Consider the following 974016-nt stretch of genomic DNA (forward strand, 5'->3'; position numbering starts at 1 on the left):
AACCCCTTCCTATCAATTCCCCAGTCACCAGAGCTAGAGCCAACCAGGTCTCAGACATCCCCCTGAGTTTATCCACATGCTCTTTCTGTGAGTTATTTTACCTGAGCTCTGTCGGGAGTCCTCCTCCGTGCCGTGCTCTGCCCTATGTGCAGGGTGTTTGTTGATCCCTCCGCTGCTGTGTGCCTCCCAGACCCAGCTGAATACAAACCAAGTCCTGTCCACAGTGTTCTCTGGTGCCTGGTTGTTTGGCGCAGGGTTTTGAATGGTGTCCTTGACTCTCTCTGTTAGTCCCTAGCCCTTGGAATTGTATGTTGAGAGATTCAGCTGCTATTATTCTAGGTGGACCTGTGTTCTCCTATCATTCTTTTTCAAATCTCAAATTTGAATAGTACACAAAATAGACACAACAGAACCCTCCCATCTTTGTCAAGCATGGTCTACAATTACCAGCTTATACTGTCTTACTACAATCCATGCACTTACCTTTTCCTGTCTTTTTAAAAGGAAATCTCAGACATCATGTTTCATCTATAATTATGTCTGCGTGTTTCCCCTAAATGAGAACTCTTTTTGAAAGTATATCATCACGGCATTATAATCATAAATTAATTCAAAATCTTTAATATCATGAAAGACTATTCAAATGTTCCATTGTCTACCATGCAGCATTTTTTCAGCTTATTTGATCACATAGGTTTTTTTTTTTAAATTTCTTTCTTTCTTTATGGCCGCCCTGGGTCTTCGTAGCGTGGCGCAGGGTTTGTCTAGCTGTGGAGAGGGGGAGCCACTCTCTTGTTGTGGTTTGCCGGTTTCTTGGGCTTCAGGAGTTGCTGCCCATGTGCTCAGTTGTTGCGGCTTGTGGGCTTCGTTGCCCCACAGCATGTGGGATCTTCCTGGACCAGGGATCAAACCCGTGTCCTCCGCACTGCTAGGCAAATTCTTAACCAGGGAAGCCCCCCTCCTCCATTATTGTTTCTACGTTAGTATTCTTTTTTGGAGGCAAATAAAGTCCACAAAGTATAATCACTAAGATAAAGCATTTAAGTCTCTTACATGTATGCTTACCTTCAATTTCTTCTTTCCTTCCTCCCTTCCTTGCTCTCTCTCTCACTCACTCTCCATCTCTCTTGGTCTATTGCTGTCCTGATTTCCGCTTTAACTCATTCATTTGTTGAAGAAACGGACTTGGTTTTTCTGTAGCATTCCCACAGTCTAAATTGTATACTAGGTACTTTAATAAATGTTTCTCTCCTTCATTCTTCCTTTTTGGTGGTAGAATATAGAGCAGTGCTGTAATGTAACAAAGATGCAAGTCACACACGTAGTTTAAAATTTTCTAGCAACCACATTGACAACTAAAAAGTATAAGAACACAATAATGGAAAAATAATCTCCTACATAGCTGAGAATGCTATATATACTTTAAAGGAAATATGGGGCTTCCCAAGAACTCGCCTACCAATGCCGGAGACACAAGAAACGCAGATTCAATCCCTGGGTCACGAAGATCCTCTGGAATAGAAAATGGCAACCCACTCCAGTATTCTAGCCTGGGACATCCCATGGACAGAGGAGCCTGGCGAGATATGATCCATGGGCCCAAAACAGTTGGATAAGACTGAGCGACTGAGCGCACACACAAAGGAAATACAATTCTACCAATGTTTTCAAGTTGTGTTTAATAGAAAAATATTGTGCATGTCTCCAACTTTTAAGGTTACACTCACATGAATTATAAATTAAAATCCAGGTCCTCCGTCCTACTCCTTTGTAACTATTTGACAGCCATATGTCTAGTGGTCCCTAGTTTGGACCTGTAGATGCAGAGACTGATGAGATTCACACTTGCAGTCCTAGCAAGACTTCTTCAGAAGTGGTGTGCACTCTCTGAGGAGGAGGCCCATCAAGTTCTGTGTGTTTCTTCAAATAGTATTACCAGTCCTTTCAGTTCAAGACTTCTCAATCCATTAACTGATTATGTGGCACTAAGTGGTGATATTCCATCATCATGTAGTATTTAACTGGAATACTTGCATGAAAAGAAACTTCTCCTAAAGACCAAATACTATGTAGTTACTTAGTGGTAGCTTCTGTGAAGAAAACTGCAGCTTAATGAGCATTTCCCCAAGAATCCTCTGTGGTCACCGATTCCTTTATTTCTTTTTTACCCCTGTGTGCTAATATGAATTCAAACTTGCAAACACCGTGAAGTAGTTCAATTCATTGCAATATAGCTCTTACCAATACTCAAATTATCTCTCTTTTGGCAGTGAACGTGACTTTAAGCTGGCTCCTCAATTCTTTTGAAAAGTTTCTAATAGTATTTGAGACCTTTCTTGATAACAGTATGAAGAGGTGCTTCTCTTTTATCCTGAAGATTTTCTGCTCCTCACCTGGACTCAGTCATTTTTCTAAGAATCTCTGGTTTCTGTTTGTGCAAAATGTTATTCCCAAATCCAATTGTAACCTTAAGATGCTTACTGGATTTGGTTGATTTCTAGGCGTTTGCAGTGGACAGAGCTAGGAAATACATACTCATCTTTGTATGAATGTACATACTCAAATTCAGAACGTCAGGCTTTACTGAATGTTTATCTTTCATCTGACTCTTTTCCATATACCAGTGTTTTTGTGTTTAAGGGCACTGGGAGTAAAGGAAATACAAGATTTCATACCATCTCCTTTGCTTATCCCCACATCATTTGGAATAAGAAAAATGTATAAAAAAAAAAAAAGAATAAATACCAACAATGCCAATAATAACACAATTAAGGAAAGAGTTTGTTTTTGAAATTTTGTAACTGTTCCAGGGTACGTATAAATTATTGTTTTATAGTTCTCATCCATATGGTTGTTCCACAAAAGTTACATCGTGTTTCCAATGTCTAGAAGTGACATTTAAAACATCAATTTTATAATGATAGAAAGTGAATGCTGTTTCCAACTCAAATCTAACTAAATAGTCTGTATTCACTATTCTAGCCCTATAAGGTCTGCAAATGTCTCAAAGGCCTGGGTGGAACTGGGTGAGCGACCCCTGATCTCAGACGCTGGAATACACTGCCCAGACTCTTCTTCCTGGCTGAGTTTGGGATGAAAGGCCAAGATTTCCTGGAGTCAAGGTTCAAGTCTTAGCCTAACAGCGGTTTTTCCTGTCCAAAGGAGACTTAAGAGCGAGAAGTTCTGGAACAGGATCAATCAAAACTGCGAATAATAGGGTACCTGAATAAAATATAGTACTTCCCATTCAGGTCTGGAACCCCGCCCAGAAAGCTGTCACCCTGGCTGGTCCATGACATCACAGCCCCCGGACCATTATTCACAGGGCCAAGACGTGCGGTCCGAAGCCCCCTCGTGGGGCAGGACTCAGTGGGCGCAGCTTCTGCCTTTTACCCTAAGACCCAGGGTGACCCGACAGGGGGTGGCAGTGGTTCGGTCGCCGCGCCCTCTGTTGGCGGGGCCGGGCCTCCGAGGACCATTGACCGGCAGAGCCGCAGGGTCCTGCGGGGACGCCAGGGGCTGGTCCCCCGCCCCGCCCCCTCCATTGTCCACAGGTCTGCGCCTCTCAGAGCAGCAGGTCTCAGATCTCGACTGCTGAGGGGGAGGTGGCAGATCACGGGGGTCCAGGGCCTCCTTCGCGGGACCTAGGCGTTCTGGTCCCGAGAGCAGAACGAGTTGGGCGCTGGGGCGGAAGAGTAGGTCCACTCAGCGCGCATCTGCTGCGCCAGTAAAAGACTCTGCGTGCGGCCTAAAGAGAAAGGTCCCAGCGAGACGCGAACTCGGATCGCTGGAGTCAGAGTCCAAAGTGCTGACCACTACACCGTGGAAACACGACCTTCTCGCTCTCCCGCCGCTGAGCCGTGTGGCTCTCAGCCGCGCGGTCCCAGGACCTCCTCCCTCCCGGCGCTCTCGTCACTCCGCCGCCTGCCGCTTCCTCCACGACGCCAGGGGGCGCCTGACTCGCCGGCCGGCGGCCGTCTCTACAGCTTTGGACATGGTGGAATGGGAGGAGACCCATTCCGGGTGAGCGACGGGGAGGGGCTTTTAGGCCTCCCCCAAATGCATCTGCTCTGCCGGCATTTCTAGAGTTTTCTGCCCTGAGGTAAAATTCCCGCCAGGAAAAAAGAAAGTCCCTTCCCTCTTTGCAAGTGTCCTCTTCCCGCTGCCCTGAGAACTCTGCACGTCCTCAGAAGAGCCTTTGAGGCTTCGTGGGATGTCCCATGCCTGGTACCCCAGGTCCAAGGGTAGACTCGCGGGCCACCACCGGCTTTGTGAGGAGACATGACCTTTGCTCTGGTCGGAACCAGACCAGAAGCCAGGGATCCGCCTTCCCAAACCGTTGCACCATGCCGGTGGAGGAACTGCGAGCCCAAATGAGTTAGGCACAAAGAACGGTTTACAGCAGTAACAGGACTGTTCAAATGTGCCAAATTCTGTAAGCGTTGAGCGGTGCAAAGTATGGGTCTGTTTTGTTGTTCAGCCGCTCTGTCGTGTCCGACTCATTTCGACCCCACGGACTGCAGAACGCCAGGCTTCCCCGCCCTTCACCACCTCCCAGACCTTACTCAAACTTATGTCCACTGAATTGGTAATGCCATCCAACCCTCTCATCCTCTGTTGTCCTCTTCTCCTCTTGCCTTCAACCTTTCCCAGCACCAGGGTCTTTTCTAGTGAGTTGGCCCTTCGCACCAGGTAGCCAAATTATTGGAGATTCAGCTTCAGCATCAGTCCTTCTAATGAATATTCAGGACTGATTTCCTTTAGGATTGACTGGTTTGATCTTGCAGTCCAAGAGTCTCCTCCAACACTCCAGTTCAAAAGCATGAATTCTTTGCGCTCAGCCTTCTTTGGGCTTCCCTGGTGGCTCAGAGGGTAAAGCATCTGCCTGCAATGCAGGAGACCTGGGTTTGATCCCCAAGTCGGGAAGATCCCCTGGAGAAGGAAATGGCAACCCATTCCAGTACTCTCGCTTCAGAGGAGCCTGGTAGGCTACAGCCTGTGGAATGGCAGAGTCGCACAGGAGTGAGCAACTTCATTTCTTCTTCTTTATGATTCAACTCACATCCATCCATGACCACTGGAAAAACTATAGCTTCGACTAGAGGGACGTTTCTTGGCAAATTAATGTCTCTGCTTTCTAATACACTGTCTAGGTTTGCAGTAGCTTTTCTTCCAAGGAGCTAGCGTCTTTTAATTTCATGGCTGCAGTCACCCTCTGCAGTGACTTTGGAGCCTAAGTAAAGAAGTCTGTCACTGTTTCCCTCGTTTCCTCCACCTGTCACCAACTGATCTGAAAAGACCCTGATGCTGGGAAAGATTGAGGGCAGGAGGAGCAGGGGACGACAGAGGATGAGATGCTTGGATGGCATCACCGAATCTATGGACATGGGTTTGGGTGGACTCTGGGAGTTGGTGGTGGACAGGGCGGCTTGGCGTTCACGGGGTCGCAAAGAGTTGGACACCACTGAGCGAATGAACTGAACTGAACTGATGGGACCAGATATCGTGATGTTTGTCTTTTGCATGTTGAGGTTTAAGCCAACTGTTTTCACTCTCGCTTTTTCTGCTTTCTGCCATAAGGATGGTGTCATCCGCATACCCAGTCTTGTCCTTTATATGATGTACTCTGCACATAAATAGGCTGACAAGATACAACCTTTGAGGTACCTCCTGGACTCATTGCAAAGGACCCTGATGCTTGGAAGGAAGGTTATGACCAACCTAGATAGCATATTGAAAAGCAGAGACATTACTCTTCCAACAAAGGTCCGTCTAGTCAAGGCTATGGTTTTTCCAGTGGTCACGTATGGATGTGAGAGTTGGACGGTGAAGAAAGCTGAGCGCCGCAGAATTGATGCTTGTGAACTGTGGTGTTGGAGAAGACTCTTGAGAGTCCCTTGGACTGCAAGAAGATCCACCCAGTCCATCCTAAAGATCAGTCCTGGGTGTTCATTGGAAGGACTGATGTTGAAGCCGAAAATCCAATACTTTGGTCACCTCGTGCGACGAGTTGACTCATTGGAAAAGAGCCTAACGCTGGGAAGGATTGGGCGCAGGAGAAGAAGGGGACGAGAGAGAATGAGAGGGTTGGATGGCATCAGCGACTCGATGGACACGGGTTTGGGTAAACTCCGGGAGTTGGTAAGGGAAGGGAGGCCTGGCGTGCTGCAATTCATGAGGTCCCAAAGAGTCGGACACGACTGAGTGACTGAACTGAACTGATGCTGGGAAAAACTGAAGGTGGAAAGAAGAGAACGACGGAAGCTGCGATGGTTCGAGACCCTCACACACACAAGAACTAAATTAAGCTGGAATCGAGACCATCAGACACAGAAGAACTACATTAAGCTGGAGGGAAGAGTGCCTGCACTGCTCAGCTGAACACTGCCACCTCGCGGACTGTAGTCTGCCAGGCTCTCCCTTCCGTTCTTGAGCTTTCCCAAAGTACGGCATTGGAGCGAAATGCCATTTTTTATCCTAGAAAAATCTTTCCGAGGGTCTTCTGTATTACCGAGAGCTGGTTTCTATCGCCTGAGCCCCGAAAAAAACACGCTCAAGTAGAAATCAATTCTATCGTTAAGACCGCAGTTACCAAGAGAAAGCGCGCACGCAGTCCCCCACTACCACAAATCACGCAGTCGAGTTTCCCCCTTTCGCGGAAATCGCAGAGGTCAACACACTCGCCGTGCAAGGGGTGAGTCTCGCTCTGGGAGAACCACCCTCGCGACCGTGCTATCTTCTCTGCCGGCTAAGTATGGAAAGGCTTGGCCGGCCGCCCGTACAGCCTCACACCCGTACACTTCGCACACGCTCACTTTGCTATTGCCGCCATCTCTTCCGCCACCCTCCGCACCCCATCGTTTCTCGCGCCTCTCAGGCACTCCTAACAACTCTTCTAATAAAATTCAAGAGTATCTCGGAAAAACTTCCCACAACCGGCAAAATGGCAGGCCGGGAACTGTACCGCTTCCGCTGCAAATTTACATAAGCCCACCCCATTCAGGACCTGTAAGGCGGTTCCTCTCCTCCAACCCACGCCCTGTCCCAGGCCCCTCATCTCCCCTCCCACCCCTGCTGAGAGGACCAATGGGCAGGCCGGCTGCTGAAGGAGAAGGGACGTCGTGATTCCCCACAGCTTAGGGAGCCCAGAAATCAGTGGAAACAGACCCTTTCTTCTTTAGTTGAGATGGAGGGGAATTTAGCCAGCCTCTTTGTATTCTTAACCTTTGTTCTGGGTGACACGCTGAGAATAGTAATTCTGTGGCCCTCTGTTATGCTGATCCAATTTTGTTTTAAGAAATAATAAGTTGTAAAACAATGGATGTAAATATATATTTGTAGGAACAAAATAAAGCGTGAGTATGTGTTATGTGTGTAGGCATATAGAGTCAGGGTGCTAACTTTCAAAAATGCACAGCGTGAGAGTTGTGAGTTCAAGTATTATTGGAGGCAAAATGAGGAGCTCAGGAGACAGCATCTCAGATAGCTCTGAGAACTTGCTCCACAAAGGCAGGGGCGAAGGTCAGTGTATGTGTGATCTTGGTGAAGGGAGAGGACATGCATTCAAGTGCAGATTTTTTGCAGAAGGTTACTGCTAGTCGTGAGGATCGCATGTCACCGTGAAGGATTTTTGTGCTTTTCTAGGTACTAGGAGATATTTGGGTCATAAAATCGGCTCCTGAAAATACATCACTATCTGAAGACTTGTTCTGCCAGTTTTTCCCACAGCACAGAGTGGGCTCCTTTCGGCTCTCCACCCTGAACTCCTTTCAGGGGGTGTTGAAAATCAACAGCTGCAGCATTAAACCTTGTAAAGGTAGATGGCAAGTGGCAGTTTGTAGCTGCCAAGAGTTAGATCTCAAAGTTCTACTTGGTGCGTTTTCTGTGCACCTTCTGACTTCATCCTCATGGTCTCCCAGGGGCCATGTTTTTCCTTTTCTCACCATACAGAATACAAAAGTGGAAGATTCTGAAAAAGAAGCTGATGACCCAAATAAGGGATAGAAAGATGACGTGTTTGCTTAAAGAATGAGGTTTGTTTGTTTTCTCTTACTGGGTAAGAGTGGGTTAGACCTGAGGGCAGGGAGTGGGAAGGCTGGAGAAGGCAACCAGCTTGCCTTTCAGACCAGAGACCAAGGAGTGGAGGAACTTGATCCTTGAAGTGCATTTGGCTTCAGGGGGAAGGGGACTAGCCTGGAGGGAGAATCTTGAACTCGGCACCCAGGTCACTTGCAGGAAGAACTGGCCTTTCTTTGAACAGCTGACACGACTCGTCCTGCACACTGACTTTAAGTATTCTTTACCCACCGCTGTCCACTGTAGGAGTTTCCCATTGCTACTTGATATGTTCCTACACACTTAGCGGCTTAAAACAACACACATTCATTATTTTCTGACTCTGGAGATCAGAAATCCAAGATGCATCTCCCTGGGCAGAAATCAAAGTGACAGTTGGGTTGTGGTGATTCTTCCTGGAGAATCTTTCTTTGCCTTGTCCAGCCTCTAGAAGATGCCTACATTCTACTCTCCTAGGCCCCTTTGATCTTCAAAGCTAATTACAGCTGATCACGTTCTTCTCACAACACATTATTCTGACACCAAGTCTCCTTCTTTTGTCTATATGAACCTTTGTGTTTCCATGGAGCCCCCATCTCAAGATGCTTAATTTAATCACACCAACAAAGTCTCTTTTGCCATGTCAAGTAACATAATCACAAACTCCAGGGGCCCAGTTGTGGACATCTTTGGGGAAGCATTAGTCTACCACCACAGCCAGGCTCCAGAGTGAACACATTTCTGCAAGCATATCAGTCAGTGGTGGCTGCTCCATTCTGAAAGTGATCCAGGTGAAAGCAAGTCAGTCCACTGTTTCTGAGGGTCAGCAGTCAACAGCTGGGCCCTGTACTGAGGCATGTGAGTCAGAGAGAGAGAAGGAACATGTCTGTGGGGAGAGGAATCTGAGGACCCAGTGCCTGGGCAGTTCCCAGGGATCAGAGCTGAGAGCTGCAAATGCCTTCATGGGGGGAGGAGGCTGGGGAGGGTGTTAGGAGCTGAGTATATGTGTTTCCCTCCCCTCACCCCCCACACATTCATATCTTGGACACTAATCCCCAGTGAAGCTGTATCTAGGGAAGGAACTTTGAAGGATGTAATGAAATTTAAATGAGATCATAGCTTTGGGGCCCTGATCTGATAGGATGTACCCTTAAATGAAGTGATAGCAGAGAGCTTGGGCCCCTGCCCTACCCCAGCTCAAGCAACAAGGAAAGACCTTGTGAGGACCCAGCCAGGCCAGGACTATCTGCAAGCCAGGAAGGGAGCTTGCACCAGAAACTGAATTGCTGAGAAGTTCCAACCATGATCTTGGACTTCTCAGAACTGTGAGAAAACAGATTTCGGGTCAAGCCACCCAATCCATAGCATTTTTTCTTGAAGCCCAAGCTGACTAATATAGGAGGTCAATTAGTCATTGACCTAAGCAGCTTCTCCTACCTAGCCCTTTTTGGGATCTGCCCCAGTCTTGTTGATTCCCAGTAATTAGCACTCACCACCTGCTTTGCCTTTTAAAGCCTTATCCATGAGTTTCAAACAAGCAGTCATCACCCGGTTTGAGATTTCATAGCATATTTGGACATGACTGAGCACCTAAGCACAGCACGCAGCACAGCATAATTTGCTACATGCAGCAATGGCCTGCAACAAGGATCTTGGAGTTTCTTTTGAATGAGTTTGACATCTTCAAAAATAACAACCCAGAATGGCCTGGGACAGCTGGTCATTCTGCGGGGTGACCCAATACCCCATGTGGCCTGCATTTCCTCTTCTACCGGATGATTTCTATGCTCTGGACTCTCCACAACCGTAGACAAGGGTTTGGGTGCTGATGAAGAATCTGTGCCTAATTCTGCGGAGGCTCGGGGAAAAAGGAAAGAACTCCCAGAATCTGGGGGTGGGAGGGGGCGGGGGCTGAGAGGCTGCTCTTCTGTGAATAAAGAAGATTGGAGGATGTGAGAGCAGCTGGGGTGTGTGCGTGTGTGTGTGTGTGTGTGTGTGTGTGTGTGGATGCCCACTGTGTGTGTCCAGGATAAACTCAAGGGAAGTTCAAGAGAGGGCAGCTGCCATTCTGGGACCAGAGACTAGAGCACCTTGGCATTCAAGCTCTGCTCATCCTCCTCCTTATTCTGCCTCTGTTTTCCCTTCTCCTCCCTGTCCTCACTAGCACCTCACCAGTGTTTTATTGTTCTCACTCCTCCTCCCTCTTGCTGCTCCTCTTGGATCACTCCCACTACCATATCCCCCTCCCACTCCCACACAAAGCAGGCCAGCAAAGGAGAGGGCTGAGCAGTCTGAGAGGAAGATGAGGGAATCTTTTCCACCAGGCCGAGAAGCACAAATACATTTCTTTCTGGTTAGATTCTTGTCTGGAGGGGACGGAGTAAGATGGCTCCACCTCCCCAGGCAACTAAGGCAGCACAGGCCTTAGGTCAACCCCAGGGATAGGTGACCAAAAGTCAGGAGCTCTGGACGTGGATGGAGCACGTCTGGTTCTCAAGATCCCAGACAACTTAAAATGTTGGTGCCACCTTCTTTATGAGGCAAGTTCCACGGAAGGACCACATTTACCATCCTGGCTTTGTTTATGTAAGGGTGCATAGGTGCGTGTTCCTGTCTGACTCTTTTCTACCCCATGGACTGTAGCCCGCCAGGCTCGTTTGTCCATAGGACTCTCCAGGCAAGAATATGGGATTGGTTTGTTATTTCTTCCTCCAGGGGATCTTCCCAACCCAGGTATTGAACCTGTGCCTCCTACCCTGCATTGGCAGAAACCTGAGAATGTTCATAGTCCTCGTGTTCCTCCCTTTCCTGGATCTTTACCACTGAGCCACCAGGGAAGCCCTGGTAGTTTAGTAGTTCTGCCTTTTCCCTTTTCTATGGGTTTGTTATCTTCCCAAGCAGTGACCTTTCCTCTCACGCCTCTTGCTTGAGGAGGCTAATTTAGAAATATCTCTTTGGTGTCTTTTTCCTTTTCCATAAACATTCTTTCATTCTGGACTTAATCCTTTTGAACCATATTCTGAATCTTCTATGATTATTCAGTAAGTATTTGTAAATAAAAATTGTTAATGTTGATCTATTGACTCAACCAATCAACACTTAGGTTGGATCCAAACCCCACTCCATCCGCACAGGAAATGAGGCTCAGCAGTGGGTGCCCTGTGGACAGTCTTGGGGAAACTGAAGGAAATTTTGCTGGCACCTCCAGACAAAATTGTAAGGTCAAGTCATTCAAAATGACCGTTCTCTTGCTATCTATTCATTCTCCTTCACCAGCCATTCCTTCACCCACATGACTATCCAATCCCCTTAATTATCAGTTCAATTCAGTCCAGTTGCTCAGGTATGCGTGACTCTTTGTGACCTCATTGACTATAGCACGCCAGGCCTCCCTGCCATCACCAACTCCTGGAGTTTACTCAAACTCATGTCCATTGAGATGGTGATGCCATCCAACCATCTCATCCTCCAAAATCCCCTGCTCCTCCCACCTTCAATCTTTCAAACATCAGGATTTTTTCAAATGAGCTAGTTCTTCAAATCAGGCGGCCAAAGTATTGAAGTTTCGGCTTCAGCATCACTCCTTCCAATGAATATTCAGGACTGACGTACGTTAGGATGGACTGGTTGGAACTCCTTGCAGTCCAAGGGACACTCAAGAGTCCTCTCCAAAAGCACAGTTCAAAACCATAAATTCCTTACCACTCATCTCTCTTTATAGTCCAAGTCTCACATGCATACATGACTACTGGAAAAACCATAGCTTTGACTAGATGGACCTTTGTGGGCAAAGTAATGTCTCTGTTTTATACTATGCGGCCTAGGTTGGTCATAACTTTTCTTCCAAGGAGCAAGTGTCTTTTAATTTCATGGCTGCAGTCACCATCTGCAGTGATTTGGAGCCCTAAAACTAAAGTCTGTCACTCTTTCCATGGTTTTCCCATCTATTTGCCATGAAGTGATGGGACCAGATGCCATGACCTTAGTTTTCTGAAGAGTGAGTTTTAAGCCACCTTTTCCACTCTCCTCTTTCACTTTCATCAAAAGGCTCTTTAGTTCTTCTTTGCTTTCTGCCATAAGGGTGGTGTCATCTGCATATCTGAGGTTATTGACATTTCTCCTGGCAATCTTAATTCCAGCTTGTGATTCATCCAGCCCAGCATTTCTCATGATGTACTCTGCAAATAAGTTAAATAAGCAGGGTGACAATATACAGGCTTGCCATACTGCTTTCCCGATTTGTAGCCCCTTAATTATACGGCTTAGTCAGTAACCAACTATGCGGTTGCCCCGACCCCAGCCTCTGGTTTCCCTGGTGACTGGTGAGCCAATCAGACATCGATGGTCCCTATACGTTGTAGTCTCCCCTCAATTCCGCCCTCGGCCCCAGCAGTGAAGATCGCTGCCTTGTTCTGCCAGCTGTTTGCTGAATACTGGGGCATGTCACTCTAGGACCCTTTGTTTAGGAATTATAAGATTCTCTATCCACTGAATGGTTGTTGTCTCTGTCACTGTCTATGGGCTGTGTTTCTTTGGTGTTGCACCTGGGCAATTACAGGCTTGCAGGCCTGCATAGTAGGCCTCACTCTACAAGTAGGAAGGAGGTGAGTGAGGAGATATGGAGCCAGCATTTCAGCATGGGAGGGACACAGGGAGCTTCAGCAAGTTCTGGAGAAACCTGAGAAGGTATGTCGGCCTCATGGTCTCCCTTTCCTGGGTGGAAACTAGCTGTGACTTGTGGTCAGGTAGGACAAGCACTGAATGGTGTCCAACTTGATAGCTAATGACTGAATATCTGCAAGTGGGTTGCACAGAAGTGGTGGATTTCCTAAAGCTTCTCCTCCCTGAAGCCTAGGAGTCTGAGGGTCCTTGGTTGGGGATTGTCAGGCAATAGCCCTTTCTAGAGTGAGAAAAGCTATGGGAGTTCTGGTTGGTGGGCTGAGTAGCTCTGTTCTCTCCACCTTCTCTCTTGGCTTCTCTAGTTGGTGATTGGTGTGGCCAGGGAGGAAAGGGATCTAGGAGTGCCCTCCTACCCCTGGAAATATGACTGGGCTGAGGCTGAAGCCTCTGGTTTTCTTCCCTAAGGACTCCGTTCTCATTGCAGAGCTGAGTTGTGGATTTCAGGCCTGGACTGTAGACGTTAGAGGCGAAGCCTGACCCGGGATGTGCAAGCAGGTAAGTGACCCATTCGGGCAACAGAGGCTCTCTGTTGGCTCATTCTCTGTCTCCAAAGACACTGTCCCAAACCAGCAGAAAACCCTGAGGACTCACCTCCTGGCCATAAAGCTTGGTAAGCCAAATACCTGGCTTTCCTGTGGCTCCTCCGCCTGGGTTCTTTGCACATGTTTCTCGTGCCCTGGGTGAGCTGTTCGGGAGGCTTTATTCCTAAATCGCAGCAGCTGCTGCTGCGGTGTTGGGAAGATAAGGGCATGTGAACGTTCTGGCCTCCAAATGTTAGCAGCCTGGGAGAGAGTGTGGGCAGGAAGGCCACCTCGGTGAGTGGTTGGGGGTGGCCCTGCAGACCTGGCTCCACCACGTGCCAATCACAGGACCAGGACACAGAAGTCAGTTCAGTTCAGTCGCTCAGTCGTGTCCGACCCTCTGCGACCCCATGAATTGCAGCACGCCAGGCCTCTCTGTCCATCACCAGCTCCCGGAGTCTACCCAAACCCATGTCCATCGAGTCGGTGATGCCATCCAACCATCTCATCCTCTGTCGTCCTCTTCTCCTCCTGCCCCCAATCCTACCCAGCATTAGGGTCTTCTCCAATGAGTCAACTCTTCGCATGAGGTGGCCAAAGTATTGGAGTTCCAGCTTCAACATCAGTCCTTCCAATGAACACCCAGGACTGATCTCCTTTAGGATGGATTGATTGGATCTCCTTGCAGTCCAAGGGACTCTCAAGAGTCTTCTCCAACACCACAGTTCAAAAGCATCAATTCTGCGGCGCTCAGCTTTCTTCACCGTCCAACTCTCACATCCATACTTGACCACTGGAAAAACCATGGCCTTGACTAGAGGGACCTTTGTTGGCAAAGTAATGTCTCTGCTTTTAAATACGCTATCTAGGTTGGCCACAACCTTCCTTCCAAGGAGTAAGCGTCTTTTAATTTCATGGCTGCGATCACCATCAGCAGTGATTTTGGAGCCCCCCAAAATAAAGTCTGACACTGTTTCCACTGTTTCCCCATCTATTTCCCATGAAGTGATGGGACCAGATGCCATGATCTTAGCTTTCTGAACGTTGAGCTTGAAGCCAACGTTTTCATTCTCCTCTTTCACTTTCATCAAGAGGCTCTTTGGTTCTTCTTCGCTTTCTTCCATAAGGGTGGTGTCATCTGCATATCTGAGGTTATTGATATTCCTCCCAGCAATCTTGATTCCAGCTTGTGTTTCTTCCAGCCCAGCGTTTCTCATGACGTACTCTGCACAGAAGTTAAATAAGCAGGGTGACAATATGCAGCCTTGACGTACTCCATTTCCTATTTGGAACCAGTCTGTGGTGCCATGTTCATTTCTAACTGTTGCTTCCTGACCTGCATACAGGTTTCTCAAGAGACAGATCAGATGGTCTGGTATTCCCATCTCTTTCAGAGTTTTCCACAGTTTCTTGTGATCCACACAGTCAAAGGCTTTGGCATAGTCAAGAAAGCAGAAATAGATGTTCTTCTGGAACTCTCTTGCTTTTTCGATGATCCAGCGGATGTTGGCAATTTGATGTCTGGTTCCTCTGCCTTTTCTAAAACCAGCTTGAACATCTGGAAGTTCACGGTTCATGTATTGCTGAAGCCTGGCTTGGAGAATTTTGAGCATTACTTTACTAGCATGTGAGATGAGTGCAATTGTGCGGTAGTTTGAGCATTCTTTGGCATTGCCTTTCTTTGGGATTGGAACGAAAACTGACCTTTTCCAGTCCTGTGGCCACTGCTGAGTTTTCCAAATTTGCTGGCATATCCAGTGCAGCACTTTCACAGCATCATCTTTCAGGATTTGAAACAGCTCAACTGGAATTCCATCACCTCCACTAGCTTTGTTCGTAGTGATGCTTTGTAAGGCCCACTTGACTTCACATTCTAGGATGTCTGGCTCTAGGTGAGTGATCACACCATCGTGATTATCTGGGTCGTGAAGATCTTTTTTGTACAGTTCTTCTGTGTATTCTTGCCACCTCTTCTTAAGATCTTCTGCTTCTCTTAGGTCCATACCATTTCTGTCCTTTATCGAGCCCATCTTTGCATGAAGTGTTCCTTTGGTATCTCTAATTTTCTCGAAGAGATCTCTAGCCTTTCCCAATCTGTTGTTTTCCTCTATTTCTTTGCACTGGTTGCTGAGGAAGGCTTTCTTCTCTCTCCTTGCTATTCTTTGGAACTCTGAATTCAGATGGGAATATCTTTCCTTTTCTCCTTTGCTTTTCGCTTCTCTTCTCTTCCCAGCTATCTGTAAGGCCTCCTCAGACAGCCCTTTTGCTTTTTTGCATGTCTTTTCCATGGGGATGGTCTTGATCCCTGTCTCCTGTACAATGTCACGAACCTCTGTCCATAGTTCATCAGGCATTCTGTCTATCAGATCTAGTCCCTTAAATCTATTTGTCGCTTCTAGTGTATACTCATAAGGGATTTGATCTAGGTCATACCTGAATGGACTAGTGGTTTTCCCTACTTGCTTCAATTTAAGTCTGAAGCGAGGCGGCTGCGTCGGACGGCTCTGCGCAGAAGCGAGGCGCTGCGTCGGACGGCTGGGCGCGGAAGCGAGGCGCTGCGTCGGACGGCTGGGCGCGGAAGCGGGGCGGCTGCGACGGACGGCTCGGCGCGGAAGCGGGGCGGCAGCGACGGACGGCTCGGCGCGGAAGCGTGGCCGAGAGGAGCTAGGCCGGGCCGAGGGCCGGGAGCCGGGGCGGCGGCCGACGGGGACGGGGGCGGGGCCGGGGGCCGGGGGCTGCGGCCGACAGGGGCTAGGCCGGGCCGGGGGCCGGGGGCGGCGGCCGACAAGGGCTAGGCCGCGCCGGGGCCTGGGGGCGGCGGCCGACAGGCGCTAGGCCGGGCCAGGGGCCGGGGGCCGGGGGCCGGGGCGGCGGCCGACAGGGGCTAGGCCGGGCCGGGGGCCAGGGGCGGCGGCCGACAAGGGCTAGGCCGGGCCGGGGCCTGGGGGCGGCGGCCGACAGGCGCTAGGCCGGGCCGGGGGCCGGGGGCCGGGGGCCGGGGGCCGGGGGCGGCGGCCGACAGGGGCTAGGCCGGGCCGGGGGCCGGGGGCGGCGGTCGACTGGGGCTAGGCCGGGCCGGGGGCCGGGGGCGGCGGTCGACTGGGGCTAGGCCGGGCCGGGGGCTGCGGCGAGAGGAGTTAACCCAGGCCCAAGGGGCAGGGGCTGCGAGGGCACAAGAGGGCCGAGAGGAGTTACTCCACATTCCAGGTCAGGAGGGGCCGTTGTGAGTAGATACCCCTTGTCCAAGGCTGCTGATTACAGAGTTGCAAAAAAAACACCCCTAAGAAAAGAAAAAAAGATGCAGAAAAGAGCAGTGGGGAGAGGGTGCTAATGACTGGCCACATCAACTGCCTGATTTTGCCTTGCATGCGTGCTAAGTCGCTTCAGTCGTATCCGACTGTTTGCGACCTGATGGACTCTAGCCTGGCAGCCGCCTCTGTCCATGGGATTCTCCAGGTAAGAATACTGGAGTGGGTTGCTGTTTCCTCCTCGAGGGATCTTCCTGACCCAGGAACTGAACCCGAGTCTCCTGCTGCTCCTGCATTGCAGGTGGATTCTATACCACTGAGCCATCAGGGAAGTCCTACATACATATTTTTAACAATGACTGTGATGTTTTTAATAGTCATAGCTTCCTCAGTCCAGATGTGAGAGTCAAGATGGAACACAGTGTATAAATATGGACTATTGAACAGATAAACATTTTTTTCTGAGAAATGTCCTTCAACTATCATTGTTTTAAGAGTGGAAATGTGTATGTTTAACAAATGTCCCCTGCATTTCAACCATGGGTTCCTGGTGTTTTTAGATACAAAAGCTTGTGGCCAAGGTTTGCCCGGTGGGTGTATAGCAGCAACGGGTGTGGGAATTTAGGGATAATCTCCACCTGTTTAGGCCTCGGTTTCCTCATCAGTAAGATAAGGTTATTCAAATTTTCCAAATTGCATTCCTGCTAAGTTTTTTTTCTGAGGGCATGAGAGACTGAGCTTCATGTGAAATGTGTGTTGGAACATGCAGCCAAGACCTGAACTTGGTCCCTTCTCTGTGTGTCCCCTGCAGGAGCCTCAACTGAGCCACACACTGAAAACACAGAACTCAGAGAGGAGGTGGAAGAAAGGAAGTCAACGGTTTGGGAGGATGAGAAAACCCAAAGAAAAACAAGGTAATGGTGGAGGAGCTGGTTGCCAAGGGAGGTGAGGATAAGGACAAGTTGAGCTCAGAAAATTCAAGAGGAAGTGAGGAATGCACAGTATCATCCAAGTCCTCACGGAGCAGCCTGAGCTGAGCAGGAAGGACCGGGAGAGTAACAGTCCACAGTGAACTTATGCACCTGCTGAGGAGATCCACACAATGGCTCAGTGTTAGTTTATACTGCTGCGAGCACCATGGTAGGGGGACAATGGGATCTTGAGGCTTTGCCCTCGATCCCCAGCCTCAGCCTTGGAAGTGGCCACACAGCAGATGTCCTCCAAGTAAGTGTGCAGTAATGTGGATAAATGATGTTTGGAGAAGAATTAGAGATATGTATTCATACCAGGGGCCAGATTAATGGGACCCTCGTTTCTGAAGTAGAGATAGTAACAATATTCTTCTGCATTTACACTTTGGAGGCTTTACACATAACATCTCTTAACTACATATTGCTTAATTTGCCTTATGCTATGTTACCAACTTGGAGTTCAGATATCAGTAATATATCCATGAGGAATTTAAACAGCGAGAGGACGAATACAAGTGCATCGTGGCAATTACACGTGGTGGCTCTCCTCAGGTGGGATATCATGGCCACCAGAGGATGGGAGGATATGCCAAGGACATCTCTTCCTAATGGCAGTGTGAACCTGCTAGGGGAATCCCTGAGGACAGCCATGTCTTCATCAGAGTCAGCTCAGGTGAGTGTCAGGCAGTGTCAGGCAGGCTCCTCTCTAAGGAAGGGGATTGCTGCTTCCTGGGAGAAAGAGCATCCCTGACCAGACGGTTGTCTAGGAGCGTAGTTGAGCTAAGTGGAGTCTTGTAACCATGTTTCTGCAATTAGTGAACGGATGTTGCCGAGAGCCTCCTCAGTACTTGACTCAATGCCAGGAGTCATGCACGCAGAGATGAATGAAATATTATCCCCAATTTCATGGAGTTCTCCATCTAGTAAAAACAAAATCATGAGAGGTATAGTGGTGGTAGGTTCATTGGAGGAGATGGTCAGTGCTGGCTACCATGACATCAAGGGTGATCTGTCCCCCCCCTTTTTTTTTTCCCAACAGATATATGTCTCTTCTGGCCCCCAAATCCTGCTTCTCACCCAGATGTGAGCCTCTCAGGGTACAGCTTGCACTTGGGCTCCATGTTGGCTCAAAGCAGTCAACTCTGCCACCGTCTCCAGAGAAAACTGCTTATATCAGTAGCTACTGTTTCTTGGCCAGCTGAAGAGAGAAGGAGGCAAGTTTGATTTGTCTTATAGGTTGATGGCTGTCATAATGATTCGTGATTAATGGTTTCCTCTCGTATGAGTTACATACTTTCCTGACATCACGATTCTTCATGTCAAAAATAATTTATATATTTATCTTATTCTCACAATTGTAGAACTTGGTGTTCTAGCTGTAAATTTGGAGCAAATAACTAAAGTATAAAAGGGGGAAAGCAAATTCCTAGTTTACATTGAGATAATAGGATGCCCTTTTCATACTTTCCATGGGGTTCTCCTTTGAACCATGGTGCTGGAAGAGCCTCTTGAGAGTCAAGGAGATCAAAGCCGTCAATCCTAAAGGAAATCAACCCTGAATATTCATTGGGAGGAGTGATGCTGAAGCTCCAATAATTTGGCCACCTGATTCAAAGAGCTGAATCATTGGAAAAGACCTTGATGCTGGGGAAGATTGAGGGTAGAAGGAGAAGAGGGTAACAAAGGATGAGATGGTTGGAAAGCACCACCAACTCTATGGACACGAGTTCAAGCAAACTCCAGAAGATAGTGAAGGACAGGGAAGCCTGGCACACTGCACTCTATGGGGTACAAAGAGTCTGACACAATTTAGTGACTGAATAACAACAGTTAAGACACTATAGCACTCGTGTAAGTAGACAAAACACAAATATATGAATGTGAAAGTATAGAGAAGAGCTGCTACCTGGGTGTGGCTCTAGCACTTACAGCAAGGGGGTCTTGGCCCATTCGAGACCCTCTCTGTGCCTCAGTTTCTTCATGTGCAAAGCAGCAGAGAGTTATGTTTTTGGCACCAGTCAATTTTGAACACTGGAAGTACCACAAATGAAATAATCATCCCCTAGAATCATGAGGGAGGTCAGTGAAATCAGTGGGTAAAACTAAGTGCACACCTGAGTACCTTTAACAAATAGATTCCAGATCCCAGCTCAACTCACTGAAGCACAGTTGCTACAGGTGAGGACTGTGCACTTGTTTGGGTACTAACTCTCCCAGGTGATTCTTCCAGTGATCAGCTTGGGGACAGAACACACTGAAGTGTATACCTTTTACCCCAAACACAGAAGTAGGACAGAGCAGAAGAGCGAGGGTGTTTCCAATCCAGTGACTAAAGCAGAGAACTCTTGGAAGACTCTAGAATTGAAGGACTAGGCCCACCTGACCCCATTTTACTCTTGTCCCGTTTACAGCAGAGACACAAGTCCTTGGGGACACATGCCTGTGGCACATGACTATCCACCTTGAGGAAAGTGAGAGGCCTAGTTTTATTTTATTTTATTTTATTTTAAGTACATTTATTTATTTTAGTTGGGGGCTAATTACTTTTATTGTAGTGGTTTTTGCCATACATTGACATGAATCAGCCATGGGTTTACATGTGTTCCCCATCCTGAAGCCCCCTCCCACCTCCCTCCCCATCCCATCCCTCTGGGTCATCGCATTGCCCCAGCCCTGAGCGTTTGTCTCATGCATCGAACCTGGAATGGTGTTCTGTGTCACATATGATAATATACGTGTTTCAGTGCTATTCTCTCAGAACGTCCCACCCTCACCTTCTCCCTCCGAGTCCATAAGACTGTTCTATGCATCTGTGTCTCTTATTCTGTCTCACATACAGGGTTATCGTTACCATCTTTCAAATTCCATATATATGCATTAGTATACTGTATTGGTGTTTTTCTTTCTGGCTTACTTCACTCTGTATACTGGGCTCCAGTTCCATCCATCTCAATAGAACTGATTCAAATGTATTCTTTTTAATGGCTGAGTAATATTCCATTGTGTATATGTACCACGGCTTCCTTATCCATTCGTCTGCTGATGGACATCTAGGTTGCTTCCATGTCCTGGCTATTGTAAACAGTGCTGCGATGAACACTGGGGTACACGCGACTCGTTCCATTCTGGTTTCCTCGGTGTGTATGCCCAGCAGTGGGATTGCTGGGTCATATGGCAGTTCTATTCCCAGTTTTTTAAGGAATCTCCACACTGTTCTCCATAGTGGCTGTACTAGTTTGCATTCCCACCAACTGTGTAAGAGGGTTCCCTTTTCTCCACACCCTCTCCAGCATTGATTGCTTGTCGACTTTTGGATAGCCATTCTGACTGGTGTGAAATGGTACCTCATTGTGGTTTTGATTTGCATTTCTCTGAAAATGAGTGATGTTGAGCATCTTTTCATGTGTTTGTTAGCCATCTGTATGTCTTCTTTGGAGAAATGTCTGTTGGGTTCTTTGGCCCATTTTTTGATTGGGTCGTATATTTTTCTGGAACTGAGCTGCAGGAGTTGCTTGTATATTTTTGAGATTCATTGTTTGTCTGTTGCTTCGTTTGCTGTTATTTTCTCCCATTCTGAAGGCTGTCTTTTCACCCTTTTTATAGTTTCCCTGGTGGTGCAAAAGCTTTTAATTTTCATTAGGTCCCATTTGTTTATTTTTGCTTTTATTTCCAATATTCTGGGAGGTGGGTCGTGGAGGATCCTGCTGTGATTTACGTCGGAGAGTGTTTTGCCTATGTTTTCCTCTAGGAGTTTTATAGTTTCTGGTCTTACGTTTAGATCTGTAATCCGTTTTGAGTTTATTTTTGTGTATGGTGTTAGAAAGTGTTCTAGTTTCATTCTTTTACAAGTGGTTGACCAGTTTTCCCAGCACCACTTGTTAAAGAGATTATCTTTTCTCCATTGTATATTCTTGCCTCCTTTGTCGACGATAAGGTGTCCATAGGTGCATGGATGTATCTCTGGGCTTTCTATTTTGTTCCACTGATCTATATTTCTATCTTTGTGCCAGTACCATACTGTCTTGATGACTGTGGCTTTGTAGTAGAGCCTGAAGTCAGGCATGTTGATTCCTCCAGTTCCATTCTTCTTTCTCAAGATTGCTTTGGCTATTCGAGGTTTCTTATATTTCCATACCAATTGTGAAATGATTTGTTCTAGCTCTGTGAAAAATACCGTTGGTAGCTTGATAAGGATTGCGTTGAATCTATAGATTGCTTTGGGTCGTATACTCATTGTCACTCTATTAATTCTTCCAATCCATGAACATGGTATATTTCTCCATCTGTTTGTGTCCTCTTTGATTTCTTTCATCAGTGTTTTATAGTGTTCTATATATAAGTCTTTTGTTTCTTTAGGTAGATATATTCCTAAGTATTTTATTCTTTTTGTTGCCATGGTGAATGGTATTGTTGCCTTCATTTCTCTTTCTGTTTTCTCATTATCGGTGTATAGGAATGCAAGGGATTTCTGTGTGTTAATTTTATATCCTGCAACTTTACTATATTCATTGATTGCTGCTGCTGCTGCTGCTGCTAAGTCGCTTCAGTCGTGGCCGACTCTGTGCGACCCCATAGACGGAAGCCCACCAGGCTCCCCCGTCCCTGGGATTCTCCAGGCAAGAACACTGGAGTGGGTTGCCATTTCCTTCTCCGATGCATGAAAGTGAAAAGGGAAAGTGAAGTCGCTCAGCCGTGTCCGACTCTCAGCGACCCCATGGACTGCAGCCTACCAGGCTCCTCTGTCCGTGGGATTCTCCAGGCAAGAGTACTGGAGTGGGGTGCCATTGCCTTCTCCGATTCATTGATTAGCTCTAGTAATTTTCTGGTAGAATCTTTCGGGTTTTCTATGTATAGAGGATCATGTCATCTGCAAACAGTGAGAGTTTTACTTCTTCTTTTCCTATCTGGATTCCTTTTATTTCTTTTTCAGCTCTGATTGCTGTGGCCAAAACTTCCAAAACTATGTTGAATAGTAGTGGTGAAAGTGGGTACCCTTGCCTTGTTCCTGACTTGAGGGGAAATGCTTTCAATTTTTCACCATTGAGGATAATGTTTGCTGTGGGTTTGTCATATATAGCTTTTATTATGTTGAGGTGTGTTCCTTGTATTCCTGCTTTCTGGAGGGTTTTTATCATAAATGGATGTTGGATTTTGTCAAAGGCGTTTTCTGCATCTATTGAGATAATCGTATGATTTTTATCTTTCAATTTGTTAATGTGGTGTATTGCATTGATTGATTTGCGGGTATTAAAGAAACCTTGCATTCCTGGGATAAAGCCCACTTGGTCATGATGTATGATCTTTTTAATATGATGTTGGATTCTGTTTGCTAGAATTTTATTAAGGATTTTTGCCTCTATGTTCATCGGTGATATTGGCCTGCAGTTTTCCTTTTTTGTGGCATCTTTGTCTGGTTTTGGAATTAGGGTGATGGTGGGGCCTAATTTTAAATTCAGTCTGGTTTTGAGTGAAAGCTAAATTCACCCTTGTTTGCTCATTGATGGGACCAATCTACTCCAGGCTGCCACTTTCTAAAAAATAAATCCTATTGCTATAAATGCAAACTTCAACGAAGATGTTTGTTAGAAGAAATTGATAAATACTCTAGACACCTAACAAGAAACCAGAAAGTTAGCAAGAGCATTCACTTTCAGGAGAGTTCGGGCCAATAGAGCAGTCACTGAGAGAAAAGATTCTTGAGTTGAAGGGAAGTGATCCCTTTGTGTCCTGGGATATGCTGCTAACTCAATGGGGTGGGAAAGCAGCTGCCCACTCTTAACGGACGGGATTCTCAGGTGGGGCTAGTGGTAAAGAACCTGCCTGCTAATGTAGGACAGGCAAGAGACACAGTTTTGATCCCTGGGTCAGGAAGATTCCCTGGAGGAAGAAATGGCAACCCACTCCAGTATTCTTGCCTGGGAAATTCCAGGAACAGAGGAGGCTGGAGGGCTACAGTCCATAGGATCACAAAGAGTCAGACACGACTGAAACAACTTAGCACAGCACACATTCTAACAGACAGGCTGCTCTTGCCTCCAGATGGTGTCTGGTGTCCTGAAACACATAAGCACTCAGGGAGCCTTTAGAAGGGCCCAGCCATCACTTCTGCTATTGTTCAGTGCATAGAGATGGTTTTGTTGAAAAAAGGTAGGACTCTAGGAATAAAGTCAGGTCACAGAGAAAAAGAGGAGTATGCAATGGGACAATGGCAGGATAAAAACAATAGGTTTCTCCTACCTACAAAATGCAAAGCAATAGCTTACTTGCCTTGATAAAGCGTTGTTGTTGTTTTTTTTAATTTTAACTTTGGTCCAGTAATTTTTTTGAATGTACCTCTTCTACAGGGATGTTACCTTGAATGATTACGATGAAAGAAAGTATCATAATATGTGTGAAATGCCTGGCACAGTATTAGTCAGTGAACTGTACCTGTTATATACTTCTGTTAGCATGGCAAAATTCATCCCTGACCTCAAGGCAGTTACGTTTTGTGAGATTTTTTGGTTTCATCATATTTAAAATGAAGAAATTTGACACATTTCTATTTCCCCCACAGAATGTCAGGCCCCACAGCAACCAGAAAATAGATTTCCTTAAAGCCTTTGCTGAATCTCACACACCAAGTATCATTAAGCACTGTAGTTTGAGGATTGTGTGGGGGTGTGGGGAAGATACGCTTTCATAAGTAGCTGTTCCTGTTTTGTATCTTTTATCTTAACATGAACAGATGCTCAGTGGCTTGTTGTCACACCCATTTGACCCTCCACCCAGGTAGGACCAAGAGCTAAACTGAAGAGATGGATGCTACAGGGGTTCCCCAAGTCTCAGACTCACAAGACCCGGGTAGGAAGAGATGCTGAGGAAGTGAGGAGTTGGTTCAGGCCATCACTACCTGAGGGCCTGCCTGTCTCTCTTTCCTCAAGCTCAGCGTCTGTGTCACTGAACACAATGCTTATGTTCACTGGGGATCATCATGATCCCTGACCTATGACCTTGAACTTAAGCATGCTCTGTTTTCGGAATACAACCACAGGTCAATGGCACGAGGAAAACTCAAAGGGATGGATCAAACAGTGTGCCACAAACACTGCTCTGGAAACCTGGCCTGTTCAATATGTGGCTGAACTGAATGGACACAGAACGAGAGCACAAGGCTGTCAAATCTTTCCTGAACAGAGAGGCAGCCCGTGTATTCAGTGGCTCAGTGGGAAAGAATCAGCCTGCAATGCAAGAGACACAGGAGATGCGGGTTTGATCCCTGGATCAGGAAGATCCTCTGGAAGAGGGCATGGCAGCCCATTCCGGTATTCTTGCCTGGAGAATCCCCATAGACAGAGGAGCCTGACGGGCTACAGTCCTGGGATCGCAAAGAGTCAGACAAGAATGACGTGACTGAGCACAAGCACACCATGTTTTCAAGGAGATACACATAAACTCTTTTAGTCATTTTGACAGCTTGGAAAGAGCGCTTGTGAGGCTACAATGAAATACATTGGTGAAAGTATGAAATGTAGTGTTTAGTAACATTTTAAAGAAAGAATCAAATAGAACAACCCAGACCCAGAGGAAGAATTTAGAAGGTAGGGATGTCAACCTTACGTTTATTCTGAAACCAACATGCTGCCCAGTAAAGAGAAGAAATTGACATAACAACAGGATGCAGCAAAAGCATACTGAGTTGGGAGAGAAAATATTTTTAAAAATTATTTCTTCACTTAGTATTGTAGTCTGATTTGTATCCTACAGTTTTTAGGACACAGACTAAACTGGAAAAGACGCAGAGAAGAAGTTCATGACAGTCTACAAGTTTGACGTCCTTCACCTGGGGACAAGCCTTAAGATCTGTTTAAAGAGACGATGAGGTGATATGGTTTTTCCAGTAGTCATGTGTGCATGTGACAGTTGGACTATAAAGAAAGCGAGTGCCAAAGAATTGATGGTTTTGAACTGTGGTGTTGGAGAAGACTCTTGAGAGTCCCTTGGACTTCAAGGAGATCCAACCAGTCCATCCTAAAGGAAATCAGTCCTGAATATTCACTGGAAGGACTGATGCTGAAGCTGAAACTCCAATACTTTGGCCACCTGCTGGAAAGAACTGACTCATTTGAAAAGACCCTGATGCTGGGAAAGATTGAAGGCGGGAGGAGGAGGGGACGACAGAGCATGAGATGGTTGGATGTCATCGCCGACCCAGTGGACGTGAGTTTGAGTGAACTCCAGGAGTTGGTGATGGACAGGGAGGACTGGTGTGCTACAGTCCATGGGGTTGCAAAGAGTCAGACATGACTGAGCGACTGAAATGAACTGAACTGAGGTGACTTTATGACAGCCCAACAGATATGAAGACCTGCTGGCAAAGTATTTCTCCCATGAATATTTTTGTGCACAGAAGAATGAACAGTGGGAACTCAGCTTAGACAGTTTTTGGATAAGATAGGTCAGTGGTATCGGTACGTGTGTAGACAACCTAAGAGTGGCTGCTGAGGGCTTGGGTGCTGTCAGTGGTGGTGTTACAAACGGTCATGGCCTAGGCACCTGGAAGGCAGGGGCCGCCAAGATTCCGTGAACCCCTCCCCCTACCAGTTCTGTTATGGCAACTCCGGATGGTTACCTAGCACGCTGGGTACCCCCCCCCTTCACTCCTGTCTGGGTCTCAGCCCCGCACAGGACCTTTGGCTCTGAGCTCTGGCATCTTCATCTTCTTTTTGCGGTTGAGAACCCTCTAGTTGTTCTCAACAGTAAGTTAGGAATTCCAGTTTTTGTCATCCCTCAGTGCTGATTAAGCCTATGTGATCTTATTTGTCTTTAACCCCCCCATATATTGGGTGTCTCCTTCCCACCTTGGCTTCTACCCGTTCTACCACATGTCACCATGGCAGTATGTGTTCCCCCTTTATCTGATGTGAGGGCAGAACGTACCCTCACGGAAGTCAACCAGGAGCTTCGGTTGCAGCTGGCAAAGTGCAAGCAGGACTTCAGAGACCTCACAGAGAAATTCCTCGTATCCGAAGCTACTGCTTACTCCCTGGCCAACCAGCTGCAGAAATACAGTAAGTCCTCGGGGTCATGGTCACCAAAGCAATGAATGATCACGGCCTTCCCTCTAAGAAAGTATAAGTCTCCAGGATTGGTCTCCTTTTCCCTTTGTCATTTTGAATTCCATTCTGACCACAATCCAGGAAAGGTAGGAGTGGCTCTTTTGCCTTCAGTTCCCTGAGGCTGGGAAAACTGAGGCACAAGGAGTGGAGGCACTTTTCCAAGTTTGCAGTGATGTCTAGGGTGAGATTGGAGTGAAAATACCAGACAGTGATTCCTGGTGCAGGCACAGGAGTGCCTGTGTGTCTCAGAAGCAAACTAAGCTGTGTTGACTGGAATCTTTTCTGTTCCGTATCTGACCCTGCATGCCTCTTGGCTAAACCCCTGCAACTAATGATCTCCATCCGTTCAAGGTTCCCTGATGCTCCACTGGCAACGCCCTGGGCTAGGTACACTGGGGTAAGGTGTGGTTAGACATTGTGAGAAGAGGGGGGATATGATTTAAAGGAGATTAAGGATGAGTCGGCTTCTCATTGAAACCATGGTCTGTGTGATGCCGTCAAGACAGAGACTCCCTGGTGAGAAGGAAGCCATGCTTTCTGAGTGTACAAGTTCTCCTTCTGAGTCCAAGAAAGCCATGTGACCCTCTGGCAAGAATGAAGGTGTTTCTGGTGAAATCAGACAATCTGCACTTTCCCCTCTCTCCCCACTTGAGCTGGTGCAACTTTGGTGATGCAGGTTGACCAGGAGTCCGGGGGACCCTGAGTGTGTGCTATAAGCTGTGTGACCAACATGAGGATGATGGTAAGTGGGGGGAGATCACCAGCCACAGTAAAAACCCAGGCAGAGTGTGAGGAGGCCCTCTGCACCCACAGTCAGCCTGGCAATGGGAATCATTTTTGCCTGTTCAGTAAGAGGGGCCTGGAGTAAGGAAAAGAAGTCATGTCCAGGGTACATGCACAACAAGGGGATGAGAGGAATCTTGACAACTTGTGTCTGTGTCACTTTACTACAATCATTTTCAATGAAGCAATGAGGGAGTTAATGAAAAATGATTGACACAGAGACAAGAAAGAAGGAAAGCCTACTATTTAAGAAAGTGAAATGATGAGCTTTGGGCAAAGGACAAACTCAGTATTATTTATACCGCTCCTTATGATAGTCACAAAATTCTAAGAAAGAAATTGTGAGGCTGGTGAAGAAGAGATGTCTCACCAGGACCCTGGTGTGGAGGTCACCACAGCACAGTGTGAAAGACATGGACTCTGGGCCAGGTTTCCTGGGCTCACATCCCTGTTGGGAACCTTTCTGTGTCTCTGGTTCCTCCTCTGTGTGTGTGGTGTTGTAATAGTAACTAGGGTTTTCGTTGTAGTGCATACTGAGTAAATCTGACAAAGCCCTGACAATAGTGCCTACTCAGTGTAAATACACGTAGTTCATAGTTCTACTGTTCCTAATAACACAGACTTTCTCAGTGTTTGGGCATATCTCTTTCACGTCCTTATGATTTCATGTATTCTATTTCACACAAGTATGTCCAGGTGAGTTTTACACCTTGAGACACGTGTTCATTATTGAAATCCCAGCAGAAGGGAACCATCAGTCCTATAGTCCTAGGAGCCTTCCCAACCACACAGGGATCGCCAGCCCAGGCCCCTGCTCAGTGTCTCACCTCAGAGGCTGCAGGTCTTGGTTCAGTGGCCCAGGATTCAGGGTCATTCTCAGGGGATGTGAATTCTGACTTTGTCAAATGGCAGTTCATCTTGTCTAGTTACTTTCTGTGTCTTGGAGCTTCTCTTTCTTCAGCTCTAAAATGGGGAGTCACCTCGGTTCAGATGCTAAGGAATCAGATGTGGCAATCTCTCCATAGAGACTGGAAAAAGAGTTACCTCCACCACTAAGGTGGTCTGTCCTCCTCCCTTGAAGACAGTGACCACAGCAGCAAGGCCAGCTTTCCCTGAGGCTGTGTCTCTCTTTCCTCAGAGTGTGGAGCATATAACGACATTGTTGAATCCGTGCTGGGGGAGAAGCTGCCATTTGAGGTGCCGAGGCCGGCAGAGAAGCCAACACTTGATGAAAGGCTGAGGTAAGGAGGGCAGGAATGTTCATGGCAGGCACAGGGCACAGTCTTATCAAATAGGTGGAGAATACCAGTTGGTGAATTATGGACTCCAGTTGTTATTCAGGAAGGAATTTACTTTGCTTTTCAATCAACTATTGCCTTGAATCTCATCATGAAATTCACTACATTCAAGTGAACCAGTGGCACTTGGCTCATTCACAGCGTTGTGCCATCGGTACCCTATTTGCCTTTAAACCACACCCCCCTCCTGCCTGACTCCATCCTGGAATGCTTTCTTCACCCTGTCATGCTTCTGTTCTTTCCAACTCACCCCGGATATACTTGTCCACACTCTATATCTGGCTGTGTGTCATTCACTGGACAGTACTTTGTGTTGCCAGATTAAAAATACAGAAACTACTTTGTGTATTTTTTAATGCAAATGGGCATGGCCGAGTGAGGAACTGGAGAGACATCGTCGTGATGCAGATTTAGGAAGACATTGATGCATGCATGTGCACTCAGTAGTGACTCTTTATGACCCATGGACTGTAGCCCACCAGGCTCCTCTGTCCATGAAGTTTCCAGGCAAGAATATTGGAGTGGATTGCCATTTCCTTCTCCAGGGAATGTTCCTGACTTAGGGATCAAACCTGCACCTCTTGTGTTTCCTGAATTGTCAGTCAGGTTCTTTAGCAGCTGAGCCACCAGGGAAGACAGTAGGATATCTTTACAGAAGGACAAGATGAATGGAATGTCACGGAATCTTACAGGAGTACTTTCTGATAGAGAAGAAACCTTTGTTTACCTTCTTTCTCTTTGACATAGGCCAGTCATCAGATATGGAGTAGGAAATGGCAACCCACTCCAGTATTCTTGCCAGGATAATGCAATGGGCAGAGGAGACTGGTACACTATAGGGGTCGCAAGAGTCGGACACGACTGAGTGCCTGAGCCAGTCGTCAGATATGTGCCAGAATTCGGTTTAAAGGTCTCCTTGGGGTTGTTCTCACAGAAATCCCTAAGTGTCTTTCATCTAACTTTTTGCCTTTTACAACTGTGTCTTCTGTTCCACCTAGGACTTGTGAGATCCTAATTCGAAGTCAGGCACGAGAGCTGACCCAGTTACGGCAGACACTACAGGATGGGAAAGATGACTCTGTCCTGCTCAGGCAGCACCTCAAGGACCTCCTCACCCACAATGACCTGGACAAGCACCAGGGGCAGGGCTTCCGAGAGAGCCTGTCTGAGGGATACCGCCTGGCAGAGCGCCTTGCCTGCAAGCTCAGCCCAGGTGAGGGGGCCACAGACCCTGAGAGCACTGATCCTTTCCTAGGTCCCCAGTTGATGAGATGAACAGCTCCAGTACGAATGTTGATCAGCTTTCCTGGTTCGTGTCCTCTTTGGGGCTTTGTAGGAGCAGGATTGTCTAAGTAAGAGGACAATGGAGAAATGCACAGGGTGGAGGTCATTATATCCCACTTGTCGGCTTCCTCCCTGATGGACCATGGCCACTGAGGCAGGAGGAAACATCCAGCCAGCATTAAAGCACAAAAAGATGGAGGTGACAGGAGACAGCTTGTTAGAGTGAATAGAGCCCTAGAGGAAGCTTGGAAGTTCCCAGGTTCCAGGCTGAGTGCTGTGTTTATCAATATGTGAGAACGATTGCTTTTCCTTATGTTAGTAACTCTTCTCATCTGTAAACTGGGTGAAATAATCTATTGCTAGTAGCTATAGTGATGAAATTTGGGAATATTTACAAATACACTGCAGAAAAAAGAAAGCCCTTCACTTTGTGGTGTTGGATAAGGTACGTGATGGAGTTGGTCTTGGTGTTGGGCAGATGGAGCACTTTCCATAGAGAGGCTTTCCCAGATAATACACAAAAGCCACCTTGAAGAGCCAGGATGTTGCCAGATGGAGGGCTGTGGGACATGGTTGTTCTCCTTAGAGAAAGGAGGGCATCTTGTGAGACCTGAGAAGGTCTATAGACGCTGTGTCTTTGGCAGAATTTGTGTCAGGATGGATGATACATTTGTAGAAGTGGAGATGGAAGGTGGACAATGTGAGGTGATACCAGGAAGAAAAGACCATTTAAATGATTGCCCAATTTCAAGCAGAAGGTGTCCTGAGGATGATCTACCAGTTTAGAAACACACTGCCTGTTGGATCAGAAGTCCATGCTTGGGCAGTTGTTTAAAGACAATGCATTAAAACTTCCATACAGTACTAATTCGTACATAGATATTTATGACTCTGTGACCATATGAGTCCCTGTGTTTGTGATGGGGGAAGTGACTAGAAGCTGACTGGATATTTCTGATTTTGTTTGCAGAAATTTGTGAAGACGAAGAGGCTGAACAAGCACAAGAAACACTAACCCCCAGGTAACAATTAACTATCAGTCCAGTTCAGCCACTCAGTCATGTCCGACTCTTTGTGATCTCATGGACTGAGCACACCAGGCCTCCCTGTCCATCACCAACTCCTCGAGTTTACTCAAATTCATGTCCGTTGAGTTGGTGATACCATCCAACCCTCTCACCCTCTGTCATCCCCTTCTCTTTCTGCCTTCAATCTTTCCCAGCATCAAGGTCTATTCAAATGAGTCAGATCTTTGCATCATGTGGCCAAAATATTGGCGTTTCAGCTTCAAAATCAGTCCTCCCAATGAATATTCAGGACTGATTTCCTTTGGGATGGACTGGTTGGATCTCCTTGCCGGCCAAGGGACTCTCAAGCGTCTTCTGCACCACCACCGTTCAACAGCATCAATTCTTCGGCACTCAGCTCTCTTTATAATCCAACTCTCACATCCATACATGACTACTGGAAAAACCATAGCCTCGAGTAGATGGACCTTTGTTGGCAAAGTCATGTCTCTGCTTTTTAATATGCTATCTAGGTTGGTCATAACTTTTCTTCCAAGGAGTAAGCGCCTTTTAATTTCATGGCTGCAGTCACCATCTGCACTGATTTTAGAGCCCCAAATCTAAGTCTGCCCCTGGTGCCACTGTCTCCCCATCTATTTGCCATGAAGTGATGGGACCATACGCCTTCGTCTTAGCTTTCTGAATGTTGAGTTTTAGCCAACTTACTCACTCTCCTCTTTCACTTTCATCAAGAGGCACTTCAGTTCTTCTTCACTTTCTGCCATAAGGGTGGTGTCTTCTGCATATCTGAGGTTATTGATATTTCTCCTGGCAATCTTCATTCCAGCTTGTGCTTCAACCAGCCCAGCATTTCTCATGACGTACTCTGCATATAAGTTAAATAAGCAGGGTGACAATATACAGCCTTGATGTACTCCTTTTCCTGTTTGGAACCAGTCCGTTGTTCCATGTCCAGTTCTAACTGTTGCTTCCTGACCTGCATACAGATTTCTGAAGAGGCCTGTCAGGTGGTCTGGCATTCCCATCTCTTTCAAAATTTTCCACAGTTTGTGGTGAGGCACACAGTCAAAGACTTTGGCATAGTTAATAAAGCATAGGTAGATATTTTCCTGGCACTCTCTGCTTTTTCGATGATCCAACAAACTTTGGCAATTTGGTTTCTGGTTCCTCTGCCTTTTCTAAAACCAGCTTGAACATCTAGAAGTTCACGGTTCATGTATTCTTGCAGCCTGACTACGAGAATTTTGAGCATTACTTTACTAGCGTGTGAGATGAGTGCGATTGTGCAGTAGTTTGAGCATTCTTTGGCATTGCCTTTCTTTGGGATTGGAATCAGACCTGACCTTTTCCGGTCCTGTGGCCACTGCTGAGTTTTCCAAATTTGCTGGCATATTGAGTGCAGCACTTTGACAGCATTATCTTTTAGAATTTGAAATAGCTCACCTGGAATTCCATCACCTCCACCAGCTTTGTTTGTAGTGATGCTTCCTGAGGCCCACTTGACGTCACATTCCAGGATGTCTGGCTCTAGGTGAGTGATCACACCATCTTGGTTATCTGGATCATGAAAATTTTTTTGTATAATTCTTCCGTGTATTATTGCCACCTCTTCTTAATATCTTCTGCTCTGTGAGGTCAATACAATTTCTGCCCTTTATTGAGCCCATCTTTGCATGAAAGATTCCCTTGCTACCTCTCATTTTCTTGAAGAGATCTCTGGCCTTTGCCATTCTATTGTTTTCCTCTCTTTCTTTGCACTGTTCATTGAGAAAAGTGTTCTTATCACCCCTTGCTATTCTCGGGAACTCTGCATTCAAATGGGAATATCTTTCCTGTTCTCTTTTGCTTTTTGATTCTCTTCTTTTCACAGCTATTTGTAATGCCTCCTCAGACAGCCATTTGGGTTTTTTACATTTCTTTTTCTTGGGGATGGTCTTGATCCCTGTCTCCTGTACAATGTCGCAAACCTCTGTCCATAGTTCATCAGGCACTCTATCAGATCTAGTCCCTTAAACCTCTTTCTCACCTCCACTGTATAATCATAAGGGAGTTGATTTAGGTCATATCTGAATGGTCTAATGGTTTTCCCTACTTGCTTCAATTTAAGTCTGAATTTGGCAATAAGGAGTTCATGATCTGAGCCACAGTCAGCTCCCGATCTTCTTTTTGCTGACTCTATAGAACTTCTCCACCTTTGGCTACAAAGAATATCAGTTCAGTTCAGTTCAGTTGCTCAGTAGTGTCCGACTCTTTGGGACCCCATGAACCGCAGCACGCCAGGCTTCCCTGTCCATCACCAACTCCCAGAGTCTGATTTTGGTGTTGCCCATCTGGTGATGTCCATGTGTAGAGTGTTCTCTTGCGTTGTTGGAAGAGGGTGTTGCTATAACCAGTGTGTTCCCTTGGCAAAACTCGATTAGCCTTTGCCCTGCTTCATTCTGTACTCCAAGGCTAAATTTGCCTGTTAACTGCACGTGTTTCTTGACTTCCTACTTTTGCATTCCCGTCCCCTGTAATGGAAAGAACATCTTTTATGGGTATTAGTTCTAGAAGGTCTTGTAGGTCTTCATAGAACCTTTCAATTTCAGCTTCTTCAGCATTACTGGTCGGGGCATAGACTTGGATAACAGTGATATTTAATGATTTGCCTTGGATAGGAACAGAGATCATTCTGTCGTTTTTGAGATTGCATCCAAGTACTAGCTTTTGGACTCTTTTGTTAACTATGATGGCTACTCCACTTCTTCTAAGGGATTCGTGCCCACAGTAGTACATATAATAGTCATCTGAGTTAAATTCACCCATTCTAGTCCATTTTAGGACGCTGATTCCTAAAATGTTGGCGTTCACTCTTGGCATCTCCTGTTTGACCGCTTCCAATTTGCCTTGAAACACGGACCTAACATTCCAGGTTCCTATGCAATATTCTTCTTACAGCATCAGACCTTGCTTCCCATCACCAGTCACATCCACAACTGGGTGTTGTTTTTGCATTGACTCCATCTCTTCATTCTTTCGGAACTTATTTCTCCACTGATCTCCAGGAGCATATAGGGCACCTACCCACCTGGGGAATTCATCTTCCAGTGTCCTATCTTTTTGCCTTTTCATAGTGTTCATGGGGTTCTCAAGGCAAAAATACTGAAGTGGTTTACCATTCCCTTCTCCAGTGGAGCGCATTTTGTCAGAACTCTCCACCCTGACCCTACACGGCATGGCTCATAGTTTCATTGAGTTAGACAAGACTGTAGTCCATGTGGTTAGATTGGTTAGTTTTCTGTGATTGTGGTTTTCAGTCTTTCTATCAGGAGCTGGTAACGTGTAGGGAAAATGTGGACAGGGTCACAAAAGAACAATAAGTACCTCAAGAGAGTCACATGCCAGATGTAAGTATAAGCACAACTGCAGCTGGGATTCATTTACTTCGCTCCACCCACATGGAAATGTCCCTGTAACTTGGTTGTCTGCTGTCTCTGTGCTACGTGTATGTATGACCCAAGGTGAATGCAGCACCCTTAGGATTTCCTTTCCACACAGAGAGTATCTGTTCTCTTCTAAAGGAAGGCCAAGTGAGATAAATATCTATTTCTACACAGGTGTTTTAGAGCCTTGCAAGGAAGGTAACTAGCAACAGAATTAGTAGAGAAGCAATTAGAAAAATGAAACCGCAGGACAACTGTGCAAAACAAAATTGGTTTTCCTTGACAATAGTAAGTGAAAGCGGCCTTGCAGGCCTTTGTGTTCCTAAAGAGAAGGTAGAACATCTCCGAGAGTCTATCAGGCTTTAATATCTGTATTCGGTTCACTGTGCATGCTCAGTTGCTCAGTTGTCTCTGAATGTTTGTGACCCCACGGCCTGGAGCATGCCAGGCTCCTCTGTCCATTGCTTTTTCCCATGGAGAAGACTGGAGTGGGTTGCCATTTCCTTCTCCAAGGGATATTCCTGGCCCAGGGTTCGAAGCCGCATCTCTGCATTGGCAGGCCTCTTTACCACTGAGCCACCGGGGAAGCCCTTATTCACTTGACTGCTGCTGCTGCTGCTAAGTCGCTTCAGTCGTGCCCGACTCTGTGCGACCCCATAGACGGCAGGCCACCAGGCTCCGCCGTTCCTGGGATTCTCCAGGCAAGAACACTGGAGTGGGTTGCCATTTCCTTCTCCAGTGCATGAAAGGGAAAAGTGAAAGTGAAGTCGCTCAGTCGTGTCCGACTCTTAGCGACCCCATAGACTGTAGCCAACCAGGCCCCTCCGTCCATGAGATTTTCCAGGCAAGGAAGGGTACTGGAGTGGGGTGCCATTGCCTTCTCCGATTCACTTGACTACTTCACCTTATATTCAACATGGATTAGGACCCGGGGGAAGCACTTGGTGCGAAGTTCGTTTGTGCTTCCTGTTCCTGAAAGTCCCATCCTGGGATGGTTGAATCTCCTTCCTCATCAGAGGTTTGTGGCCGGAATGTAGGGTACCTGCTTGTCTCCCTCTGCCATCCCCAGACTGACACACTCCACTTCATATGAGAGAGGACAGCTCCTTCTGTCTGTAAGGGGCCTGCTCTTTTACTCTCTGTGACCACTCCCCATGCCTCCTGTCAAAAGCAGCCAGAATGGCTTGGGGTCAGATCTTCTCCATTTAATTTTCTCTCATTCCTTTCCCATCTGGCACAGCATGGAGCTGCAGGAGGCTGAAAAGAAGGAAGTGCCTGAAGAATCCAAGGATGAATGTGCCTTGATGCCTTCAATTTTCCAAGGAAGTTCTGACAGCCCCCAGCCTCGCAGTGATGATACATTGAAATTTAATGAACTGGAAGTAGACCTTGGTCCAGATGGAGCCGCTGGTTGCTCTCATGCTAAAGAAGATGAAATTCCAAGCAATATCTCAGGTAGCCCCCATATTATTTCTCCTCACAAGCCGAGTAGACCAAGGAAGGTCATCTCTAAGGACAGGTTGTATAGACACATCTTAGCTGAAACCAGGGAAACGGGACTATTATGGAACACAGACATCTGGTGGGTCAGGGAGCTCTCATTCATTTTTTGGCTCCGGGCTTGTCTCTGTCACCCTGACCCCAGTATCAGGCATTTGACACAAAGCGCTTGTGACAACTCTCAACCACCTCAGCTGGAAATCCACAGGAGGTGTCTGTCAGAACTCGTTTGGAGCCAGTGTGTTGTTCCCCGCAATGAGTTAAAATTTTGTCAATGTTCGTGGCCTCTCCAGAAGTGATGACAGACTTGCCTCTTTATAAGGAGAGGTGATTTCCATCATGTGTTTTACTGCGCTCAGCCCCAGTCTCCCTTTTCTCGATGTTGGCAGGTCTTAGCTAAGATGGTATCTGACACCAAGACAGACACAACTGTCCCATTGCCTTGCTTGGATGTTTCCATGAAGTAAGGCTGGGCTCTGGCAGTTCCTCCAGCTTCAAATGGTCATGGTTTCTGTGTAGCACCAAAGATTCTTTTTGATTTGAAGGTTAATAGATTTCACTGGGCTTCCCTGGTGGCTCAGATGGTAAAGAATCTGCCCGCAATGCAGGAGACCCAGGTTCAATCCCTGTATCATGAAGATCCTCTGGACAAGAGAATGGCACCCACTCTAGTATTCTTGGGTGGAGAATTCAATGGACAGAGAGGAGCCTGGTGGGCTATAGTCCATGCGGTCACAAAGAGACCGCCACTACTGAGCGGCTAACGCTTTCACAATTCACCCATCACTCTAGTCTCAAGTATAAATTCCTCTAAACCATCAACAACCACATAGTCTGATGGGACCAAGCAGCACTATAGAAATAATTCTAGAAAATAACTCAGCTCATTTTCTAGCATCTCTGTGGAAAATACATTTTTAAGTGCTTCTACAGACTCAGAACGAAGGCTGTTGGGAGAGATACCAGATCAAGCAGCAAATTTCCTCGATGGGTCTGGAAGCAGTCCAGTCTAATTCTCATACGACTTAAGTGTCCTAGAATATCTTTGCTAAAGAATTATGTTCTTGCAATTAGAATATTAAGGTCCCTGTTGTATATGTGTTTCCTGAGTAGATATGTGTGAGATCTGATTTGCTTCTCATGACCTGCTGTCTCTGAATTTCCTACTAGACAATGAAAACGATCACAAGCAAGTGAGTGGACAAGAGCTCTCATTTCCCAGGTAATTTGAAGATCTGTGGGCTGTGAATGTCAGTGGTGACAGCAGGAGACCTCAGATCCAGAGAAAAATAGAAAGTACTCTATGTAACTCTTTCATCTATTCATGCAGCAGCAAGTATCTCTTTAGTAGTGTTGTCTATTTATGTTTCACAAGTTTGTGCGTTTCAGTTTTTCAATCCTTCAAGTTTAGTAATGTACAGTGAGTTGTCCCAGGTGAAATAACTAAACCTGGGAGTTCCTGTATTCGTGTGTTTTCTCCTGAGTGGTTAAAGTAGGGTGAGAGACTATGGGTCTTACACTGGTTTGGCATCAGCATGTTGGTAAATATTTGATTTCAAGGGAGGAAAATCGAACGATATTCATATTACAACAAAATATTGAAAAAAATAGTTCTTGAAGGCAGAATATCTAGTCTATACCTCCTTTTTCTCCAACTCTGAAAAACTGATCTTGAAGCTATATTTGTGCCAAGAAATATTTTAAAATTGAATGGAATAGAGTCCAAACTCAAACACATCTTTAACTTCTTAAAAGCTGTGTTCACTTGGACACAGGATATCCAGATCAATACAATCTGTGCAGAAAAGTCTGAACCACTGTCCCTGCCTTCTGTGTGTGCTGGGGGTGGTGACGTTAGCATGTAGGGAAAATTCCATCTCCTCCTTCAACCGCTGGTTGTGTGCCCAGTGCCCAGAGAACCTGCTGTCTCTCTCCTACCCCATGGCACCCACACTCCACTCCACATCAGGAGGAGTTACTTCCCTCCTTAAGGGGACTGCCCTTTTGCTTTCTGTGAGCAAACTCAATGCCTGTCATGAAAACCAGCCAGATAGCTTGGGGTCGAATCCTCTTAATTTTCTGTCATCCCTTCTCCACCTGACACAGCGTGAACTTGCTGGATGTTGAAAAGCAGGTGGTGTTCCAGCAATCCCAAGATGAATGTGTTTCAGTACCTTCCACTCTCCAGGAAGGTTCTGCCTGCAACCAGCCTTCCAGTGATGGAAAATTTGCATTTGATGAAGAGAATGTGGAGTCTGCCATGGATGGAGCCTGTGGTTGCTCTCATGCTGAAGAGGATGAAATTTCGACTGGTCTCCCAGGTAGTCTTCGATATATCTGTTAGTCTACTCTGGGAGAATGATCCCGTTTGATAGACCCTATGCTTCCATACTGAAGCCTGATTTGAACCAGACTCTATAGTTGCATTTAAAATGAGACATTCTATGAATGAACTTTTCTAAGTTCCCTGTCATGGTTGTCCCTGGGGTAAACCACTCTACCCAAGGTGGTCCAGCCAGACTCACCTGAACCTTAGCAATTGTGGCACAGGAGGTACAAAGGCTTCCTAATTTTGAATGAACCTCTTATCTCACAGGAAATGCTTTAATTGTCATTTCTGGGTAATGTCCCTGCATTCCTACACCTGTCCAAGGCTTTTTGCAGTCTTGTTTATTTCTTTGGAGATGTCACGACTTTCGTTCACGTCTATCAACCCATAGCCTCTCTCTTTTCCTTGGACTTATCTTGTTCGAAGTTTCTGATAGCAGAAGGTAATGCGCACTGTCAGTTTTTGGTATGTTTCTCTGAGGTAACGGAAAAGGCAATGGGAACCCACTCCAGTACTCTTGCCTGGAAAATCCCATGGATGGAGTAGCCTGGTAGGCTCCATGGGGTCGCGAAGTCCATGGGGACACGACTGTGCGACTTCACTTTCACTTTTCACTTTCATGCATTGAGAAGGAAATGGCAACCCCCTCCAGTGTCTTGCCTGGAGAATCCCAGCGACGGGGGATCCTGGTGGTCTGCCGTCTATGAGGTCGCACAGACGGACACGACTGAAGCGACTTAGCAGCAGCAGCAGCAGCTCTGAGGGAAGACAGGGCGCTGGAACTTCCCAACCTGATGAATGGCCTCTGTTTGCAGCTTTGAGATTCATTTGACTTGATGGTGTGTGGATTCCACTCCCAGTTAATCTCAGTGTGAAATCACTTATCCCATTAATAAACAACATTTCAGATGAAAAAAGCCTGAGTATTATAGCAGGCTGAGGATATAATTAAGTTGTTCCCCAGGAACTGTGGGGAAAAGGATATATTTAGCTGTTTGCACAGACTGGGGATCAGGATACTCTGCCGATGACATATCATCTCAAGGAAATTTGTCCAACGGCTCAAGAAGGAAACCCAGTGCCTTCTTCTGAGGCTCATTCTAGGGCCTCCTGGATTATTTCTGTCTCAATAGCCTGTTACCACATTCTGAAGATAGGCACAGGATTGGGCGTTTTGGAAAGGCATTTGCCTGACATAACTCTTCTGTTAATTTCTTTGCAGAAAACCAGAATGGTCACGATGACCTGAAAGGAGCAGCGGTTGTGGCCCCGAGGTAATTTTGAATATCTGTGGGCTCCTGTACAGTGATAACCTCTGCAGACCTCTGATCCGGGGAAAGACAGAAAGTGCTGAATGTATTGTGTCGTCAGTTTTGCCCACCACTATTATTCTTTTTCATAATGTTCTCTGCTTTCACTGTGGTACTTATATTGTTTCCAATTTCTTATTTACTGGTCAAGTTTCAAACCCAAGTCAGTCGACCCAGGTGAACTAAGTCAGAGTGATTTTTTTGCACTCAATTTTTATATCAGGTGTGGTTTCTAGAGTGAGATGCATATCTGCTATATGTTTGGTGTTAGCATGCTGGCATGTGTGGCATAGTAATGTCAATGCCATGTAAGTGGAAGTGTGAAAGCCACTACTCCGTGTCCCTGTATGTGAGGCGTGACTGTACCATCACAGAGAAATCTGTCTGTTCATCAGCCTGTTATTTGGTCAGACCACTGAGCACCTACTGCTTTTTCCCTCTTCTGCCCCTGTGAAACCACGCTGTGTCTCACACACAAAACAGAGTTTTCTCCCTGTCATGGATCAGACCCTTGGCTTCACCACTCAAACATTCCATCAAAACCAGATAGGACTGTACAGTTTCTGATAAGTCTTGGCTTAATCTTTTGCCGTCCCTCCCCACCAGGTTCAACAGACAGCTGCCACAGATGATAGAGAATGGAGTCCCACAGGACTCTCTAGATGAACACTACCTGACTTACTCAGTTCTTCCTGACCTGTCAGACTCCTTCTGGCCTTATCGGAGCAATGCCATCTTCTCACCTGAGGACGTGGATGTGTCTTATGCTCGAGATGTAACCAGTGAGTATTTTCTTGTGATAGAACTCCACCTATATGCCCAGGTAGACTCTGTACGCTTCGTACTCCCCACCTCTGGGGTGCTGAGGTTTGTCATCCCTGTTGGAAGCGCTGTAGACAGTGATTTGGATGAGACTCTGTGGTAGAGTTTTAAGTACAGACATCAGGTGGGTCAGGGAGCTCTCATTCATTTTTTGGCTCCGGGCTTGTCTCTGTCACCCTGACCCCAGTATCAGGCATTTGACACAAAGCGTTTGTGACAACTCTCAACCACCTCAGCTGGAAATCCACAGGAGGTGTCTGTCAGAACTCGTTTGGAGCCAGTGTGTTGTTCCCCGCAATGAGTTAAATTTTTGTCAATGTTCGTGGCCTCTCCAGAAGTGATGACAGACTTGCCTCTTTATAAGGAGAGGTGATTTCCATCATGTGTTTTACTGTGCTCAGCCCCAGTCTCCCTTTTCTCGATGTTGGCAGGTCTTAGCTAAGATGGTATCTGACCCCAAGACAGACACAACTGTCCCATTGCCTTGCTTGGATGTTTCCATGAAGTAAGGCTGGGCTCTGGCAGTTCCTCCAGCTTCAAATGGTCATGGTTTCTGTGTAGCACCAAAGATTCTTTTTGATTTGAAGGTTAATAGATTTCACTGGGCTTCCCTGGTGGCTCAGATGGTAAAGAATCTGCCGGCAATGCAGGAGACCCAGGTTCAATCCCTGTATCATGAAGATCCTCTGGACAAGAGAATGGCACCCACTCTAGTATTCTTGGGTGGAGAATTCAATGGACAGAGAGGAGCCTGGTGGGCTATAGTCCATGCGGTCACAAAGAGACCGCCACTACTGAGCGGCTAACGCTTTCACAATTCACCCATCACTCTAGTCTCAAGTATAAATTCCTCTAAACCATCAACAACCACATAGTCTGATGGGACCAAGCAGCACTATAGAGATAATTCTAGAAAATAACTCAGCTCATTTTCTAGCATCTCTGTGGAAAATACATTTTTAAGTGCTTCTACAGACTCAGAACGAAGGCTGTTGGGAGAGATACCAGATCAAGCAGCAAATTTTCTCGATGGGTCTGGAAGCAGTCCAGTCTAATTCTCATACGACTTAAGTGTCCTAGAATATCTTTGCTAAAGAATTATGTTCTTGCAATTAGAATATTAAGGTCCCTGTTGTATATGTGTTTCCTGAGTAGATATGTGTGAGATCTGATTTGCTTCTCATGACCTGCTGTCTCTGAATTTCCTACTAGACAATGAAAACGATCACAAGCAAGTGAGTGGACAAGAGCTCTCATTTCCCAGGTAATTTGAAGATCTGTGGGCTGTGAATGTCAGTGGTGACAGCAGGAGACCTCAGATCCAGAGAAAAATAGAAAGTACTCTATGTAACTCTTTCATCTATTCATGCAGCAGCAAGTATCTCTTTAGTAGTGTTGTCTATTTATGTTTCACAAGTTTGTGCGTTTCAGTTTTTCAATCCTTCAAGTTTAGTAATGTACAGTGAGTTGTCCCAGGTGAAATAACTAAACCTGGGAGTTCCTGTATTCGTGTGTTTTCTCCTGAGTGGTTAAAGTAGGGTGAGAGCCTATGGGTCTTACACTGGTTTGGCATCAGCATGTTGGTAAATATTTGATTTCAAGGGAGGAAAATCGAACGATATTCATATTACAACAAAATATTGAAAAAAATAGTTCTTGAAGGCAGAATATCTAGTCTATACCTCCTTTTTCTCCAACTCTGAAAAACTGATCTTGAAGCTATATTTGTGCCAAGAAATATTTTAAAATTGAATGGAATAGAGTCCAAACTCAAACACATCTTTAACTTCTTAAAAGCTGTGTTCACTTGGACACAGGATATCCAGATCAATACAATCTGTGCAGAAAAGTCTGAACCACTGTCCCTGCCTTCTGTGTGTGCTGGGGGTGGTGACGTTAGCATGTAGGGAAAATTCCATCTCCTCCTTCAACCGCTGGTTGTGTGCCCAGTGCCCAGAGAACCTGCTGTCTCTCTCCTACCCCATGGCACCCACACTCCACTCCACATCAGGAGGAGTTACTTCCCTCCTTAAGGGGACTGCCCTTTTGCTTTCTGTGAGCAAACTCAATGCCTGTCATGAAAACCAGCCAGATAGCTTGGGGTCGAATCCTCTTAATTTTCTGTCATCCCTTCTCCCCCTGACACAGCGTGAACTTGCTGGATGTTGAAAAGCAGGTGGTGTTCCAGCAATCCCAAGATGAATGTGTTTCAGTACCTTCCACTCTCCAGGAAGATTCTGCCTGCAACCAGCCTTCCAGTGATGGAAAATTTGCATTTGATGAAGAGAATGTGGAGTCTGCCATGGATGGAGCCTGTGGTTGCTCTCATGCTGAAGAGGATGAAATTTCGACTGGTCTCCCAGGTAGTCTTCGATATATCTGTTAGTCTACTCTGGGAGAATGATCCCGTTTGATAGACCCTATGCTTCCATACTGAAGCCTGATTTGAACCAGACTCTATAGTTGCATTTAAAATGAGACATTCTATGAATGAACTTTTCTAAGTTCCCTGTCATGGTTGTCCCTGGGGTAAACCACTCTACCCAAGGTGGTCCAGCCAGACTCACCTGAACCTTAGCAATTGTGGCACAGGAGGTACAAAGGCTTCCTAATTTTGAATGAACCTCTTATCTCACAGGAAATGCTTTAATTGTCATTTCTGGGTAATGTCCCTGCGTTCCTACACCTGTCCAAGGCTTTTTGCAGTCTTGTTTATTTCTTTGGAGATGTCACGACTTTCGTTCACGTCTATCAACCCATAGCCTCTCTCTTTTCCTTGGACTTATCTTGTTCGAAGTTTCTGATAGCAGAAGGTAATGCGCACTGTCAGTTTTTGGTATGTTTCTCTGAGGTAACGGAAAAGGCAATGGGAACCCACTCCAGTACTCTTGCCTGGAAAATCCCATGGATGGAGTAGCCTGGTAGGCTCCATGGGGTCGCGAAGTCCATGGGGACACGACTGTGCGACTTCTCTTTCACTTTTCACTTTCATGCATTGAGAAGGAAATGGCAACCCCCTCCAGTGTCTTGCCTGGAGAATCCCAGCGACGGGGGATCCTGGTGGTCTGCCGTCTATGAGGTCGCACAGACGGACACGACTGAAGCGACTTAGCAGCAGCAGCAGCAGCTCTGAGGGAAGACAGGGCCCTGGAACTTCCCAACCTGATGAATGGCCTCTGTTTGCAGCTTTGAGATTCATTTGACTTGATGGTGTGTGGATTCCACTCCCATTTAATCTCAGTGTGAAATCACTTATCCCATTAATAAACAACATTTCAGATGAAAAAAGCCTGAGTATTATAGCAGGCTGAGGATATAATTAAGTTGTTCCCCAGGAACTGTGGGGAAAAGGATATATTTAGCTGTTTGCACAGACTGGGGATCAGGATACTCTGCCGATGACATATCATCTCAAGGAAATTTGTCCAACGGCTCAAGAAGGAAACCCAGTGCCTTCTTCTGAGGCTCATTCTAGGGCCTCCTGGATTATTTCTGTCTCAATAGCCTGTTACCACATTCTGAAGATAGGCACAGGATTGGGCGTTTTGGAAAGGCATTTGCCTGACATAACTCTTCTGTTAATTTCTTTGCAGAAAACCAGAATGGTCACGATGACCTGAAAGGAGCAGCGGTTGTGGCCCCGAGGTAATTTTGAATATCTGTGGGCTCCTGTACAGTGATAACCTCTGCAGACCTCTGATCCGGGGAAAGACAGAAAGTGCTGAATGTATTGTGTCGTCAGTTTTGCCCACCACTATTATTCTTTTTCATAATGTTCTCTGCTTTCACTGTGGTACTTATATTGTTTCCAATTTCTTATTTACTGGTCAAGTTTCAAACCCAAGTCAGTCGACCCAGGTGAACTAAGTCAGAGTGATTTTTTTGCACTCAATTTTTATATCAGGTGTGGTTTCTAGAGTGAGATGCATATCTGCTATATGTTTGGTGTTAGCATGCTGGCATGTGTGGCATAGTAATGTCAATGCCATGTAAGTGGAAGTGTGAAAGCCACTACTCCGTGTCCCTGTATGTGAGGCGTGACTGTACCATCACAGAGAAATCTGTCTGTTCATCAGCCTGTTATTTGGTCAGACCACTGAGCACCTACTGCTTTTTCCCTCTTCTGCCCCTGTGAAACCACGCTGTGTCTCACACACAAAACAGAGTTTTCTCCCTGTCATGGATCAGACCCTTGGCTTCACCACTCAAACATTCCATCAAAACCAGATAGGACTGTACAGTTTCTGATAAGTCTTGGCTTAATCTTTTGCCGTCCCTCCCCACCAGGTTCAACAGACAGCTGCCACAGATGATAGAGAATGGAGTCCCACAGGACTCTCTAGATGAACACTACCTGACTTACTCAGTTCTTCCTGACCTGTCAGACTCCTTCTGGCCTTACCGGAGCAATGCCATCTTCTCACCTGAGGACGTGGATGTGTCTTATGCTCGAGATGTAACCAGTGAGTATTTTCTTGTGATAGAACTCCACCTATATGCCCAGGTAGACTCTGTACGCTTCGTACTCCCCACCTCTGGGGTGCTGAGGTTTGTCATCCCTGTTGGAAGCGCTGTAGACAGTGATTTGGATGAGACTCTGTGGTAGAGTTTTAAGTACAGACATCAGGTGGGTCAGGGAGCTCTCATTCATTTTTTGGCTCCGGGCTTGTCTCTGTCACCCTGACCCCAGTATCAGGCATTTGACACAAAGCACTTGTGACAACTGTCAACCACCTCAGCTGGAAATCCACAGGAGGTGTCTGTCAGAACTCGTTTGGAGCCAGTGTGTTGTTCCCTGCAATGAGTTAAATTTTTGTCAATGTTCGTGGCCTCTCCAGAAGTGATGACAGACTTGCCTCTTTATAAGGAGAGGTGATTTCCATCATGTGTTTTACTGCGCTCAGCCCCAGTCTCCCTTTTCTCGATGTTGGCAGGTCTTAGCTAAGATGGTATCTGACCCCAAGACAGACACAACTGTCCCATTGCCTTGCTTGGATGTTTCCATGAAGTAAGGCTGGGCTCTGGCAGTTCCTCCAGCTTCAAATGCTCATGGTTTCTGTGTAGCACCAAAGATTCTTTTTGATTTGAAGGTTAACAGATTTCACTGGGCTTCCCTGGTGGCTCAGATGGTAAAGAATCTGCCCGCAATGCAGGAGACCCAGGTTCAATCCCTGTATCATGAAGATCCTCTGGACAAGAGAATGGCACCCACTCTAGTATTCTTGGGTGGAGAATTCAATGGACAGAGAGGAGCCTGGTGGGCTATAGTCCATGCGGTCACAAAGAGACCGCCACTACTGAGCGGCTAACGCTTTCACAATTCACCCATCACTCTAGTCTCAAGTATAAATTCCTCTAAACCATCAACAACCACATAATCTGATGGGACCAAGCAGCACTATAGAAATAATTCTAGAAAATAACTCGGCTCATTTTCTAGCATCTCTGTGGAAAATACATTTTTAAGTGCTTCTACAGACTCAGAACAAAGGCTGTTGGGAGAGATACCAGATCAAGCAGCAAATTTCCTCGATGGGTCTGGAAGCAGTCCAGCCTAATTCTCATACGACTTAAGTGTCCTAGAATATCTTTGCTAAAGAATTATGTTCTTACAATTAGAATATTAAGGTCCCTGTTGTATATGTGTTTCCTGAGTAGATATGTGTGAGATCTGATTTGCTTCTTATGACCTGCTGTCTCTGAATTTCCTACTAGACAATGAAAACGATCACAAGCAAATGAGTGGACAAGAGCTCTCATTTCCCAGGTAATTTGAAAATCTGTGGGCTGTGAATGTCAGTGGTGACAGCAGGAGACCTCAGATCCAGAGAAAAATAGAAAGTACTCTATGTAACTCTTTCATCTATTCATTCAACAGCAATTATCTCTTTAATAGTGTTGTCTATTTATGTTTCACAAGTTTGTGCGTTTCAGTTTTTGAATCCTTCAAGTTTAGTAATGTACAGTGGGTTGACCCTGGTCAAATAACTAAACCTTGGAGTTGCTGTATTCGTGTGTTTTCTCCTGAGTGGTTAAAGTAGGGTGAGAGCCTATGGGTCTTCCACTGGTTTGGCATCAGCATGTTGGTAAATATTGGATTTCAAGGGAGGAAAAGAGAACGATATTCATATTACAACAAAATGTTGAAACAAATTGTTCTTGAAGACAGAATATCTATTCTATACCTCCTTTTTCTCCAACTCTGAAAAACTGATTTTGAAGCTATATTTGTGCCAATAAAAAATTTTAAATTGAATGGCATACAGTCCAAACTCAAGCACTTCTTTAACTTCTTAAAAGCTGTGTTCACTTGGACTCAGGATATCCAGATCAATACAATCTGTGCAGAAAAAAACTTTGAACCACTGTCCCTGTCTTCCGGGTGTGCTGGCGGTGGTGACGTTAGCATGTAGGGAAAATTCCATCTCCTCCTTCAACCGCTGGTTGTGTGCCCAGTGCCCAGAGAACCTGCTGTCTCTCTCCCACCCCATGGCACCCACACTCCACTCCACATCAGGAGGAGTTACTTCCCTCCTTAAGGGGACTGCCCTTTTGCTTTCTGTGAGCAAACTCAATGCCTGTCATGAAAACCAGCCAGATAGCTTGGGGTCGAATCCTCTTAATTTTCTGTCATCCCTTCTCCATCTGACACAGCGTGAACTTGCTGGATGTTGAAAAGAAGGTGGTGTTCCAGCAATCCCAAGATGAATGTGTTTCAGTACCTTCCACCCTCCAGGAAGGTTCTGCCTGCAACCAGCCTTCCAGTGATGGAAAATTTGCATTTGATGAAGAGAATGGGGAGTCTGCCATGGATGGAGCCTGTGGTTGCTCTCATGCTGAAGAGGATGAAATTCCGACTGGTCTCCCAGGTAGTCTTCGATATATCTGTTAGTCTACACTTGGAGAATGATCCCGTTTGATAGACCCTGCATTTAAAATGAGACATTCTACGAATGAGCTTTTCTAAGTTCCCTGTCATGGTTGTCCCTGGGGTAAACCACTCTACCCAAGGTGGTCCAGCCAGACTCACATGAACCTTAGCAATTGTGGCACAGGAGGTACAAAGGCTTCCTAATTTAGAATGAACCTCTTATCTCACAGGAAATGCTTTAATTGTCATTTCTGGGTAATGTCCCTGAGTTCCTACACCTGTCCAAGGCTTTTTGCAGTCTTGTTTATTTCCTTGGAGATGTCACAACTTTCGTTCACGTCTATCAATCCATAGCCTCTCTCTTTTCCTTTGACTTATCTTGTTCGAAGTTTCTGATAGCAGAAGGTAATGCGCACTGTCATTTTTTGGTATGTTTCTCTGAGGTAACGGAAAAGGCAATGGGAACCCACTCCAGTACTCTTGCCTGGAAAATCCCATGGATGGAGTAGCCTGGTAGGCTCCATGGGGTCGCGAAGTCCATGGGGACACGACTGTGCGACTTCACTTTCACTTTTCACTTTCATGCATTGAGAAGGAAATGGCAACCCCCTCCAGTGTCTTGCCTGGAGAATCCCAGCGACGGGGGATCCTGGTGGTCTGCCGTCTATGAGGTCGCACAGACGGACACGACTGAAGCGACTTAGCAGCAGCAGCAGCAGCTCTGAGGGAAGACAGGGCCCTGGAACTTCCCAACCTGATGAATGGCCTCTGTTTGCAGCTTTGAGATTCATTTGACTTGATGGTGTGTGGATTCCACTCCCATTTAATCTCAGTGTGAAATCACTTATCCCATTAATAAACAACATTTCAGATGAAAAAAGCCTGAGTATTATAGCAGGCTGAGGATATAATTAAGTTGTTCCCCAGGAACTGTGGGGAAAAGGATATATTTAGCTGTTTGCACAGACTGGGGATCAGGATACTCTGCTGATGACATATCATCTCAAGGAAATTTGTCCAATGGCTCAAGAAGGAAACCCAGTGCCTTCTTCTGAGGCTCATTCTAGGGCCTCCTGGATTATTTCTGTCTCAATAGCCTGTTACCACATGCTGAAGATAGGCACAGGATTGGGCGTTTTGGAAAGGCATTTGCCTGACATAACTCTTCTGTTAATTTCTTTGCAGAAAACCAGAATGGTCACGATGACCTGAAAGGAGCAGCGGTTGTGGCCCCGAGGTAATTTTGAATATCTGTGGGCTCCTGTACAGTGATAACCTCTGCAGACCTCTGATCCGGGGAAAGACAGAAAGTGCTGAATGTATTGTGTCGTCAGTTTTGCCCACCACTATTATTCTTTTTCATAATGTTCTCTGCTTTCACTGTGGTACTTGTATTGTTTCCAATTTCTTATTTACTGGTCAAGTTTCAACCCCAAGTCAGTCGACCCAGGTGAACTAAGTCAGAGTGATTTTTTTGCACTCAATTTTTCTATCAGGTGTGGTTTCTAGAGTGAGATGCATATCTGCTATATGTTTGGTGTTAGCATGCTGGCATGTGTGTCATAGTAATGTCAATGCCATGTAAGTGGAAGTGTGAAAGCCACTACTCCGTGTCCCTGTATGTGAGGCGTGACTGTACCATCACAGAGAAATCTGTCTGTTCATCAGCCTGTTATTTGGTCAGACCACTGAGCACCTACTGCTTTTTCTCTCTTCTGCCCCTGTGAAACCACGCTGTGTCTCACACACAAAACAGAGTTTTCTCCCTGTCATGGATCAGACCCTTGGCTTCACCACTCAAACATTCCATCAAAACCAGATAGGACTGTACAGTTTCTGATAAGTCTTGGCTTAATCTTTTGCCGTCCCTCCCCACCAGGTTCAACAGACAGCTGCCACAGATGATAGAGAATGGAGTCCCACAGGACTCTCTAGATGAACACTACCTGACTTACTCGGTTCTTCCTGACCTGTCAGACTCCTTCTGGCCTTATCGGAGCAATGCCATCTTCTCACCTGAGGACGTGGATGTGTCTTATGCTCGGGATGTAACCAGTGAGTATTTTCTTGTGATAGAACTCCACCTATATGCCCAGGTAGACTCTGTACGCTTCGTACTCCCCACCTCTGGGGTGCTGAGGTTTGTCATCCCTGTTGGAAGCGCTGTAGACAGTGATTTGGATGAGACTCTGTGGTAGAGTTTTAAGTACAGACATCAGGTGGGTCTGGGAGCTATGCTGTCTTCTTCATTCAGGTGGAGCCTACGGGTCCGGCCCCAAGTTAGGTCATGGACTCAAGGCTGGTGTGACACGCTCACTCACTTGTATGTGTGCAGGTGTCCGGAGATGACTGTTTTTTCCTGACTCCAATGCAATGTCTCTTCTTGCCCACAATGCTCCCATCTCCATACCCAAGTGTCCCTGGAATTTCTGTGCCTTTCCAGAGGCGCTAACAGCCTTAATGATTTGTTGCTTCCCTGGTGTCACTGCTGTCATCCCCGGTGTCTGTCTCCTCTAAATTGCTAGTCTTAGCAAACCAAGCATCTGGACCCCAGGATGCAAAGAGCCCTCCCATCACCTTGCTTGTAGGTTTCTGCAAAGCACGGCATAGCCCTGGCATATTCCCACCCCATGAATGACTGAAGGTTCCGTGTAACAACTAGGATTCATGTGATTCTAGGTTTTGTTCATTCCACTCATCGTTCTGCTAAAGTAGTCAGCTTATGATGAGAAAGGCCTGAGTATGACAATATTCTGCTCGATTGCTGTGGGCTATTCCCCAGACTCTGTGGGGAAGATGAATCTTGAACTTTTTACTCAGACTTGGAAGAGGATACTGTGGTGAGAATCTACCAGGGAAGGGAGATCTGGCCTGATGGCTCTGAAAAGCAAGCCAAGGAGAGTCTGAGAGATCCAACTGGAGGCATCTGGCATATCCTCCTTAAATAGCCTGTCATCGCAGTGCTGATATTGTCGTCCCCATGGCAGTATTGGACAGTGGATTATTAATTTACACAATGAGATCTGCTAAGTGTTTCTCAACTTGTCTGAATTTATCCACAGAAAATCTTGCTGATCTGGAGGACAAGGAAGATCAAGACATCATCTGTTCTAGGTAACTATGGAGAAACATGGGTCTGACATCAGTGGTGACATTTGGTCATCTCACATGCAGGGGAATCAGAAAGCGCTGAACATGCCTATTTCTTCCATTCAGACAACCACAAATTGTCCCTGGAACAAGGTTGTCTGTTTTCACCCTTCATGAATCCCTCTCAATGATAGTAACTTGCAATCAGTTGAAGCAGGGCTACTGATCAGCCACAGGATTTCTTGGACTCCTCTGTTCTCTCCTTCTTATGAAAACCAGCATGCGATACTTATCTGCCTCTGTCTTTAGTGTTATGACCTTGGCAGGTATTTCATGGCAAGGTAGTATCTAGGAAAAAAAAATTCATGTCACATTGCAGTATTAAAAATACTGGTCTTGGAGACAAGATTTCCAGGAGTCCATTATGATGCCAGAGCTGGTATTCATTTGGATGCAGCATGTAAATTTCAACAAAACTTATGGTGTATTTGAAGTCACCTTTATGTTCTGAGGACGTGTGTGACATGACTGTGTGTCCTGGGGTGGCTCATTTTCCTCCTGAGCTCATTTCTTCTCTGTGCTCAGAGCATCTCATGCTCACTCTCCCTCACTCTCTCTCCCTTTCCCTTTGCAAGCGCCTTCAGACCCCAGATGGGAGTTGTGGGTGGGGGGGATTGTTATACCTCCTTTAAGGGGACTCCCCATTTGTTTTCTGCAACCTCTCCCTTAACCCTCCCACCAAAACCAGCTGTGGCTCTAGGTTGACTAATCCCTCTTGTTTAACCATCTGCTCTCCCAACCCCTCAAATCTCAGTATGGATCAGCTCGTGGTAGAAGAGAATGAAGTCCAGCCGGACTCACTGGATGAATGTTATCTGGCTGCTTCTAGTGGCCATCATCTGACAGGTTCCTGTCATCCTTATAGAAGTGCCTCCTTCCCAACAGAGACAAGAGAAGATTTCTTGGATCTAGGTGTAAACGGTGAGTACTCCCAGACAGGTTCCTAGGCTCAGGTTGATTAGAACTGTGTTCTCAGTTTCAATTTTTAAAAGGCATCTCGAGCCTTTGCATTCTTCTTGCCCCAGGCTGCCCTCTGTCACCTGAACTTATCTCATCAGCACAGGCTTCTGGTATCACGTCAGACCAGAGAGGGCAAGTGGAGGGATCAGGGCAGAATCTCAGCTACCACTGTCTCACCTGCAGGAATTTGTGTAACAGAGCTCTTTTGATCAAGATAAGAATCCTTGTAGTCATGACATTTTGTTGCGAATTTTATTTCTTGAAGTTTCTGGCAAGTTCTCTGGCTTTTCATTCATGATTGCAATCTGCTCCATATTTGTAGCATGTTCTATTGTTCCCCAGCTCTAGATTCTTACCCCTGGGCTGCCAACCTCCCTCTGAAGCATTTAGATACTAGCTCCTGAACATCAAATCTGCCTATGCCCTGTCATTTCCATGAAGCCAAGTATCTGTCTCTGTTGTTCCATCCTCTAGAGACACCCTTGTGTTTCATCCTTTGTGCAGCCAAAAGGAGTCTTCCACGTGCGGGTTATAGTTTCAATGTTTTATGCAATCTCAGTGGCATAACCGCATGGAAACTATCCATAACCTGTGTATCTGATAGGGGTATTGAGCTAATTTATGAGCCAGGTCCCCTTGGGTAGCAGTTCGTAGGGTATGGAAATGAAAACCTAGTATGAAATCCTTCTTGAGCTATTTTTTGACTTTTTCTTTAGGAGAAGTATTTTTATTGTTAGGACTTTGATTCATAAGATCATCTTGATTTCTTATTTCTCATTCTTCCCTGAGGAGCAGAGAAGCAAAGGCTTTCTCAGGATCACAGTAGTTCGCAAACCCGAAAGGGAACACACAGTTATTGTGCCCCTGTTGCCTGCCATGCTCCTTACTAAGTGAGCTCCAAGCGCACTACACCCCATTCAGCCCTCCCAGGCACCCTCTCAGGTGCCTGTGGTGTCTCATAGCGGAGCCGAGGGCGCTGAGGATCAGCAAGGTCCCTTCACTTGGCCCAGACTCCTGGCCACTGGCGGGTGGGACACTGACCTCTCCTGGGCCTGACTCCCTGGCTCAGGCTGTGTCCTCTCCTCTCAGTAGTTGGACCATCCGTGACTAAGAGAGGATGTTGCTCACCTTTTCCTCTTTGCCCCGACCAAATGATTTGCAGCTATGTTAATCTTCAACATAAAGTTGCCAGAGGGCTGCAGAGAACCCCTGTGGTCCCTCACTCAGACCTGCCAGCTCCCTATCCCTCTGTGCACTCTGTCCTGAGAGCAGAGCCAGCGGCTCCTCCAGCCCCTCCAGGTGGAGCCACAGCTCCACGGGGCTCTCTGGAGAATCAGCCAGGGTGAGAGTCCACACCTGTCCCCACCTCCTGCCCCCAGGTCACCTGCTGTCACGATGGGTCCAGGGACACCTTGAATTTGGCTGTGCTGAAGCCATTAAAAAACTGTGGAGCTCTATCTCAGAAACACTGACAGCCGGGTGTGGGTTCCTGTGAAGGGGATGAGTGAGGCTCAGACATGTGTCTCAGAAGTGAGATGTCAGTGATACGGCCCAGTCCTGCGAGTCCATTGTACACAGTGGGCCGGGAAAGGCCAAATCCCCACAGATGGATTGAGATGGATGAATGGAATATCTAAACTATACAGGGATCCATCCTGTGTCTTGAGTTTCATGATAACCTGAGTCCAGTGTGGATAGCTGTTATGCAGCCATGTGGGTACAAGTAGTCAGGTCTACCCCATCCTCTCTGTACAAGGAGAAACCCTGCAGAAACAACACAAACACCTGATTTTTAAATTACAACTTGATCTTCTATTGGAGGACTTTCCCCACACTAGCAATATTGGGCAGAATTGTTGATGTTGGATAAAATGTTCGGTTATTTTATATTCTGTCAGTGGAAAGAATACTCAAAGCATAGGTCTAATAAAACCCATTCTCAAGAAAAGACAAAGAAAATTAGATGATGAAGTTACACAACGATAATTAAAAACAATCCTAGACATTGATTCAAAATAACATTGGAGAATGAGGGGATATGTAGTTTTGACAGTTCTTTCAAACACCAAATTTTATACGAGGATTTACCCTTTACCCAATATGAATTATCCTAAAATCTGATCAAGTGTCCTAAAATAGGAGGATGAATGATTAATGAACTTGGCCTGATGGAAATATGAAGGGCACACCAGACTGAGAGAAGTGCTTTTGGAAAAAGCCCCGGAAGCTCGCAGAGGCTCCTGGTGCAGGGCTGGGGTCAGAAAGGGGCCAGCCTGAGTCCTGGGAGGATTTGCAGAGGGAGTTGTGGGCAGTGATGTTGCAGAAGAAAGAGGGACTAGAAGACAGGAGCACTGGAAAGGCGAGTGAGGAGGTTAGATCTGTGGAGCAGAGAAGGGAGGATGAATTTCCATCAACTGAGGAACATGTGATAAAACAGGATTGGGGGGTGATAAGACAGGTGACCTTTGAGAGCGTGGAGAGGACTGAATCAGAGAAAACAGTTAGAAGGAGGTTGGATGAATCTTTGAGGAGAGTCAGGCACAGATGCTGTCTGGAAGACTAAGAGATATGAGATCCATGAGAGACAGTTAAACAAACCTTGTTGAGGGTGCAGATGCATCAGCAGGAGGTGAGAGGAGAGCCCCACAGCAATGTAGAGCAGGCCCTGGCGGCTGTGACCTCACATGAGCCTGACCTGGACCTGAGGAGGGTACTTGATATCTTTGGTTAGCCCACGTTCTGAGACTATGTCCTCATTTCACAGTAGAAATAGAAACAGATTTCATTAGGAGCACTGTCCAGGCACCAGTGGAGGAACATGTATTGAAGGAGTATACATTGTGTCTCTCTCTAAAGAGACACAGGCGTGTTTCCAAGAGGGTCTCAGACCTCTTCTCCACTAGTCCTAGCTGCTAATACCATGCACCCCCCAGTCTGCTCCATGTGGAATAGATTTTCTTCTATATATACATGTATGGTTGAGTGAAAGCATAGGCAAAAATTTCAAGCAAGGAAGTTCAAAAGGGTCTGGCGTGTACTCGTATCTTTCAGCTCAAATTCTAGTAGTACCTGAAGCCTTCAGGCCATATGTCTCTCCCTGTTCTTTTATTCCTGTGGGCAGATATCAACAACTCTTTCTCCCCCCATGCCTAGAGGCTTGTCTAGATCCTTTTCTCTAGGTTACAAGACTGAGGCTAAGAACAGAATACGAGGCTTGACCTCCTGTGTCACCCAAACCCTCTAGACTCAAGTGTCTGATTTCTCATTTCAAGAAATTGCAGCCTGGCACCTGCCTTCTCACCACCCCAGTCACAGCCAGAAATATGGCATCTTCTTCACATCGATGTCTGCCTTTGTTGTCTGGGTTTCTGGGTGGTTTCACTCATGGGCAAGGACGGTAGAAATGGGTGTCCAGAGAGGACTTAGCAAGGAAAAGCTTCCACTGGTCCTGAACCCTCCTTTCTTTTCAGGTGACCCCTGGGTGGACTGTCACCAGGGGCCTGTGAGTTTCCCAGGGTCAGAGGTGCAAACTCCACAAGCACAGCTTCAGGAAAGCACCCACGTGACCAATTGTCTGCAGCGGCAGCTGGACCAGCACTTTGACTGTGGTGACAGCAAAGCCATGCTTGGTCTTTCTTCCACCACCCAGGGCTTTCCCACCAACCCTGATTCTGGAAACCAAGGACCACTCTTTCTGGGTAAGAAAGAAAAGGGGATTCGAAAGCTCTGGTCCATGTACTGGTCCTCACACAGCTGTGGGTGAAGGAGGCAGAGGGCCTCTCCCATGCCCGCTGTCGGCCCAGTTGAAACCTGTGACCCTCTACCAGAATGAGGTGAGCAAGAACCTGGGCCTCAGGAGCAGCTCAGCCTCAGGCCCTGGTTCTGCATATTCCTGCTTGTTTAACTGAGCCACGTTGTTTATCTTCCTAGGTATTTACCTCTCTCGTCCCTCATCTGAACACTTGAAAAATTCTCTCCTTTGCATGATTGTTGGGAATTGTAAACAACATAATGTCCAGAGTGTCTGATTCACTAAAATTTGTTTGATAACCACTATGAATATAGAATATCTAAGCGTTGTGTCTTTCTGGTGCTTTAACACTTACAAAATCATTGCACAATGGTTGTTTCCTCTATGGTAGCATAGGCTTTATGGTCTACCCTTTCTCTAGACCCCATCTTCCCTTGCTTTCTCAGAAAGGTAGCTTGGCAATGTTTTCCTCTTCGTTCAACATGTGTCATCAAGGCGATTTACTCCTGTTGGGTGCTCTCAGTAACAGTGTATTAGCAACATTCAGTAGGAGTGTAAACACTGGCCCTGCAACTCAGTCCCATGTTTGCTTTTCATATCCAATTGATTTTCCTCATTGTACCTTCATTTTAAAATAAAGGGCTACCCTCATTTCTGAAGTGCACCCACCTGTCCCTTTTACGATACTCCATTTAAGTCCTTCTCTCCACTCATCTCCATGTCCGTCTCCTAGTTTTCCTCTCCTCTGGGTCCACATCTGTTCAAATTTCCTTAAAAGAGCTTTCAGACCCTCACATCCATTTCATCTGGGACGTATTCATCCTTACCCTCCATTGCTCTCCACATCGTCCCCTGGACCCTGACTCGACCTGGTGCTCATCCCTCAGGCTGTGGCCTCATCTGAGGAATAAGGAGAGACCCATGTCCTCAGGTAGAGGTGAGATAAGAAGGAGACGCCTTGTGGCAGCATGGAGAGTCTCAAGGAAAGTGCCCAGGGAGGGCCGGGATGCAGAGCCTGACAAGAGCCACTAGGTCTTGCGGTGTTTCTTGTCTTCTCTTCCCTCTCGTGTCTCCTTTTCTTGTGCTTGGCCTCCCACATTCTCAGCCAAGACTGAACCTCACTGGCTCGGTCACTCTGTTTCCTGCTCACCTCCCACGGAGTCCTGAGCATAAACCCAGGCTTCACAGCAGATTTTGCAGCAAAGGGTAGTTTTAATGCCCTTTACTTTCACACCCCTCCACACTGTGGCTCCCACCCACTGCTCATATCTCCTAGTTCCTGTCACCAAACAGAGCTTCTTGCTCCTTCTTCTTATTTTTCTATTTTGTTTTCCAAGTTCAACTTATCAGGAAGCCAATAGAATGACCCATTCAATAGCTCCAATCCTTCACTCATTTATTCCATCACAAACACACTCACTTGTGAGTCTTCTTCCATTTTTATCATATCGTCTATGTCTTATTTAAATTATATATACATATCATATGTAGTGTGTTTACATATATATGAAGTCTATATTCATGCACATTAAAAATCCTTCCAATTTACACTTCCCCACTTCTTTTCTCTCATGAGGTTTTCCTTCAATTTTGACTTTGCTTCATCTCTTCCCAGCCAACAGTACAAACTGCATCCTGTAGGAGTTTCTTGCCTTTGTCTTTTCTACCTAGGAATTTCTGTTGTCATCCGTTTTATTCTTCTTGGCTCATTTTTGGCATCCGGAAGCATGTTTGCCCTGTGGCACACTTAACAATCCTGGGTAGTATAAGGAAGATCAGCAAAAAAGAAAATATAAAACTATCCCCATTGTCTTCACCTACCCATGGGCTTTCAGATGGCCTTTCTTGTTCCTGGACACTTTCTGTACCTGATGTCCTCCTTGGGTGAAGGAGTAAGTCTTCGTAAATCATGATTAACAATGGATCCTGTTGGTTGTGGTTTTATCTTCAGAGCTGGATGCTTCCATCAGAATGAAGAACCCTCCCAAGCTGGAAGGTGAGGGCGCCGCAGCAGGCGCACACGTGCATCCAGTGTGCAGCAAGATGAAGTGCTTAAGTGTCCTGAAGGAGAAGATTATCAAAAGAAAACTGCTGTTTGGCAAGTGGAGACTGGCATGCAGATTCCCTGGCCTTCAAGCTTAGGGAACAATGGTAATTCCATGTACTTCTACCTTATGCTCATTATCTGTTGTGGCTAAATCTCCCACTAATTGTTCTCTTCCTCATTTGTTCACTCAACAGCTGACACTACCTCTGTGTGGTCTTTCCTCTCTTTTCCATGGGGGCTGCCACCCTGCAGTGCCCTTCCATCTCAATCTCCTCTTTCCACTCGGACCTCTACTGTTTTCCCACTGCTGCCATCCTCATATTCCCTCTGACCTTTCCTATTAGCCACAAGGAAGCCCAGATCCGTGGTCCTCCTCATCAGAATAGCAGCATTTAAGCCACTGAAAACATTGGCCTTAAATCACACACATTCTTGGTTTCTTCACCTTACTTTCCCTGCCCCTGCCTCCAAGTCCACTGCCTCTTTCTTTCAGGATCGTGTCTTAAGGAATCACTCGCATGTGAGTTGGCTTCTGGAGGAAAGTAGCTAGGACAGCCCTTAACCCTCAGCTTTTGCACCTGAATAAGAAACACTGGAACTGAAGGAAAAGGCCTTCATTACTAAAATAAGATAAGACCCTGGGTCATAGGTAGGAGTGCTGCACTCACCTGAGTCATGACTCCCCACAGCCTCTGATAGGCAGAACTTTGCTAATGTGCAGGGGACTTGCAGGAACTCCCTGGAGCTGGCATTAGGTGGAGGACAGTAAATGGCTCCCTAAAGGGACTTTGGGGGAAAGGAGATACAGAAGCCAGGTTTTCAAAATACATAGGGCATGAGATGGACAGGTATTCAGACCTCTCCAGTTTACTCACATGATTCCTTCTCCATATTAGTAAAAGCCCAGAAAAATGAGCTGAGTTGAAATCTGAGGCCAGGGAATGTAGGACAGCATTGTACTGAATTAACTTTGGGCCACGTTTATGAAGACCCAGGGAGATACATGCGAATAAAGATAATCATTGCTTCAGACAATGCAATTGAGAAAGCCAGTTATTTATATGCGAGTAACAGAGAAAGACCAAAACATCTTTAGGGCCAGTGGAGAGAAGTCCATGTTGGATTAGAAGGAGAAAATAAAAAGACTGGTGTGAAATAGTGTAGGTGGTCTAGTGTGTAGTTCTAAATCATGCTGTTGTAAAATGAAAACGGGTTGAGTTTTGAGGTAACAAGGATGCCTACACCCAATCCATTGAAATTCTGATTTTAAAGTTCTGGGGATGAGCTTTGGATATCAAAGCTCTGCTAATATGCCTCAAGGATTAGAAGGACTGTGGATCTGATAGGATACAAGGAACCAATATGGCAGTGGCCTATGAGTGGCTGCTTCCTCAAAAAGCTGAATAGTAACAAGTAAGGGAATTTGCATTTTTCTCTCAACAGAACTGTTTTGTAGAGCCTGGAGAAGAGAAAAGAGAAAAAAAGAGATGTAGATAGTTAAGTTAGATATATAATCTCTCTGTTTGGATTCAAGTTTCTCACAATTTTTATAGTAAAAGATACAATAAAACAAAGAAAAAAACATTACATAGACCCCAAAGTATAAAATCAACCCCCACCTTGCCACAAGAATAAAATTTAGTGTTTCCTTTTCTACTGTTAAAATGCCACATGCAGTTAGCTATTCACTAAACTTGTTTCACAGACTACTAACTGGCTCAGAACAGCAGATTCGACAAGTTATTTTTCATGGAATCTATTCTTTATGCAAAAGCCCCGTAATGAATATTAGGCCTTATCCTGCTATATTGATCCTTTGACATGCCCTTCTGTCAGTTCAGTTAAGTTGCTCAGTTCTGTCCAAATCTTTGCCACCCCATGGACTGCAGCATGCCAGGCTTCACTGTTCATCACCAACACCCAGAACTTGCTCACATTCGTGTCCATGGAGTCGATGATGCCATCCAACCATCTCTTCCTCTCTTGTCCCGTTCTCCTCCTGCCTTCAGTCTTTCCCAGCATCAGGGTCTTTTCTAAGGAGTCAACTCTTCACATCAGGTGGCCAAAGTATTGAAGCTTCGGCATCCGCATCAGTCCTTCCAATGAATATTCAGGACTGATCTCCTTTAGGATGGACTGGTTGGATCTGCTTACAGTCCAAGGGACTCTCAAGAGTCTTCTCCAACACCATAGTTGAAAAGCATTAATTCTTCAGCACTCAGCTTTCTTTATGGTCCAACTCTCGTATCCATACATGACTACTGGAAAAACCGTAGCTTTGGCTAGATGGACCTTTGTTGGCAAAGTCATGTCTCTGCTTTTTAATATGCTGTCTCAGTTTCTCATAACTTTTCTACCAAGGAGTAAGCGTCTTTTAATTTCGTGGCTGCAGTCACCATCTGCCGTGATTTTGGAGCCCAAGAAAATTACATCTGTCTCTGTTTCCATTGTTTCCCCATGTCTTTGCCATGAAGTGATGGGACCAGATGCCATGATCTTCTTTTTCTTGAATGCATAGTTTTAAGCCACCCTTTTCACTCTTCACTCACTTTCATCAAGAGGCTCTGTAGTTCCTCTTCGCTCTCTGCTAAAAGGGTGGTGTCATCTGCATATCTCAGGTTATTGATATTTCTCGCGGCAGTCTTGATTCCAGCTGTGCTTCATCCAGCCCAGCATTTCGCATGGTGCACTCTGGGTATAAGTTAAATAATCAAGGTGACAATATACAGCCTTGACATACTCCTTTCTCAGTTTGGAATCAGTCCATGTTCCATGTCCCGTTCTAGTGATGCTTCTTGACCTGCATACGGGTTTCTCAGGAGGCAGGTAACGTGGTCTGGTATTCTCATCTCTTTACGAATTTTCCATAGTTTGTTGTGATCCACACAGTCAAAGGCTTTGGCCTAGTCGATAAAGCAGAAGTAGATGTTTTCCTGGATGTTTTTCTATACACCAGCATAAAATACTAGTAGAGACTCTTTCTTTGAGAAAAGTTTGAGGAAAAGTTGATGAGAATTTAGGATAACTAAACTGAACCCTCTTTCACTTCAGAGTTTTATTTGTGTAGATGTCAAGGATATTCCTAGAAATGCCTTAAGGAAGATCCAGCATGAAATCACCTCCATAGCATTTTGGTGTCCATGGGATGCAAATGGGTTGAGACACAGTGACACTCCCTGCTCTCTTTTCGCTAATTTTATTTTGAGTTTCCCCTTTCCATTCATTCATTCCTCAGTCATTCCTTTCCATTCATTCCTCAGTCTCTTTGGAGCTGGATTTCCCTGGAAAGCCTTATTCCTGCCCAGGAGGATGACCAAACAGCCTCTATTAACTGTTGACTCCTCCAGATTGGAGCTTTTCCCCTTCTCCTCTCCCTTCCCGCAAATATATAGGAAGGGCCTGTGGCCTGGGTTGTCAGTAACAAGTCATGTGGTTTTGGATAGTCCTTAGACCCTTGAAAACCTAGCTCCTCCTCTGTAAATTATGAAACTGGACTTGGATACATTCTGAGGTCCCTATTGGTGCTCACATTCCAGGACTCTCCGGTAGCCTGCTTCTCCTCCTCAGAAGGCGGGGCTGCAGAGGTAAGAAGAGGGTGTCTTTCTCAATTGAGGATCCTCTGCTCCCATAGCAGTCTGTTTCTAATTGTGTTTGAGGGATGCTCAGCACATCCATCCCTGAACGTGTGGGAAAGCATACAGATGAAGGGGATTCAAGAGTGAAATGACCGTTGAGTATTGAGTGGTAGGGATCCAGATGAGGCTCTGAAGAAGCTCTGAGCTGAGATATCCCCAAGCACAGGTGGGGTGAGGACAAGGGTCCTTAGATGCTGCACCACAGGCTAGGTGAAAGTTTAGGGAGGTATTCCTTCGAAATCATGGACCTCACTTTCCTCTCCAGCCAGCCTGTGGCTCTCCCTTCAGCTCGTCCTGTCAACAGGAGCTCTGTCTGCCCCTGGCCCCAGTCACCATGTTGCCATCCCTCCAGGCTCAGCAGGATCTAACAAAGACTCACATTTCTTCTCTCTGTCTGTCTTTCACAGATACCAATTACGTTAGGAACTAAGAAAAGATATCGTCAATTTGAGAAACCACACTATAATATGTACCTTTTCCATTTGATGAAAAAAAAACTCAACCACAGCAACTCAATTTCAACCTCAGCAACGCCAGAGGGATCCTTTCCTGAGAACGAACGTCCCAACCAACGACCACTCTCCACACTCCAAGGGACAGAATTGATGGGAGTAATCCCAGTCATCAGCCTCCGCATGTAATCCTCAGTAAGGTGATCGATGCTTTGATGGACACACAGTTTGGAAAGACCTTAACTCTTGCTCTTCTAAATATTCATCCTCCACACACCAGCATGGGAACAATTAGAAGAAGACAACATATCAACCCGGTCATTCTTTGCCACCGGATGGACTGTGCTCAAAGCAGACAGCATTTACTATACATTGTTCTTGCTTCAAGTGTTTATCCTGTGTTTAATATTGAGGTAGATACCAGATAACTGCAGAATTTAGACTTTGAACCAGACAACTGGCCTGTCTTTTTTCAAACAGTCGATGTTTGCCCCAAAAAGACAACCACAAAAAGGAGATGAGATGTTGTAGGTTCCAAAGGACTAAAAAGATTGTGTTCCTGTATTTCTTTAGTCCTTTGGAACCTCAAACATCTCCTCACCTTTTTGTAGTTGTCCTTGATGGTCGTGACATTGACTTGTTTGCAGAGGATTGGTCAGTTGTCTACTCAAAGGTCTACCTTTTGCAGTTGTCTGATCATTTCCTCATGATTAAATTCAGGTAAACCCTGTTTGCCAAGAACACATCTAGCACATGCTGTGTGCTTCCTAGCGCAGCCTGTTTGGAGGTTAAGAGTGTCCACTTTACCTGTCTCCACGATTATTATTTTAACATTGAACACTGTTATGCAGAGGCTGATAAGATCTGTTCATTGAAAAGGCAGATTTTGTGTCTGTAATGAGTAATTTGATTAGTGGGCTTTTGAGAGTGTATGAATATCGTATTCTATGGTGCTCCTTCTGTAAAAAGTTTACCATCCTTTATTGGTCCCTGATGTGTGTCAATTTCATATCTGTGGTATAGCCAGCATTGTGCTATGGAAAAGACAATCCCTACCCCTAACATATTATTAAAAATATTTTTGAGTTTCAACTTAAGCTCATGCTTTTTTAAAATTCAGTGTTATAATCCATTATTTTCTTAAATGTATTCTTAATTGGAGGCTAACTGCTTTAGAATGTTGCGTTGGTTTCTGCCATACAACAATGGGAATCAAACATAAGTATAAATATGTCCCCTCCTTCTTGAACCTCCTTCCCACCCCTCTCCCATCCACAGTCCACTATTAACATGATTGATTTTATTCATATAAATACTCTTGTTTCTCATGTGCCGTGCTGTGCTTAGTTACTCAGTTGTGTGCGACTCTTTGCAACCCCACGGACTGTAGCCCGCCAGGTTCCTGTGTCTATGGGGATTCTCCAGGCAAGAATACTGGAGTGGGTTGCCATGCTCTACTTCAGGGGATCTTTCCAACCCAGGGATCGAACCCAGGTGTCCACCATTTCAGGCAGATTCCACCAGGAAAGCCCAAGACTACTGGAGTGGGTATCCTGTCCTTTCTCCAGGGAATCCTACAAAACCAGGAATCGATCCGGGGTCTCCTGAATCGCAGGCAGATTCTTTACCAGCTGAGCTACTACCAGGGAAGCCCCTCTGTTTCTCCCTATTCAGTTTTGTATCTTAAACACCTCTCGCATCTTTTAATCTATGTTTACCATTTGTAGTAGATTGTATCTTCTGTGTTTCTTTCTCTGTTATTTTATTTTATTTGTGTATGCATATTTGTTTGTGTCTGTGTGTTTTGCTTGGGATTTGGAAGGCCTGGTAGCTAGTTAGTGCACTAAAATTTCTGACACGTTAGTCCTTTAGTATTTTGTCTCATTTCTAATATTTAAAACATTTTAAATGTTATCTATCAACATCAACTTTTTACTACTGTGAAGATCAAGGACATTGTTCTGCTTTTTCCTTCTGTCTTACCCTTTATATACTGTATTTTTCCTAGCTTTTTTTTTTTTTAATGTGCTAATTGGTAGGATAGAGGTAGGAGCTGGAGGAGGGGCCCACTGGGTCCTTTCGACCCCCTGGTGGCACAAGATGGCTGTCCCACTCTGGGAGTACTAGCAGCCTCCCTGCAGAAGTTTGAGGGTGTACCTAGGCTGCGCCCAGGGCAGGGCCCACGACACAGTGGCTTAAATCTACAATCACATATATTCAGTGATGACCAGATGTACAAAACCCATAGTTTCCTGTCAATTCTTGATGAGCAGAGTTTGTCTTTAAAGATTTCTCATGATGGACTGAGGATTCCTTAAGTTTGATATGTTTAATACTTGTTTTCTGTTGCTTTAATACAGCACAGACAGCTTGGCTAAATATAAAGAACTTGTCCACAATGAGTTCTATTGACTTTTTTAAAAAAATAATGTTTACTTTATAAGTTCTGCTGAGATGCAGAATGTAAATTGATTTTTCTTCACTGAGGGCAAAGGGTGGTCTGGAGCTTCAGGACCATTTTTCTTTTTCAAAAAAAGTCTCTCAGCTCTACTAGGATAGGTCTTAGAACTGACCGTTCCAGGTCTATTTCCCCTAGGTCTCTATGACTTTCTCTCTGATCCTTTCTCACTATCTTTTGTTCATTTCTATTCTGTTTGATGCTTTCATTTTTCATGCAGTGTCCCTGATACGTTTCGATAAATATGTTCTCTATGTACCTTGTCATTTAGCCTTTTTTTTCAAAGGATTTTCTTTACCTTCAATTTTTTAAATCTCTGCCAGTTCCAATTTCTCATTTCTTCTTTCCTGCGCACTTGTATCTCACGTTCTGTGTTTCTTACATAAAATATTGAAGTTTTTTCCATGTGTATGTATCTTTGAATGCTTTGTTCAGATCAATTCAAAATATGGATGCCATTTTACATTTTCCAATGTGTTTTGATTGATTTTGAGGCAATCTTTTCATTTGCTGAAATTTTTGACTCTCATTTTACACTTTTTTCTTCTGTCACCTTGGAAGAAATGTCTGCTCTATAGTTTTCATTTTCACATGACTAGGTTACCTGAATGAGAAACAGTTGTTCCAGGTCAGAAGGGGTTAGTGCTGTGAGTGGCTTAGCTGATTTCTTTGTTCTAGGTCTGTCTTGTGCAATTACTCTAGCAGAGTTAAGGCTTGGGGGAAAGGCATGGTGTGTCTCTTGATTTGGGGATTCTGTTTCTTCCAGTAGGACCTTTAATTTCTGCCAGTTGCACCATTCTTTTTTCATCACCACGAGTGTCCAAAGGATGCTCCCTTCAGCTTGGTCTCACACCTGATCCCAGTAATTGTGCCTCCTCAAGATTGTCACCCTCTGGTTCTCTGCACTGTTGAACCCCTTCCTATCAATTCCCCAGTCACCAGAGCTAGAGCCAACCAGGTCTCAGACATCCCCCTGAGTTTATCCACATGCTCTTTCTGTGAGTTATTTTACCTGAGCTCTGTCGGGAGTCCTCCTCCGTGCCGTGCTCTGCCCTATGTGCAGGGTGTTTGTTGATCTCTCCGCTGCTGTGTGCCTCCCAGACCCAGCTGAATACAAACCAAGTCCTGTCCACAGTGTTCTCTGGTCCCTGGTTGTTTGGCGCAGGGTTTTGAATGGTGTCCTTGACTCTCTCTGTTAGTCCCTAGCCCTTGGAATTGTATGTTGAGAGATTCAGCTGCTATTATTCTAGGTGGACCTGTGTTCTCCTATCATTCTTTTTCAAATCTCAAATTTGAATAGTACACAAAATAGACACAACAGAACCCTCCCATCTTTGTCAAGCATGGTCTACAATTACCAGCTTATACTGTCTTACTACAATCCATGCACTTACCTTTTCCTGTCTTTTTAAAAGGAAATCTCAGACATCATGTTTCATCTATAATTATGTCTGCGTGTTTCCCCTAAATGAGAACTCTTTTTGAAAGTATATCATCACGGCATTATAATCATAAATTAATTCAAAATCTTTAATATCATGAAAGACTATTCAAATGTTCCATTGTCTACCATGCAGCATTTTTTCAGCTTATTTGATCACATAGGTTTTTTTTTTTTAATTTCTTTCTTTCTTTATGGCCGCCCTGGGTCTTCATAGCGTGGCGCAGGGTTTGTCTAGCTGTGGAGAGGGGGAGCCACTCTCTTGTTGTGGTTTGCCGGTTTCTTGGGCTTCAGGAGTTGCTGCCCATGTGCTCAGTTGTTGCGGCTTGTGGGCTTCGTTGCCCCACAGCATGTGGGATCTTCCTGGACCAGGGATCAAACCCGTGTCCTCCGCACTGCTAGGCAAATTCTTAACCAGGGAAGCCCCCCTCCTCCATTATTGTTTCTACGTTAGTATTCTTTTTTGGAGGCAAATAAAGTCCACAAAGTATAATCACTAAGATAAAGCATTTAAGTCTCTTACATGTATGCTTACCTTCAATTTCTTCTTTCCTTCCTCCCTTCCTTGCTCTCTCTCTCACTCACTCTCCATCTCTCTTGGTCTATTGCTGTCCTGATTTCCGCTTTAACTCATTCATTTGTTGAAGAAACGGACTTGGTTTTTCTGTAGCATTCCCACAGTCTAAATTGTATACTAGGTACTTTAATAAATGTTTCTCTCCTTCATTCTTCCTTTTTGGTGGTAGAATATAGAGCAGTGCTGTAATGTAACAAAGATGCAAGTCACACACGTAGTTTAAAATTTTCTAGCAACCACATTGACAACTAAAAAGTATAAGAACACAATAATGGAAAAATAATCTCCTACATAGCTGAGAATGCTATATATACTTTAAAGGAAATATGGGGCTTCCCAAGAACTCGCCTACCAATGCCGGAGACACAAGAAACGCAGATTCAATCCCTGGGTCACGAAGATCCTCTGGAATAGAAAATGGCAACCCACTCCAGTATTCTAGCCTGGGACATCCCATGGACAGAGGAGCCTGGCGAGATATGATCCATGGGCCCAAAACAGTTGGATAAGACTGAGCGACTGAGCGCACACACAAAGGAAATACAATTCTACCAATGTTTTCAAGTTGTGTTTAATAGAAAAATATTGTGCATGTCTCCAACTTTTAAGGTTACACTCACATGAATTATAAATTAAAATCCAGGTCCTCCGTCCTACTCCTTTGTAACTATTTGACAGCCATATGTCTAGTGGTCCCTAGTTTGGACCTGTAGATGCAGAGACTGATGAGATTCACACTTGCAGTCCTAGCAAGACTTCTTCAGAAGTGGTGTGCACTCTCTGAGGAGGAGGCCCATCAAGTTCTGTGTGTTTCTTCAAATAGTATTACCAGTCCTTTCAGTTCAAGACTTCTCAATCCATTAACTGATTATGTGGCACTAAGTGGTGATATTGCATCATCATGTAGTATTTAACTGGAATACTTGCATGAAAAGAAACTTCTCCTAAAGACCAAATACTATGTAGTTACTTAGTGGTAGCTTCTGTAAAGAAAACTGCAGCTTAATGAGCATTTCCCCAAGAATCCTCTGTGGTCACCGATTCCTTTATTTCTTTTTTACCCCTGTGTGCTAATATGAATTCAAACTTGCAAACACCGTGAAGTAGTTCAATTCATTGCAATATAGCTCTTACCAATACTCCAATTATCTCTCTTTTGGCAGTGAACGTGACTTTAAGCTGGCTCCTCAATTCTTTTGAAAAGTTTCTAATAGTATTTGAGACCTTTCTTGATAACAGTATGAAGAGGTGCTTCTCTTTTATCCTGAAGATTTTCTGCTCCTCACCTGGACTCAGTCATTTTTCTAAGAATCTCTGGTTTCTGTTTGTGCAAAATGTTATTCCCAAATCCAATTGTAACCTTAAGATGCTTACTGGATTTGGTTGATTTCTAGGCGTTTGCAGTGGACAGAGCTAGGAAATACATACTCATCTTTGTATGAATGTACATACTCAAATTCAGAACGTCAGGCTTTACTGAATGTTTATCTTTCATCTGACTCTTTTCCATATACCAGTGTTTTTGTGTTTAAGGGCACTGGGAGTAAAGGAAATACAAGATTTCATACCATCTCCTTTGCTTATCCCCACATCATTTGGAATAAGAAAAATGTATAAAAAAAAAAAAGAATAAATACCAACAATGCCAATAATAACACAATTAAGGAAAGAGTTTGTTTTTGAAATTTTGTAACTGTTCCAGGGTACGTATAAATTATTGTTTTATAGTTCTCATCCATATGGTTGTTCCACAAAAGTTACATCGTGTTTCCAATGTCTAGAAGTGACATTTAAAACATCAATTTTATAATGATAGAAAGTGAATGCTGTTTCCAACTCAAATCTAACTAAATAGTCTGTATTCACTATTCTAGCCCTATAAGGTCTGCAAATGTCTCAAAGGCCTGGGTGGAACTGGGTGAGCGACCCCTGATCTCAGACGCTGGAATACACTGCCCAGACTCTTCTTCCTGGCTGAGTTTGGGATGAAAGGCCAAGATTTCCTGGAGTCAAGGTTCAAGTCTTAGCCTAACAGCGGTTTTTCCTGTCCAAAGGAGACTTAAGAGCGAGAAGTTCTGGAACAGGATCAATCAAAACTGCGAATAATAGGGTACCTGAATAAAATATAGTACTTCCCATTCAGGTCTGGAACCCCGCCCAGAAAGCTGTCACCCTGGCTGGTCCATGACATCACAGCCCCCGGACCATTATTCACAGGGCCAAGACGTGCGGTCCGAAGCCCCCTCGTGGGGCAGGACTCAGTGGGCGCAGCTTCTGCCTTTTACCCTAAGACCCAGGGTGACCCGACAGGGGGTGGCAGTGGTTCGGTCGCCGCGCCCTCTGTTGGCGGGGCCGGGCCTCCGAGGACCATTGACCGGCAGAGCCGCAGGGTCCTGCGGGGACGCCAGGGGCTGGTCCCCCGCCCCGCCCCCTCCATTGTCCACAGGTCTGCGCCTCTCAGAGCAGCAGGTCTCAGATCTCGACTGCTGAGGGGGAGGTGGCAGATCACGGGGGTCCAGGGCCTCCTTCGCGGGACCTAGGCGTTCTGGTCCCGAGAGCAGAACGAGTTGGGCGCTGGGGCGGAAGAGTAGGTCCACTCAGCGCGCATCTGCTGCGCCAGTAAAAGACTCTGCGTGCGGCCTAAAGAGAAAGGTCCCAGCGAGACTCGAACTCGGATCGCTGGAGTCAGAGTCCAAAGTGCTGACCACTACACCGTGGAAACACGACCTTCTCGCTCTCCCGCCGCTGAGCCGTGTGGCTCTCAGCCGCGCGGTCCCAGGACCTCCTCCCTCCCGGCGCTCTCGTCACTCCGCCGCCTGCCGCTTCCTCCACGACGCCAGGGGGCGCCTGACTCGCCGGCCGGCGGCCGTCTCTACAGCTTTGGACATGGTGGAATGGGAGGAGACCCATTCCGGGTGAGCGACGGGGAGGGGCTTTTAGGCCTCCCCCAAATGCATCTGCTCTGCCGGCATTTCTAGAGTTTTCTGCCCTGAGGTAAAATTCCCGCCAGGAAAAAAGAAAGTCCCTTCCCTCTTTGCAAGTGTCCTCTTCCCGCTGCCCTGAGAACTCTGCACGTCCTCAGAAGAGCCTTTGAGGCTTCGTGGGATGTCCCATGCCTGGTACCCCAGGTCCAAGGGTAGACTCGCGGGCCACCACCGGCTTTGTGAGGAGACATGACCTTTGCTCTGGTCGGAACCAGACCAGAAGCCAGGGATCCGCCTTCCCAAACCGTTGCACCATGCCGGTGGAGGAACTGCGAGCCCAAATGAGTTAGGCACAAAGAACGGTTTACAGCAGTAACAGGACTGTTCAAATGTGCCAAATTCTGTAAGCGTTGAGCGGTGCAAAGTATGGGTCTGTTTTGTTGTTCAGCCGCTCTGTCGTGTCCGACTCATTTCGACCCCACGGACTGCAGAACGCCAGGCTTCCCCGCCCTTCACCACCTCCCAGACCTTACTCAAACTTATGTCCACTGAATTGGTAATGCCATCCAACCCTCTCATCCTCTGTTGTCCTCTTCTCCTCTTGCCTTCAACCTTTCCCAGCACCAGGGTCTTTTCTAGTGAGTTGGCCCTTCGCACCAGGTAGCCAAATTATTGGAGATTCAGCTTCAGCATCAGTCCTTCTAATGAATATTCAGGACTGATTTCCTTTAGGATTGACTGGTTTGATCTTGCAGTCCAAGAGTCTCCTCCAACACTCCAGTTCAAAAGCATGAATTCTTTGCGCTCAGCCTTCTTTGGGCTTCCCTGGTGGCTCAGAGGGTAAAGCATCTGCCTGCAATGCAGGAGACCTGGGTTTGATCCCCAAGTCGGGAAGATCCCCTGGAGAAGGAAATGGCAACCCATTCCAGTACTCTCGCTTCAGAGGAGCCTGGTAGGCTACAGCCTGTGGAATGGCAGAGTCGCACAGGAGTGAGCAACTTCATTTCTTCTTCTTTATGATTCAACTCACATCCATCCATGACCACTGGAAAAACTATAGCTTCGACTAGAGGGACGTTTCTTGGCAAATTAATGTCTCTGCTTTCTAATACACTGTCTAGGTTTGCAGTAGCTTTTCTTCCAAGGAGCTAGCGTCTTTTAATTTCATGGCTGCAGTCACCCTCTGCAGTGACTTTGGAGCCTAAGTAAAGAAGTCTGTCACTGTTTCCCTCGTTTCCTCCACCTGTCACCAACTGATCTGAAAAGACCCTGATGCTGGGAAAGATTGAGGGCAGGAGGAGCAGGGGACGACAGAGGATGAGATGCTTGGATGGCATCACCGAATCTATGGACATGGGTTTGGGTGGACTCTGGGAGTTGGTGGTGGACAGGGCGGCTTGGCGTTCACGGGGTCGCAAAGAGTTGGACACCACTGAGCGAACGAACTGAACTGAACTGATGGGACCAGATATCGTGATGTTTGTCTTTTGCATGTTGAGGTTTAAGCCAACTGTTTTCACTCTCGCTTTTTCTGCTTTCTGCCATAAGGATGGTGTCATCCGCATACCCAGTCTTGTCCTTTATATGATGTACTCTGCACATAAATAGGCTGACAAGATACAACCTTTGAGGTACCTCCTGGACTCATTGCAAAGGACCCTGATGCTTGGAAGGAAGGTTATGACCAACCTAGATAGCATATTGAAAAGCAGAGACATTACTCTTCCAACAAAGGTCCGTCTAGTCAAGGCTATGGTTTTTCCAGTGGTCACGTATGGATGTGAGAGTTGGACGGTGAAGAAAGCTGAGCGCCGCAGAATTGATGCTTGTGAACTGTGGTGTTGGAGAAGACTCTTGAGAGTCCCTTGGACTGCAAGAAGATCCACCCAGTCCATCCTAAAGATCAGTCCTGGGTGTTCATTGGAAGGACTGATGTTGAAGCCGAAAATCCAATACTTTGGTCACCTCGTGCGACGAGTTGACTCATTGGAAAAGAGCCTAACGCTGGGAAGGATTGGGCGCAGGAGAAGAAGGGGACGAGAGAGAATGAGAGGGTTGGATGGCATCAGCGACTCGATGGACACGGGTTTGGGTAAACTCCGGGAGTTGGTAAGGGAAGGGAGGCCTGGCGTGCTGCAATTCATGAGGTCCCAAAGAGTCGGACACGACTGAGTGACTGAACTGAACTGATGCTGGGAAAAACTGAAGGTGGAAAGAAGAGAACGACGGAAGCTGCGATGGTTCGAGACCCTCACACACACAAGAACTAAATTAAGCTGGAATCGAGACCATCAGACACAGAAGAACTACATTAAGCTGGAGGGAAGAGTGCCTGCACTGCTCAGCTGAACACTGCCACCTCGCGGACTGTAGTCTGCCAGGCTCTCCTTTCCGTTCTTGAGCTTTCCCAAAGTACGGCATTGGAGCGAAATGCCATTTTTTATCCTAGAAAAATCTTTCCGAGGGTCTTCTGTATTACCGAGAGCTGGTTTCTATCGCCTGAGCCCCGAAAAAAACACGCTGAAGTAGAAATCAATTCTATCGTTAAGACCGCAGTTACCAAGAGAAAGCGCGCACGCAGTCCCCCACTACCACAAATCACGCAGTCGAGTTTCCCCCTTTCGCGGAAATCGCAGAGGTCAACACACTCGCCGTGCAAGGGGTGAGTCTCGCTCTGGGAGAACCACCCTCGCGACCGTGCTATCTTCTCTGCCGGCTAAGTATGGAAAGGCTTGGCCGGCCGCCCGTACAGCCTCACACCCGTACACTTTCGCACACGCTCACTTTGCTATTGCCGCCATCTCTTCCGCCACCCTCCGCACCCCATCGTTTCTCGCGCCTCTCAGGCACTCCTAACAACTCTTCTAATAAAATTCAAGAGTATCTCGGAAAAACTTCCCACAACCGGCAAAATGGCAGGCCGGGAACTGTACCGCTTCCGCTGCAAATTTACATAAGCCCACCCCATTCAGGACCTGTAAGGCGGTTCCTCTCCTCCAACCCACGCCCTGTCCCAGGCCCCTCATCTCCCCTCCCACCCCTGCTGAGAGGACCAATGGGCAGGCCGGCTGCTGAAGGAGAAGGGACGTCGTGATTCCCCACAGCTTAGGGAGCCCAGAAATCAGTGGAAACAGACCCTTTCTTCTTTAGTTGAGATGGAGGGGAATTTAGCCAGCCTCTTTGTATTCTTAACCTTTGTTCTGGGTGACACGCTGAGAATAGTAATTCTGTGGCCCTCTGTTATGCTGATCCAATTTTGTTTTAAGAAATAATAAGTTGTAAAACAATGGATGTAAATATATATTTGTAGGAACAAAATAAAGCGTGAGTATGTGTTATGTGTGTAGGCATATAGAGTCAGGGTGCTAACTTTCAAAAATGCACAGCGTGAGAGTTGTGAGTTCAAGTATTATTGGAGGCAAAATGAGGAGCTCAGGAGACAGCATCTCAGATAGCTCTGAGAACTTGCTCCACAAAGGCAGGGGCGAAGGTCAGTGTATGTGTGATCTTGGTGAAGGGAGAGGACATGCATTCAAGTGCAGATTTTTTGCAGAAGGTTACTGCTAGTCGTGAGGATCGCATGTCACCGTGAAGGATTTTTGTGCTTTTCTAGGTACTAGGAGATATTTGGGTCATAAAATCGGCTCCTGAAAATACATCACTATCTGAAGACTTGTTCTGCCAGTTTTTCCCACAGCACAGAGTGGGCTCCTTTCGGCTCTCCACCCTGAACTCCTTTCAGGGGGTGTTGAAAATCAACAGCTGCAGCATTAAACCTTGTAAAGGTAGATGGCAAGTGGCAGTTTGTAGCTGCCAAGAGTTAGATCTCAAAGTTCTACTTGGTGCGTTTTCTGTGCACCTTCTGACTTCATCCTCATGGTCTCCCAGGGGCCATGTTTTTCCTTTTCTCACCATACAGAATACAAAAGTGGAAGATTCTGAAAAAGAAGCTGATGACCCAAATAAGGGATAGAAAGATGACGTGTTTGCTTAAAGAATGAGGTTTGTTTGTTTTCTCTTACTGGGTAAGAGTGGGTTAGACCTGAGGGCAGGGAGTGGGAAGGCTGGAGAAGGCAACCAGCTTGCCTTTCAGACCAGAGACCAAGGAGTGGAGGAACTTGATCCTTGAAGTGCATTTGGCTTCAGGGGGAAGGGGACTAGCCTGGAGGGAGAATCTTGAACTCGGCACCCAGGTCACTTGCAGGAAGAACTGGCCTTTCTTTGAACAGCTGACACGACTCGTCCTGCACACTGACTTTAAGTATTCTTTACCCACCGCTGTCCACTGTAGGAGTTTCCCATTGCTACTTGATATGTTCCTACACACTTAGCGGCTTAAAACAACACACATTCATTATTTTCTGACTCTGGAGATCAGAAATCCAAGATGCATCTCCCTGGGCAGAAATCAAAGTGACAGTTGGGTTGTGGTGATTCTTCCTGGAGAATCTTTCTTTGCCTTGTCCAGCCTCTAGAAGATGCCTACATTCTACTCTCCTAGGCCCCTTTGATCTTCAAAGCTAATTACAGCTGATCACGTTCTTCTCACAACACATTATTCTGACACCAAGTCTCCTTCTTTTGTCTATATGAACCTTTGTGTTTCCATGGAGCCCCCATCTCAAGATGCTTAATTTAATCACACCAACAAAGTCTCTTTTGCCATGTCAAGTAACATAATCACAAACTCCAGGGGCCCAGTTGTGGACATCTTTGGGGAAGCATTAGTCTACCACCACAGCCAGGCTCCAGAGTGAACACATTTCTGCAAGCATATCAGTCAGTGGTGGCTGCTCCATTCTGAAAGTGATCCAGGTGAAAGCAAGTCAGTCCACTGTTTCTGAGGGTCAGCAGTCAACAGCTGGGCCCTGTACTGAGGCATGTGAGTCAGAGAGAGAGAAGGAACATGTCTGTGGGGAGAGGAATCTGAGGACCCAGTGCCTGGGCAGTTCCCAGGGATCAGAGCTGAGAGCTGCAAATGCCTTCATGGGGGGAGGAGGCTGGGGAGGGTGTTAGGAGCTGAGTATATGTGTTTCCCTCCCCTCACCCCCCACACATTCATATCTTGGACACTAATCCCCAGTGAAGCTGTATCTAGGGAAGGAACTTTGAAGGATGTAATGAAATTTAAATGAGATCATAGCTTTGGGGCCCTGATCTGATAGGATGTACCCTTAAATGAAGTGATAGCAGAGAGCTTGGGCCCCTGCCCTACCCCAGCTCAAGCAACAAGGAAAGACCTTGTGAGGACCCAGCCAGGCCAGGACTATCTGCAAGCCAGGAAGGGAGCTTGCACCAGAAACTGAATTGCTGAGAAGTTCCAACCATGATCTTGGACTTCTCAGAACTGTGAGAAAACAGATTTCGGGTCAAGCCACCCAATCCATAGCATTTTTTCTTGAAGCCCAAGCTGACTAATATAGGAGGTCAATTAGTCATTGACCTAAGCAGCTTCTCCTACCTAGCCCTTTTTGGGATCTGCCCCAGTCTTGTTGATTCCCAGTAATTAGCACTCACCACCTGCTTTGCCTTTTAAAGCCTTATCCATGAGTTTCAAACAAGCAGTCATCACCCGGTTTGAGATTTCATAGCATATTTGGACATGACTGAGCACCTAAGCACAGCACGCAGCACAGCATAATTTGCTACATGCAGCAATGGCCTGCAACAAGGATCTTGGAGTTTCTTTTGAATGAGTTTGACATCTTCAAAAATAACAACCCAGAATGGCCTGGGACAGCTGGTCATTCTGCGGGGTGACCCAATACCCCATGTGGCCTGCATTTCCTCTTCTACCGGATGATTTCTATGCTCTGGACTCTCCACAACCGTAGACAAGGGTTTGGGTGCTGATGAAGAATCTGTGCCTAATTCTGCGGAGGCTCGGGGAAAAAGGAAAGAACTCCCAGAATCTGGGGGTGGGAGGGGGCGGGGGCTGAGAGGCTGCTCTTCTGTGAATAAAGAAGATTGGAGGATGTGAGAGCAGCTGGGGTGTGTGCGTGTGTGTGTGTGTGTGTGTGTGTGTGTGTGGATGCCCACTGTGTGTGTCCAGGATAAACTCAAGGGAAGTTCAAGAGAGGGCAGCTGCCATTCTGGGACCAGAGACTAGAGCACCTTGGCATTCAAGCTCTGCTCATCCTCCTCCTTATTCTGCCTCTGTTTTCCCTTCTCCTCCCTGTCCTCACTAGCACCTCACCAGTGTTTTATTGTTCTCACTCCTCCTCCCTCTTGCTGCTCCTCTTGGATCACTCCCACTACCATATCCCCCTCCCACTCCCACACAAAGCAGGCCAGCAAAGGAGAGGGCTGAGCAGTCTGAGAGGAAGATGAGGGAATCTTTTTCACCAGGCCGAGAAGCACAAATACATTTCTTTCTGGTTAGATTCTTGTCTGGAGGGGACGGAGTAAGATGGCTCCACCTCCCCAGGCAACTAAGGCAGCACAGGCCTTAGGTCAACCCCAGGGATAGGTGACCAAAAGTCAGGAGCTCTGGACGTGGATGGAGCACGTCTGGTTCTCAAGATCCCAGACAACTTAAAATGTTGGTGCCACCTTCTTTATGAGGCAAGTTCCACGGAAGGACCACATTTACCATCCTGGCTTTGTTTATGTAAGGGTGCATAGGTGCGTGTTCCTGTCTGACTCTTTTCTACCCCATGGACTGTAGCCCGCCAGGCTCGTTTGTCCATAGGACTCTCCAGGCAAGAATATGGGATTGGTTTGTTATTTCTTCCTCCAGGGGATCTTCCCAACCCAGGTATTGAACCTGTGCCTCCTACCCTGCATTGGCAGAAACCTGAGAATGTTCATAGTCCTCGTGTTCCTCCCTTTCCTGGATCTTTACCACTGAGCCACCAGGGAAGCCCTGGTAGTTTAGTAGTTCTGCCTTTTCCCTTTTCTATGGGTTTGTTATCTTCCCAAGCAGTGACCTTTCCTCTCACGCCTCTTGCTTGAGGAGGCTAATTTAGAAATATCTCTTTGGTGTCTTTTTCCTTTTCCATAAACATTCTTTCATTCTGGACTTAATCCTTTTGAACCATATTCTGAATCTTCTATGATTATTCAGTAAGTATTTGTAAATAAAAATTGTTAATGTTGATCTATTGACTCAACCAATCAACACTTAGGTTGGATCCAAACCCCACTCCATCCGCACAGGAAATGAGGCTCAGCAGTGGGTGCCCTGTGGACAGTCTTGGGGAAACTGAAGGAAATTTTGCTGGCACCTCCAGACAAAATTGTAAGGTCAAGTCATTCAAAATGACCGTTCTCTTGCTATCTATTCATTCTCCTTCACCAGCCATTCCTTCACCCACATGACTATCCAATCCCCTTAATTATCAGTTCAATTCAGTCCAGTTGCTCAGGTATGCGTGACTCTTTGTGACCTCATTGACTATAGCACGCCAGGCCTCCCTGCCATCACCAACTCCTGGAGTTTACTCAAACTCATGTCCATTGAGATGGTGATGCCATCCAACCATCTCATCCTCCAAAATCCCCTGCTCCTCCCACCTTCAATCTTTCAAACATCAGGATTTTTTCAAATGAGCTAGTTCTTCAAATCAGGCGGCCAAAGTATTGAAGTTTCGGCTTCAGCATCACTCCTTCCAATGAATATTCAGGACTGACGTACGTTAGGATGGACTGGTTGGAACTCCTTGCAGTCCAAGGGACACTCAAGAGTCCTCTCCAAAAGCACAGTTCAAAACCATAAATTCCTTACCACTCATCTCTCTTTATAGTCCAAGTCTCACATGCATACATGACTACTGGAAAAACCATAGCTTTGACTAGATGGACCTTTGTGGGCAAAGTAATGTCTCTGTTTTATACTATGCGGCCTAGGTTGGTCATAACTTTTCTTCCAAGGAGCAAGTGTCTTTTAATTTCATGGCTGCAGTCACCATCTGCAGTGATTTGGAGCCCTAAAACTAAAGTCTGTCACTCTTTCCATGGTTTTCCCATCTATTTGCCATGAAGTGATGGGACCAGATGCCATGACCTTAGTTTTCTGAAGAGTGAGTTTTAAGCCACCTTTTCCACTCTCCTCTTTCACTTTCATCAAAAGGCTCTTTAGTTCTTCTTTGCTTTCTGCCATAAGGGTGGTGTCATCTGCATATCTGAGGTTATTGACATTTCTCCTGGCAATCTTAATTCCAGCTTGTGATTCATCCAGCCCAGCATTTCTCATGATGTACTCTGCAAATAAGTTAAATAAGCAGGGTGACAATATACAGGCTTGCCATACTGCTTTCCCGATTTGTAGCCCCTTAATTATACGGCTTAGTCAGTAACCAACTATGCGGTTGCCCCGACCCCAGCCTCTGGTTTCCCTGGTGACTGGTGAGCCAATCAGACATCGATGGTCCCTATACGTTGTAGTCTCCCCTCAATTCCGCCCTCGGCCCCAGCAGTGAAGATCGCTGCCTTGTTCTGCCAGCTGTTTGCTGAATACTGGGGCATGTCACTCTAGGACCCTTTGTTTAGGAATTATAAGATTCTCTATCCACTGAATGGTTGTTGTCTCTGTCACTGTCTATGGGCTGTGTTTCTTTGGTGTTGCACCTGGGCAATTACAGGCTTGCAGGCCTGCATAGTAGGCCTCACTCTACAAGTAGGAAGGAGGTGAGTGAGGAGATATGGAGCCAGCATTTCAGCATGGGAGGGACACAGGGAGCTTCAGCAAGTTCTGGAGAAACCTGAGAAGGTATGTCGGCCTCATGGTCTCCCTTTCCTGGGTGGAAACTAGCTGTGACTTGTGGTCAGGTAGGACAAGCACTGAATGGTGTCCAACTTGATAGCTAATGACTGAATATCTGCAAGTGGGTTGCACAGAAGTGGTGGATTTCCTAAAGCTTCTCCTCCCTGAAGCCTAGGAGTCTGAGGGTCCTTGGTTGGGGATTGTCAGGCAATAGCCCTTTCTAGAGTGAGAAAAGCTATGGGAGTTCTGGTTGGTGGGCTGAGTAGCTCTGTTCTCTCCACCTTCTCTCTTGGCTTCTCTAGTTGGTGATTGGTGTGGCCAGGGAGGAAAGGGATCTAGGAGTGCCCTCCTACCCCTGGAAATATGACTGGGCTGAGGCTGAAGCCTCTGGTTTTCTTCCCTAAGGACTCCGTTCTCATTGCAGAGCTGAGTTGTGGATTTCAGGCCTGGACTGTAGACGTTAGAGGCGAAGCCTGACCCGGGATGTGCAAGCAGGTAAGTGACCCATTCGGGCAACAGAGGCTCTCTGTTGGCTCATTCTCTGTCTCCAAAGACACTGTCCCAAACCAGCAGAAAACCCTGAGGACTCACCTCCTGGCCATAAAGCTTGGTAAGCCAAATACCTGGCTTTCCTGTGGCTCCTCCGCCTGGGTTCTTTGCACATGTTTCTCGTGCCCTGGGTGAGCTGTTCGGGAGGCTTTATTCCTAAATCGCAGCAGCTGCTGCTGCGGTGTTGGGAAGATAAGGGCATGTGAACGTTCTGGCCTCCAAATGTTAGCAGCCTGGGAGAGAGTGTGGGCAGGAAGGCCACCTCGGTGAGTGGTTGGGGGTGGCCCTGCAGACCTGGCTCCACCACGTGCCAATCACAGGACCAGGACACAGAAGTCAGTTCAGTTCAGTCGCTCAGTCGTGTCCGACCCTCTGCGACCCCATGAATTGCAGCACGCCAGGCCTCTCTGTCCATCACCAGCTCCCGGAGTCTACCCAAACCCATGTCCATCGAGTCGGTGATGCCATCCAACCATCTCATCCTCTGTCGTCCTCTTCTCCTCCTGCCCCCAATCCTACCCAGCATTAGGGTCTTCTCCAATGAGTCAACTCTTCGCATGAGGTGGCCAAAGTATTGGAGTTCCAGCTTCAACATCAGTCCTTCCAATGAACACCCAGGACTGATCTCCTTTAGGATGGATTGATTGGATCTCCTTGCAGTCCAAGGGACTCTCAAGAGTCTTCTCCAACACCACAGTTCAAAAGCATCAATTCTGCGGCGCTCAGCTTTCTTCACCGTCCAACTCTCACATCCATACTTGACCACTGGAAAAACCATGGCCTTGACTAGAGGGACCTTTGTTGGCAAAGTAATGTCTCTGCTTTTAAATACGCTATCTAGGTTGGCCACAACCTTCCTTCCAAGGAGTAAGCGTCTTTTAATTTCATGGCTGCGATCACCATCAGCAGTGATTTTGGAGCCCCCCAAAATAAAGTCTGACACTGTTTCCACTGTTTCCCCATCTATTTCCCATGAAGTGATGGGACCAGATGCCATGATCTTAGCTTTCTGAACGTTGAGCTTGAAGCCAACGTTTTCATTCTCCTCTTTCACTTTCATCAAGAGGCTCTTTGGTTCTTCTTCGCTTTCTTCCATAAGGGTGGTGTCATCTGCATATCTGAGGTTATTGATATTCCTCCCAGCAATCTTGATTCCAGCTTGTGTTTCTTCCAGCCCAGCGTTTCTCATGACGTACTCTGCACAGAAGTTAAATAAGCAGGGTGACAATATGCAGCCTTGACGTACTCCATTTCCTATTTGGAACCAGTCTGTGGTGCCATGTTCATTTCTAACTGTTGCTTCCTGACCTGCATACAGGTTTCTCAAGAGACAGATCAGATGGTCTGGTATTCCCATCTCTTTCAGAGTTTTCCACAGTTTCTTGTGATCCACACAGTCAAAGGCTTTGGCATAGTCAAGAAAGCAGAAATAGATGTTCTTCTGGAACTCTCTTGCTTTTTCGATGATCCAGCGGATGTTGGCAATTTGATGTCTGGTTCCTCTGCCTTTTCTAAAACCAGCTTGAACATCTGGAAGTTCACGGTTCATGTATTGCTGAAGCCTGGCTTGGAGAATTTTGAGCATTACTTTACTAGCATGTGAGATGAGTGCAATTGTGCGGTAGTTTGAGCATTCTTTGGCATTGCCTTTCTTTGGGATTGGAACGAAAACTGACCTTTTCCAGTCCTGTGGCCACTGCTGAGTTTTCCAAATTTGCTGGCATATCCAGTGCAGCACTTTCACAGCATCATCTTTCAGGATTTGAAACAGCTCAACTGGAATTCCATCACCTCCACTAGCTTTGTTCGTAGTGATGCTTTGTAAGGCCCACTTGACTTCACATTCCAGGATGTCTGGCTCTAGGTGAGTGATCACACCATCGTGATTATCTGGGTCGTGAAGATCTTTTTTGTACAGTTCTTCTGTGTATTCTTGCCACCTCTTCTTAAGATCTTCTGCTTCTCTTAGGTCCATACCATTTCTGTCCTTTATCGAGCCCATCTTTGCATGAAGTGTTCCTTTGGTATCTCTAATTTTCTCGAAGAGATCTCTAGCCTTTCCCAATCTGTTGTTTTCCTCTATTTCTTTGCACTGGTTGCTGAGGAAGGCTTTCTTCTCTCTCCTTGCTATTCTTTGGAACTCTGAATTCAGATGGGAATATCTTTCCTTTTCTCCTTTGCTTTTCGCTTCTCTTCTCTTCCCAGCTATCTGTAAGGCCTCCTCAGACAGCCCTTTTGCTTTTTTGCATGTCTTTTCCATGGGGATGGTCTTGATCCCTGTCTCCTGTACAATGTCACGAACCTCTGTCCATAGTTCATCAGGCATTCTGTCTATCAGATCTAGTCCCTTAAATCTATTTGTCGCTTCTAGTGTATACTCATAAGGGATTTGATCTAGGTCATACCTGAATGGACTAGTGGTTTTCCCTACTTGCTTCAATTTAAGTCTGAAGCGAGGCGGCTGCGTCGGACGGCTCTGCGCAGAAGCGAGGCGCTGCGTCGGACGGCTGGGCGCGGAAGCGAGGCGCTGCGTCGGACGGCTGGGCGCGGAAGCGGGGCGGCTGCGACGGACGGCTCGGCGCGGAAGCGGGGCGGCAGCGACGGACGGCTCGGCGCGGAAGCGTGGCCGAGAGGAGCTAGGCCGGGCCGAGGGCCGGGAGCCGGGGCGGCGGCCGACGGGGCCGGGGGCGGGGCCGGGGGCCGGGGGCTGCGGCCGACAGGGGCTAGGCCGGGCCGGGGGCCGGGGGCGGCGGCCGACAAGGGCTAGGCCGCGCCGGGGCCTGGGGGCGGCGGCCGACAGGCGCTAGGCCGGGCCAGGGGCCGGGGGCCGGGGGCCGGGGCGGCGGCCGACAGGGGCTAGGCCGGGCCGGGGGCCAGGGGCGGCGGCCGACAAGGGCTAGGCCGGGCCGGGGCCTGGGGGCGGCGGCCGACAGGCGCTAGGCAGGGCCGGGGGCCGGGGGCCGGGGGCCGGGGGCCGGGGGCCGGGGGCGGCGGCCGACAGGGGCTAGGCCGGGCCGGGGGCCGGGGGCGGCGGTCGACTGGGGCTAGGCCGGGCCGGGGGCCGGGGGCGGCGGTCGACTGGGGCTAGGCCGGGCCGGGGGCTGCGGCGAGAGGAGTTAACCCAGGCCCAAGGGGCAGGGGCTGCGAGGGCACAAGAGGGCCGAGAGGAGTTACTCCACATTCCAGGTCAGGAGGGGCCGTTGTGAGTAGATACCCCTTGTCCAAGGCTGCTGATTACAGAGTTGCAAAAAAAACACCCCTAAGAAAAGAAAAAAAGATGCAGAAAAGAGCAGTGGGGAGAGGGTGCTAATGACTGGCCACATCAACTGCCTGATTTTGCCTTGCATGCGTGCTAAGTCGCTTCAGTCGTATCCGACTGTTTGCGACCTGATGGACTCTAGCCTGGCAGCCGCCTCTGTCCATGGGATTCTCCAGGTAAGAATACTGGAGTGGGTTGCTGTTTCCTCCTCGAGGGATCTTCCTGACCCAGGAACTGAACCCGAGTCTCCTGCTGCTCCTGCATTGCAGGTGGATTCTATACCACTGAGCCATCAGGGAAGTCCTACATACATATTTTTAACAATGACTGTGATGTTTTTAATAGTCATAGCTTCCTCAGTCCAGATGTGAGAGTCAAGATGGAACACAGTGTATAAATATGGACTATTGAACAGATAAACATTTTTTTCTGAGAAATGTCCTTCAACTATCATTGTTTTAAGAGTGGAAATGTGTATGTTTAACAAATGTCCCCTGCATTTCAACCATGGGTTCCTGGTGTTTTTAGATACAAAAGCTTGTGGCCAAGGTTTGCCCGGTGGGTGTATAGCAGCAACGGGTGTGGGAATTTAGGGATAATCTCCACCTGTTTAGGCCTCGGTTTCCTCATCAGTAAGATAAGGTTATTCAAATTTTCCAAATTGCATTCCTGCTAAGTTTTTTTTCTGAGGGCATGAGAGACTGAGCTTCATGTGAAATGTGTGTTGGAACATGCAGCCAAGACCTGAACTTGGTCCCTTCTCTGTGTGTCCCCTGCAGGAGCCTCAACTGAGCCACACACTGAAAACACAGAACTCAGAGAGGAGGTGGAAGAAAGGAAGTCAACGGTTTGGGAGGATGAGAAAACCCAAAGAAAAACAAGGTAATGGTGGAGGAGCTGGTTGCCAAGGGAGGTGAGGATAAGGACAAGTTGAGCTCAGAAAATTCAAGAGGAAGTGAGGAATGCACAGTATCATCCAAGTCCTCACGGAGCAGCCTGAGCTGAGCAGGAAGGACCGGGAGAGTAACAGTCCACAGTGAACTTATGCACCTGCTGAGGAGATCCACACAATGGCTCAGTGTTAGTTTATACTGCTGCGAGCACCATGGTAGGGGGACAATGGGATCTTGAGGCTTTGCCCTCGATCCCCAGCCTCAGCCTTGGAAGTGGCCACACAGCAGATGTCCTCCAAGTAAGTGTGCAGTAATGTGGATAAATGATGTTTGGAGAAGAATTAGAGATATGTATTCATACCAGGGGCCAGATTAATGGGACCCTCGTTTCTGAAGTAGAGATAGTAACAATATTCTTCTGCATTTACACTTTGGAGGCTTTACACATAACATCTCTTAACTACATATTGCTTAATTTGCCTTATGCTATGTTACCAACTTGGAGTTCAGATATCAGTAATATATCCATGAGGAATTTAAACAGCGAGAGGACGAATACAAGTGCATCGTGGCAATTACACGTGGTGGCTCTCCTCAGGTGGGATATCATGGCCACCAGAGGATGGGAGGATATGCCAAGGACATCTCTTCCTAATGGCAGTGTGAACCTGCTAGGGGAATCCCTGAGGACAGCCATGTCTTCATCAGAGTCAGCTCAGGTGAGTGTCAGGCAGTGTCAGGCAGGCTCCTCTCTAAGGAAGGGGATTGCTGCTTCCTGGGAGAAAGAGCATCCCTGACCAGACGGTTGTCTAGGAGCGTAGTTGAGCTAAGTGGAGTCTTGTAACCATGTTTCTGCAATTAGTGAACGGATGTTGCCGAGAGCCTCCTCAGTACTTGACTCAATGCCAGGAGTCATGCACGCAGAGATGAATGAAATATTATCCCCAATTTCATGGAGTTCTCCATCTAGTAAAAACAAAATCATGAGAGGTATAGTGGTGGTAGGTTCATTGGAGGAGATGGTCAGTGCTGGCTACCATGACATCAAGGGTGATCTGTCCCCCCCCTTTTTTTTTCCCAACAGATATATGTCTCTTCTGGCCCCCAAATCCTGCTTCTCACCCAGATGTGAGCCTCTCAGGGTACAGCTTGCACTTGGGCTCCATGTTGGCTCAAAGCAGTCAACTCTGCCACCGTCTCCAGAGAAAACTGCTTATATCAGTAGCTACTGTTTCTTGGCCAGCTGAAGAGAGAAGGAGGCAAGTTTGATTTGTCTTATAGGTTGATGGCTGTCATAATGATTCGTGATTAATGGTTTCCTCTCGTATGAGTTACATACTTTCCTGACATCACGATTCTTCATGTCAAAAATAATTTATATATTTATCTTATTCTCACAATTGTAGAACTTGGTGTTCTAGCTGTAAATTTGGAGCAAATAACTAAAGTATAAAAGGGGGAAAGCAAATTCCTAGTTTACATTGAGATAATAGGATGCCCTTTTCATACTTTCCATGGGGTTCTCCTTTGAACCATGGTGCTGGAAGAGCCTCTTGAGAGTCAAGGAGATCAAAGCCGTCAATCCTAAAGGAAATCAACCCTGAATATTCATTGGGAGGAGTGATGCTGAAGCTCCAATAATTTGGCCACCTGATTCAAAGAGCTGAATCATTGGAAAAGACCTTGATGCTGGGGAAGATTGAGGGTAGAAGGAGAAGAGGGTAACAAAGGATGAGATGGTTGGAAAGCACCACCAACTCTATGGACACGAGTTCAAGCAAACTCCAGAAGATAGTGAAGGACAGGGAAGCCTGGCACACTGCACTCTATGGGGTACAAAGAGTCTGACACAATTTAGTGACTGAATAACAACAGTTAAGACACTATAGCACTCGTGTAAGTAGACAAAACACAAATATATGAATGTGAAAGTATAGAGAAGAGCTGCTACCTGGGTGTGGCTCTAGCACTTACAGCAAGGGGGTCTTGGCCCATTCGAGACCCTCTCTGTGCCTCAGTTTCTTCATGTGCAAAGCAGCAGAGAGTTATGTTTTTGGCACCAGTCAATTTTGAACACTGGAAGTACCATAAATGAAATAATCATCCCCTAGAATCATGAGGGAGGTCAGTGAAATCAGTGGGTAAAACTAAGTGCACACCTGAGTACCTTTAACAAATAGATTCCAGATCCCAGCTCAACCCACTGAAGCACAGTTGCTACAGGTGAGGACTGTGCACTTGTTTGGGTACTAACTCTCCCAGGTGATTCTTCCAGTGATCAGCTTGGGGACAGAACACACTGAAGTGTATACCTTTTACCCCAAACACAGAAGTAGGACAGAGCAGAAGAGCGAGGGTGTTTCCAATCCAGTGACTAAAGCAGAGAACTCTTGGAAGACTCTAGAATTGAAGGACTAGGCCCACCTGACCCCATTTTACTCTTGTCCCGTTTACAGCAGAGACACAAGTCCTTGGGGACACATGCCTGTGGCACATGACTATCCACCTTGAGGAAAGTGAGAGGCCTAGTTTTATTTTATTTTATTTTATTTTAAGTACATTTATTTATTTTAGTTGGGGGCTAATTACTTTTATTGTAGTGGTTTTTGCCATACATTGACATGAATCAGCCATGGGTTTACATGTGTTCCCCATCCTGAAGCCCCCTCCCACCTCCCTCCCCATCCCATCCCTCTGGGTCATCGCATTGCCCCAGCCCTGAGCGTTTGTCTCATGCATCGAACCTGGAATGGTGTTCTGTGTCACATATGATAATATACGTGTTTCAGTGCTATTCTCTCAGAACGTCCCACCCTCACCTTCTCCCTCCGAGTCCATAAGACTGTTCTATGCATCTGTGTCTCTTATTCTGTCTCACATACAGGGTTATCGTTACCATCTTTCAAATTCCATATATATGCATTAGTATACTGTATTGGTGTTTTTCTTTCTGGCTTACTTCACTCTGTATACTGGGCTCCAGTTCCATCCATCTCAATAGAACTGATTCAAATGTATTCTTTTTAATGGCTGAGTAATATTCCATTGTGTATATGTACCACGGCTTCCTTATCCATTCGTCTGCTGATGGACATCTAGGTTGCTTCCATGTCCTGGCTATTGTAAACAGTGCTGCGATGAACACTGGGGTACACGCGACTCGTTCCATTCTGGTTTCCTCGGTGTGTATGCCCAGCAGTGGGATTGCTGGGTCATATGGCAGTTCTATTCCCAGTTTTTTAAGGAATCTCCACACTGTTCTCCATAGTGGCTGTACTAGTTTGCATTCCCACCAACTGTGTAAGAGGGTTCCCTTTTCTCCACACCCTCTCCAGCATTGATTGCTTGTCGACTTTTGGATAGCCATTCTGACTGGTGTGAAATGGTACCTCATTGTGGTTTTGATTTGCATTTCTCTGAAAATGAGTGATGTTGAGCATCTTTTCATGTGTTTGTTAGCCATCTGTATGTCTTCTTTGGAGAAATGTCTGTTGGGTTCTTTGGCCCATTTTTTGATTGGGTCGTATATTTTTCTGGAACTGAGCTGCAGGAGTTGCTTGTATATTTTTGAGATTCATTGTTTGTCTGTTGCTTCGTTTGCTGTTATTTTCTCCCATTCTGAAGGCTGTCTTTTCACCCTTTTTATAGTTTCCCTGGTGGTGCAAAAGCTTTTAATTTTCATTAGGTCCCATTTGTTTATTTTTGCTTTTATTTCCAATATTCTGGGAGGTGGGTCGTGGAGGATCCTGCTGTGATTTACGTCGGAGAGTGTTTTGCCTATGTTTTCCTCTAGGAGTTTTATAGTTTCTGGTCTTACGTTTAGATCTGTAATCCGTTTTGAGTTTATTTTTGTGTATGGTGTTAGAAAGTGTTCTAGTTTCATTCTTTTACAAGTGGTTGACCAGTTTTCCCAGCACCACTTGTTAAAGAGATTATCTTTTCTCCATTGTATATTCTTGCCTCCTTTGTCGACGATAAGGTGTCCATAGGTGCATGGATGTATCTCTGGGCTTTCTATTTTGTTCCACTGATCTATATTTCTATCTTTGTGCCAGTACCATACTGTCTTGATGACTGTGGCTTTGTAGTAGAGCCTGAAGTCAGGCATGTTGATTCCTCCAGTTCCATTCTTCTTTCTCAAGATTGCTTTGGCTATTCGAGGTTTCTTATATTTCCATACCAATTGTGAAATGATTTGTTCTAGCTCTGTGAAAAATACCGTTGGTAGCTTGATAAGGATTGCGTTGAATCTATAGATTGCTTTGGGTCGTATACTCATTGTCACTCTATTAATTCTTCCAATCCATGAACATGGTATATTTCTCCATCTGTTTGTGTCCTCTTTGATTTCTTTCATCAGTGTTTTATAGTGTTCTATATATAAGTCTTTTGTTTCTTTAGGTAGATATATTCCTAAGTATTTTATTCTTTTTGTTGCCATGGTGAATGGTATTGTTTCCTTCATTTCTCTTTCTGTTTTCTCATTATCGGTGTATAGGAATGCAAGGGATTTCTGTGTGTTAATTTTATATCCTGCAACTTTACTATATTCATTGATTGCTGCTGCTGCTGCTGCTGCTAAGTCGCTTCAGTCGTGGCCGACTCTGTGCGACCCCATAGACGGAAGCCCACCAGGCTCCCCCGTCCCTGGGATTCTCCAGGCAAGAACACTGGAGTGGGTTGCCATTTCCTTCTCCGATGCATGAAAGTGAAAAGGGAAAGTGAAGTCGCTCAGTCGTGTCCGACTCTCAGCGACCCCATGGACTGCAGCCTACCAGGCTCCTCTGTCCGTGGGATTCTCCAGGCAAGAGTACTGGAGTGGGGTGCCATTGCCTTCTCCGATTCATTGATTAGCTCTAGTAATTTTCTGGTAGAATCTTTCGGGTTTTCTATGTATAGAGGATCATGTCATCTGCAAACAGTGAGAGTTTTACTTCTTCTTTTCCTATCTGGATTCCTTTTATTTCTTTTTCAGCTCTGATTGCTGTGGCCAAAACTTCCAAAACTATGTTGAATAGTAGTGGTGAAAGTGGGTACCCTTGCCTTGTTCCTGACTTGAGGGGAAATGCTTTCAATTTTTCACCATTGAGGATAATGTTTGCTGTGGGTTTGTCATATATAGCTTTTATTATGTTGAGGTGTGTTCCTTGTATTCCTGCTTTCTGGAGGGTTTTTATCATAAATGGATGTTGGATTTTGTCAAAGGCGTTTTCTGCATCTATTGAGATAATCGTATGATTTTTATCTTTCAATTTGTTAATGTGGTGTATTGCATTGATTGATTTGCGGGTATTAAAGAAACCTTGCATTCCTGGGATAAAGCCCACTTGGTCATGATGTATGATCTTTTTAATATGATGTTGGATTCTGTTTGCTAGAATTTTATTAAGGATTTTTGCCTCTATGTTCATCGGTGATATTGGCCTGCAGTTTTCCTTTTTTGTGGCATCTTTGTCTGGTTTTGGAATTAGGGTGATGGTGGGGCCTAATTTTAAATTCAGTCTGGTTTTGAGTGAAAGCTAAATTCACCCTTGTTTGCTCATTGATGGGACCAATCTACTCCAGGCTGCCACTTTCTAAAAAATAAATCCTATTGCTATAAATGCAAACTTCAACGAAGATGTTTGTTAGAAGAAATTGATAAATACTCTAGACACCTAACAAGAAACCAGAAAGTTAGCAAGAGCATTCACTTTCAGGAGAGTTTGGGCCAATAGAGCAGTCACTGAGAGAAAAGATTCTTGAGTTGAAGGGAAGTGATCCCTTTGTGTCCTGGGATATGCTGCTAACTCAATGGGGTGGGAAAGCAGCTGCCCACTCTTAACGGACGGGATTCTCAGGTGGGGCTAGTGGTAAAGAACCTGCCTGCTAATGTAGGACAGGCAAGAGACACAGTTTTGATCCCTGGGTCAGGAAGATTCCCTGGAGGAAGAAATGGCAACCCACTCCAGTATTCTTGCCTGGGAAATTCCAGGAACAGAGGAGGCTGGAGGGCTACAGTCCATAGGATCACAAAGAGTCAGACACGACTGAAACAACTTAGCACAGCACACATTCTAACAGACAGGCTGCTCTTGCCTCCAGATGGTGTCTGGTGTCCTGAAACACATAAGCACTCAGGGAGCCTTTAGAAGGGCCCAGCCATCACTTCTGCTATTGCTCAGTGCATAGAAATGGTTTTGTTGAAAAAAGGTAGGACTCTAGGAATAAAGTCAGGTCACAGAGAAAAAGAGGAGTATGCAATGGGACAATGGCAGGATAAAAACAATAGGTTTCTCCTACCTACAAAATGCAAAGCAATAGCTTACTTGCCTTGATAAAGCGTTGTTGTTTTTTTTTTTAATTTTAACTTTGGTCCAGTAATTTTTTTGAATGTACCTCTTCTACAGGGATGTTACCTTGAATGATTACGATGAAAGGAAGTATCATAATATGTGTGAAATGCCTGGCACAGTATTAGTCAGTGAACTGTACCTGTTATATACTTCTGTTAGCATGGCAAAATTCATCCCTGACCTCAAGGCAGTTACGTTTTGTGAGATTTTTTGGTTTCATCATATTTAAAATGAAGAAATTTGACACATTTCTATTTCCCCCACAGAATGTCAGGCCCCACAGCAACCAGAAAATAGATTTCCTTAAAGCCTTTGCTGAATCTCACACACCAAGTATCATTAAGCACTGTAGTTTGAGGATTGTGTGGGGGTGTGGGGAAGATACGCTTTCATAAGTAGCTGTTCCTGTTTTGTATCTTTTATCTTAACATGAACAGATGCTCAGTGGCTTGTTGTCACACCCATTTGACCCTCCACCCAGGTAGGACCAAGAGCTAAACTGAAGAGATGGATGCTACAGGGGTTCCCCAAGTCTCAGACTCACAAGACCCGGGTAGGAAGAGATGCTGAGGAAGTGAGGAGTTGGTTCAGGCCATCACTACCTGAGGGCCTGCCTGTCTCTCTTTCCTCAAGCTCAGCGTCTGTGTCACTGAACACAATGCTTATGTTCACTGGGGATCATCATGATCCCTGACCTATGACCTTGAACTTAAGCATGCTCTGTTTTCGGAATACAACCACAGGTCAATGGCACGAGGAAAACTCAAAGGGATGGATCAAACAGTGTGCCACAAACACTGCTCTGGAAACCTGGCCTGTTCAATATGTGGCTGAACTGAATGGACACAGAACGAGAGCACAAGGCTGTCAAATCTTTCCTGAACAGAGAGGCAGCCCGTGTATTCAGTGGCTCAGTGGGAAAGAATCAGCCTGCAATGCAAGAGACACAGGAGATGCGGGTTTGATCCCTGGATCAGGAAGATCCTCTGGAAGAGGGCATGGCAGCCCATTCCGGTATTCTTGCCTGGAGAATCCCCATAGACAGAGGAGCCTGACGGGCTACAGTCCTGGGATCGCAAAGAGTCAGACAAGAATGACGTGACTGAGCACAAGCACACCATGTTTTCAAGGAGATACACATAAACTCTTTTAGTCATTTTGACAGCTTGGAAAGAGCGCTTGTGAGGCTACAATGAAATACATTGGTGAAAGTATGAAATGTAGTGTTTAGTAACATTTTAAAGAAAGAATCAAATAGAACAACCCAGACCCAGAGGAAGAATTTAGAAGGTAGGGATGTCAACCTTACGTTTATTCTGAAACCAACATGCTGCCCAGTAAAGAGAAGAAATTGACATAACAACAGGATGCAGCAAAAGCATACTGAGTTGGGAGAGAAAATATTTTTAAAAATTATTTCTTCACTTAGTATTGTAGTCTGATTTGTATCCTACAGTTTTTAGGACACAGACTAAACTGGAAAAGACGCAGAGAAGAAGTTCATGACAGTCTACAAGTTTGACGTCCTTCACCTGGGGACAAGCCTTAAGATCTGTTTAAAGAGACGATGAGGTGATATGGTTTTTCCAGTAGTCATGTGTGCATGTGACAGTTGGACTATAAAGAAAGCGAGTGCCAAAGAATTGATGGTTTTGAACTGTGGTGTTGGAGAAGACTCTTGAGAGTCCCTTGGACTTCAAGGAGATCCAACCAGTCCATCCTAAAGGAAATCAGTCCTGAATATTCACTGGAAGGACTGATGCTGAAGCTGAAACTCCAATACTTTGGCCACCTGCTGGAAAGAACTGACTCATTTGAAAAGACCCTGATGCTGGGAAAGATTGAAGGCGGGAGGAGGAGGGGACGACAGAGCATGAGATGGTTGGATGTCATCGCCGACCCAGTGGACGTGAGTTTGAGTGAACTCCAGGAGTTGGTGATGGACAGGGAGGACTGGTGTGCTACAGTCCATGGGGTTGCAAAGAGTCAGACATGACTGAGCGACTGAAATGAACTGAACTGAGGTGACTTTATGACAGCCCAACAGATAGGAAGACCTGCTGGCAAAGTATTTCTCCCATGAATATTTTTGTGCACAGAAGAATGAACAGTGGGAACTCAGCTTAGACAGTTTTTGGATAAGATAGGTCAGTGGTATCGGTACGTGTGTAGACAACCTAAGAGTGGCTGCTGAGGGCTTGGGTGCTGTCAGTGGTGGTGTTACAAACGGTCATGGCCTAGGCACCTGGAAGGCAGGGGCCGCCAAGATTCCGTGAACCCCTCCCCCTACCAGTTCTGTTATGGCAACTCCGGATGGTTACCTAGCACGCTGGGTACCCCCCCCCCTTCACTCCTGTCTGGGTCTCAGCCCCGCACAGGACCTTTGGCTCTGAGCTCTGGCATCTTCATCTTCTTTTTGCGGTTGAGAACCCTCTAGTTGTTCTCAACAGTAAGTTAGGAATTCCAGTTTTTGTCATCCCTCAGTGCTGATTAAGCCTATGTGATCTTATTTGTCTTTAACCCCCCCATATATTGGGTGTCTCCTTCCCACCTTGGCTTCTACCCGTTCTACCACATGTCACCATGGCAGTATGTGTTCCCCCTTTATCTGATGTGAGGGCAGAACGTACCCTCACGGAAGTCAACCAGGAGCTTCGGTTGCAGCTGGCAAAGTGCAAGCAGGACTTCAGAGACCTCACAGAGAAATTCCTCGTATCCGAAGCTACTGCTTACTCCCTGGCCAACCAGCTGCAGAAATACAGTAAGTCCTCGGGGTCATGGTCACCAAAGCAATGAATGATCACGGCCTTCCCTCTAAGAAAGTATAAGTCTCCAGGATTGGTCTCCTTTTCCCTTTGTCATTTTGAATTCCATTCTGACCACAATCCAGGAAAGGTAGGAGTGGCTCTTTTGCCTTCAGTTCCCTGAGGCTGGGAAAACTGAGGCACAAGGAGTGGAGGCACTTTTCCAAGTTTGCAGTGATGTCTAGGGTGAGATTGGAGTGAAAATACCAGACAGTGATTCCTGGTGCAGGCACAGGAGTGCCTGTGTGTCTCAGAAGCAAACTAAGCTGTGTTGACTGGAATCTTTTCTGTTCCGTATCTGACCCTGCATGCCTCTTGGCTAAACCCCTGCAACTAATGATCTCCATCCGTTCAAGGTTCCCTGATGCTCCACTGGCAACGCCCTGGGCTAGGTACACTGGGGTAAGGTGTGGTTAGACATTGTGAGAAGAGGGGGGATATGATTTAAAGGAGATTAAGGATGAGTCGGCTTCTCATTGAAACCATGGTCTGTGTGATGCCGTCAAGACAGAGACTCCCTGGTGAGAAGGAAGCCATGCTTTCTGAGTGTACAAGTTCTCCTTCTGAGTCCAAGAAAGCCATGTGACCCTCTGGCAAGAATGAAGGTGTTTCTGGTGAAATCAGACAATCTGCACTTTCCCCTCTCTCCCCACTTGAGCTGGTGCAACTTTGGTGATGCAGGTTGACCAGGAGTCCGGGGGACCCTGAGTGTGTGCTATAAGCTGTGTGACCAACATGAGGATGATGGTAAGTGGGGGGAGATCACCAGCCACAGTAAAAACCCAGGCAGAGTGTGAGGAGGCCCTCTGCACCCACAGTCAGCCTGGCAATGGGAATCATTTTTGCCTGTTCAGTAAGAGGGGCCTGGAGTAAGGAAAAGAAGTCATGTCCAGGGTACATGCACAACAAGGGGATGAGAGGAATCTTGACAACTTGTGTCTGTGTCACTTTACTACAATCATTTTCAATGAAGCAATGAGGGAGTTAATGAAAAATGATTGACACAGAGACAAGAAAGAAGGAAAGCCTACTATTTAAGAAAGTGAAATGATGAGCTTTGGGCAAAGGACAAACTCAGTATTATTTATACCGCTCCTTATGATAGTCACAAAATTCTAAGAAAGAAATTGTGAGGCTGGTGAAGAAGAGATGTCTCACCAGGACCCTGGTGTGGAGGTCACCACAGCACAGTGTGAAAGACATGGACTCTGGGCCAGGTTTCCTGGGCTCACATCCCTGTTGGGAACCTTTCTGTGTCTCTGGTTCCTCCTCTGTGTGTGTGGTGTTGTAATAGTAACTAGGGTTTTCGTTGTAGTGCGTACTGAGTAAATCTGACAAAGCCCTGACAATAGTGCCTACTCAGTGTAAATACACGTAGTTCATAGTTCTACTGTTCCTAATAACACAGACTTTCTCAGTGTTTGGGCATATCTCTTTCACGTCCTTATGATTTCATGTATTCTATTTCACACAAGTATGTCCAGGTGAGTTTTACACCTTGAGACACGTGTTCATTATTGAAATCCCAGCAGAAGGGAACCATCAGTCCTATAGTCCTAGGAGCCTTCCCAACCACACAGGGATCGCCAGCCCAGGCCCCTGCTCAGTGTCTCACCTCAGAGGCTGCAGGTCTTGGTTCAGTGGCCCAGGATTCAGGGTCATTCTCAGGGGATGTGAATTCTGACTTTGTCAAATGGCAGTTCATCTTGTCTAGTTACTTTCTGTGTCTTGGAGCTTCTCTTTCTTCAGCTCTAAAATGGGGAGTCACCTCGGTTCAGATGCTAAGGAATCAGATGTGGCAATCTCTCCATAGAGACTGGAAAAAGAGTTACCTCCACCACTAAGGTGGTCTGTCCTCCTCCCTTGAAGACAGTGACCACAGCAGCAAGGCCAGCTTTCCCTGAGGCTGTGTCTCTCTTTCCTCAGAGTGTGGAGCATATAACGACATTGTTGAATCCGTGCTGGGGGAGAAGCTGCCATTTGAGGTGCCGAGGCCGGCAGAGAAGCCAACACTTGATGAAAGGCTGAGGTAAGGAGGGCAGGAATGTTCATGGCAGGCACAGGGCACAGTCTTATCAAATAGGTGGAGAATACCAGTTGGTGAATTATGGACTCCAGTTGTTATTCAGGAAGGAATTTACTTTGCTTTTCAATCAACTATTGCCTTGAATCTCATCATGAAATTCACTACATTCAAGTGAACCAGTGGCACTTGGCTCATTCACAGCGTTGTGCCATCGGTACCCTATTTGCCTTTAAACCACACCCCCCTCCTGCCTGACTCCATCCTGGAATGCTTTCTTCACCCTGTCATGCTTCTGTTCTTTCCAACTCACCCCGGATATACTTGTCCACACTCTATATCTGGCTGTGTGTCATTCACTGGACAGTACTTTGTGTTGCCAGATTAAAAATACAGAAACTACTTTGTGTATTTTTTAATGCAAATGGGCATGGCCGAGTGAGGAACTGGAGAGACATCGTCGTGATGCAGATTTAGGAAGACATTGATGCATGCATGTGCACTCAGTAGTGACTCTTTATGACCCATGGACTGTAGCCCACCAGGCTCCTCTGTCCATGAAGTTTCCAGGCAAGAATATTGGAGTGGATTGCCATTTCCTTCTCCAGGGAATGTTCCTGACTTAGGGATCAAACCTGCACCTCTTGTGTTTCCTGAATTGTCAGTCAGGTTCTTTAGCAGCTGAGCCACCAGGGAAGACAGTAGGATATCTTTACAGAAGGACAAGATGAATGGAATGTCACGGAATCTTACAGGAGTACTTTCTGATAGAGAAGAAACCTTTGTTTACCTTCTTTCTCTTTGACATAGGCCAGTCATCAGATATGGAGTAGGAAATGGCAACCCACTCCAGTATTCTTGCCAGGATAATGCAATGGGCAGAGGAGACTGGTACACTATAGGGGTCGCAAGAGTCGGACACGACTGAGTGCCTGAGCCAGTCGTCAGATATGTGCCAGAATTCGGTTTAAAGGTCTCCTTGGGGTTGTTCTCACAGAAATCCCTAAGTGTCTTTCATCTAACTTTTTGCCTTTTACAACTGTGTCTTCTGTTCCACCTAGGACTTGTGAGATCCTAATTCGAAGTCAGGCACGAGAGCTGACCCAGTTACGGCAGACACTACAGGATGGGAAAGATGACTCTGTCCTGCTCAGGCAGCACCTCAAGGACCTCCTCACCCACAATGACCTGGACAAGCACCAGGGGCAGGGCTTCCGAGAGAGCCTGTCTGAGGGATACCGCCTGGCAGAGCGCCTTGCCTGCAAGCTCAGCCCAGGTGAGGGGGCCACAGACCCTGAGAGCACTGATCCTTTCCTAGGTCCCCAGTTGATGAGATGAACAGCTCCAGTACGAATGTTGATCAGCTTTCCTGGTTCGTGTCCTCTTTGGGGCTTTGTAGGAGCAGGATTGTCTAAGTAAGAGGACAATGGAGAAATGCACAGGGTGGAGGTCATTATATCCCACTTGTCGGCTTCCTCCCTGATGGACCATGGCCACTGAGGCAGGAGGAAACATCCAGCCAGCATTAAAGCACAAAAAGATGGAGGTGACAGGAGACAGCTTGTTAGAGTGAATAGAGCCCTAGAGGAAGCTTGGAAGTTCCCAGGTTCCAGGCTGAGTGCTGTGTTTATCAATATGTGAGAACGATTGCTTTTCCTTATGTTAGTAACTCTTCTCATCTGTAAACTGGGTGAAATAATCTATTGCTAGTAGCTATAGTGATGAAATTTGGGAATATTTACAAATACACTGCAGAAAAAAGAAAGCCCTTCACTTTGTGGTGTTGGATAAGGTACGTGATGGAGTTGGTCTTGGTGTTGGGCAGATGGAGCACTTTCCATAGAGAGGCTTTCCCAGATAATACACAAAAGCCACCTTGAAGAGCCAGGATGTTGCCAGATGGAGGGCTGTGGGACATGGTTGTTCTCCTTAGAGAAAGGAGGGCATCTTGTGAGACCTGAGAAGGTCTATAGACGCTGTGTCTTTGGCAGAATTTGTGTCAGGATGGATGATACATTTGTAGAAGTGGAGATGGAAGGTGGACAATGTGAGGTGATACCAGGAAGAAAAGACCATTTAAATGATTGCCCAATTTCAAGCAGAAGGTGTCCTGAGGATGATCTACCAGTTTAGAAACACACTGCCTGTTGGATCAGAAGTCCATGCTTGGGCAGTTGTTTAAAGACAATGCATTAAAACTTCCATACAGTACTAATTCGTACATAGATATTTATGACTCTGTGACCATATGAGTCCCTGTGTTTGTGATGGGGGAAGTGACTAGAAGCTGACTGGATATTTCTGATTTTGTTTGCAGAAATTTGTGAAGACGAAGAGGCTGAACAAGCACAAGAAACACTAACCCCCAGGTAACAATTAACTATCAGTCCAGTTCAGCCACTCAGTCATGTCCGACTCTTTGTGATCTCATGGACTGAGCACACCAGGCCTCCCTGTCCATCACCAACTCCTCGAGTTTACTCAAATTCATGTCCACTGAGTTGGTGATACCATCCAACCCTCTCACCCTCTGTCATCCCCTTCTCTTTCTGCCTTCAATCTTTCCCAGCATCAAGGTCTATTCAAATGAGTCAGATCTTTGCATCATGTGGCCAAAATATTGGCGTTTCAGCTTCAAAATCAGTCCTCCCAATGAATATTCAGGACTGATTTCCTTTGGGATGGACTGGTTGGATCTCCTTGCCGGCCAAGGGACTCTCAAGCGTCTTCTGCACCACCACCGTTCAACAGCATCAATTCTTCGGCACTCAGCTCTCTTTATAATCCAACTCTCACATCCATACATGACTACTGGAAAAACCATAGCCTCGAGTAGATGGACCTTTGTTGGCAAAGTCATGTCTCTGCTTTTTAATATGCTATCTAGGTTGGTCATAACTTTTCTTCCAAGGAGTAAGCGCCTTTTAATTTCATGGCTGCAGTCACCATCTGCACTGATTTTAGAGCCCCAAATCTAAGTCTGCCCCTGGTGCCACTGTCTCCCCATCTATTTGCCATGAAGTGATGGGACCATACGCCTTCGTCTTAGCTTTCTGAATGTTGAGTTTTAGCCAACTTACTCACTCTCCTCTTTCACTTTCATCAAGAGGCACTTCAGTTCTTCTTCACTTTCTGCCATAAGGGTGGTGTCTTCTGCATATCTGAGGTTATTGATATTTCTCCTGGCAATCTTCATTCCAGCTTGTGCTTCAACCAGCCCAGCATTTCTCATGACGTACTCTGCATATAAGTTAAATAAGCAGGGTGACAATATACAGCCTTGATGTACTCCTTTTCCTGTTTGGAACCAGTCCGTTGTTCCATGTCCAGTTCTAACTGTTGCTTCCTGACCTGCATACAGATTTCTGAAGAGGCCTGTCAGGTGGTCTGGTATTCCCATCTCTTTCAAAATTTTCCACAGTTTGTGGTGAGGCACACAGTCAAAGACTTTGGCATAGTTAATAAAGCATAGGTAGATATTTTCCTGGCACTCTCTGCTTTTTCGATGATCCAACAAACTTTGGCAATTTGGTTTCTGGTTCCTCTGCCTTTTCTAAAACCAGCTTGAACATCTAGAAGTTCACGGTTCATGTATTCTTGCAGCCTGACTACGAGAATTTTGAGCATTACTTTACTAGCGTGTGAGATGAGTGCGATTGTGCAGTAGTTTGAGCATTCTTTGGCATTGCCTTTCTTTGGGATTGGAATCAGACCTGACCTTTTCCGGTCCTGTGGCCACTGCTGAGTTTTCCAAATTTGCTGGCCTATTGAGTGCAGCACTTTGACAGCATTATCTTTTAGAATTTGAAATAGCTCACCTGGAATTCCATCACCTCCACCAGCTTTGTTTGTAGTGATGCTTCCTGAGGCCCACTTGACGTCACATTCCAGGATGTCTGGCTCTAGGTGAGTGATCACACCATCTTGGTTATCTGGATCATGAAAATTTTTTTGTATAATTCTTCCGTGTATTATTGCCACCTCTTCTTAATATCTTCTGCTCTGTGAGGTCAATACAATTTCTGCCCTTTATTGAGCCCATCTTTGCATGAAAGATTCCCTTGCTACCTCTCATTTTCTTGAAGAGATCTCTGGCCTTTGCCATTCTATTGTTTTCCTCTCTTTCTTTGCACTGTTCATTGAGAAAAGTGTTCTTATCACCCCTTGCTATTCTCGGGAACTCTGCATTCAAATGGGAATATCTTTCCTGTTCTCTTTTGCTTTTTGATTCTCTTCTTTTCACAGCTATTTGTAATGCCTCCTCAGACAGCCATTTGGGTTTTTTACATTTCTTTTTCTTGGGGATGGTCTTGATCCCTGTCTCCTGTACAATGTCACAAACCTCTGTCCATAGTTCATCAGGCACTCTATCAGATCTAGTCCCTTAAACCTCTTTCTCACCTCCACTGTATAATCATAAGGGAGTTGATTTAGGTCATAGCTGAATGGTCTAATGGTTTTCCCTACTTGCTTCAATTTAAGTCTGAATTTGGCAATAAGGAGTTCATGATCTGAGCCACAGTCAGCTCCCGATCTTCTTTTTGCTGACTCGATAGAACTTCTCCACCTTTGGCTACAAAGAATATCAGTTCAGTTCAGTTCAGTTGCTCAGTAGTGTCCGACTCTTTGGGACCCCATGAACCGCAGCACGCCAGGCTTCCCTGTCCATCACCAACTCCCAGAGTCTGATTTTGGTGTTGCCCATCTGGTGATGTCCATGTGTAGAGTGTTCTCTTGCGTTGTTGGAAGAGGGTGTTGCTATAACCAGTGTGTTCCCTTGGCAAAACTCGATTAGCCTTTGCCCTGCTTCATTCTGTACTCCAAGGCTAAATTTGCCTGTTAACTGCACGTGTTTCTTGACTTCCTACTTTTGCATTCCCGTCCCCTGTAATGGAAAGAACATCTTTTATGGGTATTAGTTCTAGAAGGTCTTGTAGGTCTTCATAGAACCTTTCAATTTCAGCTTCTTCAGCATTACTGGTCGGGGCATAGACTTGGATAACAGTGATATTTAATGATTTGCCTCGGATAGGAACAGAGATCATTCTGTCGTTTTTGAGATTGCATCCAAGTACTAGCTTCTGGACTCTTTTGTTAACTATGATGGCTACTCCACTTCTTCTAAGGGATTCGTGCCCACAGTAGTACATATAATAGTCATCTGAGTTAAATTCACCCATTCTAGTCCATTTTAGGACGCTGATTCCTAAAATGTTGGCATTCACTCTTGGCATCTCCTGTTTGACCACTTCCAATTTGCCTTGAAACACGGACCTAACATTCCAGGTTCCTATGCAATATTCTTCTTACAGCATCAGACCTTGCTTCCCATCACCAGTCACATCCACAACTGGGTGTTGTTTTTGCATTGACTCCATCTCTTCATTCTTTCGGAACTTATTTCTCCACTGATCTCCAGGAGCATATAGGGCACCTACCCACCTGGGGAATTCATCTTCCAGTGTCCTATCTTTTTGCCTTTTCATAGTGTTCATGGGGTTCTCAAGGCAAAAATACTGAAGTGGTTTACCATTCCCTTCTCCAGTGGAGCGCATTTTGTCAGAACTCTCCACCCTGACCCTACACGGCATGGCTCATAGTTTCATTGAGTTAGACAAGACTGTAGTCCATGTGGTTAGATTGGTTAGTTTTCTGTGATTGTGGTTTTCAGTCTTTCTATCAGGAGCTGGTAACGTGTAGGGAAAATGTGGACAGGGTCACAAAAGAACAATAAGTACCTCAAGAGAGTCACATGCCAGATGTAAGTATAAGCACAACTGCAGCTGGGATTCATTTACTTCGCTCCACCCACATGGAAATGTCCCTGTAACTTGGTTGTCTGCTGTCTCTGTGCTACGTGTATGTATGACCCAAGGTGAATGCAGCACCCTTAGGATTTCCTTTCCACACAGAGAGTATCTGTTCTCTTCTAAAGGAAGGCCAAGTGAGATAAATATCTATTTCTACACAGGTGTTTTAGAGCCTTGCAAGGAAGGTAACTAGCAACAGAATTAGTAGAGAAGCAATTAGAAAAATGAAACCGCAGGACAACTGTGCAAAACAAAATTGGTTTTCCTTGACAATAGTAAGTGAAAGCGGCCTTGCAGGCCTTTGTGTTCCTAAAGAGAAGGTAGAACATCTCCGAGAGTCTATCAGGCTTTAATATCTGTATTCGGTTCACTGTGCATGCTCAGTTGCTCAGTTGTCTCTGAATGTTTGTGACCCCACGGCCTGGAGCATGCCAGGCTCCTCTGTCCATTGCTTTTTCCCATGGAGAAGACTGGAGTGGGTTGCCATTTCCTTCTCCAAGGGATATTCCTGGCCCAGGGTTCGAAGCCGCATCTCTGCATTGGCAGGCCTCTTTACCACTGAGCCACCGGGGAAGCCCTTATTCACTTGACTGCTGCTGCTGCTGCTAAGTCGCTTCAGTCGTGCCCGACTCTGTGCGACCCCATAGACGGCAGGCCACCAGGCTCCGCCGTTCCTGGGATTCTCCAGGCAAGAACACTGGAGTGGGTTGCCATTTCCTTCTCCAGTGCATGAAAGGGAAAAGTGAAAGTGAAGTCGCTCAGTCGTGTCCGACTCTTAGCGACCCCATAGACTGTAGCCAACCAGGCCCCTCCGTCCATGAGATTTTCCAGGCAAGGGTACTGGAGTGGGGTGCCATTGCCTTCTCCGATTCACTTGACTACTTCACCTTATATTCAACATGGATTAGGACCCGGGGGAAGCACTTGGTGCGAAGTTCGTTTGTGCTTCCTGTTCCTGAAAGTCCCATCCTGGGATGGTTGAATCTCCTTCCTCATCAGAGGTTTGTGGCCGGAATGTAGGGTACCTGCTTGTCTCCCTCTGCCATCCCCAGACTGACACACTCCACTTCATATGAGAGAGGACAGCTCCTTCTGTCTGTAAGGGGCCTGCTCTTTTACTCTCTGTGACCACTCCCCATGCCTCCTGTCAAAAGCAGCCAGAATGGCTTGGGGTCAGATCTTCTCCATTTAATTTTCTCTCATTCCTTTCCCATCTGGCACAGCATGGAGCTGCAGGAGGCTGAAAAGAAGGAAGTGCCTGAAGAATCCAAGGATGAATGTGCCTTGATGCCTTCAATTTTCCAAGGAAGTTCTGACAGCCCCCAGCCTCGCAGTGATGATACATTGAAATTTAATGAACTGGAAGTAGACCTTGGTCCAGATGGAGCCGCTGGTTGCTCTCATGCTAAAGAAGATGAAATTCCAAGCAATATCTCAGGTAGCCCCCATATTATTTCTCCTCACAAGCCGAGTAGACCAAGGAAGGTCATCTCTAAGGACAGGTTGTATAGACACATCTTAGCTGAAACCAGGGAAACGGGACTATTATGGAACACAGACATCTGGTGGGTCAGGGAGCTCTCATTCATTTTTTGGCTCCGGGCTTGTCTCTGTCACCCTGACCCCAGTATCAGGCATTTGACACAAAGCGCTTGTGACAACTCTCAACCACCTCAGCTGGAAATCCACAGGAGGTGTCTGTCAGAACTCGTTTGGAGCCAGTGTGTTGTTCCCCGCAATGAGTTAAAATTTTGTCAATGTTCGTGGCCTCTCCAGAAGTGATGACAGACTTGCCTCTTTATAAGGAGAGGTGATTTCCATCATGTGTTTTACTGCGCTCAGCCCCAGTCTCCCTTTTCTCGATGTTGGCAGGTCTTAGCTAAGATGGTATCTGACACCAAGACAGACACAACTGTCCCATTGCCTTGCTTGGATGTTTCCATGAAGTAAGGCTGGGCTCTGGCAGTTCCTCCAGCTTCAAATGGTCATGGTTTCTGTGTAGCACCAAAGATTCTTTTTGATTTGAAGGTTAATAGATTTCACTGGGCTTCCCTGGTGGCTCAGATGGTAAAGAATCTGCCCGCAATGCAGGAGACCCAGGTTCAATCCCTGTATCATGAAGATCCTCTGGACAAGAGAATGGCACCCACTCTAGTATTCTTGGGTGGAGAATTCAATGGACAGAGAGGAGCCTGGTGGGCTATAGTCCATGCGGTCACAAAGAGACCGCCACTACTGAGCGGCTAACGCTTTCACAATTCACCCATCACTCTAGTCTCAAGTATAAATTCCTCTAAACCATCAACAACCACATAGTCTGATGGGACCAAGCAGCACTATAGAAATAATTCTAGAAAATAACTCAGCTCATTTTCTAGCATCTCTGTGGAAAATACATTTTTAAGTGCTTCTACAGACTCAGAACGAAGGCTGTTGGGAGAGATACCAGATCAAGCAGCAAATTTCCTCGATGGGTCTGGAAGCAGTCCAGTCTAATTCTCATACGACTTAAGTGTCCTAGAATATCTTTGCTAAAGAATTATGTTCTTGCAATTAGAATATTAAGGTCCCTGTTGTATATGTGTTTCCTGAGTAGATATGTGTGAGATCTGATTTGCTTCTCATGACCTGCTGTCTCTGAATTTCCTACTAGACAATGAAAACGATCACAAGCAAGTGAGTGGACAAGAGCTCTCATTTCCCAGGTAATTTGAAGATCTGTGGGCTGTGAATGTCAGTGGTGACAGCAGGAGACCTCAGATCCAGAGAAAAATAGAAAGTACTCTATGTAACTCTTTCATCTATTCATGCAGCAGCAAGTATCTCTTTAGTAGTGTTGTCTATTTATGTTTCACAAGTTTGTGCGTTTCAGTTTTTCAATCCTTCAAGTTTAGTAATGTACAGTGAGTTGTCCCAGGTGAAATAACTAAACCTGGGAGTTCCTGTATTCGTGTGTTTTCTCCTGAGTGGTTAAAGTAGGGTGAGAGCCTATGGGTCTTACACTGGTTTGGCATCAGCATGTTGGTAAATATTTGATTTCAAGGGAGGAAAATCGAACGATATTCATATTACAACAAAATATTGAAAAAAATAGTTCTTGAAGGCAGAATATCTAGTCTATACCTCCTTTTTCTCCAACTCTGAAAAACTGATCTTGAAGCTATATTTGTGCCAAGAAATATTTTAAAATTGAATGGAATAGAGTCCAAACTCAAACACATCTTTAACTTCTTAAAAGCTGTGTTCACTTGGACACAGGATATCCAGATCAATACAATCTGTGCAGAAAAGTCTGAACCACTGTCCCTGCCTTCTGTGTGTGCTGGGGGTGGTGACGTTAGCATGTAGGGAAAATTCCATCTCCTCCTTCAACCGCTGGTTGTGTGCCCAGTGCCCAGAGAACCTGCTGTCTCTCTCCTACCCCATGGCACCCACACTCCACTCCACATCAGGAGGAGTTACTTCCCTCCTTAAGGGGACTGCCCTTTTGCTTTCTGTGAGCAAACTCAATGCCTGTCATGAAAACCAGCCAGATAGCTTGGGGTCGAATCCTCTTAATTTTCTGTCATCCCTTCTCCACCTGACACAGCGTGAACTTGCTGGATGTTGAAAAGCAGGTGGTGTTCCAGCAATCCCAAGATGAATGTGTTTCAGTACCTTCCACTCTCCAGGAAGGTTCTGCCTGCAACCAGCCTTCCAGTGATGGAAAATTTGCATTTGATGAAGAGAATGTGGAGTCTGCCATGGATGGAGCCTGTGGTTGCTCTCATGCTGAAGAGGATGAAATTTCGACTGGTCTCCCAGGTAGTCTTCGATATATCTGTTAGTCTACTCTGGGAGAATGATCCCGTTTGATAGACCCTATGCTTCCATACTGAAGCCTGATTTGAACCAGACTCTATAGTTGCATTTAAAATGAGACATTCTATGAATGAACTTTTCTAAGTTCCCTGTCATGGTTGTCCCTGGGGTAAACCACTCTACCCAAGGTGGTCCAGCCAGACTCACCTGAACCTTAGCAATTGTGGCACAGGAGGTACAAAGGCTTCCTAATTTTGAATGAACCTCTTATCTCACAGGAAATGCTTTAATTGTCATTTCTGGGTAATGTCCCTGCGTTCCTACACCTGTCCAAGGCTTTTTGCAGTCTTGTTTATTTCTTTGGAGATGTCACGACTTTCGTTCACGTCTATCAACCCATAGCCTCTCTCTTTTCCTTGGACTTATCTTGTTCGAAGTTTCTGATAGCAGAAGGTAATGCGCACTGTCAGTTTTTGGTATGTTTCTCTGAGGTAACGGAAAAGGCAATGGGAACCCACTCCAGTACTCTTGCCTGGAAAATCCCATGGATGGAGTAGCCTGGTAGGCTCCATGGGGTCGCGAAGTCCATGGGGACACGACTGTGCGACTTCACTTTCACTTTTCACTTTCATGCATTGAGAAGGAAATGGCAACCCCCTCCAGTGTCTTGCCTGGAGAATCCCAGCGACGGGGGATCCTGGTGGTCTGCCGTCTATGAGGTCGCACAGACGGACACGACTGAAGCGACTTAGCAGCAGCAGCAGCAGCTCTGAGGGAAGACAGGGCCCTGGAACTTCCCAACCTGATGAATGGCCTCTGTTTGCAGCTTTGAGATTCATTTGACTTGATGGTGTGTGGATTCCACTCCCAGTTAATCTCAGTGTGAAATCACTTATCCCATTAATAAACAACATTTCAGATGAAAAAAGCCTGAGTATTATAGCAGGCTGAGGATATAATTAAGTTGTTCCCCAGGAACTGTGGGGAAAAGGATATATTTAGCTGTTTGCACAGACTGGGGATCAGGATACTCTGCCGATGACATATCATCTCAAGGAAATTTGTCCAACGGCTCAAGAAGGAAACCCAGTGCCTTCTTCTGAGGCTCATTCTAGGGCCTCCTGGATTATTTCTGTCTCAATAGCCTGTTACCACATTCTGAAGATAGGCACAGGATTGGGCGTTTTGGAAAGGCATTTGCCTGACATAACTCTTCTGTTAATTTCTTTGCAGAAAACCAGAATGGTCACGATGACCTGAAAGGAGCAGCGGTTGTGGCCCCGAGGTAATTTTGAATATCTGTGGGCTCCTGTACAGTGATAACCTCTGCAGACCTCTGATCCGGGGAAAGACAGAAAGTGCTGAATGTATTGTGTCGTCAGTTTTGCCCACCACTATTATTCTTTTTCATAATGTTCTCTGCTTTCACTGTGGTACTTATATTGTTTCCAATTTCTTATTTACTGGTCAAGTTTCAAACCCAAGTCAGTCGACCCAGGTGAACTAAGTCAGAGTGATTTTTTTGCACTCAATTTTTATATCAGGTGTGGTTTCTAGAGTGAGATGCATATCTGCTATATGTTTGGTGTTAGCATGCTGGCATGTGTGGCATAGTAATGTCAATGCCATGTAAGTGGAAGTGTGAAAGCCACTACTCCGTGTCCCTGTATGTGAGGCGTGACTGTACCATCACAGAGAAATCTGTCTGTTCATCAGCCTGTTATTTGGTCAGACCACTGAGCACCTACTGCTTTTTCCCTCTTCTGCCCCTGTGAAACCACGCTGTGTCTCACACACAAAACAGAGTTTTCTCCCTGTCATGGATCAGACCCTTGGCTTCACCACTCAAACATTCCATCAAAACCAGATAGGACTGTACAGTTTCTGATAAGTCTTGGCTTAATCTTTTGCCGTCCCTCCCCACCAGGTTCAACAGACAGCTGCCACAGATGATAGAGAATGGAGTCCCACAGGACTCTCTAGATGAACACTACCTGACTTACTCAGTTCTTCCTGACCTGTCAGACTCCTTCTGGCCTTATCGGAGCAATGCCATCTTCTCACCTGAGGACGTGGATGTGTCTTATGCTCGAGATGTAACCAGTGAGTATTTTCTTGTGATAGAACTCCACCTATATGCCCAGGTAGACTCTGTACGCTTCGTACTCCCCACCTCTGGGGTGCTGAGGTTTGTCATCCCTGTTGGAAGCGCTGTAGACAGTGATTTGGATGAGACTCTGTGGTAGAGTTTTAAGTACAGACATCAGGTGGGTCAGGGAGCTCTCATTCATTTTTTGGCTCCGGGCTTGTCTCTGTCACCCTGACCCCAGTATCAGGCATTTGACACAAAGCGTTTGTGACAACTCTCAACCACCTCAGCTGGAAATCCACAGGAGGTGTCTGTCAGAACTCGTTTGGAGCCAGTGTGTTGTTCCCCGCAATGAGTTAAATTTTTGTCAATGTTCGTGGCCTCTCCAGAAGTGATGACAGACTTGCCTCTTTATAAGGAGAGGTGATTTCCATCATGTGTTTTACTGTGCTCAGCCCCAGTCTCCCTTTTCTCGATGTTGGCAGGTCTTAGCTAAGATGGTATCTGACCCCAAGACAGACACAACTGTCCCATTGCCTTGCTTGGATGTTTCCATGAAGTAAGGCTGGGCTCTGGCAGTTCCTCCAGCTTCAAATGGTCATGGTTTCTGTGTAGCACCAAAGATTCTTTTTGATTTGAAGGTTAATAGATTTCACTGGGCTTCCCTGGTGGCTCAGATGGTAAAGAATCTGCCGGCAATGCAGGAGACCCAGGTTCAATCCCTGTATCATGAAGATCCTCTGGACAAGAGAATGGCACCCACTCTAGTATTCTTGGGTGGAGAATTCAATGGACAGAGAGGAGCCTGGTGGGCTATAGTCCATGCGGTCACAAAGAGACCGCCACTACTGAGCGGCTAACGCTTTCACAATTCACCCATCACTCTAGTCTCAAGTATAAATTCCTCTAAACCATCAACAACCACATAGTCTGATGGGACCAAGCAGCACTATAGAGATAATTCTAGAAAATAACTCAGCTCATTTTCTAGCATCTCTGTGGAAAATACATTTTTAAGTGCTTCTACAGACTCAGAACGAAGGCTGTTGGGAGAGATACCAGATCAAGCAGCAAATTTTCTCGATGGGTCTGGAAGCAGTCCAGTCTAATTCTCATACGACTTAAGTGTCCTAGAATATCTTTGCTAAAGAATTATGTTCTTGCAATTAGAATATTAAGGTCCCTGTTGTATATGTGTTTCCTGAGTAGATATGTGTGAGATCTGATTTGCTTCTCATGACCTGCTGTCTCTGAATTTCCTACTAGACAATGAAAACGATCACAAGCAAGTGAGTGGACAAGAGCTCTCATTTCCCAGGTAATTTGAAGATCTGTGGGCTGTGAATGTCAGTGGTGACAGCAGGAGACCTCAGATCCAGAGAAAAATAGAAAGTACTCTATGTAACTCTTTCATCTATTCATGCAGCAGCAAGTATCTCTTTAGTAGTGTTGTCTATTTATGTTTCACAAGTTTGTGCGTTTCAGTTTTTCAATCCTTCAAGTTTAGTAATGTACAGTGAGTTGTCCCAGGTGAAATAACTAAACCTGGGAGTTCCTGTATTCGTGTGTTTTCTCCTGAGTGGTTAAAGTAGGGTGAGAGCCTATGGGTCTTACACTGGTTTGGCATCAGCATGTTGGTAAATATTTGATTTCAAGGGAGGAAAATCGAACGATATTCATATTACAACAAAATATTGAAAAAAATAGTTCTTGAAGGCAGAATATCTAGTCTATACCTCCTTTTTCTCCAACTCTGAAAAACTGATCTTGAAGCTATATTTGTGCCAAGAAATATTTTAAAATTGAATGGAATAGAGTCCAAACTCAAACACATCTTTAACTTCTTAAAAGCTGTGTTCACTTGGACACAGGATATCCAGATCAATACAATCTGTGCAGAAAAGTCTGAACCACTGTCCCTGCCTTCTGTGTGTGCTGGGGGTGGTGACGTTAGCATGTAGGGAAAATTCCATCTCCTCCTTCAACCGCTGGTTGTGTGCCCAGTGCCCAGAGAACCTGCTGTCTCTCTCCTACCCCATGGCACCCACACTCCACTCCACATCAGGAGGAGTTACTTCCCTCCTTAAGGGGACTGCCCTTTTGCTTTCTGTGAGCAAACTCAATGCCTGTCATGAAAACCAGCCAGATAGCTTGGGGTCGAATCCTCTTAATTTTCTGTCATCCCTTCTCCACCTGACACAGCGTGAACTTGCTGGATGTTGAAAAGCAGGTGGTGTTCCAGCAATCCCAAGATGAATGTGTTTCAGTACCTTCCACTCTCCAGGAAGGTTCTGCCTGCAACCAGCCTTCCAGTGATGGAAAATTTGCATTTGATGAAGAGAATGTGGAGTCTGCCATGGATGGAGCCTGTGGTTGCTCTCATGCTGAAGAGGATGAAATTTCGACTGGTCTCCCAGGTAGTCTTCGATATATCTGTTAGTCTACTCTGGGAGAATGATCCCGTTTGATAGACCCTATGCTTCCATACTGAAGCCTGATTTGAACCAGACTCTATAGTTGCATTTAAAATGAGACATTCTATGAATGAACTTTTCTAAGTTCCCTGTCATGGTTGTCCCTGGGGTAAACCACTCTACCCAAGGTGGTCCAGCCAGACTCACCTGAACCTTAGCAATTGTGGCACAGGAGGTACAAAGGCTTCCTAATTTTGAATGAACCTCTTATCTCACAGGAAATGCTTTAATTGTCATTTCTGGGTAATGTCCCTGCGTTCCTACACCTGTCCAAGGCTTTTTGCAGTCTTGTTTATTTCTTTGGAGATGTCACGACTTTCGTTCACGTCTATCAACCCATAGCCTCTCTCTTTTCCTTGGACTTATCTTGTTCGAAGTTTCTGATAGCAGAAGGTAATGCGCACTGTCAGTTTTTGGTATGTTTCTCTGAGGTAACGGAAAAGGCAATGGGAACCCACTCCAGTACTCTTGCCTGGAAAATCCCATGGATGGAGTAGCCTGGTAGGCTCCATGGGGTCGCGAAGTCCATGGGGACACGACTGTGCGACTTCTCTTTCACTTTTCACTTTCATGCATTGAGAAGGAAATGGCAACCCCCTCCAGTGTCTTGCCTGGAGAATCCCAGCGACGGGGGATCCTGGTGGTCTGCCGTCTATGAGGTCGCACAGACGGACACGACTGAAGCGACTTAGCAGCAGCAGCAGCAGCTCTGAGGGAAGACAGGGCCCTGGAACTTCCCAACCTGATGAATGGCCTCTGTTTGCAGCTTTGAGATTCATTTGACTTGATGGTGTGTGGATTCCACTCCCAGTTAATCTCAGTGTGAAATCACTTATCCCATTAATAAACAACATTTCAGATGAAAAAAGCCTGAGTATTATAGCAGGCTGAGGATATAATTAAGTTGTTCCCCAGGAACTGTGGGGAAAAGGATATATTTAGCTGTTTGCACAGACTGGGGATCAGGATACTCTGCCGATGACATATCATCTCAAGGAAATTTGTCCAACGGCTCAAGAAGGAAACCCAGTGCCTTCTTCTGAGGCTCATTCTAGGGCCTCCTGGATTATTTCTGTCTCAATAGCCTGTTACCACATTCTGAAGATAGGCACAGGATTGGGCGTTTTGGAAAGGCATTTGCCTGACATAACTCTTCTGTTAATTTCTTTGCAGAAAACCAGAATGGTCACGATGACCTGAAAGGAGCAGCGGTTGTGGCCCCGAGGTAATTTTGAATATCTGTGGGCTCCTGTACAGTGATAACCTCTGCAGACCTCTGATCCGGGGAAAGACAGAAAGTGCTGAATGTATTGTGTCGTCAGTTTTGCCCACCACTATTATTCTTTTTCATAATGTTCTCTGCTTTCACTGTGGTACTTATATTGTTTCCAATTTCTTATTTACTGGTCAAGTTTCAAACCCAAGTCAGTCGACCCAGGTGAACTAAGTCAGAGTGATTTTTTTGCACTCAATTTTTCTATCAGGTGTGGTTTCTAGAGTGAGATGCATATCTGCTATATGTTTGGTGTTAGCATGCTGGCATGTGTGGCATAGTAATGTCAATGCCATGTAAGTGGAAGTGTGAAAGCCACTACTCCGTGTCCCTGTATGTGAGGCGTGACTGTACCATCACAGAGAAATCTGTCTGTTCATCAGCCTGTTATTTGGTCAGACCACTGAGCACCTACTGCTTTTTCCCTCTTCTGCCCCTGTGAAACCACGCTGTGTCTCACACACAAAACAGAGTTTTCTCCCTGTCATGGATCAGACCCTTGGCTTCACCACTCAAACATTCCATCAAAACCAGATAGGACTGTACAGTTTCTGATAAGTCTTGGCTTAATCTTTTGCCGTCCCTCCCCACCAGGTTCAACAGACAGCTGCCACAGATGATAGAGAATGGAGTCCCACAGGACTCTCTAGATGAACACTACCTGACTTACTCAGTTCTTCCTGACCTGTCAGACTCCTTCTGGCCTTATCGGAGCAATGCCATCTTCTCACCTGAGGACGTGGATGTGTCTTATGCTCGAGATGTAACCAGTGAGTATTTTCTTGTGATAGAACTCCACCTATATGCCCAGGTAGACTCTGTACGCTTCGTACTCCCCACCTCTGGGGTGCTGAGGTTTGTCATCCCTGTTGGAAGCGCTGTAGACAGTGATTTGGATGAGACTCTGTGGTAGAGTTTTAAGTACAGACATCAGGTGGGTCAGGGAGCTCTCATTCATTTTTTGGCTCCGGGCTCGTCTCTGTCACCCTGACCCCAGTATCAGGCATTTGACACAAAGCACTTGTGACAACTGTCAACCACCTCAGCTGGAAATCCACAGGAGGTGTCTGTCAGAACTCGTTTGGAGCCAGTGTGTTGTTCCCTGCAATGAGTTAAATTTTTGTCAATGTTCGTGGCCTCTCCAGAAGTGATGACAGACTTGCCTCTTTATAAGGAGAGGTGATTTCCATCATGTGTTTTACTGCGCTCAGCCCCAGTCTCCCTTTTCTCGATGTTGGCAGGTCTTAGCTAAGATGGTATCTGACCCCAAGACAGACACAACTGTCCCATTGCCTTGCTTGGATGTTTCCATGAAGTAAGGCTGGGCTCTGGCAGTTCCTCCAGCTTCAAATGCTCATGGTTTCTGTGTAGCACCAAAGATTCTTTTTGATTTGAAGGTTAACAGATTTCACTGGGCTTCCCTGGTGGCTCAGATGGTAAAGAATCTGCCCGCAATGCAGGAGACCCAGGTTCAATCCCTGTATCATGAAGATCCTCTGGACAAGAGAATGGCACCCACTCTAGTATTCTTGGGTGGAGAATTCAATGGACAGAGAGGAGCCTGGTGGGCTATAGTCCATGCGGTCACAAAGAGACCGCCACTACTGAGCGGCTAACGCTTTCACAATTCACCCATCACTCTAGTCTCAAGTATAAATTCCTCTAAACCATCAACAACCACATAATCTGATGGGACCAAGCAGCACTATAGAAATAATTCTAGAAAATAACTCGGCTCATTTTCTAGCATCTCTGTGGAAAATACATTTTTAAGTGCTTCTACAGACTCAGAACAAAGGCTGTTGGGAGAGATACCAGATCAAGCAGCAAATTTCCTCGATGGGTCTGGAAGCAGTCCAGCCTAATTCTCATACGACTTAAGTGTCCTAGAATATCTTTGCTAAAGAATTATGTTCTTACAATTAGAATATTAAGGTCCCTGTTGTATATGTGTTTCCTGAGTAGATATGTGTGAGATCTGATTTGCTTCTTATGACCTGCTGTCTCTGAATTTCCTACTAGACAATGAAAACGATCACAAGCAAATGAGTGGACAAGAGCTCTCATTTCCCAGGTAATTTGAAAATCTGTGGGCTGTGAATGTCAGTGGTGACAGCAGGAGACCTCAGATCCAGAGAAAAATAGAAAGTACTCTATGTAACTCTTTCATCTATTCATTCAACAGCAATTATCTCTTTAATAGTGTTGTCTATTTATGTTTCACAAGTTTGTGCGTTTCAGTTTTTGAATCCTTCAAGTTTAGTAATGTACAGTGGGTTGACCCTGGTCAAATAACTAAACCTTGGAGTTGCTGTATTCGTGTGTTTTCTCCTGAGTGGTTAAAGTAGGGTGAGAGCCTATGGGTCTTCCACTGGTTTGGCATCAGCATGTTGGTAAATATTGGATTTCAAGGGAGGAAAAGAGAACGATATTCATATTACAACAAAATGTTGAAACAAATTGTTCTTGAAGACAGAATATCTATTCTATACCTCCTTTTTCTCCAACTCTGAAAAACTGATTTTGAAGCTATATTTGTGCCAATAAAAAATTTTAAATTGAATGGCATACAGTCCAAACTCAAGCACTTCTTTAACTTCTTAAAAGCTGTGTTCACTTGGACTCAGGATATCCAGATCAATACAATCTGTGCAGAAAAAAACTTTGAACCACTGTCCCTGTCTTCCGGGTGTGCTGGCGGTGGTGACGTTAGCATGTAGGGAAAATTCCATCTCCTCCTTCAACCGCTGGTTGTGTGCCCAGTGCCCAGAGAACCTGCTGTCTCTCTCCCACCCCATGGCACCCACACTCCACTCCACATCAGGAGGAGTTACTTCCCTCCTTAAGGGGACTGCCCTTTTGCTTTCTGTGAGCAAACTCAATGCCTGTCATGAAAACCAGCCAGATAGCTTGGGGTCGAATCCTCTTAATTTTCTGTCATCCCTTCTCCATCTGACACAGCGTGAACTTGCTGGATGTTGAAAAGAAGGTGGTGTTCCAGCAATCCCAAGATGAATGTGTTTCAGTACCTTCCACCCTCCAGGAAGGTTCTGCCTGCAACCAGCCTTCCAGTGATGGAAAATTTGCATTTGATGAAGAGAATGGGGAGTCTGCCATGGATGGAGCCTGTGGTTGCTCTCATGCTGAAGAGGATGAAATTCCGACTGGTCTCCCAGGTAGTCTTCGATATATCTGTTAGTCTACACTTGGAGAATGATCCCGTTTGATAGACCCTGCATTTAAAATGAGACATTCTACGAATGAGCTTTTCTAAGTTCCCTGTCATGGTTGTCCCTCGGGTAAACCACTCTACCCAAGGTGGTCCAGCCAGACTCACATGAACCTTAGCAATTGTGGCACAGGAGGTACAAAGGCTTCCTAATTTAGAATGAACCTCTTATCTCACAGGAAATGCTTTAATTGTCATTTCTGGGTAATGTCCCTGAGTTCCTACACCTGTCCAAGGCTTTTTGCAGTCTTGTTTATTTCCTTGGAGATGTCACAACTTTCGTTCACGTCTATCAATCCATAGCCTCTCTCTTTTCCTTTGACTTATCTTGTTCGAAGTTTCTGATAGCAGAAGGTAATGCGCACTGTCATTTTTTGGTATGTTTCTCTGAGGTAACGGAAAAGGCAATGGGAACCCACTCCAGTACTCTTGCCTGGAAAATCCCATGGATGGAGTAGCCTGGTAGGCTCCATGGGGTCGCGAAGTCCATGGGGACACGACTGTGCGACTTCACTTTCACTTTTCACTTTCATGCATTGAGAAGGAAATGGCAACCCCCTCCAGTGTCTTGCCTGGAGAATCCCAGCGACGGGGGATCCTGGTGGTCTGCCGTCTATGAGGTCGCACAGACGGACACGACTGAAGCGACTTAGCAGCAGCAGCAGCAGCTCTGAGGGAAGACAGGGCCCTGGAACTTCCCAACCTGATGAATGGCCTCTGTTTGCAGCTTTGAGATTCATTTGACTTGATGGTGTGTGGATTCCACTCCCATTTAATCTCAGTGTGAAATCACTTATCCCATTAATAAACAACATTTCAGATGAAAAAAGCCTGAGTATTATAGCAGGCTGAGGATATAATTAAGTTGTTCCCCAGGAACTGTGGGGAAAAGGATATATTTAGCTGTTTGCACAGACTGGGGATCAGGATACTCTGCTGATGACATATCATCTCAAGGAAATTTGTCCAATGGCTCAAGAAGGAAACCCAGTGCCTTCTTCTGAGGCTCATTCTAGGGCCTCCTGGATTATTTCTGTCTCAATAGCCTGTTACCACATGCTGAAGATAGGCACAGGATTGGGCGTTTTGGAAAGGCATTTGCCTGACATAACTCTTCTGTTAATTTCTTTGCAGAAAACCAGAATGGTCACGATGACCTGAAAGGAGCAGCGGTTGTGGCCCCGAGGTAATTTTGAATATCTGTGGGCTCCTGTACAGTGATAACCTCTGCAGACCTCTGATCCGGGGAAAGACAGAAAGTGCTGAATGTATTGTGTCGTCAGTTTTGCCCACCACTATTATTCTTTTTCATAATGTTCTCTGCTTTCACTGTGGTACTTGTATTGTTTCCAATTTCTTATTTACTGGTCAAGTTTCAACCCCAAGTCAGTCGACCCAGGTGAACTAAGTCAGAGTGATTTTTTTGCACTCAATTTTTCTATCAGGTGTGGTTTCTAGAGTGAGATGCATATCTGCTATATGTTTGGTGTTAGCATGCTGGCATGTGTGTCATAGTAATGTCAATGCCATGTAAGTGGAAGTGTGAAAGCCACTACTCCGTGTCCCTGTATGTGAGGCGTGACTGTACCATCACAGAGAAATCTGTCTGTTCATCAGCCTGTTATTTGGTCAGACCACTGAGCACCTACTGCTTTTTCTCTCTTCTGCCCCTGTAAAACCACGCTGTGTCTCACACACAAAACAGAGTTTTCTCCCTGTCATGGATCAGACCCTTGGCTTCACCACTCAAACATTCCATCAAAACCAGATAGGACTGTACAGTTTCTGATAAGTCTTGGCTTAATCTTTTGCCGTCCCTCCCCACCAGGTTCAACAGACAGCTGCCACAGATGATAGAGAATGGAGTCCCACAGGACTCTCTAGATGAACACTACCTGACTTACTCGGTTCTTCCTGACCTGTCAGACTCCTTCTGGCCTTATCGGAGCAATGCCATCTTCTCACCTGAGGACGTGGATGTGTCTTATGCTCGGGATGTAACCAGTGAGTATTTTCTTGTGATAGAACTCCACCTATATGCCCAGGTAGACTCTGTACGCTTCGTACTCCCCACCTCTGGGGTGCTGAGGTTTGTCATCCCTGTTGGAAGCGCTGTAGACAGTGATTTGGATGAGACTCTGTGGTAGAGTTTTAAGTACAGACATCAGGTGGGTCTGGGAGCTATGCTGTCTTCTTCATTCAGGTGGAGCCTACGGGTCCGGCCCCAAGTTAGGTCATGGACTCAAGGCTGGTGTGACACGCTCACTCACTTGTATGTGTGCAGGTGTCCGGAGATGACTGTTTTTTCCTGACTCCAATGCAATGTCTCTTCTTGCCCACAATGCTCCCATCTCCATACCCAAGTGTCCCTGGAATTTCTGTGCCTTTCCAGAGGCGCTAACAGCCTTAATGATTTGTTGCTTCCCTGGTGTCACTGCTGTCATCCCCGGTGTCTGTCTCCTCTAAATTGCTAGTCTTAGCAAACCAAGCATCTGGACCCCAGGATGCAAAGAGCCCTCCCATCACCTTGCTTGTAGGTTTCTGCAAAGCACGGCATAGCCCTGGCATATTCCCACCCCATGAATGACTGAAGGTTCCGTGTAACAACTAGGATTCATGTGATTCTAGGTTTTGTTCATTCCACTCATCGTTCTGCTAAAGTAGTCAGCTTATGATGAGAAAGGCCTGAGTATGACAATATTCTGCTCGATTGCTGTGGGCTATTCCCCAGACTCTGTGGGGAAGATGAATCTTGAACTTTTTACTCAGACTTGGAAGAGGATACTGTGGTGAGAATCTACCAGGGAAGGGAGATCTGGCCTGATGGCTCTGAAAAGCAAGCCAAGGAGAGTCTGAGAGATCCAACTGGAGGCATCTGGCATATCCTCCTTAAATAGCCTGTCATCGCAGTGCTGATATTGTCGTCCCCATGGCAGTATTGGACAGTGGATTATTAATTTACACAATGAGATCTGCTAAGTGTTTCTCAACTTGTCTGAATTTATCCACAGAAAATCTTGCTGATCTGGAGGACAAGGAAGATCAAGACATCATCTGTTCTAGGTAACTATGGAGAAACATGGGTCTGACATCAGTGGTGACATTTGGTCATCTCACATGCAGGGGAATCAGAAAGCGCTGAACATGCCTATTTCTTCCATTCAGACAACCACAAATTGTCCCTGGAACAAGGTTGTCTGTTTTCACCCTTCATGAATCCCTCTCAATGATAGTAACTTGCAATCAGTTGAAGCAGGGCTACTGATCAGCCACAGGATTTCTTGGACTCCTCTGTTCTCTCCTTCTTATGAAAACCAGCATGCGATACTTATCTGCCTCTGTCTTTAGTGTTATGACCTTGGCAGGTATTTCATGGCAAGGTAGTATCTAGGAAAAAAAAATTCATGTCACATTGCAGTATTAAAAATACTGGTCTTGGAGACAAGATTTCCAGGAGTCCATTATGATGCCAGAGCTGGTATTCATTTGGATGCAGCATGTAAATTTCAACAAAACTTATGGTGTATTTGAAGTCACCTTTATGTTCTGAGGACGTGTGTGACATGACTGTGTGTCCTGGGGTGGCTCATTTTCCTCCTGAGCTCATTTCTTCTCTGTGCTCAGAGCATCTCATGCTCACTCTCCCTCACTCTCTCTCCCTTTCCCTTTGCAAGCGCCTTCAGACCCCAGATGGGAGTTGTGGGTGGGGGGGATTGTTATACCTCCTTTAAGGGGACTCCCCATTTGTTTTCTGCAACCTCTCCCTTAACCCTCCCACCAAAACCAGCTGTGGCTCTAGGTTGACTAATCCCTCTTGTTTAACCATCTGCTCTCCCAACCCCTCAAATCTCAGTATGGATCAGCTCGTGGTAGAAGAGAATGAAGTCCAGCCGGACTCACTGGATGAATGTTATCTGGCTGCTTCTAGTGGCCATCATCTGACAGGTTCCTGTCATCCTTATAGAAGTGCCTCCTTCCCAACAGAGACAAGAGAAGATTTCTTGGATCTAGGTGTAAACGGTGAGTACTCCCAGACAGGTTCCTAGGCTCAGGTTGATTAGAACTGTGTTCTCAGTTTCAATTTTTAAAAGGCATCTCGAGCCTTTGCATTCTTCTTGCCCCAGGCTGCCCTCTGTCACCTGAACTTATCTCATCAGCACAGGCTTCTGGTATCACGTCAGACCAGAGAGGGCAAGTGGAGGGATCAGGGCAGAATCTCAGCTACCACTGTCTCACCTGCAGGAATTTGTGTAACAGAGCTCTTTTGATCAAGATAAGAATCCTTGTAGTCATGACATTTTGTTGCGAATTTTATTTCTTGAAGTTTCTGGCAAGTTCTCTGGCTTTTCATTCATGATTGCAATCTGCTCCATATTTGTAGCATGTTCTATTGTTCCCCAGCTCTAGATTCTTACCCCTGGGCTGCCAACCTCCCTCTGAAGCATTTAGATACTAGCTCCTGAACATCAAATCTGCCTATGCCCTGTCATTTCCATGAAGCCAAGTATCTGTCTCTGTTGTTCCATCCTCTAGAGACACCCTTGTGTTTCATCCTTTGTGCAGCCAAAAGGAGTCTTCCACGTGCGGGTTATAGTTTCAATGTTTTATGCAATCTCAGTGGCATAACCGCATGGAAACTATCCATAACCTGTGTATCTGATAGGGGTATTGAGCTAATTTATGAGCCAGGTCCCCTTGGGTAGCAGTTCGTAGGGTATGGAAATGAAAACCTAGTATGAAATCCTTCTTGAGCTATTTTTTGACTTTTTCTTTAGGAGAAGTATTTTTATTGTTAGGACTTTGATTCATAAGATCATCTTGATTTCTTATTTCTCATTCTTCCCTGAGGAGCAGAGAAGCAAAGGCTTTCTCAGGATCACAGTAGTTCGCAAACCCGAAAGGGAACACACAGTTATTGTGCCCCTGTTGCCTGCCATGCTCCTTACTAAGTGAGCTCCAAGCGCACTACACCCCATTCAGCCCTCCCAGGCACCCTCTCAGGTGCCTGTGGTGTCTCATAGCGGAGCCGAGGGCGCTGAGGATCAGCAAGGTCCCTTCACTTGCCCCAGACTCCTGGCCACTGGCGGGTGGGACACTGACCTCTCCTGGGCCTGACTCCCTGGCTCAGGCTGTGTCCTCTCCTCTCAGTAGTTGGACCATCCGTGACTAAGAGAGGATGTTGCTCACCTTTTCCTCTTTGCCCCGACCAAATGATTTGCAGCTATGTTAATCTTCAACATCAAGTTGCCAGAGGGCTGCAGAGAACCCCTGTGGTCCCTCACTCAGACCTGCCAGCTCCCTATCCCTCTGTGCACTCTGTCCTGAGAGCAGAGCCAGCGGCTCCTCCAGCCCCTCCAGGTGGAGCCACAGCTCCACGGGGCTCTCTGGAGAATCAGCCAGGGTGAGAGTCCACACCTGTCCCCACCTCCTGCCCCCAGGTCACCTGCTGTCACGATGGGTCCAGGGACACCTTGAATTTGGCTGTGCTGAAGCCATTAAAAAACTGTGGAGCTCTATCTCAGAAACACTGACAGCCGGGTGTGGGTTCCTGTGAAGGGGATGAGTGAGGCTCAGACATGTGTCTCAGAAGTGAGATGTCAGTGATACGGCCCAGTCCTGCGAGTCCATTGTACACAGTGGGCCGGGAAAGGCCAAATCCCCACAGATGGATTGAGATGGATGAATGGAATATCTAAACTATACAGGGATCCATCCTGTGTCTTGAGTTTCATGATAACCTGAGTCCAGTGTGGATAGCTGTTATGCAGCCATGTGGGTACAAGTAGTCAGGTCTACCCCATCCTCTCTGTACAAGGAGAAACCCTGCAGAAACAACACAAACACCTGATTTTTAAATTACAACTTGATCTTCTATTGGAGGACTTTCCCCACACTAGCAATATTGGGCAGAATTGTTGATGTTGGATAAAATGTTCGGTTATTTTATATTCTGTCAGTGGAAAGAATACTCAAAGCATAGGTCTAATAAAACCCATTCTCAAGAAAAGACAAAGAAAATTAGATGATGAAGTTACACAACGATAATTAAAAACAATCCTAGACATTGATTCAAAATAACATTGGAGAATGAGGGGATATGTAGTTTTGACAGTTCTTTCAAACACCAAATTTTATACGAGGATTTACCCTTTACCCAATATGAATTATCCTAAAATCTGATCAAGTGTCCTAAAATAGGAGGATGAATGATTAATGAACTTGGCCTGATGGAAATATGAAGGGCACACCAGACTGAGAGAAGTGCTTTTGGAAAAAGCCCCGGAAGCTCGCAGAGGCTCCTGGTGCAGGGCTGGGGTCAGAAAGGGGCCAGCCTGAGTCCTGGGAGGATTTGCAGAGGGAGTTGTGGGCAGTGATGTTGCAGAAGAAAGAGGGACTAGAAGACAGGAGCACTGGAAAGGCGAGTGAGGAGGTTAGATCTGTGGAGCAGAGAAGGGAGGATGAATTTCCATCAACTGAGGAACATGTGATAAAACAGGATTGGGGGGTGATAAGACAGGTGACCTTTGAGAGCGTGGAGAGGACTGAATCAGAGAAAACAGTTAGAAGGAGGTTGGATGAATCTTTGAGGAGAGTCAGGCACAGATGCTGTCTGGAAGACTAAGAGATATGAGATCCATGAGAGACAGTTAAACAAACCTTGTTGAGGGTGCAGATGCATCAGCAGGAGGTGAGAGGAGAGCCCCACAGCAATGTAGAGCAGGCCCTGGCGGCTGTGACCTCACATGAGCCTGACCTGGACCTGAGGAGGGTACTTGATATCTTTGGTTAGCCCACGTTCTGAGACTATGTCCTCATTTCACAGTAGAAATAGAAACAGATTTCATTAGGAGCACTGTCCAGGCACCAGTGGAGGAACATGTATTGAAGGAGTATACATTGTGTCTCTCTCTAAAGAGACACAGGCGTGTTTCCAAGAGGGTCTCAGACCTCTTCTCCACTAGTCCTAGCTGCTAATACCATGCACCCCCCAGTCTGCTCCATGTGGAATAGATTTTCTTCTATATATACATGTATGGTTGAGTGAAAGCATAGGCAAAAATTTCAAGCAAGGAAGTTCAAAAGGGTCTGGCGTGTACTCGTATCTTTCAGCTCAAATTCTAGTAGTACCTGAAGCCTTCAGGCCATATGTCTCTCCCTGTTCTTTTATTCCTGTGGGCAGATATCAACAACTCTTTCTCCCCCCATGCCTAGAGGCTTGTCTAGATCCTTTTCTCTAGGTTACAAGACTGAGGCTAAGAACAGAATACGAGGCTTGACCTCCTGTGTCACCCAAACCCTCTAGACTCAAGTGTCTGATTTCTCATTTCAAGAAATTGCAGCCTGGCACCTGCCTTCTCACCACCCCAGTCACAGCCAGAAATATGGCATCTTCTTCACATCGATGTCTGCCTTTGTTGTCTGGGTTTCTGGGTGGTTTCACTCATGGGCAAGGACGGTAGAAATGGGTGTCCAGAGAGGACTTAGCAAGGAAAAGCTTCCACTGGTCCTGAACCCTCCTTTCTTTTCAGGTGACCCCTGGGTGGACTGTCACCAGGGGCCTGTGAGTTTCCCAGGGTCAGAGGTGCAAACTCCACAAGCACAGCTTCAGGAAAGCACCCACGTGACCAATTGTCTGCAGCGGCAGCTGGACCAGCACTTTGACTGTGGTGACAGCAAAGCCATGCTTGGTCTTTCTTCCACCACCCAGGGCTTTCCCACCAACCCTGATTCTGGAAACCAAGGACCACTCTTTCTGGGTAAGAAAGAAAAGGGGATTCGAAAGCTCTGGTCCATGTACTGGTCCTCACACAGCTGTGGGTGAAGGAGGCAGAGGGCCTCTCCCATGCCCGCTGTCGGCCCAGTTGAAACCTGTGACCCTCTACCAGAATGAGGTGAGCAAGAACCTGGGCCTCAGGAGCAGCTCAGCCTCAGGCCCTGGTTCTGCATATTCCTGCTTGTTTAACTGAGCCACGTTGTTTATCTTCCTAGGTATTTACCTCTCTCGTCCCTCATCTGAACACTTGAAAAATTCTCTCCTTTGCATGATTGTTGGGAATTGTAAACAACATAATGTCCAGAGTGTCTGATTCACTAAAATTTGTTTGATAACCACTATGAATATAGAATATCTAAGCGTTGTGTCTTTCTGGTGCTTTAACACTTACAAAATCATTGCACAATGGTTGTTTCCTCTATGGTAGCATAGGCTTTATGGTCTACCCTTTCTCTAGACCCCATCTTCCCTTGCTTTCTCAGAAAGGTAGCTTGGCAATGTTTTCCTCTTCGTTCAACATGTGTCATCAAGGCGATTTACTCCTGTTGGGTGCTCTCAGTAACAGTGTATTAGCAACATTCAGTAGGAGTGTAAACACTGGCCCTGCAACTCAGTCCCATGTTTGCTTTTCATATCCAATTGATTTTCCTCATTGTACCTTCATTTTAAAATAAAGGGCTACCCTCATTTCTGAAGTGCACCCACCTGTCCCTTTTACGATACTCCATTTAAGTCCTTCTCTCCACTCATCTCCATGTCCGTCTCCTAGTTTTCCTCTCCTCTGGGTCCACATCTGTTCAAATTTCCTTAAAAGAGCTTTCAGACCCTCACATCCATTTCATCTGGGACGTATTCATCCTTACCCTCCATTGCTCTCCACATCGTCCCCTGGACCCTGACTCGACCTGGTGCTCATCCCTCAGGCTGTGGCCTCATCTGAGGAATAAGGAGAGACCCATGTCCTCAGGTAGAGGTGAGATAAGAAGGAGATGCCTTGTGGCAGCATGGAGAGTCTCAAGGAAAGTGCCCAGGGAGGGCCGGGATGCAGAGCCTGACAAGAGCCACTAGGTCTTGCGGTGTTTCTTGTCTTCTCTTCCCTCTCGTGTCTCCTTTTCTTGTGCTTGGCCTCCCACATTCTCAGCCAAGACTGAACCTCACTGGCTCGGTCACTCTGTTTCCTGCTCACCTCCCACGGAGTCCTGAGCATAAACCCAGGCTTCACAGCAGATTTTGCAGCAAAGGGTAGTTTTAATGCCCTTTACTTTCACACCCCTCCACACTGTGGCTCCCACCCACTGCTCATATCTCCTAGTTCCTGTCACCAAACAGAGCTTCTTGCTCCTTCTTCTTATTTTTCTATTTTGTTTTCCAAGTTCAACTTATCAGGAAGCCAATAGAATGACCCATTCAATAGCTCCAATCCTTCACTCATTTATTCCATCACAAACACACTCACTTGTGAGTCTTCTTCCATTTTTATCATATCGTCTATGTCTTATTTAAATTATATATACATATCATATGTAGTGTGTTTACATATATATGAAGTCTATATTCATGCACATTAAAAATCCTTCCAATTTACACTTCCCCACTTCTTTTCTCTCATGAGGTTTTCCTTCAATTTTGACTTTGCTTCATCTCTTCCCAGCCAACAGTACAAACTGCATCCTGTAGGAGTTTCTTGCCTTTGTCTTTTCTACCTAGGAATTTCTGTTGTCATCCGTTTTATTCTTCTTGGCTCATTTTTGGCATCCGGAAGCATGTTTGCCCTGTGGCACACTTAACAATCCTGGGTAGTATAAGGAAGATCAGCAAAAAAGAAAATATAAAACTATCCCCATTGTCTTCACCTACCCATGGGCTTTCAGATGGCCTTTCTTGTTCCTGGACACTTTCTGTACCTGATGTCCTCCTTGGGTGAAGGAGTAAGTCTTCGTAAATCATGATTAACAATGGATCCTGTTGGTTGTGGTTTTATCTTCAGAGCTGGATGCTTCCATCAGAATGAAGAACCCTCCCAAGCTGGAAGGTGAGGGCGCCGCAGCAGGCGCACACGTGCATCCAGTGTGCAGCAAGATGAAGTGCTTAAGTGTCCTGAAGGAGAAGATTATCAAAAGAAAACTGCTGTTTGGCAAGTGGAGACTGGCATGCAGATTCCCTGGCCTTCAAGCTTAGGGAACAATGGTAATTCCATGTACTTCTACCTTATGCTCATTATCTGTTGTGGCTAAATCTCCCACTAATTGTTCTCTTCCTCATTTGTTCACTCAACAGCTGACACTACCTCTGTGTGGTCTTTCCTCTCTTTTCCATGGGGGCTGCCACCCTGCAGTGCCCTTCCATCTCAATCTCCTCTTTCCACTCGGACCTCTACTGTTTTCCCACTGCTGCCATCCTCATATTCCCTCTGACCTTTCCTATTAGCCACAAGGAAGCCCAGATCCGTGGTCCTCCTCATCAGAATAGCAGCATTTAAGCCACTGAAAACATTGGCCTTAAATCACACACATTCTTGGTTTCTTCACCTTACTTTCCCTGCCCCTGCCTCCAAGTCCACTGCCTCTTTCTTTCAGGATCGTGTCTTAAGGAATCACTCGCATGTGAGTTGGCTTCTGGAGGAAAGTAGCTAGGACAGCCCTTAACCCTCAGCTTTTGCACCTGAATAAGAAACACTGGAACTGAAGGAAAAGGCCTTCATTACTAAAATAAGATAAGACCCTGGGTCATAGGTAGGAGTGCTGCACTCACCTGAGTCATGACTCCCCACAGCCTCTGATAGGCAGAACTTTGCTAATGTGCAGGGGACTTGCAGGAACTCCCTGGAGCTGGCATTAGGTGGAGGACAGTAAATGGCTCCCTAAAGGGACTTTGGGGGAAAGGAGATACAGAAGCCAGGTTTTCAAAATACATAGGGCATGAGATGGACAGGTATTCAGACCTCTCCAGTTTACTCACATGATTCCTTCTCCATATTAGTAAAAGCCCAGAAAAATGAGCTGAGTTGAAATCTGAGGCCAGGGAATGTAGGACAGCATTGTACTGAATTAACTTTGGGCCACGTTTATGAAGACCCAGGGAGATACATGCGAATAAAGATAATCATTGCTTCAGACAATGCAATTGAGAAAGCCAGTTATTTATATGCGAGTAACAGAGAAAGACCAAAACATCTTTAGGGCCAGTGGAGAGAAGTCCATGTTGGATTAGAAGGAGAAAATAAAAAGACTGGTGTGAAATAGTGTAGGTGGTCTAGTGTGTAGTTCTAAATCATGCTGTTGTAAAATGAAAACGGGTTGAGTTTTGAGGTAACAAGGATGCCTACACCCAATCCATTGAAATTCTGATTTTAAAGTTCTGGGGATGAGCTTTGGATATCAAAGCTCTGCTAATATGCCTCAAGGATTAGAAGGACTGTGGATCTGATAGGATACAAGGAACCAATATGGCAGTGGCCTATGAGTGGCTGCTTCCTCAAAAAGCTGAATAGTAACAAGTAAGGGAATTTGCATTTTTCTCTCAACAGAACTGTTTTGTAGAGCCTGGAGAAGAGAAAAGAGAAAAAAAGAGATGTAGATAGTTAAGTTAGATATATAATCTCTCTGTTTGGATTCAAGTTTCTCACAATTTTTATAGTAAAAGATACAATAAAACAAAGAAAAAAACATTACATAGACCCCAAAGTATAAAATCAACCCCCACCTTGCCACAAGAATAAAATTTAGTGTTTCCTTTTCTACTGTTAAAATGCCACATGCAGTTAGCTATTCACTAAACTTGTTTCACAGACTACTAACTGGCTCAGAACAGCAGATTCGACAAGTTATTTTTCATGGAATCTATTCTTTATGCAAAAGCCCCGTAATGAATATTAGGCCTTATCCTGCTATATTGATCCTTTGACATGCCCTTCTGTCAGTTCAGTTAAGTTGCTCAGTTCTGTCCAAATCTTTGCCACCCCATGGACTGCAGCATGCCAGGCTTCACTGTTCATCACCAACACCCAGAACTTGCTCACATTCGTGTCCATGGAGTCGATGATGCCATCCAACCATCTCTTCCTCTCTTGTCCCGTTCTCCTCCTGCCTTCAGTCTTTCCCAGCATCAGGGTCTTTTCTAAGGAGTCAACTCTTCACATCAGGTGGCCAAAGTATTGAAGCTTCGGCATCCGCATCAGTCCTTCCAATGAATATTCAGGACTGATCTCCTTTAGGATGGACTGGTTGGATCTGCTTACAGTCCAAGGGACTCTCAAGAGTCTTCTCCAACACCATAGTTGAAAAGCATTAATTCTTCAGCACTCAGCTTTCTTTATGGTCCAACTCTCGTATCCATACATGACTACTGGAAAAACCGTAGCTTTGGCTAGATGGACCTTTGTTGGCAAAGTCATGTCTCTGCTTTTTAATATGCTGTCTCAGTTTCTCATAACTTTTCTACCAAGGAGTAAGCGTCTTTTAATTTCGTGGCTGCAGTCACCATCTGCCGTGATTTTGGAGCCCAAGAAAATTACATCTGTCTCTGTTTCCATTGTTTCCCCATGTCTTTGCCATGAAGTGATGGGACCAGATGCCATGATCTTCTTTTTCTTGAATGCATAGTTTTAAGCCACCCTTTTCACTCTTCACTCACTTTCATCAAGAGGCTCTGTAGTTCCTCTTCGCTCTCTGCTAAAAGGGTGGTGTCATCTGCATATCTCAGGTTATTGATATTTCTCGCGGCAGTCTTGATTCCAGCTGTGCTTCATCCAGCCCAGCATTTCGCATGGTGCACTCTGGGTATAAGTTAAATAATCAAGGTGACAATATACAGCCTTGACATACTCCTTTCTCAGTTTGGAATCAGTCCATGTTCCATGTCCCGTTCTAGTGATGCTTCTTGACCTGCATACGGGTTTCTCAGGAGGCAGGTAACGTGGTCTGGTATTCTCATCTCTTTACGAATTTTCCATAGTTTGTTGTGATCCACACAGTCAAAGGCTTTGGCCTAGTCGATAAAGCAGAAGTAGATGTTTTCCTGGATGTTTTTCTATACACCAGCATAAAATACTAGTAGAGACTCTTTCTTTGAGAAAAGTTTGAGGAAAAGTTGATGAGAATTTAGGATAACTAAACTGAACCCTCTTTCACTTCAGAGTTTTATTTGTGTAGATGTCAAGGATATTCCTAGAAATGCCTTAAGGAAGATCCAGCATGAAATCACCTCCATAGCATTTTGGTGTCCATGGGATGCAAATGGGTTGAGACACAGTGACACTCCCTGCTCTCTTTTCGCTAATTTTATTTTGAGTTTCCCCTTTCCATTCATTCATTCCTCAGTCATTCCTTTCCATTCATTCCTCAGTCTCTTTGGAGCTGGATTTCCCTGGAAAGCCTTATTCCTGCCCAGGAGGATGACCAAACAGCCTCTATTAACTGTTGACTCCTCCAGATTGGAGCTTTTCCCCTTCTCCTCTCCCTTCCCGCAAATATATAGGAAGGGCCTGTGGCCTGGGTTGTCAGTAACAAGTCATGTGGTTTTGGATAGTCCTTAGACCCTTGAAAACCTAGCTCCTCCTCTGTAAATTATGAAACTGGACTTGGATACATTCTGAGGTCCCTATTGGTGCTCACATTCCAGGACTCTCCGGTAGCCTGCTTCTCCTCCTCAGAAGGCGGGGCTGCAGAGGTAAGAAGAGGGTGTCTTTCTCAATTGAGGATCCTCTGCTCCCATAGCAGTCTGTTTCTAATTGTGTTTGAGGGATGCTCAGCACATCCATCCCTGAACGTGTGGGAAAGCATACAGATGAAGGGGATTCAAGAGTGAAATGACCGTTGAGTATTGAGTGGTAGGGATCCAGATGAGGCTCTGAAGAAGCTCTGAGCTGAGATATCCCCAAGCACAGGTGGGGTGAGGACAAGGGTCCTTAGATGCTGCACCACAGGCTAGGTGAAAGTTTAGGGAGGTATTCCTTCGAAATCATGGACCTCACTTTCCTCTCCAGCCAGCCTGTGGCTCTCCCTTCAGCTCGTCCTGTCAACAGGAGCTCTGTCTGCCCCTGGCCCCAGTCACCATGTTGCCATCCCTCCAGGCTCAGCAGGATCTAACAAAGACTCACATTTCTTCTCTCTGTCTGTCTTTCACAGATACCAATTACGTTAGGAACTAAGAAAAGATATCGTCAATTTGAGAAACCACACTATAATATGTACCTTTTCCATTTGATGAAAAAAAAACTCAACCACAGCAACTCAATTTCAACCTCAGCAACGCCAGAGGGATCCTTTCCTGAGAACGAACGTCCCAACCAACGACCACTCTCCACACTCCAAGGGACAGAATTGATGGGAGTAATCCCAGTCATCAGCCTCCGCATGTAATCCTCAGTAAGGTGATCGATGCTTTGATGGACACACAGTTTGGAAAGACCTTAACTCTTGCTCTTCTAAATATTCATCCTCCACACACCAGCATGGGAACAATTAGAAGAAGACAACATATCAACCCGGTCATTCTTTGCCACCGGATGGACTGTGCTCAAAGCAGACAGCATTTACTATACATTGTTCTTGCTTCAAGTGTTTATCCTGTGTTTAATATTGAGGTAGATACCAGATAACTGCAGAATTTAGACTTTGAACCAGACAACTGGCCTGTCTTTTTTCAAACAGTCGATGTTTGCCCCAAAAAGACAACCACAAAAAGGAGATGAGATGTTGTAGGTTCCAAAGGACTAAAAAGATTGTGTTCCTGTATTTCTTTAGTCCTTTGGAACCTCAAACATCTCCTCACCTTTTTGTAGTTGTCCTTGATGGTCGTGACATTGACTTGTTTGCAGAGGATTGGTCAGTTGTCTACTCAAAGGTCTACCTTTTGCAGTTGTCTGATCATTTCCTCATGATTAAATTCAGGTAAACCCTGTTTGCCAAGAACACATCTAGCACATGCTGTGTGCTTCCTAGCGCAGCCTGTTTGGAGGTTAAGAGTGTCCACTTTACCTGTCTCCACGATTATTATTTTAACATTGAACACTGTTATGCAGAGGCTGATAAGATCTGTTCATTGAAAAGGCAGATTTTGTGTCTGTAATGAGTAATTTGATTAGTGGGCTTTTGAGAGTGTATGAATATCGTATTCTATGGTGCTCCTTCTGTAAAAAGTTTACCATCCTTTATTGGTCCCTGATGTGTGTCAATTTCATATCTGTGGTATAGCCAGCATTGTGCTATGGAAAAGACAATCCCTACCCCTAACATATTATTAAAAATATTTTTGAGTTTCAACTTAAGCTCATGCTTTTTTAAAATTCAGTGTTATAATCCATTATTTTCTTAAATGTATTCTTAATTGGAGGCTAACTGCTTTAGAATGTTGCGTTGGTTTCTGCCATACAACAATGGGAATCAAACATAAGTATAAATATGTCCCCTCCTTCTTGAACCTCCTTCCCACCCCTCTCCCATCCACAGTCCACTATTAACATGATTGATTTTATTCATATAAATACTCTTGTTTCTCATGTGCCGTGCTGTGCTTAGTTACTCAGTTGTGTGCGACTCTTTGCAACCCCACGGACTGTAGCCCGCCAGGTTCCTGTGTCTATGGGGATTCTCCAGGCAAGAATACTGGAGTGGGTTGCCATGCTCTACTTCAGGGGATCTTTCCAACCCAGGGATCGAACCCAGGTGTCCACCATTTCAGGCAGATTCCACCAGGAAAGCCCAAGACTACTGGAGTGGGTATCCTGTCCTTTCTCCAGGGAATCCTACAAAACCAGGAATCGATCCGGGGTCTCCTGAATCGCAGGCAGATTCTTTACCAGCTGAGCTACTACCAGGGAAGCCCCTCTGTTTCTCCCTATTCAGTTTTGTATCTTAAACACCTCTCGCATCTTTTAATCTATGTTTACCATTTGTAGTAGATTGTATCTTCTGTGTTTCTTTCTCTGTTATTTTATTTTATTTGTGTATGCATATTTGTTTGTGTCTGTGTGTTTTGCTTGGGATTTGGAAGGCCTGGTAGCTAGTTAGTGCACTAAAATTTCTGACACGTTAGTCCTTTAGTATTTTGTCTCATTTCTAATATTTAAAACATTTTAAATGTTATCTATCAACATCAACTTTTTACTACTGTGAAGATCAAGGACATTGTTCTGCTTTTTCCTTCTGTCTTACCCTTTATATACTGTATTTTTCCTAGCTTTTTTTTTTTTTAATGTGCTAATTGGTAGGATAGAGGTAGGAGCTGGAGGAGGGGCCCACTGGGTCCTTTCGACCCCCTGGTGGCACAAGATGGCTGTCCCACTCTGGGAGTACTAGCAGCCTCCCTGCAGAAGTTTGAGGGTGTACCTAGGCTGCGCCCAGGGCAGGGCCCACGACACAGTGGCTTAAATCTACAATCACATATATTCAGTGATGACCAGATGTACAAAACCCATAGTTTCCTGTCAATTCTTGATGAGCAGAGTTTGTCTTTAAAGATTTCTCATGATGGACTGAGGATTCCTTAAGTTTGATATGTTTAATACTTGTTTTCTGTTGCTTTAATACAGCACAGACAGCTTGGCTAAATATAAAGAACTTGTCCACAATGAGTTCTATTGACTTTTTTAAAAAAATAATGTTTACTTTATAAGTTCTGCTGAGATGCAGAATGTAAATTGATTTTTCTTCACTGAGGGCAAAGGGTGGTCTGGAGCTTCAGGACCATTTTTCTTTTTCAAAAAAAGTCTCTCAGCTCTACTAGGATAGGTCTTAGAACTGACCGTTCCAGGTCTATTTCCCCTAGGTCTCTATGACTTTCTCTCTGATCCTTTCTCACTATCTTTTGTTCATTTCTATTCTGTTTGATGCTTTCATTTTTCATGCAGTGTCCCTGATACGTTTCGATAAATATGTTCTCTATGTACCTTGTCATTTAGCCTTTTTTTTCAAAGGATTTTCTTTACCTTCAATTTTTTAAATCTCTGCCAGTTCCAATTTCTCATTTCTTCTTTCCTGCGCACTTGTATCTCACGTTCTGTGTTTCTTACATAAAATATTGAAGTTTTTTCCATGTGTATGTATCTTTGAATGCTTTGTTCAGATCAATTCAAAATATGGATGCCATTTTACATTTTCCAATGTGTTTTGATTGATTTTGAGGCAATCTTTTCATTTGCTGAAATTTTTGACTCTCATTTTACACTTTTTTCTTCTGTCACCTTGGAAGAAATGTCTGCTCTATAGTTTTCATTTTCACATGACTAGGTTACCTGAATGAGAAACAGTTGTTCCAGGTCAGAAGGGGTTAGTGCTGTGAGTGGCTTAGCTGATTTCTTTGTTCTAGGTCTGTCTTGTGCAATTACTCTAGCAGAGTTAAGGCTTGGGGGAAAGGCATGGTGTGTCTCTTGATTTGGGGATTCTGTTTCTTCCAGTAGGACCTTTAATTTCTGCCAGTTGCACCATTCTTTTTTCATCACCACGAGTGTCCAAAGGATGCTCCCTTCAGCTTGGTCTCACACCTGATCCCAGTAATTGTGCCTCCTCAAGATTGTCACCCTCTGGTTCTCTGCACTGTTGAACCCCTTCCTATCAATTCCCCAGTCACCAGAGCTAGAGCCAACCAGGTCTCAGACATCCCCCTGAGTTTATCCACATGCTCTTTCTGTGAGTTATTTTACCTGAGCTCTGTCGGGAGTCCTCCTCCGTGCCGTGCTCTGCCCTATGTGCAGGGTGTTTGTTGATCTCTCCGCTGCTGTGTGCCTCCCAGACCCAGCTGAATACAAACCAAGTCCTGTCCACAGTGTTCTCTGGTCCCTGGTTGTTTGGCGCAGGGTTTTGAATGGTGTCCTTGACTCTCTCTGTTAGTCCCTAGCCCTTGGAATTGTATGTTGAGAGATTCAGCTGCTATTATTCTAGGTGGACCTGTGTTCTCCTATCATTCTTTTTCAAATCTCAAATTTGAATAGTACACAAAATAGACACAACAGAACCCTCCCATCTTTGTCAAGCATGGTCTACAATTACCAGCTTATACTGTCGTACTACAATCCATGCACTTACCTTTTCCTGTCTTTTTAAAAGGAAATCTCAGACATCATGTTTCATCTATAATTATGTCTGCGTGTTTCCCCTAAATGAGAACTCTTTTTGAAAGTATATCATCACGGCATTATAATCATAAATTAATTCAAAATCTTTAATATCATGAAAGACTATTCAAATGTTCCATTGTCTACCATGCAGCATTTTTTCAGCTTATTTGATCACATAGGTTTTTTTTTTTTAATTTCTTTCTTTCTTTATGGCCGCCCTGGGTCTTCATAGCGTGGCGCAGGGTTTGTCTAGCTGTGGAGAGGGGGAGCCACTCTCTTGTTGTGGTTTGCCGGTTTCTTGGGCTTCAGGAGTTGCTGCCCATGTGCTCAGTTGTTGCGGCTTGTGGGCTTCGTTGCCCCACAGCATGTGGGATCTTCCTGGACCAGGGATCAAACCCGTGTCCTCCGCACTGCTAGGCAAATTCTTAACCAGGGAAGCCCCCCTCCTCCATTATTGTTTCTACGTTAGTATTCTTTTTTGGAGGCAAATAAAGTCCACAAAGTATAATCACTAAGATAAAGCATTTAAGTCTCTTACATGTATGCTTACCTTCAATTTCTTCTTTCCTTCCTCCCTTCCTTGCTCTCTCTCTCACTCACTCTCCATCTCTCTTGGTCTATTGCTGTCCTGATTTCCGCTTTAACTCATTCATTTGTTGAAGAAACGGACTTGGTTTTTCTGTAGCATTCCCACAGTCTAAATTGTATACTAGGTACTTTAATAAATGTTTCTCTCCTTCATTCTTCCTTTTTGGTGGTAGAATATAGAGCAGTGCTGTAATGTAACAAAGATGCAAGTCACACACGTAGTTTAAAATTTTCTAGCAACCACATTGACAACTAAAAAGTATAAGAACACAATAATGGAAAAATAATCTCCTACATAGCTGATAATGCTATATATACTTTAAAGGAAATATGGGGCTTCCCAAGAACTCGCCTACCAATGCCGGAGACACAAGAAACGCAGATTCAATCCCTGGGTCACGAAGATCCTCTGGAATAGAAAATGGCAACCCACTCCAGTATTCTAGCCTGGGACATCCCATGGACAGAGGAGCCTGGCGAGATATGATCCATGGGCCCAAAACAGTTGGATAAGACTGAGCGACTGAGCGCACACACAAAGGAAATACAATTCTACCAATGTTTTCAAGTTGTGTTTAATAGAAAAATATTGTGCATGTCTCCAACTTTTAAGGTTACACTCACATGAATTATAAATTAAAATCCAGGTCCTCCGTCCTACTCCTTTGTAACTATTTGACAGCCATATGTCTAGTGGTCCCTAGTTTGGACCTGTAGATGCAGAGACTGATGAGATTCACACTTGCAGTCCTAGCAAGACTTCTTCAGAAGTGGTGTGCACTCTCTGAGGAGGAGGCCCATCAAGTTCTGTGTGTTTCTTCAAATAGTATTACCAGTCCTTTCAGTTCAAGACTTCTCAATCCATTAACTGATTATGTGGCACTAAGTGGTGATATTGCATCATCATGTAGTATTTAACTGGAATACTTGCATGAAAAGAAACTTCTCCTAAAGACCAAATACTATGTAGTTACTTAGTGGTAGCTTCTGTAAAGAAAACTGCAGCTTAATGAGCATTTCCCCAAGAATCCTCTGTGGTCACCGATTCCTTTATTTCTTTTTTACCCCTGTGTGCTAATATGAATTCAAACTTGCAAACACCGTGAAGTAGTTCAATTCATTGCAATATAGCTCTTACCAATACTCCAATTATCTCTCTTTTGGCAGTGAACGTGACTTTAAGCTGGCTCCTCAATTCTTTTGAAAAGTTTCTAATAGTATTTGAGACCTTTCTTGATAACAGTATGAAGAGGTGCTTCTCTTTTATCCTGAAGATTTTCTGCTCCTCACCTGGACTCAGTCATTTTTCTAAGAATCTCTGGTTTCTGTTTGTGCAAAATGTTATTCCCAAATCCAATTGTAACCTTAAGATGCTTACTGGATTTGGTTGATTTCTAGGCGTTTGCAGTGGACAGAGCTAGGAAATACATACTCATCTTTGTATGAATGTACATACTCAAATTCAGAACGTCAGGCTTTACTGAATGTTTATCTTTCATCTGACTCTTTTCCATACACCAGTGTTTTTGTGTTTAAGGGCACTGGGAGTAAAGGAAATACAAGATTTCATACCATCTCCTTTGCTTATCCCCACATCATTTGGAATAAGAAAAATTTATAAAAAAAAAAAAAAGAATAAATACCAACAATGCCAATAATAACACAATTAAGGAAAGAGTTTGTTTTTGAAATTTTGTAACTGTTCCAGGGTACGTATAAATTATTGTTTTATAGTTCTCATCCATATGGTTGTTCCACAAAAGTTACATCGTGTTTCCAATGTCTAGAAGTGACATTTAAAACATCAATTTTATAATGATAGAAAGTGAATGCTGTTTCCAACTCAAATCTAACTAAATAGTCTGTATTCACTATTCTAGCCCTATAAGGTCTGCAAATGTCTCAAAGGCCTGGGTGGAACTGGGTGAGCGACCCCTGATCTCAGACGCTGGAATACACTGCCCAGACTCTTCTTCCTGGCTGAGTTTGGGATGAAAGGCCAAGATTTCCTGGAGTCAAGGTTCAAGTCTTAGCCTAACAGCGGTTTTTCCTGTCCAAAGGAGACTTAAGAGCGAGAAGTTCTGGAACAGGATCAATCAAAACTGCGAATAATAGGGTACCTGAATAAAATATAGTACTTCCCATTCAGGTCTGGAACCCCGCCCAGAAAGCTGTCACCCTGGCTGGTCAATGACATCACAGCCCCCGGACCATTATTCACAGGGCCAAGACGTGCGGTCCGAAGCCCCCTCGTGGGGCAGGACTCAGTGGGCGCAGCTTCTGCCTTTTACCCTAAGACCCAGGGTGACCCGACAGGGGGTGGCAGTGGTTCGGTCGCCGCGCCCTCTGTTGGCGGGGCCGGGCCTCCGAGGACCATTGACCGGCAGAGCCGCAGGGTCCTGCGGGGACGCCAGGGGCTGGTCCCCCGCCCCGCCCCCTCCATTGTCCACAGGTCTGCGCCTCTCAGAGCAGCAGGTCTCAGATCTCGACTGCTGAGGGGGAGGTGGCAGATCACGGGGGCCCAGGGCCTCCTTCGCGGGACCTAGGCGTTCTGGTCCCGAGAGCAGAACGAGTTGGGAGAGGGCGGGGGCCGGGCCTCCGAGGACCATTGAGCGGCAGAGCCGCAGGGTCCTGCGGGGACGCCAGGGGCTGGTCCCCCGCCCCGCCCCCTCCATTGTCCACAGGTCTGCGCCTCTCAGAGCAGCAGGTCTCAGATCTCGACTGCTGAGGGGGAGGTGGCAGATCACGGGGGCCCAGGGCCTCCTTCGCGGGACCTAGGCGTCCTGGTCCCGAGAGCAGAACGAGTTGGGCGCTGGGGCGGAAGAGTAGGTCCACTCAGCGCGCATCTGAAGCGCGAGTTCGCTTTCAGGGGGAGACTGAGTTCCGGCTGCGCCAGTAAAAGACTCTGCGTGCGGCCTAAAGAGAAAGGTCCCAGCGAGACTCGAACTCGGATCGCTGGAGTCAGAGTCCAAAGTGCTGACCACTACACCGTGGAAACACGACCTTCTCGCTCTCCCGCCGCTGAGCCGTGTGGCTCTCAGCCGCGCGGTCCCAGGACCTCCTCCCTCCCGGCGCTCTCGTCACTCCGCCGCCTGCCGCTTCCTCCACGACGCCAGGGGGCGCCTGACTCGCCGGCCGGCGGCCGTCTCTACAGCTTTGGACATGGTGGAATGGGAGGAGACCCATTCCGGGTGAGCGACGGGGAGGGGCTTTTAGGCCTCCCCCAAATGCATCTGCTCTGCCGGCATTTCTAGAGTTTTCTGCCCTGAGGTAAAATTCCCGCCAGGAAAAAAAAAAGTCCCTTCCCTCTTTGCAAGTGTCCTCTTCCCGCTGCCCTGAGAACTCTGCACGTCCTCAGAAGAGCCTTTGAGGTTTCGTGGGATGTCCCATGCCTGGTACCCCAGGTCCAAGGGTAGACTCGCGGGCCACCACCGGCTTTGTGAGGAGACATGACCTTTGCTCTGGTCGGAACCAGACCAGAAGCCAGGGATCCGCCTTCCCAAACCGTTGCACCATGCCGGTGGAGGAACTGCGAGCCCAAATGAGTTAGGCACAAAGAACGGTTTACAGCAGTAACAGGACTGTTCAAATGTGCCAAATTCTGTAAGCGTTGAGCGGTGCAAAGTATGGGTCTGTTTTGTTGTTCAGCCGCTCTGTCGTGTCCGACTCATTTCGACCCCACGGACTGCAGAACGCCAGGCTTCCCCGCCCTTCACCACCTCCCAGACCTTACTCAAACTTATGTCCACTGAATTGGTAATGCCATCCAACCCTCTCATCCTCTGTTGTCCTCTTCTCCTCTTGCCTTCAACCTTTCCCAGCACCAGGGTCTTTTCTAGTGAGTTGGCCCTTCGCACCAGGTAGCCAAATTATTGGAGATTCAGCTTCAGCATCAGTCCTTCTAATGAATATTCAGGACTGATTTCCTTTAGGATTGACTGGTTTGATCTTGCAGTCCAAGAGTCTCCTCCAACACTCCAGTTCAAAAGCATGAATTCTTTGCGCTCAGCCTTCTTTGGGCTTCCCTGGTGGCTCAGAGGGTAAAGCATCTGCCTGCAATGCAGGAGACCTGGGTTTGATCCCCAAGTCGGGAAGATCCCCTGGAGAAGGAAATGGCAACCCATTCCAGTACTCTTGCTTCAGAGGAGCCTGGTAGGCTACAGCCTGTGGAATGGCAGAGTCGCACAGGAGTGAGCAACTTCATTTCTTCTTCTTTATGATTCAACTCACATCCATCCATGACCACTGGAAAAACTATAGCTTCGACTAGAGGGACGTTTCTTGGCAAATTAATGTCTCTGCTTTCTAATACACTGTCTAGGTTTGCAGTAGCTTTTCTTCCAAGGAGCTAGCGTCTTTTAATTTCATGGCTGCAGTCACCCTCTGCAGTGACTTTGGAGCCTAAGTAAAGAAGTCTGTCACTGTTTCCCTCGTTTCCTCCACCTGTCACCAACTGATTTGAAAAGACCCTGATGCAGGGAAAGATTGAGGGCAGGAGGAGCAGGGGACGACAGAGGATGAGATGCTTGGATGGCATCACCGAATCTATGGACATGGGTTTGGGTGGACTCTGGGAGTTGGTGGTGGACAGGGCGGCTTGGCGTTCACGGGGTCGCAAAGAGTTGGACACCACTGAGCGAATGAACTGAACTGAACTGATGGGACCAGATATCGTGATTTTTGTCTTTTGCATGTTGAGGTTTAAGCCAACTGTTTTCACTCTCGCTTTTTCTGCTTTCTGCCATAAGGATGGTGTCATCCGCATACCCAGTCTTGTACTTTATATGATGTACTCTGCACGTAAATAGGCTGACAAGATACAACCTTTGAGGTACCTCCTGGACTCATTGGAAAGGACCCTGATGCTTGGAAGGAAGGTTATGACCAACCTAGATAGCATATTGAAAAGCAGAGACATTACTCTTCCAACAAAGGTCCGTCTAGTCAAGGCTATGGTTTTTCCAGTGGTCACGTATGGATGTGAGAGTTGGACGGTGAAGAAAGCTGAGCGCCGCAGAATTGATGCTTGTGAACTGTGGTGTTGGAGAAGACTCTTGAGAGTCCCTTGGACTGCAAGAAGATCCGCCCAGTCCATCCTAAAGATCAGTCCTGGGTGTTCATTGGAAGGACTGATGTTGAAGCCGAAAATCCAATACTTTGGTCACCTCGTGCGACGAGTTGACTCATTGGAAAAGAGCCTAACGCTGGGAAGGATTGGGCGCAGGAGAAGAAGGGGACGAGAGAGAATGAGATGGTTGGATGGCATCAGCGACTCGGTGGACACGGGTTTGGGTAAACTCCGGGAGCTGGTGAGGGAAGGGAGGCCTGGCGTGCTGCAATTCATGAGGTCCCAAAGAGTCGGACACGACTGAGTGACTGAACTGAACTGATGCTGGGAAACATTGAAGGTGGAAAGAAGAGAACGACGGAAGCTGGGATGGTTCGAGACCCTCAGACACACAAGAACTAAATTAAGCTGGAATCGAGACCATCAGACACAGAAGAACTAAATTAAGCTGGAGGGAAGAGTGCCTGCACTGCTCAGCTGAACACTGCCACCTCGCGGACTGTAGCCTACAAGGCTCTCCCTTCCGTTCTTGAGCTTTCCCAAAGTACGGCATTGGAGCGAAATGCCATTTTTTATTCTAGAAAAATTTTTCCGAGGGTCTTCTGTATTACCGAGAGATGGTTTACTATCGCCTGAGCCCCGAAAAAAACACGCTCAAGTAGAAATCACTTCTATCGTTAAGACCGCAGTTACCAAGAGAAGGCGCGCACGCAGTCCCCCACTACCACAAATTACGCAGTCGCCTTTCCCCCCATTCGGGGAAATCGCAGAGGTCAACACACCCGCCGTAGAATGGGTGACTCTCGCTCTGGGAGAACCACCTTCGCGATCGTGCTATCTTCTCTGCCAGCTAAGTACGGAAAGTCTTGGCCGGCCGCCCGTACAGCCTCACACCCGTACACTTTCGCACACGCTCACTTTGCTATTGCCGCCATCTCTTCCGCCACCCTCCGCACCCCATCGTTTCTCGCGCCTCTCAGGCACTCCTAACAACTCTTCTAATAAAATTCAAGAGTATCTCGGAAAAACTTCCCACAACCGGCAAAATGGCAGGCCGGGAACTGTACCGCTTCCGCTGCAAATTTACATAAGCCCACCCCATTCAGGACCTGTAAGGCGGTTCCTCTCCTCCAACCCACGCCCTGTCCCAGGCCCCTCATCTCCCCTCCCACCCCTGCTGAGAGGACCAATGGGCAAGCCGGCTGCTGAAGGAGAAGGGACGTCATGATTCCCCACAGCTTAGGGAGCCCAGAAATCAGTGGAAACAGACCCTTTCTTCTTTAGTTGAGATGGAGGGGAATTTAGCCAGCCTCTTTGTATTCTTAACCTTTGTTCTGGGTGACACGCTGAGAATAGTAATTCTGTGGCCCTCTGTTATGCTGATCCAATTTTGTTTTAAGAAATAATAAGTTGTAAAACAATGGATGTAAATATATATTTGTAGGAACAAAATAAAGCGTGAGTATGTGTTATGTGTGTAGGCATATAGAGTCAGGGTGCTAACTTTCAAAAATGCACAGCGTGAGAGTTGTGAGTTCAAGTATTATTGGGGGCAAAATGAGGAGCTCAGGAGGCAGCATCTCAGATAGCTCTGAGAACTTGCTCCACAAAGGCAGGGGCGAAGGTCAGTGTATGTGTGATCTTGGTGAAGGGAGAGGACATGCATTCAAGTGCAGATGTTTTGCAGAAGGTTACTGCTAGTCGTGAGGATCGCATGTCACCGTGAAGGATTTTTGTGCTTTTCTAGGTACTAGGAGATATTTGGGTCATAAAATCGGCTCCTGAAAATACATCACTATCTGAAGACTTGTTCTGCCAGTTTTTCCCACAGCACAGAGTGGGCTCCTTTCGGCTCTCCACCCTGAACTCCTTTCAGGGGGTGTTGAAAATCAACAGCTGCAGCATTAAACCTTGTAAAGGTAGATGGCAAGTGGCAGTTTGTAGCTGCCAAGAGTTAGATCTCAAAGTTCTACTTGGTGCATTTTCTGTGCACCTTCTGACTTCATCCTCATGGTCTCCCAGGGGCCATGTTTTTCCTTTTCTCACCATACAGAATACAAAAGTGGAAGATTCTGAAAAAGAAGCTGATGACCCAAATAAGGGATAGAAAGATGACGTGTTTGCTTAAAGAATGAGGTTTGTTTGTTTTCTCTTACTGGGTAAGAGTGGGTTAGACCTGAGGGCAGGGAGTGGGAAGGCTGGAGAAGGCAACCAGCTTGCCTTTCAGACCAGAGACCAAGGAGTGGAGGAACTTGATCCTTGAAGTGCATTTGGCTTCAGGGGGAAGGGGACTAGCCTGGAGGGAGAATCTTGAACTCGGCACCCAGGTCACTTGCAGGAAGAACTGGCCTTTCTTTGAACAGCTGACACGACTCGTCCTGCACACTGACTTTAAGTATTCTTTACCCACCGCTGTCCACTGTAGGAGTTTCCTATTGCTACTTAATATGTTCCTACACACTTAGCGGCTTAAAACAACACACATTCATTATTTTCTGACTCTGGAGATCAGAAATCCAAGATGCATCTCCCTGGGCAGAAATCAAAGTGACAGTTGGGTTGTGGTGATTCTTCCTGGAGAATCTTTCTTTGCCTTGTCCAGCCTCTAGAAGATGCCTACATTCTACTCTCCTAGGCCCCTTTGATCTTCAAAGCTAATTACAGCTGATCACGTTCTTCTCACAACACATTATTCTGACACCAAGTCTCCTTCTTTTGTCTATATGAACCTTTGTGTTTCCATGGAGCCCCCATCTCAAGATGCTTAATTTAATCACACCAACAAAGTCTCTTTTGCCATGTCAAGTAACATAATCACAAACTCCAGGGGCCCAGTTGTGGACATCTTTGGGGAAGCATTAGTCTACCACCACAGCCAGGCTCCAGAGTGAACACATTTCTGCAAGCATATCAGTCAGTGGTGGCTGCTCCATTCTGAAAGTGATCCAGGTGAAAGCAAGTCAGTCCACTGTTTCTGAGGGTCAGCAGTCAACAGCTGGGCCCTGTACTGAGGCATGTGAGTCAGAGAGAGAGAAGGAACATGTCTGTGGGGAGAGGAATCTGAGGACCCAGTGCCTGGGCAGTTCCCAGGGATCAGAGCTGAGAGCTGCAAATGCCTTCATGGGGGGAGGAGGCTGGGGAGGGTGTTAGGAGCTGAGTATATGTGTTTCCCTCCCCTCACCCCCCACACATTCATATCTTGGACACTAATCCCCAGTGAAGCTGTATCTAGGGAAGGAACTTTGAAGGATGTAATGAAATTTAAATGAGATCATAGCTTTGGGGCCCTGATCTGATAGGATGTATCCTTAAATGAAGTGATAGCAGAGAGCTTGGGCCCCTGCCCTACCCCAGCTCAAGCAACAAGGAAAGACCTTGTGAGGACCCAGCCAGGCCAGGACTATCTGCAAGCCAGGAAGGGAGCTTGCACCAGAAACTGAATTGCTGAGAAGTTCCAACCATGATCTTGGACTTCTCAGAACTGTGAGAAAACAGATTTCGGGTCAAGCCACCCAATCCATAGCATTTTTTCTTGAAGCCCAAGCTGACTAATATAGGAGGTCAATTAGTCATTGACCTAAGCAGCTTCTCCTACCTAGCCCTTTTTGGGATCTGCCCCAGTCTTGTTGATTCCCAGTAATTAGCACTCACCACCTGCTTTGCCTTTTAAAGCCTTATCCATGAGTTTCAAACAAGCAGTCATCACCCGGTTTGAGATTTCATAGCATATTTGGACATGACTGAGCACCTAAGCACAGCACGCAGCACAGCATAATTTGCTACATGCAGCAATGGCCTGCAACAAGGATCTTGGAGTTTCTTTTGAATGAGTTTGACATCTTCAAAAATAACAACCCAGAATGGCCTGGGACAGCTGGTCATTCTGCGGGGTGACCCAATACCCCATGTGGCCTGCATTTCCTCTTCTACCGGATGATTTCTATGCTCTGGACTCTCCACAACCGTAGACAAGGGTTTGGGTGCTGATGAAGAATCTGTGCCTAATTCTGCAGAGGCTCGGGGAAAAAGGAAAGAACTCCCAGAATCTGGGGGTGGGAGGGGGCGGGGGCTGAGAGGCTGCTCTTCTGTGAATAAAGAAGATTGGAGGATGTGAGAGCAGCTGGGGTGTGTGCGTGTGTGTGTGTGTGTGTGTGTGTGTGTGTGTGTGTGTGTGGATGCCCACTGTGTGTGTCCAGGATAAACTCAAGGGAAGTTCAAGAGAGGGCAGCTGCCATTCTGGGACCAGAGACTAGAGCACCTTGGCATTCAAGCTCTGCTCATCCTCCTCCTTATTCTGCCTCTGTTTTCCCTTCTCCTCCCTGTCCTCACTAGCACCTCACCAGTGTTTTATTGTTCTCACTCCTCCTCCCTCTTGCTGCTCCTCTTGGATCACTCCCACTACCATATCCCCCTCCCACTCCCACACAAAGCAGGCCAGCAAAGGAGAGGGCTGAGCAGTCTGAGAGGAAGATGAGGGAATCTTTTCCACCAGGCCGAGAAGCACAAATACATTTCTTTCTGGTTAGATTCTTGTCTGGAGTGGACGGAGTAAGATGGCTCCACCTCCCCAGGCAACTAAGGCAGCACAGGCCTTAGGTCAACCCCAGGGATAGGTGACCAAAAGTCAGGAGCTCTGGACGTGGATGGAGCACGTCTGGTTCTCAAGATCCCAGACAACTTAAAATGTTGGTGCCACCTTCTTTATAAGGCAAGTTCCACGGAAGGACCACATTTACCATCCTGGCTTTGTTTATGTAAGGGTGCATAGGTGCGTGTTCCTGTCTGACTCTTTTCTACCCCATGGACTGTAGCCCGCCAGGCTCGTTTGTCCATAGGACTCTCCAGGCAAGAATATGGGATTGGTTTGTTATTTCTTCCTCCAGGGGATCTTCCCAACCCAGGTATTGAACCTGTGCCTCCTACCCTGCATTGGCAGAAACCTGAGAATGTTCATAGTCCTCGTGTTCCTCCCTTTCCTGGATCTTTACCACTGAGCCACCAGGGAAGCCCTGGTAGTTTAGTAGTTCTGCCTTCTCCCTTTTCTATGGGTTTGTTATCTTCCCAAGCAGTGACCTTTCCTCTCACATCTCTTGCTTGAGGAGGCTAATTTAGAAATATCTCTTTGGTGTCTTTTTCCTTTTCCATAAACATTCTTTCATTCTGGACTTAATCCTTTTGAACCATATTCTGAATCTTCTATGATTATTCAGTAAGTATTTGTAAATAAAAATTGTTAATGTTGATCTGTTGACTCAACCAATCAACACTTAGGTTGGATCCAAACCCCACTCCATCCGCACAGGAAATGAGGCTCAGCAGTGGGTGCCCTGTGGACAGTCTTGGGGAAACTGAAGGAAATTTTGCTGGCACCTCCAGACAAAATTGTAAGGTCAAGTCATTCAAAATGACCGTTCTCTTGCTATCTATTCATTCTCCTTCACCAGCCATTCCTTCACCCACATGACTATCCAATCCCCTTAATTATCAGTTCAATTCAGTCCAGTTGCTCAGGTATGCGTGACTCTTTGTGACCTCATTGACTATAGCACGCCAGGCCTCCCTGCCATCACCAACTCCTGGAGTTTACTCAAACTCATGTCCATTGAGATGGTGATGCCATCCAACCATCTCATCCTCCAAAATCCCCTGCTCCTCCCACCTTCAATCTTTCAAACATCAGGATTTTTTCAAATGAGCTAGTTCTTCAAATCAGGCGGCCAAAGTATTGAAGTTTCGGCTTCAGCATCACTCCTTCCAATGAATATTCAGGACTGACGTACGTTAGGATGGACTGGTTGGAACTCCTTGCAGTCCAAGGGACACTCAAGAGTCCTCTCCAAAAGCACAGTTCAAAACCATAAATTCCTTACCACTCATCTCTCTTTATAGTCCAAGTCTCACATGCATACATGACTACTGGAAAAACCATAGCTTTGACTAGATGGACCTTTGTGGGCAAAGTAATGTCTCTGTTTTATACTATGCGGCCTAGGTTGGTCATAACTTTTCTTCCAAGGAGCAAGTGTCTTTTAATTTCATGGCTGCAGTCACCATCTGCAGTGATTTGGAGCCCTAAAACTAAAGTCTGTCACTCTTTCCATGGTTTTCCCATCTATTTGCCATGAAGCGATGGGACCAGATGCCATGACCTTAGTTTTCTGAAGAGTGAGTTTTAAGCCACCTTTTCCACTCTCCTCTTTCACTTTCATCAAAAGGCTCTTTAGTTCTTCTTTGCTTTCTGCCATAAGGGTGGTGTCATCTGCATATCTGAGGTTATTGACATTTCTCCTGGCAATCTTAATTCCAGCTTGTGATTCATCCAGCCCAGCATTTCTCATGATGTACTCTGCAAATAAGTTAAATAAGCAGGGTGACAATATACAGGCTTGCCATACTGCTTTCCCGATTTGTAGCCCCTTAATTATACGGCTTAGTCAGTAACCAACTATGCGGTTGCCCCGACCCCAGCCTCTGGTTTCCCTGGTGACTGGTGAGCCAATCAGACATCGATGGTCCCTATACGTTGTAGTCTCCCCTCAATTCTGCCCTCGGCCCCAGCAGTGAAGATCGCTGCCTTGTTCTGTCAGCTGTTTGCTGAATACTGGGGCATGTCACTCTAGGACCCTTTGTTTAGGAATTATAAGATTCTCTATCCACTGAATGGTTGTTGTCTCTGTCACTGTCTATGGGCTGTGTTTCTTTGGTGTTGCACCTGGGCAATTACAGGCTTGCAGGCCTGCATAGTAGGCCTCACTCTACAAGTAGGAAGGAGGTGAGTGAGGAGATATGGAGCCAGCATTTCAGCATGGGAGGGACACAGGGAGCTTCAGCAAGTTCTGGAGAAACCTGAGAAGGTATGTCGGCCTCATGTTCTCCCTTTCCTGGGTGGAAACTAGCTGTGACTTGTGGTCAGGTAGGACAAGCACTGAATGGTGTCCAACTTGATAGCTAATGACTGAATATCTGCAAGTGGGTTGCACAGAAGTGGTGGATTTCCTAAAGCTTCTCCTCCCTGAAGCCTAGGAGTCTGAGGGTCCTTGGTTGGGGATTGTCAGGCAATAGCCCTTTCTAGAGTGAGAAAAGCTATGGGAGTTCTGGTTGGTGGGCTGAGTAGCTCTGTTCTCTCCACCTTCTCTCTTGGCTTCTCTAGTTGGTGATTGGTGTGGCCAGGGAGGAAAGGGATCTAGGAGTGCCCTCCTACCCCTGGAAATATGACTGGGCTGAGGCTGAAGCCTCTGGTTTTCTTCCCTAAGGACTCCGTTCTCATTGCAGAGCTGAGTTGTGGATTTCAGGCCTGGACTGTAGACGTTAGAGGCGAAGCCTGACCCGGGATGTGCAAGCAGGTAAGTGACCCATTTGGGCAACAGAGGCTCTCTGTTGGCTCATTCTCTGTCTCCAAAGACACTGTCCCAAACCAGCAGAAAACCCTGAGGACTCACCTCCTGGCCATAAAGCTTGGTAAGCCAAATACCTGGCTTTCCTGTGGCTCCTCCGCCTGGGTTCTTTGCATATGTTTCTCGTGCCCTGGGTGAGCTGTTCAGGAGGCTTTATTCCTAAATCGCAGCAGCTGCTGCTGCGGTGTTGGGAAGATAAGGGCATGTGAACGTTCTGGCCTCCAAATGTTAGCAGCCTGGGAGAGAGTGTGGGCAGGAAGGCCACCTCGGTGAGTGGTTGGGGGTGGCCCTGCAGACCTGGCTCCACCACGTGCCAATCACAGGACCAGGACACAGAAGTCAGTTCAGTTCAGTCGCTCAGTCGTGTCCGACTCTCTGCGACCCCATGAATTGCAGCACGCCAGGCCTCTCTGTCCATCACCAGCTCCCGGAGTCTACCCAAACCCATGTCCATCGAGTCGGTGATGCCATCCAACCATCTCATCCTCTGTCGTCCTCTTCTCCTCCTGCCCCCAATCCTACCCAGCATTAGGGTCTTCTCCAATGAGTCAACTCTTCGCATGAGGTGGCCAAAGTATTGGAGTTCCAGCTTCAACATCAGTCCTTCCAATGAACACCCAGGACTGATCTCCTTTAGGATGGATTGATTGGATCTCCTTGCAGTCCAAGGGACTCTCAAGAGTCTTCTCCAACACCACAGTTCAAAAGCATCAATTCTGCGGCGCTCAGCTTTCTTCACCGTCCAACTCTCACATCCATACTTGACCACTGGAAAAACCATAGCCTTGACGAGAGGGACCTTTGTTGGCAAAGTAATGTCTCTGCTTTTAAATACGCTATCTAGGTTGGCCACAACCTTCCTTCCAAGGAGTAAGCGTCTTTTAATTTCATGGCTGCGATCACCATCAGCAGTGATTTTGGAGCCCCCCAAAATAAAGTCTGACACTGTTTCCACTGTTTCCCCATCTATTTCCCATGAAGTGATGGGACCAGATGCCATGATCTTAGCTTTCTGAACGTTGAGCTTGAAGCCAACGTTTTCATTCTCCTCTTTCACTTTCATCAAGAGGCTCTTTGGTTCTTCTTCGCTTTCTTCCATAAGGGTGGTGTCATCTGCATATCTGAGGTTATTGATATTCCTCCCAGCAATCTTGATTCCAGCTTGTGTTTCTTCCAGCCCAGCGTTTCTCATGACGTACTCTGCACAGAAGTTAAATAAGCAGGGTGACAATATGCAGCCTTGACGTACTCCATTTCCTATTTGGAACCAGTCTGTGGTGCCATGTTCATTTCTAACTGTTGCTTCCTGACCTGCATACAGGTTTCTCAAGAGACAGATCAGATGGTCTGGTATTCCCATCTCTTTCAGAGTTTTCCACAGTTTCTTGTGATCCACACAGTCAAAGGCTTTGGCATAGTCAAGAAAGCAGAAATAGATGTTCTTCTGGAACTCTCTTGCTTTTTCGATGATCCAGCGGATGTTGGCAATTTGATGTCTGGTTCCTCTGCCTTTTCTAAAACCAGCTTGAACATCTGGAAGTTCACGGTTCATGTATTGCTGAAGCCTGGCTTGGAGAATTTTGAGCATTACTTTACTAGCATGTGAGATGAGTGCAATTGTGCGGTAGTTTGAGCATTCTTTGGCACTGCCTTTCTTTGGGATTGGAACGAAAACTGACCTTTTCCAGTCCTGTGGCCACTGCTGAGTTTTCCAAATTTGCTGGCATATCCAGTGCAGCACTTTCACAGCATCATCTTTCAGGATTTGAAACAGCTCAACTGGAATTCCATCACCTCCACTAGCTTTGTTCGTAGTGATGCTTTGTAAGGCCCACTTGACTTCACATTCCAGGATGTCTGGCTCTAGGTGAGTGATCACACCATCGTGATTATCTGGGTCGTGAAGATCTTTTTTGTACAGTTCTTCTGTGTATTCTTGCCACCTCTTCTTAAGATCTTCTGCTTCTCTTAGGTCCATACCATTTCTGTCCTTTATCGAGCCCATCTTTGCATGAAATGTTCCTTTGGTATCTCTAATTTTCTCGAAGAGATCTCTAGCCTTTCCCAATCTGTTGTTTTCCTCTATTTCTTTGCACTGGTTGCTGAGGAAGGCTTTCTTCTCTCTCCTTGCTATTCTTTGGAACTCTGAATTCAGATGGGAATATCTTTCCTTTTCTCCTTTGCTTTTCGCTTCTCTTCTCTTCCCAGCTATCTGTAAGGCCTCCTCAGACAGCCCTTTTGCTTTTTTGCATGTCTTTTCCATGGGGATGGTCTTGATCCCTGTCTCCTGTACAATGTCACGAACCTCTGTCCATAGTTCATCAGGCATTCTGTCTATCAGATCTAGTCCCTTAAATCTATTTGTCGCTTCTAGTGTATACTCATAAGGGATTTGATCTAGGTCATACCTGAATGGACTAGTGGTTTTCCCTACTTGCTTCAATTTAAGTCTGAAGCGAGGCGGCTGCGTCGGACGGCTCTGCGCAGAAGCGAGGCGCTGCGTCGGACGGCTGGGCGCGGAAGCGAGGCGCTGCGTCGGACGGCTGGGCGCGGAAGCGGGGCGGCTGCGACGGACGGCTGGGCGCGGAAGCGGGGAGGCAGCGACGGACGGCTCGGCGCGGAAGCGTGGCCGAGAGGAGCTAGGCCGGGCCGAGGGCCGGGAGCCGGGGCGGCGGCCGACGGGGGCGGGGCCGGGGGCCGGGGGCTGCGGCCGACAGGGGCTAGGCCGGGCCGGGCCGGGGGCCGGGGGCGGCGGCCGACGAGGGCTAGGCCGCGCCGGGGCCTGGGGGCGGCGGCCGACAGGCGCTAGGCCGGGCCGGGGGCCGGGGGCGGCGGCCGACAGGGGCTAGGCCGGGCCGGGGGCCGGGGGCGGCGCCCGACTGGGGCTAGGCCGGGCCGGGGGCCGGGGGCGGCGGTCGACTGGGGCTAGGCCGGGCCGGGGGCTGCGGCGAGAGGAGTTAACCCAGGCCCAAGGGGCAGGGGCTGCGAGGGCACAGGAGGGCCGAGAGGAGTTACTCCACATTCCAGGTCAGGAGGGGCCGTTGTGAGTAGATACCCCTTGTCCAAGGCTGCTGATTACAGAGTTGCAAAAAAAACACCCCTAAGAAAAGAAAAAAAGATGCAGAAAAGAGCAGTGGGGAGAGGGTGCTAATGACTGGCCACATCAACTGCCTGATTTTGCCTTGCATGCGTGCTAAGTCGCTTCAGTCGTATCCGACTGTTTGCGACCTGATGGACTCTAGCCTGGCAGCCGCCTCTGTCCATGGGATTCTCCAGGTAAGAATACTGGAGTGGGTTGCTGTTTCCTCCTCGAGGGATCTTCCTGACCCAGGAACTGAACCCGAGTCTCCTGCTGCTCCTGCATTGCAGGTGGATTCTATACCACTGAGCCATCAGGGAAGTCCTACATACATATTTTTAACAATGACTGTGATGTTTTTAATAGTCATAGCTTCCTCAGTCCAGATGTGAGAGTCAAGATGGAACACAGTGTATAAATATGGACTATTGAACAGATAAACATTTTTTTCTGAGAAATGTCCTTCAACTATCATTGTTTTAAGAGTGGAAATGTGTATGTTTAACAAATGTCCCCTGCATTTCAACCATGGGTTCCTGGTGTTTTTAGATACAAAAGCTTGTGGCCAGGGTTTGCCCGGTGGGTGTATAGCAGCAACGGGTGTGGGAATTTAGGGATAATCTCCACCTATTTAGGCCTCGGTTTCCTCATCAGTAAGATAAGGTTATTCAAATTTTCCAAATTGCATTCCTGCTAAGTTTTTTTTCTGAGTGCATGAGAGACTGAGCTTCATGTGAAATGTGTGTTGGAACATGCAGCCAAGACCTGAACTTGGTCCCTTCTCTGTGTGTCCCCTGCAGGAGCCTCAACTGAGCCACACACTGAAAACACAGAACTCAGAGAGGAGGTGGAAGAAAGGAAGTCAACGGTTTGGGAGGATGAGAAAACCCAAAGAAAAACAAGGTAATGGTGGAGGAGCTGGTTGCCAAGGGAGGTGAGGATAAGGACAGGTTGAGCTCAGAAAATTCAAGAGGAAGTGAGGAATGCACAGTATCATCCAAGTCCTCACGGAGCAGCCTGAGCTGAGCAGGAAGGACCGGGAGAGTAACAGTCCACAGTGAACTTATGCACCTGCTGAGGAGATCCACACAATGGCTCAGTGTTAGTTTATACTGCTGCGAGCACCATGGTAGGGGGACAATGGGATCTTGAGGCTTTGCCCTCGATCCCCAGCCTCAGCCTTGGAAGTGGCCACACAGCAGATGTCCTCCAAGTAAGTGTGCAGTAATGTGGATAAATGATGTTTGGAGAAGAATTAGAGATATGTATTCATACCAGGGGCCAGATTAATGGGACCCTCGTTTCTGAAGTAGAGATAGTAACAATATTCTTCTGCATTTACACTTTGGAGGCTTTACACATAACATCTCTTAACTACATATTGCTTAATTTGCCTTATGCTATGTTACCAACTTGGAGTTCAGATATCAGTAATATATCCATGAGGAATTTAAACAGCGAGAGGACGAATACAAGTGCATCGTGGCAATTACACGTGGTGGCTCTCCTCAGGTGGGATATCATGGCCACCAGAGGATGGGAGGATATGCCAAGGACATCTCTTCCTAATGGCAGTGTGAACCTGCTAGGGGAATCCCTGAGGACAGCCATGTCTTCATCAGAGTCAGCTCAGGTGAGTGTCAGGCAGTGTCAGGCAGTGTCAGGCAGGCTCCTCTCTAAGGAAGGGGATTGCTGCTTCCTGGGAGAAAGAGCATCCCTGACCAGACGGTTGTCTAGGAGCGTAGTTGAGCTAAGTGGAGTCTTGTAACCATGTTTCTGCAATTAGTGAACGGATGTTGCCGAGAGCCTCCTCAGTGCTTGACTCAATGCCAGGAGTCATGCACGCAGAGATGAATGAAATATTATCCCCAATTTCATGGAGTTCTCCATCTAGTAAAAACAAAATCATGAGAGGTATAGTGGTGGTAGGTTCATTGGAGGAGATGGTCAGTGCTGGCTACCATGACATCAAGGGTGATCTGTCCCCCCCCCTTTTTTTTCCCAACAGATATATGTCTCTTCTGGCCCCCAAATCCTGCTTCTCACCCAGATGTGAGCCTCTCAGGGTACAGCTTGCACTTGGGCTCCATGTTGGCTCAAAGCAGTCAACTCTGCCACCGTCTCCAGAGAAAACTGCTTATATCAGTAGCTACTGTTTCTTGGCCAGCTGAAGAGAGAAGGAGGCAAGTTTGATTTGTCTTATAGGTTGATGGCTGTCATAATGATTCGTGATTAATGGTTTCCTCTCGTATGAGTTACATACTTTCCTGACATCACGATTCTTCATGTCAAAAATAATTTATATATTTATCTTATTCTCACAATTGTAGAACTTGGTGTTCTAGCTGTAAATTTGGAGCAAATAACTAAAGTATAAAAGGGGGAAAGCAAATTCCTAGTTTACATTGAGATAATAGGATGCCCTTTTCATACTTTCCATGGGGTTCTCCTTTGAACCATGGTGCTGGAAGAGCCTCTTGAGAGTCAAGGAGATCAAAGCCGTCAATCCTAAAGGAAATCAACCCTGAATATTCATTGGGAGGAGTGATGCTGAAGCTCCAATAATTTGGCCACCTGATTCAAAGAGCTGAATCATTGGAAAAGACCTTGATGCTGGGGAAGATTGAGGGTAGAAGGAGAAGAGGGTAACAAAGGATGAGATGGTTGGAAAGCACCACCAACTCTATGGACACGAGTTCAAGCAAACTCCAGAAGATAGTGAAGGACAGGGAAGCCTGGCACACTGCACTCTATGGGGTACAAAGAGTCTGACACAATTTAGTGACTGAATAACAACAGTTAAGACACTATAGCACTCGTGTAAGTAGACAAAACACAAATATATGAATGTGAAAGTATAGAGAAGAGCTGCTACCTGGGTGTGGCTCTAGCACTTACAGCAAGGGGGTCTTGGCCCATTCGAGACCCTCTCTGTGCCTCAGTTTCTTCATGTGCAAAGCAGCAGAGAGTTATGTTTTTGGCACCAGTCAATTTTGAACACTGGAAGTACCATAAATGAAATAATCATCCCCTAGAATCATGAGGGAGGTCAGTGAAATCAGTGGGTAAAACTAAGTGCACACCTGAGTACCTTTAACAAATAGATTCCAGATCCCAGCTCAACTCACTGAAGCACAGTTGCTACAGGTGAGGACTGTGCACTTGTTTGGGTACTAACTCTCCCAGGTGATTCTTCCAGTGATCAGCTTGGGGACAGAACACACTGAAGTGTATACCTTTTACCCCAAACACAGAAGTAGGACAGAGCAGAAGAGCGAGGGTGTTTCCAATCCAGTGACTAAAGCAGAGAACTCTTGGAAGACTCTAGAATTGAAGGACTAGGCCCACCTGACCCCATTTTACTCTTGTCCCGTTTACAGCAGAGACACAAGTCCTTGGGGACACATGCCTGTGGCACATGAGTATCCACCTTGAGGAAAGTGAGAGGCCTAGTTTTATTTTATTTTAAGTAAATTTATTTATTTTAGTTGGGGGCTAATTACTTTACAATATTGTAGTGTTTTTGCCATACATTGACATGAATCAGCCATGGGTTTACATGTGTTCCCCATCCTGAAGCCCCCTCCCACCTCCCTCCCCATCCCATCCCTCTGGGTCATCGCATTGCCCCAGCCCTGAGCGTTTGTCTCATGCATCGAACCTGGAATGGTGTTCTGTGTCACATATGATAATATACGTGTTTCAGTGCTATTCTCTCAGAACGTCCCACCCTCACCTTCTCCCTCCGAGTCCATAAGACTGTTCTATGCATCTGTGTCTCTTATTCTGTCTTGCATACAGGGTTATCGTTACCATCTTTCAAATTCCATATATATGCATTAGTATACTGTATTGGTGTTTTTCTTTCTGGCTTACTTCACTCTGTATACTGGGCTCCAGTTCCATCCATCTCAATAGAACTGATTCAAATGTATTCTTTTTAATGGCTGAGTAATATTCCATTGTGTATATGTACCACGGCTTCCTTATCCATTCGTCTGCTGATGGACATCTAGGTTGCTTCCATGTCCTGGCTATTGTAAACAGTGCTGCGATGAACACTGGGGTACACGCGACTCGTTCCATTCTGGTTTCCTCGGTGTGTATGCCCAGCAGTGGGATTGCTGGGTCATATGGCAGTTCTATTCCCAGTTTTTTAAGGAATCTCCACACTGTTCTCCATAGTGGCTGTACTAGTTTGCATTCCCACCAACTGTGTAAGAGGGTTCCCTTTTCTCCACACCCTCTCCAGCATTGATTGCTTGTAGACTTTTGGATAGCCATTCTGACTGGTGTGAAATGGTACCTCATTGTGGTTTTGATTTGCATTTCTCTGAAAATGAGTGATGTTGAGCATCTTTTCATGTGTTTGTTAGCCATCTGTATGTCTTCTTTGGAGAAATGTCTGTTGGGTTCTTTGGCCCATTTTTTGATTGGGTCGTATATTTTTCTGGAACTGAGCTGCAGGAGTTGCTTGTATATTTTTGAGATTCATTGTTTGTCTGTTGCTTCGTTTGCTGTTATTTTCTCCCATTCTGAAGGCTGTCTTTTCACCCTTTTTATAGTTTCCCTGGTGGTGCAAAAGCTTTTAATTTTCATTAGGTCCCATTTGTTTATTTTTGCTTTTATTTCCAATATTCTGGGAGGTGGGTCGTGGAGGATCCTGCTGTGATTTACGTCGGAGAGTGTTTTGCCTATGTTTTCCTCTAGGAGTTTTATAGTTTCTGGTCTTACGTTTAGATCTGTAATCCGTTTTGAGTTTATTTTTGTGTATGGTGTTAGAAAGTGTTCTAGTTTCATTCTTTTACAAGTGGTTGACCAGTTTTCCCAGCACCACTTGTTAAAGAGATTATCTTTTCTCCATTGTATATTCTTGCCTCCTTTGTCGACGATAAGGTGTCCATAGGTGCATGGATGTATCTCTGGGCTTTCTATTTTGTTCCACTGATCTATATTTCTATCTTTGTGCCAGTACCATACTGTCTTGATGACTGTGGCTTTGTAGTAGAGCCTGAAGTCAGGCATGTTGATTCCTCCAGTTCCATTCTTCTTTCTCAAGATTGCTTTGGCTATTCGAGGTTTCTTATATTTCCATACCAATTGTGAAATGATTTGTTCTAGTTCTGTGGAAAATACCGTTGGTAGCTTGATAAGGATTGCATTGAATCTATAGATTGCTTTGGGTCGTATACTCATTGTCACTCTATTAATTCTTCCAATCCGTGAACATGGTATATTTCTCCATCTGTTTGTGTCCTCTTTGATTTCTTTCATCAGTGTTTTATAGTGTTCTATATATAAGTCTTTTGTTTCTTTAGGTAGATATATTCCTAAGTATTTTATTCTTTTTGTTGCCATGGTGAATGGTATTGTTTCCTTCATTTCTCTTTCTGTTTTCTCATTATCGGTGTATAGGAATGCAAGGGATTTCTGTGTGTTAATTTTATATCCTGCAACTTTACTATATTCATTGATTGCTGCTGCTGCTGCTGCTGCTGCTAAGTCGCTTCAGTCGTGGCCGACTCTGTGCGACCCCATAGACGGAAGCCCACCAGGCTCCCCCGTCCCTGGGATTCTCCAGGCAAGAACACTGGAGTGGGTTGCCATTTCCTTCTCCGATGCATGAAAGTGAAAAGGGAAAGTGAAGTCGCTCAGTCGTGTCCGACTCTCAGCGACCCCATGGACTGCAGCCTACCAGGCTCCTCTGTCCGTGGGATTCTCCAGGCAAGAGTACTGGAGTGGGGTGCCATTGCCTTCTCCGATTCATTGATTAGCTCTAGTAATTTTCTGGTAGAATCTTTCGGGTTTTCTATGTATAGAGGATCATGTCATCTGCAAACAGTGAGAGTTTTACTTCTTCTTTTCCTATCTGGATTCCTTTTATTTCTTTTTCAGCTCTGATTGCTGTGGCCAAAACTTCCAAAACTATGTTGAATAGTAGTGGTGAAAGTGGGTACCCTTGCCTTGTTCCTGACTTGAGGGGAAATGCTTTCAATTTTTCACCATTGAGGATAATGTTTGCTGTGGGTTTGTCATATATAGCTTTTATTATGTTGAGGTGTGTTCCTTGTATTCCTGCTTTCTGGAGGGTTTTTATCATAAATGGATGTTGGATTTTGTCAAAGGCGTTTTCTGCATCTATTGAGATAATCGTATGATTTTTATCTTTCAATTTGTTAATGTGGTGTATTGCATTGATTGATTTGCGGGTATTAAAGAAACCTTGCATTCCTGGGATAAAGCCCACTTGGTCATGATGTATGATCTTTTTAATATGATGTTGGATTCTGTTTGCTAGAATTTTATTAAGGATTTTTGCCTCTATGTTCATCGGTGATATTGGCCTGCAGTTTTCCTTTTTTGTGGCATCTTTGTCTGGTTTTGGAATTAGGGTGATGGTGGGGCCTAATTTTAAATTCAGTCTGGTTTTGAGTGAAAGCTAAATTCACCCTTGTTTGCTCATTGATGGGACCAATCTACTCCAGGCTGCCACTTTCTAAAAAATAAATCCTATTGCTATAAATGCAAACTTCAACGAAGATGTTTGTTAGAAGAAATTGATAAATACTCTAGACACCTAACAAGAAACCAGAAAGTTAGCAAGAGCATTCACTTTCAGGAGAGTTCGGGCCAATAGAGCAGTCACTGAGAGAAAAGATTCTTGAGTTGAAGGGAAGTGATCCCTTTGTGTCCTGGGATATGCTGCTAACTCAGTGGGGTGGGAAAGCAGCTGCCCACTCTTAACAGACGGGATTCTCAGGTGGGGCTAGTGGTAAAGAACCTGCCTGCTAATGTAGGACAGGCAAGAGACACGGTTTTGATCCCTGGGTCAGGAAGATTCCCTGGAGGAAGAAATGGCAACCCACTCCAGTATTCTTGCCTGGGAAATTCCAGGAACAGAGGAGGCTGGAGGGCTACAGTCCATAGGATCACAAAGAGTCAGACACGACTGAAACAACTTAGCACAGCACACATTCTAACAGACAGGCTGCTCTTGCCTCCAGATGGTGTCTGGTGTCCTGAAACACATAAGCACTCAGGGAGCCTTTAGAAGGGCCCAGCCATCACTTCTGCTATTGCTCAGTGCATAGAAATGGTTTTGTTGAAAAAAGGTAGGACTCTAGGAATAAAGTCAGGTCACAGAGAAAAAGAGGAGTATGCAATGGGACAATGGCAGGATAAAAACAATAGGTTTCTCCTACCTACAAAATGCAAAGCAATAGCTTACTTGCCTTGATAAAGCGTTGTTGTTTTTTTTTTTTAATTTTAACTTTGGTCCAATAATTTTTTTGAATGTACCTCTTCTACAGGGATGTTACCTTGAATGATTACGATGAAAGAAAGTATCATAATATGTGTGAAATGCCTGGCACAGTATTAGTCAGTGAACTGTACCTGTTATATACTTCTGTTAGCATGGCAAAATTCATCCCTGACCTCAAGGCAGTTACGTTTTGTGAGATTTTTTGGTTTCATCATATTTAAAATGAAGGAATTTGACACATTTCTATTTCCCCCACAGAATGTCAGGCCCCACAGCAACCAGAAAATAGATTTCCTTAAAGCCTTTGCTGAATCTCACACACCAAGTATCATTAAGCACTGTAGTTTGAGGATTGTGTGGGGGTGTGGGGAAGATACGCTTTCATAAGTAGCTGTTCCTGTTTTGTATCTTTTATCTTAACATGAACAGATGCTCAGTGGCTTGTTGTCACACCCATTTGACCCTCCACCCAGGTAGGACCAAGAGCTAAACTGAAGAGATGGATGCTACAGGGGTTCCCCAAGTCTCAGACTCACAAGACCCGGGTAGGAAGAGATGCTGAGGAAGTGAGGAGTTGGTTCAGGCCATCACTACCTGAGGGCCTGCCTGTCTCTCTTTCCTCAAGCTCAGCGTCTATGTCACTGAACACAATGCTTATGTTCACTGGGGATCATCATGATCCCTGACCTATGACCTTGAACTTAAGCATGCTCTGTTTTCGGAATACAACCACAGGTCAATGGCACGAGGAAAACTCAAAGGGATGGATCAAACAGTGTGCCACAAACACTGCTCTGGAAACCTGGCCTGTTCAATATGTGGCTGAACTGAATGGACACAGAACGAGAGCACAAGGCTGTCAAATCTTTCCTGAACAGAGAGGCAGCCCGTGTATTCAGTGGCTCAGTGGGAAAGAATCAGCCTGCAATGCAAGAGACACAGGAGATGCGGGTTTGATCCCTGGATCAGGAAGATCCTCTGGAAGAGGGCATGGCAGCCCATTCTGGTATTCTTGCCTGGAGAATCCCCATAGACAGAGGAGCCTGACGGGCTACAGTCCTGGGATCGCAAAGAGTCAGACAAGAATGACGTGACTGAGCACAAGCACACCATGTTTTCAAGGAGATACACATAAACTCTTTTAGTCATTTTGACAGCTTGGAAAGAGCGCTTGTGAGGCTACAATGAAATACATTGGTGAAAGTATGAAATGTAGTGTTTAGTAACATTTTAAAGAAAGAATCAAATAGAACAACCCAGACCCAGAGGAAGAATTTAGAAGGTAGGGATGTCAACCTTAAGTTTATTCTGAAACCAACATGCTGCCCAGTAAAGAGAAGAAATTGACATAACAACAGGATGCAGCAAAAGCATACTGAGTTGGGAGAGAAAATATTTTTAAAAATTATTTCTTCACTTAGTATTGTAGTCTGATTTGTATCCTACAGTTTTTAGGACACAGACTAAACTGGAAAAGACGCAGAGAAGAAGTTCATGACAGTCTACAGGTTTGACGTCCTTCACCTGGGGACAAGCCTTAAGATCTGTTTAAAGAGACGATGAGGTGATATGGTTTTTCCAGTAGTCATGTGTGCATGTGACAGTTGGACTATAAAGAAAGCGAGTGCCAAAGAATTGATGGTTTTGAACTGTGGTGTTGGAGAAGACTCTTGAGAGTCCCTTGGACTTCAAGGAGATCCAACCAGTCCATCCTAAAGGAAATCAGTCCTGAATATTCACTGGAAGGACTGATGCTGAAGCTGAAACTCCAATACTTTGGCCACCTGCTGGAAAGAACTGACTCATTTGAAAAGACCCTGATGCTGGGAAAGATTGAAGGCGGGAGGAGGAGGGGACGACAGAGCATGAGATGGTTGGATGTCATCGCCGACCCAGTGGACGTGAGTTTGAGTGAACTCCAGGAGTTGGTGATGGACAGGGAGGACTGGTGTGCTACAGTCCATGGGGTTGCAAAGAGTCAGACATGACTGAGCGACTGAAATGAACTGAACTGAGGTGACTTTATGACAGCCCAACAGATATGAAGACCTGCTGGCAAAGTATTTCTCCCATGAATATTTTTGTGCACAGAAGAATGAACAGTGGGAACTCAGCTTAGACAGTTTTTGGATAAGATAGGTCAGTGGTATCGGTACGTGTGTAGACAACCTAAGAGTGGCTGCTGAGGGCTTGGGTGCTGTCAGTGGTGGTGTTACAAACGGTCATGGCCTAGGCACCTGGAAGGCAGGGGCCGCCAAGATTCCGTGAACCCCTCCCCCTACCAGTTCTGTTATGGCAACTCCGGATGGTTACCTAGCACGCTGGGTACCCCCCCCCCCCTTCACTCCTGTCTGGGTCTCAGCCCCGCACAGGACCTTTGGCTCTGAGCTCTGGCATCTTCATCTTCTTTTTGCGGTTGAGAACCCTCTAGTTGTTCTCAACAGTAAGTTAGGAATTCCAGTTTTTGTCATCCCTCAGTGCTGATTAAGCCTATGTGATCTTATTTGTCTTTAACCCCCCCATATATTGGGTGTCTCCTTCCCACCTTGGCTTCTACCCGTTCTACCACATGTCACCATGGCAGTATGTGTTCCCCCTTTATCTGATGTGAGGGCAGAACGTACCCTCACGGAAGTCAACCAGGAGCTTCGGTTGCAGCTGGCAAAGTGCAAGCAGGACTTCAGAGACCTCACAGAGAAATTCCTCGTATCCGAAGCTACTGCTTACTCCCTGGCCAACCAGCTGCAGAAATACAGTAAGTCCTCGGGGTCATGGTCACCAAAGCAATGAATGATCACGGCCTTCCCTCTAAGAAAGTATAAGTCTCCAGGATTGGTCTCCTTTTCCCTTTGTCATTTTGAATTCCATTCTGACCACAATCCAGGAAAGGTAGGAGTGGCTCTTTTGCCTTCAGTTCCCTGAGGCTGGGAAAACTGAGGCACAAGGAGTGGAGGCACTTTTCCAAGTTTGCAGTGATGTCTAGGGTGAGATTGGAGTGAAAATACCAGACAGTGATTCCTGGTGCAGGCACAGGAGTGCCTGTGTGTCTCAGAAGCAAACTAAGCTGTGTTGACTGGAATCTTTTCTGTTCCGTATCTGACCCTGCATGCCTCTTGGCTAAACCCCTGCAACTAATGATCTCCATCCGTTCAAGGTTCCCTGATGCTCCACTGGCAACGCCCTGGGCTAGGTACACTGGGGTAAGGTGTGGTTAGACATTGTGAGAAGAGGGGGGATATGATTTAAAGGAGATTAAGGATGAGTCGGCTTCTCATTGAAACCATGGTCTGTGTGATGCCGTCAAGACAGAGACTCCCTGGTGAGAAGGAAGCCATGCTTTCTGAGTGTACAAGTTCTCCTTCTGAGTCCAAGAAAGCCATGTGACCCTCTGGCAAGAATGAAGGTGTTTCTGGTGAAATCAGACAATCTGTACTTTCCCCTCTGTCCCCACTTGAGCTGGTGCAACTTTGGTGATGCAGGTTGACCAGGAGTCCGGGGGACCCTGAGTGTGTGCTATAAGCTGTGACCAACATGAGGATGATGGTAAGTGGGGGGAGATCACCAGCCACAGTAAAAACCCAGGCAGAGTGTGAGGAGGCCCTCTGCACCCACAGTCAGCCTGGCAATGGGAATCATTTTTGCCTGTTCAGTAAGAGGGGCCTGGAGTAAGGAAAAGAAGTCATGTCCAGGGTACATGCACAACAAGGGGATGAGAGGAATCTTGACAACTTGTGTCTGTGTCACTTTACTACAATCATTTTCAATGAAGCAATGAGGGAGTTAATGAAAAATGATTGACACAGAGACAAGAAAGAAGGAAAGCCTACTATTTAAGAAAGTGAAATGATGAGCTTTGGGCAAAGGACAAACTCAGTATTATTTATACCGCTCCTTATGATAGTCACAAAATTCTAAGAAAGAAATTGTGAGGCTGGTGAAGAAGAGATGTCTCACCAGGACCCTGGTGTGGAGGTCACCACAGCACAGTGTGAAAGACATGGACTCTGGGCCAGGTTTCCTGGGCTCACATCCCTGTTGGGAACCTTTCTGTGTCTCTGGTTCCTCCTCTGTGTGTGTGGTGTTGTAATAGTAACTAGGGTTTTCGTTGTAGTGCATACTGAGTAAATCTGACAAAGCCCTGACAATAGTGCCTACTCAGTGTAAATACACGTAGTTCATAGTTCTACTGTTCCTAATAACACAGACTTTCTCACTGTTTGGGCATATCTCTTTCACGTCCTTATGATTTCATGTATTCTATTTCACACAAGTATGTCCAGGTGAGTTTTACACCTTGAGACACGTGTTCATTATTGAAATCCCAGCAGAAGGGAACCATCAGTCCTATAGTCCTAGGAGCCTTCCCAACCACACAGGGATCACCAGCCCAGGCCCCTGCTCAGTGTCTCACCTCAGAGGCTGCAGGTCTTGGTTCAGTGGCCCAGGATTCAGGGTCATTCTCAGGGGATGTGAATTCTGACTTTGTCAAATGGCAGTTCATCTTGTCTAGTTACTTTCTGTGTCTTGGAGCTTCTCTTTCTTCAGCTCTAAAATGGGGAGTCACCTCGGTTCAGATGCTAAGGAATCAGATGTGGCAATCTCTCCATAGAGACTGGAAAAAGAGTTACCTCCACCACTAAGGTGGTCTGTCCTCCTCCCTTGAAGACAGTGACCACAGCAGCAAGGCCAGCTTTCCCTGAGGCTGTGTCTCTCTTTCCTCAGAGTGTGGAGCATATAACGACATTGTTGAATCCGTGCTGGGGGAGAAGCTGCCATTTGAGGTGCCGAGGCCGGCAGAGAAGCCAACACTTGATGAAAGGCTGAGGTAAGGAGGGCAGGAATGTTCATGGCAGGCACAGGGCACAGTCTTATCAAATAGGTGGAGAATACCAGTTGGTGAATTATGGACTCCAGTTGTTATTCAGGAAGGAATTTACTTTGCTTTTCAATCAACTATTGCCTTGAATCTCATCATGAAATTCACTACATTCAAGTGAACCAGTGGCACTTGGCTCATTCACAATGTTGTGCCATCGGTACCCTATTTGCCTTTAAACCACACCCCCCTCCTGCCTGACTCCATCCTGGAATGCTTTCTTCACCCTGTCATGCTTCTGTTCTTTCCAACTCACCCCGGATATACTTGTCCACACTCTATATCTGGCTGTGTGTCATTCACTGGACAGTACTTTGTGTTGCCAGATTAAAAATACAGAAACTACTTTGTGTATTTTTTAATGCAAATGGGCATGGCCGAGTGAGGAACTGGAGAGACATCGTCATGATGCAGATTTAGGAAGACATTGATGCATGCATGTGCACTCAGTAGTGACTCTTTATGACCCATGGACTGTAGCCCACCAGGCTCCTCTGTCCATGAAGTTTCCAGGCAAGAATATTGGAGTGGATTGCCATTTCCTTCTCCAGGGAATGTTCCTGACTTAGGGACCAAAGCTGCACCTCTTGTGTTTCCTGAATTGTCAGTCAGGTTCTTTAGCAGCTGAGCCACCAGGGAAGACAGTAGGATATCTTTACAGAAGGACAAGATGAATGGAATGTCACGGAATCTTACAGGAGTACTTTCTGATAGAGAAGAAACCTTTGTTTACCTTCTTTCTCTTTGACATAGGCCAGTCATCAGATATGGAGTAGGAAATGGCAACCCACTCCAGTATTCTTGCCAGGATAATGCAATGGGCAGAGGAGACTGGTACACTATAGGGGTCGCAAGAGTCGGACACGACTGAGTGCCTGAGCCAGTCATCAGATATGTGCCAGAATTCGGTTTAAAGGTCTCCTTGGGGTTGTTCTCACAGAAATCCCTAAGTGTCTTTCATCTAACTTTTTGCCTTTTACAACTGTGTCTTCTGTTCCACCTAGGACTTGTGAGATCCTAATTCGAAGTCAGGCACGAGAGCTGACCCAGTTACGGCAGACACTACAGGATGGGAAAGATGACTCCGTCCTGCTCAGGCAGCACCTCAAGGACCTCCTCACCCACAATGACCTGGACAAGCACCAGGGGCAGGGCTTCCGAGAGAGCCTGTCTGAGGGATACCGCCTGGCAGAGCGCCTTGCCTGCAAGCTCAGCCCAGGTGAGGGGGCCACAGACCCTGAGAGCACTGATCCTTTCCTAGGTCCCCAGTTGGTGAGATGAACAGCTCCAGTACGAATGTTGATCAGCTTTCCTGGTTCGTGTCCTCTTTGGGGCTTTGTAGGAGCAGGATTGTCTAAGTAAGAGGACAATGGAGAAATGCACAGGGTGGAGGTCATTATATCCCACTTGTCGGCTTCCTCCCTGATGGACCATGGCCACTGAGGCAGGAGGAAACATCCAGCCAGCATTAAAGCACAAAAAGATGGAGGTGACAGGAGACAGCTTGTTAGAGTGAATAGAGCCCTAGAGGAAGCTTGGAAGTTCCCAGGTTCCAGGCTGAGTGCTGTGTTTATCAATATGTGAGAACGATTGCTTTTCCTTATGTTAGTAACTCTTCTCATCTGTAAACTGGGTGAAATAATCTATTGCTAGTAGCTATAGTGATGAAATTTGGGAATATTTACAAATACACTGCAGAAAAAAGAAAGCCCTTCACTTTGTGGTGTTGGATAAGGTACGTGATGGAGTTGGTCTTGGTGTTGGGCAGATGGAGCACTTTCCATAGAGAGGCTTTCCCAGATAATACACAAAAGCCACCTTGAAGAGCCAGGATGTTCCCAGATGGAGGGCTGTGGGACATGGTTGTTCTCCTTAGAGAAAGGAGGGCATCTTGTGAGACCTGAGAAGGTCTATAGACGCCGTGTCTTTGGCAGAATTTGTGTCAGGATGGATGATACATTTGTAGAAGTGGAGATGGAAGGTGGACAATGTGAGGTGATATCAGGAAGAAAAGACCATTTAAATGATTGCCCAATTTCAAGCAGAAGGTGTCCTGAGGATGATCTACCAGTTTAGAAACACACTGCCTGTTGGATCAGAAGTCCATGCTTGGGCAGTTGTTTAAAGACAATGCATTAAAACTTCCATACAGTACTAATTCGTACATAGATATTTATGACTCTGTGACCATATGAGTCCCTGTGTTTGTGATGGGGGAAGTGACTAGAAGCTGACTGGATATTTCTGATTTTGTTTGCAGAAATTTGTGAAGACGAAGAGGCTGAACAAGCACAAGAAACACTAACCCCCAGGTAACAATTAACTATCAGTCCAGTTCAGCCACTCAGTCATGTCCGACTCTTTGTGATCTCATGGACTGAGCACACCAGGCCTCCCTGTCCATCACCAACTCCTCGAGTTTACTCAAATTCATGTCCACTGAGTTGGTGATACCATCCAACCCTCTCACCCTCTGTCATCCCCTTCTCTTTCTGCCTTCAATCTTTCCCAGCATCAAGGTCTATTCAAATGAGTCAGATCTTTGCATCATGTGGCCAAAATATTGGCGTTTCAGCTTCAAAATCAGTCCTCCCAATGAATATTCAGGACTGATTTCCTTTGGGATGGACTGGTTGGATCTCCTTGCCGGCCAAGGGACTCTCAAGCGTCTTCTGCACCACCACCGTTCAACAGCATCAATTCTTCGGCACTCAGCTCTCTTTATAATCCAACTCTCACATCCATACATGACTACTGGAAAAACCATAGCCTCGAGTAGATGGACCTTTGTTGGCAAAGTCATGTCTCTGCTTTTTAATATGCTATCTAGGTTGGTCATAACTTTTCTTCCAAGGAGTAAGCGCCTTTTAATTTCATGGCTGCAGTCACCATCTGCACTGATTTTAGAGCCCCAAATCTAAGTCTGCCCCTGGTGCCACTGTCTCCCCATCTATTTGCCATGAAGTGATGGGACCATACGCCTTCGTCTTAGCTTTCTGAATGTTGAGTTTTAGCCAACTTACTCACTCTCCTCTTTCACTTTCATCAAGAGGCACTTCAGTTCTTCTTCACTTTCTGCCATAAGGGTGGTGTCTTCTGCATATCTGAGGTTATTGATATTTCTCCTGGCAATCTTCATTCCAGCTTGTGCTTCAACCAGCCCAGCATTTCTCATGACGTACTCTGCATATAAGTTAAATAAGCAGGGTGACAATATACAGCCTTGATGTACTCCTTTTCCTGTTTGGAACCAGTCCGTTGTTCCATGTCCAGTTCTAACTGTTGCTTCCTGACCTGCATACAGATTTCTGAAGAGGCCTGTCAGGTGGTCTGGTATTCCCATCTCTTTCAAAATTTTCCACAGTTTGTGGTGAGGCACACAGTCAAAGACTTTGGCATAGTTAATAAAGCATAGGTAGATATTTTCCTGGCACTCTCTGCTTTTTCGATGATCCAACAAACTTTGGCAATTTGGTTTCTGGTTCCTCTGCCTTTTCTAAAACCAGCTTGAACATCTAGAAGTTCACGGTTCATGTATTCTTGCAGCCTGACTACGAGAATTTTGAGCATTACTTTACTAGCGTGTGAGATGAGTGCGATTGTGCAGTAGTTTGAGCATTCTTTGGCATTGCCTTTCTTTGGGATTGGAATCAGACCTGACCTTTTCCGGTCCTGTGGCCACTGCTGAGTTTTCCAAATTTGCTGGCCTATTGAGTGCAGCACTTTGACAGCATTATCTTTTAGAATTTGAAATAGCTCACCTGGAATTCCATCACCTCCACCAGCTTTGTTTGTAGTGATGCTTCCTGAGGCCCACTTGACGTCACATTCCAGGATGTCTGGCTCTAGGTGAGTGATCACACCATCTTGGTTATCTGGATCATGAAAATTTTTTTGTATAATTCTTCCGTGTATTATTGCCACCTCTTCTTAATATCTTCTGCTCTGTGAGGTCAATACAATTTCTGCCCTTTATTGAGCCCATCTTTGCATGAAAGATTCCCTTGCTACCTCTCATTTTCTTGAAGAGATCTCTGGCCTTTGCCATTCTATTGTTTTCCTCTCTTTCTTTGCACTGTTCATTGAGAAAAGTGTTCTTATCACCCCTTGCTATTCTCGGGAACTCTGCATTCAAATGGGAATATCTTTCCTGTTCTCTTTTGCTTTTTGATTCTCTTCTTTTCACAGCTATTTGTAATGCCTCCTCAGACAGCCATTTGGGTTTTTTACATTTCTTTTTCTTGGGGATGGTCTTGATCCCTGTCTCCTGTACAATGTCACAAACCTCTGTCCATAGTTCATCAGGCACTCTATCAGATCTAGTCCCTTAAACCTCTTTCTCACCTCCACTGTATAATCATAAGGGAGTTGATTTAGGTCATAGCTGAATGGTCTAATGGTTTTCCCTACTTGCTTCAATTTAAGTCTGAATTTGGCAATAAGGAGTTCATGATCTGAGCCACAGTCAGCTCCCGATCTTCTTTTTGCTGACTCGATAGAACTTCTCCACCTTTGGCTACAAAGAATATCAGTTCAGTTCAGTTCAGTTGCTCAGTAGTGTCCGACTCTTTGGGACCCCATGAACCGCAGCACGCCAGGCTTCCCTGTCCATCACCAACTCCCAGAGTCTGATTTTGGTGTTGCCCATCTGGTGATGTCCATGTGTAGAGTGTTCTCTTGCGTTGTTGGAAGAGGGTGTTGCTATAACCAGTGTGTTCCCTTGGCAAAACTCGATTAGCCTTTGCCCTGCTTCATTCTGTACTCCAAGGCTAAATTTGCCTGTTAACTGCACGTGTTTCTTGACTTCCTACTTTTGCATTCCCGTCCCCTGTAATGGAAAGAACATCTTTTATGGGTATTAGTTCTAGAAGGTCTTGTAGGTCTTCATAGAACCTTTCAATTTCAGCTTCTTCAGCATTACTGGTCGGGGCATAGACTTGGATAACAGTGATATTTAATGATTTGCCTCGGATAGGAACAGAGATCATTCTGTCGTTTTTGAGATTGCATCCAAGTACTAGCTTCTGGACTCTTTTGTTAACTATGATGGCTACTCCACTTCTTCTAAGGGATTCGTGCCCACAGTAGTACATATAATAGTCATCTGAGTTAAATTCACCCATTCTAGTCCATTTTAGGACGCTGATTCCTAAAATGTTGGCATTCACTCTTGGCATCTCCTGTTTGACCACTTCCAATTTGCCTTGAAACACGGACCTAACATTCCAGGTTCCTATGCAATATTCTTCTTACAGCATCAGACCTTGCTTCCCATCACCAGTCACATCCACAACTGGGTGTTGTTTTTGCATTGACTCCATCTCTTCATTCTTTCGGAACTTATTTCTCCACTGATCTCCAGGAGCATATAGGGCACCTACCCACCTGGGGAATTCATCTTCCAGTGTCCTATCTTTTTGCCTTTTCATAGTGTTCATGGGGTTCTCAAGGCAAAAATACTGAAGTGGTTTACCATTCCCTTCTCCAGTGGAGCGCATTTTGTCAGAACTCTCCACCCTGACCCTACACGGCATGGCTCATAGTTTCATTGAGTTAGACAAGACTGTAGTCCATGTGGTTAGATTGGTTAGTTTTCTGTGATTGTGGTTTTCAGTCTTTCTATCAGGAGCTGGTAACGTGTAGGGAAAATGTGGACAGGGTCACAAAAGAACAATAAGTACCTCAAGAGAGTCACATGCCAGATGTAAGTATAAGCACAACTGCAGCTGGGATTCATTTACTTCGCTCCACCCACATGGAAATGTCCCTGTAACTTGGTTGTCTGCTGTCTCTGTGCTACGTGTATGTATGACCCAAGGTGAATGCAGCACCCTTAGGATTTCCTTTCCACACAGAGAGTATCTGTTCTCTTCTAAAGGAAGGCCAAGTGAGATAAATATCTATTTCTACACAGGTGTTTTAGAGCCTTGCAAGGAAGGTAACTAGCAACAGAATTAGTAGAGAAGCAATTAGAAAAATGAAACCGCAGGACAACTGTGCAAAACAAAATTGGTTTTCCTTGACAATAGTAAGTGAAAGCGGCCTTGCAGGCCTTTGTGTTCCTAAAGAGAAGGTAGAACATCTCCGAGAGTCTATCAGGCTTTAATATCTGTATTCGGTTCACTGTGCATGCTCAGTTGCTCAGTTGTCTCTGAATGTTTGTGACCCCACGGCCTGGAGCATGCCAGGCTCCTCTGTCCATTGCTTTTTCCCATGGAGAAGACTGGAGTGGGTTGCCATTTCCTTCTCCAAGGGATATTCCTGGCCCAGGGTTCGAAGCCGCATCTCTGCATTGGCAGGCCTCTTTACCACTGAGCCACCGGGGAAGCCCTTATTCACTTGACTGCTGCTGCTGCTGCTAAGTCGCTTCAGTCGTGCCCGACTCTGTGCGACCCCATAGACGGCAGGCCACCAGGCTCCGCCGTTCCTGGGATTCTCCAGGCAAGAACACTGGAGTGGGTTGCCATTTCCTTCTCCAGTGCATGAAAGGGAAAAGTGAAAGTGAAGTCGCTCAGTCGTGTCCGACTCTTAGCGACCCCATAGACTGTAGCCAACCAGGCCCCTCCGTCCATGAGATTTTCCAGGCAAGGGTACTGGAGTGGGGTGCCATTGCCTTCTCCGATTCACTTGACTACTTCACCTTATATTCAACATGGATTAGGACCCGGGGGAAGCACTTGGTGCGAAGTTCGTTTGTGCTTCCTGTTCCTGAAAGTCCCATCCTGGGATGGTTGAATCTCCTTCCTCATCAGAGGTTTGTGGCCGGAATGTAGGGTACCTGCTTGTCTCCCTCTGCCATCCCCAGACTGACACACTCCACTTCATATGAGAGAGGACAGCTCCTTCTGTCTGTAAGGGGCCTGCTCTTTTACTCTCTGTGACCACTCCCCATGCCTCCTGTCAAAAGCAGCCAGAATGGCTTGGGGTCAGATCTTCTCCATTTAATTTTCTCTCATTCCTTTCCCATCTGGCACAGCATGGAGCTGCAGGAGGCTGAAAAGAAGGAAGTGCCTGAAGAATCCAAGGATGAATGTGCCTTGATGCCTTCAATTTTCCAAGGAAGTTCTGACAGCCCCCAGCCTCGCAGTGATGATACATTGAAATTTAATGAACTGGAAGTAGACCTTGGTCCAGATGGAGCCGCTGGTTGCTCTCATGCTAAAGAAGATGAAATTCCAAGCAATATCTCAGGTAGCCCCCATATTATTTCTCCTCACAAGCCGAGTAGACCAAGGAAGGTCATCTCTAAGGACAGGTTGTATAGACACATCTTAGCTGAAACCAGGGAAACGGGACTATTATGGAACACAGACATCAGGTGGGTCAGGGAGCTCGCATTCATTTTTTGGCTCCGGGCTTGTCTCTGTCACCCTGACCCCAGTATCAGGCATTTGACACAAAGCGCTTGTGACAACTCTCAACCACCTCAGCTGGAAATCCACAGGAGGTGTCTGTCAGAACTCGTTTGGAGCCAGTGTGTTGTTCCCCGCAATGAGTTAAATTTTTGTCAATGTTCGTGGCCTCTCCAGAAGTGATGACAGACTTGCCTCTTTATAAGGAGAGGTGATTTCCATCATGTGTTTTACTGCGCTCAGCCCCAGTCTCCCTTTTCTCGATGTTGGCAGGTCTTAGCTAAGATGGTATCTGACACCAAGACAGACACAACTGTCCCATTGCCTTGCTTGGATGTTTCCATGAAGTAAGGCTGGGCTCTGGCAGTTCCTGCAGCTTCAAATGGTCATGGTTTCTGTGTAGCACCAAAGATTCTTTTTGATTTGAAGGTTAATAGATTTCACTGGGCTTCCCTGGTGGCTCAGATGGTAAAGAATCTGCCCGCAATGCAGGAGACCCAGGTTCAATCCCTGTATCATGAAGATCCTCTGGACAAGAGAATGGCACCCACTCTAGTATTCTTGGGTGGAGAATTCAATGGACAGAGAGGAGCCTGGTGGGCTATAGTCCATGCGGTCACAAAGAGACCGCCACTACTGAGCGGCTAACGCTTTCACAATTCACCCATCACTCTAGTCTCAAGTATAAATTCCTCTAAACCATCAACAACCACATAGTCTGATGGGACCAAGCAGCACTATAGAAATAATTCTAGAAAATAACTCAGCTCATTTTCTAGCATCTCTGTGGAAAATACATTTTTAAGTGCTTCTACAGACTCAGAACGAAGGCTGTTGGGAGAGATACCAGATCAATCAGCAAATTTCCTCGATGGGTCTGGAAGCAGTCCAGTCTAATTCTCATACGACTTAAGTGTCCTAGAATATCTTTGCTAAAGAATTATGTTCTTACAATTAGAATATTAAGGTCCCTGTTGTATATGTGTTTCCTGAGTAGATATGTGTGAGATCTGATTTGCTTCTTATGACCTGCTGTCTCTGAATTTCCTACTAGACAATGAAAACGATCACAAGCAAGTGAGTGGACAAGAGCTCTCATTTCCCAGGTAATTTGAAAATCTGTGGGCTGTGAATGTCAGTGGTGACAGCAGGAGACCTCAGATCCAGAGAAAAATAGAAAGTACTCTATGTAACTCTTTCATCTATTCATGCAGCAGCAAGTATCTCTTTAGTAGTGTTGTCTATTTATGTTTCACAAGTTTGTGCGTTTCAGTTTTTCAATCCTTCAAGTTTAGTAATGTACAGTGAGTTGTCCCAGGTGAAATAACTAAACCTGGGAGTTCCTGTATTCGTGTGTTTTCTCCTGAGTGGGTAAAGTAGGGTGAGAGCCTATGGGTCTTACACTGGTTTGGCATCAGCATGTTGGTAAATATTTGATTTCAAGGGAGGAAAATCGAACGATATTCATATTACAACAAAATATTGAAAAAAATAGTTCTTGAAGGCAGAATATCTAGTCTATACCTCCTTTTTCTCCAACTCTGAAAAACTGATCTTGAAGCTATATTTGTGCCAAGAAATATTTTAAAATTGAATGGAATAGAGTCCAAACTCAAACACATCTTTAACTTCTTAAAAGCTGTGTTCACTTGGACACAGGATATCCAGATCAATACAATCTGTGCAGAAAAGTCTGAACCACTGTCCCTGCCTTCTGTGTGTGCTGGGGGTGGTGACGTTAGCATGTAGGGAAAATTCCATCTCCTCCTTCAACCGCTGGTTGTGTGCCCAGTGCCCAGAGAACCTGCTGTCTCTCTCCTACCCCATGGCACCCACACTCCACTCCACATCAGGAGGAGTTACTTCCCTCCTTAAGGCGACTGCTCTTTTGCTTTCTGTGAGCAAACTCAATGCCTGTCATGAAAACCAGCCAGATAGCTTGGGGTCGAATCCTCTTAATTTTCTGTCATCCCTTCTCCACCTGACACAGCGTGAACTTGCTGGATGTTGAAAAGAAGGTGGTGTTCCAGCAATCCCAAGATGAATGTGTTTCAGTACCTTCCACTCTCCAGGAAGGTTCTGCCTGCAACCAGCCTTCCAGTGATGGAAAATTTGCATTTGATGAAGAGAATGTGGAGTCTGCCATGGATGGAGCCTGTGGTTGCTCTCATGCTGAAGAGGATGAAATTTCGACTGGTCTCCCAGGTAGTCTTCGATATATCTGTTAGTCTACTCTGGGAGAATGATCCCGTTTGATAGACCCTATGCTTCCATACTGAAGCCTGATTTGAACCAGACTCTATAGTTGCATTTAAAATGAGACATTCTATGAATGAACTTTTCTAAGTTCCCTGTCATGGTTGTCCCTGGGGTAAACCACTCTACCCAAGGTGGTCCAGCCAGACTCACATGAACCTTAGCAATTGTGGCACAGGAGGTACAAAGGCTTCCTAATTTTGAATGAACCTCTTATCTCACAGGAAATGCTTTAATTGTCATTTCTGGGTAATGTCCCTGCGTTCCTACACCTGTCCAAGGCTTTTTGCAGTCTTGTTTATTTCTTTGGAGGTGTCACGACTTTCGTTCACGTCTGTCAACCCATAGCCTCTCTCTTTTCCTTGGACTTATCTTGTTCGAAGTTTCTGATAGCAGAAGGTAATGCGCACTGTCATTTTTTGGTATGTTTCTCTGAGGTAACGGAAAAGGCAATGGGAACCCACTCCAGTACTCTTGCCTGGAAAATCCCATGGATGGAGTAGCCTGGTAGGCTCCATGGGGTCGCGAAGTCCATGGGGACACGACTGTGCGACTTCACTTTCACTTTTCACTTTCATGCATTGAGAAGGAAATGGCAACCCCCTCCAGTGTCTTGCCTGGAGAATCCCAGCGACGGGGGATCCTGGTGGTCTGCCGTCTATGAGGTCGCACAGACGGACACGACTGAAGCGACTTAGCAGCAGCAGCAGCAGCTCTGAGGGAAGACAGGGCCCTGGAACTTCCCAACCTGATGAATGGCCTCTGTTTGCAGCTTTGAGATTCATTTGACTTGATGGTGTGTGGATTCCACTCCCATTTAATCTCAGTGTGAAATCACTTATCCCATTAATAAACAACATTTCAGATGAAAAAAGCCTGAGTATTATAGCAGGCTGAGGATATAATTAAGTTGTTCCCCAGGAACTGTGGGGAAAAGGATATATTTAGCTGTTTGCACAGACTGGGGATCAGGATACTCTGCCGATGACATATCATATCAAGGAAATTTGTCCAATGGCTCAAGAAGGAAACCCAGTGCCTTCTTCTGAGGCTCATTCTAGGGCCTCCTGGATTATTTCTGTCTCAATAGCCTGTTACCACATTCTGAAGATAGGCACAGGATTGGGCGTTTTGGAAAGGCATTTGCCTGACATAACTCTTCTGTTAATTTCTTTGCAGAAAACCAGAATGGTCACGATGACCTGAAAGGAGCAGCGGTTGTGGCCCCGAGGTAATTTTGAATATCTGTGGGCTCCTGTACAGTGATAACCTCTGCAGACCTCTGATGCGGGGAAAGACAGAAAGTGCTGAATATATTGTGTCGTCAGTTTTGCCCACCACTATTATTCTTTTTCATAATGTTCTCTGCTTTCACTGTGGTACTTATATTGTTTCCAATTTCTTATTTACTGGTCAAGTTTCAAACCCAAGTCAGTCGACCCAGGTGAACTAAGTCAGAGTGATTTTTTTGCACTCAATTTTTATATCAGGTGTGGTTTCTAGAGTGAGATGCATATCTGCTATATGTTTGGTGTTAGCATGCTGGCATGTGTGTCATAGTAATGTCAATGCCATGTAAGTGGAAGTGTGAAAGCCACTACTCCGTGTCCCTGTATGTGAGGCGTGACTGTACCATCACAGAGAAATCTGTCTGTTCATCAGCCTGTTATTTGGTCAGACCACTGAGCACCTACTGCTTTTTCTCTCTTCTGCCCCTGTAAAACCACGCTGTGTCTCACACACAAAACAGAGTTTTCTCCCTGTCATGGATCAGACCCTTGGCTTCACCACTCAAACATTCCATCAAAACCAGATAGGACTGTACAGTTTCTGATAAGTCTTGGCTTAGTCTTTTGCCGTCCCTCCCCACCAGGTTCAACAGACAGCTGCCACAGATGATAGAGAATGGAGTCCCACAGGACTCTCTAGATGAACACTACCTGACTTACTCAGTTCTTCCTGACCTGTCAGACTCCTTCTGGCCTTATCGGAGCAATGCCATCTTCTCACCTGAGGACGTGGATGTGTCTTATGCTCGGGATGTAACCAGTGAGTATTTTCTTGTGATAGAACTCCACCTATATGCCCAGGTAGACTCTGTACGCTTCGTACTCCCCACCTCTGCGGTGCTGAGGTTTGTCATCCCTGTTGGAAGCGCTGTAGACAGTGATTTGGATGAGACTCTGTGGTAGAGTTTTAAGTACAGACATCAGGTGGGTCAGGGAGCTCTCATTCATTTTTTGGCTCCGGGCTTGTCTCTGTCACCCTGACCCCAGTATCAGGCATTTGACACAAAGCACTTGTGACAACTCTCAACCACCTCAGCTGGAAATCCACAGGAGGTGTCTGTCAGAACTCGTTTGGAGCCAGTGTGTTGTTCCCCGCAATGAGTTAAATTTTTGTCAATGTTCGTGGCCTCTCCAGAAGTGATGACAGACTTGCCTCTTTATAAGGAGAGGTGATTTCCATCATGTGTTTTACTGCGCTCAGCCCCAGTCTCCCTTTTCTCGATGTTGGCAGGTCTTAGCTAAGATGGTATCTGACACCAAGACAGACACAACTGTCCCATTGCCTTGCTTGGATGTTTCCATGAAGTAAGGCTGGGCTCTGGCAGTTCCTCCAGCTTCAAATGGTCATGGTTTCTGTGTAGCACCAAAGATTCTTTTTGATTTGAAGGTTAATAGATTTCACTGGGCTTCCCTGGTGGCTCAGATGGTAAAGAATCTGCCCGCAATGCAGGAGACCCAGGTTCAATCCCTGTATCATGAAGATCCTCTGGACAAGAGAATGGCACCCACTCTAGTATTCTTGGGTGGAGAATTCAATGGACAGAGAGGAGCCTGGTGGGCTATAGTCCATGCGGTCACAAAGAGACCGCCACTACTGAGCGGCTAACGCTTTCACAATTCACCCATCACTCTAGTCTCAAGTATAAATTCCTCTAAACCATCAACAACCACATAGTCTGATGGGACCAAGCAGCACTATAGAAATAATTCTAGAAAATAACTCAGCTCATTTTCTAGCATCTCTGTGGAAAATACATTTTTAAGTGCTTCTACAGACTCAGAACGAAGGCTGTTGGGAGAGATACCAGATCAATCAGCAAATTTCCTCGATGGGTCTGGAAGCAGTCCAGTCTAATTCTCATACGACTTAAGTGTCCTAGAATATCTTTGCTAAAGAATTATGTTCTTACAATTAGAATATTAAGGTCCCTGTTGTATATGTGTTTCCTGAGTAGATATGTGTGAGATCTGATTTGCTTCTTATGACCTGCTGTCTCTGAATTTCCTACTAGACAATGAAAACGATCACAAGCAAGTGAGTGGACAAGAGCTCTCATTTCCCAGGTAATTTGAAAATCTGTGGGCTGTGAATGTCAGTGGTGACAGCAGGAGACCTCAGATCCAGAGAAAAATAGAAAGTACTCTATGTAACTCTTTCATCTATTCATGCAGCAGCAAGTATCTCTTTAGTAGTGTTGTCTATTTATGTTTCACAAGTTTGTGCGTTTCAGTTTTTCAATCCTTCAAGTTTAGTAATGTACAGTGAGTTGTCCCAGGTGAAATAACTAAACCTGGGAGTTCCTGTATTCGTGTGTTTTCTCCTGAGTGGGTAAAGTAGGGTGAGAGCCTATGGGTCTTACACTGGTTTGGCATCAGCATGTTGGTAAATATTTGATTTCAAGGGAGGAAAATCGAACGATATTCATATTACAACAAAATATTGAAAAAAATAGTTCTTGAAGGCAGAATATCTAGTCTATACCTCCTTTTTCTCCAACTCTGAAAAACTGATCTTGAAGCTATATTTGTGCCAAGAAATATTTTAAAATTGAATGGAATAGAGTCCAAACTCAAACACATCTTTAACTTCTTAAAAGCTGTGTTCACTTGGACACAGGATATCCAGATCAATACAATCTGTGCAGAAAAGTCTGAACCACTGTCCCTGCCTTCTGTGTGTGCTGGGGGTGGTGACGTTAGCATGTAGGGAAAATTCCATCTCCTCCTTCAACCGCTGGTTGTGTGCCCAGTGCCCAGAGAACCTGCTGTCTCTCTCCTACCCCATGGCACCCACACTCCACTCCACATCAGGAGGAGTTACTTCCCTCCTTAAGGCGACTGCTCTTTTGCTTTCTGTGAGCAAACTCAATGCCTGTCATGAAAACCAGCCAGATAGCTTGGGGTCGAATCCTCTTAATTTTCTGTCATCCCTTCTCCACCTGACACAGCGTGAACTTGCTGGATGTTGAAAAGAAGGTGGTGTTCCAGCAATCCCAAGATGAATGTGTTTCAGTACCTTCCACTCTCCAGGAAGGTTCTGCCTGCAACCAGCCTTCCAGTGATGGAAAATTTGCATTTGATGAAGAGAATGTGGAGTCTGCCATGGATGGAGCCTGTGGTTGCTCTCATGCTGAAGAGGATGAAATTTCGACTGGTCTCCCAGGTAGTCTTCGATATATCTGTTAGTCTACTCTGGGAGAATGATCCCGTTTGATAGACCCTATGCTTCCATACTGAAGCCTGATTTGAACCAGACTCTATAGTTGCATTTAAAATGAGACATTCTATGAATGAACTTTTCTAAGTTCCCTGTCATGGTTGTCCCTGGGGTAAACCACTCTACCCAAGGTGGTCCAGCCAGACTCACATGAACCTTAGCAATTGTGGCACAGGAGGTACAAAGGCTTCCTAATTTTGAATGAACCTCTTATCTCACAGGAAATGCTTTAATTGTCATTTCTGGGTAATGTCCCTGCGTTCCTACACCTGTCCAAGGCTTTTTGCAGTCTTGTTTATTTCTTTGGAGGTGTCACGACTTTCGTTCACGTCTGTCAACCCATAGCCTCTCTCTTTTCCTTGGACTTATCTTGTTCGAAGTTTCTGATAGCAGAAGGTAATGCGCACTGTCATTTTTTGGTATGTTTCTCTGAGGTAACGGAAAAGGCAATGGGAACCCACTCCAGTACTCTTGCCTGGAAAATCCCATGGATGGAGTAGCCTGGTAGGCTCCATGGGGTCGCGAAGTCCATGGGGACACGACTGTGCGACTTCACTTTCACTTTTCACTTTCATGCATTGAGAAGGAAATGGCAACCCCCTCCAGTGTCTTGCCTGGAGAATCCCAGCGACGGGGGATCCTGGTGGTCTGCCGTCTATGAGGTCGCACAGACGGACACGACTGAAGCGACTTAGCAGCAGCAGCAGCAGCTCTGAGGGAAGACAGGGCCCTGGAACTTCCCAACCTGATGAATGGCCTCTGTTTGCAGCTTTGAGATTCATTTGACTTGATGGTGTGTGGATTCCACTCCCATTTAATCTCAGTGTGAAATCACTTATCCCATTAATAAACAACATTTCAGATGAAAAAAGCCTGAGTATTATAGCAGGCTGAGGATATAATTAAGTTGTTCCCCAGGAACTGTGGGGAAAAGGATATATTTAGCTGTTTGCACAGACTGGGGATCAGGATACTCTGCCGATGACATATCATATCAAGGAAATTTGTCCAATGGCTCAAGAAGGAAACCCAGTGCCTTCTTCTGAGGCTCATTCTAGGGCCTCCTGGATTATTTCTGTCTCAATAGCCTGTTACCACATTCTGAAGATAGGCACAGGATTGGGCGTTTTGGAAAGGCATTTGCCTGACATAACTCTTCTGTTAATTTCTTTGCAGAAAACCAGAATGGTCACGATGACCTGAAAGGAGCAGCGGTTGTGGCCCCGAGGTAATTTTGAATATCTGTGGGCTCCTGTACAGTGATAACCTCTGCAGACCTCTGATGCGGGGAAAGACAGAAAGTGCTGAATATATTGTGTCGTCAGTTTTGCCCACCACTATTATTCTTTTTCATAATGTTCTCTGCTTTCACTGTGGTACTTATATTGTTTCCAATTTCTTATTTACTGGTCAAGTTTCAAACCCAAGTCAGTCGACCCAGGTGAACTAAGTCAGAGTGATTTTTTTGCACTCAATTTTTATATCAGGTGTGGTTTCTAGAGTGAGATGCATATCTGCTATATGTTTGGTGTTAGCATGCTGGCATGTGTGTCATAGTAATGTCAATGCCATGTAAGTGGAAGTGTGAAAGCCACTACTCCGTGTCCCTGTATGTGAGGCGTGACTGTACCATCACAGAGAAATCTGTCTGTTCATCAGCCTGTTATTTGGTCAGACCACTGAGCACCTACTGCTTTTTCTCTCTTCTGCCCCTGTAAAACCACGCTGTGTCTCACACACAAAACAGAGTTTTCTCCCTGTCATGGATCAGACCCTTGGCTTCACCACTCAAACATTCCATCAAAACCAGATAGGACTGTACAGTTTCTGATAAGTCTTGGCTTAGTCTTTTGCCGTCCCTCCCCACCAGGTTCAACAGACAGCTGCCACAGATGATAGAGAATGGAGTCCCACAGGACTCTCTAGATGAACACTACCTGACTTACTCAGTTCTTCCTGACCTGTCAGACTCCTTCTGGCCTTATCGGAGCAATGCCATCTTCTCACCTGAGGACGTGGATGTGTCTTATGCTCGGGATGTAACCAGTGAGTATTTTCTTGTGATAGAACTCCACCTATATGCCCAGGTAGACTCTGTACGCTTCGTACTCCCCACCTCTGCGGTGCTGAGGTTTGTCATCCCTGTTGGAAGCGCTGTAGACAGTGATTTGGATGAGACTCTGTGGTAGAGTTTTAAGTACAGACATCAGGTGGGTCAGGGAGCTCTCATTCATTTTTTGGCTCCGGGCTTGTCTCTGTCACCCTGACCCCAGTATCAGGCATTTGACACAAAGCACTTGTGACAACTCTCAACCACCTCAGCTGGAAATCCACAGGAGGTGTCTGTCAGAACTCGTTTGGAGCCAGTGTGTTGTTCCCCGCAATGAGTTAAATTTTTGTCAATGTTCGTGGCCTCTCCAGAAGTGATGACAGACTTGCCTCTTTATAAGGAGAGGTGATTTCCATCATGTGTTTTACTGCGCTCAGCCCCAGTCTCCCTTTTCTCGATGTTGGCAGGTCTTAGCTAAGATGGTATCTGACACCAAGACAGACACAACTGTCCCATTGCCTTGCTTGGATGTTTCCATGAAGTAAGGCTGGGCTCTGGCAGTTCCTCCAGCTTCAAATGGTCATGGTTTCTGTGTAGCACCAAAGATTCTTTTTGATTTGAAGGTTAATAGATTTCACTGGGCTTCCCTGGTGGCTCAGATGGTAAAGAATCTGCCCGCAATGCAGGAGACCCAGGTTCAATCCCTGTATCATGAAGATCCTCTGGACAAGAGAATGGCACCCACTCTAGTATTCTTGGGTGGAGAATTCAATGGACAGAGAGGAGCCTGGTGGGCTATAGTCCATGCGGTCACAAAGAGACCGCCACTACTGAGCGGCTAACGCTTTCACAATTCACCCATCACTCTAGTCTCAAGTATAAATTCCTCTAAACCATCAACAACCACATAGTCTGATGGGACCAAGCAGCACTATAGAAATAATTCTAGAAAATAACTCAGCTCATTTTCTAGCATCTCTGTGGAAAATACATTTTTAAGTGCTTCTACAGACTCAGAACGAAGGCTGTTGGGAGAGATACCAGATCAATCAGCAAATTTCCTCGATGGGTCTGGAAGCAGTCCAGTCTAATTCTCATACGACTTAAGTGTCCTAGAATATCTTTGCTAAAGAATTATGTTCTTACAATTAGAATATTAAGGTCCCTGTTGTATATGTGTTTCCTGAGTAGATATGTGTGAGATCTGATTTGCTTCTTATGACCTGCTGTCTCTGAATTTCCTACTAGACAATGAAAACGATCACAAGCAAGTGAGTGGACAAGAGCTCTCATTTCCCAGGTAATTTGAAAATCTGTGGGCTGTGAATGTCAGTGGTGACAGCAGGAGACCTCAGATCCAGAGAAAAATAGAAAGTACTCTATGTAACTCTTTCATCTATTCATGCAGCAGCAAGTATCTCTTTAGTAGTGTTGTCTATTTATGTTTCACAAGTTTGTGCGTTTCAGTTTTTCAATCCTTCAAGTTTAGTAATGTACAGTGAGTTGTCCCAGGTGAAATAACTAAACCTGGGAGTTCCTGTATTCGTGTGTTTTCTCCTGAGTGGGTAAAGTAGGGTGAGAGCCTATGGGTCTTACACTGGTTTGGCATCAGCATGTTGGTAAATATTTGATTTCAAGGGAGGAAAATCGAACGATATTCATATTACAACAAAATATTGAAAAAAATAGTTCTTGAAGGCAGAATATCTAGTCTATACCTCCTTTTTCTCCAACTCTGAAAAACTGATCTTGAAGCTATATTTGTGCCAAGAAATATTTTAAAATTGAATGGAATAGAGTCCAAACTCAAACACATCTTTAACTTCTTAAAAGCTGTGTTCACTTGGACACAGGATATCCAGATCAATACAATCTGTGCAGAAAAGTCTGAACCACTGTCCCTGCCTTCTGTGTGTGCTGGGGGTGGTGACGTTAGCATGTAGGGAAAATTCCATCTCCTCCTTCAACCGCTGGTTGTGTGCCCAGTGCCCAGAGAACCTGCTGTCTCTCTCCTACCCCATGGCACCCACACTCCACTCCACATCAGGAGGAGTTACTTCCCTCCTTAAGGGGACTGCTCTTTTGCTTTCTGTGAGCAAACTCAATGCCTGTCATGAAAACCAGCCAGATAGCTTGGGGTCGAATCCTCTTAATTTTCTGTCATCCCTTCTCCACCTGACACAGCGTGAACTTGCTGGATGTTGAAAAGAAGGTGGTGTTCCAGCAATCCCAAGATGAATGTGTTTCAGTACCTTCCACTCTCCAGGAAGGTTCTGCCTGCAACCAGCCTTCCAGTGATGGAAAATTTGCATTTGATGAAGAGAATGTGGAGTCTGCCATGGATGGAGCCTGTGGTTGCTCTCATGCTGAAGAGGATGAAATTTCGACTGGTCTCCCAGGTAGTCTTCGATATATCTGTTAGTCTACTCTGGGAGAATGATCCCGTTTGATAGACCCTATGCTTCCATACTGAAGCCTGATTTGAACCAGACTCTATAGTTGCATTTAAAATGAGACATTCTATGAATGAACTTTTCTAAGTTCCCTGTCATGGTTGTCCCTGGGGTAAACCACTCTACCCAAGGTGGTCCAGCCAGACTCACATGAACCTTAGCAATTGTGGCACAGGAGGTACAAAGGCTTCCTAATTTTGAATGAACCTCTTATCTCACAGGAAATGCTTTAATTGTCATTTCTGGGTAATGTCCCTGCGTTCCTACACCTGTCCAAGGCTTTTTGCAGTCTTGTTTATTTCTTTGGAGGTGTCACGACTTTCGTTCACGTCTGTCAACCCATAGCCTCTCTCTTTTCCTTGGACTTATCTTGTTCGAAGTTTCTGATAGCAGAAGGTAATGCGCACTGTCATTTTTTGGTATGTTTCTCTGAGGTAACGGAAAAGGCAATGGGAACCCACTCCAGTACTCTTGCCTGGAAAATCCCATGGATGGAGTAGCCTGGTAGGCTCCATGGGGTCGCGAAGTCCATGGGGACACGACTGTGCGACTTCACTTTCACTTTTCACTTTCATGCGTTGAGAAGGAAATGGCAACCCCCTCCAGTGTCTTGCCTGGAGAATCCCAGCGACGGGGGATCCTGGTGGTCTGCCGTCTATGAGGTCGCACAGACGGACACGACTGAAGCGACTTAGCAGCAGCAGCAGCAGCTCTGAGGGAAGACAGGGCCCTGGAACTTCCCAACCTGATGAATGGCCTCTGTTTGCAGCTTTGAGATTCATTTGACTTGATGGTGTGTGGATTCCACTCCCATTTAATCTCAGTGTGAAATCACTTATCCCATTAATAAACAACATTTCAGATGAAAAAAGCCTGAGTATTATAGCAGGCTGAGGATATAATTAAGTTGTTCCCCAGGAACTGTGGGGAAAAGGATATATTTAGCTGTTTGCACAGACTGGGGATCAGGATACTCTGCCGATGACATATCATATCAAGGAAATTTGTCCAATGGCTCAAGAAGGAAACCCAGTGCCTTCTTCTGAGGCTCATTCTAGGGCCTCCTGGATTATTTCTGTCTCAATAGCCTGTTACCACATTCTGAAGATAGGCACAGGATTGGGCGTTTTGGAAAGGCATTTGCCTGACATAACTCTTCTGTTAATTTCTTTGCAGAAAACCAGAATGGTCACGATGACCTGAAAGGAGCAGCGGTTGTGGCCCCGAGGTAATTTTGAATATCTGTGGGCTCCTGTACAGTGATAACCTCTGCAGACCTCTGATGCGGGGAAAGACAGAAAGTGCTGAATATATTGTGTCGTCAGTTTTGCCCACCACTATTATTCTTTTTCATAATGTTCTCTGCTTTCACTGTGGTACTTATATTGTTTCCAATTTCTTATTTACTGGTCAAGTTTCAAACCCAAGTCAGTCGACCCAGGTGAACTAAGTCAGAGTGATTTTTTTGCACTCAATTTTTATATCAGGTGTGGTTTCTAGAGTGAGATGCATATCTGCTATATGTTTGGTGTTAGCATGCTGGCATGTGTGTCATAGTAATGTCAATGCCATGTAAGTGGAAGTGTGAAAGCCACTACTCCGTGTCCCTGTATGTGAGGCGTGACTGTACCATCACAGAGAAATCTGTCTGTTCATCAGCCTGTTATTTGGTCAGACCACTGAGCACCTACTGCTTTTTCTCTCTTCTGCCCCTGTAAAACCACGCTGTGTCTCACACACAAAACAGAGTTTTCTCCCTGTCATGGATCAGACCCTTGGCTTCACCACTCAAACATTCCATCAAAACCAGATAGGACTGTACAGTTTCTGATAAGTCTTGGCTTAGTCTTTTGCCATCCCTCCCCACCAGGTTCAACAGACAGCTGCCACAGATGATAGAGAATGGAGTCCCACAGGACTCTCTAGATGAACACTACCTGACTTACTCAGTTCTTCCTGACCTGTCAGACTCCTTCTGGCCTTATCGGAGCAATGCCATCTTCTCACCTGAGGACGTGGATGTGTCTTATGCTCGGGATGTAACCAGTGAGTATTTTCTTGTGATAGAACTCCACCTATATGCCCAGGTAGACTCTGTACGCTTCGTACTCCCCACCTCTGCGGTGCTGAGGTTTGTCATCCCTGTTGGAAGCGCTGTAGACAGTGATTTGGATGAGACTCTGTGGTAGAGTTTTAAGTACAGACATCAGGTGGGTCAGGGAGCTCTCATTCATTTTTTGGCTCCGGGCTTGTCTCTGTCACCCTGACCCCAGTATCAGGCATTTGACACAAAGCACTTGTGACAACTCTCAACCACCTCAGCTGGAAATCCACAGGAGGTGTCTGTCAGAACTCGTTTGGAGCCAGTGTGTTGTTCCCCGCAATGAGTTAAATTTTTGTCAATGTTCGTGGCCTCTCCAGAAGTGATGACAGACTTGCCTCTTTATAAGGAGAGGTGATTTCCATCATGTGTTTTACTGCGCTCAGCCCCAGTCTCCCTTTTCTCGATGTTGGCAGGTCTTAGCTAAGATGGTATCTGACACCAAGACAGACACAACTGTCCCATTGCCTTGCTTGGATGTTTCCATGAAGTAAGGCTGGGCTCTGGCAGTTCCTCCAGCTTCAAATGGTCATGGTTTCTGTGTAGCACCAAAGATTCTTTTTGATTTGAAGGTTAATAGATTTCACTGGGCTTCCCTGGTGGCTCAGATGGTAAAGAATCTGCCCGCAATGCAGGAGACCCAGGTTCAATCCCTGTATCATGAAGATCCTCTGGACAAGAGAATGGCACCCACTCTAGTATTCTTGGGTGGAGAATTCAATGGACAGAGAGGAGCCTGGTGGGCTATAGTCCATGCGGTCACAAAGAGACCGCCACTACTGAGCGGCTAACGCTTTCACAATTCACCCATCACTCTAGTCTCAAGTATAAATTCCTCTAAACCATCAACAACCACATAGTCTGATGGGACCAAGCAGCACTATAGAAATAATTCTAGAAAATAACTCAGCTCATTTTCTAGCATCTCTGTGGAAAATACATTTTTAAGTGCTTCTACAGACTCAGAACGAAGGCTGTTGGGAGAGATACCAGATCAATCAGCAAATTTCCTCGATGGGTCTGGAAGCAGTCCAGTCTAATTCTCATACGACTTAAGTGTCCTAGAATATCTTTGCTAAAGAATTATGTTCTTACAATTAGAATATTAAGGTCCCTGTTGTATATGTGTTTCCTGAGTAGATATGTGTGAGATCTGATTTGCTTCTTATGACCTGCTGTCTCTGAATTTCCTACTAGACAATGAAAACGATCACAAGCAAGTGAGTGGACAAGAGCTCTCATTTCCCAGGTAATTTGAAAATCTGTGGGCTGTGAATGTCAGTGGTGACAGCAGGAGACCTCAGATCCAGAGAAAAATAGAAAGTACTCTATGTAACTCTTTCATCTATTCATGCAGCAGCAAGTATCTCTTTAGTAGTGTTGTCTATTTATGTTTCACAAGTTTGTGCGTTTCAGTTTTTCAATCCTTCAAGTTTAGTAATGTACAGTGAGTTGTCCCAGGTGAAATAACTAAACCTGGGAGTTCCTGTATTCGTGTGTTTTCTCCTGAGTGGGTAAAGTAGGGTGAGAGCCTATGGGTCTTACACTGGTTTGGCATCAGCATGTTGGTAAATATTTGATTTCAAGGGAGGAAAATCGAACGATATTCATATTACAACAAAATATTGAAAAAAATAGTTCTTGAAGGCAGAATATCTAGTCTATACCTCCTTTTTCTCCAACTCTGAAAAACTGATCTTGAAGCTATATTTGTGCCAAGAAATATTTTAAAATTGAATGGAATAGAGTCCAAACTCAAACACATCTTTAACTTCTTAAAAGCTGTGTTCACTTGGACACAGGATATCCAGATCAATACAATCTGTGCAGAAAAGTCTGAACCACTGTCCCTGCCTTCTGTGTGTGCTGGGGGTGGTGACGTTAGCATGTAGGGAAAATTCCATCTCCTCCTTCAACCGCTGGTTGTGTGCCCAGTGCCCAGAGAACCTGCTGTCTCTCTCCTACCCCATGGCACCCACACTCCACTCCACATCAGGAGGAGTTACTTCCCTCCTTAAGGGGACTGCTCTTTTGCTTTCTGTGAGCAAACTCAATGCCTGTCATGAAAACCAGCCAGATAGCTTGGGGTCGAATCCTCTTAATTTTCTGTCATCCCTTCTCCACCTGACACAGCGTGAACTTGCTGGATGTTGAAAAGAAGGTGGTGTTCCAGCAATCCCAAGATGAATGTGTTTCAGTACCTTCCACTCTCCAGGAAGGTTCTGCCTGCAACCAGCCTTCCAGTGATGGAAAATTTGCATTTGATGAAGAGAATGTGGAGTCTGCCATGGATGGAGCCTGTGGTTGCTCTCATGCTGAAGAGGATGAAATTTCGACTGGTCTCCCAGGTAGTCTTCGATATATCTGTTAGTCTACTCTGGGAGAATGATCCCGTTTGATAGACCCTATGCTTCCATACTGAAGCCTGATTTGAACCAGACTCTATAGTTGCATTTAAAATGAGACATTCTATGAATGAACTTTTCTAAGTTCCCTGTCATGGTTGTCCCTGGGGTAAACCACTCTACCCAAGGTGGTCCAGCCAGACTCACATGAACCTTAGCAATTGTGGCACAGGAGGTACAAAGGCTTCCTAATTTTGAATGAACCTCTTATCTCACAGGAAATGCTTTAATTGTCATTTCTGGGTAATGTCCCTGCGTTCCTACACCTGTCCAAGGCTTTTTGCAGTCTTGTTTATTTCTTTGGAGGTGTCACGACTTTCGTTCACGTCTGTCAACCCATAGCCTCTCTCTTTTCCTTGGACTTATCTTGTTCGAAGTTTCTGATAGCAGAAGGTAATGCGCACTGTCAGTTTTTGGTATGTTTCTCTGAGGTAACGGAAAAGGCAATGGGAACCCACTCCAGTACTCTTGCCTGGAAAATCCCATGGATGGAGTAGCCTGGTAGGCTCCATGGGGTCGCGAAGTCCATGGGGACACGACTGTGCGACTTCACTTTCACTTTTCACTTTCATGCGTTGAGAAGGAAATGGCAACCCCCTCCAGTGTCTTGCCTGGAGAATCCCAGCGACGGGGGATCCTGGTGGTCTGCCGTCTATGAGGTCGCACAGACGGACACGACTGAAGCGACTTAGCAGCAGCAGCAGCAGCTCTGAGGGAAGACAGGGCCCTGGAACTTCCCAACCTGATGAATGGCCTCTGTTTGCAGCTTTGAGATTCATTTGACTTGATGGTGTGTGGATTCCACTCCCATTTAATCTCAGTGTGAAATCACTTATCCCATTAATAAACAACATTTCAGATGAAAAAAGCCTGAGTATTATAGCAGGCTGAGGATATAATTAAGTTGTTCCCCAGGAACTGTGGGGAAAAGGATATATTTAGCTGTTTGCACAGACTGGGGATCAGGATACTCTGCCGATGACATATCATATCAAGGAAATTTGTCCAATGGCTCAAGAAGGAAACCCAGTGCCTTCTTCTGAGGCTCATTCTAGGGCCTCCTGGATTATTTCTGTCTCAATAGCCTGTTACCACATTCTGAAGATAGGCACAGGATTGGGCGTTTTGGAAAGGCATTTGCCTGACATAACTCTTCTGTTAATTTCTTTGCAGAAAACCAGAATGGTCACGATGACCTGAAAGGAGCAGCGGTTGGGGCCCCGAGGTAATTTTGAATATCTGTGGGCTCCTGTACAGTGATAACCTCTGCAGACCTCTGATGCGGGGAAAGACAGAAAGTGCTGAATATATTGTGTCGTCAGTTTTGCCCACCACTATTATTCTTTTTCATAATGTTCTCTGCTTTCACTGTGGTACTTGTATTGTTTCCAATTTCTTATTTACTGGTCAAGTTTCAAACCCAAGTCAGTCGACCCAGGTGAACTAAGTCAGAGTGATTTTTTTGCACTCAATTTTTATATCAGGTGTGGTTTCTAGAGTGAGATGCATATCTGCTATATGTTTGGTGTTAGCATGCTGGCATGTGTGTCATAGTAATGTCAATGCCATGTAAGTGGAAGTGTGAAAGCCACTACTCCGTGTCCCTGTATGTGAGGCGTGACTGTACCATCACAGAGAAATCTGTCTGTTCATCAGCCTGTTATTTGGTCAGACCACTGAGCACCTACTGCTTTTTCTCTCTTCTGCCCCTGTAAAACCACGCTGTGTCTCACACACAAAACAGAGTTTTCTCCCTGTCATGGATCAGACCCTTGGCTTCACCACTCAAACATTCCATCAAAACCAGATAGGACTGTACAGTTTCTGATAAGTCTTGGCTTAGTCTTTTGCCGTCCCTCCCCACCAGGTTCAACAGACAGCTGCCACAGATGATAGAGAATGGAGTCCCACAGGACTCTCTAGATGAACACTACCTGACTTACTCAGTTCTTCCTGACCTGTCAGACTCCTTCTGGCCTTATCGGAGCAATGCCATCTTCTCACCTGAGGACGTGGATGTGTCTTATGCTCGGGATGTAACCAGTGAGTATTTTCTTGTGATAGAACTCCACCTATATGCCCAGGTAGACTCTGTACGCTTCGTACTCCCCACCTCTGCGGTGCTGAGGTTTGTCATCCCTGTTGGAAGCGCTGTAGACAGTGATTTGGATGAGACTCTGTGGTAGAGTTTTAAGTACAGACATCAGGTGGGTCAGGGAGCTCTCATTCATTTTTTGGCTCCGGGCTTGTCTCTGTCACCCTGACCCCAGTATCAGGCATTTGACACAAAGCACTTGTGACAACTCTCAACCACCTCAGCTGGAAATCCACAGGAGGTGTCTGTCAGAACTCGTTTGGAGCCAGTGTGTTGTTCCCCGCAATGAGTTAAATTTTTGTCAATGTTCGTGGCCTCTCCAGAAGTGATGACAGACTTGCCTCTTTATAAGGAGAGGTGATTTCCATCATGTGTTTTACTGCGCTCAGCCCCAGTCTCCCTTTTCTCGATGTTGGCAGGTCTTAGCTAAGATGGTATCTGACACCAAGACAGACACAACTGTCCCATTGCCTTGCTTGGATGTTTCCATGAAGTAAGGCTGGGCTCTGGCAGTTCCTCCAGCTTCAAATGGTCATGGTTTCTGTGTAGCACCAAAGATTCTTTTTGATTTGAAGGTTAATAGATTTCACTGGGCTTCCCTGGTGGCTCAGATGGTAAAGAATCTGCCCGCAATGCAGGAGACCCAGGTTCAATCCCTGTATCATGAAGATCCTCTGGACAAGAGAATGGCACCCACTCTAGTATTCTTGGGTGGAGAATTCAATGGACAGAGAGGAGCCTGGTGGGCTATAGTCCATGCGGTCACAAAGAGACCGCCACTACTGAGCGGCTAACGCTTTCACAATTCACCCATCACTCTAGTCTCAAGTATAAATTCCTCTAAACCATCAACAACCACATAGTCTGATGGGACCAAGCAGCACTATAGAAATAATTCTAGAAAATAACTCAGCTCATTTTCTAGCATCTCTGTGGAAAATACATTTTTAAGTGCTTCTACAGACTCAGAACGAAGGCTGTTGGGAGAGATACCAGATCAATCAGCAAATTTCCTCGATGGGTCTGGAAGCAGTCCAGTCTAATTCTCATACGACTTAAGTGTCCTAGAATATCTTTGCTAAAGAATTATGTTCTTACAATTAGAATATTAAGGTCCCTGTTGTATATGTGTTTCCTGAGTAGATATGTGTGAGATCTGATTTGCTTCTTATGACCTGCTGTCTCTGAATTTCCTACTAGACAATGAAAACGATCACAAGCAAGTGAGTGGACAAGAGCTCTCATTTCCCAGGTAATTTGAAAATCTGTGGGCTGTGAATGTCAGTGGTGACAGCAGGAGACCTCAGATCCAGAGAAAAATAGAAAGTACTCTATATAACTCTTTCATCTATTCATGCAGCAGCAAGTATCTCTTTAGTAGTGTTGTCTATTTATGTTTCACAAGTTTGTGCGTTTCAGTTTTTCAATCCTTCAAGTTTAGTAATGTACAGTGAGTTGTCCCAGGTGAAATAACTAAACCTGGGAGTTCCTGTATTCGTGTGTTTTCTCCTGAGTGGGTAAAGTAGGGTGAGAGCCTATGGGTCTTACACTGGTTTGGCATCAGCATGTTGGTAAATATTTGATTTCAAGGGAGGAAAATCGAACGATATTCATATTACAACAAAATATTGAAAAAAATAGTTCTTGAAGGCAGAATATCTAGTCTATACCTCCTTTTTCTCCAACTCTGAAAAACTGATCTTGAAGCTATATTTGTGCCAAGAAATATTTTAAAATTGAATGGAATAGAGTCCAAACTCAAACACATCTTTAACTTCTTAAAAGCTGTGTTCACTTGGACACAGGATATCCAGATCAATACAATCTGTGCAGAAAAGTCTGAACCACTGTCCCTGCCTTCTGTGTGTGCTGGGGGTGGTGACGTTAGCATGTAGGGAAAATTCCATCTCCTCCTTCAACCGCTGGTTGTGTGCCCAGTGCCCAGAGAACCTGCTGTCTCTCTCCTACCCCATGGCACCCACACTCCACTCCACATCAGGAGGAGTTACTTCCCTCCTTAAGGGGACTGCTCTTTTGCTTTCTGTGAGCAAACTCAATGCCTGTCATGAAAACCAGCCAGATAGCTTGGGGTCGAATCCTCTTAATTTTCTGTCATCCCTTCTCCACCTGACACAGCGTGAACTTGCTGGATGTTGAAAAGAAGGTGGTGTTCCAGCAATCCCAAGATGAATGTGTTTCAGTACCTTCCACTCTCCAGGAAGGTTCTGCCTGCAACCAGCCTTCCAGTGATGGAAAATTTGCATTTGATGAAGAGAATGTGGAGTCTGCCATGGATGGAGCCTGTGGTTGCTCTCATGCTGAAGAGGATGAAATTTCGACTGGTCTCCCAGGTAGTCTTCGATATATCTGTTAGTCTACTCTGGGAGAATGATCCCGTTTGATAGACCCTATGCTTCCATACTGAAGCCTGATTTGAACCAGACTCTATAGTTGCATTTAAAATGAGACATTCTATGAATGAACTTTTCTAAGTTCCCTGTCATGGTTGTCCCTGGGGTAAACCACTCTACCCAAGGTGGTCCAGCCAGACTCACATGAACCTTAGCAATTGTGGCACAGGAGGTACAAAGGCTTCCTAATTTTGAATGAACCTCTTATCTCACAGGAAATGCTTTAATTGTCATTTCTGGGTAATGTCCCTGCGTTCCTACACCTGTCCAAGGCTTTTTGCAGTCTTGTTTATTTCTTTGGAGGTGTCACGACTTTCGTTCACGTCTGTCAACCCATAGCCTCTCTCTTTTCCTTGGACTTATCTTGTTCGAAGTTTCTGATAGCAGAAGGTAATGCGCACTGTCAGTTTTTGGTATGTTTCTCTGAGGTAACGGAAAAGGCAATGGGAACCCACTCCAGTACTCTTGCCTGGAAAATCCCATGGATGGAGTAGCCTGGTAGGCTCCATGGGGTCGCGAAGTCCATGGGGACACGACTGTGCGACTTCACTTTCACTTTTCACTTTCATGCGTTGAGAAGGAAATGGCAACCCCCTCCAGTGTCTTGCCTGGAGAATCCCAGCGACGGGGGATCCTGGTGGTCTGCCGTCTATGAGGTCGCACAGACGGACACGACTGAAGCGACTTAGCAGCAGCAGCAGCAGCTCTGAGGGAAGACAGGGCCCTGGAACTTCCCAACCTGATGAATGGCCTCTGTTTGCAGCTTTGAGATTCATTTGACTTGATGGTGTGTGGATTCCACTCCCATTTAATCTCAGTGTGAAATCACTTATCCCATTAATAAACAACATTTCAGATGAAAAAAGCCTGAGTATTATAGCAGGCTGAGGATATAATTAAGTTGTTCCCCAGGAACTGTGGGGAAAAGGATATATTTAGCTGTTTGCACAGACTGGGGATCAGGATACTCTGCCGATGACATATCATATCAAGGAAATTTGTCCAATGGCTCAAGAAGGAAACCCAGTGCCTTCTTCTGAGGCTCATTCTAGGGCCTCCTGGATTATTTCTGTCTCAATAGCCTGTTACCACATTCTGAAGATAGGCACAGGATTGGGCGTTTTGGAAAGGCATTTGCCTGACATAACTCTTCTGTTAATTTCTTTGCAGAAAACCAGAATGGTCACGATGACCTGAAAGGAGCAGCGGTTGGGGCCCCGAGGTAATTTTGAATATCTGTGGGCTCCTGTACAGTGATAACCTCTGCAGACCTCTGATGCGGGGAAAGACAGAAAGTGCTGAATATATTGTGTCGTCAGTTTTGCCCACCACTATTATTCTTTTTCATAATGTTCTCTGCTTTCACTGTGGTACTTGTATTGTTTCCAATTTCTTATTTACTGGTCAAGTTTCAAACCCAAGTCAGTCGACCCAGGTGAACTAAGTCAGAGTGATTTTTTTGCACTCAATTTTTATATCAGGTGTGGTTTCTAGAGTGAGATGCATATCTGCTATATGTTTGGTGTTAGCATGCTGGCATGTGTGTCATAGTAATGTCAATGCCATGTAAGTGGAAGTGTGAAAGCCACTACTCCGTGTCCCTGTATGTGAGGCGTGACTGTACCATCACAGAGAAATCTGTCTGTTCATCAGCCTGTTATTTGGTCAGACCACTGAGCACCTACTGCTTTTTCTCTCTTCTGCCCCTGTAAAACCACGCTGTGTCTCACACACAAAACAGAGTTTTCTCCCTGTCATGGATCAGACCCTTGGCTTCACCACTCAAACATTCCATCAAAACCAGATAGGACTGTACAGTTTCTGATAAGTCTTGGCTTAGTCTTTTGCCGTCCCTCCCCACCAGGTTCAACAGACAGCTGCCACAGATGATAGAGAATGGAGTCCCACAGGACTCTCTAGATGAACACTACCTGACTTACTCAGTTCTTCCTGACCTGTCAGACTCCTTCTGGCCTTATCGGAGCAATGCCATCTTCTCACCTGAGGACGTGGATGTGTCTTATGCTCGGGATGTAACCAGTGAGTATTTTCTTGTGATAGAACTCCACCTATATGCCCAGGTAGACTCTGTACGCTTCGTACTCCCCACCTCTGCGGTGCTGAGGTTTGTCATCCCTGTTGGAAGCGCTGTAGACAGTGATTTGGATGAGACTCTGTGGTAGAGTTTTAAGTACAGACATCAGGTGGGTCAGGGAGCTCTCATTCATTTTTTGGCTCCGGGCTTGTCTCTGTCACCCTGACCCCAGTATCAGGCATTTGACACAAAGCACTTGTGACAACTCTCAACCACCTCAGCTGGAAATCCACAGGAGGTGTCTGTCAGAACTCGTTTGGAGCCAGTGTGTTGTTCCCCGCAATGAGTTAAATTTTTGTCAATGTTCGTGGCCTCTCCAGAAGTGATGACAGACTTGCCTCTTTATAAGGAGAGGTGATTTCCATCATGTGTTTTACTGCGCTCAGCCCCAGTCTCCCTTTTCTCGATGTTGGCAGGTCTTAGCTAAGATGGTATCTGACACCAAGACAGACACAACTGTCCCATTGCCTTGCTTGGATGTTTCCATGAAGTAAGGCTGGGCTCTGGCAGTTCCTCCAGCTTCAAATGGTCATGGTTTCTGTGTAGCACCAAAGATTCTTTTTGATTTGAAGGTTAATAGATTTCACTGGGCTTCCCTGGTGGCTCAGATGGTAAAGAATCTGCCCGCAATGCAGGAGACCCAGGTTCAATCCCTGTATCATGAAGATCCTCTGGACAAGAGAATGGCACCCACTCTAGTATTCTTGGGTGGAGAATTCAATGGACAGAGAGGAGCCTGGTGGGCTATAGTCCATGCGGTCACAAAGAGACCGCCACTACTGAGCGGCTAACGCTTTCACAATTCACCCATCACTCTAGTCTCAAGTATAAATTCCTCTAAACCATCAACAACCACATAGTCTGATGGGACCAAGCAGCACTATAGAAATAATTCTAGAAAATAACTCAGCTCATTTTCTAGCATCTCTGTGGAAAATACATTTTTAAGTGCTTCTACAGACTCAGAACGAAGGCTGTTGGGAGAGATACCAGATCAATCAGCAAATTTCCTCGATGGGTCTGGAAGCAGTCCAGTCTAATTCTCATACGACTTAAGTGTCCTAGAATATCTTTGCTAAAGAATTATGTTCTTACAATTAGAATATTAAGGTCCCTGTTGTATATGTGTTTCCTGAGTAGATATGTGTGAGATCTGATTTGCTTCTTATGACCTGCTGTCTCTGAATTTCCTACTAGACAATGAAAACGATCACAAGCAAGTGAGTGGACAAGAGCTCTCATTTCCCAGGTAATTTGAAAATCTGTGGGCTGTGAATGTCAGTGGTGACAGCAGGAGACCTCAGATCCAGAGAAAAATAGAAAGTACTCTATATAACTCTTTCATCTATTCATGCAGCAGCAAGTATCTCTTTAGTAGTGTTGTCTATTTATGTTTCACAAGTTTGTGCGTTTCAGTTTTTCAATCCTTCAAGTTTAGTAATGTACAGTGAGTTGTCCCAGGTGAAATAACTAAACCTGGGAGTTCCTGTATTCGTGTGTTTTCTCCTGAGTGGGTAAAGTAGGGTGAGAGCCTATGGGTCTTACACTGGTTTGGCATCAGCATGTTGGTAAATATTTGATTTCAAGGGAGGAAAATCGAACGATATTCATATTACAACAAAATATTGAAAAAAATAGTTCTTGAAGGCAGAATATCTAGTCTATACCTCCTTTTTCTCCAACTCTGAAAAACTGATCTTGAAGCTATATTTGTGCCAAGAAATATTTTAAAATTGAATGGAATAGAGTCCAAACTCAAACACATCTTTAACTTCTTAAAAGCTGTGTTCACTTGGACACAGGATATCCAGATCAATACAATCTGTGCAGAAAAGTCTGAACCACTGTCCCTGCCTTCTGTGTGTGCTGGGGGTGGTGACGTTAGCATGTAGGGAAAATTCCATCTCCTCCTTCAACCGCTGGTTGTGTGCCCAGTGCCCAGAGAACCTGCTGTCTCTCTCCTACCCCATGGCACCCACACTCCACTCCACATCAGGAGGAGTTACTTCCCTCCTTAAGGGGACTGCTCTTTTGCTTTCTGTGAGCAAACTCAATGCCTGTCATGAAAACCAGCCAGATAGCTTGGGGTCGAATCCTCTTAATTTTCTGTCATCCCTTCTCCACCTGACACAGCGTGAACTTGCTGGATGTTGAAAAGAAGGTGGTGTTCCAGCAATCCCAAGATGAATGTGTTTCAGTACCTTCCACTCTCCAGGAAGGTTCTGCCTGCAACCAGCCTTCCAGTGATGGAAAATTTGCATTTGATGAAGAGAATGTGGAGTCTGCCATGGATGGAGCCTGTGGTTGCTCTCATGCTGAAGAGGATGAAATTTCGACTGGTCTCCCAGGTAGTCTTCGATATATCTGTTAGTCTACTCTGGGAGAATGATCCCGTTTGATAGACCCTATGCTTCCATACTGAAGCCTGATTTGAACCAGACTCTATAGTTGCATTTAAAATGAGACATTCTATGAATGAACTTTTCTAAGTTCCCTGTCATGGTTGTCCCTGGGGTAAACCGCTCTACCCAAGGTGGTCCAGCCAGACTCACATGAACCTTAGCAATTGTGGCACAGGAGGTACAAAGGCTTCCTAATTTTGAATGAACCTCTTATCTCACAGGAAATGCTTTAATTGTCATTTCTGGGTAATGTCCCTGCGTTCCTACACCTGTCCAAGGCTTTTTGCAGTCTTGTTTATTTCTTTGGAGGTGTCACGACTTTCGTTCACGTCTGTCAACCCATAGCCTCTCTCTTTTCCTTGGACTTATCTTGTTCGAAGTTTCTGATAGCAGAAGGTAATGCGCACTGTCATTTTTTGGTATGTTTCTCTGAGGTAACGGAAAAGGCAATGGGAACCCACTCCAGTACTCTTGCCTGGAAAATCCCATGGATGGAGTAGCCTGGTAGGCTCCATGGGGTCGCGAAGTCCATGGGGACACGACTGTGCGACTTCACTTTCACTTTTCACTTTCATGCGTTGAGAAGGAAATGGCAACCCCCTCCAGTGTCTTGCCTGGAGAATCCCAGCGACGGGGGATCCTGGTGGTCTGCCGTCTATGAGGTCGCACAGACGGACACGACTGAAGCGACTTAGCAGCAGCAGCAGCAGCTCTGAGGGAAGACAGGGCCCTGGAACTTCCCAACCTGATGAATGGCCTCTGTTTGCAGCTTTGAGATTCATTTGACTTGATGGTGTGTGGATTCCACTCCCATTTAATCTCAGTGTGAAATCACTTATCCCATTAATAAACAACATTTCAGATGAAAAAAGCCTGAGTATTATAGCAGGCTGAGGATATAATTAAGTTGTTCCCCAGGAACTGTGGGGAAAAGGATATATTTAGCTGTTTGCACAGACTGGGGATCAGGATACTCTGCCGATGACATATCATATCAAGGAAATTTGTCCAATGGCTCAAGAAGGAAACCCAGTGCCTTCTTCTGAGGCTCATTCTAGGGCCTCCTGGATTATTTCTGTCTCAATAGCCTGTTACCACATTCTGAAGATAGGCACAGGATTGGGCATTTTGGAAAGGCATTTGCCTGACATAACTCTTCTGTTAATTTCTTTGCAGAAAACCAGAATGGTCACGATGACCTGAAAGGAGCAGCGGTTGGGGCCCCGAGGTAATTTTGAATATCTGTGGGCTCCTGTACAGTGATAACCTCTGCAGACCTCTGATGCGGGGAAAGACAGAAAGTGCTGAATATATTGTGTCGTCAGTTTTGCCCACCACTATTATTCTTTTTCATAATGTTCTCTGCTTTCACTGTGGTACTTGTATTGTTTCCAATTTCTTATTTACTGGTCAAGTTTCAAACCCAAGTCAGTCGACCCAGGTGAACTAAGTCAGAGTGATTTTTTTGCACTCAATTTTTATATCAGGTGTGGTTTCTAGAGTGAGATGCATATCTGCTATATGTTTGGTGTTAGCATGCTGGCATGTGTGTCATAGTAATGTCAATGCCATGTAAGTGGAAGTGTGAAAGCCACTACTCCGTGTCCCTGTATGTGAGGCGTGACTGTACCATCACAGAGAAATCTGTCTGTTCATCAGCCTGTTATTTGGTCAGACCACTGAGCACCTACTGCTTTTTCTCTCTTCTGCCCCTGTAAAACCACGCTGTGTCTCACACACAAAACAGAGTTTTCTCCCTGTCATGGATCAGACCCTTGGCTTCACCACTCAAACATTCCATCAAAACCAGATAGGACTGTACAGTTTCTGATAAGTCTTGGCTTAGTCTTTTGCCGTCCCTCCCCACCAGGTTCAACAGACAGCTGCCACAGATGATAGAGAATGGAGTCCCACAGGACTCTCTAGATGAACACTACCTGACTTACTCAGTTCTTCCTGACCTGTCAGACTCCTTCTGGCCTTATCGGAGCAATGCCATCTTCTCACCTGAGGACGTGGATGTGTCTTATGCTCGGGATGTAACCAGTGAGTATTTTCTTGTGATAGAACTCCACCTATATGCCCAGGTAGACTCTGTACGCTTCGTACTCCCCACCTCTGCGGTGCTGAGGTTTGTCATCCCTGTTGGAAGCGCTGTAGACAGTGATTTGGATGAGACTCTGTGGTAGAGTTTTAAGTACAGACATCAGGTGGGTCAGGGAGCTCTCATTCATTTTTTGGCTCCGGGCTTGTCTCTGTCACCCTGACCCCAGTATCAGGCATTTGACACAAAGCACTTGTGACAACTCTCAACCACCTCAGCTGGAAATCCACAGGAGGTGTCTGTCAGAACTCGTTTGGAGCCAGTGTGTTGTTCCCCGCAATGAGTTAAATTTTTGTCAATGTTCGTGGCCTCTCCAGAAGTGATGACAGACTTGCCTCTTTATAAGGAGAGGTGATTTCCATCATGTGTTTTACTGCGCTCAGCCCCAGTCTCCCTTTTCTCGATGTTGGCAGGTCTTAGCTAAGATGGTATCTGACACCAAGACAGACACAACTGTCCCATTGCCTTGCTTGGATGTTTCCATGAAGTAAGGCTGGGCTCTGGCAGTTCCTCCAGCTTCAAATGGTCATGGTTTCTGTGTAGCACCAAAGATTCTTTTTGATTTGAAGGTTAATAGATTTCACTGGGCTTCCCTGGTGGCTCAGATGGTAAAGAATCTGCCCGCAATGCAGGAGACCCAGGTTCAATCCCTGTATCATGAAGATCCTCTGGACAAGAGAATGGCACCCACTCTAGTATTCTTGGGTGGAGAATTCAATGGACAGAGAGGAGCCTGGTGGGCTATAGTCCATGCGGTCACAAAGAGACCGCCACTACTGAGCGGCTAACGCTTTCACAATTCACCCATCACTCTAGTCTCAAGTATAAATTCCTCTAAACCATCAACAACCACATAGTCTGATGGGACCAAGCAGCACTATAGAAATAATTCTAGAAAATAACTCAGCTCATTTTCTAGCATCTCTGTGGAAAATACATTTTTAAGTGCTTCTACAGACTCAGAACGAAGGCTGTTGGGAGAGATACCAGATCAATCAGCAAATTTCCTCGATGGGTCTGGAAGCAGTCCAGTCTAATTCTCATACGACTTAAGTGTCCTAGAATATCTTTGCTAAAGAATTATGTTCTTACAATTAGAATATTAAGGTCCCTGTTGTATATGTGTTTCCTGAGTAGATATGTGTGAGATCTGATTTGCTTCTTATGACCTGCTGTCTCTGAATTTCCTACTAGACAATGAAAACGATCACAAGCAAGTGAGTGGACAAGAGCTCTCATTTCCCAGGTAATTTGAAAATCTGTGGGCTGTGAATGTCAGTGGTGACAGCAGGAGACCTCAGATCCAGAGAAAAATAGAAAGTACTCTATATAACTCTTTCATCTATTCATGCAGCAGCAAGTATCTCTTTAGTAGTGTTGTCTATTTATGTTTCACAAGTTTGTGCGTTTCAGTTTTTCAATCCTTCAAGTTTAGTAATGTACAGTGAGTTGTCCCAGGTGAAATAACTAAACCTGGGAGTTCCTGTATTCGTGTGTTTTCTCCTGAGTGGGTAAAGTAGGGTGAGAGCCTATGGGTCTTACACTGGTTTGGCATCAGCATGTTGGTAAATATTTGATTTCAAGGGAGGAAAATCGAACGATATTCATATTACAACAAAATATTGAAAAAAATAGTTCTTGAAGGCAGAATATCTAGTCTATACCTCCTTTTTCTCCAACTCTGAAAAACTGATCTTGAAGCTATATTTGTGCCAAGAAATATTTTAAAATTGAATGGAATAGAGTCCAAACTCAAACACATCTTTAACTTCTTAAAAGCTGTGTTCACTTGGACACAGGATATCCAGATCAATACAATCTGTGCAGAAAAGTCTGAACCACTGTCCCTGCCTTCTGTGTGTGCTGGGGGTGGTGACGTTAGCATGTAGGGAAAATTCCATCTCCTCCTTCAACCGCTGGTTGTGTGCCCAGTGCCCAGAGAACCTGCTGTCTCTCTCCTACCCCATGGCACCCACACTCCACTCCACATCAGGAGGAGTTACTTCCCTCCTTAAGGGGACTGCTCTTTTGCTTTCTGTGAGCAAACTCAATGCCTGTCATGAAAACCAGCCAGATAGCTTGGGGTCGAATCCTCTTAATTTTCTGTCATCCCTTCTCCACCTGACACAGCGTGAACTTGCTGGATGTTGAAAAGAAGGTGGTGTTCCAGCAATCCCAAGATGAATGTGTTTCAGTACCTTCCACTCTCCAGGAAGGTTCTGCCTGCAACCAGCCTTCCAGTGATGGAAAATTTGCATTTGATGAAGAGAATGTGGAGTCTGCCATGGATGGAGCCTGTGGTTGCTCTCATGCTGAAGAGGATGAAATTTCGACTGGTCTCCCAGGTAGTCTTCGATATATCTGTTAGTCTACTCTGGGAGAATGATCCCGTTTGATAGACCCTATGCTTCCATACTGAAGCCTGATTTGAACCAGACTCTATAGTTGCATTTAAAATGAGACATTCTATGAATGAACTTTTCTAAGTTCCCTGTCATGGTTGTCCCTGGGGTAAACCGCTCTACCCAAGGTGGTCCAGCCAGACTCACATGAACCTTAGCAATTGTGGCACAGGAGGTACAAAGGCTTCCTAATTTTGAATGAACCTCTTATCTCACAGGAAATGCTTTAATTGTCATTTCTGGGTAATGTCCCTGCGTTCCTACACCTGTCCAAGGCTTTTTGCAGTCTTGTTTATTTCTTTGGAGGTGTCACGACTTTCGTTCACGTCTGTCAACCCATAGCCTCTCTCTTTTCCTTGGACTTATCTTGTTCGAAGTTTCTGATAGCAGAAGGTAATGCGCACTGTCAGTTTTTGGTATGTTTCTCTGAGGTAACGGAAAAGGCAATGGGAACCCACTCCAGTACTCTTGCCTGGAAAATCCCATGGATGGAGTAGCCTGGTAGGCTCCATGGGGTCGCGAAGTCCATGGGGACACGACTGTGCGACTTCACTTTCACTTTTCACTTTCATGCATTGAGAAGGAAATGGCAACCCCCTCCAGTGTCTTGCCTGGAGAATCCCAGCGACGGGGGATCCTGGTGGTCTGCCGTCTATGAGGTCGCACAGACGGACACGACTGAAGCGACTTAGCAGCAGCAGCAGCAGCTCTGAGGGAAGACAGGGCCCTGGAACTTCCCAACCTGATGAATGGCCTCTGTTTGCAGCTTTGAGATTCATTTGACTTGATGGTGTGTGGATTCCACTCCCATTTAATCTCAGTGTGAAATCACTTATCCCATTAATAAACAACATTTCAGATGAAAAAAGCCTGAGTATTATAGCAGGCTGAGGATATAATTAAGTTGTTCCCCAGGAACTGTGGGGAAAAGGATATATTTAGCTGTTTGCACAGACTGGGGATCAGGATACTCTGCCGATGACATATCATATCAAGGAAATTTGTCCAATGGCTCAAGAAGGAAACCCAGTGCCTTCTTCTGAGGCTCATTCTAGGGCCTCCTGGATTATTTCTGTCTCAATAGCCTGTTACCACATTCTGAAGATAGGCACAGGATTGGGCGTTTTGGAAAGGCATTTGCCTGACATAACTCTTCTGTTAATTTCTTTGCAGAAAACCAGAATGGTCTCGATGACCTGAAAGGAGCAGCGGTTGGGGCCCCGAGGTAATTTTGAATATCTGTGGGCTCCTGTACAGTGATAACCTCTGCAGACCTCTGATGCGGGGAAAAACAGAAAGTGCTGAATATATTGTGTCGTCAGTTTTGCCCACCACTATTATTCTTTTTCATAATGTTCTCTGCTTTCACTGTGGTACTTGTATTGTTTCCAATTTCTTATTTACTGGTCAAGTTTCAACCCCAAGTCAGTCGACCCAGGTGAACTAAGTCAGAGTGATGTTTTTGCACTCAATTTTTATATCAGGTGTGGTTTCTAGAGTGAGATGCATATCTGCTATATGTTTGGTGTTAGCATGCTGGCATGTGTGTCATAGTAATGTCAATGCCATGTAAGTGGAAGTGTGAAAGCCACTACTCCGTGTCCCTGTATGTGAGGCGTGACTGTACCATCACAGAGAAATCTGTCTGTTCATCAGCCTGTTATTTGGTCAGACCACTGAGCACCTACTGCTTTTTCTCTCTTCCGCCCCTGTAAAACCACGCTGTGTCTCACACACAAAACAGAGTTTTCTCCCTGTCATGGATCAGAACCTTGGCTTCACCACTCAAACATTCCATCAAAACCAGATAGGACTGTACAGTTTCTGATAAGTCTTGGCTTAATCTTTTGCCGTCCCTCCCCACCAGGTTCAACAGACAGCTGCCACAGATGATAGAGAATGGAGTCCCACAGGACTCTCTAGATGAACACTACCTGACTTACTCAGTTCTTCCTGACCTGTCAGACTCCTTCTGGCCTTATCGGAGCAATGCCATCTTCTCACCTGAGGACGTGGATGTGTCTTATGCTCGGGATGTAACCAGTGAGTATTTTCTTGTGATAGAACTCCACCTATATGCCCAGGTAGACTCTGTACGCTTCGTAGTCCCCACCTCTGGGGTGCTGAGGTTTGTCATCCCTGTTGGAAGCGCTGTAGACAGTGATTTGGATGAGACTCTGTGGTAGAGTTTTAAGTACAGACATCAGGTGGGTCTGGGAGCTATGCTGTCTTCTTCATTCAGGTGGAGCCTACGGGTCCGGCCCCAAGTTAGGTCATGGCTCAAGGCTATTGTGACACACTCACTCACTTGTATGTGTGCAGGTGTCCGGAGATGACTGTTTTTTCCTGACTCCAATGCAATGTCTCTTCTTGCCCACAATGCTCCCATCTCCATACCCAAGTGTCCCTGGAATTTCTGTGCCTTTCCAGAGGCGCTAACAGCCTTAATGATTTGTTGCTTCCCTGGTGTCACTGCTGTCATCCCCGGTGTCTGTCTCCTCTAAATTGCTTGTCTTAGCAAACCAAGCATCTGGACCCCAGGATGCAAAGAGCCCTCCCATCACCTTGCTTGTATGTTTCTGCAAAGCACGGCAGAGCCCTGGCATTTTCCCACCCCATGAATGACTGAAGGTTCCGTGTAACAACTAGGATTCATGTGATTCTAGGTTTTGTTCATTCCACTCATCATTCTGCTAAAGTAGTCAGCTTATGATGAGAAAGGCCTGAGTATGACAATATTCTGCTCGATTGCTGTGGGCTATTCCCCAGACTCTGTGGGGAAGATGAATCTTGAACTTTTTACTCAGACTTGGAAGAGGATACTGTGGTGAGAATCTACCAGGGAAGGGAGATCTGGCCTGATGGCTCTGAAAAGCAAGCCAAGGAGAGTCTGAGAGATCCAACTTGAGGCATCTGGCATATCCTCCTTAAATAGCCTGTCATCGCAGTGCTGATATTGTCGTCCCCATGGCAGTATTGGACAGTGGATTATTAATTTACACAATGAGATCTGCTAAGTGTTTCTCAACTTGTCTGAATTTATCCACAGAAAATCTTGCTGATCTGGAGGACAAGGAAGATCAAGACATCATCTGTTCTAGGTAACTATGGAGAAACATGGGTCTGACATCAGTGGTGACATTTGGTCATCTCACATGCAGGGGAATCAGAAAGCGCTGAACATGCCTATTTCTTCCATTCAGACAACCACAAATTGTCCCTGGAACAAGGTTGTCTGTTTTCACCCTTCATGAATCCCTCTCAATGATAGTAACTTGCAATCAGTTGAAGCAGGGCTACTGATCAGCCACAGGATTTCTTGGACTCCTCTGTTCTCTCCTTCTTATGAAAACCAGCATGCGATACTTATCTGCCTCTGTCTTTAGTGTTATGACCTTGGCAGGTATTTCATGACAAGGTAGTATCTAGGAAACAAAAATTCATGTCACATTGCAGTATTAAAAATATTGGTCTTGGAGACAAGATTTCCAGGAGTCCATTATGATGCCAGAGCTGGTATTCATTTGGATGCAGCATGTAAATTTCAACAAAACTTATGGTGTATTTGAAGTCACCTTTATGTTCTGAGGACGTGTGTGACATGACTGTGTGTCCTGGGGTGGCTCATTTTCCTCCTGAGCTCATTTCTTCTCTGTGCTCAGAGCATCTCATGCTCACTCTCCTTCACTCTCTCTCCCTTTCCCTTTGCAAGCGCCTTCAGACCCCAGATGGGAGTTGTGGGTGGGGGGGATTGTTATACCTCCTTTAAGGGGACTCCCCATTTGTTTTCTGCAACCTCTCCCTTAACCCTCCCACCAAAACCAGCTGTGGCTCTAGGTTGACTAATCCCTCTTGTTTAACCATCTGCTCTCCCAACCCCTCAAATCTCAGTATGGATCAGCTCGTGGTAGAAGAGAATGAAGTCCAGCCGGACTCACTGGATGAATGTTACCTGGCTGCTTCTAGTGGCCATCATCTGACAGGTTCCTGTCATCCTTATAGAAGTGCCTCCTTCCCAACAGAGACAAGAGAAGATTTCTTGGATCTAGGTGTAAACGGTGAGTACTCCCAGACAGGTTCCTAGGCTCAGGTTGATTAGAACTGTGTTCTCAGTTTCAATTTTTAAAAGGCATCTCGAGCCTTTGCATTCTTCTTGCCCCAGGCTGCCCTCTGTCACCTGAACTTATCTCATCAGCACAGGCTTCTGGTATCACGTCAGACCAGAGAGGGCAAGTGGAGGGATCAGGGCAGAATCTCAGCTACCACTGTCTCACCTGCAGGAATTTGTGTAACAGAGCTCTTTTGATCAAGATAAGAATCCTTGTAGTCATGACATTTTGTTGCGAATTTTATTTCTTGAAGTTTCTGGCAAGTTCTCTGGCTTTTCATTCATGATTGCAATCTGCTCCATATTTGTAGCATGTTCTATTGTTCCCCAGCTCTAGATTCTTACCCCTGGGCTGCCAAGCTCCCTCTGAAGCATTTAGATACTAGCTCCTGAACATCAAATCTGCCTATGCCCTGTCATTTCCATGAAGCCAAGTATCTGTCTCTGTTGTTCCATCCTCAAGAGACACCCTTGTGTTTCATCCTTTGTGCAGCCAAAAGGAGTCTTCCACGTGCGGGTTATAGTTTCAATGTTTTATGCAATCTCAGTGGCATAACCGCATGGAAACTATCCATAACCTGTGTATCTGATAGGGGTATTGAGCTAATTTATGAGCCAGGTCCCCTTGGGTAGCAGTTCGTAGGGTATGGAAATGAAAACCTAGTATGAAATCCTTCTTGAGCTATTTTTTGACTTTTTCTTTAGGAGAAGTATTTTTATTGTTAGGACTTTGATTCATAAGATCATCTTGATTTCTTATTTCTCATTCTTCCCTGAGGAGCAGAGAAGCAAAGGCTTTCTCAGGATCACAGTAGTTCGCAAACCCGAAAGGGAACACACAGTTATTGTGCCCCTGTTGCCTGCCATGCTCCTTACTAAGTGAGCTCCAAGCGCACTACACCCCATTCAGCCCTCCCAGGCACCCTCTCAGGTGCCTGTGGTGTCTCATAGCGGAGCCGAGGGCGCTGAGGATCAGCAAGGTCCCTTCACTTGCCCCAGACTCCTGGCCACTGGCGGGTGGGACACTGACCTCTCCTGGGCCTGACTCCCTGGCTCAGGCTGTGTCCTCTCCTCTCAGTAGTTGGACCATCCGTGACTAAGAGAGGATGTTGCTCACCTTTTCCTCTTTGCCCCGACCAAATGATTTGCAGCTATGTTAATCTTCAACATCAAGTTGCCAGAGGGCTGCAGAGAACCCCTGTGGTCCCTCACTCAGACCTGCCAGCTCCCTATCCCTCTGTGCACTCTGTCCTGAGAGCAGAGCCAGCGGCTCCTCCAGCCCCTCCAGGTGGAGCCACAGCTCCACGGGGCTCTCTGGAGAATCAGCCAGGGTGAGAGTCCACACCTGTCCCCACCTCCTGCCCCCAGGTCACCTGCTGTCACGATGGGTCCAGGGACACCTTGAATTTGGCTGTGCTGAAGCCATTAAAAAACTGTGGAGCTCTATCTCAGAAACACTGACAGCCGGGTGTGGGTTCCTGTGAAGGGGATGAGTGAGGCTCAGACATGTGTCTCAGAAGTGAGATGTCAGTGATACGGCCCAGTCCTGCGAGTCCATTGTACACAGTGGGCCGGGAAAGGCCAAATCCCCACAGATGGATTGAGATGGATGAATGGAATATCTAAACTATACAGGGATCCATCCTGTGTCTTGAGTTTCATGATAACCTGAGTCCAGTGTGGATAGCTATTATGCAGCCATGTGGGTACAAGTAGTCAGGTCTACCCCATCCTCTCTGTACAAGGAGAAACCCTGCAGAAACAACACAAACACCTGATTTTTAAATTACAACTTGATCTTCTATTGGAGGACTTTCCCCACACTAACAATATTGGGCAGAATTGTTGATGTTGGATAAAATGTTCGGTTATTTTATATTCTGTCAATGGAAAGAATACTCAAAGCATAGGTCTAATAAAACCCATTCTCAAGAAAAGACAAAGAAAATTAGATGATGAAGTTACACAACGATAATTAAAAACAATCCTAGACATTGATTCAAAATAACATTGGAGAATGAGGGGATATGTAGTTTTGACAGTTCTTTCAAACACCAAATTTTATACGAGGATTTACCCTTTACCCAATATGAATTATCCTAAAATCTGATCAAGTGTCCTAAAATAGGAGGATGAATGATTAATGAACTTTGCCTGATGGAAATATGAAGGGCACACCAGACTGAGAGAAGTGCTTTTGGAAAAAGCCCCGGAAGCTCGCAGAGGCTCCTGGTGCAGGGCTGGGGTCAGAAAGGGGCCAGCCTGAGTCCTGGGAGGATTTGCAGAGGGAGTTGTGGGCAGTGATGTTGCAGAAGAAAGAGGGACTAGAAGACAGGAGCACTGGAAAGGCGAGTGAGGAGGTTAGATCTGTGGAGCAGAGAAGGGAGGATGAATTTCCATCAACTGAGGAACATGTGATAAAACAGGATTGGGGGGTGATAAGACAGGTGACCTTTGAGAGCGTGGAGAGGACTGAATCAGAGAAAACAGTTAGAAGGAGGTTGGATGAATCTTTGAGGAGAGTCAGACACAGATGCTGTCTGGAAGACTTAAGAGATAAGAGATCCATGAGAGACAGTTAAACAAACCTTGTTGAGGGTGCAGATGCATCAGCAGGAGGTGAGAGGAGAGCCCCACAGCAATGTAGAGCAGGCCCTGGCGGCTGTGACCTCACATGAGCCTGACCTGGACCTGAGGAGGGTACTTGATATCTTTGGTTAGCCCGCGTTCTGAGACTATGTCCTCATTTCACAGTAGAAATAGAAACAGATTTCATTAGGAGCACTGTCCAGGCACCAGTGGAGGAACGTGTATTGAAGGAGTATACATTGTGTCTCTCTCTAAAGAGACACAGGCGTGTTTCCAAGAGGGTCTCAGACCTCTTCTCCACTAGTCCTAGCTGCTAATACCATGCACCCCCCAGTCTGCTCCATGTGGAATAGATTTTCTTCTATATATACATGTATGGTTGAGTGAAAGCAGAGGCAAAAATTTCAAGCAAGGAAGTTCAAAAGGGTCTGGCGTGTACTCTCTCTTTCAGCTCAAATTCTAGTAGTACCTGAAGCCTTCAGGCCATATGTCTCTCCCTGTTCTTTTATTCCTGTGGGCAGATATCAACAACTCTTTCTCCCCCCATGCCTAGAGGCTTGTCTAGATCCTTTTCTCTAGGTTACAAGACGGAGGCTAAGAACAGAATACGAGGCTTGACCTCCTGTGTCACCCAAACCCTCTAGACTCAAGTGTCTGATTTCTCATTTCAAGAAATTGCAGCCTGGCACCTGCCTTCTCACCACCCCAGTCACAGCCAGAAATATGGCATCTTCTTCACATCGATGTCTGCCTTTGTTGTCTGGGTTTCTGGGTGGTTTCACTCATGGGCAAGGACGGTAGAAATGGGTGTCCAGAGAGGACTTAGCAAGGAAAAGCTTCCACTGGTCCTGAACCCTCCTTTCTTTTCAGGTGACCCCTGGGTGGACTGTCACCAGGGGCCTGTGAGTTTCCCAGGGTCAGAGGTGCAAACTCCACAAGCACAGCTTCAGGAAAGCACCCACGTGACCAATTGTCTGCAGCGGCAGCTGGACCAGCACTTTGACTGTGGTGACAGCAAAGCCATGCTTGGTCTTTCTTCCACCACCCAGGGCTTTCCCACCAACCCTGATTCTGGAAACCAAGGACCACTCTTTCTGGGTAAGAAAGAAAAGGGGATTCGAAAGCTCTGGTCCATGTACTGGTCATCACACAGCTGTGGGTGAAGGAGGCAGAGGGCCTCTCCCATGCCCGCTGTCGGCCCAGTTGAAACCTGTGACCCTCTACCAGAATGAGGTGAGCAAGAACCTGGGCCTCAGGAGCAGCTCAGCCTCAGGCCCTGGTTCTGCATATTCCTGCTTGTTTAACTGAGCCACGTTGTTTATCTTCCTAGGTATTTACCTCTCTCGTCCCTCATCTGAACACTTGAAAAATTCTCTCCTTTGCATGATTGTTGGGAATTGTAAACAGCATAATGTCCAGAGTGTCTGATTCACTAAAATTTGTTTGATAACCACTATGAATATAGAATATCTAAGCGTTGTGTCTTTCTGGTGCTTTAACACTTACAAAATCATTGCACAATGGTTGTTTCCTCTATGGTAGCATAGGCTTTATGGTCTACCCTTTCTCTAGACCCCATCTTCCCTTGCTTTCTCAGAAAGGTAGCTTGGCAATGTTTTCCTCTTCGTTCAACATGTGTCATCAAGGCGATTTACTCCTGTTGGGTGCTCTCAGTAACAGTGTATTAGCAACATTCAGTAGGAGTGTAAACACTGGCCCTGCAACTCAGTCCCATGTTTGCTTTTCATATCCAATTGATTTTCCTCATTGTACCTTCATTTTAGAATAAAGGGCTACCCTCATTTCTGAAGTGCACCCACCTGTCCCTTTTACGATACTCCATTTAAGTCCTTCTCTCCACTCATCTCCATGTCCGTCTCCTAGTTTTCCTCTCCTCTGGGTCCACATCTGTTCAAATTTCCTTAAAAGAGCTTTCAGACCCTCACATCCATTTCATCTGGGACGTATTCATCCTTACCCTCCATTGCTCTCCACATCGTCCCCTGGACCCTGACTCGACCTGGTGCTCATCCCTCAGGCTGTGGCCTCATCTGAGGAATAAGGAGAGACCCATGTCCTCAGGTAGAGGTGAGATAAGAAGGAGACGCCTTGTGGCAGCATGGAGAGTCTCAAGGAAAGTGCCCAGGGAGGGCCGGGATGCAGAGCCTGACAAGAGCCACTAGGTCTTGCGGTGTTTCTTGTCTTCTCTTCCCTCTCGTGTCTCCTTTTCTTGTGCTTGGCCTCCCACATTCTCAGCCAAGACTGAACCTCACTGGCTCGGTCACTCTGTTTCCTGCTCACCTCCCACGGAGTCCTGAGCATAAACCCAGGCTTCACAGCAGATTTTGCAGCAAAGGGTAGTTTTAATGCCCTTTACTTTCACACCCCTCCACACTGTGGCTCCCACCCACTGCTCATATCTCCTAGTTCCTGTCACCAAACAGAGCTTCTTGCTCCTTCTTCTTATTTTTCTATTTTGTTTTCCAAGTTCAACTTATCAGGAAGCCAATAGAATGACCCATTCAATAGCTCCAATCCTTCACTCATTTATTCCATCACAAACACACTCACTTGTGAGTCTTCTTCCATTTTTATCATATCGTCTATGTCTTATTTAAATTATATATACATATCATATGTAGTGTGTTTACATATATATGAAGTCTATATTCATGCACATTAAAAATCCTTCCAATTTACACTTCCCCACTTCTTTTCTCTCATGAGGTTTTCCTTCAATTTTGACTTTGCTTCATCTCTTCCCAGCCAACAGTGCAAACTGCATCCTGTAGGAGTTTCTTGCCTTTGTCTTTTCTACCTAGGAATTTCTGTTGTCATCCGTTTTATTCTTCTTGGCTCATTTTTGGCATCCGGAAGCATGTTTGCCCTGTGGCACACTTAACAATCCTGGGTAGTATAAGGAAGATCAGCAAAAAAGAAAATATAAAACTATCCCCATTGTCTTCACCTACCCATGGGCTTTCAGATGGCCTTTCTTGTTCCTGGACACTTTCTGTACCTGATGTCCTCCTTGGGTGAAGGAGTAAGTCTTCGTAAATCATGATTAACAATGGATCCTGTTGGTTGTGGTTTTATCTTCAGAGCTGGATGCTTCCATCAGAATGAAGAACCCTCCCAAGCTGGAAGGTGAGGGCGCCGCAGCAGGCGCACACGTGCATCCAGTGTGTAGCAAGATGAAGTGCTTAAGTGTCCTGAAGGAGAAGATTATCAAAAGAAAACTGCTGTTTGGCAAGTGGAGACTGGCATGCAGATTCCCTGGCCTTCAAGCTTAGGGAACAATGGTAATTCCATGTACTTCTACCTTATGCTCATTATCTGTTGTGGCTAAATCTCCCACTAATTGTTCTCTTCCTCATTTGTTCACTCAACAGCTGACACTACCTCTGTGTGGTCTTTCCTCTCTTTTCCATGGGGGCTGCCACCCTGCAGTGCCCTTCCATCTCAATCTCCTCTTTCCACTCGGACCTCTACTGTTTTCCCACTGCTGCCATCCTCATATTCCCTCTGACCTTTCCTATTAGCCACAAGGAAGCCCAGATCCGTGGTCCTCCTCATCAGAATAGCAGCATTTAAGCCACTGAAAACATTGGCCTTAAATCACACACATGCTTGGTTTCTTCACCTTACTTTCCCTGCCCCTGCCTCCAAGTCCACTGCCTCTTTCTTTCAGGATCGTGTCTTAAGGAATCACTCGCATGTGAGTTGGCTTCTGGAGGAAAGTAGCTAGGACAGCCCTTAACCCTCAGCTTTTGCACCTGAATAAGAAACACTGGAACTGAAGGAAAAGGCCTTCATTACTAAAATAAGATAAGACCCTGGGTCATAGGTAGGAGTGCTGCACTCACCTGAGTCATGACTCCCCACAGCCTCTGATAGGCAGAACTTTGCTAATGTGCAGGGGACTTGCAGGAACTCCCTGGAGCTGGCATTAGGTGGAGGACAGTAAATGGCTCCCTAAAGGGACTTTGGGGGAAAGGAGATACAGAAGCCAGGTTTTCAAAATACATAGGGCATGAGATGGACAGGTATTCAGACCTCTCCAGTTTACTCACATGATTCCTTCTCCATATTAGTAAAAGCCCAGAAAAATGAGCTGAGTTGAAATCTGAGGCCAGGGAATGTAGGACAGCATTGTACTGAATTAACTTTGGGCCACGTTTATGAAGACCCAGGGAGATACATGCGAATAAAGATAATCATTGCTTCAGACAATGCAATTGAGAAAGCCAATTATTTATATGCGAGTAACAGAGAAAGACCAAAACATCTTTAGGGCCAGTGGAGAGAAGTCCATGTTGGATTAGAAGGAGAAAATAAAAAGACTGGTGTGAAATAGTGTAGGTGGTCTAGTGTGTAGTTCTAAATCATGCTGTTGTAAAATGAAAACGGGTTGAGTTTTGAGGTAACATGGATGCCTACACCCAATCCATTGAAATTCTGATTTTAAAGTTCTGGGGATGAGCTTTGGATATCAAAGCTCTGCTAATATGCCTCAAGGATTAGAAGGACTGTGGATCTGATAGGATATAAGGAACCAATATGGCAGTGGCCTATGAGTGGCTGCTTCCTCAAAAAGCTGAATAGTAACAAGTAAGGGAATTTGCATTTTTCTCTCAACAGAACTGTTTTGTAGAGCCTGGAGAAGAGAAAAGAGAAAAAAAGAGACGTAGATAGTTAAGTTAGATATATAATCTCTCTGTTTGGATTCAAGTTTCTCACAATTTTTATAGTAAAAGATACAATAAAACAAAGAAAAAAACATTACATAGACCCCAAAGTATAAAATCAACCCCCACCTTGCCACAAGAATAAAATTTAGTGTTTCCTTTTCTACTGTTAAAATGCCACATGCAGTTAGCTATTCACTAAACTTGTTTCACAGACTACTAACTGGCTCAGAACAGCAGATTCGACAAGTTATTTTTCATGGAATCTATCCTTTATGCAAAAGCCCCATAATGAATATTAGGCCTTATCCTGCTATATTGATCCTTTGACATGCCCTTCTGTCAGTTCAGTTAAGTTGCTCAGTTCTGTCCAAATCTTTGCCACCCCATGGACTGCAGCATGCCAGGCTTCACTGTTCATCACCAACACCCAGAACTTGCTCACATTCGTGTCCATGGAGTCGATGATGCCATCCAACCATCTCTTCCTCTCTTGTCCCGTTCTCCTCCTGCCTTCAGTCTTTCCCAGCATCAGGGTCTTTTCTAAGGAGTCAACTCTTCACATCAGGTGGCCAAAGTATTGAAGCTTCGGCATCCGCATCAGTCCTTCCAATGAATATTCAGGACTGATCTCCTTTAGGATGGACTGGTTGGATCTGCTTACAGTCCAAGGGACTCTCAAGAGTCTTCTCCAACACCATAGTTGAAAAGCATTAATTCTTCAGCACTCAGCTTTCTTTATGGTCCAACTCTCGCATCCATACATGACTACTGGAAAAACCGTAGCTTTGGCTAGATGGACCTTTGTTGGCAAAGTCATGTCTCTGCTTTTTAATATGCTGTCTCAGTTTCTCATAACTTTTCTACCAAGGAGTAAGCGTCTTTTAATTTCGTGGCTGCAGTCACCATCTGCCGTGATTTTGGAGCCCAAGAAAATTACATCTGTCTCTGTTTCCATTGTTTCCCCATGTCTTTGCCATGAAGTGATGGGACCAGATGCCATGATCTTCTTTTTCTTGAATGCATAGTTTTAAGCCACCCTTTTCACTCTTCACTCACTTTCATCAAGAGGCTCTGTAGTTCCTCTTCGCTCTCTGCTAAAAGGGTGGTGTCATCTGCATATCCCAGGTTATTGATATTTCTCGCGGCAGTCTTGATTCCAGCTGTGCTTCATCCAGCCCAGCATTTCGCATGGTGCACTCTGGGTATAAGTTAAATAATCAAGGTGACAATATACAGCCTTGACATACTCCTTTCTCAGTTTGGAATCAGTCCATGTTCCATGTCCCGTTCTAGTGATGCTTCTTGACCTGCATACGGGTTTCTCAGGAGGCAGGTAACGTGGTCTGGTATTCTCATCTCTTTACGAATTTTCCATAGTTTGTTGTGATCCACACAGTCAAAGGCTTTGGCCTAGTCGATAAAGCAGAAGTAGATGTTTTCCTGGATGTTTTTCTATACACCAGCATAAAATACTAGTAGAGACTCTTTCTTTGAGAAAAGTTTGAGGAAAAGTTGATGAGAATTTAGGATAACTAAACTGAACCCTCTTTCACTTCAGAGTTTTATTTGTGTAGATGTCAAGGATATTCCTAGAAATGCCTTAAGGAAGATCCAGCATGAAATCACCTCCATAGCATTTTGGTGTCCATGGGATGCAAATGGGTTGAGACACAGTGACACTCCCTGCTCTCTTTTCGCTAATTTTATTTTGAGTTTCCCCTTTCCATTCATTCATTCCTCAGTCATTCCTTTCCATTCATTCCTCAGTCTCTTTGGAGCTGGATTTCCCTGGAAAGCCTTATTCCTGCCCAGGAGGATGACCAAACAGCCTCTATTAACTGTTGACTCCTCCAGATGGGAGCTTTTCCCCTTCTCCTCTCCCTTCCCGCAAATATATAGGAAGGGCCTGTGGCCTGGGTTGTCAGTAACAAGTCATGTGGTTTTGGATAGTCCTTAGACCCTTGAAAACCTAGCTCCTCCTCTGTAAATTATGAAACTGGACTTGGATACATTCTGAGGTCCCTATTGGTGCTCACATTCCAGGAGTCTCCGGTAGCCTGCTTCTCCTCCTCAGAAGGCGGGGCTGCAGAGGTAAGAAGAGGGTGTCTTTCTCAATTGAGGATCCTCTGCTCCCATAGCAGTCTGTTTCTAATTGTGTTTGAGGGATGCTCAGCACATCCATCCCTGAACGTGTGGGAAAGCATACAGATGAAGGGGATTCAAGAGTGAAATGACCGTTGAGTATTGAGTGGTAGGGATCCAGATGAGGCTCTGAAGAAGCTCTGAGCTGAGATATCCCCAAGCACAGGTGGGGTGAGGACAAGGGTCCTTAGATGCTGCACCACAGGCTAGGTGAAAGTTCAGGGAGGTATTCCTTCGAAATCATGGACCTCACTTTCCTCTCCAGCCAGCCTGTGGCTCTCCCTTCAGCTCGTCCTGTCAACAGGAGCTCTGTCTGCCCCTGGCCCCAGTCACCATGTTGCCATCCCTCCAGGCTCAGCAGGATCTAACAAAGACTCACATTTCTTCTCTCTGTCTGTCTTTCACAGATACCAATTACGTTAGGAACTAAGAAAAGATATCGTCAATTTGAGAAACCACACTATAATATGTACCTTTTCCATTTGATGAAAAAAAAACTCAACCACAGCAACTCAATTTCAACCTCAGCAACGCCAGAGGGATCCTTTCCTGAGAACGAACGTCCCAACCAACGACCACTCTCCACACTCCAAGGGACAGAATTGATGGGAGTAATCCCAGTCATCAGCCTCCGCATGTAATCCTCAGTAAGGTGATCGATGCTTTGATGGACACACAGTTTGGAAAGACCTTAACTCTTGCTCTTCTAAATATTCATCCTCCACACACCAGCATGGGAACAATTAGAAGAAGACAACATATCAACCCGGTCATTCTTTGCCACCGGATGGACTGTGCTCAAAGCAGACAGCATTTACTATACATTGTTCTTGCTTCAAGTGTTTATCCTGTGTTTAATATTGAGGTAGATACCAGATAACTGCAGAATTTAGACTTTGAACCAGACAACTGGCCTGTCTTTTTTCAAACAGTCGATGTTTGCCCCAAAAAGACAACCACAAAAAGGAGACGAGATGTTGTAGGTTCCAAAGGACTGAAAAGATTGTGTTCCTGTATTTCTTTAGTCCTTTGGAACCTCAAACATCTCCTCACCTTTTTGTAGTTGTCCTTGATGGTCGTGACATTGACTTGTTTGCAGAGGATTGGTCAGTTGTCTACTCAAAGGTCTACCTTTTGCAGTTGTCTGATCATTTCCTCATGATTAAATTCAGGTAAACCCTGTTTGCCAAGAACACATCTAGCACATGCTGTGTGCTTCCTAGCGCAGCCTGTTTGGAGGTTAAGAGTGTCCACTTTACCTGTCTCCACGATTATTATTTTAACATTGAACACTGTTATGCAGAGGCTGATAAGATCTGTTCATTGAAAAGGCAGATTTTGTGTCTGTAATGAGTAATTTGATTAGTGGGCTTTTGAGAGTGTATGAATATCGTATTCTATGGTGCTCCTTCTGTAAAAAGTTTACCATCCTTTATTGGTCCCTGATGTGTGTCAATTTCATATCTGTGGTATAGCCAGCATTGTGCTATGGAAAAGACAATCCCTACCCCTAACATATTATTAAAAATATTTTTGAGTTTCAACTTAAGCTCATGCTTTTTTAAAATTCAGTGTTATAATCCATTATTTTCTTAAATGTATTCTTAATTGGAGGCTAACTGCTTTAGAATGTTGCGTTGGTTTCTGCCATACAACAATGGGAATCAAACATAAGTATAAATATGTCCCCTCCTTCTTGAACCTCCTTCCCACCCCTCTCCCATCCACAGTCCACTATTAACATGATTGATTTTATTCATATAAATACTCTTGTTTCTCATGTGCCGTGCTGTGCTTAGTTACTCAGTTGTGTGCGACTCTTTGCAACCCCACGGACTGTAGCCCGCCAGGTTCCTGTGTCTATGGGGATTCTCCAGGCAAGAATACTGGAGTGGGTTGCCATGCTCTACTTCAGGGGATCTTTCCAACCCAGGGATCGAACCCAGGTGTCCACCATTTCAGGCAGATTCCACCAGGAAAGCCCAAGACTACTGGAGTGGGTATCCTGTCCTTTCTCCAGGGAATCCTACAAAACCAGGAATCGATCCGGGGTCTCCTGAATCGCAGGCAGATTCTTTACCAGCTGAGCTACCAGGGAAGCCCCTCTGTTTCTCCCTATTCAGTTTTGTATCTTAAACACCTCTCGCATCTTTTAATCTATGTTTACCATTTGTAGTAGATTGTATCTTCTGTGTTTCTTTCTCTGTTATTTTATTTTATTTGTGTATGCATATTTGTTTGTGTCTGTGTGTTTTGCTTGGGATTTGGAAGGCCTGGTAGCTAGTTAGTGCACTAAAATTTCTGACACGTTAGTCCTTTAGTATTTTGTCTCATTTCTAATATTTAAAACATTTTAAATGTTATCTATCAACATCAACTTTTTACTACCGTGAAGATCAAGGACATTGTTCTGCTTTTTCCTTCTGTCTTACCCTTTATATACTGTATTTTTCCTAGCTTTTTTTTTTTTAATGTGCTAATTGGTAGGATAGAGGTAGGAGCTGGAGGAGGGGCCCACTGGGTCCTTTCGACCCCCTGGTGGCACAAGATGGCTGTCCCACTCTGGGAGTACTAGCAGCCTCCCTGCAGAAGTTTGAGGGTGTACCTAGGCTGCGCCCAGGGCAGGGCCCACGACACAGTGGCTTAAATCTACAATCACATATATTCAGTGATGACCAGATGTACAAAACCCATAGTTTCCTGTCAATTCTTGATGAGCAGAGTTTGTCTTTAAAGATTTCTCATGATGGACTGAGGATTCCTTAAGTTTGATATGTTTAATACTTGTTTTCTGTTGCTTTAATACAGCACAGACAGCTTGGCTAAATATAAAGAACTTGTCCACAATGAGTTCTATTGACTTTTTTAAAAAAATAATGTTTACTTTATAAGTTCTGCTGAGATGCAGAATGTAAATTGATTTTTCTTCACTGAGGGCAAAGGGTGGTCTGGAGCTTCAGGACCATTTTTCTTTTTCAAAAAAAGTCTCTCAGCTCTACTAGGATAGGTCTTAGAACTGACCGTTCCAGGTCTATTTCCCCTAGGTCTCTATGACTTTCTCTCTGATCCTTTCTCACTATCTTTTGTTCATTTCTATTCTGTTTGATGCTTTCATTTTTCATGCAGTGTCCCTGATATGTTTCGATAAATATGTTCTCTATGTACCTTGTCATTTAGCCTTTTTTTTTCAAAGGATTTTCTTTACCTTCAATTTTTTAAATCTCTGCCAGTTCCAATTTCTCATTTCTTCTTTCCTGCGCACTTGTATCTCACGTTCTGTGTTTCTTACATAAAATACTGAAGTTTTTTCCATGTGTATGTATCTTTGAATGCTTTGTTCAGATCAATTCAAAATATGGATGCCATTTTACATTTTCCAATGTGTTTTGATTGATTTTGAGGCAATCTTTTCATTTGCTGAAATTTTTGACTCTCATTTTACACTTTTTTCTTCTGTCACCTTGGAAGAAATGTCTGCTCTATAGTTTTCATTTTCACATGACTAGGTTACCTGAATGAGAAACAGTTGTTCCAGGTCAGAAGGGATTAGTGCTGTGAGTGGCTTAGCTGATTTCTTTGTTCTAGGTCTGTCTTGTGCAATTACTCTAGCAGAGTTAAGGCTTGGGGGAAAGGCATGGTGTGTCTCTTGATTTGGGGATTCTGTTTCTTCCAGTAGGACCTTTAATTTCTGCCAGTTGCACCATTCTTTTTTCATCACCACGAGTGTCCAAAGGATGCTCCCTTCAGCTTGGTCTCACACCTGATCCCAGTAATTGTGCCTCCTCAAGATTGTCACCCTCTGGTTCTCTGCACTGTTGAACCCCTTCCTATCAATTCCCCAGTCACCAGAGCTAGAGCCAACCAGGTCTCAGACATCCCCCTGAGTTTATCCACATGCTCTTTCTGTGAGTTATTTTACCTGAGCTCTGTCGGGAGTCCTCCTCCGTGCCGTGCTCTGCCCTATGTGCAGGGTGTTTGTTGATCCCTCCGCTGCTGTGTGCCTCCCAGACCCAGCTGAATACAAACCAAGTCCTGTCCACAGTGTTCTCTGGTCCCTGGTTGTTTGGCGCAGGGTTTTGAATGGTGTCCTTGACTCTCTCTGTTAGTCCCTAGCCCTTGGAATTGTATGTTGAGAGATTCAGCTGCTATTATTCTAGGTGGACCTGTGTTCTCCTATCATTCTTTTTCAAATCTCAAATTTGAATAGTACACAAAATAGACACAACAGAACCCTCCCATCTTTGTCAAGCATGGTCTACAATTACCAGCTTATACTGTCGTACTACAATCCATGCACTTACCTTTTCCTGTCTTTTTAAAAGGAAATCTCAGACATCATGTTTCATCTATAATTATGTCTGCGTGTTTCCCCTAAATGAGAACTCTTTTTGAAAGTATATCATCACGGCATTATAATCATAAATTAATTCAAAATCTTTAATATCATGAAAGACTATTCAAATGTTCCATTGTCTACCATGCAGCATTTTTTCAGCTTATTTGATCACATAGGTTTTTTTTTTTTTTAATTTCTTTCTTTCTTTATGGCCGCCCTGGGTCTTCATAGCGTGGCGCAGGGTTTGTCTAGCTGTGGAGAGGGGGAGCCACTCTCTTGTTGTGGTTTGCCGGTTTCTTGGGCTTCAGGAGTTGCTGCCCATGTGCTCAGTTGTTGCGGCTTGTGGGCTTCGTTGCCCCACAGCATGTGGGATCTTCCTGGACCAGGGATCAAACCCGTGTCCTCCGCACTGCTAGGCAAATTCTTAACCAGGGAAGCCCCCCTCCTCCATTATTGTTTCTACGTTAGTATTCTTTTTTGGAGGCAAATAAAGTCCACAAAGTATAATCACTAAGATAAAGCATTTAAGTCTCTTACATGTATGCTTACCTTCAATTTCTTCTTTCCTTCCTCCCTTCCTTGCTCTCTCTCTCACTCACTCTCCATCTCTCTTGGTCTATTGCTGTCCTCATTTCCGCTTTAACTCATTCATTTGTTGAAGAAACGGACTTGGTTTTTCTGTAGCATTCCCACAGTCTAAATTGTATACTAGGTACTTTAATAAATGTTTCTCTCCTTCATTCTTCCTTTTTGGTGGTAGAATATAGAGCAGTGCTGTAATGTAACAAAGATGCAAGTCACACACGTAGTTTAAAATTTTCTAGCAACCACATTGACAACTAAAAAGTATAAGAACACAATAATGGAAAAATAATCTCCTACATAGCTGATAATGCTATATATACTTTAAAGGAAATATGGGGCTTCCCAAGAACTCGCCTACCAATGCCGGAGACACAAGAAACGCAGATTCAATCCCTGGGTCACGAAGATCCTCTGGAATAGAAAATGGCAACCCACTCCAGTATTCTAGCCTGGGACATCCCATGGACAGAGGAGCCTGGCGAGATATGATCCATGGGCCCAAAACAGTTGGATAAGACTGAGCGACTGAGCGCACACACAAAGGAAATACAATTCTACCAATGTTTTCAAGTTGTGTTTAATAGAAAAATATTGTGCATGTCTCCAACTTTTAAGGTTACACTCACATGAATTATAAATTAAAATCCAGGTCCTCCGTCCTACTCCTTTGTAACTATTTGACAGCCATATGTCTAGTGGTCCCTAGTTTGGACCTGTAGATGCAGAGACTGATGAGATTCACACTTGCAGTCCTAGCAAGACTTCTTCAGAAGTGGTGTGCACTCTCTGAGGAGGAGGCCCATCAAGTTCTGTGTGTTTCTTCAAATAGTATTACCAGTCCTTTCAGTTCAAGACTTCTCAATCCATTAACTGATTATGTGGCACTAAGTGGTGATATTGCATCATCATGTAGTATTTAACTGGAATACTTGCATGAAAAGAAACTTCTCCTAAAGACCAAATACTATGTAGTTACTTAGTGGTAGCTTCTGTAAAGAAAACTGCAGCTTAATGAGCATTTCCCCAAGAATCCTCTGTGGTCACCGATTCCTTTATTTCTTTTTTACCCCTGTGTGCTAATATGAATTCAAACTTGCAAACACCGTGAAGTAGTTCAATTCATTGCAATATAGCTCTTACCAATACTCCAATTATCTCTCTTTTGGCAGTGAACGTGACTTTAAGCTGGCTCCTCAATTCTTTTGAAAAGTTTCTAATAGTATTTGAGACCTTTCTTGATAACAGTATGAAGAGGTGCTTCTCTTTTATCCTGAAGATTTTCTGCTCCTCACCTGGACTCAGTCATTTTTCTAAGAATCTCTGGTTTCTGTTTGTGCAAAATGTTATTCCCAAATCCAATTGTAACCTTAAGATGCTTACTGGATTTGGTTGATTTCTAGGCGTTTGCAGTGGACAGAGCTAGGAAATACATACTCATCTTTGTATGAATGTACATACTCAAATTCAGAACGTCAGGCTTTACTGAATGTTTATCTTTCATCTGACTCTTTTCCATACACCAGTGTTTTTGTGTTTAAGGGCACTGGGAGTAAAGGAAATACAAGATTTCATACCATCTCCTTTGCTTATCCCCACATCATTTGGAATAAGAAAAATTTATAAAAAAAAAAAAAAGAATAAATACCAACAATGCCAATAATAACACAATTAAGGAAAGAGTTTGTTTTTGAAATTTTGTAACTGTTCCAGGGTACGTATAAATTATTGTTTTATAGTTCTCATCCATATGGTTGTTCCACAAAAGTTACATCGTGTTTCCAATGTCTAGAAGTGACATTTAAAACATCAATTTTATAATGATAGAAAGTGAATGCTGTTTCCAACTCAAATCTAACTAAATAGTCTGTATTCACTATTCTAGCCCTATAAGGTCTGCAAATGTCTCAAAGGCCTGGGTGGAACTGGGTGAGCGACCCCTGATCTCAGACGCTGGAATACACTGCCCAGACTCTTCTTCCTGGCTGAGTTTGGGATGAAAGGCCAAGATTTCCTGGAGTCAAGGTTCAAGTCTTAGCCTAACAGCGGTTTTTCCTGTCCAAAGGAGACTTAAGAGCGAGAAGTTCTGGAACAGGATCAATCAAAACTGCGAATAATAGGGTACCTGAATAAAATATAGTACTTCCCATTCAGGTCTGGAACCCCGCCCAGAAAGCTGTCACCCTGGCTGGTCAATGACATCACAGCCCCCGGACCATTATTCACAGGGCCAAGACGTGCGGTCCGAAGCCCCCTCGTGGGGCAGGACTCAGTGGGCGCAGCTTCTGCCTTTTACCCTAAGACCCAGGGTGACCCGACAGGGGGTGGCAGTGGTTCGGTCGCCGCGCCCTCTGTTGGCGGGGCCGGGCCTCCGAGGACCATTGACCGGCAGAGCCGCAGGGTCCTGCGGGGACGCCAGGGGCTGGTCCCCCGCCCCGCCCCCTCCATTGTCCACAGGTCTGCGCCTCTCAGAGCAGCAGGTCTCAGATCTCGACTGCTGAGGGGGAGGTGGCAGATCACGGGGGCCCAGGGCCTCCTTCGCGGGACCTAGGCGTTCTGGTCCCGAGAGCAGAACGAGTTGGGAGAGGGCGGGGGCCGGGCCTCCGAGGACCATTGAGCGGCAGAGCCGCAGGGTCCTGCGGGGACGCCAGGGGCTGGTCCCCCGCCCCGCCCCCTCCATTGTCCACAGGTCTGCGCCTCTCAGAGCAGCAGGTCTCAGATCTCGACTGCTGAGGGGGAGGTGGCAGATCACGGGGGCCCAGGGCCTCCTTCGCGGGACCTAGGCGTCCTGGTCCCGAGAGCAGAACGAGTTGGGCGCTGGGGCGGAAGAGTAGGTCCACTCAGCGCGCATCTGAAGCGCGAGTTCGCTTTCAGGGGGAGACTGAGTTCCGGCTGCGCCAGTAAAAGACTCTGCGTGCGGCCTAAAGAGAAAGGTCCCAGCGAGACTCGAACTCGGATCGCTGGAGTCAGAGTCCAAAGTGCTGACCACTACACCGTGGAAACACGACCTTCTCGCTCTCCCGCCGCTGAGCCGTGTGGCTCTCAGCCGCGCGGTCCCAGGACCTCCTCCCTCCCGGCGCTCTCGTCACTCCGCCGCCTGCCGCTTCCTCCACGACGCCAGGGGGCGCCTGACTCGCCGGCCGGCGGCCGTCTCTACAGCTTTGGACATGGTGGAATGGGAGGAGACCCATTCCGGGTGAGCGACGGGGAGGGGCTTTTAGGCCTCCCCCAAATGCATCTGCTCTGCCGGCATTTCTAGAGTTTTCTGCCCTGAGGTAAAATTCCCGCCAGGAAAAAAAAAAGTCCCTTCCCTCTTTGCAAGTGTCCTCTTCCCGCTGCCCTGAGAACTCTGCACGTCCTCAGAAGAGCCTTTGAGGTTTCGTGGGATGTCCCATGCCTGGTACCCCAGGTCCAAGGGTAGACTCGCGGGCCACCACCGGCTTTGTGAGGAGACATGACCTTTGCTCTGGTCGGAACCAGACCAGAAGCCAGGGATCCGCCTTCCCAAACCGTTGCACCATGCCGGTGGAGGAACTGCGAGCCCAAATGAGTTAGGCACAAAGAACGGTTTACAGCAGTAACAGGACTGTTCAAATGTGCCAAATTCTGTAAGCGTTGAGCGGTGCAAAGTATGGGTCTGTTTTGTTGTTCAGCCGCTCTGTCGTGTCCGACTCATTTCGACCCCACGGACTGCAGAACGCCAGGCTTCCCCGCCCTTCACCACCTCCCAGACCTTACTCAAACTTATGTCCACTGAATTGGTAATGCCATCCAACCCTCTCATCCTCTGTTGTCCTCTTCTCCTCTTGCCTTCAACCTTTCCCAGCACCAGGGTCTTTTCTAGTGAGTTGGCCCTTCGCACCAGGTAGCCAAATTATTGGAGATTCAGCTTCAGCATCAGTCCTTCTAATGAATATTCAGGACTGATTTCCTTTAGGATTGACTGGTTTGATCTTGCAGTCCAAGAGTCTCCTCCAACACTCCAGTTCAAAAGCATGAATTCTTTGCGCTCAGCCTTCTTTGGGCTTCCCTGGTGGCTCAGAGGGTAAAGCATCTGCCTGCAATGCAGGAGACCTGGGTTTGATCCCCAAGTCGGGAAGATCCCCTGGAGAAGGAAATGGCAACCCATTCCAGTACTCTTGCTTCAGAGGAGCCTGGTAGGCTACAGCCTGTGGAATGGCAGAGTCGCACAGGAGTGAGCAACTTCATTTCTTCTTCTTTATGATTCAACTCACATCCATCCATGACCACTGGAAAAACTATAGCTTCGACTAGAGGGACGTTTCTTGGCAAATTAATGTCTCTGCTTTCTAATACACTGTCTAGGTTTGCAGTAGCTTTTCTTCCAAGGAGCTAGCGTCTTTTAATTTCATGGCTGCAGTCACCCTCTGCAGTGACTTTGGAGCCTAAGTAAAGAAGTCTGTCACTGTTTCCCTCGTTTCCTCCACCTGTCACCAACTGATTTGAAAAGACCCTGATGCAGGGAAAGATTGAGGGCAGGAGGAGCAGGGGACGACAGAGGATGAGATGCTTGGATGGCATCACCGAATCTATGGACATGGGTTTGGGTGGACTCTGGGAGTTGGTGGTGGACAGGGCGGCTTGGCGTTCACGGGGTCGCAAAGAGTTGGACACCACTGAGCGAATGAACTGAACTGAACTGATGGGACCAGATATCGTGATTTTTGTCTTTTGCATGTTGAGGTTTAAGCCAACTGTTTTCACTCTCGCTTTTTCTGCTTTCTGCCATAAGGATGGTGTCATCCGCATACCCAGTCTTGTACTTTATATGATGTACTCTGCACGTAAATAGGCTGACAAGATACAACCTTTGAGGTACCTCCTGGACTCATTGGAAAGGACCCTGATGCTTGGAAGGAAGGTTATGACCAACCTAGATAGCATATTGAAAAGCAGAGACATTACTCTTCCAACAAAGGTCCGTCTAGTCAAGGCTATGGTTTTTCCAGTGGTCACGTATGGATGTGAGAGTTGGACGGTGAAGAAAGCTGAGCGCCGCAGAATTGATGCTTGTGAACTGTGGTGTTGGAGAAGACTCTTGAGAGTCCCTTGGACTGCAAGAAGATCCGCCCAGTCCATCCTAAAGATCAGTCCTGGGTGTTCATTGGAAGGACTGATGTTGAAGCCGAAAATCCAATACTTTGGTCACCTCGTGCGACGAGTTGACTCATTGGAAAAGAGCCTAACGCTGGGAAGGATTGGGCGCAGGAGAAGAAGGGGACGAGAGAGAATGAGATGGTTGGATGGCATCAGCGACTCGGTGGACACGGGTTTGGGTAAACTCCGGGAGCTGGTGAGGGAAGGGAGGCCTGGCGTGCTGCAATTCATGAGGTCCCAAAGAGTCGGACACGACTGAGTGACTGAACTGAACTGATGCTGGGAAACATTGAAGGTGGAAAGAAGAGAACGACGGAAGCTGGGATGGTTCGAGACCCTCAGACACACAAGAACTAAATTAAGCTGGAATCGAGACCATCAGACACAGAAGAACTAAATTAAGCTGGAGGGAAGAGTGCCTGCACTGCTCAGCTGAACACTGCCACCTCGCGGACTGTAGCCTACAAGGCTCTCCCTTCCGTTCTTGAGCTTTCCCAAAGTACGGCATTGGAGCGAAATGCCATTTTTTATTCTAGAAAAATTTTTCCGAGGGTCTTCTGTATTACCGAGAGATGGTTTACTATCGCCTGAGCCCCGAAAAAAACACGCTCAAGTAGAAATCACTTCTATCGTTAAGACCGCAGTTACCAAGAGAAGGCGCGCACGCAGTCCCCCACTACCACAAATTACGCAGTCGCCTTTCCCCCCATTCGGGGAAATCGCAGAGGTCAACACACCCGCCGTAGAATGGGTGACTCTCGCTCTGGGAGAACCACCTTCGCGATCGTGCTATCTTCTCTGCCAGCTAAGTATAGAAAGTCTTGGCCGGCCGCCCGTACAGCCTCACACCCGTACACTTTCGCACACGCTCACTTTGCTATTGCCGCCATCTCTTCCGCCACCCTCCGCACCCCATCGTTTCTCGCGCCTCTCAGGCACTCCTAACAACTCTTCTAATAAAATTCAAGAGTATCTCGGAAAAACTTCCCACAACCGGCAAAATGGCAGGCCGGGAACTGTACCGCTTCCGCTGCAAATTTACATAAGCCCACCCCATTCAGGACCTGTAAGGCGGTTCCTCTCCTCCAACCCACGCCCTGTCCCAGGCCCCTCATCTCCCCTCCCACCCCTGCTGAGAGGACCAATGGGCAAGCCGGCTGCTGAAGGAGAAGGGACGTCATGATTCCCCACAGCTTAGGGAGCCCAGAAATCAGTGGAAACAGACCCTTTCTTCTTTAGTTGAGATGGAGGGGAATTTAGCCAGCCTCTTTGTATTCTTAACCTTTGTTCTGGGTGACACGCTGAGAATAGTAATTCTGTGGCCCTCTGTTATGCTGATCCAATTTTGTTTTAAGAAATAATAAGTTGTAAAACAATGGATGTAAATATATATTTGTAGGAACAAAATAAAGCGTGAGTATGTGTTATGTGTGTAGGCATATAGAGTCAGGGTGCTAACTTTCAAAAATGCACAGCGTGAGAGTTGTGAGTTCAAGTATTATTGGGGGCAAAATGAGGAGCTCAGGAGGCAGCATCTCAGATAGCTCTGAGAACTTGCTCCACAAAGGCAGGGGCGAAGGTCAGTGTATGTGTGATCTTGGTGAAGGGAGAGGACATGCATTCAAGTGCAGATGTTTTGCAGAAGGTTACTGCTAGTCGTGAGGATCGCATGTCACCGTGAAGGATTTTTGTGCTTTTCTAGGTACTAGGAGATATTTGGGTCATAAAATCGGCTCCTGAAAATACATCACTATCTGAAGACTTGTTCTGCCAGTTTTTCCCACAGCACAGAGTGGGCTCCTTTCGGCTCTCCACCCTGAACTCCTTTCAGGGGGTGTTGAAAATCAACAGCTGCAGCATTAAACCTTGTAAAGGTAGATGGCAAGTGGCAGTTTGTAGCTGCCAAGAGTTAGATCTCAAAGTTCTACTTGGTGCATTTTCTGTGCACCTTCTGACTTCATCCTCATGGTCTCCCAGGGGCCATGTTTTTCCTTTTCTCACCATACAGAATACAAAAGTGGAAGATTCTGAAAAAGAAGCTGATGACCCAAATAAGGGATAGAAAGATGACGTGTTTGCTTAAAGAATGAGGTTTGTTTGTTTTCTCTTACTGGGTAAGAGTGGGTTAGACCTGAGGGCAGGGAGTGGGAAGGCTGGAGAAGGCAACCAGCTTGCCTTTCAGACCAGAGACCAAGGAGTGGAGGAACTTGATCCTTGAAGTGCATTTGGCTTCAGGGGGAAGGGGACTAGCCTGGAGGGAGAATCTTGAACTCGGCACCCAGGTCACTTGCAGGAAGAACTGGCCTTTCTTTGAACAGCTGACACGACTCGTCCTGCACACTGACTTTAAGTATTCTTTACCCACCGCTGTCCACTGTAGGAGTTTCCTATTGCTACTTAATATGTTCCTACACACTTAGCGGCTTAAAACAACACACATTCATTATTTTCTGACTCTGGAGATCAGAAATCCAAGATGCATCTCCCTGGGCAGAAATCAAAGTGACAGTTGGGTTGTGGTGATTCTTCCTGGAGAATCTTTCTTTGCCTTGTCCAGCCTCTAGAAGATGCCTACATTCTACTCTCCTAGGCCCCTTTGATCTTCAAAGCTAGTTACAGCTGATCACGTTCTTCTCACAACACATTATTCTGACACCAAGTCTCCTTCTTTTGTCTATATGAACCTTTGTGTTTCCATGGAGCCCCCATCTCAAGATGCTTAATTTAATCACACCAACAAAGTCTCTTTTGCCATGTCAAGTAACATAATCACAAACTCCAGGGGCCCAGTTGTGGACATCTTTGGGGAAGCATTAGTCTACCACCACAGCCAGGCTCCAGAGTGAACACATTTCTGCAAGCATATCAGTCAGTGGTGGCTGCTCCATTCTGAAAGTGATCCAGGTGAAAGCAAGTCAGTCCACTGTTTCTGAGGGTCAGCAGTCAACAGCTGGGCCCTGTACTGAGGCATGTGAGTCAGAGAGAGAGAAGGAACATGTCTGTGGGGAGAGGAATCTGAGGACCCAGTGCCTGGGCAGTTCCCAGGGATCAGAGCTGAGAGCTGCAAATGCCTTCATGGGGGGAGGAGGCTGGGGAGGGTGTTAGGAGCTGAGTATATGTGTTTCCCTCCCCTCACCCCCCACACATTCATATCTTGGACACTAATCCCCAGTGAAGCTGTATCTAGGGAAGGAACTTTGAAGGATGTAATGAAATTTAAATGAGATCATAGCTTTGGGGCCCTGATCTGATAGGATGTATCCTTAAATGAAGTGATAGCAGAGAGCTTGGGCCCCTGCCCTACCCCAGCTCAAGCAACAAGGAAAGACCTTGTGAGGACCCAGCCAGGCCAGGACTATCTGCAAGCCAGGAAGGGAGCTTGCACCAGAAACTGAATTGCTGAGAAGTTCCAACCATGATCTTGGACTTCTCAGAACTGTGAGAAAACAGATTTCGGGTCAAGCCACCCAATCCATAGCATTTTTTCTTGAAGCCCAAGCTGACTAATATAGGAGGTCAATTAGTCATTGACCTAAGCAGCTTCTCCTACCTAGCCCTTTTTGGGATCTGCCCCAGTCTTGTTGATTCCCAGTAATTAGCACTCACCACCTGCTTTGCCTTTTAAAGCCTTATCCATGAGTTTCAAACAAGCAGTCATCACCCGGTTTGAGATTTCATAGCATATTTGGACATGACTGAGCACCTAAGCACAGCACGCAGCACAGCATAATTTGCTACATGCAGCAATGGCCTGCAACAAGGATCTTGGAGTTTCTTTTGAATGAGTTTGACATCTTCAAAAATAACAACCCAGAATGGCCTGGGACAGCTGGTCATTCTGCGGGGTGACCCAATACCCCATGTGGCCTGCATTTCCTCTTCTACCGGATGATTTCTATGCTCTGGACTCTCCACAACCGTAGACAAGGGTTTGGGTGCTGATGAAGAATCTGTGCCTAATTCTGCAGAGGCTCGGGGAAAAAGGAAAGAACTCCCAGAATCTGGGGGTGGGAGGGGGCGGGGGCTGAGAGGCTGCTCTTCTGTGAATAAAGAAGATTGGAGGATGTGAGAGCAGCTGGGGTGTGTGCGTGTGTGTGTGTGTGTGTGTGTGTGTGTGTGTGTGTGTGTGTGTGTGTGTGTGTGTGTGTGTGTGGATGCCCACTGTGTGTGTCCAGGATAAACTCAAGGGAAGTTCAAGAGAGGGCAGCTGCCATTCTGGGACCAGAGACTAGAGCACCTTGGCATTCAAGCTCTGCTCATCCTCCTCCTTATTCTGCCTCTGTTTTCCCTTCTCCTCCCTGTCCTCACTAGCACCTCACCAGTGTTTTATTGTTCTCACTCCTCCTCCCTCTTGCTGCTCCTCTTGGATCACTCCCACTACCATATCCCCCTCCCACTCCCACACAAAGCAGGCCAGCAAAGGAGAGGGCTGAGCAGTCTGAGAGGAAGATGAGGGAATCTTTTCCACCAGGCCGAGAAGCACAAATACATTTCTTTCTGGTTAGATTCTTGTCTGGAGGGGACGGAGTAAGATGGCTCCACCTCCCCAGGCAACTAAGGCAGCACAGGCCTTAGGTCAACCCCAGGGATAGGTGACCAAAAGTCAGGAGCTCTGGACGTGGATGGAGCACGTCTGGTTCTCAAGATCCCAGACAACTTAAAATGTTGGTGCCACCTTCTTTATAAGGCAAGTTCCACGGAAGGACCACATTTACCATCCTGGCTTTGTTTATGTAAGGGTGCATAGGTGCGTGTTCCTGTCTGACTCTTTTCTACCCCATGGACTGTAGCCCGCCAGGCTCGTTTGTCCATAGGACTCTCCAGGCAAGAATATGGGATTGGTTTGTTATTTCTTCCTCCAGGGGATCTTCCCAACCCAGGTATTGAACCTGTGCCTCCTACCCTGCATTGGCAGAAACCTGAGAATGTTCATAGTCCTCGTGTTCCTCCCTTTCCTGGATCTTTACCACTGAGCCACCAGGGAAGCCCTGGTAGTTTAGTAGTTCTGCCTTCTCCCTTTTCTATGGGTTTGTTATCTTCCCAAGCAGTGACCTTTCCTCTCACATCTCTTGCTTGAGGAGGCTAATTTAGAAATATCTCTTTGGTGTCTTTTTCCTTTTCCATAAACATTCTTTCATTCTGGACTTAATCCTTTTGAACCATATTCTGAATCTTCTATGATTATTCAGTAAGTATTTGTAAATAAAAATTGTTAATGTTGATCTGTTGACTCAACCAATCAACACTTAGGTTGGATCCAAACCCCACTCCATCCGCACAGGAAATGAGGCTCAGCAGTGGGTGCCCTGTGGACAGTCTTGGGGAAACTGAAGGAAATTTTGCTGGCACCTCCAGACAAAATTGTAAGGTCAAGTCATTCAAAATGACCGTTCTCTTGCTATCTATTCATTCTCCTTCACCAGCCATTCCTTCACCCACATGACTATCCAATCCCCTTAATTATCAGTTCAATTCAGTCCAGTTGCTCAGGTATGCGTGACTCTTTGTGACCTCATTGACTATAGCACGCCAGGCCTCCCTGCCATCACCAACTCCTGGAGTTTACTCAAACTCATGTCCATTGAGATGGTGATGCCATCCAACCATCTCATCCTCCAAAATCCCCTGCTCCTCCCACCTTCAATCTTTCAAACATCAGGATTTTTTCAAATGAGCTAGTTCTTCAAATCAGGCGGCCAAAGTATTGAAGTTTCGGCTTCAGCATCACTCCTTCCAATGAATATTCAGGACTGACGTACGTTAGGATGGACTGGTTGGAACTCCTTGCAGTCCAAGGGACACTCAAGAGTCCTCTCCAAAAGCACAGTTCAAAACCATAAATTCCTTACCACTCATCTCTCTTTATAGTCCAAGTCTCACATGCATACATGACTACTGGAAAAACCATAGCTTTGACTAGATGGACCTTTGTGGGCAAAGTAATGTCTCTGTTTTATACTATGCGGCCTAGGTTGGTCATAACTTTTCTTCCAAGGAGCAAGTGTCTTTTAATTTCATGGCTGCAGTCACCATCTGCAGTGATTTGGAGCCCTAAAACTAAAGTCTGTCACTCTTTCCATGGTTTTCCCATCTATTTGCCATGAAGCGATGGGACCAGATGCCATGACCTTAGTTTTCTGAAGAGTGAGTTTTAAGCCACCTTTTCCACTCTCCTCTTTCACTTTCATCAAAAGGCTCTTTAGTTCTTCTTTGCTTTCTGCCATAAGGGTGGTGTCATCTGCATATCTGAGGTTATTGACATTTCTCCTGGCAATCTTAATTCCAGCTTGTGATTCATCCAGCCCAGCATTTCTCATGATGTACTCTGCAAATAAGTTAAATAAGCAGGGTGACAATATACAGGCTTGCCATACTGCTTTCCCGATTTGTAGCCCCTTAATTATACGGCTTAGTCAGTAACCAACTATGCGGTTGCCCCGACCCCAGCCTCTGGTTTCCCTGGTGACTGGTGAGCCAATCAGACATCGATGGTCCCTATACGTTGTAGTCTCCCCTCAATTCCGCCCTCGGCCCCAGCAGTGAAGATCGCTGCCTTGTTCTGTCAGCTGTTTGCTGAATACTGGGGCATGTCACTCTAGGACCCTTTGTTTAGGAATTATAAGATTCTCTATCCACTGAATGGTTGTTGTCTCTGTCACTGTCTATGGGCTGTGTTTCTTTGGTGTTGCACCTGGGCAATTACAGGCTTGCAGGCCTGCATAGTAGGCCTCACTCTACAAGTAGGAAGGAGGTGAGTGAGGAGATATGGAGCCAGCATTTCAGCATGGGAGGGACACAGGGAGCTTCAGCAAGTTCTGGAGAAACCTGAGAAGGTATGTCGGCCTCATGTTCTCCCTTTCCTGGGTGGAAACTAGCTGTGACTTGTGGTCAGGTAGGACAAGCACTGAATGGTGTCCAACTTGATAGCTAATGACTGAATATCTGCAAGTGGGTTGCACAGAAGTGGTGGATTTCCTAAAGCTTCTCCTCCCTGAAGCCTAGGAGTCTGAGGGTCCTTGGTTGGGGATTGTCAGGCAATAGCCCTTTCTAGAGTGAGAAAAGCTATGGGAGTTCTGGTTGGTGGGCTGAGTAGCTCTGTTCTCTCCACCTTCTCTCTTGGCTTCTCTAGTTGGTGATTGGTGTGGCCAGGGAGGAAAGGGATCTAGGAGTGCCCTCCTACCCCTGGAAATATGACTGGGCTGAGGCTGAAGCCTCTGGTTTTCTTCCCTAAGGACTCCGTTCTCATTGCAGAGCTGAGTTGTGGATTTCAGGCCTGGACTGTAGACGTTAGAGGCGAAGCCTGACCCGGGATGTGCAAGCAGGTAAGTGACCCATTTGGGCAACAGAGGCTCTCTGTTGGCTCATTCTCTGTCTCCAAAGACACTGTCCCAAACCAGCAGAAAACCCTGAGGACTCACCTCCTGGCCATAAAGCTTGGTAAGCCAAATACCTGGCTTTCCTGTGGCTCCTCTGCCTGGGTTCTTTGCATATGTTTCTCGTGCCCTGGGTGAGCTGTTCAGGAGGCTTTATTCCTAAATCGCAGCAGCTGCTGCTGCGGTGTTGGGAAGATAAGGGCATGTGAACGTTCTGGCCTCCAAATGTTAGCAGCCTGGGAGAGAGTGTGGGCAGGAAGGCCACCTCGGTGAGTGGTTGGGGGTGGCCCTGCAGACCTGGCTCCACCACGTGCCAATCACAGGACCAGGACACAGAAGTCAGTTCAGTTCAGTCGCTCAGTCGTGTCCGACTCTCTGCGACCCCATGAATTGCAGCACGCCAGGCCTCTCTGTCCATCACCAGCTCCCGGAGTCTACCCAAACCCATGTCCATCGAGTCGGTGATGCCATCCAACCATCTCATCCTCTGTCGTCCTCTTCTCCTCCTGCCCCCAATCCTACCCAGCATTAGGGTCTTCTCCAATGAGTCAACTCTTCGCATGAGGTGGCCAAAGTATTGGAGTTCCAGCTTCAACATCAGTCCTTCCAATGAACACCCAGGACTGATCTCCTTTAGGATGGATTGATTGGATCTCCTTGCAGTCCAAGGGACTCTCAAGAGTCTTCTCCAACACCACAGTTCAAAAGCATCAATTCTGCGGCGCTCAGCTTTCTTCACCGTCCAACTCTCACATCCATACTTGACCACTGGAAAAACCATAGCCTTGACGAGAGGGACCTTTGTTGGCAAAGTAATGTCTCTGCTTTTAAATACGCTATCTAGGTTGGCCACAACCTTCCTTCCAAGGAGTAAGCGTCTTTTAATTTCATGGCTGCGATCACCATCAGCAGTGATTTTGGAGCCCCCCAAAATAAAGTCTGACACTGTTTCCACTGTTTCCCCATCTATTTCCCATGAAGTGATGGGACCAGATGCCATGATCTTAGCTTTCTGAACGTTGAGCTTGAAGCCAACGTTTTCATTCTCCTCTTTCACTTTCATCAAGAGGCTCTTTGGTTCTTCTTCGCTTTCTTCCATAAGGGTGGTGTCATCTGCATATCTGAGGTTATTGATATTCCTCCCAGCAATCTTGATTCCAGCTTGTGTTTCTTCCAGCCCAGCGTTTCTCATGACGTACTCTGCACAGAAGTTAAATAAGCAGGGTGACAATATGCAGCCTTGACGTACTCCATTTCCTATTTGGAACCAGTCTGTGGTGCCATGTTCATTTCTAACTGTTGCTTCCTGACCTGCATACAGGTTTCTCAAGAGACAGATCAGATGGTCTGGTATTCCCATCTCTTTCAGAGTTTTCCACAGTTTCTTGTGATCCACACAGTCAAAGGCTTTGGCATAGTCAAGAAAGCAGAAATAGATGTTCTTCTGGAACTCTCTTGCTTTTTCGATGATCCAGCGGATGTTGGCAATTTGATGTCTGGTTCCTCTGCCTTTTCTAAAACCAGCTTGAACATCTGGAAGTTCACGGTTCATGTATTGCTGAAGCCTGGCTTGGAGAATTTTGAGCATTACTTTACTAGCATGTGAGATGAGTGCAATTGTGCGGTAGTTTGAGCATTCTTTGGCACTGCCTTTCTTTGGGATTGGAACGAAAACTGACCTTTTCCAGTCCTGTGGCCACTGCTGAGTTTTCCAAATTTGCTGGCATATCCAGTGCAGCACTTTCACAGCATCATCTTTCAGGATTTGAAACAGCTCAACTGGAATTCCATCACCTCCACTAGCTTTGTTCGTAGTGATGCTTTGTAAGGCCCACTTGACTTCACATTCCAGGATGTCTGGCTCTAGGTGAGTGATCACACCATCGTGATTATCTGGGTCGTGAAGATCTTTTTTGTACAGTTCTTCTGTGTATTCTTGCCACCTCTTCTTAAGATCTTCTGCTTCTCTTAGGTCCATACCATTTCTGTCCTTTATCGAGCCCATCTTTGCATGAAATGTTCCTTTGGTATCTCTAATTTTCTCGAAGAGATCTCTAGCCTTTCCCAATCTGTTGTTTTCCTCTATTTCTTTGCACTGGTTGCTGAGGAAGGCTTTCTTCTCTCTCCTTGCTATTCTTTGGAACTCTGAATTCAGATGGGAATATCTTTCCTTTTCTCCTTTGCTTTTCGCTTCTCTTCTCTTCCCAGCTATCTGTAAGGCCTCCTCAGACAGCCCTTTTGCTTTTTTGCATGTCTTTTCCATGGGGATGGTCTTGATCCCTGTCTCCTGTACAATGTCACGAACCTCTGTCCATAGTTCATCAGGCATTCTGTCTATCAGATCTAGTCCCTTAAATCTATTTGTCGCTTCTAGTGTATACTCATAAGGGATTTGATCTAGGTCATACCTGAATGGACTAGTGGTTTTCCCTACTTGCTTCAATTTAAGTCTGAAGCGAGGCGGCTGCGTCGGACGGCTCTGCGCAGAAGCGAGGCGCTGCGTCGGACGGCTGGGCGCGGAAGCGAGGCGCTGCGTCGGACGGCTGGGCGCGGAAGCGGGGCGGCTGCGACGGACGGCTGGGCGCGGAAGCGGGGAGGCAGCGACGGACGGCTCGGCGCGGAAGCGTGGCCGAGAGGAGCTAGGCCGGGCCGAGGGCCGGGAGCCGGGGCGGCGGCCGACGGGGGCGGGGCCGGGGGCCGGGGGCTGCGGCCGACAGGGGCTAGGCCGGGCCGGGCCGGGGGCCGGGGGCGGCGGCCGACGAGGGCTAGGCCGCGCCGGGGCCTGGGGGCGGCGGCCGACAGGCGCTAGGCCGGGCCGGGGGCCGGGGGCGGCGGCCGACAGGGGCTAGGCCGGGCCGGGGGCCGGGGGCGGCGCCCGACTGGGGCTAGGCCGGGCCGGGGGCCGGGGGCGGCGGTCGACTGGGGCTAGGCCGGGCCGGGGGCTGCGGCGAGAGGAGTTAACCCAGGCCCAAGGGGCAGGGGCTGCGAGGGCACAGGAGGGCCGAGAGGAGTTACTCCACATTCCAGGTCAGGAGGGGCCGTTGTGAGTAGATACCCCTTGTCCAAGGCTGCTGATTACAGAGTTGCAAAAAAAACACCCCTAAGAAAAGAAAAAAAGATGCAGAAAAGAGCAGTGGGGAGAGGGTGCTAATGACTGGCCACATCAACTGCCTGATTTTGCCTTGCATGCGTGCTAAGTCGCTTCAGTCGTATCCGACTGTTTGCGACCTGATGGACTCTAGCCTGGCAGCCGCCTCTGTCCATGGGATTCTCCAGGTAAGAATACTGGAGTGGGTTGCTGTTTCCTCCTCGAGGGATCTTCCTGACCCAGGAACTGAACCCGAGTCTCCTGCTGCTCCTGCATTGCAGGTGGATTCTATACCACTGAGCCATCAGGGAAGTCCTACATACATATTTTTAACAATGACTGTGATGTTTTTAATAGTCATAGCTTCCTCAGTCCAGATGTGAGAGTCAAGATGGAACACAGTGTATAAATATGGACTATTGAACAGATAAACATTTTTTTCTGAGAAATGTCCTTCAACTATCATTGTTTTAAGAGTGGAAATGTGTATGTTTAACAAATGTCCCCTGCATTTCAACCATGGGTTCCTGGTGTTTTTAGATACAAAAGCTTGTGGCCAGGGTTTGCCCGGTGGGTGTATAGCAGCAACGGGTGTGGGAATTTAGGGATAATCTCCACCTATTTAGGCCTCGGTTTCCTCATCAGTAAGATAAGGTTATTCAAATTTTCCAAATTGCATTCCTGCTAAGTTTTTTTTCTGAGTGCATGAGAGACTGAGCTTCATGTGAAATGTGTGTTGGAACATGCAGCCAAGACCTGAACTTGGTCCCTTCTCTGTGTGTCCCCTGCAGGAGCCTCAACTGAGCCACACACTGAAAACACAGAACTCAGAGAGGAGGTGGAAGAAAGGAAGTCAACGGTTTGGGAGGATGAGAAAACCCAAAGAAAAACAAGGTAATGGTGGAGGAGCTGGTTGCCAAGGGAGGTGAGGATAAGGACAGGTTGAGCTCAGAAAATTCAAGAGGAAGTGAGGAATGCACAGTATCATCCAAGTCCTCACGGAGCAGCCTGAGCTGAGCAGGAAGGACCGGGAGAGTAACAGTCCACAGTGAACTTATGCACCTGCTGAGGAGATCCACACAATGGCTCAGTGTTAGTTTATACTGCTGCGAGCACCATGGTAGGGGGACAATGGGATCTTGAGGCTTTGCCCTCGATCCCCAGCCTCAGCCTTGGAAGTGGCCACACAGCAGATGTCCTCCAAGTAAGTGTGCAGTAATGTGGATAAATGATGTTTGGAGAAGAATTAGAGATATGTATTCATACCAGGGGCCAGATTAATGGGACCCTCGTTTCTGAAGTAGAGATAGTAACAATATTCTTCTGCATTTACACTTTGGAGGCTTTACACATAACATCTCTTAACTACATATTGCTTAATTTGCCTTATGCTATGTTACCAACTTGGAGTTCAGATATCAGTAATATATCCATGAGGAATTTAAACAGCGAGAGGACGAATACAAGTGCATCGTGGCAATTACACGTGGTGGCTCTCCTCAGGTGGGATATCATGGCCACCAGAGGATGGGAGGATATGCCAAGGACATCTCTTCCTAATGGCAGTGTGAACCTGCTAGGGGAATCCCTGAGGACAGCCATGTCTTCATCAGAGTCAGCTCAGGTGAGTGTCAGGCAGTGTCAGGCAGTGTCAGGCAGGCTCCTCTCTAAGGAAGGGGATTGCTGCTTCCTGGGAGAAAGAGCATCCCTGACCAGACGGTTGTCTAGGAGCGTAGTTGAGCTAAGTGGAGTCTTGTAACCATGTTTCTGCAATTAGTGAACGGATGTTGCCGAGAGCCTCCTCAGTGCTTGACTCAATGCCAGGAGTCATGCACGCAGAGATGAATGAAATATTATCCCCAATTTCATGGAGTTCTCCATCTAGTAAAAACAAAATCATGAGAGGTATAGTGGTGGTAGGTTCATTGGAGGAGATGGTCAGTGCTGGCTACCATGACATCAAGGGTGATCTGTCCCCCCCCCTTTTTTTTCCCAACAGATATATGTCTCTTCTGGCCCCCAAATCCTGCTTCTCACCCAGATGTGAGCCTCTCAGGGTACAGCTTGCACTTGGGCTCCATGTTGGCTCAAAGCAGTCAACTCTGCCACCGTCTCCAGAGAAAACTGCTTATATCAGTAGCTACTGTTTCTTGGCCAGCTGAAGAGAGAAGGAGGCAAGTTTGATTTGTCTTATAGGTTGATGGCTGTCATAATGATTCGTGATTAATGGTTTCCTCTCGTATGAGTTACATACTTTCCTGACATCACGATTCTTCATGTCAAAAATAATTTATATATTTATCTTATTCTCACAATTGTAGAACTTGGTGTTCTAGCTGTAAATTTGGAGCAAATAACTAAAGTATAAAAGGGGGAAAGCAAATTCCTAGTTTACATTGAGATAATAGGATGCCCTTTTCATACTTTCCATGGGGTTCTCCTTTGAACCATGGTGCTGGAAGAGCCTCTTGAGAGTCAAGGAGATCAAAGCCGTCAATCCTAAAGGAAATCAACCCTGAATATTCATTGGGAGGAGTGATGCTGAAGCTCCAATAATTTGGCCACCTGATTCAAAGAGCTGAATCATTGGAAAAGACCTTGATGCTGGGGAAGATTGAGGGTAGAAGGAGAAGAGGGTAACAAAGGATGAGATGGTTGGAAAGCACCACCAACTCTATGGACACGAGTTCAAGCAAACTCCAGAAGATAGTGAAGGACAGGGAAGCCTGGCACACTGCACTCTATGGGGTACAAAGAGTCTGACACAATTTAGTGACTGAATAACAACAGTTAAGACACTATAGCACTCGTGTAAGTAGACAAAACACAAATATATGAATGTGAAAGTATAGAGAAGAGCTGCTACCTGGGTGTGGCTCTAGCACTTACAGCAAGGGGGTCTTGGCCCATTCGAGACCCTCTCTGTGCCTCAGTTTCTTCATGTGCAAAGCAGCAGAGAGTTATGTTTTTGGCACCAGTCAATTTTGAACACTGGAAGTACCATAAATGAAATAATCATCCCCTAGAATCATGAGGGAGGTCAGTGAAATCAGTGGGTAAAACTAAGTGCACACCTGAGTACCTTTAACAAATAGATTCCAGATCCCAGCTCAACTCACTGAAGCACAGTTGCTACAGGTGAGGACTGTGCACTTGTTTGGGTACTAACTCTCCCAGGTGATTCTTCCAGTGATCAGCTTGGGGACAGAACACACTGAAGTGTATACCTTTTACCCCAAACACAGAAGTAGGACAGAGCAGAAGAGCGAGGGTGTTTCCAATCCAGTGACTAAAGCAGAGAACTCTTGGAAGACTCTAGAATTGAAGGACTAGGCCCACCTGACCCCATTTTACTCTTGTCCCGTTTACAGCAGAGACACAAGTCCTTGGGGACACATGCCTGTGGCACATGACTATCCACCTTGAGGAAAGTGAGAGGCCTAGTTTTATTTTATTTTAAGTAAATTTATTTATTTTAGTTGGGGGCTAATTACTTTACAATATTGTAGTGTTTTTTGCCATACATTGACATGAATCAGCCATGGGTTTACATGTGTTCCCCATCCTGAAGCCCCCTCCCACCTCCCTCCCCATCCCATCCCTCTGGGTCATCGCATTGCCCCAGCCCTGAGCGTTTGTCTCATGCATCGAACCTGGAATGGTGTTCTGTGTCACATATGATAATATACGTGTTTCAGTGCTATTCTCTCAGAACGTCCCACCCTCACCTTCTCCCTCCGAGTCCATAAGACTGTTCTATGCATCTGTGTCTCTTATTCTGTCTTGCATACAGGGTTATCGTTACCATCTTTCAAATTCCATATATATGCATTAGTATACTGTATTGGTGTTTTTCTTTCTGGCTTACTTCACTCTGTATACTGGGCTCCAGTTCCATCCATCTCAATAGAACTGATTCAAATGTATTCTTTTTAATGGCTGAGTAATATTCCATTGTGTATATGTACCACGGCTTCCTTATCCATTCGTCTGCTGATGGACATCTAGGTTGCTTCCATGTCCTGGCTATTGTAAACAGTGCTGCGATGAACACTGGGGTACACGCGACTCGTTCCATTCTGGTTTCCTCGGTGTGTATGCCCAGCAGTGGGATTGCTGGGTCATATGGCAGTTCTATTCCCAGTTTTTTAAGGAATCTCCACACTGTTCTCCATAGTGGCTGTACTAGTTTGCATTCCCACCAACTGTGTAAGAGGGTTCCCTTTTCTCCACACCCTCTCCAGCATTGATTGCTTGTAGACTTTTGGATAGCCATTCTGACTGGTGTGAAATGGTACCTCATTGTGGTTTTGATTTGCATTTCTCTGAAAATGAGTGATGTTGAGCATCTTTTCATGTGTTTGTTAGCCATCTGTATGTCTTCTTTGGAGAAATGTCTGTTGGGTTCTTTGGCCCATTTTTTGATTGGGTCGTATATTTTTCTGGAACTGAGCTGCAGGAGTTGCTTGTATATTTTTGAGATTCATTGTTTGTCTGTTGCTTCGTTTGCTGTTATTTTCTCCCATTCTGAAGGCTGTCTTTTCACCCTTTTTATAGTTTCCCTGGTGGTGCAAAAGCTTTTAATTTTCATTAGGTCCCATTTGTTTATTTTTGCTTTTATTTCCAATATTCTGGGAGGTGGGTCGTGGAGGATCCTGCTGTGATTTACGTCGGAGAGTGTTTTGCCTATGTTTTCCTCTAGGAGTTTTATAGTTTCTGGTCTTACGTTTAGATCTGTAATCCGTTTTGAGTTTATTTTTGTGTATGGTGTTAGAAAGTGTTCTAGTTTCATTCTTTTACAAGTGGTTGACCAGTTTTCCCAGCACCACTTGTTAAAGAGATTATCTTTTCTCCATTGTATATTCTTGCCTCCTTTGTCGACGATAAGGTGTCCATAGGTGCATGGATGTATCTCTGGGCTTTCTATTTTGTTCCACTGATCTATATTTCTATCTTTGTGCCAGTACCATACTGTCTTGATGACTGTGGCTTTGTAGTAGAGCCTGAAGTCAGGCATGTTGATTCCTCCAGTTCCATTCTTCTTTCTCAAGATTGCTTTGGCTATTCGAGGTTTCTTATATTTCCATACCAATTGTGAAATGATTTGTTCTAGTTCTGTGGAAAATACCGTTGGTAGCTTGATAAGGATTGCATTGAATCTATAGATTGCTTTGGGTCGTATACTCATTGTCACTCTATTAATTCTTCCAATCCGTGAACATGGTATATTTCTCCATCTGTTTGTGTCCTCTTTGATTTCTTTCATCAGTGTTTTATAGTGTTCTATATATAAGTCTTTTGTTTCTTTAGGTAGATATATTCCTAAGTATTTTATTCTTTTTGTTGCCATGGTGAATGGTATTGTTTCCTTCATTTCTCTTTCTGTTTTCTCATTATCGGTGTATAGGAATGCAAGGGATTTCTGTGTGTTAATTTTATATCCTGCAACTTTACTATATTCATTGATTGCTGCTGCTGCTGCTGCTGCTGCTAAGTCGCTTCAGTCGTGGCCGACTCTGTGCGACCCCATAGACGGAAGCCCACCAGGCTCCCCCGTCCCTGGGATTCTCCAGGCAAGAACACTGGAGTGGGTTGCCATTTCCTTCTCCGATGCATGAAAGTGAAAAGGGAAAGTGAAGTCGCTCAGTCGTGTCCGACTCTCAGCGACCCCATGGACTGCAGCCTACCAGGCTCCTCTGTCCGTGGGATTCTCCAGGCAAGAGTACTGGAGTGGGGTGCCATTGCCTTCTCCGATTCATTGATTAGCTCTAGTAATTTTCTGGTAGAATCTTTCGGGTTTTCTATGTATAGAGGATCATGTCATCTGCAAACAGTGAGAGTTTTACTTCTTCTTTTCCTATCTGGATTCCTTTTATTTCTTTTTCAGCTCTGATTGCTGTGGCCAAAACTTCCAAAACTATGTTGAATAGTAGTGGTGAAAGTGGGTACCCTTGCCTTGTTCCTGACTTGAGGGGAAATGCTTTCAATTTTTCACCATTGAGGATAATGTTTGCTGTGGGTTTGTCATATATAGCTTTTATTATGTTGAGGTGTGTTCCTTGTATTCCTGCTTTCTGGAGGGTTTTTATCATAAATGGATGTTGGATTTTGTCAAAGGCGTTTTCTGCATCTATTGAGATAATCGTATGATTTTTATCTTTCAATTTGTTAATGTGGTGTATTGCATTGATTGATTTGCGGGTATTAAAGAAACCTTGCATTCCTGGGATAAAGCCCACTTGGTCATGATGTATGATCTTTTTAATATGATGTTGGATTCTGTTTGCTAGAATTTTATTAAGGATTTTTGCCTCTATGTTCATCGGTGATATTGGCCTGCAGTTTTCCTTTTTTGTGGCATCTTTGTCTGGTTTTGGAATTAGGGTGATGGTGGGGCCTAATTTTAAATTCAGTCTGGTTTTGAGTGAAAGCTAAATTCACCCTTGTTTGCTCATTGATGGGACCAATCTACTCCAGGCTGCCACTTTCTAAAAAATAAATCCTATTGCTATAAATGCAAACTTCAATGAAGATGTTTGTTAGAAGAAATTGATAAATACTCTAGACACCTAACAAGAAACCAGAAAGTTAGCAAGAGCATTCACTTTCAGGAGAGTTCGGGCCAATAGAGCAGTCACTGAGAGAAAAGATTCTTGAGTTGAAGGGAAGTGATCCCTTTGTGTCCTGGGATATGCTGCTAACTCAGTGGGGTGGGAAAGCAGCTGCCCACTCTTAACAGACGGGATTCTCAGGTGGGGCTAGTGGTAAAGAACCTGCCTGCTAATGTAGGACAGGCAAGAGACACGGTTTTGATCCCTGGGTCAGGAAGATTCCCTGGAGGAAGAAATGGCAACCCACTCCAGTATTCTTGCCTGGGAAATTCCAGGAACAGAGGAGGCTGGAGGGCTACAGTCCATAGGATCACAAAGAGTCAGACACGACTGAAACAACTTAGCACAGCACACATTCTAACAGACAGGCTGCTCTTGCCTCCAGATGGTGTCTGGTGTCCTGAAACACATAAGCACTCAGGGAGCCTTTAGAAGGGCCCAGCCATCACTTCTGCTATTGCTCAGTGCATAGAAATGGTTTTGTTGAAAAAAGGTAGGACTCTAGGAATAAAGTCAGGTCACAGAGAAAAAGAGGAGTATGCAATGGGACAATGGCAGGATAAAAACAATAGGTTTCTCCTACCTACAAAATGCAAAGCAATAGCTTACTTGCCTTGATAAAGCGTTGTTGTTTTTTTTTTTTAATTTTAACTTTGGTCCAATAATTTTTTTGAATGTACCTCTTCTACAGGGATGTTACCTTGAATGATTACGATGAAAGAAAGTATCATAATATGTGTGAAATGCCTGGCACAGTATTAGTCAGTGAACTGTACCTGTTATATACTTCTGTTAGCATGGCAAAATTCATCCCTGACCTCAAGGCAGTTACGTTTTGTGAGATTTTTTGGTTTCATCATATTTAAAATGAAGGAATTTGACACATTTCTATTTCCCCCACAGAATGTCAGGCCCCACAGCAACCAGAAAATAGATTTCCTTAAAGCCTTTGCTGAATCTCACACACCAAGTATCATTAAGCACTGTAGTTTGAGGATTGTGTGGGGGTGTGGGGAAGATACGCTTTCATAAGTAGCTGTTCCTGTTTTGTATCTTTTATCTTAACATGAACAGATGCTCAGTGGCTTGTTGTCACACCCATTTGACCCTCCACCCAGGTAGGACCAAGAGCTAAACTGAAGAGATGGATGCTACAGGGGTTCCCCAAGTCTCAGACTCACAAGACCCGGGTAGGAAGAGATGCTGAGGAAGTGAGGAGTTGGTTCAGGCCATCACTACCTGAGGGCCTGCCTGTCTCTCTTTCCTCAAGCTCAGCGTCTATGTCACTGAACACAATGCTTATGTTCACTGGGGATCATCATGATCCCTGACCTATGACCTTGAACTTAAGCATGCTCTGTTTTCGGAATACAACCACAGGTCAATGGCACGAGGAAAACTCAAAGGGATGGATCAAACAGTGTGCCACAAACACTGCTCTGGAAACCTGGCCTGTTCAATATGTGGCTGAACTGAATGGACACAGAACGAGAGCACAAGGCTGTCAAATCTTTCCTGAACAGAGAGGCAGCCCGTGTATTCAGTGGCTCAGTGGGAAAGAATCAGCCTGCAATGCAAGAGACACAGGAGATGCGGGTTTGATCCCTGGATCAGGAAGATCCTCTGGAAGAGGGCATGGCAGCCCATTCTGGTATTCTTGCCTGGAGAATCCCCATAGACAGAGGAGCCTGACGGGCTACAGTCCTGGGATCGCAAAGAGTCAGACAAGAATGACGTGACTGAGCACAAGCACACCATGTTTTCAAGGAGATACACATAAACTCTTTTAGTCATTTTGACAGCTTGGAAAGAGCGCTTGTGAGGCTACAATGAAATACATTGGTGAAAGTATGAAATGTAGTGTTTAGTAACATTTTAAAGAAAGAATCAAATAGAACAACCCAGACCCAGAGGAAGAATTTAGAAGGTAGGGATGTCAACCTTAAGTTTATTCTGAAACCAACATGCTGCCCAGTAAAGAGAAGAAATTGACATAACAACAGGATGCAGCAAAAGCATACTGAGTTGGGAGAGAAAATATTTTTAAAAATTATTTCTTCACTTAGTATTGTAGTCTGATTTGTATCCTACAGTTTTTAGGACACAGACTAAACTGGAAAAGACGCAGAGAAGAAGTTCATGACAGTCTACAGGTTTGACGTCCTTCACCTGGGGACAAGCCTTAAGATCTGTTTAAAGAGACGATGAGGTGATATGGTTTTTCCAGTAGTCATGTGTGCATGTGACAGTTGGACTATAAAGAAAGCGAGTGCCAAAGAATTGATGGTTTTGAACTGTGGTGTTGGAGAAGACTCTTGAGAGTCCCTTGGACTTCAAGGAGATCCAACCAGTCCATCCTAAAGGAAATCAGTCCTGAATATTCACTGGAAGGACTGATGCTGAAGCTGAAACTCCAATACTTTGGCCACCTGCTGGAAAGAACTGACTCATTTGAAAAGACCCTGATGCTGGGAAAGATTGAAGGCGGGAGGAGGAGGGGACGACAGAGCATGAGATGGTTGGATGTCATCGCCGACCCAGTGGACGTGAGTTTGAGTGAACTCCAGGAGTTGGTGATGGACAGGGAGGACTGGTGTGCTACAGTCCATGGGGTTGCAAAGAGTCAGACATGACTGAGCGACTGAAATGAACTGAACTGAGGTGACTTTATGACAGCCCAACAGATATGAAGACCTGCTGGCAAAGTATTTCTCCCATGAATATTTTTGTGCACAGAAGAATGAACAGTGGGAACTCAGCTTAGACAGTTTTTGGATAAGATAGGTCAGTGGTATCGGTACGTGTGTAGACAACCTAAGAGTGGCTGCTGAGGGCTTGGGTGCTGTCAGTGGTGGTGTTACAAACGGTCATGGCCTAGGCACCTGGAAGGCAGGGGCCGCCAAGATTCCGTGAACCCCTCCCCCTACCAGTTCTGTTATGGCAACTCCGGATGGTTACCTAGCACGCTGGGTACCCCCCCCCCCCTTCACTCCTGTCTGGGTCTCAGCCCCGCACAGGACCTTTGGCTCTGAGCTCTGGCATCTTCATCTTCTTTTTGCGGTTGAGAACCCTCTAGTTGTTCTCAACAGTAAGTTAGGAATTCCAGTTTTTGTCATCCCTCAGTGCTGATTAAGCCTATGTGATCTTATTTGTCTTTAACCCCCCCATATATTGGGTGTCTCCTTCCCACCTTGGCTTCTACCCGTTCTACCACATGTCACCATGGCAGTATGTGTTCCCCCTTTATCTGATGTGAGGGCAGAACGTACCCTCACGGAAGTCAACCAGGAGCTTCGGTTGCAGCTGGCAAAGTGCAAGCAGGACTTCAGAGACCTCACAGAGAAATTCCTCGTATCCGAAGCTACTGCTTACTCCCTGGCCAACCAGCTGCAGAAATACAGTAAGTCCTCGGGGTCATGGTCACCAAAGCAATGAATGATCACGGCCTTCCCTCTAAGAAAGTATAAGTCTCCAGGATTGGTCTCCTTTTCCCTTTGTCATTTTGAATTCCATTCTGACCACAATCCAGGAAAGGTAGGAGTGGCTCTTTTGCCTTCAGTTCCCTGAGGCTGGGAAAACTGAGGCACAAGGAGTGGAGGCACTTTTCCAAGTTTGCAGTGATGTCTAGGGTGAGATTGGAGTGAAAATACCAGACAGTGATTCCTGGTGCAGGCACAGGAGTGCCTGTGTGTCTCAGAAGCAAACTAAGCTGTGTTGACTGGAATCTTTTCTGTTCCGTATCTGACCCTGCATGCCTCTTGGCTAAACCCCTGCAACTAATGATCTCCATCCGTTCAAGGTTCCCTGATGCTCCACTGGCAACGCCCTGGGCTAGGTACACTGGGGTAAGGTGTGGTTAGACATTGTGAGAAGAGGGGGGATATGATTTAAAGGAGATTAAGGATGAGTCGGCTTCTCATTGAAACCATGGTCTGTGTGATGCCGTCAAGACAGAGACTCCCTGGTGAGAAGGAAGCCATGCTTTCTGAGTGTACAAGTTCTCCTTCTGAGTCCAAGAAAGCCATGTGACCCTCTGGCAAGAATGAAGGTGTTTCTGGTGAAATCAGACAATCTGTACTTTCCCCTCTGTCCCCACTTGAGCTGGTGCAACTTTGGTGATGCAGGTTGACCAGGAGTCCGGGGGACCCTGAGTGTGTGCTATAAGCTGTGACCAACATGAGGATGATGGTAAGTGGGGGGAGATCACCAGCCACAGTAAAAACCCAGGCAGAGTGTGAGGAGGCCCTCTGCACCCACAGTCAGCCTGGCAATGGGAATCATTTTTGCCTGTTCAGTAAGAGGGGCCTGGAGTAAGGAAAAGAAGTCATGTCCAGGGTACATGCACAACAAGGGGATGAGAGGAATCTTGACAACTTGTGTCTGTGTCACTTTACTACAATCATTTTCAATGAAGCAATGAGGGAGTTAATGAAAAATGATTGACACAGAGACAAGAAAGAAGGAAAGCCTACTATTTAAGAAAGTGAAATGATGAGCTTTGGGCAAAGGACAAACTCAGTATTATTTATACCGCTCCTTATGATAGTCACAAAATTCTAAGAAAGAAATTGTGAGGCTGGTGAAGAAGAGATGTCTCACCAGGACCCTGGTGTGGAGGTCACCACAGCACAGTGTGAAAGACATGGACTCTGGGCCAGGTTTCCTGGGCTCACATCCCTGTTGGGAACCTTTCTGTGTCTCTGGTTCCTCCTCTGTGTGTGTGGTGTTGTAATAGTAACTAGGGTTTTCGTTGTAGTGCATACTGAGTAAATCTGACAAAGCCCTGACAATAGTGCCTACTCAGTGTAAATACACGTAGTTCATAGTTCTACTGTTCCTAATAACACAGACTTTCTCAGTGTTTGGGCATATCTCTTTCACGTCCTTATGATTTCATGTATTCTATTTCACACAAGTATGTCCAGGTGAGTTTTACACCTTGAGACGCGTGTTCATTATTGAAATCCCAGCAGAAGGGAACCATCAGTCCTATAGTCCTAGGAGCCTTCCCAACCACACAGGGATCGCCAGCCCAGGCCCCTGCTCAGTGTCTCACCTCAGAGGCTGCAGGTCTTGGTTCAGTGGCCCAGGATTCAGGGTCATTCTCAGGGGATGTGAATTCTGACTTTGTCAAATGGCAGTTCATCTTGTCTAGTTACTTTCTGTGTCTTGGAGCTTCTCTTTCTTCAGCTCTAAAATGGGGAGTCACCTCGGTTCAGATGCTAAGGAATCAGATGTGGCAATCTCTCCATAGAGACTGGAAAAAGAGTTACCTCCACCACTAAGGTGGTCTGTCCTCCTCCCTTGAAGACAGTGACCACAGCAGCAAGGCCAGCTTTCCCTGAGGCTGTGTCTCTCTTTCCTCAGAGTGTGGAGCATATAACGACATTGTTGAATCCGTGCTGGGGGAGAAGCTGCCATTTGAGGTGCCGAGGCCGGCAGAGAAGCCAACACTTGATGAAAGGCTGAGGTAAGGAGGGCAGGAATGTTCATGGCAGGCACAGGGCACAGTCTTATCAAATAGGTGGAGAATACCAGTTGGTGAATTATGGACTCCAGTTGTTATTCAGGAAGGAATTTACTTTGCTTTTCAATCAACTATTGCCTTGAATCTCATCATGAAATTCACTACATTCAAGTGAACCAGTGGCACTTGGCTCATTCACAATGTTGTGCCATCGGTACCCTATTTGCCTTTAAACCACACCCCCCTCCTGCCTGACTCCATCCTGGAATGCTTTCTTCACCCTGTCATGCTTCTGTTCTTTCCAACTCACCCCGGATATACTTGTCCACACTCTATATCTGGCTGTGTGTCATTCACTGGACAGTACTTTGTGTTGCCAGATTAAAAATACAGAAACTACTTTGTGTATTTTTTAATGCAAATGGGCATGGCCGAGTGAGGAACTGGAGAGACATCGTCATGATGCAGATTTAGGAAGACATTGATGCATGCATGTGCACTCAGTAGTGACTCTTTATGACCCATGGACTGTAGCCCACCAGGCTCCTCTGTCCATGAAGTTTCCAGGCAAGAATATTGGAGTGGATTGCCATTTCCTTCTCCAGGGAATGTTCCTGACTTAGGGACCAAAGCTGCACCTCTTGTGTTTCCTGAATTGTCAGTCAGGTTCTTTAGCAGCTGAGCCACCAGGGAAGACAGTAGGATATCTTTACAGAAGGACAAGATGAATGGAATGTCACGGAATCTTACAGGAGTACTTTCTGATAGAGAAGAAACCTTTGTTTACCTTCTTTCTCTTTGACATAGGCCAGTCATCAGATATGGAGTAGGAAATGGCAACCCACTCCAGTATTCTTGCCAGGATAATGCAATGGGCAGAGGAGACTGGTACACTATAGGGGTCGCAAGAGTCGGACACGACTGAGTGCCTGAGCCAGTCATCAGATATGTGCCAGAATTCGGTTTAAAGGTCTCCTTGGGGTTGTTCTCACAGAAATCCCTAAGTGTCTTTCATCTAACTTTTTGCCTTTTACAACTGTGTCTTCTGTTCCACCTAGGACTTGTGAGATCCTAATTCGAAGTCAGGCACGAGAGCTGACCCAGTTACGGCAGACACTACAGGATGGGAAAGATGACTCCGTCCTGCTCAGGCAGCACCTCAAGGACCTCCTCACCCACAATGACCTGGACAAGCACCAGGGGCAGGGCTTCCGAGAGAGCCTGTCTGAGGGATACCGCCTGGCAGAGCGCCTTGCCTGCAAGCTCAGCCCAGGTGAGGGGGCCACAGACCCTGAGAGCACTGATCCTTTCCTAGGTCCCCAGTTGGTGAGATGAACAGCTCCAGTACGAATGTTGATCAGCTTTCCTGGTTCGTGTCCTCTTTGGGGCTTTGTAGGAGCAGGATTGTCTAAGTAAGAGGACAATGGAGAAATGCACAGGGTGGAGGTCATTATATCCCACTTGTCGGCTTCCTCCCTGATGGACCATGGCCACTGAGGCAGGAGGAAACATCCAGCCAGCATTAAAGCACAAAAAGATGGAGGTGACAGGAGACAGCTTGTTAGAGTGAATAGAGCCCTAGAGGAAGCTTGGAAGTTCCCAGGTTCCAGGCTGAGTGCTGTGTTTATCAATATGTGAGAACGATTGCTTTTCCTTATGTTAGTAACTCTTCTCATCTGTAAACTGGGTGAAATAATCTATTGCTAGTAGCTATAGTGATGAAATTTGGGAATATTTACAAATACACTGCAGAAAAAAGAAAGCCCTTCACTTTGTGGTGTTGGATAAGGTACGTGATGGAGTTGGTCTTGGTGTTGGGCAGATGGAGCACTTTCCATAGAGAGGCTTTCCCAGATAATACACAAAAGCCACCTTGAAGAGCCAGGATGTTCCCAGATGGAGGGCTGTGGGACATGGTTGTTCTCCTTAGAGAAAGGAGGGCATCTTGTGAGACCTGAGAAGGTCTATAGACGCCGTGTCTTTGGCAGAATTTGTGTCAGGATGGATGATACATTTGTAGAAGTGGAGATGGAAGGTGGACAATGTGAGGTGATATCAGGAAGAAAAGACCATTTAAATGATTGCCCAATTTCAAGCAGAAGGTGTCCTGAGGATGATCTACCAGTTTAGAAACACACTGCCTGTTGGATCAGAAGTCCATGCTTGGGCAGTTGTTTAAAGACAATGCATTAAAACTTCCATACAGTACTAATTCGTACATAGATATTTATGACTCTGTGACCATATGAGTCCCTGTGTTTGTGATGGGGGAAGTGACTAGAAGCTGACTGGATATTTCTGATTTTGTTTGCAGAAATTTGTGAAGACGAAGAGGCTGAACAAGCACAAGAAACACTAACCCCCAGGTAACAATTAACTATCAGTCCAGTTCAGCCACTCAGTCATGTCCGACTCTTTGTGATCTCATGGACTGAGCACACCAGGCCTCCCTGTCCATCACCAACTCCTCGAGTTTACTCAAATTCATGTCCACTGAGTTGGTGATACCATCCAACCCTCTCACCCTCTGTCATCCCCTTCTCTTTCTGCCTTCAATCTTTCCCAGCATCAAGGTCTATTCAAATGAGTCAGATCTTTGCATCATGTGGCCAAAATATTGGCGTTTCAGCTTCAAAATCAGTCCTCCCAATGAATATTCAGGACTGATTTCCTTTGGGATGGACTGGTTGGATCTCCTTGCCGGCCAAGGGACTCTCAAGCGTCTTCTGCACCACCACCGTTCAACAGCATCAATTCTTCGGCACTCAGCTCTCTTTATAATCCAACTCTCACATCCATACATGACTACTGGAAAAACCATAGCCTCGAGTAGATGGACCTTTGTTGGCAAAGTCATGTCTCTGCTTTTTAATATGCTATCTAGGTTGGTCATAACTTTTCTTCCAAGGAGTAAGCGCCTTTTAATTTCATGGCTGCAGTCACCATCTGCACTGATTTTAGAGCCCCAAATCTAAGTCTGCCCCTGGTGCCACTGTCTCCCCATCTATTTGCCATGAAGTGATGGGACCATACGCCTTCGTCTTAGCTTTCTGAATGTTGAGTTTTAGCCAACTTACTCACTCTCCTCTTTCACTTTCATCAAGAGGCACTTCAGTTCTTCTTCACTTTCTGCCATAAGGGTGGTGTCTTCTGCATATCTGAGGTTATTGATATTTCTCCTGGCAATCTTCATTCCAGCTTGTGCTTCAACCAGCCCAGCATTTCTCATGACGTACTCTGCATATAAGTTAAATAAGCAGGGTGACAATATACAGCCTTGATGTACTCCTTTTCCTGTTTGGAACCAGTCCGTTGTTCCATGTCCAGTTCTAACTGTTGCTTCCTGACCTGCATACAGATTTCTGAAGAGGCCTGTCAGGTGGTCTGGTATTCCCATCTCTTTCAAAATTTTCCACAGTTTGTGGTGAGGCACACAGTCAAAGACTTTGGCATAGTTAATAAAGCATAGGTAGATATTTTCCTGGCACTCTCTGCTTTTTCGATGATCCAACAAACTTTGGCAATTTGGTTTCTGGTTCCTCTGCCTTTTCTAAAACCAGCTTGAACATCTAGAAGTTCACGGTTCATGTATTCTTGCAGCCTGACTACGAGAATTTTGAGCATTACTTTACTAGCGTGTGAGATGAGTGCGATTGTGCAGTAGTTTGAGCATTCTTTGGCATTGCCTTTCTTTGGGATTGGAATCAGACCTGACCTTTTCCGGTCCTGTGGCCACTGCTGAGTTTTCCAAATTTGCTGGCCTATTGAGTGCAGCACTTTGACAGCATTATCTTTTAGAATTTGAAATAGCTCACCTGGAATTCCATCACCTCCACCAGCTTTGTTTGTAGTGATGCTTCCTGAGGCCCACTTGACGTCACATTCCAGGATGTCTGGCTCTAGGTGAGTGATCACACCATCTTGGTTATCTGGATCATGAAAATTTTTTTGTATAATTCTTCCGTGTATTATTGCCACCTCTTCTTAATATCTTCTGCTCTGTGAGGTCAATACAATTTCTGCCCTTTATTGAGCCCATCTTTGCATGAAAGATTCCCTTGCTACCTCTCATTTTCTTGAAGAGATCTCTGGCCTTTGCCATTCTATTGTTTTCCTCTCTTTCTTTGCACTGTTCATTGAGAAAAGTGTTCTTATCACCCCTTGCTATTCTCGGGAACTCTGCATTCAAATGGGAATATCTTTCCTGTTCTCTTTTGCTTTTTGATTCTCTTCTTTTCACAGCTATTTGTAATGCCTCCTCAGACAGCCATTTGGGTTTTTTACATTTCTTTTTCTTGGGGATGGTCTTGATCCCTGTCTCCTGTACAATGTCACAAACCTCTGTCCATAGTTCATCAGGCACTCTATCAGATCTAGTCCCTTAAACCTCTTTCTCACCTCCACTGTATAATCATAAGGGAGTTGATTTAGGTCATAGCTGAATGGTCTAATGGTTTTCCCTACTTGCTTCAATTTAAGTCTGAATTTGGCAATAAGGAGTTCATGATCTGAGCCACAGTCAGCTCCCGATCTTCTTTTTGCTGACTCGATAGAACTTCTCCACCTTTGGCTACAAAGAATATCAGTTCAGTTCAGTTCAGTTGCTCAGTAGTGTCCGACTCTTTGGGACCCCATGAACCGCAGCACGCCAGGCTTCCCTGTCCATCACCAACTCCCAGAGTCTGATTTTGGTGTTGCCCATCTGGTGATGTCCATGTGTAGAGTGTTCTCTTGCGTTGTTGGAAGAGGGTGTTGCTATAACCAGTGTGTTCCCTTGGCAAAACTCGATTAGCCTTTGCCCTGCTTCATTCTGTACTCCAAGGCTAAATTTGCCTGTTAACTGCACGTGTTTCTTGACTTCCTACTTTTGCATTCCCGTCCCCTGTAATGGAAAGAACATCTTTTATGGGTATTAGTTCTAGAAGGTCTTGTAGGTCTTCATAGAACCTTTCAATTTCAGCTTCTTCAGCATTACTGGTCGGGGCATAGACTTGGATAACAGTGATATTTAATGATTTGCCTCGGATAGGAACAGAGATCATTCTGTCGTTTTTGAGATTGCATCCAAGTACTAGCTTCTGGACTCTTTTGTTAACTATGATGGCTACTCCACTTCTTCTAAGGGATTCGTGCCCACAGTAGTACATATAATAGTCATCTGAGTTAAATTCACCCATTCTAGTCCATTTTAGGACGCTGATTCCTAAAATGTTGGCATTCACTCTTGGCATCTCCTGTTTGACCACTTCCAATTTGCCTTGAAACACGGACCTAACATTCCAGGTTCCTATGCAATATTCTTCTTACAGCATCAGACCTTGCTTCCCATCACCAGTCACATCCACAACTGGGTGTTGTTTTTGCATTGACTCCATCTCTTCATTCTTTCGGAACTTATTTCTCCACTGATCTCCAGGAGCATATAGGGCACCTACCCACCTGGGGAATTCATCTTCCAGTGTCCTATCTTTTTGCCTTTTCATAGTGTTCATGGGGTTCTCAAGGCAAAAATACTGAAGTGGTTTACCATTCCCTTCTCCAGTGGAGCGCATTTTGTCAGAACTCTCCACCCTGACCCTACACGGCATGGCTCATAGTTTCATTGAGTTAGACAAGACTGTAGTCCATGTGGTTAGATTGGTTAGTTTTCTGTGATTGTGGTTTTCAGTCTTTCTATCAGGAGCTGGTAACGTGTAGGGAAAATGTGGACAGGGTCACAAAAGAACAATAAGTACCTCAAGAGAGTCACATGCCAGATGTAAGTATAAGCACAACTGCAGCTGGGATTCATTTACTTCGCTCCACCCACATGGAAATGTCCCTGTAACTTGGTTGTCTGCTGTCTCTGTGCTACGTGTATGTATGACCCAAGGTGAATGCAGCACCCTTAGGATTTCCTTTCCACACAGAGAGTATCTGTTCTCTTCTAAAGGAAGGCCAAGTGAGATAAATATCTATTTCTACACAGGTGTTTTAGAGCCTTGCAAGGAAGGTAACTAGCAACAGAATTAGTAGAGAAGCAATTAGAAAAATGAAACCGCAGGACAACTGTGCAAAACAAAATTGGTTTTCCTTGACAATAGTAAGTGAAAGCGGCCTTGCAGGCCTTTGTGTTCCTAAAGAGAAGGTAGAACATCTCCGAGAGTCTATCAGGCTTTAATATCTGTATTCGGTTCACTGTGCATGCTCAGTTGCTCAGTTGTCTCTGAATGTTTGTGACCCCACGGCCTGGAGCATGCCAGGCTCCTCTGTCCATTGCTTTTTCCCATGGAGAAGACTGGAGTGGGTTGCCATTTCCTTCTCCAAGGGATATTCCTGGCCCAGGGTTCGAAGCCGCATCTCTGCATTGGCAGGCCTCTTTACCACTGAGCCACCGGGGAAGCCCTTATTCACTTGACTGCTGCTGCTGCTGCTAAGTCGCTTCAGTCGTGCCCGACTCTGTGCGACCCCATAGACGGCAGGCCACCAGGCTCCGCCGTTCCTGGGATTCTCCAGGCAAGAACACTGGAGTGGGTTGCCATTTCCTTCTCCAGTGCATGAAAGGGAAAAGTGAAAGTGAAGTCGCTCAGTCGTGTCCGACTCTTAGCGACCCCATAGACTGTAGCCAACCAGGCCCCTCCGTCCATGAGATTTTCCAGGCAAGGGTACTGGAGTGGGGTGCCATTGCCTTCTCCGATTCACTTGACTACTTCACCTTATATTCAACATGGATTAGGACCCGGGGGAAGCACTTGGTGCGAAGTTCGTTTGTGCTTCCTGTTCCTGAAAGTCCCATCCTGGGATGGTTGAATCTCCTTCCTCATCAGAGGTTTGTGGCCGGAATGTAGGGTACCTGCTTGTCTCCCTCTGCCATCCCCAGACTGACACACTCCACTTCATATGAGAGAGGACAGCTCCTTCTGTCTGTAAGGGGCCTGCTCTTTTACTCTCTGTGACCACTCCCCATGCCTCCTGTCAAAAGCAGCCAGAATGGCTTGGGGTCAGATCTTCTCCATTTAATTTTCTCTCATTCCTTTCCCATCTGGCACAGCATGGAGCTGCAGGAGGCTGAAAAGAAGGAAGTGCCTGAAGAATCCAAGGATGAATGTGCCTTGATGCCTTCAATTTTCCAAGGAAGTTCTGACAGCCCCCAGCCTCGCAGTGATGATACATTGAAATTTAATGAACTAGAAGTAGACCTTGGTCCAGATGGAGCCGCTGGTTGCTCTCATGCTAAAGAAGATGAAATTCCAAGCAATATCTCAGGTAGCCCCCATATTATTTCTCCTCACAAGCCGAGTAGACCAAGGAAGGTCATCTCTAAGGACAGGTTGTATAGACACATCTTAGCTGAAACCAGGGAAACGGGACTATTATGCAACACAGACATCTGGTGGGTCAGGGAGCTCTCATTCATTTTTTGGCTCCGGGCTTGTCTCTGTCACCCTGACCCCAGTATCAGGCATTTGACACAAAGCGCTTGTGACAACTCTCAACCACCTCAGCTGGAAATCCACAGGAGGTGTCTGTCAGAACTCGTTTGGAGCCAGTGTGTTGTTCCCCGCAATGAGTTAAAATTTTGTCAATGTTCTTGGCCTCTCCAGAAGTGATGACAGACTTGCCTCTTTATAAGGAGAGGTGATTTCCATCATGTGTTTTACTGCGCTCAGCCCCAGTCTCCCTTTTCTCGATGTTGGCAGGTCTTAGCTAAGATGGTATCTGACACCAAGACAGACACAACTGTCCCATTGCCTTGCTTGGATGTTTCCATGAAGTAAGGCTGGGCTCTGGCAGTTCCTCCAGCTTCAAATGGTCATGGTTTCTGTGTAGCACCAAAGATTCTTTTTGATTTGAAGGTTAATAGATTTCACTGGGCTTCCCTGGTGGCTCAGATGGTAAAGAATCTGCCCGCAATGCAGGAGACCCAGGTTCAATCCCTGTATCATGAAGATCCTCTGGACAAGAGAATGGCACCCACTCTAGTATTCTTGGGTGGAGAATTCAATGGACAGAGAGGAGCCTGGTGGGCTATAGTCCATGCGGTCACAAAGAGACCGCCACTACTGAGCGGCTAACGCTTTCACAATTCACCCATCACTCTAGTCTCAAGTATAAATTCCTCTAAACCATCAACAACCACATAGTCTGATGGGACCAAGCAGCACTATAGAAATAATTCTAGAAAATAACTCAGCTCATTTTCTAGCATCTCTGTGGAAAATACATTTTTAAGTGCTTCTACAGACTCAGAACGAAGGCTGTTGGGAGAGATACCAGATCAAGCAGCAAATTTCCTCGATGGGTCTGGAAGCAGTCCAGTCTAATTCTCATACGACTTAAGTGTCCTAGAATATCTTTGCTAAAGAATTATGTTCTTGCAATTAGAATATTAAGGTCCCTGTTGTATATGTGTTTCCTGAGTAGATATGTGTGAGATCTGATTTGCTTCTCATGACCTGCTGTCTCTGAATTTCCTACTAGACAATGAAAACGATCACAAGCAAGTGAGTGGACAAGAGCTCTCATTTCCCAGGTAATTTGAAAATCTGTGGGCTGTGAATGTCAGTGGTGACAGCAGGAGACCTCAGATCCAGAGAAAAATAGAAAGTACTCTATGTAACTCTCTCATCTATTCATGCAGCAGCAAGTGTCTCTTTAGTAGTGTTGTCTATTTATGTTTCACAAGTTTGTGCGTTTCAGTTTTTCAATCCTTCAAGTTTAGTAATGTACAGTGAGTTGTCCCAGGTGAAATAACTAAACCTGGGAATTCCTGTATTCGTGTGTTTTCTCCTGAGTGGTTAAAGTAGGGTGAGAGCCTATGGGTCTTACACTGGTTTGGCATCAGCATGTTGGTAAATATTTGATTTCAAGGGAGGAAAATCGAACGATATTCATATTACAACAAAATATTGAAAAAAATAGTTCTTGAAGGCAGAATATCTAGTCTATACCTCCTTTTTCTCCAACTCTGAAAAACTGATCTTGAAGCTATATTTGTGCCAAGAAATATTTTAAAATTGAATGGAATAGAGTCCAAACTCAAACACATCTTTAACTTCTTAAAAGCTGTGTTCACTTGGACACAGGATATCCAGATCAATACAATCTGTGCAGAAAAGTCTGAACCACTGTCCCTGCCTTCTGTGTGTGCTGGGGGTGGTGACGTTAGCATGTAGGGAAAATTCCATCTCCTCCTTCAACCGCTGGTTGTGTGCCCAGTGCCCAGAGAACCTGCTGTCTCTCTCCTACCCCATGGCACCCACACTCCACTCCACATCAGGAGGAGTTACTTCCCTCCTTAAGGGGACTGCCCTTTTGCTTTCTGTGAGCAAACTCAATGCCTGTCATGAAAACCAGCCAGATAGCTTGGGGTCGAATCCTCTTAATTTTCTGTCATCCCTTCTCCACCTGACACAGCGTGAACTTGCTGGATGTTGAAAAGAAGGTGGTGTTCCAGCAATCCCAAGATGAATGTGTTTCAGTACCTTCCACTCTCCAGGAAGGTTCTGCCTGCAACCAGCCTTCCAGTGATGGAAAATTTGCATTTGATGAAGAGAATGTGGAGTCTGCCATGGATGGAGCCTGTGGTTGCTCTCATGCTGAAGAGGATGAAATTTCGACTGGTCTCCCAGGTAGTCTTCGATATATCTGTTAGTCTACTCTGGGAGAATGATCCCGTTTGATAGACCCTATGCTTCCATACTGAAGCCTGATTTGAACCAGACTCTATAGTTGCATTTAAAATGAGACATTCTATGAATGAACTTTTCTAAGTTCCCTGTCATGGTTGTCCCTGGGGTAAACCACTCTACCCAAGGTGGTCCAGCCAGACTCACATGAACCTTAGCAATTGTGGCACAGGAGGTACAAAGGCTTCCTAATTTTGAATGAACCTCTTATCTCACAGGAAATGCTTTAATTGTCATTTCTGGGTAATGTCCCTGCGTTCCTACACCTGTCCAAGGCTTTTTGCAGTCTTGTTTATTTCTTTGGAGATGTCACGACTTTCGTTCACGTCTGTCAACCCATAGCCTCTCTCTTTTCCTTGGACTTATCTTGTTCGAAGTTTCTGATAGCAGAAGGTAATGCGCACTGTCATTTTTTGGTATGTTTCTCTGAGGTAACGGAAAAGGCAATGGGAACCCACTCCAGTACTCTTGCCTGGAAAATCCCATGGATGGAGTAGCCTGGTAGGCTCCATGGGGTCGCGAAGTCCATGGGGACACGACTGTGCGACTTCACTTTCACTTTTCACTTTCATGCATTGAGAAGGAAATGGCAACCCCCTCCAGTGTCTTGCCTGGAGAATCCCAGCGACGGGGGATCCTGGTGGTCTGCCGTCTATGAGGTCGCACAGACGGACACGACTGAAGCGACTTAGCAGCAGCAGCAGCAGCTCTGAGGGAAGACAGGGCCCTGGAACTTCCCAACCTGATGAATGGCCTCTGTTTGCAGCTTTGAGATTCATTTGACTTGATGGTGTGTGGATTCCACTCCCATTTAATCTCAGTGTGAAATCACTTATCCCATTAATAAACAACATTTCAGATGAAAAAAGCCTGAGTATTATAGCAGGCTGAGGATATAATTAAGTTGTTCCCCAGGAACTGTGGGGAAAAGGATATATTTAGCTGTTTGCACAGACTGGGGATCAGGATACTCTGCCGATGACATATCATATCAAGGAAATTTGTCCAATGGCTCAAGAAGGAAACCCAGTGCCTTCTTCTGAGGCTCATTCTAGGGCCTCCTGGATTATTTCTGTCTCAATAGCCTGTTACCACATTCTGAAGATAGGCACAGGATTGGGCGTTTTGGAAAGGCATTTGCCTGACATAACTCTTCTGTTAATTTCTTTGCAGAAAACCAGAATGGTCACGATGACCTGAAAGGAGCAGCGGTTGTGGCCCCGAGGTAATTTTGAATATCTGTGGGCTCCTGTACAGTGATAACCTCTGCAGACCTCTGATGCGGGGAAAGACAGAAAGTGCTGAATATATTGTGTCGTCAGTTTTGCCCACCACTATTATTCTTTTTCATAATGTTCTCTGCTTTCACTGTGGTACTTATATTGTTTCCAATTTCTTATTTACTGGTCAAGTTTCAAACCCAAGTCAGTCGACCCAGGTGAACTAAGTCAGAGTGATTTTTTTGCACTCAATTTTTATATCAGGTGTGGTTTCTAGAGTGAGATGCATATCTGCTATATGTTTGGTGTTAGCATGCTGGCATGTGTGTCATAGTAATGTCAATGCCATGTAAGTGGAAGTGTGAAAGCCACTACTCCGTGTCCCTGTATGTGAGGCGTGACTGTACCATCACAGAGAAATCTGTCTGTTCATCAGCCTGTTATTTGGTCAGACCACTGAGCACCTACTGCTTTTTCTCTCTTCTGCCCCTGTAAAACCACGCTGTGTCTCACACACAAAACAGAGTTTTCTCCCTGTCATGGATCAGACCCTTGGCTTCACCACTCAAACATTCCATCAAAACCAGATAGGACTGTACAGTTTCTGATAAGTCTTGGCTTAGTCTTTTGCCGTCCCTCCCCACCAGGTTCAACAGACAGCTGCCACAGATGATAGAGAATGGAGTCCCACAGGACTCTCTAGATGAACACTACCTGACTTACTCAGTTCTTCCTGACCTGTCAGACTCCTTCTGGCCTTATCGGAGCAATGCCATCTTCTCACCTGAGGACGTGGATGTGTCTTATGCTCGGGATGTAACCAGTGAGTATTTTCTTGTGATAGAACTCCACCTATATGCCCAGGTAGACTCTGTACGCTTCGTACTCCCCACCTCTGCGGTGCTGAGGTTTGTCATCCCTGTTGGAAGCGCTGTAGACAGTGATTTGGATGAGACTCTGTGGTAGAGTTTTAAGTACAGACATCAGGTGGGTCAGGGAGCTCTCATTCATTTTTTGGCTCCGGGCTTGTCTCTGTCACCCTGACCCCAGTATCAGGCATTTGACACAAAGCACTTGTGACAACTCTCAACCACCTCAGCTGGAAATCCACAGGAGGTGTCTGTCAGAACTCGTTTGGAGCCAGTGTGTTGTTCCCCGCAATGAGTTAAATTTTTGTCAATGTTCGTGGCCTCTCCAGAAGTGATGACAGACTTGCCTCTTTATAAGGAGAGGTGATTTCCATCATGTGTTTTACTGCGCTCAGCCCCAGTCTCCCTTTTCTCGATGTTGGCAGGTCTTAGCTAAGATGGTATCTGACACCAAGACAGACACAACTGTCCCATTGCCTTGCTTGGATGTTTCCATGAAGTAAGGCTGGGCTCTGGCAGTTCCTCCAGCTTCAAATGGTCATGGTTTCTGTGTAGCACCAAAGATTCTTTTTGATTTGAAGGTTAATAGATTTCACTGGGCTTCCCTGGTGGCTCAGATGGTAAAGAATCTGCCCGCAATGCAGGAGACCCAGGTTCAATCCCTGTATCATGAAGATCCTCTGGACAAGAGAATGGCACCCACTCTAGTATTCTTGGGTGGAGAATTCAATGGACAGAGAGGAGCCTGGTGGGCTATAGTCCATGCGGTCACAAAGAGACCGCCACTACTGAGCGGCTAACGCTTTCACAATTCACCCATCACTCTAGTCTCAAGTATAAATTCCTCTAAACCATCAACAACCACATAGTCTGATGGGACCAAGCAGCACTATAGAAATAATTCTAGAAAATAACTCAGCTCATTTTCTAGCATCTCTGTGGAAAATACATTTTTAAGTGCTTCTACAGACTCAGAACGAAGGCTGTTGGGAGAGATACCAGATCAATCAGCAAATTTCCTCGATGGGTCTGGAAGCAGTCCAGTCTAATTCTCATACGACTTAAGTGTCCTAGAATATCTTTGCTAAAGAATTATGTTCTTACAATTAGAATATTAAGGTCCCTGTTGTATATGTGTTTCCTGAGTAGATATGTGTGAGATCTGATTTGCTTCTTATGACCTGCTGTCTCTGAATTTCCTACTAGACATTGAAAACGATCACAAGCAAGTGAGTGGACAAGAGCTCTCATTTCCCAGGTAATTTGAAAATCTGTGGGCTGTGAATGTCAGTGGTGACAGCAGGAGACCTCAGATCCAGAGAAAAATAGAAAGTACTCTATGTAACTCTTTCATCTATTCATGCAGCAGCAAGTATCTCTTTAGTAGTGTTGTCTATTTATGTTTCACAAGTTTGTGCGTTTCAGTTTTTCAATCCTTCAAGTTTAGTAATGTACAGTGAGTTGTCCCAGGTGAAATAACTAAACCTGGGAGTTCCTGTATTCGTGTGTTTTCTCCTGAGTGGGTAAAGTAGGGTGAGAGCCTATGGGTCTTACACTGGTTTGGCATCAGCATGTTGGTAAATATTTGATTTCAAGGGAGGAAAATCGAACGATATTCATATTACAACAAAATATTGAAAAAAATAGTTCTTGAAGGCAGAATATCTAGTCTATACCTCCTTTTTCTCCAACTCTGAAAAACTGATCTTGAAGCTATATTTGTGCCAAGAAATATTTTAAAATTGAATGGAATAGAGTCCAAACTCAAACACATCTTTAACTTCTTAAAAGCTGTGTTCACTTGGACACAGGATATCCAGATCAATACAATCTGTGCAGAAAAGTCTGAACCACTGTCCCTGCCTTCTGTGTGTGCTGGGGGTGGTGACGTTAGCATGTAGGGAAAATTCCATCTCCTCCTTCAACCGCTGGTTGTGTGCCCAGTGCCCAGAGAACCTGCTGTCTCTCTCCTACCCCATGGCACCCACACTCCACTCCACATCAGGAGGAGTTACTTCCCTCCTTAAGGGGACTGCTCTTTTGCTTTCTGTGAGCAAACTCAATGCCTGTCATGAAAACCAGCCAGATAGCTTGGGGTCGAATCCTCTTAATTTTCTGTCATCCCTTCTCCACCTGACACAGCGTGAACTTGCTGGATGTTGAAAAGAAGGTGGTGTTCCAGCAATCCCAAGATGAATGTGTTTCAGTACCTTCCACTCTCCAGGAAGGTTCTGCCTGCAACCAGCCTTCCAGTGATGGAAAATTTGCATTTGATGAAGAGAATGTGGAGTCTGCCATGGATGGAGCCTGTGGTTGCTCTCATGCTGAAGAGGATGAAATTTCGACTGGTCTCCCAGGTAGTCTTCGATATATCTGTTAGTCTACTCTGGGAGAATGATCCCGTTTGATAGACCCTATGCTTCCATACTGAAGCCTGATTTGAACCAGACTCTATAGTTGCATTTAAAATGAGACATTCTATGAATGAACTTTTCTAAGTTCCCTGTCATGGTTGTCCCTGGGGTAAACCACTCTACCCAAGGTGGTCCAGCCAGACTCACATGAACCTTAGCAATTGTGGCACAGGAGGTACAAAGGCTTCCTAATTTTGAATGAACCTCTTATCTCACAGGAAATGCTTTAATTGTCATTTCTGGGTAATGTCCCTGCGTTCCTACACCTGTCCAAGGCTTTTTGCAGTCTTGTTTATTTCTTTGGAGGTGTCACGACTTTCGTTCACGTCTGTCAACCCATAGCCTCTCTCTTTTCCTTGGACTTATCTTGTTCGAAGTTTCTGATAGCAGAAGGTAATGCGCACTGTCAGTTTTTGGTATGTTTCTCTGAGGTAACGGAAAAGGCAATGGGAACCCACTCCAGTACTCTTGCCTGGAAAATCCCATGGATGGAGTAGCCTGGTAGGCTCCATGGGGTCGCGAAGTCCATGGGGACACGACTGTGCGACTTCACTTTCACTTTTCACTTTCATGCATTGAGAAGGAAATGGCAACCCCCTCCAGTGTCTTGCCTGGAGAATCCCAGCGACGGGGGATCCTGGTGGTCTGCCGTCTATGAGGTCGCACAGACGGACACGACTGAAGCGACTTAGCAGCAGCAGCAGCAGCTCTGAGGGAAGACAGGGCCCTGGAACTTCCCAACCTGATGAATGGCCTCTGTTTGCAGCTTTGAGATTCATTTGACTTGATGGTGTGTGGATTCCACTCCCATTTAATCTCAGTGTGAAATCACTTATCCCATTAATAAACAACATTTCAGATGAAAAAAGCCTGAGTATTATAGCAGGCTGAGGATATAATTAAGTTGTTCCCCAGGAACTGTGGGGAAAAGGATATATTTAGCTGTTTGCACAGACTGGGGATCAGGATACTCTGCCGATGACATATCATATCAAGGAAATTTGTCCAATGGCTCAAGAAGGAAACCCAGTGCCTTCTTCTGAGGCTCATTCTAGGGCCTCCTGGATTATTTCTGTCTCAATAGCCTGTTACCACATTCTGAAGATAGGCACAGGATTGGGCGTTTTGGAAAGGCATTTGCCTGACATAACTCTTCTGTTAATTTCTTTGCAGAAAACCAGAATGGTCACGATGACCTGAAAGGAGCAGCGGTTGTGGCCCCGAGGTAATTTTGAATATCTGTGGGCTCCTGTACAGTGATAACCTCTGCAGACCTCTGATGCGGGGAAAGACAGAAAGTGCTGAATATATTGTGTCGTCAGTTTTGCCCACCACTATTATTCTTTTTCATAATGTTCTCTGCTTTCACTGTGGTACTTATATTGTTTCCAATTTCTTATTTACTGGTCAAGTTTCAAACCCAAGTCAGTCGACCCAGGTGAACTAAGTCAGAGTGATTTTTTTGCACTCAATTTTTATATCAGGTGTGGTTTCTAGAGTGAGATGCATATCTGCTATATGTTTGGTGTTAGCATGCTGGCATGTGTGTCATAGTAATGTCAATGCCATGTAAGTGGAAGTGTGAAAGCCACTACTCCGTGTCCCTGTATGTGAGGCGTGACTGTACCATCACAGAGAAATCTGTCTGTTCATCAGCCTGTTATTTGGTCAGACCACTGAGCACCTACTGCTTTTTCTCTCTTCTGCCCCTGTAAAACCACGCTGTGTCTCACACACAAAACAGAGTTTTCTCCCTGTCATGGATCAGACCCTTGGCTTCACCACTCAAACATTCCATCAAAACCAGATAGGACTGTACAGTTTCTGATAAGTCTTGGCTTAGTCTTTTGCCGTCCCTCCCCACCAGGTTCAACAGACAGCTGCCACAGATGATAGAGAATGGAGTCCCACAGGACTCTCTAGATGAACACTACCTGACTTACTCAGTTCTTCCTGACCTGTCAGACTCCTTCTGGCCTTATCGGAGCAATGCCATCTTCTCACCTGAGGACGTGGATGTGTCTTATGCTCGGGATGTAACCAGTGAGTATTTTCTTGTGATAGAACTCCACCTATATGCCCAGGTAGACTCTGTACGCTTCGTACTCCCCACCTCTGCGGTGCTGAGGTTTGTCATCCCTGTTGGAAGCGCTGTAGACAGTGATTTGGATGAGACTCTGTGGTAGAGTTTTAAGTACAGACATCAGGTGGGTCAGGGAGCTCTCATTCATTTTTTGGCTCCGGGCTTGTCTCTGTCACCCTGACCCCAGTATCAGGCATTTGACACAAAGCACTTGTGACAACTCTCAACCACCTCAGCTGGAAATCCACAGGAGGTGTCTGTCAGAACTCGTTTGGAGCCAGTGTGTTGTTCCCCGCAATGAGTTAAATTTTTGTCAATGTTCGTGGCCTCTCCAGAAGTGATGACAGACTTGCCTCTTTATAAGGAGAGGTGATTTCCATCATGTGTTTTACTGCGCTCAGCCCCAGTCTCCCTTTTCTCGATGTTGGCAGGTCTTAGCTAAGATGGTATCTGACACCAAGACAGACACAACTGTCCCATTGCCTTGCTTGGATGTTTCCATGAAGTAAGGCTGGGCTCTGGCAGTTCCTCCAGCTTCAAATGGTCATGGTTTCTGTGTAGCACCAAAGATTCTTTTTGATTTGAAGGTTAATAGATTTCACTGGGCTTCCCTGGTGGCTCAGATGGTAAAGAATCTGCCCGCAATGCAGGAGACCCAGGTTCAATCCCTGTATCATGAAGATCCTCTGGACAAGAGAATGGCACCCACTCTAGTATTCTTGGGTGGAGAATTCAATGGACAGAGAGGAGCCTGGTGGGCTATAGTCCATGCGGTCACAAAGAGACCGCCACTACTGAGCGGCTAACGCTTTCACAATTCACCCATCACTCTAGTCTCAAGTATAAATTCCTCTAAACCATCAACAACCACATAGTCTGATGGGACCAAGCAGCACTATAGAAATAATTCTAGAAAATAACTCAGCTCATTTTCTAGCATCTCTGTGGAAAATACATTTTTAAGTGCTTCTACAGACTCAGAACGAAGGCTGTTGGGAGAGATACCAGATCAATCAGCAAATTTCCTCGATGGGTCTGGAAGCAGTCCAGTCTAATTCTCATACGACTTAAGTGTCCTAGAATATCTTTGCTAAAGAATTATGTTCTTACAATTAGAATATTAAGGTCCCTGTTGTATATGTGTTTCCTGAGTAGATATGTGTGAGATCTGATTTGCTTCTTATGACCTGCTGTCTCTGAATTTCCTACTAGACAATGAAAACGATCACAAGCAAGTGAGTGGACAAGAGCTCTCATTTCCCAGGTAATTTGAAAATCTGTGGGCTGTGAATGTCAGTGGTGACAGCAGGAGACCTCAGATCCAGAGAAAAATAGAAAGTACTCTATGTAACTCTTTCATCTATTCATGCAGCAGCAAGTATCTCTTTAGTAGTGTTGTCTATTTATGTTTCACAAGTTTGTGCGTTTCAGTTTTTCAATCCTTCAAGTTTAGTAATGTACAGTGAGTTGTCCCAGGTGAAATAACTAAACCTGGGAGTTCCTGTATTCGTGTGTTTTCTCCTGAGTGGGTAAAGTAGGGTGAGAGCCTATGGGTCTTACACTGGTTTGGCATCAGCATGTTGGTAAATATTTGATTTCAAGGGAGGAAAATCGAACGATATTCATATTACAACAAAATATTGAAAAAAATAGTTCTTGAAGGCAGAATATCTAGTCTATACCTCCTTTTTCTCCAACTCTGAAAAACTGATCTTGAAGCTATATTTGTGCCAAGAAATATTTTAAAATTGAATGGAATAGAGTCCAAACTCAAACACATCTTTAACTTCTTAAAAGCTGTGTTCACTTGGACACAGGATATCCAGATCAATACAATCTGTGCAGAAAAGTCTGAACCACTGTCCCTGCCTTCTGTGTGTGCTGGGGGTGGTGACGTTAGCATGTAGGGAAAATTCCATCTCCTCCTTCAACCGCTGGTTGTGTGCCCAGTGCCCAGAGAACCTGCTGTCTCTCTCCTACCCCATGGCACCCACACTCCACTCCACATCAGGAGGAGTTACTTCCCTCCTTAAGGGGACTGCTCTTTTGCTTTCTGTGAGCAAACTCAATGCCTGTCATGAAAACCAGCCAGATAGCTTGGGGTCGAATCCTCTTAATTTTCTGTCATCCCTTCTCCACCTGACACAGCGTGAACTTGCTGGATGTTGAAAAGAAGGTGGTGTTCCAGCAATCCCAAGATGAATGTGTTTCAGTACCTTCCACTCTCCAGGAAGGTTCTGCCTGCAACCAGCCTTCCAGTGATGGAAAATTTGCATTTGATGAAGAGAATGTGGAGTCTGCCATGGATGGAGCCTGTGGTTGCTCTCATGCTGAAGAGGATGAAATTTCGACTGGTCTCCCAGGTAGTCTTCGATATATCTGTTAGTCTACTCTGGGAGAATGATCCCGTTTGATAGACCCTATGCTTCCATACTGAAGCCTGATTTGAACCAGACTCTATAGTTGCATTTAAAATGAGACATTCTATGAATGAACTTTTCTAAGTTCCCTGTCATGGTTGTCCCTGGGGTAAACCACTCTACCCAAGGTGGTCCAGCCAGACTCACATGAACCTTAGCAATTGTGGCACAGGAGGTACAAAGGCTTCCTAATTTTGAATGAACCTCTTATCTCACAGGAAATGCTTTAATTGTCATTTCTGGGTAATGTCCCTGCGTTCCTACACCTGTCCAAGGCTTTTTGCAGTCTTGTTTATTTCTTTGGAGGTGTCACGACTTTCGTTCACGTCTGTCAACCCATAGCCTCTCTCTTTTCCTTGGACTTATCTTGTTCGAAGTTTCTGATAGCAGAAGGTAATGCGCACTGTCAGTTTTTGGTATGTTTCTCTGAGGTAACGGAAAAGGCAATGGGAACCCACTCCAGTACTCTTGCCTGGAAAATCCCATGGATGGAGTAGCCTGGTAGGCTCCATGGGGTCGCGAAGTCCATGGGGACACGACTGTGCGACTTCACTTTCACTTTTCACTTTCATGCATTGAGAAGGAAATGGCAACCCCCTCCAGTGTCTTGCCTGGAGAATCCCAGCGACGGGGGATCCTGGTGGTCTGCCGTCTATGAGGTCGCACAGACGGACACGACTGAAGCGACTTAGCAGCAGCAGCAGCAGCTCTGAGGGAAGACAGGGCCCTGGAACTTCCCAACCTGATGAATGGCCTCTGTTTGCAGCTTTGAGATTCATTTGACTTGATGGTGTGTGGATTCCACTCCCATTTAATCTCAGTGTGAAATCACTTATCCCATTAATAAACAACATTTCAGATGAAAAAAGCCTGAGTATTATAGCAGGCTGAGGATATAATTAAGTTGTTCCCCAGGAACTGTGGGGAAAAGGATATATTTAGCTGTTTGCACAGACTGGGGATCAGGATACTCTGCCGATGACATATCATATCAAGGAAATTTGTCCAATGGCTCAAGAAGGAAACCCAGTGCCTTCTTCTGAGGCTCATTCTAGGGCCTCCTGGATTATTTCTGTCTCAATAGCCTGTTACCACATTCTGAAGATAGGCACAGGATTGGGCGTTTTGGAAAGGCATTTGCCTGACATAACTCTTCTGTTAATTTCTTTGCAGAAAACCAGAATGGTCACGATGACCTGAAAGGAGCAGCGGTTGTGGCCCCGAGGTAATTTTGAATATCTGTGGGCTCCTGTACAGTGATAACCTCTGCAGACCTCTGATGCGGGGAAAGACAGAAAGTGCTGAATATATTGTGTCGTCAGTTTTGCCCACCACTATTATTCTTTTTCATAATGTTCTCTGCTTTCACTGTGGTACTTGTATTGTTTCCAATTTCTTATTTACTGGTCAAGTTTCAAACCCAAGTCAGTCGACCCAGGTGAACTAAGTCAGAGTGATTTTTTTGCACTCAATTTTTATATCAGGTGTGGTTTCTAGAGTGAGATGCATATCTGCTATATGTTTGGTGTTAGCATGCTGGCATGTGTGTCATAGTAATGTCAATGCCATGTAAGTGGAAGTGTGAAAGCCACTACTCCGTGTCCCTGTATGTGAGGCGTGACTGTACCATCACAGAGAAATCTGTCTGTTCATCAGCCTGTTATTTGGTCAGACCACTGAGCACCTACTGCTTTTTCTCTCTTCTGCCCCTGTAAAACCACGCTGTGTCTCACACACAAAACAGAGTTTTCTCCCTGTCATGGATCAGACCCTTGGCTTCACCACTCAAACATTCCATCAAAACCAGATAGGACTGTACAGTTTCTGATAAGTCTTGGCTTAGTCTTTTGCCGTCCCTCCCCACCAGGTTCAACAGACAGCTGCCACAGATGATAGAGAATGGAGTCCCACAGGACTCTCTAGATGAACACTACCTGACTTACTCAGTTCTTGCTGACCTGTCAGACTCCTTCTGGCCTTATCGGAGCAATGCCATCTTCTCACCTGAGGACGTGGATGTGTCTTATGCTCGGGATGTAACCAGTGAGTATTTTCTTGTGATAGAACTCCACCTATATGCCCAGGTAGACTCTGTACGCTTCGTACTCCCCACCTCTGCGGTGCTGAGGTTTGTCATCCCTGTTGGAAGCGCTGTAGACAGTGATTTGGATGAGACTCTGTGGTAGAGTTTTAAGTACAGACATCAGGTGGGTCAGGGAGCTCTCATTCATTTTTTGGCTCCGGGCTTGTCTCTGTCACCCTGACCCCAGTATCAGGCATTTGACACAAAGCACTTGTGACAACTCTCAACCACCTCAGCTGGAAATCCACAGGAGGTGTCTGTCAGAACTCGTTTGGAGCCAGTGTGTTGTTCCCCGCAATGAGTTAAATTTTTGTCAATGTTCGTGGCCTCTCCAGAAGTGATGACAGACTTGCCTCTTTATAAGGAGAGGTGATTTCCATCATGTGTTTTACTGCGCTCAGCCCCAGTCTCCCTTTTCTCGATGTTGGCAGGTCTTAGCTAAGATGGTATCTGACACCAAGACAGACACAACTGTCCCATTGCCTTGCTTGGATGTTTCCATGAAGTAAGGCTGGGCTCTGGCAGTTCCTCCAGCTTCAAATGGTCATGGTTTCTGTGTAGCACCAAAGATTCTTTTTGATTTGAAGGTTAATAGATTTCACTGGGCTTCCCTGGTGGCTCAGATGGTAAAGAATCTGCCCGCAATGCAGGAGACCCAGGTTCAATCCCTGTATCATGAAGATCCTCTGGACAAGAGAATGGCACCCACTCTAGTATTCTTGGGTGGAGAATTCAATGGACAGAGAGGAGCCTGGTGGGCTATAGTCCATGCGGTCACAAAGAGACCGCCACTACTGAGCGGCTAACGCTTTCACAATTCACCCATCACTCTAGTCTCAAGTATAAATTCCTCTAAACCATCAACAACCACATAGTCTGATGGGACCAAGCAGCACTATAGAAATAATTCTAGAAAATAACTCAGCTCATTTTCTAGCATCTCTGTGGAAAATACATTTTTAAGTGCTTCTACAGACTCAGAACGAAGGCTGTTGGGAGAGATACCAGATCAATCAGCAAATTTCCTCGATGGGTCTGGAAGCAGTCCAGTCTAATTCTCATACGACTTAAGTGTCCTAGAATATCTTTGCTAAAGAATTATGTTCTTACAATTAGAATATTAAGGTCCCTGTTGTATATGTGTTTCCTGAGTAGATATGTGTGAGATCTGATTTGCTTCTTATGACCTGCTGTCTCTGAATTTCCTACTAGACAATGAAAACGATCACAAGCAAGTGAGTGGACAAGAGCTCTCATTTCCCAGGTAATTTGAAAATCTGTGGGCTGTGAATGTCAGTGGTGACAGCAGGAGACCTCAGATCCAGAGAAAAATAGAAAGTACTCTATGTAACTCTTTCATCTATTCATGCAGCAGCAAGTATCTCTTTAGTAGTGTTGTCTATTTATGTTTCACAAGTTTGTGCGTTTCAGTTTTTCAATCCTTCAAGTTTAGTAATGTACAGTGAGTTGTCCCAGGTGAAATAACTAAACCTGGGAGTTCCTGTATTCGTGTGTTTTCTCCTGAGTGGGTAAAGTAGGGTGAGAGCCTATGGGTCTTACACTGGTTTGGCATCAGCATGTTGGTAAATATTTGATTTCAAGGGAGGAAAATCGAACGATATTCATATTACAACAAAATATTGAAAAAAATAGTTCTTGAAGGCAGAATATCTAGTCTATACCTCCTTTTTCTCCAACTCTGAAAAACTGATCTTGAAGCTATATTTGTGCCAAGAAATATTTTAAAATTGAATGGAATAGAGTCCAAACTCAAACACATCTTTAACTTCTTAAAAGCTGTGTTCACTTGGACACAGGATATCCAGATCAATACAATCTGTGCAGAAAAGTCTGAACCACTGTCCCTGCCTTCTGTGTGTGCTGGGGGTGGTGACGTTAGCATGTAGGGAAAATTCCATCTCCTCCTTCAACCGCTGGTTGTGTGCCCAGTGCCCAGAGAACCTGCTGTCTCTCTCCTACCCCATGGCACCCACACTCCACTCCACATCAGGAGGAGTTACTTCCCTCCTTAAGGGGACTGCTCTTTTGCTTTCTGTGAGCAAACTCAATGCCTGTCATGAAAACCAGCCAGATAGCTTGGGGTCGAATCCTCTTAATTTTCTGTCATCCCTTCTCCACCTGACACAGCGTGAACTTGCTGGATGTTGAAAAGAAGGTGGTGTTCCAGCAATCCCAAGATGAATGTGTTTCAGTACCTTCCACTCTCCAGGAAGGTTCTGCCTGCAACCAGCCTTCCAGTGATGGAAAATTTGCATTTGATGAAGAGAATGTGGAGTCTGCCATGGATGGAGCCTGTGGTTGCTCTCATGCTGAAGAGGATGAAATTTCGACTGGTCTCCCAGGTAGTCTTCGATATATCTGTTAGTCTACTCTGGGAGAATGATCCCGTTTGATAGACCCTATGCTTCCATACTGAAGCCTGATTTGAACCAGACTCTATAGTTGCATTTAAAATGAGACATTCTATGAATGAACTTTTCTAAGTTCCCTGTCATGGTTGTCCCTGGGGTAAACCACTCTACCCAAGGTGGTCCAGCCAGACTCACATGAACCTTAGCAATTGTGGCACAGGAGGTACAAAGGCTTCCTAATTTTGAATGAACCTCTTATCTCACAGGAAATGCTTTAATTGTCATTTCTGGGTAATGTCCCTGCGTTCCTACACCTGTCCAAGGCTTTTTGCAGTCTTGTTTATTTCTTTGGAGGTGTCACGACTTTCGTTCACGTCTGTCAACCCATAGCCTCTCTCTTTTCCTTGGACTTATCTTGTTCGAAGTTTCTGATAGCAGAAGGTAATGCGCACTGTCAGTTTTTGGTATGTTTCTCTGAGGTAACGGAAAAGGCAATGGGAACCCACTCCAGTACTCTTGCCTGGAAAATCCCATGGATGGAGTAGCCTGGTAGGCTCCATGGGGTCGCGAAGTCCATGGGGACACGACTGTGCGACTTCACTTTCACTTTTCACTTTCATGCATTGAGAAGGAAATGGCAACCCCCTCCAGTGTCTTGCCTGGAGAATCCCAGCGACGGGGGATCCTGGTGGTCTGCCGTCTATGAGGTCGCACAGACGGACACGACTGAAGCGACTTAGCAGCAGCAGCAGCAGCTCTGAGGGAAGACAGGGCCCTGGAACTTCCCAACCTGATGAATGGCCTCTGTTTGCAGCTTTGAGATTCATTTGACTTGATGGTGTGTGGATTCCACTCCCATTTAATCTCAGTGTGAAATCACTTATCCCATTAATAAACAACATTTCAGATGAAAAAAGCCTGAGTATTATAGCAGGCTGAGGATATAATTAAGTTGTTCCCCAGGAACTGTGGGGAAAAGGATATATTTAGCTGTTTGCACAGACTGGGGATCAGGATACTCTGCCGATGACATATCATATCAAGGAAATTTGTCCAATGGCTCAAGAAGGAAACCCAGTGCCTTCTTCTGAGGCTCATTCTAGGGCCTCCTGGATTATTTCTGTCTCAATAGCCTGTTACCACATTCTGAAGATAGGCACAGGATTGGGCGTTTTGGAAAGGCATTTGCCTGACATAACTCTTCTGTTAATTTCTTTGCAGAAAACCAGAATGGTCACGATGACCTGAAAGGAGCAGCGGTTGGGGCCCCGAGGTAATTTTGAATATCTGTGGGCTCCTGTACAGTGATAACCTCTGCAGACCTCTGATGCGGGGAAAGACAGAAAGTGCTGAATATATTGTGTCGTCAGTTTTGCCCACCACTATTATTCTTTTTCATAATGTTCTCTGCTTTCACTGTGGTACTTGTATTGTTTCCAATTTCTTATTTACTGGTCAAGTTTCAAACCCAAGTCAGTCGACCCAGGTGAACTAAGTCAGAGTGATTTTTTTGCACTCAATTTTTATATCAGGTGTGGTTTCTAGAGTGAGATGCATATCTGCTATATGTTTGGTGTTAGCATGCTGGCATGTGTGTCATAGTAATGTCAATGCCATGTAAGTGGAAGTGTGAAAGCCACTACTCCGTGTCCCTGTATGTGAGGCGTGACTGTACCATCACAGAGAAATCTGTCTGTTCATCAGCCTGTTATTTGGTCAGACCACTGAGCACCTACTGCTTTTTCTCTCTTCTGCCCCTGTAAAACCACGCTGTGTCTCACACACAAAACAGAGTTTTCTCCCTGTCATGGATCAGACCCTTGGCTTCACCACTCAAACATTCCATCAAAACCAGATAGGACTGTACAGTTTCTGATAAGTCTTGGCTTAGTCTTTTGCCGTCCCTCCCCACCAGGTTCAACAGACAGCTGCCACAGATGATAGAGAATGGAGTCCCACAGGACTCTCTAGATGAACACTACCTGACTTACTCAGTTCTTCCTGACCTGTCAGACTCCTTCTGGCCTTATCGGAGCAATGCCATCTTCTCACCTGAGGACGTGGATGTGTCTTATGCTCGGGATGTAACCAGTGAGTATTTTCTTGTGATAGAACTCCACCTATATGCCCAGGTAGACTCTGTACGCTTCGTACTCCCCACCTCTGCGGTGCTGAGGTTTGTCATCCCTGTTGGAAGCGCTGTAGACAGTGATTTGGATGAGACTCTGTGGTAGAGTTTTAAGTACAGACATCAGGTGGGTCAGGGAGCTCTCATTCATTTTTTGGCTCCGGGCTTGTCTCTGTCACCCTGACCCCAGTAGCAGGCATTTGACACAAAGCACTTGTGACAACTCTCAACCACCTCAGCTGGAAATCCACAGGAGGTGTCTGTCAGAACTCGTTTGGAGCCAGTGTGTTGTTCCCCGCAATGAGTTAAATTTTTGTCAATGTTCGTGGCCTCTCCAGAAGTGATGACAGACTTGCCTCTTTATAAGGAGAGGTGATTTCCATCATGTGTTTTACTGCGCTCAGCCCCAGTCTCCCTTTTCTCGATGTTGGCAGGTCTTAGCTAAGATGGTATCTGACACCAAGACAGACACAACTGTCCCATTGCCTTGCTTGGATGTTTCCATGAAGTAAGGCTGGGCTCTGGCAGTTCCTCCAGCTTCAAATGGTCATGGTTTCTGTGTAGCACCAAAGATTCTTTTTGATTTGAAGGTTAATAGATTTCACTGGGCTTCCCTGGTGGCTCAGATGGTAAAGAATCTGCCCGCAATGCAGGAGACCCAGGTTCAATCCCTGTATCATGAAGATCCTCTGGACAAGAGAATGGCACCCACTCTAGTATTCTTGGGTGGAGAATTCAATGGACAGAGAGGAGCCTGGTGGGCTATAGTCCATGCGGTCACAAAGAGACCGCCACTACTGAGCGGCTAACGCTTTCACAATTCACCCATCACTCTAGTCTCAAGTATAAATTCCTCTAAACCATCAACAACCACATAGTCTGATGGGACCAAGCAGCACTATAGAAATAATTCTAGAAAATAACTCAGCTCATTTTCTAGCATCTCTGTGGAAAATACATTTTTAAGTGCTTCTACAGACTCAGAACGAAGGCTGTTGGGAGAGATACCAGATCAATCAGCAAATTTCCTCGATGGGTCTGGAAGCAGTCCAGTCTAATTCTCATACGACTTAAGTGTCCTAGAATATCTTTGCTAAAGAATTATGTTCTTACAATTAGAATATTAAGGTCCCTGTTGTATATGTGTTTCCTGAGTAGATATGTGTGAGATCTGATTTGCTTCTTATGACCTGCTGTCTCTGAATTTCCTACTAGACAATGAAAACGATCACAAGCAAGTGAGTGGACAAGAGCTCTCATTTCCCAGGTAATTTGAAAATCTGTGGGCTGTGAATGTCAGTGGTGACAGCAGGAGACCTCAGATCCAGAGAAAAATAGAAAGTACTCTATATAACTCTTTCATCTATTCATGCAGCAGCAAGTATCTCTTTAGTAGTGTTGTCTATTTATGTTTCACAAGTTTGTGCGTTTCAGTTTTTCAATCCTTCAAGTTTAGTAATGTACAGTGAGTTGTCCCAGGTGAAATAACTAAACCTGGGAGTTCCTGTATTCGTGTGTTTTCTCCTGAGTGGGTAAAGTAGGGTGAGAGCCTATGGGTCTTACACTGGTTTGGCATCAGCATGTTGGTAAATATTTGATTTCAAGGGAGGAAAATCGAACGATATTCATATTACAACAAAATATTGAAAAAAATAGTTCTTGAAGGCAGAATATCTAGTCTATACCTCCTTTTTCTCCAACTCTGAAAAACTGATCTTGAAGCTATATTTGTGCCAAGAAATATTTTAAAATTGAATGGAATAGAGTCCAAACTCAAACACATCTTTAACTTCTTAAAAGCTGTGTTCACTTGGACACAGGATATCCAGATCAATACAATCTGTGCAGAAAAGTCTGAACCACTGTCCCTGCCTTCTGTGTGTGCTGGGGGTGGTGACGTTAGCATGTAGGGAAAATTCCATCTCCTCCTTCAACCGCTGGTTGTGTGCCCAGTGCCCAGAGAACCTGCTGTCTCTCTCCTACCCCATGGCACCCACACTCCACTCCACATCAGGAGGAGTTACTTCCCTCCTTAAGGGGACTGCTCTTTTGCTTTCTGTGAGCAAACTCAATGCCTGTCATGAAAACCAGCCAGATAGCTTGGGGTCGAATCCTCTTAATTTTCTGTCATCCCTTCTCCACCTGACACAGCGTGAACTTGCTGGATGTTGAAAAGAAGGTGGTGTTCCAGCAATCCCAAGATGAATGTGTTTCAGTACCTTCCACTCTCCAGGAAGGTTCTGCCTGCAACCAGCCTTCCAGTGATGGAAAATTTGCATTTGATGAAGAGAATGTGGAGTCTGCCATGGATGGAGCCTGTGGTTGCTCTCATGCTGAAGAGGATGAAATTTCGACTGGTCTCCCAGGTAGTCTTCGATATATCTGTTAGTCTACTCTGGGAGAATGATCCCGTTTGATAGACCCTATGCTTCCATACTGAAGCCTGATTTGAACCAGACTCTATAGTTGCATTTAAAATGAGACATTCTATGAATGAACTTTTCTAAGTTCCCTGTCATGGTTGTCCCTGGGGTAAACCGCTCTACCCAAGGTGGTCCAGCCAGACTCACATGAACCTTAGCAATTGTGGCACAGGAGGTACAAAGGCTTCCTAATTTTGAATGAACCTCTTATCTCACAGGAAATGCTTTAATTGTCATTTCTGGGTAATGTCCCTGCGTTCCTACACCTGTCCAAGGCTTTTTGCAGTCTTGTTTATTTCTTTGGAGGTGTCACGACTTTCGTTCACGTCTGTCAACCCATAGCCTCTCTCTTTTCCTTGGACTTATCTTGTTCGAAGTTTCTGATAGCAGAAGGTAATGCGCACTGTCATTTTTTGGTATGTTTCTCTGAGGTAACGGAAAAGGCAATGGGAACCCACTCCAGTACTCTTGCCTGGAAAATCCCATGGATGGAGTAGCCTGGTAGGCTCCATGGGGTCGCGAAGTCCATGGGGACACGACTGTGCGACTTCACTTTCACTTTTCACTTTCATGCGTTGAGAAGGAAATGGCAACCCCCTCCAGTGTCTTGCCTGGAGAATCCCAGCGACGGGGGATCCTGGTGGTCTGCCGTCTATGAGGTCGCACAGACGGACACGACTGAAGCGACTTAGCAGCAGCAGCAGCAGCTCTGAGGGAAGACAGGGCCCTGGAACTTCCCAACCTGATGAATGGCCTCTGTTTGCAGCTTTGAGATTCATTTGACTTGATGGTGTGTGGATTCCACTCCCATTTAATCTCAGTGTGAAATCACTTATCCCATTAATAAACAACATTTCAGATGAAAAAAGCCTGAGTATTATAGCAGGCTGAGGATATAATTAAGTTGTTCCCCAGGAACTGTGGGGAAAAGGATATATTTAGCTGTTTGCACAGACTGGGGATCAGGATACTCTGCCGATGACATATCATATCAAGGAAATTTGTCCAATGGCTCAAGAAGGAAACCCAGTGCCTTCTTCTGAGGCTCATTCTAGGGCCTCCTGGATTATTTCTGTCTCAATAGCCTGTTACCACATTCTGAAGATAGGCACAGGATTGGGCATTTTGGAAAGGCATTTGCCTGACATAACTCTTCTGTTAATTTCTTTGCAGAAAACCAGAATGGTCACGATGACCTGAAAGGAGCAGCGGTTGTGGCCCCGAGGTAATTTTGAATATCTGTGGGCTCCTGTACAGTGATAACCTCTGCAGACCTCTGATGCGGGGAAAGACAGAAAGTGCTGAATATATTGTGTCGTCAGTTTTGCCCACCACTATTATTCTTTTTCATAATGTTCTCTGCTTTCACTGTGGTACTTGTATTGTTTCCAATTTCTTATTTACTGGTCAAGTTTCAAACCCAAGTCAGTCGACCCAGGTGAACTAAGTCAGAGTGATTTTTTTGCACTCAATTTTTATATCAGGTGTGGTTTCTAGAGTGAGATGCATATCTGCTATATGTTTGGTGTTAGCATGCTGGCATGTGTGTCATAGTAATGTCAATGCCATGTAAGTGGAAGTGTGAAAGCCACTACTCCGTGTCCCTGTATGTGAGGCGTGACTGTACCATCACAGAGAAATCTGTCTGTTCATCAGCCTGTTATTTGGTCAGACCACTGAGCACCTACTGCTTTTTCTCTCTTCTGCCCCTGTAAAACCACGCTGTGTCTCACACACAAAACAGAGTTTTCTCCCTGTCATGGATCAGACCCTTGGCTTCACCACTCAAACATTCCATCAAAACCAGATAGGACTGTACAGTTTCTGATAAGTCTTGGCTTAGTCTTTTGCCGTCCCTCCCCACCAGGTTCAACAGACAGCTGCCACAGATGATAGAGAATGGAGTCCCACAGGACTCTCTAGATGAACACTACCTGACTTACTCAGTTCTTCCTGACCTGTCAGACTCCTTCTGGCCTTATCGGAGCAATGCCATCTTCTCACCTGAGGACGTGGATGTGTCTTATGCTCGGGATGTAACCAGTGAGTATTTTCTTGTGATAGAACTCCACCTATATGCCCAGGTAGACTCTGTACGCTTCGTACTCCCCACCTCTGCGGTGCTGAGGTTTGTCATCCCTGTTGGAAGCGCTGTAGACAGTGATTTGGATGAGACTCTGTGGTAGAGTTTTAAGTACAGACATCAGGTGGGTCAGGGAGCTCTCATTCATTTTTTGGCTCCGGGCTTGTCTCTGTCACCCTGACCCCAGTATCAGGCATTTGACACAAAGCACTTGTGACAACTCTCAACCACCTCAGCTGGAAATCCACAGGAGGTGTCTGTCAGAACTCGTTTGGAGCCAGTGTGTTGTTCCCCGCAATGAGTTAAATTTTTGTCAATGTTCGTGGCCTCTCCAGAAGTGATGACAGACTTGCCTCTTTATAAGGAGAGGTGATTTCCATCATGTGTTTTACTGCGCTCAGCCCCAGTCTCCCTTTTCTCGATGTTGGCAGGTCTTAGCTAAGATGGTATCTGACACCAAGACAGACACAACTGTCCCATTGCCTTGCTTGGATGTTTCCATGAAGTAAGGCTGGGCTCTGGCAGTTCCTCCAGCTTCAAATGGTCATGGTTTCTGTGTAGCACCAAAGATTCTTTTTGATTTGAAGGTTAATAGATTTCACTGGGCTTCCCTGGTGGCTCAGATGGTAAAGAATCTGCCCGCAATGCAGGAGACCCAGGTTCAATCCCTGTATCATGAAGATCCTCTGGACAAGAGAATGGCACCCACTCTAGTATTCTTGGGTGGAGAATTCAATGGACAGAGAGGAGCCTGGTGGGCTATAGTCCATGCGGTCACAAAGAGACCGCCACCATTGAGCGGCTAACGCTTTCACAATTCACCCATCACTCTAGTCTCAAGCATAAATTCCTCTGAACCATCAACAACCACATAGTCTGATGGGACCAAGCAGCACTATAGAAATAATTCTAGAAAATAACTCAGCTCATTTTCTAGCATCTCTGTGGAAAATACATTTTTAAGTGCTTCTACAGACTCAGAACGAAGGCTGTTGGGAGAGATACCAGATCAATCAGCAAATTTCCTCGATGGGTCTGGAAGCAGTCCAGTCTAATTCTCATACGACTTAAGTGTCCTAGAATATCTTTGCTAAAGAATTATGTTCTTGCAATTAGAATATTAAGGTCCCTGTTGTATATGTGTTTCCTGAGTAGATATGTGTGAGATCTGATTTGCTTCTTATGACCTGCTGTCTCTGAATTTCCTACTAGACAATGAAAACGATCACAAGCAAGTGAGTGGACAAGAGCTCTCATTTCCCAGGTAATTTGAAAATCTGTGGGCTGTGAATGTCAGTGGTGACAGCAGGAGACCTCAGATCCAGAGAAAAATAGAAAGTACTCTATATAACTCTTTCATCTATTCATGCAGCAGCAAGTATCTCTTTAGTAGTGTTGTCTATTTATGTTTCACAAGTTTGTGCGTTTCAGTTTTTCAATCCTTCAAGTTTAGTAATGTACAGTGAGTTGTCCCAGGTGAAATAACTAAACCTGGGAGTTCCTGTATTCGTGTGTTTTCTCCTGAGTGGGTAAAGTAGGGTGAGAGCCTATGGGTCTTACACTGGTTTGGCATCAGCATGTTGGTAAATATTTGATTTCAAGGGAGGAAAATCGAACGATATTCATATTACAACAAAATATTGAAAAAAATAGTTCTTGAAGGCAGAATATCTAGTCTATACCTCCTTTTTCTCCAACTCTGAAAAACTGATCTTGAAGCTATATTTGTGCCAAGAAATATTTTAAAATTGAATGGAATAGAGTCCAAACTCAAACACATCTTTAACTTCTTAAAAGCTGTGTTCACTTGGACACAGGATATCCAGATCAATACAATCTGTGCAGAAAAGTCTGAACCACTGTCCCTGCCTTCTGTGTGTGCTGGGGGTGGTGACGTTAGCATGTAGGGAAAATTCCATCTCCTCCTTCAACCGCTGGTTGTGTGCCCAGTGCCCAGAGAACCTGCTGTCTCTCTCCTACCCCATGGCACCCACACTCCACTCCACATCAGGAGGAGTTACTTCCCTCCTTAAGGGGACTGCTCTTTTGCTTTCTGTGAGCAAACTCAATGCCTGTCATGAAAACCAGCCAGATAGCTTGGGGTCGAATCCTCTTAATTTTCTGTCATCCCTTCTCCACCTGACACAGCGTGAACTTGCTGGATGTTGAAAAGAAGGTGGTGTTCCAGCAATCCCAAGATGAATGTGTTTCAGTACCTTCCACTCTCCAGGAAGGTTCTGCCTGCAACCAGCCTTCCAGTGATGGAAAATTTGCATTTGATGAAGAGAATGTGGAGTCTGCCATGGATGGAGCCTGTGGTTGCTCTCATGCTGAAGAGGATGAAATTTCGACTGGTCTCCCAGGTAGTCTTCGATATATCTGTTAGTCTACTCTGGGAGAATGATCCCGTTTGATAGACCCTATGCTTCCATACTGAAGCCTGATTTGAACCAGACTCTATAGTTGCATTTAAAATGAGACATTCTATGAATGAACTTTTCTAAGTTCCCTGTCATGGTTGTCCCTGGGGTAAACCGCTCTACCCAAGGTGGTCCAGCCAGACTCACATGAACCTTAGCAATTGTGGCACAGGAGGTACAAAGGCTTCCTAATTTTGAATGAACCTCTTATCTCACAGGAAATGCTTTAATTGTCATTTCTGGGTAATGTCCCTGCGTTCCTACACCTGTCCAAGGCTTTTTGCAGTCTTGTTTATTTCTTTGGAGGTGTCACGACTTTCGTTCACGTCTGTCAACCCATAGCCTCTCTCTTTTCCTTGGACTTATCTTGTTCGAAGTTTCTGATAGCAGAAGGTAATGCGCACTGTCATTTTTTGGTATGTTTCTCTGAGGTAACGGAAAAGGCAATGGGAACCCACTCCAGTACTCTTGCCTGGAAAATCCCATGGATGGAGTAGCCTGGTAGGCTCCATGGGGTCGCGAAGTCCATGGGGACACGACTGTGCGACTTCACTTTCACTTTTCACTTTCATGCGTTGAGAAGGAAATGGCAACCCCCTCCAGTGTCTTGCCTGGAGAATCCCAGCGACGGGGGATCCTGGTGGTCTGCCGTCTATGAGGTCGCACAGACGGACACGACTGAAGCGACTTAGCAGCAGCAGCAGCAGCTCTGAGGGAAGACAGGGCCCTGGAACTTCCCAACCTGATGAATGGCCTCTGTTTGCAGCTTTGAGATTCATTTGACTTGATGGTGTGTGGATTCCACTCCCATTTAATCTCAGTGTGAAATCACTTATCCCATTAATAAACAACATTTCAGATGAAAAAAGCCTGAGTATTATAGCAGGCTGAGGATATAATTAAGTTGTTCCCCAGGAACTGTGGGGAAAAGGATATATTTAGCTGTTTGCACAGACTGGGGATCAGGATACTCTGCCGATGACATATCATATCAAGGAAATTTGTCCAATGGCTCAAGAAGGAAACCCAGTGCCTTCTTCTGAGGCTCATTCTAGGGCCTCCTGGATTATTTCTGTCTCAATAGCCTGTTACCACATTCTGAAGATAGGCACAGGATTGGGCGTTTTGGAAAGGCATTTGCCTGACATAACTCTTCTGTTAATTTCTTTGCAGAAAACCAGAATGGTCTCGATGACCTGAAAGGAGCAGCGGTTGGGGCCCCGAGGTAATTTTGAATATCTGTGGGCTCCTGTACAGTGATAACCTCTGCAGACCTCTGATGCGGGGAAAAACAGAAAGTGCTGAATATATTGTGTCGTCAGTTTTGCCCACCACTATTATTCTTTTTCATAATGTTCTCTGCTTTCACTGTGGTACTTGTATTGTTTCCAATTTCTTATTTACTGGTCAAGTTTCAACCCAAGTCAGTCGACCCAGGTGAACTAAGTCAGAGTGATGTTTTTGCACTCAATTTTTATATCAGGTGTGGTTTCTAGAGTGAGATGCATATCTGCTATATGTTTGGTGTTAGCATGCTGGCATGTGTGTCATAGTAATGTCAATGCCATGTAAGTGGAAGTGTGAAAGCCACTACTCCGTGTCCCTGTATGTGAGGCGTGACTGTACCATCACAGAGAAATCTGTCTGTTCATCAGCCTGTTATTTGGTCAGACCACTGAGCACCTACTGCTTTTTCTCTCTTCCGCCCCTGTAAAACCACGCTGTGTCTCACACACAAAACAGAGTTTTCTCCCTGTCATGGATCAGAACCTTGGCTTCACCACTCAAACATTCCATCAAAACCAGATAGGACTGTACAGTTTCTGATAAGTCTTGGCTTAATCTTTTGCCGTCCCTCCCCACCAGGTTCAACAGACAGCTGCCACAGATGATAGAGAATGGAGTCCCACAGGACTCTCTAGATGAACACTACCTGACTTACTCAGTTCTTCCTGACCTGTCAGACTCCTTCTGGCCTTATCGGAGCAATGCCATCTTCTCACCTGAGGACGTGGATGTGTCTTATGCTCGGGATGTAACCAGTGAGTATTTTCTTGTGATAGAACTCCACCTATATGCCCAGGTAGACTCTGTACGCTTCGTAGTCCCCACCTCTGGGGTGCTGAGGTTTGTCATCCCTGTTGGAAGCGCTGTAGACAGTGATTTGGATGAGACTCTGTGGTAGAGTTTTAAGTACAGACATCAGGTGGGTCTGGGAGCTATGCTGTCTTCTTCATTCAGGTGGAGCCTACGGGTCCGGCCCCAAGTTAGGTCATGGCTCAAGGCTATTGTGACACACTCACTCACTTGTATGTGTGCAGGTGTCCGGAGATGACTGTTTTTTCCTGACTCCAATGCAATGTCTCTTCTTGCCCACAATGCTCCCATCTCCATACCCACGTGTCCCTGGAATTTCTGTGCCTTTCCAGAGGCGCTAACAGCCTTAATGATTTGTTGCTTCCCTGGTGTCACTGCTGTCATCCCCGGTGTCTGTCTCCTCTAAATTGCTTGTCTTAGCAAACCAAGCATCTGGACCCCAGGATGCAAAGAGCCCTCCCATCACCTTGCTTGTATGTTTCTGCAAAGCACGGCAGAGCCCTGGCATTTTCCCACCCCATGAATGACTGAAGGTTCCGTGTAACAACTAGGATTCATGTGATTCTAGGTTTTGTTCATTCCACTCATCATTCTGCTAAAGTAGTCAGCTTATGATGAGAAAGGCCTGAGTATGACAATATTCTGCTCGATTGCTGTGGGCTATTCCCCAGACTCTGTGGGGAAGATGAATCTTGAACTTTTTACTCAGACTTGGAAGAGGATACTGTGGTGAGAATCTACCAGGGAAGGGAGATCTGGCCTGATGGCTCTGAAAAGCAAGCCAAGGAGAGTCTGAGAGATCCAACTTGAGGCATCTGGCATATCCTCCTTAAATAGCCTGTCATCGCAGTGCTGATATTGTCGTCCCCATGGCAGTATTGGACAGTGGATTATTAATTTACACAATGAGATCTGCTAAGTGTTTCTCAACTTGTCTGAATTTATCCACAGAAAATCTTGCTGATCTGGAGGACAAGGAAGATCAAGACATCATCTGTTCTAGGTAACTATGGAGAAACATGGGTCTGACATCAGTGGTGACATTTGGTCATCTCACATGCAGGGGAATCAGAAAGCGCTGAACATGCCTATTTCTTCCATTCAGACAACCACAAATTGTCCCTGGAACAAGGTTGTCTGTTTTCACCCTTCATGAATCCCTCTCAATGATAGTAACTTGCAATCAGTTGAAGCAGGGCTACTGATCAGCCACAGGATTTCTTGGACTCCTCTGTTCTCTCCTTCTTATGAAAACCAGCATGCGATACTTATCTGCCTCTGTCTTTAGTGTTATGACCTTGGCAGGTATTTCATGACAAGGTAGTATCTAGGAAACAAAAATTCATGTCACATTGCAGTATTAAAAATATTGGTCTTGGAGACAAGATTTCCAGGAGTCCATTATGATGCCAGAGCTGGTATTCATTTGGATGCAGCATGTAAATTTCAACAAAACTTATGGTGTATTTGAAGTCACCTTTATGTTCTGAGGACGTGTGTGACATGACTGTGTGTCCTGGGGTGGCTCATTTTCCTCCTGAGCTCATTTCTTCTCTGTGCTCAGAGCATCTCATGCTCACTCTCCTTCACTCTCTCTCCCTTTCCCTTTGCAAGCGCCTTCAGACCCCAGATGGGAGTTGTGGGTGGGGGGGATTGTTATACCTCCTTTAAGGGGACTCCCCATTTGTTTTCTGCAACCTCTCCCTTAACCCTCCCACCAAAACCAGCTGTGGCTCTAGGTTGACTAATCCCTCTTGTTTAACCATCTGCTCTCCCAACCCCTCAAATCTCAGTATGGATCAGCTCGTGGTAGAAGAGAATGAAGTCCAGCCGGACTCACTGGATGAATGTTACCTGGCTGCTTCTAGTGGCCATCATCTGACAGGTTCCTGTCATCCTTATAGAAGTGCCTCCTTCCCAACAGAGACAAGAGAAGATTTCTTGGATCTAGGTGTAAACGGTGAGTACTCCCAGACAGGTTCCTAGGCTCAGGTTGATTAGAACTGTGTTCTCAGTTTCAATTTTTAAAAGGCATCTCGAGCCTTTGCATTCTTCTTGCCCCAGGCTGCCGTCTGTCACCTGAACTTATCTCATCAGCACAGGCTTCTGGTATCACGTCAGACCAGAGAGGGCAAGTGGAGGGATCAGGGCAGAATCTCAGCTACCACTGTCTCACCTGCAGGAATTTGTGTAACAGAGCTCTTTTGATCAAGATAAGAATCCTTGTAGTCATGACATTTTGTTGCGAATTTTATTTCTTGAAGTTTCTGGCAAGTTCTCTGGCTTTTCATTCATGATTGCAATCTGCTCCATATTTGTAGCATGTTCTATTGTTCCCCAGCTCTAGATTCTTACCCCTGGGCTGCCAAGCTCCCTCTGAAGCATTTAGATACTAGCTCCTGAACATCAAATCTGCCTATGCCCTGTCATTTCCATGAAGCCAAGTATCTGTCTCTGTTGTTCCATCCTCAAGAGACACCCTTGTGTTTCATCCTTTGTGCAGCCAAAAGGAGTCTTCCACGTGCGGGTTATAGTTTCAATGTTTTATGCAATCTCAGTGGCATAACCGCATGGAAACTATCCATAACCTGTGTATCTGATAGGGGTATTGAGCTAATTTATGAGCCAGGTCCCCTTGGGTAGCAGTTCGTAGGGTATGGAAATGAAAACCTAGTATGAAATCCTTCTTGAGCTATTTTTTGACTTTTTCTTTAGGAGAAGTATTTTTATTGTTAGGACTTTGATTCATAAGATCATCTTGATTTCTTATTTCTCATTCTTCCCTGAGGAGCAGAGAAGCAAAGGCTTTCTCAGGATCACAGTAGTTCGCAAACCCGAAAGGGAACACACAGTTATTGTGCCCCTGTTGCCTGCCATGCTCCTTACTAAGTGAGCTCCAAGCGCACTACACCCCATTCAGCCCTCCCAGGCACCCTCTCAGGTGCCTGTGGTGTCTCATAGCGGAGCCGAGGGCGCTGAGGATCAGCAAGGTCCCTTCACTTGCCCCAGACTCCTGGCCACTGGCGGGTGGGACACTGACCTCTCCTGGGCCTGACTCCCTGGCTCAGGCTGTGTCCTCTCCTCTCAGTAGTTGGACCATCCGTGACTAAGAGAGGATGTTGCTCACCTTTTCCTCTTTGCCCCGACCAAATGATTTGCAGCTATGTTAATCTTCAACATCAAGTTGCCAGAGGGCTGCAGAGAACCCCTGTGGTCCCTCACTCAGACCTGCCAGCTCCCTATCCCTCTGTGCACTCTGTCCTGAGAGCAGAGCCAGCGGCTCCTCCAGCCCCTCCAGGTGGAGCCACAGCTCCACGGGGCTCTCTGGAGAATCAGCCAGGGTGAGAGTCCACACCTGTCCCCACCTCCTGCCCCCAGGTCACCTGCTGTCACGATGGGTCCAGGGACACCTTGAATTTGGCTGTGCTGAAGCCATTAAAAAACTGTGGAGCTCTATCTCAGAAACACTGACAGCCGGGTGTGGGTTCCTGTGAAGGGGATGAGTGAGGCTCAGACATGTGTCTCAGAAGTGAGATGTCAGTGATACGGCCCAGTCCTGCGAGTCCATTGTACACAGTGGGCCGGGAAAGGCCAAATCCCCACAGATGGATTGAGATGGATGAATGGAATATCTAAACTATACAGGGATCCATCCTGTGTCTTGAGTTTCATGATAACCTGAGTCCAGTGTGGATAGCTATTATGCAGCCATGTGGGTACAAGTAGTCAGGTCTACCCCATCCTCTCTGTACAAGGAGAAACCCTGCAGAAACAACACAAACACCTGATTTTTAAATTACAACTTGATCTTCTATTGGAGGACTTTCCCCACACTAACAATATTGGGCAGAATTGTTGATGTTGGATAAAATGTTCGGTTATTTTATATTCTGTCAATGGAAAGAATACTCAAAGCATAGGTCTAATAAAACCCATTCTCAAGAAAAGACAAAGAAAATTAGATGATGAAGTTACACAACGATAATTAAAAACAATCCTAGACATTGATTCAAAATAACATTGGAGAATGAGGGGATATGTAGTTTTGACAGTTCTTTCAAACACCAAATTTTATACGAGGATTTACCCTTTACCCAATATGAATTATCCTAAAATCTGATCAAGTGTCCTAAAATAGGAGGATGAATGATTAATGAACTTTGCCTGATGGAAATATGAAGGGCACACCAGACTGAGAGAAGTGCTTTTGGAAAAAGCCCCGGAAGCTCGCAGAGGCTCCTGGTGCAGGGCTGGGGTCAGAAAGGGGCCAGCCTGAGTCCTGGGAGGATTTGCAGAGGGAGTTGTGGGCAGTGATGTTGCAGAAGAAAGAGGGACTAGAAGACAGGAGCACTGGAAAGGCGAGTGAGGAGGTTAGATCTGTGGAGCAGAGAAGGGAGGATGAATTTCCATCAACTGAGGAACATGTGATAAAACAGGATTGGGGGGTGATAAGACAGGTGACCTTTGAGAGCGTGGAGAGGACTGAATCAGAGAAAACAGTTAGAAGGAGGTTGGATGAATCTTTGAGGAGAGTCAGACACAGATGCTGTCTGGAAGACTTAAGAGATAAGAGATCCATGAGAGACAGTTAAACAAACCTTGTTGAGGGTGCAGATGCATCAGCAGGAGGTGAGAGGAGAGCCCCACAGCAATGTAGAGCAGGCCCTGGCGGCTGTGACCTCACATGAGCCTGACCTGGACCTGAGGAGGGTACTTGATATCTTTGGTTAGCCCGCGTTCTGAGACTATGTCCTCATTTCACAGTAGAAATAGAAACAGATTTCATTAGGAGCACTGTCCAGGCACCAGTGGAGGAACGTGTATTGAAGGAGTATACATTGTGTCTCTCTCTAAAGAGACACAGGCGTGTTTCCAAGAGGGTCTCAGACCTCTTCTCCACTAGTCCTAGCTGCTAATACCATGCACCCCCCAGTCTGCTCCATGTGGAATAGATTTTCTTCTATATATACATGTATGGTTGAGTGAAAGCAGAGGCAAAAATTTCAAGCAAGGAAGTTCAAAAGGGTCTGGCGTGTACTCTCTCTTTCAGCTCAAATTCTAGTAGTACCTGAAGCCTTCAGGCCATATGTCTCTCCCTGTTCTTTTATTCCTGTGGGCAGATATCAACAACTCTTTCTCCCCCCATGCCTAGAGGCTTGTCTAGATCCTTTTCTCTAGGTTACAAGACGGAGGCTAAGAACAGAATACGAGGCTTGACCTCCTGTGTCACCCAAACCCTCTAGACTCAAGTGTCTGATTTCTCATTTCAAGAAATTGCAGCCTGGCACCTGCCTTCTCACCACCCCAGTCACAGCCAGAAATATGGCATCTTCTTCACATCGATGTCTGCCTTTGTTGTCTGGGTTTCTGGGTGGTTTCACTCATGGGCAAGGACGGTAGAAATGGGTGTCCAGAGAGGACTTAGCAAGGAAAAGCTTCCACTGGTCCTGAACCCTCCTTTCTTTTCAGGTGACCCCTGGGTGGACTGTCACCAGGGGCCTGTGAGTTTCCCAGGGTCAGAGGTGCAAACTCCACAAGCACAGCTTCAGGAAAGCACCCACGTGACCAATTGTCTGCAGCGGCAGCTGGACCAGCACTTTGACTGTGGTGACAGCAAAGCCATGCTTGGTCTTTCTTCCACCACCCAGGGCTTTCCCACCAACCCTGATTCTGGAAACCAAGGACCACTCTTTCTGGGTAAGAAAGAAAAGGGGATTCGAAAGCTCTGGTCCATGTACTGGTCATCACACAGCTGTGGGTGAAGGAGGCAGAGGGCCTCTCCCATGCCCGCTGTCGGCCCAGTTGAAACCTGTGACCCTCTACCAGAATGAGGTGAGCAAGAACCTGGGCCTCAGGAGCAGCTCAGCCTCAGGCCCTGGTTCTGCATATTCCTGCTTGTTTAACTGAGCCACGTTGTTTATCTTCCTAGGTATTTACCTCTCTCGTCCCTCATCTGAACACTTGAAAAATTCTCTCCTTTGCATGATTGTTGGGAATTGTAAACAGCATAATGTCCAGAGTGTCTGATTCACTAAAATTTGTTTGATAACCACTATGAATATAGAATATCTAAGCGTTGTGTCTTTCTGGTGCTTTAACACTTACAAAATCATTGCACAATGGTTGTTTCCTCTATGGTAGCATAGGCTTTATGGTCTACCCTTTCTCTAGACCCCATCTTCCCTTGCTTTCTCAGAAAGGTAGCTTGGCAATGTTTTCCTCTTCGTTCAACATGTGTCATCAAGGCGATTTACTCCTGTTGGGTGCTCTCAGTAACAGTGTATTAGCAACATTCAGTAGGAGTGTAAACACTGGCCCTGCAACTCAGTCCCATGTTTGCTTTTCATATCCAATTGATTTTCCTCATTGTACCTTCATTTTAGAATAAAGGGCTACCCTCATTTCTGAAGTGCACCCACCTGTCCCTTTTACGATACTCCATTTAAGTCCTTCTCTCCACTCATCTCCATGTCCGTCTCCTAGTTTTCCTCTCCTCTGGGTCCACATCTGTTCAAATTTCCTTAAAAGAGCTTTCAGACCCTCACATCCATTTCATCTGGGACGTATTCATCCTTACCCTCCATTGCTCTCCACATCGTCCCCTGGACCCTGACTCGACCTGGTGCTCATCCCTCAGGCTGTGGCCTCATCTGAGGAATAAGGAGAGACCCATGTCCTCAGGTAGAGGTGAGATAAGAAGGAGACGCCTTGTGGCAGCATGGAGAGTCTCAAGGAAAGTGCCCAGGGAGGGCCGGGATGCAGAGCCTGACAAGAGCCACTAGGTCTTGCGGTGTTTCTTGTCTTCTCTTCCCTCTCGTGTCTCCTTTTCTTGTGCTTGGCCTCCCACATTCTCAGCCAAGACTGAACCTCACTGGCTCGGTCACTCTGTTTCCTGCTCACCTCCCACGGAGTCCTGAGCATAAACCCAGGCTTCACAGCAGATTTTGCAGCAAAGGGTAGTTTTAATGCCCTTTACTTTCACACCCCTCCACACTGTGGCTCCCACCCACTGCTCATATCTCCTAGTTCCTGTCACCAAACAGAGCTTCTTGCTCCTTCTTCTTATTTTTCTATTTTGTTTTCCAAGTTCAACTTATCAGGAAGCCAATAGAATGACCCATTCAATAGCTCCAATCCTTCACTCATTTATTCCATCACAAACACACTCACTTGTGAGTCTTCTTCCATTTTTATCATATCGTCTATGTCTTATTTAAATTATATATACATATCATATGTAGTGTGTTTACATATATATGAAGTCTATATTCATGCACATTAAAAATCCTTCCAATTTACACTTCCCCACTTCTTTTCTCTCATGAGGTTTTCCTTCAATTTTGACTTTGCTTCATCTCTTCCCAGCCAACAGTGCAAACTGCATCCTGTAGGAGTTTCTTGCCTTTGTCTTTTCTACCTAGGAATTTCTGTTGTCATCCGTTTTATTCTTCTTGGCTCATTTTTGGCATCCGGAAGCATGTTTGCCCTGTGGCACACTTAACAATCCTGGGTAGTATAAGGAAGATCAGCAAAAAAGAAAATATAAAACTATCCCCATTGTCTTCACCTACCCATGGGCTTTCAGATGGCCTTTCTTGTTCCTGGACACTTTCTGTACCTGATGTCCTCCTTGGGTGAAGGAGTAAGTCTTCGTAAATCATGATTAACAATGGATCCTGTTGGTTGTGGTTTTATCTTCAGAGCTGGATGCTTCCATCAGAATGAAGAACCCTCCCAAGCTGGAAGGTGAGGGCGCCGCAGCAGGCGCACACGTGCATCCAGTGTGTAGCAAGATGAAGTGCTTAAGTGTCCTGAAGGAGAAGATTATCAAAAGAAAACTGCTGTTTGGCAAGTGGAGACTGGCATGCAGATTCCCTGGCCTTCAAGCTTAGGGAACAATGGTAATTCCATGTACTTCTACCTTATGCTCATTATCTGTTGTGGCTAAATCTCCCACTAATTGTTCTCTTCCTCATTTGTTCACTCAACAGCTGACACTACCTCTGTGTGGTCTTTCCTCTCTTTTCCATGGGGGCTGCCACCCTGCAGTGCCCTTCCATCTCAATCTCCTCTTTCCACTCGGACCTCTACTGTTTTCCCACTGCTGCCATCCTCATATTCCCTCTGACCTTTCCTATTAGCCACAAGGAAGCCCAGATCCGTGGTCCTCCTCATCAGAATAGCAGCATTTAAGCCACTGAAAACATTGGCCTTAAATCACACACATGCTTGGTTTCTTCACCTTACTTTCCCTGCCCCTGCCTCCAAGTCCACTGCCTCTTTCTTTCAGGATCGTGTCTTAAGGAATCACTCGCATGTGAGTTGGCTTCTGGAGGAAAGTAGCTAGGACAGCCCTTAACCCTCAGCTTTTGCACCTGAATAAGAAACACTGGAACTGAAGGAAAAGGCCTTCATTACTAAAATAAGATAAGACCCTGGGTCATAGGTAGGAGTGCTGCACTCACCTGAGTCATGACTCCCCACAGCCTCTGATAGGCAGAACTTTGCTAATGTGCAGGGGACTTGCAGGAACTCCCTGGAGCTGGCATTAGGTGGAGGACAGTAAATGGCTCCCTAAAGGGACTTTGGGGGAAAGGAGATACAGAAGCCAGGTTTTCAAAATACATAGGGCATGAGATGGACAGGTATTCAGACCTCTCCAGTTTACTCACATGATTCCTTCTCCATATTAGTAAAAGCCCAGAAAAATGAGCTGAGTTGAAATCTGAGGCCAGGGAATGTAGGACAGCATTGTACTGAATTAACTTTGGGCCACGTTTATGAAGACCCAGGGAGATACATGCGAATAAAGATAATCATTGCTTCAGACAATGCAATTGAGAAAGCCAATTATTTATATGCGAGTAACAGAGAAAGACCAAAACATCTTTAGGGCCAGTGGAGAGAAGTCCATGTTGGATTAGAAGGAGAAAATAAAAAGACTGGTGTGAAATAGTGTAGGTGGTCTAGTGTGTAGTTCTAAATCATGCTGTTGTAAAATGAAAACGGGTTGAGTTTTGAGGTAACATGGATGCCTACACCCAATCCATTGAAATTCTGATTTTAAAGTTCTGGGGATGAGCTTTGGATATCAAAGCTCTGCTAATATGCCTCAAGGATTAGAAGGACTGTGGATCTGATAGGATATAAGGAACCAATATGGCAGTGGCCTATGAGTGGCTGCTTCCTCAAAAAGCTGAATAGTAACAAGTAAGGGAATTTGCATTTTTCTCTCAACAGAACTGTTTTGTAGAGCCTGGAGAAGAGAAAAGAGAAAAAAAGAGACGTAGATAGTTAAGTTAGATATATAATCTCTCTGTTTGGATTCAAGTTTCTCACAATTTTTATAGTAAAAGATACAATAAAACAAAGAAAAAAACATTACATAGACCCCAAAGTATAAAATCAACCCCCACCTTGCCACAAGAATAAAATTTAGTGTTTCCTTTTCTACTGTTAAAATGCCACATGCAGTTAGCTATTCACTAAACTTGTTTCACAGACTACTAACTGGCTCAGAACAGCAGATTCGACAAGTTATTTTTCATGGAATCTATCCTTTATGCAAAAGCCCCATAATGAATATTAGGCCTTATCCTGCTATATTGATCCTTTGACATGCCCTTCTGTCAGTTCAGTTAAGTTGCTCAGTTCTGTCCAAATCTTTGCCACCCCATGGACTGCAGCATGCCAGGCTTCACTGTTCATCACCAACACCCAGAACTTGCTCACATTCGTGTCCATGGAGTCGATGATGCCATCCAACCATCTCTTCCTCTCTTGTCCCGTTCTCCTCCTGCCTTCAGTCTTTCCCAGCATCAGGGTCTTTTCTAAGGAGTCAACTCTTCACATCAGGTGGCCAAAGTATTGAAGCTTCGGCATCCGCATCAGTCCTTCCAATGAATATTCAGGACTGATCTCCTTTAGGATGGACTGGTTGGATCTGCTTACAGTCCAAGGGACTCTCAAGAGTCTTCTCCAACACCATAGTTGAAAAGCATTAATTCTTCAGCACTCAGCTTTCTTTATGGTCCAACTCTCGCATCCATACATGACTACTGGAAAAACCGTAGCTTTGGCTAGATGGACCTTTGTTGGCAAAGTCATGTCTCTGCTTTTTAATATGCTGTCTCAGTTTCTCATAACTTTTCTACCAAGGAGTAAGCGTCTTTTAATTTCGTGGCTGCAGTCACCATCTGCCGTGATTTTGGAGCCCAAGAAAATTACATCTGTCTCTGTTTCCATTGTTTCCCCATGTCTTTGCCATGAAGTGATGGGACCAGATGCCATGATCTTCTTTTTCTTGAATGCATAGTTTTAAGCCACCCTTTTCACTCTTCACTCACTTTCATCAAGAGGCTCTGTAGTTCCTCTTCGCTCTCTGCTAAAAGGGTGGTGTCATCTGCATATCCCAGGTTATTGATATTTCTCGCGGCAGTCTTGATTCCAGCTGTGCTTCATCCAGCCCAGCATTTCGCATGGTGCACTCTGGGTATAAGTTAAATAATCAAGGTGACAATATACAGCCTTGACATACTCCTTTCTCAGTTTGGAATCAGTCCATGTTCCATGTCCCGTTCTAGTGATGCTTCTTGACCTGCATACGGGTTTCTCAGGAGGCAGGTAACGTGGTCTGGTATTCTCATCTCTTTACGAATTTTCCATAGTTTGTTGTGATCCACACAGTCAAAGGCTTTGGCCTAGTCGATAAAGCAGAAGTAGATGTTTTCCTGGATGTTTTTCTATACACCAGCATAAAATACTAGTAGAGACTCTTTCTTTGAGAAAAGTTTGAGGAAAAGTTGATGAGAATTTAGGATAACTAAACTGAACCCTCTTTCACTTCAGAGTTTTATTTGTGTAGATGTCAAGGATATTCCTAGAAATGCCTTAAGGAAGATCCAGCATGAAATCACCTCCATAGCATTTTGGTGTCCATGGGATGCAAATGGGTTGAGACACAGTGACACTCCCTGCTCTCTTTTCGCTAATTTTATTTTGAGTTTCCCCTTTCCATTCATTCATTCCTCAGTCATTCCTTTCCATTCATTCCTCAGTCTCTTTGGAGCTGGATTTCCCTGGAAAGCCTTATTCCTGCCCAGGAGGATGACCAAACAGCCTCTATTAACTGTTGACTCCTCCAGATGGGAGCTTTTCCCCTTCTCCTCTCCCTTCCCGCAAATATATAGGAAGGGCCTGTGGCCTGGGTTGTCAGTAACAAGTCATGTGGTTTTGGATAGTCCTTAGACCCTTGAAAACCTAGCTCCTCCTCTGTAAATTATGAAACTGGACTTGGATACATTCTGAGGTCCCTATTGGTGCTCACATTCCAGGAGTCTCCGGTAGCCTGCTTCTCCTCCTCAGAAGGCGGGGCTGCAGAGGTAAGAAGAGGGTGTCTTTCTCAATTGAGGATCCTCTGCTCCCATAGCAGTCTGTTTCTAATTGTGTTTGAGGGATGCTCAGCACATCCATCCCTGAACGTGTGGGAAAGCATACAGATGAAGGGGATTCAAGAGTGAAATGACCGTTGAGTATTGAGTGGTAGGGATCCAGATGAGGCTCTGAAGAAGCTCTGAGCTGAGATATCCCCAAGCACAGGTGGGGTGAGGACAAGGGTCCTTAGATGCTGCACCACAGGCTAGGTGAAAGTTCAGGGAGGTATTCCTTCGAAATCATGGACCTCACTTTCCTCTCCAGCCAGCCTGTGGCTCTCCCTTCAGCTCGTCCTGTCAACAGGAGCTCTGTCTGCCCCTGGCCCCAGTCACCATGTTGCCATCCCTCCAGGCTCAGCAGGATCTAACAAAGACTCACATTTCTTCTCTCTGTCTGTCTTTCACAGATACCAATTACGTTAGGAACTAAGAAAAGATATCGTCAATTTGAGAAACCACACTATAATATGTACCTTTTCCATTTGATGAAAAAAAAACTCAACCACAGCAACTCAATTTCAACCTCAGCAACGCCAGAGGGATCCTTTCCTGAGAACGAACGTCCCAACCAACGACCACTCTCCACACTCCAAGGGACAGAATTGATGGGAGTAATCCCAGTCATCAGCCTCCGCATGTAATCCTCAGTAAGGTGATCGATGCTTTGATGGACACACAGTTTGGAAAGACCTTAACTCTTGCTCTTCTAAATATTCATCCTCCACACACCAGCATGGGAACAATTAGAAGAAGACAACATATCAACCCGGTCATTCTTTGCCACCGGATGGACTGTGTTCAAAGCAGACAGCATTTACTATACATTGTTCTTGCTTCAAGTGTTTATCCTGTGTTTAATATTGAGGTAGATACCAGATAACTGCAGAATTTAGACTTTGAACCAGACAACTGGCCTGTCTTTTTTCAAACAAGTCGATGTTTGCCCCAAAAAGACAACCACAAAAAGGAGACGAGATGTTGTAGGTTCCAAAGGACTGAAAAGATTGTGTTCCTGTATTTCTTTAGTCCTTTGGAACCTCAAACATCTCCTCACCTTTTTGTAGTTGTCCTTGATGGTCGTGACATTGACTTGTTTGCAGAGGATTGGTCAGTTGTCTACTCAAAGGTCTACCTTTTGCAGTTGTCTGATCATTTCCTCATGATTAAATTCAGGTAAACCCTGTTTGCCAAGAACACATCTAGCACATGCTGTGTGCTTCCTAGCGCAGCCTGTTTGGAGGTTAAGAGTGTCCACTTTACCTGTCTCCACGATTATTATTTTAACATTGAACACTGTTATGCAGAGGCTGATAAGATCTGTTCATTGAAAAGGCAGATTTTGTGTCTGTAATGAGTAATTTGATTAGTGGGCTTTTGAGAGTGTATGAATATCGTATTCTATGGTGCTCCTTCTGTAAAAAGTTTACCATCCTTTATTGGTCCCTGATGTGTGTCAATTTCATATCTGTGGTATAGCCAGCATTGTGCTATGGAAAAGACAATCCCTACCCCTAACATATTATTAAAAATATTTTTGAGTTTCAACTTAAGCTCATGCTTTTTTAAAATTCAGTGTTATAATCCATTATTTTCTTAAATGTATTCTTAATTGGAGGCTAACTGCTTTAGAATGTTGCGTTGGTTTCTGCCATACAACAATGGGAATCAAACATAAGTATAAATATGTCCCCTCCTTCTTGAACCTCCTTCCCACCCCTCTCCCATCCACAGTCCACTATTAACATGATTGATTTTATTCATATAAATACTCTTGTTTCTCATGTGCCGTGCTGTGCTTAGTTACTCAGTTGTGTGCGACTCTTTGCAACCCCACGGACTGTAGCCCGCCAGGTTCCTGTGTCTATGGGGATTCTCCAGGCAAGAATACTGGAGTGGGTTGCCATGCTCTACTTCAGGGGATCTTTCCAACCCAGGGATCGAACCCAGGTGTCCACCATTTCAGGCAGATTCCACCAGGAAAGCCCAAGACTACTGGAGTGGGTATCCTGTCCTTTCTCCAGGGAATCCTACAAAACCAGGAATCGATCCGGGGTCTCCTGAATCGCAGGCAGATTCTTTACCAGCTGAGCTACCAGGGAAGCCCCTCTGTTTCTCCCTATTCAGTTTTGTATCTTAAACACCTCTCGCATCTTTTAATCTATGTTTACCATTTGTAGTAGATTGTATCTTCTGTGTTTCTTTCTCTGTTATTTTATTTTATTTGTGTATGCATATTTGTTTGTGTCTGTGTGTTTTGCTTGGGATTTGGAAGGCCTGGTAGCTAGTTAGTGCACTAAAATTTCTGACACGTTAGTCCTTTAGTATTTTGTCTCATTTCTAATATTTAAAACATTTTAAATGTTATCTATCAACATCAACTTTTTACTACCGTGAAGATCAAGGACATTGTTCTGCTTTTTCCTTCTGTCTTACCCTTTATATACTGTATTTTTCCTAGCTTTTTTTTTTTTTAATGTGCTAATTGGTAGGATAGAGGTAGGAGCTGGAGGAGGGGCCCACTGGGTCCTTTCGACCCCCTGGTGGCACAAGATGGCTGTCCCACTCTGGGAGTACTAGCAGCCTCCCTGCAGAAGTTTGAGGGTGTACCTAGGCTGCCCCCAGGGCAGGGCCCACGACACAGTGGCTTAAATCTACAATCACATATATTCAGTGATGACCAGATGTACAAAACCCATAGTTTCCTGTCAATTCTTGATGAGCAGAGTTTGTCTTTAAAGATTTCTCATGATGGACTGAGGATTCCTTAAGTTTGATATGTTTAATACTTGTTTTCTGTTGCTTTAATACAGCACAGACAGCTTGGCTAAATATAAAGAACTTGTCCACAATGAGTTCTATTGACTTTTTTAAAAAAATAATGTTTACTTTATAAGTTCTGCTGAGATGCAGAATGTAAATTGATTTTTCTTCACTGAGGGCAAAGGGTGGTCTGGAGCTTCAGGACCATTTTTCTTTTTCAAAAAAAGTCTCTCAGCTCTACTAGGATAGGTCTTAGAACTGACCGTTCCAGGTCTATTTCCCCTAGGTCTCTATGACTTTCTCTCTGATCCTTTCTCACTATCTTTTGTTCATTTCTATTCTGTTTGATGCTTTCATTTTTCATGCAGTGTCCCTGATATGTTTCGATAAATATGTTCTCTATGTACCTTGTCATTTAGCCTTTTTTTTTCAAAGGATTTTCTTTACCTTCAATTTTTTAAATCTCTGCCAGTTCCAATTTCTCATTTCTTCTTTCCTGCGCACTTGTATCTCACGTTCTGTGTTTCTTACATAAAATACTGAAGTTTTTTCCATGTGTATGTATCTTTGAATGCTTTGTTCAGATCAATTCAAAATATGGATGCCATTTTACATTTTCCAATGTGTTTTGATTGATTTTGAGGCAATCTTTTCATTTGCTGAAATTTTTGACTCTCATTTTACACTTTTTTCTTCTGTCACCTTGGAAGAAATGTCTGCTCTATAGTTTTCATTTTCACATGACTAGGTTACCTGAATGAGAAACAGTTGTTCCAGGTCAGAAGGGATTAGTGCTGTGAGTGGCTTAGCTGATTTCTTTGTTCTAGGTCTGTCTTGTGCAATTACTCTAGCAGAGTTAAGGCTTGGGGGAAAGGCATGGTGTGTCTCTTGATTTGGGGATTCTGTTTCTTCCAGTAGGACCTTTAATTTCTGCCAGTTGCACCATTCTTTTTTCATCACCACGAGTGTCCAAAGGATGCTCCCTTCAGCTTGGTCTCACACCTGATCCCAGTAATTGTGCCTCCTCAAGATTGTCACCCTCTGGTTCTCTGCACTGTTGAACCCCTTCCTATCAATTCCCCAGTCACCAGAGCTAGAGCCAACCAGGTCTCAGACATCCCCCTGAGTTTATCCACATGCTCTTTCTGTGAGTTATTTTACCTGAGCTCTGTCGGGAGTCCTCCTCCGTGCCGTGCTCTGCCCTATGTGCAGGGTGTTTGTTGATCCCTCCGCTGCTGTGTGCCTCCCAGACCCAGCTGAATACAAACCAAGTCCTGTCCACAGTGTTCTCTGGTCCCTGGTTGTTTGGCGCAGGGTTTTGAATGGTGTCCTTGACTCTCTCTGTTAGTCCCTAGCCCTTGGAATTGTATGTTGAGAGATTCAGCTGCTATTATTCTAGGTGGACCTGTGTTCTCCTATCATTCTTTTTCAAATCTCAAATTTGAATAGTACACAAAATAGACACAACAGAACCCTCCCATCTTTGTCAAGCATGGTCTACAATTACCAGCTTATACTGTCGTACTACAATCCATGCACTTACCTTTTCCTGTCTTTTTAAAAGGAAATCTCAGACATCATGTTTCATCTATAATTATGTCTGCGTGTTTCCCCTAAATGAGAACTCTTTTTGAAAGTATATCATCACGGCATTATAATCATAAATTAATTCAAAATCTTTAATATCATGAAAGACTATTCAAATGTTCCATTGTCTACCATGCAGCATTTTTTCAGCTTATTTGATCACATAGGTTTTTTTTTTTTTAATTTCTTTCTTTCTTTATGGCCGCCCTGGGTCTTCATAGCGTGGCGCAGGGTTTGTCTAGCTGTGGAGAGGGGGAGCCACTCTCTTGTTGTGGTTTGCCGGTTTCTTGGGCTTCAGGAGTTGCTGCCCATGTGCTCAGTTGTTGCGGCTTGTGGGCTTCGTTGCCCCACAGCATGTGGGATCTTCCTGGACCAGGGATCAAACCCGTGTCCTCCGCACTCCTAGGCAAATTCTTAACCAGGGAAGCCCCCCTCCTCCATTATTGTTTCTACGTTAGTATTCTTTTTTGGAGGCAAATAAAGTCCACAAAGTATAATCACTAAGATAAAGCATTTAAGTCTCTTACATGTATGCTTACCTTCAATTTCTTCTTTCCTTCCTCCCTTCCTTGCTCTCTCTCTCACTCACTCTCCATCTCTCTTGGTCTATTGCTGTCCTGATTTCCGCTTTAACTCATTCATTTGTTGAAGAAACGGACTTGGTTTTTCTGTAGCATTCCCACAGTCTAAATTGTATACTAGGTACTTTAATAAATGTTTCTCTCCTTCATTCTTCCTTTTTGGTGGTAGAATATAGAGCAGTGCTGTAATGTAACAAAGATGCAAGTCACACACGTAGTTTAAAATTTTCTAGCAACCACATTGACAACTAAAAAGTATAAGAACACAATAATGGAAAAATAATCTCCTACATAGCTGAGAATGCTATATATACTTTAAAGGAAATATGGGGCTTCCCAAGAACTCGCCTACCAATGCCGGAGACACAAGAAACGCAGATTCAATCCCTGGGTCACGAAGATCCTCTGGAATAGAAAATGGCAACCCACTCCAGTATTCTAGCCTGGGACATCCCATGGACAGAGGAGCCTGGCGAGATATGATCCATGGGCCCAAAACAGTTGGATAAGACTGAGCGACTGAGCGCACACACAAAGGAAATACAATTCTACCAATGTTTTCAAGTTGTGTTTAATAGAAAAATATTGTGCATGTCTCCAACTTTTAAGGTTACACTCACATGAATTATAAATTAAAATCCAGGTCCTCCGTCCTACTCCTTTGTAACTATTTGACAGCCATATGTCTAGTGGTCCCTAGTTTGGACCTGTAGATGCAGAGACTGATGAGATTCACACTTGCAGTCCTAGCAAGACTTCTTCAGAAGTGGTGTGCACTCTCTGAGGAGGAGGCCCATCAAGTTCTGTGTGTTTCTTCAAATAGTATTACCAGTCCTTTCAGTTCAAGACTTCTCAATCCATTAACTGATTATGTGGCACTAAGTGGTGATATTGCATCATCATGTAGTATTTAACTGGAATACTTGCATGAAAAGAAACTTCTCCTAAAGACCAAATACTATGTAGTTACTTAGTGGTAGCTTCTGTAAAGAAAACTGCAGCTTAATGAGCATTTCCCCAAGAATCCTCTGTGGTCACCGATTCCTTTATTTCTTTTTTACCCCTGTGTGCTAATATGAATTCAAACTTGCAAACACCGTGAAGTAGTTCAATTCATTGCAATATAGCTCTTACCAATACTCCAATTATCTCTCTTTTGGCAGTGAACGTGACTTTAAGCTGGCTCCTCAATTCTTTTGAAAAGTTTCTAATAGTATTTGAGACCTTTCTTGATAACAGTATGAAGAGGTGCTTCTCTTTTATCCTGAAGATTTTCTGCTCCTCACCTGGACTCAGTCATTTTTCTAAGAATCTCTGGTTTCTGTTTGTGCAAAATGTTATTCCCAAATCCAATTGTAACCTTAAGATGCTTACTGGATTTGGTTGATTTCTAGGCGTTTGCAGTGGACAGAGCTAGGAAATACATACTCATCTTTGTATGAATGTACATACTCAAATTCAGAACGTCAGGCTTTACTGAATGTTTATCTTTCATCTGACTCTTTTCCATACACCAGTGTTTTTGTGTTTAAGGGCACTGGGAGTAAAGGAAATACAAGATTTCATACCATCTCCTTTGCTTATCCCCACATCATTTGGAATAAGAAAAATTTATAAAAAAAAAAAAAAGAATAAATACCAACAATGCCAATAATAACACAATTAAGGAAAGAGTTTGTTTTTGAAATTTTGTAACTGTTCCAGGGTACGTATAAATTATTGTTTTATAGTTCTCATCCATATGGTTGTTCCACAAAAGTTACATCGTGTTTCCAATGTCTAGAAGTGACATTTAAAACATCAATTTTATAATGATAGAAAGTGAATGCTGTTTCCAACTCAAATCTAACTAAATAGTCTGTATTCACTATTCTAGCCCTATAAGGTCTGCAAATGTCTCAAAGGCCTGGGTGGAACTGGGTGAGCGACCCCTGATCTCAGACGCTGGAATACACTGCCCAGACTCTTCTTCCTGGCTGAGTTTGGGATGAAAGGCCAAGATTTCCTGGAGTCAAGGTTCAAGTCTTAGCCTAACAGCGGTTTTTCCTGTCCAAAGGAGACTTAAGAGCGAGAAGTTCTGGAACAGGATCAATCAAAACTGCGAATAATAGGGTACCTGAATAAAATATAGTACTTCCCATTCAGGTCTGGAACCCCGCCCAGAAAGCTGTCACCCTGGCTGGTCAATGACATCACAGCCCCCGGACCATTATTCACAGGGCCAAGACGTGCGGTCCGAAGCCCCCTCGTGGGGCAGGACTCAGTGGGCGCAGCTTCTGCCTTTTACCCTAAGACCCAGGGTGACCCGACAGGGGGTGGCAGTGGTTCGGTCGCCGCGCCCTCTGTTGGCGGGGCCGGGCCTCCGAGGACCATTGAGCGGCAGAGCCGCAGGGTCCTGCGGGGACGCCAGGGGCTGGTCCCCCGCCCCGCCCCCTCCATTGTCCACAGGTCTGCGCCTCTCAGAGCAGCAGGTCTCAGATCTCGACTGCTGAGGGGGAGGTGGCAGATCACGGGGGCCCAGGGCCTCCTTCGCGGGACCTAGGCGTTCTGGTCCCGAGAGCAGAACGAGTTGGGAGAGGGCGGGGGCCGGGCCTCCGAGGACCATTGAGCGGCAGAGCCGCAGGGTCCTGCGGGGACGCCAGGGGCTGGTCCCCCGCCCCGCCCCCTCCATTGTCCACAGGTCTGCGCCTCTCAGAGCAGCAGGTCTCAGATCTCGACTGCTGAGGGGGAGGTGGCAGATCACGGGGGCCCAGGGCCTCCTTCGCGGGACCTAGGCGTCCTGGTCCCGAGAGCAGAACGAGTTGGGCGCTGGGGCGGAAGAGTAGGTCCACTCAGCGCGCATCTGAAGCGCGAGTTCGCTTTCAGGGGGAGACTGAGTTCCGGCTGCGCCAGTAAAAGACTCTGCGTGCGGCCTAAAGAGAAAGGTCCCAGCGAGACTCGAACTCGGATCGCTGGAGTCAGAGTCCAAAGTGCTGACCACTACACCGTGGAAACACGACCTTCTCGCTCTCCCGCCGCTGAGCCGTGTGGCTCTCAGCCGCGCGGTCCCAGGACCTCCTCCCTCCCGGCGCTCTCGTCACTCCGCCGCCTGCCGCTTCCTCCACGACGCCAGGGGGCGCCTGACTCGCCGGCCGGCGGCCGTCTCTACAGCTTTGGACATGGTGGAATGGGAGGAGACCCATTCCGGGTGAGCGACGGGGAGGGGCTTTTAGGCCTCCCCCAAATGCATCTGCTCTGCCGGCATTTCTAGAGTTTTCTGCCCTGAGGTAAAATTCCCGCCAGGAAATAAGAAAGTCCCTTCCCTCTTTGCAAGTGTCCTCTTCCCGCTGCCCTGAGAACTCTGCACGTCCTCAGAAGAGCCTTTGAGGCTTCGTGGGATGTCCCATGCCTGGTACCCCAGGTCCAAGGGTAGACTCGCGGGCCACCACCGGCTTTGTGAGGAGACATGACCTTTGCTCTGGTCGGAACCAGACCAGAAGCCAGGGATCCGCCTTCCCAAACCGTTGCACCATGCCGGTGGAGGAACTGCGAGCCCAAATGAGTTAGGCACAAAGAACGGTTTACAGCAGTAACAGGACTGTTCAAATGTGCCAAATTCTGTAAGCGTTGAGCGGTGCAAAGTATGGGTCTGTTTTGTTGTTCAGCCGCTCTGTCGTGTCCGACTCATTTCGACCCCACGGACTGCAGAACGCCAGGCTTCCCCGCCCTTCACCACCTCCCAGACCTTACTCAAACTTATGTCCACTGAATTGGTAATGCCATCCAACCCTCTCATCCTCTGTTGTCCTCTTCTCCTCTTGCCTTCAACCTTTCCCAGCACCAGGGTCTTTTCTAGTGAGTTGGCCCTTCGCACCAGGTAGCCAAATTATTGGAGATTCAGCTTCAGCATCAGTCCTTCTAATGAATATTCAGGACTGATTTCCTTTAGGATTGACTGGTTTGATCTTGCAGTCCAAGAGTCTCCTCCAACACTCCAGTTCAAAAGCATGAATTCTTTGCGCTCAGCCTTCTTTGCACCAGCCTTCCCTGGTGGCTCAGAGGGTAAAGCATCTGCCTGCAATGCAGGAGACCTGGGTTTGATCCCCAAGTCGGGAAGATCCCCTGGAGAAGGAAATGGCAACCCATTCCAGTACTCTTGCTTCAGAGGAGCCTGGTAGGCTACAGCCTGTGGAATGGCAGAGTCGCACAGGAGTGAGCAACTTCATTTCTTCTTCTTTATGATTCAACTCACATCCATCCATGACCACTGGAAAAACTATAGCTTCGACTAGAGGGACGTTTCTTGGCAAATTAATGTCTCTGCTTTCTAATACACTGTCTAGGTTTGCAGTAGCTTTTCTTCCAAGGAGCTAGCGTCTTTTAATTTCATGGCTGCAGTCACCCTCTGCAGTGACTTTGGAGCCTAAGTAAAGAAGTCTGTCACTGTTTCCCTCGTTTCCTCCACCTGTCACCAACTGATTTGAAAAGACCCTGATGCAGGGAAAGATTGAGGGCAGGAGGAGCAGGGGACGACAGAGGATGAGATGCTTGGATGGCATCACCGAATCTATGGACATGGGTTTGGGTGGACTCTGGGAGTTGGTGGTGGACAGGGCGGCTTGGCGTTCACGGGGTCGCAAAGAGTTGGACACCACTGAGCGAATGAACTGAACTGAACTGATGGGACCAGATATCGTGATTTTTGTCTTTTGCATGTTGAGGTTTAAGCCAACTGTTTTCACTCTCGCTTTTTCTGCTTTCTGCCATAAGGATGATGTCATCCGCATACCCAGTCTTGTACTTTATATGATGTACTCTGCACGTAAATAGGCTGACAAGATACAACCTTTGAGGTACCTCCTGGACTCATTGGAAAGGACCCTGATGCTTGGAAGGAAGGTTATGACCAACCTAGATAGCATATTGAAAAGCAGAGACATTACTCTTCCAACAAAGGTCCGTCTAGTCAAGGCTATGGTTTTTCCAGTGGTCACGTATGGATGTGAGAGTTGGACGGTGAAGAAAGCTGAGCGCCGCAGAATTGATGCTTGTGAACTGTGGTGTTGGAGAAGACTCTTGAGAGTCCCTTGGACTGCAAGAAGATCCGCCCAGTCCATCCTAAAGATCAGTCCTGGGTGTTCATTGGAAGGACTGATGTTGAAGCCGAAAATCCAATACTTTGGTCACCTCGTGCGACGAGTTGACTCATTGGAAAAGAGCCTAACGCTGGGAAGGATTGGGCGCAGGAGAAGAAGGGGACGAGAGAGAATGAGATGGTTGGATGGCATCAGCGACTCGGTGGACACGGGTTTGGGTAAACTCCGGGAGCTGGTGAGGGAAGGGAGGCCTGGCGTGCTGCAATTCATGAGGTCCCAAAGAGTCGGACACGACTGAGTGACTGAACTGAACTGATGCTGGGAAACATTGAAGGTGGAAAGAAGAGAACGACGGAAGCTGGGATGGTTCGAGACCCTCAGACACACAAGAACTAAATTAAGCTGGAATCGAGACCATCAGACACAGAAGAACTAAATTAAGCTGGAGGGAAGAGTGCCTGCACTGCTCAGCTGAACACTGCCACCTCGCGGACTGTAGCCTACAAGGCTCTCCCTTCCGTTCTTGAGCTTTCCCAAAGTACGGCATTGGAGCGAAATGCCATTTTTTATTCTAGAAAAATTTTTCCGAGGGTCTTCTGTATTACCGAGAGATGGTTTACTATCGCCTGAGCCCCGAAAAAAACACGCTCAAGTAGAAATCACTTCTATCGTTAAGACCGCAGTTACCAAGAGAAGGCGCGCACGCAGTCCCCCACTACCACAAATTACGCAGTCGCCTTTCCCCCCATTCGGGGAAATCGCAGAGGTCAACACACCCGCCGTAGAATGGGTGACTCTCGCTCTGGGAGAACCACCTTCGCGATCGTGCTATCTTCTCTGCCAGCTAAGTACGGAAAGTCTTGGCCGGCCGCCCGTACAGCCTCACACCCGTACACTTTCGCACACGCTCACTTTGCTATTGCCGCCATCTCTTCCGCCACCCTCCGCACCCCATCGTTTCTCGCGCCTCTCAGGCACTCCTAACAACTCTTCTAATAAAATTCAAGAGTATCTCGGAAAAACTTCCCACAACCGGCAAAATGGCAGGCCGGGAACTGTACCGCTTCCGCTGCAAATTTACATAAGCCCACCCCATTCAGGACCTGTAAGGCGGTTCCTCTCCTCCAACCCACGCCCTGTCCCAGGCCCCTCATCTCCCCTCCCACCCCTGCTGAGAGGACCAATGGGCAAGCCGGCTGCTGAAGGAGAAGGGACGTCATGATTCCCCACAGCTTAGGGAGCCCAGAAATCAGTGGAAACAGACCCTTTCTTCTTTAGTTGAGATGGAGGGGAATTTAGCCAGCCTCTTTGTATTCTTAACCTTTGTTCTGGGTGACACGCTGAGAATAGTAATTCTGTGGCCCTCTGTTATGCTGATCCAATTTTGTTTTAAGAAATAATAAGTTGTAAAACAATGGATGTAAATATATATTTGTAGGAACAAAATAAAGCGTGAGTATGTGTTATGTGTGTAGGCATATAGAGTCAGGGTGCTAACTTTCAAAAATGCACAGCGTGAGAGTTGTGAGTTCAAGTATTATTGGGGGCAAAATGAGGAGCTCAGGAGGCAGCATCTCAGATAGCTCTGAGAACTTGCTCCACAAAGGCAGGGGCGAAGGTCAGTGTATGTGTGATCTTGGTGAAGGGAGAGGACATGCATTCAAGTGCAGATGTTTTGCAGAAGGTTACTGCTAGTCGTGAGGATCGCATGTCACCGTGAAGGATTTTTGTGCTTTTCTAGGTACTAGGAGATATTTGGGTCATAAAATCGGCTCCTGAAAATACATCACTATCTGAAGACTTGTTCTGCCAGTTTTTCCCACAGCACAGAGTGGGCTCCTTTCGGCTCTCCACCCTGAACTCCTTTCAGGGGGTGTTGAAAATCAACAGCTGCAGCATTAAACCTTGTAAAGGTAGATGGCAAGTGGCAGTTTGTAGCTGCCAAGAGTTAGATCTCAAAGTTCTACTTGGTGCATTTTCTGTGCACCTTCTGACTTCATCCTCATGGTCTCCCAGGGGCCATGTTTTTCCTTTTCTCACCATACAGAATACAAAAGTGGAAGATTCTGAAAAAGAAGCTGATGACCCAAATAAGGGATAGAAAGATGACGTGTTTGCTTAAAGAATGAGGTTTGTTTGTTTTCTCTTACTGGGTAAGAGTGGGTTAGACCTGAGGGCAGGGAGTGGGAAGGCTGGAGAAGGCAACCAGCTTGCCTTTCAGACCAGAGACCAAGGAGTGGAGGAACTTGATCCTTGAAGTGCATTTGGCTTCAGGGGGAAGGGGACTAGCCTGGAGGGAGAATCTTGAACTCGGCACCCAGGTCACTTGCAGGAAGAACTGGCCTTTCTTTGAACAGCTGACACGACTCGTCCTGCACACTGACTTTAAGTATTCTTTACCCACCGCTGTCCACTGTAGGAGTTTCCTATTGCTACTTAATATGTTCCTACACACTTAGCGGCTTAAAACAACACACATTCATTATTTTCTGACTCTGGAGATCAGAAATCCAAGATGCATCTCCCTGGGCAGAAATCAAAGTGACAGTTGGGTTGTGGTGATTCTTCCTGGAGAATCTTTCTTTGCCTTGTCCAGCCTCTAGAAGATGCCTACATTCTACTCTCCTAGGCCCCTTTGATCTTCAAAGCTAGTTACAGCTGATCACGTTCTTCTCACAACACATTATTCTGACACCAAGTCTCCTTCTTTTGTCTATATGAACCTTTGTGTTTCCATGGAGCCCCCATCTCAAGATGCTTAATTTAATCACACCAACAAAGTCTCTTTTGCCATGTCAAGTAACATAATCACAAACTCCAGGGGCCCAGTTGTGGACATCTTTGGGGAAGCATTAGTCTACCACCACAGCCAGGCTCCAGAGTGAACACATTTCTGCAAGCATATCAGTCAGTGGTGGCTGCTCCATTCTGAAAGTGATCCAGGTGAAAGCAAGTCAGTCCACTGTTTCTGAGGGTCAGCAGTCAACAGCTGGGCCCTGTACTGAGGCATGTGAGTCAGAGAGAGAGAAGGAACATGTCTGTGGGGAGAGGAATCTGAGGACCCAGTGCCTGGGCAGTTCCCAGGGATCAGAGCTGAGAGCTGCAAATGCCTTCATGGGGGGAGGAGGCTGGGGAGGGTGTTAGGAGCTGAGTATATGTGTTTCCCTCCCCTCACCCCCCACACATTCATATCTTGGACACTAATCCCCAGTGAAGCTGTATCTAGGGAAGGAACTTTGAAGGATGTAATGAAATTTAAATGAGATCATAGCTTTGGGGCCCTGATCTGATAGGATGTATCCTTAAATGAAGTGATAGCAGAGAGCTTGGGCCCCTGCCCTACCCCAGCTCAAGCAACAAGGAAAGACCTTGTGAGGACCCAGCCAGGCCAGGACTATCTGCAAGCCAGGAAGGGAGCTTGCACCAGAAACTGAATTGCTGAGAAGTTCCAACCATGATCTTGGACTTCTCAGAACTGTGAGAAAACAGATTTCGGGTCAAGCCACCCAATCCATAGCATTTTTTCTTGAAGCCCAAGCTGACTAATATAGGAGGTCAATTAGTCATTGACCTAAGCAGCTTCTCCTACCTAGCCCTTTTTGGGATCTGCCCCAGTCTTGTTGATTCCCAGTAATTAGCACTCACCACCTGCTTTGCCTTTTAAAGCCTTATCCATGAGTTTCAAACAAGCAGTCATCACCCGGTTTGAGATTTCATAGCATATTTGGACATGACTGAGCACCTAAGCACAGCACGCAGCACAGCATAATTTGCTACATGCAGCAATGGCCTGCAACAAGGATCTTGGAGTTTCTTTTGAATGAGTTTGACATCTTCAAAAATAACAACCCAGAATGGCCTGGGACAGCTGGTCATTCTGCGGGGTGACCCAATACCCCATGTGGCCTGCATTTCCTCTTCTACCGGATGATTTCTATGCTCTGGACTCTCCACAACCGTAGACAAGGGTTTGGGTGCTGATGAAGAATCTGTGCCTAATTCTGCAGAGGCTCGGGGAAAAAGGAAAGAACTCCCAGAATCTGGGGGTGGGAGGGGGCGGGGGCTGAGAGGCTGCTCTTCTGTGAATAAAGAAGATTGGAGGATGTGAGAGCAGCTGGGGTGTGTGCGTGTGTGTGTGTGTGTGTGTGTGTGTGTGTGTGTGTGTGTGTGTGTGGATGCCCACTGTGTGTGTCCAGGATAAACTCAAGGGAAGTTCAAGAGAGGGCAGCTGCCATTCTGGGACCAGAGACTAGAGCACCTTGGCATTCAAGCTCTGCTCATCCTCCTCCTTATTCTGCCTCTGTTTTCCCTTCTCCTCCCTGTCCTCACTAGCACCTCACCAGTGTTTTATTGTTCTCACTCCTCCTCCCTCTTGCTGCTCCTCTTGGATCACTCCCACTACCATATCCCCCTCCCACTCCCACACAAAGCAGGCCAGCAAAGGAGAGGGCTGAGCAGTCTGAGAGGAAGATGAGGGAATCTTTTCCACCAGGCCGAGAAGCACAAATACATTTCTTTCTGGTTAGATTCTTGTCTGGAGGGGACGGAGTAAGATGGCTCCACCTCCCCAGGCAACTAAGGCAGCACAGGCCTTAGGTCAACCCCAGGGATAGGTGACCAAAAGTCAGGAGCTCTGGACGTGGATGGAGCACGTCTGGTTCTCAAGATCCCAGACAACTTAAAATGTTGGTGCCACCTTCTTTATAAGGCAAGTTCCACGGAAGGACCACATTTACCATCCTGGCTTTGTTTATGTAAGGGTGCATAGGTGCGTGTTCCTGTCTGACTCTTTTCTACCCCATGGACTGTAGCCCGCCAGGCTCGTTTGTCCATAGGACTCTCCAGGCAAGAATATGGGATTGGTTTGTTATTTCTTCCTCCAGGGGATCTTCCCAACCCAGGTATTGAACCTGTGCCTCCTACCCTGCATTGGCAGAAACCTGAGAATGTTCATAGTCCTCGTGTTCCTCCCTTTCCTGGATCTTTACCACTGAGCCACCAGGGAAGCCCTGGTAGTTTAGTAGTTCTGCCTTCTCCCTTTTCTATGGGTTTGTTATCTTCCCAAGCAGTGACCTTTCCTCTCACATCTCTTGCTTGAGGAGGCTAATTTAGAAATATCTCTTTGGTGTCTTTTTCCTTTTCCATAAACATTCTTTCATTCTGGACTTAATCCTTTTGAACCATATTCTGAATCTTCTATGATTATTCAGTAAGTATTTGTAAATAAAAATTGTTAATGTTGATCTGTTGACTCAACCAATCAACACTTAGGTTGGATCCAAACCCCACTCCATCCGCACAGGAAATGAGGCTCAGCAGTGGGTGCCCTGTGGACAGTCTTGGGGAAACTGAAGGAAATTTTGCTGGCACCTCCAGACAAAATTGTAAGGTCAAGTCATTCAAAATGACCGTTCTCTTGCTATCTATTCATTCTCCTTCACCAGCCATTCCTTCACCCACATGACTATCCAATCCCCTTAATTATCAGTTCAATTCAGTCCAGTTGCTCAGGTATGCGTGACTCTTTGTGACCTCATTGACTATAGCACGCCAGGCCTCCCTGCCATCACCAACTCCTGGAGTTTACTCAAACTCATGTCCATTGAGATGGTGATGCCATCCAACCATCTCATCCTCCAAAATCCCCTGCTCCTCCCACCTTCAATCTTTCAAACATCAGGATTTTTTCAAATGAGCTAGTTCTTCAAATCAGGCGGCCAAAGTATTGAAGTTTCGGCTTCAGCATCACTCCTTCCAATGAATATTCAGGACTGACGTACGTTAGGATGGACTGGTTGGAACTCCTTGCAGTCCAAGGGACACTCAAGAGTCCTCTCCAAAAGCACAGTTCAAAACCATAAATTCCTTACCACTCATCTCTCTTTATAGTCCAAGTCTCACATGCATACATGACTACTGGAAAAACCATAGCTTTGACTAGATGGACCTTTGTGGGCAAAGTAATGTCTCTGTTTTATACTATGCGGCCTAGGTTGGTCATAACTTTTCTTCCAAGGAGCAAGTGTCTTTTAATTTCATGGCTGCAGTCACCATCTGCAGTGATTTGGAGCCCTAAAACTAAAGTCTGTCACTCTTTCCATGGTTTTCCCATCTATTTGCCATGAAGCGATGGGACCAGATGCCATGACCTTAGTTTTCTGAAGAGTGAGTTTTAAGCCACCTTTTCCACTCTCCTCTTTCACTTTCATCAAAAGGCTCTTTAGTTCTTCTTTGCTTTCTGCCATAAGGGTGGTGTCATCTGCATATCTGAGGTTATTGACATTTCTCCTGGCAATCTTAATTCCAGCTTGTGATTCATCCAGCCCAGCATTTCTCATGATGTACTCTGCAAATAAGTTAAATAAGCAGGGTGACAATATACAGGCTTGCCATACTGCTTTCCCGATTTGTAGCCCCTTAATTATACGGCTTAGTCAGTAACCAACTATGCGGTTGCCCCGACCCCAGCCTCTGGTTTCCCTGGTGACTGGTGAGCCAATCAGACATCGATGGTCCCTATACGTTGTAGTCTCCCCTCAATTCCGCCCTCGGCCCCAGCAGTGAAGATCGCTGCCTTGTTCTGTCAGCTGTTTGCTGAATACTGGGGCATGTCACTCTAGGACCCTTTGTTTAGGAATTATAAGATTCTCTATCCACTGAATGGTTGTTGTCTCTGTCACTGTCTATGGGCTGTGTTTCTTTGGTGTTGCACCTGGGCAATTACAGGCTTGCAGGCCTGCATAGTAGGCCTCACTCTACAAGTAGGAAGGAGGTGAGTGAGGAGATATGGAGCCAGCATTTCAGCATGGGAGGGACACAGGGAGCTTCAGCAAGTTCTGGAGAAACCTGAGAAGGTATGTCGGCCTCATGTTCTCCCTTTCCTGGGTGGAAACTAGCTGTGACTTGTGGTCAGGTAGGACAAGCACTGAATGGTGTCCAACTTGATAGCTAATGACTGAATATCTGCAAGTGGGTTGCACAGAAGTGGTGGATTTCCTAAAGCTTCTCCTCCCTGAAGCCTAGGAGTCTGAGGGTCCTTGGTTGGGGATTGTCAGGCAATAGCCCTTTCTAGAGTGAGAAAAGCTATGGGAGTTCTGGTTGGTGGGCTGAGTAGCTCTGTTCTCTCCACCTTCTCTCTTGGCTTCTCTAGTTGGTGATTGGTGTGGCCAGGGAGGAAAGGGATCTAGGAGTGCCCTCCTACCCCTGGAAATATGACTGGGCTGAGGCTGAAGCCTCTGGTTTTCTTCCCTAAGGACTCCGTTCTCATTGCAGAGCTGAGTTGTGGATTTCAGGCCTGGACTGTAGACGTTAGAGGCGAAGCCTGACCCGGGATGTGCAAGCAGGTAAGTGACCCATTTGGGCAACAGAGGCTCTCTGTTGGCTCATTCTCTGTCTCCAAAGACACTGTCCCAAACCAGCAGAAAACCCTGAGGACTCACCTCCTGGCCATAAAGCTTGGTAAGCCAAATACCTGGCTTTCCTGTGGCTCCTCCGCCTGGGTTCTTTGCATATGTTTCTCGTGCCCTGGGTGAGCTGTTCAGGAGGCTTTATTCCTAAATCGCAGCAGCTGCTGCTGCGGTGTTGGGAAGATAAGGGCATGTGAACGTTCTGGCCTCCAAATGTTAGCAGCCTGGGAGAGAGTGTGGGCAGGAAGGCCACCTCGGTGAGTGGTTGGGGGTGGCCCTGCAGACCTGGCTCCACCACGTGCCAATCACAGGACCAGGACACAGAAGTCAGTTCAGTTCAGTCGCTCAGTCGTGTCCGACTCTCTGCGACCCCATGAATTGCAGCACGCCAGGCCTCTCTGTCCATCACCAGCTCCCGGAGTCTACCCAAACCCATGTCCATCGAGTCGGTGATGCCATCCAACCATCTCATCCTCTGTCGTCCTCTTCTCCTCCTGCCCCCAATCCTACCCAGCATTAGGGTCTTCTCCAATGAGTCAACTCTTCGCATGAGGTGGCCAAAGTATTGGAGTTCCAGCTTCAACATCAGTCCTTCCAATGAACACCCAGGACTGATCTCCTTTAGGATGGATTGATTGGATCTCCTTGCAGTCCAAGGGACTCTCAAGAGTCTTCTCCAACACCACAGTTCAAAAGCATCAATTCTGCGGCGCTCAGCTTTCTTCACCGTCCAACTCTCACATCCATACTTGACCACTGGAAAAACCATAGCCTTGACGAGAGGGACCTTTGTTGGCAAAGTAATGTCTCTGCTTTTAAATACGCTATCTAGGTTGGCCACAACCTTCCTTCCAAGGAGTAAGCGTCTTTTAATTTCATGGCTGCGATCACCATCAGCAGTGATTTTGGAGCCCCCCAAAATAAAGTCTGACACTGTTTCCACTGTTTCCCCATCTATTTCCCATGAAGTGATGGGACCAGATGCCATGATCTTAGCTTTCTGAACGTTGAGCTTGAAGCCAACGTTTTCATTCTCCTCTTTCACTTTCATCAAGAGGCTCTTTGGTTCTTCTTCGCTTTCTTCCATAAGGGTGGTGTCATCTGCATATCTGAGGTTATTGATATTCCTCCCAGCAATCTTGATTCCAGCTTGTGTTTCTTCCAGCCCAGCGTTTCTCATGACGTACTCTGCACAGAAGTTAAATAAGCAGGGTGACAATATGCAGCCTTGACGTACTCCATTTCCTATTTGGAACCAGTCTGTGGTGCCATGTTCATTTCTAACTGTTGCTTCCTGACCTGCATACAGGTTTCTCAAGAGACAGATCAGATGGTCTGGTATTCCCATCTCTTTCAGAGTTTTCCACAGTTTCTTGTGATCCACACAGTCAAAGGCTTTGGCATAGTCAAGAAAGCAGAAATAGATGTTCTTCTGGAACTCTCTTGCTTTTTCGATGATCCAGCGGATGTTGGCAATTTGATGTCTGGTTCCTCTGCCTTTTCTAAAACCAGCTTGAACATCTGGAAGTTCACGGTTCATGTATTGCTGAAGCCTGGCTTGGAGAATTTTGAGCATTACTTTACTAGCATGTGAGATGAGTGCAATTGTGCGGTAGTTTGAGCATTCTTTGGCACTGCCTTTCTTTGGGATTGGAACGAAAACTGACCTTTTCCAGTCCTGTGGCCACTGCTGAGTTTTCCAAATTTGCTGGCATATCCAGTGCAGCACTTTCACAGCATCATCTTTCAGGATTTGAAACAGCTCAACTGGAATTCCATCACCTCCACTAGCTTTGTTCGTAGTGATGCTTTGTAAGGCCCACTTGACTTCACATTCCAGGATGTCTGGCTCTAGGTGAGTGATCACACCATCGTGATTATCTGGGTCGTGAAGATCTTTTTTGTACAGTTCTTCTGTGTATTCTTGCCACCTCTTCTTAAGATCTTCTGCTTCTCTTAGGTCCATACCATTTCTGTCCTTTATCGAGCCCATCTTTGCATGAAATGTTCCTTTGGTATCTCTAATTTTCTCGAAGAGATCTCTAGCCTTTCCCAATCTGTTGTTTTCCTCTATTTCTTTGCACTGGTTGCTGAGGAAGGCTTTCTTCTCTCTCCTTGCTATTCTTTGGAACTCTGAATTCAGATGGGAATATCTTTCCTTTTCTCCTTTGCTTTTCGCTTCTCTTCTCTTCCCAGCTATCTGTAAGGCCTCCTCAGACAGCCCTTTTGCTTTTTTGCATGTCTTTTCCATGGGGATGGTCTTGATCCCTGTCTCCTGTACAATGTCACGAACCTCTGTCCATAGTTCATCAGGCATTCTGTCTATCAGATCTAGTCCCTTAAATCTATTTGTCGCTTCTAGTGTATACTCATAAGGGATTTGATCTAGGTCATACCTGAATGGACTAGTGGTTTTCCCTACTTGCTTCAATTTAAGTCTGAAGCGAGGCGGCTGCGTCGGACGGCTCTGCGCAGAAGCGAGGCGCTGCGTCGGACGGCTCGGCGCGGAAGCGAGGCGCTGCGTCGGACGGCTGGGCGCGGAAGCGGGGCGGCTGCGACGGACGGCTGGGCGCGGAAGCGGGGAGGCAGCGACGGACGGCTCGGCGCGGAAGCGTGGCCGAGAGGAGCTAGGCCGGGCCGAGGGCCGGGAGCCGGGGCGGCGGCCGACGGGGGCGGGGCCGGGGGCCGGGGGCTGCGGCCGACAGGGGCTAGGCCGGGCCGGGCCGGGGGCCGGGGGCGGCGGCCGACGAGGGCTAGGCCGCGCCGGGGCCTGGGGGCGGCGGCCGACAGGCGCTAGGCCGGGCCGGGGGCCGGGGGCGGCGGCCGACAGGGGCTAGGCCGGGCCGGGGGCCGGGGGCGGCGCCCGACTGGGGCTAGGCCGGGCCGGGGGCCGGGGGCGGCGGTCGACTGGGGCTAGGCCGGGCCGGGGGCTGCGGCGAGAGGAGTTAACCCAGGCCCAAGGGGCAGGGGCTGCGAGGGCACAGGAGGGCCGAGAGGAGTTACTCCACATTCCAGGTCAGGAGGGGCCGTTGTGAGTAGATACCCCTTGTCCAAGGCTGCTGATTACAGAGTTGCAAAAAAAACACCCCTAAGAAAAGAAAAAAAGATGCAGAAAAGAGCAGTGGGGAGAGGGTGCTAATGACTGGCCACATCAACTGCCTGATTTTGCCTTGCATGCGTGCTAAGTCGCTTCAGTCGTATCCGACTGTTTGCGACCTGATGGACTCTAGCCTGGCAGCCGCCTCTGTCCATGGGATTCTCCAGGTAAGAATACTGGAGTGGGTTGCTGTTTCCTCCTCGAGGGATCTTCCTGACCCAGGAACTGAACCCGAGTCTCCTGCTGCTCCTGCATTGCAGGTGGATTCTATACCACTGAGCCATCAGGGAAGTCCTACATACATATTTTTAACAATGACTGTGATGTTTTTAATAGTCATAGCTTCCTCAGTCCAGATGTGAGAGTCAAGATGGAACACAGTGTATAAATATGGACTATTGAACAGATAAACATTTTTTTCTGAGAAATGTCCTTCAACTATCATTGTTTTAAGAGTGGAAATGTGTATGTTTAACAAATGTCCCCTGCATTTCAACCATGGGTTCCTGGTGTTTTTAGATACAAAAGCTTGTGGCCAGGGTTTGCCCGGTGGGTGTATAGCAGCAACGGGTGTGGGAATTTAGGGATAATCTCCACCTATTTAGGCCTCGGTTTCCTCATCAGTAAGATAAGGTTATTCAAATTTTCCAAATTGCATTCCTGCTAAGTTTTTTTTCTGAGTGCATGAGAGACTGAGCTTCATGTGAAATGTGTGTTGGAACATGCAGCCAAGACCTGAACTTGGTCCCTTCTCTGTGTGTCCCCTGCAGGAGCCTCAACTGAGCCACACACTGAAAACACAGAACTCAGAGAGGAGGTGGAAGAAAGGAAGTCAACGGTTTGGGAGGATGAGAAAACCCAAAGAAAAACAAGGTAATGGTGGAGGAGCTGGTTGCCAAGGGAGGTGAGGATAAGGACAGGTTGAGCTCAGAAAATTCAAGAGGAAGTGAGGAATGCACAGTATCATCCAAGTCCTCACGGAGCAGCCTGAGCTGAGCAGGAAGGACCGGGAGAGTAACAGTCCACAGTGAACTTATGCACCTGCTGAGGAGATCCACACAATGGCTCAGTGTTAGTTTATACTGCTGCGAGCACCATGGTAGGGGGACAATGGGATCTTGAGGCTTTGCCCTCGATCCCCAGCCTCAGCCTTGGAAGTGGCCACACAGCAGATGTCCTCCAAGTAAGTGTGCAGTAATGTGGATAAATGATGTTTGGAGAAGAATTAGAGATATGTATTCATACCAGGGGCCAGATTAATGGGACCCTCGTTTCTGAAGTAGAGATAGTAACAATATTCTTCTGCATTTACACTTTGGAGGCTTTACACATAACATCTCTTAACTACATATTGCTTAATTTGCCTTATGCTATGTTACCAACTTGGAGTTCAGATATCAGTAATATATCCATGAGGAATTTAAACAGCGAGAGGACGAATACAAGTGCATCGTGGCAATTACACGTGGTGGCTCTCCTCAGGTGGGATATCATGGCCACCAGAGGATGGGAGGATATGCCAAGGACATCTCTTCCTAATGGCAGTGTGAACCTGCTAGGGGAATCCCTGAGGACAGCCATGTCTTCATCAGAGTCAGCTCAGGTGAGTGTCAGGCAGTGTCAGGCAGTGTCAGGCAGGCTCCTCTCTAAGGAAGGGGATTGCTGCTTCCTGGGAGAAAGAGCATCCCTGACCAGACGGTTGTCTAGGAGCGTAGTTGAGCTAAGTGGAGTCTTGTAACCATGTTTCTGCAATTAGTGAACGGATGTTGCCGAGAGCCTCCTCAGTGCTTGACTCAATGCCAGGAGTCATGCACGCAGAGATGAATGAAATATTATCCCCAATTTCATGGAGTTCTCCATCTAGTAAAAACAAAATCATGAGAGGTATAGTGGTGGTAGGTTCATTGGAGGAGATGGTCAGTGCTGGCTACCATGACATCAAGGGTGATCTGTCCCCCCCCCTTTTTTTTCCCAACAGATATATGTCTCTTCTGGCCCCCAAATCCTGCTTCTCACCCAGATGTGAGCCTCTCAGGGTACAGCTTGCACTTGGGCTCCATGTTGGCTCAAAGCAGTCAACTCTGCCACCGTCTCCAGAGAAAACTGCTTATATCAGTAGCTACTGTTTCTTGGCCAGCTGAAGAGAGAAGGAGGCAAGTTTGATTTGTCTTATAGGTTGATGGCTGTCATAATGATTCGTGATTAATGGTTTCCTCTCGTATGAGTTACATACTTTCCTGACATCACGATTCTTCATGTCAAAAATAATTTATATATTTATCTTATTCTCACAATTGTAGAACTTGGTGTTCTAGCTGTAAATTTGGAGCAAATAACTAAAGTATAAAAGGGGGAAAGCAAATTCCTAGTTTACATTGAGATAATAGGATGCCCTTTTCATACTTTCCACGGGGTTCTCCTTTGAACCATGGTGCTGGAAGAGCCTCTTGAGAGTCAAGGAGATCAAAGCCGTCAATCCTAAAGGAAATCAACCCTGAATATTCATTGGGAGGAGTGATGCTGAAGCTCCAATAATTTGGCCACCTGATTCAAAGAGCTGAATCATTGGAAAAGACCTTGATGCTGGGGAAGATTGAGGGTAGAAGGAGAAGAGGGTAACAAAGGATGAGATGGTTGGAAAGCACCACCAACTCTATGGACACGAGTTCAAGCAAACTCCAGAAGATAGTGAAGGACAGGGAAGCCTGGCACACTGCACTCTATGGGGTACAAAGAGTCTGACACAATTTAGTGACTGAATAACAACAGTTAAGACACTATAGCACTCGTGTAAGTAGACAAAACACAAATATATGAATGTGAAAGTATAGAGAAGAGCTGCTACCTGGGTGTGGCTCTAGCACTTACAGCAAGGGGGTCTTGGCCCATTCGAGACCCTCTCTGTGCCTCAGTTTCTTCATGTGCAAAGCAGCAGAGAGTTATGTTTTTGGCACCAGTCAATTTTGAACACTGGAAGTACCATAAATGAAATAATCATCCCCTAGAATCATGAGGGAGGTCAGTGAAATCAGTGGGTAAAACTAAGTGCACACCTGAGTACCTTTAACAAATAGATTCCAGATCCCAGCTCAACTCACTGAAGCACAGTTGCTACAGGTGAGGACTGTGCACTTGTTTGGGTACTAACTCTCCCAGGTGATTCTTCCAGTGATCAGCTTGGGGACAGAACACACTGAAGTGTATACCTTTTACCCCAAACACAGAAGTAGGACAGAGCAGAAGAGCGAGGGTGTTTCCAATCCAGTGACTAAAGCAGAGAACTCTTGGAAGACTCTAGAATTGAAGGACTAGGCCCACCTGACCCCATTTTACTCTTGTCCCGTTTACAGCAGAGACACAAGTCCTTGGGGACACATGCCTGTGGCACATGAGTATCCACCTTGAGGAAAGTGAGAGGCCTAGTTTTATTTTATTTTAAGTAAATTTATTTATTTTAGTTGGGGGCTAATTACTTTACAATATTGTAGTGTTTTTTGCCATACATTGACATGAATCAGCCATGGGTTTACATGTGTTCCCCATCCTGAAGCCCCCTCCCACCTCCCTCCCCATCCCATCCCTCTGGGTCATCGCATTGCCCCAGCCCTGAGCGTTTGTCTCATGCATCGAACCTGGAATGGTGTTCTGTGTCACATATGATAATATACGTGTTTCAGTGCTATTCTCTCAGAACGTCCCACCCTCACCTTCTCCCTCCGAGTCCATAAGACTGTTCTATGCATCTGTGTCTCTTATTCTGTCTTGCATACAGGGTTATCGTTACCATCTTTCAAATTCCATATATATGCATTAGTATACTGTATTGGTGTTTTTCTTTCTGGCTTACTTCACTCTGTATACTGGGCTCCAGTTCCATCCATCTCAATAGAACTGATTCAAATGTATTCTTTTTAATGGCTGAGTAATATTCCATTGTGTATATGTACCACGGCTTCCTTATCCATTCGTCTGCTGATGGACATCTAGGTTGCTTCCATGTCCTGGCTATTGTAAACAGTGCTGCGATGAACACTGGGGTACACGCGACTCGTTCCATTCTGGTTTCCTCGGTGTGTATGCCCAGCAGTGGGATTGCTGGGTCATATGGCAGTTCTATTCCCAGTTTTTTAAGGAATCTCCACACTGTTCTCCATAGTGGCTGTACTAGTTTGCATTCCCACCAACTGTGTAAGAGGGTTCCCTTTTCTCCACACCCTCTCCAGCATTGATTGCTTGTAGACTTTTGGATAGCCATTCTGACTGGTGTGAAATGGTACCTCATTGTGGTTTTGATTTGCATTTCTCTGAAAATGAGTGATGTTGAGCATCTTTTCATGTGTTTGTTAGCCATCTGTATGTCTTCTTTGGAGAAATGTCTGTTGGGTTCTTTGGCCCATTTTTTGATTGGGTCGTATATTTTTCTGGAACTGAGCTGCAGGAGTTGCTTGTATATTTTTGAGATTCATTGTTTGTCTGTTGCTTCGTTTGCTGTTATTTTCTCCCATTCTGAAGGCTGTCTTTTCACCCTTTTTATAGTTTCCCTGGTGGTGCAAAAGCTTTTAATTTTCATTAGGTCCCATTTGTTTATTTTTGCTTTTATTTCCAATATTCTGGGAGGTGGGTCGTGGAGGATCCTGCTGTGATTTACGTCGGAGAGTGTTTTGCCTATGTTTTCCTCTAGGAGTTTTATAGTTTCTGGTCTTACGTTTAGATCTGTAATCCGTTTTGAGTTTATTTTTGTGTATGGTGTTAGAAAGTGTTCTAGTTTCATTCTTTTACAAGTGGTTGACCAGTTTTCCCAGCACCACTTGTTAAAGAGATTATCTTTTCTCCATTGTATATTCTTGCCTCCTTTGTCGACGATAAGGTGTCCATAGGTGCATGGATGTATCTCTGGGCTTTCTATTTTGTTCCACTGATCTATATTTCTATCTTTGTGCCAGTACCATACTGTCTTGATGACTGTGGCTTTGTAGTAGAGCCTGAAGTCAGGCATGTTGATTCCTCCAGTTCCATTCTTCTTTCTCAAGATTGCTTTGGCTATTCGAGGTTTCTTATATTTCCATACCAATTGTGAAATGATTTGTTCTAGTTCTGTGGAAAATACCGTTGGTAGCTTGATAAGGATTGCATTGAATCTATAGATTGCTTTGGGTCGTATACTCATTGTCACTCTATTAATTCTTCCAATCCGTGAACATGGTATATTTCTCCATCTGTTTGTGTCCTCTTTGATTTCTTTCATCAGTGTTTTATAGTGTTCTATATATAAGTCTTTTGTTTCTTTAGGTAGATATATTCCTAAGTATTTTATTCTTTTTGTTGCCATGGTGAATGGTATTGTTTCCTTCATTTCTCTTTCTGTTTTCTCATTATCGGTGTATAGGAATGCAAGGGATTTCTGTGTGTTAATTTTATATCCTGCAACTTTACTATATTCATTGATTGCTGCTGCTGCTGCTGCTGCTAAGTCGCTTCAGTCGTGGCCGACTCTGTGCGACCCCATAGACGGAAGCCCACCAGGCTCCCCCGTCCCTGGGATTCTCCAGGCAAGAACACTGGAGTGGGTTGCCATTTCCTTCTCCGATGCATGAAAGTGAAAAGGGAAAGTGAAGTCGCTCAGTCGTGTCCGACTCTCAGCGACCCCATGGACTGCAGCCTACCAGGCTCCTCTGTCCGTGGGATTCTCCAGGCAAGAGTACTGGAGTGGGGTGCCATTGCCTTCTCCGATTCATTGATTAGCTCTAGTAATTTTCTGGTAGAATCTTTCGGGTTTTCTATGTATAGAGGATCATGTCATCTGCAAACAGTGAGAGTTTTACTTCTTCTTTTCCTATCTGGATTCCTTTTATTTCTTTTTCAGCTCTGATTGCTGTGGCCAAAACTTCCAAAACTATGTTGAATAGTAGTGGTGAAAGTGGGTACCCTTGCCTTGTTCCTGACTTGAGGGGAAATGCTTTCAATTTTTCACCATTGAGGATAATGTTTGCTGTGGGTTTGTCATATATAGCTTTTATTATGTTGAGGTGTGTTCCTTGTATTCCTGCTTTCTGGAGGGTTTTTATCATAAATGGATGTTGGATTTTGTCAAAGGCGTTTTCTGCATCTATTGAGATAATCGTATGATTTTTATCTTTCAATTTGTTAATGTGGTGTATTGCATTGATTGATTTGCGGGTATTAAAGAAACCTTGCATTCCTGGGATAAAGCCCACTTGGTCATGATGTATGATCTTTTTAATATGATGTTGGATTCTGTTTGCTAGAATTTTATTAAGGATTTTTGCCTCTATGTTCATCGGTGATATTGGCCTGCAGTTTTCCTTTTTTGTGGCATCTTTGTCTGGTTTTGGAATTAGGGTGATGGTGGGGCCTAATTTTAAATTCAGTCTGGTTTTGAGTGAAAGCTAAATTCACCCTTGTTTGCTCATTGATGGGACCAATCTACTCCAGGCTGCCACTTCCTAAAAAATAAATCCTATTGCTATAAATGCAAACTTCAACGAAGATGTTTGTTAGAAGAAATTGATAAATACTCTAGACACCTAACAAGAAACCAGAAAGTTAGCAAGAGCATTCACTTTCAGGAGAGTTCGGGCCAATAGAGCAGTCACTGAGAGAAAAGATTCTTGAGTTGAAGGGAAGTGATCCCTTTGTGTCCTGGGATATGCTGCTAACTCAGTGGGGTGGGAAAGCAGCTGCCCACTCTTAACAGACGGGATTCTCAGGTGGGGCTAGTGGTAAAGAACCTGCCTGCTAATGTAGGACAGGCAAGAGACACGGTTTTGATCCCTGGGTCAGGAAGATTCCCTGGAGGAAGAAATGGCAACCCACTCCAGTATTCTTGCCTGGGAAATTCCAGGAACAGAGGAGGCTGGAGGGCTACAGTCCATAGGATCACAAAGAGTCAGACACGACTGAAACAACTTAGCACAGCACACATTCTAACAGACAGGCTGCTCTTGCCTCCAGATGGTGTCTGGTGTCCTGAAACACATAAGCACTCAGGGAGCCTTTAGAAGGGCCCAGCCATCACTTCTGCTATTGCTCAGTGCATAGAAATGGTTTTGTTGAAAAAAGGTAGGACTCTAGGAATAAAGTCAGGTCACAGAGAAAAAGAGGAGTATGCAATGGGACAATGGCAGGATAAAAACAATAGGTTTCTCCTACCTACAAAATGCAAAGCAATAGCTTACTTGCCTTGATAAAGCGTTGTTGTTTTTTTTTTTTAATTTTAACTTTGGTCCAATAATTTTTTTGAATGTACCTCTTCTACAGGGATGTTACCTTGAATGATTACGATGAAAGAAAGTATCATAATATGTGTGAAATGCCTGGCACAGTATTAGTCAGTGAACTGTACCTGTTATATACTTCTGTTAGCATGGCAAAATTCATCCCTGACCTCAAGGCAGTTACGTTTTGTGAGATTTTTTGGTTTCATCATATTTAAAATGAAGGAATTTGACACATTTCTATTTCCCCCACAGAATGTCAGGCCCCACAGCAACCAGAAAATAGATTTCCTTAAAGCCTTTGCTGAATCTCACACACCAAGTATCATTAAGCACTGTAGTTTGAGGATTGTGTGGGGGTGTGGGGAAGATACGCTTTCATAAGTAGCTGTTCCTGTTTTGTATCTTTTATCTTAACATGAACAGATGCTCAGTGGCTTGTTGTCACACCCATTTGACCCTCCACCCAGGTAGGACCAAGAGCTAAACTGAAGAGATGGATGCTACAGGGGTTCCCCAAGTCTCAGACTCACAAGACCCGGGTAGGAAGAGATGCTGAGGAAGTGAGGAGTTGGTTCAGGCCATCACTACCTGAGGGCCTGCCTGTCTCTCTTTCCTCAAGCTCAGCGTCTATGTCACTGAACACAATGCTTATGTTCACTGGGGATCATCATGATCCCTGACCTATGACCTTGAACTTAAGCATGCTCTGTTTTCGGAATACAACCACAGGTCAATGGCACGAGGAAAACTCAAAGGGATGGATCAAACAGTGTGCCACAAACACTGCTCTGGAAACCTGGCCTGTTCAATATGTGGCTGAACTGAATGGACACAGAACGAGAGCACAAGGCTGTCAAATCTTTCCTGAACAGAGAGGCAGCCCGTGTATTCAGTGGCTCAGTGGGAAAGAATCAGCCTGCAATGCAAGAGACACAGGAGATGCGGGTTTGATCCCTGGATCAGGAAGATCCTCTGGAAGAGGGCATGGCAGCCCATTCTGGTATTCTTGCCTGGAGAATCCCCATAGACAGAGGAGCCTGACGGGCTACAGTCCTGGGATCGCAAAGAGTCAGACAAGAATGACGTGACTGAGCACAAGCACACCATGTTTTCAAGGAGATACACATAAACTCTTTTAGTCATTTTGACAGCTTGGAAAGAGCGCTTGTGAGGCTACAATGAAATACATTGGTGAAAGTATGAAATGTAGTGTTTAGTAACATTTTAAAGAAAGAATCAAATAGAACAACCCAGACCCAGAGGAAGAATTTAGAAGGTAGGGATGTCAACCTTAAGTTTATTCTGAAACCAACATGCTGCCCAGTAAAGAGAAGAAATTGACATAACAACAGGATGCAGCAAAAGCATACTGAGTTGGGAGAGAAAATATTTTTAAAAATTATTTCTTCACTTAGTATTGTAGTCTGATTTGTATCCTACAGTTTTTAGGACACAGACTAAACTGGAAAAGACGCAGAGAAGAAGTTCATGACAGTCTACAGGTTTGACGTCCTTCACCTGGGGACAAGCCTTAAGATCTGTTTAAAGAGACGATGAGGTGATATGGTTTTTCCAGTAGTCATGTGTGCATGTGACAGTTGGACTATAAAGAAAGCGAGTGCCAAAGAATTGATGGTTTTGAACTGTGGTGTTGGAGAAGACTCTTGAGAGTCCCTTGGACTTCAAGGAGATCCAACCAGTCCATCCTAAAGGAAATCAGTCCTGAATATTCACTGGAAGGACTGATGCTGAAGCTGAAACTCCAATACTTTGGCCACCTGCTGGAAAGAACTGACTCATTTGAAAAGACCCTGATGCTGGGAAAGATTGAAGGCGGGAGGAGGAGGGGACGACAGAGCATGAGATGGTTGGATGTCATCGCCGACCCAGTGGACGTGAGTTTGAGTGAACTCCAGGAGTTGGTGATGGACAGGGAGGACTGGTGTGCTACAGTCCATGGGGTTGCAAAGAGTCAGACATGACTGAGCGACTGAAATGAACTGAACTGAGGTGACTTTATGACAGCCCAACAGATATGAAGACCTGCTGGCAAAGTATTTCTCCCATGAATATTTTTGTGCACAGAAGAATGAACAGTGGGAACTCAGCTTAGACAGTTTTTGGATAAGATAGGTCAGTGGTATCGGTACGTGTGTAGACAACCTAAGAGTGGCTGCTGAGGGCTTGGGTGCTGTCAGTGGTGGTGTTACAAACGGTCATGGCCTAGGCACCTGGAAGGCAGGGGCCGCCAAGATTCCGTGAACCCCTCCCCCTACCAGTTCTGTTATGGCAACTCCGGATGGTTACCTAGCATGCTGGGTACCCCCCCCCCCTTCACTCCTGTCTGGGTCTCAGCCCCGCACAGGACCTTTGGCTCTGAGCTCTGGCATCTTCATCTTCTTTTTGCGGTTGAGAACCCTCTAGTTGTTCTCAACAGTAAGTTAGGAATTCCAGTTTTTGTCATCCCTCAGTGCTGATTAAGCCTATGTGATCTTATTTGTCTTTAACCCCCCCATATATTGGGTGTCTCCTTCCCACCTTGGCTTCTACCCGTTCTACCACATGTCACCATGGCAGTATGTGTTCCCCCTTTATCTGATGTGAGGGCAGAACGTACCCTCACGGAAGTCAACCAGGAGCTTCGGTTGCAGCTGGCAAAGTGCAAGCAGGACTTCAGAGACCTCACAGAGAAATTCCTCGTATCCGAAGCTACTGCTTACTCCCTGGCCAACCAGCTGCAGAAATACAGTAAGTCCTCGGGGTCATGGTCACCAAAGCAATGAATGATCACGGCCTTCCCTCTAAGAAAGTATAAGTCTCCAGGATTGGTCTCCTTTTCCCTTTGTCATTTTGAATTCCATTCTGACCACAATCCAGGAAAGGTAGGAGTGGCTCTTTTGCCTTCAGTTCCCTGAGGCTGGGAAAACTGAGGCACAAGGAGTGGAGGCACTTTTCCAAGTTTGCAGTGATGTCTAGGGTGAGATTGGAGTGAAAATACCAGACAGTGATTCCTGGTGCAGGCACAGGAGTGCCTGTGTGTCTCAGAAGCAAACTAAGCTGTGTTGACTGGAATCTTTTCTGTTCCGTATCTGACCCTGCATGCCTCTTGGCTAAACCCCTGCAACTAATGATCTCCATCCGTTCAAGGTTCCCTGATGCTCCACTGGCAACGCCCTGGGCTAGGTACACTGGGGTAAGGTGTGGTTAGACATTGTGAGAAGAGGGGGGATATGATTTAAAGGAGATTAAGGATGAGTCGGCTTCTCATTGAAACCATGGTCTGTGTGATGCCGTCAAGACAGAGACTCCCTGGTGAGAAGGAAGCCATGCTTTCTGAGTGTACAAGTTCTCCTTCTGAGTCCAAGAAAGCCATGTGACCCTCTGGCAAGAATGAAGGTGTTTCTGGTGAAATCAGACAATCTGTACTTTCCCCTCTGTCCCCACTTGAGCTGGTGCAACTTTGGTGATGCAGGTTGACCAGGAGTCCGGGGGACCCTGAGTGTGTGCTATAAGCTGTGACCAACATGAGGATGATGGTAAGTGGGGGGAGATCACCAGCCACAGTAAAAACCCAGGCAGAGTGTGAGGAGGCCCTCTGCACCCACAGTCAGCCTGGCAATGGGAATCATTTTTGCCTGTTCAGTAAGAGGGGCCTGGAGTAAGGAAAAGAAGTCATGTCCAGGGTACATGCACAACAAGGGGATGAGAGGAATCTTGACAACTTGTGTCTGTGTCACTTTACTACAATCATTTTCAATGAAGCAATGAGGGAGTTAATGAAAAATGATTGACACAGAGACAAGAAAGAAGGAAAGCCTACTATTTAAGAAAGTGAAATGATGAGCTTTGGGCAAAGGACAAACTCAGTATTATTTATACCGCTCCTTATGATAGTCACAAAATTCTAAGAAAGAAATTGTGAGGCTGGTGAAGAAGAGATGTCTCACCAGGACCCTGGTGTGGAGGTCACCACAGCACAGTGTGAAAGACATGGACTCTGGGCCAGGTTTCCTGGGCTCACATCCCTGTTGGGAACCTTTCTGTGTCTCTGGTTCCTCCTCTGTGTGTGTGGTGTTGTAATAGTAACTAGGGTTTTCGTTGTAGTGCATACTGAGTAAATCTGACAAAGCCCTGACAATAGTGCCTACTCAGTGTAAATACACGTAGTTCATAGTTCTACTGTTCCTAATAACACAGACTTTCTCAGTGTTTGGGCATATCTCTTTCACGTCCTTATGATTTCATGTATTCTATTTCACACAAGTATGTCCAGGTGAGTTTTACACCTTGAGACACGTGTTCATTATTGAAATCCCAGCAGAAGGGAACCATCAGTCCTATAGTCCTAGGAGCCTTCCCAACCACACAGGGATCGCCAGCCCAGGCCCCTGCTCAGTGTCTCACCTCAGAGGCTGCAGGTCTTGGTTCAGTGGCCCAGGATTCAGGGTCATTCTCAGGGGATGTGAATTCTGACTTTGTCAAATGGCAGTTCATCTTGTCTAGTTACTTTCTGTGTCTTGGAGCTTCTCTTTCTTCAGCTCTAAAATGGGGAGTCACCTCGGTTCAGATGCTAAGGAATCAGATGTGGCAATCTCTCCATAGAGACTGGAAAAAGAGTTACCTCCACCACTAAGGTGGTCTGTCCTCCTCCCTTGAAGACAGTGACCACAGCAGCAAGGCCAGCTTTCCCTGAGGCTGTGTCTCTCTTTCCTCAGAGTGTGGAGCATATAACGACATTGTTGAATCCGTGCTGGGGGAGAAGCTGCCATTTGAGGTGCCGAGGCCGGCAGAGAAGCCAACACTTGATGAAAGGCTGAGGTAAGGAGGGCAGGAATGTTCATGGCAGGCACAGGGCACAGTCTTATCAAATAGGTGGAGAATACCAGTTGGTGAATTATGGACTCCAGTTGTTATTCAGGAAGGAATTTACTTTGCTTTTCAATCAACTATTGCCTTGAATCTCATCATGAAATTCACTACATTCAAGTGAACCAGTGGCACTTGGCTCATTCACAATGTTGTGCCATCGGTACCCTATTTGCCTTTAAACCACACCCCCCTCCTGCCTGACTCCATCCTGGAATGCTTTCTTCACCCTGTCATGCTTCTGTTCTTTCCAACTCACCCCGGATATACTTGTCCACACTCTATATCTGGCTGTGTGTCATTCACTGGACAGTACTTTGTGTTGCCAGATTAAAAATACAGAAACTACTTTGTGTATTTTTTAATGCAAATGGGCATGGCCGAGTGAGGAACTGGAGAGACATCGTCATGATGCAGATTTAGGAAGACATTGATGCATGCATGTGCACTCAGTAGTGACTCTTTATGACCCATGGACTGTAGCCCACCAGGCTCCTCTGTCCATGAAGTTTCCAGGCAAGAATATTGGAGTGGATTGCCATTTCCTTCTCCAGGGAATGTTCCTGACTTAGGGACCAAAGCTGCACCTCTTGTGTTTCCTGAATTGTCAGTCAGGTTCTTTAGCAGCTGAGCCACCAGGGAAGACAGTAGGATATCTTTACAGAAGGACAAGATGAATGGAATGTCACGGAATCTTACAGGAGTACTTTCTGATAGAGAAGAAACCTTTGTTTACCTTCTTTCTCTTTGACATAGGCCAGTCATCAGATATGGAGTAGGAAATGGCAACCCACTCCAGTATTCTTGCCAGGATAATGCAATGGGCAGAGGAGACTGGTACACTATAGGGGTCGCAAGAGTCGGACACGACTGAGTGCCTGAGCCAGTCATCAGATATGTGCCAGAATTCGGTTTAAAGGTCTCCTTGGGGTTGTTCTCACAGAAATCCCTAAGTGTCTTTCATCTAACTTTTTGCCTTTTACAACTGTGTCTTCTGTTCCACCTAGGACTTGTGAGATCCTAATTCGAAGTCAGGCACGAGAGCTGACCCAGTTACGGCAGACACTACAGGATGGGAAAGATGACTCCGTCCTGCTCAGGCAGCACCTCAAGGACCTCCTCACCCACAATGACCTGGACAAGCACCAGGGGCAGGGCTTCCGAGAGAGCCTGTCTGAGGGATACCGCCTGGCAGAGCGCCTTGCCTGCAAGCTCAGCCCAGGTGAGGGGGCCACAGACCCTGAGAGCACTGATCCTTTCCTAGGTCCCCAGTTGGTGAGATGAACAGCTCCAGTACGAATGTTGATCAGCTTTCCTGGTTCGTGTCCTCTTTGGGGCTTTGTAGGAGCAGGATTGTCTAAGTAAGAGGACAATGGAGAAATGCACAGGGTGGAGGTCATTATATCCCACTTGTCGGCTTCCTCCCTGATGGACCATGGCCACTGAGGCAGGAGGAAACATCCAGCCAGCATTAAAGCACAAAAAGATGGAGGTGACAGGAGACAGCTTGTTAGAGTGAATAGAGCCCTAGAGGAAGCTTGGAAGTTCCCAGGTTCCAGGCTGAGTGCTGTGTTTATCAATATGTGAGAACGATTGCTTTTCCTTATGTTAGTAACTCTTCTCATCTGTAAACTGGGTGAAATAATCTATTGCTAGTAGCTATAGTGATGAAATTTGGGAATATTTACAAATACACTGCAGAAAAAAGAAAGCCCTTCACTTTGTGGTGTTGGATAAGGTACGTGATGGAGTTGGTCTTGGTGTTGGGCAGATGGAGCACTTTCCATAGAGAGGCTTTCCCAGATAATACACAAAAGCCACCTTGAAGAGCCAGGATGTTCCCAGATGGAGGGCTGTGGGACATGGTTGTTCTCCTTAGAGAAAGGAGGGCATCTTGTGAGACCTGAGAAGGTCTATAGACGCCGTGTCTTTGGCAGAATTTGTGTCAGGATGGATGATACATTTGTAGAAGTGGAGATGGAAGGTGGACAATGTGAGGTGATATCAGGAAGAAAAGACCATTTAAATGATTGCCCAATTTCAAGCAGAAGGTGTCCTGAGGATGATCTACCAGTTTAGAAACACACTGCCTGTTGGATCAGAAGTCCATGCTTGGGCAGTTGTTTAAAGACAATGCATTAAAACTTCCATACAGTACTAATTCGTACATAGATATTTATGACTCTGTGACCATATGAGTCCCTGTGTTTGTGATGGGGGAAGTGACTAGAAGCTGACTGGATATTTCTGATTTTGTTTGCAGAAATTTGTGAAGACGAAGAGGCTGAACAAGCACAAGAAACACTAACCCCCAGGTAACAATTAACTATCAGTCCAGTTCAGCCACTCAGTCATGTCCGACTCTTTGTGATCTCATGGACTGAGCACACCAGGCCTCCCTGTCCATCACCAACTCCTCGAGTTTACTCAAATTCATGTCCACTGAGTTGGTGATACCATCCAACCCTCTCACCCTCTGTCATCCCCTTCTCTTTCTGCCTTCAATCTTTCCCAGCATCAAGGTCTATTCAAATGAGTCAGATCTTTGCATCATGTGGCCAAAATATTGGCGTTTCAGCTTCAAAATCAGTCCTCCCAATGAATATTCAGGACTGATTTCCTTTGGGATGGACTGGTTGGATCTCCTTGCCGGCCAAGGGACTCTCAAGCGTCTTCTGCACCACCACCGTTCAACAGCATCAATTCTTCGGCACTCAGCTCTCTTTATAATCCAACTCTCACATCCATACATGACTACTGGAAAAACCATAGCCTCGAGTAGATGGACCTTTGTTGGCAAAGTCATGTCTCTGCTTTTTAATATGCTATCTAGGTTGGTCATAACTTTTCTTCCAAGGAGTAAGCGCCTTTTAATTTCATGGCTGCAGTCACCATCTGCACTGATTTTAGAGCCCCAAATCTAAGTCTGCCCCTGGTGCCACTGTCTCCCCATCTATTTGCCATGAAGTGATGGGACCATACGCCTTCGTCTTAGCTTTCTGAATGTTGAGTTTTAGCCAACTTACTCACTCTCCTCTTTCACTTTCATCAAGAGGCACTTCAGTTCTTCTTCACTTTCTGCCATAAGGGTGGTGTCTTCTGCATATCTGAGGTTATTGATATTTCTCCTGGCAATCTTCATTCCAGCTTGTGCTTCAACCAGCCCAGCATTTCTCATGACGTACTCTGCATATAAGTTAAATAAGCAGGGTGACAATATACAGCCTTGATGTACTCCTTTTCCTGTTTGGAACCAGTCCGTTGTTCCATGTCCAGTTCTAACTGTTGCTTCCTGACCTGCATACAGATTTCTGAAGAGGCCTGTCAGGTGGTCTGGTATTCCCATCTCTTTCAAAATTTTCCACAGTTTGTGGTGAGGCACACAGTCAAAGACTTTGGCATAGTTAATAAAGCATAGGTAGATATTTTCCTGGCACTCTCTGCTTTTTCGATGATCCAACAAACTTTGGCAATTTGGTTTCTGGTTCCTCTGCCTTTTCTAAAACCAGCTTGAACATCTAGAAGTTCACGGTTCATGTATTCTTGCAGCCTGACTACGAGAATTTTGAGCATTACTTTACTAGCGTGTGAGATGAGTGCGATTGTGCAGTAGTTTGAGCATTCTTTGGCATTGCCTTTCTTTGGGATTGGAATCAGACCTGACCTTTTCCGGTCCTGTGGCCACTGCTGAGTTTTCCAAATTTGCTGGCCTATTGAGTGCAGCACTTTGACAGCATTATCTTTTAGAATTTGAAATAGCTCACCTGGAATTCCATCACCTCCACCAGCTTTGTTTGTAGTGATGCTTCCTGAGGCCCACTTGACGTCACATTCCAGGATGTCTGGCTCTAGGTGAGTGATCACACCATCTTGGTTATCTGGATCATGAAAATTTTTTTGTATAATTCTTCCGTGTATTATTGCCACCTCTTCTTAATATCTTCTGCTCTGTGAGGTCAATACAATTTCTGCCCTTTATTGAGCCCATCTTTGCATGAAAGATTCCCTTGCTACCTCTCATTTTCTTGAAGAGATCTCTGGCCTTTGCCATTCTATTGTTTTCCTCTCTTTCTTTGCACTGTTCATTGAGAAAAGTGTTCTTATCACCCCTTGCTATTCTCGGGAACTCTGCATTCAAATGGGAATATCTTTCCTGTTCTCTTTTGCTTTTTGATTCTCTTCTTTTCACAGCTATTTGTAATGCCTCCTCAGACAGCCATTTGGGTTTTTTACATTTCTTTTTCTTGGGGATGGTCTTGATCCCTGTCTCCTGTACAATGTCACAAACCTCTGTCCATAGTTCATCAGGCACTCTATCAGATCTAGTCCCTTAAACCTCTTTCTCACCTCCACTGTATAATCATAAGGGAGTTGATTTAGGTCATAGCTGAATGGTCTAATGGTTTTCCCTACTTGCTTCAATTTAAGTCTGAATTTGGCAATAAGGAGTTCATGATCTGAGCCACAGTCAGCTCCCGATCTTCTTTTTGCTGACTCGATAGAACTTCTCCACCTTTGGCTACAAAGAATATCAGTTCAGTTCAGTTCAGTTGCTCAGTAGTGTCCGACTCTTTGGGACCCCATGAACCGCAGCACGCCAGGCTTCCCTGTCCATCACCAACTCCCAGAGTCTGATTTTGGTGTTGCCCATCTGGTGATGTCCATGTGTAGAGTGTTCTCTTGCGTTGTTGGAAGAGGGTGTTGCTATAACCAGTGTGTTCCCTTGGCAAAACTCGATTAGCCTTTGCCCTGCTTCATTCTGTACTCCAAGGCTAAATTTGCCTGTTAACTGCACGTGTTTCTTGACTTCCTACTTTTGCATTCCCGTCCCCTGTAATGGAAAGAACATCTTTTATGGGTATTAGTTCTAGAAGGTCTTGTAGGTCTTCATAGAACCTTTCAATTTCAGCTTCTTCAGCATTACTGGTCGGGGCATAGACTTGGATAACAGTGATATTTAATGATTTGCCTCGGATAGGAACAGAGATCATTCTGTCGTTTTTGAGATTGCATCCAAGTACTAGCTTCTGGACTCTTTTGTTAACTATGATGGCTACTCCACTTCTTCTAAGGGATTCGTGCCCACAGTAGTACATATAATAGTCATCTGAGTTAAATTCACCCATTCTAGTCCATTTTAGGACGCTGATTCCTAAAATGTTGGCATTCACTCTTGGCATCTCCTGTTTGACCACTTCCAATTTGCCTTGAAACACGGACCTAACATTCCAGGTTCCTATGCAATATTCTTCTTACAGCATCAGACCTTGCTTCCCATCACCAGTCACATCCACAACTGGGTGTTGTTTTTGCATTGACTCCATCTCTTCATTCTTTCGGAACTTATTTCTCCACTGATCTCCAGGAGCATATAGGGCACCTACCCACCTGGGGAATTCATCTTCCAGTGTCCTATCTTTTTGCCTTTTCATAGTGTTCATGGGGTTCTCAAGGCAAAAATACTGAAGTGGTTTACCATTCCCTTCTCCAGTGGAGCGCATTTTGTCAGAACTCTCCACCCTGACCCTACACGGCATGGCTCATAGTTTCATTGAGTTAGACAAGACTGTAGTCCATGTGGTTAGATTGGTTAGTTTTCTGTGATTGTGGTTTTCAGTCTTTCTATCAGGAGCTGGTAACGTGTAGGGAAAATGTGGACAGGGTCACAAAAGAACAATAAGTACCTCAAGAGAGTCACATGCCAGATGTAAGTATAAGCACAACTGCAGCTGGGATTCATTTACTTCGCTCCACCCACATGGAAATGTCCCTGTAACTTGGTTGTCTGCTGTCTCTGTGCTACGTGTATGTATGACCCAAGGTGAATGCAGCACCCTTAGGATTTCCTTTCCACACAGAGAGTATCTGTTCTCTTCTAAAGGAAGGCCAAGTGAGATAAATATCTATTTCTACACAGGTGTTTTAGAGCCTTGCAAGGAAGGTAACTAGCAACAGAATTAGTAGAGAAGCAATTAGAAAAATGAAACCGCAGGACAACTGTGCAAAACAAAATTGGTTTTCCTTGACAATAGTAAGTGAAAGCGGCCTTGCAGGCCTTTGTGTTCCTAAAGAGAAGGTAGAACATCTCCGAGAGTCTATCAGGCTTTAATATCTGTATTCGGTTCACTGTGCATGCTCAGTTGCTCAGTTGTCTCTGAATGTTTGTGACCCCACGGCCTGGAGCATGCCAGGCTCCTCTGTCCATTGCTTTTTCCCATGGAGAAGACTGGAGTGGGTTGCCATTTCCTTCTCCAAGGGATATTCCTGGCCCAGGGTTCGAAGCCGCATCTCTGCATTGGCAGGCCTCTTTACCACTGAGCCACCGGGGAAGCCCTTATTCACTTGACTGCTGCTGCTGCTGCTAAGTCGCTTCAGTCGTGCCCGACTCTGTGCGACCCCATAGACGGCAGGCCACCAGGCTCCGCCGTTCCTGGGATTCTCCAGGCAAGAACACTGGAGTGGGTTGCCATTTCCTTCTCCAGTGCATGAAAGGGAAAAGTGAAAGTGAAGTCGCTCAGTCGTGTCCGACTCTTAGCGACCCCATAGACTGTAGCCAACCAGGCCCCTCCGTCCATGAGATTTTCCAGGCAAGGGTACTGGAGTGGGGTGCCATTGCCTTCTCCGATTCACTTGACTACTTCACCTTATATTCAACATGGATTAGGACCCGGGGGAAGCACTTGGTGCGAAGTTCGTTTGTGCTTCCTGTTCCTGAAAGTCCCATCCTGGGATGGTTGAATCTCCTTCCTCATCAGAGGTTTGTGGCCGGAATGTAGGGTACCTGCTTGTCTCCCTCTGCCATCCCCAGACTGACACACTCCACTTCATATGAGAGAGGACAGCTCCTTCTGTCTGTAAGGGGCCTGCTCTTTTACTCTCTGTGACCACTCCCCATGCCTCCTGTCAAAAGCAGCCAGAATGGCTTGGGGTCAGATCTTCTCCATTTAATTTTCTCTCATTCCTTTCCCATCTGGCACAGCATGGAGCTGCAGGAGGCTGAAAAGAAGGAAGTGCCTGAAGAATCCAAGGATGAATGTGCCTTGATGCCTTCAATTTTCCAAGGAAGTTCTGACAGCCCCCAGCCTCGCAGTGATGATACATTGAAATTTAATGAACTAGAAGTAGACCTTGGTCCAGATGGAGCCGCTGGTTGCTCTCATGCTAAAGAAGATGAAATTCCAAGCAATATCTCAGGTAGCCCCCATATTATTTCTCCTCACAAGCCGAGTAGACCAAGGAAGGTCATCTCTAAGGACAGGTTGTATAGACACATCTTAGCTGAAACCAGGGAAATGGGACTATTATGCAACACAGACATCTGGTGGGTCAGGGAGCTCTCATTCATTTTTTGGCTCCGGGCTTGTCTCTGTCACCCTGACCCCAGTATCAGGCATTTGACACAAAGCGCTTGTGACAACTCTCAACCACCTCAGCTGGAAATCCACAGGAGGTGTCTGTCAGAACTCGTTTGGAGCCAGTGTGTTGTTCCCCGCAATGAGTTAAAATTTTGTCAATGTTCTTGGCCTCTCCAGAAGTGATGACAGACTTGCCTCTTTATAAGGAGAGGTGATTTCCATCATGTGTTTTACTGCGCTCAGCCCCAGTCTCCCTTTTCTCGATGTTGGCAGGTCTTAGCTAAGATGGTATCTGACACCAAGACAGACACAACTGTCCCATTGCCTTGCTTGGATGTTTCCATGAAGTAAGGCTGGGCTCTGGCAGTTCCTCCAGCTTCAAATGGTCATGGTTTCTGTGTAGCACCAAAGATTCTTTTTGATTTGAAGGTTAATAGATTTCACTGGGCTTCCCTGGTGGCTCAGATGGTAAAGAATCTGCCCGCAATGCAGGAGACCCAGGTTCAATCCCTGTATCATGAAGATCCTCTGGACAAGAGAATGGCACCCACTCTAGTATTCTTGGGTGGAGAATTCAATGGACAGAGAGGAGCCTGGTGGGCTATAGTCCATGCGGTCACAAAGAGACCGCCACTACTGAGCGGCTAACGCTTTCACAATTCACCCATCACTCTAGTCTCAAGTATAAATTCCTCTAAACCATCAACAACCACATAGTCTGATGGGACCAAGCAGCACTATAGAAATAATTCTAGAAAATAACTCAGCTCATTTTCTAGCATCTCTGTGGAAAATACATTTTTAAGTGCTTCTACAGACTCAGAACGAAGGCTGTTGGGAGAGATACCAGATCAAGCAGCAAATTTCCTCGATGGGTCTGGAAGCAGTCCAGTCTAATTCTCATACGACTTAAGTGTCCTAGAATATCTTTGCTAAAGAATTATGTTCTTGCAATTAGAATATTAAGGTCCCTGTTGTATATGTGTTTCCTGAGTAGATATGTGTGAGATCTGATTTGCTTCTCATGACCTGCTGTCTCTGAATTTCCTACTAGACAATGAAAACGATCACAAGCAAGTGAGTGGACAAGAGCTCTCATTTCCCAGGTAATTTGAAAATCTGTGGGCTGTGAATGTCAGTGGTGACAGCAGGAGACCTCAGATCCAGAGAAAAATAGAAAGTACTCTATGTAACTCTCTCATCTATTCATGCAGCAGCAAGTGTCTCTTTAGTAGTGTTGTCTATTTATGTTTCACAAGTTTGTGCGTTTCAGTTTTTCAATCCTTCAAGTTTAGTAATGTACAGTGAGTTGTCCCAGGTGAAATAACTAAACCTGGGAGTTCCTGTATTCGTGTGTTTTCTCCTGAGTGGTTAAAGTAGGGTGAGAGCCTATGGGTCTTACACTGGTTTGGCATCAGCATGTTGGTAAATATTTGATTTCAAGGGAGGAAAATCGAACGATATTCATATTACAACAAAATATTGAAAAAAATAGTTCTTGAAGGCAGAATATCTAGTCTATACCTCCTTTTTCTCCAACTCTGAAAAACTGATCTTGAAGCTATATTTGTGCCAAGAAATATTTTAAAATTGAATGGAATAGAGTCCAAACTCAAACACATCTTTAACTTCTTAAAAGCTGTGTTCACTTGGACACAGGATATCCAGATCAATACAATCTGTGCAGAAAAGTCTGAACCACTGTCCCTGCCTTCTGTGTGTGCTGGGGGTGGTGACGTTAGCATGTAGGGAAAATTCCATCTCCTCCTTCAACCGCTGGTTGTGTGCCCAGTGCCCAGAGAACCTGCTGTCTCTCTCCTACCCCATGGCACCCACACTCCACTCCACATCAGGAGGAGTTACTTCCCTCCTTAAGGGGACTGCTCTTTTGCTTTCTGTGAGCAAACTCAATGCCTGTCATGAAAACCAGCCAGATAGCTTGGGGTCGAATCCTCTTAATTTTCTGTCATCCCTTCTCCACCTGACACAGCGTGAACTTGCTGGATGTTGAAAAGAAGGTGGTGTTCCAGCAATCCCAAGATGAATGTGTTTCAGTACCTTCCACTCTCCAGGAAGGTTCTGCCTGCAACCAGCCTTCCAGTGATGGAAAATTTGCATTTGATGAAGAGAATGTGGAGTCTGCCATGGATGGAGCCTGTGGTTGCTCTCATGCTGAAGAGGATGAAATTTCGACTGGTCTCCCAGGTAGTCTTCGATATATCTGTTAGTCTACTCTGGGAGAATGATCCCGTTTGATAGACCCTATGCTTCCATACTGAAGCCTGATTTGAACCAGACTCTATAGTTGCATTTAAAATGAGACATTCTATGAATGAACTTTTCTAAGTTCCCTGTCATGGTTGTCCCTGGGGTAAACCACTCTACCCAAGGTGGTCCAGCCAGACTCACATGAACCTTAGCAATTGTGGCACAGGAGGTACAAAGGCTTCCTAATTTTGAATGAACCTCTTATCTCACAGGAAATGCTTTAATTGTCATTTCTGGGTAATGTCCCTGCGTTCCTACACCTGTCCAAGGCTTTTTGCAGTCTTGTTTATTTCTTTGGAGATGTCACGACTTTCGTTCACGTCTGTCAACCCATAGCCTCTCTCTTTTCCTTGGACTTATCTTGTTCGAAGTTTCTGATAGCAGAAGGTAATGCGCACTGTCAGTTTTTGGTATGTTTCTCTGAGGTAACGGAAAAGGCAATGGGAACCCACTCCAGTACTCTTGCCTGGAAAATCCCATGGATGGAGTAGCCTGGTAGGCTCCATGGGGTCGCGAAGTCCATGGGGACACGACTGTGCGACTTCACTTTCACTTTTCACTTTCATGCATTGAGAAGGAAATGGCAACCCCCTCCAGTGTCTTGCCTGGAGAATCCCAGCGACGGGGGATCCTGGTGGTCTGCCGTCTATGAGGTCGCACAGACGGACACGACTGAAGCGACTTAGCAGCAGCAGCAGCAGCTCTGAGGGAAGACAGGGCCCTGGAACTTCCCAACCTGATGAATGGCCTCTGTTTGCAGCTTTGAGATTCATTTGACTTGATGGTGTGTGGATTCCACTCCCATTTAATCTCAGTGTGAAATCACTTATCCCATTAATAAACAACATTTCAGATGAAAAAAGCCTGAGTATTATAGCAGGCTGAGGATATAATTAAGTTGTTCCCCAGGAACTGTGGGGAAAAGGATATATTTAGCTGTTTGCACAGACTGGGGATCAGGATACTCTGCCGATGACATATCATATCAAGGAAATTTGTCCAATGGCTCAAGAAGGAAACCCAGTGCCTTCTTCTGAGGCTCATTCTAGGGCCTCCTGGATTATTTCTGTCTCAATAGCCTGTTACCACATTCTGAAGATAGGCACAGGATTGGGCGTTTTGGAAAGGCATTTGCCTGACATAACTCTTCTGTTAATTTCTTTGCAGAAAACCAGAATGGTCACGATGACCTGAAAGGAGCAGCGGTTGTGGCCCCGAGGTAATTTTGAATATCTGTGGGCTCCTGTACAGTGATAACCTCTGCAGACCTCTGATGCGGGGAAAGACAGAAAGTGCTGAATATATTGTGTCGTCAGTTTTGCCCACCACTATTATTCTTTTTCATAATGTTCTCTGCTTTCACTGTGGTACTTATATTGTTTCCAATTTCTTATTTACTGGTCAAGTTTCAAACCCAAGTCAGTCGACCCAGGTGAACTAAGTCAGAGTGATTTTTTTGCACTCAATTTTTATATCAGGTGTGGTTTCTAGAGTGAGATGCATATCTGCTATATGTTTGGTGTTAGCATGCTGGCATGTGTGTCATAGTAATGTCAATGCCATGTAAGTGGAAGTGTGAAAGCCACTACTCCGTGTCCCTGTATGTGAGGCGTGACTGTACCATCACAGAGAAATCTGTCTGTTCATCAGCCTGTTATTTGGTCAGACCACTGAGCACCTACTGCTTTTTCTCTCTTCTGCCCCTGTAAAACCACGCTGTGTCTCACACACAAAACAGAGTTTTCTCCCTGTCATGGATCAGACCCTTGGCTTCACCACTCAAACATTCCATCAAAACCAGATAGGACTGTACAGTTTCTGATAAGTCTTGGCTTAGTCTTTTGCCGTCCCTCCCCACCAGGTTCAACAGACAGCTGCCACAGATGATAGAGAATGGAGTCCCACAGGACTCTCTAGATGAACACTACCTGACTTACTCAGTTCTTCCTGACCTGTCAGACTCCTTCTGGCCTTATCGGAGCAATGCCATCTTCTCACCTGAGGACGTGGATGTGTCTTATGCTCGGGATGTAACCAGTGAGTATTTTCTTGTGATAGAACTCCACCTATATGCCCAGGTAGACTCTGTACGCTTCGTACTCCCCACCTCTGCGGTGCTGAGGTTTGTCATCCCTGTTGGAAGCGCTGTAGACAGTGATTTGGATGAGACTCTGTGGTAGAGTTTTAAGTACAGACATCAGGTGGGTCAGGGAGCTCTCATTCATTTTTTGGCTCCGGGCTTGTCTCTGTCACCCTGACCCCAGTATCAGGCATTTGACACAAAGCACTTGTGACAACTCTCAACCACCTCAGCTGGAAATCCACAGGAGGTGTCTGTCAGAACTCGTTTGGAGCCAGTGTGTTGTTCCCCGCAATGAGTTAAATTTTTGTCAATGTTCGTGGCCTCTCCAGAAGTGATGACAGACTTGCCTCTTTATAAGGAGAGGTGATTTCCATCATGTGTTTTACTGCGCTCAGCCCCAGTCTCCCTTTTCTCGATGTTGGCAGGTCTTAGCTAAGATGGTATCTGACACCAAGACAGACACAACTGTCCCATTGCCTTGCTTGGATGTTTCCATGAAGTAAGGCTGGGCTCTGGCAGTTCCTGCAGCTTCAAATGGTCATGGTTTCTGTGTAGCACCAAAGATTCTTTTTGATTTGAAGGTTAATAGATTTCACTGGGCTTCCCTGGTGGCTCAGATGGTAAAGAATCTGCCCGCAATGCAGGAGACCCAGGTTCAATCCCTGTATCATGAAGATCCTCTGGACAAGAGAATGGCACCCACTCTAGTATTCTTGGGTGGAGAATTCAATGGACAGAGAGGAGCCTGGTGGGCTATAGTCCATGCGGTCACAAAGAGACCGCCACTACTGAGCGGCTAACGCTTTCACAATTCACCCATCACTCTAGTCTCAAGTATAAATTCCTCTAAACCATCAACAACCACATAGTCTGATGGGACCAAGCAGCACTATAGAAATAATTCTAGAAAATAACTCAGCTCATTTTCTAGCATCTCTGTGGAAAATACATTTTTAAGTGCTTCTACAGACTCAGAACGAAGGCTGTTGGGAGAGATACCAGATCAATCAGCAAATTTCCTCGATGGGTCTGGAAGCAGTCCAGTCTAATTCTCATACGACTTAAGTGTCCTAGAATATCTTTGCTAAAGAATTATGTTCTTACAATTAGAATATTAAGGTCCCTGTTGTATATGTGTTTCCTGAGTAGATATGTGTGAGATCTGATTTGCTTCTTATGACCTGCTGTCTCTGAATTTCCTACTAGACAATGAAAACGATCACAAGCAAGTGAGTGGACAAGAGCTCTCATTTCCCAGGTAATTTGAAAATCTGTGGGCTGTGAATGTCAGTGGTGACAGCAGGAGACCTCAGATCCAGAGAAAAATAGAAAGTACTCTATATAACTCTTTCATCTATTCATGCAGCAGCACGTATCTCTTTAGTAGTGTTGTCTATTTATGTTTCACAAGTTTGTGCGTTTCAGTTTTTCAATCCTTCAAGTTTAGTAATGTACAGTGAGTTGTCCCAGGTGAAATAACTAAACCTGGGAGTTCCTGTATTCGTGTGTTTTCTCCTGAGTGGGTAAAGTAGGGTGAGAGCCTATGGGTCTTACACTGGTTTGGCATCAGCATGTTGGTAAATATTTGATTTCAAGGGAGGAAAATCGAACGATATTCATATTACAACAAAATATTGAAAAAAATAGTTCTTGAAGGCAGAATATCTAGTCTATACCTCCTTTTTCTCCAACTCTGAAAAACTGATCTTGAAGCTATATTTGTGCCAAGAAATATTTTAAAATTGAATGGAATAGAGTCCAAACTCAAACACATCTTTAACTTCTTAAAAGCTGTGTTCACTTGGACACAGGATATCCAGATCAATACAATCTGTGCAGAAAAGTCTGAACCACTGTCCCTGCCTTCTGTGTGTGCTGGGGGTGGTGACGTTAGCATGTAGGGAAAATTCCATCTCCTCCTTCAACCGCTGGTTGTGTGCCCAGTGCCCAGAGAACCTGCTGTCTCTCTCCTACCCCATGGCACCCACACTCCACTCCACATCAGGAGGAGTTACTTCCCTCCTTAAGGCGACTGCTCTTTTGCTTTCTGTGAGCAAACTCAATGCCTGTCATGAAAACCAGCCAGATAGCTTGGGGTCGAATCCTCTTAATTTTCTGTCATCCCTTCTCCACCTGACACAGCGTGAACTTGCTGGATGTTGAAAAGAAGGTGGTGTTCCAGCAATCCCAAGATGAATGTGTTTCAGTACCTTCCACTCTCCAGGAAGGTTCTGCCTGCAACCAGCCTTCCAGTGATGGAAAATTTGCATTTGATGAAGAGAATGTGGAGTCTGCCATGGATGGAGCCTGTGGTTGCTCTCATGCTGAAGAGGATGAAATTTCGACTGGTCTCCCAGGTAGTCTTCGATATATCTGTTAGTCTACTCTGGGAGAATGATCCCGTTTGATAGACCCTATGCTTCCATACTGAAGCCTGATTTGAACCAGACTCTATAGTTGCATTTAAAATGAGACATTCTATGAATGAACTTTTCTAAGTTCCCTGTCATGGTTGTCCCTGGGGTAAACCACTCTACCCAAGGTGGTCCAGCCAGACTCACATGAACCTTAGCAATTGTGGCACAGGAGGTACAAAGGCTTCCTAATTTTGAATGAACCTCTTATCTCACAGGAAATGCTTTAATTGTCATTTCTGGGTAATGTCCCTGCGTTCCTACACCTGTCCAAGGCTTTTTGCAGTCTTGTTTATTTCTTTGGAGGTGTCACGACTTTCGTTCACGTCTGTCAACCCATAGCCTCTCTCTTTTCCTTGGACTTATCTTGTTCGAAGTTTCTGATAGCAGAAGGTAATGCGCACTGTCATTTTTTGGTATGTTTCTCTGAGGTAACGGAAAAGGCAATGGGAACCCACTCCAGTACTCTTGCCTGGAAAATCCCATGGATGGAGTAGCCTGGTAGGCTCCATGGGGTCGCGAAGTCCATGGGGACACGACTGTGCGACTTCACTTTCACTTTTCACTTTCATGCATTGAGAAGGAAATGGCAACCCCCTCCAGTGTCTTGCCTGGACAATCCCAGCGACGGGGGATCCTGGTGGTCTGCCGTCTATGAGGTCGCACAGACGGACACGACTGAAGCGACTTAGCAGCAGCAGCAGCAGCTCTGAGGGAAGACAGGGCCCTGGAACTTCCCAACCTGATGAATGGCCTCTGTTTGCAGCTTTGAGATTCATTTGACTTGATGGTGTGTGGATTCCACTCCCATTTAATCTCAGTGTGAAATCACTTATCCCATTAATAAACAACATTTCAGATGAAAAAAGCCTGAGTATTATAGCAGGCTGAGGATATAATTAAGTTGTTCCCCAGGAACTGTGGGGAAAAGGATATATTTAGCTGTTTGCACAGACTGGGGATCAGGATACTCTGCCGATGACATATCATATCAAGGAAATTTGTCCAATGGCTCAAGAAGGAAACCCAGTGCCTTCTTCTGAGGCTCATTCTAGGGCCTCCTGGATTATTTCTGTCTCAATAGCCTGTTACCACATTCTGAAGATAGGCACAGGATTGGGCGTTTTGGAAAGGCATTTGCCTGACATAACTCTTCTGTTAATTTCTTTGCAGAAAACCAGAATGGTCACGATGACCTGAAAGGAGCAGCGGTTGTGGCCCCGAGGTAATTTTGAATATCTGTGGGCTCCTGTACAGTGATAACCTCTGCAGACCTCTGATGCGGGGAAAGACAGAAAGTGCTGAATATATTGTGTCGTCAGTTTTGCCCACCACTATTATTCTTTTTCATAATGTTCTCTGCTTTCACTGTGGTACTTATATTGTTTCCAATTTCTTATTTACTGGTCAAGTTTCAAACCCAAGTCAGTCGACCCAGGTGAACTAAGTCAGAGTGATTTTTTTGCACTCAATTTTTATATCAGGTGTGGTTTCTAGAGTGAGATGCATATCTGCTATATGTTTGGTGTTAGCATGCTGGCATGTGTGTCATAGTAATGTCAATGCCATGTAAGTGGAAGTGTGAAAGCCACTACTCCGTGTCCCTGTATGTGAGGCGTGACTGTACCATCACAGAGAAATCTGTCTGTTCATCAGCCTGTTATTTGGTCAGACCACTGAGCACCTACTGCTTTTTCTCTCTTCTGCCCCTGTAAAACCACGCTGTGTCTCACACACAAAACAGAGTTTTCTCCCTGTCATGGATCAGACCCTTGGCTTCACCACTCAAACATTCCATCAAAACCAGATAGGACTGTACAGTTTCTGATAAGTCTTGGCTTAGTCTTTTGCCGTCCCTCCCCACCAGGTTCAACAGACAGCTGCCACAGATGATAGAGAATGGAGTCCCACAGGACTCTCTAGATGAACACTACCTGACTTACTCAGTTCTTCCTGACCTGTCAGACTCCTTCTGGCCTTATCGGAGCAATGCCATCTTCTCACCTGAGGACGTGGATGTGTCTTATGCTCGGGATGTAACCAGTGAGTATTTTCTTGTGATAGAACTCCACCTATATGCCCAGGTAGACTCTGTACGCTTCGTACTCCCCACCTCTGCGGTGCTGAGGTTTGTCATCCCTGTTGGAAGCGCTGTAGACAGTGATTTGGATGAGACTCTGTGGTAGAGTTTTAAGTACAGACATCAGGTGGGTCAGGGAGCTCTCATTCATTTTTTGGCTCCGGGCTTGTCTCTGTCACCCTGACCCCAGTATCAGGCATTTGACACAAAGCACTTGTGACAACTCTCAACCACCTCAGCTGGAAATCCACAGGAGGTGTCTGTCAGAACTCGTTTGGAGCCAGTGTGTTGTTCCCCGCAATGAGTTAAATTTTTGTCAATGTTCGTGGCCTCTCCAGAAGTGATGACAGACTTGCCTCTTTATAAGGAGAGGTGATTTCCATCATGTGTTTTACTGCGCTCAGCCCCAGTCTCCCTTTTCTCGATGTTGGCAGGTCTTAGCTAAGATGGTATCTGACACCAAGACAGACACAACTGTCCCATTGCCTTGCTTGGATGTTTCCATGAAGTAAGGCTGGGCTCTGGCAGTTCCTCCAGCTTCAAATGGTCATGGTTTCTGTGTAGCACCAAAGATTCTTTTTGATTTGAAGGTTAATAGATTTCACTGGGCTTCCCTGGTGGCTCAGATGGTAAAGAATCTGCCCGCAATGCAGGAGACCCAGGTTCAATCCCTGTATCATGAAGATCCTCTGGACAAGAGAATGGCACCCACTCTAGTATTCTTGGGTGGAGAATTCAATGGACAGAGAGGAGCCTGGTGGGCTATAGTCCATGCGGTCACAAAGAGACCGCCACTACTGAGCGGCTAACGCTTTCACAATTCACCCATCACTCTAGTCTCAAGTATAAATTCCTCTAAACCATCAACAACCACATAGTCTGATGGGACCAAGCAGCACTATAGAAATAATTCTAGAAAATAACTCAGCTCATTTTCTAGCATCTCTGTGGAAAATACATTTTTAAGTGCTTCTACAGACTCAGAACGAAGGCTGTTGGGAGAGATACCAGATCAATCAGCAAATTTCCTCGATGGGTCTGGAAGCAGTCCAGTCTAATTCTCATACGACTTAAGTGTCCTAGAATATCTTTGCTAAAGAATTATGTTCTTGCAATTAGAATATTAAGGTCCCTGTTGTATATGTGTTTCCTGAGTAGATATGTGTGAGATCTGATTTGCTTCTCATGACCTGCTGTCTCTGAATTTCCTACTAGACAATGAAAACGATCACAAGCAAGTGAGTGGACAAGAGCTCTCATTTCCCAGGTAATTTGAAAATCTGTGGGCTGTGAATGTCAGTGGTGACAGCAGGAGACCTCAGATCCAGAGAAAAATAGAAAGTACTCTATGTAACTCTCTCATCTATTCATGCAGCAGCAAGTGTCTCTTTAGTAGTGTTGTCTATTTATGTTTCACAAGTTTGTGCGTTTCAGTTTTTCAATCCTTCAAGTTTAGTAATGTACAGTGAGTTGTCCCAGGTGAAATAACTAAACCTGGGAGTTCCTGTATTCGTGTGTTTTCTCCTGAGTGGGTAAAGTAGGGTGAGAGCCTATGGGTCTTACACTGGTTTGGCATCAGCATGTTGGTAAATATTTGATTTCAAGGGAGGAAAATCGAACGATATTCATATTACAACAAAATATTGAAAAAAATAGTTCTTGAAGGCAGAATATCTAGTCTATACCTCCTTTTTCTCCAACTCTGAAAAACTGATCTTGAAGCTATATTTGTGCCAAGAAATATTTTAAAATTGAATGGAATAGAGTCCAAACTCAAACACATCTTTAACTTCTTAAAAGCTGTGTTCACTTGGACACAGGATATCCAGATCAATACAATCTGTGCAGAAAAGTCTGAACCACTGTCCCTGCCTTCTGTGTGTGCTGGGGGTGGTGACGTTAGCATGTAGGGAAAATTCCATCTCCTCCTTCAACCGCTGGTTGTGTGCCCAGTGCCCAGAGAACCTGCTGTCTCTCTCCTACCCCATGGCACCCACACTCCACTCCACATCAGGAGGAGTTACTTCCCTCCTTAAGGGGACTGCTCTTTTGCTTTCTGTGAGCAAACTCAATGCCTGTCATGAAAACCAGCCAGATAGCTTGGGGTCGAATCCTCTTAATTTTCTGTCATCCCTTCTCCACCTGACACAGCGTGAACTTGCTGGATGTTGAAAAGAAGGTGGTGTTCCAGCAATCCCAAGATGAATGTGTTTCAGTACCTTCCACTCTCCAGGAAGGTTCTGCCTGCAACCAGCCTTCCAGTGATGGAAAATTTGCATTTGATGAAGAGAATGTGGAGTCTGCCATGGATGGAGCCTGTGGTTGCTCTCATGCTGAAGAGGATGAAATTTCGACTGGTCTCCCAGGTAGTCTTCGATATATCTGTTAGTCTACTCTGGGAGAATGATCCCGTTTGATAGACCCTATGCTTCCATACTGAAGCCTGATTTGAACCAGACTCTATAGTTGCATTTAAAATGAGACATTCTATGAATGAACTTTTCTAAGTTCCCTGTCATGGTTGTCCCTGGGGTAAACCGCTCTACCCAAGGTGGTCCAGCCAGACTCACATGAACCTTAGCAATTGTGGCACAGGAGGTACAAAGGCTTCCTAATTTTGAATGAACCTCTTATCTCACAGGAAATGCTTTAATTGTCATTTCTGGGTAATGTCCCTGCGTTCCTACACCTGTCCAAGGCTTTTTGCAGTCTTGTTTATTTCTTTGGAGGTGTCACGACTTTCGTTCACGTCTGTCAACCCATAGCCTCTCTCTTTTCCTTGGACTTATCTTGTTCGAAGTTTCTGATAGCAGAAGGTAATGCGCACTGTCAGTTTTTGGTATGTTTCTCTGAGGTAACGGAAAAGGCAATGGGAACCCACTGCAGTACTCTTGCCTGGAAAATCCCATGGATGGAGTAGCCTGGTAGGCTCCATGGGGTCGCGAAGTCCATGGGGACACGACTGTGCGACTTCACTTTCACTTTTCACTTTCATGCATTGAGAAGGAAATGGCAACCCCCTCCAGTGTCTTGCCTGGAGAATCCCAGCGACGGGGGATCCTGGTGGTCTGCCGTCTATGAGGTCGCACAGACGGACACGACTGAAGCGACTTAGCAGCAGCAGCAGCAGCTCTGAGGGAAGACAGGGCCCTGGAACTTCCCAACCTGATGAATGGCCTCTGTTTGCAGCTTTGAGATTCATTTGACTTGATGGTGTGTGGATTCCACTCCCATTTAATCTCAGTGTGAAATCACTTATCCCATTAATAAACAACATTTCAGATGAAAAAAGCCTGAGTATTATAGCAGGCTGAGGATATAATTAAGTTGTTCCCCAGGAACTGTGGGGAAAAGGATATATTTAGCTGTTTGCACAGACTGGGGATCAGGATACTCTGCCGATGACATATCATATCAAGGAAATTTGTCCAATGGCTCAAGAAGGAAACCCAGTGCCTTCTTCTGAGGCTCATTCTAGGGCCTCCTGGATTATTTCTGTCTCAATAGCCTGTTACCACATTCTGAAGATAGGCACAGGATTGGGCGTTTTGGAAAGGCATTTGCCTGACATAACTCTTCTGTTAATTTCTTTGCAGAAAACCAGAATGGTCACGATGACCTGAAAGGAGCAGCGGTTGTGGCCCCGAGGTAATTTTGAATATCTGTGGGCTCCTGTACAGTGATAACCTCTGCAGACCTCTGATGCGGGGAAAGACAGAAAGTGCTGAATATATTGTGTCGTCAGTTTTGCCCACCACTATTATTCTTTTTCATAATGTTCTCTGCTTTCACTGTGGTACTTATATTGTTTCCAATTTCTTATTTACTGGTCAAGTTTCAAACCCAAGTCAGTCGACCCAGGTGAACTAAGTCAGAGTGATTTTTTTGCACTCAATTTTTATATCAGGTGTGGTTTCTAGAGTGAGATGCATATCTGCTATATGTTTGGTGTTAGCATGCTGGCATGTGTGTCATAGTAATGTCAATGCCATGTAAGTGGAAGTGTGAAAGCCACTACTCCGTGTCCCTGTATGTGAGGCGTGACTGTACCATCACAGAGAAATCTGTCTGTTCATCAGCCTGTTATTTGGTCAGACCACTGAGCACCTACTGCTTTTTCTCTCTTCTGCCCCTGTAAAACCACGCTGTGTCTCACACACAAAACAGAGTTTTCTCCCTGTCATGGATCAGACCCTTGGCTTCACCACTCAAACATTCCATCAAAACCAGATAGGACTGTACAGTTTCTGATAAGTCTTGGCTTAGTCTTTTGCCGTCCCTCCCCACCAGGTTCAACAGACAGCTGCCACAGATGATAGAGAATGGAGTCCCACAGGACTCTCTAGATGAACACTACCTGACTTACTCAGTTCTTCCTGACCTGTCAGACTCCTTCTGGCCTTATCGGAGCAATGCCATCTTCTCACCTGAGGACGTGGATGTGTCTTATGCTCGGGATGTAACCAGTGAGTATTTTCTTGTGATAGAACTCCACCTATATGCCCAGGTAGACTCTGTACGCTTCGTACTCCCCACCTCTGCGGTGCTGAGGTTTGTCATCCCTGTTGGAAGCGCTGTAGACAGTGATTTGGATGAGACTCTGTGGTAGAGTTTTAAGTACAGACATCAGGTGGGTCAGGGAGCTCTCATTCATTTTTTGGCTCCGGGCTTGTCTCTGTCACCCTGACCCCAGTATCAGGCATTTGACACAAAGCACTTGTGACAACTCTCAACCACCTCAGCTGGAAATCCACAGGAGGTGTCTGTCAGAACTCGTTTGGAGCCAGTGTGTTGTTCCCCGCAATGAGTTAAATTTTTGTCAATGTTCGTGGCCTCTCCAGAAGTGATGACAGACTTGCCTCTTTATAAGGAGAGGTGATTTCCATCATGTGTTTTACTGCGCTCAGCCCCAGTCTCCCTTTTCTCGATGTTGGCAGGTCTTAGCTAAGATGGTATCTGACACCAAGACAGACACAACTGTCCCATTGCCTTGCTTGGATGTTTCCATGAAGTAAGGCTGGGCTCTGGCAGTTCCTCCAGCTTCAAATGGTCATGGTTTCTGTGTAGCACCAAAGATTCTTTTTGATTTGAAGGTTAATAGATTTCACTGGGCTTCCCTGGTGGCTCAGATGGTAAAGAATCTGCCCGCAATGCAGGAGACCCAGGTTCAATCCCTGTATCATGAAGATCCTCTGGACAAGAGAATGGCACCCACTCTAGTATTCTTGGGTGGAGAATTCAATGGACAGAGAGGAGCCTGGTGGGCTATAGTCCATGCGGTCACAAAGAGACCGCCACCATTGAGCGGCTAACGCTTTCACAATTCACCCATCACTCTAGTCTCAAGCATAAATTCCTCTGAACCATCAACAACCACATAGTCTGATGGGACCAAGCAGCACTATAGAAATAATTCTAGAAAATAACTCAGCTCATTTTCTAGCATCTCTGTGGAAAATACATTTTTAAGTGCTTCTACAGACTTCGAACGAAGGCTGTTGGGAGAGATACCAGATCAATCAGCAAATTTCCTCGATGGGTCTGGAAGCAGTCCAGTCTAATTCTCATACGACTTAAGTGTCCTAGAATATCTTTGCTAAAGAATTATGTTCTTGCAATTAGAATATTAAGGTCCCTGTTGTATATGTGTTTCCTGAGTAGATATGTGTGAGATCTGATTTGCTTCTTATGACCTGCTGTCTCTGAATTTCCTACTAGACAATGAAAACGATCACAAGCAAGTGAGTGGACAAGAGCTCTCATTTCCCAGGTAATTTGAAAATCTGTGGGCTGTGAATGTCAGTGGTGACAGCAGGAGACCTCAGATCCAGAGAAAAATAGAAAGTACTCTATATAACTCTTTCATCTATTCATGCAGCAGCAAGTATCTCTTTAGTAGTGTTGTCTATTTATGTTTCACAAGTTTGTGCGTTTCAGTTTTTCAATCCTTCAAGTTTAGTAATGTACAGTGAGTTGTCCCAGGTGAAATAACTAAACCTGGGAGTTCCTGTATTCGTGTGTTTTCTCCTGAGTGGGTAAAGTAGGGTGAGAGCCTATGGGTCTTACACTGGTTTGGCATCAGCATGTTGGTAAATATTTGATTTCAAGGGAGGAAAATCGAACGATATTCATATTACAACAAAATATTGAAAAAAATAGTTCTTGAAGGCAGAATATCTAGTCTATACCTCCTTTTTCTCCAACTCTGAAAAACTGATCTTGAAGCTATATTTGTGCCAAGAAATATTTTAAAATTGAATGGAATAGAGTCCAAACTCAAACACATCTTTAACTTCTTAAAGGCTGTGTTCACTTGGACACAGGATATCCAGATCAATACAATCTGTGCAGAAAAGTCTGAACCACTGTCCCTGCCTTCTGTGTGTGCTGGGGGTGGTGACGTTAGCATGTAGGGAAAATTCCATCTCCTCCTTCAACCGCTGGTTGTGTGCCCAGTGCCCAGAGAACCTGCTGTCTCTCTCCTACCCCATGGCACCCACACTCCACTCCACATCAGGAGGAGTTACTTCCCTCCTTAAGGGGACTGCTCTTTTGCTTTCTGTGAGCAAACTCAATGCCTGTCATGAAAACCAGCCAGATAGCTTGGGGTCGAATCCTCTTAATTTTCTGTCATCCCTTCTCCACCTGACACAGCGTGAACTTGCTGGATGTTGAAAAGAAGGTGGTGTTCCAGCAATCCCAAGATGAATGTGTTTCAGTACCTTCCACTCTCCAGGAAGGTTCTGCCTGCAACCAGCCTTCCAGTGATGGAAAATTTGCATTTGATGAAGAGAATGTGGAGTCTGCCATGGATGGAGCCTGTGGTTGCTCTCATGCTGAAGAGGATGAAATTTCGACTGGTCTCCCAGGTAGTCTTCGATATATCTGTTAGTCTACTCTGGGAGAATGATCCCGTTTGATAGACCCTATGCTTCCATACTGAAGCCTGATTTGAACCAGACTCTATAGTTGCATTTAAAATGAGACATTCTATGAATGAACTTTTCTAAGTTCCCTGTCATGGTTGTCCCTGGGGTAAACCGCTCTACCCAAGGTGGTCCAGCCAGACTCACATGAACCTTAGCAATTGTGGCACAGGAGGTACAAAGGCTTCCTAATTTTGAATGAACCTCTTATCTCACAGGAAATGCTTTAATTGTCATTTCTGGGTAATGTCCCTGCGTTCCTACACCTGTCCAAGGCTTTTTGCAGTCTTGTTTATTTCTTTGGAGGTGTCACGACTTTCGTTCACGTCTGTCAACCCATAGCCTCTCTCTTTTCCTTGGACTTATCTTGTTCGAAGTTTCTGATAGCAGAAGGTAATGCGCACTGTCATTTTTTGGTATGTTTCTCTGAGGTAACGGAAAAGGCAATGGGAACCCACTCCAGTACTCTTGCCTGGAAAATCCCATGGATGGAGTAGCCTGGTAGGCTCCATGGGGTCGCGAAGTCCATGGGGACACGACTGTGCGACTTCACTTTCACTTTTCACTTTCATGCATTGAGAAGGAAATGGCAACCCCCTCCAGTGTCTTGCCTGGAGAATCCCAGCGACGGGGGATCCTGGTGGTCTGCCGTCTATGAGGTCGCACAGACGGACACGACTGAAGCGACTTAGCAGCAGCAGCAGCAGCTCTGAGGGAAGACAGGGCCCTGGAACTTCCCAACCTGATGAATGGCCTCTGTTTGCAGCTTTGAGATTCATTTGACTTGATGGTGTGTGGATTCCACTCCCATTTAATCTCAGTGTGAAATCACTTATCCCATTAATAAACAACATTTCAGATGAAAAAAGCCTGAGTATTATAGCAGGCTGAGGATATAATTAAGTTGTTCCCCAGGAACTGTGGGGAAAAGGATATATTTAGCTGTTTGCACAGACTGGGGATCAGGATACTCTGCCGATGACATATCATATCAAGGAAATTTGTCCAATGGCTCAAGAAGGAAACCCAGTGCCTTCTTCTGAGGCTCATTCTAGGGCCTCCTGGATTATTTCTGTCTCAATAGCCTGTTACCACATTCTGAAGATAGGCACAGGATTGGGCATTTTGGAAAGGCATTTGCCTGACATAACTCTTCTGTTAATTTCTTTGCAGAAAACCAGAATGGTCACGATGACCTGAAAGGAGCAGCGGTTGGGGCCCCGAGGTAATTTTGAATATCTGTGGGCTCCTGTACAGTGATAACCTCTGCAGACCTCTGATGCGGGGAAAGACAGAAAGTGCTGAATATATTGTGTCGTCAGTTTTGCCCACCACTATTATTCTTTTTCATAATGTTCTCTGCTTTCACTGTGGTACTTGTATTGTTTCCAATTTCTTATTTACTGGTCAAGTTTCAAACCCAAGTCAGTCGACCTAGGTGAACTAAGTCAGAGTGATTTTTTTGCACTCAATTTTTATATCAGGTGTGGTTTCTAGAGTGAGATGCATATCTGCTATATGTTTGGTGTTAGCATGCTGGCATGTGTGTCATAGTAATGTCAATGCCATGTAAGTGGAAGTGTGAAAGCCACTACTCCGTGTCCCTGTATGTGAGGCGTGACTGTACCATCACAGAGAAATCTGTCTGTTCATCAGCCTGTTATTTGGTCAGACCACTGAGCACCTACTGCTTTTTCTCTCTTCTGCCCCTGTAAAACCACGCTGTGTCTCACACACAAAACAGAGTTTTCTCCCTGTCATGGATCAGACCCTTGGCTTCACCACTCAAACATTCCATCAAAACCAGATAGGACTGTACAGTTTCTGATAAGTCTTGGCTTAGTCTTTTGCCGTCCCTCCCCACCAGGTTCAACAGACAGCTGCCACAGATGATAGAGAATGGAGTCCCACAGGACTCTCTAGATGAACACTACCTGACTTACTCAGTTCTTCCTGACCTGTCAGACTCCTTCTGGCCTTATCGGAGCAATGCCATCTTCTCACCTGAGGACGTGGATGTGTCTTATGCTCGGGATGTAACCAGTGAGTATTTTCTTGTGATAGAACTCCACCTATATGCCCAGGTAGACTCTGTACGCTTCGTACTCCCCACCTCTGCGGTGCTGAGGTTTGTCATCCCTGTTGGAAGCGCTGTAGACAGTGATTTGGATGAGATTCTGTGGTAGAGTTTTAAGTACAGACATCAGGTGGGTCAGGGAGCTCTCATTCATTTTTTGGCTCCGGGCTTGTCTCTGTCACCCTGACCCCAGTATCAGGCATTTGACACAAAGCACTTGTGACAACTCTCAACCACCTCAGCTGGAAATCCACAGGAGGTGTCTGTCAGAACTCGTTTGGAGCCAGTGTGTTGTTCCCCGCAATGAGTTAAATTTTTGTCAATGTTCGTGGCCTCTCCAGAAGTGATGACAGACTTGCCTCTTTATAAGGAGAGGTGATTTCCATCATGTGTTTTACTGCGCTCAGCCCCAGTCTCCCTTTTCTCGATGTTGGCAGGTCTTAGCTAAGATGGTATCTGACACCAAGACAGACACAACTGTCCCATTGCCTTGCTTGGATGTTTCCATGAAGTAAGGCTGGGCTCTGGCAGTTCCTCCAGCTTCAAATGGTCATGGTTTCTGTGTAGCACCAAAGATTCTTTTTGATTTGAAGGTTAATAGATTTCACTGGGCTTCCCTGGTGGCTCAGATGGTAAAGAATCTGCCCGCAATGCAGGAGACCCAGGTTCAATCCCTGTATCATGAAGATCCTCTGGACAAGAGAATGGCACCCACTCTAGTATTCTTGGGTGGAGAATTCAATGGACAGAGAGGAGCCTGGTGGGCTATAGTCCATGCGGTCACAAAGAGACCGCCACCATTGAGCGGCTAACGCTTTCACAATTCACCCATCACTCTAGTCTCAAGCATAAATTCCTCTGAACCATCAACAACCACATAGTCTGATGGGACCAAGCAGCACTATAGAAATAATTCTAGAAAATAACTCAGCTCATTTTCTAGCATCTCTGTGGAAAATACATTTTTAAGTGCTTCTACAGACTTAGAACGAAGGCTGTTGGGAGAGATACCAGATCAATCAGCAAATTTCCTCGATGGGTCTGGAAGCAGTCCAGTCTAATTCTCATACGACTTAAGTGTCCTAGAATATCTTTGCTAAAGAATTATGTTCTTGCAATTAGAATATTAAGGTCCCTGTTGTATATGTGTTTCCTGAGTAGATATGTGTGAGATCTGATTTGCTTCTTATGACCTGCTGTCTCTGAATTTCCTACTAGACAATGAAAACGATCACAAGCAAGTGAGTGGACAAGAGCTCTCATTTCCCAGGTAATTTGAAAATCTGTGGGCTGTGAATGTCAGTGGTGACAGCAGGAGACCTCAGATCCAGAGAAAAATAGAAAGTACTCTATATAACTCTTTCATCTATTCATGCAGCAGCAAGTATCTCTTTAGTAGTGTTGTCTATTTATGTTTCACAAGTTTGTGCGTTTCAGTTTTTCAATCCTTCAAGTTTAGTAATGTACAGTGAGTTGTCCCAGGTGAAATAACTAAACCTGGGAGTTCCTGTATTCGTGTGTTTTCTCCTGAGTGGGTAAAGTAGGGTGAGAGCCTATGGGTCTTACACTGGTTTGGCATCAGCATGTTGGTAAATATTTGATTTCAAGGGAGGAAAATCGAACGATATTCATATTACAACAAAATATTGAAAAAAATAGTTCTTGAAGGCAGAATATCTAGTCTATACCTCCTTTTTCTCCAACTCTGAAAAACTGATCTTGAAGCTATATTTGTGCCAAGAAATATTTTAAAATTGAATGGAATAGAGTCCAAACTCAAACACATCTTTAACTTCTTAAAAGCTGTGTTCACTTGGACACAGGATATCCAGATCAATACAATCTGTGCAGAAAAGTCTGAACCACTGTCCCTGCCTTCTGTGTGTGCTGGGGGTGGTGACGTTAGCATGTAGGGAAAATTCCATCTCCTCCTTCAACCGCTGGTTGTGTGCCCAGTGCCCAGAGAACCTGCTGTCTCTCTCCTACCCCATGGCACCCACACTCCACTCCACATCAGGAGGAGTTACTTCCCTCCTTAAGGGGACTGCTCTTTTGCTTTCTGTGAGCAAACTCAATGCCTGTCATGAAAACCAGCCAGATAGCTTGGGGTCGAATCCTCTTAATTTTCTGTCATCCCTTCTCCACCTGACACAGCGTGAACTTGCTGGATGTTGAAAAGAAGGTGGTGTTCCAGCAATCCCAAGATGAATGTGTTTCAGTACCTTCCACTCTCCAGGAAGGTTCTGCCTGCAACCAGCCTTCCAGTGATGGAAAATTTGCATTTGATGAAGAGAATGTGGAGTCTGCCATGGATGGAGCCTGTGGTTGCTCTCATGCTGAAGAGGATGAAATTTCGACTGGTCTCCCAGGTAGTCTTCGATATATCTGTTAGTCTACTCTGGGAGAATGATCCCGTTTGATAGACCCTATGCTTCCATACTGAAGCCTGATTTGAACCAGACTCTATAGTTGCATTTAAAATGAGACATTCTATGAATGAACTTTTCTAAGTTCCCTGTCATGGTTGTCCCTGGGGTAAACCGCTCTACCCAAGGTGGTCCAGCCAGACTCACATGAACCTTAGCAATTGTGGCACAGGAGGTACAAAGGCTTCCTAATTTTGAATGAACCTCTTATCTCACAGGAAATGCTTTAATTGTCATTTCTGGGTAATGTCCCTGCGTTCCTACACCTGTCCAAGGCTTTTTGCAGTCTTGTTTATTTCTTTGGAGGTGTCACGACTTTCGTTCACGTCTGTCAACCCATAGCCTCTCTCTTTTCCTTGGACTTATCTTGTTCGAAGTTTCTGATAGCAGAAGGTAATGCGCACTGTCAGTTTTTGGTATGTTTCTCTGAGGTAACGGAAAAGGCAATGGGAACCCACTCCAGTACTCTTGCCTGGAAAATCCCATGGATGGAGTAGCCTGGTAGGCTCCATGGGGTCGCGAAGTCCATGGGGACACGACTGTGCGACTTCACTTTCACTTTTCACTTTCATGCGTTGAGAAGGAAATGGCAACCCCCTCCAGTGTCTTGCCTGGAGAATCCCAGCGACGGGGGATCCTGGTGGTCTGCCGTCTATGAGGTCGCACAGACGGACACGACTGAAGCGACTTAGCAGCAGCAGCAGCAGCTCTGAGGGAAGACAGGGCCCTGGAACTTCCCAACCTGATGAATGGCCTCTGTTTGCAGCTTTGAGATTCATTTGACTTGATGGTGTGTGGATTCCACTCCCATTTAATCTCAGTGTGAAATCACTTATCCCATTAATAAACAACATTTCAGATGAAAAAAGCCTGAGTATTATAGCAGGCTGAGGATATAATTAAGTTGTTCCCCAGGAACTGTGGGGAAAAGGATATATTTAGCTGTTTGCACAGACTGGGGATCAGGATACTCTGCCGATGACATATCATATCAAGGAAATTTGTCCAATGGCTCAAGAAGGAAACCCAGTGCCTTCTTCTGAGGCTCATTCTAGGGCCTCCTGGATTATTTCTGTCTCAATAGCCTGTTACCACATTCTGAAGATAGGCACAGGATTGGGCGTTTTGGAAAGGCATTTGCCTGACATAACTCTTCTGTTAATTTCTTTGCAGAAAACCAGAATGGTCTCGATGACCTGAAAGGAGCAGCGGTTGGGGCCCCGAGGTAATTTTGAATATCTGTGGGCTCCTGTACAGTGATAACCTCTGCAGACCTCTGATGCGGGGAAAAACAGAAAGTGCTGAATATATTGTGTCGTCAGTTTTGCCCACCACTATTATTCTTTTTCATAATGTTCTCTGCTTTCACTGTGGTACTTGTATTGTTTCCAATTTCTTATTTACTGGTCAAGTTTCAACCCCAAGTCAGTCGACCCAGGTGAACTAAGTCAGAGTGATGTTTTTGCACTCAATTTTTATATCAGGTGTGGTTTCTAGAGTGAGATGCATATCTGCTATATGTTTGGTGTTAGCATGCTGGCATGTGTGTCATAGTAATGTCAATGCCATGTAAGTGGAAGTGTGAAAGCCACTACTCCGTGTCCCTGTATGTGAGGCGTGACTGTACCATCACAGAGAAATCTGTCTGTTCATCAGCCTGTTATTTGGTCAGACCACTGAGCACCTACTGCTTTTTCTCTCTTCCGCCCCTGTAAAACCACGCTGTGTCTCACACACAAAACAGAGTTTTCTCCCTGTCATGGATCAGAACCTTGGCTTCACCACTCAAACATTCCATCAAAACCAGATAGGACTGTACAGTTTCTGATAAGTCTTGGCTTAATCTTTTGCCGTCCCTCCCCACCAGGTTCAACAGACAGCTGCCACAGATGATAGAGAATGGAGTCCCACAGGACTCTCTAGATGAACACTACCTGACTTACTCAGTTCTTCCTGACCTGTCAGACTCCTTCTGGCCTTATCGGAGCAATGCCATCTTCTCACCTGAGGACGTGGATGTGTCTTATGCTCGGGATGTAACCAGTGAGTATTTTCTTGTGATAGAACTCCACCTATATGCCCAGGTAGACTCTGTACGCTTCGTAGTCCCCACCTCTGGGGTGCTGAGGTTTGTCATCCCTGTTGGAAGCGCTGTAGACAGTGATTTGGATGAGACTCTGTGGTAGAGTTTTAAGTACAGACATCAGGTGGGTCTGGGAGCTATGCTGTCTTCTTCATTCAGGTGGAGCCTACGGGTCCGGCCCCAAGTTAGGTCATGGCTCAAGGCTATTGTGACACACTCACTCACTTGTATGTGTGCAGGTGTCCGGAGATGACTGTTTTTTCCTGACTCCAATGCAATGTCTCTTCTTGCCCACAATGCTCCCATCTCCATACCCAAGTGTCCCTGGAATTTCTGTGCCTTTCCAGAGGCGCTAACAGCCTTAATGATTTGTTGCTTCCCTGGTGTCACTGCTGTCATCCCCGGTGTCTGTCTCCTCTAAATTGCTTGTCTTAGCAAACCAAGCATCTGGACCCCAGGATGCAAAGAGCCCTCCCATCACCTTGCTTGTATGTTTCTGCAAAGCACGGCAGAGCCCTGGCATTTTCCCACCCCATGAATGACTGAAGGTTCCGTGTAACAACTAGGATTCATGTGATTCTAGGTTTTGTTCATTCCACTCATCATTCTGCTAAAGTAGTCAGCTTATGATGAGAAAGGCCTGAGTATGACAATATTCTGCTCGATTGCTGTGGGCTATTCCCCAGACTCTGTGGGGAAGATGAATCTTGAACTTTTTACTCAGACTTGGAAGAGGATACTGTGGTGAGAATCTACCAGGGAAGGGAGATCTGGCCTGATGGCTCTGAAAAGCAAGCCAAGGAGAGTCTGAGAGATCCAACTTGAGGCATCTGGCATATCCTCCTTAAATAGCCTGTCATCGCAGTGCTGATATTGTCGTCCCCATGGCAGTATTGGACAGTGGATTATTAATTTACACAATGAGATCTGCTAAGTGTTTCTCAACTTGTCTGAATTTATCCACAGAAAATCTTGCTGATCTGGAGGACAAGGAAGATCAAGACATCATCTGTTCTAGGTAACTATGGAGAAACATGGGTCTGACATCAGTGGTGACATTTGGTCATCTCACATGCAGGGGAATCAGAAAGCGCTGAACATGCCTATTTCTTCCATTCAGACAACCACAAATTGTCCCTGGAACAAGGTTGTCTGTTTTCACCCTTCATGAATCCCTCTCAATGATAGTAACTTGCAATCAGTTGAAGCAGGGCTACTGATCAGCCACAGGATTTCTTGGACTCCTCTGTTCTCTCCTTCTTATGAAAACCAGCATGCGATACTTATCTGCCTCTGTCTTTAGTGTTATGACCTTGGCAGGTATTTCATGACAAGGTAGTATCTAGGAAACAAAAATTCATGTCACATTGCAGTATTAAAAATATTGGTCTTGGAGACAAGATTTCCAGGAGTCCATTATGATGCCAGAGCTGGTATTCATTTGGATGCAGCATGTAAATTTCAACAAAACTTATGGTGTATTTGAAGTCACCTTTATGTTCTGAGGACGTGTGTGACATGACTGTGTGTCCTGGGGTGGCTCATTTTCCTCCTGAGCTCATTTCTTCTCTGTGCTCAGAGCATCTCATGCTCACTCTCCTTCACTCTCTCTCCCTTTCCCTTTGCAAGCGCCTTCAGACCCCAGATGGGAGTTGTGGGTGGGGGGGATTGTTATACCTCCTTTAAGGGGACTCCCCATTTGTTTTCTGCAACCTCTCCCTTAACCCTCCCACCAAAACCAGCTGTGGCTCTAGGTTGACTAATCCCTCTTGTTTAACCATCTGCTCTCCCAACCCCTCAAATCTCAGTATGGATCAGCTCGTGGTAGAAGAGAATGAAGTCCAGCCGGACTCACTGGATGAATGTTACCTGGCTGCTTCTAGTGGCCATCATCTGACAGGTTCCTGTCATCCTTATAGAAGTGCCTCCTTCCCAACAGAGACAAGAGAAGATTTCTTGGATCTAGGTGTAAACGGTGAGTACTCCCAGACAGGTTCCTAGGCTCAGGTTGATTAGAACTGTGTTCTCAGTTTCAATTTTTAAAAGGCATCTCGAGCCTTTGCATTCTTCTTGCCCCAGGCTGCCGTCTGTCACCTGAACTTATCTCATCAGCACAGGCTTCTGGTATCACGTCAGACCAGAGAGGGCAAGTGGAGGGATCAGGGCAGAATCTCAGCTACCACTGTCTCACCTGCAGGAATTTGTGTAACAGAGCTCTTTTGATCAAGATAAGAATCCTTGTAGTCATGACATTTTGTTGCGAATTTTATTTCTTGAAGTTTCTGGCAAGTTCTCTGGCTTTTCATTCATGATTGCAATCTGCTCCATATTTGTAGCATGTTCTATTGTTCCCCAGCTCTAGATTCTTACCCCTGGGCTGCCAAGCTCCCTCTGAAGCATTTAGATACTAGCTCCTGAACATCAAATCTGCCTATGCCCTGTCATTTCCATGAAGCCAAGTATCTGTCTCTGTTGTTCCATCCTCAAGAGACACCCTTGTGTTTCATCCTTTGTGCAGCCAAAAGGAGTCTTCCACGTGCGGGTTATAGTTTCAATGTTTTATGCAATCTCAGTGGCATAACCGCATGGAAACTATCCATAACCTGTGTATCTGATAGGGGTATTGAGCTAATTTATGAGCCAGGTCCCCTTGGGTAGCAGTTCGTAGGGTATGGAAATGAAAACCTAGTATGAAATCCTTCTTGAGCTATTTTTTGACTTTTTCTTTAGGAGAAGTATTTTTATTGTTAGGACTTTGATTCATAAGATCATCTTGATTTCTTATTTCTCATTCTTCCCTGAGGAGCAGAGAAGCAAAGGCTTTCTCAGGATCACAGTAGTTCGCAAACCCGAAAGGGAACACACAGTTATTGTGCCCCTGTTGCCTGCCATGCTCCTTACTAAGTGAGCTCCAAGCGCACTACACCCCATTCAGCCCTCCCAGGCACCCTCTCAGGTGCCTGTGGTGTCTCATAGCGGAGCCGAGGGCGCTGAGGATCAGCAAGGTCCCTTCACTTGCCCCAGACTCCTGGCCACTGGCGGGTGGGACACTGACCTCTCCTGGGCCTGACTCCCTGGCTCAGGCTGTGTCCTCTCCTCTCAGTAGTTGGACCATCCGTGACTAAGAGAGGATGTTGCTCACCTTTTCCTCTTTGCCCCGACCAAATGATTTGCAGCTATGTTAATCTTCAACATCAAGTTGCCAGAGGGCTGCAGAGAACCCCTGTGGTCCCTCACTCAGACCTGCCAGCTCCCTATCCCTCTGTGCACTCTGTCCTGAGAGCAGAGCCAGCGGCTCCTCCAGCCCCTCCAGGTGGAGCCACAGCTCCACGGGGCTCTCTGGAGAATCAGCCAGGGTGAGAGTCCACACCTGTCCCCACCTCCTGCCCCCAGGTCACCTGCTGTCACGATGGGTCCAGGGACACCTTGAATTTGGCTGTGCTGAAGCCATTAAAAAACTGTGGAGCTCTATCTCAGAAACACTGACAGCCGGGTGTGGGTTCCTGTGAAGGGGATGAGTGAGGCTCAGACATGTGTCTCAGAAGTGAGATGTCAGTGATACGGCCCAGTCCTGCGAGTCCATTGTACACAGTGGGCCGGGAAAGGCCAAATCCCCACAGATGGATTGAGATGGATGAATGGAATATCTAAACTATACAGGGATCCATCCTGTGTCTTGAGTTTCATGATAACCTGAGTCCAGTGTGGATAGCTATTATGCAGCCATGTGGGTACAAGTAGTCAGGTCTACCCCATCCTCTCTGTACAAGGAGAAACCCTGCAGAAACAACACAAACACCTGATTTTTAAATTACAACTTGATCTTCTATTGGAGGACTTTCCCCACACTAACAATATTGGGCAGAATTGTTGATGTTGGATAAAATGTTCGGTTATTTTATATTCTGTCAATGGAAAGAATACTCAAAGCATAGGTCTAATAAAACCCATTCTCAAGAAAAGACAAAGAAAATTAGATGATGAAGTTACACAACGATAATTAAAAACAATCCTAGACATTGATTCAAAATAACATTGGAGAATGAGGGGATATGTAGTTTTGACAGTTCTTTCAAACACCAAATTTTATACGAGGATTTACCCTTTACCCAATATGAATTATCCTAAAATCTGATCAAGTGTCCTAAAATAGGAGGATGAATGATTAATGAACTTTGCCTGATGGAAATATGAAGGGCACACCAGACTGAGAGAAGTGCTTTTGGAAAAAGCCCCGGAAGCTCGCAGAGGCTCCTGGTGCAGGGCTGGGGTCAGAAAGGGGCCAGCCTGAGTCCTGGGAGGATTTGCAGAGGGAGTTGTGGGCAGTGATGTTGCAGAAGAAAGAGGGACTAGAAGACAGGAGCACTGGAAAGGCGAGTGAGGAGGTTAGATCTGTGGAGCAGAGAAGGGAGGATGAATTTCCATCAACTGAGGAACATGTGATAAAACAGGATTGGGGGGTGATAAGACAGGTGACCTTTGAGAGCGTGGAGAGGACTGAATCAGAGAAAACAGTTAGAAGGAGGTTGGATGAATCTTTGAGGAGAGTCAGACACAGATGCTGTCTGGAAGACTTAAGAGATAAGAGATCCATGAGAGACAGTTAAACAAACCTTGTTGAGGGTGCAGATGCATCAGCAGGAGGTGAGAGGAGAGCCCCACAGCAATGTAGAGCAGGCCCTGGCGGCTGTGACCTCACATGAGCCTGACCTGGACCTGAGGAGGGTACTTGATATCTTTGGTTAGCCCGCGTTCTGAGACTATGTCCTCATTTCACAGTAGAAATAGAAACAGATTTCATTAGGAGCACTGTCCAGGCACCAGTGGAGGAACGTGTATTGAAGGAGTATACATTGTGTCTCTCTCTAAAGAGACACAGGCGTGTTTCCAAGAGGGTCTCAGACCTCTTCTCCACTAGTCCTAGCTGCTAATACCATGCACCCCCCAGTCTGCTCCATGTGGAATAGATTTTCTTCTATATATACATGTATGGTTGAGTGAAAGCAGAGGCAAAAATTTCAAGCAAGGAAGTTCAAAAGGGTCTGGCGTGTACTCTCTCTTTCAGCTCAAATTCTAGTAGTACCTGAAGCCTTCAGGCCATATGTCTCTCCCTGTTCTTTTATTCCTGTGGGCAGATATCAACAACTCTTTCTCCCCCCATGCCTAGAGGCTTGTCTAGATCCTTTTCTCTAGGTTACAAGACGGAGGCTAAGAACAGAATACGAGGCTTGACCTCCTGTGTCACCCAAACCCTCTAGACTCAAGTGTCTGATTTCTCATTTCAAGAAATTGCAGCCTGGCACCTGCCTTCTCACCACCCCAGTCACAGCCAGAAATATGGCATCTTCTTCACATCGATGTCTGCCTTTGTTGTCTGGGTTTCTGGGTGGTTTCACTCATGGGCAAGGACGGTAGAAATGGGTGTCCAGAGAGGACTTAGCAAGGAAAAGCTTCCACTGGTCCTGAACCCTCCTTTCTTTTCAGGTGACCCCTGGGTGGACTGTCACCAGGGGCCTGTGAGTTTCCCAGGGTCAGAGGTGCAAACTCCACAAGCACAGCTTCAGGAAAGCACCCACGTGACCAATTGTCTGCAGCGGCAGCTGGACCAGCACTTTGACTGTGGTGACAGCAAAGCCATGCTTGGTCTTTCTTCCACCACCCAGGGCTTTCCCACCAACCCTGATTCTGGAAACCAAGGACCACTCTTTCTGGGTAAGAAAGAAAAGGGGATTCGAAAGCTCTGGTCCATGTACTGGTCATCACACAGCTGTGGGTGAAGGAGGCAGAGGGCCTCTCCCATGCCCGCTGTCGGCCCAGTTGAAACCTGTGACCCTCTACCAGAATGAGGTGAGCAAGAACCTGGGCCTCAGGAGCAGCTCAGCCTCAGGCCCTGGTTCTGCATATTCCTGCTTGTTTAACTGAGCCACGTTGTTTATCTTCCTAGGTATTTACCTCTCTCGTCCCTCATCTGAACACTTGAAAAATTCTCTCCTTTGCATGATTGTTGGGAATTGTAAACAGCATAATGTCCAGAGTGTCTGATTCACTAAAATTTGTTTGATAACCACTATGAATATAGAATATCTAAGCGTTGTGTCTTTCTGGTGCTTTAACACTTACAAAATCATTGCACAATGGTTGTTTCCTCTATGGTAGCATAGGCTTTATGGTCTACCCTTTCTCTAGACCCCATCTTCCCTTGCTTTCTCAGAAAGGTAGCTTGGCAATGTTTTCCTCTTCGTTCAACATGTGTCATCAAGGCGATTTACTCCTGTTGGGTGCTCTCAGTAACAGTGTATTAGCAACATTCAGTAGGAGTGTAAACACTGGCCCTGCAACTCAGTCCCATGTTTGCTTTTCATATCCAATTGATTTTCCTCATTGTACCTTCATTTTAGAATAAAGGGCTACCCTCATTTCTGAAGTGCACCCACCTGTCCCTTTTACGATACTCCATTTAAGTCCTTCTCTCCACTCATCTCCATGTCCGTCTCCTAGTTTTCCTCTCCTCTGGGTCCACATCTGTTCAAATTTCCTTAAAAGAGCTTTCAGACCCTCACATCCATTTCATCTGGGACGTATTCATCCTTACCCTCCATTGCTCTCCACATCGTCCCCTGGACCCTGACTCGACCTGGTGCTCATCCCTCAGGCTGTGGCCTCATCTGAGGAATAAGGAGAGACCCATGTCCTCAGGTAGAGGTGAGATAAGAAGGAGACGCCTTGTGGCAGCATGGAGAGTCTCAAGGAAAGTGCCCAGGGAGGGCCGGGATGCAGAGCCTGACAAGAGCCACTAGGTCTTGCGGTGTTTCTTGTCTTCTCTTCCCTCTCGTGTCTCCTTTTCTTGTGCTTGGCCTCCCACATTCTCAGCCAAGACTGAACCTCACTGGCTCGGTCACTCTGTTTCCTGCTCACCTCCCACGGAGTCCTGAGCATAAACCCAGGCTTCACAGCAGATTTTGCAGCAAAGGGTAGTTTTAATGCCCTTTACTTTCACACCCCTCCACACTGTGGCTCCCACCCACTGCTCATATCTCCTAGTTCCTGTCACCAAACAGAGCTTCTTGCTCCTTCTTCTTATTTTTCTATTTTGTTTTCCAAGTTCAACTTATCAGGAAGCCAATAGAATGACCCATTCAATAGCTCCAATCCTTCACTCATTTATTCCATCACAAACACACTCACTTGTGAGTCTTCTTCCATTTTTATCATATCGTCTATGTCTTATTTAAATTATATATACATATCATATGTAGTGTGTTTACATATATATGAAGTCTATATTCATGCACATTAAAAATCCTTCCAATTTACACTTCCCCACTTCTTTTCTCTCATGAGGTTTTCCTTCAATTTTGACTTTGCTTCATCTCTTCCCAGCCAACAGTGCAAACTGCATCCTGTAGGAGTTTCTTGCCTTTGTCTTTTCTACCTAGGAATTTCTGTTGTCATCCGTTTTATTCTTCTTGGCTCATTTTTGGCATCCGGAAGCATGTTTGCCCTGTGGCACACTTAACAATCCTGGGTAGTATAAGGAAGATCAGCAAAAAAGAAAATATAAAACTATCCCCATTGTCTTCACCTACCCATGGGCTTTCAGATGGCCTTTCTTGTTCCTGGACACTTTCTGTACCTGATGTCCTCCTTGGGTGAAGGAGTAAGTCTTCGTAAATCATGATTAACAATGGATCCTGTTGGTTGTGGTTTTATCTTCAGAGCTGGATGCTTCCATCAGAATGAAGAACCCTCCCAAGCTGGAAGGTGAGGGCGCCGCAGCAGGCGCACACGTGCATCCAGTGTGTAGCAAGATGAAGTGCTTAAGTGTCCTGAAGGAGAAGATTATCAAAAGAAAACTGCTGTTTGGCAAGTGGAGACTGGCATGCAGATTCCCTGGCCTTCAAGCTTAGGGAACAATGGTAATTCCATGTACTTCTACCTTATGCTCATTATCTGTTGTGGCTAAATCTCCCACTAATTGTTCTCTTCCTCATTTGTTCACTCAACAGCTGACACTACCTCTGTGTGGTCTTTCCTCTCTTTTCCATGGGGGCTGCCACCCTGCAGTGCCCTTCCATCTCAATCTCCTCTTTCCACTCGGACCTCTACTGTTTTCCCACTGCTGCCATCCTCATATTCCCTCTGACCTTTCCTATTAGCCACAAGGAAGCCCAGATCCGTGGTCCTCCTCATCAGAATAGCAGCATTTAAGCCACTGAAAACATTGGCCTTAAATCACACACATGCTTGGTTTCTTCACCTTACTTTCCCTGCCCCTGCCTCCAAGTCCACTGCCTCTTTCTTTCAGGATCGTGTCTTAAGGAATCACTCGCATGTGAGTTGGCTTCTGGAGGAAAGTAGCTAGGACAGCCCTTAACCCTCAGCTTTTGCACCTGAATAAGAAACACTGGAACTGAAGGAAAAGGCCTTCATTACTAAAATAAGATAAGACCCTGGGTCATAGGTAGGAGTGCTGCACTCACCTGAGTCATGACTCCCCACAGCCTCTGATAGGCAGAACTTTGCTAATGTGCAGGGGACTTGCAGGAACTCCCTGGAGCTGGCATTAGGTGGAGGACAGTAAATGGCTCCCTAAAGGGACTTTGGGGGAAAGGAGATACAGAAGCCAGGTTTTCAAAATACATAGGGCATGAGATGGACAGGTATTCAGACCTCTCCAGTTTACTCACATGATTCCTTCTCCATATTAGTAAAAGCCCAGAAAAATGAGCTGAGTTGAAATCTGAGGCCAGGGAATGTAGGACAGCATTGTACTGAATTAACTTTGGGCCACGTTTATGAAGACCCAGGGAGATACATGCGAATAAAGATAATCATTGCTTCAGACAATGCAATTGAGAAAGCCAATTATTTATATGCGAGTAACAGAGAAAGACCAAAACATCTTTAGGGCCAGTGGAGAGAAGTCCATGTTGGATTAGAAGGAGAAAATAAAAAGACTGGTGTGAAATAGTGTAGGTGGTCTAGTGTGTAGTTCTAAATCATGCTGTTGTAAAATGAAAACGGGTTGAGTTTTGAGGTAACATGGATGCCTACACCCAATCCATTGAAATTCTGATTTTAAAGTTCTGGGGATGAGCTTTGGATATCAAAGCTCTGCTAATATGCCTCAAGGATTAGAAGGACTGTGGATCTGATAGGATATAAGGAACCAATATGGCAGTGGCCTATGAGTGGCTGCTTCCTCAAAAAGCTGAATAGTAACAAGTAAGGGAATTTGCATTTTTCTCTCAACAGAACTGTTTTGTAGAGCCTGGAGAAGAGAAAAGAGAAAAAAAGAGACGTAGATAGTTAAGTTAGATATATAATCTCTCTGTTTGGATTCAAGTTTCTCACAATTTTTATAGTAAAAGATACAATAAAACAAAGAAAAAAACATTACATAGACCCCAAAGTATAAAATCAACCCCCACCTTGCCACAAGAATAAAATTTAGTGTTTCCTTTTCTACTGTTAAAATGCCACATGCAGTTAGCTATTCACTAAACTTGTTTCACAGACTACTAACTGGCTCAGAACAGCAGATTCGACAAGTTATTTTTCATGGAATCTATCCTTTATGCAAAAGCCCCATAATGAATATTAGGCCTTATCCTGCTATATTGATCCTTTGACATGCCCTTCTGTCAGTTCAGTTAAGTTGCTCAGTTCTGTCCAAATCTTTGCCACCCCATGGACTGCAGCATGCCAGGCTTCACTGTTCATCACCAACACCCAGAACTTGCTCACATTCGTGTCCATGGAGTCGATGATGCCATCCAACCATCTCTTCCTCTCTTGTCCCGTTCTCCTCCTGCCTTCAGTCTTTCCCAGCATCAGGGTCTTTTCTAAGGAGTCAACTCTTCACATCAGGTGGCCAAAGTATTGAAGCTTCGGCATCCGCATCAGTCCTTCCAATGAATATTCAGGACTGATCTCCTTTAGGATGGACTGGTTGGATCTGCTTACAGTCCAAGGGACTCTCAAGAGTCTTCTCCAACACCATAGTTGAAAAGCATTAATTCTTCAGCACTCAGCTTTCTTTATGGTCCAACTCTCGCATCCATACATGACTACTGGAAAAACCGTAGCTTTGGCTAGATGGACCTTTGTTGGCAAAGTCATGTCTCTGCTTTTTAATATGCTGTCTCAGTTTCTCATAACTTTTCTACCAAGGAGTAAGCGTCTTTTAATTTCGTGGCTGCAGTCACCATCTGCCGTGATTTTGGAGCCCAAGAAAATTACATCTGTCTCTGTTTCCATTGTTTCCCCATGTCTTTGCCATGAAGTGATGGGACCAGATGCCATGATCTTCTTTTTCTTGAATGCATAGTTTTAAGCCACCCTTTTCACTCTTCACTCACTTTCATCAAGAGGCTCTGTAGTTCCTCTTCGCTCTCTGCTAAAAGGGTGGTGTCATCTGCATATCCCAGGTTATTGATATTTCTCGCGGCAGTCTTGATTCCAGCTGTGCTTCATCCAGCCCAGCATTTCGCATGGTGCACTCTGGGTATAAGTTAAATAATCAAGGTGACAATATACAGCCTTGACATACTCCTTTCTCAGTTTGGAATCAGTCCATGTTCCATGTCCCGTTCTAGTGATGCTTCTTGACCTGCATACGGGTTTCTCAGGAGGCAGGTAACGTGGTCTGGTATTCTCATCTCTTTACGAATTTTCCATAGTTTGTTGTGATCCACACAGTCAAAGGCTTTGGCCTAGTCGATAAAGCAGAAGTAGATGTTTTCCTGGATGTTTTTCTATACACCAGCATAAAATACTAGTAGAGACTCTTTCTTTGAGAAAAGTTTGAGGAAAAGTTGATGAGAATTTAGGATAACTAAACTGAACCCTCTTTCACTTCAGAGTTTTATTTGTGTAGATGTCAAGGATATTCCTAGAAATGCCTTAAGGAAGATCCAGCATGAAATCACCTCCATAGCATTTTGGTGTCCATGGGATGCAAATGGGTTGAGACACAGTGACACTCCCTGCTCTCTTTTCGCTAATTTTATTTTGAGTTTCCCCTTTCCATTCATTCATTCCTCAGTCATTCCTTTCCATTCATTCCTCAGTCTCTTTGGAGCTGGATTTCCCTGGAAAGCCTTATTCCTGCCCAGGAGGATGACCAAACAGCCTCTATTAACTGTTGACTCCTCCAGATTGGAGCTTTTCCCCTTCTCCTCTCCCTTCCCGCAAATATATAGGAAGGGCCTGTGGCCTGGGTTGTCAGTAACAAGTCATGTGGTTTTGGATAGTCCTTAGACCCTTGAAAACCTAGCTCCTCCTCTGTAAATTATGAAACTGGACTTGGATACATTCTGAGGTCCCTATTGGTGCTCACATTCCAGGAGTCTCCGGTAGCCTGCTTCTCCTCCTCAGAAGGCGGGGCTGCAGAGGTAAGAAGAGGGTGTCTTTCTCAATTGAGGATCCTCTGCTCCCATAGCAGTCTGTTTCTAATTGTGTTTGAGGGATGCTCAGCACATCCATCCCTGAACGTGTGGGAAAGCATACAGATGAAGGGGATTCAAGAGTGAAATGACCGTTGAGTATTGAGTGGTAGGGATCCAGATGAGGCTCTGAAGAAGCTCTGAGCTGAGATATCCCCAAGCACAGGTGGGGTGAGGACAAGGGTCCTTAGATGCTGCACCACAGGCTAGGTGAAAGTTCAGGGAGGTATTCCTTCGAAATCATGGACCTCACTTTCCTCTCCAGCCAGCCTGTGGCTCTCCCTTCAGCTCGTCCTGTCAACAGGAGCTCTGTCTGCCCCTGGCCCCAGTCACCATGTTGCCATCCCTCCAGGCTCAGCAGGATCTAACAAAGACTCACATTTCTTCTCTCTGTCTGTCTTTCACAGATACCAATTACGTTAGGAACTAAGAAAAGATATCGTCAATTTGAGAAACCACACTATAATATGTACCTTTTCCATTTGATGAAAAAAAAACTCAACCACAGCAACTCAATTTCAACCTCAGCAACGCCAGAGGGATCCTTTCCTGAGAACGAACGTCCCAACCAACGACCACTCTCCACACTCCAAGGGACAGAATTGATGGGAGTAATCCCAGTCATCAGCCTCCGCATGTAATCCTCAGTAAGGTGATCGATGCTTTGATGGACACACAGTTTGGAAAGACCTTAACTCTTGCTCTTCTAAATATTCATCCTCCACACACCAGCATGGGAACAATTAGAAGAAGACAACATATCAACCCGGTCATTCTTTGCCACCGGATGGACTGTGCTCAAAGCAGACAGCATTTACTATACATTGTTCTTGCTTCAAGTGTTTATCCTGTGTTTAATATTGAGGTAGATACCAGATAACTGCAGAATTTAGACTTTGAACCAGACAACTGGCCTGTCTTTTTTCAAACAGTCGATGTTTGCCCCAAAAAGACAACCACAAAAAGGAGACGAGATGTTGTAGGTTCCAAAGGACTGAAAAGATTGTGTTCCTGTATTTCTTTAGTCCTTTGGAACCTCAAACATCTCCTCACCTTTTTGTAGTTGTCCTTGATGGTCGTGACATTGACTTGTTTGCAGAGGATTGGTCAGTTGTCTACTCAAAGGTCTACCTTTTGCAGTTGTCTGATCATTTCCTCATGATTAAATTCAGGTAAACCCTGTTTGCCAAGAACACATCTAGCACATGCTGTGTGCTTCCTAGCGCAGCCTGTTTGGAGGTTAAGAGTGTCCACTTTACCTGTCTCCACGATTATTATTTTAACATTGAACACTGTTATGCAGAGGCTGATAAGATCTGTTCATTGAAAAGGCAGATTTTGTGTCTGTAATGAGTAATTTGATTAGTGGGCTTTTGAGAGTGTATGAATATCGTATTCTATGGTGCTCCTTCTGTAAAAAGTTTACCATCCTTTATTGGTCCCTGATGTGTGTCAATTTCATATCTGTGGTATAGCCAGCATTGTGCTATGGAAAAGACAATCCCTACCCCTAACATATTATTAAAAATATTTTTGAGTTTCAACTTAAGCTCATGCTTTTTTAAAATTCAGTGTTATAATCCATTATTTTCTTAAATGTATTCTTAATTGGAGGCTAACTGCTTTAGAATGTTGCGTTGGTTTCTGCCATACAACAATGGGAATCAAACATAAGTATAAATATGTCCCCTCCTTCTTGAACCTCCTTCCCACCCCTCTCCCATCCACAGTCCACTATTAACATGATTGATTTTATTCATATAAATACTCTTGTTTCTCATGTGCCGTGCTGTGCTTAGTTACTCAGTTGTGTGCGACTCTTTGCAACCCCACGGACTGTAGCCCGCCAGGTTCCTGTGTCTATGGGGATTCTCCAGGCAAGAATACTGGAGTGGGTTGCCATGCTCTACTTCAGGGGATCTTTCCAACCCAGGGATCGAACCCAGGTGTCCACCATTTCAGGCAGATTCCACCAGGAAAGCCCAAGACTACTGGAGTGGGTATCCTGTCCTTTCTCCAGGGAATCCTACAAAACCAGGAATCGATCCGGGGTCTCCTGAATCGCAGGCAGATTCTTTACCAGCTGAGCTACCAGGGAAGCCCCTCTGTTTCTCCCTATTCAGTTTTGTATCTTAAACACCTCTCGCATCTTTTAATCTATGTTTACCATTTGTAGTAGATTGTATCTTCTGTGTTTCTTTCTCTGTTATTTTATTTTATTTGTGTATGCATATTTGTTTGTGTCTGTGTGTTTTGCTTGGGATTTGGAAGGCCTGGTAGCTAGTTAGTGCACTAAAATTTCTGACACGTTAGTCCTTTAGTATTTTGTCTCATTTCTAATATTTAAAACATTTTAAATGTTATCTATCAACATCAACTTTTTACTACCGTGAAGATCAAGGACATTGTTCTGCTTTTTCCTTCTGTCTTACCCTTTATATACTGTATTTTTCCTAGCTTTTTTTTTTTTTAATGTGCTAATTGGTAGGATAGAGGTAGGAGCTGGAGGAGGGGCCCACTGGGTCCTTTCGACCCCCTGGTGGCACAAGATGGCTGTCCCACTCTGGGAGTACTAGCAGCCTCCCTGCAGAAGTTTGAGGGTGTACCTAGGCTGCCCCCAGGGCAGGGCCCACGACACAGTGGCTTAAATCTACAATCACATATATTCAGTGATGACCAGATGTACAAAACCCATAGTTTCCTGTCAATTCTTGATGAGCAGAGTTTGTCTTTAAAGATTTCTCATGATGGACTGAGGATTCCTTAAGTTTGATATGTTTAATACTTGTTTTCTGTTGCTTTAATACAGCACAGACAGCTTGGCTAAATATAAAGAACTTGTCCACAATGAGTTCTATTGACTTTTTTAAAAAAATAATGTTTACTTTATAAGTTCTGCTGAGATGCAGAATGTAAATTGATTTTTCTTCACTGAGGGCAAAGGGTGGTCTGGAGCTTCAGGACCATTTTTCTTTTTCAAAAAAAGTCTCTCAGCTCTACTAGGATAGGTCTTAGAACTGACCGTTCCAGGTCTATTTCCCCTAGGTCTCTATGACTTTCTCTCTGATCCTTTCTCACTATCTTTTGTTCATTTCTATTCTGTTTGATGCTTTCATTTTTCATGCAGTGTCCCTGATATGTTTCGATAAATATGTTCTCTATGTACCTTGTCATTTAGCCTTTTTTTTTCAAAGGATTTTCTTTACCTTCAATTTTTTAAATCTCTGCCAGTTCCAATTTCTCATTTCTTCTTTCCTGCGCACTTGTATCTCACGTTCTGTGTTTCTTACATAAAATACTGAAGTTTTTTCCATGTGTATGTATCTTTGAATGCTTTGTTCAGATCAATTCAAAATATGGATGCCATTTTACATTTTCCAATGTGTTTTGATTGATTTTGAGGCAATCTTTTCATTTGCTGAAATTTTTGACTCTCATTTTACACTTTTTTCTTCTGTCACCTTGGAAGAAATGTCTGCTCTATAGTTTTCATTTTCACATGACTAGGTTACCTGAATGAGAAACAGTTGTTCCAGGTCAGAAGGGATTAGTGCTGTGAGTGGCTTAGCTGATTTCTTTGTTCTAGGTCTGTCTTGTGCAATTACTCTAGCAGAGTTAAGGCTTGGGGGAAAGGCATGGTGTGTCTCTTGATTTGGGGATTCTGTTTCTTCCAGTAGGACCTTTAATTTCTGCCAGTTGCACCATTCTTTTTTCATCACCACGAGTGTCCAAAGGATGCTCCCTTCAGCTTGGTCTCACACCTGATCCCAGTAATTGTGCCTCCTCAAGATTGTCACCCTCTGGTTCTCTGCACTGTTGAACCCCTTCCTATCAATTCCCCAGTCACCAGAGCTAGAGCCAACCAGGTCTCAGACATCCCCCTGAGTTTATCCACATGCTCTTTCTGTGAGTTATTTTACCTGAGCTCTGTCGGGAGTCCTCCTCCGTGCCGTGCTCTGCCCTATGTGCAGGGTGTTTGTTGATCCCTCCGCTGCTGTGTGCCTCCCAGACCCAGCTGAATACAAACCAAGTCCTGTCCACAGTGTTCTCTGGTCCCTGGTTGTTTGGCGCAGGGTTTTGAATGGTGTCCTTGACTCTCTCTGTTAGTCCCTAGCCCTTGGAATTGTATGTTGAGAGATTCAGCTGCTATTATTCTAGGTGGACCTGTGTTCTCCTATCATTCTTTTTCAAATCTCAAATTTGAATAGTACACAAAATAGACACAACAGAACCCTCCCATCTTTGTCAAGCATGGTCTACAATTACCAGCTTATACTGTCGTACTACAATCCATGCACTTACCTTTTCCTGTCTTTTTAAAAGGAAATCTCAGACATCATGTTTCATCTATAATTATGTCTGCGTGTTTCCCCTAAATGAGAACTCTTTTTGAAAGTATATCATCACGGCATTATAATCATAAATTAATTCAAAATCTTTAATATCATGAAAGACTATTCAAATGTTCCATTGTCTACCATGCAGCATTTTTTCAGCTTATTTGATCACATAGGTTTTTTTTTTTTTAATTTCTTTCTTTCTTTATGGCCGCCCTGGGTCTTCATAGCGTGGCGCAGGGTTTGTCTAGCTGTGGAGAGGGGGAGCCACTCTCTTGTTGTGGTTTGCCGGTTTCTTGGGCTTCAGGAGTTGCTGCCCATGTGCTCAGTTGTTGCGGCTTGTGGGCTTCGTTGCCCCACAGCATGTGGGATCTTCCTGGACCAGGGATCAAACCCGTGTCCTCCGCACTCCTAGGCAAATTCTTAACCAGGGAAGCCCCCCTCCTCCATTATTGTTTCTACGTTAGTATTCTTTTTTGGAGGCAAATAAAGTCCACAAAGTATAATCACTAAGATAAAGCATTTAAGTCTCTTACATGTATGCTTACCTTCAATTTCTTCTTTCCTTCCTCCCTTCCTTGCTCTCTCTCTCACTCACTCTCCATCTCTCTTGGTCTATTGCTGTCCTGATTTCCGCTTTAACTCATTCATTTGTTGAAGAAACGGACTTGGTTTTTCTGTAGCATTCCCACAGTCTAAATTGTATACTAGGTACTTTAATAAATGTTTCTCTCCTTCATTCTTCCTTTTTGGTGGTAGAATATAGAGCAGTGCTGTAATGTAACAAAGATGCAAGTCACACACGTAGTTTAAAATTTTCTAGCAACCACATTGACAACTAAAAAGTATAAGAACACAATAATGGAAAAATAATCTCCTACATAGCTGAGAATGCTATATATACTTTAAAGGAAATATGGGGCTTCCCAAGAACTCGCCTACCAATGCCGGAGACACAAGAAACGCAGATTCAATCCCTGGGTCACGAAGATCCTCTGGAATAGAAAATGGCAACCCACTCCAGTATTCTAGCCTGGGACATCCCATGGACAGAGGAGCCTGGCGAGATATGATCCATGGGCCCAAAACAGTTGGATAAGACTGAGCGACTGAGCGCACACACAAAGGAAATACAATTCTACCAATGTTTTCAAGTTGTGTTTAATAGAAAAATATTGTGCATGTCTCCAACTTTTAAGGTTACACTCACATGAATTATAAATTAAAATCCAGGTCCTCCGTCCTACTCCTTTGTAACTATTTGACAGCCATATGTCTAGTGGTCCCTAGTTTGGACCTGTAGATGCAGAGACTGATGAGATTCACACTTGCAGTCCTAGCAAGACTTCTTCAGAAGTGGTGTGCACTCTCTGAGGAGGAGGCCCATCAAGTTCTGTGTGTTTCTTCAAATAGTATTACCAGTCCTTTCAGTTCAAGACTTCTCAATCCATTAACTGATTATGTGGCACTAAGTGGTGATATTGCATCATCATGTAGTATTTAACTGGAATACTTGCATGAAAAGAAACTTCTCCTAAAGACCAAATACTATGTAGTTACTTAGTGGTAGCTTCTGTAAAGAAAACTGCAGCTTAATGAGCATTTCCCCAAGAATCCTCTGTGGTCACCGATTCCTTTATTTCTTTTTTACCCCTGTGTGCTAATATGAATTCAAACTTGCAAACACCGTGAAGTAGTTCAATTCATTGCAATATAGCTCTTACCAATACTCCAATTATCTCTCTTTTGGCAGTGAACGTGACTTTAAGCTGGCTCCTCAATTCTTTTGAAAAGTTTCTAATAGTATTTGAGACCTTTCTTGATAACAGTATGAAGAGGTGCTTCTCTTTTATCCTGAAGATTTTCTGCTCCTCACCTGGACTCAGTCATTTTTCTAAGAATCTCTGGTTTCTGTTTGTGCAAAATGTTATTCCCAAATCCAATTGTAACCTTAAGATGCTTACTGGATTTGGTTGATTTCTAGGCGTTTGCAGTGGACAGAGCTAGGAAATACATACTCATCTTTGTATGAATGTACATACTCAAATTCAGAACGTCAGGCTTTACTGAATGTTTATCTTTCATCTGACTCTTTTCCATACACCAGTGTTTTTGTGTTTAAGGGCACTGGGAGTAAAGGAAATACAAGATTTCATACCATCTCCTTTGCTTATCCCCACATCATTTGGAATAAGAAAAATTTATAAAAAAAAAAAAAAGAATAAATACCAACAATGCCAATAATAACACAATTAAGGAAAGAGTTTGTTTTTGAAATTTTGTAACTGTTCCAGGGTACGTATAAATTATTGTTTTATAGTTCTCATCCATATGGTTGTTCCACAAAAGTTACATCGTGTTTCCAATGTCTAGAAGTGACATTTAAAACATCAATTTTATAATGATAGAAAGTGAATGCTGTTTCCAACTCAAATCTAACTAAATAGTCTGTATTCACTATTCTAGCCCTATAAGGTCTGCAAATGTCTCAAAGGCCTGGGTGGAACTGGGTGAGCGACCCCTGATCTCAGACGCTGGAATACACTGCCCAGACTCTTCTTCCTGGCTGAGTTTGGGATGAAAGGCCAAGATTTCCTGGAGTCAAGGTTCAAGTCTTAGCCTAACAGCGGTTTTTCCTGTCCAAAGGAGACTTAAGAGCGAGAAGTTCTGGAACAGGATCAATCAAAACTGCGAATAATAGGGTACCTGAATAAAATATAGTACTTCCCATTCAGGTCTGGAACCCCGCCCAGAAAGCTGTCACCCTGGCTGGTCAATGACATCACAGCCCCCGGACCATTATTCACAGGGCCAAGACGTGCGGTCCGAAGCCCCCTCGTGGGGCAGGACTCAGTGGGCGCAGCTTCTGCCTTTTACCCTAAGACCCAGGGTGACCCGACAGGGGGTGGCAGTGGTTCGGTCGCCGCGCCCTCTGTTGGCGGGGCCGGGCCTCCGAGGACCATTGAGCGGCAGAGCCGCAGGGTCCTGCGGGGACGCCAGGGGCTGGTCCCCCGCCCCGCCCCCTCCATTGTCCACAGGTCTGCGCCTCTCAGAGCAGCAGGTCTCAGATCTCGACTGCTGAGGGGGAGGTGGCAGATCACGGGGGCCCAGGGCCTCCTTCGCGGGACCTAGGCGTTCTGGTCCCGAGAGCAGAACGAGTTGGGAGAGGGCGGGGGCCGGGCCTCCGAGGACCATTGAGCGGCAGAGCCGCAGGGTCCTGCGGGGACGCCAGGGGCTGGTCCCCCGCCCCGCCCCCTCCATTGTCCACAGGTCTGCGCCTCTCAGAGCAGCAGGTCTCAGATCTCGACTGCTGAGGGGGAGGTGGCAGATCACGGGGGCCCAGGGCCTCCTTCGCGGGACCTAGGCGTCCTGGTCCCGAGAGCAGAACGAGTTGGGCGCTGGGGCGGAAGAGTAGGTCCACTCAGCGCGCATCTGAAGCGCGAGTTCGCTTTCAGGGGGAGACTGAGTTCCGGCTGCGCCAGTAAAAGACTCTGCGTGCGGCCTAAAGAGAAAGGTCCCAGCGAGACTCGAACTCGGATCGCTGGAGTCAGAGTCCAAAGTGCTGACCACTACACCGTGGAAACACGACCTTCTCGCTCTCCCGCCGCTGAGCCGTGTGGCTCTCAGCCGCGCGGTCCCAGGACCTCCTCCCTCCCGGCGCTCTCGTCACTCCGCCGCCTGCCGCTTCCTCCACGACGCCAGGGGGCGCCTGACTCGCCGGCCGGCGGCCGTCTCTACAGCTTTGGACATGGTGGAATGGGAGGAGACCCATTCCGGGTGAGCGACGGGGAGGGGCTTTTAGGCCTCCCCCAAATGCATCTGCTCTGCCGGCATTTCTAGAGTTTTCTGCCCTGAGGTAAAATTCCCGCCAGGAAAAAAAAAAGTCCCTTCCCTCTTTGCAAGTGTCCTCTTCCCGCTGCCCTGAGAACTCTGCACGTCCTCAGAAGAGCCTTTGAGGTTTCGTGGGATGTCCCATGCCTGGTACCCCAGGTCCAAGGGTAGACTCGCGGGCCACCACCGGCTTTGTGAGGAGACATGACCTTTGCTCTGGTCGGAACCAGACCAGAAGCCAGGGATCCGCCTTCCCAAACCGTTGCACCATGCCGGTGGAGGAACTGCGAGCCCAAATGAGTTAGGCACAAAGAACGGTTTACAGCAGTAACAGGACTGTTCAAATGTGCCAAATTCTGTAAGCGTTGAGCGGTGCAAAGTATGGGTCTGTTTTGTTGTTCAGCCGCTCTGTCGTGTCCGACTCATTTCGACCCCACGGACTGCAGAACGCCAGGCTTCCCCGCCCTTCACCACCTCCCAGACCTTACTCAAACTTATGTCCACTGAATTGGTAATGCCATCCAACCCTCTCATCCTCTGTTGTCCTCTTCTCCTCTTGCCTTCAACCTTTCCCAGCACCAGGGTCTTTTCTAGTGAGTTGGCCCTTCGCACCAGGTAGCCAAATTATTGGAGATTCAGCTTCAGCATCAGTCCTTCTAATGAATATTCAGGACTGATTTCCTTTAGGATTGACTGGTTTGATCTTGCAGTCCAAGAGTCTCCTCCAACACTCCAGTTCAAAAGCATGAATTCTTTGCGCTCAGCCTTCTTTGGGCTTCCCTGGTGGCTCAGAGGGTAAAGCATCTGCCTGCAATGCAGGAGACCTGGGTTTGATCCCCAAGTCGGGAAGATCCCCTGGAGAAGGAAATGGCAACCCATTCCAGTACTCTTGCTTCAGAGGAGCCTGGTAGGCTACAGCCTGTGGAATGGCAGAGTCGCACAGGAGTGAGCAACTTCATTTCTTCTTCTTTATGATTCAACTCACATCCATCCATGACCACTGGAAAAACTATAGCTTCGACTAGAGGGACGTTTCTTGGCAAATTAATGTCTCTGCTTTCTAATACACTGTCTAGGTTTGCAGTAGCTTTTCTTCCAAGGAGCTAGCGTCTTTTAATTTCATGGCTGCAGTCACCCTCTGCGGTGACTTTGGAGCCTAAGTAAAGAAGTCTGTCACTGTTTCCCTCGTTTCCTCCACCTGTCACCAACTGATTTGAAAAGACCCTGATGCAGGGAAAGATTGAGGGCAGGAGGAGCAGGGGACGACAGAGGATGAGATGCTTGGATGGCATCACCGAATCTATGGACATGGGTTTGGGTGGACTCTGGGAGTTGGTGGTGGACAGGGCGGCTTGGCGTTCACGGGGTCGCAAAGAGTTGGACACCACTGAGCGAATGAACTGAACTGAACTGATGGGACCAGATATCGTGATTTTTGTCTTTTGCATGTTGAGGTTTAAGCCAACTGTTTTCACTCTCGCTTTTTCTGCTTTCTGCCATAAGGATGGTGTCATCCGCATACCCAGTCTTGTACTTTATATGATGTACTCTGCACGTAAATAGGCTGACAAGATACAACCTTTGAGGTACCTCCTGGACTCATTGGAAAGGACCCTGATGCTTGGAAGGAAGGTTATGACCAACCTAGATAGCATATTGAAAAGCAGAGACATTACTCTTCCAACAAAGGTCCGTCTAGTCAAGGCTATGGTTTTTCCAGTGGTCACGTATGGATGTGAGAGTTGGACGGTGAAGAAAGCTGAGCGCCGCAGAATTGATGCTTGTGAACTGTGGTGTTGGAGAAGACTCTTGAGAGTCCCTTGGACTGCAAGAAGATCCGCCCAGTCCATCCTAAAGATCAGTCCTGGGTGTTCATTGGAAGGACTGATGTTGAAGCCGAAAATCCAATACTTTGGTCACCTCGTGCGACGAGTTGACTCATTGGAAAAGAGCCTAACGCTGGGAAGGATTGGGCGCAGGAGAAGAAGGGGACGAGAGAGAATGAGATGGTTGGATGGCATCAGCGACTCGGTGGACACGGGTTTGGGTAAACTCCGGGAGCTGGTGAGGGAAGGGAGGCCTGGCGTGCTGCAATTCATGAGGTCCCAAAGAGTCGGACACGACTGAGTGACTGAACTGAACTGATGCTGGGAAACATTGAAGGTGGAAAGAAGAGAACGACGGAAGCTGGGATGGTTCGAGACCCTCAGACACACAAGAACTAAATTAAGCTGGAATCGAGACCATCAGACACAGAAGAACTAAATTAAGCTGGAGGGAAGAGTGCCTGCACTGCTCAGCTGAACACTGCCACCTCGCGGACTGTAGCCTACAAGGCTCTCCCTTCCGTTCTTGAGCTTTCCCAAAGTACGGCATTGGAGCGAAATGCCATTTTTTATTCTAGAAAAATTTTTCCGAGGGTCTTCTGTATTACCGAGAGATGGTTTACTATCGCCTGAGCCCCGAAAAAAACACGCTCAAGTAGAAATCACTTCTATCGTTAAGACCGCAGTTACCAAGAGAAGGCGCGCACGCAGTCCCCCACTACCACAAATTACGCAGTCGCCTTTCCCCCCATTCGGGGAAATCGCAGAGGTCAACACACCCGCCGTAGAATGGGTGACTCTCGCTCTGGGAGAACCACCTTCGCGATCGTGCTATCTTCTCTGCCAGCTAAGTATGGAAAGTCTTGGCCGGCCGCCCGTACAGCCTCACACCCGTACACTTTCGCACACGCTCACTTTGCTATTGCCGCCATCTCTTCCGCCACCCTCCGCACCCCATCGTTTCTCGCGCCTCTCAGGCACTCCTAACAACTCTTCTAATAAAATTCAAGAGTATCTCGGAAAAACTTCCCACAACCGGCAAAATGGCAGGCCGGGAACTGTACCGCTTCCGCTGCAAATTTACATAAGCCCACCCCATTCAGGACCTGTAAGGCGGTTCCTCTCCTCCAACCCACGCCCTGTCCCAGGCCCCTCATCTCCCCTCCCACCCCTGCTGAGAGGACCAATGGGCAAGCCGGCTGCTGAAGGAGAAGGGACGTCATGATTCCCCACAGCTTAGGGAGCCCAGAAATCAGTGGAAACAGACCCTTTCTTCTTTAGTTGAGATGGAGGGGAATTTAGCCAGCCTCTTTGTATTCTTAACCTTTGTTCTGGGTGACACGCTGAGAATAGTAATTCTGTGGCCCTCTGTTATGCTGATCCAATTTTGTTTTAAGAAATAATAAGTTGTAAAACAATGGATGTAAATATATATTTGTAGGAACAAAATAAAGCGTGAGTATGTGTTATGTGTGTAGGCATATAGAGTCAGGGTGCTAACTTTCAAAAATGCACAGCGTGAGAGTTGTGAGTTCAAGTATTATTGGGGGCAAAATGAGGAGCTCAGGAGGCAGCATCTCAGATAGCTCTGAGAACTTGCTCCACAAAGGCAGGGGCGAAGGTCAGTGTATGTGTGATCTTGGTGAAGGGAGAGGACATGCATTCAAGTGCAGATGTTTTGCAGAAGGTTACTGCTAGTCGTGAGGATCGCATGTCACCGTGAAGGATTTTTGTGCTTTTCTAGGTACTAGGAGATATTTGGGTCATAAAATCGGCTCCTGAAAATACATCACTATCTGAAGACTTGTTCTGCCAGTTTTTCCCACAGCACAGAGTGGGCTCCTTTCGGCTCTCCACCCTGAACTCCTTTCAGGGGGTGTTGAAAATCAACAGCTGCAGCATTAAACCTTGTAAAGGTAGATGGCAAGTGGCAGTTTGTAGCTGCCAAGAGTTAGATCTCAAAGTTCTACTTGGTGCATTTTCTGTGCACCTTCTGACTTCATCCTCATGGTCTCCCAGGGGCCATGTTTTTCCTTTTCTCACCATACAGAATACAAAAGTGGAAGATTCTGAAAAAGAAGCTGATGACCCAAATAAGGGATAGAAAGATGACGTGTTTGCTTAAAGAATGAGGTTTGTTTGTTTTCTCTTACTGGGTAAGAGTGGGTTAGACCTGAGGGCAGGGAGTGGGAAGGCTGGAGAAGGCAACCAGCTTGCCTTTCAGACCAGAGACCAAGGAGTGGAGGAACTTGATCCTTGAAGTGCATTTGGCTTCAGGGGGAAGGGGACTAGCCTGGAGGGAGAATCTTGAACTCGGCACCCAGGTCACTTGCAGGAAGAACTGGCCTTTCTTTGAACAGCTGACACGACTCGTCCTGCACACTGACTTTAAGTATTCTTTACCCACCGCTGTCCACTGTAGGAGTTTCCTATTGCTACTTAATATGTTCCTACACACTTAGCGGCTTAAAACAACACACATTCATTATTTTCTGACTCTGGAGATCAGAAATCCAAGATGCATCTCCCTGGGCAGAAATCAAAGTGACAGTTGGGTTGTGGTGATTCTTCCTGGAGAATCTTTCTTTGCCTTGTCCAGCCTCTAGAAGATGCCTACATTCTACTCTCCTAGGCCCCTTTGATCTTCAAAGCTAGTTACAGCTGATCACGTTCTTCTCACAACACATTATTCTGACACCAAGTCTCCTTCTTTTGTCTATATGAACCTTTGTGTTTCCATGGAGCCCCCATCTCAAGATGCTTAATTTAATCACACCAACAAAGTCTCTTTTGCCATGTCAAGTAACATAATCACAAACTCCAGGGGCCCAGTTGTGGACATCTTTGGGGAAGCATTAGTCTACCACCACAGCCAGGCTCCAGAGTGAACACATTTCTGCAAGCATATCAGTCAGTGGTGGCTGCTCCATTCTGAAAGTGATCCAGGTGAAAGCAAGTCAGTCCACTGTTTCTGAGGGTCAGCAGTCAACAGCTGGGCCCTGTACTGAGGCATGTGAGTCAGAGAGAGAGAAGGAACATGTCTGTGGGGAGAGGAATCTGAGGACCCAGTGCCTGGGCAGTTCCCAGGGATCAGAGCTGAGAGCTGCAAATGCCTTCATGGGGGGAGGAGGCTGGGGAGGGTGTTAGGAGCTGAGTATATGTGTTTCCCTCCCCTCACCCCCCACACATTCATATCTTGGACACTAATCCCCAGTGAAGCTGTATCTAGGGAAGGAACTTTGAAGGATGTAATGAAATTTAAATGAGATCATAGCTTTGGGGCCCTGATCTGATAGGATGTATCCTTAAATGAAGTGATAGCAGAGAGCTTGGGCCCCTGCCCTACCCCAGCTCAAGCAACAAGGAAAGACCTTGTGAGGACCCAGCCAGGCCAGGACTATCTGCAAGCCAGGAAGGGAGCTTGCACCAGAAACTGAATTGCTGAGAAGTTCCAACCATGATCTTGGACTTCTCAGAACTGTGAGAAAACAGATTTCGGGTCAAGCCACCCAATCCATAGCATTTTTTCTTGAAGCCCAAGCTGACTAATATAGGAGGTCAATTAGTCATTGACCTAAGCAGCTTCTCCTACCTAGCCCTTTTTGGGATCTGCCCCAGTCTTGTTGATTCCCAGTAATTAGCACTCACCACCTGCTTTGCCTTTTAAAGCCTTATCCATGAGTTTCAAACAAGCAGTCATCACCCGGTTTGAGATTTCATAGCATATTTGGACATGACTGAGCACCTAAGCACAGCACGCAGCACAGCATAATTTGCTACATGCAGCAATGGCCTGCAACAAGGATCTTGGAGTTTCTTTTGAATGAGTTTGACATCTTCAAAAATAACAACCCAGAATGGCCTGGGACAGCTGGTCATTCTGCGGGGTGACCCAATACCCCATGTGGCCTGCATTTCCTCTTCTACCGGATGATTTCTATGCTCTGGACTCTCCACAACCGTAGACAAGGGTTTGGGTGCTGATGAAGAATCTGTGCCTAATTCTGCAGAGGCTCGGGGAAAAAGGAAAGAACTCCCAGAATCTGGGGGTGGGAGGGGGCGGGGGCTGAGAGGCTGCTCTTCTGTGAATAAAGAAGATTGGAGGATGTGAGAGCAGCTGGGGTGTGTGCGTGTGTGTGTGTGTGTGTGTGTGTGTGTGTGTGTGTGTGTGTGTGTGTGGATGCCCACTGTGTGTGTCCAGGATAAACTCAAGGGAAGTTCAAGAGAGGGCAGCTGCCATTCTGGGACCAGAGACTAGAGCACCTTGGCATTCAAGCTCTGCTCATCCTCCTCCTTATTCTGCCTCTGTTTTCCCTTCTCCTCCCTGTCCTCACTAGCACCTCACCAGTGTTTTATTGTTCTCACTCCTCCTCCCTCTTGCTGCTCCTCTTGGATCACTCCCACTACCATATCCCCCTCCCACTCCCACACAAAGCAGGCCAGCAAAGGAGAGGGCTGAGCAGTCTGAGAGGAAGATGAGGGAATCTTTTCCACCAGGCCGAGAAGCACAAATACATTTCTTTCTGGTTAGATTCTTGTCTGGAGGGGACGGAGTAAGATGGCTCCACCTCCCCAGGCAACTAAGGCAGCACAGGCCTTAGGTCAACCCCAGGGATAGGTGACCAAAAGTCAGGAGCTCTGGACGTGGATGGAGCACGTCTGGTTCTCAAGATCCCAGACAACTTAAAATGTTGGTGCCACCTTCTTTATAAGGCAAGTTCCACGGAAGGACCACATTTACCATCCTGGCTTTGTTTATGTAAGGGTGCATAGGTGCGTGTTCCTGTCTGACTCTTTTCTACCCCATGGACTGTAGCCCGCCAGGCTCGTTTGTCCATAGGACTCTCCAGGCAAGAATATGGGATTGGTTTGTTATTTCTTCCTCCAGGGGATCTTCCCAACCCAGGTATTGAACCTGTGCCTCCTACCCTGCATTGGCAGAAACCTGAGAATGTTCATAGTCCTCGTGTTCCTCCCTTTCCTGGATCTTTACCACTGAGCCACCAGGGAAGCCCTGGTAGTTTAGTAGTTCTGCCTTCTCCCTTTTCTATGGGTTTGTTATCTTCCCAAGCAGTGACCTTTCCTCTCACATCTCTTGCTTGAGGAGGCTAATTTAGAAATATCTCTTTGGTGTCTTTTTCCTTTTCCATAAACATTCTTTCATTCTGGACTTAATCCTTTTGAACCATATTCTGAATCTTCTATGATTATTCAGTAAGTATTTGTAAATAAAAATTGTTAATGTTGATCTGTTGACTCAACCAATCAACACTTAGGTTGGATCCAAACCCCACTCCATCCGCACAGGAAATGAGGCTCAGCAGTGGGTGCCCTGTGGACAGTCTTGGGGAAACTGAAGGAAATTTTGCTGGCACCTCCAGACAAAATTGTAAGGTCAAGTCATTCAAAATGACCGTTCTCTTGCTATCTATTCATTCTCCTTCACCAGCCATTCCTTCACCCACATGACTATCCAATCCCCTTAATTATCAGTTCAATTCAGTCCAGTTGCTCAGGTATGCGTGACTCTTTGTGACCTCATTGACTATAGCACGCCAGGCCTCCCTGCCATCACCAACTCCTGGAGTTTACTCAAACTCATGTCCATTGAGATGGTGATGCCATCCAACCATCTCATCCTCCAAAATCCCCTGCTCCTCCCACCTTCAATCTTTCAAACATCAGGATTTTTTCAAATGAGCTAGTTCTTCAAATCAGGCGGCCAAAGTATTGAAGTTTCGGCTTCAGCATCACTCCTTCCAATGAATATTCAGGACTGACGTACGTTAGGATGGACTGGTTGGAACTCCTTGCAGTCCAAGGGACACTCAAGAGTCCTCTCCAAAAGCACAGTTCAAAACCATAAATTCCTTACCACTCATCTCTCTTTATAGTCCAAGTCTCACATGCATACATGACTACTGGAAAAACCATAGCTTTGACTAGATGGACCTTTGTGGGCAAAGTAATGTCTCTGTTTTATACTATGCGGCCTAGGTTGGTCATAACTTTTCTTCCAAGGAGCAAGTGTCTTTTAATTTCATGGCTGCAGTCACCATCTGCAGTGATTTGGAGCCCTAAAACTAAAGTCTGTCACTCTTTCCATGGTTTTCCCATCTATTTGCCATGAAGCGATGGGACCAGATGCCATGACCTTAGTTTTCTGAAGAGTGAGTTTTAAGCCACCTTTTCCACTCTCCTCTTTCACTTTCATCAAAAGGCTCTTTAGTTCTTCTTTGCTTTCTGCCATAAGGGTGGTGTCATCTGCATATCTGAGGTTATTGACATTTCTCCTGGCAATCTTAATTCCAGCTTGTGATTCATCCAGCCCAGCATTTCTCATGATGTACTCTGCAAATAAGTTAAATAAGCAGGGTGACAATATACAGGCTTGCCATACTGCTTTCCCGATTTGTAGCCCCTTAATTATACGGCTTAGTCAGTAACCAACTATGCGGTTGCCCCGACCCCAGCCTCTGGTTTCCCTGGTGACTGGTGAGCCAATCAGACATCGATGGTCCCTATACGTTGTAGTCTCCCCTCAATTCCGCCCTCGGCCCCAGCAGTGAAGATCGCTGCCTTGTTCTGCCAGCTGTTTGCTGAATACTGGGGCATGTCACTCTAGGACCCTTTGTTTAGGAATTATAAGATTCTCTATCCACTGAATGGTTGTTGTCTCTGTCACTGTCTATGGGCTGTGTTTCTTTGGTGTTGCACCTGGGCAATTACAGGCTTGCAGGCCTGCATAGTAGGCCTCACTCTACAAGTAGGAAGGAGGTGAGTGAGGAGATATGGAGCCAGCATTTCAGCATGGGAGGGACACAGGGAGCTTCAGCAAGTTCTGGAGAAACCTGAGAAGGTATGTCGGCCTCATGTTCTCCCTTTCCTGGGTGGAAACTAGCTGTGACTTGTGGTCAGGTAGGACAAGCACTGAATGGTGTCCAACTTGATAGCTAATGACTGAATATCTGCAAGTGGGTTGCACAGAAGTGGTGGATTTCCTAAAGCTTCTCCTCCCTGAAGCCTAGGAGTCTGAGGGTCCTTGGTTGGGGATTGTCAGGCAATAGCCCTTTCTAGAGTGAGAAAAGCTATGGGAGTTCTGGTTGGTGGGCTGAGTAGCTCTGTTCTCTCCACCTTCTCTCTTGGCTTCTCTAGTTGGTGATTGGTGTGGCCAGGGAGGAAAGGGATCTAGGAGTGCCCTCCTACCCCTGGAAATATGACTGGGCTGAGGCTGAAGCCTCTGGTTTTCTTCCCTAAGGACTCCGTTCTCATTGCAGAGCTGAGTTGTGGATTTCAGGCCTGGACTGTAGACGTTAGAGGCGAAGCCTGACCCGGGATGTGCAAGCAGGTAAGTGACCCATTTGGGCAACAGAGGCTCTCTGTTGGCTCATTCTCTGTCTCCAAAGACACTGTCCCAAACCAGCAGAAAACCCTGAGGACTCACCTCCTGGCCATAAAGCTTGGTAAGCCAAATACCTGGCTTTCCTGTGGCTCCTCCGCCTGGGTTCTTTGCATATGTTTCTCGTGCCCTGGGTGAGCTGTTCAGGAGGCTTTATTCCTAAATCGCAGCAGCTGCTGCTGCGGTGTTGGGAAGATAAGGGCATGTGAACGTTCTGGCCTCCAAATGTTAGCAGCCTGGGAGAGAGTGTGGGCAGGAAGGCCACCTCGGTGAGTGGTTGGGGGTGGCCCTGCAGACCTGGCTCCACCACGTGCCAATCACAGGACCAGGACACAGAAGTCAGTTCAGTTCAGTCGCTCAGTCGTGTCCGACTCTCTGCGACCCCATGAATTGCAGCACGCCAGGCCTCTCTGTCCATCACCAGCTCCCGGAGTCTACCCAAACCCATGTCCATCGAGTCGGTGATGCCATCCAACCATCTCATCCTCTGTCGTCCTCTTCTCCTCCTGCCCCCAATCCTACCCAGCATTAGGGTCTTCTCCAATGAGTCAACTCTTCGCATGAGGTGGCCAAAGTATTGGAGTTCCAGCTTCAACATCAGTCCTTCCAATGAACACCCAGGACTGATCTCCTTTAGGATGGATTGATTGGATCTCCTTGCAGTCCAAGGGACTCTCAAGAGTCTTCTCCAACACCACAGTTCAAAAGCATCAATTCTGCGGCGCTCAGCTTTCTTCACCGTCCAACTCTCACATCCATACTTGACCACTGGAAAAACCATAGCCTTGACGAGAGGGACCTTTGTTGGCAAAGTAATGTCTCTGCTTTTAAATACGCTATCTAGGTTGGCCACAACCTTCCTTCCAAGGAGTAAGCGTCTTTTAATTTCATGGCTGCGATCACCATCAGCAGTGATTTTGGAGCCCCCCAAAATAAAGTCTGACACTGTTTCCACTGTTTCCCCATCTATTTCCCATGAAGTGATGGGACCAGATGCCATGATCTTAGCTTTCTGAACGTTGAGCTTGAAGCCAACGTTTTCATTCTCCTCTTTCACTTTCATCAAGAGGCTCTTTGGTTCTTCTTCGCTTTCTTCCATAAGGGTGGTGTCATCTGCATATCTGAGGTTATTGATATTCCTCCCAGCAATCTTGATTCCAGCTTGTGTTTCTTCCAGCCCAGCGTTTCTCATGACGTACTCTGCACAGAAGTTAAATAAGCAGGGTGACAATATGCAGCCTTGACGTACTCCATTTCCTATTTGGAACCAGTCTGTGGTGCCATGTTCATTTCTAACTGTTGCTTCCTGACCTGCATACAGGTTTCTCAAGAGACAGATCAGATGGTCTGGTATTCCCATCTCTTTCAGAGTTTTCCACAGTTTCTTGTGATCCACACAGTCAAAGGCTTTGGCATAGTCAAGAAAGCAGAAATAGATGTTCTTCTGGAACTCTCTTGCTTTTTCGATGATCCAGCGGATGTTGGCAATTTGATGTCTGGTTCCTCTGCCTTTTCTAAAACCAGCTTGAACATCTGGAAGTTCACGGTTCATGTATTGCTGAAGCCTGGCTTGGAGAATTTTGAGCATTACTTTACTAGCATGTGAGATGAGTGCAATTGTGCGGTAGTTTGAGCATTCTTTGGCACTGCCTTTCTTTGGGATTGGAACGAAAACTGACCTTTTCCAGTCCTGTGGCCACTGCTGAGTTTTCCAAATTTGCTGGCATATCCAGTGCAGCACTTTCACAGCATCATCTTTCAGGATTTGAAACAGCTCAACTGGAATTCCATCACCTCCACTAGCTTTGTTCGTAGTGATGCTTTGTAAGGCCCACTTGACTTCACATTCCAGGATGTCTGGCTCTAGGTGAGTGATCACACCATCGTGATTATCTGGGTCGTGAAGATCTTTTTTGTACAGTTCTTCTGTGTATTCTTGCCACCTCTTCTTAAGATCTTCTGCTTCTCTTAGGTCCATACCATTTCTGTCCTTTATCGAGCCCATCTTTGCATGAAATGTTCCTTTGGTATCTCTAATTTTCTCGAAGAGATCTCTAGCCTTTCCCAATCTGTTGTTTTCCTCTATTTCTTTGCACTGGTTGCTGAGGAAGGCTTTCTTCTCTCTCCTTGCTATTCTTTGGAACTCTGAATTCAGATGGGAATATCTTTCCTTTTCTCCTTTGCTTTTCGCTTCTCTTCTCTTCCCAGCTATCTGTAAGGCCTCCTCAGACAGCCCTTTTGCTTTTTTGCATGTCTTTTCCATGGGGATGGTCTTGATCCCTGTCTCCTGTACAATGTCACGAACCTCTGTCCATAGTTCATCAGGCATTCTGTCTATCAGATCTAGTCCCTTAAATCTATTTGTCGCTTCTAGTGTATACTCATAAGGGATTTGATCTAGGTCATACCTGAATGGACTAGTGGTTTTCCCTACTTGCTTCAATTTAAGTCTGAAGCGAGGCGGCTGCGTCGGACGGCTCTGCGCAGAAGCGAGGCGCTGCGTCGGACGGCTCGGCGCGGAAGCGAGGCGCTGCGTCGGACGGCTGGGCGCGGAAGCGGGGCGGCTGCGACGGACGGCTGGGCGCGGAAGCGGGGAGGCAGCGACGGACGGCTCGGCGCGGAAGCGTGGCCGAGAGGAGCTAGGCCGGGCCGAGGGCCGGGAGCCGGGGCGGCGGCCGACGGGGGCGGGGCCGGGGGCCGGGGGCTGCGGCCGACAGGGGCTAGGCCGGGCCGGGCCGGGGGCCGGGGGCGGCGGCCGACGAGGGCTAGGCCGCGCCGGGGCCTGGGGGCGGCGGCCGACAGGCGCTAGGCCGGGCCGGGGGCCGGGGGCGGCGGCCGACAGGGGCTAGGCCGGGCCGGGGGCCGGGGGCGGCGCCCGACTGGGGCTAGGCCGGGCCGGGGGCCGGGGGCGGCGGTCGACTGGGGCTAGGCCGGGCCGGGGGCTGCGGCGAGAGGAGTTAACCCAGGCCCAAGGGGCAGGGGCTGCGAGGGCACAGGAGGGCCGAGAGGAGTTACTCCACATTCCAGGTCAGGAGGGGCCGTTGTGAGTAGATACCCCTTGTCCAAGGCTGCTGATTACAGAGTTGCAAAAAAAACACCCCTAAGAAAAGAAAAAAAGATGCAGAAAAGAGCAGTGGGGAGAGGGTGCTAATGACTGGCCACATCAACTGCCTGATTTTGCCTTGCATGCGTGCTAAGTCGCTTCAGTCGTATCCGACTGTTTGCGACCTGATGGACTCTAGCCTGGCAGCCGCCTCTGTCCATGGGATTCTCCAGGTAAGAATACTGGAGTGGGTTGCTGTTTCCTCCTCGAGGGATCTTCCTGACCCAGGAACTGAACCCGAGTCTCCTGCTGCTCCTGCATTGCAGGTGGATTCTATACCACTGAGCCATCAGGGAAGTCCTACATACATATTTTTAACAATGACTGTGATGTTTTTAATAGTCATAGCTTCCTCAGTCCAGATGTGAGAGTCAAGATGGAACACAGTGTATAAATATGGACTATTGAACAGATAAACATTTTTTTCTGAGAAATGTCCTTCAACTATCATTGTTTTAAGAGTGGAAATGTGTATGTTTAACAAATGTCCCCTGCATTTCAACCATGGGTTCCTGGTGTTTTTAGATACAAAAGCTTGTGGCCAGGGTTTGCCCGGTGGGTGTATAGCAGCAACGGGTGTGGGAATTTAGGGATAATCTCCACCTATTTAGGCCTCGGTTTCCTCATCAGTAAGATAAGGTTATTCAAATTTTCCAAATTGCATTCCTGCTAAGTTTTTTTTCTGAGTGCATGAGAGACTGAGCTTCATGTGAAATGTGTGTTGGAACATGCAGCCAAGACCTGAACTTGGTCCCTTCTCTGTGTGTCCCCTGCAGGAGCCTCAACTGAGCCACACACTGAAAACACAGAACTCAGAGAGGAGGTGGAAGAAAGGAAGTCAACGGTTTGGGAGGATGAGAAAACCCAAAGAAAAACAAGGTAATGGTGGAGGAGCTGGTTGCCAAGGGAGGTGAGGATAAGGACAGGTTGAGCTCAGAAAATTCAAGAGGAAGTGAGGAATGCACAGTATCATCCAAGTCCTCACGGAGCAGCCTGAGCTGAGCAGGAAGGACCGGGAGAGTAACAGTCCACAGTGAACTTATGCACCTGCTGAGGAGATCCACACAATGGCTCAGTGTTAGTTTATACTGCTGCGAGCACCATGGTAGGGGGACAATGGGATCTTGAGGCTTTGCCCTCGATCCCCAGCCTCAGCCTTGGAAGTGGCCACACAGCAGATGTCCTCCAAGTAAGTGTGCAGTAATGTGGATAAATGATGTTTGGAGAAGAATTAGAGATATGTATTCATACCAGGGGCCAGATTAATGGGACCCTCGTTTCTGAAGTAGAGATAGTAACAATATTCTTCTGCATTTACACTTTGGAGGCTTTACACATAACATCTCTTAACTACATATTGCTTAATTTGCCTTATGCTATGTTACCAACTTGGAGTTCAGATATCAGTAATATATCCATGAGGAATTTAAACAGCGAGAGGACGAATACAAGTGCATCGTGGCAATTACACGTGGTGGCTCTCCTCAGGTGGGATATCATGGCCACCAGAGGATGGGAGGATATGCCAAGGACATCTCTTCCTAATGGCAGTGTGAACCTGCTAGGGGAATCCCTGAGGACAGCCATGTCTTCATCAGAGTCAGCTCAGGTGAGTGTCAGGCAGTGTCAGGCAGTGTCAGGCAGGCTCCTCTCTAAGGAAGGGGATTGCTGCTTCCTGGGAGAAAGAGCATCCCTGACCAGACGGTTGTCTAGGAGCGTAGTTGAGCTAAGTGGAGTCTTGTAACCATGTTTCTGCAATTAGTGAACGGATGTTGCCGAGAGCCTCCTCAGTGCTTGACTCAATGCCAGGAGTCATGCACGCAGAGATGAATGAAATATTATCCCCAATTTCATGGAGTTCTCCATCTAGTAAAAACAAAATCATGAGAGGTATAGTGGTGGTAGGTTCATTGGAGGAGATGGTCAGTGCTGGCTACCATGACATCAAGGGTGATCTGTCCCCCCCCCTTTTTTTTCCCAACAGATATATGTCTCTTCTGGCCCCCAAATCCTGCTTCTCACCCAGATGTGAGCCTCTCAGGGTACAGCTTGCACTTGGGCTCCATGTTGGCTCAAAGCAGTCAACTCTGCCACCGTCTCCAGAGAAAACTGCTTATATCAGTAGCTACTGTTTCTTGGCCAGCTGAAGAGAGAAGGAGGCAAGTTTGATTTGTCTTATAGGTTGATGGCTGTCATAATGATTCGTGATTAATGGTTTCCTCTCGTATGAGTTACATACTTTCCTGACATCACGATTCTTCATGTCAAAAATAATTTATATATTTATCTTATTCTCACAATTGTAGAACTTGGTGTTCTAGCTGTAAATTTGGAGCAAATAACTAAAGTATAAAAGGGGGAAAGCAAATTCCTAGTTTACATTGAGATAATAGGATGCCCTTTTCATACTTTCCACGGGGTTCTCCTTTGAACCATGGTGCTGGAAGAGCCTCTTGAGAGTCAAGGAGATCAAAGCCGTCAATCCTAAAGGAAATCAACCCTGAATATTCATTGGGAGGAGTGATGCTGAAGCTCCAATAATTTGGCCACCTGATTCAAAGAGCTGAATCATTGGAAAAGACCTTGATGCTGGGGAAGATTGAGGGTAGAAGGAGAAGAGGGTAACAAAGGATGAGATGGTTGGAAAGCACCACCAACTCTATGGACACGAGTTCAAGCAAACTCCAGAAGATAGTGAAGGACAGGGAAGCCTGGCACACTGCACTCTATGGGGTACAAAGAGTCTGACACAATTTAGTGACTGAATAACAACAGTTAAGACACTATAGCACTCGTGTAAGTAGACAAAACACAAATATATGAATGTGAAAGTATAGAGAAGAGCTGCTACCTGGGTGTGGCTCTAGCACTTACAGCAAGGGGGTCTTGGCCCATTCGAGACCCTCTCTGTGCCTCAGTTTCTTCATGTGCAAAGCAGCAGAGAGTTATGTTTTTGGCACCAGTCAATTTTGAACACTGGAAGTACCATAAATGAAATAATCATCCCCTAGAATCATGAGGGAGGTCAGTGAAATCAGTGGGTAAAACTAAGTGCACACCTGAGTACCTTTAACAAATAGATTCCAGATCCCAGCTCAACTCACTGAAGCACAGTTGCTACAGGTGAGGACTGTGCACTTGTTTGGGTACTAACTCTCCCAGGTGATTCTTCCAGTGATCAGCTTGGGGACAGAACACACTGAAGTGTATACCTTTTACCCCAAACACAGAAGTAGGACAGAGCAGAAGAGCGAGGGTGTTTCCAATCCAGTGACTAAAGCAGAGAACTCTTGGAAGACTCTAGAATTGAAGGACTAGGCCCACCTGACCCCATTTTACTCTTGTCCCGTTTACAGCAGAGACACAAGTCCTTGGGGACACATGCCTGTGGCACATGAGTATCCACCTTGAGGAAAGTGAGAGGCCTAGTTTTATTTTATTTTAAGTAAATTTATTTATTTTAGTTGGGGGCTAATTACTTTACAATATTGTAGTGTTTTTTGCCATACATTGACATGAATCAGCCATGGGTTTACATGTGTTCCCCATCCTGAAGCCCCCTCCCACCTCCCTCCCCATCCCATCCCTCTGGGTCATCGCATTGCCCCAGCCCTGAGCGTTTGTCTCATGCATCGAACCTGGAATGGTGTTCTGTGTCACATATGATAATATACGTGTTTCAGTGCTATTCTCTCAGAACGTCCCACCCTCACCTTCTCCCTCCGAGTCCATAAGACTGTTCTATGCATCTGTGTCTCTTATTCTGTCTTGCATACAGGGTTATCGTTACCATCTTTCAAATTCCATATATATGCATTAGTATACTGTATTGGTGTTTTTCTTTCTGGCTTACTTCACTCTGTATACTGGGCTCCAGTTCCATCCATCTCAATAGAACTGATTCAAATGTATTCTTTTTAATGGCTGAGTAATATTCCATTGTGTATATGTACCACAGCTTCCTTATCCATTCGTCTGCTGATGGACATCTAGGTTGCTTCCATGTCCTGGCTATTGTAAACAGTGCTGCGATGAACACTGGGGTACACGCGACTCGTTCCATTCTGGTTTCCTCGGTGTGTATGCCCAGCAGTGGGATTGCTGGGTCATATGGCAGTTCTATTCCCAGTTTTTTAAGGAATCTCCACACTGTTCTCCATAGTGGCTGTACTAGTTTGCATTCCCACCAACTGTGTAAGAGGGTTCCCTTTTCTCCACACCCTCTCCAGCATTGATTGCTTGTAGACTTTTGGATAGCCATTCTGACTGGTGTGAAATGGTACCTCATTGTGGTTTTGATTTGCATTTCTCTGAAAATGAGTGATGTTGAGCATCTTTTCATGTGTTTGTTAGCCATCTGTATGTCTTCTTTGGAGAAATGTCTGTTGGGTTCTTTGGCCCATTTTTTGATTGGGTCGTATATTTTTCTGGAACTGAGCTGCAGGAGTTGCTTGTATATTTTTGAGATTCATTGTTTGTCTGTTGCTTCGTTTGCTGTTATTTTCTCCCATTCTGAAGGCTGTCTTTTCACCCTTTTTATAGTTTCCCTGGTGGTGCAAAAGCTTTTAATTTTCATTAGGTCCCATTTGTTTATTTTTGCTTTTATTTCCAATATTCTGGGAGGTGGGTCGTGGAGGATCCTGCTGTGATTTACGTCGGAGAGTGTTTTGCCTATGTTTTCCTCTAGGAGTTTTATAGTTTCTGGTCTTACGTTTAGATCTGTAATCCGTTTTGAGTTTATTTTTGTGTATGGTGTTAGAAAGTGTTCTAGTTTCATTCTTTTACAAGTGGTTGACCAGTTTTCCCAGCACCACTTGTTAAAGAGATTATCTTTTCTCCATTGTATATTCTTGCCTCCTTTGTCGACGATAAGGTGTCCATAGGTGCATGGATGTATCTCTGGGCTTTCTATTTTGTTCCACTGATCTATATTTCTATCTTTGTGCCAGTACCATACTGTCTTGATGACTGTGGCTTTGTAGTAGAGCCTGAAGTCAGGCATGTTGATTCCTCCAGTTCCATTCTTCTTTCTCAAGATTGCTTTGGCTATTCGAGGTTTCTTATATTTCCATACCAATTGTGAAATGATTTGTTCTAGTTCTGTGGAAAATACCGTTGGTAGCTTGATAAGGATTGCATTGAATCTATAGATTGCTTTGGGTCGTATACTCATTGTCACTCTATTAATTCTTCCAATCCGTGAACATGGTATATTTCTCCATCTGTTTGTGTCCTCTTTGATTTCTTTCATCAGTGTTTTATAGTGTTCTATATATAAGTCTTTTGTTTCTTTAGGTAGATATATTCCTAAGTATTTTATTCTTTTTGTTGCCATGGTGAATGGTATTGTTTCCTTCATTTCTCTTTCTGTTTTCTCATTATCGGTGTATAGGAATGCAAGGGATTTCTGTGTGTTAATTTTATATCCTGCAACTTTACTATATTCATTGATTGCTGCTGCTGCTGCTGCTGCTGCTAAGTCGCTTCAGTCGTGGCCGACTCTGTGCGACCCCATAGACGGAAGCCCACCAGGCTCCCCCGTCCCTGGGATTCTCCAGGCAAGAACACTGGAGTGGGTTGCCATTTCCTTCTCCGATGCATGAAAGTGAAAAGGGAAAGTGAAGTCGCTCAGTCGTGTCCGACTCTCAGCGACCCCATGGACTGCAGCCTACCAGGCTCCTCTGTCCGTGGGATTCTCCAGGCAAGAGTACTGGAGTGGGGTGCCATTGCCTTCTCCGATTCATTGATTAGCTCTAGTAATTTTCTGGTAGAATCTTTCGGGTTTTCTATGTATAGAGGATCATGTCATCTGCAAACAGTGAGAGTTTTACTTCTTCTTTTCCTATCTGGATTCCTTTTATTTCTTTTTCAGCTCTGATTGCTGTGGCCAAAACTTCCAAAACTATGTTGAATAGTAGTGGTGAAAGTGGGTACCCTTGCCTTGTTCCTGACTTGAGGGGAAATGCTTTCAATTTTTCACCATTGAGGATAATGTTTGCTGTGGGTTTGTCATATATAGCTTTTATTATGTTGAGGTGTGTTCCTTGTATTCCTGCTTTCTGGAGGGTTTTTATCATAAATGGATGTTGGATTTTGTCAAAGGCGTTTTCTGCATCTATTGAGATAATCGTATGATTTTTATCTTTCAATTTGTTAATGTGGTGTATTGCATTGATTGATTTGCGGGTATTAAAGAAACCTTGCATTCCTGGGATAAAGCCCACTTGGTCATGATGTATGATCTTTTTAATATGATGTTGGATTCTGTTTGCTAGAATTTTATTAAGGATTTTTGCCTCTATGTTCATCGGTGATATTGGCCTGCAGTTTTCCTTTTTTGTGGCATCTTTGTCTGGTTTTGGAATTAGGGTGATGGTGGGGCCTAATTTTAAATTCAGTCTGGTTTTGAGTGAAAGCTAAATTCACCCTTGTTTGCTCATTGATGGGACCAATCTACTCCAGGCTGCCACTTTCTAAAAAATAAATCCTATTGCTATAAATGCAAACTTCAACGAAGATGTTTGTTAGAAGAAATTGATAAATACTCTAGACACCTAACAAGAAACCAGAAAGTTAGCAAGAGCATTCACTTTCAGGAGAGTTCGGGCCAATAGAGCAGTCACTGAGAGAAAAGATTCTTGAGTTGAAGGGAAGTGATCCCTTTGTGTCCTGGGATATGCTGCTAACTCAGTGGGGTGGGAAAGCAGCTGCCCACTCTTAACAGACGGGATTCTCAGGTGGGGCTAGTGGTAAAGAACCTGCCTGCTAATGTAGGACAGGCAAGAGACACGGTTTTGATCCCTGGGTCAGGAAGATTCCCTGGAGGAAGAAATGGCAACCCACTCCAGTATTCTTGCCTGGGAAATTCCAGGAACAGAGGAGGCTGGAGGGCTACAGTCCATAGGATCACAAAGAGTCAGACACGACTGAAACAACTTAGCACAGCACACATTCTAACAGACAGGCTGCTCTTGCCTCCAGATGGTGTCTGGTGTCCTGAAACACATAAGCACTCAGGGAGCCTTTAGAAGGGCCCAGCCATCACTTCTGCTATTGCTCAGTGCATAGAAATGGTTTTGTTGAAAAAAGGTAGGACTCTAGGAATAAAGTCAGGTCACAGAGAAAAAGAGGAGTATGCAATGGGACAATGGCAGGATAAAAACAATAGGTTTCTCCTACCTACAAAATGCAAAGCAATAGCTTACTTGCCTTGATAAAGCGTTGTTGTTTTTTTTTTTTAATTTTAACTTTGGTCCAATAATTTTTTTGAATGTACCTCTTCTACAGGGATGTTACCTTGAATGATTACGATGAAAGAAAGTATCATAATATGTGTGAAATGCCTGGCACAGTATTAGTCAGTGAACTGTACCTGTTATATACTTCTGTTAGCATGGCAAAATTCATCCCTGACCTCAAGGCAGTTACGTTTTGTGAGATTTTTTGGTTTCATCATATTTAAAATGAAGGAATTTGACACATTTCTATTTCCCCCACAGAATGTCAGGCCCCACAGCAACCAGAAAATAGATTTCCTTAAAGCCTTTGCTGAATCTCACACACCAAGTATCATTAAGCACTGTAGTTTGAGGATTGTGTGGGGGTGTGGGGAAGATACGCTTTCATAAGTAGCTGTTCCTGTTTTGTATCTTTTATCTTAACATGAACAGATGCTCAGTGGCTTGTTGTCACACCCATTTGACCCTCCACCCAGGTAGGACCAAGAGCTAAACTGAAGAGATGGATGCTACAGGGGTTCCCCAAGTCTCAGACTCACAAGACCCGGGTAGGAAGAGATGCTGAGGAAGTGAGGAGTTGGTTCAGGCCATCACTACCTGAGGGCCTGCCTGTCTCTCTTTCCTCAAGCTCAGCGTCTATGTCACTGAACACAATGCTTATGTTCACTGGGGATCATCATGATCCCTGACCTATGACCTTGAACTTAAGCATGCTCTGTTTTCGGAATACAACCACAGGTCAATGGCACGAGGAAAACTCAAAGGGATGGATCAAACAGTGTGCCACAAACACTGCTCTGGAAACCTGGCCTGTTCAATATGTGGCTGAACTGAATGGACACAGAACGAGAGCACAAGGCTGTCAAATCTTTCCTGAACAGAGAGGCAGCCCGTGTATTCAGTGGCTCAGTGGGAAAGAATCAGCCTGCAATGCAAGAGACACAGGAGATGCGGGTTTGATCCCTGGATCAGGAAGATCCTCTGGAAGAGGGCATGGCAGCCCATTCTGGTATTCTTGCCTGGAGAATCCCCATAGACAGAGGAGCCTGACGGGCTACAGTCCTGGGATCGCAAAGAGTCAGACAAGAATGACGTGACTGAGCACAAGCACACCATGTTTTCAAGGAGATACACATAAACTCTTTTAGTCATTTTGACAGCTTGGAAAGAGCGCTTGTGAGGCTACAATGAAATACATTGGTGAAAGTATGAAATGTAGTGTTTAGTAACATTTTAAAGAAAGAATCAAATAGAACAACCCAGACCCAGAGGAAGAATTTAGAAGGTAGGGATGTCAACCTTAAGTTTATTCTGAAACCAACATGCTGCCCAGTAAAGAGAAGAAATTGACATAACAACAGGATGCAGCAAAAGCATACTGAGTTGGGAGAGAAAATATTTTTAAAAATTATTTCTTCACTTAGTATTGTAGTCTGATTTGTATCCTACAGTTTTTAGGACACAGACTAAACTGGAAAAGACGCAGAGAAGAAGTTCATGACAGTCTACAGGTTTGACGTCCTTCACCTGGGGACAAGCCTTAAGATCTGTTTAAAGAGACGATGAGGTGATATGGTTTTTCCAGTAGTCATGTGTGCATGTGACAGTTGGACTATAAAGAAAGCGAGTGCCAAAGAATTGATGGTTTTGAACTGTGGTGTTGGAGAAGACTCTTGAGAGTCCCTTGGACTTCAAGGAGATCCAACCAGTCCATCCTAAAGGAAATCAGTCCTGAATATTCACTGGAAGGACTGATGCTGAAGCTGAAACTCCAATACTTTGGCCACCTGCTGGAAAGAACTGACTCATTTGAAAAGACCCTGATGCTGGGAAAGATTGAAGGCGGGAGGAGGAGGGGACGACAGAGCATGAGATGGTTGGATGTCATCGCCGACCCAGTGGACGTGAGTTTGAGTGAACTCCAGGAGTTGGTGATGGACAGGGAGGACTGGTGTGCTACAGTCCATGGGGTTGCAAAGAGTCAGACATGACTGAGCGACTGAAATGAACTGAACTGAGGTGACTTTATGACAGCCCAACAGATATGAAGACCTGCTGGCAAAGTATTTCTCCCATGAATATTTTTGTGCACAGAAGAATGAACAGTGGGAACTCAGCTTAGACAGTTTTTGGATAAGATAGGTCAGTGGTATCGGTACGTGTGTAGACAACCTAAGAGTGGCTGCTGAGGGCTTGGGTGCTGTCAGTGGTGGTGTTACAAACGGTCATGGCCTAGGCACCTGGAAGGCAGGGGCCGCCAAGATTCCGTGAACCCCTCCCCCTACCAGTTCTGTTATGGCAACTCCGGATGGTTACCTAGCACGCTGGGTACCCCCCCCCCCTTCACTCCTGTCTGGGTCTCAGCCCCGCACAGGACCTTTGGCTCTGAGCTCTGGCATCTTCATCTTCTTTTTGCGGTTGAGAACCCTCTAGTTGTTCTCAACAGTAAGTTAGGAATTCCAGTTTTTGTCATCCCTCAGTGCTGATTAAGCCTATGTGATCTTATTTGTCTTTAACCCCCCCATATATTGGGTGTCTCCTTCCCACCTTGGCTTCTACCCGTTCTACCACATGTCACCATGGCAGTATGTGTTCCCCCTTTATCTGATGTGAGGGCAGAACGTACCCTCACGGAAGTCAACCAGGAGCTTCGGTTGCAGCTGGCAAAGTGCAAGCAGGACTTCAGAGACCTCACAGAGAAATTCCTCGTATCCGAAGCTACTGCTTACTCCCTGGCCAACCAGCTGCAGAAATACAGTAAGTCCTCGGGGTCATGGTCACCAAAGCAATGAATGATCACGGCCTTCCCTCTAAGAAAGTATAAGTCTCCAGGATTGGTCTCCTTTTCCCTTTGTCATTTTGAATTCCATTCTGACCACAATCCAGGAAAGGTAGGAGTGGCTCTTTTGCCTTCAGTTCCCTGAGGCTGGGAAGACTGAGGCACAAGGAGTGGAGGCACTTTTCCAAGTTTGCAGTGATGTCTAGGGTGAGATTGGAGTGAAAATACCAGACAGTGATTCCTGGTGCAGGCACAGGAGTGCCTGTGTGTCTCAGAAGCAAACTAAGCTGTGTTGACTGGAATCTTTTCTGTTCCGTATCTGACCCTGCATGCCTCTTGGCTAAACCCCTGCAACTAATGATCTCCATCCGTTCAAGGTTCCCTGATGCTCCACTGGCAACGCCCTGGGCTAGGTACACTGGGGTAAGGTGTGGTTAGACATTGTGAGAAGAGGGGGGATATGATTTAAAGGAGATTAAGGATGAGTCGGCTTCTCATTGAAACCATGGTCTGTGTGATGCCGTCAAGACAGAGACTCCCTGGTGAGAAGGAAGCCATGCTTTCTGAGTGTACAAGTTCTCCTTCTGAGTCCAAGAAAGCCATGTGACCCTCTGGCAAGAATGAAGGTGTTTCTGGTGAAATCAGACAATCTGCACTTTCCCCTCTCTCCCCACTTGAGCTGGTGCAACTTTGGTGATGCAGGTTGACCAGGAGTCCGGGGGACCCTGAGTGTGTGCTATAAGCTGTGTGACCAACATGAGGATGATGGTAAGTGGGGGGAGATCACCAGCCACAGTAAAAACCCAGGCAGAGTGTGAGGAGGCCCTCTGCACCCACAGTCAGCCTGGCAATGGGAATCATTTTTGCCTGTTCAGTAAGAGGGGCCTGGAGTAAGGAAAAGAAGTCATGTCCAGGGTACATGCACAACAAGGGGATGAGAGGAATCTTGACAACTTGTGTCTGTGTCACTTTACTACAATCATTTTCAATGAAGCAATGAGGGAGTTAATGAAAAATGATTGACACAGAGACAAGAAAGAAGGAAAGCCTACTATTTAAGAAAGTGAAATGATGAGCTTTGGGCAAAGGACAAACTCAGTATTATTTATACCGCTCCTTATGATAGTCACAAAATTCTAAGAAAGAAATTGTGAGGCTGGTGAAGAAGAGATGTCTCACCAGGACCCTGGTGTGGAGGTCACCACAGCACAGTGTGAAAGACATGGACTCTGGGCCAGGTTTCCTGGGCTCACATCCCTGTTGGGAACCTTTCTGTGTCTCTGGTTCCTCCTCTGTGTGTGTGGTGTTGTAATAGTAACTAGGGTTTTCGTTGTAGTGCATACTGAGTAAATCTGACAAAGCCCTGACAATAGTGCCTACTCAGTGTAAATACACGTAGTTCATAGTTCTACTGTTCCTAATAACACAGACTTTCTCAGTGTTTGGGCATATCTCTTTCACGTCCTTATGATTTCATGTATTCTATTTCACACAAGTATGTCCAGGTGAGTTTTACACCTTGAGACGCGTGTTCATTATTGAAATCCCAGCAGAAGGGAACCATCAGTCCTATAGTCCTAGGAGCCTTCCCAACCACACAGGGATCGCCAGCCCAGGCCCCTGCTCAGTGTCTCACCTCAGAGGCTGCAGGTCTTGGTTCAGTGGCCCAGGATTCAGGGTCATTCTCAGGGGATGTGAATTCTGACTTTGTCAAATGGCAGTTCATCTTGTCTAGTTACTTTCTGTGTCTTGGAGCTTCTCTTTCTTCAGCTCTAAAATGGGGAGTCACCTCGGTTCAGATGCTAAGGAATCAGATGTGGCAATCTCTCCATAGAGACTGGAAAAAGAGTTACCTCCACCACTAAGGTGGTCTGTCCTCCTCCCTTGAAGACAGTGACCACAGCAGCAAGGCCAGCTTTCCCTGAGGCTGTGTCTCTCTTTCCTCAGAGTGTGGAGCATATAACGACATTGTTGAATCCGTGCTGGGGGAGAAGCTGCCATTTGAGGTGCCGAGGCCGGCAGAGAAGCCAACACTTGATGAAAGGCTGAGGTAAGGAGGGCAGGAATGTTCATGGCAGGCACAGGGCACAGTCTTATCAAATAGGTGGAGAATACCAGTTGGTGAATTATGGACTCCAGTTGTTATTCAGGAAGGAATTTACTTTGCTTTTCAATCAACTATTGCCTTGAATCTCATCATGAAATTCACTACATTCAAGTGAACCAGTGGCACTTGGCTCATTCACAATGTTGTGCCATCGGTACCCTATTTGCCTTTAAACCACACCCCCCTCCTGCCTGACTCCATCCTGGAATGCTTTCTTCACCCTGTCATGCTTCTGTTCTTTCCAACTCACCCCGGATATACTTGTCCACACTCTATATCTGGCTGTGTGTCATTCACTGGACAGTACTTTGTGTTGCCAGATTAAAAATACAGAAACTACTTTGTGTATTTTTTAATGCAAATGGGCATGGCCGAGTGAGGAACTGGAGAGACATCGTCATGATGCAGATTTAGGAAGACATTGATGCATGCATGTGCACTCAGTAGTGACTCTTTATGACCCATGGACTGTAGCCCACCAGGCTCCTCTGTCCATGAAGTTTCCAGGCAAGAATATTGGAGTGGATTGCCATTTCCTTCTCCAGGGAATGTTCCTGACTTAGGGACCAAAGCTGCACCTCTTGTGTTTCCTGAATTGTCAGTCAGGTTCTTTAGCAGCTGAGCCACCAGGGAAGACAGTAGGATATCTTTACAGAAGGACAAGATGAATGGAATGTCACGGAATCTTACAGGAGTACTTTCTGATAGAGAAGAAACCTTTGTTTACCTTCTTTCTCTTTGACATAGGCCAGTCATCAGATATGGAGTAGGAAATGGCAACCCACTCCAGTATTCTTGCCAGGATAATGCAATGGGCAGAGGAGACTGGTACACTATAGGGGTCGCAAGAGTCGGACACGACTGAGTGCCTGAGCCAGTCATCAGATATGTGCCAGAATTCGGTTTAAAGGTCTCCTTGGGGTTGTTCTCACAGAAATCCCTAAGTGTCTTTCATCTAACTTTTTGCCTTTTACAACTGTGTCTTCTGTTCCACCTAGGACTTGTGAGATCCTAATTCGAAGTCAGGCACGAGAGCTGACCCAGTTACGGCAGACACTACAGGATGGGAAAGATGACTCCGTCCTGCTCAGGCAGCACCTCAAGGACCTCCTCACCCACAATGACCTGGACAAGCACCAGGGGCAGGGCTTCCGAGAGAGCCTGTCTGAGGGATACCGCCTGGCAGAGCGCCTTGCCTGCAAGCTCAGCCCAGGTGAGGGGGCCACAGACCCTGAGAGCACTGATCCTTTCCTAGGTCCCCAGTTGGTGAGATGAACAGCTCCAGTACGAATGTTGATCAGCTTTCCTGGTTCGTGTCCTCTTTGGGGCTTTGTAGGAGCAGGATTGTCTAAGTAAGAGGACAATGGAGAAATGCACAGGGTGGAGGTCATTATATCCCACTTGTCGGCTTCCTCCCTGATGGACCATGGCCACTGAGGCAGGAGGAAACATCCAGCCAGCATTAAAGCACAAAAAGATGGAGGTGACAGGAGACAGCTTGTTAGAGTGAATAGAGCCCTAGAGGAAGCTTGGAAGTTCCCAGGTTCCAGGCTGAGTGCTGTGTTTATCAATATGTGAGAACGATTGCTTTTCCTTATGTTAGTAACTCTTCTCATCTGTAAACTGGGTGAAATAATCTATTGCTAGTAGCTATAGTGATGAAATTTGGGAATATTTACAAATACACTGCAGAAAAAAGAAAGCCCTTCACTTTGTGGTGTTGGATAAGGTACGTGATGGAGTTGGTCTTGGTGTTGGGCAGATGGAGCACTTTCCATAGAGAGGCTTTCCCAGATAATACACAAAAGCCACCTTGAAGAGCCAGGATGTTGCCAGATGGAGGGCTGTGGGACATGGTTGTTCTCCTTAGAGAAAGGAGGGCATCTTGTGAGACCTGAGAAGGTCTATAGACGCCGTGTCTTTGGCAGAATTTGTGTCAGGATGGATGATACATTTGTAGAAGTGGAGATGGAAGGTGGACAATGTGAGGTGATATCAGGAAGAAAAGACCATTTAAATGATTGCCCAATTTCAAGCAGAAGGTGTCCTGAGGATGATCTACCAGTTTAGAAACACACTGCCTGTTGGATCAGAAGTCCATGCTTGGGCAGTTGTTTAAAGACAATGCATTAAAACTTCCATACAGTACTAATTCGTACATAGATATTTATGACTCTGTGACCATATGAGTCCCTGTGTTTGTGATGGGGGAAGTGACTAGAAGCTGACTGGATATTTCTGATTTTGTTTGCAGAAATTTGTGAAGACGAAGAGGCTGAACAAGCACAAGAAACACTAACCCCCAGGTAACAATTAACTATCAGTCCAGTTCAGCCACTCAGTCATGTCCGACTCTTTGTGATCTCATGGACTGAGCACACCAGGCCTCCCTGTCCATCACCAACTCCTCGAGTTTACTCAAATTCATGTCCACTGAGTTGGTGATACCATCCAACCCTCTCACCCTCTGTCATCCCCTTCTCTTTCTGCCTTCAATCTTTCCCAGCATCAAGGTCTATTCAAATGAGTCAGATCTTTGCATCATGTGGCCAAAATATTGGCGTTTCAGCTTCAAAATCAGTCCTCCCAATGAATATTCAGGACTGATTTCCTTTGGGATGGACTGGTTGGATCTCCTTGCCGGCCAAGGGACTCTCAAGCGTCTTCTGCACCACCACCGTTCAACAGCATCAATTCTTCGGCACTCAGCTCTCTTTATAATCCAACTCTCACATCCATACATGACTACTGGAAAAACCATAGCCTCGAGTAGATGGACCTTTGTTGGCAAAGTCATGTCTCTGCTTTTTAATATGCTATCTAGGTTGGTCATAACTTTTCTTCCAAGGAGTAAGCGCCTTTTAATTTCATGGCTGCAGTCACCATCTGCACTGATTTTAGAGCCCCAAATCTAAGTCTGCCCCTGGTGCCACTGTCTCCCCATCTATTTGCCATGAAGTGATGGGACCATACGCCTTCGCCTTAGCTTTCTGAATGTTGAGTTTTAGCCAACTTACTCACTCTCCTCTTTCACTTTCATCAAGAGGCACTTCAGTTCTTCTTCACTTTCTGCCATAAGGGTGGTGTCTTCTGCATATCTGAGGTTATTGATATTTCTCCTGGCAATCTTCATTCCAGCTTGTGCTTCAACCAGCCCAGCATTTCTCATGACGTACTCTGCATATAAGTTAAATAAGCAGGGTGACAATATACAGCCTTGATGTACTCCTTTTCCTGTTTGGAACCAGTCCGTTGTTCCATGTCCAGTTCTAACTGTTGCTTCCTGACCTGCATACAGATTTCTGAAGAGGCCTGTCAGGTGGTCTGGTATTCCCATCTCTTTCAAAATTTTCCACAGTTTGTGGTGAGGCACACAGTCAAAGACTTTGGCATAGTTAATAAAGCATAGGTAGATATTTTCCTGGCACTCTCTGCTTTTTCGATGATCCAACAAACTTTGGCAATTTGGTTTCTGGTTCCTCTGCCTTTTCTAAAACCAGCTTGAACATCTAGAAGTTCACGGTTCATGTATTCTTGCAGCCTGACTACGAGAATTTTGAGCATTACTTTACTAGCGTGTGAGATGAGTGCGATTGTGCAGTAGTTTGAGCATTCTTTGGCATTGCCTTTCTTTGGGATTGGAATCAGACCTGACCTTTTCCGGTCCTGTGGCCACTGCTGAGTTTTCCAAATTTGCTGGCCTATTGAGTGCAGCACTTTGACAGCATTATCTTTTAGAATTTGAAATAGCTCACCTGGAATTCCATCACCTCCACCAGCTTTGTTTGTAGTGATGCTTCCTGAGGCCCACTTGACGTCACATTCCAGGATGTCTGGCTCTAGGTGAGTGATCACACCATCTTGGTTATCTGGATCATGAAAATTTTTTTGTATAATTCTTCCGTGTATTATTGCCACCTCTTCTTAATATCTTCTGCTCTGTGAGGTCAATACAATTTCTGCCCTTTATTGAGCCCATCTTTGCATGAAAGATTCCCTTGCTACCTCTCATTTTCTTGAAGAGATCTCTGGCCTTTGCCATTCTATTGTTTTCCTCTCTTTCTTTGCACTGTTCATTGAGAAAAGTGTTCTTATCACCCCTTGCTATTCTCGGGAACTCTGCATTCAAATGGGAATATCTTTCCTGTTCTCTTTTGCTTTTTGATTCTCTTCTTTTCACAGCTATTTGTAATGCCTCCTCAGACAGCCATTTGGGTTTTTTACATTTCTTTTTCTTGGGGATGGTCTTGATCCCTGTCTCCTGTACAATGTCACAAACCTCTGTCCATAGTTCATCAGGCACTCTATCAGATCTAGTCCCTTAAACCTCTTTCTCACCTCCACTGTATAATCATAAGGGAGTTGATTTAGGTCATAGCTGAATGGTCTAATGGTTTTCCCTACTTGCTTCAATTTAAGTCTGAATTTGGCAATAAGGAGTTCATGATCTGAGCCACAGTCAGCTCCCGATCTTCTTTTTGCTGACTCGATAGAACTTCTCCACCTTTGGCTACAAAGAATATCAGTTCAGTTCAGTTCAGTTGCTCAGTAGTGTCCGACTCTTTGGGACCCCATGAACCGCAGCACGCCAGGCTTCCCTGTCCATCACCAACTCCCAGAGTCTGATTTTGGTGTTGCCCATCTGGTGATGTCCATGTGTAGAGTGTTCTCTTGCGTTGTTGGAAGAGGGTGTTGCTATAACCAGTGTGTTCCCTTGGCAAAACTCGATTAGCCTTTGCCCTGCTTCATTCTGTACTCCAAGGCTAAATTTGCCTGTTAACTGCACGTGTTTCTTGACTTCCTACTTTTGCATTCCCGTCCCCTGTAATGGAAAGAACATCTTTTATGGGTATTAGTTCTAGAAGGTCTTGTAGGTCTTCATAGAACCTTTCAATTTCAGCTTCTTCAGCATTACTGGTCGGGGCATAGACTTGGATAACAGTGATATTTAATGATTTGCCTCGGATAGGAACAGAGATCATTCTGTCGTTTTTGAGATTGCATCCAAGTACTAGCTTTTGGACTCTTTTGTTAACTATGATGGCTACTCCACTTCTTCTAAGGGATTCGTGCCCACAGTAGTACATATAATAGTCATCTGAGTTAAATTCACCCATTCTAGTCCATTTTAGGACGCTGATTCCTAAAATGTTGGCATTCACTCTTGGCATCTCCTGTTTGACCACTTCCAATTTGCCTTGAAACACGGACCTAACATTCCAGGTTCCTATGCAATATTCTTCTTACAGCATCAGACCTTGCTTCCCATCACCAGTCACATCCACAACTGGGTGTTGTTTTTGCATTGACTCCATCTCTTCATTCTTTCGGAACTTATTTCTCCACTGATCTCCAGGAGCATATAGGGCACCTACCCACCTGGGGAATTCATCTTCCAGTGTCCTATCTTTTTGCCTTTTCATAGTGTTCATGGGGTTCTCAAGGCAAAAATACTGAAGTGGTTTACCATTCCCTTCTCCAGTGGAGCACATTTTGTCAGAACTCTCCACCCTGACCCTACACGGCATGGCTCATAGTTTCATTGAGTTAGACAAGACTGTAGTCCATGTGGTTAGATTGGTTAGTTTTCTGTGATTGTGGTTTTCAGTCTTTCTATCAGGAGCTGGTAACGTGTAGGGAAAATGTGGACAGGGTCACAAAAGAACAATAAGTACCTCAAGAGAGTCACATGCCAGATGTAAGTATAAGCACAACTGCAGCTGGGATTCATTTACTTCGCTCCACCCACATGGAAATGTCCCTGTAACTTGGTTGTCTGCTGTCTCTGTGCTACGTGTATGTATGACCCAAGGTGAATGCAGCACCCTTAGGATTTCCTTTCCACACAGAGAGTATCTGTTCTCTTCTAAAGGAAGGCCAAGTGAGATAAATATCTATTTCTACACAGGTGTTTTAGAGCCTTGCAAGGAAGGTAACTAGCAACAGAATTAGTAGAGAAGCAATTAGAAAAATGAAACCGCAGGACAACTGTGCAAAACAAAATTGGTTTTCCTTGACAATAGTAAGTGAAAGCGGCCTTGCAGGCCTTTGTGTTCCTAAAGAGAAGGTAGAACATCTCCGAGAGTCTATCAGGCTTTAATATCTGTATTCGGTTCACTGTGCATGCTCAGTTGCTCAGTTGTCTCTGAATGTTTGTGACCCCACGGCCTGGAGCATGCCAGGCTCCTCTGTCCATTGCTTTTTCCCATGGAGAAGACTGGAGTGGGTTGCCATTTCCTTCTCCAAGGGATATTCCTGGCCCAGGGTTCGAAGCCGCATCTCTGCATTGGCAGGCCTCTTTACCACTGAGCCACCGGGGAAGCCCTTATTCACTTGACTGCTGCTGCTGCTGCTAAGTCGCTTCAGTCGTGCCCGACTCTGTGCGACCCCATAGACGGCAGGCCACCAGGCTCCGCCGTTCCTGGGATTCTCCAGGCAAGAACACTGGAGTGGGTTGCCATTTCCTTCTCCAGTGCATGAAAGGGAAAAGTGAAAGTGAAGTCGCTCAGTCGTGTCCGACTCTTAGCGACCCCATAGACTGTAGCCAACCAGGCCCCTCCGTCCATGAGATTTTCCAGGCAAGGGTACTGGAGTGGGGTGCCATTGCCTTCTCCGATTCACTTGACTACTTCACCTTATATTCAACATGGATTAGGACCCGGGGGAAGCACTTGGTGCGAAGTTCGTTTGTGCTTCCTGTTCCTGAAAGTCCCATCCTGGGATGGTTGAATCTCCTTCCTCATCAGAGGTTTGTGGCCGGAATGTAGGGTACCTGCTTGTCTCCCTCTGCCATCCCCAGACTGACACACTCCACTTCATATGAGAGAGGACAGCTCCTTCTGTCTGTAAGGGGCCTGCTCTTTTACTCTCTGTGACCACTCCCCATGCCTCCTGTCAAAAGCAGCCAGAATGGCTTGGGGTCAGATCTTCTCCATTTAATTTTCTCTCATTCCTTTCCCATCTGGCACAGCATGGAGCTGCAGGAGGCTGAAAAGAAGGAAGTGCCTGAAGAATCCAAGGATGAATGTGCCTTGATGCCTTCAATTTTCCAAGGAAGTTCTGACAGCCCCCAGCCTCGCAGTGATGATACATTGAAATTTAATGAACTGGAAGTAGACCTTGGTCCAGATGGAGCCGCTGGTTGCTCTCATGCTAAAGAAGATGAAATTCCAAGCAATATCTCAGGTAGCCCCCATATTATTTCTCCTCACAAGCCGAGTAGACCAAGGAAGGTCATCTCTAAGGACAGGTTGTATAGACACATCTTAGCTGAAACCAGGGAAACGGGACTATTATGGAACACAGACATCAGGTGGGTCAGGGAGCTCGCATTCATTTTTTGGCTCCGGGCTTGTCTCTGTCACCCTGACCCCAGTATCAGGCATTTGACACAAAGCGCTTGTGACAACTCTCAACCACCTCAGCTGGAAATCCACAGGAGGTGTCTGTCAGAACTCGTTTGGAGCCAGTGTGTTGTTCCCCGCAATGAGTTAAATTTTTGTCAATGTTCGTGGCCTCTCCAGAAGTGATGACAGACTTGCCTCTTTATAAGGAGAGGTGATTTCCATCATGTGTTTTACTGCGCTCAGCCCCAGTCTCCCTTTTCTCGATGTTGGCAGGTCTTAGCTAAGATGGTATCTGACACCAAGACAGACACAACTGTCCCATTGCCTTGCTTGGATGTTTCCATGAAGTAAGGCTGGGCTCTGGCAGTTCCTCCAGCTTCAAATGGTCATGGTTTCTGTGTAGCACCAAAGATTCTTTTTGATTTGAAGGTTAATAGATTTCACTGGGCTTCCCTGGTGGCTCAGATGGTAAAGAATCTGCCCGCAATGCAGGAGACCCAGGTTCAATCCCTGTATCATGAAGATCCTCTGGACAAGAGAATGGCACCCACTCTAGTATTCTTGGGTGGAGAATTCAATGGACAGAGAGGAGCCTGGTGGGCTATAGTCCATGCGGTCACAAAGAGACCGCCACCATTGAGCGGCTAACGCTTTCACAATTCACCCATCACTCTAGTCTCAAGCATAAATTCCTCTGAACCATCAACAACCACATAGTCTGATGGGACCAAGCAGCACTATAGAAATAATTCTAGAAAATAACTCAGCTCATTTTCTAGCATCTCTGTGGAAAATACATTTTTAAGAGCTTCTACAGACTCAGAACAAAGGCTGTTGGGAGAGATACCAGATCAAGCAGCAAATTTCCTCGATGGGTCTGGAAGCAGTCCAGTCTAATTCTCATACGACTTAAGTGTCCTAGAATATCTTTGCTAAAGAATTATGTTCTTGCAATTAGAATATTAAGGTCCCTGTTGTATATGTGTTTCCTGAGTAGATATGTGTGAGATCTGATTTGCTTCTCATGACCTGCTGTCTCTGAATTTCCTACTAGACAATGAAAACGATCACAAGCAAGTGAGTGGACAAGAGCTCTCATTTCCCAGGTAATTTGAAAATCTGTGGGCTGTGAATGTCAGTGGTGACAGCAGGAGACCTCAGATCCAGAGAAAAATAGAAAGTACTCTATGTAACTCTCTCATCTATTCATGCAGCAGCAAGTGTCTCTTTAGTAGTGTTGTCTATTTATGTTTCACAAGTTTGTGCGTTTCAGTTTTTCAATCCTTCAAGTTTAGTAATGTACAGTGAGTTGTCCCAGGTGAAATAACTAAACCTGGGAGTTCCTGTATTCATGTGTTTTCTCCTGAGTGGTTAAAGTAGGGTGAGAGCCTATGGGTCTTACACTGGTTTGGCATCAGCATGTTGGTAAATATTTGATTTCAAGGGAGGAAAATCGAACGATATTCATATTACAACAAAATATTGAAAAAAATAGTTCTTGAAGGCAGAATATCTAGTCTATACCTCCTTTTTCTCCAACTCTGAAAAACTGATCTTGAAGCTATATTTGTGCCAAGAAATATTTTAAAATTGAATGGAATAGAGTCCAAACTCAAACACATCTTTAACTTCTTAAAAGCTGTGTTCACTTGGACACAGGATATCCAGATCAATACAATCTGTGCAGAAAAGTCTGAACCACTGTCCCTGCCTTCTGTGTGTGCTGGGGGTGGTGACGTTAGCATGTAGGGAAAATTCCATCTCCTCCTTCAACCGCTGGTTGTGTGCCCAGTGCCCAGAGAACCTGCTGTCTCTCTCCTACCCCATGGCACCCACACTCCACTCCACATCAGGAGGAGTTACTTCCCTCCTTAAGGGGACTGCCCTTTTGCTTTCTGTGAGCAAACTCAATGCCTGTCATGAAAACCAGCCAGATAGCTTGGGGTCGAATCCTCTTAATTTTCTGTCATCCCTTCTCCACCTGACACAGCGTGAACTTGCTGGATGTTGAAAAGAAGGTGGTGTTCCAGCAATCCCAAGATGAATGTGTTTCAGTACCTTCCACTCTCCAGGAAGGTTCTGCCTGCAACCAGCCTTCCAGTGATGGAAAATTTGCATTTGATGAAGAGAATGTGGAGTCTGCCATGGATGGAGCCTGTGGTTGCTCTCATGCTGAAGAGGATGAAATTTCGACTGGTCTCCCAGGTAGTCTTCGATATATCTGTTAGTCTACTCTGGGAGAATGATCCCGTTTGATAGACCCTATGCTTCCATACTGAAGCCTGATTTGAACCAGACTCTATAGTTGCATTTAAAATGAGACATTCTATGAATGAACTTTTCTAAGTTCCCTGTCATGGTTGTCCCTGGGGTAAACCACTCTACCCAAGGTGGTCCAGCCAGACTCACATGAACCTTAGCAATTGTGGCACAGGAGGTACAAAGGCTTCCTAATTTTGAATGAACCTCTTATCTCACAGGAAATGCTTTAATTGTCATTTCTGGGTAATGTCCCTGCGTTCCTACACCTGTCCAAGGCTTTTTGCAGTCTTGTTTATTTCTTTGGAGATGTCACGACTTTCGTTCACGTCTGTCAACCCATAGCCTCTCTCTTTTCCTTGGACTTATCTTGTTCGAAGTTTCTGATAGCAGAAGGTAATGCGCACTGTCATTTTTTGGTATGTTTCTCTGAGGTAACGGAAAAGGCAATGGGAACCCACTCCAGTACTCTTGCCTGGAAAATCCCATGGATGGAGTAGCCTGGTAGGCTCCATGGGGTCGCGAAGTCCATGGGGACACGACTGTGCGACTTCACTTTCACTTTTCACTTTCATGCATTGAGAAGGAAATGGCAACCCCCTCCAGTGTCTTGCCTGGAGAATCCCAGCGACGGGGGATCCTGGTGGTCTGCCGTCTATGAGGTCGCACAGACGGACACGACTGAAGCGACTTAGCAGCAGCAGCAGCAGCTCTGAGGGAAGACAGGGCCCTGGAACTTCCCAACCTGATGAATGGCCTCTGTTTGCAGCTTTGAGATTCATTTGACTTGATGGTGTGTGGATTCCACTCCCATTTAATCTCAGTGTGAAATCACTTATCCCATTAATAAACAACATTTCAGATGAAAAAAGCCTGAGTATTATAGCAGGCTGAGGATATAATTAAGTTGTTCCCCAGGAACTGTGGGGAAAAGGATATATTTAGCTGTTTGCACAGACTGGGGATCAGGATACTCTGCCGATGACATATCATATCAAGGAAATTTGTCCAATGGCTCAAGAAGGAAACCCAGTGCCTTCTTCTGAGGCTCATTCTAGGGCCTCCTGGATTATTTCTGTCTCAATAGCCTGTTACCACATTCTGAAGATAGGCACAGGATTGGGCGTTTTGGAAAGGCATTTGCCTGACATAACTCTTCTGTTAATTTCTTTGCAGAAAACCAGAATGGTCACGATGACCTGAAAGGAGCAGCGGTTGTGGCCCCGAGGTAATTTTGAATATCTGTGGGCTCCTGTACAGTGATAACCTCTGCAGACCTCTGATGCGGGGAAAGACAGAAAGTGCTGAATATATTGTGTCGTCAGTTTTGCCCACCACTATTATTCTTTTTCATAATGTTCTCTGCTTTCACTGTGGTACTTGTATTGTTTCCAATTTCTTATTTACTGGTCAAGTTTCAAACCCAAGTCAGTCGACCCAGGTGAACTAAGTCAGAGTGATTTTTTTGCACTCAATTTTTATATCAGGTGTGGTTTCTAGAGTGAGATGCATATCTGCTATATGTTTGGTGTTAGCATGCTGGCATGTGTGTCATAGTAATGTCAATGCCATGTAAGTGGAAGTGTGAAAGCCACTACTCCGTGTCCCTGTATGTGAGGCGTGACTGTACCATCACAGAGAAATCTGTCTGTTCATCAGCCTGTTATTTGGTCAGACCACTGAGCACCTACTGCTTTTTCTCTCTTCTGCCCCTGTAAAACCACGCTGTGTCTCACACACAAAACAGAGTTTTCTCCCTGTCATGGATCAGACCCTTGGCTTCACCACTCAAACATTCCATCAAAACCAGATAGGACTGTACAGTTTCTGATAAGTCTTGGCTTAGTCTTTTGCCGTCCCTCCCCACCAGGTTCAACAGACAGCTGCCACAGATGATAGAGAATGGAGTCCCACAGGACTCTCTAGATGAACACTACCTGACTTACTCAGTTCTTCCTGACCTGTCAGACTCCTTCTGGCCTTATCGGAGCAATGCCATCTTCTCACCTGAGGACGTGGATGTGTCTTATGCTCGGGATGTAACCAGTGAGTATTTTCTTGTGATAGAACTCCACCTATATGCCCAGGTAGACTCTGTACGCTTCGTACTCCCCACCTCTGGGGTGCTGAGGTTTGTCATCCCTGTTGGAAGCGCTGTAGACAGTGATTTGGATGAGACTCTGTGGTAGACTTTTAAGTACAGACATCAGGTGGGTCAGGGAGCTCTCATTCATTTTTTGGCTCCGGGCTTGTCTCTGTCACCCTGACCCCAGTATCAGGCATTTGACACAAAGCGCTTGTGACAACTCTCAACCACCTCAGCTGGAAATCCACAGGAGGTGTCTGTCAGAACTCGTTTGGAGCCAGTGTGTTGTTCCCCGCAATGAGTTAAATTTTTGTCAATGTTCGTGGCCTCTCCAGAAGTGATGACAGACTTGCCTCTTTATAAGGAGAGGTGATTTCCATCATGTGTTTTACTGCGCTCAGCCCCAGTCTCCCTTTTCTCGATGTTGGCAGGTCTTAGCTAAGATGGTATCTGACACCAAGACAGACACAACTGTCCCATTGCCTTGCTTGGATGTTTCCATGAAGTAAGGCTGGGCTCTGGCAGTTCCTCCAGCTTCAAATGGTCATGGTTTCTGTGTAGCACCAAAGATTCTTTTTGATTTGAAGGTTAATAGATTTCACTGGGCTTCCCTGGTGGCTCAGATGGTAAAGAATCTGCCCGCAATGCAGGAGACCCAGGTTCAATCCCTGTATCATGAAGATCCTCTGGACAAGAGAATGGCACCCACTCTAGTATTCTTGGGTGGAGAATTCAATGGACAGAGAGGAGCCTGGTGGGCTATAGTCCATGCGGTCACAAAGAGACCGCCACTACTGAGCGGCTAACGCTTTCACAATTCACCCATCACTCTAGTCTCAAGTATAAATTCCTCTAAACCATCAACAACCACATAGTCTGATGGGACCAAGCAGCACTATAGAAATAATTCTAGAAAATAACTCAGCTCATTTTCTAGCATCTCTGTGGAAAATACATTTTTAAGTGCTTCTACAGACTCAGAACGAAGGCTGTTGGGAGAGATACCAGATCAATCAGCAAATTTCCTCGATGGGTCTGGAAGCAGTCCAGTCTAATTCTCATACGACTTAAGTGTCCTAGAATATCTTTGCTAAAGAATTATGTTCTTACAATTAGAATATTAAGGTCCCTGTTGTATATGTGTTTCCTGAGTAGATATGTGTGAGATCTGATTTGCTTCTCATGACCTGCTGTCTCTGAATTTCCTACTAGACAATGAAAACGATCACAAGCAAGTGAGTGGACAAGAGCTCTCATTTCCCAGGTAATTTGAAAATCTGTGGGCTGTGAATGTCAGTGGTGACAGCAGGAGACCTCAGATCCAGAGAAAAATAGAAAGTACTCTATATAACTCTTTCATCTATTCATGCAGCAGCAAGTATCTCTTTAGTAGTGTTGTCTATTTATGTTTCACAAGTTTGTGCGTTTCAGTTTTTCAATCCTTCAAGTTTAGTAATGTACAGTGAGTTGTCCCAGGTGAAATAACTAAACCTGGGAGTTCCTGTATTCGTGTGTTTTCTCCTGAGTGGGTAAAGTAGGGTGAGAGCCTATGGGTCTTACACTGGTTTGGCATCAGCATGTTGGTAAATATTTGATTTCAAGGGAGGAAAATCGAACGATATTCATATTACAACAAAATATTGAAAAAAATAGTTCTTGAAGGCAGAATATCTAGTCTATACCTCCTTTTTCTCCAACTCTGAAAAACTGATCTTGAAGCTATATTTGTGCCAAGAAATATTTTAAAGTTGAATGGAATAGAGTCCAAACTCAAACACATCTTTAACTTCTTAAAAGCTGTGTTCACTTGGACACAGGATATCCAGATCAATACAATCTGTGCAGAAAAGTCTGAACCACTGTCCCTGCCTTCTGTGTGTGCTGGGGGTGGTGACGTTAGCATGTAGGGAAAATTCCATCTCCTCCTTCAACCGCTGGTTGTGTGCCCAGTGCCCAGAGAACCTGCTGTCTCTCTCCTACCCCATGGCACCCACACTCCACTCCACATCAGGAGGAGTTACTTCCCTCCTTAAGGGGACTGCCCTTTTGCTTTCTGTGAGCAAACTCAATGCCTGTCATGAAAACCAGCCAGATAGCTTGGGGTCGAATCCTCTTAATTTTCTGTCATCCCTTCTCCACCTGACACAGCGTGAACTTGCTGGATGTTGAAAAGAAGGTGGTGTTCCAGCAATCCCAAGATGAATGTGTTTCAGTACCTTCCACTCTCCAGGAAGGTTCTGCCTGCAACCAGCCTTCCAGTGATGGAAAATTTGCATTTGATGAAGAGAATGTGGAGTCTGCCATGGATGGAGCCTGTGGTTGCTCTCATGCTGAAGAGGATGAAATTTCGACTGGTCTCCCAGGTAGTCTTCGATATATCTGTTAGTCTACTCTGGGAGAATGATCCCGTTTGATAGACCCTATGCTTCCATACTGAAGCCTGATTTGAACCAGACTCTATAGTTGCATTTAAAATGAGACATTCTATGAATGAACTTTTCTAAGTTCCCTGTCATGGTTGTCCCTGGGGTAAACCACTCTACCCAAGGTGGTCCAGCCAGACTCACATGAACCTTAGCAATTGTGGCACAGGAGGTACAAAGGCTTCCTAATTTTGAATGAACCTCTTATCTCACAGGAAATGCTTTAATTGTCATTTCTGGGTAATGTCCCTGCGTTCCTACACCTGTCCAAGGCTTTTTGCAGTCTTGTTTATTTCTTTGAAGGTGTCACGACTTTCGTTCACGTCTGTCAACCCATAGCCTCTCTCTTTTCCTTGGACTTATCTTGTTCGAAGTTTCTGATAGCAGAAGGTAATGCGCACTGTCATTTTTTGGTATGTTTCTCTGAGGTAACGGAAAAGGCAATGGGAACCCACTCCAGTACTCTTGCCTGGAAAATCCCATGGATGGAGTAGCCTGGTAGGCTCCATGGGGTCGCGAAGTCCATGGGGACACGACTGTGCGACTTCACTTTCACTTTTCACTTTCATGCATTGAGAAGGAAATGGCAACCCCCTCCAGTGTCTTGCCTGGAGAATCCCAGCGACGGGGGATCCTGGTGGTCTGCCGTCTATGAGGTCGCACAGACGGACACGACTGAAGCGACTTAGCAGCAGCAGCAGCAGCTCTGAGGGAAGACAGGGCCCTGGAACTTCCCAACCTGATGAATGGCCTCTGTTTGCAGCTTTGAGATTCATTTGACTTGATGGTGTGTGGATTCCACTCCCATTTAATCTCAGTGTGAAATCACTTATCCCATTAATAAACAACATTTCAGATGAAAAAAGCCTGAGTATTATAGCAGGCTGAGGATATAATTAAGTTGTTCCCCAGGAACTGTGGGGAAAAGGATATATTTAGCTGTTTGCACAGACTGGGGATCAGGATACTCTGCCGATGACATATCATATCAAGGAAATTTGTCCAATGGCTCAAGAAGGAAACCCAGTGCCTTCTTCTGAGGCTCATTCTAGGGCCTCCTGGATTATTTCTGTCTCAATAGCCTGTTACCACATTCTGAAGATAGGCACAGGATTGGGCGTTTTGGAAAGGCATTTGCCTGACATAACTCTTCTGTTAATTTCTTTGCAGAAAACCAGAATGGTCACGATGACCTGAAAGGAGCAGCGGTTGTGGCCCCGAGGTAATTTTGAATATCTGTGGGCTCCTGTACAGTGATAACCTCTGCAGACCTCTGATGCGGGGAAAGACAGAAAGTGCTGAATATATTGTGTCGTCAGTTTTGCCCACCACTATTATTCTTTTTCATAATGTTCTCTGCTTTCACTGTGGTACTTATATTGTTTCCAATTTCTTATTTACTGGTCAAGTTTCAAACCCAAGTCAGTCGACCCAGGTGAACTAAGTCAGAGTGATTTTTTTGCACTCAATTTTTATATCAGGTGTGGTTTCTAGAGTGAGATGCATATCTGCTATATGTTTGGTGTTAGCATGCTGGCATGTGTGTCATAGTAATGTCAATGCCATGTAAGTGGAAGTGTGAAAGCCACTACTCCGTGTCCCTGTATGTGAGGCGTGACTGTACCATCACAGAGAAATCTGTCTGTTCATCAGCCTGTTATTTGGTCAGACCACTGAGCACCTACTGCTTTTTCTCTCTTCTGCCCCTGTAAAACCACGCTGTGTCTCACACACAAAACAGAGTTTTCTCCCTGTCATGGATCAGACCCTTGGCTTCACCACTCAAACATTCCATCAAAACCAGATAGGACTGTACAGTTTCTGATAAGTCTTGGCTTAGTCTTTTGCCGTCCCTCCCCACCAGGTTCAACAGACAGCTGCCACAGATGATAGAGAATGGAGTCCCACAGGACTCTCTAGATGAACACTACCTGACTTACTCAGTTCTTCCTGACCTGTCAGACTCCTTCTGGCCTTATCGGAGCAATGCCATCTTCTCACCTGAGGACGTGGATGTGTCTTATGCTCGGGATGTAACCAGTGAGTATTTTCTTGTGATAGAACTCCACCTATATGCCCAGGTAGACTCTGTACGCTTCGTACTCCCCACCTCTGCGGTGCTGAGGTTTGTCATCCCTGTTGGAAGCGCTGTAGACAGTGATTTGGATGAGACTCTGTGGTAGAGTTTTAAGTACAGACATCAGGTGGGTCAGGGAGCTCTCATTCATTTTTTGGCTCCGGGCTTGTCTCTGTCACCCTGACCCCAGTATCAGGCATTTGACACAAAGCACTTGTGACAACTCTCAACCACCTCAGCTGGAAATCCACAGGAGGTGTCTGTCAGAACTCGTTTGGAGCCAGTGTGTTGTTCCCCGCAATGAGTTAAATTTTTGTCAATGTTCGTGGCCTCTCCAGAAGTGATGACAGACTTGCCTCTTTATAAGGAGAGGTGATTTCCATCATGTGTTTTACTGCGCTCAGCCCCAGTCTCCCTTTTCTCGATGTTGGCAGGTCTTAGCTAAGATGGTATCTGACACCAAGACAGACACAACTGTCCCATTGCCTTGCTTGGATGTTTCCATGAAGTAAGGCTGGGCTCTGGCAGTTCCTCCAGCTTCAAATGGTCATGGTTTCTGTGTAGCACCAAAGATTCTTTTTGATTTGAAGGTTAATAGATTTCACTGGGCTTCCCTGGTGGCTCAGATGGTAAAGAATCTGCCCGCAATGCAGGAGACCCAGGTTCAATCCCTGTATCATGAAGATCCTCTGGACAAGAGAATGGCACCCACTCTAGTATTCTTGGGTGGAGAATTCAATGGACAGAGAGGAGCCTGGTGGGCTATAGTCCATGCGGTCACAAAGAGACCGCCACTACTGAGCGGCTAACGCTTTCACAATTCACCCATCACTCTAGTCTCAAGTATAAATTCCTCTAAACCATCAACAACCACATAGTCTGATGGGACCAAGCAGCACTATAGAAATAATTCTAGAAAATAACTCAGCTCATTTTCTAGCATCTCTGTGGAAAATACATTTTTAAGTGCTTCTACAGACTCAGAACGAAGGCTGTTGGGAGAGATACCAGATCAATCAGCAAATTTCCTCGATGGGTCTGGAAGCAGTCCAGTCTAATTCTCATACGACTTAAGTGTCCTAGAATATCTTTGCTAAAGAATTATGTTCTTACAATTAGAATATTAAGGTCCCTGTTGTATATGTGTTTCCTGAGTAGATATGTGTGAGATCTGATTTGCTTCTTATGACCTGCTGTCTCTGAATTTCCTACTAGACAATGAAAACGATCACAAGCAAGTGAGTGGACAAGAGCTCTCATTTCCCAGGTAATTTGAAAATCTGTGGGCTGTGAATGTCAGTGGTGACAGCAGGAGACCTCAGATCCAGAGAAAAATAGAAAGTACTCTATATAACTCTTTCATCTATTCATGCAGCAGCAAGTATCTCTTTAGTAGTGTTGTCTATTTATGTTTCACAAGTTTGTGCGTTTCAGTTTTTCAATCCTTCAAGTTTAGTAATGTACAGTGAGTTGTCCCAGGTGAAATAACTAAACCTGGGAGTTCCTGTATTCGTGTGTTTTCTCCTGAGTGGGTAAAGTAGGGTGAGAGCCTATGGGTCTTACACTGGTTTGGCATCAGCATGTTGGTAAATATTTGATTTCAAGGGAGGAAAATCGAACGATATTCATATTACAACAAAATATTGAAAAAAATAGTTCTTGAAGGCAGAATATCTAGTCTATACCTCCTTTTTCTCCAACTCTGAAAAACTGATCTTGAAGCTATATTTGTGCCAAGAAATATTTTAAAATTGAATGGAATAGAGTCCAAACTCAAACACATCTTTAACTTCTTAAAAGCTGTGTTCACTTGGACACAGGATATCCAGATCAATACAATCTGTGCAGAAAAGTCTGAACCACTGTCCCTGCCTTCTGTGTGTGCTGGGGGTGGTGACGTTAGCATGTAGGGAAAATTCCATCTCCTCCTTCAACCGCTGGTTGTGTGCCCAGTGCCCAGAGAACCTGCTGTCTCTCTCCTACCCCATGGCACCCACACTCCACTCCACATCAGGAGGAGTTACTTCCCTCCTTAAGGGGACTGCTCTTTTGCTTTCTGTGAGCAAACTCAATGCCTGTCATGAAAACCAGCCAGATAGCTTGGGGTCGAATCCTCTTAATTTTCTGTCATCCCTTCTCCACCTGACACAGCGTGAACTTGCTGGATGTTGAAAAGAAGGTGGTGTTCCAGCAATCCCAAGATGAATGTGTTTCAGTACCTTCCACTCTCCAGGAAGGTTCTGCCTGCAACCAGCCTTCCAGTGATGGAAAATTTGCATTTGATGAAGAGAATGTGGAGTCTGCCATGGATGGAGCCTGTGGTTGCTCTCATGCTGAAGAGGATGAAATTTCGACTGGTCTCCCAGGTAGTCTTCGATATATCTGTTAGTCTACTCTGGGAGAATGATCCCGTTTGATAGACCCTATGCTTCCATACTGAAGCCTGATTTGAACCAGACTCTATAGTTGCATTTAAAATGAGACATTCTATGAATGAACTTTTCTAAGTTCCCTGTCATGGTTGTCCCTGGGGTAAACCACTCTACCCAAGGTGGTCCAGCCAGACTCACATGAACCTTAGCAATTGTGGCACAGGAGGTACAAAGGCTTCCTAATTTTGAATGAACCTCTTATCTCACAGGAAATGCTTTAATTGTCATTTCTGGGTAATGTCCCTGCGTTCCTACACCTGTCCAAGGCTTTTTGCAGTCTTGTTTATTTCTTTGGAGGTGTCACGACTTTCGTTCACGTCTGTCAACCCATAGCCTCTCTCTTTTCCTTGGACTTATCTTGTTCGAAGTTTCTGATAGCAGAAGGTAATGCGCACTGTCATTTTTTGGTATGTTTCTCTGAGGTAACGGAAAAGGCAATGGGAACCCACTCCAGTACTCTTGCCTGGAAAATCCCATGGATGGAGTAGCCTGGTAGGCTCCATGGGGTCGCGAAGTCCATGGGGACACGACTGTGCGACTTCACTTTCACTTTTCACTTTCATGCATTGAGAAGGAAATGGCAACCCCCTCCAGTGTCTTGCCTGGAGAATCCCAGCGACGGGGGATCCTGGTGGTCTGCCGTCTATGAGGTCGCACAGACGGACACGACTGAAGCGACTTAGCAGCAGCAGCAGCAGCTCTGAGGGAAGACAGGGCCCTGGAACTTCCCAACCTGATGAATGGCCTCTGTTTGCAGCTTTGAGATTCATTTGACTTGATGGTGTGTGGATTCCACTCCCATTTAATCTCAGTGTGAAATCACTTATCCCATTAATAAACAACATTTCAGATGAAAAAAGCCTGAGTATTATAGCAGGCTGAGGATATAATTAAGTTGTTCCCCAGGAACTGTGGGGAAAAGGATATATTTAGCTGTTTGCACAGACTGGGGATCAGGATACTCTGCCGATGACATATCATATCAAGGAAATTTGTCCAATGGCTCAAGAAGGAAACCCAGTGCCTTCTTCTGAGGCTCATTCTAGGGCCTCCTGGATTATTTCTGTCTCAATAGCCTGTTACCACATTCTGAAGATAGGCACAGGATTGGGCGTTTTGGAAAGGCATTTGCCTGACATAACTCTTCTGTTAATTTCTTTGCAGAAAACCAGAATGGTCACGATGACCTGAAAGGAGCAGCGGTTGTGGCCCCGAGGTAATTTTGAATATCTGTGGGCTCCTGTACAGTGATAACCTCTGCAGACCTCTGATGCGGGGAAAGACAGAAAGTGCTGAATATATTGTGTCGTCAGTTTTGCCCACCACTATTATTCTTTTTCATAATGTTCTCTGCTTTCACTGTGGTACTTATATTGTTTCCAATTTCTTATTTACTGGTCAAGTTTCAAACCCAAGTCAGTCGACCCAGGTGAACTAAGTCAGAGTGATTTTTTTGCACTCAATTTTTATATCAGGTGTGGTTTCTAGAGTGAGATGCATATCTGCTATATGTTTGGTGTTAGCATGCTGGCATGTGTGTCATAGTAATGTCAATGCCATGTAAGTGGAAGTGTGAAAGCCACTACTCCGTGTCCCTGTATGTGAGGCGTGACTGTACCATCACAGAGAAATCTGTCTGTTCATCAGCCTGTTATTTGGTCAGACCACTGAGCACCTACTGCTTTTTCTCTCTTCTGCCCCTGTAAAACCACGCTGTGTCTCACACACAAAACAGAGTTTTCTCCCTGTCATGGATCAGACCCTTGGCTTCACCACTCAAACATTCCATCAAAACCAGATAGGACTGTACAGTTTCTGATAAGTCTTGGCTTAGTCTTTTGCCGTCCCTCCCCACCAGGTTCAACAGACAGCTGCCACAGATGATAGAGAATGGAGTCCCACAGGACTCTCTAGATGAACACTACCTGACTTACTCAGTTCTTCCTGACCTGTCAGACTCCTTCTGGCCTTATCGGAGCAATGCCATCTTCTCACCTGAGGACGTGGATGTGTCTTATGCTCGGGATGTAACCAGTGAGTATTTTCTTGTGATAGAACTCCACCTATATGCCCAGGTAGACTCTGTACGCTTCGTACTCCCCACCTCTGCGGTGCTGAGGTTTGTCATCCCTGTTGGAAGCGCTGTAGACAGTGATTTGGATGAGACTCTGTGGTAGAGTTTTAAGTACAGACATCAGGTGGGTCAGGGAGCTCTCATTCATTTTTTGGCTCCGGGCTTGTCTCTGTCACCCTGACCCCAGTATCAGGCATTTGACACAAAGCACTTGTGACAACTCTCAACCACCTCAGCTGGAAATCCACAGGAGGTGTCTGTCAGAACTCGTTTGGAGCCAGTGTGTTGTTCCCCGCAATGAGTTAAATTTTTGTCAATGTTCGTGGCCTCTCCAGAAGTGATGACAGACTTGCCTCTTTATAAGGAGAGGTGATTTCCATCATGTGTTTTACTGCGCTCAGCCCCAGTCTCCCTTTTCTCGATGTTGGCAGGTCTTAGCTAAGATGGTATCTGACACCAAGACAGACACAACTGTCCCATTGCCTTGCTTGGATGTTTCCATGAAGTAAGGCTGGGCTCTGGCAGTTCCTCCAGCTTCAAATGGTCATGGTTTCTGTGTAGCACCAAAGATTCTTTTTGATTTGAAGGTTAATAGATTTCACTGGGCTTCCCTGGTGGCTCAGATGGTAAAGAATCTGCCCGCAATGCAGGAGACCCAGGTTCAATCCCTGTATCATGAAGATCCTCTGGACAAGAGAATGGCACCCACTCTAGTATTCTTGGGTGGAGAATTCAATGGACAGAGAGGAGCCTGGTGGGCTATAGTCCATGCGGTCACAAAGAGACCGCCACTACTGAGCGGCTAACGCTTTCACAATTCACCCATCACTCTAGTCTCAAGTATAAATTCCTCTAAACCATCAACAACCACATAGTCTGATGGGACCAAGCAGCACTATAGAAATAATTCTAGAAAATAACTCAGCTCATTTTCTAGCATCTCTGTGGAAAATACATTTTTAAGTGCTTCTACAGACTCAGAACGAAGGCTGTTGGGAGAGATACCAGATCAATCAGCAAATTTCCTCGATGGGTCTGGAAGCAGTCCAGTCTAATTCTCATACGACTTAAGTGTCCTAGAATATCTTTGCTAAAGAATTATGTTCTTACAATTAGAATATTAAGGTCCCTGTTGTATATGTGTTTCCTGAGTAGATATGTGTGAGATCTGATTTGCTTCTTATGACCTGCTGTCTCTGAATTTCCTACTAGACAATGAAAACGATCACAAGCAAGTGAGTGGACAAGAGCTCTCATTTCCCAGGTAATTTGAAAATCTGTGGGCTGTGAATGTCAGTGGTGACAGCAGGAGACCTCAGATCCAGAGAAAAATAGAAAGTACTCTATATAACTCTTTCATCTATTCATGCAGCAGCAAGTATCTCTTTAGTAGTGTTGTCTATTTATGTTTCACAAGTTTGTGCGTTTCAGTTTTTCAATCCTTCAAGTTTAGTAATGTACAGTGAGTTGTCCCAGGTGAAATAACTAAACCTGGGAGTTCCTGTATTCGTGTGTTTTCTCCTGAGTGGGTAAAGTAGGGTGAGAGCCTATGGGTCTTACACTGGTTTGGCATCAGCATGTTGGTAAATATTTGATTTCAAGGGAGGAAAATCGAACGATATTCATATTACAACAAAATATTGAAAAAAATAGTTCTTGAAGGCAGAATATCTAGTCTATACCTCCTTTTTCTCCAACTCTGAAAAACTGATCTTGAAGCTATATTTGTGCCAAGAAATATTTTAAAATTGAATGGAATAGAGTCCAAACTCAAACACATCTTTAACTTCTTAAAAGCTGTGTTCACTTGGACACAGGATATCCAGATCAATACAATCTGTGCAGAAAAGTCTGAACCACTGTCCCTGCCTTCTGTGTGTGCTGGGGGTGGTGACGTTAGCATGTAGGGAAAATTCCATCTCCTCCTTCAACCGCTGGTTGTGTGCCCAGTGCCCAGAGAACCTGCTGTCTCTCTCCTACCCCATGGCACCCACACTCCACTCCACATCAGGAGGAGTTACTTCCCTCCTTAAGGGGACTGCTCTTTTGCTTTCTGTGAGCAAACTCAATGCCTGTCATGAAAACCAGCCAGATAGCTTGGGGTCGAATCCTCTTAATTTTCTGTCATCCCTTCTCCACCTGACACAGCGTGAACTTGCTGGATGTTGAAAAGAAGGTGGTGTTCCAGCAATCCCAAGATGAATGTGTTTCAGTACCTTCCACTCTCCAGGAAGGTTCTGCCTGCAACCAGCCTTCCAGTGATGGAAAATTTGCATTTGATGAAGAGAATGTGGAGTCTGCCATGGATGGAGCCTGTGGTTGCTCTCATGCTGAAGAGGATGAAATTTCGACTGGTCTCCCAGGTAGTCTTCGATATATCTGTTAGTCTACTCTGGGAGAATGATCCCGTTTGATAGACCCTATGCTTCCATACTGAAGCCTGATTTGAACCAGACTCTATAGTTGCATTTAAAATGAGACATTCTATGAATGAACTTTTCTAAGTTCCCTGTCATGGTTGTCCCTGGGGTAAACCGCTCTACCCAAGGTGGTCCAGCCAGACTCACATGAACCTTAGCAATTGTGGCACAGGAGGTACAAAGGCTTCCTAATTTTGAATGAACCTCTTATCTCACAGGAAATGCTTTAATTGTCATTTCTGGGTAATGTCCCTGCGTTCCTACACCTGTCCAAGGCTTTTTGCAGTCTTGTTTATTTCTTTGGAGGTGTCACGACTTTCGTTCACGTCTGTCAACCCATAGCCTCTCTCTTTTCCTTGGACTTATCTTGTTCGAAGTTTCTGATAGCAGAAGGTAATGCGCACTGTCAGTTTTTGGTATGTTTCTCTGAGGTAACGGAAAAGGCAATGGGAACCCACTCCAGTACTCTTGCCTGGAAAATCCCATGGATGGAGTAGCCTGGTAGGCTCCATGGGGTCGCGAAGTCCATGGGGACACGACTGTGCGACTTCACTTTCACTTTTCACTTTCATGCATTGAGAAGGAAATGGCAACCCCCTCCAGTGTCTTGCCTGGAGAATCCCAGCGACGGGGGATCCTGGTGGTCTGCCGTCTATGAGGTCGCACAGACGGACACGACTGAAGCGACTTAGCAGCAGCAGCAGCAGCTCTGAGGGAAGACAGGGCCCTGGAACTTCCCAACCTGATGAATGGCCTCTGTTTGCAGCTTTGAGATTCATTTGACTTGATGGTGTGTGGATTCCACTCCCATTTAATCTCAGTGTGAAATCACTTATCCCATTAATAAACAACATTTCAGATGAAAAAAGCCTGAGTATTATAGCAGGCTGAGGATATAATTAAGTTGTTCCCCAGGAACTGTGGGGAAAAGGATATATTTAGCTGTTTGCACAGACTGGGGATCAGGATACTCTGCCGATGACATATCATATCAAGGAAATTTGTCCAATGGCTCAAGAAGGAAACCCAGTGCCTTCTTCTGAGGCTCATTCTAGGGCCTCCTGGATTATTTCTGTCTCAATAGCCTGTTACCACATTCTGAAGATAGGCACAGGATTGGGCGTTTTGGAAAGGCATTTGCCTGACATAACTCTTCTGTTAATTTCTTTGCAGAAAACCAGAATGGTCTCGATGACCTGAAAGGAGCAGCGGTTGGGGCCCCGAGGTAATTTTGAATATCTGTGGGCTCCTGTACAGTGATAACCTCTGCAGACCTCTGATGCGGGGAAAAACAGAAAGTGCTGAATATATTGTGTCGTCAGTTTTGCCCACCACTATTATTCTTTTTCATAATGTTCTCTGCTTTCACTGTGGTACTTGTATTGTTTCCAATTTCTTATTTACTGGTCAAGTTTCAACCCCAAGTCAGTCGACCCAGGTGAACTAAGTCAGAGTGATGTTTTTGCACTCAATTTTTATATCAGGTGTGGTTTCTAGAGTGAGATGCATATCTGCTATATGTTTGGTGTTAGCATGCTGGCATGTGTGTCATAGTAATGTCAATGCCATGTAAGTGGAAGTGTGAAAGCCACTACTCCGTGTCCCTGTATGTGAGGCGTGACTGTACCATCACAGAGAAATCTGTCTGTTCATCAGCCTGTTATTTGGTCAGACCACTGAGCACCTACTGCTTTTTCTCTCTTCCGCCCCTGTAAAACCACGCTGTGTCTCACACACAAAACAGAGTTTTCTCCCTGTCATGGATCAGAACCTTGGCTTCACCACTCAAACATTCCATCAAAACCAGATAGGACTGTACAGTTTCTGATAAGTCTTGGCTTAATCTTTTGCCGTCCCTCCCCACCAGGTTCAACAGACAGCTGCCACAGATGATAGAGAATGGAGTCCCACAGGACTCTCTAGATGAACACTACCTGACTTACTCAGTTCTTCCTGACCTGTCAGACTCCTTCTGGCCTTATCGGAGCAATGCCATCTTCTCACCTGAGGACGTGGATGTGTCTTATGCTCGGGATGTAACCAGTGAGTATTTTCTTGTGATAGAACTCCACCTATATGCCCAGGTAGACTCTGTACGCTTCGTAGTCCCCACCTCTGGGGTGCTGAGGTTTGTCATCCCTGTTGGAAGCGCTGTAGACAGTGATTTGGATGAGACTCTGTGGTAGAGTTTTAAGTACAGACATCAGGTGAGTCTGGAAGCTATGCTGTCTTCTTCATTCAGGTGGAGCCTACGGGTCCGGCCCCAAGTTAGGTCATGGCTCAAGGCTATTGTGACACACTCACTCACTTGTATGTGTGCAGGTGTCCGGAGATGACTGTTTTTTCCTGACTCCAATGCAATGTCTCTTCTTGCCCACAATGCTCCCATCTCCATACCCAAGTGTCCCTGGAATTTCTGTGCCTTTCCAGAGGCGCTAACAGCCTTAATGATTTGTTGCTTCCCTGGTGTCACTGCTGTCATCCCCGGTGTCTGTCTCCTCTAAATTGCTTGTCTTAGCAAACCAAGCATCTGGACCCCAGGATGCAAAGAGCCCTCCCATCACCTTGCTTGTATGTTTCTGCAAGGCACGGCAGAGCCCTGGCATTTTCCCACCCCATGAATGACTGAAGGTTCCGTGTAACAACTAGGATTCATGTGATTCTAGGTTTTGTTCATTCCACTCATCATTCTGCTAAAGTAGTCAGCTTATGATGAGAAAGGCCTGAGTATGACAATATTCTGCTCGATTGCTGTGGGCTATTCCCCAGACTCTGTGGGGAAGATGAATCTTGAACTTTTTACTCAGACTTGGAAGAGGATACTGTGGTGAGAATCTACCAGGGAAGGGAGATCTGGCCTGATGGCTCTGAAAAGCAAGCCAAGGAGAGTCTGAGAGATCCAACTTGAGGCATCTGGCATATCCTCCTTAAATAGCCTGTCATCGCAGTGCTGATATTGTCGTCCCCATGGCAGTATTGGACAGTGGATTATTAATTTACACAATGAGATCTGCTAAGTGTTTCTCAACTTGTCTGAATTTATCCACAGAAAATCTTGCTGATCTGGAGGACAAGGAAGATCAAGACATCATCTGTTCTAGGTAACTATGGAGAAACATGGGTCTGACATCAGTGGTGACATTTGGTCATCTCACATGCAGGGGAATCAGAAAGCGCTGAACATGCCTATTTCTTCCATTCAGACAACCACAAATTGTCCCTGGAACAAGGTTGTCTGTTTTCACCCTTCATGAATCCCTCTCAATGATAGTAACTTGCAATCAGTTGAAGCAGGGCTACTGATCAGCCACAGGATTTCTTGGACTCCTCTGTTCTCTCCTTCTTATGAAAACCAGCATGCGATACTTATCTGCCTCTGTCTTTAGTGTTATGACCTTGGCAGGTATTTCATGACAAGGTAGTATCTAGGAAACAAAAATTCATGTCACATTGCAGTATTAAAAATATTGGTCTTGGAGACAAGATTTCCAGGAGTCCATTATGATGCCAGAGCTGGTATTCATTTGGATGCAGCATGTAAATTTCAACAAAACTTATGGTGTATTTGAAGTCACCTTTATGTTCTGAGGACGTGTGTGACATGACTGTGTGTCCTGGGGTGGCTCATTTTCCTCCTGAGCTCATTTCTTCTCTGTGCTCAGAGCATCTCATGCTCACTCTCCTTCACTCTCTCTCCCTTTCCCTTTGCAAGCGCCTTCAGACCCCAGATGGGAGTTGTGGGTGGGGGGGATTGTTATACCTCCTTTAAGGGGACTCCCCATTTGTTTTCTGCAACCTCTCCCTTAACCCTCCCACCAAAACCAGCTGTGGCTCTAGGTTGACTAATCCCTCTTGTTTAACCATCTGCTCTCCCAACCCCTCAAATCTCAGTATGGATCAGCTCGTGGTAGAAGAGAATGAAGTCCAGCCGGACTCACTGGATGAATGTTACCTGGCTGCTTCTAGTGGCCATCATCTGACAGGTTCCTGTCATCCTTATAGAAGTGCCTCCTTCCCAACAGAGACAAGAGAAGATTTCTTGGATCTAGGTGTAAACGGTGAGTACTCCCAGACAGGTTCCTAGGCTCAGGTTGATTAGAACTGTGTTCTCAGTTTCAATTTTTAAAAGGCATCTCGAGCCTTTGCATTCTTCTTGCCCCAGGCTGCCGTCTGTCACCTGAACTTATCTCATCAGCACAGGCTTCTGGTATCACGTCAGACCAGAGAGGGCAAGTGGAGGGATCAGGGCAGAATCTCAGCTACCACTGTCTCACCTGCAGGAATTTGTGTAACAGAGCTCTTTTGATCAAGATAAGAATCCTTGTAGTCATGACATTTTGTTGCGAATTTTATTTCTTGAAGTTTCTGGCAAGTTCTCTGGCTTTTCATTCATGATTGCAATCTGCTCCATATTTGTAGCATGTTCTATTGTTCCCCAGCTCTAGATTCTTACCCCTGGGCTGCCAAGCTCCCTCTGAAGCATTTAGATACTAGCTCCTGAACATCAAATCTGCCTATGCCCTGTCATTTCCATGAAGCCAAGTATCTGTCTCTGTTGTTCCATCCTCAAGAGACACCCTTGTGTTTCATCCTTTGTGCAGCCAAAAGGAGTCTTCCACGTGCGGGTTATAGTTTCAATGTTTTATGCAATCTCAGTGGCATAACCGCATGGAAACTATCCATAACCTGTGTATCTGATAGGGGTATTGAGCTAATTTATGAGCCAGGTCCCCTTGGGTAGCAGTTCGTAGGGTATGGAAATGAAAACCTAGTATGAAATCCTTCTTGAGCTATTTTTTGACTTTTTCTTTAGGAGAAGTATTTTTATTGTTAGGACTTTGATTCATAAGATCATCTTGATTTCTTATTTCTCATTCTTCCCTGAGGAGCAGAGAAGCAAAGGCTTTCTCAGGATCACAGTAGTTCGCAAACCCGAAAGGGAACACACAGTTATTGTGCCCCTGTTGCCTGCCATGCTCCTTACTAAGTGAGCTCCAAGCGCACTACACCCCATTCAGCCCTCCCAGGCACCCTCTCAGGTGCCTGTGGTGTCTCATAGCGGAGCCGAGGGCGCTGAGGATCAGCAAGGTCCCTTCACTTGCCCCAGACTCCTGGCCACTGGCGGGTGGGACACTGACCTCTCCTGGGCCTGACTCCCTGGCTCAGGCTATGTCCTCTCCTCTCAGTAGTTGGACCATCCGTGACTAAGAGAGGATGTTGCTCACCTTTTCCTCTTTGCCCCGACCAAATGATTTGCAGCTATGTTAATCTTCAACATCAAGTTGCCAGAGGGCTGCAGAGAACCCCTGTGGTCCCTCACTCAGACCTGCCAGCTCCCTATCCCTCTGTGCACTCTGTCCTGAGAGCAGAGCCAGCGGCTCCTCCAGCCCCTCCAGGTGGAGCCACAGCTCCACGGGGCTCTCTGGAGAATCAGCCAGGGTGAGAGTCCACACCTGTCCCCACCTCCTGCCCCCAGGTCACCTGCTGTCACGATGGGTCCAGGGACACCTTGAATTTGGCTGTGCTGAAGCCATTAAAAAACTGTGGAGCTCTATCTCAGAAACACTGACAGCCGGGTGTGGGTTCCTGTGAAGGGGATGAGTGAGGCTCAGACATGTGTCTCAGAAGTGAGATGTCAGTGATACGGCCCAGTCCTGCGAGTCCATTGTACACAGTGGGCCGGGAAAGGCCAAATCCCCACAGATGGATTGAGATGGATGAATGGAATATCTAAACTATACAGGGATCCATCCTGTGTCTTGAGTTTCATGATAACCTGAGTCCAGTGTGGATAGCTATTATGCAGCCATGTGGGTACAAGTAGTCAGGTCTACCCCATCCTCTCTGTACAAGGAGAAACCCTGCAGAAACAACACAAACACCTGATTTTTAAATTACAACTTGATCTTCTATTGGAGGACTTTCCCCACACTAACAATATTGGGCAGAATTGTTGATGTTGGATAAAATGTTCGGTTATTTTATATTCTGTCAATGGAAAGAATACTCAAAGCATAGGTCTAATAAAACCCATTCTCAAGAAAAGACAAAGAAAATTAGATGATGAAGTTACACAACGATAATTAAAAACAATCCTAGACATTGATTCAAAATAACATTGGAGAATGAGGGGATATGTAGTTTTGACAGTTCTTTCAAACACCAAATTTTATACGAGGATTTACCCTTTACCCAATATGAATTATCCTAAAATCTGATCAAGTGTCCTAAAATAGGAGGATGAATGATTAATGAACTTTGCCTGATGGAAATATGAAGGGCACACCAGACTGAGAGAAGTGCTTTTGGAAAAAGCCCCGGAAGCTCGCAGAGGCTCCTGGTGCAGGGCTGGGGTCAGAAAGGGGCCAGCCTGAGTCCTGGGAGGATTTGCAGAGGGAGTTGTGGGCAGTGATGTTGCAGAAGAAAGAGGGACTAGAAGACAGGAGCACTGGAAAGGCGAGTGAGGAGGTTAGATCTGTGGAGCAGAGAAGGGAGGATGAATTTCCATCAACTGAGGAACATGTGATAAAACAGGATTGGGGGGTGATAAGACAGGTGACCTTTGAGAGCGTGGAGAGGACTGAATCAGAGAAAACAGTTAGAAGGAGGTTGGATGAATCTTTGAGGAGAGTCAGACACAGATGCTGTCTGGAAGACTTAAGAGATAAGAGATCCATGAGAGACAGTTAAACAAACCTTGTTGAGGGTGCAGATGCATCAGCAGGAGGTGAGAGGAGAGCCCCACAGCAATGTAGAGCAGGCCCTGGCGGCTGTGACCTCACATGAGCCTGACCTGGACCTGAGGAGGGTACTTGATATCTTTGGTTAGCCCGCGTTCTGAGACTATGTCCTCATTTCACAGTAGAAATAGAAACAGATTTCATTAGGAGCACTGTCCAGGCACCAGTGGAGGAACGTGTATTGAAGGAGTATACATTGTGTCTCTCTCTAAAGAGACACAGGCGTGTTTCCAAGAGGGTCTCAGACCTCTTCTCCACTAGTCCTAGCTGCTAATACCATGCACCCCCCAGTCTGCTCCATGTGGAATAGATTTTCTTCTATATATACATGTATGGTTGAGTGAAAGCAGAGGCAAAAATTTCAAGCAAGGAAGTTCAAAAGGGTCTGGCGTGTACTCTCTCTTTCAGCTCAAATTCTAGTAGTACCTGAAGCCTTCAGGCCATATGTCTCTCCCTGTTCTTTTATTCCTGTGGGCAGATATCAACAACTCTTTCTCCCCCCATGCCTAGAGGCTTGTCTAGATCCTTTTCTCTAGGTTACAAGACGGAGGCTAAGAACAGAATACGAGGCTTGACCTCCTGTGTCACCCAAACCCTCTAGACTCAAGTGTCTGATTTCTCATTTCAAGAAATTGCAGCCTGGCACCTGCCTTCTCACCACCCCAGTCACAGCCAGAAATATGGCATCTTCTTCACATCGATGTCTGCCTTTGTTGTCTGGGTTTCTGGGTGGTTTCACTCATGGGCAAGGACGGTAGAAATGGGTGTCCAGAGAGGACTTAGCAAGGAAAAGCTTCCACTGGTCCTGAACCCTCCTTTCTTTTCAGGTGACCCCTGGGTGGACTGTCACCAGGGGCCTGTGAGTTTCCCAGGGTCAGAGGTGCAAACTCCACAAGCACAGCTTCAGGAAAGCACCCACGTGACCAATTGTCTGCAGCGGCAGCTGGACCAGCACTTTGACTGTGGTGACAGCAAAGCCATGCTTGGTCTTTCTTCCACCACCCAGGGCTTTCCCACCAACCCTGATTCTGGAAACCAAGGACCACTCTTTCTGGGTAAGAAAGAAAAGGGGATTCGAAAGCTCTGGTCCATGTACTGGTCATCACACAGCTGTGGGTGAAGGAGGCAGAGGGCCTCTCCCATGCCCGCTGTCGGCCCAGTTGAAACCTGTGACCCTCTACCAGAATGAGGTGAGCAAGAACCTGGGCCTCAGGAGCAGCTCAGCCTCAGGCCCTGGTTCTGCATATTCCTGCTTGTTTAACTGAGCCACGTTGTTTATCTTCCTAGGTATTTACCTCTCTCGTCCCTCATCTGAACACTTGAAAAATTCTCTCCTTTGCATGATTGTTGGGAATTGTAAACAGCATAATGTCCAGAGTGTCTGATTCACTAAAATTTGTTTGATAACCACTATGAATATAGAATATCTAAGCGTTGTGTCTTTCTGGTGCTTTAACACTTACAAAATCATTGCACAATGGTTGTTTCCTCTATGGTAGCATAGGCTTTATGGTCTACCCTTTCTCTAGACCCCATCTTCCCTTGCTTTCTCAGAAAGGTAGCTTGGCAATGTTTTCCTCTTCGTTCAACATGTGTCATCAAGGCGATTTACTCCTGTTGGGTGCTCTCAGTAACAGTGTATTAGCAACATTCAGTAGGAGTGTAAACACTGGCCCTGCAACTCAGTCCCATGTTTGCTTTTCATATCCAATTGATTTTCCTCATTGTACCTTCATTTTAGAATAAAGGGCTACCCTCATTTCTGAAGTGCACCCACCTGTCCCTTTTACGATACTCCATTTAAGTCCTTCTCTCCACTCATCTCCATGTCCGTCTCCTAGTTTTCCTCTCCTCTGGGTCCACATCTGTTCAAATTTCCTTAAAAGAGCTTTCAGACCCTCACATCCATTTCATCTGGGACGTATTCATCCTTACCCTCCATTGCTCTCCACATCGTCCCCTGGACCCTGACTCGACCTGGTGCTCATCCCTCAGGCTGTGGCCTCATCTGAGGAATAAGGAGAGACCCATGTCCTCAGGTAGAGGTGAGATAAGAAGGAGACGCCTTGTGGCAGCATGGAGAGTCTCAAGGAAAGTGCCCAGGGAGGGCCGGGATGCAGAGCCTGACAAGAGCCACTAGGTCTTGCGGTGTTTCTTGTCTTCTCTTCCCTCTCGTGTCTCCTTTTCTTGTGCTTGGCCTCCCACATTCTCAGCCAAGACTGAACCTCACTGGCTCGGTCACTCTGTTTCCTGCTCACCTCCCACGGAGTCCTGAGCATAAACCCAGGCTTCACAGCAGATTTTGCAGCAAAGGGTAGTTTTAATGCCCTTTACTTTCACACCCCTCCACACTGTGGCTCCCACCCACTGCTCATATCTCCTAGTTCCTGTCACCAAACAGAGCTTCTTGCTCCTTCTTCTTATTTTTCTATTTTGTTTTCCAAGTTCAACTTATCAGGAAGCCAATAGAATGACCCATTCAATAGCTCCAATCCTTCACTCATTTATTCCATCACAAACACACTCACTTGTGAGTCTTCTTCCATTTTTATCATATCGTCTATGTCTTATTTAAATTATATATACATATCATATGTAGTGTGTTTACATATATATGAAGTCTATATTCATGCACATTAAAAATCCTTCCAATTTACACTTCCCCACTTCTTTTCTCTCATGAGGTTTTCCTTCAATTTTGACTTTGCTTCATCTCTTCCCAGCCAACAGTGCAAACTGCATCCTGTAGGAGTTTCTTGCCTTTGTCTTTTCTACCTAGGAATTTCTGTTGTCATCCGTTTTATTCTTCTTGGCTCATTTTTGGCATCCGGAAGCATGTTTGCCCTGTGGCACACTTAACAATCCTGGGTAGTATAAGGAAGATCAGCAAAAAAGAAAATATAAAACTATCCCCATTGTCTTCACCTACCCATGGGCTTTCAGATGGCCTTTCTTGTTCCTGGACACTTTCTGTACCTGATGTCCTCCTTGGGTGAAGGAGTAAGTCTTCGTAAATCATGATTAACAATGGATCCTGTTGGTTGTGGTTTTATCTTCAGAGCTGGATGCTTCCATCAGAATGAAGAACCCTCCCAAGCTGGAAGGTGAGGGCGCCGCAGCAGGCGCACACGTGCATCCAGTGTGTAGCAAGATGAAGTGCTTAAGTGTCCTGAAGGAGAAGATTATCAAAAGAAAACTGCTGTTTGGCAAGTGGAGACTGGCATGCAGATTCCCTGGCCTTCAAGCTTAGGGAACAATGGTAATTCCATGTACTTCTACCTTATGCTCATTATCTGTTGTGGCTAAATCTCCCACTAATTGTTCTCTTCCTCATTTGTTCACTCAACAGCTGACACTACCTCTGTGTGGTCTTTCCTCTCTTTTCCATGGGGGCTGCCACCCTGCAGTGCCCTTCCATCTCAATCTCCTCTTTCCACTCGGACCTCTACTGTTTTCCCACTGCTGCCATCCTCATATTCCCTCTGACCTTTCCTATTAGCCACAAGGAAGCCCAGATCCGTGGTCCTCCTCATCAGAATAGCAGCATTTAAGCCACTGAAAACATTGGCCTTAAATCACACACATGCTTGGTTTCTTCACCTTACTTTCCCTGCCCCTGCCTCCAAGTCCACTGCCTCTTTCTTTCAGGATCGTGTCTTAAGGAATCACTCGCATGTGAGTTGGCTTCTGGAGGAAAGTAGCTAGGACAGCCCTTAACCCTCAGCTTTTGCACCTGAATAAGAAACACTGGAACTGAAGGAAAAGGCCTTCATTACTAAAATAAGATAAGACCCTGGGTCATAGGTAGGAGTGCTGCACTCACCTGAGTCATGACTCCCCACAGCCTCTGATAGGCAGAACTTTGCTAATGTGCAGGGGACTTGCAGGAACTCCCTGGAGCTGGCATTAGGTGGAGGACAGTAAATGGCTCCCTAAAGGGACTTTGGGGGAAAGGAGATACAGAAGCCAGGTTTTCAAAATACATAGGGCATGAGATGGACAGGTATTCAGACCTCTCCAGTTTACTCACATGATTCCTTCTCCATATTAGTAAAAGCCCAGAAAAATGAGCTGAGTTGAAATCTGAGGCCAGGGAATGTAGGACAGCATTGTACTGAATTAACTTTGGGCCACGTTTATGAAGACCCAGGGAGATACATGCGAATAAAGATAATCATTGCTTCAGACAATGCAATTGAGAAAGCCAATTATTTATATGCGAGTAACAGAGAAAGACCAAAACATCTTTAGGGCCAGTGGAGAGAAGTCCATGTTGGATTAGAAGGAGAAAATAAAAAGACTGGTGTGAAATAGTGTAGGTGGTCTAGTGTGTAGTTCTAAATCATGCTGTTGTAAAATGAAAACGGGTTGAGTTTTGAGGTAACATGGATGCCTACACCCAATCCATTGAAATTCTGATTTTAAAGTTCTGGGGATGAGCTTTGGATATCAAAGCTCTGCTAATATGCCTCAAGGATTAGAAGGACTGTGGATCTGATAGGATATAAGGAACCAATATGGCAGTGGCCTATGAGTGGCTGCTTCCTCAAAAAGCTGAATAGTAACAAGTAAGGGAATTTGCATTTTTCTCTCAACAGAACTGTTTTGTAGAGCCTGGAGAAGAGAAAAGAGAAAAAAAGAGACGTAGATAGTTAAGTTAGATATATAATCTCTCTGTTTGGATTCAAGTTTCTCACAATTTTTATAGTAAAAGATACAATAAAACAAAGAAAAAAACATTACATAGACCCCAAAGTATAAAATCAACCCCCACCTTGCCACAAGAATAAAATTTAGTGTTTCCTTTTCTACTGTTAAAATGCCACATGCAGTTAGCTATTCACTAAACTTGTTTCACAGACTACTAACTGGCTCAGAACAGCAGATTCGACAAGTTATTTTTCATGGAATCTATCCTTTATGCAAAAGCCCCATAATGAATATTAGGCCTTATCCTGCTATATTGATCCTTTGACATGCCCTTCTGTCAGTTCAGTTAAGTTGCTCAGTTCTGTCCAAATCTTTGCCACCCCATGGACTGCAGCATGCCAGGCTTCACTGTTCATCACCAACACCCAGAACTTGCTCACATTCGTGTCCATGGAGTCGATGATGCCATCCAACCATCTCTTCCTCTCTTGTCCCGTTCTCCTCCTGCCTTCAGTCTTTCCCAGCATCAGGGTCTTTTCTAAGGAGTCAACTCTTCACATCAGGTGGCCAAAGTATTGAAGCTTCGGCATCCGCATCAGTCCTTCCAATGAATATTCAGGACTGATCTCCTTTAGGATGGACTGGTTGGATCTGCTTACAGTCCAAGGGACTCTCAAGAGTCTTCTCCAACACCATAGTTGAAAAGCATTAATTCTTCAGCACTCAGCTTTCTTTATGGTCCAACTCTCGCATCCATACATGACTACTGGAAAAACCGTAGCTTTGGCTAGATGGACCTTTGTTGGCAAAGTCATGTCTCTGCTTTTTAATATGCTGTCTCAGTTTCTCATAACTTTTCTACCAAGGAGTAAGCGTCTTTTAATTTCGTGGCTGCAGTCACCATCTGCCGTGATTTTGGAGCCCAAGAAAATTACATCTGTCTCTGTTTCCATTGTTTCCCCATGTCTTTGCCATGAAGTGATGGGACCAGATGCCATGATCTTCTTTTTCTTGAATGCATAGTTTTAAGCCACCCTTTTCACTCTTCACTCACTTTCATCAAGAGGCTCTGTAGTTCCTCTTCGCTCTCTGCTAAAAGGGTGGTGTCATCTGCATATCCCAGGTTATTGATATTTCTCGCGGCAGTCTTGATTCCAGCTGTGCTTCATCCAGCCCAGCATTTCGCATGGTGCACTCTGGGTATAAGTTAAATAATCAAGGTGACAATATACAGCCTTGACATACTCCTTTCTCAGTTTGGAATCAGTCCATGTTCCATGTCCCGTTCTAGTGATGCTTCTTGACCTGCATACGGGTTTCTCAGGAGGCAGGTAACGTGGTCTGGTATTCTCATCTCTTTACGAATTTTCCATAGTTTGTTGTGATCCACACAGTCAAAGGCTTTGGCCTAGTCGATAAAGCAGAAGTAGATGTTTTCCTGGATGTTTTTCTATACACCAGCATAAAATACTAGTAGAGACTCTTTCTTTGAGAAAAGTTTGAGGAAAAGTTGATGAGAATTTAGGATAACTAAACTGAACCCTCTTTCACTTCAGAGTTTTATTTGTGTAGATGTCAAGGATATTCCTAGAAATGCCTTAAGGAAGATCCAGCATGAAATCACCTCCATAGCATTTTGGTGTCCATGGGATGCAAATGGGTTGAGACACAGTGACACTCCCTGCTCTCTTTTCGCTAATTTTATTTTGAGTTTCCCCTTTCCATTCATTCATTCCTCAGTCATTCCTTTCCATTCATTCCTCAGTCTCTTTGGAGCTGGATTTCCCTGGAAAGCCTTATTCCTGCCCAGGAGGATGACCAAACAGCCTCTATTAACTGTTGACTCCTCCAGATGGGAGCTTTTCCCCTTCTCCTCTCCCTTCCCGCAAATATATAGGAAGGGCCTGTGGCCTGGGTTGTCAGTAACAAGTCATGTGGTTTTGGATAGTCCTTAGACCCTTGAAAACCTAGCTCCTCCTCTGTAAATTATGAAACTGGACTTGGATACATTCTGAGGTCCCTATTGGTGCTCACATTCCAGGAGTCTCCGGTAGCCTGCTTCTCCTCCTCAGAAGGCGGGGCTGCAGAGGTAAGAAGAGGGTGTCTTTCTCAATTGAGGATCCTCTGCTCCCATAGCAGTCTGTTTCTAATTGTGTTTGAGGGATGCTCAGCACATCCATCCCTGAACGTGTGGGAAAGCATACAGATGAAGGGGATTCAAGAGTGAAATGACCGTTGAGTATTGAGTGGTAGGGATCCAGATGAGGCTCTGAAGAAGCTCTGAGCTGAGATATCCCCAAGCACAGGTGGGGTGAGGACAAGGGTCCTTAGATGCTGCACCACAGGCTAGGTGAAAGTTCAGGGAGGTATTCCTTCGAAATCATGGACCTCACTTTCCTCTCCAGCCAGCCTGTGGCTCTCCCTTCAGCTCGTCCTGTCAACAGGAGCTCTGTCTGCCCCTGGCCCCAGTCACCATGTTGCCATCCCTCCAGGCTCAGCAGGATCTAACAAAGACTCACATTTCTTCTCTCTGTCTGTCTTTCACAGATACCAATTACGTTAGGAACTAAGAAAAGATATCGTCAATTTGAGAAACCACACTATAATATGTACCTTTTCCATTTGATGAAAAAAAAACTCAACCACAGCAACTCAATTTCAACCTCAGCAACGCCAGAGGGATCCTTTCCTGAGAACGAACGTCCCAACCAACGACCACTCTCCACACTCCAAGGGACAGAATTGATGGGAGTAATCCCAGTCATCAGCCTCCGCATGTAATCCTCAGTAAGGTGATCGATGCTTTGATGGACACACAGTTTGGAAAGACCTTAACTCTTGCTCTTCTAAATATTCATCCTCCACACACCAGCATGGGAACAATTAGAAGAAGACAACATATCAACCCGGTCATTCTTTGCCACCGGATGGACTGTGCTCAAAGCAGACAGCATTTACTATACATTGTTCTTGCTTCAAGTGTTTATCCTGTGTTTAATATTGAGGTAGATACCAGATAACTGCAGAATTTAGACTTTGAACCAGACAACTGGCCTGTCTTTTTTCAAACAGTCGATGTTTGCCCCAAAAAGACAACCACAAAAAGGAGACGAGATGTTGTAGGTTCCAAAGGACTGAAAAGATTGTGTTCCTGTATTTCTTTAGTCCTTTGGAACCTCAAACATCTCCTCACCTTTTTGTAGTTGTCCTTGATGGTCGTGACATTGACTTGTTTGCAGAGGATTGGTCAGTTGTCTACTCAAAGGTCTACCTTTTGCAGTTGTCTGATCATTTCCTCATGATTAAATTCAGGTAAACCCTGTTTGCCAAGAACACATCTAGCACATGCTGTGTGCTTCCTAGCGCAGCCTGTTTGGAGGTTAAGAGTGTCCACTTTACCTGTCTCCACGATTATTATTTTAACATTGAACACTGTTATGCAGAGGCTGATAAGATCTGTTCATTGAAAAGGCAGATTTTGTGTCTGTAATGAGTAATTTGATTAGTGGGCTTTTGAGAGTGTATGAATATCGTATTCTATGGTGCTCCTTCTGTAAAAAGTTTACCATCCTTTATTGGTCCCTGATGTGTGTCAATTTCATATCTGTGGTATAGCCAGCATTGTGCTATGGAAAAGACAATCCCTACCCCTAACATATTATTAAAAATATTTTTGAGTTTCAACTTAAGCTCATGCTTTTTTAAAATTCAGTGTTATAATCCATTATTTTCTTAAATGTATTCTTAATTGGAGGCTAACTGCTTTAGAATGTTGCGTTGGTTTCTGCCATACAACAATGGGAATCAAACATAAGTATAAATATGTCCCCTCCTTCTTGAACCTCCTTCCCACCCCTCTCCCATCCACAGTCCACTATTAACATGATTGATTTTATTCATATAAATACTCTTGTTTCTCATGTGCCGTGCTGTGCTTAGTTACTCAGTTGTGTGCGACTCTTTGCAACCCCACGGACTGTAGCCCGCCAGGTTCCTGTGTCTATGGGGATTCTCCAGGCAAGAATACTGGAGTGGGTTGCCATGCTCTACTTCAGGGGATCTTTCCAACCCAGGGATCGAACCCAGGTGTCCACCATTTCAGGCAGATTCCACCAGGAAAGCCCAAGACTACTGGAGTGGGTATCCTGTCCTTTCTCCAGGGAATCCTACAAAACCAGGAATCGATCCGGGGTCTCCTGAATCGCAGGCAGATTCTTTACCAGCTGAGCTACCAGGGAAGCCCCTCTGTTTCTCCCTATTCAGTTTTGTATCTTAAACACCTCTCGCATCTTTTAATCTATGTTTACCATTTGTAGTAGATTGTATCTTCTGTGTTTCTTTCTCTGTTATTTTATTTTATTTGTGTATGCATATTTGTTTGTGTCTGTGTGTTTTGCTTGGGATTTGGAAGGCCTGGTAGCTAGTTAGTGCACTAAAATTTCTGACACGTTAGTCCTTTAGTATTTTGTCTCATTTCTAATATTTAAAACATTTTAAATGTTATCTATCAACATCAACTTTTTACTACCGTGAAGATCAAGGACATTGTTCTGCTTTTTCCTTCTGTCTTACCCTTTATATACTGTATTTTTCCTAGCTTTTTTTTTTTTAATGTGCTAATTGGTAGGATAGAGGTAGGAGCTGGAGGAGGGGCCCACTGGGTCCTTTCGACCCCCTGGTGGCACAAGATGGCTGTCCCACTCTGGGAGTACTAGCAGCCTCCCTGCAGAAGTTTGAGGGTGTACCTAGGCTGCCCCCAGGGCAGGGCCCACGACACAGTGGCTTAAATCTACAATCACATATATTCAGTGATGACCAGATGTACAAAACCCATAGTTTCCTGTCAATTCTTGATGAGCAGAGTTTGTCTTTAAAGATTTCTCATGATGGACTGAGGATTCCTTAAGTTTGATATGTTTAATACTTGTTTTCTGTTGCTTTAATACAGCACAGACAGCTTGGCTAAATATAAAGAACTTGTCCACAATGAGTTCTATTGACTTTTTTAAAAAAATAATGTTTACTTTATAAGTTCTGCTGAGATGCAGAATGTAAATTGATTTTTCTTCACTGAGGGCAAAGGGTGGTCTGGAGCTTCAGGACCATTTTTCTTTTTCAAAAAAAGTCTCTCAGCTCTACTAGGATAGGTCTTAGAACTGACCGTTCCAGGTCTATTTCCCCTAGGTCTCTATGACTTTCTCTCTGATCCTTTCTCACTATCTTTTGTTCATTTCTATTCTGTTTGATGCTTTCATTTTTCATGCAGTGTCCCTGATATGTTTCGATAAATATGTTCTCTATGTACCTTGTCATTTAGCCTTTTTTTTTCAAAGGATTTTCTTTACCTTCAATTTTTTAAATCTCTGCCAGTTCCAATTTCTCATTTCTTCTTTCCTGCGCACTTGTATCTCACGTTCTGTGTTTCTTACATAAAATACTGAAGTTTTTTCCATGTGTATGTATCTTTGAATGCTTTGTTCAGATCAATTCAAAATATGGATGCCATTTTACATTTTCCAATGTGTTTTGATTGATTTTGAGGCAATCTTTTCATTTGCTGAAATTTTTGACTCTCATTTTACACTTTTTTCTTCTGTCACCTTGGAAGAAATGTCTGCTCTATAGTTTTCATTTTCACATGACTAGGTTACCTGAATGAGAAACAGTTGTTCCAGGTCAGAAGGGATTAGTGCTGTGAGTGGCTTAGCTGATTTCTTTGTTCTAGGTCTGTCTTGTGCAATTACTCTAGCAGAGTTAAGGCTTGGGGGAAAGGCATGGTGTGTCTCTTGATTTGGGGATTCTGTTTCTTCCAGTAGGACCTTTAATTTCTGCCAGTTGCACCATTCTTTTTTCATCACCACGAGTGTCCAAAGGATGCTCCCTTCAGCTTGGTCTCACACCTGATCCCAGTAATTGTGCCTCCTCAAGATTGTCACCCTCTGGTTCTCTGCACTGTTGAACCCCTTCCTATCAATTCCCCAGTCACCAGAGCTAGAGCCAACCAGGTCTCAGACATCCCCCTGAGTTTATCCACATGCTCTTTCTGTGAGTTATTTTACCTGAGCTCTGTCGGGAGTCCTCCTCCGTGCCGTGCTCTGCCCTATGTGCAGGGTGTTTGTTGATCCCTCCGCTGCTGTGTGCCTCCCAGACCCAGCTGTATACAAACCAAGTCCTGTCCACAGTGTTCTCTGGTCCCTGGTTGTTTGGCGCAGGGTTTTGAATGGTGTCCTTGACTCTCTCTGTTAGTCCCTAGCCCTTGGAATTGTATGTTGAGAGATTCAGCTGCTATTATTCTAGGTGGACCTGTGTTCTCCTATCATTCTTTTTCAAATCTCAAATTTGAATAGTACACAAAATAGACACAACAGAACCCTCCCATCTTTGTCAAGCATGGTCTACAATTACCAGCTTATACTGTCGTACTACAATCCATGCACTTACCTTTTCCTGTCTTTTTAAAAGGAAATCTCAGACATCATGTTTCATCTATAATTATGTCTGCGTGTTTCCCCTAAATGAGAACTCTTTTTGAAAGTATATCATCACGGCATTATAATCATAAATTAATTCAAAATCTTTAATATCATGAAAGACTATTCAAATGTTCCATTGTCTACCATGCAGCATTTTTTCAGCTTATTTGATCACATAGGTTTTTTTTTTTTTAATTTCTTTCTTTCTTTATGGCCGCCCTGGGTCTTCATAGCGTGGCGCAGGGTTTGTCTAGCTGTGGAGAGGGGGAGCCACTCTCTTGTTGTGGTTTGCCGGTTTCTTGGGCTTCAGGAGTTGCTGCCCATGTGCTCAGTTGTTGCGGCTTGTGGGCTTCGTTGCCCCACAGCATGTGGGATCTTCCTGGACCAGGGATCAAACCCGTGTCCTCCGCACTGCTAGGCAAATTCTTAACCAGGGAAGCCCCCCTCCTCCATTATTGTTTCTACGTTAGTATTCTTTTTTGGAGGCAAATAAAGTCCACAAAGTATAATCACTAAGATAAAGCATTTAAGTCTCTTACATGTATGCTTACCTTCAATTTCTTCTTTCCTTCCTCCCTTCCTTGCTCTCTCTCTCACTCACTCTCCATCTCTCTTGGTCTATTGCTGTCCTGATTTCCGCTTTAACTCATTCATTTGTTGAAGAAACGGACTTGGTTTTTCTGTAGCATTCCCACAGTCTAAATTGTATACTAGGTACTTTAATAAATGTTTCTCTCCTTCATTCTTCCTTTTTGGTGGTAGAATATAGAGCAGTGCTGTAATGTAACAAAGATGCAAGTCACACACGTAGTTTAAAATTTTCTAGCAACCACATTGACAACTAAAAAGTATAAGAACACAATAATGGAAAAATAATCTCCTACATAGCTGATAATGCTATATATACTTTAAAGGAAATATGGGGCTTCCCAAGAACTCGCCTACCAATGCCGGAGACACAAGAAACGCAGATTCAATCCCTGGGTCACGAAGATCCTCTGGAATAGAAAATGGCAACCCACTCCAGTATTCTAGCCTGGGACATCCCATGGACAGAGGAGCCTGGCGAGATATGATCCATGGGCCCAAAACAGTTGGATAAGACTGAGCGACTGAGCGCACACACAAAGGAAATACAATTCTACCAATGTTTTCAAGTTGTGTTTAATAGAAAAATATTGTGCATGTCTCCAACTTTTAAGGTTACACTCACATGAATTATAAATTAAAATCCAGGTCCTCCGTCCTACTCCTTTGTAACTATTTGACAGCCATATGTCTAGTGGTCCCTAGTTTGGACCTGTAGATGCAGAGACTGATGAGATTCACACTTGCAGTCCTAGCAAGACTTCTTCAGAAGTGGTGTGCACTCTCTGAGGAGGAGGCCCATCAAGTTCTGTGTGTTTCTTCAAATAGTATTACCAGTCCTTTCAGTTCAAGACTTCTCAATCCATTAACTGATTATGTGGCACTAAGTGGTGATATTGCATCATCATGTAGTATTTAACTGGAATACTTGCATGAAAAGAAACTTCTCCTAAAGACCAAATACTATGTAGTTACTTAGTGGTAGCTTCTGTAAAGAAAACTGCAGCTTAATGAGCATTTCCCCAAGAATCCTCTGTGGTCACCGATTCCTTTATTTCTTTTTTACCCCTGTGTGCTAATATGAATTCAAACTTGCAAACACCGTGAAGTAGTTCAATTCATTGCAATATAGCTCTTACCAATACTCCAATTATCTCTCTTTTGGCAGTGAACGTGACTTTAAGCTGGCTCCTCAATTCTTTTGAAAAGTTTCTAATAGTATTTGAGACCTTTCTTGATAACAGTATGAAGAGGTGCTTCTCTTTTATCCTGAAGATTTTCTGCTCCTCACCTGGACTCAGTCATTTTTCTAAGAATCTCTGGTTTCTGTTTGTGCAAAATGTTATTCCCAAATCCAATTGTAACCTTAAGATGCTTACTGGATTTGGTTGATTTCTAGGCGTTTGCAGTGGACAGAGCTAGGAAATACATACTCATCTTTGTATGAATGTACATACTCAAATTCAGAACGTCAGGCTTTACTGAATGTTTATCTTTCATCTGACTCTTTTCCATACACCAGTGTTTTTGTGTTTAAGGGCACTGGGAGTAAAGGAAATACAAGATTTCATACCATCTCCTTTGCTTATCCCCACATCATTTGGAATAAGAAAAATTTATAAAAAAAAAAAAAAGAATAAATACCAACAATGCCAATAATAACACAATTAAGGAAAGAGTTTGTTTTTGAAATTTTGTAACTGTTCCAGGGTACGTATAAATTATTGTTTTATAGTTCTCATCCATATGGTTGTTCCACAAAAGTTACATCGTGTTTCCAATGTCTAGAAGTGACATTTAAAACATCAATTTTATAATGATAGAAAGTGAATGCTGTTTCCAACTCAAATCTAACTAAATAGTCTGTATTCACTATTCTAGCCCTATAAGGTCTGCAAATGTCTCAAAGGCCTGGGTGGAACTGGGTGAGCGACCCCTGATCTCAGACGCTGGAATACACTGCCCAGACTCTTCTTCCTGGCTGAGTTTGGGATGAAAGGCCAAGATTTCCTGGAGTCAAGGTTCAAGTCTTAGCCTAACAGCGGTTTTTCCTGTCCAAAGGAGACTTAAGAGCGAGAAGTTCTGGAACAGGATCAATCAAAACTGCGAATAATAGGGTACCTGAATAAAATATAGTACTTCCCATTCAGGTCTGGAACCCCGCCCAGAAAGCTGTCACCCTGGCTGGTCAATGACATCACAGCCCCCGGACCATTATTCACAGGGCCAAGACGTGCGGTCCGAAGCCCCCTCGTGGGGCAGGACTCAGTGGGCGCAGCTTCTGCCTTTTACCCTAAGACCCAGGGTGACCCGACAGGGGGTGGCAGTGGTTCGGTCGCCGCGCCCTCTGTTGGCGGGGCCGGGCCTCCGAGGACCATTGACCGGCAGAGCCGCAGGGTCCTGCGGGGACGCCAGGGGCTGGTCCCCCGCCCCGCCCCCTCCATTGTCCACAGGTCTGCGCCTCTCAGAGCAGCAGGTCTCAGATCTCGACTGCTGAGGGGGAGGTGGCAGATCACGGGGGCCCAGGGCCTCCTTCGCGGGACCTAGGCGTTCTGGTCCCGAGAGCAGAACGAGTTGGGAGAGGGCGGGGGCCGGGCCTCCGAGGACCATTGAGCGGCAGAGCCGCAGGGTCCTGCGGGGACGCCAGGGGCTGGTCCCCCGCCCCGCCCCCTCCATTGTCCACAGGTCTGCGCCTCTCAGAGCAGCAGGTCTCAGATCTCGACTGCTGAGGGGGAGGTGGCAGATCACGGGGGCCCAGGGCCTCCTTCGCGGGACCTAGGCGTCCTGGTCCCGAGAGCAGAACGAGTTGGGCGCTGGGGCGGAAGAGTAGGTCCACTCAGCGCGCATCTGAAGCGCGAGTTCGCTTTCAGGGGGAGACTGAGTTCCGGCTGCGCCAGTAAAAGACTCTGCGTGCGGCCTAAAGAGAAAGGTCCCAGCGAGACTCGAACTCGGATCGCTGGAGTCAGAGTCCAAAGTGCTGACCACTACACCGTGGAAACACGACCTTCTCGCTCTCCCGCCGCTGAGCCGTGTGGCTCTCAGCCGCGCGGTCCCAGGACCTCCTCCCTCCCGGCGCTCTCGTCACTCCGCCGCCTGCCGCTTCCTCCACGACGCCAGGGGGCGCCTGACTCGCCGGGCCGGCGGCCGTCTCTACAGCTTTGGACATGGTGGAATGGGAGGAGACCCATTCCGGGTGAGCGACGGGGAGGGGCTTTTAGGCCTCCCCCAAATGCATCTGCTCTGCCGGCATTTCTAGAGTTTTCTGCCCTGAGGTAAAATTCCCGCCAGGAAATAAGAAAGTCCCTTCCCTCTTTGCAAGTGTCCTCTTCCCGCTGCCCTGAGAACTCTGCACGTCCTCAGAAGAGCCTTTGAGGCTTCGTGGGATGTCCCATGCCTGGTACCCCAGGTCCAAGGGTAGACTCGCGGGCCACCACCGGCTTTGTGAGGAGACATGACCTTTGCTCTGGTCGGAACCAGACCAGAAGCCAGGGATCCGCCTTCCCAAACCGTTGCACCATGCCGGTGGAGGAACTGCGAGCCCAAATGAGTTAGGCACAAAGAACGGTTTACAGCAGTAACAGGACTGTTCAAATGTGCCAAATTCTGTAAGCGTTGAGCGGTGCAAAGTATGGGTCTGTTTTGTTGTTCAGCCGCTCTGTCGTGTCCGACTCATTTCGACCCCACGGACTGCAGAACGCCAGGCTTCCCCGCCCTTCACCACCTCCCAGACCTTACTCAAACTTATGTCCACTGAATTGGTAATGCCATCCAACCCTCTCATCCTCTGTTGTCCTCTTCTCCTCTTGCCTTCAACCTTTCCCAGCACCAGGGTCTTTTCTAGTGAGTTGGCCCTTCGCACCAGGTAGCCAAATTATTGGAGATTCAGCTTCAGCATCAGTCCTTCTAATGAATATTCAGGACTGATTTCCTTTAGGATTGACTGGTTTGATCTTGCAGTCCAAGAGTCTCCTCCAACACTCCAGTTCAAAAGCATGAATTCTTTGCGCTCAGCCTTCTTTGGGCTTCCCTGGTGGCTCAGAGGGTAAAGCATCTGCCTGCAATGCAGGAGACCTGGGTTTGATCCCCAAGTCGGGAAGATCCCCTGGAGAAGGAAATGGCAACCCATTCCAGTACTCTTGCTTCAGAGGAGCCTGGTAGGCTACAGCCTGTGGAATGGCAGAGTCGCACAGGAGTGAGCAACTTCATTTCTTCTTCTTTATGATTCAACTCACATCCATCCATGACCACTGGAAAAACTATAGCTTCGACTAGAGGGACGTTTCTTGGCAAATTAATGTCTCTGCTTTCTAATACACTGTCTAGGTTTGCAGTAGCTTTTCTTCCAAGGAGCTAGCGTCTTTTAATTTCATGGCTGCAGTCACCCTCTGCAGTGACTTTGGAGCCTAAGTAAAGAAGTCTGTCACTGTTTCCCTCGTTTCCTCCACCTGTCACCAACTGATTTGAAAAGACCCTGATGCAGGGAAAGATTGAGGGCAGGAGGAGCAGGGGACGACAGAGGATGAGATGCTTGGATGGCATCACCGAATCTATGGACATGGGTTTGGGTGGACTCTGGGAGTTGGTGGTGGACAGGGCGGCTTGGCGTTCACGGGGTCGCAAAGAGTTGGACACCACTGAGCGAATGAACTGAACTGAACTGATGGGACCAGATATCGTGATTTTTGTCTTTTGCATGTTGAGGTTTAAGCCAACTGTTTTCACTCTCGCTTTTTCTGCTTTCTGCCATAAGGATGGTGTCATCCGCATACCCAGTCTTGTACTTTATATGATGTACTCTGCACGTAAATAGGCTGACAAGATACAACCTTTGAGGTACCTCCTGGACTCATTGGAAAGGACCCTGATGCTTGGAAGGAAGGTTATGACCAACCTAGATAGCATATTGAAAAGCAGAGACATTACTCTTCCAACAAAGGTCCGTCTAGTCAAGGCTATGGTTTTTCCAGTGGTCACGTATGGATGTGAGAGTTGGACGGTGAAGAAAGCTGAGCGCCGCAGAATTGATGCTTGTGAACTGTGGTGTTGGAGAAGACTCTTGAGAGTCCCTTGGACTGCAAGAAGATCCGCCCAGTCCATCCTAAAGATCAGTCCTGGGTGTTCATTGGAAGGACTGATGTTGAAGCCGAAAATCCAATACTTTGGTCACCTCGTGCGACGAGTTGACTCATTGGAAAAGAGCCTAACGCTGGGAAGGATTGGGCGCAGGAGAAGAAGGGGACGAGAGAGAATGAGATGGTTGGATGGCATCAGCGACTCGGTGGACACGGGTTTGGGTAAACTCCGGGAGCTGGTGAGGGAAGGGAGGCCTGGCGTGCTGCAATTCATGAGGTCCCAAAGAGTCGGACACGACTGAGTGACTGAACTGAACTGATGCTGGGAAACATTGAAGGTGGAAAGAAGAGAACGACGGAAGCTGGGATGGTTCGAGACCCTCAGACACACAAGAACTAAATTAAGCTGGAATCGAGACCATCAGACACAGAAGAACTAAATTAAGCTGGAGGGAAGAGTGCCTGCACTGCTCAGCTGAACACTGCCACCTCGCGGACTGTAGCCTACAAGGCTCTCCCTTCCATTCTTGAGCTTTCCCAAAGTACGGCATTGGAGCGAAATACCATTTTTTATTCTAGAAAAATTTTTCCGAGGGTCTTCTGTATTACCGAGAGATGGTTTACTATCGCCTGAGCCCCGAAAAAAACACGCTCAAGTAGAAATCACTTCTATCGTTAAGACCGCAGTTACCAAGAGAAGGCGCGCACGCAGTCCCCCACTACCACAAATTACGCAGTCGCCTTTCCCCCCATTCGGGGAAATCGCAGAGGTCAACACACCCGCCGTAGAATGGGTGACTCTCGCTCTGGGAGAACCACCTTCGCGATCGTGCTATCTTCTCTGCCAGCTAAGTATGGAAAGTCTTGGCCGGCCGCCCGTACAGCCTCACACCCGTACACTTTCGCACACGCTCACTTTGCTATTGCCGCCATCTCTTCCGCCACCCTCCGCACCCCATCGTTTCTCGCGCCTCTCAGGCACTCCTAACAACTCTTCTAATAAAATTCAAGAGTATCTCGGAAAAACTTCCCACAACCGGCAAAATGGCAGGCCGGGAACTGTACCGCTTCCGCTGCAAATTTACATAAGCCCACCCCATTCAGGACCTGTAAGGCGGTTCCTCTCCTCCAACCCACGCCCTGTCCCAGGCCCCTCATCTCCCCTCCCACCCCTGCTGAGAGGACCAATGGGCAAGCCGGCTGCTGAAGGAGAAGGGACGTCATGATTCCCCACAGCTTAGGGAGCCCAGAAATCAGTGGAAACAGACCCTTTCTTCTTTAGTTGAGATGGAGGGGAATTTAGCCAGCCTCTTTGTATTCTTAACCTTTGTTCTGGGTGACACGCTGAGAATAGTAATTCTGTGGCCCTCTGTTATGCTGATCCAATTTTGTTTTAAGAAATAATAAGTTGTAAAACAATGGATGTAAATATATATTTGTAGGAACAAAATAAAGCGTGAGTATGTGTTATGTGTGTAGGCATATAGAGTCAGGGTGCTAACTTTCAAAAATGCACAGCGTGAGAGTTGTGAGTTCAAGTATTATTGGGGGCAAAATGAGGAGCTCAGGAGGCAGCATCTCAGATAGCTCTGAGAACTTGCTCCACAAAGGCAGGGGCGAAGGTCAGTGTATGTGTGATCTTGGTGAAGGGAGAGGACATGCATTCAAGTGCAGATGTTTTGCAGAAGGTTACTGCTAGTCGTGAGGATCGCATGTCACCGTGAAGGATTTTTGTGCTTTTCTAGGTACTAGGAGATATTTGGGTCATAAAATCGGCTCCTGAAAATACATCACTATCTGAAGACTTGTTCTGCCAGTTTTTCCCACAGCACAGAGTGGGCTCCTTTCGGCTCTCCACCCTGAAATCCTTTCAGGGGGTGTTGAAAATCAACAGCTGCAGCATTAAACCTTGTAAAGGTAGATGGCAAGTGGCAGTTTGTAGCTGCCAAGAGTTAGATCTCAAAGTTCTACTTGGTGCATTTTCTGTGCACCTTCTGACTTCATCCTCATGGTCTCCCAGGGGCCATGTTTTTCCTTTTCTCACCATACAGAATACAAAAGTGGAAGATTCTGAAAAAGAAGCTGATGACCCAAATAAGGGATAGAAAGATGACGTGTTTGCTTAAAGAATGAGGTTTGTTTGTTTTCTCTTACTGGGTAAGAGTGGGTTAGACCTGAGGGCAGGGAGTGGGAAGGCTGGAGAAGGCAACCAGCTTGCCTTTCAGACCAGAGACCAAGGAGTGGAGGAACTTGATCCTTGAAGTGCATTTGGCTTCAGGGGGAAGGGGACTAGCCTGGAGGGAGAATCTTGAACTCGGCACCCAGGTCACTTGCAGGAAGAACTGGCCTTTCTTTGAACAGCTGACACGACTCGTCCTGCACACTGACTTTAAGTATTCTTTACCCACCGCTGTCCACTGTAGGAGTTTCCTATTGCTACTTAATATGTTCCTACACACTTAGCGGCTTAAAACAACACACATTCATTATTTTCTGACTCTGGAGATCAGAAATCCAAGATGCATCTCCCTGGGCAGAAATCAAAGTGACAGTTGGGTTGTGGTGATTCTTCCTGGAGAATCTTTCTTTGCCTTGTCCAGCCTCTAGAAGATGCCTACATTCTACTCTCCTAGGCCCCTTTGATCTTCAAAGCTAGTTACAGCTGATCACGTTCTTCTCACAACACATTATTCTGACACCAAGTCTCCTTCTTTTGTCTATATGAACCTTTGTGTTTCCATGGAGCCCCCATCTCAAGATGCTTAATTTAATCACACCAACAAAGTCTCTTTTGCCATGTCAAGTAACATAATCACAAACTCCAGGGGCCCAGTTGTGGACATCTTTGGGGAAGCATTAGTCTACCACCACAGCCAGGCTCCAGAGTGAACACATTTCTGCAAGCATATCAGTCAGTGGTGGCTGCTCCATTCTGAAAGTGATCCAGGTGAAAGCAAGTCAGTCCACTGTTTCTGAGGGTCAGCAGTCAACAGCTGGGCCCTGTACTGAGGCATGTGAGTCAGAGAGAGAGAAGGAACATGTCTGTGGGGAGAGGAATCTGAGGACCCAGTGCCTGGGCAGTTCCCAGGGATCAGAGCTGAGAGCTGCAAATGCCTTCATGGGGGGAGGAGGCTGGGGAGGGTGTTAGGAGCTGAGTATATGTGTTTCCCTCCCCTCACCCCCCACACATTCATATCTTGGACACTAATCCCCAGTGAAGCTGTATCTAGGGAAGGAACTTTGAAGGATGTAATGAAATTTAAATGAGATCATAGCTTTGGGGCCCTGATCTGATAGGATGTATCCTTAAATGAAGTGATAGCAGAGAGCTTGGGCCCCTGCCCTACCCCAGCTCAAGCAACAAGGAAAGACCTTGTGAGGACCCAGCCAGGCCAGGACTATCTGCAAGCCAGGAAGGGAGCTTGCACCAGAAACTGAATTGCTGAGAAGTTCCAACCATGATCTTGGACTTCTCAGAACTGTGAGAAAACAGATTTCGGGTCAAGCCACCCAATCCATAGCATTTTTTCTTGAAGCCCAAGCTGACTAATATAGGAGGTCAATTAGTCATTGACCTAAGCAGCTTCTCCTACCTAGCCCTTTTTGGGATCTGCCCCAGTCTTGTTGATTCCCAGTAATTAGCACTCACCACCTGCTTTGCCTTTTAAAGCCTTATCCATGAGTTTCAAACAAGCAGTCATCACCCGGTTTGAGATTTCATAGCATATTTGGACATGACTGAGCACCTAAGCACAGCACGCAGCACAGCATAATTTGCTACATGCAGCAATGGCCTGCAACAAGGATCTTGGAGTTTCTTTTGAATGAGTTTGACATCTTCAAAAATAACAACCCAGAATGGCCTGGGACAGCTGGTCATTCTGCGGGGTGACCCAATACCCCATGTGGCCTGCATTTCCTCTTCTACCGGATGATTTCTATGCTCTGGACTCTCCACAACCGTAGACAAGGGTTTGGGTGCTGATGAAGAATCTGTGCCTAATTCTGCGGAGGCTCGGGGGAAAAAGGAAAGAACTCCCAGAATCTGGGGGTGGGAGGGGGCGGGGGCTGAGAGGCTGCTCTTCTGTGAATAAAGAAGATTGGAGGATGTGAGAGCAGCTGGGGTGTGTGCGTGTGTGTGTGTGTGTGTGTGTGTGGATGCCCACTGTGTGTGTCCAGGATAAACTCAAGGGAAGTTCAAGAGAGGGCAGCTGCCATTCTGGGACCAGAGACTAGAGCACCTTGGCATTCAAGCTCTGCTCATCCTCCTCCTTATTCTGCCTCTGTTTTCCCTTCTCCTCCCTGTCCTCACTAGCACCTCACCAGTGTTTTATTGTTCTCACTCCTCCTCCCTCTTGCTGCTCCTCTTGGATCACTCCCACTACCATATCCCCCTCCCACTCCCACACAAAGCAGGCCAGCAAAGGAGAGGGCTGAGCAGTCTGAGAGGAAGATGAGGGAATCTTTTCCACCAGGCCGAGAAGCACAAATACATTTCTTTCTGGTTAGATTCTTGTCTGGAGGGGACGGAGTAAGATGGCTCCACCTCCCCAGGCAACTAAGGCAGCACAGGCCTTAGGTCAACCCCAGGGATAGGTGACCAAAAGTCAGGAGCTCTGGACGTGGATGGAGCACGTCTGGTTCTCAAGATCCCAGACAACTTAAAATGTTGGTGCCACCTTCTTTATAAGGCAAGTTCCACGGAAGGACCACATTTACCATCCTGGCTTTGTTTATGTAAGGGTGCATAGGTGCGTGTTCCTGTCTGACTCTTTTCTACCCCATGGACTGTAGCCCGCCAGGCTCGTTTGTCCATAGGACTCTCCAGGCAAGAATATGGGATTGGTTTGTTATTTCTTCCTCCAGGGGATCTTCCCAACCCAGGTATTGAACCTGTGCCTCCTACCCTGCATTGGCAGAAACCTGAGAATGTTCATAGTCCTCGTGTTCCTCCCTTTCCTGGATCTTTACCACTGAGCCACCAGGGAAGCCCTGGTAGTTTAGTAGTTCTGCCTTTTCCCTTTTCTATGGGTTTGTTATCTTCCCAAGCAGTGACCTTTCCTCTCACGCCTCTTGCTTGAGGAGGCTAATTTAGAAATATCTCTTTGGTGTCTTTTTCCTTTTCCATAAACATTCTTTCATTCTGGACTTAATCCTTTTGAACCATATTCTGAATCTTCTATGATTATTCAGTAAGTATTTGTAAATAAAAATTGTTAATGTTGATCTATTGACTCAACCAATCAACACTTAGGTTGGATCCAAACCCCACTCCATCCGCACAGGAAATGAGGCTCAGCAGTGGGTGCCCTGTGGACAGTCTTGGGGAAACTGAAGGAAATTTTGCTGGCACCTCCAGACAAAATTGTAAGGTCAAGTCATTCAAAATGACCGTTCTCTTGCTATCTATTCATTCTCCTTCACCAGCCATTCCTTCACCCACATGACTATCCAATCCCCTTAATTATCAGTTCAATTCAGTCCAGTTGCTCAGGTATGCGTGACTCTTTGTGACCTCATTGACTATAGCACGCCAGGCCTCCCTGCCATCACCAACTCCTGGAGTTTACTCAAACTCATGTCCATTGAGATGGTGATGCCATCCAACCATCTCATCCTCCAAAATCCCCTGCTCCTCCCACCTTCAATCTTTCAAACATCAGGATTTTTTCAAATGAGCTAGTTCTTCAAATCAGGCGGCCAAAGTATTGAAGTTTCGGCTTCAGCATCACTCCTTCCAATGAATATTCAGGACTGACGTACGTTAGGATGGACTGGTTGGAACTCCTTGCAGTCCAAGGGACACTCAAGAGTCCTCTCCAAAAGCACAGTTCAAAACCATAAATTCCTTACCACTCATCTCTCTTTATAGTCCAAGTCTCACATGCATACATGACTACTGGAAAAACCATAGCTTTGACTAGATGGACCTTTGTGGGCAAAGTAATGTCTCTGTTTTATACTATGCGGCCTAGGTTGGTCATAACTTTTCTTCCAAGGAGCAAGTGTCTTTTAATTTCATGGCTGCAGTCACCATCTGCAGTGATTTGGAGCCCTAAAACTAAAGTCTGTCACTCTTTCCATGGTTTTCCCATCTATTTGCCATGAAGCGATGGGACCAGATGCCATGACCTTAGTTTTCTGAAGAGTGAGTTTTAAGCCACCTTTTCCACTCTCCTCTTTCACTTTCATCAAAAGGCTCTTTAGTTCTTCTTTGCTTTCTGCCATAAGGGTGGTGTCATCTGCATATCTGAGGTTATTGACATTTCTCCTGGCAATCTTAATTCCAGCTTGTGATTCATCCAGCCCAGCATTTCTCATGATGTACTCTGCAAATAAGTTAAATAAGCAGGGTGACAATATACAGGCTTGCCATACTGCTTTCCCGATTTGTAGCCCCTTAATTATACGGCTTAGTCAGTAACCAACTATGCGGTTGCCCCGACCCCAGCCTCTGGTTTCCCTGGTGACTGGTGAGCCAATCAGACATCGATGGTCCCTATACATTGTAGTCTCCCCTCAATTCCGCCCTCGGCCCCAGCAGTGAAGATCGCTGCCTTGTTCTGCCAGCTGTTTGCTGAATACTGGGGCATGTCACTCTAGGACCCTTTGTTTAGGAATTATAAGATTCTCTATCCACTGAATGGTTGTTGTCTCTGTCACTGTCTATGGGCTGTGTTTCTTTGGTGTTGCACCTGGGCAATTACAGGCTTGCAGGCCTGCATAGTAGGCCTCACTCTACAAGTAGGAAGGAGGTGAGTGAGGAGATATGGAGCCAGCATTTCAGCATGGGAGGGACACAGGGAGCTTCAGCAAGTTCTGGAGAAACCTGAGACGGTATGTCGGCCTCATGTTCTCCCTTTCCTGGGTGGAAACTAGCTGTGACTTGTGGTCAGGTAGGACAAGCACTGAATGGTGTCCAACTTGATAGCTAATGACTGAATATCTGCAAGTGGGTTGCACAGAAGTGGTGGATTTCCTAAAGCTTCTCCTCCCTGAAGCCTAGGAGTCTGAGGGTCCTTGGTTGGGGATTGTCAGGCAATAGCCCTTTCTAGAGTGAGAAAAGCTATGGGAGTTCTGGTTGGTGGGCTGAGTAGCTCTGTTCTCTCCACCTTCTCTCTTGGCTTCTCTAGTTGGTGATTGGTGTGGCCAGGGAGGAAAGGGATCTAGGAGTGCCCTCCTACCCCTGGAAATATGACTGGGCTGAGGCTGAAGCCTCTGGTTTTCTTCCCTAAGGACTCCGTTCTCATTGCAGAGCTGAGTTGTGGATTTCAGGCCTGGACTGTAGACGTTAGAGGCGAAGCCTGACCCGGGATGTGCAAGCAGGTAAGTGACCCATTTGGGCAACAGAGGCTCTCTGTTGGCTCATTCTCTGTCTCCAAAGACACTGTCCCAAACCAGCAGAAAACCCTGAGGACTCACCTCCTGGCCATAAAGCTTGGTAAGCCAAATACCTGGCTTTCCTGTGGCTCCTCCGCCTGGGTTCTTTGCATATGTTTCTCGTGCCCTGGGTGAGCTGTTCAGGAGGCTTTATTCCTAAATCGCAGCAGCTGCTGCTGCGGTGTTGGGAAGATAAGGGCATGTGAACGTTCTGGCCTCCAAATGTTAGCAGCCTGGGAGAGAGTGTGGGCAGGAAGGCCACCTCGGTGAGTGGTTGGGGGTGGCCCTGCAGACCTGGCTCCACCACGTGCCAATCACAGGACCAGGACACAGAAGTCAGTTCAGTTCAGTCGCTCAGTCGTGTCCGACTCTCTGCGACCCCATGAATTGCAGCACGCCAGGCCTCTCTGTCCATCACCAGCTCCCGGAGTCTACCCAAACCCATGTCCATCGAGTCGGTGATGCCATCCAACCATCTCATCCTCTGTCGTCCTCTTCTCCTCCTGCCCCCAATCCTACCCAGCATTAGGGTCTTCTCCAATGAGTCAACTCTTCGCATGAGGTGGCCAAAGTATTGGAGTTCCAGCTTCAACATCAGTCCTTCCAATGAACACCCAGGACTGATCTCCTTTAGGATGGATTGATTGGATCTCCTTGCAGTCCAAGGGACTCTCAAGAGTCTTCTCCAACACCACAGTTCAAAAGCATCAATTCTGCGGCGCTCAGCTTTCTTCACCGTCCAACTCTCACATCCATACTTGACCACTGGAAAAACCATAGCCTTGACGAGAGGGACCTTTGTTGGCAAAGTAATGTCTCTGCTTTTAAATACGCTATCTAGGTTGGCCACAACCTTCCTTCCAAGGAGTAAGCGTCTTTTAATTTCATGGCTGCGATCACCATCAGCAGTGATTTTGGAGCCCCCCAAAATAAAGTCTGACACTGTTTCCACTGTTTCCCCATCTATTTCCCATGAAGTGATGGGACCAGATGCCATGATCTTAGCTTTCTGAACGTTGAGCTTGAAGCCAACGTTTTCATTCTCCTCTTTCACTTTCATCAAGAGGCTCTTTGGTTCTTCTTCGCTTTCTTCCATAAGGGTGGTGTCATCTGCATATCTGAGGTTATTGATATTCCTCCCAGCAATCTTGATTCCAGCTTGTGTTTCTTCCAGCCCAGCGTTTCTCATGACGTACTCTGCACAGAAGTTAAATAAGCAGGGTGACAATATGCAGCCTTGACGTACTCCATTTCCTATTTGGAACCAGTCTGTGGTGCCATGTTCATTTCTAACTGTTGCTTCCTGACCTGCATACAGGTTTCTCAAGAGACAGATCAGATGGTCTGGTATTCCCATCTCTTTCAGAGTTTTCCACAGTTTCTTGTGATCCACACAGTCAAAGGCTTTGGCATAGTCAAGAAAGCAGAAATAGATGTTCTTCTGGAACTCTCTTGCTTTTTCGATGATCCAGCGGATGTTGGCAATTTGATGTCTGGTTCCTCTGCCTTTTCTAAAACCAGCTTGAACATCTGGAAGTTCACGGTTCATGTATTGCTGAAGCCTGGCTTGGAGAATTTTGAGCATTACTTTACTAGCATGTGAGATGAGTGCAATTGTGCGGTAGTTTGAGCATTCTTTGGCACTGCCTTTCTTTGGGATTGGAACGAAAACTGACCTTTTCCAGTCCTGTGGCCACTGCTGAGTTTTCCAAATTTGCTGGCATATCCAGTGCAGCACTTTCACAGCATCATCTTTCAGGATTTGAAACAGCTCAACTGGAATTCCATCACCTCCACTAGCTTTGTTCGTAGTGATGCTTTGTAAGGCCCACTTGACTTCACATTCCAGGATGTCTGGCTCTAGGTGAGTGATCACACCATCGTGATTATCTGGGTCGTGAAGATCTTTTTTGTACAGTTCTTCTGTGTATTCTTGCCACCTCTTCTTAAGATCTTCTGCTTCTCTTAGGTCCATACCATTTCTGTCCTTTATCGAGCCCATCTTTGCATGAAATGTTCCTTTGGTATCTCTAATTTTCTCGAAGAGATCTCTAGCCTTTCCCAATCTGTTGTTTTCCTCTATTTCTTTGCACTGGTTGCTGAGGAAGGCTTTCTTCTCTCTCCTTGCTATTCTTTGGAACTCTGAATTCAGATGGGAATATCTTTCCTTTTCTCCTTTGCTTTTCGCTTCTCTTCTCTTCCCAGCTATCTGTAAGGCCTCCTCAGACAGCCCTTTTGCTTTTTTGCATGTCTTTTCCATGGGGATGGTCTTGATCCCTGTCTCCTGTACAATGTCACGAACCTCTGTCCATAGTTCATCAGGCATTCTGTCTATCAGATCTAGTCCCTTAAATCTATTTGTCGCTTCTAGTGTATACTCATAAGGGATTTGATCTAGGTCATACCTGAATGGACTAGTGGTTTTCCCTACTTGCTTCAATTTAAGTCTGAAGCGAGGCGGCTGCGTCGGACGGCTCTGCGCAGAAGCGAGGCGCTGCGTCGGACGGCTCGGCGCGGAAGCGAGGCGCTGCGTCGGACGGCTGGGCGCGGAAGCGGGGCGGCTGCGACGGACGGCTGGGCGCGGAAGCGGGGAGGCAGCGACGGACGGCTCGGCGCGGAAGCGTGGCCGAGAGGAGCTAGGCCGGGCCGAGGGCCGGGAGCCGGGGCGGCGGCCGACGGGGGCGGGGCCGGGGGCCGGGGGCTGCGGCCGACAGGGGCTAGGCCGGGCCGGGCCGGGGGCCGGGGGCGGCGGCCGACGAGGGCTAGGCCGCGCCGGGGCCTGGGGGCGGCGGCCGACAGGCGCTAGGCCGGGCCGGGGGCCGGGGGCGGCGGCCGACAGGGGCTAGGCCGGGCCGGGGGCCGGGGGCGGCGCCCGACTGGGGCTAGGCCGGGCCGGGGGCCGGGGGCGGCGGTCGACTGGGGCTAGGCCGGGCCGGGGGCTGCGGCGAGAGGAGTTAACCCAGGCCCAAGGGGCAGGGGCTGCGAGGGCACAGGAGGGCCGAGAGGAGTTACTCCACATTCCAGGTCAGGAGGGGCCGTTGTGAGTAGATACCCCTTGTCCAAGGCTGCTGATTACAGAGTTGCAAAAAAAACACCCCTAAGAAAAGAAAAAAAGATGCAGAAAAGAGCAGTGGGGAGAGGGTGCTAATGACTGGCCACATCAACTGCCTGATTTTGCCTTGCATGCGTGCTAAGTCGCTTCAGTCGTATCCGACTGTTTGCGACCTGATGGACTCTAGCCTGGCAGCCGCCTCTGTCCATGGGATTCTCCAGGTAAGAATACTGGAGTGGGTTGCTGTTTCCTCCTCGAGGGATCTTCCTGACCCAGGAACTGAACCCGAGTCTCCTGCTGCTCCTGCATTGCAGGTGGATTCTATACCACTGAGCCATCAGGGAAGTCCTACATACATATTTTTAACAATGACTGTGATGTTTTTAATAGTCATAGCTTCCTCAGTCCAGATGTGAGAGTCAAGATGGAACACAGTGTATAAATATGGACTATTGAACAGATAAACATTTTTTTCTGAGAAATGTCCTTCAACTATCATTGTTTTAAGAGTGGAAATGTGTATGTTTAACAAATGTCCCCTGCATTTCAACCATGGGTTCCTGGTGTTTTTAGATACAAAAGCTTGTGGCCAGGGTTTGCCCGGTGGGTGTATAGCAGCAACGGGTGTGGGAATTTAGGGATAATCTCCACCTATTTAGGCCTCGGTTTCCTCATCAGTAAGATAAGGTTATTCAAATTTTCCAAATTGCATTCCTGCTAAGTTTTTTTTCTGAGTGCATGAGAGACTGAGCTTCATGTGAAATGTGTGTTGGAACATGCAGCCAAGACCTGAACTTGGTCCCTTCTCTGTGTGTCCCCTGCAGGAGCCTCAACTGAGCCACACACTGAAAACACAGAACTCAGAGAGGAGGTGGAAGAAAGGAAGTCAACGGTTTGGGAGGATGAGAAAACCCAAAGAAAAACAAGGTAATGGTGGAGGAGCTGGTTGCCAAGGGAGGTGAGGATAAGGACAGGTTGAGCTCAGAAAATTCAAGAGGAAGTGAGGAATGCACAGTATCATCCAAGTCCTCACGGAGCAGCCTGAGCTGAGCAGGAAGGACCGGGAGAGTAACAGTCCACAGTGAACTTATGCACCTGCTGAGGAGATCCACACAATGGCTCAGTGTTAGTTTATACTGCTGCGAGCACCATGGTAGGGGGACAATGGGATCTTGAGGCTTTGCCCTCGATCCCCAGCCTCAGCCTTGGAAGTGGCCACACAGCAGATGTCCTCCAAGTAAGTGTGCAGTAATGTGGATAAATGATGTTTGGAGAAGAATTAGAGATATGTATTCATACCAGGGGCCAGATTAATGGGACCCTCGTTTCTGAAGTAGAGATAGTAACAATATTCTTCTGCATTTACACTTTGGAGGCTTTACACATAACATCTCTTAACTACATATTGCTTAATTTGCCTTATGCTATGTTACCAACTTGGAGTTCAGATATCAGTAATATATCCATGAGGAATTTAAACAGCGAGAGGACGAATACAAGTGCATCGTGGCAATTACACGTGGTGGCTCTCCTCAGGTGGGATATCATGGCCACCAGAGGATGGGAGGATATGCCAAGGACATCTCTTCCTAATGGCAGTGTGAACCTGCTAGGGGAATCCCTGAGGACAGCCATGTCTTCATCAGAGTCAGCTCAGGTGAGTGTCAGGCAGTGTCAGGCAGTGTCAGGCAGGCTCCTCTCTAAGGAAGGGGATTGCTGCTTCCTGGGAGAAAGAGCATCCCTGACCAGACGGTTGTCTAGGAGCGTAGTTGAGCTAAGTGGGGTCTTGTAACCATGTTTCTGCAATTAGTGAACGGATGTTGCCGAGAGCCTCCTCAGTGCTTGACTCAATGCCAGGAGTCATGCACGCAGAGATGAATGAAATATTATCCCCAATTTCATGGAGTTCTCCATCTAGTAAAAACAAAATCATGAGAGGTATAGTGGTGGTAGGTTCATTGGAGGAGATGGTCAGTGCTGGCTACCATGACATCAAGGGTGATCTGTCCCCCCCCCTTTTTTTTCCCAACAGATATATGTCTCTTCTGGCCCCCAAATCCTGCTTCTCACCCAGATGTGAGCCTCTCAGGGTACAGCTTGCACTTGGGCTCCATGTTGGCTCAAAGCAGTCAACTCTGCCACTGTCTCCAGAGAAAACTGCTTATATCAGTAGCTACTGTTTCTTGGCCAGCTGAAGAGAGAAGGAGGCAAGTTTGATTTGTCTTATAGGTTGATGGCTGTCATAATGATTCGTGATTAATGGTTTCCTCTCGTATGAGTTACATACTTTCCTGACATCACGATTCTTCATGTCAAAAATAATTTATATATTTATCTTATTCTCACAATTGTAGAACTTGGTGTTCTAGCTGTAAATTTGGAGCAAATAACTAAAGTATAAAAGGGGGAAAGCAAATTCCTAGTTTACATTGAGATAATAGGATGCCCTTTTCATACTTTCCACGGGGTTCTCCTTTGAACCATGGTGCTGGAAGAGCGTCTTGAGAGTCAAGGAGATCAAAGCCGTCAATCCTAAAGGAAATCAACCCTGAATATTCATTGGGAGGAGTGATGCTGAAGCTCCAATAATTTGGCCACCTGATTCAAAGAGCTGAATCATTGGAAAAGACCTTGATGCTGGGGAAGATTGAGGGTAGAAGGAGAAGAGGGTAACAAAGGATGAGATGGTTGGAAAGCACCACCAACTCTATGGACACAAGTTCAAGCAAACTCCAGAAGATAGTGAAGGACAGGGAAGCCTGGCACACTGCACTCTATGGGGTACAAAGAGTCTGACACAATTTAGTGACTGAATAACAACAGTTAAGACACTATAGCACTCGTGTAAGTAGACAAAACACAAATATATGAATGTGAAAGTATAGAGAAGAGCTGCTACCTGGGTGTGGCTCTAGCACTTACAGCAAGGGGGTCTTGGCCCATTCGAGACCCTCTCTGTGCCTCAGTTTCTTCATGTGCAAAGCAGCAGAGAGTTATGTTTTTGGCACCAGTCAATTTTGAACACTGGAAGTACCATAAATGAAATAATCATCCCCTAGAATCATGAGGGAGGTCAGTGAAATCAGTGGGTAAAACTAAGTGCACACCTGAGTACCTTTAACAAATAGATTCCAGATCCCAGCTCAACTCACTGAAGCACAGTTGCTACAGGTGAGGACTGTGCACTTGTTTGGGTACTAACTCTCCCAGGTGATTCTTCCAGTGATCAGCTTGGGGACAGAACACACTGAAGTGTATACCTTTTACCCCAAACACAGAAGTAGGACAGAGCAGAAGAGCGAGGGTGTTTCCAATCCAGTGACTAAAGCAGAGAACTCTTGGAAGACTCTAGAATTGAAGGACTAGGCCCACCTGACCCCATTTTACTCTTGTCCCGTTTACAGCAGAGACACAAGTCCTTGGGGACACATGCCTGTGGCACATGAGTATCCACCTTGAGGAAAGTGAGAGGCCTAGTTTTATTTTATTTTAAGTAAATTTATTTATTTTAGTTGGGGGCTAATTACTTTACAATATTGTAGTGTTTTTTGCCATACATTGACATGAATCAGCCATGGGTTTACATGTGTTCCCCATCCTGAAGCCCCCTCCCACCTCCCTCCCCATCCCATCCCTCTGGGTCATCGCATTGCCCCAGCCCTGAGCGTTTGTCTCATGCATCGAACCTGGAATGGTGTTCTGTGTCACATATGATAATATACGTGTTTCAGTGCTATTCTCTCAGAACGTCCCACCCTCACCTTCTCCCTCCGAGTCCATAAGACTGTTCTATGCATCTGTGTCTCTTATTCTGTCTTGCATACAGGGTTATCGTTACCATCTTTCAAATTCCATATATATGCATTAGTATACTGTATTGGTGTTTTTCTTTCTGGCTTACTTCACTCTGTATACTGGGCTCCAGTTCCATCCATCTCAATAGAACTGATTCAAATGTATTCTTTTTAATGGCTGAGTAATATTCCATTGTGTATATGTACCACGGCTTCCTTATCCATTCGTCTGCTGATGGACATCTAGGTTGCTTCCATGTCCTGGCTATTGTAAACAGTGCTGCGATGAACACTGGGGTACACGCGACTCGTTCCATTCTGGTTTCCTCGGTGTGTATGCCCAGCAGTGGGATTGCTGGGTCATATGGCAGTTCTATTCCCAGTTTTTTAAGGAATCTCCACACTGTTCTCCATAGTGGCTGTACTAGTTTGCATTCCCACCAACTGTGTAAGAGGGTTCCCTTTTCTCCACACCCTCTCCAGCATTGATTGCTTGTAGACTTTTGGATAGCCATTCTGACTGGTGTGAAATGGTACCTCATTGTGGTTTTGATTTGCATTTCTCTGAAAATGAGTGATGTTGAGCATCTTTTCATGTGTTTGTTAGCCATCTGTATGTCTTCTTTGGAGAAATGTCTGTTGGGTTCTTTGGCCCATTTTTTGATTGGGTCGTATATTTTTCTGGAACTGAGCTGCAGGAGTTGCTTGTATATTTTTGAGATTCATTGTTTGTCTGTTGCTTCGTTTGCTGTTATTTTCTCCCATTCTGAAGGCTGTCTTTTCACCCTTTTTATAGTTTCCCTGGTGGTGCAAAAGCTTTTAATTTTCATTAGGTCCCATTTGTTTATTTTTGCTTTTATTTCCAATATTCTGGGAGGTGGGTCGTGGAGGATCCTGCTGTGATTTACGTCGGAGAGTGTTTTGCCTATGTTTTCCTCTAGGAGTTTTATAGTTTCTGGTCTTACGTTTAGATCTGTAATCCGTTTTGAGTTTATTTTTGTGTATGGTGTTAGAAAGTGTTCTAGTTTCATTCTTTTACAAGTGGTTGACCAGTTTTCCCAGCACCACTTGTTAAAGAGATTATCTTTTCTCCATTGTATATTCTTGCCTCCTTTGTCGACGATAAGGTGTCCATAGGTGCATGGATGTATCTCTGGGCTTTCTATTTTGTTCCACTGATCTATATTTCTATCTTTGTGCCAGTACCATACTGTCTTGATGACTGTGGCTTTGTAGTAGAGCCTGAAGTCAGGCATGTTGATTCCTCCAGTTCCATTCTTCTTTCTCAAGATTGCTTTGGCTATTCGAGGTTTCTTATATTTCCATACCAATTGTGAAATGATTTGTTCTAGTTCTGTGAAAAATACCGTTGGTAGCTTGATAAGGATTGCATTGAATCTATAGATTGCTTTGGGTCGTATACTCATTGTCACTCTATTAATTCTTCCAATCCATGAACATGGTATATTTCTCCATCTGTTTGTGTCCTCTTTGATTTCTTTCATCAGTGTTTTATAGTGTTCTATATATAAGTCTTTTGTTTCTTTAGGTAGATATATTCCTAAGTATTTTATTCTTTTTGTTGCCATGGTGAATGGTATTGTTTCCTTCATTTCTCTTTCTGTTTTCTCATTATCGGTGTATAGGAATGCAAGGGATTTCTGTGTGTTAATTTTATATCCTGCAACTTTACTATATTCATTGATTGCTGCTGCTGCTGCTTCTGCTAAGTCGCTTCAGTCGTGGCCGACTCTGTGCGACCCCATAGACGGAAGCCCACCAGGCTCCCCCGTCCCTGGGATTCTCCAGGCAAGAACACTGGAGTGGGTTGCCATTTCCTTCTCCGATGCATGAAAGTGAAAAGGGAAAGTGAAGTCGCTCAGTCGTGTCCGACTCTCAGCGACCCCATGGACTGCAGCCTACCAGGCTCCTCTGTCCGTGGGATTCTCCAGGCAAGAGTACTGGAGTGGGGTGCCATTGCCTTCTCCGATTCATTGATTAGCTCTAGTAATTTTCTGGTAGAATCTTTCGGGTTTTCTATGTATAGAGGATCATGTCATCTGCAAACAGTGAGAGTTTTACTTCTTCTTTTCCTATCTGGATTCCTTTTATTTCTTTTTCAGCTCTGATTGCTGTGGCCAAAACTTCCAAAACTATGTTGAATAGTAGTGGTGAAAGTGGGTACCCTTGCCTTGTTCCTGACTTGAGGGGAAATGCTTTCAATTTTTCACCATTGAGGATAATGTTTGCTGTGGGTTTGTCATATATAGCTTTTATTATGTTGAGGTGTGTTCCTTGTATTCCTGCTTTCTGGAGGGTTTTTATCATAAATGGATGTTGGATTTTGTCAAAGGCGTTTTCTGCATCTATTGAGATAATCGTATGATTTTTATCTTTCAATTTGTTAATGTGGTGTATTGCATTGATTGATTTGCGGGTATTAAAGAAACCTTGCATTCCTGGGATAAAGCCCACTTGGTCATGATGTATGATCTTTTTAATATGATGTTGGATTCTGTTTGCTAGAATTTTATTAAGGATTTTTGCCTCTATGTTCATCGGTGATATTGGCCTGCAGTTTTCCTTTTTTGTGGCATCTTTGTCTGGTTTTGGAATTAGGGTGATGGTGGGGCCTAATTTTAAATTCAGTCTGGTTTTGAGTGAAAGCTAAATTCACCCTTGTTTGCTCATTGATGGGACCAATCTACTCCAGGCTGCCACTTTCTAAAAAATAAATCCTATTGCTATAAATGCAAACTTCAACGAAGATGTTTGTTAGAAGAAATTGATAAATACTCTAGACACCTAACAAGAAACCAGAAAGTTAGCAAGAGCATTCACTTTCAGGAGAGTTCGGGCCAATAGAGCAGTCACTGAGAGAAAAGATTCTTGAGTTGAAGGGAAGTGATCCCTTTGTGTCCTGGGATATGCTGCTAACTCAGTGGGGTGGGAAAGCAGCTGCCCACTCTTAACAGACGGGATTCTCAGGTGGGGCTAGTGGTAAAGAACCTGCCTGCTAATGTAGGACAGGCAAGAGACACGGTTTTGATCCCTGGGTCAGGAAGATTCCCTGGAGGAAGAAATGGCAACCCACTCCAGTATTCTTGCCTGGGAAATTCCAGGAACAGAGGAGGCTGGAGGGCTACAGTCCATAGGATCACAAAGAGTCAGACACGACTGAAACAACTTAGCACAGCACACATTCTAACAGACAGGCTGCTCTTGCCTCCAGATGGTGTCTGGTGTCCTGAAACACATAAGCACTCAGGGAGCCTTTAGAAGGGCCCAGCCATCACTTCTGCTATTGCTCAGTGCATAGAAATGGTTTTGTTGAAAAAAGGTAGGACTCTAGGAATAAAGTCAGGTCACAGAGAAAAAGAGGAGTATGCAATGGGACAATGGCAGGATAAAAACAATAGGTTTCTCCTACCTACAAAATGCAAAGCAATAGCTTACTTGCCTTGATAAAGCGTTGTTGTTTTTTTTTTTTAATTTTAACTTTGGTCCAATAATTTTTTTGAATGTACCTCTTCTACAGGGATGTTACCTTGAATGATTACGATGAAAGAAAGTATCATAATATGTGTGAAATGCCTGGCACAGTATTAGTCAGTGAACTGTACCTGTTATATACTTCTGTTAGCATGGCAAAATTCATCCCTGACCTCAAGGCAGTTACGTTTTGTGAGATTTTTTGGTTTCATCATATTTAAAATGAAGGAATTTGACACATTTCTATTTCCCCCACAGAATGTCAGGCCCCACAGCAACCAGAAAATAGATTTCCTTAAAGCCTTTGCTGAATCTCACACACCAAGTATCATTAAGCACTGTAGTTTGAGGATTGTGTGGGGGTGTGGGGAAGATACGCTTTCATAAGTAGCTGTTCCTGTTTTGTATCTTTTATCTTAACATGAACAGATGCTCAGTGGCTTGTTGTCACACCCATTTGACCCTCCACCCAGGTAGGACCAAGAGCTAAACTGAAGAGATGGATGCTACAGGGGTTCCCCAAGTCTCAGACTCACAAGACCCGGGTAGGAAGAGATGCTGAGGAAGTGAGGAGTTGGTTCAGGCCATCACTACCTGAGGGCCTGCCTGTCTCTCTTTCCTCAAGCTCAGCGTCTATGTCACTGAACACAATGCTTATGTTCACTGGGGATCATCATGATCCCTGACCTATGACCTTGAACTTAAGCATGCTCTGTTTTCGGAATACAACCACAGGTCAATGGCACGAGGAAAACTCAAAGGGATGGATCAAACAGTGTGCCACAAACACTGCTCTGGAAACCTGGCCTGTTCAATATGTGGCTGAACTGAATGGACACAGAACGAGAGCACAAGGCTGTCAAATCTTTCCTGAACAGAGAGGCAGCCCGTGTATTCAGTGGCTCAGTGGGAAAGAATCAGCCTGCAATGCAAGAGACACAGGAGATGCGGGTTTGATCCCTGGATCAGGAAGATCCTCTGGAAGAGGGCATGGCAGCCCATTCTGGTATTCTTGCCTGGAGAATCCCCATAGACAGAGGAGCCTGACGGGCTACAGTCCTGGGATCGCAAAGAGTCAGACAAGAATGACGTGACTGAGCACAAGCACACCATGTTTTCAAGGAGATACACATAAACTCTTTTAGTCATTTTGACAGCTTGGAAAGAGCGCTTGTGAGGCTACAATGAAATACATTGGTGAAAGTATGAAATGTAGTGTTTAGTAACATTTTAAAGAAAGAATCAAATAGAACAACCCAGACCCAGAGGAAGAATTTAGAAGGTAGGGATGTCAACCTTAAGTTTATTCTGAAACCAACATGCTGCCCAGTAAAGAGAAGAAATTGACATAACAACAGGATGCAGCAAAAGCATACTGAGTTGGGAGAGAAAATATTTTTAAAAATTATTTCTTCACTTAGTATTGTAGTCTGATTTGTATCCTACAGTTTTTAGGACACAGACTAAACTGGAAAAGACGCAGAGAAGAAGTTCATGACAGTCTACAGGTTTGACGTCCTTCACCTGGGGACAAGCCTTAAGATCTGTTTAAAGAGACGATGAGGTGATATGGTTTTTCCAGTAGTCATGTGTGCATGTGACAGTTGGACTATAAAGAAAGCGAGTGCCAAAGAATTGATGGTTTTGAACTGTGGTGTTGGAGAAGACTCTTGAGAGTCCCTTGGACTTCAAGGAGATCCAACCAGTCCATCCTAAAGGAAATCAGTCCTGAATATTCACTGGAAGGACTGATGCTGAAGCTGAAACTCCAATACTTTGGCCACCTGCTGGAAAGAACTGACTCATTTGAAAAGACCCTGATGCTGGGAAAGATTGAAGGCGGGAGGAGGAGGGGACGACAGAGCATGAGATGGTTGGATGTCATCGCCGACCCAGTGGACGTGAGTTTGAGTGAACTCCAGGAGTTGGTGATGGACAGGGAGGACTGGTGTGCTACAGTCCATGGGGTTGCAAAGAGTCAGACATGACTGAGCGACTGAAATGAACTGAACTGAGGTGACTTTATGACAGCCCAACAGATATGAAGACCTGCTGGCAAAGTATTTCTCCCATGAATATTTTTGTGCACAGAAGAATGAACAGTGGGAACTCAGCTTAGACAGTTTTTGGATAAGATAGGTCAGTGGTATCGGTACGTGTGTAGACAACCTAAGAGTGGCTGCTGAGGGCTTGGGTGCTGTCAGTGGTGGTGTTACAAACGGTCATGGCCTAGGCACCTGGAAGGCAGGGGCCGCCAAGATTCCGTGAACCCCTCCCCCTACCAGTTCTGTTATGGCAACTCCGGATGGTTACCTAGCACGCTGGGTACCCCCCCCCCCTTCACTCCTGTCTGGGTCTCAGCCCCGCACAGGACCTTTGGCTCTGAGCTCTGGCATCTTCATCTTCTTTTTGCGGTTGAGAACCCTCTAGTTGTTCTCAACAGTAAGTTAGGAATTCCAGTTTTTGTCATCCCTCAGTGCTGATTAAGCCTATGTGATCTTATTTGTCTTTAACCCCCCCATATATTGGGTGTCTCCTTCCCACCTTGGCTTCTACCCGTTCTACCACATGTCACCATGGCAGTATGTGTTCCCCCTTTATCTGATGTGAGGGCAGAACGTACCCTCACGGAAGTCAACCAGGAGCTTCGGTTGCAGCTGGCAAAGTGCAAGCAGGACTTCAGAGACCTCACAGAGAAATTCCTCGTATCCGAAGCTACTGCTTACTCCCTGGCCAACCAGCTGCAGAAATACAGTAAGTCCTCGGGGTCATGGTCACCAAAGCAATGAATGATCACGGCCTTCCCTCTAAGAAAGTATAAGTCTCCAGGATTGGTCTCCTTTTCCCTTTGTCATTTTGAATTCCATTCTGACCACAATCCAGGAAAGGTAGGAGTGGCTCTTTTGCCTTCAGTTCCCTGAGGCTGGGAAGACTGAGGCACAAGGAGTGGAGGCACTTTTCCAAGTTTGCAGTGATGTCTAGGGTGAGATTGGAGTGAAAATACCAGACAGTGATTCCTGGTGCAGGCACAGGAGTGCCTGTGTGTCTCAGAAGCAAACTAAGCTGTGTTGACTGGAATCTTTTCTGTTCCGTATCTGACCCTGCATGCCTCTTGGCTAAACCCCTGCAACTAATGATCTCCATCCGTTCAAGGTTCCCTGATGCTCCACTGGCAACGCCCTGGGCTAGGTACACTGGGGTAAGGTGTGGTTAGACATTGTGAGAAGAGGGGGGATATGATTTAAAGGAGATTAAGGATGAGTCGGCTTCTCATTGAAACCATGGTCTGTGTGATGCCGTCAAGACAGAGACTCCCTGGTGAGAAGGAAGCCATGCTTTCTGAGTGTACAAGTTCTCCTTCTGAGTCCAAGAAAGCCATGTGACCCTCTGGCAAGAATGAAGGTGTTTCTGGTGAAATCAGACAATCTGTACTTTCCCCTCTGTCCCCACTTGAGCTGGTGCAACTTTGGTGATGCAGGTTGACCAGGAGTCCGGGGGACCCTGAGTGTGTGCTATAAGCTGTGACCAACATGAGGATGATGGTAAGTGGGGGGAGATCACCAGCCACAGTAAAAACCCAGGCAGAGTGTGAGGAGGCCCTCTGCACCCACAGTCAGCCTGGCAATGGGAATCATTTTTGCCTGTTCAGTAAGAGGGGCCTGGAGTAAGGAAAAGAAGTCATGTCCAGGGTACATGCACAACAAGGGGATGAGAGGAATCTTGACAACTTGTGTCTGTGTCACTTTACTACAATCATTTTCAATGAAGCAATGAGGGAGTTAATGAAAAATGATTGACACAGAGACAAGAAAGAAGGAAAGCCTACTATTTAAGAAAGTGAAATGATGAGCTTTGGGCAAAGGACAAACTCAGTATTATTTATACCGCTCCTTATGATAGTCACAAAATTCTAAGAAAGAAATTGTGAGGCTGGTGAAGAAGAGATGTCTCACCAGGACCCTGGTGTGGAGGTCACCACAGCACAGTGTGAAAGACATGGACTCTGGGCCAGGTTTCCTGGGCTCACATCCCTGTTGGGAACCTTTCTGTGTCTCTGGTTCCTCCTCTGTGTGTGTGGTGTTGTAATAGTAACTAGGGTTTTCGTTGTAGTGCATACTGAGTAAATCTGACAAAGCCCTGACAATAGTGCCTACTCAGTGTAAATACACGTAGTTCATAGTTCTACTGTTCCTAATAACACAGACTTTCTCAGTGTTTGGGCATATCTCTTTCACGTCCTTATGATTTCATGTATTCTATTTCACACAAGTATGTCCAGGTGAGTTTTACACCTTGAGACACGTGTTCATTATTGAAATCCCAGCAGAAGGGAACCATCAGTCCTATAGTCCTAGGAGCCTTCCCAACCACACAGGGATCGCCAGCCCAGGCCCCTGCTCAGTGTCTCACCTCAGAGGCTGCAGGTCTTGGTTCAGTGGCCCAGGATTCAGGGTCATTCTCAGGGGATGTGAATTCTGACTTTGTCAAATGGCAGTTCATCTTGTCTAGTTACTTTCTGTGTCTTGGAGCTTCTCTTTCTTCAGCTCTAAAATGGGGAGTCACCTCGGTTCAGATGCTAAGGAATCAGATGTGGCAATCTCTCCATAGAGACTGGAAAAAGAGTTACCTCCACCACTAAGGTGGTCTGTCCTCCTCCCTTGAAGACAGTGACCACAGCAGCAAGGCCAGCTTTCCCTGAGGCTGTGTCTCTCTTTCCTCAGAGTGTGGAGCATATAACGACATTGTTGAATCCGTGCTGGGGGAGAAGCTGCCATTTGAGGTGCCGAGGCCGGCAGAGAAGCCAACACTTGATGAAAGGCTGAGGTAAGGAGGGCAGGAATGTTCATGGCAGGCACAGGGCACAGTCTTATCAAATAGGTGGAGAATACCAGTTGGTGAATTATGGACTCCAGTTGTTATTCAGGAAGGAATTTACTTTGCTTTTCAATCAACTATTGCCTTGAATCTCATCATGAAATTCACTACATTCAAGTGAACCAGTGGCACTTGGCTCATTCACAATGTTGTGCCATCGGTACCCTATTTGCCTTTAAACCACACCCCCCTCCTGCCTGACTCCATCCTGGAATGCTTTCTTCACCCTGTCATGCTTCTGTTCTTTCCAACTCACCCCGGATATACTTGTCCACACTCTATATCTGGCTGTGTGTCATTCACTGGACAGTACTTTGTGTTGCCAGATTAAAAATACAGAAACTACTTTGTGTATTTTTTAATGCAAATGGGCATGGCCGAGTGAGGAACTGGAGAGACATCGTCATGATGCAGATTTAGGAAGACATTGATGCATGCATGTGCACTCAGTAGTGACTCTTTATGACCCATGGACTGTAGCCCACCAGGCTCCTCTGTCCATGAAGTTTCCAGGCAAGAATATTGGAGTGGATTGCCATTTCCTTCTCCAGGGAATGTTCCTGACTTAGGGACCAAAGCTGCACCTCTTGTGTTTCCTGAATTGTCAGTCAGGTTCTTTAGCAGCTGAGCCACCAGGGAAGACAGTAGGATATCTTTACAGAAGGACAAGATGAATGGAATGTCACGGAATCTTACAGGAGTACTTTCTGATAGAGAAGAAACCTTTGTTTACCTTCTTTCTCTTTGACATAGGCCAGTCATCAGATATGGAGTAGGAAATGGCAACCCACTCCAGTATTCTTGCCAGGATAATGCAATGGGCAGAGGAGACTGGTACACTATAGGGGTCGCAAGAGTCGGACACGACTGAGTGCCTGAGCCAGTCATCAGATATGTGCCAGAATTCGGTTTAAAGGTCTCCTTGGGGTTGTTCTCACAGAAATCCCTAAGTGTCTTTCATCTAACTTTTTGCCTTTTACAACTGTGTCTTCTGTTCCACCTAGGACTTGTGAGATCCTAATTCGAAGTCAGGCACGAGAGCTGACCCAGTTACGGCAGACACTACAGGATGGGAAAGATGACTCCGTCCTGCTCAGGCAGCACCTCAAGGACCTCCTCACCCACAATGACCTGGACAAGCACCAGGGGCAGGGCTTCCGAGAGAGCCTGTCTGAGGGATACCGCCTGGCAGAGCGCCTTGCCTGCAAGCTCAGCCCAGGTGAGGGGGCCACAGACCCTGAGAGCACTGATCCTTTCCTAGGTCCCCAGTTGGTGAGATGAACAGCTCCAGTACGAATGTTGATCAGCTTTCCTGGTTCGTGTCCTCTTTGGGGCTTTGTAGGAGCAGGATTGTCTAAGTAAGAGGACAATGGAGAAATGCACAGGGTGGAGGTCATTATATCCCACTTGTCGGCTTCCTCCCTGATGGACCATGGCCACTGAGGCAGGAGGAAACATCCAGCCAGCATTAAAGCACAAAAAGATGGAGGTGACAGGAGACAGCTTGTTAGAGTGAATAGAGCCCTAGAGGAAGCTTGGAAGTTCCCAGGTTCCAGGCTGAGTGCTGTGTTTATCAATATGTGAGAACGATTGCTTTTCCTTATGTTAGTAACTCTTCTCATCTGTAAACTGGGTGAAATAATCTATTGCTAGTAGCTATAGTGATGAAATTTGGGAATATTTACAAATACACTGCAGAAAAAAGAAAGCCCTTCACTTTGTGGTGTTGGATAAGGTACGTGATGGAGTTGGTCTTGGTGTTGGGCAGATGGAGCACTTTCCATAGAGAGGCTTTCCCAGATAATACACAAAAGCCACCTTGAAGAGCCAGGATGTTCCCAGATGGAGGGCTGTGGGACATGGTTGTTCTCCTTAGAGAAAGGAGGGCATCTTGTGAGACCTGAGAAGGTCTATAGACGCCGTGTCTTTGGCAGAATTTGTGTCAGGATGGATGATACATTTGTAGAAGTGGAGATGGAAGGTGGACAATGTGAGGTGATATCAGGAAGAAAAGACCATTTAAATGATTGCCCAATTTCAAGCAGAAGGTGTCCTGAGGATGATCTACCAGTTTAGAAACACACTGCCTGTTGGATCAGAAGTCCATGCTTGGGCAGTTGTTTAAAGACAATGCATTAAAACTTCCATACAGTACTAATTCGTACATAGATATTTATGACTCTGTGACCATATGAGTCCCTGTGTTTGTGATGGGGGAAGTGACTAGAAGCTGACTGGATATTTCTGATTTTGTTTGCAGAAATTTGTGAAGACGAAGAGGCTGAACAAGCACAAGAAACACTAACCCCCAGGTAACAATTAACTATCAGTCCAGTTCAGCCACTCAGTCATGTCCGACTCTTTGTGATCTCATGGACTGAGCACACCAGGCCTCCCTGTCCATCACCAACTCCTCGAGTTTACTCAAATTCATGTCCACTGAGTTGGTGATACCATCCAACCCTCTCACCCTCTGTCATCCCCTTCTCTTTCTGCCTTCAATCTTTCCCAGCATCAAGGTCTATTCAAATGAGTCAGATCTTTGCATCATGTGGCCAAAATATTGGCGTTTCAGCTTCAAAATCAGTCCTCCCAATGAATATTCAGGACTGATTTCCTTTGGGATGGACTGGTTGGATCTCCTTGCCGGCCAAGGGACTCTCAAGCGTCTTCTGCACCACCACCGTTCAACAGCATCAATTCTTCGGCACTCAGCTCTCTTTATAATCCAACTCTCACATCCATACATGACTACTGGAAAAACCATAGCCTCGAGTAGATGGACCTTTGTTGGCAAAGTCATGTCTCTGCTTTTTAATATGCTATCTAGGTTGGTCATAACTTTTCTTCCAAGGAGTAAGCGCCTTTTAATTTCATGGCTGCAGTCACCATCTGCACTGATTTTAGAGCCCCAAATCTAAGTCTGCCCCTGGTGCCACTGTCTCCCCATCTATTTGCCATGAAGTGATGGGACCATACGCCTTCGTCTTAGCTTTCTGAATGTTGAGTTTTAGCCAACTTACTCACTCTCCTCTTTCACTTTCATCAAGAGGCACTTCAGTTCTTCTTCACTTTCTGCCATAAGGGTGGTGTCTTCTGCATATCTGAGGTTATTGATATTTCTCCTGGCAATCTTCATTCCAGCTTGTGCTTCAACCAGCCCAGCATTTCTCATGACGTACTCTGCATATAAGTTAAATAAGCAGGGTGACAATATACAGCCTTGATGTACTCCTTTTCCTGTTTGGAACCAGTCCGTTGTTCCATGTCCAGTTCTAACTGTTGCTTCCTGACCTGCATACAGATTTCTGAAGAGGCCTGTCAGGTGGTCTGGTATTCCCATCTCTTTCAAAATTTTCCACAGTTTGTGGTGAGGCACACAGTCAAAGACTTTGGCATAGTTAATAAAGCATAGGTAGATATTTTCCTGGCACTCTCTGCTTTTTCGATGATCCAACAAACTTTGGCAATTTGGTTTCTGGTTCCTCTGCCTTTTCTAAAACCAGCTTGAACATCTAGAAGTTCACGGTTCATGTATTCTTGCAGCCTGACTACGAGAATTTTGAGCATTACTTTACTAGCGTGTGAGATGAGTGCGATTGTGCAGTAGTTTGAGCATTCTTTGGCATTGCCTTTCTTTGGGATTGGAATCAGACCTGACCTTTTCCGGTCCTGTGGCCACTGCTGAGTTTTCCAAATTTGCTGGCCTATTGAGTGCAGCACTTTGACAGCATTATCTTTTAGAATTTGAAATAGCTCACCTGGAATTCCATCACCTCCACCAGCTTTGTTTGTAGTGATGCTTCCTGAGGCCCACTTGACGTCACATTCCAGGATGTCTGGCTCTAGGTGAGTGATCACACCATCTTGGTTATCTGGATCATGAAAATTTTTTTGTATAATTCTTCCGTGTATTATTGCCACCTCTTCTTAATATCTTCTGCTCTGTGAGGTCAATACAATTTCTGCCCTTTATTGAGCCCATCTTTGCATGAAAGATTCCCTTGCTACCTCTCATTTTCTTGAAGAGATCTCTGGCCTTTGCCATTCTATTGTTTTCCTCTCTTTCTTTGCACTGTTCATTGAGAAAAGTGTTCTTATCACCCCTTGCTATTCTCGGGAACTCTGCATTCAAATGGGAATATCTTTCCTGTTCTCTTTTGCTTTTTGATTCTCTTCTTTTCACAGCTATTTGTAATGCCTCCTCAGACAGCCATTTGGGTTTTTTACATTTCTTTTTCTTGGGGATGGTCTTGATCCCTGTCTCCTGTACAATGTCACAAACCTCTGTCCATAGTTCATCAGGCACTCTATCAGATCTAGTCCCTTAAACCTCTTTCTCACCTCCACTGTATAATCATAAGGGAGTTGATTTAGGTCATAGCTGAATGGTCTAATGGTTTTCCCTACTTGCTTCAATTTAAGTCTGAATTTGGCAATAAGGAGTTCATGATCTGAGCCACAGTCAGCTCCCGATCTTCTTTTTGCTGACTCGATAGAACTTCTCCACCTTTGGCTACAAAGAATATCAGTTCAGTTCAGTTCAGTTGCTCAGTAGTGTCCGACTCTTTGGGACCCCATGAACCGCAGCACGCCAGGCTTCCCTGTCCATCACCAACTCCCAGAGTCTGATTTTGGTGTTGCCCATCTGGTGATGTCCATGTGTAGAGTGTTCTCTTGCGTTGTTGGAAGAGGGTGTTGCTATAACCAGTGTGTTCCCTTGGCAAAACTCGATTAGCCTTTGCCCTGCTTCATTCTGTACTCCAAGGCTAAATTTGCCTGTTAACTGCACGTGTTTCTTGACTTCCTACTTTTGCATTCCCGTCCCCTGTAATGGAAAGAACATCTTTTATGGGTATTAGTTCTAGAAGGTCTTGTAGGTCTTCATAGAACCTTTCAATTTCAGCTTCTTCAGCATTACTGGTCGGGGCATAGACTTGGATAACAGTGATATTTAATGATTTGCCTCGGATAGGAACAGAGATCATTCTGTCGTTTTTGAGATTGCATCCAAGTACTAGCTTCTGGACTCTTTTGTTAACTATGATGGCTACTCCACTTCTTCTAAGGGATTCGTGCCCACAGTAGTACATATAATAGTCATCTGAGTTAAATTCACCCATTCTAGTCCATTTTAGGACGCTGATTCCTAAAATGTTGGCATTCACTCTTGGCATCTCCTGTTTGACCACTTCCAATTTGCCTTGAAACACGGACCTAACATTCCAGGTTCCTATGCAATATTCTTCTTACAGCATCAGACCTTGCTTCCCATCACCAGTCACATCCACAACTGGGTGTTGTTTTTGCATTGACTCCATCTCTTCATTCTTTCGGAACTTATTTCTCCACTGATCTCCAGGAGCATATAGGGCACCTACCCACCTGGGGAATTCATCTTCCAGTGTCCTATCTTTTTGCCTTTTCATAGTGTTCATGGGGTTCTCAAGGCAAAAATACTGAAGTGGTTTACCATTCCCTTCTCCAGTGGAGCGCATTTTGTCAGAACTCTCCACCCTGACCCTACACGGCATGGCTCATAGTTTCATTGAGTTAGACAAGACTGTAGTCCATGTGGTTAGATTGGTTAGTTTTCTGTGATTGTGGTTTTCAGTCTTTCTATCAGGAGCTGGTAACGTGTAGGGAAAATGTGGACAGGGTCACAAAAGAACAATAAGTACCTCAAGAGAGTCACATGCCAGATGTAAGTATAAGCACAACTGCAGCTGGGATTCATTTACTTCGCTCCACCCACATGGAAATGTCCCTGTAACTTGGTTGTCTGCTGTCTCTGTGCTACGTGTATGTATGACCCAAGGTGAATGCAGCACCCTTAGGATTTCCTTTCCACACAGAGAGTATCTGTTCTCTTCTAAAGGAAGGCCAAGTGAGATAAATATCTATTTCTACACAGGTGTTTTAGAGCCTTGCAAGGAAGGTAACTAGCAACAGAATTAGTAGAGAAGCAATTAGAAAAATGAAACCGCAGGACAACTGTGCAAAACAAAATTGGTTTTCCTTGACAATAGTAAGTGAAAGCGGCCTTGCAGGCCTTTGTGTTCCTAAAGAGAAGGTAGAACATCTCCGAGAGTCTATCAGGCTTTAATATCTGTATTCGGTTCACTGTGCATGCTCAGTTGCTCAGTTGTCTCTGAATGTTTGTGACCCCACGGCCTGGAGCATGCCAGGCTCCTCTGTCCATTGCTTTTTCCCATGGAGAAGACTGGAGTGGGTTGCCATTTCCTTCTCCAAGGGATATTCCTGGCCCAGGGTTCGAAGCCGCATCTCTGCATTGGCAGGCCTCTTTACCACTGAGCCACCGGGGAAGCCCTTATTCACTTGACTGCTGCTGCTGCTGCTAAGTCGCTTCAGTCGTGCCCGACTCTGTGCGACCCCATAGACGGCAGGCCACCAGGCTCCGCCGTTCCTGGGATTCTCCAGGCAAGAACACTGGAGTGGGTTGCCATTTCCTTCTCCAGTGCATGAAAGGGAAAAGTGAAAGTGAAGTCGCTCAGTCGTGTCCGACTCTTAGCGACCCCATAGACTGTAGCCAACCAGGCCCCTCCGTCCATGAGATTTTCCAGGCAAGGGTACTGGAGTGGGGTGCCATTGCCTTCTCCGATTCACTTGACTACTTCACCTTATATTCAACATGGATTAGGACCCGGGGGAAGCACTTGGTGCGAAGTTCGTTTGTGCTTCCTGTTCCTGAAAGTCCCATCCTGGGATGGTTGAATCTCCTTCCTCATCAGAGGTTTGTGGCCGGAATGTAGGGTACCTGCTTGTCTCCCTCTGCCATCCCCAGACTGACACACTCCACTTCATATGAGAGAGGACAGCTCCTTCTGTCTGTAAGGGGCCTGCTCTTTTACTCTCTGTGACCACTCCCCATGCCTCCTGTCAAAAGCAGCCAGAATGGCTTGGGGTCAGATCTTCTCCATTTAATTTTCTCTCATTCCTTTCCCATCTGGCACAGCATGGAGCTGCAGGAGGCTGAAAAGAAGGAAGTGCCTGAAGAATCCAAGGATGAATGTGCCTTGATGCCTTCAATTTTCCAAGGAAGTTCTGACAGCCCCCAGCCTCGCAGTGATGATACATTGAAATTTAATGAACTAGAAGTAGACCTTGGTCCAGATGGAGCCGCTGGTTGCTCTCATGCTAAAGAAGATGAAATTCCAAGCAATATCTCAGGTAGCCCCCATATTATTTCTCCTCACAAGCCGAGTAGACCAAGGAAGGTCATCTCTAAGGACAGGTTGTATAGACACATCTTAGCTGAAACCAGGGAAACGGGACTATTATGCAACACAGACATCTGGTGGGTCAGGGAGCTCTCATTCATTTTTTGGCTCCGGGCTTGTCTCTGTCACCCTGACCCCAGTATCAGGCATTTGACACAAAGCGCTTGTGACAACTCTCAACCACCTCAGCTGGAAATCCACAGGAGGTGTCTGTCAGAACTCGTTTGGAGCCAGTGTGTTGTTCCCCGCAATGAGTTAAAATTTTGTCAATGTTCTTGGCCTCTCCAGAAGTGATGACAGACTTGCCTCTTTATAAGGAGAGGTGATTTCCATCATGTGTTTTACTGCGCTCAGCCCCAGTCTCCCTTTTCTCGATGTTGGCAGGTCTTAGCTAAGATGGTATCTGACACCAAGACAGACACAACTGTCCCATTGCCTTGCTTGGATGTTTCCATGAAGTAAGGCTGGGCTCTGGCAGTTCCTGCAGCTTCAAATGGTCATGGTTTCTGTGTAGCACCAAAGATTCTTTTTGATTTGAAGGTTAATAGATTTCACTGGGCTTCCCTGGTGGCTCAGATGGTAAAGAATCTGCCCGCAATGCAGGAGACCCAGGTTCAATCCCTGTATCATGAAGATCCTCTGGACAAGAGAATGGCACCCACTCTAGTATTCTTGGGTGGAGAATTCAATGGACAGAGAGGAGCCTGGTGGGCTATAGTCCATGCGGTCACAAAGAGACCGCCACTACTGAGCGGCTAACGCTTTCACAATTCACCCATCACTCTAGTCTCAAGTATAAATTCCTCTAAACCATCAACAACCACATAGTCTGATGGGACCAAGCAGCACTATAGAAATAATTCTAGAAAATAACTCAGCTCATTTTCTAGCATCTCTGTGGAAAATACATTTTTAAGTGCTTCTACAGACTCAGAACGAAGGCTGTTGGGAGAGATACCAGATCAAGCAGCAAATTTCCTCGATGGGTCTGGAAGCAGTCCAGTCTAATTCTCATACGACTTAAGTGTCCTAGAATATCTTTGCTAAAGAATTATGTTCTTGCAATTAGAATATTAAGGTCCCTGTTGTATATGTGTTTCCTGAGTAGATATGTGTGAGATCTGATTTGCTTCTCATGACCTGCTGTCTCTGAATTTCCTACTAGACAATGAAAACGATCACAAGCAAGTGAGTGGACAAGAGCTCTCATTTCCCAGGTAATTTGAAAATCTGTGGGCTGTGAATGTCAGTGGTGACAGCAGGAGACCTCAGATCCAGAGAAAAATAGAAAGTACTCTATGTAACTCTCTCATCTATTCATGCAGCAGCAAGTGTCTCTTTAGTAGTGTTGTCTATTTATGTTTCACAAGTTTGTGCGTTTCAGTTTTTCAATCCTTCAAGTTTAGTAATGTACAGTGAGTTGTCCCAGGTGAAATAACTAAACCTGGGAGTTCCTGTATTCGTGTGTTTTCTCCTGAGTGGTTAAAGTAGGGTGAGAGCCTATGGGTCTTACACTGGCTTGGCATCAGCATGTTGGTAAATATTTGATTTCAAGGGAGGAAAATCGAACGATATTCATATTACAACAAAATATTGAAAAAAATAGTTCTTGAAGGCAGAATATCTAGTCTATACCTCCTTTTTCTCCAACTCTGAAAAACTGATCTTGAAGCTATATTTGTGCCAAGAAATATTTTAAAATTGAATGGAATAGAGTCCAAACTCAAACACATCTTTAACTTCTTAAAAGCTGTGTTCACTTGGACACAGGATATCCAGATCAATACAATCTGTGCAGAAAAGTCTGAACCACTGTCCCTGCCTTCTGTGTGTGCTGGGGGTGGTGACGTTAGCATGTAGGGAAAATTCCATCTCCTCCTTCAACCGCTGGTTGTGTGCCCAGTGCCCAGAGAACCTGCTGTCTCTCTCCTACCCCATGGCACCCACACTCCACTCCACATCAGGAGGAGTTACTTCCCTCCTTAAGGGGACTGCCCTTTTGCTTTCTGTGAGCAAACTCAATGCCTGTCATGAAAACCAGCCAGATAGCTTGGGGTCGAATCCTCTTAATTTTCTGTCATCCCTTCTCCACCTGACACAGCGTGAACTTGCTGGATGTTGAAAAGAAGGTGGTGTTCCAGCAATCCCAAGATGAATGTGTTTCAGTACCTTCCACTCTCCAGGAAGGTTCTGCCTGCAACCAGCCTTCCAGTGATGGAAAATTTGCATTTGATGAAGAGAATGTGGAGTCTGCCATGGATGGAGCCTGTGGTTGCTCTCATGCTGAAGAGGATGAAATTTCGACTGGTCTCCCAGGTAGTCTTCGATATATCTGTTAGTCTACTCTGGGAGAATGATCCCGTTTGATAGACCCTATGCTTCCATACTGAAGCCTGATTTGAACCAGACTCTATAGTTGCATTTAAAATGAGACATTCTATGAATGAACTTTTCTAAGTTCCCTGTCATGGTTGTCCCTGGGGTAAACCACTCTACCCAAGGTGGTCCAGCCAGACTCACATGAACCTTAGCAATTGTGGCACAGGAGGTACAAAGGCTTCCTAATTTTGAATGAACCTCTTATCTCACAGGAAATGCTTTAATTGTCATTTCTGGGTAATGTCCCTGCGTTCCTACACCTGTCCAAGGCTTTTTGCAGTCTTGTTTATTTCTTTGGAGATGTCACGACTTTCGTTCACGTCTGTCAACCCATAGCCTCTCTCTTTTCCTTGGACTTATCTTGTTCGAAGTTTCTGATAGCAGAAGGTAATGCGCACTGTCATTTTTTGGTATGTTTCTCTGAGGTAACGGAAAAGGCAATGGGAACCCACTCCAGTACTCTTGCCTGGAAAATCCCATGGATGGAGTAGCCTGGTAGGCTCCATGGGGTCGCGAAGTCCATGGGGACACGACTGTGCGACTTCACTTTCACTTTTCACTTTCATGCATTGAGAAGGAAATGGCAACCCCCTCCAGTGTCTTGCCTGGAGAATCCCAGCGACGGGGGATCCTGGTGGTCTGCCGTCTATGAGGTCGCACAGACGGACACGACTGAAGCGACTTAGCAGCAGCAGCAGCAGCTCTGAGGGAAGACAGGGCCCTGGAACTTCCCAACCTGATGAATGGCCTCTGTTTGCAGCTTTGAGATTCATTTGACTTGATGGTGTGTGGATTCCACTCCCATTTAATCTCAGTGTGAAATCACTTATCCCATTAATAAACAACATTTCAGATGAAAAAAGCCTGAGTATTATAGCAGGCTGAGGATATAATTAAGTTGTTCCCCAGGAACTGTGGGGAAAAGGATATATTTAGCTGTTTGCACAGACTGGGGATCAGGATACTCTGCCGATGACATATCATATCAAGGAAATTTGTCCAATGGCTCAAGAAGGAAACCCAGTGCCTTCTTCTGAGGCTCATTCTAGGGCCTCCTGGATTATTTCTGTCTCAATAGCCTGTTACCACATTCTGAAGATAGGCACAGGATTGGGCGTTTTGGAAAGGCATTTGCCTGACATAACTCTTCTGTTAATTTCTTTGCAGAAAACCAGAATGGTCACGATGACCTGAAAGGAGCAGCGGTTGTGGCCCCGAGGTAATTTTGAATATCTGTGGGCTCCTGTACAGTGATAACCTCTGCAGACCTCTGATGCGGGGAAAGACAGAAAGTGCTGAATATATTGTGTCGTCAGTTTTGCCCACCACTATTATTCTTTTTCATAATGTTCTCTGCTTTCACTGTGGTACTTATATTGTTTCCAATTTCTTATTTACTGGTCAAGTTTCAAACCCAAGTCAGTCGACCCAGGTGAACTAAGTCAGAGTGATTTTTTTGCACTCAATTTTTATATCAGGTGTGGTTTCTAGAGTGAGATGCATATCTGCTATATGTTTGGTGTTAGCATGCTGGCATGTGTGTCATAGTAATGTCAATGCCATGTAAGTGGAAGTGTGAAAGCCACTACTCCGTGTCCCTGTATGTGAGGCGTGACTGTACCATCACAGAGAAATCTGTCTGTTCATCAGCCTGTTATTTGGTCAGACCACTGAGCACCTACTGCTTTTTCTCTCTTCCGCCCCTGTAAAACCACGCTGTGTCTCACACACAAAACAGAGTTTTCTCCCTGTCATGGATCAGACCCTTGGCTTCACCACTCAAACATTCCATCAAAACCAGATAGGACTGTACAGTTTCTGATAAGTCTTGGCTTAGTCTTTTGCCGTCCCTCCCCACCAGGTTCAACAGACAGCTGCCACAGATGATAGAGAATGGAGTCCCACAGGACTCTCTAGATGAACACTACCTGACTTACTCAGTTCTTCCTGACCTGTCAGACTCCTTCTGGCCTTATCGGAGCAATGCCATCTTCTCACCTGAGGACGTGGATGTGTCTTATGCTCGGGATGTAACCAGTGAGTATTTTCTTGTGATAGAACTCCACCTATATGCCCAGGTAGACTCTGTACGCTTCGTACTCCCCACCTCTGCGGTGCTGAGGTTTGTCATCCCTGTTGGAAGCGCTGTAGACAGTGATTTGGATGAGACTCTGTGGTAGAGTTTTAAGTACAGACATCAGGTGGGTCAGGGAGCTCTCATTCATTTTTTGGCTCCGGGCTTGTCTCTGTCACCCTGACCCCAGTATCAGGCATTTGACACAAAGCACTTGTGACAACTCTCAACCACCTCAGCTGGAAATCCACAGGAGGTGTCTGTCAGAACTCGTTTGGAGCCAGTGTGTTGTTCCCCGCAATGAGTTAAATTTTTGTCAATGTTCGTGGCCTCTCCAGAAGTGATGACAGACTTGCCTCTTTATAAGGAGAGGTGATTTCCATCATGTGTTTTACTGCGCTCAGCCCCAGTCTCCCTTTTCTCGATGTTGGCAGGTCTTAGCTAAGATGGTATCTGACACCAAGACAGACACAACTGTCCCATTGCCTTGCTTGGATGTTTCCATGAAGTAAGGCTGGGCTCTGGCAGTTCCTGCAGCTTCAAATGGTCATGGTTTCTGTGTAGCACCAAAGATTCTTTTTGATTTGAAGGTTAATAGATTTCACTGGGCTTCCCTGGTGGCTCAGATGGTAAAGAATCTGCCCGCAATGCAGGAGACCCAGGTTCAATCCCTGTATCATGAAGATCCTCTGGACAAGAGAATGGCACCCACTCTAGTATTCTTGGGTGGAGAATTCAATGGACAGAGAGGAGCCTGGTGGGCTATAGTCCATGCGGTCACAAAGAGACCGCCACTACTGAGCGGCTAACGCTTTCACAATTCACCCATCACTCTAGTCTCAAGTATAAATTCCTCTAAACCATCAACAACCACATAGTCTGATGGGACCAAGCAGCACTATAGAAATAATTCTAGAAAATAACTCAGCTCATTTTCTAGCATCTCTGTGGAAAATACATTTTTAAGTGCTTCTACAGACTCAGAACGAAGGCTGTTGGGAGAGATACCAGATCAATCAGCAAATTTCCTCGATGGGTCTGGAAGCAGTCCAGTCTAATTCTCATACGACTTAAGTGTCCTAGAATATCTTTGCTAAAGAATTATGTTCTTACAATTAGAATATTAAGGTCCCTGTTGTATATGTGTTTCCTGAGTAGATATGTGTGAGATCTGATTTGCTTCTTATGACCTGCTGTCTCTGAATTTCCTACTAGACAATGAAAACGATCACAAGCAAGTGAGTGGACAAGAGCTCTCATTTCCCAGGTAATTTGAAAATCTGTGGGCTGTGAATGTCAGTGGTGACAGCAGGAGACCTCAGATCCAGAGAAAAATAGAAAGTACTCTATGTAACTCTTTCATCTATTCATGCAGCAGCAAGTATCTCTTTAGTAGTGTTGTCTATTTATGTTTCACAAGTTTGTGCGTTTCAGTTTTTCAATCCTTCAAGTTTAGTAATGTACAGTGAGTTGTCCCAGGTGAAATAACTAAACCTGGGAGTTCCTGTATTCGTGTGTTTTCTCCTGAGTGGGTAAAGTAGGGTGAGAGCCTATGGGTCTTACACTGGTTTGGCATCAGCATGTTGGTAAATATTTGATTTCAAGGGAGGAAAATCGAACGATATTCATATTACAACAAAATATTGAAAAAAATAGTTCTTGAAGGCAGAATATCTAGTCTATACCTCCTTTTTCTCCAACTCTGAAAAACTGATCTTGAAGCTATATTTGTGCCAAGAAATATTTTAAAATTGAATGGAATAGAGTCCAAACTCAAACACATCTTTAACTTCTTAAAAGCTGTGTTCACTTGGACACAGGATATCCAGATCAATACAATCTGTGCAGAAAAGTCTGAACCACTGTCCCTGCCTTCTGTGTGTGCTGGGGGTGGTGACGTTAGCATGTAGGGAAAATTCCATCTCCTCCTTCAACCGCTGGTTGTGTGCCCAGTGCCCAGAGAACCTGCTGTCTCTCTCCTACCCCATGGCACCCACACTCCACTCCACATCAGGAGGAGTTACTTCCCTCCTTAAGGCGACTGCTCTTTTGCTTTCTGTGAGCAAACTCAATGCCTGTCATGAAAACCAGCCAGATAGCTTGGGGTCGAATCCTCTTAATTTTCTGTCATCCCTTCTCCACCTGACACAGCGTGAACTTGCTGGATGTTGAAAAGAAGGTGGTGTTCCAGCAATCCCAAGATGAATGTGTTTCAGTACCTTCCACTCTCCAGGAAGGTTCTGCCTGCAACCAGCCTTCCAGTGATGGAAAATTTGCATTTGATGAAGAGAATGTGGAGTCTGCCATGGATGGAGCCTGTGGTTGCTCTCATGCTGAAGAGGATGAAATTTCGACTGGTCTCCCAGGTAGTCTTCGATATATCTGTTAGTCTACTCTGGGAGAATGATCCCGTTTGATAGACCCTATGCTTCCATACTGAAGCCTGATTTGAACCAGACTCTATAGTTGCATTTAAAATGAGACATTCTATGAATGAACTTTTCTAAGTTCCCTGTCATGGTTGTCCCTGGGGTAAACCACTCTACCCAAGGTGGTCCAGCCAGACTCACATGAACCTTAGCAATTGTGGCACAGGAGGTACAAAGGCTTCCTAATTTTGAATGAACCTCTTATCTCACAGGAAATGCTTTAATTGTCATTTCTGGGTAATGTCCCTGCGTTCCTACACCTGTCCAAGGCTTTTTGCAGTCTTGTTTATTTCTTTGGAGGTGTCACGACTTTCGTTCACGTCTGTCAACCCATAGCCTCTCTCTTTTCCTTGGACTTATCTTGTTCGAAGTTTCTGATAGCAGAAGGTAATGCGCACTGTCATTTTTTGGTATGTTTCTCTGAGGTAACGGAAAAGGCAATGGGAACCCACTCCAGTACTCTTGCCTGGAAAATCCCATGGATGGAGTAGCCTGGTAGGCTCCATGGGGTCGCGAAGTCCATGGGGACACGACTGTGCGACTTCACTTTCACTTTTCACTTTCATGCATTGAGAAGGAAATGGCAACCCCCTCCAGTGTCTTGCCTGGAGAATCCCAGCGACGGGGGATCCTGGTGGTCTGCCGTCTATGAGGTCGCACAGACGGACACGACTGAAGCGACTTAGCAGCAGCAGCAGCAGCTCTGAGGGAAGACAGGGCCCTGGAACTTCCCAACCTGATGAATGGCCTCTGTTTGCAGCTTTGAGATTCATTTGACTTGATGGTGTGTGGATTCCACTCCCATTTAATCTCAGTGTGAAATCACTTATCCCATTAATAAACAACATTTCAGATGAAAAAAGCCTGAGTATTATAGCAGGCTGAGGATATAATTAAGTTGTTCCCCAGGAACTGTGGGGAAAAGGATATATTTAGCTGTTTGCACAGACTGGGGATCAGGATACTCTGCCGATGACATATCATATCAAGGAAATTTGTCCAATGGCTCAAGAAGGAAACCCAGTGCCTTCTTCTGAGGCTCATTCTAGGGCCTCCTGGATTATTTCTGTCTCAATAGCCTGTTACCACATTCTGAAGATAGGCACAGGATTGGGCGTTTTGGAAAGGCATTTGCCTGACATAACTCTTCTGTTAATTTCTTTGCAGAAAACCAGAATGGTCACGATGACCTGAAAGGAGCAGCGGTTGTGGCCCCGAGGTAATTTTGAATATCTGTGGGCTCCTGTACAGTGATAACCTCTGCAGACCTCTGATGCGGGGAAAGACAGAAAGTGCTGAATATATTGTGTCGTCAGTTTTGCCCACCACTATTATTCTTTTTCATAATGTTCTCTGCTTTCACTGTGGTACTTATATTGTTTCCAATTTCTTATTTACTGGTCAAGTTTCAAACCCAAGTCAGTCGACCCAGGTGAACTAAGTCAGAGTGATTTTTTTGCACTCAATTTTTATATCAGGTGTGGTTTCTAGAGTGAGATGCATATCTGCTATATGTTTGGTGTTAGCATGCTGGCATGTGTGTCATAGTAATGTCAATGCCATGTAAGTGGAAGTGTGAAAGCCACTACTCCGTGTCCCTGTATGTGAGGCGTGACTGTACCATCACAGAGAAATCTGTCTGTTCATCAGCCTGTTATTTGGTCAGACCACTGAGCACCTACTGCTTTTTCTCTCTTCTGCCCCTGTAAAACCACGCTGTGTCTCACACACAAAACAGAGTTTTCTCCCTGTCATGGATCAGACCCTTGGCTTCACCACTCAAACATTCCATCAAAACCAGATAGGACTGTACAGTTTCTGATAAGTCTTGGCTTAGTCTTTTGCCGTCCCTCCCCACCAGGTTCAACAGACAGCTGCCACAGATGATAGAGAATGGAGTCCCACAGGACTCTCTAGATGAACACTACCTGACTTACTCAGTTCTTCCTGACCTGTCAGACTCCTTCTGGCCTTATCGGAGCAATGCCATCTTCTCACCTGAGGACGTGGATGTGTCTTATGCTCGGGATGTAACCAGTGAGTATTTTCTTGTGATAGAACTCCACCTATATGCCCAGGTAGACTCTGTACGCTTCGTACTCCCCACCTCTGCGGTGCTGAGGTTTGTCATCCCTGTTGGAAGCGCTGTAGACAGTGATTTGGATGAGACTCTGTGGTAGAGTTTTAAGTACAGACATCAGGTGGGTCAGGGAGCTCTCATTCATTTTTTGGCTCCGGGCTTGTCTCTGTCACCCTGACCCCAGTATCAGGCATTTGACACAAAGCACTTGTGACAACTCTCAACCACCTCAGCTGGAAATCCACAGGAGGTGTCTGTCAGAACTCGTTTGGAGCCAGTGTGTTGTTCCCCGCAATGAGTTAAATTTTTGTCAATGTTCGTGGCCTCTCCAGAAGTGATGACAGACTTGCCTCTTTATAAGGAGAGGTGATTTCCATCATGTGTTTTACTGCGCTCAGCCCCAGTCTCCCTTTTCTCGATGTTGGCAGGTCTTAGCTAAGATGGTATCTGACACCAAGACAGACACAACTGTCCCATTGCCTTGCTTGGATGTTTCCATGAAGTAAGGCTGGGCTCTGGCAGTTCCTGCAGCTTCAAATGGTCATGGTTTCTGTGTAGCACCAAAGATTCTTTTTGATTTGAAGGTTAATAGATTTCACTGGGCTTCCCTGGTGGCTCAGATGGTAAAGAATCTGCCCGCAATGCAGGAGACCCAGGTTCAATCCCTGTATCATGAAGATCCTCTGGACAAGAGAATGGCACCCACTCTAGTATTCTTGGGTGGAGAATTCAATGGACAGAGAGGAGCCTGGTGGGCTATAGTCCATGCGGTCACAAAGAGACCGCCACTACTGAGCGGCTAACGCTTTCACAATTCACCCATCACTCTAGTCTCAAGTATAAATTCCTCTAAACCATCAACAACCACATAGTCTGATGGGACCAAGCAGCACTATAGAAATAATTCTAGAAAATAACTCAGCTCATTTTCTAGCATCTCTGTGGAAAATACATTTTTAAGTGCTTCTACAGACTCAGAACGAAGGCTGTTGGGAGAGATACCAGATCAATCAGCAAATTTCCTCGATGGGTCTGGAAGCAGTCCAGTCTAATTCTCATACGACTTAAGTGTCCTAGAATATCTTTGCTAAAGAATTATGTTCTTACAATTAGAATATTAAGGTCCCTGTTGTATATGTGTTTCCTGAGTAGATATGTGTGAGATCTGATTTGCTTCTTATGACCTGCTGTCTCTGAATTTCCTACTAGACAATGAAAACGATCACAAGCAAGTGAGTGGACAAGAGCTCTCATTTCCCAGGTAATTTGAAAATCTGTGGGCTGTGAATGTCAGTGGTGACAGCAGGAGACCTCAGATCCAGAGAAAAATAGAAAGTACTCTATGTAACTCTTTCATCTATTCATGCAGCAGCAAGTATCTCTTTAGTAGTGTTGTCTATTTATGTTTCACAAGTTTGTGCGTTTCAGTTTTTCAATCCTTCAAGTTTAGTAATGTACAGTGAGTTGTCCCAGGTGAAATAACTAAACCTGGGAGTTCCTGTATTCGTGTGTTTTCTCCTGAGTGGGTAAAGTAGGGTGAGAGCCTATGGGTCTTACACTGGTTTGGCATCAGCATGTTGGTAAATATTTGATTTCAAGGGAGGAAAATCGAACGATATTCATATTACAACAAAATATTGAAAAAAATAGTTCTTGAAGGCAGAATATCTAGTCTATACCTCCTTTTTCTCCAACTCTGAAAAACTGATCTTGAAGCTATATTTGTGCCAAGAAATATTTTAAAATTGAATGGAATAGAGTCCAAACTCAAACACATCTTTAACTTCTTAAAAGCTGTGTTCACTTGGACACAGGATATCCAGATCAATACAATCTGTGCAGAAAAGTCTGAACCACTGTCCCTGCCTTCTGTGTGTGCTGGGGGTGGTGACGTTAGCATGTAGGGAAAATTCCATCTCCTCCTTCAACCGCTGGTTGTGTGCCCAGTGCCCAGAGAACCTGCTGTCTCTCTCCTACCCCATGGCACCCACACTCCACTCCACATCAGGAGGAGTTACTTCCCTCCTTAAGGCGACTGCTCTTTTGCTTTCTGTGAGCAAACTCAATGCCTGTCATGAAAACCAGCCAGATAGCTTGGGGTCGAATCCTCTTAATTTTCTGTCATCCCTTCTCCACCTGACACAGCGTGAACTTGCTGGATGTTGAAAAGAAGGTGGTGTTCCAGCAATCCCAAGATGAATGTGTTTCAGTACCTTCCACTCTCCAGGAAGGTTCTGCCTGCAACCAGCCTTCCAGTGATGGAAAATTTGCATTTGATGAAGAGAATGTGGAGTCTGCCATGGATGGAGCCTGTGGTTGCTCTCATGCTGAAGAGGATGAAATTTCGACTGGTCTCCCAGGTAGTCTTCGATATATCTGTTAGTCTACTCTGGGAGAATGATCCCGTTTGATAGACCCTATGCTTCCATACTGAAGCCTGATTTGAACCAGACTCTATAGTTGCATTTAAAATGAGACATTCTATGAATGAACTTTTCTAAGTTCCCTGTCATGGTTGTCCCTGGGGTAAACCACTCTACCCAAGGTGGTCCAGCCAGACTCACATGAACCTTAGCAATTGTGGCACAGGAGGTACAAAGGCTTCCTAATTTTGAATGAACCTCTTATCTCACAGGAAATGCTTTAATTGTCATTTCTGGGTAATGTCCCTGCGTTCCTACACCTGTCCAAGGCTTTTTGCAGTCTTGTTTATTTCTTTGGAGGTGTCACGACTTTCGTTCACGTCTGTCAACCCATAGCCTCTCTCTTTTCCTTGGACTTATCTTGTTCGAAGTTTCTGATAGCAGAAGGTAATGCGCACTGTCATTTTTTGGTATGTTTCTCTGAGGTAACGGAAAAGGCAATGGGAACCCACTCCAGTACTCTTGCCTGGAAAATCCCATGGATGGAGTAGCCTGGTAGGCTCCATGGGGTCGCGAAGTCCATGGGGACACGACTGTGCGACTTCACTTTCACTTTTCACTTTCATGCGTTGAGAAGGAAATGGCAACCCCCTCCAGTGTCTTGCCTGGAGAATCCCAGCGACGGGGGATCCTGGTGGTCTGCCGTCTATGAGGTCGCACAGACGGACACGACTGAAGCGACTTAGCAGCAGCAGCAGCAGCTCTGAGGGAAGACAGGGCCCTGGAACTTCCCAACCTGATGAATGGCCTCTGTTTGCAGCTTTGAGATTCATTTGACTTGATGGTGTGTGGATTCCACTCCCATTTAATCTCAGTGTGAAATCACTTATCCCATTAATAAACAACATTTCAGATGAAAAAAGCCTGAGTATTATAGCAGGCTGAGGATATAATTAAGTTGTTCCCCAGGAACTGTGGGGAAAAGGATATATTTAGCTGTTTGCACAGACTGGGGATCAGGATACTCTGCCGATGACATATCATATCAAGGAAATTTGTCCAATGGCTCAAGAAGGAAACCCAGTGCCTTCTTCTGAGGCTCATTCTAGGGCCTCCTGGATTATTTCTGTCTCAATAGCCTGTTACCACATTCTGAAGATAGGCACAGGATTGGGCGTTTTGGAAAGGCATTTGCCTGACATAACTCTTCTGTTAATTTCTTTGCAGAAAACCAGAATGGTCACGATGACCTGAAAGGAGCAGCGGTTGTGGCCCCGAGGTAATTTTGAATATCTGTGGGCTCCTGTACAGTGATAACCTCTGCAGACCTCTGATGCGGGGAAAGACAGAAAGTGCTGAATATATTGTGTCGTCAGTTTTGCCCACCACTATTATTCTTTTTCATAATGTTCTCTGCTTTCACTGTGGTACTTATATTGTTTCCAATTTCTTATTTACTGGTCAAGTTTCAAACCCAAGTCAGTCGACCCAGGTGAACTAAGTCAGAGTGATTTTTTTGCACTCAATTTTTATATCAGGTGTGGTTTCTAGAGTGAGATGCATATCTGCTATATGTTTGGTGTTAGCATGCTGGCATGTGTGTCATAGTAATGTCAATGCCATGTAAGTGGAAGTGTGAAAGCCACTACTCCGTGTCCCTGTATGTGAGGCGTGACTGTACCATCACAGAGAAATCTGTCTGTTCATCAGCCTGTTATTTGGTCAGACCACTGAGCACCTACTGCTTTTTCTCTCTTCTGCCCCTGTAAAACCACGCTGTGTCTCACACACAAAACAGAGTTTTCTCCCTGTCATGGATCAGACCCTTGGCTTCACCACTCAAACATTCCATCAAAACCAGATAGGACTGTACAGTTTCTGATAAGTCTTGGCTTAGTCTTTTGCCGTCCCTCCCCACCAGGTTCAACAGACAGCTGCCACAGATGATAGAGAATGGAGTCCCACAGGACTCTCTAGATGAACACTACCTGACTTACTCAGTTCTTCCTGACCTGTCAGACTCCTTCTGGCCTTATCGGAGCAATGCCATCTTCTCACCTGAGGACGTGGATGTGTCTTATGCTCGGGATGTAACCAGTGAGTATTTTCTTGTGATAGAACTCCACCTATATGCCCAGGTAGACTCTGTACGCTTCGTACTCCCCACCTCTGCGGTGCTGAGGTTTGTCATCCCTGTTGGAAGCGCTGTAGACAGTGATTTGGATGAGACTCTGTGGTAGAGTTTTAAGTACAGACATCAGGTGGGTCAGGGAGCTCTCATTCATTTTTTGGCTCCGGGCTTGTCTCTGTCACCCTGACCCCAGTATCAGGCATTTGACACAAAGCACTTGTGACAACTCTCAACCACCTCAGCTGGAAATCCACAGGAGGTGTCTGTCAGAACTCGTTTGGAGCCAGTGTGTTGTTCCCCGCAATGAGTTAAATTTTTGTCAATGTTCGTGGCCTCTCCAGAAGTGATGACAGACTTGCCTCTTTATAAGGAGAGGTGATTTCCATCATGTGTTTTACTGCGCTCAGCCCCAGTCTCCCTTTTCTCGATGTTGGCAGGTCTTAGCTAAGATGGTATCTGACACCAAGACAGACACAACTGTCCCATTGCCTTGCTTGGATGTTTCCATGAAGTAAGGCTGGGCTCTGGCAGTTCCTCCAGCTTCAAATGGTCATGGTTTCTGTGTAGCACCAAAGATTCTTTTTGATTTGAAGGTTAATAGATTTCACTGGGCTTCCCTGGTGGCTCAGATGGTAAAGAATCTGCCCGCAATGCAGGAGACCCAGGTTCAATCCCTGTATCATGAAGATCCTCTGGACAAGAGAATGGCACCCACTCTAGTATTCTTGGGTGGAGAATTCAATGGACAGAGAGGAGCCTGGTGGGCTATAGTCCATGCGGTCACAAAGAGACCGCCACTACTGAGCGGCTAACGCTTTCACAATTCACCCATCACTCTAGTCTCAAGTATAAATTCCTCTAAACCATCAACAACCACATAGTCTGATGGGACCAAGCAGCACTATAGAAATAATTCTAGAAAATAACTCAGCTCATTTTCTAGCATCTCTGTGGAAAATACATTTTTAAGTGCTTCTACAGACTCAGAACGAAGGCTGTTGGGAGAGATACCAGATCAATCAGCAAATTTCCTCGATGGGTCTGGAAGCAGTCCAGTCTAATTCTCATACGACTTAAGTGTCCTAGAATATCTTTGCTAAAGAATTATGTTCTTACAATTAGAATATTAAGGTCCCTGTTGTATATGTGTTTCCTGAGTAGATATGTGTGAGATCTGATTTGCTTCTTATGACCTGCTGTCTCTGAATTTCCTACTAGACAATGAAAACGATCACAAGCAAGTGAGTGGACAAGAGCTCTCATTTCCCAGGTAATTTGAAAATCTGTGGGCTGTGAATGTCAGTGGTGACAGCAGGAGACCTCAGATCCAGAGAAAAATAGAAAGTACTCTATGTAACTCTTTCATCTATTCATGCAGCAGCAAGTATCTCTTTAGTAGTGTTGTCTATTTATGTTTCACAAGTTTGTGCGTTTCAGTTTTTCAATCCTTCAAGTTTAGTAATGTACAGTGAGTTGTCCCAGGTGAAATAACTAAACCTGGGAGTTCCTGTATTCGTGTGTTTTCTCCTGAGTGGGTAAAGTAGGGTGAGAGCCTATGGGTCTTACACTGGTTTGGCATCAGCATGTTGGTAAATATTTGATTTCAAGGGAGGAAAATCGAACGATATTCATATTACAACAAAATATTGAAAAAAATAGTTCTTGAAGGCAGAATATCTAGTCTATACCTCCTTTTTCTCCAACTCTGAAAAACTGATCTTGAAGCTATATTTGTGCCAAGAAATATTTTAAAATTGAATGGAATAGAGTCCAAACTCAAACACATCTTTAACTTCTTAAAAGCTGTGTTCACTTGGACACAGGATATCCAGATCAATACAATCTGTGCAGAAAAGTCTGAACCACTGTCCCTGCCTTCTGTGTGTGCTGGGGGTGGTGACGTTAGCATGTAGGGAAAATTCCATCTCCTCCTTCAACCGCTGGTTGTGTGCCCAGTGCCCAGAGAACCTGCTGTCTCTCTCCTACCCCATGGCACCCACACTCCACTCCACATCAGGAGGAGTTACTTCCCTCCTTAAGGCGACTGCTCTTTTGCTTTCTGTGAGCAAACTCAATGCCTGTCATGAAAACCAGCCAGATAGCTTGGGGTCGAATCCTCTTAATTTTCTGTCATCCCTTCTCCACCTGACACAGCGTGAACTTGCTGGATGTTGAAAAGAAGGTGGTGTTCCAGCAATCCCAAGATGAATGTGTTTCAGTACCTTCCACTCTCCAGGAAGGTTCTGCCTGCAACCAGCCTTCCAGTGATGGAAAATTTGCATTTGATGAAGAGAATGTGGAGTCTGCCATGGATGGAGCCTGTGGTTGCTCTCATGCTGAAGAGGATGAAATTTCGACTGGTCTCCCAGGTAGTCTTCGATATATCTGTTAGTCTACTCTGGGAGAATGATCCCGTTTGATAGACCCTATGCTTCCATACTGAAGCCTGATTTGAACCAGACTCTATAGTTGCATTTAAAATGAGACATTCTATGAATGAACTTTTCTAAGTTCCCTGTCATGGTTGTCCCTGGGGTAAACCACTCTACCCAAGGTGGTCCAGCCAGACTCACATGAACCTTAGCAATTGTGGCACAGGAGGTACAAAGGCTTCCTAATTTTGAATGAACCTCTTATCTCACAGGAAATGCTTTAATTGTCATTTCTGGGTAATGTCCCTGCGTTCCTACACCTGTCCAAGGCTTTTTGCAGTCTTGTTTATTTCTTTGGAGGTGTCACGACTTTCGTTCACGTCTGTCAACCCATAGCCTCTCTCTTTTCCTTGGACTTATCTTGTTCGAAGTTTCTGATAGCAGAAGGTAATGCGCACTGTCATTTTTTGGTATGTTTCTCTGAGGTAACGGAAAAGGCAATGGGAACCCACTCCAGTACTCTTGCCTGGAAAATCCCATGGATGGAGTAGCCTGGTAGGCTCCATGGGGTCGCGAAGTCCATGGGGACACGACTGTGCGACTTCACTTTCACTTTTCACTTTCATGCATTGAGAAGGAAATGGCAACCCCCTCCAGTGTCTTGCCTGGAGAATCCCAGCGACGGGGGATCCTGGTGGTCTGCCGTCTATGAGGTCGCACAGACGGACACGACTGAAGCGACTTAGCAGCAGCAGCAGCAGCTCTGAGGGAAGACAGGGCCCTGGAACTTCCCAACCTGATGAATGGCCTCTGTTTGCAGCTTTGAGATTCATTTGACTTGATGGTGTGTGGATTCCACTCCCATTTAATCTCAGTGTGAAATCACTTATCCCATTAATAAACAACATTTCAGATGAAAAAAGCCTGAGTATTATAGCAGGCTGAGGATATAATTAAGTTGTTCCCCAGGAACTGTGGGGAAAAGGATATATTTAGCTGTTTGCACAGACTGGGGATCAGGATACTCTGCCGATGACATATCATATCAAGGAAATTTGTCCAATGGCTCAAGAAGGAAACCCAGTGCCTTCTTCTGAGGCTCATTCTAGGGCCTCCTGGATTATTTCTGTCTCAATAGCCTGTTACCACATTCTGAAGATAGGCACAGGATTGGGCGTTTTGGAAAGGCATTTGCCTGACATAACTCTTCTGTTAATTTCTTTGCAGAAAACCAGAATGGTCACGATGACCTGAAAGGAGCAGCGGTTGTGGCCCCGAGGTAATTTTGAATATCTGTGGGCTCCTGTACAGTGATAACCTCTGCAGACCTCTGATGCGGGGAAAGACAGAAAGTGCTGAATATATTGTGTCGTCAGTTTTGCCCACCACTATTATTCTTTTTCATAATGTTCTCTGCTTTCACTGTGGTACTTATATTGTTTCCAATTTCTTATTTACTGGTCAAGTTTCAAACCCAAGTCAGTCGACCCAGGTGAACTAAGTCAGAGTGATTTTTTTGCACTCAATTTTTATATCAGGTGTGGTTTCTAGAGTGAGATGCATATCTGCTATATGTTTGGTGTTAGCATGCTGGCATGTGTGTCATAGTAATGTCAATGCCATGTAAGTGGAAGTGTGAAAGCCACTACTCCGTGTCCCTGTATGTGAGGCGTGACTGTACCATCACAGAGAAATCTGTCTGTTCATCAGCCTGTTATTTGGTCAGACCACTGAGCACCTACTGCTTTTTCTCTCTTCTGCCCCTGTAAAACCACGCTGTGTCTCACACACAAAACAGAGTTTTCTCCCTGTCATGGATCAGACCCTTGGCTTCACCACTCAAACATTCCATCAAAACCAGATAGGACTGTACAGTTTCTGATAAGTCTTGGCTTAGTCTTTTGCCGTCCCTCCCCACCAGGTTCAACAGACAGCTGCCACAGATGATAGAGAATGGAGTCCCACAGGACTCTCTAGATGAACACTACCTGACTTACTCAGTTCTTCCTGACCTGTCAGACTCCTTCTGGCCTTATCGGAGCAATGCCATCTTCTCACCTGAGGACGTGGATGTGTCTTATGCTCGGGATGTAACCAGTGAGTATTTTCTTGTGATAGAACTCCACCTATATGCCCAGGTAGACTCTGTACGCTTCGTACTCCCCACCTCTGCGGTGCTGAGGTTTGTCATCCCTGTTGGAAGCGCTGTAGACAGTGATTTGGATGAGACTCTGTGGTAGAGTTTTAAGTACAGACATCAGGTGGGTCAGGGAGCTCTCATTCATTTTTTGGCTCCGGGCTTGTCTCTGTCACCCTGACCCCAGTATCAGGCATTTGACACAAAGCACTTGTGACAACTCTCAACCACCTCAGCTGGAAATCCACAGGAGGTGTCTGTCAGAACTCGTTTGGAGCCAGTGTGTTGTTCCCCGCAATGAGTTAAATTTTTGTCAATGTTCGTGGCCTCTCCAGAAGTGATGACAGACTTGCCTCTTTATAAGGAGAGGTGATTTCCATCATGTGTTTTACTGCGCTCAGCCCCAGTCTCCCTTTTCTCGATGTTGGCAGGTCTTAGCTAAGATGGTATCTGACACCAAGACAGACACAACTGTCCCATTGCCTTGCTTGGATGTTTCCATGAAGTAAGGCTGGGCTCTGGCAGTTCCTCCAGCTTCAAATGGTCATGGTTTCTGTGTAGCACCAAAGATTCTTTTTGATTTGAAGGTTAATAGATTTCACTGGGCTTCCCTGGTGGCTCAGATGGTAAAGAATCTGCCCGCAATGCAGGAGACCCAGGTTCAATCCCTGTATCATGAAGATCCTCTGGACAAGAGAATGGCACCCACTCTAGTATTCTTGGGTGGAGAATTCAATGGACAGAGAGGAGCCTGGTGGGCTATAGTCCATGCGGTCACAAAGAGACCGCCACTACTGAGCGGCTAACGCTTTCACAATTCACCCATCACTCTAGTCTCAAGTATAAATTCCTCTAAACCATCAACAACCACATAGTCTGATGGGACCAAGCAGCACTATAGAAATAATTCTAGAAAATAACTCAGCTCATTTTCTAGCATCTCTGTGGAAAATACATTTTTAAGTGCTTCTACAGACTCAGAACGAAGGCTGTTGGGAGAGATACCAGATCAATCAGCAAATTTCCTCGATGGGTCTGGAAGCAGTCCAGTCTAATTCTCATACGACTTAAGTGTCCTAGAATATCTTTGCTAAAGAATTATGTTCTTACAATTAGAATATTAAGGTCCCTGTTGTATATGTGTTTCCTGAGTAGATATGTGTGAGATCTGATTTGCTTCTTATGACCTGCTGTCTCTGAATTTCCTACTAGACAATGAAAACGATCACAAGCAAGTGAGTGGACAAGAGCTCTCATTTCCCAGGTAATTTGAAAATCTGTGGGCTGTGAATGTCAGTGGTGACAGCAGGAGACCTCAGATCCAGAGAAAAATAGAAAGTACTCTATGTAACTCTTTCATCTATTCATGCAGCAGCAAGTATCTCTTTAGTAGTGTTGTCTATTTATGTTTCACAAGTTTGTGCGTTTCAGTTTTTCAATCCTTCAAGTTTAGTAATGTACAGTGAGTTGTCCCAGGTGAAATAACTAAACCTGGGAGTTCCTGTATTCGTGTGTTTTCTCCTGAGTGGGTAAAGTAGGGTGAGAGCCTATGGGTCTTACACTGGTTTGGCATCAGCATGTTGGTAAATATTTGATTTCAAGGGAGGAAAATCGAACGATATTCATATTACAACAAAATATTGAAAAAAATAGTTCTTGAAGGCAGAATATCTAGTCTATACCTCCTTTTTCTCCAACTCTGAAAAACTGATCTTGAAGCTATATTTGTGCCAAGAAATATTTTAAAATTGAATGGAATAGAGTCCAAACTCAAACACATCTTTAACTTCTTAAAAGCTGTGTTCACTTGGACACAGGATATCCAGATCAATACAATCTGTGCAGAAAAGTCTGAACCACTGTCCCTGCCTTCTGTGTGTGCTGGGGGTGGTGACGTTAGCATGTAGGGAAAATTCCATCTCCTCCTTCAACCGCTGGTTGTGTGCCCAGTGCCCAGAGAACCTGCTGTCTCTCTCCTACCCCATGGCACCCACACTCCACTCCACATCAGGAGGAGTTACTTCCCTCCTTAAGGCGACTGCTCTTTTGCTTTCTGTGAGCAAACTCAATGCCTGTCATGAAAACCAGCCAGATAGCTTGGGGTCGAATCCTCTTAATTTTCTGTCATCCCTTCTCCACCTGACACAGCGTGAACTTGCTGGATGTTGAAAAGAAGGTGGTGTTCCAGCAATCCCAAGATGAATGTGTTTCAGTACCTTCCACTCTCCAGGAAGGTTCTGCCTGCAACCAGCCTTCCAGTGATGGAAAATTTGCATTTGATGAAGAGAATGTGGAGTCTGCCATGGATGGAGCCTGTGGTTGCTCTCATGCTGAAGAGGATGAAATTTCGACTGGTCTCCCAGGTAGTCTTCGATATATCTGTTAGTCTACTCTGGGAGAATGATCCCGTTTGATAGACCCTATGCTTCCATACTGAAGCCTGATTTGAACCAGACTCTATAGTTGCATTTAAAATGAGACATTCTATGAATGAACTTTTCTAAGTTCCCTGTCATGGTTGTCCCTGGGGTAAACCACTCTACCCAAGGTGGTCCAGCCAGACTCACATGAACCTTAGCAATTGTGGCACAGGAGGTACAAAGGCTTCCTAATTTTGAATGAACCTCTTATCTCACAGGAAATGCTTTAATTGTCATTTCTGGGTAATGTCCCTGCGTTCCTACACCTGTCCAAGGCTTTTTGCAGTCTTGTTTATTTCTTTGGAGGTGTCACGACTTTCGTTCACGTCTGTCAACCCATAGCCTCTCTCTTTTCCTTGGACTTATCTTGTTCGAAGTTTCTGATAGCAGAAGGTAATGCGCACTGTCATTTTTTGGTATGTTTCTCTGAGGTAACGGAAAAGGCAATGGGAACCCACTCCAGTACTCTTGCCTGGAAAATCCCATGGATGGAGTAGCCTGGTAGGCTCCATGGGGTCGCGAAGTCCATGGGGACACGACTGTGCGACTTCACTTTCACTTTTCACTTTCATGCATTGAGAAGGAAATGGCAACCCCCTCCAGTGTCTTGCCTGGAGAATCCCAGCGACGGGGGATCCTGGTGGTCTGCCGTCTATGAGGTCGCACAGACGGACACGACTGAAGCGACTTAGCAGCAGCAGCAGCAGCTCTGAGGGAAGACAGGGCCCTGGAACTTCCCAACCTGATGAATGGCCTCTGTTTGCAGCTTTGAGATTCATTTGACTTGATGGTGTGTGGATTCCACTCCCATTTAATCTCAGTGTGAAATCACTTATCCCATTAATAAACAACATTTCAGATGAAAAAAGCCTGAGTATTATAGCAGGCTGAGGATATAATTAAGTTGTTCCCCAGGAACTGTGGGGAAAAGGATATATTTAGCTGTTTGCACAGACTGGGGATCAGGATACTCTGCCGATGACATATCATATCAAGGAAATTTGTCCAATGGCTCAAGAAGGAAACCCAGTGCCTTCTTCTGAGGCTCATTCTAGGGCCTCCTGGATTATTTCTGTCTCAATAGCCTGTTACCACATTCTGAAGATAGGCACAGGATTGGGCGTTTTGGAAAGGCATTTGCCTGACATAACTCTTCTGTTAATTTCTTTGCAGAAAACCAGAATGGTCACGATGACCTGAAAGGAGCAGCGGTTGTGGCCCCGAGGTAATTTTGAATATCTGTGGGCTCCTGTACAGTGATAACCTCTGCAGACCTCTGATGCGGGGAAAGACAGAAAGTGCTGAATATATTGTGTCGTCAGTTTTGCCCACCACTATTATTCTTTTTCATAATGTTCTCTGCTTTCACTGTGGTACTTATATTGTTTCCAATTTCTTATTTACTGGTCAAGTTTCAAACCCAAGTCAGTCGACCCAGGTGAACTAAGTCAGAGTGATTTTTTTGCACTCAATTTTTATATCAGGTGTGGTTTCTAGAGTGAGATGCATATCTGCTATATGTTTGGTGTTAGCATGCTGGCATGTGTGTCATAGTAATGTCAATGCCATGTAAGTGGAAGTGTGAAAGCCACTACTCCGTGTCCCTGTATGTGAGGCGTGACTGTACCATCACAGAGAAATCTGTCTGTTCATCAGCCTGTTATTTGGTCAGACCACTGAGCACCTACTGCTTTTTCTCTCTTCTGCCCCTGTAAAACCACGCTGTGTCTCACACACAAAACAGAGTTTTCTCCCTGTCATGGATCAGACCCTTGGCTTCACCACTCAAACATTCCATCAAAACCAGATAGGACTGTACAGTTTCTGATAAGTCTTGGCTTAGTCTTTTGCCGTCCCTCCCCACCAGGTTCAACAGACAGCTGCCACAGATGATAGAGAATGGAGTCCCACAGGACTCTCTAGATGAACACTACCTGACTTACTCAGTTCTTCCTGACCTGTCAGACTCCTTCTGGCCTTATCGGAGCAATGCCATCTTCTCACCTGAGGACGTGGATGTGTCTTATGCTCGGGATGTAACCAGTGAGTATTTTCTTGTGATAGAACTCCACCTATATGCCCAGGTAGACTCTGTACGCTTCGTACTCCCCACCTCTGCGGTGCTGAGGTTTGTCATCCCTGTTGGAAGCGCTGTAGACAGTGATTTGGATGAGACTCTGTGGTAGAGTTTTAAGTACAGACATCAGGTGGGTCAGGGAGCTCTCATTCATTTTTTGGCTCCGGGCTTGTCTCTGTCACCCTGACCCCAGTATCAGGCATTTGACACAAAGCACTTGTGACAACTCTCAACCACCTCAGCTGGAAATCCACAGGAGGTGTCTGTCAGAACTCGTTTGGAGCCAGTGTGTTGTTCCCCGCAATGAGTTAAATTTTTGTCAATGTTCGTGGCCTCTCCAGAAGTGATGACAGACTTGCCTCTTTATAAGGAGAGGTGATTTCCATCATGTGTTTTACTGCGCTCAGCCCCAGTCTCCCTTTTCTCGATGTTGGCAGGTCTTAGCTAAGATGGTATCTGACACCAAGACAGACACAACTGTCCCATTGCCTTGCTTGGATGTTTCCATGAAGTAAGGCTGGGCTCTGGCAGTTCCTCCAGCTTCAAATGGTCATGGTTTCTGTGTAGCACCAAAGATTCTTTTTGATTTGAAGGTTAATAGATTTCACTGGGCTTCCCTGGTGGCTCAGATGGTAAAGAATCTGCCCGCAATGCAGGAGACCCAGGTTCAATCCCTGTATCATGAAGATCCTCTGGACAAGAGAATGGCACCCACTCTAGTATTCTTGGGTGGAGAATTCAATGGACAGAGAGGAGCCTGGTGGGCTATAGTCCATGCGGTCACAAAGAGACCGCCACTACTGAGCGGCTAACGCTTTCACAATTCACCCATCACTCTAGTCTCAAGTATAAATTCCTCTAAACCATCAACAACCACATAGTCTGATGGGACCAAGCAGCACTATAGAAATAATTCTAGAAAATAACTCAGCTCATTTTCTAGCATCTCTGTGGAAAATACATTTTTAAGTGCTTCTACAGACTCAGAACGAAGGCTGTTGGGAGAGATACCAGATCAATCAGCAAATTTCCTCGATGGGTCTGGAAGCAGTCCAGTCTAATTCTCATACGACTTAAGTGTCCTAGAATATCTTTGCTAAAGAATTATGTTCTTACAATTAGAATATTAAGGTCCCTGTTGTATATGTGTTTCCTGAGTAGATATGTGTGAGATCTGATTTGCTTCTTATGACCTGCTGTCTCTGAATTTCCTACTAGACAATGAAAACGATCACAAGCAAGTGAGTGGACAAGAGCTCTCATTTCCCAGGTAATTTGAAAATCTGTGGGCTGTGAATGTCAGTGGTGACAGCAGGAGACCTCAGATCCAGAGAAAAATAGAAAGTACTCTATGTAACTCTTTCATCTATTCATGCAGCAGCAAGTATCTCTTTAGTAGTGTTGTCTATTTATGTTTCACAAGTTTGTGCGTTTCAGTTTTTCAATCCTTCAAGTTTAGTAATGTACAGTGAGTTGTCCCAGGTGAAATAACTAAACCTGGGAGTTCCTGTATTCGTGTGTTTTCTCCTGAGTGGGTAAAGTAGGGTGAGAGCCTATGGGTCTTACACTGGTTTGGCATCAGCATGTTGGTAAATATTTGATTTCAAGGGAGGAAAATCGAACGATATTCATATTACAACAAAATATTGAAAAAAATAGTTCTTGAAGGCAGAATATCTAGTCTATACCTCCTTTTTCTCCAACTCTGAAAAACTGATCTTGAAGCTATATTTGTGCCAAGAAATATTTTAAAATTGAATGGAATAGAGTCCAAACTCAAACACATCTTTAACTTCTTAAAAGCTGTGTTCACTTGGACACAGGATATCCAGATCAATACAATCTGTGCAGAAAAGTCTGAACCACTGTCCCTGCCTTCTGTGTGTGCTGGGGGTGGTGACGTTAGCATGTAGGGAAAATTCCATCTCCTCCTTCAACCGCTGGTTGTGTGCCCAGTGCCCAGAGAACCTGCTGTCTCTCTCCTACCCCATGGCACCCACACTCCACTCCACATCAGGAGGAGTTACTTCCCTCCTTAAGGCGACTGCTCTTTTGCTTTCTGTGAGCAAACTCAATGCCTGTCATGAAAACCAGCCAGATAGCTTGGGGTCGAATCCTCTTAATTTTCTGTCATCCCTTCTCCACCTGACACAGCGTGAACTTGCTGGATGTTGAAAAGAAGGTGGTGTTCCAGCAATCCCAAGATGAATGTGTTTCAGTACCTTCCACTCTCCAGGAAGGTTCTGCCTGCAACCAGCCTTCCAGTGATGGAAAATTTGCATTTGATGAAGAGAATGTGGAGTCTGCCATGGATGGAGCCTGTGGTTGCTCTCATGCTGAAGAGGATGAAATTTCGACTGGTCTCCCAGGTAGTCTTCGATATATCTGTTAGTCTACTCTGGGAGAATGATCCCGTTTGATAGACCCTATGCTTCCATACTGAAGCCTGATTTGAACCAGACTCTATAGTTGCATTTAAAATGAGACATTCTATGAATGAACTTTTCTAAGTTCCCTGTCATGGTTGTCCCTGGGGTAAACCACTCTACCCAAGGTGGTCCAGCCAGACTCACATGAACCTTAGCAATTGTGGCACAGGAGGTACAAAGGCTTCCTAATTTTGAATGAACCTCTTATCTCACAGGAAATGCTTTAATTGTCATTTCTGGGTAATGTCCCTGCGTTCCTACACCTGTCCAAGGCTTTTTGCAGTCTTGTTTATTTCTTTGGAGGTGTCACGACTTTCGTTCACGTCTGTCAACCCATAGCCTCTCTCTTTTCCTTGGACTTATCTTGTTCGAAGTTTCTGATAGCAGAAGGTAATGCGCACTGTCATTTTTTGGTATGTTTCTCTGAGGTAACGGAAAAGGCAATGGGAACCCACTCCAGTACTCTTGCCTGGAAAATCCCATGGATGGAGTAGCCTGGTAGGCTCCATGGGGTCGCGAAGTCCATGGGGACACGACTGTGCGACTTCACTTTCACTTTTCACTTTCATGCATTGAGAAGGAAATGGCAACCCCCTCCAGTGTCTTGCCTGGAGAATCCCAGCGACGGGGGATCCTGGTGGTCTGCCGTCTATGAGGTCGCACAGACGGACACGACTGAAGCGACTTAGCAGCAGCAGCAGCAGCTCTGAGGGAAGACAGGGCCCTGGAACTTCCCAACCTGATGAATGGCCTCTGTTTGCAGCTTTGAGATTCATTTGACTTGATGGTGTGTGGATTCCACTCCCATTTAATCTCAGTGTGAAATCACTTATCCCATTAATAAACAACATTTCAGATGAAAAAAGCCTGAGTATTATAGCAGGCTGAGGATATAATTAAGTTGTTCCCCAGGAACTGTGGGGAAAAGGATATATTTAGCTGTTTGCACAGACTGGGGATCAGGATACTCTGCCGATGACATATCATATCAAGGAAATTTGTCCAATGGCTCAAGAAGGAAACCCAGTGCCTTCTTCTGAGGCTCATTCTAGGGCCTCCTGGATTATTTCTGTCTCAATAGCCTGTTACCACATTCTGAAGATAGGCACAGGATTGGGCGTTTTGGAAAGGCATTTGCCTGACATAACTCTTCTGTTAATTTCTTTGCAGAAAACCAGAATGGTCACGATGACCTGAAAGGAGCAGCGGTTGTGGCCCCGAGGTAATTTTGAATATCTGTGGGCTCCTGTACAGTGATAACCTCTGCAGACCTCTGATGCGGGGAAAGACAGAAAGTGCTGAATATATTGTGTCGTCAGTTTTGCCCACCACTATTATTCTTTTTCATAATGTTCTCTGCTTTCACTGTGGTACTTATATTGTTTCCAATTTCTTATTTACTGGTCAAGTTTCAAACCCAAGTCAGTCGACCCAGGTGAACTAAGTCAGAGTGATTTTTTTGCACTCAATTTTTATATCAGGTGTGGTTTCTAGAGTGAGATGCATATCTGCTATATGTTTGGTGTTAGCATGCTGGCATGTGTGTCATAGTAATGTCAATGCCATGTAAGTGGAAGTGTGAAAGCCACTACTCCGTGTCCCTGTATGTGAGGCGTGACTGTACCATCACAGAGAAATCTGTCTGTTCATCAGCCTGTTATTTGGTCAGACCACTGAGCACCTACTGCTTTTTCTCTCTTCTGCCCCTGTAAAACCACGCTGTGTCTCACACACAAAACAGAGTTTTCTCCCTGTCATGGATCAGACCCTTGGCTTCACCACTCAAACATTCCATCAAAACCAGATAGGACTGTACAGTTTCTGATAAGTCTTGGCTTAGTCTTTTGCCGTCCCTCCCCACCAGGTTCAACAGACAGCTGCCACAGATGATAGAGAATGGAGTCCCACAGGACTCTCTAGATGAACACTACCTGACTTACTCAGTTCTTCCTGACCTGTCAGACTCCTTCTGGCCTTATCGGAGCAATGCCATCTTCTCACCTGAGGACGTGGATGTGTCTTATGCTCGGGATGTAACCAGTGAGTATTTTCTTGTGATAGAACTCCACCTATATGCCCAGGTAGACTCTGTACGCTTCGTACTCCCCACCTCTGCGGTGCTGAGGTTTGTCATCCCTGTTGGAAGCGCTGTAGACAGTGATTTGGATGAGACTCTGTGGTAGAGTTTTAAGTACAGACATCAGGTGGGTCAGGGAGCTCTCATTCATTTTTTGGCTCCGGGCTTGTCTCTGTCACCCTGACCCCAGTATCAGGCATTTGACACAAAGCACTTGTGACAACTCTCAACCACCTCAGCTGGAAATCCACAGGAGGTGTCTGTCAGAACTCGTTTGGAGCCAGTGTGTTGTTCCCCGCAATGAGTTAAATTTTTGTCAATGTTCGTGGCCTCTCCAGAAGTGATGACAGACTTGCCTCTTTATAAGGAGAGGTGATTTCCATCATGTGTTTTACTGCGCTCAGCCCCAGTCTCCCTTTTCTCGATGTTGGCAGGTCTTAGCTAAGATGGTATCTGACACCAAGACAGACACAACTGTCCCATTGCCTTGCTTGGATGTTTCCATGAAGTAAGGCTGGGCTCTGGCAGTTCCTCCAGCTTCAAATGGTCATGGTTTCTGTGTAGCACCAAAGATTCTTTTTGATTTGAAGGTTAATAGATTTCACTGGGCTTCCCTGGTGGCTCAGATGGTAAAGAATCTGCCCGCAATGCAGGAGACCCAGGTTCAATCCCTGTATCATGAAGATCCTCTGGACAAGAGAATGGCACCCACTCTAGTATTCTTGGGTGGAGAATTCAATGGACAGAGAGGAGCCTGGTGGGCTATAGTCCATGCGGTCACAAAGAGACCGCCACTACTGAGCGGCTAACGCTTTCACAATTCACCCATCACTCTAGTCTCAAGTATAAATTCCTCTAAACCATCAACAACCACATAGTCTGATGGGACCAAGCAGCACTATAGAAATAATTCTAGAAAATAACTCAGCTCATTTTCTAGCATCTCTGTGGAAAATACATTTTTAAGTGCTTCTACAGACTCAGAACGAAGGCTGTTGGGAGAGATACCAGATCAATCAGCAAATTTCCTCGATGGGTCTGGAAGCAGTCCAGTCTAATTCTCATACGACTTAAGTGTCCTAGAATATCTTTGCTAAAGAATTATGTTCTTACAATTAGAATATTAAGGTCCCTGTTGTATATGTGTTTCCTGAGTAGATATGTGTGAGATCTGATTTGCTTCTTATGACCTGCTGTCTCTGAATTTCCTACTAGACAATGAAAACGATCACAAGCAAGTGAGTGGACAAGAGCTCTCATTTCCCAGGTAATTTGAAAATCTGTGGGCTGTGAATGTCAGTGGTGACAGCAGGAGACCTCAGATCCAGAGAAAAATAGAAAGTACTCTATATAACTCTTTCATCTATTCATGCAGCAGCAAGTATCTCTTTAGTAGTGTTGTCTATTTATGTTTCACAAGTTTGTGCGTTTCAGTTTTTCAATCCTTCAAGTTTAGTAATGTACAGTGAGTTGTCCCAGGTGAAATAACTAAACCTGGGAGTTCCTGTATTCGTGTGTTTTCTCCTGAGTGGGTAAAGTAGGGTGAGAGCCTATGGGTCTTACACTGGTTTGGCATCAGCATGTTGGTAAATATTTGATTTCAAGGGAGGAAAATCGAACGATATTCATATTACAACAAAATATTGAAAAAAATAGTTCTTGAAGGCAGAATATCTAGTCTATACCTCCTTTTTCTCCAACTCTGAAAAACTGATCTTGAAGCTATATTTGTGCCAAGAAATATTTTAAAATTGAATGGAATAGAGTCCAAACTCAAACACATCTTTAACTTCTTAAAAGCTGTGTTCACTTGGACACAGGATATCCAGATCAATACAATCTGTGCAGAAAAGTCTGAACCACTGTCCCTGCCTTCTGTGTGTGCTGGGGGTGGTGACGTTAGCATGTAGGGAAAATTCCATCTCCTCCTTCAACCGCTGGTTGTGTGCCCAGTGCCCAGAGAACCTGCTGTCTCTCTCCTACCCCATGGCACCCACACTCCACTCCACATCAGGAGGAGTTACTTCCCTCCTTAAGGGGACTGCTCTTTTGCTTTCTGTGAGCAAACTCAATGCCTGTCATGAAAACCAGCCAGATAGCTTGGGGTCGAATCCTCTTAATTTTCTGTCATCCCTTCTCCACCTGACACAGCGTGAACTTGCTGGATGTTGAAAAGAAGGTGGTGTTCCAGCAATCCCAAGATGAATGTGTTTCAGTACCTTCCACTCTCCAGGAAGGTTCTGCCTGCAACCAGCCTTCCAGTGATGGAAAATTTGCATTTGATGAAGAGAATGTGGAGTCTGCCATGGATGGAGCCTGTGGTTGCTCTCATGCTGAAGAGGATGAAATTTCGACTGGTCTCCCAGGTAGTCTTCGATATATCTGTTAGTCTACTCTGGGAGAATGATCCCGTTTGATAGACCCTATGCTTCCATACTGAAGCCTGATTTGAACCAGACTCTATAGTTGCATTTAAAATGAGACATTCTATGAATGAACTTTTCTAAGTTCCCTGTCATGGTTGTCCCTGGGGTAAACCGCTCTACCCAAGGTGGTCCAGCCAGACTCACATGAACCTTAGCAATTGTGGCACAGGAGGTACAAAGGCTTCCTAATTTTGAATGAACCTCTTATCTCACAGGAAATGCTTTAATTGTCATTTCTGGGTAATGTCCCTGCGTTCCTACACCTGTCCAAGGCTTTTTGCAGTCTTGTTTATTTCTTTGGAGGTGTCACGACTTTCGTTCACGTCTGTCAACCCATAGCCTCTCTCTTTTCCTTGGACTTATCTTGTTCGAAGTTTCTGATAGCAGAAGGTAATGCGCACTGTCAGTTTTTGGTATGTTTCTCTGAGGTAACGGAAAAGGCAATGGGAACCCACTCCAGTACTCTTGCCTGGAAAATCCCATGGATGGAGTAGCCTGGTAGGCTCCATGGGGTCGCGAAGTCCATGGGGACACGACTGTGCGACTTCACTTTCACTTTTCACTTTCATGCGTTGAGAAGGAAATGGCAACCCCCTCCAGTGTCTTGCCTGGAGAATCCCAGCGACGGGGGATCCTGGTGGTCTGCCGTCTATGAGGTCGCACAGACGGACACGACTGAAGCGACTTAGCAGCAGCAGCAGCAGCTCTGAGGGAAGACAGGGCCCTGGAACTTCCCAACCTGATGAATGGCCTCTGTTTGCAGCTTTGAGATTCATTTGACTTGATGGTGTGTGGATTCCACTCCCATTTAATCTCAGTGTGAAATCACTTATCCCATTAATAAACAACATTTCAGATGAAAAAAGCCTGAGTATTATAGCAGGCTGAGGATATAATTAAGTTGTTCCCCAGGAACTGTGGGGAAAAGGATATATTTAGCTGTTTGCACAGACTGGGGATCAGGATACTCTGCCGATGACATATCATATCAAGGAAATTTGTCCAATGGCTCAAGAAGGAAACCCAGTGCCTTCTTCTGAGGCTCATTCTAGGGCCTCCTGGATTATTTCTGTCTCAATAGCCTGTTACCACATTCTGAAGATAGGCACAGGATTGGGCGTTTTGGAAAGGCATTTGCCTGACATAACTCTTCTGTTAATTTCTTTGCAGAAAACCAGAATGGTCACGATGACCTGAAAGGAGCAGCGGTTGGGGCCCCGAGGTAATTTTGAATATCTGTGGGCTCCTGTACAGTGATAACCTCTGCAGACCTCTGATGCGGGGAAAGACAGAAAGTGCTGAATATATTGTGTCGTCAGTTTTGCCCACCACTATTATTCTTTTTCATAATGTTCTCTGCTTTCACTGTGGTACTTGTATTGTTTCCAATTTCTTATTTACTGGTCAAGTTTCAAACCCAAGTCAGTCGACCCAGGTGAACTAAGTCAGAGTGATTTTTTTGCACTCAATTTTTATATCAGGTGTGGTTTCTAGAGTGAGATGCATATCTGCTATATGTTTGGTGTTAGCATGCTGGCATGTGTGTCATAGTAATGTCAATGCCATGTAAGTGGAAGTGTGAAAGCCACTACTCCGTGTCCCTGTATGTGAGGCGTGACTGTACCATCACAGAGAAATCTGTCTGTTCATCAGCCTGTTATTTGGTCAGACCACTGAGCACCTACTGCTTTTTCTCTCTTCTGCCCCTGTAAAACCACGCTGTGTCTCACACACAAAACAGAGTTTTCTCCCTGTCATGGATCAGACCCTTGGCTTCACCACTCAAACATTCCATCAAAACCAGATAGGACTGTACAGTTTCTGATAAGTCTTGGCTTAGTCTTTTGCCGTCCCTCCCCACCAGGTTCAACAGACAGCTGCCACAGATGATAGAGAATGGAGTCCCACAGGACTCTCTAGATGAACACTACCTGACTTACTCAGTTCTTCCTGACCTGTCAGACTCCTTCTGGCCTTATCGGAGCAATGCCATCTTCTCACCTGAGGACGTGGATGTGTCTTATGCTCGGGATGTAACCAGTGAGTATTTTCTTGTGATAGAACTCCACCTATATGCCCAGGTAGACTCTGTACGCTTCGTACTCCCCACCTCTGCGGTGCTGAGGTTTGTCATCCCTGTTGGAAGCGCTGTAGACAGTGATTTGGATGAGACTCTGTGGTAGAGTTTTAAGTACAGACATCAGGTGGGTCAGGGAGCTCTCATTCATTTTTTGGCTCCGGGCTTGTCTCTGTCACCCTGACCCCAGTATCAGGCATTTGACACAAAGCACTTGTGACAACTCTCAACCACCTCAGCTGGAAATCCACAGGAGGTGTCTGTCAGAACTCGTTTGGAGCCAGTGTGTTGTTCCCCGCAATGAGTTAAATTTTTGTCAATGTTCGTGGCCTCTCCAGAAGTGATGACAGACTTGCCTCTTTATAAGGAGAGGTGATTTCCATCATGTGTTTTACTGCGCTCAGCCCCAGTCTCCCTTTTCTCGATGTTGGCAGGTCTTAGCTAAGATGGTATCTGACACCAAGACAGACACAACTGTCCCATTGCCTTGCTTGGATGTTTCCATGAAGTAAGGCTGGGCTCTGGCAGTTCCTCCAGCTTCAAATGGTCATGGTTTCTGTGTAGCACCAAAGATTCTTTTTGATTTGAAGGTTAATAGATTTCACTGGGCTTCCCTGGTGGCTCAGATGGTAAAGAATCTGCCCGCAATGCAGGAGACCCAGGTTCAATCCCTGTATCATGAAGATCCTCTGGACAAGAGAATGGCACCCACTCTAGTATTCTTGGGTGGAGAATTCAATGGACAGAGAGGAGCCTGGTGGGCTATAGTCCATGCGGTCACAAAGAGACCGCCACTACTGAGCGGCTAACGCTTTCACAATTCACCCATCACTCTAGTCTCAAGTATAAATTCCTCTAAACCATCAACAACCACATAGTCTGATGGGACCAAGCAGCACTATAGAAATAATTCTAGAAAATAACTCAGCTCATTTTCTAGCATCTCTGTGGAAAATACATTTTTAAGTGCTTCTACAGACTCAGAACGAAGGCTGTTGGGAGAGATACCAGATCAATCAGCAAATTTCCTCGATGGGTCTGGAAGCAGTCCAGTCTAATTCTCATACGACTTAAGTGTCCTAGAATATCTTTGCTAAAGAATTATGTTCTTACAATTAGAATATTAAGGTCCCTGTTGTATATGTGTTTCCTGAGTAGATATGTGTGAGATCTGATTTGCTTCTTATGACCTGCTGTCTCTGAATTTCCTACTAGACAATGAAAACGATCACAAGCAAGTGAGTGGACAAGAGCTCTCATTTCCCAGGTAATTTGAAAATCTGTGGGCTGTGAATGTCAGTGGTGACAGCAGGAGACCTCAGATCCAGAGAAAAATAGAAAGTACTCTATATAACTCTTTCATCTATTCATGCAGCAGCAAGTATCTCTTTAGTAGTGTTGTCTATTTATGTTTCACAAGTTTGTGCGTTTCAGTTTTTCAATCCTTCAAGTTTAGTAATGTACAGTGAGTTGTCCCAGGTGAAATAACTAAACCTGGGAGTTCCTGTATTCGTGTGTTTTCTCCTGAGTGGGTAAAGTAGGGTGAGAGCCTATGGGTCTTACACTGGTTTGGCATCAGCATGTTGGTAAATATTTGATTTCAAGGGAGGAAAATCGAACGATATTCATATTACAACAAAATATTGAAAAAAATAGTTCTTGAAGGCAGAATATCTAGTCTATACCTCCTTTTTCTCCAACTCTGAAAAACTGATCTTGAAGCTATATTTGTGCCAAGAAATATTTTAAAATTGAATGGAATAGAGTCCAAACTCAAACACATCTTTAACTTCTTAAAAGCTGTGTTCACTTGGACACAGGATATCCAGATCAATACAATCTGTGCAGAAAAGTCTGAACCACTGTCCCTGCCTTCTGTGTGTGCTGGGGGTGGTGACGTTAGCATGTAGGGAAAATTCCATCTCCTCCTTCAACCGCTGGTTGTGTGCCCAGTGCCCAGAGAACCTGCTGTCTCTCTCCTACCCCATGGCACCCACACTCCACTCCACATCAGGAGGAGTTACTTCCCTCCTTAAGGGGACTGCTCTTTTGCTTTCTGTGAGCAAACTCAATGCCTGTCATGAAAACCAGCCAGATAGCTTGGGGTCGAATCCTCTTAATTTTCTGTCATCCCTTCTCCACCTGACACAGCGTGAACTTGCTGGATGTTGAAAAGAAGGTGGTGTTCCAGCAATCCCAAGATGAATGTGTTTCAGTACCTTCCACTCTCCAGGAAGGTTCTGCCTGCAACCAGCCTTCCAGTGATGGAAAATTTGCATTTGATGAAGAGAATGTGGAGTCTGCCATGGATGGAGCCTGTGGTTGCTCTCATGCTGAAGAGGATGAAATTTCGACTGGTCTCCCAGGTAGTCTTCGATATATCTGTTAGTCTACTCTGGGAGAATGATCCCGTTTGATAGACCCTATGCTTCCATACTGAAGCCTGATTTGAACCAGACTCTATAGTTGCATTTAAAATGAGACATTCTATGAATGAACTTTTCTAAGTTCCCTGTCATGGTTGTCCCTGGGGTAAACCGCTCTACCCAAGGTGGTCCAGCCAGACTCACATGAACCTTAGCAATTGTGGCACAGGAGGTACAAAGGCTTCCTAATTTTGAATGAACCTCTTATCTCACAGGAAATGCTTTAATTGTCATTTCTGGGTAATGTCCCTGCGTTCCTACACCTGTCCAAGGCTTTTTGCAGTCTTGTTTATTTCTTTGGAGGTGTCACGACTTTCGTTCACGTCTGTCAACCCATAGCCTCTCTCTTTTCCTTGGACTTATCTTGTTCGAAGTTTCTGATAGCAGAAGGTAATGCGCACTGTCAGTTTTTGGTATGTTTCTCTGAGGTAACGGAAAAGGCAATGGGAACCCACTCCAGTACTCTTGCCTGGAAAATCCCATGGATGGAGTAGCCTGGTAGGCTCCATGGGGTCGCGAAGTCCATGGGGACACGACTGTGCGACTTCACTTTCACTTTTCACTTTCATGCGTTGAGAAGGAAATGGCAACCCCCTCCAGTGTCTTGCCTGGAGAATCCCAGCGACGGGGGATCCTGGTGGTCTGCCGTCTATGAGGTCGCACAGACGGACACGACTGAAGCGACTTAGCAGCAGCAGCAGCAGCTCTGAGGGAAGACAGGGCCCTGGAACTTCCCAACCTGATGAATGGCCTCTGTTTGCAGCTTTGAGATTCATTTGACTTGATGGTGTGTGGATTCCACTCCCATTTAATCTCAGTGTGAAATCACTTATCCCATTAATAAACAACATTTCAGATGAAAAAAGCCTGAGTATTATAGCAGGCTGAGGATATAATTAAGTTGTTCCCCAGGAACTGTGGGGAAAAGGATATATTTAGCTGTTTGCACAGACTGGGGATCAGGATACTCTGCCGATGACATATCATATCAAGGAAATTTGTCCAATGGCTCAAGAAGGAAACCCAGTGCCTTCTTCTGAGGCTCATTCTAGGGCCTCCTGGATTATTTCTGTCTCAATAGCCTGTTACCACATTCTGAAGATAGGCACAGGATTGGGCGTTTTGGAAAGGCATTTGCCTGACATAACTCTTCTGTTAATTTCTTTGCAGAAAACCAGAATGGTCACGATGACCTGAAAGGAGCAGCGGTTGGGGCCCCGAGGTAATTTTGAATATCTGTGGGCTCCTGTACAGTGATAACCTCTGCAGACCTCTGATGCGGGGAAAGACAGAAAGTGCTGAATATATTGTGTCGTCAGTTTTGCCCACCACTATTATTCTTTTTCATAATGTTCTCTGCTTTCACTGTGGTACTTGTATTGTTTCCAATTTCTTATTTACTGGTCAAGTTTCAAACCCAAGTCAGTCGACCCAGGTGAACTAAGTCAGAGTGATTTTTTTGCACTCAATTTTTATATCAGGTGTGGTTTCTAGAGTGAGATGCATATCTGCTATATGTTTGGTGTTAGCATGCTGGCATGTGTGTCATAGTAATGTCAATGCCATGTAAGTGGAAGTGTGAAAGCCACTACTCCGTGTCCCTGTATGTGAGGCGTGACTGTACCATCACAGAGAAATCTGTCTGTTCATCAGCCTGTTATTTGGTCAGACCACTGAGCACCTACTGCTTTTTCTCTCTTCTGCCCCTGTAAAACCACGCTGTGTCTCACACACAAAACAGAGTTTTCTCCCTGTCATGGATCAGACCCTTGGCTTCACCACTCAAACATTCCATCAAAACCAGATAGGACTGTACAGTTTCTGATAAGTCTTGGCTTAGTCTTTTGCCGTCCCTCCCCACCAGGTTCAACAGACAGCTGCCACAGATGATAGAGAATGGAGTCCCACAGGACTCTCTAGATGAACACTACCTGACTTACTCAGTTCTTCCTGACCTGTCAGACTCCTTCTGGCCTTATCGGAGCAATGCCATCTTCTCACCTGAGGACGTGGATGTGTCTTATGCTCGGGATGTAACCAGTGAGTATTTTCTTGTGATAGAACTCCACCTATATGCCCAGGTAGACTCTGTACGCTTCGTACTCCCCACCTCTGCGGTGCTGAGGTTTGTCATCCCTGTTGGAAGCGCTGTAGACAGTGATTTGGATGAGACTCTGTGGTAGAGTTTTAAGTACAGACATCAGGTGGGTCAGGGAGCTCTCATTCATTTTTTGGCTCCGGGCTTGTCTCTGTCACCCTGACCCCAGTATCAGGCATTTGACACAAAGCACTTGTGACAACTCTCAACCACCTCAGCTGGAAATCCACAGGAGGTGTCTGTCAGAACTCGTTTGGAGCCAGTGTGTTGTTCCCCGCAATGAGTTAAATTTTTGTCAATGTTCGTGGCCTCTCCAGAAGTGATGACAGACTTGCCTCTTTATAAGGAGAGGTGATTTCCATCATGTGTTTTACTGCGCTCAGCCCCAGTCTCCCTTTTCTCGATGTTGGCAGGTCTTAGCTAAGATGGTATCTGACACCAAGACAGACACAACTGTCCCATTGCCTTGCTTGGATGTTTCCATGAAGTAAGGCTGGGCTCTGGCAGTTCCTCCAGCTTCAAATGGTCATGGTTTCTGTGTAGCACCAAAGATTCTTTTTGATTTGAAGGTTAATAGATTTCACTGGGCTTCCCTGGTGGCTCAGATGGTAAAGAATCTGCCCGCAATGCAGGAGACCCAGGTTCAATCCCTGTATCATGAAGATCCTCTGGACAAGAGAATGGCACCCACTCTAGTATTCTTGGGTGGAGAATTCAATGGACAGAGAGGAGCCTGGTGGGCTATAGTCCATGCGGTCACAAAGAGACCGCCACTACTGAGCGGCTAACGCTTTCACAATTCACCCATCACTCTAGTCTCAAGTATAAATTCCTCTAAACCATCAACAACCACATAGTCTGATGGGACCAAGCAGCACTATAGAAATAATTCTAGAAAATAACTCAGCTCATTTTCTAGCATCTCTGTGGAAAATACATTTTTAAGTGCTTCTACAGACTCAGAACGAAGGCTGTTGGGAGAGATACCAGATCAATCAGCAAATTTCCTCGATGGGTCTGGAAGCAGTCCAGTCTAATTCTCATACGACTTAAGTGTCCTAGAATATCTTTGCTAAAGAATTATGTTCTTACAATTAGAATATTAAGGTCCCTGTTGTATATGTGTTTCCTGAGTAGATATGTGTGAGATCTGATTTGCTTCTTATGACCTGCTGTCTCTGAATTTCCTACTAGACAATGAAAACGATCACAAGCAAGTGAGTGGACAAGAGCTCTCATTTCCCAGGTAATTTGAAAATCTGTGGGCTGTGAATGTCAGTGGTGACAGCAGGAGACCTCAGATCCAGAGAAAAATAGAAAGTACTCTATGTAACTCTTTCATCTATTCATGCAGCAGCAAGTATCTCTTTAGTAGTGTTGTCTATTTATGTTTCACAAGTTTGTGCGTTTCAGTTTTTCAATCCTTCAAGTTTAGTAATGTACAGTGAGTTGTCCCAGGTGAAATAACTAAACCTGGGAGTTCCTGTATTCGTGTGTTTTCTCCTGAGTGGGTAAAGTAGGGTGAGAGCCTATGGGTCTTACACTGGTTTGGCATCAGCATGTTGGTAAATATTTGATTTCAAGGGAGGAAAATCGAACGATATTCATATTACAACAAAATATTGAAAAAAATAGTTCTTGAAGGCAGAATATCTAGTCTATACCTCCTTTTTCTCCAACTCTGAAAAACTGATCTTGAAGCTATATTTGTGCCAAGAAATATTTTAAAATTGAATGGAATAGAGTCCAAACTCAAACACATCTTTAACTTCTTAAAAGCTGTGTTCACTTGGACACAGGATATCCAGATCAATACAATCTGTGCAGAAAAGTCTGAACCACTGTCCCTGCCTTCTGTGTGTGCTGGGGGTGGTGACGTTAGCATGTAGGGAAAATTCCATCTCCTCCTTCAACCGCTGGTTGTGTGCCCAGTGCCCAGAGAACCTGCTGTCTCTCTCCTACCCCATGGCACCCACACTCCACTCCACATCAGGAGGAGTTACTTCCCTCCTTAAGGCGACTGCTCTTTTGCTTTCTGTGAGCAAACTCAATGCCTGTCATGAAAACCAGCCAGATAGCTTGGGGTCGAATCCTCTTAATTTTCTGTCATCCCTTCTCCACCTGACACAGCGTGAACTTGCTGGATGTTGAAAAGAAGGTGGTGTTCCAGCAATCCCAAGATGAATGTGTTTCAGTACCTTCCACTCTCCAGGAAGGTTCTGCCTGCAACCAGCCTTCCAGTGATGGAAAATTTGCATTTGATGAAGAGAATGTGGAGTCTGCCATGGATGGAGCCTGTGGTTGCTCTCATGCTGAAGAGGATGAAATTTCGACTGGTCTCCCAGGTAGTCTTCGATATATCTGTTAGTCTACTCTGGGAGAATGATCCCGTTTGATAGACCCTATGCTTCCATACTGAAGCCTGATTTGAACCAGACTCTATAGTTGCATTTAAAATGAGACATTCTATGAATGAACTTTTCTAAGTTCCCTGTCATGGTTGTCCCTGGGGTAAACCACTCTACCCAAGGTGGTCCAGCCAGACTCACATGAACCTTAGCAATTGTGGCACAGGAGGTACAAAGGCTTCCTAATTTTGAATGAACCTCTTATCTCACAGGAAATGCTTTAATTGTCATTTCTGGGTAATGTCCCTGCGTTCCTACACCTGTCCAAGGCTTTTTGCAGTCTTGTTTATTTCTTTGGAGGTGTCACGACTTTCGTTCACGTCTGTCAACCCATAGCCTCTCTCTTTTCCTTGGACTTATCTTGTTCGAAGTTTCTGATAGCAGAAGGTAATGCGCACTGTCATTTTTTGGTATGTTTCTCTGAGGTAACGGAAAAGGCAATGGGAACCCACTCCAGTACTCTTGCCTGGAAAATCCCATGGATGGAGTAGCCTGGTAGGCTCCATGGGGTCGCGAAGTCCATGGGGACACGACTGTGCGACTTCACTTTCACTTTTCACTTTCATGCATTGAGAAGGAAATGGCAACCCCCTCCAGTGTCTTGCCTGGAGAATCCCAGCGACGGGGGATCCTGGTGGTCTGCCGTCTATGAGGTCGCACAGACGGACACGACTGAAGCGACTTAGCAGCAGCAGCAGCAGCTCTGAGGGAAGACAGGGCCCTGGAACTTCCCAACCTGATGAATGGCCTCTGTTTGCAGCTTTGAGATTCATTTGACTTGATGGTGTGTGGATTCCACTCCCATTTAATCTCAGTGTGAAATCACTTATCCCATTAATAAACAACATTTCAGATGAAAAAAGCCTGAGTATTATAGCAGGCTGAGGATATAATTAAGTTGTTCCCCAGGAACTGTGGGGAAAAGGATATATTTAGCTGTTTGCACAGACTGGGGATCAGGATACTCTGCCGATGACATATCATATCAAGGAAATTTGTCCAATGGCTCAAGAAGGAAACCCAGTGCCTTCTTCTGAGGCTCATTCTAGGGCCTCCTGGATTATTTCTGTCTCAATAGCCTGTTACCACATTCTGAAGATAGGCACAGGATTGGGCGTTTTGGAAAGGCATTTGCCTGACATAACTCTTCTGTTAATTTCTTTGCAGAAAACCAGAATGGTCACGATGACCTGAAAGGAGCAGCGGTTGTGGCCCCGAGGTAATTTTGAATATCTGTGGGCTCCTGTACAGTGATAACCTCTGCAGACCTCTGATGCGGGGAAAGACAGAAAGTGCTGAATATATTGTGTCGTCAGTTTTGCCCACCACTATTATTCTTTTTCATAATGTTCTCTGCTTTCACTGTGGTACTTATATTGTTTCCAATTTCTTATTTACTGGTCAAGTTTCAAACCCAAGTCAGTCGACCCAGGTGAACTAAGTCAGAGTGATTTTTTTGCACTCAATTTTTATATCAGGTGTGGTTTCTAGAGTGAGATGCATATCTGCTATATGTTTGGTGTTAGCATGCTGGCATGTGTGTCATAGTAATGTCAATGCCATGTAAGTGGAAGTGTGAAAGCCACTACTCCGTGTCCCTGTATGTGAGGCGTGACTGTACCATCACAGAGAAATCTGTCTGTTCATCAGCCTGTTATTTGGTCAGACCACTGAGCACCTACTGCTTTTTCTCTCTTCTGCCCCTGTAAAACCACGCTGTGTCTCACACACAAAACAGAGTTTTCTCCCTGTCATGGATCAGACCCTTGGCTTCACCACTCAAACATTCCATCAAAACCAGATAGGACTGTACAGTTTCTGATAAGTCTTGGCTTAGTCTTTTGCCGTCCCTCCCCACCAGGTTCAACAGACAGCTGCCACAGATGATAGAGAATGGAGTCCCACAGGACTCTCTAGATGAACACTACCTGACTTACTCAGTTCTTCCTGACCTGTCAGACTCCTTCTGGCCTTATCGGAGCAATGCCATCTTCTCACCTGAGGACGTGGATGTGTCTTATGCTCGGGATGTAACCAGTGAGTATTTTCTTGTGATAGAACTCCACCTATATGCCCAGGTAGACTCTGTACGCTTCGTACTCCCCACCTCTGCGGTGCTGAGGTTTGTCATCCCTGTTGGAAGCGCTGTAGACAGTGATTTGGATGAGACTCTGTGGTAGAGTTTTAAGTACAGACATCAGGTGGGTCAGGGAGCTCTCATTCATTTTTTGGCTCCGGGCTTGTCTCTGTCACCCTGACCCCAGTATCAGGCATTTGACACAAAGCACTTGTGACAACTCTCAACCACCTCAGCTGGAAATCCACAGGAGGTGTCTGTCAGAACTCGTTTGGAGCCAGTGTGTTGTTCCCCGCAATGAGTTAAATTTTTGTCAATGTTCGTGGCCTCTCCAGAAGTGATGACAGACTTGCCTCTTTATAAGGAGAGGTGATTTCCATCATGTGTTTTACTGCGCTCAGCCCCAGTCTCCCTTTTCTCGATGTTGGCAGGTCTTAGCTAAGATGGTATCTGACACCAAGACAGACACAACTGTCCCATTGCCTTGCTTGGATGTTTCCATGAAGTAAGGCTGGGCTCTGGCAGTTCCTGCAGCTTCAAATGGTCATGGTTTCTGTGTAGCACCAAAGATTCTTTTTGATTTGAAGGTTAATAGATTTCACTGGGCTTCCCTGGTGGCTCAGATGGTAAAGAATCTGCCCGCAATGCAGGAGACCCAGGTTCAATCCCTGTATCATGAAGATCCTCTGGACAAGAGAATGGCACCCACTCTAGTATTCTTGGGTGGAGAATTCAATGGACAGAGAGGAGCCTGGTGGGCTATAGTCCATGCGGTCACAAAGAGACCGCCACTACTGAGCGGCTAACGCTTTCACAATTCACCCATCACTCTAGTCTCAAGTATAAATTCCTCTAAACCATCAACAACCACATAGTCTGATGGGACCAAGCAGCACTATAGAAATAATTCTAGAAAATAACTCAGCTCATTTTCTAGCATCTCTGTGGAAAATACATTTTTAAGTGCTTCTACAGACTCAGAACGAAGGCTGTTGGGAGAGATACCAGATCAATCAGCAAATTTCCTCGATGGGTCTGGAAGCAGTCCAGTCTAATTCTCATACGACTTAAGTGTCCTAGAATATCTTTGCTAAAGAATTATGTTCTTACAATTAGAATATTAAGGTCCCTGTTGTATATGTGTTTCCTGAGTAGATATGTGTGAGATCTGATTTGCTTCTTATGACCTGCTGTCTCTGAATTTCCTACTAGACAATGAAAACGATCACAAGCAAGTGAGTGGACAAGAGCTCTCATTTCCCAGGTAATTTGAAAATCTGTGGGCTGTGAATGTCAGTGGTGACAGCAGGAGACCTCAGATCCAGAGAAAAATAGAAAGTACTCTATGTAACTCTTTCATCTATTCATGCAGCAGCAAGTATCTCTTTAGTAGTGTTGTCTATTTATGTTTCACAAGTTTGTGCGTTTCAGTTTTTCAATCCTTCAAGTTTAGTAATGTACAGTGAGTTGTCCCAGGTGAAATAACTAAACCTGGGAGTTCCTGTATTCGTGTGTTTTCTCCTGAGTGGGTAAAGTAGGGTGAGAGCCTATGGGTCTTACACTGGTTTGGCATCAGCATGTTGGTAAATATTTGATTTCAAGGGAGGAAAATCGAACGATATTCATATTACAACAAAATATTGAAAAAAATAGTTCTTGAAGGCAGAATATCTAGTCTATACCTCCTTTTTCTCCAACTCTGAAAAACTGATCTTGAAGCTATATTTGTGCCAAGAAATATTTTAAAATTGAATGGAATAGAGTCCAAACTCAAACACATCTTTAACTTCTTAAAAGCTGTGTTCACTTGGACACAGGATATCCAGATCAATACAATCTGTGCAGAAAAGTCTGAACCACTGTCCCTGCCTTCTGTGTGTGCTGGGGGTGGTGACGTTAGCATGTAGGGAAAATTCCATCTCCTCCTTCAACCGCTGGTTGTGTGCCCAGTGCCCAGAGAACCTGCTGTCTCTCTCCTACCCCATGGCACCCACACTCCACTCCACATCAGGAGGAGTTACTTCCCTCCTTAAGGCGACTGCTCTTTTGCTTTCTGTGAGCAAACTCAATGCCTGTCATGAAAACCAGCCAGATAGCTTGGGGTCGAATCCTCTTAATTTTCTGTCATCCCTTCTCCACCTGACACAGCGTGAACTTGCTGGATGTTGAAAAGAAGGTGGTGTTCCAGCAATCCCAAGATGAATGTGTTTCAGTACCTTCCACTCTCCAGGAAGGTTCTGCCTGCAACCAGCCTTCCAGTGATGGAAAATTTGCATTTGATGAAGAGAATGTGGAGTCTGCCATGGATGGAGCCTGTGGTTGCTCTCATGCTGAAGAGGATGAAATTTCGACTGGTCTCCCAGGTAGTCTTCGATATATCTGTTAGTCTACTCTGGGAGAATGATCCCGTTTGATAGACCCTATGCTTCCATACTGAAGCCTGATTTGAACCAGACTCTATAGTTGCATTTAAAATGAGACATTCTATGAATGAACTTTTCTAAGTTCCCTGTCATGGTTGTCCCTGGGGTAAACCACTCTACCCAAGGTGGTCCAGCCAGACTCACATGAACCTTAGCAATTGTGGCACAGGAGGTACAAAGGCTTCCTAATTTTGAATGAACCTCTTATCTCACAGGAAATGCTTTAATTGTCATTTCTGGGTAATGTCCCTGCGTTCCTACACCTGTCCAAGGCTTTTTGCAGTCTTGTTTATTTCTTTGGAGGTGTCACGACTTTCGTTCACGTCTGTCAACCCATAGCCTCTCTCTTTTCCTTGGACTTATCTTGTTCGAAGTTTCTGATAGCAGAAGGTAATGCGCACTGTCATTTTTTGGTATGTTTCTCTGAGGTAACGGAAAAGGCAATGGGAACCCACTCCAGTACTCTTGCCTGGAAAATCCCATGGATGGAGTAGCCTGGTAGGCTCCATGGGGTCGCGAAGTCCATGGGGACACGACTGTGCGACTTCACTTTCACTTTTCACTTTCATGCATTGAGAAGGAAATGGCAACCCCCTCCAGTGTCTTGCCTGGAGAATCCCAGCGACGGGGGATCCTGGTGGTCTGCCGTCTATGAGGTCGCACAGACGGACACGACTGAAGCGACTTAGCAGCAGCAGCAGCAGCTCTGAGGGAAGACAGGGCCCTGGAACTTCCCAACCTGATGAATGGCCTCTGTTTGCAGCTTTGAGATTCATTTGACTTGATGGTGTGTGGATTCCACTCCCATTTAATCTCAGTGTGAAATCACTTATCCCATTAATAAACAACATTTCAGATGAAAAAAGCCTGAGTATTATAGCAGGCTGAGGATATAATTAAGTTGTTCCCCAGGAACTGTGGGGAAAAGGATATATTTAGCTGTTTGCACAGACTGGGGATCAGGATACTCTGCCGATGACATATCATATCAAGGAAATTTGTCCAATGGCTCAAGAAGGAAACCCAGTGCCTTCTTCTGAGGCTCATTCTAGGGCCTCCTGGATTATTTCTGTCTCAATAGCCTGTTACCACATTCTGAAGATAGGCACAGGATTGGGCGTTTTGGAAAGGCATTTGCCTGACATAACTCTTCTGTTAATTTCTTTGCAGAAAACCAGAATGGTCACGATGACCTGAAAGGAGCAGCGGTTGTGGCCCCGAGGTAATTTTGAATATCTGTGGGCTCCTGTACAGTGATAACCTCTGCAGACCTCTGATGCGGGGAAAGACAGAAAGTGCTGAATATATTGTGTCGTCAGTTTTGCCCACCACTATTATTCTTTTTCATAATGTTCTCTGCTTTCACTGTGGTACTTATATTGTTTCCAATTTCTTATTTACTGGTCAAGTTTCAAACCCAAGTCAGTCGACCCAGGTGAACTAAGTCAGAGTGATTTTTTTGCACTCAATTTTTATATCAGGTGTGGTTTCTAGAGTGAGATGCATATCTGCTATATGTTTGGTGTTAGCATGCTGGCATGTGTGTCATAGTAATGTCAATGCCATGTAAGTGGAAGTGTGAAAGCCACTACTCCGTGTCCCTGTATGTGAGGCGTGACTGTACCATCACAGAGAAATCTGTCTGTTCATCAGCCTGTTATTTGGTCAGACCACTGAGCACCTACTGCTTTTTCTCTCTTCCGCCCCTGTAAAACCACGCTGTGTCTCACACACAAAACAGAGTTTTCTCCCTGTCATGGATCAGACCCTTGGCTTCACCACTCAAACATTCCATCAAAACCAGATAGGACTGTACAGTTTCTGATAAGTCTTGGCTTAGTCTTTTGCCGTCCCTCCCCACCAGGTTCAACAGACAGCTGCCACAGATGATAGAGAATGGAGTCCCACAGGACTCTCTAGATGAACACTACCTGACTTACTCAGTTCTTCCTGACCTGTCAGACTCCTTCTGGCCTTATCGGAGCAATGCCATCTTCTCACCTGAGGACGTGGATGTGTCTTATGCTCGGGATGTAACCAGTGAGTATTTTCTTGTGATAGAACTCCACCTATATGCCCAGGTAGACTCTGTACGCTTCGTACTCCCCACCTCTGCGGTGCTGAGGTTTGTCATCCCTGTTGGAAGCGCTGTAGACAGTGATTTGGATGAGACTCTGTGGTAGAGTTTTAAGTACAGACATCAGGTGGGTCAGGGAGCTCTCATTCATTTTTTGGCTCCGGGCTTGTCTCTGTCACCCTGACCCCAGTATCAGGCATTTGACACAAAGCACTTGTGACAACTCTCAACCACCTCAGCTGGAAATCCACAGGAGGTGTCTGTCAGAACTCGTTTGGAGCCAGTGTGTTGTTCCCCGCAATGAGTTAAATTTTTGTCAATGTTCGTGGCCTCTCCAGAAGTGATGACAGACTTGCCTCTTTATAAGGAGAGGTGATTTCCATCATGTGTTTTACTGCGCTCAGCCCCAGTCTCCCTTTTCTCGATGTTGGCAGGTCTTAGCTAAGATGGTATCTGACACCAAGACAGACACAACTGTCCCATTGCCTTGCTTGGATGTTTCCATGAAGTAAGGCTGGGCTCTGGCAGTTCCTGCAGCTTCAAATGGTCATGGTTTCTGTGTAGCACCAAAGATTCTTTTTGATTTGAAGGTTAATAGATTTCACTGGGCTTCCCTGGTGGCTCAGATGGTAAAGAATCTGCCCGCAATGCAGGAGACCCAGGTTCAATCCCTGTATCATGAAGATCCTCTGGACAAGAGAATGGCACCCACTCTAGTATTCTTGGGTGGAGAATTCAATGGACAGAGAGGAGCCTGGTGGGCTATAGTCCATGCGGTCACAAAGAGACCGCCACTACTGAGCGGCTAACGCTTTCACAATTCACCCATCACTCTAGTCTCAAGTATAAATTCCTCTAAACCATCAACAACCACATAGTCTGATGGGACCAAGCAGCACTATAGAAATAATTCTAGAAAATAACTCAGCTCATTTTCTAGCATCTCTGTGGAAAATACATTTTTAAGTGCTTCTACAGACTCAGAACGAAGGCTGTTGGGAGAGATACCAGATCAATCAGCAAATTTCCTCGATGGGTCTGGAAGCAGTCCAGTCTAATTCTCATACGACTTAAGTGTCCTAGAATATCTTTGCTAAAGAATTATGTTCTTACAATTAGAATATTAAGGTCCCTGTTGTATATGTGTTTCCTGAGTAGATATGTGTGAGATCTGATTTGCTTCTTATGACCTGCTGTCTCTGAATTTCCTACTAGACAATGAAAACGATCACAAGCAAGTGAGTGGACAAGAGCTCTCATTTCCCAGGTAATTTGAAAATCTGTGGGCTGTGAATGTCAGTGGTGACAGCAGGAGACCTCAGATCCAGAGAAAAATAGAAAGTACTCTATGTAACTCTTTCATCTATTCATGCAGCAGCAAGTATCTCTTTAGTAGTGTTGTCTATTTATGTTTCACAAGTTTGTGCGTTTCAGTTTTTCAATCCTTCAAGTTTAGTAATGTACAGTGAGTTGTCCCAGGTGAAATAACTAAACCTGGGAGTTCCTGTATTCGTGTGTTTTCTCCTGAGTGGGTAAAGTAGGGTGAGAGCCTATGGGTCTTACACTGGTTTGGCATCAGCATGTTGGTAAATATTTGATTTCAAGGGAGGAAAATCGAACGATATTCATATTACAACAAAATATTGAAAAAAATAGTTCTTGAAGGCAGAATATCTAGTCTATACCTCCTTTTTCTCCAACTCTGAAAAACTGATCTTGAAGCTATATTTGTGCCAAGAAATATTTTAAAATTGAATGGAATAGAGTCCAAACTCAAACACATCTTTAACTTCTTAAAAGCTGTGTTCACTTGGACACAGGATATCCAGATCAATACAATCTGTGCAGAAAAGTCTGAACCACTGTCCCTGCCTTCTGTGTGTGCTGGGGGTGGTGACGTTAGCATGTAGGGAAAATTCCATCTCCTCCTTCAACCGCTGGTTGTGTGCCCAGTGCCCAGAGAACCTGCTGTCTCTCTCCTACCCCATGGCACCCACACTCCACTCCACATCAGGAGGAGTTACTTCCCTCCTTAAGGCGACTGCTCTTTTGCTTTCTGTGAGCAAACTCAATGCCTGTCATGAAAACCAGCCAGATAGCTTGGGGTCGAATCCTCTTAATTTTCTGTCATCCCTTCTCCACCTGACACAGCGTGAACTTGCTGGATGTTGAAAAGAAGGTGGTGTTCCAGCAATCCCAAGATGAATGTGTTTCAGTACCTTCCACTCTCCAGGAAGGTTCTGCCTGCAACCAGCCTTCCAGTGATGGAAAATTTGCATTTGATGAAGAGAATGTGGAGTCTGCCATGGATGGAGCCTGTGGTTGCTCTCATGCTGAAGAGGATGAAATTTCGACTGGTCTCCCAGGTAGTCTTCGATATATCTGTTAGTCTACTCTGGGAGAATGATCCCGTTTGATAGACCCTATGCTTCCATACTGAAGCCTGATTTGAACCAGACTCTATAGTTGCATTTAAAATGAGACATTCTATGAATGAACTTTTCTAAGTTCCCTGTCATGGTTGTCCCTGGGGTAAACCACTCTACCCAAGGTGGTCCAGCCAGACTCACATGAACCTTAGCAATTGTGGCACAGGAGGTACAAAGGCTTCCTAATTTTGAATGAACCTCTTATCTCACAGGAAATGCTTTAATTGTCATTTCTGGGTAATGTCCCTGCGTTCCTACACCTGTCCAAGGCTTTTTGCAGTCTTGTTTATTTCTTTGGAGGTGTCACGACTTTCGTTCACGTCTGTCAACCCATAGCCTCTCTCTTTTCCTTGGACTTATCTTGTTCGAAGTTTCTGATAGCAGAAGGTAATGCGCACTGTCATTTTTTGGTATGTTTCTCTGAGGTAACGGAAAAGGCAATGGGAACCCACTCCAGTACTCTTGCCTGGAAAATCCCATGGATGGAGTAGCCTGGTAGGCTCCATGGGGTCGCGAAGTCCATGGGGACACGACTGTGCGACTTCACTTTCACTTTTCACTTTCATGCATTGAGAAGGAAATGGCAACCCCCTCCAGTGTCTTGCCTGGAGAATCCCAGCGACGGGGGATCCTGGTGGTCTGCCGTCTATGAGGTCGCACAGACGGACACGACTGAAGCGACTTAGCAGCAGCAGCAGCAGCTCTGAGGGAAGACAGGGCCCTGGAACTTCCCAACCTGATGAATGGCCTCTGTTTGCAGCTTTGAGATTCATTTGACTTGATGGTGTGTGGATTCCACTCCCATTTAATCTCAGTGTGAAATCACTTATCCCATTAATAAACAACATTTCAGATGAAAAAAGCCTGAGTATTATAGCAGGCTGAGGATATAATTAAGTTGTTCCCCAGGAACTGTGGGGAAAAGGATATATTTAGCTGTTTGCACAGACTGGGGATCAGGATACTCTGCCGATGACATATCATATCAAGGAAATTTGTCCAATGGCTCAAGAAGGAAACCCAGTGCCTTCTTCTGAGGCTCATTCTAGGGCCTCCTGGATTATTTCTGTCTCAATAGCCTGTTACCACATTCTGAAGATAGGCACAGGATTGGGCGTTTTGGAAAGGCATTTGCCTGACATAACTCTTCTGTTAATTTCTTTGCAGAAAACCAGAATGGTCACGATGACCTGAAAGGAGCAGCGGTTGTGGCCCCGAGGTAATTTTGAATATCTGTGGGCTCCTGTACAGTGATAACCTCTGCAGACCTCTGATGCGGGGAAAGACAGAAAGTGCTGAATATATTGTGTCGTCAGTTTTGCCCACCACTATTATTCTTTTTCATAATGTTCTCTGCTTTCACTGTGGTACTTATATTGTTTCCAATTTCTTATTTACTGGTCAAGTTTCAAACCCAAGTCAGTCGACCCAGGTGAACTAAGTCAGAGTGATTTTTTTGCACTCAATTTTTATATCAGGTGTGGTTTCTAGAGTGAGATGCATATCTGCTATATGTTTGGTGTTAGCATGCTGGCATGTGTGTCATAGTAATGTCAATGCCATGTAAGTGGAAGTGTGAAAGCCACTACTCCGTGTCCCTGTATGTGAGGCGTGACTGTACCATCACAGAGAAATCTGTCTGTTCATCAGCCTGTTATTTGGTCAGACCACTGAGCACCTACTGCTTTTTCTCTCTTCTGCCCCTGTAAAACCACGCTGTGTCTCACACACAAAACAGAGTTTTCTCCCTGTCATGGATCAGACCCTTGGCTTCACCACTCAAACATTCCATCAAAACCAGATAGGACTGTACAGTTTCTGATAAGTCTTGGCTTAGTCTTTTGCCGTCCCTCCCCACCAGGTTCAACAGACAGCTGCCACAGATGATAGAGAATGGAGTCCCACAGGACTCTCTAGATGAACACTACCTGACTTACTCAGTTCTTCCTGACCTGTCAGACTCCTTCTGGCCTTATCGGAGCAATGCCATCTTCTCACCTGAGGACGTGGATGTGTCTTATGCTCGGGATGTAACCAGTGAGTATTTTCTTGTGATAGAACTCCACCTATATGCCCAGGTAGACTCTGTACGCTTCGTACTCCCCACCTCTGCGGTGCTGAGGTTTGTCATCCCTGTTGGAAGCGCTGTAGACAGTGATTTGGATGAGACTCTGTGGTAGAGTTTTAAGTACAGACATCAGGTGGGTCAGGGAGCTCTCATTCATTTTTTGGCTCCGGGCTTGTCTCTGTCACCCTGACCCCAGTATCAGGCATTTGACACAAAGCACTTGTGACAACTCTCAACCACCTCAGCTGGAAATCCACAGGAGGTGTCTGTCAGAACTCGTTTGGAGCCAGTGTGTTGTTCCCCGCAATGAGTTAAATTTTTGTCAATGTTCGTGGCCTCTCCAGAAGTGATGACAGACTTGCCTCTTTATAAGGAGAGGTGATTTCCATCATGTGTTTTACTGCGCTCAGCCCCAGTCTCCCTTTTCTCGATGTTGGCAGGTCTTAGCTAAGATGGTATCTGACACCAAGACAGACACAACTGTCCCATTGCCTTGCTTGGATGTTTCCATGAAGTAAGGCTGGGCTCTGGCAGTTCCTCCAGCTTCAAATGGTCATGGTTTCTGTGTAGCACCAAAGATTCTTTTTGATTTGAAGGTTAATAGATTTCACTGGGCTTCCCTGGTGGCTCAGATGGTAAAGAATCTGCCCGCAATGCAGGAGACCCAGGTTCAATCCCTGTATCATGAAGATCCTCTGGACAAGAGAATGGCACCCACTCTAGTATTCTTGGGTGGAGAATTCAATGGACAGAGAGGAGCCTGGTGGGCTATAGTCCATGCGGTCACAAAGAGACCGCCACTACTGAGCGGCTAACGCTTTCACAATTCACCCATCACTCTAGTCTCAAGTATAAATTCCTCTAAACCATCAACAACCACATAGTCTGATGGGACCAAGCAGCACTATAGAAATAATTCTAGAAAATAACTCAGCTCATTTTCTAGCATCTCTGTGGAAAATACATTTTTAAGTGCTTCTACAGACTCAGAACGAAGGCTGTTGGGAGAGATACCAGATCAATCAGCAAATTTCCTCGATGGGTCTGGAAGCAGTCCAGTCTAATTCTCATACGACTTAAGTGTCCTAGAATATCTTTGCTAAAGAATTATGTTCTTACAATTAGAATATTAAGGTCCCTGTTGTATATGTGTTTCCTGAGTAGATATGTGTGAGATCTGATTTGCTTCTTATGACCTGCTGTCTCTGAATTTCCTACTAGACAATGAAAACGATCACAAGCAAGTGAGTGGACAAGAGCTCTCATTTCCCAGGTAATTTGAAAATCTGTGGGCTGTGAATGTCAGTGGTGACAGCAGGAGACCTCAGATCCAGAGAAAAATAGAAAGTACTCTATGTAACTCTTTCATCTATTCATGCAGCAGCAAGTATCTCTTTAGTAGTGTTGTCTATTTATGTTTCACAAGTTTGTGCGTTTCAGTTTTTCAATCCTTCAAGTTTAGTAATGTACAGTGAGTTGTCCCAGGTGAAATAACTAAACCTGGGAGTTCCTGTATTCGTGTGTTTTCTCCTGAGTGGGTAAAGTAGGGTGAGAGCCTATGGGTCTTACACTGGTTTGGCATCAGCATGTTGGTAAATATTTGATTTCAAGGGAGGAAAATCGAACGATATTCATATTACAACAAAATATTGAAAAAAATAGTTCTTGAAGGCAGAATATCTAGTCTATACCTCCTTTTTCTCCAACTCTGAAAAACTGATCTTGAAGCTATATTTGTGCCAAGAAATATTTTAAAATTGAATGGAATAGAGTCCAAACTCAAACACATCTTTAACTTCTTAAAAGCTGTGTTCACTTGGACACAGGATATCCAGATCAATACAATCTGTGCAGAAAAGTCTGAACCACTGTCCCTGCCTTCTGTGTGTGCTGGGGGTGGTGACGTTAGCATGTAGGGAAAATTCCATCTCCTCCTTCAACCGCTGGTTGTGTGCCCAGTGCCCAGAGAACCTGCTGTCTCTCTCCTACCCCATGGCACCCACACTCCACTCCACATCAGGAGGAGTTACTTCCCTCCTTAAGGCGACTGCTCTTTTGCTTTCTGTGAGCAAACTCAATGCCTGTCATGAAAACCAGCCAGATAGCTTGGGGTCGAATCCTCTTAATTTTCTGTCATCCCTTCTCCACCTGACACAGCGTGAACTTGCTGGATGTTGAAAAGAAGGTGGTGTTCCAGCAATCCCAAGATGAATGTGTTTCAGTACCTTCCACTCTCCAGGAAGGTTCTGCCTGCAACCAGCCTTCCAGTGATGGAAAATTTGCATTTGATGAAGAGAATGTGGAGTCTGCCATGGATGGAGCCTGTGGTTGCTCTCATGCTGAAGAGGATGAAATTTCGACTGGTCTCCCAGGTAGTCTTCGATATATCTGTTAGTCTACTCTGGGAGAATGATCCCGTTTGATAGACCCTATGCTTCCATACTGAAGCCTGATTTGAACCAGACTCTATAGTTGCATTTAAAATGAGACATTCTATGAATGAACTTTTCTAAGTTCCCTGTCATGGTTGTCCCTGGGGTAAACCACTCTACCCAAGGTGGTCCAGCCAGACTCACATGAACCTTAGCAATTGTGGCACAGGAGGTACAAAGGCTTCCTAATTTTGAATGAACCTCTTATCTCACAGGAAATGCTTTAATTGTCATTTCTGGGTAATGTCCCTGCGTTCCTACACCTGTCCAAGGCTTTTTGCAGTCTTGTTTATTTCTTTGGAGGTGTCACGACTTTCGTTCACGTCTGTCAACCCATAGCCTCTCTCTTTTCCTTGGACTTATCTTGTTCGAAGTTTCTGATAGCAGAAGGTAATGCGCACTGTCATTTTTTGGTATGTTTCTCTGAGGTAACGGAAAAGGCAATGGGAACCCACTCCAGTACTCTTGCCTGGAAAATCCCATGGATGGAGTAGCCTGGTAGGCTCCATGGGGTCGCGAAGTCCATGGGGACACGACTGTGCGACTTCACTTTCACTTTTCACTTTCATGCATTGAGAAGGAAATGGCAACCCCCTCCAGTGTCTTGCCTGGAGAATCCCAGCGACGGGGGATCCTGGTGGTCTGCCGTCTATGAGGTCGCACAGACGGACACGACTGAAGCGACTTAGCAGCAGCAGCAGCAGCTCTGAGGGAAGACAGGGCCCTGGAACTTCCCAACCTGATGAATGGCCTCTGTTTGCAGCTTTGAGATTCATTTGACTTGATGGTGTGTGGATTCCACTCCCATTTAATCTCAGTGTGAAATCACTTATCCCATTAATAAACAACATTTCAGATGAAAAAAGCCTGAGTATTATAGCAGGCTGAGGATATAATTAAGTTGTTCCCCAGGAACTGTGGGGAAAAGGATATATTTAGCTGTTTGCACAGACTGGGGATCAGGATACTCTGCCGATGACATATCATATCAAGGAAATTTGTCCAATGGCTCAAGAAGGAAACCCAGTGCCTTCTTCTGAGGCTCATTCTAGGGCCTCCTGGATTATTTCTGTCTCAATAGCCTGTTACCACATTCTGAAGATAGGCACAGGATTGGGCGTTTTGGAAAGGCATTTGCCTGACATAACTCTTCTGTTAATTTCTTTGCAGAAAACCAGAATGGTCACGATGACCTGAAAGGAGCAGCGGTTGTGGCCCCGAGGTAATTTTGAATATCTGTGGGCTCCTGTACAGTGATAACCTCTGCAGACCTCTGATGCGGGGAAAGACAGAAAGTGCTGAATATATTGTGTCGTCAGTTTTGCCCACCACTATTATTCTTTTTCATAATGTTCTCTGCTTTCACTGTGGTACTTATATTGTTTCCAATTTCTTATTTACTGGTCAAGTTTCAAACCCAAGTCAGTCGACCCAGGTGAACTAAGTCAGAGTGATTTTTTTGCACTCAATTTTTATATCAGGTGTGGTTTCTAGAGTGAGATGCATATCTGCTATATGTTTGGTGTTAGCATGCTGGCATGTGTGTCATAGTAATGTCAATGCCATGTAAGTGGAAGTGTGAAAGCCACTACTCCGTGTCCCTGTATGTGAGGCGTGACTGTACCATCACAGAGAAATCTGTCTGTTCATCAGCCTGTTATTTGGTCAGACCACTGAGCACCTACTGCTTTTTCTCTCTTCTGCCCCTGTAAAACCACGCTGTGTCTCACACACAAAACAGAGTTTTCTCCCTGTCATGGATCAGACCCTTGGCTTCACCACTCAAACATTCCATCAAAACCAGATAGGACTGTACAGTTTCTGATAAGTCTTGGCTTAGTCTTTTGCCGTCCCTCCCCACCAGGTTCAACAGACAGCTGCCACAGATGATAGAGAATGGAGTCCCACAGGACTCTCTAGATGAACACTACCTGACTTACTCAGTTCTTCCTGACCTGTCAGACTCCTTCTGGCCTTATCGGAGCAATGCCATCTTCTCACCTGAGGACGTGGATGTGTCTTATGCTCGGGATGTAACCAGTGAGTATTTTCTTGTGATAGAACTCCACCTATATGCCCAGGTAGACTCTGTACGCTTCGTACTCCCCACCTCTGCGGTGCTGAGGTTTGTCATCCCTGTTGGAAGCGCTGTAGACAGTGATTTGGATGAGACTCTGTGGTAGAGTTTTAAGTACAGACATCAGGTGGGTCAGGGAGCTCTCATTCATTTTTTGGCTCCGGGCTTGTCTCTGTCACCCTGACCCCAGTATCAGGCATTTGACACAAAGCACTTGTGACAACTCTCAACCACCTCAGCTGGAAATCCACAGGAGGTGTCTGTCAGAACTCGTTTGGAGCCAGTGTGTTGTTCCCCGCAATGAGTTAAATTTTTGTCAATGTTCGTGGCCTCTCCAGAAGTGATGACAGACTTGCCTCTTTATAAGGAGAGGTGATTTCCATCATGTGTTTTACTGCGCTCAGCCCCAGTCTCCCTTTTCTCGATGTTGGCAGGTCTTAGCTAAGATGGTATCTGACACCAAGACAGACACAACTGTCCCATTGCCTTGCTTGGATGTTTCCATGAAGTAAGGCTGGGCTCTGGCAGTTCCTCCAGCTTCAAATGGTCATGGTTTCTGTGTAGCACCAAAGATTCTTTTTGATTTGAAGGTTAATAGATTTCACTGGGCTTCCCTGGTGGCTCAGATGGTAAAGAATCTGCCCGCAATGCAGGAGACCCAGGTTCAATCCCTGTATCATGAAGATCCTCTGGACAAGAGAATGGCACCCACTCTAGTATTCTTGGGTGGAGAATTCAATGGACAGAGAGGAGCCTGGTGGGCTATAGTCCATGCGGTCACAAAGAGACCGCCACTACTGAGCGGCTAACGCTTTCACAATTCACCCATCACTCTAGTCTCAAGTATAAATTCCTCTAAACCATCAACAACCACATAGTCTGATGGGACCAAGCAGCACTATAGAAATAATTCTAGAAAATAACTCAGCTCATTTTCTAGCATCTCTGTGGAAAATACATTTTTAAGTGCTTCTACAGACTCAGAACGAAGGCTGTTGGGAGAGATACCAGATCAATCAGCAAATTTCCTCGATGGGTCTGGAAGCAGTCCAGTCTAATTCTCATACGACTTAAGTGTCCTAGAATATCTTTGCTAAAGAATTATGTTCTTACAATTAGAATATTAAGGTCCCTGTTGTATATGTGTTTCCTGAGTAGATATGTGTGAGATCTGATTTGCTTCTTATGACCTGCTGTCTCTGAATTTCCTACTAGACAATGAAAACGATCACAAGCAAGTGAGTGGACAAGAGCTCTCATTTCCCAGGTAATTTGAAAATCTGTGGGCTGTGAATGTCAGTGGTGACAGCAGGAGACCTCAGATCCAGAGAAAAATAGAAAGTACTCTATGTAACTCTTTCATCTATTCATGCAGCAGCAAGTATCTCTTTAGTAGTGTTGTCTATTTATGTTTCACAAGTTTGTGCGTTTCAGTTTTTCAATCCTTCAAGTTTAGTAATGTACAGTGAGTTGTCCCAGGTGAAATAACTAAACCTGGGAGTTCCTGTATTCGTGTGTTTTCTCCTGAGTGGGTAAAGTAGGGTGAGAGCCTATGGGTCTTACACTGGTTTGGCATCAGCATGTTGGTAAATATTTGATTTCAAGGGAGGAAAATCGAACGATATTCATATTACAACAAAATATTGAAAAAAATAGTTCTTGAAGGCAGAATATCTAGTCTATACCTCCTTTTTCTCCAACTCTGAAAAACTGATCTTGAAGCTATATTTGTGCCAAGAAATATTTTAAAATTGAATGGAATAGAGTCCAAACTCAAACACATCTTTAACTTCTTAAAAGCTGTGTTCACTTGGACACAGGATATCCAGATCAATACAATCTGTGCAGAAAAGTCTGAACCACTGTCCCTGCCTTCTGTGTGTGCTGGGGGTGGTGACGTTAGCATGTAGGGAAAATTCCATCTCCTCCTTCAACCGCTGGTTGTGTGCCCAGTGCCCAGAGAACCTGTTGTCTCTCTCCTACCCCATGGCACCCACACTCCACTCCACATCAGGAGGAGTTACTTCCCTCCTTAAGGCGACTGCTCTTTTGCTTTCTGTGAGCAAACTCAATGCCTGTCATGAAAACCAGCCAGATAGCTTGGGGTCGAATCCTCTTAATTTTCTGTCATCCCTTCTCCACCTGACACAGCGTGAACTTGCTGGATGTTGAAAAGAAGGTGGTGTTCCAGCAATCCCAAGATGAATGTGTTTCAGTACCTTCCACTCTCCAGGAAGGTTCTGCCTGCAACCAGCCTTCCAGTGATGGAAAATTTGCATTTGATGAAGAGAATGTGGAGTCTGCCATGGATGGAGCCTGTGGTTGCTCTCATGCTGAAGAGGATGAAATTTCGACTGGTCTCCCAGGTAGTCTTCGATATATCTGTTAGTCTACTCTGGGAGAATGATCCCGTTTGATAGACCCTATGCTTCCATACTGAAGCCTGATTTGAACCAGACTCTATAGTTGCATTTAAAATGAGACATTCTATGAATGAACTTTTCTAAGTTCCCTGTCATGGTTGTCCCTGGGGTAAACCACTCTACCCAAGGTGGTCCAGCCAGACTCACATGAACCTTAGCAATTGTGGCACAGGAGGTACAAAGGCTTCCTAATTTTGAATGAACCTCTTATCTCACAGGAAATGCTTTAATTGTCATTTCTGGGTAATGTCCCTGCGTTCCTACACCTGTCCAAGGCTTTTTGCAGTCTTGTTTATTTCTTTGGAGGTGTCACGACTTTCGTTCACGTCTGTCAACCCATAGCCTCTCTCTTTTCCTTGGACTTATCTTGTTCGAAGTTTCTGATAGCAGAAGGTAATGCGCACTGTCATTTTTTGGTATGTTTCTCTGAGGTAACGGAAAAGGCAATGGGAACCCACTCCAGTACTCTTGCCTGGAAAATCCCATGGATGGAGTAGCCTGGTAGGCTCCATGGGGTCGCGAAGTCCATGGGGACACGACTGTGCGACTTCACTTTCACTTTTCACTTTCATGCATTGAGAAGGAAATGGCAACCCCCTCCAGTGTCTTGCCTGGAGAATCCCAGCGACGGGGGATCCTGGTGGTCTGCCGTCTATGAGGTCGCACAGACGGACACGACTGAAGCGACTTAGCAGCAGCAGCAGCAGCTCTGAGGGAAGACAGGGCCCTGGAACTTCCCAACCTGATGAATGGCCTCTGTTTGCAGCTTTGAGATTCATTTGACTTGATGGTGTGTGGATTCCACTCCCATTTAATCTCAGTGTGAAATCACTTATCCCATTAATAAACAACATTTCAGATGAAAAAAGCCTGAGTATTATAGCAGGCTGAGGATATAATTAAGTTGTTCCCCAGGAACTGTGGGGAAAAGGATATATTTAGCTGTTTGCACAGACTGGGGATCAGGATACTCTGCCGATGACATATCATATCAAGGAAATTTGTCCAATGGCTCAAGAAGGAAACCCAGTGCCTTCTTCTGAGGCTCATTCTAGGGCCTCCTGGATTATTTCTGTCTCAATAGCCTGTTACCACATTCTGAAGATAGGCACAGGATTGGGCGTTTTGGAAAGGCATTTGCCTGACATAACTCTTCTGTTAATTTCTTTGCAGAAAACCAGAATGGTCACGATGACCTGAAAGGAGCAGCGGTTGTGGCCCCGAGGTAATTTTGAATATCTGTGGGCTCCTGTACAGTGATAACCTCTGCAGACCTCTGATGCGGGGAAAGACAGAAAGTGCTGAATATATTGTGTCGTCAGTTTTGCCCACCACTATTATTCTTTTTCATAATGTTCTCTGCTTTCACTGTGGTACTTATATTGTTTCCAATTTCTTATTTACTGGTCAAGTTTCAAACCCAAGTCAGTCGACCCAGGTGAACTAAGTCAGAGTGATTTTTTTGCACTCAATTTTTATATCAGGTGTGGTTTCTAGAGTGAGATGCATATCTGCTATATGTTTGGTGTTAGCATGCTGGCATGTGTGTCATAGTAATGTCAATGCCATGTAAGTGGAAGTGTGAAAGCCACTACTCCGTGTCCCTGTATGTGAGGCGTGACTGTACCATCACAGAGAAATCTGTCTGTTCATCAGCCTGTTATTTGGTCAGACCACTGAGCACCTACTGCTTTTTCTCTCTTCTGCCCCTGTAAAACCACGCTGTGTCTCACACACAAAACAGAGTTTTCTCCCTGTCATGGATCAGACCCTTGGCTTCACCACTCAAACATTCCATCAAAACCAGATAGGACTGTACAGTTTCTGATAAGTCTTGGCTTAGTCTTTTGCCGTCCCTCCCCACCAGGTTCAACAGACAGCTGCCACAGATGATAGAGAATGGAGTCCCACAGGACTCTCTAGATGAACACTACCTGACTTACTCAGTTCTTCCTGACCTGTCAGACTCCTTCTGGCCTTATCGGAGCAATGCCATCTTCTCACCTGAGGACGTGGATGTGTCTTATGCTCGGGATGTAACCAGTGAGTATTTTCTTGTGATAGAACTCCACCTATATGCCCAGGTAGACTCTGTACGCTTCGTACTCCCCACCTCTGCGGTGCTGAGGTTTGTCATCCCTGTTGGAAGCGCTGTAGACAGTGATTTGGATGAGACTCTGTGGTAGAGTTTTAAGTACAGACATCAGGTGGGTCAGGGAGCTCTCATTCATTTTTTGGCTCCGGGCTTGTCTCTGTCACCCTGACCCCAGTATCAGGCATTTGACACAAAGCACTTGTGACAACTCTCAACCACCTCAGCTGGAAATCCACAGGAGGTGTCTGTCAGAACTCGTTTGGAGCCAGTGTGTTGTTCCCCGCAATGAGTTAAATTTTTGTCAATGTTCGTGGCCTCTCCAGAAGTGATGACAGACTTGCCTCTTTATAAGGAGAGGTGATTTCCATCATGTGTTTTACTGCGCTCAGCCCCAGTCTCCCTTTTCTCGATGTTGGCAGGTCTTAGCTAAGATGGTATCTGACACCAAGACAGACACAACTGTCCCATTGCCTTGCTTGGATGTTTCCATGAAGTAAGGCTGGGCTCTGGCAGTTCCTCCAGCTTCAAATGGTCATGGTTTCTGTGTAGCACCAAAGATTCTTTTTGATTTGAAGGTTAATAGATTTCACTGGGCTTCCCTGGTGGCTCAGATGGTAAAGAATCTGCCCGCAATGCAGGAGACCCAGGTTCAATCCCTGTATCATGAAGATCCTCTGGACAAGAGAATGGCACCCACTCTAGTATTCTTGGGTGGAGAATTCAATGGACAGAGAGGAGCCTGGTGGGCTATAGTCCATGCGGTCACAAAGAGACCGCCACTACTGAGCGGCTAACGCTTTCACAATTCACCCATCACTCTAGTCTCAAGTATAAATTCCTCTAAACCATCAACAACCACATAGTCTGATGGGACCAAGCAGCACTATAGAAATAATTCTAGAAAATAACTCAGCTCATTTTCTAGCATCTCTGTGGAAAATACATTTTTAAGTGCTTCTACAGACTCAGAACGAAGGCTGTTGGGAGAGATACCAGATCAATCAGCAAATTTCCTCGATGGGTCTGGAAGCAGTCCAGTCTAATTCTCATACGACTTAAGTGTCCTAGAATATCTTTGCTAAAGAATTATGTTCTTACAATTAGAATATTAAGGTCCCTGTTGTATATGTGTTTCCTGAGTAGATATGTGTGAGATCTGATTTGCTTCTTATGACCTGCTGTCTCTGAATTTCCTACTAGACAATGAAAACGATCACAAGCAAGTGAGTGGACAAGAGCTCTCATTTCCCAGGTAATTTGAAAATCTGTGGGCTGTGAATGTCAGTGGTGACAGCAGGAGACCTCAGATCCAGAGAAAAATAGAAAGTACTCTATATAACTCTTTCATCTATTCATGCAGCAGCAAGTATCTCTTTAGTAGTGTTGTCTATTTATGTTTCACAAGTTTGTGCGTTTCAGTTTTTCAATCCTTCAAGTTTAGTAATGTACAGTGAGTTGTCCCAGGTGAAATAACTAAACCTGGGAGTTCCTGTATTCGTGTGTTTTCTCCTGAGTGGGTAAAGTAGGGTGAGAGCCTATGGGTCTTACACTGGTTTGGCATCAGCATGTTGGTAAATATTTGATTTCAAGGGAGGAAAATCGAACGATATTCATATTACAACAAAATATTGAAAAAAATAGTTCTTGAAGGCAGAATATCTAGTCTATACCTCCTTTTTCTCCAACTCTGAAAAACTGATCTTGAAGCTATATTTGTGCCAAGAAATATTTTAAAATTGAATGGAATAGAGTCCAAACTCAAACACATCTTTAACTTCTTAAAAGCTGTGTTCACTTGGACACAGGATATCCAGATCAATACAATCTGTGCAGAAAAGTCTGAACCACTGTCCCTGCCTTCTGTGTGTGCTGGGGGTGGTGACGTTAGCATGTAGGGAAAATTCCATCTCCTCCTTCAACCGCTGGTTGTGTGCCCAGTGCCCAGAGAACCTGCTGTCTCTCTCCTACCCCATGGCACCCACACTCCACTCCACATCAGGAGGAGTTACTTCCCTCCTTAAGGGGACTGCTCTTTTGCTTTCTGTGAGCAAACTCAATGCCTGTCATGAAAACCAGCCAGATAGCTTGGGGTCGAATCCTCTTAATTTTCTGTCATCCCTTCTCCACCTGACACAGCGTGAACTTGCTGGATGTTGAAAAGAAGGTGGTGTTCCAGCAATCCCAAGATGAATGTGTTTCAGTACCTTCCACTCTCCAGGAAGGTTCTGCCTGCAACCAGCCTTCCAGTGATGGAAAATTTGCATTTGATGAAGAGAATGTGGAGTCTGCCATGGATGGAGCCTGTGGTTGCTCTCATGCTGAAGAGGATGAAATTTCGACTGGTCTCCCAGGTAGTCTTCGATATATCTGTTAGTCTACTCTGGGAGAATGATCCCGTTTGATAGACCCTATGCTTCCATACTGAAGCCTGATTTGAACCAGACTCTATAGTTGCATTTAAAATGAGACATTCTATGAATGAACTTTTCTAAGTTCCCTGTCATGGTTGTCCCTGGGGTAAACCGCTCTACCCAAGGTGGTCCAGCCAGACTCACATGAACCTTAGCAATTGTGGCACAGGAGGTACAAAGGCTTCCTAATTTTGAATGAACCTCTTATCTCACAGGAAATGCTTTAATTGTCATTTCTGGGTAATGTCCCTGCGTTCCTACACCTGTCCAAGGCTTTTTGCAGTCTTGTTTATTTCTTTGGAGGTGTCACGACTTTCGTTCACGTCTGTCAACCCATAGCCTCTCTCTTTTCCTTGGACTTATCTTGTTCGAAGTTTCTGATAGCAGAAGGTAATGCGCACTGTCAGTTTTTGGTATGTTTCTCTGAGGTAACGGAAAAGGCAATGGGAACCCACTCCAGTACTCTTGCCTGGAAAATCCCATGGATGGAGTAGCCTGGTAGGCTCCATGGGGTCGCGAAGTCCATGGGGACACGACTGTGCGACTTCACTTTCACTTTTCACTTTCATGCGTTGAGAAGGAAATGGCAACCCCCTCCAGTGTCTTGCCTGGAGAATCCCAGCGACGGGGGATCCTGGTGGTCTGCCGTCTATGAGGTCGCACAGACGGACACGACTGAAGCGACTTAGCAGCAGCAGCAGCAGCTCTGAGGGAAGACAGGGCCCTGGAACTTCCCAACCTGATGAATGGCCTCTGTTTGCAGCTTTGAGATTCATTTGACTTGATGGTGTGTGGATTCCACTCCCATTTAATCTCAGTGTGAAATCACTTATCCCATTAATAAACAACATTTCAGATGAAAAAAGCCTGAGTATTATAGCAGGCTGAGGATATAATTAAGTTGTTCCCCAGGAACTGTGGGGAAAAGGATATATTTAGCTGTTTGCACAGACTGGGGATCAGGATACTCTGCCGATGACATATCATATCAAGGAAATTTGTCCAATGGCTCAAGAAGGAAACCCAGTGCCTTCTTCTGAGGCTCATTCTAGGGCCTCCTGGATTATTTCTGTCTCAATAGCCTGTTACCACATTCTGAAGATAGGCACAGGATTGGGCGTTTTGGAAAGGCATTTGCCTGACATAACTCTTCTGTTAATTTCTTTGCAGAAAACCAGAATGGTCACGATGACCTGAAAGGAGCAGCGGTTGGGGCCCCGAGGTAATTTTGAATATCTGTGGGCTCCTGTACAGTGATAACCTCTGCAGACCTCTGATGCGGGGAAAGACAGAAAGTGCTGAATATATTGTGTCGTCAGTTTTGCCCACCACTATTATTCTTTTTCATAATGTTCTCTGCTTTCACTGTGGTACTTGTATTGTTTCCAATTTCTTATTTACTGGTCAAGTTTCAAACCCAAGTCAGTCGACCCAGGTGAACTAAGTCAGAGTGATTTTTTTGCACTCAATTTTTATATCAGGTGTGGTTTCTAGAGTGAGATGCATATCTGCTATATGTTTGGTGTTAGCATGCTGGCATGTGTGTCATAGTAATGTCAATGCCATGTAAGTGGAAGTGTGAAAGCCACTACTCCGTGTCCCTGTATGTGAGGCGTGACTGTACCATCACAGAGAAATCTGTCTGTTCATCAGCCTGTTATTTGGTCAGACCACTGAGCACCTACTGCTTTTTCTCTCTTCTGCCCCTGTAAAACCACGCTGTGTCTCACACACAAAACAGAGTTTTCTCCCTGTCATGGATCAGACCCTTGGCTTCACCACTCAAACATTCCATCAAAACCAGATAGGACTGTACAGTTTCTGATAAGTCTTGGCTTAGTCTTTTGCCGTCCCTCCCCACCAGGTTCAACAGACAGCTGCCACAGATGATAGAGAATGGAGTCCCACAGGACTCTCTAGATGAACACTACCTGACTTACTCAGTTCTTCCTGACCTGTCAGACTCCTTCTGGCCTTATCGGAGCAATGCCATCTTCTCACCTGAGGACGTGGATGTGTCTTATGCTCGGGATGTAACCAGTGAGTATTTTCTTGTGATAGAACTCCACCTATATGCCCAGGTAGACTCTGTACGCTTCGTACTCCCCACCTCTGCGGTGCTGAGGTTTGTCATCCCTGTTGGAAGCGCTGTAGACAGTGATTTGGATGAGACTCTGTGGTAGAGTTTTAAGTACAGACATCAGGTGGGTCAGGGAGCTCTCATTCATTTTTTGGCTCCGGGCTTGTCTCTGTCACCCTGACCCCAGTATCAGGCATTTGACACAAAGCACTTGTGACAACTCTCAACCACCTCAGCTGGAAATCCACAGGAGGTGTCTGTCAGAACTCGTTTGGAGCCAGTGTGTTGTTCCCCGCAATGAGTTAAATTTTTGTCAATGTTCGTGGCCTCTCCAGAAGTGATGACAGACTTGCCTCTTTATAAGGAGAGGTGATTTCCATCATGTGTTTTACTGCGCTCAGCCCCAGTCTCCCTTTTCTCGATGTTGGCAGGTCTTAGCTAAGATGGTATCTGACACCAAGACAGACACAACTGTCCCATTGCCTTGCTTGGATGTTTCCATGAAGTAAGGCTGGGCTCTGGCAGTTCCTCCAGCTTCAAATGGTCATGGTTTCTGTGTAGCACCAAAGATTCTTTTTGATTTGAAGGTTAATAGATTTCACTGGGCTTCCCTGGTGGCTCAGATGGTAAAGAATCTGCCCGCAATGCAGGAGACCCAGGTTCAATCCCTGTATCATGAAGATCCTCTGGACAAGAGAATGGCACCCACTCTAGTATTCTTGGGTGGAGAATTCAATGGACAGAGAGGAGCCTGGTGGGCTATAGTCCATGCGGTCACAAAGAGACCGCCACTACTGAGCGGCTAACGCTTTCACAATTCACCCATCACTCTAGTCTCAAGTATAAATTCCTCTAAACCATCAACAACCACATAGTCTGATGGGACCAAGCAGCACTATAGAAATAATTCTAGAAAATAACTCAGCTCATTTTCTAGCATCTCTGTGGAAAATACATTTTTAAGTGCTTCTACAGACTCAGAACGAAGGCTGTTGGGAGAGATACCAGATCAATCAGCAAATTTCCTCGATGGGTCTGGAAGCAGTCCAGTCTAATTCTCATACGACTTAAGTGTCCTAGAATATCTTTGCTAAAGAATTATGTTCTTACAATTAGAATATTAAGGTCCCTGTTGTATATGTGTTTCCTGAGTAGATATGTGTGAGATCTGATTTGCTTCTTATGACCTGCTGTCTCTGAATTTCCTACTAGACAATGAAAACGATCACAAGCAAGTGAGTGGACAAGAGCTCTCATTTCCCAGGTAATTTGAAAATCTGTGGGCTGTGAATGTCAGTGGTGACAGCAGGAGACCTCAGATCCAGAGAAAAATAGAAAGTACTCTATATAACTCTTTCATCTATTCATGCAGCAGCAAGTATCTCTTTAGTAGTGTTGTCTATTTATGTTTCACAAGTTTGTGCGTTTCAGTTTTTCAATCCTTCAAGTTTAGTAATGTACAGTGAGTTGTCCCAGGTGAAATAACTAAACCTGGGAGTTCCTGTATTCGTGTGTTTTCTCCTGAGTGGGTAAAGTAGGGTGAGAGCCTATGGGTCTTACACTGGTTTGGCATCAGCATGTTGGTAAATATTTGATTTCAAGGGAGGAAAATCGAACGATATTCATATTACAACAAAATATTGAAAAAAATAGTTCTTGAAGGCAGAATATCTAGTCTATACCTCCTTTTTCTCCAACTCTGAAAAACTGATCTTGAAGCTATATTTGTGCCAAGAAATATTTTAAAATTGAATGGAATAGAGTCCAAACTCAAACACATCTTTAACTTCTTAAAAGCTGTGTTCACTTGGACACAGGATATCCAGATCAATACAATCTGTGCAGAAAAGTCTGAACCACTGTCCCTGCCTTCTGTGTGTGCTGGGGGTGGTGACGTTAGCATGTAGGGAAAATTCCATCTCCTCCTTCAACCGCTGGTTGTGTGCCCAGTGCCCAGAGAACCTGCTGTCTCTCTCCTACCCCATGGCACCCACACTCCACTCCACATCAGGAGGAGTTACTTCCCTCCTTAAGGGGACTGCTCTTTTGCTTTCTGTGAGCAAACTCAATGCCTGTCATGAAAACCAGCCAGATAGCTTGGGGTCGAATCCTCTTAATTTTCTGTCATCCCTTCTCCACCTGACACAGCGTGAACTTGCTGGATGTTGAAAAGAAGGTGGTGTTCCAGCAATCCCAAGATGAATGTGTTTCAGTACCTTCCACTCTCCAGGAAGGTTCTGCCTGCAACCAGCCTTCCAGTGATGGAAAATTTGCATTTGATGAAGAGAATGTGGAGTCTGCCATGGATGGAGCCTGTGGTTGCTCTCATGCTGAAGAGGATGAAATTTCGACTGGTCTCCCAGGTAGTCTTCGATATATCTGTTAGTCTACTCTGGGAGAATGATCCCGTTTGATAGACCCTATGCTTCCATACTGAAGCCTGATTTGAACCAGACTCTATAGTTGCATTTAAAATGAGACATTCTATGAATGAACTTTTCTAAGTTCCCTGTCATGGTTGTCCCTGGGGTAAACCGCTCTACCCAAGGTGGTCCAGCCAGACTCACATGAACCTTAGCAATTGTGGCACAGGAGGTACAAAGGCTTCCTAATTTTGAATGAACCTCTTATCTCACAGGAAATGCTTTAATTGTCATTTCTGGGTAATGTCCCTGCGTTCCTACACCTGTCCAAGGCTTTTTGCAGTCTTGTTTATTTCTTTGGAGGTGTCACGACTTTCGTTCACGTCTGTCAACCCATAGCCTCTCTCTTTTCCTTGGACTTATCTTGTTCGAAGTTTCTGATAGCAGAAGGTAATGCGCACTGTCAGTTTTTGGTATGTTTCTCTGAGGTAACGGAAAAGGCAATGGGAACCCACTCCAGTACTCTTGCCTGGAAAATCCCATGGATGGAGTAGCCTGGTAGGCTCCATGGGGTCGCGAAGTCCATGGGGACACGACTGTGCGACTTCACTTTCACTTTTCACTTTCATGCGTTGAGAAGGAAATGGCAACCCCCTCCAGTGTCTTGCCTGGAGAATCCCAGCGACGGGGGATCCTGGTGGTCTGCCGTCTATGAGGTCGCACAGACGGACACGACTGAAGCGACTTAGCAGCAGCAGCAGCAGCTCTGAGGGAAGACAGGGCCCTGGAACTTCCCAACCTGATGAATGGCCTCTGTTTGCAGCTTTGAGATTCATTTGACTTGATGGTGTGTGGATTCCACTCCCATTTAATCTCAGTGTGAAATCACTTATCCCATTAATAAACAACATTTCAGATGAAAAAAGCCTGAGTATTATAGCAGGCTGAGGATATAATTAAGTTGTTCCCCAGGAACTGTGGGGAAAAGGATATATTTAGCTGTTTGCACAGACTGGGGATCAGGATACTCTGCCGATGACATATCATATCAAGGAAATTTGTCCAATGGCTCAAGAAGGAAACCCAGTGCCTTCTTCTGAGGCTCATTCTAGGGCCTCCTGGATTATTTCTGTCTCAATAGCCTGTTACCACATTCTGAAGATAGGCACAGGATTGGGCGTTTTGGAAAGGCATTTGCCTGACATAACTCTTCTGTTAATTTCTTTGCAGAAAACCAGAATGGTCACGATGACCTGAAAGGAGCAGCGGTTGGGGCCCCGAGGTAATTTTGAATATCTGTGGGCTCCTGTACAGTGATAACCTCTGCAGACCTCTGATGCGGGGAAAGACAGAAAGTGCTGAATATATTGTGTCGTCAGTTTTGCCCACCACTATTATTCTTTTTCATAATGTTCTCTGCTTTCACTGTGGTACTTGTATTGTTTCCAATTTCTTATTTACTGGTCAAGTTTCAAACCCAAGTCAGTCGACCCAGGTGAACTAAGTCAGAGTGATTTTTTTGCACTCAATTTTTATATCAGGTGTGGTTTCTAGAGTGAGATGCATATCTGCTATATGTTTGGTGTTAGCATGCTGGCATGTGTGTCATAGTAATGTCAATGCCATGTAAGTGGAAGTGTGAAAGCCACTACTCCGTGTCCCTGTATGTGAGGCGTGACTGTACCATCACAGAGAAATCTGTCTGTTCATCAGCCTGTTATTTGGTCAGACCACTGAGCACCTACTGCTTTTTCTCTCTTCTGCCCCTGTAAAACCACGCTGTGTCTCACACACAAAACAGAGTTTTCTCCCTGTCATGGATCAGACCCTTGGCTTCACCACTCAAACATTCCATCAAAACCAGATAGGACTGTACAGTTTCTGATAAGTCTTGGCTTAGTCTTTTGCCGTCCCTCCCCACCAGGTTCAACAGACAGCTGCCACAGATGATAGAGAATGGAGTCCCACAGGACTCTCTAGATGAACACTACCTGACTTACTCAGTTCTTCCTGACCTGTCAGACTCCTTCTGGCCTTATCGGAGCAATGCCATCTTCTCACCTGAGGACGTGGATGTGTCTTATGCTCGGGATGTAACCAGTGAGTATTTTCTTGTGATAGAACTCCACCTATATGCCCAGGTAGACTCTGTACGCTTCGTACTCCCCACCTCTGCGGTGCTGAGGTTTGTCATCCCTGTTGGAAGCGCTGTAGACAGTGATTTGGATGAGACTCTGTGGTAGAGTTTTAAGTACAGACATCAGGTGGGTCAGGGAGCTCTCATTCATTTTTTGGCTCCGGGCTTGTCTCTGTCACCCTGACCCCAGTATCAGGCATTTGACACAAAGCACTTGTGACAACTCTCAACCACCTCAGCTGGAAATCCACAGGAGGTGTCTGTCAGAACTCGTTTGGAGCCAGTGTGTTGTTCCCCGCAATGAGTTAAATTTTTGTCAATGTTCGTGGCCTCTCCAGAAGTGATGACAGACTTGCCTCTTTATAAGGAGAGGTGATTTCCATCATGTGTTTTACTGCGCTCAGCCCCAGTCTCCCTTTTCTCGATGTTGGCAGGTCTTAGCTAAGATGGTATCTGACACCAAGACAGACACAACTGTCCCATTGCCTTGCTTGGATGTTTCCATGAAGTAAGGCTGGGCTCTGGCAGTTCCTCCAGCTTCAAATGGTCATGGTTTCTGTGTAGCACCAAAGATTCTTTTTGATTTGAAGGTTAATAGATTTCACTGGGCTTCCCTGGTGGCTCAGATGGTAAAGAATCTGCCCGCAATGCAGGAGACCCAGGTTCAATCCCTGTATCATGAAGATCCTCTGGACAAGAGAATGGCACCCACTCTAGTATTCTTGGGTGGAGAATTCAATGGACAGAGAGGAGCCTGGTGGGCTATAGTCCATGCGGTCACAAAGAGACCGCCACTACTGAGCGGCTAACGCTTTCACAATTCACCCATCACTCTAGTCTCAAGTATAAATTCCTCTAAACCATCAACAACCACATAGTCTGATGGGACCAAGCAGCACTATAGAAATAATTCTAGAAAATAACTCAGCTCATTTTCTAGCATCTCTGTGGAAAATACATTTTTAAGTGCTTCTACAGACTCAGAACGAAGGCTGTTGGGAGAGATACCAGATCAATCAGCAAATTTCCTCGATGGGTCTGGAAGCAGTCCAGTCTAATTCTCATACGACTTAAGTGTCCTAGAATATCTTTGCTAAAGAATTATGTTCTTACAATTAGAATATTAAGGTCCCTGTTGTATATGTGTTTCCTGAGTAGATATGTGTGAGATCTGATTTGCTTCTTATGACCTGCTGTCTCTGAATTTCCTACTAGACAATGAAAACGATCACAAGCAAGTGAGTGGACAAGAGCTCTCATTTCCCAGGTAATTTGAAAATCTGTGGGCTGTGAATGTCAGTGGTGACAGCAGGAGACCTCAGATCCAGAGAAAAATAGAAAGTACTCTATATAACTCTTTCATCTATTCATGCAGCAGCAAGTATCTCTTTAGTAGTGTTGTCTATTTATGTTTCACAAGTTTGTGCGTTTCAGTTTTTCAATCCTTCAAGTTTAGTAATGTACAGTGAGTTGTCCCAGGTGAAATAACTAAACCTGGGAGTTCCTGTATTCGTGTGTTTTCTCCTGAGTGGGTAAAGTAGGGTGAGAGCCTATGGGTCTTACACTGGTTTGGCATCAGCATGTTGGTAAATATTTGATTTCAAGGGAGGAAAATCGAACGATATTCATATTACAACAAAATATTGAAAAAAATAGTTCTTGAAGGCAGAATATCTAGTCTATACCTCCTTTTTCTCCAACTCTGAAAAACTGATCTTGAAGCTATATTTGTGCCAAGAAATATTTTAAAATTGAATGGAATAGAGTCCAAACTCAAACACATCTTTAACTTCTTAAAAGCTGTGTTCACTTGGACACAGGATATCCAGATCAATACAATCTGTGCAGAAAAGTCTGAACCACTGTCCCTGCCTTCTGTGTGTGCTGGGGGTGGTGACGTTAGCATGTAGGGAAAATTCCATCTCCTCCTTCAACCGCTGGTTGTGTGCCCAGTGCCCAGAGAACCTGCTGTCTCTCTCCTACCCCATGGCACCCACACTCCACTCCACATCAGGAGGAGTTACTTCCCTCCTTAAGGGGACTGCTCTTTTGCTTTCTGTGAGCAAACTCAATGCCTGTCATGAAAACCAGCCAGATAGCTTGGGGTCGAATCCTCTTAATTTTCTGTCATCCCTTCTCCACCTGACACAGCGTGAACTTGCTGGATGTTGAAAAGAAGGTGGTGTTCCAGCAATCCCAAGATGAATGTGTTTCAGTACCTTCCACTCTCCAGGAAGGTTCTGCCTGCAACCAGCCTTCCAGTGATGGAAAATTTGCATTTGATGAAGAGAATGTGGAGTCTGCCATGGATGGAGCCTGTGGTTGCTCTCATGCTGAAGAGGATGAAATTTCGACTGGTCTCCCAGGTAGTCTTCGATATATCTGTTAGTCTACTCTGGGAGAATGATCCCGTTTGATAGACCCTATGCTTCCATACTGAAGCCTGATTTGAACCAGACTCTATAGTTGCATTTAAAATGAGACATTCTATGAATGAACTTTTCTAAGTTCCCTGTCATGGTTGTCCCTGGGGTAAACCGCTCTACCCAAGGTGGTCCAGCCAGACTCACATGAACCTTAGCAATTGTGGCACAGGAGGTACAAAGGCTTCCTAATTTTGAATGAACCTCTTATCTCACAGGAAATGCTTTAATTGTCATTTCTGGGTAATGTCCCTGCGTTCCTACACCTGTCCAAGGCTTTTTGCAGTCTTGTTTATTTCTTTGGAGGTGTCACGACTTTCGTTCACGTCTGTCAACCCATAGCCTCTCTCTTTTCCTTGGACTTATCTTGTTCGAAGTTTCTGATAGCAGAAGGTAATGCGCACTGTCATTTTTTGGTATGTTTCTCTGAGGTAACGGAAAAGGCAATGGGAACCCACTCCAGTACTCTTGCCTGGAAAATCCCATGGATGGAGTAGCCTGGTAGGCTCCATGGGGTCGCGAAGTCCATGGGGACACGACTGTGCGACTTCACTTTCACTTTTCACTTTCATGCGTTGAGAAGGAAATGGCAACCCCCTCCAGTGTCTTGCCTGGAGAATCCCAGCGACGGGGGATCCTGGTGGTCTGCCGTCTATGAGGTCGCACAGACGGACACGACTGAAGCGACTTAGCAGCAGCAGCAGCAGCTCTGAGGGAAGACAGGGCCCTGGAACTTCCCAACCTGATGAATGGCCTCTGTTTGCAGCTTTGAGATTCATTTGACTTGATGGTGTGTGGATTCCACTCCCATTTAATCTCAGTGTGAAATCACTTATCCCATTAATAAACAACATTTCAGATGAAAAAAGCCTGAGTATTATAGCAGGCTGAGGATATAATTAAGTTGTTCCCCAGGAACTGTGGGGAAAAGGATATATTTAGCTGTTTGCACAGACTGGGGATCAGGATACTCTGCCGATGACATATCATATCAAGGAAATTTGTCCAATGGCTCAAGAAGGAAACCCAGTGCCTTCTTCTGAGGCTCATTCTAGGGCCTCCTGGATTATTTCTGTCTCAATAGCCTGTTACCACATTCTGAAGATAGGCACAGGATTGGGCATTTTGGAAAGGCATTTGCCTGACATAACTCTTCTGTTAATTTCTTTGCAGAAAACCAGAATGGTCACGATGACCTGAAAGGAGCAGCGGTTGGGGCCCCGAGGTAATTTTGAATATCTGTGGGCTCCTGTACAGTGATAACCTCTGCAGACCTCTGATGCGGGGAAAGACAGAAAGTGCTGAATATATTGTGTCGTCAGTTTTGCCCACCACTATTATTCTTTTTCATAATGTTCTCTGCTTTCACTGTGGTACTTGTACTGTTTCCAATTTCTTATTTACTGGTCAAGTTTCAAACCCAAGTCAGTCGACCCAGGTGAACTAAGTCAGAGTGATTTTTTTGCACTCAATTTTTATATCAGGTGTGGTTTCTAGAGTGAGATGCATATCTGCTATATGTTTGGTGTTAGCATGCTGGCATGTGTGTCATAGTAATGTCAATGCCATGTAACTGGAAGTGTGAAAGCCACTACTCCGTGTCCCTGTATGTGAGGCGTGACTGTACCATCACAGAGAAATCTGTCTGTTCATCAGCCTGTTATTTGGTCAGACCACTGAGCACCTACTGCTTTTTCTCTCTTCTGCCCCTGTAAAACCACGCTGTGTCTCACACACAAAACAGAGTTTTCTCCCTGTCATGGATCAGACCCTTGGCTTCACCACTCAAACATTCCATCAAAACCAGATAGGACTGTACAGTTTCTGATAAGTCTTGGCTTAGTCTTTTGCCGTCCCTCCCCACCAGGTTCAACAGACAGCTGCCACAGATGATAGAGAATGGAGTCCCACAGGACTCTCTAGATGAACACTACCTGACTTACTCAGTTCTTCCTGACCTGTCAGACTCCTTCTGGCCTTATCGGAGCAATGCCATCTTCTCACCTGAGGACGTGGATGTGTCTTATGCTCGGGATGTAACCAGTGAGTATTTTCTTGTGATAGAACTCCACCTATATGCCCAGGTAGACTCTGTACGCTTCGTACTCCCCACCTCTGCGGTGCTGAGGTTTGTCATCCCTGTTGGAAGCGTTGTAGACAGTGATTTGGATGAGACTCTGTGGTAGAGTTTTAAGTACAGACATCAGGTGGGTCAGGGAGCTCTCATTCATTTTTTGGCTCCGGGCTTGTCTCTGTCACCCTGACCCCAGTATCAGGCATTTGACACAAAGCACTTGTGACAACTCTCAACCACCTCAGCTGGAAATCCACAGGAGGTGTCTGTCAGAACTCGTTTGGAGCCAGTGTGTTGTTCCCCGCAATGAGTTAAATTTTTGTCAATGTTCGTGGCCTCTCCAGAAGTGATGACAGACTTGCCTCTTTATAAGGAGAGGTGATTTCCATCATGTGTTTTACTGCGCTCAGCCCCAGTCTCCCTTTTCTCGATGTTGGCAGGTCTTAGCTAAGATGGTATCTGACACCAAGACAGACACAACTGTCCCATTGCCTTGCTTGGATGTTTCCATGAAGTAAGGCTGGGCTCTGGCAGTTCCTCCAGCTTCAAATGGTCATGGTTTCTGTGTAGCACCAAAGATTCTTTTTGATTTGAAGGTTAATAGATTTCACTGGGCTTCCCTGGTGGCTCAGATGGTAAAGAATCTGCCCGCAATGCAGGAGACCCAGGTTCAATCCCTGTATCATGAAGATCCTCTGGACAAGAGAATGGCACCCACTCTAGTATTCTTGGGTGGAGAATTCAATGGACAGAGAGGAGCCTGGTGGGCTATAGTCCATGCGGTCACAAAGAGACCGCCACCATTGAGCGGCTAACGCTTTCACAATTCACCCATCACTCTAGTCTCAAGCATAAATTCCTCTGAACCATCAACAACCACATAGTCTGATGGGACCAAGCAGCACTATAGAAATAATTCTAGAAAATAACTCAGCTCATTTTCTAGCATCTCTGTGGAAAATACATTTTTAAGTGCTTCTACAGACTTAGAACGAAGGCTGTTGGGAGAGATACCAGATCAATCAGCAAATTTCCTCGATGGGTCTGGAAGCAGTCCAGTCTAATTCTCATACGACTTAAGTGTCCTAGAATATCTTTGCTAAAGAATTATGTTCTTGCAATTAGAATATTAAGGTCCCTGTTGTATATGTGTTTCCTGAGTAGATATGTGTGAGATCTGATTTGCTTCTTATGACCTGCTGTCTCTGAATTTCCTACTAGACAATGAAAACGATCACAAGCAAGTGAGTGGACAAGAGCTCTCATTTCCCAGGTAATTTGAAAATCTGTGGGCTGTGAATGTCAGTGGTGACAGCAGGAGACCTCAGATCCAGAGAAAAATAGAAAGTACTCTATATAACTCTTTCATCTATTCATGCAGCAGCAAGTATCTCTTTAGTAGTGTTGTCTATTTATGTTTCACAAGTTTGTGCGTTTCAGTTTTTCAATCCTTCAAGTTTAGTAATGTACAGTGAGTTGTCCCAGGTGAAATAACTAAACCTGGGAGTTCCTGTATTCGTGTGTTTTCTCCTGAGTGGGTAAAGTAGGGTGAGAGACTATGGGTCTTACACTGGTTTGGCATCAGCATGTTGGTAAATATTTGATTTCAAGGGAGGAAAATCGAACGATATTCATATTACAACAAAATATTGAAAAAAATAGTTCTTGAAGGCAGAATATCTAGTCTATACCTCCTTTTTCTCCAACTCTGAAAAACTGATCTTGAAGCTATATTTGTGCCAAGAAATATTTTAAAATTGAATGGAATAGAGTCCAAACTCAAACACATCTTTAACTTCTTAAAAGCTGTGTTCACTTGGACACAGGATATCCAGATCAATACAATCTGTGCAGAAAAGTCTGAACCACTGTCCCTGCCTTCTGTGTGTGCTGGGGGTGGTGACGTTAGCATGTAGGGAAAATTCCATCTCCTCCTTCAACCGCTGGTTGTGTGCCCAGTGCCCAGAGAACCTGCTGTCTCTCTCCTACCCCATGGCACCCACACTCCACTCCACATCAGGAGGAGTTACTTCCCTCCTTAAGGGGACTGCTCTTTTGCTTTCTGTGAGCAAACTCAATGCCTGTCATGAAAACCAGCCAGATAGCTTGGGGTCGAATCCTCTTAATTTTCTGTCATCCCTTCTCCACCTGACACAGCGTGAACTTGCTGGATGTTGAAAAGAAGGTGGTGTTCCAGCAATCCCAAGATGAATGTGTTTCAGTACCTTCCACTCTCCAGGAAGGTTCTGCCTGCAACCAGCCTTCCAGTGATGGAAAATTTGCATTTGATGAAGAGAATGTGGAGTCTGCCATGGATGGAGCCTGTGGTTGCTCTCATGCTGAAGAGGATGAAATTTCGACTGGTCTCCCAGGTAGTCTTCGATATATCTGTTAGTCTACTCTGGGAGAATGATCCCGTTTGATAGACCCTATGCTTCCATACTGAAGCCTGATTTGAACCAGACTCTATAGTTGCATTTAAAATGAGACATTCTATGAATGAACTTTTCTAAGTTCCCTGTCATGGTTGTCCCTGGGGTAAACCGCTCTACCCAAGGTGGTCCAGCCAGACTCACATGAACCTTAGCAATTGTGGCACAGGAGGTACAAAGGCTTCCTAATTTTGAATGAACCTCTTATCTCACAGGAAATGCTTTAATTGTCATTTCTGGGTAATGTCCCTGCGTTCCTACACCTGTCCAAGGCTTTTTGCAGTCTTGTTTATTTCTTTGGAGGTGTCACGACTTTCGTTCACGTCTGTCAACCCATAGCCTCTCTCTTTTCCTTGGACTTATCTTGTTCGAAGTTTCTGATAGCAGAAGGTAATGCGCACTGTCAGTTTTTGGTATGTTTCTCTGAGGTAACGGAAAAGGCAATGGGAACCCACTCCAGTACTCTTGCCTGGAAAATCCCATGGATGGAGTAGCCTGGTAGGCTCCATGGGGTCGCGAAGTCCATGGGGACACGACTGTGCGACTTCACTTTCACTTTTCACTTTCATGCATTGAGAAGGAAATGGCAACCCCCTCCAGTGTCTTGCCTGGAGAATCCCAGCGACGGGGGATCCTGGTGGTCTGCCGTCTATGAGGTCGCACAGACGGACACGACTGAAGCGACTTAGCAGCAGCAGCAGCAGCTCTGAGGGAAGACAGGGCCCTGGAACTTCCCAACCTGATGAATGGCCTCTGTTTGCAGCTTTGAGATTCATTTGACTTGATGGTGTGTGGATTCCACTCCCATTTAATCTCAGTGTGAAATCACTTATCCCATTAATAAACAACATTTCAGATGAAAAAAGCCTGAGTATTATAGCAGGCTGAGGATATAATTAAGTTGTTCCCCAGGAACTGTGGGGAAAAGGATATATTTAGCTGTTTGCACAGACTGGGGATCAGGATACTCTGCCGATGACATATCATATCAAGGAAATTTGTCCAATGGCTCAAGAAGGAAACCCAGTGCCTTCTTCTGAGGCTCATTCTAGGGCCTCCTGGATTATTTCTGTCTCAATAGCCTGTTACCACATTCTGAAGATAGGCACAGGATTGGGCGTTTTGGAAAGGCATTTGCCTGACATAACTCTTCTGTTAATTTCTTTGCAGAAAACCAGAATGGTCTCGATGACCTGAAAGGAGCAGCGGTTGTGGCCCCGAGGTAATTTTGAATATCTGTGGGCTCCTGTACAGTGATAACCTCTGCAGACCTCTGATGCGGGGAAAAACAGAAAGTGCTGAATATATTGTGTCGTCAGTTTTGCCCACCACTATTATTCTTTTTCATAATGTTCTCTGCTTTCACTGTGGTACTTGTATTGTTTCCAATTTCTTATTTACTGGTCAAGTTTCAACCCCAAGTCAGTCGACCCAGGTGAACTAAGTCAGAGTGATGTTTTTGCACTCAATTTTTATATCAGGTGTGGTTTCTAGAGTGAGATGCATATCTGCTATATGTTTGGTGTTAGCATGCTGGCATGTGTGTCATAGTAATGTCAATGCCATGTAAGTGGAAGTGTGAAAGCCACTACTCCGTGTCCCTGTATGTGAGGCGTGACTGTACCATCACAGAGAAATCTGTCTGTTCATCAGCCTGTTATTTGGTCAGACCACTGAGCACCTACTGCTTTTTCTCTCTTCCGCCCCTGTAAAACCACGCTGTGTCTCACACACAAAACAGAGTTTTCTCCCTGTCATGGATCAGAACCTTGGCTTCACCACTCAAACATTCCATCAAAACCAGATAGGACTGTACAGTTTCTGATAAGTCTTGGCTTAATCTTTTGCCGTCCCTCCCCACCAGGTTCAACAGACAGCTGCCACAGATGATAGAGAATGGAGTCCCACAGGACTCTCTAGATGAACACTACCTGACTTACTCAGTTCTTCCTGACCTGTCAGACTCCTTCTGGCCTTATCGGAGCAATGCCATCTTCTCACCTGAGGACGTGGATGTGTCTTATGCTCGGGATGTAACCAGTGAGTATTTTCTTGTGATAGAACTCCACCTATATGCCCAGGTAGACTCTGTACGCTTCGTAGTCCCCACCTCTGGGGTGCTGAGGTTTGTCATCCCTGTTGGAAGCGCTGTAGACAGTGATTTGGATGAGACTCTGTGGTAGAGTTTTAAGTACAGACATCAGGTGGGTCTGGGAGCTATGCTGTCTTCTTCATTCAGGTGGAGCCTACGGGTCCGGCCCCAAGTTAGGTCATGGCTCAAGGCTATTGTGACACACTCACTCACTTGTATGTGTGCAGGTGTCCGGAGATGACTGTTTTTTCCTGACTCCAATGCAATGTCTCTTCTTGCCCACAATGCTCCCATCTCCATACCCAAGTGTCCCTGGAATTTCTGTGCCTTTCCAGAGGCGCTAACAGCCTTAATGATTTGTTGCTTCCCTGGTGTCACTGCTGTCATCCCCGGTGTCTGTCTCCTCTAAATTGCTTGTCTTAGCAAACCAAGCATCTGGACCCCAGGATGCAAAGAGCCCTCCCATCACCTTGCTTGTATGTTTCTGCAAAGCACGGCAGAGCCCTGGCATTTTCCCACCCCATGAATGACTGAAGGTTCCGTGTAACAACTAGGATTCATGTGATTCTAGGTTTTGTTCATTCCACTCATCATTCTGCTAAAGTAGTCAGCTTATGATGAGAAAGGCCTGAGTATGACAATATTCTGCTCGATTGCTGTGGGCTATTCCCCAGACTCTGTGGGGAAGATGAATCTTGAACTTTTTACTCAGACTTGGAAGAGGATACTGTGGTGAGAATCTACCAGGGAAGGGAGATCTGGCCTGATGGCTCTGAAAAGCAAGCCAAGGAGAGTCTGAGAGATCCAACTTGAGGCATCTGGCATATCCTCCTTAAATAGCCTGTCATCGCAGTGCTGATATTGTCGTCCCCATGGCAGTATTGGACAGTGGATTATTAATTTACACAATGAGATCTGCTAAGTGTTTCTCAACTTGTCTGAATTTATCCACAGAAAATCTTGCTGATCTGGAGGACAAGGAAGATCAAGACATCATCTGTTCTAGGTAACTATGGAGAAACATGGGTCTGACATCAGTGGTGACATTTGGTCATCTCACATGCAGGGGAATCAGAAAGCGCTGAACATGCCTATTTCTTCCATTCAGACAACCACAAATTGTCCCTGGAACAAGGTTGTCTGTTTTCACCCTTCATGAATCCCTCTCAATGATAGTAACTTGCAATCAGTTGAAGCAGGGCTACTGATCAGCCACAGGATTTCTTGGACTCCTCTGTTCTCTCCTTCTTATGAAAACCAGCATGCGATACTTATCTGCCTCTGTCTTTAGTGTTATGACCTTGGCAGGTATTTCATGACAAGGTAGTATCTAGGAAACAAAAATTCATGTCACATTGCAGTATTAAAAATATTGGTCTTGGAGACAAGATTTCCAGGAGTCCATTATGATGCCAGAGCTGGTATTCATTTGGATGCAGCATGTAAATTTCAACAAAACTTATGGTGTATTTGAAGTCACCTTTATGTTCTGAGGACGTGTGTGACATGACTGTGTGTCCTGGGGTGGCTCATTTTCCTCCTGAGCTCATTTCTTCTCTGTGCTCAGAGCATCTCATGCTCACTCTCCTTCACTCTCTCTCCCTTTCCCTTTGCAAGCGCCTTCAGACCCCAGATGGGAGTTGTGGGTGGGGGGGATTGTTATACCTCCTTTAAGGGGACTCCCCATTTGTTTTCTGCAACCTCTCCCTTAACCCTCCCACCAAAACCAGCTGTGGCTCTAGGTTGACTAATCCCTCTTGTTTAACCATCTGCTCTCCCAACCCCTCAAATCTCAGTATGGATCAGCTCGTGGTAGAAGAGAATGAAGTCCAGCCGGACTCACTGGATGAATGTTACCTGGCTGCTTCTAGTGGCCATCATCTGACAGGTTCCTGTCATCCTTATAGAAGTGCCTCCTTCCCAACAGAGACAAGAGAAGATTTCTTGGATCTAGGTGTAAACGGTGAGTACTCCCAGACAGGTTCCTAGGCTCAGGTTGATTAGAACTGTGTTCTCAGTTTCAATTTTTAAAAGGCATCTCGAGCCTTTGCATTCTTCTTGCCCCAGGCTGCCGTCTGTCACCTGAACTTATCTCATCAGCACAGGCTTCTGGTATCACGTCAGACCAGAGAGGGCAAGTGGAGGGATCAGGGCAGAATCTCAGCTACCACTGTCTCACCTGCAGGAATTTGTGTAACAGAGCTCTTTTGATCAAGATAAGAATCCTTGTAGTCATGACATTTTGTTGCGAATTTTATTTCTTGAAGTTTCTGGCAAGTTCTCTGGCTTTTCATTCATGATTGCAATCTGCTCCATATTTGTAGCATGTTCTATTGTTCCCCAGCTCTAGATTCTTACCCCTGGGCTGCCAAGCTCCCTCTGAAGCATTTAGATACTAGCTCCTGAACATCAAATCTGCCTATGCCCTGTCATTTCCATGAAGCCAAGTATCTGTCTCTGTTGTTCCATCCTCAAGAGACACCCTTGTGTTTCATCCTTTGTGCAGCCAAAAGGAGTCTTCCACGTGCGGGTTATAGTTTCAATGTTTTATGCAATCTCAGTGGCATAACCGCATGGAAACTATCCATAACCTGTGTATCTGATAGGGGTATTGAGCTAATTTATGAGCCAGGTCCCCTTGGGTAGCAGTTCGTAGGGTATGGAAATGAAAACCTAGTATGAAATCCTTCTTGAGCTATTTTTTGACTTTTTCTTTAGGAGAAGTATTTTTATTGTTAGGACTTTGATTCATAAGATCATCTTGATTTCTTATTTCTCATTCTTCCCTGAGGAGCAGAGAAGCAAAGGCTTTCTCAGGATCACAGTAGTTCGCAAACCCGAAAGGGAACACACAGTTATTGTGCCCCTGTTGCCTGCCATGCTCCTTACTAAGTGAGCTCCAAGCGCACTACACCCCATTCAGCCCTCCCAGGCACCCTCTCAGGTGCCTGTGGTGTCTCATAGCGGAGCCGAGGGCGCTGAGGATCAGCAAGGTCCCTTCACTTGCCCCAGACTCCTGGCCACTGGCGGGTGGGACACTGACCTCTCCTGGGCCTGACTCCCTGGCTCAGGCTGTGTCCTCTCCTCTCAGTAGTTGGACCATCCGTGACTAAGAGAGGATGTTGCTCACCTTTTCCTCTTTGCCCCGACCAAATGATTTGCAGCTATGTTAATCTTCAACATCAAGTTGCCAGAGGGCTGCAGAGAACCCCTGTGGTCCCTCACTCAGACCTGCCAGCTCCCTATCCCTCTGTGCACTCTGTCCTGAGAGCAGAGCCAGCGGCTCCTCCAGCCCCTCCAGGTGGAGCCACAGCTCCACGGGGCTCTCTGGAGAATCAGCCAGGGTGAGAGTCCACACCTGTCCCCACCTCCTGCCCCCAGGTCACCTGCTGTCACGATGGGTCCAGGGACACCTTGAATTTGGCTGTGCTGAAGCCATTAAAAAACTGTGGAGCTCTATCTCAGAAACACTGACAGCCGGGTGTGGGTTCCTGTGAAGGGGATGAGTGAGGCTCAGACATGTGTCTCAGAAGTGAGATGTCAGTGATACGGCCCAGTCCTGCGAGTCCATTGTACACAGTGGGCCGGGAAAGGCCAAATCCCCACAGATGGATTGAGATGGATGAATGGAATATCTAAACTATACAGGGATCCATCCTGTGTCTTGAGTTTCATGATAACCTGAGTCCAGTGTGGATAGCTATTATGCAGCCATGTGGGTACAAGTAGTCAGGTCTACCCCATCCTCTCTGTACAAGGAGAAACCCTGCAGAAACAACACAAACACCTGATTTTTAAATTACAACTTGATCTTCTATTGGAGGACTTTCCCCACACTAACAATATTGGGCAGAATTGTTGATGTTGGATAAAATGTTCGGTTATTTTATATTCTGTCAATGGAAAGAATACTCAAAGCATAGGTCTAATAAAACCCATTCTCAAGAAAAGACAAAGAAAATTAGATGATGAAGTTACACAACGATAATTAAAAACAATCCTAGACATTGATTCAAAATAACATTGGAGAATGAGGGGATATGTAGTTTTGACAGTTCTTTCAAACACCAAATTTTATACGAGGATTTACCCTTTACCCAATATGAATTATCCTAAAATCTGATCAAGTGTCCTAAAATAGGAGGATGAATGATTAATGAACTTTGCCTGATGGAAATATGAAGGGCACACCAGACTGAGAGAAGTGCTTTTGGAAAAAGCCCCGGAAGCTCGCAGAGGCTCCTGGTGCAGGGCTGGGGTCAGAAAGGGGCCAGCCTGAGTCCTGGGAGGATTTGCAGAGGGAGTTGTGGGCAGTGATGTTGCAGAAGAAAGAGGGACTAGAAGACAGGAGCACTGGAAAGGCGAGTGAGGAGGTTAGATCTGTGGAGCAGAGAAGGGAGGATGAATTTCCATCAACTGAGGAACATGTGATAAAACAGGATTGGGGGGTGATAAGACAGGTGACCTTTGAGAGCGTGGAGAGGACTGAATCAGAGAAAACAGTTAGAAGGAGGTTGGATGAATCTTTGAGGAGAGTCAGACACAGATGCTGTCTGGAAGACTTAAGAGATAAGAGATCCATGAGAGACAGTTAAACAAACCTTGTTGAGGGTGCAGATGCATCAGCAGGAGGTGAGAGGAGAGCCCCACAGCAATGTAGAGCAGGCCCTGGCGGCTGTGACCTCACATGAGCCTGACCTGGACCTGAGGAGGGTACTTGATATCTTTGGTTAGCCCGCGTTCTGAGACTATGTCCTCATTTCACAGTAGAAATAGAAACAGATTTCATTAGGAGCACTGTCCAGGCACCAGTGGAGGAACGTGTATTGAAGGAGTATACATTGTGTCTCTCTCTAAAGAGACACAGGCGTGTTTCCAAGAGGGTCTCAGACCTCTTCTCCACTAGTCCTAGCTGCTAATACCATGCACCCCCCAGTCTGCTCCATGTGGAATAGATTTTCTTCTATATATACATGTATGGTTGAGTGAAAGCAGAGGCAAAAATTTCAAGCAAGGAAGTTCAAAAGGGTCTGGCGTGTACTCTCTCTTTCAGCTCAAATTCTAGTAGTACCTGAAGCCTTCAGGCCATATGTCTCTCCCTGTTCTTTTATTCCTGTGGGCAGATATCAACAACTCTTTCTCCCCCCATGCCTAGAGGCTTGTCTAGATCCTTTTCTCTAGGTTACAAGACGGAGGCTAAGAACAGAATACGAGGCTTGACCTCCTGTGTCACCCAAACCCTCTAGACTCAAGTGTCTGATTTCTCATTTCAAGAAATTGCAGCCTGGCACCTGCCTTCTCACCACCCCAGTCACAGCCAGAAATATGGCATCTTCTTCACATCGATGTCTGCCTTTGTTGTCTGGGTTTCTGGGTGGTTTCACTCATGGGCAAGGACGGTAGAAATGGGTGTCCAGAGAGGACTTAGCAAGGAAAAGCTTCCACTGGTCCTGAACCCTCCTTTCTTTTCAGGTGACCCCTGGGTGGACTGTCACCAGGGGCCTGTGAGTTTCCCAGGGTCAGAGGTGCAAACTCCACAAGCACAGCTTCAGGAAAGCACCCACGTGACCAATTGTCTGCAGCGGCAGCTGGACCAGCACTTTGACTGTGGTGACAGCAAAGCCATGCTTGGTCTTTCTTCCACCACCCAGGGCTTTCCCACCAACCCTGATTCTGGAAACCAAGGACCACTCTTTCTGGGTAAGAAAGAAAAGGGGATTCGAAAGCTCTGGTCCATGTACTGGTCATCACACAGCTGTGGGTGAAGGAGGCAGAGGGCCTCTCCCATGCCCGCTGTCGGCCCAGTTGAAACCTGTGACCCTCTACCAGAATGAGGTGAGCAAGAACCTGGGCCTCAGGAGCAGCTCAGCCTCAGGCCCTGGTTCTGCATATTCCTGCTTGTTTAACTGAGCCACGTTGTTTATCTTCCTAGGTATTTACCTCTCTCGTCCCTCATCTGAACACTTGAAAAATTCTCTCCTTTGCATGATTGTTGGGAATTGTAAACAGCATAATGTCCAGAGTGTCTGATTCACTAAAATTTGTTTGATAACCACTATGAATATAGAATATCTAAGCGTTGTGTCTTTCTGGTGCTTTAACACTTACAAAATCATTGCACAATGGTTGTTTCCTCTATGGTAGCATAGGCTTTATGGTCTACCCTTTCTCTAGACCCCATCTTCCCTTGCTTTCTCAGAAAGGTAGCTTGGCAATGTTTTCCTCTTCGTTCAACATGTGTCATCAAGGCGATTTACTCCTGTTGGGTGCTCTCAGTAACAGTGTATTAGCAACATTCAGTAGGAGTGTAAACACTGGCCCTGCAACTCAGTCCCATGTTTGCTTTTCATATCCAATTGATTTTCCTCATTGTACCTTCATTTTAGAATAAAGGGCTACCCTCATTTCTGAAGTGCACCCACCTGTCCCTTTTACGATACTCCATTTAAGTCCTTCTCTCCACTCATCTCCATGTCCGTCTCCTAGTTTTCCTCTCCTCTGGGTCCACATCTGTTCAAATTTCCTTAAAAGAGCTTTCAGACCCTCACATCCATTTCATCTGGGACGTATTCATCCTTACCCTCCATTGCTCTCCACATCGTCCCCTGGACCCTGACTCGACCTGGTGCTCATCCCTCAGGCTGTGGCCTCATCTGAGGAATAAGGAGAGACCCATGTCCTCAGGTAGAGGTGAGATAAGAAGGAGACGCCTTGTGGCAGCATGGAGAGTCTCAAGGAAAGTGCCCAGGGAGGGCCGGGATGCAGAGCCTGACAAGAGCCACTAGGTCTTGCGGTGTTTCTTGTCTTCTCTTCCCTCTCGTGTCTCCTTTTCTTGTGCTTGGCCTCCCACATTCTCAGCCAAGACTGAACCTCACTGGCTCGGTCACTCTGTTTCCTGCTCACCTCCCACGGAGTCCTGAGCATAAACCCAGGCTTCACAGCAGATTTTGCAGCAAAGGGTAGTTTTAATGCCCTTTACTTTCACACCCCTCCACACTGTGGCTCCCACCCACTGCTCATATCTCCTAGTTCCTGTCACCAAACAGAGCTTCTTGCTCCTTCTTCTTATTTTTCTATTTTGTTTTCCAAGTTCAACTTATCAGGAAGCCAATAGAATGACCCATTCAATAGCTCCAATCCTTCACTCATTTATTCCATCACAAACACACTCACTTGTGAGTCTTCTTCCATTTTTATCATATCGTCTATGTCTTATTTAAATTATATATACATATCATATGTAGTGTGTTTACATATATATGAAGTCTATATTCATGCACATTAAAAATCCTTCCAATTTACACTTCCCCACTTCTTTTCTCTCATGAGGTTTTCCTTCAATTTTGACTTTGCTTCATCTCTTCCCAGCCAACAGTGCAAACTGCATCCTGTAGGAGTTTCTTGCCTTTGTCTTTTCTACCTAGGAATTTCTGTTGTCATCCGTTTTATTCTTCTTGGCTCATTTTTGGCATCCGGAAGCATGTTTGCCCTGTGGCACACTTAACAATCCTGGGTAGTATAAGGAAGATCAGCAAAAAAGAAAATATAAAACTATCCCCATTGTCTTCACCTACCCATGGGCTTTCAGATGGCCTTTCTTGTTCCTGGACACTTTCTGTACCTGATGTCCTCCTTGGGTGAAGGAGTAAGTCTTCGTAAATCATGATTAACAATGGATCCTGTTGGTTGTGGTTTTATCTTCAGAGCTGGATGCTTCCATCAGAATGAAGAACCCTCCCAAGCTGGAAGGTGAGGGCGCCGCAGCAGGCGCACACGTGCATCCAGTGTGTAGCAAGATGAAGTGCTTAAGTGTCCTGAAGGAGAAGATTATCAAAAGAAAACTGCTGTTTGGCAAGTGGAGACTGGCATGCAGATTCCCTGGCCTTCAAGCTTAGGGAACAATGGTAATTCCATGTACTTCTACCTTATGCTCATTATCTGTTGTGGCTAAATCTCCCACTAATTGTTCTCTTCCTCATTTGTTCACTCAACAGCTGACACTACCTCTGTGTGGTCTTTCCTCTCTTTTCCATGGGGGCTGCCACCCTGCAGTGCCCTTCCATCTCAATCTCCTCTTTCCACTCGGACCTCTACTGTTTTCCCACTGCTGCCATCCTCATATTCCCTCTGACCTTTCCTATTAGCCACAAGGAAGCCCAGATCCGTGGTCCTCCTCATCAGAATAGCAGCATTTAAGCCACTGAAAACATTGGCCTTAAATCACACACATGCTTGGTTTCTTCACCTTACTTTCCCTGCCCCTGCCTCCAAGTCCACTGCCTCTTTCTTTCAGGATCGTGTCTTAAGGAATCACTCGCATGTGAGTTGGCTTCTGGAGGAAAGTAGCTAGGACAGCCCTTAACCCTCAGCTTTTGCACCTGAATAAGAAACACTGGAACTGAAGGAAAAGGCCTTCATTACTAAAATAAGATAAGACCCTGGGTCATAGGTAGGAGTGCTGCACTCACCTGAGTCATGACTCCCCACAGCCTCTGATAGGCAGAACTTTGCTAATGTGCAGGGGACTTGCAGGAACTCCCTGGAGCTGGCATTAGGTGGAGGACAGTAAATGGCTCCCTAAAGGGACTTTGGGGGAAAGGAGATACAGAAGCCAGGTTTTCAAAATACATAGGGCATGAGATGGACAGGTATTCAGACCTCTCCAGTTTACTCACATGATTCCTTCTCCATATTAGTAAAAGCCCAGAAAAATGAGCTGAGTTGAAATCTGAGGCCAGGGAATGTAGGACAGCATTGTACTGAATTAACTTTGGGCCACGTTTATGAAGACCCAGGGAGATACATGCGAATAAAGATAATCATTGCTTCAGACAATGCAATTGAGAAAGCCAATTATTTATATGCGAGTAACAGAGAAAGACCAAAACATCTTTAGGGCCAGTGGAGAGAAGTCCATGTTGGATTAGAAGGAGAAAATAAAAAGACTGGTGTGAAATAGTGTAGGTGGTCTAGTGTGTAGTTCTAAATCATGCTGTTGTAAAATGAAAACGGGTTGAGTTTTGAGGTAACATGGATGCCTACACCCAATCCATTGAAATTCTGATTTTAAAGTTCTGGGGATGAGCTTTGGATATCAAAGCTCTGCTAATATGCCTCAAGGATTAGAAGGACTGTGGATCTGATAGGATATAAGGAACCAATATGGCAGTGGCCTATGAGTGGCTGCTTCCTCAAAAAGCTGAATAGTAACAAGTAAGGGAATTTGCATTTTTCTCTCAACAGAACTGTTTTGTAGAGCCTGGAGAAGAGAAAAGAGAAAAAAAGAGACGTAGATAGTTAAGTTAGATATATAATCTCTCTGTTTGGATTCAAGTTTCTCACAATTTTTATAGTAAAAGATACAATAAAACAAAGAAAAAAACATTACATAGACCCCAAAGTATAAAATCAACCCCCACCTTGCCACAAGAATAAAATTTAGTGTTTCCTTTTCTACTGTTAAAATGCCACATGCAGTTAGCTATTCACTAAACTTGTTTCACAGACTACTAACTGGCTCAGAACAGCAGATTCGACAAGTTATTTTTCATGGAATCTATCCTTTATGCAAAAGCCCCATAATGAATATTAGGCCTTATCCTGCTATATTGATCCTTTGACATGCCCTTCTGTCAGTTCAGTTAAGTTGCTCAGTTCTGTCCAAATCTTTGCCACCCCATGGACTGCAGCATGCCAGGCTTCACTGTTCATCACCAACACCCAGAACTTGCTCACATTCGTGTCCATGGAGTCGATGATGCCATCCAACCATCTCTTCCTCTCTTGTCCCGTTCTCCTCCTGCCTTCAGTCTTTCCCAGCATCAGGGTCTTTTCTAAGGAGTCAACTCTTCACATCAGGTGGCCAAAGTATTGAAGCTTCGGCATCCGCATCAGTCCTTCCAATGAATATTCAGGACTGATCTCCTTTAGGATGGACTGGTTGGATCTGCTTACAGTCCAAGGGACTCTCAAGAGTCTTCTCCAACACCATAGTTGAAAAGCATTAATTCTTCAGCACTCAGCTTTCTTTATGGTCCAACTCTCGCATCCATACATGACTACTGGAAAAACCGTAGCTTTGGCTAGATGGACCTTTGTTGGCAAAGTCATGTCTCTGCTTTTTAATATGCTGTCTCAGTTTCTCATAACTTTTCTACCAAGGAGTAAGCGTCTTTTAATTTCGTGGCTGCAGTCACCATCTGCCGTGATTTTGGAGCCCAAGAAAATTACATCTGTCTCTGTTTCCATTGTTTCCCCATGTCTTTGCCATGAAGTGATGGGACCAGATGCCATGATCTTCTTTTTCTTGAATGCATAGTTTTAAGCCACCCTTTTCACTCTTCACTCACTTTCATCAAGAGGCTCTGTAGTTCCTCTTCGCTCTCTGCTAAAAGGGTGGTGTCATCTGCATATCCCAGGTTATTGATATTTCTCGCGGCAGTCTTGATTCCAGCTGTGCTTCATCCAGCCCAGCATTTCGCATGGTGCACTCTGGGTATAAGTTAAATAATCAAGGTGACAATATACAGCCTTGACATACTCCTTTCTCAGTTTGGAATCAGTCCATGTTCCATGTCCCGTTCTAGTGATGCTTCTTGACCTGCATACGGGTTTCTCAGGAGGCAGGTAACGTGGTCTGGTATTCTCATCTCTTTACGAATTTTCCATAGTTTGTTGTGATCCACACAGTCAAAGGCTTTGGCCTAGTCGATAAAGCAGAAGTAGATGTTTTCCTGGATGTTTTTCTATACACCAGCATAAAATACTAGTAGAGACTCTTTCTTTGAGAAAAGTTTGAGGAAAAGTTGATGAGAATTTAGGATAACTAAACTGAACCCTCTTTCACTTCAGAGTTTTATTTGTGTAGATGTCAAGGATATTCCTAGAAATGCCTTAAGGAAGATCCAGCATGAAATCACCTCCATAGCATTTTGGTGTCCATGGGATGCAAATGGGTTGAGACACAGTGACACTCCCTGCTCTCTTTTCGCTAATTTTATTTTGAGTTTCCCCTTTCCATTCATTCATTCCTCAGTCATTCCTTTCCATTCATTCCTCAGTCTCTTTGGAGCTGGATTTCCCTGGAAAGCCTTATTCCTGCCCAGGAGGATGACCAAACAGCCTCTATTAACTGTTGACTCCTCCAGATGGGAGCTTTTCCCCTTCTCCTCTCCCTTCCCGCAAATATATAGGAAGGGCCTGTGGCCTGGGTTGTCAGTAACAAGTCATGTGGTTTTGGATAGTCCTTAGACCCTTGAAAACCTAGCTCCTCCTCTGTAAATTATGAAACTGGACTTGGATACATTCTGAGGTCCCTATTGGTGCTCACATTCCAGGAGTCTCCGGTAGCCTGCTTCTCCTCCTCAGAAGGCGGGGCTGCAGAGGTAAGAAGAGGGTGTCTTTCTCAATTGAGGATCCTCTGCTCCCATAGCAGTCTGTTTCTAATTGTGTTTGAGGGATGCTCAGCACATCCATCCCTGAACGTGTGGGAAAGCATACAGATGAAGGGGATTCAAGAGTGAAATGACCGTTGAGTATTGAGTGGTAGGGATCCAGATGAGGCTCTGAAGAAGCTCTGAGCTGAGATATCCCCAAGCACAGGTGGGGTGAGGACAAGGGTCCTTAGATGCTGCACCACAGGCTAGGTGAAAGTTCAGGGAGGTATTCCTTCGAAATCATGGACCTCACTTTCCTCTCCAGCCAGCCTGTGGCTCTCCCTTCAGCTCGTCCTGTCAACAGGAGCTCTGTCTGCCCCTGGCCCCAGTCACCATGTTGCCATCCCTCCAGGCTCAGCAGGATCTAACAAAGACTCACATTTCTTCTCTCTGTCTGTCTTTCACAGATACCAATTACGTTAGGAACTAAGAAAAGATATCGTCAATTTGAGAAACCACACTATAATATGTACCTTTTCCATTTGATGAAAAAAAAACTCAACCACAGCAACTCAATTTCAACCTCAGCAACGCCAGAGGGATCCTTTCCTGAGAACGAACGTCCCAACCAACGACCACTCTCCACACTCCAAGGGACAGAATTGATGGGAGTAATCCCAGTCATCAGCCTCCGCATGTAATCCTCAGTAAGGTGATCGATGCTTTGATGGACACACAGTTTGGAAAGACCTTAACTCTTGCTCTTCTAAATATTCATCCTCCACACACCAGCATGGGAACAATTAGAAGAAGACAACATATCAACCCGGTCATTCTTTGCCACCGGATGGACTGTGCTCAAAGCAGACAGCATTTACTATACATTGTTCTTGCTTCAAGTGTTTATCCTGTGTTTAATATTGAGGTAGATACCAGATAACTGCAGAATTTAGACTTTGAACCAGACAACTGGCCTGTCTTTTTTCAAACAAGTCGATGTTTGCCCCAAAAAGACAACCACAAAAAGGAGACGAGATGTTGTAGGTTCCAAAGGACTGAAAAGATTGTGTTCCTGTATTTCTTTAGTCCTTTGGAACCTCAAACATCTCCTCACCTTTTTGTAGTTGTCCTTGATGGTCGTGACATTGACTTGTTTGCAGAGGATTGGTCAGTTGTCTACTCAAAGGTCTACCTTTTGCAGTTGTCTGATCATTTCCTCATGATTAAATTCAGGTAAACCCTGTTTGCCAAGAACACATCTAGCACATGCTGTGTGCTTCCTAGCGCAGCCTGTTTGGAGGTTAAGAGTGTCCACTTTACCTGTCTCCACGATTATTATTTTAACATTGAACACTGTTATGCAGAGGCTGATAAGATCTGTTCATTGAAAAGGCAGATTTTGTGTCTGTAATGAGTAATTTGATTAGTGGGCTTTTGAGAGTGTATGAATATCGTATTCTATGGTGCTCCTTCTGTAAAAAGTTTACCATCCTTTATTGGTCCCTGATGTGTGTCAATTTCATATCTGTGGTATAGCCAGCATTGTGCTATGGAAAAGACAATCCCTACCCCTAACATATTATTAAAAATATTTTTGAGTTTCAACTTAAGCTCATGCTTTTTTAAAATTCAGTGTTATAATCCATTATTTTCTTAAATGTATTCTTAATTGGAGGCTAACTGCTTTAGAATGTTGCGTTGGTTTCTGCCATACAACAATGGGAATCAAACATAAGTATAAATATGTCCCCTCCTTCTTGAACCTCCTTCCCACCCCTCTCCCATCCACAGTCCACTATTAACATGATTGATTTTATTCATATAAATACTCTTGTTTCTCATGTGCCGTGCTGTGCTTAGTTACTCAGTTGTGTGCGACTCTTTGCAACCCCACGGACTGTAGCCCGCCAGGTTCCTGTGTCTATGGGGATTCTCCAGGCAAGAATACTGGAGTGGGTTGCCATGCTCTACTTCAGGGGATCTTTCCAACCCAGGGATCGAACCCAGGTGTCCACCATTTCAGGCAGATTCCACCAGGAAAGCCCAAGACTACTGGAGTGGGTATCCTGTCCTTTCTCCAGGGAATCCTACAAAACCAGGAATCGATCCGGGGTCTCCTGAATCGCAGGCAGATTCTTTACCAGCTGAGCTACCAGGGAAGCCCCTCTGTTTCTCCCTATTCAGTTTTGTATCTTAAACACCTCTCGCATCTTTTAATCTATGTTTACCATTTGTAGTAGATTGTATCTTCTGTGTTTCTTTCTCTGTTATTTTATTTTATTTGTGTATGCATATTTGTTTGTGTCTGTGTGTTTTGCTTGGGATTTGGAAGGCCTGGTAGCTAGTTAGTGCACTAAAATTTCTGACACGTTAGTCCTTTAGTATTTTGTCTCATTTCTAATATTTAAAACATTTTAAATGTTATCTATCAACATCAACTTTTTACTACCGTGAAGATCAAGGACATTGTTCTGCTTTTTCCTTCTGTCTTACCCTTTATATACTGTATTTTTCCTAGCTTTTTTTTTTTTAATGTGCTAATTGGTAGGATAGAGGTAGGAGCTGGAGGAGGGGCCCACTGGGTCCTTTCGACCCCCTGGTGGCACAAGATGGCTGTCCCACTCTGGGAGTACTAGCAGCCTCCCTGCAGAAGTTTGAGGGTGTACCTAGGCTGCCCCCAGGGCAGGGCCCACGACACAGTGGCTTAAATCTACAATCACATATATTCAGTGATGACCAGATGTACAAAACCCATAGTTTCCTGTCAATTCTTGATGAGCAGAGTTTGTCTTTAAAGATTTCTCATGATGGACTGAGGATTCCTTAAGTTTGATATGTTTAATACTTGTTTTCTGTTGCTTTAATACAGCACAGACAGCTTGGCTAAATATAAAGAACTTGTCCACAATGAGTTCTATTGACTTTTTTAAAAAAATAATGTTTACTTTATAAGTTCTGCTGAGATGCAGAATGTAAATTGATTTTTCTTCACTGAGGGCAAAGGGTGGTCTGGAGCTTCAGGACCATTTTTCTTTTTCAAAAAAAGTCTCTCAGCTCTACTAGGATAGGTCTTAGAACTGACCGTTCCAGGTCTATTTCCCCTAGGTCTCTATGACTTTCTCTCTGATCCTTTCTCACTATCTTTTGTTCATTTCTATTCTGTTTGATGCTTTCATTTTTCATGCAGTGTCCCTGATATGTTTCGATAAATATGTTCTCTATGTACCTTGTCATTTAGCCTTTTTTTTTCAAAGGATTTTCTTTACCTTCAATTTTTTAAATCTCTGCCAGTTCCAATTTCTCATTTCTTCTTTCCTGCGCACTTGTATCTCACGTTCTGTGTTTCTTACATAAAATACTGAAGTTTTTTCCATGTGTATGTATCTTTGAATGCTTTGTTCAGATCAATTCAAAATATGGATGCCATTTTACATTTTCCAATGTGTTTTGATTGATTTTGAGGCAATCTTTTCATTTGCTGAAATTTTTGACTCTCATTTTACACTTTTTTCTTCTGTCACCTTGGAAGAAATGTCTGCTCTATAGTTTTCATTTTCACATGACTAGGTTACCTGAATGAGAAACAGTTGTTCCAGGTCAGAAGGGATTAGTGCTGTGAGTGGCTTAGCTGATTTCTTTGTTCTAGGTCTGTCTTGTGCAATTACTCTAGCAGAGTTAAGGCTTGGGGGAAAGGCATGGTGTGTCTCTTGATTTGGGGATTCTGTTTCTTCCAGTAGGACCTTTAATTTCTGCCAGTTGCACCATTCTTTTTTCATCACCACGAGTGTCCAAAGGATGCTCCCTTCAGCTTGGTCTCACACCTGATCCCAGTAATTGTGCCTCCTCAAGATTGTCACCCTCTGGTTCTCTGCACTGTTGAACCCCTTCCTATCAATTCCCCAGTCACCAGAGCTAGAGCCAACCAGGTCTCAGACATCCCCCTGAGTTTATCCACATGCTCTTTCTGTGAGTTATTTTACCTGAGCTCTGTCGGGAGTCCTCCTCCGTGCCGTGCTCTGCCCTATGTGCAGGGTGTTTGTTGATCCCTCCGCTGCTGTGTGCCTCCCAGACCCAGCTGAATACAAACCAAGTCCTGTCCACAGTGTTCTCTGGTCCCTGGTTGTTTGGCGCAGGGTTTTGAATGGTGTCCTTGACTCTCTCTGTTAGTCCCTAGCCCTTGGAATTGTATGTTGAGAGATTCAGCTGCTATTATTCTAGGTGGACCTGTGTTCTCCTATCATTCTTTTTCAAATCTCAAATTTGAATAGTACACAAAATAGACACAACAGAACCCTCCCATCTTTGTCAAGCATGGTCTACAATTACCAGCTTATACTGTCGTACTACAATCCATGCACTTACCTTTTCCTGTCTTTTTAAAAGGAAATCTCAGACATCATGTTTCATCTATAATTATGTCTGCGTGTTTCCCCTAAATGAGAACTCTTTTTGAAAGTATATCATCACGGCATTATAATCATAAATTAATTCAAAATCTTTAATATCATGAAAGACTATTCAAATGTTCCATTGTCTACCATGCAGCATTTTTTCAGCTTATTTGATCACATAGGTTTTTTTTTTTTTAATTTCTTTCTTTCTTTATGGCCGCCCTGGGTCTTCATAGCGTGGCGCAGGGTTTGTCTAGCTGTGGAGAGGGGGAGCCACTCTCTTGTTGTGGTTTGCCGGTTTCTTGGGCTTCAGGAGTTGCTGCCCATGTGCTCAGTTGTTGCGGCTTGTGGGCTTCGTTGCCCCACAGCATGTGGGATCTTCCTGGACCAGGGATCAAACCCGTGTCCTCCGCACTGCTAGGCAAATTCTTAACCAGGGAAGCCCCCCTCCTCCATTATTGTTTCTACGTTAGTATTCTTTTTTGGAGGCAAATAAAGTCCACAAAGTATAATCACTAAGATAAAGCATTTAAGTCTCTTACATGTATGCTTACCTTCAATTTCTTCTTTCCTTCCTCCCTTCCTTGCTCTCTCTCTCACTCACTCTCCATCTCTCTTGGTCTATTGCTGTCCTCATTTCCGCTTTAACTCATTCATTTGTTGAAGAAACGGACTTGGTTTTTCTGTAGCATTCCCACAGTCTAAATTGTATACTAGGTACTTTAATAAATGTTTCTCTCCTTCATTCTTCCTTTTTGGTGGTAGAATATAGAGCAGTGCTGTAATGTAACAAAGATGCAAGTCACACACGTAGTTTAAAATTTTCTAGCAACCACATTGACAACTAAAAAGTATAAGAACACAATAATGGAAAAATAATCTCCTACATAGCTGAGAATGCTATATATACTTTAAAGGAAATATGGGGCTTCCCAAGAACTCGCCTACCAATGCCGGAGACACAAGAAACGCAGATTCAATCCCTGGGTCACGAAGATCCTCTGGAATAGAAAATGGCAACCCACTCCAGTATTCTAGCCTGGGACATCCCATGGACAGAGGAGCCTGGCGAGATATGATCCATGGGCCCAAAACAGTTGGATAAGACTGAGCGACTGAGCGCACACACAAAGGAAATACAATTCTACCAATGTTTTCAAGTTGTGTTTAATAGAAAAATATTGTGCATGTCTCCAACTTTTAAGGTTACACTCACATGAATTATAAATTAAAATCCAGGTCCTCCGTCCTACTCCTTTGTAACTATTTGACAGCCATATGTCTAGTGGTCCCTAGTTTGGACCTGTAGATGCAGAGACTGATGAGATTCACACTTGCAGTCCTAGCAAGACTTCTTCAGAAGTGGTGTGCACTCTCTGAGGAGGAGGCCCATCAAGTTCTGTGTGTTTCTTCAAATAGTATTACCAGTCCTTTCAGTTCAAGACTTCTCAATCCATTAACTGATTATGTGGCACTAAGTGGTGATATTGCATCATCATGTAGTATTTAACTGGAATACTTGCATGAAAAGAAACTTCTCCTAAAGACCAAATACTATGTAGTTACTTAGTGGTAGCTTCTGTAAAGAAAACTGCAGCTTAATGAGCATTTCCCCAAGAATCCTCTGTGGTCACCGATTCCTTTATTTCTTTTTTACCCCTGTGTGCTAATATGAATTCAAACTTGCAAACACCGTGAAGTAGTTCAATTCATTGCAATATAGCTCTTACCAATACTCCAATTATCTCTCTTTTGGCAGTGAACGTGACTTTAAGCTGGCTCCTCAATTCTTTTGAAAAGTTTCTAATAGTATTTGAGACCTTTCTTGATAACAGTATGAAGAGGTGCTTCTCTTTTATCCTGAAGATTTTCTGCTCCTCACCTGGACTCAGTCATTTTTCTAAGAATCTCTGGTTTCTGTTTGTGCAAAATGTTATTCCCAAATCCAATTGTAACCTTAAGATGCTTACTGGATTTGGTTGATTTCTAGGCGTTTGCAGTGGACAGAGCTAGGAAATACATACTCATCTTTGTATGAATGTACATACTCAAATTCAGAACGTCAGGCTTTACTGAATGTTTATCTTTCATCTGACTCTTTTCCATACACCAGTGTTTTTGTGTTTAAGGGCACTGGGAGTAAAGGAAATACAAGATTTCATACCATCTCCTTTGCTTATCCCCACATCATTTGGAATAAGAAAAATTTATAAAAAAAAAAAAAAGAATAAATACCAACAATGCCAATAATAACACAATTAAGGAAAGAGTTTGTTTTTGAAATTTTGTAACTGTTCCAGGGTACGTATAAATTATTGTTTTATAGTTCTCATCCATATGGTTGTTCCACAAAAGTTACATCGTGTTTCCAATGTCTAGAAGTGACATTTAAAACATCAATTTTATAATGATAGAAAGTGAATGCTGTTTCCAACTCAAATCTAACTAAATAGTCTGTATTCACTATTCTAGCCCTATAAGGTCTGCAAATGTCTCAAAGGCCTGGGTGGAACTGGGTGAGCGACCCCTGATCTCAGACGCTGGAATACACTGCCCAGACTCTTCTTCCTGGCTGAGTTTGGGATGAAAGGCCAAGATTTCCTGGAGTCAAGGTTCAAGTCTTAGCCTAACAGCGGTTTTTCCTGTCCAAAGGAGACTTAAGAGCGAGAAGTTCTGGAACAGGATCAATCAAAACTGCGAATAATAGGGTACCTGAATAAAATATAGTACTTCCCATTCAGGTCTGGAACCCCGCCCAGAAAGCTGTCACCCTGGCTGGTCAATGACATCACAGCCCCCGGACCATTATTCACAGGGCCAAGACGTGCGGTCCGAAGCCCCCTCGTGGGGCAGGACTCAGTGGGCGCAGCTTCTGCCTTTTACCCTAAGACCCAGGGTGACCCGACAGGGGGTGGCAGTGGTTCGGTCGCCGCGCCCTCTGTTGGCGGGGCCGGGCCTCCGAGGACCATTGACCGGCAGAGCCGCAGGGTCCTGCGGGGACGCCAGGGGCTGGTCCCCCGCCCCGCCCCCTCCATTGTCCACAGGTCTGCGCCTCTCAGAGCAGCAGGTCTCAGATCTCGACTGCTGAGGGGGAGGTGGCAGATCACGGGGGCCCAGGGCCTCCTTCGCGGGACCTAGGCGTTCTGGTCCCGAGAGCAGAACGAGTTGGGAGAGGGCGGGGGCCGGGCCTCCGAGGACCATTGAGCGGCAGAGCCGCAGGGTCCTGCGGGGACGCCAGGGGCTGGTCCCCCGCCCCGCCCCCTCCATTGTCCACAGGTCTGCGCCTCTCAGAGCAGCAGGTCTCAGATCTCGACTGCTGAGGGGGAGGTGGCAGATCACGGGGGCCCAGGGCCTCCTTCGCGGGACCTAGGCGTCCTGGTCCCGAGAGCAGAACGAGTTGGGCGCTGGGGCGGAAGAGTAGGTCCACTCAGCGCGCATCTGAAGCGCGAGTTCGCTTTCAGGGGGAGACTGAGTTCCGGCTGCGCCAGTAAAAGACTCTGCGTGCGGCCTAAAGAGAAAGGTCCCAGCGAGACTCGAACTCGGATCGCTGGAGTCAGAGTCCAAAGTGCTGACCACTACACCGTGGAAACACGACCTTCTCGCTCTCCCGCCGCTGAGCCGTGTGGCTCTCAGCCGCGCGGTCCCAGGACCTCCTCCCTCCCGGCGCTCTCGTCACTCCGCCGCCTGCCGCTTCCTCCACGACGCCAGGGGGCGCCTGACTCGCCGGCCGGCGGCCGTCTCTACAGCTTTGGACATGGTGGAATGGGAGGAGACCCATTCCGGGTGAGCGACGGGGAGGGGCTTTTAGGCCTCCCCCAAATGCATCTGCTCTGCCGGCATTTCTAGAGTTTTCTGCCCTGAGGTAAAATTCCCGCCAGGAAAAAAAAAAGTCCCTTCCCTCTTTGCAAGTGTCCTCTTCCCGCTGCCCTGAGAACTCTGCACGTCCTCAGAAGAGCCTTTGAGGTTTCGTGGGATGTCCCATGCCTGGTACCCCAGGTCCAAGGGTAGACTCGCGGGCCACCACCGGCTTTGTGAGGAGACATGACCTTTGCTCTGGTCGGAACCAGACCAGAAGCCAGGGATCCGCCTTCCCAAACCGTTGCACCATGCCGGTGGAGGAACTGCGAGCCCAAATGAGTTAGGCACAAAGAACGGTTTACAGCAGTAACAGGACTGTTCAAATGTGCCAAATTCTGTAAGCGTTGAGCGGTGCAAAGTATGGGTCTGTTTTGTTGTTCAGCCGCTCTGTCGTGTCCGACTCATTTCGACCCCACGGACTGCAGAACGCCAGGCTTCCCCGCCCTTCACCACCTCCCAGACCTTACTCAAACTTATGTCCACTGAATTGGTAATGCCATCCAACCCTCTCATCCTCTGTTGTCCTCTTCTCCTCTTGCCTTCAACCTTTCCCAGCACCAGGGTCTTTTCTAGTGAGTTGGCCCTTCGCACCAGGTAGCCAAATTATTGGAGATTCAGCTTCAGCATCAGTCCTTCTAATGAATATTCAGGACTGATTTCCTTTAGGATTGACTGGTTTGATCTTGCAGTCCAAGAGTCTCCTCCAACACTCCAGTTCAAAAGCATGAATTCTTTGCGCTCAGCCTTCTTTGGGCTTCCCTGGTGGCTCAGAGGGTAAAGCATCTGCCTGCAATGCAGGAGACCTGGGTTTGATCCCCAAGTCGGGAAGATCCCCTGGAGAAGGAAATGGCAACCCATTCCAGTACTCTTGCTTCAGAGGAGCCTGGTAGGCTACAGCCTGTGGAATGGCAGAGTCGCACAGGAGTGAGCAACTTCATTTCTTCTTCTTTATGATTCAACTCACATCCATCCATGACCACTGGAAAAACTATAGCTTCGACTAGAGGGACGTTTCTTGGCAAATTAATGTCTCTGCTTTCTAATACACTGTCTAGGTTTGCAGTAGCTTTTCTTCCAAGGAGCTAGCGTCTTTTAATTTCATGGCTGCAGTCACCCTCTGCAGTGACTTTGGAGCCTAAGTAAAGAAGTCTGTCACTGTTTCCCTCGTTTCCTCCACCTGTCACCAACTGATTTGAAAAGACCCTGATGCAGGGAAAGATTGAGGGCAGGAGGAGCAGGGGACGACAGAGGATGAGATGCTTGGATGGCATCACCGAATCTATGGACATGGGTTTGGGTGGACTCTGGGAGTTGGTGGTGGACAGGGCGGCTTGGCGTTCACGGGGTCGCAAAGAGTTGGACACCACTGAGCGAATGAACTGAACTGAACTGATGGGACCAGATATCGTGATTTTTGTCTTTTGCATGTTGAGGTTTAAGCCAACTGTTTTCACTCTCGCTTTTTCTGCTTTCTGCCATAAGGATGGTGTCATCCGCATACCCAGTCTTGTACTTTATATGATGTACTCTGCACGTAAATAGGCTGACAAGATACAACCTTTGAGGTACCTCCTGGACTCATTGGAAAGGACCCTGATGCTTGGAAGGAAGGTTATGACCAACCTAGATAGCATATTGAAAAGCAGAGACATTACTCTTCCAACAAAGGTCCGTCTAGTCAAGGCTATGGTTTTTCCAGTGGTCACGTATGGATGTGAGAGTTGGACGGTGAAGAAAGCTGAGCGCCGCAGAATTGATGCTTGTGAACTGTGGTGTTGGAGAAGACTCTTGAGAGTCCCTTGGACTGCAAGAAGATCCGCCCAGTCCATCCTAAAGATCAGTCCTGGGTGTTCATTGGAAGGACTGATGTTGAAGCCGAAAATCCAATACTTTGGTCACCTCGTGCGACGAGTTGACTCATTGGAAAAGAGCCTAACGCTGGGAAGGATTGGGCGCAGGAGAAGAAGGGGACGAGAGAGAATGAGATGGTTGGATGGCATCAGCGACTCGGTGGACACGGGTTTGGGTAAACTCCGGGAGCTGGTGAGGGAAGGGAGGCCTGGCGTGCTGCAATTCATGAGGTCCCAAAGAGTCGGACACGACTGAGTGACTGAACTGAACTGATGCTGGGAAACATTGAAGGTGGAAAGAAGAGAACGACGGAAGCTGGGATGGTTCGAGACCCTCAGACACACAAGAACTAAATTAAGCTGGAATCGAGACCATCAGACACAGAAGAACTAAATTAAGCTGGAGGGAAGAGTGCCTGCACTGCTCAGCTGAACACTGCCACCTCGCGGACTGTAGCCTACAAGGCTCTCCCTTCCGTTCTTGAGCTTTCCCAAAGTACGGCATTGGAGCGAAATGCCATTTTTTATTCTAGAAAAATTTTTCCGAGGGTCTTCTGTATTACCGAGAGATGGTTTACTATCGCCTGAGCCCCGAAAAAAACACGCTCAAGTAGAAATCACTTCTATCGTTAAGACCGCAGTTACCAAGAGAAGGCGCGCACGCAGTCCCCCACTACCACAAATTACGCAGTCGCCTTTCCCCCCATTCGGGGAAATCGCAGAGGTCAACACACCCGCCGTAGAATGGGTGACTCTCGCTCTGGGAGAACCACCTTCGCGATCGTGCTATCTTCTCTGCCAGCTAAGTATGGAAAGTCTTGGCCGGCCGCCCGTACAGCCTCACACCCGTACACTTTCGCACACGCTCACTTTGCTATTGCCGCCATCTCTTCCGCCACCCTCCGCACCCCATCGTTTCTCGCGCCTCTCAGGCACTCCTAACAACTCTTCTAATAAAATTAAAGAGTATCTCGGAAAAACTTCCCACAACCGGCAAAATGGCAGGCCGGGAACTGTACCGCTTCCGCTGCAAATTTACATAAGCCCACCCCATTCAGGACCTGTAAGGCGGTTCCTCTCCTCCAACCCACGCCCTGTCCCAGGCCCCTCATCTCCCCTCCCACCCCTGCTGAGAGGACCAATGGGCAAGCCGGCTGCTGAAGGAGAAGGGACGTCATGATTCCCCACAGCTTAGGGAGCCCAGAAATCAGTGGAAACAGACCCTTTCTTCTTTAGTTGAGATGGAGGGGAATTTAGCCAGCCTCTTTGTATTCTTAACCTTTGTTCTGGGTGACACGCTGAGAATAGTAATTCTGTGGCCCTCTGTTATGCTGATCCAATTTTGTTTTAAGAAATAATAAGTTGTAAAACAATGGATGTAAATATATATTTGTAGGAACAAAATAAAGCGTGAGTATGTGTTATGTGTGTAGGCATATAGAGTCAGGGTGCTAACTTTCAAAAATGCACAGCGTGAGAGTTGTGAGTTCAAGTATTATTGGGGGCAAAATGAGGAGCTCAGGAGGCAGCATCTCAGATAGCTCTGAGAACTTGCTCCACAAAGGCAGGGGCGAAGGTCAGTGTATGTGTGATCTTGGTGAAGGGAGAGGACATGCATTCAAGTGCAGATGTTTTGCAGAAGGTTACTGCTAGTCGTGAGGATCGCATGTCACCGTGAAGGATTTTTGTGCTTTTCTAGGTACTAGGAGATATTTGGGTCATAAAATCGGCTCCTGAAAATACATCACTATCTGAAGACTTGTTCTGCCAGTTTTTCCCACAGCACAGAGTGGGCTCCTTTCGGCTCTCCACCCTGAACTCCTTTCAGGGGGTGTTGAAAATCAACAGCTGCAGCATTAAACCTTGTAAAGGTAGATGGCAAGTGGCAGTTTGTAGCTGCCAAGAGTTAGATCTCAAAGTTCTACTTGGTGCATTTTCTGTGCACCTTCTGACTTCATCCTCATGGTCTCCCAGGGGCCATGTTTTTCCTTTTCTCACCATACAGAATACAAAAGTGGAAGATTCTGAAAAAGAAGCTGATGACCCAAATAAGGGATAGAAAGATGACGTGTTTGCTTAAAGAATGAGGTTTGTTTGTTTTCTCTTACTGGGTAAGAGTGGGTTAGACCTGAGGGCAGGGAGTGGGAAGGCTGGAGAAGGCAACCAGCTTGCCTTTCAGACCAGAGACCAAGGAGTGGAGGAACTTGATCCTTGAAGTGCATTTGGCTTCAGGGGGAAGGGGACTAGCCTGGAGGGAGAATCTTGAACTCGGCACCCAGGTCACTTGCAGGAAGAACTGGCCTTTCTTTGAACAGCTGACACGACTCGTCCTGCACACTGACTTTAAGTATTCTTTACCCACCGCTGTCCACTGTAGGAGTTTCCTATTGCTACTTAATATGTTCCTACACACTTAGCGGCTTAAAACAACACACATTCATTATTTTCTGACTCTGGAGATCAGAAATCCAAGATGCATCTCCCTGGGCAGAAATCAAAGTGACAGTTGGGTTGTGGTGATTCTTCCTGGAGAATCTTTCTTTGCCTTGTCCAGCCTCTAGAAGATGCCTACATTCTACTCTCCTAGGCCCCTTTGATCTTCAAAGCTAATTACAGCTGATCACGTTCTTCTCACAACACATTATTCTGACACCAAGTCTCCTTCTTTTGTCTATATGAACCTTTGTGTTTCCATGGAGCCCCCATCTCAAGATGCTTAATTTAATCACACCAACAAAGTCTCTTTTGCCATGTCAAGTAACATAATCACAAACTCCAGGGGCCCAGTTGTGGACATCTTTGGGGAAGCATTAGTCTACCACCACAGCCAGGCTCCAGAGTGAACACATTTCTGCAAGCATATCAGTCAGTGGTGGCTGCTCCATTCTGAAAGTGATCCAGGTGAAAGCAAGTCAGTCCACTGTTTCTGAGGGTCAGCAGTCAACAGCTGGGCCCTGTACTGAGGCATGTGAGTCAGAGAGAGAGAAGGAACATGTCTGTGGGGAGAGGAATCTGAGGACCCAGTGCCTGGGCAGTTCCCAGGGATCAGAGCTGAGAGCTGCAAATGCCTTCATGGGGGGAGGAGGCTGGGGAGGGTGTTAGGAGCTGAGTATATGTGTTTCCCTCCCCTCACCCCCCACACATTCATATCTTGGACACTAATCCCCAGTGAAGCTGTATCTAGGGAAGGAACTTTGAAGGATGTAATGAAATTTAAATGAGATCATAGCTTTGGGGCCCTGATCTGATAGGATGTATCCTTAAATGAAGTGATAGCAGAGAGCTTGGGCCCCTGCCCTACCCCAGCTCAAGCAACAAGGAAAGACCTTGTGAGGACCCAGCCAGGCCAGGACTATCTGCAAGCCAGGAAGGGAGCTTGCACCAGAAACTGAATTGCTGAGAAGTTCCAACCATGATCTTGGACTTCTCAGAACTGTGAGAAAACAGATTTCGGGTCAAGCCACCCAATCCATAGCATTTTTTCTTGAAGCCCAAGCTGACTAATATAGGAGGTCAATTAGTCATTGACCTAAGCAGCTTCTCCTACCTAGCCCTTTTTGGGATCTGCCCCAGTCTTGTTGATTCCCAGTAATTAGCACTCACCACCTGCTTTGCCTTTTAAAGCCTTATCCATGAGTTTCAAACAAGCAGTCATCACCCGGTTTGAGATTTCATAGCATATTTGGACATGACTGAGCACCTAAGCACAGCACGCAGCACAGCATAATTTGCTACATGCAGCAATGGCCTGCAACAAGGATCTTGGAGTTTCTTTTGAATGAGTTTGACATCTTCAAAAATAACAACCCAGAATGGCCTGGGACAGCTGGTCATTCTGCGGGGTGACCCAATACCCCATGTGGCCTGCATTTCCTCTTCTACCGGATGATTTCTATGCTCTGGACTCTCCACAACCGTAGACAAGGGTTTGGGTGCTGATGAAGAATCTGTGCCTAATTCTGCAGAGGCTCGGGGAAAAAGGAAAGAACTCCCAGAATCTGGGGGTGGGAGGGGGCGGGGGCTGAGAGGCTGCTCTTCTGTGAATAAAGAAGATTGGAGGATGTGAGAGCAGCTGGGGTGTGTGCGTGTGTGTGTGTGTGTGTGTGTGTGTGTGTGTGTGTGTGTGTGTGTGTGGATGCCCACTGTGTGTGTCCAGGATAAACTCAAGGGAAGTTCAAGAGAGGGCAGCTGCCATTCTGGGACCAGAGACTAGAGCACCTTGGCATTCAAGCTCTGCTCATCCTCCTCCTTATTCTGCCTCTGTTTTCCCTTCTCCTCCCTGTCCTCACTAGCACCTCACCAGTGTTTTATTGTTCTCACTCCTCCTCCCTCTTGCTGCTCCTCTTGGATCACTCCCACTACCATATCCCCCTCCCACTCCCACACAAAGCAGGCCAGCAAAGGAGAGGGCTGAGCAGTCTGAGAGGAAGATGAGGGAATCTTTTCCACCAGGCCGAGAAGCACAAATACATTTCTTTCTGGTTAGATTCTTGTCTGGAGGGGACGGAGTAAGATGGCTCCACCTCCCCAGGCAACTAAGGCAGCACAGGCCTTAGGTCAACCCCAGGGATAGGTGACCAAAAGTCAGGAGCTCTGGACGTGGATGGAGCACGTCTGGTTCTCAAGATCCCAGACAACTTAAAATGTTGGTGCCACCTTCTTTATAAGGCAAGTTCCACGGAAGGACCACATTTACCATCCTGGCTTTGTTTATGTAAGGGTGCATAGGTGCGTGTTCCTGTCTGACTCTTTTCTACCCCATGGACTGTAGCCCGCCAGGCTCGTTTGTCCATAGGACTCTCCAGGCAAGAATATGGGATTGGTTTGTTATTTCTTCCTCCAGGGGATCTTCCCAACCCAGGTATTGAACCTGTGCCTCCTACCCTGCATTGGCAGAAACCTGAGAATGTTCATAGTCCTCGTGTTCCTCCCTTTCCTGGATCTTTACCACTGAGCCACCAGGGAAGCCCTGGTAGTTTAGTAGTTCTGCCTTCTCCCTTTTCTATGGGTTTGTTATCTTCCCAAGCAGTGACCTTTCCTCTCACATCTCTTGCTTGAGGAGGCTAATTTAGAAATATCTCTTTGGTGTCTTTTTCCTTTTCCATAAACATTCTTTCATTCTGGACTTAATCCTTTTGAACCATATTCTGAATCTTCTATGATTATTCAGTAAGTATTTGTAAATAAAAATTGTTAATGTTGATCTGTTGACTCAACCAATCAACACTTAGGTTGGATCCAAACCCCACTCCATCCGCACAGGAAATGAGGCTCAGCAGTGGGTGCCCTGTGGACAGTCTTGGGGAAACTGAAGGAAATTTTGCTGGCACCTCCAGACAAAATTGTAAGGTCAAGTCATTCAAAATGACCGTTCTCTTGCTATCTATTCATTCTCCTTCACCAGCCATTCCTTCACCCACATGACTATCCAATCCCCTTAATTATCAGTTCAATTCAGTCCAGTTGCTCAGGTATGCGTGACTCTTTGTGACCTCATTGACTATAGCACGCCAGGCCTCCCTGCCATCACCAACTCCTGGAGTTTACTCAAACTCATGTCCATTGAGATGGTGATGCCATCCAACCATCTCATCCTCCAAAATCCCCTGCTCCTCCCACCTTCAATCTTTCAAACATCAGGATTTTTTCAAATGAGCTAGTTCTTCAAATCAGGCGGCCAAAGTATTGAAGTTTCGGCTTCAGCATCACTCCTTCCAATGAATATTCAGGACTGACGTACGTTAGGATGGACTGGTTGGAACTCCTTGCAGTCCAAGGGACACTCAAGAGTCCTCTCCAAAAGCACAGTTCAAAACCATAAATTCCTTACCACTCATCTCTCTTTATAGTCCAAGTCTCACATGCATACATGACTACTGGAAAAACCATAGCTTTGACTAGATGGACCTTTGTGGGCAAAGTAATGTCTCTGTTTTATACTATGCGGCCTAGGTTGGTCATAACTTTTCTTCCAAGGAGCAAGTGTCTTTTAATTTCATGGCTGCAGTCACCATCTGCAGTGATTTGGAGCCCTAAAACTAAAGTCTGTCACTCTTTCCATGGTTTTCCCATCTATTTGCCATGAAGCGATGGGACCAGATGCCATGACCTTAGTTTTCTGAAGAGTGAGTTTTAAGCCACCTTTTCCACTCTCCTCTTTCACTTTCATCAAAAGGCTCTTTAGTTCTTCTTTGCTTTCTGCCATAAGGGTGGTGTCATCTGCATATCTGAGGTTATTGACATTTCTCCTGGCAATCTTAATTCCAGCTTGTGATTCATCCAGCCCAGCATTTCTCATGATGTACTCTGCAAATAAGTTAAATAAGCAGGGTGACAATATACAGGCTTGCCATACTGCTTTCCCGATTTGTAGCCCCTTAATTATACGGCTTAGTCAGTAACCAACTATGCGGTTGCCCCGACCCCAGCCTCTGGTTTCCCTGGTGACTGGTGAGCCAATCAGACATCGATGGTCCCTATACGTTGTAGTCTCCCCTCAATTCCGCCCTCGGCCCCAGCAGTGAAGATCGCTGCCTTGTTCTGCCAGCTGTTTGCTGAATACTGGGGCATGTCACTCTAGGACCCTTTGTTTAGGAATTATAAGATTCTCTATCCACTGAATGGTTGTTGTCTCTGTCACTGTCTATGGGCTGTGTTTCTTTGGTGTTGCACCTGGGCAATTACAGGCTTGCAGGCCTGCATAGTAGGCCTCACTCTACAAGTAGGAAGGAGGTGAGTGAGGAGATATGGAGCCAGCATTTCAGCATGGGAGGGACACAGGGAGCTTCAGCAAGTTCTGGAGAAACCTGAGAAGGTATGTCGGCCTCATGTTCTCCCTTTCCTGGGTGGAAACTAGCTGTGACTTGTGGTCAGGTAGGACAAGCACTGAATGGTGTCCAACTTGATAGCTAATGACTGAATATCTGCAAGTGGGTTGCACAGAAGTGGTGGATTTCCTAAAGCTTCTCCTCCCTGAAGCCTAGGAGTCTGAGGGTCCTTGGTTGGGGATTGTCAGGCAATAGCCCTTTCTAGAGTGAGAAAAGCTATGGGAGTTCTGGTTGGTGGGCTGAGTAGCTCTGTTCTCTCCACCTTCTCTCTTGGCTTCTCTAGTTGGTGATTGGTGTGGCCAGGGAGGAAAGGGATCTAGGAGTGCCCTCCTACCCCTGGAAATATGACTGGGCTGAGGCTGAAGCCTCTGGTTTTCTTCCCTAAGGACTCCGTTCTCATTGCAGAGCTGAGTTGTGGATTTCAGGCCTGGACTGTAGACGTTAGAGGCGAAGCCTGACCCGGGATGTGCAAGCAGGTAAGTGACCCATTTGGGCAACAGAGGCTCTCTGTTGGCTCATTCTCTGTCTCCAAAGACACTGTCCCAAACCAGCAGAAAACCCTGAGGACTCACCTCCTGGCCATAAAGCTTGGTAAGCCAAATACCTGGCTTTCCTGTGGCTCCTCCGCCTGGGTTCTTTGCATATGTTTCTCGTGCCCTGGGTGAGCTGTTCAGGAGGCTTTATTCCTAAATCGCAGCAGCTGCTGCTGCGGTGTTGGGAAGATAAGGGCATGTGAACGTTCTGGCCTCCAAATGTTAGCAGCCTGGGAGAGAGTGTGGGCAGGAAGGCCACCTCGGTGAGTGGTTGGGGGTGGCCCTGCAGACCTGGCTCCACCACGTGCCAATCACAGGACCAGGACACAGAAGTCAGTTCAGTTCAGTCGCTCAGTCGTGTCCGACTCTCTGCGACCCCATGAATTGCAGCACGCCAGGCCTCTCTGTCCATCACCAGCTCCCGGAGTCTACCCAAACCCATGTCCATCGAGTCGGTGATGCCATCCAACCATCTCATCCTCTGTCGTCCTCTTCTCCTCCTGCCCCCAATCCTACCCAGCATTAGGGTCTTCTCCAATGAGTCAACTCTTCGCATGAGGTGGCCAAAGTATTGGAGTTCCAGCTTCAACATCAGTCCTTCCAATGAACACCCAGGACTGATCTCCTTTAGGATGGATTGATTGGATCTCCTTGCAGTCCAAGGGACTCTCAAGAGTCTTCTCCAACACCACAGTTCAAAAGCATCAATTCTGCGGCGCTCAGCTTTCTTCACCGTCCAACTCTCACATCCATACTTGACCACTGGAAAAACCATAGCCTTGACGAGAGGGACCTTTGTTGGCAAAGTAATGTCTCTGCTTTTAAATACGCTATCTAGGTTGGCCACAACCTTCCTTCCAAGGAGTAAGCGTCTTTTAATTTCATGGCTGCGATCACCATCAGCAGTGATTTTGGAGCCCCCCAAAATAAAGTCTGACACTGTTTCCACTGTTTCCCCATCTATTTCCCATGAAGTGATGGGACCAGATGCCATGATCTTAGCTTTCTGAACGTTGAGCTTGAAGCCAACGTTTTCATTCTCCTCTTTCACTTTCATCAAGAGGCTCTTTGGTTCTTCTTCGCTTTCTTCCATAAGGGTGGTGTCATCTGCATATCTGAGGTTATTGATATTCCTCCCAGCAATCTTGATTCCAGCTTGTGTTTCTTCCAGCCCAGCGTTTCTCATGACGTACTCTGCACAGAAGTTAAATAAGCAGGGTGACAATATGCAGCCTTGACGTACTCCATTTCCTATTTGGAACCAGTCTGTGGTGCCATGTTCATTTCTAACTGTTGCTTCCTGACCTGCATACAGGTTTCTCAAGAGACAGATCAGATGGTCTGGTATTCCCATCTCTTTCAGAGTTTTCCACAGTTTCTTGTGATCCACACAGTCAAAGGCTTTGGCATAGTCAAGAAAGCAGAAATAGATGTTCTTCTGGAACTCTCTTGCTTTTTCGATGATCCAGCGGATGTTGGCAATTTGATGTCTGGTTCCTCTGCCTTTTCTAAAACCAGCTTGAACATCTGGAAGTTCACGGTTCATGTATTGCTGAAGCCTGGCTTGGAGAATTTTGAGCATTACTTTACTAGCATGTGAGATGAGTGCAATTGTGCGGTAGTTTGAGCATTCTTTGGCACTGCCTTTCTTTGGGATTGGAACGAAAACTGACCTTTTCCAGTCCTGTGGCCACTGCTGAGTTTTCCAAATTTGCTGGCATATCCAGTGCAGCACTTTCACAGCATCATCTTTCAGGATTTGAAACAGCTCAACTGGAATTCCATCACCTCCACTAGCTTTGTTCGTAGTGATGCTTTGTAAGGCCCACTTGACTTCACATTCCAGGATGTCTGGCTCTAGGTGAGTGATCACACCATCGTGATTATCTGGGTCGTGAAGATCTTTTTTGTACAGTTCTTCTGTGTATTCTTGCCACCTCTTCTTAAGATCTTCTGCTTCTCTTAGGTCCATACCATTTCTGTCCTTTATCGAGCCCATCTTTGCATGAAATGTTCCTTTGGTATCTCTAATTTTCTCGAAGAGATCTCTAGCCTTTCCCAATCTGTTGTTTTCCTCTATTTCTTTGCACTGGTTGCTGAGGAAGGCTTTCTTCTCTCTCCTTGCTATTCTTTGGAACTCTGAATTCAGATGGGAATATCTTTCCTTTTCTCCTTTGCTTTTCGCTTCTCTTCTCTTCCCAGCTATCTGTAAGGCCTCCTCAGACAGCCCTTTTGCTTTTTTGCATGTCTTTTCCATGGGGATGGTCTTGATCCCTGTCTCCTGTACAATGTCACGAACCTCTGTCCATAGTTCATCAGGCATTCTGTCTATCAGATCTAGTCCCTTAAATCTATTTGTCGCTTCTAGTGTATACTCATAAGGGATTTGATCTAGGTCATACCTGAATGGACTAGTGGTTTTCCCTACTTGCTTCAATTTAAGTCTGAAGCGAGGCGGCTGCGTCGGACGGCTCTGCGCAGAAGCGAGGCGCTGCGTCGGACGGCTCGGCGCGGAAGCGAGGCGCTGCGTCGGACGGCTGGGCGCGGAAGCGGGGCGGCTGCGACGGACGGCTGGGCGCGGAAGCGGGGAGGCAGCGACGGACGGCTCGGCGCGGAAGCGTGGCCGAGAGGAGCTAGGCCGGGCCGAGGGCCGGGAGCCGGGGCGGCGGCCGACGGGGGCGGGGCCGGGGGCCGGGGGCTGCGGCCGACAGGGGCTAGGCCGGGCCGGGCCGGGGGCCGGGGGCGGCGGCCGACGAGGGCTAGGCCGCGCCGGGGCCTGGGGGCGGCGGCCGACAGGCGCTAGGCCGGGCCGGGGGCCGGGGGCGGCGGCCGACAGGGGCTAGGCCGGGCCGGGGGCCGGGGGCGGCGCCCGACTGGGGCTAGGCCGGGCCGGGGGCCGGGGGCGGCGGTCGACTGGGGCTAGGCCGGGCCGGGGGCTGCGGCGAGAGGAGTTAACCCAGGCCCAAGGGGCAGGGGCTGCGAGGGCACAGGAGGGCCGAGAGGAGTTACTCCACATTCCAGGTCAGGAGGGGCCGTTGTGAGTAGATACCCCTTGTCCAAGGCTGCTGATTACAGAGTTGCAAAAAAAACACCCCTAAGAAAAGAAAAAAAGATGCAGAAAAGAGCAGTGGGGAGAGGGTGCTAATGACTGGCCACATCAACTGCCTGATTTTGCCTTGCATGCGTGCTAAGTCGCTTCAGTCGTATCCGACTGTTTGCGACCTGATGGACTCTAGCCTGGCAGCCGCCTCTGTCCATGGGATTCTCCAGGTAAGAATACTGGAGTGGGTTGCTGTTTCCTCCTCGAGGGATCTTCCTGACCCAGGAACTGAACCCGAGTCTCCTGCTGCTCCTGCATTGCAGGTGGATTCTATACCACTGAGCCATCAGGGAAGTCCTACATACATATTTTTAACAATGACTGTGATGTTTTTAATAGTCATAGCTTCCTCAGTCCAGATGTGAGAGTCAAGATGGAACACAGTGTATAAATATGGACTATTGAACAGATAAACATTTTTTTCTGAGAAATGTCCTTCAACTATCATTGTTTTAAGAGTGGAAATGTGTATGTTTAACAAATGTCCCCTGCATTTCAACCATGGGTTCCTGGTGTTTTTAGATACAAAAGCTTGTGGCCAGGGTTTGCCCGGTGGGTGTATAGCAGCAACGGGTGTGGGAATTTAGGGATAATCTCCACCTATTTAGGCCTCGGTTTCCTCATCAGTAAGATAAGGTTATTCAAATTTTCCAAATTGCTTTCCTGCTAAGTTTTTTTTCTGAGTGCATGAGAGACTGAGCTTCATGTGAAATGTGTGTTGGAACATGCAGCCAAGACCTGAACTTGGTCCCTTCTCTGTGTGTCCCCTGCAGGAGCCTCAACTGAGCCACACACTGAAAACACAGAACTCAGAGAGGAGGTGGAAGAAAGGAAGTCAACGGTTTGGGAGGATGAGAAAACCCAAAGAAAAACAAGGTAATGGTGGAGGAGCTGGTTGCCAAGGGAGGTGAGGATAAGGACAGGTTGAGCTCAGAAAATTCAAGAGGAAGTGAGGAATGCACAGTATCATCCAAGTCCTCACGGAGCAGCCTGAGCTGAGCAGGAAGGACCGGGAGAGTAACAGTCCACAGTGAACTTATGCACCTGCTGAGGAGATCCACACAATGGCTCAGTGTTAGTTTATACTGCTGCGAGCACCATGGTAGGGGGACAATGGGATCTTGAGGCTTTGCCCTCGATCCCCAGCCTCAGCCTTGGAAGTGGCCACACAGCAGATGTCCTCCAAGTAAGTGTGCAGTAATGTGGATAAATGATGTTTGGAGAAGAATTAGAGATATGTATTCATACCAGGGGCCAGATTAATGGGACCCTCGTTTCTGAAGTAGAGATAGTAACAATATTCTTCTGCATTTACACTTTGGAGGCTTTACACATAACATCTCTTAACTACATATTGCTTAATTTGCCTTATGCTATGTTACCAACTTGGAGTTCAGATATCAGTAATATATCCATGAGGAATTTAAACAGCGAGAGGACGAATACAAGTGCATCGTGGCAATTACACGTGGTGGCTCTCCTCAGGTGGGATATCATGGCCACCAGAGGATGGGAGGATATGCCAAGGACATCTCTTCCTAATGGCAGTGTGAACCTGCTAGGGGAATCCCTGAGGACAGCCATGTCTTCATCAGAGTCAGCTCAGGTGAGTGTCAGGCAGTGTCAGGCAGTGTCAGGCAGGCTCCTCTCTAAGGAAGGGGATTGCTGCTTCCTGGGAGAAAGAGCATCCCTGACCAGACGGTTGTCTAGGAGCGTAGTTGAGCTAAGTGGAGTCTTGTAACCATGTTTCTGCAATTAGTGAACGGATGTTGCCGAGAGCCTCCTCAGTGCTTGACTCAATGCCAGGAGTCATGCACGCAGAGATGAATGAAATATTATCCCCAATTTCATGGAGTTCTCCATCTAGTAAAAACAAAATCATGAGAGGTATAGTGGTGGTAGGTTCATTGGAGGAGATGGTCAGTGCTGGCTACCATGACATCAAGGGTGATCTGTCCCCCCCCCTTTTTTTTCCCAACAGATATATGTCTCTTCTGGCCCCCAAATCCTGCTTCTCACCCAGATGTGAGCCTCTCAGGGTACAGCTTGCACTTGGGCTCCATGTTGGCTCAAAGCAGTCAACTCTGCCACCGTCTCCAGAGAAAACTGCTTATATCAGTAGCTACTGTTTCTTGGCCAGCTGAAGAGAGAAGGAGGCAAGTTTGATTTGTCTTATAGGTTGATGGCTGTCATAATGATTCGTGATTAATGGTTTCCTCTCGTATGAGTTACATACTTTCCTGACATCACGATTCTTCATGTCAAAAATAATTTATATATTTATCTTATTCTCACAATTGTAGAACTTGGTGTTCTAGCTGTAAATTTGGAGCAAATAACTAAAGTATAAAAGGGGGAAAGCAAATTCCTAGTTTACATTGAGATAATAGGATGCCCTTTTCATACTTTCCATGGGGTTCTCCTTTGAACCATGGTGCTGGAAGAGCCTCTTGAGAGTCAAGGAGATCAAAGCCGTCAATCCTAAAGGAAATCAACCCTGAATATTCATTGGGAGGAGTGATGCTGAAGCTCCAATAATTTGGCCACCTGATTCAAAGAGCTGAATCATTGGAAAAGACCTTGATGCTGGGGAAGATTGAGGGTAGAAGGAGAAGAGGGTAACAAAGGATGAGATGGTTGGAAAGCACCACCAACTCTATGGACACGAGTTCAAGCAAACTCCAGAAGATAGTGAAGGACAGGGAAGCCTGGCACACTGCACTCTATGGGGTACAAAGAGTCTGACACAATTTAGTGACTGAATAACAACAGTTAAGACACTATAGCACTCGTGTAAGTAGACAAAACACAAATATATGAATGTGAAAGTATAGAGAAGAGCTGCTACCTGGGTGTGGCTCTAGCACTTACAGCAAGGGGGTCTTGGCCCATTCGAGACCCTCTCTGTGCCTCAGTTTCTTCATGTGCAAAGCAGCAGAGAGTTATGTTTTTGGCACCAGTCAATTTTGAACACTGGAAGTACCATAAATGAAATAATCATCCCCTAGAATCATGAGGGAGGTCAGTGAAATCAGTGGGTAAAACTAAGTGCACACCTGAGTACCTTTAACAAATAGATTCCAGATCCCAGCTCAACTCACTGAAGCACAGTTGCTACAGGTGAGGACTGTGCACTTGTTTGGGTACTAACTCTCCCAGGTGATTCTTCCAGTGATCAGCTTGGGGACAGAACACACTGAAGTGTATACCTTTTACCCCAAACACAGAAGTAGGACAGAGCAGAAGAGCGAGGGTGTTTCCAATCCAGTGACTAAAGCAGAGAACTCTTGGAAGACTCTAGAATTGAAGGACTAGGCCCACCTGACCCCATTTTACTCTTGTCCCGTTTACAGCAGAGACACAAGTCCTTGGGGACACATGCCTGTGGCACATGAGTATCCACCTTGAGGAAAGTGAGAGGCCTAGTTTTATTTTATTTTAAGTAAATTTATTTATTTTAGTTGGGGGCTAATTACTTTACAATATTGTAGTGTTTTTTGCCATACATTGACATGAATCAGCCATGGGTTTACATGTGTTCCCCATCCTGAAGCCCCCTCCCACCTCTCTCCCCATCCCATCCCTCTGGGTCATCGCATTGCCCCAGCCCTGAGCGTTTGTCTCATGCATCGAACCTGGAATGGTGTTCTGTGTCACATATGATAATATACGTGTTTCAGTGCTATTCTCTCAGAACGTCCCACCCTCACCTTCTCCCTCCGAGTCCATAAGACTGTTCTATGCATCTGTGTCTCTTATTCTGTCTTGCATACAGGGTTATCGTTACCATCTTTCAAATTCCATATATATGCATTAGTATACTGTATTGGTGTTTTTCTTTCTGGCTTACTTCACTCTGTATACTGGGCTCCAGTTCCATCCATCTCAATAGAACTGATTCAAATGTATTCTTTTTAATGGCTGAGTAATATTCCATTGTGTATATGTACCACGGCTTCCTTATCCATTCGTCTGCTGATGGACATCTAGGTTGCTTCCATGTCCTGGCTATTGTAAACAGTGCTGCGATGAACACTGGGGTACACGCGACTCGTTCCATTCTGGTTTCCTCGGTGTGTATGCCCAGCAGTGGGATTGCTGGGTCATATGGCAGTTCTATTCCCAGTTTTTTAAGGAATCTCCACACTGTTCTCCATAGTGGCTGTACTAGTTTGCATTCCCACCAACTGTGTAAGAGGGTTCCCTTTTCTCCACACCCTCTCCAGCATTGATTGCTTGTAGACTTTTGGATAGCCATTCTGACTGGTGTGAAATGGTACCTCATTGTGGTTTTGATTTGCATTTCTCTGAAAATGAGTGATGTTGAGCATCTTTTCATGTGTTTGTTAGCCATCTGTATGTCTTCTTTGGAGAAATGTCTGTTGGGTTCTTTGGCCCATTTTTTGATTGGGTCGTATATTTTTCTGGAACTGAGCTGCAGGAGTTGCTTGTATATTTTTGAGATTCATTGTTTGTCTGTTGCTTCGTTTGCTGTTATTTTCTCCCATTCTGAAGGCTGTCTTTTCACCCTTTTTATAGTTTCCCTGGTGGTGCAAAAGCTTTTAATTTTCATTAGGTCCCATTTGTTTATTTTTGCTTTTATTTCCAATATTCTGGGAGGTGGGTCGTGGAGGATCCTGCTGTGATTTACGTCGGAGAGTGTTTTGCCTATGTTTTCCTCTAGGAGTTTTATAGTTTCTGGTCTTACGTTTAGATCTGTAATCCGTTTTGAGTTTATTTTTGTGTATGGTGTTAGAAAGTGTTCTAGTTTCATTCTTTTACAAGTGGTTGACCAGTTTTCCCAGCACCACTTGTTAAAGAGATTATCTTTTCTCCATTGTATATTCTTGCCTCCTTTGTCGACGATAAGGTGTCCATAGGTGCATGGATGTATCTCTGGGCTTTCTATTTTGTTCCACTGATCTATATTTCTATCTTTGTGCCAGTACCATACTGTCTTGATGACTGTGGCTTTGTAGTAGAGCCTGAAGTCAGGCATGTTGATTCCTCCAGTTCCATTCTTCTTTCTCAAGATTGCTTTGGCTATTCGAGGTTTCTTATATTTCCATACCAATTGTGAAATCATTTGTTCTAGTTCTGTGGAAAATACCGTTGGTAGCTTGATAAGGATTGCATTGAATCTATAGATTGCTTTGGGTCGTATACTCATTGTCACTCTATTAATTCTTCCAATCCGTGAACATGGTATATTTCTCCATCTGTTTGTGTCCTCTTTGATTTCTTTCATCAGTGTTTTATAGTGTTCTATATATAAGTCTTTTGTTTCTTTAGGTAGATATATTCCTAAGTATTTTATTCTTTTTGTTGCCATGGTGAATGGTATTGTTTCCTTCATTTCTCTTTCTGTTTTCTCATTATCGGTGTATAGGAATGCAAGGGATTTCTGTGTGTTAATTTTATATCCTGCAACTTTACTATATTCATTGATTGCTGCTGCTGCTGCTGCTGCTAAGTCGCTTCAGTCGTGGCCGACTCTGTGCGACCCCATAGACGGAAGCCCACCAGGCTCCCCCGTCCCTGGGATTCTCCAGGCAAGAACACTGGAGTGGGTTGCCATTTCCTTCTCCGATGCATGAAAGTGAAAAGGGAAAGTGAAGTCGCTCAGTCGTGTCCGACTCTCAGCGACCCCATGGACTGCAGCCTACCAGGCTCCTCTGTCCGTGGGATTCTCCAGGCAAGAGTACTGGAGTGGGGTGCCATTGCCTTCTCCGATTCATTGATTAGCTCTAGTAATTTTCTGGTAGAATCTTTCGGGTTTTCTATGTATAGAGGATCATGTCATCTGCAAACAGTGAGAGTTTTACTTCTTCTTTTCCTATCTGGATTCCTTTTATTTCTTTTTCAGCTCTGATTGCTGTGGCCAAAACTTCCAAAACTATGTTGAATAGTAGTGGTGAAAGTGGGTACCCTTGCCTTGTTCCTGACTTGAGGGGAAATGCTTTCAATTTTTCACCATTGAGGATAATGTTTGCTGTGGGTTTGTCATATATAGCTTTTATTATGTTGAGGTGTGTTCCTTGTATTCCTGCTTTCTGGAGGGTTTTTATCATAAATGGATGTTGGATTTTGTCAAAGGCGTTTTCTGCATCTATTGAGATAATCGTATGATTTTTATCTTTCAATTTGTTAATGTGGTGTATTGCATTGATTGATTTGCGGGTATTAAAGAAACCTTGCATTCCTGGGATAAAGCCCACTTGGTCATGATGTATGATCTTTTTAATATGATGTTGGATTCTGTTTGCTAGAATTTTATTAAGGATTTTTGCCTCTATGTTCATCGGTGATATTGGCCTGCAGTTTTCCTTTTTTGTGGCATCTTTGTCTGGTTTTGGAATTAGGGTGATGGTGGGGCCTAATTTTAAATTCAGTCTGGTTTTGAGTGAAAGCTAAATTCACCCTTGTTTGCTCATTGATGGGACCAATCTACTCCAGGCTGCCACTTTCTAAAAAATAAATCCTATTGCTATAAATGCAAACTTCAACGAAGATGTTTGTTAGAAGAAATTGATAAATACTCTAGACACCTAACAAGAAACCAGAAAGTTAGCAAGAGCATTCACTTTCAGGAGAGTTCGGGCCAATAGAGCAGTCACTGAGAGAAAAGATTCTTGAGTTGAAGGGAAGTGATCCCTTTGTGTCCTGGGATATGCTGCTAACTCAGTGGGGTGGGAAAGCAGCTGCCCACTCTTAACAGACGGGATTCTCAGGTGGGGCTAGTGGTAAAGAACCTGCCTGCTAATGTAGGACAGGCAAGAGACACGGTTTTGATCCCTGGGTCAGGAAGATTCCCTGGAGGAAGAAATGGCAACCCACTCCAGTATTCTTGCCTGGGAAATTCCAGGAACAGAGGAGGCTGGAGGGCTACAGTCCATAGGATCACAAAGAGTCAGACACGACTGAAACAACTTAGCACAGCACACATTCTAACAGACAGGCTGCTCTTGCCTCCAGATGGTGTCTGGTGTCCTGAAACACATAAGCACTCAGGGAGCCTTTAGAAGGGCCCAGCCATCACTTCTGCTATTGCTCAGTGCATAGAAATGGTTTTGTTGAAAAAAGGTAGGACTCTAGGAATAAAGTCAGGTCACAGAGAAAAAGAGGAGTATGCAATGGGACAATGGCAGGATAAAAACAATAGGTTTCTCCTACCTACAAAATGCAAAGCAATAGCTTACTTGCCTTGATAAAGCGTTGTTGTTTTTTTTTTTTAATTTTAACTTTGGTCCAATAATTTTTTTGAATGTACCTCTTCTACAGGGATGTTACCTTGAATGATTACGATGAAAGAAAGTATCATAATATGTGTGAAATGCCTGGCACAGTATTAGTCAGTGAACTGTACCTGTTATATACTTCTGTTAGCATGGCAAAATTCATCCCTGACCTCAAGGCAGTTACGTTTTGTGAGATTTTTTGGTTTCATCATATTTAAAATGAAGGAATTTGACACATTTCTATTTCCCCCACAGAATGTCAGGCCCCACAGCAACCAGAAAATAGATTTCCTTAAAGCCTTTGCTGAATCTCACACACCAAGTATCATTAAGCACTGTAGTTTGAGGATTGTGTGGGGGTGTGGGGAAGATACGCTTTCATAAGTAGCTGTTCCTGTTTTGTATCTTTTATCTTAACATGAACAGATGCTCAGTGGCTTGTTGTCACACCCATTTGACCCTCCACCCAGGTAGGACCAAGAGCTAAACTGAAGAGATGGATGCTACAGGGGTTCCCCAAGTCTCAGACTCACAAGACCCGGGTAGGAAGAGATGCTGAGGAAGTGAGGAGTTGGTTCAGGCCATCACTACCTGAGGGCCTGCCTGTCTCTCTTTCCTCAAGCTCAGCGTCTATGTCACTGAACACAATGCTTATGTTCACTGGGGATCATCATGATCCCTGACCTATGACCTTGAACTTAAGCATGCTCTGTTTTCGGAATACAACCACAGGTCAATGGCACGAGGAAAACTCAAAGGGATGGATCAAACAGTGTGCCACAAACACTGCTCTGGAAACCTGGCCTGTTCAATATGTGGCTGAACTGAATGGACACAGAACGAGAGCACAAGGCTGTCAAATCTTTCCTGAACAGAGAGGCAGCCCGTGTATTCAGTGGCTCAGTGGGAAAGAATCAGCCTGCAATGCAAGAGACACAGGAGATGCGGGTTTGATCCCTGGATCAGGAAGATCCTCTGGAAGAGGGCATGGCAGCCCATTCTGGTATTCTTGCCTGGAGAATCCCCATAGACAGAGGAGCCTGACGGGCTACAGTCCTGGGATCGCAAAGAGTCAGACAAGAATGACGTGACTGAGCACAAGCACACCATGTTTTCAAGGAGATACACATAAACTCTTTTAGTCATTTTGACAGCTTGGAAAGAGCGCTTGTGAGGCTACAATGAAATACATTGGTGAAAGTATGAAATGTAGTGTTTAGTAACATTTTAAAGAAAGAATCAAATAGAACAACCCAGACCCAGAGGAAGAATTTAGAAGGTAGGGATGTCAACCTTAAGTTTATTCTGAAACCAACATGCTGCCCAGTAAAGAGAAGAAATTGACATAACAACAGGATGCAGCAAAAGCATACTGAGTTGGGAGAGAAAATATTTTTAAAAATTATTTCTTCACTTAGTATTGTAGTCTGATTTGTATCCTACAGTTTTTAGGACACAGACTAAACTGGAAAAGACGCAGAGAAGAAGTTCATGACAGTCTACAGGTTTGACGTCCTTCACCTGGGGACAAGCCTTAAGATCTGTTTAAAGAGACGATGAGGTGATATGGTTTTTCCAGTAGTCATGTGTGCATGTGACAGTTGGACTATAAAGAAAGCGAGTGCCAAAGAATTGATGGTTTTGAACTGTGGTGTTGGAGAAGACTCTTGAGAGTCCCTTGGACTTCAAGGAGATCCAACCAGTCCATCCTAAAGGAAATCAGTCCTGAATATTCACTGGAAGGACTGATGCTGAAGCTGAAACTCCAATACTTTGGCCACCTGCTGGAAAGAACTGACTCATTTGAAAAGACCCTGATGCTGGGAAAGATTGAAGGCGGGAGGAGGAGGGGACGACAGAGCATGAGATGGTTGGATGTCATCGCCGACCCAGTGGACGTGAGTTTGAGTGAACTCCAGGAGTTGGTGATGGACAGGGAGGACTGGTGTGCTACAGTCCATGGGGTTGCAAAGAGTCAGACATGACTGAGCGACTGAAATGAACTGAACTGAGGTGACTTTATGACAGCCCAACAGATATGAAGACCTGCTGGCAAAGTATTTCTCCCATGAATATTTTTGTGCACAGAAGAATGAACAGTGGGAACTCAGCTTAGACAGTTTTTGGATAAGATAGGTCAGTGGTATCGGTACGTGTGTAGACAACCTAAGAGTGGCTGCTGAGGGCTTGGGTGCTGTCAGTGGTGGTGTTACAAATGGTCATGGCCTAGGCACCTGGAAGGCAGGGGCCGCCAAGATTCCGTGAACCCCTCCCCCTACCAGTTCTGTTATGGCAACTCCGGATGGTTACCTAGCACGCTGGGTACCCCCCCCCCCCTTCACTCCTGTCTGGGTCTCAGCCCCGCACAGGACCTTTGGCTCTGAGCTCTGGCATCTTCATCTTCTTTTTGCGGTTGAGAACCCTCTAGTTGTTCTCAACAGTAAGTTAGGAATTCCAGTTTTTGTCATCCCTCAGTGCTGATTAAGCCTATGTGATCTTATTTGTCTTTAACCCCCCCATATATTGGGTGTCTCCTTCCCACCTTGGCTTCTACCCGTTCTACCACATGTCACCATGGCAGTATGTGTTCCCCCTTTATCTGATGTGAGGGCAGAACGTACCCTCACGGAAGTCAACCAGGAGCTTCGGTTGCAGCTGGCAAAGTGCAAGCAGGACTTCAGAGACCTCACAGAGAAATTCCTCGTATCCGAAGCTACTGCTTACTCCCTGGCCAACCAGCTGCAGAAATACAGTAAGTCCTCGGGGTCATGGTCACCAAAGCAATGAATGATCACGGCCTTCCCTCTAAGAAAGTATAAGTCTCCAGGATTGGTCTCCTTTTCCCTTTGTCATTTTGAATTCCATTCTGACCACAATCCAGGAAAGGTAGGAGTGGCTCTTTTGCCTTCAGTTCCCTGAGGCTGGGAAAACTGAGGCACAAGGAGTGGAGGCACTTTTCCAAGTTTGCAGTGATGTCTAGGGTGAGATTGGAGTGAAAATACCAGACAGTGATTCCTGGTGCAGGCACAGGAGTGCCTGTGTGTCTCAGAAGCAAACTAAGCTGTGTTGACTGGAATCTTTTCTGTTCCGTATCTGACCCTGCATGCCTCTTGGCTAAACCCCTGCAACTAATGATCTCCATCCGTTCAAGGTTCCCTGATGCTCCACTGGCAACGCCCTGGGCTAGGTACACTGGGGTAAGGTGTGGTTAGACATTGTGAGAAGAGGGGGGATATGATTTAAAGGAGATTAAGGATGAGTCGGCTTCTCATTGAAACCATGGTCTGTGTGATGCCGTCAAGACAGAGACTCCCTGGTGAGAAGGAAGCCATGCTTTCTGAGTGTACAAGTTCTCCTTCTGAGTCCAAGAAAGCCATGTGACCCTCTGGCAAGAATGAAGGTGTTTCTGGTGAAATCAGACAATCTGTACTTTCCCCTCTGTCCCCACTTGAGCTGGTGCAACTTTGGTGATGCAGGTTGACCAGGAGTCCGGGGGACCCTGAGTGTGTGCTATAAGCTGTGACCAACATGAGGATGATGGTAAGTGGGGGGAGATCACCAGCCACAGTAAAAACCCAGGCAGAGTGTGAGGAGGCCCTCTGCACCCACAGTCAGCCTGGCAATGGGAATCATTTTTGCCTGTTCAGTAAGAGGGGCCTGGAGTAAGGAAAAGAAGTCATGTCCAGGGTACATGCACAACAAGGGGATGAGAGGAATCTTGACAACTTGTGTCTGTGTCACTTTACTACAATCATTTTCAATGAAGCAATGAGGGAGTTAATGAAAAATGATTGACACAGAGACAAGAAAGAAGGAAAGCCTACTATTTAAGAAAGTGAAATGATGAGCTTTGGGCAAAGGACAAACTCAGTATTATTTATACCGCTCCTTATGATAGTCACAAAATTCTAAGAAAGAAATTGTGAGGCTGGTGAAGAAGAGATGTCTCACCAGGACCCTGGTGTGGAGGTCACCACAGCACAGTGTGAAAGACATGGACTCTGGGCCAGGTTTCCTGGGCTCACATCCCTGTTGGGAACCTTTCTGTGTCTCTGGTTCCTCCTCTGTGTGTGTGGTGTTGTAATAGTAACTAGGGTTTTCGTTGTAGTGCATACTGAGTAAATCTGACAAAGCCCTGACAATAGTGCCTACTCAGTGTAAATACACGTAGTTCATAGTTCTACTGTTCCTAATAACACAGACTTTCTCAGTGTTTGGGCATATCTCTTTCACGTCCTTATGATTTCATGTATTCTATTTCACACAAGTATGTCCAGGTGAGTTTTACACCTTGAGACACGTGTTCATTATTGAAATCCCAGCAGAAGGGAACCATCAGTCCTATAGTCCTAGGAGCCTTCCCAACCACACAGGGATCACCAGCCCAGGCCCCTGCTCAGTGTCTCACCTCAGAGGCTGCAGGTCTTGGTTCAGTGGCCCAGGATTCAGGGTCATTCTCAGGGGATGTGAATTCTGACTTTGTCAAATGGCAGTTCATCTTGTCTAGTTACTTTCTGTGTCTTGGAGCTTCTCTTTCTTCAGCTCTAAAATGGGGAGTCACCTCGGTTCAGATGCTAAGGAATCAGATGTGGCAATCTCTCCATAGAGACTGGAAAAAGAGTTACCTCCACCACTAAGGTGGTCTGTCCTCCTCCCTTGAAGACAGTGACCACAGCAGCAAGGCCAGCTTTCCCTGAGGCTGTGTCTCTCTTTCCTCAGAGTGTGGAGCATATAACGACATTGTTGAATCCGTGCTGGGGGAGAAGCTGCCATTTGAGGTGCCGAGGCCGGCAGAGAAGCCAACACTTGATGAAAGGCTGAGGTAAGGAGGGCAGGAATGTTCATGGCAGGCACAGGGCACAGTCTTATCAAATAGGTGGAGAATACCAGTTGGTGAATTATGGACTCCAGTTGTTATTCAGGAAGGAATTTACTTTGCTTTTCAATCAACTATTGCCTTGAATCTCATCATGAAATTCACTACATTCAAGTGAACCAGTGGCACTTGGCTCATTCACAATGTTGTGCCATCGGTACCCTATTTGCCTTTAAACCACACCCCCCTCCTGCCTGACTCCATCCTGGAATGCTTTCTTCACCCTGTCATGCTTCTGTTCTTTCCAACTCACCCCGGATATACTTGTCCACACTCTATATCTGGCTGTGTGTCATTCACTGGACAGTACTTTGTGTTGCCAGATTAAAAATACAGAAACTACTTTGTGTATTTTTTAATGCAAATGGGCATGGCCGAGTGAGGAACTGGAGAGACATCGTCATGATGCAGATTTAGGAAGACATTGATGCATGCATGTGCACTCAGTAGTGACTCTTTATGACCCATGGACTGTAGCCCACCAGGCTCCTCTGTCCATGAAGTTTCCAGGCAAGAATATTGGAGTGGATTGCCATTTCCTTCTCCAGGGAATGTTCCTGACTTAGGGACCAAAGCTGCACCTCTTGTGTTTCCTGAATTGTCAGTCAGGTTCTTTAGCAGCTGAGCCACCAGGGAAGACAGTAGGATATCTTTACAGAAGGACAAGATGAATGGAATGTCACGGAATCTTACAGGAGTACTTTCTGATAGAGAAGAAACCTTTGTTTACCTTCTTTCTCTTTGACATAGGCCAGTCATCAGATATGGAGTAGGAAATGGCAACCCACTCCAGTATTCTTGCCAGGATAATGCAATGGGCAGAGGAGACTGGTACACTATAGGGGTCGCAAGAGTCGGACACGACTGAGTGCCTGAGCCAGTCATCAGATATGTGCCAGAATTCGGTTTAAAGGTCTCCTTGGGGTTGTTCTCACAGAAATCCCTAAGTGTCTTTCATCTAACTTTTTGCCTTTTACAACTGTGTCTTCTGTTCCACCTAGGACTTGTGAGATCCTAATTCGAAGTCAGGCACGAGAGCTGACCCAGTTACGGCAGACACTACAGGATGGGAAAGATGACTCCGTCCTGCTCAGGCAGCACCTCAAGGACCTCCTCACCCACAATGACCTGGACAAGCACCAGGGGCAGGGCTTCCGAGAGAGCCTGTCTGAGGGATACCGCCTGGCAGAGCGCCTTGCCTGCAAGCTCAGCCCAGGTGAGGGGGCCACAGACCCTGAGAGCACTGATCCTTTCCTAGGTCCCCAGTTGGTGAGATGAACAGCTCCAGTACGAATGTTGATCAGCTTTCCTGGTTCGTGTCCTCTTTGGGGCTTTGTAGGAGCAGGATTGTCTAAGTAAGAGGACAATGGAGAAATGCACAGGGTGGAGGTCATTATATCCCACTTGTCGGCTTCCTCCCTGATGGACCATGGCCACTGAGGCAGGAGGAAACATCCAGCCAGCATTAAAGCACAAAAAGATGGAGGTGACAGGAGACAGCTTGTTAGAGTGAATAGAGCCCTAGAGGAAGCTTGGAAGTTCCCAGGTTCCAGGCTGAGTGCTGTGTTTATCAATATGTGAGAACGATTGCTTTTCCTTATGTTAGTAACTCTTCTCATCTGTAAACTGGGTGAAATAATCTATTGCTAGTAGCTATAGTGATGAAATTTGGGAATATTTACAAATACACTGCAGAAAAAAGAAAGCCCTTCACTTTGTGGTGTTGGATAAGGTACGTGATGGAGTTGGTCTTGGTGTTGGGCAGATGGAGCACTTTCCATAGAGAGGCTTTCCCAGATAATACACAAAAGCCACCTTGAAGAGCCAGGATGTTCCCAGATGGAGGGCTGTGGGACATGGTTGTTCTCCTTAGAGAAAGGAGGGCATCTTGTGAGACCTGAGAAGGTCTATAGACGCCGTGTCTTTGGCAGAATTTGTGTCAGGATGGATGATACATTTGTAGAAGTGGAGATGGAAGGTGGACAATGTGAGGTGATATCAGGAAGAAAAGACCATTTAAATGATTGCCCAATTTCAAGCAGAAGGTGTCCTGAGGATGATCTACCAGTTTAGAAACACACTGCCTGTTGGATCAGAAGTCCATGCTTGGGCAGTTGTTTAAAGACAATGCATTAAAACTTCCATACAGTACTAATTCGTACATAGATATTTATGACTCTGTGACCATATGAGTCCCTGTGTTTGTGATGGGGGAAGTGACTAGAAGCTGACTGGATATTTCTGATTTTGTTTGCAGAAATTTGTGAAGACGAAGAGGCTGAACAAGCACAAGAAACACTAACCCCCAGGTAACAATTAACTATCAGTCCAGTTCAGCCACTCAGTCATGTCCGACTCTTTGTGATCTCATGGACTGAGCACACCAGGCCTCCCTGTCCATCACCAACTCCTCGAGTTTACTCAAATTCATGTCCACTGAGTTGGTGATACCATCCAACCCTCTCACCCTCTGTCATCCCCTTCTCTTTCTGCCTTCAATCTTTCCCAGCATCAAGGTCTATTCAAATGAGTCAGATCTTTGCATCATGTGGCCAAAATATTGGCGTTTCAGCTTCAAAATCAGTCCTCCCAATGAATATTCAGGACTGATTTCCTTTGGGATGGACTGGTTGGATCTCCTTGCCGGCCAAGGGACTCTCAAGCGTCTTCTGCACCACCACCGTTCAACAGCATCAATTCTTCGGCACTCAGCTCTCTTTATAATCCAACTCTCACATCCATACATGACTACTGGAAAAACCATAGCCTCGAGTAGATGGACCTTTGTTGGCAAAGTCATGTCTCTGCTTTTTAATATGCTATCTAGGTTGGTCATAACTTTTCTTCCAAGGAGTAAGCGCCTTTTAATTTCATGGCTGCAGTCACCATCTGCACTGATTTTAGAGCCCCAAATCTAAGTCTGCCCCTGGTGCCACTGTCTCCCCATCTATTTGCCATGAAGTGATGGGACCATACGCCTTCGCCTTAGCTTTCTGAATGTTGAGTTTTAGCCAACTTACTCACTCTCCTCTTTCACTTTCATCAAGAGGCACTTCAGTTCTTCTTCACTTTCTGCCATAAGGGTGGTGTCTTCTGCATATCTGAGGTTATTGATATTTCTCCTGGCAATCTTCATTCCAGCTTGTGCTTCAACCAGCCCAGCATTTCTCATGACGTACTCTGCATATAAGTTAAATAAGCAGGGTGACAATATACAGCCTTGATGTACTCCTTTTCCTGTTTGGAACCAGTCCGTTGTTCCATGTCCAGTTCTAACTGTTGCTTCCTGACCTGCATACAGATTTCTGAAGAGGCCTGTCAGGTGGTCTGGTATTCCCATCTCTTTCAAAATTTTCCACAGTTTGTGGTGAGGCACACAGTCAAAGACTTTGGCATAGTTAATAAAGCATAGGTAGATATTTTCCTGGCACTCTCTGCTTTTTCGATGATCCAACAAACTTTGGCAATTTGGTTTCTGGTTCCTCTGCCTTTTCTAAAACCAGCTTGAACATCTAGAAGTTCACGGTTCATGTATTCTTGCAGCCTGACTACGAGAATTTTGAGCATTACTTTACTAGCGTGTGAGATGAGTGCGATTGTGCAGTAGTTTGAGCATTCTTTGGCATTGCCTTTCTTTGGGATTGGAATCAGACCTGACCTTTTCCGGTCCTGTGGCCACTGCTGAGTTTTCCAAATTTGCTGGCCTATTGAGTGCAGCACTTTGACAGCATTATCTTTTAGAATTTGAAATAGCTCACCTGGAATTCCATCACCTCCACCAGCTTTGTTTGTAGTGATGCTTCCTGAGGCCCACTTGACGTCACATTCCAGGATGTCTGGCTCTAGGTGAGTGATCACACCATCTTGGTTATCTGGATCATGAAAATTTTTTTGTATAATTCTTCCGTGTATTATTGCCACCTCTTCTTAATATCTTCTGCTCTGTGAGGTCAATACAATTTCTGCCCTTTATTGAGCCCATCTTTGCATGAAAGATTCCCTTGCTACCTCTCATTTTCTTGAAGAGATCTCTGGCCTTTGCCATTCTATTGTTTTCCTCTCTTTCTTTGCACTGTTCATTGAGAAAAGTGTTCTTATCACCCCTTGCTATTCTCGGGAACTCTGCATTCAAATGGGAATATCTTTCCTGTTCTCTTTTGCTTTTTGATTCTCTTCTTTTCACAGCTATTTGTAATGCCTCCTCAGACAGCCATTTGGGTTTTTTACATTTCTTTTTCTTGGGGATGGTCTTGATCCCTGTCTCCTGTACAATGTCACAAACCTCTGTCCATAGTTCATCAGGCACTCTATCAGATCTAGTCCCTTAAACCTCTTTCTCACCTCCACTGTATAATCATAAGGGAGTTGATTTAGGTCATAGCTGAATGGTCTAATGGTTTTCCCTACTTGCTTCAATTTAAGTCTGAATTTGGCAATAAGGAGTTCATGATCTGAGCCACAGTCAGCTCCCGATCTTCTTTTTGCTGACTCGATAGAACTTCTCCACCTTTGGCTACAAAGAATATCAGTTCAGTTCAGTTCAGTTGCTCAGTAGTGTCCGACTCTTTGGGACCCCATGAACCGCAGCACGCCAGGCTTCCCTGTCCATCACCAACTCCCAGAGTCTGATTTTGGTGTTGCCCATCTGGTGATGTCCATGTGTAGAGTGTTCTCTTGCGTTGTTGGAAGAGGGTGTTGCTATAACCAGTGTGTTCCCTTGGCAAAACTCGATTAGCCTTTGCCCTGCTTCATTCTGTACTCCAAGGCTAAATTTGCCTGTTAACTGCACGTGTTTCTTGACTTCCTACTTTTGCATTCCCGTCCCCTGTAATGGAAAGAACATCTTTTATGGGTATTAGTTCTAGAAGGTCTTGTAGGTCTTCATAGAACCTTTCAATTTCAGCTTCTTCAGCATTACTGGTCGGGGCATAGACTTGGATAACAGTGATATTTAATGATTTGCCTCGGATAGGAACAGAGATCATTCTGTCGTTTTTGAGATTGCATCCAAGTACTAGCTTTTGGACTCTTTTGTTAACTATGATGGCTACTCCACTTCTTCTAAGGGATTCGTGCCCACAGTAGTACATATAATAGTCATCTGAGTTAAATTCACCCATTCTAGTCCATTTTAGGACGCTGATTCCTAAAATGTTGGCATTCACTCTTGGCATCTCCTGTTTGACCACTTCCAATTTGCCTTGAAACACGGACCTAACATTCCAGGTTCCTATGCAATATTCTTCTTACAGCATCAGACCTTGCTTCCCATCACCAGTCACATCCACAACTGGGTGTTGTTTTTGCATTGACTCCATCTCTTCATTCTTTCGGAACTTATTTCTCCACTGATCTCCAGGAGCATATAGGGCACCTACCCACCTGGGGAATTCATCTTCCAGTGTCCTATCTTTTTGCCTTTTCATAGTGTTCATGGGGTTCTCAAGGCAAAAATACTGAAGTGGTTTACCATTCCCTTCTCCAGTGGAGCACATTTTGTCAGAACTCTCCACCCTGACCCTACACGGCATGGCTCATAGTTTCATTGAGTTAGACAAGACTGTAGTCCATGTGGTTAGATTGGTTAGTTTTCTGTGATTGTGGTTTTCAGTCTTTCTATCAGGAGCTGGTAACGTGTAGGGAAAATGTGGACAGGGTCACAAAAGAACAATAAGTACCTCAAGAGAGTCACATGCCAGATGTAAGTATAAGCACAACTGCAGCTGGGATTCATTTACTTCGCTCCACCCACATGGAAATGTCCCTGTAACTTGGTTGTCTGCTGTCTCTGTGCTACGTGTATGTATGACCCAAGGTGAATGCAGCACCCTTAGGATTTCCTTTCCACACAGAGAGTATCTGTTCTCTTCTAAAGGAAGGCCAAGTGAGATAAATATCTATTTCTACACAGGTGTTTTAGAGCCTTGCAAGGAAGGTAACTAGCAACAGAATTAGTAGAGAAGCAATTAGAAAAATGAAACCGCAGGACAACTGTGCAAAACAAAATTGGTTTTCCTTGACAATAGTAAGTGAAAGCGGCCTTGCAGGCCTTTGTGTTCCTAAAGAGAAGGTAGAACATCTCCGAGAGTCTATCAGGCTTTAATATCTGTATTCGGTTCACTGTGCATGCTCAGTTGCTCAGTTGTCTCTGAATGTTTGTGACCCCACGGCCTGGAGCATGCCAGGCTCCTCTGTCCATTGCTTTTTCCCATGGAGAAGACTGGAGTGGGTTGCCATTTCCTTCTCCAAGGGATATTCCTGGCCCAGGGTTCGAAGCCGCATCTCTGCATTGGCAGGCCTCTTTACCACTGAGCCACCGGGGAAGCCCTTATTCACTTGACTGCTGCTGCTGCTGCTAAGTCGCTTCAGTCGTGCCCGACTCTGTGCGACCCCATAGACGGCAGGCCACCAGGCTCCGCCGTTCCTGGGATTCTCCAGGCAAGAACACTGGAGTGGGTTGCCATTTCCTTCTCCAGTGCATGAAAGGGAAAAGTGAAAGTGAAGTCGCTCAGTCGTGTCCGACTCTTAGCGACCCCATAGACTGTAGCCAACCAGGCCCCTCCGTCCATGAGATTTTCCAGGCAAGGGTACTGGAGTGGGGTGCCATTGCCTTCTCCGATTCACTTGACTACTTCACCTTATATTCAACATGGATTAGGACCCGGGGGAAGCACTTGGTGCGAAGTTCGTTTGTGCTTCCTGTTCCTGAAAGTCCCATCCTGGGATGGTTGAATCTCCTTCCTCATCAGAGGTTTGTGGCCGGAATGTAGGGTACCTGCTTGTCTCCCTCTGCCATCCCCAGACTGACACACTCCACTTCATATGAGAGAGGACAGCTCCTTCTGTCTGTAAGGGGCCTGCTCTTTTACTCTCTGTGACCACTCCCCATGCCTCCTGTCAAAAGCAGCCAGAATGGCTTGGGGTCAGATCTTCTCCATTTAATTTTCTCTCATTCCTTTCCCATCTGGCACAGCATGGAGCTGCAGGAGGCTGAAAAGAAGGAAGTGCCTGAAGAATCCAAGGATGAATGTGCCTTGATGCCTTCAATTTTCCAAGGAAGTTCTGACAGCCCCCAGCCTCGCAGTGATGATACATTGAAATTTAATGAACTGGAAGTAGACCTTGGTCCAGATGGAGCCGCTGGTTGCTCTCATGCTAAAGAAGATGAAATTCCAAGCAATATCTCAGGTAGCCCCCATATTATTTCTCCTCACAAGCCGAGTAGACCAAGGAAGGTCATCTCTAAGGACAGGTTGTATAGACACATCTTAGCTGAAACCAGGGAAACGGGACTATTATGGAACACAGACATCTGGTGGGTCAGGGAGCTCTCATTCATTTTTTGGCTCCGGGCTTGTCTCTGTCACCCTGACCCCAGTATCAGGCATTTGACACAAAGCGCTTGTGACAACTCTCAACCACCTCAGCTGGAAATCCACAGGAGGTGTCTGTCAGAACTCGTTTGGAGCCAGTGTGTTGTTCCCCGCAATGAGTTAAATTTTTGTCAATGTTCGTGGCCTCTCCAGAAGTGATGACAGACTTGCCTCTTTATAAGGAGAGGTGATTTCCATCATGTGTTTTACTGCGCTCAGCCCCAGTCTCCCTTTTCTCGATGTTGGCAGGTCTTAGCTAAGATGGTATCTGACACCAAGACAGACACAACTGTCCCATTGCCTTGCTTGGATGTTTCCATGAAGTAAGGCTGGGCTCTGGCAGTTCCTCCAGCTTCAAATGGTCATGGTTTCTGTGTAGCACCAAAGATTCTTTTTGATTTGAAGGTTAATAGATTTCACTGGGCTTCCCTGGTGGCTCAGATGGTAAAGAATCTGCCCGCAATGCAGGAGACCCAGGTTCAATCCCTGTATCATGAAGATCCTCTGGACAAGAGAATGGCACCCACTCTAGTATTCTTGGGTGGAGAATTCAATGGACAGAGAGGAGCCTGGTGGGCTATAGTCCATGCGGTCACAAAGAGACCGCCACTACTGAGCGGCTAACGCTTTCACAATTCACCCATCACTCTAGTCTCAAGTATAAATTCCTCTAAACCATCAACAACCACATAGTCTGATGGGACCAAGCAGCACTATAGAAATAATTCTAGAAAATAACTCAGCTCATTTTCTAGCATCTCTGTGGAAAATACATTTTTAAGTGCTTCTACAGACTCAGAACGAAGGCTGTTGGGAGAGATACCAGATCAATCAGCAAATTTCCTCAATGGGTCTGGAAGCAGTCCAGTCTAATTCTCATACGACTTAAGTGTCCTAGAATATCTTTGCTAAAGAATTATGTTCTTACAATTAGAATATTAAGGTCCCTGTTGTATATGTGTTTCCTGAGTAGATATGTGTGAGATCTGATTTGCTTCTTATGACCTGCTGTCTCTGAATTTCCTACTAGACAATGAAAACGATCACAAGCAAGTGAGTGGACAAGAGCTCTCATTTCCCAGGTAATTTGAAAATCTGTGGGCTGTGAATGTCAGTGGTGACAGCAGGAGACCTCAGATCCAGAGAAAAATAGAAAGTACTCTATGTAACTCTTTCATCTATTCATGCAGCAGCACGTATCTCTTTAGTAGTGTTGTCTATTTATGTTTCACAAGTTTGTGCGTTTCAGTTTTTCAGTCCTTCAAGTTTAGTAATGTACAGTGAGTTGTCCCAGGTGAAATAACTAAACCTGGGAGTTCCTGTATTCGTGTGTTTTCTCCTGAGTGGGTAAAGTAGGGTGAGAGCCTATGGGTCTTACACTGCTTTCGCATCAGCATGTTGGTAAATATTTGATTTCAAGGGAGGAAAATCGAACGATATTCATATTACAACAAAATATTGAAAAAAATAGTTCTTGAAGGCAGAATATCTAGTCTATACCTCCTTTTTCTCCAACTCTGAAAAACTGATCTTGAAGCTATATTTGTGCCAAGAAATATTTTAAAATTGAATGGAATAGAGTCCAAACTCAAACACATCTTTAACTTCTTAAAAGCTGTGTTCACTTGGACACAGGATATCCAGATCAATACAATCTGTGCAGAAAAGTCTGAACCACTGTCCCTGCCTTCTGTGTGTGCTGGGGGTGGTGACGTTAGCATGTAGGGAAAATTCCATCTCCTCCTTCAACCGCTGGTTGTGTGCCCAGTGCCCAGAGAACCTGCTGTCTCTCTCCTACCCCATGGCACCCACACTCCACTCCACATCAGGAGGAGTTACTTCCCTCCTTAAGGGGACTGCCCTTTTGCTTTCTGTGAGCAAACTCAATGCCTGTCATGAAAACCAGCCAGATAGCTTGGGGTCGAATCCTCTTAATTTTCTGTCATCCCTTCTCCACCTGACACAGCGTGAACTTGCTGGATGTTGAAAAGAAGGTGGTGTTCCAGCAATCCCAAGATGAATGTGTTTCAGTACCTTCCACTCTCCAGGAAGGTTCTGCCTGCAACCAGCCTTCCAGTGATGGAAAATTTGCATTTGATGAAGAGAATGTGGAGTCTGCCATGGATGGAGCCTGTGGTTGCTCTCATGCTGAAGAGGATGAAATTTCGACTGGTCTCCCAGGTAGTCTTCGATATATCTGTTAGTCTACTCTGGGAGAATGATCCCGTTTGATAGACCCTATGCTTCCATACTGAAGCCTGATTTGAACCAGACTCTATAGTTGCATTTAAAATGAGACATTCTATGAATGAACTTTTCTAAGTTCCCTGTCATGGTTGTCCCTGGGGTAAACCACTCTACCCAAGGTGGTCCAGCCAGACTCACATGAACCTTAGCAATTGTGGCACAGGAGGTACAAAGGCTTCCTAATTTTGAATGAACCTCTTATCTCACAGGAAATGCTTTAATTGTCATTTCTGGGTAATGTCCCTGCGTTCCTACACCTGTCCAAGGCTTTTTGCAGTCTTGTTTATTTCTTTGGAGGTGTCACGACTTTCGTTCACGTCTGTCAACCCATAGCCTCTCTCTTTTCCTTGGACTTATCTTGTTCGAAGTTTCTGATAGCAGAAGGTAATGCGCACTGTCATTTTTTGGTATGTTTCTCTGAGGTAACGGAAAAGGCAATGGGAACCCACTCCAGTACTCTTGCCTGGAAAATCCCATGGATGGAGTAGCCTGGTAGGCTCCATGGGGTCGCGAAGTCCATGGGGACACGACTGTGCGACTTCACTTTCACTTTTCACTTTCATGCATTGAGAAGGAAATGGCAACCCCCTCCAGTGTCTTGCCTGGAGAATCCCAGCGACGGGGGATCCTGGTGGTCTGCCGTCTATGAGGTCGCACAGACGGACACGACTGAAGCGACTTAGCAGCAGCAGCAGCAGCTCTGAGGGAAGACAGGGCCCTGGAACTTCCCAACCTGATGAATGGCCTCTGTTTGCAGCTTTGAGATTCATTTGACTTGATGGTGTGTGGATTCCACTCCCATTTAATCTCAGTGTGAAATCACTTATCCCATTAATAAACAACATTTCAGATGAAAAAAGCCTGAGTATTATAGCAGGCTGAGGATATAATTAAGTTGTTCCCCAGGAACTGTGGGGAAAAGGATATATTTAGCTGTTTGCACAGACTGGGGATCAGGATACTCTGCCGATGACATATCATATCAAGGAAATTTGTCCAATGGCTCAAGAAGGAAACCCAGTGCCTTCTTCTGAGGCTCATTCTAGGGCCTCCTGGATTATTTCTGTCTCAATAGCCTGTTACCACATTCTGAAGATAGGCACAGGATTGGGCGTTTTGGAAAGGCATTTGCCTGACATAACTCTTCTGTTAATTTCTTTGCAGAAAACCAGAATGGTCACGATGACCTGAAAGGAGCAGCGGTTGTGGCCCCGAGGTAATTTTGAATATCTGTGGGCTCCTGTACAGTGATAACCTCTGCAGACCTCTGATGCGGGGAAAGACAGAAAGTGCTGAATATATTGTGTCGTCAGTTTTGCCCACCACTATTATTCTTTTTCATAATGTTCTCTGCTTTCACTGTGGTACTTATATTGTTTCCAATTTCTTATTTACTGGTCAAGTTTCAAACCCAAGTCAGTCGACCCAGGTGAACTAAGTCAGAGTGATTTTTTTGCACTCAATTTTTATATCAGGTGTGGTTTCTAGAGTGAGATGCATATCTGCTATATGTTTGGTGTTAGCATGCTGGCATGTGTGTCATAGTAATGTCAATGCCATGTAACTGGAAGTGTGAAAGCCACTACTCCGTGTCCCTGTATGTGAGGCGTGACTGTACCATCACAGAGAAATCTGTCTGTTCATCAGCCTGTTATTTGGTCAGACCACTGAGCACCTACTGCTTTTTCTCTCTTCTGCCCCTGTAAAACCACGCTGTGTCTCACACACAAAACAGAGTTTTCTCCCTGTCATGGATCAGACCCTTGGCTTCACCACTCAAACATTCCATCAAAACCAGATAGGACTGTACAGTTTCTGATAAGTCTTGGCTTAGTCTTTTGCCGTCCCTCCCCACCAGGTTCAACAGACAGCTGCCACAGATGATAGAGAATGGAGTCCCACAGGACTCTCTAGATGAACACTACCTGACTTACTCAGTTCTTCCTGACCTGTCAGACTCCTTCTGGCCTTATCGGAGCAATGCCATCTTCTCACCTGAGGACGTGGATGTGTCTTATGCTCGGGATGTAACCAGTGAGTATTTTCTTGTGATAGAACTCCACCTATATGCCCAGGTAGACTCTGTACGCTTCGTACTCCCCACCTCTGCGGTGCTGAGGTTTGTCATCCCTGTTGGAAGCGCTGTAGACAGTGATTTGGATGAGACTCTGTGGTAGAGTTTTAAGTACAGACATCAGGTGGGTCAGGGAGCTCTCATTCATTTTTTGGCTCCGGGCTTGTCTCTGTCACCCTGACCCCAGTATCAGGCATTTGACACAAAGCACTTGTGACAACTCTCAACCACCTCAGCTGGAAATCCACAGGAGGTGTCTGTCAGAACTCGTTTGGAGCCAGTGTGTTGTTCCCCGCAATGAGTTAAATTTTTGTCAATGTTCGTGGCCTCTCCAGAAGTGATGACAGACTTGCCTCTTTATAAGGAGAGGTGATTTCCATCGTGTGTTTTACTGCGCTCAGCCCCAGTCTCCCTTTTCTCGATGTTGGCAGGTCTTAGCTAAGATGGTATCTGACACCAAGACAGACACAACTGTCCCATTGCCTTGCTTGGATGTTTCCATGAAGTAAGGCTGGGCTCTGGCAGTTCCTCCAGCTTCAAATGGTCATGGTTTCTGTGTAGCACCAAAGATTCTTTTTGATTTGAAGGTTAATAGATTTCACTGGGCTTCCCTGGTGGCTCAGATGGTAAAGAATCTGCCCGCAATGCAGGAGACCCAGGTTCAATCCCTGTATCATGAAGATCCTCTGGACAAGAGAATGGCACCCACTCTAGTATTCTTGGGTGGAGAATTCAATGGACAGAGAGGAGCCTGGTGGGCTATAGTCCATGCGGTCACAAAGAGACCGCCACTACTGAGCGGCTAACGCTTTCACAATTCACCCATCACTCTAGTCTCAAGTATAAATTCCTCTAAACCATCAACAACCACATAGTCTGATGGGACCAAGCAGCACTATAGAAATAATTCTAGAAAATAACTCAGCTCATTTTCTAGCATCTCTGTGGAAAATACATTTTTAAGTGCTTCTACAGACTCAGAACGAAGGCTGTTGGGAGAGATACCAGATCAATCAGCAAATTTCCTCGATGGGTCTGGAAGCAGTCCAGTCTAATTCTCATACGACTTAAGTGTCCTAGAATATCTTTGCTAAAGAATTATGTTCTTACAATTAGAATATTAAGGTCCCTGTTGTATATGTGTTTCCTGAGTAGATATGTGTGAGATCTGATTTGCTTCTTATGACCTGCTGTCTCTGAATTTCCTACTAGACAATGAAAACGATCACAAGCAAGTGAGTGGACAAGAGCTCTCATTTCCCAGGTAATTTGAAAATCTGTGGGCTGTGAATGTCAGTGGTGACAGCAGGAGACCTCAGATCCAGAGAAAAATAGAAAGTACTCTATATAACTCTTTCATCTATTCATGCAGCAGCAAGTATCTCTTTAGTAGTGTTGTCTATTTATGTTTCACAAGTTTGTGCGTTTCAGTTTTTCAATCCTTCAAGTTTAGTAATGTACAGTGAGTTGTCCCAGGTGAAATAACTAAACCTGGGAGTTCCTGTATTCGTGTGTTTTCTCCTGAGTGGGTAAAGTAGGGTGAGAGCCTATGGGTCTTACACTGGTTTGGCATCAGCATGTTGGTAAATATTTGATTTCAAGGGAGGAAAATCGAACGATATTCATATTACAACAAAATATTGAAAAAAATAGTTCTTGAAGGCAGAATATCTAGTCTATACCTCCTTTTTCTCCAACTCTGAAAAACTGATCTTGAAGCTATATTTGTGCCAAGAAATATTTTAAAATTGAATGGAATAGAGTCCAAACTCAAACACATCTTTAACTTCTTAAAAGCTGTGTTCACTTGGACACAGGATATCCAGATCAATACAATCTGTGCAGAAAAGTCTGAACCACTGTCCCTGCCTTCTGTGTGTGCTGGGGGTGGTGACGTTAGCATGTAGGGAAAATTCCATCTCCTCCTTCAACCGCTGGTTGTGTGCCCAGTGCCCAGAGAACCTGCTGTCTCTCTCCTACCCCATGGCACCCACACTCCACTCCACATCAGGAGGAGTTACTTCCCTCCTTAAGGCGACTGCTCTTTTGCTTTCTGTGAGCAAACTCAATGCCTGTCATGAAAACCAGCCAGATAGCTTGGGGTCGAATCCTCTTAATTTTCTGTCATCCCTTCTCCACCTGACACAGCGTGAACTTGCTGGATGTTGAAAAGAAGGTGGTGTTCCAGCAATCCCAAGATGAATGTGTTTCAGTACCTTCCACTCTCCAGGAAGGTTCTGCCTGCAACCAGCCTTCCAGTGATGGAAAATTTGCATTTGATGAAGAGAATGTGGAGTCTGCCATGGATGGAGCCTGTGGTTGCTCTCATGCTGAAGAGGATGAAATTTCGACTGGTCTCCCAGGTAGTCTTCGATATATCTGTTAGTCTACTCTGGGAGAATGATCCCGTTTGATAGACCCTATGCTTCCATACTGAAGCCTGATTTGAACCAGACTCTATAGTTGCATTTAAAATGAGACATTCTATGAATGAACTTTTCTAAGTTCCCTGTCATGGTTGTCCCTGGGGTAAACCACTCTACCCAAGGTGGTCCAGCCAGACTCACATGAACCTTAGCAATTGTGGCACAGGAGGTACAAAGGCTTCCTAATTTTGAATGAACCTCTTATCTCACAGGAAATGCTTTAATTGTCATTTCTGGGTAATGTCCCTGCGTTCCTACACCTGTCCAAGGCTTTTTGCAGTCTTGTTTATTTCTTTGGAGGTGTCACGACTTTCGTTCACGTCTGTCAACCCATAGCCTCTCTCTTTTCCTTGGACTTATCTTGTTCGAAGTTTCTGATAGCAGAAGGTAATGCGCACTGTCAGTTTTTGGTATGTTTCTCTGAGGTAACGGAAAAGGCAATGGGAACCCACTCCAGTACTCTTGCCTGGAAAATCCCATGGATGGAGTAGCCTGGTAGGCTCCATGGGGTCGCGAAGTCCATGGGGACACGACTGTGCGACTTCACTTTCACTTTTCACTTTCATGCATTGAGAAGGAAATGGCAACCCCCTCCAGTGTCTTGCCTGGAGAATCCCAGCGACGGGGGATCCTGGTGGTCTGCCGTCTATGAGGTCGCACAGACGGACACGACTGAAGCGACTTAGCAGCAGCAGCAGCAGCTCTGAGGGAAGACAGGGCCCTGGAACTTCCCAACCTGATGAATGGCCTCTGTTTGCAGCTTTGAGATTCATTTGACTTGATGGTGTGTGGATTCCACTCCCATTTAATCTCAGTGTGAAATCACTTATCCCATTAATAAACAACATTTCAGATGAAAAAAGCCTGAGTATTATAGCAGGCTGAGGATATAATTAAGTTGTTCCCCAGGAACTGTGGGGAAAAGGATATATTTAGCTGTTTGCACAGACTGGGGATCAGGATGCTCTGCCGATGACATATCATATCAAGGAAATTTGTCCAATGGCTCAAGAAGGAAACCCAGTGCCTTCTTCTGAGGCTCATTCTAGGGCCTCCTGGATTATTTCTGTCTCAATAGCCTGTTACCACATTCTGAAGATAGGCACAGGATTGGGCGTTTTGGAAAGGCATTTGCCTGACATAACTCTTCTGTTAATTTCTTTGCAGAAAACCAGAATGGTCACGATGACCTGAAAGGAGCAGCGGTTGGGGCCCCGAGGTAATTTTGAATATCTGTGGGCTCCTGTACAGTGATAACCTCTGCAGACCTCTGATGCGGGGAAAGACAGAAAGTGCTGAATATATTGTGTCGTCAGTTTTGCCCACCACTATTATTCTTTTTCATAATGTTCTCTGCTTTCACTGTGGTACTTGTATTGTTTCCAATTTCTTATTTACTGGTCAAGTTTCAAACCCAAGTCAGTCGACCTAGGTGAACTAAGTCAGAGTGATTTTTTTGCACTCAATTTTTATATCAGGTGTGGTTTCTAGAGTGAGATGCATATCTGCTATATGTTTGGTGTTAGCATGCTGGCATGTGTGTCATAGTAATGTCAATGCCATGTAAGTGGAAGTGTGAAAGCCACTACTCCGTGTCCCTGTATGTGAGGCGTGACTGTACCATCACAGAGAAATCTGTCTGTTCATCAGCCTGTTATTTGGTCAGACCACTGAGCACCTACTGCTTTTTCTCTCTTCTGCCCCTGTAAAACCACGCTGTGTCTCACACACAAAACAGAGTTTTCTCCCTGTCATGGATCAGACCCTTGGCTTCACCACTCAAACATTCCATCAAAACCAGATAGGACTGTACAGTTTCTGATAAGTCTTGGCTTAGTCTTTTGCCGTCCCTCCCCACCAGGTTCAACAGACAGCTGCCACAGATGATAGAGAATGGAGTCCCACAGGACTCTCTAGATGAACACTACCTGACTTACTCAGTTCTTCCTGACCTGTCAGACTCCTTCTGGCCTTATCGGAGCAATGCCATCTTCTCACCTGAGGACGTGGATGTGTCTTATGCTCGGGATGTAACCAGTGAGTATTTTCTTGTGATAGAACTCCACCTATATGCCCAGGTAGACTCTGTACGCTTCGTACTCCCCACCTCTGCGGTGCTGAGGTTTGTCATCCCTGTTGGAAGCGCTGTAGACAGTGATTTGGATGAGACTCTGTGGTAGAGTTTTAAGTACAGACATCAGGTGGGTCAGGGAGCTCTCATTCATTTTTTGGCTCCGGGCTTGTCTCTGTCACCCTGACCCCAGTATCAGGCATTTGACACAAAGCACTTGTGACAACTCTCAACCACCTCAGCTGGAAATCCACAGGAGGTGTCTGTCAGAACTCGTTTGGAGCCAGTGTGTTGTTCCCCGCAATGAGTTAAATTTTTGTCAATGTTCGTGGCCTCTCCAGAAGTGATGACAGACTTGCCTCTTTATAAGGAGAGGTGATTTCCATCATGTGTTTTACTGCGCTCAGCCCCAGTCTCCCTTTTCTCGATGTTGGCAGGTCTTAGCTAAGATGGTATCTGACACCAAGACAGACACAACTGTCCCATTGCCTTGCTTGGATGTTTCCATGAAGTAAGGCTGGGCTCTGGCAGTTCCTCCAGCTTCAAATGGTCATGGTTTCTGTGTAGCACCAAACATTCTTTTTGATTTGAAGGTTAATAGATTTCACTGGGCTTCCCTGGTGGCTCAGATGGTAAAGAATCTGCCCGCAATGCAGGAGACCCAGGTTCAATCCCTGTATCATGAAGATCCTCTGGACAAGAGAATGGCACCCACTCTAGTATTCTTGGGTGGAGAATTCAATGGACAGAGAGGAGCCTGGTGGGCTATAGTCCATGCGGTCACAAAGAGACCGCCACTACTGAGCGGCTAACGCTTTCACAATTCACCCATCACTCTAGTCTCAAGTATAAATTCCTCTAAACCATCAACAACCACATAGTCTGATGGGACCAAGCAGCACTATAGAAATAATTCTAGAAAATAACTCAGCTCATTTTCTAGCATCTCTGTGGAAAATACATTTTTAAGTGCTTCTACAGACTCAGAACGAAGGCTGTTGGGAGAGATACCAGATCAATCAGCAAATTTCCTCGATGGGTCTGGAAGCAGTCCAGTCTAATTCTCATACGACTTAAGTGTCCTAGAATATCTTTGCTAAAGAATTATGTTCTTACAATTAGAATATTAAGGTCCCTGTTGTATATGTGTTTCCTGAGTAGATATGTGTGAGATCTGATTTGCTTCTTATGACCTGCTGTCTCTGAATTTCCTACTAGACAATGAAAACGATCACAAGCAAGTGAGTGGACAAGAGCTCTCATTTCCCAGGTAATTTGAAAATCTGTGGGCTGTGAATGTCAGTGGTGACAGCAGGAGACCTCAGATCCAGAGAAAAATAGAAAGTACTCTATATAACTCTTTCATCTATTCATGCAGCAGCAAGTATCTCTTTAGTAGTGTTGTCTATTTATGTTTCACAAGTTTGTGCGTTTCAGTTTTTCAATCCTTCAAGTTTAGTAATGTACAGTGAGTTGTCCCAGGTGAAATAACTAAACCTGGGAGTTCCTGTATTCGTGTGTTTTCTCCTGAGTGGGTAAAGTAGGGTGAGAGCCTATGGGTCTTACACTGGTTTGGCATCAGCATGTTGGTAAATATTTGATTTCAAGGGAGGAAAATCGAATGATATTCATATTACAACAAAATATTGAAAAAAATAGTTCTTGAAGGCAGAATATCTAGTCTATACCTCCTTTTTCTCCAACTCTGAAAAACTGATCTTGAAGCTATATTTGTGCCAAGAAATATTTTAAAATTGAATGGAATAGAGTCCAAACTCAAACACATCTTTAACTTCTTAAAAGCTGTGTTCACTTGGACACAGGATATCCAGATCAATACAATCTGTGCAGAAAAGTCTGAACCACTGTCCCTGCCTTCTGTGTGTGCTGGGGGTGGTGACGTTAGCATGTAGGGAAAATTCCATCTCCTCCTTCAACCGCTGGTTGTGTGCCCAGTGCCCAGAGAACCTGCTGTCTCTCTCCTACCCCATGGCACCCACACTCCACTCCACATCAGGAGGAGTTACTTCCCTCCTTAAGGGGACTGCTCTTTTGCTTTCTGTGAGCAAACTCAATGCCTGTCATGAAAACCAGCCAGATAGCTTGGGGTCGAATCCTCTTAATTTTCTGTCATCCCTTCTCCACCTGACACAGCGTGAACTTGCTGGATGTTGAAAAGAAGGTGGTGTTCCAGCAATCCCAAGATGAATGTGTTTCAGTACCTTCCACTCTCCAGGAAGGTTCTGCCTGCAACCAGCCTTCCAGTGATGGAAAATTTGCATTTGATGAAGAGAATGTGGAGTCTGCCATGGATGGAGCCTGTGGTTGCTCTCATGCTGAAGAGGATGAAATTTCGACTGGTCTCCCAGGTAGTCTTCGATATATCTGTTAGTCTACTCTGGGAGAATGATCCCGTTTGATAGATCCTATGCTTCCATACTGAAGCCTGATTTGAACCAGACTCTATAGTTGCATTTAAAATGAGACATTCTATGAATGAACTTTTCTAAGTTCCCTGTCATGGTTGTCCCTGGGGTAAACCACTCTACCCAAGGTGGTCCAGCCAGACTCACATGAACCTTAGCAATTGTGGCACAGGAGGTACAAAGGCTTCCTAATTTTGAATGAACCTCTTATCTCACAGGAAATGCTTTAATTGTCATTTCTGGGTAATGTCCCTGCGTTCCTACACCTGTCCAAGGCTTTTTGCAGTCTTGTTTATTTCTTTGGAGGTGTCACGACTTTCGTTCACGTCTATCAACCCATAGCCTCTCTCTTTTCCTTGGACTTATCTTGTTTGAAGTTTCTGATAGCAGAAGGTAACGCGCACTGTCAGTTTTTGGTATGTTTCTCTGAGGTAACGGAAAAGGCAATGGGAACCCACTCCAGTACTCTTGCCTGGAAAATCCCATGGATGGAGTAGCCTGGTAGGCTCCATGGGGTCGCGAAGTCCATGGGGACACGACTGTGCGACTTCACTTTCACTTTTCACTTTCATGCATTGAGAAGGAAATGGCAACCCCCTCCAGTGTCTTGCCTGGAGAATCCCAGCGACGGGGGATCCTGGTGGTCTGCCGTCTATGAGGTCGCACAGACGGACACGACTGAAGCGACTTAGCAGCACCAGCAGCAGCTCTGAGGGAAGACAGGGCCCTGGAACTTCCCAACCTGATGAATGGCCTCTGTTTGCAGCTTTGAGATTCATTTGACTTGATGGTGTGTGGATTCCACTCCCATTTAATCTCAGTGTGAAATCACTTATCCCATTAATAAACAACATTTCAGATGAAAAAAGCCTGAGTATTATAGCAGGCTGAGGATATAATTAAGTTGTTCCCCAGGAACTGTGGGGAAAAGGATATATTTAGCTGTTTGCACAGACTGGGGATCAGGATACTCTGCCGATGACATATCATATCAAGGAAATTTGTCCAATGGCTCAAGAAGGAAACCCAGTGCCTTCTTCTGAGGCTCATTCTAGGGCCTCCTGGATTATTTCTGTCTCAATAGCCTGTTACCACATTCTGAAGATAGGCACAGGATTGGGCGTTTTGGAAAGGCATTTGCCTGACATAACTCTTCTGTTAATTTCTTTGCAGAAAACCAGAATGGTCACGATGACCTGAAAGGAGCAGCGGTTGGGGCCCCGAGGTAATTTTGAATATCTGTGGGCTCCTGTACAGTGATAACCTCTGCAGACCTCTGATGCGGGGAAAGACAGAAAGTGCTGAATATATTGTGTCGTCAGTTTTGCCCACCACTATTATTCTTTTTCATAATGTTCTCTGCTTTCACTGTGGTACTTGTATTGTTTCCAATTTCTTATTTACTGGTCAAGTTTCAAACCCAAGTCAGTCGACCTAGGTGAACTAAGTCAGAGTGATTTTTTTGCACTCAATTTTTATATCAGGTGTGGTTTCTAGAGTGAGATGCATATCTGCTATATGTTTGGTGTTAGCATGCTGGCATGTGTGTCATAGTAATGTCAATGCCATGTAAGTGGAAGTGTGAAAGCCACTACTCCGTGTCCCTGTATGTGAGGCGTGACTGTACCATCACAGAGAAATCTGTCTGTTCATCAGCCTGTTATTTGGTCAGACCACTGAGCACCTACTGCTTTTTCTCTCTTCTGCCCCTGTAAAACCACGCTGTGTCTCACACACAAAACAGAGTTTTCTCCCTGTCATGGATCAGACCCTTGGCTTCACCACTCAAACATTCCATCAAAACCAGATACGACTGTACAGTTTCTGATAAGTCTTGGCTTAGTCTTTTGCCGTCCCTCCCCACCAGGTTCAACAGACAGCTGCCACAGATGATAGAGAATGGAGTCCCACAGGACTCTCTAGATGAACACTACCTGACTTACTCAGTTCTTCCTGACCTGTCAGACTCCTTCTGGCCTTATCGGAGCAATGCCATCTTCTCACCTGAGGACGTGGATGTGTCTTATGCTCGGGATGTAACCAGTGAGTATTTTCTTGTGATAGAACTCCACCTATATGCCCAGGTAGACTCTGTACGCTTCGTACTCCCCACCTCTGGGGTGCTGAGGTTTGTCATCCCTGTTGGAAGCGCTGTAGACAGTGATTTGGATGAGACTCTGTGGTAGAGTTTTAAGTACAGACATCAGGTGGGTCAGGGAGCTCTCATTCATTTTTTGGCTCCGGGCTTGTCTCTGTCACCCTGACCCCAGTATCAGGCATTTGACACAAAGCACTTGTGACAACTCTCAACCACCTCAGCTGGAAATCCACAGGAGGTGTCTGTCAGAACTCGTTTGGAGCCAGTGTGTTGTTCCCCGCAATGAGTTAAATTTTTGTCAATGTTCGTGGCCTCTCCAGAAGTGATGACAGACTTGCCTCTTTATAAGGAGAGGTGATTTCCATCGTGTGTTTTACTGCGCTCAGCCCCAGTCTCCCTTTTCTCGATGTTGGCAGGTCTTAGCTAAGATGGTATCTGACACCAAGACAGACACAACTGTCCCATTGCCTTGCTTGGATGTTTCCATGAAGTAAGGCTGGGCTCTGGCAGTTCCTCCAGCTTCAAATGGTCATGGTTTCTGTGTAGCACCAAAGATTCTTTTTGATTTGAAGGTTAATAGATTTCACTGGGCTTCCCTGGTGGCTCAGATGGTAAAGAATCTGCCCGCAATGCAGGAGACCCAGGTTCAATCCCTGTATCATGAAGATCCTCTGGACAAGAGAATGGCACCCACTCTAGTATTCTTGGGTGGAGAATTCAATGGACAGAGAGGAGCCTGGTGGGCTATAGTCCATGCGGTCACAAAGAGACCGCCACCATTGAGCGGCTAACGCTTTCACAATTCACCCATCACTCTAGTCTCAAGCATAAATTCCTCTGAACCATCAACAACCACATAGTCTGATGGGACCAAGCAGCACTATAGAAATAATTCTAGAATATAACTCAGCTCATTTTCTAGCATCTCTGTGGAAAATACATTTTTAAGTGCTTCTACAGACTTAGAACGAAGGCTGTTGGGAGAGATACCAGATCAATCAGCAAATTTCCTCGATGGGTCTGGAAGCAGTCCAGTCTAATTCTCATACGACTTAAGTGTCCTAGAATATCTTTGCTAAAGAATTATGTTCTTGCAATTAGAATATTAAGGTCCCTGTTGTATATGTGTTTCCTGAGTAGATATGTGTGAGATCTGATTTGCTTCTTATGACCTGCTGTCTCTGAATTTCCTACTAGACATTGAAAACGATCACAAGCAAGTGAGTGGACAAGAGCTCTCATTTCCCAGGTAATTTGAAAATCTGTGGGCTGTGAATGTCAGTGGTGACAGCAGGAGACCTCAGATCCAGAGAAAAATAGAAAGTACTCTATATAACTCTTTCATCTATTCATGCAGCAGCACGTATCTCTTTAGTAGTGTTGTCTATTTATGTTTCACAAGTTTGTGCGTTTCAGTTTTTCAATCCTTCAAGTTTAGTAATGTACAGTGAGTTGTCCCAGGTGAAATAACTAAACCTGGGAGTTCCTGTATTCGTGTGTTTTCTCCTGAGTGGGTAAAGTAGGGTGAGAGACTATGGGTCTTACACTGGTTTGGCATCAGCATGTTGGTAAATATTTGATTTCAAGGGAGGAAAATCGAACGATATTCATATTACAACAAAATATTGAAAAAAATAGTTCTTGAAGGCAGAATATCTAGTCTATACCTCCTTTTTCTCCAACTCTGAAAAACTGATCTTGAAGCTATATTTGTGCCAAGAAATATTTTAAAATTGAATGGAATAGAGTCCAAACTCAAACACATCTTTAACTTCTTAAAAGCTGTGTTCACTTGGACACAGGATATCCAGATCAATACAATCTGTGCAGAAAAGTCTGAACCACTGTCCCTGCCTTCTGTGTGTGCTGGGGGTGGTGACGTTAGCATGTAGGGAAAATTCCATCTCCTCCTTCAACCGCTGGTTGTGTGCCCAGTGCCCAGAGAACCTGCTGTCTCTCTCCTACCCCATGGCACCCACACTCCACTCCACATCAGGAGGAGTTACTTCCCTCCTTAAGGGGACTGCTCTTTTGCTTTCTGTGAGCAAACTCAATGCCTGTCATGAAAACCAGCCAGATAGCTTGGGGTCGAATCCTCTTAATTTTCTGTCATCCCTTCTCCACCTGACACAGCGTGAACTTGCTGGATGTTGAAAAGAAGGTGGTGTTCCAGCAATCCCAAGATGAATGTGTTTCAGTACCTTCCACTCTCCAGGAAGGTTCTGCCTGCAACCAGCCTTCCAGTGATGGAAAATTTGCATTTGATGAAGAGAATGTGGAGTCTGCCATGGATGGAGCCTGTGGTTGCTCTCATGCTGAAGAGGATGAAATTTCGACTGGTCTCCCAGGTAGTCTTCGATATATCTGTTAGTCTACTCTGGGAGAATGATCCCGTTTGATAGACCCTATGCTTCCATACTGAAGCCTGATTTGAACCAGACTCTATAGTTGCATTTAAAATGAGACATTCTATGAATGAACTTTTCTAAGTTCCCTGTCATGGTTGTCCCTGGGGTAAACCTCTCTACCCAAGGTGGTCCAGCCAGACTCACATGAACCTTAGCAATTGTGGCACAGGAGGTACAAAGACTTCCTAATTTTGAATGAACCTCTTATCTCACAGGAAATGCTTTAATTGTCATTTCTGGGTAATGTCCCTGCGTTCCTACACCTGTCCAAGGCTTTTTGCAGTCTTGTTTATTTCTTTGGAGGTGTCACGACTTTCGTTCACGTCTGTCAACCCATAGCCTCTCTCTTTTCCTTGGACTTATCTTGTTCGAAGTTTCTGATAGCAGAAGGTAATGCGCACTGTCAGTTTTTGGTATGTTTCTCTGAGGTAACGGAAAAGGCAATGGGAACCCACTCCAGTACTCTTGCCTGGAAAATCCCATGGATGGAGTAGCCTGGTAGGCTCCATGGGGTCGCGAAGTCCATGGGGACACGACTGTGCGACTTCACTTTCACTTTTCACTTTCATGCATTGAGAAGGAAATGGCAACCCCCTCCAGTGTCTTGCCTGGAGAATCCCAGCGACGGGGGATCCTGGTGGTCTGCCGTCTATGAGGTCGCACAGACGGACACGACTGAAGCGACTTAGCAGCAGCAGCAGCAGCTCTGAGGGAAGACAGGGCCCTGGAACTTCCCAACCTGATGAATGGCCTCTGTTTGCAGCTTTGAGATTCATTTGACTTGATGGTGTGTGGATTCCACTCCCATTTAATCTCAGTGTGAAATCACTTATCCCATTAATAAACAACATTTCAGATGAAAAAAGCCTGAGTATTATAGCAGGCTGAGGATATAATTAAGTTGTTCCCCAGGAACTGTGGGGAAAAGGATATATTTAGCTGTTTGCACAGACTGGGGATCAGGATACTCTGCCGATGACATATCATATCAAGGAAATTTGTCCAATGGCTCAAGAAGGAAACCCAGTGCCTTCTTCTGAGGCTCATTCTAGGGCCTCCTGGATTATTTCTGTCTCAATAGCCTGTTACCACATTCTGAAGATAGGCACAGGATTGGGCGTTTTGGAAAGGCATTTGCCTGACATAACTCTTCTGTTAATTTCTTTGCAGAAAACCAGAATGGTCTCGATGACCTGAAAGGAGCAGCGGTTGTGGCCCCGAGGTAATTTTGAATATCTGTGGGCTCCTGTACAGTGATAACCTCTGCAGACCTCTGATGCGGGGAAAAACAGAAAGTGCTGAATATATTGTGTCGTCAGTTTTGCCCACCACTATTATTCTTTTTCATAATGTTCTCTGCTTTCACTGTGGTACTTGTATTGTTTCCAATTTCTTATTTACTGGTCAAGTTTCAACCCCAAGTCAGTCGACCCAGGTGAACTAAGTCAGAGTGATGTTTTTGCACTCAATTTTTATATCAGGTGTGGTTTCTAGAGTGAGATGCATATCTGCTATATGTTTGGTGTTAGCATGCTGGCATGTGTGTCATAGTAATGTCAATGCCATGTAAGTGGAAGTGTGAAAGCCACTACTCCGTGTCCCTGTATGTGAGGCGTGACTGTACCATCACAGAGAAATCTGTCTGTTCATCAGCCTGTTATTTGGTCAGACCACTGAGCACCTACTGCTTTTTCTCTCTTCCGCCCCTGTAAAACCACGCTGTGTCTCACACACAAAACAGAGTTTTCTCCCTGTCATGGATCAGACCCTTGGCTTCACCACTCAAACATTCCATCAAAACCAGATAGGACTGTACAGTTTCTGATAAGTCTTGGCTTAGTCTTTTGCCGTCCCTCCCCACCAGGTTCAACAGACAGCTGCCACAGATGATAGAGAATGGAGTCCCACAGGACTCTCTAGATGAACACTACCTGACTTACTCAGTTCTTCCTGACCTGTCAGACTCCTTCTGGCCTTATCGGAGCAATGCCATCTTCTCACCTGAGGACGTGGATGTGTCTTATGCTCGGGATGTAACCAGTGAGTATTTTCTTGTGATAGAACTCCACCTATATGCCCAGGTAGACTCTGTACGCTTCGTAGTCCCCACCTCTGGGGTGCTGAGGTTTGTCATCCCTGTTGGAAGCGCTGTAGACAGTGATTTGGATGAGACTCTGTGGTAGAGTTTTAAGTACAGACATCAGGTGGGTCTGGGAGCTATGCTGTCTTCTTCATTCAGGTGGAGCCTACGGGTCCGGCCCCAAGTTAGGTCATGGCTCAAGGCTATTGTGACACACTCTCACTTGTATGTGTGCAGGTGTCCGGAGATGACTGTTTTTTCCTGACTCCAATGCAATGTCTCTTCTTGCCCACAGTGCTCCCATCTCCATACCCAAGTGTCCCTGGAATTTCTGTGCCTTTCCAGAGGCGCTAACAGCCTTAATGATTTGTTGCTTCCCTGGTGTCACTGCTGTCATCCCCGGTGTCTGTCTCCTCTAAATTGCTTGTCTTAGCAAACCAAGCATCTGGACCCCAGGATGCAAAGAGCCCTCCCATCACCTTGCTTGTATGTTTCTGCAAAGCACGGCAGAGCCCTGGCATTTTCCCACCCCATGAATGACTGAAGGTTCCGTGTAACAACTAGGATTCATGTGATTCTAGGTTTTGTTCATTCCACTCATCATTCTGCTAAAGTAGTCAGCTTATGATGAGAAAGGCCTGAGTATGACAATATTCTGCTCGATTGCTGTGGGCTATTCCCCAGACTCTGTGGGGAAGATGAATCTTGAACTTTTTACTCAGACTTGGAAGAGGATACTGTGGTGAGAATCTACCAGGGAAGGGAGATCTGGCCTGATGGCTCTGAAAAGCAAGCCAAGGAGAGTCTGAGAGATCCAACTTGAGGCATCTGGCATATCCTCCTTAAATAGCCTGTCATCGCAGTGCTGATATTGTCGTCCCCATGGCAGTATTGGACAGTGGATTATTAATTTACACAGTGAGATCTGCTAAGTGTTTCTCAACTTGTCTGAATTTATCCACAGAAAATCTTGCTGATCTGGAGGACAAGGAAGATCAAGACATCATCTGTTCTAGGTAACTATGGAGAAACATGGGTCTGACATCAGTGGTGACATTTGGTCATCTCACATGCAGGGGAATCAGAAAGCGCTGAACATGCCTATTTCTTCCATTCAGACAACCACAAATTGTCCCTGGAACAAGGTTGTCTGTTTTCACCCTTCATGAATCCCTCTCAATGATAGTAACTTGCAATCAGTTGAAGCAGGGCTACTGATCAGCCACAGGATTTCTTGGACTCCTCTGTTCTCTCCTTCTTATGAAAACCAGCATGCGATACTTATCTGCCTCTGTCTTTAGTGTTATGACCTTGGCAGGTATTTCATGGCAAGGTAGTATCTAGGAAAAAAAAATTCATGTCACATTGCAGTATTAAAAATATTGGTCTTGGAGACAAGATTTCCAGGAGTCCATTATGATGCCAGAGCTGGTATTCATTTGGATGCAGCATGTAAATTTCAACAAAACTTATGGTGTATTTGAAGTCACCTTTATGTTCTGAGGACGTGTGTGACATGACTGTGTGTCCTGGGGTGGCTCATTTTCCTCCTGAGCTCATTTCTTCTCTGTGCTCAGAGCATCTCATGCTCACTCTCCTTCACTCTCTCTCCCTTTCCCTTTGCAAGCGCCTTCAGACCCCAGATGGGAGTTGTGGGTGGGGGGGATTGTTATACCTCCTTTAAGGGGACTCCCCATTTGTTTTCTGCAACCTCTCCCTTAACCCTCCCACCAAAACCAGCTGTGGCTCTAGGTTGACTAATCCCTCTTGTTTAACCATCTGCTCTCCCAACCCCTCAAATCTCAGTATGGATCAGCTCGTGGTAGAAGAGAATGAAGTCCAGCCGGACTCACTGGATGAATGTTACCTGGCTGCTTCTAGTGGCCATCATCTGACAGGTTCCTGTCATCCTTATAGAAGTGCCTCCTTCCCAACAGAGACAAGAGAAGATTTCTTGGATCTAGGTGTAAACGGTGAGTACTCCCAGACAGGTTCCTAGGCTCAGGTTGATTAGAACTGTGTTCTCAGTTTCAATTTTTAAAAAGCATCTCGAGCCTTTGCATTCTTCTTGCCCCAGGCTGCCGTCTGTCACCTGAACTTATCTCATCAGCACAGGCTTCTGGTATCACGTCAGACCAGAGAGGGCAAGTGGAGGGATCAGGGCAGAATCTCAGCTACCACTGTCTCACCTGCAGGAATTTGTGTAACAGAGCTCTTTTGATCAAGATAAGAATCCTTGTAGTCATGACATTTTGTTGCGAATTTTATTTCTTGAAGTTTCTGGCAAGTTCTCTGGCTTTTCATTCATGATTGCAATCTGCTCCATATTTGTAGCATGTTCTATTGTTCCCCAGCTCTAGATTCTTACCCCTGGGCTGCCAAGCTCCCTCTGAAGCATTTAGATACTAGCTCCTGAACATCAAATCTGCCTATGCCCTGTCATTTCCATGAAGCCAAGTATCTGTCTCTGTTGTTCCATCCTCAAGAGACACCCTTGTGTTTCATCCTTTGTGCAGCCAAAAGGAGTCTTCCACGTGCGGGTTATAGTTTCAATGTTTTATGCAATCTCAGTGGCATAACCGCATGGAAACTATCCATAACCTGTGTATCTGATAGGGGTATTGAGCTAATTTATGAGCCAGGTCCCCTTGGGTAGCAGTTCGTAGGGTATGGAAATGAAAACCTAGTATGAAATCCTTCTTGAGCTATTTTTTGACTTTTTCTTTAGGAGAAGTATTTTTATTGTTAGGACTTTGATTCATAAGATCATCTTGATTTCTTATTTCTCATTCTTCCCTGAGGAGCAGAGAAGCAAAGGCTTTCTCAGGATCACAGTAGTTCGCAAACCCGAAAGGGAACACACAGTTATTGTGCCCCTGTTGCCTGCCATGCTCCTTACTAAGTGAGCTCCAAGCGCACTACACCCCATTCAGCCCTCCCAGGCACCCTCTCAGGTGCCTGTGGTGTCTCATAGCGGAGCCGAGGGCGCTGAGGATCAGCAAGGTCCCTTCACTTGCCCCAGACTCCTGGCCACTGGCGGGTGGGACACTGACCTCTCCTGGGCCTGACTCCCTGGCTCAGGCTGTGTCCTCTCCTCTCAGTAGTTGGACCATCCGTGACTAAGAGAGGATGTTGCTCACCTTTTCCTCTTTGCCCCGACCAAATGATTTGCAGCTATGTTAATCTTCAACATCAAGTTGCCAGAGGGCTGCAGAGAACCCCTGTGGTCCCTCACTCAGACCTGCCAGCTCCCTATCCCTCTGTGCACTCTGTCCTGAGAGCAGAGCCAGCGGCTCCTCCAGCCCCTCCAGGTGGAGCCACAGCTCCACGGGGCTCTCTGGAGAATCAGCCAGGGTGAGAGTCCACACCTGTCCCCACCTCCTGCCCCCAGGTCACCTGCTGTCACGATGGGTCCAGGGACACCTTGAATTTGGCTGTGCTGAAGCCATTAAAAAACTGTGGAGCTCTATCTCAGAAACACTGACAGCCGGGTGTGGGTTCCTGTGAAGGGGATGAGTGAGGCTCAGACATGTGTCTCAGAAGTGAGATGTCAGTGATACGGCCCAGTCCTGCGAGTCCATTGTACACAGTGGGCCGGGAAAGGCCAAATCCCCACAGATGGATTGAGATGGATGAATGGAATATCTAAACTATACAGGGATCCATCCTGTGTCTTGAGTTTCATGATAACCTGAGTCCAGTGTGGATAGCTATTATGCAGCCATGTGGGTACAAGTAGTCAGGTCTACCCCATCCTCTCTGTACAAGGAGAAACCCTGCAGAAACAACACAAACACCTGATTTTTAAATTACAACTTGATCTTCTATTGGAGGACTTTCCCCACACTAACAATATTGGGCAGAATTGTTGATGTTGGATAAAATGTTCGGTTATTTTATATTCTGTCAATGGAAAGAATACTCAAAGCATAGGTCTAATAAAACCCATTCTCAAGAAAAGACAAAGAAAATTAGATGATGAAGTTACACAACGATAATTAAAAACAATCCTAGACATTGATTCAAAATAACATTGGAGAATGAGGGGATATGTAGTTTTGACAGTTCTTTCAAACACCAAATTTTATACGAGGATTTACCCTTTACCCAATATGAATTATCCTAAAATCTGATCAAGTGTCCTAAAATAGGAGGATGAATGATTAATGAACTTTGCCTGATGGAAATATGAAGGGCACACCAGACTGAGAGAAGTGCTTTTGGAAAAAGCCCCGGAAGCTCGCAGAGGCTCCTGGTGCAGGGCTGGGGTCAGAAAGGGGCCAGCCTGAGTCCTGGGAGGATTTGCAGAGGGAGTTGTGGGCAGTGATGTTGCAGAAGAAAGAGGGACTAGAAGACAGGAGCACTGGAAAGGCGAGTGAGGAGGTTAGATCTGTGGAGCAGAGAAGGGAGGATGAATTTCCATCAACTGAGGAACATGTGATAAAACAGGATTGGGGGGTGATAAGACAGGTGACCTTTGAGAGCGTGGAGAGGACTGAATCAGAGAAAACAGTTAGAAGGAGGTTGGATGAATCTTTGAGGAGAGTCAGACACAGATGCTGTCTGGAAGACTTAAGAGATAAGAGATCCATGAGAGACAGTTAAACAAACCTTGTTGAGGGTGCAGATGCATCAGCAGGAGGTGAGAGGAGAGCCCCACAGCAATGTAGAGCAGGCCCTGGCAGCTGTGACCTCACATGAGCCTGACCTGGACCTGAGGAGGGTACTTGATATCTTTGGTTAGCCCGCGTTCTGAGACTATGTCCTCATTTCACAGTAGAAATAGAAACAGATTTCATTAGGAGCACTGTCCAGGCACCAGTGGAGGAACGTGTATTGAAGGAGTATACATTGTGTCTCTCTCTAAAGAGACACAGGCGTGTTTCCAAGAGGGTCTCAGACCTCTTCTCCACTAGTCCTAGCTGCTAATACCATGCACCCCCCAGTCTGCTCCATGTGGAATAGATTTTCTTCTATATATACATGTATGGTTGAGTGAAAGCAGAGGCAAAAATTTCAAGCAAGGAAGTTCAAAAGGGTCTGGCGTGTACTCTCTCTTTCAGCTCAAATTCTAGTAGTACCTGAAGCCTTCAGGCCATATGTCTCTCCCTGTTCTTTTATTCCTGTGGGCAGATATCAACAACTCTTTCTCCCCCCATGCCTAGAGGCTTGTCTAGATCCTTTTCTCTAGGTTACAAGACGGAGGCTAAGAACAGAATACGAGGCTTGACCTCCTGTGTCACCCAAACCCTCTAGACTCAAGTGTCTGATTTCTCATTTCAAGAAATTGCAGCCTGGCACCTGCCTTCTCACCACCCCAGTCACAGCCAGAAATATGGCATCTTCTTCACATCGATGTCTGCCTTTGTTGTCTGGGTTTCTGGGTGGTTTCACTCATGGGCAAGGACGGTAGAAATGGGTGTCCAGAGAGGACTTAGCAAGGAAAAGCTTCCACTGGTCCTGAACCCTCCTTTCTTTTCAGGTGACCCCTGGGTGGACTGTCACCAGGGGCCTGTGAGTTTCCCAGGGTCAGAGGTGCAAACTCCACAAGCACAGCTTCAGGAAAGCACCCACGTGACCAATTGTCTGCAGCGGCAGCTGGACCAGCACTTTGACTGTGGTGACAGCAAAGCCATGCTTGGTCTTTCTTCCACCACCCAGGGCTTTCCCACCAACCCTGATTCTGGAAACCAAGGACCACTCTTTCTGGGTAAGAAAGAAAAGGGGATTCGAAAGCTCTGGTCCATGTACTGGTCATCACACAGCTGTGGGTGAAGGAGGCAGAGGGCCTCTCCCATGCCCGCTGTCGGCCCAGTTGAAACCTGTGACCCTCTACCAGAATGAGGTGAGCAAGAACCTGGGCCTCAGGAGCAGCTCAGCCTCAGGCCCTGGTTCTGCATATTCCTGCTTGTTTAACTGAGCCACGTTGTTTATCTTCCTAGGTATTTACCTCTCTCGTCCCTCATCTGAACACTTGAAAAATTCTCTCCTTTGCATGATTGTTGGGAATTGTAAACAGCATAATGTCCAGAGTGTCTGATTCACTAAAATTTGTTTGATAACCACTATGAATATAGAATATCTAAGCGTTGTGTCTTTCTGGTGCTTTAACACTTACAAAATCATTGCACAATGGTTGTTTCCTCTATGGTAGCATAGGCTTTATGGTCTACCCTTTCTCTAGACCCCATCTTCCCTTGCTTTCTCAGAAAGGTAGCTTGGCAATGTTTTCCTCTTCGTTCAACATGTGTCATCAAGGCGATTTACTCCTGTTGGGTGCTCTCAGTAACAGTGTATTAGCAACATTCAGTAGGAGTGTAAACACTGGCCCTGCAACTCAGTCCCATGTTTGCTTTTCATATCCAATTGATTTTCCTCATTGTACCTTCATTTTAGAATAAAGGGCTACCCTCATTTCTGAAGTGCACCCACCTGTCCCTTTTACGATACTCCATTTAAGTCCTTCTCTCCACTCATCTCCATGTCCGTCTCCTAGTTTTCCTCTCCTCTGGGTCCACATCTGTTCAAATTTCCTTAAAAGAGCTTTCAGACCCTCACATCCATTTCATCTGGGACGTATTCATCCTTACCCTCCATTGCTCTCCACATCGTCCCCTGGACCCTGACTCGACCTGGTGCTCATCCCTCAGGCTGTGGCCTCATCTGAGGAATAAGGAGAGACCCATGTCCTCAGGTAGAGGTGAGATAAGAAGGAGACGCCTTGTGGCAGCATGGAGAGTCTCAAGGAAAGTGCCCAGGGAGGGCCGGGATGCAGAGCCTGACAAGAGCCACTAGGTCTTGCGGTGTTTCTTGTCTTCTCTTCCCTCTCGTGTCTCCTTTTCTTGTGCTTGGCCTCCCACATTCTCAGCCAAGACTGAACCTCACTGGCTCGGTCACTCTGTTTCCTGCTCACCTCCCACGGAGTCCTGAGCATAAACCCAGGCTTCACAGCAGATTTTGCAGCAAAGGGTAGTTTTAATGCCCTTTACTTTCACACCCCTCCACACTGTGGCTCCCACCCACTGCTCATATCTCCTAGTTCCTGTCACCAAACAGAGCTTCTTGCTCCTTCTTCTTATTTTTCTATTTTGTTTTCCAAGTTCAACTTATCAGGAAGCCAATAGAATGACCCATTCAATAGCTCCAATCCTTCACTCATTTATTCCATCACAAACACACTCACTTGTGAGTCTTCTTCCATTTTTATCATATCGTCTATGTCTTATTTAAATTATATATACATATCATATGTAGTGTGTTTACATATATATGAAGTCTATATTCATGCACATTAAAAATCCTTCCAATTTACACTTCCCCACTTCTTTTCTCTCATGAGGTTTTCCTTCAATTTTGACTTTGCTTCATCTCTTCCCAGCCAACAGTGCAAACTGCATCCTGTAGGAGTTTCTTGCCTTTGTCTTTTCTACCTAGGAATTTCTGTTGTCATCCGTTTTATTCTTCTTGGCTCATTTTTGGCATCCGGAAGCATGTTTGCCCTGTGGCACACTTAACAATCCTGGGTAGTATAAGGAAGATCAGCAAAAAAGAAAATATAAAACTATCCCCATTGTCTTCACCTACCCATGGGCTTTCAGATGGCCTTTCTTGTTCCTGGACACTTTCTGTACCTGATGTCCTCCTTGGGTGAAGGAGTAAGTCTTCGTAAATCATGATTAACAATGGATCCTGTTGGTTGTGGTTTTATCTTCAGAGCTGGATGCTTCCATCAGAATGAAGAACCCTCCCAAGCTGGAAGGTGAGGGCGCCGCAGCAAGCGCACACGTGCATCCAGTGTGTAGCAAGATGAAGTGCTTAAGTGTCCTGAAGGAGAAGATTATCAAAAGAAAACTGCTGTTTGGCAAGTGGAGACTGGCATGCAGATTCCCTGGCCTTCAAGCTTAGGGAACAATGGTAATTCCATGTACTTCTACCTTATGCTCATTATCTGTTGTGGCTAAATCTCCCACTAATTGTTCTCTTCCTCATTTGTTCACTCAACAGCTGACACTACCTCTGTGTGGTCTTTCCTCTCTTTTCCATGGGGGCTGCCACCCTGCAGTGCCCTTCCATCTCAATCTCCTCTTTCCACTCGGACCTCTACTGTTTTCCCACTGCTGCCATCCTCATATTCCCTCTGACCTTTCCTATTAGCCACAAGGAAGCCCAGATCCGTGGTCCTCCTCATCAGAATAGCAGCATTTAAGCCACTGAAAACATTGGCCTTAAATCACACACATTCTTGGTTTCTTCACCTTACTTTCCCTGCCCCTGCCTCCAAGTCCACTGCCTCTTTCTTTCAGGATCGTGTCTTAAGGAATCACTCGCATGTGAGTTGGCTTCTGGAGGAAAGTAGCTAGGACAGCCCTTAACCCTCAGCTTTTGCACCTGAATAAGAAACACTGGAACTGAAGGAAAAGGCCTTCATTACTAAAATAAGATAAGACCCTGGGTCATAGGTAGGAGTGCTGCACTCACCTGAGTCATGACTCCCCACAGCCTCTGATAGGCAGAACTTTGCTAATGTGCAGGGGACTTGCAGGAACTCCCTGGAGCTGGCATTAGGTGGAGGACAGTAAATGGCTCCCTAAAGGGACTTTGGGGGAAAGGAGATACAGAAGCCAGGTTTTCAAAATACATAGGGCATGAGATGGACAGGTATTCAGACCTCTCCAGTTTACTCACATGATTCCTTCTCCATATTAGTAAAAGCCCAGAAAAATGAGCTGAGTTGAAATCTGAGGCCAGGGAATGTAGGACAGCATTGTACTGAATTAACTTTGGGCCACGTTTATGAAGACCCAGGGAGATACATGCGAATAAAGATAATCATTGCTTCAGACAATGCAATTGAGAAAGCCAATTATTTATATGCGAGTAACAGAGAAAGACCAAAACATCTTTAGGGCCAGTGGAGAGAAGTCCATGTTGGATTAGAAGGAGAAAATAAAAAGACTGGTGTGAAATAGTGTAGGTGGTCTAGTGTGTAGTTCTAAATCATGCTGTTGTAAAATGAAAACGGGTTGAGTTTTGAGGTAACATGGATGCCTACACCCAATCCATTGAAATTCTGATTTTAAAGTTCTGGGGATGAGCTTTGGATATCAAAGCTCTGCTAATATGCCTCAAGGATTAGAAGGACTGTGGATCTGATAGGATATAAGGAACCAATATGGCAGTGGCCTATGAGTGGCTGCTTCCTCAAAAAGCTGAATAGTAACAAGTAAGGGAATTTGCATTTTTCTCTCAACAGAACTGTTTTGTAGAGCCTGGAGAAGAGAAAAGAGAAAAAAAGAGACGTAGATAGTTAAGTTAGATATATAATCTCTCTGTTTGGATTCAAGTTTCTCACAATTTTTATAGTAAAAGATACAATAAAACAAAGAAAAAAACATTACATAGACCCCAAAGTATAAAATCAACCCCCACCTTGCCACAAGAATAAAATTTAGTGTTTCCTTTTCTACTGTTAAAATGCCACATGCAGTTAGCTATTCACTAAACTTGTTTCACAGACTACTAACTGGCTCAGAACAGCAGATTCGACAAGTTATTTTTCATGGAATCTATCCTTTATGCAAAAGCCCCATAATGAATATTAGGCCTTATCCTGCTATATTGATCCTTTGACATGCCCTTCTGTCAGTTCAGTTAAGTTGCTCAGTTCTGTCCAAATCTTTGCCACCCCATGGACTGCAGCATGCCAGGCTTCACTGTTCATCACCAACACCCAGAACTTGCTCACATTCGTGTCCATGGAGTCGATGATGCCATCCAACCATCTCTTCCTCTCTTGTCCCGTTCTCCTCCTGCCTTCAGTCTTTCCCAGCATCAGGGTCTTTTCTAAGGAGTCAACTCTTCACATCAGGTGGCCAAAGTATTGAAGCTTCGGCATCCGCATCAGTCCTTCCAATGAATATTCAGGACTGATCTCCTTTAGGATGGACTGGTTGGATCTGCTTACAGTCCAAGGGACTCTCAAGAGTCTTCTCCAACACCATAGTTGAAAAGCATTAATTCTTCAGCACTCAGCTTTCTTTATGGTCCAACTCTCGCATCCATACATGACTACTGGAAAAACCGTAGCTTTGGCTAGATGGACCTTTGTTGGCAAAGTCATGTCTCTGCTTTTTAATATGCTGTCTCAGTTTCTCATAACTTTTCTACCAAGGAGTAAGCGTCTTTTAATTTCGTGGCTGCAGTCACCATCTGCCGTGATTTTGGAGCCCAAGAAAATTACATCTGTCTCTGTTTCCATTGTTTCCCCATGTCTTTGCCATGAAGTGATGGGACCAGATGCCATGATCTTCTTTTTCTTGAATGCATAGTTTTAAGCCACCCTTTTCACTCTTCACTCACTTTCATCAAGAGGCTCTGTAGTTCCTCTTCGCTCTCTGCTAAAAGGGTGGTGTCATCTGCATATCTCAGGTTATTGATATTTCTCGCGGCAGTCTTGATTCCAGCTGTGCTTCATCCAGCCCAGCATTTCGCATGGTGCACTCTGGGTATAAGTTAAATAATCAAGGTGACAATATACAGCCTTGACATACTCCTTTCTCAGTTTGGAATCAGTCCATGTTCCATGTCCCGTTCTAGTGATGCTTCTTGACCTGCATACGGGTTTCTCAGGAGGCAGGTAACGTGGTCTGGTATTCTCATCTCTTTACGAATTTTCCATAGTTTGTTGTGATCCACACAGTCAAAGGCTTTGGCCTAGTCGATAAAGCAGAAGTAGATGTTTTCCTGGATGTTTTTCTATACACCAGCATAAAATACTAGTAGAGACTCTTTCTTTGAGAAAAGTTTGAGGAAAAGTTGATGAGAATTTAGGATAACTAAACTGAACCCTCTTTCACTTCAGAGTTTTATTTGTGTAGATGTCAAGGATATTCCTAGAAATGCCTTAAGGAAGATCCAGCATGAAATCACCTCCATAGCATTTTGGTGTCCATGGGATGCAAATGGGTTGAGACACAGTGACACTCCCTGCTCTCTTTTCGCTAATTTTATTTTGAGTTTCCCCTTTCCATTCATTCATTCCTCAGTCATTCCTTTCCATTCATTCCTCAGTCTCTTTGGAGCTGGATTTCCCTGGAAAGCCTTATTCCTGCCCAGGAGGATGACCAAACAGCCTCTATTAACTGTTGACTCCTCCAGATGGGAGCTTTTCCCCTTCTCCTCTCCCTTCCCGCAAATATATAGGAAGGGCCTGTGGCCTGGGTTGTCAGTAACAAGTCATGTGGTTTTGGATAGTCCTTAGACCCTTGAAAACCTAGCTCCTCCTCTGTAAATTATGAAACTGGACTTGGATACATTCTGAGGTCCCTATTGGTGCTCACATTCCAGGAGTCTCCGGTAGCCTGCTTCTCCTCCTCAGAAGGCGGGGCTGCAGAGGTAAGAAGAGGGTGTCTTTCTCAATTGAGGATCCTCTGCTCCCATAGCAGTCTGTTTCTAATTGTGTTTGAGGGATGCTCAGCACATCCATCCCTGAACGTGTGGGAAAGCATACAGATGAAGGGGATTCAAGAGTGAAATGACCGTTGAGTATTGAGTGGTAGGGATCCAGATGAGGCTCTGAAGAAGCTCTGAGCTGAGATATCCCCAAGCACAGGTGGGGTGAGGACAAGGGTCCTTAGATGCTGCACCACAGGCTAGGTGAAAGTTCAGGGAGGTATTCCTTCGAAATCATGGACCTCACTTTCCTCTCCAGCCAGCCTGTGGCTCTCCCTTCAGCTCGTCCTGTCAACAGGAGCTCTGTCTGCCCCTGGCCCCAGTCACCATGTTGCCATCCCTCCAGGCTCAGCAGGATCTAACAAAGACTCACATTTCTTCTCTCTGTCTGTCTTTCACAGATACCAATTACGTTAGGAACTAAGAAAAGATATCGTCAATTTGAGAAACCACACTATAATATGTACCTTTTCCATTTGATGAAAAAAAAACTCAACCACAGCAACTCAATTTCAACCTCAGCAACGCCAGAGGGATCCTTTCCTGAGAACGAACGTCCCAACCAACGACCACTCTCCACACTCCAAGGGACAGAATTGATGGGAGTAATCCCAGTCATCAGCCTCCGCATGTAATCCTCAGTAAGGTGATCGATGCTTTGATGGACACACAGTTTGGAAAGACCTTAACTCTTGCTCTTCTAAATATTCATCCTCCACACACCAGCATGGGAACAATTAGAAGAAGACAACATATCAACCCGGTCATTCTTTGCCACCGGATGGACTGTGCTCAAAGCAGACAGCATTTACTATACATTGTTCTTGCTTCAAGTGTTTATCCTGTGTTTAATATTGAGGTAGATACCAGATAACTGCAGAATTTAGACTTTGAACCAGACAACTGGCCTGTCTTTTTTCAAACAGTCGATGTTTGCCCCAAAAAGACAACCACAAAAAGGAGACGAGATGTTGTAGGTTCCAAAGGACTGAAAAGATTGTGTTCCTGTATTTCTTTAGTCCTTTGGAACCTCAAACATCTCCTCACCTTTTTGTAGTTGTCCTTGATGGTCGTGACATTGACTTGTTTGCAGAGGATTGGTCAGTTGTCTACTCAAAGGTCTACCTTTTGCAGTTGTCTGATCATTTCCTCATGATTAAATTCAGGTAAACCCTGTTTGCCAAGAACACATCTAGCACATGCTGTGTGCTTCCTAGCGCAGCCTGTTTGGAGGTTAAGAGTGTCCACTTTACCTGTCTCCACGATTATTATTTTAACAGTGAACACTGTTATGCAGAGGCTGATAAGATCTGTTCATTGAAAAGGCAGATTTTGTGTCTGTAATGAGTAATTTGATTAGTGGGCTTTTGAGAGTGTATGAATATCGTATTCTATGGTGCTCCTTCTGTAAAAAGTTTACCATCCTTTATTGGTCCCTGATGTGTGTCAATTTCATATCTGTGGTATAGCCAGCATTGTGCTATGGAAAAGACAATCCCTACCCCTAACATATTATTAAAAATATTTTTGAGTTTCAACTTAAGCTCATGCTTTTTTAAAATTCAGTGTTATAATCCATTATTTTCTTAAATGTATTCTTAATTGGAGGCTAACTGCTTTAGAATGTTGCGTTGGTTTCTGCCATACAACAATGGGAATCAAACATAAGTATAAATATGTCCCCTCCTTCTTGAACCTCCTTCCCACCCCTCTCCCATCCACAGTCCACTATTAACATGATTGATTTTATTCATATAAATACTCTTGTTTCTCATGTGCCGTGCTGTGCTTAGTTACTCAGTTGTGTGCGACTCTTTGCAACCCCACGGACTGTAGCCCGCCAGGTTCCTGTGTCTATGGGGATTCTCCAGGCAAGAATACTGGAGTGGGTTGCCATGCTCTACTTCAGGGGATCTTTCCAACCCAGGGATCGAACCCAGGTGTCCACCATTTCAGGCAGATTCCACCAGGAAAGCCCAAGACTACTGGAGTGGGTATCCTGTCCTTTCTCCAGGGAATCCTACAAAACCAGGAATCGATCCGGGGTCTCCTGAATCGCAGGCAGATTCTTTACCAGCTGAGCTACCAGGGAAGCCCCTCTGTTTCTCCCTATTCAGTTTTGTATCTTAAACACCTCTCGCATCTTTTAATCTATGTTTACCATTTGTAGTAGATTGTATCTTCTGTGTTTCTTTCTCTGTTATTTTATTTTATTTGTGTATGCATATTTGTTTGTGTCTGTGTGTTTTGCTTGGGATTTGGAAGGCCTGGTAGCTAGTTAGTGCACTAAAATTTCTGACACGTTAGTCCTTTAGTATTTTGTCTCATTTCTAATATTTAAAACATTTTAAATGTTATCTATCAACATCAACTTTTTACTACCGTGAAGATCAAGGACATTGTTCTGCTTTTTCCTTCTGTCTTACCCTTTATATACTGTATTTTTCCTAGCTTTTTTTTTTTTAATGTGCTAATTGGTAGGATAGAGGTAGGAGCTGGAGGAGGGGCCCACTGGGTCCTTTCGACCCCCTGGTGGCACAAGATGGCTGTCCCACTCTGGGAGTACTAGCAGCCTCCCTGCAGAAGTTTGAGGGTGTACCTAGGCTGCCCCCAGGGCAGGGCCCACGACACAGTGGCTTAAATCTACAATCACATATATTCAGTGATGACCAGATGTACAAAACCCATAGTTTCCTGTCAATTCTTGATGAGCAGAGTTTGTCTTTAAAGATTTCTCATGATGGACTGAGGATTCCTTAAGTTTGATATGTTTAATACTTGTTTTCTGTTGCTTTAATACAGCACAGACAGCTTGGCTAAATATAAAGAACTTGTCCACAATGAGTTCTATTGACTTTTTTAAAAAAATAATGTTTACTTTATAAGTTCTGCTGAGATGCAGAATGTAAATTGATTTTTCTTCACTGAGGGCAAAGGGTGGTCTGGAGCTTCAGGACCATTTTTCTTTTTCAAAAAAAGTCTCTCAGCTCTACTAGGATAGGTCTTAGAACTGACCGTTCCAGGTCTATTTCCCCTAGGTCTCTATGACTTTCTCTCTGATCCTTTCTCACTATCTTTTGTTCATTTCTATTCTGTTTGATGCTTTCATTTTTCATGCAGTGTCCCTGATATGTTTCGATAAATATGTTCTCTATGTACCTTGTCATTTAGCCTTTTTTTTTCAAAGGATTTTCTTTACCTTCAATTTTTTAAATCTCTGCCAGTTCCAATTTCTCATTTCTTCTTTCCTGCGCACTTGTATCTCACGTTCTGTGTTTCTTACATAAAATACTGAAGTTTTTTCCATGTGTATGTATCTTTGAATGCTTTGTTCAGATCAATTCAAAATATGGATGCCATTTTACATTTTCCAATGTGTTTTGATTGATTTTGAGGCAATCTTTTCATTTGCTGAAATTTTTGACTCTCATTTTACACTTTTTTCTTCTGTCACCTTGGAAGAAATGTCTGCTCTATAGTTTTCATTTTCACATGACTAGGTTACCTGAATGAGAAACAGTTGTTCCAGGTCAGAAGGGATTAGTGCTGTGAGTGGCTTAGCTGATTTCTTTGTTCTAGGTCTGTCTTGTGCAATTACTCTAGCAGAGTTAAGGCTTGGGGGAAAGGCATGGTGTGTCTCTTGATTTGGGGATTCTGTTTCTTCCAGTAGGACCTTTAATTTCTGCCAGTTGCACCATTCTTTTTTCATCACCACGAGTGTCCAAAGGATGCTCCCTTCAGCTTGGTCTCACACCTGATCCCAGTAATTGTGCCTCCTCAAGATTGTCACCCTCTGGTTCTCTGCACTGTTGAACCCCTTCCTATCAATTCCCCAGTCACCAGAGCTAGAGCCAACCAGGTCTCAGACATCCCCCTGAGTTTATCCACATGCTCTTTCTGTGAGTTATTTTACCTGAGCTCTGTCGGGAGTCCTCCTCCGTGCCGTGCTCTGCCCTATGTGCAGGGTGTTTGTTGATCCCTCCGCTGCTGTGTGCCTCCCAGACCCAGCTGAATACAAACCAAGTCCTGTCCACAGTGTTCTCTGGTCCCTGGTTGTTTGGCGCAGGGTTTTGAATGGTGTCCTTGACTCTCTCTGTTAGTCCCTAGCCCTTGGAATTGTATGTTGAGAGATTCAGCTGCTATTATTCTAGGTGGACCTGTGTTCTCCTATCATTCTTTTTCAAATCTCAAATTTGAATAGTACACAAAATAGACACAACAGAACCCTCCCATCTTTGTCAAGCATGGTCTACAATTACCAGCTTATACTGTCGTACTACAATCCATGCACTTACCTTTTCCTGTCTTTTTAAAAGGAAATCTCAGACATCATGTTTCATCTATAATTATGTCTGCGTGTTTCCCCTAAATGAGAACTCTTTTTGAAAGTATATCATCACGGCATTATAATCATAAATTAATTCAAAATCTTTAATATCATGAAAGACTATTCAAATGTTCCATTGTCTACCATGCAGCATTTTTTCAGCTTATTTGATCACATAGGTTTTTTTTTTTTTAATTTCTTTCTTTCTTTATGGCCGCCCTGGGTCTTCATAGCGTGGCGCAGGGTTTGTCTAGCTGTGGAGAGGGGGAGCCACTCTCTTGTTGTGGTTTGCCGGTTTCTTGGGCTTCAGGAGTTGCTGCCCATGTGCTCAGTTGTTGCGGCTTGTGGGCTTCGTTGCCCCACAGCATGTGGGATCTTCCTGGACCAGGGATCAAACCCGTGTCCTCCGCACTGCTAGGCAAATTCTTAACCAGGGAAGCCCCCCTCCTCCATTATTGTTTCTACGTTAGTATTCTTTTTTGGAGGCAAATAAAGTCCACAAAGTATAATCACTAAGATAAAGCATTTAAGTCTCTTACATGTATGCTTACCTTCAATTTCTTCTTTCCTTCCTCCCTTCCTTGCTCTCTCTCTCACTCACTCTCCATCTCTCTTGGTCTATTGCTGTCCTCATTTCCGCTTTAACTCATTCATTTGTTGAAGAAACGGACTTGGTTTTTCTGTAGCATTCCCACAGTCTAAATTGTATACTAGGTACTTTAATAAATGTTTCTCTCCTTCATTCTTCCTTTTTGGTGGTAGAATATAGAGCAGTGCTGTAATGTAACAAAGATGCAAGTCACACACGTAGTTTAAAATTTTCTAGCAACCACATTGACAACTAAAAAGTATAAGAACACAATAATGGAAAAATAATCTCCTACATAGCTGAGAATGCTATATATACTTTAAAGGAAATATGGGGCTTCCCAAGAACTCGCCTACCAATGCCGGAGACACAAGAAACGCAGATTCAATCCCTGGGTCACGAAGATCCTCTGGAATAGAAAATGGCAACCCACTCCAGTATTCTAGCCTGGGACATCCCATGGACAGAGGAGCCTGGCGAGATATGATCCATGGGCCCAAAACAGTTGGATAAGACTGAGCGACTGAGCGCACACACAAAGGAAATACAATTCTACCAATGTTTTCAAGTTGTGTTTAATAGAAAAATATTGTGCATGTCTCCAACTTTTAAGGTTACACTCACATGAATTATAAATTAAAATCCAGGTCCTCCGTCCTACTCCTTTGTAACTATTTGACAGCCATATGTCTAGTGGTCCCTAGTTTGGACCTGTAGATGCAGAGACTGATGAGATTCACACTTGCAGTCCTAGCAAGACTTCTTCAGAAGTGGTGTGCACTCTCTGAGGAGGAGGCCCATCAAGTTCTGTGTGTTTCTTCAAATAGTATTACCAGTCCTTTCAGTTCAAGACTTCTCAATCCATTAACTGATTATGTGGCACTAAGTGGTGATATTGCATCATCATGTAGTATTTAACTGGAATACTTGCATGAAAAGAAACTTCTCCTAAAGACCAAATACTATGTAGTTACTTAGTGGTAGCTTCTGTAAAGAAAACTGCAGCTTAATGAGCATTTCCCCAAGAATCCTCTGTGGTCACCGATTCCTTTATTTCTTTTTTACCCCTGTGTGCTAATATGAATTCAAACTTGCAAACACCGTGAAGTAGTTCAATTCATTGCAATATAGCTCTTACCAATACTCCAATTATCTCTCTTTTGGCAGTGAACGTGACTTTAAGCTGGCTCCTCAATTCTTTTGAAAAGTTTCTAATAGTATTTGAGACCTTTCTTGATAACAGTATGAAGAGGTGCTTCTCTTTTATCCTGAAGATTTTCTGCTCCTCACCTGGACTCAGTCATTTTTCTAAGAATCTCTGGTTTCTGTTTGTGCAAAATGTTATTCCCAAATCCAATTGTAACCTTAAGATGCTTACTGGATTTGGTTGATTTCTAGGCGTTTGCAGTGGACAGAGCTAGGAAATACATACTCATCTTTGTATGAATGTACATACTCAAATTCAGAACGTCAGGCTTTACTGAATGTTTATCTTTCATCTGACTCTTTTCCATACACCAGTGTTTTTGTGTTTAAGGGCACTGGGAGTAAAGGAAATACAAGATTTCATACCATCTCCTTTGCTTATCCCCACATCATTTGGAATAAGAAAAATTTATAAAAAAAAAAAAAAGAATAAATACCAACAATGCCAATAATAACACAATTAAGGAAAGAGTTTGTTTTTGAAATTTTGTAACTGTTCCAGGGTACGTATAAATTATTGTTTTATAGTTCTCATCCATATGGTTGTTCCACAAAAGTTACATCGTGTTTCCAATGTCTAGAAGTGACATTTAAAACATCAATTTTATAATGATAGAAAGTGAATGCTGTTTCCAACTCAAATCTAACTAAATAGTCTGTATTCACTATTCTAGCCCTATAAGGTCTGCAAATGTCTCAAAGGCCTGGGTGGAACTGGGTGAGCGACCCCTGATCTCAGACGCTGGAATACACTGCCCAGACTCTTCTTCCTGGCTGAGTTTGGGATGAAAGGCCAAGATTTCCTGGAGTCAAGGTTCAAGTCTTAGCCTAACAGCGGTTTTTCCTGTCCAAAGGAGACTTAAGAGCGAGAAGTTCTGGAACAGGATCAATCAAAACTGCGAATAATAGGGTACCTGAATAAAATATAGTACTTCCCATTCAGGTCTGGAACCCCGCCCAGAAAGCTGTCACCCTGGCTGGTCAATGACATCACAGCCCCCGGACCATTATTCACAGGGCCAAGACGTGCGGTCCGAAGCCCCCTCGTGGGGCAGGACTCAGTGGGCGCAGCTTCTGCCTTTTACCCTAAGACCCAGGGTGACCCGACAGGGGGTGGCAGTGGTTCGGTCGCCGCGCCCTCTGTTGGCGGGGCCGGGCCTCCGAGGACCATTGACCGGCAGAGCCGCAGGGTCCTGCGGGGACGCCAGGGGCTGGTCCCCCGCCCCGCCCCCTCCATTGTCCACAGGTCTGCGCCTCTCAGAGCAGCAGGTCTCAGATCTCGACTGCTGAGGGGGAGGTGGCAGATCACGGGGGCCCAGGGCCTCCTTCGCGGGACCTAGGCGTTCTGGTCCCGAGAGCAGAACGAGTTGGGAGAGGGCGGGGGCCGGGCCTCCGAGGACCATTGAGCGGCAGAGCCGCAGGGTCCTGCGGGGACGCCAGGGGCTGGTCCCCCGCCCCGCCCCCTCCATTGTCCACAGGTCTGCGCCTCTCAGAGCAGCAGGTCTCAGATCTCGACTGCTGAGGGGGAGGTGGCAGATCACGGGGGCCCAGGGCCTCCTTCGCGGGACCTAGGCGTTCTGGTCCCGAGAGCAGAACGAGTTGGGAGAGGGCGGGGGCCGGGCCTCCGAGGACCACTGACCGGCAGAGCCGCAGGGTCCTGCGGGGACGCCAGGGGCTGGTCCCCCGCCCCGCCCCCTCCATTGTCCACAGGTCTGCGCCTCTCAGAGCAGCAGGTCTCAGATCTCGACTGCTGAGGGGGAGGTGGCAGATCACGGGGGCCCAGGGCCTCCTTCGCGGGACCTAGGCGTTCTGGTCCCGAGAGCAGAACGAGTTGGGAGAGGGCGGGGGCCGGGCCTCCGAGGACCATTGAGCGGCAGAGCCGCAGGGTCCTGCGGGGACGCCAGGGGCTGGTCCCCCGCCCCGCCCCCTCCATTGTCCACAGGTCTGCGCCTCTCAGAGCAGCAGGTCTCAGATCTCGACTGCTGAGGGGGAGGTGGCAGATCACGGGGGCCCAGGGCCTCCTTCGCGGGACCTAGGCGTCCTGGTCCCGAGAGCAGAACGAGTTGGGCGCTGGGGCGGAAGAGTAGGTCCACTCAGCGCGCATCTGAAGCGCGAGTTCGCTTTCAGGGGGAGACTGAGTTCCGGCTGCGCCAGTAAAAGACTCTGCGTGCGGCCTAAAGAGAAAGGTCCCAGCGAGACTCGAACTCGGATCGCTGGAGTCAGAGTCCAAAGTGCTGACCACTACACCGTGGAAACACGACCTTCTCGCTCTCCCGCCGCTGAGCCGTGTGGCTCTCAGCCGCGCGGTCCCAGGACCTCCTCCCTCCCGGCGCTCTCGTCACTCCGCCGCCTGCCGCTTCCTCCACGACGCCAGGGGGCGCCTGACTCACCGGCCGGCGGCCGTCTCTACAGCTTTGGACATGGTGGAATGGGAGGAGACCCATTCCGGGTGAGCGACGGGGAGGGGCTTTTAGGCCTCCCCCAAATGCATCTGCTCTGCCGGCATTTCTAGAGTTTTCTGCCCTGAGGTAAAATTCCCGCCAGGAAAAAAAAAAGTCCCTTCCCTCTTTGCAAGTGTCCTCTTCCCGCTGCCCTGAGAACTCTGCACGTCCTCAGAAGAGCCTTTGAGGTTTCGTGGGATGTCCCATGCCTGGTACCCCAGGTCCAAGGGTAGACTCGCGGGCCACCACCGGCTTTGTGAGGAGACATGACCTTTGCTCTGGTCGGAACCAGACCAGAAGCCAGGGATCCGCCTTCCCAAACCGTTGCACCATGCCGGTGGAGGAACTGCGAGCCCAAATGAGTTAGGCACAAAGAACGGTTTACAGCAGTAACAGGACTGTTCAAATGTGCCAAATTCTGTAAGCGTTGAGCGGTGCAAAGTATGGGTCTGTTTTGTTGTTCAGCCGCTCTGTCGTGTCCGACTCATTTCGACCCCACGGACTGCAGAACGCCAGGCTTCCCCGCCCTTCACCACCTCCCAGACCTTACTCAAACTTATGTCCACTGAATTGGTAATGCCATCCAACCCTCTCATCCTCTGTTGTCCTCTTCTCCTCTTGCCTTCAACCTTTCCCAGCACCAGGGTCTTTTCTAGTGAGTTGGCCCTTCGCACCAGGTAGCCAAATTATTGGAGATTCAGCTTCAGCATCAGTCCTTCTAATGAATATTCAGGACTGATTTCCTTTAGGATTGACTGGTTTGATCTTGCAGTCCAAGAGTCTCCTCCAACACTCCAGTTCAAAAGCATGAATTCTTTGCGCTCAGCCTTCTTTGGGCTTCCCTGGTGGCTCAGAGGGTAAAGCATCTGCCTGCAATGCAGGAGACCTGGGTTTGATCCCCAAGTCGGGAAGATCCCCTGGAGAAGGAAATGGCAACCCATTCCAGTACTCTTGCTTCAGAGGAGCCTGGTAGGCTACAGCCTGTGGAATGGCAGAGTCGCACAGGAGTGAGCAACTTCATTTCTTCTTCTTTATGATTCAACTCACATCCATCCATGACCACTGGAAAAACTATAGCTTCGACTAGAGGGACGTTTCTTGGCAAATTAATGTCTCTGCTTTCTAATACACTGTCTAGGTTTGCAGTAGCTTTTCTTCCAAGGAGCTAGCGTCTTTTAATTTCATGGCTGCAGTCACCCTCTGCAGTGACTTTGGAGCCTAAGTAAAGAAGTCTGTCACTGTTTCCCTCGTTTCCTCCACCTGTCACCAACTGATTTGAAAAGACCCTGATGCAGGGAAAGATTGAGGGCAGGAGGAGCAGGGGACGACAGAGGATGAGATGCTTGGATGGCATCACCGAATCTATGGACATGGGTTTGGGTGGACTCTGGGAGTTGGTGGTGGACAGGGCGGCTTGGCGTTCACGGGGTCGCAAAGAGTTGGACACCACTGAGCGAATGAACTGAACTGAACTGATGGGACCAGATATCGTGATTTTTGTCTTTTGCATGTTGAGGTTTAAGCCAACTGTTTTCACTCTCGCTTTTTCTGCTTTCTGCCATAAGGATGGTGTCATCCGCATACCCAGTCTTGTACTTTATATGATGTACTCTGCACGTAAATAGGCTGACAAGATACAACCTTTGAGGTACCTCCTGGACTCATTGGAAAGGACCCTGATGCTTGGAAGGAAGGTTATGACCAACCTAGATAGCATATTGAAAAGCAGAGACATTACTCTTCCAACAAAGGTCTGTCTAGTCAAGGCTATGGTTTTTCCAGTGGTCACGTATGGATGTGAGAGTTGGACGGTGAAGAAAGCTGAGCGCCGCAGAATTGATGCTTGTGAACTGTGGTGTTGGAGAAGACTCTTGAGAGTCCCTTGGACTGCAAGAAGATCCACCCAGTCCATCCTAAAGATCAGTCCTGGGTGTTCATTGGAAGGACTGATGTTGAAGCCGAAAATCCAATACTTTGGTCACCTCGTGCGACGAGTTGACTCATTGGAAAAGAGCCTAACGCTGGGAAGGATTGGGCGCAGGAGAAGAAGGGGACGAGAGAGAATGAGATGGTTGGATGGCATCAGCGACTCGGTGGACACGGGTTTGGGTAAACTCCGGGAGCTGGTGAGGGAAGGGAGGCCTGGCGTGCTGCAATTCATGAGGTCCCAAAGAGTCGGACACGACTGAGTGACTGAACTGAACTGATGCTGGGAAACATTGAAGGTGGAAAGAAGAGAACGACGGAAGCTGGGATGGTTCGAGACCCTCAGACACACAAGAACTAAATTAAGCTGGAATCGAGACCATCAGACACAGAAGAACTAAATTAAGCTGGAGGGAAGAGTGCCTGCACTGCTCAGCTGAACACTGCCACCTCGCGGACTGTAGCCTACAAGGCTCTCCCTTCCGTTCTTGAGCTTTCCCAAAGTACGGCATTGGAGCGAAATGCCATTTTTTATTCTAGAAAAATTTTTCCGAGGGTCTTCTGTATTACCGAGAGATGGTTTACTATCGCCCGAGCCCCGAAAAAAACACGCTCAAGTAGAAATCACTTCTATCGTTAAGACCGCAGTTACCAAGAGAAGGCGCGCACGCAGTCCCCCACTACCACAAATTACGCAGTCGCGTTTCCCCCCATTCGGGGAAATCGCAGAGGTCAACACACCCGCCGTAGAATGGGTGACTCTCGCTCTGGGAGAACCACCTTCGCGATCGTGCTATCTTCTCTGCCAGCTAAGTATGGAAAGTCTTGGCCGGCCGCCCGTACAGCCTCACACCCGTACACTTTCGCACACGCTCACTTTGCTATTGCCGCCATCTCTTCCGCCACCCTCCGCACCCCATCGTTTCTCGCGCCTCTCAGGCACTCCTAACAACTCTTCTAATAAAATTCAAGAGTATCTCGGAAAAACTTCCCACAACCGGCAAAATGGCAGGCCGGGAACTGTACCGCTTCCGCTGCAAATTTACATAAGCCCACCCCATTCAGGACCTGTAAGGCGGTTCCTCTCCTCCAACCCACGCCCTGTCCCAGGCCCCTCATCTCCCCTCCCACCCCTGCTGAGAGGACCAATGGGCAAGCCGGCTGCTGAAGGAGAAGGGACGTCATGATTCCCCACAGCTTAGGGAGCCCAGAAATCAGTGGAAACAGACCCTTTCTTCTTTAGTTGAGATGGAGGGGAATTTAGCCAGCCTCTTTGTATTCTTAACCTTTGTTCTGGGTGACACGCTGAGAATAGTAATTCTGTGGCCCTCTGTTATGCTGATCCAATTTTGTTTTAAGAAATAATAAGTTGTAAAACAATGGATGTAAATATATATTTGTAGGAACAAAATAAAGCGTGAGTATGTGTTATGTGTGTAGGCATATAGAGTCAGGGTGCTAACTTTCAAAAATGCACAGCGTGAGAGTTGTGAGTTCAAGTATTATTGGGGGCAAAATGAGGAGCTCAGGAGGCAGCATCTCAGATAGCTCTGAGAACTTGCTCCACAAAGGCAGGGGCGAAGGTCAGTGTATGTGTGATCTTGGTGAAGGGAGAGGACATGCATTCAAGTGCAGATGTTTTGCAGAAGGTTACTGCTAGTCGTGAGGATCGCATGTCACCGTGAAGGATTTTTGTGCTTTTCTAGGTACTAGGAGATATTTGGGTCATAAAATCGGCTCCTGAAAATACATCACTATCTGAAGACTTGTTCTGCCAGTTTTTCCCACAGCACAGAGTGGGCTCCTTTCGGCTCTCCACCCTGAACTCCTTTCAGGGGGTGTTGAAAATCAACAGCTGCAGCATTAAACCTTGTAAAGGTAGATGGCAAGTGGCAGTTTGTAGCTGCCAAGAGTTAGATCTCAAAGTTCTACTTGGTGCATTTTCTGTGCACCTTCTGACTTCATCCTCATGGTCTCCCAGGGGCCATGTTTTTCCTTTTCTCACCATACAGAATACAAAAGTGGAAGATTCTGAAAAAGAAGCTGATGACCCAAATAAGGGATAGAAAGATGACGTGTTTGCTTAAAGAATGAGGTTTGTTTGTTTTCTCTTACTGGGTAAGAGTGGGTTAGACCTGAGGGCAGGGAGTGGGAAGGCTGGAGAAGGCAACCAGCTTGCCTTTCAGACCAGAGACCAAGGAGTGGAGGAACTTGATCCTTGAAGTGCATTTGGCTTCAGGGGGAAGGGGACTAGCCTGGAGGGAGAATCTTGAACTCGGCACCCAGGTCACTTGCAGGAAGAACTGGCCTTTCTTTGAACAGCTGACACGACTCGTCCTGCACACTGACTTTAAGTATTCTTTACCCACCGCTGTCCACTGTAGGAGTTTCCTATTGCTACTTAATATGTTCCTACACACTTAGCGGCTTAAAACAACACACATTCATTATTTTCTGACTCTGGAGATCAGAAATCCAAGATGCATCTCCCTGGGCAGAAATCAAAGTGACAGTTGGGTTGTGGTGATTCTTCCTGGAGAATCTTTCTTTGCCTTGTCCAGCCTCTAGAAGATGCCTACATTCTACTCTCCTAGGCCCCTTTGATCTTCAAAGCTAGTTACAGCTGATCACGTTCTTCTCACAACACATTATTCTGACACCAAGTCTCCTTCTTTTGTCTATATGAACCTTTGTGTTTCCATGGAGCCCCCATCTCAAGATGCTTAATTTAATCACACCAACAAAGTCTCTTTTGCCATGTCAAGTAACATAATCACAAACTCCAGGGGCCCAGTTGTGGACATCTTTGGGGAAGCATTAGTCTACCACCACAGCCAGGCTCCAGAGTGAACACATTTCTGCAAGCATATCAGTCAGTGGTGGCTGCTCCATTCTGAAAGTGATCCAGGTGAAAGCAAGTCAGTCCACTGTTTCTGAGGGTCAGCAGTCAACAGCTGGGCCCTGTACTGAGGCATGTGAGTCAGAGAGAGAGAAGGAACATGTCTGTGGGGAGAGGAATCTGAGGACCCAGTGCCTGGGCAGTTCCCAGGGATCAGAGCTGAGAGCTGCAAATGCCTTCATGGGGGGAGGAGGCTGGGGAGGGTGTTAGGAGCTGAGTATATGTGTTTCCCTCCCCTCACCCCCCACACATTCATATCTTGGACACTAATCCCCAGTGAAGCTGTATCTAGGGAAGGAACTTTGAAGGATGTAATGAAATTTAAATGAGATCATAGCTTTGGGGCCCTGATCTGATAGGATGTATCCTTAAATGAAGTGATAGCAGAGAGCTTGGGCCCCTGCCCTACCCCAGCTCAAGCAACAAGGAAAGACCTTGTGAGGACCCAGCCAGGCCAGGACTATCTGCAAGCCAGGAAGGGAGCTTGCACCAGAAACTGAATTGCTGAGAAGTTCCAACCATGATCTTGGACTTCTCAGAACTGTGAGAAAACAGATTTCGGGTCAAGCCACCCAATCCATAGCATTTTTTCTTGAAGCCCAAGCTGACTAATATAGGAGGTCAATTAGTCATTGACCTAAGCAGCTTCTCCTACCTAGCCCTTTTTGGGATCTGCCCCAGTCTTGTTGATTCCCAGTAATTAGCACTCACCACCTGCTTTGCCTTTTAAAGCCTTATCCATGAGTTTCAAACAAGCAGTCATCACCCGGTTTGAGATTTCATAGCATATTTGGACATGACTGAGCACCTAAGCACAGCACGCAGCACAGCATAATTTGCTACATGCAGCAATGGCCTGCAACAAGGATCTTGGAGTTTCTTTTGAATGAGTTTGACATCTTCAAAAATAACAACCCAGAATGGCCTGGGACAGCTGGTCATTCTGCGGGGTGACCCAATACCCCATGTGGCCTGCATTTCCTCTTCTACCGGATGATTTCTATGCTCTGGACTCTCCACAACCGTAGACAAGGGTTTGGGTGCTGATGAAGAATCTGTGCCTAATTCTGCAGAGGCTCGGGGAAAAAGGAAAGAACTCCCAGAATCTGGGGGTGGGAGGGGGCGGGGGCTGAGAGGCTGCTCTTCTGTGAATAAAGAAGATTGGAGGATGTGAGAGCAGCTGGGGTGTGTGCGTGTGCGTGTGTGTGTGTGTGTGTGTGTGTGTGTGTGTGTGTGTGGATGCCCACTGTGTGTGTCCAGGATAAACTCAAGGGAAGTTCAAGAGAGGGCAGCTGCCATTCTGGGACCAGAGACTAGAGCACCTTGGCATTCAAGCTCTGCTCATCCTCCTCCTTATTCTGCCTCTGTTTTCCCTTCTCCTCCCTGTCCTCACTAGCACCTCACCAGTGTTTTATTGTTCTCACTCCTCCTCCCTCTTGCTGCTCCTCTTGGATCACTCCCACTACCATATCCCCCTCCCACTCCCACACAAAGCAGGCCAGCAAAGGAGAGGGCTGAGCAGTCTGAGAGGAAGATGAGGGAATCTTTTCCACCAGGCCGAGAAGCACAAATACATTTCTTTCTGGTTAGATTCTTGTCTGGAGGGGACGGAGTAAGATGGCTCCACCTCCCCAGGCAACTAAGGCAGCACAGGCCTTAGGTCAACCCCAGGGATAGGTGACCAAAAGTCAGGAGCTCTGGACGTGGATGGAGCACGTCTGGTTCTCAAGATCCCAGACAACTTAAAATGTTGGTGCCACCTTCTTTATAAGGCAAGTTCCACGGAAGGACCACATTTACCATCCTGGCTTTGTTTATGTAAGGGTGCATAGGTGCGTGTTCCTGTCTGACTCTTTTCTACCCCATGGACTGTAGCCCGCCAGGCTCGTTTGTCCATAGGACTCTCCAGGCAAGAATATGGGATTGGTTTGTTATTTCTTCCTCCAGGGGATCTTCCCAACCCAGGTATTGAACCTGTGCCTCCTACCCTGCATTGGCAGAAACCTGAGAATGTTCATAGTCCTCGTGTTCCTCCCTTTCCTGGATCTTTACCACTGAGCCACCAGGGAAGCCCTGGTAGTTTAGTAGTTCTGCCTTCTCCCTTTTCTATGGGTTTGTTATCTTCCCAAGCAGTGACTTTTCCTCTCACATCTCTTGCTTGAGGAGGCTAATTTAGAAATATCTCTTTGGTGTCTTTTTCCTTTTCCATAAACATTCTTTCATTCTGGACTTAATCCTTTTGAACCATATTCTGAATCTTCTATGATTATTCAGTAAGTATTTGTAAATAAAAATTGTTAATGTTGATCTGTTGACTCAACCAATCAACACTTAGGTTGGATCCAAACCCCACTCCATCCGCACAGGAAATGAGGCTCAGCAGTGGGTGCCCTGTGGACAGTCTTGGGGAAACTGAAGGAAATTTTGCTGGCACCTCCAGACAAAATTGTAAGGTCAAGTCATTCAAAATGACCGTTCTCTTGCTATCTATTCATTCTCCTTCACCAGCCATTCCTTCACCCACATGACTATCCAATCCCCTTAATTATCAGTTCAATTCAGTCCAGTTGCTCAGGTATGCGTGACTCTTTGTGACCTCATTGACTATAGCACGCCAGGCCTCCCTGCCATCACCAACTCCTGGAGTTTACTCAAACTCATGTCCATTGAGATGGTGATGCCATCCAACCATCTCATCCTCCAAAATCCCCTGCTCCTCCCACCTTCAATCTTTCAAACATCAGGATTTTTTCAAATGAGCTAGTTCTTCAAATCAGGCGGCCAAAGTATTGAAGTTTCGGCTTCAGCATCACTCCTTCCAATGAATATTCAGGACTGACGTATGTTAGGATGGACTGGTTGGAACTCCTTGCAGTCCAAGGGACACTCAAGAGTCCTCTCCAAAAGCACAGTTCAAAACCATAAATTCCTTACCACTCATCTCTCTTTATAGTCCAAGTCTCACATGCATACATGACTACTGGAAAAACCATAGCTTTGACTAGATGGACCTTTGTGGGCAAAGTAATGTCTCTGTTTTATACTATGCGGCCTAGGTTGGTCATAACTTTTCTTCCAAGGAGCAAGTGTCTTTTAATTTCATGGCTGCAGTCACCATCTGCAGTGATTTGGAGCCCTAAAACTAAAGTCTGTCACTCTTTCCATGGTTTTCCCATCTATTTGCCATGAAGCGATGGGACCAGATGCCATGACCTTAGTTTTCTGAAGAGTGAGTTTTAAGCCACCTTTTCCACTCTCCTCTTTCACTTTCATCAAAAGGCTCTTTAGTTCTTCTTTGCTTTCTGCCATAAGGGTGGTGTCATCTGCATATCTGAGGTTATTGACATTTCTCCTGGCAATCTTAATTCCAGCTTGTGATTCATCCAGCCCAGCATTTCTCATGATGTACTCTGCAAATAAGTTAAATAAGCAGGGTGACAATATACAGGCTTGCCATACTGCTTTCCCGATTTGTAGCCCCTTAATTATACGGCTTAGTCAGTAACCAACTATGCGGTTGCCCCGACCCCAGCCTCTGGTTTCCCTGGTGACTGGTGAGCCAATCAGACATCGATGGTCCCTATACGTTGTAGTCTCCCCTCAATTCCGCCCTCGGCCCCAGCAGTGAAGATCGCTGCCTTGTTCTGCCAGCTGTTTGCTGAATACTGGGGCATGTCACTCTAGGACCCTTTGTTTAGGAATTATAAGATTCTCTATCCACTGAATGGTTGTTGTCTCTGTCACTGTCTATGGGCTGTGTTTCTTTGGTGTTGCACCTGGGCAATTACAGGCTTGCAGGCCTGCATAGTAGGCCTCACTCTACAAGTAGGAAGGAGGTGAGTGAGGAGATATGGAGCCAGCATTTCAGCATGGGAGGGACACAGGGAGCTTCAGCAAGTTCTGGAGAAACCTGAGAAGGTATGTCGGCCTCATGTTCTCCCTTTCCTGGGTGGAAACTAGCTGTGACTTGTGGTCAGGTAGGACAAGCACTGAATGGTGTCCAACTTGATAGCTAATGACTGAATATCTGCAAGTGGGTTGCACAGAAGTGGTGGATTTCCTAAAGCTTCTCCTCCCTGAAGCCTAGGAGTCTGAGGGTCCTTGGTTGGGGATTGTCAGGCAATAGCCCTTTCTAGAGTGAGAAAAGCTATGGGAGTTCTGGTTGGTGGGCTGAGTAGCTCTGTTCTCTCCACCTTCTCTCTTGGCTTCTCTAGTTGGTGATTGGTGTGGCCAGGGAGGAAAGGGATCTAGGAGTGCCCTCCTACCCCTGGAAATATGACTGGGCTGAGGCTGAAGCCTCTGGTTTTCTTCCCTAAGGACTCCGTTCTCATTGCAGAGCTGAGTTGTGGATTTCAGGCCTGGACTGTAGACGTTAGAGGCGAAGCCTGACCCGGGATGTGCAAGCAGGTAAGTGACCCATTTGGGCAACAGAGGCTCTCTGTTGGCTCATTCTCTGTCTCCAAAGACACTGTCCCAAACCAGCAGAAAACCCTGAGGACTCACCTCCTGGCCATAAAGCTTGGTAAGCCAAATACCTGGCTTTCCTGTGGCTCCTCCGCCTGGGTTCTTTGCATATGTTTCTCGTGCCCTGGGTGAGCTGTTCAGGAGGCTTTATTCCTAAATCGCAGCAGCTGCTGCTGCGGTGTTGGGAAGATAAGGGCATGTGAACGTTCTGGCCTCCAAATGTTAGCAGCCTGGGAGAGAGTGTGGGCAGGAAGGCCACCTCGGTGAGTGGTTGGGGGTGGCCCTGCAGACCTGGCTCCACCACGTGCCAATCACAGGACCAGGACACAGAAGTCAGTTCAGTTCAGTCGCTCAGTCGTGTCCGACTCTCTGCGACCCCATGAATTGCAGCACGCCAGGCCTCTCTGTCCATCACCAGCTCCCAGAGTCTACCCAAACCCATGTCCATCGAGTCGGTGATGCCATCCAACCATCTCATCCTCTGTCGTCCTCTTCTCCTCCTGCCCCCAATCCTACCCAGCATTAGGGTCTTCTCCAATGAGTCAACTCTTCGCATGAGGTGGCCAAAGTATTGGAGTTCCAGCTTCAACATCAGTCCTTCCAATGAACACCCAGGACTGATCTCCTTTAGGATGGATTGATTGGATCTCCTTGCAGTCCAAGGGACTCTCAAGAGTCTTCTCCAACACCACAGTTCAAAAGCATCAATTCTGCGGCGCTCAGCTTTCTTCACCGTCCAACTCTCACATCCATACTTGACCACTGGAAAAACCATAGCCTTGACGAGAGGGACCTTTGTTGGCAAAGTAATGTCTCTGCTTTTAAATACGCTATCTAGGTTGGCCACAACCTTCCTTCCAAGGAGTAAGCGTCTTTTAATTTCATGGCTGCGATCACCATCAGCAGTGATTTTGGAGCCCCCCAAAATAAAGTCTGACACTGTTTCCACTGTTTCCCCATCTATTTCCCATGAAGTGATGGGACCAGATGCCATGATCTTAGCTTTCTGAACGTTGAGCTTGAAGCCAACGTTTTCATTCTCCTCTTTCACTTTCATCAAGAGGCTCTTTGGTTCTTCTTCGCTTTCTTCCATAAGGGTGGTGTCATCTGCATATCTGAGGTTATTGATATTCCTCCCAGCAATCTTGATTCCAGCTTGTGTTTCTTCCAGCCCAGCGTTTCTCATGACGTACTCTGCACAGAAGTTAAATAAGCAGGGTGACAATATGCAGCCTTGACGTACTCCATTTCCTATTTGGAACCAGTCTGTGGTGCCATGTTCATTTCTAACTGTTGCTTCCTGACCTGCATACAGGTTTCTCAAGAGACAGATCAGATGGTCTGGTATTCCCATCTCTTTCAGAGTTTTCCACAGTTTCTTGTGATCCACACAGTCAAAGGCTTTGGCATAGTCAAGAAAGCAGAAATAGATGTTCTTCTGGAACTCTCTTGCTTTTTCGATGATCCAGCGGATGTTGGCAATTTGATGTCTGGTTCCTCTGCCTTTTCTAAAACCAGCTTGAACATCTGGAAGTTCACGGTTCATGTATTGCTGAAGCCTGGCTTGGAGAATTTTGAGCATTACTTTACTAGCATGTGAGATGAGTGCAATTGTGCGGTAGTTTGAGCATTCTTTGGCACTGCCTTTCTTTGGGATTGGAACGAAAACTGACCTTTTCCAGTCCTGTGGCCACTGCTGAGTTTTCCAAATTTGCTGGCATATCCAGTGCAGCACTTTCACAGCATCATCTTTCAGGATTTGAAACAGCTCAACTGGAATTCCATCACCTCCACTAGCTTTGTTCGTAGTGATGCTTTGTAAGGCCCACTTGACTTCACATTCCAGGATGTCTGGCTCTAGGTGAGTGATCACACCATCGTGATTATCTGGGTCGTGAAGATCTTTTTTGTACAGTTCTTCTGTGTATTCTTGCCACCTCTTCTTAAGATCTTCTGCTTCTCTTAGGTCCATACCATTTCTGTCCTTTATCGAGCCCATCTTTGCATGAAATGTTCCTTTGGTATCTCTAATTTTCTCGAAGAGATCTCTAGCCTTTCCCAATCTGTTGTTTTCCTCTATTTCTTTGCACTGGTTGCTGAGGAAGGCTTTCTTCTCTCTCCTTGCTATTCTTTGGAACTCTGAATTCAGATGGGAATATCTTTCCTTTTCTCCTTTGCTTTTCGCTTCTCTTCTCTTCCCAGCTATCTGTAAGGCCTCCTCAGACAGCCCTTTTGCTTTTTTGCATGTCTTTTCCATGGGGATGGTCTTGATCCCTGTCTCCTGTACAATGTCACGAACCTCTGTCCATAGTTCATCAGGCATTCTGTCTATCAGATCTAGTCCCTTAAATCTATTTGTCGCTTCTAGTGTATACTCATAAGGGATTTGATCTAGGTCATACCTGAATGGACTAGTGGTTTTCCCTACTTGCTTCAATTTAAGTCTGAAGCGAGGCGGCTGCGTCGGACGGCTCTGCGCAGAAGCGAGGCGCTGCGTCGGACGGCTCGGCGCGGAAGCGAGGCGCTGCGTCGGACGGCTGGGCGCGGAAGCGGGGCGGCTGCGACGGACGGCTGGGCGCGGAAGCGGGGAGGCAGCGACGGACGGCTCGGCGCGGAAGCGTGGCCGAGAGGAGCTAGGCCGGGCCGAGGGCCGGGAGCCGGGGCGGCGGCCGACGGGGGCGGGGCCGGGGGCCGGGGGCTGCGGCCGACAGGGGCTAGGCCGGGCCGGGCCGGGGGCCGGGGGCGGCGGCCGACGAGGGCTAGGCCGCGCCGGGGCCTGGGGGCGGCGGCCGACAGGCGCTAGGCCGGGCCGGGGGCCGGGGGCGGCGGCCGACAGGGGCTAGGCCGGGCCGGGGGCCGGGGGCGGCGCCCGACTGGGGCTAGGCCGGGCCGGGGGCCGGGGGCGGCGGTCGACTGGGGCTAGGCCGGGCCGGGGGCTGCGGCGAGAGGAGTTAACCCAGGCCCAAGGGGCAGGGGCTGCGAGGGCACAGGAGGGCCGAGAGGAGTTACTCCACATTCCAGGTCAGGAGGGGCCGTTGTGAGTAGATACCCCTTGTCCAAGGCTGCTGATTACAGAGTTGCAAAAAAAACACCCCTAAGAAAAGAAAAAAAGATGCAGAAAAGAGCAGTGGGGAGAGGGTGCTAATGACTGGCCACATCAACTGCCTGATTTTGCCTTGCATGCGTGCTAAGTCGCTTCAGTCGTATCCGACTGTTTGCGACCTGATGGACTCTAGCCTGGCAGCCGCCTCTGTCCATGGGATTCTCCAGGTAAGAATACTGGAGTGGGTTGCTGTTTCCTCCTCGAGGGATCTTCCTGACCCAGGAACTGAACCCGAGTCTCCTGCTGCTCCTGCATTGCAGGTGGATTCTATACCACTGAGCCATCAGGGAAGTCCTACATACATATTTTTAACAATGACTGTGATGTTTTTAATAGTCATAGCTTCCTCAGTCCAGATGTGAGAGTCAAGATGGAACACAGTGTATAAATATGGACTATTGAACAGATAAACATTTTTTTCTGAGAAATGTCCTTCAACTATCATTGTTTTAAGAGTGGAAATGTGTATGTTTAACAAATGTCCCCTGCATTTCAACCATGGGTTCCTGGTGTTTTTAGATACAAAAGCTTGTGGCCAGGGTTTGCCCGGTGGGTGTATAGCAGCAACGGGTGTGGGAATTTAGGGATAATCTCCACCTATTTAGGCCTCGGTTTCCTCATCAGTAAGATAAGGTTATTCAAATTTTCCAAATTGCATTCCTGCTAAGTTTTTTTTCTGAGTGCATGAGAGACTGAGCTTCATGTGAAATGTGTGTTGGAACATGCAGCCAAGACCTGAACTTGGTCCCTTCTCTGTGTGTCCCCTGCAGGAGCCTCAACTGAGCCACACACTGAAAACACAGAACTCAGAGAGGAGGTGGAAGAAAGGAAGTCAACGGTTTGGGAGGATGAGAAAACCCAAAGAAAAACAAGGTAATGGTGGAGGAGCTGGTTGCCAAGGGAGGTGAGGATAAGGACAGGTTGAGCTCAGAAAATTCAAGAGGAAGTGAGGAATGCACAGTATCATCCAAGTCCTCACGGAGCAGCCTGAGCTGAGCAGGAAGGACCGGGAGAGTAACAGTCCACAGTGAACTTATGCACCTGCTGAGGAGATCCACACAATGGCTCAGTGTTAGTTTATACTGCTGCGAGCACCATGGTAGGGGGACAATGGGATCTTGAGGCTTTGCCCTCGATCCCCAGCCTCAGCCTTGGAAGTGGCCACACAGCAGATGTCCTCCAAGTAAGTGTGCAGTAATGTGGATAAATGATGTTTGGAGAAGAATTAGAGATATGTATTCATACCAGGGGCCAGATTAATGGGACCCTCGTTTCTGAAGTAGAGATAGTAACAATATTCTTCTGCATTTACACTTTGGAGGCTTTACACATAACATCTCTTAACTACATATTGCTTAATTTGCCTTATGCTATGTTACCAACTTGGAGTTCAGATATCAGTAATATATCCATGAGGAATTTAAACAGCGAGAGGACGAATACAAGTGCATCGTGGCAATTACACGTGGTGGCTCTCCTCAGGTGGGATATCATGGCCACCAGAGGATGGGAGGATATGCCAAGGACATCTCTTCCTAATGGCAGTGTGAACCTGCTAGGGGAATCCCTGAGGACAGCCATGTCTTCATCAGAGTCAGCTCAGGTGAGTGTCAGGCAGTGTCAGGCAGTGTCAGGCAGGCTCCTCTCTAAGGAAGGGGATTGCTGCTTCCTGGGAGAAAGAGCATCCCTGACCAGACGGTTGTCTAGGAGCGTAGTTGAGCTAAGTGGAGTCTTGTAACCATGTTTCTGCAATTAGTGAACGGATGTTGCCGAGAGCCTCCTCAGTGCTTGACTCAATGCCAGGAGTCATGCACGCAGAGATGAATGAAATATTATCCCCAATTTCATGGAGTTCTCCATCTAGTAAAAACAAAATCATGAGAGGTATAGTGGTGGTAGGTTCATTGGAGGAGATGGTCAGTGCTGGCTACCATGACATCAAGGGTGATCTGTCCCCCCCCCTTTTTTTTCCCAACAGATATATGTCTCTTCTGGCCCCCAAATCCTGCTTCTCACCCAGATGTGAGCCTCTCAGGGTACAGCTTGCACTTGGGCTCCATGTTGGCTCAAAGCAGTCAACTCTGCCACCGTCTCCAGAGAAAACTGCTTATATCAGTAGCTACTGTTTCTTGGCCAGCTGAAGAGAGAAGGAGGCAAGTTTGATTTGTCTTATAGGTTGATGGCTGTCATAATGATTCGTGATTAATGGTTTCCTCTCGTATGAGTTACATACTTTCCTGACATCACGATTCTTCATGTCAAAAATAATTTATATATTTATCTTATTCTCACAATTGTAGAACTTGGTGTTCTAGCTGTAAATTTGGAGCAAATAACTAAAGTATAAAAGGGGGAAAGCAAATTCCTAGTTTACATTGAGATAATAGGATGCCCTTTTCATACTTTCCATGGGGTTCTCCTTTGAACCATGGTGCTGGAAGAGCCTCTTGAGAGTCAAGGAGATCAAAGCCGTCAATCCTAAAGGAAATCAACCCTGAATATTCATTGGGAGGAGTGATGCTGAAGCTCCAATAATTTGGCCACCTGATTCAAAGAGCTGAATCATTGGAAAAGACCTTGATGCTGGGGAAGATTGAGGGTAGAAGGAGAAGAGGGTAACAAAGGATGAGATGGTTGGAAAGCACCACCAACTCTATGGACACGAGTTCAAGCAAACTCCAGAAGATAGTGAAGGACAGGGAAGCCTGGCACACTGCACTCTATGGGGTACAAAGAGTCTGACACAATTTAGTGACTGAATAACAACAGTTAAGACACTATAGCACTCGTGTAAGTAGACAAAACACAAATATATGAATGTGAAAGTATAGAGAAGAGCTGCTACCTGGGTGTGGCTCTAGCACTTACAGCAAGGGGGTCTTGGCCCATTCGAGACCCTCTCTGTGCCTCAGTTTCTTCATGTGCAAAGCAGCAGAGAGTTATGTTTTTGGCACCAGTCAATTTTGAACACTGGAAGTACCATAAATGAAATAATCATCCCCTAGAATCATGAGGGAGGTCAGTGAAATCAGTGGGTAAAACTAAGTGCACACCTGAGTACCTTTAACAAATAGATTCCAGATCCCAGCTCAACTCACTGAAGCACAGTTGCTACAGGTGAGGACTGTGCACTTGTTTGGGTACTAACTCTCCCAGGTGATTCTTCCAGTGATCAGCTTGGGGACAGAACACACTGAAGTGTATACCTTTTACCCCAAACACAGAAGTAGGACAGAGCAGAAGAGCGAGGGTGTTTCCAATCCAGTGACTAAAGCAGAGAACTCTTGGAAGACTCTAGAATTGAAGGACTAGGCCCACCTGACCCCATTTTACTCTTGTCCCGTTTACAGCAGAGACACAAGTCCTTGGGGACACATGCCTGTGGCACATGAGTATCCACCTTGAGGAAAGTGAGAGGCCTAGTTTTATTTTATTTTAAGTAAATTTATTTATTTTAGTTGGGGGCTAATTACTTTACAATATTGTAGTGTTTTTTGCCATACATTGACATGAATCAGCCATGGGTTTACATGTGTTCCCCATCCTGAAGCCCCCTCCCACCTCCCTCCCCATCCCATCCCTCTGGGTCATCGCATTGCCCCAGCCCTGAGCGTTTGTCTCATGCATCGAACCTGGAATGGTGTTCTGTGTCACATATGATAATATACGTGTTTCAGTGCTATTCTCTCAGAACGTCCCACCCTCACCTTCTCCCTCCGAGTCCATAAGACTGTTCTATGCATCTGTGTCTCTTATTCTGTCTTGCATACAGGGTTATCGTTACCATCTTTCAAATTCCATATATATGCATTAGTATACTGTATTGGTGTTTTTCTTTCTGGCTTACTTCACTCTGTATACTGGGCTCCAGTTCCATCCATCTCAATAGAACTGATTCAAATGTATTCTTTTTAATGGCTGAGTAATATTCCATTGTGTATATGTACCACGGCTTCCTTATCCATTCGTCTGCTGATGGACATCTAGGTTGCTTCCATGTCCTGGCTATTGTAAACAGTGCTGCGATGAACACTGGGGTACACGCGACTCGTTCCATTCTGGTTTCCTCGGTGTGTATGCCCAGCAGTGGGATTGCTGGGTCATATGGCAGTTCTATTCCCAGTTTTTTAAGGAATCTCCACACTGTTCTCCATAGTGGCTGTACTAGTTTGCATTCCCACCAACTGTGTAAGAGGGTTCCCTTTTCTCCACACCCTCTCCAGCATTGATTGCTTGTAGACTTTTGGATAGCCATTCTGACTGGTGTGAAATGGTACCTCATTGTGGTTTTGATTTGCATTTCTCTGAAAATGAGTGATGTTGAGCATCTTTTCATGTGTTTGTTAGCCATCTGTATGTCTTCTTTGGAGAAATGTCTGTTGGGTTCTTTGGCCCATTTTTTGATTGGGTCGTATATTTTTCTGGAACTGAGCTGCAGGAGTTGCTTGTATATTTTTGAGATTCATTGTTTGTCTGTTGCTTCGTTTGCTGTTATTTTCTCCCATTCTGAAGGCTGTCTTTTCACCCTTTTTATAGTTTCCCTGGTGGTGCAAAAGCTTTTAATTTTCATTAGGTCCCATTTGTTTATTTTTGCTTTTATTTCCAATATTCTGGGAGGTGGGTCGTGGAGGATCCTGCTGTGATTTACGTCGGAGAGTGTTTTGCCTATGTTTTCCTCTAGGAGTTTTATAGTTTCTGGTCTTACGTTTAGATCTGTAATCCGTTTTGAGTTTATTTTTGTGTATGGTGTTAGAAAGTGTTCTAGTTTCATTCTTTTACAAGTGGTTGACCAGTTTTCCCAGCACCACTTGTTAAAGAGATTATCTTTTCTCCATTGTATATTCTTGCCTCCTTTGTCGACGATAAGGTGTCCATAGGTGCATGGATGTATCTCTGGGCTTTCTATTTTGTTCCACTGATCTATATTTCTATCTTTGTGCCAGTACCATACTGTCTTGATGACTGTGGCTTTGTAGTAGAGCCTGAAGTCAGGCATGTTGATTCCTCCAGTTCCATTCTTCTTTCTCAAGATTGCTTTGGCTATTCGAGGTTTCTTATATTTCCATACCAATTGTGAAATGATTTGTTCTAGTTCTGTGAAAAATACCGTTGGTAGCTTGATAAGGATTGCATTGAATCTATAGATTGCTTTGGGTCGTATACTCATTGTCACTCTATTAATTCTTCCAATCCATGAACATGGTATATTTCTCCATCTGTTTGTGTCCTCTTTGATTTCTTTCATCAGTGTTTTATAGTGTTCTATATATAAGTCTTTTGTTTCTTTAGGTAGATATATTCCTAAGTATTTTATTCTTTTTGTTGCCATGGTGAATGGTATTGTTTCCTTCATTTCTCTTTCTGTTTTCTCATTATCGGTGTATAGGAATGCAAGGGATTTCTGTGTGTTAATTTTATATCCTGCAACTTTACTATATTCATTGATTGCTGCTGCTGCTGCTGCTGCTAAGTCGCTTCAGTCGTGGCCGACTCTGTGCGACCCCATAGACGGAAGCCCACCAGGCTCCCCCGTCCCTGGGATTCTCCAGGCAAGAACACTGGAGTGGGTTGCCATTTCCTTCTCCGATGCATGAAAGTGAAAAGGGAAAGTGAAGTCGCTCAGTCGTGTCCGACTCTCAGCGACCCCATGGACTGCAGCCTACCAGGCTCCTCTGTCCGTGGGATTCTCCAGGCAAGAGTACTGGAGTGGGGTGCCATTGCCTTCTCCGATTCATTGATTAGCTCTAGTAATTTTCTGGTAGAATCTTTCGGGTTTTCTATGTATAGAGGATCATGTCATCTGCAAACAGTGAGAGTTTTACTTCTTCTTTTCCTATCTGGATTCCTTTTATTTCTTTTTCAGCTCTGATTGCTGTGGCCAAAACTTCCAAAACTATGTTGAATAGTAGTGGTGAAAGTGGGTACCCTTGCCTTGTTCCTGACTTGAGGGGAAATGCTTTCAATTTTTCACCATTGAGGATAATGTTTGCTGTGGGTTTGTCATATATAGCTTTTATTATGTTGAGGTGTGTTCCTTGTATTCCTGCTTTCTGGAGGGTTTTTATCATAAATGGATGTTGGATTTTGTCAAAGGCGTTTTCTGCATCTATTGAGATAATCGTATGATTTTTATCTTTCAATTTGTTAATGTGGTGTATTGCATTGATTGATTTGCGGGTATTAAAGAAACCTTGCATTCCTGGGATAAAGCCCACTTGGTCATGATGTATGATCTTTTTAATATGATGTTGGATTCTGTTTGCTAGAATTTTATTAAGGATTTTTGCCTCTATGTTCATCGGTGATATTGGCCTGCAGTTTTCCTTTTTTGTGGCATCTTTGTCTGGTTTTGGAATTAGGGTGATGGTGGGGCCTAATTTTAAATTCAGTCTGGTTTTGAGTGAAAGCTAAATTCACCCTTGTTTGCTCATTGATGGGACCAATCTACTCCAGGCTGCCACTTTCTAAAAAATAAATCCTATTGCTATAAATGCAAACTTCAACGAAGATGTTTGTTAGAAGAAATTGATAAATACTCTAGACACCTAACAAGAAACCAGAAAGTTAGCAAGAGCATTCACTTTCAGGAGAGTTCGGGCCAATAGAGCAGTCACTGAGAGAAAAGATTCTTGAGTTGAAGGGAAGTGATCCCTTTGTGTCCTGGGATATGCTGCTAACTCAGTGGGGTGGGAAAGCAGCTGCCCACTCTTAACAGACGGGATTCTCAGGTGGGGCTAGTGGTAAAGAACCTGCCTGCTAATGTAGGACAGGCAAGAGACACGGTTTTGATCCCTGGGTCAGGAAGATTCCCTGGAGGAAGAAATGGCAACCCACTCCAGTATTCTTGCCTGGGAAATTCCAGGAACAGAGGAGGCTGGAGGGCTACAGTCCATAGGATCACAAAGAGTCAGACACGACTGAAACAACTTAGCACAGCACACATTCTAACAGACAGGCTGCTCTTGCCTCCAGATGGTGTCTGGTGTCCTGAAACACATAAGCACTCAGGGAGCCTTTAGAAGGGCCCAGCCATCACTTCTGCTATTGCTCAGTGCATAGAAATGGTTTTGTTGAAAAAAGGTAGGACTCTAGGAATAAAGTCAGGTCACAGAGAAAAAGAGGAGTATGCAATGGGACAATGGCAGGATAAAAACAATAGGTTTCTCCTACCTACAAAATGCAAAGCAATAGCTTACTTGCCTTGATAAAGCGTTGTTGTTTTTTTTTTTTAATTTTAACTTTGGTCCAATAATTTTTTTGAATGTACCTCTTCTACAGGGATGTTACCTTGAATGATTACGATGAAAGAAAGTATCATAATATGTGTGAAATGCCTGGCACAGTATTAGTCAGTGAACTGTACCTGTTATATACTTCTGTTAGCATGGCAAAATTCATCCCTGACCTCAAGGCAGTTACGTTTTGTGAGATTTTTTGGTTTCATCATATTTAAAATGAAGGAATTTGACACATTTCTATTTCCCCCACAGAATGTCAGGCCCCACAGCAACCAGAAAATAGATTTCCTTAAAGCCTTTGCTGAATCTCACACACCAAGTATCATTAAGCACTGTAGTTTGAGGATTGTGTGGGGGTGTGGGGAAGATACGCTTTCATAAGTAGCTGTTCCTGTTTTGTATCTTTTATCTTAACATGAACAGATGCTCAGTGGCTTGTTGTCACACCCATTTGACCCTCCACCCAGGTAGGACCAAGAGCTAAACTGAAGAGATGGATGCTACAGGGGTTCCCCAAGTCTCAGACTCACAAGACCCGGGTAGGAAGAGATGCTGAGGAAGTGAGGAGTTGGTTCAGGCCATCACTACCTGAGGGCCTGCCTGTCTCTCTTTCCTCAAGCTCAGCGTCTATGTCACTGAACACAATGCTTATGTTCACTGGGGATCATCATGATCCCTGACCTATGACCTTGAACTTAAGCATGCTCTGTTTTCGGAATACAACCACAGGTCAATGGCACGAGGAAAACTCAAAGGGATGGATCAAACAGTGTGCCACAAACACTGCTCTGGAAACCTGGCCTGTTCAATATGTGGCTGAACTGAATGGACACAGAACGAGAGCACAAGGCTGTCAAATCTTTCCTGAACAGAGAGGCAGCCCGTGTATTCAGTGGCTCAGTGGGAAAGAATCAGCCTGCAATGCAAGAGACACAGGAGATGCGGGTTTGATCCCTGGATCAGGAAGATCCTCTGGAAGAGGGCATGGCAGCCCATTCTGGTATTCTTGCCTGGAGAATCCCCATAGACAGAGGAGCCTGACGGGCTACAGTCCTGGGATCGCAAAGAGTCAGACAAGAATGACGTGACTGAGCACAAGCACACCATGTTTTCAAGGAGATACACATAAACTCTTTTAGTCATTTTGACAGCTTGGAAAGAGCGCTTGTGAGGCTACAATGAAATACATTGGTGAAAGTATGAAATGTAGTGTTTAGTAACATTTTAAAGAAAGAATCAAATAGAACAACCCAGACCCAGAGGAAGAATTTAGAAGGTAGGGATGTCAACCTTAAGTTTATTCTGAAACCAACATGCTGCCCAGTAAAGAGAAGAAATTGACATAACAACAGGATGCAGCAAAAGCATACTGAGTTGGGAGAGAAAATATTTTTAAAAATTATTTCTTCACTTAGTATTGTAGTCTGATTTGTATCCTACAGTTTTTAGGACACAGACTAAACTGGAAAAGACGCAGAGAAGAAGTTCATGACAGTCTACAGGTTTGACGTCCTTCACCTGGGGACAAGCCTTAAGATCTGTTTAAAGAGACGATGAGGTGATATGGTTTTTCCAGTAGTCATGTGTGCATGTGACAGTTGGACTATAAAGAAAGCGAGTGCCAAAGAATTGATGGTTTTGAACTGTGGTGTTGGAGAAGACTCTTGAGAGTCCCTTGGACTTCAAGGAGATCCAACCAGTCCATCCTAAAGGAAATCAGTCCTGAATATTCACTGGAAGGACTGATGCTGAAGCTGAAACTCCAATACTTTGGCCACCTGCTGGAAAGAACTGACTCATTTGAAAAGACCCTGATGCTGGGAAAGATTGAAGGCGGGAGGAGGAGGGGACGACAGAGCATGAGATGGTTGGATGTCATCGCCGACCCAGTGGACGTGAGTTTGAGTGAACTCCAGGAGTTGGTGATGGACAGGGAGGACTGGTGTGCTACAGTCCATGGGGTTGCAAAGAGTCAGACATGACTGAGCGACTGAAATGAACTGAACTGAGGTGACTTTATGACAGCCCAACAGATATGAAGACCTGCTGGCAAAGTATTTCTCCCATGAATATTTTTGTGCACAGAAGAATGAACAGTGGGAACTCAGCTTAGACAGTTTTTGGATAAGATAGGTCAGTGGTATCGGTACGTGTGTAGACAACCTAAGAGTGGCTGCTGAGGGCTTGGGTGCTGTCAGTGGTGGTGTTACAAACGGTCATGGCCTAGGCACCTGGAAGGCAGGGGCCGCCAAGATTCCGTGAACCCCTCCCCCTACCAGTTCTGTTATGGCAACTCCGGATGGTTACCTAGCACGCTGGGTACCCCCCCCCCCTTCACTCCTGTCTGGGTCTCAGCCCCGCACAGGACCTTTGGCTCTGAGCTCTGGCATCTTCATCTTCTTTTTGCGGTTGAGAACCCTCTAGTTGTTCTCAACAGTAAGTTAGGAATTCCAGTTTTTGTCATCCCTCAGTGCTGATTAAGCCTATGTGATCTTATTTGTCTTTAACCCCCCCCATATATTGGGTGTCTCCTTCCCACCTTGGCTTCTACCCGTTCTACCACATGTCACCATGGCAGTATGTGTTCCCCCTTTATCTGATGTGAGGGCAGAACGTACCCTCACGGAAGTCAACCAGGAGCTTCGGTTGCAGCTGGCAAAGTGCAAGCAGGACTTCAGAGACCTCACAGAGAAATTCCTCGTATCCGAAGCTACTGCTTACTCCCTGGCCAACCAGCTGCAGAAATACAGTAAGTCCTCGGGGTCATGGTCACCAAAGCAATGAATGATCACGGCCTTCCCTCTAAGAAAGTATAAGTCTCCAGGATTGGTCTCCTTTTCCCTTTGTCATTTTGAATTCCATTCTGACCACAATCCAGGAAAGGTAGGAGTGGCTCTTTTGCCTTCAGTTCCCTGAGGCTGGGAAAACTGAGGCACAAGGAGTGGAGGCACTTTTCCAAGTTTGCAGTGATGTCTAGGGTGAGATTGGAGTGAAAATACCAGACAGTGATTCCTGGTGCAGGCACAGGAGTGCCTGTGTGTCTCAGAAGCAAACTAAGCTGTGTTGACTGGAATCTTTTCTGTTCCGTATCTGACCCTGCATGCCTCTTGGCTAAACCCCTGCAACTAATGATCTCCATCCGTTCAAGGTTCCCTGATGCTCCACTGGCAACGCCCTGGGCTAGGTACACTGGGGTAAGGTGTGGTTAGACATTGTGAGAAGAGGGGGGATATGATTTAAAGGAGATTAAGGATGAGTCGGCTTCTCATTGAAACCATGGTCTGTGTGATGCCGTCAAGACAGAGACTCCCTGGTGAGAAGGAAGCCATGCTTTCTGAGTGTACAAGTTCTCCTTCTGAGTCCAAGAAAGCCATGTGACCCTCTGGCAAGAATGAAGGTGTTTCTGGTGAAATCAGACAATCTGCACTTTCCCCTCTCTCCCCACTTGAGCTGGTGCAACTTTGGTGATGCAGGTTGACCAGGAGTCCGGGGGACCCTGAGTGTGTGCTATAAGCTGTGTGACCAACATGAGGATGATGGTAAGTGGGGGGAGATCACCAGCCACAGTAAAAACCCAGGCAGAGTGTGAGGAGGCCCTCTGCACCCACAGTCAGCCTGGCAATGGGAATCATTTTTGCCTGTTCAGTAAGAGGGGCCTGGAGTAAGGAAAAGAAGTCATGTCCAGGGTACATGCACAACAAGGGGATGAGAGGAATCTTGACAACTTGTGTCTGTGTCACTTTACTACAATCATTTTCAATGAAGCAATGAGGGAGTTAATGAAAAATGATTGACACAGAGACAAGAAAGAAGGAAAGCCTACTATTTAAGAAAGTGAAATGATGAGCTTTGGGCAAAGGACAAACTCAGTATTATTTATACCGCTCCTTATGATAGTCACAAAATTCTAAGAAAGAAATTGTGAGGCTGGTGAAGAAGAGATGTCTCACCAGGACCCTGGTGTGGAGGTCACCACAGCACAGTGTGAAAGACATGGACTCTGGGCCAGGTTTCCTGGGCTCACATCCCTGTTGGGAACCTTTCTGTGTCTCTGGTTCCTCCTCTGTGTGTGTGGTGTTGTAATAGTAACTAGGGTTTTCGTTGTAGTGCATACTGAGTAAATCTGACAAAGCCCTGACAATAGTGCCTACTCAGTGTAAATACACGTAGTTCATAGTTCTACTGTTCCTAATAACACAGACTTTCTCAGTGTTTGGGCATATCTCTTTCACGTCCTTATGATTTCATGTATTCTATTTCACACAAGTATGTCCAGGTGAGTTTTACACCTTGAGACGCGTGTTCATTATTGAAATCCCAGCAGAAGGGAACCATCAGTCCTATAGTCCTAGGAGCCTTCCCAACCACACAGGGATCGCCAGCCCAGGCCCCTGCTCAGTGTCTCACCTCAGAGGCTGCAGGTCTTGGTTCAGTGGCCCAGGATTCAGGGTCATTCTCAGGGGATGTGAATTCTGACTTTGTCAAATGGCAGTTCATCTTGTCTAGTTACTTTCTGTGTCTTGGAGCTTCTCTTTCTTCAGCTCTAAAATGGGGAGTCACCTCGGTTCAGATGCTAAGGAATCAGATGTGGCAATCTCTCCATAGAGACTGGAAAAAGAGTTACCTCCACCACTAAGGTGGTCTGTCCTCCTCCCTTGAAGACAGTGACCACAGCAGCAAGGCCAGCTTTCCCTGAGGCTGTGTCTCTCTTTCCTCAGAGTGTGGAGCATATAACGACATTGTTGAATCCGTGCTGGGGGAGAAGCTGCCATTTGAGGTGCCGAGGCCGGCAGAGAAGCCAACACTTGATGAAAGGCTGAGGTAAGGAGGGCAGGAATGTTCATGGCAGGCACAGGGCACAGTCTTATCAAATAGGTGGAGAATACCAGTTGGTGAATTATGGACTCCAGTTGTTATTCAGGAAGGAATTTACTTTGCTTTTCAATCAACTATTGCCTTGAATCTCATCATGAAATTCACTACATTCAAGTGAACCAGTGGCACTTGGCTCATTCACAATGTTGTGCCATCGGTACCCTATTTGCCTTTAAACCACACCCCCCTCCTGCCTGACTCCATCCTGGAATGCTTTCTTCACCCTGTCATGCTTCTGTTCTTTCCAACTCACCCCGGATATACTTGTCCACACTCTATATCTGGCTGTGTGTCATTCACTGGACAGTACTTTGTGTTGCCAGATTAAAAATACAGAAACTACTTTGTGTATTTTTTAATGCAAATGGGCATGGCCGAGTGAGGAACTGGAGAGACATCGTCATGATGCAGATTTAGGAAGACATTGATGCATGCATGTGCACTCAGTAGTGACTCTTTATGACCCATGGACTGTAGCCCACCAGGCTCCTCTGTCCATGAAGTTTCCAGGCAAGAATATTGGAGTGGATTGCCATTTCCTTCTCCAGGGAATGTTCCTGACTTAGGGACCAAAGCTGCACCTCTTGTGTTTCCTGAATTGTCAGTCAGGTTCTTTAGCAGCTGAGCCACCAGGGAAGACAGTAGGATATCTTTACAGAAGGACAAGATGAATGGAATGTCACGGAATCTTACAGGAGTACTTTCTGATAGAGAAGAAACCTTTGTTTACCTTCTTTCTCTTTGACATAGGCCAGTCATCAGATATGGAGTAGGAAATGGCAACCCACTCCAGTATTCTTGCCAGGATAATGCAATGGGCAGAGGAGACTGGTACACTATAGGGGTCGCAAGAGTCGGACACGACTGAGTGCCTGAGCCAGTCATCAGATATGTGCCAGAATTCGGTTTAAAGGTCTCCTTGGGGTTGTTCTCACAGAAATCCCTAAGTGTCTTTCATCTAACTTTTTGCCTTTTACAACTGTGTCTTCTGTTCCACCTAGGACTTGTGAGATCCTAATTCGAAGTCAGGCACGAGAGCTGACCCAGTTACGGCAGACACTACAGGATGGGAAAGATGACTCCGTCCTGCTCAGGCAGCACCTCAAGGACCTCCTCACCCACAATGACCTGGACAAGCACCAGGGGCAGGGCTTCCGAGAGAGCCTGTCTGAGGGATACCGCCTGGCAGAGCGCCTTGCCTGCAAGCTCAGCCCAGGTGAGGGGGCCACAGACCCTGAGAGCACTGATCCTTTCCTAGGTCCCCAGTTGGTGAGATGAACAGCTCCAGTACGAATGTTGATCAGCTTTCCTGGTTCGTGTCCTCTTTGGGGCTTTGTAGGAGCAGGATTGTCTAAGTAAGAGGACAATGGAGAAATGCACAGGGTGGAGGTCATTATATCCCACTTGTCGGCTTCCTCCCTGATGGACCATGGCCACTGAGGCAGGAGGAAACATCCAGCCAGCATTAAAGCACAAAAAGATGGAGGTGACAGGAGACAGCTTGTTAGAGTGAATAGAGCCCTAGAGGAAGCTTGGAAGTTCCCAGGTTCCAGGCTGAGTGCTGTGTTTATCAATATGTGAGAACGATTGCTTTTCCTTATGTTAGTAACTCTTCTCATCTGTAAACTGGGTGAAATAATCTATTGCTAGTAGCTATAGTGATGAAATTTGGGAATATTTACAAATACACTGCAGAAAAAAGAAAGCCCTTCACTTTGTGGTGTTGGATAAGGTACGTGATGGAGTTGGTCTTGGTGTTGGGCAGATGGAGCACTTTCCATAGAGAGGCTTTCCCAGATAATACACAAAAGCCACCTTGAAGAGCCAGGATGTTCCCAGATGGAGGGCTGTGGGACATGGTTGTTCTCCTTAGAGAAAGGAGGGCATCTTGTGAGACCTGAGAAGGTCTATAGACGCCGTGTCTTTGGCAGAATTTGTGTCAGGATGGATGATACATTTGTAGAAGTGGAGATGGAAGGTGGACAATGTGAGGTGATATCAGGAAGAAAAGACCATTTAAATGATTGCCCAATTTCAAGCAGAAGGTGTCCTGAGGATGATCTACCAGTTTAGAAACACACTGCCTGTTGGATCAGAAGTCCATGCTTGGGCAGTTGTTTAAAGACAATGCATTAAAACTTCCATACAGTACTAATTCGTACATAGATATTTATGACTCTGTGACCATATGAGTCCCTGTGTTTGTGATGGGGGAAGTGACTAGAAGCTGACTGGATATTTCTGATTTTGTTTGCAGAAATTTGTGAAGACGAAGAGGCTGAACAAGCACAAGAAACACTAACCCCCAGGTAACAATTAACTATCAGTCCAGTTCAGCCACTCAGTCATGTCCGACTCTTTGTGATCTCATGGACTGAGCACACCAGGCCTCCCTGTCCATCACCAACTCCTCGAGTTTACTCAAATTCATGTCCACTGAGTTGGTGATACCATCCAACCCTCTCACCCTCTGTCATCCCCTTCTCTTTCTGCCTTCAATCTTTCCCAGCATCAAGGTCTATTCAAATGAGTCAGATCTTTGCATCATGTGGCCAAAATATTGGCGTTTCAGCTTCAAAATCAGTCCTCCCAATGAATATTCAGGACTGATTTCCTTTGGGATGGACTGGTTGGATCTCCTTGCCGGCCAAGGGACTCTCAAGCGTCTTCTGCACCACCACCGTTCAACAGCATCAATTCTTCGGCACTCAGCTCTCTTTATAATCCAACTCTCACATCCATACATGACTACTGGAAAAACCATAGCCTCGAGTAGATGGACCTTTGTTGGCAAAGTCATGTCTCTGCTTTTTAATATGCTATCTAGGTTGGTCATAACTTTTCTTCCAAGGAGTAAGCGCCTTTTAATTTCATGGCTGCAGTCACCATCTGCACTGATTTTAGAGCCCCAAATCTAAGTCTGCCCCTGGTGCCACTGTCTCCCCATCTATTTGCCATGAAGTGATGGGACCATACGCCTTCGTCTTAGCTTTCTGAATGTTGAGTTTTAGCCAACTTACTCACTCTCCTCTTTCACTTTCATCAAGAGGCACTTCAGTTCTTCTTCACTTTCTGCCATAAGGGTGGTGTCTTCTGCATATCTGAGGTTATTGATATTTCTCCTGGCAATCTTCATTCCAGCTTGTGCTTCAACCAGCCCAGCATTTCTCATGACGTACTCTGCATATAAGTTAAATAAGCAGGGTGACAATATACAGCCTTGATGTACTCCTTTTCCTGTTTGGAACCAGTCCGTTGTTCCATGTCCAGTTCTAACTGTTGCTTCCTGACCTGCATACAGATTTCTGAAGAGGCCTGTCAGGTGGTCTGGTATTCCCATCTCTTTCAAAATTTTCCACAGTTTGTGGTGAGGCACACAGTCAAAGACTTTGGCATAGTTAATAAAGCATAGGTAGATATTTTCCTGGCACTCTCTGCTTTTTCGATGATCCAACAAACTTTGGCAATTTGGTTTCTGGTTCCTCTGCCTTTTCTAAAACCAGCTTGAACATCTAGAAGTTCACGGTTCATGTATTCTTGCAGCCCGACTACGAGAATTTTGAGCATTACTTTACTAGCGTGTGAGATGAGTGCGATTGTGCAGTAGTTTGAGCATTCTTTGGCATTGCCTTTCTTTGGGATTGGAATCAGACCTGACCTTTTCCGGTCCTGTGGCCACTGCTGAGTTTTCCAAATTTGCTGGCCTATTGAGTGCAGCACTTTGACAGCATTATCTTTTAGAATTTGAAATAGCTCACCTGGAATTCCATCACCTCCACCAGCTTTGTTTGTAGTGATGCTTCCTGAGGCCCACTTGACGTCACATTCCAGGATGTCTGGCTCTAGGTGAGTGATCACACCATCTTGGTTATCTGGATCATGAAAATTTTTTTGTATAATTCTTCCGTGTATTATTGCCACCTCTTCTTAATATCTTCTGCTCTGTGAGGTCAATACAATTTCTGCCCTTTATTGAGCCCATCTTTGCATGAAAGATTCCCTTGCTACCTCTCATTTTCTTGAAGAGATCTCTGGCCTTTGCCATTCTATTGTTTTCCTCTCTTTCTTTGCACTGTTCATTGAGAAAAGTGTTCTTATCACCCCTTGCTATTCTCGGGAACTCTGCATTCAAATGGGAATATCTTTCCTGTTCTCTTTTGCTTTTTGATTCTCTTCTTTTCACAGCTATTTGTAATGCCTCCTCAGACAGCCATTTGGGTTTTTTACATTTCTTTTTCTTGGGGATGGTCTTGATCCCTGTCTCCTGTACAATGTCACAAACCTCTGTCCATAGTTCATCAGGCACTCTATCAGATCTAGTCCCTTAAACCTCTTTCTCACCTCCACTGTATAATCATAAGGGAGTTGATTTAGGTCATAGCTGAATGGTCTAATGGTTTTCCCTACTTGCTTCAATTTAAGTCTGAATTTGGCAATAAGGAGTTCATGATCTGAGCCACAGTCAGCTCCCGATCTTCTTTTTGCTGACTCGATAGAACTTCTCCACCTTTGGCTACAAAGAATATCAGTTCAGTTCAGTTCAGTTGCTCAGTAGTGTCCGACTCTTTGGGACCCCATGAACCGCAGCACGCCAGGCTTCCCTGTCCATCACCAACTCCCAGAGTCTGATTTTGGTGTTGCCCATCTGGTGATGTCCATGTGTAGAGTGTTCTCTTGCGTTGTTGGAAGAGGGTGTTGCTATAACCAGTGTGTTCCCTTGGCAAAACTCGATTAGCCTTTGCCCTGCTTCATTCTGTACTCCAAGGCTAAATTTGCCTGTTAACTGCACGTGTTTCTTGACTTCCTACTTTTGCATTCCCGTCCCCTGTAATGGAAAGAACATCTTTTATGGGTATTAGTTCTAGAAGGTCTTGTAGGTCTTCATAGAACCTTTCAATTTCAGCTTCTTCAGCATTACTGGTCGGGGCATAGACTTGGATAACAGTGATATTTAATGATTTGCCTCGGATAGGAACAGAGATCATTCTGTCGTTTTTGAGATTGCATCCAAGTACTAGCTTCTGGACTCTTTTGTTAACTATGATGGCTACTCCACTTCTTCTAAGGGATTCGTGCCCACAGTAGTACATATAATAGTCATCTGAGTTAAATTCACCCATTCTAGTCCATTTTAGGACGCTGATTCCTAAAATGTTGGCATTCACTCTTGGCATCTCCTGTTTGACCACTTCCAATTTGCCTTGAAACACGGACCTAACATTCCAGGTTCCTATGCAATATTCTTCTTACAGCATCAGACCTTGCTTCCCATCACCAGTCACATCCACAACTGGGTGTTGTTTTTGCATTGACTCCATCTCTTCATTCTTTCGGAACTTATTTCTCCACTGATCTCCAGGAGCATATAGGGCACCTACCCACCTGGGGAATTCATCTTCCAGTGTCCTATCTTTTTGCCTTTTCATAGTGTTCATGGGGTTCTCAAGGCAAAAATACTGAAGTGGTTTACCATTCCCTTCTCCAGTGGAGCGCATTTTGTCAGAACTCTCCACCCTGACCCTACACGGCATGGCTCATAGTTTCATTGAGTTAGACAAGACTGTAGTCCATGTGGTTAGATTGGTTAGTTTTCTGTGATTGTGGTTTTCAGTCTTTCTATCAGGAGCTGGTAACGTGTAGGGAAAATGTGGACAGGGTCACAAAAGAACAATAAGTACCTCAAGAGAGTCACATGCCAGATGTAAGTATAAGCACAACTGCAGCTGGGATTCATTTACTTCGCTCCACCCACATGGAAATGTCCCTGTAACTTGGTTGTCTGCTGTCTCTGTGCTACGTGTATGTATGACCCAAGGTGAATGCAGCACCCTTAGGATTTCCTTTCCACACAGAGAGTATCTGTTCTCTTCTAAAGGAAGGCCAAGTGAGATAAATATCTATTTCTACACAGGTGTTTTAGAGCCTTGCAAGGAAGGTAACTAGCAACAGAATTAGTAGAGAAGCAATTAGAAAAATGAAACCGCAGGACAACTGTGCAAAACAAAATTGGTTTTCCTTGACAATAGTAAGTGAAAGCGGCCTTGCAGGCCTTTGTGTTCCTAAAGAGAAGGTAGAACATCTCCGAGAGTCTATCAGGCTTTAATATCTGTATTCGGTTCACTGTGCATGCTCAGTTGCTCAGTTGTCTCTGAATGTTTGTGACCCCACGGCCTGGAGCATGCCAGGCTCCTCTGTCCATTGCTTTTTCCCATGGAGAAGACTGGAGTGGGTTGCCATTTCCTTCTCCAAGGGATATTCCTGGCCCAGGGTTCGAAGCCGCATCTCTGCATTGGCAGGCCTCTTTACCACTGAGCCACCGGGGAAGCCCTTATTCACTTGACTGCTGCTGCTGCTGCTAAGTCGCTTCAGTCGTGCCCGACTCTGTGCGACCCCATAGACGGCAGGCCACCAGGCTCCGCCGTTCCTGGGATTCTCCAGGCAAGAACACTGGAGTGGGTTGCCATTTCCTTCTCCAGTGCATGAAAGGGAAAAGTGAAAGTGAAGTCGCTCAGTCGTGTCCGACTCTTAGCGACCCCATAGACTGTAGCCAACCAGGCCCCTCCGTCCATGAGATTTTCCAGGCAAGGGTACTGGAGTGGGGTGCCATTGCCTTCTCCGATTCACTTGACTACTTCACCTTATATTCAACATGGATTAGGACCCGGGGGAAGCACTTGGTGCGAAGTTCGTTTGTGCTTCCTGTTCCTGAAAGTCCCATCCTGGGATGGTTGAATCTCCTTCCTCATCAGAGGTTTGTGGCCGGAATGTAGGGTACCTGCTTGTCTCCCTCTGCCATCCCCAGACTGACACACTCCACTTCATATGAGAGAGGACAGCTCCTTCTGTCTGTAAGGGGCCTGCTCTTTTACTCTCTGTGACCACTCCCCATGCCTCCTGTCAAAAGCAGCCAGAATGGCTTGGGGTCAGATCTTCTCCATTTAATTTTCTCTCATTCCTTTCCCATCTGGCACAGCATGGAGCTGCAGGAGGCTGAAAAGAAGGAAGTGCCTGAAGAATCCAAGGATGAATGTGCCTTGATGCCTTCAATTTTCCAAGGAAGTTCTGACAGCCCCCAGCCTCGCAGTGATGATACATTGAAATTTAATGAACTAGAAGTAGACCTTGGTCCAGATGGAGCCGCTGGTTGCTCTCATGCTAAAGAAGATGAAATTCCAAGCAATATCTCAGGTAGCCCCCATATTATTTCTCCTCACAAGCCGAGTAGACCAAGGAAGGTCATCTCTAAGGACAGGTTGTATAGACACATCTTAGCTGAAACCAGGGAAACGGGACTATTATGCAACACAGACATCTGGTGGGTCAGGGAGCTGTCATTCATTTTTTGGCTCCGGGCTTGTCTCTGTCACCCTGACCCCAGTATCAGGCATTTGACACAAAGCGCTTGTGACAACTCTCAACCACCTCAGCTGGAAATCCACAGGAGGTGTCTGTCAGAACTCGTTTGGAGCCAGTGTGTTGTTCCCCGCAATGAGTTAAAATTTTGTCAATGTTCTTGGCCTCTCCAGAAGTGATGACAGACTTGCCTCTTTATAAGGAGAGGTGATTTCCATCATGTGTTTTACTGCGCTCAGCCCCAGTCTCCCTTTTCTCGATGTTGGCAGGTCTTAGCTAAGATGGTATCTGACACCAAGACAGACACAACTGTCCCATTGCCTTGCTTGGATGTTTCCATGAAGTAAGGCTGGGCTCTGGCAGTTCCTCCAGCTTCAAATGGTCATGGTTTCTGTGTAGCACCAAAGATTCTTTTTGATTTGAAGGTTAATAGATTTCACTGGGCTTCCCTGGTGGCTCAGATGGTAAAGAATCTGCCCGCAATGCAGGAGACCCAGGTTCAATCCCTGTATCATGAAGATCCTCTGGACAAGAGAATGGCACCCACTCTAGTATTCTTGGGTGGAGAATTCAATGGACAGAGAGGAGCCTGGTGGGCTATAGTCCATGCGGTCACAAAGAGACCGCCACTACTGAGCGGCTAACGCTTTCACAATTCACCCATCACTCTAGTCTCAAGTATAAATTCCTCTAAACCATCAACAACCACATAGTCTGATGGGACCAAGCAGCACTATAGAAATAATTCTAGAAAATAACTCAGCTCATTTTCTAGCATCTCTGTGGAAAATACATTTTTAAGTGCTTCTACAGACTCAGAACGAAGGCTGTTGGGAGAGATACCAGATCAAGCAGCAAATTTCCTCGATGGGTCTGGAAGCAGTCCAGTCTAATTCTCATACGACTTAAGTGTCCTAGAATATCTTTGCTAAAGAATTATGTTCTTACAATTAGAATATTAAGGTCCCTGTTGTATATGTGTTTCCTGAGTAGATATGTGTGAGATCTGATTTGCTTCTCATGACCTGCTGTCTCTGAATTTCCTACTAGACAATGAAAACGATCACAAGCAAGTGAGTGGACAAGAGCTCTCATTTCCCAGGTAATTTGAAAATCTGTGGGCTGTGAATGTCAGTGGTGACAGCAGGAGACCTCAGATCCAGAGAAAAATAGAAAGTACTCTATGTAACTCTCTCATCTATTCATGCAGCAGCAAGTGTCTCTTTAGTAGTGTTGTCTATTTATGTTTCACAAGTTTGTGCGTTTCAGTTTTTCAATCCTTCAAGTTTAGTAATGTACAGTGAGTTGTCCCAGGTGAAATAACTAAACCTGGGAGTTCCTGTATTCGTGTGTTTTCTCCTGAGTGGTTAAAGTAGGGTGAGAGCCTATGGGTCTTACACTGGTTTGGCATCAGCATGTTGGTAAATATTTGATTTCAAGGGAGGAAAATCGAACGATATTCATATTACAACAAAATATTGAAAAAAATAGTTCTTGAAGGCAGAATATCTAGTCTATACCTCCTTTTTCTCCAACTCTGAAAAACTGATCTTGAAGCTATATTTGTGCCAAGAAATATTTTAAAATTGAATGGAATAGAGTCCAAACTCAAACACATCTTTAACTTCTTAAAAGCTGTGTTCACTTGGACACAGGATATCCAGATCAATACAATCTGTGCAGAAAAGTCTGAACCACTGTCCCTGCCTTCTGTGTGTGCTGGGGGTGGTGACGTTAGCATGTAGGGAAAATTCCATCTCCTCCTTCAACCGCTGGTTGTGTGCCCAGTGCCCAGAGAACCTGCTGTCTCTCTCCTACCCCATGGCACCCACACTCCACTCCACATCAGGAGGAGTTACTTCCCTCCTTAAGGGGACTGCCCTTTTGCTTTCTGTGAGCAAACTCAATGCCTGTCATGAAAACCAGCCAGATAGCTTGGGGTCGAATCCTCTTAATTTTCTGTCATCCCTTCTCCACCTGACACAGCGTGAACTTGCTGGATGTTGAAAAGAAGGTGGTGTTCCAGCAATCCCAAGATGAATGTGTTTCAGTACCTTCCACTCTCCAGGAAGGTTCTGCCTGCAACCAGCCTTCCAGTGATGGAAAATTTGCATTTGATGAAGAGAATGTGGAGTCTGCCATGGATGGAGCCTGTGGTTGCTCTCATGCTGAAGAGGATGAAATTTCGACTGGTCTCCCAGGTAGTCTTCGATATATCTGTTAGTCTACTCTGGGAGAATGATCCCGTTTGATAGACCCTATGCTTCCATACTGAAGCCTGATTTGAACCAGACTCTATAGTTGCATTTAAAATGAGACATTCTATGAATGAACTTTTCTAAGTTCCCTGTCATGGTTGTCCCTGGGGTAAACCACTCTACCCAAGGTGGTCCAGCCAGACTCACATGAACCTTAGCAATTGTGGCACAGGAGGTACAAAGGCTTCCTAATTTTGAATGAACCTCTTATCTCACAGGAAATGCTTTAATTGTCATTTCTGGGTAATGTCCCTGCGTTCCTACACCTGTCCAAGGCTTTTTGCAGTCTTGTTTATTTCTTTGGAGATGTCACGACTTTCGTTCACGTCTGTCAACCCATAGCCTCTCTCTTTTCCTTGGACTTATCTTGTTCGAAGTTTCTGATAGCAGAAGGTAATGCGCACTGTCATTTTTTGGTATGTTTCTCTGAGGTAACGGAAAAGGCAATGGGAACCCACTCCAGTACTCTTGCCTGGAAAATCCCATGGATGGAGTAGCCTGGTAGGCTCCATGGGGTCGCGAAGTCCATGGGGACACGACTGTGCGACTTCACTTTCACTTTTCACTTTCATGCATTGAGAAGGAAATGGCAACCCCCTCCAGTGTCTTGCCTGGAGAATCCCAGCGACGGGGGATCCTGGTGGTCTGCCGTCTATGAGGTCGCACAGACGGACACGACTGAAGCGACTTAGCAGCAGCAGCAGCAGCTCTGAGGGAAGACAGGGCCCTGGAACTTCCCAACCTGATGAATGGCCTCTGTTTGCAGCTTTGAGATTCATTTGACTTGATGGTGTGTGGATTCCACTCCCATTTAATCTCAGTGTGAAATCACTTATCCCATTAATAAACAACATTTCAGATGAAAAAAGCCTGAGTATTATAGCAGGCTGAGGATATAATTAAGTTGTTCCCCAGGAACTGTGGGGAAAAGGATATATTTAGCTGTTTGCACAGACTGGGGATCAGGATACTCTGCCGATGACATATCATATCAAGGAAATTTGTCCAATGGCTCAAGAAGGAAACCCAGTGCCTTCTTCTGAGGCTCATTCTAGGGCCTCCTGGATTATTTCTGTCTCAATAGCCTGTTACCACATTCTGAAGATAGGCACAGGATTGGGCGTTTTGGAAAGGCATTTGCCTGACATAACTCTTCTGTTAATTTCTTTGCAGAAAACCAGAATGGTCACGATGACCTGAAAGGAGCAGCGGTTGGGGCCCCGAGGTAATTTTGAATATCTGTGGGCTCCTGTACAGTGATAACCTCTGCAGACCTCTGATGCGGGGAAAGACAGAAAGTGCTGAATATATTGTGTCGTCAGTTTTGCCCACCACTATTATTCTTTTTCATAATGTTCTCTGCTTTCACTGTGGTACTTGTATTGTTTCCAATTTCTTATTTACTGGTCAAGTTTCAAACCCAAGTCAGTCGACCCAGGTGAACTAAGTCAGAGTGATTTTTTTGCACTCAATTTTTATATCAGGTGTGGTTTCTAGAGTGAGATGCATATCTGCTATATGTTTGGTGTTAGCATGCTGGCATGTGTGTCATAGTAATGTCAATGCCATGTAAGTGGAAGTGTGAAAGCCACTACTCCGTGTCCCTGTATGTGAGGCGTGACTGTACCATCACAGAGAAATCTGTCTGTTCATCAGCCTGTTATTTGGTCAGACCACTGAGCACCTACTGCTTTTTCTCTCTTCTGCCCCTGTAAAACCACGCTGTGTCTCACACACAAAACAGAGTTTTCTCCCTGTCATGGATCAGACCCTTGGCTTCACCACTCAAACATTCCATCAAAACCAGATAGGACTGTACAGTTTCTGATAAGTCTTGGCTTAGTCTTTTGCCGTCCCTCCCCACCAGGTTCAACAGACAGCTGCCACAGATGATAGAGAATGGAGTCCCACAGGACTCTCTAGATGAACACTACCTGACTTACTCAGTTCTTCCTGACCTGTCAGACTCCTTCTGGCCTTATCGGAGCAATGCCATCTTCTCACCTGAGGACGTGGATGTGTCTTATGCTCGGGATGTAACCAGTGAGTATTTTCTTGTGATAGAACTCCACCTATATGCCCAGGTAGACTCTGTACGCTTCGTACTCCCCACCTCTGCGGTGCTGAGGTTTGTCATCCCTGTTGGAAGCGCTGTAGACAGTGATTTGGATGAGACTCTGTGGTAGAGTTTTAAGTACAGACATCAGGTGGGTCAGGGAGCTCTCATTCATTTTTTGGCTCCGGGCTTGTCTCTGTCACCCTGACCCCAGTATCAGGCATTTGACACAAAGCACTTGTGACAACTCTCAACCACCTCAGCTGGAAATCCACAGGAGGTGTCTGTCAGAACTCGTTTGGAGCCAGTGTGTTGTTCCCCGCAATGAGTTAAATTTTTGTCAATGTTCGTGGCCTCTCCAGAAGTGATGACAGACTTGCCTCTTTATAAGGAGAGGTGATTTCCATCATGTGTTTTACTGCGCTCAGCCCCAGTCTCCCTTTTCTCGATGTTGGCAGGTCTTAGCTAAGATGGTATCTGACACCAAGACAGACACAACTGTCCCATTGCCTTGCTTGGATGTTTCCATGAAGTAAGGCTGGGCTCTGGCAGTTCCTCCAGCTTCAAATGGTCATGGTTTCTGTGTAGCACCAAAGATTCTTTTTGATTTGAAGGTTAATAGATTTCACTGGGCTTCCCTGGTGGCTCAGATGGTAAAGAATCTGCCCGCAATGCAGGAGACCCAGGTTCAATCCCTGTATCATGAAGATCCTCTGGACAAGAGAATGGCACCCACTCTAGTATTCTTGGGTGGAGAATTCAATGGACAGAGAGGAGCCTGGTGGGCTATAGTCCATGCGGTCACAAAGAGACCGCCACTACTGAGCGGCTAACGCTTTCACAATTCACCCATCACTCTAGTCTCAAGTATAAATTCCTCTAAACCATCAACAACCACATAGTCTGATGGGACCAAGCAGCACTATAGAAATAATTCTAGAAAATAACTCAGCTCATTTTCTAGCATCTCTGTGGAAAATACATTTTTAAGTGCTTCTACAGACTCAGAACGAAGGCTGTTGGGAGAGATACCAGATCAATCAGCAAATTTCCTCGATGGGTCTGGAAGCAGTCCAGTCTAATTCTCATACGACTTAAGTGTCCTAGAATATCTTTGCTAAAGAATTATGTTCTTACAATTAGAATATTAAGGTCCCTGTTGTATATGTGTTTCCTGAGTAGATATGTGTGAGATCTGATTTGCTTCTTATGACCTGCTGTCTCTGAATTTCCTACTAGACATTGAAAACGATCACAAGCAAGTGAGTGGACAAGAGCTCTCATTTCCCAGGTAATTTGAAAATCTGTGGGCTGTGAATGTCAGTGGTGACAGCAGGAGACCTCAGATCCAGAGAAAAATAGAAAGTACTCTATGTAACTCTTTCATCTATTCATGCAGCAGCAAGTATCTCTTTAGTAGTGTTGTCTATTTATGTTTCACAAGTTTGTGCGTTTCAGTTTTTCAATCCTTCAAGTTTAGTAATGTACAGTGAGTTGTCCCAGGTGAAATAACTAAACCTGGGAGTTCCTGTATTCGTGTGTTTTCTCCTGAGTGGGTAAAGTAGGGTGAGAGCCTATGGGTCTTACACTGGTTTGGCATCAGCATGTTGGTAAATATTTGATTTCAAGGGAGGAAAATCGAACGATATTCATATTACAACAAAATATTGAAAAAAATAGTTCTTGAAGGCAGAATATCTAGTCTATACCTCCTTTTTCTCCAACTCTGAAAAACTGATCTTGAAGCTATATTTGTGCCAAGAAATATTTTAAAATTGAATGGAATAGAGTCCAAACTCAAACACATCTTTAACTTCTTAAAAGCTGTGTTCACTTGGACACAGGATATCCAGATCAATACAATCTGTGCAGAAAAGTCTGAACCACTGTCCCTGCCTTCTGTGTGTGCTGGGGGTGGTGACGTTAGCATGTAGGGAAAATTCCATCTCCTCCTTCAACCGCTGGTTGTGTGCCCAGTGCCCAGAGAACCTGCTGTCTCTCTCCTACCCCATGGCACCCACACTCCACTCCACATCAGGAGGAGTTACTTCCCTCCTTAAGGCGACTGCTCTTTTGCTTTCTGTGAGCAAACTCAATGCCTGTCATGAAAACCAGCCAGATAGCTTGGGGTCGAATCCTCTTAATTTTCTGTCATCCCTTCTCCACCTGACACAGCGTGAACTTGCTGGATGTTGAAAAGAAGGTGGTGTTCCAGCAATCCCAAGATGAATGTGTTTCAGTACCTTCCACTCTCCAGGAAGGTTCTGCCTGCAACCAGCCTTCCAGTGATGGAAAATTTGCATTTGATGAAGAGAATGTGGAGTCTGCCATGGATGGAGCCTGTGGTTGCTCTCATGCTGAAGAGGATGAAATTTCGACTGGTCTCCCAGGTAGTCTTCGATATATCTGTTAGTCTACTCTGGGAGAATGATCCCGTTTGATAGACCCTATGCTTCCATACTGAAGCCTGATTTGAACCAGACTCTATAGTTGCATTTAAAATGAGACATTCTATGAATGAACTTTTCTAAGTTCCCTGTCATGGTTGTCCCTGGGGTAAACCGCTCTACCCAAGGTGGTCCAGCCAGACTCACATGAACCTTAGCAATTGTGGCACAGGAGGTACAAAGGCTTCCTAATTTTGAATGAACCTCTTATCTCACAGGAAATGCTTTAATTGTCATTTCTGGGTAATGTCCCTGCGTTCCTACACCTGTCCAAGGCTTTTTGCAGTCTTGTTTATTTCTTTGGAGGTGTCACGACTTTCGTTCACGTCTGTCAACCCATAGCCTCTCTCTTTTCCTTGGACTTATCTTGTTCGAAGTTTCTGATAGCAGAAGGTAATGCGCACTGTCAGTTTTTGGTATGTTTCTCTGAGGTAACGGAAAAGGCAATGGGAACCCACTCCAGTACTCTTGCCTGGAAAATCCCATGGATGGAGTAGCCTGGTAGGCTCCATGGGGTCGCGAAGTCCATGGGGACACGACTGTGCGACTTCACTTTCACTTTTCACTTTCATGCGTTGAGAAGGAAATGGCAACCCCCTCCAGTGTCTTGCCTGGAGAATCCCAGCGACGGGGGATCCTGGTGGTCTGCCGTCTATGAGGTCGCACAGACGGACACGACTGAAGCGACTTAGCAGCAGCAGCAGCAGCTCTGAGGGAAGACAGGGCCCTGGAACTTCCCAACCTGATGAATGGCCTCTGTTTGCAGCTTTGAGATTCATTTGACTTGATGGTGTGTGGATTCCACTCCCATTTAATCTCAGTGTGAAATCACTTATCCCATTAATAAACAACATTTCAGATGAAAAAAGCCTGAGTATTATAGCAGGCTGAGGATATAATTAAGTTGTTCCCCAGGAACTGTGGGGAAAAGGATATATTTAGCTGTTTGCACAGACTGGGGATCAGGATACTCTGCCGATGACATATCATATCAAGGAAATTTGTCCAATGGCTCAAGAAGGAAACCCAGTGCCTTCTTCTGAGGCTCATTCTAGGGCCTCCTGGATTATTTCTGTCTCAATAGCCTGTTACCACATTCTGAAGATAGGCACAGGATTGGGCGTTTTGGAAAGGCATTTGCCTGACATAACTCTTCTGTTAATTTCTTTGCAGAAAACCAGAATGGTCACGATGACCTGAAAGGAGCAGCGGTTGGGGCCCCGAGGTAATTTTGAATATCTGTGGGCTCCTGTACAGTGATAACCTCTGCAGACCTCTGATGCGGGGAAAGACAGAAAGTGCTGAATATATTGTGTCGTCAGTTTTGCCCACCACTATTATTCTTTTTCATAATGTTCTCTGCTTTCACTGTGGTACTTGTATTGTTTCCAATTTCTTATTTACTGGTCAAGTTTCAAACCCAAGTCAGTCGACCCAGGTGAACTAAGTCAGAGTGATTTTTTTGCACTCAATTTTTATATCAGGTGTGGTTTCTAGAGTGAGATGCATATCTGCTATATGTTTGGTGTTAGCATGCTGGCATGTGTGTCATAGTAATGTCAATGCCATGTAAGTGGAAGTGTGAAAGCCACTACTCCGTGTCCCTGTATGTGAGGCGTGACTGTACCATCACAGAGAAATCTGTCTGTTCATCAGCCTGTTATTTGGTCAGACCACTGAGCACCTACTGCTTTTTCTCTCTTCTGCCCCTGTAAAACCACGCTGTGTCTCACACACAAAACAGAGTTTTCTCCCTGTCATGGATCAGACCCTTGGCTTCACCACTCAAACATTCCATCAAAACCAGATAGGACTGTACAGTTTCTGATAAGTCTTGGCTTAGTCTTTTGCCGTCCCTCCCCACCAGGTTCAACAGACAGCTGCCACAGATGATAGAGAATGGAGTCCCACAGGACTCTCTAGATGAACACTACCTGACTTACTCAGTTCTTCCTGACCTGTCAGACTCCTTCTGGCCTTATCGGAGCAATGCCATCTTCTCACCTGAGGACGTGGATGTGTCTTATGCTCGGGATGTAACCAGTGAGTATTTTCTTGTGATAGAACTCCACCTATATGCCCAGGTAGACTCTGTACGCTTCGTACTCCCCACCTCTGCGGTGCTGAGGTTTGTCATCCCTGTTGGAAGCGCTGTAGACAGTGATTTGGATGAGACTCTGTGGTAGAGTTTTAAGTACAGACATCAGGTGGGTCAGGGAGCTCTCATTCATTTTTTGGCTCCGGGCTTGTCTCTGTCACCCTGACCCCAGTATCAGGCATTTGACACAAAGCACTTGTGACAACTCTCAACCACCTCAGCTGGAAATCCACAGGAGGTGTCTGTCAGAACTCGTTTGGAGCCAGTGTGTTGTTCCCCGCAATGAGTTAAATTTTTGTCAATGTTCGTGGCCTCTCCAGAAGTGATGACAGACTTGCCTCTTTATAAGGAGAGGTGATTTCCATCATGTGTTTTACTGCGCTCAGCCCCAGTCTCCCTTTTCTCGATGTTGGCAGGTCTTAGCTAAGATGGTATCTGACACCAAGACAGACACAACTGTCCCATTGCCTTGCTTGGATGTTTCCATGAAGTAAGGCTGGGCTCTGGCAGTTCCTCCAGCTTCAAATGGTCATGGTTTCTGTGTAGCACCAAAGATTCTTTTTGATTTGAAGGTTAATAGATTTCACTGGGCTTCCCTGGTGGCTCAGATGGTAAAGAATCTGCCCGCAATGCAGGAGACCCAGGTTCAATCCCTGTATCATGAAGATCCTCTGGACAAGAGAATGGCACCCACTCTAGTATTCTTGGGTGGAGAATTCAATGGACAGAGAGGAGCCTGGTGGGCTATAGTCCATGCGGTCACAAAGAGACCGCCACTACTGAGCGGCTAACGCTTTCACAATTCACCCATCACTCTAGTCTCAAGTATAAATTCCTCTAAACCATCAACAACCACATAGTCTGATGGGACCAAGCAGCACTATAGAAATAATTCTAGAAAATAACTCAGCTCATTTTCTAGCATCTCTGTGGAAAATACATTTTTAAGTGCTTCTACAGACTCAGAACGAAGGCTGTTGGGAGAGATACCAGATCAATCAGCAAATTTCCTCGATGGGTCTGGAAGCAGTCCAGTCTAATTCTCATACGACTTAAGTGTCCTAGAATATCTTTGCTAAAGAATTATGTTCTTACAATTAGAATATTAAGGTCCCTGTTGTATATGTGTTTCCTGAGTAGATATGTGTGAGATCTGATTTGCTTCTTATGACCTGCTGTCTCTGAATTTCCTACTAGACATTGAAAACGATCACAAGCAAGTGAGTGGACAAGAGCTCTCATTTCCCAGGTAATTTGAAAATCTGTGGGCTGTGAATGTCAGTGGTGACAGCAGGAGACCTCAGATCCAGAGAAAAATAGAAAGTACTCTATGTAACTCTTTCATCTATTCATGCAGCAGCAAGTATCTCTTTAGTAGTGTTGTCTATTTATGTTTCACAAGTTTGTGCGTTTCAGTTTTTCAATCCTTCAAGTTTAGTAATGTACAGTGAGTTGTCCCAGGTGAAATAACTAAACCTGGGAGTTCCTGTATTCGTGTGTTTTCTCCTGAGTGGGTAAAGTAGGGTGAGAGCCTATGGGTCTTACACTGGTTTGGCATCAGCATGTTGGTAAATATTTGATTTCAAGGGAGGAAAATCGAACGATATTCATATTACAACAAAATATTGAAAAAAATAGTTCTTGAAGGCAGAATATCTAGTCTATACCTCCTTTTTCTCCAACTCTGAAAAACTGATCTTGAAGCTATATTTGTGCCAAGAAATATTTTAAAATTGAATGGAATAGAGTCCAAACTCAAACACATCTTTAACTTCTTAAAAGCTGTGTTCACTTGGACACAGGATATCCAGATCAATACAATCTGTGCAGAAAAGTCTGAACCACTGTCCCTGCCTTCTGTGTGTGCTGGGGGTGGTGACGTTAGCATGTAGGGAAAATTCCATCTCCTCCTTCAACCGCTGGTTGTGTGCCCAGTGCCCAGAGAACCTGCTGTCTCTCTCCTACCCCATGGCACCCACACTCCACTCCACATCAGGAGGAGTTACTTCCCTCCTTAAGGCGACTGCTCTTTTGCTTTCTGTGAGCAAACTCAATGCCTGTCATGAAAACCAGCCAGATAGCTTGGGGTCGAATCCTCTTAATTTTCTGTCATCCCTTCTCCACCTGACACAGCGTGAACTTGCTGGATGTTGAAAAGAAGGTGGTGTTCCAGCAATCCCAAGATGAATGTGTTTCAGTACCTTCCACTCTCCAGGAAGGTTCTGCCTGCAACCAGCCTTCCAGTGATGGAAAATTTGCATTTGATGAAGAGAATGTGGAGTCTGCCATGGATGGAGCCTGTGGTTGCTCTCATGCTGAAGAGGATGAAATTTCGACTGGTCTCCCAGGTAGTCTTCGATATATCTGTTAGTCTACTCTGGGAGAATGATCCCGTTTGATAGACCCTATGCTTCCATACTGAAGCCTGATTTGAACCAGACTCTATAGTTGCATTTAAAATGAGACATTCTATGAATGAACTTTTCTAAGTTCCCTGTCATGGTTGTCCCTGGGGTAAACCGCTCTACCCAAGGTGGTCCAGCCAGACTCACATGAACCTTAGCAATTGTGGCACAGGAGGTACAAAGGCTTCCTAATTTTGAATGAACCTCTTATCTCACAGGAAATGCTTTAATTGTCATTTCTGGGTAATGTCCCTGCGTTCCTACACCTGTCCAAGGCTTTTTGCAGTCTTGTTTATTTCTTTGGAGGTGTCACGACTTTCGTTCACGTCTGTCAACCCATAGCCTCTCTCTTTTCCTTGGACTTATCTTGTTCGAAGTTTCTGATAGCAGAAGGTAATGCGCACTGTCAGTTTTTGGTATGTTTCTCTGAGGTAACGGAAAAGGCAATGGGAACCCACTCCAGTACTCTTGCCTGGAAAATCCCATGGATGGAGTAGCCTGGTAGGCTCCATGGGGTCGCGAAGTCCATGGGGACACGACTGTGCGACTTCACTTTCACTTTTCACTTTCATGCGTTGAGAAGGAAATGGCAACCCCCTCCAGTGTCTTGCCTGGAGAATCCCAGCGACGGGGGATCCTGGTGGTCTGCCGTCTATGAGGTCGCACAGACGGACACGACTGAAGCGACTTAGCAGCAGCAGCAGCAGCTCTGAGGGAAGACAGGGCCCTGGAACTTCCCAACCTGATGAATGGCCTCTGTTTGCAGCTTTGAGATTCATTTGACTTGATGGTGTGTGGATTCCACTCCCATTTAATCTCAGTGTGAAATCACTTATCCCATTAATAAACAACATTTCAGATGAAAAAAGCCTGAGTATTATAGCAGGCTGAGGATATAATTAAGTTGTTCCCCAGGAACTGTGGGGAAAAGGATATATTTAGCTGTTTGCACAGACTGGGGATCAGGATACTCTGCCGATGACATATCATATCAAGGAAATTTGTCCAATGGCTCAAGAAGGAAACCCAGTGCCTTCTTCTGAGGCTCATTCTAGGGCCTCCTGGATTATTTCTGTCTCAATAGCCTGTTACCACATTCTGAAGATAGGCACAGGATTGGGCGTTTTGGAAAGGCATTTGCCTGACATAACTCTTCTGTTAATTTCTTTGCAGAAAACCAGAATGGTCACGATGACCTGAAAGGAGCAGCGGTTGGGGCCCCGAGGTAATTTTGAATATCTGTGGGCTCCTGTACAGTGATAACCTCTGCAGACCTCTGATGCGGGGAAAGACAGAAAGTGCTGAATATATTGTGTCGTCAGTTTTGCCCACCACTATTATTCTTTTTCATAATGTTCTCTGCTTTCACTGTGGTACTTGTATTGTTTCCAATTTCTTATTTACTGGTCAAGTTTCAAACCCAAGTCAGTCGACCCAGGTGAACTAAGTCAGAGTGATTTTTTTGCACTCAATTTTTATATCAGGTGTGGTTTCTAGAGTGAGATGCATATCTGCTATATGTTTGGTGTTAGCATGCTGGCATGTGTGTCATAGTAATGTCAATGCCATGTAAGTGGAAGTGTGAAAGCCACTACTCCGTGTCCCTGTATGTGAGGCGTGACTGTACCATCACAGAGAAATCTGTCTGTTCATCAGCCTGTTATTTGGTCAGACCACTGAGCACCTACTGCTTTTTCTCTCTTCTGCCCCTGTAAAACCACGCTGTGTCTCACACACAAAACAGAGTTTTCTCCCTGTCATGGATCAGACCCTTGGCTTCACCACTCAAACATTCCATCAAAACCAGATAGGACTGTACAGTTTCTGATAAGTCTTGGCTTAGTCTTTTGCCGTCCCTCCCCACCAGGTTCAACAGACAGCTGCCACAGATGATAGAGAATGGAGTCCCACAGGACTCTCTAGATGAACACTACCTGACTTACTCAGTTCTTCCTGACCTGTCAGACTCCTTCTGGCCTTATCGGAGCAATGCCATCTTCTCACCTGAGGACGTGGATGTGTCTTATGCTCGGGATGTAACCAGTGAGTATTTTCTTGTGATAGAACTCCACCTATATGCCCAGGTAGACTCTGTACGCTTCGTACTCCCCACCTCTGCGGTGCTGAGGTTTGTCATCCCTGTTGGAAGCGCTGTAGACAGTGATTTGGATGAGACTCTGTGGTAGAGTTTTAAGTACAGACATCAGGTGGGTCAGGGAGCTCTCATTCATTTTTTGGCTCCGGGCTTGTCTCTGTCACCCTGACCCCAGTATCAGGCATTTGACACAAAGCACTTGTGACAACTCTCAACCACCTCAGCTGGAAATCCACAGGAGGTGTCTGTCAGAACTCGTTTGGAGCCAGTGTGTTGTTCCCCGCAATGAGTTAAATTTTTGTCAATGTTCGTGGCCTCTCCAGAAGTGATGACAGACTTGCCTCTTTATAAGGAGAGGTGATTTCCATCATGTGTTTTACTGCGCTCAGCCCCAGTCTCCCTTTTCTCGATGTTGGCAGGTCTTAGCTAAGATGGTATCTGACACCAAGACAGACACAACTGTCCCATTGCCTTGCTTGGATGTTTCCATGAAGTAAGGCTGGGCTCTGGCAGTTCCTCCAGCTTCAAATGGTCATGGTTTCTGTGTAGCACCAAAGATTCTTTTTGATTTGAAGGTTAATAGATTTCACTGGGCTTCCCTGGTGGCTCAGATGGTAAAGAATCTGCCCGCAATGCAGGAGACCCAGGTTCAATCCCTGTATCATGAAGATCCTCTGGACAAGAGAATGGCACCCACTCTAGTATTCTTGGGTGGAGAATTCAATGGACAGAGAGGAGCCTGGTGGGCTATAGTCCATGCGGTCACAAAGAGACCGCCACTACTGAGCGGCTAACGCTTTCACAATTCACCCATCACTCTAGTCTCAAGTATAAATTCCTCTAAACCATCAACAACCACATAGTCTGATGGGACCAAGCAGCACTATAGAAATAATTCTAGAAAATAACTCAGCTCATTTTCTAGCATCTCTGTGGAAAATACATTTTTAAGTGCTTCTACAGACTCAGAACGAAGGCTGTTGGGAGAGATACCAGATCAATCAGCAAATTTCCTCGATGGGTCTGGAAGCAGTCCAGTCTAATTCTCATACGACTTAAGTGTCCTAGAATATCTTTGCTAAAGAATTATGTTCTTACAATTAGAATATTAAGGTCCCTGTTGTATATGTGTTTCCTGAGTAGATATGTGTGAGATCTGATTTGCTTCTTATGACCTGCTGTCTCTGAATTTCCTACTAGACAATGAAAACGATCACAAGCAAGTGAGTGGACAAGAGCTCTCATTTCCCAGGTAATTTGAAAATCTGTGGGCTGTGAATGTCAGTGGTGACAGCAGGAGACCTCAGATCCAGAGAAAAATAGAAAGTACTCTATATAACTCTTTCATCTATTCATGCAGCAGCAAGTATCTCTTTAGTAGTGTTGTCTATTTATGTTTCACAAGTTTGTGCGTTTCAGTTTTTCAATCCTTCAAGTTTAGTAATGTACAGTGAGTTGTCCCAGGTGAAATAACTAAACCTGGGAGTTCCTGTATTCGTGTGTTTTCTCCTGAGTGGGTAAAGTAGGGTGAGAGCCTATGGGTCTTACACTGGTTTGGCATCAGCATGTTGGTAAATATTTGATTTCAAGGGAGGAAAATCGAACGATATTCATATTACAACAAAATATTGAAAAAAATAGTTCTTGAAGGCAGAATATCTAGTCTATACCTCCTTTTTCTCCAACTCTGAAAAACTGATCTTGAAGCTATATTTGTGCCAAGAAATATTTTAAAATTGAATGGAATAGAGTCCAAACTCAAACACATCTTTAACTTCTTAAAAGCTGTGTTCACTTGGACACAGGATATCCAGATCAATACAATCTGTGCAGAAAAGTCTGAACCACTGTCCCTGCCTTCTGTGTGTGCTGGGGGTGGTGACGTTAGCATGTAGGGAAAATTCCATCTCCTCCTTCAACCGCTGGTTGTGTGCCCAGTGCCCAGAGAACCTGCTGTCTCTCTCCTACCCCATGGCACCCACACTCCACTCCACATCAGGAGGAGTTAATTCCCTCCTTAAGGGGACTGCTCTTTTGCTTTCTGTGAGCAAACTCAATGCCTGTCATGAAAACCAGCCAGATAGCTTGGGGTCGAATCCTCTTAATTTTCTGTCATCCCTTCTCCACCTGACACAGCGTGAACTTGCTGGATGTTGAAAAGAAGGTGGTGTTCCAGCAATCCCAAGATGAATGTGTTTCAGTACCTTCCACTCTCCAGGAAGGTTCTGCCTGCAACCAGCCTTCCAGTGATGGAAAATTTGCATTTGATGAAGAGAATGTGGAGTCTGCCATGGATGGAGCCTGTGGTTGCTCTCATGCTGAAGAGGATGAAATTTCGACTGGTCTCCCAGGTAGTCTTCGATATATCTGTTAGTCTACTCTGGGAGAATGATCCCGTTTGATAGACCCTATGCTTCCATACTGAAGCCTGATTTGAACCAGACTCTATAGTTGCATTTAAAATGAGACATTCTATGAATGAACTTTTCTAAGTTCCCTGTCATGGTTGTCCCTGGGGTAAACCGCTCTACCCAAGGTGGTCCAGCCAGACTCACATGAACCTTAGCAATTGTGGCACAGGAGGTACAAAGGCTTCCTAATTTTGAATGAACCTCTTATCTCACAGGAAATGCTTTAATTGTCATTTCTGGGTAATGTCCCTGCGTTCCTACACCTGTCCAAGGCTTTTTGCAGTCTTGTTTATTTCTTTGGAGGTGTCACGACTTTCGTTCACGTCTGTCAACCCATAGCCTCTCTCTTTTCCTTGGACTTATCTTGTTCGAAGTTTCTGATAGCAGAAGGTAATGCGCACTGTCAGTTTTTGGTATGTTTCTCTGAGGTAACGGAAAAGGCAATGGGAACCCACTCCAGTACTCTTGCCTGGAAAATCCCATGGATGGAGTAGCCTGGTAGGCTCCATGGGGTCGCGAAGTCCATGGGGACACGACTGTGCGACTTCACTTTCACTTTTCACTTTCATGCGTTGAGAAGGAAATGGCAACCCCCTCCAGTGTCTTGCCTGGAGAATCCCAGCGACGGGGGATCCTGGTGGTCTGCCGTCTATGAGGTCGCACAGACGGACACGACTGAAGCGACTTAGCAGCAGCAGCAGCAGCTCTGAGGGAAGACAGGGCCCTGGAACTTCCCAACCTGATGAATGGCCTCTGTTTGCAGCTTTGAGATTCATTTGACTTGATGGTGTGTGGATTCCACTCCCATTTAATCTCAGTGTGAAATCACTTATCCCATTAATAAACAACATTTCAGATGAAAAAAGCCTGAGTATTATAGCAGGCTGAGGATATAATTAAGTTGTTCCCCAGGAACTGTGGGGAAAAGGATATATTTAGCTGTTTGCACAGACTGGGGATCAGGATACTCTGCCGATGACATATCATATCAAGGAAATTTGTCCAATGGCTCAAGAAGGAAACCCAGTGCCTTCTTCTGAGGCTCATTCTAGGGCCTCCTGGATTATTTCTGTCTCAATAGCCTGTTACCACATTCTGAAGATAGGCACAGGATTGGGCGTTTTGGAAAGGCATTTGCCTGACATAACTCTTCTGTTAATTTCTTTGCAGAAAACCAGAATGGTCACGATGACCTGAAAGGAGCAGCGGTTGTGGCCCCGAGGTAATTTTGAATATCTGTGGGCTCCTGTACAGTGATAACCTCTGCAGACCTCTGATGCGGGGAAAGACAGAAAGTGCTGAATATATTGTGTCGTCAGTTTTGCCCACCACTATTATTCTTTTTCATAATGTTCTCTGCTTTCACTGTGGTACTTGTATTGTTTCCAATTTCTTATTTACTGGTCAAGTTTCAAACCCAAGTCAGTCGACCCAGGTGAACTAAGTCAGAGTGATTTTTTTGCACTCAATTTTTATATCAGGTGTGGTTTCTAGAGTGAGATGCATATCTGCTATATGTTTGGTGTTAGCATGCTGGCATGTGTGTCATAGTAATGTCAATGCCATGTAAGTGGAAGTGTGAAAGCCACTACTCCGTGTCCCTGTATGTGAGGCGTGACTGTACCATCACAGAGAAATCTGTCTGTTCATCAGCCTGTTATTTGGTCAGACCACTGAGCACCTACTGCTTTTTCTCTCTTCTGCCCCTGTAAAACCACGCTGTGTCTCACACACAAAACAGAGTTTTCTCCCTGTCATGGATCAGACCCTTGGCTTCACCACTCAAACATTCCATCAAAACCAGATAGGACTGTACAGTTTCTGATAAGTCTTGGCTTAGTCTTTTGCCGTCCCTCCCCACCAGGTTCAACAGACAGCTGCCACAGATGATAGAGAATGGAGTCCCACAGGACTCTCTAGATGAACACTACCTGACTTACTCAGTTCTTCCTGACCTGTCAGACTCCTTCTGGCCTTATCGGAGCAATGCCATCTTCTCACCTGAGGACGTGGATGTGTCTTATGCTCGGGATGTAACCAGTGAGTATTTTCTTGTGATAGAACTCCACCTATATGCCCAGGTAGACTCTGTACGCTTCGTACTCCCCACCTCTGCGGTGCTGAGGTTTGTCATCCCTGTTGGAAGCGCTGTAGACAGTGATTTGGATGAGACTCTGTGGTAGAGTTTTAAGTACAGACATCAGGTGGGTCAGGGAGCTCTCATTCATTTTTTGGCTCCGGGCTTGTCTCTGTCACCCTGACCCCAGTATCAGGCATTTGACACAAAGCACTTGTGACAACTCTCAACCACCTCAGCTGGAAATCCACAGGAGGTGTCTGTCAGAACTCGTTTGGAGCCAGTGTGTTGTTCCCCGCAATGAGTTAAATTTTTGTCAATGTTCGTGGCCTCTCCAGAAGTGATGACAGACTTGCCTCTTTATAAGGAGAGGTGATTTCCATCATGTGTTTTACTGCGCTCAGCCCCAGTCTCCCTTTTCTCGATGTTGGCAGGTCTTAGCTAAGATGGTATCTGACACCAAGACAGACACAACTGTCCCATTGCCTTGCTTGGATGTTTCCATGAAGTAAGGCTGGGCTCTGGCAGTTCCTCCAGCTTCAAATGGTCATGGTTTCTGTGTAGCACCAAAGATTCTTTTTGATTTGAAGGTTAATAGATTTCACTGGGCTTCCCTGGTGGCTCAGATGGTAAAGAATCTGCCCGCAATGCAGGAGACCCAGGTTCAATCCCTGTATCATGAAGATCCTCTGGACAAGAGAATGGCACCCACTCTAGTATTCTTGGGTGGAGAATTCAATGGACAGAGAGGAGCCTGGTGGGCTATAGTCCATGCGGTCACAAAGAGACCGCCACTACTGAGCGGCTAACGCTTTCACAATTCACCCATCACTCTAGTCTCAAGTATAAATTCCTCTAAACCATCAACAACCACATAGTCTGATGGGACCAAGCAGCACTATAGAAATAATTCTAGAAAATAACTCAGCTCATTTTCTAGCATCTCTGTGGAAAATACATTTTTAAGTGCTTCTACAGACTCAGAACGAAGGCTGTTGGGAGAGATACCAGATCAATCAGCAAATTTCCTCGATGGGTCTGGAAGCAGTCCAGTCTAATTCTCATACGACTTAAGTGTCCTAGAATATCTTTGCTAAAGAATTATGTTCTTACAATTAGAATATTAAGGTCCCTGTTGTATATGTGTTTCCTGAGTAGATATGTGTGAGATCTGATTTGCTTCTTATGACCTGCTGTCTCTGAATTTCCTACTAGACAATGAAAACGATCACAAGCAAGTGAGTGGACAAGAGCTCTCATTTCCCAGGTAATTTGAAAATCTGTGGGCTGTGAATGTCAGTGGTGACAGCAGGAGACCTCAGATCCAGAGAAAAATAGAAAGTACTCTATATAACTCTTTCATCTATTCATGCAGCAGCAAGTATCTCTTTAGTAGTGTTGTCTATTTATGTTTCACAAGTTTGTGCGTTTCAGTTTTTCAATCCTTCAAGTTTAGTAATGTACAGTGAGTTGTCCCAGGTGAAATAACTAAACCTGGGAGTTCCTGTATTCGTGTGTTTTCTCCTGAGTGGGTAAAGTAGGGTGAGAGCCTATGGGTCTTACACTGGTTTGGCATCAGCATGTTGGTAAATATTTGATTTCAAGGGAGGAAAATCGAACGATATTCATATTACAACAAAATATTGAAAAAAATAGTTCTTGAAGGCAGAATATCTAGTCTATACCTCCTTTTTCTCCAACTCTGAAAAACTGATCTTGAAGCTATATTTGTGCCAAGAAATATTTTAAAATTGAATGGAATAGAGTCCAAACTCAAACACATCTTTAACTTCTTAAAAGCTGTGTTCACTTGGACACAGGATATCCAGATCAATACAATCTGTGCAGAAAAGTCTGAACCACTGTCCCTGCCTTCTGTGTGTGCTGGGGGTGGTGACGTTAGCATGTAGGGAAAATTCCATCTCCTCCTTCAACCGCTGGTTGTGTGCCCAGTGCCCAGAGAACCTGCTGTCTCTCTCCTACCCCATGGCACCCACACTCCACTCCACATCAGGAGGAGTTACTTCCCTCCTTAAGGGGACTGCTCTTTTGCTTTCTGTGAGCAAACTCAATGCCTGTCATGAAAACCAGCCAGATAGCTTGGGGTCGAATCCTCTTAATTTTCTGTCATCCCTTCTCCACCTGACACAGCGTGAACTTGCTGGATGTTGAAAAGAAGGTGGTGTTCCAGCAATCCCAAGATGAATGTGTTTCAGTACCTTCCACTCTCCAGGAAGGTTCTGCCTGCAACCAGCCTTCCAGTGATGGAAAATTTGCATTTGATGAAGAGAATGTGGAGTCTGCCATGGATGGAGCCTGTGGTTGCTCTCATGCTGAAGAGGATGAAATTTCGACTGGTCTCCCAGGTAGTCTTCGATATATCTGTTAGTCTACTCTGGGAGAATGATCCCGTTTGATAGACCCTATGCTTCCATACTGAAGCCTGATTTGAACCAGACTCTATAGTTGCATTTAAAATGAGACATTCTATGAATGAACTTTTCTAAGTTCCCTGTCATGGTTGTCCCTGGGGTAAACCGCTCTACCCAAGGTGGTCCAGCCAGACTCACATGAACCTTAGCAATTGTGGCACAGGAGGTACAAAGGCTTCCTAATTTTGAATGAACCTCTTATCTCACAGGAAATGCTTTAATTGTCATTTCTGGGTAATGTCCCTGCGTTCCTACACCTGTCCAAGGCTTTTTGCAGTCTTGTTTATTTCTTTGGAGGTGTCACGACTTTCGTTCACGTCTGTCAACCCATAGCCTCTCTCTTTTCCTTGGACTTATCTTGTTCGAAGTTTCTGATAGCAGAAGGTAATGCGCACTGTCAGTTTTTGGTATGTTTCTCTGAGGTAACGGAAAAGGCAATGGGAACCCACTCCAGTACTCTTGCCTGGAAAATCCCATGGATGGAGTAGCCTGGTAGGCTCCATGGGGTCGCGAAGTCCATGGGGACACGACTGTGCGACTTCACTTTCACTTTTCACTTTCATGCGTTGAGAAGGAAATGGCAACCCCCTCCAGTGTCTTGCCTGGAGAATCCCAGCGACGGGGGATCCTGGTGGTCTGCCGTCTATGAGGTCGCACAGACGGACACGACTGAAGCGACTTAGCAGCAGCAGCAGCAGCTCTGAGGGAAGACAGGGCCCTGGAACTTCCCAACCTGATGAATGGCCTCTGTTTGCAGCTTTGAGATTCATTTGACTTGATGGTGTGTGGATTCCACTCCCATTTAATCTCAGTGTGAAATCACTTATCCCATTAATAAACAACATTTCAGATGAAAAAAGCCTGAGTATTATAGCAGGCTGAGGATATAATTAAGTTGTTCCCCAGGAACTGTGGGGAAAAGGATATATTTAGCTGTTTGCACAGACTGGGGATCAGGATACTCTGCCGATGACATATCATATCAAGGAAATTTGTCCAATGGCTCAAGAAGGAAACCCAGTGCCTTCTTCTGAGGCTCATTCTAGGGCCTCCTGGATTATTTCTGTCTCAATAGCCTGTTACCACATTCTGAAGATAGGCACAGGATTGGGCGTTTTGGAAAGGCATTTGCCTGACATAACTCTTCTGTTAATTTCTTTGCAGAAAACCAGAATGGTCTCGATGACCTGAAAGGAGCAGCGGTTGTGGCCCCGAGGTAATTTTGAATATCTGTGGGCTCCTGTACAGTGATAACCTCTGCAGACCTCTGATGCGGGGAAAAACAGAAAGTGCTGAATATATTGTGTCGTCAGTTTTGCCCACCACTATTATTCTTTTTCATAATGTTCTCTGCTTTCACTGTGGTACTTGTATTGTTTCCAATTTCTTATTTACTGGTCAAGTTTCAACCCCAAGTCAGTCGACCCAGGTGAACTAAGTCAGAGTGATGTTTTTGCACTCAATTTTTATATCAGGTGTGGTTTCTAGAGTGAGATGCATATCTGCTATATGTTTGGTGTTAGCATGCTGGCATGTGTGTCATAGTAATGTCAATGCCATGTAAGTGGAAGTGTGAAAGCCACTACTCCGTGTCCCTGTATGTGAGGCGTGACTGTACCATCACAGAGAAATCTGTCTGTTCATCAGCCTGTTATTTGGTCAGACCACTGAGCACCTACTGCTTTTTCTCTCTTCCGCCCCTGTAAAACCACGCTGTGTCTCACACACAAAACAGAGTTTTCTCCCTGTCATGGATCAGAACCTTGGCTTCACCACTCAAACATTCCATCAAAACCAGATAGGACTGTACAGTTTCTGATAAGTCTTGGCTTAATCTTTTGCCGTCCCTCCCCACCAGGTTCAACAGACAGCTGCCACAGATGATAGAGAATGGAGTCCCACAGGACTCTCTAGATGAACACTACCTGACTTACTCAGTTCTTCCTGACCTGTCAGACTCCTTCTGGCCTTATCGGAGCAATGCCATCTTCTCACCTGAGGACGTGGATGTGTCTTATGCTCGGGATGTAACCAGTGAGTATTTTCTTGTGATAGAACTCCACCTATATGCCCAGGTAGACTCTGTACGCTTCGTAGTCCCCACCTCTGGGGTGCTGAGGTTTGTCATCCCTGTTGGAAGCGCTGTAGACAGTGATTTGGATGAGACTCTGTGGTAGAGTTTTAAGTACAGACATCAGGTGGGTCTGGGAGCTATGCTGTCTTCTTCATTCAGGTGGAGCCTACGGGTCCGGCCCCAAGTTAGGTCATGGCTCAAGGCTATTGTGACACACTCACTCACTTGTATGTGTGCAGGTGTCCGGAGATGACTGTTTTTTCCTGACTCCAATGCAATGTCTCTTCTTGCCCACAATGCTCCCATCTCCATACCCAAGTGTCCCTGGAATTTCTGTGCCTTTCCAGAGGCGCTAACAGCCTTAATGATTTGTTGCTTCCCTGGTGTCACTGCTGTCATCCCCGGTGTCTGTCTCCTCTAAATTGCTTGTCTTAGCAAACCAAGCATCTGGACCCCAGGATGCAAAGAGCCCTCCCATCACCTTGCTTGTATGTTTCTGCAAAGCACGGCAGAGCCCTGGCATTTTCCCACCCCATGAATGACTGAAGGTTCCGTGTAACAACTAGGATTCATGTGATTCTAGGTTTTGTTCATTCCACTCATCATTCTGCTAAAGTAGTCAGCTTATGATGAGAAAGGCCTGAGTATGACAATATTCTGCTCGATTGCTGTGGGCTATTCCCCAGACTCTGTGGGGAAGATGAATCTTGAACTTTTTACTCAGACTTGGAAGAGGATACTGTGGTGAGAATCTACCAGGGAAGGGAGATCTGGCCTGATGGCTCTGAAAAGCAAGCCAAGGAGAGTCTGAGAGATCCAACTTGAGGCATCTGGCATATCCTCCTTAAATAGCCTGTCATCGCAGTGCTGATATTGTCGTCCCCATGGCAGTATTGGACAGTGGATTATTAATTTACACAATGAGATCTGCTAAGTGTTTCTCAACTTGTCTGAATTTATCCACAGAAAATCTTGCTGATCTGGAGGACAAGGAAGATCAAGACATCATCTGTTCTAGGTAACTATGGAGAAACATGGGTCTGACATCAGTGGTGACATTTGGTCATCTCACATGCAGGGGAATCAGAAAGCGCTGAACATGCCTATTTCTTCCATTCAGACAACCACAAATTGTCCCTGGAACAAGGTTGTCTGTTTTCACCCTTCATGAATCCCTCTCAATGATAGTAACTTGCAATCAGTTGAAGCAGGGCTACTGATCAGCCACAGGATTTCTTGGACTCCTCTGTTCTCTCCTTCTTATGAAAACCAGCATGCGATACTTATCTGCCTCTGTCTTTAGTGTTATGACCTTGGCAGGTATTTCATGACAAGGTAGTATCTAGGAAACAAAAATTCATGTCACATTGCAGTATTAAAAATATTGGTCTTGGAGACAAGATTTCCAGGAGTCCATTATGATGCCAGAGCTGGTATTCATTTGGATGCAGCATGTAAATTTCAACAAAACTTATGGTGTATTTGAAGTCACCTTTATGTTCTGAGGACGTGTGTGACATGACTGTGTGTCCTGGGGTGGCTCATTTTCCTCCTGAGCTCATTTCTTCTCTGTGCTCAGAGCATCTCATGCTCACTCTCCTTCACTCTCTCTCCCTTTCCCTTTGCAAGCGCCTTCAGACCCCAGATGGGAGTTGTGGGTGGGGGGGATTGTTATACCTCCTTTAAGGGGACTCCCCATTTGTTTTCTGCAACCTCTCCCTTAACCCTCCCACCAAAACCAGCTGTGGCTCTAGGTTGACTAATCCCTCTTGTTTAACCATCTGCTCTCCCAACCCCTCAAATCTCAGTATGGATCAGCTCGTGGTAGAAGAGAATGAAGTCCAGCCGGACTCACTGGATGAATGTTACCTGGCTGCTTCTAGTGGCCATCATCTGACAGGTTCCTGTCATCCTTATAGAAGTGCCTCCTTCCCAACAGAGACAAGAGAAGATTTCTTGGATCTAGGTGTAAACGGTGAGTACTCCCAGACAGGTTCCTAGGCTCAGGTTGATTAGAACTGTGTTCTCAGTTTCAATTTTTAAAAGGCATCTCGAGCCTTTGCATTCTTCTTGCCCCAGGCTGCCGTCTGTCACCTGAACTTATCTCATCAGCACAGGCTTCTGGTATCACGTCAGACCAGAGAGGGCAAGTGGAGGGATCAGGGCAGAATCTCAGCTACCACTGTCTCACCTGCAGGAATTTGTGTAACAGAGCTCTTTTGATCAAGATAAGAATCCTTGTAGTCATGACATTTTGTTGCGAATTTTATTTCTTGAAGTTTCTGGCAAGTTCTCTGGCTTTTCATTCATGATTGCAATCTGCTCCATATTTGTAGCATGTTCTATTGTTCCCCAGCTCTAGATTCTTACCCCTGGGCTGCCAAGCTCCCTCTGAAGCATTTAGATACTAGCTCCTGAACATCAAATCTGCCTATGCCCTGTCATTTCCATGAAGCCAAGTATCTGTCTCTGTTGTTCCATCCTCAAGAGACACCCTTGTGTTTCATCCTTTGTGCAGCCAAAAGGAGTCTTCCACGTGCGGGTTATAGTTTCAATGTTTTATGCAATCTCAGTGGCATAACCGCATGGAAACTATCCATAACCTGTGTATCTGATAGGGGTATTGAGCTAATTTATGAGCCAGGTCCCCTTGGGTAGCAGTTCGTAGGGTATGGAAATGAAAACCTAGTATGAAATCCTTCTTGAGCTATTTTTTGACTTTTTCTTTAGGAGAAGTATTTTTATTGTTAGGACTTTGATTCATAAGATCATCTTGATTTCTTATTTCTCATTCTTCCCTGAGGAGCAGAGAAGCAAAGGCTTTCTCAGGATCACAGTAGTTCGCAAACCCGAAAGGGAACACACAGTTATTGTGCCCCTGTTGCCTGCCATGCTCCTTACTAAGTGAGCTCCAAGCGCACTACACCCCATTCAGCCCTCCCAGGCACCCTCTCAGGTGCCTGTGGTGTCTCATAGCGGAGCCGAGGGCGCTGAGGATCAGCAAGGTCCCTTCACTTGCCCCAGACTCCTGGCCACTGGCGGGTGGGACACTGACCTCTCCTGGGCCTGACTCCCTGGCTCAGGCTGTGTCCTCTCCTCTCAGTAGTTGGACCATCCGTGACTAAGAGAGGATGTTGCTCACCTTTTCCTCTTTGCCCCGACCAAATGATTTGCAGCTATGTTAATCTTCAACATCAAGTTGCCAGAGGGCTGCAGAGAACCCCTGTGGTCCCTCACTCAGACCTGCCAGCTCCCTATCCCTCTGTGCACTCTGTCCTGAGAGCAGAGCCAGCGGCTCCTCCAGCCCCTCCAGGTGGAGCCACAGCTCCACGGGGCTCTCTGGAGAATCAGCCAGGGTGAGAGTCCACACCTGTCCCCACCTCCTGCCCCCAGGTCACCTGCTGTCACGATGGGTCCAGGGACACCTTGAATTTGGCTGTGCTGAAGCCATTAAAAAACTGTGGAGCTCTATCTCAGAAACACTGACAGCCGGGTGTGGGTTCCTGTGAAGGGGATGAGTGAGGCTCAGACATGTGTCTCAGAAGTGAGATGTCAGTGATACGGCCCAGTCCTGCGAGTCCATTGTACACAGTGGGCCGGGAAAGGCCAAATCCCCACAGATGGATTGAGATGGATGAATGGAATATCTAAACTATACAGGGATCCATCCTGTGTCTTGAGTTTCATGATAACCTGAGTCCAGTGTGGATAGCTATTATGCAGCCATGTGGGTACAAGTAGTCAGGTCTACCCCATCCTCTCTGTACAAGGAGAAACCCTGCAGAAACAACACAAACACCTGATTTTTAAATTACAACTTGATCTTCTATTGGAGGACTTTCCCCACACTAACAATATTGGGCAGAATTGTTGATGTTGGATAAAATGTTCGGTTATTTTATATTCTGTCAATGGAAAGAATACTCAAAGCATAGGTCTAATAAAACCCATTCTCAAGAAAAGACAAAGAAAATTAGATGATGAAGTTACACAACGATAATTAAAAACAATCCTAGACATTGATTCAAAATAACATTGGAGAATGAGGGGATATGTAGTTTTGACAGTTCTTTCAAACACCAAATTTTATACGAGGATTTACCCTTTACCCAATATGAATTATCCTAAAATCTGATCAAGTGTCCTAAAATAGGAGGATGAATGATTAATGAACTTTGCCTGATGGAAATATGAAGGGCACACCAGACTGAGAGAAGTGCTTTTGGAAAAAGCCCCGGAAGCTCGCAGAGGCTCCTGGTGCAGGGCTGGGGTCAGAAAGGGGCCAGCCTGAGTCCTGGGAGGATTTGCAGAGGGAGTTGTGGGCAGTGATGTTGCAGAAGAAAGAGGGACTAGAAGACAGGAGCACTGGAAAGGCGAGTGAGGAGGTTAGATCTGTGGAGCAGAGAAGGGAGGATGAATTTCCATCAACTGAGGAACATGTGATAAAACAGGATTGGGGGGTGATAAGACAGGTGACCTTTGAGAGCGTGGAGAGGACTGAATCAGAGAAAACAGTTAGAAGGAGGTTGGATGAATCTTTGAGGAGAGTCAGACACAGATGCTGTCTGGAAGACTTAAGAGATAAGAGATCCATGAGAGACAGTTAAACAAACCTTGTTGAGGGTGCAGATGCATCAGCAGGAGGTGAGAGGAGAGCCCCACAGCAATGTAGAGCAGGCCCTGGCGGCTGTGACCTCACATGAGCCTGACCTGGACCTGAGGAGGGTACTTGATATCTTTGGTTAGCCCGCGTTCTGAGACTATGTCCTCATTTCACAGTAGAAATAGAAACAGATTTCATTAGGAGCACTGTCCAGGCACCAGTGGAGGAACGTGTATTGAAGGAGTATACATTGTGTCTCTCTCTAAAGAGACACAGGCGTGTTTCCAAGAGGGTCTCAGACCTCTTCTCCACTAGTCCTAGCTGCTAATACCATGCACCCCCCAGTCTGCTCCATGTGGAATAGATTTTCTTCTATATATACATGTATGGTTGAGTGAAAGCAGAGGCAAAAATTTCAAGCAAGGAAGTTCAAAAGGGTCTGGCGTGTACTCTCTCTTTCAGCTCAAATTCTAGTAGTACCTGAAGCCTTCAGGCCATATGTCTCTCCCTGTTCTTTTATTCCTGTGGGCAGATATCAACAACTCTTTCTCCCCCCATGCCTAGAGGCTTGTCTAGATCCTTTTCTCTAGGTTACAAGACGGAGGCTAAGAACAGAATACGAGGCTTGACCTCCTGTGTCACCCAAACCCTCTAGACTCAAGTGTCTGATTTCTCATTTCAAGAAATTGCAGCCTGGCACCTGCCTTCTCACCACCCCCAGTCACAGCCAGAAATATGGCATCTTCTTCACATCGATGTCTGCCTTTGTTGTCTGGGTTTCTGGGTGGTTTCACTCATGGGCAAGGACGGTAGAAATGGGTGTCCAGAGAGGACTTAGCAAGGAAAAGCTTCCACTGGTCCTGAACCCTCCTTTCTTTTCAGGTGACCCCTGGGTGGACTGTCACCAGGGGCCTGTGAGTTTCCCAGGGTCAGAGGTGCAAACTCCACAAGCACAGCTTCAGGAAAGCACCCACGTGACCAATTGTCTGCAGCGGCAGCTGGACCAGCACTTTGACTGTGGTGACAGCAAAGCCATGCTTGGTCTTTCTTCCACCACCCAGGGCTTTCCCACCAACCCTGATTCTGGAAACCAAGGACCACTCTTTCTGGGTAAGAAAGAAAAGGGGATTCGAAAGCTCTGGTCCATGTACTGGTCATCACACAGCTGTGGGTGAAGGAGGCAGAGGGCCTCTCCCATGCCCGCTGTCGGCCCAGTTGAAACCTGTGACCCTCTACCAGAATGAGGTGAGCAAGAACCTGGGCCTCAGGAGCAGCTCAGCCTCAGGCCCTGGTTCTGCATATTCCTGCTTGTTTAACTGAGCCACGTTGTTTATCTTCCTAGGTATTTACCTCTCTCGTCCCTCATCTGAACACTTGAAAAATTCTCTCCTTTGCATGATTGTTGGGAATTGTAAACAGCATAATGTCCAGAGTGTCTGATTCACTAAAATTTGTTTGATAACCACTATGAATATAGAATATCTAAGCGTTGTGTCTTTCTGGTGCTTTAACACTTACAAAATCATTGCACAATGGTTGTTTCCTCTATGGTAGCATAGGCTTTATGGTCTACCCTTTCTCTAGACCCCATCTTCCCTTGCTTTCTCAGAAAGGTAGCTTGGCAATGTTTTCCTCTTCGTTCAACATGTGTCATCAAGGCGATTTACTCCTGTTGGGTGCTCTCAGTAACAGTGTATTAGCAACATTCAGTAGGAGTGTAAACACTGGCCCTGCAACTCAGTCCCATGTTTGCTTTTCATATCCAATTGATTTTCCTCATTGTACCTTCATTTTAGAATAAAGGGCTACCCTCATTTCTGAAGTGCACCCACCTGTCCCTTTTACGATACTCCATTTAAGTCCTTCTCTCCACTCATCTCCATGTCCGTCTCCTAGTTTTCCTCTCCTCTGGGTCCACATCTGTTCAAATTTCCTTAAAAGAGCTTTCAGACCCTCACATCCATTTCATCTGGGACGTATTCATCCTTACCCTCCATTGCTCTCCACATCGTCCCCTGGACCCTGACTCGACCTGGTGCTCATCCCTCAGGCTGTGGCCTCATCTGAGGAATAAGGAGAGACCCATGTCCTCAGGTAGAGGTGAGATAAGAAGGAGACGCCTTGTGGCAGCATGGAGAGTCTCAAGGAAAGTGCCCAGGGAGGGCCGGGATGCAGAGCCTGACAAGAGCCACTAGGTCTTGCGGTGTTTCTTGTCTTCTCTTCCCTCTCGTGTCTCCTTTTCTTGTGCTTGGCCTCCCACATTCTCAGCCAAGACTGAACCTCACTGGCTCGGTCACTCTGTTTCCTGCTCACCTCCCACGGAGTCCTGAGCATAAACCCAGGCTTCACAGCAGATTTTGCAGCAAAGGGTAGTTTTAATGCCCTTTACTTTCACACCCCTCCACACTGTGGCTCCCACCCACTGCTCATATCTCCTAGTTCCTGTCACCAAACAGAGCTTCTTGCTCCTTCTTCTTATTTTTCTATTTTGTTTTCCAAGTTCAACTTATCAGGAAGCCAATAGAATGACCCATTCAATAGCTCCAATCCTTCACTCATTTATTCCATCACAAACACACTCACTTGTGAGTCTTCTTCCATTTTTATCATATCGTCTATGTCTTATTTAAATTATATATACATATCATATGTAGTGTGTTTACATATATATGAAGTCTATATTCATGCACATTAAAAATCCTTCCAATTTACACTTCCCCACTTCTTTTCTCTCATGAGGTTTTCCTTCAATTTTGACTTTGCTTCATCTCTTCCCAGCCAACAGTGCAAACTGCATCCTGTAGGAGTTTCTTGCCTTTGTCTTTTCTACCTAGGAATTTCTGTTGTCATCCGTTTTATTCTCCTTGGCTCATTTTTGGCATCCGGAAGCATGTTTGCCCTGTGGCACACTTAACAATCCTGGGTAGTATAAGGAAGATCAGCAAAAAAGAAAATATAAAACTATCCCCATTGTCTTCACCTACCCATGGGCTTTCAGATGGCCTTTCTTGTTCCTGGACACTTTCTGTACCTGATGTCCTCCTTGGGTGAAGGAGTAAGTCTTCGTAAATCATGATTAACAATGGATCCTGTTGGTTGTGGTTTTATCTTCAGAGCTGGATGCTTCCATCAGAATGAAGAACCCTCCCAAGCTGGAAGGTGAGGGCGCCGCAGCAGGCGCACACGTGCATCCAGTGTGTAGCAAGATGAAGTGCTTAAGTGTCCTGAAGGAGAAGATTATCAAAAGAAAACTGCTGTTTGGCAAGTGGAGACTGGCATGCAGATTCCCTGGCCTTCAAGCTTAGGGAACAATGGTAATTCCATGTACTTCTACCTTATGCTCATTATCTGTTGTGGCTAAATCTCCCACTAATTGTTCTCTTCCTCATTTGTTCACTCAACAGCTGACACTACCTCTGTGTGGTCTTTCCTCTCTTTTCCATGGGGGCTGCCACCCTGCAGTGCCCTTCCATCTCAATCTCCTCTTTCCACTCGGACCTCTACTGTTTTCCCACTGCTGCCATCCTCATATTCCCTCTGACCTTTCCTATTAGCCACAAGGAAGCCCAGATCCGTGGTCCTCCTCATCAGAATAGCAGCATTTAAGCCACTGAAAACATTGGCCTTAAATCACACACATGCTTGGTTTCTTCATCTTACTTTCCCTGCCCCTGCCTCCAAGTCCACTGCCTCTTTCTTTCAGGATCGTGTCTTAAGGAATCACTCGCATGTGAGTTGGCTTCTGGAGGAAAGTAGCTAGGACAGCCCTTAACCCTCAGCTTTTGCACCTGAATAAGAAACACTGGAACTGAAGGAAAAGGCCTTCATTACTAAAATAAGATAAGACCCTGGGTCATAGGTAGGAGTGCTGCACTCACCTGAGTCATGACTCCCCACAGCCTCTGATAGGCAGAACTTTGCTAATGTGCAGGGGACTTGCAGGAACTCCCTGGAGCTGGCATTAGGTGGAGGACAGTAAATGGCTCCCTAAAGGGACTTTGGGGGAAAGGAGATACAGAAGCCAGGTTTTCAAAATACATAGGGCATGAGATGGACAGGTATTCAGACCTCTCCAGTTTACTCACATGATTCCTTCTCCATATTAGTAAAAGCCCAGAAAAATGAGCTGAGTTGAAATCTGAGGCCAGGGAATGTAGGACAGCATTGTACTGAATTAACTTTGGGCCACGTTTATGAAGACCCAGGGAGATACATGCGAATAAAGATAATCATTGCTTCAGACAATGCAATTGAGAAAGCCAATTATTTATATGCGAGTAACAGAGAAAGACCAAAACATCTTTAGGGCCAGTGGAGAGAAGTCCATGTTGGATTAGAAGGAGAAAATAAAAAGACTGGTGTGAAATAGTGTAGGTGGTCTAGTGTGTAGTTCTAAATCATGCTGTTGTAAAATGAAAACGGGTTGAGTTTTGAGGTAACATGGATGCCTACACCCAATCCATTGAAATTCTGATTTTAAAGTTCTGGGGATGAGCTTTGGATATCAAAGCTCTGCTAATATGCCTCAAGGATTAGAAGGACTGTGGATCTGATAGGATATAAGGAACCAATATGGCAGTGGCCTATGAGTGGCTGCTTCCTCAAAAAGCTGAATAGTAACAAGTAAGGGAATTTGCATTTTTCTCTCAACAGAACTGTTTTGTAGAGCCTGGAGAAGAGAAAAGAGAAAAAAAGAGATGTAGATAGTTAAGTTAGATATATAATCTCTCTGTTTGGATTCAAGTTTCTCACAATTTTTATAGTAAAAGATACAATAAAACAAAGAAAAAAACATTACATAGACCCCAAAGTATAAAATCAACCCCCACCTTGCCACAAGAATAAAATTTAGTGTTTCCTTTTCTACTGTTAAAATGCCACATGCAGTTAGCTATTCACTAAACTTGTTTCACAGACTACTAACTGGCTCAGAACAGCAGATTCGACAAGTTATTTTTCATGGAATCTATCCTTTATGCAAAAGCCCCGTAATGAATATTAGGCCTTATCCTGCTATATTGATCCTTTGACATGCCCTTCTGTCAGTTCAGTTAAGTTGCTCAGTTCTGTCCAAATCTTTGCCACCCCATGGACTGCAGCATGCCAGGCTTCACTGTTCATCACCAACACCCAGAACTTGCTCACATTCGTGTCCATGGAGTCGATGATGCCATCCAACCATCTCTTCCTCTCTTGTCCCGTTCTCCTCCTGCCTTCAGTCTTTCCCAGCATCAGGGTCTTTTCTAAGGAGTCAACTCTTCACATCAGGTGGCCAAAGTATTGAAGCTTCGGCATCCGCATCAGTCCTTCCAATGAATATTCAGGACTGATCTCCTTTAGGATGGACTGGTTGGATCTGCTTACAGTCCAAGGGACTCTCAAGAGTCTTCTCCAACACCATAGTTGAAAAGCATTAATTCTTCAGCACTCAGCTTTCTTTATGGTCCAACTCTCGCATCCATACATGACTACTGGAAAAACCGTAGCTTTGGCTAGATGGACCTTTGTTGGCAAAGTCATGTCTCTGCTTTTTAATATGCTGTCTCAGTTTCTCATAACTTTTCTACCAAGGAGTAAGCGTCTTTTAATTTTGTGGCTGCAGTCACCATCTGCCGTGATTTTGGAGCCCAAGAAAATTACATCTGTCTCTGTTTCCATTGTTTCCCCATGTCTTTGCCATGAAGTGATGGGACCAGATGCCATGATCTTCTTTTTCTTGAATGCATAGTTTTAAGCCACCCTTTTCACTCTTCACTCACTTTCATCAAGAGGCTCTGTAGTTCCTCTTCGCTCTCTGCTAAAAGGGTGGTGTCATCTGCATATCCCAGGTTATTGATATTTCTCGCGGCAGTCTTGATTCCAGCTGTGCTTCATCCAGCCCAGCATTTCGCATGGTGCACTCTGGGTATAAGTTAAATAATCAAGGTGACAATATACAGCCTTGACATACTCCTTTCTCAGTTTGGAATCAGTCCATGTTCCATGTCCCGTTCTAGTGATGCTTCTTGACCTGCATACGGGTTTCTCAGGAGGCAGGTAACGTGGTCTGGTATTCTCATCTCTTTACGAATTTTCCATAGTTTGTTGTGATCCACACAGTCAAAGGCTTTGGCCTAGTCGATAAAGCAGAAGTAGATGTTTTCCTGGATGTTTTTCTATACACCAGCATAAAATACTAGTAGAGACTCTTTCTTTGAGAAAAGTTTGAGGAAAAGTTGATGAGAATTTAGGATAACTAAACTGAACCCTCTTTCACTTCAGAGTTTTATTTGTGTAGATGTCAAGGATATTCCTAGAAATGCCTTAAGGAAGATCCAGCATGAAATCACCTCCATAGCATTTTGGTGTCCATGGGATGCAAATGGGTTGAGACACAGTGACACTCCCTGCTCTCTTTTCGCTAATTTTATTTTGAGTTTCCCCTTTCCATTCATTCATTCCTCAGTCATTCCTTTCCATTCATTCCTCAGTCTCTTTGGAGCTGGATTTCCCTGGAAAGCCTTATTCCTGCCCAGGAGGATGACCAAACAGCCTCTATTAACTGTTGACTCCTCCAGATGGGAGCTTTTCCCCTTCTCCTCTCCCTTCCCGCAAATATATAGGAAGGGCCTGTGGCCTGGGTTGTCAGTAACAAGTCATGTGGTTTTGGATAGTCCTTAGACCCTTGAAAACCTAGCTCCTCCTCTGTAAATTATGAAACTGGACTTGGATACATTCTGAGGTCCCTATTGGTGCTCACATTCCAGGAGTCTCCGGTAGCCTGCTTCTCCTCCTCAGAAGGCGGGGCTGCAGAGGTAAGAAGAGGGTGTCTTTCTCAATTGAGGATCCTCTGCTCCCATAGCAGTCTGTTTCTAATTGTGTTTGAGGGATGCTCAGCACATCCATCCCTGAACGTGTGGGAAAGCATACAGATGAAGGGGATTCAAGAGTGAAATGACCGTTGAGTATTGAGTGGTAGGGATCCAGATGAGGCTCTGAAGAAGCTCTGAGCTGAGATATCCCCAAGCACAGGTGGGGTGAGGACAAGGGTCCTTAGATGCTGCACCACAGGCTAGGTGAAAGTTCAGGGAGGTATTCCTTCGAAATCATGGACCTCACTTTCCTCTCCAGCCAGCCTGTGGCTCTCCCTTCAGCTCGTCCTGTCAACAGGAGCTCTGTCTGCCCCTGGCCCCAGTCACCATGTTGCCATCCCTCCAGGCTCAGCAGGATCTAACAAAGACTCACATTTCTTCTCTCTGTCTGTCTTTCACAGATACCAATTACGTTAGGAACTAAGAAAAGATATCGTCAATTTGAGAAACCACACTATAATATGTACCTTTTCCATTTGATGAAAAAAAAACTCAACCACAGCAACTCAATTTCAACCTCAGCAACGCCAGAGGGATCCTTTCCTGAGAACGAACGTCCCAACCAACGACCACTCTCCACACTCCAAGGGACAGAATTGATGGGAGTAATCCCAGTCATCAGCCTCCGCATGTAATCCTCAGTAAGGTGATCGATGCTTTGATGGACACACAGTTTGGAAAGACCTTAACTCTTGCTCTTCTAAATATTCATCCTCCACACACCAGCATGGGAACAATTAGAAGAAGACAACATATCAACCCGGTCATTCTTTGCCACCGGATGGACTGTGCTCAAAGCAGACAGCATTTACTATACATTGTTCTTGCTTCAAGTGTTTATCCTGTGTTTAATATTGAGGTAGATACCAGATAACTGCAGAATTTAGACTTTGAACCAGACAACTGGCCTGTCTTTTTTCAAACAAGTCGATGTTTGCCCCAAAAAGACAACCACAAAAAGGAGACGAGATGTTGTAGGTTCCAAAGGACTGAAAAGATTGTGTTCCTGTATTTCTTTAGTCCTTTGGAACCTCAAACATCTCCTCACCTTTTTGTAGTTGTCCTTGATGGTCGTGACATTGACTTGTTTGCAGAGGATTGGTCAGTTGTCTACTCAAAGGTCTACCTTTTGCAGTTGTCTGATCATTTCCTCATGATTAAATTCAGGTAAACCCTGTTTGCCAAGAACACATCTAGCACATGCTGTGTGCTTCCTAGCGCAGCCTGTTTGGAGGTTAAGAGTGTCCACTTTACCTGTCTCCACGATTATTATTTTAACATTGAACACTGTTATGCAGAGGCTGATAAGATCTGTTCATTGAAAAGGCAGATTTTGTGTCTGTAATGAGTAATTTGATTAGTGGGCTTTTGAGAGTGTATGAATATCGTATTCTATGGTGCTCCTTCTGTAAAAAGTTTACCATCCTTTATTGGTCCCTGATGTGTGTCAATTTCATATCTGTGGTATAGCCAGCATTGTGCTATGGAAAAGACAATCCCTACCCCTAACATATTATTAAAAATATTTTTGAGTTTCAACTTAAGCTCATGCTTTTTTAAAATTCAGTGTTATAATCCATTATTTTCTTAAATGTATTCTTAATTGGAGGCTAACTGCTTTAGAATGTTGCGTTGGTTTCTGCCATACAACAATGGGAATCAAACATAAGTATAAATATGTCCCCTCCTTCTTGAACCTCCTTCCCACCCCTCTCCCATCCACAGTCCACTATTAACATGATTGATTTTATTCATATAAATACTCTTGTTTCTCATGTGCCGTGCTGTGCTTAGTTACTCAGTTGTGTGCGACTCTTTGCAACCCCACGGACTGTAGCCCGCCAGGTTCCTGTGTCTATGGGGATTCTCCAGGCAAGAATACTGGAGTGGGTTGCCATGCTCTACTTCAGGGGATCTTTCCAACCCAGGGATCGAACCCAGGTGTCCACCATTTCAGGCAGATTCCACCAGGAAAGCCCAAGACTACTGGAGTGGGTATCCTGTCCTTTCTCCAGGGAATCCTACAAAACCAGGAATCGATCCGGGGTCTCCTGAATCGCAGGCAGATTCTTTACCAGCTGAGCTACCAGGGAAGCCCCTCTGTTTCTCCCTATTCAGTTTTGTATCTTAAACACCTCTCGCATCTTTTAATCTATGTTTACCATTTGTAGTAGATTGTATCTTCTGTGTTTCTTTCTCTGTTATTTTATTTTATTTGTGTATGCATATTTGTTTGTGTCTGTGTGTTTTGCTTGGGATTTGGAAGGCCTGGTAGCTAGTTAGTGCACTAAAATTTCTGACACGTTAGTCCTTTAGTATTTTGTCTCATTTCTAATATTTAAAACATTTTAAATGTTATCTATCAACATCAACTTTTTACTACCGTGAAGATCAAGGACATTGTTCTGCTTTTTCCTTCTGTCTTACCCTTTATATACTGTATTTTTCCTAGCTTTTTTTTTTTTAATGTGCTAATTGGTAGGATAGAGGTAGGAGCTGGAGGAGGGGCCCACTGGGTCCTTTCGACCCCCTGGTGGCACAAGATGGCTGTCCCACTCTGGGAGTACTAGCAGCCTCCCTGCAGAAGTTTGAGGGTGTACCTAGGCTGCCCCCAGGGCAGGGCCCACGACACAGTGGCTTAAATCTACAATCACATATATTCAGTGATGACCAGATGTACAAAACCCATAGTTTCCTGTCAATTCTTGATGAGCAGAGTTTGTCTTTAAAGATTTCTCATGATGGACTGAGGATTCCTTAAGTTTGATATGTTTAATACTTGTTTTCTGTTGCTTTAATACAGCACAGACAGCTTGGCTAAATATAAAGAACTTGTCCACAATGAGTTCTATTGACTTTTTTAAAAAAATAATGTTTACTTTATAAGTTCTGCTGAGATGCAGAATGTAAATTGATTTTTCTTCACTGAGGGCAAAGGGTGGTCTGGAGCTTCAGGACCATTTTTCTTTTTCAAAAAAAGTCTCTCAGCTCTACTAGGATAGGTCTTAGAACTGACCGTTCCAGGTCTATTTCCCCTAGGTCTCTATGACTTTCTCTCTGATCCTTTCTCACTATCTTTTGTTCATTTCTATTCTGTTTGATGCTTTCATTTTTCATGCAGTGTCCCTGATATGTTTCGATAAATATGTTCTCTATGTACCTTGTCATTTAGCCTTTTTTTTTCAAAGGATTTTCTTTACCTTCAATTTTTTAAATCTCTGCCAGTTCCAATTTCTCATTTCTTCTTTCCTGCGCACTTGTATCTCACGTTCTGTGTTTCTTACATAAAATACTGAAGTTTTTTCCATGTGTATGTATCTTTGAATGCTTTGTTCAGATCAATTCAAAATATGGATGCCATTTTACATTTTCCAATGTGTTTTGATTGATTTTGAGGCAATCTTTTCATTTGCTGAAATTTTTGACTCTCATTTTACACTTTTTTCTTCTGTCACCTTGGAAGAAATGTCTGCTCTATAGTTTTCATTTTCACATGACTAGGTTACCTGAATGAGAAACAGTTGTTCCAGGTCAGAAGGGATTAGTGCTGTGAGTGGCTTAGCTGATTTCTTTGTTCTAGGTCTGTCTTGTGCAATTACTCTAGCAGAGTTAAGGCTTGGGGGAAAGGCATGGTGTGTCTCTTGATTTGGGGATTCTGTTTCTTCCAGTAGGACCTTTAATTTCTGCCAGTTGCACCATTCTTTTTTCATCACCACGAGTGTCCAAAGGATGCTCCCTTCAGCTTGGTCTCACACCTGATCCCAGTAATTGTGCCTCCTCAAGATTGTCACCCTCTGGTTCTCTGCACTGTTGAACCCCTTCCTATCAATTCCCCAGTCACCAGAGCTAGAGCCAACCAGGTCTCAGACATCCCCCTGAGTTTATCCACATGCTCTTTCTGTGAGTTATTTTACCTGAGCTCTGTCGGGAGTCCTCCTCCGTGCCGTGCTCTGCCCTATGTGCAGGGTGTTTGTTGATCCCTCCGCTGCTGTGTGCCTCCCAGACCCAGCTGAATACAAACCAAGTCCTGTCCACAGTGTTCTCTGGTCCCTGGTTGTTTGGCGCAGGGTTTTGAATGGTGTCCTTGACTCTCTCTGTTAGTCCCTAGCCCTTGGAATTGTATGTTGAGAGATTCAGCTGCTATTATTCTAGGTGGACCTGTGTTCTCCTATCATTCTTTTTCAAATCTCAAATTTGAATAGTACACAAAATAGACACAACAGAACCCTCCCATCTTTGTCAAGCATGGTCTACAATTACCAGCTTATACTGTCGTACTACAATCCATGCACTTACCTTTTCCTGTCTTTTTAAAAGGAAATCTCAGACATCATGTTTCATCTATAATTATGTCTGCGTGTTTCCCCTAAATGAGAACTCTTTTTGAAAGTATATCATCACGGCATTATAATCATAAATTAATTCAAAATCTTTAATATCATGAAAGACTATTCAAATGTTCCATTGTCTACCATGCAGCATTTTTTCAGCTTATTTGATCACATAGGTTTTTTTTTTTTTTTAATTTCTTTCTTTCTTTATGGCCGCCCTGGGTCTTCATAGCGTGGCGCAGGGTTTGTCTAGCTGTGGAGAGGGGGAGCCACTCTCTTGTTGTGGTTTGCCGGTTTCTTGGGCTTCAGGAGTTGCTGCCCATGTGCTCAGTTGTTGCGGCTTGTGGGCTTCGTTGCCCCACAGCATGTGGGATCTTCCTGGACCAGGGATCAAACCCGTGTCCTCCGCACTGCTAGGCAAATTCTTAACCAGGGAAGCCCCCCTCCTCCATTATTGTTTCTACGTTAGTATTCTTTTTTGGAGGCAAATAAAGTCCACAAAGTATAATCACTAAGATAAAGCATTTAAGTCTCTTACATGTATGCTTACCTTCAATTTCTTCTTTCCTTCCTCCCTTCCTTGCTCTCTCTCTCACTCACTCTCCATCTCTCTTGGTCTATTGCTGTCCTCATTTCCGCTTTAACTCATTCATTTGTTGAAGAAACGGACTTGGTTTTTCTGTAGCATTCCCACAGTCTAAATTGTATACTAGGTACTTTAATAAATGTTTCTCTCCTTCATTCTTCCTTTTTGGTGGTAGAATATAGAGCAGTGCTGTAATGTAACAAAGATGCAAGTCACACACGTAGTTTAAAATTTTCTAGCAACCACATTGACAACTAAAAAGTATAAGAACACAATAATGGAAAAATAATCTCCTACATAGCTGATAATGCTATATATACTTTAAAGGAAATATGGGGCTTCCCAAGAACTCGCCTACCAATGCCGGAGACACAAGAAACGCAGATTCAATCCCTGGGTCACGAAGATCCTCTGGAATAGAAAATGGCAACCCACTCCAGTATTCTAGCCTGGGACATCCCATGGACAGAGGAGCCTGGCGAGATATGATCCATGGGCCCAAAACAGTTGGATAAGACTGAGCGACTGAGCGCACACACAAAGGAAATACAATTCTACCAATGTTTTCAAGTTGTGTTTAATAGAAAAATATTGTGCATGTCTCCAACTTTTAAGGTTACACTCACATGAATTATAAATTAAAATCCAGGTCCTCCGTCCTACTCCTTTGTAACTATTTGACAGCCATATGTCTAGTGGTCCCTAGTTTGGACCTGTAGATGCAGAGACTGATGAGATTCACACTTGCAGTCCTAGCAAGACTTCTTCAGAAGTGGTGTGCACTCTCTGAGGAGGAGGCCCATCAAGTTCTGTGTGTTTCTTCAAATAGTATTACCAGTCCTTTCAGTTCAAGACTTCTCAATCCATTAACTGATTATGTGGCACTAAGTGGTGATATTGCATCATCATGTAGTATTTAACTGGAATACTTGCATGAAAAGAAACTTCTCCTAAAGACCAAATACTATGTAGTTACTTAGTGGTAGCTTCTGTAAAGAAAACTGCAGCTTAATGAGCATTTCCCCAAGAATCCTCTGTGGTCACCGATTCCTTTATTTCTTTTTTACCCCTGTGTGCTAATATGAATTCAAACTTGCAAACACCGTGAAGTAGTTCAATTCATTGCAATATAGCTCTTACCAATACTCCAATTATCTCTCTTTTGGCAGTGAACGTGACTTTAAGCTGGCTCCTCAATTCTTTTGAAAAGTTTCTAATAGTATTTGAGACCTTTCTTGATAACAGTATGAAGAGGTGCTTCTCTTTTATCCTGAAGATTTTCTGCTCCTCACCTGGACTCAGTCATTTTTCTAAGAATCTCTGGTTTCTGTTTGTGCAAAATGTTATTCCCAAATCCAATTGTAACCTTAAGATGCTTACTGGATTTGGTTGATTTCTAGGCGTTTGCAGTGGACAGAGCTAGGAAATACATACTCATCTTTGTATGAATGTACATACTCAAATTCAGAACGTCAGGCTTTACTGAATGTTTATCTTTCATCTGACTCTTTTCCATACACCAGTGTTTTTGTGTTTAAGGGCACTGGGAGTAAAGGAAATACAAGATTTCATACCATCTCCTTTGCTTATCCCCACATCATTTGGAATAAGAAAAATTTATAAAAAAAAAAAAAAGAATAAATACCAACAATGCCAATAATAACACAATTAAGGAAAGAGTTTGTTTTTGAAATTTTGTAACTGTTCCAGGGTACGTATAAATTATTGTTTTATAGTTCTCATCCATATGGTTGTTCCACAAAAGTTACATCGTGTTTCCAATGTCTAGAAGTGACATTTAAAACATCAATTTTATAATGATAGAAAGTGAATGCTGTTTCCAACTCAAATCTAACTAAATAGTCTGTATTCACTATTCTAGCCCTATAAGGTCTGCAAATGTCTCAAAGGCCTGGGTGGAACTGGGTGAGCGACCCCTGATCTCAGACGCTGGAATACACTGCCCAGACTCTTCTTCCTGGCTGAGTTTGGGATGAAAGGCCAAGATTTCCTGGAGTCAAGGTTCAAGTCTTAGCCTAACAGCGGTTTTTCCTGTCCAAAGGAGACTTAAGAGCGAGAAGTTCTGGAACAGGATCAATCAAAACTGCGAATAATAGGGTACCTGAATAAAATATAGTACTTCCCATTCAGGTCTGGAACCCCGCCCAGAAAGCTGTCACCCTGGCTGGTCAATGACATCACAGCCCCCGGACCATTATTCACAGGGCCAAGACGTGCGGTCCGAAGCCCCCTCGTGGGGCAGGACTCAGTGGGCGCAGCTTCTGCCTTTTACCCTAAGACCCAGGGTGACCCGACAGGGGGTGGCAGTGGTTCGGTCGCCGCGCCCTCTGTTGGCGGGGCCGGGCCTCCGAGGACCATTGAGCGGCAGAGCCGCAGGGTCCTGCGGGGACGCCAGGGGCTGGTCCCCCGCCCCGCCCCCTCCATTGTCCACAGGTCTGCGCCTCTCAGAGCAGCAGGTCTCAGATCTCGACTGCTGAGGGGGAGGTGGCAGATCACGGGGGCCCAGGGCCTCCTTCGCGGGACCTAGGCGTTCTGGTCCCGAGAGCAGAACGAGTTGGGAGAGGGCGGGGGCCGGGCCTCCGAGGACCATTGACCGGCAGAGCCGCAGGGTCCTGCGGGGACGCCAGGGGCTGGTCCCCCGCCCCGCCCCCTCCATTGTCCACAGGTCTGCGCCTCTCAGAGCAGCAGGTCTCAGATCTCGACTGCTGAGGGGGAGGTGGCAGATCACGGGGGCCCAGGGCCTCCTTCGCGGGACCTAGGCGTCCTGGTCCCGAGAGCAGAACGAGTTGGGCGCTGGGGCGGAAGAGTAGGTCCACTCAGCGCGCATCTGAAGCGCGAGTTCGCTTTCAGGGGGAGACTGAGTTCCGGCTGCGCCAGTAAAAGACTCTGCGTGCGGCCTAAAGAGAAAGGTCCCAGCGAGACTCGAACTCGGATCGCTGGAGTCAGAGTCCAAAGTGCTGACCACTACACCGTGGAAACACGACCTTCTCGCTCTCCCGCCGCTGAGCCGTGTGGCTCTCAGCCGCGCGGTCCCAGGACCTCCTCCCTCCCGGCGCTCTCGTCACTCCGCCGCCTGCCGCTTCCTCCACGACGCCAGGGGGCGCCTGACTCGCCGGCCGGCGGCCGTCTCTACAGCTTTGGACATGGTGGAATGGGAGGAGACCCATTCCGGGTGAGCGACGGGGAGGGGCTTTTAGGCCTCCCCCAAATGCATCTGCTCTGCCGGCATTTCTAGAGTTTTCTGCCCTGAGGTAAAATTCCCGCCAGGAAATAAGAAAGTCCCTTCCCTCTTTGCAAGTGTCCTCTTCCCGCTGCCCTGAGAACTCTGCACGTCCTCAGAAGAGCCTTTGAGGCTTCGTGGGATGTCCCATGCCTGGTACCCCAGGTCCAAGGGTAGACTCGCGGGCCACCACCGGCTTTGTGAGGAGACATGACCTTTGCTCTGGTCGGAACCAGACCAGAAGCCAGGGATCCGCCTTCCCAAACCGTTGCACCATGCCGGTGGAGGAACTGCGAGCCCAAATGAGTTAGGCACAAAGAACGGTTTACAGCAGTAACAGGACTGTTCAAATGTGCCAAATTCTGTAAGCGTTGAGCGGTGCAAAGTATGGGTCTGTTTTGTTGTTCAGCCGCTCTGTCGTGTCCGACTCATTTCGACCCCACGGACTGCAGAACGCCAGGCTTCCCCGCCCTTCACCACCTCCCAGACCTTACTCAAACTTATGTCCACTGAATTGGTAATGCCATCCAACCCTCTCATCCTCTGTTGTCCTCTTCTCCTCTTGCCTTCAACCTTTCCCAGCACCAGGGTCTTTTCTAGTGAGTTGGCCCTTCGCACCAGGTAGCCAAATTATTGGAGATTCAGCTTCAGCATCAGTCCTTCTAATGAATATTCAGGACTGATTTCCTTTAGGATTGACTGGTTTGATCTTGCAGTCCAAGAGTCTCCTCCAACACTCCAGTTCAAAAGCATGAATTCTTTGCGCTCAGCCTTCTTTGGGCTTCCCTGGTGGCTCAGAGGGTAAAGCATCTGCCTGCAATGCAGGAGACCTGGGTTTGATCCCCAAGTCGGGAAGATCCCCTGGAGAAGGAAATGGCAACCCATTCCAGTACTCTTGCTTCAGAGGAGCCTGGTAGGCTACAGCCTGTGGAATGGCAGAGTCGCACAGGAGTGAGCAACTTCATTTCTTCTTCTTTATGATTCAACTCACATCCATCCATGACCACTGGAAAAACTATAGCTTCGACTAGAGGGACGTTTCTTGGCAAATTAATGTCTCTGCTTTCTAATACACTGTCTAGGTTTGCAGTAGCTTTTCTTCCAAGGAGCTAGCGTCTTTTAATTTCATGGCTGCAGTCACCCTCTGCGGTGACTTTGGAGCCTAAGTAAAGAAGTCTGTCACTGTTTCCCTCGTTTCCTCCACCTGTCACCAACTGATTTGAAAAGACCCTGATGCAGGGAAAGATTGAGGGCAGGAGGAGCAGGGGACGACAGAGGATGAGATGCTTGGATGGCATCACCGAATCTATGGACATGGGTTTGGGTGGACTCTGGGAGTTGGTGGTGGACAGGGCGGCTTGGCGTTCACGGGGTCGCAAAGAGTTGGACACCACTGAGCGAATGAACTGAACTGAACTGATGGGACCAGATATCGTGATTTTTGTCTTTTGCATGTTGAGGTTTAAGCCAACTGTTTTCACTCTCGCTTTTTCTGCTTTCTGCCATAAGGATGGTGTCATCCGCATACCCAGTCTTGTACTTTATATGATGTACTCTGCACGTAAATAGGCTGACAAGATACAACCTTTGAGGTACCTCCTGGACTCATTGGAAAGGACCCTGATGCTTGGAAGGAAGGTTATGACCAACCTAGATAGCATATTGAAAAGCAGAGACATTACTCTTCCAACAAAGGTCCGTCTAGTCAAGGCTATGGTTTTTCCAGTGGTCACGTATGGATGTGAGAGTTGGACGGTGAAGAAAGCTGAGCGCCGCAGAATTGATGCTTGTGAACTGTGGTGTTGGAGAAGACTCTTGAGAGTCCCTTGGACTGCAAGAAGATCCGCCCAGTCCATCCTAAAGATCAGTCCTGGGTGTTCATTGGAAGGACTGATGTTGAAGCCGAAAATCCAATACTTTGGTCACCTCGTGCGACGAGTTGACTCATTGGAAAAGAGCCTAACGCTGGGAAGGATTGGGCGCAGGAGAAGAAGGGGACGAGAGAGAATGAGATGGTTGGATGGCATCAGCGACTCGGTGGACACGGGTTTGGGTAAACTCCGGGAGCTGGTGAGGGAAGGGAGGCCTGGCGTGCTGCAATTCATGAGGTCCCAAAGAGTCGGACACGACTGAGTGACTGAACTGAACTGATGCTGGGAAACATTGAAGGTGGAAAGAAGAGAACGACGGAAGCTGGGATGGTTCGAGACCCTCAGACACACAAGAACTAAATTAAGCTGGAATCGAGACCATCAGACACAGAAGAACTAAATTAAGCTGGAGGGAAGAGTGCCTGCACTGCTCAGCTGAACACTGCCACCTCGCGGACTGTAGCCTACAAGGCTCTCCCTTCCGTTCTTGAGCTTTCCCAAAGTACGGCATTGGAGCGAAATGCCATTTTTTATTCTAGAAAAATTTTTCCGAGGGTCTTCTGTATTACCGAGAGATGGTTTACTATCGCCTGAGCCCCGAAAAAAACACGCTCAAGTAGAAATCACTTCTATCGTTAAGACCGCAGTTACCAAGAGAAGGCGCGCACGCAGTCCCCCACTACCACAAATTACGCAGTCGCCTTTCCCCCCATTCGGGGAAATCGCAGAGGTCAACACACCCGCCGTAGAATGGGTGACTCTCGCTCTGGGAGAACCACCTTCGCGATCGTGCTATCTTCTCTGCCAGCTAAGTATGGAAAGTCTTGGCCGGCCGCCCGTACAGCCTCACACCCGTACACTTTCGCACACGCTCACTTTGCTATTGCCGCCATCTCTTCCGCCACCCTCCGCACCCCATCGTTTCTCGCGCCTCTCAGGCACTCCTAACAACTCTTCTAATAAAATTCAAGAGTATCTCGGAAAAACTTCCCACAACCGGCAAAATGGCAGGCCGGGAACTGTACCGCTTCCGCTGCAAATTTACATAAGCCCACCCCATTCAGGACCTGTAAGGCGGTTCCTCTCCTCCAACCCACGCCCTGTCCCAGGCCCCTCATCTCCCCTCCCACCCCTGCTGAGAGGACCAATGGGCAAGCCGGCTGCTGAAGGAGAAGGGACGTCATGATTCCCCACAGCTTAGGGAGCCCAGAAATCAGTGGAAACAGACCCTTTCTTCTTTAGTTGAGATGGAGGGGAATTTAGCCAGCCTCTTTGTATTCTTAACCTTTGTTCTGGGTGACACGCTGAGAATAGTAATTCTGTGGCCCTCTGTTATGCTGATCCAATTTTGTTTTAAGAAATAATAAGTTGTAAAACAATGGATGTAAATATATATTTGTAGGAACAAAATAAAGCGTGAGTATGTGTTATGTGTGTAGGCATATAGAGTCAGGGTGCTAACTTTCAAAAATGCACAGCGTGAGAGTTGTGAGTTCAAGTATTATTGGGGGCAAAATGAGGAGCTCAGGAGGCAGCATCTCAGATAGCTCTGAGAACTTGCTCCACAAAGGCAGGGGCGAAGGTCAGTGTATGTGTGATCTTGGTGAAGGGAGAGGACATGCATTCAAGTGCAGATGTTTTGCAGAAGGTTACTGCTAGTCGTGAGGATCGCATGTCACCGTGAAGGATTTTTGTGCTTTTCTAGGTACTAGGAGATATTTGGGTCATAAAATCGGCTCCTGAAAATACATCACTATCTGAAGACTTGTTCTGCCAGTTTTTCCCACAGCACAGAGTGGGCTCCTTTCGGCTCTCCACCCTGAACTCCTTTCAGGGGGTGTTGAAAATCAACAGCTGCAGCATTAAACCTTGTAAAGGTAGATGGCAAGTGGCAGTTTGTAGCTGCCAAGAGTTAGATCTCAAAGTTCTACTTGGTGCATTTTCTGTGCACCTTCTGACTTCATCCTCATGGTCTCCCAGGGGCCATGTTTTTCCTTTTCTCACCATACAGAATACAAAAGTGGAAGATTCTGAAAAAGAAGCTGATGACCCAAATAAGGGATAGAAAGATGACGTGTTTGCTTAAAGAATGAGGTTTGTTTGTTTTCTCTTACTGGGTAAGAGTGGGTTAGACCTGAGGGCAGGGAGTGGGAAGGCTGGAGAAGGCAACCAGCTTGCCTTTCAGACCAGAGACCAAGGAGTGGAGGAACTTGATCCTTGAAGTGCATTTGGCTTCAGGGGGAAGGGGACTAGCCTGGAGGGAGAATCTTGAACTCGGCACCCAGGTCACTTGCAGGAAGAACTGGCCTTTCTTTGAACAGCTGACACGACTCGTCCTGCACACTGACTTTAAGTATTCTTTACCCACCGCTGTCCACTGTAGGAGTTTCCTATTGCTACTTAATATGTTCCTACACACTTAGCGGCTTAAAACAACACACATTCATTATTTTCTGACTCTGGAGATCAGAAATCCAAGATGCATCTCCCTGGGCAGAAATCAAAGTGACAGTTGGGTTGTGGTGATTCTTCCTGGAGAATCTTTCTTTGCCTTGTCCAGCCTCTAGAAGATGCCTACATTCTACTCTCCTAGGCCCCTTTGATCTTCAAAGCTAGTTACAGCTGATCACGTTCTTCTCACAACACATTATTCTGACACCAAGTCTCCTTCTTTTGTCTATATGAACCTTTGTGTTTCCATGGAGCCCCCATCTCAAGATGCTTAATTTAATCACACCAACAAAGTCTCTTTTGCCATGTCAAGTAACATAATCACAAACTCCAGGGGCCCAGTTGTGGACATCTTTGGGGAAGCATTAGTCTACCACCACAGCCAGGCTCCAGAGTGAACACATTTCTGCAAGCATATCAGTCAGTGGTGGCTGCTCCATTCTGAAAGTGATCCAGGTGAAAGCAAGTCAGTCCACTGTTTCTGAGGGTCAGCAGTCAACAGCTGGGCCCTGTACTGAGGCATGTGAGTCAGAGAGAGAGAAGGAACATGTCTGTGGGGAGAGGAATCTGAGGACCCAGTGCCTGGGCAGTTCCCAGGGATCAGAGCTGAGAGCTGCAAATGCCTTCATGGGGGGAGGAGGCTGGGGAGGGTGTTAGGAGCTGAGTATATGTGTTTCCCTCCCCTCACCCCCCACACATTCATATCTTGGACACTAATCCCCAGTGAAGCTGTATCTAGGGAAGGAACTTTGAAGGATGTAATGAAATTTAAATGAGATCATAGCTTTGGGGCCCTGATCTGATAGGATGTATCCTTAAATGAAGTGATAGCAGAGAGCTTGGGCCCCTGCCCTACCCCAGCTCAAGCAACAAGGAAAGACCTTGTGAGGACCCAGCCAGGCCAGGACTATCTGCAAGCCAGGAAGGGAGCTTGCACCAGAAACTGAATTGCTGAGAAGTTCCAACCATGATCTTGGACTTCTCAGAACTGTGAGAAAACAGATTTCGGGTCAAGCCACCCAATCCATAGCATTTTTTCTTGAAGCCCAAGCTGACTAATATAGGAGGTCAATTAGTCATTGACCTAAGCAGCTTCTCCTACCTAGCCCTTTTTGGGATCTGCCCCAGTCTTGTTGATTCCCAGTAATTAGCACTCACCACCTGCTTTGCCTTTTAAAGCCTTATCCATGAGTTTCAAACAAGCAGTCATCACCCGGTTTGAGATTTCATAGCATATTTGGACATGACTGAGCACCTAAGCACAGCACGCAGCACAGCATAATTTGCTACATGCAGCAATGGCCTGCAACAAGGATCTTGGAGTTTCTTTTGAATGAGTTTGACATCTTCAAAAATAACAACCCAGAATGGCCTGGGACAGCTGGTCATTCTGCGGGGTGACCCAATACCCCATGTGGCCTGCATTTCCTCTTCTACCGGATGATTTCTATGCTCTGGACTCTCCACAACCGTAGACAAGGGTTTGGGTGCTGATGAAGAATCTGTGCCTAATTCTGCGGAGGCTCGGGGGAAAAAGGAAAGAACTCCCAGAATCTGGGGGTGGGAGGGGGCGGGGGCTGAGAGGCTGCTCTTCTGTGAATAAAGAAGATTGGAGGATGTGAGAGCAGCTGGGGTGTGTGCGTGTGTGTGTGTGTGTGTGTGTGTGGATGCCCACTGTGTGTGTCCAGGATAAACTCAAGGGAAGTTCAAGAGAGGGCAGCTGCCATTCTGGGACCAGAGACTAGAGCACCTTGGCATTCAAGCTCTGCTCATCCTCCTCCTTATTCTGCCTCTGTTTTCCCTTCTCCGCCCTGTCCTCACTAGCACCTCACCAGTGTTTTATTGTTCTCACTCCTCCTCCCTCTTGCTGCTCCTCTTGGATCACTCCCACTACCATATCCCCCTCCCACTCCCACACAAAGCAGGCCAGCAAAGGAGAGGGCTGAGCAGTCTGAGAGGAAGATGAGGGAATCTTTTCCACCAGGCCGAGAAGCACAAATACATTTCTTTCTGGTTAGATTCTTGTCTGGAGGGGACGGAGTAAGATGGCTCCACCTCCCCAGGCAACTAAGGCAGCACAGGCCTTAGGTCAACCCCAGGGATAGGTGACCAAAAGTCAGGAGCTCTGGACGTGGATGGAGCACGTCTGGTTCTCAAGATCCCAGACAACTTAAAATGTTGGTGCCACCTTCTTTATAAGGCAAGTTCCACGGAAGGACCACATTTACCATCCTGGCTTTGTTTATGTAAGGGTGCATAGGTGCGTGTTCCTGTCTGACTCTTTTCTACCCCATGGACTGTAGCCCGCCAGGCTCGTTTGTCCATAGGACTCTCCAGGCAAGAATATGGGATTGGTTTGTTATTTCTTCCTCCAGGGGATCTTCCCAACCCAGGTATTGAACCTGTGCCTCCTACCCTGCATTGGCAGAAACCTGAGAATGTTCATAGTCCTCGTGTTCCTCCCTTTCCTGGATCTTTACCACTGAGCCACCAGGGAAGCCCTGGTAGTTTAGTAGTTCTGCCTTCTCCCTTTTCTATGGGTTTGTTATCTTCCCAAGCAGTGACCTTTCCTCTCACATCTCTTGCTTGAGGAGGCTAATTTAGAAATATCTCTTTGGTGTCTTTTTCCTTTTCCATAAACATTCTTTCATTCTGGACTTAATCCTTTTGAACCATATTCTGAATCTTCTATGATTATTCAGTAAGTATTTGTAAATAAAAATTGTTAATGTTGATCTGTTGACTCAACCAATCAACACTTAGGTTGGATCCAAACCCCACTCCATCCGCACAGGAAATGAGGCTCAGCAGTGGGTGCCCTGTGGACAGTCTTGGGGAAACTGAAGGAAATTTTGCTGGCACCTCCAGACAAAATTGTAAGGTCAAGTCATTCAAAATGACCGTTCTCTTGCTATCTATTCATTCTCCTTCACCAGCCATTCCTTCACCCACATGACTATCCAATCCCCTTAATTATCAGTTCAATTCAGTCCAGTTGCTCAGGTATGCGTGACTCTTTGTGACCTCATTGACTATAGCACGCCAGGCCTCCCTGCCATCACCAACTCCTGGAGTTTACTCAAACTCATGTCCATTGAGATGGTGATGCCATCCAACCATCTCATCCTCCAAAATCCCCTGCTCCTCCCACCTTCAATCTTTCAAACATCAGGATTTTTTCAAATGAGCTAGTTCTTCAAATCAGGCGGCCAAAGTATTGAAGTTTCGGCTTCAGCATCACTCCTTCCAATGAATATTCAGGACTGACGTACGTTAGGATGGACTGGTTGGAACTCCTTGCAGTCCAAGGGACACTCAAGAGTCCTCTCCAAAAGCACAGTTCAAAACCATAAATTCCTTACCACTCATCTCTCTTTATAGTCCAAGTCTCACATGCATACATGACTACTGGAAAAACCATAGCTTTGACTAGATGGACCTTTGTGGGCAAAGTAATGTCTCTGTTTTATACTATGCGGCCTAGGTTGGTCATAACTTTTCTTCCAAGGAGCAAGTGTCTTTTAATTTCATGGCTGCAGTCACCATCTGCAGTGATTTGGAGCCCTAAAACTAAAGTCTGTCACTCTTTCCATGGTTTTCCCATCTATTTGCCATGAAGCGATGGGACCAGATGCCATGACCTTAGTTTTCTGAAGAGTGAGTTTTAAGCCACCTTTTCCACTCTCCTCTTTCACTTTCATCAAAAGGCTCTTTAGTTCTTCTTTGCTTTCTGCCATAAGGGTGGTGTCATCTGCATATCTGAGGTTATTGACATTTCTCCTGGCAATCTTAATTCCAGCTTGTGATTCATCCAGCCCAGCATTTCTCATGATGTACTCTGCAAATAAGTTAAATAAGCAGGGTGACAATATACAGGCTTGCCATACTGCTTTCCCGATTTGTAGCCCCTTAATTATACGGCTTAGTCAGTAACCAACTATGCGGTTGCCCCGACCCCAGCCTCTGGTTTCCCTGGTGACTGGTGAGCCAATCAGACATCGATGGTCCCTATACGTTGTAGTCTCCCCTCAATTCCGCCCTCGGCCCCAGCAGTGAAGATCGCTGCCTTGTTCTGCCAGCTGTTTGCTGAATACTGGGGCATGTCACTCTAGGACCCTTTGTTTAGGAATTATAAGATTCTCTATCCACTGAATGGTTGTTGTCTCTGTCACTGTCTATGGGCTGTGTTTCTTTGGTGTTGCACCTGGGCAATTACAGGCTTGCAGGCCTGCATAGTAGGCCTCACTCTACAAGTAGGAAGGAGGTGAGTGAGGAGATATGGAGCCAGCATTTCAGCATGGGAGGGACACAGGGAGCTTCAGCAAGTTCTGGAGAAACCTGAGAAGGTATGTCGGCCTCATGTTCTCCCTTTCCTGGGTGGAAACTAGCTGTGACTTGTGGTCAGGTAGGACAAGCACTGAATGGTGTCCAACTTGATAGCTAATGACTGAATATCTGCAAGTGGGTTGCACAGAAGTGGTGGATTTCCTAAAGCTTCTCCTCCCTGAAGCCTAGGAGTCTGAGGGTCCTTGGTTGGGGATTGTCAGGCAATAGCCCTTTCTAGAGTGAGAAAAGCTATGGGAGTTCTGGTTGGTGGGCTGAGTAGCTCTGTTCTCTCCACCTTCTCTCTTGGCTTCTCTAGTTGGTGATTGGTGTGGCCAGGGAGGAAAGGGATCTAGGAGTGCCCTCCTACCCCTGGAAATATGACTGGGCTGAGGCTGAAGCCTCTGGTTTTCTTCCCTAAGGACTCCGTTCTCATTGCAGAGCTGAGTTGTGGATTTCAGGCCTGGACTGTAGACGTTAGAGGCGAAGCCTGACCCGGGATGTGCAAGCAGGTAAGTGACCCATTTGGGCAACAGAGGCTCTCTGTTGGCTCATTCTCTGTCTCCAAAGACACTGTCCCAAACCAGCAGAAAACCCTGAGGACTCACCTCCTGGCCATAAAGCTTGGTAAGCCAAATACCTGGCTTTCCTGTGGCTCCTCCGCCTGGGTTCTTTGCATATGTTTCTCGTGCCCTGGGTGAGCTGTTCAGGAGGCTTTATTCCTAAATCGCAGCAGCTGCTGCTGCGGTGTTGGGAAGATAAGGGCATGTGAACGTTCTGGCCTCCAAATGTTAGCAGCCTGGGAGAGAGTGTGGGCAGGAAGGCCACCTCGGTGAGTGGTTGGGGGTGGCCCTGCAGACCTGGCTCCACCACGTGCCAATCACAGGACCAGGACACAGAAGTCAGTTCAGTTCAGTCGCTCAGTCGTGTCCGACTCTCTGCGACCCCATGAATTGCAGCACGCCAGGCCTCTCTGTCCATCACCAGCTCCCGGAGTCTACCCAAACCCATGTCCATCGAGTCGGTGATGCCATCCAACCATCTCATCCTCTGTCGTCCTCTTCTCCTCCTGCCCCCAATCCTACCCAGCATTAGGGTCTTCTCCAATGAGTCAACTCTTCGCATGAGGTGGCCAAAGTATTGGAGTTCCAGCTTCAACATCAGTCCTTCCAATGAACACCCAGGACTGATCTCCTTTAGGATGGATTGATTGGATCTCCTTGCAGTCCAAGGGACTCTCAAGAGTCTTCTCCAACACCACAGTTCAAAAGCATCAATTCTGCGGCGCTCAGCTTTCTTCACCGTCCAACTCTCACATCCATACTTGACCACTGGAAAAACCATAGCCTTGACGAGAGGGACCTTTGTTGGCAAAGTAATGTCTCTGCTTTTAAATACGCTATCTAGGTTGGCCACAACCTTCCTTCCAAGGAGTAAGCGTCTTTTAATTTCATGGCTGCGATCACCATCAGCAGTGATTTTGGAGCCCCCCAAAATAAAGTCTGACACTGTTTCCACTGTTTCCCCATCTATTTCCCATGAAGTGATGGGACCAGATGCCATGATCTTAGCTTTCTGAACGTTGAGCTTGAAGCCAACGTTTTCATTCTCCTCTTTCACTTTCATCAAGAGGCTCTTTGGTTCTTCTTCGCTTTCTTCCATAAGGGTGGTGTCATCTGCATATCTGAGGTTATTGATATTCCTCCCAGCAATCTTGATTCCAGCTTGTGTTTCTTCCAGCCCAGCGTTTCTCATGACGTACTCTGCACAGAAGTTAAATAAGCAGGGTGACAATATGCAGCCTTGACGTACTCCATTTCCTATTTGGAACCAGTCTGTGGTGCCATGTTCATTTCTAACTGTTGCTTCCTGACCTGCATACAGGTTTCTCAAGAGACAGATCAGATGGTCTGGTATTCCCATCTCTTTCAGAGTTTTCCACAGTTTCTTGTGATCCACACAGTCAAAGGCTTTGGCATAGTCAAGAAAGCAGAAATAGATGTTCTTCTGGAACTCTCTTGCTTTTTCGATGATCCAGCGGATGTTGGCAATTTGATGTCTGGTTCCTCTGCCTTTTCTAAAACCAGCTTGAACATCTGGAAGTTCACGGTTCATGTATTGCTGAAGCCTGGCTTGGAGAATTTTGAGCATTACTTTACTAGCATGTGAGATGAGTGCAATTGTGCGGTAGTTTGAGCATTCTTTGGCACTGCCTTTCTTTGGGATTGGAACGAAAACTGACCTTTTCCAGTCCTGTGGCCACTGCTGAGTTTTCCAAATTTGCTGGCATATCCAGTGCAGCACTTTCACAGCATCATCTTTCAGGATTTGAAACAGCTCAACTGGAATTCCATCACCTCCACTAGCTTTGTTCGTAGTGATGCTTTGTAAGGCCCACTTGACTTCACATTCCAGGATGTCTGGCTCTAGGTGAGTGATCACACCATCGTGATTATCTGGGTCGTGAAGATCTTTTTTGTACAGTTCTTCTGTGTATTCTTGCCACCTCTTCTTAAGATCTTCTGCTTCTCTTAGGTCCATACCATTTCTGTCCTTTATCGAGCCCATCTTTGCATGAAATGTTCCTTTGGTATCTCTAATTTTCTCGAAGAGATCTCTAGCCTTTCCCAATCTGTTGTTTTCCTCTATTTCTTTGCACTGGTTGCTGAGGAAGGCTTTCTTCTCTCTCCTTGCTATTCTTTGGAACTCTGAATTCAGATGGGAATATCTTTCCTTTTCTCCTTTGCTTTTCGCTTCTCTTCTCTTCCCAGCTATCTGTAAGGCCTCCTCAGACAGCCCTTTTGCTTTTTTGCATGTCTTTTCCATGGGGATGGTCTTGATCCCTGTCTCCTGTACAATGTCACGAACCTCTGTCCATAGTTCATCAGGCATTCTGTCTATCAGATCTAGTCCCTTAAATCTATTTGTCGCTTCTAGTGTATACTCATAAGGGATTTGATCTAGGTCATACCTGAATGGACTAGTGGTTTTCCCTACTTGCTTCAATTTAAGTCTGAAGCGAGGCGGCTGCGTCGGACGGCTCTGCGCAGAAGCGAGGCGCTGCGTCGGACGGCTCGGCGCGGAAGCGAGGCGCTGCGTTGGACGGCTGGGCGCGGAAGCGGGGCGGCTGCGACGGACGGCTGGGCGCGGAAGCGGGGAGGCAGCGACGGACGGCTCGGCGCGGAAGCGTGGCCGAGAGGAGCTAGGCCGGGCCGAGGGCCGGGAGCCGGGGCGGCGGCCGACGGGGGCGGGGCCGGGGGCCGGGGGCTGCGGCCGACAGGGGCTAGGCCGGGCCGGGCCGGGGGCCGGGGGCGGCGGCCGACGAGGGCTAGGCCGCGCCGGGGCCTGGGGGCGGCGGCCGACAGGCGCTAGGCCGGGCCGGGGGCCGGGGGCGGCGGCCGACAGGGGCTAGGCCGGGCCGGGGGCCGGGGGCGGCGCCCGACTGGGGCTAGGCCGGGCCGGGGGCCGGGGGCGGCGGTCGACTGGGGCTAGGCCGGGCCGGGGGCTGCGGCGAGAGGAGTTAACCCAGGCCCAAGGGGCAGGGGCTGCGAGGGCACAGGAGGGCCGAGAGGAGTTACTCCACATTCCAGGTCAGGAGGGGCCGTTGTGAGTAGATACCCCTTGTCCAAGGCTGCTGATTACAGAGTTGCAAAAAAAACACCCCTAAGAAAAGAAAAAAAGATGCAGAAAAGAGCAGTGGGGAGAGGGTGCTAATGACTGGCCACATCAACTGCCTGATTTTGCCTTGCATGCGTGCTAAGTCGCTTCAGTCGTATCCGACTGTTTGCGACCTGATGGACTCTAGCCTGGCAGCCGCCTCTGTCCATGGGATTCTCCAGGTAAGAATACTGGAGTGGGTTGCTGTTTCCTCCTCGAGGGATCTTCCTGACCCAGGAACTGAACCCGAGTCTCCTGCTGCTCCTGCATTGCAGGTGGATTCTATACCACTGAGCCATCAGGGAAGTCCTACATACATATTTTTAACAATGACTGTGATGTTTTTAATAGTCATAGCTTCCTCAGTCCAGATGTGAGAGTCAAGATGGAACACAGTGTATAAATATGGACTATTGAACAGATAAACATTTTTTTCTGAGAAATGTCCTTCAACTATCATTGTTTTAAGAGTGGAAATGTGTATGTTTAACAAATGTCCCCTGCATTTCAACCATGGGTTCCTGGTGTTTTTAGATACAAAAGCTTGTGGCCAGGGTTTGCCCGGTGGGTGTATAGCAGCAACGGGTGTGGGAATTTAGGGATAATCTCCACCTATTTAGGCCTCGGTTTCCTCATCAGTAAGATAAGGTTATTCAAATTTTCCAAATTGCTTTCCTGCTAAGTTTTTTTTCTGAGTGCATGAGAGACTGAGCTTCATGTGAAATGTGTGTTGGAACATGCAGCCAAGACCTGAACTTGGTCCCTTCTCTGTGTGTCCCCTGCAGGAGCCTCAACTGAGCCACACACTGAAAACACAGAACTCAGAGAGGAGGTGGAAGAAAGGAAGTCAACGGTTTGGGAGGATGAGAAAACCCAAAGAAAAACAAGGTAATGGTGGAGGAGCTGGTTGCCAAGGGAGGTGAGGATAAGGACAGGTTGAGCTCAGAAAATTCAAGAGGAAGTGAGGAATGCACAGTATCATCCAAGTCCTCACGGAGCAGCCTGAGCTGAGCAGGAAGGACCGGGAGAGTAACAGTCCACAGTGAACTTATGCACCTGCTGAGGAGATCCACACAATGGCTCAGTGTTAGTTTATACTGCTGCGAGCACCATGGTAGGGGGACAATGGGATCTTGAGGCTTTGCCCTCGATCCCCAGCCTCAGCCTTGGAAGTGGCCACACAGCAGATGTCCTCCAAGTAAGTGTGCAGTAATGTGGATAAATGATGTTTGGAGAAGAATTAGAGATATGTATTCATACCAGGGGCCAGATTAATGGGACCCTCGTTTCTGAAGTAGAGATAGTAACAATATTCTTCTGCATTTACACTTTGGAGGCTTTACACATAACATCTCTTAACTACATATTGCTTAATTTGCCTTATGCTATGTTACCAACTTGGAGTTCAGATATCAGTAATATATCCATGAGGAATTTAAACAGCGAGAGGACGAATACAAGTGCATCGTGGCAATTACACGTGGTGGCTCTCCTCAGGTGGGATATCATGGCCACCAGAGGATGGGAGGATATGCCAAGGACATCTCTTCCTAATGGCAGTGTGAACCTGCTAGGGGAATCCCTGAGGACAGCCATGTCTTCATCAGAGTCAGCTCAGGTGAGTGTCAGGCAGTGTCAGGCAGTGTCAGGCAGGCTCCTCTCTAAGGAAGGGGATTGCTGCTTCCTGGGAGAAAGAGCATCCCTGACCAGACGGTTGTCTAGGAGCGTAGTTGAGCTAAGTGGAGTCTTGTAACCATGTTTCTGCAATTAGTGAACGGATGTTGCCGAGAGCCTCCTCAGTGCTTGACTCAATGCCAGGAGTCATGCACGCAGAGATGAATGAAATATTATCCCCAATTTCATGGAGTTCTCCATCTAGTAAAAACAAAATCATGAGAGGTATAGTGGTGGTAGGTTCATTGGAGGAGATGGTCAGTGCTGGCTACCATGACATCAAGGGTGATCTGTCCCCCCCCCTTTTTTTTCCCAACAGATATATGTCTCTTCTGGCCCCCAAATCCTGCTTCTCACCCAGATGTGAGCCTCTCAGGGTACAGCTTGCACTTGGGCTCCATGTTGGCTCAAAGCAGTCAACTCTGCCACCGTCTCCAGAGAAAACTGCTTATATCAGTAGCTACTGTTTCTTGGCCAGCTGAAGAGAGAAGGAGGCAAGTTTGATTTGTCTTATAGGTTGATGGCTGTCATAATGATTCGTGATTAATGGTTTCCTCTCGTATGAGTTACATACTTTCCTGACATCACGATTCTTCATGTCAAAAATAATTTATATATTTATCTTATTCTCACAATTGTAGAACTTGGTGTTCTAGCTGTAAATTTGGAGCAAATAACTAAAGTATAAAAGGGGGAAAGCAAATTCCTAGTTTACATTGAGATAATAGGATGCCCTTTTCATACTTTCCATGGGGTTCTCCTTTGAACCATGGTGCTGGAAGAGCCTCTTGAGAGTCAAGGAGATCAAAGCCGTCAATCCTAAAGGAAATCAACCCTGAATATTCATTGGGAGGAGTGATGCTGAAGCTCCAATAATTTGGCCACCTGATTCAAAGAGCTGAATCATTGGAAAAGACCTTGATGCTGGGGAAGATTGAGGGTAGAAGGAGAAGAGGGTAACAAAGGATGAGATGGTTGGAAAGCACCACCAACTCTATGGACACGAGTTCAAGCAAACTCCAGAAGATAGTGAAGGACAGGGAAGCCTGGCACACTGCACTCTATGGGGTACAAAGAGTCTGACACAATTTAGTGACTGAATAACAACAGTTAAGACACTATAGCACTCGTGTAAGTAGACAAAACACAAATATATGAATGTGAAAGTATAGAGAAGAGCTGCTACCTGGGTGTGGCTCTAGCACTTACAGCAAGGGGGTCTTGGCCCATTCGAGACCCTCTCTGTGCCTCAGTTTCTTCATGTGCAAAGCAGCAGAGAGTTATGTTTTTGGCACCAGTCAATTTTGAACACTGGAAGTACCATAAATGAAATAATCATCCCCTAGAATCATGAGGGAGGTCAGTGAAATCAGTGGGTAAAACTAAGTGCACACCTGAGTACCTTTAACAAATAGATTCCAGATCCCAGCTCAACTCACTGAAGCACAGTTGCTACAGGTGAGGACTGTGCACTTGTTTGGGTACTAACTCTCCCAGGTGATTCTTCCAGTGATCAGCTTGGGGACAGAACACACTGAAGTGTATACCTTTTACCCCAAACACAGAAGTAGGACAGAGCAGAAGAGCGAGGGTGTTTCCAATCCAGTGACTAAAGCAGAGAACTCTTGGAAGACTCTAGAATTGAAGGACTAGGCCCACCTGACCCCATTTTACTCTTGTCCCGTTTACAGCAGAGACACAAGTCCTTGGGGACACATGCCTGTGGCACATGAGTATCCACCTTGAGGAAAGTGAGAGGCCTAGTTTTATTTTATTTTAAGTAAATTTATTTATTTTAGTTGGGGGCTAATTACTTTACAATATTGTAGTGTTTTTTGCCATACATTGACATGAATCAGCCATGGGTTTACATGTGTTCCCCATCCTGAAGCCCCCTCCCACCTCCCTCCCCATCCCATCCCTCTGGGTCATCGCATTGCCCCAGCCCTGAGCGTTTGTCTCATGCATCGAACCTGGAATGGTGTTCTGTGTCACATATGATAATATACGTGTTTCAGTGCTATTCTCTCAGAACGTCCCACCCTCACCTTCTCCCTCCGAGTCCATAAGACTGTTCTATGCATCTGTGTCTCTTATTCTGTCTTGCATACAGGGTTATCGTTACCATCTTTCAAATTCCATATATATGCATTAGTATACTGTATTGGTGTTTTTCTTTCTGGCTTACTTCACTCTGTATACTGGGCTCCAGTTCCATCCATCTCAATAGAACTGATTCAAATGTATTCTTTTTAATGGCTGAGTAATATTCCATTGTGTATATGTACCACAGCTTCCTTATCCATTCGTCTGCTGATGGACATCTAGGTTGCTTCCATGTCCTGGCTATTGTAAACAGTGCTGCGATGAACACTGGGGTACACGCGACTCGTTCCATTCTGGTTTCCTCGGTGTGTATGCCCAGCAGTGGGATTGCTGGGTCATATGGCAGTTCTATTCCCAGTTTTTTAAGGAATCTCCACACTGTTCTCCATAGTGGCTGTACTAGTTTGCATTCCCACCAACTGTGTAAGAGGGTTCCCTTTTCTCCACACCCTCTCCAGCATTGATTGCTTGTAGACTTTTGGATAGCCATTCTGACTGGTGTGAAATGGTACCTCATTGTGGTTTTGATTTGCATTTCTCTGAAAATGAGTGATGTTGAGCATCTTTTCATGTGTTTGTTAGCCATCTGTATGTCTTCTTTGGAGAAATGTCTGTTGGGTTCTTTGGCCCATTTTTTGATTGGGTCGTATATTTTTCTGGAACTGAGCTGCAGGAGTTGCTTGTATATTTTTGAGATTCATTGTTTGTCTGTTGCTTCGTTTGCTGTTATTTTCTCCCATTCTGAAGGCTGTCTTTTCACCCTTTTTATAGTTTCCCTGGTGGTGCAAAAGCTTTTAATTTTCATTAGGTCCCATTTGTTTATTTTTGCTTTTATTTCCAATATTCTGGGAGGTGGGTCGTGGAGGATCCTGCTGTGATTTACGTCGGAGAGTGTTTTGCCTATGTTTTCCTCTAGGAGTTTTATAGTTTCTGGTCTTACGTTTAGATCTGTAATCCGTTTTGAGTTTATTTTTGTGTATGGTGTTAGAAAGTGTTCTAGTTTCATTCTTTTACAAGTGGTTGACCAGTTTTCCCAGCACCACTTGTTAAAGAGATTATCTTTTCTCCATTGTATATTCTTGCCTCCTTTGTCGACGATAAGGTGTCCATAGGTGCATGGATGTATCTCTGGGCTTTCTATTTTGTTCCACTGATCTATATTTCTATCTTTGTGCCAGTACCATACTGTCTTGATGACTGTGGCTTTGTAGTAGAGCCTGAAGTCAGGCATGTTGATTCCTCCAGTTCCATTCTTCTTTCTCAAGATTGCTTTGGCTATTCGAGGTTTCTTATATTTCCATACCAATTGTGAAATGATTTGTTCTAGTTCTGTGAAAAATACCGTTGGTAGCTTGATAAGGATTGCATTGAATCTATAGATTGCTTTGGGTCGTATACTCATTGTCACTCTATTAATTCTTCCAATCCATGAACATGGTATATTTCTCCATCTGTTTGTGTCCTCTTTGATTTCTTTCATCAGTGTTTTATAGTGTTCTATATATAAGTCTTTTGTTTCTTTAGGTAGATATATTCCTAAGTATTTTATTCTTTTTGTTGCCATGGTGAATGGTATTGTTTCCTTCATTTCTCTTTCTGTTTTCTCATTATCGGTGTATAGGAATGCAAGGGATTTCTGTGTGTTAATTTTATATCCTGCAACTTTACTATATTCATTGATTGCTGCTGCTGCTGCTGCTGCTAAGTCGCTTCAGTCGTGGCCGACTCTGTGCGACCCCATAGACGGAAGCCCACCAGGCTCCCCCGTCCCTGGGATTCTCCAGGCAAGAACACTGGAGTGGGTTGCCATTTCCTTCTCCGATGCATGAAAGTGAAAAGGGAAAGTGAAGTCGCTCAGTCGTGTCCGACTCTCAGCGACCCCATGGACTGCAGCCTACCAGGCTCCTCTGTCCGTGGGATTCTCCAGGCAAGAGTACTGGAGTGGGGTGCCATTGCCTTCTCCGATTCATTGATTAGCTCTAGTAATTTTCTGGTAGAATCTTTCGGGTTTTCTATGTATAGAGGATCATGTCATCTGCAAACAGTGAGAGTTTTACTTCTTCTTTTCCTATCTGGATTCCTTTTATTTCTTTTTCAGCTCTGATTGCTGTGGCCAAAACTTCCAAAACTATGTTGAATAGTAGTGGTGAAAGTGGGTACCCTTGCCTTGTTCCTGACTTGAGGGGAAATGCTTTCAATTTTTCACCATTGAGGATAATGTTTGCTGTGGGTTTGTCATATATAGCTTTTATTATGTTGAGGTGTGTTCCTTGTATTCCTGCTTTCTGGAGGGTTTTTATCATAAATGGATGTTGGATTTTGTCAAAGGCGTTTTCTGCATCTATTGAGATAATCGTATGATTTTTATCTTTCAATTTGTTAATGTGGTGTATTGCATTGATTGATTTGCGGGTATTAAAGAAACCTTGCATTCCTGGGATAAAGCCCACTTGGTCATGATGTATGATCTTTTTAATATGATGTTGGATTCTGTTTGCTAGAATTTTATTAAGGATTTTTGCCTCTATGTTCATCGGTGATATTGGCCTGCAGTTTTCCTTTTTTGTGGCATCTTTGTCTGGTTTTGGAATTAGGGTGATGGTGGGGCCTAATTTTAAATTCAGTCTGGTTTTGAGTGAAAGCTAAATTCACCCTTGTTTGCTCATTGATGGGACCAATCTACTCCAGGCTGCCACTTCCTAAAAAATAAATCCTATTGCTATAAATGCAAACTTCAACGAAGATGTTTGTTAGAAGAAATTGATAAATACTCTAGACACCTAACAAGAAACCAGAAAGTTAGCAAGAGCATTCACTTTCAGGAGAGTTCGGGCCAATAGAGCAGTCACTGAGAGAAAAGATTCTTGAGTTGAAGGGAAGTGATCCCTTTGTGTCCTGGGATATGCTGCTAACTCAGTGGGGTGGGAAAGCAGCTGCCCACTCTTAACAGACGGGATTCTCAGGTGGGGCTAGTGGTAAAGAACCTGCCTGCTAATGTAGGACAGGCAAGAGACACGGTTTTGATCCCTGGGTCAGGAAGATTCCCTGGAGGAAGAAATGGCAACCCACTCCAGTATTCTTGCCTGGGAAATTCCAGGAACAGAGGAGGCTGGAGGGCTACAGTCCATAGGATCACAAAGAGTCAGACACGACTGAAACAACTTAGCACAGCACACATTCTAACAGACAGGCTGCTCTTGCCTCCAGATGGTGTCTGGTGTCCTGAAACACATAAGCACTCAGGGAGCCTTTAGAAGGGCCCAGCCATCACTTCTGCTATTGCTCAGTGCATAGAAATGGTTTTGTTGAAAAAAGGTAGGACTCTAGGAATAAAGTCAGGTCACAGAGAAAAAGAGGAGTATGCAATGGGACAATGGCAGGATAAAAACAATAGGTTTCTCCTACCTACAAAATGCAAAGCAATAGCTTACTTGCCTTGATAAAGCGTTGTTGTTTTTTTTTTTTAATTTTAACTTTGGTCCAATAATTTTTTTGAATGTACCTCTTCTACAGGGATGTTACCTTGAATGATTACGATGAAAGAAAGTATCATAATATGTGTGAAATGCCTGGCACAGTATTAGTCAGTGAACTGTACCTGTTATATACTTCTGTTAGCATGGCAAAATTCATCCCTGACCTCAAGGCAGTTACGTTTTGTGAGATTTTTTGGTTTCATCATATTTAAAATGAAGGAATTTGACACATTTCTATTTCCCCCACAGAATGTCAGGCCCCACAGCAACCAGAAAATAGATTTCCTTAAAGCCTTTGCTGAATCTCACACACCAAGTATCATTAAGCACTGTAGTTTGAGGATTGTGTGGGGGTGTGGGGAAGATACGCTTTCATAAGTAGCTGTTCCTGTTTTGTATCTTTTATCTTAACATGAACAGATGCTCAGTGGCTTGTTGTCACACCCATTTGACCCTCCACCCAGGTAGGACCAAGAGCTAAACTGAAGAGATGGATGCTACAGGGGTTCCCCAAGTCTCAGACTCACAAGACCCGGGTAGGAAGAGATGCTGAGGAAGTGAGGAGTTGGTTCAGGCCATCACTACCTGAGGGCCTGCCTGTCTCTCTTTCCTCAAGCTCAGCGTCTATGTCACTGAACACAATGCTTATGTTCACTGGGGATCATCATGATCCCTGACCTATGACCTTGAACTTAAGCATGCTCTGTTTTCGGAATACAACCACAGGTCAATGGCACGAGGAAAACTCAAAGGGATGGATCAAACAGTGTGCCACAAACACTGCTCTGGAAACCTGGCCTGTTCAATATGTGGCTGAACTGAATGGACACAGAACGAGAGCACAAGGCTGTCAAATCTTTCCTGAACAGAGAGGCAGCCCGTGTATTCAGTGGCTCAGTGGGAAAGAATCAGCCTGCAATGCAAGAGACACAGGAGATGCGGGTTTGATCCCTGGATCAGGAAGATCCTCTGGAAGAGGGCATGGCAGCCCATTCTGGTATTCTTGCCTGGAGAATCCCCATAGACAGAGGAGCCTGACGGGCTACAGTCCTGGGATCGCAAAGAGTCAGACAAGAATGACGTGACTGAGCACAAGCACACCATGTTTTCAAGGAGATACACATAAACTCTTTTAGTCATTTTGACAGCTTGGAAAGAGCGCTTGTGAGGCTACAATGAAATACATTGGTGAAAGTATGAAATGTAGTGTTTAGTAACATTTTAAAGAAAGAATCAAATAGAACAACCCAGACCCAGAGGAAGAATTTAGAAGGTAGGGATGTCAACCTTAAGTTTATTCTGAAACCAACATGCTGCCCAGTAAAGAGAAGAAATTGACATAACAACAGGATGCAGCAAAAGCATACTGAGTTGGGAGAGAAAATATTTTTAAAAATTATTTCTTCACTTAGTATTGTAGTCTGATTTGTATCCTACAGTTTTTAGGACACAGACTAAACTGGAAAAGACGCAGAGAAGAAGTTCATGACAGTCTACAGGTTTGACGTCCTTCACCTGGGGACAAGCCTTAAGATCTGTTTAAAGAGACGATGAGGTGATATGGTTTTTCCAGTAGTCATGTGTGCATGTGACAGTTGGACTATAAAGAAAGCGAGTGCCAAAGAATTGATGGTTTTGAACTGTGGTGTTGGAGAAGACTCTTGAGAGTCCCTTGGACTTCAAGGAGATCCAACCAGTCCATCCTAAAGGAAATCAGTCCTGAATATTCACTGGAAGGACTGATGCTGAAGCTGAAACTCCAATACTTTGGCCACCTGCTGGAAAGAACTGACTCATTTGAAAAGACCCTGATGCTGGGAAAGATTGAAGGCGGGAGGAGGAGGGGACGACAGAGCATGAGATGGTTGGATGTCATCGCCGACCCAGTGGACGTGAGTTTGAGTGAACTCCAGGAGTTGGTGATGGACAGGGAGGACTGGTGTGCTACAGTCCATGGGGTTGCAAAGAGTCAGACATGACTGAGCGACTGAAATGAACTGAACTGAGGTGACTTTATGACAGCCCAACAGATATGAAGACCTGCTGGCAAAGTATTTCTCCCATGAATATTTTTGTGCACAGAAGAATGAACAGTGGGAACTCAGCTTAGACAGTTTTTGGATAAGATAGGTCAGTGGTATCGGTACGTGTGTAGACAACCTAAGAGTGGCTGCTGAGGGCTTGGGTGCTGTCAGTGGTGGTGTTACAAACGGTCATGGCCTAGGCACCTGGAAGGCAGGGGCCGCCAAGATTCCGTGAACCCCTCCCCCTACCAGTTCTGTTATGGCAACTCCGGATGGTTACCTAGCACGCTGGGTACCCCCCCCCCTTCACTCCTGTCTGGGTCTCAGCCCCGCACAGGACCTTTGGCTCTGAGCTCTGGCATCTTCATCTTCTTTTTGCGGTTGAGAACCCTCTAGTTGTTCTCAACAGTAAGTTAGGAATTCCAGTTTTTGTCATCCCTCAGTGCTGATTAAGCCTATGTGATCTTATTTGTCTTTAACCCCCCCATATATTGGGTGCCTCCTTCCCACCTTGGCTTCTACCCGTTCTACCACATGTCACCATGGCAGTATGTGTTCCCCCTTTATCTGATGTGAGGGCAGAACGTACCCTCACGGAAGTCAACCAGGAGCTTCGGTTGCAGCTGGCAAAGTGCAAGCAGGACTTCAGAGACCTCACAGAGAAATTCCTCGTATCCGAAGCTACTGCTTACTCCCTGGCCAACCAGCTGCAGAAATACAGTAAGTCCTCGGGGTCATGGTCACCAAAGCAATGAATGATCACGGCCTTCCCTCTAAGAAAGTATAAGTCTCCAGGATTGGTCTCCTTTTCCCTTTGTCATTTTGAATTCCATTCTGACCACAATCCAGGAAAGGTAGGAGTGGCTCTTTTGCCTTCAGTTCCCTGAGGCTGGGAAGACTGAGGCACAAGGAGTGGAGGCACTTTTCCAAGTTTGCAGTGATGTCTAGGGTGAGATTGGAGTGAAAATACCAGACAGTGATTCCTGGTGCAGGCACAGGAGTGCCTGTGTGTCTCAGAAGCAAACTAAGCTGTGTTGACTGGAATCTTTTCTGTTCCGTATCTGACCCTGCATGCCTCTTGGCTAAACCCCTGCAACTAATGATCTCCATCCGTTCAAGGTTCCCTGATGCTCCACTGGCAACGCCCTGGGCTAGGTACACTGGGGTAAGGTGTGGTTAGACATTGTGAGAAGAGGGGGGATATGATTTAAAGGAGATTAAGGATGAGTCGGCTTCTCATTGAAACCATGGTCTGTGTGATGCCGTCAAGACAGAGACTCCCTGGTGAGAAGGAAGCCATGCTTTCTGAGTGTACAAGTTCTCCTTCTGAGTCCAAGAAAGCCATGTGACCCTCTGGCAAGAATGAAGGTGTTTCTGGTGAAATCAGACAATCTGCACTTTCCCCTCTCTCCCCACTTGAGCTGGTGCAACTTTGGTGATGCAGGTTGACCAGGAGTCCGGGGGACCCTGAGTGTGTGCTATAAGCTGTGTGACCAACATGAGGATGATGGTAAGTGGGGGGAGATCACCAGCCACAGTAAAAACCCAGGCAGAGTGTGAGGAGGCCCTCTGCACCCACAGTCAGCCTGGCAATGGGAATCATTTTTGCCTGTTCAGTAAGAGGGGCCTGGAGTAAGGAAAAGAAGTCATGTCCAGGGTACATGCACAACAAGGGGATGAGAGGAATCTTGACAACTTGTGTCTGTGTCACTTTACTACAATCATTTTCAATGAAGCAATGAGGGAGTTAATGAAAAATGATTGACACAGAGACAAGAAAGAAGGAAAGCCTACTATTTAAGAAAGTGAAATGATGAGCTTTGGGCAAAGGACAAACTCAGTATTATTTATACCGCTCCTTATGATAGTCACAAAATTCTAAGAAAGAAATTGTGAGGCTGGTGAAGAAGAGATGTCTCACCAGGACCCTGGTGTGGAGGTCACCACAGCACAGTGTGAAAGACATGGACTCTGGGCCAGGTTTCCTGGGCTCACATCCCTGTTGGGAACCTTTCTGTGTCTCTGGTTCCTCCTCTGTGTGTGTGGTGTTGTAATAGTAACTAGGGTTTTCGTTGTAGTGCATACTGAGTAAATCTGACAAAGCCCTGACAATAGTGCCTACTCAGTGTAAATACACGTAGTTCATAGTTCTACTGTTCCTAATAACACAGACTTTCTCAGTGTTTGGGCATATCTCTTTCACGTCCTTATGATTTCATGTATTCTATTTCACACAAGTATGTCCAGGTGAGTTTTACACCTTGAGACGCGTGTTCATTATTGAAATCCCAGCAGAAGGGAACCATCAGTCCTATAGTCCTAGGAGCCTTCCCAACCACACAGGGATCGCCAGCCCAGGCCCCTGCTCAGTGTCTCACCTCAGAGGCTGCAGGTCTTGGTTCAGTGGCCCAGGATTCAGGGTCATTCTCAGGGGATGTGAATTCTGACTTTGTCAAATGGCAGTTCATCTTGTCTAGTTACTTTCTGTGTCTTGGAGCTTCTCTTTCTTCAGCTCTAAAATGGGGAGTCACCTCGGTTCAGATGCTAAGGAATCAGATGTGGCAATCTCTCCATAGAGACTGGAAAAAGAGTTACCTCCACCACTAAGGTGGTCTGTCCTCCTCCCTTGAAGACAGTGACCACAGCAGCAAGGCCAGCTTTCCCTGAGGCTGTGTCTCTCTTTCCTCAGAGTGTGGAGCATATAACGACATTGTTGAATCCGTGCTGGGGGAGAAGCTGCCATTTGAGGTGCCGAGGCCGGCAGAGAAGCCAACACTTGATGAAAGGCTGAGGTAAGGAGGGCAGGAATGTTCATGGCAGGCACAGGGCACAGTCTTATCAAATAGGTGGAGAATACCAGTTGGTGAATTATGGACTCCAGTTGTTATTCAGGAAGGAATTTACTTTGCTTTTCAATCAACTATTGCCTTGAATCTCATCATGAAATTCACTACATTCAAGTGAACCAGTGGCACTTGGCTCATTCACAATGTTGTGCCATCGGTACCCTATTTGCCTTTAAACCACACCCCCCTCCTGCCTGACTCCATCCTGGAATGCTTTCTTCACCCTGTCATGCTTCTGTTCTTTCCAACTCACCCCGGATATACTTGTCCACACTCTATATCTGGCTGTGTGTCATTCACTGGACAGTACTTTGTGTTGCCAGATTAAAAATACAGAAACTACTTTGTGTATTTTTTAATGCAAATGGGCATGGCCGAGTGAGGAACTGGAGAGACATCGTCATGATGCAGATTTAGGAAGACATTGATGCATGCATGTGCACTCAGTAGTGACTCTTTATGACCCATGGACTGTAGCCCACCAGGCTCCTCTGTCCATGAAGTTTCCAGGCAAGAATATTGGAGTGGATTGCCATTTCCTTCTCCAGGGAATGTTCCTGACTTAGGGACCAAAGCTGCACCTCTTGTGTTTCCTGAATTGTCAGTCAGGTTCTTTAGCAGCTGAGCCACCAGGGAAGACAGTAGGATATCTTTACAGAAGGACAAGATGAATGGAATGTCACGGAATCTTACAGGAGTACTTTCTGATAGAGAAGAAACCTTTGTTTACCTTCTTTCTCTTTGACATAGGCCAGTCATCAGATATGGAGTAGGAAATGGCAACCCACTCCAGTATTCTTGCCAGGATAATGCAATGGGCAGAGGAGACTGGTACACTATAGGGGTCGCAAGAGTCGGACACGACTGAGTGCCTGAGCCAGTCATCAGATATGTGCCAGAATTCGGTTTAAAGGTCTCCTTGGGGTTGTTCTCACAGAAATCCCTAAGTGTCTTTCATCTAACTTTTTGCCTTTTACAACTGTGTCTTCTGTTCCACCTAGGACTTGTGAGATCCTAATTCGAAGTCAGGCACGAGAGCTGACCCAGTTACGGCAGACACTACAGGATGGGAAAGATGACTCCGTCCTGCTCAGGCAGCACCTCAAGGACCTCCTCACCCACAATGACCTGGACAAGCACCAGGGGCAGGGCTTCCGAGAGAGCCTGTCTGAGGGATACCGCCTGGCAGAGCGCCTTGCCTGCAAGCTCAGCCCAGGTGAGGGGGCCACAGACCCTGAGAGCACTGATCCTTTCCTAGGTCCCCAGTTGGTGAGATGAACAGCTCCAGTACGAATGTTGATCAGCTTTCCTGGTTCGTGTCCTCTTTGGGGCTTTGTAGGAGCAGGATTGTCTAAGTAAGAGGACAATGGAGAAATGCACAGGGTGGAGGTCATTATATCCCACTTGTCGGCTTCCTCCCTGATGGACCATGGCCACTGAGGCAGGAGGAAACATCCAGCCAGCATTAAAGCACAAAAAGATGGAGGTGACAGGAGACAGCTTGTTAGAGTGAATAGAGCCCTAGAGGAAGCTTGGAAGTTCCCAGGTTCCAGGCTGAGTGCTGTGTTTATCAATATGTGAGAACGATTGCTTTTCCTTATGTTAGTAACTCTTCTCATCTGTAAACTGGGTGAAATAATCTATTGCTAGTAGCTATAGTGATGAAATTTGGGAATATTTACAAATACACTGCAGAAAAAAGAAAGCCCTTCACTTTGTGGTGTTGGATAAGGTACGTGATGGAGTTGGTCTTGGTGTTGGGCAGATGGAGCACTTTCCATAGAGAGGCTTTCCCAGATAATACACAAAAGCCACCTTGAAGAGCCAGGATGTTGCCAGATGGAGGGCTGTGGGACATGGTTGTTCTCCTTAGAGAAAGGAGGGCATCTTGTGAGACCTGAGAAGGTCTATAGACGCCGTGTCTTTGGCAGAATTTGTGTCAGGATGGATGATACATTTGTAGAAGTGGAGATGGAAGGTGGACAATGTGAGGTGATATCAGGAAGAAAAGACCATTTAAATGATTGCCCAATTTCAAGCAGAAGGTGTCCTGAGGATGATCTACCAGTTTAGAAACACACTGCCTGTTGGATCAGAAGTCCATGCTTGGGCAGTTGTTTAAAGACAATGCATTAAAACTTCCATACAGTACTAATTCGTACATAGATATTTATGACTCTGTGACCATATGAGTCCCTGTGTTTGTGATGGGGGAAGTGACTAGAAGCTGACTGGATATTTCTGATTTTGTTTGCAGAAATTTGTGAAGACGAAGAGGCTGAACAAGCACAAGAAACACTAACCCCCAGGTAACAATTAACTATCAGTCCAGTTCAGCCACTCAGTCATGTCCGACTCTTTGTGATCTCATGGACTGAGCACACCAGGCCTCCCTGTCCATCACCAACTCCTCGAGTTTACTCAAATTCATGTCCACTGAGTTGGTGATACCATCCAACCCTCTCACCCTCTGTCATCCCCTTCTCTTTCTGCCTTCAATCTTTCCCAGCATCAAGGTCTATTCAAATGAGTCAGATCTTTGCATCATGTGGCCAAAATATTGGCGTTTCAGCTTCAAAATCAGTCCTCCCAATGAATATTCAGGACTGATTTCCTTTGGGATGGACTGGTTGGATCTCCTTGCCGGCCAAGGGACTCTCAAGCGTCTTCTGCACCACCACCGTTCAACAGCATCAATTCTTCGGCACTCAGCTCTCTTTATAATCCAACTCTCACATCCATACATGACTACTGGAAAAACCATAGCCTCGAGTAGATGGACCTTTGTTGGCAAAGTCATGTCTCTGCTTTTTAATATGCTATCTAGGTTGGTCATAACTTTTCTTCCAAGGAGTAAGCGCCTTTTAATTTCATGGCTGCAGTCACCATCTGCACTGATTTTAGAGCCCCAAATCTAAGTCTGCCCCTGGTGCCACTGTCTCCCCATCTATTTGCCATGAAGTGATGGGACCATACGCCTTCGCCTTAGCTTTCTGAATGTTGAGTTTTAGCCAACTTACTCACTCTCCTCTTTCACTTTCATCAAGAGGCACTTCAGTTCTTCTTCACTTTCTGCCATAAGGGTGGTGTCTTCTGCATATCTGAGGTTATTGATATTTCTCCTGGCAATCTTCATTCCAGCTTGTGCTTCAACCAGCCCAGCATTTCTCATGACGTACTCTGCATATAAGTTAAATAAGCAGGGTGACAATATACAGCCTTGATGTACTCCTTTTCCTGTTTGGAACCAGTCCGTTGTTCCATGTCCAGTTCTAACTGTTGCTTCCTGACCTGCATACAGATTTCTGAAGAGGCCTGTCAGGTGGTCTGGTATTCCCATCTCTTTCAAAATTTTCCACAGTTTGTGGTGAGGCACACAGTCAAAGACTTTGGCATAGTTAATAAAGCATAGGTAGATATTTTCCTGGCACTCTCTGCTTTTTCGATGATCCAACAAACTTTGGCAATTTGGTTTCTGGTTCCTCTGCCTTTTCTAAAACCAGCTTGAACATCTAGAAGTTCACGGTTCATGTATTCTTGCAGCCTGACTACGAGAATTTTGAGCATTACTTTACTAGCGTGTGAGATGAGTGCGATTGTGCAGTAGTTTGAGCATTCTTTGGCATTGCCTTTCTTTGGGATTGGAATCAGACCTGACCTTTTCCGGTCCTGTGGCCACTGCTGAGTTTTCCAAATTTGCTGGCATATTGAGTGCAGCACTTTGACAGCATTATCTTTTAGAATTTGAAATAGCTCACCTGGAATTCCATCACCTCCACCAGCTTTGTTTGTAGTGATGCTTCCTGAGGCCCACTTGACGTCACATTCCAGGATGTCTGGCTCTAGGTGAGTGATCACACCATCTTGGTTATCTGGATCATGAAAATTTTTTTGTATAATTCTTCCGTGTATTATTGCCACCTCTTCTTAATATCTTCTGCTCTGTGAGGTCAATACAATTTCTGCCCTTTATTGAGCCCATCTTTGCATGAAAGATTCCCTTGCTACCTCTCATTTTCTTGAAGAGATCTCTGGCCTTTGCCATTCTATTGTTTTCCTCTCTTTCTTTGCACTGTTCATTGAGAAAAGTGTTCTTATCACCCCTTGCTATTCTCGGGAACTCTGCATTCAAATGGGAATATCTTTCCTGTTCTCTTTTGCTTTTTGATTCTCTTCTTTTCACAGCTATTTGTAATGCCTCCTCAGACAGCCATTTGGGTTTTTTACATTTCTTTTTCTTGGGGATGGTCTTGATCCCTGTCTCCTGTACAATGTCACAAACCTCTGTCCATAGTTCATCAGGCACTCTATCAGATCTAGTCCCTTAAACCTCTTTCTCACCTCCACTGTATAATCATAAGGGAGTTGATTTAGGTCATAGCTGAATGGTCTAATGGTTTTCCCTACTTGCTTCAATTTAAGTCTGAATTTGGCAATAAGGAGTTCATGATCTGAGCCACAGTCAGCTCCCGATCTTCTTTTTGCTGACTCGATAGAACTTCTCCACCTTTGGCTACAAAGAATATCAGTTCAGTTCAGTTCAGTTGCTCAGTAGTGTCCGACTCTTTGGGACCCCATGAACCGCAGCACGCCAGGCTTCCCTGTCCATCACCAACTCCCAGAGTCTGATTTTGGTGTTGCCCATCTGGTGATGTCCATGTGTAGAGTGTTCTCTTGCGTTGTTGGAAGAGGGTGTTGCTATAACCAGTGTGTTCCCTTGGCAAAACTCGATTAGCCTTTGCCCTGCTTCATTCTGTACTCCAAGGCTAAATTTGCCTGTTAACTGCACGTGTTTCTTGACTTCCTACTTTTGCATTCCCGTCCCCTGTAATGGAAAGAACATCTTTTATGGGTATTAGTTCTAGAAGGTCTTGTAGGTCTTCATAGAACCTTTCAATTTCAGCTTCTTCAGCATTACTGGTCGGGGCATAGACTTGGATAACAGTGATATTTAATGATTTGCCTTGGATAGGAACAGAGATCATTCTGTCGTTTTTGAGATTGCATCCAAGTACTAGCTTTTGGACTCTTTTGTTAACTATGATGGCTACTCCACTTCTTCTAAGGGATTCGTGCCCACAGTAGTACATATAATAGTCATCTGAGTTAAATTCACCCATTCTAGTCCATTTTAGGACGCTGATTCCTAAAATGTTGGCATTCACTCTTGGCATCTCCTGTTTGACCACTTCCAATTTGCCTTGAAACACGGACCTAACATTCCAGGTTCCTATGCAATATTCTTCTTACAGCATCAGACCTTGCTTCCCATCACCAGTCACATCCACAACTGGGTGTTGTTTTTGCATTGACTCCATCTCTTCATTCTTTCGGAACTTATTTCTCCACTGATCTCCAGGAGCATATAGGGCACCTACCCACCTGGGGAATTCATCTTCCAGTGTCCTATCTTTTTGCCTTTTCATAGTGTTCATGGGGTTCTCAAGGCAAAAATACTGAAGTGGTTTACCATTCCCTTCTCCAGTGGAGCACATTTTGTCAGAACTCTCCACCCTGACCCTACACGGCATGGCTCATAGTTTCATTGAGTTAGACAAGACTGTAGTCCATGTGGTTAGATTGGTTAGTTTTCTGTGATTGTGGTTTTCAGTCTTTCTATCAGGAGCTGGTAACGTGTAGGGAAAATGTGGACAGGGTCACAAAAGAACAATAAGTACCTCAAGAGAGTCACATGCCAGATGTAAGTATAAGCACAACTGCAGCTGGGATTCATTTACTTCGCTCCACCCACATGGAAATGTCCCTGTAACTTGGTTGTCTGCTGTCTCTGTGCTACGTGTATGTATGACCCAAGGTGAATGCAGCACCCTTAGGATTTCCTTTCCACACAGAGAGTATCTGTTCTCTTCTAAAGGAAGGCCAAGTGAGATAAATATCTATTTCTACACAGGTGTTTTAGAGCCTTGCAAGGAAGGTAACTAGCAACAGAATTAGTAGAGAAGCAATTAGAAAAATGAAACCGCAGGACAACTGTGCAAAACAAAATTGGTTTTCCTTGACAATAGTAAGTGAAAGCGGCCTTGCAGGCCTTTGTGTTCCTAAAGAGAAGGTAGAACATCTCCGAGAGTCTATCAGGCTTTAATATCTGTATTCGGTTCACTGTGCATGCTCAGTTGCTCAGTTGTCTCTGAATGTTTGTGACCCCACGGCCTGGAGCATGCCAGGCTCCTCTGTCCATTGCTTTTTCCCATGGAGAAGACTGGAGTGGGTTGCCATTTCCTTCTCCAAGGGATATTCCTGGCCCAGGGTTCGAAGCCGCATCTCTGCATTGGCAGGCCTCTTTACCACTGAGCCACCGGGGAAGCCCTTATTCACTTGACTGCTGCTGCTGCTGCTAAGTCGCTTCAGTCGTGCCCGACTCTGTGCGACCCCATAGACGGCAGGCCACCAGGCTCCGCCGTTCCTGGGATTCTCCAGGCAAGAACACTGGAGTGGGTTGCCATTTCCTTCTCCAGTGCATGAAAGGGAAAAGTGAAAGTGAAGTCGCTCAGTCGTGTCCGACTCTTAGCGACCCCATAGACTGTAGCCAACCAGGCCCCTCCGTCCATGAGATTTTCCAGGCAAGGGTACTGGAGTGGGGTGCCATTGCCTTCTCCGATTCACTTGACTACTTCACCTTATATTCAACATGGATTAGGACCCGGGGGAAGCACTTGGTGCGAAGTTCGTTTGTGCTTCCTGTTCCTGAAAGTCCCATCCTGGGATGGTTGAATCTCCTTCCTCATCAGAGGTTTGTGGCCGGAATGTAGGGTACCTGCTTGTCTCCCTCTGCCATCCCCAGACTGACACACTCCACTTCATATGAGAGAGGACAGCTCCTTCTGTCTGTAAGGGGCCTGCTCTTTTACTCTCTGTGACCACTCCCCATGCCTCCTGTCAAAAGCAGCCAGAATGGCTTGGGGTCAGATCTTCTCCATTTAATTTTCTCTCATTCCTTTCCCATCTGGCACAGCATGGAGCTGCAGGAGGCTGAAAAGAAGGAAGTGCCTGAAGAATCCAAGGATGAATGTGCCTTGATGCCTTCAATTTTCCAAGGAAGTTCTGACAGCCCCCAGCCTCGCAGTGATGATACATTGAAATTTAATGAACTGGAAGTAGACCTTGGTCCAGATGGAGCCGCTGGTTGCTCTCATGCTAAAGAAGATGAAATTCCAAGCAATATCTCAGGTAGCCCCCATATTATTTCTCCTCACAAGCCGAGTAGACCAAGGAAGGTCATCTCTAAGGACAGGTTGTATAGACACATCTTAGCTGAAACCAGGGAAACGGGACTATTATGGAACACAGACATCAGGTGGGTCAGGGAGCTCTCATTCATTTTTTGGCTCCGGGCTTGTCTCTGTCACCCTGACCCCAGTATCAGGCATTTGACACAAAGCACTTGTGACAACTCTCAACCACCTCAGCTGGAAATCCACAGGAGGTGTCTGTCAGAACTCGTTTGGAGCCAGTGTGTTGTTCCCCGCAATGAGTTAAATTTTTGTCAATGTTCGTGGCCTCTCCAGAAGTGATGACAGACTTGCCTCTTTATAAGGAGAGGTGATTTCCATCATGTGTTTTACTGCGCTCAGCCCCAGTCTCCCTTTTCTCGATGTTGGCAGGTCTTAGCTAAGATGGTATCTGACACCAAGACAGACACAACTGTCCCATTGCCTTGCTTGGATGTTTCCATGAAGTAAGGCTGGGCTCTGGCAGTTCCTCCAGCTTCAAATGGTCATGGTTTCTGTGTAGCACCAAAGATTCTTTTTGATTTGAAGGTTAATAGATTTCACTGGGCTTCCCTGGTGGCTCAGATGGTAAAGAATCTGCCCGCAATGCAGGAGACCCAGGTTCAATCCCTGTATCATGAAGATCCTCTGGACAAGAGAATGGCACCCACTCTAGTATTCTTGGGTGGAGAATTCAATGGACAGAGAGGAGCCTGGTGGGCTATAGTCCATGCGGTCACAAAGAGACCGCCACTACTGAGCGGCTAACGCTTTCACAATTCACCCATCACTCTAGTCTCAAGTATAAATTCCTCTAAACCATCAACAACCACATAGTCTGATGGGACCAAGCAGCACTATAGAAATAATTCTAGAAAATAACTCAGCTCATTTTCTAGCATCTCTGTGGAAAATACATTTTTAAGTGCTTCTACAGACTCAGAACGAAGGCTGTTGGGAGAGATACCAGATCAATCAGCAAATTTCCTCGATGGGTCTGGAAGCAGTCCAGTCTAATTCTCATACGACTTAAGTGTCCTAGAATATCTTTGCTAAAGAATTATGTTCTTACAATTAGAATATTAAGGTCCCTGTTGTATATGTGTTTCCTGAGTAGATATGTGTGAGATCTGATTTGCTTCTTATGACCTGCTGTCTCTGAATTTCCTACTAGACAATGAAAACGATCACAAGCAAGTGAGTGGACAAGAGCTCTCATTTCCCAGGTAATTTGAAAATCTGTGGGCTGTGAATGTCAGTGGTGACAGCAGGAGACCTCAGATCCAGAGAAAAATAGAAAGTACTCTATGTAACTCTTTCATCTATTCATGCAGCAGCACGTATCTCTTTAGTAGTGTTGTCTATTTATGTTTCACAAGTTTGTGCGTTTCAGTTTTTCAATCCTTCAAGTTTAGTAATGTACAGTGAGTTGTCCCAGGTGAAATAACTAAACCTGGGAGTTCCTGTATTCGTGTGTTTTCTCCTGAGTGGGTAAAGTAGGGTGAGAGCCTATGGGTCTTACACTGGTTTGGCATCAGCATGTTGGTAAATATTTGATTTCAAGGGAGGAAAATCGAACGATATTCATATTACAACAAAATATTGAAAAAAATAGTTCTTGAAGGCAGAATATCTAGTCTATACCTCCTTTTTCTCCAACTCTGAAAAACTGATCTTGAAGCTATATTTGTGCCAAGAAATATTTTAAAATTGAATGGAATAGAGTCCAAACTCAAACACATCTTTAACTTCTTAAAAGCTGTGTTCACTTGGACACAGGATATCCAGATCAATACAATCTGTGCAGAAAAGTCTGAACCACTGTCCCTGCCTTCTGTGTGTGCTGGGGGTGGTGACGTTAGCATGTAGGGAAAATTCCATCTCCTCCTTCAACCGCTGGTTGTGTGCCCAGTGCCCAGAGAACCTGCTGTCTCTCTCCTACCCCATGGCACCCACACTCCACTCCACATCAGGAGGAGTTACTTCCCTCCTTAAGGGGACTGCCCTTTTGCTTTCTGTGAGCAAACTCAATGCCTGTCATGAAAACCAGCCAGATAGCTTGGGGTCGAATCCTCTTAATTTTCTGTCATCCCTTCTCCACCTGACACAGCGTGAACTTGCTGGATGTTGAAAAGAAGGTGGTGTTCCAGCAATCCCAAGATGAATGTGTTTCAGTACCTTCCACTCTCCAGGAAGGTTCTGCCTGCAACCAGCCTTCCAGTGATGGAAAATTTGCATTTGATGAAGAGAATGTGGAGTCTGCCATGGATGGAGCCTGTGGTTGCTCTCATGCTGAAGAGGATGAAATTTCGACTGGTCTCCCAGGTAGTCTTCGATATATCTGTTAGTCTACTCTGGGAGAATGATCCCGTTTGATAGACCCTATGCTTCCATACTGAAGCCTGATTTGAACCAGACTCTATAGTTGCATTTAAAATGAGACATTCTATGAATGAACTTTTCTAAGTTCCCTGTCATGGTTGTCCCTGGGGTAAACCACTCTACCCAAGGTGGTCCAGCCAGACTCACATGAACCTTAGCAATTGTGGCACAGGAGGTACAAAGGCTTCCTAATTTTGAATGAACCTCTTATCTCACAGGAAATGCTTTAATTGTCATTTCTGGGTAATGTCCCTGCGTTCCTACACCTGTCCAAGGCTTTTTGCAGTCTTGTTTATTTCTTTGGAGGTGTCACGACTTTCGTTCACGTCTGTCAACCCATAGCCTCTCTCTTTTCCTTGGACTTATCTTGTTCGAAGTTTCTGATAGCAGAAGGTAATGCGCACTGTCAGTTTTTGGTATGTTTCTCTGAGGTAACGGAAAAGGCAATGGGAACCCACTCCAGTACTCTTGCCTGGAAAATCCCATGGATGGAGTAGCCTGGTAGGCTCCATGGGGTCGCGAAGTCCATGGGGACACGACTGTGCGACTTCACTTTCACTTTTCACTTTCATGCATTGAGAAGGAAATGGCAACCCCCTCCAGTGTCTTGCCTGGAGAATCCCAGCGACGGGGGATCCTGGTGGTCTGCCGTCTATGAGGTCGCACAGACGGACACGACTGAAGCGACTTAGCAGCAGCAGCAGCAGCTCTGAGGGAAGACAGGGCCCTGGAACTTCCCAACCTGATGAATGGCCTCTGTTTGCAGCTTTGAGATTCATTTGACTTGATGGTGTGTGGATTCCACTCCCATTTAATCTCAGTGTGAAATCACTTATCCCATTAATAAACAACATTTCAGATGAAAAAAGCCTGAGTATTATAGCAGGCTGAGGATATAATTAAGTTGTTCCCCAGGAACTGTGGGGAAAAGGATATATTTAGCTGTTTGCACAGACTGGGGATCAGGATACTCTGCCGATGACATATCATATCAAGGAAATTTGTCCAATGGCTCAAGAAGGAAACCCAGTGCCTTCTTCTGAGGCTCATTCTAGGGCCTCCTGGATTATTTCTGTCTCAATAGCCTGTTACCACATTCTGAAGATAGGCACAGGATTGGGCGTTTTGGAAAGGCATTTGCCTGACATAACTCTTCTGTTAATTTCTTTGCAGAAAACCAGAATGGTCACGATGACCTGAAAGGAGCAGCGGTTGTGGCCCCGAGGTAATTTTGAATATCTGTGGGCTCCTGTACAGTGATAACCTCTGCAGACCTCTGATGCGGGGAAAGACAGAAAGTGCTGAATATATTGTGTCGTCAGTTTTGCCCACCACTATTATTCTTTTTCATAATGTTCTCTGCTTTCACTGTGGTACTTGTATTGTTTCCAATTTCTTATTTACTGGTCAAGTTTCAAACCCAAGTCAGTCGACCCAGGTGAACTAAGTCAGAGTGATTTTTTTGCACTCAATTTTTATATCAGGTGTGGTTTCTAGAGTGAGATGCATATCTGCTATATGTTTGGTGTTAGCATGCTGGCATGTGTGTCATAGTAATGTCAATGCCATGTAAGTGGAAGTGTGAAAGCCACTACTCCGTGTCCCTGTATGTGAGGCGTGACTGTACCATCACAGAGAAATCTGTCTGTTCATCAGCCTGTTATTTGGTCAGACCACTGAGCACCTACTGCTTTTTCTCTCTTCTGCCCCTGTAAAACCACGCTGTGTCTCACACACAAAACAGAGTTTTCTCCCTGTCATGGATCAGACCCTTGGCTTCACCACTCAAACATTCCATCAAAACCAGATAGGACTGTACAGTTTCTGATAAGTCTTGGCTTAGTCTTTTGCCGTCCCTCCCCACCAGGTTCAACAGACAGCTGCCACAGATGATAGAGAATGGAGTCCCACAGGACTCTCTAGATGAACACTACCTGACTTACTCAGTTCTTCCTGACCTGTCAGACTCCTTCTGGCCTTATCGGAGCAATGCCATCTTCTCACCTGAGGACGTGGATGTGTCTTATGCTCGGGATGTAACCAGTGAGTATTTTCTTGTGATAGAACTCCACCTATATGCCCAGGTAGACTCTGTACGCTTCGTACTCCCCACCTCTGCGGTGCTGAGGTTTGTCATCCCTGTTGGAAGCGCTGTAGACAGTGATTTGGATGAGACTCTGTGGTAGAGTTTTAAGTACAGACATCAGGTGGGTCAGGGAGCTCTCATTCATTTTTTGGCTCCGGGCTTGTCTCTGTCACCCTGACCCCAGTATCAGGCATTTGACACAAAGCACTTGTGACAACTCTCAACCACCTCAGCTGGAAATCCACAGGAGGTGTCTGTCAGAACTCGTTTGGAGCCAGTGTGTTGTTCCCCGCAATGAGTTAAATTTTTGTCAATGTTCGTGGCCTCTCCAGAAGTGATGACAGACTTGCCTCTTTATAAGGAGAGGTGATTTCCATCATGTGTTTTACTGCGCTCAGCCCCAGTCTCCCTTTTCTCGATGTTGGCAGGTCTTAGCTAAGATGGTATCTGACACCAAGACAGACACAACTGTCCCATTGCCTTGCTTGGATGTTTCCATGAAGTAAGGCTGGGCTCTGGCAGTTCCTCCAGCTTCAAATGGTCATGGTTTCTGTGTAGCACCAAAGATTCTTTTTGATTTGAAGGTTAATAGATTTCACTGGGCTTCCCTGGTGGCTCAGATGGTAAAGAATCTGCCCGCAATGCAGGAGACCCAGGTTCAATCCCTGTATCATGAAGATCCTCTGGACAAGAGAATGGCACCCACTCTAGTATTCTTGGGTGGAGAATTCAATGGACAGAGAGGAGCCTGGTGGGCTATAGTCCATGCGGTCACAAAGAGACCGCCACTACTGAGCGGCTAACGCTTTCACAATTCACCCATCACTCTAGTCTCAAGTATAAATTCCTCTAAACCATCAACAACCACATAGTCTGATGGGACCAAGCAGCACTATAGAAATAATTCTAGAAAATAACTCAGCTCATTTTCTAGCATCTCTGTGGAAAATACATTTTTAAGTGCTTCTACAGACTCAGAACGAAGGCTGTTGGGAGAGATACCAGATCAATCAGCAAATTTCCTCGATGGGTCTGGAAGCAGTCCAGTCTAATTCTCATACGACTTAAGTGTCCTAGAATATCTTTGCTAAAGAATTATGTTCTTACAATTAGAATATTAAGGTCCCTGTTGTATATGTGTTTCCTGAGTAGATATGTGTGAGATCTGATTTGCTTCTTATGACCTGCTGTCTCTGAATTTCCTACTAGACAATGAAAACGATCACAAGCAAGTGAGTGGACAAGAGCTCTCATTTCCCAGGTAATTTGAAAATCTGTGGGCTGTGAATGTCAGTGGTGACAGCAGGAGACCTCAGATCCAGAGAAAAATAGAAAGTACTCTATATAACTCTTTCATCTATTCATGCAGCAGCAAGTATCTCTTTAGTAGTGTTGTCTATTTATGTTTCACAAGTTTGTGCGTTTCAGTTTTTCAATCCTTCAAGTTTAGTAATGTACAGTGAGTTGTCCCAGGTGAAATAACTAAACCTGGGAGTTCCTGTATTCGTGTGTTTTCTCCTGAGTGGGTAAAGTAGGGTGAGAGACTATGGGTCTTACACTGGTTTGGCATCAGCATGTTGGTAAATATTTGATTTCAAGGGAGGAAAATCGAACGATATTCATATTACAACAAAATATTGAAAAAAATAGTTCTTGAAGGCAGAATATCTAGTCTATACCTCCTTTTTCTCCAACTCTGAAAAACTGATCTTGAAGCTATATTTGTGCCAAGAAATATTTTAAAATTGAATGGAATAGAGTCCAAACTCAAACACATCTTTAACTTCTTAAAAGCTGTGTTCACTTGGACACAGGATATCCAGATCAATACAATCTGTGCAGAAAAGTCTGAACCACTGTCCCTGCCTTCTGTGTGTGCTGGGGGTGGTGACGTTAGCATGTAGGGAAAATTCCATCTCCTCCTTCAACCGCTGGTTGTGTGCCCAGTGCCCAGAGAACCTGCTGTCTCTCTCCTACCCCATGGCACCCACACTCCACTCCACATCAGGAGGAGTTACTTCCCTCCTTAAGGGGACTGCTCTTTTGCTTTCTGTGAGCAAACTCAATGCCTGTCATGAAAACCAGCCAGATAGCTTGGGGTCGAATCCTCTTAATTTTCTGTCATCCCTTCTCCACCTGACACAGCGTGAACTTGCTGGATGTTGAAAAGAAGGTGGTGTTCCAGCAATCCCAAGATGAATGTGTTTCAGTACCTTCCACTCTCCAGGAAGGTTCTGCCTGCAACCAGCCTTCCAGTGATGGAAAATTTGCATTTGATGAAGAGAATGTGGAGTCTGCCATGGATGGAGCCTGTGGTTGCTCTCATGCTGAAGAGGATGAAATTTCGACTGGTCTCCCAGGTAGTCTTCGATATATCTGTTAGTCTACTCTGGGAGAATGATCCCGTTTGATAGACCCTATGCTTCCATACTGAAGCCTGATTTGAACCAGACTCTATAGTTGCATTTAAAATGAGACATTCTATGAATGAACTTTTCTAAGTTCCCTGTCATGGTTGTCCCTGGGGTAAACCACTCTACCCAAGGTGGTCCAGCCAGACTCACATGAACCTTAGCAATTGTGGCACAGGAGGTACAAAGGCTTCCTAATTTTGAATGAACCTCTTATCTCACAGGAAAAGCTTTAATTGTCATTTCTGGGTAATGTCCCTGCGTTCCTACACCTGTCCAAGGCTTTTTGCAGTCTTGTTTATTTCTTTGGAGATGTCACGACTTTCGTTCACGTCTGTCAACCCATAGCCTCTCTCTTTTCCTTGGACTTATCTTGTTCGAAGTTTCTGATAGCAGAAGGTAATGCGCACTGTCAGTTTTTGGTATGTTTCTCTGAGGTAACGGAAAAGGCAATGGGAACCCACTCCAGTACTCTTGCCTGGAAAATCCCATGGATGGAGTAGCCTGGTAGGCTCCATGGGGTCGCGAAGTCCATGGGGACACGACTGTGCGACTTCACTTTCACTTTTCACTTTCATGCATTGAGAAGGAAATGGCAACCCCCTCCAGTGTCTTGCCTGGAGAATCCCAGCGACGGGGGATCCTGGTGGTCTGCCGTCTATGAGGTCGCACAGACGGACACGACTGAAGCGACTTAGCAGCAGCAGCAGCAGCTCTGAGGGAAGACAGGGCCCTGGAACTTCCCAACCTGATGAATGGCCTCTGTTTGCAGCTTTGAGATTCATTTGACTTGATGGTGTGTGGATTCCACTCCCATTTAATCTCAGTGTGAAATCACTTATCCCATTAATAAACAACATTTCAGATGAAAAAAGCCTGAGTATTATAGCAGGCTGAGGATATAATTAAGTTGTTCCCCAGGAACTGTGGGGAAAAGGATATATTTAGCTGTTTGCACAGACTGGGGATCAGGATACTCTGCCGATGACATATCATATCAAGGAAATTTGTCCAATGGCTCAAGAAGGAAACCCAGTGCCTTCTTCTGAGGCTCATTCTAGGGCCTCCTGGATTATTTCTGTCTCAATAGCCTGTTACCACATTCTGAAGATAGGCACAGGATTGGGCGTTTTGGAAAGGCATTTGCCTGACATAACTCTTCTGTTAATTTCTTTGCAGAAAACCAGAATGGTCACGATGACCTGAAAGGAGCAGCGGTTGTGGCCCCGAGGTAATTTTGAATATCTGTGGGCTCCTGTACAGTGATAACCTCTGCAGACCTCTGATGCGGGGAAAGACAGAAAGTGCTGAATATATTGTGTCGTCAGTTTTGCCCACCACTATTATTCTTTTTCATAATGTTCTCTGCTTTCACTGTGGTACTTATATTGTTTCCAATTTCTTATTTACTGGTCAAGTTTCAAACCCAAGTCAGTCGACCCAGGTGAACTAAGTCAGAGTGATTTTTTTGCACTCAATTTTTATATCAGGTGTGGTTTCTAGAGTGAGATGCATATCTGCTATATGTTTGGTGTTAGCATGCTGGCATGTGTGTCATAGTAATGTCAATGCCATGTAAGTGGAAGTGTGAAAGCCACTACTCCGTGTCCCTGTATGTGAGGCGTGACTGTACCATCACAGAGAAATCTGTCTGTTCATCAGCCTGTTATTTGGTCAGACCACTGAGCACCTACTGCTTTTTCTCTCTTCTGCCCCTGTAAAACCACGCTGTGTCTCACACACAAAACAGAGTTTTCTCCCTGTCATGGATCAGACCCTTGGCTTCACCACTCAAACATTCCATCAAAACCAGATAGGACTGTACAGTTTCTGATAAGTCTTGGCTTAGTCTTTTGCCGTCCCTCCCCACCAGGTTCAACAGACAGCTGCCACAGATGATAGAGAATGGAGTCCCACAGGACTCTCTAGATGAACACTACCTGACTTACTCAGTTCTTCCTGACCTGTCAGACTCCTTCTGGCCTTATCGGAGCAATGCCATCTTCTCACCTGAGGACGTGGATGTGTCTTATGCTCGGGATGTAACCAGTGAGTATTTTCTTGTGATAGAACTCCACCTATATGCCCAGGTAGACTCTGTACGCTTCGTACTCCCCACCTCTGCGGTGCTGAGGTTTGTCATCCCTGTTGGAAGCGCTGTAGACAGTGATTTGGATGAGACTCTGTGGTAGAGTTTTAAGTACAGACATCAGGTGGGTCAGGGAGCTCTCATTCATTTTTTGGCTCCGGGCTTGTCTCTGTCACCCTGACCCCAGTATCAGGCATTTGACACAAAGCACTTGTGACAACTCTCAACCACCTCAGCTGGAAATCCACAGGAGGTGTCTGTCAGAACTCGTTTGGAGCCAGTGTGTTGTTCCCCGCAATGAGTTAAATTTTTGTCAATGTTCGTGGCCTCTCCAGAAGTGATGACAGACTTGCCTCTTTATAAGGAGAGGTGATTTCCATCATGTGTTTTACTGCGCTCAGCCCCAGTCTCCCTTTTCTCGATGTTGGCAGGTCTTAGCTAAGATGGTATCTGACACCAAGACAGACACAACTGTCCCATTGCCTTGCTTGGATGTTTCCATGAAGTAAGGCTGGGCTCTGGCAGTTCCTCCAGCTTCAAATGGTCATGGTTTCTGTGTAGCACCAAAGATTCTTTTTGATTTGAAGGTTAATAGATTTCACTGGGCTTCCCTGGTGGCTCAGATGGTAAAGAATCTGCCCGCAATGCAGGAGACCCAGGTTCAATCCCTGTATCATGAAGATCCTCTGGACAAGAGAATGGCACCCACTCTAGTATTCTTGGGTGGAGAATTCAATGGACAGAGAGGAGCCTGGTGGGCTATAGTCCATGCGGTCACAAAGAGACCGCCACCATTGAGCGGCTAACGCTTTCACAATTCACCCATCACTCTAGTCTCAAGCATAAATTCCTCTGAACCATCAACAACCACATAGTCTGATGGGACCAAGCAGCACTATAGAAATAATTCTAGAAAATAACTCAGCTCATTTTCTAGCATCTCTGTGGAAAATACATTTTTAAGTGCTTCTACAGACTTAGAACGAAGGCTGTTGGGAGAGATACCAGATCAATCAGCAAATTTCCTCGATGGGTCTGGAAGCAGTCCAGTCTAATTCTCATACGACTTAAGTGTCCTAGAATATCTTTGCTAAAGAATTATGTTCTTGCAATTAGAATATTAAGGTCCCTGTTGTATATGTGTTTCCTGAGTAGATATGTGTGAGATCTGATTTGCTTCTTATGACCTGCTGTCTCTGAATTTCCTACTAGACAATGAAAACGATCACAAGCAAGTGAGTGGACAAGAGCTCTCATTTCCCAGGTAATTTGAAAATCTGTGGGCTGTGAATGTCAGTGGTGACAGCAGGAGACCTCAGATCCAGAGAAAAATAGAAAGTACTCTATATAACTCTTTCATCTATTCATGCAGCAGCAAGTATCTCTTTAGTAGTGTTGTCTATTTATGTTTCACAAGTTTGTGCGTTTCAGTTTTTCAATCCTTCAAGTTTAGTAATGTACAGTGAGTTGTCCCAGGTGAAATAACTAAACCTGGGAGTTCCTGTATTCGTGTGTTTTCTCCTGAGTGGGTAAAGTAGGGTGAGAGACTATGGGTCTTACACTGGTTTGGCATCAGCATGTTGGTAAATATTTGATTTCAAGGGAGGAAAATCGAACGATATTCATATTACAACAAAATATTGAAAAAAATAGTTCTTGAAGGCAGAATATCTAGTCTATACCTCCTTTTTCTCCAACTCTGAAAAACTGATCTTGAAGCTATATTTGTGCCAAGAAATATTTTAAAATTGAATGGAATAGAGTCCAAACTCAAACACATCTTTAACTTCTTAAAAGCTGTGTTCACTTGGACACAGGATATCCAGATCAATACAATCTGTGCAGAAAAGTCTGAACCACTGTCCCTGCCTTCTGTGTGTGCTGGGGGTGGTGACGTTAGCATGTAGGGAAAATTCCATCTCCTCCTTCAACCGCTGGTTGTGTGCCCAGTGCCCAGAGAACCTGCTGTCTCTCTCCTACCCCATGGCACCCACACTCCACTCCACATCAGGAGGAGTTACTTCCCTCCTTAAGGGGACTGCTCTTTTGCTTTCTGTGAGCAAACTCAATGCCTGTCATGAAAACCAGCCAGATAGCTTGGGGTCGAATCCTCTTAATTTTCTGTCATCCCTTCTCCACCTGACACAGCGTGAACTTGCTGGATGTTGAAAAGAAGGTGGTGTTCCAGCAATCCCAAGATGAATGTGTTTCAGTACCTTCCACTCTCCAGGAAGGTTCTGCCTGCAACCAGCCTTCCAGTGATGGAAAATTTGCATTTGATGAAGAGAATGTGGAGTCTGCCATGGATGGAGCCTGTGGTTGCTCTCATGCTGAAGAGGATGAAATTTCGACTGGTCTCCCAGGTAGTCTTCGATATATCTGTTAGTCTACTCTGGGAGAATGATCCCGTTTGATAGACCCTATGCTTCCATACTGAAGCCTGATTTGAACCAGACTCTATAGTTGCATTTAAAATGAGACATTCTATGAATGAACTTTTCTAAGTTCCCTGTCATGGTTGTCCCTGGGGTAAACCGCTCTACCCAAGGTGGTCCAGCCAGACTCACATGAACCTTAGCAATTGTGGCACAGGAGGTACAAAGGCTTCCTAATTTTGAATGAACCTCTTATCTCACAGGAAATGCTTTAATTGTCATTTCTGGGTAATGTCCCTGCGTTCCTACACCTGTCCAAGGCTTTTTGCAGTCTTGTTTATTTCTTTGGAGGTGTCACGACTTTCGTTCACGTCTGTCAACCCATAGCCTCTCTCTTTTCCTTGGACTTATCTTGTTCGAAGTTTCTGATAGCATAAGGTAATGCGCACTGTCAGTTTTTGGTATGTTTCTCTGAGGTAACGGAAAAGGCAATGGGAACCCACTCCAGTACTCTTGCCTGGAAAATCCCATGGATGGAGTAGCCTGGTAGGCTCCATGGGGTCGCGAAGTCCATGGGGACACGACTGTGCGACTTCACTTTCACTTTTCACTTTCATGCATTGAGAAGGAAATGGCAACCCCCTCCAGTGTCTTGCCTGGAGAATCCCAGCGACGGGGGATCCTGGTGGTCTGCCGTCTATGAGGTCGCACAGACGGACACGACTGAAGCGACTTAGCAGCAGCAGCAGCAGCTCTGAGGGAAGACAGGGCCCTGGAACTTCCCAACCTGATGAATGGCCTCTGTTTGCAGCTTTGAGATTCATTTGACTTGATGGTGTGTGGATTCCACTCCCATTTAATCTCAGTGTGAAATCACTTATCCCATTAATAAACAACATTTCAGATGAAAAAAGCCTGAGTATTATAGCAGGCTGAGGATATAATTAAGTTGTTCCCCAGGAACTGTGGGGAAAAGGATATATTTAGCTGTTTGCACAGACTGGGGATCAGGATACTCTGCCGATGACATATCATATCAAGGAAATTTGTCCAATGGCTCAAGAAGGAAACCCAGTGCCTTCTTCTGAGGCTCATTCTAGGGCCTCCTGGATTATTTCTGTCTCAATAGCCTGTTACCACATTCTGAAGATAGGCACAGGATTGGGCGTTTTGGAAAGGCAGTTGCCTGACATAACTCTTCTGTTAATTTCTTTGCAGAAAACCAGAATGGTCACGATGACCTGAAAGGAGCAGCGGTTGTGGCCCCGAGGTAATTTTGAATATCTGTGGGCTCCTGTACAGTGATAACCTCTGCAGACCTCTGATGCGGGGAAAGACAGAAAGTGCTGAATATATTGTGTCGTCAGTTTTGCCCACCACTATTATTCTTTTTCATAATGTTCTCTGCTTTCACTGTGGTACTTGTATTGTTTCCAATTTCTTATTTACTGGTCAAGTTTCAAACCCAAGTCAGTCGACCTAGGTGAACTAAGTCAGAGTGATTTTTTTGCACTCAATTTTTATATCAGGTGTGGTTTCTAGAGTGAGATGCATATCTGCTATATGTTTGGTGTTAGCATGCTGGCATGTGTGTCATAGTAATGTCAATGCCATGTAAGTGGAAGTGTGAAAGCCACTACTCCGTGTCCCTGTATGTGAGGCGTGACTGTACCATCACAGAGAAATCTGTCTGTTCATCAGCCTGTTATTTGGTCAGACCACTGAGCACCTACTGCTTTTTCTCTCTTCCGCCCCTGTAAAACCACGCTGTGTCTCACACACAAAACAGAGTTTTCTCCCTGTCATGGATCAGACCCTTGGCTTCACCACTCAAACATTCCATCAAAACCAGATAGGACTGTACAGTTTCTGATAAGTCTTGGCTTAGTCTTTTGCCGTCCCTCCCCACCAGGTTCAACAGACAGCTGCCACAGATGATAGAGAATGGAGTCCCACAGGACTCTCTAGATGAACACTACCTGACTTACTCAGTTCTTCCTGACCTGTCAGACTCCTTCTGGCCTTATCGGAGCAATGCCATCTTCTCACCTGAGGACGTGGATGTGTCTTATGCTCGGGATGTAACCAGTGAGTATTTTCTTGTGATAGAACTCCACCTATATGCCCAGGTAGACTCTGTACGCTTCGTACTCCCCACCTCTGCGGTGCTGAGGTTTGTCATCCCTGTTGGAAGCGCTGTAGACAGTGATTTGGATGAGACTCTGTGGTAGAGTTTTAAGTACAGACATCAGGTGGGTCAGGGAGCTCTCATTCATTTTTTGGCTCCGGGCTTGTCTCTGTCACCCTGACCCCAGTATCAGGCATTTGACACAAAGCACTTGTGACAACTCTCAACCACCTCAGCTGGAAATCCACAGGAGGTGTCTGTCAGAACTCGTTTGGAGCCAGTGTGTTGTTCCCCGCAATGAGTTAAATTTTTGTCAATGTTCGTGGCCTCTCCAGAAGTGATGACAGACTTGCCTCTTTATAAGGAGAGGTGATTTCCATCATGTGTTTTACTGCGCTCAGCCCCAGTCTCCCTTTTCTCGATGTTGGCAGGTCTTAGCTAAGATGGTATCTGACACCAAGACAGACACAACTGTCCCATTGCCTTGCTTGGATGTTTCCATGAAGTAAGGCTGGGCTCTGGCAGTTCCTCCAGCTTCAAATGGTCATGGTTTCTGTGTAGCACCAAAGATTCTTTTTGATTTGAAGGTTAATAGATTTCACTGGGCTTCCCTGGTGGCTCAGATGGTAAAGAATCTGCCCGCAATGCAGGAGACCCAGGTTCAATCCCTGTATCATGAAGATCCTCTGGACAAGAGAATGGCACCCACTCTAGTATTCTTGGGTGGAGAATTCAATGGACAGAGAGGAGCCTGGTGGGCTATAGTCCATGCGGTCACAAAGAGACCGCCACCATTGAGCGGCTAACGCTTTCACAATTCACCCATCACTCTAGTCTCAAGCATAAATTCCTCTGAACCATCAACAACCACATAGTCTGATGGGACCAAGCAGCACTATAGAAATAATTCTAGAAAATAACTCAGCTCATTTTCTAGCATCTCTGTGGAAAATACATTTTTAAGTGCTTCTACAGACTTAGAACGAAGGCTGTTGGGAGAGATACCAGATCAATCAGCAAATTTCCTCGATGGGTCTGGAAGCAGTCCAGTCTAATTCTCATACGACTTAAGTGTCCTAGAATATCTTTGCTAAAGAATTATGTTCTTGCAATTAGAATATTAAGGTCCCTGTTGTATATGTGTTTCCTGAGTAGATATGTGTGAGATCTGATTTGCTTCTTATGACCTGCTGTCTCTGAATTTCCTACTAGACAATGAAAACGATCACAAGCAAGTGAGTGGACAAGAGCTCTCATTTCCCAGGTAATTTGAAAATCTGTGGGCTGTGAATGTCAGTGGTGACAGCAGGAGACCTCAGATCCAGAGAAAAATAGAAAGTACTCTATATAACTCTTTCATCTATTCATGCAGCAGCAAGTATCTCTTTAGTAGTGTTGTCTATTTATGTTTCACAAGTTTGTGCGTTTCAGTTTTTCAATCCTTCAAGTTTAGTAATGTACAGTGAGTTGTCCCAGGTGAAATAACTAAACCTGGGAGTTCCTGTATTCGTGTGTTTTCTCCTGAGTGGGTAAAGTAGGGTGAGAGCCTATGGGTCTTACACTGGTTTGGCATCAGCATGTTGGTAAATATTTGATTTCAAGGGAGGAAAATCGAACGATATTCATATTACAACAAAATATTGAAAAAAATAGTTCTTGAAGGCAGAATATCTAGTCTATACCTCCTTTTTCTCCAACTCTGAAAAACTGATCTTGAAGCTATATTTGTGCCAAGAAATATTTTAAAATTGAATGGAATAGAGTCCAAACTCAAACACATCTTTAACTTCTTAAAAGCTGTGTTCACTTGGACACAGGATATCCAGATCAATACAATCTGTGCAGAAAAGTCTGAACCACTGTCCCTGCCTTCTGTGTGTGCTGGGGGTGGTGACGTTAGCATGTAGGGAAAATTCCATCTCCTCCTTCAACCGCTGGTTGTGTGCCCAGTGCCCAGAGAACCTGCTGTCTCTCTCCTACCCCATGGCACCCACACTCCACTCCACATCAGGAGGAGTTACTTCCCTCCTTAAGGGGACTGCTCTTTTGCTTTCTGTGAGCAAACTCAATGCCTGTCATGAAAACCAGCCAGATAGCTTGGGGTCGAATCCTCTTAATTTTCTGTCATCCCTTCTCCACCTGACACAGCGTGAACTTGCTGGATGTTGAAAAGAAGGTGGTGTTCCAGCAATCCCAAGATGAATGTGTTTCAGTACCTTCCACTCTCCAGGAAGGTTCTGCCTGCAACCAGCCTTCCAGTGATGGAAAATTTGCATTTGATGAAGAGAATGTGGAGTCTGCCATGGATGGAGCCTGTGGTTGCTCTCATGCTGAAGAGGATGAAATTTCGACTGGTCTCCCAGGTAGTCTTCGATATATCTGTTAGTCTACTCTGGGAGAATGATCCCGTTTGATAGACCCTATGCTTCCATACTGAAGCCTGATTTGAACCAGACTCTATAGTTGCATTTAAAATGAGACATTCTATGAATGAACTTTTCTAAGTTCCCTGTCATGGTTGTCCCTGGGGTAAACCGCTCTACCCAAGGTGGTCCAGCCAGACTCACATGAACCTTAGCAATTGTGGCACAGGAGGTACAAAGGCTTCCTAATTTTGAATGAACCTCTTATCTCACAGGAAATGCTTTAATTGTCATTTCTGGGTAATGTCCCTGCGTTCCTACACCTGTCCAAGGCTTTTTGCAGTCTTGTTTATTTCTTTGGAGGTGTCACGACTTTCGTTCACGTCTGTCAACCCATAGCCTCTCTCTTTTCCTTGGACTTATCTTGTTCGAAGTTTCTGATAGCAGAAGGTAATGCGCACTGTCAGTTTTTGGTATGTTTCTCTGAGGTAACGGAAAAGGCAATGGGAACCCACTCCAGTACTCTTGCCTGGAAAATCCCATGGATGGAGTAGCCTGGTAGGCTCCATGGGGTCGCGAAGTCCATGGGGACACGACTGTGCGACTTCACTTTCACTTTTCACTTTCATGCATTGAGAAGGAAATGGCAACCCCCTCCAGTGTCTTGCCTGGAGAATCCCAGCGACGGGGGATCCTGGTGGTCTGCCGTCTATGAGGTCGCACAGACGGACACGACTGAAGCGACTTAGCAGCAGCAGCAGCAGCTCTGAGGGAAGACAGGGCCCTGGAACTTCCCAACCTGATGAATGGCCTCTGTTTGCAGCTTTGAGATTCATTTGACTTGATGGTGTGTGGATTCCACTCCCATTTAATCTCAGTGTGAAATCACTTATCCCATTAATAAACAACATTTCAGATGAAAAAAGCCTGAGTATTATAGCAGGCTGAGGATATAATTAAGTTGTTCCCCAGGAACTGTGGGGAAAAGGATATATTTAGCTGTTTGCACAGACTGGGGATCAGGATACTCTGCCGATGACATATCATATCAAGGAAATTTGTCCAATGGCTCAAGAAGGAAACCCAGTGCCTTCTTCTGAGGCTCATTCTAGGGCCTCCTGGATTATTTCTGTCTCAATAGCCTGTTACCACATTCTGAAGATAGGCACAGGATTGGGCGTTTTGGAAAGGCATTTGCCTGACATAACTCTTCTGTTAATTTCTTTGCAGAAAACCAGAATGGTCACGATGACCTGAAAGGAGCAGCGGTTGGGGCCCCGAGGTAATTTTGAATATCTGTGGGCTCCTGTACAGTGATAACCTCTGCAGACCTCTGATGCGGGGAAAGACAGAAAGTGCTGAATATATTGTGTCGTCAGTTTTGCCCACCACTATTATTCTTTTTCATAATGTTCTCTGCTTTCACTGTGGTACTTGTATTGTTTCCAATTTCTTATTTACTGGTCAAGTTTCAAACCCAAGTCAGTCGACCTAGGTGAACTAAGTCAGAGTGATGTTTTTGCACTCAATTTTTATATCAGGTGTGGTTTCTAGAGTGAGATGCATATCTGCTATATGTTTGGTGTTAGCATGCTGGCATGTGTGTCATAGTAATGTCAATGCCATGTAAGTGGAAGTGTGAAAGCCACTACTCCGTGTCCCTGTATGTGAGGCGTGACTGTACCATCACAGAGAAATCTGTCTGTTCATCAGCCTGTTATTTGGTCAGACCACTGAGCACCTACTGCTTTTTCTCTCTTCCGCCCCTGTAAAACCACGCTGTGTCTCACACACAAAACAGAGTTTTCTCCCTGTCATGGATCAGACCCTTGGCTTCACCACTCAAACATTCCATCAAAACCAGATAGGACTGTACAGTTTCTGATAAGTCTTGGCTTAGTCTTTTGCCGTCCCTCCCCACCAGGTTCAACAGACAGCTGCCACAGATGATAGAGAATGGAGTCCCACAGGACTCTCTAGATGAACACTACCTGACTTACTCAGTTCTTCCTGACCTGTCAGACTCCTTCTGGCCTTATCGGAGCAATGCCATCTTCTCACCTGAGGACGTGGATGTGTCTTATGCTCGGGATGTAACCAGTGAGTATTTTCTTGTGATAGAACTCCACCTATATGCCCAGGTAGACTCTGTACGCTTCGTACTCCCCACCTCTGCGGTGCTGAGGTTTGTCATCCCTGTTGGAAGCGCTGTAGACAGTGATTTGGATGAGACTCTGTGGTAGAGTTTTAAGTACAGACATCAGGTGGGTCAGGGAGCTCTCATTCATTTTTTGGCTCCGGGCTTGTCTCTGTCACCCTGACCCCAGTATCAGGCATTTGACACAAAGCACTTGTGACAACTCTCAACCACCTCAGCTGGAAATCCACAGGAGGTGTCTGTCAGAACTCGTTTGGAGCCAGTGTGTTGTTCCCCGCAATGAGTTAAATTTTTGTCAATGTTCGTGGCCTCTCCAGAAGTGATGACAGACTTGCCTCTTTATAAGGAGAGGTGATTTCCATCATGTGTTTTACTGCGCTCAGCCCCAGTCTCCCTTTTCTCGATGTTGGCAGGTCTTAGCTAAGATGGTATCTGACACCAAGACAGACACAACTGTCCCATTGCCTTGCTTGGATGTTTCCATGAAGTAAGGCTGGGCTCTGGCAGTTCCTCCAGCTTCAAATGGTCATGGTTTCTGTGTAGCACCAAAGATTCTTTTTGATTTGAAGGTTAATAGATTTCACTGGGCTTCCCTGGTGGCTCAGATGGTAAAGAATCTGCCCGCAATGCAGGAGACCCAGGTTCAATCCCTGTATCATGAAGATCCTCTGGACAAGAGAATGGCACCCACTCTAGTATTCTTGGGTGGAGAATTCAATGGACAGAGAGGAGCCTGGTGGGCTATAGTCCATGCGGTCACAAAGAGACCGCCACCATTGAGCGGCTAACGCTTTCACAATTCACCCATCACTCTAGTCTCAAGCATAAATTCCTCTGAACCATCAACAACCACATAGTCTGATGGGACCAAGCAGCACTATAGAAATAATTCTAGAAAATAACTCAGCTCATTTTCTAGCATCTCTGTGGAAAATACATTTTTAAGTGCTTCTACAGACTTAGAACGAAGGCTGTTGGGAGAGATACCAGATCAATCAGCAAATTTCCTCGATGGGTCTGGAAGCAGTCCAGTCTAATTCTCATACGACTTAAGTGTCCTAGAATATCTTTGCTAAAGAATTATGTTCTTGCAATTAGAATATTAAGGTCCCTGTTGTATATGTGTTTCCTGAGTAGATATGTGTGAGATCTGATTTGCTTCTCATGACCTGCTGTCTCTGAATTTCCTACTAGACAATGAAAACGATCACAAGCAAGTGAGTGGACAAGAGCTCTCATTTCCCAGGTAATTTGAAAATCTGTGGGCTGTGAATGTCAGTGGTGACAGCAGGAGACCTCAGATCCAGAGAAAAATAGAAAGTACTCTATATAACTCTTTCATCTATTCATGCAGCAGCAAGTATCTCTTTAGTAGTGTTGTCTATTTATGTTTCACAAGTTTGTGCGTTTCAGTTTTTCAATCCTTCAAGTTTAGTAATGTACAGTGAGTTGTCCCAGGTGAAATAACTAAACCTGGGAGTTCCTGTATTCGTGTGTTTTCTCCTGAGTGGGTAAAGTAGGGTGAGAGCCTATGGGTCTTACACTGGTTTGGCATCAGCATGTTGGTAAATATTTGATTTCAAGGGAGGAAAATCGAACGATATTCATATTACAACAAAATATTGAAAAAAATAGTTCTTGAAGGCAGAATATCTAGTCTATACCTCCTTTTTCTCCAACTCTGAAAAACTGATCTTGAAGCTATATTTGTGCCAAGAAATATTTTAAAATTGAATGGAATAGAGTCCAAACTCAAACACATCTTTAACTTCTTAAAAGCTGTGTTCACTTGGACACAGGATATCCAGATCAATACAATCTGTGCAGAAAAGTCTGAACCACTGTCCCTGCCTTCTGTGTGTGCTGGGGGTGGTGACGTTAGCATGTAGGGAAAATTCCATCTCCTCCTTCAACCGCTGGTTGTGTGCCCAGTGCCCAGAGAACCTGCTGTCTCTCTCCTACCCCATGGCACCCACACTCCACTCCACATCAGGAGGAGTTACTTCCCTCCTTAAGGGGACTGCTCTTTTGCTTTCTGTGAGCAAACTCAATGCCTGTCATGAAAACCAGCCAGATAGCTTGGGGTCGAATCCTCTTAATTTTCTGTCATCCCTTCTCCACCTGACACAGCGTGAACTTGCTGGATGTTGAAAAGAAGGTGGTGTTCCAGCAATCCCAAGATGAATGTGTTTCAGTACCTTCCACTCTCCAGGAAGGTTCTGCCTGCAACCAGCCTTCCAGTGATGGAAAATTTGCATTTGATGAAGAGAATGTGGAGTCTGCCATGGATGGAGCCTGTGGTTGCTCTCATGCTGAAGAGGATGAAATTTCGACTGGTCTCCCAGGTAGTCTTCGATATATCTGTTAGTCTACTCTGGGAGAATGATCCCGTTTGATAGACCCTATGCTTCCATACTGAAGCCTGATTTGAACCAGACTCTATAGTTGCATTTAAAATGAGACATTCTATGAATGAACTTTTCTAAGTTCCCTGTCATGGTTGTCCCTGGGGTAAACCGCTCTACCCAAGGTGGTCCAGCCAGACTCACATGAACCTTAGCAATTGTGGCACAGGAGGTACAAAGGCTTCCTAATTTTGAATGAACCTCTTATCTCACAGGAAATGCTTTAATTGTCATTTCTGGGTAATGTCCCTGCGTTCCTACACCTGTCCAAGGCTTTTTGCAGTCTTGTTTATTTCTTTGGAGGTGTCACGACTTTCGTTCACGTCTGTCAACCCATAGCCTCTCTCTTTTCCTTGGACTTATCTTGTTCGAAGTTTCTGATAGCATAAGGTAATGCGCACTGTCAGTTTTTGGTATGTTTCTCTGAGGTAACGGAAAAGGCAATGGGAACCCACTCCAGTACTCTTGCCTGGAAAATCCCATGGATGGAGTAGCCTGGTAGGCTCCATGGGGTCGCGAAGTCCATGGGGACACGACTGTGCGACTTCACTTTCACTTTTCACTTTCATGCATTGAGAAGGAAATGGCAACCCCCTCCAGTGTCTTGCCTGGAGAATCCCAGCGACGGGGGATCCTGGTGGTCTGCCGTCTATGAGGTCGCACAGACGGACACGACTGAAGCGACTTAGCAGCAGCAGCAGCAGCTCTGAGGGAAGACAGGGCCCTGGAACTTCCCAACCTGATGAATGGCCTCTGTTTGCAGCTTTGAGATTCATTTGACTTGATGGTGTGTGGATTCCACTCCCATTTAATCTCAGTGTGAAATCACTTATCCCATTAATAAACAACATTTCAGATGAAAAAAGCCTGAGTATTATAGCAGGCTGAGGATATAATTAAGTTGTTCCCCAGGAACTGTGGGGAAAAGGATATATTTAGCTGTTTGCACAGACTGGGGATCAGGATACTCTGCCGATGACATATCATATCAAGGAAATTTGTCCAATGGCTCAAGAAGGAAACCCAGTGCCTTCTTCTGAGGCTCATTCTAGGGCCTCCTGGATTATTTCTGTCTCAATAGCCTGTTACCACATTCTGAAGATAGGCACAGGATTGGGCGTTTTGGAAAGGCATTTGCCTGACATAACTCTTCTGTTAATTTCTTTGCAGAAAACCAGAATGGTCTCGATGACCTGAAAGGAGCAGCGGTTGGGGCCCCGAGGTAATTTTGAATATCTGTGGGCTCCTGTACAGTGATAACCTCTGCAGACCTCTCATGCGGGGAAAAACAGAAAGTGCTGAATATATTGTGTCGTCAGTTTTGCCCACCACTATTATTCTTTTTCATAATGTTCTCTGCTTTCACTGTGGTACTTGTATTGTTTCCAATTTCTTATTTACTGGTCAAGTTTCAACCCCAAGTCAGTCGACCCAGGTGAACTAAGTCAGAGTGATGTTTTTGCACTCAATTTTTATATCAGGTGTGGTTTCTAGAGTGAGATGCATATCTGCTATATGTTTGGTGTTAGCATGCTGGCATGTGTGTCATAGTAATGTCAATGCCATGTAAGTGGAAGTGTGAAAGCCACTACTCCGTGTCCCTGTATGTGAGGCGTGACTGTACCATCACAGAGAAATCTGTCTGTTCATCAGCCTGTTATTTGGTCAGACCACTGAGCACCTACTGCTTTTTCTCTCTTCTGCCCCTGTAAAACCACGCTGTGTCTCACACACAAAACAGAGTTTTCTCCCTGTCATGGATCAGACCCTTGGCTTCACCACTCAAACATTCCATCAAAACCAGATAGGACTGTACAGTTTCTGATAAGTCTTGGCTTAGTCTTTTGCCGTCCCTCCCCACCAGGTTCAACAGACAGCTGCCACAGATGATAGAGAATGGAGTCCCACAGGACTCTCTAGATGAACACTACCTGACTTACTCAGTTCTTCCTGACCTGTCAGACTCCTTCTGGCCTTATCGGAGCAATGCCATCTTCTCACCTGAGGACGTGGATGTGTCTTATGCTCGGGATGTAACCAGTGAGTATTTTCTTGTGATAGAACTCCACCTATATGCCCAGGTAGACTCTGTACGCTTCGTAGTCCCCACCTCTGGGGTGCTGAGGTTTGTCATCCCTGTTGGAAGCGCTGTAGACAGTGATTTGGATGAGACTCTGTGGTAGAGTTTTAAGTACAGACATCAGGTGGGTCTGGGAGCTATGCTGTCTTCTTCATTCAGGTGGAGCCTACGGGTCCGGCCCCAAGTTAGGTCATGGCTCAAGGCTATTGTGACACACTCACTCACTTGTATGTGTGCAGGTGTCCGGAGATGACTGTTTTTTCCTGACTCCAATGCAATGTCTCTTCTTGCCCACAATGCTCCCATCTCCATACCCAAGTGTCCCTGGAATTTCTGTGCCTTTCCAGAGGCGCTAACAGCCTTAATGATTTGTTGCTTCCCTGGTGTCACTGCTGTCATCCCCGGTGTCTGTCTCCTCTAAATTGCTTGTCTTAGCAAACCAAGCATCTGGACCCCAGGATGCAAAGAGCCCTCCCATCACCTTGCTTGTATGTTTCTGCAAAGCACGGCAGAGCCCTGGCATTTTCCCACCCCATGAATGACTGAAGGTTCCGTGTGACAACTAGGATTCATGTGATTCTAGGTTTTGTTCATTCCACTCATCATTCTGCTAAAGTAGTCAGCTTATGATGAGAAAGGCCTGAGTATGACAATATTCTGCTCGATTGCTGTGGGCTATTCCCCAGACTCTGTGGGGAAGATGAATCTTGAACTTTTTACTCAGACTTGGAAGAGGATACTGTGGTGAGAATCTACCAGGGAAGGGAGATCTGGCCTGATGGCTCTGAAAAGCAAGCCAAGGAGAGTCTGAGAGATCCAACTTGAGGCATCTGGCATATCCTCCTTAAATAGCCTGTCATCGCAGTGCTGATATTGTCGTCCCCATGGCAGTATTGGACAGTGGATTATTAATTTACACAGTGAGATCTGCTAAGTGTTTCTCAACTTGTCTGAATTTATCCACAGAAAATCTTGCTGATCTGGAGGACAAGGAAGATCAAGACATCATCTGTTCTAGGTAACTATGGAGAAACATGGGTCTGACATCAGTGGTGACATTTGGTCATCTCACATGCAGGGGAATCAGAAAGCGCTGAACATGCCTATTTCTTCCATTCAGACAACCACAAATTGTCCCTGGAACAAGGTTGTCTGTTTTCACCCTTCATGAATCCCTCTCAATGATAGTAACTTGCAATCAGTTGAAGCAGGGCTACTGATCAGCCACAGGATTTCTTGGACTCCTCTGTTCTCTCCTTCTTATGAAAACCAGCATGCGATACTTATCTGCCTCTGTCTTTAGTGTTATGACCTTGGCAGGTATTTCATGGCAAGGTAGTATCTAGGAAAAAAAAATTCATGTCACATTGCAGTATTAAAAATATTGGTCTTGGAGACAAGATTTCCAGGAGTCCATTATGATGCCAGAGCTGGTATTCATTTGGATGCAGCATGTAAATTTCAACAAAACTTATGGTGTATTTGAAGTCACCTTTATGTTCTGAGGACGTGTGTGACATGACTGTGTGTCCTGGGGTGGCTCATTTTCCTCCTGAGCTCATTTCTTCTCTGTGCTCAGAGCATCTCATGCTCACTCTCCTTCACTCTCTCTCCCTTTCCCTTTGCAAGCGCCTTCAGACCCCAGATGGGAGTTGTGGGTGGGGGGGATTGTTATACCTCCTTTAAGGGGACTCCCCATTTGTTTTCTGCAACCTCTCCCTTAACCCTCCCACCAAAACCAGCTGTGGCTCTAGGTTGACTAATCCCTCTTGTTTAACCATCTGCTCTCCCAACCCCTCAAATCTCAGTATGGATCAGCTCGTGGTAGAAGAGAATGAAGTCCAGCCGGACTCACTGGATGAATGTTACCTGGCTGCTTCTAGTGGCCATCATCTGACAGGTTCCTGTCATCCTTATAGAAGTGCCTCCTTCCCAACAGAGACAAGAGAAGATTTCTTGGATCTAGGTGTAAACGGTGAGTACTCCCAGACAGGTTCCTAGGCTCAGGTTGATTAGAACTGTGTTCTCAGTTTCAATTTTTAAAAGGCATCTCGAGCCTTTGCATTCTTCTTGCCCCAGGCTGCCGTCTGTCACCTGAACTTATCTCATCAGCACAGGCTTCTGGTATCACGTCAGACCAGAGAGGGCAAGTGGAGGGATCAGGGCAGAATCTCAGCTACCACTGTCTCACCTGCAGGAATTTGTGTAACAGAGCTCTTTTGATCAAGATAAGAATCCTTGTAGTCATGACATTTTGTTGCGAATTTTATTTCTTGAAGTTTCTGGCAAGTTCTCTGGCTTTTCATTCATGATTGCAATCTGCTCCATATTTGTAGCATGTTCTATTGTTCCCCAGCTCTAGATTCTTACCCCTGGGCTGCCAAGCTCCCTCTGAAGCATTTAGATACTAGCTCCTGAACATCAAATCTGCCTATGCCCTGTCATTTCCATGAAGCCAAGTATCTGTCTCTGTTGTTCCATCCTCAAGAGACACCCTTGTGTTTCATCCTTTGTGCAGCCAAAAGGAGTCTTCCACGTGCGGGTTATAGTTTCAATGTTTTATGCAATCTCAGTGGCATAACCGCATGGAAACTATCCATAACCTGTGTATCTGATAGGGGTATTGAGCTAATTTATGAGCCAGGTCCCCTTGGGTAGCAGTTCGTAGGGTATGGAAATGAAAACCTAGTATGAAATCCTTCTTGAGCTATTTTTTGACTTTTTCTTTAGGAGAAGTATTTTTATTGTTAGGACTTTGATTCATAAGATCATCTTGATTTCTTATTTCTCATTCTTCCCTGAGGAGCAGAGAAGCAAAGGCTTTCTCAGGATCACAGTAGTTCGCAAACCCGAAAGGGAACACACAGTTATTGTGCCCCTGTTGCCTGCCATGCTCCTTACTAAGTGAGCTCCAAGCGCACTACACCCCATTCAGCCCTCCCAGGCACCCTCTCAGGTGCCTGTGGTGTCTCATAGCGGAGCCGAGGGCGCTGAGGATCAGCAAGGTCCCTTCACTTGCCCCAGACTCCTGGCCACTGGCGGGTGGGACACTGACCTCTCCTGGGCCTGACTCCCTGGCTCAGGCTGTGTCCTCTCCTCTCAGTAGTTGGACCATCCGTGACTAAGAGAGGATGTTGCTCACCTTTTCCTCTTTGCCCCGACCAAATGATTTGCAGCTATGTTAATCTTCAACATCAAGTTGCCAGAGGGCTGCAGAGAACCCCTGTGGTCCCTCACTCAGACCTGCCAGCTCCCTATCCCTCTGTGCACTCTGTCCTGAGAGCAGAGCCAGCGGCTCCTCCAGCCCCTCCAGGTGGAGCCACAGCTCCACGGGGCTCTCTGGAGAATCAGCCAGGGTGAGAGTCCACACCTGTCCCCACCTCCTGCCCCCAGGTCACCTGCTGTCACGATGGGTCCAGGGACACCTTGAATTTGGCTGTGCTGAAGCCATTAAAAAACTGTGGAGCTCTATCTCAGAAACACTGACAGCCGGGTGTGGGTTCCTGTGAAGGGGATGAGTGAGGCTCAGACATGTGTCTCAGAAGTGAGATGTCAGTGATACGGCCCAGTCCTGCGAGTCCATTGTACACAGTGGGCCGGGAAAGGCCAAATCCCCACAGATGGATTGAGATGGATGAATGGAATATCTAAACTATACAGGGATCCATCCTGTGTCTTGAGTTTCATGATAACCTGAGTCCAGTGTGGATAGCTATTATGCAGCCATGTGGGTACAAGTAGTCAGGTCTACCCCATCCTCTCTGTACAAGGAGAAACCCTGCAGAAACAACACAAACACCTGATTTTTAAATTACAACTTGATCTTCTATTGGAGGACTTTCCCCACACTAACAATATTGGGCAGAATTGTTGATGTTGGATAAAATGTTCGGTTATTTTATATTCTGTCAATGGAAAGAATACTCAAAGCATAGGTCTAATAAAACCCATTCTCAAGAAAAGACAAAGAAAATTAGATGATGAAGTTACACAACGATAATTAAAAACAATCCTAGACATTGATTCAAAATAACATTGGAGAATGAGGGGATATGTAGTTTTGACAGTTCTTTCAAACACCAAATTTTATACGAGGATTTACCCTTTACCCAATATGAATTATCCTAAAATCTGATCAAGTGTCCTAAAATAGGAGGATGAATGATTAATGAACTTTGCCTGATGGAAATATGAAGGGCACACCAGACTGAGAGAAGTGCTTTTGGAAAAAGCCCCGGAAGCTCGCAGAGGCTCCTGGTGCAGGGCTGGGGTCAGAAAGGGGCCAGCCTGAGTCCTGGGAGGATTTGCAGAGGGAGTTGTGGGCAGTGATGTTGCAGAAGAAAGAGGGACTAGAAGACAGGAGCACTGGAAAGGCGAGTGAGGAGGTTAGATCTGTGGAGCAGAGAAGGGAGGATGAATTTCCATCAACTGAGGAACATGTGATAAAACAGGATTGGGGGGTGATAAGACAGGTGACCTTTGAGAGCGTGGAGAGGACTGAATCAGAGAAAACAGTTAGAAGGAGGTTGGATGAATCTTTGAGGAGAGTCAGACACAGATGCTGTCTGGAAGACTTAAGAGATAAGAGATCCATGAGAGACAGTTAAACAAACCTTGTTGAGGGTGCAGATGCATCAGCAGGAGGTGAGAGGAGAGCCCCACAGCAATGTAGAGCAGGCCCTGGCGGCTGTGACCTCACATGAGCCTGACCTGGACCTGAGGAGGGTACTTGATATCTTTGGTTAGCCCGCGTTCTGAGACTATGTCCTCATTTCACAGTAGAAATAGAAACAGATTTCATTAGGAGCACTGTCCAGGCACCAGTGGAGGAACGTGTATTGAAGGAGTATACATTGTGTCTCTCTCTAAAGAGACACAGGCGTGTTTCCAAGAGGGTCTCAGACCTCTTCTCCACTAGTCCTAGCTGCTAATACCATGCACCCCCCAGTCTGCTCCATGTGGAATAGATTTTCTTCTATATATACATGTATGGTTGAGTGAAAGCAGAGGCAAAAATTTCAAGCAAGGAAGTTCAAAAGGGTCTGGCGTGTACTCTCTCTTTCAGCTCAAATTCTAGTAGTACCTGAAGCCTTCAGGCCATATGTCTCTCCCTGTTCTTTTATTCCTGTGGGCAGATATCAACAACTCTTTCTCCCCCCATGCCTAGAGGCTTGTCTAGATCCTTTTCTCTAGGTTACAAGACGGAGGCTAAGAACAGAATACGAGGCTTGACCTCCTGTGTCACCCAAACCCTCTAGACTCAAGTGTCTGATTTCTCATTTCAAGAAATTGCAGCCTGGCACCTGCCTTCTCACCACCCCAGTCACAGCCAGAAATATGGCATCTTCTTCACATCGATGTCTGCCTTTGTTGTCTGGGTTTCTGGGTGGTTTCACTCATGGGCAAGGACGGTAGAAATGGGTGTCCAGAGAGGACTTAGCAAGGAAAAGCTTCCACTGGTCCTGAACCCTCCTTTCTTTTCAGGTGACCCCTGGGTGGACTGTCACCAGGGGCCTGTGAGTTTCCCAGGGTCAGAGGTGCAAACTCCACAAGCACAGCTTCAGGAAAGCACCCACGTGACCAATTGTCTGCAGCGGCAGCTGGACCAGCACTTTGACTGTGGTGACAGCAAAGCCATGCTTGGTCTTTCTTCCACCACCCAGGGCTTTCCCACCAACCCTGATTCTGGAAACCAAGGACCACTCTTTCTGGGTAAGAAAGAAAAGGGGATTCGAAAGCTCTGGTCCATGTACTGGTCATCACACAGCTGTGGGTGAAGGAGGCAGAGGGCCTCTCCCATGCCCGCTGTCGGCCCAGTTGAAACCTGTGACCCTCTACCAGAATGAGGTGAGCAAGAACCTGGGCCTCAGGAGCAGCTCAGCCTCAGGCCCTGGTTCTGCATATTCCTGCTTGTTTAACTGAGCCACGTTGTTTATCTTCCTAGGTATTTACCTCTCTCGTCCCTCATCTGAACACTTGAAAAATTCTCTCCTTTGCATGATTGTTGGGAATTGTAAACAGCATAATGTCCAGAGTGTCTGATTCACTAAAATTTGTTTGATAACCACTATGAATATAGAATATCTAAGCGTTGTGTCTTTCTGGTGCTTTAACACTTACAAAATCATTGCACAATGGTTGTTTCCTCTATGGTAGCATAGGCTTTATGGTCTACCCTTTCTCTAGACCCCATCTTCCCTTGCTTTCTCAGAAAGGTAGCTTGGCAATGTTTTCCTCTTCGTTCAACATGTGTCATCAAGGCGATTTACTCCTGTTGGGTGCTCTCAGTAACAGTGTATTAGCAACATTCAGTAGGAGTGTAAACACTGGCCCTGCAACTCAGTCCCATGTTTGCTTTTCATATCCAATTGATTTTCCTCATTGTACCTTCATTTTAGAATAAAGGGCTACCCTCATTTCTGAAGTGCACCCACCTGTCCCTTTTACGATACTCCATTTAAGTCCTTCTCTCCACTCATCTCCATGTCCGTCTCCTAGTTTTCCTCTCCTCTGGGTCCACATCTGTTCAAATTTCCTTAAAAGAGCTTTCAGACCCTCACATCCATTTCATCTGGGACGTATTCATCCTTACCCTCCATTGCTCTCCACATCGTCCCCTGGACCCTGACTCGACCTGGTGCTCATCCCTCAGGCTGTGGCCTCATCTGAGGAATAAGGAGAGACCCATGTCCTCAGGTAGAGGTGAGATAAGAAGGAGACGCCTTGTGGCAGCATGGAGAGTCTCAAGGAAAGTGCCCAGGGAGGGCCGGGATGCAGAGCCTGACAAGAGCCACTAGGTCTTGCGGTGTTTCTTGTCTTCTCTTCCCTCTCGTGTCTCCTTTTCTTGTGCTTGGCCTCCCACATTCTCAGCCAAGACTGAACCTCACTGGCTCGGTCACTCTGTTTCCTGCTCACCTCCCACGGAGTCCTGAGCATAAACCCAGGCTTCACAGCAGATTTTGCAGCAAAGGGTAGTTTTAATGCCCTTTACTTTCACACCCCTCCACACTGTGGCTCCCACCCACTGCTCATATCTCCTAGTTCCTGTCACCAAACAGAGCTTCTTGCTCCTTCTTCTTATTTTTCTATTTTGTTTTCCAAGTTCAACTTATCAGGAAGCCAATAGAATGACCCATTCAATAGCTCCAATCCTTCACTCATTTATTCCATCACAAACACACTCACTTGTGAGTCTTCTTCCATTTTTATCATATCGTCTATGTCTTATTTAAATTATATATACATATCATATGTAGTGTGTTTACATATATATGAAGTCTATATTCATGCACATTAAAAATCCTTCCAATTTACACTTCCCCACTTCTTTTCTCTCATGAGGTTTTCCTTCAATTTTGACTTTGCTTCATCTCTTCCCAGCCAACAGTGCAAACTGCATCCTGTAGGAGTTTCTTGCCTTTGTCTTTTCTACCTAGGAATTTCTGTTGTCATCCGTTTTATTCTTCTTGGCTCATTTTTGGCATCCGGAAGCATGTTTGCCCTGTGGCACACTTAACAATCCTGGGTAGTATAAGGAAGATCAGCAAAAAAGAAAATATAAAACTATCCCCATTGTCTTCACCTACCCATGGGCTTTCAGATGGCCTTTCTTGTTCCTGGACACTTTCTGTACCTGATGTCCTCCTTGGGTGAAGGAGTAAGTCTTCGTAAATCATGATTAACAATGGATCCTGTTGGTTGTGGTTTTATCTTCAGAGCTGGATGCTTCCATCAGAATGAAGAACCCTCCCAAGCTGGAAGGTGAGGGCGCCGCAGCAGGCGCACACGTGCATCCAGTGTGTAGCAAGATGAAGTGCTTAAGTGTCCTGAAGGAGAAGATTATCAAAAGAAAACTGCTGTTTGGCAAGTGGAGACTGGCATGCAGATTCCCTGGCCTTCAAGCTTAGGGAACAATGGTAATTCCATGTACTTCTACCTTATGCTCATTATCTGTTGTGGCTAAATCTCCCACTAATTGTTCTCTTCCTCATTTGTTCACTCAACAGCTGACACTACCTCTGTGTGGTCTTTCCTCTCTTTTCCATGGGGGCTGCCACCCTGCAGTGCCCTTCCATCTCAATCTCCTCTTTCCACTCGGACCTCTACTGTTTTCCCACTGCTGCCATCCTCATATTCCCTCTGACCTTTCCTATTAGCCACAAGGAAGCCCAGATCCGTGGTCCTCCTCATCAGAATAGCAGCATTTAAGCCACTGAAAACATTGGCCTTAAATCACACACATGCTTGGTTTCTTCACCTTACTTTCCCTGCCCCTGCCTCCAAGTCCACTGCCTCTTTCTTTCAGGATCGTGTCTTAAGGAATCACTCGCATGTGAGTTGGCTTCTGGAGGAAAGTAGCTAGGACAGCCCTTAACCCTCAGCTTTTGCACCTGAATAAGAAACACTGGAACTGAAGGAAAAGGCCTTCATTACTAAAATAAGATAAGACCCTGGGTCATAGGTAGGAGTGCTGCACTCACCTGAGTCATGACTCCCCACAGCCTCTGATAGGCAGAACTTTGCTAATGTGCAGGGGACTTGCAGGAACTCCCTGGAGCTGGCATTAGGTGGAGGACAGTAAATGGCTCCCTAAAGGGACTTTGGGGGAAAGGAGATACAGAAGCCAGGTTTTCAAAATACATAGGGCATGAGATGGACAGGTATTCAGACCTCTCCAGTTTACTCACATGATTCCTTCTCCATATTAGTAAAAGCCCAGAAAAATGAGCTGAGTTGAAATCTGAGGCCAGGGAATGTAGGACAGCATTGTACTGAATTAACTTTGGGCCACGTTTATGAAGACCCAGGGAGATACATGCGAATAAAGATAATCATTGCTTCAGACAATGCAATTGAGAAAGCCAATTATTTATATGCGAGTAACAGAGAAAGACCAAAACATCTTTAGGGCCAGTGGAGAGAAGTCCATGTTGGATTAGAAGGAGAAAATAAAAAGACTGGTGTGAAATAGTGTAGGTGGTCTAGTGTGTAGTTCTAAATCATGCTGTTGTAAAATGAAAACGGGTTGAGTTTTGAGGTAACATGGATGCCTACACCCAATCCATTGAAATTCTGATTTTAAAGTTCTGGGGATGAGCTTTGGATATCAAAGCTCTGCTAATATGCCTCAAGGATTAGAAGGACTGTGGATCTGATAGGATATAAGGAACCAATATGGCAGTGGCCTATGAGTGGCTGCTTCCTCAAAAAGCTGAATAGTAACAAGTAAGGGAATTTGCATTTTTCTCTCAACAGAACTGTTTTGTAGAGCCTGGAGAAGAGAAAAGAGAAAAAAAGAGACGTAGATAGTTAAGTTAGATATATAATCTCTCTGTTTGGATTCAAGTTTCTCACAATTTTTATAGTAAAAGATACAATAAAACAAAGAAAAAAACATTACATAGACCCCAAAGTATAAAATCAACCCCCACCTTGCCACAAGAATAAAATTTAGTGTTTCCTTTTCTACTGTTAAAATGCCACATGCAGTTAGCTATTCACTAAACTTGTTTCACAGACTACTAACTGGCTCAGAACAGCAGATTCGACAAGTTATTTTTCATGGAATCTATCCTTTATGCAAAAGCCCCATAATGAATATTAGGCCTTATCCTGCTATATTGATCCTTTGACATGCCCTTCTGTCAGTTCAGTTAAGTTGCTCAGTTCTGTCCAAATCTTTGCCACCCCATGGACTGCAGCATGCCAGGCTTCACTGTTCATCACCAACACCCAGAACTTGCTCACATTCGTGTCCATGGAGTCGATGATGCCATCCAACCATCTCTTCCTCTCTTGTCCCGTTCTCCTCCTGCCTTCAGTCTTTCCCAGCATCAGGGTCTTTTCTAAGGAGTCAACTCTTCACATCAGGTGGCCAAAGTATTGAAGCTTCGGCATCCGCATCAGTCCTTCCAATGAATATTCAGGACTGATCTCCTTTAGGATGGACTGGTTGGATCTGCTTACAGTCCAAGGGACTCTCAAGAGTCTTCTCCAACACCATAGTTGAAAAGCATTAATTCTTCAGCACTCAGCTTTCTTTATGGTCCAACTCTCGCATCCATACATGACTACTGGAAAAACCGTAGCTTTGGCTAGATGGACCTTTGTTGGCAAAGTCATGTCTCTGCTTTTTAATATGCTGTCTCAGTTTCTCATAACTTTTCTACCAAGGAGTAAGCGTCTTTTAATTTCGTGGCTGCAGTCACCATCTGCCGTGATTTTGGAGCCCAAGAAAATTACATCTGTCTCTGTTTCCATTGTTTCCCCATGTCTTTGCCATGAAGTGATGGGACCAGATGCCATGATCTTCTTTTTCTTGAATGCATAGTTTTAAGCCACCCTTTTCACTCTTCACTCACTTTCATCAAGAGGCTCTGTAGTTCCTCTTCGCTCTCTGCTAAAAGGGTGGTGTCATCTGCATATCCCAGGTTATTGATATTTCTCGCGGCAGTCTTGATTCCAGCTGTGCTTCATCCAGCCCAGCATTTCGCATGGTGCACTCTGGGTATAAGTTAAATAATCAAGGTGACAATATACAGCCTTGACATACTCCTTTCTCAGTTTGGAATCAGTCCATGTTCCATGTCCCGTTCTAGTGATGCTTCTTGACCTGCATACGGGTTTCTCAGGAGGCAGGTAACGTGGTCTGGTATTCTCATCTCTTTACGAATTTTCCATAGTTTGTTGTGATCCACACAGTCAAAGGCTTTGGCCTAGTCGATAAAGCAGAAGTAGATGTTTTCCTGGATGTTTTTCTATACACCAGCATAAAATACTAGTAGAGACTCTTTCTTTGAGAAAAGTTTGAGGAAAAGTTGATGAGAATTTAGGATAACTAAACTGAACCCTCTTTCACTTCAGAGTTTTATTTGTGTAGATGTCAAGGATATTCCTAGAAATGCCTTAAGGAAGATCCAGCATGAAATCACCTCCATAGCATTTTGGTGTCCATGGGATGCAAATGGGTTGAGACACAGTGACACTCCCTGCTCTCTTTTCGCTAATTTTATTTTGAGTTTCCCCTTTCCATTCATTCATTCCTCAGTCATTCCTTTCCATTCATTCCTCAGTCTCTTTGGAGCTGGATTTCCCTGGAAAGCCTTATTCCTGCCCAGGAGGATGACCAAACAGCCTCTATTAACTGTTGACTCCTCCAGATGGGAGCTTTTCCCCTTCTCCTCTCCCTTCCCGCAAATATATAGGAAGGGCCTGTGGCCTGGGTTGTCAGTAACAAGTCATGTGGTTTTGGATAGTCCTTAGACCCTTGAAAACCTAGCTCCTCCTCTGTAAATTATGAAACTGGACTTGGATACATTCTGAGGTCCCTATTGGTGCTCACATTCCAGGAGTCTCCGGTAGCCTGCTTCTCCTCCTCAGAAGGCGGGGCTGCAGAGGTAAGAAGAGGGTGTCTTTCTCAATTGAGGATCCTCTGCTCCCATAGCAGTCTGTTTCTAATTGTGTTTGAGGGATGCTCAGCACATCCATCCCTGAACGTGTGGGAAAGCATACAGATGAAGGGGATTCAAGAGTGAAATGACCGTTGAGTATTGAGTGGTAGGGATCCAGATGAGGCTCTGAAGAAGCTCTGAGCTGAGATATCCCCAAGCACAGGTGGGGTGAGGACAAGGGTCCTTAGATGCTGCACCACAGGCTAGGTGAAAGTTCAGGGAGGTATTCCTTCGAAATCATGGACCTCACTTTCCTCTCCAGCCAGCCTGTGGCTCTCCCTTCAGCTCGTCCTGTCAACAGGAGCTCTGTCTGCCCCTGGCCCCAGTCACCATGTTGCCATCCCTCCAGGCTCAGCAGGATCTAACAAAGACTCACATTTCTTCTCTCTGTCTGTCTTTCACAGATACCAATTACGTTAGGAACTAAGAAAAGATATCGTCAATTTGAGAAACCACACTATAATATGTACCTTTTCCATTTGATGAAAAAAAAACTCAACCACAGCAACTCAATTTCAACCTCAGCAACGCCAGAGGGATCCTTTCCTGAGAACGAACGTCCCAACCAACGACCACTCTCCACACTCCAAGGGACAGAATTGATGGGAGTAATCCCAGTCATCAGCCTCCGCATGTAATCCTCAGTAAGGTGATCGATGCTTTGATGGACACACAGTTTGGAAAGACCTTAACTCTTGCTCTTCTAAATATTCATCCTCCACACACCAGCATGGGAACAATTAGAAGAAGACAACATATCAACCCGGTCATTCTTTGCCACCGGATGGACTGTGCTCAAAGCAGACAGCATTTACTATACATTGTTCTTGCTTCAAGTGTTTATCCTGTGTTTAATATTGAGGTAGATACCAGATAACTGCAGAATTTAGACTTTGAACCAGACAACTGGCCTGTCTTTTTTCAAACAGTCGATGTTTGCCCCAAAAAGACAACCACAAAAAGGAGACGAGATGTTGTAGGTTCCAAAGGACTGAAAAGATTGTGTTCCTGTATTTCTTTAGTCCTTTGGAACCTCAAACATCTCCTCACCTTTTTGTAGTTGTCCTTGATGGTCGTGACATTGACTTGTTTGCAGAGGATTGGTCAGTTGTCTACTCAAAGGTCTACCTTTTGCAGTTGTCTGATCATTTCCTCATGATTAAATTCAGGTAAACCCTGTTTGCCAAGAACACATCTAGCACATGCTGTGTGCTTCCTAGCGCAGCCTGTTTGGAGGTTAAGAGTGTCCACTTTACCTGTCTCCACGATTATTATTTTAACAGTGAACACTGTTATGCAGAGGCTGATAAGATCTGTTCATTGAAAAGGCAGATTTTGTGTCTGTAATGAGTAATTTGATTAGTGGGCTTTTGAGAGTGTATGAATATCGTATTCTATGGTGCTCCTTCTGTAAAAAGTTTACCATCCTTTATTGGTCCCTGATGTGTGTCAATTTCATATCTGTGGTATAGCCAGCATTGTGCTATGGAAAAGACAATCCCTACCCCTAACATATTATTAAAAATATTTTTGAGTTTCAACTTAAGCTCATGCTTTTTTAAAATTCAGTGTTATAATCCATTATTTTCTTAAATGTATTCTTAATTGGAGGCTAACTGCTTTAGAATGTTGCGTTGGTTTCTGCCATACAACAATGGGAATCAAACATAAGTATAAATATGTCCCCTCCTTCTTGAACCTCCTTCCCACCCCTCTCCCATCCACAGTCCACTATTAACATGATTGATTTTATTCATATAAATACTCTTGTTTCTCATGTGCCGTGCTGTGCTTAGTTACTCAGTTGTGTGCGACTCTTTGCAACCCCACGGACTGTAGCCCGCCAGGTTCCTGTGTCTATGGGGATTCTCCAGGCAAGAATACTGGAGTGGGTTGCCATGCTCTACTTCAGGGGATCTTTCCAACCCAGGGATCGAACCCAGGTGTCCACCATTTCAGGCAGATTCCACCAGGAAAGCCCAAGACTACTGGAGTGGGTATCCTGTCCTTTCTCCAGGGAATCCTACAAAACCAGGAATCGATCCGGGGTCTCCTGAATCGCAGGCAGATTCTTTACCAGCTGAGCTACCAGGGAAGCCCCTCTGTTTCTCCCTATTCAGTTTTGTATCTTAAACACCTCTCGCATCTTTTAATCTATGTTTACCATTTGTAGTAGATTGTATCTTCTGTGTTTCTTTCTCTGTTATTTTATTTTATTTGTGTATGCATATTTGTTTGTGTCTGTGTGTTTTGCTTGGGATTTGGAAGGCCTGGTAGCTAGTTAGTGCACTAAAATTTCTGACACGTTAGTCCTTTAGTATTTTGTCTCATTTCTAATATTTAAAACATTTTAAATGTTATCTATCAACATCAACTTTTTACTACCGTGAAGATCAAGGACATTGTTCTGCTTTTTCCTTCTGTCTTACCCTTTATATACTGTATTTTTCCTAGCTTTTTTTTTTTTAATGTGCTAATTGGTAGGATAGAGGTAGGAGCTGGAGGAGGGGCCCACTGGGTCCTTTCGACCCCCTGGTGGCACAAGATGGCTGTCCCACTCTGGGAGTACTAGCAGCCTCCCTGCAGAAGTTTGAGGGTGTACCTAGGCTGCCCCCAGGGCAGGGCCCACGACACAGTGGCTTAAATCTACAATCACATATATTCAGTGATGACCAGATGTACAAAACCCATAGTTTCCTGTCAATTCTTGATGAGCAGAGTTTGTCTTTAAAGATTTCTCATGATGGACTGAGGATTCCTTAAGTTTGATATGTTTAATACTTGTTTTCTGTTGCTTTAATACAGCACAGACAGCTTGGCTAAATATAAAGAACTTGTCCACAATGAGTTCTATTGACTTTTTTAAAAAAATAATGTTTACTTTATAAGTTCTGCTGAGATGCAGAATGTAAATTGATTTTTCTTCACTGAGGGCAAAGGGTGGTCTGGAGCTTCAGGACCATTTTTCTTTTTCAAAAAAAGTCTCTCAGCTCTACTAGGATAGGTCTTAGAACTGACCGTTCCAGGTCTATTTCCCCTAGGTCTCTATGACTTTCTCTCTGATCCTTTCTCACTATCTTTTGTTCATTTCTATTCTGTTTGATGCTTTCATTTTTCATGCAGTGTCCCTGATATGTTTCGATAAATATGTTCTCTATGTACCTTGTCATTTAGCCTTTTTTTTTCAAAGGATTTTCTTTACCTTCAATTTTTTAAATCTCTGCCAGTTCCAATTTCTCATTTCTTCTTTCCTGCGCACTTGTATCTCACGTTCTGTGTTTCTTACATAAAATACTGAAGTTTTTTCCATGTGTATGTATCTTTGAATGCTTTGTTCAGATCAATTCAAAATATGGATGCCATTTTACATTTTCCAATGTGTTTTGATTGATTTTGAGGCAATCTTTTCATTTGCTGAAATTTTTGACTCTCATTTTACACTTTTTTCTTCTGTCACCTTGGAAGAAATGTCTGCTCTATAGTTTTCATTTTCACATGACTAGGTTACCTGAATGAGAAACAGTTGTTCCAGGTCAGAAGGGATTAGTGCTGTGAGTGGCTTAGCTGATTTCTTTGTTCTAGGTCTGTCTTGTGCAATTACTCTAGCAGAGTTAAGGCTTGGGGGAAAGGCATGGTGTGTCTCTTGATTTGGGGATTCTGTTTCTTCCAGTAGGACCTTTAATTTCTGCCAGTTGCACCATTCTTTTTTCATCACCACGAGTGTCCAAAGGATGCTCCCTTCAGCTTGGTCTCACACCTGATCCCAGTAATTGTGCCTCCTCAAGATTGTCACCCTCTGGTTCTCTGCACTGTTGAACCCCTTCCTATCAATTCCCCAGTCACCAGAGCTAGAGCCAACCAGGTCTCAGACATCCCCCTGAGTTTATCCACATGCTCTTTCTGTGAGTTATTTTACCTGAGCTCTGTCGGGAGTCCTCCTCCGTGCCGTGCTCTGCCCTATGTGCAGGGTGTTTGTTGATCCCTCCGCTGCTGTGTGCCTCCCAGACCCAGCTGAATACAAACCAAGTCCTGTCCACAGTGTTCTCTGGTCCCTGGTTGTTTGGCGCAGGGTTTTGAATGGTGTCCTTGACTCTCTCTGTTAGTCCCTAGCCCTTGGAATTGTATGTTGAGAGATTCAGCTGCTATTATTCTAGGTGGACCTGTGTTCTCCTATCATTCTTTTTCAAATCTCAAATTTGAATAGTACACAAAATAGACACAACAGAACCCTCCCATCTTTGTCAAGCATGGTCTACAATTACCAGCTTATACTGTCGTACTACAATCCATGCACTTACCTTTTCCTGTCTTTTTAAAAGGAAATCTCAGACATCATGTTTCATCTATAATTATGTCTGCGTGTTTCCCCTAAATGAGAACTCTTTTTGAAAGTATATCATCACGGCATTATAATCATAAATTAATTCAAAATCTTTAATATCATGAAAGACTATTCAAATGTTCCATTGTCTACCATGCAGCATTTTTTCAGCTTATTTGATCACATAGGTTTTTTTTTTTTTAATTTCTTTCTTTCTTTATGGCCGCCCTGGGTCTTCATAGCGTGGCGCAGGGTTTGTCTAGCTGTGGAGAGGGGGAGCCACTCTCTTGTTGTGGTTTGCCGGTTTCTTGGGCTTCAGGAGTTGCTGCCCATGTGCTCAGTTGTTGCGGCTTGTGGGCTTCGTTGCCCCACAGCATGTGGGATCTTCCTGGACCAGGGATCAAACCCGTGTCCTCCGCACTGCTAGGCAAATTCTTAACCAGGGAAGCCCCCCTCCTCCATTATTGTTTCTACGTTAGTATTCTTTTTTGGAGGCAAATAAAGTCCACAAAGTATAATCACTAAGATAAAGCATTTAAGTCTCTTACATGTATGCTTACCTTCAATTTCTTCTTTCCTTCCTCCCTTCCTTGCTCTCTCTCTCACTCACTCTCCATCTCTCTTGGTCTATTGCTGTCCTGATTTCCGCTTTAACTCATTCATTTGTTGAAGAAACGGACTTGGTTTTTCTGTAGCATTCCCACAGTCTAAATTGTATACTAGGTACTTTAATAAATGTTTCTCTCCTTCATTCTTCCTTTTTGGTGGTAGAATATAGAGCAGTGCTGTAATGTAACAAAGATGCAAGTCACACACGTAGTTTAAAATTTTCTAGCAACCACATTGACAACTAAAAAGTATAAGAACACAATAATGGAAAAATAATCTCCTACATAGCTGAGAATGCTATATATACTTTAAAGGAAATATGGGGCTTCCCAAGAACTCGCCTACCAATGCCGGAGACACAAGAAACGCAGATTCAATCCCTGGGTCACGAAGATCCTCTGGAATAGAAAATGGCAACCCACTCCAGTATTCTAGCCTGGGACATCCCATGGACAGAGGAGCCTGGCGAGATATGATCCATGGGCCCAAAACAGTTGGATAAGACTGAGCGACTGAGCGCACACACAAAGGAAATACAATTCTACCAATGTTTTCAAGTTGTGTTTAATAGAAAAATATTGTGCATGTCTCCAACTTTTAAGGTTACACTCACATGAATTATAAATTAAAATCCAGGTCCTCCGTCCTACTCCTTTGTAACTATTTGACAGCCATATGTCTAGTGGTCCCTAGTTTGGACCTGTAGATGCAGAGACTGATGAGATTCACACTTGCAGTCCTAGCAAGACTTCTTCAGAAGTGGTGTGCACTCTCTGAGGAGGAGGCCCATCAAGTTCTGTGTGTTTCTTCAAATAGTATTACCAGTCCTTTCAGTTCAAGACTTCTCAATCCATTAACTGATTATGTGGCACTAAGTGGTGATATTGCATCATCATGTAGTATTTAACTGGAATACTTGCATGAAAAGAAACTTCTCCTAAAGACCAAATACTATGTAGTTACTTAGTGGTAGCTTCTGTAAAGAAAACTGCAGCTTAATGAGCATTTCCCCAAGAATCCTCTGTGGTCACCGATTCCTTTATTTCTTTTTTACCCCTGTGTGCTAATATGAATTCAAACTTGCAAACACCGTGAAGTAGTTCAATTCATTGCAATATAGCTCTTACCAATACTCCAATTATCTCTCTTTTGGCAGTGAACGTGACTTTAAGCTGGCTCCTCAATTCTTTTGAAAAGTTTCTAATAGTATTTGAGACCTTTCTTGATAACAGTATGAAGAGGTGCTTCTCTTTTATCCTGAAGATTTTCTGCTCCTCACCTGGACTCAGTCATTTTTCTAAGAATCTCTGGTTTCTGTTTGTGCAAAATGTTATTCCCAAATCCAATTGTAACCTTAAGATGCTTACTGGATTTGGTTGATTTCTAGGCGTTTGCAGTGGACAGAGCTAGGAAATACATACTCATCTTTGTATGAATGTACATACTCAAATTCAGAACGTCAGGCTTTACTGAATGTTTATCTTTCATCTGACTCTTTTCCATACACCAGTGTTTTTGTGTTTAAGGGCACTGGGAGTAAAGGAAATACAAGATTTCATACCATCTCCTTTGCTTATCCCCACATCATTTGGAATAAGAAAAATTTATAAAAAAAAAAAAAAGAATAAATACCAACAATGCCAATAATAACACAATTAAGGAAAGAGTTTGTTTTTGAAATTTTGTAACTGTTCCAGGGTACGTATAAATTATTGTTTTATAGTTCTCATCCATATGGTTGTTCCACAAAAGTTACATCGTGTTTCCAATGTCTAGAAGTGACATTTAAAACATCAATTTTATAATGATAGAAAGTGAATGCTGTTTCCAACTCAAATCTAACTAAATAGTCTGTATTCACTATTCTAGCCCTATAAGGTCTGCAAATGTCTCAAAGGCCTGGGTGGAACTGGGTGAGCGACCCCTGATCTCAGACGCTGGAATACACTGCCCAGACTCTTCTTCCTGGCTGAGTTTGGGATGAAAGGCCAAGATTTCCTGGAGTCAAGGTTCAAGTCTTAGCCTAACAGCGGTTTTTCCTGTCCAAAGGAGACTTAAGAGCGAGAAGTTCTGGAACAGGATCAATCAAAACTGCGAATAATAGGGTACCTGAATAAAATATAGTACTTCCCATTCAGGTCTGGAACCCCGCCCAGAAAGCTGTCACCCTGGCTGGTCAATGACATCACAGCCCCCGGACCATTATTCACAGGGCCAAGACGTGCGGTCCGAAGCCCCCTCGTGGGGCAGGACTCAGTGGGCGCAGCTTCTGCCTTTTACCCTAAGACCCAGGGTGACCCGACAGGGGGTGGCAGTGGTTCGGTCGCCGCGCCCTCTGTTGGCGGGGCCGGGCCTCCGAGGACCATTGAGCGGCAGAGCCGCAGGGTCCTGCGGGGACGCCAGGGGCTGGTCCCCCGCCCCGCCCCCTCCATTGTCCACAGGTCTGCGCCTCTCAGAGCAGCAGGTCTCAGATCTCGACTGCTGAGGGGGAGGTGGCAGATCACGGGGGCCCAGGGCCTCCTTCGCGGGACCTAGGCGTTCTGGTCCCGAGAGCAGAACGAGTTGGGAGAGGGCGGGGGCCGGGCCTCCGAGGACCATTGAGCGGCAGAGCCGCAGGGTCCTGCGGGGACGCCAGGGGCTGGTCCCCCGCCCCGCCCCCTCCATTGTCCACAGGTCTGCGCCTCTCAGAGCAGCAGGTCTCAGATCTCGACTGCTGAGGGGGAGGTGGCAGATCACGGGGGCCCAGGGCCTCCTTCGCGGGACCTAGGCGTCCTGGTCCCGAGAGCAGAACGAGTTGGGCGCTGGGGCGGAAGAGTAGGTCCACTCAGCGCGCATCTGAAGCGCGAGTTCGCTTTCAGGGGGAGACTGAGTTCCGGCTGCGCCAGTAAAAGACTCTGCGTGCGGCCTAAAGAGAAAGGTCCCAGCGAGACTCGAACTCGGATCGCTGGAGTCAGAGTCCAAAGTGCTGACCACTACACCGTGGAAACACGACCTTCTCGCTCTCCCGCCGCTGAGCCGTGTGGCTCTCAGCCGCGCGGTCCCAGGACCTCCTCCCTCCCGGCGCTCTCGTCACTCCGCCGCCTGCCGCTTCCTCCACGACGCCAGGGGGCGCCTGACTCGCCGGCCGGCGGCCGTCTCTACAGCTTTGGACATGGTGGAATGGGAGGAGACCCATTCCGGGTGAGCGACGGGGAGGGGCTTTTAGGCCTCCCCCAAATGCATCTGCTCTGCCGGCATTTCTAGAGTTTTCTGCCCTGAGGTAAAATTCCCGCCAGGAAAAAAAAAAGTCCCTTCCCTCTTTGCAAGTGTCCTCTTCCCGCTGCCCTGAGAACTCTGCACGTCCTCAGAAGAGCCTTTGAGGTTTCGTGGGATGTCCCATGCCTGGTACCCCAGGTCCAAGGGTAGACTCGCGGGCCACCACCGGCTTTGTGAGGAGACATGACCTTTGCTCTGGTCGGAACCAGACCAGAAGCCAGGGATCCGCCTTCCCAAACCGTTGCACCATGCCGGTGGAGGAACTGCGAGCCCAAATGAGTTAGGCACAAAGAACGGTTTACAGCAGTAACAGGACTGTTCAAATGTGCCAAATTCTGTAAGCGTTGAGCGGTGCAAAGTATGGGTCTGTTTTGTTGTTCAGCCGCTCTGTCGTGTCCGACTCATTTCGACCCCACGGACTGCAGAACGCCAGGCTTCCCCGCCCTTCACCACCTCCCAGACCTTACTCAAACTTATGTCCACTGAATTGGTAATGCCATCCAACCCTCTCATCCTCTGTTGTCCTCTTCTCCTCTTGCCTTCAACCTTTCCCAGCACCAGGGTCTTTTCTAGTGAGTTGGCCCTTCGCACCAGGTAGCCAAATTATTGGAGATTCAGCTTCAGCATCAGTCCTTCTAATGAATATTCAGGACTGATTTCCTTTAGGATTGACTGGTTTGATCTTGCAGTCCAAGAGTCTCCTCCAACACTCCAGTTCAAAAGCATGAATTCTTTGCGCTCAGCCTTCTTTGGGCTTCCCTGGTGGCTCAGAGGGTAAAGCATCTGCCTGCAATGCAGGAGACCTGGGTTTGATCCCCAAGTCGGGAAGATCCCCTGGAGAAGGAAATGGCAACCCATTCCAGTACTCTTGCTTCAGAGGAGCCTGGTAGGCTACAGCCTGTGGAATGGCAGAGTCGCACAGGAGTGAGCAACTTCATTTCTTCTTCTTTATGATTCAACTCACATCCATCCATGACCACTGGAAAAACTATAGCTTCGACTAGAGGGACGTTTCTTGGCAAATTAATGTCTCTGCTTTCTAATACACTGTCTAGGTTTGCAGTAGCTTTTCTTCCAAGGAGCTAGCGTCTTTTAATTTCATGGCTGCAGTCACCCTCTGCGGTGACTTTGGAGCCTAAGTAAAGAAGTCTGTCACTGTTTCCCTCGTTTCCTCCACCTGTCACCAACTGATTTGAAAAGACCCTGATGCAGGGAAAGATTGAGGGCAGGAGGAGCAGGGGACGACAGAGGATGAGATGCTTGGATGGCATCACCGAATCTATGGACATGGGTTTGGGTGGACTCTGGGAGTTGGTGGTGGACAGGGCGGCTTGGCGTTCACGGGGTCGCAAAGAGTTGGACACCACTGAGCGAATGAACTGAACTGAACTGATGGGACCAGATATCGTGATTTTTGTCTTTTGCATGTTGAGGTTTAAGCCAACTGTTTTCACTCTCGCTTTTTCTGCTTTCTGCCATAAGGATGGTGTCATCCGCATACCCAGTCTTGTACTTTATATGATGTACTCTGCACGTAAATAGGCTGACAAGATACAACCTTTGAGGTACCTCCTGGACTCATTGGAAAGGACCCTGATGCTTGGAAGGAAGGTTATGACCAACCTAGATAGCATATTGAAAAGCAGAGACATTACTCTTCCAACAAAGGTCCGTCTAGTCAAGGCTATGGTTTTTCCAGTGGTCACGTATGGATGTGAGAGTTGGACGGTGAAGAAAGCTGAGCGCCGCAGAATTGATGCTTGTGAACTGTGGTGTTGGAGAAGACTCTTGAGAGTCCCTTGGACTGCAAGAAGATCCGCCCAGTCCATCCTAAAGATCAGTCCTGGGTGTTCATTGGAAGGACTGATGTTGAAGCCGAAAATCCAATACTTTGGTCACCTCGTGCGACGAGTTGACTCATTGGAAAAGAGCCTAACGCTGGGAAGGATTGGGCGCAGGAGAAGAAGGGGACGAGAGAGAATGAGATGGTTGGATGGCATCAGCGACTCGGTGGACACGGGTTTGGGTAAACTCCGGGAGCTGGTGAGGGAAGGGAGGCCTGGCGTGCTGCAATTCATGAGGTCCCAAAGAGTCGGACACGACTGAGTGACTGAACTGAACTGATGCTGGGAAACATTGAAGGTGGAAAGAAGAGAACGACGGAAGCTGGGATGGTTCGAGACCCTCAGACACACAAGAACTAAATTAAGCTGGAATCGAGACCATCAGACACAGAAGAACTAAATTAAGCTGGAGGGAAGAGTGCCTGCACTGCTCAGCTGAACACTGCCACCTCGCGGACTGTAGCCTACAAGGCTCTCCCTTCCGTTCTTGAGCTTTCCCAAAGTACGGCATTGGAGCGAAATGCCATTTTTTATTCTAGAAAAATTTTTCCGAGGGTCTTCTGTATTACCGAGAGATGGTTTACTATCGCCTGAGCCCCGAAAAAAACACGCTCAAGTAGAAATCACTTCTATCGTTAAGACCGCAGTTACCAAGAGAAGGCGCGCACGCAGTCCCCCACTACCACAAATTACGCAGTCGCCTTTCCCCCCATTCGGGGAAATCGCAGAGGTCAACACACCCGCCGTAGAATGGGTGACTCTCGCTCTGGGAGAACCACCTTCGCGATCGTGCTATCTTCTCTGCCAGCTAAGTATGGAAAGTCTTGGCCGGCCGCCCGTACAGCCTCACACCCGTACACTTTCGCACACGCTCACTTTGCTATTGCCGCCATCTCTTCCGCCACCCTCCGCACCCCATCGTTTCTCGCGCCTCTCAGGCACTCCTAACAACTCTTCTAATAAAATTCAAGAGTATCTCGGAAAAACTTCCCACAACCGGCAAAATGGCAGGCCGGGAACTGTACCGCTTCCGCTGCAAATTTACATAAGCCCACCCCATTCAGGACCTGTAAGGCGGTTCCTCTCCTCCAACCCACGCCCTGTCCCAGGCCCCTCATCTCCCCTCCCACCCCTGCTGAGAGGACCAATGGGCAAGCCGGCTGCTGAAGGAGAAGGGACGTCATGATTCCCCACAGCTTAGGGAGCCCAGAAATCAGTGGAAACAGACCCTTTCTTCTTTAGTTGAGATGGAGGGGAATTTAGCCAGCCTCTTTGTATTCTTAACCTTTGTTCTGGGTGACACGCTGAGAATAGTAATTCTGTGGCCCTCTGTTATGCTGATCCAATTTTGTTTTAAGAAATAATAAGTTGTAAAACAATGGATGTAAATATATATTTGTAGGAACAAAATAAAGCGTGAGTATGTGTTATGTGTGTAGGCATATAGAGTCAGGGTGCTAACTTTCAAAAATGCACAGCGTGAGAGTTGTGAGTTCAAGTATTATTGGGGGCAAAATGAGGAGCTCAGGAGGCAGCATCTCAGATAGCTCTGAGAACTTGCTCCACAAAGGCAGGGGCGAAGGTCAGTGTATGTGTGATCTTGGTGAAGGGAGAGGACATGCATTCAAGTGCAGATGTTTTGCAGAAGGTTACTGCTAGTCGTGAGGATCGCATGTCACCGTGAAGGATTTTTGTGCTTTTCTAGGTACTAGGAGATATTTGGGTCATAAAATCGGCTCCTGAAAATACATCACTATCTGAAGACTTGTTCTGCCAGTTTTTCCCACAGCACAGAGTGGGCTCCTTTCGGCTCTCCACCCTGAACTCCTTTCAGGGGGTGTTGAAAATCAACAGCTGCAGCATTAAACCTTGTAAAGGTAGATGGCAAGTGGCAGTTTGTAGCTGCCAAGAGTTAGATCTCAAAGTTCTACTTGGTGCATTTTCTGTGCACCTTCTGACTTCATCCTCATGGTCTCCCAGGGGCCATGTTTTTCCTTTTCTCACCATACAGAATACAAAAGTGGAAGATTCTGAAAAAGAAGCTGATGACCCAAATAAGGGATAGAAAGATGACGTGTTTGCTTAAAGAATGAGGTTTGTTTGTTTTCTCTTACTGGGTAAGAGTGGGTTAGACCTGAGGGCAGGGAGTGGGAAGGCTGGAGAAGGCAACCAGCTTGCCTTTCAGACCAGAGACCAAGGAGTGGAGGAACTTGATCCTTGAAGTGCATTTGGCTTCAGGGGGAAGGGGACTAGCCTGGAGGGAGAATCTTGAACTCGGCACCCAGGTCACTTGCAGGAAGAACTGGCCTTTCTTTGAACAGCTGACACGACTCGTCCTGCACACTGACTTTAAGTATTCTTTACCCACCGCTGTCCACTGTAGGAGTTTCCTATTGCTACTTAATATGTTCCTACACACTTAGCGGCTTAAAACAACACACATTCATTATTTTCTGACTCTGGAGATCAGAAATCCAAGATGCATCTCCCTGGGCAGAAATCAAAGTGACAGTTGGGTTGTGGTGATTCTTCCTGGAGAATCTTTCTTTGCCTTGTCCAGCCTCTAGAAGATGCCTACATTCTACTCTCCTAGGCCCCTTTGATCTTCAAAGCTAGTTACAGCTGATCACGTTCTTCTCACAACACATTATTCTGACACCAAGTCTCCTTCTTTTGTCTATATGAACCTTTGTGTTTCCATGGAGCCCCCATCTCAAGATGCTTAATTTAATCACACCAACAAAGTCTCTTTTGCCATGTCAAGTAACATAATCACAAACTCCAGGGGCCCAGTTGTGGACATCTTTGGGGAAGCATTAGTCTACCACCACAGCCAGGCTCCAGAGTGAACACATTTCTGCAAGCATATCAGTCAGTGGTGGCTGCTCCATTCTGAAAGTGATCCAGGTGAAAGCAAGTCAGTCCACTGTTTCTGAGGGTCAGCAGTCAACAGCTGGGCCCTGTACTGAGGCATGTGAGTCAGAGAGAGAGAAGGAACATGTCTGTGGGGAGAGGAATCTGAGGACCCAGTGCCTGGGCAGTTCCCAGGGATCAGAGCTGAGAGCTGCAAATGCCTTCATGGGGGGAGGAGGCTGGGGAGGGTGTTAGGAGCTGAGTATATGTGTTTCCCTCCCCTCACCCCCCACACATTCATATCTTGGACACTAATCCCCAGTGAAGCTGTATCTAGGGAAGGAACTTTGAAGGATGTAATGAAATTTAAATGAGATCATAGCTTTGGGGCCCTGATCTGATAGGATGTATCCTTAAATGAAGTGATAGCAGAGAGCTTGGGCCCCTGCCCTACCCCAGCTCAAGCAACAAGGAAAGACCTTGTGAGGACCCAGCCAGGCCAGGACTATCTGCAAGCCAGGAAGGGAGCTTGCACCAGAAACTGAATTGCTGAGAAGTTCCAACCATGATCTTGGACTTCTCAGAACTGTGAGAAAACAGATTTCGGGTCAAGCCACCCAATCCATAGCATTTTTTCTTGAAGCCCAAGCTGACTAATATAGGAGGTCAATTAGTCATTGACCTAAGCAGCTTCTCCTACCTAGCCCTTTTTGGGATCTGCCCCAGTCTTGTTGATTCCCAGTAATTAGCACTCACCACCTGCTTTGCCTTTTAAAGCCTTATCCATGAGTTTCAAACAAGCAGTCATCACCCGGTTTGAGATTTCATAGCATATTTGGACATGACTGAGCACCTAAGCACAGCACGCAGCACAGCATAATTTGCTACATGCAGCAATGGCCTGCAACAAGGATCTTGGAGTTTCTTTTGAATGAGTTTGACATCTTCAAAAATAACAACCCAGAATGGCCTGGGACAGCTGGTCATTCTGCGGGGTGACCCAATACCCCATGTGGCCTGCATTTCCTCTTCTACCGGATGATTTCTATGCTCTGGACTCTCCACAACCGTAGACAAGGGTTTGGGTGCTGATGAAGAATCTGTGCCTAATTCTGCGGAGGCTCGGGGGAAAAAGGAAAGAACTCCCAGAATCTGGGGGTGGGAGGGGGCGGGGGCTGAGAGGCTGCTCTTCTGTGAATAAAGAAGATTGGAGGATGTGAGAGCAGCTGGGGTGTGTGCGTGTGTGTGTGTGTGTGTGTGTGTGGATGCCCACTGTGTGTGTCCAGGATAAACTCAAGGGAAGTTCAAGAGAGGGCAGCTGCCATTCTGGGACCAGAGACTAGAGCACCTTGGCATTCAAGCTCTGCTCATCCTCCTCCTTATTCTGCCTCTGTTTTCCCTTCTCCGCCCTGTCCTCACTAGCACCTCACCAGTGTTTTATTGTTCTCACTCCTCCTCCCTCTTGCTGCTCCTCTTGGATCACTCCCACTACCATATCCCCCTCCCACTCCCACACAAAGCAGGCCAGCAAAGGAGAGGGCTGAGCAGTCTGAGAGGAAGATGAGGGAATCTTTTCCACCAGGCCGAGAAGCACAAATACATTTCTTTCTGGTTAGATTCTTGTCTGGAGGGGACGGAGTAAGATGGCTCCACCTCCCCAGGCAACTAAGGCAGCACAGGCCTTAGGTCAACCCCAGGGATAGGTGACCAAAAGTCAGGAGCTCTGGACGTGGATGGAGCACGTCTGGTTCTCAAGATCCCAGACAACTTAAAATGTTGGTGCCACCTTCTTTATAAGGCAAGTTCCACGGAAGGACCACATTTACCATCCTGGCTTTGTTTATGTAAGGGTGCATAGGTGCGTGTTCCTGTCTGACTCTTTTCTACCCCATGGACTGTAGCCCGCCAGGCTCGTTTGTCCATAGGACTCTCCAGGCAAGAATATGGGATTGGTTTGTTATTTCTTCCTCCAGGGGATCTTCCCAACCCAGGTATTGAACCTGTGCCTCCTACCCTGCATTGGCAGAAACCTGAGAATGTTCATAGTCCTCGTGTTCCTCCCTTTCCTGGATCTTTACCACTGAGCCACCAGGGAAGCCCTGGTAGTTTAGTAGTTCTGCCTTCTCCCTTTTCTATGGGTTTGTTATCTTCCCAAGCAGTGACCTTTCCTCTCACATCTCTTGCTTGAGGAGGCTAATTTAGAAATATCTCTTTGGTGTCTTTTTCCTTTTCCATAAACATTCTTTCATTCTGGACTTAATCCTTTTGAACCATATTCTGAATCTTCTATGATTATTCAGTAAGTATTTGTAAATAAAAATTGTTAATGTTGATCTGTTGACTCAACCAATCAACACTTAGGTTGGATCCAAACCCCACTCCATCCGCACAGGAAATGAGGCTCAGCAGTGGGTGCCCTGTGGACAGTCTTGGGGAAACTGAAGGAAATTTTGCTGGCACCTCCAGACAAAATTGTAAGGTCAAGTCATTCAAAATGACCGTTCTCTTGCTATCTATTCATTCTCCTTCACCAGCCATTCCTTCACCCACATGACTATCCAATCCCCTTAATTATCAGTTCAATTCAGTCCAGTTGCTCAGGTATGCGTGACTCTTTGTGACCTCATTGACTATAGCACGCCAGGCCTCCCTGCCATCACCAACTCCTGGAGTTTACTCAAACTCATGTCCATTGAGATGGTGATGCCATCCAACCATCTCATCCTCCAAAATCCCCTGCTCCTCCCACCTTCAATCTTTCAAACATCAGGATTTTTTCAAATGAGCTAGTTCTTCAAATCAGGCGGCCAAAGTATTGAAGTTTCGGCTTCAGCATCACTCCTTCCAATGAATATTCAGGACTGACGTACGTTAGGATGGACTGGTTGGAACTCCTTGCAGTCCAAGGGACACTCAAGAGTCCTCTCCAAAAGCACAGTTCAAAACCATAAATTCCTTACCACTCATCTCTCTTTATAGTCCAAGTCTCACATGCATACATGACTACTGGAAAAACCATAGCTTTGACTAGATGGACCTTTGTGGGCAAAGTAATGTCTCTGTTTTATACTATGCGGCCTAGGTTGGTCATAACTTTTCTTCCAAGGAGCAAGTGTCTTTTAATTTCATGGCTGCAGTCACCATCTGCAGTGATTTGGAGCCCTAAAACTAAAGTCTGTCACTCTTTCCATGGTTTTCCCATCTATTTGCCATGAAGCGATGGGACCAGATGCCATGACCTTAGTTTTCTGAAGAGTGAGTTTTAAGCCACCTTTTCCACTCTCCTCTTTCACTTTCATCAAAAGGCTCTTTAGTTCTTCTTTGCTTTCTGCCATAAGGGTGGTGTCATCTGCATATCTGAGGTTATTGACATTTCTCCTGGCAATCTTAATTCCAGCTTGTGATTCATCCAGCCCAGCATTTCTCATGATGTACTCTGCAAATAAGTTAAATAAGCAGGGTGACAATATACAGGCTTGCCATACTGCTTTCCCGATTTGTAGCCCCTTAATTATACGGCTTAGTCAGTAACCAACTATGCGGTTGCCCCGACCCCAGCCTCTGGTTTCCCTGGTGACTGGTGAGCCAATCAGACATCGATGGTCCCTATACGTTGTAGTCTCCCCTCAATTCCGCCCTCGGCCCCAGCAGTGAAGATCGCTGCCTTGTTCTGCCAGCTGTTTGCTGAATACTGGGGCATGTCACTCTAGGACCCTTTGTTTAGGAATTATAAGATTCTCTATCCACTGAATGGTTGTTGTCTCTGTCACTGTCTATGGGCTGTGTTTCTTTGGTGTTGCACCTGGGCAATTACAGGCTTGCAGGCCTGCATAGTAGGCCTCACTCTACAAGTAGGAAGGAGGTGAGTGAGGAGATATGGAGCCAGCATTTCAGCATGGGAGGGACACAGGGAGCTTCAGCAAGTTCTGGAGAAACCTGAGAAGGTATGTCGGCCTCATGTTCTCCCTTTCCTGGGTGGAAACTAGCTGTGACTTGTGGTCAGGTAGGACAAGCACTGAATGGTGTCCAACTTGATAGCTAATGACTGAATATCTGCAAGTGGGTTGCACAGAAGTGGTGGATTTCCTAAAGCTTCTCCTCCCTGAAGCCTAGGAGTCTGAGGGTCCTTGGTTGGGGATTGTCAGGCAATAGCCCTTTCTAGAGTGAGAAAAGCTATGGGAGTTCTGGTTGGTGGGCTGAGTAGCTCTGTTCTCTCCACCTTCTCTCTTGGCTTCTCTAGTTGGTGATTGGTGTGGCCAGGGAGGAAAGGGATCTAGGAGTGCCCTCCTACCCCTGGAAATATGACTGGGCTGAGGCTGAAGCCTCTGGTTTTCTTCCCTAAGGACTCCGTTCTCATTGCAGAGCTGAGTTGTGGATTTCAGGCCTGGACTGTAGACGTTAGAGGCGAAGCCTGACCCGGGATGTGCAAGCAGGTAAGTGACCCATTTGGGCAACAGAGGCTCTCTGTTGGCTCATTCTCTGTCTCCAAAGACACTGTCCCAAACCAGCAGAAAACCCTGAGGACTCACCTCCTGGCCATAAAGCTTGGTAAGCCAAATACCTGGCTTTCCTGTGGCTCCTCCGCCTGGGTTCTTTGCATATGTTTCTCGTGCCCTGGGTGAGCTGTTCAGGAGGCTTTATTCCTAAATCGCAGCAGCTGCTGCTGCGGTGTTGGGAAGATAAGGGCATGTGAACGTTCTGGCCTCCAAATGTTAGCAGCCTGGGAGAGAGTGTGGGCAGGAAGGCCACCTCGGTGAGTGGTTGGGGGTGGCCCTGCAGACCTGGCTCCACCACGTGCCAATCACAGGACCAGGACACAGAAGTCAGTTCAGTTCAGTCGCTCAGTCGTGTCCGACTCTCTGCGACCCCATGAATTGCAGCACGCCAGGCCTCTCTGTCCATCACCAGCTCCCGGAGTCTACCCAAACCCATGTCCATCGAGTCGGTGATGCCATCCAACCATCTCATCCTCTGTCGTCCTCTTCTCCTCCTGCCCCCAATCCTACCCAGCATTAGGGTCTTCTCCAATGAGTCAACTCTTCGCATGAGGTGGCCAAAGTATTGGAGTTCCAGCTTCAACATCAGTCCTTCCAATGAACACCCAGGACTGATCTCCTTTAGGATGGATTGATTGGATCTCCTTGCAGTCCAAGGGACTCTCAAGAGTCTTCTCCAACACCACAGTTCAAAAGCATCAATTCTGCGGCGCTCAGCTTTCTTCACCGTCCAACTCTCACATCCATACTTGACCACTGGAAAAACCATAGCCTTGACGAGAGGGACCTTTGTTGGCAAAGTAATGTCTCTGCTTTTAAATACGCTATCTAGGTTGGCCACAACCTTCCTTCCAAGGAGTAAGCGTCTTTTAATTTCATGGCTGCGATCACCATCAGCAGTGATTTTGGAGCCCCCCAAAATAAAGTCTGACACTGTTTCCACTGTTTCCCCATCTATTTCCCATGAAGTGATGGGACCAGATGCCATGATCTTAGCTTTCTGAACGTTGAGCTTGAAGCCAACGTTTTCATTCTCCTCTTTCACTTTCATCAAGAGGCTCTTTGGTTCTTCTTCGCTTTCTTCCATAAGGGTGGTGTCATCTGCATATCTGAGGTTATTGATATTCCTCCCAGCAATCTTGATTCCAGCTTGTGTTTCTTCCAGCCCAGCGTTTCTCATGACGTACTCTGCACAGAAGTTAAATAAGCAGGGTGACAATATGCAGCCTTGACGTACTCCATTTCCTATTTGGAACCAGTCTGTGGTGCCATGTTCATTTCTAACTGTTGCTTCCTGACCTGCATACAGGTTTCTCAAGAGACAGATCAGATGGTCTGGTATTCCCATCTCTTTCAGAGTTTTCCACAGTTTCTTGTGATCCACACAGTCAAAGGCTTTGGCATAGTCAAGAAAGCAGAAATAGATGTTCTTCTGGAACTCTCTTGCTTTTTCGATGATCCAGCGGATGTTGGCAATTTGATGTCTGGTTCCTCTGCCTTTTCTAAAACCAGCTTGAACATCTGGAAGTTCACGGTTCATGTATTGCTGAAGCCTGGCTTGGAGAATTTTGAGCATTACTTTACTAGCATGTGAGATGAGTGCAATTGTGCGGTAGTTTGAGCATTCTTTGGCACTGCCTTTCTTTGGGATTGGAACGAAAACTGACCTTTTCCAGTCCTGTGGCCACTGCTGAGTTTTCCAAATTTGCTGGCATATCCAGTGCAGCACTTTCACAGCATCATCTTTCAGGATTTGAAACAGCTCAACTGGAATTCCATCACCTCCACTAGCTTTGTTCGTAGTGATGCTTTGTAAGGCCCACTTGACTTCACATTCCAGGATGTCTGGCTCTAGGTGAGTGATCACACCATCGTGATTATCTGGGTCGTGAAGATCTTTTTTGTACAGTTCTTCTGTGTATTCTTGCCACCTCTTCTTAAGATCTTCTGCTTCTCTTAGGTCCATACCATTTCTGTCCTTTATCGAGCCCATCTTTGCATGAAATGTTCCTTTGGTATCTCTAATTTTCTCGAAGAGATCTCTAGCCTTTCCCAATCTGTTGTTTTCCTCTATTTCTTTGCACTGGTTGCTGAGGAAGGCTTTCTTCTCTCTCCTTGCTATTCTTTGGAACTCTGAATTCAGATGGGAATATCTTTCCTTTTCTCCTTTGCTTTTCGCTTCTCTTCTCTTCCCAGCTATCTGTAAGGCCTCCTCAGACAGCCCTTTTGCTTTTTTGCATGTCTTTTCCATGGGGATGGTCTTGATCCCTGTCTCCTGTACAATGTCACGAACCTCTGTCCATAGTTCATCAGGCATTCTGTCTATCAGATCTAGTCCCTTAAATCTATTTGTCGCTTCTAGTGTATACTCATAAGGGATTTGATCTAGGTCATACCTGAATGGACTAGTGGTTTTCCCTACTTGCTTCAATTTAAGTCTGAAGCGAGGCGGCTGCGTCGGACGGCTCTGCGCAGAAGCGAGGCGCTGCGTCGGACGGCTCGGCGCGGAAGCGAGGCGCTGCGTCGGACGGCTGGGCGCGGAAGCGGGGCGGCTGCGACGGACGGCTGGGCGCGGAAGCGGGGAGGCAGCGACGGACGGCTCGGCGCGGAAGCGTGGCCGAGAGGAGCTAGGCCGGGCCGAGGGCCGGGAGCCGGGGCGGCGGCCGACGGGGGCGGGGCCGGGGGCCGGGGGCTGCGGCCGACAGGGGCTAGGCCGGGCCGGGCCGGGGGCCGGGGGCGGCGGCCGACGAGGGCTAGGCCGCGCCGGGGCCTGGGGGCGGCGGCCGACAGGCGCTAGGCCGGGCCGGGGGCCGGGGGCGGCGGCCGACAGGGGCTAGGCCGGGCCGGGGGCCGGGGGCGGCGCCCGACTGGGGCTAGGCCGGGCCGGGGGCCGGGGGCGGCGGTCGACTGGGGCTAGGCCGGGCCGGGGGCTGCGGCGAGAGGAGTTAACCCAGGCCCAAGGGGCAGGGGCTGCGAGGGCACAGGAGGGCCGAGAGGAGTTACTCCACATTCCAGGTCAGGAGGGGCCGTTGTGAGTAGATACCCCTTGTCCAAGGCTGCTGATTACAGAGTTGCAAAAAAAACACCCCTAAGAAAAGAAAAAAAGATGCAGAAAAGAGCAGTGGGGAGAGGGTGCTAATGACTGGCCACATCAACTGCCTGATTTTGCCTTGCATGCGTGCTAAGTCGCTTCAGTCGTATCCGACTGTTTGCGACCTGATGGACTCTAGCCTGGCAGCCGCCTCTGTCCATGGGATTCTCCAGGTAAGAATACTGGAGTGGGTTGCTGTTTCCTCCTCGAGGGATCTTCCTGACCCAGGAACTGAACCCGAGTCTCCTGCTGCTCCTGCATTGCAGGTGGATTCTATACCACTGAGCCATCAGGGAAGTCCTACATACATATTTTTAACAATGACTGTGATGTTTTTAATAGTCATAGCTTCCTCAGTCCAGATGTGAGAGTCAAGATGGAACACAGTGTATAAATATGGACTATTGAACAGATAAACATTTTTTTCTGAGAAATGTCCTTCAACTATCATTGTTTTAAGAGTGGAAATGTGTATGTTTAACAAATGTCCCCTGCATTTCAACCATGGGTTCCTGGTGTTTTTAGATACAAAAGCTTGTGGCCAGGGTTTGCCCGGTGGGTGTATAGCAGCAACGGGTGTGGGAATTTAGGGATAATCTCCACCTATTTAGGCCTCGGTTTCCTCATCAGTAAGATAAGGTTATTCAAATTTTCCAAATTGCATTCCTGCTAAGTTTTTTTTCTGAGTGCATGAGAGACTGAGCTTCATGTGAAATGTGTGTTGGAACATGCAGCCAAGACCTGAACTTGGTCCCTTCTCTGTGTGTCCCCTGCAGGAGCCTCAACTGAGCCACACACTGAAAACACAGAACTCAGAGAGGAGGTGGAAGAAAGGAAGTCAACGGTTTGGGAGGATGAGAAAACCCAAAGAAAAACAAGGTAATGGTGGAGGAGCTGGTTGCCAAGGGAGGTGAGGATAAGGACAGGTTGAGCTCAGAAAATTCAAGAGGAAGTGAGGAATGCACAGTATCATCCAAGTCCTCACGGAGCAGCCTGAGCTGAGCAGGAAGGACCGGGAGAGTAACAGTCCACAGTGAACTTATGCACCTGCTGAGGAGATCCACACAATGGCTCAGTGTTAGTTTATACTGCTGCGAGCACCATGGTAGGGGGACAATGGGATCTTGAGGCTTTGCCCTCGATCCCCAGCCTCAGCCTTGGAAGTGGCCACACAGCAGATGTCCTCCAAGTAAGTGTGCAGTAATGTGGATAAATGATGTTTGGAGAAGAATTAGAGATATGTATTCATACCAGGGGCCAGATTAATGGGACCCTCGTTTCTGAAGTAGAGATAGTAACAATATTCTTCTGCATTTACACTTTGGAGGCTTTACACATAACATCTCTTAACTACATATTGCTTAATTTGCCTTATGCTATGTTACCAACTTGGAGTTCAGATATCAGTAATATATCCATGAGGAATTTAAACAGCGAGAGGACGAATACAAGTGCATCGTGGCAATTACACGTGGTGGCTCTCCTCAGGTGGGATATCATGGCCACCAGAGGATGGGAGGATATGCCAAGGACATCTCTTCCTAATGGCAGTGTGAACCTGCTAGGGGAATCCCTGAGGACAGCCATGTCTTCATCAGAGTCAGCTCAGGTGAGTGTCAGGCAGTGTCAGGCAGTGTCAGGCAGGCTCCTCTCTAAGGAAGGGGATTGCTGCTTCCTGGGAGAAAGAGCATCCCTGACCAGACGGTTGTCTAGGAGCGTAGTTGAGCTAAGTGGAGTCTTGTAACCATGTTTCTGCAATTAGTGAACGGATGTTGCCGAGAGCCTCCTCAGTGCTTGACTCAATGCCAGGAGTCATGCACGCAGAGATGAATGAAATATTATCCCCAATTTCATGGAGTTCTCCATCTAGTAAAAACAAAATCATGAGAGGTATAGTGGTGGTAGGTTCATTGGAGGAGATGGTCAGTGCTGGCTACCATGACATCAAGGGTGATCTGTCCCCCCCCCTTTTTTTTCCCAACAGATATATGTCTCTTCTGGCCCCCAAATCCTGCTTCTCACCCAGATGTGAGCCTCTCAGGGTACAGCTTGCACTTGGGCTCCATGTTGGCTCAAAGCAGTCAACTCTGCCACCGTCTCCAGAGAAAACTGCTTATATCAGTAGCTACTGTTTCTTGGCCAGCTGAAGAGAGAAGGAGGCAAGTTTGATTTGTCTTATAGGTTGATGGCTGTCATAATGATTCGTGATTAATGGTTTCCTCTCGTATGAGTTACATACTTTCCTGACATCACGATTCTTCATGTCAAAAATAATTTATATATTTATCTTATTCTCACAATTGTAGAACTTGGTGTTCTAGCTGTAAATTTGGAGCAAATAACTAAAGTATAAAAGGGGGAAAGCAAATTCCTAGTTTACATTGAGATAATAGGATGCCCTTTTCATACTTTCCATGGGGTTCTCCTTTGAACCATGGTGCTGGAAGAGCCTCTTGAGAGTCAAGGAGATCAAAGCCGTCAATCCTAAAGGAAATCAACCCTGAATATTCATTGGGAGGAGTGATGCTGAAGCTCCAATAATTTGGCCACCTGATTCAAAGAGCTGAATCATTGGAAAAGACCTTGATGCTGGGGAAGATTGAGGGTAGAAGGAGAAGAGGGTAACAAAGGATGAGATGGTTGGAAAGCACCACCAACTCTATGGACACGAGTTCAAGCAAACTCCAGAAGATAGTGAAGGACAGGGAAGCCTGGCACACTGCACTCTATGGGGTACAAAGAGTCTGACACAATTTAGTGACTGAATAACAACAGTTAAGACACTATAGCACTCGTGTAAGTAGACAAAACACAAATATATGAATGTGAAAGTATAGAGAAGAGCTGCTACCTGGGTGTGGCTCTAGCACTTACAGCAAGGGGGTCTTGGCCCATTCGAGACCCTCTCTGTGCCTCAGTTTCTTCATGTGCAAAGCAGCAGAGAGTTATGTTTTTGGCACCAGTCAATTTTGAACACTGGAAGTACCATAAATGAAATAATCATCCCCTAGAATCATGAGGGAGGTCAGTGAAATCAGTGGGTAAAACTAAGTGCACACCTGAGTACCTTTAACAAATAGATTCCAGATCCCAGCTCAACTCACTGAAGCACAGTTGCTACAGGTGAGGACTGTGCACTTGTTTGGGTACTAACTCTCCCAGGTGATTCTTCCAGTGATCAGCTTGGGGACAGAACACACTGAAGTGTATACCTTTTACCCCAAACACAGAAGTAGGACAGAGCAGAAGAGCGAGGGTGTTTCCAATCCAGTGACTAAAGCAGAGAACTCTTGGAAGACTCTAGAATTGAAGGACTAGGCCCACCTGACCCCATTTTACTCTTGTCCCGTTTACAGCAGAGACACAAGTCCTTGGGGACACATGCCTGTGGCACATGAGTATCCACCTTGAGGAAAGTGAGAGGCCTAGTTTTATTTTATTTTAAGTAAATTTATTTATTTTAGTTGGGGGCTAATTACTTTACAATATTGTAGTGTTTTTGCCATACATTGACATGAATCAGCCATGGGTTTACATGTGTTCCCCATCCTGAAGCCCCCTCCCACCTCCCTCCCCATCCCATCCCTCTGGGTCATCGCATTGCCCCAGCCCTGAGCGTTTGTCTCATGCATCGAACCTGGAATGGTGTTCTGTGTCACATATGATAATATACGTGTTTCAGTGCTATTCTCTCAGAACGTCCCACCCTCACCTTCTCCCTCCGAGTCCATAAGACTGTTCTATGCATCTGTGTCTCTTATTCTGTCTTGCATACAGGGTTATCGTTACCATCTTTCAAATTCCATATATATGCATTAGTATACTGTATTGGTGTTTTTCTTTCTGGCTTACTTCACTCTGTATACTGGGCTCCAGTTCCATCCATCTCAATAGAACTGATTCAAATGTATTCTTTTTAATGGCTGAGTAATATTCCATTGTGTATATGTACCACGGCTTCCTTATCCATTCGTCTGCTGATGGACATCTAGGTTGCTTCCATGTCCTGGCTATTGTAAACAGTGCTGCGATGAACACTGGGGTACACGCGACTCGTTCCATTCTGGTTTCCTCGGTGTGTATGCCCAGCAGTGGGATTGCTGGGTCATATGGCAGTTCTATTCCCAGTTTTTTAAGGAATCTCCACACTGTTCTCCATAGTGGCTGTACTAGTTTGCATTCCCACCAACTGTGTAAGAGGGTTCCCTTTTCTCCACACCCTCTCCAGCATTGATTGCTTGTAGACTTTTGGATAGCCATTCTGACTGGTGTGAAATGGTACCTCATTGTGGTTTTGATTTGCATTTCTCTGAAAATGAGTGATGTTGAGCATCTTTTCATGTGTTTGTTAGCCATCTGTATGTCTTCTTTGGAGAAATGTCTGTTGGGTTCTTTGGCCCATTTTTTGATTGGGTCGTATATTTTTCTGGAACTGAGCTGCAGGAGTTGCTTGTATATTTTTGAGATTCATTGTTTGTCTGTTGCTTCGTTTGCTGTTATTTTCTCCCATTCTGAAGGCTGTCTTTTCACCCTTTTTATAGTTTCCCTGGTGGTGCAAAAGCTTTTAATTTTCATTAGGTCCCATTTGTTTATTTTTGCTTTTATTTCCAATATTCTGGGAGGTGGGTCGTGGAGGATCCTGCTGTGATTTACGTCGGAGAGTGTTTTGCCTATGTTTTCCTCTAGGAGTTTTATAGTTTCTGGTCTTACGTTTAGATCTGTAATCCGTTTTGAGTTTATTTTTGTGTATGGTGTTAGAAAGTGTTCTAGTTTCATTCTTTTACAAGTGGTTGACCAGTTTTCCCAGCACCACTTGTTAAAGAGATTATCTTTTCTCCATTGTATATTCTTGCCTCCTTTGTCGACGATAAGGTGTCCATAGGTGCATGGATGTATCTCTGGGCTTTCTATTTTGTTCCACTGATCTATATTTCTATCTTTGTGCCAGTACCATACTGTCTTGATGACTGTGGCTTTGTAGTAGAGCCTGAAGTCAGGCATGTTGATTCCTCCAGTTCCATTCTTCTTTCTCAAGATTGCTTTGGCTATTCGAGGTTTCTTATATTTCCATACCAATTGTGAAATGATTTGTTCTAGTTCTGTGGAAAATACCGTTGGTAGCTTGATAAGGATTGCATTGAATCTATAGATTGCTTTGGGTCGTATACTCATTGTCACTCTATTAATTCTTCCAATCCGTGAACATGGTATATTTCTCCATCTGTTTGTGTCCTCTTTGATTTCTTTCATCAGTGTTTTATAGTGTTCTATATATAAGTCTTTTGTTTCTTTAGGTAGATATATTCCTAAGTATTTTATTCTTTTTGTTGCCATGGTGAATGGTATTGTTTCCTTCATTTCTCTTTCTGTTTTCTCATTATCGGTGTATAGGAATGCAAGGGATTTCTGTGTGTTAATTTTATATCCTGCAACTTTACTATATTCATTGATTGCTGCTGCTGCTGCTGCTGCTGCTAAGTCGCTTCAGTCGTGGCCGACTCTGTGCGACCCCATAGACGGAAGCCCACCAGGCTCCCCCGTCCCTGGGATTCTCCAGGCAAGAACACTGGAGTGGGTTGCCATTTCCTTCTCCGATGCATGAAAGTGAAAAGGGAAAGTGAAGTCGCTCAGTCGTGTCCGACTCTCAGCGACCCCATGGACTGCAGCCTACCAGGCTCCTCTGTCCGTGGGATTCTCCAGGCAAGAGTACTGGAGTGGGGTGCCATTGCCTTCTCCGATTCATTGATTAGCTCTAGTAATTTTCTGGTAGAATCTTTCGGGTTTTCTATGTATAGAGGATCATGTCATCTGCAAACAGTGAGAGTTTTACTTCTTCTTTTCCTATCTGGATTCCTTTTATTTCTTTTTCAGCTCTGATTGCTGTGGCCAAAACTTCCAAAACTATGTTGAATAGTAGTGGTGAAAGTGGGTACCCTTGCCTTGTTCCTGACTTGAGGGGAAATGCTTTCAATTTTTCACCATTGAGGATAATGTTTGCTGTGGGTTTGTCATATATAGCTTTTATTATGTTGAGGTGTGTTCCTTGTATTCCTGCTTTCTGGAGGGTTTTTATCATAAATGGATGTTGGATTTTGTCAAAGGCGTTTTCTGCATCTATTGAGATAATCGTATGATTTTTATCTTTCAATTTGTTAATGTGGTGTATTGCATTGATTGATTTGCGGGTATTAAAGAAACCTTGCATTCCTGGGATAAAGCCCACTTGGTCATGATGTATGATCTTTTTAATATGATGTTGGATTCTGTTTGCTAGAATTTTATTAAGGATTTTTGCCTCTATGTTCATCGGTGATATTGGCCTGCAGTTTTCCTTTTTTGTGGCATCTTTGTCTGGTTTTGGAATTAGGGTGATGGTGGGGCCTAATTTTAAATTCAGTCTGGTTTTGAGTGAAAGCTAAATTCACCCTTGTTTGCTCATTGATGGGACCAATCTACTCCAGGCTGCCACTTTCTAAAAAATAAATCCTATTGCTATAAATGCAAACTTCAACGAAGATGTTTGTTAGAAGAAATTGATAAATACTCTAGACACCTAACAAGAAACCAGAAAGTTAGCAAGAGCATTCACTTTCAGGAGAGTTCGGGCCAATAGAGCAGTCACTGAGAGAAAAGATTCTTGAGTTGAAGGGAAGTGATCCCTTTGTGTCCTGGGATATGCTGCTAACTCAGTGGGGTGGGAAAGCAGCTGCCCACTCTTAACAGACGGGATTCTCAGGTGGGGCTAGTGGTAAAGAACCTGCCTGCTAATGTAGGACAGGCAAGAGACACGGTTTTGATCCCTGGGTCAGGAAGATTCCCTGGAGGAAGAAATGGCAACCCACTCCAGTATTCTTGCCTGGGAAATTCCAGGAACAGAGGAGGCTGGAGGGCTACAGTCCATAGGATCACAAAGAGTCAGACACGACTGAAACAACTTAGCACAGCACACATTCTAACAGACAGGCTGCTCTTGCCTCCAGATGGTGTCTGGTGTCCTGAAACACATAAGCACTCAGGGAGCCTTTAGAAGGGCCCAGCCATCACTTCTGCTATTGCTCAGTGCATAGAAATGGTTTTGTTGAAAAAAGGTAGGACTCTAGGAATAAAGTCAGGTCACAGAGAAAAAGAGGAGTATGCAATGGGACAATGGCAGGATAAAAACAATAGGTTTCTCCTACCTACAAAATGCAAAGCAATAGCTTACTTGCCTTGATAAAGCGTTGTTGTTTTTTTTTTTTAATTTTAACTTTGGTCCAATAATTTTTTTGAATGTACCTCTTCTACAGGGATGTTACCTTGAATGATTACGATGAAAGAAAGTATCATAATATGTGTGAAATGCCTGGCACAGTATTAGTCAGTGAACTGTACCTGTTATATACTTCTGTTAGCATGGCAAAATTCATCCCTGACCTCAAGGCAGTTACGTTTTGTGAGATTTTTTGGTTTCATCATATTTAAAATGAAGGAATTTGACACATTTCTATTTCCCCCACAGAATGTCAGGCCCCACAGCAACCAGAAAATAGATTTCCTTAAAGCCTTTGCTGAATCTCACACACCAAGTATCATTAAGCACTGTAGTTTGAGGATTGTGTGGGGGTGTGGGGAAGATACGCTTTCATAAGTAGCTGTTCCTGTTTTGTATCTTTTATCTTAACATGAACAGATGCTCAGTGGCTTGTTGTCACACCCATTTGACCCTCCACCCAGGTAGGACCAAGAGCTAAACTGAAGAGATGGATGCTACAGGGGTTCCCCAAGTCTCAGACTCACAAGACCCGGGTAGGAAGAGATGCTGAGGAAGTGAGGAGTTGGTTCAGGCCATCACTACCTGAGGGCCTGCCTGTCTCTCTTTCCTCAAGCTCAGCGTCTATGTCACTGAACACAATGCTTATGTTCACTGGGGATCATCATGATCCCTGACCTATGACCTTGAACTTAAGCATGCTCTGTTTTCGGAATACAACCACAGGTCAATGGCACGAGGAAAACTCAAAGGGATGGATCAAACAGTGTGCCACAAACACTGCTCTGGAAACCTGGCCTGTTCAATATGTGGCTGAACTGAATGGACACAGAACGAGAGCACAAGGCTGTCAAATCTTTCCTGAACAGAGAGGCAGCCCGTGTATTCAGTGGCTCAGTGGGAAAGAATCAGCCTGCAATGCAAGAGACACAGGAGATGCGGGTTTGATCCCTGGATCAGGAAGATCCTCTGGAAGAGGGCATGGCAGCCCATTCTGGTATTCTTGCCTGGAGAATCCCCATAGACAGAGGAGCCTGACGGGCTACAGTCCTGGGATCGCAAAGAGTCAGACAAGAATGACGTGACTGAGCACAAGCACACCATGTTTTCAAGGAGATACACATAAACTCTTTTAGTCATTTTGACAGCTTGGAAAGAGCGCTTGTGAGGCTACAATGAAATACATTGGTGAAAGTATGAAATGTAGTGTTTAGTAACATTTTAAAGAAAGAATCAAATAGAACAACCCAGACCCAGAGGAAGAATTTAGAAGGTAGGGATGTCAACCTTAAGTTTATTCTGAAACCAACATGCTGCCCAGTAAAGAGAAGAAATTGACATAACAACAGGATGCAGCAAAAGCATACTGAGTTGGGAGAGAAAATATTTTTAAAAATTATTTCTTCACTTAGTATTGTAGTCTGATTTGTATCCTACAGTTTTTAGGACACAGACTAAACTGGAAAAGACGCAGAGAAGAAGTTCATGACAGTCTACAGGTTTGACGTCCTTCACCTGGGGACAAGCCTTAAGATCTGTTTAAAGAGACGATGAGGTGATATGGTTTTTCCAGTAGTCATGTGTGCATGTGACAGTTGGACTATAAAGAAAGCGAGTGCCAAAGAATTGATGGTTTTGAACTGTGGTGTTGGAGAAGACTCTTGAGAGTCCCTTGGACTTCAAGGAGATCCAACCAGTCCATCCTAAAGGAAATCAGTCCTGAATATTCACTGGAAGGACTGATGCTGAAGCTGAAACTCCAATACTTTGGCCACCTGCTGGAAAGAACTGACTCATTTGAAAAGACCCTGATGCTGGGAAAGATTGAAGGCGGGAGGAGGAGGGGACGACAGAGCATGAGATGGTTGGATGTCATCGCCGACCCAGTGGACGTGAGTTTGAGTGAACTCCAGGAGTTGGTGATGGACAGGGAGGACTGGTGTGCTACAGTCCATGGGGTTGCAAAGAGTCAGACATGACTGAGCGACTGAAATGAACTGAACTGAGGTGACTTTATGACAGCCCAACAGATATGAAGACCTGCTGGCAAAGTATTTCTCCCATGAATATTTTTGTGCACAGAAGAATGAACAGTGGGAACTCAGCTTAGACAGTTTTTGGATAAGATAGGTCAGTGGTATCGGTACGTGTGTAGACAACCTAAGAGTGGCTGCTGAGGGCTTGGGTGCTGTCAGTGGTGGTGTTACAAACGGTCATGGCCTAGGCACCTGGAAGGCAGGGGCCGCCAAGATTCCGTGAACCCCTCCCCCTACCAGTTCTGTTATGGCAACTCCGGATGGTTACCTAGCACGCTGGGTACCCCCCCCCCCCTTCACTCCTGTCTGGGTCTCAGCCCCGCACAGGACCTTTGGCTCTGAGCTCTGGCATCTTCATCTTCTTTTTGCGGTTGAGAACCCTCTAGTTGTTCTCAACAGTAAGTTAGGAATTCCAGTTTTTGTCATCCCTCAGTGCTGATTAAGCCTATGTGATCTTATTTGTCTTTAACCCCCCCATATATTGGGTGTCTCCTTCCCACCTTGGCTTCTACCCGTTCTACCACATGTCACCATGGCAGTATGTGTTCCCCCTTTATCTGATGTGAGGGCAGAACGTACCCTCACGGAAGTCAACCAGGAGCTTCGGTTGCAGCTGGCAAAGTGCAAGCAGGACTTCAGAGACCTCACAGAGAAATTCCTCGTATCCGAAGCTACTGCTTACTCCCTGGCCAACCAGCTGCAGAAATACAGTAAGTCCTCGGGGTCATGGTCACCAAAGCAATGAATGATCACGGCCTTCCCTCTAAGAAAGTATAAGTCTCCAGGATTGGTCTCCTTTTCCCTTTGTCATTTTGAATTCCATTCTGACCACAATCCAGGAAAGGTAGGAGTGGCTCTTTTGCCTTCAGTTCCCTGAGGCTGGGAAAACTGAGGCACAAGGAGTGGAGGCACTTTTCCAAGTTTGCAGTGATGTCTAGGGTGAGATTGGAGTGAAAATACCAGACAGTGATTCCTGGTGCAGGCACAGGAGTGCCTGTGTGTCTCAGAAGCAAACTAAGCTGTGTTGACTGGAATCTTTTCTGTTCCGTATCTGACCCTGCATGCCTCTTGGCTAAACCCCTGCAACTAATGATCTCCATCCGTTCAAGGTTCCCTGATGCTCCACTGGCAACGCCCTGGGCTAGGTACACTGGGGTAAGGTGTGGTTAGACATTGTGAGAAGAGGGGGGATATGATTTAAAGGAGATTAAGGATGAGTCGGCTTCTCATTGAAACCATGGTCTGTGTGATGCCGTCAAGACAGAGACTCCCTGGTGAGAAGGAAGCCATGCTTTCTGAGTGTACAAGTTCTCCTTCTGAGTCCAAGAAAGCCATGTGACCCTCTGGCAAGAATGAAGGTGTTTCTGGTGAAATCAGACAATCTGTACTTTCCCCTCTGTCCCCACTTGAGCTGGTGCAACTTTGGTGATGCAGGTTGACCAGGAGTCCGGGGGACCCTGAGTGTGTGCTATAAGCTGTGACCAACATGAGGATGATGGTAAGTGGGGGGAGATCACCAGCCACAGTAAAAACCCAGGCAGAGTGTGAGGAGGCCCTCTGCACCCACAGTCAGCCTGGCAATGGGAATCATTTTTGCCTGTTCAGTAAGAGGGGCCTGGAGTAAGGAAAAGAAGTCATGTCCAGGGTACATGCACAACAAGGGGATGAGAGGAATCTTGACAACTTGTGTCTGTGTCACTTTACTACAATCATTTTCAATGAAGCAATGAGGGAGTTAATGAAAAATGATTGACACAGAGACAAGAAAGAAGGAAAGCCTACTATTTAAGAAAGTGAAATGATGAGCTTTGGGCAAAGGACAAACTCAGTATTATTTATACCGCTCCTTATGATAGTCACAAAATTCTAAGAAAGAAATTGTGAGGCTGGTGAAGAAGAGATGTCTCACCAGGACCCTGGTGTGGAGGTCACCACAGCACAGTGTGAAAGACATGGACTCTGGGCCAGGTTTCCTGGGCTCACATCCCTGTTGGGAACCTTTCTGTGTCTCTGGTTCCTCCTCTGTGTGTGTGGTGTTGTAATAGTAACTAGGGTTTTCGTTGTAGTGCATACTGAGTAAATCTGACAAAGCCCTGACAATAGTGCCTACTCAGTGTAAATACACGTAGTTCATAGTTCTACTGTTCCTAATAACACAGACTTTCTCAGTGTTTGGGCATATCTCTTTCACGTCCTTATGATTTCATGTATTCTATTTCACACAAGTATGTCCAGGTGAGTTTTACACCTTGAGACACGTGTTCATTATTGAAATCCCAGCAGAAGGGAACCATCAGTCCTATAGTCCTAGGAGCCTTCCCAACCACACAGGGATCACCAGCCCAGGCCCCTGCTCAGTGTCTCACCTCAGAGGCTGCAGGTCTTGGTTCAGTGGCCCAGGATTCAGGGTCATTCTCAGGGGATGTGAATTCTGACTTTGTCAAATGGCAGTTCATCTTGTCTAGTTACTTTCTGTGTCTTGGAGCTTCTCTTTCTTCAGCTCTAAAATGGGGAGTCACCTCGGTTCAGATGCTAAGGAATCAGATGTGGCAATCTCTCCATAGAGACTGGAAAAAGAGTTACCTCCACCACTAAGGTGGTCTGTCCTCCTCCCTTGAAGACAGTGACCACAGCAGCAAGGCCAGCTTTCCCTGAGGCTGTGTCTCTCTTTCCTCAGAGTGTGGAGCATATAACGACATTGTTGAATCCGTGCTGGGGGAGAAGCTGCCATTTGAGGTGCCGAGGCCGGCAGAGAAGCCAACACTTGATGAAAGGCTGAGGTAAGGAGGGCAGGAATGTTCATGGCAGGCACAGGGCACAGTCTTATCAAATAGGTGGAGAATACCAGTTGGTGAATTATGGACTCCAGTTGTTATTCAGGAAGGAATTTACTTTGCTTTTCAATCAACTATTGCCTTGAATCTCATCATGAAATTCACTACATTCAAGTGAACCAGTGGCACTTGGCTCATTCACAATGTTGTGCCATCGGTACCCTATTTGCCTTTAAACCACACCCCCCTCCTGCCTGACTCCATCCTGGAATGCTTTCTTCACCCTGTCATGCTTCTGTTCTTTCCAACTCACCCCGGATATACTTGTCCACACTCTATATCTGGCTGTGTGTCATTCACTGGACAGTACTTTGTGTTGCCAGATTAAAAATACAGAAACTACTTTGTGTATTTTTTAATGCAAATGGGCATGGCCGAGTGAGGAACTGGAGAGACATCGTCATGATGCAGATTTAGGAAGACATTGATGCATGCATGTGCACTCAGTAGTGACTCTTTATGACCCATGGACTGTAGCCCACCAGGCTCCTCTGTCCATGAAGTTTCCAGGCAAGAATATTGGAGTGGATTGCCATTTCCTTCTCCAGGGAATGTTCCTGACTTAGGGACCAAAGCTGCACCTCTTGTGTTTCCTGAATTGTCAGTCAGGTTCTTTAGCAGCTGAGCCACCAGGGAAGACAGTAGGATATCTTTACAGAAGGACAAGATGAATGGAATGTCACGGAATCTTACAGGAGTACTTTCTGATAGAGAAGAAACCTTTGTTTACCTTCTTTCTCTTTGACATAGGCCAGTCATCAGATATGGAGTAGGAAATGGCAACCCACTCCAGTATTCTTGCCAGGATAATGCAATGGGCAGAGGAGACTGGTACACTATAGGGGTCGCAAGAGTCGGACACGACTGAGTGCCTGAGCCAGTCATCAGATATGTGCCAGAATTCGGTTTAAAGGTCTCCTTGGGGTTGTTCTCACAGAAATCCCTAAGTGTCTTTCATCTAACTTTTTGCCTTTTACAACTGTGTCTTCTGTTCCACCTAGGACTTGTGAGATCCTAATTCGAAGTCAGGCACGAGAGCTGACCCAGTTACGGCAGACACTACAGGATGGGAAAGATGACTCCGTCCTGCTCAGGCAGCACCTCAAGGACCTCCTCACCCACAATGACCTGGACAAGCACCAGGGGCAGGGCTTCCGAGAGAGCCTGTCTGAGGGATACCGCCTGGCAGAGCGCCTTGCCTGCAAGCTCAGCCCAGGTGAGGGGGCCACAGACCCTGAGAGCACTGATCCTTTCCTAGGTCCCCAGTTGGTGAGATGAACAGCTCCAGTACGAATGTTGATCAGCTTTCCTGGTTCGTGTCCTCTTTGGGGCTTTGTAGGAGCAGGATTGTCTAAGTAAGAGGACAATGGAGAAATGCACAGGGTGGAGGTCATTATATCCCACTTGTCGGCTTCCTCCCTGATGGACCATGGCCACTGAGGCAGGAGGAAACATCCAGCCAGCATTAAAGCACAAAAAGATGGAGGTGACAGGAGACAGCTTGTTAGAGTGAATAGAGCCCTAGAGGAAGCTTGGAAGTTCCCAGGTTCCAGGCTGAGTGCTGTGTTTATCAATATGTGAGAACGATTGCTTTTCCTTATGTTAGTAACTCTTCTCATCTGTAAACTGGGTGAAATAATCTATTGCTAGTAGCTATAGTGATGAAATTTGGGAATATTTACAAATACACTGCAGAAAAAAGAAAGCCCTTCACTTTGTGGTGTTGGATAAGGTACGTGATGGAGTTGGTCTTGGTGTTGGGCAGATGGAGCACTTTCCATAGAGAGGCTTTCCCAGATAATACACAAAAGCCACCTTGAAGAGCCAGGATGTTCCCAGATGGAGGGCTGTGGGACATGGTTGTTCTCCTTAGAGAAAGGAGGGCATCTTGTGAGACCTGAGAAGGTCTATAGACGCCGTGTCTTTGGCAGAATTTGTGTCAGGATGGATGATACATTTGTAGAAGTGGAGATGGAAGGTGGACAATGTGAGGTGATATCAGGAAGAAAAGACCATTTAAATGATTGCCCAATTTCAAGCAGAAGGTGTCCTGAGGATGATCTACCAGTTTAGAAACACACTGCCTGTTGGATCAGAAGTCCATGCTTGGGCAGTTGTTTAAAGACAATGCATTAAAACTTCCATACAGTACTAATTCGTACATAGATATTTATGACTCTGTGACCATATGAGTCCCTGTGTTTGTGATGGGGGAAGTGACTAGAAGCTGACTGGATATTTCTGATTTTGTTTGCAGAAATTTGTGAAGACGAAGAGGCTGAACAAGCACAAGAAACACTAACCCCCAGGTAACAATTAACTATCAGTCCAGTTCAGCCACTCAGTCATGTCCGACTCTTTGTGATCTCATGGACTGAGCACACCAGGCCTCCCTGTCCATCACCAACTCCTCGAGTTTACTCAAATTCATGTCCACTGAGTTGGTGATACCATCCAACCCTCTCACCCTCTGTCATCCCCTTCTCTTTCTGCCTTCAATCTTTCCCAGCATCAAGGTCTATTCAAATGAGTCAGATCTTTGCATCATGTGGCCAAAATATTGGCGTTTCAGCTTCAAAATCAGTCCTCCCAATGAATATTCAGGACTGATTTCCTTTGGGATGGACTGGTTGGATCTCCTTGCCGGCCAAGGGACTCTCAAGCGTCTTCTGCACCACCACCGTTCAACAGCATCAATTCTTCGGCACTCAGCTCTCTTTATAATCCAACTCTCACATCCATACATGACTACTGGAAAAACCATAGCCTCGAGTAGATGGACCTTTGTTGGCAAAGTCATGTCTCTGCTTTTTAATATGCTATCTAGGTTGGTCATAACTTTTCTTCCAAGGAGTAAGCGCCTTTTAATTTCATGGCTGCAGTCACCATCTGCACTGATTTTAGAGCCCCAAATCTAAGTCTGCCCCTGGTGCCACTGTCTCCCCATCTATTTGCCATGAAGTGATGGGACCATACGCCTTCGTCTTAGCTTTCTGAATGTTGAGTTTTAGCCAACTTACTCACTCTCCTCTTTCACTTTCATCAAGAGGCACTTCAGTTCTTCTTCACTTTCTGCCATAAGGGTGGTGTCTTCTGCATATCTGAGGTTATTGATATTTCTCCTGGCAATCTTCATTCCAGCTTGTGCTTCAACCAGCCCAGCATTTCTCATGACGTACTCTGCATATAAGTTAAATAAGCAGGGTGACAATATACAGCCTTGATGTACTCCTTTTCCTGTTTGGAACCAGTCCGTTGTTCCATGTCCAGTTCTAACTGTTGCTTCCTGACCTGCATACAGATTTCTGAAGAGGCCTGTCAGGTGGTCTGGTATTCCCATCTCTTTCAAAATTTTCCACAGTTTGTGGTGAGGCACACAGTCAAAGACTTTGGCATAGTTAATAAAGCATAGGTAGATATTTTCCTGGCACTCTCTGCTTTTTCGATGATCCAACAAACTTTGGCAATTTGGTTTCTGGTTCCTCTGCCTTTTCTAAAACCAGCTTGAACATCTAGAAGTTCACGGTTCATGTATTCTTGCAGCCTGACTACGAGAATTTTGAGCATTACTTTACTAGCGTGTGAGATGAGTGCGATTGTGCAGTAGTTTGAGCATTCTTTGGCATTGCCTTTCTTTGGGATTGGAATCAGACCTGACCTTTTCCGGTCCTGTGGCCACTGCTGAGTTTTCCAAATTTGCTGGCCTATTGAGTGCAGCACTTTGACAGCATTATCTTTTAGAATTTGAAATAGCTCACCTGGAATTCCATCACCTCCACCAGCTTTGTTTGTAGTGATGCTTCCTGAGGCCCACTTGACGTCACATTCCAGGATGTCTGGCTCTAGGTGAGTGATCACACCATCTTGGTTATCTGGATCATGAAAATTTTTTTGTATAATTCTTCCGTGTATTATTGCCACCTCTTCTTAATATCTTCTGCTCTGTGAGGTCAATACAATTTCTGCCCTTTATTGAGCCCATCTTTGCATGAAAGATTCCCTTGCTACCTCTCATTTTCTTGAAGAGATCTCTGGCCTTTGCCATTCTATTGTTTTCCTCTCTTTCTTTGCACTGTTCATTGAGAAAAGTGTTCTTATCACCCCTTGCTATTCTCGGGAACTCTGCATTCAAATGGGAATATCTTTCCTGTTCTCTTTTGCTTTTTGATTCTCTTCTTTTCACAGCTATTTGTAATGCCTCCTCAGACAGCCATTTGGGTTTTTTACATTTCTTTTTCTTGGGGATGGTCTTGATCCCTGTCTCCTGTACAATGTCACAAACCTCTGTCCATAGTTCATCAGGCACTCTATCAGATCTAGTCCCTTAAACCTCTTTCTCACCTCCACTGTATAATCATAAGGGAGTTGATTTAGGTCATAGCTGAATGGTCTAATGGTTTTCCCTACTTGCTTCAATTTAAGTCTGAATTTGGCAATAAGGAGTTCATGATCTGAGCCACAGTCAGCTCCCGATCTTCTTTTTGCTGACTCGATAGAACTTCTCCACCTTTGGCTACAAAGAATATCAGTTCAGTTCAGTTCAGTTGCTCAGTAGTGTCCGACTCTTTGGGACCCCATGAACCGCAGCACGCCAGGCTTCCCTGTCCATCACCAACTCCCAGAGTCTGATTTTGGTGTTGCCCATCTGGTGATGTCCATGTGTAGAGTGTTCTCTTGCGTTGTTGGAAGAGGGTGTTGCTATAACCAGTGTGTTCCCTTGGCAAAACTCGATTAGCCTTTGCCCTGCTTCATTCTGTACTCCAAGGCTAAATTTGCCTGTTAACTGCACGTGTTTCTTGACTTCCTACTTTTGCATTCCCGTCCCCTGTAATGGAAAGAACATCTTTTATGGGTATTAGTTCTAGAAGGTCTTGTAGGTCTTCATAGAACCTTTCAATTTCAGCTTCTTCAGCATTACTGGTCGGGGCATAGACTTGGATAACAGTGATATTTAATGATTTGCCTCGGATAGGAACAGAGATCATTCTGTCGTTTTTGAGATTGCATCCAAGTACTAGCTTTTGGACTCTTTTGTTAACTATGATGGCTACTCCACTTCTTCTAAGGGATTCGTGCCCACAGTAGTACATATAATAGTCATCTGAGTTAAATTCACCCATTCTAGTCCATTTTAGGACGCTGATTCCTAAAATGTTGGCATTCACTCTTGGCATCTCCTGTTTGACCACTTCCAATTTGCCTTGAAACACGGACCTAACATTCCAGGTTCCTATGCAATATTCTTCTTACAGCATCAGACCTTGCTTCCCATCACCAGTCACATCCACAACTGGGTGTTGTTTTTGCATTGACTCCATCTCTTCATTCTTTCGGAACTTATTTCTCCACTGATCTCCAGGAGCATATAGGGCACCTACCCACCTGGGGAATTCATCTTCCAGTGTCCTATCTTTTTGCCTTTTCATAGTGTTCATGGGGTTCTCAAGGCAAAAATACTGAAGTGGTTTACCATTCCCTTCTCCAGTGGAGCACATTTTGTCAGAACCCTCCACCCTGACCCTACACGGCATGGCTCATAGTTTCATTGAGTTAGACAAGACTGTAGTCCATGTGGTTAGATTGGTTAGTTTTCTGTGATTGTGGTTTTCAGTCTTTCTATCAGGAGCTGGTAACGTGTAGGGAAAATGTGGACAGGGTCACAAAAGAACAATAAGTACCTCAAGAGAGTCACATGCCAGATGTAAGTATAAGCACAACTGCAGCTGGGATTCATTTACTTCGCTCCACCCACATGGAAATGTCCCTGTAACTTGGTTGTCTGCTGTCTCTGTGCTACGTGTATGTATGACCCAAGGTGAATGCAGCACCCTTAGGATTTCCTTTCCACACAGAGAGTATCTGTTCTCTTCTAAAGGAAGGCCAAGTGAGATAAATATCTATTTCTACACAGGTGTTTTAGAGCCTTGCAAGGAAGGTAACTAGCAACAGAATTAGTAGAGAAGCAATTAGAAAAATGAAACCGCAGGACAACTGTGCAAAACAAAATTGGTTTTCCTTGACAATAGTAAGTGAAAGCGGCCTTGCAGGCCTTTGTGTTCCTAAAGAGAAGGTAGAACATCTCCGAGAGTCTATCAGGCTTTAATATCTGTATTCGGTTCACTGTGCATGCTCAGTTGCTCAGTTGTCTCTGAATGTTTGTGACCCCACGGCCTGGAGCATGCCAGGCTCCTCTGTCCATTGCTTTTTCCCATGGAGAAGACTGGAGTGGGTTGCCATTTCCTTCTCCAAGGGATATTCCTGGCCCAGGGTTCGAAGCCGCATCTCTGCATTGGCAGGCCTCTTTACCACTGAGCCACCGGGGAAGCCCTTATTCACTTGACTGCTGCTGCTGCTGCTAAGTCGCTTCAGTCGTGCCCGACTCTGTGCGACCCCATAGACGGCAGGCCACCAGGCTCCGCCGTTCCTGGGATTCTCCAGGCAAGAACACTGGAGTGGGTTGCCATTTCCTTCTCCAGTGCATGAAAGGGAAAAGTGAAAGTGAAGTCGCTCAGTCGTGTCCGACTCTTAGCGACCCCATAGACTGTAGCCAACCAGGCCCCTCCGTCCATGAGATTTTCCAGGCAAGGGTACTGGAGTGGGGTGCCATTGCCTTCTCCGATTCACTTGACTACTTCACCTTATATTCAACATGGATTAGGACCCGGGGGAAGCACTTGGTGCGAAGTTCGTTTGTGCTTCCTGTTCCTGAAAGTCCCATCCTGGGATGGTTGAATCTCCTTCCTCATCAGAGGTTTGTGGCCGGAATGTAGGGTACCTGCTTGTCTCCCTCTGCCATCCCCAGACTGACACACTCCACTTCATATGAGAGAGGACAGCTCCTTCTGTCTGTAAGGGGCCTGCTCTTTTACTCTCTGTGACCACTCCCCATGCCTCCTGTCAAAAGCAGCCAGAATGGCTTGGGGTCAGATCTTCTCCATTTAATTTTCTCTCATTCCTTTCCCATCTGGCACAGCATGGAGCTGCAGGAGGCTGAAAAGAAGGAAGTGCCTGAAGAATCCAAGGATGAATGTGCCTTGATGCCTTCAATTTTCCAAGGAAGTTCTGACAGCCCCCAGCCTCGCAGTGATGATACATTGAAATTTAATGAACTGGAAGTAGACCTTGGTCCAGATGGAGCCGCTGGTTGCTCTCATGCTAAAGAAGATGAAATTCCAAGCAATATCTCAGGTAGCCCCCATATTATTTCTCCTCACAAGCCGAGTAGACCAAGGAAGGTCATCTCTAAGGACAGGTTGTATAGACACATCTTAGCTGAAACCAGGGAAACGGGACTATTATGGAACACAGACATCAGGTGGGTCAGGGAGCTCGCATTCATTTTTTGGCTCCGGGCTTGTCTCTGTCACCCTGACCCCAGTATCAGGCATTTGACACAAAGCGCTTGTGACAACTCTCAACCACCTCAGCTGGAAATCCACAGGAGGTGTCTGTCAGAACTCGTTTGGAGCCAGTGTGTTGTTCCCCGCAATGAGTTAAATTTTTGTCAATGTTCGTGGCCTCTCCAGAAGTGATGACAGACTTGCCTCTTTATAAGGAGAGGTGATTTCCATCATGTGTTTTACTGCGCTCAGCCCCAGTCTCCCTTTTCTCGATGTTGGCAGGTCTTAGCTAAGATGGTATCTGACACCAAGACAGACACAACTGTCCCATTGCCTTGCTTGGATGTTTCCATGAAGTAAGGCTGGGCTCTGGCAGTTCCTCCAGCTTCAAATGGTCATGGTTTCTGTGTAGCACCAAAGATTCTTTTTGATTTGAAGGTTAATAGATTTCACTGGGCTTCCCTGGTGGCTCAGATGGTAAAGAATCTGCCCGCAATGCAGGAGACCCAGGTTCAATCCCTGTATCATGAAGATCCTCTGGACAAGAGAATGGCACCCACTCTAGTATTCTTGGGTGGAGAATTCAATGGACAGAGAGGAGCCTGGTGGGCTATAGTCCATGCGGTCACAAAGAGACCGCCACCATTGAGCGGCTAACGCTTTCACAATTCACCCATCACTCTAGTCTCAAGCATAAATTCCTCTGAACCATCAACAACCACATAGTCTGATGGGACCAAGCAGCACTATAGAAATAATTCTAGAAAATAACTCAGCTCATTTTCTAGCATCTCTGTGGAAAATACATTTTTAAGAGCTTCTACAGACTCAGAACAAAGGCTGTTGGGAGAGATACCAGATCAAGCAGCAAATTTCCTCGATGGGTCTGGAAGCAGTCCAGTCTAATTCTCATACGACTTAAGTGTCCTAGAATATCTTTGCTAAAGAATTATGTTCTTGCAATTAGAATATTAAGGTCCCTGTTGTATATGTGTTTCCTGAGTAGATATGTGTGAGATCTGATTTGCTTCTCATGACCTGCTGTCTCTGAATTTCCTACTAGACAATGAAAACGATCACAAGCAAGTGAGTGGACAAGAGCTCTCATTTCCCAGGTAATTTGAAAATCTGTGGGCTGTGAATGTCAGTGGTGACAGCAGGAGACCTCAGATCCAGAGAAAAATAGAAAGTACTCTATGTAACTCTCTCATCTATTCATGCAGCAGCAAGTGTCTCTTTAGTAGTGTTGTCTATTTATGTTTCACAAGTTTGTGCGTTTCAGTTTTTCAATCCTTCAAGTTTAGTAATGTACAGTGAGTTGTCCCAGGTGAAATAACTAAACCTGGGAGTTCCTGTATTCATGTGTTTTCTCCTGAGTGGTTAAAGTAGGGTGAGAGCCTATGGGTCTTACACTGGTTTGGCATCAGCATGTTGGTAAATATTTGATTTCAAGGGAGGAAAATCGAACGATATTCATATTACAACAAAATATTGAAAAAAATAGTTCTTGAAGGCAGAATATCTAGTCTATACCTCCTTTTTCTCCAACTCTGAAAAACTGATCTTGAAGCTATATTTGTGCCAAGAAATATTTTAAAATTGAATGGAATAGAGTCCAAACTCAAACACATCTTTAACTTCTTAAAAGCTGTGTTCACTTGGACACAGGATATCCAGATCAATACAATCTGTGCAGAAAAGTCTGAACCACTGTCCCTGCCTTCTGTGTGTGCTGGGGGTGGTGACGTTAGCATGTAGGGAAAATTCCATCTCCTCCTTCAACCGCTGGTTGTGTGCCCAGTGCCCAGAGAACCTGCTGTCTCTCTCCTACCCCATGGCACCCACACTCCACTCCACATCAGGAGGAGTTACTTCCCTCCTTAAGGGGACTGCCCTTTTGCTTTCTGTGAGCAAACTCAATGCCTGTCATGAAAACCAGCCAGATAGCTTGGGGTCGAATCCTCTTAATTTTCTGTCATCCCTTCTCCACCTGACACAGCGTGAACTTGCTGGATGTTGAAAAGAAGGTGGTGTTCCAGCAATCCCAAGATGAATGTGTTTCAGTACCTTCCACTCTCCAGGAAGGTTCTGCCTGCAACCAGCCTTCCAGTGATGGAAAATTTGCATTTGATGAAGAGAATGTGGAGTCTGCCATGGATGGAGCCTGTGGTTGCTCTCATGCTGAAGAGGATGAAATTTCGACTGGTCTCCCAGGTAGTCTTCGATATATCTGTTAGTCTACTCTGGGAGAATGATCCCGTTTGATAGACCCTATGCTTCCATACTGAAGCCTGATTTGAACCAGACTCTATAGTTGCATTTAAAATGAGACATTCTATGAATGAACTTTTCTAAGTTCCCTGTCATGGTTGTCCCTGGGGTAAACCACTCTACCCAAGGTGGTCCAGCCAGACTCACATGAACCTTAGCAATTGTGGCACAGGAGGTACAAAGGCTTCCTAATTTTGAATGAACCTCTTATCTCACAGGAAATGCTTTAATTGTCATTTCTGGGTAATGTCCCTGCGTTCCTACACCTGTCCAAGGCTTTTTGCAGTCTTGTTTATTTCTTTGGAGATGTCACGACTTTCGTTCACGTCTGTCAACCCATAGCCTCTCTCTTTTCCTTGGACTTATCTTGTTCGAAGTTTCTGATAGCAGAAGGTAATGCGCACTGTCATTTTTTGGTATGTTTCTCTGAGGTAACGGAAAAGGCAATGGGAACCCACTCCAGTACTCTTGCCTGGAAAATCCCATGGATGGAGTAGCCTGGTAGGCTCCATGGGGTCGCGAAGTCCATGGGGACACGACTGTGCGACTTCACTTTCACTTTTCACTTTCATGCATTGAGAAGGAAATGGCAACCCCCTCCAGTGTCTTGCCTGGAGAATCCCAGCGACGGGGGATCCTGGTGGTCTGCCGTCTATGAGGTCGCACAGACGGACACGACTGAAGCGACTTAGCAGCAGCAGCAGCAGCTCTGAGGGAAGACAGGGCCCTGGAACTTCCCAACCTGATGAATGGCCTCTGTTTGCAGCTTTGAGATTCATTTGACTTGATGGTGTGTGGATTCCACTCCCATTTAATCTCAGTGTGAAATCACTTATCCCATTAATAAACAACATTTCAGATGAAAAAAGCCTGAGTATTATAGCAGGCTGAGGATATAATTAAGTTGTTCCCCAGGAACTGTGGGGAAAAGGATATATTTAGCTGTTTGCACAGACTCGGGATCAGGATACTCTGCCGATGACATATCATATCAAGGAAATTTGTCCAATGGCTCAAGAAGGAAACCCAGTGCCTTCTTCTGAGGCTCACTCTAGGGCCTCCTGGATTATTTCTGTCTCAATAGCCTGTTACCACATTCTGAAGATAGGCACAGGATTGGGCGTTTTGGAAAGGCATTTGCCTGACATAACTCTTCTGTTAATTTCTTTGCAGAAAACCAGAATGGTCACGATGACCTGAAAGGAGCAGCGGTTGTGGCCCCGAGGTAATTTTGAATATCTGTGGGCTCCTGTACAGTGATAACCTCTGCAGACCTCTGATCCGGGGAAAGACAGAAAGTGCTGAATATATTGTGTCGTCAGTTTTGCCCACCACTATTATTCTTTTTCATAATGTTCTCTGCTTTCACTGTGGTACTTATACTGTTTCCAATTTCTTATTTACTGGTCAAGTTTCAAACCCAAGTCAGTCGACCCAGGTGAACTAAGTCAGAGTGATTTTTTTGCACTCAATTTTTATATCAGGTGTGGTTTCTAGAGTGAGATACATATCTGCTATATGTTTGGTGTTAGCATGCTGGCATGTGTGTCATAGTAATGTCAATGCCATGTAAGTGGAAGTGTGAAAGCCACTACTCCGTGTCCCTGTATGTGAGGCGTGACTGTACCATCACAGAGAAATCTGTCTGTTCATCAGCCTGTTATTTGGTCAGACCACTGAGCACCTACTGCTTTTTCTCTCTTCTGCCCCTGTAAAACCACGCTGTGTCTCACACACAAAACAGAGTTTTCTCCCTGTCATGGATCAGACCCTTGGCTTCACCACTCAAACATTCCATCAAAACCAGATAGGACTGTACAGTTTCTGATAAGTCTTGGCTTAGTCTTTTGCCGTCCCTCCCCACCAGGTTCAACAGACAGCTGCCACAGATGATAGAGAATGGAGTCCCACAGGACTCTCTAGATGAACACTACCTGACTTACTCAGTTCTTCCTGACCTGTCAGACTCCTTCTGGCCTTATCGGAGCAATGCCATCTTCTCACCTGAGGACGTGGATGTGTCTTATGCTCGGGATGTAACCAGTGAGTATTTTCTTGTGATAGAACTCCACCTATATGCCCAGGTAGACTCTGTACGCTTCGTACTCCCCACCTCTGGGGTGCTGAGGTTTGTCATCCCTGTTGGAAGCGCTGTAGACAGTGATTTGGATGAGACTCTGTGGTAGACTTTTAAGTACAGACATCAGGTGGGTCAGGGAGCTCTCATTCATTTTTTGGCTCCGGGCTTGTCTCTGTCACCCTGACCCCAGTATCAGGCATTTGACACAAAGCGCTTGTGACAACTCTCAACCACCTCAGCTGGAAATCCACAGGAGGTGTCTGTCAGAACTCGTTTGGAGCCAGTGTGTTGTTCCCCGCAATGAGTTAAATTTTTGTCAATGTTCGTGGCCTCTCCAGAAGTGATGACAGACTTGCCTCTTTATAAGGAGAGGTGATTTCCATCATGTGTTTTACTGCGCTCAGCCCCAGTCTCCCTTTTCTCGATGTTGGCAGGTCTTAGCTAAGATGGTATCTGACACCAAGACAGACACAACTGTCCCATTGCCTTGCTTGGATGTTTCCATGAAGTAAGGCTGGGCTCTGGCAGTTCCTCCAGCTTCAAATGGTCATGGTTTCTGTGTAGCACCAAAGATTCTTTTTGATTTGAAGGTTAATAGATTTCACTGGGCTTCCCTGGTGGCTCAGATGGTAAAGAATCTGCCCGCAATGCAGGAGACCCAGGTTCAATCCCTGTATCATGAAGATCCTCTGGACAAGAGAATGGCACCCACTCTAGTATTCTTGGGTGGAGAATTCAATGGACAGAGAGGAGCCTGGTGGGCTATAGTCCATGCGGTCACAAAGAGACCGCCACTACTGAGCGGCTAACGCTTTCACAATTCACCCATCACTCTAGTCTCAAGTATAAATTCCTCTAAACCATCAACAACCACATAGTCTGATGGGACCAAGCAGCACTATAGAAATAATTCTAGAAAATAACTCAGCTCATTTTCTAGCATCTCTGTGGAAAATACATTTTTAAGTGCTTCTACAGACTCAGAACGAAGGCTGTTGGGAGAGATACCAGATCAATCAGCAAATTTCCTCGATGGGTCTGGAAGCAGTCCAGTCTAATTCTCATACGACTTAAGTGTCCTAGAATATCTTTGCTAAAGAATTATGTTCTTACAATTAGAATATTAAGGTCCCTGTTGTATATGTGTTTCCTGAGTAGATATGTGTGAGATCTGATTTGCTTCTCATGACCTGCTGTCTCTGAATTTCCTACTAGACAATGAAAACGATCACAAGCAAGTGAGTGGACAAGAGCTCTCATTTCCCAGGTAATTTGAAAATCTGTGGGCTGTGAATGTCAGTGGTGACAGCAGGAGACCTCAGATCCAGAGAAAAATAGAAAGTACTCTATATAACTCTTTCATCTATTCATGCAGCAGCAAGTATCTCTTTAGTAGTGTTGTCTATTTATGTTTCACAAGTTTGTGCGTTTCAGTTTTTCAATCCTTCAAGTTTAGTAATGTACAGTGAGTTGTCCCAGGTGAAATAACTAAACCTGGGAGTTCCTGTATTCGTGTGTTTTCTCCTGAGTGGGTAAAGTAGGGTGAGAGCCTATGGGTCTTACACTGGTTTGGCATCAGCATGTTGGTAAATATTTGATTTCAAGGGAGGAAAATCGAACGATATTCATATTACAACAAAATATTGAAAAAAATAGTTCTTGAAGGCAGAATATCTAGTCTATACCTCCTTTTTCTCCAACTCTGAAAAACTGATCTTGAAGCTATATTTGTGCCAAGAAATATTTTAAAATTGAATGGAATAGAGTCCAAACTCAAACACATCTTTAACTTCTTAAAAGCTGTGTTCACTTGGACACAGGATATCCAGATCAATACAATCTGTGCAGAAAAGTCTGAACCACTGTCCCTGCCTTCTGTGTGTGCTGGGGGTGGTGACGTTAGCATGTAGGGAAAATTCCATCTCCTCCTTCAACCGCTGGTTGTGTGCCCAGTGCCCAGAGAACCTGCTGTCTCTCTCCTACCCCATGGCACCCACACTCCACTCCACATCAGGAGGAGTTACTTCCCTCCTTAAGGGGACTGCCCTTTTGCTTTCTGTGAGCAAACTCAATGCCTGTCATGAAAACCAGCCAGATAGCTTGGGGTCGAATCCTCTTAATTTTCTGTCATCCCTTCTCCACCTGACACAGCGTGAACTTGCTGGATGTTGAAAAGAAGGTGGTGTTCCAGCAATCCCAAGATGAATGTGTTTCAGTACCTTCCACTCTCCAGGAAGGTTCTGCCTGCAACCAGCCTTCCAGTGATGGAAAATTTGCATTTGATGAAGAGAATGTGGAGTCTGCCATGGATGGAGCCTGTGGTTGCTCTCATGCTGAAGAGGATGAAATTTCGACTGGTCTCCCAGGTAGTCTTCGATATATCTGTTAGTCTACTCTGGGAGAATGATCCCGTTTGATAGACCCTATGCTTCCATACTGAAGCCTGATTTGAACCAGACTCTATAGTTGCATTTAAAATGAGACATTCTATGAATGAACTTTTCTAAGTTCCCTGTCATGGTTGTCCCTGGGGTAAACCACTCTACCCAAGGTGGTCCAGCCAGACTCACATGAACCTTAGCAATTGTGGCACAGGAGGTACAAAGGCTTCCTAATTTTGAATGAACCTCTTATCTCACAGGAAATGCTTTAATTGTCATTTCTGGGTAATGTCCCTGCGTTCCTACACCTGTCCAAGGCTTTTTGCAGTCTTGTTTATTTCTTTGAAGGTGTCACGACTTTCGTTCACGTCTGTCAACCCATAGCCTCTCTCTTTTCCTTGGACTTATCTTGTTCGAAGTTTCTGATAGCAGAAGGTAATGCGCACTGTCATTTTTTGGTATGTTTCTCTGAGGTAACGGAAAAGGCAATGGGAACCCACTCCAGTACTCTTGCCTGGAAAATCCCATGGATGGAGTAGCCTGGTAGGCTCCATGGGGTCGCGAAGTCCATGGGGACACGACTGTGCGACTTCACTTTCACTTTTCACTTTCATGCATTGAGAAGGAAATGGCAACCCCCTCCAGTGTCTTGCCTGGAGAATCCCAGCGACGGGGGATCCTGGTGGTCTGCCGTCTATGAGGTCGCACAGACGGACACGACTGAAGCGACTTAGCAGCAGCAGCAGCAGCTCTGAGGGAAGACAGGGCCCTGGAACTTCCCAACCTGATGAATGGCCTCTGTTTGCAGCTTTGAGATTCATTTGACTTGATGGTGTGTGGATTCCACTCCCATTTAATCTCAGTGTGAAATCACTTATCCCATTAATAAACAACATTTCAGATGAAAAAAGCCTGAGTATTATAGCAGGCTGAGGATATAATTAAGTTGTTCCCCAGGAACTGTGGGGAAAAGGATATATTTAGCTGTTTGCACAGACTGGGGATCAGGATACTCTGCCGATGACATATCATATCAAGGAAATTTGTCCAATGGCTCAAGAAGGAAACCCAGTGCCTTCTTCTGAGGCTCATTCTAGGGCCTCCTGGATTATTTCTGTCTCAATAGCCTGTTACCACATTCTGAAGATAGGCACAGGATTGGGCGTTTTGGAAAGGCATTTGCCTGACATAACTCTTCTGTTAATTTCTTTGCAGAAAACCAGAATGGTCACGATGACCTGAAAGGAGCAGCGGTTGTGGCCCCGAGGTAATTTTGAATATCTGTGGGCTCCTGTACAGTGATAACCTCTGCAGACCTCTGATGCGGGGAAAGACAGAAAGTGCTGAATATATTGTGTCGTCAGTTTTGCCCACCACTATTATTCTTTTTCATAATGTTCTCTGCTTTCACTGTGGTACTTATATTGTTTCCAATTTCTTATTTACTGGTCAAGTTTCAAACCCAAGTCAGTCGACCCAGGTGAACTAAGTCAGAGTGATTTTTTTGCACTCAATTTTTATATCAGGTGTGGTTTCTAGAGTGAGATGCATATCTGCTATATGTTTGGTGTTAGCATGCTGGCATGTGTGTCATAGTAATGTCAATGCCATGTAAGTGGAAGTGTGAAAGCCACTACTCCGTGTCCCTGTATGTGAGGCGTGACTGTACCATCACAGAGAAATCTGTCTGTTCATCAGCCTGTTATTTGGTCAGACCACTGAGCACCTACTGCTTTTTCTCTCTTCTGCCCCTGTAAAACCACGCTGTGTCTCACACACAAAACAGAGTTTTCTCCCTGTCATGGATCAGACCCTTGGCTTCACCACTCAAACATTCCATCAAAACCAGATAGGACTGTACAGTTTCTGATAAGTCTTGGCTTAGTCTTTTGCCGTCCCTCCCCACCAGGTTCAACAGACAGCTGCCACAGATGATAGAGAATGGAGTCCCACAGGACTCTCTAGATGAACACTACCTGACTTACTCAGTTCTTCCTGACCTGTCAGACTCCTTCTGGCCTTATCGGAGCAATGCCATCTTCTCACCTGAGGACGTGGATGTGTCTTATGCTCGGGATGTAACCAGTGAGTATTTTCTTGTGATAGAACTCCACCTATATGCCCAGGTAGACTCTGTACGCTTCGTACTCCCCACCTCTGCGGTGCTGAGGTTTGTCATCCCTGTTGGAAGCGCTGTAGACAGTGATTTGGATGAGACTCTGTGGTAGAGTTTTAAGTACAGACATCAGGTGGGTCAGGGAGCTCTCATTCATTTTTTGGCTCCGGGCTTGTCTCTGTCACCCTGACCCCAGTATCAGGCATTTGACACAAAGCACTTGTGACAACTCTCAACCACCTCAGCTGGAAATCCACAGGAGGTGTCTGTCAGAACTCGTTTGGAGCCAGTGTGTTGTTCCCCGCAATGAGTTAAATTTTTGTCAATGTTCGTGGCCTCTCCAGAAGTGATGACAGACTTGCCTCTTTATAAGGAGAGGTGATTTCCATCATGTGTTTTACTGCGCTCAGCCCCAGTCTCCCTTTTCTCGATGTTGGCAGGTCTTAGCTAAGATGGTATCTGACACCAAGACAGACACAACTGTCCCATTGCCTTGCTTGGATGTTTCCATGAAGTAAGGCTGGGCTCTGGCAGTTCCTCCAGCTTCAAATGGTCATGGTTTCTGTGTAGCACCAAAGATTCTTTTTGATTTGAAGGTTAATAGATTTCACTGGGCTTCCCTGGTGGCTCAGATGGTAAAGAATCTGCCCGCAATGCAGGAGACCCAGGTTCAATCCCTGTATCATGAAGATCCTCTGGACAAGAGAATGGCACCCACTCTAGTATTCTTGGGTGGAGAATTCAATGGACAGAGAGGAGCCTGGTGGGCTATAGTCCATGCGGTCACAAAGAGACCGCCACTACTGAGCGGCTAACGCTTTCACAATTCACCCATCACTCTAGTCTCAAGTATAAATTCCTCTAAACCATCAACAACCACATAGTCTGATGGGACCAAGCAGCACTATAGAAATAATTCTAGAAAATAACTCAGCTCATTTTCTAGCATCTCTGTGGAAAATACATTTTTAAGTGCTTCTACAGACTCAGAACGAAGGCTGTTGGGAGAGATACCAGATCAATCAGCAAATTTCCTCGATGGGTCTGGAAGCAGTCCAGTCTAATTCTCATACGACTTAAGTGTCCTAGAATATCTTTGCTAAAGAATTATGTTCTTACAATTAGAATATTAAGGTCCCTGTTGTATATGTGTTTCCTGAGTAGATATGTGTGAGATCTGATTTGCTTCTTATGACCTGCTGTCTCTGAATTTCCTACTAGACAATGAAAACGATCACAAGCAAGTGAGTGGACAAGAGCTCTCATTTCCCAGGTAATTTGAAAATCTGTGGGCTGTGAATGTCAGTGGTGACAGCAGGAGACCTCAGATCCAGAGAAAAATAGAAAGTACTCTATGTAACTCTTTCATCTATTCATGCAGCAGCAAGTATCTCTTTAGTAGTGTTGTCTATTTATGTTTCACAAGTTTGTGCGTTTCAGTTTTTCAATCCTTCAAGTTTAGTAATGTACAGTGAGTTGTCCCAGGTGAAATAACTAAACCTGGGAGTTCCTGTATTCGTGTGTTTTCTCCTGAGTGGGTAAAGTAGGGTGAGAGCCTATGGGTCTTACACTGGTTTGGCATCAGCATGTTGGTAAATATTTGATTTCAAGGGAGGAAAATTGAACGATATTCATATTACAACAAAATATTGAAAAAAATAGTTCTTGAAGGCAGAATATCTAGTCTATACCTCCTTTTTCTCCAACTCTGAAAAACTGATCTTGAAGCTATATTTGTGCCAAGAAATATTTTAAAATTGAATGGAATAGAGTCCAAACTCAAACACATCTTTAACTTCTTAAAAGCTGTGTTCACTTGGACACAGGATATCCAGATCAATACAATCTGTGCAGAAAAGTCTGAACCACTGTCCCTGCCTTCTGTGTGTGCTGGGGGTGGTGACGTTAGCATGTAGGGAAAATTCCATCTCCTCCTTCAACCGCTGGTTGTGTGCCCAGTGCCCAGAGAACCTGCTGTCTCTCTCCTACCCCATGGCACCCACACTCCACTCCACATCAGGAGGAGTTACTTCCCTCCTTAAGGCGACTGCTCTTTTGCTTTCTGTGAGCAAACTCAATGCCTGTCATGAAAACCAGCCAGATAGCTTGGGGTCGAATCCTCTTAATTTTCTGTCATCCCTTCTCCACCTGACACAGCGTGAACTTGCTGGATGTTGAAAAGAAGGTGGTGTTCCAGCAATCCCAAGATGAATGTGTTTCAGTACCTTCCACTCTCCAGGAAGGTTCTGCCTGCAACCAGCCTTCCAGTGATGGAAAATTTGCATTTGATGAAGAGAATGTGGAGTCTGCCATGGATGGAGCCTGTGGTTGCTCTCATGCTGAAGAGGATGAAATTTCGACTGGTCTCCCAGGTAGTCTTCGATATATCTGTTAGTCTACTCTGGGAGAATGATCCCGTTTGATAGACCCTATGCTTCCATACTGAAGCCTGATTTGAACCAGACTCTATAGTTGCATTTAAAATGAGACATTCTATGAATGAACTTTTCTAAGTTCCCTGTCATGGTTGTCCCTGGGGTAAACCACTCTACCCAAGGTGGTCCAGCCAGACTCACATGAACCTTAGCAATTGTGGCACAGGAGGTACAAAGGCTTCCTAATTTTGAATGAACCTCTTATCTCACAGGAAATGCTTTAATTGTCATTTCTGGGTAATGTCCCTGCGTTCCTACACCTGTCCAAGGCTTTTTGCAGTCTTGTTTATTTCTTTGGAGGTGTCACGACTTTCGTTCACGTCTGTCAACCCATAGCCTCTCTCTTTTCCTTGGACTTATCTTGTTCGAAGTTTCTGATAGCAGAAGGTAATGCGCACTGTCATTTTTTGGTATGTTTCTCTGAGGTAACGGAAAAGGCAATGGGAACCCACTCCAGTACTCTTGCCTGGAAAATCCCATGGATGGAGTAGCCTGGTAGGCTCCATGGGGTCGCGAAGTCCATGGGGACACGACTGTGCGACTTCACTTTCACTTTTCACTTTCATGCATTGAGAAGGAAATGGCAACCCCCTCCAGTGTCTTGCCTGGAGAATCCCAGCGACGGGGGATCCTGGTGGTCTGCCGTCTATGAGGTCGCACAGACGGACACGACTGAAGCGACTTAGCAGCAGCAGCAGCAGCTCTGAGGGAAGACAGGGCCCTGGAACTTCCCAACCTGATGAATGGCCTCTGTTTGCAGCTTTGAGATTCATTTGACTTGATGGTGTGTGGATTCCACTCCCATTTAATCTCAGTGTGAAATCACTTATCCCATTAATAAACAACATTTCAGATGAAAAAAGCCTGAGTATTATAGCAGGCTGAGGATATAATTAAGTTGTTCCCCAGGAACTGTGGGGAAAAGGATATATTTAGCTGTTTGCACAGACTGGGGATCAGGATACTCTGCCGATGACATATCATATCAAGGAAATTTGTCCAATGGCTCAAGAAGGAAACCCAGTGCCTTCTTCTGAGGCTCATTCTAGGGCCTCCTGGATTATTTCTGTCTCAATAGCCTGTTACCACATTCTGAAGATAGGCACAGGATTGGGCGTTTTGGAAAGGCATTTGCCTGACATAACTCTTCTGTTAATTTCTTTGCAGAAAACCAGAATGGTCACGATGACCTGAAAGGAGCAGCGGTTGTGGCCCCGAGGTAATTTTGAATATCTGTGGGCTCCTGTACAGTGATAACCTCTGCAGACCTCTGATGCGGGGAAAGACAGAAAGTGCTGAATATATTGTGTCGTCAGTTTTGCCCACCACTATTATTCTTTTTCATAATGTTCTCTGCTTTCACTGTGGTACTTATATTGTTTCCAATTTCTTATTTACTGGTCAAGTTTCAAACCCAAGTCAGTCGACCCAGGTGAACTAAGTCAGAGTGATTTTTTTGCACTCAATTTTTATATCAGGTGTGGTTTCTAGAGTGAGATGCATATCTGCTATATGTTTGGTGTTAGCATGCTGGCATGTGTGTCATAGTAATGTCAATGCCATGTAAGTGGAAGTGTGAAAGCCACTACTCCGTGTCCCTGTATGTGAGGCGTGACTGTACCATCACAGAGAAATCTGTCTGTTCATCAGCCTGTTATTTGGTCAGACCACTGAGCACCTACTGCTTTTTCTCTCTTCTGCCCCTGTAAAACCACGCTGTGTCTCACACACAAAACAGAGTTTTCTCCCTGTCATGGATCAGACCCTTGGCTTCACCACTCAAACATTCCATCAAAACCAGATAGGACTGTACAGTTTCTGATAAGTCTTGGCTTAGTCTTTTGCCGTCCCTCCCCACCAGGTTCAACAGACAGCTGCCACAGATGATAGAGAATGGAGTCCCACAGGACTCTCTAGATGAACACTACCTGACTTACTCAGTTCTTCCTGACCTGTCAGACTCCTTCTGGCCTTATCGGAGCAATGCCATCTTCTCACCTGAGGACGTGGATGTGTCTTATGCTCGGGATGTAACCAGTGAGTATTTTCTTGTGATAGAACTCCACCTATATGCCCAGGTAGACTCTGTACGCTTCGTACTCCCCACCTCTGCGGTGCTGAGGTTTGTCATCCCTGTTGGAAGCGCTGTAGACAGTGATTTGGATGAGACTCTGTGGTAGAGTTTTAAGTACAGACATCAGGTGGGTCAGGGAGCTCTCATTCATTTTTTGGCTCCGGGCTTGTCTCTGTCACCCTGACCCCAGTATCAGGCATTTGACACAAAGCACTTGTGACAACTCTCAACCACCTCAGCTGGAAATCCACAGGAGGTGTCTGTCAGAACTCGTTTGGAGCCAGTGTGTTGTTCCCCGCAATGAGTTAAATTTTTGTCAATGTTCGTGGCCTCTCCAGAAGTGATGACAGACTTGCCTCTTTATAAGGAGAGGTGATTTCCATCATGTGTTTTACTGCGCTCAGCCCCAGTCTCCCTTTTCTCGATGTTGGCAGGTCTTAGCTAAGATGGTATCTGACACCAAGACAGACACAACTGTCCCATTGCCTTGCTTGGATGTTTCCATGAAGTAAGGCTGGGCTCTGGCAGTTCCTCCAGCTTCAAATGGTCATGGTTTCTGTGTAGCACCAAAGATTCTTTTTGATTTGAAGGTTAATAGATTTCACTGGGCTTCCCTGGTGGCTCAGATGGTAAAGAATCTGCCCGCAATGCAGGAGACCCAGGTTCAATCCCTGTATCATGAAGATCCTCTGGACAAGAGAATGGCACCCACTCTAGTATTCTTGGGTGGAGAATTCAATGGACAGAGAGGAGCCTGGTGGGCTATAGTCCATGCGGTCACAAAGAGACCGCCACTACTGAGCGGCTAACGCTTTCACAATTCACCCATCACTCTAGTCTCAAGTATAAATTCCTCTAAACCATCAACAACCACATAGTCTGATGGGACCAAGCAGCACTATAGAAATAATTCTAGAAAATAACTCAGCTCATTTTCTAGCATCTCTGTGGAAAATACATTTTTAAGTGCTTCTACAGACTCAGAACGAAGGCTGTTGGGAGAGATACCAGATCAATCAGCAAATTTCCTCGATGGGTCTGGAAGCAGTCCAGTCTAATTCTCATACGACTTAAGTGTCCTAGAATATCTTTGCTAAAGAATTATGTTCTTACAATTAGAATATTAAGGTCCCTGTTGTATATGTGTTTCCTGAGTAGATATGTGTGAGATCTGATTTGCTTCTTATGACCTGCTGTCTCTGAATTTCCTACTAGACAATGAAAACGATCACAAGCAAGTGAGTGGACAAGAGCTCTCATTTCCCAGGTAATTTGAAAATCTGTGGGCTGTGAATGTCAGTGGTGACAGCAGGAGACCTCAGATCCAGAGAAAAATAGAAAGTACTCTATATAACTCTTTCATCTATTCATGCAGCAGCAAGTATCTCTTTAGTAGTGTTGTCTATTTATGTTTCACAAGTTTGTGCGTTTCAGTTTTTCAATCCTTCAAGTTTAGTAATGTACAGTGAGTTGTCCCAGGTGAAATAACTAAACCTGGGAGTTCCTGTATTCGTGTGTTTTCTCCTGAGTGGGTAAAGTAGGGTGAGAGCCTATGGGTCTTACACTGGTTTGGCATCAGCATGTTGGTAAATATTTGATTTCAAGGGAGGAAAATCGAACGATATTCATATTACAACAAAATATTGAAAAAAATAGTTCTTGAAGGCAGAATATCTAGTCTATACCTCCTTTTTCTCCAACTCTGAAAAACTGATCTTGAAGCTATATTTGTGCCAAGAAATATTTTAAAATTGAATGGAATAGAGTCCAAACTCAAACACATCTTTAACTTCTTAAAAGCTGTGTTCACTTGGACACAGGATATCCAGATCAATACAATCTGTGCAGAAAAGTCTGAACCACTGTCCCTGCCTTCTGTGTGTGCTGGGGGTGGTGACGTTAGCATGTAGGGAAAATTCCATCTCCTCCTTCAACCGCTGGTTGTGTGCCCAGTGCCCAGAGAACCTGCTGTCTCTCTCCTACCCCATGGCACCCACACTCCACTCCACATCAGGAGGAGTTACTTCCCTCCTTAAGGCGACTGCTCTTTTGCTTTCTGTGAGCAAACTCAATGCCTGTCATGAAAACCAGCCAGATAGCTTGGGGTCGAATCCTCTTAATTTTCTGTCATCCCTTCTCCACCTGACACAGCGTGAACTTGCTGGATGTTGAAAAGAAGGTGGTGTTCCAGCAATCCCAAGATGAATGTGTTTCAGTACCTTCCACTCTCCAGGAAGGTTCTGCCTGCAACCAGCCTTCCAGTGATGGAAAATTTGCATTTGATGAAGAGAATGTGGAGTCTGCCATGGATGGAGCCTGTGGTTGCTCTCATGCTGAAGAGGATGAAATTTCGACTGGTCTCCCAGGTAGTCTTCGATATATCTGTTAGTCTACTCTGGGAGAATGATCCCGTTTGATAGACCCTATGCTTCCATACTGAAGCCTGATTTGAACCAGACTCTATAGTTGCATTTAAAATGAGACATTCTATGAATGAACTTTTCTAAGTTCCCTGTCATGGTTGTCCCTGGGGTAAACCACTCTACCCAAGGTGGTCCAGCCAGACTCACATGAACCTTAGCAATTGTGGCACAGGAGGTACAAAGGCTTCCTAATTTTGAATGAACCTCTTATCTCACAGGAAATGCTTTAATTGTCATTTCTGGGTAATGTCCCTGCGTTCCTACACCTGTCCAAGGCTTTTTGCAGTCTTGTTTATTTCTTTGGAGGTGTCACGACTTTCGTTCACGTCTGTCAACCCATAGCCTCTCTCTTTTCCTTGGACTTATCTTGTTCGAAGTTTCTGATAGCAGAAGGTAATGCGCACTGTCATTTTTTGGTATGTTTCTCTGAGGTAACGGAAAAGGCAATGGGAACCCACTCCAGTACTCTTGCCTGGAAAATCCCATGGATGGAGTAGCCTGGTAGGCTCCATGGGGTCGCGAAGTCCATGGGGACACGACTGTGCGACTTCACTTTCACTTTTCACTTTCATGCATTGAGAAGGAAATGGCAACCCCCTCCAGTGTCTTGCCTGGAGAATCCCAGCGACGGGGGATCCTGGTGGTCTGCCGTCTATGAGGTCGCACAGACGGACACGACTGAAGCGACTTAGCAGCAGCAGCAGCAGCTCTGAGGGAAGACAGGGCCCTGGAACTTCCCAACCTGATGAATGGCCTCTGTTTGCAGCTTTGAGATTCATTTGACTTGATGGTGTGTGGATTCCACTCCCATTTAATCTCAGTGTGAAATCACTTATCCCATTAATAAACAACATTTCAGATGAAAAAAGCCTGAGTATTATAGCAGGCTGAGGATATAATTAAGTTGTTCCCCAGGAACTGTGGGGAAAAGGATATATTTAGCTGTTTGCACAGACTGGGGATCAGGATACTCTGCCGATGACATATCATATCAAGGAAATTTGTCCAATGGCTCAAGAAGGAAACCCAGTGCCTTCTTCTGAGGCTCATTCTAGGGCCTCCTGGATTATTTCTGTCTCAATAGCCTGTTACCACATTCTGAAGATAGGCACAGGATTGGGCGTTTTGGAAAGGCATTTGCCTGACATAACTCTTCTGTTAATTTCTTTGCAGAAAACCAGAATGGTCACGATGACCTGAAAGGAGCAGCGGTTGTGGCCCCGAGGTAATTTTGAATATCTGTGGGCTCCTGTACAGTGATAACCTCTGCAGACCTCTGATGCGGGGAAAGACAGAAAGTGCTGAATATATTGTGTCGTCAGTTTTGCCCACCACTATTATTCTTTTTCATAATGTTCTCTGCTTTCACTGTGGTACTTATATTGTTTCCAATTTCTTATTTACTGGTCAAGTTTCAAACCCAAGTCAGTCGACCCAGGTGAACTAAGTCAGAGTGATTTTTTTGCACTCAATTTTTATATCAGGTGTGGTTTCTAGAGTGAGATGCATATCTGCTATATGTTTGGTGTTAGCATGCTGGCATGTGTGTCATAGTAATGTCAATGCCATGTAAGTGGAAGTGTGAAAGCCACTACTCCGTGTCCCTGTATGTGAGGCGTGACTGTACCATCACAGAGAAATCTGTCTGTTCATCAGCCTGTTATTTGGTCAGACCACTGAGCACCTACTGCTTTTTCTCTCTTCTGCCCCTGTAAAACCACGCTGTGTCTCACACACAAAACAGAGTTTTCTCCCTGTCATGGATCAGACCCTTGGCTTCACCACTCAAACATTCCATCAAAACCAGATAGGACTGTACAGTTTCTGATAAGTCTTGGCTTAGTCTTTTGCCGTCCCTCCCCACCAGGTTCAACAGACAGCTGCCACAGATGATAGAGAATGGAGTCCCACAGGACTCTCTAGATGAACACTACCTGACTTACTCAGTTCTTCCTGACCTGTCAGACTCCTTCTGGCCTTATCGGAGCAATGCCATCTTCTCACCTGAGGACGTGGATGTGTCTTATGCTCGGGATGTAACCAGTGAGTATTTTCTTGTGATAGAACTCCACCTATATGCCCAGGTAGACTCTGTACGCTTCGTACTCCCCACCTCTGCGGTGCTGAGGTTTGTCATCCCTGTTGGAAGCGCTGTAGACAGTGATTTGGATGAGACTCTGTGGTAGAGTTTTAAGTACAGACATCAGGTGGGTCAGGGAGCTCTCATTCATTTTTTGGCTCCGGGCTTGTCTCTGTCACCCTGACCCCAGTATCAGGCATTTGACACAAAGCACTTGTGACAACTCTCAACCACCTCAGCTGGAAATCCACAGGAGGTGTCTGTCAGAACTCGTTTGGAGCCAGTGTGTTGTTCCCCGCAATGAGTTAAATTTTTGTCAATGTTCGTGGCCTCTCCAGAAGTGATGACAGACTTGCCTCTTTATAAGGAGAGGTGATTTCCATCATGTGTTTTACTGCGCTCAGCCCCAGTCTCCCTTTTCTCGATGTTGGCAGGTCTTAGCTAAGATGGTATCTGACACCAAGACAGACACAACTGTCCCATTGCCTTGCTTGGATGTTTCCATGAAGTAAGGCTGGGCTCTGGCAGTTCCTCCAGCTTCAAATGGTCATGGTTTCTGTGTAGCACCAAAGATTCTTTTTGATTTGAAGGTTAATAGATTTCACTGGGCTTCCCTGGTGGCTCAGATGGTAAAGAATCTGCCCGCAATGCAGGAGACCCAGGTTCAATCCCTGTATCATGAAGATCCTCTGGACAAGAGAATGGCACCCACTCTAGTATTCTTGGGTGGAGAATTCAATGGACAGAGAGGAGCCTGGTGGGCTATAGTCCATGCGGTCACAAAGAGACCGCCACTACTGAGCGGCTAACGCTTTCACAATTCACCCATCACTCTAGTCTCAAGTATAAATTCCTCTAAACCATCAACAACCACATAGTCTGATGGGACCAAGCAGCACTATAGAAATAATTCTAGAAAATAACTCAGCTCATTTTCTAGCATCTCTGTGGAAAATACATTTTTAAGTGCTTCTACAGACTCAGAACGAAGGCTGTTGGGAGAGATACCAGATCAATCAGCAAATTTCCTCGATGGGTCTGGAAGCAGTCCAGTCTAATTCTCATACGACTTAAGTGTCCTAGAATATCTTTGCTAAAGAATTATGTTCTTACAATTAGAATATTAAGGTCCCTGTTGTATATGTGTTTCCTGAGTAGATATGTGTGAGATCTGATTTGCTTCTTATGACCTGCTGTCTCTGAATTTCCTACTAGACAATGAAAACGATCACAAGCAAGTGAGTGGACAAGAGCTCTCATTTCCCAGGTAATTTGAAAATCTGTGGGCTGTGAATGTCAGTGGTGACAGCAGGAGACCTCAGATCCAGAGAAAAATAGAAAGTACTCTATATAACTCTTTCATCTATTCATGCAGCAGCAAGTATCTCTTTAGTAGTGTTGTCTATTTATGTTTCACAAGTTTGTGCGTTTCAGTTTTTCAATCCTTCAAGTTTAGTAATGTACAGTGAGTTGTCCCAGGTGAAATAACTAAACCTGGGAGTTCCTGTATTCGTGTGTTTTCTCCTGAGTGGGTAAAGTAGGGTGAGAGCCTATGGGTCTTACACTGGTTTGGCATCAGCATGTTGGTAAATATTTGATTTCAAGGGAGGAAAATCGAACGATATTCATATTACAACAAAATATTGAAAAAAATAGTTCTTGAAGGCAGAATATCTAGTCTATACCTCCTTTTTCTCCAACTCTGAAAAACTGATCTTGAAGCTATATTTGTGCCAAGAAATATTTTAAAATTGAATGGAATAGAGTCCAAACTCAAACACATCTTTAACTTCTTAAAAGCTGTGTTCACTTGGACACAGGATATCCAGATCAATACAATCTGTGCAGAAAAGTCTGAACCACTGTCCCTGCCTTCTGTGTGTGCTGGGGGTGGTGACGTTAGCATGTAGGGAAAATTCCATCTCCTCCTTCAACCGCTGGTTGTGTGCCCAGTGCCCAGAGAACCTGCTGTCTCTCTCCTACCCCATGGCACCCACACTCCACTCCACATCAGGAGGAGTTACTTCCCTCCTTAAGGGGACTGCTCTTTTGCTTTCTGTGAGCAAACTCAATGCCTGTCATGAAAACCAGCCAGATAGCTTGGGGTCGAATCCTCTTAATTTTCTGTCATCCCTTCTCCACCTGACACAGCGTGAACTTGCTGGATGTTGAAAAGAAGGTGGTGTTCCAGCAATCCCAAGATGAATGTGTTTCAGTACCTTCCACTCTCCAGGAAGGTTCTGCCTGCAACCAGCCTTCCAGTGATGGAAAATTTGCATTTGATGAAGAGAATGTGGAGTCTGCCATGGATGGAGCCTGTGGTTGCTCTCATGCTGAAGAGGATGAAATTTCGACTGGTCTCCCAGGTAGTCTTCGATATATCTGTTAGTCTACTCTGGGAGAATGATCCCGTTTGATAGACCCTATGCTTCCATACTGAAGCCTGATTTGAACCAGACTCTATAGTTGCATTTAAAATGAGACATTCTATGAATGAACTTTTCTAAGTTCCCTGTCATGGTTGTCCCTGGGGTAAACCGCTCTACCCAAGGTGGTCCAGCCAGACTCACATGAACCTTAGCAATTGTGGCACAGGAGGTACAAAGGCTTCCTAATTTTGAATGAACCTCTTATCTCACAGGAAATGCTTTAATTGTCATTTCTGGGTAATGTCCCTGCGTTCCTACACCTGTCCAAGGCTTTTTGCAGTCTTGTTTATTTCTTTGGAGGTGTCACGACTTTCGTTCACGTCTGTCAACCCATAGCCTCTCTCTTTTCCTTGGACTTATCTTGTTCGAAGTTTCTGATAGCAGAAGGTAATGCGCACTGTCAGTTTTTGGTATGTTTCTCTGAGGTAACGGAAAAGGCAATGGGAACCCACTCCAGTACTCTTGCCTGGAAAATCCCATGGATGGAGTAGCCTGGTAGGCTCCATGGGGTCGCGAAGTCCATGGGGACACGACTGTGCGACTTCACTTTCACTTTTCACTTTCATGCATTGAGAAGGAAATGGCAACCCCCTCCAGTGTCTTGCCTGGAGAATCCCAGCGACGGGGGATCCTGGTGGTCTGCCGTCTATGAGGTCGCACAGACGGACACGACTGAAGCGACTTAGCAGCAGCAGCAGCAGCTCTGAGGGAAGACAGGGCCCTGGAACTTCCCAACCTGATGAATGGCCTCTGTTTGCAGCTTTGAGATTCATTTGACTTGATGGTGTGTGGATTCCACTCCCATTTAATCTCAGTGTGAAATCACTTATCCCATTAATAAACAACATTTCAGATGAAAAAAGCCTGAGTATTATAGCAGGCTGAGGATATAATTAAGTTGTTCCCCAGGAACTGTGGGGAAAAGGATATATTTAGCTGTTTGCACAGACTGGGGATCAGGATACTCTGCCGATGACATATCATATCAAGGAAATTTGTCCAATGGCTCAAGAAGGAAACCCAGTGCCTTCTTCTGAGGCTCATTCTAGGGCCTCCTGGATTATTTCTGTCTCAATAGCCTGTTACCACATTCTGAAGATAGGCACAGGATTGGGCGTTTTGGAAAGGCATTTGCCTGACATAACTCTTCTGTTAATTTCTTTGCAGAAAACCAGAATGGTCTCGATGACCTGAAAGGAGCAGCGGTTGGGGCCCCGAGGTAATTTTGAATATCTGTGGGCTCCTGTACAGTGATAACCTCTGCAGACCTCTGATGCGGGGAAAAACAGAAAGTGCTGAATATATTGTGTCGTCAGTTTTGCCCACCACTATTATTCTTTTTCATAATGTTCTCTGCTTTCACTGTGGTACTTGTATTGTTTCCAATTTCTTATTTACTGGTCAAGTTTCAACCCCAAGTCAGTCGACCCAGGTGAACTAAGTCAGAGTGATGTTTTTGCACTCAATTTTTATATCAGGTGTGGTTTCTAGAGTGAGATGCATATCTGCTATATGTTTGGTGTTAGCATGCTGGCATGTGTGTCATAGTAATGTCAATGCCATGTAAGTGGAAGTGTGAAAGCCACTACTCCGTGTCCCTGTATGTGAGGCGTGACTGTACCATCACAGAGAAATCTGTCTGTTCATCAGCCTGTTATTTGGTCAGACCACTGAGCACCTACTGCTTTTTCTCTCTTCCGCCCCTGTAAAACCACGCTGTGTCTCACACACAAAACAGAGTTTTCTCCCTGTCATGGATCAGAACCTTGGCTTCACCACTCAAACATTCCATCAAAACCAGATAGGACTGTACAGTTTCTGATAAGTCTTGGCTTAATCTTTTGCCGTCCCTCCCCACCAGGTTCAACAGACAGCTGCCACAGATGATAGAGAATGGAGTCCCACAGGACTCTCTAGATGAACACTACCTGACTTACTCAGTTCTTCCTGACCTGTCAGACTCCTTCTGGCCTTATCGGAGCAATGCCATCTTCTCACCTGAGGACGTGGATGTGTCTTATGCTCGGGATGTAACCAGTGAGTATTTTCTTGTGATAGAACTCCACCTATATGCCCAGGTAGACTCTGTACGCTTCGTACTCCCCACCTCTGGGGTGCTGAGGTTTGTCATCCCTGTTGGAAGCGCTGTAGACAGTGATTTGGATGAGACTCTGTGGTAGAGTTTTAAGTACAGACATCAGGTGAGTCTGGAAGCTATGCTGTCTTCTTCATTCAGGTGGAGCCTACGGGTCCGGCCCCAAGTTAGGTCATGGCTCAAGGCTATTGTGACACACTCACTCACTTGTATGTGTGCAGGTGTCCGGAGATGACTGTTTTTTCCTGACTCCAATGCAATGTCTCTTCTTGCCCACAATGCTCCCATCTCCATACCCAAGTGTCCCTGGAATTTCTGTGCCTTTCCAGAGGCGCTAACAGCCTTAATGATTTGTTGCTTCCCTGGTGTCACTGCTGTCATCCCCGGTGTCTGTCTCCTCTAAATTGCTTGTCTTAGCAAACCAAGCATCTGGACCCCAGGATGCAAAGAGCCCTCCCATCACCTTGCTTGTATGTTTCTGCAAAGCACGGCAGAGCCCTGGCATTTTCCCACCCCATGAATGACTGAAGGTTCCGTGTAACAACTAGGATTCATGTGATTCTAGGTTTTGTTCATTCCACTCATCATTCTGCTAAAGTAGTCAGCTTATGATGAGAAAGGCCTGAGTATGACAATATTCTGCTCGATTGCTGTGGGCTATTCCCCAGACTCTGTGGGGAAGATGAATCTTGAACTTTTTACTCAGACTTGGAAGAGGATACTGTGGTGAGAATCTACCAGGGAAGGGAGATCTGGCCTGATGGCTCTGAAAAGCAAGCCAAGGAGAGTCTGAGAGATCCAACTTGAGGCATCTGGCATATCCTCCTTAAATAGCCTGTCATCGCAGTGCTGATATTGTCGTCCCCATGGCAGTATTGGACAGTGGATTATTAATTTACACAATGAGATCTGCTAAGTGTTTCTCAACTTGTCTGAATTTATCCACAGAAAATCTTGCTGATCTGGAGGACAAGGAAGATCAAGACATCATCTGTTCTAGGTAACTATGGAGAAACATGGGTCTGACATCAGTGGTGACATTTGGTCATCTCACATGCAGGGGAATCAGAAAGCGCTGAACATGCCTATTTCTTCCATTCAGACAACCACAAATTGTCCCTGGAACAAGGTTGTCTGTTTTCACCCTTCATGAATCCCTCTCAATGATAGTAACTTGCAATCAGTTGAAGCAGGGCTACTGATCAGCCACAGGATTTCTTGGACTCCTCTGTTCTCTCCTTCTTATGAAAACCAGCATGCGATACTTATCTGCCTCTGTCTTTAGTGTTATGACCTTGGCAGGTATTTCATGACAAGGTAGTATCTAGGAAACAAAAATTCATGTCACATTGCAGTATTAAAAATATTGGTCTTGGAGACAAGATTTCCAGGAGTCCATTATGATGCCAGAGCTGGTATTCATTTGGATGCAGCATGTAAATTTCAACAAAACTTATGGTGTATTTGAAGTCACCTTTATGTTCTGAGGACGTGTGTGACATGACTGTGTGTCCTGGGGTGGCTCATTTTCCTCCTGAGCTCATTTCTTCTCTGTGCTCAGAGCATCTCATGCTCACTCTCCTTCACTCTCTCTCCCTTTCCCTTTGCAAGCGCCTTCAGACCCCAGATGGGAGTTGTGGGTGGGGGGGATTGTTATACCTCCTTTAAGGGGACTCCCCATTTGTTTTCTGCAACCTCTCCCTTAACCCTCCCACCAAAACCAGCTGTGGCTCTAGGTTGACTAATCCCTCTTGTTTAACCATCTGCTCTCCCAACCCCTCAAATCTCAGTATGGATCAGCTCGTGGTAGAAGAGAATGAAGTCCAGCCGGACTCACTGGATGAATGTTACCTGGCTGCTTCTAGTGGCCATCATCTGACAGGTTCCTGTCATCCTTATAGAAGTGCCTCCTTCCCAACAGAGACAAGAGAAGATTTCTTGGATCTAGGTGTAAACGGTGAGTACTCCCAGACAGGTTCCTAGGCTCAGGTTGATTAGAACTGTGTTCTCAGTTTCAATTTTTAAAAGGCATCTCGAGCCTTTGCATTCTTCTTGCCCCAGGCTGCCGTCTGTCACCTGAACTTATCTCATCAGCACAGGCTTCTGGTATCACGTCAGACCAGAGAGGGCAAGTGGAGGGATCAGGGCAGAATCTCAGCTACCACTGTCTCACCTGCAGGAATTTGTGTAACAGAGCTCTTTTGATCAAGATAAGAATCCTTGTAGTCATGACATTTTGTTGCGAATTTTATTTCTTGAAGTTTCTGGCAAGTTCTCTGGCTTTTCATTCATGATTGCAATCTGCTCCATATTTGTAGCATGTTCTATTGTTCCCCAGCTCTAGATTCTTACCCCTGGGCTGCCAAGCTCCCTCTGAAGCATTTAGATACTAGCTCCTGAACATCAAATCTGCCTATGCCCTGTCATTTCCATGAAGCCAAGTATCTGTCTCTGTTGTTCCATCCTCAAGAGACACCCTTGTGTTTCATCCTTTGTGCAGCCAAAAGGAGTCTTCCACGTGCGGGTTATAGTTTCAATGTTTTATGCAATCTCAGTGGCATAACCGCATGGAAACTATCCATAACCTGTGTATCTGATAGGGGTATTGAGCTAATTTATGAGCCAGGTCCCCTTGGGTAGCAGTTCGTAGGGTATGGAAATGAAAACCTAGTATGAAATCCTTCTTGAGCTATTTTTTGACTTTTTCTTTAGGAGAAGTATTTTTATTGTTAGGACTTTGATTCATAAGATCATCTTGATTTCTTATTTCTCATTCTTCCCTGAGGAGCAGAGAAGCAAAGGCTTTCTCAGGATCACAGTAGTTCGCAAACCCGAAAGGGAACACACAGTTATTGTGCCCCTGTTGCCTGCCATGCTCCTTACTAAGTGAGCTCCAAGCGCACTACACCCCATTCAGCCCTCCCAGGCACCCTCTCAGGTGCCTGTGGTGTCTCATAGCGGAGCCGAGGGCGCTGAGGATCAGCAAGGTCCCTTCACTTGCCCCAGACTCCTGGCCACTGGCGGGTGGGACACTGACCTCTCCTGGGCCTGACTCCCTGGCTCAGGCTGTGTCCTCTCCTCTCAGTAGTTGGACCATCCGTGACTAAGAGAGGATGTTGCTCACCTTTTCCTCTTTGCCCCGACCAAATGATTTGCAGCTATGTTAATCTTCAACATCAAGTTGCCAGAGGGCTGCAGAGAACCCCTGTGGTCCCTCACTCAGACCTGCCAGCTCCCTATCCCTCTGTGCACTCTGTCCTGAGAGCAGAGCCAGCGGCTCCTCCAGCCCCTCCAGGTGGAGCCACAGCTCCACGGGGCTCTCTGGAGAATCAGCCAGGGTGAGAGTCCACACCTGTCCCCACCTCCTGCCCCCAGGTCACCTGCTGTCACGATGGGTCCAGGGACACCTTGAATTTGGCTGTGCTGAAGCCATTAAAAAACTGTGGAGCTCTATCTCAGAAACACTGACAGCCGGGTGTGGGTTCCTGTGAAGGGGATGAGTGAGGCTCAGACATGTGTCTCAGAAGTGAGATGTCAGTGATACGGCCCAGTCCTGCGAGTCCATTGTACACAGTGGGCCGGGAAAGGCCAAATCCCCACAGATGGATTGAGATGGATGAATGGAATATCTAAACTATACAGGGATCCATCCTGTGTCTTGAGTTTCATGATAACCTGAGTCCAGTGTGGATAGCTATTATGCAGCCATGTGGGTACAAGTAGTCAGGTCTACCCCATCCTCTCTGTACAAGGAGAAACCCTGCAGAAACAACACAAACACCTGATTTTTAAATTACAACTTGATCTTCTATTGGAGGACTTTCCCCACACTAACAATATTGGGCAGAATTGTTGATGTTGGATAAAATGTTCGGTTATTTTATATTCTGTCAATGGAAAGAATACTCAAAGCATAGGTCTAATAAAACCCATTCTCAAGAAAAGACAAAGAAAATTAGATGATGAAGTTACACAACGATAATTAAAAACAATCCTAGACATTGATTCAAAATAACATTGGAGAATGAGGGGATATGTAGTTTTGACAGTTCTTTCAAACACCAAATTTTATACGAGGATTTACCCTTTACCCAATATGAATTATCCTAAAATCTGATCAAGTGTCCTAAAATAGGAGGATGAATGATTAATGAACTTTGCCTGATGGAAATATGAAGGGCACACCAGACTGAGAGAAGTGCTTTTGGAAAAAGCCCCGGAAGCTCGCAGAGGCTCCTGGTGCAGGGCTGGGGTCAGAAAGGGGCCAGCCTGAGTCCTGGGAGGATTTGCAGAGGGAGTTGTGGGCAGTGATGTTGCAGAAGAAAGAGGGACTAGAAGACAGGAGCACTGGAAAGGCGAGTGAGGAGGTTAGATCTGTGGAGCAGAGAAGGGAGGATGAATTTCCATCAACTGAGGAACATGTGATAAAACAGGATTGGGGGGTGATAAGACAGGTGACCTTTGAGAGCGTGGAGAGGACTGAATCAGAGAAAACAGTTAGAAGGAGGTTGGATGAATCTTTGAGGAGAGTCAGACACAGATGCTGTCTGGAAGACTTAAGAGATAAGAGATCCATGAGAGACAGTTAAACAAACCTTGTTGAGGGTGCAGATGCATCAGCAGGAGGTGAGAGGAGAGCCCCACAGCAATGTAGAGCAGGCCCTGGCGGCTGTGACCTCACATGAGCCTGACCTGGACCTGAGGAGGGTACTTGATATCTTTGGTTAGCCCGCGTTCTGAGACTATGTCCTCATTTCACAGTAGAAATAGAAACAGATTTCATTAGGAGCACTGTCCAGGCACCAGTGGAGGAACGTGTATTGAAGGAGTATACATTGTGTCTCTCTCTAAAGAGACACAGGCGTGTTTCCAAGAGGGTCTCAGACCTCTTCTCCACTAGTCCTAGCTGCTAATACCATGCACCCCCCAGTCTGCTCCATGTGGAATAGATTTTCTTCTATATATACATGTATGGTTGAGTGAAAGCAGAGGCAAAAATTTCAAGCAAGGAAGTTCAAAAGGGTCTGGCGTGTACTCTCTCTTTCAGCTCAAATTCTAGTAGTACCTGAAGCCTTCAGGCCATATGTCTCTCCCTGTTCTTTTATTCCTGTGGGCAGATATCAACAACTCTTTCTCCCCCCATGCCTAGAGGCTTGTCTAGATCCTTTTCTCTAGGTTACAAGACGGAGGCTAAGAACAGAATACGAGGCTTGACCTCCTGTGTCACCCAAACCCTCTAGACTCAAGTGTCTGATTTCTCATTTCAAGAAATTGCAGCCTGGCACCTGCCTTCTCACCACCCCAGTCACAGCCAGAAATATGGCATCTTCTTCACATCGATGTCTGCCTTTGTTGTCTGGGTTTCTGGGTGGTTTCACTCATGGGCAAGGACGGTAGAAATGGGTGTCCAGAGAGGACTTAGCAAGGAAAAGCTTCCACTGGTCCTGAACCCTCCTTTCTTTTCAGGTGACCCCTGGGTGGACTGTCACCAGGGGCCTGTGAGTTTCCCAGGGTCAGAGGTGCAAACTCCACAAGCACAGCTTCAGGAAAGCACCCACGTGACCAATTGTCTGCAGCGGCAGCTGGACCAGCACTTTGACTGTGGTGACAGCAAAGCCATGCTTGGTCTTTCTTCCACCACCCAGGGCTTTCCCACCAACCCTGATTCTGGAAACCAAGGACCACTCTTTCTGGGTAAGAAAGAAAAGGGGATTCGAAAGCTCTGGTCCATGTACTGGTCCTCACACAGCTGTGGGTGAAGGAGGCAGAGGGCCTCTCCCATGCCCGCTGTCGGCCCAGTTGAAACCTGTGACCCTCTACCAGAATGAGGTGAGCAAGAACCTGGGCCTCAGGAGCAGCTCAGCCTCAGGCCCTGGTTCTGCATATTCCTGCTTGTTTAACTGAGCCACGTTGTTTATCTTCCTAGGTATTTACCTCTCTCGTCCCTCATCTGAACACTTGAAAAATTCTCTCCTTTGCATGATTGTTGGGAATTGTAAACAGCATAATGTCCAGAGTGTCTGATTCACTAAAATTTGTTTGATAACCACTATGAATATAGAATATCTAAGCGTTGTGTCTTTCTGGTGCTTTAACACTTACAAAATCATTGCACAATGGTTGTTTCCTCTATGGTAGCATAGGCTTTATGGTCTACCCTTTCTCTAGACCCCATCTTCCCTTGCTTTCTCAGAAAGGTAGCTTGGCAATGTTTTCCTCTTCGTTCAACATGTGTCATCAAGGCGATTTACTCCTGTTGGGTGCTCTCAGTAACAGTGTATTAGCAACATTCAGTAGGAGTGTAAACACTGGCCCTGCAACTCAGTCCCATGTTTGCTTTTCATATCCAATTGATTTTCCTCATTGTACCTTCATTTTAGAATAAAGGGCTACCCTCATTTCTGAAGTGCACCCACCTGTCCCTTTTACGATACTCCATTTAAGTCCTTCTCTCCACTCATCTCCATGTCCGTCTCCTAGTTTTCCTCTCCTCTGGGTCCACATCTGTTCAAATTTCCTTAAAAGAGCTTTCAGACCCTCACATCCATTTCATCTGGGACGTATTCATCCTTACCCTCCATTGCTCTCCACATCGTCCCCTGGACCCTGACTCGACCTGGTGCTCATCCCTCAGGCTGTGGCCTCATCTGAGGAATAAGGAGAGACCCATGTCCTCAGGTAGAGGTGAGATAAGAAGGAGACGCCTTGTGGCAGCATGGAGAGTCTCAAGGAAAGTGCCCAGGGAGGGCCGGGATGCAGAGCCTGACAAGAGCCACTAGGTCTTGCGGTGTTTCTTGTCTTCTCTTCCCTCTCGTGTCTCCTTTTCTTGTGCTTGGCCTCCCACATTCTCAGCCAAGACTGAACCTCACTGGCTCGGTCACTCTGTTTCCTGCTCACCTCCCACGGAGTCCTGAGCATAAACCCAGGCTTCACAGCAGATTTTGCAGCAAAGGGTAGTTTTAATGCCCTTTACTTTCACACCCCTCCACACTGTGGCTCCCACCCACTGCTCATATCTCCTAGTTCCTGTCACCAAACAGAGCTTCTTGCTCCTTCTTCTTATTTTTCTATTTTGTTTTCCAAGTTCAACTTATCAGGAAGCCAATAGAATGACCCATTCAATAGCTCCAATCCTTCACTCATTTATTCCATCACAAACACACTCACTTGTGAGTCTTCTTCCATTTTTATCATATCGTCTATGTCTTATTTAAATTATATATACATATCATATGTAGTGTGTTTACATATATATGAAGTCTATATTCATGCACATTAAAAATCCTTCCAATTTACACTTCCCCACTTCTTTTCTCTCATGAGGTTTTCCTTCAATTTTGACTTTGCTTCATCTCTTCCCAGCCAACAGTGCAAACTGCATCCTGTAGGAGTTTCTTGCCTTTGTCTTTTCTACCTAGGAATTTCTGTTGTCATCCGTTTTATTCTTCTTGGCTCATTTTTGGCATCCGGAAGCATGTTTGCCCTGTGGCACACTTAACAATCCTGGGTAGTATAAGGAAGATCAGCAAAAAAGAAAATATAAAACTATCCCCATTGTCTTCACCTACCCATGGGCTTTCAGATGGCCTTTCTTGTTCCTGGACACTTTCTGTACCTGATGTCCTCCTTGGGTGAAGGAGTAAGTCTTCGTAAATCATGATTAACAATGGATCCTGTTGGTTGTGGTTTTATCTTCAGAGCTGGATGCTTCCATCAGAATGAAGAACCCTCCCAAGCTGGAAGGTGAGGGCGCCGCAGCAGGCGCACACGTGCATCCAGTGTGTAGCAAGATGAAGTGCTTAAGTGTCCTGAAGGAGAAGATTATCAAAAGAAAACTGCTGTTTGGCAAGTGGAGACTGGCATGCAGATTCCCTGGCCTTCAAGCTTAGGGAACAATGGTAATTCCATGTACTTCTACCTTATGCTCATTATCTGTTGTGGCTAAATCTCCCACTAATTGTTCTCTTCCTCATTTGTTCACTCAACAGCTGACACTACCTCTGTGTGGTCTTTCCTCTCTTTTCCATGGGGGCTGCCACCCTGCAGTGCCCTTCCATCTCAATCTCCTCTTTCCACTCGGACCTCTACTGTTTTCCCACTGCTGCCATCCTCATATTCCCTCTGACCTTTCCTATTAGCCACAAGGAAGCCCAGATCCGTGGTCCTCCTCATCAGAATAGCAGCATTTAAGCCACTGAAAACATTGGCCTTAAATCACACACATGCTTGGTTTCTTCACCTTACTTTCCCTGCCCCTGCCTCCAAGTCCACTGCCTCTTTCTTTCAGGATCGTGTCTTAAGGAATCACTCGCATGTGAGTTGGCTTCTGGAGGAAAGTAGCTAGGACAGCCCTTAACCCTCAGCTTTTGCACCTGAATAAGAAACACTGGAACTGAAGGAAAAGGCCTTCATTACTAAAATAAGATAAGACCCTGGGTCATAGGTAGGAGTGCTGCACTCACCTGAGTCATGACTCCCCACAGCCTCTGATAGGCAGAACTTTGCTAATGTGCAGGGGACTTGCAGGAACTCCCTGGAGCTGGCATTAGGTGGAGGACAGTAAATGGCTCCCTAAAGGGACTTTGGGGGAAAGGAGATACAGAAGCCAGGTTTTCAAAATACATAGGGCATGAGATGGACAGGTATTCAGACCTCTCCAGTTTACTCACATGATTCCTTCTCCATATTAGTAAAAGCCCAGAAAAATGAGCTGAGTTGAAATCTGAGGCCAGGGAATGTAGGACAGCATTGTACTGAATTAACTTTGGGCCACGTTTATGAAGACCCAGGGAGATACATGCGAATAAAGATAATCATTGCTTCAGACAATGCAATTGAGAAAGCCAATTATTTATATGCGAGTAACAGAGAAAGACCAAAACATCTTTAGGGCCAGTGGAGAGAAGTCCATGTTGGATTAGAAGGAGAAAATAAAAAGACTGGTGTGAAATAGTGTAGGTGGTCTAGTGTGTAGTTCTAAATCATGCTGTTGTAAAATGAAAACGGGTTGAGTTTTGAGGTAACATGGATGCCTACACCCAATCCATTGAAATTCTGATTTTAAAGTTCTGGGGATGAGCTTTGGATATCAAAGCTCTGCTAATATGCCTCAAGGATTAGAAGGACTGTGGATCTGATAGGATATAAGGAACCAATATGGCAGTGGCCTATGAGTGGCTGCTTCCTCAAAAAGCTGAATAGTAACAAGTAAGGGAATTTGCATTTTTCTCTCAACAGAACTGTTTTGTAGAGCCTGGAGAAGAGAAAAGAGAAAAAAAGAGACGTAGATAGTTAAGTTAGATATATAATCTCTCTGTTTGGATTCAAGTTTCTCACAATTTTTATAGTAAAAGATACAATAAAACAAAGAAAAAAACATTACATAGACCCCAAAGTATAAAATCAACCCCCACCTTGCCACAAGAATAAAATTTAGTGTTTCCTTTTCTACTGTTAAAATGCCACATGCAGTTAGCTATTCACTAAACTTGTTTCACAGACTACTAACTGGCTCAGAACAGCAGATTCGACAAGTTATTTTTCATGGAATCTATCCTTTATGCAAAAGCCCCATAATGAATATTAGGCCTTATCCTGCTATATTGATCCTTTGACATGCCCTTCTGTCAGTTCAGTTAAGTTGCTCAGTTCTGTCCAAATCTTTGCCACCCCATGGACTGCAGCATGCCAGGCTTCACTGTTCATCACCAACACCCAGAACTTGCTCACATTCGTGTCCATGGAGTCGATGATGCCATCCAACCATCTCTTCCTCTCTTGTCCCGTTCTCCTCCTGCCTTCAGTCTTTCCCAGCATCAGGGTCTTTTCTAAGGAGTCAACTCTTCACATCAGGTGGCCAAAGTATTGAAGCTTCGGCATCCGCATCAGTCCTTCCAATGAATATTCAGGACTGATCTCCTTTAGGATGGACTGGTTGGATCTGCTTACAGTCCAAGGGACTCTCAAGAGTCTTCTCCAACACCATAGTTGAAAAGCATTAATTCTTCAGCACTCAGCTTTCTTTATGGTCCAACTCTCGCATCCATACATGACTACTGGAAAAACCGTAGCTTTGGCTAGATGGACCTTTGTTGGCAAAGTCATGTCTCTGCTTTTTAATATGCTGTCTCAGTTTCTCATAACTTTTCTACCAAGGAGTAAGCGTCTTTTAATTTCGTGGCTGCAGTCACCATCTGCCGTGATTTTGGAGCCCAAGAAAATTACATCTGTCTCTGTTTCCATTGTTTCCCCATGTCTTTGCCATGAAGTGATGGGACCAGATGCCATGATCTTCTTTTTCTTGAATGCATAGTTTTAAGCCACCCTTTTCACTCTTCACTCACTTTCATCAAGAGGCTCTGTAGTTCCTCTTCGCTCTCTGCTAAAAGGGTGGTGTCATCTGCATATCCCAGGTTATTGATATTTCTCGCGGCAGTCTTGATTCCAGCTGTGCTTCATCCAGCCCAGCATTTCGCATGGTGCACTCTGGGTATAAGTTAAATAATCAAGGTGACAATATACAGCCTTGACATACTCCTTTCTCAGTTTGGAATCAGTCCATGTTCCATGTCCCGTTCTAGTGATGCTTCTTGACCTGCATACGGGTTTCTCAGGAGGCAGGTAACGTGGTCTGGTATTCTCATCTCTTTACGAATTTTCCATAGTTTGTTGTGATCCACACAGTCAAAGGCTTTGGCCTAGTCGATAAAGCAGAAGTAGATGTTTTCCTGGATGTTTTTCTATACACCAGCATAAAATACTAGTAGAGACTCTTTCTTTGAGAAAAGTTTGAGGAAAAGTTGATGAGAATTTAGGATAACTAAACTGAACCCTCTTTCACTTCAGAGTTTTATTTGTGTAGATGTCAAGGATATTCCTAGAAATGCCTTAAGGAAGATCCAGCATGAAATCACCTCCATAGCATTTTGGTGTCCATGGGATGCAAATGGGTTGAGACACAGTGACACTCCCTGCTCTCTTTTCGCTAATTTTATTTTGAGTTTCCCCTTTCCATTCATTCATTCCTCAGTCATTCCTTTCCATTCATTCCTCAGTCTCTTTGGAGCTGGATTTCCCTGGAAAGCCTTATTCCTGCCCAGGAGGATGACCAAACAGCCTCTATTAACTGTTGACTCCTCCAGATGGGAGCTTTTCCCCTTCTCCTCTCCCTTCCCGCAAATATATAGGAAGGGCCTGTGGCCTGGGTTGTCAGTAACAAGTCATGTGGTTTTGGATAGTCCTTAGACCCTTGAAAACCTAGCTCCTCCTCTGTAAATTATGAAACTGGACTTGGATACATTCTGAGGTCCCTATTGGTGCTCACATTCCAGGAGTCTCCGGTAGCCTGCTTCTCCTCCTCAGAAGGCGGGGCTGCAGAGGTAAGAAGAGGGTGTCTTTCTCAATTGAGGATCCTCTGCTCCCATAGCAGTCTGTTTCTAATTGTGTTTGAGGGATGCTCAGCACATCCATCCCTGAACGTGTGGGAAAGCATACAGATGAAGGGGATTCAAGAGTGAAATGACCGTTGAGTATTGAGTGGTAGGGATCCAGATGAGGCTCTGAAGAAGCTCTGAGCTGAGATATCCCCAAGCACAGGTGGGGTGAGGACAAGGGTCCTTAGATGCTGCACCACAGGCTAGGTGAAAGTTCAGGGAGGTATTCCTTCGAAATCATGGACCTCACTTTCCTCTCCAGCCAGCCTGTGGCTCTCCCTTCAGCTCGTCCTGTCAACAGGAGCTCTGTCTGCCCCTGGCCCCAGTCACCATGTTGCCATCCCTCCAGGCTCAGCAGGATCTAACAAAGACTCACATTTCTTCTCTCTGTCTGTCTTTCACAGATACCAATTACGTTAGGAACTAAGAAAAGATATCGTCAATTTGAGAAACCACACTATAATATGTACCTTTTCCATTTGATGAAAAAAAAACTCAACCACAGCAACTCAATTTCAACCTCAGCAACGCCAGAGGGATCCTTTCCTGAGAACGAACGTCCCAACCAACGACCACTCTCCACACTCCAAGGGACAGAATTGATGGGAGTAATCCCAGTCATCAGCCTCCGCATGTAATCCTCAGTAAGGTGATCGATGCTTTGATGGACACACAGTTTGGAAAGACCTTAACTCTTGCTCTTCTAAATATTCATCCTCCACACACCAGCATGGGAACAATTAGAAGAAGACAACATATCAACCCGGTCATTCTTTGCCACCGGATGGACTGTGCTCAAAGCAGACAGCATTTACTATACATTGTTCTTGCTTCAAGTGTTTATCCTGTGTTTAATATTGAGGTAGATACCAGATAACTGCAGAATTTAGACTTTGAACCAGACAACTGGCCTGTCTTTTTTCAAACAAGTCGATGTTTGCCCCAAAAAGACAACCACAAAAAGGAGACGAGATGTTGTAGGTTCCAAAGGACTGAAAAGATTGTGTTCCTGTATTTCTTTAGTCCTTTGGAACCTCAAACATCTCCTCACCTTTTTGTAGTTGTCCTTGATGGTCGTGACATTGACTTGTTTGCAGAGGATTGGTCAGTTGTCTACTCAAAGGTCTACCTTTTGCAGTTGTCTGATCATTTCCTCATGATTAAATTCAGGTAAACCCTGTTTGCCAAGAACACATCTAGCACATGCTGTGTGCTTCCTAGCGCAGCCTGTTTGGAGGTTAAGAGTGTCCACTTTACCTGTCTCCACGATTATTATTTTAACATTGAACACTGTTATGCAGAGGCTGATAAGATCTGTTCATTGAAAAGGCAGATTTTGTGTCTGTAATGAGTAATTTGATTAGTGGGCTTTTGAGAGTGTATGAATATCGTATTCTATGGTGCTCCTTCTGTAAAAAGTTTACCATCCTTTATTGGTCCCTGATGTGTGTCAATTTCATATCTGTGGTATAGCCAGCATTGTGCTATGGAAAAGACAATCCCTACCCCTAACATATTATTAAAAATATTTTTGAGTTTCAACTTAAGCTCATGCTTTTTTAAAATTCAGTGTTATAATCCATTATTTTCTTAAATGTATTCTTAATTGGAGGCTAACTGCTTTAGAATGTTGCGTTGGTTTCTGCCATACAACAATGGGAATCAAACATAAGTATAAATATGTCCCCTCCTTCTTGAACCTCCTTCCCACCCCTCTCCCATCCACAGTCCACTATTAACATGATTGATTTTATTCATATAAATACTCTTGTTTCTCATGTGCCGTGCTGTGCTTAGTTACTCAGTTGTGTGCGACTCTTTGCAACCCCACGGACTGTAGCCCGCCAGGTTCCTGTGTCTATGGGGATTCTCCAGGCAAGAATACTGGAGTGGGTTGCCATGCTCTACTTCAGGGGATCTTTCCAACCCAGGGATCGAACCCAGGTGTCCACCATTTCAGGCAGATTCCACCAGGAAAGCCCAAGACTACTGGAGTGGGTATCCTGTCCTTTCTCCAGGGAATCCTACAAAACCAGGAATCGATCCGGGGTCTCCTGAATCGCAGGCAGATTCTTTACCAGCTGAGCTACCAGGGAAGCCCCTCTGTTTCTCCCTATTCAGTTTTGTATCTTAAACACCTCTCGCATCTTTTAATCTATGTTTACCATTTGTAGTAGATTGTATCTTCTGTGTTTCTTTCTCTGTTATTTTATTTTATTTGTGTATGCATATTTGTTTGTGTCTGTGTGTTTTGCTTGGGATTTGGAAGGCCTGGTAGCTAGTTAGTGCACTAAAATTTCTGACACGTTAGTCCTTTAGTATTTTGTCTCATTTCTAATATTTAAAACATTTTAAATGTTATCTATCAACATCAACTTTTTACTACCGTGAAGATCAAGGACATTGTTCTGCTTTTTCCTTCTGTCTTACCCTTTATATACTGTATTTTTCCTAGCTTTTTTTTTTTTAATGTGCTAATTGGTAGGATAGAGGTAGGAGCTGGAGGAGGGGCCCACTGGGTCCTTTCGACCCCCTGGTGGCACAAGATGGCTGTCCCACTCTGGGAGTACTAGCAGCCTCCCTGCAGAAGTTTGAGGGTGTACCTAGGCTGCCCCCAGGGCAGGGCCCACGACACAGTGGCTTAAATCTACAATCACATATATTCAGTGATGACCAGATGTACAAAACCCATAGTTTCCTGTCAATTCTTGATGAGCAGAGTTTGTCTTTAAAGATTTCTCATGATGGACTGAGGATTCCTTAAGTTTGATATGTTTAATACTTGTTTTCTGTTGCTTTAATACAGCACAGACAGCTTGGCTAAATATAAAGAACTTGTCCACAATGAGTTCTATTGACTTTTTTAAAAAAATAATGTTTACTTTATAAGTTCTGCTGAGATGCAGAATGTAAATTGATTTTTCTTCACTGAGGGCAAAGGGTGGTCTGGAGCTTCAGGACCATTTTTCTTTTTCAAAAAAAGTCTCTCAGCTCTACTAGGATAGGTCTTAGAACTGACCGTTCCAGGTCTATTTCCCCTAGGTCTCTATGACTTTCTCTCTGATCCTTTCTCACTATCTTTTGTTCATTTCTATTCTGTTTGATGCTTTCATTTTTCATGCAGTGTCCCTGATATGTTTCGATAAATATGTTCTCTATGTACCTTGTCATTTAGCCTTTTTTTTTCAAAGGATTTTCTTTACCTTCAATTTTTTAAATCTCTGCCAGTTCCAATTTCTCATTTCTTCTTTCCTGCGCACTTGTATCTCACGTTCTGTGTTTCTTACATAAAATACTGAAGTTTTTTCCATGTGTATGTATCTTTGAATGCTTTGTTCAGATCAATTCAAAATATGGATGCCATTTTACATTTTCCAATGTGTTTTGATTGATTTTGAGGCAATCTTTTCATTTGCTGAAATTTTTGACTCTCATTTTACACTTTTTTCTTCTGTCACCTTGGAAGAAATGTCTGCTCTATAGTTTTCATTTTCACATGACTAGGTTACCTGAATGAGAAACAGTTGTTCCAGGTCAGAAGGGATTAGTGCTGTGAGTGGCTTAGCTGATTTCTTTGTTCTAGGTCTGTCTTGTGCAATTACTCTAGCAGAGTTAAGGCTTGGGGGAAAGGCATGGTGTGTCTCTTGATTTGGGGATTCTGTTTCTTCCAGTAGGACCTTTAATTTCTGCCAGTTGCACCATTCTTTTTTCATCACCACGAGTGTCCAAAGGATGCTCCCTTCAGCTTGGTCTCACACCTGATCCCAGTAATTGTGCCTCCTCAAGATTGTCACCCTCTGGTTCTCTGCACTGTTGAACCCCTTCCTATCAATTCCCCAGTCACCAGAGCTAGAGCCAACCAGGTCTCAGACATCCCCCTGAGTTTATCCACATGCTCTTTCTGTGAGTTATTTTACCTGAGCTCTGTCGGGAGTCCTCCTCCGTGCCGTGCTCTGCCCTATGTGCAGGGTGTTTGTTGATCCCTCCGCTGCTGTGTGCCTCCCAGACCCAGCTGAATACAAACCAAGTCCTGTCCACAGTGTTCTCTGGTCCCTGGTTGTTTGGCGCAGGGTTTTGAATGGTGTCCTTGACTCTCTCTGTTAGTCCCTAGCCCTTGGAATTGTATGTTGAGAGATTCAGCTGCTATTATTCTAGGTGGACCTGTGTTCTCCTATCATTCTTTTTCAAATCTCAAATTTGAATAGTACACAAAATAGACACAACAGAACCCTCCCATCTTTGTCAAGCATGGTCTACAATTACCAGCTTATACTGTCGTACTACAATCCATGCACTTACCTTTTCCTGTCTTTTTAAAAGGAAATCTCAGACATCATGTTTCATCTATAATTATGTCTGCGTGTTTCCCCTAAATGAGAACTCTTTTTGAAAGTATATCATCACGGCATTATAATCATAAATTAATTCAAAATCTTTAATATCATGAAAGACTATTCAAATGTTCCATTGTCTACCATGCAGCATTTTTTCAGCTTATTTGATCACATAGGTTTTTTTTTTTTTAATTTCTTTCTTTCTTTATGGCCGCCCTGGGTCTTCATAGCGTGGCGCAGGGTTTGTCTAGCTGTGGAGAGGGGGAGCCACTCTCTTGTTGTGGTTTGCCGGTTTCTTGGGCTTCAGGAGTTGCTGCCCATGTGCTCAGTTGTTGCGGCTTGTGGGCTTCGTTGCCCCACAGCATGTGGGATCTTCCTGGACCAGGGATCAAACCCGTGTCCTCCGCACTGCTAGGCAAATTCTTAACCAGGGAAGCCCCCCTCCTCCATTATTGTTTCTACGTTAGTATTCTTTTTTGGAGGCAAATAAAGTCCACAAAGTATAATCACTAAGATAAAGCATTTAAGTCTCTTACATGTATGCTTACCTTCAATTTCTTCTTTCCTTCCTCCCTTCCTTGCTCTCTCTCTCACTCACTCTCCATCTCTCTTGGTCTATTGCTGTCCTGATTTCCGCTTTAACTCATTCATTTGTTGAAGAAACGGACTTGGTTTTTCTGTAGCATTCCCACAGTCTAAATTGTATACTAGGTACTTTAATAAATGTTTCTCTCCTTCATTCTTCCTTTTTGGTGGTAGAATATAGAGCAGTGCTGTAATGTAACAAAGATGCAAGTCACACACGTAGTTTAAAATTTTCTAGCAACCACATTGACAACTAAAAAGTATAAGAACACAATAATGGAAAAATAATCTCCTACATAGCTGAGAATGCTATATATACTTTAAAGGAAATATGGGGCTTCCCAAGAACTCGCCTACCAATGCCGGAGACACAAGAAACGCAGATTCAATCCCTGGGTCACGAAGATCCTCTGGAATAGAAAATGGCAACCCACTCCAGTATTCTAGCCTGGGACATCCCATGGACAGAGGAGCCTGGCGAGATATGATCCATGGGCCCAAAACAGTTGGATAAGACTGAGCGACTGAGCGCACACACAAAGGAAATACAATTCTACCAATGTTTTCAAGTTGTGTTTAATAGAAAAATATTGTGCATGTCTCCAACTTTTAAGGTTACACTCACATGAATTATAAATTAAAATCCAGGTCCTCCGTCCTACTCCTTTGTAACTATTTGACAGCCATATGTCTAGTGGTCCCTAGTTTGGACCTGTAGATGCAGAGACTGATGAGATTCACACTTGCAGTCCTAGCAAGACTTCTTCAGAAGTGGTGTGCACTCTCTGAGGAGGAGGCCCATCAAGTTCTGTGTGTTTCTTCAAATAGTATTACCAGTCCTTTCAGTTCAAGACTTCTCAATCCATTAACTGATTATGTGGCACTAAGTGGTGATATTGCATCATCATGTAGTATTTAACTGGAATACTTGCATGAAAAGAAACTTCTCCTAAAGACCAAATACTATGTAGTTACTTAGTGGTAGCTTCTGTAAAGAAAACTGCAGCTTAATGAGCATTTCCCCAAGAATCCTCTGTGGTCACCGATTCCTTTATTTCTTTTTTACCCCTGTGTGCTAATATGAATTCAAACTTGCAAACACCGTGAAGTAGTTCAATTCATTGCAATATAGCTCTTACCAATACTCCAATTATCTCTCTTTTGGCAGTGAACATGACTTTAAGCTGGCTCCTCAATTCTTTTGAAAAGTTTCTAATAGTATTTGAGACCTTTCTTGATAACAGTATGAAGAGGTGCTTCTCTTTTATCCTGAAGATTTTCTGCTCCTCACCTGGACTCAGTCATTTTTCTAAGAATCTCTGGTTTCTGTTTGTGCAAAATGTTATTCCCAAATCCAATTGTAACCTTAAGATGCTTACTGGATTTGGTTGATTTCTAGGCGTTTGCAGTGGACAGAGCTAGGAAATACATACTCATCTTTGTATGAATGTACATACTCAAATTCAGAACGTCAGGCTTTACTGAATGTTTATCTTTCATCTGACTCTTTTCCATACACCAGTGTTTTTGTGTTTAAGGGCACTGGGAGTAAAGGAAATACAAGATTTCATACCATCTCCTTTGCTTATCCCCACATCATTTGGAATAAGAAAAATTTATAAAAAAAAAAGAATAAATACCAACAATGCCAATAATAACACAATTAAGGAAAGAGTTTGTTTTTGAAATTTTGTAACTGTTCCAGGGTACGTATAAATTATTGTTTTATAGTTCTCATCCATATGGTTGTTCCACAAAAGTTACATCGTGTTTCCAATGTCTAGAAGTGACATTTAAAACATCAATTTTATAATGATAGAAAGTGAATGCTGTTTCCAACTCAAATCTAACTAAATAGTCTGTATTCACTATTCTAGCCCTATAAGGTCTGCAAATGTCTCAAAGGCCTGGGTGGAACTGGGTGAGCGACCCCTGATCTCAGACGCTGGAATACACTGCCCAGACTCTTCTTCCTGGCTGAGTTTGGGATGAAAGGCCAAGATTTCCTGGAGTCAAGGTTCAAGTCTTAGCCTAACAGCGGTTTTTCCTGTCCAAAGGAGACTTAAGAGCGAGAAGTTCTGGAACAGGATCAATCAAAACTGCGAATAATAGGGTACCTGAATAAAATATAGTACTTCCCATTCAGGTCTGGAACCCCGCCCAGAAAGCTGTCACCCTGGCTGGTCAATGACATCACAGCCCCCGGACCATTATTCACAGGGCCAAGACGTGCGGTCCGAAGCCCCCTCGTGGGGCAGGACTCAGTGGGCGCAGCTTCTGCCTTTTACCCTAAGACCCAGGGTGACCCGACAGGGGGTGGCAGTGGTTCGGTCGCCGCGCCCTCTGTTGGCGGGGCCGGGCCTCCGAGGACCATTGACCGGCAGAGCCGCAGGGTCCTGCGGGGACGCCAGGGGCTGGTCCCCCGCCCCGCCCCCTCCATTGTCCACAGGTCTGCGCCTCTCAGAGCAGCAGGTCTCAGATCTCGACTGCTGAGGGGGAGGTGGCAGATCACGGGGGCCCAGGGCCTCCTTCGCGGGACCTAGGCGTTCTGGTCCCGAGAGCAGAACGAGTTGGGAGAGGGCGGGGGCCGGGCCTCCGAGGACCATTGAGCGGCAGAGCCGCAGGGTCCTGCGGGGACGCCAGGGGCTGGTCCCCCGCCCCGCCCCCTCCATTGTCCACAGGTCTGCGCCTCTCAGAGCAGCAGGTCTCAGATCTCGACTGCTGAGGGGGAGGTGGCAGATCACGGGGGCCCAGGGCCTCCTTCGCGGGACCTAGGCGTCCTGGTCCCGAGAGCAGAACGAGTTGGGCGCTGGGGCGGAAGAGTAGGTCCACTCAGCGCGCATCTGAAGCGCGAGTTCGCTTTCAGGGGGAGACTGAGTTCCGGCTGCGCCAGTAAAAGACTCTGCGTGCGGCCTAAAGAGAAAGGTCCCAGCGAGACTCGAACTCGGATCGCTGGAGTCAGAGTCCAAAGTGCTGACCACTACACCGTGGAAACACGACCTTCTCGCTCTCCCGCCGCTGAGCCGTGTGGCTCTCAGCCGCGCGGTCCCAGGACCTCCTCCCTCCCGGCGCTCTCGTCACTCCGCCGCCTGCCGCTTCCTCCACGACGCCAGGGGGCGCCTGACTCGCCGGGCCGGCGGCCGTCTCTACAGCTTTGGACATGGTGGAATGGGAGGAGACCCATTCCGGGTGAGCGACGGGGAGGGGCTTTTAGGCCTCCCCCAAATGCATCTGCTCTGCCGGCATTTCTAGAGTTTTCTGCCCTGAGGTAAAATTCCCGCCAGGAAATAAGAAAGTCCCTTCCCTCTTTGCAAGTGTCCTCTTCCCGCTGCCCTGAGAACTCTGCACGTCCTCAGAAGAGCCTTTGAGGCTTCGTGGGATGTCCCATGCCTGGTACCCCAGGTCCAAGGGTAGACTCGCGGGCCACCACCGGCTTTGTGAGGAGACATGACCTTTGCTCTGGTCGGAACCAGACCAGAAGCCAGGGATCCGCCTTCCCAAACCGTTGCACCATGCCGGTGGAGGAACTGCGAGCCCAAATGAGTTAGGCACAAAGAACGGTTTACAGCAGTAACAGGACTGTTCAAATGTGCCAAATTCTGTAAGCGTTGAGCGGTGCAAAGTATGGGTCTGTTTTGTTGTTCAGCCGCTCTGTCGTGTCCGACTCATTTCGACCCCACGGACTGCAGAACGCCAGGCTTCCCCGCCCTTCACCACCTCCCAGACCTTACTCAAACTTATGTCCACTGAATTGGTAATGCCATCCAACCCTCTCATCCTCTGTTGTCCTCTTCTCCTCTTGCCTTCAACCTTTCCCAGCACCAGGGTCTTTTCTAGTGAGTTGGCCCTTCGCACCAGGTAGCCAAATTATTGGAGATTCAGCTTCAGCATCAGTCCTTCTAATGAATATTCAGGACTGATTTCCTTTAGGATTGACTGGTTTGATCTTGCAGTCCAAGAGTCTCCTCCAACACTCCAGTTCAAAAGCATGAATTCTTTGCGCTCAGCCTTCTTTGGGCTTCCCTGGTGGCTCAGAGGGTAAAGCATCTGCCTGCAATGCAGGAGACCTGGGTTTGATCCCCAAGTCGGGAAGATCCCCTGGAGAAGGAAATGGCAACCCATTCCAGTACTCTTGCTTCAGAGGAGCCTGGTAGGCTACAGCCTGTGGAATGGCAGAGTCGCACAGGAGTGAGCAACTTCATTTCTTCTTCTTTATGATTCAACTCACATCCATCCATGACCACTGGAAAAACTATAGCTTCGACTAGAGGGACGTTTCTTGGCAAATTAATGTCTCTGCTTTCTAATACACTGTCTAGGTTTGCAGTAGCTTTTCTTCCAAGGAGCTAGCGTCTTTTAATTTCATGGCTGCAGTCACCCTCTGCAGTGACTTTGGAGCCTAAGTAAAGAAGTCTGTCACTGTTTCCCTCGTTTCCTCCACCTGTCACCAACTGATTTGAAAAGACCCTGATGCAGGGAAAGATTGAGGGCAGGAGGAGCAGGGGACGACAGAGGATGAGATGCTTGGATGGCATCACCGAATCTATGGACATGGGTTTGGGTGGACTCTGGGAGTTGGTGGTGGACAGGGCGGCTTGGCGTTCACGGGGTCGCAAAGAGTTGGACACCACTGAGCGAATGAACTGAACTGAACTGATGGGACCAGATATCGTGATTTTTGTCTTTTGCATGTTGAGGTTTAAGCCAACTGTTTTCACTCTCGCTTTTTCTGCTTTCTGCCATAAGGATGGTGTCATCCGCATACCCAGTCTTGTACTTTATATGATGTACTCTGCACGTAAATAGGCTGACAAGATACAACCTTTGAGGTACCTCCTGGACTCATTGGAAAGGACCCTGATGCTTGGAAGGAAGGTTATGACCAACCTAGATAGCATATTGAAAAGCAGAGACATTACTCTTCCAACAAAGGTCCGTCTAGTCAAGGCTATGGTTTTTCCAGTGGTCACGTATGGATGTGAGAGTTGGACGGTGAAGAAAGCTGAGCGCCGCAGAATTGATGCTTGTGAACTGTGGTGTTGGAGAAGACTCTTGAGAGTCCCTTGGACTGCAAGAAGATCCGCCCAGTCCATCCTAAAGATCAGTCCTGGGTGTTCATTGGAAGGACTGATGTTGAAGCCGAAAATCCAATACTTTGGTCACCTCGTGCGACGAGTTGACTCATTGGAAAAGAGCCTAACGCTGGGAAGGATTGGGCGCAGGAGAAGAAGGGGACGAGAGAGAATGAGATGGTTGGATGGCATCAGCGACTCGGTGGACACGGGTTTGGGTAAACTCCGGGAGCTGGTGAGGGAAGGGAGGCCTGGCGTGCTGCAATTCATGAGGTCCCAAAGAGTCGGACACGACTGAGTGACTGAACTGAACTGATGCTGGGAAACATTGAAGGTGGAAAGAAGAGAACGACGGAAGCTGGGATGGTTCGAGACCCTCAGACACACAAGAACTAAATTAAGCTGGAATCGAGACCATCAGACACAGAAGAACTAAATTAAGCTGGAGGGAAGAGTGCCTGCACTGCTCAGCTGAACACTGCCACCTCGCGGACTGTAGCCTACAAGGCTCTCCCTTCCATTCTTGAGCTTTCCCAAAGTACGGCATTGGAGCGAAATGCCATTTTTTATTCTAGAAAAATTTTTCCGAGGGTCTTCTGTATTACCGAGAGATGGTTTACTATCGCCTGAGCCCCGAAAAAAACACGCTCAAGTAGAAATCACTTCTATCGTTAAGACCGCAGTTACCAAGAGAAGGCGCGCACGCAGTCCCCCACTACCACAAATTACGCAGTCGCCTTTCCCCCCATTCGGGGAAATCGCAGAGGTCAACACACCCGCCGTAGAATGGGTGACTCTCGCTCTGGGAGAACCACCTTCGTGATCGTGCTATCTTCTCTGCCAGCTAAGTATGGAAAGTCTTGGCCGGCCGCCCGTACAGCCTCACACCCGTACACTTTCGCACACGCTCACTTTGCTATTGCCGCCATCTCTTCCGCCACCCTCCGCACCCCATCGTTTCTCGCGCCTCTCAGGCACTCCTAACAACTCTTCTAATAAAATTCAAGAGTATCTCGGAAAAACTTCCCACAACCGGCAAAATGGCAGGCCGGGAACTGTACCGCTTCCGCTGCAAATTTACATAAGCCCACCCCATTCAGGACCTGTAAGGCGGTTCCTCTCCTCCAACCCACGCCCTGTCCCAGGCCCCTCATCTCCCCTCCCACCCCTGCTGAGAGGACCAATGGGCAAGCCGGCTGCTGAAGGAGAAGGGACGTCATGATTCCCCACAGCTTAGGGAGCCCAGAAATCAGTGGAAACAGACCCTTTCTTCTTTAGTTGAGATGGAGGGGAATTTAGCCAGCCTCTTTGTATTCTTAACCTTTGTTCTGGGTGACACGCTGAGAATAGTAATTCTGTGGCCCTCTGTTATGCTGATCCAATTTTGTTTTAAGAAATAATAAGTTGTAAAACAATGGATGTAAATATATATTTGTAGGAACAAAATAAAGCGTGAGTATGTGTTATGTGTGTAGGCATATAGAGTCAGGGTGCTAACTTTCAAAAATGCACAGCGTGAGAGTTGTGAGTTCAAGTATTATTGGGGGCAAAATGAGGAGCTCAGGAGGCAGCATCTCAGATAGCTCTGAGAACTTGCTCCACAAAGGCAGGGGCGAAGGTCAGTGTATGTGTGATCTTGGTGAAGGGAGAGGACATGCATTCAAGTGCAGATGTTTTGCAGAAGGTTACTGCTAGTCGTGAGGATCGCATGTCACCGTGAAGGATTTTTGTGCTTTTCTAGGTACTAGGAGATATTTGGGTCATAAAATCGGCTCCTGAAAATACATCACTATCTGAAGACTTGTTCTGCCAGTTTTTCCCACAGCACAGAGTGGGCTCCTTTCGGCTCTCCACCCTGAAATCCTTTCAGGGGGTGTTGAAAATCAACAGCTGCAGCATTAAACCTTGTAAAGGTAGATGGCAAGTGGCAGTTTGTAGCTGCCAAGAGTTAGATCTCAAAGTTCTACTTGGTGCATTTTCTGTGCACCTTCTGACTTCATCCTCATGGTCTCCCAGGGGCCATGTTTTTCCTTTTCTCACCATACAGAATACAAAAGTGGAAGATTCTGAAAAAGAAGCTGATGACCCAAATAAGGGATAGAAAGATGACGTGTTTGCTTAAAGAATGAGGTTTGTTTGTTTTCTCTTACTGGGTAAGAGTGGGTTAGACCTGAGGGCAGGGAGTGGGAAGGCTGGAGAAGGCAACCAGCTTGCCTTTCAGACCAGAGACCAAGGAGTGGAGGAACTTGATCCTTGAAGTGCATTTGGCTTCAGGGGGAAGGGGACTAGCCTGGAGGGAGAATCTTGAACTCGGCACCCAGGTCACTTGCAGGAAGAACTGGCCTTTCTTTGAACAGCTGACACGACTCGTCCTGCACACTGACTTTAAGTATTCTTTACCCACCGCTGTCCACTGTAGGAGTTTCCTATTGCTACTTAATATGTTCCTACACACTTAGCGGCTTAAAACAACACACATTCATTATTTTCTGACTCTGGAGATCAGAAATCCAAGATGCATCTCCCTGGGCAGAAATCAAAGTGACAGTTGGGTTGTGGTGATTCTTCCTGGAGAATCTTTCTTTGCCTTGTCCAGCCTCTAGAAGATGCCTACATTCTACTCTCCTAGGCCCCTTTGATCTTCAAAGCTAGTTACAGCTGATCACGTTCTTCTCACAACACATTATTCTGACACCAAGTCTCCTTCTTTTGTCTATATGAACCTTTGTGTTTCCATGGAGCCCCCATCTCAAGATGCTTAATTTAATCACACCAACAAAGTCTCTTTTGCCATGTCAAGTAACATAATCACAAACTCCAGGGGCCCAGTTGTGGACATCTTTGGGGAAGCATTAGTCTACCACCACAGCCAGGCTCCAGAGTGAACACATTTCTGCAAGCATATCAGTCAGTGGTGGCTGCTCCATTCTGAAAGTGATCCAGGTGAAAGCAAGTCAGTCCACTGTTTCTGAGGGTCAGCAGTCAACAGCTGGGCCCTGTACTGAGGCATGTGAGTCAGAGAGAGAGAAGGAACATGTCTGTGGGGAGAGGAATCTGAGGACCCAGTGCCTGGGCAGTTCCCAGGGATCAGAGCTGAGAGCTGCAAATGCCTTCATGGGGGGAGGAGGCTGGGGAGGGTGTTAGGAGCTGAGTATATGTGTTTCCCTCCCCTCACCCCCCACACATTCATATCTTGGACACTAATCCCCAGTGAAGCTGTATCTAGGGAAGGAACTTTGAAGGATGTAATGAAATTTAAATGAGATCATAGCTTTGGGGCCCTGATCTGATAGGATGTATCCTTAAATGAAGTGATAGCAGAGAGCTTGGGCCCCTGCCCTACCCCAGCTCAAGCAACAAGGAAAGACCTTGTGAGGACCCAGCCAGGCCAGGACTATCTGCAAGCCAGGAAGGGAGCTTGCACCAGAAACTGAATTGCTGAGAAGTTCCAACCATGATCTTGGACTTCTCAGAACTGTGAGAAAACAGATTTCGGGTCAAGCCACCCAATCCATAGCATTTTTTCTTGAAGCCCAAGCTGACTAATATAGGAGGTCAATTAGTCATTGACCTAAGCAGCTTCTCCTACCTAGCCCTTTTTGGGATCTGCCCCAGTCTTGTTGATTCCCAGTAATTAGCACTCACCACCTGCTTTGCCTTTTAAAGCCTTATCCATGAGTTTCAAACAAGCAGTCATCACCCGGTTTGAGATTTCATAGCATATTTGGACATGACTGAGCACCTAAGCACAGCACGCAGCACAGCATAATTTGCTACATGCAGCAATGGCCTGCAACAAGGATCTTGGAGTTTCTTTTGAATGAGTTTGACATCTTCAAAAATAACAACCCAGAATGGCCTGGGACAGCTGGTCATTCTGCGGGGTGACCCAATACCCCATGTGGCCTGCATTTCCTCTTCTACCGGATGATTTCTATGCTCTGGACTCTCCACAACCGTAGACAAGGGTTTGGGTGCTGATGAAGAATCTGTGCCTAATTCTGCGGAGGCTCGGGGGAAAAAGGAAAGAACTCCCAGAATCTGGGGGTGGGAGGGGGCGGGGGCTGAGAGGCTGCTCTTCTGTGAATAAAGAAGATTGGAGGATGTGAGAGCAGCTGGGGTGTGTGCGTGTGTGTGTGTGTGTGTGTGTGTGGATGCCCACTGTGTGTGTCCAGGATAAACTCAAGGGAAGTTCAAGAGAGGGCAGCTGCCATTCTGGGACCAGAGACTAGAGCACCTTGGCATTCAAGCTCTGCTCATCCTCCTCCTTATTCTGCCTCTGTTTTCCCTTCTCCTCCCTGTCCTCACTAGCACCTCACCAGTGTTTTATTGTTCTCACTCCTCCTCCCTCTTGCTGCTCCTCTTGGATCACTCCCACTACCATATCCCCCTCCCACTCCCACACAAAGCAGGCCAGCAAAGGAGAGGGCTGAGCAGTCTGAGAGGAAGATGAGGGAATCTTTTCCACCAGGCCGAGAAGCACAAATACATTTCTTTCTGGTTAGATTCTTGTCTGGAGGGGACGGAGTAAGATGGCTCCACCTCCCCCAGGCAACTAAGGCAGCACAGGCCTTAGGTCAACCCCAGGGATAGGTGACCAAAAGTCAGGAGCTCTGGACGTGGATGGAGCACGTCTGGTTCTCAAGATCCCAGACAACTTAAAATGTTGGTGCCACCTTCTTTATAAGGCAAGTTCCACGGAAGGACCACATTTACCATCCTGGCTTTGTTTATGTAAGGGTGCATAGGTGCGTGTTCCTGTCTGACTCTTTTCTACCCCATGGACTGTAGCCCGCCAGGCTCGTTTGTCCATAGGACTCTCCAGGCAAGAATATGGGATTGGTTTGTTATTTCTTCCTCCAGGGGATCTTCCCAACCCAGGTATTGAACCTGTGCCTCCTACCCTGCATTGGCAGAAACCTGAGAATGTTCATAGTCCTCGTGTTCCTCCCTTTCCTGGATCTTTACCACTGAGCCACCAGGGAAGCCCTGGTAGTTTAGTAGTTCTGCCTTTTCCCTTTTCTATGGGTTTGTTATCTTCCCAAGCAGTGACCTTTCCTCTCACGCCTCTTGCTTGAGGAGGCTAATTTAGAAATATCTCTTTGGTGTCTTTTTCCTTTTCCATAAACATTCTTTCATTCTGGACTTAATCCTTTTGAACCATATTCTGAATCTTCTATGATTATTCAGTAAGTATTTGTAAATAAAAATTGTTAATGTTGATCTATTGACTCAACCAATCAACACTTAGGTTGGATCCAAACCCCACTCCATCCGCACAGGAAATGAGGCTCAGCAGTGGGTGCCCTGTGGACAGTCTTGGGGAAACTGAAGGAAATTTTGCTGGCACCTCCAGACAAAATTGTAAGGTCAAGTCATTCAAAATGACCGTTCTCTTGCTATCTATTCATTCTCCTTCACCAGCCATTCCTTCACCCACATGACTATCCAATCCCCTTAATTATCAGTTCAATTCAGTCCAGTTGCTCAGGTATGCGTGACTCTTTGTGACCTCATTGACTATAGCACGCCAGGCCTCCCTGCCATCACCAACTCCTGGAGTTTACTCAAACTCATGTCCATTGAGATGGTGATGCCATCCAACCATCTCATCCTCCAAAATCCCCTGCTCCTCCCACCTTCAATCTTTCAAACATCAGGATTTTTTCAAATGAGCTAGTTCTTCAAATCAGGCGGCCAAAGTATTGAAGTTTCGGCTTCAGCATCACTCCTTCCAATGAATATTCAGGACTGACGTACGTTAGGATGGACTGGTTGGAACTCCTTGCAGTCCAAGGGACACTCAAGAGTCCTCTCCAAAAGCACAGTTCAAAACCATAAATTCCTTACCACTCATCTCTCTTTATAGTCCAAGTCTCACATGCATACATGACTACTGGAAAAACCATAGCTTTGACTAGATGGACCTTTGTGGGCAAAGTAATGTCTCTGTTTTATACTATGCGGCCTAGGTTGGTCATAACTTTTCTTCCAAGGAGCAAGTGTCTTTTAATTTCATGGCTGCAGTCACCATCTGCAGTGATTTGGAGCCCTAAAACTAAAGTCTGTCACTCTTTCCATGGTTTTCCCATCTATTTGCCATGAAGCGATGGGACCAGATGCCATGACCTTAGTTTTCTGAAGAGTGAGTTTTAAGCCACCTTTTCCACTCTCCTCTTTCACTTTCATCAAAAGGCTCTTTAGTTCTTCTTTGCTTTCTGCCATAAGGGTGGTGTCATCTGCATATCTGAGGTTATTGACATTTCTCCTGGCAATCTTAATTCCAGCTTGTGATTCATCCAGCCCAGCATTTCTCATGATGTACTCTGCAAATAAGTTAAATAAGCAGGGTGACAATATACAGGCTTGCCATACTGCTTTCCCGATTTGTAGCCCCTTAATTATACGGCTTAGTCAGTAACCAACTATGCGGTTGCCCCGACCCCAGCCTCTGGTTTCCCTGGTGACTGGTGAGCCAATCAGACATCGATGGTCCCTATACATTGTAGTCTCCCCTCAATTCCGCCCTCGGCCCCAGCAGTGAAGATCGCTGCCTTGTTCTGCCAGCTGTTTGCTGAATACTGGGGCATGTCACTCTAGGACCCTTTGTTTAGGAATTATAAGATTCTCTATCCACTGAATGGTTGTTGTCTCTGTCACTGTCTATGGGCTGTGTTTCTTTGGTGTTGCACCTGGGCAATTACAGGCTTGCAGGCCTGCATAGTAGGCCTCACTCTACAAGTAGGAAGGAGGTGAGTGAGGAGATATGGAGCCAGCATTTCAGCATGGGAGGGACACAGGGAGCTTCAGCAAGTTCTGGAGAAACCTGAGAAGGTATGTCGGCCTCATGTTCTCCCTTTCCTGGGTGGAAACTAGCTGTGACTTGTGGTCAGGTAGGACAAGCACTGAATGGTGTCCAACTTGATAGCTAATGACTGAATATCTGCAAGTGGGTTGCACAGAAGTGGTGGATTTCCTAAAGCTTCTCCTCCCTGAAGCCTAGGAGTCTGAGGGTCCTTGGTTGGGGATTGTCAGGCAATAGCCCTTTCTAGAGTGAGAAAAGCTATGGGAGTTCTGGTTGGTGGGCTGAGTAGCTCTGTTCTCTCCACCTTCTCTCTTGGCTTCTCTAGTTGGTGATTGGTGTGGCCAGGGAGGAAAGGGATCTAGGAGTGCCCTCCTACCCCTGGAAATATGACTGGGCTGAGGCTGAAGCCTCTGGTTTTCTTCCCTAAGGACTCCGTTCTCATTGCAGAGCTGAGTTGTGGATTTCAGGCCTGGACTGTAGACGTTAGAGGCGAAGCCTGACCCGGGATGTGCAAGCAGGTAAGTGACCCATTTGGGCAACAGAGGCTCTCTGTTGGCTCATTCTCTGTCTCCAAAGACACTGTCCCAAACCAGCAGAAAACCCTGAGGACTCACCTCCTGGCCATAAAGCTTGGTAAGCCAAATACCTGGCTTTCCTGTGGCTCCTCCGCCTGGGTTCTTTGCATATGTTTCTCGTGCCCTGGGTGAGCTGTTCAGGAGGCTTTATTCCTAAATCGCAGCAGCTGCTGCTGCGGTGTTGGGAAGATAAGGGCATGTGAACGTTCTGGCCTCCAAATGTTAGCAGCCTGGGAGAGAGTGTGGGCAGGAAGGCCACCTCGGTGAGTGGTTGGGGGTGGCCCTGCAGACCTGGCTCCACCACGTGCCAATCACAGGACCAGGACACAGAAGTCAGTTCAGTTCAGTCGCTCAGTCGTGTCCGACTCTCTGCGACCCCATGAATTGCAGCACGCCAGGCCTCTCTGTCCATCACCAGCTCCCGGAGTCTACCCAAACCCATGTCCATCGAGTCGGTGATGCCATCCAACCATCTCATCCTCTGTCGTCCTCTTCTCCTCCTGCCCCCAATCCTACCCAGCATTAGGGTCTTCTCCAATGAGTCAACTCTTCGCATGAGGTGGCCAAAGTATTGGAGTTCCAGCTTCAACATCAGTCCTTCCAATGAACACCCAGGACTGATCTCCTTTAGGATGGATTGATTGGATCTCCTTGCAGTCCAAGGGACTCTCAAGAGTCTTCTCCAACACCACAGTTCAAAAGCATCAATTCTGCGGCGCTCAGCTTTCTTCACCGTCCAACTCTCACATCCATACTTGACCACTGGAAAAACCATAGCCTTGACGAGAGGGACCTTTGTTGGCAAAGTAATGTCTCTGCTTTTAAATACGCTATCTAGGTTGGCCACAACCTTCCTTCCAAGGAGTAAGCGTCTTTTAATTTCATGGCTGCGATCACCATCAGCAGTGATTTTGGAGCCCCCCAAAATAAAGTCTGACACTGTTTCCACTGTTTCCCCATCTATTTCCCATGAAGTGATGGGACCAGATGCCATGATCTTAGCTTTCTGAACGTTGAGCTTGAAGCCAACGTTTTCATTCTCCTCTTTCACTTTCATCAAGAGGCTCTTTGGTTCTTCTTCGCTTTCTTCCATAAGGGTGGTGTCATCTGCATATCTGAGGTTATTGATATTCCTCCCAGCAATCTTGATTCCAGCTTGTGTTTCTTCCAGCCCAGCGTTTCTCATGACGTACTCTGCACAGAAGTTAAATAAGCAGGGTGACAATATGCAGCCTTGACGTACTCCATTTCCTATTTGGAACCAGTCTGTGGTGCCATGTTCATTTCTAACTGTTGCTTCCTGACCTGCATACAGGTTTCTCAAGAGACAGATCAGATGGTCTGGTATTCCCATCTCTTTCAGAGTTTTCCACAGTTTCTTGTGATCCACACAGTCAAAGGCTTTGGCATAGTCAAGAAAGCAGAAATAGATGTTCTTCTGGAACTCTCTTGCTTTTTCGATGATCCAGCGGATGTTGGCAATTTGATGTCTGGTTCCTCTGCCTTTTCTAAAACCAGCTTGAACATCTGGAAGTTCACGGTTCATGTATTGCTGAAGCCTGGCTTGGAGAATTTTGAGCATTACTTTACTAGCATGTGAGATGAGTGCAATTGTGCGGTAGTTTGAGCATTCTTTGGCACTGCCTTTCTTTGGGATTGGAACGAAAACTGACCTTTTCCAGTCCTGTGGCCACTGCTGAGTTTTCCAAATTTGCTGGCATATCCAGTGCAGCACTTTCACAGCATCATCTTTCAGGATTTGAAACAGCTCAACTGGAATTCCATCACCTCCACTAGCTTTGTTCGTAGTGATGCTTTGTAAGGCCCACTTGACTTCACATTCCAGGATGTCTGGCTCTAGGTGAGTGATCACACCATCGTGATTATCTGGGTCGTGAAGATCTTTTTTGTACAGTTCTTCTGTGTATTCTTGCCACCTCTTCTTAAGATCTTCTGCTTCTCTTAGGTCCATACCATTTCTGTCCTTTATCGAGCCCATCTTTGCATGAAATGTTCCTTTGGTATCTCTAATTTTCTCGAAGAGATCTCTAGCCTTTCCCAATCTGTTGTTTTCCTCTATTTCTTTGCACTGGTTGCTGAGGAAGGCTTTCTTCTCTCTCCTTGCTATTCTTTGGAACTCTGAATTCAGATGGGAATATCTTTCCTTTTCTCCTTTGCTTTTCGCTTCTCTTCTCTTCCCAGCTATCTGTAAGGCCTCCTCAGACAGCCCTTTTGCTTTTTTGCATGTCTTTTCCATGGGGATGGTCTTGATCCCTGTCTCCTGTACAATGTCACGAACCTCTGTCCATAGTTCATCAGGCATTCTGTCTATCAGATCTAGTCCCTTAAATCTATTTGTCGCTTCTAGTGTATACTCATAAGGGATTTGATCTAGGTCATACCTGAATGGACTAGTGGTTTTCCCTACTTGCTTCAATTTAAGTCTGAAGCGAGGCGGCTGCGTCGGACGGCTCTGCGCAGAAGCGAGGCGCTGCGTCGGACGGCTCGGCGCGGAAGCGAGGCGCTGCGTCGGACGGCTGGGCGCGGAAGCGGGGCGGCTGCGACGGACGGCTGGGCGCGGAAGCGGGGAGGCAGCGACGGACGGCTCGGCGCGGAAGCGTGGCCGAGAGGAGCTAGGCCGGGCCGAGGGCCGGGAGCCGGGGCGGCGGCCGACGGGGGCGGGGCCGGGGGCCGGGGGCTGCGGCCGACAGGGGCTAGGCCGGGCCGGGCCGGGGGCCGGGGGCGGCGGCCGACGAGGGCTAGGCCGCGCCGGGGCCTGGGGGCGGCGGCCGACAGGCGCTAGGCCGGGCCGGGGGCCGGGGGCGGCGGCCGACAGGGGCTAGGCCGGGCCGGGGGCCGGGGGCGGCGCCCGACTGGGGCTAGGCCGGGCCGGGGGCCGGGGGCGGCGGTCGACTGGGGCTAGGCCGGGCCGGGGGCTGCGGCGAGAGGAGTTAACCCAGGCCCAAGGGGCAGGGGCTGCGAGGGCACAGGAGGGCCGAGAGGAGTTACTCCACATTCCAGGTCAGGAGGGGCCGTTGTGAGTAGATACCCCTTGTCCAAGGCTGCTGATTACAGAGTTGCAAAAAAAACACCCCTAAGAAAAGAAAAAAAGATGCAGAAAAGAGCAGTGGGGAGAGGGTGCTAATGACTGGCCACATCAACTGCCTGATTTTGCCTTGCATGCGTGCTAAGTCGCTTCAGTCGTATCCGACTGTTTGCGACCTGATGGACTCTAGCCTGGCAGCCGCCTCTGTCCATGGGATTCTCCAGGTAAGAATACTGGAGTGGGTTGCTGTTTCCTCCTCGAGGGATCTTCCTGACCCAGGAACTGAACCCGAGTCTCCTGCTGCTCCTGCATTGCAGGTGGATTCTATACCACTGAGCCATCAGGGAAGTCCTACATACATATTTTTAACAATGACTGTGATGTTTTTAATAGTCATAGCTTCCTCAGTCCAGATGTGAGAGTCAAGATGGAACACAGTGTATAAATATGGACTATTGAACAGATAAACATTTTTTTCTGAGAAATGTCCTTCAACTATCATTGTTTTAAGAGTGGAAATGTGTATGTTTAACAAATGTCCCCTGCATTTCAACCATGGGTTCCTGGTGTTTTTAGATACAAAAGCTTGTGGCCAGGGTTTGCCCGGTGGGTGTATAGCAGCAACGGGTGTGGGAATTTAGGGATAATCTCCACCTATTTAGGCCTCGGTTTCCTCATCAGTAAGATAAGGTTATTCAAATTTTCCAAATTGCATTCCTGCTAAGTTTTTTTTCTGAGTGCATGAGAGACTGAGCTTCATGTGAAATGTGTGTTGGAACATGCAGCCAAGACCTGAACTTGGTCCCTTCTCTGTGTGTCCCCTGCAGGAGCCTCAACTGAGCCACACACTGAAAACACAGAACTCAGAGAGGAGGTGGAAGAAAGGAAGTCAACGGTTTGGGAGGATGAGAAAACCCAAAGAAAAACAAGGTAATGGTGGAGGAGCTGGTTGCCAAGGGAGGTGAGGATAAGGACAGGTTGAGCTCAGAAAATTCAAGAGGAAGTGAGGAATGCACAGTATCATCCAAGTCCTCACGGAGCAGCCTGAGCTGAGCAGGAAGGACCGGGAGAGTAACAGTCCACAGTGAACTTATGCACCTGCTGAGGAGATCCACACAATGGCTCAGTGTTAGTTTATACTGCTGCGAGCACCATGGTAGGGGGACAATGGGATCTTGAGGCTTTGCCCTCGATCCCCAGCCTCAGCCTTGGAAGTGGCCACACAGCAGATGTCCTCCAAGTAAGTGTGCAGTAATGTGGATAAATGATGTTTGGAGAAGAATTAGAGATATGTATTCATACCAGGGGCCAGATTAATGGGACCCTCGTTTCTGAAGTAGAGATAGTAACAATATTCTTCTGCATTTACACTTTGGAGGCTTTACACATAACATCTCTTAACTACATATTGCTTAATTTGCCTTATGCTATGTTACCAACTTGGAGTTCAGATATCAGTAATATATCCATGAGGAATTTAAACAGCGAGAGGACGAATACAAGTGCATCGTGGCAATTACACGTGGTGGCTCTCCTCAGGTGGGATATCATGGCCACCAGAGGATGGGAGGATATGCCAAGGACATCTCTTCCTAATGGCAGTGTGAACCTGCTAGGGGAATCCCTGAGGACAGCCATGTCTTCATCAGAGTCAGCTCAGGTGAGTGTCAGGCAGTGTCAGGCAGTGTCAGGCAGGCTCCTCTCTAAGGAAGGGGATTGCTGCTTCCTGGGAGAAAGAGCATCCCTGACCAGACGGTTGTCTAGGAGCGTAGTTGAGCTAAGTGGGGTCTTGTAACCATGTTTCTGCAATTAGTGAACGGATGTTGCCGAGAGCCTCCTCAGTGCTTGACTCAATGCCAGGAGTCATGCACGCAGAGATGAATGAAATATTATCCCCAATTTCATGGAGTTCTCCATCTAGTAAAAACAAAATCATGAGAGGTATAGTGGTGGTAGGTTCATTGGAGGAGATGGTCAGTGCTGGCTACCATGACATCAAGGGTGATCTGTCCCCCCCCCTTTTTTTTCCCAACAGATATATGTCTCTTCTGGCCCCCAAATCCTGCTTCTCACCCAGATGTGAGCCTCTCAGGGTACAGCTTGCACTTGGGCTCCATGTTGGCTCAAAGCAGTCAACTCTGCCACTGTCTCCAGAGAAAACTGCTTATATCAGTAGCTACTGTTTCTTGGCCAGCTGAAGAGAGAAGGAGGCAAGTTTGATTTGTCTTATAGGTTGATGGCTGTCATAATGATTCGTGATTAATGGTTTCCTCTCGTATGAGTTACATACTTTCCTGACATCACGATTCTTCATGTCAAAAATAATTTATATATTTATCTTATTCTCACAATTGTAGAACTTGGTGTTCTAGCTGTAAATTTGGAGCAAATAACTAAAGTATAAAAGGGGGAAAGCAAATTCCTAGTTTACATTGAGATAATAGGATGCCCTTTTCATACTTTCCACGGGGTTCTCCTTTGAACCATGGTGCTGGAAGAGCGTCTTGAGAGTCAAGGAGATCAAAGCCGTCAATCCTAAAGGAAATCAACCCTGAATATTCATTGGGAGGAGTGATGCTGAAGCTCCAATAATTTGGCCACCTGATTCAAAGAGCTGAATCATTGGAAAAGACCTTGATGCTGGGGAAGATTGAGGGTAGAAGGAGAAGAGGGTAACAAAGGATGAGATGGTTGGAAAGCACCACCAACTCTATGGACACAAGTTCAAGCAAACTCCAGAAGATAGTGAAGGACAGGGAAGCCTGGCACACTGCACTCTATGGGGTACAAAGAGTCTGACACAATTTAGTGACTGAATAACAACAGTTAAGACACTATAGCACTCGTGTAAGTAGACAAAACACAAATATATGAATGTGAAAGTATAGAGAAGAGCTGCTACCTGGGTGTGGCTCTAGCACTTACAGCAAGGGGGTCTTGGCCCATTCGAGACCCTCTCTGTGCCTCAGTTTCTTCATGTGCAAAGCAGCAGAGAGTTATGTTTTTGGCACCAGTCAATTTTGAACACTGGAAGTACCATAAATGAAATAATCATCCCCTAGAATCATGAGGGAGGTCAGTGAAATCAGTGGGTAAAACTAAGTGCACACCTGAGTACCTTTAACAAATAGATTCCAGATCCCAGCTCAACTCACTGAAGCACAGTTGCTACAGGTGAGGACTGTGCACTTGTTTGGGTACTAACTCTCCCAGGTGATTCTTCCAGTGATCAGCTTGGGGACAGAACACACTGAAGTGTATACCTTTTACCCCAAACACAGAAGTAGGACAGAGCAGAAGAGCGAGGGTGTTTCCAATCCAGTGACTAAAGCAGAGAACTCTTGGAAGACTCTAGAATTGAAGGACTAGGCCCACCTGACCCCATTTTACTCTTGTCCCGTTTACAGCAGAGACACAAGTCCTTGGGGACACATGCCTGTGGCACATGAGTATCCACCTTGAGGAAAGTGAGAGGCCTAGTTTTATTTTATTTTAAGTAAATTTATTTATTTTAGTTGGGGGCTAATTACTTTACAATATTGTAGTGTTTTTTGCCATACATTGACATGAATCAGCCATGGGTTTACATGTGTTCCCCATCCTGAAGCCCCCTCCCACCTCCCTCCCCATCCCATCCCTCTGGGTCATCGCATTGCCCCAGCCCTGAGCGTTTGTCTCATGCATCGAACCTGGAATGGTGTTCTGTGTCACATATGATAATATACGTGTTTCAGTGCTATTCTCTCAGAACGTCCCACCCTCACCTTCTCCCTCCGAGTCCATAAGACTGTTCTATGCATCTGTGTCTCTTATTCTGTCTTGCATACAGGGTTATCGTTACCATCTTTCAAATTCCATATATATGCATTAGTATACTGTATTGGTGTTTTTCTTTCTGGCTTACTTCACTCTGTATACTGGGCTCCAGTTCCATCCATCTCAATAGAACTGATTCAAATGTATTCTTTTTAATGGCTGAGTAATATTCCATTGTGTATATGTACCACGGCTTCCTTATCCATTCGTCTGCTGATGGACATCTAGGTTGCTTCCATGTCCTGGCTATTGTAAACAGTGCTGCGATGAACACTGGGGTACACGCGACTCGTTCCATTCTGGTTTCCTCGGTGTGTATGCCCAGCAGTGGGATTGCTGGGTCATATGGCAGTTCTATTCCCAGTTTTTTAAGGAATCTCCACACTGTTCTCCATAGTGGCTGTACTAGTTTGCATTCCCACCAACTGTGTAAGAGGGTTCCCTTTTCTCCACACCCTCTCCAGCATTGATTGCTTGTAGACTTTTGGATAGCCATTCTGACTGGTGTGAAATGGTACCTCATTGTGGTTTTGATTTGCATTTCTCTGAAAATGAGTGATGTTGAGCATCTTTTCATGTGTTTGTTAGCCATCTGTATGTCTTCTTTGGAGAAATGTCTGTTGGGTTCTTTGGCCCATTTTTTGATTGGGTCGTATATTTTTCTGGAACTGAGCTGCAGGAGTTGCTTGTATATTTTTGAGATTCATTGTTTGTCTGTTGCTTCGTTTGCTGTTATTTTCTCCCATTCTGAAGGCTGTCTTTTCACCCTTTTTATAGTTTCCCTGGTGGTGCAAAAGCTTTTAATTTTCATTAGGTCCCATTTGTTTATTTTTGCTTTTATTTCCAATATTCTGGGAGGTGGGTCGTGGAGGATCCTGCTGTGATTTACGTCGGAGAGTGTTTTGCCTATGTTTTCCTCTAGGAGTTTTATAGTTTCTGGTCTTACGTTTAGATCTGTAATCCGTTTTGAGTTTATTTTTGTGTATGGTGTTAGAAAGTGTTCTAGTTTCATTCTTTTACAAGTGGTTGACCAGTTTTCCCAGCACCACTTGTTAAAGAGATTATCTTTTCTCCATTGTATATTCTTGCCTCCTTTGTCGACGATAAGGTGTCCATAGGTGCATGGATGTATCTCTGGGCTTTCTATTTTGTTCCACTGATCTATATTTCTATCTTTGTGCCAGTACCATACTGTCTTGATGACTGTGGCTTTGTAGTAGAGCCTGAAGTCAGGCATGTTGATTCCTCCAGTTCCATTCTTCTTTCTCAAGATTGCTTTGGCTATTCGAGGTTTCTTATATTTCCATACCAATTGTGAAATGATTTGTTCTAGTTCTGTGAAAAATACCGTTGGTAGCTTGATAAGGATTGCATTGAATCTATAGATTGCTTTGGGTCGTATACTCATTGTCACTCTATTAATTCTTCCAATCCATGAACATGGTATATTTCTCCATCTGTTTGTGTCCTCTTTGATTTCTTTCATCAGTGTTTTATAGTGTTCTATATATAAGTCTTTTGTTTCTTTAGGTAGATATATTCCTAAGTATTTTATTCTTTTTGTTGCCATGGTGAATGGTATTGTTTCCTTCATTTCTCTTTCTGTTTTCTCATTATCGGTGTATAGGAATGCAAGGGATTTCTGTGTGTTAATTTTATATCCTGCAACTTTACTATATTCATTGATTGCTGCTGCTGCTGCTTCTGCTAAGTCGCTTCAGTCGTGGCCGACTCTGTGCGACCCCATAGACGGAAGCCCACCAGGCTCCCCCGTCCCTGGGATTCTCCAGGCAAGAACACTGGAGTGGGTTGCCATTTCCTTCTCCGATGCATGAAAGTGAAAAGGGAAAGTGAAGTCGCTCAGTCGTGTCCGACTCTCAGCGACCCCATGGACTGCAGCCTACCAGGCTCCTCTGTCCGTGGGATTCTCCAGGCAAGAGTACTGGAGTGGGGTGCCATTGCCTTCTCCGATTCATTGATTAGCTCTAGTAATTTTCTGGTAGAATCTTTCGGGTTTTCTATGTATAGAGGATCATGTCATCTGCAAACAGTGAGAGTTTTACTTCTTCTTTTCCTATCTGGATTCCTTTTATTTCTTTTTCAGCTCTGATTGCTGTGGCCAAAACTTCCAAAACTATGTTGAATAGTAGTGGTGAAAGTGGGTACCCTTGCCTTGTTCCTGACTTGAGGGGAAATGCTTTCAATTTTTCACCATTGAGGATAATGTTTGCTGTGGGTTTGTCATATATAGCTTTTATTATGTTGAGGTGTGTTCCTTGTATTCCTGCTTTCTGGAGGGTTTTTATCATAAATGGATGTTGGATTTTGTCAAAGGCGTTTTCTGCATCTATTGAGATAATCGTATGATTTTTATCTTTCAATTTGTTAATGTGGTGTATTGCATTGATTGATTTGCGGGTATTAAAGAAACCTTGCATTCCTGGGATAAAGCCCACTTGGTCATGATGTATGATCTTTTTAATATGATGTTGGATTCTGTTTGCTAGAATTTTATTAAGGATTTTTGCCTCTATGTTCATCGGTGATATTGGCCTGCAGTTTTCCTTTTTTGTGGCATCTTTGTCTGGTTTTGGAATTAGGGTGATGGTGGGGCCTAATTTTAAATTCAGTCTGGTTTTGAGTGAAAGCTAAATTCACCCTTGTTTGCTCATTGATGGGACCAATCTACTCCAGGCTGCCACTTTCTAAAAAATAAATCCTATTGCTATAAATGCAAACTTCAACGAAGATGTTTGTTAGAAGAAATTGATAAATACTCTAGACACCTAACAAGAAACCAGAAAGTTAGCAAGAGCATTCACTTTCAGGAGAGTTCGGGCCAATAGAGCAGTCACTGAGAGAAAAGATTCTTGAGTTGAAGGGAAGTGATCCCTTTGTGTCCTGGGATATGCTGCTAACTCAGTGGGGTGGGAAAGCAGCTGCCCACTCTTAACAGACGGGATTCTCAGGTGGGGCTAGTGGTAAAGAACCTGCCTGCTAATGTAGGACAGGCAAGAGACACGGTTTTGATCCCTGGGTCAGGAAGATTCCCTGGAGGAAGAAATGGCAACCCACTCCAGTATTCTTGCCTGGGAAATTCCAGGAACAGAGGAGGCTGGAGGGCTACAGTCCATAGGATCACAAAGAGTCAGACACGACTGAAACAACTTAGCACAGCACACATTCTAACAGACAGGCTGCTCTTGCCTCCAGATGGTGTCTGGTGTCCTGAAACACATAAGCACTCAGGGAGCCTTTAGAAGGGCCCAGCCATCACTTCTGCTATTGCTCAGTGCATAGAAATGGTTTTGTTGAAAAAAGGTAGGACTCTAGGAATAAAGTCAGGTCACAGAGAAAAAGAGGAGTATGCAATGGGACAATGGCAGGATAAAAACAATAGGTTTCTCCTACCTACAAAATGCAAAGCAATAGCTTACTTGCCTTGATAAAGCGTTGTTGTTTTTTTTTTTTAATTTTAACTTTGGTCCAATAATTTTTTTGAATGTACCTCTTCTACAGGGATGTTACCTTGAATGATTACGATGAAAGAAAGTATCATAATATGTGTGAAATGCCTGGCACAGTATTAGTCAGTGAACTGTACCTGTTATATACTTCTGTTAGCATGGCAAAATTCATCCCTGACCTCAAGGCAGTTACGTTTTGTGAGATTTTTTGGTTTCATCATATTTAAAATGAAGGAATTTGACACATTTCTATTTCCCCCACAGAATGTCAGGCCCCACAGCAACCAGAAAATAGATTTCCTTAAAGCCTTTGCTGAATCTCACACACCAAGTATCATTAAGCACTGTAGTTTGAGGATTGTGTGGGGGTGTGGGGAAGATACGCTTTCATAAGTAGCTGTTCCTGTTTTGTATCTTTTATCTTAACATGAACAGATGCTCAGTGGCTTGTTGTCACACCCATTTGACCCTCCACCCAGGTAGGACCAAGAGCTAAACTGAAGAGATGGATGCTACAGGGGTTCCCCAAGTCTCAGACTCACAAGACCCGGGTAGGAAGAGATGCTGAGGAAGTGAGGAGTTGGTTCAGGCCATCACTACCTGAGGGCCTGCCTGTCTCTCTTTCCTCAAGCTCAGCGTCTATGTCACTGAACACAATGCTTATGTTCACTGGGGATCATCATGATCCCTGACCTATGACCTTGAACTTAAGCATGCTCTGTTTTCGGAATACAACCACAGGTCAATGGCACGAGGAAAACTCAAAGGGATGGATCAAACAGTGTGCCACAAACACTGCTCTGGAAACCTGGCCTGTTCAATATGTGGCTGAACTGAATGGACACAGAACGAGAGCACAAGGCTGTCAAATCTTTCCTGAACAGAGAGGCAGCCCGTGTATTCAGTGGCTCAGTGGGAAAGAATCAGCCTGCAATGCAAGAGACACAGGAGATGCGGGTTTGATCCCTGGATCAGGAAGATCCTCTGGAAGAGGGCATGGCAGCCCATTCTGGTATTCTTGCCTGGAGAATCCCCATAGACAGAGGAGCCTGACGGGCTACAGTCCTGGGATCGCAAAGAGTCAGACAAGAATGACGTGACTGAGCACAAGCACACCATGTTTTCAAGGAGATACACATAAACTCTTTTAGTCATTTTGACAGCTTGGAAAGAGCGCTTGTGAGGCTACAATGAAATACATTGGTGAAAGTATGAAATGTAGTGTTTAGTAACATTTTAAAGAAAGAATCAAATAGAACAACCCAGACCCAGAGGAAGAATTTAGAAGGTAGGGATGTCAACCTTAAGTTTATTCTGAAACCAACATGCTGCCCAGTAAAGAGAAGAAATTGACATAACAACAGGATGCAGCAAAAGCATACTGAGTTGGGAGAGAAAATATTTTTAAAAATTATTTCTTCACTTAGTATTGTAGTCTGATTTGTATCCTACAGTTTTTAGGACACAGACTAAACTGGAAAAGACGCAGAGAAGAAGTTCATGACAGTCTACAGGTTTGACGTCCTTCACCTGGGGACAAGCCTTAAGATCTGTTTAAAGAGACGATGAGGTGATATGGTTTTTCCAGTAGTCATGTGTGCATGTGACAGTTGGACTATAAAGAAAGCGAGTGCCAAAGAATTGATGGTTTTGAACTGTGGTGTTGGAGAAGACTCTTGAGAGTCCCTTGGACTTCAAGGAGATCCAACCAGTCCATCCTAAAGGAAATCAGTCCTGAATATTCACTGGAAGGACTGATGCTGAAGCTGAAACTCCAATACTTTGGCCACCTGCTGGAAAGAACTGACTCATTTGAAAAGACCCTGATGCTGGGAAAGATTGAAGGCGGGAGGAGGAGGGGACGACAGAGCATGAGATGGTTGGATGTCATCGCCGACCCAGTGGACGTGAGTTTGAGTGAACTCCAGGAGTTGGTGATGGACAGGGAGGACTGGTGTGCTACAGTCCATGGGGTTGCAAAGAGTCAGACATGACTGAGCGACTGAAATGAACTGAACTGAGGTGACTTTATGACAGCCCAACAGATATGAAGACCTGCTGGCAAAGTATTTCTCCCATGAATATTTTTGTGCACAGAAGAATGAACAGTGGGAACTCAGCTTAGACAGTTTTTGGATAAGATAGGTCAGTGGTATCGGTACGTGTGTAGACAACCTAAGAGTGGCTGCTGAGGGCTTGGGTGCTGTCAGTGGTGGTGTTACAAACGGTCATGGCCTAGGCACCTGGAAGGCAGGGGCCGCCAAGATTCCGTGAACCCCTCCCCCTACCAGTTCTGTTATGGCAACTCCGGATGGTTACCTAGCACGCTGGGTACCCCCCCCCCTTCACTCCTGTCTGGGTCTCAGCCCCGCACAGGACCTTTGGCTCTGAGCTCTGGCATCTTCATCTTCTTTTTGCGGTTGAGAACCCTCTAGTTGTTCTCAACAGTAAGTTAGGAATTCCAGTTTTTGTCATCCCTCAGTGCTGATTAAGCCTATGTGATCTTATTTGTCTTTAACCCCCCCATATATTGGGTGTCTCCTTCCCACCTTGGCTTCTACCCGTTCTACCACATGTCACCATGGCAGTATGTGTTCCCCCTTTATCTGATGTGAGGGCAGAACGTACCCTCACGGAAGTCAACCAGGAGCTTCGGTTGCAGCTGGCAAAGTGCAAGCAGGACTTCAGAGACCTCACAGAGAAATTCCTCGTATCCGAAGCTACTGCTTACTCCCTGGCCAACCAGCTGCAGAAATACAGTAAGTCCTCGGGGTCATGGTCACCAAAGCAATGAATGATCACGGCCTTCCCTCTAAGAAAGTATAAGTCTCCAGGATTGGTCTCCTTTTCCCTTTGTCATTTTGAATTCCATTCTGACCACAATCCAGGAAAGGTAGGAGTGGCTCTTTTGCCTTCAGTTCCCTGAGGCTGGGAAAACTGAGGCACAAGGAGTGGAGGCACTTTTCCAAGTTTGCAGTGATGTCTAGGGTGAGATTGGAGTGAAAATACCAGACAGTGATTCCTGGTGCAGGCACAGGAGTGCCTGTGTGTCTCAGAAGCAAACTAAGCTGTGTTGACTGGAATCTTTTCTGTTCCGTATCTGACCCTGCATGCCTCTTGGCTAAACCCCTGCAACTAATGATCTCCATCCGTTCAAGGTTCCCTGATGCTCCACTGGCAACGCCCTGGGCTAGGTACACTGGGGTAAGGTGTGGTTAGACATTGTGAGAAGAGGGGGGATATGATTTAAAGGAGATTAAGGATGAGTCGGCTTCTCATTGAAACCATGGTCTGTGTGATGCCGTCAAGACAGAGACTCCCTGGTGAGAAGGAAGCCATGCTTTCTGAGTGTACAAGTTCTCCTTCTGAGTCCAAGAAAGCCATGTGACCCTCTGGCAAGAATGAAGGTGTTTCTGGTGAAATCAGACAATCTGTACTTTCCCCTCTGTCCCCACTTGAGCTGGTGCAACTTTGGTGATGCAGGTTGACCAGGAGTCCGGGGGACCCTGAGTGTGTGCTATAAGCTGTGACCAACATGAGGATGATGGTAAGTGGGGGGAGATCACCAGCCACAGTAAAAACCCAGGCAGAGTGTGAGGAGGCCCTCTGCACCCACAGTCAGCCTGGCAATGGGAATCATTTTTGCCTGTTCAGTAAGAGGGGCCTGGAGTAAGGAAAAGAAGTCATGTCCAGGGTACATGCACAACAAGGGGATGAGAGGAATCTTGACAACTTGTGTCTGTGTCACTTTACTACAATCATTTTCAATGAAGCAATGAGGGAGTTAATGAAAAATGATTGACACAGAGACAAGAAAGAAGGAAAGCCTACTATTTAAGAAAGTGAAATGATGAGCTTTGGGCAAAGGACAAACTCAGTATTATTTATACCGCTCCTTATGATAGTCACAAAATTCTAAGAAAGAAATTGTGAGGCTGGTGAAGAAGAGATGTCTCACCAGGACCCTGGTGTGGAGGTCACCACAGCACAGTGTGAAAGACATGGACTCTGGGCCAGGTTTCCTGGGCTCACATCCCTGTTGGGAACCTTTCTGTGTCTCTGGTTCCTCCTCTGTGTGTGTGGTGTTGTAATAGTAACTAGGGTTTTCGTTGTAGTGCATACTGAGTAAATCTGACAAAGCCCTGACAATAGTGCCTACTCAGTGTAAATACACGTAGTTCATAGTTCTACTGTTCCTAATAACACAGACTTTCTCAGTGTTTGGGCATATCTCTTTCACGTCCTTATGATTTCATGTATTCTATTTCACACAAGTATGTCCAGGTGAGTTTTACACCTTGAGACACGTGTTCATTATTGAAATCCCAGCAGAAGGGAACCATCAGTCCTATAGTCCTAGGAGCCTTCCCAACCACACAGGGATCGCCAGCCCAGGCCCCTGCTCAGTGTCTCACCTCAGAGGCTGCAGGTCTTGGTTCAGTGGCCCAGGATTCAGGGTCATTCTCAGGGGATGTGAATTCTGACTTTGTCAAATGGCAGTTCATCTTGTCTAGTTACTTTCTGTGTCTTGGAGCTTCTCTTTCTTCAGCTCTAAAATGGGGAGTCACCTCGGTTCAGATGCTAAGGAATCAGATGTGGCAATCTCTCCATAGAGACTGGAAAAAGAGTTACCTCCACCACTAAGGTGGTCTGTCCTCCTCCCTTGAAGACAGTGACCACAGCAGCAAGGCCAGCTTTCCCTGAGGCTGTGTCTCTCTTTCCTCAGAGTGTGGAGCATATAACGACATTGTTGAATCCGTGCTGGGGGAGAAGCTGCCATTTGAGGTGCCGAGGCCGGCAGAGAAGCCAACACTTGATGAAAGGCTGAGGTAAGGAGGGCAGGAATGTTCATGGCAGGCACAGGGCACAGTCTTATCAAATAGGTGGAGAATACCAGTTGGTGAATTATGGACTCCAGTTGTTATTCAGGAAGGAATTTACTTTGCTTTTCAATCAACTATTGCCTTGAATCTCATCATGAAATTCACTACATTCAAGTGAACCAGTGGCACTTGGCTCATTCACAATGTTGTGCCATCGGTACCCTATTTGCCTTTAAACCACACCCCCCTCCTGCCTGACTCCATCCTGGAATGCTTTCTTCACCCTGTCATGCTTCTGTTCTTTCCAACTCACCCCGGATATACTTGTCCACACTCTATATCTGGCTGTGTGTCATTCACTGGACAGTACTTTGTGTTGCCAGATTAAAAATACAGAAACTACTTTGTGTATTTTTTAATGCAAATGGGCATGGCCGAGTGAGGAACTGGAGAGACATCGTCATGATGCAGATTTAGGAAGACATTGATGCATGCATGTGCACTCAGTAGTGACTCTTTATGACCCATGGACTGTAGCCCACCAGGCTCCTCTGTCCATGAAGTTTCCAGGCAAGAATATTGGAGTGGATTGCCATTTCCTTCTCCAGGGAATGTTCCTGACTTAGGGACCAAAGCTGCACCTCTTGTGTTTCCTGAATTGTCAGTCAGGTTCTTTAGCAGCTGAGCCACCAGGGAAGACAGTAGGATATCTTTACAGAAGGACAAGATGAATGGAATGTCACGGAATCTTACAGGAGTACTTTCTGATAGAGAAGAAACCTTTGTTTACCTTCTTTCTCTTTGACATAGGCCAGTCATCAGATATGGAGTAGGAAATGGCAACCCACTCCAGTATTCTTGCCAGGATAATGCAATGGGCAGAGGAGACTGGTACACTATAGGGGTCGCAAGAGTCGGACACGACTGAGTGCCTGAGCCAGTCATCAGATATGTGCCAGAATTCGGTTTAAAGGTCTCCTTGGGGTTGTTCTCACAGAAATCCCTAAGTGTCTTTCATCTAACTTTTTGCCTTTTACAACTGTGTCTTCTGTTCCACCTAGGACTTGTGAGATCCTAATTCGAAGTCAGGCACGAGAGCTGACCCAGTTACGGCAGACACTACAGGATGGGAAAGATGACTCCGTCCTGCTCAGGCAGCACCTCAAGGACCTCCTCACCCACAATGACCTGGACAAGCACCAGGGGCAGGGCTTCCGAGAGAGCCTGTCTGAGGGATACCGCCTGGCAGAGCGCCTTGCCTGCAAGCTCAGCCCAGGTGAGGGGGCCACAGACCCTGAGAGCACTGATCCTTTCCTAGGTCCCCAGTTGGTGAGATGAACAGCTCCAGTACGAATGTTGATCAGCTTTCCTGGTTCGTGTCCTCTTTGGGGCTTTGTAGGAGCAGGATTGTCTAAGTAAGAGGACAATGGAGAAATGCACAGGGTGGAGGTCATTATATCCCACTTGTCGGCTTCCTCCCTGATGGACCATGGCCACTGAGGCAGGAGGAAACATCCAGCCAGCATTAAAGCACAAAAAGATGGAGGTGACAGGAGACAGCTTGTTAGAGTGAATAGAGCCCTAGAGGAAGCTTGGAAGTTCCCAGGTTCCAGGCTGAGTGCTGTGTTTATCAATATGTGAGAACGATTGCTTTTCCTTATGTTAGTAACTCTTCTCATCTGTAAACTGGGTGAAATAATCTATTGCTAGTAGCTATAGTGATGAAATTTGGGAATATTTACAAATACACTGCAGAAAAAAGAAAGCCCTTCACTTTGTGGTGTTGGATAAGGTACGTGATGGAGTTGGTCTTGGTGTTGGGCAGATGGAGCACTTTCCATAGAGAGGCTTTCCCAGATAATACACAAAAGCCACCTTGAAGAGCCAGGATGTTCCCAGATGGAGGGCTGTGGGACATGGTTGTTCTCCTTAGAGAAAGGAGGGCATCTTGTGAGACCTGAGAAGGTCTATAGACGCCGTGTCTTTGGCAGAATTTGTGTCAGGATGGATGATACATTTGTAGAAGTGGAGATGGAAGGTGGACAATGTGAGGTGATATCAGGAAGAAAAGACCATTTAAATGATTGCCCAATTTCAAGCAGAAGGTGTCCTGAGGATGATCTACCAGTTTAGAAACACACTGCCTGTTGGATCAGAAGTCCATGCTTGGGCAGTTGTTTAAAGACAATGCATTAAAACTTCCATACAGTACTAATTCGTACATAGATATTTATGACTCTGTGACCATATGAGTCCCTGTGTTTGTGATGGGGGAAGTGACTAGAAGCTGACTGGATATTTCTGATTTTGTTTGCAGAAATTTGTGAAGACGAAGAGGCTGAACAAGCACAAGAAACACTAACCCCCAGGTAACAATTAACTATCAGTCCAGTTCAGCCACTCAGTCATGTCCGACTCTTTGTGATCTCATGGACTGAGCACACCAGGCCTCCCTGTCCATCACCAACTCCTCGAGTTTACTCAAATTCATGTCCACTGAGTTGGTGATACCATCCAACCCTCTCACCCTCTGTCATCCCCTTCTCTTTCTGCCTTCAATCTTTCCCAGCATCAAGGTCTATTCAAATGAGTCAGATCTTTGCATCATGTGGCCAAAATATTGGCGTTTCAGCTTCAAAATCAGTCCTCCCAATGAATATTCAGGACTGATTTCCTTTGGGATGGACTGGTTGGATCTCCTTGCCGGCCAAGGGACTCTCAAGCGTCTTCTGCACCACCACCGTTCAACAGCATCAATTCTTCGGCACTCAGCTCTCTTTATAATCCAACTCTCACATCCATACATGACTACTGGAAAAACCATAGCCTCGAGTAGATGGACCTTTGTTGGCAAAGTCATGTCTCTGCTTTTTAATATGCTATCTAGGTTGGTCATAACTTTTCTTCCAAGGAGTAAGCGCCTTTTAATTTCATGGCTGCAGTCACCATCTGCACTGATTTTAGAGCCCCAAATCTAAGTCTGCCCCTGGTGCCACTGTCTCCCCATCTATTTGCCATGAAGTGATGGGACCATACGCCTTCGTCTTAGCTTTCTGAATGTTGAGTTTTAGCCAACTTACTCACTCTCCTCTTTCACTTTCATCAAGAGGCACTTCAGTTCTTCTTCACTTTCTGCCATAAGGGTGGTGTCTTCTGCATATCTGAGGTTATTGATATTTCTCCTGGCAATCTTCATTCCAGCTTGTGCTTCAACCAGCCCAGCATTTCTCATGACGTACTCTGCATATAAGTTAAATAAGCAGGGTGACAATATACAGCCTTGATGTACTCCTTTTCCTGTTTGGAACCAGTCCGTTGTTCCATGTCCAGTTCTAACTGTTGCTTCCTGACCTGCATACAGATTTCTGAAGAGGCCTGTCAGGTGGTCTGGTATTCCCATCTCTTTCAAAATTTTCCACAGTTTGTGGTGAGGCACACAGTCAAAGACTTTGGCATAGTTAATAAAGCATAGGTAGATATTTTCCTGGCACTCTCTGCTTTTTCGATGATCCAACAAACTTTGGCAATTTGGTTTCTGGTTCCTCTGCCTTTTCTAAAACCAGCTTGAACATCTAGAAGTTCACGGTTCATGTATTCTTGCAGCCTGACTACGAGAATTTTGAGCATTACTTTACTAGCGTGTGAGATGAGTGCGATTGTGCAGTAGTTTGAGCATTCTTTGGCATTGCCTTTCTTTGGGATTGGAATCAGACCTGACCTTTTCCGGTCCTGTGGCCACTGCTGAGTTTTCCAAATTTGCTGGCCTATTGAGTGCAGCACTTTGACAGCATTATCTTTTAGAATTTGAAATAGCTCACCTGGAATTCCATCACCTCCACCAGCTTTGTTTGTAGTGATGCTTCCTGAGGCCCACTTGACGTCACATTCCAGGATGTCTGGCTCTAGGTGAGTGATCACACCATCTTGGTTATCTGGATCATGAAAATTTTTTTGTATAATTCTTCCGTGTATTATTGCCACCTCTTCTTAATATCTTCTGCTCTGTGAGGTCAATACAATTTCTGCCCTTTATTGAGCCCATCTTTGCATGAAAGATTCCCTTGCTACCTCTCATTTTCTTGAAGAGATCTCTGGCCTTTGCCATTCTATTGTTTTCCTCTCTTTCTTTGCACTGTTCATTGAGAAAAGTGTTCTTATCACCCCTTGCTATTCTCGGGAACTCTGCATTCAAATGGGAATATCTTTCCTGTTCTCTTTTGCTTTTTGATTCTCTTCTTTTCACAGCTATTTGTAATGCCTCCTCAGACAGCCATTTGGGTTTTTTACATTTCTTTTTCTTGGGGATGGTCTTGATCCCTGTCTCCTGTACAATGTCACAAACCTCTGTCCATAGTTCATCAGGCACTCTATCAGATCTAGTCCCTTAAACCTCTTTCTCACCTCCACTGTATAATCATAAGGGAGTTGATTTAGGTCATAGCTGAATGGTCTAATGGTTTTCCCTACTTGCTTCAATTTAAGTCTGAATTTGGCAATAAGGAGTTCATGATCTGAGCCACAGTCAGCTCCCGATCTTCTTTTTGCTGACTCGATAGAACTTCTCCACCTTTGGCTACAAAGAATATCAGTTCAGTTCAGTTCAGTTGCTCAGTAGTGTCCGACTCTTTGGGACCCCATGAACCGCAGCACGCCAGGCTTCCCTGTCCATCACCAACTCCCAGAGTCTGATTTTGGTGTTGCCCATCTGGTGATGTCCATGTGTAGAGTGTTCTCTTGCGTTGTTGGAAGAGGGTGTTGCTATAACCAGTGTGTTCCCTTGGCAAAACTCGATTAGCCTTTGCCCTGCTTCATTCTGTACTCCAAGGCTAAATTTGCCTGTTAACTGCACGTGTTTCTTGACTTCCTACTTTTGCATTCCCGTCCCCTGTAATGGAAAGAACATCTTTTATGGGTATTAGTTCTAGAAGGTCTTGTAGGTCTTCATAGAACCTTTCAATTTCAGCTTCTTCAGCATTACTGGTCGGGGCATAGACTTGGATAACAGTGATATTTAATGATTTGCCTCGGATAGGAACAGAGATCATTCTGTCGTTTTTGAGATTGCATCCAAGTACTAGCTTCTGGACTCTTTTGTTAACTATGATGGCTACTCCACTTCTTCTAAGGGATTCGTGCCCACAGTAGTACATATAATAGTCATCTGAGTTAAATTCACCCATTCTAGTCCATTTTAGGACGCTGATTCCTAAAATGTTGGCATTCACTCTTGGCATCTCCTGTTTGACCACTTCCAATTTGCCTTGAAACACGGACCTAACATTCCAGGTTCCTATGCAATATTCTTCTTACAGCATCAGACCTTGCTTCCCATCACCAGTCACATCCACAACTGGGTGTTGTTTTTGCATTGACTCCATCTCTTCATTCTTTCGGAACTTATTTCTCCACTGATCTCCAGGAGCATATAGGGCACCTACCCACCTGGGGAATTCATCTTCCAGTGTCCTATCTTTTTGCCTTTTCATAGTGTTCATGGGGTTCTCAAGGCAAAAATACTGAAGTGGTTTACCATTCCCTTCTCCAGTGGAGCGCATTTTGTCAGAACTCTCCACCCTGACCCTACACGGCATGGCTCATAGTTTCATTGAGTTAGACAAGACTGTAGTCCATGTGGTTAGATTGGTTAGTTTTCTGTGATTGTGGTTTTCAGTCTTTCTATCAGGAGCTGGTAACGTGTAGGGAAAATGTGGACAGGGTCACAAAAGAACAATAAGTACCTCAAGAGAGTCACATGCCAGATGTAAGTATAAGCACAACTGCAGCTGGGATTCATTTACTTCGCTCCACCCACATGGAAATGTCCCTGTAACTTGGTTGTCTGCTGTCTCTGTGCTACGTGTATGTATGACCCAAGGTGAATGCAGCACCCTTAGGATTTCCTTTCCACACAGAGAGTATCTGTTCTCTTCTAAAGGAAGGCCAAGTGAGATAAATATCTATTTCTACACAGGTGTTTTAGAGCCTTGCAAGGAAGGTAACTAGCAACAGAATTAGTAGAGAAGCAATTAGAAAAATGAAACCGCAGGACAACTGTGCAAAACAAAATTGGTTTTCCTTGACAATAGTAAGTGAAAGCGGCCTTGCAGGCCTTTGTGTTCCTAAAGAGAAGGTAGAACATCTCCGAGAGTCTATCAGGCTTTAATATCTGTATTCGGTTCACTGTGCATGCTCAGTTGCTCAGTTGTCTCTGAATGTTTGTGACCCCACGGCCTGGAGCATGCCAGGCTCCTCTGTCCATTGCTTTTTCCCATGGAGAAGACTGGAGTGGGTTGCCATTTCCTTCTCCAAGGGATATTCCTGGCCCAGGGTTCGAAGCCGCATCTCTGCATTGGCAGGCCTCTTTACCACTGAGCCACCGGGGAAGCCCTTATTCACTTGACTGCTGCTGCTGCTGCTAAGTCGCTTCAGTCGTGCCCGACTCTGTGCGACCCCATAGACGGCAGGCCACCAGGCTCCGCCGTTCCTGGGATTCTCCAGGCAAGAACACTGGAGTGGGTTGCCATTTCCTTCTCCAGTGCATGAAAGGGAAAAGTGAAAGTGAAGTCGCTCAGTCGTGTCCGACTCTTAGCGACCCCATAGACTGTAGCCAACCAGGCCCCTCCGTCCATGAGATTTTCCAGGCAAGGGTACTGGAGTGGGGTGCCATTGCCTTCTCCGATTCACTTGACTACTTCACCTTATATTCAACATGGATTAGGACCCGGGGGAAGCACTTGGTGCGAAGTTCGTTTGTGCTTCCTGTTCCTGAAAGTCCCATCCTGGGATGGTTGAATCTCCTTCCTCATCAGAGGTTTGTGGCCGGAATGTAGGGTACCTGCTTGTCTCCCTCTGCCATCCCCAGACTGACACACTCCACTTCATATGAGAGAGGACAGCTCCTTCTGTCTGTAAGGGGCCTGCTCTTTTACTCTCTGTGACCACTCCCCATGCCTCCTGTCAAAAGCAGCCAGAATGGCTTGGGGTCAGATCTTCTCCATTTAATTTTCTCTCATTCCTTTCCCATCTGGCACAGCATGGAGCTGCAGGAGGCTGAAAAGAAGGAAGTGCCTGAAGAATCCAAGGATGAATGTGCCTTGATGCCTTCAATTTTCCAAGGAAGTTCTGACAGCCCCCAGCCTCGCAGTGATGATACATTGAAATTTAATGAACTAGAAGTAGACCTTGGTCCAGATGGAGCCGCTGGTTGCTCTCATGCTAAAGAAGATGAAATTCCAAGCAATATCTCAGGTAGCCCCCATATTATTTCTCCTCACAAGCCGAGTAGACCAAGGAAGGTCATCTCTAAGGACAGGTTGTATAGACACATCTTAGCTGAAACCAGGGAAACGGGACTATTATGCAACACAGACATCTGGTGGGTCAGGGAGCTCTCATTCATTTTTTGGCTCCGGGCTTGTCTCTGTCACCCTGACCCCAGTATCAGGCATTTGACACAAAGCGCTTGTGACAACTCTCAACCACCTCAGCTGGAAATCCACAGGAGGTGTCTGTCAGAACTCGTTTGGAGCCAGTGTGTTGTTCCCCGCAATGAGTTAAAATTTTGTCAATGTTCTTGGCCTCTCCAGAAGTGATGACAGACTTGCCTCTTTATAAGGAGAGGTGATTTCCATCATGTGTTTTACTGCGCTCAGCCCCAGTCTCCCTTTTCTCGATGTTGGCAGGTCTTAGCTAAGATGGTATCTGACACCAAGACAGACACAACTGTCCCATTGCCTTGCTTGGATGTTTCCATGAAGTAAGGCTGGGCTCTGGCAGTTCCTCCAGCTTCAAATGGTCATGGTTTCTGTGTAGCACCAAAGATTCTTTTTGATTTGAAGGTTAATAGATTTCACTGGGCTTCCCTGGTGGCTCAGATGGTAAAGAATCTGCCCGCAATGCAGGAGACCCAGGTTCAATCCCTGTATCATGAAGATCCTCTGGACAAGAGAATGGCACCCACTCTAGTATTCTTGGGTGGAGAATTCAATGGACAGAGAGGAGCCTGGTGGGCTATAGTCCATGCGGTCACAAAGAGACCGCCACTACTGAGCGGCTAACGCTTTCACAATTCACCCATCACTCTAGTCTCAAGTATAAATTCCTCTAAACCATCAACAACCACATAGTCTGATGGGACCAAGCAGCACTATAGAAATAATTCTAGAAAATAACTCAGCTCATTTTCTAGCATCTCTGTGGAAAATACATTTTTAAGTGCTTCTACAGACTCAGAACGAAGGCTGTTGGGAGAGATACCAGATCAAGCAGCAAATTTCCTCGATGGGTCTGGAAGCAGTCCAGTCTAATTCTCATACGACTTAAGTGTCCTAGAATATCTTTGCTAAAGAATTATGTTCTTGCAATTAGAATATTAAGGTCCCTGTTGTATATGTGTTTCCTGAGTAGATATGTGTGAGATCTGATTTGCTTCTCATGACCTGCTGTCTCTGAATTTCCTACTAGACAATGAAAACGATCACAAGCAAGTGAGTGGACAAGAGCTCTCATTTCCCAGGTAATTTGAAAATCTGTGGGCTGTGAATGTCAGTGGTGACAGCAGGAGACCTCAGATCCAGAGAAAAATAGAAAGTACTCTATGTAACTCTCTCATCTATTCATGCAGCAGCAAGTGTCTCTTTAGTAGTGTTGTCTATTTATGTTTCACAAGTTTGTGCGTTTCAGTTTTTCAATCCTTCAAGTTTAGTAATGTACAGTGAGTTGTCCCAGGTGAAATAACTAAACCTGGGAGTTCCTGTATTCGTGTGTTTTCTCCTGAGTGGTTAAAGTAGGGTGAGAGCCTATGGGTCTTACACTGGCTTGGCATCAGCATGTTGGTAAATATTTGATTTCAAGGGAGGAAAATCGAACGATATTCATATTACAACAAAATATTGAAAAAAATAGTTCTTGAAGGCAGAATATCTAGTCTATACCTCCTTTTTCTCCAACTCTGAAAAACTGATCTTGAAGCTATATTTGTGCCAAGAAATATTTTAAAATTGAATGGAATAGAGTCCAAACTCAAACACATCTTTAACTTCTTAAAAGCTGTGTTCACTTGGACACAGGATATCCAGATCAATACAATCTGTGCAGAAAAGTCTGAACCACTGTCCCTGCCTTCTGTGTGTGCTGGGGGTGGTGACGTTAGCATGTAGGGAAAATTCCATCTCCTCCTTCAACCGCTGGTTGTGTGCCCAGTGCCCAGAGAACCTGCTGTCTCTCTCCTACCCCATGGCACCCACACTCCACTCCACATCAGGAGGAGTTACTTCCCTCCTTAAGGGGACTGCCCTTTTGCTTTCTGTGAGCAAACTCAATGCCTGTCATGAAAACCAGCCAGATAGCTTGGGGTCGAATCCTCTTAATTTTCTGTCATCCCTTCTCCACCTGACACAGCGTGAACTTGCTGGATGTTGAAAAGAAGGTGGTGTTCCAGCAATCCCAAGATGAATGTGTTTCAGTACCTTCCACTCTCCAGGAAGGTTCTGCCTGCAACCAGCCTTCCAGTGATGGAAAATTTGCATTTGATGAAGAGAATGTGGAGTCTGCCATGGATGGAGCCTGTGGTTGCTCTCATGCTGAAGAGGATGAAATTTCGACTGGTCTCCCAGGTAGTCTTCGATATATCTGTTAGTCTACTCTGGGAGAATGATCCCGTTTGATAGACCCTATGCTTCCATACTGAAGCCTGATTTGAACCAGACTCTATAGTTGCATTTAAAATGAGACATTCTATGAATGAACTTTTCTAAGTTCCCTGTCATGGTTGTCCCTGGGGTAAACCACTCTACCCAAGGTGGTCCAGCCAGACTCACATGAACCTTAGCAATTGTGGCACAGGAGGTACAAAGGCTTCCTAATTTTGAATGAACCTCTTATCTCACAGGAAATGCTTTAATTGTCATTTCTGGGTAATGTCCCTGCGTTCCTACACCTGTCCAAGGCTTTTTGCAGTCTTGTTTATTTCTTTGGAGATGTCACGACTTTCGTTCACGTCTGTCAACCCATAGCCTCTCTCTTTTCCTTGGACTTATCTTGTTCGAAGTTTCTGATAGCAGAAGGTAATGCGCACTGTCATTTTTTGGTATGTTTCTCTGAGGTAACGGAAAAGGCAATGGGAACCCACTCCAGTACTCTTGCCTGGAAAATCCCATGGATGGAGTAGCCTGGTAGGCTCCATGGGGTCGCGAAGTCCATGGGGACACGACTGTGCGACTTCACTTTCACTTTTCACTTTCATGCATTGAGAAGGAAATGGCAACCCCCTCCAGTGTCTTGCCTGGAGAATCCCAGCGACGGGGGATCCTGGTGGTCTGCCGTCTATGAGGTCGCACAGACGGACACGACTGAAGCGACTTAGCAGCAGCAGCAGCAGCTCTGAGGGAAGACAGGGCCCTGGAACTTCCCAACCTGATGAATGGCCTCTGTTTGCAGCTTTGAGATTCATTTGACTTGATGGTGTGTGGATTCCACTCCCATTTAATCTCAGTGTGAAATCACTTATCCCATTAATAAACAACATTTCAGATGAAAAAAGCCTGAGTATTATAGCAGGCTGAGGATATAATTAAGTTGTTCCCCAGGAACTGTGGGGAAAAGGATATATTTAGCTGTTTGCACAGACTGGGGATCAGGATACTCTGCCGATGACATATCATATCAAGGAAATTTGTCCAATGGCTCAAGAAGGAAACCCAGTGCCTTCTTCTGAGGCTCATTCTAGGGCCTCCTGGATTATTTCTGTCTCAATAGCCTGTTACCACATTCTGAAGATAGGCACAGGATTGGGCGTTTTGGAAAGGCATTTGCCTGACATAACTCTTCTGTTAATTTCTTTGCAGAAAACCAGAATGGTCACGATGACCTGAAAGGAGCAGCGGTTGTGGCCCCGAGGTAATTTTGAATATCTGTGGGCTCCTGTACAGTGATAACCTCTGCAGACCTCTGATGCGGGGAAAGACAGAAAGTGCTGAATATATTGTGTCGTCAGTTTTGCCCACCACTATTATTCTTTTTCATAATGTTCTCTGCTTTCACTGTGGTACTTATATTGTTTCCAATTTCTTATTTACTGGTCAAGTTTCAAACCCAAGTCAGTCGACCCAGGTGAACTAAGTCAGAGTGATTTTTTTGCACTCAATTTTTATATCAGGTGTGGTTTCTAGAGTGAGATGCATATCTGCTATATGTTTGGTGTTAGCATGCTGGCATGTGTGTCATAGTAATGTCAATGCCATGTAAGTGGAAGTGTGAAAGCCACTACTCCGTGTCCCTGTATGTGAGGCGTGACTGTACCATCACAGAGAAATCTGTCTGTTCATCAGCCTGTTATTTGGTCAGACCACTGAGCACCTACTGCTTTTTCTCTCTTCCGCCCCTGTAAAACCACGCTGTGTCTCACACACAAAACAGAGTTTTCTCCCTGTCATGGATCAGACCCTTGGCTTCACCACTCAAACATTCCATCAAAACCAGATAGGACTGTACAGTTTCTGATAAGTCTTGGCTTAGTCTTTTGCCGTCCCTCCCCACCAGGTTCAACAGACAGCTGCCACAGATGATAGAGAATGGAGTCCCACAGGACTCTCTAGATGAACACTACCTGACTTACTCAGTTCTTCCTGACCTGTCAGACTCCTTCTGGCCTTATCGGAGCAATGCCATCTTCTCACCTGAGGACGTGGATGTGTCTTATGCTCGGGATGTAACCAGTGAGTATTTTCTTGTGATAGAACTCCACCTATATGCCCAGGTAGACTCTGTACGCTTCGTACTCCCCACCTCTGCGGTGCTGAGGTTTGTCATCCCTGTTGGAAGCGCTGTAGACAGTGATTTGGATGAGACTCTGTGGTAGAGTTTTAAGTACAGACATCAGGTGGGTCAGGGAGCTCTCATTCATTTTTTGGCTCCGGGCTTGTCTCTGTCACCCTGACCCCAGTATCAGGCATTTGACACAAAGCACTTGTGACAACTCTCAACCACCTCAGCTGGAAATCCACAGGAGGTGTCTGTCAGAACTCGTTTGGAGCCAGTGTGTTGTTCCCCGCAATGAGTTAAATTTTTGTCAATGTTCGTGGCCTCTCCAGAAGTGATGACAGACTTGCCTCTTTATAAGGAGAGGTGATTTCCATCATGTGTTTTACTGCGCTCAGCCCCAGTCTCCCTTTTCTCGATGTTGGCAGGTCTTAGCTAAGATGGTATCTGACACCAAGACAGACACAACTGTCCCATTGCCTTGCTTGGATGTTTCCATGAAGTAAGGCTGGGCTCTGGCAGTTCCTGCAGCTTCAAATGGTCATGGTTTCTGTGTAGCACCAAAGATTCTTTTTGATTTGAAGGTTAATAGATTTCACTGGGCTTCCCTGGTGGCTCAGATGGTAAAGAATCTGCCCGCAATGCAGGAGACCCAGGTTCAATCCCTGTATCATGAAGATCCTCTGGACAAGAGAATGGCACCCACTCTAGTATTCTTGGGTGGAGAATTCAATGGACAGAGAGGAGCCTGGTGGGCTATAGTCCATGCGGTCACAAAGAGACCGCCACTACTGAGCGGCTAACGCTTTCACAATTCACCCATCACTCTAGTCTCAAGTATAAATTCCTCTAAACCATCAACAACCACATAGTCTGATGGGACCAAGCAGCACTATAGAAATAATTCTAGAAAATAACTCAGCTCATTTTCTAGCATCTCTGTGGAAAATACATTTTTAAGTGCTTCTACAGACTCAGAACGAAGGCTGTTGGGAGAGATACCAGATCAATCAGCAAATTTCCTCGATGGGTCTGGAAGCAGTCCAGTCTAATTCTCATACGACTTAAGTGTCCTAGAATATCTTTGCTAAAGAATTATGTTCTTACAATTAGAATATTAAGGTCCCTGTTGTATATGTGTTTCCTGAGTAGATATGTGTGAGATCTGATTTGCTTCTTATGACCTGCTGTCTCTGAATTTCCTACTAGACAATGAAAACGATCACAAGCAAGTGAGTGGACAAGAGCTCTCATTTCCCAGGTAATTTGAAAATCTGTGGGCTGTGAATGTCAGTGGTGACAGCAGGAGACCTCAGATCCAGAGAAAAATAGAAAGTACTCTATGTAACTCTTTCATCTATTCATGCAGCAGCAAGTATCTCTTTAGTAGTGTTGTCTATTTATGTTTCACAAGTTTGTGCGTTTCAGTTTTTCAATCCTTCAAGTTTAGTAATGTACAGTGAGTTGTCCCAGGTGAAATAACTAAACCTGGGAGTTCCTGTATTCGTGTGTTTTCTCCTGAGTGGGTAAAGTAGGGTGAGAGCCTATGGGTCTTACACTGGTTTGGCATCAGCATGTTGGTAAATATTTGATTTCAAGGGAGGAAAATCGAACGATATTCATATTACAACAAAATATTGAAAAAAATAGTTCTTGAAGGCAGAATATCTAGTCTATACCTCCTTTTTCTCCAACTCTGAAAAACTGATCTTGAAGCTATATTTGTGCCAAGAAATATTTTAAAATTGAATGGAATAGAGTCCAAACTCAAACACATCTTTAACTTCTTAAAAGCTGTGTTCACTTGGACACAGGATATCCAGATCAATACAATCTGTGCAGAAAAGTCTGAACCACTGTCCCTGCCTTCTGTGTGTGCTGGGGGTGGTGACGTTAGCATGTAGGGAAAATTCCATCTCCTCCTTCAACCGCTGGTTGTGTGCCCAGTGCCCAGAGAACCTGCTGTCTCTCTCCTACCCCATGGCACCCACACTCCACTCCACATCAGGAGGAGTTACTTCCCTCCTTAAGGCGACTGCTCTTTTGCTTTCTGTGAGCAAACTCAATGCCTGTCATGAAAACCAGCCAGATAGCTTGGGGTCGAATCCTCTTAATTTTCTGTCATCCCTTCTCCACCTGACACAGCGTGAACTTGCTGGATGTTGAAAAGAAGGTGGTGTTCCAGCAATCCCAAGATGAATGTGTTTCAGTACCTTCCACTCTCCAGGAAGGTTCTGCCTGCAACCAGCCTTCCAGTGATGGAAAATTTGCATTTGATGAAGAGAATGTGGAGTCTGCCATGGATGGAGCCTGTGGTTGCTCTCATGCTGAAGAGGATGAAATTTCGACTGGTCTCCCAGGTAGTCTTCGATATATCTGTTAGTCTACTCTGGGAGAATGATCCCGTTTGATAGACCCTATGCTTCCATACTGAAGCCTGATTTGAACCAGACTCTATAGTTGCATTTAAAATGAGACATTCTATGAATGAACTTTTCTAAGTTCCCTGTCATGGTTGTCCCTGGGGTAAACCACTCTACCCAAGGTGGTCCAGCCAGACTCACATGAACCTTAGCAATTGTGGCACAGGAGGTACAAAGGCTTCCTAATTTTGAATGAACCTCTTATCTCACAGGAAATGCTTTAATTGTCATTTCTGGGTAATGTCCCTGCGTTCCTACACCTGTCCAAGGCTTTTTGCAGTCTTGTTTATTTCTTTGGAGGTGTCACGACTTTCGTTCACGTCTGTCAACCCATAGCCTCTCTCTTTTCCTTGGACTTATCTTGTTCGAAGTTTCTGATAGCAGAAGGTAATGCGCACTGTCATTTTTTGGTATGTTTCTCTGAGGTAACGGAAAAGGCAATGGGAACCCACTCCAGTACTCTTGCCTGGAAAATCCCATGGATGGAGTAGCCTGGTAGGCTCCATGGGGTCGCGAAGTCCATGGGGACACGACTGTGCGACTTCACTTTCACTTTTCACTTTCATGCATTGAGAAGGAAATGGCAACCCCCTCCAGTGTCTTGCCTGGAGAATCCCAGCGACGGGGGATCCTGGTGGTCTGCCGTCTATGAGGTCGCACAGACGGACACGACTGAAGCGACTTAGCAGCAGCAGCAGCAGCTCTGAGGGAAGACAGGGCCCTGGAACTTCCCAACCTGATGAATGGCCTCTGTTTGCAGCTTTGAGATTCATTTGACTTGATGGTGTGTGGATTCCACTCCCATTTAATCTCAGTGTGAAATCACTTATCCCATTAATAAACAACATTTCAGATGAAAAAAGCCTGAGTATTATAGCAGGCTGAGGATATAATTAAGTTGTTCCCCAGGAACTGTGGGGAAAAGGATATATTTAGCTGTTTGCACAGACTGGGGATCAGGATACTCTGCCGATGACATATCATATCAAGGAAATTTGTCCAATGGCTCAAGAAGGAAACCCAGTGCCTTCTTCTGAGGCTCATTCTAGGGCCTCCTGGATTATTTCTGTCTCAATAGCCTGTTACCACATTCTGAAGATAGGCACAGGATTGGGCGTTTTGGAAAGGCATTTGCCTGACATAACTCTTCTGTTAATTTCTTTGCAGAAAACCAGAATGGTCACGATGACCTGAAAGGAGCAGCGGTTGTGGCCCCGAGGTAATTTTGAATATCTGTGGGCTCCTGTACAGTGATAACCTCTGCAGACCTCTGATGCGGGGAAAGACAGAAAGTGCTGAATATATTGTGTCGTCAGTTTTGCCCACCACTATTATTCTTTTTCATAATGTTCTCTGCTTTCACTGTGGTACTTATATTGTTTCCAATTTCTTATTTACTGGTCAAGTTTCAAACCCAAGTCAGTCGACCCAGGTGAACTAAGTCAGAGTGATTTTTTTGCACTCAATTTTTATATCAGGTGTGGTTTCTAGAGTGAGATGCATATCTGCTATATGTTTGGTGTTAGCATGCTGGCATGTGTGTCATAGTAATGTCAATGCCATGTAAGTGGAAGTGTGAAAGCCACTACTCCGTGTCCCTGTATGTGAGGCGTGACTGTACCATCACAGAGAAATCTGTCTGTTCATCAGCCTGTTATTTGGTCAGACCACTGAGCACCTACTGCTTTTTCTCTCTTCCGCCCCTGTAAAACCACGCTGTGTCTCACACACAAAACAGAGTTTTCTCCCTGTCATGGATCAGACCCTTGGCTTCACCACTCAAACATTCCATCAAAACCAGATAGGACTGTACAGTTTCTGATAAGTCTTGGCTTAGTCTTTTGCCGTCCCTCCCCACCAGGTTCAACAGACAGCTGCCACAGATGATAGAGAATGGAGTCCCACAGGACTCTCTAGATGAACACTACCTGACTTACTCAGTTCTTCCTGACCTGTCAGACTCCTTCTGGCCTTATCGGAGCAATGCCATCTTCTCACCTGAGGACGTGGATGTGTCTTATGCTCGGGATGTAACCAGTGAGTATTTTCTTGTGATAGAACTCCACCTATATGCCCAGGTAGACTCTGTACGCTTCGTACTCCCCACCTCTGCGGTGCTGAGGTTTGTCATCCCTGTTGGAAGCGCTGTAGACAGTGATTTGGATGAGACTCTGTGGTAGAGTTTTAAGTACAGACATCAGGTGGGTCAGGGAGCTCTCATTCATTTTTTGGCTCCGGGCTTGTCTCTGTCACCCTGACCCCAGTATCAGGCATTTGACACAAAGCACTTGTGACAACTCTCAACCACCTCAGCTGGAAATCCACAGGAGGTGTCTGTCAGAACTCGTTTGGAGCCAGTGTGTTGTTCCCCGCAATGAGTTAAATTTTTGTCAATGTTCGTGGCCTCTCCAGAAGTGATGACAGACTTGCCTCTTTATAAGGAGAGGTGATTTCCATCATGTGTTTTACTGCGCTCAGCCCCAGTCTCCCTTTTCTCGATGTTGGCAGGTCTTAGCTAAGATGGTATCTGACACCAAGACAGACACAACTGTCCCATTGCCTTGCTTGGATGTTTCCATGAAGTAAGGCTGGGCTCTGGCAGTTCCTGCAGCTTCAAATGGTCATGGTTTCTGTGTAGCACCAAAGATTCTTTTTGATTTGAAGGTTAATAGATTTCACTGGGCTTCCCTGGTGGCTCAGATGGTAAAGAATCTGCCCGCAATGCAGGAGACCCAGGTTCAATCCCTGTATCATGAAGATCCTCTGGACAAGAGAATGGCACCCACTCTAGTATTCTTGGGTGGAGAATTCAATGGACAGAGAGGAGCCTGGTGGGCTATAGTCCATGCGGTCACAAAGAGACCGCCACTACTGAGCGGCTAACGCTTTCACAATTCACCCATCACTCTAGTCTCAAGTATAAATTCCTCTAAACCATCAACAACCACATAGTCTGATGGGACCAAGCAGCACTATAGAAATAATTCTAGAAAATAACTCAGCTCATTTTCTAGCATCTCTGTGGAAAATACATTTTTAAGTGCTTCTACAGACTCAGAACGAAGGCTGTTGGGAGAGATACCAGATCAAGCAGCAAATTTCCTCGATGGGTCTGGAAGCAGTCCAGTCTAATTCTCATACGACTTAAGTGTCCTAGAATATCTTTGCTAAAGAATTATGTTCTTGCAATTAGAATATTAAGGTCCCTGTTGTATATGTGTTTCCTGAGTAGATATGTGTGAGATCTGATTTGCTTCTCATGACCTGCTGTCTCTGAATTTCCTACTAGACAATGAAAACGATCACAAGCAAGTGAGTGGACAAGAGCTCTCATTTCCCAGGTAATTTGAAAATCTGTGGGCTGTGAATGTCAGTGGTGACAGCAGGAGACCTCAGATCCAGAGAAAAATAGAAAGTACTCTATGTAACTCTCTCATCTATTCATGCAGCAGCAAGTGTCTCTTTAGTAGTGTTGTCTATTTATGTTTCACAAGTTTGTGCGTTTCAGTTTTTCAATCCTTCAAGTTTAGTAATGTACAGTGAGTTGTCCCAGGTGAAATAACTAAACCTGGGAGTTCCTGTATTCGTGTGTTTTCTCCTGAGTGGTTAAAGTAGGGTGAGAGCCTATGGGTCTTACACTGGCTTGGCATCAGCATGTTGGTAAATATTTGATTTCAAGGGAGGAAAATCGAACGATATTCATATTACAACAAAATATTGAAAAAAATAGTTCTTGAAGGCAGAATATCTAGTCTATACCTCCTTTTTCTCCAACTCTGAAAAACTGATCTTGAAGCTATATTTGTGCCAAGAAATATTTTAAAATTGAATGGAATAGAGTCCAAACTCAAACACATCTTTAACTTCTTAAAAGCTGTGTTCACTTGGACACAGGATATCCAGATCAATACAATCTGTGCAGAAAAGTCTGAACCACTGTCCCTGCCTTCTGTGTGTGCTGGGGGTGGTGACGTTAGCATGTAGGGAAAATTCCATCTCCTCCTTCAACCGCTGGTTGTGTGCCCAGTGCCCAGAGAACCTGCTGTCTCTCTCCTACCCCATGGCACCCACACTCCACTCCACATCAGGAGGAGTTACTTCCCTCCTTAAGGGGACTGCCCTTTTGCTTTCTGTGAGCAAACTCAATGCCTGTCATGAAAACCAGCCAGATAGCTTGGGGTCGAATCCTCTTAATTTTCTGTCATCCCTTCTCCACCTGACACAGCGTGAACTTGCTGGATGTTGAAAAGAAGGTGGTGTTCCAGCAATCCCAAGATGAATGTGTTTCAGTACCTTCCACTCTCCAGGAAGGTTCTGCCTGCAACCAGCCTTCCAGTGATGGAAAATTTGCATTTGATGAAGAGAATGTGGAGTCTGCCATGGATGGAGCCTGTGGTTGCTCTCATGCTGAAGAGGATGAAATTTCGACTGGTCTCCCAGGTAGTCTTCGATATATCTGTTAGTCTACTCTGGGAGAATGATCCCGTTTGATAGACCCTATGCTTCCATACTGAAGCCTGATTTGAACCAGACTCTATAGTTGCATTTAAAATGAGACATTCTATGAATGAACTTTTCTAAGTTCCCTGTCATGGTTGTCCCTGGGGTAAACCACTCTACCCAAGGTGGTCCAGCCAGACTCACATGAACCTTAGCAATTGTGGCACAGGAGGTACAAAGGCTTCCTAATTTTGAATGAACCTCTTATCTCACAGGAAATGCTTTAATTGTCATTTCTGGGTAATGTCCCTGCGTTCCTACACCTGTCCAAGGCTTTTTGCAGTCTTGTTTATTTCTTTGGAGATGTCACGACTTTCGTTCACGTCTGTCAACCCATAGCCTCTCTCTTTTCCTTGGACTTATCTTGTTCGAAGTTTCTGATAGCAGAAGGTAATGCGCACTGTCATTTTTTGGTATGTTTCTCTGAGGTAACGGAAAAGGCAATGGGAACCCACTCCAGTACTCTTGCCTGGAAAATCCCATGGATGGAGTAGCCTGGTAGGCTCCATGGGGTCGCGAAGTCCATGGGGACACGACTGTGCGACTTCACTTTCACTTTTCACTTTCATGCATTGAGAAGGAAATGGCAACCCCCTCCAGTGTCTTGCCTGGAGAATCCCAGCGACGGGGGATCCTGGTGGTCTGCCGTCTATGAGGTCGCACAGACGGACACGACTGAAGCGACTTAGCAGCAGCAGCAGCAGCTCTGAGGGAAGACAGGGCCCTGGAACTTCCCAACCTGATGAATGGCCTCTGTTTGCAGCTTTGAGATTCATTTGACTTGATGGTGTGTGGATTCCACTCCCATTTAATCTCAGTGTGAAATCACTTATCCCATTAATAAACAACATTTCAGATGAAAAAAGCCTGAGTATTATAGCAGGCTGAGGATATAATTAAGTTGTTCCCCAGGAACTGTGGGGAAAAGGATATATTTAGCTGTTTGCACAGACTGGGGATCAGGATACTCTGCCGATGACATATCATATCAAGGAAATTTGTCCAATGGCTCAAGAAGGAAACCCAGTGCCTTCTTCTGAGGCTCATTCTAGGGCCTCCTGGATTATTTCTGTCTCAATAGCCTGTTACCACATTCTGAAGATAGGCACAGGATTGGGCGTTTTGGAAAGGCATTTGCCTGACATAACTCTTCTGTTAATTTCTTTGCAGAAAACCAGAATGGTCACGATGACCTGAAAGGAGCAGCGGTTGTGGCCCCGAGGTAATTTTGAATATCTGTGGGCTCCTGTACAGTGATAACCTCTGCAGACCTCTGATGCGGGGAAAGACAGAAAGTGCTGAATATATTGTGTCGTCAGTTTTGCCCACCACTATTATTCTTTTTCATAATGTTCTCTGCTTTCACTGTGGTACTTATATTGTTTCCAATTTCTTATTTACTGGTCAAGTTTCAAACCCAAGTCAGTCGACCCAGGTGAACTAAGTCAGAGTGATTTTTTTGCACTCAATTTTTATATCAGGTGTGGTTTCTAGAGTGAGATGCATATCTGCTATATGTTTGGTGTTAGCATGCTGGCATGTGTGTCATAGTAATGTCAATGCCATGTAAGTGGAAGTGTGAAAGCCACTACTCCGTGTCCCTGTATGTGAGGCGTGACTGTACCATCACAGAGAAATCTGTCTGTTCATCAGCCTGTTATTTGGTCAGACCACTGAGCACCTACTGCTTTTTCTCTCTTCCGCCCCTGTAAAACCACGCTGTGTCTCACACACAAAACAGAGTTTTCTCCCTGTCATGGATCAGACCCTTGGCTTCACCACTCAAACATTCCATCAAAACCAGATAGGACTGTACAGTTTCTGATAAGTCTTGGCTTAGTCTTTTGCCGTCCCTCCCCACCAGGTTCAACAGACAGCTGCCACAGATGATAGAGAATGGAGTCCCACAGGACTCTCTAGATGAACACTACCTGACTTACTCAGTTCTTCCTGACCTGTCAGACTCCTTCTGGCCTTATCGGAGCAATGCCATCTTCTCACCTGAGGACGTGGATGTGTCTTATGCTCGGGATGTAACCAGTGAGTATTTTCTTGTGATAGAACTCCACCTATATGCCCAGGTAGACTCTGTACGCTTCGTACTCCCCACCTCTGCGGTGCTGAGGTTTGTCATCCCTGTTGGAAGCGCTGTAGACAGTGATTTGGATGAGACTCTGTGGTAGAGTTTTAAGTACAGACATCAGGTGGGTCAGGGAGCTCTCATTCATTTTTTGGCTCCGGGCTTGTCTCTGTCACCCTGACCCCAGTATCAGGCATTTGACACAAAGCACTTGTGACAACTCTCAACCACCTCAGCTGGAAATCCACAGGAGGTGTCTGTCAGAACTCGTTTGGAGCCAGTGTGTTGTTCCCCGCAATGAGTTAAATTTTTGTCAATGTTCGTGGCCTCTCCAGAAGTGATGACAGACTTGCCTCTTTATAAGGAGAGGTGATTTCCATCATGTGTTTTACTGCGCTCAGCCCCAGTCTCCCTTTTCTCGATGTTGGCAGGTCTTAGCTAAGATGGTATCTGACACCAAGACAGACACAACTGTCCCATTGCCTTGCTTGGATGTTTCCATGAAGTAAGGCTGGGCTCTGGCAGTTCCTGCAGCTTCAAATGGTCATGGTTTCTGTGTAGCACCAAAGATTCTTTTTGATTTGAAGGTTAATAGATTTCACTGGGCTTCCCTGGTGGCTCAGATGGTAAAGAATCTGCCCGCAATGCAGGAGACCCAGGTTCAATCCCTGTATCATGAAGATCCTCTGGACAAGAGAATGGCACCCACTCTAGTATTCTTGGGTGGAGAATTCAATGGACAGAGAGGAGCCTGGTGGGCTATAGTCCATGCGGTCACAAAGAGACCGCCACTACTGAGCGGCTAACGCTTTCACAATTCACCCATCACTCTAGTCTCAAGTATAAATTCCTCTAAACCATCAACAACCACATAGTCTGATGGGACCAAGCAGCACTATAGAAATAATTCTAGAAAATAACTCAGCTCATTTTCTAGCATCTCTGTGGAAAATACATTTTTAAGTGCTTCTACAGACTCAGAACGAAGGCTGTTGGGAGAGATACCAGATCAATCAGCAAATTTCCTCGATGGGTCTGGAAGCAGTCCAGTCTAATTCTCATACGACTTAAGTGTCCTAGAATATCTTTGCTAAAGAATTATGTTCTTACAATTAGAATATTAAGGTCCCTGTTGTATATGTGTTTCCTGAGTAGATATGTGTGAGATCTGATTTGCTTCTTATGACCTGCTGTCTCTGAATTTCCTACTAGACAATGAAAACGATCACAAGCAAGTGAGTGGACAAGAGCTCTCATTTCCCAGGTAATTTGAAAATCTGTGGGCTGTGAATGTCAGTGGTGACAGCAGGAGACCTCAGATCCAGAGAAAAATAGAAAGTACTCTATGTAACTCTTTCATCTATTCATGCAGCAGCAAGTATCTCTTTAGTAGTGTTGTCTATTTATGTTTCACAAGTTTGTGCGTTTCAGTTTTTCAATCCTTCAAGTTTAGTAATGTACAGTGAGTTGTCCCAGGTGAAATAACTAAACCTGGGAGTTCCTGTATTCGTGTGTTTTCTCCTGAGTGGGTAAAGTAGGGTGAGAGCCTATGGGTCTTACACTGGTTTGGCATCAGCATGTTGGTAAATATTTGATTTCAAGGGAGGAAAATCGAACGATATTCATATTACAACAAAATATTGAAAAAAATAGTTCTTGAAGGCAGAATATCTAGTCTATACCTCCTTTTTCTCCAACTCTGAAAAACTGATCTTGAAGCTATATTTGTGCCAAGAAATATTTTAAAATTGAATGGAATAGAGTCCAAACTCAAACACATCTTTAACTTCTTAAAAGCTGTGTTCACTTGGACACAGGATATCCAGATCAATACAATCTGTGCAGAAAAGTCTGAACCACTGTCCCTGCCTTCTGTGTGTGCTGGGGGTGGTGACGTTAGCATGTAGGGAAAATTCCATCTCCTCCTTCAACCGCTGGTTGTGTGCCCAGTGCCCAGAGAACCTGCTGTCTCTCTCCTACCCCATGGCACCCACACTCCACTCCACATCAGGAGGAGTTACTTCCCTCCTTAAGGCGACTGCTCTTTTGCTTTCTGTGAGCAAACTCAATGCCTGTCATGAAAACCAGCCAGATAGCTTGGGGTCGAATCCTCTTAATTTTCTGTCATCCCTTCTCCACCTGACACAGCGTGAACTTGCTGGATGTTGAAAAGAAGGTGGTGTTCCAGCAATCCCAAGATGAATGTGTTTCAGTACCTTCCACTCTCCAGGAAGGTTCTGCCTGCAACCAGCCTTCCAGTGATGGAAAATTTGCATTTGATGAAGAGAATGTGGAGTCTGCCATGGATGGAGCCTGTGGTTGCTCTCATGCTGAAGAGGATGAAATTTCGACTGGTCTCCCAGGTAGTCTTCGATATATCTGTTAGTCTACTCTGGGAGAATGATCCCGTTTGATAGACCCTATGCTTCCATACTGAAGCCTGATTTGAACCAGACTCTATAGTTGCATTTAAAATGAGACATTCTATGAATGAACTTTTCTAAGTTCCCTGTCATGGTTGTCCCTGGGGTAAACCACTCTACCCAAGGTGGTCCAGCCAGACTCACATGAACCTTAGCAATTGTGGCACAGGAGGTACAAAGGCTTCCTAATTTTGAATGAACCTCTTATCTCACAGGAAATGCTTTAATTGTCATTTCTGGGTAATGTCCCTGCGTTCCTACACCTGTCCAAGGCTTTTTGCAGTCTTGTTTATTTCTTTGGAGGTGTCACGACTTTCGTTCACGTCTGTCAACCCATAGCCTCTCTCTTTTCCTTGGACTTATCTTGTTCGAAGTTTCTGATAGCAGAAGGTAATGCGCACTGTCATTTTTTGGTATGTTTCTCTGAGGTAACGGAAAAGGCAATGGGAACCCACTCCAGTACTCTTGCCTGGAAAATCCCATGGATGGAGTAGCCTGGTAGGCTCCATGGGGTCGCGAAGTCCATGGGGACACGACTGTGCGACTTCACTTTCACTTTTCACTTTCATGCATTGAGAAGGAAATGGCAACCCCCTCCAGTGTCTTGCCTGGAGAATCCCAGCGACGGGGGATCCTGGTGGTCTGCCGTCTATGAGGTCGCACAGACGGACACGACTGAAGCGACTTAGCAGCAGCAGCAGCAGCTCTGAGGGAAGACAGGGCCCTGGAACTTCCCAACCTGATGAATGGCCTCTGTTTGCAGCTTTGAGATTCATTTGACTTGATGGTGTGTGGATTCCACTCCCATTTAATCTCAGTGTGAAATCACTTATCCCATTAATAAACAACATTTCAGATGAAAAAAGCCTGAGTATTATAGCAGGCTGAGGATATAATTAAGTTGTTCCCCAGGAACTGTGGGGAAAAGGATATATTTAGCTGTTTGCACAGACTGGGGATCAGGATACTCTGCCGATGACATATCATATCAAGGAAATTTGTCCAATGGCTCAAGAAGGAAACCCAGTGCCTTCTTCTGAGGCTCATTCTAGGGCCTCCTGGATTATTTCTGTCTCAATAGCCTGTTACCACATTCTGAAGATAGGCACAGGATTGGGCGTTTTGGAAAGGCATTTGCCTGACATAACTCTTCTGTTAATTTCTTTGCAGAAAACCAGAATGGTCACGATGACCTGAAAGGAGCAGCGGTTGTGGCCCCGAGGTAATTTTGAATATCTGTGGGCTCCTGTACAGTGATAACCTCTGCAGACCTCTGATGCGGGGAAAGACAGAAAGTGCTGAATATATTGTGTCGTCAGTTTTGCCCACCACTATTATTCTTTTTCATAATGTTCTCTGCTTTCACTGTGGTACTTATATTGTTTCCAATTTCTTATTTACTGGTCAAGTTTCAAACCCAAGTCAGTCGACCCAGGTGAACTAAGTCAGAGTGATTTTTTTGCACTCAATTTTTATATCAGGTGTGGTTTCTAGAGTGAGATGCATATCTGCTATATGTTTGGTGTTAGCATGCTGGCATGTGTGTCATAGTAATGTCAATGCCATGTAAGTGGAAGTGTGAAAGCCACTACTCCGTGTCCCTGTATGTGAGGCGTGACTGTACCATCACAGAGAAATCTGTCTGTTCATCAGCCTGTTATTTGGTCAGACCACTGAGCACCTACTGCTTTTTCTCTCTTCCGCCCCTGTAAAACCACGCTGTGTCTCACACACAAAACAGAGTTTTCTCCCTGTCATGGATCAGACCCTTGGCTTCACCACTCAAACATTCCATCAAAACCAGATAGGACTGTACAGTTTCTGATAAGTCTTGGCTTAGTCTTTTGCCGTCCCTCCCCACCAGGTTCAACAGACAGCTGCCACAGATGATAGAGAATGGAGTCCCACAGGACTCTCTAGATGAACACTACCTGACTTACTCAGTTCTTCCTGACCTGTCAGACTCCTTCTGGCCTTATCGGAGCAATGCCATCTTCTCACCTGAGGACGTGGATGTGTCTTATGCTCGGGATGTAACCAGTGAGTATTTTCTTGTGATAGAACTCCACCTATATGCCCAGGTAGACTCTGTACGCTTCGTACTCCCCACCTCTGCGGTGCTGAGGTTTGTCATCCCTGTTGGAAGCGCTGTAGACAGTGATTTGGATGAGACTCTGTGGTAGAGTTTTAAGTACAGACATCAGGTGGGTCAGGGAGCTCTCATTCATTTTTTGGCTCCGGGCTTGTCTCTGTCACCCTGACCCCAGTATCAGGCATTTGACACAAAGCACTTGTGACAACTCTCAACCACCTCAGCTGGAAATCCACAGGAGGTGTCTGTCAGAACTCGTTTGGAGCCAGTGTGTTGTTCCCCGCAATGAGTTAAATTTTTGTCAATGTTCGTGGCCTCTCCAGAAGTGATGACAGACTTGCCTCTTTATAAGGAGAGGTGATTTCCATCATGTGTTTTACTGCGCTCAGCCCCAGTCTCCCTTTTCTCGATGTTGGCAGGTCTTAGCTAAGATGGTATCTGACACCAAGACAGACACAACTGTCCCATTGCCTTGCTTGGATGTTTCCATGAAGTAAGGCTGGGCTCTGGCAGTTCCTGCAGCTTCAAATGGTCATGGTTTCTGTGTAGCACCAAAGATTCTTTTTGATTTGAAGGTTAATAGATTTCACTGGGCTTCCCTGGTGGCTCAGATGGTAAAGAATCTGCCCGCAATGCAGGAGACCCAGGTTCAATCCCTGTATCATGAAGATCCTCTGGACAAGAGAATGGCACCCACTCTAGTATTCTTGGGTGGAGAATTCAATGGACAGAGAGGAGCCTGGTGGGCTATAGTCCATGCGGTCACAAAGAGACCGCCACTACTGAGCGGCTAACGCTTTCACAATTCACCCATCACTCTAGTCTCAAGTATAAATTCCTCTAAACCATCAACAACCACATAGTCTGATGGGACCAAGCAGCACTATAGAAATAATTCTAGAAAATAACTCAGCTCATTTTCTAGCATCTCTGTGGAAAATACATTTTTAAGTGCTTCTACAGACTCAGAACGAAGGCTGTTGGGAGAGATACCAGATCAATCAGCAAATTTCCTCGATGGGTCTGGAAGCAGTCCAGTCTAATTCTCATACGACTTAAGTGTCCTAGAATATCTTTGCTAAAGAATTATGTTCTTACAATTAGAATATTAAGGTCCCTGTTGTATATGTGTTTCCTGAGTAGATATGTGTGAGATCTGATTTGCTTCTTATGACCTGCTGTCTCTGAATTTCCTACTAGACAATGAAAACGATCACAAGCAAGTGAGTGGACAAGAGCTCTCATTTCCCAGGTAATTTGAAAATCTGTGGGCTGTGAATGTCAGTGGTGACAGCAGGAGACCTCAGATCCAGAGAAAAATAGAAAGTACTCTATGTAACTCTTTCATCTATTCATGCAGCAGCAAGTATCTCTTTAGTAGTGTTGTCTATTTATGTTTCACAAGTTTGTGCGTTTCAGTTTTTCAATCCTTCAAGTTTAGTAATGTACAGTGAGTTGTCCCAGGTGAAATAACTAAACCTGGGAGTTCCTGTATTCGTGTGTTTTCTCCTGAGTGGGTAAAGTAGGGTGAGAGCCTATGGGTCTTACACTGGTTTGGCATCAGCATGTTGGTAAATATTTGATTTCAAGGGAGGAAAATCGAACGATATTCATATTACAACAAAATATTGAAAAAAATAGTTCTTGAAGGCAGAATATCTAGTCTATACCTCCTTTTTCTCCAACTCTGAAAAACTGATCTTGAAGCTATATTTGTGCCAAGAAATATTTTAAAATTGAATGGAATAGAGTCCAAACTCAAACACATCTTTAACTTCTTAAAAGCTGTGTTCACTTGGACACAGGATATCCAGATCAATACAATCTGTGCAGAAAAGTCTGAACCACTGTCCCTGCCTTCTGTGTGTGCTGGGGGTGGTGACGTTAGCATGTAGGGAAAATTCCATCTCCTCCTTCAACCGCTGGTTGTGTGCCCAGTGCCCAGAGAACCTGCTGTCTCTCTCCTACCCCATGGCACCCACACTCCACTCCACATCAGGAGGAGTTACTTCCCTCCTTAAGGCGACTGCTCTTTTGCTTTCTGTGAGCAAACTCAATGCCTGTCATGAAAACCAGCCAGATAGCTTGGGGTCGAATCCTCTTAATTTTCTGTCATCCCTTCTCCACCTGACACAGCGTGAACTTGCTGGATGTTGAAAAGAAGGTGGTGTTCCAGCAATCCCAAGATGAATGTGTTTCAGTACCTTCCACTCTCCAGGAAGGTTCTGCCTGCAACCAGCCTTCCAGTGATGGAAAATTTGCATTTGATGAAGAGAATGTGGAGTCTGCCATGGATGGAGCCTGTGGTTGCTCTCATGCTGAAGAGGATGAAATTTCGACTGGTCTCCCAGGTAGTCTTCGATATATCTGTTAGTCTACTCTGGGAGAATGATCCCGTTTGATAGACCCTATGCTTCCATACTGAAGCCTGATTTGAACCAGACTCTATAGTTGCATTTAAAATGAGACATTCTATGAATGAACTTTTCTAAGTTCCCTGTCATGGTTGTCCCTGGGGTAAACCACTCTACCCAAGGTGGTCCAGCCAGACTCACATGAACCTTAGCAATTGTGGCACAGGAGGTACAAAGGCTTCCTAATTTTGAATGAACCTCTTATCTCACAGGAAATGCTTTAATTGTCATTTCTGGGTAATGTCCCTGCGTTCCTACACCTGTCCAAGGCTTTTTGCAGTCTTGTTTATTTCTTTGGAGGTGTCACGACTTTCGTTCACGTCTGTCAACCCATAGCCTCTCTCTTTTCCTTGGACTTATCTTGTTCGAAGTTTCTGATAGCAGAAGGTAATGCGCACTGTCATTTTTTGGTATGTTTCTCTGAGGTAACGGAAAAGGCAATGGGAACCCACTCCAGTACTCTTGCCTGGAAAATCCCATGGATGGAGTAGCCTGGTAGGCTCCATGGGGTCGCGAAGTCCATGGGGACACGACTGTGCGACTTCACTTTCACTTTTCACTTTCATGCATTGAGAAGGAAATGGCAACCCCCTCCAGTGTCTTGCCTGGAGAATCCCAGCGACGGGGGATCCTGGTGGTCTGCCGTCTATGAGGTCGCACAGACGGACACGACTGAAGCGACTTAGCAGCAGCAGCAGCAGCTCTGAGGGAAGACAGGGCCCTGGAACTTCCCAACCTGATGAATGGCCTCTGTTTGCAGCTTTGAGATTCATTTGACTTGATGGTGTGTGGATTCCACTCCCATTTAATCTCAGTGTGAAATCACTTATCCCATTAATAAACAACATTTCAGATGAAAAAAGCCTGAGTATTATAGCAGGCTGAGGATATAATTAAGTTGTTCCCCAGGAACTGTGGGGAAAAGGATATATTTAGCTGTTTGCACAGACTGGGGATCAGGATACTCTGCCGATGACATATCATATCAAGGAAATTTGTCCAATGGCTCAAGAAGGAAACCCAGTGCCTTCTTCTGAGGCTCATTCTAGGGCCTCCTGGATTATTTCTGTCTCAATAGCCTGTTACCACATTCTGAAGATAGGCACAGGATTGGGCGTTTTGGAAAGGCATTTGCCTGACATAACTCTTCTGTTAATTTCTTTGCAGAAAACCAGAATGGTCACGATGACCTGAAAGGAGCAGCGGTTGTGGCCCCGAGGTAATTTTGAATATCTGTGGGCTCCTGTACAGTGATAACCTCTGCAGACCTCTGATGCGGGGAAAGACAGAAAGTGCTGAATATATTGTGTCGTCAGTTTTGCCCACCACTATTATTCTTTTTCATAATGTTCTCTGCTTTCACTGTGGTACTTATATTGTTTCCAATTTCTTATTTACTGGTCAAGTTTCAAACCCAAGTCAGTCGACCCAGGTGAACTAAGTCAGAGTGATTTTTTTGCACTCAATTTTTATATCAGGTGTGGTTTCTAGAGTGAGATGCATATCTGCTATATGTTTGGTGTTAGCATGCTGGCATGTGTGTCATAGTAATGTCAATGCCATGTAAGTGGAAGTGTGAAAGCCACTACTCCGTGTCCCTGTATGTGAGGCGTGACTGTACCATCACAGAGAAATCTGTCTGTTCATCAGCCTGTTATTTGGTCAGACCACTGAGCACCTACTGCTTTTTCTCTCTTCTGCCCCTGTAAAACCACGCTGTGTCTCACACACAAAACAGAGTTTTCTCCCTGTCATGGATCAGACCCTTGGCTTCACCACTCAAACATTCCATCAAAACCAGATAGGACTGTACAGTTTCTGATAAGTCTTGGCTTAGTCTTTTGCCGTCCCTCCCCACCAGGTTCAACAGACAGCTGCCACAGATGATAGAGAATGGAGTCCCACAGGACTCTCTAGATGAACACTACCTGACTTACTCAGTTCTTCCTGACCTGTCAGACTCCTTCTGGCCTTATCGGAGCAATGCCATCTTCTCACCTGAGGACGTGGATGTGTCTTATGCTCGGGATGTAACCAGTGAGTATTTTCTTGTGATAGAACTCCACCTATATGCCCAGGTAGACTCTGTACGCTTCGTACTCCCCACCTCTGCGGTGCTGAGGTTTGTCATCCCTGTTGGAAGCGCTGTAGACAGTGATTTGGATGAGACTCTGTGGTAGAGTTTTAAGTACAGACATCAGGTGGGTCAGGGAGCTCTCATTCATTTTTTGGCTCCGGGCTTGTCTCTGTCACCCTGACCCCAGTATCAGGCATTTGACACAAAGCACTTGTGACAACTCTCAACCACCTCAGCTGGAAATCCACAGGAGGTGTCTGTCAGAACTCGTTTGGAGCCAGTGTGTTGTTCCCCGCAATGAGTTAAATTTTTGTCAATGTTCGTGGCCTCTCCAGAAGTGATGACAGACTTGCCTCTTTATAAGGAGAGGTGATTTCCATCATGTGTTTTACTGCGCTCAGCCCCAGTCTCCCTTTTCTCGATGTTGGCAGGTCTTAGCTAAGATGGTATCTGACACCAAGACAGACACAACTGTCCCATTGCCTTGCTTGGATGTTTCCATGAAGTAAGGCTGGGCTCTGGCAGTTCCTCCAGCTTCAAATGGTCATGGTTTCTGTGTAGCACCAAAGATTCTTTTTGATTTGAAGGTTAATAGATTTCACTGGGCTTCCCTGGTGGCTCAGATGGTAAAGAATCTGCCCGCAATGCAGGAGACCCAGGTTCAATCCCTGTATCATGAAGATCCTCTGGACAAGAGAATGGCACCCACTCTAGTATTCTTGGGTGGAGAATTCAATGGACAGAGAGGAGCCTGGTGGGCTATAGTCCATGCGGTCACAAAGAGACCGCCACTACTGAGCGGCTAACGCTTTCACAATTCACCCATCACTCTAGTCTCAAGTATAAATTCCTCTAAACCATCAACAACCACATAGTCTGATGGGACCAAGCAGCACTATAGAAATAATTCTAGAAAATAACTCAGCTCATTTTCTAGCATCTCTGTGGAAAATACATTTTTAAGTGCTTCTACAGACTCAGAACGAAGGCTGTTGGGAGAGATACCAGATCAATCAGCAAATTTCCTCGATGGGTCTGGAAGCAGTCCAGTCTAATTCTCATACGACTTAAGTGTCCTAGAATATCTTTGCTAAAGAATTATGTTCTTACAATTAGAATATTAAGGTCCCTGTTGTATATGTGTTTCCTGAGTAGATATGTGTGAGATCTGATTTGCTTCTTATGACCTGCTGTCTCTGAATTTCCTACTAGACAATGAAAACGATCACAAGCAAGTGAGTGGACAAGAGCTCTCATTTCCCAGGTAATTTGAAAATCTGTGGGCTGTGAATGTCAGTGGTGACAGCAGGAGACCTCAGATCCAGAGAAAAATAGAAAGTACTCTATGTAACTCTTTCATCTATTCATGCAGCAGCAAGTATCTCTTTAGTAGTGTTGTCTATTTATGTTTCACAAGTTTGTGCGTTTCAGTTTTTCAATCCTTCAAGTTTAGTAATGTACAGTGAGTTGTCCCAGGTGAAATAACTAAACCTGGGAGTTCCTGTATTCGTGTGTTTTCTCCTGAGTGGGTAAAGTAGGGTGAGAGCCTATGGGTCTTACACTGGTTTGGCATCAGCATGTTGGTAAATATTTGATTTCAAGGGAGGAAAATTGAACGATATTCATATTACAACAAAATATTGAAAAAAATAGTTCTTGAAGGCAGAATATCTAGTCTATACCTCCTTTTTCTCCAACTCTGAAAAACTGATCTTGAAGCTATATTTGTGCCAAGAAATATTTTAAAATTGAATGGAATAGAGTCCAAACTCAAACACATCTTTAACTTCTTAAAAGCTGTGTTCACTTGGACACAGGATATCCAGATCAATACAATCTGTGCAGAAAAGTCTGAACCACTGTCCCTGCCTTCTGTGTGTGCTGGGGGTGGTGACGTTAGCATGTAGGGAAAATTCCATCTCCTCCTTCAACCGCTGGTTGTGTGCCCAGTGCCCAGAGAACCTGCTGTCTCTCTCCTACCCCATGGCACCCACACTCCACTCCACATCAGGAGGAGTTACTTCCCTCCTTAAGGCGACTGCTCTTTTGCTTTCTGTGAGCAAACTCAATGCCTGTCATGAAAACCAGCCAGATAGCTTGGGGTCGAATCCTCTTAATTTTCTGTCATCCCTTCTCCACCTGACACAGCGTGAACTTGCTGGATGTTGAAAAGAAGGTGGTGTTCCAGCAATCCCAAGATGAATGTGTTTCAGTACCTTCCACTCTCCAGGAAGGTTCTGCCTGCAACCAGCCTTCCAGTGATGGAAAATTTGCATTTGATGAAGAGAATGTGGAGTCTGCCATGGATGGAGCCTGTGGTTGCTCTCATGCTGAAGAGGATGAAATTTCGACTGGTCTCCCAGGTAGTCTTCGATATATCTGTTAGTCTACTCTGGGAGAATGATCCCGTTTGATAGACCCTATGCTTCCATACTGAAGCCTGATTTGAACCAGACTCTATAGTTGCATTTAAAATGAGACATTCTATGAATGAACTTTTCTAAGTTCCCTGTCATGGTTGTCCCTGGGGTAAACCACTCTACCCAAGGTGGTCCAGCCAGACTCACATGAACCTTAGCAATTGTGGCACAGGAGGTACAAAGGCTTCCTAATTTTGAATGAACCTCTTATCTCACAGGAAATGCTTTAATTGTCATTTCTGGGTAATGTCCCTGCGTTCCTACACCTGTCCAAGGCTTTTTGCAGTCTTGTTTATTTCTTTGGAGGTGTCACGACTTTCGTTCACGTCTGTCAACCCATAGCCTCTCTCTTTTCCTTGGACTTATCTTGTTCGAAGTTTCTGATAGCAGAAGGTAATGCGCACTGTCATTTTTTGGTATGTTTCTCTGAGGTAACGGAAAAGGCAATGGGAACCCACTCCAGTACTCTTGCCTGGAAAATCCCATGGATGGAGTAGCCTGGTAGGCTCCATGGGGTCGCGAAGTCCATGGGGACACGACTGTGCGACTTCACTTTCACTTTTCACTTTCATGCATTGAGAAGGAAATGGCAACCCCCTCCAGTGTCTTGCCTGGAGAATCCCAGCGACGGGGGATCCTGGTGGTCTGCCGTCTATGAGGTCGCACAGACGGACACGACTGAAGCGACTTAGCAGCAGCAGCAGCAGCTCTGAGGGAAGACAGGGCCCTGGAACTTCCCAACCTGATGAATGGCCTCTGTTTGCAGCTTTGAGATTCATTTGACTTGATGGTGTGTGGATTCCACTCCCATTTAATCTCAGTGTGAAATCACTTATCCCATTAATAAACAACATTTCAGATGAAAAAAGCCTGAGTATTATAGCAGGCTGAGGATATAATTAAGTTGTTCCCCAGGAACTGTGGGGAAAAGGATATATTTAGCTGTTTGCACAGACTGGGGATCAGGATACTCTGCCGATGACATATCATATCAAGGAAATTTGTCCAATGGCTCAAGAAGGAAACCCAGTGCCTTCTTCTGAGGCTCATTCTAGGGCCTCCTGGATTATTTCTGTCTCAATAGCCTGTTACCACATTCTGAAGATAGGCACAGGATTGGGCGTTTTGGAAAGGCATTTGCCTGACATAACTCTTCTGTTAATTTCTTTGCAGAAAACCAGAATGGTCACGATGACCTGAAAGGAGCAGCGGTTGTGGCCCCGAGGTAATTTTGAATATCTGTGGGCTCCTGTACAGTGATAACCTCTGCAGACCTCTGATGCGGGGAAAGACAGAAAGTGCTGAATATATTGTGTCGTCAGTTTTGCCCACCACTATTATTCTTTTTCATAATGTTCTCTGCTTTCACTGTGGTACTTATATTGTTTCCAATTTCTTATTTACTGGTCAAGTTTCAAACCCAAGTCAGTCGACCCAGGTGAACTAAGTCAGAGTGATTTTTTTGCACTCAATTTTTATATCAGGTGTGGTTTCTAGAGTGAGATGCATATCTGCTATATGTTTGGTGTTAGCATGCTGGCATGTGTGTCATAGTAATGTCAATGCCATGTAAGTGGAAGTGTGAAAGCCACTACTCCGTGTCCCTGTATGTGAGGCGTGACTGTACCATCACAGAGAAATCTGTCTGTTCATCAGCCTGTTATTTGGTCAGACCACTGAGCACCTACTGCTTTTTCTCTCTTCTGCCCCTGTAAAACCACGCTGTGTCTCACACACAAAACAGAGTTTTCTCCCTGTCATGGATCAGACCCTTGGCTTCACCACTCAAACATTCCATCAAAACCAGATAGGACTGTACAGTTTCTGATAAGTCTTGGCTTAGTCTTTTGCCGTCCCTCCCCACCAGGTTCAACAGACAGCTGCCACAGATGATAGAGAATGGAGTCCCACAGGACTCTCTAGATGAACACTACCTGACTTACTCAGTTCTTCCTGACCTGTCAGACTCCTTCTGGCCTTATCGGAGCAATGCCATCTTCTCACCTGAGGACGTGGATGTGTCTTATGCTCGGGATGTAACCAGTGAGTATTTTCTTGTGATAGAACTCCACCTATATGCCCAGGTAGACTCTGTACGCTTCGTACTCCCCACCTCTGCGGTGCTGAGGTTTGTCATCCCTGTTGGAAGCGCTGTAGACAGTGATTTGGATGAGACTCTGTGGTAGAGTTTTAAGTACAGACATCAGGTGGGTCAGGGAGCTCTCATTCATTTTTTGGCTCCGGGCTTGTCTCTGTCACCCTGACCCCAGTATCAGGCATTTGACACAAAGCACTTGTGACAACTCTCAACCACCTCAGCTGGAAATCCACAGGAGGTGTCTGTCAGAACTCGTTTGGAGCCAGTGTGTTGTTCCCCGCAATGAGTTAAATTTTTGTCAATGTTCGTGGCCTCTCCAGAAGTGATGACAGACTTGCCTCTTTATAAGGAGAGGTGATTTCCATCATGTGTTTTACTGCGCTCAGCCCCAGTCTCCCTTTTCTCGATGTTGGCAGGTCTTAGCTAAGATGGTATCTGACACCAAGACAGACACAACTGTCCCATTGCCTTGCTTGGATGTTTCCATGAAGTAAGGCTGGGCTCTGGCAGTTCCTCCAGCTTCAAATGGTCATGGTTTCTGTGTAGCACCAAAGATTCTTTTTGATTTGAAGGTTAATAGATTTCACTGGGCTTCCCTGGTGGCTCAGATGGTAAAGAATCTGCCCGCAATGCAGGAGACCCAGGTTCAATCCCTGTATCATGAAGATCCTCTGGACAAGAGAATGGCACCCACTCTAGTATTCTTGGGTGGAGAATTCAATGGACAGAGAGGAGCCTGGTGGGCTATAGTCCATGCGGTCACAAAGAGACCGCCACTACTGAGCGGCTAACGCTTTCACAATTCACCCATCACTCTAGTCTCAAGTATAAATTCCTCTAAACCATCAACAACCACATAGTCTGATGGGACCAAGCAGCACTATAGAAATAATTCTAGAAAATAACTCAGCTCATTTTCTAGCATCTCTGTGGAAAATACATTTTTAAGTGCTTCTACAGACTCAGAACGAAGGCTGTTGGGAGAGATACCAGATCAATCAGCAAATTTCCTCGATGGGTCTGGAAGCAGTCCAGTCTAATTCTCATACGACTTAAGTGTCCTAGAATATCTTTGCTAAAGAATTATGTTCTTACAATTAGAATATTAAGGTCCCTGTTGTATATGTGTTTCCTGAGTAGATATGTGTGAGATCTGATTTGCTTCTTATGACCTGCTGTCTCTGAATTTCCTACTAGACAATGAAAACGATCACAAGCAAGTGAGTGGACAAGAGCTCTCATTTCCCAGGTAATTTGAAAATCTGTGGGCTGTGAATGTCAGTGGTGACAGCAGGAGACCTCAGATCCAGAGAAAAATAGAAAGTACTCTATGTAACTCTTTCATCTATTCATGCAGCAGCAAGTATCTCTTTAGTAGTGTTGTCTATTTATGTTTCACAAGTTTGTGCGTTTCAGTTTTTCAATCCTTCAAGTTTAGTAATGTACAGTGAGTTGTCCCAGGTGAAATAACTAAACCTGGGAGTTCCTGTATTCGTGTGTTTTCTCCTGAGTGGGTAAAGTAGGGTGAGAGCCTATGGGTCTTACACTGGTTTGGCATCAGCATGTTGGTAAATATTTGATTTCAAGGGAGGAAAATCGAACGATATTCATATTACAACAAAATATTGAAAAAAATAGTTCTTGAAGGCAGAATATCTAGTCTATACCTCCTTTTTCTCCAACTCTGAAAAACTGATCTTGAAGCTATATTTGTGCCAAGAAATATTTTAAAATTGAATGGAATAGAGTCCAAACTCAAACACATCTTTAACTTCTTAAAAGCTGTGTTCACTTGGACACAGGATATCCAGATCAATACAATCTGTGCAGAAAAGTCTGAACCACTGTCCCTGCCTTCTGTGTGTGCTGGGGGTGGTGACGTTAGCATGTAGGGAAAATTCCATCTCCTCCTTCAACCGCTGGTTGTGTGCCCAGTGCCCAGAGAACCTGCTGTCTCTCTCCTACCCCATGGCACCCACACTCCACTCCACATCAGGAGGAGTTACTTCCCTCCTTAAGGCGACTGCTCTTTTGCTTTCTGTGAGCAAACTCAATGCCTGTCATGAAAACCAGCCAGATAGCTTGGGGTCGAATCCTCTTAATTTTCTGTCATCCCTTCTCCACCTGACACAGCGTGAACTTGCTGGATGTTGAAAAGAAGGTGGTGTTCCAGCAATCCCAAGATGAATGTGTTTCAGTACCTTCCACTCTCCAGGAAGGTTCTGCCTGCAACCAGCCTTCCAGTGATGGAAAATTTGCATTTGATGAAGAGAATGTGGAGTCTGCCATGGATGGAGCCTGTGGTTGCTCTCATGCTGAAGAGGATGAAATTTCGACTGGTCTCCCAGGTAGTCTTCGATATATCTGTTAGTCTACTCTGGGAGAATGATCCCGTTTGATAGACCCTATGCTTCCATACTGAAGCCTGATTTGAACCAGACTCTATAGTTGCATTTAAAATGAGACATTCTATGAATGAACTTTTCTAAGTTCCCTGTCATGGTTGTCCCTGGGGTAAACCACTCTACCCAAGGTGGTCCAGCCAGACTCACATGAACCTTAGCAATTGTGGCACAGGAGGTACAAAGGCTTCCTAATTTTGAATGAACCTCTTATCTCACAGGAAATGCTTTAATTGTCATTTCTGGGTAATGTCCCTGCGTTCCTACACCTGTCCAAGGCTTTTTGCAGTCTTGTTTATTTCTTTGGAGGTGTCACGACTTTCGTTCACGTCTGTCAACCCATAGCCTCTCTCTTTTCCTTGGACTTATCTTGTTCGAAGTTTCTGATAGCAGAAGGTAATGCGCACTGTCATTTTTTGGTATGTTTCTCTGAGGTAACGGAAAAGGCAATGGGAACCCACTCCAGTACTCTTGCCTGGAAAATCCCATGGATGGAGTAGCCTGGTAGGCTCCATGGGGTCGCGAAGTCCATGGGGACACGACTGTGCGACTTCACTTTCACTTTTCACTTTCATGCATTGAGAAGGAAATGGCAACCCCCTCCAGTGTCTTGCCTGGAGAATCCCAGCGACGGGGGATCCTGGTGGTCTGCCGTCTATGAGGTCGCACAGACGGACACGACTGAAGCGACTTAGCAGCAGCAGCAGCAGCTCTGAGGGAAGACAGGGCCCTGGAACTTCCCAACCTGATGAATGGCCTCTGTTTGCAGCTTTGAGATTCATTTGACTTGATGGTGTGTGGATTCCACTCCCATTTAATCTCAGTGTGAAATCACTTATCCCATTAATAAACAACATTTCAGATGAAAAAAGCCTGAGTATTATAGCAGGCTGAGGATATAATTAAGTTGTTCCCCAGGAACTGTGGGGAAAAGGATATATTTAGCTGTTTGCACAGACTGGGGATCAGGATACTCTGCCGATGACATATCATATCAAGGAAATTTGTCCAATGGCTCAAGAAGGAAACCCAGTGCCTTCTTCTGAGGCTCATTCTAGGGCCTCCTGGATTATTTCTGTCTCAATAGCCTGTTACCACATTCTGAAGATAGGCACAGGATTGGGCGTTTTGGAAAGGCATTTGCCTGACATAACTCTTCTGTTAATTTCTTTGCAGAAAACCAGAATGGTCACGATGACCTGAAAGGAGCAGCGGTTGTGGCCCCGAGGTAATTTTGAATATCTGTGGGCTCCTGTACAGTGATAACCTCTGCAGACCTCTGATGCGGGGAAAGACAGAAAGTGCTGAATATATTGTGTCGTCAGTTTTGCCCACCACTATTATTCTTTTTCATAATGTTCTCTGCTTTCACTGTGGTACTTATATTGTTTCCAATTTCTTATTTACTGGTCAAGTTTCAAACCCAAGTCAGTCGACCCAGGTGAACTAAGTCAGAGTGATTTTTTTGCACTCAATTTTTATATCAGGTGTGGTTTCTAGAGTGAGATGCATATCTGCTATATGTTTGGTGTTAGCATGCTGGCATGTGTGTCATAGTAATGTCAATGCCATGTAAGTGGAAGTGTGAAAGCCACTACTCCGTGTCCCTGTATGTGAGGCGTGACTGTACCATCACAGAGAAATCTGTCTGTTCATCAGCCTGTTATTTGGTCAGACCACTGAGCACCTACTGCTTTTTCTCTCTTCTGCCCCTGTAAAACCACGCTGTGTCTCACACACAAAACAGAGTTTTCTCCCTGTCATGGATCAGACCCTTGGCTTCACCACTCAAACATTCCATCAAAACCAGATAGGACTGTACAGTTTCTGATAAGTCTTGGCTTAGTCTTTTGCCGTCCCTCCCCACCAGGTTCAACAGACAGCTGCCACAGATGATAGAGAATGGAGTCCCACAGGACTCTCTAGATGAACACTACCTGACTTACTCAGTTCTTCCTGACCTGTCAGACTCCTTCTGGCCTTATCGGAGCAATGCCATCTTCTCACCTGAGGACGTGGATGTGTCTTATGCTCGGGATGTAACCAGTGAGTATTTTCTTGTGATAGAACTCCACCTATATGCCCAGGTAGACTCTGTACGCTTCGTACTCCCCACCTCTGCGGTGCTGAGGTTTGTCATCCCTGTTGGAAGCGCTGTAGACAGTGATTTGGATGAGACTCTGTGGTAGAGTTTTAAGTACAGACATCAGGTGGGTCAGGGAGCTCTCATTCATTTTTTGGCTCCGGGCTTGTCTCTGTCACCCTGACCCCAGTATCAGGCATTTGACACAAAGCACTTGTGACAACTCTCAACCACCTCAGCTGGAAATCCACAGGAGGTGTCTGTCAGAACTCGTTTGGAGCCAGTGTGTTGTTCCCCGCAATGAGTTAAATTTTTGTCAATGTTCGTGGCCTCTCCAGAAGTGATGACAGACTTGCCTCTTTATAAGGAGAGGTGATTTCCATCATGTGTTTTACTGCGCTCAGCCCCAGTCTCCCTTTTCTCGATGTTGGCAGGTCTTAGCTAAGATGGTATCTGACACCAAGACAGACACAACTGTCCCATTGCCTTGCTTGGATGTTTCCATGAAGTAAGGCTGGGCTCTGGCAGTTCCTCCAGCTTCAAATGGTCATGGTTTCTGTGTAGCACCAAAGATTCTTTTTGATTTGAAGGTTAATAGATTTCACTGGGCTTCCCTGGTGGCTCAGATGGTAAAGAATCTGCCCGCAATGCAGGAGACCCAGGTTCAATCCCTGTATCATGAAGATCCTCTGGACAAGAGAATGGCACCCACTCTAGTATTCTTGGGTGGAGAATTCAATGGACAGAGAGGAGCCTGGTGGGCTATAGTCCATGCGGTCACAAAGAGACCGCCACTACTGAGCGGCTAACGCTTTCACAATTCACCCATCACTCTAGTCTCAAGTATAAATTCCTCTAAACCATCAACAACCACATAGTCTGATGGGACCAAGCAGCACTATAGAAATAATTCTAGAAAATAACTCAGCTCATTTTCTAGCATCTCTGTGGAAAATACATTTTTAAGTGCTTCTACAGACTCAGAACGAAGGCTGTTGGGAGAGATACCAGATCAATCAGCAAATTTCCTCGATGGGTCTGGAAGCAGTCCAGTCTAATTCTCATACGACTTAAGTGTCCTAGAATATCTTTGCTAAAGAATTATGTTCTTACAATTAGAATATTAAGGTCCCTGTTGTATATGTGTTTCCTGAGTAGATATGTGTGAGATCTGATTTGCTTCTTATGACCTGCTGTCTCTGAATTTCCTACTAGACAATGAAAACGATCACAAGCAAGTGAGTGGACAAGAGCTCTCATTTCCCAGGTAATTTGAAAATCTGTGGGCTGTGAATGTCAGTGGTGACAGCAGGAGACCTCAGATCCAGAGAAAAATAGAAAGTACTCTATATAACTCTTTCATCTATTCATGCAGCAGCAAGTATCTCTTTAGTAGTGTTGTCTATTTATGTTTCACAAGTTTGTGCGTTTCAGTTTTTCAATCCTTCAAGTTTAGTAATGTACAGTGAGTTGTCCCAGGTGAAATAACTAAACCTGGGAGTTCCTGTATTCGTGTGTTTTCTCCTGAGTGGGTAAAGTAGGGTGAGAGCCTATGGGTCTTACACTGGTTTGGCATCAGCATGTTGGTAAATATTTGATTTCAAGGGAGGAAAATCGAACGATATTCATATTACAACAAAATATTGAAAAAAATAGTTCTTGAAGGCAGAATATCTAGTCTATACCTCCTTTTTCTCCAACTCTGAAAAACTGATCTTGAAGCTATATTTGTGCCAAGAAATATTTTAAAATTGAATGGAATAGAGTCCAAACTCAAACACATCTTTAACTTCTTAAAAGCTGTGTTCACTTGGACACAGGATATCCAGATCAATACAATCTGTGCAGAAAAGTCTGAACCACTGTCCCTGCCTTCTGTGTGTGCTGGGGGTGGTGACGTTAGCATGTAGGGAAAATTCCATCTCCTCCTTCAACCGCTGGTTGTGTGCCCAGTGCCCAGAGAACCTGCTGTCTCTCTCCTACCCCATGGCACCCACACTCCACTCCACATCAGGAGGAGTTACTTCCCTCCTTAAGGGGACTGCTCTTTTGCTTTCTGTGAGCAAACTCAATGCCTGTCATGAAAACCAGCCAGATAGCTTGGGGTCGAATCCTCTTAATTTTCTGTCATCCCTTCTCCACCTGACACAGCGTGAACTTGCTGGATGTTGAAAAGAAGGTGGTGTTCCAGCAATCCCAAGATGAATGTGTTTCAGTACCTTCCACTCTCCAGGAAGGTTCTGCCTGCAACCAGCCTTCCAGTGATGGAAAATTTGCATTTGATGAAGAGAATGTGGAGTCTGCCATGGATGGAGCCTGTGGTTGCTCTCATGCTGAAGAGGATGAAATTTCGACTGGTCTCCCAGGTAGTCTTCGATATATCTGTTAGTCTACTCTGGGAGAATGATCCCGTTTGATAGACCCTATGCTTCCATACTGAAGCCTGATTTGAACCAGACTCTATAGTTGCATTTAAAATGAGACATTCTATGAATGAACTTTTCTAAGTTCCCTGTCATGGTTGTCCCTGGGGTAAACCGCTCTACCCAAGGTGGTCCAGCCAGACTCACATGAACCTTAGCAATTGTGGCACAGGAGGTACAAAGGCTTCCTAATTTTGAATGAACCTCTTATCTCACAGGAAATGCTTTAATTGTCATTTCTGGGTAATGTCCCTGCGTTCCTACACCTGTCCAAGGCTTTTTGCAGTCTTGTTTATTTCTTTGGAGGTGTCACGACTTTCGTTCACGTCTGTCAACCCATAGCCTCTCTCTTTTCCTTGGACTTATCTTGTTCGAAGTTTCTGATAGCAGAAGGTAATGCGCACTGTCAGTTTTTGGTATGTTTCTCTGAGGTAACGGAAAAGGCAATGGGAACCCACTCCAGTACTCTTGCCTGGAAAATCCCATGGATGGAGTAGCCTGGTAGGCTCCATGGGGTCGCGAAGTCCATGGGGACACGACTGTGCGACTTCACTTTCACTTTTCACTTTCATGCGTTGAGAAGGAAATGGCAACCCCCTCCAGTGTCTTGCCTGGAGAATCCCAGCGACGGGGGATCCTGGTGGTCTGCCGTCTATGAGGTCGCACAGACGGACACGACTGAAGCGACTTAGCAGCAGCAGCAGCAGCTCTGAGGGAAGACAGGGCCCTGGAACTTCCCAACCTGATGAATGGCCTCTGTTTGCAGCTTTGAGATTCATTTGACTTGATGGTGTGTGGATTCCACTCCCATTTAATCTCAGTGTGAAATCACTTATCCCATTAATAAACAACATTTCAGATGAAAAAAGCCTGAGTATTATAGCAGGCTGAGGATATAATTAAGTTGTTCCCCAGGAACTGTGGGGAAAAGGATATATTTAGCTGTTTGCACAGACTGGGGATCAGGATACTCTGCCGATGACATATCATATCAAGGAAATTTGTCCAATGGCTCAAGAAGGAAACCCAGTGCCTTCTTCTGAGGCTCATTCTAGGGCCTCCTGGATTATTTCTGTCTCAATAGCCTGTTACCACATTCTGAAGATAGGCACAGGATTGGGCGTTTTGGAAAGGCATTTGCCTGACATAACTCTTCTGTTAATTTCTTTGCAGAAAACCAGAATGGTCACGATGACCTGAAAGGAGCAGCGGTTGGGGCCCCGAGGTAATTTTGAATATCTGTGGGCTCCTGTACAGTGATAACCTCTGCAGACCTCTGATGCGGGGAAAGACAGAAAGTGCTGAATATATTGTGTCGTCAGTTTTGCCCACCACTATTATTCTTTTTCATAATGTTCTCTGCTTTCACTGTGGTACTTGTATTGTTTCCAATTTCTTATTTACTGGTCAAGTTTCAAACCCAAGTCAGTCGACCCAGGTGAACTAAGTCAGAGTGATTTTTTTGCACTCAATTTTTATATCAGGTGTGGTTTCTAGAGTGAGATGCATATCTGCTATATGTTTGGTGTTAGCATGCTGGCATGTGTGTCATAGTAATGTCAATGCCATGTAAGTGGAAGTGTGAAAGCCACTACTCCGTGTCCCTGTATGTGAGGCGTGACTGTACCATCACAGAGAAATCTGTCTGTTCATCAGCCTGTTATTTGGTCAGACCACTGAGCACCTACTGCTTTTTCTCTCTTCTGCCCCTGTAAAACCACGCTGTGTCTCACACACAAAACAGAGTTTTCTCCCTGTCATGGATCAGACCCTTGGCTTCACCACTCAAACATTCCATCAAAACCAGATAGGACTGTACAGTTTCTGATAAGTCTTGGCTTAGTCTTTTGCCGTCCCTCCCCACCAGGTTCAACAGACAGCTGCCACAGATGATAGAGAATGGAGTCCCACAGGACTCTCTAGATGAACACTACCTGACTTACTCAGTTCTTCCTGACCTGTCAGACTCCTTCTGGCCTTATCGGAGCAATGCCATCTTCTCACCTGAGGACGTGGATGTGTCTTATGCTCGGGATGTAACCAGTGAGTATTTTCTTGTGATAGAACTCCACCTATATGCCCAGGTAGACTCTGTACGCTTCGTACTCCCCACCTCTGCGGTGCTGAGGTTTGTCATCCCTGTTGGAAGCGCTGTAGACAGTGATTTGGATGAGACTCTGTGGTAGAGTTTTAAGTACAGACATCAGGTGGGTCAGGGAGCTCTCATTCATTTTTTGGCTCCGGGCTTGTCTCTGTCACCCTGACCCCAGTATCAGGCATTTGACACAAAGCACTTGTGACAACTCTCAACCACCTCAGCTGGAAATCCACAGGAGGTGTCTGTCAGAACTCGTTTGGAGCCAGTGTGTTGTTCCCCGCAATGAGTTAAATTTTTGTCAATGTTCGTGGCCTCTCCAGAAGTGATGACAGACTTGCCTCTTTATAAGGAGAGGTGATTTCCATCATGTGTTTTACTGCGCTCAGCCCCAGTCTCCCTTTTCTCGATGTTGGCAGGTCTTAGCTAAGATGGTATCTGACACCAAGACAGACACAACTGTCCCATTGCCTTGCTTGGATGTTTCCATGAAGTAAGGCTGGGCTCTGGCAGTTCCTCCAGCTTCAAATGGTCATGGTTTCTGTGTAGCACCAAAGATTCTTTTTGATTTGAAGGTTAATAGATTTCACTGGGCTTCCCTGGTGGCTCAGATGGTAAAGAATCTGCCCGCAATGCAGGAGACCCAGGTTCAATCCCTGTATCATGAAGATCCTCTGGACAAGAGAATGGCACCCACTCTAGTATTCTTGGGTGGAGAATTCAATGGACAGAGAGGAGCCTGGTGGGCTATAGTCCATGCGGTCACAAAGAGACCGCCACTACTGAGCGGCTAACGCTTTCACAATTCACCCATCACTCTAGTCTCAAGTATAAATTCCTCTAAACCATCAACAACCACATAGTCTGATGGGACCAAGCAGCACTATAGAAATAATTCTAGAAAATAACTCAGCTCATTTTCTAGCATCTCTGTGGAAAATACATTTTTAAGTGCTTCTACAGACTCAGAACGAAGGCTGTTGGGAGAGATACCAGATCAATCAGCAAATTTCCTCGATGGGTCTGGAAGCAGTCCAGTCTAATTCTCATACGACTTAAGTGTCCTAGAATATCTTTGCTAAAGAATTATGTTCTTACAATTAGAATATTAAGGTCCCTGTTGTATATGTGTTTCCTGAGTAGATATGTGTGAGATCTGATTTGCTTCTTATGACCTGCTGTCTCTGAATTTCCTACTAGACAATGAAAACGATCACAAGCAAGTGAGTGGACAAGAGCTCTCATTTCCCAGGTAATTTGAAAATCTGTGGGCTGTGAATGTCAGTGGTGACAGCAGGAGACCTCAGATCCAGAGAAAAATAGAAAGTACTCTATATAACTCTTTCATCTATTCATGCAGCAGCAAGTATCTCTTTAGTAGTGTTGTCTATTTATGTTTCACAAGTTTGTGCGTTTCAGTTTTTCAATCCTTCAAGTTTAGTAATGTACAGTGAGTTGTCCCAGGTGAAATAACTAAACCTGGGAGTTCCTGTATTCGTGTGTTTTCTCCTGAGTGGGTAAAGTAGGGTGAGAGCCTATGGGTCTTACACTGGTTTGGCATCAGCATGTTGGTAAATATTTGATTTCAAGGGAGGAAAATCGAACGATATTCATATTACAACAAAATATTGAAAAAAATAGTTCTTGAAGGCAGAATATCTAGTCTATACCTCCTTTTTCTCCAACTCTGAAAAACTGATCTTGAAGCTATATTTGTGCCAAGAAATATTTTAAAATTGAATGGAATAGAGTCCAAACTCAAACACATCTTTAACTTCTTAAAAGCTGTGTTCACTTGGACACAGGATATCCAGATCAATACAATCTGTGCAGAAAAGTCTGAACCACTGTCCCTGCCTTCTGTGTGTGCTGGGGGTGGTGACGTTAGCATGTAGGGAAAATTCCATCTCCTCCTTCAACCGCTGGTTGTGTGCCCAGTGCCCAGAGAACCTGCTGTCTCTCTCCTACCCCATGGCACCCACACTCCACTCCACATCAGGAGGAGTTACTTCCCTCCTTAAGGGGACTGCTCTTTTGCTTTCTGTGAGCAAACTCAATGCCTGTCATGAAAACCAGCCAGATAGCTTGGGGTCGAATCCTCTTAATTTTCTGTCATCCCTTCTCCACCTGACACAGCGTGAACTTGCTGGATGTTGAAAAGAAGGTGGTGTTCCAGCAATCCCAAGATGAATGTGTTTCAGTACCTTCCACTCTCCAGGAAGGTTCTGCCTGCAACCAGCCTTCCAGTGATGGAAAATTTGCATTTGATGAAGAGAATGTGGAGTCTGCCATGGATGGAGCCTGTGGTTGCTCTCATGCTGAAGAGGATGAAATTTCGACTGGTCTCCCAGGTAGTCTTCGATATATCTGTTAGTCTACTCTGGGAGAATGATCCCGTTTGATAGACCCTATGCTTCCATACTGAAGCCTGATTTGAACCAGACTCTATAGTTGCATTTAAAATGAGACATTCTATGAATGAACTTTTCTAAGTTCCCTGTCATGGTTGTCCCTGGGGTAAACCGCTCTACCCAAGGTGGTCCAGCCAGACTCACATGAACCTTAGCAATTGTGGCACAGGAGGTACAAAGGCTTCCTAATTTTGAATGAACCTCTTATCTCACAGGAAATGCTTTAATTGTCATTTCTGGGTAATGTCCCTGCGTTCCTACACCTGTCCAAGGCTTTTTGCAGTCTTGTTTATTTCTTTGGAGGTGTCACGACTTTCGTTCACGTCTGTCAACCCATAGCCTCTCTCTTTTCCTTGGACTTATCTTGTTCGAAGTTTCTGATAGCAGAAGGTAATGCGCACTGTCAGTTTTTGGTATGTTTCTCTGAGGTAACGGAAAAGGCAATGGGAACCCACTCCAGTACTCTTGCCTGGAAAATCCCATGGATGGAGTAGCCTGGTAGGCTCCATGGGGTCGCGAAGTCCATGGGGACACGACTGTGCGACTTCACTTTCACTTTTCACTTTCATGCGTTGAGAAGGAAATGGCAACCCCCTCCAGTGTCTTGCCTGGAGAATCCCAGCGACGGGGGATCCTGGTGGTCTGCCGTCTATGAGGTCGCACAGACGGACACGACTGAAGCGACTTAGCAGCAGCAGCAGCAGCTCTGAGGGAAGACAGGGCCCTGGAACTTCCCAACCTGATGAATGGCCTCTGTTTGCAGCTTTGAGATTCATTTGACTTGATGGTGTGTGGATTCCACTCCCATTTAATCTCAGTGTGAAATCACTTATCCCATTAATAAACAACATTTCAGATGAAAAAAGCCTGAGTATTATAGCAGGCTGAGGATATAATTAAGTTGTTCCCCAGGAACTGTGGGGAAAAGGATATATTTAGCTGTTTGCACAGACTGGGGATCAGGATACTCTGCCGATGACATATCATATCAAGGAAATTTGTCCAATGGCTCAAGAAGGAAACCCAGTGCCTTCTTCTGAGGCTCATTCTAGGGCCTCCTGGATTATTTCTGTCTCAATAGCCTGTTACCACATTCTGAAGATAGGCACAGGATTGGGCGTTTTGGAAAGGCATTTGCCTGACATAACTCTTCTGTTAATTTCTTTGCAGAAAACCAGAATGGTCACGATGACCTGAAAGGAGCAGCGGTTGGGGCCCCGAGGTAATTTTGAATATCTGTGGGCTCCTGTACAGTGATAACCTCTGCAGACCTCTGATGCGGGGAAAGACAGAAAGTGCTGAATATATTGTGTCGTCAGTTTTGCCCACCACTATTATTCTTTTTCATAATGTTCTCTGCTTTCACTGTGGTACTTGTATTGTTTCCAATTTCTTATTTACTGGTCAAGTTTCAAACCCAAGTCAGTCGACCCAGGTGAACTAAGTCAGAGTGATTTTTTTGCACTCAATTTTTATATCAGGTGTGGTTTCTAGAGTGAGATGCATATCTGCTATATGTTTGGTGTTAGCATGCTGGCATGTGTGTCATAGTAATGTCAATGCCATGTAAGTGGAAGTGTGAAAGCCACTACTCCGTGTCCCTGTATGTGAGGCGTGACTGTACCATCACAGAGAAATCTGTCTGTTCATCAGCCTGTTATTTGGTCAGACCACTGAGCACCTACTGCTTTTTCTCTCTTCTGCCCCTGTAAAACCACGCTGTGTCTCACACACAAAACAGAGTTTTCTCCCTGTCATGGATCAGACCCTTGGCTTCACCACTCAAACATTCCATCAAAACCAGATAGGACTGTACAGTTTCTGATAAGTCTTGGCTTAGTCTTTTGCCGTCCCTCCCCACCAGGTTCAACAGACAGCTGCCACAGATGATAGAGAATGGAGTCCCACAGGACTCTCTAGATGAACACTACCTGACTTACTCAGTTCTTCCTGACCTGTCAGACTCCTTCTGGCCTTATCGGAGCAATGCCATCTTCTCACCTGAGGACGTGGATGTGTCTTATGCTCGGGATGTAACCAGTGAGTATTTTCTTGTGATAGAACTCCACCTATATGCCCAGGTAGACTCTGTACGCTTCGTACTCCCCACCTCTGCGGTGCTGAGGTTTGTCATCCCTGTTGGAAGCGCTGTAGACAGTGATTTGGATGAGACTCTGTGGTAGAGTTTTAAGTACAGACATCAGGTGGGTCAGGGAGCTCTCATTCATTTTTTGGCTCCGGGCTTGTCTCTGTCACCCTGACCCCAGTATCAGGCATTTGACACAAAGCACTTGTGACAACTCTCAACCACCTCAGCTGGAAATCCACAGGAGGTGTCTGTCAGAACTCGTTTGGAGCCAGTGTGTTGTTCCCCGCAATGAGTTAAATTTTTGTCAATGTTCGTGGCCTCTCCAGAAGTGATGACAGACTTGCCTCTTTATAAGGAGAGGTGATTTCCATCATGTGTTTTACTGCGCTCAGCCCCAGTCTCCCTTTTCTCGATGTTGGCAGGTCTTAGCTAAGATGGTATCTGACACCAAGACAGACACAACTGTCCCATTGCCTTGCTTGGATGTTTCCATGAAGTAAGGCTGGGCTCTGGCAGTTCCTCCAGCTTCAAATGGTCATGGTTTCTGTGTAGCACCAAAGATTCTTTTTGATTTGAAGGTTAATAGATTTCACTGGGCTTCCCTGGTGGCTCAGATGGTAAAGAATCTGCCCGCAATGCAGGAGACCCAGGTTCAATCCCTGTATCATGAAGATCCTCTGGACAAGAGAATGGCACCCACTCTAGTATTCTTGGGTGGAGAATTCAATGGACAGAGAGGAGCCTGGTGGGCTATAGTCCATGCGGTCACAAAGAGACCGCCACTACTGAGCGGCTAACGCTTTCACAATTCACCCATCACTCTAGTCTCAAGTATAAATTCCTCTAAACCATCAACAACCACATAGTCTGATGGGACCAAGCAGCACTATAGAAATAATTCTAGAAAATAACTCAGCTCATTTTCTAGCATCTCTGTGGAAAATACATTTTTAAGTGCTTCTACAGACTCAGAACGAAGGCTGTTGGGAGAGATACCAGATCAATCAGCAAATTTCCTCGATGGGTCTGGAAGCAGTCCAGTCTAATTCTCATACGACTTAAGTGTCCTAGAATATCTTTGCTAAAGAATTATGTTCTTACAATTAGAATATTAAGGTCCCTGTTGTATATGTGTTTCCTGAGTAGATATGTGTGAGATCTGATTTGCTTCTTATGACCTGCTGTCTCTGAATTTCCTACTAGACAATGAAAACGATCACAAGCAAGTGAGTGGACAAGAGCTCTCATTTCCCAGGTAATTTGAAAATCTGTGGGCTGTGAATGTCAGTGGTGACAGCAGGAGACCTCAGATCCAGAGAAAAATAGAAAGTACTCTATATAACTCTTTCATCTATTCATGCAGCAGCAAGTATCTCTTTAGTAGTGTTGTCTATTTATGTTTCACAAGTTTGTGCGTTTCAGTTTTTCAATCCTTCAAGTTTAGTAATGTACAGTGAGTTGTCCCAGGTGAAATAACTAAACCTGGGAGTTCCTGTATTCGTGTGTTTTCTCCTGAGTGGGTAAAGTAGGGTGAGAGCCTATGGGTCTTACACTGGTTTGGCATCAGCATGTTGGTAAATATTTGATTTCAAGGGAGGAAAATCGAACGATATTCATATTACAACAAAATATTGAAAAAAATAGTTCTTGAAGGCAGAATATCTAGTCTATACCTCCTTTTTCTCCAACTCTGAAAAACTGATCTTGAAGCTATATTTGTGCCAAGAAATATTTTAAAATTGAATGGAATAGAGTCCAAACTCAAACACATCTTTAACTTCTTAAAAGCTGTGTTCACTTGGACACAGGATATCCAGATCAATACAATCTGTGCAGAAAAGTCTGAACCACTGTCCCTGCCTTCTGTGTGTGCTGGGGGTGGTGACGTTAGCATGTAGGGAAAATTCCATCTCCTCCTTCAACCGCTGGTTGTGTGCCCAGTGCCCAGAGAACCTGCTGTCTCTCTCCTACCCCATGGCACCCACACTCCACTCCACATCAGGAGGAGTTACTTCCCTCCTTAAGGGGACTGCTCTTTTGCTTTCTGTGAGCAAACTCAATGCCTGTCATGAAAACCAGCCAGATAGCTTGGGGTCGAATCCTCTTAATTTTCTGTCATCCCTTCTCCACCTGACACAGCGTGAACTTGCTGGATGTTGAAAAGAAGGTGGTGTTCCAGCAATCCCAAGATGAATGTGTTTCAGTACCTTCCACTCTCCAGGAAGGTTCTGCCTGCAACCAGCCTTCCAGTGATGGAAAATTTGCATTTGATGAAGAGAATGTGGAGTCTGCCATGGATGGAGCCTGTGGTTGCTCTCATGCTGAAGAGGATGAAATTTCGACTGGTCTCCCAGGTAGTCTTCGATATATCTGTTAGTCTACTCTGGGAGAATGATCCCGTTTGATAGACCCTATGCTTCCATACTGAAGCCTGATTTGAACCAGACTCTATAGTTGCATTTAAAATGAGACATTCTATGAATGAACTTTTCTAAGTTCCCTGTCATGGTTGTCCCTGGGGTAAACCGCTCTACCCAAGGTGGTCCAGCCAGACTCACATGAACCTTAGCAATTGTGGCACAGGAGGTACAAAGGCTTCCTAATTTTGAATGAACCTCTTATCTCACAGGAAATGCTTTAATTGTCATTTCTGGGTAATGTCCCTGCGTTCCTACACCTGTCCAAGGCTTTTTGCAGTCTTGTTTATTTCTTTGGAGGTGTCACGACTTTCGTTCACGTCTGTCAACCCATAGCCTCTCTCTTTTCCTTGGACTTATCTTGTTCGAAGTTTCTGATAGCAGAAGGTAATGCGCACTGTCATTTTTTGGTATGTTTCTCTGAGGTAACGGAAAAGGCAATGGGAACCCACTCCAGTACTCTTGCCTGGAAAATCCCATGGATGGAGTAGCCTGGTAGGCTCCATGGGGTCGCGAAGTCCATGGGGACACGACTGTGCGACTTCACTTTCACTTTTCACTTTCATGCGTTGAGAAGGAAATGGCAACCCCCTCCAGTGTCTTGCCTGGAGAATCCCAGCGACGGGGGATCCTGGTGGTCTGCCGTCTATGAGGTCGCACAGACGGACACGACTGAAGCGACTTAGCAGCAGCAGCAGCAGCTCTGAGGGAAGACAGGGCCCTGGAACTTCCCAACCTGATGAATGGCCTCTGTTTGCAGCTTTGAGATTCATTTGACTTGATGGTGTGTGGATTCCACTCCCATTTAATCTCAGTGTGAAATCACTTATCCCATTAATAAACAACATTTCAGATGAAAAAAGCCTGAGTATTATAGCAGGCTGAGGATATAATTAAGTTGTTCCCCAGGAACTGTGGGGAAAAGGATATATTTAGCTGTTTGCACAGACTGGGGATCAGGATACTCTGCCGATGACATATCATATCAAGGAAATTTGTCCAATGGCTCAAGAAGGAAACCCAGTGCCTTCTTCTGAGGCTCATTCTAGGGCCTCCTGGATTATTTCTGTCTCAATAGCCTGTTACCACATTCTGAAGATAGGCACAGGATTGGGCATTTTGGAAAGGCATTTGCCTGACATAACTCTTCTGTTAATTTCTTTGCAGAAAACCAGAATGGTCACGATGACCTGAAAGGAGCAGCGGTTGGGGCCCCGAGGTAATTTTGAATATCTGTGGGCTCCTGTACAGTGATAACCTCTGCAGACCTCTGATGCGGGGAAAGACAGAAAGTGCTGAATATATTGTGTCGTCAGTTTTGCCCACCACTATTATTCTTTTTCATAATGTTCTCTGCTTTCACTGTGGTACTTGTATTGTTTCCAATTTCTTATTTACTGGTCAAGTTTCAAACCCAAGTCAGTCGACCCAGGTGAACTAAGTCAGAGTGATTTTTTTGCACTCAATTTTTATATCAGGTGTGGTTTCTAGAGTGAGATGCATATCTGCTATATGTTTGGTGTTAGCATGCTGGCATGTGTGTCATAGTAATGTCAATGCCATGTAACTGGAAGTGTGAAAGCCACTACTCCGTGTCCCTGTATGTGAGGCGTGACTGTACCATCACAGAGAAATCTGTCTGTTCATCAGCCTGTTATTTGGTCAGACCACTGAGCACCTACTGCTTTTTCTCTCTTCTGCCCCTGTAAAACCACGCTGTGTCTCACACACAAAACAGAGTTTTCTCCCTGTCATGGATCAGACCCTTGGCTTCACCACTCAAACATTCCATCAAAACCAGATAGGACTGTACAGTTTCTGATAAGTCTTGGCTTAGTCTTTTGCCGTCCCTCCCCACCAGGTTCAACAGACAGCTGCCACAGATGATAGAGAATGGAGTCCCACAGGACTCTCTAGATGAACACTACCTGACTTACTCAGTTCTTCCTGACCTGTCAGACTCCTTCTGGCCTTATCGGAGCAATGCCATCTTCTCACCTGAGGACGTGGAAGTGTCTTATGCTCGGGATGTAACCAGTGAGTATTTTCTTGTGATAGAACTCCACCTATATGCCCAGGTAGACTCTGTACGCTTCGTACTCCCCACCTCTGCGGTGCTGAGGTTTGTCATCCCTGTTGGAAGCGTTGTAGACAGTGATTTGGATGAGACTCTGTGGTAGAGTTTTAAGTACAGACATCAGGTGGGTCAGGGAGCTCTCATTCATTTTTTGGCTCCGGGCTTGTCTCTGTCACCCTGACCCCAGTATCAGGCATTTGACACAAAGCACTTGTGACAACTCTCAACCACCTCAGCTGGAAATCCACAGGAGGTGTCTGTCAGAACTCGTTTGGAGCCAGTGTGTTGTTCCCCGCAATGAGTTAAATTTTTGTCAATGTTCGTGGCCTCTCCAGAAGTGATGACAGACTTGCCTCTTTATAAGGAGAGGTGATTTCCATCATGTGTTTTACTGCGCTCAGCCCCAGTCTCCCTTTTCTCGATGTTGGCAGGTCTTAGCTAAGATGGTATCTGACACCAAGACAGACACAACTGTCCCATTGCCTTGCTTGGATGTTTCCATGAAGTAAGGCTGGGCTCTGGCAGTTCCTCCAGCTTCAAATGGTCATGGTTTCTGTGTAGCACCAAAGATTCTTTTTGATTTGAAGGTTAATAGATTTCACTGGGCTTCCCTGGTGGCTCAGATGGTAAAGAATCTGCCCGCAATGCAGGAGACCCAGGTTCAATCCCTGTATCATGAAGATCCTCTGGACAAGAGAATGGCACCCACTCTAGTATTCTTGGGTGGAGAATTCAATGGACAGAGAGGAGCCTGGTGGGCTATAGTCCATGCGGTCACAAAGAGACCGCCACCATTGAGCGGCTAACGCTTTCACAATTCACCCATCACTCTAGTCTCAAGCATAAATTCCTCTGAACCATCAACAACCACATAGTCTGATGGGACCAAGCAGCACTATAGAAATAATTCTAGAAAATAACTCAGCTCATTTTCTAGCATCTCTGTGGAAAATACATTTTTAAGTGCTTCTACAGACTTAGAACGAAGGCTGTTGGGAGAGATACCAGATCAATCAGCAAATTTCCTCGATGGGTCTGGAAGCAGTCCAGTCTAATTCTCATACGACTTAAGTGTCCTAGAATATCTTTGCTAAAGAATTATGTTCTTGCAATTAGAATATTAAGGTCCCTGTTGTATATGTGTTTCCTGAGTAGATATGTGTGAGATCTGATTTGCTTCTTATGACCTGCTGTCTCTGAATTTCCTACTAGACAATGAAAACGATCACAAGCAAGTGAGTGGACAAGAGCTCTCATTTCCCAGGTAATTTGAAAATCTGTGGGCTGTGAATGTCAGTGGTGACAGCAGGAGACCTCAGATCCAGAGAAAAATAGAAAGTACTCTATATAACTCTTTCATCTATTCATGCAGCAGCAAGTATCTCTTTAGTAGTGTTGTCTATTTATGTTTCACAAGTTTGTGCGTTTCAGTTTTTCAATCCTTCAAGTTTAGTAATGTACAGTGAGTTGTCCCAGGTGAAATAACTAAACCTGGGAGTTCCTGTATTCGTGTGTTTTCTCCTGAGTGGGTAAAGTAGGGTGAGAGCCTATGGGTCTTACACTGGTTTGGCATCAGCATGTTGGTAAATATTTGATTTCAAGGGAGGAAAATCGAACGATATTCATATTACAACAAAATATTGAAAAAAATAGTTCTTGAAGGCAGAATATCTAGTCTATACCTCCTTTTTCTCCAACTCTGAAAAACTGATCTTGAAGCTATATTTGTGCCAAGAAATATTTTAAAATTGAATGGAATAGAGTCCAAACTCAAACACATCTTTAACTTCTTAAAAGCTGTGTTCACTTGGACACAGGATATCCAGATCAATACAATCTGTGCAGAAAAGTCTGAACCACTGTCCCTGCCTTCTGTGTGTGCTGGGGGTGGTGACGTTAGCATGTAGGGAAAATTCCATCTCCTCCTTCAACCGCTGGTTGTGTGCCCAGTGCCCAGAGAACCTGCTGTCTCTCTCCTACCCCATGGCACCCACACTCCACTCCACATCAGGAGGAGTTACTTCCCTCCTTAAGGGGACTGCTCTTTTGCTTTCTGTGAGCAAACTCAATGCCTGTCATGAAAACCAGCCAGATAGCTTGGGGTCGAATCCTCTTAATTTTCTGTCATCCCTTCTCCACCTGACACAGCGTGAACTTGCTGGATGTTGAAAAGAAGGTGGTGTTCCAGCAATCCCAAGATGAATGTGTTTCAGTACCTTCCACTCTCCAGGAAGGTTCTGCCTGCAACCAGCCTTCCAGTGATGGAAAATTTGCATTTGATGAAGAGAATGTGGAGTCTGCCATGGATGGAGCCTGTGGTTGCTCTCATGCTGAAGAGGATGAAATTTCGACTGGTCTCCCAGGTAGTCTTCGATATATCTGTTAGTCTACTCTGGGAGAATGATCCCGTTTGATAGACCCTATGCTTCCATACTGAAGCCTGATTTGAACCAGACTCTATAGTTGCATTTAAAATGAGACATTCTATGAATGAACTTTTCTAAGTTCCCTGTCATGGTTGTCCCTGGGGTAAACCGCTCTACCCAAGGTGGTCCAGCCAGACTCACATGAACCTTAGCAATTGTGGCACAGGAGGTACAAAGGCTTCCTAATTTTGAATGAACCTCTTATCTCACAGGAAATGCTTTAATTGTCATTTCTGGGTAATGTCCCTGCGTTCCTACACCTGTCCAAGGCTTTTTGCAGTCTTGTTTATTTCTTTGGAGGTGTCACGACTTTCGTTCACGTCTGTCAACCCATAGCCTCTCTCTTTTCCTTGGACTTATCTTGTTCGAAGTTTCTGATAGCAGAAGGTAATGCGCACTGTCAGTTTTTGGTATGTTTCTCTGAGGTAACGGAAAAGGCAATGGGAACCCACTCCAGTACTCTTGCCTGGAAAATCCCATGGATGGAGTAGCCTGGTAGGCTCCATGGGGTCGCGAAGTCCATGGGGACACGACTGTGCGACTTCACTTTCACTTTTCACTTTCATGCATTGAGAAGGAAATGGCAACCCCCTCCAGTGTCTTGCCTGGAGAATCCCAGCGACGGGGGATCCTGGTGGTCTGCCGTCTATGAGGTCGCACAGACGGACACGACTGAAGCGACTTAGCAGCAGCAGCAGCAGCTCTGAGGGAAGACAGGGCCCTGGAACTTCCCAACCTGATGAATGGCCTCTGTTTGCAGCTTTGAGATTCATTTGACTTGATGGTGTGTGGATTCCACTCCCATTTAATCTCAGTGTGAAATCACTTATCCCATTAATAAACAACATTTCAGATGAAAAAAGCCTGAGTATTATAGCAGGCTGAGGATATAATTAAGTTGTTCCCCAGGAACTGTGGGGAAAAGGATATATTTAGCTGTTTGCACAGACTGGGGATCAGGATACTCTGCCGATGACATATCATATCAAGGAAATTTGTCCAATGGCTCAAGAAGGAAACCCAGTGCCTTCTTCTGAGGCTCATTCTAGGGCCTCCTGGATTATTTCTGTCTCAATAGCCTGTTACCACATTCTGAAGATAGGCACAGGATTGGGCGTTTTGGAAAGGCATTTGCCTGACATAACTCTTCTGTTAATTTCTTTGCAGAAAACCAGAATGGTCTCGATGACCTGAAAGGAGCAGCGGTTGGGGCCCCGAGGTAATTTTGAATATCTGTGGGCTCCTGTACAGTGATAACCTCTGCAGACCTCTGATGCGGGGAAAAACAGAAAGTGCTGAATATATTGTGTCGTCAGTTTTGCCCACCACTATTATTCTTTTTCATAATGTTCTCTGCTTTCACTGTGGTACTTGTATTGTTTCCAATTTCTTATTTACTGGTCAAGTTTCAACCCCAAGTCAGTCGACCCAGGTGAACTAAGTCAGAGTGATGTTTTTGCACTCAATTTTTATATCAGGTGTGGTTTCTAGAGTGAGATGCATATCTGCTATATGTTTGGTGTTAGCATGCTGGCATGTGTGTCATAGTAATGTCAATGCCATGTAAGTGGAAGTGTGAAAGCCACTACTCCGTGTCCCTGTATGTGAGGCGTGACTGTACCATCACAGAGAAATCTGTCTGTTCATCAGCCTGTTATTTGGTCAGACCACTGAGCACCTACTGCTTTTTCTCTCTTCCGCCCCTGTAAAACCACGCTGTGTCTCACACACAAAACAGAGTTTTCTCCCTGTCATGGATCAGAACCTTGGCTTCACCACTCAAACATTCCATCAAAACCAGATAGGACTGTACAGTTTCTGATAAGTCTTGGCTTAATCTTTTGCCGTCCCTCCCCACCAGGTTCAACAGACAGCTGCCACAGATGATAGAGAATGGAGTCCCACAGGACTCTCTAGATGAACACTACCTGACTTACTCAGTTCTTCCTGACCTGTCAGACTCCTTCTGGCCTTATCGGAGCAATGCCATCTTCTCACCTGAGGACGTGGATGTGTCTTATGCTCGGGATGTAACCAGTGAGTATTTTCTTGTGATAGAACTCCACCTATATGCCCAGGTAGACTCTGTACGCTTCGTAGTCCCCACCTCTGGGGTGCTGAGGTTTGTCATCCCTGTTGGAAGCGCTGTAGACAGTGATTTGGATGAGACTCTGTGGTAGAGTTTTAAGTACAGACATCAGGTGGGTCTGGGAGCTATGCTGTCTTCTTCATTCAGGTGGAGCCTACGGGTCCGGCCCCAAGTTAGGTCATGGCTCAAGGCTATTGTGACACACTCACTCACTTGTATGTGTGCAGGTGTCCGGAGATGACTGTTTTTTCCTGACTCCAATGCAATGTCTCTTCTTGCCCACAATGCTCCCATCTCCATACCCAAGTGTCCCTGGAATTTCTGTGCCTTTCCAGAGGCGCTAACAGCCTTAATGATTTGTTGCTTCCCTGGTGTCACTGCTGTCATCCCCGGTGTCTGTCTCCTCTAAATTGCTTGTCTTAGCAAACCAAGCATCTGGACCCCAGGATGCAAAGAGCCCTCCCATCACCTTGCTTGTATGTTTCTGCAAAGCACGGCAGAGCCCTGGCATTTTCCCACCCCATGAATGACTGAAGGTTCCGTGTAACAACTAGGATTCATGTGATTCTAGGTTTTGTTCATTCCACTCATCATTCTGCTAAAGTAGTCAGCTTATGATGAGAAAGGCCTGAGTATGACAATATTCTGCTCGATTGCTGTGGGCTATTCCCCAGACTCTGTGGGGAAGATGAATCTTGAACTTTTTACTCAGACTTGGAAGAGGATACTGTGGTGAGAATCTACCAGGGAAGGGAGATCTGGCCTGATGGCTCTGAAAAGCAAGCCAAGGAGAGTCTGAGAGATCCAACTTGAGGCATCTGGCATATCCTCCTTAAATAGCCTGTCATCGCAGTGCTGATATTGTCGTCCCCATGGCAGTATTGGACAGTGGATTATTAATTTACACAATGAGATCTGCTAAGTGTTTCTCAACTTGTCTGAATTTATCCACAGAAAATCTTGCTGATCTGGAGGACAAGGAAGATCAAGACATCATCTGTTCTAGGTAACTATGGAGAAACATGGGTCTGACATCAGTGGTGACATTTGGTCATCTCACATGCAGGGGAATCAGAAAGCGCTGAACATGCCTATTTCTTCCATTCAGACAACCACAAATTGTCCCTGGAACAAGGTTGTCTGTTTTCACCCTTCATGAATCCCTCTCAATGATAGTAACTTGCAATCAGTTGAAGCAGGGCTACTGATCAGCCACAGGATTTCTTGGACTCCTCTGTTCTCTCCTTCTTATGAAAACCAGCATGCGATACTTATCTGCCTCTGTCTTTAGTGTTATGACCTTGGCAGGTATTTCATGACAAGGTAGTATCTAGGAAACAAAAATTCATGTCACATTGCAGTATTAAAAATATTGGTCTTGGAGACAAGATTTCCAGGAGTCCATTATGATGCCAGAGCTGGTATTCATTTGGATGCAGCATGTAAATTTCAACAAAACTTATGGTGTATTTGAAGTCACCTTTATGTTCTGAGGACGTGTGTGACATGACTGTGTGTCCTGGGGTGGCTCATTTTCCTCCTGAGCTCATTTCTTCTCTGTGCTCAGAGCATCTCATGCTCACTCTCCTTCACTCTCTCTCCCTTTCCCTTTGCAAGCGCCTTCAGACCCCAGATGGGAGTTGTGGGTGGGGGGGATTGTTATACCTCCTTTAAGGGGACTCCCCATTTGTTTTCTGCAACCTCTCCCTTAACCCTCCCACCAAAACCAGCTGTGGCTCTAGGTTGACTAATCCCTCTTGTTTAACCATCTGCTCTCCCAACCCCTCAAATCTCAGTATGGATCAGCTCGTGGTAGAAGAGAATGAAGTCCAGCCGGACTCACTGGATGAATGTTACCTGGCTGCTTCTAGTGGCCATCATCTGACAGGTTCCTGTCATCCTTATAGAAGTGCCTCCTTCCCAACAGAGACAAGAGAAGATTTCTTGGATCTAGGTGTAAACGGTGAGTACTCCCAGACAGGTTCCTAGGCTCAGGTTGATTAGAACTGTGTTCTCAGTTTCAATTTTTAAAAGGCATCTCGAGCCTTTGCATTCTTCTTGCCCCAGGCTGCCGTCTGTCACCTGAACTTATCTCATCAGCACAGGCTTCTGGTATCACGTCAGACCAGAGAGGGCAAGTGGAGGGATCAGGGCAGAATCTCAGCTACCACTGTCTCACCTGCAGGAATTTGTGTAACAGAGCTCTTTTGATCAAGATAAGAATCCTTGTAGTCATGACATTTTGTTGCGAATTTTATTTCTTGAAGTTTCTGGCAAGTTCTCTGGCTTTTCATTCATGATTGCAATCTGCTCCATATTTGTAGCATGTTCTATTGTTCCCCAGCTCTAGATTCTTACCCCTGGGCTGCCAAGCTCCCTCTGAAGCATTTAGATACTAGCTCCTGAACATCAAATCTGCCTATGCCCTGTCATTTCCATGAAGCCAAGTATCTGTCTCTGTTGTTCCATCCTCAAGAGACACCCTTGTGTTTCATCCTTTGTGCAGCCAAAAGGAGTCTTCCACGTGCGGGTTATAGTTTCAATGTTTTATGCAATCTCAGTGGCATAACCGCATGGAAACTATCCATAACCTGTGTATCTGATAGGGGTATTGAGCTAATTTATGAGCCAGGTCCCCTTGGGTAGCAGTTCGTAGGGTATGGAAATGAAAACCTAGTATGAAATCCTTCTTGAGCTATTTTTTGACTTTTTCTTTAGGAGAAGTATTTTTATTGTTAGGACTTTGATTCATAAGATCATCTTGATTTCTTATTTCTCATTCTTCCCTGAGGAGCAGAGAAGCAAAGGCTTTCTCAGGATCACAGTAGTTCGCAAACCCGAAAGGGAACACACAGTTATTGTGCCCCTGTTGCCTGCCATGCTCCTTACTAAGTGAGCTCCAAGCGCACTACACCCCATTCAGCCCTCCCAGGCACCCTCTCAGGTGCCTGTGGTGTCTCATAGCGGAGCCGAGGGCGCTGAGGATCAGCAAGGTCCCTTCACTTGCCCCAGACTCCTGGCCACTGGCGGGTGGGACACTGACCTCTCCTGGGCCTGACTCCCTGGCTCAGGCTGTGTCCTCTCCTCTCAGTAGTTGGACCATCCGTGACTAAGAGAGGATGTTGCTCACCTTTTCCTCTTTGCCCCGACCAAATGATTTGTAGCTATGTTAATCTTCAACATCAAGTTGCCAGAGGGCTGCAGAGAACCCCTGTGGTCCCTCACTCAGACCTGCCAGCTCCCTATCCCTCTGTGCACTCTGTCCTGAGAGCAGAGCCAGCGGCTCCTCCAGCCCCTCCAGGTGGAGCCACAGCTCCACGGGGCTCTCTGGAGAATCAGCCAGGGTGAGAGTCCACACCTGTCCCCACCTCCTGCCCCCAGGTCACCTGCTGTCACGATGGGTCCAGGGACACCTTGAATTTGGCTGTGCTGAAGCCATTAAAAAACTGTGGAGCTCTATCTCAGAAACACTGACAGCCGGGTGTGGGTTCCTGTGAAGGGGATGAGTGAGGCTCAGACATGTGTCTCAGAAGTGAGATGTCAGTGATACGGCCCAGTCCTGCGAGTCCATTGTACACAGTGGGCCGGGAAAGGCCAAATCCCCACAGATGGATTGAGATGGATGAATGGAATATCTAAACTATACAGGGATCCATCCTGTGTCTTGAGTTTCATGATAACCTGAGTCCAGTGTGGATAGCTATTATGCAGCCATGTGGGTACAAGTAGTCAGGTCTACCCCATCCTCTCTGTACAAGGAGAAACCCTGCAGAAACAACACAAACACCTGATTTTTAAATTACAACTTGATCTTCTATTGGAGGACTTTCCCCACACTAACAATATTGGGCAGAATTGTTGATGTTGGATAAAATGTTCGGTTATTTTATATTCTGTCAATGGAAAGAATACTCAAAGCATAGGTCTAATAAAACCCATTCTCAAGAAAAGACAAAGAAAATTAGATGATGAAGTTACACAACGATAATTAAAAACAATCCTAGACATTGATTCAAAATAACATTGGAGAATGAGGGGATATGTAGTTTTGACAGTTCTTTCAAACACCAAATTTTATACGAGGATTTACCCTTTACCCAATATGAATTATCCTAAAATCTGATCAAGTGTCCTAAAATAGGAGGATGAATGATTAATGAACTTTGCCTGATGGAAATATGAAGGGCACACCAGACTGAGAGAAGTGCTTTTGGAAAAAGCCCCGGAAGCTCGCAGAGGCTCCTGGTGCAGGGCTGGGGTCAGAAAGGGGCCAGCCTGAGTCCTGGGAGGATTTGCAGAGGGAGTTGTGGGCAGTGATGTTGCAGAAGAAAGAGGGACTAGAAGACAGGAGCACTGGAAAGGCGAGTGAGGAGGTTAGATCTGTGGAGCAGAGAAGGGAGGATGAATTTCCATCAACTGAGGAACATGTGATAAAACAGGATTGGGGGGTGATAAGACAGGTGACCTTTGAGAGCGTGGAGAGGACTGAATCAGAGAAAACAGTTAGAAGGAGGTTGGATGAATCTTTGAGGAGAGTCAGACACAGATGCTGTCTGGAAGACTTAAGAGATAAGAGATCCATGAGAGACAGTTAAACAAACCTTGTTGAGGGTGCAGATGCATCAGCAGGAGGTGAGAGGAGAGCCCCACAGCAATGTAGAGCAGGCCCTGGCGGCTGTGACCTCACATGAGCCTGACCTGGACCTGAGGAGGGTACTTGATATCTTTGGTTAGCCCGCGTTCTGAGACTATGTCCTCATTTCACAGTAGAAATAGAAACAGATTTCATTAGGAGCACTGTCCAGGCACCAGTGGAGGAACGTGTATTGAAGGAGTATACATTGTGTCTCTCTCTAAAGAGACACAGGCGTGTTTCCAAGAGGGTCTCAGACCTCTTCTCCACTAGTCCTAGCTGCTAATACCATGCACCCCCCAGTCTGCTCCATGTGGAATAGATTTTCTTCTATATATACATGTATGGTTGAGTGAAAGCAGAGGCAAAAATTTCAAGCAAGGAAGTTCAAAAGGGTCTGGCGTGTACTCTCTCTTTCAGCTCAAATTCTAGTAGTACCTGAAGCCTTCAGGCCATATGTCTCTCCCTGTTCTTTTATTCCTGTGGGCAGATATCAACAACTCTTTCTCCCCCCATGCCTAGAGGCTTGTCTAGATCCTTTTCTCTAGGTTACAAGACGGAGGCTAAGAACAGAATACGAGGCTTGACCTCCTGTGTCACCCAAACCCTCTAGACTCAAGTGTCTGATTTCTCATTTCAAGAAATTGCAGCCTGGCACCTGCCTTCTCACCACCCCAGTCACAGCCAGAAATATGGCATCTTCTTCACATCGATGTCTGCCTTTGTTGTCTGGGTTTCTGGGTGGTTTCACTCATGGGCAAGGACGGTAGAAATGGGTGTCCAGAGAGGACTTAGCAAGGAAAAGCTTCCACTGGTCCTGAACCCTCCTTTCTTTTCAGGTGACCCCTGGGTGGACTGTCACCAGGGGCCTGTGAGTTTCCCAGGGTCAGAGGTGCAAACTCCACAAGCACAGCTTCAGGAAAGCACCCACGTGACCAATTGTCTGCAGCGGCAGCTGGACCAGCACTTTGACTGTGGTGACAGCAAAGCCATGCTTGGTCTTTCTTCCACCACCCAGGGCTTTCCCACCAACCCTGATTCTGGAAACCAAGGACCACTCTTTCTGGGTAAGAAAGAAAAGGGGATTCGAAAGCTCTGGTCCATGTACTGGTCATCACACAGCTGTGGGTGAAGGAGGCAGAGGGCCTCTCCCATGCCCGCTGTCGGCCCAGTTGAAACCTGTGACCCTCTACCAGAATGAGGTGAGCAAGAACCTGGGCCTCAGGAGCAGCTCAGCCTCAGGCCCTGGTTCTGCATATTCCTGCTTGTTTAACTGAGCCACGTTGTTTATCTTCCTAGGTATTTACCTCTCTCGTCCCTCATCTGAACACTTGAAAAATTCTCTCCTTTGCATGATTGTTGGGAATTGTAAACAGCATAATGTCCAGAGTGTCTGATTCACTAAAATTTGTTTGATAACCACTATGAATATAGAATATCTAAGCGTTGTGTCTTTCTGGTGCTTTAACACTTACAAAATCATTGCACAATGGTTGTTTCCTCTATGGTAGCATAGGCTTTATGGTCTACCCTTTCTCTAGACCCCATCTTCCCTTGCTTTCTCAGAAAGGTAGCTTGGCAATGTTTTCCTCTTCGTTCAACATGTGTCATCAAGGCGATTTACTCCTGTTGGGTGCTCTCAGTAACAGTGTATTAGCAACATTCAGTAGGAGTGTAAACACTGGCCCTGCAACTCAGTCCCATGTTTGCTTTTCATATCCAATTGATTTTCCTCATTGTACCTTCATTTTAGAATAAAGGGCTACCCTCATTTCTGAAGTGCACCCACCTGTCCCTTTTACGATACTCCATTTAAGTCCTTCTCTCCACTCATCTCCATGTCCGTCTCCTAGTTTTCCTCTCCTCTGGGTCCACATCTGTTCAAATTTCCTTAAAAGAGCTTTCAGACCCTCACATCCATTTCATCTGGGACGTATTCATCCTTACCCTCCATTGCTCTCCACATCGTCCCCTGGACCCTGACTCGACCTGGTGCTCATCCCTCAGGCTGTGGCCTCATCTGAGGAATAAGGAGAGACCCATGTCCTCAGGTAGAGGTGAGATAAGAAGGAGACGCCTTGTGGCAGCATGGAGAGTCTCAAGGAAAGTGCCCAGGGAGGGCCGGGATGCAGAGCCTGACAAGAGCCACTAGGTCTTGCGGTGTTTCTTGTCTTCTCTTCCCTCTCGTGTCTCCTTTTCTTGTGCTTGGCCTCCCACATTCTCAGCCAAGACTGAACCTCACTGGCTCGGTCACTCTGTTTCCTGCTCACCTCCCACGGAGTCCTGAGCATAAACCCAGGCTTCACAGCAGATTTTGCAGCAAAGGGTAGTTTTAATGCCCTTTACTTTCACACCCCTCCACACTGTGGCTCCCACCCACTGCTCATATCTCCTAGTTCCTGTCACCAAACAGAGCTTCTTGCTCCTTCTTCTTATTTTTCTATTTTGTTTTCCAAGTTCAACTTATCAGGAAGCCAATAGAATGACCCATTCAATAGCTCCAATCCTTCACTCATTTATTCCATCACAAACACACTCACTTGTGAGTCTTCTTCCATTTTTATCATATCGTCTATGTCTTATTTAAATTATATATACATATCATATGTAGTGTGTTTACATATATATGAAGTCTATATTCATGCACATTAAAAATCCTTCCAATTTACACTTCCCCACTTCTTTTCTCTCATGAGGTTTTCCTTCAATTTTGACTTTGCTTCATCTCTTCCCAGCCAACAGTGCAAACTGCATCCTGTAGGAGTTTCTTGCCTTTGTCTTTTCTACCTAGGAATTTCTGTTGTCATCCGTTTTATTCTTCTTGGCTCATTTTTGGCATCCGGAAGCATGTTTGCCCTGTGGCACACTTAACAATCCTGGGTAGTATAAGGAAGATCAGCAAAAAAGAAAATATAAAACTATCCCCATTGTCTTCACCTACCCATGGGCTTTCAGATGGCCTTTCTTGTTCCTGGACACTTTCTGTACCTGATGTCCTCCTTGGGTGAAGGAGTAAGTCTTCGTAAATCATGATTAACAATGGATCCTGTTGGTTGTGGTTTTATCTTCAGAGCTGGATGCTTCCATCAGAATGAAGAACCCTCCCAAGCTGGAAGGTGAGGGCGCCGCAGCAGGCGCACACGTGCATCCAGTGTGTAGCAAGATGAAGTGCTTAAGTGTCCTGAAGGAGAAGATTATCAAAAGAAAACTGCTGTTTGGCAAGTGGAGACTGGCATGCAGATTCCCTGGCCTTCAAGCTTAGGGAACAATGGTAATTCCATGTACTTCTACCTTATGCTCATTATCTGTTGTGGCTAAATCTCCCACTAATTGTTCTCTTCCTCATTTGTTCACTCAACAGCTGACACTACCTCTGTGTGGTCTTTCCTCTCTTTTCCATGGGGGCTGCCACCCTGCAGTGCCCTTCCATCTCAATCTCCTCTTTCCACTCGGACCTCTACTGTTTTCCCACTGCTGCCATCCTCATATTCCCTCTGACCTTTCCTATTAGCCACAAGGAAGCCCAGATCCGTGGTCCTCCTCATCAGAATAGCAGCATTTAAGCCACTGAAAACATTGGCCTTAAATCACACACATGCTTGGTTTCTTCACCTTACTTTCCCTGCCCCTGCCTCCAAGTCCACTGCCTCTTTCTTTCAGGATCGTGTCTTAAGGAATCACTCGCATGTGAGTTGGCTTCTGGAGGAAAGTAGCTAGGACAGCCCTTAACCCTCAGCTTTTGCACCTGAATAAGAAACACTGGAACTGAAGGAAAAGGCCTTCATTACTAAAATAAGATAAGACCCTGGGTCATAGGTAGGAGTGCTGCACTCACCTGAGTCATGACTCCCCACAGCCTCTGATAGGCAGAACTTTGCTAATGTGCAGGGGACTTGCAGGAACTCCCTGGAGCTGGCATTAGGTGGAGGACAGTAAATGGCTCCCTAAAGGGACTTTGGGGGAAAGGAGATACAGAAGCCAGGTTTTCAAAATACATAGGGCATGAGATGGACAGGTATTCAGACCTCTCCAGTTTACTCACATGATTCCTTCTCCATATTAGTAAAAGCCCAGAAAAATGAGCTGAGTTGAAATCTGAGGCCAGGGAATGTAGGACAGCATTGTACTGAATTAACTTTGGGCCACGTTTATGAAGACCCAGGGAGATACATGCGAATAAAGATAATCATTGCTTCAGACAATGCAATTGAGAAAGCCAATTATTTATATGCGAGTAACAGAGAAAGACCAAAACATCTTTAGGGCCAGTGGAGAGAAGTCCATGTTGGATTAGAAGGAGAAAATAAAAAGACTGGTGTGAAATAGTGTAGGTGGTCTAGTGTGTAGTTCTAAATCATGCTGTTGTAAAATGAAAACGGGTTGAGTTTTGAGGTAACATGGATGCCTACACCCAATCCATTGAAATTCTGATTTTAAAGTTCTGGGGATGAGCTTTGGATATCAAAGCTCTGCTAATATGCCTCAAGGATTAGAAGGACTGTGGATCTGATAGGATATAAGGAACCAATATGGCAGTGGCCTATGAGTGGCTGCTTCCTCAAAAAGCTGAATAGTAACAAGTAAGGGAATTTGCATTTTTCTCTCAACAGAACTGTTTTGTAGAGCCTGGAGAAGAGAAAAGAGAAAAAAAGAGACGTAGATAGTTAAGTTAGATATATAATCTCTCTGTTTGGATTCAAGTTTCTCACAATTTTTATAGTAAAAGATACAATAAAACAAAGAAAAAAACATTACATAGACCCCAAAGTATAAAATCAACCCCCACCTTGCCACAAGAATAAAATTTAGTGTTTCCTTTTCTACTGTTAAAATGCCACATGCAGTTAGCTATTCACTAAACTTGTTTCACAGACTACTAACTGGCTCAGAACAGCAGATTCGACAAGTTATTTTTCATGGAATCTATCCTTTATGCAAAAGCCCCATAATGAATATTAGGCCTTATCCTGCTATATTGATCCTTTGACATGCCCTTCTGTCAGTTCAGTTAAGTTGCTCAGTTCTGTCCAAATCTTTGCCACCCCATGGACTGCAGCATGCCAGGCTTCACTGTTCATCACCAACACCCAGAACTTGCTCACATTCGTGTCCATGGAGTCGATGATGCCATCCAACCATCTCTTCCTCTCTTGTCCCGTTCTCCTCCTGCCTTCAGTCTTTCCCAGCATCAGGGTCTTTTCTAAGGAGTCAACTCTTCACATCAGGTGGCCAAAGTATTGAAGCTTCGGCATCCGCATCAGTCCTTCCAATGAATATTCAGGACTGATCTCCTTTAGGATGGACTGGTTGGATCTGCTTACAGTCCAAGGGACTCTCAAGAGTCTTCTCCAACACCATAGTTGAAAAGCATTAATTCTTCAGCACTCAGCTTTCTTTATGGTCCAACTCTCGCATCCATACATGACTACTGGAAAAACCGTAGCTTTGGCTAGATGGACCTTTGTTGGCAAAGTCATGTCTCTGCTTTTTAATATGCTGTCTCAGTTTCTCATAACTTTTCTACCAAGGAGTAAGCGTCTTTTAATTTCGTGGCTGCAGTCACCATCTGCCGTGATTTTGGAGCCCAAGAAAATTACATCTGTCTCTGTTTCCATTGTTTCCCCATGTCTTTGCCATGAAGTGATGGGACCAGATGCCATGATCTTCTTTTTCTTGAATGCATAGTTTTAAGCCACCCTTTTCACTCTTCACTCACTTTCATCAAGAGGCTCTGTAGTTCCTCTTCGCTCTCTGCTAAAAGGGTGGTGTCATCTGCATATCCCAGGTTATTGATATTTCTCGCGGCAGTCTTGATTCCAGCTGTGCTTCATCCAGCCCAGCATTTCGCATGGTGCACTCTGGGTATAAGTTAAATAATCAAGGTGACAATATACAGCCTTGACATACTCCTTTCTCAGTTTGGAATCAGTCCATGTTCCATGTCCCGTTCTAGTGATGCTTCTTGACCTGCATACGGGTTTCTCAGGAGGCAGGTAACGTGGTCTGGTATTCTCATCTCTTTACGAATTTTCCATAGTTTGTTGTGATCCACACAGTCAAAGGCTTTGGCCTAGTCGATAAAGCAGAAGTAGATGTTTTCCTGGATGTTTTTCTATACACCAGCATAAAATACTAGTAGAGACTCTTTCTTTGAGAAAAGTTTGAGGAAAAGTTGATGAGAATTTAGGATAACTAAACTGAACCCTCTTTCACTTCAGAGTTTTATTTGTGTAGATGTCAAGGATATTCCTAGAAATGCCTTAAGGAAGATCCAGCATGAAATCACCTCCATAGCATTTTGGTGTCCATGGGATGCAAATGGGTTGAGACACAGTGACACTCCCTGCTCTCTTTTCGCTAATTTTATTTTGAGTTTCCCCTTTCCATTCATTCATTCCTCAGTCATTCCTTTCCATTCATTCCTCAGTCTCTTTGGAGCTGGATTTCCCTGGAAAGCCTTATTCCTGCCCAGGAGGATGACCAAACAGCCTCTATTAACTGTTGACTCCTCCAGATGGGAGCTTTTCCCCTTCTCCTCTCCCTTCCCGCAAATATATAGGAAGGGCCTGTGGCCTGGGTTGTCAGTAACAAGTCATGTGGTTTTGGATAGTCCTTAGACCCTTGAAAACCTAGCTCCTCCTCTGTAAATTATGAAACTGGACTTGGATACATTCTGAGGTCCCTATTGGTGCTCACATTCCAGGAGTCTCCGGTAGCCTGCTTCTCCTCCTCAGAAGGCGGGGCTGCAGAGGTAAGAAGAGGGTGTCTTTCTCAATTGAGGATCCTCTGCTCCCATAGCAGTCTGTTTCTAATTGTGTTTGAGGGATGCTCAGCACATCCATCCCTGAACGTGTGGGAAAGCATACAGATGAAGGGGATTCAAGAGTGAAATGACCGTTGAGTATTGAGTGGTAGGGATCCAGATGAGGCTCTGAAGAAGCTCTGAGCTGAGATATCCCCAAGCACAGGTGGGGTGAGGACAAGGGTCCTTAGATGCTGCACCACAGGCTAGGTGAAAGTTCAGGGAGGTATTCCTTCGAAATCATGGACCTCACTTTCCTCTCCAGCCAGCCTGTGGCTCTCCCTTCAGCTCGTCCTGTCAACAGGAGCTCTGTCTGCCCCTGGCCCCAGTCACCATGTTGCCATCCCTCCAGGCTCAGCAGGATCTAACAAAGACTCACATTTCTTCTCTCTGTCTGTCTTTCACAGATACCAATTACGTTAGGAACTAAGAAAAGATATCGTCAATTTGAGAAACCACACTATAATATGTACCTTTTCCATTTGATGAAAAAAAAACTCAACCACAGCAACTCAATTTCAACCTCAGCAACGCCAGAGGGATCCTTTCCTGAGAACGAACGTCCCAACCAACGACCACTCTCCACACTCCAAGGGACAGAATTGATGGGAGTAATCCCAGTCATCAGCCTCCGCATGTAATCCTCAGTAAGGTGATCGATGCTTTGATGGACACACAGTTTGGAAAGACCTTAACTCTTGCTCTTCTAAATATTCATCCTCCACACACCAGCATGGGAACAATTAGAAGAAGACAACATATCAACCCGGTCATTCTTTGCCACCGGATGGACTGTGCTCAAAGCAGACAGCATTTACTATACATTGTTCTTGCTTCAAGTGTTTATCCTGTGTTTAATATTGAGGTAGATACCAGATAACTGCAGAATTTAGACTTTGAACCAGACAACTGGCCTGTCTTTTTTCAAACAAGTCGATGTTTGCCCCAAAAAGACAACCACAAAAAGGAGACGAGATGTTGTAGGTTCCAAAGGACTGAAAAGATTGTGTTCCTGTATTTCTTTAGTCCTTTGGAACCTCAAACATCTCCTCACCTTTTTGTAGTTGTCCTTGATGGTCGTGACATTGACTTGTTTGCAGAGGATTGGTCAGTTGTCTACTCAAAGGTCTACCTTTTGCAGTTGTCTGATCATTTCCTCATGATTAAATTCAGGTAAACCCTGTTTGCCAAGAACACATCTAGCACATGCTGTGTGCTTCCTAGCGCAGCCTGTTTGGAGGTTAAGAGTGTCCACTTTACCTGTCTCCACGATTATTATTTTAACATTGAACACTGTTATGCAGAGGCTGATAAGATCTGTTCATTGAAAAGGCAGATTTTGTGTCTGTAATGAGTAATTTGATTAGTGGGCTTTTGAGAGTGTATGAATATCGTATTCTATGGTGCTCCTTCTGTAAAAAGTTTACCATCCTTTATTGGTCCCTGATGTGTGTCAATTTCATATCTGTGGTATAGCCAGCATTGTGCTATGGAAAAGACAATCCCTACCCCTAACATATTATTAAAAATATTTTTGAGTTTCAACTTAAGCTCATGCTTTTTTAAAATTCAGTGTTATAATCCATTATTTTCTTAAATGTATTCTTAATTGGAGGCTAACTGCTTTAGAATGTTGCGTTGGTTTCTGCCATACAACAATGGGAATCAAACATAAGTATAAATATGTCCCCTCCTTCTTGAACCTCCTTCCCACCCCTCTCCCATCCACAGTCCACTATTAACATGATTGATTTTATTCATATAAATACTCTTGTTTCTCATGTGCCGTGCTGTGCTTAGTTACTCAGTTGTGTGCGACTCTTTGCAACCCCACGGACTGTAGCCCGCCAGGTTCCTGTGTCTATGGGGATTCTCCAGGCAAGAATACTGGAGTGGGTTGCCATGCTCTACTTCAGGGGATCTTTCCAACCCAGGGATCGAACCCAGGTGTCCACCATTTCAGGCAGATTCCACCAGGAAAGCCCAAGACTACTGGAGTGGGTATCCTGTCCTTTCTCCAGGGAATCCTACAAAACCAGGAATCGATCCGGGGTCTCCTGAATCGCAGGCAGATTCTTTACCAGCTGAGCTACCAGGGAAGCCCCTCTGTTTCTCCCTATTCAGTTTTGTATCTTAAACACCTCTCGCATCTTTTAATCTATGTTTACCATTTGTAGTAGATTGTATCTTCTGTGTTTCTTTCTCTGTTATTTTATTTTATTTGTGTATGCATATTTGTTTGTGTCTGTGTGTTTTGCTTGGGATTTGGAAGGCCTGGTAGCTAGTTAGTGCACTAAAATTTCTGACACGTTAGTCCTTTAGTATTTTGTCTCATTTCTAATATTTAAAACATTTTAAATGTTATCTATCAACATCAACTTTTTACTACCGTGAAGATCAAGGACATTGTTCTGCTTTTTCCTTCTGTCTTACCCTTTATATACTGTATTTTTCCTAGCTTTTTTTTTTTTAATGTGCTAATTGGTAGGATAGAGGTAGGAGCTGGAGGAGGGGCCCACTGGGTCCTTTCGACCCCCTGGTGGCACAAGATGGCTGTCCCACTCTGGGAGTACTAGCAGCCTCCCTGCAGAAGTTTGAGGGTGTACCTAGGCTGCCCCCAGGGCAGGGCCCACGACACAGTGGCTTAAATCTACAATCACATATATTCAGTGATGACCAGATGTACAAAACCCATAGTTTCCTGTCAATTCTTGATGAGCAGAGTTTGTCTTTAAAGATTTCTCATGATGGACTGAGGATTCCTTAAGTTTGATATGTTTAATACTTGTTTTCTGTTGCTTTAATACAGCACAGACAGCTTGGCTAAATATAAAGAACTTGTCCACAATGAGTTCTATTGACTTTTTTAAAAAAATAATGTTTACTTTATAAGTTCTGCTGAGATGCAGAATGTAAATTGATTTTTCTTCACTGAGGGCAAAGGGTGGTCTGGAGCTTCAGGACCATTTTTCTTTTTCAAAAAAAGTCTCTCAGCTCTACTAGGATAGGTCTTAGAACTGACCGTTCCAGGTCTATTTCCCCTAGGTCTCTATGACTTTCTCTCTGATCCTTTCTCACTATCTTTTGTTCATTTCTATTCTGTTTGATGCTTTCATTTTTCATGCAGTGTCCCTGATATGTTTCGATAAATATGTTCTCTATGTACCTTGTCATTTAGCCTTTTTTTTTCAAAGGATTTTCTTTACCTTCAATTTTTTAAATCTCTGCCAGTTCCAATTTCTCATTTCTTCTTTCCTGCGCACTTGTATCTCACGTTCTGTGTTTCTTACATAAAATACTGAAGTTTTTTCCATGTGTATGTATCTTTGAATGCTTTGTTCAGATCAATTCAAAATATGGATGCCATTTTACATTTTCCAATGTGTTTTGATTGATTTTGAGGCAATCTTTTCATTTGCTGAAATTTTTGACTCTCATTTTACACTTTTTTCTTCTGTCACCTTGGAAGAAATGTCTGCTCTATAGTTTTCATTTTCACATGACTAGGTTACCTGAATGAGAAACAGTTGTTCCAGGTCAGAAGGGATTAGTGCTGTGAGTGGCTTAGCTGATTTCTTTGTTCTAGGTCTGTCTTGTGCAATTACTCTAGCAGAGTTAAGGCTTGGGGGAAAGGCATGGTGTGTCTCTTGATTTGGGGATTCTGTTTCTTCCAGTAGGACCTTTAATTTCTGCCAGTTGCACCATTCTTTTTTCATCACCACGAGTGTCCAAAGGATGCTCCCTTCAGCTTGGTCTCACACCTGATCCCAGTAATTGTGCCTCCTCAAGATTGTCACCCTCTGGTTCTCTGCACTGTTGAACCCCTTCCTATCAATTCCCCAGTCACCAGAGCTAGAGCCAACCAGGTCTCAGACATCCCCCTGAGTTTATCCACATGCTCTTTCTGTGAGTTATTTTACCTGAGCTCTGTCGGGAGTCCTCCTCCGTGCCGTGCTCTGCCCTATGTGCAGGGTGTTTGTTGATCCCTCCGCTGCTGTGTGCCTCCCAGACCCAGCTGAATACAAACCAAGTCCTGTCCACAGTGTTCTCTGGTCCCTGGTTGTTTGGCGCAGGGTTTTGAATGGTGTCCTTGACTCTCTCTGTTAGTCCCTAGCCCTTGGAATTGTATGTTGAGAGATTCAGCTGCTATTATTCTAGGTGGACCTGTGTTCTCCTATCATTCTTTTTCAAATCTCAAATTTGAATAGTACACAAAATAGACACAACAGAACCCTCCCATCTTTGTCAAGCATGGTCTACAATTACCAGCTTATACTGTCGTACTACAATCCATGCACTTACCTTTTCCTGTCTTTTTAAAAGGAAATCTCAGACATCATGTTTCATCTATAATTATGTCTGCGTGTTTCCCCTAAATGAGAACTCTTTTTGAAAGTATATCATCACGGCATTATAATCATAAATTAATTCAAAATCTTTAATATCATGAAAGACTATTCAAATGTTCCATTGTCTACCATGCAGCATTTTTTCAGCTTATTTGATCACATAGGTTTTTTTTTTTTTTAATTTCTTTCTTTCTTTATGGCCGCCCTGGGTCTTCATAGCGTGGCGCAGGGTTTGTCTAGCTGTGGAGAGGGGGAGCCACTCTCTTGTTGTGGTTTGCCGGTTTCTTGGGCTTCAGGAGTTGCTGCCCATGTGCTCAGTTGTTGCGGCTTGTGGGCTTCGTTGCCCCACAGCATGTGGGATCTTCCTGGACCAGGGATCAAACCCGTGTCCTCCGCACTGCTAGGCAAATTCTTAACCAGGGAAGCCCCCCTCCTCCATTATTGTTTCTACGTTAGTATTCTTTTTTGGAGGCAAATAAAGTCCACAAAGTATAATCACTAAGATAAAGCATTTAAGTCTCTTACATGTATGCTTACCTTCAATTTCTTCTTTCCTTCCTCCCTTCCTTGCTCTCTCTCTCACTCACTCTCCATCTCTCTTGGTCTATTGCTGTCCTCATTTCCGCTTTAACTCATTCATTTGTTGAAGAAACGGACTTGGTTTTTCTGTAGCATTCCCACAGTCTAAATTGTATACTAGGTACTTTAATAAATGTTTCTCTCCTTCATTCTTCCTTTTTGGTGGTAGAATATAGAGCAGTGCTGTAATGTAACAAAGATGCAAGTCACACACGTAGTTTAAAATTTTCTAGCAACCACATTGACAACTAAAAAGTATAAGAACACAATAATGGAAAAATAATCTCCTACATAGCTGATAATGCTATATATACTTTAAAGGAAATATGGGGCTTCCCAAGAACTCGCCTACCAATGCCGGAGACACAAGAAACGCAGATTCAATCCCTGGGTCACGAAGATCCTCTGGAATAGAAAATGGGAACCCACTCCAGTATTCTAGCCTGGGACATCCCATGGACAGAGGAGCCTGGCGAGATATGATCCATGGGCCCAAAACAGTTGGATAAGACTGAGCGACTGAGCGCACACACAAAGGAAATACAATTCTACCAATGTTTTCAAGTTGTGTTTAATAGAAAAATATTGTGCATGTCTCCAACTTTTAAGGTTACACTCACATGAATTATAAATTAAAATCCAGGTCCTCCGTCCTACTCCTTTGTAACTATTTGACAGCCATATGTCTAGTGGTCCCTAGTTTGGACCTGTAGATGCAGAGACTGATGAGATTCACACTTGCAGTCCTAGCAAGACTTCTTCAGAAGTGGTGTGCACTCTCTGAGGAGGAGGCCCATCAAGTTCTGTGTGTTTCTTCAAATAGTATTACCAGTCCTTTCAGTTCAAGACTTCTCAATCCATTAACTGATTATGTGGCACTAAGTGGTGATATTGCATCATCATGTAGTATTTAACTGGAATACTTGCATGAAAAGAAACTTCTCCTAAAGACCAAATACTATGTAGTTACTTAGTGGTAGCTTCTGTAAAGAAAACTGCAGCTTAATGAGCATTTCCCCAAGAATCCTCTGTGGTCACCGATTCCTTTATTTCTTTTTTACCCCTGTGTGCTAATATGAATTCAAACTTGCAAACACCGTGAAGTAGTTCAATTCATTGCAATATAGCTCTTACCAATACTCCAATTATCTCTCTTTTGGCAGTGAACGTGACTTTAAGCTGGCTCCTCAATTCTTTTGAAAAGTTTCTAATAGTATTTGAGACCTTTCTTGATAACAGTATGAAGAGGTGCTTCTCTTTTATCCTGAAGATTTTCTGCTCCTCACCTGGACTCAGTCATTTTTCTAAGAATCTCTGGTTTCTGTTTGTGCAAAATGTTATTCCCAAATCCAATTGTAACCTTAAGATGCTTACTGGATTTGGTTGATTTCTAGGCGTTTGCAGTGGACAGAGCTAGGAAATACATACTCATCTTTGTATGAATGTACATACTCAAATTCAGAACGTCAGGCTTTACTGAATGTTTATCTTTCATCTGACTCTTTTCCATACACCAGTGTTTTTGTGTTTAAGGGCACTGGGAGTAAAGGAAATACAAGATTTCATACCATCTCCTTTGCTTATCCCCACATCATTTGGAATAAGAAAAATTTATAAAAAAAAAAAAAAGAATAAATACCAACAATGCCAATAATAACACAATTAAGGAAAGAGTTTGTTTTTGAAATTTTGTAACTGTTCCAGGGTACGTATAAATTATTGTTTTATAGTTCTCATCCATATGGTTGTTCCACAAAAGTTACATCGTGTTTCCAATGTCTAGAAGTGACATTTAAAACATCAATTTTATAATGATAGAAAGTGAATGCTGTTTCCAACTCAAATCTAACTAAATAGTCTGTATTCACTATTCTAGCCCTATAAGGTCTGCAAATGTCTCAAAGGCCTGGGTGGAACTGGGTGAGCGACCCCTGATCTCAGACGCTGGAATACACTGCCCAGACTCTTCTTCCTGGCTGAGTTTGGGATGAAAGGCCAAGATTTCCTGGAGTCAAGGTTCAAGTCTTAGCCTAACAGCGGTTTTTCCTGTCCAAAGGAGACTTAAGAGCGAGAAGTTCTGGAACAGGATCAATCAAAACTGCGAATAATAGGGTACCTGAATAAAATATAGTACTTCCCATTCAGGTCTGGAACCCCGCCCAGAAAGCTGTCACCCTGGCTGGTCAATGACATCACAGCCCCCGGACCATTATTCACAGGGCCAAGACGTGCGGTCCGAAGCCCCCTCGTGGGGCAGGACTCAGTGGGCGCAGCTTCTGCCTTTTACCCTAAGACCCAGGGTGACCCGACAGGGGGTGGCAGTGGTTCGGTCGCCGCGCCCTCTGTTGGCGGGGCCGGGCCTCCGAGGACCATTGAGCGGCAGAGCCGCAGGGTCCTGCGGGGACGCCAGGGGCTGGTCCCCCGCCCCGCCCCCTCCATTGTCCACAGGTCTGCGCCTCTCAGAGCAGCAGGTCTCAGATCTCGACTGCTGAGGGGGAGGTGGCAGATCACGGGGGCCCAGGGCCTCCTTCGCGGGACCTAGGCGTTCTGGTCCCGAGAGCAGAACGAGTTGGGAGAGGGCGGGGGCCGGGCCTCCGAGGACCATTGAGCGGCAGAGCCGCAGGGTCCTGCGGGGACGCCAGGGGCTGGTCCCCCGCCCCGCCCCCTCCATTGTCCACAGGTCTGCGCCTCTCAGAGCAGCAGGTCTCAGATCTCGACTGCTGAGGGGGAGGTGGCAGATCACGGGGGCCCAGGGCCTCCTTCGCGGGACCTAGGCGTCCTGGTCCCGAGAGCAGAACGAGTTGGGCGCTGGGGCGGAAGAGTAGGTCCACTCAGCGCGCATCTGAAGCGCGAGTTCGCTTTCAGGGGGAGACTGAGTTCCGGCTGCGCCAGTAAAAGACTCTGCGTGCGGCCTAAAGAGAAAGGTCCCAGCGAGACTCGAACTCGGATCGCTGGAGTCAGAGTCCAAAGTGCTGACCACTACACCGTGGAAACACGACCTTCTCGCTCTCCCGCCGCTGAGCCGTGTGGCTCTCAGCCGCGCGGTCCCAGGACCTCCTCCCTCCCGGCGCTCTCGTCACTCCGCCGCCTGCCGCTTCCTCCACGACGCCAGGGGGCGCCTGACTCGCCGGCCGGCGGCCGTCTCTACAGCTTTGGACATGGTGGAATGGGAGGAGACCCATTCCGGGTGAGCGACGGGGAGGGGCTTTTAGGCCTCCCCCAAATGCATCTGCTCTGCCGGCATTTCTAGAGTTTTCTGCCCTGAGGTAAAATTCCCGCCAGGAAATAAGAAAGTCCCTTCCCTCTTTGCAAGTGTCCTCTTCCCGCTGCCCTGAGAACTCTGCACGTCCTCAGAAGAGCCTTTGAGGCTTCGTGGGATGTCCCATGCCTGGTACCCCAGGTCCAAGGGTAGACTCGCGGGCCACCACCGGCTTTGTGAGGAGACATGACCTTTGCTCTGGTCGGAACCAGACCAGAAGCCAGGGATCCGCCTTCCCAAACCGTTGCACCATGCCGGTGGAGGAACTGCGAGCCCAAATGAGTTAGGCACAAAGAACGGTTTACAGCAGTAACAGGACTGTTCAAATGTGCCAAATTCTGTAAGCGTTGAGCGGTGCAAAGTATGGGTCTGTTTTGTTGTTCAGCCGCTCTGTCGTGTCCGACTCATTTCGACCCCACGGACTGCAGAACGCCAGGCTTCCCCGCCCTTCACCACCTCCCAGACCTTACTCAAACTTATGTCCACTGAATTGGTAATGCCATCCAACCCTCTCATCCTCTGTTGTCCTCTTCTCCTCTTGCCTTCAACCTTTCCCAGCACCAGGGTCTTTTCTAGTGAGTTGGCCCTTCGCACCAGGTAGCCAAATTATTGGAGATTCAGCTTCAGCATCAGTCCTTCTAATGAATATTCAGGACTGATTTCCTTTAGGATTGACTGGTTTGATCTTGCAGTCCAAGAGTCTCCTCCAACACTCCAGTTCAAAAGCATGAATTCTTTGCGCTCAGCCTTCTTTGCACCAGCCTTCCCTGGTGGCTCAGAGGGTAAAGCATCTGCCTGCAATGCAGGAGACCTGGGTTTGATCCCCAAGTCGGGAAGATCCCCTGGAGAAGGAAATGGCAACCCATTCCAGTACTCTTGCTTCAGAGGAGCCTGGTAGGCTACAGCCTGTGGAATGGCAGAGTCGCACAGGAGTGAGCAACTTCATTTCTTCTTTATGATTCAACTCACATCCATCCATGACCACTGGAAAAACTATAGCTTCGACTAGAGGGACGTTTCTTGGCAAATTAATGTCTCTGCTTTCTAATACACTGTCTAGGTTTGCAGTAGCTTTTCTTCCAAGGAGCTAGCGTCTTTTAATTTCATGGCTGCAGTCACCCTCTGCAGTGACTTTGGAGCCTAAGTAAAGAAGTCTGTCACTGTTTCCCTCGTTTCCTCCACCTGTCACCAACTGATTTGAAAAGACCCTGATGCAGGGAAAGATTGAGGGCAGGAGGAGCAGGGGACGACAGAGGATGAGATGCTTGGATGGCATCACCGAATCTATGGACATGGGTTTGGGTGGACTCTGGGAGTTGGTGGTGGACAGGGCGGCTTGGCGTTCACGGGGTCGCAAAGAGTTGGACACCACTGAGCGAATGAACTGAACTGAACTGATGGGACCAGATATCGTGATTTTTGTCTTTTGCATGTTGAGGTTTAAGCCAACTGTTTTCACTCTCGCTTTTTCTGCTTTCTGCCATAAGGATGGTGTCATCCGCATACCCAGTCTTGTACTTTATATGATGTACTCTGCACGTAAATAGGCTGACAAGATACAACCTTTGAGGTACCTCCTGGACTCATTGGAAAGGACCCTGATGCTTGGAAGGAAGGTTATGACCAACCTAGATAGCATATTGAAAAGCAGAGACATTACTCTTCCAACAAAGGTCCGTCTAGTCAAGGCTATGGTTTTTCCAGTGGTCACGTATGGATGTGAGAGTTGGACGGTGAAGAAAGCTGAGCGCCGCAGAATTGATGCTTGTGAACTGTGGTGTTGGAGAAGACTCTTGAGAGTCCCTTGGACTGCAAGAAGATCCGCCCAGTCCATCCTAAAGATCAGTCCTGGGTGTTCATTGGAAGGACTGATGTTGAAGCCGAAAATCCAATACTTTGGTCACCTCGTGCGACGAGTTGACTCATTGGAAAAGAGCCTAACGCTGGGAAGGATTGGGCGCAGGAGAAGAAGGGGACGAGAGAGAATGAGATGGTTGGATGGCATCAGCGACTCGGTGGACACGGGTTTGGGTAAACTCCGGGAGCTGGTGAGGGAAGGGAGGCCTGGCGTGCTGCAATTCATGAGGTCCCAAAGAGTCGGACACGACTGAGTGACTGAACTGAACTGATGCTGGGAAACATTGAAGGTGGAAAGAAGAGAACGACGGAAGCTGGGATGGTTCGAGACCCTCAGACACACAAGAACTAAATTAAGCTGGAATCGAGACCATCAGACACAGAAGAACTAAATTAAGCTGGAGGGAAGAGTGCCTGCACTGCTCAGCTGAACACTGCCACCTCGCGGACTGTAGCCTACAAGGCTCTCCCTTCCGTTCTTGAGCTTTCCCAAAGTACGGCATTGGAGCGAAATGCCATTTTTTATTCTAGAAAAATTTTTCCGAGGGTCTTCTGTATTACCGAGAGATGGTTTACTATCGCCTGAGCCCCGAAAAAAACACGCTCAAGTAGAAATCACTTCTATCGTTAAGACCGCAGTTACCAAGAGAAGGCGCGCACGCAGTCCCCCACTACCACAAATTACGCAGTCGCCTTTCCCCCCATTCGGGGAAATCGCAGAGGTCAACACACCCGCCGTAGAATGGGTGACTCTCGCTCTGGGAGAACCACCTTCGCGATCGTGCTATCTTCTCTGCCAGCTAAGTATGGAAAGTCTTGGCCGGCCGCCCGTACAGCCTCACACCCGTACACTTTCGCACACGCTCACTTTGCTATTGCCGCCATCTCTTCCGCCACCCTCCGCACCCCATCGTTTCTCGCGCCTCTCAGGCACTCCTAACAACTCTTCTAATAAAATTCAAGAGTATCTCGGAAAAACTTCCCACAACCGGCAAAATGGCAGGCCGGGAACTGTACCGCTTCCGCTGCAAATTTACATAAGCCCACCCCATTCAGGACCTGTAAGGCGGTTCCTCTCCTCCAACCCACGCCCTGTCCCAGGCCCCTCATCTCCCCTCCCACCCCTGCTGAGAGGACCAATGGGCAAGCCGGCTGCTGAAGGAGAAGGGACGTCATGATTCCCCACAGCTTAGGGAGCCCAGAAATCAGTGGAAACAGACCCTTTCTTCTTTAGTTGAGATGGAGGGGAATTTAGCCAGCCTCTTTGTATTCTTAACCTTTGTTCTGGGTGACACGCTGAGAATAGTAATTCTGTGGCCCTCTGTTATGCTGATCCAATTTTGTTTTAAGAAATAATAAGTTGTAAAACAATGGATGTAAATATATATTTGTAGGAACAAAATAAAGCGTGAGTATGTGTTATGTGTGTAGGCATATAGAGTCAGGGTGCTAACTTTCAAAAATGCACAGCGTGAGAGTTGTGAGTTCAAGTATTATTGGGGGCAAAATGAGGAGCTCAGGAGGCAGCATCTCAGATAGCTCTGAGAACTTGCTCCACAAAGGCAGGGGCGAAGGTCAGTGTATGTGTGATCTTGGTGAAGGGAGAGGACATGCATTCAAGTGCAGATGTTTTGCAGAAGGTTACTGCTAGTCGTGAGGATCGCATGTCACCGTGAAGGATTTTTGTGCTTTTCTAGGTACTAGGAGATATTTGGGTCATAAAATCGGCTCCTGAAAATACATCACTATCTGAAGACTTGTTCTGCCAGTTTTTCCCACAGCACAGAGTGGGCTCCTTTCGGCTCTCCACCCTGAACTCCTTTCAGGGGGTGTTGAAAATCAACAGCTGCAGCATTAAACCTTGTAAAGGTAGATGGCAAGTGGCAGTTTGTAGCTGCCAAGAGTTAGATCTCAAAGTTCTACTTGGTGCATTTTCTGTGCACCTTCTGACTTCATCCTCATGGTCTCCCAGGGGCCATGTTTTTCCTTTTCTCACCATACAGAATACAAAAGTGGAAGATTCTGAAAAAGAAGCTGATGACCCAAATAAGGGATAGAAAGATGACGTGTTTGCTTAAAGAATGAGGTTTGTTTGTTTTCTCTTACTGGGTAAGAGTGGGTTAGACCTGAGGGCAGGGAGTGGGAAGGCTGGAGAAGGCAACCAGCTTGCCTTTCAGACCAGAGACCAAGGAGTGGAGGAACTTGATCCTTGAAGTGCATTTGGCTTCAGGGGGAAGGGGACTAGCCTGGAGGGAGAATCTTGAACTCGGCACCCAGGTCACTTGCAGGAAGAACTGGCCTTTCTTTGAACAGCTGACACGACTCGTCCTGCACACTGACTTTAAGTATTCTTTACCCACCGCTGTCCACTGTAGGAGTTTCCTATTGCTACTTAATATGTTCCTACACACTTAGCGGCTTAAAACAACACACATTCATTATTTTCTGACTCTGGAGATCAGAAATCCAAGATGCATCTCCCTGGGCAGAAATCAAAGTGACAGTTGGGTTGTGGTGATTCTTCCTGGAGAATCTTTCTTTGCCTTGTCCAGCCTCTAGAAGATGCCTACATTCTACTCTCCTAGGCCCCTTTGATCTTCAAAGCTAGTTACAGCTGATCACGTTCTTCTCACAACACATTATTCTGACACCAAGTCTCCTTCTTTTGTCTATATGAACCTTTGTGTTTCCATGGAGCCCCCATCTCAAGATGCTTAATTTAATCACACCAACAAAGTCTCTTTTGCCATGTCAAGTAACATAATCACAAACTCCAGGGGCCCAGTTGTGGACATCTTTGGGGAAGCATTAGTCTACCACCACAGCCAGGCTCCAGAGTGAACACATTTCTGCAAGCATATCAGTCAGTGGTGGCTGCTCCATTCTGAAAGTGATCCAGGTGAAAGCAAGTCAGTCCACTGTTTCTGAGGGTCAGCAGTCAACAGCTGGGCCCTGTACTGAGGCATGTGAGTCAGAGAGAGAGAAGGAACATGTCTGTGGGGAGAGGAATCTGAGGACCCAGTGCCTGGGCAGTTCCCAGGGATCAGAGCTGAGAGCTGCAAATGCCTTCATGGGGGGAGGAGGCTGGGGAGGGTGTTAGGAGCTGAGTATATGTGTTTCCCTCCCCTCACCCCCCACACATTCATATCTTGGACACTAATCCCCAGTGAAGCTGTATCTAGGGAAGGAACTTTGAAGGATGTAATGAAATTTAAATGAGATCATAGCTTTGGGGCCCTGATCTGATAGGATGTATCCTTAAATGAAGTGATAGCAGAGAGCTTGGGCCCCTGCCCTACCCCAGCTCAAGCAACAAGGAAAGACCTTGTGAGGACCCAGCCAGGCCAGGACTATCTGCAAGCCAGGAAGGGAGCTTGCACCAGAAACTGAATTGCTGAGAAGTTCCAACCATGATCTTGGACTTCTCAGAACTGTGAGAAAACAGATTTCGGGTCAAGCCACCCAATCCATAGCATTTTTTCTTGAAGCCCAAGCTGACTAATATAGGAGGTCAATTAGTCATTGACCTAAGCAGCTTCTCCTACCTAGCCCTTTTTGGGATCTGCCCCAGTCTTGTTGATTCCCAGTAATTAGCACTCACCACCTGCTTTGCCTTTTAAAGCCTTATCCATGAGTTTCAAACAAGCAGTCATCACCCGGTTTGAGATTTCATAGCATATTTGGACATGACTGAGCACCTAAGCACAGCACGCAGCACAGCATAATTTGCTACATGCAGCAATGGCCTGCAACAAGGATCTTGGAGTTTCTTTTGAATGAGTTTGACATCTTCAAAAATAACAACCCAGAATGGCCTGGGACAGCTGGTCATTCTGCGGGGTGACCCAATACCCCATGTGGCCTGCATTTCCTCTTCTACCGGATGATTTCTATGCTCTGGACTCTCCACAACCGTAGACAAGGGTTTGGGTGCTGATGAAGAATCTGTGCCTAATTCTGCGGAGGCTCGGGGGAAAAAGGAAAGAACTCCCAGAATCTGGGGGTGGGAGGGGGCGGGGGCTGAGAGGCTGCTCTTCTGTGAATAAAGAAGATTGGAGGATGTGAGAGCAGCTGGGGTGTGTGCGTGTGTGTGTGTGTGTGTGTGTGTGGATGCCCACTGTGTGTGTCCAGGATAAACTCAAGGGAAGTTCAAGAGAGGGCAGCTGCCATTCTGGGACCAGAGACTAGAGCACCTTGGCATTCAAGCTCTGCTCATCCTCCTCCTTATTCTGCCTCTGTTTTCCCTTCTCCGCCCTGTCCTCACTAGCACCTCACCAGTGTTTTATTGTTCTCACTCCTCCTCCCTCTTGCTGCTCCTCTTGGATCACTCCCACTACCATATCCCCCTCCCACTCCCACACAAAGCAGGCCAGCAAAGGAGAGGGCTGAGCAGTCTGAGAGGAAGATGAGGGAATCTTTTCCACCAGGCCGAGAAGCACAAATACATTTCTTTCTGGTTAGATTCTTGTCTGGAGGGGACGGAGTAAGATGGCTCCACCTCCCCAGGCAACTAAGGCAGCACAGGCCTTAGGTCAACCCCAGGGATAGGTGACCAAAAGTCAGGAGCTCTGGACGTGGATGGAGCACGTCTGGTTCTCAAGATCCCAGACAACTTAAAATGTTGGTGCCACCTTCTTTATAAGGCAAGTTCCACGGAAGGACCACATTTACCATCCTGGCTTTGTTTATGTAAGGGTGCATAGGTGCGTGTTCCTGTCTGACTCTTTTCTACCCCATGGACTGTAGCCCGCCAGGCTCGTTTGTCCATAGGACTCTCCAGGCAAGAATATGGGATTGGTTTGTTATTTCTTCCTCCAGGGGATCTTCCCAACCCAGGTATTGAACCTGTGCCTCCTACCCTGCATTGGCAGAAACCTGAGAATGTTCATAGTCCTCGTGTTCCTCCCTTTCCTGGATCTTTACCACTGAGCCACCAGGGAAGCCCTGGTAGTTTAGTAGTTCTGCCTTCTCCCTTTTCTATGGGTTTGTTATCTTCCCAAGCAGTGACCTTTCCTCTCACATCTCTTGCTTGAGGAGGCTAATTTAGAAATATCTCTTTGGTGTCTTTTTCCTTTTCCATAAACATTCTTTCATTCTGGACTTAATCCTTTTGAACCATATTCTGAATCTTCTATGATTATTCAGTAAGTATTTGTAAATAAAAATTGTTAATGTTGATCTGTTGACTCAACCAATCAACACTTAGGTTGGATCCAAACCCCACTCCATCCGCACAGGAAATGAGGCTCAGCAGTGGGTGCCCTGTGGACAGTCTTGGGGAAACTGAAGGAAATTTTGCTGGCACCTCCAGACAAAATTGTAAGGTCAAGTCATTCAAAATGACCGTTCTCTTGCTATCTATTCATTCTCCTTCACCAGCCATTCCTTCACCCACATGACTATCCAATCCCCTTAATTATCAGTTCAATTCAGTCCAGTTGCTCAGGTATGCGTGACTCTTTGTGACCTCATTGACTATAGCACGCCAGGCCTCCCTGCCATCACCAACTCCTGGAGTTTACTCAAACTCATGTCCATTGAGATGGTGATGCCATCCAACCATCTCATCCTCCAAAATCCCCTGCTCCTCCCACCTTCAATCTTTCAAACATCAGGATTTTTTCAAATGAGCTAGTTCTTCAAATCAGGCGGCCAAAGTATTGAAGTTTCGGCTTCAGCATCACTCCTTCCAATGAATATTCAGGACTGACGTACGTTAGGATGGACTGGTTGGAACTCCTTGCAGTCCAAGGGACACTCAAGAGTCCTCTCCAAAAGCACAGTTCAAAACCATAAATTCCTTACCACTCATCTCTCTTTATAGTCCAAGTCTCACATGCATACATGACTACTGGAAAAACCATAGCTTTGACTAGATGGACCTTTGTGGGCAAAGTAATGTCTCTGTTTTATACTATGCGGCCTAGGTTGGTCATAACTTTTCTTCCAAGGAGCAAGTGTCTTTTAATTTCATGGCTGCAGTCACCATCTGCAGTGATTTGGAGCCCTAAAACTAAAGTCTGTCACTCTTTCCATGGTTTTCCCATCTATTTGCCATGAAGCGATGGGACCAGATGCCATGACCTTAGTTTTCTGAAGAGTGAGTTTTAAGCCACCTTTTCCACTCTCCTCTTTCACTTTCATCAAAAGGCTCTTTAGTTCTTCTTTGCTTTCTGCCATAAGGGTGGTGTCATCTGCATATCTGAGGTTATTGACATTTCTCCTGGCAATCTTAATTCCAGCTTGTGATTCATCCAGCCCAGCATTTCTCATGATGTACTCTGCAAATAAGTTAAATAAGCAGGGTGACAATATACAGGCTTGCCATACTGCTTTCCCGATTTGTAGCCCCTTAATTATACGGCTTAGTCAGTAACCAACTATGCGGTTGCCCCGACCCCAGCCTCTGGTTTCCCTGGTGACTGGTGAGCCAATCAGACATCGATGGTCCCTATACGTTGTAGTCTCCCCTCAATTCCGCCCTCGGCCCCAGCAGTGAAGATCGCTGCCTTGTTCTGCCAGCTGTTTGCTGAATACTGGGGCATGTCACTCTAGGACCCTTTGTTTAGGAATTATAAGATTCTCTATCCACTGAATGGTTGTTGTCTCTGTCACTGTCTATGGGCTGTGTTTCTTTGGTGTTGCACCTGGGCAATTACAGGCTTGCAGGCCTGCATAGTAGGCCTCACTCTACAAGTAGGAAGGAGGTGAGTGAGGAGATATGGAGCCAGCATTTCAGCATGGGAGGGACACAGGGAGCTTCAGCAAGTTCTGGAGAAACCTGAGAAGGTATGTCGGCCTCATGTTCTCCCTTTCCTGGGTGGAAACTAGCTGTGACTTGTGGTCAGGTAGGACAAGCACTGAATGGTGTCCAACTTGATAGCTAATGACTGAATATCTGCAAGTGGGTTGCACAGAAGTGGTGGATTTCCTAAAGCTTCTCCTCCCTGAAGCCTAGGAGTCTGAGGGTCCTTGGTTGGGGATTGTCAGGCAATAGCCCTTTCTAGAGTGAGAAAAGCTATGGGAGTTCTGGTTGGTGGGCTGAGTAGCTCTGTTCTCTCCACCTTCTCTCTTGGCTTCTCTAGTTGGTGATTGGTGTGGCCAGGGAGGAAAGGGATCTAGGAGTGCCCTCCTACCCCTGGAAATATGACTGGGCTGAGGCTGAAGCCTCTGGTTTTCTTCCCTAAGGACTCCGTTCTCATTGCAGAGCTGAGTTGTGGATTTCAGGCCTGGACTGTAGACGTTAGAGGCGAAGCCTGACCCGGGATGTGCAAGCAGGTAAGTGACCCATTTGGGCAACAGAGGCTCTCTGTTGGCTCATTCTCTGTCTCCAAAGACACTGTCCCAAACCAGCAGAAAACCCTGAGGACTCACCTCCTGGCCATAAAGCTTGGTAAGCCAAATACCTGGCTTTCCTGTGGCTCCTCCGCCTGGGTTCTTTGCATATGTTTCTCGTGCCCTGGGTGAGCTGTTCAGGAGGCTTTATTCCTAAATCGCAGCAGCTGCTGCTGCGGTGTTGGGAAGATAAGGGCATGTGAACGTTCTGGCCTCCAAATGTTAGCAGCCTGGGAGAGAGTGTGGGCAGGAAGGCCACCTCGGTGAGTGGTTGGGGGTGGCCCTGCAGACCTGGCTCCACCACGTGCCAATCACAGGACCAGGACACAGAAGTCAGTTCAGTTCAGTCGCTCAGTCGTGTCCGACTCTCTGCGACCCCATGAATTGCAGCACGCCAGGCCTCTCTGTCCATCACCAGCTCCCGGAGTCTACCCAAACCCATGTCCATCGAGTCGGTGATGCCATCCAACCATCTCATCCTCTGTCGTCCTCTTCTCCTCCTGCCCCCAATCCTACCCAGCATTAGGGTCTTCTCCAATGAGTCAACTCTTCGCATGAGGTGGCCAAAGTATTGGAGTTCCAGCTTCAACATCAGTCCTTCCAATGAACACCCAGGACTGATCTCCTTTAGGATGGATTGATTGGATCTCCTTGCAGTCCAAGGGACTCTCAAGAGTCTTCTCCAACACCACAGTTCAAAAGCATCAATTCTGCGGCGCTCAGCTTTCTTCACCGTCCAACTCTCACATCCATACTTGACCACTGGAAAAACCATAGCCTTGACGAGAGGGACCTTTGTTGGCAAAGTAATGTCTCTGCTTTTAAATACGCTATCTAGGTTGGCCACAACCTTCCTTCCAAGGAGTAAGCGTCTTTTAATTTCATGGCTGCGATCACCATCAGCAGTGATTTTGGAGCCCCCCAAAATAAAGTCTGACACTGTTTCCACTGTTTCCCCATCTATTTCCCATGAAGTGATGGGACCAGATGCCATGATCTTAGCTTTCTGAACGTTGAGCTTGAAGCCAACGTTTTCATTCTCCTCTTTCACTTTCATCAAGAGGCTCTTTGGTTCTTCTTCGCTTTCTTCCATAAGGGTGGTGTCATCTGCATATCTGAGGTTATTGATATTCCTCCCAGCAATCTTGATTCCAGCTTGTGTTTCTTCCAGCCCAGCGTTTCTCATGACGTACTCTGCACAGAAGTTAAATAAGCAGGGTGACAATATGCAGCCTTGACGTACTCCATTTCCTATTTGGAACCAGTCTGTGGTGCCATGTTCATTTCTAACTGTTGCTTCCTGACCTGCATACAGGTTTCTCAAGAGACAGATCAGATGGTCTGGTATTCCCATCTCTTTCAGAGTTTTCCACAGTTTCTTGTGATCCACACAGTCAAAGGCTTTGGCATAGTCAAGAAAGCAGAAATAGATGTTCTTCTGGAACTCTCTTGCTTTTTCGATGATCCAGCGGATGTTGGCAATTTGATGTCTGGTTCCTCTGCCTTTTCTAAAACCAGCTTGAACATCTGGAAGTTCACGGTTCATGTATTGCTGAAGCCTGGCTTGGAGAATTTTGAGCATTACTTTACTAGCATGTGAGATGAGTGCAATTGTGCGGTAGTTTGAGCATTCTTTGGCACTGCCTTTCTTTGGGATTGGAACGAAAACTGACCTTTTCCAGTCCTGTGGCCACTGCTGAGTTTTCCAAATTTGCTGGCATATCCAGTGCAGCACTTTCACAGCATCATCTTTCAGGATTTGAAACAGCTCAACTGGAATTCCATCACCTCCACTAGCTTTGTTCGTAGTGATGCTTTGTAAGGCCCACTTGACTTCACATTCCAGGATGTCTGGCTCTAGGTGAGTGATCACACCATCGTGATTATCTGGGTCGTGAAGATCTTTTTTGTACAGTTCTTCTGTGTATTCTTGCCACCTCTTCTTAAGATCTTCTGCTTCTCTTAGGTCCATACCATTTCTGTCCTTTATCGAGCCCATCTTTGCATGAAATGTTCCTTTGGTATCTCTAATTTTCTCGAAGAGATCTCTAGCCTTTCCCAATCTGTTGTTTTCCTCTATTTCTTTGCACTGGTTGCTGAGGAAGGCTTTCTTCTCTCTCCTTGCTATTCTTTGGAACTCTGAATTCAGATGGGAATATCTTTCCTTTTCTCCTTTGCTTTTCGCTTCTCTTCTCTTCCCAGCTATCTGTAAGGCCTCCTCAGACAGCCCTTTTGCTTTTTTGCATGTCTTTTCCATGGGGATGGTCTTGATCCCTGTCTCCTGTACAATGTCACGAACCTCTGTCCATAGTTCATCAAGCATTCTGTCTATCAGATCTAGTCCCTTAAATCTATTTGTCGCTTCTAGTGTATACTCATAAGGGATTTGATCTAGGTCATACCTGAATGGACTAGTGGTTTTCCCTACTTGCTTCAATTTAAGTCTGAAGCGAGGCGGCTGCGTCGGACGGCTCTGCGCAGAAGCGAGGCGCTGCGTCGGACGGCTCGGCGCGGAAGCGAGGCGCTGCGTCGGACGGCTGGGCGCGGAAGCGGGGAGGCAGCGACGGACGGCTCGGCGCGGAAGCGTGGCCGAGAGGAGCTAGGCCGGGCCGAGGGCCGGGAGCCGGGGCGGCGGCCGACGGGGGCGGGGCCGGGGGCCGGGGGCTGCGGCCGACAGGGGCTAGGCCGGGCCGGGCCGGGGGCCGGGGGCGGCGGCCGACGAGGGCTAGGCCGCGCCGGGGCCTGGGGGCGGCGGCCGACAGGCGCTAGGCCGGGCCGGGGGCCGGGGGCGGCGGCCGACAGGGGCTAGGCCGGGCCGGGGGCCGGGGGCGGCGCCCGACTGGGGCTAGGCCGGGCCGGGGGCCGGGGGCGGCGGTCGACTGGGGCTAGGCCGGGCCGGGGGCTGCGGCGAGAGGAGTTAACCCAGGCCCAAGGGGCAGGGGCTGCGAGGGCACAGGAGGGCCGAGAGGAGTTACTCCACATTCCAGGTCAGGAGGGGCCGTTGTGAGTAGATACCCCTTGTCCAAGGCTGCTGATTACAGAGTTGCAAAAAAAACACCCCTAAGAAAAGAAAAAAAGATGCAGAAAAGAGCAGTGGGGAGAGGGTGCTAATGACTGGCCACATCAACTGCCTGATTTTGCCTTGCATGCGTGCTAAGTCGCTTCAGTCGTATCCGACTGTTTGCGACCTGATGGACTCTAGCCTGGCAGCCGCCTCTGTCCATGGGATTCTCCAGGTAAGAATACTGGAGTGGGTTGCTGTTTCCTCCTCGAGGGATCTTCCTGACCCAGGAACTGAACCCGAGTCTCCTGCTGCTCCTGCATTGCAGGTGGATTCTATACCACTGAGCCATCAGGGAAGTCCTACATACATATTTTTAACAATGACTGTGATGTTTTTAATAGTCATAGCTTCCTCAGTCCAGATGTGAGAGTCAAGATGGAACACAGTGTATAAATATGGACTATTGAACAGATAAACATTTTTTTCTGAGAAATGTCCTTCAACTATCATTGTTTTAAGAGTGGAAATGTGTATGTTTAACAAATGTCCCCTGCATTTCAACCATGGGTTCCTGGTGTTTTTAGATACAAAAGCTTGTGGCCAAGGTTTGCCCGGTGGGTGTATAGCAGCAACGGGTGTGGGAATTTAGGGATAATCTCCACCTATTTAGGCCTCGGTTTCCTCATCAGTAAGATAAGGTTATTCAAATTTTCCAAATTGCTTTCCTGCTAAGTTTTTTTTCTGAGTGCATGAGAGACTGAGCTTCATGTGAAATGTGTGTTGGAACATGCAGCCAAGACCTGAACTTGGTCCCTTCTCTGTGTGTCCCCTGCAGGAGCCTCAACTGAGCCACACACTGAAAACACAGAACTCAGAGAGGAGGTGGAAGAAAGGAAGTCAACGGTTTGGGAGGATGAGAAAACCCAAAGAAAAACAAGGTAATGGTGGAGGAGCTGGTTGCCAAGGGAGGTGAGGATAAGGACAGGTTGAGCTCAGAAAATTCAAGAGGAAGTGAGGAATGCACAGTATCATCCAAGTCCTCACGGAGCAGCCTGAGCTGAGCAGGAAGGACCGGGAGAGTAACAGTCCACAGTGAACTTATGCACCTGCTGAGGAGATCCACACAATGGCTCAGTGTTAGTTTATACTGCTGCGAGCACCATGGTAGGGGGACAATGGGATCTTGAGGCTTTGCCCTCGATCCCCAGCCTCAGCCTTGGAAGTGGCCACACAGCAGATGTCCTCCAAGTAAGTGTGCAGTAATGTGGATAAATGATGTTTGGAGAAGAATTAGAGATATGTATTCATACCAGGGGCCAGATTAATGGGACCCTCGTTTCTGAAGTAGAGATAGTAACAATATTCTTCTGCATTTACACTTTGGAGGCTTTACACATAACATCTCTTAACTACATATTGCTTAATTTGCCTTATGCTATGTTACCAACTTGGAGTTCAGATATCAGTAATATATCCATGAGGAATTTAAACAGCGAGAGGACGAATACAAGTGCATCGTGGCAATTACACGTGGTGGCTCTCCTCAGGTGGGATATCATGGCCACCAGAGGATGGGAGGATATGCCAAGGACATCTCTTCCTAATGGCAGTGTGAACCTGCTAGGGGAATCCCTGAGGACAGCCATGTCTTCATCAGAGTCAGCTCAGGTGAGTGTCAGGCAGTGTCAGGCAGTGTCAGGCAGGCTCTTCTCTAAGGAAGGGGATTGCTGCTTCCTGGGAGAAAGAGCATCCCTGACCAGACGGTTGTCTAGGAGCGTAGTTGAGCTAAGTGGAGTCTTGTAACCATGTTTCTGCAATTAGTGAACGGATGTTGCCGAGAGCCTCCTCAGTGCTTGACTCAATGCCAGGAGTCATGCACGCAGAGATGAATGAAATATTATCCCCAATTTCATGGAGTTCTCCATCTAGTAAAAACAAAATCATGAGAGGTATAGTGGTGGTAGGTTCATTGGAGGAGATGGTCAGTGCTGGCTACCATGACATCAAGGGTGATCTGTCCCCCCCCCTTTTTTTTCCCAACAGATATATGTCTCTTCTGGCCCCCAAATCCTGCTTCTCACCCAGATGTGAGCCTCTCAGGGTACAGCTTGCACTTGGGCTCCATGTTGGCTCAAAGCAGTCAACTCTGCCACCGTCTCCAGAGAAAACTGCTTATATCAGTAGCTACTGTTTCTTGGCCAGCTGAAGAGAGAAGGAGGCAAGTTTGATTTGTCTTATAGGTTGATGGCTGTCATAATGATTCGTGATTAATGGTTTCCTCTCGTATGAGTTACATACTTTCCTGACATCACGATTCTTCATGTCAAAAATAATTTATATATTTATCTTATTCTCACAATTGTAGAACTTGGTGTTCTAGCTGTAAATTTGGAGCAAATAACTAAAGTATAAAAGGGGGAAAGCAAATTCCTAGTTTACATTGAGATAATAGGATGCCCTTTTCATACTTTCCATGGGGTTCTCCTTTGAACCATGGTGCTGGAAGAGCCTCTTGAGAGTCAAGGAGATCAAAGCCGTCAATCCTAAAGGAAATCAACCCTGAATATTCATTGGGAGGAGTGATGCTGAAGCTCCAATAATTTGGCCACCTGATTCAAAGAGCTGAATCATTGGAAAAGACCTTGATGCTGGGGAAGATTGAGGGTAGAAGGAGAAGAGGGTAACAAAGGATGAGATGGTTGGAAAGCACCACCAACTCTATGGACACGAGTTCAAGCAAACTCCAGAAGATAGTGAAGGACAGGGAAGCCTGGCACACTGCACTCTATGGGGTACAAAGAGTCTGACACAATTTAGTGACTGAATAACAACAGTTAAGACACTATAGCACTCGTGTAAGTAGACAAAACACAAATATATGAATGTGAAAGTATAGAGAAGAGCTGCTACCTGGGTGTGGCTCTAGCACTTACAGCAAGGGGGTCTTGGCCCATTCGAGACCCTCTCTGTGCCTCAGTTTCTTCATGTGCAAAGCAGCAGAGAGTTATGTTTTTGGCACCAGTCAATTTTGAACACTGGAAGTACCATAAATGAAATAATCATCCCCTAGAATCATGAGGGAGGTCAGTGAAATCAGTGGGTAAAACTAAGTGCACACCTGAGTACCTTTAACAAATAGATTCCAGATCCCAGCTCAACTCACTGAAGCACAGTTGCTACAGGTGAGGACTGTGCACTTGTTTGGGTACTAACTCTCCCAGGTGATTCTTCCAGTGATCAGCTTGGGGACAGAACACACTGAAGTGTATACCTTTTACCCCAAACACAGAAGTAGGACAGAGCAGAAGAGCGAGGGTGTTTCCAATCCAGTGACTAAAGCAGAGAACTCTTGGAAGACTCTAGAATTGAAGGACTAGGCCCACCTGACCCCATTTTACTCTTGTCCCGTTTACAGCAGAGACACAAGTCCTTGGGGACACATGCCTGTGGCACATGAGTATCCACCTTGAGGAAAGTGAGAGGCCTAGTTTTATTTTATTTTAAGTAAATTTATTTATTTTAGTTGGGGGCTAATTACTTTACAATATTGTAGTGTTTTTTGCCATACATTGACATGAATCAGCCATGGGTTTACATGTGTTCCCCATCCTGAAGCCCCCTCCCACCTCCCTCCCCATCCCATCCCTCTGGGTCATCGCATTGCCCCAGCCCTGAGCGTTTGTCTCATGCATCGAACCTGGAATGGTGTTCTGTGTCACATATGATAATATACGTGTTTCAGTGCTATTCTCTCAGAACGTCCCACCCTCACCTTCTCCCTCCGAGTCCATAAGACTGTTCTATGCATCTGTGTCTCTTATTCTGTCTTGCATACAGGGTTATCGTTACCATCTTTCAAATTCCATATATATGCATTAGTATACTGTATTGGTGTTTTTCTTTCTGGCTTACTTCACTCTGTATACTGGGCTCCAGTTCCATCCATCTCAATAGAACTGATTCAAATGTATTCTTTTTAATGGCTGAGTAATATTCCATTGTGTATATGTACCACAGCTTCCTTATCCATTCGTCTGCTGATGGACATCTAGGTTGCTTCCATGTCCTGGCTATTGTAAACAGTGCTGCGATGAACACTGGGGTACACGCGACTCGTTCCATTCTGGTTTCCTCGGTGTGTATGCCCAGCAGTGGGATTGCTGGGTCATATGGCAGTTCTATTCCCAGTTTTTTAAGGAATCTCCACACTGTTCTCCATAGTGGCTGTACTAGTTTGCATTCCCACCAACTGTGTAAGAGGGTTCCCTTTTCTCCACACCCTCTCCAGCATTGATTGCTTGTAGACTTTTGGATAGCCATTCTGACTGGTGTGAAATGGTACCTCATTGTGGTTTTGATTTGCATTTCTCTGAAAATGAGTGATGTTGAGCATCTTTTCATGTGTTTGTTAGCCATCTGTATGTCTTCTTTGGAGAAATGTCTGTTGGGTTCTTTGGCCCATTTTTTGATTGGGTCGTATATTTTTCTGGAACTGAGCTGCAGGAGTTGCTTGTATATTTTTGAGATTCATTGTTTGTCTGTTGCTTCGTTTGCTGTTATTTTCTCCCATTCTGAAGGCTGTCTTTTCACCCTTTTTATAGTTTCCCTGGTGGTGCAAAAGCTTTTAATTTTCATTAGGTCCCATTTGTTTATTTTTGCTTTTATTTCCAATATTCTGGG

At 45.7% G+C, this 974016-nt stretch overlaps 19 protein-coding genes, 23 long non-coding RNA genes and 13 other non-coding genes across 64 annotated transcripts; 25 read left to right on the forward strand and 30 right to left on the reverse strand.

Moving 5' to 3' along the window:
- Positions 1–6592: 6592 nt before the first annotated feature.
- Positions 6593–6756, reverse strand: LOC145508186 (U1 spliceosomal RNA). The gene has a single exon (XR_014055438.1). It is a non-coding gene; the product is annotated as a U1 spliceosomal RNA (small nuclear RNA).
- A 19357-nt stretch (positions 6757–26113) lies between these two features.
- Positions 26114–558763, forward strand: LOC145504747 (NBPF family member NBPF20-like). The gene is made up of 190 exons (XM_081486053.1): positions 26114–26525; positions 28495–28597; positions 29653–29867; positions 30909–30960; positions 35629–35843; positions 37059–37110; positions 37995–38209; positions 39440–39491; positions 40134–40309; positions 41562–41613; positions 42498–42712; positions 43943–43994; positions 44637–44812; positions 46065–46116; positions 47004–47218; positions 48406–48457; positions 49100–49275; positions 101646–101697; positions 102582–102796; positions 104027–104078; positions 104721–104896; positions 106149–106200; positions 107085–107299; positions 108530–108581; positions 109224–109399; positions 110652–110703; positions 111591–111805; positions 112993–113044; positions 113687–113862; positions 166362–166413; positions 167298–167512; positions 168743–168794; positions 169437–169612; positions 170865–170916; positions 171801–172015; positions 173246–173297; positions 173940–174115; positions 175368–175419; positions 176304–176518; positions 177749–177800; positions 178443–178618; positions 179871–179922; positions 180807–181021; positions 182252–182303; positions 182946–183121; positions 184374–184425; positions 185310–185524; positions 186755–186806; positions 187449–187624; positions 188877–188928; positions 189813–190027; positions 191258–191309; positions 191952–192127; positions 193380–193431; positions 194316–194530; positions 195761–195812; positions 196455–196630; positions 249153–249204; positions 250089–250303; positions 251534–251585; positions 252228–252403; positions 253656–253707; positions 254592–254806; positions 256037–256088; positions 256731–256906; positions 258159–258210; positions 259095–259309; positions 260540–260591; positions 261234–261409; positions 262662–262713; positions 263598–263812; positions 265043–265094; positions 265737–265912; positions 267165–267216; positions 268101–268315; positions 269546–269597; positions 270240–270415; positions 271668–271719; positions 272604–272818; positions 274049–274100; positions 274742–274917; positions 327424–327475; positions 328360–328574; positions 329805–329856; positions 330499–330674; positions 331927–331978; positions 332863–333077; positions 334308–334359; positions 335002–335177; positions 336430–336481; positions 337366–337580; positions 338811–338862; positions 339505–339680; positions 340933–340984; positions 341869–342083; positions 343314–343365; positions 344008–344183; positions 345436–345487; positions 346372–346586; positions 347817–347868; positions 348511–348686; positions 401194–401245; positions 402130–402344; positions 403575–403626; positions 404269–404444; positions 405697–405748; positions 406633–406847; positions 408078–408129; positions 408772–408947; positions 410200–410251; positions 411136–411350; positions 412581–412632; positions 413275–413450; positions 414703–414754; positions 415639–415853; positions 417084–417135; positions 417778–417953; positions 470433–470484; positions 471369–471583; positions 472814–472865; positions 473508–473683; positions 474936–474987; positions 475872–476086; positions 477317–477368; positions 478011–478186; positions 479439–479490; positions 480375–480589; positions 481820–481871; positions 482514–482689; positions 483942–483993; positions 484878–485092; positions 486323–486374; positions 487017–487192; positions 488445–488496; positions 489381–489595; positions 490826–490877; positions 491520–491695; positions 492948–492999; positions 493884–494098; positions 495329–495380; positions 496023–496198; positions 497451–497502; positions 498387–498601; positions 499832–499883; positions 500526–500701; positions 501954–502005; positions 502890–503104; positions 504335–504386; positions 505029–505204; positions 506457–506508; positions 507393–507607; positions 508838–508889; positions 509532–509707; positions 510960–511011; positions 511896–512110; positions 513341–513392; positions 514035–514210; positions 515463–515514; positions 516399–516613; positions 517844–517895; positions 518538–518713; positions 519966–520017; positions 520902–521116; positions 522347–522398; positions 523041–523216; positions 524469–524520; positions 525405–525619; positions 526850–526901; positions 527544–527719; positions 528972–529023; positions 529908–530122; positions 531353–531404; positions 532047–532222; positions 533475–533526; positions 534411–534625; positions 535856–535907; positions 536550–536725; positions 537978–538029; positions 538914–539128; positions 540359–540410; positions 541053–541228; positions 542481–542532; positions 543417–543631; positions 544862–544913; positions 545556–545731; positions 546738–546789; positions 547580–547746; positions 551256–551483; positions 553488–553687; positions 557626–558763. Exons 1-189 carry the CDS (start codon positions 26348–26350, stop codon positions 553676–553678), a joined length of 23676 nt encoding a protein of 7891 aa, XP_081342179.1. The 5' UTR covers positions 26114–26347; the 3' UTR covers positions 553679–553687; positions 557626–558763.
- Positions 51045–62307, forward strand: LOC145504763 (NBPF family member NBPF4-like). Its single transcript, XM_081486082.1, has 4 exons — positions 51045–51291; positions 54801–55028; positions 57033–57232; positions 61171–62307. Exons 1-3 carry the CDS (start codon positions 51126–51128, stop codon positions 57221–57223), a joined length of 585 nt encoding a protein of 194 aa, XP_081342208.1. The 5' UTR covers positions 51045–51125; the 3' UTR covers positions 57224–57232; positions 61171–62307.
- On the reverse strand, positions 65193–68481 carry LOC145504787 (uncharacterized). Its single transcript, XR_014052484.1, has 3 exons — positions 68419–68481; positions 65650–65874; positions 65193–65509 (listed from the first exon to the last, which is right to left on the reverse strand). It is a non-coding gene; the product is annotated as an uncharacterized LOC145504787 (long non-coding RNA).
- On the reverse strand, positions 71176–71339 carry LOC145508187 (U1 spliceosomal RNA). The gene has a single exon (XR_014055439.1). It is a non-coding gene; the product is annotated as a U1 spliceosomal RNA (small nuclear RNA).
- Positions 115632–126894, forward strand: LOC145504762 (NBPF family member NBPF4-like). The gene is made up of 4 exons (XM_081486081.1): positions 115632–115878; positions 119388–119615; positions 121620–121819; positions 125758–126894. The coding sequence occupies exons 1-3, from the start codon at positions 115713–115715 to the stop codon at positions 121808–121810; spliced, it is 585 nt and encodes a 194-aa protein (XP_081342207.1). The 5' UTR covers positions 115632–115712; the 3' UTR covers positions 121811–121819; positions 125758–126894.
- Positions 136036–136200, reverse strand: LOC145508182 (U1 spliceosomal RNA). The gene has a single exon (XR_014055434.1). It is a non-coding gene; the product is annotated as a U1 spliceosomal RNA (small nuclear RNA).
- LOC145504791 (uncharacterized) lies at positions 147244–151953 on the reverse strand. Its single transcript, XR_014052488.1, has 3 exons — positions 149552–151953; positions 147862–147982; positions 147244–147705 (listed from the first exon to the last, which is right to left on the reverse strand). It is a non-coding gene; the product is annotated as an uncharacterized LOC145504791 (long non-coding RNA).
- On the forward strand, positions 196936–209661 carry LOC145504754 (NBPF family member NBPF4-like). Of its 2 annotated transcripts, XM_081486066.1 has the most exons (6): positions 196936–197158; positions 197637–197688; positions 198479–198645; positions 202155–202382; positions 204387–204586; positions 208525–209661. In XM_081486066.1, the coding sequence occupies exons 3-5, from the start codon at positions 198480–198482 to the stop codon at positions 204575–204577; spliced, it is 585 nt and encodes a 194-aa protein (XP_081342192.1). In that variant the 5' UTR covers positions 196936–197158; positions 197637–197688; position 198479; the 3' UTR covers positions 204578–204586; positions 208525–209661. The 2 variants fall into 2 exon arrangements, with proteins under 2 accessions (XP_081342192.1, XP_081342191.1); XM_081486065.1 differs by lacking the exon at positions 196936–197158 and having other exon boundaries at positions 197497–197688.
- Positions 205520–224478, reverse strand: LOC145504776 (uncharacterized). The gene is made up of 3 exons (XR_014052475.1): positions 223792–224478; positions 213003–213227; positions 205520–205941 (listed from the first exon to the last, which is right to left on the reverse strand). It is a non-coding gene; the product is annotated as an uncharacterized LOC145504776 (long non-coding RNA).
- Positions 218802–218966, reverse strand: LOC145508170 (U1 spliceosomal RNA). The gene has a single exon (XR_014055423.1). It is a non-coding gene; the product is annotated as a U1 spliceosomal RNA (small nuclear RNA).
- On the reverse strand, positions 230034–234744 carry LOC145504789 (uncharacterized). The gene is made up of 3 exons (XR_014052486.1): positions 232343–234744; positions 230652–230772; positions 230034–230495 (listed from the first exon to the last, which is right to left on the reverse strand). It is a non-coding gene; the product is annotated as an uncharacterized LOC145504789 (long non-coding RNA).
- On the forward strand, positions 236891–248281 carry LOC145507830 (putative NBPF family member NBPF5). The gene is made up of 6 exons (XM_081495266.1): positions 236891–238625; positions 240593–240695; positions 241751–241965; positions 243007–243058; positions 247723–248068; positions 248276–248281. The coding sequence occupies exons 1-6, from the start codon at positions 238448–238450 to the stop codon at positions 248279–248281; spliced, it is 900 nt and encodes a 299-aa protein (XP_081351392.1). The 5' UTR covers positions 236891–238447.
- LOC145504757 (NBPF family member NBPF4-like) lies at positions 275784–287949 on the forward strand. Its single transcript, XM_081486074.1, has 5 exons — positions 275784–275975; positions 276766–276932; positions 280442–280669; positions 282674–282873; positions 286812–287949. The coding sequence occupies exons 1-4, from the start codon at positions 275842–275844 to the stop codon at positions 282862–282864; spliced, it is 720 nt and encodes a 239-aa protein (XP_081342200.1). The 5' UTR covers positions 275784–275841; the 3' UTR covers positions 282865–282873; positions 286812–287949.
- Positions 283805–319567, reverse strand: LOC145504772 (uncharacterized). The gene is made up of 4 exons (XR_014052471.1): positions 318770–319567; positions 318553–318688; positions 291291–291515; positions 283805–284228 (listed from the first exon to the last, which is right to left on the reverse strand). It is a non-coding gene; the product is annotated as an uncharacterized LOC145504772 (long non-coding RNA).
- LOC145508183 (U1 spliceosomal RNA) lies at positions 297095–297259 on the reverse strand. The gene has a single exon (XR_014055435.1). It is a non-coding gene; the product is annotated as a U1 spliceosomal RNA (small nuclear RNA).
- Positions 315602–321473, forward strand: LOC145504764 (putative NBPF family member NBPF5). The gene is made up of 4 exons (XM_081486083.1): positions 315602–316896; positions 318864–318966; positions 320022–320236; positions 321278–321473. Exons 1-4 carry the CDS (start codon positions 316719–316721, stop codon positions 321331–321333), a joined length of 552 nt encoding a protein of 183 aa, XP_081342209.1. The 5' UTR covers positions 315602–316718; the 3' UTR covers positions 321334–321473.
- On the forward strand, positions 348992–361717 carry LOC145504753 (NBPF family member NBPF4-like). 2 transcript variants are annotated; one of them, XM_081486064.1, is made up of 6 exons: positions 348992–349214; positions 349693–349744; positions 350535–350701; positions 354211–354438; positions 356443–356642; positions 360581–361717. In XM_081486064.1, exons 3-5 carry the CDS (start codon positions 350536–350538, stop codon positions 356631–356633), a joined length of 585 nt encoding a protein of 194 aa, XP_081342190.1. In that variant the 5' UTR covers positions 348992–349214; positions 349693–349744; position 350535; the 3' UTR covers positions 356634–356642; positions 360581–361717. The 2 variants fall into 2 exon arrangements, with proteins under 2 accessions (XP_081342190.1, XP_081342188.1); XM_081486062.1 differs by lacking the exon at positions 348992–349214 and having other exon boundaries at positions 349553–349744.
- Positions 357574–368221, reverse strand: LOC145504780 (uncharacterized). Its single transcript, XR_014052478.1, has 3 exons — positions 365721–368221; positions 365059–365283; positions 357574–357997 (listed from the first exon to the last, which is right to left on the reverse strand). It is a non-coding gene; the product is annotated as an uncharacterized LOC145504780 (long non-coding RNA).
- Positions 367324–389149, forward strand: LOC145504784 (uncharacterized). Its single transcript, XR_014052482.1, has 7 exons — positions 367324–368287; positions 372187–372300; positions 377445–377515; positions 381446–381548; positions 382070–382278; positions 382654–382828; positions 388646–389149. It is a non-coding gene; the product is annotated as an uncharacterized LOC145504784 (long non-coding RNA).
- On the reverse strand, positions 370858–371022 carry LOC145508171 (U1 spliceosomal RNA). Its single transcript, XR_014055424.1, has one exon. It is a non-coding gene; the product is annotated as a U1 spliceosomal RNA (small nuclear RNA).
- Positions 388428–395736, reverse strand: LOC145504795 (uncharacterized). The gene is made up of 2 exons (XR_014052492.1): positions 395418–395736; positions 388428–389590 (listed from the first exon to the last, which is right to left on the reverse strand). It is a non-coding gene; the product is annotated as an uncharacterized LOC145504795 (long non-coding RNA).
- Positions 390253–395243, forward strand: LOC145504766 (putative NBPF family member NBPF5). Its single transcript, XM_081486085.1, has 4 exons — positions 390253–390664; positions 392634–392736; positions 393792–394006; positions 395048–395243. The coding sequence occupies exons 1-4, from the start codon at positions 390487–390489 to the stop codon at positions 395101–395103; spliced, it is 552 nt and encodes a 183-aa protein (XP_081342211.1). The 5' UTR covers positions 390253–390486; the 3' UTR covers positions 395104–395243.
- Positions 418259–430984, forward strand: LOC145504755 (NBPF family member NBPF4-like). Of its 3 annotated transcripts, none has more exons than XM_081486068.1 (6): positions 418259–418481; positions 418960–419011; positions 419802–419968; positions 423478–423705; positions 425710–425909; positions 429848–430984. In XM_081486068.1, the coding sequence occupies exons 3-5, from the start codon at positions 419803–419805 to the stop codon at positions 425898–425900; spliced, it is 585 nt and encodes a 194-aa protein (XP_081342194.1). In that variant the 5' UTR covers positions 418259–418481; positions 418960–419011; position 419802; the 3' UTR covers positions 425901–425909; positions 429848–430984. The 3 variants fall into 3 exon arrangements, with proteins under 3 accessions (XP_081342194.1, XP_081342195.1, XP_081342193.1); XM_081486069.1 differs by having other exon boundaries at positions 425710–425948; positions 429814–430279; XM_081486067.1 differs by lacking the exon at positions 418259–418481 and having other exon boundaries at positions 418820–419011.
- On the reverse strand, positions 426841–545932 carry LOC145504770 (uncharacterized). Its single transcript, XR_014052469.1, has 3 exons — positions 545693–545932; positions 434325–434549; positions 426841–427264 (listed from the first exon to the last, which is right to left on the reverse strand). It is a non-coding gene; the product is annotated as an uncharacterized LOC145504770 (long non-coding RNA).
- Positions 440125–440289, reverse strand: LOC145508173 (U1 spliceosomal RNA). The gene has a single exon (XR_014055425.1). It is a non-coding gene; the product is annotated as a U1 spliceosomal RNA (small nuclear RNA).
- Positions 458497–469561, forward strand: LOC145507831 (putative NBPF family member NBPF5). The gene is made up of 6 exons (XM_081495267.1): positions 458497–459905; positions 461873–461975; positions 463031–463245; positions 464287–464338; positions 469003–469348; positions 469556–469561. The coding sequence occupies exons 1-6, from the start codon at positions 459728–459730 to the stop codon at positions 469559–469561; spliced, it is 900 nt and encodes a 299-aa protein (XP_081351393.1). The 5' UTR covers positions 458497–459727.
- On the reverse strand, positions 554621–573563 carry LOC145504775 (uncharacterized). The gene is made up of 3 exons (XR_014052474.1): positions 572877–573563; positions 562104–562328; positions 554621–555042 (listed from the first exon to the last, which is right to left on the reverse strand). It is a non-coding gene; the product is annotated as an uncharacterized LOC145504775 (long non-coding RNA).
- On the reverse strand, positions 567903–568067 carry LOC145508174 (U1 spliceosomal RNA). The gene has a single exon (XR_014055427.1). It is a non-coding gene; the product is annotated as a U1 spliceosomal RNA (small nuclear RNA).
- A 5370-nt stretch (positions 573564–578933) lies between the features above and the next one.
- Positions 578934–590378, reverse strand: LOC145504792 (uncharacterized). Its single transcript, XR_014052489.1, has 4 exons — positions 589581–590378; positions 589364–589499; positions 579737–579857; positions 578934–579580 (listed from the first exon to the last, which is right to left on the reverse strand). It is a non-coding gene; the product is annotated as an uncharacterized LOC145504792 (long non-coding RNA).
- LOC145504748 (NBPF family member NBPF19-like) lies at positions 587296–950498 on the forward strand. The gene is made up of 130 exons (XM_081486054.1): positions 587296–587707; positions 589675–589777; positions 590833–591047; positions 592089–592140; positions 596805–597019; positions 598235–598286; positions 599171–599385; positions 600616–600667; positions 601310–601485; positions 602738–602789; positions 603674–603888; positions 605119–605170; positions 605813–605988; positions 607241–607292; positions 608177–608391; positions 609622–609673; positions 610316–610491; positions 611744–611795; positions 612680–612894; positions 614125–614176; positions 614819–614994; positions 667957–668008; positions 668893–669107; positions 670338–670389; positions 671032–671207; positions 672460–672511; positions 673396–673610; positions 674841–674892; positions 675535–675710; positions 676963–677014; positions 677899–678113; positions 679344–679395; positions 680038–680213; positions 681466–681517; positions 682402–682616; positions 683847–683898; positions 684541–684716; positions 685969–686020; positions 686905–687119; positions 688350–688401; positions 689044–689219; positions 741703–741754; positions 742639–742853; positions 744084–744135; positions 744778–744953; positions 746206–746257; positions 747142–747356; positions 748587–748638; positions 749281–749456; positions 750709–750760; positions 751645–751859; positions 753090–753141; positions 753784–753959; positions 755212–755263; positions 756148–756362; positions 757593–757644; positions 758287–758462; positions 759715–759766; positions 760651–760865; positions 762096–762147; positions 762790–762965; positions 815447–815498; positions 816383–816597; positions 817828–817879; positions 818522–818697; positions 819950–820001; positions 820886–821100; positions 822331–822382; positions 823025–823200; positions 824453–824504; positions 825389–825603; positions 826834–826885; positions 827528–827703; positions 828956–829007; positions 829892–830106; positions 831337–831388; positions 832031–832206; positions 833459–833510; positions 834395–834609; positions 835840–835891; positions 836534–836709; positions 889186–889237; positions 890122–890336; positions 891567–891618; positions 892261–892436; positions 893689–893740; positions 894625–894839; positions 896070–896121; positions 896764–896939; positions 898192–898243; positions 899128–899342; positions 900573–900624; positions 901267–901442; positions 902695–902746; positions 903631–903845; positions 905076–905127; positions 905770–905945; positions 907198–907249; positions 908134–908348; positions 909579–909630; positions 910273–910448; positions 911701–911752; positions 912637–912851; positions 914082–914133; positions 914776–914951; positions 916204–916255; positions 917140–917354; positions 918585–918636; positions 919279–919454; positions 920707–920758; positions 921643–921857; positions 923088–923139; positions 923782–923957; positions 925210–925261; positions 926146–926360; positions 927591–927642; positions 928285–928460; positions 929713–929764; positions 930649–930863; positions 932094–932145; positions 932788–932963; positions 934216–934267; positions 935152–935366; positions 936597–936648; positions 937291–937466; positions 938473–938524; positions 939315–939481; positions 942991–943218; positions 945223–945422; positions 949361–950498. Exons 1-129 carry the CDS (start codon positions 587530–587532, stop codon positions 945411–945413), a joined length of 16251 nt encoding a protein of 5416 aa, XP_081342180.1. The 5' UTR covers positions 587296–587529; the 3' UTR covers positions 945414–945422; positions 949361–950498.
- On the forward strand, positions 616725–628023 carry LOC145504769 (NBPF family member NBPF4-like). Its single transcript, XM_081486089.1, has 4 exons — positions 616725–617007; positions 620517–620744; positions 622749–622948; positions 626887–628023. The coding sequence occupies exons 1-3, from the start codon at positions 616842–616844 to the stop codon at positions 622937–622939; spliced, it is 585 nt and encodes a 194-aa protein (XP_081342215.1). The 5' UTR covers positions 616725–616841; the 3' UTR covers positions 622940–622948; positions 626887–628023.
- LOC145504774 (uncharacterized) lies at positions 623882–634175 on the reverse strand. Its single transcript, XR_014052473.1, has 3 exons — positions 632026–634175; positions 631364–631588; positions 623882–624303 (listed from the first exon to the last, which is right to left on the reverse strand). It is a non-coding gene; the product is annotated as an uncharacterized LOC145504774 (long non-coding RNA).
- LOC145504793 (uncharacterized) lies at positions 630993–634947 on the forward strand. Its single transcript, XR_014052490.1, has 2 exons — positions 630993–633797; positions 634261–634947. It is a non-coding gene; the product is annotated as an uncharacterized LOC145504793 (long non-coding RNA).
- Positions 637627–637791, reverse strand: LOC145508167 (U1 spliceosomal RNA). Its single transcript, XR_014055421.1, has one exon. It is a non-coding gene; the product is annotated as a U1 spliceosomal RNA (small nuclear RNA).
- On the reverse strand, positions 648654–660100 carry LOC145504790 (uncharacterized). Its single transcript, XR_014052487.1, has 4 exons — positions 659303–660100; positions 659086–659221; positions 649457–649577; positions 648654–649300 (listed from the first exon to the last, which is right to left on the reverse strand). It is a non-coding gene; the product is annotated as an uncharacterized LOC145504790 (long non-coding RNA).
- On the forward strand, positions 689525–707802 carry LOC145504752 (NBPF family member NBPF4-like). Of its 4 annotated transcripts, XR_014052468.1 has the most exons (7): positions 689525–689747; positions 690226–690277; positions 691068–691234; positions 694745–694972; positions 696977–697176; positions 701115–701359; positions 707513–707802. XR_014052468.1 is itself a non-coding variant. In XM_081486060.1 (6 exons), exons 3-5 carry the CDS (start codon positions 691069–691071, stop codon positions 697165–697167), a joined length of 585 nt encoding a protein of 194 aa, XP_081342186.1. In that variant the 5' UTR covers positions 689525–689747; positions 690226–690277; position 691068; the 3' UTR covers positions 697168–697176; positions 701115–702252. The 4 variants fall into 4 exon arrangements, 3 of the variants coding, with proteins under 3 accessions (XP_081342186.1, XP_081342187.1, XP_081342185.1); XM_081486060.1 differs by lacking the exon at positions 707513–707802 and having other exon boundaries at positions 701115–702252; XM_081486061.1 differs by lacking the exon at positions 707513–707802 and having other exon boundaries at positions 696977–697215; positions 701081–701546.
- On the reverse strand, positions 698110–708757 carry LOC145504777 (uncharacterized). The gene is made up of 3 exons (XR_014052476.1): positions 706257–708757; positions 705595–705819; positions 698110–698531 (listed from the first exon to the last, which is right to left on the reverse strand). It is a non-coding gene; the product is annotated as an uncharacterized LOC145504777 (long non-coding RNA).
- Positions 708352–729828, forward strand: LOC145504788 (uncharacterized). The gene is made up of 6 exons (XR_014052485.1): positions 708352–708902; positions 712723–712836; positions 717958–718028; positions 721959–722061; positions 723167–723341; positions 729156–729828. It is a non-coding gene; the product is annotated as an uncharacterized LOC145504788 (long non-coding RNA).
- Positions 711394–711558, reverse strand: LOC145508175 (U1 spliceosomal RNA). The gene has a single exon (XR_014055428.1). It is a non-coding gene; the product is annotated as a U1 spliceosomal RNA (small nuclear RNA).
- Positions 730762–740549, forward strand: LOC145507832 (putative NBPF family member NBPF5; the record flags this gene model as incomplete). The annotated part of the gene is made up of 5 exons (XM_081495269.1): positions 730762–731173; positions 733143–733245; positions 734301–734515; positions 735557–735608; positions 740273–740549. Coding segments are annotated over exons 1-5 (825 nt in total), but the record flags the coding sequence as incomplete, so codon positions are not given.
- Positions 763271–775996, forward strand: LOC145504759 (NBPF family member NBPF4-like). Its single transcript, XM_081486077.1, has 6 exons — positions 763271–763493; positions 763972–764023; positions 764814–764980; positions 768490–768717; positions 770722–770921; positions 774860–775996. The coding sequence occupies exons 3-5, from the start codon at positions 764815–764817 to the stop codon at positions 770910–770912; spliced, it is 585 nt and encodes a 194-aa protein (XP_081342203.1). The 5' UTR covers positions 763271–763493; positions 763972–764023; position 764814; the 3' UTR covers positions 770913–770921; positions 774860–775996.
- LOC145504781 (uncharacterized) lies at positions 771855–782500 on the reverse strand. Its single transcript, XR_014052479.1, has 3 exons — positions 779999–782500; positions 779337–779561; positions 771855–772276 (listed from the first exon to the last, which is right to left on the reverse strand). It is a non-coding gene; the product is annotated as an uncharacterized LOC145504781 (long non-coding RNA).
- LOC145504783 (uncharacterized) lies at positions 781602–803403 on the forward strand. The gene is made up of 7 exons (XR_014052481.1): positions 781602–782565; positions 786465–786578; positions 791700–791770; positions 795701–795803; positions 796325–796533; positions 796909–797083; positions 802900–803403. It is a non-coding gene; the product is annotated as an uncharacterized LOC145504783 (long non-coding RNA).
- LOC145508176 (U1 spliceosomal RNA) lies at positions 785136–785300 on the reverse strand. Its single transcript, XR_014055429.1, has one exon. It is a non-coding gene; the product is annotated as a U1 spliceosomal RNA (small nuclear RNA).
- Positions 804508–809496, forward strand: LOC145504765 (putative NBPF family member NBPF5). Its single transcript, XM_081486084.1, has 4 exons — positions 804508–804919; positions 806887–806989; positions 808045–808259; positions 809301–809496. Exons 1-4 carry the CDS (start codon positions 804742–804744, stop codon positions 809354–809356), a joined length of 552 nt encoding a protein of 183 aa, XP_081342210.1. The 5' UTR covers positions 804508–804741; the 3' UTR covers positions 809357–809496.
- On the reverse strand, positions 811220–819036 carry LOC145504794 (uncharacterized). The gene is made up of 2 exons (XR_014052491.1): positions 817626–819036; positions 811220–813389 (listed from the first exon to the last, which is right to left on the reverse strand). It is a non-coding gene; the product is annotated as an uncharacterized LOC145504794 (long non-coding RNA).
- Positions 837015–849741, forward strand: LOC145504756 (NBPF family member NBPF4-like). 3 transcript variants are annotated; one of them, XM_081486071.1, is made up of 6 exons: positions 837015–837237; positions 837716–837767; positions 838558–838724; positions 842234–842461; positions 844466–844665; positions 848604–849741. In XM_081486071.1, the coding sequence occupies exons 3-5, from the start codon at positions 838559–838561 to the stop codon at positions 844654–844656; spliced, it is 585 nt and encodes a 194-aa protein (XP_081342197.1). In that variant the 5' UTR covers positions 837015–837237; positions 837716–837767; position 838558; the 3' UTR covers positions 844657–844665; positions 848604–849741. The 3 variants fall into 3 exon arrangements, with proteins under 3 accessions (XP_081342197.1, XP_081342199.1, XP_081342196.1); XM_081486073.1 differs by having other exon boundaries at positions 844466–844704; positions 848570–849035; XM_081486070.1 differs by lacking the exon at positions 837015–837237 and having other exon boundaries at positions 837576–837767.
- Positions 845597–856229, reverse strand: LOC145504773 (uncharacterized). The gene is made up of 3 exons (XR_014052472.1): positions 856119–856229; positions 853082–853306; positions 845597–846020 (listed from the first exon to the last, which is right to left on the reverse strand). It is a non-coding gene; the product is annotated as an uncharacterized LOC145504773 (long non-coding RNA).
- On the forward strand, positions 850656–855259 carry LOC145504798 (uncharacterized). The gene is made up of 2 exons (XR_014052494.1): positions 850656–852132; positions 853767–855259. It is a non-coding gene; the product is annotated as an uncharacterized LOC145504798 (long non-coding RNA).
- LOC145508166 (U1 spliceosomal RNA) lies at positions 858878–859042 on the reverse strand. The gene has a single exon (XR_014055420.1). It is a non-coding gene; the product is annotated as a U1 spliceosomal RNA (small nuclear RNA).
- Positions 868519–877313, forward strand: LOC145504782 (uncharacterized). Its single transcript, XR_014052480.1, has 4 exons — positions 868519–868840; positions 869444–869546; positions 870652–870826; positions 876641–877313. It is a non-coding gene; the product is annotated as an uncharacterized LOC145504782 (long non-coding RNA).
- LOC145507833 (putative NBPF family member NBPF5) lies at positions 877747–888314 on the forward strand. The gene is made up of 6 exons (XM_081495270.1): positions 877747–878658; positions 880626–880728; positions 881784–881998; positions 883040–883091; positions 887756–888101; positions 888309–888314. Exons 1-6 carry the CDS (start codon positions 878481–878483, stop codon positions 888312–888314), a joined length of 900 nt encoding a protein of 299 aa, XP_081351396.1. The 5' UTR covers positions 877747–878480.
- On the reverse strand, positions 946356–965278 carry LOC145504778 (uncharacterized). Its single transcript, XR_014052477.1, has 3 exons — positions 964592–965278; positions 953840–954064; positions 946356–946777 (listed from the first exon to the last, which is right to left on the reverse strand). It is a non-coding gene; the product is annotated as an uncharacterized LOC145504778 (long non-coding RNA).
- LOC145508177 (U1 spliceosomal RNA) lies at positions 959641–959805 on the reverse strand. The gene has a single exon (XR_014055430.1). It is a non-coding gene; the product is annotated as a U1 spliceosomal RNA (small nuclear RNA).
- Positions 965279–974016: the final 8738 nt, after the last annotated feature.

This window comes from Giraffa tippelskirchi, chromosome 5 (assembly GCF_054371585.1).
Source record: "Giraffa tippelskirchi isolate mGirTip1 chromosome 5, T2T-mGirTip1v1.2.pri, whole genome shotgun sequence".
NCBI classification, from domain to species: domain Eukaryota; kingdom Metazoa; phylum Chordata; class Mammalia; order Artiodactyla; family Giraffidae; genus Giraffa; species Giraffa tippelskirchi.

What these genes read in the sequence shown, in the direction of transcription:
- LOC145504766 (XM_081486085.1), top strand. Translation starts at nt 390,487, where the DNA reads ATGGCAGTATGTGTTCCCCCTTTATCTGATGTGAGGGCAGAACGTACC. An exon ending in CAACCAGCTGCAGAAATACA is followed by an intron (nt 390,665 to 392,633) that starts GTAAGTCCTCGG and finishes CTCTTTCCTCAG; the next exon opens with AGTGTGGAGCATATAACGAC. An exon ending in TGCCTGCAAGCTCAGCCCAG is followed by an intron (nt 394,007 to 395,047) that starts GTGAGGGGGCCA and finishes TTTTGTTTGCAG; the next exon opens with AAATTTGTGAAGACGAAGAG.
- LOC145504747 (XM_081486053.1), top strand. Translation starts at nt 26,348, where the DNA reads ATGGCAGTATGTGTTCCCCCTTTATCTGATGTGAGGGCAGAACGTACC. An exon ending in AATTTCGACTGGTCTCCCAG is followed by an intron (nt 102,797 to 104,026) that starts GTAGTCTTCGAT and finishes ATTTCTTTGCAG; the next exon opens with AAAACCAGAATGGTCACGAT. An exon ending in CAAGAGCTCTCATTTCCCAG is followed by an intron (nt 170,917 to 171,800) that starts GTAATTTGAAAA and finishes CACCTGACACAG; the next exon opens with CGTGAACTTGCTGGATGTTG.
- LOC145504753 (XM_081486062.1), top strand. Translation starts at nt 349,611, where the DNA reads ATGGCAGTATTGGACAGTGGATTATTAATTTACACAATGAGATCTGCT. An exon ending in CTTGGATCTAGGTGTAAACG is followed by an intron (nt 350,702 to 354,210) that starts GTGAGTACTCCC and finishes CTTTCTTTTCAG; the next exon opens with GTGACCCCTGGGTGGACTGT. An exon ending in CCAAGGACCACTCTTTCTGG is followed by an intron (nt 354,439 to 356,442) that starts GTAAGAAAGAAA and finishes TTTTATCTTCAG; the next exon opens with AGCTGGATGCTTCCATCAGA.
- LOC145504752 (XM_081486059.1), top strand. Translation starts at nt 690,144, where the DNA reads ATGGCAGTATTGGACAGTGGATTATTAATTTACACAATGAGATCTGCT. An exon ending in CTTGGATCTAGGTGTAAACG is followed by an intron (nt 691,235 to 694,744) that starts GTGAGTACTCCC and finishes CTTTCTTTTCAG; the next exon opens with GTGACCCCTGGGTGGACTGT. An exon ending in CCAAGGACCACTCTTTCTGG is followed by an intron (nt 694,973 to 696,976) that starts GTAAGAAAGAAA and finishes TTTTATCTTCAG; the next exon opens with AGCTGGATGCTTCCATCAGA.
- LOC145507833 (XM_081495270.1), top strand. Translation starts at nt 878,481, where the DNA reads ATGGCAGTATGTGTTCCCCCTTTATCTGATGTGAGGGCAGAACGTACC. An exon ending in ACACTTGATGAAAGGCTGAG is followed by an intron (nt 880,729 to 881,783) that starts GTAAGGAGGGCA and finishes TGTTCCACCTAG; the next exon opens with GACTTGTGAGATCCTAATTC. An exon ending in CAAGAAACACTAACCCCCAG is followed by an intron (nt 883,092 to 887,755) that starts GTAACAATTAAC and finishes CATCTGGCACAG; the next exon opens with CATGGAGCTGCAGGAGGCTG.
- LOC145504765 (XM_081486084.1), top strand. Translation starts at nt 804,742, where the DNA reads ATGGCAGTATGTGTTCCCCCTTTATCTGATGTGAGGGCAGAACGTACC. An exon ending in CAACCAGCTGCAGAAATACA is followed by an intron (nt 804,920 to 806,886) that starts GTAAGTCCTCGG and finishes CTCTTTCCTCAG; the next exon opens with AGTGTGGAGCATATAACGAC. An exon ending in ACACTTGATGAAAGGCTGAG is followed by an intron (nt 806,990 to 808,044) that starts GTAAGGAGGGCA and finishes TGTTCCACCTAG; the next exon opens with GACTTGTGAGATCCTAATTC.
- LOC145504759 (XM_081486077.1), top strand. Translation starts at nt 764,815, where the DNA reads ATGGATCAGCTCGTGGTAGAAGAGAATGAAGTCCAGCCGGACTCACTG. An exon ending in CTTGGATCTAGGTGTAAACG is followed by an intron (nt 764,981 to 768,489) that starts GTGAGTACTCCC and finishes CTTTCTTTTCAG; the next exon opens with GTGACCCCTGGGTGGACTGT. An exon ending in CCAAGGACCACTCTTTCTGG is followed by an intron (nt 768,718 to 770,721) that starts GTAAGAAAGAAA and finishes TTTTATCTTCAG; the next exon opens with AGCTGGATGCTTCCATCAGA.
- LOC145504762 (XM_081486081.1), top strand. Translation starts at nt 115,713, where the DNA reads ATGGATCAGCTCGTGGTAGAAGAGAATGAAGTCCAGCCGGACTCACTG. An exon ending in CTTGGATCTAGGTGTAAACG is followed by an intron (nt 115,879 to 119,387) that starts GTGAGTACTCCC and finishes CTTTCTTTTCAG; the next exon opens with GTGACCCCTGGGTGGACTGT. An exon ending in CCAAGGACCACTCTTTCTGG is followed by an intron (nt 119,616 to 121,619) that starts GTAAGAAAGAAA and finishes TTTTATCTTCAG; the next exon opens with AGCTGGATGCTTCCATCAGA.
- LOC145504757 (XM_081486074.1), top strand. Translation starts at nt 275,842, where the DNA reads ATGGCAGTATTGGACAGTGGATTATTAATTTACACAATGAGATCTGCT. An exon ending in CAAGACATCATCTGTTCTAG is followed by an intron (nt 275,976 to 276,765) that starts GTAACTATGGAG and finishes CTCAAATCTCAG; the next exon opens with TATGGATCAGCTCGTGGTAG. An exon ending in CCAAGGACCACTCTTTCTGG is followed by an intron (nt 280,670 to 282,673) that starts GTAAGAAAGAAA and finishes TTTTATCTTCAG; the next exon opens with AGCTGGATGCTTCCATCAGA.
- LOC145504769 (XM_081486089.1), top strand. Translation starts at nt 616,842, where the DNA reads ATGGATCAGCTCGTGGTAGAAGAGAATGAAGTCCAGCCGGACTCACTG. An exon ending in CTTGGATCTAGGTGTAAACG is followed by an intron (nt 617,008 to 620,516) that starts GTGAGTACTCCC and finishes CTTTCTTTTCAG; the next exon opens with GTGACCCCTGGGTGGACTGT. An exon ending in CCAAGGACCACTCTTTCTGG is followed by an intron (nt 620,745 to 622,748) that starts GTAAGAAAGAAA and finishes TTTTATCTTCAG; the next exon opens with AGCTGGATGCTTCCATCAGA.
- LOC145504754 (XM_081486065.1), top strand. Translation starts at nt 197,555, where the DNA reads ATGGCAGTATTGGACAGTGGATTATTAATTTACACAATGAGATCTGCT. An exon ending in CTTGGATCTAGGTGTAAACG is followed by an intron (nt 198,646 to 202,154) that starts GTGAGTACTCCC and finishes CTTTCTTTTCAG; the next exon opens with GTGACCCCTGGGTGGACTGT. An exon ending in CCAAGGACCACTCTTTCTGG is followed by an intron (nt 202,383 to 204,386) that starts GTAAGAAAGAAA and finishes TTTTATCTTCAG; the next exon opens with AGCTGGATGCTTCCATCAGA.
- LOC145504755 (XM_081486067.1), top strand. Translation starts at nt 418,878, where the DNA reads ATGGCAGTATTGGACAGTGGATTATTAATTTACACAATGAGATCTGCT. An exon ending in CAAGACATCATCTGTTCTAG is followed by an intron (nt 419,012 to 419,801) that starts GTAACTATGGAG and finishes CTCAAATCTCAG; the next exon opens with TATGGATCAGCTCGTGGTAG. An exon ending in CCAAGGACCACTCTTTCTGG is followed by an intron (nt 423,706 to 425,709) that starts GTAAGAAAGAAA and finishes TTTTATCTTCAG; the next exon opens with AGCTGGATGCTTCCATCAGA.
- LOC145504763 (XM_081486082.1), top strand. Translation starts at nt 51,126, where the DNA reads ATGGATCAGCTCGTGGTAGAAGAGAATGAAGTCCAGCCGGACTCACTG. An exon ending in CTTGGATCTAGGTGTAAACG is followed by an intron (nt 51,292 to 54,800) that starts GTGAGTACTCCC and finishes CTTTCTTTTCAG; the next exon opens with GTGACCCCTGGGTGGACTGT. An exon ending in CCAAGGACCACTCTTTCTGG is followed by an intron (nt 55,029 to 57,032) that starts GTAAGAAAGAAA and finishes TTTTATCTTCAG; the next exon opens with AGCTGGATGCTTCCATCAGA.
- LOC145504748 (XM_081486054.1), top strand. Translation starts at nt 587,530, where the DNA reads ATGGCAGTATGTGTTCCCCCTTTATCTGATGTGAGGGCAGAACGTACC. An exon ending in GCAGCGGTTGTGGCCCCGAG is followed by an intron (nt 614,177 to 614,818) that starts GTAATTTTGAAT and finishes CCTCCCCACCAG; the next exon opens with GTTCAACAGACAGCTGCCAC. An exon ending in GCAGCGGTTGTGGCCCCGAG is followed by an intron (nt 909,631 to 910,272) that starts GTAATTTTGAAT and finishes CCTCCCCACCAG; the next exon opens with GTTCAACAGACAGCTGCCAC.
- LOC145504756 (XM_081486070.1), top strand. Translation starts at nt 837,634, where the DNA reads ATGGCAGTATTGGACAGTGGATTATTAATTTACACAATGAGATCTGCT. An exon ending in CTTGGATCTAGGTGTAAACG is followed by an intron (nt 838,725 to 842,233) that starts GTGAGTACTCCC and finishes CTTTCTTTTCAG; the next exon opens with GTGACCCCTGGGTGGACTGT. An exon ending in CCAAGGACCACTCTTTCTGG is followed by an intron (nt 842,462 to 844,465) that starts GTAAGAAAGAAA and finishes TTTTATCTTCAG; the next exon opens with AGCTGGATGCTTCCATCAGA.
- LOC145507830 (XM_081495266.1), top strand. Translation starts at nt 238,448, where the DNA reads ATGGCAGTATGTGTTCCCCCTTTATCTGATGTGAGGGCAGAACGTACC. An exon ending in TGCCTGCAAGCTCAGCCCAG is followed by an intron (nt 241,966 to 243,006) that starts GTGAGGGGGCCA and finishes TTTTGTTTGCAG; the next exon opens with AAATTTGTGAAGACGAAGAG. An exon ending in CAAGAAACACTAACCCCCAG is followed by an intron (nt 243,059 to 247,722) that starts GTAACAATTAAC and finishes CATCTGGCACAG; the next exon opens with CATGGAGCTGCAGGAGGCTG.
- LOC145504764 (XM_081486083.1), top strand. Translation starts at nt 316,719, where the DNA reads ATGGCAGTATGTGTTCCCCCTTTATCTGATGTGAGGGCAGAACGTACC. An exon ending in CAACCAGCTGCAGAAATACA is followed by an intron (nt 316,897 to 318,863) that starts GTAAGTCCTCGG and finishes CTCTTTCCTCAG; the next exon opens with AGTGTGGAGCATATAACGAC. An exon ending in TGCCTGCAAGCTCAGCCCAG is followed by an intron (nt 320,237 to 321,277) that starts GTGAGGGGGCCA and finishes TTTTGTTTGCAG; the next exon opens with AAATTTGTGAAGACGAAGAG.
- LOC145507831 (XM_081495267.1), top strand. Translation starts at nt 459,728, where the DNA reads ATGGCAGTATGTGTTCCCCCTTTATCTGATGTGAGGGCAGAACGTACC. An exon ending in CAACCAGCTGCAGAAATACA is followed by an intron (nt 459,906 to 461,872) that starts GTAAGTCCTCGG and finishes CTCTTTCCTCAG; the next exon opens with AGTGTGGAGCATATAACGAC. An exon ending in ACACTTGATGAAAGGCTGAG is followed by an intron (nt 461,976 to 463,030) that starts GTAAGGAGGGCA and finishes TGTTCCACCTAG; the next exon opens with GACTTGTGAGATCCTAATTC.